The 1,148,408-nt window shown below is 46.7% G+C and overlaps 3 protein-coding genes and 1 non-coding gene across 7 annotated transcripts; 1 reads left to right on the top strand and 3 right to left on the bottom strand.

Annotated features, from left to right (window-relative positions):
- Positions 1-257,212: 257,212 nt before the first annotated feature.
- On the bottom strand, positions 257,213-411,606 carry TOE1 (target of EGR1, exonuclease). Of its 2 annotated transcripts, none has more exons than XM_069642361.1 (8): positions 411,324-411,606; positions 396,975-397,101; positions 395,257-395,297; positions 390,481-390,577; positions 359,976-360,134; positions 358,377-358,636; positions 301,047-301,218; positions 257,213-258,736 (listed from the first exon to the last, which is right to left on the bottom strand). In XM_069642361.1, the coding sequence occupies exons 1-8, from the start codon at positions 411,587-411,589 to the stop codon at positions 257,819-257,821; spliced, it is 2,040 nt and encodes a 679-aa protein (XP_069498462.1). In that variant the 5' UTR covers positions 411,590-411,606; the 3' UTR covers positions 257,213-257,818. The 2 variants fall into 2 exon arrangements, with proteins under 2 accessions (XP_069498462.1, XP_069498463.1); XM_069642362.1 differs by having other exon boundaries at positions 411,203-411,526.
- LOC138565491 (small nucleolar RNA SNORA11) lies at positions 259,238-259,367 on the bottom strand. The gene has a single exon (XR_011301356.1). It is a non-coding gene; the product is annotated as a small nucleolar RNA SNORA11 (small nucleolar RNA).
- Positions 411,607-411,667: 61 nt separating the features above from the next.
- On the top strand, positions 411,668-935,604 carry MUTYH (mutY DNA glycosylase). 3 transcript variants are annotated; one of them, XM_069642363.1, is made up of 16 exons: positions 411,668-411,998; positions 436,936-437,051; positions 451,416-451,534; positions 501,634-501,673; positions 503,115-503,188; positions 522,549-522,590; positions 541,346-541,417; positions 660,627-660,740; positions 722,298-722,395; positions 800,863-801,007; positions 873,752-873,839; positions 890,219-890,410; positions 904,519-904,664; positions 912,489-912,656; positions 913,927-913,977; positions 933,821-935,604. In XM_069642363.1, exons 2-16 carry the CDS (start codon positions 436,943-436,945, stop codon positions 933,917-933,919), a joined length of 1,557 nt encoding a protein of 518 aa, XP_069498464.1. In that variant the 5' UTR covers positions 411,668-411,998; positions 436,936-436,942; the 3' UTR covers positions 933,920-935,604. The 3 variants fall into 3 exon arrangements, with proteins under 3 accessions (XP_069498464.1, XP_069498465.1, XP_069498466.1); XM_069642364.1 differs by having other exon boundaries at positions 411,995-412,098; XM_069642365.1 differs by lacking the exon at positions 411,668-411,998 and adding an exon at positions 423,832-427,571.
- A 36,803-nt stretch (positions 935,605-972,407) lies between these two features.
- LOC138522604 (4-hydroxyphenylpyruvate dioxygenase-like protein) lies at positions 972,408-973,797 on the bottom strand. Its single transcript, XM_069635399.1, has one exon. It carries the CDS (start codon positions 973,780-973,782, stop codon positions 972,523-972,525), a length of 1,260 nt encoding a protein of 419 aa, XP_069491500.1. The 5' UTR covers positions 973,783-973,797; the 3' UTR covers positions 972,408-972,522.
- Positions 973,798-1,148,408: the final 174,611 nt, after the last annotated feature.

The raw sequence follows: 1,148,408 nt of genomic DNA, 5'->3' as shown, positions 1-1,148,408 counted from the left end.
GGAGGAGTCTGTGGAGGCCGGTGTATTCCCCCCTTCACTCCGTGAGGCCACAATCACAGTACTACTTAAATCTGGTAAATCCCCTTCACAATGTGGTTCATATCGCCCGCTCTCACTTATAAATTGTGATGTCAAAATATACGCCAAGGCTCTGGCGCTCCGGCTAGCTCCCTTCCTGCCATCTATCATCCATCCAGATCAGGCGGGTTTCATCCCAGGTCGCTCTACCTCCCTGAACCTGAGGCGTCTATTTAACATAATTAACAGAATCAGTCCCGAGACGCACGCAGTGGCTGTCACTCTTGACATGCAAAAGGCGTTTGACTCTGTTTCATGGAGGTATCTATGGCGGGTCCTCGAGAGTTGCAAATTCAGCCTCTCCTTTCTCTCCTGGGTCAGATTGCTTTACTCTACTCCTGTGGCCAGGGTCCGCACCGACGACCGTTGCTCCCCCCTCTTTGAGATCGCCAGGGGGATGAGACAGGGGTGCCCCTTCTCTCTCTTGATCTTCGCTATAACAATAGAGCCCTTCGCTGATATGCTCCGCCAATTCCACGCTCCTAGAGACCTCCGCACTGCGGGCCAGACGGACATAGTGTCCCTATATGCGTATGACGCATTGTTGTTTGTGCGTTCCCCCTCCATCAACTAACCCCCAATACTGGAGGACATCTTTCAGTTTGTTCGAATCTCGGGCCTTAAAGTGAATTGCTCGAAATCCACTCTTTTCCCACTCACGGAATGCACTCTCCCTCCTCCTGACACCCTTGGTTTCACATGGGCTCAATCCACATTTACCTACTTGGGGATAGTGGTAAGGGGCCAGCGGGCGCTGACCTTCCAGGAAAACTATCAGAAGTACCTGACACACCTGACGGCTAAGGTCCGGGTCTGGGACCTGGGACAAACTCCCGATTTCCCTGGCAGGCAGGATATGGCTGTTGAAGATGGTGGTGTTGCCCCAGTTGCTTTACAGGTTCACTAACGTACCCTTGTGGCCAGGGGGGGGCCTCTTCCATGATTTGAGCCGCACTGTGAATTCCTTTCTTTGGCACTCGGGTGCAGTCCGCCTTAAAATCGATACCCTGTCTACCCCCATGTCTAACGGGGGCTTCGGTGCCCCTGACTTTCTTAAATACTGGCTGGTATTCCAAATCCAATATACTTCTTACTGGTTTAATACAACTGACCCTCCCCCGCATGTCCGACTTGAGAAACTTGCGGTCTGTGACCGTGACATCTGCTCCTTGGTGATACAACCCGCTCCCTTGGCACCGGACTCAGAGCCCGGTCGCCTGCACATCCATCGCATTAGCGAAAATGTGGAGGCTGGCCGGAACTGCTTACGCCTTCCACGGCAACCTCCCTCTTTGGAATTTCCTCCCGGGGGTCCCGCGGGTTCCACCAGGCACGGTTCGTCGCTGGGCGGACGCGGGCTACGAGTTGCTATGTGATGTGTTTGACCAGGGTATATTTGTTGAATGGCCCGATCTCCCATTGCCCTTGAGGAGCGGCCAGAGTGTATGGCTCCAATATACATCCCTCCGCAGGACCCTCAAGCCTAATTACCAAACGTTCCCCGCGTTGCCACCGGACGACCCTGCCATTGAGGAGCTCACCTCCCCCGGGCCCACGAGGGGTAACATTTCCAGGTTATATACTATGTTACAATCCAGATCTGTCCCAGACTTTGCCAAACTGAAGCGTGCGTGGGAGGTAGACCTTGGTGTTGAAATGTCGGATGAGCGCTGGGCACACCTATGCGAGCGCACACATAGAGTGTCCTTCAACTTCCGGTTTAAACTCATTCAGTTCAAAGTACTACATAGGTTTCACTACACCCCGATCAGACTACAGCGCATGTTCAGTGATCACCCTTCCAGCTGCCCTGGATGCGGCCAGGACGATGCCGACTACATTCACATGATTTGGTCCTGCCCCCGCCTCTCACAGTTTTGGGAGGCAGTTTGCTCGACAGTGTCTGCTGTGCTCGACCATCCCATTGTTCCTTCCCCGGTGTTATGCCTCTTCCATGACCTCCCAGGCCTCTCCCGTGATTCCAAAAAACTAGCTGGCCACTGCCTGCTTCTCGCTGTGCGCTCCATCCTGCTCTGCTGGTTCGCCCCTCACCTCCCACACACGCCCAATGGCTGAGAGCGGTCACGTGGGCCTCGGACTCTGAGGAAGCCTGGACCAATATGTAACCCACCCACTCCAGGCCTAGGAATATCTGGCTCGGGTTCCGCTCTTACATGTCCAATCTTATTGCGACACCAGATGCCTCCCCCCCCACCAGCTCGGGTCCTCACCCCTATCATAGCCTTCTGTTGCCCTCTCCATGCTGTGATTGTGCCCATTGATTGTGTTATTATGTGTAGTAACCTCTGCGCACCTACATTATGTACACTGTATTCATATTGTAATTGCCTGACGCTGTTCGCCTGTGTTTTGCTGCCACGCTGAATAATAAAAAGGTTTAAAAAAAAAAGAAAATCCACCTACTGTATCGTGCTCACAGCAAGTGTAGGTAGAAATGTGCAGTGTGCATGTGCCATATGTTTAAGTAGTCCAGGGATGGCAAGAGTATAGATAGAACTATACACATGGCCACAAAGTATAACGGGCAATGTACGTCCAGCAGACAAGCTTGCAAATGGCGAACAATGGCGACGTCACCGTGATAATGGATCAACGGTGCACGTGGTCCCTTTATTTGGCGGACACGACCCAGATCCGTACACATCAAAAGAGGACATTCTTCTGCACTGTATGGAGTGTTACAGTAATGCACCCTTACAGATATCCTCCACTCTTCCTTCTACATGTTGATATTGTAGGGAAAGAGTTAGTGCCACTTTGTGGTGTCATATGCTCTGCATCAACCCTATAAATGGACACACCCCACAAGGGCTCTGTTTGGCTTTCTATAGAAGAGCACTGGTGCACATTGGTTGGGGCAGAAATTGCTTTCTCACCAATTGTGTGCCTGCAAACTACTTATGCAAGTAATGGCCACCAGAGATTCTGCTACTACCTCTGACTCCGGAGCACTTACACCCTCCGAACCAACACCTCCTTCTGAAAATCCTGAGCAAGCAGCCTTTGATGACATATGCAGTGCAACAGACCCCACCTTTCAAAGGTCACTGTATTGTGCATGTACTGCGATGCGGTACTGTGTAGGGGAAAACATTTACGAAGTGCTTTTGAGGCTTCTGTCCGGGAGCATGGCAAACACTGCCCCCTACCCAAGTAAGGTACCCTACATCATCTGCTCTCCACGTAAGATTTCTTATCCCTGTGGTTGGTACACTTTGCCAAATCTCGCTTCCACTTATGGCTTTTCTGGCGTGTCTTGTAACAAGAAAAATACTACACAGAACCACCTTGCACTGTTCAAAAATAGAAGTTGACTGCAAGCATGCAGGTGGTGACGCTGCCTATAAGCGCCGGGTACAGAGATTGCAACAATGGGCGGCGGGATGCAGTCAAAAGCATTGTAAGCATTTGCTAAAAGAAGTGGTGGCCCTTAAAAGAGCCTTTTTGTGCTGGTTGTATTTTCAACTGTAAAAGTAGTGAACAACCACAGGGAAAATGCTTCCTACACTTGCAGGAAGCGCTGCACAGCATTTTGCATATTACACAGAAAGATCTCATTGACGGCATCAGTCAGATGAACTCCATCTGAATGAAAACTTTTCCTACCACTAAACGTAATGATTTCATTGTGGAAGGAGAACATGCCAACATTGCGCAAAAAAGCGCAAACAGCCTTGTTCATATGGCGCCACGCTTTCTCCATTTGTGGGCCACAGAAGGAAGAACGCAGCCCCATCTGTCTCGGGGCAATGCAAGACTAAATTATGTGTGATTTTGGAAACATTTCCATGAGTTGCTGAAATGTCTCCTTCATTGCAAAGTGCAGTGAAATGCCGGTAACATGGCCTAAACGGTTCCCCCCCACAATGAACAACAATGTCTGGATGAGCAAGCGTCACCAAACTGGCACAAAGAGGACCCACATGGAGCTACTGCATCCCATGTATTCCGTACCAGTGCACATCGACATTATGGAAACCAAGGTGTGCTGCTAGTGCACAACGTTCTGCATAAAATACCCAAAGTATCCACCAGTCAGCCAAAAGCCATATAGTCAGTCTACTTAACGCCACACCCCTGGTGCAATCTGTTGCTACACACCACACTCACAAATTCATATTAACCAATCCCAACTCCTGCACATTTCCATTGCAGCCACTCTCAAAAGACCTGGCTATAGCATGTGCGCGCTCCCAACAGGTGTGGCTTTCGCCAACATATTGCCCTGTATACGGGGCTGCACAAACAAATTTTATTTTTTTTTTATTTTTTTTAAAACATATTTTTATTGATTTATAAGTGATACAGAAAGTAAACAAACCCTCAATTCCCCGTCCCGCCTCCCCCACCCACCCTCTTCCGGAAGAATGGTCATTGTTCCAATGTACTCGGGACCGATTAAGAAGTGAATAAGTCCGTTATTTTTATGGAGTGCGGGCACCACTGTGCCATATAGTCTGACTGAAGATATTCTAGCACTCCTCCCCATTCTTTTGTGAAGGAGCTACGTGTTCCATGGAGATTGTGTGTTATTTTTTCCATAGTCATTTGGGACCAGACCTTATGCAACCATGTGAATAGCATCGGCGGGTCTCTTTTTTTCCATCCCTGTGCGATTGTAGCCCAGGCCGCAATGAGTAGGCTCATGAAGCTTTTCCTTTGCGCCTTAGAGAGTGTATTGGCATGTTGCTCTTTGAGTCCACAGAGCCAGGTTTTCTCCGTGAAACGGTCCACGTCTGGATAAATCTTCTTCAGTTCGGATATTACCTCTGACCAAAAGATTTTGACCTTAGGGCAGTCCCACCAGATATGTCTCCACGTGCCTGCGTCTGTACAGCCTCTCCAGCAGCGGTTAGGTGTGAGTGGGTACATGCTGTTTAGCCTCTCCGGGGTGTAGTGCCATTGCGTGATGATCTTGATCCACATTTCTTTGGTTTGAACTGCTCTGGTCAGTTTGGGGATATCGGCCCACAACGTCTGCCACTGCTGTGTAGTGATGTCTTCCCCCAGCGTCTTTTCCCATCTTTTCATGTATGCCCACTTTGTCTTCTCCCTGAGTATTCATGAATCTATAGAGATTGGAGACTAGTTTTCTGTCTCCTGAGTTGGTGAGGAGAAACTTTTCAAAGGCGGTAAGCTCTCTTGTCGCAGCTTGTGTTATCTCTGGCGTGGTCAGCCAGTGTCTGAGCTGTTCATATTTGTATCTGTCCACGTTTGTGAGGTTCCAGAGTGACTTGCAGTCGGCAAAAGATCTCATCTCCCCATCCACGAACATCTCCCCTATTTTCCTGCAACCAGCTTCTTCCCAGTTCCCATAAGCACCCTGCTCTGTCCCCGGTGGGAATTGCCGGTTCCTACAGATCGGGGTGAACGGGGCCGTTGCCGTGGTGATATTCCCTTTCCGTGTCTGCTCATCCCAGGCGTTCAGCGTGGCCCTCATGATCTCACTAATGCGCAGATTTTGATGCCTGTACTGCTTTGGTGTCCATAAAAGGTCTTCCAATGGCATTCTTGCGACCGCCCTGTCCTGAGTCACCCAGATCGTTCGTTGATTGTCCCCTAGCCATTCTCTCAGGATCCTGAGTTGTGCCGCTTGGTAGTAGTTCTTAAAGTGTGGAAGTGCCAAGCCCCCCTCCCTGAAGTTGGATGTGAGAATTGTTCTGGATACTCTGGGGGGTTTCCTGTTCCATATGAAGGATGAGACCGACTTCGCCAGGGCTCTGAAGAAGGAGTCAGGGATCCCAATCGGTAGGGATTGGAAATAATACAGCGCCTTTGGGAGGACGTTCATTTTTATCGCTTGGATTCTCCCCCACCAAGAGATATTTAGGGGATTCCACCGCTCTAAATCTTTTTGTATCCTGGCAAGGAGTGGGGGATAGTTCTTTTTATACAGTGCCTCTACCTTCTGAGTGAGTGTCAAGCCCAAATATTTTATACCCTCCTCCGCGACCTTTAAGTCCATTTGCCCTGCTTCCCTTCTCAGAGTTTCACTGCTCCCGGCTAATATAAGCATTTCTGATTTTTTCTTATTTATCCTTAAGCCAGAAATGTACCCAAATTGCTCTAGCAAGTGGATCGCCGCAGGGGCTGAGTGGGTTGGGTCCTCAAGTGCCAATAACATGTCATCCGCATAGGCTATTACCTTATGTTGTCTCCCCGCCATCTCTATCCCCCTGATTTGGTCTGATTCCCTAATTTTAATTAGTAGGGGTTCTAGGAATAGCGCATATAGGAGTGGTGATAGCGGGCAGCCCTGTTTCGTTCCCCTAGAGATTTCCACCCTCTCCGTAATCTCTCGATTTACCGCTATCCTTGCAGAGGGGGAGGAGTAATTGGCTTTGATCATGTTAATATATTGGTTTCCAAATCCCATATGCGCCAGGGTTTTAAAGAGCATTGACCATTCTACACGGTCAAACGCCTTTTCGGCATCTAAAGATAGTAGCACTGCAGGGGTGCGGGAGAAGTTAATTTTCTCTGTTAGGTGGGCTAGCCTCCTCGTGTTGTCGTGTGTCTGCCTTCCCGGAATGAATCCCGATTGATCTGGGTTTATTAAGGAGGGAAGCAGCGGGGAGAGCCTGGCTGCCAGGATTTTGGTATAAATTTTTGAGTCTAGATTAATTACGACGATAGGTCTGTATGAGCCCGGGAGGGAGGGATCTTTTCCTTGTTTGTGAAAAACCAATATTTTTGCCTCATTCATAGATGGAGTAACATTCCCATTATCTTTGAAGGTGTTCAGTAGTTTAGTGAGGAATGGGGCGAGGATGTCTACATATTTTTTGTAGAATGGGGCTGTGAAGCCATCCGGGCCTGGTGCTTTGTTAAGAGGGAGGCTCTTTATCGCCTTCCTCACTTCACTTTCGGATATCTGGGCCTCCAGGTCTGTTCTGGCTTCTTCTGGTATTTTCTGAAAGGGGATCGATGTCAGGAATCTGTTTTGGTCAGCTTCATCCGGTTTCTCAGTGGAGTACAGATTCTGATAGAACTCCCTGAATGTGTCCCCTATATCCTCAGTGTTCGTTAACGTATCCCCGTGTGCATTTTTGATGTTCCTGATGGTCGTCGAGTTCCGCTTCGACGAGAGCAGTCGGGCGAGATACCGCTCTGCCTTGTTGGCTTTTATGTAGTATCTCTGTTTGAGATATAGGAGAGATCTTTGAGCTTGCTTGCTACGGAGGTGTTCGAGTTGTCCCTCGGTGTGTTTGAGTGTCCTTTTTAAGTCCCTTGAGGGGTTTGCCATTAGTTCTTCCCTGATATCTGATAGCTTCTTTTCCAGCTCTGATTCCCACTGTCGTGTTTGTTTATCCCTCGTTGCTTTGAGGGCTATTAAATGGCCCCTGATTACTGCCTTACACGCCTCCCATACAGTGCTCAGGGAGACCTCCCCCGTATCGTTAATATCAAAGAATTCCACGATTTTCTCCCTTATGGATTCTCCCATCACTGGGTCTGATAGTATTTCTTGTGGGAGTGTCCATCTCCAAATTCCCTTTTCCTTCCTTGGGGACGACAGATCCATCCAAAGGGGCGCATGGTCCAACAGAGATATGGGGCCCAGTTCCATGTCTTGTATTTTGCCCAGGTTCCCCACTGACACCCAGAAGTAGTCTATTCTTGACATTGTGTTGTGAACGTGTGAATAATAGGTGTATCCCTTGGCTTGACCTTTATGTTCTCTCCATGCATCACACAGAGCCATACCTTCCATCCGTTTTTTCAGACGCTGTGATGGGGCGCTCTGGTGGAGGGGTCCGCCCGCGCTTTGGTCTATATGGGGGTGCCAGGCCATATTAAGGTCCCCTCCTATAATTATTTCACCCTTCGCATATCCCTCCAGCCTCCCCACTGTGTCTCTCATGAAGCCATCTTGGCCCGTGTTCGGGGCGTAAATGGAAGCCAGCGTGAGAAGGGTGTTGTGTAATTTGATGTTAGCAAAGGCGTACCTTCCCTCCTTGTCAGATTTTTTGTCGATCACCTTTACTTCAAGAGTCACTTTCACTGCAATCATCACTCCTGCTCTTTTTTCCGCTGCATTGGATTGTACAATTATATCGTAGCCTCTCGGGCGTATTTTCCCCCTATCTTGAGCTTTAATGTGGGTCTCCTGGAACAGCAACACATCCGCCTTTTCTTTCCTTAACATGATCTCCACTTTTTTTCGCTTCACCGGGGAGTTCAGGCCCCTAACATTTAAAGTTACGAATCGAATCTTCCCCATTTCAGATGGACAGACTGTGCATGTGTTATGTCCGAGTTAAGTTTCTCCTTCTCACTTCCGGAAGATCTTCCCCCCCCCCCCCCCAAACTGTAACAAGGTCCCCCAACCGTTAACTTTGTTCCAACTTTGCCCCCGAGGAGGGCTCGGGTACCTAAGGTAGCTCTGGCATTCCGCCTGTCGCTCCCAGCCCTCTGTAGACTCGAGGTTAACTTTGCGGGGAGTCCTAAACCCCACAACATTCCTTGACCTTTATGCGGGTTGTTCCGGATCCGCGCCAGGCCAACTGAGTCTGTCGTTTACGAGTTCCATCATTGGGTGCCGTTCCGTATACTGCTTTCTGCTAAACAGCCCTGGGCCTCTTGTGTTTTTAGATTTGCATCCTTTAATTTATTTCTCTTGACACATCCTTTCCCCCACCGTGCCGTTTTCTTTTCTGTCGGACCTTTTCCCATCCCCCTGGTCTGATTTGTAGTTCCCCTTTCTTTCTTTCAATTGTGGTCACAGACTCCCTTGTCTGAATGTCCATGATGCTTAGCCCCTCTTCCAGGGTGGTCACCCTCCTTTGTTTTCCCTCCCAGTCGAACAGCAGACCAAAAGGGAATGTCCATTTATATTTTATCTCTCTTGTGACCAGTTCCCTCGTGAGTGGGGCCATCTCTCTTCTCTTTAGGAGTGTTACGGCTGACAAGTCCTGATACAGTTGGATGTCTACCCCATTCATCGTGATTTGTTCCATCTGTCTCGCCCTCCGTAGTATAAGCTCTTTTTGTGGATAGGAAGACAGCGCCGCCAGGACGTCTCTGGGTCTCTCTCCCGGTGCCCCCGTGCGTTTCGGGCCTACTCTATGTATGCGTTCGATCCCCACTGCCTCCGGGTCCTGAGCATCTATGATATCCATGAAGACCTCATGTACCGCTTTCCTTAGATCCCTGTCCAAGACCGATTCTGGCATGTTTTTAATGCGTATATTCGATCTGCGAGACCTGTTCTCTAGGTCTTCGCACTGGATTTCCAGATTATGGGTCAGACGAACTAGGTGCTCTTGTGTTTCGCCGCTCTGAAGTGCCTCTTCTTCTGCGTTTTGCACTATTTTTTCTAGGGTGTTCGTCCTTTCTTCTAGGTTGGCAATGTCTTGTTGAACTCCTTGTATTGCCTGCTGCATATCTTGCTTGATTGCTGCGAACTGGTCCTGGACCGTTGACATTAGCTTATCTTGAAGTTCTTTAAACCAGGAGTGCATATCGTCCTTTGTCGGGGGTAGGCTGCCCAAGGCAGTGCCCCTCCCCTCGGACGTGTTCAAGGACTGCAGGGAAGAGTCCTCCTGTAATCTGCTCCTAGTTGTCACTGGGGTCTCTGCTGCCCACATCTGAATAAGGCTGGAGTCTTGTTTGGGGGGCTGCTGGTTCTGTAGGGATCCCCCCCCCTCCCCTTCGCTTTTGACATATCTTCCTCAATGAGTTCCTGCCTTTGCTTTCACCCGTGCCTTCCCCCTCTCCTGCTTTGATGGTCGGGCAAATGTCTCCTGAGAGGAGGACCTTGACGTGTCCTGCTGCGTGCTTCGCACCCCTTCTTGAGTGCTGGTGGTTGTTGGGGGGTAAGCGTTCAATGTGGGGGGGGAGGGGATGGTCCCCCTCCACTTCAGGTGTGTTGGGCCTTCCTGTGATTCCCTCCGCCTGTGGGGCAAGCCCTCTGGCCTCGAGGGGCCCTAGGGGGATAGCGGGGAGCACCAGGGGGGGGGGCCTCACCTTTCTGTCCACCGGACTGGGGACTGCCGCTGGTGTCCGTCGCCTCGGGGCATCCGGTGGCGTGCGGTGCGTCACCCGGCTCTCCCCCGCGGGGCCCGCCGATGTCTGAGGGCGTCGAGTCCGTCCCTCGATGCCTCCAGCCGAATGCCCGTCCCCACGGGCGGTGCCGAGCTGGGGGCTCCGGACTGTGCCTCCCCGATCCACACTGCCTGCGCCGTCCGCCTCCACCCCGTGTCTCTGGGGAGGCCTGTGTCGCTTTCACTGTGGTGACCGTCGCCGCTGGGCTTCTGGTGGCGTGCGGTGCGTCACCCGGCCCTCCCCCGGGGGGTCCGCCGATGTCTGAGGGCGCCGAGTCCGTCCCTCGATGCCTCCAGCTGAATGCCCGTCTTCACGGGCGCTGCCGAGCTGGGGGCTCCGGACTGTGCCTCCCCGATCCGCACTGCCTGCGCCGTCCGCCTCCACCCCGTGTCTCTGGGGAGGCCTGTGTCGCGCTCTCGGTGCGTAGACCTGCACCTTGTCCAGATGGGGGAGGGGGAGCTCCGCTCCTCGGCGCGGCTGGGGGTAGAGGCGTCTTCCTTTTGCTGCCGGTGCCGTGAACAACACTCGGTGCTGTATGTAGGGAACGGCCGCCCTCCGGTTCGCTGCTTCTGAGGTGCTATTGAGTGGCCCGGCGGGAGCGAGACTTACGCGCGTCTCCTAGCTCCGGCGGCCATCTTGGAATCTGCACAAACACATTTGAAGCATCATAGAAAGTGGGCGCTTTTGTAGAGGTTGTGCAGTGTTTGTTTCTAATTTTACTAATTTTGCTAAAGGGACGTAAAAGAAACACCTTTTTGTGTGCTCCTTGTTAAGGGTTGCTCTCGGCCTGTCCTCCGTACATTACTACACGTGTCTGCAGCGTACATTGCACATAGTGCAACAAATTACTAATTGTAATACGGGAAAATATAATTCACTGACAAACGCCACACTACAAGCACTAACGTTGTTATGGGCACAAAAGAACATCCTACCATGGAACACAAAAGCAGACACACACGTGAATCGCTAAACTGCAGTCCCATTTCCATAGCAAGCACATTACGAAGGACAGAATGTAGCGCGTGCGATTTCCACAACTAGCGTGAGGGCCGTGGCTCAGTTAATCGGGGCCAGTCCTCCTTCCCTTTCAGGTACTCTTTCAGCAGCACTCCCTGATTGGCTACTGTTAGAGCAGTACATACGCATCCACCAATTACATCCAAGAACTGTGCATGTAATGCTATCACATCTATTGAACAGTGGGTAACAGCCGTTAAACATGCAGAGGTGAAATATCCTGTTAATCAAAAGCACCTGCAGGAGAAGGTACTGTACAACGATCTACGCGTTCTGCACCCACAATCATCAGCATCACTACCCATAACCATACCCAGTAGGTATTACTTTTTTTTGTACAGTACAGTGCCAACTGTGTTATATGCTTAGCAGCAGTGTAGCTAGGAGTAAATCTCCATAACCTGCTCAAAACATTTTTTTTAAACTATTTTTATTATTTTCCAAAAACAACACTACAAACATTACAACTTTTAGGACGTACATAATCAATGTCAAACCGGCAAGTTATACATTTCCCGTCATCCCCACAAACTCGAGTCGTTTCAACAGTGTCATCTGTGTGAGTATTTTCAGGAATCTCAGTATTTGTAAACACATCTGAGTCCTCCGGTTCCTGATTGGCCTGGTGAGGTGTTGCCATTGAGGTCACTAGCTGCCTCCAGGCTATTAGGGGTCCCACTTCCTCCTCCCCCCCTGGTGACGGCTTCAAACCAAACCGCAGTTTCTGCTTCTGCCCATCTCAGGAGATCCGCCCACCATGTCTGCACTCTGGGCCTATGGGCAGCCTTCCAGTTCGTTGCAATCCTGCGCTTGGCCAGGATACAGGCCATATCTTTCGTTTTGTTGATATGCTTTAAATTACGCGGCCTGTGTAAATTTCCAAGCATGCATGCCCCAGCTGACCTCACATCCAGCACCACACCCCCACCAGCCATTTTTGTCTTTATTTCTTCCCAAAATCTGTGTACCTCTGGGCAAGCCCAGAACATATGCAGCAACCCTGCCTCCTCCTCTCCGCACCTGGGGCATTTCTGTATGGCCGAGCCTCCAAACCTGGCTATTCTTCCAGGGGTCAGGTAAGCTCTATGGGTGACATACAGCTGGATCTGCTGGAGTCTGGCATTCCGGGAAACCTTCTTATGGTCTCTTTGGGCTCTATCCCACTGTCCATCTGTCATGGGTTCCCCTATATCCTCCCATTCCTGCCTCAGCTGTGGTGGCTCCCTCTCTGCCTTTGCTCTCAAGAGCTCATATATCCTAGATATTTCGTGTCCACCCTCTGAGACATTGTTTCCAGGGTGGCATCAGGTTCTTCCGCTAGTGCGGTCTCAGGCCACCTTCTCCTTAACCTTTTCAGGAGCCTGATGTATGTTATGTATTGGCCACTATGCACCCCTGTCTCCCCCTGCAACCTCTGGAATTCCAATACTTCCCCTTCCTGCCAGATATCTCCAAAGGTGGCTATACCCACAGGTTCCCAGCACCTGCGGACCGCTTCAAACAGTTGGGAGTCGTCCCCACATAGAGCCACCAGCGGGACCTGTTGAGAGGGCGGGTCCGGGTTGCCCACCGTTCTCCATGCTCTGCGCCATACTTCCCACCCCAACTCCAACAGTCTCCCCAACCCCACCATCTTAGTTTTATGCATCCACACTGTCTCTCTTAGAAAGTATGGGGCTGAGTCACCCTGCAGAAGCCTGGCTTCCGCAGAGTCTTCCGCAGACAGCCATCTAGCCACATACAGCAGCTGTCCCGCCAAGTAGTACAGTTCAAAGTTTGGCAGATTTATGCCCCCCTTATCATAAGTGTTCTGTAGTTTCCACAGGGCCACCCTGTTCCTGGAGCTGCCCCATATGAAGCCCCTGCACATTCCGTGGAGTTTCACAAAAAAGCGTCTGGGAATCAGGTAAGGGATATTCACGAAAAAGTGCAAGAGTCTGGGCAGGACGACCATTTTGAGCAACGCCGCTCTCCCCATCATGGCCAGTGGTAGTCTAGACCAGAACGTCATGCTCTTCCTGATGCCCTCAATCGCATTCTCTGTATTGCGGTTGTGCTCCATCTCTATCTTATGATAAATGTTCATGCCCAGGTATCTAAATGTAACAGTCTTCCAGGGTATCTGCAGGACAGGTAACCTCACCGATGGGGTGCTCCCGTACCTCCACAAAGGGAACAAGCTGGACTTCCCGGGGTTCACCGATATGCCCGAGAGGGTGGCATATCGACCCATCACATCCAGCACATATTGCAGGTTTTCCTCCGGGTAGCGCAAGTAGAGAAGCATATCATCTGCGTATAGTGATATCAGATGTGTGCCCCCCGTCGTGTGGATTCCCATCTCCCTGTATTGTTGCCTCAGGCATATTGCTAGCGGCTCTAATGCCAGGATGTATAACATGGGTGACAAGGGGCAACCTTGTCTGGTCCCCCTACTGAGTTGCCATTTATCTCAGATTGTGGGTCCCGTTTTAACTCTCGCAATCGGGGAACTGTATAGCAGCTGGACCCATCCAGTATAACCTGGTCCCATTCCATATCCTTTCAGGGTCGCTTTCAACCATGGCCACCGCACAGAGTCGAAGGCGTTCACCGCGTCCAGTGACACGATAGCCATCTCGCCCGAGTCTTCCTTAGTTTGGTCAATAATGTGGTGCAGCCTCCTATGGTTATCTGTGATATTCCTGCCAGGGACGTAACCCGTTTGGTCTGGGTGTATCAATTTGCCAATTACCCGCTTTAGTCTATTGGCTAGCACTGCCGGAAGTATTTTGCTATCTTGGTTGAGCATGGACAGTGGCCTATAGGACCCGCATTCCACGTCCGGCTTACCTGGTTTCAGGAGCGGGACGATCACTGCTTCGCGAAGGGACGCCGGCAGTTCCCCACGCTCATAGGCTTCATTAAACATGGCCAGCAGCGGCTGGAGTAGCTCCTGCTTGTATGTTTTATAAAATTCACTTGGGAACCCATCCGAACCGGGTGCTTTACATGTAGGGAGGTCTTGGATCACCACCTCCAGTTCAACGGTAATGGGGGCATCTAAGTCTGCACGCTCTAGGTCGTCCAGGCTAGGCAATCCCGTATCCTCTATTGTTTCCCATATTTCCTGACTCATATCTTCCCCTGTATCCTCGTATAATCATCTCTAGTACTTAAGAAACTCCCCATTTACCCCTTCCTGGGTGTTATAGATTCGGCCTTCCGCGTCTGTAACCTCTCCGATCACCGAACGAGGGGTCTCATTCTTATATAGCCAGGCCAGTAGTCTACCCGGCTTATCCCCCCTGCATGTAGCCTCTCTGTATATTTCCTATAGTTTAATTTGCACAATCTGTCCCAGAGTTTGCTACAAGCTAACTAAGTCTTTTATCTCGACGCCACTCTCTCGGGCGGTCCCCTCGCTCTGAACAAGGCTCTCCAGCTCTTTTTCCGTTTCTAGCATTTTCCGTTCAATACTCCCTTGGAGTCCCTTGGATTTTGATATAGCTACCCCACGCACCACCACCTTGAACGCCTCCCATACTTTTCCCACAGAGCGTACACTGCCCGTGTTTATTTCAAAGTATTCCTCGATAGCCTCCCTCAGCCCCTCTCGAAATTCCGTGTCTTTAAGAGCCTCGGTTCTGAGCCTCCATGTCGAGATACGCGCTCTAGGGGGTTGATGTTGCCACTCTACAACCAATGTCGAGTGATCGGATAGTACCCTGGCCTTGTATTCAGCCCCCACTATTTCGCCCGCTATCTCCGCCGCTACAACCACATAATCCAGCCTGGTGTGCAGGTCGTATGGCGCAGCATAGTGTGAATACTGCCTATCAGTTGGGTGTAGCCTTCTCCAGACCGAGGTCTGTCAGTAGTGCCCTCAATGCTTTAGCAGCTGGCGCCGGCTTTCCTGAATTATCATCTGATCTATCTATCCTGGGGTTCAGAGTACAATTGAAATCCCCTCCCCACACCACCGCGCCACCCGCCAGGGGGCTAATTTTGTTGTATAGGGATCTGTAATATGTCGATGTGTCGTGGTTAGGGGCGTACAGATTTATGATGTTCACCTCCCTGTTTTCTAGAAGTCCCACCACCACTCTACCTTCTGGGTCTATTGTAGAGCTGAGCAGCTGGAACGGCACATGCGGTGCCACCCAAGTGATCACTCCCCTAGCATATGCCGAATATGCGGCTTCTATGACATTACCCTTCCATTTTCTACTGACCACCTCCAACTTCTCCTTGGTGAGGTGGGTCTCCTGCAGCAAGGCTATGTCAATGTGCATCCTCTTTAAATACATCCTCACTTTGTTGCGTTTTAGGTAATTATTGAGGCCCCGCACATTCCAGGTCGCTATCCTGAGCTTACCCAACGCCATCTACTTGTTGAACTCCCCCTCCACTTTCTCTTCCAAAATCTTCCCTGATGACCCATTGTCTGACTCTTGAACCCCTCCCCTCCCTCCACTCTTCCTGACCCCTCCCTCCCCCCCAACCTCCTCAACTCCACCCCACTGCACACAATTCCCCCCCCACCCCCTCCCTGCCCAGCCCCAACAATTGCCCAGCTCCATCCCTGGATCTCAGGCCCTCCCGCGTCTGGTCCTGTCTCGTGCCTCCGAGTACAAGGGCCCCGCGGGGCATCACCAAGCTAGTAGTGGCCTTGCTAAGCTTAATGCTATGGGGGTTCCAGGGTAGTTTCCCCAGGGCTCCCGCACATCTGATTGGGATTGTTTAGTTCAGTCGGATCTTACAAAAATATAAAGTCTAAGCAGCACTATCCCAGAGTCCCATGCAATGCTATATTCTAGTCCCAGTGTCTTATGCTTTGTCACCGAGGGTGCCAAAGCCGCATGTTACTTATCTTCGTCAGCTGCCGTCTGGATCTCCGATTCTTGCGGGCGACTCTGCACGTCTAGCCAGTCCATGGCATCCTCTGGCGTTTCAAAAACCAACGTTTTTTTCCTGTGGAACACCTTCAGCTTGGCCGGGTAAGCAGCATATATCTCTGTCCTGTTTCCCGTAGTCGTCTTGTCACTGCTCCAAAGTTCATTCTGCTACTCTGTACCTGCAGGGTGTAGTCCGGCTATGCGGTGATTTTGGCGGACCCCCTCTCGATCGTCCCGCCCTTCCGGAAGAATTCAAGTATCTTTTCCTGGTCTCGATAATTCAGGATTTTGGCGATCACTGGCATTGGTGGGGCCCCCGGGGGCGGTCTTCTTGTCAGAGCCCTGTGCGCTCTTTCCACCACAAACCCCTGGGTCAGGGTCCCCCCGGTTATCTCCTGCAGCAACATGGTTTCCACAAATTCTTTTGGGTTCGGTCCTTCCGTTCCCTCTGGAAGGCCAACAATACGGATATTGTTGCGTCTAGCACGTCCCTCCGCTTCCTCCGCCCTATTCTCCAAGTTGCCCACTTGCTGCACCGGGGCATGTATTTCCGATCTATGGGTCGTGCAGTCTGCTGTATTTGGGGCCATGTCCTTCTCCAGGTTTCCAGTGTGCTCTGCTAGCGATCTCACGTCTTGTCTAAGCAAATTCACATCTTCCTGGACCGCTCCAACCTTAAGGTCTAATGCCACTTTCAGTTTGTTCATGGCCAGGCCCAGTTTGGTCTCCCAGGCGACTTTAAGGTCCGCAATTGCCGCCAGCACCTCTTGAATAGTGCCCTGGGCCTCCTCTGTCCCAGCAGTGGTTTTATCCTTGCTCCAGGTTCCCTCCACCTCGAGTGGTGTCTTTGCATAAGCCTCCAACGTGGGCTGCTTGCTCTTTGGTCTTACTATTTTGTTTGACATTTTGCCGTGTCGCCCGCGTGTGTGCTGGCGCCGCCGCCTCTACTGCGAGAGTCTCCTTGATGTATTACTGTTCCAGAGGCTAGTGCATGGTACCCCGCTGGGAGACCTGCCCGCTGCCCATTAGGAATGGGCTGTGTCCTCCCATGTATGTGCACCCAATTGTGCCCCTTCAGCTGGTTGCCGGCAGCCAGAAGATTCTGTTCCTCTTACCCCTTATTGCACTGGGGTCCATCTGGGTTTCGCAGCCTTCAGGCTCGCCGCCATGTTTCGGGCTTCATTGTGCCGTCCATTGTTCGTATTAGCACTATCACGCCCCCCCTCAAGGGTAGTGGAGCCTTCTCGGCTCAATCCCATGCAGGCAGCTTGTGTGTGTTGCGCACCATTTGCCCCATTCCAGGAATGTGGTGTCTTTATGCTTGTTATTATTGGTTCCGATGATGTGGTTCCATCTCTTCTTCCCCCCCTTTTCTTTAATTTATTTTTTAATTTCATTTTCCCAATGGGTCCCCCACTGAGGCACGCCTCCAGCAGTCCAGCCTCAGTCCCGGGCAAGGGGGATCTTGTGCGGCTCCCCCCCCTCCAAAGTCACCTCCGCTGCTTCTCCTCACTGCTTTGTGTGTCCGTGAGCCGCTGCGCTTGGGGATGCCATCCTTTACATTCAGTGCGCACCTCACATTGGTGCGCTGCAGTCGGCGCTCCGCTCCTTGGGGTCCCCACCGGGGGTCTCTCGTGCATATGCCTGCCTTCGCAAGGGCCTGTCACCCCTGGCTTACACGGCCCGCCTAGCTTACACCCAGCCCTTTTCCGTTAGTAGTGTGGCCGCGAGTAGGGGCTTTTTCTCCAATCGGTGCGAGGCCCTCTGAACATCAGTCCTTTCCAAGTGTTTAATAGCATTCATACATAACTGTTATACAATTGTTATTGTTTTCCATTTTAGAATCCATTTTTCGTGAAAGGGCGGAGTTTCACGGAGGGTTTCTTTTTCATGACTACCGCCTAGACAAGATTTTCTTTAGTTACGAATGCTGCCCGACACCCCTGGCTTGCACACCCTCCAAGGCGCTTGCCGCCTGCGGCTTTGTCCGGCCCTCGCCGCCTCGGGCACGGCTTCTGTCCGGCCCTCGCTGCCTCGGGTACGGCTTCTCACTGCCGCTGCGTCGCGGCCCGGGCCAGTGCTTAACTGCTCGAGCGGACCCCTCAGCTATATCCTGGCGGGGGGGTCCGCAATCCGGGACACACACATCCGGGGCTGCCTCCGGCTCCACTCGACTGGGTGATTTGTCGCCTCCTTTGTCTATGTGTCCCCGGCGGAGAAGTTCGGGGTCCTCCCCTCCTCGGCAGCAATCCCCAAGGTCGGCGCGCTTCTCTGCAGCACGGCCAGCCTCCTCCAGCTCAGTGCCGGTCACCCGCCAATGCGGTGTATTTGTGCGGCAGCATCGCAGAATGCGCCCCAGCGGTGCCGGCCATCTCCATATGCACTGGTATCCCAGTCAGTTTATGACCCTTTGTGTGCCGCCGCCATTTTGGTGTCCATTAGTTTCGGGCGCCCGATTCACTTTCCTCAAGCCATAGCTCCCTGTAGCAAGCGTCATTTCGTCCTGCATTGCGCACAATGTGTGCACAGGGTCTTCATGCATCTTTGGGTGCGCTGCTGATCTGTTGTATTGCCCGCAGCATTCTCCTTTTAATTCCAAGGATCAGTAAAGGATCTGCGGGAGCCCCGGAGAGATGCGTCTCCTTATGTGGCCAAGCCCCCCCACCTGCTCAAAACATGTACTGTTATGTTACTCATCACCTACCATTAAAACTCTCCTACGGTGGTAGGTGGTTCCAAAGGTTCCATTTGCCCACAACAGACATTGGTATACAAAAAAGGTTACTATGTTCTTTTGTTCCCTCATTTCTACAATGCTTTCCCCCATTAAAATACCTCCTAGCAAATATGTACAAATCGCACACAAAACTATCAGACCGCCTTTCTGAGCAAACTATACAAAGTGCGTACATTTCAAGCATAACAGTTTCCACCCGCACGTTATACATAACAGCAGTTAAGCCATAAAATAAGTTATCGCCACATTCACAACAGTAACATTTGTAAATGTGCATAGTGAAATTAAAACTCAAAAGCAATGCCTGCACTCATGTACTAAACCTACATATGCAAAGAACTGCATGCAAATGGACGCCTGAAGACATTGTGCTTTGCACTGGGAACTTCTTTCCACACCTTTTGTCTCATCCTTCCACAATGCGCACTACTGCATTTGTGAAGTAAATAGGCCTACACTAATACACAAACGTCTTTCATAGCAAGTGATGCACTAAACTGCCAAATAGCCCGCCCACTCCCTTAGAAAACATGTGTATGCTCCCGAGCCCCCTCCATATTGTACACCTTCCATTTAAACATGCACACGTAGTCTTCCTGCCAAGATATCCCCCTATAGTTTTGAAAAATGTAATTTACAAATGTAAGCACCGTCATTAGTCAACATATTTTCTTACTATCTTCTTATGCAGGAGCAGTACCCACCTGTCTCTGGAAAGCCACTTGAGTGTGCACTTAAAATACAGCCTACAATAAACCTACTCTCTGCAATCAACAAAGTAAGTTCAATACCAGCATACTCTTGTATGTCTTACTAAACAAGTGCACTATTGTACTGTAGCATATAGATGTGTGCCCATCCAGTAGTATGTACTTAATTGTTACTTATCACACCTCTACAGGTGCTAAGTGTTTGTTATGTCACCACCATTAGAATATTGACCACATACAGTGTCAACCTAACCTTCCACACCACTGCACAGCCACACACTTGCAATCAAATAGCTGCTTACCTTTCCATTCACTCACTGACTCACATTACACACATATATATGTGAAGATTTGCACACACACACTTCCCTTTCTTCGCCAACAGCTACTACACAATGCCTACCAAATGGCAATTCCATAGACCGCAACTCAGAAAGTGAGCCACGCAACCTACAAACACAGAAGGTAGCCATCCACTGCAAGCTCAACATGAACAGAAAGGTGAATGAAAAGAGGTAATTCAGTAATTGAGTAAAACTGATTCATCTACCAGTAAAGACAGTGTAGGCGACCTGGCAAAATGTGAGAATGTGAAGAAAACCACTACGTACAGTGGAACACACACTACTGCTAAGAGGGCACATACAAATGGTAATGTAATCATAAGCAAGCCCTCTAAAAAGTAATTTTACAAAAAGAATTCCACCAAAGAGTTCTTCACAACCTTACAAGTAGAGGGCAGAAATCATGCTCAACCCTCAAAACCTACAGCAGAAAGGACATCCTAGAAGCTCTTGTAGACAGTGCTATAAGCGTGAAGCGGAAATTTTATATTATAATTTTGAAGAGAATGAAACCACTAAAAAGGTTAATTAGTAAATTGCAAGCACAACTTCGAAACAAATGCAATGTGAGCATAGATACCTTTGGCCACATCTGTACAGGTGAGCGGAGTCACACCACCAACAAAGAGCCATGAAGAATCATACAAAAAACAGCAAACTAAACAAATTGCCTTACATCGGAGTGGACAGCGGTATGAAAAGATGCACAATACCGTAATGGAAGAGGAAATGCTGCTTTCAGAAATATCCCCATCAAACTTGGATGTCACTCTCCAATCCACCAAACCAACATGTCTCACCTACAAATGACCTTGCACATCAATGTCCAACATAGGCCAAAGCCTAATCAAAAATTTGCAGCAATTCCTCAATCAGTATGTCAAAGGCAAAGACAAAAGAAAAATGAAAATACTGCAAACTATGGACTCCTGTCCAGTGCGCAACTACACTGGAATACAAGGACATTTGTTAGCCTGTATTTCTGGACCAGCTTGCAAAAGCACCTTCCACCGTAATCAGATATTAGCAACCCACCATTTAACAGTCAGAAATCTAGTGTACAAACTGTACTGTGCAAAAACTCCAGCTTTTAGCACTGCAACATTTAAATTATATTCTCCTGCACATTACTGCCAAACAAGTGCTCAATGAAATTCAGCACATCCATAGGAAATACTGTGGAACTGAAGAGCAGTTACACACCAACATTTTCAGACAACAGTACTGGCAACAGTGCAGCTATCAACTTTTTATATTGTACATACAGAAAAGAAATACAAAAGTACTTCTACTGAAATGCCAAACCAAGTATGTGTGTGTTGTCATAGAACTTTCTATAAAAAGAGCACCAAAACTGTAGATATACTGCAGAAAATAGAAGGCAATGAAGAATCCCAATGGTTTCAATTAGCTCTGTACCTTCTAGCAGAATACAAGAACGACATTACCAACACCTCCATACTGTTCACATACTGCACTGCAAAACCAAAGGACTTCACGGGCAATTAGTAATAATTTGGAACTATTTCCACTGCCAAACACACTGCAGCAACTTAATTTGTATGAGAGCATTATAATACAAACAGTGCACCCATTTCAAGTAAACCTGCAAAATTACCTCCCAGCGAATTACTGAAAGGCATTCGTGGTAAAGTAGTCTATTTACCGTTGGATCTCAAAGAAAATGTAGACACTACGAGTGCAAAGGCCAATACACAAATCTTTGATTATCCTGGTGAATGGTGTACCTACAAAAGCCAAAAAAAATGTGGCAACACATAGTGGATTTAACCAAAGTTAGAGAGGCGTTGCAGTACCTTAAAGAAAACAATGAATACTACAAGGAAATAAATGTTCAAGAACACCTGAGAGAAACAACCGAAATAATTCAGGACTCCTCTACAAGTGGCCAATTTGAATGTCTAGATCCTAGTGCAGCCTCCAGTATTTTAGACCACTATACAATTCACCCACTGCACTCCAAATACACCATAGACGATGCACTAGAAACATATCAAATGCAGCAAGCCAAAGGAGCGCCAATCAGTATATGGAATAAAAGTGTGGAAGTACAAAACCTTTCCTCTACTCTTCCCCACTGGAAAAGTATTGTATTATGAAGACCCTAGATTTAGACAGAACGTGGAGTACATATTCCACCGGCTCTTTGAAAGTGATCTAGCAATGCTGTGTTATGGAGTTGCCCACAGATTAAAAATAGGTTCCCATTTCCAAAACATGTCTGTTACACAACTACTTCAAAAGGTGCAAGAGAAGGACGAAGTTTTACAGTCAAGTGTTACAAATCTCTTGGCATACATGCATGGTACGAAAGAGTACTGGTTCCGACGGCACACAGATGTACGGTGTATGCTACTCAACCTTGGCCCTCCCACATGGTTTGTCACTTTAAGTTGTGTTGAGTATGCATGGAAAGATTTGCACACATTCCTACGCATAGCAAACAAAAACAAAACGGGTGTAGACGTGAAAACACCAGGAGAGCTGTGCTCTTTCATTCCAGTAAATGGTTCACGCTACTTTAATCATCACTTCCTTGCCATGCTGCACTTCATTTGCAATAAAGCACTTCCTCCCCTCGGAGAAGTGGAAAACTTCTGGAGAAAAGAATATCGAGCCAGAGAAGCACCACACATGCTTTTGTGGATTACAAATGCTCCTAAATTTAGTGAGGAAAGTGATGAAATTGTTTTGCAGTTCATTCACAAATGTCACTTTCGGAATCCCTTCAGAAAGTACCCATAGTGACCTACGAGCACACATTTTGCAATTCCAAAGACACAAGTGTGGCAAGTATTGTCGATGCAAATATAAGAACAGAGGCAAATACTACACCAAATGTCACTTCCGTTTCCCTTTACCATTTTTAACAGGCCAAGTAAACGGCTTCATGTGTTCGGTTTGACACTGTGTGAAAGGAAAATCTTCTAAAAACACATACTGCATGAAAAGGAGCAAAGCATCAAAGTACATCAATGATTACAATGCAATTATTGCCCTCTTATGGAATGCCAATGCTGATGTACAGTACGTTGCAGACAATTCCACTGCTGTAGCACGATATGTCACAGCCTACTTAACCAAAGCAGAGAAAACAAAGCTCAAAGACCTTTGGAATTACATATCCTCCGACAAAACACTGTCACAAAAATTTTACAGCTTTGGCATTAAAATGCTGTCCCATAGAGAAAGAAGCAGCTACGAAGCCACTGACCGCATAACCGGCACAGCCTCATATGGGAAATCTGACAACATAGTGTGGCTAAGCCTTGGGCCTGCTGCATCCAGGAGAAGAGTACTTAAATCGTATGATGACATACAAACAATAGCCATAAGTGATCACAACAGCCAGGACAATTTGAAGAACAACTTATTGGACACATACTACCCAAACAGAAGTAATACTTTAGAAGCCTTGTGCTTGTACCAGGTAGCCCAAAACATCTAATACAAAAACATTACACCAAATGAGGAAAAAGGTAGATGCAGAGTGAAAAGTTGTGAAGGCAGCCTGGTGTGACTTGCCAAATGTAGCCTAATTAATCATATAAAGCTGTCTTTAAACACTCCTCAATACAAAGAACTGTATTACATGGCTCTACTGCAACTTTTCAAACCATGGCGAAAAGAAGCCTTAATAGCCACCTACACCTCCTATGAATATGCTTTCAAAGCCACTGAAAGTACAATTACAGATGAAAAATTCACACGTACAAAACCATATTGAACAGTGAACGCCAACAAGAAGAACTTCCAGTACAAATAACTGTAAACACTTCTGAGCGCAGTGAACCTTCACAAACCGGCAGCCAAGAACCACTTGGAGAGCCACTCATAGCAAATGAGGCAGAATTAGCCATGATGGAGGTAACCACCACTATGCTTCAGTATGAGCACTCTACAGACGAGTTGAAAGTACTTAAATCCCAACTAAACGATGAACAGCGTACCATTTTTGTAGACGTAAAACCATTGAACGTGGTATACAGCACGAAAGTAAAACTTGCACCTGTGACAACTATAGACCTGTACTGCTTGTATGTAAGTGGTGAAGCTGGGTCATGTAAAACATTCTTTTATATTAATAAATACCTCCAACAATTAACAAACAACCTTTATGCGGTTATAACCGCCCCTACAGGTTTGGCTGCCTACAACATAGGTGGAGTCACTCTACACCGATTGCTACTCCTTCCAGTAGAACACCAAAACAAATTAGAATACTATAAACTTTCAGCAGAATCTACTATGGAGCTATGCAGAGATTTGAAACAAATGAAAATGCTCCTAATAGATGAGGGGAGCATGGTCACCAACCTAATGTTGGCTTTGATTCACCTCAGATTGCAAGAGGTACTCAAAACAAACTACGAAGAACTCTTTGGAGGAAAACGTGATTGTTTTCAGCGATCTCCTTTACTTGAAACCAGTCAAAGGTGAACCTATCTTCAAAACCTTAGGACACAAACAGTGCCGGAAAAGTCTTGGAAGCATTGGGAATGTAAATCTTTGGCAACATTTCCAATACAGAGAACTAACTCAAAACATGCGTCAGTCTGCAGACCTCACCTATGCCAACATTTAAAAAACATACAGATTGGTGTACTATCAAAGGAGGCGCAGTCTACCCTCAATAGTAGACGCCTCCATGAGCTGTAGGGGCATAACACATGTGCTACTGATGTCATGGAACAATTAGCTTAGAAAAATGTCAGCTGTATGGCCTTAATGCCAACTCTAGCAAGCTGTGCACAACTTAATGCAACAATGATGCAAAAAGGAAAACAACCACTAGTGCAAATTCATGCCACAGACAAACTGGACGTACACGGTATGACAATACCTATGTGTCCAACCAGGCATAGCATGACTACAAGCCTTGGAGAACTCCATCTCCAACAAAGCTGGTTTGGAGAAAACTTTAACTTTGTGTCAACTGTAGAGTTATGCTAAAGCATAACATTAATGTAGAGCAAGGTTTAGTTAATGGACCACTTGGTACAGTTGTTAGCTTTCAGACATACCCACGGGACAACAGCATTCAGTTTGTAAACATCAAGTTTGATACATTTTCAGAAATCAAAAATATAGGACGCACAACTGCAAGATTCCTTCTTTTAAAAGACATGTATGTATGCAGAGAACAGATTTCTTTCTCGCTAGCTTATGCAGTAACTATTCATAAATCGCAAGGTCTAACCTTAGATGAACCATCGATTGATTTTGGCAACACAGTCTTCAAGGAACGCATGAGTTACGTAGCACTGTCAGGGCTACGTATACTGGTATGACTATCTAGTTAATTTTGATGCAACTACACTCAGTGCGGAAATTCCTTGAATCATAGAGTATAACAGATTACGTGGACTGTAAGCACCCTATCTAAAAATGTACCCTGTTCCTCAAAAACCAAAAGGTTTGAAAAGAAGGCTCATTCCATCAGAAGTACTAAATGATTTTGCCGCACTACCATCAATGGAATTGAAAGAAACTCGTACTACAGCAACAACCAAAAGAAAATACAAAAGGAGTAAAATAGACAAACCATACCCAACTCCACCCACAAAAAAAGATGCCTCTGCAAAGAAACCATGTACCTTTCCATCAAAGGACTCAGACACAGAAGTACCTGGACCATTCAAATGTTCTAATACACCAGGTGTTAATTGCTATGTAAATGTAACAATCAATGTTCTATTCCAAATACCAGCAGTGGTTGAAAACATTTATTTAAATGGCGTAGATCAGTTGTGTTTGAAAATGCTCGTCCTTCATGGAAATGCAGTGAGTAATCCTGACACTATTTACAGTGTCTCAGGAATAAGGCAAGAATTGGACTACAGTGCTGGAATGGTGAAATTCACTTTAAACCGACAAGAAGATCCACAGGAATTTCTAATGTACTTACTACAAATACTGGAATGAAAAAACATACTTGTAAATTAAATCTTTCACATTTCATATATGTGGAAACATACATGCACTCTTTGCAACCATGCCATTGAGGAGCAAGTCCCTAACAAATGCTTTGTGTGTGTATCAATACCTAACTGTGACTCCAATTCAGCAACTGGTGCAAAATGCAAACCATAGCATGTGGTGTATGTCGTGCAATTCTGATATTTGTTCGACACTACATATACACTCACATAGTCAGTATGTGATATTAATGCTCTTGAGATACAATGCCGACGGTACCAAAAACAACTGCAAACTTAATGCCTTCACACACGGACAGGTATCACTTGGCAAAAAAAAGTCACAACTGTAGCCATAATCTACCACGCAGGGGACTCCACCAATGGAGGCCACTATACTGCATACATTAGAAAGCAATCGTCATGGTGGGACTGCAATGATACTTCCATCAGTCCAAAGCACAGACTACCTGCAAATCTTAAATATTCCTACTTAATATTCTAGAAGCTAAAATTTACTCATTGATGTACAAACGTACTATACCTTACTCCCCTTCACCATCCAGTATCTTCGTAAGAGGACAAAAAATGTTTTTCCTTCCACACTATCGACCTAAAGCAATGTACCATACCAGAAGTATCAATGAAATGCACTACAGTGTGTGTTGGACAATTTTATCCCCAATGCACCCAAGGAGTACAGTCACACAAACAGTACGTGTACACAAAGCACATTACCAGTATTTTCCACTGGATACTTGCATGGGAAAGTGCTAAGTATGAGGGTTCAAAACTATCCTCAGTAACCACTAAAATCACTTATGCAAATGAGTCACCAGCTCTCCAAGAATAGTCATGCAACTCCAAAACATATGGACGTACCACCGCGTTACTCCGTAATTGGACAGTACCACTTCAAAATGTACACAAATGATGTCCAAGTAACCATCGGAATGCACAAGCTTATCTAAATACCCTTTACAAATGGGACACTGTAAACAGAATACGCCACCTGGTATCTAACTGCAACCTGAATACAACAATGTTATATGTAGCATCACAACTACCCACCTCAACCTTCAACAACTACTGTGCTACAAACATAGCGTCACACACTTCCAAATTATGAGCCATTACAATATGCCAACAGGTACGTAACTACAGTCAGAATTCTGCATTAGCACAGAACAATGTCATAATACTTGCAAACCACCAGCAGCAACCAAATGCATAAACAAATAGTGGTACAAAAAGGAAGTAGGAATCCATCTACAAATCACCACCTGCTATACAACGCCATCCATCCTACCAACATGTATAGTCCAGATATCGTACACCCTTACATTTCCTCCTACTTGAAGAGTACACCTTCAAAGTGCTCTAACCACTTCAAACGGCACTATCATTCATTGTGCACCATGGTAGCAACGAAATGTTGAAGGTTTTTTATTAATCCAACATGGATTTTTTTTCTTCCACACAGACCCAATGATTATGCAAAGAATCACAGGTACTACTGCGCTGATTGCACAGTACACTGGTTCAAAGCATAGTACTTGCGACATGCTAGTTATGAGGGTCCACAAAATAAAGAAATACATGCTATGTAGTTGACTGCAAACTAACAAAATACTTGGGCTAACATATTCTGTTCTCTTTTCCCACACAACATTTTACACTCCAGACACAAAACACAGTGCAGGCCTTCCTCAATCCAAACAGTAAATCTGCAACGATCGCTTTTAAACTTCTGTACAATATCCACAGTGCAATAAGTACACTTATTTCTGCTATACACATATCAATACCACCATTTATAATGCACACCTATATTACACTATGCAACTTGTGCCTACATCCTACACACTTCACTACACCCTGTACATTGCACACCCTGCCCACTATTGCCGCTGCACTGCAGAGCTATACATACAAACATCGATCCACATACCACTAACCCCACACCTAACACAGCCACCTACCCCTTAGCAACTACAGTTGACACTGGCTGCTATTTCTTCCACAAAATACATAACCTGTTTCCTACGTACGCTGGTCACCTAAGCCTACCATAATAGCACACACTGAATAAACAACCCTACAGTAATCTACCCTACAATCTGCACAATCACAACAATGCAACTAGATGCATGCATCAATACATCTTGCATAACTGTCCTAACTGCTACAGCATTTGGCTCCTTGATTTCCACTGGCACAGTGTAGGCCTTTTTCATTGTTATGAACACCATTTCCAAGAAACGTATCCAACCCATATTTCACTGCAGCGTTTATATCATCGGTCCCCAGCAATATTGCAACAACTACGTTACTGCTTAACTTTTTCAACTTCTGTTTCCTTATAACTGGTCCTTACCCACTGTAAAAGCACATTTTATGTATTTTGCCATCTGTGCATTCATGGGACAATTTGTACGGCACCATCATTTCAACTCGTACATTGCACTACCTTCACCGTAATGACACTACCAACATTCGTAAATACATACTACAATACTACAATAGAAACATGTTGCCGGCTGATTACTTCCTTGAAACCTAACATACCTCTCCTTCAACAGAACACACGCTCATTATAAAACAGCCTTCAGGGGGAAGCATGTTTAGCTCCAAGATCAGATATGGTATAGAAGTCTAGCAAAAAAAGATACAGAACTTACACTGCAGTTCCTCTGTCCATGTGCCGCAATGTTAGTCTGCAACAATACCATACGGTGTACACTGCAATTGCCAAAGTTATGTAAGTACACCTTTACATCACATGTTTATTACGATTAACATTTATTAACGTGCTCCTCAGTATGCATATTTAACAATTTACTTTACTCACTTCCTCTCTCTACATTACACAGACCTTTGTGACTGCAGTAAAAAAGCGCTGTTACACTGCCGTGTCTCAACCATTCCCAGTAAATTGCAACTGTCATTGTACTTTCTTTTGATGCCATTCTTCCCCACCCCTTACAAATGAACACATACAAGGCAAGACTAACATGCAACGCAAGTCGTACAGTAAAGCACTACACCTTCTGCGCACTTGTACACTACTACATTCCCTGTTCTGCTCTTTGTATGCCCTTTCACACAATTACTGTGTCTGCACACCCTCAATGTACTGTGCGTCATAACTGCCACAGGCGCATGCAGCGGTCCACCTGCACAGAAATATCTACAGCTCACATTTCATTGACACACTTCTTACCAAAGCCAATCCTCCAGCAATCCGAGGTGACCCCATTACGTTTCTTATTGTATTACTTTCTTTGCAGACACACAGACACATTGTGCTGTGGGTCCAACTACACTCGCTACCACTGTCAACTTTTGTAAAAAGGAAACACATGAAAACAGCATCTAGTCCTAATGGTTCCAAGACATTTTCTTGTGTGCAGCCGTACAATCACAGTATTACCTACAAACCAGAGACCAAGGCAGTGGATTAACATGACGCTATGCACTAACACACAGTTCATGGTACATCAGGCATGCAGCTATTACTACATTATCCTTCCCGCAAAGTTTTGTCTTGTACGCTGCAACTAATACCTGCTACTTGCATCTACTCTTATTCCTCTTTCTACTCAGATATCTTGCACCTTACTGCGTGTGCCACATTCCAATAGAAGACTGGTGGACCAACCATTGGAAGATTACCACATAAGCAATTTCTTTTCCATCGTTATTATCTGGGCCGACCGATATGGCTCGGTAGGTCCATTTGTGGTTCCTGCTGTACGAACCAACCTGCAAAGCTTTACTCTGTAAGCCATCCCAGAGGCACCAGATGCTACTTTCGCTACCTTTCAAAGAAAATGTATTCTTCCACACTTGCCACCAGGCACCACTACGTACTCCTTTTCCCACTTTGCTAGACGAGAACAGAAGTACAGAATTGCACAGACGGCATTGCTCACTGGATTTTGTTTGTAAAATAAAAGAGCAGTGAATGCACCAACTGGCATGTTTACATTCTGTGGCAAAATAAAGCACTTCCAACCACTCACTGTATTGTTAGTAAAGTATGGATTGTTCTGGAACCCTATACTCTCTGTGCGCATGTCTGCTTTTGCTTATGATGTTTTTTTTTTTCCAGAGCTAAGGTCTCACATGACAGAGTGCGCTATGCTTGGCATGCACATAAAATAAATACCTGGACTGCACGCTGTGAGGAACCACTGTCCACAACTGAATTCACTGATGCCAGTGACTGCTGTGATGGTATATGCGGCACACAGACATAGCTAACGGAAGCGAGGCACACATTAAAATTGCACACACTAACAGCGCCACCCTCTTCCGTTGCCCATCTCAACAAGTACACCAAACAAAGGTAACACTCTGATGGCCTGTCACCCTGTATATAGCCGGACTTAGCAGCGTTCATGTTGTTATCGGCTGCAAATGTATGTTCGACTGTTCATTATCCATACTTTACATTTTGAATGCTTATTAATTGTCATGTCGCACTACCTTCCTTTGCTCTCAAAGTACAGGGGATTACGAGAGGTATAACATACTGTACTTTAATTGTGGCATCCCAGTATGTGAATGGCAACAAGGACAATGGCGTTCACCATATTCAAGTGCAGTCACTTCACGCCACCTCTACTGGTGTGCTAACTTCAAAATGTCCTCCCCGACGATGCTGTCACAGTGGGTACCTACAGGAGACGCACATATTTCCAACCGTGTTCACTGGAGTTACATATCAGTATACGAACTGACCCAAAGAAGGCAACATTCTGAAACCTACTTCCGAACAATGTCCACATTGTTACTTCAAACGCCTGTAGCCATCCATACACGACAGTAGACACTTGCCACTCCCAACACAACATGGTGCATCAATTACAAAAATCCCTATATCATCTGCAATACACGTCCCATCCCCAATAGCCTCTGAAGGTTGTCGCCTGAGCACCTATCCCACAACTCTTTATATGTTAGAATCTCTATACATGGGTCATGTCGCAAACTCGTTGCGCAGTGAAACAATCCTTTCATGTCCCACTTGCTTACTATACTCCCGGAAGCAAAGCTCTGTTCACATCCACACCACTTCTACCACAAATGGTGTCTCATCTCACCAGTGCTCCTTTACGAACTAGACCATGTCCTCCACAGTGATTCTGCAAAGGTGGAACCTTACGACACTTACATATTTACAAGTGTACTGTATTGCACAAGGTATGATTATATAACTTATTCAAATGACCTAAGGCAAAGTGAAAGTACTCTTTGTACATGTGTCTGCAATCCACATACCAATATCACAGTACTCCCATACATAGCTGCATTGCTTTGCCGGTTTGTTAGCAACAGGCTACTCCTTCGCCACACCCACTGCAAAGCAATAGACCCATGCATGGAAATATGTCACCACTTATCTTTTCTGTCCACACGTACATATTGATTCAGTAATTTACCCAATCAAGGCAACTTTCTGTTACCTACTTCCAACCAGTGCCCACCCTGTTATGTCCAAGGGCCCCAGACATGCACACAAGCCAGTATGGGTTTTGCAGGCATAATACAACATATTTGTGTCATGTCAAGCAAACATTTTAAAGGTTTAATTTAAACCAATAAAATTAAAAAAAAAAAAAAAAATACAACATATCACTTTGACTGCAAATATCTTCCTATTGTCTCCGCCTGCACTCACCAAAAAATGATAGTCACCGTATACAAGTACCCATTGATGACGTATATGCGAGTACTTGCGTACAAATTCCTTCCATGTGCCAATGTCTAACTGCCCTCCCTAAAACAAGGCTGTGCCCAAGCCCTACGCTCTTGGGTACATAGGCGGAGGCCTATGGCCTCTGCCCATACACCCAATAGCCTACTCCTTCAACACGCTCACTAAAATGCAATATAGACATGCGCATCAAACCTTTGCAGGCTCTGTCAAGGAGTGGAGGCTGTGAAATCAGTTAGACATCTACTCACATCGTGAGTTAGACATCTACTCGCATCATGCCCAGCATTAGAAAATATGAGAAAAATCATACTTGTCAACACTCCTGGAATCTTCCTCCTTGTGTGAGGAAGAGATATGGTGGCCACGCCTGATAAGCGGATACAGAACTTCATGGTCAATTGCCACAGTAAAAATCCTGCAACACGCTCTCATGTTGATAGCACAAAGAGAAGAAAGGGACAAGCAAATGACAAGCGATGACAACGGAAAAGCAAGCAGATTATTAATGTCAACAAAGACAAGTTCCAGTTTTCAACCATGTTTTGTTAAAACCAAACAGTTTTTGGTAAACACAATAAAAAAATTAAAAATATATAGACATGCATGCTACCATGTTGCCAGGTACCTTTCCTGACTACCGGTACCTATGGGTACACTATTGAATTCACACAACGCTACAGTCTCCAACCTACTTCCAACCAGTGGCCAAACTGTTACATCCAATAGCCCTAGCCATAAACACAATCCAGTACACCTTTGCAGGCACAACACACCATCATACATCAACTGCAAATACCCTCCTATTACCTCCAATTCACTACCCATCCCCAATGCACTCTACCTGGACTCAATGCACTCTTTCTATGTATGTGTACAATTCACACACCATTATCACAGTCCTCCCATGCATGCCTACATTGCGTTTCAGGTATTGTGCCAAACGACTACGCTACTCTTTGTACATATGTGTGCAATCCATATACCAATATCACAGTACTCCCATACATTGCAGCATTTCATTGTGGTGTTATTGCCAACAGCCTACTCCTTTGGCACACCCACTGCAAAGCAATGGAGCCATTCATAGAAACATGTGACCACTTACCTTTCCTGTACACAGGTACATATTGGTACAGTAATGACCCCAATCAAGGCAACATTCTATAACCTACTTCCAACCAGTGGCCATCCTGTTATGTCCAAGGGCCCCCCACCATGCACACAAGCCAGTACAGCACTCCGGCTGTAATATCCTCATATTGTCTCCAGTGCACTACCCATACCAATGGAGTCTGCCTGAACTCACTGAAAAATTATAGTCACCTGTATAACTGCCTACCGATACAGTATATGTGAGTACCTCCGTACAAATTCCTTTATTGTGCCAATGTCTGACTGCCCTCCCTACACCAAGGCTGTGCCCAAAGCTTAGGCTCATGGGTACATAGGCGGAAGCCTACGGCCTCCCCCTGTCCACCAAATCGCCTTCTCCTTCAACACACCCAGTAAAATGCAATGGAGGTATGCATGGTACCATGTGGCCACGTACCTTTCCTGACTACTGGTACATATGAGTACACTAACAAACTCACACAATGCTACACTCTCCAACCTACTTCCAACCAGTGGCCAGCATGGAAACATGTGACCACTTATTTTCTGTCCACAAGTACATATCGGTACAGTAATGAACTCAAGCAAGGCAACTTTCTGTTACCTACTTGCAACCAGTGCCCACCCTGTTATTTCCAAGGGCCCCAGCCATGCACACAAGCCAGTATGGGTTTTGCAGGCACAATACAACATAGCACTCTGACTGCAAATATCCTCATATTGTCTCCAATGCACTCCCCATCCCCAATGGAGTCTGCCTGCACTCACCACCAAAAAATTGCATTCGCCTCTACAACTGCCCACCAATAAAGTATATGCGAGTACCTGCGTACAAATTCCTTCCATGTGCCAATGTCTGACTGCCCTCCCTAAAGCAAGCCTGTGCCCAAGCCCTAGACTCCAGGGCCCATGCACCCAATTGTCTAGTCCTACTACACACCCACTGGCAGGCAATAGAGGCATGCATGGTAACATTTCCCACTGTGCTTTCCTGCCTACAAATACTTATAGCTACATTAATGGACCCAAACAAGGCAACATTCTCACACCTACTTCCAACCAGTGCCCACACTGTTACGGCCAAGGGCACATAGTACAGCAGATATTCTCATATCTCCAATGTACTCCCCATCCCCTATACAGTCTGCCTACACTGACCACTATAGGATAGTCCTCTGTGAACCTAACCACCAATGAAGTGTATGTCAGTAGCTGCGGGAATGGTCCACATCGCAATAGTGTGCTGCCACACAATCCTTTCATTTCTCCATGTCGTTATGGCCTCCCTTGCAGCAACAGTGTGCCCAGACTTAGCCGCATACCTAACCACTAAGTGTCTCACTGCTGTCCCATGCATGAAGGCATTACATTGCGAGGGTGGTGCCCAGACCCTAGGCTCTTTCTACATGCATGCCCGTGCAGTAAAAAGGCTACGCCTTACCCACAACCACTACAAGCCAAGTCAGACAAGCAGGCGAACATTTCGTCTCAAACCCACTGCCGCAAAAGAATGCAAACGCACTAAGTCAACATAACCACCGGCTGCTGTGTGCTACAGCAGAAAACATTGACAATATCTGTGCTTTGCCCTCTTTCACCTGGCCGATCCTGCAAACCATGTTTTCCAACGCCTTTCGGTGCACCACTATCCTCCGATACACTATGGCAGCGTTTCCCGAAAACGTGCATGCACAGCACACTTCCCTCCAGCCAACCACCGGCCGCGTCCAATGTTCACGGAGATCACGGCATACAGCAGGCCAATGAGACTTTGGTCCGCAGAGCGAGCAGGGAAATAGGTCCGCAAAGCAGACCCAGATATCACACATTTTTTGGGACAACCATTTCTGTGTTTTGCAAAAAAGTACTGGTCCAATTTCCACCAAACGCACAAAAGCACGCTTTCTGACCGAACTGGACTTCACAATTGGCGATGAGCGGATTTTAGGGCCCTCTCCCTGTGTATTTCTACAAGATTATGTATGTTTGTTTCTGTGCGAGGGTCCAGGAGCAGACCTGGAACTGGGGACTTGTGGATCTGCCTCTTTTTCGGAGCAACTTTCACTGGGAGATATTTTGTGAAGCGGATTGTGAGCGGATCTTGGATTCACTTTGTCCTTGCCACATTCACATTTGGAACCTTTGTATTGTACCTGGGAAGAACTTTAGTAAAGCTGCATGGTGAGTTGTGCTAACACTTACTACATAGTATTTGGTGATACGTTAAGAGCAGTTCAGAGTCATTCCTACTGTTGTGACATTCTCCGTGTGAACAATTAACTTTAGTTAATCCCTTGAGATGAATTACCTGCAGCATTTCAACTACCAGCAAATAACATCATGAGTTCTCTGCAGTCCCACTTCCTTCCAAGTTCTGGTGAGCCAGTAGTAAAATGGATACAAAACAGAACCGTGCAATGCTACACGGTGGCCCTATGATGCACTCCTAGAGGGACAGATGTCCCAATAGCGTTAAATGTATTTACCTGTGCAGTTCCCACAACACGATGAGAACTCTTGAAATTAACATTCAGCAGTGCCAACTCACTCAATAGGACATAATTCACTAATCACGTATACAAAAGCATTGTAGTTTAACACATCACATTCACTGTAGTTCAAGCATAGAAATCAAACCATAAAGTCAAAGTCAGAACTCTTCTTTTTATATTAAATATGAACCAAAGGCAATCATAAGAATCACAAACAATCGGTGATGTTCACATAGGTACGATAGTCGTTAGCAGTTCCTAACAGTAAACACTGTTTAGCAAATCAACCAAGTAGATACTTGAGATCCAGTGTTTACAACATTCACACATGGACCCATGCACATATCATAAGATCTTCAAAACAAATCCTCGATAGCTCCTTATTGATTTCTACATAACCAACGCGTTTCGGATTCACAATCCATCTTCAGGGTAAGAGCTATCAGTTCATATTAGGTGTACTTCTTCTGTGGGGTCCTACAGGGTTGTAAAGAAAATGACCATTCAGTGTCCATTTTGTGGATGGTAATCAAAATTGCTTTCACCAATATTAAAGGGGTAGTAATAAGCTCTATGTTCCTAGAAGGTTGATCGAAGAAGCATCATGCCTGTTGGATTTAATATGCATAGTAAATATTAAATGCCACTAGATATCTTGACTATTTCAAAAGATTAAAAAAACACCTGTAATTAAGGCATAGCTAGAAACCACTCACCCAGCCATGTGGATGGGATCAGAAATTGCTGGGCTATGGTGGTAGTGCAGTAAGGAGAGCGATCTAAATACCAATTTGAAGAAGGATAAAACATCTGAATAAGTCTGAACAGGTTGAACCAATAGTCAGACACCATAAAATAACCCCAATCACAATCAATGTCTGATGGACCTCGATCAAATATGGACTCGATAGTCTGTCACATAGCCAAGTCAAGTTCATCATTACCACCATATCTAAGCCGAAACAGTGGTAGGGCGGCTAACAGTTAGTATAATACTAAACAAATGGTACTGGATGCACTTATCTTGAACGCATCTCGCGACGTGTCACACACCGCAGCAGCCAAACCCGACTGCACAGTGGCGTGCATCTCTATCAGAGCGGCAATGGCCACCTTAACTGTTAATGAATTCAACAGTCCTTGCATATGTCAGAGAAAAATACTGCAATTCTCATATGGTAGCCAATATGAGTCCTTCAATCTCTTAGATGACCATAGCGACATTTGCGGCAATACTCAACGCTGCATGCCGTGAGCCGTAGATGGCTGACGATCACAGCCGCTGATTGTTTAAGACAGTGATAATCGTAACTTATCAAAATGTATAGTAACAGGGGCACTCCCGCTACGCGTGCAGATCTTACCGTATAAGTGGGATGCCGAACTGAGCCGACCACCTACTCGCGAGCGGCTCGGAACCGGTAATGTTTGTAAGGTCGCCATGGGCATGCATGTGGGGAGCCACGACGACACTCCACCATATTAGTGTGGGCACCAGCCACGTGTTACCAAAGGGGCAACGGTTGCTAGGCAGGCCACTTGGAGGGACTATCTTATCTCGAGCAGTGTCTCCAAGAGGTGGGTACAGCCCAAGTAGGGGTACAAGACTATCTCAAAAAGTGAAACTAATCACAGATTTCCCTCAGCTTGAGCCTGAAAAACCATAACCGCAAACCCAAAAATGTCGGGAGACAGCGGAGCTACGGCCGTTACTCCCTGTGCTGACCAACTAAATGGGTAATGCATCAGTGTAAAATGGCATCGCGGCTCCAGCCCAAGTGCGGCCTGGGAATCGCTGCATATAGAAGAAGGAGGGCACAGGGGCACTACCTCAGACAAAAATATCGGCTGTGGGCCCCCATGCCTCCTCGCACCTCCTGGTAGGATTTAAAGGTGGAATCCATGTTGAAAATAATAAGTCTCAAGTCTGCATGGACATCACACCATGGTTTCATATATTAAACCTATAGAGAGAGAAGGACATCTATTAACTAGGGATTATGGTGATCAATGGAACCACGTCATCATAAGAACATAAGCAGACAAACCTATTACTATGGAAACTTACTACCATCCCCTGATTAACGAAATGTGTTTCACATTCCGATATCTTCGTCTATAGAGCCCATCTCACAACATTAAAGATACGGCTATGTGGAACCAGTAACTTAACATGAAAACTTTTTGCTGCCACCTAGCGACATGTGTATCATATCACGATATACTAGTCTGTAGAGCACTTCTTACACCTGTTAGAGATAAAGCTATGCAGAACAAGTCAGTTGACATATGTACATTTACACAGTACACTGGACATTAAAGCATACCAACAGACTGATTCCCATTAACCAGACCTTCCAGGATTTTGCGGCATGAAATGATACATTTTGGGGTACAAACATTTATTTATTGCGGCTTTTTTTAGGGACATTTTGTATTAACTGGAGGGTGTAAGATTGCCACATTGCAGGAAATGGGCATAGTGCAAGGCTTCAAGAGAGCCAGGGTATCATTATTATGTATCTTTTGTATTCATTTAATAGGAAGAGTCCCAGATGTCTCTGGCTTGGCAGAACAGTGTTTGATTTGGCTACATTTCTGGTTTAATGTTCATGCCTATTTAATAGTATTAACTAAATTGATCATTATCAATTGTAATACTGAAAATATTCCCCTTCTATGTTCTCCAATCCCCCAAACACCCACACACCTCTCACACCAACACACATCTCACTAACTCTCCATCACAACTTGCCTTCCTTAACCTCTCACTCTGTCATACAAATACTCACGTGCTATGTCACACTGTCAAGTCACAATTTGCACTGCCCAGCCCCTGCCACGCTCCAAATCATACTCCCAACTCACACCTTACACTCTACAATTCCTCCCGCAATATACAGTCCTTCATTATTTTGTGCTGCTTCTGCATCTTGCATCCTTTCTCCCATTCTATCGCACTCTTCCCTCATCCTTTTTCCCAATCTGCAGCTCACTGCCTCTTTCCGGCCAACTGCTTCCTCTCTGCTTTCTGGCTCACTGACCACACACTCCCTCTACTTTCTGTACCTCTGCTCGCTTTCAGATTTCTGGCCCACCGCATCACTGCTTCCTCTGCTCTCTTGTGCAGCGCTTCCTCCTCTGACCCACTGCTCTCCCTCTGCTTTCTTGCCTATCACTTCACATCTCACCCATCACTCTCCCATAGTGTAACCATTTTTTTAATTTTTTTTAAATGTATATTTTGACCCAGTTTCTCAAATAATGGGGCATTTAAAAAAAGAACGGAGGATATGCTATTTTTAGACAACCCATTTTTGGAAATGAGCAGGTCACCTTATTCTCAAAGGTGACCGGCGCATATCCACAGGCTTGAGCTGTAGCGCAAATTGTGCGCTGGCTACCTGCCTTGAATGGTGATGTGGGTTGTTTGACCGAAGTGTAATTATTTGCGGCGGAATTGACCGTAGTCAATTTCGCTGCAAATTGAGTTGCACTTCTGCCAAACAAGCCAAAAGGTACCTTTCACCACCACCCCACCCCCTCCTCTACTTAACTGCTTGGTCGCTGCCGCTTCCCCTGCAACCCTGCAGTGCCAGATCAGTCCCTCTAACGCGGGTCGGATCCGACTCCGCAGGGTCCCTTTTTCGTTTTCTTTTTTTCTGTCCCCGCCTCCAATTTTGAAGAAAAAGGGGAAAACACTTCTGCAACCACCCTAGACCAAAAATACTGAACATGGGGAGTGGTGACACCCCCGCAACACATGTTCAGTATTTATAAAAATTGATTGAATAGCACTGGACGAAATAGGTCAAATTGGAACATTCGATAGATTTTTGTCATCAAAATGGGCAGTACTTAGAATAGAATCGCTCTCCCGACAGTGTTCTGCAAGCTTCCAGCGCCTTTCACAGGGACAGGCCCTCCAGGTGCCTGCCGCTGTAAAATGCGACCCAAAAAATTAATTTTTATCCTGTTTGAGGAACAGAAATGCAAGCGATACAGCAGCAGTTCATACCTTTAAAAGAAATGCATGACAGGGTCAGGAAAGACCCTGTCATGCAGTAGCAGCCCCACATTCCGTGCGCGTAGGGTTGCCTACAATTTCTACACATTTAGAAGTGTATCTTGCTTGGAAATGAGGGATGTGCTTTTAAATTGACAGAAACGCCACTTTATTTGATCATGGAGGTGAAAAAAACCATCTGATTGGGCATGCATAGAAAATGTGCCCATTCATGTGTACCTTGTGGATTGGGCTGCACTGTTTTTGGGGAGCAAGTGATGAGATGTGTTAGCGCATTTCATTTCTTGTGTAAAATAAAGTTGAGAACCTGGCACCCTGAGTATAATTTTTCTTACAACAGTAATTTTTGCAGATTACTTTTTAAAAAAAAAGTTTTAAAAAAGTTTTTTTTTAAAAGATGTGGTTTTTGCACAAAACTGCCGTTTTCGCAGCATTTTGCGCAAAAAGGCCATTTTCGCTGCATTTTGCGGGATCGCAAAATATAAGCTGGAGGGTCTGATTAACAACATAGGGATTGTGATCAGTATCTGCAACAATGCATAGCATTTTGTAGGGGATATACAGACAGGCTGTTCCCCAGTCACAACATAGGGGTCAAGAGCAATATCCAAATCAATGCATGACAGGTTGTAGTACATGACATAGTTGGTTAATACAGCCCCTCAAACAAAACACATCAAATCAAAGTCATTATTCATGCCCCTAGGGTTCAGTGAATCAAACAGATCCACCCACAAGATGTCTCTCTGCAGTAATTTTCTTTGAATGTCATCACCCCTACTTCCGATCGTAACCTGTTCTAAGATCACACATTTGAGTTGTGCGATCGTATGCCGGGCTTCTACGAAGTGCATTGCCACTGGAGATTTCTGGTACTTGGTTCGGATATTGGATTTATGTTCTGACCTCTTTATCTTAACCTTCCTAGTGGTCATCCCTACATAATAGTATCCGCATGGGCATTTCGATGCGTAGATCATGTTGCTTGAATCACAAGTACACAAATGTTTCAACAGAATTCCCCGAGTGTGGATGCGCAATACTATTCCCCAAGATGATATTCCCGCAGTGTTGGCCGTTATAACATGGCACTGTGCCCTTGAATACGGTTCCTGTTAAAGGTGTCGACACTACTGCCCTCACCAATGTATTGTGCAGAGACTTGTTGTTCCTATAGGCAAATGTCAGAGGCTTCTGGAACAGTTGTTGGAGTTGAGGATCCATATTCAACATTGGCCAGTTAGTTTTTTTGTATAATCCTTTTGATCCTTCCACTCTGTGGTGGGTGGGTGTAGTAACGTAGACCAAAGATTCACTTGGCTTGGAAGGTTTAGGAATAAGGAGTGTCTCTCGGTCGATAAGACCCACTTCAGTAGTAAAATGGGAAATTTGGAAGGAGGACTTTCAAGATTATGTAATGGCTATACATGGCCCCAGGTTTAGCATCGAGAGACGCAGAGCCGTAGTAATGCGCTGCCTGCAGTTTGAAGGAAGAGGTGTACTAAAGAGCCTACCAGAATTACTGCCACCAGGTAGTCGGTCTGGTGAGGGCATGCATGCACCTTATGCATATGAAACAATTCTTAAGAAACTAGATAAACACTATGAGAGGAAATTAAGCATTGTATTACAAAGATATTATTTTAGCAACACAGACCAGACTGCTGGTGAATCAGTAGAAGACTATCACTGCTAGTGAGGGAACTTGCTAACCGGTGCACTTTTGGCCTTTACTATTACAAAAGAAAATAAAACCAGGGAGAACATTTTGGTACAGGGTGATTCCTCACTGGACTAAGCATTGGATATTGCCAAGAGGAATGCACATACCATGGCATGTGTGAAAGAATTGGAATCTAATGAAGTGACAAGCAAAGGAAGGAAGGGTGTGAACATTGTAGATCACAAGAATACATTTGACTAATAAACATGGAGTATGGCTTGAAAATATTAATTTTGGATGGACCAAAGAGGCTGAGGGTAGTATGGGTCCCTCGACAAAGGCTAGGAAAATACTGAGGCAGTATTTTGTATTTGCATTTGTCATTTATTATCCGCTTTACTCCAAAGCACTGGCCATGGGAAATTGTTACAGTACAATAATGTGTGATTTGGTAGATATACAGAGGTGTTTCAGTTAAAGACTAGGCCCATTGAAGTAAGAGTTAGTTCAAAAGCAAGTGGAAGTGGGAAGTTAAGATTGGAGAAGATGGGTCTATAGAAGGGTATGAAATGCAGAGTAGGAGGTAGTAGAACACAGCGGGAAGGGGAGATAATTCCAATGATAGGGAGAAAAAGAGCAGAACCAGGATTTGGCACGAGTGGGCGAGGGATTGATGGCAAGAACTGGGATTGTGAACGAAGAGAACGAGCAGGAACATAGAAGACCAAGGATGAGATACAAATGGGAACAAGACCATGGAGGGATTTAAAAACCATACACAGTTGAATTTGAGCAGGAAAGAAAAGGTCAGCTAACCAAGCGAAGACAGATTGTGAAATGGAGTCACGAGGGGATAACTAGTAAAGAAGATGTATAGAAGCATTGAAAATGGATTTAAGAGGGGCCAAACGGGAAAGAGGAAGCCCAAACAGTGCAGAAGAACAGTAAAAAGCATAGAATTAAATTAGAGATGAGACCAGGTGTTTGGTAGCATTAAAGGTCAGAAAAGGGCGGACTTTACAAATGTTAAAGAGATGGAAGTGGCAAGACCGAGAAAATAGTAGAGATGTGAGGGGGAAAAGGATAAATCTGTGTCAAAGTAAACACTGAGATTATGAGCAGTACTGGAGAGAGGTAAAGAAGAAGGGGAAAAGAGACAGAGGGAGGAGACTGGGGGATGGTGGTGGCAGGGAAGAAAAGAACTTTAGTTTTAGAGGAGTTTAGAACAAGAAAGTGGTCTGACATCCACGATTTGATAGCAAGTAGACAGGAAGATAAGTTATTTTGAATTGCAGGAATAAAGGTAGGGAAGGAGAGTGAAAGTTTGGTGTCATCAGTGTGGAAGTGGTGGGAGCAGAAGCAGGATGTATTTTGCTAATGCTGTAGACTGTCCTGCCTTAAATTATATGGGTCTACGTTATAACAGGAAGAGGCATTTTGCTCTGTCAAAATCTCATACGAAAGGTGGTTAAAGACACTTCTATTAAACAAGATGACCAGTATTTGAAAGATGCTAACATGGATAAGTATGGTGGAGTGTCTTGGTCTGTGAGTGAGTTAGGAGTGTGAAACAGTAAAAATAAAAAAACACATGCCAATGCAGTAATCGAAGGTAGAAAACATGCTCTTAGATTTTGGAAAAACACAATTTTAGTCTCTGATTTCAGGGGAATGCCGCTGCGCTCCCCTAGAATCAAAGCCATTGGATATAGACGTGTAGGCATGGAGTTTATAGGATATTTTCAAGTAAGTATTGCATGCCTTGGTAGGATAACAAAAGGCAATATGTGTATATATTTCCAAGGAAGGCGGATGTCTGTTCAATTTAGGAATCATTATTAATCCTAAGGTCCCAGGACATGTGGCCACAGTTACTGGTGGGTGCGACAAACCTGAGGAGTGTTTTGACAGTGTGTTTAGTGACAAGATTGGTTGCGTGAAAGGTCTCTCTCACAGAATCACATTGAAGAAGGATTCTGTTCCCATTGCATCCGAGGGAAGATTCGTTCAGATTGCCTTGCGTAAGGTTGCCTAAGAAATTGATAGAAGAAGATATTATTGAAGAGGTGGAGGCATCAGAGTGTGTCCCCTGCTGAAGTAGTGAGAAAGATATGGGAATATCAGAATTTGTGAAAACCTGCATGCATTGAATAGAAACCAGTTCCCATTAGCCAACATGGGAGAAATGGTTGGCGTGATAGCGGGAGCCAAATACTTCAGTACATTGGATTTAGCTTCCACTTAGCACCAGTTTGCTTTGCACCCCATATCCAGAGATTACACCACATTACACCAAGTCGAGGGGACTTTTCGGTATAAAAGAATGCCTGTTGGCTTGGTGTTAGCAGCTGCCTTCTTCCAGTGCACGACAAATGTCATACTGGGTGGAATAAAAGGTGTGTGGTGTTTTCAGGATGAAATTCTAGTCACGGGGAAGAGGGAACAATAGCATGATTGTACGATGACAAACTCTGTGAAGTTAGCCTGACTTTACAGAAAAGCAAGTTTAGAGTATCTGACAACCATTTAAGACACCAATTAAGTGATCAAGGTGTGGGTAAAGATACACTGTAGAATAAACAGGCAGTCTTGTCATTTCTAGGAGTAGTGGAGTATTACTCCACATTTGTCAGGAACTTTGCGCATAGAAGCTGAAATATCACACTTCTAAGCTAGAAGGATGCACCGCTCTCTTGTACTCCCATATTTCAGAAAGGATTTATAGTTATTAGAGGCTATAGTGAATGCACCAGTGCTAGGGAGTCTCGATACTAGATGTGAGAGCTATGTGAGGACAGATGCAATTAACTCTGGTCTTGGAGTTGTTGTTACAGAAACATGTATGGAGAAGGTTATAGCGTTTGCTTCGAGGGTACGCTGAGGTGCAGAAGTTAGATACTGTTCTTACAAAAGGTTTTCTTTGTGTCGTATGGGTTATTAAAAAAATTCAGAGCATTTCTGTGGGGAAGAGATTTTAAAATGTACACTGACCGCAATCCATTAGTGAGTATTTTAAACACGAAAGGGTTACTACTCCACAAGGTCATCAAGTAGTGTAGATTTTAGGAAGAGAAAATGCCTCTGCTACTTTTTTTTTATCCAGGGATCAAACCAACTGCATTGAAGATGATATGGAGGATTAAGTGGAACTTGGAGGAGGTTGAGGCGTATTATACCACCACAAGGAATCGGAGTTGAGATCCTAGAGATTAGTCACAAAGGCCATCTTGGCATGATGAAAACCAAGGGACGCTTTAGGGATAATTATTGGTGGGCCTGTCTGGATAGTAAAATTTAGGAACTAGAATGAAATTGCCCAGCGTGTAGTGACTCTGAGAAATATCTCTAATGTTATGTTTAGCCTTTTGAATTTCCCAAGATGCCTTAGGAGCATGTAGCAATGGATATTTTAGGCCCTGTGCTGGGAGTGCGAGGGGTGAAGAAGTACACTATTGTTTTAATGGACGTGTTTTCCAAATGGCCTGAAACTGAAGTTGCCCAGGAAGCTGTTTCAAGGGCTGTGGTATCATTCTTGGATCAGGTTTTCCAGAGAGGGATTCTCCAACAGAATTCTGACCAACAATGGGGTGCAGTACACCACTCGCATTCTGAAAAAGTTTCTATCAAATATTGAAGTGACTCATCACAGGTCCTCCTTATTCCACCCTGGAAAAAATGGCTTGGTCGAGAGATTTAATGGCACTGTCATGCATGGGCTACGGATGTCCGTTAAGGAAGGCAATGTGTGGGAGGATGAACTAGAAAGAGTGTATGCATATAGGTTAGCACCAAATTTTATGTCGTGGCTAGTACCTTTGGAAGTTCCAAGGAGGAGGAAGCCCTGCACAGCTTTTTGTCCTGTTAGGGTCGGGGTTGGGTGGGTGAGGGGGGGGGCGTGATTTGTTGAGTGGGATGAACTTGTCCTCAGCGAGGGAGTGGAGGGAAAGAGTGAGGAGATGAAAAGGACATTTGATGCCCAAGAGAGGGTAATGAAGGGGACAGGGTTTGGGTGCGTAAACCTGGAATTGTGCAAAAAGGGCCAAGTAAATTTGAAGGTCCACTAAAAGTGAAGAAAGAACGGTGTGATGCCATTATGAAGGAATATGAGCGAATCTGGAGCAAAGGTAGAGTGGAGGCCAAGAGTAAGTAGTAGTACTTCTTAATTTGTCATTCCATTTGCCCTTTTTTCTCAAGCTAACAATTGTTTTGTTTGACCTAATATACCTTTTGGAAATAATGTGGTTATATTGTATTGCATGCCATTTTTGTCATGTCACGAGTTTGTTTAAACATTATTTCTTTTGAACATGTTGTGTACCTCCAATATTTGCCATAATGGAATGCTGGGAATGTATAGCCAGCCTTTCTGAAGTTCTTCAGTTGCATCTGAGCAGCGGAGAGCGGCTTTTATATGAACCTACTTCAATAAAAGCATCAACTTGTTTATGTCTATTTTTAACCTTACTGGGCTTCACAGGCTATGACAGATTGGCTATTGTTGTGTAGATTGAGAAGTCAGGAATTGGAAAGGAGTCCATACGATACGAGTAAATGAATGGGAATGTACCCAGCTGATAGAATGGTGTTTTAGACCATGAATTATACAGTAAGGAAGGTAATAGTGTAAGTGAGGAAATACAGGAACTTTTACACTGATAACCCTGACAAAAGCAGAATCGGCCCAACTAGAGGCTCCTAATACGGCTGAAGAAATAAATACAGCAATAGATGGAATGTCTTCTGCGAAGGTTCCCGGAGAGGATGGTATCACGCTCTCCTACAAAAGGCTGAAAGAGACGATGATCCCTTTCTTAGACTATTTAGCAATATGACACTTCACCATCTTTTGAATATGCTTAAATAACAATGTGGGCATATCATGTTTAGACAGACCGTAGGATATTCTTTTGGCCCTAAGCCTGGGTTGTCATGGTCTCTCCAATACTGCTGTGACATTCGTCATGTTTGCTGGGCTGTAGCATCATGAATCGGCAGAGCAATCTGTCTGTGCACAAGTGGGAGTGGTTACATCCACACTCCTTCCTAAACCTGTAAACTGAATGATGAACGACACCACAAGGTAGCCAATGGGAGGAGGAGGGTTGGAAAGATGTGGATAGAGAGTGAGGGAATTAGAAAAATGAGAGAGGGTTAGGTGCACGCTATGTATAGGTATGATATGATACAGCATTTATAACGCGTCTATACACTAGTGTTTCAAAGCGCAACGAGGCAAGGGAAGGGGAACAGAGGGAAGGCAATGATTTTACTAGGCCAGGTGACATTGAAATTTCGCAAGTGCAGGTGAGGGGGGAATGGGAAAGTGCAGCAGGGGAGGGATAGGAGGCAGTGCAATACGTAGTATCAACAGTAAAATAAAAACAGTAGGTAAAAGTGCGGCCAGCTAGTGGCAAGTGCAGGTTTAAGTGTGGACATCAAGTGACAACAGCTGGTGGGGACTGTAGAGATACAGAAACAGCCCCCAAGTGCAGGGGTTGCTCGGGAGGCAGTGCAGGAGTGTGTAGTAAGGAAGAAACACTGCAGGTAAGTGGAACTTCTTTATTGGCAACCAGCCTAAGCCCAGCAGTGCTGAGCCTACATTCAGCTTTCAGGAACAACTGCTAACCGTCCTTTCGGAATGTAGAACCACAACATAAACAAACATGACATCATAGCATGGGTGGAAATCTACAAGGTAGAATTCCACCCAAGAGACATAACACTTCTCCCCCCTTTATTCAATAAGAGAACATCCACCCCATATATATATATATATATGCACGCACACACGCGCACACACACCCCCCCCCACACTCGCACCAGCAATCACACACAACAGACACACACACCACCAGACTGACATACTCTCAAATTTAAGCCCAACCATAACATGGATCGCTCACAAGAACAATGAAGAAATACCAAAAACTAAGAGGTGCTACTGAACAACAGCACCCAAAACAAATTCTTGTACTGCCAGACCGAGTATGCATTGGAATAGAGTCGGCCACCCCAGCAGCGGACACTTCACATTCATCCACCAGAACATCCCTAACACCAGAATCAGGCACAGAGATGGGAACGGAATGTTCCTCAATACTCTGGGGATCAAGAGCCGCTCCACTGATCATGGGCTGCAAGTTAACTAGTCCCTCATTCGCCTCCCGGATAGTTGAGCCCTTTAAGGGGACATCACAACCCGCCCCAGCATCTCCTGATTCGTTGCCGGGCACACTAGACTCACCCCCCACAGAAACCACTTTCTCTTTTTCCACCACTACTACACGCCTGAGACTCCAGGTGGACCCATCATCAAGTTTTACATAACCACGACCACGCTTGACTACTTTGTGAGGATTTAAGTATTTGATGAGACCCTTGGCCACAAACCTAGGATTCCTAATCTGAACCCAATCACCAATCTTCACAGGAAGGGGTTTCCTACAGGCCATTTGCTCACTCAAAAACCGTTCTTGCCTGTTCCTAACTCGATCCAAAACTTCCTGCATGTCCACCTGTCTCTGAACACTGCCACCCAGGGCTGGCACTCTCAACTTGGAGCCAGGTTTCCTCCCTCGCATCAGCTCAAAAGGAGAATGACCAGTAACAATAGAAGGGTTAAGCCTGTAAGCCTTAAGTGATTCTGACACCACTCTCATCCACGGAAGACCATTGGCAAGAGCCAACTGGATGGCCCCCTTGATAAAACGATTCATGCGTTCTACCAGACCGTTGGCTTGTGGGTTGTATAGCGCAACTCTATGATGGCGTATCCCAAGTTCATTCAAAAATGTCTGCATATACTCCGACACAAACTGAGAGCCATTGTCAGTAACTAAACCAGCAGGCACACCCTCCCTGTCAAACACCGCAGAGAGAAACTCTACCACTTTCTCAGCGGTAACCGTAGACAAGGCTGTGGCCTCCACCCATCGAGATGTATAATTCACCATAACGACAATAAACCTCAAATCTCCCCCCAATTAATGGGATCCTCCCCCCAATGAATCAATGGGTCCCATTATGTCAAGCGCCACCTTAGACCACACTTCACGGGGTTGTTCCACCGGATAAACAGGTTGGGGAGCGTGAACCTTGCTTTTGTCACTGGTGGAACAAGCTGCACAATCCTTCACTACATCCTCCACATCAGCATCCATTCGGGCCACCAATAGTCTTCTCTTGGTCATGGACCTCCCTATGTGCCCCTCATGGGCCAAATCAACAAGCTTCCCTCTAAGGGAACGAGGAGGAACTAACCTCAGGCCTCTAGCCACACCCCATGGACCCACAGACAATTCCTCCCACACATGCCCATAGGATTTAGACAACTCAGGCCCTATAACTCCAATGGTGAGTGCCGTCCTCACCTCCATCAACTCAGGATCAGCTGCACATTCTGCACCCCACTCAGACTCTGACACCGCGGGGACGACACTGGCCACCAGGGTACAGTCGCCCCCTGCGACCTCATGAAGCTCAACCTCATCAACAGACTTAGGAAAGCGCTGTCATGATCTCTGCTTCCAAAAGGTCAGGGTTTTCCCAACTCCCTTGGAAGCAGATCCATAACCCAGGTTCCGAGTGCCAACCAGTCCCAATTGGGACCTTTTGGACTCAGTCCTGGCGCCAGTGGCACCAGGCTCATAAATATGCCCAGTCCCAGCGCTGGAAGCGCCGGGCTCATAATGCTTGGGTGGACTTACCTGCAGCAGACCATGCTGCTTACTTGCCTGCCAGTTGAGCCTCTGATCCTCTTCTGTTTGGAACTACTTTTCCTGTTGGGTGGGGCAGGAGCCACTCCCTAGATTCAGAACACTGGAACTCTTCTGGAAAGCAGGAACTCTTTTCTTACCTAGGCGTGGCTGTGGAAGGAGACACCTAAGCACTACAGGAGGCTATTTAAACCACACCCGATGGATGAATCTTGCTTTGCGTTATTCTGCATCCTCTGCAGCAGAACGCTCATCGTGTCTTCTGCATCTGATCCTGGGCCTAAGGAAAAAGGCTTACCATCCTGAATCCAGTCTTCAGCAACACCTATAAAGACAAGAAAGAACAGGTTAGCATTACGGTCTTCAGTGACAGCTCTTCACTTACCTGGTCCATCGGCTGTCACCAACGCCTCGCACTGCATTCCGGCATCTGAAAGACAAAAGCTTAGCAACTCTTCGCACGCTCCGGAGGCCTTCGGCGCTGCATCCCGCATCTGAAAGACAAAACAAGGTGCGTTTAAAGACATTGGGGAACTTTAATACTCACGTGCCATTACTCCTTTCCACATCTAACCCAGTGGGTATTCCGGCACCCTGCAGCCGCTCCGAACTTGTACCTGCAAAATAAAAAGACAGTTAGAGCGCATCGTGAAGCAGGCAACAAGCGCTTACTTACGTGCTTCCAGGCGCTTCTATTCATCACACGGGCTCCATCTTCAACTCACTTCAGCCCGTCATCCGCCATCGCCGGAACCCTGCAAAACAAGAGACATCATTACTAAAGACTTTAAAGACATTAGAATTACTCGAAACTTACCTTTCGTGCAGTAAACGACGGACAGCAGTCCTCTGAAGTCAAGAGGCCTGCTCCCCTTATCCAGTGAAGAAACTGGTTACAGCACCCTGCCCCGAGGCAGATGGAGAGCACAGCGTTCACTTACCTAAGGTGAGAGCGTTAACCTTTGGGGTTCTACAGGAGAAGATAAAGGGAAGAAGAGAGAGACATTCAATAACCCAGTTCCTTAATCCCATATTTTCTATCTGCAGACATCTTACCCTTCGAGTCAGACATACAGTGCACAGAGGTCCAGCCCAAAGAGCCAGCCGTGTGTTACACATCACCTTTGAAGATACGGTATACGTCCAGTCAAGACCGGCGCCTCTACGGGAATCAGGTGAGCGTTACAAGCGCGACATACAATCTGCTACTGCATTCCTAGTTCCTGGAACATATTCAACTTTGAAATTAAACTCTGTCATATCTGCCATCCACCTCATGATTCGTGAAGACGCGTGAGACAAACCTTTAGTCGTCAGCACATGCACCAAAGGTTTTTGGTCAGTACGCAGGGTGTAGAGCACTCTGGATGCAAACACAATAGGTCGCAGTTCACCATCCACCCTTTGCTCCAAAACAGCACCCATACCATACTCACTCGCATCCACCGTGAGAAATGTTTTCCTAGCCGGAGAGAAGGACCCTAAGGACGGGGCTTGTTCAATCACCTGCTTCAACTTGACAAATTCCGCCTGACACTGATCTGACCATGCAAAATGTACACCCTTCCTCAGTAACAACCTCATACTAACCATCTTGTCAGCATACGAGTGTATAAACCTGCTGTAATACTCCGCAAGACCCATGAAGGATCTCAACTGGTCCTTATTAGTCGGTGCCGGTGCATCACTCAATGTCTTCACCAACTCTGCCTTGGGATGAATACCTTCAGCATCCAAAGAATGTCCCAAATAGGTCACACTGGGGACACCTACCTTGCATTTGCTAAGTTTGACAGTGAGACCTCAATCTTTCAAGACACCCATGACCTCAAGGACCCTGCAATCATGCTCAGCTTGTGATCTACCCCACACAAGGATGTCACCCTGGAAACATTCCACACCCTTAATGGTCCCAAAGAGTTTTTGCATAATCCTCTGAAAAACCGCGGCAGCGGAGGCCAACCCAAAAGGCGCCCTGCAAAAACGGAATGCGCCAAAAGGGGTTACAAACGAAGTAAGTGGGCGAGATTCTCTGTGCAAATCTATTTGATGGTAGGCAGACGAGAGGTCAAAAGGCGAAAAACATGAAGCCCCAGACACCAATGAAAGCATCTCATTGATATTTGGCAGAGGGTGTCTGTCAACCCAAATACATGAATTGAGGTCTCTGAGGTCAACACACATCCTCATTCCTCCATCACCCTTCCTTGCCAAGACCACCGGGGCTAACCATTCCGAACACTCTACCTCTTCTATGACCCCAGATTCCTTGAGTTTGTGCAGTTCCTCCTTCAAGGCATCACAAGCCATGATGGGGACCCTTCTGACCTTGTGAACAACAGGCCCGGACCCTCTCTTGAGAACTATTTTGTGTGCAAAACCCTTCAATTTGCCCAACTTAGAGGTAAATACTGAGGGAAATGTACTCTCTAAAATTTCTGCCGTGATCCCCCCAGAGCACACAGCACCATTGTCCCCTTCAGTCACACTCATGACCAGAACAGGTTTTCCTGGTCTAATCAACAGCTCCAGGGCAGCTTGTTCCTCCCACCCCACAACGGGGTCTCCATCGTGAGCCACATGCAATTTACCCCTAGCCATTCTACTTTGAAACTCTGTCAGCCCATTCAAAACCCAGAACTTTAATGTCCCGTGTCCACCATCATCTCCAGCGGAACACCGTTGACCATAAGGGTCACCCAAGCTCTTTTCTTGCAACTCCCAACACTTAGTAATGAACCTTCAAGCACACTCCTTTCGCTCCCATCTGAACAACCCATGTAGCCCACTATAGTCACATCATCATCATCATTGGTGTAGCCCATGTTCACCGAGTCCTTAGTGGAGACAACAGTCTTGCACATGCGGGCATAATGTCCCTTGGCTTTGCATTTCCTACAAACCACATTGTTAGCAGGACATCCCTTTGCACCCGCTGTATGGCCACGCCACCCACAATTCCTGCACAAATCCCTCGAGGAAGACACAGCCCTGTTGTCCCTGTTCTTCCCTTTGACTTCCGTGGACTTGCGGGGAAAGATGGCATGCACAGTTTCCCTTTTGCCGGCCATTTCCCTCACACTTTTCCTGGATTCCTCAATTGCACGGGCTATCTCTATGACTTTTTCCAGAGGCATGTCTTTCTCTATCCATAGCCTCTCCCTGACGCGCACATCACACGTCCGCATCATCACTTGATCACGGATGTATTCATCAATGGTGCCTGTGAATTTGCACGTCGCTATTAATGTACGTAAAGCAGTCACATAAGCATCAATCCCTTCACTGGAACCTTGAGCTCTCGAGAAGAAGTGATATCTCTCAAGTACCACATTGGCCCTCTTGCCAAACCTCGCCTCCAACTTGCCCAAAGCCGTTTCATAAGCCAGTATTACTCCAGGTAGAGCATCTCCCCCTTCACTCTCTTCCGCGGGGGCAGCTGGGGCGGCATGCACATTGGGACCAGGAAGATGCCTGAACAGCCCGAGTCCCTCAGTCCCCAAACAGTTGAGTAATGCAGCTTCTTTTTCGTCATCCGTAAATTTGGCGCCACCTGCTGCTCTTAGGTAGACTTTAAACGTGTCAACCCATAGATCCCACACAATTGCTGGTTCACCCGGACTAGCCAGGAAGGCTGGAGGGGGACGCGCATTGTTGTGCTGCATGATGGTAAGGTTACTTGGCTACACCAAGCAGAAACACAGTCAACTTCTCCCCTCCTTGTCTGCGCTATCCAGGGCCTTATAGACGGAGGTAAAGTCCAAAATATCCCACACGGTAAGCGCAGGGTTAATTCTTCGCGTTGTCAGGCTCTCTGGCTTTGGACAGAGGGAAACCCAAGAGTTTTGCTCGGTGCGCGCAGGCTTAATTCCTTTGCGATCGTGTAGAGGAATGCCCCTATGTTCCTCTCTTGGTTTCTGACAGCACTCCGATAGTGGGCGGGGACTCGCCCAGCCAGAGGGCTCACTCTCCGCTCTCCCCCCCCAGGTGCCGACTCTATGCGGGAGCTCCGCGCAATGCTACACTGCACTACGCCAGGGCTATGGCCTTTGGGGCGCGTGGCTTCTGTTCCTGGCTCGTTGCTTTCCCCGCTGGCTGTTCTCCCTCTGCCCGCTGTCCCTGAACTGCAGGAAAATCGCTCACCTGTCAATCAGGCACACTTGTCCATGGGCACACGAAGAGTCGCTGCAGTGGGCAGGGGCACCGCACTCAACCCAGGATGGGGAGTGCAGACCAGACACGCCTGCCTCTCTTGCCGGCGTCCGTTGGCCATGTCCTTGCTCAGCCCGAACGTTCACTGCGCCAGGGGCACAGAGCTCGACCCCGGCTGGGGAGCGCCGGCCAGGCACACGGGCTTGTGATGTGGAAGCGGCGCAGAGAGGGGTTCCTTCCCCTTCTTCAATGAGTTGCCCGATGCGGACGGCGTCAGCTGGGCAGCTCTTCCCTTGAAGAGCTCGGAGACAGCCACGGACCGGCAGCCCGGGAGAAATGTAGACAACTGCTGGGCCGAAGTCGGCTGCGTGGGTTGGGAGGCTGGTTGCCCTCGTCGTCAGTGTAGTAAGGAAGAAACACTGCAGGTAAGTGGAACTTCTTTATTGGCAACCATCCTAAGCCCAGCAGTGCTGAGCCTACATTCAGCTTTCAGGAACAACTGCTAACCGTCCTTTCGGAATGTAGAACCACAACATAAACAAACATGACATCATAGCATGGGTGGAATTCTACGAGGTAGAATTCCACCCAAGAGACATTATAACAGAGTGCAGCTGGCGGGGGAGGGGACATGGGCCTGAATCAGGGGGTAGCCAGGTGACCTGTGCAGTTTTAGTAAGGAGTTCAGCAGGGGAGAGGATGTGAGGAAGCAGAAGAAAAGAGGAAGGTCTTGAGGTGCTTCCGGAACTGGAGATGGTTCTCCTCGAGTTTCAGGCAGGCAAGGAGGCTGTTCCAGGGGGAGGCCCCAGCCGAAAAAGGAGAGTTGGAGGCTGATGAGCAAAGAGCTCTAGAAGGAAGATATTTAGGAAGAGAGAGTTGGAGGTAGTGAGGTCCCAGGCCCCAGAAGGCCTTGTGGACAATGCAGAGGGTTGCGGAAGGGAGCCTGAAAATGAGCTGGCTGTCTTCTGCATAGAACTGAAAGATTGGGCAGAGACCAGCAATGCAGTGGGCAAGAAGTGCCAGGTATTGGTTGAGCAGCCAGGGAGAGAGGCTAGACCCCTGGGGAACACTACAGGTAGAGATGGAGATAGAGGAAGGACCCAAGTTGGACCTCAGAGGGTCGATCTGAGAGGAAAGCGCCCGATCGGTGATACCCAGGTTAATCCAGATTATATAGGTAGGGAACACCACAAACCTATAGAAGGAGATAAGCCATCTTATTATTTAATAAATCTTGTTGAAAATGTGTCCGCATCCTTCTGATCCGCGACAGTGTGTACTCTTGCAGGATCTGCAGTAGCTTGTTTCCTCGTAAGCTGATTTTGGTCGCTGCAGAATTGAGCCTTCCCCTATCTCTACAACAGTGATGAGTCCAATGTGTTCGGCCGACCCGCCAAGTTGTTGGTGCAACATCAAGCAAAAATCCTGGGGAGATCTCGAGTGCCCTGGCTTTTCAGTGCTGCCTAAGTCTACCTGGTACTGCCATGAGCCGGGGTGGAGATTAAATGGACTTCCTGGGAGGCCTTCTCCAAACCGCCAGTGACTCTGGGTGATGAAGGTTTGGTTCCCATATCCCTACATCTCCCAGATTTATTAGCCATCAGAAACTTGGAGAAACATATTGTCCCCAGCACGACATCTCCCAAAAGCCTGACACTGGCATTTATTTTTGTCAGACCTCATGATATCCTATGGGAGGGGGTGAACAGTGCTTGGATGTTGAGTTATGACAGTCCTTATACTTTTTTTTAGTCACAACCAGTATGCAAGCAAGGGGGTCACGCAGAACCGGCATATATTGATGCGATAGACCTAAAGAGATTCCTTGACCATTATGAGCATGATGTGGGGGGGCATGGTTGTCATGTATCCTTATGGCAGGCCTTATGATCTATTTTTTGGGCACGAGTAGCATGAACATGTTTCAGTGCCCATGCTTGCGTATATTGTGACAGGGCATCATGGCTTTTTTAGGCCAGTCAATATGACAATGTGTTGGGAAAAGTTCCTGTATACATTGGCCCACCTGGTATTAATGGAGTATCTACGATGAAATGACTGAAGCTCTGGAGGAGAGCTAGGGTGAATAGTGGTTAAACGACCTACTCAGCCTCACACTACTACTAAACCAGCAGTGATCTCAATCATAACGGTGAAACGGGTACAGCCTGACGGGTATATCTCCTTCACCTCGTTGGGTAATGTGGGCTGAGTGCAGGCAACAAGTTCACGAGGGGTGTGAGCGAACAGTAGCAACCTAAATCGCTTTATTACAATGGCATAAGGGATCAGTATGTCTTATTATGGTTCACAATTGCTAGAACTCCGCCACAGATGGTTACATATTGAATGTGATCATTTTATTCGTTCTTCATAGCCATTCGTTCCCCCTGTTGCATTGATTTTCTCAAGTCTGTCTTTCACAAATGCCGAACATGAAATTGATGCTATATCTGTGGGAACGCTCACATCATTTTGTCTATGCTCATTTGTTGGCTAACGTTTGACTCTCAAAACCTCTGGATTGAATACATTAAATATCCTTTCTTAAAAAAACAATCCTCCATCACAACAGAGGAAGAATATTTGGTAACCTAGACCAGCATGGAGCTTACGTTTCTTTTTTAAATAGTGCACAACATAGCCTTTAGCGAGGAAGACTTGATCTTCAATCCTCAGAGAGTGAAAGCAAAAAATGGAAAACCTGGACTGGATCAAAACGAAGGTATTAGCAGCATCCAACAAATTGCTAAATCACCATCTGATGACATCCAACAAACTGAAAGTCCCACAGGCGTACTGCACCAAATTCCCAGACAAATCTCTGAGAAAGACTTTCATGAGAGTGCAATTAAACCTTCTATGCACGCATGAAATTCTGGCTATTAGATCCACCTCTGGCTCCAACAAATGCAGATTATGTGAGGACCAGAATCAACTAGAAACTTTAAGACACCTGCTGATGTCCTGCCCAGAGACGAGGCAGGAAAGAACAGTGTATTTGACACCGCTCTTTGCTGATTCAAACTCCTTGAAGAGGTTTGGTGGACCCGCCTGATTTTGGGTGAAAAGACGAGATGGACGATCGCCACGGCAAAGATTTTGAAATGCGGCTTGGAAAAGATAAAAGCCTGCTCAAACTTGGCGGAAGACTCTTCCCTTTGAATTTTCTTCCTATGAATCTTTTGGACTTTGTGCAATTATGAAAACTTTGAAAGTTTTTTTGGACCTTTTTCAGACATTGTAAAAATCTGATTGATTGAACACAAGTAATAAAAAAAAAAAATAGTGCACAAGACCCAAAAATTATGTGTTACTTAAAACTAAATCCAGGGCTGTCACACTAACCATCACCAGATAACCAAAGCCCTTTTCTGTGAGAGCATTGTCCAGTGTTGCCTGCTCTTGTTGCCATGCTTAGTCCATTGCTGGGAAGAGGTATTTTCTCTGGTATCTAAATTAAGAGTCCTTTGAGCTCTTTGTGACTGTTGACCTGCCAAACAAAGGTGTACATCAATTTACCAGATTGCGCATTGCAACATTCCCCTGAAGTGGTTGAAAGTACCACGATCGGCTTTACTCATCCTCGTGAGTTGTCAAGTTGGGCCACCACTAGTACTCTGAGCTAATGTGTTGCATCTCAGCATCTTTGAAGTATTGTGACGAATCACGGGATTCCAACACTTCTTCCGAGGGAGGAGCTTTTCTCTGTGAGGCTGGGGAGGTGGGCCCCCTACACAATACCCTCCCTAGGGGTACAGGCAAGCACTAACTCACTGGGAGAGACTCCACCTTGGGGAGAAGGATTCCCATTCCGAAATAATCACTGATAACACCTACCCGAAGAAAATGAGAGGTATAAGATGATGTTTGTTATTGTTATGTAGAAACCTTACGCAAACATGAAAAAAATACTTATTTAATACTGTGAAGATGATGATCATGCGAGTAATACAGAGCACTCATCCAACAGAGAAGAATGACTTTGACGCTCTGCTGGGGAAGCCCCAGCATCATGTCATAAATCAAGGAGGAGTACAGAAAGAGAGAAGCCTGTGAGCTTCAAATAAGCTGTGCGAGGAACTCTGAGGCTGAGTGATGTGCTACTGCCAAGCTTGGAGGGAAGCTGGCATGTAAACCCCTACATGGGTGAAACCCGAAGCGAGAGAAACTGAGGGAGGTACGCCTCAGACGAGCAAAGACATCCATGGTGGTGGTGGGACCAAGAATCGGTGGACTGGGAAGTCCAACAATGACGCCAAGACCACTTTCCCGACTACAGCACTAAGCTGGTACCACGAAGGAGAAGGAAACGGAGTACTGAAAAACTGACAAACAGAACAGATGATCATACCCACACAGGGCCAGTGACATCAACCCAGAGAGAAAAAGGTAACCGGGATGGCAGGAGACCTGTGAAAGGGATACCAAGAATAACTAAGAGAAGCATCATACTCGTCCCATTGGGGAGCTAATGTCAAAGTTACTAGAGAAGAGTGGAACATCTATATGTGAACACTCATACTAGTCTCAATCAAGACAAATTAACAGAGAAAGCTAAGAATCATTATTGGCAGGCTGAAACTTGGTTAAGTAAACAGCGAGTAGTAGAGAACAAAGAGAATTATTATTGGATCACTCATACTCGTCCCAGTAAGACCAAAGAGTTGAAGAGAAGCAGGAATTGTTACTGGAACCTACATACTCGTCCCAGCTACCAAGTGGTGGAAGAGAGTGAGAAACATTTTGAGAGCAGTCCTATTTGGCCCAGCCGAGTAAAAGAGTGGCCATGGAATAGAGAACCATCCTCACGTTTAGTGATCAAGAGAAGTGAAAAGAACAATACCCAGAGGGGGAAACAAAGTGTAAAGGACACGGTAGAGAAACTGAGAAACCCAATATCCGAACTATACAACTTGATTAAAGTAGTTACCAGGAACTACCTACGTATACTTTACTAAAGTGAACCTGCTGAAAAGCAGACCACGGGAGAAGGGAGTCATTCTCCTGTGCCTTAGCTGTTTTGATAGTGGCAGGGATAGGTCAGGTTTGACTTGGACACAGGATAGATCTTCCTTTTGGACTCATGGACGAGCACCCTAGCAAGGGTATGTTAGGTAGGAGAAACCCATAGCTTGGGTTAAGCTAGGAGTGTTCTTACTTTGCTTTCATAAATAATATTTTTAAATGGAAGACACAAGCCCTCTTCCGTCTTCTGACCCAGCACAGTAGCCAGCAGGTAGCCCTCCAACACATATACTTGGGCTACCACAGAATCCTTTGGTTTGGCCATTCATTTCAGCCTCAAATATGGTGGTAATTTCTTCTACACTAGAGATAGTGTAGTCTGGATCAATGTGTTTATCCTTCGTGGCCTGAAACTCTTTTTCTTTGGCTTCAAGAAGGGAGGATTCTAATGCAAGCGATGTGCTCTGTGATATTGGGAAGGCGCAAACTGTGTAAGATATTCCTCGGCTCTGAATTTGGTTACATCCTCCGTTAATAGAGGCTGAGTAGCAATGGTCTTTCATCGCTTTCCATGGCTCTGTGCTGCTATTTAACTCAAATTGAGGCCACTGCACATGGGTATCCTTCATAACTGTGTTGCGTTTTGGATTGGATTTCTGCAACATGAACTCTTCCCAAATCCCTCCCTTTTAACAGCCTACACCCCTTGTCTGTGTTTTCCTATTTTTCCATAAGGCACTATTTAAAAGTAATCAACATTGTAAATGGTGTGATGCCCTTTAAAAGTCAATTGATATTTTTGAATAACTGTACGCATATGAATTATAATAGGCTGTTACATAGTAATGTTTAATAACGATTATGTATTTTGTAGTGGTTTGTGGTGTAAGTTTTATGGATTCATCCAAAATGAAATAATTCATCACAAGGAAATGGCATGGGGGAATACTAATCAAAACAGAACAGAAATGGCATGGGGGAATACTAATCACAGCAGAAATGGCATGGGGGAATACTAATCACAACAGAAATGGCATGGGGGAATACTAATCACAACAGAAATGGCATGGGGAAATACTAATCACAACAGAAATGGCATGGGGGAATACTAATCGCAGCAGAAATGGCATGGGGGAATACTAATCACAACAGAAATGGCATGGGGGAATACTAATCACAACAGAAATGGCATGGGGGAATACTAATCACAGCAGAAATGGCATGGGGGAATACTAATCACAGCAGAAATGGCATGGGGGAATACTAATCACATGGGGAAATACTAATCACAACAGAAATGGCATGGGGGAATACTAATCGCAACAGAAATGGCATGGGGGAATACTAATCACAGCAGAAATGGCATGGGGGAATACTAATCACAGCAGAAATGGCATGGGGGAATACTAATCACAGCAGAAATGGCATGGGGGAATACTAATCGCAGCAGAAATGGCATGGGGGAATACTAATCACAGCAGAAATGGCATGGGGGAATACTAATCACAGCAGAAATGGCATGGGGGAATACTAATCACATGGGGAAATACTAATCACAACAGAAATGGCATGGGGGAATACTAATCACAACAGAAATGGCATGGGCGAATACTAATCACAGCAGAAATGGCATGGGGGAATACTAATCACAACAGAAATGGCATGGGGGAATACTAATCACAGCAGAAATGGCATAGGGGAATACTAATCACAGCAGAAATAGCATGGGGGAATACTAATCACAACAGAAATGGCATGGGGGAATACTAATCACAACAGAAATGGCATGGGGGAATACTAATCGCAACAGAAATGGCATGGGGGAATACTAATCACAGCAGAAATGGCATGGGGGAATACTAATCACAGCAGAAATGGCATGGGGGAATACTAATCGCAGCAGAAATGGCATGGGGGAATACTAATCACAACAGAAATGGCATGGGGGAATACTAATCACAACAGAAATGGCATGGGGGAATACTAATCGCAACAGAAATGGCATGGGGGAATACTAATCACAGCAGAAATGGCATGGGGGAATACTAATCACAGCAGAAATGGCATGGGGGAATACTAATCACAGCAGAAATGGCATGGGCGAATACTAATCACAACAGAAATGGCATGGGCGAATACTAATCACAACAGAAATGGCATGGGGAAATACTAATCACAACATGATTGATAATATTGCATGCATGCTTTCAATTGTAACCCCAGAGACTGTCCTCCCGAATGCACAAGGCAACCTTGAGTGGCATACCTGCGCTCCATGGGATGTGTCGCAAGGTTCTCTGAAATCACTGACTATCCCGGTCTCCTCCTGCAGGACAATACATTAAATGATCTTTGTGGTAAAGGTGCACTTATGACACAAGGAAATGGCATGGGGCAATTCATTGCACTAGGCCTAGTCTTGACATAGACCGATAACCCTAACACACAAAGCAGCCCTCAGTGGCATAATCTGTCCTCTCTGTGATGCTCTGGTGGGTGCTGTGAAAGTACATTCCATCCTAGTCTCCCGATATGGCAAAGAAATTAAAGGGGCCAAAAGCAAAAGGCAGATAATGCGGTGGTGTCTACATCAGGTAGAAAGTATTGCCCCAACATGACACACATTAGTGACCCCCCCCTGCTCTCAGTTTAACCCCCTAAAACGTATGAGCACTAATGAACAAAGCAAACGTGCCTTAAGTGCAAGGTGGCCTGCATTTGGTGGGGGGAGTAATGAACATTCACTGGTCGAGCACGTTTGTCCTGCAGGACAAGGATTGAGGAGACACGTGGCAAAGGTACAGTTAGGACACTAGCAATACATTTTACTCGGCCAACCTAATACAAAGACCAATATTTTTGCATTCATGCTCTGATGTAACCCCAGAAACGCACATGCCTAATGCCCAAAGTGACCCAGAGTGTGGCACTTCCTGTGATGCGTGAGAGGGTGCAGTTAAAGCACTTGATGTACTGCTCTCTTCCGGTTTCAAATGAAGACTTGAACCAAGAGAAAAGGGCAGTTTAGAAAATGTGATAAAGCAATAACTTCGACCAGGCCTATATTGTACCATGAGATATATTACTGACAGGCCTGTTGCAAATTACAAAGGACTAAAACAAGCAACAGTAATGCACAAAACAACCATGACTAGCACGTGTAGAGTGCAATTTCAGGATGGAGGGAAGGGATGGGGGGCGCAAATGAAACTTGATAAGTGAATATATAATGTAGTTTAATGTAATCATGATTTTCGCAAAGCATGTGTGTTAATCATACAAGCAGCCATCAGGGCGAAAAAAGAAGTCGGCCCAACAGCATTAAGAATGCATAGTCATTGGGCCTCATTACGACCCTGCCGGTCCGGAAAGAACAGTGGCAGTAAAACCGCCGCCACTGTTCTTTCCAGACCGGCTGATTCAGAGTCCTGCAGGCGGGAGGTGTCACTCCCGCCAGGTCTCACCTGGCGGGATCAAGACCACCCGTCTGCAGGCGGACATGGAAACACCGGCTCTGTCATAGACAGAACCGGTGTTTCTATGGTCCCCATCCCCATGGAGTCCTAGGGCTCCATGGAAATGGCGATTTACAGAATTCCGCCTCCGGAATTACCGGGTCACCGGGGTTGTAATGCCCCGGTGATTCCGGCAATCAATGAGGCGGAATGGTATTACGGGTCCGGCGGCAGCCTGCCGGTTTTTCCGACACGGCTACCGCCGGACTCGCAATGAGGCCCATCGTGTCTTTGGAGGATAGCTCAGGGGCAACACTCTTGCCTTGGAAGCAAGACGATACGGAGCACCACAGGTTCGATCCCCGGGTCGCTTAGAAACCTCTGGATATAACCTATCATATCATATTGTGGGTGAAAAATGAAAAGTCTTCTAGGTTAAATGCATACAATTTGAAAAGCACATTTTTCGGATATCCCCACGTGTAACACCCCGTCTCGAAGCAGCGACTTAAAGAACAATGCCCATGAATAAGTACTTCTTCCCCTCTATTGGCCCAGACCTTTACCTGGCCTTATCAGCTCTGCCCAGCTCTCAGCACATCAGTGGGGCTCACGCCGTCAGGATAGAAACTGCTGTCTCTCCAAGTCTGGCTGATATATTTAATCTTGCTGACAGAATGGCAACTGGTAAAATCGAATATTCTGATCTTTGGTTCAGGAGCCTGTCGAGCACACTTGACCTCTGTGCATAGTGAGGTAGGTGAGAACCTTGGAATTCCATAGCTTAATCTGTTCACCTCTTTAGCTCATGCGTTTTGAAAAAGTATGTTAAAACTGAAACGTCAGAATATAGCTTCCCGCTCAGCTCTTGAACAGCTTTTCTGGTTGCTTGCTCTATTTGTTTTGTCTTAATAACCCCTCAAGCAACCCCTGGCTATCACCCAATCTCCATCACTCCTTTCCTGGGCAAACTCTTGGAAAAGCTGGCCATCTCCCAGCTTAATCTTCACACTGATTCTGTTGGTTGTCTCCATGACCATCAGTCTGGCTTCAGAGCAGCCAGAAGCACGTAAACTGCTCCCCTGAAGATCCGTGAAGACCTGCTCTCTAACCTTGATGCCAACCACCCCTCTGTCCTCATCTTACTTGATCTCTCTTCTGCTTTTGACATGGTCAACCATGCCATCCTACTCAACCGGCTCCGTGATGACCTGGGTAGCACTGATCAGGCACTGGTCTGGCTACTGACACCATTCCTCTCTGACCGACTGTGATGCTGGAAATGCATTGGAGCGACACGGCCTCCATATCCTTGTGCTGTACTCCCTTATGTGTGTTCTGTGTTGTTTTGTGCACAGGAGTCCATGTGGGACTCCTGGCAGTGCAGCTTTTCCTCTTTTTGGTTGTGGTGAACAGAGACGCTTGGGGTATACCCATATGGCATCCATGGGAGGGGGTACTACCCTGTACCCCTGGTGTATGTTTTTGTGCCCCACAGAGCAGGGAATGGGCGGGTGTCAGCTCCATGCTGGATTTGACAGGTGCTCCGAGTATCCTCAGTTTTGGGATACCCAGGCTCTGCCATAGGAATCAGTGGAGTGCTGAAAGGAGACAAGATGGCCCCTGTGGGCTCTTGGTTTCTATTACGTGTTACCTTGTTTTCCCAAAGTCCTCAGAAGCCCTGACTCTGTCCCTTCCCCTGACTGGCTGTTGGGTGGAAGAACCATATATGGTATTGTGTAGGGTTCCAGGCCCGACTGGTTGGAGCCTTCCCAGTTATGTTATGTTGAGACAATTTGTACAGCGCACGGTCCCCCGAAGGTATCATGGTGCTAAGAGGGAGGAAACAGGTAGCAAACCATCTACACCACCAAATAAGTCTTCAGGGCTCTTCCAAATAGAAGGTGATTAGGCAGATTCTTCAACGGAAGTGGCATGGCATTCCAAAATTGCCCCACGACCACAGAGAATGCCCGGCCTCCCATGCGCACACGACGGAAAGGTGGCACACAGATCAAGCTGGCGGAAGCAGATAACAAAGGTCGGTTTGGGCAATAGCGAGTGAATGTAGCCCGCAAATATTCTGCTCCTACATCATTTAGGGTGCAATGGACCAGGCAGAGTGCCTTAAATTCCATAAGTCTGGCCACAGGCAGCCAGTGGAGAGAACGAATAACCAGAGTAATATTAGCCCCATACGGGGAACCAGTCGCCACACAAGCTGCCAGATTTTGCAAACGTTGGGGTTGTTGGACAAGGCCCTTCGGTTGGGCCAGATATAAGAAATTGCCATAATCCAACTGGCTCACAACCAGGGCAGCTACCACCGGGGACCTAAGGTCCTCTGGTAGAAAGGGAAGTACCTTTTGTAATATTCTCAGATGATAATGGCCAGCTTTACAGACCGCAGATTACATCCTGTACATCCATTGCCAAGGTGGAAGAGATGACTACTCCCAGATTCTTAACCATGGCACTGGGACAGGAAGCAGGCCCAGAGAAAACGGCCAAAAAGAGGACACCCAGAGTGCAGGATCAGGGGGAGAACCAACAACCAGTACCTCCATCTTGTCTCAGTTTAACTTCAGCGCATTGTGGTTCATCCATCCCCCATGGCTGACAGGCACCGGTGCAAGCACGACAACATCTCAGCCTGATCAAGATCGAGCTGGACCAGGATCTGAGTGTCATCGGCATATGAATAGCACCTGAAGCCGAAGGAGTGACTGAGACATGCCAATGGCCAAATATCTATGTTAAAAAGAATGGGAGGAAAGGCGGAGCCTTGGAGTACCGCACAACCAAGGGATCAGAGACAAGAAAGAAATGGGGGAAGTGAGAGTCTTTGAGATCTATCCATCAAGAAAGAGGTAATACTTGGCCAAAGATTCCGACCTGGGCAAGGCGAGCCAGCAGGGTAGGGTGGTCTACAGTGTCAAAAGCTGCTGACAGATCTATTAAAAGCAGGGCATCAACCAGCCTCGCAATGTCATACTGCATTGTCACCAGCACGCATTCTGTACCTCGTCCGGGTCTAAAACCCGTTCGGGCAGGATCAAAAATGCAAGATGACTGCATAAAAGACGACAGAAGAGGTGAAATCAAGGACTCAAGAAGTTTCATAAAGGCAGGGAGAAGTGAAATGGGATGAAAATTAGAAAGAAATGTAGGATCAACAGAAGGCTTCTTGAGAAGGGGAATCACTGACGCCATCTTCAATTCTTGGGGAATATAACCCATCTGACAGGAGGCATTTATAGCTACTGTGACCTCACCTAGTAGATCAGGACAAATGTCCTTCAATACTGCGAGAGGGACTGAATCAGCTGGGGCCTCTGATTTAAGTCGGCCGATAGCGCTGGAGATTTCCAACTCAGTGAATTTAGGAAAGAAGAACTACCCCCAGTGACTGTATGTTGTGGGTACACCCTTGGGTTGGGACCTGGATGAATGGGGTGAATGACCAATATGCATGCCATGTTATGGGTGTCTTATTCTTTGTGTCACACACACAGATTCCAGACAGCCCTGCCTGAACCTGACATGAAAGCAGTGCGGTGTGCTGAAAGGCCGGGTGCTAGCCCCAATCCACATTCCTAGTTATGGGTGTCTGGGTGTAAGTGAATGCCTGAATGCACTGTGAACCTGATTGGATGCCTGCCTGCATGAATACCCTTCTGACTGATTGTCTGACTGAGCTTAGGTCAGCACTGTGAATGAAGGACAGATATGTATATCTGAGGACCTCTCACTTACCAAATTGTTCAGAAGCTGAAGTTAAAAGTGGAAGCTGCTTGTTCTTGATGCCTAACTGGAAGAAGAAGAATTGCTGCTACTTTCTTTCGATGAAATCCGAAAGCTGTTAAGTCTGTCGAGGACTGATCCGAGAGAGGACCTGGCTAGGAGACCTCTCCCCGAGCTACGAGGGAACATCGTGTAGAAGCTGACCTTCATCGAGGCACACTTGAAGCCAGTCCTGAAAGGCTGTCGACCGGAGACTGGGTCACCAAGAAATCTTGAATAAAGCACCAGGACATCAAGGCCATCGAAGTCCATTGCTGTGGACCAGGGTTCAGAGGTTTTTCCATAACCACTGTGAGCCAGTCATGTCGTGTTGCCCAGAAGCGGGGACAGCTTGACGCCGTGCTGCTCAATGACCGGAGCCACAACGCGCTACCTTTGCCTAAGAACTTTTAAACAAAGGGCTCCCTTGCCATCACAGTCGACCGCTTTGTCCCGCCGGAGAAAGTCAACCAAGGAGAATCCGTTGGTGGGTCTCCCGCCTCCCAAAGTCAACAAAGACACTGACAAGTGAAGATCCAAAGTCCAGCCCTGGTCGAGTCCCGATCGCTAACATCCGACGCTGCCCCTACACGCCCCACTGCCGGGCCTACATTCTTCGAGCCTTCCTTGCGGCACCAAACTCTTTTTATCAAGGAATCTCGACGCCAGGGTTCACATTCTTCAAGGACTCTCAATGCCCTGTGGCTCCTGCTTTAACCCCTTAAGTGCCACCGACGAGCCGGCTCGTCGGTTTAGGCACTCTGTTTTGCTCGATCCCTGCAACGTAGGGATCGAGCAAAACTGTAATCCAACCCACTGGCTATGTGACGGGGAGGTCCCCCCTCACTGCCAGGGGGCTGGATTACCTTCAGTTTCACGTCGGCGTGAAACTGAAAGTAAATTCCCCGCAGCAGCCATTTTCAGCTGCTATGTGGAAGAGAGAAGGTAAGAGACCTTATTGTATCGCCTCCATCTCCGGCTGTATTTCAAGCCGGAGATCGAGGTGGGTATCATTAGAAAGGGGAGATCCTCCCCTTTCCAACGATACCCATTGTGTGGCATTGCTGCCCGTGGATCGGGCGCAGGGCGCACGATCCGTGGGCAGCAATGCCACCGGATCAATGCAGATCTGTTTGTGACGTGGGGGGAGGGAGGGCTGCTTACTAGGTTAGCGGCTCCCTTCCCCCCCGTGGCCCCAAAGCATGGGGCCACAGCACCAGAGACCCCTGGGGGCAGATGATCACTGCCCCCAGGGGTGGTAAAAAAAAAGAAAATCGAGGGATGGGGGCCCTGGGGCCCACTAGACCACCAGGGATATGACAAAAAGTGGTCCGTGACCAGCAACCCACTGGACCACCATTGATTTGTTTGTGAGTTGGGGGTTAGGGGGGCTGCTTCAAGTAAGCAGCCCTCTCCCCCCCGGCCCCCAAAGCATGGGGGCACATGCACATGAACCCTGGGGGCAGATGGCTTACCATCTGCCCCCAGGGAATGTAAAAAAAAAAAAAAAATGATGGGAAAAGGGGGTGGAGAGGGGGTGGGGGGCCACTAGCCACCATGGATTTTTTACTGATTGAAAGGGGGGTGCCCCCCCCACCAAAGTAGAAAGGGGGGCACCCCTTGTCACCCTCCCTGGGGGGCAGATATCTGCTCCTTGGAAGGGGCATCTGACCCCAGGGAGGGATGCATGAGCTGGGGCCTCCCCTATCTGATGCCAGGGAGGGTTGCATGAGGTGGGGCCCTCAATTTGGGGTGGGGTTAGGGTGAGGGCCACCCCCCGTTGCAGTACTGTTATGCTCACCTGGCTCCCACAGAGGCGTCGATCGGAACTGGACAGCTGCGGTCTCCACCAATGTGACGCGTAGGGCCGAGATGACGGACTGGACTGGGCCACCTAGCTTCGTTTGCTTGGCCCGTAGGAATATTCTTCTGCAAATGGAGAAAGGGAATTAACCACCCGTGGAGTTGGGCGTAAATCCCCCACCCCCGCTGTTCTCCCCACTGATCACCTTTGATGTCCCCTCTTATAGTCTCACCTGATGGTTTGAAAAGATGAGCTCTCCATCCTGCATTGAGCGCAGGGGCGCGTTGATAACCAGTTGCTTCACTGGCTCGAAGGAATTGGTGAGTTCCAGAACAATATTGACTCCGAGATTCCCGGCAAGACGCCGTAAGTATAAAGTTTGTAAGAGTTCAAATGCCTGACTTTCACTCTTGTCCGATTCCTTGCAGGATGCAGCTTGACCCTAATGAAGAGTTCCTCGTGGCAACCGGTAGTATTCTGTTAAGGATTTGTATTTTCCAACACAGTTCGATAAAATAATGTCAATATGTAACCTTTTGCTTTCTCCCTTATTCAGGCGCTGAGAGAAAGTATGAAGTCTTGGGGAATAATACCTGCGGCGGTAAAATCAGGTAAGTCTATTGTGGTGAGGAGGGTTCCCCTTGTTAGTTCCTTTGTTTCACCTTGCTGTCCTTTTGTTTCCCCTTAGGGGCCGGGGTTCGGCGAAGATGCAGTGGAAGCTGCGCCGACCCGAGAAGAGGAATAGTACCCCCGATGGTAAAATCAGGTAATTCTATGGGAGGGTAACTAATATTCCTCTGTGTATTCCCTTGGCTCACCTTGTTGTTCTTGTCTTCTCTTTAGGTGCCGCAGTGCGGCGGGAACATACAGGAGGATGCGGTGGAATGTGAAGATGCTGCGAAGGCCGGTGAGTTCAGCGAGGCGCTGCAGCAGGCGAGGCGACGCGCATAAAATAACTTCTTTCTTCCAGCTCGAAGGCACGATGGATCGGGAATTCAGGTAAGGATTAAAGGTATTGCTCTTGTTCTAACCTTTTCTCCTTCTTTCTCCCTTTTTCTAGGAGCTCCAAACTCGAGGCGGGCGTGGTAGAAGGCTGGATGCAGACTTGCAGGCACAGTGAGCGTTACGCTGCTGGATGCAGAATAACGCGAAGCGTGTGCTGCTCTTCGGCGTGGTTTAAATAGCCTCCAAAGTAGTCCCAGGTAAGTATTCCTCCCCAGCCCCGCCCGAGTAAAAAATAGTCCCTAAGTAAAGTAGTCCCTTCCAAGCCTCTTTTGGCTTGGGGTTCTTGCAGCATGGTCTGGGTCTGCATCAGGTAAGTTTGCAGCATGGTCTGCATCAGGTAAGTTTTAATCTATGAGCCTGGCGCCTATGGTGCCAGGACTGACTCTCCATATGAGCCTGGTGCCTTAGGTGCAGGACTGGACCCAAATAACACCTAGCAGGGGTTGTTGGGCTTGCTTAGGATAACTTGATGCCTGCTTCCGGGGTTGCTGGACGTGGTCTGAATCCCCGGGGGTAGGCATCATGACAAGTACATCATTCGCTGCCAATTTAGGGTGCCCCTCAGCCCCCACTAAAATGCAGCCTACAATTTAGTATTTTTTTTGTTTACCCAAGTTCGCTTGGCGCAGATGGCCACATTAGTGTGCCAATATGCCCCCAGGGTGCCCAAACCCTACTGCCCCATCTATTGGGGGTCCTGACCCCCCCCCCCTTTTGTGGTGGACCTCTCCCCCCCACCCCAAATGGCCCGGTGGTGACACCTCATGCAGCCCTCCCTGAGCCTCCTAGGAAGGGCTGCATGATGAGCCACCCCCTCCGTTCGTGTGGGTGAGGAGAGGGCCACCACAAATGGTCGGACAGACCCCCCAATAGATGGGGCAGTAGGGTTTGGGCACCCTGGGGGCAGATTGGCACACTAATGTGGCCATGTGTGCCAAGCGAAGTTGGGGTAACGGGGCAAGATTGATACACCAATGTGCCCCTCTGGACCAAGGCCAGTTTCGTAAACAAAGAAAAAAATGGAAAATGGTGGAACGGTTTTTAGGGGAGGCTGTGGGGCACCCCAAAGGGTCTGGGAAGTTTCTAATGGGATGGGGCATTGACCCCTCCCCCCAGCCGCAATGGAGTGGGTGCCATGTCATGCAGCCCTCCCTGGGACCAGATATCTGCTCCTAGGAACGGACGCCTGAGCCCAGGGAGGAGTGCAAGACACCCGCCCCCCATTATCTGCCCCTGGGGAGGGCTACATGAGATGGGCCGCCCCTCCAATTTTGCCATGTGTGGGTTCCCACGGGTGTCCTCTTTTGGAAAATGCGTGGGGTTCCCTATTTTCCTTGCTGGCTTCGACACCCTAGGCCCAAATCTGTAGGTTGCCCACATGAACAAAATGGGCAGTGGCGAAAGGCTTGGGGTTCCCGGTGGGTTACCCTTTTTCCTTTTGCGCCCCCGGTAGGTGCACCCACACATGTGAGGTACCGTTTTCATCGGGACACCTGTGAGAACGCAGGACGGTAGGCCATGTGTTGTTGGGGGCGTGTTTTTTCAATGGGTGAGCCGAGCGAAATGTGCGGAAAATGAATTTTTTTCCCCCACATTTCGGACTTTGCGGGGGTGTCTGGGTAATAAATTCTGGGGCGATTTGGGCATATCATACCTCTGCAGATTCCCACGGGTGTCCTCTTTTCGGAAATGCATGGGGTTCCCTGTTTTCCCCGGTGGCTTGGACACCCGAGGCCCATATCTGTATGTTGTGCGGGTCGGCAGAGCGTCTCAAATTCCGGTCTGAAAACAGACTTGGGGTTACTTGTGTTTTAGGCTTTCCCCTTGGTGGCCAGGTAGGTGCACCCACACATGTGAGGTACCTTTTTCAACGGGACACCTGTGAGAATGCAGAACGGTATGCCATGTGTTGTTGGGGGCGTGTTTTTTCAATGGGTGAGCCGAGCGAAATGTGCAGAAAATGGGTTTTTTTTCCCACATTTCGGACTTTGCGGGGGTGTCTGGGTAATAAATTCTGGGGCGATTTGGGCATATCATACCTCTGCGGATTCCACGGGTGTCCTCTTTTCGGAAATGCATGGGGTTCCCTGTTTCCCCCGGTGGCTTGGACACCCGAGGCCCATATCTGTATGTTGTGCCGGTTGGCAGAGCGTCTCAAATTGCGGTCTGAAAACAGACTTGGGGTTACTTGTGTTTTAGGCTTTCCCCTTGGCGGCCAGGTAGGTGCACCCACACATGTGAGGTACCATTTTCATTGGGACACCTGTGGGAACGCGGGACGGTAGGCCATGTGTTGTGTTTGTGTGGTTTTCATAACGTTTTGACCCATTTGCTGGTGGCCTTTGTCACACAACCCTTTCATTTCCCAAATGTGACCTACATTTTGTCGCTGCTTTAGGCACCATACACTTTTGTAACCTGCACAAGTCACCTACCATTGAAAAGGTCTGCCTGTGCTCTTTCAAACAATGCATGCTTGCCGTTCCTCACCACATTGGTTTTCCCGATTTACACATGTTGAGTGCATCTGTTCAGGCCGTGAGCGTAAAAGTCCTGTGTACCATGGCTCAGTGTTTGGCTTGTGGTTGCTTGTTTTGTAAAACACTACAAAAAATGTGTGCTCTCCTAACTGCAAGAGTCGGGGGAATGTAGCGGAGCATTGCTTTTCTCAAAATTCATAGAAGCCATTGCCGTACCAAGCCAACCATGTCCAACACATACCTTTTTTTCGGTCATTTTCCCTGCTTTTCCCACAATCTATGGCAGTTTCCCCTACCTAGTTGTTGCCTTACCTATGCAAATCACCCCTTCCGAAACTTGGAATTTTGTCTACTTTTCAGAAATACTTGCCTTTCTGTCCTCCAATTCGGCTTTCCTACCCTTTTCTTACATTCCGTCCATGCAGGACCAATTGGCAAAAATGGCAAAAATCGCCTACCTCTCACAAAACGGTTGATAACCACATCAAAATAATTTTTTTTCGTTCCCACTCAACCTGTTCTTGAAAGACAGGAAATTGGGGAATTCAGCACAGCAAACCATTCGTTCCTAGCTCTTACAAGGAAAAAAACCACAGGCTTCTTTGTGCATCATTTTATTGGCATTTTTTGAAAAAACCCAAAATGTTCGCCCTTTTTGCTTATTTTCTCTCACCCCCCGACAGCAACCTAGGATTCCTGGGTGGCGTTACAACCACCTACATGTGGGAAAGAAAGGAGCCAAATTTAGCCGAGATACCTCACGTAACAAAAAAGTTATAAGCCATTGAAGGGCCACATACCGAAATCACCAAAAAAGGCCCTTGCACTGGGGAGAAATACCCATGGCACTTAAGGGGTTAAAGGGAGTCCACCCCTGAGGGATCCTTCGATGAACCATAGAAGAAACTCTGTTAATTCGGGTACATTGGGGTAGTGGAACATTTTTGACCAGGAAACAAGACTATTTAAACATACATGGACTGGGCTTGTTAATATATTTTATTGCAGGTTGCCCAGGTAGGGGTTCCTCGCTCAGAATTGCACCTTGGTAGAGGGAGGTAATATTCTGCCATTGTTTAACCCGACTTGTCTTCCTTCCTATGTCCTATGCTGATACACATTACTGTTTGATTTCTTTGTATTTTTTTTATTTGATGTGGATAATACAATCTTCCTTTCAAATATTTAAGAAAATGAACAAGTACAATACATTATAACAACATTTGACAAGATTTTAACAATGAAACACTAAGAGTAAAAACACTAAATAAAGTAAGGATAAGACAAGAAGAAAAAAGAGAAAAAAGAAAACTAATAAACGTATAACAAAGATTATGTATGTGTGACAAAAAGGAACAAGTGAACATAAATAATAAGACCTAGGGTCTCATTACACGGAAGGCGGTAATGGTTAACGCCCACCGGTAATGGTAACGGTGACCATTAACCATTACCGCCTTACTACGAGGTCCCTTAGCGAGTTGGTGCTTTAACGCCTGCCTTTTGCAGGCGTTAAAAACCAACCCGCTAAGGCACCTCGGAGCTAATTACGGCACCGCAAAATTGCGGTGCCGTAATTAGTGCCTTCCCCAGTCCCATAGAGCCCTATGGGGCAGAAATGGGAATGGGGAAGGGCAATGGCGGAAGGGGGATTTACCGCCCCACCAACCTTGGAATGGGGCGGTAAATCCCCTTTCCGCCAAGGCGGTGCCGGTAATTTACCGGCATGGTCCAGGGTGCTAATAGCACCCTGGATCACCGCCTTCCGTGTAATGAGGCCCCTAGTCACTAAGAAACACAATTTGATTTCACATTTCACTTATATCTACAAAATTGTATAAAATACCTTTGTAATGGTCCTTGTTGTCATTCAAAGTGACAAAAAATTCTAAGATAAGAATGAGATAAAGCCACACACAGATATTTGATTACAGATTGTGTTGTACAGGAACATCATCAACAGAAAATTTGGGAAGGATGGCATCAAGATAGTGGATTATCGCCACACGCATTACTGTTTGATTTGTATGCCATTAAACACTGTCAGCAGTTGGTGCATTTTAAAGGAGTCCATAGTTAAGAGTGGTACCACATAGACATTGTATATATAGCCATAGTAGAGTTTCCTAAGTACAAAGTGTGTTATTAATTGTGTATATATATTGAACCTTATTTTTTGTAAAGAAATGTGTTAGCACATACCATGGTGTGTGGACATTCCTGTGTTGGGGACTTGGGGACTACACTGTACTTAAGAACCATCCTGCATCACCTCCAGAGAGCTTAAGCCTTGGTTGCTCGTCCTTAGCTGCCCTATAGGGAACATTGGCTGGGGTGCTCTGTGCTTCTACTCTGCCATATAGAAGGCAGGAGTACAGATACCCCCTCCAGTCTTTACACTGACCCTCCCAGGTCCAACTTGAGTCTTTCCTCTGCTCTATTTCACTCTCTACCTGTGGTGTTCCCCAGTGGTCTTACCTTTCTCCCTGGCTTTTCAACCAATACCTGGCACCTCTCACCCACTGCATTGCTGCTCCAACTTTCAGTGCTGTGCAGATGACACTCAGCTCGCTTTCAGGCTCCCCTCAGCCGCCTCTTCTCCCTCCCTCATCCTGGATTGTCTGTCTACAATCCAGAGTGGTGTGCCGCCAATGATCTCTGCCTTAATGGCAGTAAGGTAGAGATCCTCCTAATCGGCACTCCTGCATCTTCCTTTCCAGTCTCTCTGTGGCCACCCATGCTGGGCCCTCTTCCTGCCCCCACCTGTGAGACAAAGAACCTCTGGGTCATCTCCCACTCCTCACTCTCCTTCTCTCCTCACATCTCTGATGTCTCTAAGAAGTAAAACTATCAGCTGCACCTCCTCAGAGGTATTCTTCCTTTCCTCACTTTCCCCCAGAAACTCGACTGTCTCTAGAGCCTTGGTTCTCTCTAGGCTGGACTACTGCAACAGCCTCTTTCTAAATCTGTCTGCCTCTGCTCTCTGTCCTCTACAACTCATCCAAAACAGGACTGCGAGACTTGTCCTTGGCCTCAACCCAGAGATCATGTCTCTCCAGCCCTGAAATCTCTCCATTGGCTCCCAGTTGTATTAAGGATCAAGTTCACGACCCTCTGGATTGTCCATAAGGCATTCTGGGGCCTGGAACCGAAATACCTCCAACTCTCTCTTCGTAAATATCTTCCTAGTCAAGCTCTTCACTCCTCCACCTCCAACTCCTTGAGGGTCAGTTGCTTCTCCAAGCAACGAGTTGGGGGCAGATCTTTAATCGGCTGGCTCCTCCCTCTGGAACAGCCTCCCTGTCTCTCTGAAACTTGAGCAGAACCACCTTCGGTTCCGGAAGCACCTCAAGACCTTTCTCTTTGCTAATGCCTTCTCTCTTCCTCTCCCCTGCTGATCTTCTGTCTGATAATGCACTGGTCACCTGGCCACCCTCTGAATTCGGGCCCAGGTCCCTGCCCGTCCAGTTGCACACCTGCACTGCCTCCTGGCATCCCTTGCACTTGTCTCTATCTGTAATCCTACAGTTCCCTTTCCTGCACTTATTAGACACTTGCTGTCTGCACTTTTGTTAATCACACTTGCCACCTGTTGGCTGCACTACTTGTTGTTGATCCCATACCCTGCACTTGCCCATCCTCCACCCCCTTCAGCACTTTTACCGCCCCCTGTCCCCTGCACTTGCGCAATCTCAATGTCACTAGGCCTAGTAAGTTCATTGTTTTGTCCTCCCTGTGTTTCCCTTCGTCATGCCTTGAAACACTTGTGTATAGGTGCATTATAAATGTCATATCATACATTCCTGAATCCAGGCAAAGCCGGCGTCCCCTGTGGTTGAAGGGGGAGGGAGGAAGCAGCGGTCCTCTGGTGTACGGGTTGACTCAGGCTTTGTGAACGGAGTATGCATTCCACATTGTTTTGCAAGTGTGCTGCTGGTACCATCAGTAAATATTATTTGTTTTCTTCTTGAGGACAATTTGTCCCCAGGCACATTCCCATGGCTAGCTCCAATGGTTGGTGGTTCGTCAAATTCACAATAAAACACACCTGGAAACAGCCTATGCATACCGTAGACGTCTCTGTTCGAATAGAGTTTTAGAAAGCAAATCTTGCCAAGATGCAAGTGTTTTGGGAGGGACTCTGACCCCTGTGTTCCTAACCAGCTCCAACTCCTTGGAACATCCCACACACCTCACAGTGGGTTTGACTGCAGATTTGTTCCCGATCAAGGAAAAGACTAAATGCTATTCAAATTGAAATCAGTGAAAAAAAACAATGGGTCTGCAAATTTCAGCTATGAAAGGAAAAGGGTCCGACTTCAAGTCCCTGGCTGCAGTTGTCACTCATAATTCAGCATTTGGCACAGCACAGGTGAGAAAATCAAAGTGTACGGATTAGTATAAGCACCAGCTGGTTGGCAAAAATGTCACTGTTAAAAAAAATGTATTGAGTGCCTCCAGCCGGTTTTTGAGCGCTCGGGTTGCAACCACAGTGACAGCAGAAAAAAATAAATGTATGCCTGTGAACTTGGAAATGTCAGTAAAGGCTTTAAAGGCTCCTGCCATATTATACTGAAATCCTAGGAGTGATGCAAACACACCAAATATAGGCTCAGTTTTGGAAAAAGTAATGGCTTCAAATTGATGCTCGGCCAAGTAGGAATTTCAATTGTGATTAAAAGGTAGATTAACTATAAACACACATCATCTAAGATGTGCATTTACAGTGATTGCATTGGGACCCCAGCCTCATATGTTGCAGCATGCAGAATTAAAGTGCACAAGATGGGAACCATTTGAGCTGGGAGAAGAACGATCATGCTTGTGTTGGGAAGGGGACACGATCTTCCTGCACCCCCAAGCGCTTCAGAAAAGGCATATGTCGCCACAGGTACTGTAAGAGACTAGGGCATGCCCTTTATGGCTTCTGTATTATTACATTATTTCATGCCTCATAGATGCAGTGTACATGCGGGAATAGCAGCCATCTTGGATATTAGGAGCCATACTGCAGCAGAAAGCTTAAATGCAGTGCAGCAATCAGCCGCCCAGGCCTAGGCCAGAACACGAGTAAAGAAATAGGTGTATCCCAGGCACTGTAAAACAGAAGATGTGGATTAACGCGTAAAGGTCTGTGCGCTGGTGTTCACTGATTATGTTAATAGCTCAATTAACCTTAAGGAATTGGAAGTGTAAGCTGCATTACCACCTGCGCCAACCAGTCCACCCTGGCTGGTACTGAAAATCGTATACAAAATGGGAGTTGAGGTGGAGATGCGCTAAACACTATATAAATAAGGAACACTAGTAGTACAGTTGATGCTTCAATTGTAGCAGGAACAGCCGACACGTGTTTCGACACGCAGGTTGTTTTCAAGGCTGAGTAGTTATATGCAACATTGATATTTCATAACAAAAGCAAAATCCAAGAATTGTTACAATCACATTAAATTAGAGCAAATACAAGCCGTATCACATTACATTAGATAATGATTTAAATAAAACTGAATAACACCACATATTGTATAATAAAAAATCATTGGCATACCGTAAACCATGGTTGAAGGGTGGAATAAGCAGAAGCAAACGGCAGTTGCAAATGATAAAACAAAACAGAAGATATACGGTAAGTAACATGCTTTAGCAGTTAGAGAATACATCACTCCGGGTATGGGGGAACAAAAAACACAAAAGTCCTCTTGAAGTGTGTGCAACAACACCGGAGCCCCCAATCATGCATGGTGTGCACATATCACCCATGCAAACAATGAAGTAATGATCTATTCGGCACTAAAGGTAAAGGCCACAGATTGGCCAGAAGCCAGTGTCCAATGCAAAAGTAAAATGCAAGTAATAAACTAAACTTACCACAGGCAAATGAAAGATATCGAGAAAGTCAGTGATGGGAAATCCCTGTGTAAAGCAATCATCAGTGTCAAATAGATGGCACGGCATAAATAGCGGTTCTAACAATTGTATGGAAGTATGAATTATAAATCAGAGTATTCGAGTCTACATACCACAAAGAACAGGGCGTTGTAAGTATCACGCTGATGTCACATTCAGAATTTAAGTCCAAGCCGTAATGGCTGTAACCAATATATAGCCTAGAGAAAATCAACAGAATAGCTAAGTACTACAGCCAGATTAGATAGAATCAATTTACCTTATACTGAGCGACAAAGAACCAAACTTACTCGCTAGATCGAGCGTTCACAAATTCCAGAGGAAATCTCCAAAGCAGCCGTACATGCAAAAATTAGAGAGAAATGAGGGAAAGGCAACCGACGTCACAGCGGTGACGTAGGTTGCGTTGCACGCATCTGGCGTTGCGTGAATGACGTCAGTTGTAAACAAACAACTGAATTGAAAGTAAAATTAAAACTCAGCTGTCATGCTGGGAGAGTACAAAGAAGACTAATAATAGGAGGCTGGTACCCGAATAATAATTAAAAAGTAAAGGAGAAATAAAAGAGAAGCAGCCGATGTCACAGCGGTGACGTCCGTAGCGTAGCACGCATTTGACGTCGCCTTGATGACGTAAGTTGTAAATAAACAACTACATTGAGCTACAATTAAAGCATCAACTGTACTACTAGTGTTCCTTATTTATATAGTGTTTAGCGCATCTCCACCTCAACTCCCATTTTGTATACAATTTTCAGTACCAGCCAGGGTGGACTGGTTGGCGCAGGTGGTAATGCAGCTTACACTTCTAATTCCTTAAGGTTAAGTGAACTATTAACATAATCAGTGAACACCAGCGCACAGACCTTTACGCGTTAATCCACATCTTCTGTTTTACATTTATTATCGCTAGTCTGTGCCTGCTGACCTTCACTGCACAACAATGGCTGATTACATGTCCAACAGAGACAAGGATAGGGCAGCACTATTTGCCCCTAGGGGTAGCACAGATAACCTATTCAAACGTAATTTCTCAGTACCTGAGACTCTCAAACAAAAATGTATCAAACTTGAACGTCTTTACAAAAAAGAAATTAACAAGTATTGGGAGCAAGCATCGCTCACCAATTATCTTGAGAACAACCTTATCCCTAGAGGCTTGCGGATACTCACATTTCCTAATTTTGAACATGAAGAGGATGCAGATCTAGCAGAACAATGGGTAGATAATTTAAACCAAAGCTCCAAACATATGTTGGAATTACTAATTTTACACGCCACTAGAGAGCATAAACGTGTTCTGTCTAAAATTCAAGAAATAAAGGAGGAAATTAGTAAAATGCCTAATGCAGAAGAAACTAAGCATAAGAATTTTGAGAAAATGAATGAAATCTTAGTAGAGTACCAAGATGAAATTAAACTACGTAAATTCCGTAAATATTTCCGTGACGATAAAGATTATCATACCAAAGTATGATGATATTAACACCAATTCCAAACCACCTTCAGCAAACACTACCCCTGTTAGTTCTGATCCAGAATCAGAAACAGAACCAATTGAATCAGATGCTAATCAGGCACAGCCTGGTGTAACTCCCAATTTAAAAGGTAAACTTTTTTTTGGGCGAAATCAGGCGCTACAAAAAGGGCAATATCAGATTTGCCAACACCAAACAAGTCAGATTTACCAAAAACCCAATTGAGTTTACTCCAACCATGCCAAGCACACCAGGGGCAGGAGGGGAGGTAAGCGGCAGCGGAAGCGGAAGTTCGGACGAGGACATGACCCGTCCAGGGATCTTGACTCGCTCAAAGAAACGTTTGGGCCTATAGCTGATTCAGATTTGGTGATTAACCTTTCTGATCGTTCTCTGTCTCATGATGAGAATTCTGCACTTAATAAAGGACTGTCCTTTTCTCCTAGTATTGGTACTAATTTTGTGAATTTTCAGGTCGATCTATTCAAATTCTTGAGGAAACTTATGCTAAAAAAGTTTTTTGCTACTCAAGTCACAATGTGGAAACCTGATCCCCCTAGTTCCTTCAGCATTGGGGATCTAAATGTAATTGAGACCTTAGTTACCCTAGATCGTGAGGTCTGTTCACAATCATGTGATGTGGCTCAAGATTTAAGCATCAATCCACTGCATTTGAATCTTAAAGAACTGAAATCTAAGTCTAAATTCACCCCTCAACTGTCTGCAGACAATGTCATTGAAACTTTTAATCAAGTACTCATACAAGATATTCATTCTTACTTGGATAAACAGGTTGACTCATACAAAAACAAAAAAAGTAATCTTACTATAAAGCAAAGGAAAGCATTACGAAACTTGGCGAAAGATCCTTCAATTGTTATCAAGGAGGCCGATAAAGGGGGCAATATTGTCATTCTTAACACTCTTGACTATATAACTATGGGTTGCAAAAACTTACACACCCCTGGTTGCTATGAAACCCTTGATTCCAACCCTATCAAGCGTGTGGTAACCAGTCTTCTCGAATTAATTGACACCTGGTACCATAAAGGCTTCCTCACTGACGATGAGAAACATTTTTTGTCTAATACTAATCCTACTATACCGACTATGTACTTTCTGCCGAAGATACATAAACCTTTTGAGACCTTACCCGAGGTTCGGCCCATCATGAGTGGTATTAATTGGGCTACTGAAGGCCTCCCAAAATATTTGGACGAGGCACTTAAACCTTTTGTTGTACAAATGTCATCCTACATACGTGACAGCACTCACATTTTACAGTCTTTGCAAGATATCATTTGGGAACCAGATTACCTGTTGGCAACAATTGATGTAGTTGCACTTTACACCAATATTAATCATGAGTTAGCGCTACAGACAATTGATTATGTGTTTAGGAATACCTTAGCATCTTATTCTGATCATGCTTCCATGTTGAAGCAATTTTTACAATTTGTACTTGCGAACAATATGTTTATTTTCAATGACCAGTTCTACCTGCAGGTGAGGGGCGTTGCCATGGGGGCCAAGTTTGCACCCTCTTTGGCTAACCTTTTTATGGTTTTCTATGAAGAAACACATATCCTCAATCAAGTGCAATTTGTGTCAAATATTGTGATGTGGCATCGTTATATTGACGATATTTTTGTAATTTGGAAGGGGTCTGAAGAGTCTTTCACTGCTTTCTTAGGTTATGCTAACACCAATAGGTTTGGAATCCGCCTTACCGGCCTTTGTAACCCATGTGAAATTGATTTTCTGGATTTACATATTTTTCATGAAGGAAATAATGTACACACCAATACTTTTAGAAAACCTACTGAGGCTAATGCAATTTTGGCTGCCCAGAGCAACCACCAACGCGCCACCATTGATAACATTCCAATGGGTGAATTTCATAGGGCCAGACGTAATTGTACTTTATCTAGTGATTACAAAAGAGAATGCAATATCCTAAATCAACGCTTCCTCAATCGAGGGTATAAGAGTTCTGTTATCTATAAGGCATACTCTAAATTTACTCAAACTCATCAACGTGACCTCCTGACTAATGTGACTAGGTCAAAAGAGCATCCCCCATACATCTGACTAATCACTCCATTCACGAATGACTCCTCATTGCTATACAAAATGGTTGCCAAGCATTGGCACATTTTAAGACTTGACAAGGATGTACAACCATTTTTGACTCCGAAACCCAAATTCACTTTCACAAGATCACCTACGATCAAAAACATTGTGAGCCCTTCATTTTTTGATAACCAACCAAGGTCCTCCACGTGGTTACAACAACTGGGGGGTTTTCATAAATGTGGCAATTGTAAACAATGCCCTTGGGCTGTTAGTAAATGCAAAACTTTTTGTGATCATTTTGGAACTCAAATTGAAATACGTGATTTTATCAACTGCAAGACTACCTATGTGGTCTATGCTATCATTTGTACCTGTGAGAAAGTGTATGTGGGTAGCACCATTCGTCAACTTTGTATCCGAATAAGGGAACATCTGTCCAGCCTCAAAATGCTTGAACCAAAGTCACCCTTGGCCGCTCACTGGCAATTGGAACACCAGCTGGATAATATTGCTGATTTGCGCTTTATTGGTCTGATGAAGGCTCATAAGGGGAAAAGGGGTGGCAACCTACAGCTGAAACTACGCCAAATGGAGGCAAAACTTATTTGTTTATTACGTTGTACCACACGGGGTCTAGACACAGACCACGAGATGTCTGTATTTCTATAATAATTTTGATAAGAGTCACAATGGACCTTATGTTTTTCAAACAGTACTTGGAGTTGCACTTCGCCGGAGCCTTTCCATCATGCTCGTGGGCACTAGCACCCATTAATTTTAACCTATCCCATTCTCATCCAAATACTTGATATGTCTTACCATTGCAATAGGTAGTTCCTTTGGTCCTCCTTTTGCTACTAAAATTGTGATCTGACTTTTTCTCTCATATTTTGACATTGATTCTAATCGCTATTTCGAGTCCAGGCTATATACTACATTGTTCGCTCAAGTATGAATTTATTCGGGTAATACTGTCAGTCTAACTCTGTGCTTAGTAACTAACTTCTGATTTATCATTATTCAGGTATCAGCCTCTCACTATTGTTCTTCTTTGCATTCTTCCAATATGATGTTTCTGTCGGCTTAGCTTTAATTTTTCGCTCAATGTAGTTGTTTATTTACAACTTACGTCATCAAGGCGACGTCAAATGCGTGCTATGCTACGGACGTCACCGATGTGACGTCGGCTGCTTCTCTTCTATTTCTCCTTTACTTTTTAATTATTATTCGGGGTATCAGCCTCCTATTATTAGTCTTCTTTGTACTCTCCCAGCATGACGGCTGAGTTTTAATTTTACATTCAATTCAGTTGTTTGTTTACAACTGACGTCATTCATGCGACGCCAGATGCGTGCGACTAAACCTACGTCACCGCTGTGACGTCGGTTGCCTTTCCCTCATTTCTCTCTAATTTTTGCATGTACGGCTGCTTTGGGGATTTCCCCTGGAATTTGTGAACGCTCGATCTAGCGAGTAAGTTTGGTTCTTTGTCGCTCAGTATAAGGTAAATTGATTCTATCTAATCTGGCTGTAGTACTTAGCTATTCTGTTGATTTTCTCTAGGCTATATATTGGTTACGGCCATTACGGCTTGGACTTAAATTCTGGATGTGACATCAGCGTGATACTTACAACGCCCTGTTCTTTGTGGTATGTAGACTCGAATACTCTGATTTATAATTCATACTTCCATACAATTGTTAGAACCGCTATTTATGCCGTGCCATCTATTTGACACTGATGATTGCTTTACACAGGGATTTCCCATCACTGACTTTCTCGATATATTTCATTTGCCTGTGGTAAGTTTAGTTTATTACTTGCATTTTTACTTTTGCATTGGACACTGGCTTCTGGCCAATCTGTGGCCTTTACCTTTAGTGCCGAATAGATCATTACTTCATTGTTTGCATGGGTGATATGTGCACACCATGCATGATTGGGGGCTCCGGTGTTGTTGCGCACACTTCAAGAGGACTTTTGTGTTTTTTGTTCCACCATACCCAGAGTGATGTATTCTCTAACTGCTAAAGCATGTTACTTACCGTATATCTTCTGTTTTGTTTTATCATTTGCAACTGCCGTTTGCTTCTGCTTATTCCACCCTTCAACCATGGTTTACGGTATGCCAATGATTTTTTATTATACAATGTGTGGTGTTATTCGGTTTTATTTAAATCATTATCTAATGTAATGTGATACGGCTTGTATTTGCTCTAATTTAATGTGATTGTAACAATTTTTGGATTTTGCTTTTGTTATGAAATATCAATGTTGCATATAACTACTCAGCCTTGAAAATGACCTGCGTGTAGAAACACGTGTCGGCTGTTCCTGCTACAATTAAAGCATCAACTGTACTACTAGTGTTCCTTATTTATATAGTGTTTAGCGCATCTCCACCTCAACTCCCATTTTGTATACGTATCCCAGGCACTGATGAGAAAGACCAGAGCTACGAAGATCCATAAAACCTTCATTGTCCTAAAATGCTGCCCACCTTTGCGTCCTGGGAAGAATGTGCCCTGCAAGGCCATGGGAGGAGGGCTGAGTGTCTGTGTACAAAACAATCCCATGAGAAAGGGGCACGGGCATCCAACCCCCACCAGTCCTATCTCTAAGTTTTAGCACCCAGATGCACCAACTTTAGGACCTCTGAATTCCAAGGTACCCGCCAGCCCCAGATCATTGATCGTAAACCTATTAGATCCCTGATCAATCAAGAAAGATCAGAAAGCAGGGCCTGCCTGTCTTCACTTCAAGGTCACGTGATTTGTGGTGTGAGGTGCAGGGAGGAATACCATTATAGCCCAGAACGAGGGTGGGTGATCTTGGAGAAATGCCGGTCTGTCTGAGAGCGAGTGAAGTGTGTGAGTTAGTATGACCTTGACATTCCCCTTGAGCCCCTGTCTGCTTGTACCCGGTGCACTGTTACATAGAGATGTGTTTTTTAGTTTGCAAAATGGTTGCCACTTGACCGCCTTCTGACCGATGATGACTGCGGCATCACCCACATGTAAGAAGATGGGTGGACGGGCTGAGACTAGTGGCCTGGCTTCCCATATGGAGCAGACAGCATGTGTGTAGGGTCGCACCAACCAGCTGTGCTGGTTTTACTGTATGTAATGATGTCACGGATGATGCTGTGTACCTTTTATAATGCGCAACTCATGCAGATTTTGCCAGAATGTTCTGCGGCAGCAGAGTTCTTTGTTGGTGCTTTCCATTTTTGTAAGGAAATAAACCATAGCTCTCAACCATTTATGTTGCAAAGGCGGGTGAAATCACCCGATTTTGTTTTTGGCGGGTGACACGCCCATTGAAATGAATGGGAGTGCTGGAGGCTTGGCGGGTGAGTTAGCCTTTTACAAGGCGGGTGACACCCGCCAAAAGCGTGTGAGTTGAGAGCTATGAATAAACTGCTTCTCTGAAGGCTCTGCGCCCACTACAGCGGCCAGTCCCAAGCGCGCAAACTGCAGAGGTGTGCAGGGGCCATTTTTACAGAATTCGTGTCTGCTCTTTGGAGCGGGGCGCAGCTCTGGGGAGAGTGCAGGTCATTACTGGGACCCTGTGACGGAGCAGCTCGGTTGAACATGCAGATGTGAGTACACCCCTCGCGAGGGATAACGAGGGGTAGAGTGTGGGGGGGAATGTGGTATACTTGAGTTAAGGAGGAGTGTGGTGAGGCCACATGGTGAGATTTTGTTTTTTATTATCTTTTGGTAATTTAAGAGGATTTTAACAGATGAAAACCAGGAGTGTAGGGAGCCTTGTTGAGTGAGGGAAGATGATGGATGGCACCATTTGTTTGGTAATAAGGAGGCAAAAATGTAGGAGCTCCACATAATTGGAGGGCTCAGTGGAAGTAGTGGTGGTTGTTTGAGCTTATTATTTTAGCTTGCTGTTTTAGTGTATTATGATTTTGTGCAAAAGGTGGAAGCCAGAGGTGAGCCAGGGGCTGTACCACATTCAGAAACAGAGTATGAAAATGAAACTAACATTGAGTGGCATCACACATTTCAGGAATATGTGCCAGGGCTAGACAATCAACCTCATTCTTGAAGGCTACAGAGCACAAGCTAAAGGAACGAATAATGATGGCGTGGAATCTGGGGCAGCGAAAAAATAACAATTCTTGCGGGAACTGAGAACAACTTTTTGAAGAAACTATTGGGCCGCCCCTGTTCTGCCCCGAATGTTGCTGTACATACAGAACTGGATATCACTCGTATAGGGGGTGATTGGCACATGGCACCACTGTTACACTGGTTATCATTATGGTCAAAAACAAGATCCAGCCTTACAGTATCATCAAAGGCCTACTGTTGGGGTCCTTTTGGCGTGAAATACCATGGCTGAATTTTATTTCAAAATGTTTATGACAGATGCATGCCCCAAGTTTGCAATGCCCTGTTTTATTAACATCAGCTGACTCCAACAAGTGCAAGAGGATGTTCCGCACATTCATTTTGAATAATCGGGGAACATCTAGGCTTTCAGCTAACTCAAACAGGAAACTTTTGCTAATTATACATTTAGATGTAATCCAACCATACCTGCTGCACAGCAACATAACTGCAGAACGCTGGGCACTGACCAGAGACTGTTTTAATCTTTTGTGGCTCATACAAAATACGAAGAACTGGCTGGGCCATGAGCAGTCTACGGGTTGCCCCGGATGCAGTGCTGAAAAAGATCTGTTGCACTTTGTTTTATTTTGCCCACTTTACCATGACATTAGAAAAAGGACCATTCTCCCTCTAGTGAGAGAAGCTAATTTTAACCTGCTTTGATCGTTTCATTACGTGCTGAATCAGCTGCTGTAGCATGGAAGTGTTTGGAATTTTTAAAGAAAATCATGGAAGCATTTACCGGATGATCAATTTTAACCTGTCATGTTTTTACTGCGGCCACTATCTATGCAATGTGATTATTCTGATTCTTATATGTTCTTGCATATTATGTACTGCTGCTTTATTTGTGTTGAGGTTTGGGGATTTTTAGCCAAATAAACTTTGACTGGTATTGTAGGCCGTACTTTTATTCAATTTGTAGCACATGAATTGATGATTTTACAACTATGTGCTGTTGGGATGTTCTGTGAATTTATTTGCCATGATGTCAGCCGATATAAAGTTTATTTTGAATTGAATTAGTTTTGTGAGTGTGCAGTGTGATAATGTGTGTGTGTGTTAGTGTTAAGGGGGTGGTGGAAGAGGTCTCATAAGGGTTGGAATTTTGGGCGGGCACATTTGCGAAAATGGGAGGGGGGACGCCATTGGAATAATTGTCATTGTACAAAGACAAAATTGAGAAGTATCACAAACAATGGGTGGAAGAGACAACAGTGGTAGAGGAACAGGTTCAGCCGGGTGGTAGGAGCAAGGAATACAGGAAGTGTTGGACGCAAAGAAGGGAGGAGTGCAGGAATGCAGATGAGATTGTTGCATAAAGGCCTAGTCCGGACACATGTGCCCTCGGCACAGATGGATAAGAATAATTTGATTAAGCTGCTCCCCGTCCCTTAATCTGGGCCGGATAATGGGTCTATGTCTTTAAAAAAACAGGCCGCAGGGATTCCCTTAGCTATGAGGGATATGAAGTCTACTTTTCGCAATAATAGGGTACCAAGCTGGAGATGTGTGGATTAATGCAAGGTATCCGGGAGTGAAGCTCAACGATGACACAGAAGTTGGCGCCCCCTTTAACAATATGAGGGCGCAGGTGTGAGATGCACTATGGTGAACGTCCCCCGACATGTCAGAACGGCAGTCTATCATGCAGTATACCATGTTGGCGATAAGGACCCAGCAAAATACATTATTAAGGTTCAGTCGATGTATCCGGGGACAGGCGACCAGTGGGCCGTTCAGTTCCTCTTTTTTATTTTTCATTAAAAATGGTTTTCCCAAGGAAGTTCAGAAAGCACTTGATAACATAGGGTATTGAAGCGAAAGGGTGGTCTGAGATTCAAAATATAATAATACACCATTGTAAGAGAATAAAGGAGCGAGAAAAGGAAATAGCCCGCAGGCTGCAGGCTGAGGAAGCTAAACTAGTACAGAAGAAGCTAGCAAAAATAGCAGTTAAATGGGTGGTATCATCAAATGTGCAAACGGAGCTGGCAAAGCAGACCTCAACGCCTCCAGATGTGAGAATAGTGGCATTTTGGCCAGGAGCAGGACAAGGACAAGTGGGAAGGTGGATGTCACTACCCCTACCTGGAGTAACAGCAAGGAGGTCAGTAGCTATGGAGGGGCAGATTCAGAGGGGGATTTGGGAGGGATGGGTCTTCCGGGAGCAAGTATGGGGCCCTCACAATGCTGGAGCTGTGAGAAGTGGGGACATTTTGCAAGGGAGTGTAGGACCAGACAGGGGGTGGGATACAACCATATAGCATCTACTGTCCATCACCCCAGCCCCAACCAGAGGTACAATTACTGAGGCAAACCTCCATAGCCTATGAGATACATTAGGCATACACTCAACTGCCACCATGATCCCCAGGTGCACAAGTACAATGACCACAAGTGACATAACCATTAATGCACCAATAGAATACCATGTACATGCAGATGACTGACACAATGCCGTATGGCACTGTCGTACCCTACTGAGGGGTAAGCGTGGTAGCGAACAACCCTTTCACTTTCCCTGGCACCAACAAATACCCCAACTAGGACAGCCCACAGAGAACTCTTGCGTGCCAAGTCCTGTCCATTACAGTCCACCCTGATGAGGAACCCTTGGTGGACACTGAGATGGGTAACAAGCAATTCATCTTCATGGTTGACACAGGTGCCACTAAATCATGCATTAGTGAGGGAAACTTCCCATTAACAGGTGAAACTCATATTCTGAGAGTTCCCCATAAATGTGTTGGATCAAGACCTGTTGAGTAGGTTGAATATGACGATCTCCTTCACAGGTCAAGGAGTAGTGTGTGCCACCCTTGGCATATGTGTAATACAAGCGATGATTATCATGCATGCAAGGAGAGGAGAGGCAGTGGTTCGTGTCATTCCCATCGACCCGGACATGTTATTGTATGGCACAACAGTCAGTACCCCCCAACTGGCAAGTGCCATTAGACTTCATTTTCCGGACTGTGGTAAACCCTGAATTGGTGACAGGGACAATACTGTCCCTGGATTTCCAGGGTCTAGTGGTCACAGCTGAAAGGATGGTTGTGATTGGGAACATCTCAGAGGGGTGCGAGTGGTGCACAGTGTTGTGTATTGACCCTACAGTACCTCTCAGGGAAATGACTGATGCAGACTTGTTTGACGACAGACCGGATGATGGCGAGATATGTCAAAAAAGTGCAATGTCCTTCTAGGGCTCTAGTAGCACCATCCTCATTTAGTGAGACAGAATTGGAGCAGGTGCCTGAGAGTCTCTGGACAACAAATGCCCACGATATTGGGCTCTTGCAAGGAGTGACCCCAGTTCGAATAACGCGAAAAAGCCAGGTGCTGTGTTGCCCCGAGTAAGGCAATGTCCTTTATCAAGAGAAGCTGAGGAGGGGATACGGGCACTATCGTGGCCCTACTAAATCAGGGGTTAATTTTGCCATCTACCTCCTCCTGCAACACGACTATCTAAATAAGGCAAAAGAGAGGAGTTGGAGAAATATTCAGGATTTGAGCACCCTTAATGACATTGTACAGGCAGAATTTCCAGTGATCCTAAACCCTGCGACAATCCTTTGTAACATCCCAAAAGAGACAACCCACTTTATGCCTTCTTTATTGTTCCTTTGCACCCCGACTCACAATACCTCACTGCGTTTACGCATGGGAGGGATGCGCTTCGGACATACTAGACTGCCTCAAGGGTACTGAGAGTCCCTATCATTTTCAACAGGGTATTACGCACTGAGTTAGGCAATGTTCAGGTCCCAAGCATGATTATTCAGTATGTTGATTTAGTAGTGTGCATTGTCAATGAGCACCAGTGCAGACATGACTCTATAGCACTCCTACAGCATTTGGCCCGCAAGGGATACAAGGTTGATAAAGCTAAATTATAGTACTGCCTCCGGGAGGTGCTATGCTTGGGTCAGTTGATCTCTGTGAATGGCAAAATAATCATACCTGATCGTGCCACCCCACATTCCAAAACAGTGAAGGAAATGCAAACATTCTTGGGACTATGCAATTATTGCAGGGCATGGATACCTGACTATGCAGCATACACTGGGCCCCTTTTACAGGCCATCAAGGAAGCACAAATGGGGGGGCAACAAAAATAGTGTGGAAGGAGGACACACAAACAAATTTCAATGGCCTCAAGGAGGTCATCTCCACAGCAAAAGTGTTAGCAACCCCAGATTACACGCAAGAGTTCTATTTATTCTCCCACTCCAACGGACAATTGATGACTGCGGTACTGACACAGAAAAGCTCCATGGGCCACAAGCCAATAGCCTATTACAGTGGTATGCCAGACTCAGTAATGGAGGGGCAATTTGCATGTGAACAAGCACTTGCTGCTGTGGCATTTGCCATTGAGAAGAGTTCAACTATCGTTCTGGGATGTGTGGGATGTATTTACCCATGCATCCGAGCCCTACCTCAAAACTGTGCAGTACTGACATGGAAAACATCATGATGGCCAGAGCTTCCCAGAAAATGCACAGGGAAATGCATGAAGAATAGGCTGCCACTCATTTTTGCCGATGTTATGGGCACAGAAGGACACTGCCTAAAACCACCATTGGACTACCCACACAGTAGTCTGAAACCATTGGGAATGGCAATGCTGATTGCCAAAAGCAAACCCATAACTGTTGGGAATTCATTTTCTTAAATCCCAAAAAGGGGTGCAGTACCAGTACTCACCACTATCCAAAAGCCGGCGTTTTAAAACAACACCAGATTTTACTTTTTGCAAAACTGAATAAATGAACCCAAAACAGGCCAAAGAAAGACTTACTGATAGGTGGATACAATCTAAAGTTATATTCTGAAGTGACTTGAAGGTTTATAACAAGACTGGCTGAGCTGTGGATTTCAGCAGTTTAAGTAAATTTGGACTGAAAGACACTAAAAAAATCTAAATGTTTAAATTGACTGAGTGACCTACTTTTGAGTGTCACATAGGTTGCAATTGTTTAAATGTCATAGTTTTAAACTTAGAATCAGCCTTCTAGCTGCATATGTGAAAATATTTAGTTTTATTTGAATGCAGAAACTGGGGAACAGAAATGACATGTAGCTAAAAACTGGCTTAAAGAGATTCCAATTTGCCTGGCAACTACCCCCATCAGGAGTGAAACTTGAGTCACAGCTGTGTTCCCAGGCCTAGCTGCCCTTTTGCTGCTCACACCAAAAGGGATATGACACTTCCCTGATTGAATTACCTGGGCTCTGCAGGAAATTGAACAAAACCCTGTCTTCACTCAGGCAAATGTTTTATGGCGGGAGTCGTAAATGGAGATTTCTCCTGGAAGCACAGGGGAGGGGCACTGCCTGTGAGAGCAAGCTGGCTTGGCAGAACTGGAAAAACCAGAAATTCAACCTTGTGCTGGAGGAAAACCACACCCCTTTGGGGCCAGAACATAACTCTAAAAAGATGAATAACTCATAGAGCGGACATGTGAAAATTGTATAAATGACACCATAATTCTTGTGATTTTTCTGCCCACATTTTAAGAGGTTTTTAGAACCGGTGGCATGTTCAGGGGGGTTTTAGCGGAAAAGAGGATATTACTCAAAATATGTGCAGGTGAAAAATCTGACACTTCATCAACTAATGTCCATACTCCTTGCGCACATGTGTGTAAATTTGGGTCAATGTCCGGAATTGCAAAATCAGTTAAAAAGTGAAATATGTGCCATTTCTGAATGCAAGCCCTCAGGAAGAGCAGATTTGGACAGGGTATACCTCCTGTAATGCATGATGGGTGCATATGATTTTAAAACAATATGTACCTCTGCAAATATGTTTTTTTTTATCAAATATAGATTATGTGCAATTTGACAGGGGAGTGTCCTCTCAGCAAGCCATAAAATGACATCGCTCTGACTCACAGTTCCTTCCCCAATCAGGGGAGAAATGAAAGCTTGGCCAATGATAAGTGGAGAGGGGCTGGCTAGTGATGCTGCTCACACACACCCATTTTCAAAACACATAAAAGCAGAGAGACAGGACAGATAGGGACTTTCAAATCCATTTGCAGCTGGAAGCTCTGCCGGAAAATCCATACTTTACCTCCATCAACCTTCAGAGACCCAGACCAGACCAGCAGAGTAGAGCTGACCTGTTAGCAGAACCAGAGAGAGCTGACCCAGATCACTGTTAGCAGAACCAGAGAGAGCTGACCCAGATCACTGTGAAGTGCAGAGACCAGAGTCCAGTTTAAAACCTGACCAGATCCATGGCGAGGCCCATTTCACTCAAGAATATAGTGTGAGTACCTAGAAAACTGTGCAGAACCAATCTCCTAGTTAAAATAATATAATTCAATCTAGTTTAATCTAAGTAGAACTGTCTCCTAACTGTCACCTGTCATTTGCAAAGCTGTCACCTGTCATTTTCTAGTTGCAAGCTGCACTTGTCTTTTTGAACTTTAAAATTTCAAATCTGAAAAACGACCTTTATTTAATCGCTCATATCTCCGTGACCGTTTGTGCTAGAGACTTGCAGTAACTTTCCTCAGAAAGCTTAGAATCGTGGCTTTCCTACGAACCTAGAACCGCATTCCCACCCCCGATACTTTTGCCGCAATCGCAGAAAACGCACTCGCGAATTTGCCGCGATTTGAAAATTTCTCCACTTGCAAAAAGATAGCTGCTTTTGCTTTCCTCTGAAAAAAAATTGTTTGCCTCGTAAAAACTATCCCTGCATCACTGCTAGAGTGAGCCTGAGCTAATATTAACTAGATACCACTCACCTGAACCTCTAGAGGGAATTAAAAGCATTTTAGCATATTTTTTTTTCTTCATTGCCAGCACATTTAAAAGAATTTGGGCCTGTGTTTTCAACTTCTGTAGTCTAAGTTGCTGGGTGAACTGAATTACATTTGAATTGCATTTCTGAGAATTGTGTGCCTTCCTTCCATTTCCTTGCATTGCATAAAAGGGGGGGTGAATTGTCCAAGAAAGTGATTACATTGTCTTTGCTGAAATCCTATCAAGTTATTTTCTTTACTGCATTTCATTCCACATTGCATCCATTTGAAACCATAAAAGTATTGTTACTATCTTATCCATTTCATGTCAACTCCTTAGTGATTATCAAGAAGTGTGCTTGTTCCAGATTCTCCGTTGTTAATCTTTATCATATCAGATTAAGTGTGATATTCAATTATTAATTTATTATAAAGTCTGATATATATATATCTATTGTTTAAATTATCAATTAAACCTTTTAACTTGCAAAACAGAACTACTTCTTGGCTCAGTGGGGTCAGGGGGATTCCAACAGAGGGGTGTTATATAGGGGTAGTCATCCAGAACGCATGAACTGGACATAAAGATATATCAATAAGGGTTTTCATTCAGTATTATAGACTAGGCGTTGACTTAGCTGTAGTGTTGAATTGAATCCTCTTACAAATGCTCTGTAACATTGTATGTCGAGCATGTAGTTTTTGCCATTTTAGAACGCTCTAAATCAACACTGACCACACAGCGAGCATACAAGATCATTTTGTCAAGCCCAAACATACACATTGTATGATGCAAAACTGTTAACTCAGCTACCTTTTTTAACGGAAATGTGTTTTGACAAGGACTTGGCTGACCATGTCTGTGTAACTTTTGAGGGGGAGGAAGATGACATCCAAAAGCACATGACAAACCACTCAAGGGGGGGTTGGTCCTCTTTGTTGACGGGTCAGCAACAATTGACCAGGACACAGGCCTGTGGCACACTGAAACAGGGTAGGAGAGATTGTCAGTGCACTTTTTGGCTGAAGCTGTCGAGCTCATAGCGCCTATTGAAGTACTACAAGCGTCCCAGTGGTGTCAAGTGACCACCACAGTACATGCCGGACTTACACAGTGGAAGAGGAAGAGATTCAGTGGAGCCGACAGATCTCCAGTGCAACACGCTGCATTATTAGATAAGCTCATCCATACACTGTCCCAACCATTTGTAGTAGCATTCATAAAATTCGCCACCACACTAATAACACAGACAAGGTCTTGCTTGTTAACGCTGCTGTGGATGTGAAAATGGCAGCTTATCTCCCAGTGCCCCATGTGTCTGAGTACCCTTTGCTAACGCACAACACTGAACAGTTGCACAGCTAATTGAGTTACAGCGATGAGGACCACAAGAAGAGAAAGAACTTTGAGTGAAAAGAGAGTGTAAGCAATCCCCGACAGATCTGTTATGTAGGCAAGAGATAGCTGGGAAGGTAGTTATGCCACATGAGTTATTACTGGTTGCATTCGACCAGTTACACCACCCATCACACATTTCCAAACAGCACATTGCAGCAGACATACAGGAAGACTGGTTTGTCCCCAACCTTCAGGAAAATGTGACTAACCTGATTATGCATTGCACTATGTGTCAAAGTTATAATTCAGGCCTCACAATAAGAACTATCAGAGGCACCCTGCCCAGCCCTACTGGACTGTTTCGCGAACTGCATATTGATTATACAGACATGGGCAAAAGGTACAATGGATCTTTTTACCTTATTGTGGTTGTGTGTCCCTTCTCACAGTGGGTGGAGGTGGGACCTTGTGCACATCCAGACGCTAAATGCACCACAAAATATTTAGTGCATGAGGTTTTTCTTCGATGCCGTATGTGTGATGTATTAAGGTCAGACAACAGCACGCATTTCTTCAATGACCTTTTCAAAGAGGTGTCGGCATTACTGGGCAACATGCATTGGATGTGCACCATTTGACACCCCCAGGCCAACAGAGTTATAGAACAGATCAATGGCCCTCTAAAGAGTAAGCTGTTAAAACTGTGCATCACGTTGAAGAAGAATTGGGTGCGCTGTTTGCCACTTGCACAGTTCAGTTTGCTTACACAGCTGAGCAAAGACCATCATTTATCACCCCTGAGGTGGTAACAGAGTGCTGCATGCACACCCTGCTCTCTCCTGTTAGACAAGCGCCAGGCGCTCATAGGGCAGCCACGATTTTGGGGGAGGAATTTAGATCTGTCCTCCCTAACTGAGTCAACACAATGCGTCTCCCAACAGATTGTGCCACCCCAGACAGAGGAAGCAACCGGGGCCACAGCAGCCAAAACAGCAAAGAATCTCCCTCTGCAATTGTTCCCCGGTGACTGGATTTACATGAAAAATGTCAACCGGTGGAACCAACTCAGATATAACGGCCCCTTTCAAGTCGTTTATGCCACTCCCCTTGCTGTTAAAGTGAAGGAGCTAAGTTACTGTGTGCACCTCTCTGATGTCTGCAAAGTACCTCTGCCCCAGCCTGCACCTGAACATTAAAATGCCCCATATCCACAACACCCAAACCCCACCCTCCATTATAGCTTGTGCGCCTCTTTTTCAACAATAAAGGAATATTACCCAATATCACCACAAAATGCTAATACACAGTACATTTTACGCACGCAGCACACTCTTGCAATCCCCCTACTCTAGCCTATCAGTACTGTCTCTCTACTTCTTCCACTCCTCTCTCTCTTTACCCTTTTCCTCTCCTTCTTTCCCTCTCTTTTGTATTTCTTTTTTTTTTATAACAGCTTTATTTATTTCGGTTGCAGCGGTGATAAACATTACATTCATTGTCATGATTCCCCTTACAGACTGTATTCGTATTGCATGCCCAATACCCCCTCCCTTTGTTCCCTCCTCTGTCCATCCTTTAGTCTGTGATGCTCTGGTGGGATTGGGATCCGTTAGGGCCTTGGGATCCGAGACAGTTCAACACCAGGTGGTATTGAAATGTTAACGCCGAGAAACGGTAATGATAGTCCAGTACTGGGGCCCAGCAGTCGGTGAAGCAGTGGAGAGACCCTTTCCTAGCCGCCGTGACCTTCTCCGCCACCAAGATCTCCCAAACCTTTATCCACCAGAGGGCCAAAAGAGGACCCTCCTGCTCTTTCCACTTCCTTACCACTGTGATTTTCGCTGCTAGCAGTAGGTGTGTAAGCAGTTTGGCAGCTCAACCTGTTTTGGGATAACAGTCTGGGCTTTCTCCCCTGAGAAGGATCACCTCAGGTCCATCGGTAGCTTATGCTGGGTGATGTCCCCAATGATCCGTAGAACCTCCCCCCAAAAGGATTGCACTGTCGGGCATCCCCACCACATGTGGAAAAAGGATCCACGCTCTCTGCAGTGTCTCCAGCAGCTCGGATCTATCTCAGCGTTGCAGTGGTGCAGGCAGTCTGGGGAGTAGTACCAGCAGTGAAGAAGCTTTAGGGCGCATTCCTTGTTTGTAACGCATCTGGATATCGAATTGATCCTATACCATATCTCCACCAATGTCTGATCTTCAATGGGGTGTCCCAGGTCCGCCTCCCATCCGGGCATATGTGGAGGTCTAACTTTCAGCATGTCCTCCTGGAGCAGGCGATACAGTTTGTCGATCCGACCCCCGCCTGTATCTTCCTCCAGCGCCTGTTCCAGTGGGTGAAGTTCTCGGGTGGCACCTATACGGACCGTGGGCTGCGAGATCCAGTGGCGTAGCTGGACATAAGCAAACCTCTCTCTTTCCGTCAGTTGAAAGCACTCTTTGCATTCCTCGAAGCTGAGCGGGTTGTACTTTCGTAGAGTTGAGAGAGAGTTTGGAGGCCCCCCACGGTCCATCAGTTGATGCGCGCTACCTCCATTCCTGGCCTGAAGTCAGGGTTCCAGATGACCGGGGAGAGCGGGCTCAGGCCCCTGGGTACCTTCTTCCTCCGTTGGGCCCACGACCATGCCTCGAGGGTCGCTTTGGTGATCGCTAACATCTGTATTCCGTGGTTCCGGTGTGGCCCTGGGATATGTGTTAGGGAGCCTAGTTGTGACTGGCATCTGGTTTGCTCGATGCGGGACCATTTTGGGGGGGGGGGCTTCCAGGTTCGCCCAGGCAGCCGTGCTCGCTAGTTGGGCAGCCAGGAAATAGTTCATCAGGTTGGGCAGCCCGAAGCCGCCCCATTCCGCAGCCCCAGTCATGACTATCATAGGTATTCTGGCTCTGCGTCCCCGCCATACGAATTTTGCAAACTTTCTCTGTAGTTGTTCCAAGGTCTGTTTGGGGGGGAGGGGAGGGTGACCGGGAGAGAGGAACACAGGTACAGCAGTCTAGGGAGAAGGCTCACTTTGCATGCCATAACCCGTCCCAGTAGGGAGATTTCTTGGCTCTCCCAACGTTCAAGGTCCTTCTCCAGTTCCCTTAATAGCGGGGGGAAGAAAGCGGTATACAACTGTTTCGGGTCCGCTGTGAGGCGTATACCTAGGTAGGCCGATGAGGAGGTGCTCCATGTTAACGGGCTCAGTGCCTGAAGGGTGGCTATAAGGGGGGCGTTCAGGTTGATGCCCAGTGCCTCTTATTTGGAGTAGTTCACCTGAAAACCTGCCACTCTTTCGAACGCCTCCAATTCAGTTAGGACCGCGGGCAGGGAGGATTGACAGTTAGTGATGGAGAACATCACATCGTCTGCGTACAGGGAGATCTTGAAACGTTCACCGTTTATTTCTAGCCCAGCGATGTTATTGTTGGCTCGTGTCCTTTGGGCGAATGGTTCCATGACCAGGGCAAAGATCAGTGGGGAGAGTGGGCATCCTTTTCTGGTCCCGCACGAGGGTTGGATCGGGGTCGAGGTCTTCTGGTTCAACCGGAGTGATGTTCTCCAGGCTTTGTAATTTGCTAGCACCATTTGTGGAATATGGGACCAAACCGGAATGCCTCCAGCATGAGGCGCATGAAGTTCCAGTCCACCCTGTCAAAGGTTTTGGTGGCATCCAGGATTAAGACTGCCAGGCCTCGCTGTTCTTGGGTTGCTATTTCGATAAGATTAAGCGCTCGAGGGATGTTGTCTGTGGTCCTTCTCTCTCTGATAAACTCTGCCTGATCCTGATCTATGATGGACGGTAGGATTAACACCAACCTGTTCGCCAGGTCCTTTCAGTATGCATTAGCGTCCACATTCAGCAGTGATATCGGCCTGTACGAGGAGCACTCCTTTGGATCCTTGCCGGGTTTCAAAAGCATGATCGTGGTAGACTCTTGCATAGAGGGTGCTATAGTGCCTGTGTCCCGAAAGGAGTTAAAGAGCTCTGTCATTGGGTGCAGCAGCAGGGGTGAAAAAGTTTGTAAAATCTTGGTGGGAAGCCATCTGGGCCCAGGGACCTGGGTTTCAGAGATTTGAGTACTTTTTCTACCTCTTCGATTGTAATTGGGGCTTCCAGGGCATAACTTTCCGTTTCAGAGAGGTGAGGTAGCTGGGCGTCCGCTATAAATTGTTCCTGGAGGGCCTGTGGGTGGGGGGTTGAGGTCAGTGTGTCGGCCAGATGGACTGCCGCCCCTTGAGGTTTTGCTCCTTCTCCGTACAAGGTATTACCTTTCGGGTCTTTCAGTGCGGTAATATGTTTCCGTCGGCGGGTTTTGGCTAGCTTGCTCACCAAGTATTTATTAGCTTTGTTGCCATTTACATAGAAGCTCTGTTTGGTGCGGAGCAGGGTCTGGGCTGTGTCCTCGGCATAGTGAGCTTCCAATTTCGTGCGAGCTAGCCTCACCATGTTGGCCGCGTTAGGTAACCCTTTCTTTTTAGGGTTGCATCTGCCTCCGCCATTTCCTTCTCTAACCGTTTTCTTTTTAAGGTTCGCCTTCTCATATATGCAGCAGCCTGGGCTATCAGTTCCCCCCTGATTACGGCATTCATGGCTTCCCATCTTGTTGCTGTAGAGGTGAGGTCGGGTGGGGGGGTTTCCTTAAAATAGTTGCTGATCGCCGTGGCTATAGCTTCGCGCACCGCCATGTCGTGTAACATGGGTTCATATAGAGTGCATCTGCGTCTTTCTGGGGGGGTCTGGGTCAAAGATCCTTGCAGTGAGGAGGTTCGGGGCATGGTCTGACAGCACTCTCGTGCAGATTTCTACTTAATCCATGAACTGCAGAAGCTGCGGGCTATCCAGAATCGGGTCTATTCGTGATGAGGAGCGGTGGACGTGGGAGAAGAATGAGTAGTCCACTGCATCTGGATAAAGGACTCTCCAAGTGTCCACCACGCCCAGTGTTTTGAGGAGATGGCAGAGGCCCAGAGCTAAACTGAAGTACCTGGTGGATGGGACGCCTCTCCTGTCCAGTTTGGGGTTGAACACCCCATTAAAGTCCCCACCCAGGACCACCTGTCCCTCGAGGAAGGGGAGGAGAGTGGATTCCAGGGCTGTGTAGAAGGCCTCCTGACTGTCATTTGCCGCATAGGCCGCGATCAGTGTGTGGTGTTGACCATAGAGATCCCCCTTAATTGATATGAATCTGCCGTCTGGGCTCTGCAGAGTCTCCTTTTCTCTAAAGGGGGTCCCCCTCGCTAGCAGGATTGCTGTGCCTCCCTTCTTGCTGAGGCCAGAGGCCAGATATTGTGTTGGGAACGCTAAACATTTCAGTTTAGCGAAGTCCTCGGCCAGGAGGTAGGTCTCTTGGAGGAACCCTACCAAGGCATGAAGGTCCTGCAGGTGTCGAAGGATGGACTTACGTTTTGCAGGAGAGTTCAGGCCCCCGACATTTAGTGAGATGTAGCGTAGCTTGGTGTGTGCTGGGGGGAGGTCTGTGGGGTGCCTTTAGTAATCAGGTGGGTGGTGGGGTATTAATCCTGTGCTCAGGGGAGTCCACCGGGGGGGCGGTGTTGACGTGCATCCGCTGCAACCGTGTTTTAACTGGGCCAGACCCGGGGGGTGTCTCAGCCCAACAAGAACAAGGGTAAGAACAAAAGTTAACCAAACTGGCTGCGAGGGGCCTCGGGCCGGAGTGACTGTCCATCCACTCGGCTGGGGCATTGCGTGGGACGCCCGGGTGCCAAGAGTGCAGGTTCCGGCATGAAGCGCTGATGATCGTTTATGAGTCGTGTGCGGCGAGAGGTTTTCCTCCTTTTGGAACTTTCATCCAGCGGCTGTGCTGGGGTTTCGGCAATTGAGCTGTGTGGTTTATTGGACGGGGAGGGCTCCCCCCCAATGATACTGCATGCTTCCTCAAGGGCGTGGATTATCCTTGTTTGGTCCTCCAGTGTGAACTGGAGCGAGGCTGGGTAGAGCCATCGGTATTTGATTTTCCGATCCTGTAGAAAGGTTGTTAAAGGTCGAAGGGCTGTCCGACGTTGGACTGTGGAGGCGGCTAGGTCCTGGAAGAGCTGTATGGCGGCTCCTTGGTATGTGAGGTCGACTTGTGAGCGGCTCACTATCATGATCTCCTGTTTTGTAGAGAAAAAATGCACTCTGGTGATCACTTCATTTTTAGCGGCGGGCAGGGTATTTCTGCGGCCTCTCAGCCTATGGGTGCGATCCAGCAACAGTAGTGACTTATCGTAGTCCGGGAGGAGAGTCTGGAAGAGGTTCCCGATGTAGACAGGGAGTGCCTGGTCTGGAATTGACGAGGGAACTCCTTTAATGCGGATGTTGTTTCTGCAGGCCCTGTTTTCCAGGTCCTCCTTTTTGCGGTGCATATTTTCCGAGTTGTCCTCCAGAGTCTGGATTTATTGTCACAGCTCTGCAATCTGGGCTGTATTTTCCAGGACTTGGTCTTCGGTGTCCCCGACCCTATGTTCCACCTCCTCAGCGCGGTTGTCCAGGCCTTCTATCTTGGTTGTAACCTCTGTCATGCAATTGCGGAATTCCATTTTCATGTCGGCTAGGAGGCCCTGGATATCGTCTTTTGTAGCCCACTTACTGTCCTTTGGGCCCTTGTGGGCGAGGAAGGCCGTGTCAGGGGCGGGGGTCGGCTGCTTGGGCCTCACCTTCCAGTGGAATAAATTGGCTATGTCTGCTGACTTCAGGCCCGTCTGCTTAGACATCTTGGTGGCCGGGTCGCTGACTACTCGGGAGCATATTATCTGCAGGGTGGTGTTATGGGGCTGACTGCAATGTGTGTCAGGCGAGGTCCGATTGGTCCAGGCTGGAGCGACGGGTTCGAGCTGGGACCACGCCACTGCCAACTACTGCTGGCGTCCGATAGGGGAGATGCCGGGTTGCTGGAGAGAATTATTGGCACCAAGAGTTGGGTCTTAGGCTGGGTCTCTCCATTCCACAGACCCCTCAGAAGCCTCCGCAGGCCGGGGTTTGCTGCAGCTTACTGCATTGACGGGGCTGTTTCCTACTGTTTTGCCGATTTCATTTGCCTGCTGATCTCAATGTTCCACTGTAGTGTGGTGAGGCTGTAAAGGCAGATCTTCCAGTTTTGTCCGTGTTAGTGAGGGACCACATGTGTCAGGGGTGAGGTCGGGACCCCTCTGCCAGGCAGCCGATTGAGGCCAAGAGAGGCCAGCGCCGTACCACTGTGGCCCCCAGGTGGTGTGCAGAGAGGGGGAGGCCCAAAGCAGTCCGTTGGATCCTCGGATAGCGAGGTGAAAAGACCCCAGGCGGTTGTTGCTTTGAGCAGAAGGGGACTCAGGAGGAGGAGGTATCCCGAGCCTCCCCCAGGCCGATGTCAGGATCCGCTGTTGCAGGGCTAGACGCATGATGCAAATCCAGGGAAGGACAGGCTCCGGCTGATGCTGGGCCAGTCCTGGGGGGGAGCATGCGGGCTGCTGGCCCTCTGCAGTTCCTCAGGTTCCCGGGGATGATGCGGTGGGTCAACAGGGGACCATGATGGTGTGATGGTGGGGCCGACACTGCAGGTGGGGTAGGCACTGTGGCTGGGCCAATCCCGGGCCCGATATTAGGATGTGGGCCTAATCCGGGCATTGTTGGATCTGTACTGGAGGGTGGTCGGGCCAGGGAACGACCCCACGGCTCCCCACCGCTCCAGAGCTCAGGCGTAGGGGGGCGCGTAATGCTGTTCGGGCTCCTAGGTGGTGTCACGGCCCGGTCCCGGCTTCCATGTGCTTGGCTCTCTGCCAGCAGGCGCGGGATGGAGGGCCGGAGCTGCGAGGGAGGGGGTCACTGCGGTTCGCCTCTGCTGGTCAGGATCTGGGTAAGGCGGGCCTGCAGTGGAAGACAGGTGGGCCCAAGGGACCCCGTAGCACCCCGCATCCCACAGACAGGGGGGGGATATCTTCTGCTCCACCGGCAGCGTCCCTGGAGGAGCTCCTCCGCTGGTGCTGTGGTAGCGAGGGGGGGGAACCGCCACAGTACTCCTATGCCGATCAGGATCCAAGAAAGGCGGGCTCGTGGTAGAAGGCAGGCGGGCCCGGGAGACCCCTCGCAGCACCTTGCAGTTTACTGGCCATGGGCAGAGGGGACATCTGCTGTTCCGCTGGCTGGGTCCTGGGGGCCGACGTCAAGCCACAACTCTTCATCGCACCAGGCACTGATCTCCTCCTTGTAGCTGGGTGCAGGGGTACACGGCTGAGGTGAATGCTGCGGCCCCTCGCCGCTCTCGGGCTGGTGTCACAGCCCGTGACCCAAAACCCCACTGGCATGGTCACATGCCAGGTAGGGTTACGACCCAGGGTTCACTTGGGGCCCCAAGGGCCTTGCATTATCATAATGGACTCTCCTGGAGTCAGTCCTGGTGCCTTTAGCGCCAGGCTCATGTTCAGATTGGGACATTGTCTTGAAGGGACTACTTTTTCTGTGAAGGCCTGCAGCCAACATGGAGGCACCCACACAGTCTAGTTCCTAAGAACCAGACTGTGCAGTGCAGTGTTTTAGGGTGTGGTAGCCCGGACTAAATTACCTGGACTACTTTACAGAGGGCTATATAAACCACACCCAAGCTACAGAACGTGCATCGCGTTATTCTGCAGCCAGCAGCGTGACACTCATCGTGTTCAGAGATCAGCACCCGGCGATCCTTGAACAGCTGACCTGCAGAGGAGACAAAAGAACATCATTAGCAGTCTCTGCTTACCTGCAACTCTCCATCCGTCGATTCCTGCTGCTCGCGGTCTTCCATCCAGTCGGCAGCATCATCAGGACACCACGCACGCACCGGAACAAAGCACCTGGAGGGAGAGAGAAAGAAGAACAACATTGAACAGGTTACTCACAGCATTCACGGCAGTAATCAAAAAATACTCACCTGGCTGGGCATTTCTTGGCCGGTTCCACGCCGGAAATCTTCACATGCCCAGAAAGACCATTGCGACCTGAAAAGGAATAAAGAATACAGGTTAGCAAGAAAAGACATTACCGCACCACACTTCGCGCTTAACATACCAACCATCATATGCTCCTGCGTCCATCATCCTGGCAGGAGCCTGACCCAAGCAGCGCACCCACCGAACCTCCATGCACCTAAGGGGGAATAAATAATGAAAAGACATTAATAGCAAGAAAAGAAAGCAAGGACATTTTAAGACTGCTATTACCAGACTTCCTCCTTAAAGACACTTGAATGGGTTAGCACCAGTGAAGTTAACTCGGTCGCTCCGACCCGCAGAAAACTATGCGCCCCTGCACAGAAGGCAGGACGGAGAGCATGCCAGACATCACAACAATGTGAGGAGTGGGCCACCAGGTCAAGTCCAGGGGGGCTAGAGGGAGAAACGAAATCTGTTCCTAAGTCCAGTCCTCCTGTGTTTTCAGGCCGACCGCCATAGAAGGCATCGTCCGGAATCGGGAAGGGTCCAGGGTGAATCCGGCAACCAGGGCATACAGGCATCCCCGTGGATACCAGGTGAGCATAACAGCTGGATGTCTGGGGACCTCAGTCCGTGCTGGTCTGGATGGTTGGACTGGAGGTTTCAGTACGGGCCTGCAGGAGCCACCATCTTGGCGGATAGCAACATGCCCCGGGGAGGGCTCTTTGGGTAGGAGAACGAGGTGCTTCCCCGTTCCGATTATGCTTTAGAATCGGGCTGCTGGCTCTCTGGGTTGTTCCACCGTACCTCAGGCTATCTTAATGCCGGGAATGATGATATTAACAGGCGTTCTATAGCAGCAGATGCCGGGCGTCCCATTGAGCTCTCAGTGAGGCGTCCGCATCGTCGGCACCTCAAGCCACGCCCAGCTGTATTTCTGTTGTTTTAACATTACTTTTCAGGGGCGTTCCACAATGGACTCGACTGGCTCCAATACTTCTGTTTATACTAGAAAAAGTAACTTGTATGATACCATGTCTTGGTTCTTTTATTCTTATTCATGTGCACTGCATTATATTGCGAGTGTTTGTGATGTTTGTTTGGATTAGGCATATATTGGGGATGTACTTTTATATGGGCAGGGCATATAAAAGAGTGGGCAGTATGCAAACAAATGCTACTATTAATAGGTCCAGTCAGGATGCAAATTAGACCAAAAGTACAAACATAAATGTGTTCCCATTTCCTTTAACACACAACAATGTGGCCACAGATCCCCATGTTAATGATCAACTGACAATACTGTTTATAGCATCAAGAACGCCTCCAAGATACCGTCTGATCTTACCAGGTCCCTTGAGAATGTAAACTTAGGAAATACAAGTATGATGAGTGCTGCAGACTTGGTCTAGATACAATAGAAGTTGTGCATCATCCAGAATTTTTTTTTTTATTTGCATGTGGTTCTATCAAAAAATGACAGAACCTTTACAAAATGTAAAACACAATAATTGTTACAGTATAATTCATAAAACATGTAAAAACATCATTCCATATAAATTCATAAAAGGACATAGCACATGTGCAAAGAGCAAGGCAGTTATTGAATTTGAGAGAGTGCAAATAGAGACATTCTTAGGTATAACGAAGATGAAGAAGATTCAGCATCATTCGTATAGGTCGATCTTTAGAATACCAAGATTTACTTATATGGTTTTCAAGCATTCATGTCCGCATGTTTATCTAGCTCTCTATCACTTTACAAAATCTTGTAAGAGCAAAAATAAGAGGTTTGTGATTGCCTTGCATCATACGGGCCCATAAAAATGGAAAACAATCAATATAATTAATGTTTACGAAATCCATAAATAAGACAGTTCTTGCATATTTAAAATGAGGACAATATAAAATCAGGTGTTTTAATGATTCTATGGTTTCAGTGCACATCGCAAATCTACACTGCTTATTTTCGCTATTCGTCCTACTACCAATCCAGTTTGCAGTTCTTTCTTTGGTATACAACAGATTAAATTTAAATCGTAAGAAAGTATTGCGGGTATGATTGCAGGGAAATAGAGTAATATGATCGTATCTTGGTGTCCGCTTTTTGGTAAAAAGATAGTATTCATTATAAAGTTTGTATGAACCTATCTGGTCAATAGTTTTGCACCAATCGAACTCAAATAGCTTTTTTTGGCATAAGCAGGTCTGTAGTAAACATCCTCCACTGTGACATTAACTTCCTTCAGAATGGCATTAATTCTTGTCAAATCTTGATATTGGACCATGGAAATCGTTGGTCTTGAGTTAATTGATTCCTTCATGTCTATGTATAGGGAGTTTGGTTTGGGATATGTTATTTTTGTGAAATTGGTGAGAAGTCGCCATTTCCAGCGTGTGGATAGCGCTATGAGGCCTAGTTCATGTCTTAGGACTGCATTGGGCAGTGACATTGGAAGAGACATCGCTCGCTTCAAATATGTCCCTTGCAATTGATCTAAAATCACGCCCATTTCACAAAATCATCCAGAATTCTCAAATAGTTGGTATGCAGACATGAGCTCGGTGGTGAAGAAAAGGGTGAATGGAAGTTGTGTGTTCATTGATAGCACATGCGTCGGGAGCGTCGGGAGCAACCAAAGTGTTAATATTACAAGAATTACCAATTGTAGAGGCTCAATGCTTAGTTCATCTGGCACTTTGTAGGCTGTGAGGCACCTTCAAGGCACAAAATGTGTGATTAGTAACTATGGGCCCTGACCAGCTACAATGCACTCAAAATCCTAAAAGCATCCAGTGTTTGCAGAGGCCATACCTGAATTTACGAGGAGTAAAGCATGTGGACAACAGGTAGCATGAACCATCAATGAGTTGCACAGTAGGAGGGCTACCGGGATACGGAGACGAGGTTGTGACGCAAGTGAAAAAAGCATGTGTGAAGTTCTGGAACGAACATAATGCAAAACTATTGTGTATTGAAGCAATGGAGAAGCCAGTAACAGTGAAACAGCAAGAGACTCATGACCTGTCTGTTTTTGTAGGTGCCAACCAAAGATGCAACAAAAAATTACTTATTCCAGTCCCCACAAAAGGCACTACAGCAGTAATGAACTACTGGTGGGGATGTGGACAGCAGTCATTCTTGCACCTCCCACCATCATGGAGGGGCTACTGCTCACTGGCCATGTTGCACTTGGCACTTCGCGTGATCCATGAAGACCATCTTGCAGTGGGATCAACGAGCTTGCTTGCCCCAACCCTAGCTCCCGCAATAAAACAGCTCACCAGAAGCACATTTCAGAGCCCTGTCATGATGCCTGTCCCCGGGAAACCAGACCAGGCCCAGCAACCCCAGAAGCAGGCATCATGCCATTTGGAGCAAGCCCAAAAACCCCAGCTAGGGGCTGTTTGGGTGCAGTCCAGGCGCCTATGGCGCCAGGCTCATAAGAATAGAGTCAGTCCTGGCGCCATGGGCGCCAGGCTCATAGTAGAAAACCTACCTGATGCAGACCATGCTGCAAACTTACCTGATGCAGACCATGCTGCAAGAAGCCACAAGCCAAATGAGGCTTAGGAGGGACTATTTTACCTAAAGGACTACTTTTTACTCGGGTGGGGCTGTGGAAGAATACTTACCTAGGACTACTTCCAAGGCTATTTAAACCACGCGCGGACAGCAGCACACGCTTCGCGTTATTCTGCATCCAGCAGCGTAACACTCACCGTGCCTGCAGCAGCTTCCAGTCTTCAGCCACGCCCACCTCGAGTCCAGAGCTCCTGGAAACAAGAAGAAAGAAGGAGGAAAGGTCAGAACAGGAGTTTTACCTTTAATCCTTACCTGAATCCTGATTCATCACGCCACGGAGCTGGAGAGAAGTCTTTAAAAATGCCTTACTTCGCATCCTATAGCGCCGCGCTGTACTCACCTGCCTTGCAGCACTTCAGCATTCCATCACACTCTTCTCCATCTCGCGGCCGCTCTCCGACACCTAAGGAGACAAAAACAGCAAGGTGAGCCAAGGAATACTCTAAGACTGTACAAGCTACCCCCCAAGACTTACCTGATTTACCACAGGGGGTACTTACCTCATTTCGAGTCGGCGCAGCCTCTGCTGCGTCTCCGCCGTGCCCCAGCCCCTATGGGGAAACAACAGAAAAGCAAGGCGCAATAAGGGGGAACCGATTTATTCCAAATAGACTTACCTGGTTTTTACCGATAGAGGCATCAATCCCCAAGACCTCATACCACATCAGCGCCTGAATGGGGGAAAAGCCACATGTTATACATTGACACCCTTTTATCGAACTGAGCCGGATAAAATAAACCCTTACCTGCATCTTACCGGTTGCCACGTGGAACTCTTCATAAGGGCAATACAGCAACCTAAAAGGAATTGGATAGAGTGAAGGTCAGACGTGTTTTGAACTCTTCCGAACTACAGACTTACGGCGTCTCGCCGGCATTCTTTGAGTCAATACCGTTCTGGAACTCCCAACTCCTCCACGCCAGTGAAGAAACTGGTAATCTACGTGCCCCTGCGCTCGAAGCAGGATGGAGAGCTCTTCTTTCCAAACCATCAGGTGAGAGCATAGAGGGAATCCAAAAGTGACCTGTGGGAAGAACAACGGGAGAGGGGAAGGTGGGGTTAGCGCTCAAACTCCACAGGTGGTTAATTCCCTTTCTCCATTACAGAAGGATATTCCTACGAGTCAAACAAACTAAGCTGGGTGGGCCAGTCCAGTCCATCATCTCGGCACTACGCGTCTCACTGGTGGAAACAACAGCTGGCCAGTTCAGATCGACACCCCCGTGGGAGCCAGGTGAGCGTAACAGAACGCAAAGCCTACCCACAAATACCCACCTGGAGACCTCGGAAACCAATCAGTTGGCCCAATTATTAGGGGAACTGAGGGCCGAAGTGCATTCCGCCCGCCAAGAAACCAATGCCCTCAGGAGAGAACTGATTGTATCAAAAGAACGAACAGATGATCTGGCCAGACAACTATTGCAAAGCCAGGCTGGGCAAACACCCCTACCAGGACTCGGGGCAAGTCCAACTCCTGTACCATCGAGTAACCCGGTGCACATAAACCTACCAGGAACTGTTCCATTGGCTCCACCCGAACGTTTTTCCGGAGACCCTAAAAGGTTCGCCGTATTTATGAATCAATGCCACTTGCACTTTTTATGCAGACCTGGAGCTTTCCCAAATGATCAAGCCAAGGTAGCCTTTGTACTGTCATATCTCAGCGGCAGTGCAGCGGATTGGTCCATTCCACTAGTCAATCAGGATGACCCAATTCTTCGGGATTTCCAGGGTTTTCAAACAAGCATGGAAAGACTATTCGCCCGACACTCCCAGGGACAGGCCCTGGATAACGAACTTTTGTCCTTGCGGCAGGGTAGTCAGGATCTTCTATCTTACATTGCAACCTTTAACAGATTAATAGTGGAAATCAGATGACCTGAAGTAAAGCGAATCACATTATTCCATCGAGGGCTTCGGGAAGAACTTGAGTTCTTGGCCCAAATCGTGAACCTGCCTCAAGACTGTGCAGAATACATCGACTTGGTGGTCCAGTTAGATCACAGACTTCAAAACAGAAAGGCTGATCGAGCCAAGTTTGAGAATAGGGTGTTGGTCAAAACCCACGTTAGTCCCAAGGGAACAGATGCCTCAGAACCCATGCAAATTGGAGGGGTTAGAGGACCCTTAACTCAGAAAGAAAGAGAAAGAAGACGGCAAATGCAATTGTGTCTATATTGCGGGACTACTGGTCATTTTCTACGGAACTGCCCTGCAAAACCACCCAAGAAGATTGTAGGAGCAGCAGATAAAAACCATTTGGAACCTGACTCGGGAAACGACCACGCTCGACAAGCGTAGAGGTCCGCTTGCCGAGCTTGAAGAAGGACACTCAGACCTCGCATTTCATCATACCAATGGTCCTTGTAGATCCAGAGCAGCCATCATGTATGCACGCGGTAAAAGCATACGTTGATAGCGGAGCCATAGGAAACTATGTGGACTATGAATTGGCTTCCAGGATGAATCTACCTCTCACCCGAAAGGCCACCTCAGATGTCATCACCACAGCAGATGGAACGGAAATTGCCTCTGGGCCCGTAACTCATTCCACCGCAAAGATGACATTGCTGGGTCAGGATGGGGACCGAGAGGCTATGGTGTTTGATTTAATCAAGGCCCCACAGTTCCAAGTAATACTGGGGATACCTTGGTTGGAAAAACATAATCCCTGTATCGATTGGCGAGAGAAGAGAATAACCTTCCCAGAATGTGCGCACACCTGTTACCCAAAGAAAACACTAAACGCAGTCCTGGCCCCAGTAACCCCAGCCGCCGTGCAATTACCTGCAGAATACCAAGACTTTCAGGACGTCTTCCAAAAAGAACAGGCAAACACCTCACCACCTCACAGATCGTATGATTGTCAAATAGATCTCATACCCGGCGCACAACCCCCTTGCAGCAGGATCTATGCCCTTACGGAGCCTGAAAACCTTCACCTGCGCCAATACTTAGACCAGTACCTTGCTAATGGCTTCATTCGCCCGTCCAAGTCCCCTGCATCTTCAGCTTTGTTCTTCGTGCCCAAAAAGGAAGGTGACTCAGAACGTGCATAGACTACCGTGCACTGAACCAGATAACCATTAAGAATCGATACCCATTGCCTTTGATCCCTGAACTACTAGACCAGTTGAAGGACGCTTGCATATACACTAAACTGGACCTTCGAGGGGCATATCATCTGGTACGTGTCAAAGAGGGCGATGAATGGAAAACTGCTTTTCGCACCAAGTACGGGTTATTTGAGTACCAAGTGATGCCTTTCGGACTATGCAATGCACCAGCAGCCATCCAATTCTTCATGAATGATGTCCTTCGAGAACTTATCGACGTTTGTGTTGTCGTTTATATCGATGATATCCTAGTATACTCCTTATCAGAATCTGATCATGTGAAACACGTCCGAGCAGTCCTAGAGAAGTTACGCCAGTACAAACTATATGCTAAACTGGAAAAGTGCGTCTTTCACGCCACAGAAGTGGAATTCCTTGGGTTTATTCTGACCCCGAGAGGGGTCAGGATGGATACGTGTAAGGTGGACGCAATTCTTAAATGGCCTTCGCCAAGTTCAGTCAAAGGAGTACAAAGCATGCTTGGCTTTGCCAATTAATACCGCAGGTTTATCCCGGACTTTTCACACATTGTACATCCCATTACAGCACTCTTGCGAAAAAATTAACGCTTTGTGTGGACTGAAGAAGCCGAAAACGCCTTCCAAGAATTAAAAGCGAAATTCACATCTGCCCCTGTATTAAGGCACCCGCGTCCTGAGCTCCCATACATAGTGGAAACTGATGCATCCAGTCTAGCCATGGGAGCTGTCCTATCTCAAAAGGACCCCGAAACTAACCAGCTTCACCCAGTGGCGTTTTGGTCTAGAAAGTTTTCAGCTCCCGAATTAAACTATGCCATTACAACAAGGAGCTGTTAGCCATCAAGTCCGCCTTCAAGGCTTGGCGGCACTATCTACTTGGTGCCAGGCATAGCATTACGGTCATCACCGATCCCCGAAGCTTGCAATATCTAAAGACAGCCAAGGCCCAATCTTCACGCCAACTCCGTTGGGCATTGTTCTTCGCCGAGTTTGATTTCGTGATTACCTATCGACCAGGTTGTAAGAATGGTAAAGCAGACATCTTGTCCCGAATTGGGATGGGAGAAGCTGAAATGACCCTAGAACCCGTACCCATAATTCCCGAACAGAGGGTTCTTGGCATAACAACTGTACAGACACTGGAGGACATTCAGGGGAAGATCCAACAACTCTTTGATCCTATTGAATTACAGGACCGGGCAAGGAAAGGCCCGGAATACTCTGTCACCAATGATTTGCCTTATTACCATGGGTGGCTATTTCTGCCACAAAAGGAACTACAAGAGCTAGTAATTTCCCGTTACCATGATACCCTAATGGAGGGACACCCTGGTATTGCAAAAACTGAAGCTAAAATCAAGAAACAATTCTGGTAGCCCACCTGGCGAAAAGACATTAAGTTATTTGTCATGTCTTGTGGCATTTGCGCCCAAAACAAAAGTCAAAAGAAAAAACCAGCTGGACTATTACAACCTTTGGACATCCCACCTACTCCTTGGCACACCTTGTCATTAGACTTTATCACGGATCTACCCCCGTACAATGGTTTTAACACCATTTTAGTTATTGTGAATCTTTTTTCCAAAATGGCCCACTTTATTCCTTTAAAGGGAATACCTTCAGCTTCAGCCCTGGCCAAAGACTTCCTTGAAAACATAGTTCGCCTACACGGCTTTCCATCCGTGTTGATTTCGGACCGGGGCAGTCAATTCATTTCACATTTTTGGAGAAAATGTTGCCAACTGGCGCAGATAGATGTTAGGCTTTCGACCAGTCACCACCCTCAGACCGACGGTCAAACAGAGAGGACCAACCAGACTCTTGAACAATACCTGCGTTGTATGCTACATCAGTCTGAGGGTAATTGGAAAGACATTCTTTGGATCGCTGAGTATGCGTACAATAATTCTGTACACTCGGGAACTGGACAAAGTCCTTTTTATACCATATATGGGCACCATCCTCGAACCTCGGACCTTGATTCGCCCCAACACTTAGAGATGCCCGCGGTGGACCATCTCCACGCGGTTATTACACAAGCCTTTAAAGAAGCAACTGCACATTTACGAAAAGCTAAGGAAAAATACAAGAAAGATGCTGATCAGCACAGAAGTGAAGCACCGCAATACCAGATAGGGGACCAAGTATGGTTGGCCACTAAGCACATACCACTCAAGGGAACACGGACCTTTAACCCTAGGTATTTGGGGCCATTATCAACCCGGTGGCTGTCAAGTTGGACCTACCTGCTCATATGCAAATTCATCACGTCTTTCACGTGTCACTTTTGAAGCCAGTACAACCAGGAACAAGGCTAACCAAACCACCAGATCCCATCCTCATAGACGGGGAACCTGAATTTGAAGTTAAGAACATCTTGGACTCAAAAAAGGGTGAGGTCAAAACTCTTGTATCTAATCGACTGGAAAGGTTACGGACCACAGGAAAGGTCTTGGGAACCTAGTGACCACGTGCATGCACCTCAATTGGTGAAGAGATTCCACCGAGATTTCCCAAACAAACCAAAGCCAAGGGGAAGAACGACTTTAGGAGGGGCCTTGAGGGGGAGTGCTGTCATGATGCCTGCCCCCGGGAAACCAGACCAGGCCCAGCAACCCCAGAAGCAGCCATCATGCCATTTGGAGCAAGCCCAAAAACCCCAGCTAGGGGCTGTTTGGGTGCAGTCCTGGCGCCTATGGCGCCAGGCTCATAAGAATAGAGTCAGTCCTGGCGCCATGGGCGCCAGGCTCATAGTAGAAAACCTACCTGATGCAGACCATGCTGCAAACTTACCTGATGCAGACCATGCTGCAAGAAGCCACAAGCCAAATGAGGCTAAGAAGGGACTATTTTACCTAAAGGACTACTTTTTACTCGGGTGGGGCTGTGGAAGAATACTTACCTGGGACTACTTCCAAGGCTATTTAAACCACGCCTGGACAGCAGCACACGCTTTGCGTTATTCTGCATCCAGCAGCGTAACGCTCGCCGTGCCTGCAGCAGCTTCCAGTCTTCAGCCACGCCCGTCTCGAGTCCGGAGCTCCTGGAAACAAGAAGAAAGAAGGAGGAAAGGTCAGAACAGGAGTTTTACCTTTAATCCTTACCTGAATCCTGATTCATCACGCCAAGGAGCTGGAGAGAAGTCTTTAAAAACGCCTTACTTCGCATCCTACAGCGCCGTGCTGTACTCACCTGCCTTGCAGCACTTCAGCATTCCATCACACTCTTCTCCATCTCGCGGCCGCTCTCCGACACCTAAGGAGACAAAAACAGCAAGGTGAGCCAAGGGATACTCTAAGACTGTACAAGCTACCCCCCAAGACTTACCTGATTTACCACAGGGGGTACTTACCTCATTTCGGGTCGGCGCAGCCTCCGCTGCACCTCCGCCGTGCCACGGCCCCTATGGGGAAACAACAGAACAGCAAGGCGCAATAAGGGGGAACCGATTTATTCCAAATAGACTTACCTGGTTTTTACCGCTGGAGGCATCAATCCCCAAGACCTCATACCACATCAGCGCCTGAATGGGGGAAAAGCCACATGTTATACATTGACACCATTTTATCGAACTGAGCTGGATAATATAAACCCTTACCTGCATCTTACCGGTTGCCACGTGGAACTCTTCATAAGGGCAATACAGCAACCTAAAAGGAATTGGACAGAGTGAAGGTCAGACGTGTTTTGAACTCTTACGAACTACAGACTTACGGCGTCTCGCCGGCATTCTTTGAGTCAATACCGTTCTGGAACTCCCAACTCCTCCACGCCAGTGAAGAAACTGGTCATCTACGCGCCCCTGCGCTCGAAGCAGGATGGAGAGCTCCTCTTTCCAAACCATCAGGTGAGAGCGCAGAGGGAATCCAAAAGTGACCTGTGGGAAGAACAACGGGAGAGGGGAAGGTGGGGTTAGCGCTCGAACGCCACAGGTGGTTAATTCCCTTTCTCCATTACAGAAGGATATTCCTACGAGTCAAACAAACTAAGCTGGGTGGGCCAGTCCAGTCCATCATCTCGGCACTACGCGTCTCACTGCTGGAAACAACAGCTGGCCAGTTCAGATCGACGCCCCCGTGGGAGCCAGGTGAGCGTAACAGCCCACACTTCTGTATCTTGCCTGAAAAAGAAAAGAACATCAAGTTGCACAGGAAAAAAATGATCAAACTATCTGTCTCACGACGATTCTGAATTGCTCAAGGAAATAGCTGATGAATATAGACTGTTCAGCAAAGAAGAAACCTTTTGTGCGTCTCTACTACTGCCTGGGGTTTGAACAGCCACAACTGCCAAGTGGCTCCAAACTGTGCAGTGGGAGTTCGTACAGCTGGTGAATTACACGGAACAAGGCCTCAACGCAATCGAGGTCGAGATGAGCACTATAAGGTTGATGACCCCCAGAACAGATATGTGCTCATAGCAATGGAAGGATGGGTTTGCCGCAAGATTGGCGATTCTTGCTGCACCCTTGTGCCTCCAAAAGACATGGAAAATGGCTTCTTGATGTAAATAGAAGCACTGCACACCCTTGAACACGCATGCAACCTGAAGCTGGCATAGAAGAGGATGACTGGTTTGACAACCTTTTTGCTTGGGCACCATCATGGATGGGGACGATCGTGAAAATGCTGGTGCCGTCATTGTGTTCGTCCTTTTTTGCACCTGCCAACTGGGACTCCGTTGTTGTGCCAAAGCAGTACCTAGCAGTGCCATGATGATGGTTTCAATTGGGATATCCAATGCACCTCGTGGTACAAAAGACAGTGCTATCCAAACAAATGACCCAAACAAACCATGCATGGTGGTGATAGAGCAATGCTTACATCCTCCCAGCACTATCACTACACCCCCAACTAACCCCAAGCATTATACAGAGCTTTGGGTTAATTTAGCAGGGTATGGGGGTTGAGTGTATATGACTTGCACCCCTGAGGAGTATGACCAATCTGGTCAGATGGTCAGAGTTTTTGCCATGTATATAGAGCATGGGTTACAAAGGAGGGATCACCACCTTAGTTAGAGGCTGAGCGGTTGAAGCAGGAATGCTGGCGAGGGACAAAGAAGGATGGGCTTATCAGGGAGCTTAATGTAGAATTAACGAAAGGGGGAAGGGACACAATCTTCCTGCACCCCTAAGTTCTTCAGAATAAGGCAAAGGCTGCCACAGGTACTGTAAGAGACCAGGGTGCGGGGGGTGCCCCTAAAGGCTTCTGTATGCCATCCTAGATATTAGCAGCCATACTGTAGAACAACGCTTAAATGCAGCATGGCAGTCAGCATCCCAGGCCTAGCCTGCGAACACGAGTAAAGGAATACGTTGTATCCCAGGCACTGATGAGAAAGGCCAGAGATACACTTCTTAATTGTCCTAAAATGTTGCCAACCTTTGTGCCCTGGTAACAATGTGCCCTGCAAGGCCATGGGAGGACGGCATGATCCCATGAGGAAGAGGGCATGGGGCTCCGACCCCCCAGAGTTCCAACTCTAAGTTTTAGGAGCCAGATGCCCCAACTTTAGGACCTCTGAATTCCAGACCACTGATCGTAAACCTGTTGGATCCCCAAACAATCAAGAAAGATCAGAAAGCAGGGCCTTCCTGCCTTCACTTCTAGGACACATGAGTTGTGCTGCGAGGTGCTTGATAGCCAGAACAAGAGTGGAAGACCTTGGAGAAATGCCAGTCAGTCTGAGAGCGCATGAAGTGTGTGTGTTAGTATTACCTTGGCTTTCCCCCCTGCGCCCCTGTCTGCTTGTACCAGGTGTACTCTTCCATAGACAGAGATGTGTTTTTTAGTTTGCAATAGGATTGCCACTTAGCCATCTTCTGACCGATAAAGACTGCAGCATCACCCACCTGGAAGATGGACGGATGGGGCAGGGACCAATGGCCTGCATCCCCGATGGAGCAAGTAACCTATGTGTAGGGTCGAACCAACCATCCACACAGGGTTTTACTTGATGTAATGATGTCACTGGTGATGCTGGGTACATTTTTATAATGTGCCGCTCATGCTGATTTTGGAAATAAACTTGTTATCCTTGCAAGAGGTGTATTGGGCCTTTTAACTTAGTGGGTTGTATTTTTTTTCTGGTGTGAACATCTAGGGACTTTACTACATTTGCGTCGATTCACTCAAATCAGTTATGTGTAGCGAGCCCATACTTAAAGTGCTATATTTCAGCAAAGAGTTTGCACTCCAAACTGATGCCTCAAAGGTAGGTCTGGTGGCGGTGCTGTCTCAAAGTTATGATCGGATAGAACACCCTGCGCTGTATATCAGCCGCAAATGATTCCCTATGTAGAGAAATTACGCCATGATAGAATTTGTGACTTTGGCAATTAAATGGGCAGTGAGTCATCTCCGCTATTACCTCACTGGTAGAAAATTCACCCTAGTTACAGGTCATTCTTCTCTCCCGTAGCTCAGTTCAAGAAGACACCAGTGCCAGGATTATGCTATGGTTCCTTGACTTAGAGCCTTTTTGTTTCAGTGTGAAACATTGCAGAGGTAAAGTCCAGGGAAATTTAGCTTTGCAGACAACTTAAAGGGAAGGATAGGTGACGAATTCCATAATGCCATTGCTGCTTCCAAAGGGGTAGTTCATTCCCATGAGTCCAAGCTGGTAAGGCTGCTACCCGATCGTCCTTGTGGTGGTTGCACTCAGCGGGTAGTTTCTCTTGGGAGGGGCAACCCCCTTTGGGAACTGTGATGACCACATCGGTATAACATGGGACCCCCACCAAGCCCATGACCCTGGTACCCCCTCCCATACTTAGTCCACCTTTCCTTCATCTCCTTCCACTTCAAACCTACCCTCAAACCCTATGTACTTTTCTAAGGCAGTCCAAATAGAGAGTACTGAGACAAGGAGGAGTCTTAGTGAGTTACTACATCAGCACTCAGTACTGAGATGCGGAGGGAATGCAGAGCAATACCAAGTAACCATTGGAACCACTTTCGAAAGTCTAATGGCTCATGAAGGTGATTGGAGAAAACAAGATAAAAACCAAAGACGGTCTTCACAAGACATCAAGCCCTGTGTGCAGGAAAGAGAGAGGGTCCGGGCCAGTACACAAATTGGGACCACAAGGCCTGCAAGTGGACCGATACTCTGGCCGCCCCAGGGATATGGGGGCCGTGAGAGTGCAGCAACACACTCCCTGAAGGAAAGAAGCTTGCAGAGCGGCCACGGGGAAAATGAAGCTCTGTAAAGTTATCTGAGTACTGTGAACAAGCACAGCTGCTTTGAAGGAGTCAGCTCTCGCGCACGCCATACCACATGGTACACGGGTAACTGAAAAGTCTCTGAAAACTCAAGCAGGTGGTCGCAAGGCTGGAAAAGCAGGGTCTGAGACCCTAATGCAGTTGGAGGAGAACGTAAATGAACTTGTAATAAGGCTTGGCAGGAGAGTAAACTGTTAGGCAGAATCCAGGGCAGTTCCCTTAGGGAGCACTACCCCAGATTAGGACTACAGGTGAGAGCAATAAATCCCCTTTTGTATCAGTCTGTACCACAAAGATGTAGTTGGTAGCTGTGGCTGAGCAGTCAGACTTATCTCAAGAGCGAGATGAGCAGTATTTAGGGTTGACACAAGAGGTAATACAGTACTATGGAGCAAGGAACCACTGACCACAGTTTTGTATTAAAATGAGAATATATATTTATTTTATACACTTCCAAGTCAACACATAGGTCACAGTTAATAAAGTAAGTTAAGTTTAGTCAAAAGAAAAGCATATACAACTCCCTATTCAATTGTAGACAAGTTTGCGGTATAGTGAAAACTGAGCAAAATGGCACAGTGAAAACCAACTACAAATGGTACTCTAACAATTCAACAAAAGGGAGGGAAAGTACAAGTTAAGTCTAAATATCCTCAGACACCCCGTAGCAACACTTCCCTGAAGTTTGGTGGACAAGTAATGCACAGTAACACTTTAACCAAAAGATAAGTGAATGAAAACTGAGCAAAATGGCACTCCGCAGGTTAAAACAGTAGGAAGGAAGAGGGGTTTAAAAGATTTCAGTGCATCAACACATTTCTCATTGAAAACTAATCTAGTGAGAGCAGATCTAACAAATCAGCCAAAGTCAATAGGCCTGAGCCAGAGTCAGTGGTACAGGACCACAAGTTTAGGAGCAAAAATGTTCTCGTAGCTGCAGTCAAGTCTTTAGTAGAAAACTTTTGAAGAGGTAGCTGCAAGGCAAAAGACAATGTTAAAAGAGAGGGTGGCCGACCCCACAAGTAGTTAAAGGATTTCAAACACCTTTAGGGCTACCACGGAGAAAGTGTGGCCTGGCGGAACAATGTACCTTAAACGTGGAGAAGTAGCTCCTGCGGTGGCGGTTGTTCCTGGTAGTTCCTGCAGGTCGAGGGATCCAACAGAGGAAGAGAGGCTCTCATCGTGGAGGAAGGTTCGAGTCGCTGCACTACCCAGGGATGAAACCAGCCGCGGTGCTGCCAAACAAAGTTTAAAAGTTACGCTCCTTTTAATCGCGGTTCGGGTCGATAGCTGCCTCGCTATATCTGGTCTCCAAGTGCGGGGCACTGTCGATTCGACCAAGGCAGGTCTGAGGATGCGATGGGCGAACTGGTTGACCCCACCAGCTCAAGAGAAGGAGGCACTTCGCTGAGGATCTCCTAACGTTGTGTGGAAGAAAGGTGGTGAGACGATCCGGCATGGCGTCACCGGTGGTGTAGATGCTGAAGATGTCTCTGGCTTCTCTCCCCTTCGGTTCCATAGTTCAAGTGGCGACGTCTTGCTCTTCCAGTCCTCAGGACCCTGTTTTAATGCAGAAAGAGACCCATTCATACAGCCTAGCTGTCACTCACACAGTGGAGTGGTCATCTTGGCGGGAGACCCTCCAGTCTATCAGGTTAGAGTGCGACCTGAGTTGCGGTGGCAACTCTGTCCAGGGGTTCTACTCCCCCTCCCAAACAACAGACCCACCCCAGACTCAGTGGCGCCGAAAGGAGGGCTTCTTGGCATAAGCCTGCCAAAAGGATGAACAAAGGATCCCCGACCTGGGTTAGGAAAATGGAGTAAGACTCGAGAAAGAAGTTTTATCAAAGTTCTGGCAAATAAAACCTACCGGAGTAAAGTTAATAATAAAATAGACCAGCGGTATGTTAGAGGCTGTCAGTAAAAGTGGTAGCCTCGAACAATGGGAAAATCCCACAGAGAAATATTTGCGGTCGAATATAAAAGGTAGTAACCACTGCCACCAGCCAGAAACTTTGTAGAGGGGGACTTTAAGGTACCCTCTCGAAAATGAACACAGGGGAAAAACTATTAACCCCCTTCCAGTACTTCCATATTAAGATGAGGTGTACTGGTTAAGTTCATATAAATTGACTAGTAAAGTCAATGGGGACTTTACATGCCCTGGGAGAAAGTAGTCAGTCCCAGGGTATGGAGTCTATGTTTGGGGGTCGCTATGACACCACTGTGTCACGGCACGGAGGGTGCTGTGTGACACATGTGCATAAAGATGGTTCCTATGGGTGAGAGAAAAGATCCCATAGGCATTAAACACAAAAATAGCCTAGAACACACGTAGCAGAAATGCCTAAGAGTGGGAAAAAGAGTCTCACTCTTAGCAGGTAAAAAGAAATAAACCCTTCAAATCCAGAAAAGCTGCTGGGGGACTCTATAGGTAAGGGAAATTAGCCATGAAAGGAGAATTCTCCCGAACACTCGCCTCCCCCAGACTAAGGGACAGGAGGATCTAACCCACTCCTGGATGAGTCTCATACCTCTAGTCAGTTAAAAACATCCTAGAGAGACCATCAGCATTTTGGTGGTGACATCCTGACCTGTGCTCAATGGTAAAATCAAACCCTTGGAGGCAGATTGACCGTCTTAGCAGTTTTGGGGTTTCCCCTTTCATTTGCATCAACCATCTCAAGGGTTGGTGGTCTGTTGAATGGTGAAAGTAGATCCATAGAAGTATGGTCTAAACTTCTTCAAAGCCCACACAATGGCAAAACATTCTCTCTCAATAGTTGCCCACCTTGTTTCAGGTTCCTTCAGTTTCCTTCTGATGAAGCAAATGGGGTGTTCCCTACCTTTCTCATCCAGTTGACTGAGTACTGCACCTATATCTATACTGGAAGCATCTGTCTGTACAATGAAGGGTTGGTGGTAGTCAGGAGCTCTGAGAACTGGAGCTTGACAAAGGACTTTCTTTAGGCTTTCAAAGGCCTGATTGCACTCCTCATTCCATTTGACCTTTTTTTAAACTTAGGAGATGAGATTACATTCAGTGGAGAAGCTATGGTTCCATAGTTCTCAATGAAATTCCTGTAATACCCAGTGAGGCATAGGAAGGCTCTCACCTGAGTTTGAGTAGAAGGTGTTGTCCAATTTTGCACAGCTTCAATCTTGCTGAGCAAAGGCCTTATTTCACCACCACCTACCTCATGCCCCAGGTAGACCACTTTACTCTGACCCATTTGACATTTGCTTGCCTTTATGGTGAGATGGGCCTGTTGCAGAGCCTGCAAAACATATCGTAGGTGGTCAACATGTTCTTTCCAAGTAGGGCTGAACACTGCAGTGTCATCCAAGTATGCCATGCAGAAGTCCTCCATCCCATTCAGAACCTGATTAACCATCCTTTGGAATGTAGCAGATGCATTCTTTAATCCAAAAGGCATAACCTTAAACTGGTATAAGCCAACTGGGGTGGAGAATGCAGTTTTCTCCTTGGCATGGTCAGTCAGGGCTATTTGCCAATAGCCTGACGTAAGATCAAATGTGCTGAGGAACTTGGCTGAACCAAGTCTATCCACCAGCTCATCTGTCCTTGGCAAAGGATGGGCATCAGTCTTAGTGACTGCATTTAGAGCTCTATAGTCCACACATAATCTCAACTCTTTAGATCCTGCCTTTGGTACTAACACAACTGGGCTAAACCATGGACTAGTAGAGGGCCCTATATCCCCGAGATCAAGCACCTTGTTGACCTCTCCTTTGATGTGCGTTCTTACATTTTCTGACATCCTGTAGCCACTGCTTTTGACAGGTAGACAGTCACCAGTTTGGATATCATGTTGGCCCCAAGGGGTCAAACCTGGTGTCATTGAGAACAGGGGGGCAAATTGATTTAACAAAAGTTTGCACTCCTCCTGTTGCTCAGGTTTCGGATTAGAAGAGAGATTGACTCCTATTTTCCCATCTAAAGGCTTGCCTCTGAGGAGGTCAGGCAGAGGTTCACTCTCCTCCTCCTCTTGAGCTGAAGCTAGAAGCAAAGCTCCCAGTTCTGGTCTCGAGACATAAGCTTTTAGACGGTTGATGTGAAAGACTCTATGAGCCGCCTTAGGATTGCCGAAGTCCACCAGATAGTTTACCTCTCCAGGTTTTCCCACAACCTTGAAGGGTCCCATCCATTTGTCCTGCAAGGCCCTCTGCTTTGTTGGTACCATAACAAGAACTAGCTGGTCTTGAGCGAACTCAACCATGTTGGCCTTCTGGTCATGCCAATGCTTAACCAGAGCCTGACTGTTACGCTCACCTGGCTCCCACAGCGGCGTCGATCTGAACTGGACAGCTGCGGTCTCCACCAATGTGACGCGTAGTGCCGAGATGACAGACTGGACTGGCCCACCTAACTTCGTTTGCTTGGCCTGTAGGAATATTCTTCTGCAAATGGAGAAAGGGAATTAACCACCCATGGAGTTGAGCGTAAATCCTCCCACCCCCGCTGTTCTCCCCACTGATCACCTTTGATGTCCCCTCTTATAGTCTCACCTAATGGTTTGGAAAGATGAGCTCTCCATCCTGCATTGAGCGCAGGGGCGCGTAGATAACCAGTTGCTTCACTGGCTCGAAGGAATTGGTGAGTTCCAGAACAATATTGACTCAGAGATTCCCGGCAAGACGCCGTAAATATGTAGTTCGTAAGAGTTCAAACGCCTGACTTTCACTCTTGTCCGATTCGTTGCAGGTTGCAGCTTGACCCTAGTGAAGAGTTCCTCGTGGCAACCGGTAATATTCTGGTAAGGATTTGTATTATCCAACACAGTTCAATAAAATAATGTCAATATGTAACCTGTTGCTTTCTCCCTTATTCAGGTGCTGAGAAAAAGTATGAAGTCTTGGGGAATAACACCTCCGGCGGTAAAATCAGGTAAGTCTATTGTGGTGAGGAGGGTTCCCCTTGTTAGTCCCTTTGTTTCACCTTGCTGACCTTTTGTTTCCCCTTAGGGGGCGAGGAATAGTACCCCCGGTGGTAAAATCAGGTAAGTCTATGGGGGTAGCCAATATTCCTCTGTGTATTCCCTTGGCTCACCTTGCTGTTCTTGTCTTCTCCTTAGGTGCCGGAGTGCGGCGGGAACAGGCAGGAGGATGCGGTGGAATATGAAGATGCTGCGAAGGCCGGTGAGTTCAGCGCGGCGCTGCAGCAGGCGAGGCGACGCGCATAAAATAACTTCTTTCTTCCAGCTCGAAGGCGCGATGGATCAGGAATTCAGGTAAGGATCAAAGGTATTGCTCTTGTTCTAACCTTTTCTCCTTCTTTCTCCCTTTTTCTAGGAGATCCAAACTCGAGGCGGGCGTGGCAGAAGGCTGGATGCAGACTTGCGGCCCGGTGAGCGTTACGCTGCTGGATGCAGAATAACGCGAAGCGTGTGCTGCTCTTCGGGCGTGGTTTAAATAGCCTCCAAAGTAGTCCCAGGTAAGTATTACTCCCCAGCCCCACCCGAGTAAAAAATAGTCCCTAGGTAAAGTAGTCTCTTCCAAGCCTCTGTTGGCTTGGAGCTCTTGCAGCATGGTCTTCATCAGGTAAGTTTGCAGCATGGTCTGCATCAGGTAAGTTTTAATCTATGAGCCTGGTGCCTATGGCGCCAGGACTGACTCTCCATATGAGCCTAGCACCATAGGCGCCAGGACTGCACCCAAATAGGCCCTAGCAGGGGTTGTTGGGCTTGCTTGGGATAACTTGATGCCTGCTTCCGGGGTTGCTGGACTTGGTCTGGGTCCCCGGGGGTAGGCATCATGACACTGACCTGCTTTCAAGTTATCACTTGCTTCAGCCATCATGTGTGACATTCTCCTCTGGAGTCCTATCGCATAGTCAGAGACTCTGACTGGTGTGGGGGAAGGAGCACTCTCCAATCCCTCCTTGATCAGGGCCAATGGACCTCTAACCGGATGGCCATAGAGAAGTTCAAAGGGACTGTAACCCACTCACTCCTGAGGGACTTCTCTATATGCAAAGAGAAGGCATGGCAGTAGAAGATCCCACTTTTTCTTAAGGGGGTCTTCTAAAGCTCCTATCATGCTCTTCATGGTTCTATTAAACCTTTCTACCAATCCATTTGTCTGAGGGTGGTATGCTGTTGAGAACTCCACAGGTTTTCTACATGGCCTTCATGGCGTGGGACATAAAATGTTACCCCCTGTCGGATATTACCTCCTTAGGAAACCCAACCCTGGTAAAAATATCAAGGAGGGCCTTAGCCACAGCTGGAGCTGTAACAGTTCTCATAGGAATTGCTTCAGGAAATCTAGTAGCATGGTCTACTACAACAAGTATAAACCTGTTTTCTGAAGAAGTTGGAGGATCAAGGGGACCAACAATGTCAATTCCTACCCTCTCAAATGGTACTCCCACCACAGGGAGAGGCACTAGAGGGGCCACGTTCTTGGAGCCACTTTTACCAGAGGTTTGGCAAGTGTGGCAACTCTTGCAATACTTATCTACCTCAGCCCCCATTTTAGGCCAATAAAAGTAGAGAGAGAGCCTTTCCTTGGTCTTTTTGAAGCTCAAGTGATCAGCCAAAGGTATCTCGTGGGCTAGTTGCAAGAATTGGAGTCTGTTTGCTTGGGGTACTACAAGTCTTTTGTAGTCCCCAGGAGTTGACTCTGTTGGTTCACTATAGAAGAGGCTATCTTCCGAGTGTAAACTATACTTCCCAGGCTCTGGCCCTTCAAGCTGATAAGCTGCCTGGTGGCGAAGACCTTCCAGAGTTGGACATTCTCTTTGTCCCTTACTGAAGTCTGCCCTGTGGGGTCCACCTTCTGCCAGTAATGACTGCAGCTCAGGATGGTCCACAGGGTCAAGATCTCCAATGAGTACCTGGCCTCTTACTAGATCTGAGTCCTTAGGCTCTAGTTCAACCACACAGGGTTGTACCTCACTCTCAGCCTCGGCTGAAGGAGGAATCACAGGTGTGATTTTTGCTAACCTAGGAGATTTCCTGGTTGGCAGCACTGGAGTGTTTTCTGCTGGTTTCATTATGGAAGTCTTGGGTTTCCCCTTTGCTTCTGGTTGTTTAGAGATAGCAGTAAGTAACTCCAGTGAAGTAGGAGTGGTGTCCATCATCTCCTCAGGAGAGCCTCTTAAGGTCCTCTCCCTTGCAGGTCTGGTAAGCTCCTGTAATCTCTTACTGGGAGGTCTGGGAGTACTTGACACTACTCCCAGGTCTTTCAGATCATTGCCCAACAGCACCCTTCCTGGTACTTCAGATTGTACACTCACAGGTATCCTGACAGTAATTTCATTGCACTGGATGAGAGCTGGTAATTGGGGAATCTGCACAGGCCCTCCAGCTAGCTTGGTGAGGCGTTTGGGTGCCTTAGCAACATCCTCCACCTTGAAAAAAGATTTGTCCACCAGAGTTATGCTGGCCCCAGTGTCTCTAATGGCAGGGGTCTCCTGACCATTGACTAGGACACTGTCTTTATAATACTCTTTAGTATTAGGATGGATATAATTATACACATATAAATTCTGTTGTTCCCACAACCCAAAGGATACTAAGGATACACTAGCTGAGACTCCAATGGGATCATCAGCTAGTAGTTGAAAGTTTCCACTGGCCATCTAGACTTCCTCCTCTGGAGCGAAGGCTAAGGAGACAGTGTGGATCCCTGAAGGTTTACCCTTGCAACTGGGATCCCCTTTCACATGGTCAGTTGAGCCACAAACATAACATTTTCCAAATGTCTTTATGAATGGTGGCTTGCTCTGACCTCCTTCTGGTCTGGGACCAGAAGGTACACTAGCCTGAGTAGGTTTCCCTGGTGGCTTACCCTTAGGATTTGGTTTGTGGCCCTCTTTGGAATTGGAATTATTTGAATTCTCTTTGTTGTCTTTCTTTGGCTGCTTTCCCTCATCCTTTTTCTGAGTTACCCCTGAATCCTTGTGAGTGGCCCTGTTGGCAACCCACAAGTCAGCAGCCTTAGCCAGTTTCTTGGGATCTAACTCCTTAGAATCAGCCAAGTGCTGTCTGAGCTCAGGAGAGCAGGCATCATAGATAGACTCCATCATAACAAGATTTCTCATTCCTTCATAAGTGTTAACTCTATAACCCTTAATCCATCCCTGTAAATTCTTCAAACAATCATTCACCCAAGTAGCCCAAGGGGTACAATCATGCTTTTTGAGGGTCCTAAACCTCTTAAGGTACTGGGAAGGAGTTTTCCCAAATCTAGCTATTAAAGCTAGCTTTACATATTCATAATCCTTTCTATCCTCCTCCCCCAACTCCATTACCACATCAGATGCAACAGGGGGGAGCATAGAGAATAACCAGGGGATCAATTGATCACCTGTGATATCCTGGAGCCCATGATTATATTCAAACATAGCACGCCAATCTAATACATCCAACTTAGGTTCATACATACCCACAATCTCTTTAGGCATCCAGGGTCTTTTTGGACTGGAAGATCTAGAGGATTCGGGGAGAGAAGCATTTTCCAAAGACAATTTCTTCATCTCAAGCGCATGGTTGAGCTCCATTTCTTTGAGCCTTAGTTCTTGGGGTCTCTTTTCAGTTTGGGCACTAATTCTTTTGAATTCAAGTTCAAGTCTCATTTTTTCTAGGGAGATAAATTAAGGACTTAATGTGGGACCTGGTAAGGGTCCAGTACAGGTTGAGGCCCTTGAGCAGGCAGAGGACCAGAGGGGTGACTTACTTATCCTCCTCTTCCTCATCTGTCTCAACAATAACATCTTCAACATTATCCTCATCACTGTTTGCCACATTTGCTGGAGTAGTGGGCACTACAGCACCACTATCCAGACTTTGGTTCTCTAACAGTCTATCAATCATTTCTTGTTTCTTGCCTTTGATAGGACGACCTTTATGTCTACACAGATCCCTTAAATAATCAGCAGTATTAGTAAGGAGGGTCTCCTGGCTATAACCTTCCATAATTTTTGATTTTGTTAAAATAACTTTTTGTGATTGTTAACCTTGTGGTTAGTTGCACCAAGGCACTAGTAACACACTAAAATGTCAATCCAATACTTTTATCCTCACCGCTTTACACCAGTGTTACGCAGAATCCAGGGCAGTTCTCTTAGGGAGCACTACCCCAGATTAGGACTACAGGTCAGAGCAATAAATCCCCTTTGGTAACAGTCTGTACCACAAAGATTTAGTTGGTAGCTGTGGCTGAGCAGTCAGACTTATCTCAAGAGGGAGATGAGCAGTATTCAGGGTTGACACAATAGGTAATGCAGTTCTATGGAGCAAGGAAACACTGATCAAAGTTTTGTATTAAAAAGAGAATATATATTTATTTTATACACTTCTAAGTCAACACATAGATCCCAGTTAATAAAGTAAATTAAGTTTAGTCAAAAGAAAAGCATATACAACTCCCCATTCAATTGTAGACAAGTTTGCGGTATAGTGAAAACTGAGCAAAATGGCACAGTGAAAACCAACTACAAATGGCACTCTAACAATTCAACGAAAGGGAGGGAAAGTACAAGTTAAGTTGAAATATCCTCAGACACCCTCTAGCAACACTGCCCTGAGGTTTGGTGGACAAGTAATGCACAGTAACACTTTAACCAAACGATAAGTGAATGAAAACTGAGCAAAATGGCACTCTACAGGTTAAAACAGTAGGAAGGAAGAGGGGTTTAGAAGATTTCAGTGCATCAACACCTTTCTCATTGAAAACTAATCTAGAGAGAGCAGATCTAACAAATCAGCCAAAGTCAATAGGCCAGAGCCAGTGGTACAGGACCACAAGTTTAGGAGCAAAAATGTTCTTGTAGCTGCAGTCAAGTCTTTAGTAGAAAACTTTTTGAAGAGGTAGATGCAACGCGAAAGACAATGTTAAAAGAGAGGGCGGCCAACCCCACAAGTAGTTAAAGGATTTCAAACACCTTTAGGGCTACCACGGAGAAAGGGCAGCCTGGCGGAACAATGTACCTTAAACGTGGAGAAGTGGCTCCTGCGGTGGCGGTTGTTCCTGGTAGTTCCTGCAGGTTGAGGGATCCAACAGAGGAAGAGAGGCTCTCATCGTGGAGGAAGGTTCGAGTCGCTGCACTACCCAGGGATGAAACCAGCCGCGGTGCTGCCAAACGAAGTTTAAAAGGTACGCTCCTTTTAATTGCGGTCCGGCGGGTCGATAGCTGCCTGGCTATCGAGTCTCCAAGTGCGGGGCACTGTCGATTCGACCAAGGCAGGTCCGAGGATGCAATGGGCGAACTGGTTGACCCCACCAGCTCAAGGGAAGGAGGCACTTCGCTGAAGATCTCCTCTCGTCGTGTGGAAGAAAACTGGTGAGACGATCCAGCAGGGCTTCACCGGTGGTGTAGATGCTGAAGATGTCTCTGGCTTCTCTCCCCTTCGGTACCGTAGTTCCAGTGGCGACGTCTTGCTCTTCCAGTTCTCAGGACCCTGCTTGTATGCAGAAAGAGGCCCATTCATACAGCCTAGCTGTCACTCACACAGTGGAGTGGTCATCTTGGTGGGAGACCCTCCAGCCTATCAGGTTAGAGTGCGACCTGAGTTGTGGTGGCAACTCTGTCCAGGGGTTCTTCTCCCCCTCCCAAACAACAGACCCACGCCAGACTCAGTGGCGCTGAAAGGAGGGCTTCTTGGCAGAAGCCCGCCAAAAGGATGAACAATGGATCCCCGACCTGGGTTAGGAAAATGGAGTAAGACTCGAGAAAGAAGTTTTATCAAAGTTCTGGCAAATAAAACCTACCGGAGTAAAGTTAATAATAAAATAGACCGGCGGTATGTTAGAGGCTGTCAGTAAATCCCATAGAGAAATATTTGCAGTCGAATATAAAAGGTAGTGCCACCAGCCAGAAACTTTGTAGAAGGGGACTTTAAGGTACCCTCTCGAAAATGAACATGGGGAAAACTATTAACCCCTTCCAGTACTTCCATATTAAGATGGGGTGTACTGGTTAAGTTCATAAAAATTGACTAGTAAAGTCAATGGAGACTTTACATGCCCTGGGAGACAGTAGTCAGTCCCAGGGTATGGAGTCTATGTTTGGGGCCCGCTACGACACCCCTGTGTCACGGCACGGAGGGTGCTGTGTGACACATGTGCATAAAGATTGTTCCTATGGGTTGGAGAAAAGATCCCATAGGCAATAAAAACAAAAATAGCCTAGAACACACATAGCAAAAATGCCTAAGAGTGGGAAAAAGAGTCTCACGCTTAGCAGGTAAAAAGAAATAAACCCTTCAAATCCAGCAAAGCCGCTGGGGGACTCTATAGGTAAGGGAAATTAGCCATGAAAGGAGAATTCTCCCTAACATAAACCAAGCCTACAGAAAGGAAAACTAAAGCTGGAACTGTGGATCTGGGACTTACACCCAAACACAGAGAATTGGAAGGTAGTGGAAAGACCACACAGTACCTGGCAGGCTAGTGAACCAAGCCTGTTGACCCACTACATCTTGGAAAGCACATTCAAGCATCTCTTCTTTTTCGCAGTACTTGGTGAGAGAGAACCAGGTCTACATCCAAGGGTCAAGGTCCAACTACAGCTTGGAAAGAGCATCTAACCTGTTCTTCAGTGCAGTATTTGGCTAGAGGAAGCCAGGGCTGCCAACCAGAGTCTCGGACCTGTGGGAAACCGCAGGGTTTATTCTTACTCCTACTCCACTTGGATCCTCTGCGCAGATGGCCAGGGAAAGACCATCACTCTTGGATCCTGTCCCTAGGGGTGGAGAAGCGAGGGAGATCCCCTGGGTGGAGGGTCCTTGAGGATTGGGAGTGAGGAGCCTTTGTATGAAACATGCTATCGCCCTTTTCCCATTAATGACCAACCTAACCTTCCCCCAACCTTTATGGGCTATTATAAGCCTGCTCCCCTCATTTTCCCACATGTGGCACTTGACAGTACTGAGAGTAATGAAGATTATACCATTTCACCACTTTGTTACTGGACTGAGAAAGATGCCTGCAAGGAGCTGCGAGGTTCAGGTATGTCCAGGCAGGGCTAATGAAGCAGGCACACCTACGGCCTGTCAAGGGGCTGCAGGTGTATAAAGAGACCAGCCCTGCACAGAACCTCCACCTGGTGCTCAGGTGAGTGATTCTGTTGTCTTGCCAGCATCTGCTGCTGCAAGCTTAGCATGTACTTATGTGACCCCGAAACTGTTAGCCGGAGGTCAGGAGGCTGACGTTGCAATTTTGACAGAGGTTGCCTCTGATAGGGAAGCGCAAGAAGACTTGGCCCAGCATCCCAAGTCTGCCCAGTTGCCGTCGGATTTGATCCGGCCTGGTGTAATTGGGAATCTGCAGCAGTGCCCAGCCCCTGCAGCAGAGACCGTTAACGAGGCTTTGTCCTTTGCACAAACGCCCAAGGACATGAAATTAATCATTGGGTGGTCTAGTAACCCTGAGATTAATGGCCCTGCTCGGATTAATAGGTCCTTCCTGTTGAATTCTTTCTTTCAGATTCCAGCTTTAGAGTGCTCTTCAGAGTGCAATCCTAGATCATATCCAAAATGCTCTTGGAGTTCTCAGATGACTTTTATTTAATTGGGCTTGTGCCGCGTCTGTTTTTGGATATGGAGAGTGCCTGGGACTTTCTCGATTGGGTACCTGCGCCGACAAAAGAATGCCCCGCAGAACCCGCCGTGGTCCTTTTTGAAGCTCACGCTAACCAACTAGCTGTCCAACTGGCCTCGCTTACCCAAGCACTTAGTGGTCTAGCGTGGTTGGAGCCCTTGTTAAAAGTGGCGGCAGTCATAAAAGGTCCTACTTCTGAATCATAACTGACCAGTCTTTCTGTCGCCTCGTGGAATTGCTGTGGTTTAAGCAATCTCGGGGCTTGGCATAGACGGGTTGGGCCTGATCAAAAACCTGATATTTTATTTCTGCAGGAAACAATGGACATGTGCGAACTCTGCCTGGATGGCTATACTTGCTTTTCAGGCCCTGCCTGTCAACAACAATTAGGCCGCCCTGCAGGGGGAATTGCTGTGTTAATCAATAATGGCTTGAAGGCAGTGTTAGGCCTTATTGATACTTCTGACTCATGTCTATTGGTTAAGGCCTCATTTGAGCACTGTTCTATTTCGACTCTTCTTCTCCTGCCAATCTATTGGAATCCAAAGATGGTGCCGTTGAATTTGCTTCTAGAAGACTTGGATTGTATGTTGGGTCATGCTGCTGTCACGTGTCCCAACCACGAAATTGTCATTGGAGGTGATTTGAATTCTTACCTGCCCCTTGACAATCTTGCATTGCCCACTTCCACCTCTTCCGCTTATGCCCAACAAGCCTGCTGTAGAGGAGACCACTTGGCACTTTTTTTTAAGGAAAGGGGGATCTATCCTATTCAACTTGCGAATCACCCAAGTAGATCTTCTTGGAGGCGTAGCCAAGCTGCATCTCTCATTGACTATTTGCTGGCCTCAAGTGCGTGCACTGGGCTGCTCGACCCTATCCTTATTCGGGACGTGGGTTTGAGCGATCACCACATGTTGACTTCGCGCCTATATATTGAGAGTGTGGCCTATGATGTTTCGGTCCCGGTTTGTCTGGTCAAAGGCGATATGCACACTATCTCTGTAAATTGGCAGCCGCCGGTGTGCCGGAAACTGGTGTTCCTGGTAAACAGGGACCTGTTGGTGTCCCATGATGATTTTCTCTCTGTTGGTAACATGGAAAAAATCAATGAGATAAATTTATCGATGATTCATGGGCACCTAACCAATCTTGTGAAAGACTCGCGTGAAAAAGGCAACTTGCGGGATTTCCACGTTAATGTGGACGCAGTCGCATTACTAAAAAGGCAAAAAAACAGCGAGCTGCATAAGTTAAAACGGATGCCGTATCACGTCTCTGTCTATAACAGAGAAAAGAACTTTATTGTTGCTCGATTTAAAACGCAATTAAAATCTCTTCGACAGGCTGCTTTCACTCTAGCCAACCAAAATATGATTGAGATGCTATGCAAAAAAAAAAACTCACAATGTATGGGCTATCTTAAGAAATCCGGCGGGAAAAGTGGACACGCGAATGGATGCTTCCATTACAGGCATTGAATGGGAGCAATTCTTTCGCCAAAAATATGCAGTGCCCGAAATACACCCATCGTCGGAATCTCTGACAATGCAGCTGCCGTTCCCACGTGTCTGTCCGTGGGTTCTCAAAGATATTATATGGGCAATTGCCCAACTGAAATTTTTGAAAGGGGCTGGGCCTGACGGGCTTCCTCCTTGCGTGTTCAAGGACGATCCGAATTTTTGGGCCAGGTATTTGCTGCCACGCTTCCAGCTAGTTTATGAATCCGGCAGAATTCCCAAATCATGGTTAATGGCTACAGTGATTCCCATTCACAAAAAGGGTGCCTTAAGCAACCCGACAAATTTTAGACCTATCGCCTTAATCGATACATCAGCAAAAAATTTTGCAAAGCTGGTTCTCTGCGAGTTGGAAGCCTGTTTATGTGCCTCTCCCATTCTTGCAAAAGCTCAAGTCGGCTTTCAGAAAGAAATGGGCACCCAGTTAAATGCCTTGACTCTTGCCCATCTTCTTCACGCTGCTCATTCCAAGACTAATGCTACCATCTATATGGCAGCATTAGACCTCTCAGTTGCCTTTGACAACGTTTTACGAAATCGTCTCTGGCAGAAGATGCTATCATATGGCATTCCTGCTGCATTAGTAGCAATAATTGCAGCATTACATCAAAACACGTCTTACAGGGTCCGCATTAACTCTGAGGGGCTTCTGTCAGATATCATTCCCACGCGTATAGGTGTGAAACAGGGGTGTAACTTGGCTGCGGTTTTATTCAATCTCTATCTGGCTGACATCGAGCAGATATGGCTAGGCACCAATTCCTTTCAGGTAGTTTTGGGCAAACTTCGGCTACACTGGTTGGCTTTCGCCGACGATGTAATCCTATTCGCCAGGGTCCCATTTGGTCTCCAAAATAAATTAAATATCTTCTATGAGTATTGCACACTAAACAATATGACCATCAATTCAGCAAAATGTCATATAATGGTTTTTACAGCCAAAAAAAAAATACCTAAGTTTAACTTTGTGATCAATGATCTTCCTATTACGAAAAAAGAAGAAATAACGTACTTAGGTTATCACCTGTCGAATGGAATGTCTGTCGGTGCATGGCACACAGTGTTGAATTCTAAGCTGGCTCCCTTGTTGGCCCAAATGAGAATCATTTTCCGAAGATATTGTAGATTTTCCCTTATCCCCTTGTTCCAATACTATACCCTGAAGGTAGAACCTATTCTGCTCTATGCAATTGATGTCTGTCTCGTGAACTTGGGGCCTGTATTAAATTTGCTCCAAGGTAAGTTGTGGAAAACTATCCTGGGTTTGCCAGGTTACCTTCCCAATCCTATCATTCTACATGAATTGGGCCTTTACCCTTTAGCAGACAAATATCACTGACGTATGATAAATACCTTTTGTAAAATGCTCATACCGCCTCCAAATTCCCTTTATGAGGATTTTCAGGCAATGTTAGCTCAGAAATATCCAACTTCGATGTGTGAGTTTAACGTCTGAATACAGGCCATTTTAATCTCATTGAACATGTGGCAGCAAGACCTAATAGATCATCCGCATAAGGTCAAAAAGCGTTTTTTTTTTTAATTCATGGGCCCACAATTCTGACTTGATTGAGGGATATCCCTCTTTTTCTATCTATGCCACATTTAGGCAGGCTGTTTCCCCCAGGCTACCATATTTATTATGCTGCCCTGACAAAGCGGCAAGAAGATTCTACATGTGTTTCCGCCTAGACCTAATCCATACGTGCTATCGGATCAGGAATTGGTCCGTTTATAAGGCCCAGGTACAGTGGGAAGTGTGTAGATTCTGTCTTAAGTATGCCGAGAGCGAAACACTGGAACAACTTTTTATGTATTGTAACTTCTTTGACAATCATAGGCGTCGTTGTTTGGATGCTTTTTTGAATTCGCATTCCACCTTTGAACGTCATTTAGTTTGGCTTTGTTGCATGCAGGGTAATACCACCTCAATTATTCTAGCAACAGTTAGACTTGTTCTGCTCATTGAAGAACAGCTGCTACAGCGCAACCTGGCCTTACGGAGTGGGTAGGATTCTGAGGAGTCGCCTGGATTCTGTCCAGGTATTTGTGTAGCATCTATGAATTAGCCAATTGTTTTTTTAGCATTAGAAGCTGGTGCTATCCTCAATATTTTTGTTCTTCTTAGAAGTGGTGTCCTTTTAAGAAGCTTTCTTATAAAGTTTTAAGTGTAAAATGCTCTCTCACGTCATGTAGGCCCAAAGAAAGCTGTAAAATGCTTGGTGTCTGTTTTCCTTTTGGTTAAAAGGACCCCAAATGGTTCTCATGGGTTTGAGCATGTGATTGTCTAAATTTTAAATTTAGTATTTTCTGTTACCCCCCTATAGTTGGAGGTGATTTTTACTGTTGTTGAGTCTTCTTCAGGCTCTCATGTGTTTTGTATGTGTTAATATTGTTGTTTTGTGATAATCTAGATAGCATTGATTTCTTTTTAACATTTGTATACTTGAATTTATGATGTAAAAAATGTGTAAAGGTGTAAATTAATTTTGCTACCAAAACAAATAAAAATAAAAAGACCAGCCCAGCAAGTGGAAGAGCAACAGGGAAAGCAACAGGGAGACATGTGTCTGGGAGAACAGCAGGATACTCTTGTGAGGAGGCAGCTGTGGTAGGACCAGAGAGAGGACCAGGATGCCGGCCGTCATCCCAGAACACTTATGGGACTTAACATGAATGGGCTGTGTATTTCCCACAACCCTGGGAGCAGCAGTAGCTGCTGGGGAGCCCGGAGCTCAGAGGATGCTATCCGCGTCCATCAAGAAGCATCAGAGGTGCTGGTGTGAGGCAGGAAACTCACAGCGAGGAAGCAGAGCTCACGCCAGCACTTCAAAATCCGAGAGGAAGGCGCAGGAACAACCGGGGAGAGGCTCCAGCACCGGCGCGCTCCCGTACGACTGCAAGGAATCAACGGTCTGTTAAAGTAAGCAAACATATACCTATTAAATACTGAACTAAATGGAAACTTAACATTAAAGCAAGAGCACATTGAATATTGAACTGAAAGTAAACAATATTGAATATATGTTGAACAACGATTTAACTCAAAACTTGAACTCATGTACATTAAAGGCTGAAGGAAGCCAAACCGTGAACTTTAATGAGTAAATGCAGTGCAGCAAGGCCACAGTTTGGCAAAAGGTGTGTGACACTTGGTGGCAGAGACACAAGGCTATTAAGGAGAAGCCAAAGGAGCGCAAGATTACACATTAAGCCAAGAGGCTAATACAAGGAATTAAGTGAAGGTGACTTGATGCACAGGAGCAAGTTCCAAGGAAACTGTGTGGGCTGAGGAGCTCAGGGATCCTGGTTGTGCGACCTGTGATGGGTAGACCGTGTTGTCTAACAACTGCGGCTAGACCAGAGAGCCTTGAATGGTGAATTATAAGGACACCGTGAAACAGCCCAATAAAATCACTGCAAATGAACTGACGAGGTAAGCCAGAATAATGGGCAGGTTGACCTGGTGTTTTGTTAAGACTTTTTGAAAGACTGAAGCAAGTGTACGTTGTGAAAATGACATCTTGGCGAAGGGAACCCTGTGATGTGAAGGACTACACTTGTTGTCTTGGGAACGGAGTCGCAAGACCCTTTTCTTTTGGATTGTGCTACTTGAAACTTGGAACGGGAACCCCAAGGACTGGTTCTGAACTATATCGCCTTGAACTGGAGAAAGGTAAACTTTGAGCCTTTTTCATGCAACGTTCTTATGCTTCTGGAAGGGATGCTAAGAGAAAGCTGTGAGCTGCAAGCTCAGAACTTTGAGTTGAACACTATTTCTTTTAACTGTGACATCCCTACACATTGTTTAGCTGTAGTTGTGAGGACAAGAAAAGGTTTTGGACACAGATGGACTTTTAAGTTGAGCTCTTTGACTCAGACTTACCTTAGTTTCGTTCAGGTAGGGAAATCCCACCTTCGTAGAGGGCAAGTTAGGCCTTCAACAATCCTGACATTTACGTTAATAAATACCTTTTGTTTGCTCTTTGTTGTCTGTGCCTTACTTCATGATGCCTTCACAGACCGTATTTCTTACCTACCATGACAAGAACTGCCTTTTGTCCAGGGGAAAGGAGTCATTCCTTTTGACCAAGAAGACATGATATGATATGGCATTTATAACGCGCCTATACACAAGTGTTTCATCTCTTTTTTGATTTAGTTTGCATAGAATGAAAGGGACAGAATTAGGATGTTCGCATTGGGTCTTTTGCTTTGGACATTCTGACACTAGTTATTTCAGTTGAGGCAGGAAACACCTTCTTAAATTTAGGGCAAGATAGGGTTTTCTATTCCTTTTTGTGATTGAATAAATGTTTTTAGAAATCACTATAACCCCCTCTGTGTCAGTCTCTAAGTCTCCTAAGTCTGCACCCTCACAATGTGTTGTAATCAAGTGTGGCCTAATCTGCATTGTCTTTGACGTCCATCAGCTGTTTAAACTCCATCTCTTCTTCTTCTTCAGGCTCCTCAATTGGAAGTGGACAATTGCTTGGAAGCATTGTGGTAACCGTTTGGAGCAGGTTTCTGGTGATCCGCGGAAACTTGTCTGGCGCCTCTCTTCAGTGATATTGAGGGCAGGACAGTGGTTCTGGAACCCTTCAGTCTGATTATTTGCATTGCCAGTGTGTAGGAAGGGCCAAATGGAGTCTTATCATGGATCTTCTCCTGGACGCAGTCTCCCGGACGCAGTCTCCCACCTTGAGGATGGCGTCAGAAGGGACCTCGGTAGCTTCCATCTGGAGGACGTTCTCAACAGCATTTTTGTCAGCAGTTCTTGTCTGGAGAGGGGACTGGAAAGAGTGTGCAGATCGGACATGAACATCTTTGTCCCAAACAAGAGTTAAAATGGCATCTTTTCTCTGCATAGGGACTGGCTTGGTACATTATTTAAGCTTCTTATCACTAGCGGCACATGATCCACCCACCCACATTGAAAAGATGCATTTACTCAACCACAATTTTATGGAGTGATTTGCCCGTTCTATTACACTATTGGTCTCTGGATGAAAATGGATAAGAAAAATACAGCTCTGATCACCAAGCCTGTAAGGCCTTTCTCAGGGCCGTGTACAGCATGGAATGCCTTTGTTGCTGTCATGGCTTCTATTCCTCGTAGAGCCTGTATGACTGAATCTCTGTCTGCTTTCTTCTGTGGGATCATCCAGGTGTGAACCATGTGCAAGAAACTACTATTACCTAAACATATTTATAATGATTTACTGCTGGTAGTGGACCCATGTGATCTACATATTCTCAAAAGGAGAATGTACCATCCTTAAAGGAGTCTCCTTTGCTTTTTACTGTGATCCACAGTTTTCTTCAGACTTGCTTGCTATGTATATTTAAACCTCTTCTCTCAAACCTGCCCAGCAATACCTATAAAGAAGCAGATGTGTGGTTACAGCAATCCCAAAATGGGCAGATGCAAGTCCAGCATGAGAAGTAGCCATATGTTTTCTCTATCTGCTTCATTGAGGGAATCAATCATTGAATGGGAACTCCCCTTTTCATTTGAATTATGACTACTGCTTTGTTATTCTCAATCATACGTATAATTGCATGAAAATCTCTTGGTCTGGGTAGAATACCCAAACCTGCTTCTTTTGCAGTATCTGAGCGAGTTATGGCTGCTACTGTCTTTTTCACTGTGTGCTTTTTGCCAAATTTGTCTGCCAATGCTATGCACGTGCCTTTGTGTATACTAGGGCGTTAAAGGACTGCTGAGAAGGCTGAGCTCCGGCGCCCCACTGTAGTGGTACAACCCCGGGGGAACAAACATGCGGACTACCCTTTCACTGGTGGTCCCCCTAGGAAGCAAATACGGCCAACACTGCAGAGAGATATCCTGCATTGCAGTGCTCATCGTTCACTGCCAGCCATGTTCTGTGATGGAGGCTGGGGAGTGTGCCATGGCTGTGCCATTGAAACCGGTGACCGTGGCGGGGGAGGTTAAACATGACTGAGCCTACTGAGGGGCAGAGTCTGGTGTGCTCTCTTTTCTAGAGACCCATCACTGCTGCTCTGTCCCATTGTTGGGTGCAGAGCAAAGGGCCGGGTCTGGTGGCACTGAGGAGCTCTGCTGTGGGAAGCCTACCTGGGTGTGGAGGTGTTCACAACCCCCCGGGAGCCTGGAGCATTTACTGCCAGCAGCCAGTATTGACGAACGCCAAGGGAGGGGCGTGATTCCCTGCCTTCTCTGGTGTGGCTGGGACCGATGAGGTATGCCATCCTGGCATCCCTGTCGGAGTTGAGGGGGGTGAAGATGGTCAGCCCAGGGCAAAGACTTGCTGCACCTTGGTGGGGAATGGGCACGCTCTACCTGGAGAGCCCTGCCTTTGTGGTCAACGGGGCTGTAGTGGTCTCCACTGGTGGGACCATCTCACATTGTAAACTTATTCTGAACTAGTGCTGGGAGTCCACTCCAGCCTCGAAGAAAAAACATTCCTTACCTCTGAGCCCTGCCTTTCATCACTATTTGGTGGCATGCTGGTGTTAGCATGATTAGTAAGCAGCCTCTATGTGCCAGTATTACACCTAGCACTGGCATACTCAATCACCCCTCTGGCTACACGGCACTTGATGACTGGCATTGCTGCCACCCCTGGTGTGATTGATTCCACCCACGTCCTAAAAACCTTTCTGGAACATTCTATTCTGTTAGCATGGTAGTCATAACAGCTATGGGACTAAAGGCAACAGACACCAATCCCAGCTAAACTTCACCTAAAAATCCACTCTACTACTAACTCTAGAAAGACACCTGCGCCATCAGTGGTGGACACCTTTGGGGACAGCGATGCCATGTTGTTAACCACAAGCTCTTCTACTTGACTGACAGGACTCACTCACTTGAGGCCATCTTGTTGGACCCATCATTGATCCTTTCACAAATGAAAGCTGGATTTGATTAAGTAAACTGCAAGCTAGATAACTTAATCTGTAAAGTTGACATAATGCAGCAGAGGATTGAGAAAGTGGGCGAATAGCAGAAATGGAAATCCACATTAGTAAGCTTCGGGATGGGGACTGCCAATTACTTCGGGCAGTGTCAACTACAGTCTGAGATGATTGAGCAAGCCGAGAAATCAGTCTTGGAGTTAAGATCCAGTAGAAACAACGTGAGGCTTGTTGGCTTCCAGAAACGCACTCAACCCATAACATGGAGACTTATAGAATCCTTCATCAAGGAAAATCTTAAGTACCCTCCCATATCATTGCGATTCCTGGTTGAGAGGGCCCATAGATCCTTGGGGTAAGCCTCCAGGGTAGTGCAGAAACCATGTCCTGTGATAATTTGTCTACTAAACTACCGAGACAGGAACACTCATCTACTGAGCACAAGAACTAGTAGAACTGCGATAACATGAAGCAAGGACCTCTTTCTACCCTGATTTTACAGCAAACAACTGCACCAATGCTTCTCAGTGGCTACATAGAAACCTAGAGATCTACAACAATAAAACCCCCTTTTTTATGGCACCCAATAAAGCCCATTCCCTTCTAGATTCTTTAATGCTTCAACAAGAGATGTTGCTAAGACGAGCTTGCACTGTTCTCCTTGATTCACTCAGATTGCCATCTCTGCGTGAACTCTTTAATTCTAAAATAAGAGACAAAGCTCAAACTACCCTTACACAAGAATAAACTGTAATTGTTTAGACCCGCTACTGATTATGCTAGTTTCTATCCATTCCTTATTGGTGATATTTGTATTATAGTATATCAATCTTCAAGGTGAGAACCAAATTACTGTGTCTGCACATTTATTAATTTTTCAAATATGATTTATTTCATGATATTTACTCGTGACTCTCTACACGTGTTTCACCTTCTTAAACTCAGAAGGCTCATCAGGACAGTGTCTAGGACAAAGGAAAAATAGTAAACCGTGTAATGTATTAATGCTCCTAATACATACATAAATCAAAAAGGCACTTGTATTACTCAATCAGTGCAGAGCATGAAAGATGAGTAACAATCTTGGGTACTGCCTGAAGCAGCTGGTGAATCCTTCCTCATGAGCTGGAGCTCATCTCACGAGGCCCCGACACTGCAGGAGCAGCGGGCCTGCCCAGGAAGCCATCCCAGATCAGCTGTGGAAATCTGGTAAGTGCGGACTCATTGCGCTATTTTTAATGCCACCGAATTTCCAAAATCGCTGCACGAATGCATACAAGCATTCCTAGATGCCCCACTAAGAGCCTAAGCAGCCCTGCACCCGCCCTACATCGTTAAGAGCACGTTTTGCCCTGATTCCAGTACTGTGGTACACGAGGTACCCCCTTCTAAGATGGCCGCCGCATTTTAGGCTAGCTCCGATCGGTGCCTGACCAGGCACACAGCAGCAGTCTTGGCCCACAATGATTGGCCACTGCAACTACAACTCCTGCCATTGGTCACCGGCAGGTGAAGCCGGCCCTCTCCATCCAAGGCCCTCGAGGACAAGGCTCGTGCCTGTTCTCAGCCTGTTCACTGCCGACTCTGCCGTCTGCCAGACCCCCTGGACCTCCACATTCACCTGTTAAGGTAACTTTGCGCCTGCAACATTTACTTTCCGCCGAGCCCATAACCCATCTGCCCCTCACATATCAAACTGGAACGTTATCTCCTCTGACATTTGTTGTGCATCATCATCCTGCCCCTAACCTAAAGACACACTACTCTCCCAACCCTTTGGCAGCTTCTACACATGAACTCGGACCCGGTGCCCTGATGCACCCTACTCAATGTGTGAGTTCAATACATGTCGGCCCTGTACTGTAACCTCAGAGGCAATTTCAAACCTAGGCGCCCTAATCCACCCTTTCTCAGTACATGTGTGCCCCCTTTGTGATCTCGTACCTAGGTGCTTTGATGTACTACAGTCAATATGTGATATTAGTGCATGTGAGGTGCATTGTGCCCTATGGTCACCTCCAGACCTCATCTGCATTGTATAGAGCCCTATGGTCGCCTCCGGACCACATTGATTTTATGTTGTGCCCTATGGTCGCCTCCAGACCACATTTGATTTTGTGTTGCGCCCTATGGTCGCTTCCTGTCCACACTTGAATTGTATTGTGCCTACTTTATGTCACCAATGCCCCCTATTCGCCATTCCTCTGCACGTCACCCCAGCCCTAGCATGCTACTTTGCCTTACCGCGATCATGTTCCCCCTTTTGTGTCATGCAAAGCAACATACTTTGCACTGGCAATAGTTACATAGCCTAAAACAATGGTCTAGTCAGACCTGCCTGCCCAAGACATCACCCCATCACTTGCCCCACACCATTCCTGCCTACCACACCGGCCTTCCTCCCGGTATCACAATCCGCCTATCCTACCCTTAGCCATGCACACCCCTCTTATGTCCCAGCTATTATGCACTCAGCCGTCTCCAAGTGGAACCCCACCGTCACGAGAGCATCATGCCCCACCCTCGACTACAGCACCTCCATAACTGCTAACCCAACTGTCTCTCGAACCACTACCTTCATCCCCACCGATCGGAACATTAGACTTGGTGCCAGAACCCACCACAGATCTAGCAAATGCCCAGCCAAACCACCCAATAAGACCAACAATCATACTGTAACACCTATCAACTCTACCCCTCCTATTCCTTAAGGAGCTCTTCTAAATTTTAGATCATTAGTCGCCCACTCCATAGAAGTGGCAGACATTATTCTAACCAACAACTTGGACTTCCTTGCTGTAACCGAAACCTGGTTGCATGATGCTGCAGGACCATCTCTCACCCTAGCCATACCTGACAACTACACCATCCGCAGAGCAGATAGACCTAACGCTCAAGGAGGTGGTGTAGCCATTATTTTTAAGTCCTTGCTTGATATTAGACTAGCCTCCTCTCCTCCACTTAAATCATGTGAGCATCTCACAGTCAAATTACAAACTTCCCCTAAAAGCACTATCATGCTGCATTTCATTTACAGATCCCCGGGCCCACCTGGCTCATTTGAGGAAGACATCACCTCACTAGTTGCCGAAAGTTCCAAACCGTCAGCACAAATGATTATACTTGGAGACTTCAATCTTGGGTTTAATGACCCTCTCGACACCCCAGCCATTGCCCTGGCCACGGCATTAGGGGAGCATGGCCTAAAACAATTCTGCTCCAAACCCACCCACTCGAAGGGCAGAATCCTTGACTGGATAACCGCCCTTAACTGCAACATTACCGTGAAAGATCCCATACAGCTCATTTGGACCGATCACTACTTCCTCCCATTTGACATTAATACCAGCAATTTAGTGCATAAAAAGCCTATTATTGCACCTGCCTGTTCAACTAGGAAAAAGAGTAACATCAAAGCGGAAGCCTTAATACCCTTGGTGATCCCTACTCTGAACGCACTTCCAGCTACAACTGACTTGAACCAATTGGTCAACGTCTATAACGATTCCATGGCCAAAGCCATCGACATGATTGCCCCACTGAAAATGCGCAAAGGGAAACCTAAAGCGCACCTGAATACATGGTACACCCCGGAGCTCAAAACTCTCCGTCAACAAAAAAGTAAACTCGAAGCACTATGGAAATCAGTGCCTTCAGTAAATCACAGAACTAATCTCACCAATATATCCACTCTCTACAAAAATGAGATTACACGCGCTAAGAAAGAATCTCTCAACACTAGGATCTCCCAGGCAAGCTCCAGCACAAAGGAGCTCTTTAACATCCTAAAGGAATTAGAAAACCCCACTCCTCCCACTGAATCTTGCACTAAGGATAAACCTTGGTGCACAGGGATCCAGAATGCTCTTGCTAACAAAATTTAAGGGCTCCAAACCAAAATTGTCAACAAACTACAACAACTCACTCCTGGTCCTACCTCCAGTTCCACCCCTCTTCCACCTACCGCCACTAGCTCAGGCTTTACCTTCAAAAAGGTATCCATACCGGAGGTACAGAAAATTATAGCATCTTTGAAACCCTCGAACTGCAAGCGGGGCAGTTGCCCCGCACAGATCATAAAAGATGCAGCCAGGGATATCTCCCCCTTCATTACTAAATTAATAAACCTGTCTTTTTCCAATAATTTGGTCCCCAGTAATCTGAAACAATCCTGGGTCCTACCACTACTAAAAAAAAACACTCTCGACCCTGACATACCCACGAATTATAGACCCATTACCACCGTCCCATTCTTACTAAAAATTCTTGATAGAGTGGCCTATTTACAAATCCAGGATTACCTTGAGACAAACCATTTATTAGGAACTCGACAATCTGGCTTTCGACCACAACACGGGACAGAAACGGCCCTTGTTGATATCAAGTGCCAGATAGACGAACTCAAAGATAAAGGTAAGGCTGCCATTCTTCTTCTCCTCGACCTCTCCGCTGCCTTTGACCTGGTCGACCACAAAATCCTGTGCAACCATGTGTCATCGGCAGCACACTTCTCCCACTCTGCGGTCACATGGATCCAATCCTTCCTGGACAATAGGACCATGCGGGTCTTCTCACCCCTAGCAGCGGCCGACCCTATTCCCATTACCTGCGGTGTCCCACAAGGATCCTGTGTCTCACCTACTTTGTACAATACATTTACAAAGCCCCTAATCGACAAGCTGGACAATTTGGGTGTCACCTACACGAACTACGCAGATGACACCCAGATACTCCTCACTCTATCCGGTAATTACAACGTGGACGCCAAATGGATCAATGAATTCTTCTCCATCATTCAGGCATGGATGGCCACACATGGCCTCTGCCTGAATGATGATAAGACCGAAATGCTTCTTGTCGGCTCACCCAATACCATCCGGAAACTCTGTCCCAGCTACACCAGCTTTACCATTGACGGTAACACCATACCCATCGCCAAGAGTGTAAAAACCCTCGGTTTCCATTTAGACACGAATACCAACCTAGCCAAACAAAATAATATGACTGCCCTAGCCACTGCCTACACTGGTAAATTAATCAGGGCCTGCAGACCATTGATCTCCCCCAACAACTGCCTCACTTTAGCCAGAACACTCATTCAATCCAAATTGGACTACTGTAATAGTCTCTATGTAGGTGCCAACAAACCAGTAATCAACAAATTGCAAGTCTTACAAAATAAGGCACTCCGTGCCGCCCTAAATATTCCCAGAAGAGAACATATCTCCGCTACAAGAATCGCATGCAAATGGCTCTCCATCCAACAAAAAATAGACCTAAAAACCTTATGCCTCACATATAAAGCTCTTAATCACCTAGCCCCGCCCTATCTCACTAACAAATTTACATTAAGACAGAACACCAGAACCACCAGATCCTCTAACACATTACAACTGACGGTGCCCAAATACTCCCTCAAAAGAGCTGGTGGATCCAGCTTCCCAGCTCCGGCCTCACAACTTTGGAACACCATTCCACTGGATATCAAATCCACACCCACCTTCCAACCCTTCAGAACTAAGGTCATCACTTGGTTACTCAACAAATAACCAACCATGTATGTATGCATACCCAATGTACAAATGTTTCTCATTATGTTTGCCTATTATCATCTATGCACTAACTGCCTGCTTGTCAACCTTTACATATGCCTCATTACTGTTGTACTATTGTTCCCTACTGTTGCCTGTAACCTGATGTTCAAAGCGCACATATACCCCTGGGTCAAGAGCGCTATACAAATAAATAAACAAAGAAACAAACATCATCCCAATACACTTGAGGCTTGCTATGGTCATACGGTTTGGAGTATTTTCTGTTTCTTACTCAAAATAAAAAAGGGTTTGCCAATTGGGCACTGTGTGAAAACAATTAAGTATATAACATTCTTGGGTCTAACTTCCACTAGAAATTGAAAGCTGAGTTTGACCACTTACCTTAAAGTACTTTTATGTAAATATTTCAAAAGTGTTATTCTTTGATTAATTGTAACTTTTTCATTTATTAAGGATATCCATGTGAGCAGTACTAAGGCTCTCAGTCCAGTGTATTGCAATGACTGGAGCTAGGCAAAAAGAAGAAAAATCAAGGAGCAAAGAGTAAGCGATATAGGATTCTCTTTGCATTTAAGTGATAGGTTCACAAAGGTAGAGTTAGATTTATATGCGATACAGAGTTGTAGCTAAAATCTTACCTCCGGTTGCTATTTTGGACCGTTGAAGGTTGCTTGGTTAACCTGCGCCCTTGATTCCTCTGGGCCATAGTTTGCGCTTTATAAATCATAAATAAATAAATAAATAAGGATACAATTGTCCTCATGTTGATGCAGCCAATCCGTTGCATGGACCAGAACTGCATTTTCGCAGCTATTTATAGTGCTTAGCGCCACCGTGGTGACATCATAACGCGGCTTTGTCGCTGCCATTTTAAACTTAATGTTTACTCATTTTTTTTTAAATAAAATCGTACTCAATCAGCCTACTTAGGCTAATTCACCTTGTTATCATTTCGAATGTATAATGTTAAAGAACTTGTTTTCAACACAAAGATGATTTTATCAAGAGTTCCGCCAGTTTAGGGAAGGAAATATTGTATCTGATTATCTTCTTCATAATTAGGCCTAAAATATTAAGAAATATGTTTTCAAGCATTAGCTATAGGACAGAGTGCTTATTAAACATTGGGTTTTTGTATCTAACAATCTTCTTCATAATTAGGCCAAACATTTGTTTTTACAAACGTGTTTTCAAGCATTAGCTTTAGGACAGAATGCTTATTAAACATTGGGTTTTTGATTTTAGTTAGATAGATTAGACATAGTTGGACAATTGGTTTAAATAGTTATAACCTACAAGGGAATATAGAATCGGTACTCAATCTAGTTGATGGAGTTGTATCCCAAGTTAGTTGTATGTTACTTGTATGTAACCCATAATTGACTCTTTGCCTGTTGTTTCTGCAATTGTGTCTTCTTATTGGGCTCTTAATCATGTAGATACATTTGACATATTACATCTATTTTTTGTAAAGCAATAAAATGGATTACAAGCAATTATACTACTCATTATCACAGTTCAGCCATGTATCGCACGTGTCCATTAGGCAGATCCACTTTGCTTCCTTCTGCCTTAGTAATAGATCTTTGGTTCCTCCTCTCGGTCGATCCTTTATTTGTTCAAACCTGAAGACTTTCATCTGTTTGTCTGTAGAGTCTGGATGCTCCATATAGAAGTGGGTTGCTATGGGATATCTCAAGTCTATATTCCGTATTGCATGTAGATGTTAAAACATTCTTGTCTTGAGAGCCCAGATTGTGCTCCCTTTGAACAGTTTTTCGCAGATGCATCCAATTCCATATACCACAAATTTGCTATTACATTTTATGAACTGGAGAATTTGTTTTTCCTTTCCATTTGGTAAACTCAAGCTTTTGGTTCCATTTACTATTTGTGGGTAAAGTTTACAATCCCCCATCTGTATGTGCCTAAAATAGGATTCAGATCAAGCATACTGCTCAAGTCTTTTGTTTCAGCGGTTTTAGGTGGCTACGACTGATCATGTTTTTGATGGTGGGGGCTTTCTGGTAACATATTCATGGGGTCTCATCCAGGTGTTTACATACATTGTCATCAATTCTGAGTTTGTGTTCGTATTTATTGAACATTTTCCGCATGTTGGGTGTGTCCGAGCTGTAGGTTGTAATGAATTTGGTGGTAGTTTCTTGTGAATTGTTTTTGGGTTTGTCTTTTAACAAGAATTCCCTTGTAATATTCTCAGCTTTAGTTATAGATGTTTTTAGATTTTGATGTGTGTATCCTCGTTGACTCAATTTCTTTATAGTTTTTTCTACATTGGTAACATAGGTTGTTGAGTACTATAGTTTTTTTTAACCTCGGGATCTCTCCATAAGGGATTTTGGCAATCACATGCCTGGGGTGATTGCTACATGCATGTTGGATACTGTTGCCTGCAGTAGGTTTAGTGTATAGATCTGTAAGAATTTTTCCATGTTCAGTGTAGAGTTCCAGATTCAGAAATTGTTTCCTTGTGGTACTTTCATTCATGGTAAATCTGAGATTGGAGTTGTTATTATTAAGATGGTTGACATAGGTGGAACGTTCTGGTGTATCCCCTTCCCAAATCATAATAAAGTCATCAATGTAACAGCCCCAGAAGACTATGTTTCTGGAGTCGTTAAATGCTGGGTGCTTCCAGGCATGGTTAATTTCAAAGAAACCCATAAATAGATTTGCAGAGGATGGCGTGAATTTAGAACCCATTGCGGTTACCTGAAGTTGCCTATAGATTTGTTTTTCGAAGCAGACGGTGTTATTAGACAAAGCAAAGTTAAGCATCTGAATTATCATATTCTGTTCTTTATAGGATATGGAACAAGTTTTGAGGAAGAATTCCGTGCTTTTCATTCCTAGCACATGTTGGATACTGGTATAAAGTGAGACAACGTCAAGTGTGACAAATCTGTAATTGTTTTGCCAGGGGATAGAGTCCAGTTGTTGGATGACGTGTTTTGTATCACGGATGAAGGATGCCAGAATAGTTGTCAGTGGTTGAAGATAGATGTCGATATATTGAGAAAGAGCAGTTCTATGGATATATCGGCACTTTGAAATGAGGACGCAGACCTTCAAACATCCCCAGACAATATGTTGCATACCTTTATATCCTGCCATTCTGCCTCTATGGCCCCCTGCAAGGGAATCCTGGAAACAGGACAAAACCATAGTACGGAGGGCTTTGGAAGGTACATAGACCTTGTCATCCATAAAGAAAAGCCCATTCTGGTACTAGACCTCGGATTGATTTTCTTGTTGCTGTTGTATATCGTACTTGTACTGTTGGAGGAAACACATTTTTTCCTGGTAGCACACAGGCTTGAGTTCAACTAAAGAGCGAGTCAGGGCATTTGACCGAGTATTGTTGGCATCAAGAATAGGAAGTCATGTTGCAAAAAGAAGTACGCCAACTGGTCTTGCATTGCATGGCGCGTACGTATTGTAGATTTCTGTGGTCAGTTTTCGCCTCCAATGGAAAGCGGCTTCCTAACAAATGATGTCTCCATTCAGAGAACGCTTCCTTGATGGACAAGAGTACTTTTTCTGTGGTGGCATAATTGACTTCACTAGCATCATATTCCATGACAAATAAGCCACAGAATGTCCTGTTTGTAAGCATGCATCATATTGCAGTAACACAGCTCCGAAGGCTGTGCTGGAAGTATCTGATTTGAGGATGAAAGTATTCAAATCATCAGGATGGTGCAACACAAAAAGACAGTTTTCAATTGTTTTTAGGACCATAATGAGTTTTCCGAACCATACCAGCTCGTGTGGCCCAGAAATTGGCCAATTGGGGCGTGCTACGTCACTCACCCCCCGATGATAACACTTATCTTGTTTACTTTATCATAGATGCCCAGACAAATATGCCATACCGCATTAAGAAAAGGGCAGACTGCCTGCATCCAAATGCCAGTCTAGCCACGTCATAACGCTTATTCTTTCTGTGTCGGAGAAACTCAGTAAAAAATGTCAAACCACAGTAAGAAATGCCTAGACTGGCTGCACCAACATGGAATCTAGCCATGTAATAACTTATTATGCTTGCTTTATCATAGATATCCATTAAACTATTTATCTCCACCCACTCTATCTCTCCACCAATCTGCTCCTCCACACAGCATTGAACACAAGGACACAAACATTCACACGCCATTCACTCACATACATGTGAACGAATCCACCCATACATCACATAATACATGTACACACACCCACACTCCTCTGAGAACTTGCACACATGCACCTGTGGCCAACCACTGCACTGTATTAGAGTGCCTCTTCTATAAGGGTTCTGAATGGGTGATCCTCCCGGTCTCTGCATGGGGAAGGGTTGCGTGTAAGTTTGATCCAGTTAGCTGTACTATAAATGCCCACAGTATACTGCTCCTGTGCATATACGTTCTCCTTCCATAGGGTCCAGAATGTATTTACTTTTTGGGGGGAGGGGACCCAAATCTTATCACCAACATGTGACAAATGGATTGCAGACTCCTGAAACAATCTGGATGTTGAACAGTTTAGGGATGTATACCCAGATGGCAGGTTTGTAACCAAAGAACCTTTTGTGGCCAAAATGGGAGGGAGCTGCCCAATGTCCATGTTTCTGTATCACCGAATGCAAGAGGCCTTCTGTGCCCAGGAGCCAAACTTTCCACGAGAACCCACTCATCCCATCTCCTAAAGTATATGATGTTTTGAGTAGACTGCAATCATATCAGCTACAATTTTCTGAAGGATATAGACTGGCATAGTTTCTTTCCTAGAGGGGTAACTCCTCCAATATTGGATAGATTTTATGTAGCCTCTGGTAATACGGAGCTTCCATCTCTTTCTTATTTTTCTTTGTACTGTTTAATGTCCTGGCATGTGATTGTTCAACGTGTGTTATTAGCATTCATTTATTGATGTTCTTGAAGATTACTGCCATCATGATATGATATTTTATTTTTATCGCGCTCATACACAGGTGTTTCAGAGCACGGCAAGGGAGGGGAACAGGAGAGAACAAATGCATTGATCTTACTAGGCCCAGTGACATTGAGAACGTGCAAGTGCATAGGAAAGGGGGAGGGGAAAAGTGCATGGATTTCTCACCATCTCGATAGAGCTTTTTTCTAAAGACACATGCGTGCTTGCGAACAATATATTCCTTGCATCCCTATTAGCGGACGTGTCCATTGTTGCTATCCCAGAAGGTACTCCAGTTTCCACATGCCTAATGTCAAATGGAAGGCAGGAGTGGGTTTACATTCAATTCTTTTGTATACTGAAGGCCATTGGTTCGTGCAAGTGATATATGGCATTTATAAAGCACCTGTACACAAGTGTTGCAAGACGCAACAAGACAAGGGGGTGGAAACACGCTGGCTGAACTTTTTAGTTACCTGCACATCTCCCTCCACCCCACACCCTCAGCACTTCTCCCTTTCCTCGGGTGGCTCATAAGTGCAGAGAGAAGGGACTGTAGGGTTGCAGATACAGGCCACAAGTGCTAGGGGAGCCAGGCGGCAGTACGAGGTGCAAGTGGACATGCAGGAGCCTGGGTCCACGTTCAGAGGGTAACCAGGTGGCCAGTGCGTAGAGAAGTCAGGAATCAACAGGGGAGAGGAAGTGTTAGTTTCCAAAAAATCTACCTTTGGCCTAGCCCCACATGGGTGACCAATTTTTCAAACTGCAACTCTACCTCAGGGGGGTGTGTCACTCTGGCACCCCTGCAAATATATCTCAGGGCAATTGTGCACTTTGTTACTGCCAAATTGCTATGCTATGGACACACAAACATAAGACACAAAGAAAACACATGAATCAATTCAACAATAAAAACACTTTTATTCATGCACAGCAAGGCATGATAAACAGTACTAGCAAAGCATACTGGCTTCTATGCAAGCAATCTAATAGCAATTATCCAGTCCTGCTGGATCTATAATGCTAATAGCAAAATACATGTGGCAAGTGTCAGCATCTCTCTCTTAGACAATCCCTGTCTGATCTCCAATTCTATCAAACCAAAAGCTCTGTGTGAGTCTGTCCTAATTCCCCATTAGCACGTGTCTTATTCAGATCAATTTGGCCTCAAAATCAATCAGCAATGCACCACCCCTTTGCATGTGCAAGCTTCCCAATCTCGAATGTGTCCCATCTCTCTCCTCTCCAGCTCCCTTGCAGCCAGCCAGTCAGGGCCTCTCTCCTTGGCCTCTCAGTGGTCTGGCCTCCTGCCAGTCTGGTCTCCTGCCAAAGCTCCCTGCCAGATCGATCTCATCTGTTCTCATCAGCTCTCCCAGAATGCTTCCCCAACTGCATGTCAGCCGATTCTCCAAAAGCCTCTATGCCAAACCGCCTCCAAGCTGCATCCAAAACGCTTCCCAAACACCTCTCTCTCTCTCATACAACTGCTGCTAATTTCAGGCTCCCAGTTATAGTGTCAAATCACATCACTCTTTCTCCATGGTTACATATTAAAACTCTCTTCTGTCAAACCATCATTTCTAAATCCGGACAGCGCCTGGAGGTCTGTTACATCAATCTTGTTCTGTCCCCAGTTACTGTGTGTTCTTAGTGACCGTGACATTGCAGCCTATCTCGTCTGTATTCTATGTCCTTCTCCTGTCTGTGTTACGAAACACCATCCTCCCATTTCTCCGTTCATTGAACAAGCTAAAATCCTTCTCTCCGTGCATGTCTCTGTGCAAAGAACCTCACTCCCTGCGAATACCCCCAACTTTCTGTCTGTGAACTAGCCAGGGCCTGATAAACCAGGGCGTCTTTGTTACGCTCTCCTGGCTCCCACAGGGGCGTCGATCGGACCCGGACAGCTGCGACCTCCTCCAATGTGAAGCGTAGTGCAGAGATGACAGACTGGACTGGACCACCTAATCTCGTCTGCTTGACCCGTAGAAATATTCTCCTGCAAGTGGAGAAAGGGATTCAGCCACCCGTGGATTTTAGTAATGGCACCCCACTGTTCTCCCCACTAATCACCACCGATATTCACTTTCTGTAAGCTCACCTTATGTTTGTAAATGATGTGCTCTCCATCCTACGTGGAATGCAGGGGCGCGTAGATACCAGTTACTTCACTGGTTTGAGGGCGTTGGAAGAGTTCCGGATGAATATTGACTCAGAGGTTCCAGGTAACAACCCGTAAGTATAAAGTTCAAAGAGTTCAATATGTCCGATGTTCACTCTTGTACATTCCTTTCTTGTGTTGCAGCTGGGTCCAAGGGAAGATTGTCTTGTGGCAGCTGATGGTGTTGAGGTAAGAGTCTGTATTACCCAACACTGTCCGGCAAAAGATGTGTGTGTTTAAATTGCTGGTTTCTCTCTCCTTACAGGTGCGGCGTAAGAAGTTGCGGTTTGTTACAGAATAATGGCTCTGGTTGTTAATCAGGTAAGTCTATGGCGGAGAGGTTGTATTTGTTGGCTCTCTCGGCTCACCTTATGTTTCTTTTGTCCCCTAGATGGTGGAATTCGGCGGACAAAATGATGGAGGCTGCGCCGGATCGAAAAATGCTGTGAGGATTGGTGAGTATGGCGCGGCGCTGCAGCTGGCGATGCGACGCGTGTAGAATAATGTCCTTTTCAAGTTCGAAGATGTGATGGATCCGGAATTCAGGTAAGGATTGAAATAATATCTGTTTTCTAACCTTTCCTTCTTCTTTCTTCTATTGCTAGGAGCTCTGGATTCGAGACGGGCGTGGCTGAAGACTGCATGCTGACTGCAGGCACGGTGAGCGTTACGCTGCTGGATGCAGAATAACACGAAGCATGTGCTGCTGTTCGGGCATGGTTTAAATAGCCTCCAAAATAGGTCCAGGTAAGAAGTCCCTAGAACCCACACCCGAGTAAAAAATAGTCCCTGTAGAACAATAGTCCCATGCAGGCCTCACGTTGGCTTGGATTCATTTGCAGCATGGTCTGCATGAGGTAAGTAAACTCTATGAGCCTGGCGCCTATGGCGCCAGGACTGATTTCTATTATGAACCTGGCGCCTAAGGCGCCAGGACTGAACCCAGACAGCCCCCAGCCGGGGCTGCTGGGGTTTTATTAAATACCTGGATGCCTGCTCCCGGGGCTGATGGGCTTGATCCGGATGCCCGGGGTTAGGCATCATGACAGTCTTCCTTCTTCATTTCTACTCGGGCAAAAGTGACCTGATCTGTCTGTTTACCAGCCTTTGTTTACACATTCCTCGATTCACAGTGTACTATAACAATGACTCTGCAGAACGAAGTGGTGCTGCTCTTCTGTGTCAGAATGGCTTCAGAAGGCCAGTTCCATGATCTATAGTGCCTAACGAAATCACTCAAACGAAGCGCTATACCATGGCTCAATTCATACTTCTAAGTGCACACATGTATGTGTCTAATTGCATACATAATACATAATAACATATTACTAAACATGCATAAGCAAGGCACTTCATATAACAAGGCCTCTTTCTCTAGCAAACCAAATGACTGAATAATATGGATAGCTAATGTCACTACTCAGAATGAAATGATGGATAAATGAATCCCTAAATGAGTAATGAATTACTAATGATAACATACCAGGCCTCTTCATAATATCTTATTTTACAGAAGAGACAAGGCAGAAGCAAAGAGGAAGGTCTTGAGGTGCTTCCGGAACCGGAGATGGTTCTGCTCAAGTTTGAGAGAGGCAGGGAGGCCGTTCCAGAGGGAGGCCCAGCAGAGAACACTCTGCTTGGAAAAGCAGCTGACCGTCAGAGAGTTGGAAGCGGATGAGCAGAGATAATCCCTGGTTGCAGCAAACTTCATTAAGGGGTCAACAGAAACATATAACAGAGGTCTCATCTGCACTCGTTACAAGTTGGTGATGAATTCTGAACTTGCTAGCCCCAGGCACTGGTTGCATAGGTGAGGTATAACAATTATAGAGTGCTAGGTTGGGGAATACATGGGCAGCACACACTCCAGATTTTACTTATGTTTGTATACAATAGTTCTATTTATGGAGTTGAATGATTCTCAAAATGTATTTCACGGTATGATAATCGCTTCTTGATGAAGTAATTTGTCAAGAAATCTGCATCTCTGAATCCATGTAACTGTTTTGTGAGTAGTCTCCGTATCACAGAAAAAAGGATCAATATAACACATGGCATAAAGGTTAAATGAGAGCATAGTTTACTAATTTGGTGTTACGCTCACATGGTCTCTGCGGAGGTGTTGGGCACAGTTGCAGCCCTCCCGGGGGTGAGGTTGCTTGGGTCCGACTTCGCCCTCTGCACTTATGTGGTGACTGTTGGTAATAGGTGATGCTGCTCGGGACTGCTCCTGTGTGGAGAATAGGGGGCATGAGTATGCCAGCTTTTACACCTGATCCCCCTTCCAGACCCCTTCTCCCAAACCGTGGTACCCGTGGGATGCACTGTCCCTGGAAAGCTCACCTATTGATTAGTTTTGGCGGGCACTCCGTCCTGCTGCTTCTGGCAGGGGCGCTTGTATGATCTGGACCAAGTTCCTTCACTGGTCCCTGGCACGTGGTAGTCCAGTCCTGCTGTGACTAAGCCACTATACTTCAGGTAAGTGTTCCTGTTTGCCTTTGTCTTTCCTTGTCTGTTTTTGTTGTATGGTAAAGTTTGTTGTCTTGTATTGCTGTCCGTTCCACTTTTGATGTTTGCTCTTTTGCTTTCTTCCCTTGCAGGTGATGTTTCCGGCCCGGCAGAAGCTGCGGAGCTCGAGGCGGCAGCCGGAAAGAATGAGGAACGAAGCTGCAGCTGTACAGTAGCTGGTAAATTGTTAACTTGAGGCGCGTGTGGTTCAAATGCGGCGCGGCCATAGGACGGATGTTCTAACCTTGTCTTTCCTCTTCTTCACAGGCTCTGAGTTCGAAGATGCGGAGTGCAGTGTTGCGGCATCGGGATCAAGATCACTGGATATCAGGAGATAAGTCTGCAGATAAAGTGATGAAGCACCGGTTTCCTGGAGGTGAGTATGCAGGAGAACGCCTGGTTTCAAAGGAAAGTGAACTGGTCCAAATGGCAGTGAGCGTCACATTGCACGCAAGTGCACAGTAACGCGAAGCACCGGCCTTAAGGATGGAGCAGCTTATATAGCTGAGCTTCTGAAGCCACGCCCACCAGGTCCAGCCTGCCTGCCACACCCGATGAGTCAGCACATAAAGACCAGGCCTAGGGAGCCACACCGGATGAGTCAGCACATGAGGATGTTCTCTGGAATAAAGGCTTTCAGCTCCTGGAAAGTTCTTGTAAAATAAAAGCACTCCTACACTGAAATAAAGTAAAAGCACTCCTGCACTGAAATAAAGTAAAAGCACTCCTGCACTGAAATAAACTGTTCCTGCTGACATCTCTATATGACCATGGCGCCAAAGGTGCCAGGACTGTGTCCAGCCAGGGCCCCTATGTTTAAAGGTCCCAAAGGGACATAAATGAGTCAAGTGACCCATTGCCCCCATCACAAGATGGTGTGTTTTTTGTGTTCTAGGGCCTGTGGCCATGACAGCACTCTCCCTCAAGGCCCCTCTCATGGGTGGTTTCCCCCCTGGCCCTTGTTTAATGGGCTTATTGCGGTGGAACTGCCCGATTAACCATGGAGCGTGGACATGCTCACTGCTGGGTTCCCAGGTCCGATCTTGGGGTCCATAACCTTTCCAGTCTATAAGGTAATATAACTTGGACCGGACCATCTTAGAGTCTAGGATACTTTTAACTTCATATTCTGGTTCTCCTTCAACTATTTCGGGATCCGGTGGCATATCGATCCACATACCTGGGCTCAATCGTTTTAGGGAGAGACCTGAAAAACTGTGTGGATCCGCATGTTGGCCAGTAATTCTAATTTCATGGCTGCAGGGATGATCACAGCCTTAATAGTGTAGGGTCCCATATATCTGGGACAGAACGCCCATGGTACTTTCGGGGGGATGTTTCTGGATGCTATCCAAACCTTGTCTCCGACTTGGTAGTTGGGAGCTTCCCTTCGATGTCGATCCGCAAACTGCTTCCGTTTCTCTTTGGCTCTGGAAAGATGCTCTGCTGCTTCCTTAAAAACCTGGGTGATGGTTTTTTGTAAGGTTGTTACAGCGGGCATTTCTAATGATTCGAGTGGGATGAAAACGGATGTCCGTGGATGTCGACCATACACTATGTAGAATGGGCTTTATCCCATACTGGTGTGAATGTAGTTGTTATATGCGTATTCTGCTAACCAAAGCATGTCCTTGCAGGTATCCTCGGTTTGTTGCAATACACCTTATGTATTGCTCGAGGGTCTGGTTAGTGCGTTTGGTCGGGCTGTTGGTTTGGGGGTGATGGCTTGTAGATAACCAGAGGTTGATTTTGGCAATTTTACAACACCTTTTCCAGAATGCAGAGACAAACTGAGTTTCTCGGTCTGATATCAATATTGATGGGAACCCGTGTAGCCAGACTATCTGTTCCAAAAACACGGTAGCCAGAGTAGAAGCAGTTGGGAGACCTTTCAGGGGAATAAAGTGGGCCATTTTGGAAAACAGATCTACGACGACTAAGATGGTATTGTATCCGTTACAGGAGGGAAGGTCTGTAATAAAATCCATTGATAGCATATGCCATGGTGCTGGGGGTACTTCTAAAGGACGTAGCAGACCTGCGGGACTTTGTTGTGCACAGGTGCCACAGGTTGCGATGAACTGGACAATGTCCTTTCGCCAAGTTGGCCACCAGTAGTTTTTCTTGATTTTAGCATGGGTTTTGGCTATTTCCGGATGCCCTTCTACTAATGAATCCTGATAGTTTGCGATGATTTGATTTTGTAATTTTTTATCCAGGATGCACAATCGTCTGTGGTAGTATAGTAGGTTGTCCACGATCATATACCGGTCTCCCTTGCCTAGCCATTCCTGTTGCGCTGGCGGACTCATCAAGTGTTGCAGGTCAGATTTTAAGTTGTCTAGAGTGTTGGTTGCAGCAATCATGCCTTGGATTTGTCCTTCAGGGATGATGGCCACGGGGTCTGGTGTAGTGAATGCCTCTTCTCCCTCACTCATGCGAGACAGGGCGTCCGCTTTTCCATTGTGTACTCCGGGTCTATAGGTGATGACGAAATCGTATTCCACAAAGAAGAGAGCCCAGCGGAGTTGGAGTGATGATTGCGCTTTAGCGGTCTTCAAATATTGTAGATTGCAATGATCCGGGACGATGGTGATTGTATGTCTAGCTTCAAGAAGATAATGTCTCCAGGCTTTGAACGCTGCCTTAATTGCTACCAGTTCTCTATCAGTGATTGCATAATTCAATTCAGGATGCCGTAGAATTGGTGCTCTGGTAAACGCTTGTTTTACCTCCTGGAAGGCTTTCTCTGCCTCTACGGACCAATTAAATTGTTTATTTTTCTGTATTAAAGAGGTGATTGGGTGGGCGATCTGGAAGAATCCGGGAATGAACCGGCGATAAAAGTTGGCGAACCGAGTACACTCTGTACTCCTTTTATGGATGATGGTGAGGGCCAGTTAAGGATAGCATCTACCTTGCGCGTCTCCATGCGTAAGCCCCGTGGTGTGAGAATAAAGCTGAGGAATTCTACCTCTGTCACATGAAAGAAGCATTTCTCCAATTTGTTGCCACAGTTTCTCCAAAACTGCTCGGACATGGTTGACGTGGTCCTCCTTGGTAAGACCTTTTAATGAGAATCCCTTGCTATAACAGGTGTCGGCACAGTCTTGGGGAAAGGTCAGAACTCGTTTACGCCAGTCAATCCTGGGATTGTGGGTCTCCAGCCAGGGCATTCCCAATATCATCTGGAACTGAGGAGTGCCGATTAGATCGAAGGTGATGTCCTCTTGGTTACCGTCCTGACACAGAAGTATGACCTTCTCTGTGTAATGCGTCACTGGGCCAGATGATAGCTGAGATCCATCAACTGCTATGACGCTTTCCAAAACCTGCTTCTGTCGGAGAGGAAGGCCTATCCGGGTAGCCATATCTTGGTCCATGTAATTTCCCACAGCCCCGCTGTCAATGTATGCCTCCAAGGCATGTATTTTCGACGGTTGCTTGTGGTTTACTAGGAGCACAGCGATGACTAGATGTGAGGTCGGTATAGGTTCCTTTAACACCGCTCGACAAGTGGACCCCTACGATTGCCAGGCGTTGGAGTTTCCAGAGACCTGTTCTTCTTCTTCACCCTTGTCAGTTGCTCCAATTGCTTTCCTGGGTGGTTTCACCGGGCATTCTCGGAGATAGTGACCTGCCTTACCACAGTACAAACAAAGCTACTGCTGTCTAATTTTCTCCCTTTCTGCCTTGGTGAGTGGGCTCTGCAAGCCTCCGATTTGCATTGGCTCGGACTGATCATGTTATTTGGTTTGATTCTCATGGGGTCGCACGTAGACCGAAAGCCCGCCCGCCCCTCGGCCTTGGCTCGATCCATCTTCCGAACCTGCAATCTGTGATTGAGCTGCACTGTCAGGTCAATGTATTTAGCACATCTTTCCGGGGGATTTACTACTTGGGCTAATACATCCTTAAATTCCCCTCGCAAGCATCGGAAAAAGAGCGTAGTTGGGGTGTGTGGGCTAAGCCCATGGAGTGAGGTTGTCCCAAGACCGAGCTCCTGTCAAGATCTGCGTATAAATCCGGCTTAGCGGCATTCTGGCGAAGGCTGCAATGACCTGATTGCAGGGTGAGGTGGAAGAAGTAATCCTCCAGATGTCGAGCGAACTTTGGAACAAAATCGGAGCATCTATCCAGAAAAATGTTTGATTACAAAAAAGGCCCGCGAAAATCCAACATGGCAGACGGAGCCGCGGCCTTGGGGTAAAGAGAAGGAGGAGCCCGCAACGGTACTGCCGTACCAGGGGAAGCAGGCCTGCTGACAACCCCTGCGACGGCTGAGCCCCGGGAAAAACAGAAGTCATCCGGAGGGGGACGGGCGAAGCCTCCATGGGCGAGAAGGACACAGGTGCTCCAGCGAAAGACGAGCGGCTCTGCGGGTGAGAAGCACGGCCAGGAGCTGGCGTTGGACCGGAGGAGATAGAGCCTACAGAGGAGCCGACACACCCGGACAGTGCGGGGAAGGCCACAGGAGACAAAAGATATCGCGGAGCGGGCCGTTTGGAACCCTGCTGCGGACCTCCAACTGTGGGCGGAACTCATACACCACCAGGCCTGGGCCTGCGGGGAGGACTGCGGGAACGCCCGAAGCCGCACACACCCAGCAAAACAGAGTGGCAGGACCCTCGGCTCTAGACCATTGAGGTGAGCGGCATAGGTGGAGAATCTTCCACCAGCGCAACCCCAGAATGGAGCAGCAGTGGTTCACCTCCCCAGGCACTAACACGCGCCTGGAACACAGGACGGTGGGGAGGCTGGGCCGCCGGGCGGGGACGGCCTCCCACACCAAAGCAGGGAGCCGGCCCATTCCTGAGGCACCTCGGGCTAACCACTACTACCAAACCACCTTCAAGCCCAGTAGCTTACGAGGCTAATGAGAAAGGGGTGCACGCACCAGAACAATAAACCACCAAGGTGCTCTGACAATGCGGCGCCAAGAATAGAAGGACCCAGTAACGGAATGCAAGGCAAGAGCTTGAGCCCCTAACTGACCCACGTGGCATCTACGCAATAAGGCAAAGGGCCACAGGAGGAGTGCACAACCAAGTAAACCTGTGGGAAGAGGAGGGGGAGTCGAGAAGGGAGAACTGGAGGCCACCCTACGTGGCACATTAAGGGGCTCACAACCCACACCTGGGACAGCGCCCCCACCTTGATTCAGCTGGCCCACCAAAGTCGGAAGGGGACAAGCGCACACAAGCATAATGCCAAATAAGAAAACCGAAGGGAAAGCCAAGCAGAGTACCATGGACACCTTCACTAAGATGCCCGGGCATAAACAGTTGACGCCAACAGACACGGCAATGGCTGCAACTAATGCCCCCCACCTGGCAGATGGTGCAAACGAGGGCACAATCCTCGAAGCAATAGCAGCCATGAAGGCATTTCTTGAAAATAAAATGGACAGAGCAATAGGAGCCCTAAAGGCATCGCTGGAAAATAAATTGGATACAGTGATGGTGGATGTGGGCATCCTTCGCCAGGACAAAAGGAACTTGACAGAGAGGGTGGCAGCAACGGAACAGCAGGTGCAACAAAACACGGCGGGGGTCACCACAACACAGACGGAAATGTCGGAAGTACTGCAAAGAGTCAAGGCCTTGGAACGTAGAGCGGAGGATGCGGAGGGAAGAGCTAGGAGGAACAACATCTGTATAATTGGACTTCCGGAGGGTGAGGAAGGCAACGATTCCCACGGAGTACATAGGAAACATAGGGGCGGGAGCACTATCTCAGTGTTTCGTGGTGGAGAGGGCACACAGAGTACTGACTAAAAGACCTCAACCGGGTGCCGCTCCGAGAGCGATAATTGCCAGGATTATGAACTTCAAAGAAAGAGACAAAATATTGGCATTCTCAAGGGGGGGAGGACGATCACCAGACACTCCTCCAAGATCACTATGTACCCGGATTACACAGCTATGGTCCAAAAGCAGAGGGCACAGTTCGGCTCAACAAAGGAACGTCTCAGGTGTGCAAGGGTGAGATACATGCTACTGTTCCCCGCCAAACTCAAGGTGATACATCAGGACAAAACATGCTTCCTTGACTCCACGGACGAAGCCCACAGGTGGATGGATGCACAGGGCATCCCCCAGCTGAGGCAAAGAAACGCCAACAATAACGGAAACAGACCCTGATAAGACGAAAAGGGAAAAAATGCGGCCAAGCACAACGATACCAAACATTCGATAAGCAACTAAGCCAGAGGAAAAGTATGAAGGAGCAATCAACCCCACTTCAGTCAAAATTGGCTGAGAAAGGCGACACCCAGAGAGAGCGATCTACAAGTTTAGATGTCAGTTTTAAGGCATCACGCTGCTGCAAGTCGGCCCCGTCTAAGGGAGCACGATGAGGGAAGCGGTGGAGCCCGAGCAGGGGGAGGGTGGCTGGGCGTTAGTTCATCAGTTTTTATTTGGGTTAAAGACGTTGAATGGTGTGAATGGACAGCATATGGCGCAGGCAACAGAAAAAGGACCGCAAAAGACAATGGGGAGACACAAGTGCAAGGTGACCGGAGCAACATAAAGCAAAAAACAGGGGACAACAATTATAGTCGCACCAAGAAGGAGGGCCCTGCAATGGAGACCGTAAGAGACTCCCACACGGGGATGGAGGAGGGCAGAGTGAAAAGATATGGCTGTGGGACGAGAAAGCAAAAAAAAAGAGGGGATGGCTGGAAGGTTTAGAATGAATCTTAACCACTGGCAATGCTCTGGGCAACCCTCCAAACCACCGTTCTTCACCTGCCAAGCCATTACAGAAGGGGAAAGACCATATGCAAATCAGGCTTAGCCCCATCCCAAAAGGGGCAGTCCAGCCCGAACTGCTAGGCCACATCCCTTCTGCACGAGACCACAAGCATCCCCAAACATGTTTCGCCCTTCTTGGGGCTCATTAGTGAGGAGTAACTTGGGTCTCTAGGCCCAGCAGGCACGGGACCCACGTCTGGGCATACCCGTCCCACTCGGGGTGACAAAGCAAAAACAAAGAGGTGATGGCTGGAAGGTTTAGAATGAATCTTAACCACTGGCAATGCTCTGAGCAGCCCTCCAAACCACCGTTCTTCGCCTGCCAAGCCATTACAGAAGGGGAAAGACCATATGCAAATCAGGCTTAGCCCCATCCCAAAAGGGGCAGTCCAGCCCGAACTGCTAGGCCACATCCCTTCTGCACGAGACCACAAGCATCCCCAAACATGTTTCGCCCTTGTTGGGGATGCTTGTGGTCTCGTGCAGAAGGGATGTGACCTAGCAGTTCGGGCTGGACTGCCCCTTTTGGGGTGGGACCAAGCCTGATTTGCATATGGTCTTTCCCCTTCTGTAATGGCTTGGCAGGCGAAGAACGATGGTCTGGAAGGTTGCCCAGAGCAATGCCAGTGGTTAAGATTCATTCTAACCCTTCCAGCCATCACCTCTGTTTTTGTGGGACGAGGAAGCCAGACCTTAAGAAGAGGACATGGGGCCAGATGGCACGACAATAGTCACCTGGAACATGAGAGGACTTAATGCGGATGTCAAGAGACTCAGGGTCTATGCATGGCTAAACCGGATGAAGGTCAAGATAGCGATGCTGCAGGAAACACACCTAACTTCAGAAAAGCAGACCAAGGTGAACAAGAAATGGGGAGGGCAGACATACAGCGCCACGTATTCGAACTATGCACGGGGAGTACTAATATGGATTGCCCCGGGGGTCCCGTTTCAGATGTTCCAGCAAGAGACAGACCCAGAGGGAAGGCTTGTACTGGTGCATGGCATGCTGGAACATAGAGAAGTGTGCCTGGTTAACACCTACGCCACAAACTGCGACGCAAAGGATTTCTTTAAAAGGTTGGCACCCAGGCTGGCCCAGTACAGAGAGGCAACGTTCATCTGAGCCGGCGACTTCAATTGCACCATGAATCCACTCCTTGACAGGTCGGACGACAAGCACAAGAAGCCAGCGCCCCCGGCCAAGGAACTGCACAGGACCCTCGAGGGACTACAGCTGCTCGACATCTGGAGACAGGTACATGGAGAGGGGAGTCGGTACACAAACTACAGTATACCGCATGGAACATTCACACAAATAGATTACATATTCACAGGTAGGGAATCGCTACAAGATTCTACAGAAATTACCATTAAAGCACGCAAACTCTTGGATCATGCCCCAATACTGGCGACACGGACACACCCACAGAAAAGCCCCGATACCAACCTGGCGGCTCCGAGCAGAGGCCCTGACAGAGGGCGAGCTGGAGGAACACCTCCAAGAGTTGATAGAGGACTACTTTGAGCAGAATGAAGGTAGTGTTGAAAGTAGCTCCACACTATGGGACGCGTTCAAAGTGGTGATAAGAGGGGCGGCAATAGGCAGAACAGGGGGGCTGACGGGAGCGGCCATGAAGAAGCTTAGTGAACTCGAGAAGGTGATAGAAACAAGGGAGGGACGAGCAGAGTCAGAGGGGAGAGAGCCCCGAGAGCTAGTGGAGTTGAGAACAGATTGTATGGTACTCTGGGAAAAACTAGGGAGGCTGAATTATGGGAGGTATCTACAGTGCCTACACGCGGAAGGGGATAAACCCAGTAGACTCTTAGCGTGGAGCACTAGACAGGAAAGCAAAAAAGACCCCATAACAGTGTTAGAAGACCACACAGGAAAGGAGATTAGAAACCAGGAGCATATTAACAACCTATTTGCTCAATTCTATGAGCAACTATATGCCCCAAACCCAGAGATAGACCCGGAGGATATAGCGGATGCACTGGCAGAAATAAGACTACCAAAACTAGCAGAAGAACAGGTTCAGTTGTTGGACGCACCCCTTATGGTAGAGGAAATAGAAGGCGTGATTACAGAGCTTCCCACCGGCAGGTCCCCAGGCCCGGATGGACTCCCGGGTGAGTTCTATAAAACGTTTAAGAGTACCATTTCCCAGAAGTTACTTGACACATATCAAGGCGCATATGAGAGCAATCAGCTGCTGACTAGCATGTCTGAATCAACAATCGTCCTGATCCTTAAACCCGGGAAATCGCCCAGGGAATGTGCCTCCTACAGGCCGATCTCCCTCATCAATCAGGACGCTAAAATACTGATGGCAGTTCTAGCCAACCGCCTAAAACAAGTAGTGCCCACTTTGATTCACCCAGACCAAACGGGTTACGTTCCGGGGTGGAATACATCATGGAACCTTCGTAGACTGCACCATGAAATAGAGGAGACAAACCAAAAACAGGGCAAGAGTGCAATAGTGTCCCTGGACGCTGTTAAAGCTTTGGATTCGGTGCGTTGGGAGTGGCTGATGAGCCCATTTTGGCATTGGAGAGGGGTTCCTCCGGTGGATCAAACTGCTATACAACAATCCTAGAGCAAGGGTGAAGATAGGGCGATTCATCTCAAAGGAGTGGAGGATATATAGGGGATCCAAGCAGGGATGCCCACTGTCACCAATGTTCTATATCCTGGCCCTAGAGCCGCTCGCGGCCTTTCTCAGAGCAGAATAGGGGGACACTGGGATAGACATAGACGGGGTGTTGCATCAAATCTCGCTATACGCGGATGACATGCTGCTATTCGTAAAGAATCCAGCCGTTAATCTACCATGCCTCTTAGAGGCGATCAGGGCATATACCAGATTATCAGGCATAGCAATTAATAAAGAAAAGTCCCTGGTCTTCCCCCTGGCAGGGCTGAGGCGGGTTCCCCTGGGTGGCCTCCCGGATCTGGGCCTGGCATGGGCACAGAGCTCCTTCAGATACCTGGGAATATAGATGCACCACGACACTGCTGACACCCACAAAACCAATACAATGGCGGCGCTGGAAAAGCACAGAAATCAATGACCTTCTGGGGAACGCTTCCTTGGGGATGTTGGGGAGAGCAGCCCTCCTGAAAATGGTGGTGTTGCCGCGTCTACTATATTACTTCACGAACATCCCATACACCATTCCCAGAGTCGTCTTCAACAAATTAAATACAATAACACGGAACTTCCTATGGGGGGGAGGAAGGAATAAGATTGCAATGGGGACCCTCCAGAAGGACTATGAAGATGGGGGTATCAGATTACCGGACTTTGAAAAATACTATCTAGCAGGGCAGTTGCAGTTTGCAATCGAGTGGCTGGGGGAGGACGAAACAATACACACAATCATCTTTCAGCCAGCACTGAAACGATACCACTTGAGAGAAATACTGCGGCTTGACAAAACCCTGCTCAAGACCCTGCCGAACATGCTCAACATCGCAGCGGGGCTATGGAAAAGGGCATGGAGACTCCAGGGGACGAAAGACCCGTGCTTGGCACAGATCCCTTTGGCGGGCCTCCTGGGGGGGAACACAAACACGCTGGCGACATACCGAGCGCACTGGGAAGCCAAAGGTGTAGCACAAATTGGAGACCTGACGAGAGGGGAAAGGTGGGCAGACTTTCAAGAAATGGTTGATGACCATGAGATACATGAAGGCCAATTCATCCTCTACAACTGCATGATACGAAACATCCAAAAAAAGATGGCCAGAGTGGACAAACCAGGAGGAGGAGGAGGAGGAGATGACAAAGCTAGACGCATGGTATGATATCTCAGAGGGAACCCACACAACCTCCAGGTTATATGAACAATTGTTAAAAACAGTAGATCCGCAGGAATCACACACGAGGCAGCGCTGGGAGGAGGAAATTCAGAGGCCCTTTAGCGACCAGGAATGGGCCAGGGCGCCAAGATACCCAAAGAAAGTGTCAAGGAATGCACGGTTCAGGCAGGCACAGCTATGCATAATGCACCAAGCATACCTCACGCCCAAGAGGATGAACAAGATGCGGATGAAAAACCAAAACAGGTGCCCCCGCTGCCAGGCGGAGGGAACCGACATGATACACATGTTCTGGACCTGCCCAGTGATACAGGCCTTCTGGGACAAGATCAGAACCAAAATAGCACAAAGTGGACTCCAAATACAAGCAGAGCATCCGGAAAAATACTTACTGGGCCTCTTCCCAAGAGGAAGTAGACATGAGTCACACCAAGCAAAAATGAAAGACTTAATATGCATTCTGGCTAAAAAGAAGAATAGCAATGACATGGAAGTCAAGGGAGGGTCCGACCATAGAAGCATGGTGGTCAGACCTCCAAAAGTGGGCACTGGCAGAGACTGCGGTGTGGATAAGAGCAGTGAAAAGAGGGAAAGAGGAAACTGCAAAAACTAACCGCATGGAACTCTCTGATGCTGGACCTATTCGACACAAGAGAAGAGGGGGACAGCGACGACCCCATAGGGACAGAAGACTAACAAGTGAAAACAAGGAAGCCCGCTATAAAGCCCCATCGTAAGGCACCTCATGTAATGGACTCTGCGTTAGACCTAACAAAGGTACTGGACATGAACGGTATGGTCACCTGAGAACCCCGACATTGCGGATGTACAGCAGGATCCGAGAAACATGCCAATGCGCCTTTCATATTGTGTTATGAGTGTTTGTATGTTCTGTTTTAGTTGCTTTGTTGTTGTTGAAAACCAATAAAGAAATTAAAAACAAATTTTAAAAAAGAGTGTAGTTCTTTTCTCCTCTGGCCAGTTAGTTTATGCTATCAGACGATTGAAGGAAGCGATATATGTTAGTAAGTCTTGATTACCCTGCCGTAGTGATAACAGTTCACTATCCAGAGCCTGCCCTTGAGTATGCCATGCAAATAGTTTCTTCATTTCACTCTGGAAACCTATAAAGTCTTGAAGCAAAGGATCATCTTGGTTTACCAAGGGTATTGACCAGTCCGCTGCACTACCTCGCAAATATGAGAGTACAAATGCCACTCTTGCTTGATCGTTGGGGAATTCCCCAGGTCTGCACAAGAAATGTAGGCAACATTGATTCATAAAGATGGCGTACTTATTTGGATCGGCTGTGAAGCGTTCTGATGGGGCCTGGGGAACCCCCCCTGGAAGAACCACCTATACTGGGGTGGGCTGTGGAGGCGCGGCAGGAGGGGCATACCCCGCCAGTGGGACCTGGCCTGCCTGGAGCATTTGCCTTGCTAGTTCATCTGTCCGCTCCCGGATCACAATTAGATCCCTCCTTAGGGCATTGGTTTCCTGTCTTGAGGCATGAACTTCAGCCTGTAACTCTCCCAGTAATCGGGCCATCTGGTCCGTTTCAGAAGTTTCCATAATGCCCAGGCAGAGATTCGAAGAGGCTTTGCGTTCTGTTACGCTCACCTGGGCTCTGCGGAGGCGTTGGGGCATGGTTGCAGCCCTCCCGGGGGTGAGGTTGCTTGGGTCCGACTTCACCCTCTGCGCTTATGTGGTGACTGGTGGTAATAGGTGATGTTGCTCGGGACTGCTCCTGCGTGGAGAATAGGGGCGTGAGTATGCCAGCTTGTGCACCTGATCCCCTTCCAGACCCCTTCTCCCAAACCGTGGGATGCACTGTCCCTGGAAAGCTCACCTGTTGATTAGTTTTGACGAGCACTCCCTCCTGCTGCTTCTGGCAGGGGCGCTTGTATGATCTAGAATGAGTTCCTTCACTGGTCCCTTGCATGTGGTAGTCCAGTCCTGCTGCAACTAAGCCACTATACTTCAGGTAAGTGTTCCTGTTCGCCTTTGTCTTTCCTTGTTTGTTTTTGTTGTATCATAAAGTTTGTTGTCTTGTATTGCTGTCCGTTCCACTTTTGATGTTTGCTCTTTCTTGCTTGCTTTCGCAGGTGATGTTGCCGGCCCGGCAGAAGCTGTGGAGCTCAAGGCGGCAGCCGGAGGGAATGAGGAACGAAGCTGCAGCGGTACAGTAACTGTTAAGTTGTCAACTAGGGGACGTGTGCGGTTCAAATGCGGTGCAGCCCTAGGACGGATGTACTAACCTTGTCTTTCTTCTTCTTCACAGGGTCCAAGTTCGTGGATGCAGAGTGCGGTGCTGCGGCGTCGGGATCAAGATTACTGAATGTCAGGAGATGAGTCTGCAGATGAAGCGATGAAGCACCGGTTTCCTGGAGGTGAGTATGCAGGAGAACGCCCGGTTTCAAAGGTAAGTAAACTGGTCCAAGTGGCGGGGGTTTTCGTCATGTTGCACACGAGTGCACAGTAACGCGAAGCACCGGCCTTAAGGATGGAGCAGCTTATATAGCTGGACTTCTGAAGTCACGTCGACCAGGTTCAGCCTGCCTGCCACACCCGATGAGTCAGCACATGAGGATGTTCTCTGGAATAAAGGCGTTCAGCTCCTGGAAAGTTCTTGTAAAATAAAAGCACTCCTGCACTGAAATAAAGTGTTCCTGCTCACAGCCTGGGCCCCTGTGTTTATGAGTCCCAAAGGGACATAAGTGAGTCAAGTGACCCATTGCCCCATCACAAGATGGTGTGGTTTTTGTGTTCTGGGGCCTGTTGCCATGACATTTGGGTGCATCATTTCAACATAGAGTGTTTTACATGCTTAGATAGCAATGGGATGTTACATACTGAGAACAGGGGTCACATAGCTAGATGGTTGTACTTCTTTCTGCAGGGCCACACAAATGCAATTAGCACATTAAAGTAAATTAGCTGAATATACCGTAGTGACTGCGAACAGGCGAGGCATCGTAAGGTTGCAGGCAGGTTATTCCTATGTGCGGCTTGCATTTCAATATTTAATTTAACCTGCTTAGTGTGAGTATATAAACCACCAGGTAGTGGGCACTTTATGACTTCTAAAAAGCAGGCACCTAAAGATGGCATCAAAATGCCATATTTGGAGACAAGAAACCTTATTTCGTGAAGTCAATGAAGTGTATCAATGAGGGAAGAGGGTAGAACCTGTTTGTGGATCATGTGAAAGCAGGTGGTGGAGTGCTTTTTCGGGATAAATGCACCATGAAATCAGTATATGAAAGCAAGCATCAGACACCACCTTCTCTTCCCTGGCAAGTGTCTGCTTGAATGCGGTCTCCAATCATGGCACATGGGTACACGTTTGATCCACTAGCAGGCAGGAATGTTTCCCCATCGCTCTATGCGCAGCTCCTGGCTGGATGCCATAATAATGCAATTTAGTCTCCTCCTTCCCCTGTCACCAGGGTGACTGGGCTACGGACTACCCTCAACTACAAAGGCTCAGAAGGTACATCACCCCTCCATCTCTCACCTGGCACTGTTCCATGTGAGAATTAAGTGATTATTTCTACGGTCTTGGATATGAGAGGAGGGGGGGTCGAGGGGCCACCTGAAAGAGTAGGTCCTAGAGGCCTTCCTCTACTTCCCAGAAACAGAACGGCTTACACATCTTCACCCATAGGGCTTTTCTGCAAAATACACAACAGCTCTTGTACCCTCTTAACTAGTTTCCCACAGTTATATTGCATGCACCATGTTCAAATACAGCTCAGAAAATGAATGAAATGCGTGCCAGAGACAGTGTATTGGCTGCCTGATTCTGAACCAGATACAGAATGGAATGCGTGCCAGAGACAGTGGATTGGCTGCCTTGTTCTGAACCAGATACAGAATGGAATGCATGCCAGAGACAGTGGATTGGCTGCCTGTTTCTGAACCAGATACAGAATGGAATGCATGCCAGAGACAGTGGATTGGCCACCTGGTTCTGAACCAGCTACAGAATGGAATGCATGCCAGACACAGTGGATTGGCTGCCTGATTCTGAACCAGATACAGAATGGAATGTGTGCCATAGACAGTGGATTGGCCATCTGGTTCTGAACCAGCTACAGAATGGAATGGATACCAGAGACAGTGGATTGGCTGCCTGGTTCTGAACCAGATACAGAATGGAATGCATGCCAGAGACAGTGGATGGGCTGCCTGGTTCTGAACCAGATACAGAATGCGTGCCATAGACAGTGGATTGGCTGCCTGGTTCTGAACCAGATACAGAATGGAATGCATGCCAGAGACAGTGGATTGGCCGCCTGGTTCTGAACCAGATACAGAATGGAATGCGTGCCAGAGACAGTGGATGGGCTGCCTGGTTCTGAACCAGATACAGAATGGAATGCATGCCAGAGACAGTGGATGGGCCTCCTGGTTCTGAACCAGATACAGAATGGAATGCGTGCCAGAGACAGTGGATTGGCTGCCTCGTTCTGAACCAGATACAGAATGGAATGCATACCAGGGACAGTGGATTGGCTGCCTGGTTCTGAACCAGATACAGAATGGAATGCATGCCAGAGACAGTGGATGGGCTGCCTGGTTCTGAACCAGAGACCACCCTCTCAAACATTCTCTGGCACACCTGCTATGGTACCGGGATAGTAGACTAGAGTGATGAGTATAGGACTCTCATTTCCATGCTACACACCAAAAGAAGTGTGCTCGTCCTGCATACTCCACTTCACATCACACCATTTAGTTTCCTTTCTGAGAGCCGCAATCCTGTGCTCATTAGCAAGTCTACACTGAATACCTGCTCATAGTGGCACAGCTCCCAGCTGGGTTCCACGTGGAAAGTGTTTCTGTGTGCCAGTGCTGAATTTGAAAAAAATAAGTGCCATGGCCCACAGAATCTTGCCTCACTAATGCCCGCTGTGGCGCCCGTGGCCTGGCGCAGTGCTAGATCGGTCCACCACCAGCCCATCATACTGCTGGAGTGGAGCAGCATCCATGGCTGTGCTGCAGGTCGCGAAGGTGCTCAGGTTGAAAACACATTTCATTGGCTGTTGCAGAGCCTTTCATATGCAAGATGGAACTTCACATTTCCAACTCAAAGAGAGCTCCCAAAACACCAGTTACCTTCCAAATCCATGCTAGTTAAAGTGAGCAATACAAAGGGCCCATTTGAAGATGTGTTTATATGCTTAATGTCTACTATCCTGATATGCAAAACAATAAAGTTGCATCAAGTCACTAATCAAATGTTTTAAACATTATGAATAATGCGTATATCTTACCTATATTTGCTTATTACACAACTTCTTTTATTAAATGTCTTAAATGAACCTCACTTAAAGTACCGTGTTCCTGGGGGGTAACAACATTTTTCCAGTTGGCATTATCTGACATTCTGGGACTTATGGCTGAAGATACTGTTCAATAGGATTTGTAGTGATGTTTGTTATTAAAAGATCGGCAGAGTGCTATATTGCTACCGGTGTTCAGAAAAGGTGATCGGGAAGCATCGCAAAATTACCGATTGCTTTCCTTCCTCAATGTCTCCGGGAAGCTTTTCGACTCTCTGGTTCTGGTTGAATTGCAGAAATGGGTAGAAAACGCAAGTGTTCTGCATCCCACAAAAACTGGGTTCAGACCTGGGTCTAGTACCCCGCACACTATCATACTGTTGGACTCTGTGATTAAGGGAGCTACCGGGAAGCACAACCCAGCAGTGTACCTAATATTCGTTACGACCCAGGCGGTAAGTTACCGCCTGGGCCGTGACTTTACCACCATGGCGTAAACTATGTTTACGCCATGGTGGTTGGCGGACTTACCGCCCCATTCCGAGGTTGGCGGGGGCGGTAAGTCCCCAATCCCCATTTACCCTTCCCCATTCCCATTTTTGCCCCATAGGGCATAATGGGAGTGGGGAAGGCGTTAATTACGCCACCGTAAATTACGGTGGCGTAATTAACTCCATGGTCCCTTAGCGCCATGGATTTTAACACCTGCTAAAAGCAGGTGTTAAAAGCGCCATGGCGCTAAGGGACCTCGTAATTGGCGGTAAGGGGTCGGCGCAGCTAACGCTGGCGTAAACCCCTTACCGCCAGGGTCGTAATGAGGCTCGTAGACTTTTCAGCTGCATTTGATTCTGTGAACCGTACCAAACTGTGGGCCAATTTATTTAGACTGGGTTGTCCGGACTGGCTACTGGACCTTGTTATTCATATTCACACAACTGTCCAGGTGAGATTAGATGCCATGGGAACTCTGACAGAGGAGGTAACGATGAACAGGGGGGTAAAACAGGGTAGTGTGTATGCCCCCGTTTCTGATGGATCTACCTAAGGCACTAACAGCAATCGAGCTAGGCTGCTTGGTGAAACTTGGTTTAAACCTGGTGGGGAGTGCACTTTACCCAGATGACCGGGTCATTATGGATGTGAAAATAAAAGCCACAGTGATATTGCTATAAAGGATTTACATGTTGCCGTGTGGCTTTATAATGAAATGTGTGTTTTATTTTTTAAATAAACTCTATGACATTATTACTATACACCTTAAAATCCAACTATTTGAGCCAAAGTTTGTGATTCTCAAAGACCACTCACCCCGCTACCCGACTTCTATGGTGATGCATACACAGTGAGATTGAATGAGTTGCAACTCGTTTAATCTCACTGCGCGTGCGTGACTCAGTGTTGCTTGCTGATGGTGGAGGGCCCAGGCCCATAAACTTGGTGGTGGAAATGAAGAAAGGAAGTGCCTCCCCCTGCCAACAAAGCAAAGGGGGCTAATAAATGGTCTATTTCCCAGGGCACCAACACCTGCAGGCGGACGGCAGGGCAAGAAAAAAGGAGGCAACAGACTGCCGGGCCGCACCCAGACCGGTAAAGAGGGATGACAAATTAGCACTCACCCATAAGGGACTCGTATGTCCCTAGAACAAGAGACCAAAGGATGGCCACCAACTGGACATGTTGTGGCCACCGGTCTCACAAATTATCACCCGAGGCATCTTCCTGCCCTCAGGGATCTTTTTCCCTATAAGAAAGCAGTCACATCGGATGAGTCTTGAGATAGTCCAGAACAAAGCCCTGCAGATATCGTCTGGAGCTCCAATCTTCACAAGGACAGCGGACCTTCACAGAGAACTGGACATCGAGATAGCGAAGCTGAGTAATAACGTCTGCCTGGACTGGATCAGAACCTGAATCCTCTGATCAGAAGACTCACTGCCACCACTGCAAACCCCTTTGACCGCTACCCGCGGCCCATCACGGCTAAGACCCTGTGAAACCAGCCCTTCTATGACAAGTCCACACAGACCAAGAAGAATCCTAACCCACGACTACATACTCAACCGGAGAAGATGGAGTAATGAGGCTCAAGCCTTGGTATCCAAGAATCACCGCTGATGGATAAAATCTATCAGCAAGAAGAAGACGATGACAAGAAGGACCCTCAACACATTTCTCCTTTCCCGCAGCACAGCGAAACAAACCACGGAAGAACATTTTATCTATAAAAATCCCACCCTTCCCGCCCAAGTCGCCAGAAAATGGCACAAAAAAAAGCAAATGCTGGGCAAAGATCTCAGGGGATCGCACATTTCAAAAATAAATGGAAAGAATGGATTCCAAAGCTCAGCGCCGTCACAACAGTGGTAAGCAGAAGGAATGGCGGCGGCATGGATCAGGATCAGTCTCGAGTTAGCCCTTCGATGGAGCAGGGCCCCCCGCTCACCAGATGCCATGATGCCCAAAAGCATATCAGTTATTCTTTTGTTTGGTTTTTTATTAGGACTGTTATGTTGTTACAGTAAAGCTTACGGCCTATGTTTCCCACCTCATTTTGCCTCTGGGGTTATTATCATGTACCTTACTAATGCATTCCCCTGCACTATGCCACTTCCAGGCTTATACTCACCTCCCCTAGCTCCCCACTGCACCAGTCCGAGACCCGACTCAGTCTCCAGAGGAGGAGAGAGGACAGGAGACAGACTAGAAGACAGACTACACTGGTGAGGTCCTGAGGCCGACTGCCTCCAGCCAAGGGGACAGCAGGGGGCCAAGAAAAAGGATGTTTTGCCACAGCCTGCTCCCACTCCCTGCCTGTAGACACCAGCCCGGGTAGGTTTAGACTCATGGAGTCTGCACACACTGGCTGGCACACACGCCACTCACAGGCCCACGCCACTGAACACACTAGTCACCCCAGACCCACATGGCACCCCGGCTTGTAGGGCAGCCAAGGAGGAAGCAGGCCACACAAGTATTGAAAGCGGGCCGGGCCCTCCCCAGGCCAGTTAAGTCAACTGGCCTGGAGCAGGACTGAATTCGCTGCAGCATCCATGGGCCAGACCCCGGGCAGCAAGCAATTTTATTTACTGCTTTCTAGCTAACATGGCGGCAGCCCAGCAAGGCAATGCTCATAGCTGTCGCCGCCAGGTAGTAAATAAAATACCTCTTCTCTGCAGTGATCACATACACACACCACCTGTAGTGAGGTGGAGCAGTCCTTCTGCTAGTATTTCCTCTTTATGCTGGTAGGTTTATCCACCTGCTTCCGCCTTATCACAGGTACTGTATACCTTTACAAATGGTGTCAGAACGCACTTGGAAGTCTGCTGAGGGTCCTTTGATGACTCCCTGGTGGCTGAAATTGTGGGGCATTCTGATAGCAGAGAAAATTATGACGGACAAGGCGGGCCTCCTCCACCGCTTCTCAAACATTGGGGCACCCTTACTTGACTTTGACCAGAGTTTCCCGGCACTAACTTACAAACCGCAGCTGGTTGCAAAGGCCCTGCAACGAGATTGAGGACAGCTGGCATCCATTCACCCCCTTTCGGACCCTGCTGAAAACTGACTTGAAGGGAGAAGGGGGGGGAAGAGCTTGGAGAGCTCATACAAATCTTTCTGGAGATATTGCTTTGTCTTATTGTTTGCTATTACTGTCATCTGTGTGCCGGTTTAAAATAAATATGTTAAAAAAAAATATATATATATATGGTGTCAATCCATTTATAGAGCACATTCCTTAACACAAATGATCACCAAAGCACTTTACTACACTCAAAACAGAATTAAGAAGCAGAAAAAGAAAGTACAAGCCACCAACTATACAAAATTACTTTAATTGCGTTTCTCAATCAGCAATCAATACATTTTATGGGAGTATTGCCCTGCTCAATAATGTTCAAGATATGTCTATAAGGTTTTCCGACTTTAGTGCTCACAGGATATTAAAAGTTAAGATAGGTATTCTACCTATGAAACCGCTTGACCAGGATAAATTAGGTGAATTTGGTCTTAATAATTCTCCGGATAGAATTGCCTGGTCGCACAGAAACAGAGGCAATCTCAAGATATGAGCAATCTAGATCCTATATATAAAAACGGTAGTCCTCCTAATTTAATCATGGAGTGGATTAGCACGATTGCCAATCGTTTTCAGTGTAGAGGGCAAGGTACGCTATTGAGTCTGGAAGGTAAACAAGTTCCCAGGAAGAGGCACTACATAAAAAGTTATTTTTTAAAAACTAGCGACGGGAGATTAGAAAAGGTTTTAGATAGCCAGAATCAACATGTGCAAATTAGAAAACATATAAATGTATATCTATCTATCTATCTATCTATCTATCTATCTATCTATCTATCTATCTATCTATCTATCTATCTATCTATGTTTTTGTATTGCGCCACAAACCCAAAGGCCTTAGGGCGCTCACAACAGAAAGACATACAAACAAAGAACAAGCCATGGTCATAGAGAGGGGGAAATTCCAAAGCCACCCTCACAGGCCAGAAAGAGAGTAGGTATTATCAGCAGAAGACATATCGAGAGGGTGGCTACAGGAAAGATCAAAAAAATTAACCATGTCCTACACCAAACAGATACGGGTTTAACTGCTTCTTAAAAAGAGCCGTTGTGACACTATTGGCAAAGTGTTTGGGCACTGAGTTCCATAAAGAAGGGGCCCAAAGATTAAAACTAGCACCGCCAATTTTCTTCAAAGAAGAGATAGCTTGGACCAAGCAGACAGTGTTATTAGATCGTAGCGAGCGCCAATTGATCTCTTTTTAAGCCTAGAGATGAGGTAGGATGGAGCTTCACCATGAAGACACTTAACCACACTAGTTAGACCCTTGTGCTGTAGTCTCAGTTGAACAGGGAGCCAGTGTAGACTCTGACTGGCTTCAGGAACATGCGTGTCACATTTGAGTCCACTAACTGCACGTTTTGCTCCATTCTGAATGACCTGTAGGGTCTTAGTATTTGCCTCAGAGGTGCCAATTAACATACTATTACAATAGTTTAACTTGCAGTTTACAATGGCCGCTGCAATCATGGCAAGATTTTCTTTTGAAAGGAAAGGCCGGATCTGCCAGAGTAGTTGTATGAAGTAGTAACAAGATGATTTCAAGTAGCTAGCCTGACCATTAAATGACAATTGTGGGTCGAAGAAGACTCCTAAATTCTTGACAGTCTTGACAGTCTTAGAAACCTGAATATCGTGTTGACCAATCACAAATTTCTCATACCATACATCAAGCTTCTTAATTCGTTGCTGGGTACCCAACATAAGGAGCCCTGTTTTAGAATTGTTGAGGGCCAACCAGTTCTGAATTTGAAGAAAAATACGATTGATAAGTTCCAAGTCATCAGTGTATATGCCAGATAACCTAATAATCTGCATATCATCGGCATAATTAGAAAAATATATGCCCAAAGAAGATCGCAGAGGAGTCTTGAGTATATATAAAAAAGCAGTGGCGAAAGACAGGACCCCTGGGCTACACAGCATGTTAGAATGAAGCTATTGAAAATAGCGGTATCTTTGGTAACAGTCCTATTTCTAGAGCCTAAAAAAGACCTGAACCAAGAAGTCGCCTATGTCAAACATCTACCTACTGAGGTCAATCTGTCGGCCAGTAGTTGATGATCAACGAGATTGAATGCGACAGAGATATCTAATAACAAAAGTAGTGCTGTATCACCCTCATCTATAATACCTCAAATATGTGATTTTAAATAAAGTAGCGCAGACTCAGTCCCGTGATTGGGGCGGAATCCAGATTGTTTTGCAGCCAGTGTATCACTGTTCTCTACAAATGCCTGATACTGAGAATAGGCAATTTTATCCAGTATTTTGATGATATAGGGAACATTGGTTATCGGTCGGTAGTTTCCAGATTGTGCTAGATCAAGGTTGTCCTTTTTCTGAAGAAGTGTTACCCATGCCTCCTTGATGTTTTCCGGACTTCTGAAAAGACCGATTTATAAACCTTGTTACCTATGGCGCAAGAGTCAATATAAATTCTTGAAACAAAGATGCAGGAAAGATATCTCCTTTACAGGAGGTAGGTTTGAGCTTACAGACCACTTCCACAACCTCTTCTCTAGAGACTATATTAAAGGTGAGAAGAGGAGAGTCGGTGATAGGTGCAACCATATCAATAGTAGGAATCACATGAGTTGGTAGAGCCGTTACTTAAATTTTGATATTCTCTTGATGTTTAATAGTTGTATTACTAAAACTATCATGGATATGTTGATACCAGGAATTGTCTACCGATGTAGAAGAGGTGGGGGCACATCGCGCTTGGCTAAAATGGTATCACTTGTCCTGTCGTACAACAGTCTGGAGAGACTTGTAGGTTATTCGTAAACATGATACGCCTGTGGTTGTTATTCACTAGCCACAAGGCACAGCCTCAGTCCTTTATGGCCAATCGTCTATGGCCAATCCCATTGCAAGTGAAACTTGGGAATCAAACTTCAGTGATATATTTGCTGCTAAAAACCCTGTTAGTCTGCAACCTCCACACTCTTTGAATCATTTTTTTTATACGGATGATTTGGTTTATATAAGTAGGCTTAGAAAATCCAGCGCTCCCAGCCCAGATGTTGTTTCTAACTTAGTTATGCTTGCCAACCCGGAACGCTAGCAGATATATTACTTACTCTATTTGAGCAAATAGTGGAGCATGGTCAAATCCCTGAATCCTAGAAGATATCCCTCCTATCTTTAAACGTGGCAAAAATGACAAGCCCTCAAATTAAAGGATTTTATTCTTAGTGGATGGTCTGAGTAAAATCTTTGCCAAGTTTCTTTTATCAAAGATTGATAAATTGATTGAGGAAAATCCTATTCTAAGTTGTTTTCAGACAAGCTTGAGGAAGGTCATGTCTGCAAATTACATCATATTTATTCTCAACTCGCTAATAAGACAAGCCAGTGTCAAATCTGCTATTCTAGGCGTCTCGCTCCTAGAAACACTTGTGAACAGGCGCATTATAAATGTCACATCACATCGTATCCCATTTTATATTTTTTGTGAATTTTGCCTCAGGATTTGACACAATCAATCATTATTACTTACTTGTGGCCTGTCAATTACTGCATGAAAACAATAGAGCACATGTGAAGCCAACTGGCGACAGCCATTTGTCTGATCGGATAGATATTGCCTGGGGTGTCAAGCAGGGGTGCATATTGACCCCAGTTCTATTTAATCTGTTTATGTCTGACCTAGTGGAGAATCTGACTAATATTTGGAATTTCCCTCAAATTTGGGCAGTTTGAGAGTATTATATTTGACCTATTCTGAGGACCTGGCCATTTTTGATTCAACCTATGTCGTTGTTTGTAAAAGTGCTAATGCAGTGATTGCACCAAAACAAATAATGTAGTCGTTAATGTAGATAAATCCAAATGTATGCACTACGGAAAAGTGAAGAAAGATAAGGAAAGTATTGTTGCATCAGGTGGGACTTTATACCATGTGTATAAATACCAGTACCTAGTATATGGGGTCAAAACACAAACGAACGATTGACCTTAAGAAGGCGTCACACTAAAGCTATAAAGCTTGCGATAAAGAAATCTGTGATCTCCAGTGTGGGATATAGTCTGATTGGGATTGTAACACTCCACCATCAAAAATGAATAACAAGTATAGCCCACGCACTGGAAAGCTTGTATGTGAATCATGACCAATGGCCAAATTGACTCGAGGGTTGCATTTGGTGTCGCATCCTGGGTCTTTCGAGGGGAAGTCCTATACAAGCTGTAAGAATTGAACCGTGCCTTACCTCGATTCACATTGATGCGCATGCTCAATCTATATATAAAGATAATGTGCAATGAATCGTCTTCAATATTAGGCCTGTTTAGGATTGAACTGCTCAAGGGGTCTAGAAGATCTCTATCTTAAAGTTAGGAAGGAGGATTTCTTTTCTCTAGACTGTCATGGTGCCCGGTTTGGTCTGAGGGTCTGGACCCCTTGCTAAGTATTTTTAAATGCAAAGCCCTAAAATGGGATTGGGACTGCTGCCATGATTACATAGGAAGATAATCCTGACTGAGTACCCACTCGGAGCAATATTGTCCATATCGTAATGTCCAAAAGTATATATACCAATTTCCCAGCCCTATTGCCGTGTGGATTTTTATGCTGATGCACCTAAATAAACTCTGGGTAATGGAGGTTAAAGGGGCATGATTGAGTCTTCCCATATTGAAGAGCGTAGGAGCTGCCTATGTAAAAGAGAGGGTATGATTGAATCTCTCCCAATCATACTAGGTGCTGCCTATGTAAAAGAGAGGGTGTGATTGAATCCCTCCCAATCATACTAGGTGCTGCCTATGTAAAAGAGAGCGTGTGATTGAATCTCTCCCAATCGTACTAGGTGCTGCCTATGTAAAAGACAGGGTAGGATTGAATCTCTCCCAATCTTACTAGGTGCTGCCTATGTAAAAGAGGGGGTAGGATTGAATCTCTCCCAATCGTACTAGGTGCTGCCTATGTAAAAGAGAGGGTAGGATTGAATCTCTTCCAATCATACTAGGTGCTGCCTATTTAAAAGAGAGGGTATGATTGAATCTCTCCCAATCATACTAGGTGCTGCCTATGTACAAGAGAGGGTAGGATTGAATCTCTACCAATCATACTAGGTGCTGCCTATGTAAAAGAGAGGGTAGGATTGAATCTCTGCGACACATACTTACCTCGTGTAGTAGCAGGACTAAGATATATGTTAAACATGACATGCACTTTGCTTATAGTTTATGGGATTTACAGGGCAAAACGTTCTGGCTAAAATGCGTTTCAGGCTGCGACATGTTGAGTTTCCTAGACCTGCTTAAGGTATGGCAGGGATCTGAGTATGACCTCTATGGGCTGACTCTTAGGGTGCTATAAGATATTACGGCACAATCATCTAACTCCCAGCTGGCAGGTGTTATCAGATCCACCTATTCTAGTAATATGATAGCAAAATGCACCCTAAGGCCCACGGGCATGTAGCGCGGTACAATAATTAAAATAAATAAAAATAGATGCCGAGAATAGGTGGAAATAGGGATATTATTGCTATTTTATGTTAATATGAAATGTTTGCTTTTTAACATTAAGCATTCCTTTGTGGTTGGATGGACAATATCTGAATATCTTCTCTGATTGTGCGTATGGATATGTAATTTTAATTGTGTGTTTTATTTTTTATATTTTATTCATGATCTTGTTTTACATTTGTGAAAAGTTCATAATGAACTATAACACAATAAAAAAAATGTAAAATAACCCACTCACCTACACCTCAAAAAAGACTTTCCTATTCTATAAGTTAATTTCAGCATCACCTGTTATTAAGGGGGCAGGAGAAGGTTAAGGGTGGCCACTAAATGCAAAGCAATAGGCCAACTCTTCCAAAAGCACAGAGTAACACAGGAACAAGCTTGTTATTGAGTCTGCGCTTTCCAACCCCTAGTGCTCACACAAACGAGATTAGTCCTGCCACAGGGTTCTGATGCCAAGGAGGATGACCTGAATAACATTGTTTTATGCCACACAGACCCAGCTTGAACACAATACTGGCTCTAAAGGAAAACCAATGCCTGGACATTTTGGGGATTGTAGTAGGCACATTTTCTAGTCCCTGCAACTAATTTGGCTGCTTTTCAAGGTTCCCAAAACGGACTTTGTTACTCCATACTAATAAAGTATCACCACCATTTACACTTGAAAGACTAAACAACCAACCCAAAATATGTCGGTTGGTTCTAGGTTCGGGGAGGATCTTGTAGCCATCGGGAAGGAGAGTATAAAAACGTGTGACAGAGATGGCCATGAACCAAGTCTCGGTGAGACCGAATACATCCAAATCAAGCTCTTCCAGGAGATGGCAGATGTCAGAGGTGTCTTTGACAGCTGAACGAAAGTTGAGAGTAGCGATGTGGAGCAGGCTGCCACATTTGAAGGACTTCCGGGGAGGGGTAAAGGCCAGAGGGTACACCCTGTGGAAGTGTTGGAGGTGCCCAAGGATGGCCAGAGGAGGACGGAAGAGAAGGCAGGGTAGTCAGAGATGGAGAAGAGAGTTCCATAGGGGTGGCAGAGGAGGGTGGCCTCCAAGATGTAGGCCAGATGTTTCAGTTTACTGATATGCTTTAGGTTGCGTGGTCTGGTAAATCCCCCCCAACATGCATGCCCATACTGATTCCACCTCTAGCTTAATCCCCTTTTTGGACAGGCGTTGTTTAACTTCCACTCAGAATCTTCCCACCTCTGGGCATGCCCAGAACATGTGAATCATCCCGGCGCGCAGCTCCCTGCACTTGCGGCATTTCTGTACTGCTGTGCTTCTGCACCTGGAGATTTTACTGTGGGTTATGTATGCCCTGTGGGTGACATATAGCTGAATTTGCTGCAGCCTTGCATTCCTGGACACCTTCTTATGATATCTTTGGGCTCTTTCCCACTGCCCATCCTGCATAGGTTCTCCCACTTCCTCCTCCCAATCCCGCCTCAGTTGGAGCAACTCCTTACCCACTATAGACATCAATAGTTCGTAAATTCGGGATATTTCGTGCCCACCCTCCGAGATATCATACATCGTTTTGTATCCGGTTTTTCTGCTAGTACTGCCTCGGGCCACCTTTCTCCCACTAGTTTAATTATTGTAGTATACGTAATGTATTGGCCCTTGTGTACCCCAGTTTCTTTCATTATCTTTTGGAAGTCTAGTGCCTTCCCCTCTTGCCATATATCTCCTAGGGTCGTGAGGCCCACCGGATCCCAGAATTTACAGATCCCCTTTAATCGTTTGCTCATTCTCTCCGCATAGCGCCACGAGTGGCGCCTGCGGGGAGCATGGGGTCGGGTTTCCCACTACTTGGCACGCTTTGCGCCATGTTTTCCAGCCTAGATCCAGCAATCTCGCTTGCCCTATCCAAGTGCAACTCTTGGTACGATTCCGACCTCACCGCCCTGAAACACAAGTATAGGGCGGTGGAGAGGAGGTGAAGGGCCTGAGCGCACCCCCCGACAAACTAGTCTGACGCCTACTCCAAAGGCAGTACAGACTCTCTGTCCTCTCTACGAAGAGAACCTACATCCAAGCCTGCATCTCTGCGGCATCTAACTCAGCCAAACTTTTAAAAATCTGAACGGAGCTGGCCAATCCTGCTGCAGTCTCTACCTCTCCTGTTCCCTTCCAGGCCCTCTGCACGGTCTTGGCCTCTCATTTCACTACTAAAACTCAGTACCTCTTGTCCACCCCCTCTTCCTCTACCTCCTCCTCTACCACCTCCTCTACCACTCCTGGCCCGTCTGAGGCAGCCTTTCCTCCTCCTTTCCCCTGTTCACCCCTGACAATGTTTCTAGACAAGTCCGATCTATGAAAGTCTCCTCAAAGCAGGTTCTCCCCTGCTCATCCAGAACTATCAATGACCACATCGACACCCTTGCTCCAGCCACGACCGATTTCTGCAATCACTCCTTTGCCACTGGAACTTTTCCCTCCCCCTTAAGCACTCTCTTGTGAACCCCCTTCTGAAGAAGCCCTCCGGCAATGCTTCCTCTTCGGATAACTATCACCCAATACCCATCACTCCTTTCCTGGGCAACTCTTGGAAAAGCTGCCCATCTCCCAGCTTAATCTAAATACTGAATCTGTGAGTTGCCTCCATGACCGTATGGCTTCCAGAGCTGCCAGAAGCACGGAAACTGCTCTCCGGAACACCTGTGAAGATTTGCTCCCCAATCATCACTCTAATCTTCCTTTGGTCCTCATTCTCCTTGATCTATCCTCTGCTTTTGACATGGTCTCCAGGCCAACCTTGGTATTACTGATCAGGCCCTGGCCTGGTTGACCTCCTTTCTCACTGACCGACCCCCTCAGGTCCAACTGTTTTTTCTCTTTCTCTTTCTCTCTTTCTCTTATAAATGCCACATCATATCACAGATTGCCACTAAATACAAGATAGATTGTAGAGGAACTAATAATCAGAATGAAAAGTAGGTTTGACACAGGCAATTACCATAACAATTTCTTCCAATGTTGGCACAGGAAATAATATCCTATAGTCCTGTCGTCTGCAACCTGTAGCTTTCCAGAGGTTTTGGACTTCAACTCCCATAATATCACACCATTGGCTATGCTGTTTGTGTTTGTGTTATGCTATAGTACTTAACTTTCCAAAGATTTATCTATGACTATGTGGATATAAAATAAACCACTATTTTTACAATACGTAAATGTATCAGCGTTTCTTTGTACCATATGTATACTACAATTTCGTTGTACCCATCTACAGCCCTCTCTCCCTCCTAAGATAATTCTGTCTGTTCTGTCATTGCTACCTAAATATCTCAGGTAGTACAGCCTTAAGAGTGGAGTTGATGTATCACCTCAGGTATAGTTTTGTAAAGCCCTTAGGTGGACTTTAGAATCACAAATCCCAGCTCATACCACCAGTGTTAGGGCAGTTTTTCTAGAGAAACTTTGTGTTCAAAGAAACCATCCATTAGGTTTGGTTTATCCAAGAAAGTGTACTAACTGAAATCACAACTGAAACCGTGACCTGCGGACTACTCATATGGCAATGGAAAGATTGTTAACTGTATGTAAAGAGAAGGGCCTCAATTATAAAGGAAGTAAACTTGAATTAATACAAAGGTTGGAAGACCACAACAATGGGGGTCATTATGAGGTAGGAGGTAACCATGCCGCTTCTGCTATTAGTATCTGTCCCATTTTGGGGATACCCCGGCCCTGCCATTGGGATCAGTTGATTCCTGATGGAAAACAAGATGGCCCCTGCGGCCTCTTTCTTTCTATTACCTATTACCTTGTTTTCCCAAGGTCCTGGGAAGCCCTGACTCTGTCCCTTCCCCCTGACTGGCTGTTGGGTGGAAATGCCATATATGGTGTTGTTGTGAAGGCCCGGCCAGACTAGCTGGAGCCTTCCCAGTGATGTATGTTGTGGGTACCTCCTGTGGGTGGGACCCGGGTGAATAGAGTGTGTGACGAATATGCATTCTGTGTTGTGGATGTCTAGTATCTGGTGGTTGACACAATGACTGAGACAGCCCTGCCCGAAACCGGTATGAATGCAGTTTGGAGTGTTGAATGGCTCGGTACTTGTCCCAATACACATAACTTGTTGTGAGTGTCTGGAGAGAAGTGAATGGCCTGAATACCTTGTGTGCCTGATTGGCTGCCTGCCTGCATGAATGCCCTTAGTCGTGATTGGATGCTTGAGTGTGACCCAGCGGAATGAATGGGAGATCAACAGTATATCTGGGGACCTCTCACAGCTAGGAATCATGTTCAGAAGCTGAAGTCCACTACGACGAGTAACTGAAGCTTGACCTTGAAGCCCCGCTGGACGAGAAGGAGTGCTGTTGCTCTCCTTCACAATCTGAAAGCTGCTGTGTCTCCAAGGACTGACCAAGAGAGGACCTGGTAAGGCGCCCTCTTCCCAAGCTTCTAGGGACCATCGTGCACAGCTGATCTTTGCCAAAGCTCCCTGGTAGACAGACCTTCGACAGGCTGCCGACCTGAGATGGGGACTGCCGCGGAATCTCAAAGAGAAGCACCCTGACTGTTGTCCGCCACTGTCGATGACCGCCATCGCCGACCGGAGCCGCCGTGCTCCCGTTTGCCTAAGAACTTCATTTGATCATTCAACGACCCGTGACTCATGCCTTAAAGGGAGGGCACTCAAGAAGGGCCGTCGATTCCCCGACACCGAACGCCGAGTTCCTCGATGCCTCTCGACGATCCATGGCTCCTGCTTTAAAGGGAGTTACTCAAGAAGGATCGGTCGACGCATCTTCGGAAAACTCTACTCCACCAGGTTCATTGGGGGGGTAAAACCTTAATAGGAGGAAATAAGACTACCGTTTCAACCATCTTACGTTCCTACCTATCTCTATTGCTGGTTTCCTCGTTATTGATCTGTGTGACATTTTAACCGTACTGTTGATGCACTTTAATGAGATTCGATAACATTGGTGGTACCACTTTAGAATTGTATATATTTATCATTGTTGACTTCCGAGTACAAAGTGCATTATTGTGATCATGTACATACCTTTGAATATTAATTATATAAAGACTGTGTTTTCAGTAATACAGTGTGTGGACATTCCTTTGTGGGGGTTCGGGGACTACACTGTACTTAAGAACCAGCCCGCATCACCTCCTGAGAAGCTAGGCCTTGATTGCTCGTCCATTGCTACCAAGTAGAGAATCTTGGCTGGGGTCCTCTGTGCCTCTCCTCTACCATATAGAGAGCGGAAGTACAGACACCCCCTACCAGTCTTTACAGTTAGCACCCAGGTCAGCTCGCGGGAGCCGCTAAGGACGCCCGGTTTTACCCGGCGTCCTTAGCAGGTCCCGCAAGCAGAACTCGTAATGAGGCGGTAAGGGGTTGACGGCTCCGGCACCTTTACCGGCGCCGTTAACCCCTTACTGCCAGGGTCGGAATGACCCCCAATGTCTCCCAAAACCCGTCTCAAAACTGCTCTGAGGAGTATGAAGGTTCTGATGAGTAGAGGGATGGGTCACCAGCTCCCTACCTTAACCTATACCATAGCTCGTGGAATATTCATGGAATGTAACTAAAGGAAAATTCTAATGGACTAGAACTTGAAGATCTGAAAAATTGAAAGAATCTAACACATCTCTGGAAACAGATTTTTTGGACCGTACTTATTTTTCAGTGTCTGACGAGTCTGAAGCTTCCAGGATCCAAGAGCTGGTGAGTCAGTATGATTATAAAGGATGACATTGTTGTATGGCAGAAAACCTTTGATATTACTTGTAAAAGGCTTGTCTTAACAGATAGATCAGATCCCATGGGTTATTTGTAGGCTTCCCAAGAGTGACTACCATGTGATCCTGAATATGCATGAAGTTGACATAAGTAACTACAGTAGGGTGAGACAAGCGCTCATAAATAGACAAGAAACCTAAATGTCTAAACCCCTAAAGGGAGAATGAGAAAAAAACCCATGTCTGTGTACCCTGTAGTGCCTGTTTCCAGTGAGTGTCGCAGAAAAGCTGTTGTCATAGACTCAGCTGAGCCACTTTGTAAAAAGGTTGAGGCTCTTAAAATGGAAGCCAGAGGCGCATCGTGGAAGTGAGTTGGAAAGAGTTACTCACAGTCAATGCGGCTCAATCGGTGAGTGGAACAACCTTGCATGTGAATACTTTATATTCCTACTGAGCCTCCACAATACAGCCATGCAAAACGTATTACATTCTAAAATGATTGTGACTGAACCCATCGCTTCATCCTCTTTCCTCTCTGACCCTCTTACTCTCTCTCACACCCCTCTGGCAGCCAAACCCACAAACACAGAAAGGGTGACCAGCCCTCTCCATAACTCACCACTTCTCCAACTGTCCAACCTTCCATCCTTTCCCACCCCTACCATCGGACCCTCCCTGTCTCCACTCCCTTGATCTTGACAGCTCACCCAGTACACCTAAATCCCTAGCACCCTCCAGACTTGAACCACAAACAGCTCGCCTAACCCCACACACCACACATCTACCACTCACCACCCCTGATCTTCCCCACAACACCTCTCGCATACCTACCACCGCCCACCTGCTCTTCCCGCTGACCTAACCCACTCACCCCCCCTTTTCAAAGGTAGCTGCCTCCAGACCCCACACTACCACCACTCGGTCAGTCTCAACCACCCAGACTGATCCTACCACACCTCCCATCTCACAGGGCACCCATGTACACCGAGCACTCCAGCGACGAGCATTAAGAAAATCACCTAGCCCCATGAAGTCACATGCCTCCTTTTCAACGCCCGCTCCATGGTGAGAAATTGACACAGCATCTTTGACCTCCTATCCTCTGACAATCCTGACCTAATTTTTATCACTGAAACCTGGTTCTCAAACGATTTTGCACCAGTCATACATGTGGCCTTCCCACCTGGCTACTCGCTTATCTCCCACAACAGACCTTCCAGAGGTGGCAGAGTGGCAATCCTTTACAAACCTCACTTCTCCATCGTGCATGCCGCAACCCAGACATGCAATGCTAACTGTAAAATCGCTTCAGTTAAAACTCTCGCTACCATCAACACTCACACTCAAAGCTTCCTACTCATATACAGACCCCCTGGATATGACAGACATTTTGCCGACAATCTCTGTGACTCAATAGCCACCATTCAGGTAAATCAACTAACACTCACACTACTGGGAGATTTGAATATCTGGTTCGATGTGCCCAGCAACCCTATGACCCAACCCATGGTCGACAGTCTTGAGGCACTCAACCTCTCCCAACATACCACTGGTCCAACTCACTCTGGGGGTCACGCTTGATGAGATCTTCAGCTCCTATGACCATGTCTCTATGTCTAGTCCCATACCGCTTATCTGGACAGACCACTCTGCCATCCCTTTCCACACATCAGCCCCTCCACCCATGGCTCTCCCTGTGCTCACAAATGCTGAAACAAATTCAAGGTACTCCCCGACAGAGCCTGAAGCCCTGCTACTTTGCCTCCCAGAGACACTGCCCTCTGATAGATCCCTAACCATCGAATCCTTTGACTCCTGGCTTAAAGAATAACTAATTCCTTTCACCCCCTCATGCACTGCAGCCTCACGCAAAGGACTGTCCCCAAATGGTTCACACCCCACCTGAAGACTTTCAAAAGTCAAAATAGCACTCTTGAGCTGACATCTAACACCGCTCTCAGCAGATCTATGTTTGCCCACCATCACCGTAATCACAAAACCGAGATCCGAAAGGCCAAAAAGGCCTATAACAATAAACACATTCTGAACTGTGGCAACAGCAGCAAAGAACTCCACAAGATCATCTCCAAATTCGTAAATCCTACTTGCACCTCTGCCCAAACCACCCCCACACAAACGCTCTGTGACTCCCTCTCACTACATTTCTACAACACTGCACTTGACAGGATAGTAACCCTTAACACCAAACTCTCTACCCTCACCCCCTACCCCACACCTAGCCCTCCTGACCCCACTGCCCCGACGACCGCAATATCGAGAGAAGAGTTCCTAGATCTAATAGCACATGTCAAACCACTTCTAAAAAAAAGGCATCCCTCGACCCTAAGAATTACAGGGCGATCTCCAACACCAGATTTCTCACGAAACCTGTGCTGCATACTCCCGGCTCAACCGTTTCGTAGAATCCAACAAACTACTCGACCCAGCGCAATCCTGCTTCAGTCCGTGCTATGGAACAGAAACCACTCTGATCTCGATCTGGGATGAAGGTTGCGGCAGACACAGAGGGTTGCGCAGCACTGATTCTCCTTGATCTGTCAGCAGCCTTTGACACTGTTTACCATTCTATCCTCCTTGACAGTGTCCACTCCCTAGGAATCCGTGAATGGATTACCTCCTTGCTCAGCAACAAGAAACAAATTGCTTTCCACTCCCCCTTTGTCTCAACTGCTCACACTCTGAACACTGGAGTACCCCAAGGCACCTGCCTCTCTGCTCTCCTTTTCACCCTCTATCCGACCACTCTACCAACAATCATCCATGCGCACAACATCTCCTGTTACAACTATGCCGACGATACCCAAATTATCCTAAGAATTCCCAGAACAAGTACCAACTTACGTCCTGATCTTGAAGCTTGCCTCAGTGATATTGATCTATGGATGACAAGAAACCACCTCCTTCTGAACCCAGATAAAACTGAAATCATGGTGTTCAGCAATACTGCCCTTCTCCCACAACCACTCCCATAGCCCCCCTTCCTTGGTACCGCACCCCTTTCCCCCAAAACGGTCAAAAGCCTTGGCTGCACTATGGACTCAGGCCTAACCCTCTCCCGTCAGATCAATAATGTATCAAAGTCCTGTCACTACCACCTCAAACTCCTTAGATGCATTTTCCCTTACCTCACCTATCCCAACAGACTTGCCCCTATTATGTACATTGTTATGTCAAGAATGGACTATGCCAACTCCTTATACCTGGGAGCACCGGTAAACTAACTTAAACTCCAAAGAGCCCAAAACGCTGCCGCCAAACTCCTTCTTGCCATGGGACACAGAGACCACATCTCCCCTGCTCTCCGCACCCTTCATTGGCTCCCTGTGGGATGAAGGGCCACCTTCAAAACCCTATGCATTACCCACCGAACAGTGCTCAAGACCGGCTCAACGTACCTACAAGAGAAGATTAAACCCTACCTCCCACCATCCACCCTAAGATCAAGCACTGTCCTCTTACTAGCGATTCCAACCACCAATTCATCCAGGATTTCAGGGTCCGCCTTCTCAACCTTGGCTCTAACTCTGTGAAACTCACTCAAGACTACATGGCCTTCCGCAAAGCTCTAAAAACCTGTCTCTTTCCGTAAACCTGATTAAGACCATCTATGGCCGCTGAAACTCAGCAACACCATGAACTGTGTATTCAGTAACATTACATTGGAAAGTAATGACAGCCTTCGGACAAAGGTTCGATGAGATACCGAGCAATGACACCACTGAAAGAGACTATTAAGTCACAACAGAATCAAGAGATGGATACCATTGAGGACAACCTTGGCATCCTGCAGGCGCTAAGATAAATGTGACTGCTGACTATCCGCTTCCCGAGTCTACTACACAGGCCCTGCTGGCTCCTGTGTCATCTCCCTCTGAGTACAGCTATCGCAAAACGTGAGAATGTAATCTGGAACAGTGGGCTCATAAGTATAAAACATCCACTCCAGACACTCACCTCTCATATCACTATGCTCACTCTCTACTCTACACCAACAGCTATACCCCTCGATCAATTTCGGCCTAGCTGCTCACATGCGAACAATACTCTATGAACACCTCAAAATCCTGCTAGAACGCAGCTATATCACACAAAATATAATCAGCCTAGCTGCACACATAAACATCCTACACAAGCCTAATACCACCAGAATTCATTTGCGGAGACCAACCACCAGACTGCACACATTCAACTGGTCTCTCAATACCACCACATCTAATGTTAGGATGCAGCTATCATCAGGCAGTTGCATCTGGATTGGCTGTGTCCTTACACATTAGCACCAATCCCTGGCGGCAGGCGTAAGCTGGCCCACCTCCTCGAAGGCCCATGACTCCAAGGCTCTTCCCTGTCCCGAGCCCCCATTCGAGTACGAGCCCCCAGAGGAGCAGGAGCTCCACTACACTGCCGGAGCAGTGCCTCCCTGCTCGCTGAATCATTCCACTCTCTGAGGTAAGCCAGTGGGCTACCCTTTTTCAAAACTAGAATCATCTGCACTAGTTATATTGCTGCGCTGATTGATTGCGTATTTACATACTTACACACCATGAAGTGCACCATGCTTGAATATCTGAATTTCTACTGAAATCCAACTCCCTGACTTCCAGTATGCACCCGGTGTCCATTGCACACCACGAGATTGGGGCCAGTCTAAGATGGCCGCTCCGAAATTCTGATGCCGCCGCACCTCGTCGGTGCCTGCTGCCTGACCCTGGATTGGCTGTGTCCATACACATTAGCACCAATCCCTGGCTGGCAAGCGTAAGCCGGCCCACCTCCTCGAAGGCCCGTGACTCCAAGGCTCTTACCTGTCTGAGCCTGTCCAGAGTATTCAGAGGCCAAGGCCTGAAACTCTGCCCGTTCCTCCCGCCACGCTGACCAAACTAGTTGCTTTCACGTCCTAACGTCCGCTCTACTATTTGGTAAGTGTCTCTTCCACATTTGAACCCACCTGTGATTCAGACTCTATACCCCTCCGCGCGCACAACTCCACAGTGCCTGGCTCTATATATAACTGCTACCACTGCTTATTGTTAGGCTATTATATGCTAGTTATCACACGATCACGGCTGCAACTTTAACCGCATAGAACTACTGTTTCAGACATTACAGCAGGACGCGCTGAACTCTGATCCCTGGTTCATGTTCACCCACTCTTATATCAAGCCGCTTACAGCCGCAGTGACGGCATATTGTCTAGTATATTCCACCTACTTACGTAAGTAAGATGTCCTTAGCTTTCCCTACTACGTTTACCATATATTTACCATATATTGTTGTATTTTATGGATTGTATTTGATGTGATTTTATCTGTGCTGTATGGCTTTTATACCTATCTATCTAGCCTGTGTCACACCTAGATAGAAATGTTAATGGTAGCATGTGCCACACTTAGATGGAATGCGTAACTACAGCCTGCATCGCACATGGATAGGATACTGAAGATTAGCAAGTGCCACATTTTGATGGAATAGTGAATGATAACAAGCATTACACCTAGACATAATTGCAAGGACAACAATGCCAATTCACCAGTCCACTAGCAACTTCATCCCTCTGCATACACCTCTCAAACTCTAACTACACTGCAACAACAAGACAAACCACACATAGACTCGCACAACAGCACACAATGACTACCGACCGTAAAACACCCCAAGCCCAGCCAACGGACCCACCGGGCTGAGGCTGCCAACAGCACATCACCGCTCTCTCACACTTTTCCACTTTATTCCCACAAATTCACCCCCCTTTCTCTTTTTTCAAAGCCGCCAGGGGACCACGCCAGTGGTGATAGTGCACGGTATAAATATCCTTTAACATTAACATATTGGCCCTCATTACGACCCTTGCGGAAATCGGAAAACGATGGCGGAAATGCAATACCGCCATCGAATAGCGCTCGGTGCGACTATGACCCGTCACCGCAAAGTACGAAGCCATTAGCGACACCGTAGTGAACGCCAACGCTAACTGCACCAAGCACGCGCGCGCGCGCCATGCGAAACCGCAAACACCACCATGGCGCAAGGGTACGCCAATTCCGACCCTAGCGGACATGTACCTAACGCCATCAGGCATGGCGTAATGTACCATTCCGCCATGGTGAGAAGTACGGCATCGCGAATCAACCGTAAACGGCCCCACTGAGTGCCTGTACACCGCTCCCTGCCCACAAAGTACAACTCCCCGTAGGTGCAATGAAGTCACAATGCAACCAGTGAAATGTACAAGTCACCCATGCATGGCAACGAACAAAAGAAACACAAGAGGGGCCAATGGGAGCTGCAGGGCACAGATGGCACGAATACAGAAGCCATCCCAATGGACATGACCACAGTCCCCCACCAAGAAACGCACGCAAACACAGGCACCTGTGACCAGCAATATTCCGAGAATCACATCATTCCACCAGTCCACCTGGCTGACCGGCATCTGTTACACAAAACCCAATCCCCCGCCCCTGAGCATGACAACATTCAAACTGTCATATTGGCAGCCCCCATCCCTGACCTCACGGGCTTAGTAGGCAAACGCGCCCAGTACAGTACCACGCAACTAAACTCCGAAGCTGGAACCCAATGCAGATCTCCTCACAATACATCGCCCCCCAAATAGGCATATGCCACATCACTTGCAAAGAAAAACGCTACACGGGCCAAATCAGAATAGAAATTTAATGCACATCAAAGTCACCAAGCCCATACAGCCATCAGGCCATGAACTCCAAAACACTAATCACCATTGTGGGCTGCATCCGCAAGAAATGACCAGCCACTACTTGTGTGTCGCCCTGTTCCCTCATGGTACACAGAGCCACATTCACGTACGAAAAGGCAACATGGAAGCGCACAGAACCGCAGGGCCGTCCCAATGGGGAGGCACCAGTCCAGCTGAAAGGCCGAAATGTTGCTCCGAGCCACCAGTACTGCGTAAGGGCATGTGGGCCATTGGCGATCGTCCCATAAGATCGTAATGCTGCTCCACTGATTAACACGAAGCAGCAGGTGTCGGGAGTAAAACCCATCTGCAGGAGTGGCATACAGATGGCAGTGGCAAAAGGGGAGGAGATACCTGTCAACCAAAAGAAAAGAAAAACAACAGAATGGCCATCAGAACCACATTCCAACAACTCACTTCAATGATCACACGAAATCCACAGCCATATGCATGCTAGCCCACTCCAAAGGATCATCACCACCCCAAAACCACTTGCGACTCATAACCATCTATATCGAGGTGCAAACACCATCACAAACGAGTGTACCTGTGCATGCGTCTGTCAAAACAGAATCCATCAGATGGGAATGTTAACGTGCATGGACACAAGTGTCTGAGGGCGCGTCGAGACAGGGAGGGCTCAACAAGGCCAGATAGACGATGGTCCCACTATGGCAGCCCTGCATCACATAGCGTAGGGGAGGCGGATAGATCCCAAGAAGCCCTGTACATGGCAAACTCTGTATCAAATCACCTGCCCATGCATCCATTCATCATTCCCTCATCCCGGGATCAAAACGCCTGAATAATTACTCACATAACATTAGAAACATCCATTGAGTCTGTGCGTTATGCAGCCTGCAAAATCCACAGTGCCCCAGCCCGTAATTCCAGTGTAGTGAAGTAACATGTATTTGGGAACGTCCGGCCTCATCGGCCACGTAGCAATTGCGCATCCCAAACTATTCATATCAATCATTGCTTCCTCGCCATGGGCCCTGTCTCAAGGACATTGAACAATAGAACGTTATATTTGCAGTCAGACCTGTGGGCATCTCCTCGCCGCTAGCTGGAAACCGAAAGCGCCGCCCTTCGAATTCCTCATTTGCAACATCACGCCGAAAAGGCATCTGTGGCCGTTTGAAATCACTAATTATTCCATCGAGTGCGGCTGTGTGTGAAAATGGCAACTGCCTTCACCCACAAATGGGACGCCCCGCCCGTCGTTGCAACTCGGTACAGTGATGCATGAGGGCCCACCGTTACTCGAGTACTACGTTCCACTGACCCTTCACAAGTCTGTTCGCGACTGCACAGATAGTATGTGCAACAATGGGACCACAGCAGAATGAACATGTCAACCAATGTTACACGGCCATCGGGTACAAATACATGATTGCAATAGCAAGATGCCATTCCCCGATTTGCAGCGTTGTGCGCGGGACGTGCTCGGCCAAAGGGGAGAGCAGTTTGCACAGGTGGAATTAATCACCACAGGTGGAGTCCATACAGCCTGAAAACACATAAATTGCACAGCCAGTCTCCTCCCACAACCACACCGAAATGCTACCGGCAGGACTCGCGATGTTGGCCCTGGGGGACCTGATAGCACTGCAACTACTCCAACTCCAAGAAGAAGACGAACACCAACTACAACCGGCCGCACGGAGGAGACGCAGGAGGAGGAGGAGGCCAAGGCAGGGCCAGCAAGGGCCGCCAGCACAGCCACTACCACCACGCAGGCAGCCCGCAATCCCACGCCTCCGAGCACATCTGTTCGACCTCACTGCTGAGCAGATCCACACCCTCTACCGTCTGGACCGGGACACCATAGCCACCATTGTGGACATGACACAGGCTGACCTTGTCAGCATGATAGATAGCCCAACCGCCATCCCACCCCTACTGAAGGTGGTGTCTGTACTCCACTTCCTGGCCACAGGCACCTACCAGCACACAGTCGGACAGTTGCATGGCATTTCTCAGCCACTGTTCTCACGGACACTATTGCAAGTGCTCGATGCCCTCCTGCAGCACGCAGACGACTACATCTCTCTACCACGCTCGGAGCAGGAAATTACCAACACAAAAGTGGGATTCCATGCACTTGCCGGCATACCGGGTTGCATTGGTGCCATCGACTGCACCCATGTGGAATTGGTCGTCCCACATGCCATGGAGGCCCAGTACCGCAACCGAAAACAATTTCATTCCCTGAATGTACAAATGGTGTGTGACTCCAACAGGATCATTACACATTGTTGTGCCCGATTCCCTGGATCAACCCATGATTCTATGGTCTTGAGGAACTCTACAATACCACGCTACATGGAGCGACACGCAGGGAACAGATCCTGGCTACTCGGTGAGTCTCATTACATGCATGATTATGTGGGGTATGTGATTTGGCAATGACCTGGCAGGAAGGGGCGGGGGTGTGCGTACGTAGCAATGGCATTCCACATCATACGTTTCTCGTCCACATACAGGTGATGCTGGATATCCACTGAAGAGATGGCTCCTCACACCAGTCCGGAACCCACGGGACCAGCATGAGGAGGACTACAACCATGCCCACTCACGTACCCGTGTAGTCATTGAACAGGCATTCGGCCTACTGAAGACTCGTTTCCGCTGCCTCAGCAGGTCTGGCGGGGCACTCCTGTACCGCCATGAGAAGGTTGCAAAGATGGTCATGGCATGTGTCATGCTCCACAACATGTGCGTACGTAGAAATGTGCCCATGCCCCCTGACGCAGAACTGCAAGCACCTGATGATGGTCATGATGAGGGTGGGGATGTGGCAGCACCTCATGGAGTCTGCGAGGCACCGGAGGCCCGTGACATTCGTCAGCATCTCATTGATGTATGCTTCTAGCACTCACGCCTGGTGGCTGATACATGGACACGGGACTCGTGGCACTGTGTGTGTCTGGGACATGCACAATATGGACTGTACGCCTATGATGGCCTAGTACACAAAGATCAATGTCCACACATCTCATTGGTTGATCGTGCACTTTTTATGGCATATGTGATGTCATGTTGAACACCCTATCGACCCGCCACCCAAGTGAGCCCAACACACCCCCTCCACCCTCCTACCTCCCCCCCGAACACCAGTGTCCAAAGATGCTCATTGTCAGTGGGCTGTCGCTATTGCAAGCCCCCTCTGCGGGTATCAGGGGCACCCCTGCCTGTGGAGCGCAGGTTCCTTCCAGATCTACGTTGGGGGCTGCCCTGGACGGAACTTGCAACGGATGATGTGTCTGCCTGCTCACGTCCATGCATGTCCCTAAGGGTTTGCGAGAGCTCAGTGAGCACACGGCGCACTGCGGCAAGTTCGGCACATACGTCTTTGGACGTCGCATGCAGTTCCCCCCTCAGGCTCTCGGTGCTTCTCTCCATTTGGACTCTCAGGCTCTCGGTGCTACTCTCCATTTGGACTCTCAGGCTCTCGGTGCTACTCTCCATTTGGACTCTCAGGCTCTCGGTTCTACTCTCCATTTGTGCCCTTAGCGTCTCTGTACCTCTCTCCATTTCTGCCCTAAGTGTCTCAGTTGATGTTTCTATGTCTGCCTTAGTGCCCCCACATTCATCGGCATGGTCCTTGAGGAGTGTGGCCAGTTGCTGCTGTTGTACGATTACCTGGTCGAGGGACTGTTGCCTCTGCTGGGCCATGGCCATTTGCGGGGGTGTCACAGAGGGGCTGTTGTCCTCATGTTGCCTTGCCACAGGGCTTGTGGGGGATGGCCAGTCGTCGTCTTGTGGGTGCCCCTGCGTGGTATCCTCATGTTGTACGGGATGGGACAGACAGGGGGATTGGGACAGGTCATGGATGGATCTGACTTCGACATCCCCGTTTTCTGTGTCCGAGCATGCTGCCATCAATGGGGTGTCACCTATGGTGCTGCTGCCACCAGAGGCAGTGCCTTCTGTGGCATCCATTGGGGGGACCTGTGGTGGTGGTGTTGTGGGCATGCTGGCTGCTGGGGTGCCTGTTGATGTTCCCTCCTCTGTGCTGCAACCTGATTTGTGCTGCTGCCGTGTCTTGATGCATGCAGCTGAGGTGGAGGGTCTCTGGCCGTTGGTCTTGGCCCTCTTTGCAGGTGTGCTGGTAGGGGTGTCCTGTAGCTCGTCGTTTGGATCGGACCCTGTGGTGGAGTAAAGGAGGGCGAGGGTTATTGATGGGTCTGTGGGAATTGGAATGGCATTGTATCACATGCATTGGGGTGGTACCTGAGGGTGATTTGGGTCGGGTCCTTGGAGGTGCTTTGATTTGTGTGTGGAGTGAGGGTGCAGTTGTTTGGCAGCCTGCAGTTTGGGTGTGCCTGCTGCACGTGTAGTGCGTGTATTAGGGGTTTTTAATTATTTATGTATTTATTGTGGGTTTTAACGTGCGCTATCAGGCCGATGTGTGTGGACGTTCTCCTGGACATGTGTTTCTGTTGCACTATGTGGACGCATGGTACTTCACATGGATGGACTGTGTGGATTTGGCATTGTTTTATCTGGCCCACCTACCTGAATCTTCGGATGTCTGCACTCCTTTCTCCATCCCTCCGACTCCCTCTATGCTCTCCATTCCGATGGTGGAGGCACAGATTTCTTCCCAGGGGGTCAACTTGATGGGTGATTCAGGACCTCCCCCGGTGGCTGTGGCAATGTTGCGGTTGGCAGAGAGTATGCTGCGGACGCGTATCCGCAGGTCGTCCCATCGCTTGCGGCATTGCTGTGGGGTGCGGGGTGCGGTCCCCACCGCACTTACCCGCTGTGCCACCAGAGCCCATATGGTCTTCTTGTTTGCAAGTGCCGTTCTGGTCATTTGCGTGGAGAAGACGACGGCAGCATTCTCCTGGAGGGTCTCTGTTAGCACGGTGAGTTCCTCACGGGAGAAGTGGACCTGCCGCTTGCGGTCGCACGCTTTCTTCGCTACTTTTCCCATTTGTCTTGGTTTCGCTAGGGTGGGTGACGGGTTGGGGTGTGTTTCAGGGTAGTGATTTTAGTGGTTGTGTGGTTTTAGTGGTTTTATAGGTGTACGCCGGGATGTTTCCCGTTCCGGGCCCATGTTTTTACTTCCGTTTCCGTATATTTCCGGTCACCGTACTTTCCGGTAGGCGCACACTGCAGTGACCGCTAAGAGGGGTGGCGGTATTGCACCTAGGGCGCCGTACGGCGGCGGTGTGGGCCGTTTTGGGGTCATTTCCGCCATCGCGGACTTTGCACTTCCGCCGTGGCGTGGTGCTCGTGCCCGATGGGTCGGAATGGGCCGCACTTTGCTCCTTCGTGCAATGGCGGAAACGCTATTTACGCTGTGGCGCTCCGGTCAGTCACTTTCCGCCAGGGTCGTAATGAGGGCCATTGTGATTTGACCTTCATATGGTAGCTATGTGCGCGGAATGGAAAACTGCTTTTTAGTTAAATGTCAGAACGCACACTGAACCTTTCTGTATGCTTTGCACGCTTCTGACTACTTGTTCTTCATGCTCCCATACGATTGCCAGTGCACTGTATTTTGCATAATGTGCCTTTCACCTTAACTATCATGATCAATTTGGGATCTATGCACCATATGTCCGCTTAGTCTTCTCTCATCTATGCTGCTTGCAAACGCTGTGCCTAGTATTGACATATTTGACTACTGTCTGCCATGTTCATCTTGTAATTGCCTATCATGTACACTAACAGAGACCAGGGCCCATTAGTCATTACGTAGTAGTGACCCGTATGCTAACATTCGTGTTTGGTGCACCCTGCTTTTGACGTTTTTTAGCTGCACACGTCTGCATCCTCCTTCTGACTTAAACTGCCCCGCCCTCTGCTTGACTTTGTCACACTATGTACATCCAGACTTATTCTGTCGCTTTTTTCTGCTACTATGTATGTTAACTTCCATGGCCTCTACACTAATCCACTACAGCAGTGCTTTACCATCCCAGCACACTCTTTCTGAGAAACCTAATCTCAGTATGCCAGGCTCAGTCAGCCACCGTGGTTCTAACCTGCCACACCAGAGTGGACCCCCACCTCACTCATGCCCACCTACTGGCCCGCAGCACAGCTCGAGCACCTCAACTATGCCAGTGACACTACCCCTTAATCCATACCTCAACGACCCTGCCCTGTGGTTGGAACACTTTACAGCCATACCTACACCTAATCAACCATGCGCCCTACACCTCATGAACTTCAGATTAGGCTCCAGATTCAAGTGCACAGCCAGTCACTCACTCTTCCACAACACCACATAGAAATCATCATTTTCTTCAAGTACCACGTCTCTTGGCACTAACCTAACATGATTCATAAATACCCCCCCTTTTGGTTACGCCCAACATCAACTCAAGGAAATCCCATGCCACCAAAGAGACCTCCATTAAGGGTGTCCTTGTTAATGCTAGGTCCCTCCCGGCCCATGTGCTGGACATCTCAGATTTCATCACAACTCAAGACCTAGATTTCCTAGCTATTACAGAGACCTGGTTACATGCTACCTCAGGTCCCTTACTCTCGCTCGCCATTCCCAGAGATTATACCATCATTAGATGTGACCGTAATACTAACCAATCTAAGCGTAGTGGTGTTGCCTTCATTCATAAAAGCTCCCTCGGTCTCAGAGTCATCCCAAGCAACAGATCCCTTCTGCAGAGCTATTGTCGGTCAAACTACCTATTTCACCTAACCAAACCTCTACCATGCATCTCGTATATAGGCCTCCAGGACCTGCCACCACTTTTGCGGATGACATCACATCCATCCTAGCAGATAAAACTAAGACCAATTCTCAGATTATTTTATTAGACTTCAATCTGGATTTTCAAGTCCCAATAACCACAAAGCCTTGGACATTGCCACTACTCTCACTGATCTGGGCTTCTCCCATCGCATTCTAGAACCCACCCATATCAAGGGGAGAACCATTGATTGGCTGGTCGATCTGAATTGAAGTGTCTACTTAGTGGCAAACACACCCTGCTTATGGTCTGACCATCACACGATCACCTTCAACATCAAAGCCAACGATCAATGTCCTAGACAGGACATGGCACCCTCAATGTGTAGTAGAAGCAAAAAAGACATAACCATGGAGAAACTGCTCCCCCTCATCCTACCTATATTAAAAAATGCTGCATTCTCATGCACGGACCCTACAACCCTAGTGAATACTTTCAATGGCACTATGCTCAAAGCTATGAATGCCAATGCCCCAATTAAATTGCGGAAACTTAAACCTCACGCACACCTCAATTCGTGGTACACACCACAATTGAGAGTGCTACTCAAAGAAAGGAGAAACTCTGAAACCTGCTGGAAAAGTCACCCATCCAATGCTAACAAGGACAGCCTTATTATAGCATCCCTGAACTATAAAGAGCCAATCTTCCAAGCTAAAAAAGATACTTATAAATAAGAGCATTCTGCAAGTGGAATACAACACCAAAGAGCTCTTTGGAGATTCGAGTTCTTTAAGAATCTTAACCACCCCCCGGACACCTGTAGCAAATACAGTACATGGTGTTCTAATATACAAAAAGCGCTCCTCGACAAAATTTCAACACTACAATCTAAAATTAACGACAAAAAGGTAGCCTTCAGACTGACTCACAGACTAATTCTCCCTTTGGAAAAACTACCCGTATCTTGCACACCCATAAACCCTGCAGCTTCTCGCCTCTATCTATCCTTGAGGTAGAAAACATCATCAGTAAACTTAAACCGTCCAATTGCCAGGATGACACATGCCCTGCTCCCATCATTAAGGAGGCTACCCATGAACTAGCCCCTTTCTTCACTGCCTTAATAAATACCTCATTCAGCACTGGTATTGTCCCAGACAACCTCAAGGATGCCTGGGTTAACCCCTTCTCAAAAAACCATCCTTAGACCCGAGCTTACACACTAATTACAGGCCCATCACCTCCGTTCCTTTTTTGCTTAACATCCTTGACCGAGCTGCTTATTTACAGATCCAGGGATATCTGGAATCCAATAAACACCTCGGTCTCAGACAATCTGGATTCCGCCCCAAGCATGGAATAGAAACTACCCTCATCAATGTCGAAACCCAAATTGAAGATCTGAAAGACAACGAAAAGCAGGCCCTGTTATTACTATTAGATTTATCGGCAGCTTTTAACTTGGTGAACCACCAAATTCTTTGTCGGCATCTTAAATCGGCAGCCCATTTCTCAGATAATGCCACCACTTGGATTAGATCCTTCTTGGACAATAGATCTATGAGGGTCTTCTCCCCCTCTGTATTCGCTGAACCATCCCCAGTACTGTGCTCGGTCCCCCGAGGATCTTGCGTCTCACCCACACTCTATAGCGTGTTCACGAAACCGCTCTTTGATATTCTTGCCTCTCTGGGTGTCATCTACACGAATTACGCAGATGACACCCAGATACTCATCCCCATCACCGGAGACCACATAATTGACACCAAAGCCTTAAATTATATTTATCAGGTCATTCAGGCTTGGATGGCACAACATGAGCTTTGTCTTAACGATGATAAAACAGAGCTTCTCATCCTGGGCTCCCATCACCGATTCAGCAGATTAGACCCTATCTTCAAATCTTTTATCATCAATGGCAACACTATTAAGGTCTCTAACGATACTAAAATCTTAGGCATCTATCTCAATTCAACCTTATCTCTTTCTAGACAAACCAATGCTGTAATCCCAGCATCCGCCTACATGTGCAAACTTATCACAGCATGCCGTCCATTCCTTACCACTGCTAACTGCACCATCCTCGCCAGAACCCTTATCATGTCCAAACTGGACTATTGCCTTGTGTTTTATCTAGGAATGAGTCAACGAAACTTAAACAAGCTCCAGGTCACCCATAACAATGCCATTGGGCTGCATTAAATATTCCCAGGAACCAGCATATATCTGACACCAGACGCAGCCTACACTTATTTATTTATTTATTAGCATTTATAAAGCGCACATCAGCCCTTAGGCATCGTGGCGCTGTTACAGGGGCACTTGCAGGTTACAAAGGACAGCAAACAGTGTTTACAGGAAAAATACACAGAGATACAAAATGAGTACATAAAGATTAGTAAAGTTGGTATAAACAGAGTAGGCGTATCAGGAAAAGACATGGTTACATGGTATGGGTGAAGAGACATTTTATGGAGGGTATGCAAGGTGAGGAATGGGAAGAGGAGGTCTAGTTGAACAGAGTTGTTTTTAGGGATTTGCGAAAGAAGGTTAGTGATGGTTCCGCTCTGAGAGCATTGGGAAGGGCATTCCACAGTTTGGGAGCTATGAATGGGAAGCTTATTCCGCCCGTGTTTGCTCTTTTGATTGTGGGAACGCAGAGTTGGTTGGCGTGGTGACTTCTTTTGGAGCGGGTGGATACGTCTTTGGTGATGGAGTCTGCTAGGTAGGATGAGGCAGTGCGATTGATGCATTTATGTGTTAAGATGAGTATTTTGAAGTTGATCCTATCCTTGACCGGGAGCCAATGTGCAGCTTGCCTGGATTGGGTGATGTGGTCCCTTTTTGGGATGCTGAGGGCTGCGCGCAGAGCGTCGTTTTATAATATTTGGAGTTTGCACAGATTTTGGCTAGAGGTGCTGGCTAGGAGGGCGTTACAGTAGTCTAGCTTGGCTCCTATCGTGGCCAGGGCAATGGAGAGGCAGTTTTGGGAAGTAAGAAATGGTTTTATGGCATTTATAAGTTTGGTGGTGTGGGCAGAGACTGGAGCAATGGCGTTGACCTGGCAATTCATAGAGAGGGATAAGTCCAGATAAACTCGAGTTTTTACGGCATTGGAGACAGGTATATTGGAGTTGTCAATGGTGAAGTTGTCATATTTTGTCTCAAATTTATGGAGTACTTCTTTCGGACCTAGGAGAATGATCTCTGTTTTGTCCCCATTTAGGCAGAGCCATTTATTACCATCCAGGTTTGGATCGTAGTGTAGGTTTGCAGGAGGGCAGCTGCATCCTGATCGTAGGAGCCAGTGAGTGGTAGGAGTACTTGTGTGTCGTCGGCACAGTTCGTGTAAGCGATGCTGTGCGAGTCAAGTTTGTTGAAGAGAGGTTTCGTGAATAGGTTGTAGAGGGTAGGCGCGGCACAAGACCCTTGCGGCACTCCGCAGTGGATGGTGGTGGGTGGAGCATTTGCTTGGTCTGAGTATACTTTCTTGGCTCTACCCTTTAAAAAGGAAGTAATCCACGAGGTTGCTCCTTTCGAGAAGTGTGCTGCATTGGAGAGGTGAGAAGTCAAGATGTTGTGATCGACAAGATCAAACACAGCAGAGAGATCGAGGAGTAGCAAGAGGGCTGGCTTGCCCTTGTCCATTATTTTGGTGATTTGTTTTTTTAAGTCTCGGAGGGCTGTTTCTGTACCATGGCCTTTGCGGAAGCCGGATTGTCTTTTGCCTAGGATGGCGTGGGACTGGAGGTAGAGTTGGATTTGGGAGTGGGCAGCTTTGGCAAAGATTTTGAGAAGGAAGGGGACAGTGGTGATAGGTCAGTAGTTGTTGGGGCAGGTAGGATCTAGGGAGGGCTTTTTTTATGAGGGGACCGACCCATGCTTCCTTAAGGCTTTGGGGAACAGTACCTGTAGAGAATGACTCATTGATGAATGCTGTGATAATTGGTATCAGGGCCTCGCTGCATTGTATTATAATGGCTGGGGGGCAGATGTCTCCTTTACAGGTAGAAGGTTTGATGTGTTGGAGAAGATGTGCAACTTCTGTATCTGTCACTTCTCTGAAAGCGAAGAGAGGGGCATCAGGGCAGAAGCAGTGGTGGAGGGAGTATTTTTCTGGTGCGGTAGTGCTTTGCGCTGAGAATTGATTTTTTCATGAAGAAGCTCGATTTTATTAAGGAGGGCTGCCTGAATGCTAGAGCACCATGCTTCGTCTTTGATGATTTCATCTGGACTGGTGGTCGGAGTGATGAGATCTTTGAAGATCGAGAACATTTCCTTGGATTTAGAATTGGCTGTGGAAATTCTGAGGTTGAGAGCTTCGGATTTAGCTTTAAATATAGATTGTTTGTAGATTAAGGCTATGTTTTTATATTCTGCCATGGTAGAGTGGTTGGGTGAGTTTTGCCATTTAGATAGGGCTAGGCGTTTGTTGGGGCGGAGGGTGGATAGTTCTTCCGTGAATCAAGAGTTGGTGTGCATGGTTTATGTTTCCTTCTTTTCTCCAATAGGGTCTATGGAGTCGATGGCCTTGGTGAGGATGCTGGAGTAGATGTCAGCCAATACGGTGGGGCTATTGACAAATGGGAGTTTGAGTTCTGGTATGTCTAGAAGAAGGAGGAGGTTGTCTTTAGTGAGTTTTTTTGAGCTTCTTACTTTAGCTGCAGGGGCGTGTAAGAGCACTTTGGGGGAAGGTCTGGCGAGAATGGTGAATGGTATGCAGTGATGATCCATCCAAGGGTAGGGTGTGATGCTGGTGATGGCGGATGAGCAGTTGTGGTCTGCGATCTAATCTAAGGAGCGACCTTTATTATGAGTTGGCTCTGTGATTTTGTGAGTGAACCCTAAGTTTGAGAGTTCTTTGGCCAATGAGGCTGCTGCTTTATCCTTAGGATCATGCAGGGCTTGGTTAAGGTCTCCGAGCAGGATGGTTTTGGTGGAACTTTTTAGGTTGTTCTCTAGGGTATGGATGAGGTGTTTTTGAAAGTCTGGTGCTGTACCAGGTAGTCTGTAGGTGATCAGAACGTTAATGGTATACGATGGAGATAATGTAAGTTTGACATTGAGGAGGTTGGCGTTATTTTCACATTGTTTGTTACTGAATCTGATGGGGAGTGACTCCTTGGAGATAAGGGCTACGCCACCCCCTTTGGAGATCTTGCGATCCTGTCTCAGGATGGCGTAGCCTTTGGGGAGGGCTAGCGAGATGGCTGGGCCTGAGGCTTTGTGGAGCCAAGTTTCTGTGATGGCCAGTAGGTCTAGGTCAAGGGAGGTGATGAGGTTGTTGATCTCGAGTGCGCGAACAGGGAGAGAGCGTGCGTTGATGAGAGCACATTTGAGTGCAGGGATGGTGAAGCGTTTTTCAGGGGGTGGTGCAGGGTGAGTAGTGGGGAGAGTAGAGGGGGGTTAGGGTGGATGGACGGGTGCGATTGGTGCTGGGATAGGTGTGTGGACGAGCAGATGGGAGTGGTGAGCGATCAGGGAGTAGTGGTTGGTTAGAGCTTTTAGATGGAGAATGTTGGAAGGCTAGTGGGTGCGTGAGCTGAGACATATAACTTGTGTAGTGTACTACGGTGCCTGGGCTACGTGAGTGAGGGTGATGTGGGCCGACAGGTTTGCGAGTTGTGTGGTGATGCATTCAGTAGCCCAAAGAGTCTCCCTGGCTTTCAGTAGCCCAAAGATTCTCCCTCAAGACTCTTGCTCTCACGCACAAATGCCTGGCCAATCAGGCTCCCAATTACCTGGCGAGCCGCTTCACCCCACACATGTCAAGCCATCCTCAGAGGGCAGCCCAAGCGCATTGTATCCCTCTACCTAGATTCAAGCTGCAGACAGCAGTGGGTGCCAGTTTCCCGGTCCTCACCACTAAACTGTGGAATTCGCTCCCGAACACACTTAGAACAGAATCCTCCTTCAAGAGTAAAGCTAAACTGTGGCTTATTGGCCAAGACACTCATAACCACCACCCAGCACCCTAGCCTTCAATTCACCCATAATAACCAAGTACTCCCTTCACAATCTCCTTGTATTCTGAATGTAAATACAGTGTAAAGTTCTTGTAAGTATATTGCTATGTATATTTTATATTTTATACTTTGTAAGCATTTGAATGCATATTTTCTATCTCATGTTCTACTTTTGTTTTACTGTGCTTGGAATATGATTATGCCACTGTAACCTAAGATGTGCGCCCAGATGCCTTTGGGCCAGGCGCGCTATACAAATAAATAAAATACAAAATACAAATGCATCAGCAGCTCACATATTGAGTGCGCACAAGCCCCCTGCGCTGCCCTACCCTTTCGGCTGATTTTTTATGGCTTTTTATTAACAACACAGACAATGCCCAGAGTGGCGGCCTCGGCCGACTGAAAGGAGGTCTTTGTAATGGAGTCAAAACTGATATGAACCTTAATACTTCTACTTCAAGTGTTAATTTAGATTCTAATTTGTTATATGCAACAGTGGATGGTCTTGCTCAGATATATAGGAAGGCGCTTTGGATTACCGTGTACGATCCTCAGAGGGTTTTGATTGGGAAAGTGAAAAACATAAAAGGATGGCGTCTTGAACCGCCTAATGGGTCCATCCTTCTGGCAGGAGATTTAAATACTCATTGTTTGATCCCAGGAGACGAGGAACAGTTTCTGAAGGATCAGGCATCAGGTTTAAGTACTGTGCTACTTTGTGAAAAACTTCATCCAAGACTTATAACAAAGGGGACAGTATGGACTGATATTATACTTGATTTTGATCTTCTACCTTTGATTCCTAGTAAAGCAGTTTCCTTACACAACGTGGCATAATGGGAATTCAACCTCAAACTTGGATTGTGGCTTTAATACTCAAGATTTATTGGCAGAGAATTATAATATCAGATTTACGGAGCATTTTGACCATGCACCTCTAAAGTTGTCCTTTAGGAACTTTAGAAGTCGTCCTAAAGGTGGGAAGTCTAGGGATGCCACCTGTAACATAAAAGGAAACTGTATACTTTGGTCACTAAACAATGTGATAAAGGTAAAAAACGCCCTTGCCAACAGCACTAATTCTATGATCTGCTTGTTGGAAAATAATGGTTGGGACTTAGGTTTGAATTTGCAGCATGTGGTGAAAGAACTCCCTATTAAACTGCGTATGTATCAGATGTGTAGACACAGGGCCCGTATGATAGCAACATACACGCCAAAAAGAAATTGTTACAAAAAACTTGTCTGCGTATTATTAAAGACACTTTAAATGAAGAAATAAAAAATTCCTTTGGGTATTATGCCCGTCTCCCTGCAACAATATTCTATTTTCTGTGAAAGAGCCTGTACGTCTCACTTTTTAGAGTACGAAGGAAATACCCACTCCTTTATAACATCAGGATTTTCAAGTAATATACGCCAGCGTTGCGCCGGACACTTCAAAAAATATTCCAAAACTCTTGTATTCATTCCAAACTTTTTAATCCATATTTATGCCCATCTGTGTTTACACGTGTTTCGACCACCTGGCCTTTTTTTTGCATTTCTAATCTATTCCTATATAAATTAATAGTTACTCACCGTAGTGACTAACATATTCTTAGTCCATAGTCCCCTTTCCTCCAAACTGTATGGGCGTCCCTCGCTAGGGACGGCAGACAGAACCTTTTTCACCAGAAAAAAACCTTCTTCCCCTTTAAATTTAGAGACGCGCGCGGGGGCACGCCCTGGGAGCACGCGCTCGCCTGACTCCGCGCACCGGTCTCACTCCTCAGTCTCCATTGATGCGCCAACAATATTTAACATTGCCTAATGACACCAGTATTATAAGGGGGGGATGATGGTGGGACATATGGAGGAAAGGGGACTATGGACTAAGAGTATGTTAGTCACTACGGTGAGTAACTGTTAATTACTCTTACGTCCCGTCCCCTTTCCTCCATACTGTATGGGTGATTTCAACTGAATGTAGCTCTAGGGTGGAGAGGAGAATCTCCTTAAGAAAACATATTCCTTAGAACCGCCTGCCGGAAAGCCGCGCCTGACCCAGAGGCGGCGTTCAAACAGTAGTGCTTACAGAAAGCCGAAGGGGTGGCCACCCTGCTGATGACCTGCCATGGCAAATGCCATTGGAACGCAATGGCTGTGGCCTTGGCTCTGACCGCGCGGCATGCAAGTTAGCTGGCAATGGCCTGTGCTGCCCCTCATAGGCCTCCTTAATGGCCGCGGCCATCCACCTTGCTATAGAGGCCTTGGAAGCCTGATAAACGGGCCTTGACCCACCGAAGGTGACAAACAGGGCGTCCGACTTGTGGAAGTCCTTGGTCCTGTTCAGATAGTATTTCAGAGCACGTCTGACATCCAGACAGTGCAAGACCCTCTGAGGCTCATCCTTGGGGTCGGCAAAAAAAGTGGATAAGACTATCTCCTTGTTAAGATGGAAAGAGGAGGCCACCTTTGGTAGGAACGCAAGGTGTGTTCGCAGGACCACCCTGTCCTTGTGAAAGGTAGAGTAGGGCTCTGATGCCACCAGAACTTGGATCTCGCTGACTCTGCAAGAGGAGGTGAGGCCCACCAACAGAGCTGTCTTAATGGTGACCAGCCTGATGTCCGCGGATGCCATTGGATCGAATTATGTGTGCCCAACACTATATTGAGATCCCACACAAGGTGTGGTTTCTTTATAGGCGGTAGAGCCTGTGGAGGGCCGCCAAATGTCGCTTGACCATGGGGATGGAGGAGAAGACACCCTCCTCCGAATTCCTGTAAGCCACTATGGCTACTAGATAGGTGCGGCATGTGCCCACCTGTACGAAACAGTGGGCAAGGTGTGCCGAGAAGGAGAGCACTTCGTCAAAAGTGCACTTAAGGGGGTCGATTTCCTTAGTCAGCCCAATGACAGAAACTAGACCATTTACACTTATATTGGCTCCCAGCAACCTTGCTTTTAGCGCCCTGAATTATTTCTAAGTTAGCCTGTGAGAGGCTCAAGTGTTTCGGCACGACCTGGCAGGAACCACGCTGCGAGGGCTAGCTTGTGCATGCCGGGGTGGACTACTCCGACCCCCTGCTGTGCCAGGAGATGAGCTGGGCCCAGCGGTGGGTGAATGGGTGGCCTGTCCGATAGGCTGAGAAGCTCGGAGAACCACGGTCTTGCAGGCCACCAAGGAACTATCAGAATGATGCTGAGGTGTCAAGATTCCTTTATCTTGCAGATCACCCTGTGGACCACGGGTGTGGGCGGGAAGGCGTACGCCGTCATGCCATTCAACTGTATCTGGAATGAGTCGCCCAGGGGCCCTGACCCTGCCAAGACGGCAAACGGCTGGCATTTCCTGTTGGCTCGGGACACAAAAAGATCCACTTGGGGATGTCCCCATCTGAGGAAGATCTCCTTCAGTACCAGGTCATTCAATTGCCACTCGTAATTGTCTGCTCCCAGTCTGCTGAGATTGTCTGCCTCCAGGTTGGACTCCGCCCGGAGTTGGACGGCCTTGAGGAAGATGTTGTTCTCCAGTGCCCATTCCCACATGCTGATCGCTAGGTTGCACAGTGGAGGGGACCTGGTACACCCCCCTGCTTGTTAACATAGTACATGCTGGTAGTGTTGTCTGTCTGGATAAGTACTATCTTGCCCCCAAAGAGAGTAAGAAAGGCCTTGAGAGCCAGCCATATGGCCTTCAGTTACAACCAATTGATGTGGGACTCCTGCTCCTGCCGAGTCCAGACTCCATGGACGCTGTGGTTGCCCAGAGTGGCTCCCCAGCTTTCTAGGGAGGAGTTCGCAGTAATGGTGACCCGGGGGGGAGGGGGCAAGTGCCAGAAGGGCTTGCCCTGTAGCAGGTTGCAGTCCGCGGACCTCCACGTGATGTCCGAGTGGAGAAAAGGAGGAATGCTGACCGACTCTGCTTGGGAGCCCTTCTCCTGATTCCATGAGGCTGCGAAGTGCAGCTGCAATCTCTTCTTCTTGAGTGGGGTACGACCAATAGGACCGCTGCCATTATACCCAACAAGTGTTGGTACCACCAGGCTGAGGTCACTGCCCTGGTGAGGAAGTGAGTAGTGGCTCTCTTGATGGCTGTGATCTTGCCCTCCGATGGAAAGACTCTCTCGGAGCTTGTGTCCCAGATGAGGCCCAGAAAGGCCAGGCTCTGTGGAGGCTGCAGCAGCGACTTGTTGAGGTTGATAGTAAACCCCAGGTCATGGAGTGTGTTCATCAGTGCCGAGGAGGTATGGTGAGCCGCTTCCAGAGATGTGGCCCTGAGGAGCCAATCATCCAGGTACGGATAGACGTGATGGCTCTGAGGAGGGCTGCCACTGCATTCATAAACCTGGTAAATACCCTGGGGGCTGAGTTGAGACCGAAGGGTAGCACCTTGTATTGGAAATGGCAGCCCATGATCCTGAACCGTAGTAAAAAATGATGCAGCTGCCAAATCGGGACATGTAGATACGCGTCCTTCAGATCCAGGGAGCACATCCAGTCTCCCCTGTCCAGTGTCTCCGCAATGAGTGCTGATGTAACCATCTTGAATTTTTGCAGAGGAAGGGAGAGGTTGAGGGTGGAAAGGTCCAACACAACTCTCAGGCCACCCTGGATCTTTTTCTGTATGGCAAAAATCCTGGAATAGAAGCCCAATCCTCTCTGATTGATTGTTTATTTATTTATATAGCGCCTATTCACAATGTGTTTCAAAGCGATTCAAGGAGGGAGGGAACATAGGGAAATACAGTTACATTCAGTTAAAGTCCTTGAAACAATACAGAATGTGAAAAATAACTATCATACTAGGCCTGTCGGCATTTCTGATAGTGCAAGTGCATAGAAACAAGTAAGGCAAGAGGTAATGGAAAAGAGGGAGAAACAAAGCAAGCAGTAACATTACTATGTCTGACGACAATTGATGTAGTGCAGGAGGTATACAAGAGGAGGGTTGGGAGGGGGGGCACGGTGGGATATGAGGGGGAGAAGAACAAGGCACGCTACTGAGCAAATTTGTCAGTGACAAATTTAAAAACCAGGGGTGGGGGGAGGGAGAAAAACAAGGGGGGAGGAGGGGAGACAGACAAGCTGCTATCAAAAGTCAGGGAACAGATGATAGGAGTAAGTGCTAGGAGGGGAAAGGCTGAGAGGAGGGAGAAAATAGGTAGGAAGGGGAGTAGGAAGGTAGTAGAAGAGGAGGGAATTAAAACCTGATGGATCACAGGAAAACACACGGGGCGGGGGGTGGGTGGAAGACAGGAGACCGCACGGGGCGTGAGCCGGGGGTGGGGGAAGACAGGAGAAACACACGGGGCATGGGCGGGGGGAATACAGGAGAAACACACGGGGCATGAGCGGGGATTGGGGGGTGACAGGAGACCACAAGGGGCATGTGCGGGGAGAGGGGGAAGACAGGAGACTGCACGGGGTGTGAGCGGGGGGTGGGGGGAAGACAGGAGACCACACGGAGCATGAGAGGGGGGTGGGGGGAAGACAGGAGACCACACTCTGAGCTGGTGCTGAGGAGGTGGGACTGGAAAAACACCTTGCCCGCCCACCCCATGTCGGAGCGTTGATGTGACTGGGTGTACGCCTTGGGCTTGGCTTTCGTAAGAATAAAGACTTTGCGGTTTACAAGCTGTTCTTTTTATCTAATTCCTCATCCGTGGTGGAGCGGAAGAGGTCACTACCCTCGAATTGAAGGTCCAATATGTGTTCCTGGACATCAGGGTTAAACTTAGTAGCCCGGCAGTTCTTCTCATGTCCGTGGGAATGCAGATGGCCCAGCCAGACAGAGGTATCGATATGGGGGCCATGGTTGACTCCATGATGTCCTGCACTACCAGCCTGGCTTCTCCTGGGCCCGCCTTGAAACATGCATGGCTCTGCGCCGGATGTTCCAGGAGGAAGTCTGCAATTTCCCGCCAAAGCCTTTGGTTAACTGCTGCCAACATGGCATCAGCATTGGCTTGACGGAGGTGCAGAGGCGTTGGAGTACATCTTTTTCCCGTACGCCTCCAAGATCTTCTCCGCCTTGCCTAGCAGCTTCAAGGACGAGGTGGCTGAGGACGACTGAGGCTTAGAGTAGAGTGACACTGCAGCGATCACCGAAGAGTGCAGTTGGGGATGCGCCAAAAGCAAGAGTGTATCCCCCTTCATCTGCCTATACTTGGAGTTGAGGCACCGATTGACAGGTTGGACTGAGTGTGGCTTGAGCCACCCCTTTTTGGCCAGGGCAACAGCATCCTTCTGCATCGGAATCCCCGTTCTTGTAGGGGGGTCTTAGGGTGAGGAATTCTGCCAAGACCCCCTCCTCGGGCTGCTCGACCTCAGGCTGAGGAAGGCCCAAATATTCTTCCACACATGCAAGGTGTTCGTGGAAGGCCTTGGCTGAAGACTGCGTGTCAGGGTCCTCCTCCTTGTCTGTGTCCACCAGAGTGTCTAGTTGGTCCTTAAATGGTGGTGGAGTACTGAGTGCCGTGGGCTGTGGTTTGGAGACTGGAGCCAGTGGCTGCTGCGGAGGCTGGTGTGGATCCGACTGTACTGAGAGGTTGGGGAGCTGGAATTGGAGGAGCCGGCAGGGCCTGCAGTGCCAGAGCCATAGAAGAAATGACTATGGGTGCCAGTGGAGTGACCGAGGGAGCATGCTCCTGATAGCATCCCAAAGGATGGTCCCCATCTGAGGTGTTTGCATCAGTGCTAGGAACCTGTCGAAGAACCTGTCTTCGGAGACTGAAGAGCTGGCAGGTGATATTGACGGAGTGTCTGAAGGCTGCTGGGGCCAATGGCACACTCTGCCTGGGGTGCAGGGGAAACCTGCCCTGCGCTGCTGATGGATAAACTGTAGGCCATGTACCTGGTTGACACCACTCCCACCTTGTAACTCGTTCCTCCACCCGCTCCGTTCCTAGGAACGGCATCGGCTGAGCAGCCATTTTATCTGCGGCAGCGGCGATTTTGTCGAGCTGCATGCCACGTGCCGAAGTCATGGTACCTAGCTCACTGGGCCCAGCCTCATCCAAGACGCTTGGTGTTGGAACATAAGGCCTACCCTGGACCTCGGGTCGGGGCCTGGAAGGCGTATTCCCCTTGGCAGTGATGCTGGTAGTGCTACGTGAAGGCACCCCCTCGTACATAATGCCAGTACTAGGGCATTGCCCCTCGGGTATAACACCGGTAACAGAACCTTGCAGTCCCTCAGCACTGACCCCGGAAGGAGCCGGAGACCCCTCGGCCGTGAGGCCGGTAGCTGGACTAGCGTCAGTATGTGTGCTGGTGTAAGAACCAGATAGGTTGCTCCAGCTCGGGCGCTTCCTTGAAAAGGAGTAGGCCTTGCGGGGTGTGATGGTAAAAAGCGTCCTTGTCTTGGGCCTCGAGCGATATTTGACGACGTCCTTTAAGTCCTTCGGAGACGACCTTTCGAAAAGCACTCTCCACCTTGCTAGCCTGTTCAACAGTGCGCGTGGAGTAAATCGCACACGGTACGACCTTCCCAGCTGTGGTCAGGGCCAAGGCAGCGTAGGCAAAGAGTGTGGGGATCGGATGTAGGGAAGAGCCCCTCACAGGCTGTACACCTGCTGTAGCTCGATGAAGTCGACATGCACCGGGGAGGAGCGTGGCTTCGGAGAACCAAGTACCTGATGGAAAAAGAAAGGAAAAGATAGAAGAAATATCTGGGGAAGAGCGCGTGGTATTACATGGCCGAAGCCAAACCCAGGAGCACTGGTGAAAACGGCCCGTTCCCATCGATGCGGAAAAGGGGATGGGGAGTGGCGCCAGTGGCCAGAGTCAGGCGAGCACATGCTTCCAGGGTCGCACCCCCACGCACCTCTAAATTTAAAGGGGAAGAACGTTTTTATGGTGAAAAAGGTTCTGTCTCCCTTCCCTAGCGAGGGACGCCCATACAGTATGGAGGAAAGGGGATGGGACGTAAGAGTACATAAGTCATGACAGGAAAAATATATAAAAGTATATACAGGGGTGGTTTATGCTAACATGGAAGCATCTAAAATATATATACACACACACACACACACACATATATATATATATACACATGTATGATGGACATAAGGATCCTACATGTTTCAGTACTTGAAATACCTTTGGTGAGAGTTTGGAATATGTAAGGAAACTTATTAATGTGGAATGTTATTTTCTTACAATTCCCTACTACCAATCCTCAATTTCTATCTAAATCTTGTAATGATGTGTTAACTGATCTATCATTTCTGCTTAAACCGTGCAATAATCTGCTAATTTTGAATGGTGAAATACTTCTATATATTTTTCCTGTCATATGATTCATGTTATATAGGAATAGATTAGAAATACATATAAGCCCAGTTTTGAGAAAGGCTAGGTGTCCGAAACACGTCTAAACACAGATGGGCATAAATATGGATTCAAAAGTATTGAATGAATACAAGTGTTAGAATATTTTTTTCAGTGTACGGCACAACGCTGGGGTTTATTACTCAAATATTTTTAAATACAGTTATCTCTCACCAGGTATAAAACAATTACACTTAAATGCTCTTCGCTGCCAATATAAAAACTGGTTAAGGCACTACCAAAAGATCACAACGCAGTGAATTGGAAAGCAAAATATATTACTCTAAAAGCCAACACTTCAAAAAGAATGTGGTTTCTTTACCGAAAATGTTTATCTGCTTTAAAACCTAAAGAACTGTGTGGCATTTCCGACACAGAGGAGTACGTTTGATCACTAAACTGTCTTGGATAGATGCCTTGCCTAAACAGCTAAAGGTACCCGATAAGCCACACACCATCCATGGTGCCGCAATATTTGAGACAGAGGAGATTCTGGGCCTGATCTGCAAATTGAAGACTTCAAGGGACCCTGGGCCCGATGGTCTGGCGAATGTGGTCTATAAAGGAAACCCAGAGGTCTGGACAGAGATCTTGAGTGCTCATGTGTACTGCAGAAATCTCTGCCAGCTGGCACTTCTATTTTAATACTTATACATAAAAAAGGAAGCCATGCAGAACCAACTAATTTCAGTTTGCCATGTTAGACGTAAGCAATCAAATCATTGCCTCATTATTAAATAAACGCTATACTGTTGTAAGCAGATTCAATTCAACACTACAGCTAAGTCAATGCCTAGTCTGGGATGCTGAGGGGAAACCCTTATTGATATATTTTTATGTCCAGTTCGTTTACTCTGGATGACAACCCTTATATAACACCCCTCTCTTAGAATCCCTCTGACCCCACTGAGCCAAGAAGAAGGTTTGTTTTGCAAATTAAAAGGTTTATTTGAAAATTAAACAATATATATATATCACACTTTTATAGTAAATTAATATTTGATAGCACACTTGTGAAGATGATCGTGATCAACAACGGATAATGTTACAGTGGTACACTCTTTTTGATGGCTTAGAAGTGATATAGAGAGGATAAAGTAGCTGAGAATGCTTTTATGGCTTCAAGGACAATGCAATGATGAATGAAAATGCAGTACAGATAATAAACTTGATATGACTTCAACAAAAGACAATGTAATCACTTTTCTTTGACAATTCACCCTCCCCCCCTTTATGCAAGGTAAAGAGATGGAAGGAAAGCACACATTTCTCAGGAATGCAATCAAATATAATTCAGTTCCCCCCTAGCAAGCTTAGAGGAAAACAGGTAGGAGTTTTAAACACAGGCAAAATCCTTTTAAATGTGGTGGCAATGAAGTGAAAAATATACTCAAATTGCTTTTAATTCCCTATAGGAGGTTCAGGGTGAGTGAGATATACTTTAAATTAATTCAGGTTCACTTTAGCAATGCTCTATGAATGATTGTCAGGTTGCAAACGAATTTCAGCAAAGGAAAGCCAGGACAAATATTTTTAGCTTTAAGATGACAGTTAAAACTCGCTCCTAGCACAAACGGTTCCGGAGATACGGACGATTTTGTGAAGGTAGTTTTTCAGAAATGAAATCACAGTTTCAGAATGACAGATGACAGTTTTCAGTTTTAAAGATGACCGAATGACACGATTCTAGGAGGCAGTTCTAATAGGCTAAAATAGTTTGGATTAGATTATTTTAAACTAAGAGATTGGTTTTGGCACAGTACTAGCTAGGTACTCACACTAGATTTTGGACAGGAATGCGACTTCGTCACAGATCGGGTCAACCGGTTGGACTGGACTCCTGGCGGTTCTCTCGCCACGGACGATCTCTGCCTAGTTCTGCTCACAGCGATCTGGGTCAGCTCTGCTAGCGGCACTGCGGTCTTGATCTCTGGTCCTGACAAAATTCTTGGCACTGCACGTCGGTCTGGTCTCTGGTTCCGGGTACAGCTCTGCTTTCTGGGTGTTTCTGGCACAGGGTTTTAGCCAGAATCAGACAGCTCAGCCCGGCTGTCTGAATAGTTTGGTTTGGTTGCTAGGGTTTGAAGGCCTGCCGATAGGAGTTCAGCTGTTGGGTTCTAGAGTTCTTGGAGTTTCTGGATGTGAAATCTGAAATCAGGATGTGGAGTTGTCTGTCAAAATGCTCCGCAGAAAGTGAAAAAGAAAAGTCCTTTCTGGCTTCCAGTGGCTCTTTTTATGTGTTTAGAAAGTGGGAGGGTCGGCTCATCTTCTATGCCCAACCCTCTCAACTTATCATTGGCCAGTTCCTCCTCTCTCCCTTGATTGGGGGAACTGGGTTGTGAGTCAGATTGATGAGGTAGGTTTATAGTCAGAGGATCCTCCCCTTGTCAAATTGCACACAAATCTATTTCTGATCCAAATACATATTTATCTATGTACCATTTTTCTAACATTATACGTCCAGTTAACATATTTTCTGTAGCACCAAACCATCCGATCCCTGTCTTTGTAAGATGTCGTGTCCACTTATGACGGAATTCTCCAATTTTCATCCAGATAACGACCTCTAAACCTTTCCAGATTTTACACAAATGTGCACCAGGGATATGGGTTTCAGATGATAAAGTGTCAGATTTTTAACATGCATACATTTGGAGTAACAACCTTTTTTTCCGCTACTATCCCCAAGAACATACCACAGGGTCCTAACACCTCTTAAAATGTGCACAGAAAAATCACAAGAATGATGATGTTATTTATATAATTTTTACAAGTCCGCACTATGAATTATCCATCTTTTTAAAATCATGCTCTGACTCCAAAGGGGTGTGGTTTTCCAAAGCACATGGTGGAATTTCTGGTTTATCCACTTCCCCCAAGCTCAGCTTGCTCACAGATGCAGTGCCCCTCCCACTTCTCCTTCCAAGAGGAAGCCATTTACGACCCCCCTAATATAACATTTGCCTGAGCCAGGGACAGTGCTTTGTTTAGTTTCCTGTAGTCCCCAGGTGCTCCTCCCCTAATTCAATCAGAGAGGTGTCATCTCCTTTTGGCAGGGGCAGCAGAATGCAGCCAGGCCTGGGAAGAGTGGCTGAGCAAGTTTCACTCCTGTCGGGGGTAGTTGCCGGGCAGAATTCACTCTCTTCAAGCCAGGCTTCAGCTAAATGTCACTTTAGTTCCCAGTTTTCTACATTCAAATCAAACTGACAATTTTTACACATGCAGCTCGGACGCTGATTCTAAGTTCAAAACTATGGCATTTAACAGTTGCAAACTATGTGCCACTCAACAGTAGGTCACTCATTTATTTTATACATTTAGATTTTAGTGTCTTTCAGTCCAATTTCACTTCAGCTGCTGACATCCACAGCTCAGCCAGTTTTGTTATGAACACTGTTTTGGGCTCTTTCTCTTTCCAGATTTAGTATGCACACAAGAATACATTCTGCCAAATGTCTGCTGGTGTTCATTGAGATTTTTGAATATCTTGCGATGTTTAAATAGGCATTTTTAGCTTGCATTTCAGAGAAACAAAGGTGATTTCAAAGCGCTTTTTTTTTATTTTAGCCCCCGGCACTGCTGTTTTTCCTTCGGCACACATTTCGCTCATGGCACTCCTGGCCCCTCACGCTCGCACTGGTGGGTGGCAGGTCAGGGGACCATTTTGCCTGTGCGCAAGACTGCGCGGTTCTCCAGGATTCTGGCGCAAATGTGGGCTTTTCCGCCCTCTTAGATTTCCTAAGCCCACAGCACCAAGTGTTGCAGCATAATAACTTGAACGTGGGCCAAGACACCCAACACTGTATGGGCAGATTCTTTGACTCACATTAAATGGCAACAGAGTGGGATCCACAGAGGCTACAATACTTTACACAGCTTGTGGGCAAAGCACTTGTTAATTGAGGTTGCTAGATTGGCATCAGGATCGCCCTTGTATATCTGCTACATTGATTACCCCTCAGCATTCGATCGAGTAATTAGAACGAGACTGTGGAGTAAACCTGAGGCGGGCCATTTATCAAACCTTACTTTATTACTTAAAACATTTATATAACAACAACATTTCAGGTGAGAACATCTTCAGAAGGTACCCAGACACCAGCAAAATTATCAAATATTGGTTTAAAGCAGGGTTGTGTACTTGCCCCACTACTCTAAAACCTCTACATTGCAGACCTTAATGTACACCTTGCTAAGTGTAATGCACACCTTCCTAGATTAGCTGGAGTACCTAACCTGCTATGCAGTCAACACCATCCTTATGAACTTAACGCCTATGGGCCTTCAACAGTCCATTATTACGCTCTGCTAAATGGTCTTCAGATAAATCAAGTAAAAATTAAGATCATGGTGGTCAGACGGAAGAATACCAAAGTAAATACTTTTTCATGGTGCACTGAAGAGGGGAAGTTAGAGGTGGTAGATGCATATATTTACTTGGGTCAACCGATTAATATTTACTTGGGTCAACCGATTAAAACCTCACCCTGCATTGAATTTCTATTGGGAATACTGCTCCTCTCAAAATGTCCCAAAGTGGAAACTGATAAATATATCACCACTTGGTATATGGTGGGTCTATAGAGGGAAAAGTAGAAGCCTTCAGTAGAGGCCTCCTACCAGGCATTATGTACGGACTTGAGGTATTCCCTTCCAGACATGTTGCCTTGTTGGGGTGCTTTCAGGGTAAGCTCTTGCAATCCCTACTTGGACTATCCACATCTGTACCAGGAGAGACAATATGCCTAGAACTTGGGGTTCCTACGTTATCACTTTGGAAACTTGCTTGCATCAAGTATTATTTATTATAAGATAAAATGAGGCAAAGAAGATCAATTCTACGTCAGCTTTGTTCGCTAAACATGCCCAGGAATGCTTCCCTCCTAGATTTTGCAAAAAATGTGGAATCACATTTAGGTGCAATTGAATAAGCCTCTCCTACTGAATTAAACCTAGGAATTTTCTATGCTGAATTGAAAGGTAAAACCAAGATTTGCGACTGAATGAATTCGAAAAAACTGGCTAATATGAAAAGCTATGCAGCATAATTCGACTCAATCTCATTTAATAGATCAACCTAAAAGTTATCTGTTAAAGTGAAATAACTGCATAAATAACGAATGCAAGACTTGTCCTTGGCCTCAAGCCCAGGGTTCATATCTCTCCAGCGCTGAAATCTCTCCACTGGCTCGCAGTGGCTGCAAGGATCATGTTCAAGACCCTCTGCATCGTCCACAAGGTTTTCTGGGGTCGGACTCTCTTCCTAAACACCTTCCTTCTTTAGCCCTTCGCTCAGCCACCTCTCTTTGAGGGTCAGATGCTTCTCCAGGCAGAGAGTGGGGGGTAGACCCCTCTCCTCTGCAGGTGCCTCCCTCTGGAATGGCCTCTTGGCCTCTCTGTCACACTCTTCCGTGGGAATAAGAGTACACGTAGGCAGGAATAATTGTTCCAACACAACTTTAATTAAAGATATTAAATAGACAAGAAAAGGATATGGTAGCGTGCAGTTTCTTCCAACGTGGTAACCAGTTCTTCTTAACTAACCATCAGAACACAGGTGTCAGGTCTTGATCTCCTCCTTATAATGTTTCCTTGAACTTTAATAAAAAAAATGAATATGGTATGACTCAAATAGTGTTCATAGTGGAACCCTGTTCCTTGCCATAGTCTTGCTCATCTTACTGAGTACAGTCTGCAACCCATTTCCAAACAAAGGGATCAGGCCCGTTTTTTGGCCTGGGCGAGGCGGGCAATCGCCCCGGGGGCGCAATAGCCCACACTGGTGATGGCTCGAATTGCCCTGGGGGCGCATGCAGGAGCTCAATTGCCTTGGGCTGTGCGCGATTGCTCGAGTAGAGGCTGCCTCTGATGTGCTCACGTTAGGTGCCTGCCCCAGCACCTAACGTGAGCCCATCAGCTACTCGAGCAATCGTGCACAAACGACCTCCTATTGACATCCCCCGCCCCTCAGCCTTTTTCATTTCAATCCCCGCTGCAGCGCCAGGACCCCTGCTGCTAAATTTCATTAGCAGCAGGGGTCACTATCAGACTCGGCGCCACAGCGGGTGAAGTGAAGAAACAATATGCCACGGGGAAGTTAACTCCTTTTTTAATCATGTTAGGAGTTAACTTCCCTGTGGCTTATCGGCAGCGCTGATCGCTGCTGCAAAGTTTTATGGGCTTGGCACCGCAGCCTATGGACTAGAAAGTGCCCTGTACCCTGGACTCCCTTCCTCCTCCATTGTCCTCATGTTTACAGGACACGATTTCTTAAGTGCCCAGAGACGGTCCTCGCTAGCATGAAGATGTTTAGTGCGCTTTTTGTGGCCTGTTGTAGCATGTACAATGATTTGTAGTGGAGGCAAAATAGAAGGCGGAAAGCTAATTTCGCTGGTAAAAATCGAAAGCAACCAGGGCCTGAAATACTGTATGAAACTCACAAGATGTTGGCTTTTTGTCAGTTTCAGATTGTACAGTTTGAAAGGACCGTACTGGGTGCATTTTGTTCCCCCAAGACAAGGGTGCATCCATTTCAAGCAGAATCTAAAAGTGAACGGAAAAAAATAAATAAATGCGGATTACCTCCGTGAGCATGGCAAAGAGAAAAAAACTGTTACATTTTGAATAAGTAAAAGAAGGTGAACACTTATCCACTAAAATTCAGTCTGAATGATTTCACTTAAAATATGCATGTCGAATAGCATGGTTGTTATTGACCCCTGGGACACACCATGATCTACTCCACAGTATTGCCGTCCGAGCTTGAGAGGATGCATCTGCGTAAATTGAGCATCCATTTTAGGGAGATGAAACCCGCTTTAAAAGTAGCCCCTAGTTTTCCATGTTGATGAATATAACCTTTAGTAATGCCCCATAGTCAACAGTGTTGAAAGCCAATGCGCGACCTGGGATGACTGATGGTGCCGGAGAGAGAGAGGCATGTATTACTACCTGCCAACCCTTAGTGCACTCCCAAAGGAATATAATCCCAAAACATGTAAATGTGGCAGGCACGTGAGCTCCAATAAAGCTTCCACTGCTTGCGATTCTGAGTTTAGCTAAAGGTGTCGATCTCTTTTATCTAGGGTTCACAGTTGGTACGGTAAATAGAGTGGTCGGATGTGTGATCGCTGCTACCCGATAAGGTTTCCAAGCAGTTGTGTTTACCTTTCTAAGTTCACTTCACAGAGTTTTACAATAAGTATATTAATTCATTGATGTAAACCAATACAACTTTTGGGAAAGTAAAGAGACCCTTCATGGGTTGTTTTTAATCAAACCAAAACAATTTTTTCACTTTCAAAATTCGTCAAGATCCATAATTTGTACAGTTAACGACATCTTATTCATAAATACATAAGGTTCGTTTCTTTATGTACATAAATTTACAAAGACCCTTTAGGGTAACAACAAAAAATAACTAATTTTTAGAGTAGCAACAAGAAAAGTAGTCAAACAGATTTCCTAGTTATAGTCAACAAAACAAAATAGTATCCAGATTTATCAATGTGTTGCCAACGCGTTTCGGACTTTTCTGACAGTCCATCTTCAGGGCTAAATGATACTACTTCTTCCAAAATTCAATTCCTACGGTAAAAACATATAGATAGTATTACACTCTAAGTGTTTCAAAACCTGTTCAAGAAAAGACAGCTTAACAACACGGGATTGTAATTTATAATATATTACTGATACCATAAAACAGGTTTACTCTTAACGCACCTTTTTCTGATGCCACTGGCATCTGCTTTCTGATTTTTGGACAACCTCTTGTAGATAGGTATGGCTGCACCTAATCTGTTCTGTGTAAGGACACTCGTACTTCATGGAGTTTATTCTTCGTCAAAACAGTTTCTAAAGAAAATGGGAAGGAATAGTGGTCTGCTTAGTCTATCTGTCACTGGAAGGTGTTTCAAGATTTACAGGTTACACCAATATAGAACGGAAATGCCATTCCCCCCTATGGTGGATCTGGCTGTATTATCCCAATCAGGTAAATGGTCTGGTTGTAGTATTCGAGTCAGGCTAGAACCAGTCTAATCTCTTAGAATTTCAAGACGGTTACTGTAGGGTTATTCTCAATCTAAGGCTACTGCCCAATAAGCCTTGCTGAATCATGCATTTTGTATAAATAGTTGTAGGGTGCTAGTCAGACCGAATCTAGTCTGGCCCCTTAAACCTTCCATAGAGTTTATCCAGTGCAGTGGTTCACAATCAAAGAGATTTTGCCTAATAGGATCGTATAGATTCTGTCTCTTACCCACACGTCCGGCGTGCATGTATCCACAGAGGTCCACGGAGCATCGGGTGCGGTGCTCCGGTCCCTAGCGTACTTACTGATTGTGGTTTTATGTGTTTGTCCCAGGGGTTATTGCGCATGTTCAACCGCAGGCTGGACCGCTAATCTATAGCGCATGCGCATCGTAGTGATCTCTATCCTACATGTGTGCGCATGCGCGTGAGCGGGCTGGACCGCTAATCACTTGCGTGCGTGTAAACGTGGGGATTGGTAGAACTCTTATCATGCATGCGCAATTGTGCAGTGCGCAGCAACTACTGCTGGTACACATGCGCAGATATGTTTCTAACAGTGCCTCGGGAGCGGACTGTGTATTATATGTAAGGCCTGATCAGAGCCACAGTTTGAAAGGACCGTACTGGGTGCATTTTGTTCCCCCAAGACAAGGGTGCATCCATTTCAAGCAGAATCTAAAAGTGAACAGAAAAAAATAAATAAATGCGGATTACCTCCGTGAGCATTGCAAAGAGAAAAAAACAGTTACATTTTGAATAAGTAAAAGAAGGTGAACACTTATCCACTAAAATTCAGTCTGAATGATTTCACTTAAAATATGCATGTCGAATAGCATGGTTGTTATTGACCCCTGGGACACACCATGATCTACTCCACAGTATTGCCGTCCGAGCTTGAGAGAATGCATCTGCGCGAATTGAGCATCCATTTTAGGGAGATGAAACCCGCTTTAAAAAGTAGCCCCTAGTTTTCCATGTTGATGAATATAACCTTTAGTAATGCCCCATAGTCAACAGTGTTGAAAGCCAATGCGCGACCTGGGATGACTGATGGTACCCCCACACACATAGCATCAGGCTGCACCCGAATTCAAGTTCACTTTGTGCTACAAGCAGCCTGTCCAATTGATAATCCCCTAGTAAAGTGTGCAAAGAAAGGTTGAACACCCAATGCCTAAAACGTATACGCAAGCCAAAAACTGTTGGCTTTGCCAATGTTTTTTTTCAACAGGACTTCGCTGATGGACACTCACAGTGCTTATACATCGATTGGCTGAAAGCAGACCTGGTTAAGACATTTTTACTACACCAGTAGTGGTTCCAGCTCAAATTAAGTCATTAACTCTCAGAAGACTGCTTTGAAAAAACACTGGCATGCACTTTGAGTGCAACGTTTGATGTTAAGGCTTGATTAAAGAGAGCTGAAAGAGTTTCCTTCATGCTCAGTACATTGAAAGGACAACTCTAGCGTGAACCAGATGACTGAGTCCTTTCGCCAATACTGCCATAGCATCGGTACTTGGCTTGTTCACTTGGGGGGGGGGAGGGGAGTACAAGCGGATGCATTGTAAATCCACTATTCTTCCCTTATTTTGCCAAAAATGATCCTCGGTAACTACCCAGGTATTTCATGATTACATCAAAATGTGAGGAGTGATTAACTAGAGGTGCAACTCATGAGGGAGCCAATAACCAGAGGGGTGATGGGCCATATGAATCAAGGACCAGAGGAGTGATGGACCAGAAGAGCAACTCATGAGGGAACCAATGACCAGATGGGTGATGGGCCATATGAACCAAGGACCTGAGGAGTGATGTACCAGAAGAGCCACTCATGAGGGAACCAATGACCAGAGGGGTGATGGGTCATATGAACCAAGGACCAGCGGAGAGCGATCAACCAGGTTCCCCAAGACCAGAAGGGCGACTGAGCAGAAAAGAGTGACTCACAAGGGAGTCAAGGACCAGAGGGGTGACAGAAAAGCAGAGCAACTCACAAGGGCCTTGCTGCCAAGTGGGGGGCCCATGCCCGTGACGCCATGAGTCTGGCCTGAATTTTCACTTTGCATGGAGGTCCTTCTAGGCCCATACTTATAATTGGAAGAACACAAATACCAGTCCTAGCAATTAACAGGAAATGCCTGGGCTGGCTCAGTGTCATGAAGGACATGGAAATACCTGGCATGCATGCAAGGGAGCCAAGGACCGGAGGAGAGCGACGAATCAAGGACCAGTTGCACGATGGACAGGAGAAGCCAAGGGTCCAAAAAGCAAATGATCTGCTTTTATAAGTCACACATACAAGAAATTAAAATAGACACTAATTGTTAGAAAAATAAAATGCTATTTTAATAAAAAGTTCTTGAATCACAATGTAATAAAACCCGTTTCATGTGTATAACACTGATTTATTGACGTTGGGTAGGAGTTACTTAACCGCAGGGTATAGTTTAGGAGCGGCGCGCATGCCGAGCGTGCAGGGTGGGAAGGGGGTGCAATTTAGTGTTTCGCCCTGGGCACCAAATGGACTAGAAACTGCCCTGCTCTCATGAGACGCAGCTATACTCCAGCATAACCCTTCTTTTTGGTACCGGAATGGAGTTTCTCCTTCCGATGCCGTCCGTTTGCTCTCGGCCTCTCGCTGTCAATTTCAGAGTTATCAGCATAAACGAGTCTCGGCCTCTTTTCTGGCTCACCGCTCTGTTCTGTGTCAATCTCTCAGCTGATCGTTCCGGGCCTACCTGCTGACAGGCCCCGCACCCCTGCTTTGTTCGTTCAGCGGCTTTTCGTATTTCAGAGCCGCTAAGACTTCACGAGGAAAATGAAACGTAGCGGTCAGGACAATAACATTATCTTTTCTTCAAAACTCTTTAACCAGGTGCAACAGACGTCTTCCTTTCACATGTTACGGTGGGCTCTCCTCCAGTACGCCCACTCGTAACTGACATTTTTCTCTCTGTGGTCTCCTAGCAACCAAGACACAAAACCATTAGCTATTAAAAAAAAAAAAAAGACGCCTCTGATTTCTTCTTTTGTACATTAATAATGTCAATCATTCAGGGAAGACCAGCCTACCTAGGATTAACCCTTTATCTTCTGCCTAGATTGTATCCTGTTAAGGTTATAATCTCCTTTGAGGCCAGAACCTTCACACACTCTCAAACTTGAGCCAGACCACCCGAGGTTCCAGAAGCAGATCAAGACCTTCCTTTTCACTTCTGCTTTCTCACGCTCTCTGCCCTGCTGATCTGTCTGCTGTGCCGACAAATTGCCGGACTACCTGTAAAGACTGGAAGAGGTTGTCTGTACTTCCGCTCTCTATATGGTAGAGGAGAGGCACAGAGGACCCCAGCCAAGATTCTCTATTATTGGTAATGTAGTCGAGCAATCAAGGCCTAGCTTCTCAGGAGGTGATGCAGGCTGGTTCTTAAGTACAGTGTAGTCCCCGAACCCCCACAAAGGAATGTCCACACACTGTATTACTGAAAACACAATCTTTATATAATTAATATTCAAAGGTATGTACACGATCACAATAACACACTTTGTACTCGGAAATCAACAATGATAAATATAAACAATTCTAAAGTGGTACCACCAATGTTATTGAATCACATTAAACTGCATCAACAGTACGGTTAAAATGTCACACAGATCAATAACGCGGAAACCAGCAATAGAGATAGAAAGGAAAGCAAGATGGTTGAAACGGTAGGCAGAATACTGGCCCCTACCACTAGGTACAGTTCTGTGTGACGATCCCCCCACCTGGGCAACCTGTAAAATAAAGATATATATAGCACAAGCCCAGTCCATATATTGTTCAAGAGCCTTATTTCTTCCTATTAAGGTTTTACCCTCCCAATGTACCTGGTGGAGTAGAGTTCTTCAAAGACGCATCGAAGGATCCTTCTTGAGTGACTCCCTTTAAAGCAGGAGCCACGGATCGTCGAGAGGCGTCGAAGATGGTGAACTTGTTGTCGACGGTGGCAATGAGAAATTCAAGGGTGCCGAGAACCCGACGTCGATCCAGGCGGTGCTCGTCAGCGACGTCCTGCGAGGATGAAGTGTGCAGGGCACTTCGGCGACGGATTGTTCAGGACCGCAAAGAGTTTCAGAAGAACTGTGGCCCAACAAGAGTGTCGAGTCGTCGAAGTCTTTGTGGCCTTCAGGTGGCGGGAAACCCACCGGCGGATTCTCCTCGGCGCGTTGGTCGTCCTCGACTTACTCCGGCGGGACAAAGCGGTCGACGTTGCAGGCAATGGAGTCCTTGGATTCAAATGTTCTTAGGCAGGGGAGCGGGCAGTTCCGGTCGTCAGCGGCACGGCATCAAGTGGTCCCCACGGCTGGGCAACACAACTTCGACGGGCCTCCAACGGTTACACAAACCTGCGAACCCTGGTCGATGGAAATAGACTTCGACAGCGGCGAAGTCCGGGTGCTATACTTCGTTCTCCTCAGCGGTCCCGTCTCGGGTCAGCAGCCTTTCGAGGGTCTGACTTCCAGGGAGCTTCGGCGAAGGTTAGCGGTGCTCGATGGTCCCTCGGAGAATGGGAAGAGGGCGCCTTACCAGGTCCTCTCTCGGATCAGTCCTTGACGAGGTCGGCAGCTTTCAGATCAGGTCGAAGCAAATGCAACAGCAACTCTTCGTCTTCCAGCTGGGCGTCGAGGATCAGCAGTTCCAGTTACTCTTAAAGTGTAAACACAGCTTCTGAACAATTTCCAGTGGTGAGAGGTCCCCGGATATACTATCTTGTCTCACATTCACACTGCTAGGTCACTCTCAGCAGCCAATCATACAGAAGGGCATTCAGGCAGTCAGTCAGCCAATCAGGCACACACAACAAGGAATGTGGATTGGGACAAGTACCCAGCCATTCAACACTACACACTGCATTCAGGCCAGTTTCGGGCAGGGCTGTCTCAGTCTTTGTCTCTCATACCAGAAACCAGACAGCCACAATAAGAAGTGCATATTGATCACACACTCCATTCACCCAGGTCCCAACCACAGGGCGTACCCACAACATACAGTCATTGGGAAGGCTCCAGTCAGTCTGGACTTCACAACACCACCATATATGGAACTTCCACCCAACAGCCAGTCAGGGGGAAGGGACAGAGTCAGGGCTTCGCAGGACTTTGGGAAAACAAGGTAATAGGTAATAAAAAGCAAGAGGCCACAGGGGCCATCTTGTTTTCCATCAGGAATCAACTGACTCCAATGGCAGGGCCAGGGTATCCCAAAATGGAGGATACTCAGCGCACCTGTCAAATTCAGCATGGAGCTGCCACCAGCCCATACCCTACTCTGCGGGCCACCTACAGGTGCCCAAAAACATACACTAGGGGCACAGGGTTGTACCCCCCCCACCCATGGGTGCCGCAAGGGTCTCCCATGGGTCTATTCACCAAACAAAAAGAGAGAGCTGCACCGCCAGGAGTCCCTCATGAACTTTTGCGCGAAAAATATGACAGAACACACAATAAAAAGGCAGTAAAGGACAAGGATACGGAGGCCCTGTCACTCTGATGCATTTCCAGCATCACACTACCCTCATAATCTCAATGGGCACCAGACTCCTCCACGACCAGTAGCCCCTCCACTGCCTCTAGGCCTACCGCACACTTTTGGGGCTGTATCTGAAACCCTAGAGTTCCTGCCTCCTCGCACTTGCTGAGCCAAGGTACCCTGCCTGCACTTAGCTGCCCTGATTGCACTTTCTCCCTCTCTCCCTCCTTGCACTACTCCTCTCCCACCCCCCCCATACACTTGCACGTTCTGAATGTCAAGGCCTAGTAAGATTGTTTTGTCCTCCTTCTGTCTTTCCTACCATGTGTTGTCACACCTAGAAACACTTTTGTACAGCTGCGTTATAAATAAGGCATCGCATCAGATCATTAAATCACTTTATCCTATATCTTATCTTTAACATCTTACCCATACATGAATACACAGGAATATGGGAGAAGCTACTGTATGAGGAGAGAAAATGTCAACTATGCAAAATACGTGTTGAAACAGCCAGACATGTATTGCCTTGTTGTCCCAAGCTTGTGAAGGAATACCAACGGGGATATGCTCATTTCTGTAGCAAGTTGGAAAATGTGAAGACTGGTCAGTGTTGGTCCATGATTTATTCAGCATACTCCTTAATCATTACTGGAGCTTAACACATTGTCTGGAAGATAGCATCTAAGACAATCCAGATACAGACTTAAGTCAGTGACTAAACGTCCTATTTGTGCTACCTTTGTACTTTGTTTCATGCATTGGGGGGAGGTGATGAAATCATTATTAACAATTTGCATGATATATTATGTAAGTTGAGGTGTTTTGTTGAGTGTATTTCTATTTTTGTGTAGTGTAAAAGGCTAGTGATTAGCCAGATACACGACAATACATTTTGTTTTTTTTAAAAAGACACCTTAGCGGACCTCTCCTCAGAGACAGAAGGCAAAACGTACCAGTCTGAAGGGCACCTGGGTCGAATACCCATGCATTCAAATAGGAACCAAGCTCCTAGACCCACAAAGCTAGAGGGCACTTCTGTGACCCCATCTTTAGCTAACACTGAGGTGACTGAACCTCTTGAAAATTGACATACTGTGGAAGTATTTCAACCAGTTGACAAGAACTTAAGTGTTATTATGGTATTTATTGAGCAGTGTAAGAATTTGGAGGAGGAGGGAGTAGAATATATATATATTTTTTTACAGTGCTGAATATAGTACTCCCACTCCTTAGAGTGGGAAGCGCCTGAACTGTAAAACTTTGTGAAAGTATGTATTGAGGACCAAGTCGCTGCATCACAAATCGACTTAACGGGGACACCCCTTTGAAGGGCTGTTAAAGAGGTATAACTTCTGGTCGAGTGGGCCCACAAGAACTTGCAGCGGGTCTTTACCAGCCAATCTGTAGCATTCAGTAATGCAAAGTATAATCCATCTTGACAAGGTCTGTTTAGACACCGCTTGACCCAATTTCCTTCCAGTGTAGCCAATAAAAAGTTAATCAACTCTAAGCTTGGAGAGCCTAGAAATATAAAAACTTAACACCCTTCTAGCGTCCAACCTGTGGAGTCTTTCTTCCTCCTTACCGGGATGCGGGGAGGATAGAAAGCCGGTAGAATGATCTGATTCAGATGAAAATCCCAAACTTCTTTAGACAAAAAAAAAAGGGTCTAACCCTCAAAACAACCCAGTCTTTGTGGAACACAGTATAGGGTGGCCTGGAAGATAGTGCCTGCGGTGGTCAGTCATTTTTTCGAAAAAATTATGTCGAAAAAAAAAGTCGAATTCCTTTTTTTTTTAAAAATTATATATTTATTTTGGGGTCCGGGAATATAAAAAAAACATGGGTAAAACAAACATTTTTTTTTTTTTTTTTAAAAAAAGAGGGTTGGGGGAATCCCCCATGTGGAATAAAAAACGTATTAAAAAAAAGTGACTTTTTTTTCGAAAAAATGACTTTCGACATTTTTGAATTCGAAAAAATGACTATGAACCAGTGCCTGCAACTCGCTCACTCTTCGTGCAGATGTTAATGCGAACAATAAAATGGTCTTGAAGGTTAACAACCTTAAAGGGCTTGTATGCAAGGGTTCAAACGGGGCACATATTAAAAACTTGAGAACCAGATTAAGGTCCCAAACTGGAACTTGGAAAGAAGAAGGTGGGAACACATGTGTGAGCCATTTCAGGAATTGGATTATCAAAAGGAATTTTAAAATAGGAACACTCTTCCGAAGAGCGCTTAAAAATAGAAAGCGCTGCCAATTAACCTTTAACGGTCCTAACATTGAGACCCTTATGTGCCAGTGATAAGAGGAAAGATAACACCTCTGGGATTGAACATAGAAAAGGATCAATATATTCTTTTCCCTGCACTAGTTGCAAAACTTCTTCCAACAGCAAAGGTACAGAGACTTTGTTGCTGGCCTTCTTGCAGAAAGCAACACCTCCATGACATCACCCGGGAGGTCCCAATCCTTGCATCTCAGCCTTTCAGATACCAAACATGAAGGTCTAGGGTGTTGACCTCTGGATGGAGAACTTGACCCTCCCTTTGTGAGAGAAGATTCTCTCTCTGAGGAAGACGAATTGGAGGACAGATGGACATATCTAGAAGGTCCGGGTACCACGTTCTCCTGGCTCAATCCGGGGCAATTAGGATCATGCGGCTTCCGAACCATTTTAACCTCCTGATTACTTGAGGAATGACTGGGATCAGTGGAAACACGTAAAGTAGTGGGAATTGTACACAACGAACGGGTGTCCTAGAGCTCTTCTTGAAGGAAATTCTCTTGAGCAATACTTTCGCACTTCCGGTTGACTCTGGTCGCAAACAGGTCTACTTGAGGGGTTGCCCAAAGGGCGAAGCTCTCTTGAAGGACTTCCTGAGCTAGCTCCCACTCATGGGAGACTGTGCCCTGCCTGCTCAGAGCGTCCGCCGTTGTGTTCTTCTCTCCGGCTAGGTGAACTGCCGATAAGGAGAATCCTTCTTGAATTGCCCAGTACCAGAGACGCACTGCCTCTCTGCACAGAGGTAGTGACCCTACACTCCCTCTTTTGTTGAGGTAATGCATGGCCACAGTGTTGTCCGCCATTATCAAGACATCCTTCCCTCTGACCGAAAGCAGAAAAGCCTTTAGCGCTAGTCTGATTGCCTTCAGCTCTAAAAGGTTGATGTGTAGCGTGGACTCCGATGGAGACCAACGACCGTTGACTGTCAGATCGTTGGCATGGGCTCCCACCCCATGAGTGAGGCGTCCGTCACTACTGTAATCTCTGGCCATGGTTGCCAAAATTTTCTTTCAGAATATTGTTCTCGCAGGTCCACCATAGAAGGTCTTGTTGAACCCTGCTCGGAACCTGAAGTAGATCTGTCATCTTTCCTGAGAACTGGGACCATTGAGTCTTTAGAGCCCATTGAAGGGATCTCATTCTCAGGCGAGCCTCTGGCACTAGGAAGATGCAGGATGCCACGAGGCCAAGCAACCTCAAGAAGTCGTAGGCCGGAAGATTTTGGGCACTCTGAAATTTGGAGACCATCTGCAGAATGTCTTGAGCACTCGTATTGGGAGACTAGCTCTTTCCCAAGGACGTATCCAATACCACTCCGATGTACCAGAGCTGTTGAGGTGTCATCTGTGACTTCTTTAAATTGAGGGAAAAGCCCAGTTTGTGAAGGGAGTGGCAGGTGACTTCCAGATGATCCAGGGCTTGTTCGGGAGAACGCGCCCTGATCAACCAATCATCCAGGCAGGAGTAGACATGGATTCCTCCTCCCTCTCCTGAGATACGCTGCCACTAGCACCATCAGTTTGGTGAAAACCCTCGGGGCGAAGGTCAACCCGAATGGCAGGACTCGAAACTGATAGTGTGAGCCACCAACAGCGAACCTCAGGTATTTTCTGTGCTTGGGATGTATTGACACACGAAAATAAGCGTCCTGAAGATCCAATGACACCAACCAATCCTGAAGTTGAAGGGCCTGAAGGATCTGAGCAAGGAGTGACCATCTTGAACTTGTCCTTCCTGAGGAACTTGTTCAGGTATCTCAAGTCCAAGATGAGTCTTAGTCCTCTGTCCTTTCTGGGAATCAAAAAATATGGGGAGTACCAACCCTTGCTCCTCTCCGCCACAGGCACTGGTTTCTATAGCGCCTTTCTATAGCAGGGTTAAAATCTCCTGCTGTAGGAGCAAATCTGGAAACTTCCAAGAGAGTCTCCCTGGTAGTTTTGAGGTTGCGTTAAGAATGGAAGGCGGTAACCTTGGGCTATTGTTTCCAGAGCCCAAGCCTCTGAAGTAATGGGTCGCCATTCTTGCAGATGCGGAGAGAGTCTGCCCCCTACCAGTGGTATATGATGCAAGCCCTCAAAGCGGTTTTGGGGCGGATTCTGCGGCTGCTGATGGCAAGGAAGCTGCAGCTGGAGTAGGCTTAGCACTTTTACCTCGTCCACCACAAGGGATTTTTCTTTGGTCTTTTTGACTGGCCATTCCACTCGCCTTTCCATATGAGGAGTAGTAACAATAAGATCGTCCCCGCCAAATATTTCCCGATGAACGAAAAGGCTGAGGTTGCCCGCTAGCGGCTCCCAAAGACTTGGCAGCCGCTTTTGAGGTCTGCAACCTCTCAAGGCTCTCATCGGCCTTGCTGCCAAAAAGGTGAGACCCGTCAAAAGGCCTGTTCAGGAGACTGGACTGCACATCTGGTGCGAAACCAGACTTCTGCAACCACACAAACCTGCACATAACTGCGCTAGTAGCCATGGACCTGCTGACGCTGTCTGCAGTTTCCAAACCAGATTGAAGGGATTCCTGCATGGCTTCCTTTCCATCTCCAACGATAGCCAGGAATCCTTCCCTTTCCTCCCCTTCTGGTATATGCTCCACCACCATGGAGATGCACTCCCAGAGAGTGTATGAGAATTTTGCCAAGGCACATGTGGAGCTGGACGATTTTAAGGCCATACTCCCTGCTGAAAATACCTTGCAAACACATTGATCTACACACTTGCCGTCCCCATCTGGAGGGATAGAAGGGTACACTGCTTTATTGGATGTAGCGGTGGCTGCCTGGACCACCAGACTCTTGGGAGTGGGGTGTTTGGACAGATAGCCGGGATCGCTACTGGAAGGGTGGCATTTTGATGTAAGGGACTTCTTCACAGCAGGAATAGAGTCCGGGTTCTCCCAATTCTTGCCCCCCCTATTTTGCAAGGACACATGGAAAGGTAAAACTAGATCAATGGGCGGACCTTGATCTAGAATGTCCGTCAGTCAGATCATCCTGGACAATTTGGGTCTGTGGCCTAGTCCAACCTAAATAATCAACCACCTTTGTCTTAGTTTTTTTAAAAATCTTCATTTAATTCTGACATGGCATTTAGGCAATAAACAGACATAATATAGTCATACATTTGAATAAACAATACTGACTTGAACGGCTTTGTTAATTGGAAATTGCATAGTTCAACACTAATAAAGTCTTTCTAGTTGTCCTCTTCGTCTGTGCTTGATGCCTGGGCTTGTAAATATGTTCTCAGTAGGGCCCATATGTCCTTGAGTCTGGAGTGGGGTTGTACCCCTTCCACATACAACTCCTCGCTTTCTTGCGTGATGGGCAGCTGTCTAAGCCATGTTTGGAGCGTGGGGGAGGAGGTAGACTTCCATTTCAGGAGTATTAGTCTCTTGGCTACTGCTCCCGCCACTGCGAACATTCTGCATGTCTTAGTTGAAGCCTTTCCAATGTCTCCAAAAAAGTATTTTTGTGGGGCTGCCAGTATGTAAATCTTCAATATGTCATTTATCTTCTCCGCAACATCTATCCAGAACTGGTGAATCGGATTCCAATACATGTGACTGCATCCGCTTCAATTGCCCCGCATTTGGGGCATCCTGGTTGTTTGGTGGGGTCGAATCTGGCAATTTATCTTGGGGTGATGTGCAGTCGATTCTGGACTTTGTATTGAAATAGGCGGAAATGAGTGTTGATGGAGATGGTTTTAGTATATCTGCAGTAATGTGTCCATTGTTGTTCACTGATTTGAGTGTTAAGATCTTCCTCCCACTTGGTTCGCATTGTGTTGGCTGAGGGGGTATGTGCTTTTACCTTTTTGTATATTTCGGAGACGCCGCTTTTGAACCCTTCCGGTGTGAGAATATCTGCAAGAACTTGTGTACCGGGGGTTCCGTAGGAAATGGTCAGATTGCTTTGCATGCCGTCCTCAGCCGATGATACTGTAATGTTGGGGTCAGGCCTTTACCTGTTCTCTCCTGTAGCTCTGACATAGTGATGAATTGTCCCTCAGGGAAAAGATCCCCCAGTCTGGCTCCACGTTCCGGATCCCAGCGGTTCTGTATGGTGTGATCTAAGGTCGGTTTGAGATCTGGGTATGCCCATAGCGGGGTGTGCGGCCAGTAGGGTACATTGCATTAGACTCTTTTTAGGATCTGCATCCATGCTCGCACCGTAGTCGACACTGGGTTCGCTCCTGCCATTTCTTCCTTGACTTTAGTAAATAGCATACCCCGTAGGTCATTTGGGACCGCAGTGAACTCCTCGGCGTGTATATGAGCATGTTGTTCAGTGTCTTGGAACCAGAATCTGGCAAACTAGGCTTGTGCCGCGTAATAGTAAAGCAGGTAATCCTGTGCTGCCAGGCCCCCTGTGTCATAATGTTCGCCATCTTGGTCCAACTGGCCCTTGGTGTGTTTCCTCCCCATATAAAGTGTGTGCTACTCCTGTGTAGGTTCTCGAAGAATTTACGGCCTGGCCATATGGGTATTCCACCGAAGATATATAACAATTTGGGGACGATCACCATCTTTAGTAGGGATATCCGGCCGTACATGGATATCGGAAGTTTCACCCAGAAGTTAAGCTTGGTTTCTATTTGTGTCAATAGTGGACCATAGTTATTTGAGAATAGTGTGTTTCTTATCTGTTGCTATAATAATTCCCAGGTATCTGGCAGTGGTAGGTGACTAGTGGAACTGGGCCATTGATTCGGTTTGTGAGACGGCTTTGGTTAAAGGTATTATTTAGGATTTGATTTGATTGATCTTATATCCGGAGTATTTCGTGAATTCCGCAATGTCTCGCATGATCGGGGGAAGATGTGTTTCTGGGTCTCTAATGTATAGCATGGTATCGTCTGCCTATAGTGAGATGAATAGAGGTCTTCCCATGATGCGCATCCCCCTCCAGGCGTGTTTGGTTCGTACAAATGTTGCCATTCCCTCTATTGTGAGCGCAAATATTAACGGGGACAGGGGACATTCCTGTCTCGTTCCTCTCTGCAGTTCAAAGGCATCGGAGATGGTCGTGTTGGTTCTGACTCTGGCAGTGGGATTACAATATAGCATCTGTATGCATCTGATAAATCCCGGGCCAAATCACATTTTTTGGAGGATGGCATACATGAATCTCCAGGAGATGGAATCAAACGCCTTTTCGGCATCTAAGGTTACTGCAATAGTTTTCTTTTCCGGATCCATTTGTGATGAAATTGCAAAGAATCTGCGGATATTCAGGGCTGTGGAGCGAGATGGGATGAAACCGGACTGGTCCGGGTGGATCAATTTATTCATGTACAGATTACGTTTTTTGGCAATGGTTTTGGCTATGATTTTTGCATCTACGTTGATGAGGGATAGGGGCCTGTAGGAGGGATCGTGGGGTGGTTTGCGTGGTTTCAGCAGAACCGAGATTATGGCCTCTCGTAGCGTTGGTGGTAGTGTTCCCTTCTCCAGCGATTCCTCCCATACTTTCAGGAGTCACAGTGCTAGTTCTGGGACAAATGCTTTGTATAAGTCTGTCCTGATGCCGTCTGCTCCTGGTGCTTTGCCCATCTTTAGGTCTTTAATAGCTTGTGCTATATCCTCTTCGGTGAGCGGTGTGTCTAGGATTAAGTTGTCTTCTTCCGCGAGTCGCGGGAGTGGGTAGGAGTCCAAGTGTTGCTGCAGTTCCTCTGGTGTTTTCTGGTCTCTGTTCCGGTATAGTTCCTTGTAGTATCTGAGAAACACTGTTCATCTCTTTCTGGTGCGTGAGGGTTATTCCCTGCTCGTCTATGATGCTGGTTATTTGCCCTTGGCCTATTTCCGACCTGATTAGATTAGCCAGGAGTTTTCTCGATTTGTTTCCCTCTTCATACCTCTTGGCTCTGACTGGACGTATCATGTAATACGCCTCTTGGTCTGCAAGTGTATTGAACATTTCAGTGGCTTCATGTAGGGGGGTAAGCGTGTTTCGTCCCGGAGATCTGGTGTATGCTTCTTCTGCCTCCTTTATGCAGGTTTCAGTGTGAGTCAAATTTGAGCGGATCTCTTGCAGTTTGCCATGTACTGTGGCGATCAGCAGCCCTCTCAGCCATGCCTTAAACGTTTCCCATATTGTGGTGTATGATGATACGGAACCTTCATTGCGCTCAAAAAAGACTTATTTCTGTGTGGAGTGTTTCCACCAGTTCTTCATCTCGTAGGATTTGTGGCGGCATCCTCCACATTCGAGGGGTTCGAGGTGCGGCGTCAAGTAAAATATCTAGGATGACTGGGGAATGGTCTGAGAGGGGCGGGGCAATATAGTTCATTCCTTAGTATTTTGGATACAATCCGTGGAGCATAGCCAGTAGTCTATGCGGGAGCTCGACCCATGCACATATGAGTGGAATGTGAATTCCCGTTTGTGTGGGTGGAGTGCTCTCCAAGTATCAGATAGTGGCAGTAGGCGCATGGCTTGCTTGATGGTCGCTGCTGCCTTCGTCTCTTTTCGATTGCCAGTGGTAGTTCTATCCATCTGGGGGTCTAGGATGGTGTTGAAGTGCCCACCCCAGATTACTTTCTCCTCTCCTACAGGCAATATCAACGTCAGTATCTGGTTGTAAAACTCTGGGTTGTCTACGTTGGGGCCATCGGCATTGAGGAGTATTGTTTCCCGTCCGAGGAGTGTTCTCCAAATAATCACATATCTGCCTTCGGGATAACTTTTAGTTTTAGTTAACACAAAGCCTATCCTTGGGTGAATAATTATCGCTGTTCCTCTGGATTGTAAAGAGTAGTCAGTGGTGATCACCTGTTGACCCCAAGTGCGGCTGAGTGAGGTTACTACCTTTTCCGTTGCGTGAGTTTCTTGTAAAAAAGAGGATGTCAATACAATGTCCAGCGGCGTAAGCCATGATTTTCCTGGTTTTAATTGGATTGGACAGGCCTCTTACGTTCCAGGACATAAGCCTAGTACTCTTTATTTTATCTTGAGTTGCCATTCATTCTGATCTTTGGGGTGTGTTCATCGTCTGCGCTGTTCGAGTATAGGTCTTTCAGGTTTTGCCTTGCCAGGTTTTTATAGTTTGCTTGAAGTAAACTTGTTTTTTTTATTTTGTAACAAACATTTTTAACTACGAACCCAACTCCTGGACTACATTTTTTGTTTGCATTCCTTGATACGAGTATGTGTTGTAATATAGAACCACTCTTAACTAGGCAACAGGCCTGTAGCACTTCCCACCCTCCTCCCTCACCAACCCACCCAATCGGGCGATGTATCCCTATGAACAGATTGCAACATTGCAGTGTGGGGGGGCTGTATGGCCCGCTTTCTTCTCCGGAGTCGTGGCTGGTTTTTTGCTTTTCTTGTTGGTGCGTTAACATTCTATAGGGCCTCGCTTTTTGTTTTTTGTGCCTCCCATCAATCCTGTCTGTTGGTCCTGGTTCTTCCTTGTATCCCAATGCTGAGGGGTGGTATGGAGCGCAGTGTGGGGGATCTTTGGAAATGGCCCACTTTTGTGGGCTGTCTCACTCGTTGGGTTAGTCTGTTTTCCCCTGATCTTGCTGGTGGGATTCTGGGGTTCTGGTGCTCAGCGTTGTGCGCAGTGGTTTGCGGTGGCAGATGGAGCGCAGATGCGCCCCCGCCCCCAAAAATGGTGTTATCTGGCACTGTGGCTCTGTCCCTCAGTCTCTTCTCAAGGAGGCAGGCAGTGTTTATTTTGTGGGTCGCCTTATTGATTATGTGATTGTGCGTGAATTAATGTGGGGGGAGGTGAGTCACCCTTCCTTCATGTACCTTGTAGCTGCTGGGTCCGGTCTGCTTTATCCTTCGCTGTTGGGGGAGCGTGGCACTTAAATTTTGTTACTGCGCCGCGTCTCTACCCCAGGCTTTGAAGTCTCGCTGAAGAGGAGAGGGGGGGGAAGGGAGGCGGCGCACCACAATTCAGCCTTCTCGTGTTCCACCACGGATGTTTATGGGGGGGGGGGGCGGTCCGCCGTAGTGGAGGGCCCATCTCGACCTCCCGAGCGGATGCCGGCCCGGGGGGAGATGACTCGCTGTGGGCTCCGCGCCCTCGCAGGCCGCACCACGGTTCACCCGCAGTCCGGGGCTCCGGCGCTCGTGTGGCTTTCTCCAAGGTCCTGCTCCCAGGATGTGCAGGTATGGATGTCCATCCGCCGTTGGGTCTTCCAGGGGTTATCAGGCTGGTTCTCTGGAAGCGGTCGGGGCCGGCGCTCTCCCTCCTCCATTCAGCACGCTGTTGTCAGTGCAACGTCCCAGCCGTTATCGAAGGGTTGCGGTTATATGGGCTTTTGTTCTCCAGGTTCCCAGCACCGATTTTGCCCCTAGTTTGGACCGTGTGGTCCCCGAGTCTGTTGCTGCAGGATCGCATCAATTGAGTCTTCCACAGTAGTGCACCAACACAGGATTTTCGGTAAAGGATTTCGTCAGCCACAGAGCTCACAGATTAGGCAGCCATCTTGTTCGGCGCACAACAGCGCCCCCCCCCCCTCCTTTGTTTTAGTTGACGGAATGAGGAATTGGCATGGTCTCCTGGTTCTGGCTTTCCAAATTCTGCCTCAGGTGATGTATCCACACCACTAACATTGTGTAATGTGTCTATGAGATCCCTCATTCTACTCTCTCCACAGATCAGACATTCTGGGATATTTGTGGTGCCATATTCCAAGCCAAATGGGACCTCCTCATCCTCAGACCTTTCCTGCTCTTCAGAAATGGCGGATAGGGATTTAAAGAATTCTTTCCTGGGAAAAGGAGTGAAAGTCTTCTCTGTACGAACTGTTTTTGAAGAGGGTGTAGGCTTTGCAGCGTTTGCTTTTGCTGCAACCTGTTCAGATGACTGAACTGGAGCCTTAGGACGTTGATAAAGGCATCTATTGAATAGGCGCCGTCGGTGGAACCGGTCTCAAAGGCGTCGAGGCGCTCTTTGAGGCTTTGTCCTTCAAGCTATGCGGGACCTTGGATGGTGTTGATGACCTCGAAAGGTCATCTCGACTCGAGAGGCCTTTTTTTTGCTCTGGGTCCTTGAGGGTTCCCGATCAGCTCTTCTTCGATCACCCAGGCTCAAGGGTGCGTGAGTGTCAGTACGGGAATGCTCCCGGCCGGCTTCCGAGGAATGCGCGGTCCGAGGTTTAGCCCTCTCAAATACTTCCATCATTTTTACCCTGAAAGCTTCCCACTCTTCTGATGAAGTGTTTTGTGCGGCATTTCATTGTTTTGGGAGAGTCGTCTTGACGCCGAAGTGGATGGGACCCATAGTGTCTCTTCTTCCACCTTTTCATCGAAGACAAGGAGTGGTGGGAGCCACTTCGGGATCTCGACCTATGTTTCCTATCACGTCGAGGAGATTCTTTATGGGTTCTCGACGGTTTTGGTTGGATTTTGTCTGTCGACCCATCTGCAGCTTTCCCTTCCTCTCTCGCAAGGCCTTACCGGTCATCGCCGACACTTCGTGCAGGCCTCCGTGTCGTGATCTTCAACGAGGGACCACAAACACGATTGTAGTGGGTCAGTTATCGAAATTTTTTAACTGCAATCTTTGCACTTCTTGAACCTCGAACGTGGGGTAGTCGGGGGTCAATGAAGGACATCTTCAATTCAATTTTGTTCGAAAAATGATAGCTGCGTCACAGAAATTACTGAGGCGCGCCAAGTCTCCTATAGCAACACGTTACTGCAGAAAAACGGAACTGAGGCCAATGGCACTGCTCGAGCTACTTGTATGACCGATGACGTCACCATCGACGAAGGCCTTCGAAGGACCTCAACTAGACGCCATCGATGCACAGCGCCCTCTGCCGAGAAAAAATCTCCGAAGCAGCTAATGCTGGACGTGAATATCTAAGATGAGGAATACGTTGGAGGACACAATCCATTTGAAGCAGAGTTTCTCTGCAAGGTAGCTGGGTGGCTTGAGTGCGACTGCGTTATAGATGCAACAAGACTTGAAGGTGATTTGTGTGTGCAGTGGGAGCCATTGAAGGTCAATGAGGGTCAGGGTGAAGTGGTTGCATCTGCGTAGATCCTTGATGAGGCATGCGGCTGTGTGTCGGACACTTGTCAGCGGGACAAGGATGATGGGAGGCCTTCGAGGAGTGCATTACCCCCATCCAGGTGGGATAGGAGCAGTGCTTGAATGGTGGATCTAAAGCTGTGCGGTGGGAGGTAGGGCTTGACTTTTCACAGGAGGGAGAGGAGATACCAAGCTGTCTGAGTTTTCTCAGCTACATGTGTCTTGAAGGAGAGGCGTTTGTCGATGTGGAACCTGAGGGACTTGACGCAGGAGGTGAGCTCAGGTAATGGTTGGTAGCCAGGTCTGTATGTCTGGGTGTTTGGTGGTGTTGGCGAGTAGGAATTCGGTCATGGAGTGGTTGAGCTTCAAGTATGCACGGGGCTTCCAAGACTGGATCAGCTAGAGGCAGGTTTTAAAGCCTATGACTGTCCTTGATGGAGCCGATCTTGCAGCTATAGCTGTGTGTTGTCAGCGTATTGGTGGATGTGGATCTGTGTGGCTAGGAGGGCTCCCAGCAGCTCCATCTATAGATTGAAGATCTCCAAGTAGAAGATGGAACCCTGCGGGACTCCACAGGTGACGGGTAGCATTGGTGATCTACAGGAGTCCATCTGAACAACTGCTGGCCATTGGCAAGATAGGACTTGAACCAGCATAGGACAAGGTTGCTGATCCCCATGCGCCAACGTTTGGTGTCCATTAGCACCTGGTGGTCTGTGTCGAAAGCAGCCGAGAGGTTGAGTAGAACCAGGAGGCAGGGGTGTCCATCATCAAGGATGTTGATGGGGCAGTCAACCACCGGTATGGTTGCTGTCTCTGCGCTGCATCTGAACCCGGTTTGGAGGAGATTGTTGGAGTCAATGAGTTTCTGCAGTTGTGCGGCTACTGCTTTCACAATGATCTTACCTAAGAAGGGAAGATGGGTGATTGGACCTAGGTGGTCAGGATCCAGAGTGGGTTTCTTTAGTAGAGGGTGTTTTTAGGGTCAATGGGAAGGTGCCTTGAGTTAGGGAACTGTTGATCTCCAGGTAGGGAAAGGGCGCTTCTGCAGGGAGGGTCTTGAGGATGGATCGTGGGAGAATGTAGTCTGTATACGATGTGGCTTTGAGGGCAGCCAGAGTTTCTACCAGGTCCACTGTCTAGTGTCTTGACAGTTGTCCAGGATGTTGAGATTTCATGAGGAGGGACGTGAGGTGGGTCTGTGAATGCAGAGCTGGTGTATCTTGCCGATTTTATCAATAAAGGTGGGTTTGTCAATGGAGTGTAGTATGTCAGGGGTGGGTAGCGGGTCAAAACAGTGCGTACCGCTTGGAAGAGGGCCCCGTTTTTCTTGTCGGCTGCTGCTATGATGTTCAAATAGTAGGAGGCTTTGGCTGTGTTGATGAGGCGTCAGTGAGTTGCTCAGAGTTCCTTGAGGAGCACCAGGTCAGATACGGTCCTTGAGTGGCATCAGGTTTTCTCTTGTGTCCAGATTACTCTTTTGCTGAGGTCGAGTTCTTGCGTGTACCAACGTGCTGACAGTTTGGGTTTGTAGGTGCGTGGTTTCAGAGGCACATGTCAGTCGATGGAGGCTGAAAGGGTAGTGTTGAGTGCTTCCAGTAGAGACACAGTTCAGTTGGGGGTGTTCTGTCCATGTAAAATGGGGGGTTGCACCAGGAAGGTCTTGAAGAACCTAAGAATTGTCCGATGAGTAACTGCTGGGAGTGCTCTATTGTGGTGGTGTGCAGGATTTTGAAAGGCACTGGTCGTCAGACCAGTCAAGCAGGAGAGGAGAGCTGTAGTGGAGGGAAAACAGTGCAGTGATGGTTAGGTTGAGAACCCTACCTGTCCCTCGTGTGTTAGGTCTTCCGTGTGCTCTGGGAGGCTGAGGGTGTAGATTGTTCCTGTCAAATTAATAACATGGTGTAATACCATTGTTAAGGTCACTGAGGCGATAACCACCTTTAGTTAACACTGAAGTGATTGAACCGTCTGAAAATCCACATACTGTGGAGATGGTTCACGCTATGGAACAAGTTACTTACCTGTAACTGTTGTTCTCCAGCATGGGTCTGGCATGGATTCACATGCTCATGAATATTCCCCGTCGTCAGGCTGGGAATCCTCGGTAAAGAGAAAATCAGTTTCAGTTTCGTTTCTGATCTGTCTTTCTTAGTAGTAACCAATCACTGGTCTCTGGGTCATACTGCCCCCAGCCAATGACTGCTCTCTCCCTAAGCCCCGCCTCTGGCAGCCATCCTCAGATTTGGTAGCACGTAAAGTGGCAGTATGACCAAGTGAAGAGCCGCAGAGGGGTGCTCAGGAGGGTTTGCATGTGAATCCATGCCAGACCCATGCTGGAGAACAACAGTTACAGGTAAGTAACTTGTTCCTCCTCCAGCATGGGGTCTGGCATGGATTCACATGCTCATGAATAAGAGAATACATAGCAGTACACACATGCACAACCACGGGAGGTGGCAACAGGCTCAACATTAAGCAATACAACAACTCAACATTAAGCATCTCTTACCTCCTCAATAGGCTCACCTGAGGCGAACAGGTTTGCGCAGCACTGCTTGGCCGACCCTGGAGTCCCGATCAACGCAGTAGAATCTTGTGAAGGTGTGCGTCGACCTCCACGTCGCAGCCCTGCAGATGACCAGCAGGGGCACACCAGACAGGAACGCTGCGGTAGCAGCGATCGCTCTGGTCGAATGGGCTCTCGGACGGCCGGGCAGCGGTCGGTTTGCCAACCGGTGACAGTGCATGATGCAGCCGGAGAGCCATCTGGAAATGGAAGTCTTCGAGAGAGCCTTCCCTAGATTCACAGTCCCAAAGTTCACAAACAGCTGTGACGTCTTCTGAAAACTCTTTGTGCGGTCCACGTAGAACTTCAGCGCTCTAGCTACATCCAGCGAGTGCAAAGTCCTCTCGGCCGGCGACGAAGGCGACGGGAAGAAAACTGGCAACACCAAGGGCTCGTTGAGGTGGAAGTCCGACGGCACCTTTGGCATAAAGGAGGGGTGCGTCCTCAGCACCACCCTCGTGTCATGAAAAGTCAAGTATGGAGGCTTGCAAGATAGGGCCTGGATCTCTCCCACTCGTCATGCGGAGGTGATGGCCACGAGGAAAGCTGTCTTCCATGACAGGAACTTCAGAGGCACCGAATGCATAGGCTCGAAGGGGGCCCCCATGAGCCTGGTCAGCACATTAAGCTCCCACGCCGTGGCAGGAGCCTTCACCGGCGGGAATGATCGGAATAGTCCCTTCTTGAATTCTTTCACCAGGCGATGAGACCACAAGGACGCCGGTCCCGTAGTCCTGGTATATCGGGAGATTGCAGCCAGATGTATTTTGATGGAGGCGTGAGCCAGTCCAGCTTTGGCCAGCGACAGTAGGTAGGCAGTACTTGAGGGGCCGTAATCCGCAGAGGGTTAATCTTCAGTGCACGGCACCAGACAGAGAACCTCTTCCATTTATGTCCATAGCACTTGAGAGTTGAGGACGCCCTGGCCTTTGCAAGAACCTCTCTGAAGTCGGCCGGGATGTTGTACCCTCCAAACTCTAGTGCTGGAGGAGCCAGGCCTGCAAGTTCAGCGACTCCGGGTTGTGGTGAAGAATGGCGCCTCCTTCTCTGGAGAGAAGGTCTGCGTCCGTCGGCAGCTTGACTGGTGTGGACGTTGACAAGTCCAGAAGGTCCGGGAACCAGATCTGTCTCGGCCACGCCGGTGCGACGAGGATCATCCTGCACCGGGACCTCTTGAGCTGGTTGATGAGCCGGAGCAGCAACGGCAGCGGAGGGAACGCATAAAGAAATGAGGCCGTCCCAGGGGAACGATAAAGCATCGCCCATGCTCCTCGGCTGGGGGAACCTGCTGGCGAACCTCCGGCACTTGGAATTCGTCTCTGTCGCGAAGAGATCGATTTGGGGTTCGCCCCATCGTCGGCAGAGTCGATCCACTTGATCCTGGCGTAGTTCCCACTCGTGGCACGAGCGCAGCTCCCTGCTGAGTGAGTCGGCGATCGTGTTTTTTATTCCTGCCAGATGAAGAGGCACCAGAAACATCTGTTGGGCGACGGCCCAATGCCACAGATCCTGGGCTTCCTTGGATAGGGCCGGGGACCTGGTTCCGCCCTGCTTCCGGATGTAGAACATCGTGGTGGTGTTGTCGGTAAACATCCTCACCACCTTGCTCTTGAGGGACGGAAGAAAGGACCTGAGGGCTCAGAACACTACGCGGAGCTCCAAAATGTTGATGTGGAGTGACTTCTCCTCCGGGAGCCAAAGGCCTCTCGCGTGAAGATCTCCGGAGTGCGCGCCCCAACCTTCCAGTGAGGCATCCGTCGTCACCTGGTGACCTGGGATCTGAAAGTCCGTGCCCGCCGACAGATGGGAGCGGGTACCCCACCACCGGATCACCTGACGGAATGTCTCGTTGAGGGATCCTGTCCTCGAAGCTGCCCGTCGACTGGACCCAGCGGGCGTCGAGGAACTCTGGTAAGGGGCGCATCCGAAGCCTGCAAAGATAAATGCAGGAGGACATCATCCCGAGGAGGGACTTAATAGATCTTACCCTGGCCATGTCCGTGGCCAGCAGACGCTGCACCTTGCCCAGAATGGTCCTGGTCCTTTCCTCCGACGGCGAGGCCAGCCGCGCCAGTGTGTCGAGCTTGGCTCCCAGAAACAGGGCGACTTGCGACAGAACCAGGTGGGATTTTGGAAAGTTGATGGAGAATCCCAGGTCCGTGAGCAGCTGGACGGTCTTCGCAGTGTGCTCCACGGCGAGCTCCCTCGTCCTTGCCCGGATGAGCGAGTCGTCCAGGTAGGGGTAGACGTGGATCCCCTGTAGGCGCAGCCGCGCCGCCACCGGTGGGAGGCACTTGGTGAACACCCTGGGTGCAGACTTCAATCCAAACGGGAGGGCCTTGAACTGGTAGTGCCGCCCTTGGACCACGAACCTGAGGAACTTTCGGTGTCTTTTTAGAATGGGGATGTGGAAGTACGCATCCTCCAAGTCCTACGACGACAGGAAATCGCCCTCCTCCAGCTGTCCCAGCACATGCTGGAGGGTGACCATACGGAACTTCTGTGCCTTGATGTACTTGTTCAGTCGTCGTAGGTCCAGGATGGGGCACCATCCTCCGGTCTTTCTTTTTTACGAGGAAGTACCTTGAGTAAACTCCAGAGCCCCGAAGCCTCTTTGGGACGAGCTCGATGGCACCCTTCTTGAACATCACCCTTACTTCCAACAGCAGTTGAGGGACGTGATTTTCCTTGATTTTCACGGGTGGAACGCGAGGGCACTTCGTCTGAAACTCGAGGGCGTGCCCTTAGGCCAGGGCATCCAGCACCCAACGGTCGGTGGAGATGGACTCCCACACGCTGACGAACCTCACCAGCGGGCCTCCCACCGGGGTGCTCCGGCGGGGGCCCGACCCCACGGTCGGTTCAATCTTGTTTGGAGGCCGCCTTGCCTCCTTGACCTCCCTGTCGATGACGGGCACCACCTAACTTGCCGCGGACCCTGTAGCGTTCCTGGGACGAAGATCTTGCCGCTTGGCGGTATGTGGAGGAGCCACTGCCGGATCCCTTGGAGGAACCTTGTCTGCCTCCGGAGCTCCGAAAGGACGGCTGTCGTTGTTGGAGCACTCCCAGTGCCCGGGCAGTCTCTGTGTCTGTCTTGATGGCCTGAAGGGACTCATCAACCGCCTTCCCAAACAGGTTGTTCCCGTCGAAGGGCATGTCCAAAACCTTGGTTTGTACGTCCTGGCGGAAATCCGTGGCCTTGAGCCATCCTCGTCGTCTTAAGCAAACGCCGTTGCCCAACTGACGGAAACAGGTGTCGGCGATGTCCGTTGCCACCGTGATGGCGTGGTCCGAAGCAATCTCACCCTCCTGTAGGATTTCAAGGGCCTCAGCCCTTTTGGCGTCCGGAAGGAAGTCTAACAGAGGGGCGATTTTGAACCACAACTCCCTGTTGTAGCGGGCTACGATAGCCAGGGCGTTGGCCGCCTCGATAGTCGCTGCTGCGGATGAGATGATCCGTCGTCCCATCGTGTCCAACCTCCTGCCCTCGCCGTCCGGCGGGGAAGTTGATGTCGAGGCCAATGCCCACCCCCCAGCTTTCTTCTTTGCCGCCGCTGAGACGACCGAATCCGGGGTAGGTTGTGCCCGAAGGCACAAGGGGGCAGCGTCGGGGACCCGGTACTTCTTCCCGTACCGGTCCCTCTTTGCCGGCGCCGTGGCAGGGTTCTTGAGGAGGGCGAGCCCCTCATTCCAGATGTCATCAAGAAGCGGTAAGGCGAGGACCGTCTTCCTTTTAGCTTCGCGCCGTTTGTAAAGGAACCCTTCCTTCTTCTCTTCTGGGCAGAGCTGGAAAAGCTCGGATGCCCTGGAAATCATGGCATGGAAGGATCCAATCTCGTCGGGCGGGGACGCCCGAGCAGGGGGCGACGGGGGACACGTCCCGTCGTCGCCTGTACCTGTCGTAGCCGTGTCCGTGCCTGTATCATCCCCATGGGTAGTAGATGTTAGGGAGAATTCTCTGTTTAGGCTGAATTTCCTAACCTAGTGAGTCCCCCAGCAGTGTTTTTGTGATGTGTGTTACACAGCACCCTCAGTGCATTAACACAGGGGTGTCATAGTGACCCCCAGTATAGACTCCATACCCTGGGACTGACTACTGTCTCCCAGGGCATGTAAAGTCACCATTGACTTTACTAGTCTTAAATTCTGAACAGAACCAGTACAAACCATCATATTGTGGACATACTGGCTGGGGCAATTCAATTGCCCCAGGGTCTGTTAGTCGAGGGGGCACGTCTCCGTCCCCCCTGATCGAGTTTTGGCTGGTGGCAGTGGATACTACTTTTTATATTCAACCGCAAATATTTTCCTATGGGATTTCCCATTGTTTTAGGCTACTATCATTATTTAATTATTTATGGTAGCCTCGAACATACCGCTGGTTTATTTAATTAATATTAATTCTCCAGTTGGTATTTTTTTCCAAAACTTAATTCTAAAATGGCGTTTGTGTTCTCTTCTGTGACTCCAACCCAAGTCAAGCCCTTTGTTCCACTTTTTGGCGGGCTTCTCCACAGAAGCCTTCCAAAGTGGTGCCACTCTGTCTGGGGTACTTAGGAGGGGGATTTAGGCACCCTGGACTGAGTTGCCCAGGCAACTCAAGTCGCCCTCCGTCCTGATTGGCCCAAGTGGTGAGCCGGCCGGCTCACCACTTAGCATGTTTGGGTGACAGCTAGGTTGAGTGAATGGGGGTTTTCTGCATAAAAGCAGGGCTTTGGGGACTGGAACTAGAGAAGTCGCCACAGGACCTAAGAATCCGACGAGGGAGAAGCTGAGCCGACCTGCCACGACACTACCACCGGTGGAGCCCTGCTGGACCGTCTCACCACTTTTCCCAACGACAGAGGAGATCTCCCGCTGGAGAGTCTTCTTCCTTTGACTGGTGGGGATAACCAGTTTCACAGTCTTTTCGCCTTCCCGACGTACCTCGTGGCCGCCTTGCCTGTGCCAAGCACCCGGGCAACCGGGATACCACGTTTCACCAACGACCGCGAAACAAAGGTACCACCTTTAACCAGAAAACTCTGCGGCTGGTTTCTTCCCTGGCAGTGCAACAACCTTCATCTTTCCTCCAAGTCGAGATCTTCTCTTCCCCTAGACGACGACGCGACTTGCACCCACTGCCAGGAACAACTGCCACCGCTTGAGGATCCTTCCCACTTAAGGTACCGGGTCCTGCCTGGCTTCCCTTGCTACCGACTGTACGGGGTAGATTTAGCCCCCAGCTTTCGAACCTGGGTTAGCCTGGGACACCCTGGCTAAACTTTCCTAAGCCTCTCTAAACTCTTTTTGAACTCTCTGCAAGACTTCCTAAGCCTAGTGTAACTGTGTGATCTTGGGCGCATTTGTGCTCTGCTCTCTCTAAGAGTGGGCCCAGCCTTTGGCTCACCAGTGACTTTTGCTCTTCTGCCTTGCTAACAGTGTTCCAGAATCTTAGAGTGGTGTACCTTTCCATATTCTGTCTTTTTCCCTCCTTTTCTCACCAACTTATTGGAGTGCCATCTAGTTAAGCGCTCACCTCTGTATGAAAATAAGTGGTGTTTTACTGAGACTTATCTGATAAGGAAAAAGGGGTGTATATATTGCAATAGTAACTGTGTTTAGAATATTTTACAACAAGAGTGCTGGAGTGTTTCAAACAGGGTGTTTTTAAATAAATAATGTTATACTTTGATACCAAAGCTCTGGTCAGAGTTTGCTTGCATTATTGTGTCGGAGTGCCTATTGTGTATACTTTGCATACTGCCTAACTCTTCTTGAGAGAAGTGTGACTGCTCAGCCACAGCTACCAGGTAAATCTGGGTGGTACAGACTGCTACCAAGTGGGTTTACTGCTAACACCTGTAGTCCTAAATCTTTTGCAGTGTTCCCTACTGCACAGGTTTCTGCCTAACAGTAGACCGGGGGGGGGGGGGGGGGGGGGCAGAACAGGCCGCAGAGGTGGGAGAGGTGGCGTAGGATGCGTCCTCCTCCTCTTATGCGGTGGACTTTCCGAAGGTCCTGGCTCCGGATCCACCGTCAGGTCTGGCTCAGGTACCTCCGTCGGGGGAAGGGGCATCCTTGTCCTTATCTCCGAGCATAAGGAGTGAATCGCTGACAAAATGGCCACCGAAGTGTCCTGCGGCGCCGGAAACGACGGGCGCGAGGGCTCTTGAGGAGCCTTGTCGGCGACACCGTCGCTCTCGTCGTCGCCCTCGTCGGGATCCCGCCCGATGGGCTGGGCCTCTTCCACGACTTCGATGAGCTCTTCTTCAGAGGTCGTGTCCGTATCCACGATGGCCACCAACCCCTCCCCCACCTTTTCCAACGAGGACTTCGTGGGGGTCTTCTCAATGGGCCTGAAAGACGACTCCCTCCGCGGTGGCAGGGAGACTCTGGATCCTGAGGGCGCCTCCACTGGTGTAGCCTCCACAGGCTGAGCCAGGGCCGTGGCGACATCCTCAATCGAGGTCTTAGCAGGGTGAATTAAGGCCATCGTCACCTTCTGGATGCCTGGGGCCTTCACCTGGGGGGGGGGGGGGGGTAGAGGGTCTGAGCCTCGCTCCTCCTCTGCCAGAATCGTCGAGATCGACCGGGGCCTCTCCAGAAGCTTCGCCGGGTTCTCAGACTTCCTCTTACCCGAGCCAGAGCGTTGGCTCGTGGTTGATGGCGCCGGGGAGGATGCGCCCTGCCTGGCAGCCAAGGAGCCCGACCGTTCGGCGCTCCCGGTGCCCGCAGTGCTTAGCCTTTTGTTGGGCCCCCGTCGCTGGGGCGCCCTCACAGGACTTAGAAAACCGCTCTGACTTTTTCTTCTTCTCGCCTGACGGGCTCTTCCTTTCCAGCCAGTTGGCGAGACGGAGGTGGCGATCCTTCATGGTCCGCTCCGACATGTTCCCACAAAACGCACAGTCCTTCTCCATGTGAGTCTTTGTCCTCATGGAGACAGTAGAGGCATAACGAATGCTCGTCCTCCTTGAAAACATTCTGAAGCTGGCATCCAGGGCAGGTCCTGAACAACTTCCCGGGCGTCGAGCTTCCTTTGTCCTGGGCCATGTCCGGGGTAGGCCTCGGAACTTCTGGAATCCTCCAAAAGCGTAACTCGGCGTAAACTTTACCCTTGAGGGGCGTAGAAAACTCCGAAACAGATCCCCGTTGATCAGATGTAGAACGGTGGAGCTTGAGGCTCTATTTAACCGAAAAATGAGAAAAATCTCCTGAAAAAGCGTGGAAACGCAGCAAAAGCTCGAGAGCTACAGCACGAGGACTCCCAACACTTGAACGTGCGGTAGAAATCTGAGGATGGCTGCCAGAGGCGGGGCTTAGGGAGAGGGCAGTCATTGGCTGGGGGCAGTATGACCCAAAGACCAGTGATTGGTTACTACTAAGAAAGACAGATCAGAAACTAAACTGATTTTTTTTTCTATACCGAGGATTCCCGGCCTGACGGGGAATATTCATGAGCATGTGAATCCATGCCAGACCCCATGCTGGAGAATGATTAAAAACTTCTATCAAACTCGTACTCTGGTGTAATCCCACTGTAAAGGTCACAGATGTGACCCTACCTTCAGCTGAGGTAACTGAACACTCAGAAACCCCACAGACTATGGAGGTGGTCCTTCAATCTCACAATCTGGACTATCCACCACATACTGTGGTGGCAATTCAGAAGGCTGAAAAGAACTTGGTGCTCCTGTCAAAACCCCAAAATGGTGTAATACCATTGACACAAAGGCCCTTTTAATTAACTCTGAAGTGGCTGAACCCCTTGAAAATCCACATACTATGGAAGTGATGAACTCATCTGGATGCTCCTGAAAACCCACCTACAGTGGAGGTGATCCAGAAGGTTGACCACAACTTAGGCGTTCTTAGCCAAAACACAAGGGCAGGGAATAAACTTGACCCATATGTAGGAATTACGTGTTCTCCTGTATTGGTTCAGAGTACCCAGAAGGAAACTTCCAGGCCTGAAATGCTTATCAACCTAAAGAGTGATTAAAAAATCTAAACATAGCTTTTTTTACTAGGCCTTCTATTAAAAAAGCCTTTGGCTGCAACTGCTCCTACAGGAGAGATGGAAATGAAGACTGTAAGGGCTACAGTCTCTGTTTCAAGAGACAACTCTAAATCTGTGGGATCATCTATAGAGGACCCTACTAAAATCCCAATGTTAGAAGGGCAACTTCTGACAAAGGCAAAACTAAAACTGGGAGTCCAAACCATGCTCTACCATTCCAACTCCAGATATAAAGCCTTTGACCCACACCTGCTCTAAACAGTTGGCAAGGAATTATGCAGACCCCTCCAGGTCCTTGGGACTATTTGCTAAAGATCCCATTCAAAAACCTGTTGTATGTTCTGGAGCTGAAACACCTCCTGAGGGACTGTGAAGGCCGACCCCTCTTTGTAAAAAAGAGAAAATTGCCTAGCAATGATGGCAGGTCCTATAGTTTAAGTATATTGAACTTTCCAAATAATCTCAAAAAGGGTTACAAAAAGATTTCCGAATGTCTCCACAGTAGGTTTAACCAACTGCAATGTGAAATCCACCCAGGAGTGGATGAGATCCTACTGTTCCTTCGTCTGGGAAGGAGTGTTAGGGTAGATTTTAATTTCTATGCTAAATCTTCCCAACCTATGAACCCCCCTATACCCCTCCCTAGAACTTTTTATAGGAATTGGTGATTGTTTCCATGTTCCTGGGTGTTCTGGAGAATTCTCAGAAATGTGCCAATTCCCTTTGCTGGATTTACTTTACCTGGAGAGAGTGAGACCCTTTTTCTCACTCTATCATGAATTTTAATGTGATTTATTTTGTTCTCCGTTTCTTTTGGTTGTGGAGTCTGAGAAACTCCATAGGCATCATCTTTTACATTGTGTCACACCGCACCTTTAATGCAGTGACAAAAGGGAAGTCTTAGATTTCCCCAGTTTTAACTACCTTCACTGGGATGAACTACTGTTTCCCAGAGCAGTAAAGTGAAATTGACTTTACTTACATTCATAACTTTTTAGACCCAGCACACACTATTGTACAATAAGCTGCTGGAGGGGTTACCTAGTATCCCCTTTGTCTAGCTTCTCGGGTAACATTTTTGTTACCATTTCCTCACTGAATGGATGTGGCAGTGGTTTAGTTTTTACTACCGTGGTGTGCATTTACCGTGGGCTGCGTTCGCAGCTGCAGCAAAGCACCCAAAGGTGCCATTTTTGTCAAAATGGCCCCAGTCTTTCTTTTACAATTTCTTTGTGGAAAGGTCCTTCTTGAGATTTACTCTGCGCACCAACCAGGTTTGGTCCCTGTGATGATAGAAATGCATCGGAGGGACAGGGCCTCCGTATCCTTGTCGTTTTATCGTGTGTTCTGTCGTGTTTTCCGCGCAGTTCATGTAGGACTCCTGGCGGTGCAGCTCTCTCGTGGTTTTGGTGAATTTACCCATGGGATACCCTTATGGCACCCATGGGTGGGGGTACAACCTTGTGCCCCTAGTGTATGTTTTGGGCACCTGTATGTGGCCCACAGAGTAGGGTATGGGCTGGTGGCAGCTCTGTGCTGAAATGACTGGTGCACTGAGCATCCTCCATTTTGGGATGCCCAGGCCATGTCATTGGAATCGGTAGATTCCTGATGGGGACAAGATGGCCCCCGTGGCCTCATGCCCTCCATCGCCTGTTATCTTGATCTTCCCGAAGTCCCGGTAAGCCCTGGCTCTGTCCCTTCCCCCTGACTGGCTGTTGGGTGGAAGTTCCATATATGGTAGAGTGGGGGAAGTGATGACCAGACTGGCTGGAGCCTTCCCAAAGACTATGTTGTGGGTACACCTGTGGGTGGGACCTGGGTGAACGGAGTGTGTGACGAATACGCATTCTGTGTTGTGGATGTCTAGTATCTGGTGTTTGACACAATGACTGAGACGGCCCTGCCCGAAACTGGTATGAATGCAGTGTGGAGTGTTGAATGGCTGGACACATAACTTGTTGTGAGTGTCTGCAGAGAAGTGAATGGCCTAAATGCACTATGCACCTGATTGGCTGGCTGGCTGCATGCATGCATGCATGAATGAATGAATATTGCCCCAGTGTGACCCAGCAGAATGAATGGGAGACCAACTAGTATATCTGGGGGCCTCTCACTGCTAGAATTCCTGTTCAGAAACTGAAGAGTAACTGGAGTGAAACTGAAGCTTGACCTTGAAGCCCTGCAGGAAGAGAAGAATTGCTGTTGCTCTCCATCAATCTGGAAGCAGCTGTGTCTCCAAGGACTGACCTAGAGAGGACCTGGTAAGGCGCCCTCTTCCCGAGCTATGAGGGACCTTCATGCACCAGCTGATCTTTGCCAAAGCACCCTGGTAGACAGACCTACGACAGGCTGCCGTCCCGAGACAGTGACTGCTGCGGAATCCCAAGGAGAAGAGCCGGGACTGCTGTCTGCCACTGTCGACGACCACCGTCGCCGCCCAGAGCCGCTGTGCTCCCGTTTGTCTTAGAACTTTCAAATCCAAGGACGCTCTCGTCCGCATCACCGCCACTTTATCCCGCTGGAGAAGGCCAGACCGTCGCCACACCGAGGAGTATCCGCCGGTGGGTTTCCCGCCACCGAAAGACCACAGAGACGCAGACGACTAGACGCCCTTGCTGGGCCGCAGTTCTTCCAACTCTTTGCGGTCCAGAAACATCGACCTCAAGGTGCCTAGCACACCTCTTCCTTGCAGGACGTTTACACTTCCCTGTTGGCGTACACCGCTAGGAGAGAAGCTGCCGCTTCACCGCCGTAGTTCACCCTGTTCTCCATCGGACGTTCGATACCCATGACTCCTGCCTTAAAGGGAGGTTACTCAAGAAGGGCCGTCAATTCCCCCGATGAGGAACACTACAACGCCAGGAACGATTGACAAGTCTTGTGTGAACAATATATGGACTGGGCTTGTGATATCTTTATTCTACAGGTTGCCCAGGTTTGGGGGGTGGGAGGGATCTCCACACAGAACTGTGTCTAGGTATCAGGGCCAGTATTCTGTCAATTGTTCTAACCAACTGCTTTCCTCTTACCTCTACTGTTGGTTTCCTTTACCAACCGATTTGTGTGCCATTTAACCATACAGTTGATGCACTTTAAAGAGATCCAATAGTAATTGTGGTACCACGTAGAACTGTATATTTGCCATTATAGATAACCAAGTACAAAGTGAGTCATCGTGATATTGTACATAACCTTGAATATTAATTATATAAAGACTGTTTTAACCAATACAGTGTGCAGACATTCCTTTGTGGGTGCTTGGGGACTACACTGTACATAAGAACCAGCTTGCATCACCTCCTGAGAAGCTAGGCCTCGATTGCTCATCCATTGCTACCTTATTGAGAATCTTGGCAGGGGTCCTCTGTGCCTCTCCTCTACCAAATAGAGAGCAGAAGTACAGACCCCCGGCAGTCCTTCACAGTCCCTTTGTTCGTTTGGCCTCTGGCTCCAGGGTGTCTGGAGTAGGCAAGAAGTGAAGGAGGTGCCTGAAACTCTGCAGTCCTTTGTATTCTGGTGTGCCTGAAAGGAACCCATTCCTACTTGAGAACTGGCTGACCTAATTGGACATGGGACCATCATGGTCCACCATTGGACTCCTATACTGAATACAAATTCCACCCATAGGAGGAGGAACACAGACAAGGGATACTGGATGATGATAACCACCCTAACCCCTCTTTTTTCCCCACTGGGTCTCACCAGACGGACAGATAAGCCTCCACTATAGATGTTGAAAGTGAGATATTCCATAATAACTTATGAGAAAAATATGAATCATAGGTATCAATGTTCTCATCTTTCAGGTAATCAAGATATGATTGCCATCCACACGCATCGTTTGGCTCCAGTGGGGCACAAGTTTAGAGCACTGATATCCACAAAACTAAGGATACAAAGGTAGATGAACAAGTTACTTTAAACACCTGTATCAATTATTGAGTAAAATATATAATATCAAATGTATTTAAAAGGTTCGCTCTTATTTGATACCTATGGCTGGTTTTTCAGTCTGTGAAAGTGTGCAGGTGATGGGAGTGCCCCACCTTTGGGAACTTTTCTTGTTTACAGTTGTTGTTCGGTCCATGTGTCTCAAATCTAGGTGTTTTTCCCTGCTGCAGCTCTGTCACAAATATAGGTATTTTTTCCCCATTGCTGTTGCGTCACAAATCTAGGGTGTTTTCCCCATTAACACCGTCTCAAATCTAGGTGTTTGTCCATTACTGCTATGTTTCAATACTAGGTTTTTTCCCGTTACTCATGTACTTCAAATCTAGGTGCACCCCCATTACTCCGGTTTCAATCCTTGGTGCTTTAGTATTACACACCTGGTTGTTTTCGTAGTACTTCTGTGTTTCAATTCTCGGTGACTTCCCATTAGGGCTTTTTTTGTAATCTAGGTACTTTTCACCTCTACTGCTGTTGTGGCGGGGAGCTAGCACTCCCTGTCCTAACTCTCCCCCCCCAACCCCTACCCCAGCCACCCACACAAGACAAACTCCAATCAGAGACCATGACAGACAATACAATTTTGAGCTGGGCAAACCAACGACAGAGAGCATCAATACACGTACCGTAGGATCGCACACCCACAGAGCCACATTCCCACACATACTGGAACTCAGAGGAGCACTGTCATTCCAAAGAGCACCTCCTCCCACCATCAACATAAGCATTGCACCCACATTCAGGGACCCTCCTGACGTCACATACACCCTTTTCAACTCCAACCCTTCCATCACAAGTCTACCCATAGACAGCCCCCCCCCCCCCCCCCCAAACCACCTCCTCACACCACACACCTTCCAACTCTGACCAGAAACACTCCCTGGTTTGCCAGAAAACAACCTAACCCTGACCTTTACTCCCCTTCCTCTGCTCAAACCATCTCCAACTGCATTCCCCAACCCACCTACCCTACCCAAAGGCCTACACCCAGCCACATCCACACAGCTTCCAATTTCCAGGCCAGAGGAGTACTCTGGTGGGAGTTTGGCCATTTCCCACAGATGCCTATGCCCAACATTTCCTTTTTGAACACGACAAAGAATCCTTGCACTGACCCTGCCTCGAACCCTCCCTCCCTCCCCATCTGACAATACGGTCCCACAAGTAACACAGACCTCCTCATTCAGGTCATTCACACCAGCCTCCCCAGTGACCAACAATCCTATCGGTCACATCGATCAACCCTGTCCCCGCCAGCCCCCGCCACTCAGAGAAGCTGTACCACCACACAAACTCGCATGCCTCCTCATCAATGCCTGCTCTGTGGCAAGGAACAGACAGCATCTTTGATCTCCTAACCTACCAAAATCTTGATCTCATATTTATCACTGAAACATAGTACTTGGACAACTTGGATCAATCACACACAAAGCATTCCCATCAGACTATCACAACAGTAGCCTTCCGACACAAACCACAGAACCATCACTTACTTTGAAACTCAGTCTTGCACAGCTAACTGAATCCCTACTAGACAAACTCTCTTGCCCACTTTCTCCCTTAGCTTCCTACTCATCTATATGCCCCCCCCCCACCCCCAGATACAATTGCCATTTCGCCAACACCCTAAGTGATACCACTAGCAGCCACATTAGTTACCCACCTGTTAGGGAATTAGCACATCTATGAGAATTCTCCCTTCACCTTAGAGACACCCAGCAACTTTGCTGGATTTTGAGGACTGGATTTTCTTTACCTGGAAAGAGCGTGAGCCTTTTTCCCCCCCCACTCATGTATTTTGATATATGTTTTACTCTTGTGTTCTTTGATTATGGAGTTTTAGATAACTCCATAGGCATAATGTTTTCAAGTATGTTACACAGCACCCTCAGTGCAGTGACACAAGGACAAATTTTAGACTTCCAAAAGGTTTAAATACCTTCTCTGGGATAAACTACTGTTTCCCAGAGAATGTAAAGCCAAATTGACTTTACTAGTCTTTTTAAATTCCTAGACCCAGCACACACTATCTTCCTATAGAGTGCTGGAAGGGTTACCTAGTATCCCCTGTGCCCAGAAACTCATGTAGCAGTCAAATGCTACCCTTTCTTATCAAAATGGCTGGTGGCAGTGGTTTTACGACAAACTACCATGATTTTTCCCGACCGCGAACACTGGTAGCTAAAAATCGTAGGAATCATGTTTTTCAAGATGGCACCTTAAGCCCCTTTGTTTAAGCAGGTCTTTTTTCGCCATTTCTTTTTGGAAAGGTCCTTCTAGTGTTCATCTGTGCGCCAAACTAGGTCTGGTCCCTTTGTTTCTATGCCTTTGGCGGGCTTCAGAACTGAAGACCGCCTCTGGCATCTGAGTGTCTGGGGTAGGAAGGGAGGGAGGTGCTCGAAACTCCCTGTGTTGCACTCTGGTGCGATTGGCTGGCTGACTGTCCGGCAAGGACAGCCACCCTGCTGGGTGAGTGACAGCTAGGCTGGAATGAAAGGGAGAAAACTGCTTAAAAGGCAAGTTTCTTGGACTGGAAAGCAGAGTCAACCACTGGAACAAAAGAACAGAAGACTAGCTGAAAGAGGACGGCTGCTGCAACTCCTGGACCATTGGTTTGCCTGGAGAAGCTCTGCTGCAGGTCCGAATTTCCAAGTACATCTCAACAGAGAAGCCCCTTCAAGGACGACGTCTCCTTCGAGTTGGTGGGACCAATCAACTCATAAGCCACCTGGATACATTTCTCAGAGCTGGTTAAAATTATCCGGGGTTTTTTGGGTGGTGGTCGGGAAGGACACCAGCTTGTGTGCTTGAGGACAGCTACTAGAAAGAAAGATCTTCCATTTTGCCAGCTTGTTTGACCAGTCCCCGTGCAGTGCAGGAGTCCCCCAACGTCCCCCCTCTTGTCCCCACGACTGAGGCTCAGTAACAGCGAGATCTGCAGGAACCACCGTCTTCAGCTGCATCTTCTCTTCATATTTAGCATGGCTTACAAATCTGAGCGATGGCTGCCAACTGACTCCTCGTCGTCCGAAGCAATGGCGCAGACAGGGGAAAGGTTTTCGGCCTGCATAGCGTAGGCGGCCCACTGTTTGGTCCAACTGTCTTCAGTCAAGAGTTTGCAGGCCTTGCACGAGCGCTCGTTGTGGTCACGAGGAAGACACCGATTGCATCAGCGATGGGCGTCTTTGCAGGGGAATTTGCAGTTACACGACAGGCAGATTTTAAAAGGAGTCCTCTCCATAGCAGAGGTTAGCAGCAGCCATACCAAGAAGAGATAGAGAGGGGTGAAGGAAATATATTCTCAGAGCAAGGAATACAAACTGTTAGGAAAGATAGTATGCAGTACCCTGTGCGAGACTGCACCAGCGTTGTCCTCTTGGCAATAGTTAACCCAACCTTTGGTATAGGCATGCACTACACAAGTTGTTAGAGTGACTGACCCCTCTTGAGATAAGCCTGGCTGTTCAATGTGAGCTGTAGGGTTGAAACAGAGTTTATACTCAAGGTTTCTTGTTAAAAAAACAATTATTTAACAGTCCATTTGAATAAGCCTTCTTTAGAAGGGAGCTAATAAGGAACACTTAAATTTACTTCAGAAATACACACACAGTAAATCAATAGATACCCACTTGGGATGGCACACAGACACTTCCTACACCCTCAGGTGACTTCATTAGTTAGGACAATGTGGACATTGATATATCACTGGTACATTTAGAGCAATAATGATTTGGGTGTCAAAAGGAAGGTTAGGGAAGGAAACAATTGTTAACAAGTTTCTCAACCAGGTAAGTACTTTTAAACCCCTCCCCCCAACGCAAGTTAACCCTTTCCGAGCTATACAAGTAAAGAACGCATGACTTTTTTGGAGGAACACATCAAAGCACAAAGTCAGAGGTTAGCAGAGTCTTCAGGGAGCCAGGACAGCCAATGTCAATAGAGCAAAGTCTATGGGAGCTGAGGCACTTCCTGTAGGCAAGTAAAACGTCTTGCCCAATGTTAGAGAGCTTTATAGAAGAAGAAGAAAACACTGTTGGGCCACAAGCTGAGAAGCTGGTGATGGGCAAAGCTACAAGAAACTCTGCATAAGGCAGCAAATGCAAGTCTCAACTGAGAGCTAACCAGCTATTTATTTCATTTAATGCGATAGTTTTACAATCAAAAACTTTACACATAATTCAACAAAATTAAACAAGCTATACAACAAGGGCCAAGTACCCCTTAGTTTACTGTACCTTAGGCCTGAAGAAATTGGCTCCAGCTATCCCCTGTTCCTGTTGTAGGTCCTGCAGATCCTTTATTCCGGGGCCCCAGTCGTGGGACAGAGGACATCTGGCGATTTCTGCCCTACAATTCGGACAGCGGTGGCAGCAATGGGCAAAGTTCAGAACAGTAGCACTTTGCGGTTTCAGATACTGGGCAATAGCACCACTGCGGTTCACAGAAACAAGATGGACTTTCCTTGTTTCTGGGGGTCCAGTACTCTTGAGGTGGCTCAGGCTTGGTCAGTCCTGCTTCGAGGGAATCTGGAAGATCTCCCTGGAGCTCAAAAACAATGCCCTCGATTCTGGTGTTCCTCTCCATGGCACTTGGCTCCTGCACAGCAAAAGTACAGCCACGATAGGATTTCCAGATGGGCTTGTCTGGAGGGGCTCTGAGGGGGTGGGGTTGTAGATTGGTCCCACCAACCAAAGTGGAGAAGTCGTCCTTTGCAGGACTTCTCTAGTTAAGGCAAATCAGCGCTTCAGCACTGCAGCAGGGCTTCACCAGGCAAACCAACGTTCCAAGAGCTGCAGCAAGCTTCTCTTCAAAGTTCTTCTGATTCCTTTGTCCAGTGGTCAACTCTGCCTTCCTTACAAAAGACCTCTACTTTTATGCAAGTCTCTCCCATTCATTCACAGCCTGTCACTCACACAGCAGGGTGGCTGTCCTCCAAGGACAACCAGCCAGCCAATCACCTTTCGGTGCATTCCTGTAACCAAGGGGATTATGCACAGGGAGTTTCGGGAACCTCCCGTGCTTCCTGCCCTGCCAGACACTCTGGAGCCAGAGGCTGGCTTGACCAGTGAATCCTGCCAAAGACAAAATGAACAAAGGGACCAACCCTGGTTCAGCGCGCAGATTAAATCTCAAGAAAGCCCTTTTCACCAGCAAATGGCAAAAACAGATGACTGGGCCATTTTGACAAAATGGGCACCCTTTGGTGCTTTACTGCAATTACAGCCTGCGGTAGAAACACATAATGGTAGGAAAAAGTAAACTAATGGCACCAGCCATTAAGTGTAGAAAGGGCAACATAAAAATGTTGCCTGAGAAACTAGACAAAGGGGACACTAAGTAACCCCTCCAGCACCCTATTGTAAGATAGTGTGTGCTCGGTCTAGAAAGTCACAAATGCAAGTAAATCCAATTTCACTTCACTGCTCATGGAAACAGTAGTTTAACCAAGAGAAGGTATTTAAACCTTTGGGAAATCTAAATGACTTCCCTGTGGCACTGTGTGTCACAATGTAAAAAGATGATGCCTATGGAGTTTGTCAGACTCCACAACCAAAAGAAACCGTGTTCAAATCAAAGAAAAAATACGAGAGTGGGAAAAAGGTCTTACTCTCTCCAGGATAAAAATCTAAAGTCCTAAAGTCCAGCAAAAGAGCTGGAGGTCTCTAAGGTAGAAGGGAATTAGCACATTTCTGAGAATTCTCCCCAATAAAACCTAGGGCCCCTCTCTCCCTACTGTAAGGGCCAGGCAAGAGGGCTGAGGCCACAAGGTCAACAGTCGCTGAGCAGTTGCAGATGTCGGCAGCAGGAAACCCACATAGCAGTCGTTGAAAAGGACTAGACGACCTTAGGCCATGGGAACGAATCTAGCAATATGAACACTTACACACTCTGCATAAGCGACCAACTTGGTTGGCGGAAAAATCTGAGGGACCAACACGCAAGGTATTTTGGGTACACTACACATCAGGGCTAGTGTTACCATCACGCCCATGGTGACGTCCGTTTTGATCTTCAAAAGAAAGATGCAATATTTCACGATTACCACAAGATGTCAGACTATATGCACAGCATGCGATTCTAAGCAGATCCACAGGCACCCGAAACTACAATTTTTTTGTACCCATCTACAACCCTCCGCCTCCTAAGATAAGCCTGGCTGCTCCATCATCGTTACCCAAATATCTTAGGTGGTACAAACTTATACTAAGAGTGGAGTTTCTGTATTGCCTCAGGTATAGCCCTTAAGTGGACTTTAGAAAAACTGTTTAGTAGTAGTCCTAAGGCAGAGCACACAAAAGCAAAAGGGGCTCCCACACATGATACAAAGGTGGGTCTGTCTGCCCAACAACCCACCCCAGATTGCATTTACCAACACTACAGTGGGTGGATTTCCATGAATAATCCTGATCTTCAGGGATACCCACCGGAGCACCCCCAAAATCATGCCTACAGCAGCTCTTTACTTTCCCCTCACAATCGTTCAGATCCTGCTCTCAACCTGCCATGTGCCTCTTCCCACTGCTTATTCTTGCCCCACCTCTCACCAGACAATGCCAGCTCATCAGTGGAACTTTTCAAAACCAGTCTCAAAAACCATTAGCTAGCAATGGAGCACCTCTTACTCCTCACAAACTGATCCAACCAGTTCTTCCTTCCACCCGCACCCCACAATGCCACTCTGGAATGTAAATACATAAGTGATCCAACAAATTAGGTCACTATATCCTGTATGTTTATTCTATTGGTCTGCTTCCTCATCACCGTCCCATTGTTATGTTTCTTTTTAATACACCTCAGTTTAGTGTACCATCAACTCGCAACAAATTGAAAAATAACTCCACCCTCATTCAGTGATTACATCAGCCATTGGGTAATGTACCCTATGCACGTTATTTCTGTTAGAAATGCCATTCAGACAGATTCAGTCCTAGCACAAGTAGCTTCCTTCCAACTTAAGTGGGAAAGGGTAGGTATTTATCTTCAACAGAATTTGCATCCAGGTCGTAAAACCAGAACAGTTAAACAGATACAATGGCTATGAGTGTAAGCACTCACTTCAGAAACATGCACAACATGCTGATGGGTTGAAATCCATGGAATCTTGATTGTGGGTGCGTGTTTTGAGTGATGCAGCCAAGGACCCAAGATAGTGTATTGTCATTGTTAAACTCTGCTTGTGGAAAATACAATCTAAGATTTAATACTGAAGAGGAAGGTTTAGTGGCGAGAAGTCATCTTTTATGGGACCCACCATACTGAAAGGCGTCCAGCTTAATGGAGCCAATTTCATAGGACTGAAGAAATAGGACATCACTGCAACTCTTTAGGCGTGTGAAACACTGGTTACACATCATATCCAGCATCACTTTCAGAACGACCTGCATTAGGTACAAAGCAAAAGGTTGCTGCTACCCACCTGAAGGTATTCTCTGGAAGCCTCCACAGTACCAGAAGAACATGGTCAGCACACTAGAATCTAAGCAATGCCATAGGGGAAGAACCATAAACAGTCCTTCACTCACTCTGCGCTTGTACAATGCAATAAAATACTGTGATGCTGGTCATCTCTCATTGCACTTCAGGGAGGAACTGAGCAAGCGCAGCTCTTCAAAGGCCATCTCAGACCATTGATCCGGATAGTACTTCTGGCTAGTGGCCTGGTCTGTGTATCCTCCCTTTTGGTAAAACAATCATGCCTGCTAGATAAACTTGCTATACATACATACTACATACATGAGCACTACACACTGAAATTAGGATCAGTTTTACTTTCATACCTGAACTCCAAACAATGTTTCTCTATGAGATACAGAAGTGATGAACATATTGATGCCATTTAAAAAAAAGATACCAGTAAAAAAAAAAAAAAAAGATTATTGGTAGCGCTCTACCACTCATCTGGCACATTAAAAAGTACATTTTTGTACAACCGCCTGTTGTGCATGGCATTAACATATTGAGTTCTACTTTTTGGAAACTTGATGTGAAAGGACTCAAAATGATTTGGCTTTATGTGTCAAAAGTTGTATAAGAAATTAAACCACAATGAAATAAACGAAAAAAATGGCAGTTGCTGGATAAAAAAAAATAAAACGGAAGATTTTGACAGGCTTGGAGAAAGATTTTCTTTTTCATTTCGTCAAGGGCATAACAGCGATCTGGTTCACAACCATCTGAAAGAAAACAGTGGAATACCCAATACATCTGTAGTCAATTATTTAAAAATAATTGACACAAAGCATTTTAGATTGTAACAAGTTCTTTTTAGTCATCTGATTCCCACAATCGTTATAAGTCACGATTTGGACGACAGACTAAACCTGGTCAGTGTCTGGCATGTTGCACGGTCTGGTGTTATCCATCACCAAACATCAGCTTCATCTTTTGACTGTGTGCTTTGGAGGATTTGGAGAACATGCTTTTCACAATCTGGAGCGGAACTGATTTACCGCTCAGGTACACCTTGTTGTGACAGTCGGGGAGCCATGGAGTTTCATTGGGCTCACTTTTTGCAACCTTCTTTACCATCCAGACATAAGCCATGATGTAGCCAGTCATGAACGCATCAAATCCTGCTCTATGCGTGCCACCCTCAGGCCTCTGAGCTTTTGTGGGCACCATGTCAGAGTTACACTTGTTGCACTGTGTGTACTTAATATTGTCCATGTTCTCGCCTGTGCTTGTGGACTTCTCTTCAGGAATTGTCCCTTGCTGTTGTGGGGCATCCTTTGTATGAATATCATTCTCTTCTACTATGAGCTCAGAGTCTAACACCGTCTCTTTTTGGAACTTTGTACAAGTCTGTTGGTCAAGAACGCCCAACTCTTCGTCCATCTTGGTTTCTAGTGGCATTTCACAAACACTCTGTTTTGTTGCTTCCAAATCTGGCACCATCACCTGCAGCAAAATGTCACTTGCAGAAATCTTTGCAACATCTCCGGTATCACTGCCTAATGATATCGCTGCACCAGGGTCTTCCAGTAGCTCATCCTCTGGGTCCTTAAGTCCCATACACGGCTGTTTCGGAAGAGGCGCCCCATCGAGGTCCAAGGAGTTTTCGGGCATATCCATCACTTCTAAACTCTCCAGCTCTTTTGCCTCATTCTCCACTTCCAACCCTTCAGGCACTGCTGATCCATCCGGCTTCTTTCGCCTTTTGCGGTTCCTCCTTTTCCTCCGCTTATCACCTTTAGATTTCTCATCTTCATCAATAATGAGGTCGATATTGTGTGACTGGGGACACGTCATCCCATTTGGGCACCATCCATAGGCCTACGGTGGAAGGAAAAAAAAATAAGTCAGTTCATCTTTCCTACAGCGATTACTCCAAAGCAAGTCTCAAAACTTGAACCTACATAGTGTGGCTCTTGGGGAGTATGAAATAGGGTGCCTGTGAATGGGGCAAGTGACTTTATATGCCTGGCAGATGGCTTGCAACTTATATTTTAAGCCCTAATCCAAGACAGCAGGTTACACACTGTAGGATTCCACTAAACACAGATTCAAACTAAATATTAACTGCAAACAGGCAGACAAATATTGACTTGCATTTTACAAATTGACTAACTCTGATCTACTGCAACATTTCACAGAGGAACTAACAATTATGCAGAAAAGATGTTAAACTTTTCTTACTTAAATGCAGTACAACAGAGTCTATGAAGGACACTCACTATCATTTCTGACCATTATGCAAGACACTGCACCTACACATTCCTGTGCAAACACCCCACCATGCAACATTTTGTTTAAATGGTTTACTATATCTGTTTTTAATGTACGGTGTCACTGATGACAGAAAGGCCACAAGGCACCCCTGTACAATACGGACAGCGAAATTCTCTATGGTGTGGTATAAACAGCCGAGCAAGTATCTTCCTGTGGGCTGCTCTGATCACACCAGGGTGGACCAGGTTGTATTTGTATTTTATTTATTTGTAGCGTGCGCCAGGCCCAGAGGCATCAGGGCGCCAAAAAAATAAATAAAACATACAGAACACAGTTGCAGATACATACAATAGAAAGTGAGCTTGGATCAAGCTGTAAACAGTTGCAGGTACATACAGTAGTAAGTGAACTTGGATCAAAGTGTTATATAATCATACCATCTTGAGCCAATCATTAAGACAGCATAAGTTAATCAAGGCACAATTTACAATAAGACAGTACGGCCAATGAACTCTGGCTGGAGGCAGAGAACTCTAAGGTCATGACAGAAATATCAGGAGTGTGAATCTAATTTGAGCAAAAAGCCATGATTTGATTTTCTGCTTGAAGGAGTTGAAGGAGGGCTCAGATCTGATGGCAGTGGGGAGAGCATTCCAGAGCTTAGAGGCCAAGACAGTGAAGCTCACACCCCCAGCTTTTTGAAGTTTGAATCTGGGCAAAGATAAACTGTGCGTTTGGGCTATTCTTTAAGGCCGGGTAGATGTGTGGAGGTAAAGGCGGTTGGATAGGTAAGAGGGGCCTTGTTGGCCAGGCACTTGCGAGTCAAGGCAAGTGTTTTCAATGAAATTCTCTGCTTGACAGGGAGCCAATGTAGATTGGTTCTGAATTCAGAAACATGTTGGTTTCTGGGAATGTTCCATGCCGCTCTGATGGCATTTTTCGGAGTAATTGGCAGTTTTTTGAGGTTGGACTGGCTAGTGCCCAGGTAAAGGGCACTACAAAAGTCCATCTTAGACATGATGGTCTGGCCAGAGTGATACGATTGGGGGTGGTCAGAAAAGGTCTGCAAGCAGAAATAAGTTTACAGGTGTATGCCGACGCTGACCTGACTGCGTTAGTTTGTCTCGTCAAGGAAAGTGTAAAGTCGAGATAGATACCTAGTGTTTTAGTATCCTTGGAGACCTTAATGACGTTGCCGTCAATGATGAAAGACTGGTAGGAGTGATCTAGTTTATAGAGGCATTGAGTGGAACCCAGGCTAAGGCGCCCCGTCTTGTCATCATTGAGGCGAGGTTCATGTTGGGTCATCCCAGCCTGGATGACCAGATATACATTGTTCAATGCTTTAGTGTCAACTGTGTGGTCAGATGAGAAGGGGATGAGTATCTGGGTGTCATGCGCATAGTTTGTGTAGTAGACACCCAGATAGTCAAGATCATCAAAGAATGGTTTAGTGAACACATTGTAAAGTGTAGGTGACACGCAGGAGCTTTGATGGACGCCACAGTGAATCAGAGCAGGGTCAGCAGCGGCTGATGGGGAGAAGACCCTCATGGATCAATTACTTAGAAAGGAACTGATCCAAGCAGTGGCTGAGTCAGAGAAGTAGGCAGCAGATAAGAGGTGCTGGCACAAGAGTTGGTGGTTGACCAAATCAAAGGCAGCGGAAAGGTCTAGAAGTAATAACAGGGCTAATTTCCCGTTGTCTTTCAAGACTTCGATTTGTGTTTTAAGATCTATCAAAGCCGTGTCAGTCCCATGCCTGTGACGGAAGCCAGATTGTCTTGGACCAAGGAGGTTGTTAGATTCCAGATAGTCCTGAATCTGCAGGTAGGCTGCACGGTCTAGTATGTTGAGCATGAAAGGGAGGGTGGTGATAGGTCTGTAATTGGTTGGTTGACTCGGGTCTAAGGAAGGTTTTTTAAGCAGTGGGATAACCCAGGCATCCTTAAGATTGTCTGGGACAATACCAGTTTTAAAGGAAGAATTTATAAAGGCTGTGATAAAAGGGGCAAGGTCATGAGCGGATTCCTTAATAATAGGAGCGGGGCAAGAATCGCCTTGGACGTTAGATGTTTTGATTCTGTTGATAATATCTTCCATTTCAGCAATAGCGAGTGGAGAGAAGGCAAAAGGTTTGAGATTACAGGAGACCAAAGGAGCAGCCCTTAATGGAGTGGTCTGACAATTATCCAACTACAGACAGTTGCGTTCGTCTTGGATTGAAGAGATGAAATTTTGTTCAGTAATGCGGTCTGAATATTTGCACACCATTTGCTGTCTTTAATACAGGTATCGGGAGGTGTGGCAGGTGATTCAAGATCCTTTAGGATCTTGAATAATTCTTTAGTGTTTGAGTCTGCTTGCATGATACGATTGATATGACTCCTTTTTAGCATGGAAGATGGCTTCTTTGTAGTTAAGGGAGGCTAAGATAAGACCGTCCTTGTGCTGAAACTCGGTGGGCAAGTCATCCATCGGATGCTCACAACGTTTAGCTTTGCGGAGCACTCTTAGCTGAGGTGTAAACCAGGAGTTAAGATGCGCGTGTGGTTTAGGCTTCCTAAGTTTTATAGGGGCGATTAAGTTTAAAGCTGAAAGCATGGGTCGATTGTAGGTGTTCGCTAGGACTGCAGGATCAGAGCAGGAGTGTGACTTTGTTAAGGGTGGGGAGTAAAAGAGGGAGTAATTTCTCTCTAGTTATGTCCCTTTTATTTCTGGTGGGGAGGGCCGGCGCAATAGTTGGAGGAGGGCGAAGGGCTGCTTCAATGTTAAAGGTAATGATATGGTGGTCGGCCCATAAGCAAGGTGCATTAGAGAGTAAGCTAATGTTACAATTACTCAAACAGTTGTAAACAATGTACTGAATATGAATTAAAACAGTACAACTGTACTTCTTGGAGTACCTGGTGTAGCGCAGTTCAATTGTTTACAACTGTTCTAGCAAGGTTTTCACTGTTGGGTGCAGGGCAATGCACTCATACTCTACCAATTGACCGCTGCCGCGTGCCGTCAATTTACTTTACGGCGCAAGTGCTGTGCTTCTCTGTGGCCTCTATGCCTACTTTCTCCTGTTAATGTTACAATTAGCATCAGCTAACCAGTCAAGTGTCCTCCCTCTAATATGGGTATGTTCTCGGATGAATCCAAGGTCCGTTAAAGTTTTGGCAAGGTCAATAGCAGTGAGGTAATTTGGGTCAAGGTGTCCCAAGTTGAAGTCCCCTAGGAGAATGATTTGAGAGTTAGTTTTAGATTCATCTAGTAATAAGGAAGAGATCTCATCAACAAAGGATGATGCTGGACCAGGTGGTCTATAGATAAGGTGTAAGGTGGCCATTTGTTTAGGCAACAGTAGTAACTTGACCAAGAGTAATTCAGCCGACTCAATGTTGGCATTGGGTAAAGCTCTTAAGCCAAGTGAATTTTTTGTGACTGAAGGCAACTCCACCCCCTCTAGATTGAGCAGTGTTGCGATCACAGCGAGTAATGGAGTAATCTGGAGGTATAGCCAAGTACAGTGCAAGTCCAGAGGCAGCATGTAACCATGTCTCAGATATTGCAATGAAGTCAAGCTCTTGAGTTGTGATAAGGTCGGCAATGTCTAGTGCATGGGCAGAGAGATCTGGCGTTAAGGGCACCCTTGATTTGTAAAGCTTTGGCTAATGAGGTTGAGGCTAATGAGGTTATCAGCAAGGTGTACTGGGTGAATGAAACCGGTTATTCAATCTTGTTGATGTTTTAGATTTGTCATCGTCTCTTGTGGTCTGTGTTCAAATTTAACATTTGATATATGTTGCAATAATTTTCTTTTTTTTAACTAATAAAATTGAATGATTGATCGCCATTTCAAATTAAGTTAATTGTTCCAATGCCTACAAACCTTGTTAAATATACTAACAATTTACATATATTAGAGAGAGTTTTCATTTTAGTGCTCAATTCCTCCCATCTTCGAGATCCCCCCCCCCCCCCCCCGCTCTTTTGCTGGACTTCAGACTTTTTAATTTTAACCCTGGAGTGAGTGAGCCCTTTTTGTCACTCTTGTGTTTTGACCAGATTTGGATTATGTGTTTCCTTTGTTTTTGGAGTCTGAAAATCTCCATAGGCACCCACTTTTTCCAATGGCAACACACAGCACCTTCAGTGCAGTGATGCAGAGAAATCCTGTTCCCAAGAATAGTAAAGTGAAATTGACCTTTTCTCTTTGTGGGACCAGCACACACCATCTTATGTGGAGTGGTGGGGGGCTACTTAGTAGCCCCTTATCCTACCTACTCATGTATAGCATTTTTTATGTTATCCTCACTACTTTAAATGGCTGGTGGCAGTGGTTTAATTTTCCTACCATTGTGCTTTACTACCACAGGCTGAATCCTCAGCTGCGGTATAGGACCCATGAGTGACCATTTCGTCAAAATGGCTCCAGTCTTTTCTGGTTGTGAGGTCTTTCTTGGGTTTTACTCTGCGCGTTGAGCCCTTTGTTAGTTTGCCCTTTGGCGGGCTTCAGCCCTGAAGCCAGCCTCTGGCTCCAGTGTGTCTGGAAAGGCAGGATGTGATGGAGGTTCCCGAAACTCCCCTGTCCTTGGTCTCTAGGAGTGCCTGAATGCAACCAGTCCCGATTGGCTGGCTTTCCTTTCAGGGCAGCAACCCTGATGTGCGATTGACAGCCTAGGCTGTGCATGAATGGGAGAAACCTGCTTAAAAGGCGAGGGTTTTGAGACTAGAGTCAGAGTCGACCACTGAGAGAAACACTCGAAGAAACCGTGAACAAAGCTTGCTGCATCCTCCTGGACTTTTGGAGTGCCCGGTGAAGCCCTGCTGCTATGCTGGGACGACTTCTTCCCTTGGTTTAGTGGGACCAACTAACTCCGATTCGAACTCCACTGGACCATCCACCCCCGATTGGCTGTACTTCTTTGCTGCTGCAAGAACAGAGTGCCGAGGGGTCGAGAAATCCGTAGTAGAGTGCCACGGCTGCAATTCATCCAGAAGCTCCTCGAGTCTCCTAAGGACTCTCCAGAAGCAGGACGACCAAAGTTCGAGTCCCCTCACCAGAGTGCAGGGCCCAAGGAATGAAGGAAGCCAAACCGGTATCAGTGCTGCTGATCCGAAAAGCACCCATAGCTGCTGTCAACCTCCAAATTGCTGCCGCAGGAATCTACCAGACGTCCTCCCTCTTGTCGCCACAACTGAGGCTCAGGAACGGAGGATCTGCATCGCTGCAACAGAACAGAATCCAGCTGGACCACACTGCTTCAAACCTGAGGTACCGTTTAGACTTGGGGTACTTACCTCAGTGTCTTTTTGAGCTGTGCTCTTCTCAGTTGAGACTTGCATTGGCTTACCTTAGAGTGGAATCAAACTCAGCTTCTCACAGGCTTAACAGCTTGTGACCCTACAAGAGATTTCTACAAAACTAACTTTGTACAAGACTTTTATCTAAGAAGTGACTGTGCACCAATTGACTTTGGCTGTCCTGCAGACCCTTCTAGTCCATGGACTGATATTTCTGTCCCTCAGTTGGTAACTTGTCCTAAACTGTTATTGCTAGGAAAGGCTTGTATAGACTTCATTGGAAGATTTGAGTATACTGACATGCCCCGAGAACCTGTTTAACCTATTCCTTCCTCTAACCTTTCCTTTATGCAACCTCAGAATCTGCAAAGTATAACTAGTGATATATAAATGCCATTACTGTCCTTGTGAATGAAGTCACCATCGGGTGTAGCAAGTGTGTAAAAAGCATCTTCTAAAGAGTATCCACTAACTTGTGCTGATTCTGGAATAAGTATTTTAAAGTATATTTGATTGTTACATATCTTGCCCTTTTTAAAGAACGCTTATTTAAAAATGTATGTTAAATAAATAACTGACTATTTAGAAGTAAAACCTTGAGTGTTAGTGTTACTTGGCTACTTGTATTTGCGAATTTCATAGCTACAGATCTACAGCTCACATTTTCCTCTGGCTGCTCAGTCACACTACCAATTTGTGTAGTACGGACCTATACCAAAAAGGTGCGTTACCCCAATACCAAGCAGATAAGCGTTGTGTAGTCTCACAGTGTCACTACATCAATTCTTACCCAAGTCTCCAAGGCACTACTCCCCTAGAATACCAGTTATCCTGAATCAGAGTTACAGGTGTATACTGTTACTAGAATCTGTGTTTCACCAAGTATATTGTCCAGTTGACGTGCTATGTGATTTCTTGCTGAACATCACAACTGATGGGGTTTACTACCCTGGTATTACTGAAATAAACCTAAAAGTAACTATTGGTTTTGACTTCCCTAGAACTCCTGTTAGGTGTTCCAAATAAGGTTATATGCTTTGGTCTGTGTACCTTCAAGCATAGTGCTTTTTTCTTTTATAATCGTGGTTCTATATAATGTGATGGTACTTATGATTTATCTAGGCCTATACTTATTTAAATAAACCATTTATTTTTACAATAATAATTGCATTTATATGGCGCTACGAACCTTCAGGTATCTCAGCGCTGCTTATTACCCACGGTGTGTGGTGCTCATTTATCGACCTCGGAAGGATGAAAGGCTGAGTTTGGCCCTGCTAGGATTCGAACCTGCGTTGGCAAGCTCTGCATGGATGTCAAAGTGAGCGCTCTACTCGCTGTGCCACTTGACCAACAATACATAGTGTTTCAGCGTTTCTTTGGATCATTTGTATTACAATTTCACTTGTACTGATACTACAGCCCTCTCTCCCTCCTAAGATAAGCCTGGCTGCTCCGTCTAGACTACCGTGAACTCAGGTGGTACAGCCTTATACTAAGAGTGAGGTCTTGTACTGCCCCATTGGAATGGTTTTACGACTTCAGAAAAATTGTCCTAACAGTTGTCCTCCAGTGGCCGACTCTGCTCTTAGTCCCAAAAACCTTGCTTTTTATGCGAGTTCACATTCATTCACAGCCCTAGGTTATCAATCACACAACAGGGTAGCTGGCCTCAGGGCCAGCCAGCTGGCCAATTGGAACTGGTTTCACTCATACACCTAGAGCCAAAAAACAGGGACGTTTCAGGACCCTCCCTCACTTCCTGCGTTTCCAGACACACTGGAGCCACGGCAGCCTTCAAGGTTGAAGCCCACCAAAGGCAAAACACACAAAGGACTCAAACCTGATGCAAACAAGAGTAAAAGTCCAGAAGAAACTAACAGGAAATGGTGAAAAAAGAAGACGGGGGGCCATTTTGAGAAAAATTGTCACCCTTGGGTGCAGCACTGCAGCTGAGGTATCAGCCTGCAGATACAGGTCACTAGGTAGTAAAAAAGAAACAACTGCCACCAGCCATTGAAGTGAATTAGTCTTAACAAAATGTTACATGAGGAATGGGTTAAAGGAATTACAATGCAACCCAGCCCCCGCCACTCCACATAGGGTGGTGTGCGCTAGACCCACAAAAGAAAAAAAGGTAAGAAACGCCATCTTACTATTCTTGGGAACAGTAGTTCACCCAAGAAAATGCATTTAAACAAAGAGAAGTCCAGGGGACTTCCAGTGGCACTGCACAAAAAGTGCTTTGTGTCCCCACGCAAAAAGCATGGAGTTTAGTGAGAAACAAAGTCCTAGTCAGAAAAACACACGAGGGAGTGTGTGGAGTAAACATTTTAAAGCCCCTCCTCCAAAGTGGTGGGGGTCTACAAGGTTAAAGGGAATTAGCACATAAATGAAAATTCTCCCTCACAGTAAAGGCTCTGGATTGTTCAGGCTCACAAAACACTAAAACACCCTCCTCTTACTTAAGATTAAATCAGCAGCGTTGCCTCTTATTTATGCAATCTATCACTGTATATATCAAATGTTCATTGCATGCAAGGTCATCATGTGAAGTTACAAACTACAATTGTTACAGAAAGGTCATCCTCTCCTAACTTGTGTGTGGGCAGCCACAAGGCCTGAAGCACTTAAGTAATCTGGAACTCAGAAAAGATGGCTGACAATCAGAAAAATAGAGTTCATAAGAATCACGTTCTTCGTGCCAATAGTAGATCTCTTTTTCCCCCTCAAAATACCATAGAGCGGAGGGGGCATGCGAAGCAGCTACAGTCTGTTCCAGATATTCACAAAGAGTGCCAAGGAACTCGAGATCCTCGAAGGTACAGAAGGCTCAATCCAATTTCTCAATGACAGATGCTTGGATTGCAGCAACCATTCTTAAACTCAAGCTATTACCAATCCAGTGTAAATCTTTGGCTAAGTTAAGGGTGCACATTCTTAGCTGTGGGAGGCCGAAATCCGCCATGTTAACTGTCTCAATGTTCAAAAACCAGTAGCACAATAACATGCCCCAGATTAAACTTGCATAGCTATTCTTACCTGAAAACTATAATGGATCAATCATGTGGGCATCGGTACAGCTACATTTTTTAAAAACATTATTTGTATTTATGGCTAAACTAAGTTGTCCTTTAACAAAATGCAACCGATTAATCAACAGAAGGAAAATGAAAGAAATAAAAAAAAAAACGAACAGCACATTAATATACATGATATATCAACCATGATTTTTAAACACAATATTTTTTAAAAAAAGTTATCGCTAACACACAACATCCCCAAAAAAAGAAACATCCCCTCAAAAGAGGACAAAACGCTACATATTGGAGTGGAGGTTGCCAAGACACTGTTCCATAGAGTACCTAAATATGCTTACTGGCTTCCATTAAAAGCAGCCTTTAATTTAGCTGCATGCCTGGTTTTAGGAGGCAGAAAATATTACCACTCTGAGGGATCTGTACATTTGCTGATTGCAATCATTTCAAACTTGTCTACTGTGTATACAAGGCCTGGACGTTGATCTATCCCGGATAGCACAACTATCTTTTTGGGTTGGAGGAATTTTTAGGACTGATCAGCCAGGCTGAATATTTCTAAAACGTCTAAAATACTATACTAGGCCTTCTCTATGCCAAATAAAGCTCTACTGCAAGACACGTTAAGATGGACTTTCAGAATCAGTGCTATAGAAAGATCCTAGAAGCACCATATTCGGATGAACAGGAACAAACACGGATGCCTAGCCAAACTATCTGGTCAGTTTGGATTGGCAGCAAGGCTTAGACTTGGGAGGGTGACAGTGAAAGAATCAGTTAAGCACACAGTTGGGGAGATTTATCACACTTATGCTTCATCCCCTCTCCTAGTGAGACCCCCAGCACTTTTTGCTGGACTTTGATTATATTACTGTTGGCATTAAGAATAGTACTGAGATGTGTCAAAGAAAATGTTATCAGAACAAACAAGAGATCTCAAATTTTCTTAAGCAGGCAAATACTTTTGGACCCCCTCAAAGAGGAGAGAAGAGTCTTTCGGGTAAACAGGCTAAGCCAAAGTCAGTGTGGCTTAAACACTTCTTGCAGGTAAGAAAAGTTGTTGCAATGTTTTAGAAGTCTTTCAAGAAAAAGAAGAATCAATGTAGGGCCACAAGCTGTAAAACTTGTGGGAAGTAAAGGTTCTACAACGAGATACAAGTTCTTAGACGTTCACAGTACCTTTAGTTAGAAGAGAATGCAGCAGATGAACAAGTTACTTCTTACCTTGTAACGTTCTTTCGACGGGATGTTCCTCCGACGTATTCCTCATCTTAGATATATCCTTCCAGCTCTGCTGGCCTCGGAAAATTTTTTCAGTAGAGGGCGCTGCGCGTCGACGTCCCTCGAGTCGATGTCCCTCGACAGCCGCCGTATCGACGCTCGACGTCATCCTGCCCATAAAGGCCGCGCGCAGCGTCCGTTGCTCAGTTCCGTTTTGAAGCCCACAGTATTACTGTTTGGACTAGACTAATCACCCTGAAGGAGCGTAAGCTGCAACAACAAGGGAAGTAGAACTGCGGGGATGGATGGGAGGGTCGATGAGGAATACGTCGGAGGAACATCCCGTCGAAAGAACGTTACAAGGTAAGAAGTAACTTGTTCTTCGAAGGGATTGTGTCCTCCGACGTATTCCTCATCTTAGATAGGCTCCCATAGCAGTATTCTATATTCGGAGGAGGGAGTACTGACTTCACGCTGTCTTCTATTGATGAATAGAATGTAGTACAGCCCTTCCAAACCTAGTCTCTTGACTAGAGGAGGAATCCAGATTGTAAAAACGTGAAAAGGTATGGAGACACGACCATGTGGCGGCCGCACAGATGTCTTTAACCGGCACGCCTCTTTTGAGGGCCGATGAAGCTGCAATACCTCTGGTCGAATGAGCCCTAAGGTTTTGAGGGGGCTCTTTCCCTGCCAGTTTATAACATTCCAGAATGGCTAGAATGATCCATCTGGAAATGGTATGTTTAGTTATAGGTAACCCCAGCTTGTGACCTGCGTAACCTACAAATAGCTGGTCTGCCTGTCTTATCCTGGATAGTCTACTAATGTAAAAACTTAAAGCCCTCCTAGGGTCTAGTCTGTGTAACCTCTCTTCCTCTTTCCCCGGGTGAGGAGGAGGATAGAAAGATGGCAGGGTAATCTTCTGAGAGATATGGAACTCAGAAACTACCTTTGGGAGGAAATTAGGCTTCACTTGTAGGACAACCTTGTCTTTGTGAAAGATTGTATGAGGGGGTTTACAAGAAAGAGCTTGTAATTCGCTCACCCTTCTAGCAGATGTGAGTGCTGTTAATAAAACAGTCTTAAGGGTAAGGAATCTTAACGAACAAGAATGGAGAGGTTCGAAAGGTGTACCCATCAGGAAAGTTAGTACTAAGTTTAAATCCCATAGGGGAACTTGGAATGGTCTTGGGGGATAAACATTGGTTAACCCCTTTAGAAACTGTATTACCAAGGGTAATTTGAAATAGGATGGCTCCTCCGCAGTCCGCTTAAAGATAGATAGCGCTGCGAGATAGCCCTTAATGGTACCAACTTGAAGGCCTGAGTTTGCCAAATATAGTAAGAAGGACAAAACCATTGGAGTACCACATGAAAATGGGTCGATATTCTGTTCTCTACACCAGCTGCAAAATCTGTTCCAAAGGCAGCGGTATAAAGACTTAGTTGCTGGCCTCCTTGCCGAAAGCAACACCTCCATATCATCATCAGGGAGGTCCCAATCCTTGTACCTCAGCCGTTCAGAAGCCAAGCGTGTAGGTTGAGGGTTTTGATGTCCGGATGGAGAACCTGACCTCCCTTCTGAGAGAGAAGATTCTCTCTGAGCGGAAGTCGAATTGGAGGGCAGATGGACAAGTCTAGAAGGTCCGGGTACCACGTTCTCCTGGCCCAATCCGGGGCAATTAGGATCATGGTTCGCCGGAATCTTCTCAACCTCCTGATCATTTGAGGAATGACAGGGACCGGTGGGAACGCGTACAGAAGCGGAAACTCCCAGTCCACTATGAATGCGTCTCCCAGAGCTCCTCTCGGAGGAAATTCCCTCGAGCAGAACAGGTCGCATTTCCTGTTTAGGCTGGTGGCGAACAGGTCTACCTGAGGGGTTCCCCAAAGGGCGAAGATCTCTTGAAGGACTTCCTGAGCTAGTTCCCACTCGTGGGAGACTGTTCTGCCTGCTCAGAGCGTCCGCTGTCAAGTTCTTCTCTCCGGCTAGGTGAACTGCCGATAGAGAGATTCCTTCTTGGATTGCCCAAAACCAGAGCTGCATCGCCTCTCTGCACAGGGGTAGTGATCCTACGCCTCCTCTTTTGTTGAGGTAGTGCATGGCCACCGTGTTGTCCGTCATTATCAGGACATTTTTCCCCTGTACAACCGGCAGGAAAGCCTTCAACGCAAGTCTGATGGCTCTCAGCTCTAACAGGTTGATGTGTAGTCTGGACTCCGATGGAGACCAACGACCGCTGATGGTCAAGTCGTTGGCGTGGGCTCCCCACCCCGTGAGTGAGGCATCCGTGACTACTGTTATCTCCGGCCAGGGTTGCCAAAACTGTTCTCCTTTCAGAATGTTCTCCTGACAGGCCCACCACTGAAGGTCTCGAGCCACCTTGCCGGGAACCTGAAGAAGATCTGTCATTCTCCCTGAGAATTGTGACCACTGAGACCTCAGTGCCCACTGGAGGGATCTCATTCTCAGGCGAGCCTCTGGCACAAGGAAAATGCAGGATGCCATGAGGCCCAGCAACCTCAAAAAGTCGAAGGCTGGGAGATGTTGGGCATGTTGGAACTTGGTAACCATCTGTAGAATATCTTGAGCCCTCACCTCTGGTGGCGAGGCTTTTCCCAGGGAAGTGTCCAGGATCGCTCCTATGAACTGGAGTCTCTGCGATGGTATCATTTGAGACTTCTTTAAATTGAGGGAGAAGCCCAGTTTGTGAAGGGAGTAGCACACGTGATTTAGCTGGATCTGAGCTTGCTCCGGAGAAACAGCCCTGATCAGCCAATCGTCCAGGTAGGGGTAGACGTGAATCCCTTCCCTCCTTAGACTTGCAGCCACTACCGACATTAACTTGGTGAAAACCCTCGGGGCGGAGGTCAGCCCAAATGGCAGTACTCGAAATTGATAGTGAGAGTTGCCAATTGCGAACCTCAGGTATTTCCTGTGTTTGAGATGGATAGGCACATGGAAATAAGCGTCCTGAAGGTCCAGAGATACCAACCAGTCCTGGAACTGAAGGGCCTGGAGGATCTGAGAAAGAGTGACCATCTTGAATTTGTCTTTTCTGAGGAATTTGTTCAATTCTCGCAAGTCCAAGATGGGTCTCAGTCCTCCGTCTTTCTTCGGAATGAGAAAGTAAGGGGAATACCAGCCCTTGTTCCTCTCCGCTACAGGTACCGGTTCTATGGCACCTTTCTCTAGCAGGTCTGAAATTTCCTGCAAGAGGAGCGGATCTGGAACTTTCTGAGAGCTAATCCCCGGTGGATGACTGAGGTGTACGTAGGAAAGGCAGGCAGTAACCTTGGCCGACTGTTTCCAATGCCCAAGCATCTGACGTGATAGCCTGCCATACCGTCAGATGTTGAGTCAACCTGCCTCCTACAGGTGTCCTGTGAGGGGAGTCCTCAGAGTGGTTTTGGGGCGGCTGATGCAGATGCCGATGGTAAAGAGGCACCTGCTGTTGCTGCGGCTTTAGAGTATCTACCCCGTCCACCTCGGGTAGTTCTTCTTTGACCCCTTTGAGTCGGTCGTCCTCTACCTCTTCCGAAAGAGGAGTAGAAGCGAAAGGACTTGCCCCTCGCAGAGGTTCCCGTGGGACGAAAAGGAGTCTGACGGATTGCAGCTCCTAGGGATTTTGCTGCTGCTTTTGAAGTTTGCAGTTTCTCTAAACTGTCATCCGCCTTTTTCCCGAACAAAGAAGAGCCATCAAATGGCATGTTCAAGAGCCTGGCTTGCACATCTGGGGCAAAACCCGACTTTCTCAACCAAGCGAACCGCCTGGTTGATGTACTTGCCGCCATTGCTCTGCTGATACTGTCAGCCGAATCAATGCCCGTCTGGAGGGATTCGCACATAGCGTCTTTACCGTCCTGTATAATATTCAGGAACGCATCCCTTTCTTCTCCCTCCGGGATGCAGTCAGCCGCTGTAGAAGCACACTCCCAAAGTGTATGGCTGAACCTAGCAAGGGTGCAAGTAGCATTAACAGACTTTAACGCCATGCTACATGCTGAAAAGACTTTCTTTGCCATAGCATCATACTTTTTATCGTCCCTATCCTGTGGGACTGTAGGATAAGCCGTCTTGACATCGGTAGAGGATGCTGCTTGTACCACCAGACTTTCTGGGGATGGATGTTTAGACAAGAACTCTGGGTCTGTGGAAGATACCCTGTATTTTGCAGACAGTTTTTTTATTTACTGCTGGTATTACATCTGGGGTTTCCCAGTTTGTCATGATCTTTCTCTGAAGAGCTTTATGAAAGGGCACCACTGGATCTTCTTGTGGGCCTTTATCAAGAATATCCGTGAGGTCATCTTGCTGAAAAGATTGTGAAGGTGTAGACCACCCCATGAACTCCGTAATCCTGGCCATTAAGGCTCTGTAGGGAGTTTCAGCATGCTCCCCCGGGTCTGGTTTAGCAAAATCCACCTCAGGGGAAGTGTCTAACCCACTTGCCTCATTTAAAGAATCATGAAGATCCTTTAATCTGCGCTCTTCAGAGGAAAATTCCTCTCTAACCGGGGTTACAGGTCCCTGTAACTCAAATGTGTCTTGTTCAGACAAATCACCCTCTTCTAAAATTGAGGATATAGTTCTCAATTGTTCTGAACTCATAAAGGGAGTAAATCCCATTTCCAAGGCAGAGGGTGCCGACGTTGTCATAATTGGCCTCGAGAGTGTCGATGTCGTCGACGCCGACGGCGAAGGCTTCGAGCGTGGCGTCGAAAACAGAGGTGGCGGCCTCGAGGACCTCGACAGAATTGGAATTCTACTCGACACTATCGACGTCGAGGGCCTGGGGATCGTCACTGGATGTGTGGACATCGTGACTTTTCTCGGCGTCGACGCCGGTGTCGAGGCCGGCGTCGAGTCGACAGACCCGTGTGTCGAAGGTCTCCTCGACAACGGCGTCGAAGACATCGACGGAACCTTCGAGGAAGGTTTGGAGGTCATAGTACTACTCGAGGGTTCGAGACGCACTCGAGAGGTTTCTTTCGCCGGGTACTGCGACTCGCGGCGTTTTTGACCTTCGGGTCTTTCGACCAGAGCATCGCTCTCGGCAGTCTTCGAGGGGGTCAAGGCCGCGTTCTCGAAGACGCTCATCATATTTTTTCTGAATTCCTCCCATTCAGCCCGGGAACTATGTTTCGTGGGGCAAGGGATTCTTTTTGGCGAAACAGAGGAAGAGGAAGACGGAGAAGGAGATCTTCGACGTCTCCTCTTCGAGTGTTTCGATCTCGAGGAGTGAAGAGACCCACTCCGAGACCTGGAGCGTGAATGGTGACGAGGAGACGAATGTCTCGACTTCGTCGACGAAGAAGAAGCTTTAAAAGTCTTACCTTTCTCCAGCTTCCCCCTACGCTCCTTCAGGGCCTTAGCTGTCATGGACATACAGTCCTCGCACTCCGAACAATGGTGTTCGGCTCCCAAGCACCACAGACAATTTCTGTGAGGATCGTCGGTCAACGACACCTTTTTTCCACAATCTCGACATTTTTTGAAGCCGGATCGAGGAGTTGTCGGTTCCGACGAGGAAGCCATCGAGTACGGTATCGAATAACTCGAGGTAAATAGTATTTATTAAACTAATAACTGAGCAACGGTATTCCGAGGCACCGAGTAGCGCGGAAAAACGGAACTGAGCAACGGACGCTGCGCGCGGCCTTTATGGGCAGGATGACGTCGAGCGTCGATACGGCGGCTGTCGAGGGACGTCGACGCGCAGCGCCCTCTACTGAAAAAATTTTCCGAGGCCAGCAGAGCTGGAAGGATATATCTAAGATGAGGAATACGTCGGAGGACACAATCCCTTCGAAGACTTCTGTTGCTGTGCAGCTCTGCAGCTCTTGGTGTTCCTGGGCCTCAGTCGTGGGGACAAGAGGGGGGGACTGCCGGGGACTCCTGCAATGCAATGGGATGGTCACCGAAAGCAACCAGCAATATTCAAACTAGCGGCAATTCGGTGTTTCAGCTCCTCACGTCTACCGCAAACAGCACCACTGTGGTTCCCGTCTATCGAGATGAGCTTTCCTTGCCCCTCTGCTTCTTGGGAGTCCAGAGGCTCTTCCTGGAGCTCTTGGCCAGCTTAAAAGCAACACACATGAACTGGTGTTCCTCTCCCTGGCTCTTCGGTTCCAGCAGCAACTTCAGTGGAAGAGCAATCCGCTTCGAGAGGATGTCTAGGTGATTGGTCCCACCAACTGAAGTCGTTCTTGCAGGGCTTCTCTAGTCGTAACGAAAAGTGGAGTTTCAGCACAGCAGCAGTGCTTCACCAGAAAAACCAACAGTCCAGGAGTTGCAGCAGGCGTCGTCTTCTATTTCTTCTTTGGATTCCTTCGTCCAGTGGACGAATTCCTTCCAAGCCAAAAATCCTTGCCTTTTATGCAGCTTTCTCCCATTCATTCCAGCCTAGCTGTCAGGTGATTGGCCGGCTGGCTGTCCGGGAAGGACAGCCACCTTGCTGTTTGACTAAGAGTGCATTCCCATCTCCTAGGAGATTAAGCACAGGGAGTTCTGGGCACCTCCCTCACTTCCTGCCCCTGCCAGACACCATGGAGCCAGAGGCGGGCTTCCCCCGTGAATCCCGACAAAGACAAAATGAACTAAGGGCTCAAACCTGGTTTGGCACGCAGAGTAAATATCAAGGACCTTTCTACAGAGAGATGGCGAAAAAAGAAGACCGGGCCATTTTGACAAAAATGGCACCCAAGGGTGCTTTACTGAAGCTGCAAACGCAGCCCGCGGTAAAGTGACACCACAGTAGTAAAAAGTAAACCACTGCCACCAGCCATTAATCGAGGAAAGGGTAACAAATTTGTAAAATTAGAAGCAAGACAAAGGGGATACTAAGTAACTCCTCCAGCACCCTATTGTAAGATAGTGTGTGCTGGGTCTAGAAAGTTACAATTGTAAAGTTTAATTACACTTCACTGCTCTTGGAAACTGTAGTTTATCCAAGAGAAAGGTATTTAAATATTTGGGGAAATCTGAAAGATTTCCCTGGGCCACTGCACTGACAGTGCTGTGTGACATAATGTAATAAGATGTCTATGGAGTTCGTCAGATTCCAAAAACCAAAAGCGAAACAAGAGTTAAAATCATATTAAAATACGAGACAGTGGGAAAAAGGGTCTCACTCTCCAGGTAAAAAAGAAAAAGTCCTAGAGTCCAGCAAAAGAGCTGGGGGTCTCTAAAGTAGAGAGGAATTAGCACATTTCTGAGAATTCTCCCTAACATGTATCCTCAAGTGAACTACAGTTCAAAGATCCCAAATCTCTATAGTCAGATTGGCGTGCACACACACCACCCTCAGTGGAGTGCCAAAGGGATACTTTAGGTGATTGTCTGTGACTAGTTGTTGCAGTTGACGTGTTCCGCCAACTAAGTAACGCTCACCTGCTATCCACGGGGACGCCACACAGCATGTCTAGACTTCCGGCGACCTCGAACCTTTCCTTGGAATCTGCTCAACCAAAGACTGGGCCTGAAACAGGATTGCCAGAGGTCAACTCTATTGGGTCTGCTTGCTTGCCCACTCTTCCTTGGGTCCAAACCTTCCCCCCGGTCCACTCCACCTTGTTTTCTTGTGTAGCACGCTTTCCATCCTGCCTTCGGTGCAGGGGTGCGTTGACTGATGCGGGCTTGATGTTGCCTAGTTGCTACACTGGCCCGGCGGACAGGGCTTACTGTAACTTCAGCCCGACCGGTAAGCAGAATGAGCATGATGAACAGTGCTGTTGGCTCTAGTCTCTTTCATAATGTGTCTTTCCTTCCTTAAGTGGTGGAGGGGTTTGAAGATGGCAACGCGCTGCTGAAGTGAGTAGAACCAACGGTGAGTGAGAGCGCGGGGTGCGATGCTAATCGCTCTTCTTTACATTAACCAATGTTCGTTTTTTGTGTCCTTTTAGGTGCCGCAATAACCCAGCGTGGATGTGAGCTGAGGAGATGAAATGCGGTGAGTAAGCGGGATGTGCGGTGCCTCCTAAAGCTTTTGCGCTAACCAGATATGTCTTTTCCCCTTTGCAGGTCGACGGAATGCTCCGGAGCTGAAGTTACCCCGATCAGCAGTTCAAGTAAGCGTTTAAATCTTCTTACAGTTTTCGAGCAAGCTAAGATATGCAGAAGGCTTACTAATGTCTGGTCTTCTGCTCTTTTTTCCTTTCATAGGATGCGGCATGCCGAGATGGAGATGACACCGCCGTAGTAATCCGCAAGACTAGAGGAGCGATGGACAGAAGCTGGAGGCTCTTCGAGGTAAGGGCATTACTAATGTGTTCTTGCAGGAGCGCTAGGCGCGGAAGAAAGAAGGCCTCTTGGCGAGAGATCCGAGCACGGCGAGTGTCGCACTGCAGGTGCAGAGAAACGCAAAGCGTGTGTCTCGGGCCGGGCAAGGTTTAAATAGTCTTTAGGTATCCCAGGTATCCCTGAGCTGCACCACACCCAAAAGGCTAGAATGCCCATTCAGTTCAAGGAACTGAATTATATGGGGTCATCCATCCTGCCCATAATACATTGCAAGTCCAATAAGTGGATCTTGGGGCTGTGTGTGAGATTGGCGCCACAGGTGCCAGGTCTGAGTCCAAGTGGGTCTTTGGGTGGATGGAGAGGCCCTTAGGGGACAAGTAGGTGACCGTGGCCTGGCTCCAGCCTGATATCTCAGAGGGCTGGGGGCAGGGATCATGACACTGTGGTGTATTTTTTTTTACTGCAGGTTAGGTCCATAGCCTCAGTAGTGCACAATAGAGGCACCCAAGCACTAACTTCTAGCGTGGTTGTTCTTGGTTAGCCCTTCTACCATCCTGGTAGAGTGTGGGAGGGGGGCCTAGGCTCCAGAGTGTCTGGGCAGGAAGAAAGTAGGGGGAGGAGCTTCCCACCCTCCCACCCCCCGTCCTTTGTCTGCCAGAGTGCCTGAATAGGTTCAGCTCCCAAAGGGGGTCTCAAAACGCCCCCTTCTATAAAATGCTTAGATGGCATAGGAGTGTGCTGGAACTGTATAAAAGGTGAGGCACCTGGATTGAAAAGCAAGTCGACCAGTAGAAACAGATGTAACAATAGACTACCAGAGATGCCTGCAGACCCCAAAGCGACCACAGCTGTCCTACCCAGTTCTCTATGCGAAAGGGACAACTCCTTCCCTTTGGCCCGTGGGAACACCAAGTACCAAAACTAACTTTGAAATGAGCCATCCAGCACAAACATTTTCTTCCAACTTAAGGTACTGTGGGGAAGTAGGCATTGCGTACCCGAATTCCAAGAAGTCGCTCCAGAGCGGTGGAGTCCATGTAGAGGTCCAGGGCAACCCCCTCTTACCTCCGACCCAAGCTGCTGCTTGCATCCCCTTCCGTTTTAAGGTCTCCCTTCTTGGTTAACTTGCTGCTTGAATAACTAGACACTGGAAGAAATCCACAGGAACTCTTCGTAATTCACTGCTTTTCAAGACTTCAAGTCCTCTCCGAACTGCCTTTAGCTAGGGTTGTGTTTTTGGACAAAAGACTTACCAGGCGAAGAAACCGTCTCTAAAACCTTGAACTAAGCTTATGTTGCACTAACTAACCATTCCGCCACCCCCCCCCTCTTTAAGCTACTTCACTATATGCGTATGCAGAGTAAATTTACTACTGTATAATTTGTTGAAAAACAAAAAGCGCATGAGCGTGCAATAACTGATATGAACGTTGGTACAAATGTAACCGCGAACCAACACAAAAGTGAAAGTGCCCTTTGAAGTGTATGTTCTAGTATACACGTATGAAGTATTTAAGGAGAGTCTGGTGTAAATATAATAAATATATACTTTTAAAATAACTAGATAATTAAGTGCTTCTTTGTTGTGCCGGTCTATCTAAGATTCAGTGTACTTACCTACAGCTCACATCTTCCTCTTAAGATAAACCTGACTACTCTGCCACTCTACCAAGGTCCTGAGCTAGTACAGACGGATACTAAGAGTTGGGGGGAGGGGGGTTTGGGGGTCAAATCTACAAACCACTGGGATAGCTTACAAATGTCTTACTGCCCGTAGGACTTTAGGAAAACTCTAGCACTCTTAATACTGGTTAGGAAGAATCTATACAACTACAGTTATTTGGGCTTCAGAATCTTATCAATGAAAAGCTAGTTAGGTACCACTCGAGCCGTTTTTGCACCATGCAGGATTCCGGAAACCTAGGCAACTAGCCATACTGCGAAGATTAGATGCCAACATATAACCCACCAACCAAAACTTTCTGCATACTTAACTCACTCAAAATCACAACCACCTCTCGCACCGCAAGCACCTCACCACACTGCAACACAAACTACCCCTACAGCACACGAGGACTGACATCGCTCCGACACTTGCACCAAAGCTCGTCACACAGTGTATACCGAGATGAAGCTGCCAACATAACACCACCACTCTCACTCCGTTGGCGACGGGGCACAGTACCAAAAACCATAACATTTAACATTTCCCACACTTGAATCGAATTGTGGACACTAGCCGGCGTCGCGTCTGGGTGGGATTGTGGGGGCTGGCGGGTGCTGCACTTTGACGGAATTGTAAATGTTAGCATGTTAAATGTCATAACCCACTAACCAAAAAACTCAAAGTCTCTGCATACTTATCTCACTCAAAAAACTCACACCCATCTATCACACAACAACCCGCACGCACTTCACCACAGTGCAACACATAAGCTGCACCAACAGCACACGAGGACCAACATCGATCAGCTACTTGCACCAAAGCTCAGCATCCGCTGTATACCGAGTTGAACCTGCCAACACAACACCATTCCTCTCGCTATCATACTCCCTCTCTTCACCTTACCAACCCATCCCACCTTCACGTTTGCAGAACTGTCAGAGCGTCTGGGGCCAACTCTGTTTTCACACTGGTCCAGAGGTTGAAGCACCAACTAAGGTCTTCAGGAGACCTACAGGGAGATTGAGCAAGTGACGAAATTGCTGGTGACCTTCCAACAACTACTTTCAATGACAAGCGGGGTGCTCTTATTTGAAGGGGGTCTTGGCTCCAACCATAATTCTTAGGAATGGCTGCAGGAGTCCCTCATCCAAAATCCGGCGTGGTGTCTCAAGCACAATCTAGTCTGGTGTTGCCTACAGCCCACCAACGGCATGGATCTGCAGCACTCAAACTTGTTAGGGATAGTTCAATCAGAAACAACCTCTGGCAATTGCATCTGCGCAGCAACAGAGACCCAGCTTCTACATCCGGCCACACACAAACCACTGCTTTGCCTGCGAAAGCAGGGGCAATCCCTGGGACAGGGATTTCCATAAATGGAATACCCAGTCACTCCAGTGCAGGAAGGTAAAACTACAAGATGACCAAAGGACAGGCGAAAATCTACAGTCCTTTTTGAGTATATTGTATTCTAATCGGCAATAAGCAGCAAAATCCAAACGGGCATGGCACTACCCAAAAAAATTAAAAATAAAAGTACACCACCATAAACGTATCCCCTGCCACCATCCCACCTTGGACACATGCAAGTAACCACAAATTTAGCAAAAACAAAGTTGTATTGTATTGCATTTATATAGAGACAGCGCGGCTCTACTGCACTTCACTCAATGTGCAGATAGAAACAAACAGAATTTTCCTACAGAGGATAGGGTTCACCTGCACGGATAACCATAGGGACTGATCAGTGCCCCCAAAACAGATTTAGCAGTGTAGGTGGAGAAAAATAGCTTCCTCCAAAAAAAAAAAAAAAAAAAAAAAAAAATCTGAAAAGGTTCAAACAAATTCACAATAATGGTAGGGCGTCCCACGGATTTCCATGGAGAAAAGCAGTAAAAGAAGATTTCCTACCACTAGTCAATGAATGACATGGGATCAAGTAGCATGTAATAAGGCTATTGCAAGTCAGAGGAGTTCCATGACCCCAAAAAGAGGAATGATGGTGAAGCAGCGCTCCCTGGAACTCAGCAGTGACTTGAAAATATCTTTTTTTTGTATTCGTATTACTTATGATACAGGACCACACAATGTCATCTCCTTTATTACCTGGCCTCTTGCTTCTAAAAGATCTTCCATTTGCTATTCCATGTAGTTAATGAGAATGTTTATATTTTTAAAAGCTACCAGCCAGCTTGTAATGTGTTGCAGGAAAATAGTTAGTTTATAAAATGAATTGGGAAAAAAAATAATAAATAAATAAACTTTCATTTGTGGTTTAAAATAAGTTAAATCATTCCGATTATTGCTCACCTGTGTTACACTCCAGAAGTGCACAAATTAAACAAACTGCCATAAACCATTCCTCATCAATCAGTGGCCGTAAAGTGGCATAGAAAATATATTACAAGAGTGGAATTTGAAAAGCTTGCCACGGCTTTAAGTGGCAGCTGAAGTTCCCTGCTGGCTCAAACAGCAGGCATTGGGATGCCACAACTGAAGCTTAAAGGAGAGTTCCGGGACTTTTTTTTTAATTGTCCCTACGGTTCGGCCATGTGTTTTTAAGCATAACTCGGTAGATCGTAGAAAACTTTCCTATGGACCTTACCCGACTTTTCGTCCATTAACGCACTCGAAATCAGCCGCCATTTTATGATAATCCTATCATTTCCCCCCATCGACCTGGCTCACCTGCTTTTGCGGCACTAAATCAAATCCCCCGCCCCTGAGCCTGACATCAGCAGACGCGTACCGCCCATTTCCCAACGCCAAAGCACGTTTCGTGTCAACAATCGCTGCGCCTCAGCTAATGAAGTGTCGCCATGGAAATGGCAGGACGCCTCTTTCCTCAATAAGTATAAACACACCGTTTCACAACACACAGCAGCAGATTTTCGATTCCATTCCTCTCTCTGTGTTACTTTGAGTATTCTGTGACTCGTTTCTGTGCTCTGGTCAGCTACCTTCGCCGCTTCTAGGCCTTGTGAACACCTGTACCATCTCTGTAAATTATTTTACTTTCTTTACCACACAATGGCTACAATAATGCCGTATATGTACGAGCCCGAGTACACCGAGGAAGAACTACTGGAAAGGCAAGCACGCGAAAACGATGGGGATTCGGACGGCAGTTGGGAGGACCAGTCAACGGATGAAGAGCCTGGACCATGTCGCATGGACGGCGTCTCCACCTGGTGCACGTGCAATCGGTGCGAGCTAATGCCAACTGAGGAGGAGAACTGCTGCTGCCGTGCAAATTCCGGGTGCTTGGCCTACATTTTAGAAGGCGAGCCAAGTCCGCAATGCATCACCGAGCTGCCAGAGTTCAGGGAAGCCTGCCTCTCACGGACCGTGTTGAGGATGATGATGGTGCTTATGCACGAACTTCGCGGCACTGTTCGTCCGCGTAATCCGAGTAACGAGTAAGTATACTCTGGTTTTGATGTCAGTGATGCCACTACTATGTCATGGTCGTCTCCCACATATAAAATTACATCTACATATCATTCGAATGCATGTAAACTGGTTCCATATTGTGCATTTTCTAGATAGAATTTTTTTCAAAGCAGAATGACATTTTTTACCTGAATCGACAGTGATAAGAACGTTTTGTCATTTTAATACAGTTTGCATCTTTCATTTTCACAGGTGGTACAGGCTGGTGGCCTATCGTTGCTTCACTTGGTGGCTTCACGGGAGGCTCGGACACCGCGTTCGGAGAGTAATACCTGCCTGTGCGGTACTTGCCATTAGACATTTCCCCAGCGACAGTGGACAATACCGCGGATTTTCCCTGGATGTGCTGCAACCGGAACTTTACAATGTGTAATGTTTATTATTTATGTTCAATTGAAATTAAGATCTAAAATAAAACCCAACATATATTTTAACAATGGTTGTTTGGATTTTTTAAATGAATCTAGTGTCTCTCCATTGAATAGTCTTCCTGTGCCTTGTCTTGTCACACCACATGTCTCCGGCCAGCATCCTGCAGCCTGCCTCTTACATGCAGTTAGATGGCCTCTCCTTGGTGAGGCCCTGCGGCAAACGAGTCTTGTCTGCACGACCACCGCCCCAATCCACCCCCCCGCCCTATCAAAGGCAGTTCGCACCGGGGTACTTGCGCTGGCAAGTGGAGCTGTCAGGGAGCGATAAAGGCCAAGAGGTGCCAAAGACCATGTACACTTCAAAGTGGTCTATAGAGCATGGGTTGTTGTTCCCATGTCTACCTCCAGACCCCGTGTCTCCTGCCAAACATCCCCCCTCACGCTGGATGGCCCCCTGCAAACCGCATAATGCCACGACATATACACGTCATTCATTCACAAACACACCCCTGTTTCGAATTCTTTATAACCCACTTCATATTTCTAATGAGAACTACTTTGCGCTTTGCTAGTCAACCCGTGAAGGTGCTGGTTATCTGCTCTTCGTCTCTGTGAACTTCCGTGACCACTTCGAGGAAACTCGTCAGTTTGCAACCTGTGAACTGCTCCCTGTTCTACGACAAGAAACTACTCTGATCCCTGCATCTAACTGTTTGTTCGTCAAGGTAAGGCCATGTACCATAATCATTTTGCGTGCAATTTCTTTTCGTTCAAGACAGTACATGCAAGTAACTAGTCACATGTTCTGAGTTTAGTCAAATTATTTTTCTATTTTTTTAAAGTTATTCAAATACTTATCCGCATGTGAATAACGTGTATAGTTCCAAGAACCAAAACGAACCTTGCATTGAACCTTTTATGTGTCATTTAATTTGGTATTCATAGAGAATTGTTGATCTTTACTTTTCAGAACTTTCCACAATGCCTGCCTGTTCCATTGGCGGTTGCCCTTCGAAGACCCATAATAAATCTGAAGGTATTATAATGCATGTTTTCCCTAAGACAATAGATCAGATAAGAGAATGGGTCCGATATTGCGGATATCCACCGTCTGAGCTTGAAAGTAGAGTCCTAGAAGTCTTTGCGGACAAGAGGGGTGATCGATACCGCATCTGCAGCAGGCACTTTAGCTCAGACATGTACTCCACATCATTGCTAATAAAGAAGAACACACCGCGAGCGAGGCGAAAATTGCTCTCAACCGCTATTCCCACTCTATTCGTCCACATCCCTCCACTGGTGAGTCAAGTTCATGTATTTATCTCTCGGCCTTGCGGTAGTGTGTAGCATTAGCTAACAATAATTTCCCCATTTATGTAGCCACTCAATATGAAGGCGGAAGATTCTCCATCCGTGTCGTTATTGCAGTCATCAGCCACTTCAAGCGCCTATCGGGTAATCTTACTTGGCTATTCTGCCACTGACTTGTTTTAGGCATGTAAATCAATAGTTTTAATTTATCGTGTAATTATTTTACCTAATGGTACACCCTTGTACTCGTCCTCTAGTCTTTGTTTTCAGTTATAATTATTGTTATCCAAAATAATGCAAGTAGTGTCTTTCAGGGAGATGCTGAGGAGTCCAACGTATTGACGACTACCGTTGATGTCACTCAGATGCTCGAGGTACGTTTCAGGACAGTTCCATCGATGGAGATCATCAGATCTTGCATTCTTGTAGCGGGATTGTTACACACAATGTTTCTTTCGTTTTTAGCCATTGATATGTCCTTCTGTCGTCGCCCTCCTATGTGTCTTCTTTTTTCAATATTGTGTTCATTACTAATGAAAGTCCTATGTTTCAGGGAGTCGATGGAGCATTAGTCCAAGAAGAATATGGGGGAGCGTGCAGTTACGGGTCGGCGCAACAGCTTGCAGAAGTGTGCACCGCAGTTACATCGTCCCTTGATGTTCTTATGCATTTCGAGGTATGGATACTGACAGTTCGATCAAGCGAAATCATATGACGTGATTACATCCGCTATACTTCCTTCTTTATTAACGCAAGTACTATGTTTCAGGGAGATGACGGAGCTTCTTCTACAAGAACATCACCCCTAGTAGTTGATGCAGATCTCTGGGTGGTGACACTTCCAACGATCGAGCAAATCGAATCATATTTACATATCCATTATTTATTTTAGACAACTGATCGTTTGTGCAGGTCTATTTAGATGAGCCGTTCACGCCTGCACAAAGTTTCTGTTCTTTTTATCAAAATAGAAAACCATACTAATGCAATTACTGTGTTTCAGGGAGTCACTGAAGCATCATCTTCAATAATATCATCAATGGAAGTCTATGAGGAGCCCGAGGTATGGATCTTGACAGTTCCATCTAACTAGATCAACAATGCGTGAATAATTGTCGTTTGAATGTTCTACACAAAGCGTTCATTCGTGTTTTGCTATTGACATGTACGTGGGTATTGGTCCCCAAGTACATTTTGTGTTTTCGATATTATTATACATACTAATGAAAGTTCTATGTTTCAGGGAGTCGATGGAGCGTCAGTGCGTGATGGATGTGCTTATCAGGAAAATATAGTCGTTGCAGCGCAAGAGGAAGTGGAGACATGCACACACGAGTCGGAGCAACAGCGGCCTGATGTTGAAGTTCGAGGCAAGAAAGTTTCAAAGAAAAGAAAGCAAAAGGTTAGTGTCCTGGTCACTATATTATGTTGTTTTTCACTGTTAATAGTTCAATACTGTAAGTTGTGTTTAAACTGAACATCCCTTTTCCAATCTGTCCTCTAGTTGCGAGTGGTTGTACGAACTAGATCTACACAGTACGAACTAGATCTACACAGACAGTGAAGCGAACGAGAGATGTTGCTTGTCAAACCTTTTGGCAGGGACTTGAGACTGGAGATGCATCGTGCCAATGGGAAGAATATGAAGTGATTGACAACGGAGCTATACCACCACCAGCCATTGATAGTGAATGTCCTCCTGGTAGTTCGGATGCAGTCGGAGATCAATTCACAGAATCCACACCCGCGAAAACTAAGACCGCGAGAAAGTTGAAGAAATTGTTTTATTCACCCATCGCCGGAGAAGGAACAGATGTTGCAATGGAAGAGAATGAAGTGGACGACAATGAAACACCATCAATATCACTGAACATAGCGGAAGACGATATCAGAGATTCTACCTTTCATGTGAGTGACATGTCCTCAACGTTACAGGCCGAACCAGCTGGGATGCAGAGTGACAGTATAAGGAAAGAGGCCAAATTCATTGTATTCGATAGTTGTTTGATTGATATTATTATTCGGATGAAATGTGGGCATTCGGTTGGTGGGGAAGTATGTGGGGAGTCATTGATTAATGTGACTCGTGCAATTCGAGGCACTAACCTTAAAATACATGCCACCTGTACAAAATATCATCCTTTCTCATGGTCTGCACAACCTATGCTGGGACAACTGCCAGCAGGCAATCTACTTTGTGCAGCGGCTGCACTTTTTAGTGGTTCAAGTTTTAAAAAATTAGAGTCTTTCTTTCAGTTTGTGGGAATCCATTTCATTGCGAAAACTCAGTTCTACAAATAGCAAACCGATTATCTATTTCCAGCCATTAGCGAAGCTTGGAGAATGGAAAAAATGTCTATTGATAGTACATTCGCGGGCAAACGGTTCAGGCTAGCCGGTGATGGACAGTGCGACAGCCCAGGATTTTCAGCCAAGTACTGCACCTACCACTTTCAGGACATGGAAAGTAAGAGAATTGTGAGTTCGGTGGTCGTGCAGGTGTCACAAAGTACATCCTCAGTGGCCATGGAGAAAGTTGGCTTTGTAGCATCATTGCAAGAACTACAATCGCGGGGAATGGTGATCGACCTGATAGCCACGGACAGACACGTTTCAATTGCCAAGACAATGAGAGAACAGTACAAAAATATAAATCACCAATTTGACGTTTGGCATCTTGCAAAAACAATCAATAAAAAATTGTCGGCTGCAGGTAAAAAAAAAGAAACGCAAGGTATTTCACAGTGGTCCAAGTCAATCAGCAACCATCTTTGGTGGAGCTCAAAAACATGTGGAGGGTCGTTGGAAATCCTACTGGAAAAATGGCGGTCAGTAATGCCACACTGTACAAACGTTCACAGATGGAACACGAACCAACATTTCCACAATTGTGAACATGGCCATTTGTCCACAGAGGAGGCACGGAAGAAGAAGTGGTTGATTCCTTCATCACCCACTCACAAAGCCATTGAAAAGATTGTATTTGATAAAACTATAACAAAAGCTTTGAGGGGACTCACGGAATTCTGCCACACAGGAGATTTGGAGGTGTTCCACAATATGTGCCTAAAGTACAGGCCAAAACGATTGCATTTTGGCATGGAGGGCATGATAAATCGGACTCTTCTAGCGGTCTTGACACATAACCATAATGTTGGCCGTCAACAAAGTAGGACGACCGGAACTTTAGGGACGCTTCGCTACAATAAGGCCTTCACTAAAAGAAGTAAACAATGGGTGATCAAACCAGTGTTTGAGGATATGCAATATGAGTTTATTGAAAGACTTATTGTTGACGTCCTAGATAGGCACATAAATGGAGTTGTGAACGAACCTGTGCAGGGGACAACTGCATTGCCACCCAACATTGCCTGTGTTCCATGTCCACCTAAAGAAGAGCTCATTGAGAAATACACATCACGGTTTAAATGATTGTAATTTGATTGTCTGTTCTCTTGAGTCTCCTCATGTTGCAGGACCATTGAATATGTGTATCTATGTATTGTGTAAATAAAAGTGATTGCTCAGTGTACATGCAATGTGTCTCTCCACCGTTGCCCCTCCCTTCACTGTGCAGTTGTGCGAACCACCCGGGTGTCACCTGTGACTTTGCTCTGGAGTCTCCTCATGTCACAGGCCCATTGAATATGTGTAGCTATGTATTGTGTAAATAAAAGTGATTGCTCAGTGTACATGCAATGTGTCTCTCCACCGTTGCCCCTCCCTTCACTGTGCAGTTGTGCGAACCACCCGGGTGTCACCTGTGACTTTGCTCTGGAGTCTCCTCATGTCGCAGGCCCATTGAATATGTGTAGCTATGTATTGTGTAAATAAAAGTGATTGCTCAGTGTACATGCAATGTGTCTCTCCAACCTTGTTCATTTGCGCATTAAATTAAACCAAACAGTAATATAAATCATTTTTCAAAAAATATAGAATGTCTCCGTATTTATGGTTCTGTTGGGCTGCAAAGCACGCAGACAAAATGCAAAGATGGAGTGTAAATTTCAAGTCCTGTGAGATGGCCTTAAACTGAATGTAGCTAACTAGGAATGTGTGCTCTTTCAAAGTGAAGGTCAGCTGCTTTGATTTTTTCTCGGGTGCCAGAATGGCCCACGACTCAGTATAAGGTTCTATTGTTATTTGACCTTGACAGGCCGGGACCACGTAAGAAACGATAATGAATATAATTTCAGAAACGAAAGCCATTTCATGTTCGTTCATTAGAAGAAATAACGTCGGCATAGAAGGAGTGGTATTTCGGGGCTGCCCTACGCACAGACACAATGGAAAATGCAAATATAATGTAAGTAACTCTTTAGATGAGTTTATACCGCAATTTAATTACTATACAGTAGCTTACCGCGCACTAGAACCGTCTCCTTTTACGGAAGCACCTCAAAACCTACCTCTTTGCTTCTGCTTTCTCTCCTCCTCTCCCCTGCTACAACTGGTCCACTGTCTGCGATCTCGGTCCTGGGCCCTTCCACTCTCCACCTGCACTGTCAACCCCTGCACTGGGGGGACTGTCTCAGTATCCTACAGCCCCCCCATGACGTATAAAACCCAGTTGCACTGTCCTAGCTATGAAATAATTTCCCGACCTAATATATAAAATGAATAATTTTAATAAAGATCTGTTGGTGAGACTAATTTCATTTTTTATGTTTTTCAAACAGGTACTTCATCCATTACTGTCTGTGTCACGAGTACCAGACACCGGCGGATGGCTTCTATAATCGCCAATTGCTTATCCGCGTGAACAACGTTAGCACCCTGACCATTTTGTGGGACGATCGCCAAGTACAAGTATGCCCTTACGCGGTACTAACGGCTAGATGCAACATACAGACCGTTGTGGTGGCCTAGTGCCTCGTTGTTGGAACAGCCATGCGATTATCAGTGCGACCGAAGAGCTCATTTTATCATAAACCAACACCCTGTGTACTGCACACGAACATCGCTTGCCTCAAGACGAACTATTTTGGATCGAGAGCAAAGAAAAATGCAAATCGCTGAATATTCTCTAAAAATTTTATGTCCAATAAATGTACTTTGCCAAATGTACAATCTTGCAGATTGCTTTTAAACCACAGTTTCATATTCCGAATTGTGGCGCTGTATTGTGAGATGATCTAAGACCCTGTGTACAGCAAAGGAACATCGCGTGCCTCAAAACGAACTTTTTGGAACGTGAGCAAATGAAAATGAAAATCGCTGAATATTCTCTAAACATTTGATGTCAAATAAATGTACTTTACCAAATTTACAATCTTGCGGTTTGATTTAAAAGTACAGTTTCATATTCCGAATTGTGGCGCGCTGTGTTGTGAGCTAATCTGTGTTGATTTCCGGGTTCTGTGTAGAGTCGCGTAGAAGACGCCTGGGCGCGTTTGCCTACGCAGCACAGTCACGTCACGGATAGAGGCGGGGAATATGAATGTTTTGATAAAGTCTGTTTCAGGGGCGGGGGATTTGATTTAGTGCCGCAAAAGCAGGTGAGCCAGGTCGATGGGGGGAAATGATAGGATTATCATAAAATGGCGGCTGATTTCGAGTGCGGTAATGGACGAAAAGTCGGGTAAGGTCCATAGGAAAGTTTTCTACGATCTACCGATTTATGCTTAAAAACACATGGCCGAACCGTAGGGACAATAAAAGAAATAGTCCCGGAACTATCCTTTAACAGATTACAGAGCAGTTGTGATGTAATTTTCTTTTACACAGACATTGCAGGCTGTCATGCACTGTAAAGCTATTCACCACATCAATAAGGGTCTGGGGTCCTTGCCAAACATTGGATAGCCAAGGGATGACAGTGAAGAAAGATTCCAGGCTTGCAACTTTTAAATGGCCAATATTGAATAATTGACAGATAAGGTTGTGATTCATAGCTTGCCAAGATAGGAATGACATGTCTGGAAAGGTTTATTACCTGTGTGTGTTATGTTCGATTTCAACCTTAGTGCTTAATCTACCTCACTTGTGAAAACCCTAGAACTTTTTGCTGGACTGGTAGATTACTTTTCCCTATATCTCAGAGTGTAGGAACCTTTTACCACACTCAGATCCTTTTACTCTTTTTATGGGTGTCATTTATTTTTTTTTAAATATTTTTATTGGCATTTCTTAGGCATTAACATCGGGACACAACATTGTCCCCAACTTCCCTTTCCCACACCCCTCCCTCCCTCCCCACCGGTATTGGTTCCTCTGCGGTTCTTAATGTCCCATGTTTGCTTCGGGCTTAGCTTGTGAACATATCTAAGATACGAATGTTATGAGGGCACCATTGGAGCATGTAATCGCTTTGCAGGTATTCTATGGTGTGTCCCCAGTCTGTAGCGAATCGCTGTCTGTTCCCTTGTAGGTTATACATTATTCTTTCCATCGTTACATATGTCCATATCCTGTGGAGCCATTCTTGCGCCGTTGGGGGGGACTTTTGTTTCCATTTTTGTGCTATTGCCAACCAGGCAGCTATGAGGAACCCCATAAAGTTTTGTTTGTGTCTTATTTAGAGTTCAATCTTTGGGATCCCACATACCGCACATCCAAACTTCTTCTTCTAGGTTGTCCGTTCCCATGAACATTTCCTGCATCTTGTCTTTCACTTACGTCCAGAATTGTTGTAGTTCCCGGCAGTCCCACCAGATAAGTCTCCAGGTGCCCACAGTGTCACATCCCCTCCAGCAGCTATCTTGGGTTGTCGGGAACATTTTATGTAGCCTTTCCGGAGTATGGTGCCATTGGATCATCACCTTGATCCATGCTTCCTTTGTTTGGATTGCTCGCGTCCACTTGGGAATGATGTGCCACAGGTACATCCATTGTGTACTCGGGATTTGTTTCCCTAGCGTGATTTCCCATTTTTTCATGTGATGTTTTCTTCTTGGACATTAATGAATTTGTAAAGAGATGAGACGAATTTCTTTTCTCCCGTTTGGGTTAGTATATAGGTCTCAAAGGGGGTTGGGTCTCTTGTCAGTGCCTTCATGATTCTGGGCGATGTGAGTCAGTGATGAATTTGCTCGTACTGAAACCTGTCCTTCTCCGTAAGGGCTAGTAAGTCCTGGCAGTCTGTAAATGATCTTATCTGCCCTTCTTCAAACATGTCGCCCACTTTCGTACACTCCGAGTCCCTCCATTTCTGGAATGAGCCTTTTTCTACCCCTGGGGGGGAAGTCTGGGTTGTCTAATATTGGGATGAACGGGGCTGGGTCTATCGAAGATGTTGTGACCTTTATGGGGAGTGCTTGGAAGTAGTAAAGCAATCTAGGTAAGATCGTCATCTTAATGACCGTTATCCTGCCCCACCAGGATACCTTCAGGGGGTTCCATCCGCTCAGGTCTGAGATGACTTGTTCCATAAGCTTCGTGTAGTTCCCTGTGTATAGATCTCTTATCTTTGGTGTGAGGGTCACTCCTAGGTATCTTACTCCTTCCTCTGACGTCTGGAGACGTAGGTCTTTCGTTATCCTGTGGATCTCATCCTTGTTTCCGGCCATTGTCATTACCGACGACTTCTGCTTGTTAATTTTAAGGCCCGATATTTCCCCGTAATCATCTATCAGCTGAATCAGGTGAGGAAGAGACCTGCTCGGGTCCGTGATGGTCATCATCATGTCGTCGGCGTAAGCGGCCGTTTTGTGTGTTTGTCCACCCATTTCTATCCCCTTTATTTCTGGCGTCACTCTGATCTTTTCCAATAGGGGTTCGAGGAAGATTGCGTTGAGTAGGGGCGACAAGGGGCATCCCTGTTTAGTGCCCCTTCCTATTCTGATAGGATTCGATAGTTCTCGGTTGACTGCAATCCTGGCGGTCGGTGCGTTGTAGATGGCTTTGATCATGTTGATAAAGTCGTTCCCCATTCCCATTTTTGTGAGGGTCGCGAAAAGCATTGTCCATTCGACTCGATCAAATGCTTTTTCGGCATCCAACGATATTATTGCTGATGGAAGTTTCACGATGCCTGCCTTTTCGATGAGGTGTATTATTCTTCTTATGTTGTCGTGGGTTTTTCTGGTAGGAATGAATCCCGCTTGTTCCTGGTGGATTCGTTTGGGGAGTAGTGGCGCCAGCCGGTTCGCTAGAGCCTTTGTATAGAGTTTGGCGTCTACGTTAATTAGGGCTGTTGGGCGGTATGAGCTCGGGTTTACTGGGTCTTTCCCCTTTTTATGGAAGACCAGAATCTTTGCTTCGTTCATCGATGGGGTGATGTTATTCTGTGTCCTGAAGGTATTAAATAGAGTGGTCAGATGTGGAATCAGAGTTTCCGCGTATATTTTGTAGAAGGCTGCGGTGAATCCATCCGGGCCCGGGGCTTTGTTTTTTGGCAGATCTCTAATTGCCTTCCTCACCTCTTCTGGTGTTATTGGCGCATCCAGGGCTTCTTTTTCTGGAGGGGAAACTGTTGGTAGGGTGATGCCCCTGAGGAAGGCCTCCTGGTCTTGCTCCTTCGGGTGTTGAGAGGAATATAGGTTCTGATAGTTCCGGAAAATTTCTTTAATGTCTTTTGTCTGAGTTTTCATTGCTCCTTGTTCATCTTTTATGGTTTGTACCGTTTGCTCCTGTTTTCTGCCCTTCAGTTGTCTCGCTAGCAATTTGTCTGCTTTATTCGATTTCATTGCGTACCAGTGTTTAGTGTACAGCAGCTGTGTTTCTGCTCTTTTAGTTCTAATCAGGTCTATTTGACTCTGTATGTGTCTATATGCTCTCTTGATCTTTCTGGAGGAGTTTTTAGTCATTTGTTCTCTTGTCTCTTCCAGTTTTATTTCCAGTTCTTCTTCCCATTTGTGTGTAATCCTATCTTTTTGCGCTGTTAGAGCTATAAAGTGCCCCCTCGTCACCGCTTTGAAGGCTTCCCATGTTGTGCTTGGGGAGACTTCCGGGGAAGTATTGTCCTCGAAGTATTCCTCCATTCTTTCTCTGATGGATTCTTTTGCCACTGGATCTTGCATCACCTCTCTGGGGAGGGTCCATCTCCATAGGTTCGATTTTTTTGTGAATTTTGGGAGTGTGATCCACACCGGGGCATGGTCTGAGAGTGAGATATGGCCTTTTTCGATGTCCTTTATTTCCCCCACTAGGGTCCCTGTTGCCCATATGTAATCTATATTGGAGCTTGTGTCATGTACATGCGAATGGTAAGTATATCCTTTTGTCGTTCCTTTGAGTCTTCTCCAGACGTCCTCTAGGGCTAGGTTTTGCATTGCCTTCTTCAGCGCCGGCGAGGGGGACCCCTGCTGGTTGCCTTTAGGGTTTGATCAGTCTTCCGTGTTGTTCCATGCCAGGTTGAAGTCTCCGGTCAGGACCGTCTCCCCCTCCGCGAAGGATTCTAATTTGTTTAACGTATCTTTGATGAATCCCTCCTGACCAGAGTTAGGCGCGTACAAGGTGGCTATAGTTAGTTGACGGTTGTCAATCTGGGCCTTCGCGAATACATAGCGCCCTTCCTTGTCTGTTTGCATCTCTTTGATCTTAACTTGTAGATGGTTTGCAAAGGCAAGGAGTACTCCTTTCTTTTTCTCTTCATCGCTTGATTGTAGGATTAGGTTGTAGCCTTTTATCCTGAACTGTCCTCTCTTTTTTTTGTATGTGCGTTTCTTGGAGCGATATGTCATATTTGTCTTTGTGCAGAAAGTGTTCTATTTTCTTGCGTTTCACTGGTGAGTTCAGACCTCTAACATTGTACGTTAGAATTTTCAGCCCCATTCCTTTAGGTTAGTCTGTAGTTTCGTTTTGTTTCCGCCTCGTGGGACTGTGTTGCGCGTATCAATACTGGTGTTGGAGTCTCTCCCCCTTCGAACTTTCCCCTCCGCTTTCCCCCATCCCTCCTTCCCTCTCCCTCCCTCTTCCCCCCAACTTTGTCCCTGAGGAGGGCACTGGGCCCTATGGTTGCTCCGGCGTGGTGCCTTTGCTCCATGCCCTCTTACTTCTCAGGGGTAACGGTTCGCAGGGAGTCCTAAACCCTGCTTGTGTTGTGGATTCCAGGGCCGGCCCCCGGCTCGGCCGCGCTCAAGATCAGCCTCTGCCCTGGTTCTCTTGTCAGTATGGATATAGCCTTCCCCTCTAAGTGCGCCCCCTCTCGTGTAGAGTGTTTCTGGAGTCTTAGCGATCTTCGGGTTTCCGGGATTGGAGTCTCGTTTTCCTTTTCTCCGTTTGCCACCCCTTCGGTTGTCTTTGTCTTCGGGGTTCACCATCGTTCGGCTTCTCCGATTCCTGGCCTCCCAGTATCTTAAGGCCTTCTTCGCAGCTAGTTACTCGGTGTTGCCTTTCTTCCCATGAGAATAGGAGGCCAAATGGGAAAGTCCATTTATATCGAATTTGTTTTTCGGAGCGGATTTTCGTTATCTGGCCCATTTTTCTTCTTTTTCTGAGCGTTGATTGGGCGAGATCTTGGTAAAGCTGAATTTCCTTTCCGTTCATTCTTATTTGCCCCGTAGTTCTGGCCTTCCTTAGAATTTGTTCTTTTTGAGTACATCTAGTCATGGCCACTAGTACATCTCTTGGGCGAGATCCGGGCTCTCCTGTTCTGCGGGGACCTACTCTGTGTATTCTGTCGATTTGGATGTCTTCCTCGGTTCCCTCCTGTAAGATTTCTTGGAACACTTGTTGTGCTGCCGTACGGAGGTCTTTGTCTTCTACTGTTTCCAACATATTTTTAATTCTGATGTTCGATCTTCTCGATCTGTTCTCCAAATCCTCGCATTGGGATTCCAGCTCCAGCGCCAAGCGTGCGAGTCTGTCTTGTGCTTCCGCTTGTTGTAGTGCTTCCTCGTCTATGTTCTGGACCGTCCTTTCTAGATTGTCTGTTCTCTCTCCGAGGTCTTTTATGTCCTTTAATTCTTGTATTGCTTGTTTCATTTCGCCTTTCATATTGTCAAATTGCGCCTGGGTAGATGCGATGAACTAGTCCTGAAATTCCTTGAACCAGGATTTCATATCGTCCCTCGAGGCCATGTCTGCCCTTTCTATCTGTTCTGGAGGGTCGCCTCCTTTGTTTTTCTGTTTTTTTGAGCTCTTGGGGATCTTGTCCCTAGTCCCCAGATTTGGGTCAGGTCTTGGTCTTGCCTGGGTCCGCCTTTCTCCGCCCCCGTTGCTTGTGACCCACTCTTCGTTTTGATTTTTGACATGTGTTTGGGCCTCTTCGCTTGGGTTTCTTGTCGAAGTCCTCTCTTCAGGTTTTCGGACCTACCGGGGTTTTGGTTAGCTTCTGAGGTCTCCTAATTTTGGGTTGACGCGTTGTTTCTTTTGGGGAGCTTTATGGGGCTTATGGTTCTCTTCTGGGGCTTATGGTTCTCTTCTGGGGCTTTCGGTCCTCCTCTTGGTTCCCTTTGTCGAGTACTCCCTTAGCGCATGTTTATTTACTGGGGATCTGTGTTTGTGGTGATCTGAGGGGTTTTGCGTGTTTCCCCCGTGAGCCCTGCTTCGATTCCCAGTTTTATGTTCCTTGCTGAGTCAGCCTCCCCTTTCTATATGATCCTCCTTGTGCTGCTTTATAGCTGCCCAGGCCGTCTCCCCGCCACCTGGGGTACCCCGAATGCTGTTTAGTGCTCGGAGAGGATGGGTCTGCCGCTGTTGTTCTGGAGACCCCCAGCCCCCCGACCCCTCTCTTCCGCTCGGATCGTCGGGTGGGGAGGCCCTCGCCGCCAAAATCTACTGTGGGGGTGTCTCCTTCCCGCTTGCCATCAGTCCTTCCCCCCGCCTCGTACCTTCCATCTGTTGTTGCTTCTGCGGGCCTGCCGAAGGTCTTTTTCCAGCCGCGGGCTTCCCGTTTTCTTTCCGGAGCTCGCTTCACGTTCGGAGCGGCTCTCTCCGTCTGGTCTCCTTCTTGCGGCTTCTTTTCTCGGCGAACCACTCCCCGTCCGTGGGCGCGGCACCGACCCTGGGTCCCGCGCTCCTTCTCCCGCTGGCGGGCCGCACTGGTTTCTCTCCTCGTCCGCTCTCTCTCCGCTACCGAAGCTTAGTCGGGGAGCCTTCTTCCCTCTGTCTGGCTTCCCCCACCCCCCCTTCTCTTGGGCTTCCCTCGTTCTGCTGTTCACTGCTGACGTCGGGCCCTGAATCACGGCGCGACTCCCGGCTCCGTAGTGAGGAGGGGCGGATCCGGTCTGGCACTCGCTCTCGTTCTGACTCCGGCGCTCGTCGGGGGGGGGGGGGGGGGGGGGCGGGGGGGGGGGAGAGAGAGATTATTTCCTTTTCCTCCCTGTCTGGGGGAAGGCGCTTCTCAGATGCTCGGTGGGTGCTCGGAGTGAGGTGCTTTTTGTTGCGGCCCGGGCTGGGGGACGGAGCTACGCTCACGCACGTCTGCCCGGCTCGGCCGCCATCTTGGAATCCATGCCGCCATCTTGGAATCCATGGGTGTCATTTTGAAGACTCGCCATAATGTCCTTGTAATATTATCCTCTGACCACTTTTGGAATATACCATTTTATTGTTTACAGGGTTGCCATTTGGAATCCCCTGTTAATTGCTCTTTCATGTACTTGTGTGAACTACTGTTGCCAAGTAGTAAAGAGGGATCTTTAGCCCCTTTACATTTTGTATAAGTGAGCCAACACACCCCACCGTATGTGGAGTGCTGGGGGGATACAATGTATCCCCTTTCTTACTTACCGGGTAACATTGTTACAATTGCAAGTTTCATTGAATGGTTATTACTCGCAGGCTGTTATAATTCAGCCTCAATGCACAGAATTTGCAATAATGGTGGGCTCCTTTTTTCACCATTTCTTGTGTGCTTGCTGTTTCTCATGTCTTCCCCTGCCATTCTAGGCGGGAACGGCCTCAGAGTTAGTTGGTCTTCACCGGGAATCCTGTAGATCCGCGACCAGGCTCCAGAGTGTCTGGAAAGGCAGGAAGCTAGGCAGAGTACAAAACTCTGCAGCCGTTTGTCTTCCACCTTGCCTGAAACGAACCTAGTCCCAGTGTGGGGCTGACTGTCCTGATTGGACAGCCAGACCGCCCATTACTGTAAAATGCAGGGAGAGAATGCAGAAGTTGTGCTGTAGTTCCTGATAAAAACTCTGAACCTGGAAGCTGCTGACAAGTCGACCACTGGAGCTGAAGACGGATGTAGAAATTTCCAGTGACCAGAGAGCCTGCTGTGTAACTGGAGCCTGCCGCTACCCTTCCAATCGTCCTGGTGACTCCGAAAACGATGACCCAGAGCCTGGTGGGATCCACTAGACTCAAGACCACCTGCATTTTGAGCCATCCCATGACGTGCTGCGATCTGGTAGGGCTGCAATACCCCAAAACCCTGGGACCTCGAGCCAGTGTGCGGTGCACAGTCTTCCAAATCGAGCTGAAACTTTGGTGGCATCCTGTAGGACCTCCAAAGATGTGAATCAAGTCCGAAAAGTCCCCTCAGAGTGCTGGACCTTGCAAGTGACGAGAATCAGACCAGCGATATTCAGTCTTCTTCTGGTTCCTGTTAAAGGGTGCCAAGGACCACAGAGCCGCATCCAGCTGCAAAAAAATTCTTACCTGGAGCCTTTCCAGTTGATCCCTGCTGCAAAACCCCTTCCAGTGTCCAGTCTTTGGTTTTCATGACAAGGAATTCAGCGATTGGGTTTCTGGCTGCAGATCCAAGTCTCCCCCGTTGCAACCTCTTCTGTGCTAAGTAAACCATGTGCAGAAACTCTTGCCCGGAGCCTTCGCCGTTGACAACTGCTTTGAAATCCCTTCCAGAGTCCTGTCTCCACAACAATGAATTTAGCAACCACGGTTTTAGCTGCAGATCCTGAAGTCTCTGCAAACTCTTCTTCCATGCTAAGGTACTGTGTTGGCTGGGGTACTTACCTTAAGCGTTTGTGATTCCAGTGTAGCTTTGGAGTGTTTTCTGCGATTCGGAGGCCACTCAACCAGTTCACCCAATCCCACTGCTAGGTGTCTTCTCAGATGTCCCTAAGCCCTAACTAACTTTAAAGTGAAATACTTACTTGTTTGAATAGTCTTCCACAGGAACTCTACTTTTTCTGCAACTGAACACCATCTCACAATGCCTAAAGCTGGCTCCTAGACTGCTCCGGTACGTCCTCTGCCCCAGAGTGAACTCATGCAATAGATTAGGGAAAGACTGGATAAGTAAAGGATTCGGTCTTGAAAAGTATAGTGTTTAAAAGTACTTGTGAAATAGTTTGTTGGTAACTAACCGAGAGTGAGCAGTTGCAAACGTTCTTACTTAGTGTGAATGTGTGTTGTGCCGTTCTGAAAAGTATATGTACTTGAGGGTAAGGAACAATCTTGACTTACATACCTATGAGTGGAAGATTAAATGTTTCAATACCAACGAATTCCAGAATCTTGTTGGGGGCTTGGCATTTGGTATTGGGGCAGAATCAGGTAAGCGTAAAAAAACCATCTAGACATACCCATAGCTTTAGTATGGAATTAGCAGGCGCAAAAAGGGTTATGAGAAGGGAAATTCGAACGATACAATGTACCAACTCTGAACAGGCTACATGTAATGAGCCGACTAGAAAGGTTAGACAGTCCTATAGGAATTTCTGCAAATCCCGCAAACATCACTCTACAGCGAGATGCAGAATTAATGTTAGGGATTTTGATTAAATCTGTAGTCAGTTCGTTCTGGTATTTGGTCAACGGGCAAGACCCTAATTATGTTCTATCCCAGCTTAACTCAATTTCTGAACAAGAGTGGGTGCAATTCTATGAGGACAGATTTGAGGCAAGGGTGTGACCTGGCCCCTTGGCTATTTAATCATACTTCTCTGATGTAATACTATCTCTAGCTAAAGAGGGGCTGGTTGCCCCAAGGATTGGTAAGGAAAAAAATTGTATGTCTAATATATGCAGGCGACGCATTGATTTTTCACTGGACTAAAGTTGGGCTCCAAAGATCTCTAAACAACTTTGAGAACTATGCCAATGACAACGGGCTATCAACCTAACAAACAGATTCTTGCCTTTAAGAAAGCAAAATGCATGACTAAAGGACCTGTATGTACCGTTGGAGGCATGCCCCTGAAATTAGCAGACTCAATTCGGTATCTGGGCTTCCATTTCTCTGCCTGTAAAGGCCCTAATATAGCCAATGAGATCTTGCTGCACAAGACTAAACTTTTAGAAGCTCAGATTAGAATTGACCGAAGGTTTGGCAGATTCTCCCTCAAACCCTCAAATGATGTTCTTCGAAGGCAAAATTGTGCCTAAATTGACCTATGGCTTAGAATTAAGATCCGATAATCTTTGCAAATTCTTGAGCAGAATCGAGAGAAAAATTTGGAGAATCCTTGGAGTGACAAACGCGATCCCGATCTCAGCAATCCGCTTGGAGTTGGGCATGATGTCGCTGTGGACACTGGTATAATGGGCTTCCCTTGTTCCCTACTCAAAAATGAATGCGCCCATTCCTGACTCCCTATACCAACTAATGAATAGAAATTTGGACCATTCATCTGTATTAATGGCCTTCCAAGCCCGGTCAGAATGTACCCTAAATGAAATTGGTGTGTCTGTGGAAACACTGAGCTCGTACCCTACTAAGGCTAAGCGAGCCTTATTGGACCATGATTGGTCTTAGAATATCGATACATTTCACTCTTATCCATCTATGAGCCACCCGACACATGAAAACAGACGAAGAGGAACCTTGACTAGGATCCTGTAACCATTTCCTATTCGTCACTACAGGGGCATCCTATTAAGGGTGAGGTGGAACTTGCTACCAACCAGGGAAATCCAGTTTAGAAGATCGCTCATGACGGCAGAGTTAGCTACCTGGAGTTGTATGGCAAAATTGGAAACCTTAAAAGCATCTGGTGCTTGAATGCCTCCCACTACAGGGCTTAAACACCCAGTATCTGGGGCCACTAGCAATGAATCCATTCCTTTATGAAGATATGATATGGAAACATTGGCCCTGGCTGGTTTCATCAAATCACTGAATGTAGTCCTGGTAAACTAATACTTGGCAGGGGATGCATTTTTTTTTTTATTTCTTGGTGATCTGCAAAAAAATGGGGACTTATGCTGAATTTATTCATTTTATTTTAATTGTCTGTGGTTATTTTATTCACCGGTGAATAGGTTGTGCCTCTTCCCATAAAGTAATGCTGTTGGCTTCCCTTCACTCTTCCTGTTGGGATATAAATGTATGAGTGCCCCAATTGGGTCTCGCTTCCCCCGACTTGCTCTTAGACTGTCTACAATAAGTTTGCCTTAGGTTATACTTGCCTTTAAGTTGCGGTTTAAAAGTATATGGGTTTTACTTACCTTGAATAGCTGTGTGAAATTCTTAAAAAGTGCTCTGTAGGTATAGCTGACCTTGGTCTGCCTGGTGCAATCCTAAATTAGTGTAACGAGTTCTTACTCATCTTAGACTGTTGCACTGAGCTAAAAAGCAACTGTAATTGTGCATTACACCAAAAAGGTCTCACTCACCTAATATAACTTACCATACATGTAGTAGGTATATACCGTTCCTTGAATCTTTCTTCCACTATTAAGAACAGAATCCTAGTAACAGGGTTGGTTGATTATGTGATTTCTTAGCCGAGTGTCACGGCATAGGGTCTACTACCCTTGTATTATTGAAAGTAATCTAAAAGTAACTTTACTCCCCATGAATAGGTATGTTTTATACTAAATGTGTTTGAGAAGGCCTGACTTACCTAGAACTAGAACAAGGTCTATGTACTTTAACGCATAGTGGTGTGTTTTTATAATGTGCTTATCACTATGACCAGTACCTACCCCAAGACTTAAATTGGCCTGGTTGTGTATCTATTGAGTCCTTGGTATACTACAGGTTGTACATACTTTTCTAGAGCCCCCTCTCCCTCCCAAGATGCTCAGTCTACACTACAGCCTTATACTAAGAGTAGAGTCATGTACTGCCTCAGTTGAATGGTTCTCTATAATATGCACCGCTCTTCCCAGACCACAGAAAACACACCAACAAGCACCAAAAATTGCAGAATCAGGCAGCCAGAATGTGCCTCATACTCGGAAAGAAAACCATGTGGAAGCGGCCTTAAAATCCCATGGCTTCCAGTCAAAGCAAACCTTCTCTGGGTGCCAAGAAACAGAACTAGTCAGGCTGGGATGCCATTCAGGACCTCAGAAACTAAATTGGAAAACAGGAGGAACTGGGTGAGGCTTACAGGAGAAGATCGTCACTCCTTGGATTCGGGTTACTCCCAAATTCTGTACAATTCTTCAATATGTTTTTTTATCATGTAGCACTTTGAAGTGGGGGCAAGATGTCATGCAGCACAGTATAAGATGCCTGTTAATGTGCCCGTGCAAATGCAGGGTTGAAGTGATGTGCGGCACTGAAATGACTTACCGAGAAGGTTTCGCAGACTGGCGAAGGTTGTGTTCCATTGTTGTCCTCAATGACATCTGGCAGGGAGCAGTAACGATAGTCTATGGTGGATGACATGCTCTCTGGGTAGGTACAAAATTCTACAGCCACATGCTTGGTGCTGGACACCATTCGCTTGAGATTCTCTCGTTTGCTGAAATACAACAGGAGAGGTTTAGTTTATTTATACCGCACGCCAAACCCTGGGGTAACTGGGTGCCAGAGACTTAGAGGTGGTTACAGCAGAGTAAATACATACAAGCAGAGTATAGACATACAAGCTAATGACAATAAGTGCAGATGACCGGGTTCCATGGTGGTCGATAGGCAGACATAGGATAAGAGTACATTAGTTAGCGTGTCAGACAGAGGTGGAGTACTTGTTAGAGAGCCAGGCCTTCACTTTCGCTCTGAAGGTCCAAAAGGAGGGTTCTGCTCTAAGGTTCAGTGGTATGGCATTCCATTGTTTGGCGGCTAGGACCGGGAAGCTGGATCTGTCTGCTTTTTTTGTGAGAATATGTGGATGGAAAGACAGTGAGTACAATGTTCTGGTTGGTCTGGTTGAGGTGGGTTTGTTGAATTCATCTGCCAAGTATTTGGGGGCTTCGTTAGATAGATCCCTCATCGTCCACAAATGCCTAAGGGTGATTCTGTCTCGTACTGGGAGCCAATGGGAATCATGGCTGAAGCTGGAGATGTGAGTGCAGTGGGATGCTCCGAGCCACTCTGAGGGCATTATTTTGCAGAACCTGCAATTTGTTCAGGTTACGTTCTGAGGTGCCAAGAAAGAGGGTATTACATTAGTAAGTTTTTGAGAGCACTAGTGCTCCGGCTAGTGTAATGCAGCTGGATGGCGAGAGGAAGGGTTTGCAGGCATTGATGAGCTTATTTGTATAAGCTGTGGCAGAGGCTGTGGCGTTCACCTGTTTTTTTGAGCGAGAGAGTAGAGAGTCTCTAGGGTTTTAATAGCTTTGGCCACAGTGATTTGGTTACCATCTATGTTGATAGATGTGTAACAGGGGTCCAGTTTGTTTAGCCGTGGTTGGGAGTCGACGAGAAGGAGCTCAATTTTCTCGTTGAGGCATAAGCCATGTTCTGCCATCCAGGCCTGGATCTCCAGGTAGAGGTTGTTGATCCGTAAGGCGTCCTCTTCATAGCACCCTGATAGGGTGATGAGAACCTGGGTATCGTCAGCATAGTTTGTGTATGACACTCAGGTTATCAAGGCGGTCGAACAATAGCTTTGAAGATATTGTATAAGGTCGGCGAGATACACAAGCCTTATGGGACGCCACAGAGGATGGGGGTGGGCTGAAGCCCCCGGAGAGAAGACCCGGGTAGTTCGGTGGGCTAGAAAGGATTGGACCCAGGTAGTCGCCTGGCTAGAGAAGGCAGCGGAGGCAGTCAGATGTTCTGTGAGGATCTGATGGTCGACAAGGTCAAAGGCTGCCGAGAGGTCAAACAGCAGGAGGATGGCTAGGTTGCCTTTAGTCTGCCTCTTCCATCTGGATTTTTAAGTCCAGGAGGGCTGTCTCTGTTCCATGCTTAGGTCTGAAGCCAGATTGTCTAAGGCCCAGGAGGTTCTCTTCCAGATGCTTCTGGATTTGCAGGTAGGCCACCCTGTCTAAAATCTTTAGGATGTAAGGGACGGTGGTAATTGGCCTGTAGTTGGTTGGGATGTTAGGGCCTAGGTTCTTTTTTTTCAGCAGGGGCATGACCCAAGCCTCCTTGAGGCTGCTAGGGACTGAGCTTGTTTTGAAGGAGGCGTTGATTAGGGCCGTTATGAAGGGGGCCAGGTCGTTTGAGCCTTCCTGGATGATGGGTGCTGGGCAGGAGTCCCCTTGGCATCTGGATGGCTTGAGGCCTTTGATGATGCTTTCCACTTCTTTTGTGGACACTGGGGTGAATGTGAAGGGGGGCATGATGGTGTTTTAGAGGTGGGTGGTAGAGGAGAGTCACTTTTTGGCTAGGCTGAGCCTTTTCAGTTCAATTTTTGATTGTAGCATGGCAATTTTGTCTGCCAAGGCTTTTTGGATCCTCTCACACCAGCCTGAGTCTTTCACGCAGGTCTCTGAGGGTGGGGAGGGGACTAGAGTTCCCAGAGGATGATGAAGAGCTCTTGTTCTAGATTTGGCGTTCTCAATTCTGTTATCATAGGTCTCTTTTTGGGCCCTGAGGATAGAGGTTTTGTAGGTAGTGGCCGCTACTGTGAATAGTGTTTTGTTGGCCTGGTTGGGTGTTTTTCTCCAGGTTGTTTCAGCCGCTCGTTTGGCGTTCCACAGGATTTTAAGCTCTGGGGTGAACCATTTGTTCAGATGGGCTGCTGGTTTAGCTTTAATGAGTTTGATAGGAGCGATGATATCTACTGCAGATTTGAGTGTTTTATTATAGTGTTCAGCGAGTTTTATCCACATCTAGGTTGGAATAGTTTGCGGGGGTAAGGATGTTGTGGATTAGAGGGCGAAGGGTCTGCAAGGTGATGTTACGGTTATTCTTGTTGGAAGTTTGCGGGATGGTGGCTGGAGGGGTGTTTGGTTGAGTCTTCCCTTGGATGGAGAAGGAGATGGCGTGGTGGTCGGACCATGCGATTGGTTCATTTTTGAGGATGGAAGTGGAGCAGTTGTCATCCGCCAGCCAGTCCAAGGTTCTGCCTTTGTTACGAGTTGTGGTTGTGATCCTATGCTTGAACCCTAGTTGGGAAATGGTGCTTTCCAGGGAAAGCACATTGGGGTCATTAGGATCGCTGAGGCCCAAGTTGAAGTCCCCTAGGAGGCCGGATAGCTCTTCCTCAAATGAAGAGATGAGGCCTGATGACTTGAGATCCTGTTTTGGTGTTAGTGGTCAGGAGGCCGGATAGCTCTTCCTCAAATGAAGAGATGAGGCCTGGAGGTCTGTATACGAGATGCACCAGATGCATCAGGATGGTTTGTGAGGCAGAGAGTTGGAACTTAACTGACAAACCGGAAGCTGGACAGAGGGGTCATTCTCAGGCCAAGGGAAGTTTTGGCGATAAATGCAACGCCTCCTCCTTTACCTGAGTTACAGTCGTTCCTTAATATTGAATAGCCCTCTGGGATGGCAAGGGATAGAGCTGGGCCTGCTTCAGCCAGGTTTCAGTAATGGCCAAGAAGTGCAGGTTGTTAGTGGATATGTCTGCGATGTCCAGCGCATGGGCGACCAGTGATCGAGTACTGATGAGAGCACCTTTGATTAGAGTGTGTTCGATTATGAGAGTGGAGGCCTTTTGGGTGTTGTCCAAGATTCGCAAGGAGTTGGCATGGACTTGATTGTGGAGAGTGACGGGGGAGCCGAGTCTCTGGTTTCTGTCCTTCACTGGGCAGATGTGCCAAGGGGAGGGGGAGCAGCAAATCGGCGGATCCATTCTGAAGGGCTGATAGTGCTGTTTGGCTGGTCGATTTGTTTGGTGTTGACATACCCCATAGTTGTGTTTAGTTTTATTATTTTCTTCGTAACGAAAATCAACTTAACATCACAGATGCATCAATTAGCATACACTCAAATTCCCCAACTTACCTCCCACCACCCGGACCACTAGTCTGCAGCTGAGCCAGTCGATAAAGGTTCCGCTTGTGTGCTTCTCATCTTCCATGGCTGTGTTCTCATACCATGAGTTTAACACTGGCACAGTTAGCGCCACCCATTGCTGTAGATACTCGCTATAATCTAATCCTCGATTCTGTAGTGCATTTTCCCAGGCCCCAGACTCTGCCGCCACCCCTTTCTGAAGGTCCCCCTACCATTGAGTTATGCTTGGGCCTTGTACATAATATCTAAAAGATGCATTGCCATGCGGTGGAAGAATGTAAATCAGGTCTTTTAGTTTAACAGTTTGTTTTTGCAACCTCTTATAGCAGCCCAAAATGCAGACATACCCCATAGTTATGGTGTATGTGAGGCGTTGAGGCTGGGGTTAATGAGGTAATAGGTTTGTGGGGGAGAGGGTTTGTGTTGTTGGGGTGGTGTAGGGAAAAAAGAGTTGCTGTCAAGGTAAAAATGGTTAGGTAAAGGATTGCCATGAACAAACTGTTTGAGACCGGTGTTCACTGGTGTTTGTTCTGACAGTAGATTAATGCAATCAGGAGCGGTTAGGCTGGGCACAGTGGGCTAGCTCGATTGGGAAGCATGGGCTAGTATAGTTTTGGTCACAGTATACAGTGTGGGAATGGCGGGTGGGAGGGGGATAGGCTAGTTAAAAGATAAAAAAATAATTAAAAAAAAATAGGCGCGACAGCAGGCTATTTCAGAGTAGGCACAGTGGGCAGCAGCCGGCCAGTTCAATTAGGCTAGTTCAATAGACACAGTGGGCTGTTAAAGTTAGCACAAGAGCCAATTAATTGAGGACACAATGGGCTAGAACAGTGGAGGTTAGACTGTATATAGGGAATTAGTACAATATAGGGATAGCACAGTGTATATATGGGGTATCAGCACAATCAGGCTTGAGATGGCTTTGTGCATGTGCAGACAGCGGTACATAAAATGCATGCATATGGACCATCAAATATAACCAGAGTGGGTGGATTACTCTAAATCGTGACAGTCCTTTACACAGAATGTTCATGCTCACTGAGGGCGTCATGCACTCCTTGTGTGATGAGGCAGGTTCATCATTTTTGGCTGCAGAGAGGTATATTGAGCAGCGGATGTGAGTGGCTGGAGACAGTTAAAGCAGAGATGTTTCCTCGGGAAGGTCAACAGGGGATAACAGGGCCTTTTTTTTTGGCCTTCGTTGTTGCTTAGCAATGCTGTGTTAGCCAAGCCTCGCTCTGGGGCAGATAGGTGCCCGACATTTTGTTTTCTAATTTAAATGCAGTTCCAGGTGTTACTTTGCATTTATATAGCGCCTTATGTACCATTGGTATGATCTCAAGGCGCTGGTAGGTTGAACGCCCTCGGGAACCGTAGTTCAGGTCAGTAGAGAGAGAGACATAAGGTGCGTGTGAGCACAGGATGTGTGTGCAGCAGGGGTGGCACTTGTGTGATAATTGCTCCTTAGCGGTAGGTGTGGTGGTTGGGAGGTCAGGAGTAGGTGTTAGTTCTGGCAGGGTGATATCAGACCGATTCTGGCTGTGTTAGGCCTGAGGAGAACGTCTAGGCTGGCGGGGTGCAGCCAGCTGTGTTTAGTTAGGATGATGGGGAGTATGCAGCTGGTGTTGGTATGAGAACAGCTATACCGAATGTGCCATAGTATCGCTGTGGTCTAGTTGAGTGGTGGTGTATAGAGGAGAGCAAGAGTGGTGATGTGATATGGTGGCTTTCAGGAGGTGCTTGCTCATCTGCCCTACACTCATTATCCGCTCACTACTCATCCTCTCCACATACTTCGTCCGGTCCACCGGCTCCACACTCTTCATCCGTTCCATCTGCTCAGAATCTTCATCCGCTCCACGTATTTTTTTGTTCCATCTGCTCCGCACACTTCATACGTTTTGTCCGTTGCGCACTCTTCGTCCGTTCAACATACTCTACACATTTCATCCGTTCTACACACGCCACACTCTTCATCCGCCCCACGCACTTCATCCGCCCCACGCACTCCATCTGTTCCATTCTTTCTGTTCATTCCATGCACTCTGTCATACCATGCCATCAATCCATTCCATGCATTCTATCTATTCCGTGCACTCCATCCGCATCATGTATTCATCCTTTCCATCCTCTCATCGTCTTTATTGCTCTCGTCCCTTCGTTCCTCTTATCCACTCCACTGCTTTCATCGAGTTTATTCCTTTGAACAACTTTACTACTTTCATCCACCTCACTTGTTCTATTCAGTTTATCGGTTTTAATTAATGTTAGCGGTCATTAGTTTTCGATTTCTTGCTCGGATCATGATGCTGGATAGTTATTTATGATAAAGCAGCTTTGGGTTAAGGTCCTCGATTGGTGCTGTTCAGTTTGAGTTAAGAGTCAATTCTAGGGGAAAGAGCCAGGATTTTTTTCTTTATTGAAATTTAGCTGAATTCAATCAACTTTTTTCAACAAAATTTGTTTGTTTTACAAAAATAAATAAAACATTTTCATTATTTTTCCATAAAATCCTATGTTGTAGAATTACAAAAATTGGGGTGCATAAGACTAAATTTTGTTAAACTAACAAAAACAATTTTAAAACATAACATTAGATAACACGATTAAGGAAGGTAGAAAATCTTCCCATGGTCATTTTCTTAATCGCTTATCTAAGTTTTTAATTAAAAGAGAATGCATCCCACATAATCTGTAGCATAGGCAAAGTTTAAATACATAATTTACAGTATGGGATTCGTCTCACATCATCTGTATCGCAGGAACAGTTTAGGTACATCATTTACATTGTAAAATTCATCATTCAGTATAAAATATTTCATTCCGTGCAGGCTAACGCATTGAGAATATTAACTGTTGCAATTTTAAAGCTCATCTTCGCAGAATTAATTAGAAAAGACCATCTGAGCGCAGAAGGAACACTTTCTACCACCAACAGCCAGGATTTCAGTAATTTGCGGAAGGCCACAAGGTCGTCGTTGAGTCGGATGTGGGGTGGAAATGCGTTCCACAGAGTGGGCGCCAGGGCTGAACATGATGATCCACCTAACCTGATCGAGTTGGTTTTTGGTAGGACTAGGAGTCCGGCAGAGCTTGATCTTAAAGTGCGTGGAGGATGGTAGGGTTTTAGTTTGTCTTGAAGATATTGAGGTCCGGTTTTATGCATTGCTCGGTGAGAGATGCATAAGGTTTTGAAGGTCACCCTTAGGGCAAACGGAATCCAGTGCAGAGATTTGAGTGCTGGGGAGGTATGATCTCTTGGGCCAAATGCTAGTAGCAGTTTTGCTGCTGCGTTTTGCGCTCTTTGTAGTTTAGTCAGTTGGTACGCGTGGATTCCGAGGTAGAGGTGGTTAGCATAATCCAGTCTTGACAACACAATTGATTGTACCGCAGAGAGTCTGTTGGGACAGGAGAGGTATGGAAAAATGCACCTAAGAGTTTTAAAGGTGGTAGTGGCAGGACTTGGAGGCGTTGTTGACTTGGAGCAAGAGGGTTAGGTCTTAGTCTAGGGTGCCTCCAAGGTTTCTTACTGAATTTGAGGGGGTCAGGGCGTTGCCCATGGCAGATGGCTAGGGAAGCGGGTGCGGAAGAAGTTTGGTGTTGCCACATATCACGATTTCAGTTTTGGAGGGCTTTATCAAGAGGTGGTTTGCGGTCATCCAGTGATTTGTCGAGGAGGCATGAAGCAAGGTCGGGTTGGCAGTTGGGTTTTGAATTCAGGAGTTTTAGGATTTGTTGTGGGTCATCGGTGTAATTGTTAACACAGGATATTGTGCAATCGGATTATTCGTGGTAGGGTGGACATATAGAGGTTAAACAGGAGGGCTGATGGGCATGCTCCTTGTGGAACTCTAGTGTTGACTGGTCGGGCGTGGGAAGCATAGGTGGAGAGTAGGGTGATTTTGTCCGTATTGTCGAGGAAGGATTCTATCCATTTGAGAGAGTTTCCTCGGATTCCAAGGGAGTGGAGGAGGTCAAGGAGGATTGAGTGGTTGATTGTGTCGAAGGCAGCTCATAGGTCAAGAAGGATTAGTGCGGCGCATCCCGCAGAATCAGCAATGTTTTTAAGGTCATCCCACACTGAGGTTAGGGTGGTTTTGGTTCCGTGTCGGGCTCTGAAACCAGATTGGGCGGGGTCTAGGAGATTGTTGGCTTCAATAAAGGCATTTAGTTGGGAGTAGGCAGTTCAGTCAACGAGTTTGGCAAGTAACCTGGTGTTTGAGATGGAGTAGTTTTTTGGCTCGAGAGGGTTGAGGGAGGTTCTTATTTAAAAACATTTTTAGAAGAGGTTTGACATGAACGGTTTTGAAAGCGTCGGGAAAAATGCTTGAGGAGAGGGAGTAGTTTATGATGGTTCTTGCAGGTTCTCCTGCGCAGGTAGATGCGAATATTTCGGGCGGGGAGCCTGATGGTTTGCGGAGAGAAGTTTGAGAAATTTGTCAGTTGATATTGGGATGAAGGAGTCGAAAGTCGGATGGTTAGCGGTTGCAGGCGCTGGGATGGCAGGTGGGTTGGGTGGATTGCATGGTGGGTGCAATAGAGCTAGTTTGTTGGTTAGAGAGCTTGTTCTTTCGAGAGCTGTGGCGTAAAAGTGTAGAGAGTGAATCGCACAGATTCAAGTGCGTGGAGGATGGTTTGGTGTTTGTTGAAGGGGTGGTACATGGTTTGGTTAATTCGATGATTTTGTGGAGTTCTTTGCTAGGGTTTTTACAGTTTAGGATTCGGGAGTCGTGCTTTTTTAGCTTTCCGGATTTCGGCCTTGTAGTGGCGATGGTGCAGGGCTAAGGTGATCTGCTAATGGCCGTTTTGTCTTTCCGCCATGTGCGTTCTAGATTTAGTGGACTTTAGTTCTGGTGTGAACCATCTAGGAAAAAGGCTATGGCGAGCTGATGGTTAGCAGGAGGGGGGGTGAGTGGGATTAGTGCACAGTTTAGCCATGAGTCAAAGGCATCAGAGGTTAGGCGTTCGTTGGGTAGGCTGGTAGGAGGGGGTGTGGGGGGGGAAGAAGAGCATTGGCTAGGTCGGGAAGGATTTTTAGTTTGCTCCAGCATTTACGTAGAATCAGAGGTTCTGGTTCAGGTAAGGGGAGCGGGTTGGGTGAGTGAATGGCGAAAGAAACAATGAAGTGATCGGACCAGATGATAGGGATTGGGGGGGGGGGGGGGGTTAAGATGCATCAGGTTGTGGGAGCTGAAGATTGCATCAAGTGTGTGTCCTTTCTAGTGAGTCCGTCAGGTTATGTGGGTATGGAGGTTAATCGCGTCTAGGCCGTCAACCAGCGAGTGGGTCATAGGGTTAGCCGGGATGTCAAGCCAAATGTTGAAATCTCTGAGAAGGGTGAGGGTGGGATGGTTTAGTTGGAGGGGGCAGAGTCGCAGAGGTTGTTTGAGAATTGTCTATCATAGCCAGGGGGTCTGTAGATAATTAGGAAGCTGTGGGAGAACGACGGGGTTAGGGATATAGTTTTACGATGAGTGATTAGCAGGAAGGAATGGATGGCTGGTTGTCTATGATTGAGGCATGGAAGTGAGACTTGAAGGCGATTGCTATTCCTCCTCCTCTAGAAGGGCGGTTCAGCGGGATGAGGGAGTAGTTTGGGGGGAAGGCTTCGTTGGCGATAGGGGCGAAGTCGTCAGAGAACCAGGTTTCTGTGATAAAGACCAGGTCGGGTTTGTCGGAGGTGAGGAGGTCATAGATGCAGAGTCTGTTTTTGCTACAGATCGGGCATTAAAAAGGATGCAATTTACTTGTTGCAGGAGGGTGAGGGCGTTGCAGAGGTGGGGGGTGGGAGGGGATATGGTGGAAAATGGGGAGCGAGAGGGTGGAGTTGATTGGTGGTCGATGGGAAGAGTAGGCAGGCAGTTGAGGTGGTCATTTTTGGGGCAGAGGGGTCGGACTGGTGTGAGGGGTTGATTCGATTTGGGTCGGAGGATTTGAAGGTGGGGCTTGGGGGTTAGGAGTTTGTTGTGGTTGGTGAGAATTCAAGGTAGAGGGGTTTCAGGTAGGGTGAAGCAGTGATTGGGAGGAAGAAGAGGAGGGGCAAGACATGAGTGGTGATGAGTACTGAGGGATTGAGGGGGACCAAGTACGTTTTCGCTTCAGTGTTTTTGTTGCGCTAGGTGTGTGAGAGAGGGTGGGGGGGTCGTTGGGGGGAAAAGGGAAGCGGCTACTGTTCTTGCCAGGGCGAGGCGTGCAATTTTTAGGGATGGGAAGGAGTGGGGTCGGAGGGGGATGATGGTGGAAGTTGATAAGGGGAGTTAGGGGAGTTGGGGGGGATGGTTGCGGGGCTGGGTGTGCTTGGGAGGCTAGGCAGGCGTTAGTCGGGGGAGCGGGTTTGATGATAGTAGGCTGGTGGGTATGGGAGGGGCAGTGGTTTTAGGATGGTTGGCTCGCCATCGTGGCCCTCTGGCTTGGTGTTTGGATAGGGGATGAGGTGAAGGGCAGGATGGCTAGGGGAAGGGAGGGAAGGGTGGTAGGCCGGGCAGGAAGGGAGGCGAGCGGGTTATTTTCGGCAGCCCTTGGTGGGTTAGGTAGACTCATGGTTTGGGTTAGTTTGAACTGTGTTTTAGTTGGTGATGGATGATTTCGTTCACACCTTCCCTCTTCAACTATACCACCGGATGATGTTTGTTTATTTATTTGTAGAGCGCTCCGGACCCGTGGTTAGATGATAGTTGTACACACTATGTTTAACTAGATGGATGGGTGTACCACAGCGATTATTCGCGCTTTCTAAGTTCAACTATACCATAGGGTGAGATTATTCACAGTTTCTAAATTCACTATTTCTTAGGGTTAGATTACATAGTTTCTCAATTCAATTCAGCTATGCCACAGGGTGGGATTATTCACAGTTTGTAAGTTCAACTATATCACAGTTTGTTTATAAATTCAGAAAGCAGCTAGCCCACAGATGCGCTATTAGGCAGATTTTCTAAATGCAAACTAGACCACAGATATGCCATTAGGTGGATTTTCTAAATGCAATTATACCACAGATATGCTATTAGGCAGACTTTCTAAATGCAATTATATCACAGATGGAAGAGTTTACAACAGTTGAGCTTCTAGGATAGAGTGGTAGGGTAGTATTGCGTGAAGTTTTTGCTTCTGACCCACCCTTGCCACACTTACTTATTGTTGGCTTCTACCTTCTCCTGCTGATATCTGCAGATACCACCTGGAGCACTTTTGGGAGCCGCTCTTTGTCTTGGGCTCTTAGTCGCAGGGCTGCACAGGCAGAGGGCTGCCCTGGGACGGGGAGTATTGGCCTAGGGAGCACGGCCAATGGGCCAATCAGAGCGTGATGGGTGGGATAGGAGGCGGGAGGAGGAACAGCTACGAAGCAGGGGTTGCGGGAGGGGATTTCACGGGGCAAACCGGCAAGAGTGGGGGGCCAGGGGCACTAAAAGGCCAAAACAGGTCCCAATATGCGGATTACAGGCTAACACTCACCGGGCTGGATGAAACTCCAAATGCATGGAGAAGCAGTATCCAAATGCTAGTATATGGAGGCAAAAGGGTGCACAGATGATTGGTGAAAGGCTACAGTATGATCCTCACCAGGTACGATCCTCACCAGGAGTCAGGCATCAACTGTAGCGGGACCGCAAGGTGGGGGCAGTGCAGAGTTACGGTCTGCAATCCTCGGATGAAGTAGGGGGATGGTGGGGTGGGGAGGTCATGCCCTCTCCACCTCGCTGGTGGGTGTGTGTGTGCAGGCTCAGGGGCTAACTTGGCGTTTTTTGGCCTTCGTTGGGCTGCCGGCTATCCGCCTGCCAGCGGAAGTAGAGCAATAAAAAAATACTACGTTGCTTAGCAACGCTGCATTAGCCAAGCCTCGTTCTGGGGCCAATAGGCGCCCGACATTTCGTTTTCTAATTTGAATGCAGTTCCAGGTGCATGGAGAAGCGGTATCCAAATGCTGGAATATGGAGGCAAATGGGTGCACAGATTGGTGAAAGGCAGTATGATCCTCACCAGGAGTAAGGCATCAGTTGTAGCAGGACCGCAAGGTGGGGGCCGAGTTACGGTCTGCGATCCTCTGTGATGAAGCAGGGGGGATGGTGGGGGCTCCTGCCCTCTCCACCTCGCTGGTGTGTGTGTTTAGGTGTTTAAAGGAACATTAGTGCAAGAAACCCTATAGGCCACAATCCTACCCATCTTAAAGCGTGGGCCAAGAGTGACTCACACTTTCAAAAAGAACAAGATAACCACTATAATATATGCCAGCCTGGCAAACCCACTGACAAGCCTGTAAATAATGTTCTTATTAAAGGCTAGTCGTGACCTGTGATGAGTTACTGCACTTCAGCTGTGACTTCAAAGTTGCTACTGCTCGGGTAAGCACAGAGCAGTAGTCCAGCAAACACTGAAAAGCTTGCCACTGCTTAAAGTGCTGCCAATTAATTTCTTCTAAAAACAGCCTTTTACAACAATTTCTAGATATTAATTAATAAGGAAGTGTTTATGGTAGTACGTTTATTGTGTGCACTGCTGGAGATCAACACATGGCAGCAACATCTGCATGTTAGTACTTCTTTTAAAGCACAAAACGTTTTTAGATGCAACCGCTTAGATTGTTCTTCTGCAATAAATAAGACAAGCAACAGTTTTTTTTAAAATCCAAATCCTTTCTGCACTGGTTGAAAGTATTCAAAACGGCAAGTTCTTAAAATAGATGAAGCAATATGCCACACATTAAAAGGGAATGGCAGTATGTGGCCATGTATTGTAAGGAATAACATATCTAACACCAAACATAAAAAGCATAGTGCAAGTTAGCTTGGAGTGCCATGCACCTATAAAAGAACGAGGACAAAGGCAGAGTATATATTTTTTTTGTTATTGTTAAGCATGTTATAGCAAAAGCTTTTCATAGCTGTCGCACATCAATTTAACACAAAAGATAAAAAAGCTCATTTGTATAAACATTCACTAAATAATGATATACATAAACAATAAAATGAATCTATGCGTCATTCATTTTTAAGGAGCATCAAGTTAAGGAATGTCCCTCATACTTCATACAATGCTATAGACCGAGAAGGGACATATCCCATCAGGCATCTGCCCCAAAATTGGAGAGCCAAGATATTCCTTTCTCGCGCACAAAATTTGCTTTGAAATCTTGCCCGAGTAGTTCCCAGTCCGGGACAGTCAAAATATGTTGAATTGTCAATTTAATTATTACATACACGACAAAAATTCTATTGCATTTAGGAACACGAGATCTTGCCCCCAACAAGTCGTAGCACGGTAATTGATTCGGTCTAATTATTACTAGAAATCTTATTTGTGGACTAGGATACTTCAATAAGTATTCCTGTTCTTTCCCTAGTCTATATGTAAATTGAATCCGCTGTTGAAGAGCAGTAGAAGTAGTTGCCTTAAGTCAATTCTTTTGAAAGTCCCAAACTTAAGGCAAGGAATCAACTTGCCACAATTTTATTCAAAACCAGGCGTCCCATTGAAATGAGAAATTCTTTGCATACAATTGTCAACCAATCAAGTTTCAATCGAGCCTTGTTCAATTAGCTCTTCCTTTAGAAGATCGAATAAGGGTATAGACTGCTCAGTGTTAAGTTTAACCATATTGCCAGATTCCAAGATTCTAACCAAGTGCTCAACAACATGAGGCCCAGTTCCAGGCGAATGATGCTCAAGCATACACCTTTAGCCACGCCTAAAAATTGCCTCAAGAAAGAGCCCTCCAGTCCATCTATCCAATCACTATCCACATGGTTAGGGAGAATGTTCAGTTTCTGTGCCAATTCCCTTTAACCTGAGAGACCCCCAGCACTTTTTCTAGACTCTGGACTTTATTTGTATCTTCTGAGTGAGTGGCCCTTTTATACCGTTAACCATTTGTTTCTCTGACTGGGATTTTTTAATTCTTACCGTTTCATCTCCTCCGCCCCGCTAACCCCCCCCCCCCCCAACAAAACTTTTTATTGGAGTTTGTCAACAAACAGTTGCTGTATACATTATTCAAGTTATAAACAAATCAAAGTCAAACCTGACGTAAAGGGAAACGGGGGTCAGGGGGAGACCGTGTTTTCTGGGAGGGAAGGCAGCTTCAGTTTGTAGGCAAAAATGTTGGGAACAGCTACTAGGGTCAGCCCGAATCGGCCCCATTCCAGTTAGCGGAAGCCTGCGGCGGGTGTAGAGTTGTTCCATCCCCGGACATCCATCCGGATAGCTTCTGGGGAGCCTCTGGGGAGATCACCGTCAGTTATTTCGCAATCCAGCGGAGTGGTGGAGGTGGTCTTGCCATGCCGGGGAACTGTTGTGCGTAATCTAACAAGGGGCTCCATATGCTGTCGAACTTGCTCCCGTTCCCAAAGCGGAGGGCAGTGATATTATCGGCCACAACGATGCCCCAGCACTTAGCCCACCACATGATTGTCGCTGGGCCCTCAGGGTTTTTCCACAGCCTTGCAATTGAGATTTTGGTGGCTGTGAGCAGGTGGGAACAAAGGTCCGCCAATCGCCCAGTCATTGGGAATTGGACTGCACCAGTGTCCAACAGAATTATGCCTGGGACCCACGGGAGCGAGAGGCCAGTGATTAGTTTGATCGGCTCCAGGACCTCCTTCCAAAATTGGGCTGATTTTCGGCACAACAACAGGATATGGAATAGGGTGCCAGTATTGGTGCAGCCTCTCCAGCAGTGTGGTGGGAAGACGAGGCTGCTTTTATGTAGAATTTCGGTGTTAAATCCCATCTGTTTCAAACCTTACTCGCCCCTTCCTTATTTGTGATGCATTTGGAGCTTCTATGGGTCCTCATCCAGATGCGGGCCCAGCTCTCCTCGTCCATCTCTCTACCTCTCCATATAGGGCTCCTTAGGATTGGGGGCCCCTCTGTCCAGCAGCCTATATAAGCTTGATATTTATCTGGTAGGTGGAAGCGCTGTCAGCGTTAGTTCCAGCGCCATCAGCTCTCTGCTTCCATGTGGCTTTATTATGAGACAGCCAATGTCTTAGTTGGGCATAGCGAAAGCGCTCACACTCGGGACTTGAAATTTCTGTTTGCACTCTTCAAAATGTGAGTAGGGTGCTGTTTATGAAGAAGTCTGCAATGTGCTTCAGACCGCTCATCCTCCGTCTGTCAAATTATTTTGGTGTCAGCCCTTGGGTGAAATCAGGGTTTTCCCAGACTGTGGGCAGTGGGCCCACCATGTTCCTGCATTTCCATCTCCGGCGGCTTGCCTCCAGCTCTCCAGCGCGTTTCTGGTGGACGTAAGGGGAATCCGCATTCAGCGGGTTTTTGGGCCAGAAGGGACTCCAGTGGGTAGCGACGCCAGTCCTCCTAACTGCAGCCTGCATGGTCGAATGGTGCGTAGTTGCCATGTGAATGCCGCTGAAAGCGGGGCTGCCAGGCAGTACCTTTCATCCTCAGGGACCCCCAAGCCACTGGCCCTGGGGCCTCGGAGCATTATTCTTCTGGCGATGTGTGGTACCCCCCCCCCCCTCCCCCACCAAATAAAAAAAATTGTTCGCTCGCAGTTTGTCTTTTTTTGGGGGACGGGATCAGAAGGGCCTGGCAGTGGTACAGCAGTCTGGGTACTAGATTCATTTTTACTGCTGTGATCCTCCCAGTCCAGGATATCTCCTGCTTTTGCCATCGGACAAGGTCCATCTGCAGTTCTTTAAACAGGGCTGGGAAGTTCGTCCTGTATGCCCACTCTAGGTTTCTCGGGATTTGGATGCCCAAGTAGTCCAGGTGAGACTTAGCCCACGGAATGGGAAAGCAGGCCGCCAGGGAATCTACCCAGGCTATAGGGACGTTAATGCCCAGGGCTGTTGATTTCGTGAGGTTGATGGTGAATACTGATGCTGCTCTGAAGCTGTCCAGCTCCTGCACAGGGCTCTAAGGGAGGTCTCCGGATGGGTTAGTGTCAACAGCACGTTGACCGCATATAGGGCAGCTTTGTAGGATTCGCCCTTGACCTCGGGACCATGGACAAGCGGGTTCTGGCGGATCCTGGAGGCAAACGGCTCCATGGTCAGTGGAGACAGTGGGCAAGCCCCGTCGCATACCTCTGGTGATCTTGATCCTGCCGTGGTGGGCTGTTGGTAGTTCGCCAGCGTCCACTTCATGAATCTCGGCCCAAAGCCGAAATGCTTCAGTGTTTCCTCCATGTAACCCTACGTCGAGCATATGGAAGGCTTTGTGGGCATCAAGTGACAGGACAGCCATTTCAACCCCCGTTCTGTTGGCTGATTTAATAACATCTAGAGTGCGTCTGGTGTTATCTGTAGTGCTGCGGCCTGGAATGAATCCCGTCTGGTCCGGGTGTATCAGGTCCAGAAGAATTATTGCAACCCTGCGAGCCAGGAGTTTTGAAAAGATCTTTGAATAGACGTTCAACAGTGCGATGGTCTGTAAGATGACAAGAGTTCTGGGTTCTTCCCGGGTTTCAGTATCAATACTGAGGGATTCCTCCATTGAGGGGGGTGGTACTACCTGTCACCAAGATGGAGTTGTAGAGAGATGGCAGGTGGGGGGCCAGGATGTGGACATTCTCCGGGACATTTTTTGTAGAATGGGGCACACAGGCCGTCAGGGCCCGGGGCCGTGTTTTTCAGGGAGCGGATGACTTTGGTCACTGCCTTGGTGGTAATGGGGAGTTCCAGGGAGTCCAGCTGCGGGTTGCAGGGCTCTGAATAGAACGCAGATAGATTTGGATCTCCTCATCTGTGGGGTCTCCAGAAATTACACTCCGTAGATGTTCGGTTATGATGGCCAGCTTTTCTGCCTCCGTGCAGCAGGGCTTGCCACTATGGTCTTGGAGGACCAGAATGTTGTTCCTGGAATGCAGCTTTTTGAGCTTATGCACTAGCAGTCGGGTGGCCTTGTTGTTGTTGAGATAATAGTATTGTTTCGTGTACGCCAGGGCGCGGGCTGTTCTGCCAGGTGCATTTCAATGGCTGCTTTTGCTTTTTTGAGGTCTCTTCCCTGCTTTTACCGACTGGCGTTCTTTTAAGGTTGCCTCCCGTGTCGCCACCTCCAATATGGAGTGGAGTTTATGTCAGCGTTTGTGTGCCGCCGTGCAGTTGATGGCTATGCCTCGGATCACTGGTTTCATGGCATCCCATACCATGGCCTCAGAGGAGCCCTTTGTCACGTTTTCCTCAAAGTAGTTTGTCAGGGAGACCGACAGTTCACAGCTGGATGCTCCGTCTAACAGGATGTAGTCCTGCCGTTTCCATGCACGTTGCAGGGGCGCCTGTGTAATCTCGGGCGCTGTTATTCACTAGTCTCCAGATAACAAGGGGGGTCCTGGGAGAGACTGCCAGACATGAGTCCTTACTCAGGAGTCTTACCCAGAGTCTTTAGCTCATTCACTAGTCTCCATACATCAATTGTTTCAGTTCCCCTCGGGAACTCCGCCAGTCCCAAAGCCCGGGCAAAGTCTTATCTAGTGGGCGGCAGGGTTTTATCTATGCTGGGATCCGGGGTGAGGTTGAAGTCGCCTCCGATCAGCAGGCATCCCTGGGCTAAAGTGGTTATTGTCCGGAGGACATTGGGTAAGAAGCGGTCTGGAGCGTCGTTCAGGCAGTATATTGCTGCGATGGTAAATGGAAGTTCAATCAGCCATCCCTCGAGTAGCAGGTATCTTCCCGCTGGGTCCCGTTTGATCGCGACGTTCGTCAGGGATGCTGCACGGCCGAGTAGGATTGCGACCCCCCCCCCCCTCTTCTGACCAGAGGAGGCGAAAAACCGCTTAAGATAGCACTGGAAGTTGACCTGCCTCTCATCGGGCGCCAGCAGGTGAATTTCTTGCAGACAAAATATCCGCTGCAAGCTGGGCCAGACGGTTGCGTTTTCTTGGCGAGTTCAGGCCTTGGACATTCTAAGTGACCATGGTAAGTTCCTTAATGTTGTCCGTCATCTGGGTAGGCTGTGCTTGCCGATTCCTTTAGTTGCCCTTCTCAGCATGGCGCTGTAGGTCCGGAGTGGACTTTGGCCAAGTTGTTCCCTGTGGAGATTGCCCGTTTCCCTTCCCATTGCCCCCACCCCCCTATAAAACAAAACATGGTCTTTAGGGCCAGCCTTCAACCAACGGGGCTTTCCGGCTGGGCCTTCGCCTCCAACTTGTATGGAGACATTTATGCCTCTTCTGCTATATGAAGTATAGGCATCGAGCGGCTCGCAGGATCCTTCATTTAGGTTCTCTCCTAAATGAAGCTGTGTTGCTGAATTTGAGGAGGGCTCCACGGCTTGCTGGCTGAGTGTGCGAGGGTCGATTCGACCTGTAGGTCTTTGCTGTACCATTTGCCCCTGGGTGGGGCCTATCGACCCCGTGACATCCCTGCACCCGGGACCAAAGACAGGTAGGCTTCCGAGATGTTGCTTGTTTGGAAGGCGGGCCTCCGTCTGCAGGTTCCCCCCGGCTCGGGGGGGGGGGGGGTCTTTATTGCATCAGTCTCTTGGAGGAGTCGGGATCTAGGGTTTGAGTGGACCTCCGGGGTGCAGGAAGGCGGAGTCCCCGCCCTCAACGGTTACTGCTTTTTTGTTCTAGGAGGAGACTCCTCTTATTCTGCATCGGCCTCCCACCCGGGACCAGGACTTCAGAGATTCTTTGTGTTTCAACCATGCTGGCTGACCTCTCGTCATTGTCCTCCCCCTCCCTCTCTGGATTCATGAAGCTTTCTGCCTCCCTTGGGGAGTTGATTGGCCAGTGTCTGCCCTCCCATGTGAATGTGAGGGCAGTGGGGAAGCTCCAGCGGTAGGTGACCTGTTTCTCATGGAGCCATTCCGTCATGGTTTTTAGGGCTTTCCTGTTTGCCAGTGTGACTGCTGCCAAGTCCTGGTACAGGGATATTGCGGCGTCTGTAAAGTATTCGAGCCGTGCTCCTGGCTTCCCGCATTATTTGTTCTTTAACTTTATAGAAGTTGACTCTCGCCAGGACATCTGGCGGTGAGGAGGAGCCATGCTTCATTCTTGTCCTGTGGACTATGTCCAGTTCCAAAGGGGATTCGTCCGGGAGAGTCAGGATGAAGCGGAACAGATCACCAACATAGGCCCCCAGCTTCTCGTCAAACAGACGTCGGGATGCCCGGATGTTATTGCGCCTGGACCTGTTCTCTGCATCCTCCCGTTTGGCATCCGGTCTACCCCCACGCCAATTTCAAAGTTCTGCTAGTAGAGGGTCGTCTCAATTTCCACAGTCCTGGATTTTATGTCCCCTACTCGCTTATCCAGGGTTGAGATCATAGTCATCACTTCAGTCCCTTTGGTGATGGCGGACAATAAGTCATGGAGATTACTTAGCAGTGCGGTCTCACTGCGTTCCCCCTTTTAGTCCTTTCCGCCATTGGGGTTGTTAGAAGAGTAGCAATATCGGCCTGCTTCAACGTCTTGAGCCTCTTAGCCATTGTGTGCTGTCACTCTTGCTCTAGGCGGGCACGGTGTTAACAGGGCTTGTGTCCTGGCACGGGAAGTGCTTGTCGTCCCCTCTCGATCGGTTTGATCTTTGCGCTCCTAGTTTGCTATTGTACGTGGCCGTCTTGCAGGGTGGCTCAGTGGCGCAGTTCGTGGGTGGCAACGGTGAAGGTAGGGCTGCAGCCTCGAACCTTGTGGGTCCCCCCCTGCTGTGGCGTGTCCTTGGGGAGCGAGGGTTTCCTGCAGTAGAGTCCCCCGGCCCCCAGAGACAGGAAAGGGTGGGGGGCCTGCAGGTTGTGGGGCTGCGCTGCTGTGGCCTGCTGGGCTGTGCGGCAGATGCTGCCTTACCTCTGGCTGGTGAGAGCTGCTGCCGGGCTGGAGAAGCCTGAGATCAGTCTCAGTGGAAGATGGGCAGCTCCAGCAGATTCCCCAGTCGGCAGTGTTGGAGTGCCCTGGGGCACTTAACTGGTGCTCAGCTCACGTCACTCACGCCTCGGGAAGGCCTGGAAGGGTTCGCCGGTGCTCACGATGCATGGGGTTGTCTGGAGTCCGTTGCAGGGCCGTCTGCTTGGCTTAGATTTTGACCCCAGCTGGGGGCCTAGCTGTCGCAGTCACCCCGCCTGAAGGCTGCAGGGTTCCAGATCATGGCTTGCTTCGGCCTGTGTGCGGGTCGGGTGCTAGTTGGGTAGCAAGCTTAGGATTGCTCGCTTTCCAGCCTCCGAGTACAGCCCTGGGGTGATGCGGGCCCGCATGAAGAAAGCGGGCCAGCTGTCAGTCCCGGGGCGCCCACAGCAAAAAGGTGCCATCATGGTTCTCTCGATGGCTTGCGGTGATGCAGAGGGTGGGCAGGGAGGAGCTCCCCTTTGTTATGATGCAGGGTGGGCAGACCCAGCTTCTTGTGGGTCCCCCAGTCCGTGGATCGGGGGATAGCAGTTCTAGTATCCGGGAGCAGGAATCCTCCGAGCCCCAGTGCGGCTGCCATTTTCCCACGTCTCTCCTCTGCGGGCTGCTCGTCCACCGAGCGGGTATCCTCCCAGCCCCAATGCAGAGGGAGGCTGAGAGTAGCTTATAGTTTGCTCTGCAGCATAAGCAAGCGTTCATGTGACTTTTAAAAGATCTGGTGCCTTTCCGCTGAATGCGTGGCCTCAGCCGGGAGCGCTCACGGAGCTGGTCCGACCGTCATGGCTCCAAGCCACGCCCCCTAATTCTTACTGTTTAATGGTGTCTGGAAAACTCTATAGGCATCTGCTTTTTGCATAGCGATACAAAGCACCCTCTGTGCAGTGCCACTGAAAAATGTTTAGATACAATTTGTGTGCACTACAGGTCCCAAGAATAGTGACTTACTTACCTTCTCTTTTGTGGGTCCAGCACACACCCCATGTGGAGTGCTGGGGGTTACATTGTTACCCCTTATCCCACTTCTCATGAAATTTTCTGTTACACTGACTGACTTAAATGGCTGGTGGCAGTGGTTACTTGTTACTATCTTTTCTGATTTCCCAGCTGCAGTACAGCACCCACGGGTGACCATTTTTCCAAAATGCCCCAGTCTTTTCACCATTTTACATTTGTCAGTTCCTTCTGGGCTGTTACTTTATCATTTGGACCAGGTTTGAGTCCTTTGTGTGATTTGCCTTTGGAACGCTTCAGCCCCAACACCTGCACAGGCTATAGTGTGTCTGGAAGGCAGGAAGTGAGGAAGGAGCCCAAAACGTTGCAGTCCTTTGTCTGTAGGCATGCATGACTGAAAGCAGTTCTAACTGGGCAGCTGGCCACCCCCAGGTGATTGACAGCTGTATGACTGAAATTCCCCATAAAAGGTGAGGATTTCCAGACTACAGACAGTAGACCACTGGAACAAGACATCCGACGAAGAGCAGAGACGCAGCAGCACCTTCCAGGACCACAAAAGCAACAGTGTAGTGTTGGGAAGGAGACCGGGTCTTCCCACAAATGCACACGCCATCTTAGACAAATGGCAGCCATTCTACAATGTAGACCCAAGTGCGGCGGATAGTATAAGGTGTTCAAAGGTTGGGTCCCTCGCATAAGCTCAAATACCACCCGACCCTGGCCAGGCCCCACACAGCCGATCAAATACTCCAGTGTTCCAAAGAGATGCATGCCATCGCACACTGCAAGGTCATGAGAAGGGAGCAGCATGATTCTTGGCAGTGCCATCCTGCGAGACTTGTAACAAGGCCTCCTACCCCCAATAATCCAGTACAAGAAGAACAAGTTAGTTACTTACCAACTGTAACGCTCTTTCGACTGTATTCCTCATCTATGATATTCGTATCTCGCCAGCTTCGCTGCTTCGGAAACAAATTCTCGGCAGAGGGCACTGCACGAGGATGTGGAGTCGATGTCCCTAGATGGTCTCCATAGCATATCGACATCACCGGTAGTATAAGTACCTTGTGCCGCGCCTGTTGGCTTCAGTTCTGTATTTTCATAGTATAACTCCAGGAACATCCAAGCGTTGCCCCAGACTAAGCTCTTCGTGAAACGCAAAGTGTAAATTATGTAAATTGTACAGCAGGGTAGGAGGGGCGATGAGAAATACGTGGGAACAACATCCAGTCGAAAGAACGTTACAGTTGGTAAGCAACTTGTTCTTCGAATGGATTGTGTCCTCCCACGTGTTCCTCATCAATGATAGACTCCCATAGCAGTGATTTAGGAGGTGGGAGTACTAATTAGTTTTATCATGGATCAAATGAAGTACAGCTTTTGCAAACAAACCCTCATGGGAAGAAGAGGCATCTAAGCAGCAAAGGTATGTATTGATATGATATACGATATGGCATTTATAACGTGCCTATATACAAGTGTTTCAAGGCGTGACGAGGCAAGGGAGAGGGAAGACAGACAACGATCCTACTAGGCCGGGTGTCATTCAGATCGCGCAAGTGCATGGGAAGGGGGAAGGGGAAAGTGCAGGGGGGGCGGGTGGACAGTGCAATACATGGATAATAGAATAAATAATAAAGTAAGTCGACCAGGTGAGGTGGCAAGTGCAAGGGAAAAGGGTAAGTGCAGGCATCAGGTGTCAAGTGCTCGTGGTAGGACTGTAGGGATACAGAGAATAGTCCCCAAGTGCGGTGGTATCCAGGAGGGAAGTGCAGGTGTGCGACTGGTAGAGAGGGGGACCTGGGCTCAAGATCCCTGGGCTTGAGGCCAAGGACAAGTCTTGCAGTCTGGTTCTGGATGAGCTGCAGCGGGCGGAGAGTAGAAGCAGGCAGATTTAGAAAGAGGCTGTTGCAATAGTCCAGCCAAGAGAGAACCAGAGCTCTGGAGACAGTGATCTTCTGGGGGAAGGAGAGGAAAGGAAGAATACCTCTGAGAAGGTGCAGCTGGTAGTGTGACCTCTTAGAGACAGATGCGAGGAGAGAAGGAGTGTGGAGTCGAAGATGACCTCCAGAGGTTTTTAGCCTCACAAGTGGGACCAGGGAGAGGGCCAAAATAGGCCGGCCAGAGAGTGACAGGAAAGGAGGGTGCGGGTGTGCCGATGAGGAGAATCTCAGTCGTGCTGGCATTCAGGCAGCGCTAATTGGCGGCACTCAAGGATGGTGGACAGTCAGAGATGAGAGAGGGAGAAGAGGTGGCTGAGGATAGCCTGAAAATGAGCTCAGTGTCATCCGCATAGCACTGGAAGTTGGGGCAGAGTGCTGCAATGCGGTAGGCAAGAAGTGGCAGGCATTGGTTGAACAGCCAGGGAGAGAGGTTAGACCCCCTTGGTAACACCACAGATAGAGATGGTGGAGAGGAAGGACCAGAGTTAAACCTGGGAGGGTCAGAGAGAAAAGAAGTCAGACACGGCAGGGCCTGACCCGTGATGCCCAGGTTATCATGGAGACGGTTGAGCAGGATTGTATGGTTGACCGCGTCGAAGGCAGAAGAGAGATCAAGTAAGATGAGGACACAGGGGGCGTTTGAATCAAGGTTAGAGAGCAGGTCTTCAGGATGTTCAGAAAAGCAATTGCCGTGCTTCTGGCAGCTTTGAAGCCAGACTGACGGCCGTGGAGACAACCAACAGATTCAGTGTGAAGATTAAGCTGGGCGATGGCCAGCTTTTCCAGGAGTTTGCCCAGGAAAGGAGTGATGCAGATTGGGCAGTAGTTAGCCAGGCAGGAAGGGTCTGCAGAGAGTTTAAGAAGAGGGTGTAGAAGGGAGTGCTTCATTGGGGAGGGGGAAGACTCTAGTGGTGAAGGAGTGGTTGCAGAAATCAGCAACGGCATGAGCCAGGGAGTCAATGTGGTCCTTGATGGTTTTGGAGGAACAGGGGTGAACCTGTTTTGACAAGACTTTCATAGATCGGACTAGTCTAGAAACCTCATCTGGAGAAAACAGGGGAAAGGCAGAAGGAGGGAGGAGAGGTGGCCGCAGAAGCCCATATTGCAGCCAAACAGATATTAATTACAGGGACTCCCCTCTTCAGAGCCGTGGAAGTTGCCATACCCCTTGTGGAATGGGCATGAAGCCCTTTCGGGAGGTCTTTCCCAGCTAATCTGCAACACTCCACAATAGCCAAAGTAATCCAGCGGGATATCGTTTTTTTTGTCACTGCTAGTCCCAATTTATAGCCGGTATAACCCACGAAAAGTTGGTCATCCTGGCGCTATTTTGACATTCTTGTTATATAAAAAACTCAGAGCCCTTTTTGGGTCTAGTCTGCATAATCTCTCCTCTTTGTCCAAATGAGGAGGCGGGTAGAAAGTTGGGAGTGTTATTTTTTGTGACAAATCAAAGTCACCAACTACTTTCGGCAAGAAAGAAGGTTTAACTCCAAGTACCACCTTGTCCTTGTGAACAGTAGTATAAGGCGGTTTACATGAAAGCCTGTAATTCACTAACCCTGTGGGCTGATAAGGCCACAAGAAGGACAGGCAGGAATGTAGAGGCTGAAAAGGGAAACAAGTTAGAAATTTCAATACACGATTCAAATCCCAAGCAGGGACATGAAAAGGTACTAGAGGGTAAACATTGGTGAGCCCTTTCAAAAATTGGATAATTAATGTAATCGTGAAATAGGACACCTCTTCCGAGGTGCGCTTGAAGATGGAAAGCGCTGCCAGGTATACCTTTATTGTGCCAATCTGGAGCCCCAGATTGGCCAGATGTAACATCCTTGAACCAGTTACTGAATTTAATCCAACACCACCAGTACAATGATTTTGTTGCTGGTCTTCTGGCCAAAAGCAAAATCTCAAGTCATCCGGGAGGTCCCAATCCTTGCATCTCAGCCTATCAGAAACCATGCGTGAAGGCTGAATATCTTGACCTCTGGATGGAGAACCCGACCTTACTCTTGCGAGAGGTCTGCCCTCTCTTCCTGCAGAAGTGACGATGGCCCACCAGACCCCCCCTAAGCCTGCCGGCACAACAATTCTTACTACAATACTCAAGCTGGCAAACCCAAGGGGAAAGGGGAAGTGGAGAAAATAAATGCAAAATCTACTGCGCTCGTCTCCTGCACTCTTCCTGGCTGGAATTCTCAGTTGAAGACCTACAACAATTGACAGATTACTCACTCAAGTAACTACTACCCAAATCTAAGATCTGACCTTAACCCAAAATTCCCTCCATACCTGCAGCCTATGCAGTAAGGCTAATAGGCTTGAATAGTGTCTCTGGCAGCAACAACAGATGAAGACACATTCTTTCGAAATTTCATGGATCTGTAACTTCACTGCTGCTTCTTGTGAAGACACTTGAAAATGACTTTGGAAATACAAATAGTGTCCTTTTAGAAGCTCCCTCAGCACCTTTACAGTTGCTTATAAACGTTGACTGCTTTTGGCACGTGACCAACGCTTTGTCAAGCGAACGCAACTGCAAACGAAGAAGTCTTTTCACCCACTGGGAAAAATGCGTATTGCCGAGCTCTTCTATAGACAGGCGTAACGGATGAGCAATACATTCTGGGAGCGCGCACGCGATGTAAACTGGTGCCTTCCTCAAATGTTCTCAGAACATTTGAGGAAGGTGCGCTGCCTCGCACCATAATCACTTGCTGCTTAGAACTATTTACATTAGTGGGATTAATCGGATTAGTCAAACGCAATGCGTACCGTCAACAAGCAAATGTTAAGTTATATTACATGCGCAATCTGTATTATAGAGGTCTTCACTCATGGATTGTTATGCAGATTTAAAGACTTCTGAACATGCACTAAAATCTCTGCTGCACACTACTTGCTGCTATTTTCTAGCGCTTATACCTTACTTTACATTCAGAAAATTTGTCAAGACTTCAGATTTGAATTAGTTAGACTTAGCTTAGTCTCTTGCTCCGGTTCTCTTTCAGCTGACTGTTGTTCTTATTCCTGGTTCTGGACACAGAAATAGCCTCTTTTTCACCCGCTTCATGTTTCTTCTCCAAATGAAATTCAAATCTGTTATCTCAAATATTCATATCCTACAACTATGGGTACTTGCAACCCTCCATCTTGGCCTTGGATAACAAAGGATTCCTGAAGGGAAAATACATTAAGGAACATTTTTCCCCAAACTCACTCAACCACTCAGCTCCCAACTAAAACTAACATTTCCCCACTTCCTTTGTCTCCAGAGTGAATGCTTAAAGTGCCGATTATAGCATGTCCCCCCACCCCCTGACAGCCTTAACAGTATGGCGATGAAAGTGAGAAATCCTGACAATTCTCTTTGTGGAAGGGAGGGTAGATGGACATGTCCAGAAGGTCCGGGTACCACGTCGTCCTGGCCCAATCCGGGGCAATTAGGATCATGGTTTTCCTGAACTTTCTCAACCTCCCGATTATGTGGGGAATCACAGGGACTGGAGGAAACACATATAGAAGTGGAAACTCCCAATCCACCACAAGCAAGTCTCCTAGAGCTCCAGAGGAAATTCCATTGAGCAGTACAGTTCGCACTTCCGGTTCTCACCGGTCGTGGACAGATCAACTTGAGGGGTCCCCCAAAGGGCGAAGATCTCTTGAAGGACTTCCTAAACTAGTTCCCACTCATGGGATACTGTGCTCTGCCTGCTCAGAGCGTCCGCCGCTGTGTTCTGCACTACGGCTAGGTTAACTGCCGATAGAGAGATTCCTTCTCGAATTGCCCAGAACCAGAGCTGCATTGCCTCTCTGCACAGTGGTAATGACCCTACACCTCTCTTGAGGCAATACATGGCCATCGTGTTGTCTGCCATTATCAGGAAATTCTTTCCCCGTACAGAGGGCAGGAAGGCCTTCAGCGCTAGTCTGATTGCCCTAAACTCCAAAAGGTTGATGTGTAGTTAGGACTCCGATGGATACCAATGACCGCTGGTTGTCAGATCGTTGGTGTGGGCTCCCCACCCTGTGAGTGATGCGTCCGTCACTACAGTTATCTCAGCCATGGCTGCGAAAAATGTTCTCCTTTGAGGATATTGTCGTTGCAAGCCCACCATAAAAAAAGGTCCTGAGCAACTGTGCCTGCAACTTGCAGAAGATCCGACATACTCTCCGAGAACTGGGACCACTGAGTCCTGAGGGCCCACTGAAGGGATCTCATCCTCAATCGGGCCACTGGCACCAGATACATGCAGGATGCCAAGAGGCCGAGGAACCTAAAAAAATAAATAAAGAAAAATCATAGGCCGGCAGATGCTGGCCATTCTGGAAATTTGTTACCATCTGAGGATGTGATGAGCTCTCACCTCAAGAGGCGAGGCTTTCCCTGAGGAAGTACCCAGGACTGCTCCAATAAACTGGAGTCTTTGGAATGGTATCATGCTCAGCTTGTTCGGGGGAACGTGCCCTGATCAACCAATCGTCCAGGTAGGGGTAGACGTGAATCCCCCTATCCTGAGACTCGCTGCCACCACCACCATAAGTTGGTGAAAACCCTCGGGCCGGAGGTCAGCCCGAATGGCAGAACTCGAAACCGATAGTGAGAACCGCCAACCGCGAACATCAGGTACTTTGTGCTTGAGATGGATTGGCACATGAAAATAAGCATCCTGAAGGTCCAATGATCCCAACCAGTCTTGGAGTTGGAGAGCCTGAAGGATCTGAGAAAGGGTTACCATCTTGAACTTGTCCTTCCTGAGGAACTTGTACAAGTTTATGTCCAAGATGGGTCTCAATCCTCCATCCTTCTTTGACAAAATAAGGGGAGTACCAACCCTTGTTCCTCTCCGCTATAGGTTCATGTTCTATTGCACCTTTCTCTAGCAAGGTTAAAATGTTCTTGCACAAGGAGCGGATCTGGAATTTTGACAGAATTGGTTCCTGGTGGATGGTCCCGAGGCCTTTCTAGGAAGGGAAGGCAGTAACCCCGAGCTACTGCTTCCAGTGCCCAAGCATCTCAAGTAATACACAACCATTCGTTCAGATGCTGTGAGATTCTGCCTCCCACCAGGGTCTTGTTTGACAAGGCTGCAGAGTGACTGAGGGCAAAGGAGTGGTTGAGGGCAAAGATGCCGCTGCCGAGGCTGATTTCACACCTCTTCCTCATCCACAAAGGAATTTCCTTTGACTTGGCCTGGCTTGCATGTCCGGTGCAAACCCCGACTTAGTCAACCAGGCAAATCTGCGCAGTACTGTGCTTGCAGCCATGGATCTGCTGCTACGGTCAGCAGTATCCAGTCCTGATTGGAGATACTCACCCATTGCCTCCTTGCTATCTTTCACAATATTCAGAAAGCCTTACCTTTCTTCACCTTCTGGAATATGTTCAGCCGCCGCCTAAACACAATCCCACAGGGTATGGGTGAACCTGGACATGGTACAGGCAACATTAGCAGGCTTAAAGGCCATACTGCCCGAGGTAAACACCTTGCGAGCCGAAGTGTCCACTTTTTTACCATCTCTATCTGCGGGGATAGAAGGATATGCTGATTGTCTTGAGGAAGTTGCGGCTTGAATCACTAGACGTAGGGTGCTTACTAAGATAATCGGGGTTACAGCATGATGGTCTATACTTTTTGGGAAAGTGCTCATTGACTGCTGAAACAGACTCGGGAGCCTCCCAATTTGCAACCACTGTTCTTTGAAGAGCCCTATGAAAAGGAAGAACTGGGTCTTTTTTGGGCGCCCTAGTCCAGGATATCAGTCACATCATTCTGTTCAAAGGTTAGTGAGGACCTACCCCAACCCATATAGTCGGCCACCCTGTTCTTCAAGTTCCTGTACACAGAGTCTGCATGTTCTGCAGGATCAGGTTTTGTAAAGTCTAACTCAGGTGACTTATCAAGGCCACTGGCAGAGTGAAGGGTGTCGCAGAGATCTCATTCTTGACTCAGGGTCACTCAATTCCTCTGGCACATCTCTAGTTCCAAATTTAACTCCCAATGGAGAGATCTTCCTCCGAGGCACTTTCCTCCTCAAAAATAGGGGACATGGACTTCAAAAAAGTCTAATTTGGGTACAGGTGTATACCTTTTTATTTGCCTCTAGGGAATATAAAGAATCTTCAAAGGCGTCTATGACGTCTTCGACAATGGAACCAATGTTTCCTTCGGCTTTGAAGCAACCGGCACAGATGGCATCGTCAAACTCGTCGTGTGGTTCGACGGTTTATGCTTCTTAGCCGGTATCGGAGAATCTTTCGGCTCTCGAGGAACCTTTTGACGTTTTAACGTCGGTTCAAGAACGTCTAGTTTCTGTCTTACTACCGGACTTGGCCGAAGTAGTTTCTGACCCTCCAGCATCGTCCAAAGGATCGACCGGGGTCTGGCTCTTTCAAGGCTTCTTTGAGGGGGTCAGGCCGCATTCTCAAACACCATCATGTGCACTCTGAACTCTTCCCATTTTCTAGGGGAATCCGACTTAGTCGGACATCGTACCATTTCGGTAGATGTATCTGACGAAGAGGGAGATCTAGGTCTCCTCTTCGCCTTCCTGGTACAAGATGAACGTCTCGATCTACTTCGAGAACGAGATCTCTTCAAGTGCCTATGCCGATCCAAGTCTTTCAACTCACCGGATTTTCAATTTTTCTTAGAAAAGGCCTTGGAAGAGGCCTTCTAAGCTTCCTGCCCCACTGCCAATTTACCTTTTTGTTCACAAAGAGCTTTCTCCATCATCGTCTGACAGGAGCCACAATCACTGGTTCGATGGTATGCACCTAAACACCAAAGGCAGACACGGTGAGGGCCTGATTGACATTTTAGAGCCACAGTCGACACATTTCTTAAACCCCATCTTAGGAGTGGAAGGGGATGAAGACGATGACATTTTCCTGAGGAAAACACGAAGCGCGCCATTAACTCAATTGCGGAGCTATCGGAGATACAGAACTGAATCCAACGGGCAAGGCACGAGCTAGTTATACTACTGTGACGTTGATACGGTACAGAGACCATCGAGGGACATACCCTCTATATCTTGAGTCATACAAATTCTATAACTTGCATAGCTGGAAAAGGGTCAATTTACTTTGCATTGGGTGTTCAAAAGTACTTACCTGCTTAAGAATATTTGTTAACCATTGTTTTATTCCCACTGTTTCTTTTTACACCAAACTCTGTATTGCTAAATGTGCCAGTGATATATCAATGTTCACAGTGTGCTAGTTTTTTAAGTCACCTCAGGGTGTAGGAAGTGTGTGTGCCATCCCAAATGAGTATCTGATTTATTGAAACATTTTTTTTAAGTATATTTTGTGTTACATATATTGCTCCCTTCTAAAGAAGGCTTATTCAAACTGACTTAAATAAATTGTTTAATCAAGACCCCTTGAGTGTAAGAGTTTATTTGGCTACTAGTCACTGTAACTCGTGTTACACCCCTACAGCTCACAGTGACCCCTCTTGAGATAAGGTGGTCTGCTCAGTCACTCTACCAACTTGTGTAGTACATGCTTATACCAAAGGTTGGGTTATTGCCAAGAGGTCAAGGTGGTGCAGACTCCCATAGGGTAACATACAATCTTGTCTAACACCATCTATAGGTCCCTGGGAGGTGGCAGGTGGGTGGGGAATGGGGGTGGGGGTAGTTGGATGGCTGGGCCCAGCAACCACTTCTGCTTTCCCGCCATAGTCATCCCACTCAGCATTTCCATCGTCTTCGGTGTTCCTCACGTTGTCCGGGACCATCTGCACGGACACCAGGTCCTCCTCATCCAAGGAAGAAATATCTGTGCCCTGGAGCAAAATTGAGGCCTCTACTGACCACCCACCCCCCCACCCCTTTTTTTTGCATCCTGGGAGGTTTCGGGGGCGTAGGGATGGCCTCTTACCCAGCGTTCTCCTCCAGCCGAGGCCTCTCGCCTCAGGGGCTGTGGGGGGGGGGCAGAGGGTACGGGGGAAGGGGAGGGCCACTGGGGGCATCATCGTGGTCCCCTGGACCAGATCAGCCCACTTCACCTTTGAGAGCGCCGCTGCCACCAGCTCCAACGTCGAGGAGGACTTTGCCAGGACCACATGGGCCTTCAGGGGCAGATCGCACACCGTACCCTGCGCCTTGGTCTTCTCCAGCAGCTACCCTGGGTTAGCAGATTTCCTCTTCAAGAAGGAGGTGGAGCGATGACAGATGGAGGCAGACAGTGAAGATGAGCGCACCGACTGATGAAAACTGACTATGCTTGGCCTTGTCTTGAGCCCCCACGGATGGAGAACCCTCAAAGGACTTAGAAGCCCACTCCTTGCCGCACGGGGTAGAGGCCTTGGCGTTGAGCCACGCCGCCAACCTACTGTGACGACCCTTGACTCTGTGCTAGAAGAAACCAAGGTTCACAATCCGCTTCCATGTGGTCCGGATGGAGACAGTAGAGGCATTGGGAGTGTTAACATGTTCCTCAATCCGCAGCAGAGCATGAAGAGGGCTCCTTCTCCTTTGACATGGTCCGGTGTGCGCTGTAGGCCTGGTGGCCTTCTGGAATAGTCAATTAAACTCCTGCCCATTCTTGCCCTTGAGGGGTGTTGAAAGACGCCGACAAACTGTTCCCCGCTTACCGTACAAAGGACGAAAGAGCACATGGACTCCAGTGGACAATTTATCGAAAAAAGTGTGGAAACTTAAAAAAGCCCTCGGAGCAAAACTCAAGGCGTTAAGCAAAATTGCATGCAGTACTGTCTGGGACCACCACATACAATTAGGACTACAGCTGTACGCAAAACCAACCTTTGGTAGAAGTCTGTACTATGGTGTTGTGGTAGCGAGCTGAGCAGCCAAGCTTATCTCAAGAGGGAATGTGAGCAGTAAAAGAGGTTACACAGAGGTCTTACAATCACAGTGGTTCAAGTAGACACTTGCACTCAAGGTTTCTTGGTAAAACACTTAATTTATCACACAATCATTTAGAAAACATTCACTAGGAGGCAACTTAATATACACAAATACACTTCAGTACCAAACCAATAAGTTTCTAAGTAAATTAAGCTCCCCTGAAATAGGAGCACAATGGCATTTCAGTCACTTTAAATGAGAGTACAAAGGCACAGGTTAGCAGAACAGATCACAAATACGTTCTTAGGCAGTGCAACTAGTTTTAGTTCACTAGAGGACTCGATTCAGTTCAATAGGCCTAGACCAAAGTCTATGGGCTAGTGTTTTGGATAGGAAAGAGCAGTTCTTGAAGTAAACGGCAAAGTCTTTGCCAATGTTCTCAGAAGTAGCTAGTACGAAAATAAAATCATATGTTCGGTCACAAGCTGACTAGACCTGCAAGTTGGGAAAGTTCCACAAACTTTCACAGCGAGAGGTAAGTTCTCTCAATCGGGTTGGCACAGTACCTTAATATGAAGAACAAGATACCCAGCTCATTTTCAGGCTACCCTCGGCCTCCTCCTCTCCTTCCCTCATCTCTGACGGTCTGTCTGCTATCCAGGAATGGTGTGCCGCCAATGACCTCTGCCTTAATGCCAGTAAGACTGAGATTCTACTCATCGGCACACCCACCCCCCTCCTTCCCTGCAGCTCTCTGGCCGGCCTCTCTTGGCCCTCTTCCTGCAAGGCAAAAAACCTCGGGGTTATCTTCGACTCCACACTCTCCTTCTCTCCTCATATCTGACGTCTCTAAGAAGTCACACTACCAGCTGCACCTCCTCAGAGGTATTCTTCCTTTCCTCTCCTTCCCCCAGAAGCTCACTGTCTTCCGAGCCCTGGTTCTCTCAAAGCTGCACTACTGTAACAGCCTCTATCTTAATCTGCCTGTCTCCACTCTCCGCCCTCTGCAACTCATCCAGAACAGAACTGCGAGACTGGTCCTTGGCCTCAAGCCCAGGGACCGTATCTCTCCAGGACTGAAATCTCTACACTGGCTCTCAGTGGCTGCGAGGATAAAGTTCAAAACCCTCTGCATTGTCCACAAGGCCTTCTGGGGCCTAAATACCTTCAACTCTCTCTTCCTAAATATCTTCCTTCCCGAGCCCTTTGCTCACCAGTCTCCAACCCCCTCAGGGTCAGCCGCTTCTCGAAGCTACGAGCTGGGGGTAGATCTCTCTGCGCGGCAGGGGCCTCCCTCTGGAACAGCCTTCCTGCCTCCCTGAAACTTGAGAACCATCTCCGGTTCCGGAAGCACCTCAAAACCTTCCTCTTTGCTTCGGCTTTCCCTCTCCCCTGCTAATTCTTCACTGAAACTGCACTGAATCTGCAACTGGGCCACTCTCACAGACCCCGGCCCTGGGCCCAGCCACTTTCCACTTGCACTGCCTCCCTGGCAACCCCTGCACTGCGGGACTGTCTCTGTATCCCTACAGCCCCCCCTTCCCAGCACTTGCCACCAGCTGGCCCTATTTATTTATTTTATTTTTATTCTACTTACCTTGTACTGCACTCCCCCCCCCCTCCCCTTGCACTTTCTCCCTTCCCCCTAGCCCTGCACTTGCGCGATCTGAATGATACCTGGCCTATTAGGATCGTTGTCCGTCTTCCCCTTGTTCCCCCCTCCCTGCCTCGTCACGCCTTGAAACACTTGTGTATAGGCACGTTACAAATGCCATATCATATATCAAGATACAGCAGAAGACGTTGGTTCCTAGCAGTTCCTGCAGATCTCATTGTTCCTGAGCGTCAGTCGTGGGGACAAGAGGGAGGCAGTCGGGCAACTCCTGCACAGGATCGGACACCGCTGACAAAATGAAGTCACTTAAGTTACAGTGGCTGTAGTTCAAGCACACAAGCTGGTGTCCCTCTCCCTGGTTAATACTAACCAGCTCTGACCATCTTTCTGGGAGATTACCGCCACCAGGAAACTGCGGGGTACGCCCCTTTGATCCTGGTACACGCCTTTTAAAAACCCAGCTACATAATTCTTCAGTGTAAACTGCTTACTTAGTGAATACACTGCTACTTCAGGAGACTGCAGGGGCTTGCCCCTTTGATCCTGACCTCACATAAGTGGTGGTGCTCTGCCACATGTAACCCGAGCAATTGGAACCACACAGCTCTGCTATAACAGAAGACGAACAGTTTAAATTATGTTTTTGTCTGGATAACCCCCTTGTCCAATTGACTTGTTCCAAATTAACAGTCAGAACTTGTATACTGTGTTTGGAACACGGCAGGATCTGTACGTCTGTCATTGGTGCCACCGAACAAAAACAGATCTTATTGGCCACAATCTGATAATTCTAACAGAGCATTTGCTAAAAAACCTCGGAAATGACTTCAAGAATAAACTTGTCCTTTGTGGCTGTAGACCAATCATCGACAATGAAATCTGGTCCATAGACGAGGCTACGAGGAAAGCGTGATAAGAAATAACAGACAAATACTCTAAATGATTCCGTCCAACCCTCAATAAAAGAAGCATTTCGGAAACATGAAATAACAAAAAGAATGACCCCAACACACTCATACCAGATACCAAGTAGAGACATACATGAGGGAGCTATTCACTCTGCCTGCCCAAATCTGACATCAGACAAGAACCAGAAGTTCATATCCTGACTTCACCTCGGCCTTGCTATTAGCAGAAAATAACCTGCAAGCAACGCCGAGATCTCTGGCCCCTCAACCAACTGCAGAGAGCCGCCCCCCTCCCTACGAGATACTAACTCCCCCATCCTGACCTCAAAGAATCCCCTTGATCCAGCCACTGAGATCGAAGCCTCACTAGATGAGAATCAGCGACCTCAAACAAAACTTCCCCAACCTATAACACCTGTGGAACAAACCCCACAGTCATCTGCAAAAGCCAGTAAAGATGGAGGAGAAATTATAACAGATTCAGCTACTATGCTTATTCAAGGAACTTGTAAAACAGATAGCTATTGAGACTAATCTGGCCCTTTTATCAAAGACATTTACAGCCCCTCCTGGCATCCCTACCCAAGAGCAGCTACAGAACCAGGAAATGCCTGAATCATCGAAAAAAGAAAAAGCTAGACAAGCCAAACTGAGATGGCTCCAATCCTACACGGCTCAGAGCCACTCAAACGCTGCTCAGTCTAAAGATATTCAGCAATCCAGAGCTAAAGCAGCTCGCTTGTCCTTAGATATTACTGAAATTGAATCACTGATAACCAATATTGAAAAAAGAAAAGTCGTCTTTGGAGCCACACGTTCTAACCGTTTAAACGACTTACCTACTACATGAACTCCGACTCAGGATAACATCTCAGCTAGTGATCCTGCTACCAAAAAAATCTTCAAATCAAAATGAGCGAATGGTAAAGAACCTTAAACTCGAATACGACGAAATGGATGCCCGTTCCCCCCCACCCCCCCTTTGGATCTGGCACGCAGAAGAGCAACAGCCCGCTCACCTATGCAGGAGGCCAAGATGTATCTAGCAAATCCCCTCCGCGGACTCCTGAAGAACAGCAACTTCAAAGGATCCCGACCACAATGCTCGATTTACAAAATATGTTGACAGCGATCACAATGCAAGCCATGATCCCATTCTGTAAGCTCTATGAAACGATCAATGAAAGCACTAAAGACCAAGCCACGCTCTTAGCGCTAATCCATATGAAGCAATTACACCTAGAAGCTTTCATCACCAACGTAGAACGATTAGATAGAGAAGCGGAGCTCTCCTATCAATGGCAAACAAGACTGTTCGAAATTGCTACAGCAGATCGAGCCGAAAAAGCCATACTATCCACCACTATGATCACCCTGTTGAAGGCACCTTCATTGCCTTCTCCTAAAGCTCCCCAAGATTGTCAAACTGCACTTGCAACTAACCCGGTACCACCTGTTATTTCGCAGAACACACAGCTTCCAACTGCCCTCATGGCAATCTCTTCAGCTTGTCCACAGTCGGATAACATAAATTCCGACACAGATAACCTAAAGCGAATGAAACCACTCAAATCCTTCCAAATATTCTCAAAAACAAATCTTCCTAAGGATTTGCCTCTGGCAAAACAGACCTCAAAACCCCATATTAATCAAACCAAAGGGAAAAAACAAACTGGCTCCCGAGCCTTTTTGAGGAATATTACAAGCGCAGCTGAATCAAATAAACAGACGAAACATATCAGTAGAAACTGTAAGAAAAATACAGCAACGAAACTAGATCAAAAGGGCGAGCCCATGCCACGACCCATACAAATCCTTTCTAACACCCCTGATGTCAAAACAGACGATCTCCTTAATCTCACTACGCACTCAGTTGATGTCTGGTTAACCTCAGGGCAAGCTATCAACAAATTGATACTCTTATTAGATAAGTATGCCATCAATTCAATCAAAGGTTGTAATGATTCACACTTGTCCTGCGAAACTATCTCAGATGCAACCACCTGTAACAATGACTTGAATATCTTGCAAAACCATTTCAGACGTTTCCTTGTGCCACACACAGGAGACCTGGAGGATATATCAGATGCTCCATCAACCTATTCGAATGACACAAGCTATTCGACTGATAATTCAATCTCTACAAAGGCGTCATCAACAGCCTCAGCAATTGACTCCCCAGAAACACACCCAAAAGACACAAGGAACCCTCAAAATGCTAATAGCTATACTCTTCCACAATTCACTGATCCTTGGAAGAAAAAAAGAATACATTCTTCGAATAGCCTGCATCAGCGAGTCATGCACATCAGTTACACTAAACAGGGCTAATTTATTAAGACTATTTCATGCGCTTCCACAACTCAGATCAATCAACTCACAGGATATAAAAACAGTGAGGTTCGAAGATGACCATTATCTAGATAAAGTTCAGATCGAATTGTATACGCCCGAGACCATGAATCGAGTACTAGACATGGCCACCCCCTTCTCACATTAGGATTCGCACTCACGCCAATTTCGGATGAACCAAGAAATGGCGAACCGAAGTCCCACCGCAAACATCAAGTATAACAAGCAATGAAATGATAGGCCAGAAAGACATACGAGTCCTCACCTTAACCCTTCCAGAAATCTCACTCCATTACCAGGTAATCAAACCGACAGACAATTTCAAGATAATCAACCTTTTTGGAGACACTATGAGGAAGACGCATCACAACTGATCAGAGTCAGAACCTCGATCATAACCACCATCATCCCATCTCTTCAACCCTTCGGACCTCGCACTAGAATCTTGCCACATATGTCTCCAAGAGACTTGGATGACCAATACGCCGGCCTGCGACGGGTTTATCACTGTCCTCAATCCGGCTGCAAAAGGGACCGGGCGGCTGCAGGCCTTTTGACGTTGATAAAGATATCTCCATTTTGGAACCTCGTCAAAATAGAAAATATAAATTCCTGGACTCAACTAATTATCAAAAATATCAAAAATCAGAATTTCTGCTGGAATCACAGGATTCCTTATCGGAATCACAACTTAAGCCAAGGAATATGATTGCAATCTTCAATACATACTGGAACCCAGTGGCAATCAACGATAATAATTTATTGGATGGCGTATTTCTAACAATGGACAGAATTAGTGCCAAATACAATGATATAAATTTCATTATATGTGGAGATCTCAATATTCACCTATATGACAAAAACGGTCTCCTTAATCATTCAAATGACCTTTCCATCAGAGCCCTGCGCTGGTCGAAGGATATCTCTGCGAGAAGAACTAGTTACTCTTACCTTGTAACGTTCTTTCGATGGGATGTTCCTCCGACGTATTCCTTATCTTAGATAGAAATCCTTCAGCTTTGCTGGCCTCGGAAAATTTTTTCGCCAGAGGGCGCTGCGCGTCGATGATCGCCGAGTCGATGACCCTCGACGGCCTCCGTGCCGACGTCGACGTCATCCTGCCTATAAAGGCCGCGCGCAGCGTCCGTTGCTCAGTTCCGTTTTGTAGTCCCCAGTAATGTTTTTGGATTAGACTAATCACCTTGAAGGAGCATAGGCTGCAAACCCACAGGAAGTCATACTGCGGGGATGGATGGGAGGGTCGATAAGGAATACGTCGGAGGAACATCCCATCGAAAGAACGTTACAAGGTAAGAGTAACTAGTTCTTCGAAGGGATTGTGTCCTCCGACGTATTCCTTATCTTAGATAGACTCCCATAGCAGTGGTATTGTGACTGGAGGCGGGAGTAATAAAAGTTATGTTACCCTTCCAGAATGGACAGAGTGTAACACAGCCTTGCCGAATCTAGTTTCTTGACTAGAGGAGGAATCCAGGCTATAGAATTTGGTAAATGTATGTGCGGACGACCATGTGGCAGCCGCACATATATCTCGAATTGGCACCCCTCTTTGAAGGGCTGAGGATGTTGCGATACCCCTGGTAGAATGAGCCCTTAGATTTTGAGGAGGCTCCTTTCCTGCCAATTTGTAGCACTCCAGAATGGCTAAAATAATCCATCTGGAGATGGTTTGTTTTGTTATTGGAAGGCCCAACTTATGTCCTGCATAACCTACAAAGAGTTGGTCTGCTTGTCTGATCTTAGCCAATCTGCTGATATAGAAGCTCAAGGCTCGCTTAGGGTCCAGCCTGTGCAGTCTCTCTTCCTCCTTCCCCGGATGAGGAGGAGGGTAGAAAGAAGGTAATATAATCTTCTGAGTGATGTGAAACTCCGAGACTACCTTCGGGAGGAAGTTAGGCTTCACCTGAAGAACAACTTTGTCCTTGTAAAAGATTGTATGTGGAGGTTTACACGATAAGGCTTGCAACTCGCTAACCCTTCTAGCAGATGTCAATGCTATTAGCAAAACAGTTTTGAGGGTGAGAAGCTTCAATGAACAAGAGTGTAGTGGTTCAAAAGGGGCACCCTTTAGGAAGTTTAAAATTAGGTTTAAATCCCATAAGGGAACTTGAAAAGGTTTCGGGGGATAAACATTAGTTAATCCTTTTAGGTATTGTATTACCAATGGAATTTTGAAGTATGAAGGCTCCTCTGCAGTGCGCTTAAAGATTGATAGCGCTGCGAGATAGCCCTTAATTGTGCCAACCTGTAGGCCTGAATTAGCCAGGTAAAGTAAGAATGACAACACCATAGGTGTACCACAAGAAAAGGGTTCAATATTCTTTTCTCTGCACCAGCTGCAAAATTTGTTCCAACGGCAGCGGTATAGAGTTTTAGTTGCCGGCCTTCTGGCCGAAAGCAACACCTCCATAACATCATCCGGAAGGTCCCAATCCTTGTACCTCAACCTTTCAGACACCAAGCGTGAAGGTTGAGGGTCTTGATGGCTGGATGGAGAACCTGACCTTCCTTCTGCGAGAGAAGATCCTCTCTGTATGGCAGTCGAATTGGAGGGCAGATGGACATGTCTAGAAGGTCCGGGTACCACGTTCTCCTGGCCCAATCCGGGGCAATTAGGATCATGGTCTTCCGAAACCTTCTCAACCTCCTGATCATTTGAGGAATGACAGGGACCGGAGGGAACGCGTACAGAAGTGGGAACTCCCAGTCCACTACGAACGCATCTCCTAGAGCTCCTCTCGGGGGAAATTCCCTTGAGCAAAATCTGTCGCACTTCCTGTTGATACTGGTGGCGAACAGATCCACTTGAGGGGTTCCCCAAAGGGCGAAGATCTCTTGAAGGACTTCCTGAGCTATCTCCCACTCGTGAGAGACTGTGCTCTGCCTGCTCAGAGCGTCCGCTGTCAAGTTCTTCTCTCCGGCTAGGTGAATTGCCGATAGAGAGATTCCTTCCTGAATTGCCCAAAACCAGAGCTGCATCGCCTCTCTGCACAGTGGTAGTGAGCCTACGCCTCCTCTTTTGTTGAGGTAGTGCATGGCCACTGTATTGTCCGTCATTATTAGGACGTTTCTTCCCCGTACAGACGGCAGAAAAGCCTTCAGCGCTAGTCTGATGGCTCTCAGCTCCAACAGGTTGATATGTAGTCTGGACTCCGATGGAGACCAACGACCGCTGATGGTCAAGTCGTTGGCGTGAGCTCCCCACCCCGTGAGTGAGGCATCCGTGACTACTGTTATCTCCGGCCATGGTTGCCAAAACATTTCTCCTTTCAGGATGTTCTCCCGACAGGCCCACCACTGAAGGTCTCGGGCTACTTTGACCGGGATCCGAAGGAGATCTGTCATCCTTCCTGAGAACTGTGACCACTGAGTTCAGTGCCCACTGGAGGGATCTCATTCTCAGGCGAGCCTCCGGCACGAGGAATATGCAGGATGCCATGAGGCCTAGCAACCTCAGAAAGTCGTAGGCTGGGAGATATTGGGCATTCTGAAATCTGATGACCATCTGCAGAATATCTCGAGCCCTCACCTCTGGTGGCAAGGCTTTTCCCAGGGAAGTGTCCAGGACTGCTCCAATGAATTGGAGTCTCTGTGATGGTATCATCTGTGACTTCTTTAAATTGAGGGAGAAGCCCAGCTTGTGAAGGAAGTGGCAAACATAATCTAGTTGTCTCTGAGCCTGTTCCGAAGATACAGCTCTGATCAACCAATCGTCTAGGTAAGGGTAGACATGAATCCCTTCCCTCCTTAGACTTGCAGCCACAACCGACATTAGCTTGGTAAAGACCCTCGGGGCGGAGGTTAGCCCAAATGGCAGAACTCGAAATTGATAATGAGAGCTGCCAATTGCGAACCTCAGGTATCTCCTGTGCCTGGGATGGATCGGCACATGGAAATAAGCGTCCTGGAGGTCTAGAGATACCAACCAGTCCTGAAGCTGGAGGGCCTGAAGGATCTGAGAGAGAGTCACCATCTTGAACTTGTCCTTTCGGAGGAATTTGTTCAATTCCCGTAAGTCTAAGATGGGTCTCAGTCCTCCGTCCTTCTTCGGTATTATGAAGTAGGGGGAGTACCAACCCTTGTTCCTTTCCGCTACAGGTACCAGTTCTATGGCACCTTTCTCTAGCAGGTCTAAAACCTCCTGCAAGAGGAGCGGATCTGGAAGCTTCAAAGGGTTGTTCCCCGGTGGATGACTCTGAGGGATATGTAGGAAGGGCAGGCAGTAACCTTGGGCCACTGTCTCCAGAGCCCAAGCATCTGACGTAATAGCCTGCCATTCCGTCAGATGGTGAGTTAACCTGCCCCCTACTGGTGTTCTGTGAGGGGAGACCTCAGAGTGGTTTTGAAGCGGCTGATGCAGTTGCCGAAGGTAAAGTGGCTCCTGCTCCTGCGGGTGCGGCTTTCTTTCCCCTACCCCGTCCACCACGGGTAAATCTTCCTTGGCCTCTTTGAGCCGGTCGTCCCCTGCCCCTTCCATATGAGGAATAGTAACGAAAGGACCGTCCTCTCCACGAAGATCCCGAAGGACGAAAGGTATTCTGACGGATAGCAGCTCCCAATGACTTGGCTGCTGCCTTGGACGTTTGCAGTTTCTCCAAACTGTCATCCGCCTTCTTTCCAAAGAGGGTAGAACCGTCAAAGGGCATATTCAAAAGCCTGGTCTGCACGTCAGAGGCAAAACCAGACTTCCTCAACCACGCATGCCTGCGGATTGTGGTACTTGCCGCCATGGCCCTGCTGATACTGTCAGCAGAATCTAGGCCAGTTTGTAGGGTCTCGCACATCGCATCTTTACCATCCCTGATGATGTTTAAAAATGCGTCCCTTTCCTCTCCTTCTTGGAGGCAGTCAGCCGCTGATGAAGCGCACTCCCAAAGGGTGTGGCTGAACCTAGCGAGCGTACAGGTCGCGTTAATAGACTTTAACGCCATGCTACAGGCAGAAAAAACCTTCTTAGCCATGGCATCATACTTTTTGTCATCCCTATCCTGCGGAGCAGTGGGGTATGCAGATGTGCTGCCTGATGAGGTTGCAGCCTGTACAACCAAGCTCTCAGGAGTAGGGTGTTTTGACAAATATTCAGGGTCAGAACTAGCCACCCTGTATTTTGTTGACAGTTTTTTATTTACTGCCGGGATAATTTCTGGCGTTTCCCAGTTTGTCAAAATCCTTCTCTGTAGAGCAGAGTGAAATGGAACCACAGGATCCTCCTGTGGGCCCTTGTCCAGTATGTCAGTGAGGTCATCCTGCTGAAAGGCAGGAGAAGGTGCAGACCAACCCATAAATTCTATGATTCTAGACATCAGAGCTCTATATGGAGTCTCCGCATGTTCTCCTGGGTCTGGTTTGATAAATTCTGCTTCAGGAGAAGTGTCCAAGCCACTAGCTTCCTGAAGTGCATCCTGAAGATTTTTTAATCTTCCTTCCTCAGAGGCGAAAGTCTCTGGCTCTGGTGATGTGGTCCTCTGTAAATCAATATCTTGGTCTGAATCCTCCCTTTCCTCAAAAATCGAGGTTAAAGGGGGATACATTGGTTTTTGGAATGGTATAAACCCCATTTCCAATGCAGAAGGAGCCATCATCACAGGCCTTGAAAACGTCGATGTCGTCGACACCGACGTGAAAGTACTCGAAGGCGCCGTGAAAAGCGTCGAGAAATGTGTACTAGGCCTCGAAGAACTCGAAAGGATCGGAGTCTTGCTCGAGAACGACGTCGACGTTCTCGGCGTCGAGTCGGAGGTCTTTTGTCTAACCGTTGGCTGTGGAGTAGCCGTGGTTCTTTCCTTCACCGGCGTCGATATCGGCGTCGACGTCGGCGTCGACTCGATCGACTGATGCGCCGATGAATCCTTCGACAACGGCGTCGATGGCGCCGACCTCTGTTTCGAAGGAGTTTTCGACGATGGCGTCGATGATGCTTTATCTCCCGATGGCTCGAGGCGCTTTCGGGTTGACTTTTCCGCCGGGTACTGCGACTCGCGGCGTTTAGATTTTTTGGGTTTTTTACCCGGGGTATCACCCTCAGCTGTCTTCGAGGGGGACGAGGCCGCTTTCTCGAAGACGCTTAGCATCTTTTTCCTGAATTCCTCCCACTCAGCTTGCGAGCTGCGTTTTGTGGGGCAATGAACTCTCTCAGGAGAACTCGACGAAGATGACGAAGGGGATCTCCTACGTCTCTTCTTCGAGTGTCTCGATGTCGACGAGTGGTGGGAGCCACTTCGTGATCTAGATCGAGAGTGTTTTTTATGGTGAGGAGACGAACGTCTCGACTCTACCGAAGAAGCTTTCGAGGAAGTTAAAGTTGACCTACCTCTCTCGAGCTTCCCCCTACGCTCCTTCAAGGCTTTCGCCGTCATGGAAAGGCATTCCTCACACTCCGAACTCTGGTGCGTGATTCCCAGACACCACAAACAGACCCTGTGAGGGTCCGTCAACGACATTTTCTTCCCGCAGTCTCGGCACTTTTTGAAACCGGACCGAGGGGTCGTCGGGTCGGAGGAGGATGCCATCGATATCGAGGTAAATAGTAGTTATTATATACGTTATCTTGACGAGAACTGAGCAACGGTGTTCCGAGGCACAACGAAGCGCGGAAAAACGGAACTGAGCAACGGACGCTGCGCGCGGCCTTTATAGGCAGGATGACGTCGACGTCGGCACGGAGGCCGTCGAGGGTCATCGACTCGGCGATCATCGACGCGCAGCGCCCTCTGGCGAAAAAATTTTCCGAGGCCAGCAAAGCTGAAGGATTTCTATCTAAGATAAGGAATACGTCGGAGGACACAATCCCTTCGAAATTTGAAATTATTAAATCAACCTCTGGAGGATCAGAAACTGCCGATCCCGGCATGGTCATGCCGTAACTCTACCATCATTGATTATATATCGCCAGCCATAACCAATATGCTACTGGACTTCCAAATAAAACCTACAACTGAAAGCGATCATTCGATGCTTACGATCTCTGTTGCAGGAGCTGGAGATCTTACGCCCTTACCGCCGCCTCGCCCTTACCGCCCGACGCCCCTCCCCCCCCACCCCCGCAGCTTGATATCTTTGGAGGCAACGCCAGATTAAGAATTGGCAAAAACCAACTAGCTACTATCCCACACAGATTTTCCAACAAACACTGCTGCCAAATTAACAGAAAATAACCTGATTGGGTCTTACTCCCTTTTAAAAAAACAAACCTGCTACAGAGAAACGGATTCATCAACATTACTATAACCAGGAAATAGTTAAAAAAGAAAACTGCTGCGGCAAAAACTGCAAAAATGGAGAAAAGATCCATCTCCAGTAAATTTGGAAAATATCCGAAAAGCAAAACAAGGATATAGAAATTGGAACAAATCGAATACGATGGAAGTGCAGCAAACAGATGCCAAAGCAATGCTAAACACGCTCAGAAATAAGAACCCGAGATCTCTATGGGACCTGCTAAATAATGCCCAGCAGCAACAATTGATGGTATCCAACGTCACACAAGACCATTGGGTCACACATTTTTCTAATCTTTACAAACCACGGTACAGCGACAAAAAATTGGATATATCACCAACTTCAAATCAATGGTCCATCACCTGGGAGAAGCACATCTTTGTAGAAATGATTTGCAACCTAAACTCCTCTAGAGCCCCCGGGCCGGATGGACTATCGAATGCTGCCCTGAAAGGTGACCCAGAAACATGGGCGACTCTCATGGACCATTTACTAACTTTAACACACTAAAGGTACTACCAACAACATGGACCAAAGCGGTATTGATCCCAATTTATAAACAGGGCGATAGAGATAACCCTGCCAACTTTAGACCAATCGCCCTGCTAGATGCATTGGGAAAACTATTTGCCTCATACCTGCTCCAGAAATTGACCATATGGGCCAAAGCCTCAAATCGTTTTGATACTCGGCAAACTGGCTTCACCAAGAATGTAGGTACCAACGTAAATCTCCCAATTCTAAACCGGATTAAACATGAAGCCATACGAAACAATGTGCCCGTTTATGCAGTGTTTATAGACTTACATATGGCGTTTGATGCCATAAATAGATCGATCCTGTGGGAAAAACTTGCCAAATGGAACGGCCCTGCAGAAATTAGGGAACCCATCAGACTCCTATATTCCAAGACGACAGTGTCGATCAGGCTTTCAAAAGAAGGAACTACAATGGAACCGATAAGAACTTGGAATGGCCTAAAACAGGGATGCCCACTAGCAGCGACCCTGTAGAATCGGTATAGTGCCGATTATTCCATGAACATCGATCCTGCAAATCTCAATCCGCCGAAGATAAATTCACTTAAGGTTCCATACCTCATGTATGCCGACGACATTGTACTTCTAGATAAAACGCCATCTGGATTACAGGAGAATTTACGCATGACAGAAACATATATGAAGAACAAACTTTAGATTAACAAAAAAAAAACAAAATTATGCAATTAAACCACCACAAGGCTTCTAAGCGATACAAACCAACAAATTTCATTTTAGACAAAATAACGCTGGATGAAGTTGCCTCCTTCAAATACCTTGGTGTATTATTAAATCAACAAAAAGAAGAAACAGCTTGGGTGACCAGGCTGGAAGGTAAAATCCAAATGCTGGCACAACAAGGTGTGATGCTACACAGATGTTATGGAAAATTTTCAATGAAACCGATTAAAGCATTTAACCGTCAAAAAGGTAATTTCCATCATTACTTATGGAAGTGATGCGATGATTATTGCAACCAACATAAACTGGCAAAAGCTGGAAGCACAATTCTGGCAGAAAATCTTGCAGCTCCCAAAGAGCTTTCCTATGCCCAGAATACGTTTTGAGCTAGCCCTTTCACCGCACTATTGAGGCCAGTGATTGAAGCAGTTGGCCCTCCTGCATAAGGTCATAAATGAAGACCCAATCCCAGCCATGCAAATCAAGGCCACATACAATGCATAATACCATCTTGAAAACATGGAGAATTGAACTGCTGAATCTAATGGCAAAGGAACACATTACAGAAGAAATGCTCATAAATCGCCCACAACGGGCCAAGATCAAGCTACAGCAGAATGATTGGTCCAAAACAATCAGAGAAAGCATCCTACTCAATGAACCTACAATGCCGATGGACATACAAGCCTTGAATGAACTCCCACATTATCTGGAACGTTTTCCGGACCCCAATATACGAAGAATCTTTTTGAATATTCGACTGAATATTTTACCCACCAAACAAAGACTCTCTCAAATTCGATCCATACCAAAAGAGGAACATTTCTGCTGTTTTTGCAACAACAAAGAAACACCGGAGTGTCTCAACCATCTCATCATGACTTGCTCTGCACTGACAAAAGACTCCTCTTTGGAGCCTTATTTAAGATCTCTCAAAATCAAGAACATGGTGACCCCAGATGGCTAAAACTTCTACATGGTCAAAATAATAAGTTGATATATATAGTCGCACAATTTCTAGATAATATTTTGGAACTTCCCCAAGAACCTAACGTGCGCCTTTTTTTCTCCTCTTTTTTCCCCCTCTTTCCTTCACTTATTGCTTTGCGGCGCCATGTATGCGGTAATTTGTAAATAACGAGAAATGTTAATCAAAAAATGAAAAGTTGATATATAAACTATCATTTTAAATAAAACAATATTTTTAAAAAACACTAACCCGCTCCGAGAATGGTGTCCAGGTGGCTTACAAGTGGATTGGTCCAACTCAAAAGGGAGAAGTCCTTGAAGGGCTTCTCTGTCGAGATGAACTTGGCGATTCGGACCTGCAGCAGGGCTTCACCGGGCAAACCAACGGTCCAGGAGTTGCAGCAGCCGTCCTCTTCCAGCTCTTCGGTTCTTTCGTTCCAGTGGTCGACTGCCTTCCAAGCCAAGAGACTCGCCTTTTAAACAGTTTTCCCCCCATTCATTCCAGTCTAGCTGCAACTCAACCAGCAGGGTGGCTGCCCTTGCCGGTCAGTCAGCCAGCCAATCACGCCAGAGTGCATTTGGGTCTCCTAGGCGTAGGAACAAAGGGACCAAACCTGGTTTGGAGCACAGAGAAACTCTAGAAGGACCTTTCCAAAAAGAAATGGCGAACAAAGAAGACCGGGACCTGTTTAAACAAAGGGGGCTCAGATGCCATCTTGAAAAACATGGCTTGTGTGATTTTTAGCTACTGGTGTTCGCGGTCGGGGGAAAAAAAAAAAAAAAAAAAAAAAAAAAATAGTAGTTTGTTGTAAAACCACTGCCACGTTGATCGGAAAGAGTAGCATTTGACTGCTACATGAGTGTCTAGACATAGGGGATACTAGGTAACCCCTCCAGCACTCTATTGGAAGATGGGGTGTTCTGGTTGTGGGAATTTAAAGAGACTAGTAAAGCCAATTTAACTTTACATTCTCTGGGAAACAGTAGTTGATCCCAGAGAAGGTGTTTAAACCTTGGGACAGCCTAAAAGGCTTCCTTGTGTCACTGCACTGAGGGTGCTGTGACACACACACACACACGTAAAGATGAGGCCTATGGAGTCGTCCAAAGGTCCATAATCAGAAGAAACAAACCGCAAACAAACAGAATTAAAATGTACCAAAGGTCAGCAAAAGATCTGGGGGTCTCTAAGGAAGAGTGGAATTAGCACATTTATGAGAATTCTCCCCAACACAGGGGAGTCGGGAAGGTAAGCGTGGACAAGTGTCCCTGACCATGTCATCAGAGTCTGTTCCCCTTGGAGCGGTTCTGCGGGTACCTGGACGAGCTATCTGGGCATTGTTCGTTCTCCAGAGTTGCAAACAAGTCCATCTCTGGGAAGCCTCAGTCTACGAATTCGTTGTGAACAATGTCTTTGTGTAACCGCCACTCGTACTCTATGGGAAGACCCTGCTGAGTACTTCCGCCAGAAGATCGAGTTCCACTGGAACATGTGACAGGAGGAACATCTTGTGTTGGAAAGCCCTTTTCCATATGTTCTCTGACAGTTTGGATAGCCCTGGAGAGCGAGTGCTCACTTGTTGGTTCAGGTAATACATGGCCGTAGTACTGTCGGTAATGCCTTCAGGGCCTTGATCAATGCTAGCGGTTCCAACAGTTTTATGTGGTTGGCAGCTACCGGTGGGGGCACACACCATGCGCCGTCCGATGAAGGAGGTGGCCCCTCCCCCCCACCCCACCCAGTCAGAGATGCATCCGTGGTGAGAGTGGCTTCTACTGTGGGGTGGTGAAGGTCTTTCCCTGCAAGAGGTTTTACCTTGAACACCACTGCAGAGACTAAACAAAGGCTGCCAAGACAACCACTAGATCGTCCCCTTGTCCGCTGGCCTGACACCATTGGCTTGAGAGTCACTCTTGCATGGGGCGCATGCACAGACGTGTGTGGAACTAGGTAAATGCAGGAGGCCATCATCCCTAGCAGTCGCATGGCTTTGCGTACAGTCACCTCGTGACTGGCTACATAGTCAGGGATCTGGAACTGCATGTTTTGAACCCTCTCATTGGAGGGAAGACGAGGCAGTCTTTGGGCTGAATTAGAGCACCCAGAAATTGTTTGACTTGGCTGGGGTCTAGGCTGGACTTCTTGTTGATCGAGAACCCTACACTGAAGGAGATCGATCGTCTTCTGTTTGTTTGGCATGTTCCGCTCGAATCCCCCGTTAGCCAGTTGTCGAGTACTGGGATGGACTGCCTGCGTAGCTGAGCAGCTACGCCCACCAGTGCCTGAATGGAAGAACCTTGAACTGATAGTGTGCATGAACCTCAAGTACTCTGTGCGCTGGCAACATTGAAATATGAAAGTATGCCTCTTTCATATCCAATGTTGCCATGTAATCCCCTGCACAAGCAGCAGGATTACTTCCTGCAATGTTGTCATTCAGAACTTTTGTGGTGTGACATATTTGTTCGCTGGGCGCAAGTCTAACATAGGGCACAAGGTGAGATCTTTTTTGGGTACAAGGAAGTACACTGAATAAATACCCTTGTTTACCTGTTGAATGGAGACTACTTCTTGGCACCCTTTTCCTGAAGGATCTGCACCTCTTCCAGCAGGATTTGCAGGTGTGCTGGCGATAGGCATCTGCTCTTTGAAGGATGGTATCTAGGTGGCCAGTGGAACTCTATACAATAACCGTGGAAGACGGTTTTGAGCACCCTCTGGTCTGGTGTGATCCCCTCCCATGCATTAATGAATGACGATAGCCGTCTCCCGACCGGGGAGGCATGGGGGACCCATGTTGATGCGGAGGCTGGGAAGCATCTAATGGTGGAGTTTCTGCCTCTACATTTGCCTCTGCGTTGTCTCCTTTGCCGATACTGGCCATTGTCTGTTGAACCTTGTCCGGTACACCATGGGCCCTCCTGCACCATATTGTCCATGTGGGGATCAGGAGGACTGACCCCAAAAGGAACAGCAAGTTTGCACCTGCCCGCTGTTGAAAAGGTTTGGCTGTGATCTAATTAAAATCCCTCCATGTCTCATGTTCCTCCTTAGCCGTTTCCAAGGCGTCGTCCCAAGGCATGAATTAGTTTTCAAAAATTGATTAGCAGAGTTTGCTAATTAATTTTTTCTTCATTAGCAAACAACCCCATTTGATTAGCAATTTTGTATTAATGTTTTTAATGACACCAGAAGATACTTATACTCAAGATATATGAGCAACAATACAGCCTTTTTGTGTTCCTGCTGAAGTAAAACATTAGTGAGAAGTCAGGCCTTGAAAATTCTTTAAAATTCCACTAGACCTGCAAGCTGAGTAACTTAGTTTACCCACTCGACCGAAGAGACATGCACGAGACCCATGGCAACAGATACATTTAAATTCATTTTCTGTAAAATGGTGCACGTCACCACAAACCCACTTTAGTTTGGCACACTGCTGCCACCTAGAGTCCAGCCATACACAAACCTTTTTTTACTGCAAACAAAGTAAAGTTTATTTAAAGGTTTCAAACATCCCCTGAAAATGGTACTGGCCCTTCTTAAAATGTACTCTACTATGCAAGTGGACGAAAATACTTTGCAAGCCCTTGATGAGTGTCGGTAAAAAAGAAGGTTAGTTGCATGAATGGACATAAATGAATAGATCAGAATCAGAGCAAATTGAGCTCTGGAGGCCAACTGTAGATGTACAGATTGGATGAAACTATTGATCGCTACTTTAAGTAAATATATAGTTAGCTTTGTGTATTCATTATGTAAAAGACTAAGCAGCGTGGATGGTGTAGCAGGCACAGAACTGGGCAAACTAGGCAGAATATTGTAGGTTGCAGCCAACTCACTTTCAGGGTAGCGGGTATAAAGCAATATGGTAAGATAGAATGTCAAGGAGTATGGGATCAGCTCATGGGTTGAACACCAGTTGCAAGCTGTATGTAACCAGCAGGCCACGGAACTAGGTTTGCCCTCAAAGTATTTGGCTGCGCAGTCATGTACATTTTCAAAAGTGTCCACGTGTCATAGGATGCATCTTCCCCACCAAAATGAAATCTAGTTGACACTGAGAAGAATGGAGATGGAGTGTTTTACAGTAGCAATACTGTAATTAAGCATTAGGTAACCAATTACATTTTTAGAAAAGGAATTGAAAGCCTTTTTAAAAAAAATAAACAAACATACTGGACTTTGGCAGACCGGATAGAGTTAGCTTAACAGTATTATCCCGATTATTTCTGGTTTGCAATGATTTGAAAAAGAGAATGTGTGTAGCACTCTCACAGGCATTTTGGCACATGAGATAAGGGGAGGATTACTGCTGCACTCTCTGCGTTAGCCCCTTTGAACTTGCAGTCAGAGAATCGAGGGTGAAGAGCTCTTAAGGCAAGAGAGGAATGCTGGGTGAGATGTGCTTTCATTGAACAGGGCAACTTAATAGCTAGCTTTGCTACACAAGTGTCACGACCCTCGCCCCAAAACCCCCTCTGGCAAACCCATTGGCCAGGTGGAGTCAGGACTCGGGCCTCTAGAGCCTGGCATCCTCTTCAAAAGCCTATGGCACCAGGCTCATACACCATGAAAAACAATGTGCTTGGGAAGTACTTTATTGTATTGTCAGCCTGCATGCAGGATAGCAACAAAACTAAAGAACAGCAATAAGACCTACCTGAACAATATCAAACGGGCCGGCGTCAGTGAAGTAACTGGACCGCACTCGCCCATGAAAGACAACGCGCCCCTGCAAAGAAGGCAGGACGGAGAGCACGCCTAATTCTACCAAAAGGTGAGGAGAGGGCGCCAGAGGGACTGAAATCATACGGGGGTGGAGGGGGGATACTTACCCCAGTCGGTCAGTCTTGAACACAGTCCTCCTGTATTTTCAGGCAGAACCTTCCCCGCAGACCACATCAGGGCAAAGCTGAGAAGCATACCAGCGAGTACCCCGGCTGGGTGGCGTCCCTGCGGATACCAGGTGAGCGTAACAAGTGCCAATTTAATTAGCAAACCTACAGAATTGCATAGCAAATTGCTCCGCGACATTGCTTATTTTATGCCTTGCGTCGACAGTTTACCAAACAAGTTGGACTCTTCCACTAGCTTATTTATCAAGGAGACTGGAGTCTCTGGTTTAAAACCTGAATTCTTTAGCCACACGTGTCTTGAGGAGAGTTCCCTGTGCCAGGGTGGGACCCGCCCTCTCAGCAGCGTATAGTGTGAGGATGTTGTGGGTGACCCGTCTACCCTCAGTTACGACCGCCAGGAGGCGTGATCGTGTGGGCTCAGGGACCTCCTGAAGGCATTCTTGGAGGAGGGCCCCATTGCACATCGCTGTAACTAGCGAGAAGGGTGGTATTGTTTGCAATTATGGTAGCATAGGCTAGGACGTGGTAATGCGCTTGCCAAGGTCAGAGTTTATTGCAGTCTCTCTCAGAGGAGCCTTCGCAGTAGACGGTGGTACCACAGCCCTTTTTATGGTGGTTGTTACGACCAGAGAGTCTGGTGTGGCAGGACCTTGAATGTACATGGGGCCAGAAGGAGAGGGGCAATCCAGTTTCTCAACTCGAGGGTTGACAGTCCGTGTAGGGAAGGCGACAGCAAGTAAGGAGCAAGACATTTGATAGAGTTTAGCAGAGGAATAGCTTAACTGAAGTGTTACGCAAGAGTGTATGCAGTACCCTGTGAGAGACTGCACCAGCTTTGTCCTCTTGGCAATAGTTAACCCAACCTTTGATATAAGCATGTACTACACAAGTTGGTAAGTGACTGAGCAACCAGGCTCATCTCAAGCAGGGTCAATGTGAGTAGTAAGGTTGTTTTACACAGAGATTCACAGTGACAAGTATCCAAATAAACACACACTCAAGATTTCTTGATTAAACAATTATGAATTTGTCAGTTGAATAAGCCTTCTTTAGAAGGGAGCAATATATAAGTGACACATAAATGCACTTCAAAATTACTGTTTCTTTAAATCAGTAAACACCCATTTGGGATGGCACACAGATTCTTCCTACGCCCGAAGGAGACTTAACTAGGACACTGTGGGCATTAACATCACTAGTACATTTAGAGCAATACTGAAGTTGTGTCAAATAAGGAAATAAGGGAATACAAACAAAGGTTAAATTCTTAAGCAGGAAAGAACTTTTTAATTCCTCCAACACAATAAATTAACCCTTTCCTCAGGGAAAGGCAAAGCACAAAGTCGGAGGTAAGAAGAGTCTTTCAGGGAGCCAGGACAGCCAATGTTAGTTGAGCAAAAGTGAGCTGAAGCACTTCTTGCGGGTAAGTAAAATGTCTTGCACCATGGTTTAGAGGCGTTTGTATAAGATCACTGTAGGGCCACAATCTGGGAGGCTTGTGAGGGGCAAAGCTGCAAGCAACTCTGCAATTGCAACCAAGACAAGTCTCAACTGAGAGCTAGCACGGCTACACGACAAGAGGCAAGTCCTTAGTTTTACAGTACCTTTGGTTCGAAGAAAAACTGCTTCCAGCTTGCTTCTGTTCCTGTGTAGGTCTGCAGATCCTGTTGTTCCTGGGTCTCAGTCGTGGGGACAAGATGCAGGATGTCTGGGGATTACTGCACTACGAATGGATGGTAGGCGGCAGCAATGGAAAAACTTCACATCAGCAGCACTTCGCAGTTTAAGCTTCTCGCGACTCTCGCAAATAGCACCACCGCAGTTCTAGGATACCACTATGGACTTTCCTTGCATCTGGGGTCCAGCACTCTGTTGAAGTGGCTCAGGTTTGGTCAGTCCGGAGGATCTTCCTGGAGCTCGGGTCCAACTTAAAGACACTCACTCGATTCTGGTGTTCCTCTCCCTGGCAATAGGTTCCTGCAGCAGCAATGGAAGTGCAGCCAGCTCAGAGGATTTCCAGATGAGCTAGTCTTGAGGTGGATTGGTCCCACCAACCAAAGGGGAGAAGTCATCCTTTGCAGGTCTTCTGTAGTCGAGGCGAATTCAGAGTTTCAGCACTGCAGTAGGGCTGCACCGGACAAACCAACGATTCAGGAGTTGCAGCAGGCGTCTCTTCCAAGTTCTTCTTGGGATTCCTTCGTCCAATGGTCAACTGCCTTCCAAGCAAAAAGGCTCACCTTTTATGCAGGTTTCTCCTATTCATTCGCAGCATAGCTGTCAATTACACAGCAGGGTGGCTGTCCTCCGAGGACAACACTCCAGCCAATCACCTGCCAGACGTGCCCTGCCAGACACGCTGGAGCCAGAGGCGGGCTTCACCCGTGAATCCCGCCGAAGGCAAAACGAACAAAGGGACCAAACCTGGTTTGGCGCGCAGAGTAAATCTCAAGGACTTTTCCAACAAGAAATGGCGAAAAAAGAAGACCAGGACATTTTGACAGAAAGGGAACCCATGGGTGCTTTACTGCAGCTGCAATTGCAGCCCGCGGTAGAAACACACAATGGTAGGAGAAACCATTGCCACCAGTCATTGATTGTAGAAAGGGTAACAAAAATGTTACATAAGAAACTAGACAAGGGGAATACGAAGTAACCCCACTAGCACCCTATAGTACGATAGTGTATGCAGGGTCTAGAAAGTTACAAAATGTAAGTAAAGTCAATTTCACTTCACTGATCTTGGAAACAGTTTCACCAAGAGAAGGTATTTAAACGTTTGGGAAATCTAAGACTTCCCTGTGCCACTGCACTGAAGGTGATGTGTATCACAATGTAAAGATGATGCCTATGGACTTTTGTCAGACTCAAAGTCAAAAAGAAACAGGTCAAATCACAGAAAAATACATACAAGAGTGGGGAAAAAAGATCTCTTTCCAGGTTAGAAATGAAAAGTCCTAAGAGCCTCTAAGGTAGAAGGGAATTTGCACATTTCTGAGAATGTTCCCCAACATGAGGTTTTTCTTTAAGAATGTCCTTATAGAAATCAGAGTCCTGAACCTCCTCCTGTGTGACGATTTGGAAGTAGTCTGCTGCCCTTTTCAGGATGCATCGAACACCATCTGGTCATCTATATTGGTGATGGCTGCCTCTGGAGGTGAGGAAGGCAGGTCCAGACAAATAATGGCTGGGTCTGGAGTAGGAGTTGGCGAGAGCCAGGGGACTTAATCTGCCTGTTGATCTTGTTCCCAGTCTGGGCCTTGGTCAGTAGTGTCCTGACCAAAAGGATTGTCCTCTGAAAAAGGATCTTCATAAGTTTCTTCTGGCTCAGAGAACTCAAATACCTTCTGTTGAGTTTGTGAGTGAACAGGCAACTTCTCCTGCCCCATTTTACCAAAGATGCAGGAGTCCTCTCCCTAGGTCTCTTGGCCGTTATGTACCTTTCAGAAAAGTCTATAAACTGGGACATCTTATCCATTTAACTCTCAAACCTCTGCCTAGTCCACAGGGATGAAGCAGAGGGGTCCGGAGGAGGAAAAGACTCTTTAGGGAGGTTGGGGGGGAGGGGTGTGTTTTACCAGCAAAAGCCTTAGAGGAAGTGGGATCCTTCAGCGTACTCTTCATCGAGAGGGGATGCTTGTGGGCCGTTCTGCTGCTGAAACAATAGCTGCAAGACTCATGCATAACATAGGCATCTGTGAAATGGATTTCGACGTGCCTGCAGGTGTCGCCGCCGCAGCCTCAGGTGCTGATGCGCTCTTGGACGGTGTGTCGGTACCCATGTGTTTTTTGGTGAGAACGCCCTTCGAAGTAGAATGCCCAGCCGCATGCCGGGAGGTCGTCAGACCGCAAGGTTCAGCAGACACCTTCGAAATCTTCTGTTGGCATTTGATGCTTTTTTGACGTGACCATCAAGGAGGCCTTGGGGGTTGTGTGCTTTTCCTTGGGTGGTGCTGTGTGTCCCTGTCGCCGAGGTGTCAACTCCCCATAACAGTATCAGCCACCTGTCTATCGGGGCCGGGGACAGACAACTGGGAACTGGAGGGTTCCGCAGAAAGGTCTATGGCCTCCAGGTCAGAGCCATGGCTGGCGCTAGACTAGTCACTCGAGGCGACAGCACCAACAAGGGAACCACTTTTGGCCTGCATTGCGTAGGCCACCTACTGTTTTGTCTGCTATCTTTTAACGTCTTAGGACGAAAGAGTGAAGGATTGCTAGTCGTGGTCACGAGGTAAGCACCTATTGCATTTGCAATGGGTGTCCTTCCAAGGGTATTTGCCATTGCAAGACGGACAAAATTTAAATGGAGTCCTCTCCATAGCAGAGGTGAAAGGCAGCGAGACCAGATAAGGAAAGCGGGGAAAATGAAATTCATTCTCAGAAAAGGCCCCACTCTCCCTACTGTACGGGCCTGGCCTGAGGGCCGAAGCCACACAGTCGACAGCTGTATGCACCAGTCGCCAAATAGCAGTGGATGTCTTGGGCGTAGGGGTCCACGAAGCAGTTGAAGTGAAAGTGAAAGACAAGACGACCATTAGTCGATTGACAACGAAATAAGTATTGAGCAATATAAACTCTTGCGAGCTTCGCATAAGGCAACCAAATTTGGGCGGAAAAAACAGGGCGCTCAATGCATGATTTTGGGTACACTACACGTCACGTTAGGGATAGTGTTAGTCACGCCCATGTCGACGTCCCCTTTCGATACTTGAAAAAAAAGATGCAATACTCACGATCACCACTAGATGTAGGACTATATGCACAGCATGCGATTCTAAGTAGATAATCATCGGAATTTTTTTTTTTTTGCTTGAGGAAGCAGATGGTTTACTTCACAAGTCGGAGGGCAACTGATGTAAATTAAATTAATTATCTTACCTTGCGCCTATCTACCGTGTGCCTGTGATGCAGGTCTGGCAGATCTGGGTCAGCTCTCAGTGCCCAGGAAGGATTGGTGGCAGAAGCCACTGGGGTTCACCCTTCATCACATGCCTAGTGGCTCACTGGATGTGCAAAGCAGACCACGAGAAACAATTGAGATTTGCGTTCATACTGTGCCGTCACAGAGTACTGCAGGCTGCTCTTATCCACCTAGACCCATCTCCCATACCCTTTGTTGCCCAGAAACTCCCTGTGCTTAGTCTCCTAGGAGGCCCAAATGCACTCTGTGGTGATTGGCTGGCCGATTGTCCTGCAAGGACAGCCACCCTGCTGGTTGAGTGACAGCTAGGCTGGAATATATGGGAGTCTTTTGGCTTGGAAGGCTGAGTCGACCACTGGACGAAGGAACCGAAGAACTTAAAGAGGACGCCTGCGGCAACTCCTGGACTGTTGTGGTTTGCCCGGTGAAGCCCTGCTGCAGTGCAGTAACACCAAGTTTTCATCGACAGAGAAGCCCATGCAAGGGCACCGTCTCCCTTTGAGTTGGTGGGACCAATCAACTCCAAAGTAAGCCACCTGGACATCCATCTCGGAGCCGGTTGAATTTCGACAGTGTGCTGCTGGAAACCGTATAGCCAGGGAGAGGGACACCAGATTATGTTTGTTGCTTTTAAGCTGGCCTAGAGCTTTTGGAAGATCCTACGGACTCCCAAGAAGCAGGACTGACCAAGTCTGAGCCCCCTCAACAGAGTGCGGTATCCCAGAAGCTAGGAAAGCCCACCTCAACAGCCAGGAACCACATTGTTGCCATTTGCAAGGAGCTGAAACGTGAAACAGCCACTGAAAGTGAAGTTTGCTGGTTGCTAGTTTTGACCGTCCCAGTGCATTGCAGGACTCCCCGGATGTCCTCCCTCTTGTCCCCACGACTGAGGCCCAGGAACAGCGAGATCTTCAGAGCTGCACCGGAACAGAAGTCACCTGCTGCATCTTTTCTTCATTTCTAAGGTACTGTAAAACAAGTCTAAGAGAACTTGCCTCTTGCTGTAGAAGTGCTTGTAACTTCAACAGCTCAAGTCTAATCAGCTTGTGGCCCTACGTTTGATTCTTCTTTTCATCAAAGACTAAGAACTTGTGCAAAGAATTTTCTATTTACTTACCAGCAGTGCTTGATCCTATCCAAGACTTTTGCCCATTGACTTTGGCTTAGCCTATTGAATTGAATGACTCTTCCAAGAAGATCTAAAAGTGTTTTGCCCTGCTTAAGAAATTTGTCATCTCTTGTGTCCTAAACCTTTGCCTTTTACCAACGTTTGAGCGTATTCTGAATGCCAACAGTAAGATATTAGTGTCCCCAGCACCCTAGTTATTGAAGTCACCTGTGGGTGTAGGTTGTATGTGGGCCATCCCAAAAGGTCTTAGTATTGAAGTGTATGAGTGTTACTATTATATTGCTCTTCTAAAGAAGGCTTTATAACTGATAAATTAATTAATAATTGTTTATGCAAGAAACCTTGAGTGTAAGAGTTTATTTGAATACCTGTAACTGTGAATCTTGGTGCAACTCCACTAATGCTCACATTTCCCCTCTTGAGATAAGCCTGGCGGCTCAACACGCTATCAAAACTGTAGTACAAGCTTATACCAAAGGTTGGGTTGCCTATACCTGTAGTCATAGTTGTTTGTAGTGTTCCCAGAGGGAACTGCATTCAAACTTTGCCTAACACCCCCTTCCTCTGTACCAAAAGGCATTGACTTCCATAACTCTTAGCATGTTACTGCGACTTTTCAGAAAGGAGACAGAATGTACAGGTGGCATCGTGAGCAGGGGAAGTTGGACCAGTCTGCAAATAGCCAGGGGTAGGAGTGCAGGGGTGCAGGTTGTTTTGCGTTGCAAGGCCTACGCCTCACCTTCCCCTAGAGTAACAGACTCCTCTTCAAGTTCTTCTACCACCTTTGCACATACACACACAATAAGTAGATCCATTAGCACACTAACCGAGCCTCGACTAAGCTCTCCTCTTTAGCCCCATCACACCTGCCACTCATGAACTAGGTACTTCTGACCTCACCACAGGTTTTGAATCTGCCTCTCCCACTAGAGAACCCCAAACCACCTTTTATTTTTTCAAGAGCAATATAGAGTGAGGCCATCAACAGTGGCAGAACAGCACTATACAAGACCACTTAAAGTCTGTTAATAACTCACCATTTTTTGTACGCATACTCAAGATAGGAAGCCACGAATCTGGTCTCAAACTCTGAGGCATATTTGGTATCATATATTCCAGAAGGAAACATCTCAGATAGGTCGGCAGTGAAGCTGCCCAAGTTGTCAGGAAGGTGGGCATAGAAGCACTGGTACAGGAATACCAAATCAATTAATCCATTGTGGAGAATCAGTGGCTTCTTCGCTTTCAGAAGTTCCAGAAAAAGTGTGCGCACATTTTGATTCTGCCATTCGTTGCCCTGTTAATGAAAGAAACATTGAAATCAATGTGGTATCATAGCAGCTGCAGCAAAAGCAAAGTGTGAGACTGACATACAGTAGATGAATAGTGATGCCTATCGTGATATTTTATTGGGATATGGGTAGGACAGCAGGTATATTGTCGGCCCATAACGTAGGTCTGAATATGCGGTACGTGCAGTGCAGTTGCAGAAAACTAACAGATGATGGGGGCATTTCATTGCAAATGGGGAAATCTAATGTCAAACTGTGGTTGCCCTTAAGGGCCGTAAACAATTACCACCATTTAAAAGGCAAAAAAACGACAAATAGCCTGAGCATGTCAAACAAAGGAGTATCCTCGGTTGAAGTGCCATGGATTTGAAAAGATTGGTCCAAATAGGGCACTTTCAAAATAATAAAATAGTTGGACTGTCTCACTAACCAAGGGAAATGTTCTTAGACAGTGGCCAAAGCATTTAGGTTTCCTAACCTCCAGGATTTTAACTCTGCTGCCCCTTCCAGCATCCCTCCCCCCTCACATCTGCTGCTCCTCCTAGCACCATAATGTTACATTTTGCCTCGTTTCCTGATTCCACTTAAGCGCCCTTAGGGTGCAGGGCTTTGTACTTCTCAGCAGGTTAAGATTTCAGCCAATAATCCGTTCGTCTTTGCAACCTTGTCTCAAACAATGCAAAGACCATGTGCAGGAGGTGGCACGTAGGCTCTTGCAGTTTGATTTATTAATTACCTTTACCTGTGGTATGTGCGTTTCTTATACCAGCAGGAAATACTGTTGGACGAGTCACAAAATGCATACATTTCTGAAGGGTTGATTAGAGTGGTCACATTCCAAAGAACTGAGGAATGCCATATACTGAATCTGAGCTATTGTGTGTTTGTGACTAATTTATGGAGCCGTTTGAGAGGTGCCATGGGTAGGGGCAACACAAAGCAGAGGCGTTAAGGCATGAATGTTGGCAACCACCTGTACATACATCATTCACCCTCCTATACGCAGTGCTTAATGCAATGAGGCTATTTATGCCCAGTTTGATGGGGGTGGGGGGGCGGTAATGGGCGTTGCATTAGTTCATTACTGGGGTGGCAGATGAGCCAACATTCTGAGTTCTCCTTTGTTTTAAGACATTTTGTATAGACTACTTTACGTCATAACTGCACTAAGGCTTTACCACTGGGCAAAAATAGGTGCAGTATTTAGGGATGTATTGGACATGCAGACAGGCTGCCCTGCTCGTGTGTATACCCACACAAGTATTGACAGAAGAGAAAATTGCCAAGGGGTGGGTGTGCATCTAGTTGCCATAGATGCATCGACGTACAAGGTCATATTCTTACCCTGTCATTTCCCTTATGGTAAGGTATCCCCTCAGAGTACTGTTTGTTGAAGTCAAAGCCATGCTGCACCAGGAACTGCACAGACTGGGGCTCAATAGTGTATTCATCCATGCACAGCAAGGTCAGGTTGTAGATCTGACTGAGATACACATCGTCACCCTAAAACACCAAAGGGGAGAGAAAGGAGAAACGGCAGCATTACACTTCTTTCAAATTACAAAACACCAGACTTCGACGGTTGCAGCAGTATTTGGCACTTCTTTATCAAGTCAAACTTTTATGATCATCAAACCTTTGAATAGATCAATTCAAAAGAAAGCGTCCTCAGCAAGTAGGCGGTCCACCCCAGGTTGAAAGGATTTAAATCAAAATACAATGAAAAGTCAGCCAGCAGATAAACTGAAATAAGAGGGTGCGAGTGTGAGACGCAACACCTACCTGGGGTAAATTCTCCAGTGTTCACAAATACATGTCACTCAGAAGTAGATCTCTTGCACTCAAACAAAACTGCAGCTCCTTTTAAAGGTTCCTGATGCAGAACGAGGATCCAAGTAAGATGTTGTTATCAAACCCTACCTTTTGAAGCTATGATTTCAAGATTTTAGAAGGTAAAACATTTTTTTTTTAAAATAAACACCCTCACAATTTCAATTGGGGCAGCTTTGAGCAAGTACAAATAATTAGAATCCAGCATCAGGAGGCTTTTATCTGGCATAGCCCTCTTCGATTAGACAACACAAGAGCAACTATGCAGCAGGCGCTACTGATGCCTCTGGTCTTAACACCTGCACATCTTACTGCCTTGTTCCATTGGCAGCATGTGCCTAATTTTAGGGAACAAAACAGACGATATGTTTTTCACCTGTAGTGCTTGTACAGCTGAGGGCACCAGAGATAGAAAATACTTGTCAGGGCACTGTTAGTAGTTATTCAACACCAGCAATGGTGTGGCGTTTGGAGACACTAACCTTTGGTGGACCTGTACAGTTCGTTCCACAAATTATACTGAGCTATAAGGCTTCCCTTGGAGGAGGGGATGAGACTAGTATAGAGTAAAGAACACAAATCCAACCAAGTGAAGGATTGTCCATATTAAGTACTGAAAACAGGAGCTAAAAGTACAAGGTGAAACCTATTAGCCACAAATAATAATATTAAAAAAAAAAACCTTGCACCTCAGTTCTCCACATGCATGCATAAATACAGCAAACCATTTCTTACTCTCCAATGGCTAGTGTACATTTTCAGGCCTGCCGAAGATCTATACTAACTTTAAGGATATATATTCATGAATCGAAATCAAATCAATTACGGAGGTATGAACGCAATTAGCACTGGGGGTATGTGGGGGCGAGGGATGTGGTGGCTTTCCAGCCAATCAGGAGGCTCAGAACAGGCTCTTTACCTCATAGCAAAGCCCCTGCTGTGAGCCTCCTCGAAAGCCGCCATCTTGCCCGCCAGTGTTGGGTACGTTTTTCTAAAGTCCAACTGGTGTGGGACTTCATAAGACTTCTCTCGGTATTAGGGACCCAACTCTTAATATGGGCATGCACTATACAAGTAGGTAGGGTGGTTGAGCAGCCAGGCCCATTTTAGAAGGGTGATATGTGAGCAGTACAAAGAAATCAGTACATACATAGATCCAAGGAAACACTTCTATTCAAATATATTACGCACACACAAATCTAAAATACAGCAACAAAAACATTGAATTAGAAATGGAATCAAATTATGGAAGGAACAATAATGCAGGAGTGTAACTTTACATATATTTTTCATATCCAGCACACAGTGAAGTCAGTTAAGGTCATTAAAAGCACAAGTATCTCCTTCGCAAAAGTATAGAGGGAATTAAAGGTTAGACAGAACACAGCTAGCAACTGTTAATAACCAGTACACTCTCCCAGGCAGTCTGTTCCAACAATAAAAGTATTCACAATTAAAGTCTACAGAGGAACCCCGCTTTGCCAGTAGGATCAAGAAGATGGTCCTTTTGGAAACCAGCAAAGCCAAATGGACAGAACGAGTTCTGATGAAACTTTTCAGAGGAAGGTTAGTTAACAAGTCAGTTCTTGGAGAAAATGCAGGCACTCAAAGCAGCCTTACTGATAGCACACAGGCTGTAAGACAATGGCGTTCCACCTATTGTCCAGAGGCCAAACAGGTGTTTTAAGTCCATGTCCCAAGCTAAAGGTTATCAACAAGCTATTACACTTGCAAAGCAACGGTTCTTTACTTCCCAGATTGAGAACGCTCTTCATCAATCAGGAGCTTATTTATTTTAATGACACGCCACTCACCCATGGGTCTCAGGGCGCACATAAGGAGATAAAACAAAACATAGGATCAGAAGAACAGTAAAGAAAGCCATGGACCTATGTTAAAGCATTATGCCATGTTGATAAGAGGAGTTGATTCTTTTTTCCTTAAATCTTTGAAAGAAGCCATCTTTCTCAGTTCAAGAGGCAGTGCATTCCATGCTTGGGGAGCCTGAACATCAAATGAGGTACCCCCAAACCCTCTGTTTGAATTTAGGTTGCTGGAGGCTGGCCTGGTCGGCCGAGCAAAGTGAGCTGCCGGTTTGGAATACCTTGGTGCGTTTACGTAGATAAGCAGGGGCTTGAAGGTTCAGGCATTTATGGCTCCATGTCAGAGCCATGTGAGCCTTGCCTCCACGGCCAGCTTTTTGACTGTGGTGCTTGCCTCAGTCACAATGTACAATGAATGGTTGGAGTGCATGGAACGGTTGGCGAACATGGAGGTGCTCGATCTCAAGCACGTACTGAAAACCACCATATCACATCACCACGCTTACTCTCTTCTATACACCAGCACTCAACTAGAACACAGCGATACTATGACACATTCAGTATAGCTGTCCTCATAACACCTGCCACATACTCCCCCATCATCCTAAATAAACAGCTGGCTGCACACCCGCCAGCCTAGGCCTTCTCCTCAGGCGTAACGCAGCCAGAATCAGTCTGGTATCACCCTGCCAGAACGCACACATACTCCAGATCTCCCAACCACCACACCTAACGCTAAGAAGCAGCCATCATACGAGTGCCACACCTGCTGCACACATATCCGGTGCACACACGCACCTGATGACTCTCTCTACTGACTTGAACTACGGTTCCCGAGGGTGTTCAGCCTACCAGCGCCTTGAGATCGTACCAATGGTACATAAGGCGCTATATAAATGCAAAGTAACAATGTGATGCTCTCACCTCCTTTTTCCATTCTAAGATTGAAAATATCTGCAGCACATTCAGCTCTCCTTAGTGGGTTCGGTTTCACATAATGTTTCCCCTGTGTCTCCCACTTCGGATTGGTCTGTTTTTCCTGTATTTACTGAGGACGAGGTGAGGTTCCGTCTGCCACTTCTCATCTGAAATCCATTATTTGTCCTGATGGATCTTATGCCTGAAATTTCCACTATGGTCACTAAGGCAATAAATCGTTCATGCAGTTTGGAGTTATTCCCATGGAACTGAAGCAGGCCATTGTTATCCCCTACTGAAAATGCAGTCACTGGAGGCTACTATCCTTTCTAACTTTCGTCCTATTTCTATGCTACCCTTTTTCATGAAGCTACTCATATCTCTCATCTCGCCTGTTGTGATGGTCTTTGATGTATGGGGTGTCTTTGGAAAGGAGGGAGATGTGTTGTATTTGTAAGGTATGCATGAGCTGAGAGAATGTAAAAGTGCTATAGCGGAATGTTGTGTGAATGCTGTGTCAAGGTTCCGCCCAGTGTCAGTTATAGACAAGTCAGCTTGGGTGATGGGACCCAGTGGTTCACTCCAAGATCTCAAAGAGATCTACAGTAAAGCTTAAGTGAAGAACATACAGAAGTGTCAAGAAGATAGAAGCGCACTCTGCTTTACTTGATCCCTTCCAGTCTGGCTTTCGCCCAGGGAGGGGTACAGAGTGTTCTAGTCTCTGATGGGAATGAGGTGCTCTGATTTTACTCCGTCAGCAGCTTTTGACACCGTCAACCACCCCCTACTTCTCAACCGCCTAGCTTTCATCGGCCTCTCAGGAACTGTTCTTGCTTGGTTCACCTACTTTCTGACTGGCAGGGGTCAGACTCCCTTTACTTGTTTCTTTCGGCTTCTTATTCTTTATCTTGAGGGGGTCCCCCAGGGCTCTGCGCAGCCCCAGATGTTATTTAACATCTACATTCAGCCATTGATTGGCCTCAACCTTTCCCTTTGATTCAGGCGTTACTTGTACGCCGATGACACCCAAATCTTGGTCCGATTAGATCGACAGAGGAGGGGAGGCGGGCAGTCTGCGAGACTTCCTGTTGGCCATAGTGGACTGGACGAGTGCCAACTGGCTGAGGCTGAAGCGGGGACAAAACAGAGGTCCTGGTAGTGGGTGCTCCTTCTCAACCCAGTTTCTGGTCCCCTGACTTCTGGCCTTCCTCACTGGGCATTTTTCCACTCCAGTGACGTTTAAGAATTTGGGGGGTTTACCCCTCAGCATCGCTATCCATCGGCTGCAGCTGCTTCAAAACCTGGCAGCCCGGATTGCTACAGGTGCACTGCGAGGCTCTCGCATCAGTGCATCGCTGTCTGAACTGGTTCCCAGTGAAACAAAGAATTGTTTGTAAATCCCTCTGCTTGGTTCATCAGGCTTACCACTGTGTTGGTGCCGATTTTCTTCAGGACACGTTTCACCCCATCTTCCCAGTCAATGTCTGCGCTCGAGTAATGCTTGCCTGCTCCAGGTTCCACCTTTCTGCCGTCAGCGACTGGGGGTGGGTACGAAGAGGAGTAAGGGCCCGAAATAGGGGAAGCAGGTCGGACTTTCTCTGTGGCCACCGCCAAACTTTGTAAGTCTTCCCGTTCAGCTCAGAAAGACTGAGAATCATCTGCTCTTTCGTTATCTGTTAAAAACCAAACTAGTTAAGGCTGTGTTGTCCAGGTCCATGGATATCCTCGCACCAAGATGCCCTTGGGCGAATGTGCACGCTACAAATGATTCCAACAAGTGGAGTGGAGGTGTTAGGGAGAATTCTCAGAAATTTGCCAATTCACTTCTACCTTAGAGACCTCCAGCTCTTTTGCTGGGCTTCAGGACTTTTCATTTTTATCCTGGAGAGACCTTTTGCCACTCATGTATTTTTCTTTCTTTTTTTATTGAAAAACTACAGTTTGTATTTATAATACAAACTTTTGTTTCAAAAGTGGCCAAGTCAACCCATCAATCAAATCAAAACAGATCGAGTCAGAACTAATCACATCAAGTCAACAAGGCAAAAAGACATAGCAAAAGAATCAGAAACTCCAAAAGAAACGCAACCAAAAAAGAATAAAAGACTAAAGCATAGAATGAAAATGAGAATCAACCTAAACTAACCAGAATAAGTCACTCATAACTGCCGCTCCCTAGAGCAACACTCCTAAAACCAGGAATTTAGAAATTAAACATCTATTTTTAGAAGCATATCAAAATAGTTCACGGTTGCACAAACAAGTTGTATATTGGAACCAGAAATGATCTTAGCCCACCACCCCTCCATGTCATCATCTAAGGGTGCAAATTGTCCAAGATGTAAAGAATGTTGGGTGGTTGTCTGCTGACATTCAATTAATAGATGTTTAACAGTTTCTATCGAGGATCCACAAAAACGACAAAGATTGTCTGTTAAAGATTGCTCCCTTCTTTGCCACAGAACTTGCTTGGTTTTTAAGATGTTAGCTCGGAACTGTAAAAATTGGTCTCTATGACGACGAGATTGACAGTGTAATAGGTAGCGAGCTGGTTCGTTTAGTTTCCTGGATTCACGATCCACCACTTTTACTGACTTTCAGCTTTTTTCTTGCATCATTATTAATGATCCACGCCCAATTGTCAAATTTCTTTTTTGCATGTTGTGGGCAAAATAGGAGCTCTTCATTGCTGATGTTTGCCGCGGATAGAAACGCCACTAGTTTGCAGAATCATGAATTAAGGAAATCACACTTGTTCGGCATCTGGTTGAAAGCAAACAATTTGTATGCGGGTGCCGGTGCATCCAAGAACATTTTGCGCAATATTGCTAAATGAGTTCCATACCATTCTCATATGTAATGAGTTGATGGCTAATTCGTATCTCACTATTGCAATAGATGTTGACTGTGGAAGCTTCAACACTTTCCGCCAAAAGTGGCCTAAAACGTGCCAGGTTTGCTCACTTATGTTCCAACCTGCAACGGCACCAAAAATTATTGCTGGAACAACTTTTTGTTGATAGAATTTGATAACAGGCTCTAGGAGAATTTTCCATAGTTCCTATTGATTTTTACAGCTTGCAGAGTTAGCTTCTTCATTTTTAGCGTTAATTCCGTGAACCATTGCTGTTCTCTGATGGAAATATTAAATTGGATACCCAAATATCTTATTGAGTCAACAGATGATATAAAAACTTCTGCAATTTTCCACCTAAATGATTGGTCTTTTTTACTTCTGACATTTCCAATGGAAACAATCTTTGTTTTTGTGGTATTTATTGTCAGTTCATTTAGAGCCATATACTTTTGCAAGCCTGTTAATAGCCTCTGCAACCCTATTTGTGTTAGGTCCATCAGGACCAGATCGTCCGCACAGACAATACATTTAATAGCGGTGTGGTTTATCTTCGGCGAGAAACATGGAATTTGCTTAAGAAAAGTTGGTAAGTCAGCCAAAAACAATTTAAATAGCTCTGCGGCCAAGGGGCAACCTTGCTCGACACCCTTTTGCATCATGATGGATTTGGAGAGCAAACCACTGTTATTCAGCCTCACGTTAATTGAAGTGTGAGCATGGAGCGCCATAATTGGATCCAAAATAGATAGCGGACAGCACCATTTTCGTAGTTTTGCCCATAGCAAATTGCGATTCACACCATCGAAAGCTTGCTTCAAATCGAAGGCGAAATGTATCTTGCCATTAGACTTGAGGGTTTCCAGTTTTAAAATTGTGAGAATAAGCAGATTTACATCTACCCCAACGCCCTTTGTGAACCCAGTTTGCCATAAGTCGTTTATTAGCAAAGTTTCTGCCCAATTTGCACGTTTGATACGCAGGTTGGAACCGAATATTTTTCCTATCGTATCCAGCAGGGCAATTGGCCGATAGTTGGATCGTCCCAACTGCCCCGCTTATGGATTGGCACAACAATCGCAGTCCTCCAGGAATCAGGCAATTTTTTGGCCAGGCTAATTTTAGTGAATAATTTTCCAATAAAGTCTGCCCACTCTCTTGGATGTTGTTTTAGATCGATGTTTGACACCAGATCTGGCCGGGCAGCACGCGAGCTCTTTAGTGCATTAATTGCAAGAACAAGATCATCGTGCTCCATCTGCACATCCCATTGTGCGTCAACAGAGCTAGACATTATCACGTCTTCAACTGCCGAATTTTGGAAGACTAAGGAAAAGTGCGCCTCCCATATATCACCTGATATGGTGTTTATTACATATGGGGTACCTTTAGAGAGATCCATATTCAGTATCCTCCAAATGTCACGAGTGGTCTTAGTCATGATTAGACGCAACATATGTTCCGCGCGATCTTGCTCAATGATTTTTGTCTGCGACTTTACCCAATTTCTGTAGCTTGTACGTCTTGCTTTTATTGCTTTATGAGCCTCCATACTTGGTGTTTCCTTAGTAGCCTTAGGTCTTTCCGCATAACCTTTTTATCGTCGTGTAACACCTTGCAGTAGATATGTTGGTGAGACCGACCAAGGTTTTGTGCCCCCGTTCCTGGCATTTTAAGGGCAGTCAGCAAGGAAATATAATCAGACCCATTATTAGCTGGAGTATGCATAAGCTTCGTACTAAGCCCTTGTATCTGATTGCCACTTAGTCATAGGCGATTCCCACTAGAGTTTACTTCCAAAGTGATATTGCTGGAACATTTTGGCTGAGGCATTTCCGCCACGAGGCAGAGTTGTAGCAAGCAGTGGTCACTATATTTCATTTGTTTTATTTGTAAGTCAACTATCCTGGGTGCAAGATTACTCGGGGTCCATATGTAGTCGAGAATGTCGTTTGTGGACTCACGATACCATGTTGGCTTGGCGGGGATATCCCCTTTTGTAGTTCCATTCAGCATGTGTATATCTCGCATGCGCATAGCAGTCTGCCAACTACGCTCTCTGGCTTCAATCGAGTCCATAGGTACCAACTGATAAATCCCCGAAGAATGATCATACTTGAGCCAAGTACAGTTCATATCACCGCAACAAATAACTGACAAGTTGTTGTAGTTCAACATTGCATCATCAATTAACTTCGAAGTTGCAGATATAAGGGCGTCTGAACTGATCTTTATCGGGTTCCAGTAAATGTTTATAATCAGAAGGTATTTTCTCGCGTTAGCTTTTTTAACAGTTGTATGCATGATGGTTCCTTGTACATATGGGTTTGGATTTTTTGACTCAGGCACAGACCACGATTTCGATATCCTCACCATTATTATAAGGCCAGAACTTGGGCGGCCTTTCACATTTTCTACTGCTGAATTTAGAAATATAGTTAATCCATCACAAATGGGAGGCGAGCAGAGCCAGGTTTCTTGCAAGCATATAATAAAAACGTTTGCCAATGGTGTTTCAAAATCATTGAATAGGTGTTTATATCCACAGGTGTTCCAGGAAATAAGTAAGATTGGGTTGTCAGAGGTATTTAGTCATGGCTAATGCTGGTTTCTAGGCTATGATCCTTGGTATTATTCGCAGTGGCATTTTTCTGCAAGGCTTGATGTGGTCTCAAGCTCCAAGTGTCACTCATAGATTATCTTAGGGCAGCCGAATCAACTGGTTTCGTTGGTTTCTTGGTTCCTTCTTTGGAGCATTCAGGACGATTTGAGAATTCGCGATCTGGTTCAAGCAGAATTTCAAAGCCAAAAAACAGCAGTTCATCACTGGCCTTTAGAAGAGTGCTACGTACCGTTGCGGAGTTAATATGTAACAAAACCCGATCAGAACATTTTTCAGTGGCGTACTCAACGATCCGTATGTCGTCAGACACAATCCACAGCGAGGGTACACACTTTAACAGTTTCATAATATTCGTTCTGTTTAAATATACTTCAGCGTAGTCACTTTGAATATTTTGTAGCCGTAACTTGCGGCAGCCAAGTGGCTCTTTGCTGGGTGCCATCTCATGAACTCTACTTTTAAAAGTGACCGCGTAGATTGCGTTGATTTGAGGTGAATTTTGGGTTCAGCTGCGACACCACTACATGTGCCTGGGAAGATTTTTCTGAGCCCACAAACCCCATTTGCTTGCGCGCCATCGTTGGTTTTACTGATTTTACGGCCTCATTGTTAGGGATCGCGTCAGATGAATGAGATGGGGCGACACGATGACAAGATAAGATGCTTGCTACATTGTGCTCTTCTTGCAGTGAATATGTGGACAAGTCGCATAAATGTATTGATCTAGAGGCAATTGTTGTGCAGCTGGTCTCCGAATCGGAGATAATTCTTCTACGTTTCAGAGGTTTAAGGTTAGCTTGAGTAGAAAGAGCGCTAACATCTCTGTTTAATACAGAGTCCACCTTTGACTTTTTGTTCTCTTTTCGTTTGAATAGGCTCAGCCTCGGAGGCGTTGAAAGGTTCCTTATGAACACTTTAGTCTTGGAGGTACCAGATGTTTTGGAGGTTTTTTCGATGTGCCACAAGCCTGTTTACCGGCTGATATGATAGCAATTTTTGGTGGCTCAGTTGACGTAGTTTTAGCAGGGCCAGTAAAAATGTCAAAAGAGGAAAAGTGGCTGTCAGGTAGAGTAGGTTTTGTTTGACAGTTGTCCGAGAGATTCTCAGTGTTGACGTCTATTATGGATATATCCTTCGATTGAGCTTCATGACGTCCTGCATAGGGCTCGTTTGCAATAGGGAGGACAGCTGTGGAAGTGCTAGGCAAAGACTTCTCTCCATCAGTCCAGGTTGCGTCGTTAAGATTTTTCCGCCCAACTTTATCATTACCTTTTGGCAAATTACTTGCAGTCGTTGAAACAGGGTTATGTGATGTTAAACCCCCAGCGAAACGTGCGTTAGTGGGTTCCATACCGGACTGCTTGGTGCAAGAAGCATCCTTCACACACCACGTGTGGCATTGACATTGTCGTGAATGTTTCAACGTATCGATCAGTCCGTCAACGAGTTTCTCCTGTTGGTGGCTATTTCGAAGAGCTAGATCATATTGCCTTTGTTGCCATTCAACAGTTCGTTCCACTTCTGACTGGATCATGTTTTTTAAATACATATTTGAACATCTCCCATTTTCTGGGTTAGGTTCAATAAAAGAGCACCTTGGTCCTGAATCTTTTCACATAAAGCTTCGTAAAGTTTGACGAAGGGAATCATTGCCAAAGAGGAAGCCGCTAGGACGTTATGAATTTGCATCGCAGCGGCTGCCGAAATGCTGTCTTTGGCTGGGGTTTGCCCACTTTTTTCTGCGCCACTTGACGAGAGACATGATGAGTCATTCGGTTGGGCATACGTTTCATTCATCAAGTAGCCTTTCCTGCCCGACTCAAGACCATTGATGGTTTTACTTTTTTTGTTTTGCACTGTCGGGGTGCTTGTGATGGGATTAACAAGCTCAGGCATTAAAGATTATGTAATCATTTCAGGTTTCCGTGTAGCCATATTCAAGGACTTTACATTACTTGTGTTAGAACATGGAGGCTTGGGTAAGCCCTGGAGTGGCTGAGCAATATGTTGTGTAATGCAATCTCGATGTTTGTCCAGGGCAGATGTAGTGGACGCGCCATGTCGAAAGTCACGAACAAGGCGATTGCTAGCCTCATTCAGGTGTGGGTTACTCAAATGTTGAGATAGTGAGCTTAACGTTGGTGACCTGCATCCTTGCAGCGAAGAGGCCAGTGGAATATCAGCTGGTATATGGCAGGTGATTTGGTCTTGTAGATCATTCGAGAGCAATGTAGATGGCTTTGCTTTCGGTTTGATGTTGAATGAAAGCGTAGCACCTTACCACCCGCAGGCGCCACTCCAGGATGGGTGTTATGAAATTGAATCTGATGAAGGTTTTGTTGTAACATCTGGCAAATCATGGACAGAGTCTTGAGAATTTTCCACACAACAAGCAGTCACCTCGAGTACAGCAACTTCGCTGTTGTGGACATCGTGTCGAGCAGTATCTCTTGCGGATCCGTGTGCTTTTGCCACAGAAGGTCAAGTGTTAACGTCCTCCACTGGAGCATGTTCCGGCTCACAATACGCATGGCCAGACAGTTGCGAACTGTCAGGACATTTCTGGGATTTTTGACTTTCTAAAATTGACAAGGAAGCTTCAGCATGCTCATTTGATGCAGATACAGCATGAGACACTGCCATCAGGTCGGCATCCGTAATCTCGAATGGGGAAAAAAAAACGTCTCCGGAGATATAGGATTCGAGAGTTCCTCAGGAGACGCGCTAATCGATTGTGATAATGGTATTAGGTTAGACAAAGATAAAGTCAATTGTGGGGGTAGGGATGCAGTCTCCTGTAGCAGCACAAGGGCGGGGAGACCGTTTCTCTCGTTTACGGCAGGTAGAGGGACGTTGATGTTTGATGCGGCAGCCGTAGGTATTATCTCGTATGAGGAGCCTGTTATGTCGATGGGTGAAGTACAGGGGAGCAAGATTGCGCTGGATGAAGCAGCATTTGAGGCTGCAGACAAGAGATTGTCCGACCCAGCACACTTCACACCATGTACTGCAGGCGCCTCGGGCGTGTCAGACGTGTTAGCTGAGCCCGTACTAACACTAGCCGACAGCTCGCTTGGAGTAACAAGTATTGGCAAGGTAACATTGCGTCCTTATGTAAGGCGGTCCATGGGTTCAGCATGCAACGCTGCTGAAGAGTTTTATGGCGGGTCTGCGACCCGGATTTCTTGTTCATAAGGTCCGTCATGGTGCAGACTGGGAACTCGCCACCGAACTCCACGCCGCGCTCCGCGCCAACACAGTGTTTATATAGTAAATACAGAGGTAGGACTCCATCAGCAGAAACACGTCGTGCAGCTCCTCAAGGAAAGATCACAGCGGGACTGGGGCAGACTGGGAACTCGCCACCGAACTCCATGTATTTTTCATGAGTCTGGCAAAACTCCATAGGCATCATCTTTTTACATTGTGACACAGCTCCTTCAGTGCAGTGTCACATAGCAGAAATCCCTTGGATTTCTGCTAAGTTTTAAATACCTTCTCTAGGATAACAGAGCATTGAAGTGAAATGGACTTTACTTACATTTGTAACTTTCTAGACCCGGCATACACTATCTTACAATAGGGTGCTGGAGGGGTTACTCAGTATCCCCTTTGTCTAGTTTCTCATGAAACATTTTTAGGTTACCCTTTCTACAATTAATGGCTGGTGGTATTGGTTTCGTTTTTTCTATTTTAGAGTGTTTCTACAGCGGGCTGCAATTACAGCTGCAGTAAAGCACCCTTGGGTGCCCTTTTTGTCCAAATGGCCCCGATCTTCTATTTTTGCCATTTCTTGTTGGAAAGATCCTTCTTGAGATTTACTCTGTGCACCAACAAGGAATCCACTGACCGGGTATTTGGCTGCAGATCCTGAAGTCGTCCTGCTGCAAAATCTTCAATGCTGAGGTACTGTGTTGTCTTGGGTATGTACTTACCCTAAGTCTCTTAGGATTTCTGTGTAGCTGTAGGGTGTTTTTTGTGATGGTGAGGCCTCTCATCAAGTGCACCCAGTCCCACTGCTAGTATCCTGCTAGGGTGTCTTCTGTGAAGCCCCTGGACCCTCTTCTAACTCTAGCAGTACTGACCTGTTTGCCCAGTCTTCCTGAGGAACTTCACTACTTAAGAACCTATTCTGACACTGTTGGTCACTATATCCTAGTAACCCCCTTTCTGCCACTGAGAATACTCATGCTCCAAGAATAAGGGAAAGACTTAATGGATTTGGCCTTTTGCCTAGAAAAGAGAATAAGTGTTTAAAAGTTACTTATAAAGAGTTGGTTGGTAACTGTAAATCGAAGAGTGAACAGTTACAAAAGGTTTTACTTACCTTGGATGTGTGATGCACCATTCTAAAAGTATGGTTAACATCTTTCTTTCCTTAGAAACAGTTTAGTCATTCTAATAGAATGTAGATGTGAAGGTATATTACTAACCTGTGATTAGGTTATGCATCTTCCCAAAAGTAATTGATTGTTCCCGTTAGGATAATTGTATGAGTGTCCCCCCCCCCCCCAACTGGGTCTTCCTTCCCCTGATGGTAGCCTGCCCAGAATAAGTCGATTAGATTGTTGCCTACCAAGAATAACTTTTAGTCATTCAGTAAAGTACCTTTGGGTTTATGCTTTTCCTGTGCTGTTTAGACAGACACAAAAAGGATAAAGATATAGTACTTGTATAGCTGGGAAAGATCCAACCTGGATTTCATATAGTGTTTCAGTGTTTCTTTGGACCATTGGTATTACAATTACATTTGTACCGATTGTACAGCCCTCTCTCTCACCTAAGATTAGCCTGGTGGCTCCGTCTACGCTACAGCCTTATACTAAGAGTGGAGTCTTGTACTGCCTAAATTGAATGGTTTTACTAAGCCCTTCCAGACACACCGGAGGGCTTCACTCGTGAATCCCGTCAAAGGCAAAGCGAACAAAGGGACAAAACCTGGTTTGGTGCGCAGAGTAAATCCCAAGGTGGTCCTTTCCACAAAGAAATGGCAAAAAAAGAAGACCAGGGCCATTTTGGCAGAAATGGTACCCACAGGTGCTTTACTGGAGCTGCAAACGCAGCTCGTGGTAAAGACACCACGGTAGTAAAAAGTAAACTACTGTCACCAGCCATCCATCGAGGAAAGGGTAACAAAAATGTTACATGAGAAGCTAGACAAAGGGGAATACTATGTAACCCCTCCAGCACCCTATGGTAAGATAGTGTGTGCTGGGTCTAGAAATTTAAAGTAAAGTCAATTTCACTTTACTGCTCTTGGAAACAGTAGTCATCCAAGAGAAAGGTATTTAAACCTTTGGGGACATCTGAAAGACTTCCCTGTAGTGCTACACTGAAGGTAGTGTGCTGCAAAGTAAAAAGATGCCTATGGAATTTGTCAGACTCCAAAAACCAAAAGCAACAGAGTAAAAAAAATAAAATCACAAAATACGAGAGTGGGGAAAAAGGATCTCTCTCCAGGTAAAAATGAAAGTCCTAGAGTCCAGCAAAAGAGCTGGGGGTCTCTAAGGTAGAGAGGAATTAGCAAATTTCAGATAATTCTCCCTAACATGCGCCTCTCCCCCTCCACCCCCCAGACTAAGTGACAGGAGGATTTAATCAACCCCTGGATGAAACTCCTTACCCAAGTCGGTCATACTTTCTGGAGAGACCATCAGCATTTTGGCGATACATCCTGACCTGTGTGCAATGGTAAAAATCAAACCCCTATAGGCTGATAAAACAATAGCAAAACATTCACGTTCTATGGTTGCCCACCTTGTTTCAGGGTCCTTCAGTTTCCTACTGATAAACAGATTGGGTGTTCCCTGCCTTTCTCACCCAGCTGACTCAGAACTGCACCTATACCTGTATTGGAAGCATCAGTTTGTACAATGAAGGGTTGTTTGTAGTCAGGAGCTCTCAAAACTGGAGCAAGACAAAGGGCTTTCTTCAGTCCTTCAAATGCCTTTGTGCACTCATTCCACCTGACCTTCCTGGGGAATTTGGGTGAGGAGATCACATTTAAGGGAGAGGCTATGGTCCCATAGTTCTCTATGAAGTTCCTATAGTAACCTGGGAGACCTAGAAAGGCTCTCACTTGCGTTTGAGTAGTAGGGGTGGCGCAGTCTTGTACAGCTTGTACTTTGCTTGGCAATGGCCTTATTTCACCTCCTCCTATCTCATGTCCAAGTTAGACCACTTTACTCTGACCAATTTGACATTTTTTTTTTTATTTTTTTATTATACTTGTCTACAATCAAAAGAAAAATTTTGATTTTTACAAGAAGTCACGTCCCATATCTCAGATATGAATGTTAATGTCAAAATCTCAGATGTAAATGTCAAAACTGTTAAATTGCAGAACAGATAAGGACCATTGGAAAATAAAGGAGAAGAAGAAGAAAAAGAAAACAGTGCAACATAAAAAGAGAAAAGATGTAATGTTGAACTACATCGTGGAGGTTTTGTTAAATGGGACCAAGTGCGGACCCACGCTCTGATGCTCGCTTAAGAGCTGCCTCCAAAATGTTTACAGCCGCGGTTGCCCATTTAGTTTTTGCGCCTGCAACCAGTCTGCACCACCATGTATCTTCTTCTCGGAGTGACGCATCATGCATTAGTGGTGACAAAAAAGCTTCACGCAAATATGCTGTTTCTGCACAGTCTAAAAGTAAATGCTTTACAGTTTCCTCCTCTTGAGACTCTGGGCATAGTCTGCATGTTTTTATGCTAGATTTTGATCGGATGGCTTTAATTTCCTGAATTAGCATGAGATTTAGCCTCAGTTTCATGAAATTCTTTCGTAGGCTTTTGTCAGGGAATTTTATACAGTAATTCAGAGGTCTATTCAGCTTGTTAGTAGTTGGCGGCAAGTGGGCAAGTAATTTATTTGCTGTTGCTGCTTCGCATGTTTGTATCCAGTCCTCCTGGGCTATTTTTCTCTTTAGCTTTACAGGATTGTGGGTTAGATCTTCTGATGTACAAGCCAAATTAGCCAGAATTTCCTGTAGTTCTTGCTCCCATTTCTTCAGGGCGATGCAGTGGCCTTGGATAAGTTCCTTCTGAATAGCTTTGACATTTACTTACCTTTATGGTCAGATTGGCCTGCTCAAGAGCCTGCAAAACATATCCTAGGTGATCAAGATGTTCCTTCCAAGTAGGGCTGAACAATGCTGTGTCATCCAAGTATGCCATGCAGAAGACCTCCACCCCATTCACATGGTGTACCATCCTTTGGAAGGTAGCCGGTGCATTCTTTAATCCAAAAAGGCATAACCTTAAACTGGCAGAGGCCTCCTGGGGTTGAAAATGCAGTTTTCTCCTTGGCATGGTCAGTCAGAGCCATTTGCCAATAGCATGAGGTTAGGTCAAATGTACGGAGGAACTTGGCTAAACGAAGTTTGTCCACCAGCTCATCTGTCATAGGTAAAGTATGGGCATCAGCTGTGGTGACTGCATTAAGAGCTCTATAGTCCACAAAGAATCTAAACTCTTGCATCCTGCCTGTGGCACTAGTACAACAGGACTAGACCAAGAAGGTGTAGATGGCTCAATAACCCCAAGATCAAGCATCTTGTTGACCTCTTCCTTTATGTGGGTTCTTACATTGTCTGACATTCTGTAACCCCAGCTTTTGACAGGGAGACGTCACCAGTGACTACATCATGCTGTCCCCAAGGGGTCAAGCCTGGTGATGGTGAAAACAGAGTGGCAAACTGATTTAACAGAATGTTGCACTAATCCTGTTCGAGTCAGATTTCCACCTAAAGGCTATCCCCTGAGGAGGTCAGGCAGAGGTTCACTCTCATCCTGAGCAGAGGCTAGAAGCAAAGCTTCCAGTTCTGGTCTAGAGACATAGGCCTTTAAGCGGTTGGTGTGAAAGACCCTGGGGGCCTCCTTGTGATTGCCCAAGTCCACCAAATAATTGACCTCTCCAAGTTTGCCCACAACCTTGAAGGGGCCAATCCATTTGTCCTGTAAGGCCCTCTGCCTTTTAGGTACCATAACTAGAACTAGCTGGTCTCAAGTAAAATCAACCATGTTGGCCTTCTGGTCATGTCAATGTTCACCAGAGCCTGACCTGCTTTCAAGTCATCAGAAGCTTCTTTTATGTGTCAGTCTCCTTCGGAGACTGAACACATAGTCAGTGACTATCACTGGCTTGAGGGAAGGAGCACTCTAACCGGATGACCATAGAGGAGCTCAAAGGGGCTGAAGCCAACCCCTTCCCGCGGGGCTTCTCAATAAGCAAAGAAAAGGCATGGCAGTAGAAGGTCCCACTTTCTTCTAAGGCACACATCATGCTCTTCATAGTTCTGTTAAACCTCTCCACCGATCGATTGGTTTGGGGATGGTAGGCTGTTGAGAACTTGTAGGTCACTCCAGTTTTCCCACATGGCTTGCATTTAGTGGGACATAAAACTGGTCCCCCTGTCTGAGATAACCTTAGGAAACCCAACCCTGGTAAAAGAATACCAAGAAGGACCGTAGCCACTGCCTGAGCAGTAACAGTCCTCATAGGTATGGCTTCAGGATACCTGGTGGCATGGTCCACCACAACCAATATAAAAATGGTTGCTTGAAGTGGGAGGGCCTAAGGGGCCAACAATGTCAATCCCTACCCTCTCAAAAGGGGCTCCCACCACTGGGAGAGGCACCAAAGGTGCCACATTCTTGGCTCCACTCTTGCCAGAAGTCTGACAAGTGTGACAGCTTCAATAGTACTTATCTATATCAGAACCCATCTTAGGCTAGTAGAAATATAAATCCTTTCCTTGCTTTTCTTAAAACTTTAAGTGACCAGTCAAAGGAATCTCATGGGCGATCTGTAGAAACTGGGGTCTCACCTCCTGAGGCACTACAAGTCTTCTGTAGTCCCCTGGGATTGACTAGAAGCTCACTGTTGTCAGGGTCCGGCTTGTCAGAATTCCGCAGGAGCTGATGCTGGCCCCACAGACCCTGACCAGGAGTTCACCTCTCAACCCTAAAGTAAAAGCTGAGCTGAGAACCCCAAGAAAGGGGAAGTGGAGAAAATAAACGAGATACTGCTGCCCTGCAACCTTCTGGTAGACTCGTATCTGTGATATAACAAATTCACTTGGTTACTTATGCATTATGTAAAATTATCTTCTTAAAATATGTAATATATGCTAACTTTACCTTTAACCTCCGTTATGGCATAGAGGTTATATATTTATGTCGAAAACCGTTAAAAACTGTTTTGGTTCTCTTAATGAAACTTGCCGCTAAGTGAATGACTCTTGCAAGTGCTCAGTCTTGGATATTTTACACTTGCTTCATTACATATAGCTCTGTAAAGTCTGGACGTGTATGCTTTAATGAAGGCAGTTTTTTCCTTTGATAGAATCTCCTTTTAGTATAAGTGCTGCATGTAAAAAAGGTATTCTTTAACTTCCTAGAATGCAGCTCATCCCGCGCATGAGTTAGTAATTCACAGGCGCATATTCGACGAGAAAAAATAAACACGCGAACGCTCTGTTCCCCCCCCCCCCAAAAATACTTTGCTAGTTCTTTTCTCGACCCGCGCTTTAAATTTGCATACATGCTCTTATTTCTGATCGCACCTGCGCCGCTCTTTAAAAAAAAAATCTTGCGCACAATTCATTAGGACAGGCGCATTATCACACAATCGCTTCCTTGAACGACGCTGCTAAAGACGCAAAGACTTGCGCTCGCGCTCTTCCATTAAATAAAAAAAACGATCTCGCGCACAGTTCATTTGGACACGTGCACTATCCCTCACCGCACACTGGCTTCCATGAACGATGCTGCTAAAGACACGAAGACTTGCGCTCGCGCGCTTCCTGTTAAAAACGGACTAACGCACAATTAATTTTGGACTTGCACACTACCGCTCTCCACACATGCGCTTCCATGGACGCTGTTAAAGATGCGAAGACTCGCGCTAATGCCGTCTGAAAATTTACCATGCGCAAAACATTACAAACTATCGCGCATTGTCTTATTGATTTTTTCTTATTGCTTTAAAAAGTGTTTATATAGTTCACACACTGTACAGTCATTAAACAGCTTCATCTCAGCTAAATGCCTTCCTTTATTTATTTCACGCCCAGACCCATAGATATCACGGCGAGGTTACAGACCGCTTATAATGTTTGTTGTACAGAGTTACATTAAAACGGAAGAAAACATAGTGGTGCTCATAACAAATCTGCATTTCAGCATATATAACAAATGACAAATAGAACAATCATTGTTACAGGTCAAGGGCACCCTAGTATCATAGTTAGAGCCTAGTTAAGTATTGAAACTTGACCAATTGCTTAATGAGTTAACATCTTGACTAAAATATAATAGATAGCATTAAGTCTTCTCCCTGTTTGCATCAGTTAATCACATGGCTCCTCATGCTCTTGTCTCAAGGTTTCTCTTTCACAACATATGTATCACTTTAGATTGAAAATTCTCTGTGAAAGTCTATGAACTTTTAAAGGAACAATCCCACCTGATGTCTTCAAGTTCTCACAGGCATTGCAATTGGTTTTCTTACTTCTTTAGTGGATTCTCTGAACTCTGGAAAGAACTTACTTAAGGAGCTCAATAAATGTACAACCAGCCACTGAATTACTATGGATGAAAGGAAGTTTAGAATCTTGCTCACCTCCCAAGAATCCAACCCATTATCCTTCCACCAATCAGACAAAGCAAATATATCATTGTTCCTTAAACCAATCAGATAAGGTTTCCTTCTCTCCATCTTAACTTGGGCAACCAACAATGTTTATACTTAAGGAAACAGATTCCTATTCTATGTACAAGCCCTTTCCTGCTACCAGTCCACCTACTCCAGCCAGCCTTGACAACTGTAAAGAAGGCCATCCTCCAAGTACAGCCTGTGCATCCCTGGCTCTTGCCCTTCCAGCTGGGAAGCTGCCTGTTGGTGATGTCCTTCAATAGTAACACTTTGACCTCTGCTGAAGTCTGCCCTACAGGTTCCACCATCTGCAAGCAAAGTCTGCAGCTCATGGTGGTCTTTAGGATCCAGATCTCCAACAGGGGGAAGGGCTTCTTCCAGCTCAGAGTCATCAGTAGCCGATTCACCATCCTCTGGCTGAACCTCACACTCTGCCTCGGCTGGTGTAGGGGTCACTGGTGTGACTGGGGACTGTCCTCTTGGGGATGTCCATGTATTGTGCACAGGAGTGCTACTTTTCTTCTGTCCTGAGACCTTGGGTTTCACCCTCGTCTCTTCCTGGAACCAGAAGGTTGTTCTTCCTGTGGACTGTGAGTTATAGGTGTCTCTATAACTTCCCATTGAGAGTCATTCAAAGTGAGCTCTTTGGCCTTCCTAGTCTGCTCCAGCTTCCTTTTACTGGGAGGCCTGGGGCTGCTCGATACAACTCCAAGAGCTTTTAAGTCATTCCCCAACATGACTCTCCCAAACACCTCATTTTGTACACTGGGGTATTCTCAGTCATATTGTTGCATTTGATCAGAGCTGGTAGTATTGAACCATCTGGATAGGGCCTCCAGCAAGCTTAGTGGGGCCTTTGGGTGCCTTAGCAACATACTCAGGTTTAAAAAAAAGGTTTCATCCACCACTGTAATGCTGGCCCCAGCGTCTCTAATGGCAGGCGATTCCCGACCATTCACAAGTACACTGTCCTTGTAATATTCGTTGGTATTATCTGGAATAGAGTTATACACATCTAAATTCTGCTGTTCCCACAGACCCAGGGATACTAAAGAAACACTGGCAGACATTCCAATGGGGTCTTCAGCCAGTAGATGAAAGTTTCCACTTGCCATATGAACTTCTCCCTCATGGATGACGGCTAAGGAGGCAATGTGGACCCCTGAATGTTTACCCTTGCATCTGGGATCCCCTTTCACATGGTTAGTTGACCCCATGAGCATAACATTGACAAATGGGGGCTTCTGCAGACCTCCCTCTGGTTTAGCAACAGAGGTTTCACTGGACTGACCCGGTTTCCCATATGGTTTACCCTTTTATGTTTGTGGCCCTCTTTTGGATGGGAGGTTTTATCTTTGTCATCAGTCTTGTGCGGCTTCCCCTCATCCTTCTTGTGAGTGGCCCCAGAATCCTTGCGAGTGGCCCTGTTGGCAACCCACAAGTCAGCATCCTTTGCGAACTTTTGGGATACAGAGTCAGCCAAGTGTTGTCTCAGCTCAGGAGAGCAGGCATCAAAAAATAGATTCCAATGAAAATAGATCTCTCGTTCCTTCAAAGGAGTTCATGTTAGGCAGAGTTTGTATGCAGTACCCTTTGGAACCATTACACACAACTAGGATTACAGGTGTAAGCAAAACCAACCTTTGGTATAAGTCTGTACTACACAGTTTTTGGCAGCCGAGCAGCCAGGCTCATCTCAAGAGAGAATGTGAGCGGTAAGGATGTTACACAGAGGTCTACAATCATAAGTATTCAAATAAACTCTTACACTCAAGGTTTCTTGGTTAAACCATTATTAATTTATTCAACAGTTAGTTTTAAAACATTCATTAGAAGGAGGCAGTCTATATCACACACCAATATACTTCAGTGCTTTACACGGTACGGGTCTGAGGCATTTGAATGCCATTTTGCGCCTCCTTCAAAGTAGTTTAGAGTACTTTGACATAGGAGCAAAAAGGCATAAGTTAATAAAACAAATATTTACAGTTACTTTTAGACAGTGCAAATAGTGAGTTCAGAGGAGCCACTTCAATGCAATAGGTTAGGCCAGAGTCTTGTTTAGGATAAAGCAGTTCTGCTAAACGGAAAAGTCTTTGCCAAAGTTCTGTAATGATATTTGGCGTGTTACAGCACAGAGTACAGCACTACTGCACAGGTAGCAATTTTTTTTTTGATGCAGCACCACCACATGGGTGTGGTGCATTGCTATATGTGTTGCCAGAGTAAGATGGACATGTAAGTAAAGACAGGCTATTCAGTCAAAAACGATTTTTACATATAAGATGCAAATCTATTTTTACAGTTAAAAGCGCACATGTGCACATTCAAAAATGCACACTATTTTTCACCTGAAATGCCTATGTGCAAGAGACACATTTGAAAATTAATAACTAACCTTATTAATAACTAACCTAACATAACCCACTAATAAAAATGTGTCTCCACTGCAGAATTAGGCCTACTCTGAAAGTGAACTACGCACATTCATTTTTTTTCTCTGCTGCTCTGTCCACATAACTACAGGAAGCAAAGAGCTCGAAGGAACAGGAAATCAGTTGGTTACAAATTTTTACTGTAGAAATGAGCCATTGTGTAGTGAGGGAGGAGATGACATGATTGATTCTGATTGGAGCAGCGTCATAGCAAGTATCATGCTAGAGGCTGTGATTAGAGTTTTGCTGGGGAAGTTTGAGGAGAGGGGGAGGACAATCGAGATCTTGCAGAGCTGGGAGAAGGACCCGTTTCCTGGCTGAAGCATTCCTGCTGCAAAAGCTGAGAATTCCAGGCAATAACCCCGGTTTGAGAACGACAGACGCTTGTTTTCACTGGGGTTAATCTTCAAGGGAGCCAAATTCAGAAAGAGAATAGCCGGAGAAAACTCATGCTGAACAGATAAGGTAATTACAGAAGTGTGGGAGCCGTGCGAAAGTGTGCGAAACTGTTCAGTCAGTGTATTCGAGGGAGTCCCAGTCCCTTATCTGCATATGTAATGTTACCAATTGAATATATTCTCGCCGTTCTCTGTTCATTTTATTACAAATAATGTTGTACCATTTCATTTATTTCTGTAAAAAAGTGTTACTGTGTTTAAAGGAAATTTCTATAATACAAAAATATCTGAAAACAAATAGCTAGCTTGTATTATTTCTCTTTCATTTTGCATGGGGAAAGGTTTAAACGTGGGTAGATTTTTCAACAGTGCAATTGTAATTTTAAAACAGATGTGTGCATGGTTATATTCAGTATGGACAGTTGTGAGTGACTGTTTGTAGCATAGCTTGTTGGAGGTACATGAGCCAACGGGAAGAGAGACTCTCTGGACATAGTTCCATACCGTATATAAGGTAGTGGAAATTACCACAAAAATACCACAATAGCCCATGGTGGCACACAACATTAACACTGAAAATGTGGTATCCCTAAAATGTAGGCCTGAGGTCTCTAGTGATCAAGAACAATCTAGATAAAAAACAAGGGATGTTGGATATTGGGGCCACAAATAAACCAACCACGCAAATTATTGCGCACATTATCTAAATAGGTCTGAATTCTGAAATAAATGCAATGTATTATTGTTATGTGTGATCCAATATGAATACAGAGAGTGATTATTGCTAAAGGTATTTTGGCGGTAAGAAAATACCGCAAAGCCCCAAATATCCACAAAATACCCCACAGTTCTCAGAAGTAGTTCGTTAAAGATTCATATGTTGGGTCACAAGCTGAGTTGCAAAAGTTCCAAGCACTTTCACAGTGAGAGGCAAGTTCCCTCAGTCAGGTTTTCACAGTAGCTTACAATAAAGCAAAAGATGCAGCTGAAGACTTCTGTTCCCGGCAGTTCCTGCAGATCTCCCTGAGCCTCAATCGTGTGGACAAGAGGGAGGACGTCTGGGGACTCCTGCACTGCACTGGGACTTGTCAAAGCTGGCACTTGGCAAATCTTCAATTCCGGTAGCTTTAGTCAAGCACGCAAACTGGTGTCCCTCTCACTGGATATTCGGTTTCCTGCAGCACTCTGAGGAAAATACAATCAGCTCTGAGAATGGTATCCAGGTGGCTTAAGAGTTGATTGGTCCCACCAAGTCTAAGGGAGAAAGTCGTCCTTGCAGGGCTTCTCTGTCGAGATGAATTTAGCGATTCGGACCTGCAGCAGGGCTTCACCGGGCAAACTAACGGTCCAGGAGTTGCAGCAGCCGTCCTCTTCCAGCTCTTCAGTTCTTTCGTCCCAGTGGTCGACTCTGCTTTCCAGTCCAAGAGACTCCTTTCATTCCAGCCTAGCTGTCACTCACCCAGAAGGGTGGCTGTCCTTGCTGGACAGTCAGCCAGCCAATCACACCCGAGTCTCCTAGGAAACTGAGCACCCAGACACTCAGATGCCAGAGGCTGTCTTCAGTCCTGAAGCCTGCCAAAGGCAAACGAACAAAGGGACCAAACCTGGTTGCGCGCGCAGAGACAAACACGAAGGCCCTTTCCAAAAAGAAACATCGAAAAAAGAAGACTGTGACCTGTTTAAACTAAGGGGCTTAAGGTGCCATCTTGAAAAACATGGCTCCCTTGATTTTTAGCTACCGGTGTTCGCGGTCGGGAAAAATCATGGTAGTTTATTGTAAAACCATTGCCACCAGCCATTTCGATCGGAAAGGGTAGCATTTGACTGCTACACGAGTTTCTAGAGACAGTGGATATAGGTAACCCCTCCAGCACTCTATTGTAAGATATGGTGTGCTCGGTGTAGGAATTTAAACTATGAATTACTCAATTTAACCTTACATTCTCTGGGAAAAAGGAGTTTATTCCAGAGAGGGTATTTAAACCTTGGGAGAGCCCAGAAGGGCTTCTCTGTGTTTCTGCACTGAGGGAGCTGTGTAACACACAGGAAAAGATGATGCCTATGGAACACCATAATCAAAGAGTAAACACACAATTAAAAAAGTTCAAAATCCCAGAGGTCAGCAAAAGAGCTGGGGGTCCCTAAGGTAGAGCGGAATTAGCACATTTATGAAAATTCCTCCCAACAGGGATGGACTACTGAAGCCGTAAGGTCATGTACTACAAGTCTTTGAAATTGCTGGTGCTGAACAACCCATTTTTATTCCTACAACAGAACATTTTCTGAGTTGCTATACAAGTGATACTCTGCCTTTTGTATATAAAATAAATGTCTATTTTACTAAAGCTAAGTGTGTATGAGTTTTTGGGCCTATGCATTTATCGAGTTCACTGTACTTATCTACAGCTCACATCCACCTCGTAAGGTACGCGTGGCTGCTCTGCCATTCTTTCAAACCTTTCGGTAGTTTGGGCCTGTATGCCAAGGGATAGTTTTGTAGAGTCTCACCTGTTGGTAGACTTTAGGAAAACTCCTCCAACAGCAGGACACCAAGAAAAGGTTAACGGCCGAGTAAGCTGGTAAAAAATAAGGCTGTATTTCCTTTGGGTTGAGGAGGAAGAACTCTGGACTTGCAAGACACCCTCGTCCGAATCGCACTCTATATCAACAAACGGTGAACCCAGGATATGGCTGAGACTAGCCAGAATTTCCTACTACCTGGATACAATTATGATAATATATAACAAGTAACCCCTCACCCAAGTATCTACAAGGTGCTACACTCTCGCTAGCTAATCATAAACCCTTATTCCACCATACTTTCTCTCAAGTACAAAAAAAGTTTAAAAATCAACATTTTGCAAAACTGATGAATACACGTGAAATGTATACAAAAATATATAACATTAAAAAAATTAACACAAGGTATGATTTTGTGAAGTCCGACTTATCTGCTTGGTATTAGTGACCCAACTATTAACATAGCATGTACTACACAAGTCGGTAGAGTGGCTGAGCAGCCAGGCTCATCTTAAAAGGGGTAATATGAGTTGTAGAGCAGTACAATGAAACCAGTAAAGACAATTAGTCAAGTAAACACATCCTTAAAGTCAATGAATCACACTAGGTTATACAGCAACTAATAATAACATCAAGCAGAATCTCAGTATAAAGTTATTCAAGTAGCACTAATGCAGGTGAGTAAATTCTTTTTGTACTAAAACATTTCCAGCAAACTGAGGGACATCAGGTCAGTAGCACCACTTACAATTCACCAAACAATATTGAATTTGGAGGAAAACGTTTTAGCGTAGAATAGAACACTGTAGCAATAGTCTTCTCTTCCAGGAGGGGTGTAGGAAGTCTTTCACGCAGCAATAAAGTGTCAAACAATTAAAACATGTATGGGACAAGCACCGCCAAAGCCAGTAGGGTTCAGAAGGGATGTCTTTAGGGAGCCAGGACAACCAAAGTCAATAGGACAGTTCTAGTTCTGATGCAATCTTCTTGGAAAAAGTTAGTTTAACAGTCAGTAATTCATATAAGAAAAATCCAGGAGCTTAGGTGAGCCTACCAGAGGTGCAAGCGAATTGCAGTAATTCACAAGGATAGAAAGGAGCATTCCCCCAAGCTAGGAAGCACTAGAATTGGCTAAAGGTTGTTGAACCCAGAGTACCTTAGAATTGAAGCAGATGTGCCAGCAGACTTCCCTCTTGATTCAGACCCTTGTCCCTGGACCATGATCGTGGTGACGAAGGGAAGGACTGTGTTAATATTGGTGTAGAGGAGCACACCCGATAGGTGATAAATCTTCCTTTGTGCTATTTCTGGTAAGAATTAACTTTTTACATATGGTTTAGGTGCTTACAGAGACCGATTCTGGGCTACAGAATCTAATCTAAACAGACAAAATAAACAGGGCCACTCTACACATGAGTGACCATATCTCCGTGCACACTTTTGAGCATAACACTATGCAAATTTCGATTTAGCCTTTCAATTATGAATTCAATCTCAAAAGTAATTTTTTCGATTATTTAATGTTCTGGGACAAAGTATAAACGTGTTTCAAAAAAGAAAAGAATTGAATTTCTGTGTTTCTCATGATGCATTCAACATTAACAGTTTTCTATGTACATGGTACATTTTAAACAACATAAATAAACATTTTTTTTTGCATCCGATATAATAATGAATTCAGTCACAGTCCAAATGTATGGCTTATTTCTTTCACTTAAGTTGCCTTTAAGCTGTTTAGTGCACAAGGCGTTTCGGGCAATTCTTGCCCTTCATCAGGTGCGGGCAATACATCAGGTGCACACTTTTGAGCATAACACTATGCAAATTTCGATTTAGCCTTTCAGCACACTATTCAGTCAATTTCTAAGATATAGAAGAATCATATCGGAAGAATCCGAATACATTAAAAAAAATCACGAGATCTGAAAGAAAGGTTTGAGAAAAGAGGCCATCAAGCAACGAATATAACAACCAGTGCAGAAAAGGTCAGTAAAATCAGCAGAGAAGACGCTCGGAAACATAAAACTAAGAACAAAGTGGACAATTTGGTATATGTTACTACTTTTTCACAACAGAGTTCCAAAATTAAAGAAATCATTAAAAAAAACTGGACAACACTGAGGCTGTATCCTATGACGAAAATACTCTTCCCTGAACCTCCACTTTTTGCCTACAGCAAAGGCAGATCGATCAAAGGCCAGTTAATTAAAGCAGACTTCTTAGCAGCAAAGACAACAGAGGAAAACCATAAAGGGACAATTGCCTGTCATAATTGTAACAACTGCAACAACCTAATAAAAGGCAGCACCATCACTCATCCTCATAAAGGATACAAGATAAATTTTCAACATACCACACTACATGTGACTTTAAAAACGTAATATACGGCATAAGATGCCCATGTGGGATATATTACGTCGGGATGACAATGAGAAAAGCTAAAACAAGATGGGCTGAACAGAAGTCTAATATAAGAACAGGAGCCCTGAAGTCACCAGTGACACAGCATTTCAAACAAGAGAGACACAACATTGCCCAGATGAGGTTCATCATCCTGGAACAAGTGAAAGCCCCAAGACGAGGAGGCAATTTAAATAAAATGTTGCTTCAGAGGGAAACATATTGGATTGAAAAACTGGACTCCATGCAACCCAATGGCATGAATGCAGAATGGGACTTAAGTTGCTTTTTGTGAACTGAATGTATGCAGAAAGAATCTATTAAGCAGTTAGCTCGGTGATACCTATATTAACAACTGATATGTAGAGTGGAGTGATGAGACATTTTGCAATCAACTTAACACAAGATATTTTGAACTGTGAGAGATCATTCCAATAAAATTGACAAAAAAATCTCAATTCCTTCAACAAAAAACAAAAAAAAAGCAATATGCATCACCAAGAATTTATCTGTAAAGCGACACCAATATTAAAATCAAGAAACTTGTCAAATTCAACTCAATGTGGACTCAACAATTAGGCACGCACAACAATTAATGAAGTATGAAGCTAAATTCACCAGATTTCAAGTTGATTGAACATGCAGGATCAGTATTTTACAAGAACTCTACTGTAAGTAAATCCATGCGAAGATGGCACCCGGGCATAACTAACAGTAAGTCACCTCTTCTAATCCAACAGTGACTCAGTTACCAAAACAACTGAATGAACTGGCGACGCCTCATTACAGCAAACTGCTTCGCGCACACGGAAGAAAATCACGGAGAGGAAGAGAAGAGATCAGACGATCGAACGGGGAGTAGCAGTCAGCCTTCACACGGCGGCACGCCACGTTGACGAGAAACGAACACGGCGTTACCACCACGTTGACGAGAAAGGAACACCACTGGAATCCAACATCAGAGGTGAGCACACGCATCGCATGCGCTCATAAAATGACCTATCAGTAAACCAAAAGAATTAGGGTTTTGACACTGGGACTCCGCGCTATTTCAAAGCGACTGATACCGGTGCAAAACCCGCACCAAAATGTAAGAAAAAAGAGTGAAAACAATCCGTTCATTCTTTTCCAAACAGATACAACAAAAAGATCCCGCGTTGCACCCTCGGGATAAACAAATCTCCATGAGAGAACCGGCTAATTGAAAGTGTGGAAAGAGTTTGGAAGAACATTTGATCTTCTACATCAGTGAAACTGAAGGTCAGCGTTATCTTTAATTTATACCGACGAAGGGAAGGACGCCTGGCAGGTTTAGAGAGGGACTCTGCAGCAATGGATTCCACTCGTTTAGCTGCTCTTCGTGATTTTGGCGCCTTTTTCTCAGGGCACAAGAGGAATGAATATCCCCGGTTGGAAATTCCTCAGTCCCGAACTCTAGTGAAGGGACTCCTGACAAAGATGTCTTGCTTCTGTAGACTCACGCAGATGTCTGCGAAGTTTCAGCCGGATTCGTCCTTCGGAAGACGTTGCACTTAGTCCAGGTACCCCAGGTTTTGCAAATTGCTGCCCAGCAAGGTCGGAGCGACAGGTTTTGGCTCCGAACGATGCAGGTCTTGAGGCTAGTTGGTCCCACCAGCCTATGGGAGGAAGGCGTCCTTGGCAGAGCTTCTCCGACGATGGGAAAACAGGGTCAGCACAGCTGCAAGGCTCCACTGGTGCTTAAACTGTCCTGAAAGGTGCTGCTGGCGTGTTTGTGCCTTCTTCGGATTTGATATTACAGTGGTTGACTGCCTGTAGTCAAAAAAATCCTCACCTTATATACGAAATCCCAGTCATTCACAGCACTAAGCCGTCAATCACACAGGGGAAGGGGATGAGGGTAGGGGATTGAGAGGTAAGACAGCCACCAACCCAATTGGAACTGGTTTTGGCCAGGCATGCCTACAAACAGACCAGTGAAGTTTCGGGCTCCTCCCTCAATTCCTGCCTCCCCGGATACACTGGAGCCTGGGCCAAAGGGAAAACACTCAATGTACTCAAACCTGATGTTAAACAGAGTAAAAGCCCCAAAGGAACTAAAACAAGAAATTGAGAAAAAAATAAAATAATAAAAGACAGGCCATTTTGGTAAAATGGTGTCCCTTGGGTGCTGTACTGCAGCCGAGAAATCAGAATGCAAATACATCGCACAAAAAGGTAGAAAAAGAAACCACTGCCACCAGCAAGTCAAGTTAGTGTAACAAAAAGTTACATGAGGAGAAGTGGGATAAGGAGTTACTATGTAACCCCACTCACACCCCCAGCACTCCACATAAGGTGGTGTGTGCTGGAGCCACAATGGAAAACAGTAAGACAAGAGTTGTTCTACTATACTTGGGAACTGTAGTTCACACAAGAACATGTATTTAAACATTTAGAAGTGTCCAAGGGACTCCTCAGAGGCACACAGGTGCAGTGTGTCACTATATAAAAAGCTGATGCCTATGGAGTTACTAAACTCCATTAAAACATAAGGAACACAATCTTTGTCAGAGGGGAAAATGCATGAGTGGGTGGCAAAAAGGCCCACTCACTCAGGAGGTTAAAAATTCAAAAGGATTCCAGCAAAGGGCAGAAGGGAATTAGCACAGAAACTGAAAATTCTCCCGAACACATAGTGCACATATATACAATACAACAAGAAGTACACTGGGACTTACATATATAGCCCCATAAACCATACATAACCCTAAACAATCATTATACCTGAAAGGTCTTCAGGTCTTAACACAGCTAGAAACTAATAATCCAATCTGTGTTCTATACACAGCCCCACATGCTTCTGTCCTAATGGTGTACAATAAATACAGGAAATTCCTCATTGGAAAACAAAATGAGGGGAAAAGAGTGGGTTCTTTTTTGAAGTGCCAAAACCTTCATTAACTCTAAACAGAGAAAGAAGTGCAGTCTTAAAATCATGTTACACTCTTATACTTGGGAAATGCCTCATTCTACTATAAATGTAGAGACGTACCTGATATTAATACATGATACAGATCAAGAGACACATACATTCCCCATGCTTCAACATTTGAACATTAAATTTACGGTCATGTATGGTTAAAACCATACACGCAAGTGCTGTTCTGATTTTTTATATTGTATGTGTATGTATTGCCATTTTTAATGTTATATATTGTTGTATACCTTTCACGGTAAAGTATTGAAATCAGTTTTGCAAAATGTGGATTTTCAACCTGTTTTGTACTTTAGAGAAAGTATGGTGTAAGAATGGTTTGTGATTAGGAGTGTAGTACCTTGAAAACTTGGGTGAGAATTTCTTTCCATTTATTATCCGAATTCACACGTCTACCCCCGACATTACAGAAGACTACATGCCAAGCAGTCCTACCTTTTCCGGCAATTCTTTGAAGCAAGCCACACCCAAGGACAAGATGGAACGGGTTCGGGCTGCATAGCAGATGGATTTGTATCTCTCCTCAATGCACCTGGACAAAGAAAGGAAGCATAAAACAAAGCCTAAGTGCCAATTACAGGGCTAAAAGAATCTGTTGTGGCTGCGATCAGAATATAATTGAAAGCACAGAATGCAAAGTGATATTTGGGTGTGCATGCATTTTGCTCGACCCCCAAAAAGGGCCAGTCTTTTATACAGTTTATCCAAAAGGTAGATGGTGGGCCTGAATGAATATTAAAAATAAAATAACAAAAATCTGTTTAAAAAAAAAGAAAGGGACCACCCTTAGCAGCCTTTCCAAATCGAAATGCCACACCCGTGGACGTTCAAGAGTGCACACAGGGGCTGACATGCCGGCTGCGGGTTAAGGAGTGGGATGGAACAGGAAAACGGGAGTTTGTAGCTGGTGAGGGCGGAGGGGAATGCTTTGGCCCTCAGGAAGACAGTGGGGGAGTAAAGCAGTGCCCTGGAGGCTGACACCCCACTATTCCTAAGAAATCAAGGGAGGGGGCAAGTGTTGTGATAGACTTACTGGGGTGCTGCAGTGAAACCTGCCCAACCCCCAAAGTGTGACTATTCATCATTTTCATGGAAGAATTCAAGCAATAATGGTTGGGGTGGGTCCTCTCCTTGCATTCTGTGATAAAATGTGCAGATAAATACAAAAAAAAAACTGCTAGTTAAGTTCAATTAAAAACAGAAAAACAACATTTCCTTCACCAACTAACCAAGACCTCAAACTAAGAGTTTAAGCTTGAGGCAGGTGGAGGTGGACAGATTTTAAACCAGGACAACATTTTAGAGATGGGCAACAAATTCATAAAACAATCATCTCAGGGGCTGATATTATGTGGAAATCGGGCAATGAAGATCCACACAGTTCTTTCAATGAAAATTACTGCACTTCCTGGAAACATTTTACTGACCAAATGATTGCAATTCATCCCAGAGAGTGCAACTTAGTCCTATAAAATGTGTCATAGGATAGTAGGCAATGGATTTGTTGTACAGAAGAAATGTGGGTACTTGCTTATTTGCTACTCTCATGTTACATGGCTTCACCAATATATATGACACACACACGCTACTTTTTCCAACCATACCATCCGTAGCCATTTGTTTTGAAATGTTTCCGCTCTGCAAAACAGGTACAATGAATATTCAGTTATGAGACTTGGTACTAGAACAAAGCCAAATCTGCTGAGCTCAAGCATGGGTTTCCATAGTGCTGAAGAACCCAGGACAGATTGCATTAAAAGGGATTGTGAAAGATATGAATGCATCTGAGGACAACTATTTTATTCTATATTTTGAATTTTTAAATAAATTGCCCAATTTACAACCCACTGTGGAGAGGAAATGAGGAACTTTAGTTCTCTTACATTCAGTAATGCAACGGCAGTAGACCTACCAGATGTACAAGGACTCTCAGCAGTAACAAATTACATAAGCAGTCAACTGGACAACATACGTTTGAGGAAATGAATAGTGAAACACTTATTCTAGGTGCAGTAAAAACTTGTAGCTACTTGTCTCATAACACAGTTATACTAGGTGAGTAAAACCCAAGGATGAAATATACAATTACAGGTGCTTTTCAAATCAGGGAACCCCAGATTGAGTTAAGCAGTAACTCTTTACTTATTTGGGATGGCACACAGCTACCACCAGGTAAGTAAAACCCACATACTTTGTTTAACCTCACAATGGGGTGGGGGCGAGTCGTAAAACCCAACATTAGACTTTACTGAATAGTTATTCTAAGTAGGCAACAACCTAATGTAGCCTTATTCAAGTCAGGGGAAGCAAGACTCAAGGGACTAATCTGGCGATACCAACACTTTACCTTTGGGAAGAGGCACAACCTAATCACAGGAGAGTAAAATACCTTCACATCTACTTTCTATAAGACTGGCAAAACAGTCGCTTAGGAAGAAAAGATGTTATCACACATTCAAGATCAGTAAAAACTTTTGTAACTTTTCACTCTTAGACTTACAGTTACCAACCAACTCTTTACAAGCAAGTTACTTTTAAAACACTTTTTTAAAAACATTTTTCTGTTCTAGGCAGATGGCCCAATCCATTGACAGTCTTCCCCTTATTCTTGGAGCATGAGTGTTCTCAGTGAAAGAGGGTGGGGTGGGGGGGGGGGGGCACTGTGACAAGTGACCACCAGGCAGTGTCCGAATAGGTTCTTTTGTAGCAAAAGTCAACAGGCAGAGTTAGACGAGGGTCCAGTGGCTTCGCAGAAGATACCATAAGACAGAGGACACCATAAGCAGGATTCTAGCAGAGGGACTGGGTGTACTGGACGAGGGGCCTCAATCACAGAAAACACCATATAGCTACACAGAAATCCTACCAGGCTTAAGGTAAGTGCATACCCAAGCCAACAGTACGTCAGCATTGAAGAAGATTTTGCGGCAGGAGAACTTCAGGGTCTGCCGCCAAATACCCAGTCAATGGATTCCTTGTCGTGGAGACTGAAAACAAGACCTCAGAAGGGACTGCAGCAGGGATCGATGAAGAAGGCTCTAGGCAAGGTTTCCATCACGGCTGAATGACGTTCTGCGTATTTGGCGCCTGTTCAACGAGCACAGAATACAGAAAAAATCTGTGGTTAAATTCTCGTCGTTTTAAAGGCCCAGCACTGGCGAAGGGACTTTTTGGACTCAATTCGCGTCTCTGGAGATCCACAGGATAGGATGCCCACTCAGTGAGATTCGGAATACGGTGACCGTGCAACGCACGATGGCTTGAGGTCCCAGGGTATTGCAACAACGCAAGGTCGCAGAAACCCGTGGGCTGGCTCAAAATGCAGGTATTCTTGAGTCTAGTGGGTCTCACCAGGCTCTGCGTCGGGTTTGTCGTTTTCAGAGATCCCAGGTTGATTGGAAGGATGGGCTACAGCAGGCTCCGGTTACACATCAGGCTCTCCGGTCGCGAATTACAGCACAACCTCTGCATTCTCCCTGCATTTTACAAGAAGGGGCGGTCTGTTTGTCCAATCAGGACAGCCAGCCCCCCCACTGGGATTTGTCCCCATTCAAGCAAAGCGTAAGACAAAGGGCTATTTAGTTTTGGACTCCTCCCCCACTTCCTGCCCTCACAGACAGACTGGAGCCTGGGCGGGGAGTCCATAGGACTCCCACCGAAGACAAAAATCACACAAAGGAATTTTCCACCCTGGATGTAAGGGGAAGGAAAACTACAAGAAACACTAAAATGGCGATAAAAGACAGGGGCCATTTTAGTAAAAATTGACACCCTTGGGTCCCTTCACTGCAGCTGTAAAGGTGCACCAAATTAATACAAGGTATCACTGCCACCAGCCATTGAAGGTAAGCTGGTCACTAACAGATTTGTTACAGTTTTAGTGTGAAAGATGATATATCTCCCCAGCACTCCAAATAAGGTGGGGTGCTTGTTTCACTAAATAAATGTAGAAGGGATCCAAAGATCCTTTCTACCCTTGGGAACTGTAGTTCACTCAAGGTTAGCACAAGAAAGTTAAAAGGGGAGCCCCTAAGGCAACCCAGCAACAACAGGCACTTATTGCCAATAAGTTGTTAAAGAGGATACATTTAAAAAGACACTATGGAGAGTCTTCAAAATGACACCCATAAAAAAAAGAGTTAAAGATTATGTGAGTGTGGAAAAAGGTTTCCACTCACTGAGGTATTAATGAAAAACATCTCACGAATAAAGCAACATGTTTGGGGGTTAAACAAGGAAAGGAAGATTTACTAGTTCTGTGCAAATCTTACCCAACACTTGGCTGCTCTACCACACTACCAACCTGTGTAGTTCAGACGTATACCAAAGATTGGGTCCTATTGTCAGGAGGCGGAGGTTGTTGCAGTGCACCCTAAGGGTACTACCCGAAATCATTGCCTAACAAAAATTAAGTTAGTTTGTGGCACGCTATACATTAGCACCAGACTCCCAGAAGTAGCTCATGTTTACATGGTGTGATGCTCAATACCCAAGTGTTGCTTTTAGCTCCAACTCATAAAATCTTTATTGCAATCACTACCACACCCCTAATCAAAAGAGCCCTCGCCCCATCAAACAAGAACCCTCTGACTTACTTTGACAAAAAAAATATAAGAATGTGAAAATTCAGGGGGAAGGAACAATCACTCATTTGTATTTGCCATCTTCAAGCATGAACTTGCCCTTACCACACCCTTCTTCAATACCTGCCCAAAAGCACTGTTTTCTAGCACTCACAGTATTCCCACTACCTGCTCATCTTATTTATGTTAAATTGGCCTCCCATTTTCTGGGCAGATCCTTCATACATTCTGACCGGGGGCTTTTGCATGAACACTCTCAATAAGGTTGTTTCTGCACAAGGGCAGAGACACCCAATTTATCTAGCAAGAACTGATAATTGCTTCCGGCTCCTGCTGCAAGGACAATCTTACTAGTCACACTACTAAGACGCATGTGATGATATTTGATGGGGGTGTGCTGGGAGGCAGGTGGGGAATGTCTGTAAACAAGGTCCCTTACGCACCCGTGAAGCATTTGGATTTATGTTGCCATCATTCCAGACATGGACCAATCAAGTACACAGGCCATAGGTATAGCTAAAATTATTAACAGATTCAGTTAAGCCAATGCCTGCCCTTCTGCCTTGCATTTACTTTCCAGTTTTTTCAATCAAGGTACAAGGAGTTTTACAAGTGTTTTGTTACTTACTGATTCATTAAGCTCTTCCTGGATCCAAGGCCGCTGAGCTCCTGCATACAAAGACAGTGGTTAATGCCAGGTTCACATTCTCGAGAGGCAATGGGCACTACATTCAACAGGTAGAGGGGCAGGTGGGATGGTACACAGTGATCTGCATTTAACTCCTGCATTTAACTCCTGCATGTCCTTTCAAACACCCGATTACCCATCTGCAGTCTCCATTAAGATATTTGCCATCCTTTGGAGCTGCTCAGCCATGGCATACAACAAATAAACGTAGCACCCACAATTAAACATGCAAATGTAGACTTCGAACAAAAAACCGATTGAACACTGAACTCGTATAGACAAAATGGTCATTGTGTATACCTCTGGATGAGGAGGGAGGGAAGTTCAGTAAATAACCAAAACATTGGTTTGAAAAATATTGCGCAAAAAGCTGATTTTACTGCTTTAGCACCAAGTGTATATTCTATATAGCGATTGCTAAAACATTAGCACTCGGAGGCCATTAAAAAAAAAAAAAAATTGCCCATTTTAAGCGATATGAAAGGAAAATGAAAGCACACAACACCCAGGCTGATTGCCAATATCTACACGGGTCCCCAAAAAGCATTTACTGAAATTATTGGAGTGTGTTGTGTGTGCAGGTATAGATGGTTCTGTGCGAAAAATGCCCCCAGGAAAACGAAGTCATGTGAAAATGTAGCCAACAAAAAGGTCGCCAAAAAGGCTTTTCTTTTTTTAAATACACAAAAAGTACAACAGGCTGCACCCCAACAATGACCCAAACATTTAATAAGGCCTCCACAATCGTCTTATGCTCCTAAACCTCCCACTAACTCCAATTACTACTCTGAACTCACAACGCTAACCCTTCAGCGCACTGAAGCATTTTATTTGCATGTTACTCGATACAAAAATCAATGGAAAATAAATAGCGAACCCAACTCCAATCACCTCGCCACAAATGACATAACATATCCCTTGTCCAAACCCTCGCTGTAATCCCAACCCTAGTCTTACCCTAACTGCAAAACGTGCCCCAATTCTTACTTTGCTCAACCACTAGGTTTATGCTAACCCCCATCCTTTATCAACATCACAAGCCTGCCTAAACTTCCCTATCCCTTTAACACTCATTCAAATCATTACTCCATTAGCCGCAGCCTTACAAACTCATATCCCAACACTTAACTTGACACTTAACTTAACGAAACCCCAACATCAACAGCCCTGCAGCAACCGCTTTGACCTCAACGCATACCACAATTCCAACCAAAATCTTTACTGTAATCCCCTTCCTACCCCTAAACCGGGCAATTGTACACCTACAAAACACTCTTTAACCCCAACAATTGCCATATCAACACTACATTTTTGTCTACTTTTCAGCAGCAAGTTTTAACTACTTTTTGCTGGCATCATTTTCACTGGATACCATATGGATCGATACATTAATACTCATATAGAGGAGCAGACTTTAAGTCTGCTAACACCAGAGCAGGATTATGGTTCTGCCCTTTAGGAGGAGTGGTGGGGAGGTGAAGGCATTGAATACAGGCTCTTAATAGCGATGGGAGGGGTGGAACTGCCCAGTAGGGTTTGAGGGGGTCGCAAGTAGACCATCAGTCACGCAGTTCAGTGAGTCTCAATCATCAAATGTCAGCCACCCACACACACATACAAGTCAACAACTTAAACCCAAACACATGAAATCAACTCACTGTGTCAACTGCTATAAAGGTCGAGGTCTTTATGGCCAGAAGCATGGAGGGCCAGAGCTCTTTAAAATTATCATTTTGAACATCAATCACTGGGACTTTTAAGTTGGCCATCTTCACATCCTTGGACCTAAAAAAAGACAATAGTGAAAAAGCAGCTCCAGCACAATGCTGTAAGAAGTCTGATGCAGACCCTGGAGGAGAAACGTTGCTATAATACATGAACACTAAACTGCAAGACAAACAACCAACAAGTTACTCCGCCAATGCAGCAATTTTGAGGTTTACACCAGGGCCAAACAATGCGAGATGTGCAGTAAATAATGCGGATTAGTAATGCATGGTGTGGAGAAAGAGTTCTGGGCCCACTCTTCAGGGTCTGACCAATGTGGGGTATTTGTTAATAAGCCTAAACTCAAGAGTTGCATTCTGGTCTTGTACTTCTTCCCTTCATCACAGCGACAAGACCCACCAGACTAGGCTTGAGGAAAAGGCTGACATAGTGGCATCTGAATTGATCGCACTATGAGATCTCTGGCAGCCCCACAGGGACCATCTCCTCTGGGCAGATAAACCATGCCCGAATTGAGCGAAAGGCTGAAACTTAAGGTCCCAGGCACCCCCCAGAGCTGGGGTGTGCTGATGTTATGGCACCACTACGGACAAGTAGACGGAGAGGCCGTTGAGAGCTGGAGAGACTGAAAAGACAATGCACCTCTCCTAGCTTCACATGGCTGTCAGTCGGATACTAACTGCTTCCAGTGGAGAGGTGAGCTGGGACAGCACCTAGGCTGGCCTTGTGGCTGCTGCATGGTGCAATCTGAGCATGTATGTATGTATGTGTGAGGTTTACCACCGACTGTCCCCGCTGGTGACCATGCATGGGGCCATCTGGTACTGATAGACGTTTGTGGGGTTGCAGTTGAACACCAGGAGGAGCACTAATAAACCTTGCACTGCACGCATTCAGCTTAGTGAGGATAGGCTAGCAGTTAGTTGAGCAGCAATCCCCTGGCGCACTAATTATGGGAAACTTTGATCTTCAGCGACACGTACTTACCTCCCCTCTTAAACTACCTGAAAGGTATAGCAGCTGAGCCTTTACGGAAAAGCGCGATCAAGGTAGGTAGGCTGAAGCCAGAACACAAGCACCCAGTAAAACACCTTTAGCTGAATTACAGTTGCGTGGGCTCAGGATGTTAATCTATTGCCCCCGCCAATAGGGCTTGGGAGACGACTGGTAACTTGCAGCCCAGAGAAGGGAAGAAGGCGGACAGAGCTAATGCCCAGTCATGGCAGGTGGGCACGAGAATATGGCAGAGGCCTGGAGGGTGACCCTGAGACAGGGACCTTGGCCTGGAAGATCGGCTCGAGGGCAGCGATTCAAAAGCAGGGAGCGGGACACTTCCTCGCCGGAAGGTGGGCGTTAGGCAAGATTGTATGCCGTACCCTTTGGGTGCACTACAACACCCTGACCTCCGGGCAATAGGAACCCAACCTTTGGTATAAGTCTGTACTACACAGGTTGGCAGCATGATTTAGCAGCCAAGCTCATCTCAAGAGGGGTCAATGTGAGCAGTAGGGGAGACAAGTATCCAAACACACACTTATACTCAAGGTTTCTTGATTAAACAATTATTAATTCATTCAACAGTCAGTTTGATTAAGCCTTCAAAAGGGAGCAATATATAGCAACACACAAAATACACACACTTAGTTTCTCTAAATCAGCAAACACCCTTTTGGGATGGCACACGGACACTTCCTACACCCTCAGGTGACAAATAGCTAGGATACCGTGGACAATGATGCATCACTGTACATTTAGGGCAATACTGAGATAAGTGTCAAAGAAAAGGTTATTAGAATAAAACAAGAGATTACACAAATAATCTGAAGCAGGTGTACTTTTTCGAACCCCCCCCCCCCCAACGCAAAGTAACATAACGCCTTCCTGAAAGGAAGACCAACACCAAGTCGGAGGGAAGAAGAGTCATTCAGGGAACAGGCCAGGCCAATGTCAATAGGGCACAGAGTCTAGGTGAGCTGAAACACTAGGAGGTAGGTAAAAGTCACACAATGTTTTAGAAATCTTTGTAGAAAAGAAGAAATCAAAGTAGGGACACAAGCTGGTTAGGCTTGTGAGGTAAATAAGCTGTTAGCAGCTCTACAGAAGCAACCAAGTCTCAACTGAGAACAAGCAAGGCCAGGCAACAAGAGGTAGGTTCTCTTAGACGGTACAGTACCTTTGGTGCAGCTGGCTTCTGTTCCTGTGCAGCTCTGCAGATCCTGTGTTCTTGGGCCTCAGTCGTGGGGAGAAGAGGGGAGGACGCCTGGAGGACTCCTGCACTGCAATGGGACTGTCAGCGACAGCAACCGGCAATCTTCAAATCAGTGGCACTTTGCAGTTTCAATAGCACCCCTGCGGTTTCTGGCTGTCGAGACAGCTTTCCTTGCATCTGGGGTCCAGCACTCTGTTGAGGTGGCTTAGGCTCGGTCAGTCCTGCTGCCTGGGAGACCGGAGGATCTTCCTGGAGCTTTTAGCCAACAAAAGTGAGGCACTCTGAATCTGGTGTTACTCTCCCTGGCACTTCGGTTCCTGCAGCAGCAAGGAAATTCAGCCAGCTCCGAGAGGATGTCCAGACGAGTTCACTTTGGAGTTAATTGGTCCCACCAACTCAAGGGGAGAAGTCGTCCTTGCAGGGCTTCTCTAGTCGAGGCGAATTCAGAGCTTCAGCACTGCAGCAGGGCTTGACTGAGCAAACCAATGGTCCAAGAGTTGTAGGTGTCTCTTCCAAGTTCTTCTTCGGATTCCTTCGTCCAGTGGTCGACTGCCTTCCAAGCCAAAAAGCCTCGCCTTTTATGCAGGTTTCTCCCATTCATTCCAGCCTAGCTGCCAGTCAAACAGCAGGGTGGCTGTCCTTGCCAGATAGCCAATCACCTTTGGGTGCATTCCTGTAACTAAGCGGATTAAGCACAGGGAGTTTCGGGCACCTCCCTCACTTCCTGCCCCTGCCAGACATACTGGAGCAGAGTGCAGGCTGCACTCGTGAACCGCGCCAAAGACAAAACGTACAAAGGGACCAAACCTGATTTGGCGCGCAGAGTAAATCTCAAGAAGAACCTTTCCACAGAGAAATGGCGAAAAAAGAAGACCGGGCGTTTTTGACAAAAATGGCTTCCTTGGCTGCTTTACTGCAGCTGTGAACGCAGCTGTGGTGTAAGCACACCACGGTAGTTAAAAGTAAACCACTGCCACCAGCAATTAATCATAGAAAGGGTAACAAAATGTTACATGACAAAGTAGACAAAGGGGATAGATACTAAGTAACCCCTCCAGCACCCCATTGTAAGATCGTGTGTGCTGGGTCTAGAGAATTACAAATGTATGTAAAGACAATCACTTCACTGCTCTTGGAAACAGCTATCCAAGAGAAAGGTATTTAAACCTTTGGGAAATCTGAGACTTCCCTGTGCCAATGCACCGAGGGTGCTGTGTGACACGATGATGCCTATGGAGTTTGTCAGACCCCACAACCCAGGTCAAATCACAGATAAATACAAGAGAGTGGGGAAAAAGGGTCGCACTCTCTCCAGGTAAAAATTAAAAAGTCCTAGAGTCCTGCAAAAGTGCTGGGGGTCTTCAAGGTAGAGAGGAATTAGCAATTTCTGAGAATTCTCCCTAACAGTGGGTGAGCGAGGCTGGAAGGTAACCGAAAGCCCAGTTAAAGATTTGAGCTGGGGAGACTGCAGACTGGTGCAGGCGGGTGTGAGAGGTGGACCTGGAGCAGTGAGGGGGGACAACAGTTTGGAGGAGACGTGCCCAAGTGGATTGAGGGGGCAACAAGGAGCACTAGAGACCTGGGATTAGGGAGAGGGACCCCATCCTCCTTGTGTGGTTAGGTGCGTTAGGGGAGTTTTCCTGAAGTCCTACTGGCAGTAAGACTTTAGTAAGCTATCCCAGTTGTTTGTAGATTCTGGTGTAATTTTAACCCTGGAGTGAGCAAGACCCTTTTCTGCATTTTGACCTGATTTGGATTAAGTGTTTCCTCCATTTTTGGAGTCTGACAAATTCCATGGGCATCTACTGTTTGTATGGTGACACACAGCACCTTCAGTGCAATGTCACAGAGAAATCCTTTAGATTTCTCCTAAGGTTTAACTACCTTTTCTTGGGCGAACTAATGATCCCAAGAATAGTGAAGTGAAATTGACTTTACTTCACTTTTCTCTTTGTAAGTCCAGCACACACCAATGTATGCTGAGTCCGTGGTGGGGGGATTGTTGACTGCGGGATAGCCCCCAATCCCACATACTCATGTTACCCTCACTACTTTAACTGGCTTGTAGCAGTGGTTTAATTTTCCTACCATTGTGCTTTTCTACCGCAGGCTGAATCCTCAGCTGCAGTACAGCACTCATGGGGGACAAGTTTGTCACAATGGTCCCGGTCTTTTTTTTGCCATTTACTGTGATTTTTCTTGGGTTTTACTCTGAGTTTAGCCAGGTTTGAGCCCTTAGTTTGTTTTACCTTTGGTGGGCTACAGCCCTGAACCCCACCTCTGGCGCCAGTGTGTCTGGAAAGGTGGAATGTGAGGGAGGTTCCCGAAACTGCCGTCCTTTGTCTCTACCAGTGCATGAATGCAACCAGTGCCGATTGGCTGGCTGTCCTTTCTGGACAGCCACCCTGCTGTATGATTGACAGCCTAGGCTGTGCATGAATGGGAGAAACCTGCTTAAAAAGGCAAAGTTTTTTGGCCTAGAGGCAGAGTTGTCCACTGGGAAGAACACCCGATGAAGAAACCGTGAACAAACCTTGCTACATACTCCTGAGCCTATGAATTGCCTGGTGAAGTAGTGCTGCTGCGCTGAAACCCTTTCTGATCGACAAGAGAAGCTCCGGAAGGGATGACTTCTTCCCATGGGTTAGTGGGACCAACTAGCCCAGAGACAAACTCCACTGGACTATCTTCCCTAACTGGATGCAATTCTTTGCTACTGCAAGAACTGAGTGTCGGGGGTCAAGAAATCCATAGTCGAGCGCGGAGTCTCATAAGGACACTCCAGAAGCAGGAGTACACAAGCTCGAGTCCCCTCACCGGAGTGCAAGACCCAAGGATTGAAGGAAGCCCAACGTATCAGAGACAGGCCGTTTAATGAGCGATGAAACCGCGAAGTGGCGCTGAACCGAAAAAGAGCCCATAGCTGTCGATGACATCCAATTTGTCACCACAGGAGCCCTCAGTCCTCCCTCTTGTCACAACGACGGAGGCTCAGGAACCCAGGGTCTGCAAAGTTAGGCAAGATATACATAGTAATTATAAATCTTCCTGACCTGTGTCAACCCCAGAACTTTTAGCTTTACTGGTGGATTATTTTTCCTTGTACCTCAGTGAGTAGGAACCTTTTTCCACACTCACTAATGTCTCCATAAGGTCTTTTTAAAGTTATCTTCCTTAACAACTTTTTGGCAAGAAGCCCCTGTTGCTGGGTTTTCCTAAGGGGCTCCCCTTTTAACTTTCTCTGGCTAACCTTGAGAGAACTACAGTTCCCAAGGGTAGAAAGGATCTTTGCATCCCTTTTACATTTAATTTGGTGAAACCAGCACACCCCACCTTATGTGGAGTGCTGGGGAGATACAACGTAACCCCTTTCACACTAAAACTAACAATTCTGTTACTAATTAATTTAATGTGTTACAGTTTAGTTAATAAACTTCACATATAAAGTCAAAGTTAATTCTAAAATCAAACTATTATAACATTGCATTGAATAGTAAGAACACCATAGAATAACAATTAATGTCTACTTTTAGAAGAATAAGTTTAAAGAGTTAAAATAAGTCCAGCCAAAAATACCCAAAGTATGCCACCTTAACTAACAGGGAGTAGAGTGTTTAACATAAATTATAAGCACAATTCAGAGTTTCGAAACAGAGCAAAACAAAAGCATTCATACATGTTGCCACGATCTTCACAGATCCTTAAGTATAGGCAGGGACGAAAACTTGTAATGTACTGTGGACAGCCCATTCAAATCTTAATGCCTAGTTTTCCCTCTATCCTAAGCCAGATGTTATATAGAGCAGTCAGGATTCGAATATTTTCTGAATTTAAGCAATGATGCCAAAATAAAGACTCACGATTGCTGCAGGATCATGAGTATACTTTCCCATGAGGTGATGAATTAAGTCTGTCATACTTCCACATTGTGTCAAGACGTGTTGTGCCGTCTCCAAAACATTGTCAATTTTACACAGTCTGCAGATACGTAGTTCCGACAGAATCCGCTCTCTCCTGATGGTGACTCATAGGGTCGGGAGTTGGTCCAATCTTAATAGGAGTACAAAGCGTCGCAGTCTTTTGGAGGGACATAGGTTGAGGTAGTCTTGCGGTTTCATAAATGAATACAGCCTAAATTGCACAAATTCATAGCTTTTCAATGAGCTAAGGTGGGCAAAGTTCTCCAACCAGTCCCACATTTCAATACGCTTGTCAAGGGCCATCTGAACCTGCTTAGAATACCCACCTTCTCGCCAGGATCATCCGATGTCTGCAAGATATTTTAACATATTGACAGCGGGTGAGAGGGAATTTTGCTTCTTGCATATTTCCTTGTTAACTGTAATCAGTAAAAGGTTTGTTGTACCACTATGCATTTTCATGAATAACCCCAACCTCTTTTTCATGACAAGAGCTTTCAATGATGGTATTCCCAATTCCAAACGCATAATGGCCATTGGGAATTCCTGGAGCTAGGCCCAATACCCGCCGCCAAAATTTCCCCTCAATGACCTGAAGCCATCTGAGGTCGAGATCAAAAAGAGCATCTAGCCCATAAGTCATCAAGGGTATAAAAACTTGCAAATAGAGTTGGCGTGTGCCCCATAGTGTAAAGCCTCCTTGTTTGTTTGTGAAGCTAGCAATTAACGCTGTGACCTGCGCTGCACGCGTGCTCTGGGAATGTTTGCATGCACCATATTCCCCGCTAGGCTCAAAATCAATACCCAAATAATGATATTGTGGAGCATGAGGGATTATGATCTTGCCATAAGGTTGACGCGAGATACTCTTATTGGTAAATCGCAGTACCTTAGTTTTGTCAAGGTTAATGGTAAGGCCATTACATTTCGCATAATCCCACAGTGCTGTAGCCGAACTACGCAGGCCACTGATCGTGTGATCAAAAATGACCAAGTCATCGGCGTATGCCAGGACAGTGCAAACCAACTCCCTGATCTTAGGAGGGCAATTGGAAGCGGCAGTTACAGCCACAGGTATGTCATGGACAGAGATTGTATATCAAAGGGGCAGTCACACATCCCTGTTTCACCCCCCTATTCTGCTGCACTTTATCAGTCAGGTGTCCCTCTTGATCCAATTTCAACCTGACTGAGGTGTTATGGTGCAGCAGTCTAAGGTAATACAGAATGCCGGCAGGACAGCCTAGGCCAGTAAGTTTAGACCACAGGCATTCTCTAGGGATCGTATCGAAAGCAGCTTTAAAGTCAATATATAATGCATATAGCGGCGGTTCACCTTCACTGCGTGCCTTAGATCTCAACAGATTCATGACCATCAAATTGTGACTTGTCGAATAGCTCTTTCTAAATTCTGTTACAGGGACAAGCTTACCTTCAAAGGCTGGTGGCAGATTAATTTTGTGCATCTTTACTGTGGGCTGTGTTCCCAGCAGCATTAAAGGCACCCAAGGGTGCTCATTTTACCAAAATGGCCCAGAGTTTGCCATTTTAGTGTTTGTCTCTTGTTCCTTCCCCTGACAACCAGAGAGGCAAATTCCTTTGTGTGATTTTTATCTTGGCCTGCACTCCCTTCCCAGGCTCCAATCTGTCTGAAAGCAGGAAGCGAGGGAGGAGTCCAAAACTCCACAGCCCTTTGTCTTCCTCCTTGCCTGAATGGAGACAAATCCCAGTGGTGGGATGGTTGGCTGTCCTGATAGGACAACCAGACAGCCCCTTCTTGTAAAAATGTAGTGAGAAAGCAGAGGTTGTGTAGTAGTTCCTGTTAAATACTCCGAGCCTGGAAGCTGAAGACAAGTCGACCACAGGAACTGGGACCGAAGAGGATGATGAAGGAAAAGCGGCAAAGACAGCGACCGGAGAGCCTGCTGTGTAACCTGAGCCTGCTGAAGCCCTTCCTTCCAATCGACATGTGGACTCTGAAAACGACGACCCTTACCCAGACCCTGGTGAGACCCAATAGACCGAAGAAGACGTGCATTTTGAGCCATCCCACTCTGGTGCGACCTTGAGGGGCTGCAATACCCCAATAGCCTGGGATCTCGAGCCATTGTGCGGTGCATGGTCTTCCAAATTCAGAATCTCGCTGAAACGTCGTGGGCATCCTGGTGTATCTCCAGAGACCCAATTGAGTCCGAAAAGTCCCCTCAGAGTGCTGGACCTTTCCGACCGCGATATTCCGTCTTCATATTTGCTACTGTAATCCACTGGGTAATTGGCTGCAGATCCTGAAGTTCTCCTGCTGCAAAATCTTCAATGCGGAGGTACTGTGCTGGCTTGGGTATGTACTTACCTTAAGTCTCTTGTGATTCTTGTGAAGTGTGGAGTGTTTTCTGTGATTGGGAGGCCTCTCGTCTAATTCACCCAGTTCCACTGCTGGAATCCTGCTAGGGTGTGTTCTGTGAAGCCCCTGGACCCTCTTCTTGCTCTAGAAGTAAAATACTCACCTGTTTGCCCAGTCTTCCTAAGGACTTTTGCTACTCCTGATACTGTCTGATGGACACTAAACCCTAGTGACTCCCCCTTCTGCCACCGAGAACGCTCACACTTCAAAAATAAGGGAAAGATTTTTAAAGGATTGGGTCTTTTGCCTAGAAAAGAGAATATGTGTTTAAAAGTTACTTACTTGAAAAAGAGTTTGTTGGTAACTAAGAGTGAACAGTTACAAAAGCTCTTAATTACCTTAGATGTGTGATGCACTATTCTCCACAACTTTCTTTCCTTAGAAATCGTTTTGCCATTCTAAACAGAAAGTAGATGTAAAGGTATATTACTCACTTTTGGGAAGGTAATTGTTGGTTTCACCAAATTATTCCTATTAGGATAATTGCAGGATTGCCCTCAACTGGGTCTTGCGTCCACCGACTTGTTAGCCTGTCCAGAATAAGTCTGCTTTAGGGTTTACCTACCTAGAATAACCTTGAGTCATTCACTAAAGCTTAATACTGGGTCTTGCTTTCCCTCTAATACAATGCCTTTGGTTCCAACTGTCCCTCATAAGTCATACATAAGATACTTGGGAAAGATCCAACCTAAACTTTATTGGGAGATGAAAAAGTATATGGGTTTTACTTACCTTGAGTTATTGCTGATCTCAATCTGTGTTCACGCACCGAAAACGCATTGCTGCAACAGGACCCAATCCAGCTGGACCACTTCTTCTAACCAGAGGTACTGTTTAAACTTGGGGTACTTACCTCCGTGTCTTTTTAGCTGTGTTCTCAGTTGGGACTTGCATTAGCTTACCTTAGAGTGGATTGCAACCGGCAACACAGCTGGTGACGCTACAAGTGATTCTACAAACTCTCTAACTTTGTGCAAGACTCTCTAAGAAGTGCCTCAGCCCCAGACTGTGCTCCAATTGACTTTAGCTGTCCTGGCCCCCTGCAGACTCTTCTAGTCCATAGACTTTGACCACCTATGAGGGACAGAAAAATCAACTGGTTTTAGACTGTTATTGCTGGGAAAGGCTGTTAGGGAGAATTCTCAATGTGCCAATTCCCTCCTTCTTAGAGACCCCCATTAACTTTGCTGTTTCTTTTGGTTATGGAGTCTAAAAAAACTCCATAGGCATCATCTACAAGGCTTAAAATAAGTGGTATCGCATTGCTATTTGCGATATAATTAAGCCCGTTTGCCGTTTATGTACATGATCATGTCGCAGTTACTGCAATATGATTTTCCACCAACAATTAAAAAATAAAAAGTTCCTTTTAATGCCTGCGCCTCTGTGCACAGCGTGCACTGCAGGCGAGGCAGGCAGAAGCACCCAGGTTGGGCTCAAAACATTGTATTAATGGCTATCTAAGACAGTTGCATCATAATACCTCTGCGCGCCTCAGATTAAACCAGGAGGGCAGTATGACTAGACAGGTGATCCAGACTAGGGGGGTAAAGCAAGGATGCGTAACTGCACCCCTCATTTACAATCTATATGTATATGACATCCCTGCAGCACTTGCCGAGGATAACAACTGCCCTCCAAAAATTGGTGAGGCACCATGCACTGTCCTAGCATATGCAGACGACCTGGTCGTATTTGACAATACCATAGGCGCTCTGCTGTCACCCTATGGGATTACGCTAAGACCAATGGCTTGACCATTAACCTAGACAAGACAAAGGTACTCCGATTCACTAAGAAAAGAGCATCCCGAGTCGATCTGTTGGTACATAATCATATACTTTATGCTCCATCATATCGGTATCTTGGAGTGGAAATCGAGCCATTGGGCGACTATCCCGTGTGCAGGCAAGGACGTACAACCAGGACGATGCAAGTAACAGCACTAATATCTTCGTTCACTAACAAACAGGGTGGCTTTGCCTTGTGGGGGACAAGACACTTATACATCCAAGTGTTTGCGCCCATGATTACCTATGTCCTTGAGTCTCTTCTCTCTTTCAAACTGGCCTGGCTGCAAGTGATGGAGGGTAAATTCTGGCGCTGGATACTGGGATTACCTCCGAGTGTCCCAGTGGCCCCGATTAGGCTTCAATTGGGCCCTCCCTCACTCAAAGCATTGGTACTCAAAAGGAAGGCAGGATTTTATCTCAAAATGAAGAGCAGCTCTTCCAATCCGTTATTGGCTGTGATCCATCAAGAAGTGAGCAAAAAAAACACCACTTCTCCCCTCTAGAAAGACATGACTAGATTTCTCATAGACATAGGCTGGACGCACAGAGGGGTAACTGTCTCCAAGGATGTCCTAAAAGCACTTGGTAAAAAGGTGGACCTATGGGACGGGTTAGAGAATTTCTCACATCTGAGCAGCCTAAAGACCTTTCATTTCGTAAAATATAGACTTTATAATTTTATGAAACCACAAGCATATCTGTATCGCTGCCCCACTAAAAGGCTCAGACGTTTCATTATTTTGTTCCGTCTGGAGCAATTACCCACCTTGTATAACGTAGGAGCCAGGGAAAAGATCCCTGCCAATAAGCGAGTGTCGCCTATGCAAATCTCCTGAATGTTTGGAGACAGCCAAGCATTTGTTGACCGAGTGTTCGACACTGGGTCTTTCAATCTCCAAATATCTTGGGGAATTTGTACATGATCCTCTAACCATTTGTGAAACTTCATTCTGGCTTTATTGCACTAACACCTGCAACATGCAATTGTTTATTGCATTGTATAATGTGTGGCAGCAGATTGAAAAAGATCTGGGCTCCTTGATCTGAAACATCTCAATATGGTGGGTTAAAGATTGCATGTGACACTGACTAGGCAGAGGTTTTACATCTATTGTTTTTTCATTTGACTGCGAGGCATGGTGTCTCTTGCAGAGATGTCTAACTCTTGCGTATGTGACTAAGACTGTGCTGATGTGTAGGCAAAGAAGCTATACACAATTGTTTTTATCCGAGTATTTTTGTTTTCTTTTAGGTTGTAAATAAATATTTTCTTCTGTATATGATATTTGTTGATTTGTTTCTTTTAATGAGTATATATTAATGTATGCAATTTGTATTATGTGTAAAGTATGAATTTATTTTCAATCTATATCACATTAAAGAATTATTATATGAATGTGAGCCCATCCCGGGTGCGGCATCACATGAGAGGAGGATCTCCGCCCCCCTCCGGCTTCAATGGTAAGGTGGTTTGGGTGGGGGAGACGGGCCCTTTTTATTAATTTATCTGTTGGATGCTGGGTGTAAGGGGCTGACAATATTTCTCCCGCCCGTGAGAAATATTATTAGCCACTTACACCCAGCACCCGCTGTAATAACGCAGCCTGATGATCGTAGAAGGCCTTTTCTACGAGCTGCAGGCTGCGTTATTACGGCAGGTGCTGGGTGCTACAGAGCAGGCGTTCTCTAACCAAAGCATGCGATCCTGGGAAAATCATTTGACCCACCCAACCATACAAGTGCTGACAAGAACAGAAATTTACATTTTACCTATACTGGTGTGCATCAGCCCCTTTTACTCCCTTAAAAAAGGCAAATACATGACCCAACAAAAAGTGTGCCCCTGCTTTCACCCACACAGCTCCCATTGGGTTTGGACCAGTAGTACCATTCATGCAGCGAACCGTTCCATTTTACAGACATTGCAGAGGTACATAGAAATCATTTCTGCATTCTTGCTAATTCTATATCTTGGGGTACAACTAACTCTGGTGACATTCAATATTAGTACAAAATTGCTAATCAAAAAAATGAATTAGCAAAATCTGCTAATCAATTTTTGAAAACGAATTTATGCCTTGATCTTTTACAATTGTGTCACACATCACCTTCAGTACAGTGGCACAGGGAAGTCGATTTCCCAAAGTTTAAATACCTTCTCTGGGATAAACTACTGTAACCCTGTGTCTAAATGCTCATGTAACATTTTACATTTCCTCACAGTGGTTTCATTTTGAACTACCATGGTTTTCATTTACCGCAGCTGTTCGCAGCTCCGGTAACGCTAACCCACAAGGGCCATCTTTTTCAAAATGTCGCAGAGCCATCTTTGACAAATTGCCAAAAAAGTCCCTGGTCTTTTTTTTCGCCATGTCTTTGTGGAAAGGTCCTTAGAGAGTTTCTCTGCGCGCCAAACTAGGTTTGGTCTCTTTGTTAATTTTGCCTTTGGTGGCCTTCAGGAGTGACACCAGGTGTCTGGGATAGGCAGGAAGTGAGGGGGGTGCCCGAAACTCCGTGTTTAGTCTCCTAGGAGACCCAAATGCACTCTGGTGATTGGCTGGCTGAGGACAGCCACCCTGCTGGTTGAGTGACAGCTAGGCTGGAATGAATGGAAGAGAACTTAAACAAGGCGAGTCTTTTGGCTTGGAAGGCAGAGTCAACCACTGGACAAAGCAACCGAAGAGATTTAAGAGGACGCCTGCTGCATTTCCTGGACGGTTGGTTTGCCCGGTGAAGCCATGCTGCAGTGCCAAAACGAAATGTTTGCATCAACAGAGAAGCCCCTGCAAGGACGACTTCTCCCTTTGAGTTGGTGGGACCAAACAACTCCAAAGTAAGCCACCTGGACACCCATCTCGGAGCTGGTTGAATTTCCTCTGCAGGAAACCGTATAGCCAGGGAGAGGGACACCAGATTGTGTGCGTTACATTAAAGCTAGCCTAAAGCTTTTGGAAGATCCTTCGGACTCCCACGAAGAAGGACGGACCAAGCCTGAGCCCCGTCAGCAGAGTGCGGGACCCCAGAAGCAAGGACAGTCCACCTTGACAGCCAGGAACTGCGTTATTTGCGGTAGCTGAAACAATATACATTGGGGGGTTTGAAAACGAGTCTCTGTAAACACGTATTGATACGCAGCTCTGCCATTCATTGATGGGCCCCTCACCTCACATTTACTTTTCTTGCTGGATGTTACGGCATCAATCGCATGTGGGCTGTTACCATCCTTCATCGCCAGTGTGATGTTTACTCTAACATCATTCAGGGTTTACGCTGCGTTTAACCAGGCCTGAATCCATGACGCCAGTTCCAGTCCCTTTATTTTTAACCCCCTAGTTCCCCGTGTCACGTGACCGGCCAGTCTCCAGCATGTGACACCACAGTTGGGACGACACAAGTATCGAGAATAATGTGCAGCATACTCCCGCGCTAGTGTTAAGACAAGTGCACTCCTAACATACATGCCAACATTCTGAGGCACCTAGGAGGGAGATTTCACGAGAGAATTCGGGAGAAATTAATTTCCCCATAGCATGTATTGGGGCTAGAATTATTTTAGACGGGAGAACGTGAAAAATAACACCATTTCGAGTCTCCCTCCTAAATCGGGAGGGTTGGCAAGTCTGTCGTAATAAAATAAAACATATTCTCCGGCCGGATCCCTGCGATCGTGGGAAAGGGTACTGCAGACGTCGCCTCTATGCAACGCGCGAATACACATACCTAGAGCCGTCTGAGGGTGCGTGACACGGGTAGAGAAGTTGCCGGCTGTAACTTGACTTTCTAGCACTTCCAGTCACCTAGAATACTAGACTCAGACCCCCTCACACGGACTCACCTCGCTCGTTGTCCTCAAACCACCAGCACGACGGCCGGTGCGCGCGCTACCAAGTGATCCAACAGCCGCGACGCCAACCGTACTCACGCCGAGCCTCGCGACGCTTGCGCTAGAACATCACCTTTCTGGGCAGCCGCCATCTTGGAACGGTCTTTCGCCCGCTTGGGACGGTGGCCGAGCTGGTATTATGACGCTGTCGTCAAAGAGCCCTTCTTTAGTTTCTTGCCCTCGCCGCGTTAGGTTAAGGGCGGCGTAGGCCCACTGACGTTTGTACTCATATGCAGGAGACCTGTGGGTTGACTTGACTTGATTGAGGGCAAGCATCCTGCGGTTCATAAGCCGCCTGACTTTAACATGGCACGTGTTGCTGATTTCTCCCCTGCGCATGCCTGGACTTTGTATCTAGCCTGAGCACCATCCTCCATGGGCAGGGAATAGCCCCACATGGCCCATTCTTTTTGTAGGGTTACAATTTCGGTCTGATTTTTTTTTTTTTTTTTTTACATTGCACTTTTTCTAATATGTGAGATTTTGAATGCGTAACATTTTAAAAAGTGTGACATTCAACCAAACGCGGGCCTCATCAAGGTTAAGTGTATTATTTACCATCCTCGTCTAAGAAAATCCCATTTGAGTTAATGGACATACATTATACATTGGACTCCAAATAATGAATTCCCGTGCGAGCGCAGAAATATGAGTGCATGCATGTGGTAAATCCTCTTTGACAAGAAGCGAGGGAACTGAAGCGCCAGCAATTGAGGTCTATTCTCCGCTTCTGTGTTGACCCTGCCCGGTAAGGAGACATATTTTGGGAGTGCATGGTCTCAACTTCCCGAGTCAGAAGGGCGGGCGAGAGTCCATTGAAGAGAATGGACAGGTAAAGAGTTTGGCGGGTGAGTTGTGAGGTATGCACGGTGTTTAGACCAGACTTACCCCTCAAGTAGCCGCATAGCTCTCAACCATTTGGGTCGCGAAAGCGGGTGAAAACACCCGATTTTAGTTTTGGCGGGTGAGACGCCTATTGAAATGAATGGGCGTGCTGGTGGCTTGGCCGGTGAGTTAGCTGTTTACAAGGCGGGTGACACCCGCCAAAAGCGTGTGAGTTGAGAGCTATGTAGCCGTGTACTAGGGATGAGTATCTCACTTGTGCCGGAACTTTTAGCATTCCGGTACTCGTAGTCTTGCTTTTTCCCCATACTTTCCCGATTATGCATGACAGGTTAAAAGTGCTAATATGTAAATTGAAATGAAGATTGCGTAACTTACTTTTTGTCCTGTTGAGGACTAGTTCAAGAGTACTGGTAGAAAGATGTTGCTATGTGGTATGTAATGGCGCATTCCAAAATAGGTCGATCCTTACAAGAGTGGAAGGAAGACTGTTTGCAAGTGCTAAGGGCTGCAGCAACACTTACAGGCGCGTTATAAATGACAAATCATATCAGATGTCACTTTAGACACATTCTATGTCAAGACTGGAGGCAAGCAGTGTGCTTCAACTTCATTACTTGTGCTCTCCAGCAGTTTAACAAAAATACAACAGAAAATGTTTCTACATCCTCCTTTTTCTTTTTGAAAATACATTTCCCTGGGTCCCCAGTCTCCCTTGTAGTTAATCTTGCTTCCTGTATCTGGCTATAAAGCTCATTCCTGTCTCTATGCTCTTCCTCTTCTTGAATGCTCTGAACTGATCCTGAACTCGACGCAACTGTCGTTCAAAAGTCAATGGAACTCGAAAATGAACCTTAATTTCGTTATGGACCGCAACGACCTTCTGGTGTCTCACCAGCTAGCTTCATATGTCATTTCTTTCTCCCTTGCTGGCCAATGCCATTTGTCAGCCGCTTTTCTGGTCTTCGCCTGATGATACAGAAAACATCCTCGAGGGTGTGCAATGCTCCCCTGTTGCTTTTGTTGGAATAAAGTTTACAAAAGTCAATTGACCACAATCATAAAGAAAAACAGTTCAGTTTATTCTTGTATCATAGCGCATTGCAAGGTGGGATAGTACTGCTCGCATCCATGTCTTTAATAGAATCAAGACTCCCTGTGCGATTTGCAGGGGTAATCTATATTCTATGTCTGGACCAGAGGCGAGCATTATGCTTGTTCAAAACTCTGCATCACAGCTCCTGCCACTGAGATTACTGGTTTGAAGTAGGAGGTCTTAAACGAGCTGTCTTTTGACCAGTCTGCTGCTTTCATGATGTCTACTAGGGCCACACCTGCTTCAAACGCTTTAGATGCCATAGCGCCTCTCACTAAGAGCGCGCCAAACTGTGCTATGACTACGCCTGCTTGCTGCATAATTTCGCGCATCCATCTGGCAATAGTCACCGTTGCAACTGTCCTGAACGACTTCCTATGCGCAATAAGTAACTGCAGCACTCCTGCTCATTGCAACGCTACCGTCCTGAGCTCGTACTCCTGGATGCATGGCACTACACACAGTTTTGGTTGCGAATGCAGGTAGGAGTACGAGATGGAGGAGGAGTATGTTTTTGTCCTTCTGGTTAGAGTGAAGGTAACTCCTTCCGGTCCATCCACTTTCTTGTCTACGTCTAGGGCTTTTACGTCTGCAACTCTGCGACAGGACACTAGGTACAGAAGCATCGCTAGGTTCCATGATAATTGGGCCGAGGTCAGGAATCTGTTTGATGGCCAGTTCGAGAGGAACCGCAGCACTATGTTCACATCCCAAAGGTATGCGTACTTAGGCCCTGGAGGGCCTGAGAATTTAGCTCCTTTCATGAGCCTGACCACTGCTGGGTGTTCCCTGATTGGTGCTCCGTCGACCGACAAATGTCCCGCCAATATAGTTGACCTGTGCACACCCATGATCCTATATGCTTTACCTTCCTCTCTGAGAAAATCTAAGACATTTAGCACTGCTACTATAGGGGCGGAAACGGAATACTTCTCCTCTTGCACCATGCTTCCCATTTTCCCCATGCCGCGTCATAGCTCTGGCGAGTGGATGGGGCCCAAGATTCCGAGATGAGTTGCGCAGCTAGTCCCGAAATGCCTAGCAGAGCCCATCACCTCCTGATGCCTTACACGCCATCAGTGGGAGAGTGCTGTTCACTCTCAGAGGATGAAATTACTCAGCTGGGTCCGTGTGCAGGCCTTCGTCTGACGGGAGAATCCGTGGGAAATCCAAAGAAAGTTCCATCAGAACTGGGAACGGGAAACCAGACTTGTGACTTCGAAATGGGCTCTATTATCACTAAGGTCGCCTTCTCTCTGCGCACCTTTGCCAAAACTCTGCTGAGCATTATGAATGGGGGAAAGGCATACTGCACTTCTCCGCTCCAATCCTGTTTGAATGCATCCGTTCCTTGCACGCTTGGATCTGGTCTCCAACTGAAGAATCACTTCACTTGAAAGTTTAGCATGGAGGCGATTAGGTCAGTGTGAATCGGACCCCATAGTTGGGCTAGGTGGTGGAAAATATTCCAGTCGCTGGAGCACGTCAGATGGCGGAGTTCCAATCCGCTATTGCATTCAGGGATCCTGGGAGATTCTCTGCAGTGACTGAAATCTCTGCTTCTAGGCAGTGATGCCAGAAGTTTTTTGCCAGTTCTGCTAGGAGTCTGGACTTCGTTCCACCCAGATGTTTTATGTATCCGACTGCTGAGATGTTGTCTATTTTCAGTCATATGCAGCAGCTTACTCTCTTTGGTAAATGCCTTTATAGCGAAAGACCCAGCTAGCAGTTCTAGACAGTTTATATGCAGCTGTAATTGTTCTGCGCTCCATTCCACTCCTGTCTCTAGTCCGCCGCAGAGGGCTCCACAGCCCATTCTGCTGGCGTCTGATTCTATTAGGTTGGGGCATTCTCCTTAGATGGCTCGCCCGTTCCATGCGTCCATGTTCTGTAGCCACCACTGTAATTCTGTGGTGGACTCTTGATGTAGCGGAATTAATTGGCGGTATTTTAGACTCTGTTGCAGGTGCCTTATTTTCAGCCCCTGTAGGGCTCTATAGTGCAAAGGTCCCAGGAAAATGTCCTCTATGGATGCTGCTAGTAGGCCCACTACTCTCGCCAGAGTTCGTGAAGCGATTACTTGCTTGTCTAGACACAGTCTTATCTCTCTTTTGATCTCCCATAGCTTTCTTACCGGAAGTTCTAAAGTCGCTTTCTTTGTGTCTACCACAAACCCTATAAAGTCGATCCTTCTTGCTGGCGACATATCAGATTTTTCTATGTTCACTAAGTAACCAAGGGATGTTAAAAGGTTCTTCACCCATCCGGTCTGATATTGCAGCGTCTCCTTGTCACTTGCTAGCAGCAGTGTATCGTCTAGATATATTATCATCCGGATGCCTTTCTCTCTGATTGCTGCCGCTATCGGTCTCATGAGTTTGGTAAACGCCCATGGACCCGATGCGCGTCCGAAGGGAATTGTCCTGAACTGCCAATGGTGCTCTTCCCAGCAGAATGCTAGGAAAGGTCTGAACTCTCTGGCTACGGGAATGGTCAGGTATGCATCTTCGAGGTCTATTCTTGTAAGCCAGTCGTCTTTCCTTAGGGTATCTCTCAGCTGGTGAATCCCTTCCATCTAGAAATGCCTGTACACTATCCAGCTGTTTAGCTTCTTTAGATTTATGACTGGTCTCACTTTCTCTTTCCTGTGGACCAGGAACATGTTGGTGATAAATCTCGGTTCTTGGTCGCAGGGCTCTGGCTCCCTTGCTGGCGAGCTGTTTCCTCTCCTATTGGAGGACTGCCTGCTTTGCTATCGCCATGCGAATGGGGCTTGGAGGCTACTCCTGAACGGGATATTCTATGAATTCTAAATGCAAACCCCTGACGGTTTGCAGTGCCCATGTATCGTTTGACAGCACGCGCCAGTTGTGCCAACATTTCTGTGTCCTTCCCCCAACCAGTGGATAGATCCCGGGTCTCACCTGTGTTAGAACCTGCTCCTCTACTTCTGCGTCCTCTGGGAAAACTCCATCTAGTCCGAGAATGAGACGTGTTGTCGAGATTCCGAGTAGTGGGCGCTTGGGCCTTGAGGTCTTCGGGCAGATAAGCGACTGGGCGGTCTACCTCTGTATCGACGAATCCCAGTGATTTGGCCGAAGCCAAAATTATCGAGGCTGAAATGATCGAAACCAAAATGTTCGAATAACCAAAAGTTCGAACACTTTGTATTCGGACATTACAGCCGCGATAATTTGCAAAAACACACACACACCCCCAACATACACAAACCCCACTTACCTTCATCTTCACGCTGGTTCCTGCAGCGCCAGTTACCTTTCACTTCTGTGAAAGGGAACCGGCACTGCAGGGTCCTTTTCTTCTCGTTTTGTTTTAACAGAAGGCTGCGGGGGTGTCCCGCAGCCCGCGCTCACTATACAATAAATTATAGTGAGCGGGGGAAACCCTGCAGCCCCCGTTTTTTTCTCCAATGCTACCACCAAAGGATCGAACTTTTGGTGTTCAATCCTTTGGTGGTATAATTTTTCAAACATTTAGTCCTTTCGACCATTTCTTTTCGGTCAAAACGACCGAAACCGTATCGACCGGTCCCAGCGAAATCACGACTAGGGAATATCTTCTTTATTGAGGTTTGCGATTTCTCTAAAGATGTATATGTTTCTACAAATCTCCCCCTCTCTTTCCCAAATGTTTCCCTGAATAGCAGGCCTTGTGCTGCCTCTCCTGCTTCGTAGATCGTAAGGTTGCTTAGTTTAGCGTCAATTTACAATAGGAGTCCTCTCCGATGATATTGCGCAGTTTGCGTTTCCTAATAGGCAAATGGCTCGCTGCACTCAGTTCATTATGGTGTCGGCGTCTGTCTCTTCTCCTGTGTCCCTGTTGTGCTCTGCCAAGTCCATAATCTTAGCTAAGGGCCCTGTGAGGTCTAGGACTTTCTCCTGACAGCTCCTCCAGGCCCTATCCATTCCCTTCTTGGGATCCTTAGTTGATTTGGTGACAAATGCAAATATCTTTGGTTTGAGTTCGGTGGCTTCTGCTGCCTTGCCCGTCAGATCTTGTCGCGGACACTCATAGCAGTCTTGTTTGCTTGTCTAGAGCCTTGCGCATTCTTTGCGCCATGTATATCGCCACACAGGGAGATGACTGCCAGGCTGACTATTTTGGGTTTGGACATCTTCTGGGCTGAACATGTCTGTTATATCTGAGTCTGGCACTTCAAGGTTTTTCTCCTTTTGTGTTCATTTGCCGCTCCTAGGGGCTATTTGCTCCTCCTTTGGCTTACTCGCCTCCTCTTGCGAGGAGGCTGAGGCTTCCTGTGACTCCTCTCCCGACTCTGCATCAGTGTCTTCCATATTGTCTTCCCCTGGGTTGGGGGTCTGGAGTTATGGCACTGCTGCCCTTTGGAGAAAGGCTTCTTTCAATTTCCCAAAGGCGTCGGTCGGCTATGTCCGAGGTCTTATGTTTTACCCCATCTATTTCACCTGGGGAGTCGGCAAGGATTTCTTCTTGCGGGTCCCTGGGGGCTTTTATCAGCCCTTGTGGACATGCTTTCTGTCTTGGGGGTGGGCCCTCTGTTTCTGTCCAGGAGGGATTCTAGCATGGCCAGTCTCTCTAATGGTTCTTACCCCTTCTGCTACTGCTTCCACCAAAGGGCTTCCTAGCACTGTTTTAGCACTGTCTTAAAGCTAAGCGCTAGGTCCTGCGGTTTGTCCTCTTCTTCCCACTCATAATCACACATTATGAGAGGTGGTGTGCTGTGTTCCTGAAGTACCTGGATTGACAGTTTGCTCTGTGCGTCCACTGTTCTATTGGATGGAGCTGGGGTCTCTTTGAGGCTTGCAGAAACAACTCTGCTCTACTTTCTGGCTCCCTTTTCCTCTTTTTCATTTTTTCATTATGGTGGTAATCCATGTGTTATAAGTATATGTGCCCTCTGTTTAGCCAATGATAGTATGGGGCATTGTGCTGAGCTCTTGCTGTTCATACGGTATTCTGACACGGTGTGCGTTTTTATATTCTCTGTCACATATGGGAAGGAATATGTATTTCGGCTCCTCCTCCCCAAGAGAGGGGGTCGTTGCTCGCTCTGGAGCTGCTCTCGCATCTTGGCCCCTCCCCTTTCGTGAAGAGCGAGCCGTTGCGCTTTCTGCTTCGCCTGAGCCCGGCAAGCTGGAGCGGAACCCCGGACGTGCTCAATATGAAGCACGGGTTCCGCTCGCTACGGGTGAGGCTCGCATTGAAATATTTCGTCCTGCACTCCTAAGTGGTAATCTTTGTCAGACACTCTTGGGATAAAAATGCTCTACCCAAATAAAATATGGACTTAATACAGTTTTAGTACGTGCTCCTATTATTGCGCAGCATTCTCGCTATTACAAATTAGTTTAAAGCCTGATAATATCGTTAATGACTGTAACAGAAACGCTCCACAGAAAACAAATGTACTTTATTGTTGAAGAGCAGGAAAGACAAGGGAGAGCCTAGAGACGGGAAGGAGCTTGAGAGCCAGATATAGGAAGCACGATGAACTATAAGAGAGACTGGAGACCCAGGGAAATGTAGTTTTAAAAAGAAAAGAAAGAAATTGAGGATGTTGAAACATTTTCTGTTGTATTTTTGTTAAACTGCTGGAGAGCACAAGTAAAAAGTTGAAGCATACTGCTAGCATCTGTGTCTTTAATAGAATCAGGACTCGCTGCGCAATTAGCAGGGGTAATCTTTATTGTTGGCGACTCCAGACAAAGACAAACAAAAATTGTGGGTGTTCAATTGGATTAGAACAAGGGCACAGTGTAACCGTTATAAAGTGTTTAAAAACTTCCAATCCGAAAATAAATCATTAAATTGCATGCCGAACTATTTAAAGAAAGTCGCCTGCTGCAAATATCGAACCAGGTTTTTAAGATTACGATTTAATTTGTGGCCAACAAAAGAAGTTAAAGGTATCGGGAGGAAATGCCCAATAAAACAATGATGTTGTCTGTTCTGCTCTAGTGGGGATGAGTTGGAAACGTTTGAGACACCTGTTGGTAGTCTGCCTGGAATTAACAGATATAGGGATGTTATTACTGACCAAATATTTAGGAAATACATTTTTTTTTTGGTCAAAATATTTTCATATATATAACAGCTTAATCAACTCTTCGAAATTTCATTCTAACATAAGTAGAATTCATCTACGCTTTGTAAAGTCTTCATTACACTCTGGGAGGAAGCTTACTTGAAACACCAAAACTTTAGAGAAAGGAAACTAGGAGGAGAAGAGAGAAAGAGAACAAGGAGAGGAAAAAATAAATAAATAAAAGGCCTTCACATCACCAGCATTAATATTAACATTAACTATATTCTCGAGAACGACCCTTCCCACATAAATCCAGGTTACCCCGGCGTAGCGTACAGTTCATAATCCAGGGCTATCATGGCTTAAGAAGATATTCAATCAGTTTGGGCTGGAAGAACATGTGTTCTCTTTCGTCCATATACTCCAGGAATGGGCTCCAAGTCTTGGAGAACTTGGATGTCTTGCCTTTTATCGATGCTGTTAGTTTTTCCATTCCAATCAGTTCCCAAACCTTCACCCACCAGTAAGCTACATGGGGGCCCACCACCTCTTTCCAAAATCGAGCCCTTGTGAGTCGGGCTGCCATGAGTAGGTGGGTGATCAAATCCCCTCTGGGACCCAATTGCGGATATGATCCATCATCTGGCGTGTCACCTAACAGCATTATAAGAGGGTCCATAAAGAGCAGCACTCCGCATATATTAATCCTCGGCCTGATTTCCAGCCAGTAGGATTGAATGACTGGGCAGTGCCACCACAGATGGCCCAAATCTCCCCTCTCTCCACACCCGTGTCAGGGTAGTCTGGATTCATTGCGTGTACCCTTTGGGGGGAGAAGTACCAATGACAGCAAAGTTTGAGCGCACATTCTCTTACTGCCGTGCACCTAGAAGATCTATGAGCTCTAGCCCAAATTCTCTGCCAAGATTCGTGGGACACGTCGATCCCCAAGTCACTCTCCCACGCTGAAGTATAAGAAAGCTGCTCATCCTCTGGGATTGCCTCCAGGAGACGGTAGCAGGTAGTTAGTTATTCTGTGTATTTGTTGACCTTCTGAAGCTGTCAATTCCAGTCCCGTAGGGGGCCTACTAGCTGCCTTTCTTATGATAGGGTTCGTTATCCAGTGGCGGATCTGCATGTATCTAAAAATTTCAGTTTCTGGGAGAGTACATTTTTCTTTACATTGGGCAAAGGTCAGGGGCTGATTGTTTGCATAGAAATCTCGCAGTTTCAAGGAGTTCCTGTGTGACCAACGTTGGAATGAGTTAGGTTGAAGTCCAGGGGTAAAGGCTGGATTCTGCGTGATAGGGGAGAGTGGGCCAAGACCCAGTGGAAGCCCTCTTGGGAACAGAATCTGTCACAGATAGTGTTTTCCAGGTCATTAACTCTAGTTTCAAGATCGCCTAGGTGGGCTGTCGGCTCTGTTATTGATTGAGCTAGAGCTTCTTTGGAGGTCTTGATCTCTGTTTTGATTTCCTGAGTGATATCTTGCTTAAAGGATCTCAGGAGTACTTCAAATTCATCTCTGCAAAGGGCCATGGCTGGTTCCTGGGATAAAGCAGGGGTGGGTGTATGTCCGCTTTGACTATGCGCGAGCAGAACGGGGCCGCGGTCTCAGGAAGGCCTGGATATCATGTGCCTTCCGGCCGTTTTGGGCATTGCCAGCGGGTCTAATGTTTGCGCCAGTGTTTCCAAGCGCAAGCGTTCACATGCAGGTGAGGGGGGGAGTGCCAACTCTAGCTCTCAGATGCTAGGTTAAATCCTAGAGGTGTGGAGGGAGTTGGTTGGCCCCCTATATCTATGTTGGGAAGTCTTGAGTTAGCTGAGTCAGTATTGCACTGGCCCCAGTGCACAGCGTGATGATGACAGCCTCCGGCGGCACAGGATCAAAGAATTCGTTCAGCCCTCCCGGGGCCCCTCATATGGCCACCAATCCACTCCCTTCAGGCTTACTTTTCACACTGCACCGACCAGTCGCGGATGCAGGTCAGCGCCCACATCCTGCGCCTCTCCCACGGTCACTGCTTCCACACTGGGCTCCGTTCAATAATAATGGAGCGCGGAATCCTTGCATACCCCAGCGCCATGATCTGTGCGTTTTCGCGCAGATGTTAACAATCACCCACCTTCCGCTGTGTAGCCAGGCGGCGGTCCCCTCTAGTCAGCGGGAGTATCTGCCTATGGCGCAGCACAGCAGGGGTAGCAGAGCCCCGTTCTCAGGGTGCCTCAATCTGGGATGTGCCGCATCTGTCGTGCTCCAGCGCGCAGGGGGTGCTTCACTCCGGGATCGCACCACGTCAATCTCGCTCCAGAGCCCCGGTGCCGTCTTGCGCCTTCTGTGGGGCTCTCACTGTGGATACCAAGCTGATTATTCTATAACAATGCGGACCCCCGCGGAGTTCCGCGTCCGCAGGCAGTGTGCCTGAGAGCCAGAACCGGACCGCGCTTGCAGATCACCAACGGTTCGGCTCTCCAGCTCCCGCCGCCATTTTCTGCTCTGGCCTCTCTGCGACTTTCCTCACACGAAAATCCCTTGTCTCGAGCATTCAGCACCCCAATACGCTGTCTACCAACGCCGCTCAGACATATGGGTTCCCTGGGTGAAAATAGGGCAGAAAGTTCTGATTTATAACAGTCACATCTCTAGACCTGGGTGTCTTGATATGGAGCTCACGGCGAACACAGCCGCATGGCTCGCGCCTAGCCCCGCCCCGAGAAATACAGGTTTTTAACAGAAGAAACTGTCTGGGCAATATTTTTTTGTGGACATCCTATTTCATTAATTTTGGCAGCAGTAAGATTGCATTTGCAATTAATATTTTAGAGAATGAGGTTTTAGTTGTCACTTAAAATGAAATAGAGCTAGTAGACATTGGGCCAATACATTAAGTATTCCATGATTATATTTATTTATACATTGATATGCACTGAAAGGAAAGTGATTATATTTGTGGTTTATGTATGAATTTTATGATTGCATAGAAAGTTTGTATCCATTTCTTATGTGTATGAATTATTTTGTTTGCATTGGTTGTATTGAAAGATTGAACATTTTTCAGCCATAACATAAAAGAAAATGCAGCATTTATAAAGTATGAAGCTGCTATTGTTAAGGCCTCAAAGTGATGTAGGTCCCCAGAGAATGCAATGAACTGTAGTCTGAAAAATACTGTGTCATACCATCACTGCGCATCCCATTACTGCGCACCAAAATGCCGAATTTTGACAGCCCCATTTTGCAGCATATATAGATATATGGGGGGTGTTAATATATTTGGGGGGTATGGGAGGGAGGCTGCAGGGGTCTAGGCCCGCATATATATTCAGTTAAATGGAGTTTTCATATGCGCAGTGATCGCATAGATCTAAAAATACACGATCAACCTACATTGCAGGATAACACTTTTTGCTTTAGCAGTGAGGGTAATTACTGTAATAGTATCTTTATCAGTGGTTATGTGTTGGGTGTAGTGTGTTTATTTTGTAAGTGAATTGGTGATTGGTGGCATGTAAATTCCATTTGGGACGTAGAACCCTGATGGCAAATGTGGGCAACCTTATCAAAAAGGTACCGTGAGTTGTGACGCAAATACCTGTCCTAAAGCAACTGATTTCAGCTGTGGGCTCTGCAATTATTTGATAAACTACATTTTATTGCAGGCAAATAACTATGGCTTAGGTAGAGATGTCGTGTTTAAGATTCTATGTGATCACTGCGCTGCCCGTAACTGCCCCGACGAAAATGTTGTTGCCAATTACAGCACGACGCCGTTATCAGATAACATGCCCACGTACCCCAGCCCATATTCTCCTACCCAACACCCCCCCCCCACTCACCTTTACGGCAGCACACTTCTATCCGACTCCCCGCTATCCCTGCAGTGTCAGTTCCTTCCACTTACATGGCTTGGAGCTGGCGCCACAGGGTGTTTCTTTTTTGTGTGTAACTTTGTCCCCCACGACTCCCGTTACTGCGCCCAAGGAGAGCGGCGGACACCACCGCAACCCCCGCTCTACTTGGACGCAGTAATGGGAGTCGGTAAAAAGAAATGCACCAAGTTGCCGTAACTGCATAGTCGCAGTTACATGGTTGACATTTTGGTGCATTTACATGTATGATACTGAAGAATTTGAGATCAGAATTACTATGTCAGTAAATTATTGTTTGCTGGCATGAGAACAAAAATGAGGGTTGAGGGACTGTGCCAGCCATATTGGCAATGCTGTGCTAAAAGTTTAAGAACGCAAAGGAAGTTGAGATGCAACAGTCTTTCCGAAAGCAAATGATTGCTGTTGAGGGCTCTGTGATTGTCAGGAATGCATTACCATGCACTCTGCCTACTACATCATGCTGCTGCAATCTTTCGAATTGATGGCTATGTATTTCGTCAAGAGGTGACCTTGTATGTGAACAAAAGGGTCCCCTCATGAATGTGACCCTCATTCATGTGACCCATCTATGGTGGGCGTTACCAAGTTCCATTGCTAACCTGAAAGCCATGCAAGTCCTGCTCATGAGCTACAGAGTTTAGTCCTATTATTCTGCCTCTTTGCTGTCTGTAAGTTCAGTGTTGTCTTTCCAGTGCATGCTCTTCCAGTGTTCACAATTGAGAGAGCTCAAGTACAGTGAAATGGAGACTATGGTCATTTGGGCATGGTAATCGTGTGCCGTATCACCATGGGATGATTGGATGTCCACGATTAAAACCCATTGTGGTCTTCTGCCATGGCGATTAAGGCAGCTGTGTATGTGTGGAGGATGAGTGCATGGGGTCTTAGACTGAATGCACTTTTCGCATGTCGAAACCTAAGTAGAAACGTCTTGTTTTAGATGCGGCCACCAAAAATGGTATTTGATAAGCTCCCTTGTAGCACGAAGCCTACAATACTGGCAATGTGCAACTGTGCCACAATTCCATTCCTTCGATTTGCAGCGCCTTGCTTGGTAAATAAAGCTGGGATCCCTGAGGCCCACGGGCACGCAGCACAATATATAAATCAAAAGAATAATAATCGGAGCAGTCGTCTAAGTTCCACTACTTAAGGCATAATGGATGTCGAGGGGGTCTTGGCTGGAGTATCCTTGACCTGTTGAAAGAGTTTTTCTACGACCAGAAATGTAGGAGCTTGTGAAAACATGTTGCCTATGAGAGATGAGATCTTCTAAACTTCAGTTATATAGTGATAATACCTCGGCCACCAAGTTCTGTGAACCTCCGAATATGAGTAAATTCAAAGTTGTAATGGGAGAAAAATATGCCCACCCCGCTTGTCGGCTGTTGCAACATTTTATGTCCTGTAAGAGTTGTAGATTACGATGATCTGTGCAGATCATGGTCGTTTGTTGGCTTCCCATGAGAGGGCGTCTCCATTCTTGTCATGCCAGTTTAATGGCGAAAGGCAATATGATGTTCTTGTTGATCAGCTGGTTCTTGTTTTAGGACTGCCCAGCATAATCTGAGCTATCTGCTTCTAGGATAAACGCCTGACTGGGATTGGGATGCATAGGATAGGTGCACTAGTGAAGTGTTTCTTTAGCTCTGAGAAAGCGTTCTCTGCTTTGGAAGACCACCTCTTTCTTTAACAATTCGGTTATATGGATCACCATGTCTGAAAAATGGGGTATGAACTTTCTGTAAAAGTTCATCAAACCTAAAAACCTGGTGACACAATATTCTGATTCCAGGAACAACCTATGCGCTTCCCAAATGATGTAGCGGTTATGCCTCACCAATCGAAGCATACTGAAGATGAGGGAAAAGGGCATGTTCACAGAGGCTTGTTCTTGGTGATGGGTCCACTAACTAAAGGTCGTCTGTCTACCCCTTCCATGGGCAGGGCAGCATCGTTAGTCACAAGGGGAATTCTATTAAGGCCCAGGTGAGATCCCAAAGTTTTCCCGCCGGCCCCTGATTGTAGCAGGGCATGGACTGCAAACCTGTGGGAATTGGATAAGAAGCTGAACACTTATGACCAGTAAAATGTCCTCTTCTGTTTTTGAGCCACATGTGGAGGCTGGTAAGGCACTATACGTGTTCTCCCGAACGGAGGTACCAACTAAGTTCGGGAGCTGGCGTTCCCTGCCTTTCGCAGTGGTGCTAAGGGACACGTTTTCATTAGGCGAGTAGCTTCAATGGAAATATAAAAGCGTAGCAGAAAGAAGCAATGGTAAACTGCACTCGCGAATTGCATATGATCCGGAAATAGCAACTGCCAAGCGAGAGCTTTAAAAATATATTAATAATGGTGTTTTTCATCAGATTAGGCCCTTATGCCCTAGTGAGGTTGGTAGATGTATTGGATTGGTTAAGTTGCAGTTTCGTAAATGGATGACTGAGCATAAAAAAATATGTAATATGAAAACATGGAATTAAATTGTTCAACTTGCACTAGAGAAAGATACTACTCGGTTTTAGGAATTGATGTGTGGTACACAACCACATGGGTTACCGACCATTGGTGTGAACAGGTCAGATTGAGAAACACATTTCTAAAACTTTGGGATTATATGAGAGTGACAGTAATCTTGATCCATTAGCAGAGGAAACCTGGACATCGTCAGTCTACACCAATTGATATTGCTATTATTATCTGGCATTTAAACTAATGTAGGGCCTCTGGGCCAGATGGCATTTGTAATGCGATGGTTACATTAAATCCTGACCTCTTGGCTCACAGTCTGTATTTGTTGTTCTCTCACATTGGCACCTTTGGTGTTCTACCCTCGACTTGGAGTGAAAGTCAGATCTTGCCAGTACACCTAAATGGACAGTGGAATCTGGCATTCAATTACCGTATGCTGGCAATGCTGGATGTTCCTCCTAAAGTATTTGCCAATGCCCTATTGATTGAATTTAATGATTGGATCACGGTAAACGAGAGACTCCCCCTCCCCCCAAACAAGATGGGCTTTACTAAACACTGCCTACAATTTGTTGATATTGGTATCGTCAATAGAATATGCGTGGGAAGGAAGGAATGCTGAAGTCTATGCAGCATTCATAGACTTTTCAGCTGAACGATTCCATTCTCAGAGGTCACCTTTGGAAAAAGCTTGTGGCCTGGAATATACCGGCAGGACTTTTGAAGATGATAATGCTGCTCTACTCAGAAACTTGTGCTAGGATCAGGTTAGCTGGTGAGGGCAGTTTATCTGCTCCTATTACTACCCGACGTGGAGTTAAGCAGGGATGTGTGGTTGCAGCCACTCTCTTCAATTTGTATTTATCTGACTGGGTCTTGCCTTCATAAATTAGCATTTTGCCCTGTTAAAGTAGGTCGACATTTCACAAGTTGGTTAGCTTATGCTGACGACTTGGTGTTGGTTGACCATATACCAAAGGGTCTTCAAAATTTAGTCAAAGCCTTGGGAACTTCTGCATGTAAAAATGGGCTGGAGATAAATATCGAGAAGAGTAAGACTATGGTATTTACTCCAACTGTTCACAAGGGTAGAATTTATCTGTGTACTCTGAACGGTCTGAAGCTAGAGAATGTCAATAGTATAAGTATCTGGGTATTAATCTTCAGAGTAATTTGAAATGGGATACTCATTGGAATGTGATCAAGGGCAAATGTAATCAAGCAGTCCATACGATAAATCACTTTGTAAATAGACAGGGCGGTATGTCGTTTGAGACTGTGTTGTTGCTCTATGGCAGAAAAGTTTGTTCAATCATATTTTATGGTATTGAAATATGGGGAGGAAATTATTCATCTGTTCTGAGAAGATATGAAGCATCTGTACTCAGTAAGCTCTTTGGGCTACCACCGACCCTATCTGTAGAAGTAATGTATTTGGAGTTTGAGCTTCCTGGAATAACATACGATGCTATCAAGAAAACTATTATATTCTGTGAAAGATTGTTAAAGCTGAAAACCGACACCATGATTGGCGCATTTGTAGATGTCTTTTGCGATCTTGACAAAATGGCATACAGAATGTTGTGGAGTGAGGTTAGATGGGGCAGTCTACATAAAAAAGAATAGTCTCAAACAAAATATCTCACATCATAGTAAGGAACAGTACATAACTAATCTGCTCTCTGGTAAAAATCATACTGAGTTCTGCGACTATATTAAAAGCAGAGACACTAAACCCTGATACATAGTGGCATTTCCGATCAAAACACAGTAGCAAAACAATATTTTGAAGGCTTAAATTTAATGTAAGCTTTGCTTTATTGACCTTGGGTGCCCAGTTGGGTATTCAGCGTAGTATACGCTATCGCAAGTTATGCAGTGTTCATTGTATTGAAACTTTGGAACACTTAATACTCGAATGTGAACGTTTAAATGGACTACGATGGAAATATCTGAAAGCGTACAATAACACCATCAACATGGAAGACCTCTCTATGGTATGGTCTGAGTTTCTTAAATACTGTGATATTAATTTGATATTTTATCTTGTTATATTTTATTGGAAGTGTAATGAAATCATGAAGCTATTGGGCCATGTGATATGGTGAGCTTTTCCCTGTGAGGATTAACATTAATTTACGGGTGTACATTTTTTATTAGCTTTGTTTTAAACTTATAAATTGAATTTTAATTTTGTATTGATTGTATGTTTTAAATGTTGTATATGCAAAGCTAGGCGAGTAGCCAATAGATGCAGAGCCCTTTTATCCTTCAGCAAGTTCTCTCTTCATCCGATAAGGATCCTCTGGCGGCGCCTAGTTGCATAGGTTTGGGAGGATCAGATTCCGCCTGTGGCGTGTCTGTGAGACAGGATTCTGATTTCCCAAAAAATTCAATTTTTGTACATTTTTGATTTCTTTCTTGGAGGGGGAAGTCGATTTGAATCACCATTTTCATTATGGCATAAAAAGAGGGGGGGGGATGCGAAACGCGAGCCAACTCATCCTTGAGCTCGTCATTAAGACCACAGTGAAATAAAGTGAAACATGCTTATTCCGGCCATGATGTAGTTTGTGCAATCTGTTTGAATTTCTGTTTTGAATTTTATATGCCAGGATGCCTAGGTTTCCTTGCACAAAATCTAATAATGTACCTTGTGAGGTGTATGTTAATTCTGGCCTGTCAAATATGTCTGAATGCTACCAGGACAGCAGTTCCAGGAGTGTGCTGTTTGTAGTCCAAGGAGGTGGCCCAGGCCAGTGCTTACTGCCATATGGGTGATAAGGAAGCAGACTTTGGTTCTGTCGGAAGGAAAGTCTGATTGACGAAAGGAAAATGTCACTAAACTGCCACCCAGGAATTTATTTAGTTTGCTGTGAAACCTTTTCCAAGGTGGGGTTTGCAGGCTTGGGAGCAGTTTCCTGATTAATCAGGGTTTGGCGTAAAAAGGCATTTTCTGCCTTTCAGTTTTGTACTTTTACTGTAAGTCCTTGTACAGTAGTAACTCATTCTTGGACCTGATCCATCTTTTCTATTTGGATTAGAAGTCACAATTTGTCAGCGTCATGCTTTACCTTACTGTTAAATTAGATGTGCTGCGGAGGGCGTCTCTCTCCCTTGCCATTCATCCCGACCTCAAGGTGTCACAAGGTCTTGATGCGGTCTAGGGGGGTAAAGACCTGTCATGATTCCTGCCCCTCATGTCCCCAGCCCTCCAAGATGTCAACCTGGAGCCAGGCCACGATCACCTACATGGCCCTCAAGGGCCTCTCCATCCCTCCAAAGACCCACTTGGAGTCACACTTGGCGCTTGTGGCACCAGACTCACTCACTCCCATAGGATAACATTGGGGATTGGTGTCAAGCTGAGCCTCCTCTTCCCCTGACTCCTCACCTGTTTCTTCTCGTACCTCCTCCAATCTTACCACTCCTTTCTTCTTCTTAATCTTGACTCCTTCTTGTGACTTCTTCTCTTTTTTTTGACGTAGATAGGGTCGCGCTCCCTGGGTGGCCTCTGTGATCTGAATGGAGCACAAACCTGGAGGATACCTGGGGAGCACGCCCTTTGTATGGGGAAAAAGCCGAGATGGCAGAAAAAACCCCAATCGAAATTTAGTCTGTTCTTGGAGAAGTATCCGTGAAAGTTTAGGTACTGTAGCTTTAAGATGGCTTGAATGGATGATGCCCACTGCAGCAGCACACGGAGGAAGAGTCGATGCAAAATGTTCCGGGCTAACAAGCTCGGAGTGGGGTCACAGTCCTCCGGGCAGGAATACTTATCAAGTAAGCGGGTATAAATCAAACTGATGGAACAGGGTATAAGAGACGTTCCTACTAGACCACAGATAAGAAGGAAAGGAATGGAAAGAGGATACTAGGAAAATATAGATCAAAAGAACGTACAAATAGAGTAGAAAGAAATCGGAACTCTATATGTAGGCTGAGAAAGATAGCCTCGATAGACATACAAACTGAGGACGCATAGTAAAAGTACTAACCGCGCCGTGATAGAAAGGATTGCGAAAGAGTACCCAATACCTTACCTGAGAAACAGGAATCATAGCAAGTGAAAAAGTAGCGAGAAGGCTGTAGTGAAATACAGAGGCCAGAGGAAAGCGGGGTAATGGGAAATACGCTGAAGGCTAGTCGCTAAGAGACTGGCAGCGCACGTAACGTTAGACGATCTAACGCGCAGAGCGCCGGTCTGCCTTGCAACTTATAGATCCCGTCGGCCATCTTGGAAAAAAGACTAGACTGTTAACGAGTTACAGTCGGCTATGTTAGTGGTACCTCCAATGGTGAACGAACATCCAGGGCTGATGCATGACAATTGGACTTGGAGTGCATTGATAGGGACAAGATGGATGCCCCCACATATTTCGGTTCCCAGAACTGCATGTGCGGTCTAGTCTTTTGGGTGTGGTTCATCCCAGAGACACCTGGGATACCCAGAGACTGTTTAAGCCACACCCAGGCTGAGAAACATGCTTTGCGTTTTCTGCACCTGCAGCGCGACACTCACCGTGTTCGGATCGGTCTCCAGTACGCCTGCATCTTTCTTCTGCGCTCTGCTCCTGCAAGAACAAGAACACGGTTAGGAACAGCCTTACCTTGCGGCGCTTCTGCCCATCTTTAATCGCTCATTCTGTTCTGCGGGCATCTTCGGCGGTGTCATTCCCATCCCGGCATGCCGCTTCCTAAGGAAAAGGGAAAAGAACAGAAAAAAGGCATTAGTAAGCATTCTGCAAATCTTCTCTTATTTTTAAATACTGTACGAGCGTCAAACGCTTATCTGAATCCCAGCCGCTCTGGGGGAACTCTGTCTCCATAACTTCTCATCCATCTGCAAGAGGGAAAAGACACTCCAGGTTAGCGTGGAAACATGTAGAGGCGCTGCATACCGCGCTTACCCACCAAATTTGTTCTTCATAACCGGCATCCACGCTGAAAGCGTCGCACCACCTAAAAGACACAGAAAAAGAACTCAGTTCAATGCAAATACGAAAGGGGTGCATCGAGCATCGCGCTCTCACTCAGCTTCACACAGAGACAATAGGGAGTTATACTCTACCAATCCTGTGTTTAAACCTATATTGGAACCCGGAGAGAACCTCATCAAACATTTTTTGCAGCACAGTGGCTCAAGCAATCGACATCATCATCGCAGACTTTGACATTGATAATCTCATAGTTTGCGGTGACTTAAACGCTAAATGCAAAACTCCTGCAATATCTGAAAAACCACTGTCGACCTACTCTCTGGCAGACAAGAGGTTCTGCATGGTCCAAGTTGATGAAATCAAGAAACCTTTTCAATGCAGCCACGTTAAAAGACTATGAACCCCAGATTCCTACGTGGGAAAGGGATAAATCCTCTGCTACCTTGGACTATATCTTTGTAACTGAAGATCTGATTCCCTTTGTTTCATCTTTCAAAGTTGTGAAAACTCTGGAAAGCAATCACAATCTGCTACAATTAGCTTGGGGAGCACATGTACCGGAAAGGCCCATATACGCTTCGGAAGTAGAGCCAAACGAGCAACAATCCCGATTGCGCCTTACGGCTGAGAACATCAGAGCAATAAAGGACAGGTTAAGTACGGATCCTGAGTTCAGAACAACTAGCCCAGTTGCTAAAAGACTAGATTACACACCCCTACTGTCGCCCTACAGGGTGGCCTTCTCAGGAACAAAGGGTAAGAAACCCGCACATAATCATTTCTATGACCGGTTGGTGGTGACCAAGTGTCACAACGAAACCTCTGCGATGTCTATGGGTACCTCCGTCCCCAAGCACCAGTGAAGGAGAGAATAATATACTCCTGCACCAGTTATTGAGGCCACAGGTGCAAAGGGTCAGGAACACGGGTACCAGGTGCTGCAAGGGAAAAGCAGGTAAGTGTGAGTATAAAGCAATAACCTGGAGATGACCAATAACCAAGAAAATAGAATGGGGCCTACCTAGCATGGGAGAGGAACCAGGATGGGGAGGTATCCGGGGGCGCTGGGGCCAGACCTCCTTTACTTGGGGCTTGACGTGGTGGTGAGCCGAAGTCCAAAACAACCTTGAGCCAAAGGGGAGTTCCAGAAGTAGTTCCAAAATGTCCAAAGCAAGAAGTGTCCAAGAGCCGAGGAAGACAAAACTCTAAAGTTCCAAAAGCCAAGTCCGAAATCCGTAGGAAGCAGGTCCAATGGGGCAAGCCAGAAAATCCAAAATCCACCATCCACAAGGCAAAGTCCGGGCAACCAAATCCAAGGAGCAGGCAAGACAGTCCTCAATCACCAGAAACCAGGGTTCAAAAGCCGGAAGGTCGAGATCCAGGAAACACAACGCCACTCGAAATGCTGAAAACAGCTGAGAAGCTCGGCTTCAGTGTGCCTTTCAGCCGGTGCTTGGGTCACGTGAGTGGTGTCGCGTATCACGTGACCCTTGCAACCGGGAAGCGGCAACAGGATTGGCTAGACGGGCCGCCCCTTCAGCATCACGCGGGCGTTGACCACGTGACCAGGAAGCCGGGGTGGTGAAGACCGATCCACCCCAGCGCCACCGCGGCCACAGTTTCCATGACGCCGCGCACCGCCACCCCCATACGGGGACCCCGGCGCTACGGCTTCTGAAGGGGCGCGCACGGGAAGGACCACCGCCGCAGGTAGGGTGTCGCTGGGAGGCGGGCGGTGTTATGCGCTGGGACGTGGGCGGTGTTGTGCGACTCGTGACACCAAGAGACGTGAAGTAAGAAATTTGAAAAACTTCGCAATAAGGCACCAAACAGCAGAGGCATGGTCCGAATACAAAAAGGGTTCAATCCACTATAAATCGTGGATAAAACATCACGCGACGAGTTTGTATCAGAAGGACGCAGAAGCCATGCAGAAGTCCCTCGCCTCAAAAAATACAAGAGACTTTTGGAATTTATTTAAAACTGCCAACAGGCAAAGAGCAAATGCAGTCTCGGAACAAAACTGGACGTCATACTTCAGCGCCCTTTTTCAGCCACCACCTACATCTGCAGAGAGGAAAATCCAGCAGTCAGATGATCATTGGATCCCGCTGACCGACGTGGAAGATATCTTGAGAGTAATAACACAACTAAAAACCTCAAGAGCCCCGGGACCTGATGGTCTGTCCAACATTGACACCAAAAAACATCCGGAAGAATGGGCCACAGTCATAAGGGAAATCTTTATTTACTGCCACAAAACCAAACCGATCCCGGCATCCTGGACGGAGGCGGTACTTGTCCCAACTTTTAAAAAAGTATCTAGGGAAAATCCGTCCAACTATAGACCTATTGCACTGTTGGATATTTTGGGGAAAATATTTGCGACTTTGCTACTCACGCACTTTCAGAAGTGGGCAAGAGCCTCTCCTGCAACTGATATTTTCCAGACGGGTTTCCAGAAGGGTACAGGCACGACGATAAATAGCTTTATTCTAAACATCATCAAAGCAAGGGTGAAATCAGGTGCCCCTAAAGTTCATTTGGCCCTGGTCGATTTATCAAAGGCTTTTGATATGGTGGATCGCGAGAAACTCTGGGGAAAAACTGAGAACTTGGAACTGCCCAACCCCTATTTTGGATCCAAATTATGGCCTTACACACTCAAACTTCCATGCAGGTTCGCTTGAGCCAGCAAGGCCATCTGTCAAACAAAATTCTCACAAACCGTGGGGTTAAGCAAGGTTGCCCCCTGCCCCCGGCTCTGCTCATTGCCTTTATAGGCGACTTCCAATACACCGAAGATAAAAAATACGCTCATTTCCGCCAAAAGTGGGATTGTCAAAACTACCCAGGCTATGGTACGCGGACAACCTGATCCTGATGGACCAGACAAAAATAGGTCTACAGCGGCAATTATCAAATCTCTCTGCCTATATGAAAGAAAATAACTTAGAAATCAACTCTCAGAAAACAAAAATTTTGCTTTTTACCAAATCGATAGTCGACCGAAAAACCCCATCGGCCTGGTTCCTGGAAAACAACAAGTTGGAAGTGGTCAATGAATATAAATATCTTGGGGTGTGGATAGACAATTCCCTGAAAGAAAACACTACTACGGAGGCTTTGTGGGATAAAACAAGAAACCGGACAGTCCAATTAAAAGCTGTTGATAGAAAATTTGGAAAGTTCTCATGGACACCAGCTTTGAATTTTTATAAGTCAAAAATAGTCCCTGCTCTATCTTATGGAATGTGTGCAAATGTAAACCTTCCGGAAGAACTATGGCAAAAATTGGAAGGTTTTGTGTGGAAGACGGTATTGGGCCTCCCTAAGTCAGCCCCCATGGCGGCGATCCGACGGGACCTTGGTCTTACGTCTCTTGCCTCAACAGTGGAGCAAGGGGCACTTCAACTCTTTAGAAAAATTGTTTAGCCAGACGCCCTCCCCATCTTTCAGGTGGTAGCAGAAGAAATCCAAAGAGGAGGGTGTAAACCTCTAACTGTTTGGGTCAAGAAACGGAAAGACAAACTGGAAGAGATAGCCTGCACGGAAGAGCTTCTAATGTCAAATCCTGGCAGAGTGAAAGAAAAAATAGTACAGCAAGACTGGATCTTGACAAACGAAAAAATTCTATCATATAAACTATTGAAAGATCTCCCACCTGGATACAATAAACCAAAAACCCCACTGAAATATTGCGAAAAAGTCCCTGAAAAAGCTTTGAGAAAAGTGTTCATGCGAGCTCGGTTAAATACCCTACATACAAGGGCAATTTTGTCTATTAGATCAAAATCTACAATAGCCTCATGTCGACTATGTGAGAATCCTGCCCAACTTGAAACTGTGAGACACCTTCTGACGTCCTGTCCTGCGCTGTCTTCAGAAAGAGAGGCGTACTAGGCACCGCTACTATCCCATCCATCTGTATTAAGTGAAGAGACAGGCTGGTGTCGGCTTATTTCTGGCGACTCTGCTAGATGGTCGAGGGCCGCAGCCAAACTTTTTGACATTGCTTTAAAAAAAGCAAACCTGGGAAATCTCAAATGTCAAATGGTCATAGATCAGTCTGATGACGATAGCGGAGAAACTGACTTTCGACTTTTGAAAGAAAGAAACTGAGAGCGGTGTCCCAAGTAGCCTCATCAGAACTTTTCAGTAAGAACGCTAAAAGTCTTTTGTAAAAATCTTTTGATTAAATGCAAATTAAAAAAAAATAATAATGTGCAAGGGGAAAATGTCTCTTGACTGCCGACCTGCAGCCTGATCTTGTCAGCCAAACACAAAAGTTCCAAAAGGTGAAGAAAACCAAACAAAAGTTGAACAGGACTCATGGGGGTGATTCCCTTTGGTTTATAGTCATAATATCGAAAAAATAATGTCGAATTACAAAAATGTCGGAAAAAAAATGTCGAATTCAAAAATGTCGAAAACACATACATATAATAGAAAAAGTCATTAATTCGAAAATAAAATGTCGAAAAAAAATCGAAAAACCAATGTTACAATAACTATGTAAAATGTCACACATACTAACGTTTTTTATTGGGGGGGGTCCCCCCCAACACCCCCATCCCAAACCCCTACCCCAACCCTCCACTCCTCCCCATCCCCCCAACACCCCCCATGGATATACCTTTAATTTTTTTAAAAAAGTATTTAATAAAACATTAATTATATAATTAATTATTAAAAAACCCCATCCCAAACCCCTACCCCAACCCCCCCTCCTCCCCATCCCCCCACTCACCATGGATATACCTTTAACCATTTAAAAAAATTATGTGTTATAAAATATAATTAATTATTTATCTAAACATTAATTCGAAAAAAAATCGAAAAAAATTCGACATTTTTGTAATTCGACATTTTTATTTTCGACCAAATATTTTCGACATATTTTCGACATTTTGACTTTAGACATTATTGTATTCGACATTATGACTGGACACCATTCCCTTTCCCCATAGTCTTTCCAGCATATGAAAAGAAGTAAGGTTTCCACAAAGACCCTACAGTTTGGCTCCCTTTCCCCGGGATCTTTCCACTGTCTCTGTATCTTTAACAATGTGGGGGATCCCTGCCCCTTCCTTAGTACCCCTACTTGGTCTAATTTCCTCCCAAGTAGGGTACTCTATCTTCTCATTCACCCAGAACCTTGGTTTACTCTCCAGCCAGGGTTTCTGGTGTCTCTTGAATCTGCCAACTTCATATTTATGATTTGGGTATTGGTCCCAGACCCCCCTTCACTTGACTCGTTTTTTCAGCGCTCTCCTGCTTCCAACCACAAAGCTGCTATTCCTTTTCGTTGTGGCTTGGGGCTGGTTTCCCCAGTGTGGGTCCCAGATACACTTTGCTTGAGTCTTTTCACAGTTCTCTTTATGCATTCCCTTCAGCCTTGGTTTACTCTCCTGACAAGGTCTGTGGCTGTTGGTTAAATTAGCGAAGTTCGTATTTTCTGTAGTTTAGTAATTATTTTTCCACTCTGGGTCCCAGACCCCCTTCATGTGGCTATTCTGCCACTCTAATGTCCCAAATGTCTTCTCTCTCGCCTCTTGCCCCCTCTGGCTCACCCCAACCTTGAGATCAGCCACCCTGTTACTTGTAGGTTCTGGCCTGCCCTTCTCCATTTGCTCACAGGTCTCCACGGGGCTACAGCGACTTCCTGTGCATTCCGGCGTTCTCGCAGGACTTCTGCGTGCTTTCTCTGCTGCTTAGCTTCTCTTCCTTGCACTCCTGCAGCTTCGGTTAGTAGCAGGCAGCTTGCCTCTACTTCATGGTCGGCGTGCTCCCTGCGAATGCTGTTGTCTGTGGGATGTGACGATCTTCTCCCTCTGGCTGTCCTCCGCCCACCTGCAGCCTCCCGTGGTCTGTGTCGGACCAAGAACAAAGACGCCATTCTCCAGTTCCCTCTCTGCCTTTGAATGACAGTCGGCCAATCGGGCACAGCAAAGGCTAGAGCATGCACTGTCACTCGCGCTGTTGATCATCATTACTTGCATCCTTTTCCTTGTCTCAGTTGTTATCTGGGATGTATTATCATAACACATGGGAGTCTCGGATAATGTGGGGAAGAATTTGTTTGGAAGGAAGGAGGAAGGGGGGAAAGGTTGCTGTTTTTCCCAAGATGGTCACTACTCTCAATGGGGGTCTCCCTCCCTATGAGATACTCCAGCTGAGCACCACCCCCAGGGGGGATATCGTGTAGCAGCCTCACCACCCTGGCCTCATGAAAAGAGGTTGCCCCATACAAAGCAGTGACAATCTCTTGGGATCCATCACACTGTCTTCCAGAGTTGGTGTGTTTTTGAGTCCCTCTGTGACATCCATCAGAACGCAATGTTGTCTTTTTGTTGTCAATCCTTGTTTGTATTGTTGCCTGCTATGGTCGGATGATCAGGTAATTTCAATTTTTCTATAGGTTAACAATGAAGAAGGCAAGGTCCTTGTCCAGAGGCACCAGGAAGAAGATGCCTGCTCATGAAGAAGAGATGGAACCTCTAGAAGTGCAAGAGGGGGACTCTGTGGCTGTAAGAGGTAGGTGGCATGGACCTGCGTAGAATGCCGAGCGAGGCGTGACCTTCTCATAGGTCCCAAACCCATGAATGAAAACCTGCCAATCTGTTTATTTTTCCACTCATCAAAATCCTTGAAGTACCAGCTGGGAATGGATTTCGGAGTAGTGGTACTGGGAAGCAAAATAGATTTGTGCAAGGCTAACTCAATCTTTCTGCCTTTCACCTCCAGGCCACAGTTTGCCGTTATTAATGTTCGATGAGTTGTATGGCAGTTTTGGAAACTTTCTGCCAAGGGAGCAGGTGTCCAGAGCAGCTTTTGATTGTTCAACAGACTGCACCGGTTAAAAGAACAGTGAGTCTGAAACGGCTGCACCACCGCCCAGTCTGGATTGCTGTATATTCCAGAGCATAGCCATTATAGTGTAGAGTGATTGATTACAGAAAGACTGTGGGGCAATTATTTAACAGCCTGGGAAGAAATTGGGGTTTACCAGTGAGTTCTACACAGTAATGGGGAGAATGGGTGGCAGTGCATGGTGCTTGATCTTGTTTAAAACCCAGTAGTTAAGCGCCTCATAGTGCCTTCTGCACAGATCTTTGCTGAGCCTGCAGGTCACAGGATTGAACGCTGACAGGGCTGTCTGCAGCTTCATATTTCAATATGGTCTGCCTCTGGGTGGGGTAATAGTAAAACAGCTCTCGGTAATCTAAGATAATATAAGAGATTGTGCACATTTGTTACATTAAGCTGGTAAGACAGCACAGCTCTCAGTAGTGACATTTGTATACAATATGTCGTCCTGGTTTGAAACTCACCAGAGCTTAATCGCCCTTTTATCTTTAGGTGGTTGATACTTTTAATACCATTGAGTTCTGTTTGTTGTGTGTGCACAATAAATGTTATTTGTCCCTCCCTGAAAGAACAGAAACAACTGTACTTGGATGCGAAGTTGGTGCCACAAAATGAGAGTGCAGAGGATGCCTAAAACACACAGCCCAGAAGGGAAGACTATTTTTAGACTCTTGAATATTGCTTGTTTTAACTTTCAGAGGTTAGTGTACAGTTTCATTGACAGTGATAGACGAGACACTGATCAAGTCCAGTTTATTTCGGAATATGGCACTTCCATAAAACCCAAGCACATAAATGACACAGATGACAATATGTGACATTCAGAGTAAAAAAAATCATTCAGTGCTAAATATACAGTTTTTACAGTTCATGGATAGATATTTCCTAATTTTCATGGATTGCATATGTCCGTACAGTCCAGACACCTAACTGAGTTTCTGCTCTTAATAAGTAACACAATTTAGTGTGAGTGCGACATTGATCAAGAACAGCATCATGTAAGATTAAGGTCAAAGTTCTGGCTCGGACACGTGCACAGGGAGGGCAAAAAAACATGAAGTGCAGGAGATGTTCACAACTAGTGGGACATAGTAACCAGTTATTTTCCTCCACTGCACCCCTCAATGCTGCAGTAACAGCTCTTAATAGGATACAATTAAATCTTGCCCTGGCAATTGGATATCTGTCATTTGCATATGATATGGCATTTATAACGCGCCTATACACAAGTGTTTCAAGGTGCGACGAGGCAGGGATGGGGGACAAAGGGAAGACCGACAACGATCTTACTAGGCCAGGTGTCATTCAGATCGCGCAAGTGCATACATACTCCGAGAAAGATAATCCTGTCAAGTACTTGTAGATCAAAACCAAATGATTGCGATTTCAACTGTTTCATTAATTAATTGCTTTCTCGCTGCTATTGGATACAATTATCCAAACATTCTTTAATCCAGAATATTAGGCTGATTAAAGTGACTTGGGGCCTCATTATGAGTTTGGTGGTGTGACCAAAATATGGTGGTAATGCAGTGATAACAAGAGTATTAAGGGAGTTGCCACTGCATTACCTATGCAGTGCTGCACCGCCGAACTATGGGTTTGGAAGTAAGGCAGAGGACAATCTCCAGCAAAATGCGGAGGAATTCGCCACCTTACCACCAAAAAATTGCCATATGGTAATTCCCCTGAATACTCCATTGGAGTCCTATAAATGGGGACTAATACCGCCACTTGTGATCTGGTGGTAATTCCACCGGACAACGTGGCAGTAACGGTAAATCTGTTACGTGGGATCTCAGATTTGCAGTCGAGATACCAAACTCATAATGGGGTCCTTAGTGTGTAAATATTCCTGAATAGCTGCATAATATGGTTGAGCCAAGGAATAGTATTAGCTCCCAACATATTTAGGATGCTTCTGCTTAAGAATTGAGTGAGGTCTGCTTTCTGGTTAGAGCAAATAAGTTATGTATCCAGTGGTATGCTGGTTCAAGTTCGTTTTACAAATTACGTAAGAGTAGTGTTATGTGGTTTGCTTAATTGGACGCTGATCTCGGGAGTTAAAGCATTTTACAAAAAAACATTCTCTATAGTGTGAGAAACCTGAGACGTCTCCCAGGCTATTCCCAGAGATCCTTTGTTAGGGTGCCCAGGGGAGGGCCATTGTTCTTGGATCCCAACCCTGGGGGCGGACGAGCGAGCAAGGATCACCTGGGCACGGGTTCCTTGGGTACTATTGGAGATACACCCTTGGGTGAGACATGGTATTCCTCTCGTTCTGATACACCCCTACCCGACATCCCGTCAGATGTCATGGGATATTGTCAGCAGAGTCTCATAATACCCCAATAACTTTCTGTAATAAAAAGGAGAAAACGGCCTGGGAAATTAAAACCCAATAGAAAATCCATTCACCTATCGCAATACATTTACCTCCTTCAACCGGACAAAAACCTACATGGTTTTTCCATGATCGCCAGGAAAACATACAACTCCCACAATCCCTACTTCCATTCTAGAATTCCAACTACTGGGACGATGAAGAGGCAGATGGGGGTCATGGGGATTACCCATAGAAATCAATGGGCAATGGATTCCTATAGGCAGTCTCCATGTTGTCCTGATAATGAAGTCAGGCAGAGTCAGGCAGGGAAGGACACCTACTCACACCGGACTCCAATCAACTCTTTGAAAGAGTATAAAAGGTCAGCCACCCAGGCTCACACTATGGGTGAGCTGGGGATATTGAAGGAACCATGAAGACCAGAAGAAGTCCGCAGCTGGTAGAACCTTGGGAAGCCAGAAGGAGGGGGACGGACTTCCAAGACACTGAGGCCTGTGAGTACAAAGGGAGCTATAGTGTGGCAGGAGAGCCAAGGCCCAGGGAACCAAAACTCCAGCTACACTTTTCTGTTAGTATTTAAATTAGTGCTTGCTCCCTGGAGGAGTTCCAGAAACCCAGGTAATTGTGGAGCAGGTGCTGGGACCCTGACCTCACGTGAATCCCCATTGAGGACCCGCTAACACCTCATCTCTGAGGGTAAAAGATGGACCCTGTGACTCGGCGGAGGTTAAGGCGGGATAACCTGTTGTGTCAAGAACTATGTAAATCCCCAAAGTGCCTGTAACTGGCGAAGTGGGAACAAAACTTCGAATGTGCATTCTGGGACTGGAACAAAGCTATGAGACAGAGTGGACCGGCGCTGGGGTGTGCCTAATCGAAGGTCTCTGTAAGGTATCCAGCTGAAAAGTGGCAGAAGTGAAAGTTAAAAAGTTGTAAGGAATTGTAAATCGAAGTGGTCCTGAGACGTGTAAAGCATAGTCGAAAGTCTTTGATTCTTTGTCAAAAGGGATCTGAGCCTGGAAGAGGGGTGTCTATGGTCTGAGCCTGGATGAGGGAGACCAAATGTGTGAACATTGTGTAAAAAGGGATCTGAGCCCGGACGATGGGGATCCATGGTCCGAGCCCAGATGAGGGAGACCAAGTTATGAATTATGAACATTGTAGAAAAGTGGTCTGAGCCCGGACGAGGGAGACCCGTGGTCTGAGCCCGAAGGAGGGAGACCAACCGTGAACTTATGAATGTGAGAATCTTGACAAAGGAAAGGAACCTTTGTGCTTTGTTTGCTACACCAGACCTTCTGCAGTAAGAGACTTTAAATCTCAAAGGGTCTTTGGCACAGAAGGTCCTGATAATGAGATGTTGAACCGTACAAGTAACAAAAGGAACTACAAGTACCAGCAGTCATTGGGAAAGAAGTTAATACTGTGTGTTTTGACAAGTAAAGTTAACTTTGTTTCAAGCCGGAGGAAGGCTGTGTTTGGACAAGTAATGTTTCTTTTGAGAATCCTTTTTGGTTCTTAAAGACTTTGCCAGAGTGGTGTGAGACCAGCTGAAATATTGAACTGTGTCCTCGTGCCGTGTAAGCCAGAGTGTGCACGAGGTTCAAGGGTGCTGCCTTGTCCAGAGTTGAATGCGTGGGTAATAGAGGCCAACTACTCAACTGTCCTGGCATATTGTTTCTTGAACTCGTTTCCTTTTCTTTGCATACACTACTGTCCCACACCCTTTTGTATTAAGAAGTAAGTATTGGCAATAGGTTTATTAGCATAGGCCCTTTTATTTTGACAAGCTTGACTAGGACTGTGTTGTTATTATTTGATGGTTGTAGCTTGCTCCATCCTTAGATTTAGATCAGCGTTTAACTAACCCTTTAAAAGTCAATAAACACTCTTGAACTGTGTCTCATTTTTGTCAGTCTTCATTGATGATACCAAGCCTTCCTTACAATAGTCTGTAGTTGTGATGCATCGGAAATGCCCCAAAGTGTGTGTTAGGAAAGATTTTCTTTTTGCAACTTTACCTCCATAGCTTCCATTCCTTTTGCTCTGTTTTTGATCCTGATATGACCTTTTCAATGTAAGTGACACCTTTAGCTTCACTTCATACCTTTTGCTCACTTGTTGCAGGGTTCAAAAGGCTGCTTGTTGCCTAGAAGAGCCTGGGTAGCTTGATACCAACATCTACCAGGAGCTATTTTTAGCTCCCAAGGTCAACTAATGCCGAACAAACACTCATGTGAATTTAAACCTGTGCGTTTGGGACAATGTATAAACATACATTGGGGCTCATCTGTACAAGAGTTAAAGCATAAAGGGTTATAAATAATGCACACAATGTTATGTTGACCCCTTATGTAGAAATTGGATTTGCAGAATGCTATTTACTAGCTCCTTGTCCCACAGTGTTTAGCTCCTGGTCACTGGTTAATGCTGGATATCCAAGAAAAGCCTTTAGCTTCTGCTTATCCTATCCTAATTTCAATCCCTCTATGGGGAAACTGATCAGTCCTTCCGATTATCAGCACCGGGAAACCTTGGAATGGGGATCACCCTAACCTTTTAAAACAAGGATTTCTAGCTACTGTTATATGTGCCTAAGTTTGTCGCAGCAGTTACATTTTCTTACTGTTTTTGCATTATTTTTAGTGTGCACATTCGTGCTTACTGCATATGGCTACAAAACGTGGCTAGTGCCCTAAAATGTACTGCTAGACGGTTTTCGTTTGTTCCTTGTCCATATTGTAGATTGGCCTTCTTCCTGCCCTCTCAGGTCAGGAAAGCCCTAAAAAGGTCATGCACTTGCCCAGGAAAGCTGCAGTTTTCACGGGCTGGTGGTCCTTTGTGTGGGGGTTGCCCAGGAAGGGGGCTGGGACTGTCTAGTCCCAGTCCACATAACTGCTGCCATTTAGTCTGCTACTGGGACGGATGTGAAACCAGTAGTTGTCTTAGATTGGACAACTACTGGCTGTTTGAATGGTGCAGATCCTTAGCATTTGTGTGATTGGTCTTGCTTCTAGCACAGAATTTGCATATGAAGACGACTTCTGCAGCTATTCTTCAGATCTGTGTTGGAGTCAATAATCCCACGAAGAAGAGCCGAACTATTGAGGACCTAAAGACGATTCCTGAAATCGCCCAGTATCCCTTCCAGTGTCTGGCCTGGTGAGTCCTTGCCCTTCTGCCTGATATCCAAAGACCCTGAGCGGTGCCTCAGCCCTTGAACAGGTGGGACCAACTAGTCCTGATGCCTTCTAAAAGATCCACCCCTTCAGAGCCTTCAGAATGGACCTGAACTGACCAGTGGACTGACGAGCTCTCTTGTGGGCTTCCTTGCCAGAAGCATCGCCGTTCTGCGTTCGAGTTTGGAGTTTAGATGGTCTCCAGCTTGTGCCACAAGTCACCATCTACCTGAATTCCAGCTTCTTATCTTCAAGGGACCCTGTCCTAGAGCAGCGACTGTGACCGCGACCGGAAGGACGCCTGTCGTCGCTGGAACTCACCTTCCTTCGTTCTGTGAAGTGTCCTAAGGAACCCAGCATTGTTGAATTCTGCATTTCTTCGCAGACAGAGGTTGTATCTTTTATATGTGCCCACCGCAAGAATCCTTGAATCCGTAATTCCTGGGCACCTCTCACCAGAAACAACGTCAAAGGGAAAAGTAAGCAACAGTGTGCCTACCCTCCTGTACTCCATAGGGTAGCATTGGTCTCCATTCTACTCACTTTTGGTCGTCAAACCTGGATTTGGGGATCTTGTCCTTGGGCTAGCCTTGGGTCTCGAAGAAAGGAGAAAACGAATCGCCACCACAAGCCATTGCATCCTTTCTACAGCGAATACATTTACTTTTGGGCACAAAGCCACCACTCATCCTAGGGTTTGTACTTCTAAAGTGAGGATACTGTTTTTGATTGATCCCCATCATTTACAGCATCTATATCACTTACCTCGACTAACAAGTCTATTACCATGTGTGGGGTGGGCTACAACTCAGCGCACCCAATCACTTCCTGATGACATTCAATCGTGTCAATCTGAGGGGATTACATCTGAGGATAAGGGTCACTCTAGCCACTCGCCTCCAACAATACAATCTGTTTCTACGAGAGCAGATGTTGTAGACCAGCTGTCTGGCCCTATAATTCCTGACCCCATGCCTACAGTAGCCTCTGATATATCATCTCGAGAATCCAACTCGCATGGTGCTCCCACTGATAACACGCTGATAGCAGCTTGCGCGGCAGATGACCTACGACCTGTCACATCCCTTTTTCCAGGAGACACCATGCCACAATCGGTTGTGTTCAGTTCTGGCCCAACACAAATTGAGACAGGCTTACACTGAGCTAACTATGATTGGAGAAATATAGGAGGTGGATCTTGAATTCATGAACCTCTCTTATCGAACTGAGGAGCGTTCAGAAGAAGTTCTATATGTGTGTTCAAATACCGGTGATTTAGTTCAGTTAGAGCAAGCTCCCAATAGTCATTTTGGTACAACTTGCGAAATTTGCCTCATTACAATACAGCATCAGTAGAACCAATAGACTCTCCTGTAACACACCCGGTGTCTCCTTCCGAATTAATTGAGGAAGCAGCCTCCTTCATAGCACCTCCCCCGAAACAACCAAGTTTTGATCAGGGCCCTCGAGTATCTGATTTCTTTCTTAACCCCATTCACAGGGAGAGATACTCATTTCCAGAGGCTCCTGCCCTGAACAATACGTTGGCAGCGATGAACACAGCCCTGTTAGCTGTGGCAAAACTATACGAGGGGTTAGATGCAAAAATCTCAAAACAATCCATCAGTCTTGAGCACCTGCTTTCCGTATACTCAAAAATCATAACCCAACCCAACTCATCTGAGCAGATCCAAGAACCAGTGAGATTAAAAATCACTCAAGCAGTTTCTACACAGACGCCAGATAGTAATCTTATCTCATACACAGGATTAGAAACAATTCAATCCAATTTGCCGATGGTGCCGCTGTCCGACCAACTGTCCAGAACAATTCGAGATACTACTACTGTTGATAGTCCTAATAAGCCATCAGAAGGCTCTGTTATGGCATCATCAACTGGTCTCGAAGAAGCTTCTGCGTCTGTGCTTGTCGCTGTAGCAGTGTCAAGTGGCCATGTAGATGTTCCTGTACCTGTTACTAGCCTTCGAACAAGTCAATCTTCTTGTACCTTAATGTCAAAGAATATGTTTGAGGTTTTTAACACGACCTCTACTAAATCTACAACACAACGGCCCACTAAGAGAAGAAAAGTCCAATCCGTTAAATCTAAAACTCCTGCCGCACAATTAACGGCAGGGTAAAAACGGAAGAATCTTGTGGACTCATCAATTGATCAGACGAATATTTCCATATCTGATATTAGCACCCAGAATCCTGAGGCAACTGCATTGAGCATGCCGATGGTTCCGCACAAACCATTGGATGATCTAGTGCAGATAGTTGAATGTAATAACGAACAGCGAGAATCTCAGTCTAAAACCTCCAAAGTAACATCTCCGGTCTCCTCAGTTGCGGTTGCAACAGCATTAGCAGAGTCTTTAAATGATCCATCTGGAGTCCAAGGCGCTCCGATATTGATGGCAATTCAGGCTCAGGTTCAGAAATCTATTGAATCATACCTGAAATTTTTGCCAAATAAATCCCCTCAGATAGCAAGACAAGAAAATTGTAATATTGGGTATCCAAAAACTGTGGGCGACCAAGTCAAGGCTCACCTCTCACAACTTGATAGTAGACGAAGCCTGCAGTCTGATGGCCAGTCAATCCAGAGCTCAGTGGCCCAGTTAGCCCCGCCAAAAGATGACTGTTTTACGAAAAATGTGGAGGATCAAATTAGAGCCTCAGTGGAGGCATATCTGACGCGCAATACCAACTCTGATCCTCAGTTGAACCCTTCTCATCCACCTCAGGTTTCTGCTTCCCCTCCTAATCAGACCTCAGTTTCTCGACAAGAGCTACGTGAAGAGATCAAGGCCTCCATCGAAGCCTTTTTCCACCAATCAAATGAGATTAATTAATCTAAACTAACAGAAAAAGAAAAAGGGTTTCCTTCGCTCAAGTCCCTAATACAGGGGCCCCAGACAATTATTGCCACTCATCAAGACAGAAGGGCCCATTCCCCGGGAAGGCTACCAATGTTGTCAAGAGAGAGACCTACACAAACCAAAGCCGAGCAAGAACCATCTCACCATCGCTTTATAATTAAATGTAGAGAAACACCATTTAAGTCTTATGATTTGAATCGATCTAGCATCCTTAACATCTGTGCAGAAATCCCTGCTCTGTCAGCCATCTCGTCATTGGATATTGAACAAATTGAGTTCACGAACCACACTGACCTGTCTGTTGCCCGCATATATATTCGATCCTCATTGGTGGCTGAAACCTTGTGGCAGGCTAGAATGGCATTATTTGACATAGGGTTTGTTCTATCACAAGAACCAATGCCTGGTCCTGCAACATTACAGGGCCATAAGTCACGCAAATTCAGGTCAACCTCCAATAGCTCCTCTCATAAAGATTAAATGGATCAGACCAGACATGCATAACTATGCCATGATACCAAGGTCTTGACCCTAATTTCTTGGAATACACGGGGTCACAGCCATCTCAACTCTCTAAGAAATAGAGATTTAATTGACAGTGATATTGTTGCCCTTCAAGAAACATGGCTTGTCTTACCACCGGTCTGGGACTCACACACCATACTATTTACTCCTGTCGAAAAAGGTGCTCAGGGCACACCCAAAGGAGGATTGATACTAGCAGTGAAAAAGACCTGTGGTTTAGAGGCAACCGAGTGTAAGGTTCCCTCTGTATCATTTCAGGTGGTAAAGTTATCTGGTATTCATCAAAGAATAGCAATTGTTAACATCTATTGGTGTAGTAACACTTTAGCCTCAGAAGATTTCTTTAAACAACTTGTGGAAATACTAGTTGCACTTGCCATTGACTCCACCTTGACACACACTCTGATATTGGGTGACCTTAATTTACATCTTATTTCAGAGGGGGTTGTTCCATTACCAGAAGATGAAATAAAATGGTCCTTAATTATGGGAGAGCACAACTTTGTAATGGTAAATGGCAATGTGAGGGGTGATTGCCCTGCCCAGCCCACCTGGCGGAGGGGTGCCCAACATGCCATAATCGATTAGATCTATAGCAATGTCAGAAATTTTAACTCAGTCCAAGAGTTACAAGTGATCAATACTGATCTAAGTGATCACCACAAACTCAAATTGTCATTACAGATTATTGATACTCAAACGATGCATTGGTTTAACATTAATGTAATTGGTGCTGCTGTGAACAACGAGAGAAACAGATTGTCTTGGGACAAAGAGAAACTGAGAACTCTAGATTATAACCTAGAGACTATGTATCAGAATAGTCATATGGTTAAAGACTATACAACTGCCATCAAGATGTTCACCCGAGTTATTACTAATGATGGTCTGACTAAACAGCGATATAATCATGCCTATGATTTAGAAATAAAATATCGAAAATCTGACTTGAGACAGGAAATTCGATATTTACAGACATTGAAGAGATCCGACATGGCTGGAAAAATCAGAGCAGCCAAGCGAAATTATAAAAAATGGCTCAGGATAAAAAGAGCCAAGATGTACGAATTTGAGGGGATAGCTATGCTAAAACAATTAGTTTCAAAATCCACAGCTGGCATCTGGGCCCTGCTTAACCGTACAGCTGACATCCCTCAACATGTAGCCCAAATCAACTCGATTTCATCTGAGACATGGCAGTTGTATATTCAGAAACTATATCTCTCTCCCTTCCCCGACATGCAACTAGATCTCCATCTGCCAACAGCTACAAAGGAACTCGCGTTTGATATTGATGATCTTAGACTGTGCATCTTGAAACTGAGCTCGTCCCGGGCAGTAGGCCCAGATGGGCTGCACAATGCCATGTTAAAAATGCATATTGATGAATGGACAGGCATTCTTAACCGTATTTTCAATCAAGTATTGATATCTGGTGCTATCCCTGAAACCTGGAAAAAGTCAATTATCCTCCCGATTTTTTAAAAAAGGTAATCGCGAGAATCCCAGATCATATAGGCCTATAGCATTACTGGACTGTCCTGGCAAATTGTTTGCCAGACTTCTCCTGAAAGAATTTAATACATGGCTACAGAGGAGTAACTTGCGAGATCCATATCAAACGGGTTTTTTGCAAGGAATAGGCACTGGTATAAACATCATCACCCTGTCAAGTCTCATCCAGCGAGCCTATCAAAGAAAACAGCCCCTGTATCTCGCCTTTATTGATTTTCAAATGGCGTTTCATGCGGTGCCAAGAGAACTTTTGTATAAGAAACTGGCAGATGCTGATTGTCCGTGGCACATTCTAAAATGGATAATACAAATATATACCAATACTATAATTCAAGTACGACTCACCAACGGTGGCTTACTAACTCCTCCCATTCCAACAGCTAGAGGCCTGAAGCAAGGCTGTTTTCTAGCTTCAGCCTTGTTTAACTTCTTTGTTTCCGACATCCAGCGTAGCTTTAGCAAAATTATATCTGACTCTCCAAGGTTAATGGGAGTTCAGATTCAGTGGCTATTGTATGCTGACGACATGGTCTTGATGTCGCACACTCCTAAAGGCTTACAAAAGTTACTAGGTGCCCTCGATGGTTATACAAAAACAAATGGTATAACAATTAACATTGCCAAGACAAATGTTGTCCAATTTGGCACTAGGAAACAAAGCCTAGCTCAGCATCATTGGCCTCTTCAGAACAGTAAGATTACTGTTACTAATGTCTATGTATACCTAGGCACCATCATCTCTAATCTGTGTGCCCAGGATCAGTACAATAAACGAGGGCTCCACAAACTCCAAATGTGCATCTCACAAGCTAAGATCATTAAGGCGAGATATTGCAAATTCTCTCTTACCGATTCTTACATATTATAAGCAAAAACTAGTACCTGTTATTTTGTATGGTGCTGAGACCCGACATATTATGTCATATACCTATTGGGCCATCAGGGAAGGTCATTTTTGGAGGCAAATTCTACAGCTACCAACATCGCAGCCCTTACCACTTGTAAGACATGAGCTAGGGTTAATCTCCCTATATGAAATTTATAAAGGGCACTTATGTGCCTTATACCGCAAATGCCTCCTAAACCAAGCCACAACAGAGATTACCAATATCATATCTATGTATCTACTAAACTCTATGGATACTTTCCCGAAAACATGGCGACAAAAAATCCAGTCAATTCTAAGGAAAGCTCAGATAGATCCAACCCTATAATTGGAGAACCCAGATAAAGCAAGATCAAAAATCTGGGAAGATGACTGGATCCGGACACGCCTGGCTTGTGCAAACTATAAACATTTGGAGGCTTTTCCATTCGCACATAAATGCTACAATACAGTGGCCGATTATATGGTAGGTCTCCTAACTCAAGCCACCGGAATGGATTTATGAGATTTAGGATAAATCTGTGGTTGACCAATGAAGTGGTGAATCAACGGGACAATGTTAATACCCAATTACCCTGCCGATTCTGTAAACAACATGTAGAAACCCTTCAGCATTTGTGCACAGAATGTGATAGCCTATTGTCAATTCGCTATGCTCACTTCAAACCCTTATTTTTGGCCCAAGAGATCCTGACTCCAGAAAACCTATGGGTCTTATTATTTCACACTACCAGAAAGGCTGTAAGATATGCCGTGGTTAATTATTTACATCAGCTCAAAATACCGATGTATGCACTGTCAAAAAGCTGATTTATGAGGAAAATACAATTTGTAAGATCTACTATTGAAACTCCATAATGAGTAATGTTTTAAATTTGTTTTCTACATGTAAAGATCTAATCACCTTTTGTTATTTATTTATCTTGTATATATGTCAATTATGTAAATTGTTGTAAATGTGTGTATGAGTTTTTAATTTTTTTTTAAAAGTTGAAAGGTCTCGATTTTGTCGAGACCAAACCAACTAAATAAAAAATAAAAAAATGACTTACTTACATGGCTTTAAGTTATTTGATGTCTAGTTAGTGCACCTAATGGTGATTGTATATATATGTATGATAGTATTATATGAGAACTACTTACTATTTTCATTTTTCAGTGTGCTGAAAAGGCCTAAAATAAGTACATTTATTTGTGTAAATTAAATTGTGTGCCATACTGTAGGGACTCCTTGAGAGCCCTGCCCCCACTCACACTCTGAGACTAAGCCTTGACTGCTCTCCTATTCTACATTGATTGGGGTTTGGCTAACCTCTCAGAATCCCCTGTTCATCATACCTAGGGTGGCCTCCTAAAATCTGTCCGCCAGGCCAGATTCTTGAAATCCATCTGATCAGCGTGGCCCCATATTTCACTACTCATTTTGTTTTTACACTGTACACCTTTGGGTTTTGCAAATTTTGGTGAATAGTTGTTTTCTTAATGTTAATTTCCAGTTGACTCTAGGAATTTCGTTATTATTAATATACATCTTGGGTATTTTTACACTTTTGTTTCCTAAAGAGCAAATTAGTATGGCTGGATTTGTGGTGTCATAGTCAGATCCTGGTGGTTCACAAATCTGTATAATGTAAGGCTCATGGGGCCGGGCTAAAAAAGATGGTGGCATCCGCGTATGCTAATACAGGTAATGGCATATTTAAAATTTTTTGCACATCTGTTCCAAGATAAGTCAAGAAGTCAAACTGTAAATATAAAGGGGGTATAACAGGGTGCAAGAACACACCCCTGTCAAACTCCTTTATTGATTGGAACATATGGTCTATCCTGACAACCACTTCTAACACAGGCCTTAGTGTCCTGATGAATGTCGATGAGTATGTTCAACATCATTTGGTCATTTTAGGACATGAGCACACAATGCAGTTTGACCCTATTAACCTTTCCAAAAGCTGTGCTCCTATATATTGCTTATTTTTTAACAATGGAGTGTGCCACTATTGGATACAAATGGAATGCGTGCTCCCTGGTCCCCAAACCAGAGCGGAAGCCCAGCTAACCATTAGTAAGGATATTGTTGTCGCTTACCCATTAGTCCAATGTATTAAGTGCCCTTGCCAACATTTTGAAGTGTGATTGTAGGAAGGAAATGGGTTTATAGGCCATCCGGCGATCTCTCCTACCTTTTTAGAAAACACAAATATTTCGAGGGTATACCTGCCCATACAGACAGTGACATTGCAGCTGTCATTTAAATAGGAACCTGAAGCTTATTTTCACCAGGTGCTGAATTCCTGCAGATTCGAGCACTGTCTTCTGCAGCTGCCTGCAATTCCAGGAAATAAGTTGGCTCGTGTTGCTAAACATTGTAATCCTGAGGTGACGGGCACTGACCTATGATTTCTTGGTAGGGATGTAATGAAATGGGCGCTGCAGTCTATGAAGTAATCAAAAGTTAAAGGAACACTGCCCTGAATACAGCATAGCCATGTGCTGTTAAGCTCCCCATAGACTTCTGGGTCCATAGGCAGATCATGTTTCCCACACAAATACCCATAAGACGGCATAACGCAGAGTGTTCCTAAATAATTTGTGCATTGGGAACGATTGAACCGTCAGACATACTTCTTTGTCAGTGCAGGGCGTGTTTCGGAGTTGGTGCTGTCTTCTTGCTAATATTACTTTTGTTTGTAGAAATTCACCGACTGATATCTTCATATCACTCGTTTGGAGATGAAGATGTGGCCACATTCCGGAAGAATCTGCTGTCTTGGTATGACCAGTGCAAACGCGACCTGCCGTGGAGGAAGCTGGTAGGTTTGTGGCAGGTGAACTTGCAACATCTGTTCTACTCTGTTTATTTTTTATATAGTCCTATTTTTCCCTTCTTTATTGGGTCAAAACGCACCTGATGGCAGCATGCATCGTACAGTGGGTTGTATTTAGAATCTGCGGGCGTGCAAAAACAATGTAGTGAAATGTAATGCTGGTAAAATGTGATCCCATTCTAATAGTACTGCAAATGTACACCATATTGTCAAAAAGAAAATGAAGTTTGAAAAAATGTCCTAAAAACAATATTTCCAAATAAACACTTATTATACCAGTAAAATATAATTGAAATGTAACTTCTTTTAATGCAGAGTATAATGGGCATGCCTGGAGCCAAGTGGTGGGTCCAGGTGGGCTACTGATAGGCGGAATAGGTGTTCCTTTGGCTCACATGTTGGTAGTGGTGGTCAGGCACTGAAGGCCAATCTCTCAGTAGGGGCATGGATGGACGGAAACGCAGGGTAACATCTTAATACTAGTAATGGCCTTGTGAGAAACCAGAAGGTGTATCGCCCACTAGTCTCCGGGGATCTGTCATCCAGGTGGCCAGGACACGACCAACACTTTTGGATCCAGTTCTTTGGGGTGGACCAGTGCAGGAGGATCACCTGGGTGAGGGGAGTGGGACACCGGATGGTGAGACGCGGTATCCCCTTCCCTGTAACACCTTTACCCCATCCTACTAGGTAGGATATTTAGGAACTCACCCGCCCAGCCCCCTTTTTACAACACAAACACTTTCTCACAGACAACCAACTATGAGAGAAAACAAACTAACACCCGAGCCGTATATACCTGACGTGTCCCAAGACAATGGTCGGGCAAGATCGGGTATTACTGACCATCACACACATCTGACTTCCATTACACTTCCATTACACTTCTCCACACGGATAAAAGGCAGAGCACGAGAGCGCGCTTTGAGCGAGACAAAGCACACGAGGAAACAGCAGTTCCAAGATGGGAGTTTAACACGAGAAGGAAGAGGGCGAAACAGAAGGGGATCGCAAGGAGGGAAGTTCCCTTGACCTTTTCGACAAGGAACTGTTACTTTTACGAAGCCTCGAGAATAGAAAGTGTAAGACAAGGAAACATAAGACAAGGAAACCAGGCTGAGGAATCCTGCATTGTGAAAAGGAGAGATTGCAGAGGTCGGCCAGGATTGCAGAGATTGCAGAGGTCAGGTGGGGCGAGAGTGTCGATATTGTCTTTAATGGTTTTGGAGAGGCAGGGGTCCACCTGTTTTGATGAAGCCATCATGGATCGGACTTGTGTGGTGACCTCATTCTGTGTGCCGGGTGAAAGAGAAGAGAGGGTCACAGGAGGGGGGGGGGGGGAGGGAGGCTCCGGTATAGGTGTATGCTGTTGTGGGGAAGAGAGGGTGGAAAGGATGTCTTGGGTTTTTGCACTGAAGTGTGCAGCCAGGGCCGGGCAAAGGTCCTGGGTAGGTGAAACAGAAGAGGAGGCTGCTGCAGGATTGGCCTTTTTCTTGCAGACTTTGAAAAGTTCGGCCGTGTTATTGGAGATGCAGGCTTGAATAAAGACTCTTTTCTTGGTGCGGATGCAAAGTCGATAATGCCTTTGAAGTAGGCCGCAGGCCAGTTTGTCAGATGGTTAGCCAGGTCGTAGTCGTACCAAGAGTTGCACTTTTTGGAAGGCTTCAGTCGGACCCTCGTGACAGGGGCAAGATGTCAAGAGTGTTGGAGATAGAGAAATTGAGGTTGGCAAGGGCTGTGTCAGGGTGGGAGACAGCCGAAGGAGTGGGTGGAGGAGAGTAGGAGGCGGCAAAAACAGCCACTGTCACTTTTTTCATTGGTCTGGTGACTTTGAAGGCAAGTGGCTTTGCCGGTTGTATTGCTGTAAAGAGGAGAGGAGAGCTTCACTTTTGTTGCGTGAAGAGAGTGGTCAGTCCAAGAGAGGGATGTAATGAGAGTGATAGAGAGGGGGATGTCAGTAGAGATTAGAGCATCCAAGGTGTGGCCCGCGGTGTGGGGGGTTCAAGGGAAGGATAGAAAGGGCGAGATTCGCAATGGTGGCGGAAAGGACCTGAGGAGTCAGGAGAGTCCAGATGGATGTTAAGATCACCCATCAGGAGGAGTTGAGAGGAGGATAGGAGTAGGGAGGAAGCCAGGTCAGCCCATTCAGAGAGGAAGAGAGTGGACTGACCTGGTGGCCGATAGAAGGTGGCCAAATTGAGAGAAGATTGTGGGGATAATGCGAGTCTGCAAACTAGGCACTCGAAGGAGGAGTAGGCCTGAGTAGGGATGATGGATACAGGTATCCATTCTGGGAAGATGAGCTCCACTCCTGCACCTGTCTTCTTAGGGTTGGGCGCAGAGAGGATTTTGTAGCCTTCAAGGAGGAGTTTGTCAAAGCATGTGACAGAGCTACTCTTGCACCAGGTCTCGGTGATGGCAAGCACTTCAAGATCCATGAATTCAAGGAGGTTTTAGATGTGAGTGTTTGACTGCAGAGCGGGTGTTGAGAGTGGCAATGTCGAGCAGCTTGCTATCTTTGAGGGCTTTCCTCGGGGGGCACAGGAAACAGTGGTCCTCCCAGAGGGCCAGGGGATAGCAAAGGAGCCGAGGCCATCAAGGGAGCCAGGGCTGTAGGGCATGGCAGTGGCGCCTGTACAGAGGAGGCGGACGGCACAGAAGGTAAGGGAGCCTGGCTGGTGGGAGAGGTGAGGTTAGAGAAGAAGGTTGGGTTGAGGACCCTGAACCATGATGGTGCCATTGAGATAAACATTAATGATGATTGTGGAAATGGCAAAGGGGTCAGGGAGAACCTTCCAGCGAGTGCCACCATTAATGGGAGAAGAGGCGATAGGAGAGAGAACGCTGACCATATAGCAAGTCCATAGATCAGGTGTGTTAACGAAGAAGAGGATGTCTGTGATAGTCTCTCTAACGGAAGCCGTGGCATAGGTGTCTGCAATAGGAAGGCCTGGGTTGGAGCCCAGTATGTCCTCCTTACGTTTCTTCCATCCAGATTTAGTGATAGGAGAAGGATAGGAGATAGTGAAACAGTTGGAGAGGATAGGAGAGATAGACAGCGACATGGTTGGCTGAAGTGGAAGGGGGGAGACACTTACCAGGCTGAAGCACGGATGCACTTGGGAGGTGGAGGATAGGGAGTGGTGGGGGGCAGAAGGGAGGAGGGGGGGAGACCGAGGGGAGCGCGCCAGCTAGTGAACACAAGCAGCCACAATGCAAAGCTAAAAAGAGATTTTCTGCAGGGCAGATCGATCAAATACATGTAACAGGGCAGGCTAAAATCGATTTTGAAAAAGAGCAGGTTAATAAATGTAACAGGGCAAGGCTAAATTCGAATTTGAAAAAGGGCAGGTTAATAAATGTAACAGGGCAAGGCTAAATTCGAATTTGAAAAAGGGCAGGTTAATAAATGTAACAGGGCAAGGCTAAATTCGAATTTTTAGCAGGGCAGATGAAATACAATCAGTGACTGGGCAATGCTAGTTTAGTCAGAAGTCCGGAATGAGAAGGAGTGAGAGGTTGAATAGTGAGGGTGTGCATGGAGGGAACAATGAGAACAAATGGCTTGCGTAGAAGTGTTAGGTAGTCCATTGCTTACTGTGTACTCTCCTCAGCACTCATGTGTACGTGGGGGGTGGGTGTAGGAGAGGACCCACAGACCCAGCCAGGCAACGGACAGGGAGCAGGGCCTTAGAAAGCAAGCCTGGAAGGGGTGGGCCAGCTAAAGCCTACCGGTCCACCATAGGGAGATGAGTATTGATGAGAGGCAATCCACAGGCAGAAGAGGCTGATGCCGGTGACCACAGTGAGCCTTCACTGAAAGGAAAAGGTAGCAGCCATCTTCAAAATGCCACGAGGTTGCAGAGAATGGCCACCTGAATTGTGTCTCGCCACACCAGTGAGACAATAAACAATACTTCAGTTATAATCGATGAAAAAAGGTAATTAATACTTTCTATTGATCAAGACTTTTCCTAACACAAGGTTCCAAATTGCAAAAACAGCCGTGTTGATCACCAAAGATTGAGCCCCTATCAGTGTTGAACAAAACTGGTCCTCACATATCTAATCTGTTACTGACGAAATCCCCATAGCCTCTAAAATAATGATCTTTCATTGCCAGGCAAGAGGTGAGCAAATGCCGAAATGATTCAACCTCTTTCCGACAGAGTCTGCATGATACATCTTGCAATGTCGAAGTAAGCCAAGAGCTAACATATTCTTTAGTGGAAAGAATGTTAAAGCGAAGGTACATAATGAACCACTTTAGCTCATTGCTGCAGCATTTAGTTAAATAAGTGTGCAGCTTTGTTAGGCAAGATTTGTATGCAGTATCCTTTGGGTGCACAAAACAACCCTGACCTCCTGGCAATAGGAACCCAACCTTTGGTATAAGTCTGTACTACACAGGTTGGTACTGTGTTGAGCAGCCAGACCTACCTCGAGGTGTCAATGTGAGCTGTAGGGGAGTTAAACAGAGATTCACAGTGACAAGTATTTAAATAAACTCTTACACACAAGGTTTCTTGAATAAACAATTATTAATTTATTTAACAGTCAGAGTAAGCCTTCTTCAGAAGGGGCAATATAATAGTAACACACAAATACACTCCAAAATACACACTCTTAATATTTCTAAATCAGTAAGTACCCTTTTGGGATGGCACACTTACTACACCCTCAGGTGATTTTAGTCTCTAGGACACTGTGGACATTGATATACTACTGTTGGCATTTAGAATCCGACTTAAGAGTTTGTCAAAGAGAGAGGTTATTATGACACGACAAGAGATCTCACAAATATTCTCAAAGCAGGTAAGTACTTTTGTAAACCCCCCAATGCAAAGTTAGTTAACCCGTTCCTGGAAGGAAGACAAAACACACTACCAGAGGGAAGAAGAGTCATTCAGAGAGCCAGGCTAGGCCAAAGTCAATTGGGCAAAAGTCTAGGTGAGCTGAAGCACTTCTCAGAGGTAGGTAAAAGTCTTGCACAATGTTTTAGAAGTCTTTGTAGATGATGTGTCTTGACTGTCGTGTAGCCGAGGAGTCCTCTGTCCACAAGTGCCGCACAGAGAGAATCAAAGTCACTCTCTGTGCCGCCTTTGAAGCCACAGGTGGGAGATGTTCTTTCCGGAACTGCGGTACTCGTGGAACCCCGAACCACTCTAAAGGAAACACCATTTAAGTGTCAAGCCAAAACAGAATCAACAACCAATCAACAAGTAAGTGGAACGGTCTTACCAAAAGGTGTCTGTGGAGTGGTGGTTGTACCTATGGGGGAGGTTCCGAGACCCAGCAAGGCAGCTCTTTCAGTATGTAAGTATCCCAGCAAGGTTGCAAGCACCAGGCCCACCTGATGCCAGAATCCGCACAAGAAGGGCGGAACGTAGTAGGAGTCCGTGAAGCAGTCCGTGGTCGTAACAATGATCCAAAAGCAAGTACCAAAGCCAAGGGTTATCCGTTGCCAGTCCGTGAAACAAATCCGAGGTCAAGATCCAACAAGGGGTGAAACAAAAGGTGTGTAGCGCCGTACAGGAATCCGAAGAAACAGCTGTTAAGCACCGAAGCACCACAACAGAGCCATTTAAATACTGGCGCTGTTATTTCCTCCCGGTCACATGACCCACGAGCGCATCACGTGAGTGTAGTCCAGAAACACGTGAGCGAAAGGCGGCGGTCATGTGACCCGGAAGAAGTCGGTCTAGCAGCCGCCACGGAAGACGCCAAGGGGGCAGACGTCTCTGCGGGCAAAGAGCATGCCGACCCAAGCTTTGTGGCAGTCGGCGCCGTGGCAACTGGGGTGAAGAGAGAACCTGTGAGTCCCGTAACCGGGCAAGAGGGTGAGGGGTGTTCGGGGCACGGGGATGAGGAATGGAATCCCCAGAGGGAGTGGAATGCGTGACAGTAGAAAAGACGAATTCAAAGTATGGCCACAAGCTGTTTAGGCTTGTGAAGTAAAGAAGCCATCAGCAACTCTACAGAGCAACCACAATAAGTCTCACCAACAGAGAAAAAGTGCTACCTTTAGGTTGAAGAAAAGTTCAGCAGATGACTTCTGTTCCTGTGCAGCTCTGCAGATCCTGGTGTTCCTGGGCCTCAGTCGTGGGGACAAGAGGGAGGACTTCTGGGGACTCCTGCACTGCAATGGGATGGTAACCAGCTACAACCGGCAATCTTCAAACAAGTGGCACTTCGGTGTTTTAGCTCCTCGCGTCTACCGCAAACAGCACCACCGCGCTTCCTGGCTGTCGAGATGGACTTTCCTTGCATCTGGGGTCCAGCACTCTGTTGAGGTGGCTCAGGCTCGGTCAGACCTTCTTCCTGGGAGTCCAAAGCATCTTCCTGGAGCACCTGGCGAGCTAAAAAGCATCACACACAATCTGGTGTTCCTCTCCCTGGCTATTCGGTTCCAGCAACAACTGCAGTGGAATTTCGACCAGCTCTGAGAGGATGTCCAAGTGGCTTACTTTGGAGTTGATTGGTCCCACCAACTTAAGCGGAGAAGTCGTCCTTGCAGGGGCTTCTCCGTCGATACAGATTTGGAGTTTCAGCACAGCAGCAGGGCTTCACCGTGCAAACCAACGGTCCAGGGGTTGCAGCAGGTGTCCTCTTCAAGTTTTTCTTCGGATTCCTTAGTCCAGTGGTCGACTCTGCCTTCCAAGCCAAAAAGCCTTGCCTTTTATGCAGGTTTCTCCCAATTATTCCAGCCTATCTGTCAGTCACCCAGCAGGGTGGGTGTCCTTGCCGGACAGCCAGCCGGCCAATCGCTTACGAGTGCATTCTTGTCTCCTAGGAGACTAAGCACAGGGAGTTTCGGGCACTTCCCTGGCTTCCTGCCCATGCCAGATACCCTGGAGCCAGAGGCGGGCTTCACTTGTGAATCCCGCCAAAGGCAAAACGAACAAAGGGACTAAACCTGGTTTGGGGCGCAGAGGAAATCTCAAGAAGGACCTTTCCAAGAAGAAATGGCGAAAAAAGAAGACTGAGGCCATTTGGACAAAAATGGCACCTTTGGGTGCTTTGCTGAAACTGCAGCCCGCGGTAAAAGCACACCATGGTAGTTAAAGGTAAACCACTGCCACCAGCCATTCATCGAGGAAACGGTAACATAAAATTGTTACATGAGAAGCTAGATAAAGGGGATACTAAGTGACCCCTCCAGCACCCTATTGTAAGATAGTGTGTGCTGATATCTAGAAAGTTACAAATGTATGAAAAGTCAATTTCACTTTATTTCTCTTGGAAACAGTGGTTTATCCAAGAGAAGACATTTAAATGGATCTACGTAATATTACAGTGGCTGCATTTACCGCGACGGAAATGTCCGCATGGGAAATGCACGAACACAAAATGTCCGTACATTTCCCATTTCGAACATGCAGTGGTTTCCCCCGCGACCCCTGCTCACTATACTCTGTTGTATAGTGAGCAGGATTTTTGGCTTCTTTTTTTATTGTTCTGTTGGGAGAGCTCATGGGTGTCCCGCGCAATCTCCCCTCCCTGTCGTGAGTGGGGTGTTGCTTGGGACACATCCCGACCCCCCGCAGCCTTTTGTTTTTTGAATACTGACCCCACCAAAACACCTAAACACATACCACGAAAAGTTTGAACTTTTGGTGGTGTGTGTTTTAGGTCTTTTGGCGGGGTCGGTAATTTTTAAACAGACATTTTGTCCTATTCCATTTAAACCTTTGGGAAATCTGGAAGACTTTCCTGTGCCACTGCACTGAAGGTGCTGTGTGACACAATGCAAAAGATGATGCCTATGGAGTTTGTCGGACTCCACAACCAAAAGAAACAGAGTTCAAAATCACATTAAAATACATGAGAGAGTGGGGAAAAAGCGTCTCACTCTCTCCAGGTAAAAAAATCAAGCCCTCAAAATCCAGCAAATTTGCTGGGGGTCTCTAAGGTAGAGAGGAATTGGCACATTTCTGAGAATTCTCCCTAACAGGCTTGTTTTCCAAAAAGCACTGATATGAGTAATTTCTATTCCTTTTGCAATTGTGTAATTTTTTGATATTGGAATTTTTCGTGGAAAGGTCCCGCTTCTGAGGTTTAAGTTTAATTATGTTTCGTAGTCAGGACTGGCCTCAATATTTCTAATTCAATACCCAATTTTGCTAAGTTCTGAGCAGAGTTTGTCTGCTTCAGTCCCTACAGCGTTGGTCTGCCGTGAGGAGCTGCAGCTACAGTGTGTTTCCATTTGCTTGGTTCTTCGCGGTTGCTGTCTCTTTAACTTGGAACTCCTCCTTTAAAAGGTGACTGCGGGCACGGGGCGCTGTGTGTAGTTCCGAGCAGAGTTTCAGTCTGCCTTAGTCCGCTGAAGTCGGTGAGACCTTCCTTGTGATGATGGACCCCAGGTCCGTTGACCTGACGGAAGCTTGTGTTGCATCGGCGGCGGGCGGGAAATGAACACGTTCATGCTCTTGCTTTAAAGGTAAGCAATGTAGAAAGTCAAACTGTCGTGAACATGGACATCAACTATTCACCAGTGTTGTACCTTTCGGCGCTAGCTATGGCATGCCTGGCTGAACCCGTTGGGACGAATGTTTCCCATGAAGCATCATTAATTGAACTTACAAACTCTGCTATTACTTGTGCTGTCTTATCGGCACTGAATACTTTCAAGGGGAAGGTCTGAGTGCCATCAGTAGAGGGGAACTCTGATCTGTTCCAATCTCCGTTTGATATCACGGACGCAGAACTGCTGGAGGTACATATTCCTGCTGTTTTTCAAAGTGAGGTTGGACATAATGAGCATAATCAATTAATCTTGCAGGAAATACCTGTTGCGCTCACCTGGCTCCCACAGGGGCGTCGGTCGGACCCGGACAGCTGCGGTCTCCACCCACGTGATGTGTAGTGCAGCGATGACTGACTGGACCTGCCCTCCTAATCTTGTCTGCTTAACCCGTAGAAATATTCTCCTGCAAGTGGAGAGATGGATTTAGCCACTTGTGGATTCAAGTGATGGCACCCCCACAGTCCTCCCCAACTATCACCTCCGAAATGCCCTCACAGCAATCTCACCTTATATTCTTGAAAGATGAGCTCTCCATCCTGCGTGGATTTGCAGGGGCGCGTCGATTCCAGTTACTTCACTGGTTTGAAGGCTCGGGAGAGTTCCGGAGAGTATTGACTCTGAGGTTCCTTGTGAGGACCAGTAAGTATTAAGTTCATAGAGTTCAATATGTCCGATGTTCACTCTTGTTCCTTTCTTGTCTTGCAGCTGGCTCGTGAAGAGATGCTCTTGTGGCAGCTGGTGGCGCTCAGGTAAGAGTCTGTATTACCTGGCGCTGTCCGGTAAATGTTGCACGAGGAAAGCGTTTTGTTTTGTCTCTCTTTACAGATGCGGCATGTGAAAAAGGATGCCTCCGGTGGTAAATCAGGTAAGTCTATGGTGGTAAGAATTATTTGTTGGTTCCCTCGGCTCACCTTGTGGTTTTCTTTTGTCTCCTAGGTGCCGAAGTTCGGCGAAGAAATGATGGAGGCAGCGCCGACCCAAAGGATGCTGTGAATACTGGTGAGTATGCGCGGTGCTGCAGCTGTAGGTGCGGCGCGTGCAGAAATTAAGTTCTTTACAGGTCCGGAGACAAGATGGATCCAGAATCAGGTGTGGAATAGAAATACGTTCGTTTTCTAACCTTGTCCCTTTCTTTCCTCTTTGTTTTAGGAGCTCCGGATTCGAGGCGGGCGTGGCAGTAGACTGGATGCAGGCTGCAGGCACGGTGAGTGTTAAGCTGCTGGATGCAGAATGACGCGAAGCGTGTGTTGCTGGTCGGGTGTGGTTTAAATAGCCGCAAAAGTAGTCCCAGGTAAGAAGTCCCTAGAACCACACCCGAGTAAAAAATAGTCCCTGTAAAAAATAGGCCCTTAGGCGCCAGGACTGATTTCTACTATGAGCCTGGCGCCAGGACTGAACCCAGATAGCCCCTAGCCGGGGCTGCTGAGGTTTTATTAAATGTCTAGATGCCTGCTCCCGGGGCTGATGGGCTTGGTCTGGATGCCTGGGGATCGGCATCATGACAATACCACACAGACTGACTTTTGCCCGCAAATTAGCATCTCTGTCTTTTCCTGAAGCCCAGCAATGATTTGTGAGGTAGATCATCCCACTCTCGCAAAGCTATCTGCGCGGAGTACCCCTGCCTCGGTCGAAGCACATGTCAGGAAGATCGTGGGAAAAGACATAAACAAGGAACTGAGCACCCAGTTTTCTAATTGTGTCGCTCCTCATGTTCTGAACTTCAGAGAACAAGAGGGAATTAAAGCGACCGAACAAACTAATGTTGCTAAAAATTCATCACATGTCTTGGCCCCGCAAACACCTGAAACGATTCCTGTATTGCTGAGTCAGACGTTATTAGCTACTCCCTCTCTAACTTTGACAAATAGAACTACAGTCGATTTTGCAGCACGGGAAGCTTGCTTAACCGAGCGTTTAAAATCCAACTTCCTAGAGCTGCATGATCTGCTGAATGCAAGCAGCTTCACATCTAGTGGCTATACACCTGCGAGATCAAAAGAAGTGGTGCCTCAGATTACAGTGGCAGTGATTAAACACGATTCCATCCCGACTTGCATACGTAAAGAGTTGACAAGTATGCCGCATATGATGTCGGCTTCTTCTATGACATCTGCCGAAAGAAATAGTGCAGCTCAAACAAATGCAATATCGTCACAAAATAAAGTGACTGTAATTCCACAACTAGATAAGTCACAACAATGCAGCTTTGGAGTGTAACGGAAGCAGCCATCCTACATCAGTGCCTCAAGTGGACAACGACACCGGCGTAAACAATAAAAGTAATCTGTCAATAGCTGCTGGTATTCAAATACATAGTAATTTATTTGCAGCCACTTCTATAGCACTTATTCCATTTAGGAAGCTTTATGAGTCTCTTCATGAGACGCTAAAAGATCAAGGGTCGTTGTTAGCTACCCTCAACTCAAAATTTTCAACATTAGAAAACTTCACATTAATGCTACAAAAGCATCTCGATGGTGAAGCGGAACAATCAGCGCAATGGCAAAGTCGCCTAAGCGATCTTGCGCGAAATGAGTTAGCTGAAAAATCAGATTTGATCGAAGCAGTTCTAGAGTGTACAAAATGGTTGCAGCATAATTACAAGACTTCTGCAGAGATACTTTGCCCACTGGACTTGAATAAGCAGCATTAAAATTGTCATCTTGGAACGGCTGGAAGGTTATTGTCAAATCTGACCGCAGTTCCTAATGGTGACAAAGACTTCCTGGGTAATTCTGAAGGCCAATCAACCAATGCAATCGATGTAGTTGTGATAATTACTGACGACAGTGTTCCAGTAAAAATACCCCCCTAAAAATGGTAAAGTGCCCACAACATTGGCCTCAAATCTGAATGCTCTGCCATCCTTTGCTCTGCATACAGCAAAGGACGCAATAAATAACTGTGAAGCTGTTGAGGCTCTTACTTAAGTCAAGGACACTCGTTCTTCTGGATGTGATCCTATGAATCAAGTGTCAGAGCCCCTTTCAAAACTGACCCATATGCCTTTGTTTGGGATTTTTGCAGGTTTGTCAATAACTTTGGTAATTGATGCGGATGTGGCAACTCAAAAAAACTTGGAGACCACCAATTACCAGCAAAGTACAAGCCTCAAATTAGACAAAAGATGCGTTCAAACGCTGCAAAAAAATGTATAAGGAACTTATCGACTCCTCCTCAACGTGGGTTATTTAAACAGCCATTAAAACAATCTAATCAGCCTAAAACAAAAAGGTCTGACAAAACAATCAGATTATCGGAGCATTCTCCTTTGGATACAAATAACCCGAATAAAAGATCAAGAGTTGATTTTGAGGACACCTTGACTCACGATTCTTCATCCTCTGTCAATTTGTGTGATTTGTCCGTGTACTCCATCGACGACGACGACAAAGTCCCCATTGCAGGCTCCACATCGGATGTTGACCTAAGTATCAATAATATTCATCCTCCAAAGTACTGAAACTCCCTAATTAATTGACAAAGGTTAAAGTAGATATCCCAAAAGGTGATGGTAATCCCCGGAGAAATTGTTATTCAGATAACTCTTATTGCAATTGTTATCATGATAAAGAGCGGGTTGGTTTAGTAGATTATACAAAAGTTAATGCAAAATCTATGAATTCAAATTTAAATCTGACACTAACCTTAGCACAATTTAAAAAAGGAAGGGAGGCGACCAGCATCGAAAACAACAAATTTGAAGACTGCTATGGCCCCCCGCATCTTCCAAATTACAACTTGAAAACATTCTTCAAGATCAAAACGAGGTTATCCTGAACAGATGCAATATAATGCAACTATTACACTGCATTCCTTAGTTGCGTACAATAACCTCTGATGACATTACAATTGTGGAATACACCTCTGAAAATCTTACGGATTGGGTGGTAATACACATCAAATCCCAATTTATCTTAAAAACATTACAAGACGCAAAAGATGAACTGCTCTTTTTTGGATTTCAGCTTTCCTGGCTACATGAGAGAAAAGACCCTCATGTTACACAAAAGGTCGACACTCATTCTTCAAACGAACAAAGGCTAAGTGCCTTGCGAAAGCTTATAAAATCTAAGTCCCCGGATAATAATACAACAGACCCGCGCTCTGCCATGCAAAATACACCATCCACTGTTTCTTCTCTGCAAAACTCAAGACACTAGCTAGCAAGCCAACAACAGGAGGTTCTATACTCCTTGATTTCCTGGAATACACACGGATTTCAACATCTCTTCAATGAATCTTGTCAGTCTTTGGAAGAGAATTTTGTGATCTGCCTCCAGGAAACTTGGCTGCGTGAAGCACCTATTCGAGATGGATATTTAATTTTGTTGAATGAAGCCAGGAAAAAATCGCACAGGACGTCCGTATTCTGGCCTACTAACAATGATAAATATCACCAACGGCTGGCAAGTGGTCAAGGTGAATAATCCTAATGTATTTGTACAAGCAACAACCCTGCAACACACACTTTTAGAGCACAATGTGTGTAATCAATTACTTATAGTAAACCTATATTGGAACCCGGCAAAGATTTCATATGAAACTTTCATAAATTCAGTGACTTATCATAGATGAATGTATGATGATTATGAAGAATCCACAATTATCATCTGTGGTGATATGAATTTTTCTTGGTTCGATAGTAGGAAGCTAATTACCAGTGACGGAACTCATCGACTACGGAACCCTAATCGGGGACAGCTCTGGACTTCAGAATTGGAGACGAGGAACTGTGCCATGTTAAATGGTCAAACTAGGGGTGATAATTCCCCAGCCTACATGTGGCCCCGGAATGGGACTGACAAGACCTTAGATTATATCTGGTCATCAAAAATCTTTTTGCCAAAGTGGGCCAACTGGAAACGATAAAATTTAATAACAGCAATCATGATGCACTCAAGCTAACTTGGCTTAGGTGCACTGGCCAACCTTCAAAAACATATGAAGATGTTTTAGTAATTAACCAAGGTGGAAATAGACTGCGGCCAATATTGCTACTCTTACCGCAAATCTTTTTTCCAAAGCAGCACCTTTTGTCCATTCAAGTAAATTACGCATCGTTGCTTGCTCAATTTATACTGGGAAATGTGGTTGCAAAATAGTTTCACAAACCAACAAATACCCCTTTAGTGCGATATATAGAGAATACAGGCCAATAAACACCCCTGCTTTATGCCCCGATTTGTATCACAATAGTTAGTGATGTCCTTCGGAGCTAAGCATATGGAAATTGAGGTTTTTTAATATAATCGCGGTATAAAATGAAGTAGGTTTGGGTCTATGCCCCATGATTTTTATTTTGCCCAAAGTTTGGATCTTGAGACATGGTAACGTAACAGCAGAACAGACTGCGACCCTTCGTGTGTTCTCAGTCAGCAATAAGAAATTGGAGTGTGGCGATGTTAGTAATAGTGATCAAAGTTTTTCTGAAATCTGTTAGAAAATATTAAGATCTTTTTTGTCTTCTAGCCAGATGGTGAGCTTTTCTAGCTAAATGTTGGCAAATATCTTTTGGCTAGAGTCCATCATGGCCAGAAGTCGATAATTTGATGGCTCTAGTCTATTTCCTTTTTAAAAAATAGGTACCAATTTAGGTTTTTGCCAGCTTACTGGGATAGTACCGGTCTGGGCAATATGCAGAAAGAGGGCTTTCAGTATATGGGCCCACAGTTCCGGAATTATCCTTGAAGACTATATTAGGTATACCGTCTAGGTCAGGGGCCCATCATGCATTAGATTTGCAAATTAACCTGACTAGGTTCCCTTCTTCTAAATCTAAATTGAACAAACACTGTGTTGGGGTTTCTTCGGCCAATGGGGCTCTATATTCATCAAACGAAGGACTAGGAAGCGATTTGTGCACGGTACAGTATAATTCCCGAATATGTGTGCCCCATGACTCCTGAGATATAGGGTTCAATTCATGCAGAGATAAAGATTTACGAAAGTCATCAACACAACCACAATTTGCTTGCATTGTGGGTTTTTAGCCAATTAAACAGCCTCTGCCAGTGAGCCTCTAATAGAAAACTTGTGCTTTTTGATCCAATTATTATATTCAGTTCCCAGACTTTTTTAGAACCTTTTGTTTTTCCTGAGAGTTAGGATTAATCATGTCTCTACCAACAGCACGTTCCTTTCGATATGACCTTTTTTTCTCGTTTATGATATAGTCGTAGGGAGTAATATTTTTAGTAATAGCATTATTTCTAGTTTTACCAGTCTTTATTGGCAGTGGCTGTATTTTGCCAATAACATTATTCCCAAAACCCTCTCAACCGAGCGTAAAGCATCAGGCAGTGTGTGTAGGTCACGATGTAAAATCACATTTATATAATGAATATTTTTGGGTAACCAGTGCAAACGGTTACCTTGATAATTAGAGCTTAAGTCGAGTTTTCTTAAAAAATATGTAGTATCACTTAGCAAACCCATAGACCAGTCAAGAACGCCATGGTCGCTCAACCTATCATGTGTAATCACAATAGGGCTACAATGAGTGAACAGAGTAGAATTCATTAAAACCTAGTCAATGTGTGATTTAGCTATGCTGCTGACCAGGTATAATTGATCATGTGTTGGTCAGTGGATCAAAGTGTCCCATTCATTTATGCCAAGAGCTAGAAAGCAGAGATGCAGTCGTGGCTGTCAAATGTAAATCCCTTTTATTAAAGTCACCCGCGATCACTACGCGACCTGCAGGAGAGATACCAAAGCAGTTAGAAATTGACCTATCTAAAATCCCCTGATTAGTCTCGTATGAGAGCCACCCGGGTGGGGGTCGTATAAATTAAGACCAACGTCCCCTCGGATTCAGAGGAGAAAGATTTCAGAACTCCCATCATCACGTAGGGAGAGTTTGGCGAGTGTGGAAAAGAAGACAAATGTAGGTGTGTCTTAAGGCCAATCGGTAAACCACTGCTTGCCCGCCCTTTTATTGAGGGAATTGCTTTGTGAGACAACGTAGCCCTTTTATTGGCGTCATTGTTTTTTGTGAGAGAATGTGGAAACCGTCAATATAATTTTTGCTTGTAGAATAAAAAGATCTGCAGTCTCTAATAGCATTTCACCCCTGGGTTGTGTAAAAAAAAAGAGTGAAACTCCCTAGTATTCCACAAAATGCACTGGTGTCGTATAATGGGTGGAGTTGGTCAATTAGCCCCATTTAAGAAGCACTCAGGTATCCAATATTCGACATCAGCCACAGTTAGGGAGAATTCTCAGAAATGTGCTAATTCCCTTCTACCTTGGAGACCCCCAGCTCTTTTGCTGAAATGTAGGACTTTTAATTTTTATCCTGGAGAGAGCGAGACCTTTTCCCACTCTCATGTATTTTTCTTTGATTTGAACACTGTTTCTTTTGGTTTTGGAGTCTGACAAACTCCATAGGCATCATCCTTTTACATTGTGACACACTGCACCTTCTGTGCAGTGGCACAGGGAAGTCTTTCAGTTTTCCCAAAGGTTTAAATACCTTCTCTTGGTTAAATTACTGTTTCCAAGAGCAGTGAAGTGAAATTGACTTTACTTACCTTTTTGTAACTTTGTAGACCCAGCACACACTATCTTCCATAGAGTACTGGAGGGGTTACCTAGCCCCTTTTTCTACTTTCTCATGTAACATTTTTATGTTACCCTTTCTACAATTTAATGGCTGGTGACAGTGGTTTACTTTTTCCTACCATTGTGTGTTTTTACTGTGGGCTGCAGTATAGCACCAATGGGTGCCCATTTTGTCAAAATGGCCCGGTCGTCTTTTTTTGCCATTTCTTGTTGGAAAGGTCCTTCTTGAGAATTAATCTGCGCACCAAACCAGGTTTGGTCCCTTTGTTTTGTCTTTGGCAGGTTTCTCTGCTGAAGCCCGCCTCTGGCTTCAGCATGTCTGGCAGGGCAGGAAGCGAGGGAGGTGCGCGAAACTCCCTGTGCTTAGTCTCCTAGGAGACATAAATGCACTCTGTGGTGATTCGCTGGCTGACTGTCCGGCAAGGACAGCCACCCTGCTCGGCAAGTGACAGCTAGGCTAGAATGAATGGGAGAGAACTGAATAAAAGGCAAGGCTTTTTGGCTTGGAAGGCAGAGTCGCCCACTGGATGAAGGAACCGAAGAAGAACTTGAAGAGGTAGCCTGCTGCAACTCCTGGACCGTTTTTTCCGGGTGAAGCCCTGCTGCAGTGACAGGAATGCACACAAAGGTGATTGGCCGGCTGGCAGTCCTTGGAGGACAGTTACCCTGCTGTGTGAGTGACAGCTAGGCTGCAAATGAATGGGTGAGACTTGCATGCAAGGCAAGGTCTTTTGCAAGGAAGGCAGAGTCGACCACTGGGCGAAGGAATCCGAAGAAGAACTTGGAAGAGACGCTTGCTGCAACTTCTGGACCGTTGGTTTGCCCGGTGAAGCCCTGCTGCAGTTCCGAATTTGCCTCGACTAGAGAATACCTGAAAGGACGATTTCTCCCATTGGGTTGGTGGGACCAATCGACCCCAAGACGAACACATCTGGAAATCCTAGGGACTCCCTCGAATCAGCTGTTAGGGAGAATTCTCTCGTTAGGCTGAATTTCCTAACCTAGTGAGTCCACCAGCAGCTTTGCTGGATTTCTGGAGTTTGGTTTTTTTCCTCCTGCCAAGAGTGAGACTCTTTTTCTCCCACTCTTGGACATGATGTATGGCATTCCTTTGACTGGTAATGTGTTTTATGGGCTAGGGGGTCCTTTACTCCATAGGGTCTCGTGTTGTTCCTATGTGTGTTACACAGCACCCTCCGTGCAGTAACACAGGGGTGTCATAGTGACACCCCACCATAGACTCCATACCCTGGGACTGACTACTGTCTCCCAGGGCATGTAAAGTCACCATTGGCTTTACTAGTCCCAAATTATTAACAGAAACCAGTACAAACCATCATATTGTGGACGTACTGGTCGGGGCAATTCGATTGCCCCGTGGTCTGTTAGTCGAGGGGGCACGTCTCCGTCCCCCCTGATCGAGTTTTGGCTGGTGGCAGTGGAAACTACTTTTTATATTCGACCGCGAATATTTTCCTATGGGATTTTCCTATTGTTCGAGGCTACCAACTTTAATTATTTAATTCTCATAGCCTCAAACATACCGCCGGTTTATTTAATTAATATTAATTCTCCGGCTGGTATTTTTTGCCAAGACTCGATTCTAAAATGGCGTTTCTGTTCTCTTCTGTGACTCCAACCCAAGTCGAGCCCTTTGTTCCACTTTTTGGCGTGCTTCTCCACAGAAGCCTCCAAAAGTGGTGCCACTCTGTCTAGGTACCACAGGGGTGTGGGAGGGGGTTTAGGCACCCTGGACTGAGTTACCTTGGTAACTCAAGTCGCACTCTTGTGTGATTGGCCCAAGTGGTGAGCCGGCCGGCTCACCACTTAGCATGTTTGAGTGACAGCTAGGCTGAGTGAATGGGGGTTTTCTGCATAAAAACAGGGCTTTGGGGACTGGAACTTCAGAAGTCGCTACAGGACCTGAGAATCTGACGAGAGAGAAGCTGAGCCGACCTACCACGACGACGCCACCGGTGGAGCCCTGCAGAACCGACTCACCACTTCCCGACGACAGAGAAGATCTCCCGACTGGAGAGGCTTCTTCCCCTGACTGGTGGGCACAACCAGTTTGCCTTTCTTTCTTCGCACCCCAGCCCGGTTTGTGGTCGAACTGCCCGTGCCAAGCACCCTGGCAGCCGGATAGCCACTCCACACTGAACCGCGAATCACCGGACCGCTCCTTGTACCTGGGAAACTCCGCGGCTGGTTTCTTCCCTGGCAGTGCAACGGACTCCTGTCTTCCTCCACGATGAGATCCTCTCTTCCCCCGGACGAAGCACCAACTTGCATCCGCTGCCAGGAACTGCCCCCGCTGGAGTGTTCTCACCACTTTAAGGTACCGTGTCCGCCAGGGCTCCCTTTCTAAAGATTGCTACAAGGTAATAATAACCCCTTAACCTTCTGGACTGGGCTGGCCGCGTTGACCCTCTAACTGGTCCCTTTCTTTGGTCCAACTCCATTTTGAACCTTTACAAGACTTTTGTGCACTGCCACCGTGTGACCTTGGACACATTTCGTTTGGATCCTCTGAAAGTGGATCCGGCCTCTTGAACTCTAACTTCATGGTTTTACTTTGCCTTCCTCTCTTGCTATGTTCTGATAAAAGTGTTGGGATCTGTTTCAACTTGTTCTCTGCTCTTCTCTCCCTTTTTTTTAAAACAAATTATTAGAGTGCCATCTACGTTAAGCGTTCACCGCTGTCTGAAAATAAGTGCGGCTTTACTTAAGACTTGTCAAATATTCTTTTAAGGGAGTGTATATCTTTTAGTGACCGTGTTTTTCAATTGCTTACTATTAATGCCTGTGTGTCTTTCTAGATGTGGTTTTAAATAAATAATTATATCTCTTTTACACCAAGCCCTGGTCAGTGTTTACTTGTTCTACTGTGTTCTCTTGACCTATTGTGAGTACTCTGTATACTGCCTAACTCTTCTTGAGGGAAGTCTGACTGCTCAGCCACAGCTACCAAGTGAATCTGTGTGGTACAGACTGCAACCAAGTGGGTTTACTGCCAAACACCTGTAGTCCTAAATCTTTTGCAGTGGTCCCAGAGGGAACTGCACAGGTTTCTGCCTAACAGCAGGGATGCCCAAGCCTTAGCCACCTCAACACAGTGCTGGAGCCCAGAAGCAAGGTAAGTCCACAAGGTGTCCAAGAACCGCAGTGGTGCTATTCGCGAGAAGCTGAAACCACAAAGTGCTGCTGATCTGAACTTTGTCCATTGCTGCCGCCGACCTTCGAATCGCAGTGCAGGAGTCCCCAGATGTCCTCCTTGTTGTGCCCACGACTGAGGCCCAGGAACAACAGGATCTTCCATACTGCAACAGGAACAGAAGCCAGCTGGAACCAATTTCTTCAGACCTAAAGGTACTGTGAACTAAGGGGTACTTGCCTTTTGTTGGGTAACTTGCTTGCTCTCAGTTGAGACTTGCAGTCGTTGCCTTTTGCAGAGTTGCTTGCAGCTTTGCCCTCCACAAGCCTCACAGCTTGTGGCCCAACAGTGATTTATTCTTCTACAAAACTCTCTATAACATTGTGCAAGACTTTTTACTTCCCTTCAAGAAGTGCCTCGTCTCCCCTAAACTTTGCTCAATTGACTTTGGTTGTCCTGGCTCCCTCCAGACTCTTCTAACCTCTGACTTTTGGAGTGACAGATCAGAACACAAAGTCATACATTCTTTACTTGTATTGCTGGGAAAGGGTTAATCTACCTTGCATTCGGTGGGTTTCAAAAACCTGTTTGAGAAACGTGTTAACCATTGTTTCCTTCCCCAATCTTTCCTTTTTGACACCATACACAGTATTGCTCTAAATGTACCAGTGATATATCAATGTCCACAGTGTCCTAGTTATTGAAGTTACCTCAGGGTGTAGGAAGTGTCTGTGTGCCATCCCAAAAGGGTATTTACTGATTTATTGAAAGTGAGTGTATATTTTGAAGTATATTTAAGTGTTACATATTTGATCCCTTCCAAAGAAGGCTTATTGAAACTGACAAATTAATAAATAATTGTTTCATTAAGAAACTTTGAGTGTAAGTGTTAGTTGGATACTTGTCACTGTGAAACTCTATGTTGCAACCCTACAGCTCACATTGACTGGTCTTGCGATGAGCCTGGCTACTCAGTCACTCTACCAGACGTATACAAAGGTTGGTTTAACTATTGCCAAGAGGACAAGGCTGGTGCAGTCCCCCACAGGGTACTACATACAATCTTGCCTAACAGGCACACCCTCTCTTGCTCTGGCAAGCTGGACTTGAAGAGCTGGTAGTGCCTCTCGTTCAGAGTTTAAGGAGGCAAAATGGCCATTCGAGTGAATGTCATACTCTGAGAGAGCTTTAGGGCTTCTTTTAGCCTTTCTACAAGCTATCAAGGTAAAGCACAAATGAGTAAGTATGTGTTAAGTAGTCAGCTGGAGATAAACAAGGTTTTCTTTCACAGTGGTTTATTGCACAACAAATTCTGGTCACAGATCAATAAATTTAGCCAACTGATGACGGTTCTTTTCACCTCATAGGCACAGGCGTTCTGTCTTACTTTACTTGCAACGGCCTCTGCTGGCCTTAATTAGTTCCAAGATAACAGCCAGGCGATTACAGGCTTTTCACCCTTCAACCTGTCCGCCGGCCATGAAAACGAAAATTAACAAAATGTCAATAGTACACACTTCACCACTCTGAATCTTTCTTCTTAAGTGGACGTTTCTCTCCACTCGAAGGTCTTGAGCCTTGGTCCGGGTACGGTGTCAATCTATGAACTTTCCGCTTACTACTAGTAAGCCCACTCGTAATCTTGGCTGTCTCACTCCACTCTGGTGCGGCGTCTCTCGCCTCGCGCTGCTCCTGAAAAATAAGACGCCTCCTGAGTCTCTTGGAGTTGCATTTAATCCTTGTCCGGCCCCTCCCCCGTAATTAGCCCCATGTGTTCTCAGCAACAGTTTTAACACACCTGATTCAGATTCCCCACCTCCTCCCTGCTCCGTCCACTGTGGGCTAACCCTGTACTTTGTTTGTGTTCAGGCGGTTTTAACGTAAGGAAACCTGGTTCTCCCTTTCCTTTTTCTCCTTTCTTTACCCATCGGTGTGCCTCCCTCCTGATGCAGTATTTCGTGGGGCATTTTGGGATCTGTAGTTTGTCTCTTTTCATTGATGGCCAGCACTTGACGAGACTCTTCCTCAACTCCCTCCTTTCTCCCAGTGTCCAGGGCGGCTGCCACTGCTTCCACCTCACAGTATGCATGAGTTTTCAGTAGAGCAATCCTCAGGAGAAGCAAATTCCACTAGAGCATAGTTTGTAGGACTATTCCACTCCAGTAGTTCAATTTTCAGAATATCAGGGGAATGAATTTCATCAAAGTATGGTAGCTGATGAAAGATGGCCAACTGAGAGGACCTATTAAAAAATGGGCTATAGGCACTTGGATGAGATTCCTCAAGAATAATCAATTTGCCCAGATCTCTTTTAGAGCACGATGGGTAGGTCGATGGCAGAGTTACATATCGGTATCACCATTTGTGGTTTTTATTCTGGCTCCCACACGTTTATAGATGTTCTGGAGACACTAGAGGGCTGGTCGTATGCCTCTTTTTGGAGAAGTGTATTGTCTGCTTTCTTATTTTGTAAGGGAGGCTGTTAGAGATGGTACTCAGACAATTTTATTCCTCCAATCTTGAGGAGACTGTAAGTATGCCTGGCGTATACTACTGTGCACTGCACACTTTATCACTATAGTGCACTCAATAGGGCTTTCTTTATTTAGAATGAGAGCTCTACGTTGTTTTACTTTCGAAATTGTATCAACAACCTTTTGGCGCTGAAAAGAAGACTGGGAGTCCCGAATTTGCTGTTTATTTTTTAGGGCCTTTTTCAGCTCTGTAGGAGGAGGGATGTGAATGACCTCAAAGACCCACGCCACAGAGGCGCCTTCTGGCTTTTTTTTCCAGAGTCTGCGATGTATTAATCCCGATCGGGTTGATGGCACAGTTGCAAAGTGTATTGACATTATCACTCTGTTTTTTGCCAATCTTTTTGTTGTTTTTCTGTGCTCGATTAAAACTGGTTCTTTTTTGACAGAGGCAGAAACAATTTCAAGCATTTGTAACAGGATTGCTTTTGCTCCTCGTTGCTCCTTCAGTGACTAGGAAGGAGGTCTGTGCTTCTATCTTTGAAGTGATTTTGTTGATGTTGTTTTTAAGTTGACTTCTGCCGATTAAATCGGGATTATTTAAAAAAGACACTTCACTGTCGCTTTGTACCTAACTCATGGCTGTCGGAGGATTCTGAGAGGCAAATGCAGCCATGTCTGGTGAATTGGACAAATTGATGTCAATAATGTCGTCCCAATGTTTTGATCAATTGCTGTTCGCCTCCCAAGGATGCACGTTTTAAATTCACAACCAATTTTAGCAGTTGTCAATTGCGTGTGATAGGGATTGGTCAGAGTTCATCAATTAATATTCATGAATGACGAGATTTTGAAACTGCCTTTTGAAGCAAAAAAAGCTAGTGATCTCAGGTTGTGAAGTAGGAGCGTGCAAAGTATTAGGGAACATGCTCTGCTTTGTGCTTTCTGGGCGTGTTACGTTGTTGTTCTTGCTGTCCGCTTAATTTATTAGGAGGCGGCGCTGCGTAGTGTTGTTTTACGAGTCATGTTGTATCTGTAGTGCAATGTTACAAGATGAAAAACTAGTAGTACAAACCCTTGCCTAGATTGAAAAAGGAAGGGACGTGGAGGGATCCCCACAGCACATGGCCCATGGCACAAGACGCAGGACATTCAGCCACACACTCGACATGCTTGTAATGATTTTTATAGATGGTGCGTGCCGCTTGAGTTTGAGAGCAGGCACAGATATGATATGAAATGATATGGCATTTGTAACGCGCCTATACACAAGTGTTTCAAGTGTTTCAAGGCGCGAAAGGAGAGAGGAGAGCAACTGAGTGCCTCCAGGCCTGGGCAGCAGAGCACAGATACTTGCAGTCCTGTAAAGGTAGGTGCTTTGAGCTGTGCAACACAGACCAGCTGGTGGCTTTGAAACCCACTTTTCTAGCCTTTCTCGGTTTAATGCTGGACATTTTAACCCTAATTAAAGCTTATAATTGCTCCATTACTTGCACCAGTCTTCCATAATCATTCCCTTAATCTCGCCCATACCCTGGATTGCTGCTGCCAACGACTCCATTACTATGGCAAACAGGAGGGGAGACAAGCAGCAACTCTGTCTCGCCCACCATTGTCATTGGAACACGTTAGATTTTACCCCATTCTCTACAACTGTAGCTAAGGGGTTAGATTAGAGGGCTCTAATCCAGCTCAGCCAATTGTCTCCAAAGTCCACCCTCTTGAGCACCCTCCTTCAGAATTGCCAGCTGACTTGGTTAGATACCTTTCCCATGTCAATGAAAGTAGGGCCAGATCAGCAGACATTTTTCCAATTGCTGCTTTTAAATTCAAGGTTTTCAAATTATTATCAGCACATTTTTACGCCCGTATTAAGCATTGAGATTGGCCTAAATGACGCACAGCCCACTGGGTCTTTTCCCACTTTTGGGATGACCAAAATGAGGGCCACCAGCAAAGGTAGTAGGAGCCCCTGACCTTTTAATAGTGCTTGAAATACTTAAGTCAAAATTCTAGCCCGTACCTGAGTAAATACCTTGTAAAAAGGCATTGCGTACCCATCGCTGAATGCGTCACTACATTGCCCCTTCCTCCTCCCATTGGGGAATTCCATATATCTACTGCCATAACAGTGTTAGCGGTGTGGTTAATTAATTAGCGACATGTAGCATGAGGTCTTGAAATATCGCTTCTCAAGTTTTATCTAAAAGTAATCTTTTAGTGTAAAGGTGTGATGCAGTGCTTTGGTGAATAAAATGTGCATTTAGGATAACACGCCCTGCAGATGTAAATCCAGAAATAATAATCAGGTTGCGTCTTCAATTTCTCTGCTTTTCTGGGTCTCAACATCTCTGTATCGTCCCCAAACCCAAGCCCGGAACACATGTCCTATGGAAATGCCCACTAAAGTGCAAAAACCCTCAACCGAGCCCAGTACCAACATATGAGCCCCTTTGCAAACCCTGCTTGGCACTGGTTCAGGACATATGCGATCCCCAGTGTCCTTGCAGTGTGCTATTTTCCCTTTCTCTAAGGGAGAAACAGCATCGAAGCACCTTTAGATTCCTCTCACTTTGAATATGAGAGATTTATGCATCAAAATCCTCACTCTCGATCTTTGTAAATGGCGGATGTCCATCATATATACAATTATCCTCCCCTCACAAATATGCATCTCGTGTACAAGCAATATGGAAAAGTTCATCTTTTTTTTTTAGCTCCAGGCCAATAATGATAATTTAAATTCTGAGTTCAGGGCATGCCTGAGGAGAGCAGTCCTATGAGGACTAACACTGAATGTGAATGTTCTCATATCTTTGTTCAGTTCACAAACTTCATTCAAGTAAACAATACTGTATAAATGTCAAAATAAATAAAGATTTTGAAAGGAAAAAGCATAATCAGGGGTTTAAAATAACTCAAAAGGTTTAGGGATAATTAAATAGTGCAAGGTGACAAATAATATTATGCACAATTTAGTTGATGAATATAGTAGGTCACAATACATAAGTGAAATACCAATAAAAAGATAGAAATATATCATGACTTTAAATAATATTGTATGCCAAATGTATCATTAGTCACGCCAAAGTGCATAAGTGCCCATGTATATGCCCATGTATATTATAGGTAAATAGCCCAAGGCAAAAATAGGAGGGCTAGTCAACATTGGCTGATATTTAGAACCCAAAGGACTGGCTTTAGTTTTTTTTGTTGGTCCTGATTATGCTTTTTCTTTTGTCTTAAATGCAATCGACTCTTGTACATTGGGAAAAAGGGACAGAAGCTATTTCCCAAATTGTTGGTAACATTGTTAGTAGAGAACCATCTGGCAATAATCAGGTTTAAAGAGACGCAATTAAAATAACCGTTGTTGATTAAGCTGCATTGTTTCATATAAGGAGACCATATACATTTAAAGTGATAGAATCATCTTGTCTGTTTGCAAAGCTCCTGCGCTCAATCTTTGGACATGTGTTAATGCCAAGTTCTTCTCACAAATGAAGTTCTGCTTTTCCAGCCCAGACAGGTATTCTAAAGATTTGGAGTGTGTGAAAAGGGGCCGTAATCTAATTCTGTATGCAACTCAGGGCATGACCAGCTCTATCACTATTCAGATTCCAGTGATAATTATCTAAGAGAGCTTGGCATGACTGCTCTGAAGTAAGTCAGTGAGAGCTAAATCAAAGGGATTGCATATAAATTCCATGCCTAACTACGTATGGCAGTAATAATCCGGAGAAGATAAAGGTAAACTTTAAAGGCGTTTATAAAACTGATTTTCAGTAGTTTGTAAAAGGGTCCCATTATTGAAACCACAAATCGTAGCCCCATAAACGGCCGCAGAGTAAGCGTTCTCTTCACACACACAGCAACGCCTGCAGTCGACTGGATGGGCCAGCATGTTTTCCGCACATCTAATAATGCCCCCAATTACCTGCTTCATTCTGTTTGGCAACATGGAAAGAGAAAGAAAAGCAACATCACATAACTAAATAATCAAAATGATCTAGAGGTGAGATGGACTAAGTCTGTTGTAAAAGACATTTTCAACATTTTAAGAAAAAGTGAATGATTGCACATTTATCTGCATTCACACTCAGTCCTTGTGTGGCCATGCATTTAGAGCAAACATCAAGCAATGTATGTATGTTTAGAGGGCCTTACAAGAAACACACTGTCATCTACCTAAGATAGAAGAGGAATTGGAATACCACGAGCTTTTGGAGTGTCTGCCCCACAATCACATGAGACCTTATATAATTGATTTGTATATACATTGAATAAAATGAGTGCTAGCGCTCACCCTTGTCAAACACCACAACCTATCTAAAATTCTTATTTTCCCAACTGTACTAAAATCAACTACAGTAGAATTATTAGCATGTAAAGAATCCAGTACACGTAGCAAGTGGGCTGGTACACTTAAGTTACTTAAAGTTTGCCTTCATTTTACTTGTTTTACAAGGTTGATCGGTCCATAAACGAGACCTATAGGGATTCTTAATTAATAAAAAGAGACTTGGCAGCTAACCGATATAATTTAGGGGCTGGTTTTAAGTACCAACCTCTTATTTTGGTACCCACGTCCATATTGAATAACCAGCTTGCCCAGCACTACCCCCTTGTGCTTCATATACAAGATATTCAGTCCTACTCCCTCCGCCATGCATCCCTAACATCTTACACTACATGAAACATCAACACTTAAGACTTGGTATCCAAATTAAGAATGATAGTGAGCTGTCTAACCCTCCAATCATGATCCCGGGGAAACCCTGCTTCTAGCCCTCTCCATTGCTAAGTGCAGCAAGCTCATATCCATAATCTTTCACTCTATATAATCCCACTACGGTCATGCTCTTCAACAAGCAATACCGTCAACTTTTAAACATCACTTCAATTCAATTATTCTCACAATTGCCAGTTCCCAGTGTTAATTGTAAAACTATCTGTAAAATATTGCATAACCTTTCACCAGCCCGCCCCCAGGGAGTCCAAGGCCAATCAATTCATTTCTCAAGTCATATTCACCTTCCTGTATTTCCATGTTCCTAACATCTTGTGTCTCCCTCCATCCAGTTGCCTATGTGAAACTCCAGGGCTTCTGACATTGATATCCTCTTCCTTGCTTTTCCTTCAGGTCTTAAAGTGCTTGTTCCACCTCCTCTATGCGTGTAATATGATGATACTTTCCCCTGTGCTCCAAAGTCGGTGCAGACGGGTAACCCGATCTAAAACCAATTCTGCTTTCCATGTGCCAGGCGGTTAAAAGATTACACCGTCTCTGCTTGTCAGTGCTGAGAGATCCTGATATATTTGTTCTTTTGCTCCCTCTTGAACGATTACCTCCATTTTCCTTATCTGCATCAGTGCTATATTTTCTGTCGGTGATAATGCCACTTAACCATGATAGAGGAAGAGATCTATGCTTAGTCCCCCTTCGCTGTGCACTCTATGGAGCAGGACCTACTTTCCGCCTTCGTTCATGAATTAAGCATTTCTAACTTCCTAGTCCTTGCACTGTGTGTCTTCAGGGGTATATCTGGGTCACTCTGACCGCGTCATTGGCGTTTCTCAATGTCATCCCCCATCAATACAAGTGTTGAGCCGCTGATATAAAGTTCATTCAACCTTGCTTTGTATTTCATTTACAGTACATTTGTGGCATACTGATTGTTTTCAAGAGCCTCTCCTTCCCTCTTGACCATTTGGCCACGCAATTTTTGATCTCTAGTCCTGAATGTCATTTTGGGCACTGCTTCATTAAGATTGTCCAAATTCCCCTTGACCGTGATGTTCGGCCATATCTGCGGTCCAGATTTCCCTTCTGGAGCACTGTAGCAAAGCTCGGGCTGCCACCTTTTACTGGGCGAAACTACAAGGAGTGGGGCGTAAATGCTTACTTCGCACTGTCGTGAGCATTGCGCAGGGTCTGAAGAAGGAGACGAACCCGGAACTTCCATTTTAAACTGATTTTAATTAATTAATATAGAAAAATTCCTATCTTTCCCTAACATGTGTGTTTCCCTACCTAGCAAAACAAACAAGGGTGCTTGTCAGTAATCTATAAGTTCAAAAGAAAAGTCTGCCAACTGTCCAAAAGCTAATCTGACCTGTGGGATGTTTTTACCCATGCGTCCAAGTCCTACAATAAAACTGTGCAGTACTGGCATGGAAAACATCATGATGGCCAGAACTCCCCAGAGAGTGCACAGGAAAAACATGAAGAATAGGCTGCCACCTATTTTTGCCTATGTTGTGAGCACAGGAGGGCACTGCCTAACCACCATTGGGCTACACACACAGTAGCCTGAAACCATTGGGAATGGCAATGCTGATTGCCAAAAGCAACCCAGAACTGTGGGGAATTCATTTTCTTAATCCCAAAAATGGTTGCATTACCAGTACTCACCACTATCAGAAAGCCGGCGTTTTAAAACCACCAGACTTTTGTGTAAAACTGAACAAATGAAACAAAACCAGGCCAAGGAAAGACTTGCTAAGAGGTGGAAGAATGTAAAATCATATTCTGAAATGACTTGAAGGAAGTAATTATTTAATGTATAGGTACAAATTGTCAGTTTGATTTGAATGTAGAAAACTGGGAACAAAAAGTGACATTTAGCTGAAACCTGGCTTAGTGAAACTGGATTCTGCCTGACAACTACCCCCGACAGGAAAAACCTGTTCAGCCACTCTTCCCAGGCCTAGCTGCATCCTGCTGCCCCTTGCCAAAAGGAGTTGTCACCTCTCTGATTAGATTAGGGGTGGAGCACCTGGGAACTGGAAGGAACAGAACAATGCAACTCCCTTGACTCAGGCAAATGTTATATTGGGGGCGTCGAAAAGTGGCTTCCTCTTAGGGGAAACTGGGAGGGGCAGTGCCTCTGCTAGCAGCTGAGCTTGGGGGAAGTGGATAAACCAGTTATTCCACCCTGTGATGTGGGAAGCCACACCCCTTTTTGACCAGGGCATAATTTTAAAAAGATAGATAACTCATAGTGCGGACTTGTCAAAATTATATAAGTAATATCATTATTTTTGTGATTTTTCTGTGAACATTTTGAGAGGCGTTAGGACCCTGTGGTGTATTCTGGGGGGTTGCTAGCGGAAAATAGGGTCTCCCTCCAAATGTCTGCATGTTAAAAATCTGACACTTCATCAATTAATGTCCATACTCCTTGCGCACATGTGTGTAATTTTGGGTAAATGTCCGATATTGCAAAACCAGTTAAAAAGCGCAAAATGTTGTCATTTTTGAATTCAAGCCCCCAGGAAGATCAGAGGCGGACAAGCATGGACCATAAGGAATATATAATGTGTACATGTAATTTCAACAAATTGTATATCTGGGAAAGATGTATTTGAATCAAATATAGATTTGTGGGCAAACTGACCGGGGAGGATCCTCTGACCCATAAACAGACCTCATCAAGATGACCATCCATTTCCTTCCCCCAATCATGGGAGAGGGGAGAATTTGGCCAATGACAAGTAGAGAGGGGCAGGCTTAGCTAGGCCCAGGCACACACCCATTTTCAAAACACATAAAAAGAGACTGCTGGGACAGGTAGAGACATTCAATTCCATTTGCTGCGGAGCATGCTGGCCGACAACTTCACATCCAGAGATCCAGACTTCAAATCCATCAATCTCCAAAGACCAGAACTTTACTTCAGAACTTAAAGCAAGGGCCTAAACCCACAAACTGAGAACTCTTCTCAGCAGGCCTCAGCAACCTTAAAATCATTTGCAAACTATTCCACAGCCGGGCGAGCTGTTTGAATTCTTTTGCCAAGAACAATTGCCAGAGACCAGACCAGAGATCCAGAGTGACCCAGATCACTGTGAAGTGCCGAGACCAGAACCGGAGTCCAGTCCAAAACCTGACCAGATCCGTGGCGAGGCCTATTTCAAATTTATATTGTGAGTACCTAGCAGAACTGTGCAGAACCAATCTCTTAGTTAAAATAATCTAATCCAAACTATTTTAACCTAAGTAGAACTGCCTCCTAGAAATCGTGTCATCTGTCATTTTTAAAGCTGCACAACTGTCACCTGTCAATTCTGCAGCTGCAAGCTGTCACCTGTCATTTTGAGTTTTACTTTAAATCCGAAAAACAACCTTTACAAAATCGTTCATATCTCTGGAACCGTTTGTCCTAGGAACTTGGTTTAACTTTCCTCTGAAAGCTTAGAATCTCAGCTTTCCAACGAACCTACTTATACTTTTGCCGTAATCGCGATTCACGCACTCGCGAATTTTGCTGCGATTTGCGATTTGGCCTGATTTCTTTACCTGTAAAAAGATAGCAGCTTTTTGCTTTCCTTTGCTAAAAATTTGTTTGCCTCTTAATAACCATCCCTGAATCATTGCTAAAGTGAGTCTGAGCTCATCCCAAGTATCTCTCACTCACCCTGAACCTCCTAAAGGGAATTAAAAGCATTTTCAGCATATTTCTCACTTCATTGCCACCACATTCAAAGCACTTGGCCACCACATTCAAAGCACTTGGACCTGTGTTTTAAAACTCATACCTGTTTTCTCTAAGCTTGCTGGGGTGGGAATTGAATTTCGTAATGTATTTGATTGCATTCCTGAGAACTGTGTGTGTTACTTCCATCTCCTTGCATTGCATATAGGGGGGGGTGAATTGCCACCAGGGAAAAAGTGAACATATGATATCTTGTGAAACCATATTAGTTAGTTTCTGTACTGCATTTTCATTCAACATTGCATCCATTTGAAACCATAAAAGTATTTTCGCTGCCTTATCCATCCTACACCAACTCCTCATTGATTATAAAGAAGTGTGCTAGTGTCAGATTACCCATTGTTCATTAACATTATATTTATAAGGGCGATATCGATTATTAATTTATTATAAAAGCGTGGTATCTATATTTTGTTTTATTTCTCAAATAAACCTTTTAAACTTGCAAAACAGAACTACTTCTTGGCTCAGTGGGGCCAGGGGGATTCTAAGAGAGAGGTGTTATATAGGGGTAGTCATCCAGAACTCATGAACTGGACATAAAGATATATCAATAAGGGTTTCCATTCAGTATCCCAGACTAGGCATTGACTTAGCTGTAGTGTTGAATTGAATCCTCTTACAGACCCTACAACTAACAAAACCCACAACTAAGGCACAGGAGAATGACTGCCTTCTCCTGTGGGTTGCTTTCTCAGCAAATTCCATTAATGTATTTTTCTGTTCTCAGATATCACTTTTATCAAGTCTTCAAGTTGAATTAGGTTTTTTTTCTCCAATTTTCCTTTTTTCTCTTTTCTTCTCTTGACCTCCTCTTAATGTCTTATTGGTTTGGTTGCCTCTTCTTATCTGCAGTTCTCTTTCCTTATTAAACAAACTTTAAAGTTTCTCATTTGAGTGTCCACTCTTTATTTTGATTATCACAACTAATTGTGTTCCTGGTATGAATCTCACTCTTCTGAGCTATTACCAACACTTGCTCTTGGTTTTGGTTTTTCTTCCTAACTTGTGCATCACTGTCACAAGTCTGAGTAACCCAGTGATGATTCTCACTTGTGCCTCACTGGGATGAGTGTGAATACTCCATTATATTTGGTGCTCTTCCCAGATCTCCCGCTCTCCCCGTTACCTTCTTGAGTCAGGGATCGCGTCACTGGGCTCGCTGCTCTGACACATCCGCTTCTCTTTCAGTCAGGATGGCTTCTTTGTTCGTTGTTGCTCTTCTTTTTGCATTCTTTACGTTGCCTCTCTGCAAGTGATCGGTGAGACACTTGCCTGAGTCTCTGGTCAAGCTACCACCTCCTACTAGGTCCCTCCTGAGACCTTCCTCCAGCCTCATTCACCTGGAGTGCAACTCGGGCACTTTTACACACTGGCTGCCTTCCAGCATGGGAAGCCGTGCTTCCCTGTTTCCTTCAGCTTGGTTCCAACAGCTAATTTGGACCTGCCCGGATTCTCTCTCTTATGTCTCCTCCCCTTGCTTTTATAATGCTGTGCTGGGACTTGGGACTTCCCCGGCGTAACCACGAGTCCTTCTTTAGCATTTGGATTGTACTCATCATCACTCCAGTGGTGGTCCTCTTCTAAGTAAAAGACAAGTAAATCTCTACAGTTTTTCTTAGTGGTTCAACATGGCAATTTATAAAGCGCTTTAACGCAAAGTGCTGTTTTTTTGTATTTTATTTGGAATTTATAAAGCGCTTTAAGCCAAAGCGCTGAACAAATATCCACTTATCCATCATGTTTGCTTCCAGTGGGATTTATAAAGACTTGTTTACCAGTGGGTTGAGAAGGGAGTTACTCACGGGAACGGGAGTCCTTGTCGACAAGAAGGGAAGTCTCTTCTGGTGAGGTCCTGTTTGCCTCTACCCCTAGGGAGGGTATTGAGTAGCAGGCTCACCGTAGCTTCACAGGTAAAGGCTCCCGTCTGGGGAGAAGTGACTGAATCCCACGATTAGTCACAACATTCAAGCGAAAAAGAAGGAGCCCAAAATGACCCACAGTGGTGTGGTGTGGTTTGATTTGATTATTTATTATGCACTCGGGACGGACTAAGCGTATAAAGGCGCAGTTGGTATTTATAAGAGATAACAACTCAAATGGCCAAAAAGGGCATCCAGACGTTCTATAACATGCAGCATGGGATAATCCCACCAGTAAACTCCCTTCTGTTAGTTAAACAGAAAGGTCTTAAGGCTCTTACAGAACTGACGAAGCGAGGGCCGGGGCTTTCTCCACCATGAGACAATGTTTAAATAATAGGACAAAATGATTTTTCTCTTTTTTTTAACTTTTCTTTCAAAGTAACAACAAAACCAAACCAAAGGGGAGATTACAGAGTAGCATAGCAGCACGCATTGAGACAGTGCATCAGAGGAGAGACAGCGTTGTGCCCAGAGAAATTGTTCATGACATTTCAATGATATGTATCAGTCGTATACTGTTGTTGACAAGTTGTGGTGACTAGTTCTGGGTTTGGTGTGACAGTACGACTAGCGGCCCGTTGGTGAGTCCGGGGGTCGCCTACTGCATGTGAGGCTCGCAAACCTTTTCCTTCGGAGCGGAGGGCTGCAAGGGGCGAGGTGGGTGTTGTCAAGATTTTGTGCACCAAGTGCGGGTGGCTGGCGGGCCATTCCCGGGAATTGTTCGGCATAGTCTAGGAAGGAGGACCGTAAAATTTCCCCATGTTTCCTGCACGTGTGGCAGTTATTTTTTCTGCGACTGCTGTGTCCCAGCATTTCTTCCACCATGTAGAGAACACTGGACCATCAGGTTGTTTCAGTAGACTGGCTATGGTGATCTTGGCTGCTGTGAGCAAGTGTGTGATTAGGTCTGGCAGCTGCCCCGTCAATGGAAACGGCCCATCACCTGTGTCCCCCAATAATACTATTCCCGAGTCCCATGGCATTTTCGGTCCCGTGATTAGTCGGATCTGCTCTAGAACCTCTCTTCCGAATTGTGTTGACTTTGAACATGTCCATAAGAGATCTAGTAGTGAGCCTGTTGTTTGACAGCCCCTCCAACATTGTAGTGATAGTGCTGGGTCTGGGTTACTTTTGTTTAGAATTTGGTATCTATAACATACCTGTAACATACCTTCACGCCCCTCCTTATTTGTGACAACTTTAGAGCTCTTATTCATAGGGGAACCAGATGCGACCCCAGTCTTCCAGCCCTAGCTCTCTTCCCAGTTCCCTTTCCCAACTAAGCATGTAGTGCTCCTTCTTGGTAAGGTCGGCTTTGTCTAGGAGTGAGATCTTCCTTCTTGGGGCCGTTGATGTTAGGTTACGCTCTAGCGCTGTGAGATCGCTGCCTCTGTGTGTTTTTGTCTTGTTTTGTGTTATCCAGTGCCTTAGTTGGGCATATTTGAATCTTTCAGTTTCTGGGAGCTGGAATTTAGCCTTGCATTCCTCAAATGTTAATGTGGCCCCGTTGGTGAAGAAATCCTTGATTTGATTTAGGCCTCCCTCCCGCCATCTACTGAAACCCGTGGGGGAAGACCTGTCTATGTCTATATGCTTATAACGCGCCGGCAGCCCGCAGGCATCAGGGCGCGCAAAACCAATAATGTTTACTAGCCAATTTGATACAACAAAGGTCTTGCTGACCTGTGTGGTCAAGAATCTAGGTGATACTAGGAGATTTATTGAAATGGGTAAGTTTTCAAGGCTTTCCTGAAAATGAGATGGTTTCTCTCCTGTCTTAATGCCATTGGTAACTTATTCCAACCTATAGCAGCCTGCACCGGGAAAGACCTGCCCCTTCCTGACACTAACTTTGCACCTGGTAAGATCAAGAGTCCTGCATCAGCTGATCTGAGGCATCTCTGAGGGATATACAGTGAGAATTGTTTTTTACAGTAATTTGGAGTCACTCCAGATTAGCATCTATGTACTGTGGTGATAGCCTTAAACCTGACTGTCCTCTATTTTGAGCCAGTGCAGCTCCCTTCTACCTGTCGATATATGATGTGTATTTTTCATTTTCTTTACACAGCGGACGGCGTCATTCTGCATTACTTGGCACCTTTGGATTTCTCTCTTGTTGGCTACCAATAGCAACGCGTTACTGTAGTCCAAACGTGACATTATAATTGCTCTGGCAATCATTGCAGTGTTTTCTTTGTTTAGGAAGGGTCTTATGGCTCTTAATAGCCGCAGGTAATAAGCATTATTCTTATTTATGTAATTAACCTGGGCTTTTGAGCCAACTGACGCCTCTACCATCGTCCCAAGAGTTTTTACTTGGGGCATAACTGGGATGATGGCTTCTTTAATGGAGAAGGCTTTGTACTCATCTCCCAGTTTGGCTCTTACCTGTCGAGATCCGAAAATCATCAGTTCGGTCTTCGTGTTGTTAAGGCACATCCAATGTTTTTACATCCAAATATCGATAACATTATAGATCTCCGCTATTTTAGCGCTATCAATGTCATGGTCTCTGCTCAGTTCGAAAATAAACTGCGTATCATCCGCGTAATTAGTGAAGAATATGCCAATGCTTTCTAACAAGTCACAGAGACCTCTCATGTACAAACTGAAGAGTAAAGGGGATAAGCTAGCTCCCTGTGGGACTCCAAACATGATAGGAGCTGCTTCCGAGAAATGATGACCCCAGTGTATTCTAGCTTTCCTATCTTTTAGGAAAGAGGTTAGCCATTTCAACGCTGTTGTAGTACAGCCGGCTATTTTGTCGAGCGCTGATTGCAATAGCTTATGGTCTACTAAGTCGAATGCTGTGCTAAGGTCGAGCAACATAAGTATACCTGATTTGCCCTTGTCAATCAGTTCCAACACATGGGTCTGTAAATCGAGCATGGCTGACTCTGCACTGTGAGCTGCCCGAAAGCCAGATTGTTGCTCGTGTAGTATCTCCAGAGATTCAACATGCTTTTGTAGCCGGTTTGTTGCAATTTTACTCCAGGAGGGATTTCTGAGCTGGCAGCTGGCTATTACCCAAATTGACCTTTTACAATTGACCTTTTGCACAATTGACCTAATTATAGTGGCCCTAATTGACCTTCTGCACAATTGACCTTTATATTACTTTGGTTATTTTATATATGTATTGGGTTGGTTTTGGATTATAAATAATATAAGGGGATTGAGTGGGGGAGTTTCAGGGGGTTTTGGATTGGGTGGGTGGTGTTGCGGGGGTTTCCCCCGCATATATGTCCTAAATGACCTTCTAAATTAGGTCAATTCTCCCGAGGTCAATTGTGAAAAGGTCAATTAGTATACAACCGGCAGCTGCCCTTGCTGATATAATGTTATCTCTAGCTTTAGAGATTTTAGCTGCTAAAGCTTCTTGAACCCTGTCACAATCAATCTTAGTAGGACTATATAAGGGTGAGAGCAGCTTGGGTTTCTCGGTACTCTTGAGAATCTCAAACAATTTACTGATCAATTTAGGAGACGCTTCGATTTCATTATTGTTGTAGTTCTTTAACTCCCTTCCTGTAGGAATGATTGGAACGTTTCCATTCCTCCCTGTTTTCCTGGGTCGGATTTTGGCGCCATGCCTGGGGGTGAAGTCAGGGTTGTTCCATATCAGGCTCAGGGGTCCCAGTGAGCCTCTGTTCCCCCATTTGCGAGCCACCCTGTTCCAGCACTTAACTGTGTTTTTGGTGGATGTTAATGGGTCTGTGCCTGGGGCCCCTCTCCCCGCCCCCCGAGGTATTGCGATATGTGGCAGAGTTGCAAGCAGAGCTGGACTCTATGCCTCCTCTATTTGCTTACACCTAGGCTGGTTAGTGGTTGCCTGACAGTACCTGGAGATGTCCGGCACCCCCAGGCCTCCCCCTGCCGTGCCCCTAAGCATGACTCTCTTGGCTATTCGTGGTTTTTCCTACCCCATATGTATTTCAGCAACTCTTTTTGTAATTTTTGTAGCTCTTTCTCTGGGATGGTGACTGGAAGGGCAAGGCTTTGGTAGATTCATCTTACGGCCAGATTCCTTTTCAGGGCCATGATTCTTCCTAGCCCTGATACCTCTTGTTTATGCCAATGCTCTATGTCGTTCCGCAGATCCCTGAATAGTTGCAGGAAGTTAGCCCTGTATACACGCTCAATTTTGTTTGGTATCTGAACCCCCTAGGTAAGTGATATGGGATCTGGTCCAGGGAATGGGGCTTGTGTCTGCTAGTGTTTCTCTGCGTCTCTTTGAGATATTGATACCCAGGGCTTCTGATTTCGTATAGTTGACATTAAACCCTGATGCTTCTCTGAACGCTGCAATCTCCTGCCAGAGAACTTCCAGGGAGTCATCGACCCGACTTGGGGTGAGGAGTACGTCATCAGCATGCATAGCTGCCTTATAGCAGCTCTCGCCCACTTTTAGGCCTTCTATTCTTGGATTGTCGCAAACTCTGGTTGCGAATGGTTGCATGGAGAGTGCGAATATTAAGAGTGAAGTGGGGCAGCCATGCTGTGTGCCCCTGGTTATGACAATTTTCGGGGATCTAGTGCCATTTATTCTCAGGTATGTTGTGGGGTGCTGATAGTTAGCAAGTGTCCATTTAATGAATCTTGGGCCGAAGCTGATGTACCCCCAATCTAGCAGGTCAAATGCCTTGTGGCCGTCGAGTGAGACCACCGCTAGCTCTATCCAGTCCTGGATTTGCACTCGATAAAATGTAGGGTTCATATGATGTTATCTTGTGTGTGTATTAGTTCGCGGATAACCTTAGTCGGTCTGCTTGCCAGGATTTTCGAGAAGATTTTAGCCTTGTTGTTCATTAATGTTGTAGGTCGACAGGAGGCACACTGCTCTGGGTCTTTACCTAGCTTTGGAATGAGCACAGTTAAGGATTCTTCCATGGCAGGGGTGATGCTTCCTGTTGTTAGGAAGGAGTTAAATAGTGTCACGAGTTGGGGGGCTAAAATATGGGCATATGTCTTATAGAATCGAGCCGTAAACCTGTTAGGGCCTGGGGCTGCGTTTTTCGGGGATTGTATTGCTTCCATTACCTCCTCTGTTTTGTACTGGTGGCCTTCAGGAAGCTGATTTGTGCCGCTTTTCCTGTTGGCGTCCCAGACATGATCTCCCTGTGGTGGTTCACCATCGTCTCCATATTTTCCCCCTCTGCGTACAGGTTGTCGCGTCTGGGCCACTGAGTCTTTGGATATTGGTTCAGGAGTGCAGATTTTTTAGCTTGTGAACCAGGAGCCAGTTTGCTTTGTTGCTATTCATATAGTAATATTATTTAGTGAACGCTAATGCTCGGGCGGATTTGTCAGCTAGGTGCATTTCATAGTGGATTTAGCTTTTTTAAGTTCTCTCCCTGATTTAGTGGTTTGGAACCTTTTGAACCCTTTTTTTCCAGTTTTGCCACCGTCTCTTGTACCCTTGTTTCTTGTAGCTCTCCAGCTCTCTTTCACGCTGCACCGCAATTAATTAGAGCTCCCTGCACTACTGGTTTCATTGCATCCCAGACCATTGAGGTGTTTTCCTGAAAATAACAGATGAGTGCCTTGGCTATTTCGTCTCTAATTGCTATATCTTGTAGTAATGAGTCCTGCAGCTTCCAGTGTCTTTGTGGCGGATTTGGGAGGCCCTGTACTCGCACTCTGGCTAATACTGGGGCGTGGTCTGATAGCACTGTAGGTTGCATTCGGACCTCTTCGATGCAGGGGAATAGCACGCTGGACATCAGGATGAGGTCTATTCTAGAGAGTACTTTATGTACGTGGGAATAAAATGTGTAGTCGTGGAATCCTTCATTAGCGAGTCTCCAGGTGTCTACTAGCCCCACTTCCCTTAGTAATTCGACAAAGCCTATTGCCCGAGAGTAATACTCCCTTGTTGGTGGTAGTGTTTTCTCGTTGTGTGGGTTAGGGACCAGATTGAAGTCTCCACCTATGAGGAGTTGGCCTTCCGTGAATGTGGTGATGTCTGGCATGATGGTTTGGAGAAAGCGGTCTCATGCATTAGTTCTCGAAAGAACTTTCTAGAAAGCGGTCTCATGCCCTCCTCCTCACAGGCTCTCACCTGCCACACATCATACAGCCTCCCTCTGGACAACTGCTCCCCACTCTCTCCACAGTCTCCTGTCTACTTGGGACGCCCGGCTACCCTCCAGCCCTAGTACGTGACATCTATTGACCCTCCTCCTCACGGGCACTCACCTGTCACATACCTTACAGGCCCTCCTTTCTGTCCCCCTGCCCCCTGCTTCCCCTTCAACTCAGACCCAGCAAGTATCACACTTGCCTACACTTACTACTCACCCACTACTGTTTATTTTCCTCCCCCCTCCTCATCTAAGTCCTCAGCCCAATCCCCTAGTTTCACACTTGCCTACCTCCTACTACTCAGCCCCTGCTGCTAATCCTCTTCCCCTTCCTCATCCACCGTGTCCATAGAGCGTTGGCTCTACTAGAATCTACTACGCTGGTCTTTGTTCTCACCATCACCAGTCGCATCAGCAACAAACTCATAGCGCCACATATCTCTAAATACTCTGTTATGCGATCTGCCAAATCTCTCTTTCACCACCCTCTCTTCCCTTCACCTCCCCTCTCACTCTCCCTACCTCCTCCTCTCCCTCCTACTCTTTTTCCCTCCTCATGCTCAGTCCCCTCTTCTATCCCCTCCCACAATCACACCCTCTCTCACCGTCCTAATCTTATTTATCCCCCCACCGCCCATCATTCCAGCCATATTAACATGGAGCTCTGGAATTCCAGATCCATCTTCAACAAGACCGCAGCAGTTCTTGATATTTTCTTTCGTCTCAACCTTAATTTCCTATGTCTAACTGAAACTTGGATTCCCCCCCATAACACTTCTGTTCCCGCTTCCCTAACCACCTCCTTGTCCTTCTTCTCTCATATCTCTTGTACAACTGGCCGTGGCGGAGGTATTGGCCTCCTCTACCACTCCAAATACATCTCCACCTCCTCACCATCTCTTCCTTCTTTTCCTACCTTTGAATTCCTTTACAAATCTTTCTCCTCTCCTCACCATATTTCCTTTCTAATCATCTATCGTCCCCCTGGCCCTCTTTCTTCCTTCTATGAAGATCTTGACCACCTCCTTTCGCTTATCTCTCCCTCCCTCACTCCTCTAACTGTACTTGGCGACTTTAATCTTCACCTCCCTACCCTACTCCCCCACAATCCTCTCTTCTCTATCCTCGACTCCTACCTCCTCCCCCCCCTATCTTCTTCCCCCACTCATTCCTCTAGCTCCACCCTAGACCTCATCTTCAATTCTTCTTACCGCTGTTCCCCAGTCTCCACTCTTGCTGTCTATCTCTCTGACCATGCCTTACTCTCCTTTTCCCTTTCTCCCCTTCCACACTCCTCCGCTACTAGCCCCTCTCCTCCAATCTTCTCACGGCGTGACCTTCGCAACTTTGATCCTTCCCTCTTTATTGACACTTGCTCTTCTATTCTCTCCAAGACTTTTCTTTATTGTCAGCGAACGATGCTCTATTCTCTCTTTCCTCTATTTCCTCCTCCCTTGATCAACTTTACCCTCTTTCTCTCTTCCGCCCATCCCGGAAACCCTCTCAACCTTGGCTCACTCCTCAACTCCTCTCTATGCGGCGCCTTCTCCGATGTCTAGAAAGACTCTGGCTCAAAACCCCCTCGCTTTCCAACCAAACCTCCTACTTCTCTTACCACGCTCTCTTCAACTCTTGTCTTGCCTCGGCTAAACGCTCCTACTACTCAAACCTTCTCCACTGTCAAGCCTCCCACCCTCGCCGTATCTTCCAAACTCCCTCTCGTCTCCTCTCCCCTCCCATTCCCAATCCCTCCTCCACTTCTACACTTTCTCCCTCTGACTTCGCTAACTTCTTCTCCTCCAAGATCCTTACCCTTCGGCAAAAAATCAACTGCTCCATGGATTTCCCCTCTACTCCCCCCCCCCCCCATCATACTACATGTCCTACTTCTCATCTATCTCCCCGTCTGAAGTCTCCACCCTCCTCTCCAAAGCCCCAACGGACTCTCTCCCATCCCTTCTTATCCCTAAGATCTATCCTCTTCTTATCCCCTACCTTAGCTCCTTCTTCAACATCTGTCTTTCCTCAGCAACCTTTCCCTCTGCTTTCAAACATGCCGCGCTCATCCCTATTCTGAAGAAACCTTCTGCTGATCCCTTTCTCACTTCTAACTTCCGACCCATCTCTCTTCCATTCCTCTCCAAGCTTCTTGAGCGTCTCGCCTACTCTCAGCTCTCATCCTTTCACAATCTCTCTCTCCCACCCCCTCCCAATCTGGCTTCCGTCCTAAACACTCCCCTGAAACTGCTCTCACCTATATCCTTAACTCCCTCCTCTCTGCTCGACATTCTAAGCAATCCTCTATCCTTATTCTCCTCGACCTCTCCGCTGCCTTTGACACTGTTGATCATCCCCTTCTTCTCCAGACTCTTTCTTCCTTTGGGTTCAAAGACTCTGTTCTCAACTGGTTATCTTCTTACCTCTCTTCCCGCTCTTTTACTGTTTCCTGGGGCAGCTGGTCCTCTCCAACCCAACCTCCTAGAATACGGCATACATCAAGGTTCGGTGCTTGGACCCTTCCTCTTCGCTCTCTACACCTCCCTCCTAGCCTCTGTTATCTCCTCGTTTGGCATCTCCCATCACTTCTATGCTGACGATACTCAACTCTTCCTTTCTTTCTCCTCTCTCTCATCTGACCTTCACCTAAAACTATCTTCCTGCCTTACTGCCATAAAGAACTGGATGTCTTCCTGCTTTCTTTCCCTTAACACTGACAAGACTGAAGTCGTATTCTTCCCCTCCCAACTCTTTTCCCTCTCCCTCCCTCCAACTCTCTTTTCCCTCTCCCTCTCCTCCGCCTTTCATTCACTTTCCTCCCTCTAATCTCCCTATCTCTCTCCATGCTCGTAATTTAGGCATTCACTTTGACTCCTCGCTCTCCTTCTCCCACCATATCTCTCTCACTTCTCGCACCTGTCGCTATCACCTCTTCAATATTCGTAAAATCCGTCCCTCTCACCTTCCATGCTACCAAATGTCAAGGATGGCACTCTGTCAAGAGTGGCACAGGGCCCCCAGGTAGGGTTTGGGTGGCTGTGCTGATGTAAGGTGACAGATAAGTACACACACAGCAGGAAACTCGACAAGAAAGAAAAGTAGGCAACTGTAGTTGTGAACAGAAAGGGGCAGGAAATACAAAGATACAAACAAACTGGATTCCTGCTTGGGGTGTATGCAGAAATGGAAAAGAGTGTTCCACGGACCTTTGGAAACTCCAGCCTACTGCACAGATTACTATTACAGGGGCCCACTATGTCTGCTCTTGGCTGGGAACAACAGCTGTGGGTGTCTGTAACACAGAAAACACGACAAGGGAAGGGGCAGAGGTTGCCTGTCGGAAACCAACAGTCAAGCTCTGTACAAAGGATCAACATAAGACACAAGAGAGACCAGAACAGAAATAACCAGGGACAAGGAAGTCTAAGAGAAATCTAGCAGAAGGGAATGAAGGAAAAAACAGTACAAAAGAAATGGGTAAACTAAAGGAGAGGACAGACGACTCAAGGAAGAGAAGGACAGGGATCAAGAACAAGGGGTTGCAAACAAGGAAGAGAGCAAGGGAGCAGCAGCCAGGAAATAGGGGGGCTGCAAACAAGGAAGCAGGGTTGCAGTACCGGATGGCACAAGTTGCAGAAAAACTGTAGTGGATTGCAGAGGACTGTAGTAGGCTGCAAGGCAGAGAGTCCAGAGGAGCAGGACTGAGAGATGTAGTAGGCGGCAGACAGAGAGCCCAGAGGAGTAGGGCAGCAAGGAGCGAACCCAAAGGAACAGGGCGTCGAGGCAGGGAGCCCAGAGGACCCGGGCTGTAGGCAGCGGAGGATTGCAGGCTGCACGGCAGGGAGCCCAGAGTAGCAGGGCAGCGAGGCAGGGAGCCAGGAAGGCTATGGCTGTAGGCAGCAGAGTGTAACAGGCTGCAAGGCAGGGAGCCCAGAGGACCAGGGCTGTAGGCAGCGGAGGGTTGCAGGCTGCAAGGCAGGGAGCCCAGAGGAGCAGGCTGCTTAAATACAACCCTGCCCTGTACTGAGGCAGGCTAATTGACAGCACCTGGAGCAGCACACCTGAAGATAATCTGCCTCCTCACTCTCTGGTTCTGAGATGGTGGAAGCAGCACTGATTGCTAGGGCTTCTGGGGATTGTGGTTCCAATACAGACAAATGTGAATGGCCAGGAATTGATAGCTGAAGCAAGGTGCATTATGGTACATGTAGTTAGCTGAATTAAATGGGAAAGTACCAATGTCGTACAAATGGAAATGAATGACCAAAATGTGAATAGGAGTTGTTTAAAAAGTATTATGAAGATAAACGATTACCATATCGTCCATGATGGTTGCCAATGTATGCGCCAGTGGCACATGCTTGACACCAAACTCTTAATCTCCTCCCTTATCTTCTCCCGCCTCTTCTACTGCTCTTCCTTATTCTTTGGCCTACCTACTTCTCACCTCGCCCCCCTTAAATCGATCTACCATTCTGCTGTACGTACCCTCTGTCTCCTTACCCCCCGCCACTCCCTCTCTGCCTCCCTCTCTTCTCTTGGCTGGCTTCCATTTCACGCCCAACTTAAATTTCACTTTCTCTGCCCCGTGTTCAAATCTCTCCATGGTCTTGCTCCCCCTTATCTCTCCTCCCCTCTCTTTCTACTCTTCCCCCCTCGTACCCTTCGATCTGCGGACCATTTCCTTCTCACTGTTCCTCCGTCCCCCTGTGCCCCCCTCCCGTTTCCGCTCTTTCCAACTCCTAGCCCCCCTGCACTGGAACTCCCTTCTTCTTGCAATCCGCTCTACCACCACCTTTTCCTCATTCCGCACCTCCCTTAAATCTCTCCTTCTCCACTGTTCCTCCTTGAAACCCCTTCCCTTTCCTGCCTCCCCTCCCTCATTTACCTTCCCCCTTGACCATCTCCCTCCCCTCCCTCCCCATTCCCTCCTCCTACTTCCCATCACCCCTCCCCCCACCCAGCCCTATCCCACTACTCTCCCTATTCCCCTCAGTTAATTGCTCTTCTCGCTGTTTTGTTGATTGATTGATATTGTTATCTGCTTCTACCGTTATACTGTTTATGTTTATGTATTAAGTTGTTCAATTGTACAGCGCTTTGGTGTAAAGCCCTCTATAAACCAATAAATACAATACAAATACAATGCACTGTTTGGGCAGTATATGGAGGCAAAGGTTAGAGGTTGTTTGAGGAGGTGACCCTTTACCAACAGATACCTCCCCATCGGGTCTCGTTTTACTGCGATTTGTGTTAGTGGCACCTCCTAGCTGAATAGCAATGCCACCCCCTCTTTTTTTCTCTTGCAGTGTTAAAATAGCACCCAGTGAATCGGCTGAAGCAAATTCGTTTCTCATCAGCCTCCAGGAGGTGAGTTGACTGCTGGCAAACTATGTCGGCTAAGAGTTTAGTTAGCCTGCATTCAACTGACTTTCTCTTCCCTGGAAAGGTGAGACCCTGCACATTCTATGTCACCATGCATAGTTCTTTGGTAGTGTCAACTGTCATGCTTGTTTCGAGTTGTTATGCTCGTTAGTCCCCAACTCAGGCCTCTGCTTCTTGGGGTGGTACCACGATATTCCCTGTTGCTTTCCATTCTTTCTCTGTTTGCTGGATTGCCCGTTTCTGCTTCTCCCCATTAACCTTCCCTTCAAACCAAAATGTCCCCAACAATTCCCATACACCCCTACAACCGACAAAATGCAAGCAAATGAGCCCAACTCGTATCTGTCAGGGCAACAGGCTCAAAGCCTGAACAACCAACCTTAATAGAGGCCTTCAGTGCCTCTTGAAGGTGTAGGTAAAACATAATTGCTTTCATTATACTTTGCTTACTGTTCCGTTGGGCGTCCGCTGCGGGTGCATTCCCAGATTGTGTCCACATCTGTTCACACCACTTCCTCAAGTGTTCCAGGATGGTAGTCCAGGGGGGTGATCTGCATAGTCCCTGCGGGGCGCCACGCTGCCTTACTATGGCGAGAGCTAAAGGTGCCGTCTAGAGTATGTGTTCGCATTCTAGAGTATAAGTTCTGCAGCCCCTAAAGCGGGGCCCTCTCGTTTCCAAAGTGACATGCTCCATCTCGATCTTTGTTGCTTTACTTGTTTATGTACGCTGGGCCCTTGTTTGTTTGTTTCTTTATTTGTGACGCACGCCGGACCCGAAGGTATCGGGGCGCGAAGATAAGAATGCTTTAGGCTTACAAGTTACAAGGTTAAACAATCACAAAAACATACAGATCAATGACAAAAACGTGCAGATCAATGACAAAAACTTGCAGATCAATGACAATATAGCAGGTAATACATTTACATAGCAGATAGATACAGTGGAAAGGTTAGTTTGGCTATTGGTCAGTTGGTTGGTAGGCTACCTATGGCTTGTTATCTTTGAACCACTTGATGCAGTTTGATCTGAAGTGTGGGTATGTTTGGTCAAGTCTTAAGGTCGTCGGGAGGGAGTTCCACAATTGAGCAGCTTTGACCGGGAAGCTGTTTCCTCCAATTGTAGTAATTTTGAAAGGGGGAACTGCGAGGCAGTTCGTTTAGGCAGTTCTCGTGAGTCTAGATGTGATTATTCTTTTGAACCCCTTTGAGAGGTAGCTGCGTGCTAAATTATTGAGACATTTAAATGTTAGGGATGCTGTTTTAAGTTTAATTTTGTTTGTCATGGATAGCCAATTAGATTCTCTGCTGATTGAGATATGTTCTCATTTGGAGATTCCTAGTGCCGCTTTAAGGGCGTTGTTTTGCAGTATTTGGATTTTCTGCGTGATGTATTTCTTCGCACCTAGCTAGAGAGCGTTGCAGTAATCCAGTTTGGACAGCACAAGCGCTTGTGCCAGTGTGGTGCAACTAGTTGTAGAGAGGTAGGGTTTAGTTGACCGGATTAACTTACAAGTGTAGGCTGTGGATGAGGCCATAGCGTTCATTTGTTTTGCTCAAGTTAAACTGGCGTCGAGGTAAAAACCTAGTGTTTTTACCTCCTTGGCAACTTTGATTATGTGGCCTTCTATGACGAAGGTTGTGTAGTCTTGACTGAGTTTCTTGATGTTGTGTGTAAACCCCAGTATGATTTTTCCCGACCGTGAACACCAGTAGCTAAAAATCGCAGGAGCCATGTTTTTCAAGATGGTGCCTTAAACCCCTTTGTTTAAACAGGTCCCGGTCTTCTTTTTTCGTAATTTCTTTTTGGAAAGGTCCTTCTTTCTAGAGTTTCTCTGCGCGCCAAACCAGGTTTGGTCCCTTTTGTTTCCATGCCTTTGGCGGACTTCAGACATGAAGACCGCCTCTGGCGTCTGAGTGTCTTGGGTGGGCAGGAAGTGAGGGAGGTGCCCGAACCTCCCTGTGCTTAGACTCCTAGGAGACCCAAATGCACTCTGGCGTGATTGGCTGGCTGACTGTCTGGCAAGGACAGCCACCCTGCTGGGTGAGTGGCAGCTAGGATGGAATGAAAGGGAGAAAACTGTTTCAAAGGCGAGTCTCTTGGACTGGAAAGCAGAGTCGACCACTGGAACGAAAGAACCGAAGACGAGCTGGAAGAGGACGGCTGCTGCAACTCCTGGACCGTTGGTTTGCCCGGTGAAGCCCTGCTGCAGGTCCGAATTGCCAAGTTCATCTCGACAGAGCAGCCCCTTCAAGGACAACTTCTTCAGTTGAGTTGGTGGGACCAATTGACTCGTAATCCACCGGGATACCATTCTCAGAGCTGGTTAGGATTAACCAGCGAGAAGGACACCAGCTTGTGTGCTTGACGACAGCTACTCAAACCGAAGATCTTCCATTTTGCCAGCTTGTTTCACCCGTCCCTGTGCAGTGCTGGAGACCCCCCGACATCTTCCCTGTTGTCCCCACGATTGAGGCTCAGAAACAGCGAGATCTGCAGGAACTGCCAGGAACCAACGTCTTCAGCTGCACCTTTTCTTCATATTAAGGTACTGTGCCATCTCGATTGAGAGAACTTACCTCGCGCGGTAAAAGTTTGTGAAGCTTTCCCAACTTGCAATCCTAATCAGCTTGTGACCCAACATATGATTCTTTTTTGTACAAACTACTTCTGAGAACTTTGCTCTTTCCTATCCAAGACACTAGCCCATTGACTTTGGCCTAGGCCTATTGAACTAAATCGAGTCCTCTAGTGAACTGAAACTATTTGCACTGCCTAAGAAAGTATTTGTGATCTATTCTTTTAACTTGTGCCTTTTTACTCTTATTTAAAGTGACTGAAATGCTATTTTGCTCCTATTTCAGGGGAGCCTAATTTACTCAGAAACGTATTGGTTTGGTATTTAAGTGTATTTGTGTATGATATTAAGTTGCCTCCTTCTAGTGAATGTTTTCTAAATGACTGTGTAATAAATTAATAAGTGTTTTACCAAGAAACCTTGAGTGTAAGTGTCTACTTGAACCACTGTGATTGTAAGGCCTCTGTGTAACCTCTTTTACTGCTCACATTCTCTCTTGAGATAAGCCTGGCTGCTCAGCTCGCTACCACAAACTGTGTAGTACAGACTTATATCAAAGGTTGGTTTTGCTTTCACCTGTAGTCCTAATTGTATGTGGTGGTCCCAGAGGGTACTGCAGGCAATTCTAACTAACATGGAGGCCTCTTGTTCATCCTCTGACAAACTGGCCTGCCGTCTTATCCAAAGGCAAAACTGACACTCTGTCTGCACCAAGAAGAGTGTCCACATTCAAGCCTGTGTCTCTGCGGCATCTAACAACTCGGCCACACTCTTTAATATCTGTAAGGAGCTGGCCAACCCTACTGCAGTATCCACCCCTCCTCTCCCCTACCAGGCTCTTTACAATGCCCTTGCCTCTCACTTTATCTCTAAAACCCAGGACATCTTGTCCACCCTCTCCTCCACTTCCCCTCCTCTCCCCTCTCTGTCTCTGCTTGCTGACCCTCCCTCAGCTACCCCCACCCTCTTTCTCCTCCTTTCCTCTTTTCTACCCTGATGAGGTCGCTATACAAGTCTGATCTATGAAAGCCTCATCAAAACCGGTCCATTCCTGTTCCTCTAAAACCATTAAGGACCACATCGATACCCTTGCTCCGGCCCTTGCCGATTTCTGCAACCTCTCCTTTGCCTCTGGATCTTTCCTTTCCCCTCTGAAGCATTCCCTTGTGCATCCTCTCCTCAAGAAATCCACAGCTGATTTACATTACTCCCTTTTTGGGTAAAGCTGCCCATCTCTCAGCTTAACCTTCATTCCGATTCTGTTGGCTCTCTCCAGGACCACCAATCTGGCTTCACAGCTGCCAGAAGCATGGAAACTGCTCTCCTGAACATCTGTGAAGATCTGCTCTCCAACCATGACTCTTAACATTCCCTCTGTCTTCATCCTACTTGATCTCTCCTCTGCCTTCGACACAGTCAACCATACCACACTGCTCAACCGTCTCCGTGACAACCTGGGTATCACCGATCAGGCCCTGGCATGGCTGACCTCTTTCCTCTCTGATCGACCCTCCGAGGTACAACTTGGGTCCTTACTCTCTTCCATCTCCCACTCTGCCTGTGGTGTTCCCCAGGGGTCTAACCTCTTGCCATGGCTTTTCAACCAATACCTTGCATCTCTCGCCTACTTCATTTCCATTTTCTGCTCAAATTTCCTGTGCTTTGCTGATGACACTCCACTCATTTTCAGGCTTCCCCCGGCCACCTGCTCTCCTTCCCTCATCTCTAATTGCCTAATCGCCATTCAAAATTGGTGTGCTGCCAACGTTCTTTGTCTAAATGCCAACAAGACTGAAATCCTACTCATCAGTACACCTTCACCATCCTTTCCATTCACACTCTGGCCGGCCTCCCTTAGTCGTCCTCCTACCCCTACCTGCGAGGCTAAGAACCTTGGGGTCATCTTTGACTCCACACTTTCCTTCTCCGCCCACATCTCTGACGTTTCTAAACAGTCAAACTTCTTACTGCACCGCCTCAGAGGTACTCTGCCTTTCCTCTCCTTCCCTCAGAAGCTCACTGTCTCCAAGCTCTTGTTATCTCTAGGTTGGATTACTGTAACAGCCTCTTTCTAAATCTACCTGCCTCCACTCCCCGCCCTTTACAACTAATCCAGAACAGGACTGCGAGACTTGTCCTTAGCCTAAAGCCCTAGGATCATATCTCTCCAGCTCTGAAATCCCTTCATTGGCTCCCAGTGGATGCAAGGATTACAGTTAAGACCCTCTGCATTGTCCATAAGGCTTTCTGGAACCTGGGTCCGAAGTACCTTCAACTTTCCCTGCGTAAATACCTCCCCTCCCGAGCCCTTCGCTCCTCTACTTCACAATCCCTCAGGGTGAGTCGATTTTCAAAGAAACGAGCTGGGGGTAGATCCCTGTCTTTGGCTGGGGCCTATCTTTGGAACAGCCTCCCTGCCACATGGAAACCTGAGGAGAACCATCTCGGGTTCCGGAAGCACCTCAAGACCTTCCTCTTCGCTTCTGCCTTTGCCCCTCTTCTCCCCTGCTGATCTGTTTACTCTCTCAGCACTGTGCACCTGGCCACCCTCTGTCCCAGGTACCTGCCTCCCCTGCCACCCTCCTGCACTGCCTCCGGGCCACCCCTTCACTGAGGTCTGTATATGTACCCATACAGTCCCCCACCCACTTTTTTCTGCACTTATCAGATATACCCTGTCTGCTGCTGCACTACCACTTGTTATCGCCTTTATTTCTTTTTTTATTTCTTTCTTTATTTTACTTGTTATTTATTCTGTCTCTCCTCTGTTCAGCACTTTTCACTTCTCCCCCCTTCATGCACTTTCCCCCTTTTCCCTTTTCCATGCACTTGCGCGTTCTCAATGTCACTGGGCCTAGTGAGAATGTTGTTTTTGTTCTCCCCTGTTCCCCTCCCTTCACCTGGTCGCGCTCTGAAACACTTGTGTACGAGCGCGATATAAATAAAATATCATTTAATTTCCTTTCGAGTGTAAGGGACAGAAGCAGGGTGTTTGACACAGGACGGTGGACTCTTGATTTACATAGACATCCTGACTGAATCCTTAGTATTTTAGTTGAGTTAGGGAAACTCTTCTTAGAGTTAGGAAGTGCTAGGGTTTATCTTTATTTTCTGGTATAATAAAGGTTTATACCAACAACCATGTCACCTGTGTGGCAGTCTCCTCCTTCTGCACCCTTATAATAATAATAAATAATTTCGCATTTATATAGCGCTACAAACCCTCTGAGTGCTGCTTATTATTACACATGGTGTGTGGTGCTCATTTATCGACCTCGGAAGGAGGAAAGGCTGAGTTTGGCCCTGCCGGGATTTTAACCTGCGTCGGCAGGATCTGCACGAATGTCGAAGCGAGCGCTCTACTCACTGTGCTATCTGACTGGCTTATACTAGCCTCTGAAGCCTTCACTAACTTCATTTCTTCCATCTTGAATGAATAGGCTGTTATATTTACAATCTGTGCAAGCATTTGCAAAAGGATTTACCGTATTATTGTCTCCTTTGCTTCTCGATGGTGGCAAAACAGGTTTCTTCCCACTGCACACTTTTCTAGCTCTTTGGGGGAAGGGGGGAAGCAAACAACCTCTCACTTGGTACTTGTCCTGTCCATGTGGTGTCTGCTTGGACCTGTGTGTAGAACACACTGAGTTGCTTCTGCTCAGGTTCATACGGTAGGCATCTTGGAGCATGATCTCCTGCAAGACATGAGTATTCAGATCACTGGATGCAATTTCCCCCTCAAAAGGGCCTACTTTCATTTTACACTGCATTCTCCTACAGTTTACATTCCTGTTGGCAGGGGCGTGTAAGAGACCTACTCTGTTATGAATTAAATTGTTATCTTCTCACCAATTCTATCTTGACGTGTCCCTTTCTTGATTTTGCACTTCTAGGCTTCGGAGGAGGCTGATCTAAATAAAAGAGGCTATGCCGGTAAGAGGGACTTGTATTCAGAAAGTGGGCCTGTTTCATATAGACAAGTGACTTCAATGCTGTAAAGTCAGTTATATGCTGCATGTTTGCTTATAAAGGTCACCTATGTAGAGTGAAGCAATATTTTTGTTTTTGCAGCAAGCCCAAATGCCTGTACTATAAAAAGATGTTAATTTGGTAAAATACCTTGAAAAATCTCCTGATTAATGGGCCAGCTAACAGAAGGCATCTTATTTCGTGCTTCAAAAATTCTGCTTTGGATAGAGTGGGTTATTTGTCTCTTTTGTTAATAAGATAACAGGTTTGGGATTTCCGAAAAAGAATAACTGAAGTTAGACTCAAGTGTTTGGAGAGGGAGAATTTGCCATTCTTGTGGTACGGTGATGGTCAACATGCCATCATAGACATTAATATTATTTACGTTAAACCCATCAACCAATCACCACTCATACCATGTATAACATTGATGGGAGGTTTCACCATCAAGCCCATTCCACCATTTACCAACACTCTTGCCTTTTGTTACCCTATTGGAGCTTCAAATTTAAACGACGACAACACAGGTGTCGTGTCTAATGGACAGCCATAGATTTCAAACGTTGCCAAAACCCCACTGTGCTAGTATCCCCAAAAAAATAATGGTTGTCCTGCGCAAAGCCATTGTGGGCCTTAAAGGCACTGCATGTAGAAATTTGATTTGTATATGTTGGTGTCCACTATGCAGGTTTAACAAAGCATTGTACATGTCCTCTTTTAGCATCTACATATCTCAGCAGTCTTTGCTGTACAGTTGAAAGAAGGTTTCGCAATAATAATATTGTGCTCTTATAGAGTGCTTCATGCCAGACTACTCCAGCTTTTAAGCACTGTAATAACAGGTTTTCTAATTACCTTGTTGATTTTTTTTAACTTTGGAAGGATGAAAGGCTAAGTCAGCCATGTCGCGGGATTCAAACTTGCGAAGTATAGTCCTTCCGTGTCCGGGACCAACACTTGCCCGTGTAGCTATCCACCCTTGGCATATTTATAACAACACTGGCATTTTTGGAAGCTTTTATTGAAGACCATGAAGTGGCAGAGGGCTGAAATGGCAGGTATGTCATCTGCCCCAAGACTATGCCATTGGGCTTATAGCATGGGATGGTGCATACTGGAAAGCATAGCCATCAGCTTTGTGCTATAATGCTACACTGGTCAAGTTACAATAAGTGGTATTTATTGCTCTACTGTTCGCTGGTCGGCCTGGTCCCGAGTGCTAACACCATACCACTTAGCCACAGCGAATTATTGCTTTTTGCATGTCTTATTTATAATAGCAGTAAAGCAGATCCAAGTGTTCATTGATGATATGGAGAGGACATTATGGAATAAGGTGACCATCTTAAGTTAACTGTCTATCATTCTGCACCCACATGCTCTCTCTATTTCACTCTCCTGATAGTCTGGGTGTCGGAGATCATGCTGCAGCAGACACAGGTGTCCACAGTGATTGCCTATTACAACAACTGGATGAAGGTATGTTAGGTTATATTATTTTATTGTGCATTTGTATGTTATGTTATGAAAATGTGTGTAGCGCGCGGTCACCCGAGGGTTCATGGCACTAGAGAGGAGAGACTGTGAACCAAAGGCCCATCACCAGCAGTCATCTAGAACAGATATGTTTTAAGGCCTTTCTGAAAGGCAGATGATTAGGCTGTTTTTTTACTGCCAGCGGAAGATCATTCCATAGTTGTGCCGCAGCTACCGAGCAGGCCCGGCCACCATTGCGGGAACGGCAGAAGGGAGGCACACTGAGAAGGCCTGCCTAGGCTGAACGCAGGGAGCGCTTAGGGCTGCAGTGGGTGAATTTAGTGCAGAGGTATTCTGCTCCCTGGTCATGCAGTGCCCATGGACAATGCAGAGCGTCTTAAATCCAATACGCTGAGCCACCGGGAGCCAGCGCAGAGAACGCAGAACTGGCGAAATGTGTGCCCCACAGGGTGACCCAGTTGCGACCCGTGCAGCAAGATTTTGCAAGCATTGGAGGTGTTGGACAGAAGGAGGACATCCAGCGTGAGGGATTAGGAGGTGAACCCACCACCAGCACCTCTGTCTTGTCTCCATTCAACTTCAGCCAGTTGTGGTTCATCCACTCCCCCACGGCCGTCGGGCACCGATGAAGGCACAACGACACCTCCGCCTGATCAAGATCTAAACGGATCATGATCTGAGTGTCGTTTATAAGAGTAGCACCTGACGCTGAAGGAGTGGACGAGACACGCTAATGGGCAGTTGTAATGTTAAAGAGAATGGGAGACAAGGCAGAGCCCTGCGGGACCCCGCAGTTGAGGTGGCCGGAACCAGAAGAAAAAGGAGGAAGAGATGGAGTTTGAGTTCTATCGGCCAGGAACGAAGAGAACCAGGCCAGCACTTGACCAGATATTCGATCTGGGCCAGGCGGGTCAGCAGGGTAGGGTTGTCCCCAGTGTCAAAAGCAGCTGACAAATCTAATAAAATCAGGGCACCAACCTCCCTCCCCACCCCCCCCCCCTCGCCGCGTACACCAGCCTGGCCATGTCCTCCTGGACAGAAACCGAGACACTTTCTGTACCCCTGCCAGGCCTAAAGCCTAAAGTTCAGATGACTCAAGAAAGAAGAGGTGAGACCAAGATAGCGCCTTATATACCATTGGTATGATCTCAAACCACAGTGGAGAGAGTAGGGTAGTATATAGTGCTTGGGTGCACTCGGTATGTGTGCAGTCAGTGCGGTTTGTGAGGTGTGTAGCTGCATTCTGATGCTCGGTGTGGTGCAGTGCTTGTGCGAGATCAGTAGAATGTATGCAGCAAGGTCGTTGACCTCGGATTCTGCATTCTGGCGATGGTGGAGCTTGTGTATTAGATTATGTATTTTTCCGTGGGGTTTAGCTGCGTTCTAAAGACTGTTGAGGTGTCCATGGAGGTGTGTAGGTATGTGTGCAGCTAGGCCGAATTGATCGAGGGGTATAGCAGCATTCTATTGTGTGTTGGTGTAGAGGAGAGAGTGAGCATATCGGTATGTGCGAGTCTCTGTGCGGGTTGATGGGAGACCCCTATTCCTGGTTACCTTCCAGTGCCTGCTGAGCTGACCGTATCCATTCTAGATTTTCAGAGCATTGATTCTCCGAGAGAAATTCTCGGTCTAGTGCAGAGTTTGTTCTGATTGCCAGGCTTGAGGTTGTTGTTCCCTGCTAGGTAGTCTCATCAGTGTTGAGTTGCCCTATTCCTAATCTTTATTGGGTTAAGGGAATAGCAGGTCTATGGTCGTCCCTGTGTCTCGTTGATTCTGCCATTGTTTGTTGGATGATGTAGGGCAGAACAATTAATCAAAGGTACCAAGAAGCGAAATAAAGCAGACCAACAATGAATATTGGCTAAGTGTGAATACAGTGATATAAAAAATATATATATATCTTTAACATCTAGAAATTAATCATAGGCGCCCCTCTATGAGAACGAACACGGCTAGATTACCTGTGTTTTGGAAGGTACCCACTCGAGAGGCCGCAGCCACACTTTAGCTCACTGTACCTTTCACAGAAGGGAAATATCCATTTGCAGATCAGTCTTTGTCCCATGTAATGGAGGCATGGTATCACAAGTATGACATTGACGTAGAGATACAATTTCAAAACCTTTGTTCAATTTTCGGGGTTTGAAAAAAAACTCCTGCTTTGCCCTATAGCTATCATGGGAGTAGTCTCTACCATCAAATAATAAAGAAAACACAGTCCTAGTCAGTCGAAATGGCCTATGCTAACAATACCTAATGCTTGCCCTAGCTCTTATACAAAAAGTGTGTAAAGGGGAATATGTATGCAAAGGAAAGTCGGTGTTATAACATAAAGGATCAAAATGGCTGAGTCAGCTCTCTTTCGCACGTTGGACAGCACGGAGTAAGGCGCCCCCCGTAGACAGGATGACCCACTCTGGCTCAGGTTCTCAAAAACAAAGGCAGTTCACAACGTGGATCAAGGCCCGCCTGGCCTTCCATTTTAAAGTCACCTTTTCCAGCGTTCCAAAAGTTCACGTAGGTCTCCTGATTCAACACAGATCTCGTTGAGTCGGGCTCGGACCTCGCAATCACAGCACTTGCAGGGGTTCACTTCCCCAAGCTTTATTCCCATTTGTTAGGGGTTCCCTTCCCATAACTTAGCACACTTCCGGTCTCCCTCAGTCGGGTTTGAACCTTTTACTGATGTCGAAGGCTTTCCAATGTGCAAGGCTTTTAACATAGACCTCCTCAGGACCACTTCGACTTTGCACCATAAGCACAAAAGTCCAAAGAAATCTCTCTTCAAGCATTCACCTTTTCACTCCTTTTGCAGGGTTAATCTTGACGATTACGCATTTCAGAGTTCGTTCAGTTTGCCGCTTATAACATTATTTCGCAGAGACTTTGGGGTGTGCTACTTCCTTTCACGGGACCACTCTGCTGGTCTGTATCACTGGCTTCACAGTTATCAGCCACTTAAAATTTCATCACTGGTTAGGTTTCTTTCATGTCTCAGCAGCATGTGTGCAACCTTCAATTGTGAGAAATACTGTTTCACTTCAATCTTCCCTTGACACACCACTTCCATGTCGCTCGCTAACTCACCGGCTGTGTGCATTACTTTTCTTTTTTATTTTCGCTTTGATTCACGAGTCAAGCTTAATGCCACAGGCTTGGCCTCACCTCAGACTCATTGTTCACCCGGGAGGGTCACTGGCATCCTTGAAACACAATGCAGTCTTCTCGTCTGGGATTTGGCTATCTCTGCGTATCTTTCACGGCTCTTCGGAGGCAACAACCTCCTGCAGGGATCTCCTGGGTTTCTCTACCCTTTGCGCTCGTCCCTCTGTCTGTCCTTTTTTTAAAAAAAACTCTTTGTTTTACAACATAAACCAACAACAATACGAACAAACAGTCACTCTGGCACTTCTTCGTGGATTCTGCCTTCCTTCCTAATTCGTTCTGTAGCTGTCTAATGGCCGTGTTACCCTGGTTTGTGGACGCCCATTGTGCTGTCTCACATCTGTGTCCCTTGCGCGTGGTCTTCATGCTTCATGAGGGGGCGTTCTGTGCGTCTATTCTCCTTTTATTGTTCCTCTGCTCTTTCGGGATTATCTGTGCTGCTTTCCTCCCCTTGTCCTAATAGATCTTGTATCAAGGAGTTCCATGTGAGTATCTTTTGCCCACTTTCCCCTCCCCCCCCCTCTGCACCACTGTCGTCCATACAGCTGTCTCCCCTACCGCCCATTTCTGGAGGTCAGACCACCATGAGTGCACGTGTGGGCCTGCACTGGACTTCCATGCCATTGCTATCCGGCGTTTACCCAAAATGCACACCATGTTTTCATCTTGTCCAGATGGGTCCTTTGCTTGTCCCCACTAGGAAAAAAAGCCCAATAAGTAAGACTCCAGAGTCCATGCTTGCATTTGGATTCCGCCCCCGCCATCCTCTCCTTGATTCCCTCCCAGAAGATCCTTATTACTGGGCAAGTCAAAACATATGTAGCATATCAGCTTCCTCCTCGGTGCAGCAGGGGCAGTTTCGGGGTTCTCCCAGTCTCATCATGGTCATCCTCCTGGGCATAAGGTATGCCCTATGCGTAAGGTATAACTGCGCTTGTCTGAATCTTGCATTCCTGGACACTTTTCTAGGGTATCTCAGCACTCTAGTCCATTCCTGGTCACTGAAGGGCCTCTGGAGTTCCCCTTCCCAGCGTTCTCTCGTTTGTAGCACTTGCTCATTGTTAGATTTCAACAACTGTTCATATAGACTGGAGACCGTGTGTCCCCCTTCTGATATGTCATACCACACACCCAGTTCCCACCGAACCCCCTGCGTCTTCTTCTTCTGGGCATTCTGCCCATCTTTTCTTAATTGTTCTGACCATGCTCTTATTTAGTATGAAATGGCCTCCATGTATCTCTTGATCCTCCAGGTTTAAAAAGTCCATCCATCGTCCCTCCTTCCTCAGATCACCTATCTGGACTATGCCTCTGGCCTCTGGCTTCCCAGTGGGATCGATATGTTGCGAGAGTCCCTGTCTCTGGACCTACAAAGCCCGCAAGGGTGATCTGTACCGAGCAGGGATCTTCCGTCCCCTGAATTTTCCATGTCCTGTATTGCAGGGTTATTGCGAGTTTGACCATGTTAGGTAGAGTCTTGACCAGGGATTTATCGATCCATAGCAGTTCTCTCAAATAGTATAATTTCAATGCCGGCTGGAAAAGTATTGTGTCTCCCTCAGACACTTCACCACAAATTGCAATAACCCTTCCAGGTAGTACCTTTCAAATTCCGGCAAACGGATGCCTCCTGCTACATAGTCACTTTACAGAGTCTTCATCGCAATACTGCACCTCCCCCCTCCCCACAGGAACTCCCTTGCTATTGTGTTCAGCTGTGTGAAATAGGCCTTTGGTATGTCGAATGGGATGTTTGTAAAGTAATACAACATACGTGGCAGTACAACCATCTGCAGCAGGGCCGCCCTCCCTATCATTCCCAACGGGAGTGTCCCCCAGAAGAGCATGGCTTTCTGCGTCCTATCCAGGACTGCTCATGTGTTAAATATGTGTGTGTCTGCGGTGTCATGGTCACTTCTATCCCCAGGTATCAAAAGGAGCGCGGTGCCCACATAAGGCCCAAATCTGTAAAGTTGATTTGAGGTGGCCCATCTGAGATCTGCTAAGGGGAATAGGGAGGACTTGTCTTTATTAATGGCTATTCCCGAAAGCCTAGTGTATGCGTTAGTCGCTACTAGATGGGTTCACTTGCGGGTTTCCCACAAAGAGGAGCATGTCGTCCGCATATAGCGATAGTAGATGTACCACCCTGTCTGTCTATCCCAGTGTCCCCATACTCGGCTCTAAGGAAAACCGCCAGCGGTTCTAGGGCCAGTATATACAGCATCAGTGACAGTGGGCACCCCTGCTTGGTGCTCCTGTATATCCTCCGGACCGCTGAGATGTGCCTCCCAGTTTTCACTCTAGCTCTTGGGTTTTTGTATAGCAGCCTAATCCAGCGAAGGAACCCCTCCCCCATCCCAAAGTGGGCGAGGACAAACAGCAGCCACTCCCAATTCAGAGTGGAAGGGCTTGACTGCGTCTAGCAACGCTATAGCGCATTCGCCCTGTCTGAGATTCAGCCCAATCTACCACATGGTGGAGTCTTCGCAGATTCCACGACGTGTTCCTTCCCGGGACATATCCCGTTTGGTCTGAATGGATCAGCATGGGTATCACCTGTTTGAGTCGGTTAGCCAGCACTGCGCTGAGAATTTTGGAATCTTGATTAATGAGGGAGATCAGCCTGTAGGAGGCACAATCTAGCAGTGATTTCTTTGCTTTAAGGATTGGTATGATTACCGATTCCAACATACTGTCTGGAAGCTGTTCCTTCTCATATGCCTTTCGTTATGATTCTAGCAATCTCGGTGCTAATGTGCCCTTGTATTTCTTGTAAAACTCACGTGGGAGTCCGTCGGATCCCGGGGGTTTGCCCGATGGAAGCTCAGTGATTATGGTCTCTATTTTTTCTGCCATGAGGGGAGCTTCCAGTAATTTAACCTGTTCTACCGCCAGTTACGGCAGTCTGATCTCCGCCAGGGTGTCTGCTAAATCGCCTGGTTCCACCTCTGGGTTAGGGGCATACAATCTCTCATAGAACTGTGAAAATAATTTGTTGATGCCCTCTTGGCTCCTGACCTCTTTCCCTGCCTCGTCTTTTATCGCATTAATGGCTTGTCCCCTTCAGCGTGCAGTCTCTGAATATACTTCCCATAATTCAATCTCCCCAGTCTCTCCCAGAGTGTGACGCACCTCAATCGTAACGTCATTCATTCCCTAGGTTCCTCCCCTGTACTTCCTGCCCGGCGTTCCGCCAGTTCTATCTCCCTTTCCAATTTCCCAAGATCTGCCAAAGTGCTTCCTCTCAAACCCCCTGTTTTCCATATCGTCGCCCCCGTTATCACCACTTTGAAAGCATCCCAGAGCATGCTGTTACTCTCTACGCTCCCCTCATTGTGCTCAAAGCACTCCTCTATCACATCATGCAAAAATTCCTCGAACTCGCCCTCCTTCAATGCCTCCGCCCTCAGTCGCCACGTTGGCATTGGAGCCTTCCTACAGGTGTGTGCCCATGCCTGAAAGGGTGCATGGTCAGTGTGCATGCCTTAATGTTTATCCCTGTGAAATCCCTCAGAGATTCAGAGCCCGTAAATAGCCAATGCGTGTGAATATTCCGTGGGGTGCACTATAATGTGTATAACCTCTCATATCCCTGTGTACCTTCCTCCAGACATTTGTTAATTGCAGTCGGTTCAGGATTGTTTGCAACGCCTTGGCTGGGGGTGCTGGCTTCCTGTGTCCATCATCCGATCTGTCCAGGAGTGGGTCCAGGGTGCAATTGAAGTCTCCTGCCCAGATGAACATTGCCTCTCTGTATTGGGCCAGTTTGGGTGCGATTTTTCGGGAGAAATCCGTTGCATCGTGATTAAGTCTACCTTCTGAGTATCGCTATTGCTTTATCAGGTGGAATGGGACCCCTGGGGCAACCTATATCAACACTCCCCTGGCATAGTTTGAGTATGTGGAACTGTACACCTGTCCCCCCACCCCCACCATTTCTTGGCCACTTTGGTTTGCTTTTTCGGTGTTAAATGAGTCTCCTGCAACATTGCTATCTTGACCTTCATCCTGTTCAGCCAGGCATACACTCAGTCTTTTTACGTAGGCATTGAGACCCCTGACGTTCCAGGTTGCAACCGTTACCTCATCTGGACCCATAGCTGTAGTATTTTTCCTGCTCGACCCCCACTCCACCCCCCCATAGTCCTCTACATGCCGTCTCTCTTGAATCTCCTTTCTCTGGCTCTAGTTTGGGCTACCCCATTCCCTCTTCGATCGGTCCACAACGTCATCTCATAGATGTCATACTGCGTGTTCATCTTCATGGGCCTCCGACCCGGGATGTTTTCCTGGGCTTGGTTCTTTTGGTCCTCTTCATGTCCGCCACCATTCACTCCGTGCCTTCTGTGTCTTGATTTGCTGCTTCCTCCACTATTAGTGCCTTTTACCAACCAAACAATGGACTAACTAAAACTACCAAACAAACACCCAACCACCCTCCCCATGCTCGGGCTTCGCTGCTTCTCTTGCTCCGCCCACCGAGGTGGGGCCGGCCCGCAGCAGCGTGATGCCGTAAAACTGACATCCAAACTTGTAAATCACTTTGGGGTTGTATGTCTTGTCGTCCCTTCCGGCAGGACTGGAGCTCATCGCTGCATTATGAATTCCTTCTGGCTTACGTTATATGGGTTATGCTGAAATATCCTTACTCGTATTACTGTCCTCACATTGTCACTGAGACATGTTTCCATCTTTATTGGTGTTCATAGGTCTTTATTGAGCGATACCTTATGGTCCATCCATGTATGAGCCTCCTCGATCTGCCCTTATGTATCACCTTGGGTTTCGCAGGGTATAGCAGCATATAACGTATATCTGCTGCTCTAAGACGTCCCTTAGTTGGGCCGTACCGCGCCCTATGTCTCTGGACCATGACATTGGAGTCTAGATATATAGTGATTCTGGAGGAGTTCTGGTTATCACCCCCCCTTCTCTCAAGAATGTCAATTTCTCCTCCCTGTCCTTCAAATTCATGATCTTGGCAATCCTTGATCTCTGGTGGGGGGGGGTTCACCTGGTTGGAGTTTTCTGGTCAGGGGTCTGTGGGCTCTTTCCACCGCAAAACCCAGGGACAGTACTCCTGCTCCAATCTTCTGCAACAGCAGATTCTCAACGTAATCCGTGGGGTCCCTTCCTTCTTCACCTTCCGGCAATCCAACTATGCGGATGTTGTTCCTTTGTGCCCTCCCTTCCGCATCCTCAGCTCTACGTTCCAGGATCTTCACTCATTCCAGTACATCCAACATTTGTGTCCGAGTGGTGGCAACATCTGTGGTGTTCTGATGCACCTGTTGTTCTGCTGTAGTCACTCGTTCCGTCAAGTTCTGTGCATCTTGTCGGAGAAGGCCCATATCCACCATGACTGCGTCCAGCTTATTTTCAAATGATGCTTTTAGGGCAGCTATTTCTTCCAGTATTGGTCCCTCGCTTCCAGCTTCCACATGTTGTGTGGCACTTGTCGAAGCCATAGTCGCACCTGATAGGGTGGGTTGTTTTTTTTTTTTTATTGGACTTTTTAGTGTGTCTATGCTAGTTTGTTTGCCTCTACCTCCTTTTCTCTGTTTGGCATTCTCCTCTTGCCAGGGTGTGAGGAATCGTCTTATTTCTCTGTCTGTCGGAGGGTGGCGCTCTGAGTTCACCTTCTATAAGCTTATCAGTGTATTGCAGTGTGCAGGAGTCGTCCTCCTCTTCCCACTTGGGGTGCTCTAGCTCCCTATCCTACTCAAGCCTTTGCGCTCACCTCGTGCCCTCAGTCCTTGTTCAGGGTAGGTACCGGCTCTCCACCCTGTACCTAACTCCCACCTGCACCAGTGCCCCCCTGCAATGAGCAAACAATCCTCCCTCTGGTATACCTCTCCCTGTGGGCTGTCTCGCCACTGTTGTGTCCTTACTTGCCTCCCTGATGGCTCAGTGCTGGTCTATCTGTTGCCCGTACTACCGCAGAGTGACTGGGAGGCGCTCCGCTTCGCTGCTTCACTGACCCAGGAGGCTGGACCACTCACCCTGTGTGTTATGTCCTCTCCTGGGGTGTTCCTGGGTCTTCCTTGATCAAAGAACGGCCTGGGGGGGGGGAACTGGCGCCCCACTCCCCACGTTGCGACCTCCAATGCTGCGCCCACCCGAGCGTTGTCACAGCGTATCTTGTTTGCCTCAATCTGATACACGATTGATCCCTGGGAGGAACAGCCCCCAACTGCTCTCTCTTGACTGCTTCCCACTGTGGTGCTTCTTGAGTGGGTTGTATTCTCGCACGTTGCACTGCCCTTTCTGCCCGTTTCTTTGCCCTTGCAGTCTCTGGCTGTGCTCTTTCCCTTACTCCACTATATTGCGGATGTCCAAGTGCCTTATGTCTTATGTCGCTGGATGTTCAGCGCAATGCCGTTATATGCACACTTATGGGTCTGCTCCTCAAGGGCAGGCCGCGTGGTCCCCGCCACCCTCGATCGGGAGCAGACGGGGGTTAGGGGAAAGCCTGCAGACTTATTCCTCTGCCCTCTGGCCAGGCCAGAGCCCGCTCCACTTTCTCTCACCTCCTGCAGTTGTGTCCTCTTTGCCTTCTCAGGGTCTGCAGTGCTCTGGGCCCCCTCCTGTGTCCCTTCATGTCTCTGGCACTGTCTCCGGTGCCACCAGCGCTACTCTGTCATGCAAGGCACCTTCCCCGGCCCCGGGTACTCGTTGCCCAGCTTTCGGCAAGCCCGGATCTGATGGTATCTCGCATGGGGTCCCGGTGGACTCGCCATCTTCCTGCGGGTTGGGCGACGTCTGCACACGTCTCCCCGCCGCAGCTCCTGCAGGCTCCCGGGTGCTGACTGTGGGTTTTTAATACTCTTCACGAGGGAGATGGGCCGAGGGGTGTATCAGTGCGCCTCTCAAGCCGCAAAATCTCCTGGTCTCTGCCCCGGCCCCTGGTTCTCCTTCGTGCCCCACTTCCTCAGCCAGGGCTCCGCTGGGCAGTTCTTTGCGCTCCAACCCCAAGAATCACGCCCGGCTGGCGAGCCATGTTCTTGTTCGCCCCTCTTTGGGAGCGCGCTCCACTAGCTCTCCCTGGGTTTGGTTGCTCCGTGGCAGGTCGCAGCCCCGGTGTCACTTCCCCGTTCCTCTGCTTCAGTCGGAGACTACTCGTCCGGGCTGCCCCCCCTGCACTCCCGCTCTTCTGCCCTCTGTCTCGGAGCCGCTCACCTCGCCTCTGTGTGTTGGCTCCTCTGGATGCCGCCTTGGCCCGGATCCGCCATTTTTGTTCTGCAGTGCGGATCTGCGCTCCCCTTCTTCGTTGTATTTCGTCTCGCCTAGACTCCGGTTCTATGTGAGAATAGTCCCCGGTGTGCTCAGGACCTTCATGAACAGATAAGTATATTTCCAGCAGTGGGTCTTGCAGTTCTCCCAGTTTTTACTCTTTTTAACTTCAGGATCACGCGGAGCTCGCCCCCGAAGTTCCGCTCCTTCTTGTGTTCCACCTTGCTCCTAGTGTGTCTCTATGTTCCGCCTTTTATCCGTCTGGGGAGAGCTAATGGGTATCGGATGTATGTGATTAAAGTCAAGTGCCTGATTTTTGCCTGACCCGATTAGCAGGACATGTCCAATGACAAATGTAAGGGTTAGCCTCTTTATTCAGTCACCCTCTTCCTCAGCCCAGTGTTTGTGCAGAAAGGGGGGGGGGGTTCGGACTTCGGGGAATCCTAAAAGATAGGATGAGATATGGGAACATGAAAGGGGGAATACCGCGTCTCACCATACATGGGCAGAGGGAGCCAGAGAGATAAGGTGATTGCACAAGTAGTCCTCCCAGATCATTGAGGGTAGGTGTTACCATTCTCAAGTGACCACCTTGGGATTTAGGGATGCCTAGGCAGGAAACGCACAGGAGACGAGAGAGGGAAGGGGTGGTCCTTAGTGACTACTGAGTCAAACATTCTAATAAAAACCCTTGAACCGTCTTCAGGAGTTGGTGTGTTCTTGAGTTTACAGTGAAACCCCAGGTCTTCCAAAATTGTCAAAAAATGTGAGTGCCTCTAGTGACAATGAACACGGCTGGAGTGTTCTCTGTGAAGGTGCCCACTTAGGCGTTCCATGGAAATCGTGTGGGAATCCCTCCTCTGAACAGAGAAGAGAGAAATTGTCATAACGAGGACATATTTATACTGCCTAGGGAGGGAAATTACAAATTGCAAGCTGCTCGCCAGGCATAAGAAATGTCACTTGCCCTCTCTCCGCATGGACACAGCAAAACATTTCTTACTTGCCAAGAGTCAAAGATCACTCACCAAAGTCTAGTGCAAATTTTGTTGCCTGCTTCCTTATAGAAGTCATTATATCCTATACTGTCTAATGAGGCTACGTCAGTTTATCAGTAGATATACCTATGGTGCCATACTTCATCCAATGCCTCTTGGATGTTTTTTTTACTGCCTAATGAAATCATTATTTCCAATATTACCAAATGGCAAGAAATACTAATTTCCTGGCAGTAATAGTGATTCAATATATTTTCCAATGTGCGTTGGAACTGAAGTCTTTCGTTTTATGTCCATGGCTAATTGGAGAGGACAGAGAATCCAGGGAGAAAGGAAAATGAGAACGAGAAGGGGAATGAGCAGAGAAGAAACATTCTGATTAAGCTGTTTTACAGAAGAGATATGGATAGTCAATCCTGATTGGTCGTGTGAGAGACACGGGGGAGCAGGTATTCAAGAGGAGGCAATGCCAGTGGAACGCCAGTGGATCGTAAAGAGGCGTCCAAGGCGAAACCTGGTAAAGTGCTTAAAGCCAGTGTTTGTGGGAAGTCAGTTTGCTTGTTGGAACCTGGAGAGGAAGTTCCTAGAGCCAAGGGAGAATTTGATGTTAATAAGAGAGTTGCATCTTGCAACCTAAAGGACAGATTCCTAGAGCCACTCAGAAACTGAGTGTACAGATAAATAGTGCATGCTTGCCCTTGAAGACAAAGTTCCAATAACATTGGTTTTCAGAACACAGTGGCACAACAGGGAGACAAGGTTTAGCGTTCTGCATCACTGGATAAGCCCTTTCAAAAGAAAGTGTCTCTGTTAATAATTTAAGGAAATTGCCACATGGTTAATATTTATAGCATCATGGATGATGCTACCTCTTTTACCCAATGGGGCTTCTTATGCTGCCTAATAGTTATCATTTTATTTTATTTGAACATTTATAAAACGCACGTAACCCAGAGGTATCTAGGCGTTGGACCTTAAAAGATTTTTGGTTACGGATATGATTCATAATAAACAGGAGAAGCTAGAGTTTGGTTACAGACATATGATACATCTTATGCGGGAGAAGCATATCTGGTAATCATAGCATTCGTTACATAGAATTGAATATTTTTTTACAAGCTCTGGTTTGTTGTCCTAAGTTAGCTATAGGTTTTTAAGATTGACACAATGGTTGACTTACAGGGAGTCTTTATTTTTGTTTTTAAAATCTCTTTATTAGTATGTCATTAAATTAAATCACAGAAGAATCAAATACAGAAAGGAATAGTGAACCAGAGAACACAAATCAAAATTATTCAATTAAAGAACATATCAATAAACAAACATCATAATCAAATGATCCCTCCGACATACTAAGAAAATGTTCATTTTTGTAAACAATAAAAGAGAAAAATACAACAGTCAATAAAAACATTTAACAATGAACATGCACACAAACACCAACAACACACAGACACCAAATCTTATCCCCCAAAAAGTATAATAGTGAGAAGAAAAAAAATAAAATAAAAATAAAAAATAATTCTTTCCCTTCTTCTTTTCCCCTTCCCTATCTCTTTTCCTTTCCTCTTCCTTTTCCCACTACACCATTTATAACCACTCCTCATACTAATCCGCAGCCTACATAGTCAATCATACAAGGCATTGAATGGACCCCAAAACAGATTGTACACCTCTTCCTTGACTTTCCCTCTAAATGAGAACTTTTCCAAATTTGATAAGGTGCGCAAATCAACTAACCAATCTTCAACTGCAGGCTTCTTCCTAGTTTTCCAAACTCGAAGGATCAGTCTTATGGCCACCAATAAATCCTTATTTATCCAACCACTATATTTCAAAGAACGCCTACACCTACCTTGATGTAGAAATAAGATAATGTTCCCACCCGATCTCTGTAAAGCTACATCCAAAATTAAATCAATTCTATAAATCACATCAGTCCAGAAAGTACAAACTCTAGAGCAATCCCATAGAAGATGCATAAGGGTACCAACATCATTTCCATATCCCCAACATAGATCATCAGTTTGTAACCCCAGTTTATACATTTTAACTGGTGTCCAGTACACCTTAGCCACCACCTTCTGTCTAATCAGACGCAAGTACAAATCGTACAAATCCGTACCCACATTGGCACTTACCCTAAGAATATCCTTCCATTCCCTGTCCGTAAAATACATATTTAGATCATTCGACCACACCATTCTCAATTTATCCCACGCCGCAACATGTTTATCTTCCAGTTGCATAAAGGTCATATATGTACGCACAGAATATTCCTGTCCTGTAAGCAATTGACACAGTGCAGGTTTGATTCCCAATGAATTGCCAATCATCCTTTTCCTAAGATAGATCAGGGAGCTCAGGTCTTCATATTTTTGTCTTTCTCTTTCATGCAATCCATATTTCCTCTATGTCCCCAAATGCCAAAAGATCATCACCATCCAATATATCACCTATTGTCAAAACCCCCTTCCGAACCCAATTTTGCCAAATCAAACATCTATCGTTTAATTGTAAAACCTAATTGTGTCAAAGAGAAGCATCTTCACTAAAACCATACGACTGGCTATTCTCTCCAAACCACCCCTGCAAGGTTTGCCTGGTTGCCAATATAGACTTCAACTTTAATCTATTAACGGACATATTGCCCTTGGTATAAAGGCTATTTAAATGATACGGATTGCAAACCCCTCTCTCCATGCGTAGCCATATAGCACCTTGTTGGGTGTCATGACCCACGTTTGAGTCATTATGCTACAACATTTGGTGCTGTGGGTTTAGGAAATCCAAGATGGCGGAAAAGCCCACGTGTGCGCCAGAATCCAGGAAAACCGTGCAGTTTTTGCGCACACCAAAATGGTCGCCTGCCCTGCCACCCACCAGTGCGAGCGTGCTGGGTCAGAAGCGCCATGAGTGAAATGTGGTGCCAAAGGAAAAACACCAATGCCATGATAAGCAAGGATTCTATACTATCAAGCAAAATCCCCTTTTTGAAATGCATTAATTCAAGACAGATCCCAAAAATGGGTGCAATACCAGCATTTTCCACAAGCCGGCGCTAGCGATCTAAACTCTGACAGGAGATCTGCTACTTTAGAAGCTAATCAGCCTCCTGTGACAGCTGGAAACATCAAAGCCTTGTTGGTTAAACATTTTTAACACCTGCTGTTCCCTGAAGACAGTCTGATTCAATTAACATTGCAAGAGGCTGGGAAACCTTCTCACCTCAGAACTACACACAAGAAGGCAGGATATCACGTGGCCCTGGTGATTGAGAGGGAGGGGACTTCCTGCAGCCTGCTGAACCCAACACAATAGGCTCTTGCAATTGAATGGGGTATGTTAATTTGGGTGTGGACTGTAAACAGAGCTCTGCCAGCAAGAAGAGACATGTGATCCTTGACTCCCAAGTTTCTGGAGGCAGACCCAAACACTGAAGTGAATTGAATTGAAGGCAAATATATGTTTTGTAAGAACACTGATAACTGATTGTAACCAGATGACAGAAATGTACAATTTTGAGATCCTTAATCTAAGAAATGTACCCACAATTTAAGACTAGACTCAACTCTGTACCATGTTCTGAGGCAAAACCCCGCTTATTATTAATACTACTGACACTGTATGTATGCTAGAGACACGATAACTTAGATTAATATGCTCAGGAAGAGGGTACAGGTCTGTGTAAAGATTTGATGAAAAACCAATGTTGCAAAATCTACCAAAAACGAAAATAAGTTGTCATTTTTGAATGCAAGCTCTTAGGAAGATCAGAGTTGAACAAGCATGGACCATAAGTAATCTGTAATATGTACATGTAATGTCAAACAACTGTGTATCTGGGAAATATGTGTAGTAATGAAAAATGATTTCTAAGGTAAAAGCAAAGGGGAGTGTTCTTTCTGTATGCCATAAAGATGACACCTCATGACTCACTTTGACACACAACGCTGTTCTCCAGTGAGAGCACAGAAAATTCTTCAACCTTTCAGAACCCTGAGTGGGTTGGGCATAGAAGATGAGCCGACCCACCCACTTTCAAAACACATAAAAGGAGACAGTGCAGGACAGGCAGGACATTCAATTTCCATTTCTTTGCGGAGCACGTTGATAGACGACTTCACATCCAGAGATCCGGTCTGACTCCAGCAAGACATTGACCAGAACTTAGAACTCTGACTCCAGAACTCAAAGCAAAGGCCTAACCCACAAGCTGAGTTCTCTTCAGCAGGCCTCAAAACCTAACCAAACTATTCACAGCCGGGCGGGCTGTTTGAATTCTTTGCCAAGAAATTTTTGCCAGACCGGGAGCAGACCCAGAAGGCAGAATTATCCAGAGAGACCAGACCCAGACCAGATTGCTGTGCAGTGCTGAGAGCTGACCCAGATCGCTGTAAGCAGAACCAGAGAACCAGTACCCAGTGGCGAGAGAACCGCAGCCAATCCTGACCCGATCCGTGACAAAGTCGCATTCCTGTCCATAATATAGTGTGAGTACTCGGCCAGAACTGTGCAAAACCAATCTCTTAGTTTAAAATAATCTAATTCAAACTATTTTAACCTATTGAGAACTACATCATAGAAATCGTGTCCCTTCTTTTGATTCAAAGCTGCAAAACTGTCATCTGTCATTTTGAAACTTGAAAATTTGATTTCTGAAAAACTACCTTCACAAAATCGTCCGAATCTCTTGAACCGTCTTGAGCGAGTTTTAACTGTCATTTTAAAGCTAAGATTCTAAGCTTTCCAACGAACCTAAAACCGACTAGCTACTCCTTGTAGTTTTTCCGTAATCGCGCTCGACGCACTCGGAAAAATTGCCGCGATTTGCGATTTGGCTCAATTTCCTCACTAGTCAAAATAGCAGCGTCTTGCTTTCCTTTGCTGAAATTCGTTGCAACCTGATAATCATTCATAGAGCATTGCTAAAGTGATCCTGAACTAATACAAAGTAGCTGTCACCCACCCTGAACCTCTAGAGGGAATTAAAATCATTTTAGCATAATTTTCACTTCATTGCATACCACATTTAAAGGATTTTGCCTGTGTTTAAAATCATACATTGCATTTGTGTGTATTCCTGAGAATTGTGTGTGTTACTTTCATCTCCTTACATTGCATAGGGGGAGGGAGGGTGAATTGTCACAGAAAAAGTGATCACATTATCTTTTGCTGAAATCATATCAAGTTTATTTCTGTACTGCTTTTTATTCATCTTTGCATCTCCTTGAAACCATAAAGCATTCTCTGATACCTTATTCCCCTGTTCCTAGTCATAAGTCACCAGAACTGTGCTATTGTAGGATTACCTATTGCTGATTACTGCTCATATTCACAAGTGATATCAATTATTAATTTATTATAAAAGTGCGATATATATATATTGTTTAATTCTCAAATAAACCTTTTAAATTTGCAAAACAAACTTACTTCTTGGCTCAGTGGGGTCAGGGGGATTCTAAGAGAGGGGTGTTATATAAGGGTTGTCATCCAGAGTACACGAACTGGACATAAAAATATATAAATAAGGGCTTCTCTTGAGCAATCCCAGACAAGGCACTGACTTAGTGGGACTGCTTGATTGGAGTCTTTAACAACCTGCGAAGTCATCATTCGTATAATAATAAGTACCATTCTTGAGCAGGAACGCCTTACAGTACTTATATAAATCAGGATATCCAAAGCGTACTTCATCCACACTTTGCATCAGCATAAATCTAGGGATCCGCGGCTTCTTACCCAACCCCCACAAGAAACATTGGAAAATCTTTTCAATTTGCATAATCTGTTTTTTGGAAATCAATAACGGAATCGACTGGATTATATATAACACTTTTGGTAATAAAATCATCTTTATCGCATTTATCTTTGACCATAATGATAAATGAAGTCTTTCCCATCGTCTTATTGGATATATAATTTTATCTACTAGTTTATCAATATTATATTGCATAATTTTCCTCAAATCACCAATGATATACACACCAAGATATTTAACATACTCAGGGGACCATTTGCATTTCCATACCTTCAAAATATGTTTACTACACTCATTAGACAACGGGAAAATCTGAGTCTTATCCCAGTTTATTTTATGGCCCGAAATCTCACCCACTTCTTCAAACATCCATTTCAGAACCAATCCACATTGTTCAGGATTAGACAACAGGTCCAGCATATCATCTGCATAAGACAATACTTTAACTTCCACACCTACAACACACAAACCTTTAATTTCTCCACATTGCCTAATATAATCCGCCAAAGGCTCAAGTGCTAAATCAAACAAAAAAAGGCGATAAAGGGCACCCTTGCCTCGTGCCCTTGGATAAAGAGAAAGACTCCGATATTAAACCATTTATAGTCACCCTTGCTTTAACCTCATAATGAATACACTTAATCATTGTCATAAAGGTTGGTCCAAATCCCATTTTTAATAAAGTGCATTCCAAAAACCTCCAATTAACCCGATCAAATGCTTTCTCCGCATCAAAAAAACGAATTATCCCTTTCGATTTTTTATTATAATGTATTCCAATGACATCTAAAGCAGTCCTGATATTATCATATCCATATCTGCCCGGGATAAAACCCACGAGACTCATCCACTAGATCCCCCATATTAACCATAAGCCTATTCGCCCAAATTTTTGTAAATATCTTGAAATCTACATTCAACAGCGAAATAGGTCTATAATTACTACACTTCCTGGGAGTCTTGATTGAAGAGCAGGGTTGTTAGACCTTTGCAGAATCACCACAGGGATGTGTCGTTCTTCAGTGATAGTGGCAGGGTGTTCCACAGTTTGGCCGCGATCACATGGAAGCTAGATCTGCCTGCTTTCTGTCTCCTGAATCTCGGTGTAACGATTAGGTTAGAGTAGGAGGCCCGTGTAGGTCTGGTGGATTGGGTTTTGGCAATTAGATCACTAAGGTATGCTGGTGCGTTGTTTGAGAGGCAGTGGTGGGTGAGTGAGAGGACTTTGAATTTAATTCCGTCTTAAACTGGAAGCCAGGGAATGTGTCTTCTAGTTGACGAGATGTGATCATGATTAGATAATAGTAAGCATCATTTCTAATACTGCCTATGCAGTTATACCTGTACTACCTATTAAGGGTAATTATTCAGTAAATGGGATGGATCTGCAACATGCGGTTCTCCAGACGTTTTGTACTATGCACGCCATGATCCTTCACAACTGACTGTGTGGGCTAGGGCTGGTGGGAGTTTGTCTAAAACATCTGGAGAGCCAGAGTTTGCAGTTCCCTTAACCATAAGTGGTAATACCTGTTTTGCATGGTGGGAGTCATGTCGGTGCTGCTTTATAGGGATGGGTTTATACCTAAGATTAATGGGAGGCATACTCCTACTGTCTGATATGCAGGGGCTTTATACTCCTACTATCCAAGGAAGGTTATAGCCATATTGCTGCTGGAGATCGTACTCATACAGCCGGCTTGGGGCATTTCTGTATAGGTGATTAGTGGGGCCTTCCTATACGGTGGGGAGGCTGTTCCTCTACTGCTTATTAGGGGAGCATAAATGTCTCTTGCCTATATTGCTGGATCAGGGACATACTCAATTGACTAATGGGGTTCATGTGTCGTTTCATTCGTTTCATTATTCAAATGCCAAAATCAATGGCTCTTGCATTCAGTATGTATGGGATACTTCAGCCAGAATAATAGAATGATCAGTTTGGCTTTGGGAAGCAAGAACCCCAAAGTAAAGCTAATGGTCAGGTCAAAACTAAAGAACTGGAACCCCATTCTGTGAAAGTCAATCACAGGAGGCTGTGCCGCAGAAATCTGGGTGAATTTCCATATTTAGCTTTGCGCGTATAGGTTATTGCACTATGAGGGCTATGCTAACCATTTCTTTCACGGGTAATAAGCAAGCATCATTGACTAATAAGAGCACTTTCTTTCTTTCATTGTAGAAATGGCCAACCTTGCAGGATCTTTCACGAGCATCGCTGGAGGTAAGAGCCTAAAGGGGCAAAGGGAATGCAGGGCTGTACAGGTCTTTTATGTACATATTTGTATTCTGCTTGCGAAATAGGATTAAGGATCTGGTGGGTTAATGGAGTAGGGAAGAGGCCTGACCTGGTAGTCTTTTTGCAATTTGGTGATGGACCATCATTGTGCCAGAGGCACGTGTGGATATGCACATGGGGAGTCGCTACATTAGATGGGTGGGATTTGCAGAATGTGCACCACTACTTATGTGGCTATGTACAGGAAGTGCCACTTATCTTTGAGGGTGGAGGGTTTGGTATACAGAGCGGCCACCACTCTCTGATGGAGATGGAGCAGATCTGCAGGGACGGCATTCTTACCAGAGGGAAGAGGGGCAGCCGTTCACAGGGGGCTCCATTTCCTGAAGTGGGTATGATCCAGGCACAGGGAAACCACTTCGTGAGTGCTGGGATTGTGCAGATATCACAAGAGGAACCCCTACCTAAGCAGCAAGTGCTGGTTATGCTCACGTGCCACCACCAAGTTGACCATGACGGCACTCTTACCAACTTTTCAGTTGAGGTGGGGCTGGAGAGAGCATTAGGAATGTCCTGTAATGGCTGGGTGGGACCTACAGAAGGCACAGACACATGGGATCTTCAGCCAGTCTTTATTGATTTGTTAACCAAAACGTGGACATCAATTCTCTATAGTCTCTGATACGTTGGGCCTCTATCTCACCAAAGGAAATCCATACATTAGAGAAAGTTCATCACGGGCAGGTAGATGGCTTGTTACTGTTCGAGTGGGGATTTGATTTTCGGGGGCTCCTAATCCCTGGCACTAGCTGCCTGTCCTGTATCTGCACTGGGCTACCTCCTTGTCATCCCACCACAAGCTCTTTCCTACATGCCATACATTCCACCCTTCTCAGATTGGGTATTTCCTCCTAATCCCAGACATCCCTCCCTGAGCTCCTTCTCTTTTGCAATCAGACTACCATTCATCTCCTCCTTAGTCTCACCTCTTCCTTACCTTGCTTTACTTTCCTCCTCCTCTCAATAAACTGCTCCCTCCTCGACTCCACTGCTTCCCTGAACCTTTCCTCCTTTCACCTCTGCCTCCTGATGCGCCTCCTCTGGCTCTTGAACTCTGCCTCTTTCCTGACCCTCTCCTCTTTCCACCTAATATTTTGCCTCCATCCCCTGATCTCTTCACCTTGGTGTAATAATTTACTCCAGCAACTTCTCCCCCTCTAGCTCCTCACCCTTCTTCCACTATACTGTGCTCCTCTGTTAGGCTCATCTGGTATATCCACGGGGACGCCACCCAGCCCTGGTGTCACACCCTCCCTTGTACACACACCTGTTAATACTGCCACTCCTGCCATTGCCCAGACCTCTGGAATTACTATAGCTCGCCCCGCTCCCTCTGTCCCATCTTATTCCCCCTTCACAATCCGGCACTCACGTGGGCCTCCTGATGACTTGTGTGCACATGCACGCTTCACCCGCAACAGAACGCTCTCCAGGTTGCGTCTTTTTTTGCATTGGCAGCTTCCTTAGCGCCTAGGTTATCGGCGGAACGCTACTATGCTTCCGCGTCGCGTGACCAGCGCTGTGTGCTCACGTGACCCGGGGATCCGCGCACATGATGCGGCAACACGTCATGTGACGGGAAGTAATGCCAGAAGCTCGAGTATTTAAACACGGCTCTCCCTGTACTCGCTGCTTCACAGCTGTTTTTTGCAACCTGTTTGGCGCTACGTGTTCCTTTGGATTTCTTGACTCTTTTTGGATTTTTGACCTCGGTTTGCTTACTTGGACTTCGCTTGGATTACCTTACTGGCTTTGTTACATTGGATTTGCCTGTGCTTTGAACTCGGACTGCTCTTTGGACTGCAACACGGATTTCCCTTTTGCATCTGGTTTTCTTTGGAACTTCTTGCTTTCAAGCTCCACAGCTACCAAACCACGTTCTTGTCATCAGGTGGTTCTCTCATCATTATTGGGACTACAGTCTACCTGCCCACGTGAGTCCCGGACCCTTACCTCATAGGTTCATTGCCTTTCTCCTGACCCCTCTGGTAAGACCTTTTTCACGTTATTTTGGCACTGTCATTTACTGTCATTTGCTTGGTACTTAATCAGTATTTTCTTGCGGCGGATTGGGGTCCCAGAGGTTCGCGGTTCCGGAGTTGACCATCTCCATCTGTGGCCTCAACGGTCGCACAGGGAGTGGCTTTGAGTTCTCTCTGTGTGGCATTTGGGGACAGAGGACTCTTCTGTCTACACACAACATTCAAGTCTCAACACCTGATTGGATGATTTGCACTCTCGAACCCTCTCCCTTGGTAATGCCTCTGGTTAAAGATGGGTCTTAATATTGTAAAAGGTGGATTCTCTGTCCTGCTCCTCGTGGCAGGGGCGCGTAGATGTGGGGATGAGCAGCGACCAAGTTACTTCATCGGTGCAAGCCCCCTGTGGGAATCCAGGCCTGCTGTGACTCCGTAGGTTTGCTGCTTTACAGTCTTTATATGCAGTCAAATATCTGGGATTTTTCGTCGGCAACGACCTGATTAAACCACAAACTGAAAAGGTAACGGCGGTCTTAAGAACACCTACCCCTAAGATCAAGAGAGAACTTTGCGTCTTCCTGGGTTGGCAGGATACTACAGGAAATTCATCCCTAACTACTCAAGCATCGCCGCCAACCTCACCCATAAACTGAAAAATGCACAACCGCAGAAACTGATCTGGAGCAAAGAGGATCATGAGAGCGCCCAGGGTCTGAAAAGCATCTTTTGTAACAGATCCTTAAAATGCCAGACTTTAATAAGAAATTCTTATTGCAAACTGATGCTTCTTTAGTTGGCGTAGGTGCTGTACTCTCGAAAGAATACAAGGGAATTGAACACCCTGTATTATGCACGAGCCAGAAGCTGTTCCCCACGGAACAATCTTCTGCCACTGTAGAATTGGAAACTTTGGCCATAAAATGGGCTGTCACTCATTAACGGTATCACCTAACTGGCAGAAGATTTAAGCTAATTACTGATCATCTCCTCTGACCGGGATGAGTTTAGGAAAAGACATCAAGGCCCAAGTAATGAGATGGTTCCTGGACTTACAATCTTTTTTTTTCAGTGGGACATCAGAAAGGACAAGAACAGGGAAAGTCTATTTCCTGAGCCGATTCCTCATCAATCAAGAAGGGGAAGCCACAGAGATAAGGAGAGGGGTATGTGACAAATTGGGGTAATTCGTCCCTTCTCCCGAAGTGGGAGCCCCCTCTCACGTGAGACTAGGGAGATGAGCGCGTTCTGCAATGCCATCCCTAGGGGTAGAGGCAAGTTGGACCTCAATGGGAGAGACTCCCCTTTAGGGGACAAGGTCTCCCGTTCCTGTGAGGAACTCCCTCAAGTGGTGCATACGATGGCCTACATCGGATGTGTTAGAATACCAGAAACTATGCAGTATTAAGACAGGGATGAAGAAACTCCTAATAGATACTGTTATATGATGAAAAAAGGGTATCTGGTAATATTATCCCCACCAATAATATCGCCATATATATATATGGTTGTGGGGTAAGGCCATAGGCGATATTATTAGTGGGGATAATTTATGGGGTTATTGGGACCGGGGGTAGTGGAGGTGTCCCCCCGCTCCATTAAAAAAATTAATGGGGTTTCCAGGGGTATCCCCGCAGGTTCCATTACTTAATATTGCTGCAAAAATTTGGCGATATTTTTGTATGGTTATATTTTTCCAGGATATTAACACATGGAACCGAAAAAAGGTCATGTCACTTTAAGACAGAATGCCCAATCCACTTAGACGAGGACGTGGATAAACATGCATTCAGAGGGAGACGAACGAGAAGGAGAGAGAGGACTACTATGTACGTCAGCTGTGTAAGCCCCTAAGCTACATAAAGCTTGGCAGAGAAGGAAACCCCAAAGCCTACGAGTTTCAATCTTGCTTACCTTTGCAAGGCGGTAGGCCAGAGTCACGGATCACCCAGAGCACGAGAGAATGGAACGAAAGAAGGCCAATAGAAGATGGTGGCTGGACCATGGATGGGAATCTATGGTGCACCGAGGGTTCGGACAAGATCGATACCTCAGGCAGTAGGAGACTGCAGGCTGTACGGGGACGGCAAGGAGAGCCATGAAACCGCGAAGAGACTGGAAATCACAAGGATGACTGCAGAGAAGAAAAGGCGTTGCCGGTCCGTAAACCGAAAAAGGGTCACCAAAGAAGAAGGCTCACAAAGACGTTCTCCTACCACAACAAAGGTAACGTGGAGAACGGGAGGACCCAATGGTATTATTATATTGCACACTTAACTCGTCCCAGTATAAAATCTGAAAATGAAATGTGAAACAAAGTAAAAGTGTTGTGACTTTAGAGAGAATTGTTAATCCCCCAAATAATGAGAAAAGAGGAGGATGGATAAAAATACCTTGGGAAAAGGGAAAGTAACTTGACATGCTGTACAAAACCAAAAATAAGGTTGTAGAGGAAACAAGATATGGAAAAGAGCTTAGAGAAACTAGGCAATTGAATCACATATCAAGTAAAGCCCAACAAACCTCAGTAAAAGGGTAAGCTGAGAACCATGGACAAGAAAATGGAACTAATAAGCGAACCCCAAGAGAAATGCCAAAAGAGAAGAGTTTGATAGAAGAAGCTATTTGTGGATTACATACTAAACAGACTGGTACTAGAGGTACCCGCAGGAGAAGGGAGTCATTCGCCAGACCTCGGGTTTGTTTTCATAGCTGTAGGGTCAGAAAAGTGTACAGCAGACTTATTCCTTTTGAGCCTGCCATGGCTGTTCCAACTAAGGTGCCCATCAGTCAGCCATGGCAGGCTCAAAAGGAATAAGTCTGCTGTACACTTTTCTGACCCTGCCATGGCTGACTGATGGGCACCTTAGTTGGAACATTGACGGGGATCACTGATGGGGATGGGGAAAGATGGGCATTACCCTTTTCTGCCCGCATGTCCTCAGTGAGTCGGTGTCCTCCATCTGACTCGCCACAGAATCCACTCGCTTATTTTGCCCCTACCATTCTGATTCATTACCTCGGGGGCAAGAAGTGGCGTGGGTACTGCAAGAAGGGCCTCAGATGCCTCACATTCTCACATCATAACAATCCCGAAAGGAGGATGTCACTCAAGGCAATCAAATGCAAATGAAGATATGTTGTGTTCTTTCCTGTTCATGAGGGAAGGCTTGACATCTGGGTAAAGCCTAGTCTTTCCATCAATGGTTTCCGGGTTAAAGGCCATAGGCAAACGCTTTCAGTTGATGTCTTAACTGCCAATAATGGCCTACAAATTCCCTCACTCCCCTCCCTTGCAAAGTTTGTTAATGACTGAGCAAGGGAATTTCCCAAAGCTGTTTTATGTGAGGCTAATGGCCAAAATCCATCTAACCCCCACACCTTTGGTTGGACATTTGCTGGCAATTTATACCTCCATACTTTTGTTGCCATTTTTGCTTGTAGGTAAAATGAATGACTAAACTTTGTAACACATAGGAGTGCTATGAATTTGAACTAGCTGTTTTAATGTATGTTTGGGCAATCGTGGCTTTTCCCCCTTGTTGTCGTTTTACTTTTCCTTCTGAACAAACATAGGGTTGTTTATGATAAATGTTCAAATTTGGCATTTTACAAATTAAGTTGTTACATGCCCCCGTCCTGTTGAGTTGGGCGAGTGTAATATTTAAAGGCCAGTAATGCAGGATTTAAGTGGCCGGAATGTAAAGGTATAGAAAGGCATTTATGATTTATAGTCGATAGTAGGAGCCTTTTCGACAGTACTCCTGAACTAAATACAAATAATATACACTTGTGACTACTAAACTAAGAAGCTTTTACTTCTCGTCAGCATAATATGCTTGCTGCTCTGCGACTGCCGGCCTTTCTGGATGCAGAATTTTAATGTGATATCGCAGCGTTTCTGCACCTCTGACCCTGGAATGAACGGATTAGAGGGCACATCGTTTCCGCGCGCTGCCTTTGCACCTCTGCTGATGCCATTTCCTGGCCGGAGACAGAAGCTATATAAGTGGTTTACTCAGCCTTCAACAGTCTGATTGGAGACCCTGCTCATTCAAGGATTCGATCTAACAGGCCTGCCAGAACTTTCTACTGAAATAGCCGACATCTGTAGCATGATTTATCTTGATTTGTTAGTCTCTCTCTCTATCATTAGCAGCTGCGTACGTATGAGTGGCACATCACAGACATAGGTAGTCCTGAATACATGAAATACTTCGGCGGCAATCTTCCTTCCTAACAACATCCAGCAAAGCAACCAAAGGCGAGTAAGACTGTACAGCACTGCTAATTCAAGCGTTTATGTTCCCGATTAACTTTACCTTGTTTGGGATTGAACAGCTATGGTTTATGGTGCAGGAACCTATTATTTTATTACCGGGGATATGCTACTCACTGGCCTTCAAGAGAGTCAATCGGCTGCCTGATGTGTACTAGAGCTTGCAATAACCTCATTCATTTCAACGGTTCTCTTTACGGAGCGCGTTGGTGTAAAGCGCTATATAAACAAATATAAAATACAAATACATTCCAATGGAACGCACTGTAGCAATGGCGGTTTCCTCCTTGCTGCATACTCTTACTACCAGCATTGTCAATATTATAGCCATAATAAGTGTTCTCTATATATCGAGTAGTGTGTCCTGCCGCATGAACTATTGATACACAATGGCCTGGGAATGTCAAGGAAATAAAACGGCGCCATGGGGGCATAGACGCTTTCATCCTGCAATTGATGAACGAGTGCTGTCAAAGTGAAAACCTAACTTGAAACGGAGTTCATTTGGTAGTGATTAAGCTTTATCCTTGAAGTATACTGACAGCACAGACTAGAAACAGATGCTGAAAGAAGGTGCCGTTACTAGGTTACAGGGGATGTGGCATTATTGGCCTGTGCAGAGTTTGCTTGATGCTTTATCCTGCAATTCAGTCCTTTGGCGCCCCCGTGTGGCCGAATATATATTGTGAGCAGAATTAAAACATATTTATTGAATCATCAAGGGATATCTGAGCCAGGAGTATTGTCGCAAGGTGATTCGTTTAAAACGATGATATTTCAGGAATAATTGTTAGCCTAGTACACAGCAGCAGATGGACTAGATTTATTTCTTGGACTATTGTATTGCGGCAATTACTCTTTTTTGGTACATTAATGACTGTGAACGGGGGAAAATCATTTACAGCCACATGACCAAGATAAATTATTCTATTTAATTTGATAAGAATGTATTGATGTCACTAATAGTTATGCATTTTCCCATATTTCATATGCATACGGCTGTCCAATTGCTGTAGTTGGTTAGATGATCTCGTACCAGAAGATGATTGCATTAAGAAGGGTTTTCTGCGCTGCAGCCCGTGCGGCTTCTAAATTTAAATATGAGTTGTTTTGATAGTGTTAGGCCCATTTCTCATCTGAACTGATTTTGTAGAGAAAGACCAAATGTGCTGAGTGGAAGGTTTGCTAAGAATTAATAATGCTTGACTTCTATATTAGTCAGTAGGGAATAAGGTGAGTTAATTTCTCTGGCCAGATAATATTTGTTTTTTTGCAGAAACACGAGCTTACAATTTATTAAGAAGTTGATGTAAATATTAATTTCAGTGTAATGTGTGAATAATTCTTTGTTTACAGGCCACCAGTTTGCATAGAATGTATTTATTCACTTGGAGGGAGGGTGGAGGTGGTGGCTTGAATGATCCCTTTCTATTGTATTTTATTATGCACCGGCGTTAGGGGCAGGGGCGTGCATTGTGCTGTATTGAGCGTATTGTACCTATAATACGGAAACATCGAAGTGTTCTAGTTTGGAGAGGAAGTACGGGGGAATGGGGTTCTTTGGAATATTTTTTCTGGAATTAAAGCGGTTGCATCTTCCAACTAACAGTACCTTAAAAGGGTGTTTTTTTTATGTTTATTTGCATTTCATTGATGGAGCTGGTGGTGTCTAGGGTTGACAGCATATCTGAGGAAAGAATGGTGACTAAGGTCAGAGATGAATTACATTTTATTTCATGGACTGTGAATGGTATTAATAACATGTTTAAAAAGGAGGAAAATAATGAACCACTTGAATAACCTTAAAGCGGATATATGCTTATTGCAGGAAACACATTTGTGACAAGAGGCTGTGAGCAGACTGAAGAAGGGATGGGTGGGGAATGTATTTGGCTAGTTTTGTAACTCATGCTCACCGGAGTTGCAAATTAATTCATAAAAATTCTTCAGTTCAAGTATTGAAGCATTATTCGGACAATGAGTGCAGAATGATTGCATTGTTAATATCCAGGGCGAAATTGTAGCGCCAACGGTGGATGATGGCTCATTTTATAGAAATGTTTCTGAGACACTACTGGATATGCATACCTCAAATATAATACTCAGAGGAGATTTCAACAAAGTGCTAGACCTGTTGATGGACAAAAGTAAAAGTGCTATGACTCGATTGACAAATAGCCATTCAGTGTCCTAACATGCCTTGATTGATGAGCATAACTTGGTGAACACCTGGAGACTGCAACATCCATCGACCAAAGAATACAGTTTCTTTTCCAAACGCACACAATGCATACTCTAGATGAGACATGATATTTGTTTCGGGCAAAGCAGCTGAAAATGACACAAGTGGTCTGATCTGGAATATACACTTGTCTGGTCATGCACCAGTGGAAATATGTCTGGCATTACGGTTCAATATAAACAGGACTTGTTTATGGAAGATGAATGCATTACTACTGGAGAAGATTAATTTGTGGAGAAGATTATCAGTGAGGCTAATCATTTCATTGAGGAAAACCACACAGGGGAACTAGATGTGAGAATAGTCTGGGAAGCCTTCAAATGGTCTATGAGGGGCTTATTTTTGTTTTTTAGAACTTTATTTTTAAATTTTCAACTGTTATATAACCATCACACCCGCATTGGGGTGTGTACCCTGTGCACCGACCAAAACCCCCACTCCCTCCCCTGCCCCTCAACCCTTCCCTCTCTCAGTCCGTTATGTTACTGGTACATTGCTCCGTCCCACACGTATATCTATTATCAAGATGGCTTTAGATAGTAGGAAAGGTCAGACTCCGCGTCCTGGGAGCCGCGCTTTTCTGGCGAGGAAGACCGGTCCCTGTCTGGTTCGTTAATTAGGTATGTTATAAATGGACCCCAGATATCGGGAGGGGGGTAGGGCGAGCGTGTTGGGGGTAGTGTCTTGATGAAATCTGATTCTATGTCCTGACAGTAGAGAATGTCTTTCTGCCAGTTTATAACCGTCTGCGCTGGTCCCCTGCCCCATGACATGGCGATTCTTCTGTGAGCTAGAGTTAGCAGTAATCCAGCCAGTTTCCTCACTGCTGGCAACAGCTGGCTTGTCAATCCCAGCAGGGTTATCACCGGGATCGGCCGTGTTTCCTCTCCTATGATCGATGCTGTCATCTGAAGGACCTGAGTCCAGAACGGTGTCTGTTTCGGGCAGTCCCATGCTAGGTGTATGAAATCAGCTGCCTGACTTCCACATCTTTCACACTTTGCCGGTATCTCTGGTTGTTGTCTGCTCTTTTTGGCGGGGGTGATGTATGTTTGGTGAAGGAAATTAAAGTGGATTTGGTTGAAGCCGGAGTTGAGGGAGATTTTTTTCGTTTGGCGCAGGATAAATGTCCAATCCTCATCTGGGATTGTGAATTGCAGGGCGCTTTCCCATCTTGCTTTTGTGCGTGGGTTGACGGGCACTGTGTCTATTAGGATGGATTTGTAGATGGATGAAACTAGTCTGCCCTCGCCCTGTGCTTGGATCACGTTATGTAACAGTTGCCAAGTTGGGGGTTGCTGCGGAAATGATGGGAATAGTGCTTGAAGCGTATATCTGGTTCTAAAGTATAGGAACCTGTCCAGGGGGGTGTCGCCACCACTATCTATTGCTTGTTGGGGTGTGCTGAAGTTGCCTCCACTGAACTGGTCGCCTAGAGGGCTTATCTGTAGCTTCTCTACCCATTGATGGATTACTTTTTCCGAAGTCAGAGGGATTCCGGGTATGAACTTCACTGGGAGGAGGGGCGAATACCTTACTTGTACTTTTGTGCGAGCTTCCTCCAGATCCCGTAGGTCGCAAGGACCACATTCTTGGTGTTATAGGGTACCAGGAGCTGACTTATGACCCAGCCCTCAATAGCTTAGGGGTTGCCAGGGCACGTTCAATCTGCATGTGTGGCCTGATGAAATGTGTTGTGTACCAGTGGCTGAGGAACCGCGCTTGGGCTGCCCAGAAATAGCGTTCGAGGGCTAGTCTGCCGCTGGATACTGGAAGTGGCAGTGTTGAGTAAGCGACCCTGGCCGGTTTGCCCACCAATAGCAGCTCGAGAACCAAGCTTTTGACTCTCTAAGAAGGATATGGGGATCAGAATGGGGATGTTAGTGAAAAGGTATAATAGTTTCAGCAGGATCACCATTTTGACAAGTGAGGCTCTTCCCCATAGGGTTAGCGGGAGAGACCGTCAGCGGTGAGCTTTCTCTTGTAGTGTTTTTAACACCACCTCGTAGTTGTCTCGGAACACTTCATGGTAGTTTAGTGACATTAATATCCCCAAATACCGCACCTGAGAGGTCTCCCATGTAAAGTGGTAGTCATCAGTGAATGCTTTGGTCCCTGGGGTGAGTGGGAAGATAATGGATTTAGACTGATTGATTTTTAGGCCGGACATTGCCCCAAACTTGATTACCTCTCTCATCACTGGGTTTAGGTTTTCATAGGGGTTGCAAATGAATAGTGCTAATATCGTCCGCATAGAGGGATGTGATTAGCCTGTTTGGGCCGAAGCTAAGCCCTCTTATGAGGGGCTTATTGATCAGTTTATCGAGCGGAACGAAAAAGAAACATGCAACTGAAGTCCTGAGACCTGACGGAGGAAATGCTACGTAATCCAATTGATGAGAAAGTTAAGGAGCTACACCACATGAAAAGTGATTATAACAAGAAAATAAAGGCTGTACAAACATTATTCTGTATCAAATTCACATATTTTGAAAATGGTGAAAAAGGTGAGCGCTGGTTAGCCTATCGTTTAAGAAGTCAGGAGGCAGACCGGGGTATTCCGTCTATAACTAAATTGGATGGGTCCATTACTTTCAACCCTAAAGAGATTAATGTCTTCAAGGACTATTATGAGCAACTGCACACAAATGAGACTAATATATCCAGTGACTTGAAGAGCTTTAAAGCGGATTTACAGATGCTGAATTTAACAACGGAAGAGAGCAACAATTTGGATGCCGCACTGGCGACTGATGAACTACGGAAATCAATTACATTTCTGGGAAGTCGTCTGGACCAGATGGGCTACTTGTTGAATTCTATAAGATCATGCCAGATTCCGTAATTGAACTTTTACGTGACATAATCAAAAGGACCTGACATTACCTTCGAACTATCGTCCAATAAGCCTATTAAATACAGACAATAAAATTCTTTCAATCTTTAGCAAGGAGAATAGAATTGCTGCTACCGAATTCATGAAAACCAATCACGATTTGTCAAAGGTAGATATGCTGCAAATAATGAGAGACGACTCTTACAAACTGTATCCAAAACAACAGATAAGTGTGATGATGCAACAGTCTTCTCATTGGATGCGGTGAAAGCCTTTGACCGAGTGAATTGGAATTACTTGATGTACTAGAAGGAATGGGTTTTGGGGAATGCTTTATGAATTGGGTAAAGATATTATACTCTGGCCCGACAGCAGACGTTGGATCCAATGGCGTGAGATCTGAATGCTTTGAGCTGGAATGTGGCACTAGAAAGGGATGTCCTTTGTCCCTACTTTTATTTATAATTGCAATTGAACCTCTGGCAGCTGCGATTCGTGAAGAAGAAAGGATACAAGAAGTAGGTTGTAGGTTATGGTGGAGTGGGTCACAAATTGTGGCTTTATCCGGAAAACCTATTACTGGTACTGAATGACTTAGGAGATTCGCTGCCAACACGCATGGGGCTTTTTAGATTTTAATGTATGCTCAGGCTATAAGATCAACTGGGCAAAGTCCTAGGCAATGCTTCTAATAGACTGGTGGTTACAAATCTGGGATTCAAATGGTGCCCAGAGAAAACTTACATACTTGGGCGTCTGGATGACCAATGAATTGGAAGAAATGGTACAGGAGAATATGAAGCTTCTGAGCATTTGACTTGAACAGGATTTAGAGAGATGGACATTTCTGAATCGATCTTTATGGGGTAAAGTCGAGACACTAAAGATGATCTCCAAACCAAAAATAACGTATGTTCTGAGCATGCTACTATTGGATATTGGGAAGACACTTTTGAAAGAATTTGATGCCCTAATACAGAAAATTGTTTGGGACAATAAGCCACCAAGTTTTAACGTATGGAAATTGCCTTTGCCACAGGAGAGAGGTGGATTAGGGGTTCCTAATTTATATGTCTATCATCTGGCATTTATGGCCAGATACTATGCGCCATTATTGGAAAAGTTGCCGGATGATTGGACTAAGGCAGAGGCTTCTCTATTAGGGACTCTGACCCTGTTGGCTATCCTGACAACCAGATCGGGATGAAGAACTAAAGTGGAGCCCACAACACATTTTTTGAGAAGCTCTTGGAATGAGTTTGTGAATCTTTTGGGGGAAAATGCTTTTAAGAGACTTAATTCATCCATATGGTACAACCCTAAATTAAGGGAAAATGGTAAAACACTTTTTTGACCAGATTGGTTCTTGGCAGGTGTACAGTGAATTGGGAACCTGAGAAGTAACGGCAAATGGCTGACCCTGAATCAGGTGAAGACGACGTGGCAAATACAAAATTGCTCACAACATGATTACCAAAGGCTTAAAAAGGCAATTTTGGACATTGGGCCTCATTACGAGTCCGCCGGTCCGAATATAACTTTGCCAGTAAAACCATACCAGCACCGTTTTCCGGCCCAGCCAATTCCGACCTGCGAACCCGGAAACGCCATCACGTTGGAGTCACTCCCAGGGTGACAACGCACCCGGAATCAGCGTCGGGAGAAACAGCGCGACGACACACCGACGCACCCCCAGTTACCGGCAATGCTTAACACTGTGCACATTACGAGTTGCACGGACATGGAAACACCGCCAAACAAATGGCGTAAACACTGTGTACATCCTGGTGGTACTGCCGGCACCATAGATCTGGTCGTAAACAGTGGCAGGTGAGCTGAATCAGGCCACAGGTGAAAAAAAATGAGCCCAGGTGCAGCCTGCAGGCAACTGGGGGCCTACAAAAGGGCCACACACACACACACACTCAGGCCACCTCCAAACACAACCATGCAGTCAGCCGCTGTAGCAGCATTTGGGCTACTGAATCTACAGGCAGCAGTGCACATTGTGGCAGCAGTGGGGCAGAGGAGGAGGAGGAGGAGGTGGAGGCGCAGGTGGCAAATTGCGATCCCTCTACTCTCAGCAAACACAAATGTGCAGCCGGCCCAACCCCACAGGCAGCCTGCAATACCTCGCATCAGGGCCTCACCCTGGAACCTGACCCCAGGGCAGATACACACATTATACCGGCTTGACCATCCATCAGTCATGTCCATCGTCACCCTGATCGAGGAGGACATCAGCAGCCAAATCGGCATCTGGACTGCAATCCCCCCCTGCTGAAGGTAGTCTCGGTACTGCATTTCCTTGGAACTGGAAGATATCGGCACACTGTCTGTGAGCTGCACGGGCTGTCACAACCCAGTTTTTCCAGAATACTTGACCAGGTACTGGATGCGCTGCTGACCCGTGCGTCAGAGTACATTTCCCTCCCCCATACCCCCGGCCAGGTCAAGGTGGCCTACCATGCCATCGCCGGCATGCCAAATTGCATAGGTGCATTAGACTGCACTCACATAGAGCTGACAGTTCCACATGCAATGGAGGCGTTGTACCGCAATGTGAAACAATACCACTCCCTGAATGTCCGGATGTTATGTGACGGACGCTGGACAAGTGATTACCCATTACTGTGCACGTTTCCTGGGGTCAACAAATGACTCGATGGTCCTGCGGAATTCGACATTGCTATGCTACATGGAACGTTATGCAGGACAAAGCACATGGCTATTGGGTAAGTACAACTGCCAATGCATGACCCCTGGGCAAGGGCATGGACAGTCACCATACCCCACCCCACACAGTGCATCGCTTCACATTCCAAAATGCCACAGCGTGCAAGTACCTCCCCCGCCAACGGCCATGCACACCCTAGACATCTTGTTGCACCACAAGCAAGGCCGACATGAGGATGTGGGTCCCTTGCCCGCCCAATGCTCCTGTGCACCCACAATGCACACGATGTGCGCTTACCTGGCGGTGTGCATTGACCACTAATTCAGTGACCATTGTCTGACTGGTGCATGTGTGGCCATCACAGCGCATCCAGTGCACCAATGTAACCATCAATGGCCCCGGAATGATATTGTGCTCCAATTCTGATCACAAGATGCCCCATATGACAGATCCACAAACGGTACATGATTGTTCTGAATCTGACTAAGAAACCACGAACAATGACATGTGCCCTTGCTTCCACTCCCATGTAGGTGACGCAGGATATGCACTTAAACCATGGCAGATGACGCCCATACGAAGGACAAGGAACAGCCATGAGGAGGCCTACAACAGGGCACACATGCACATGTGGCATGATAGAGCGTACCTTTGGATTACTCACGGCCAGGTTCCGCTGCTTGAGCCGATATGATGGATCATTGCTGTACAGCTCAGTTAAGACGGGGAGAATAGTGCTTGCATGTGTCATGTGGCACAATCTGTGCGTACGCAGGAATGTTCCACTGCCCCAGGACACAGAGGAGGAGGATGATGATGACGACGGTGATGAGTGGGTGCACTCCCTGGCAGGGGTGCCCAGGATGGGCAACAAGCACAGGCAGCACCCATTAACAATTTCTTTTGAGAGACTGTACATGCACATCATGTAAATCCTTTCTTGCACGCCAATAAATGGATTGAATGCACATGAAATCATGGATGTCCAGTCGTCACTTGAATTTGCACAAACTTTGATTCCCAACAATACAGGGGTAAGGGGAATTGGATGAAAAGTAGAACACCTGTGCCCACCTACCTCCCCAACGTACCCACCCCCTAACCAGGCCCAAACCAACTAACCCCACTAAGGACCTCCCCAACGTACCCACCCCGGTAACCAGGCCCCAACCAACTACCCCACTAAGGACCCACCTCCCCAACGTACCCACCCCCAACCAGGCCCCAACCAACTAACCCAACTAAGGACCTCCCCAACGTACCCACCCCCATACAGCAACCCCATCCCAACTGTGCGGACAACAGTCCAATGTTTATCGCACTATTTACGACCATGCTTTTGGGTGTATGTGTCCTTCCCGTAGGGTCCGGCCAGCCAGCCTGAGCGCCTCCCCGGGCTACTTGCCACAGAACTCGAGGGGGTGCTGCTCGTGGAAGCCACTGGTGGTGTTACAGCTGGCACATTGCCCAAAAATGCCTGTTGGGCCACTGCCATTGTCTCCGCAATATTGTTCCCCTCCCTCACACGCCGCGACAGTGTCGCATTAGTTGCAAAATGGCCTATTGCCCTTGACAGCCTGTGCACAGAGGTGGCAGTGCTCTCCTGCGGTTCTAGGTCAAAGTTTCGCATGTATAGGATCGAATGACCAAAGGGTCGAATCAAAAGGACCGAAAAGCAAAGGGTTGAATTTTGTTCATTTTTATTTAAACATTTTTTTTTGGGGGGGTCCCCCCACCAGACCCCTTTTTGTGGTAAAAAAACGCTTTTTTTTCCAAAACGGAAACCCCCCAAAAAATATATATATAAAAAAAAACGACCCCTTTGTTTTCTGCATCCTTGCCTCCTCGCGCTGCATCCTTGCCTCCTCGTGCTGTAACCTTGCCTCCTCGCGCTGCAGTTTCTGCTCAACCAGCTATGTGAGGGTGACCTGGTGTTGCTCTATGCGCTGGAGGCGGGTGCTGAGTTCAGCGATCGAGGGTGTGGGTGAGCGCATCGGGCTGTGGAGTCCTGAGGGGCTGAATTCCAGGTCAGGTAGGGGAGTGATGTTGCCCCGGTCATCCTGGTCCTGTGGTGCATTGTAGGATTGTTCAACTGGTGCACTGTTGCCGCTAGGTGAATCCTCCTCCACAGAACAGGCACTGATGTGTGCGGCCGACGTGGAAGCAGGTGTTGCATCTGTGGCAACAGGCAGCCGTGGGGTTTCAGCAGGGATGGGGGTATCCGTGGCCAATGTCGGTGTTGCCGATGACTGTGTTGCTGAGGTGCTGGCAGTGGCATCCTGCGACGGATGGGCACGTTGGCCATGTGCAGGAGGACGTGGTGTAGCCTGTTGCGCAGTGCCACTGTCTGTTGAAGTGCCTGTGGAGGAATGCAGGGCATGCTGTTAGTTGTGTGGTGGGATGTGAATGGGTCCATCACATGCAGCGCACTCCACAATCTCTGTCCACTTGCAAGTACACACATTTGATGGGTGATGCACTCAAATGTGTGTGTCTCAGCTTGTACTCGGTCACGCACTGTCTGCATGTCCTGGGGGCATGTCTCATGTGCGTGTTGAGTGTGGTCTCTGTAATTGGTGGATGTGTTGGGTCACTAGGGGCCTGGCTGGGGGAGTGGGGTGTGGGTCATTGGTGGGTTTGTTGGGTCACTTGGGGCCTGCCTGAGGAGGTGGGGGGGGGGTCATTGGTGGATGTGTTGGGTCACTTGGGGCCTGGATGGGGGGGCATGTGTGGGTCATTGGTGGATGTGTTGGGTCACTTGGGGCCTGGCTGGGGGAGGTGGGTGAGTGGGTCATTGGTGGATGTGTTGAGTCACTTGGGGCCAGGCTGGAGGGGGTGAGTGGGTCTTTGGTGGATGTGTTCGATCACTTGGGGCCTGGCTGGTGGGGTTTGGGGGGGTGGGTCATTGGTGGATGTGTTGGGTCACTTGGGGCCTGGCTGGGGGGGTGAGTGGGTCATTGGTGGATGTGTTGGGTCAATGGGGGCCTGGCTGAGGTGGGGGACATTCACACTCATGGCTTTCAACTCTGTGTACTTACCAGCATCGCCAGTTGGGCAGGCTCCGGCCTCTGCATCACCTGCGCCCTGGATTCCTTCGAGGTGCAGGACACTGCTACACCTCTCCTCCCATGACTGGAGCTTCAGGGGTGATGCAGGCCCTCCACCTGTCCCAGTGCTGTGTTGGCGGTGTGCTGCAATTAGGTTGCGCACTCGCAGCCGTAGATCGTCCCACCGATTGTGGCAATCCTTGACTGTGCACACAGTCACTCCCACAGCGGTGCACTTTCGTGTTGCTTCCACCCAGATCTCCTTGCAACGCTGCTGGGTGCTGCGCCTTTGGTCAGCGCTGAAGAGCATAGGGGCATGTTCCACGATGTGCTCCACGAGCACAGTCAACTTGGGCTCGCTGAAGCGGGACTTCAGCTGTCGGGTGGCTGGGATGCGCTATGCCATCGTACTGGTAGGTTGTAGCAGTTCCCAGAGGTAATAGGCCCTGTGGTCTCAGAAGATGGCAGTGGATTGTGGTTTAAAGTAATGGCCACCGCTCTCCTTCCGATTTTCACGATCACAGTGTTTCCGGAACCGATATTTCCATATCCGTGACGGCGGAGGCGGAACAGATATACCACTGCTGTGGTTCACGATGCATCCATGTCCGTGGGTGTTTCCCTGCTGGCGGTGACACAGTTTCCGCTATGGACTGGTGCGCGCGACCGACAAACTGTAATCAGGCGTTCATTCCGCATGCTTGCGGTGGTGGAAATGGTGTCACCGCCGTCACGGAAACAACGGATTCTGGACCGGCGGACTCGTAATGAGGCCCATTGAGTCTGAGGAGGGAACTGATTTCAAATAGTTTAATGCCAGTGGCAAGATGGAAGGTGGGCTAGCGAGTAAATATAACAAACCAATTATGTCCAGATCAATGGACAATAGTTCCCTAATGGAAGAATGTATAAGGAGATTGACATGTGAAATGACTCGGGTACAAAGGGAGTTGGTTTGTACGAATGTTTGCCTATCTTTTGAAAGCCTGGGCGAAAGATAGCATCAGATTTAGATCCTAAATAGGGTGTATTGGAGGCCTGACAGATTGCATAACAGAGGATCGGGTTGCGTTCCGAGTGGGCATCCTGGAACACATGCTCTGGGAGTGTGTGAGAGCGAGTGATTTATGGAGAAGACTTTGCATCATTTTTAACAATGTGTTAGGACAGACCTTTGATTACGATTTTAATACATTCATTTTTGGTGATGACGAATTACTAAATTATCTAAGCACCTCACAATCAAAATGGCTATTTAGTGGTGCCTCTGTGGCTAAAAAATTGATATTAAGAAGATGGAAGTCAAGACTGTCTCCAGACGGGAATGTTGGATTGATGAATTTTTTTTCAAATTGGCTGACATGGAAAGATTGATTTATCGTCGGAAGAAGTCAATGGTCTTTTTTGAGAAGATATGGGGTACATTACTGTACATGTATTAGCTCTGTTCATACTTTTCTTTATGGGGGAGGGAGTGGGTTTATTAAGACATGTTGACTGTATATTGTATCTGTAGAGTGTTGTAAAAATGCAAAAATTGCTAATAAAAAAATATATATTTAAAGACTAAATGATTCAATTGATGGTCTATTTGACCCGTGTTTTTTAATATGCTTTTTTCAGGAAGTGAATGAGTTGTGGGCTGGACTTGGCTACTATTCCCGGGGGAAGCGGCTGCATGAAGGGGCGCAGAAGGTATTCTTGTACATTTTCCCTATTTGTGCTCCTTTTCCAAGAATCATTTAGTCCACAGATGTTTGCAAGTGCTTGGTGGGATTTACATGCTGCCACACCATCTTCAAAGTGGGTTGTGTAAGGGCGAGGAGATGGGAGACCCAGTAGTGGTAAGTTGGCATAAAATGTTATTTAACAGAAAGTAAAGAAAAACCCTATCTGTGCCCAAGAGGGGTTTCCCAGCCTTTGAAAATGGTGTCGGTGTGCTGAGAGACGCGGGTTGCCTTTCCAGATGACTCCGAACGGGACATGTGATTATTAGGTGAGTGCTTAAACTGTGCAGTGGTAATGTTTTGAGAGAGTGGCCTTAGTCCAACACTATATATTGAGTACAAGATCAAATCGTTTTGTGCAACTCGGGTATTTCCCCCTCCCCCTTATATATTTCCAATGAATGTTTTTATATCATTTTGTTCAGAAAAACTTACATCGGAAAAAATGAGTGGTGATGAATAAACGCGATACCCCCTGTCACATTGGGTTTTCCCAACTAATATAAAAAACATTGCTGCAAAAAGAAAAATGCTCTCAACCCCTCGCCTAATGTGCTAAGTAGGTAGAGTACTCAACATTAACCAGGGTTTACTTGTACCCAATCTAACCCCTCGTTGGGACCATATCATGCATGGTTCATATGTAAAATAACCACATCTACCACAACAATTTCAGTGTGTGAATTATAGCATTTTTATATATATTCTTTTTTATTGCTCTGAATAATAAAACAATCAACAAAAAAGACAGTATATTCAGTATTGGATTGAAACTCAAAAAATCGATTACATCATGAACATGTATGGAGAAAGATACACATTATTTTTTCTCTCATCTTTTTTCAATCACATATTTTCACATAAATAGTGTGAATAGTGTGAAAAGGACAGAAGAAAACAAGAGAAATGTAAAAGGTGGAAACGTGGAAAACCACAACCGAGTGCTTAAAAAGGGGGAAGAGCAGTAGAGGATGACCTCTAATAGGAAGTGACAAAATAGAAATAAAATATAACTATAATATGGTCACCGTGGTCACAGTTCCATATATTCAAATTATGGAGAAAAACAGCTGTCCTGGAATTTTCTAGTTGTTTTAAACATTTTTATCCCTCCAGGACTTTTTTATGGGAAACCCCCACGCGATACCCCCTGTCACATTGGGTTTTCCCCACACTTGTTTTTACTATGGACCCAATCTTTAGATAGATATATTGAAAGATGTAAAAGGTAATATTTAAAGGGGTAGGGGAAGGGAGATAAATATAGAGAATGGGAGGGCTTGGGGGTGGTAAAAATTACATCGAAAAAACTCATGTCGGCAAAGGGACATGGAACCGTGACAGGGAAAGCATCCATCAATCTATGGTAGCAACCATCAGGATAAATCACTCTCAAGATGCACCATCCCACAGAGCAAGCAAATTCAAGCGGCACCGTCCCACCGAGCAAGCGAATACAAGCGGCACCATCCCACCGAGCAAGCAAATGTGCTGAAGATGAGACGTTTTAGCTAGAAAATAGCGGATGCGCCTTGAAAGGTTCCTGAACCCAAAGTGTAGCCCTGGAAAACACTAACCCTATCAGCTGTGAGGGGTCGGAAGTATGAGGCGGACACAGTGGTGGCATCTTTTGGTGTATTAATGTTTATTCAACGTACAAGCGATTGGAAAGGACGGCCGCTTCAATGGAAACAGACACGCCATCACAACCTCACCAGTGCATGGCAGCGTCAACACGTCACCAGCACAGCCACCCTGCACTCCGTTGCCATTGCCTCGGCTGTGTGCGGCTGCCATTATAAAGGTGAACGCAGCCTTGTCCGCTACACATCTCGGCACTCCCCAGTTCTCCAGTAGTTCTGGCTGTGCTAAGTGCTTTTCTGCTGGTCAGGTTTCCTTATTTGCTTTTGCCTGCAATTGCGCTCACTCTGCTCCCCTTGCCTTCTTCTCTTGCCTTGTTAGGAATCCTTGTCCTTGTTTCCTATAACGGGGGGCCCTTTCTGGTCTCTGGTCCCCTCCTTCCTTTAAGTTCTCATAGGGTACACACCTGAAAGCTGTAGCCACTGGTGAAGGCCAAAGTGTATGGTTAGTGGTCTGTTAGTGTTTAAAAATATAGTGCACATGGGGGAAGACTGTGGCCTGTGTCCATGACTGAAGGCTATGATTAGTACTCATTAATGTGTCAAAATATATTTGGCCATGCATGCTTACCATGGCTGAAGGCCATCCTTAATGCCTGTTACTGTTGTAATGTAATTATTGATGTCATCAGTGATGCGATCTGTGATTTCATCATTGTGGTCATAGGCTGCGCAACAGGGGGCACAAAGTTAAAGTGGCCTTAGCTGAATTTGAGGGGTTTTCTCACCTTAATGTTCCTGCAACTGAAGTTTTTTCCTTGAATTTCAAGGGTTTTGTTATTCCATAGATTTTTAGAATGCTTCCAGACCACTAGCCTAGTCTTCACCTATGGTCAGTGGGCATGGGCACATTTTAAAACGCTACCAGACCAATAGCCATGGCCTTTGCCCATGGCTGATGGGCATGTCCGAACACTACCAAACCACTAGCCATGGCTAGTGGGCACGGCCACTCTATACCTTAAAAACACTTGTAACCCATCGCTCAGACGTTCATCAATCACAAACTGATTTTGCCCTGTTTTGGCAGTGGTATTTTTATGTATTAAAGATTGCAGCCTTTTAGAACTGACAATGTTTTTCGGTAATGCGCAGTCCGATTTACATCAATTGCCATGTACCACACACTTTAGTAAAGCAGCGTGCTCCAAGCCCCTTGTTTTATTGCCGGACTCTTGGTGGCTGTTGTGATACATCGCAGAACCCTAACTAACCACATTTAAACAGCACGGTAACAGGAAAAAAATGACTCACTGCAAGAATAACATATGCCCAGGTACTTTCAGCACCCATAGCGAAAAGCAAAAGCCGGCACCCATGAATATATGCACAGTAAGTGAATATATATATCTTAAAGTGAAATATACAAATGTAGTTCATTTGACCTTCCCCTTAGAAAAAAGTGTGCAAGAAAAAATAACATTGGACTTTAAAAAAAAGTAATGAACACCAGAAAAATAAACTGAGAGAGGAAATCTTCCAATAGCTATGCTGGCAAAGTATAAAAGGTACTCGCCTTTTAAACCCAGCAATCTGTTGCGAAATATTCCCTGGTAAACAAAATCCCAATACAGAACAAGTGCTTGTGGTCTTGTGGGTTACCCTCTTCACTGGGAACATGACAACCTGAGTAAAATCCTGGTAGCCAATTACTTGAGCAAGATTGCCACGCTCATAAAACCCATGTATTGCGCCCACCCTCTAAATAAAAAGTTACGCTCTTCACCCACATGTGTCCTTTACTGGTGCCCTGAAAGGCAGCCAGAATTGGGGGAAAATAACTTCACTAGTGTCCAGGATTGCAAACTCTCTCGCCACATTGTAGGCAAATACTCGTGACTTACTTGCGCTCTCATCATTTCCCCTCCTCACCCCATGTCTGGCTTTCAACAATACTCTGCTTTATGAAGCTAACTTGAAAAGTAAATATACCATAGGGTCACTCAAACATATAAATCCTTATGGAACTATGTTAGGTACAAAGTATACAATTGTGGCATTATTCCTTCCATCTTGACTGTGAGACTACAAGTACCAGAATGCAATTCAGTAAAAGACAAATGTTGAGTGCAAAATGTTCAAGGACTGACAGTAGCCTGGTTTAAAAGAAATAATGCGGAGCCCGTGTGGTATGAGATATTTAAAACTAACAAAACAGATGACAATCGGGACTGTGGACTGTCTCCCATCCACGCAGTAACTGGGAAAGACCCTGCTTAGTTTCAAAACGAGGAAGGATCCAGCCCCCTTAGGCCATGCTAAGTGCTCTTGTAAGGTGAGCTCATTTATTAAGCAACATGCCCTTAGGGGGCTGACCTCTTCCTTGCTATGAAGGTATGCGGCGTTTGTCCCAGTTACTGCCAGGATGGGAAACCCACTGTTGCTGTAAAAATATATATTTGTTGTATTAATGACTGTGACTACAAATTCCTGAATGCAATTCAGCGGGGCGCTGTTGAGCAGTGTGAAGGAATGGCGGACTAGGCGCAGCTCCAGCCCAACACTAACTTATTTGTGAAAATTATCCCGTTGTGTGCCACTATATTGAATGCGGTATAGCATGGAAGCTGCCGGAGGATCCCAAGATACTGGTGCCCAAAACTGATGAGGAGCCGACCTGTCCACAGTACACTGTCAAAAGATCTGACGGGGAAACTGACCTCCCCCTGCAGCTCCACGAGCTATCCTCTCTTCCGCAATGCCAGTCCCCGGCAAGAGGCGGCCCAGACCGACACCTGGACTGAGACGCCCTGGGCCGGATAGATGGACCACAGTGTGGTATACCGAGTGGGGAGCAGAGCGGATCCCCAACGAGACTCTCCAGAGAGACCCGGATGACATTTTTGCTGCTGGGGACATACATGAACTGTGGGGCGTCTGTGCAGCATTGCGGCAGTGCCCATTGAGGGAGGGACGGACACACGTTTCAATGACTGCATAAAAGCTGGAGGAACCTATTATACTAGACGGCCTCAACACCAACTCCATTTCGGAGGAAGCCACGATATTCGAGGGTGTTGGCAGTGCCCGCGGGTCCGGTGCTAGAGCTCTCGAAAGCGGGACACTCCTATGGGGCCAGCCTGCCCCCAGTCACCACCGAGGCCAGACCGGCCAGCTACACACCGGTAGATTACTGTGGAGGAGTGGTGACGATGGGGCGCAGTGGGGGTGAAAACACTGCTGAAACATATAACATCGGAGACTGGAGGCTGCCGGACCGCTGGAAACGCAATCTTTGGGTGCATGTGAAATGGCACAATCGAGAAAATAGGCGGCAGGCTGTGGTGGACATAGCGAGTGGTGCCACGCTTCCGGGCACGCAAGACTCCCCACTGAGAGGCTGGGAACATCTCAGGAGCAGACAACCACAATCCTAATCCTAGTGGAGGCACAGGTCACCAGATACAATAAGAATAACAGACTACCACAACCCCACTGGGTACATACAGATTGGAGATATACGTGGGAGGCCACCACCGAACGTCCTCTGGGGGTGTGAACCCTAATTGTAGGTGACCCCAGGGAACTGGGCACAAGCAGTTGGAAGTTTTACGTGGGAGGCCACAATACCAAGACCCCCGGGTGAAAGAATAACAACTGAAGGTGACCCCACAGTACCATCACCCCGACACAACAACCTACGCAGTTCTATATATCCTCTACCTACAAGGGGGTACCGACAAAGGTAAAAATTGGGAAGCTTTGGACATTATCCCATGGCGCTGACGGCGCTAACGACACTATACTGTGTCGCATGCGATGCATGAACCAGTACATTATACATGCATACATCCCTCATCGGTTGAGGTCCCCCTACTTAATACGAGTGACGACAGAGTGGCACCTCAGGAGACCAGAGTAGGTTATCAACCTGTGGTGAATAACACAATAGAGGCAGCCCGATAAGTACACAGAACCAGCAAATCTTGCAGAAACACACCCCACACATCATCGACAACCACTCAAGAAATAAGCACCCCAAACAACTGTCACTCCTGCAGTAGCCGACAAGGGGTAATGGCCAGAAGTGCAGCAGTCAGTCACTGGACACTACTCTATCAGCGAAGTAAGAGAACAGAGACACGATATGAGGAAGGTGGCCAACAAAAAAAAGGCCCAATGGACTCATACACCAGTGCCATGGCGCAGACTACAACGCAGCTCGACCATGGAGCAGGTGGAAGCACTTACAAAATACCAAAGGAATCCCAGGATGATAAATTGCTGCAAACAATGCAAGCTGGGTGAATGTCAAGAATGGATGACATTGTTGCGATAATCAGCTCCCTGAAGGCTAAGATCGAAAAAGAGAGTGGTCGTATAACCGAAGCTGAAGTCAGAATTGGAACAGCTGAAGACAAACTTATTCAACACGACCGTGACATTGCAGAACTGAAAAGTGAACTGATTAAAACCCATGGTAAATGTGAAGACCTTGAATCGCGATCTCGGCGAAATAATGTTTGTATTGTGGAGATACCGGGAGCGACATGCAAGGGTCCGATGGAACCATTCTTAGAGAATCTCCTTAAAACCCTATTTGACACCGTGCCTTTCTCAACACCCTTGCTCAGGCTCCCAAACCGGCGCCCCGCCGCGTTCCATTATCGCAAGGCTACTAAATTACAGAGACAGGGATCTCATCCTAAAGTTATCCTGGGAGAAAGGATCACTACATTACGAGTCCAGCACAGTTCATATATATCTAGACTTCTCTGCGGGGGTCCAGACACAACAGAGATCATACGACCAGGTGAAAAAGGTGCTACGTGCAAGACACATCCCATATTCCTTGATGTTCCCGGCTAAACTTAGGATACAACATAGGGGACGGGCGCTGTTTTTTGAAAATCCATCAGAAGCTATGGCACATATGGAGGCTTCCATCCCACTACCACAACGGTACCGCAGGAAGAATTCAAGCTCTGATCGCGAGGCCGAGGACGCACATGATCACGAGGCGGGGTGAACAACAAATCCTTACCGCAAAAATTAAAGTTGGTAGAGGAATAATGGTAGGAAAACTGGCACACAACACAAATGTTCGAACTTTGTAACTGAGAGTGCGGGCACGGGACACGCTGTACGGCCGCAGTCTGCCCATGGGTTTCCCCTGGACTACTCTATTGTTCTGCAAAGCGTGCACCATCAAGTTGGGGGAGATGGTGAGGGTGGAGGGGGACGCAAATAAGGGAAGCTGTTAGTGGGGTTGGGTGGGGAGTTGTGAAATGTTTTAAGGTTAAAAACGCAGGTTGGTGGGAAGCGCAAACGGCACAGGATCACAGACAGAAAACTCTATATATGAAAAACACATTAATGTCAATTGTACAATGGGATACCACAAATGGGTGCATCAATAGGTTTGATATTGTGGAACGTAAGAGGCATTAATAACCCCATTAAAGCCAGGAAGATAATAGCATGTATAGACCCGCACTCCCCTAAAATATTGATGCTACAGGAGATTCATGTCACGGGAGCACTAAACAATACCTTTGCCTCTAAATGGGGTGAGCATAGATTTTACACCTCCTACTCGTCCCAGGCCAGAGGGGTGATGATGCTGGTACAACGAACATTGCCCTTTAGCTCTCATAAGACATAAATAGACCCCGAAGAGCGATATATAATAACAGCTGGGAAGATGGCCTGGAAAACAATTATTCTGGTGAATACAAATAGGCCCAATATAGATGACCCAGGTTTCTACAATGGGATTGCAGAGAAGGTGGCTAAGGAGGGCGAGTTCCCCATCTTTTGGGGCTGGGACTTTAATACAATGCTGGATGTGACAAGAGACAGAACGAGCTCGGGCCAACGGAAACTTTCTGGTTCTGCACAGATGGTGAAACAAATTATGGGTCAATTGAAGATGATTGATGTATGGAGGAACGGACACCCGAATATCACTGAATACACAAATCATTCCACCGTACACAATGCCATGTCACAAACTGATCTGATATTAATATCTACGGAATGGGTGCCTAGAATACAGGGTAGCAAGATCCACCCACACACTCTATCCGATCATTCACCAGTAGAGATGAAACTATCAATGAGGGAAATACCTAGAGCTCGCCCTATGTGGAGAATGCCATTGACTATGCTAAAAGATACCGTACAGGTCGAAACTGTTCAAGAAAAGATAATGGAACACACTGATCCCCACAACCACCGGTTTTCTAAAAAAAAAAAGACAATATCAGGGTTATATGGTGAGGGATATAAGTCACCTAGAAACCAATATGGCAACACCAAAGATAGGAGCCTCCTGGGTGCAATCAAGGAGAACTTGACAAAATTCTGCGACCCAGCGGACCTAGAAGTAAGATACATGGCTAAGCCCTGTCTGGCCCGCAGGTCCGGGGAGGGCGACCGACCCGGGAAACTGTTAGCAGGCGGGGTCAGGGGCGAACGAGGGTTACAGATCATAACTGGTATTGTGTGGATAGCGGGTCAGTTGGTAACATCCGCCGAGGCAATAAATGAAGAATTCAGGGACTACTACAAGGCACTGTATGCCAACGCGGCCACAAGCACACATGAAAAAACAGAAAAATATTTATCTGAAAATCCCCCTGCCGGCCTCCTGGCAGATATGAGAGAATAAATTGGAAGCCCGCTAGAGCTAAGAGACATAGAAGAATCTATAGATGCTTTGGCCTCGGGCAAGGCCACAGACCCAGATGGACTAGGCATCGAAATATATAAAACGTATAAGGGAATCTTGACTCCGAAACTCCTTAAAGTATGGGAAAAGGCGCTCGGAAATGGATGTCTCCCACCATCGATGTCGAAAGCTGTCATCACAGTACTACCCAAACCTGGACGCCCACCCAGTGATATGGCGTCATACCGTCCACTATCTCTAATCAACATGGATACCAAAATTCTCACAAAAACACTAGTTAATAGACTCCTCCCTAACATGCAGCAACTGATCCATCCAGACCAATCGGGATTCATCCCAACACGATCCACAAGATTGAACCTTAGACGATTATTTGGAATCATGTCACAGATTGATCCAGAGGCCAGAGTGGTAGCGGCGTCACTTGACGCCGAGAAACACTTTGATTCAGTGTCCTGTACTTTACTATTTGAGGTTCTAAAACAGTGTAACATGGGGGATAGCTTCATCAGATATGTCCGACTACTAGAGTCCGCACGAATGGGACATTATCACAACCGTTTGTATTGGCCTCCGGTACTAGACAGGGCTGCCCTCTTTCACCCTTATTATTTGCACTCGCAATGGTACCGCTAGCCTGGAAAATACACGCACAGCATTCACACAGAGGAATTCATATAGAGGGCGCCCCCGAGATAATATCCTTATACACTGCTATACCTATGTAACACTGAGGAAAACCTCAAACCAGTCATGGCAGAAGTGGCCGAATTCACGACTCACTCTGGATATAAAATAAACAATACAAAGTCTGAACTATTCCTTCTGACCAAGAGCACAACTGCAACCACCGATCGGCTCTGATTCAGTTGGGACCCGATTAGAATCCAATATCTCGGGGTTCATGTATCTTACAAACCGCAGACTCTATACGAAGACAACCATGAAGCCTACGTGAATGTATTAATAACTTAACTAGCGGGATGGTCCAAACTCCCGATGTCCCTATACGGTAAACTCTCCCTATTAAAAATTATGGTGGTGCCCAAATTGCTTATTTTTTCAGCACGATTCCGATTTTGGCCAGGCCATACATTTTTCACCAGACTTGGATCTATGACGATACAAATTGTTTGGGGTAATAGGGTCCTGCGAATTAGCTGGGAGGGACTGTCCGATCCTTATGAAAGGGGGAGGACTGGCTGCCCCAGACTTTGAGCTGTATTATATGGTGGCACAGGCACAATATGTGGGATATTGGTACTCGGAAACTACAGCTCCAGCACACATAGCACTGGAACGATATGGGGCAGCCCCTACAGATTTGAAAGCTGTCATTCTTGAAGAGAAGTACGTAGATTCATGCCCATTTTTTTCCGATGAGTACACCAGTAAATGCATGTAGGCAGATACATAAGAGGTTGAACGTATATATACCATACAATAGCAAAATAATACTATGGAATTGCCCCGGGCTACCACTAACATTTGATTTAGATATACAGAAAGCCTGGGATCCCGAGAGAATAATGAGAGTGGGGGACTTGTTTCCGGGAAGGCTCTTCGTAACCCATGAGGAATTCAGGGACAAACTAGGGAACAACCCAGTCAAATTGCTACAATTTTTCCACATACAGGTGGCAGTGCGTCGCAAATGGCCATCATTTACACAAGAGCCTGCACGCACATAGAAATGGTAATAAAAGAAGAGATGCCAGAGGATTTGCTTTCTGGGCTGTATGCATCAATCCAGAGGGGTCAGCTGCAACAAAATAAAGCAAAACTTAAATGGGAAAGAGACTTAGAAATAGCTATTGACGTAACCAAGTGGCAAAAATATTGTCTGTTGATCAAAAAAGTATTCCTTAATGCCCGCCTGAAGCTGGTACAGTTTAAAATATTGGACCAATTGCACTACACTCCAGCGAAAATGGCGCAAATGTATCCTGGCACGAAAAATGAATATATGAAATTCGGGTACGAAGGGGCAGACTCAATACATATGTACTGGAAATGTCCAAAGATCATACAATTTTGGCACGAGATATCGGGGACATTGCACATTATGACTGGGATGCCCCCACTGCTCGCACCATTTAAGTACTTGTTGGGAGACATATGTAAAGTGTCCATTAAAATACAAAGGCTGTTTGATATGGGCTGTATACTGGCGAAAAAAAATGTATAATGTTGAAATGGAGTGCTTAAGGGAAATTACATTTGTAAATTAACTACGGGTGGGATACATCTGCTTGATCAGTGTGACGAATAGACCAAAAGAGATTGGGGCCCATTCAAGGCATATTTGGACAGCCATAGAGGATACAATCTGAAAATGTAATATACAGTTGGAAAACTGTTGATGTGTAGAAGATTTACATTGATGTTGGTAATTTGTTGTAATGATGTGGCCCATGTGTCTGTTCGAACCTGCAACCTAAATAAAAAGTTTAAAAGAAGAATGCAATTCAACAAAAGGCAAACTTTCAAGCACTGACATTAATACGGTTTAAAAAATATTAATAATTTGGATTCCCACCTCGCCCACTAAGATCCACGAATGGCCACTTCCTCAAAGTGCCAAACTTCACCAGAAAGACTGCAGGAGGATCGAGCTTTCCTTTCATTGCCGCTAAGCTCTGCAGCAATCACCCCATCGCCCTGAGAAAAGAACCCTCTTACTGGACCTTTAGAAAAAACCTAAAAACGTCTCTTTCCCTAAAGCTCCCTGAGTTAAGAGAGTAAAACAATTTATCACCTGTCTCCCCTCACCTTCTCCCCACTGTTCTTTTCGTGTTTATACTTTGACCTGATCCAACAAGCGCCTAGATACCTAATGGTTTGGTGCACTGCAACAAATGCCTACGTAAATAATGTGTGGCTGGTGGTGTGTATGGTGGTGGAGGCTGTTAGGCGGTGGAGGATGTGTATGGTGAGGAGAATAGGGCATCAATTGACCTAATGTGGATGGTGGGGAAGAGTGCAGATGGTGCCAGACAGTGTCGGTGAATGGTGGCATAGGGTTTGGATGGTGGTGGAAGCTGATGCTGTGGATCGTGGATTCTGCTGAGACAGAATGTTCTATTCTTTGATGAGTTTTCAGGTGTCTTTTACAAAGTGTATTGGATTGTGCTAAAAAATAAGGTCTATTTTTAGATGAGTTTCAGACCTATTTTTATATGTGCATATGTAATGTTGCACATTAGTCGTACACATGCAGTGCAAGAGTTCTGATGTTCTACATCACAAATGTCTGCATTTGTTCGTGCTGACACAGAATGTCATATTTTTAGATGAGTTTTCCTTCTTAATTTTGTATTTTCACTTTACAAATACACATATACGACTGCACATCAGAAATAAAGATAGTACTTTTTTTTAAAGTTACTATCTCAAATTGGGCTAATGAGATTTTTCTAAATGTTTTTAACCCTTTAACTGCCATGGGTTTTTCCCCCCAGTGCCAAGGCCTTTTTTGGTGATTTTGGAATGTCGCCATTCAATGCCTTGTAACCTTTTTGTTACATGACATATCTTGGCCAAATTTGGCCCCTTTTTTCCCCACATAACGCCACCCAGGAATTCTAGGTTGCTGTGGGGGGGGGTGGGTGAGAGAAAATTAGCAAAAAGGCCAAAAATGTTGTGTTTTTTCAAAAAATGGCAATAAAATGGCGTACAAAGAAGCCTGTGTTTTTTTCCTTGTAAGAGCTACGAACAAATGGTTTGCTGTGCTGAATTCCCCGATTTCCTGGCTTTCAAGAAAAGGTTGAGTGGAAACAAAAAAAAAATATTTTGATGTGGTTATCAACCGTTTTGTGAGAAGTAGGCGATTTTGCCCATTTTTACCAATTGGAACTGCATGGACGGAATGGAAGAAAAGGGTAGGAAAGCCGAATTGGAGGACAGAAAGGCATACATTTCTGAAAAGTAGACAGAATTCCAAGTTTAGGAAGGGGTGATTTGCGTAGGTCGGGCATCAACTAGGTAGGGGAAAATGCCATAGATTGGAGGAAAGCGGAAAAATGACTGGAAAAAAAGGTATGTGTTGGACATGGTTGGCTTGGTACGGCAATGGCTTCTATGAATTTTGAGAAAAGCAATGCTCCGCTACATTCCCCTGACTCTTGCAGTTAGGAAAGTACGCATTTTTTTTGTAGTGTTTTACAAAACGAGCAATACCACAAGCCAAACACTGAGTCTTTTCAGAAATCTGAATTTCACGATTTTTCCAGACGGGCACACCATACAGATATGGGCCTAGGGTGTCCAAGCCACCAAGGAGAACGGGGAACTCCATGCATTTCCGAAAAGAGGACACCAGTGGGAATCCACAGAGCTCCGACTTGCGGAAATCGGCCCAGAATTTATTACCCATACACCCCCGCAAAGTTTGAAATGTGGGATAAAAATGCATTTTCCACACATTTCACTCGGCTCACCCATCGAAACACGCTGTCAACAACACATGGCCTACCGTCCCGCGTTCCCACAGGTGTCCCGATGAAAAAGGTATCTCACATGTGTGGGTGCACCTACCTGGGCGCCAAGAGTAAAGCCCAAAACACAGCTAACCCCAAGTCTCTTCTGACCGCTGAATTTCACACTTTGTCCAGACGGGAACACCATACAGATATGGGCCTCGGGTGTCCGAGCCACCAAGGAAAACAGGGAACCCCATGCATTTCTGAAAAGAGGACACCCGTGGGAATCCGCAGAGGTATGATTTGTGCAAATTGGCCCAGAATTTATTACCCACACACCCCCGCAAAGTCTGAAATGTGGGGGAAAAAACACATTTTCCGCACATTTCATTTGGATCACCAATCGAAACACGCTGCCAACAGCACGTGGCCTACTGTCCCGCGTTCCCACAGGTGTCCCGACGAAAACGGTACCTCACATGTGTGGGTGCACCTACCGGGGCAAAAAAGAAATCGGGTAACCCACTGGTAACCCCAAGCCTTTCGGCACAGCACATTTTGTTCATTTGGGCAACCTACAGATTTTGGCCTAGGGTGCCGAAGCCAGCAAGCAAAACAGGGAACCCCATGCATTTCCCAAAAGAGGACACCCGTGGAAATGCACAGAGGTCCTCACTAACAACAGATGTCATCTGCCACCTATTTTGGGTGAGGGGGGCCAGGCCCCCAAGTGTGTGGGGCAGTAAGGTTTAGGCACCCGGGGGCCAGATTGGCACACCAATGTGTGCGAAGGCAAGTTTAGTAAACAAAGAAAATAATTCAAAATGGCAGGCTCCACTTTAGTGGGGGTTGAGGGGCCCCCTACACCGCTGGGGAATTTTCTAATGTGAAGGGGGGTGCACCGCTCCACCCCCACTCCAATTAGAGGGGCGGCGCATCTCATGTAGCCCTCCCTGGGGGCAGATAAGGGGGGGGCTGTCCTGCACTCCTCCCTGGGCTCAGGCGTCCTTTCCTAGGAGCAGATATCTGGTCCCAGGGAGGGCTGCATGACATGGCACCCACTCCATTGCGGATTGGGGGGTTAACGCCCCATCCCTTTAGAAAATTCCCCAACCCTTTGGGGTGCCCCACAGCCCCCCTAAAAGGTGTTCGACCATTTTTACTTTTTTCCTTTGGTAACCCAACTCCCCTTGGCGCAGAGGGACACATTAGTGTGCCAATCTGGCCCCAGGATGGCCAGACCTTACTGTCCCACCCACTGGGGGGCCTGTCACACAAATATTGGGGGCCTGTGATGATGCCTACCTCTAAGGAGCCAGGTCCGACCCAGCAACCCCAGAGGCAGGCATCATTCCCCCCAGGGAAGTGCCAGCGGGCCCAAGCTGGGGCCCTTTGGACACAGTCCTGGCGCCTTAGGCGCCAGGCTCATGTTGGACCCCTGTCCTGGCGCCTTAGGCCCCAGGCTCATAAAGCTAGACAAGTGTTCAAGTGGTTTAATGTGCACTTACCTGATGCAGACCATGCTGCTACATCCAGGCCCTCTTGAGGCCTGAATGGAACTACTTTACCTGTGGGACTACTTTCCCCTGGGTGTGGTCGGGGAAGGATACATACCTGATTGGTGGAAGGATACATACCTGGAACTTCTTCCAAAGCTATTTAAACCACGCCCGATCAGCAACTCACGCTTCGCGTTGTTCTGCTCCTCGCAGCTGGACGCTCACCGTGTCAGCTCCTGCATCTGGACTTCAGCCACGCCTGTCAGCATCCTGGGTCACCTGCTAAGAGAGAATTGGAGAGAAAGAAGACCTTACCTGCTAAAGCTGCATCACGGAGACATCACTCCGACAATCCTGAAAGGGAAGACATCATTTTAAAAGCATTTCGTTTCGATCGCTGCAGCGCTGCATTTCACTCACCTTTCCTGGGCACCTCCATCTTCAGCAGCGATCATCCGGATCCGCAGCCACTTCCCAGAGCCTAGAGAGAAAAAGACAAGAACACAAGGTGAGTTAAGGAAGGGAATAGGAAAAGCTCAGTTTCCTTCTAAGACTTACCTGTTGGGTCATTCCCATTTCATTTCGGGTCCTGCCGCTTCCTGGCATTCCGGACCCCGGCCCCCATGGGGAAAAAAGACAAAGACATTGAATGAGCGAATGCAAAAACATTACCCGAACGCTCATCCAGAACTTACTTGTCATTTACTGGAACTGCACGTTTCACTTCGGGTCGGCGCCATAACTCTTACAGCGCCTTACCTGAATAGTCAAGCTTATTTGAACTCCCATCAAACCTCAATCCAGTGAAGTAACTGGGTTTCAACGCGCCCCTGCATCAGAAGCAGGATGGAGAACTCATCCTTCCAGACCCTAAGGTGAGACTTCACGGGGAATCGAGGAAGGGTATCGTGGAGGGTTGGAAGGGAGTGGGAGGCTTGAGCATTATTCCGTCAGTGGGTAATACTCCCTTTTCACGCACAGGGGAATATTCCTGCGAGCCAGAGAGTCCATCTTCAGAGCCCTGCGCTTCGCCATAGAAGAAGCATCAGCACTCGAAGCCAGACCTGCGCCTCTGTGGGAATCAGGTGAGCGCGACAGGGCCCTATCCCCCTCACCCCAATTGGGTGGCAGGGGCACCTCATGCAGGCCTCCCTGGGCCTCCTACAAACGGCTGTGTGAGGTACACCACCCCTCCATTTGGGGTGGGGGAGAGGGCCGCCACAAATTGTGAGACAGGCCCCCCAGTGGGTGGGGCTGAAAGGTTTGGGCACCCCGGGGCAAGATTGGCATACCAATGTGCCCCTCTGCGCCAAGGCAAGTTTAGTAAACAAAGAAAATAATTCAAAATAGCAGGCTGCCCTTTAGCAGGGGCTGAGGGGCACCCTACACCACTGGGGAATTTTCTAATGTGAAGGGGTGCACCTCTCCACCCCCACCCCAATTGGAGGGCCGCCGCATCTCATGTAGTCCTCCCCGGGGGCAGATATGGGGGGGTGCTGTCCTGCACTCCTTCCTGGGCTCAGGCGTCCCTTCCTAGGAGCAGATATCTGGTTCCAGGGAAGGCTGCATGACATGGCACCCACTCCATTGCATGTGGGGGGTTCACCGCCCCATCCCATTAGAAAATTCCCCGTCCCTTTGGGGTGCCCCACAGCCCCCACTAAAATGCATTCCACCATTTTCACTTTTTTCTTTTGGTAACCCAACTCCCCTTGGCGCAGAGGGGCACATTGGTTTGCCAATCTGGCCCCAGGGTGCCCAACCCTTACTGCCTCACCCACTGGGAGGCCTGTCCCACAATTTTTGATGGCCCTCTCCCCCCTCACCCCAAATGGGTTTCGGGGGCACCTCATGCAGGCCTCCCTGGGCCTTCCACAAACGGCTGCGTGAGGTACACCCCTCCTCCATTTGGGGATGGGGGGAGAGGGCCACCAAAAATGTGTGGGACAGGCCCCCCGGTGGGTGGGGCAGTAAGGTTTGGATACCCTGGGCCAGATTGGCACACCAATGTGCCCCTCTGCACCAAGGCAAGTTTCGTAAACAAAGAAAAAAATGGAAAATGGTACACTACACTTTAGGGCAGGCTGAGGGGCACCCTAAACCGGCAGGTCATTTTCTAATGTAATGGGGGGGGGTGACCCTCTACCCCCCCACACCAAATGCAAGGGGGGGATCTCATTCAGCCCTCCCTCGGGGCAGATAAGAGGGGGACATTTTTCTGCCCCCAGGGAGGGCTACAAGAGGTGCCCCCATTTCCCCTTGGGGTGAGAGGGAAAGGGCCACCTCCCCTTTCTGTAAAATAAATCCCTGGTGGCTAGTGCCCCCCCCATCCCACACAAAATTCCCTTTTGTTCTTTAAAACATTTTATTTTTTATTTTTGCCCCCTTCCCCCGGGGCAGATGATCATCCTTTGGGGGGCCTGCACACTTATTCCTGGTGGCCCTCCTCCCCCACCCCCCAATTTCCACTTGGTGTGGGAGGGGGAGGGCCACCACCCTTTCAGGGGGGCAAAAACATTCGGTCAGCCATCTGCCCCCAGGGTTTATCAGATATGTGCCCCCATGCTTTGGGGGCTGGAGGGGAGAGGGCTGCTTACTGTAAGCAGCCCCACTCCCCCTCCGTCCCCCCACGTCACAAACGTATCCCTGGTGGTCCAGTGGGATTGATGGTCACGGATCGAGCACCCTGTACCCGATCATTGACCAGCAATGCCGTTATAAATGGTGTCCTTGGAAAGGGGAGAATCTTCCCTTTCCAACGACAACACTTTTTCAAGAATCCCTGGTGGCTGGTGGGCCCCAGGGCCCCAAATCCCCTCCCATCTCCCACCTTCCTTCGAAATTTTTATTTTTTTAAATTTTTATCCACATCCCACAGGGGTCTCCACAGCCGTGGCGCCATGCATCGTTGGAAAGGGGAGAATCTCACCTTTCCAACGATACCTGCCTCGATCTCCGGCTTGAAATACAGCCGGAGATCGAGGCAGAGTAAGGTGAAAACTCACCTTCTGTTTTCACCGTGGCAGCCGAAAATGGCTGCTGCAGTGAATTTACTTTCTATTTCATGTCGGTGTGCGTCACGCACGCCAACGTGAAATTGAAGGTAATCCAACCCCCGGGCAGTGAAGGGGGACCTCCCCCTCTCATTGCCCGGGGGTTGGATTACAGAGTGCCAAAAAGGACGAGGTATATCTTCCTTGGCAACAAGGAGGTAATCCCAAGGACGAGATACCGTGATAGGGGAGGCGGGGGTGGTAAACAATATGAAACTAGCACATTTCTTTTGTATTTTCTCTTTATTTTCTGTTTGCCTGTCCTCACATTTTTTACAGCATTCTGTTCAATGCTTCCACAGTGTGAAAGAAAACAGCATTGCCAATGGTGCTCAAATAAATGCCATTTCCATGGAACTACTGCATATTTTACGACATCATGATCTCATAGTGGGTGGAGAACATGCTAGCAGTCTGCATAAACTGATGCATAAATCTGTTTATAATACACCTTCCCACAAATTACATCGTTATGGACCCACACTGCTCTTCGTGTTCTGCATGAGAAAACCACCTTGGCAGTAGGGAAAATACGCATCGCTGCGGTCAGCAACCTCATCAGTAGACGGATTAATCGTCCACACGACATGTAACCCAAATGTGCAATTCCATAGTGCACCACGTTCGTGACAGATACCACATATCTGCAAAGGTGAACCATCCCGCCGAAACTGCAGTCACCCTGACAGGCCCAGAAAGGGTCCACTCCTTCCAACCCGAAATCACTAGCATCGCCTCTTTGCACGCAACACCTGTGCAGATGGCGCACAATGTTATCACTGACTATGGGCACTGTGCGTCTCTCCATGTTGAGCACCCTCACGACACAGTATTGTGACGAAATGGTAACACCCCTTCCTATGGACCACGCCTAAACTCCTAATTTCCTATGTCCCACAATTCCATTTCCGTTTCCACCCTGCTCATAATGGGAGGATGTGCACATGCACTTTCCCATCTACAGTGAGGGCCACGGCCCAGTAAAGCTCTGACAATACTTCTTCCCTTTGTACGGTCACTTTTTGCAGCACTCCCCTAATTGGGTGCTGTCATATTTCACAACACGCATGCACCAATCACATACAAAACCTCTGCATTGCACACTTTAATTTCTATACACCACTCCTTATTTACCGTTAAACACTCTCAGCACATGTTTTGTTTGATTGCACCGCCCCTCCACCAGAAACATGTGCTAAATAATGCACTACTGCAGCACCCACAAACATCCTAACACTCCCCCAGCACAGCTTTGGCTATGCACACAACATTACAACCCCTTCCAAACCCACTGCAACACTAAACATCCAAGCAAGCAACCATGTGGGCACCTAACATTATGCACAAACGTTACATATGTAGCGTCAGTTCTATCCATCTCCCCCAAACCATAAAACACCCATTCACGAAAACCTGTCACACTTCGCAGAAGCCACAAACATAGCACAGCCTGCAGCACCCGTACGCAATACCATTTATTGTGTCACTGCCAACCTATGCACACCACCTTCACAACATTGGCCCTACTTCAATAAATGTGCACACAGCAGAGTAACCAACCAAACCATACCCACTTCCATACTCGCATTACGTACGCACTGCACCCTATGGCCACACTACCCAACTTCTCACTGCACCATCTCCTGCCGCACACCAAATACTGTGGCATGTTCCAACTATCACCACAACTGTAGACTGCACAATACACGCTTTGCAACTCACTTGTCCTGTAGCACGTCGCCAATGTGATCCACACAGTCCTACCCAACCTGCGCACCACCATGTAGCTATGCACCAACAACCCCTATGCACATATGCACCACTGCCACCAGCACTCCTAACAAACCTTGACCCCGCAGTGGACATGCACATCATTATGTATAACTGTTACCATGATGTATAAACATTACACTGTCTCCAGCACCCCTACGCCCTTTCATTCATATACTATTCTCGTACCCACTTCCACTCAGAAAGGATTGTTTCACTGGCAAAGTAAACACAACATGTTTTGAACAGTTACCATAATGTGCAAACAAGACACACTCTCCTGCATCCATGTGCACTTTCAATGACATACTATGGGCATACCCACTACCATTTAAAGTATTGTGCCACTGCCAACCTACCCACAATCTATTTGCAACAGTGGCCTAGAGCGGCATTAATGGCCTCCACACCCATTCCTTACATGTCACCACCCTCTAACCCATGCACATTGAAAAATGCATTTCGAGGGGATTGGGTCCTCTGACGTATTCCATATCTATGACATGTAATCACCACAGCTGTGCTGCTTCGGAAACTTTTTTCAGCGTCTGCGTCCTGCGTCGATGACGCCGATGCGCCGTCGTCGAGGACCTCCTCCGATGTGATAAGTAGGACGCACGACGCCCCTAGCCTCAGTTCCATTTTTTCCGCGAACGTGTTGCTTCGTGAATCTCGGTTAACGCCTCGACTCTTTGGAGTTCTGTTCTTCTCGGTTCTTCGAACCTGTTCGTTTTTGTGAAAATCCTTCGTGTGAAGATGTCTTCTACTTCGTCTTCGACCCCGCGTCCGGGCTTCAAGAAGTGCGGGGAGTGTGGGTCCAAGATGTCGGTGACGGACTCGCACGACGCCTGCCTCTGGTGCTGTCATGATCTCTGCTTCCAAAAGGTCAGGGTTTTCCCAACTCCCTTGGAAGCAGATCCATAACCCAGGTTCCGAGTGCCAACCAGTCCCAATTGGGACCTTTTGGACCCAGTCCTGGCGCCAGTGGCACCAGGCTCATAAATATGCCCAGTCCCAGCGCTGGATGCGCCGGGCTCATAATGCTTGGGTGGACTTACCTGCAGCAGACCATGCTGCTTACCTGCCTGCCAGTTGAGCCTCTGATCCTCTTCTGTTTGGAACTACTTTTCCTGTTGGGTGGGGCAGGAGCCACTCCCTAGATTCAGAACACTGGAACTCTTCTGGAAAGCAGGAACTCTTTTCTTACCTAGACGTGGCTGTGGAAGGAGACACCTAAGCACTACAGGAGGCTATTTAAACCACACCCGATGGATGAATCTTGCTTTGCGTTATTCTGCATCCTCTGCAGCAGAACGCTCATCGTGTCTTCTGCATCTGATCCTGGGCCTAAGGAAAAAGGCTTACCATCCTGAATCCAGTCTTCAGCAACACCTATAAAGACAAGAAAGAACAGGTTAGCATTACGGTCTTCAGTGACAGCTCTTCACTTACCTGGTCCATCGGCTGTCACCAACGCCTCGCGCTGCATTCCGGCATCTGAAAGACAAAGGCTTACCTACTCTTCGTGCGCTCCGGAGGTCTTCACACTGCATTCCGGCATCTGAAAGACAAAAGCTTACCAACTCCTCGCACGCTCCGGAGGCCTTCGGCGCTGCATCCCGCATCTGAAAGACAAAACAAGGTGTGTTTAAAGACATTGGGGAACTTTAATACTCACGTGCCATTACTCCTTTCCACATCTAACCCAGTGGGTATTCCGGCACCCTGCAGCCGCTCCGAACTTGTACCTGCAAAATAAAAAGACAGTTAGAGCGCATCGTGAAGCAGGCAACAAGTGCTTACTTACGTGCTTCCAGGCGCTTCTATTCATCACACGGGCTCCATCTTCAACTCACTTCAGCCCGTCATCCGCCATCGCCGGAACCCTGCAAAACAAGAAACATCATTACTAAAGACTTTAAAGACATTAGAATTACTCGAAACTTACCGTTCGTGCAGTAAACGACGGACAGCAGTCCTCTGAAGTCAAGAGGCCTGCTCCCCTTATCCAGTGAAGAAACTGGTTACAGCACCCTGCCCCGAGGCAGATGGAGAGCACGGCGTTCACTTACCTAAGGTGAGAGCGTTAACCTTTGGGGTTCTACAGGAGAAGAGAAAGGGAAGAAGAGAGAGACATTCAATAACCCAGTTCCTTAATCCCATATTTTCTATCTGCAGACATCTTACCCTTCGAGTCAGACATACAGTGCACAGAGGTCCAGCCCAAAGAGCCAGCCGTGTGTTACACATCACCTTTGAAGATACGGTATACGCCCAGTCAAGACCGGCGCCTCTACGGGAATCAGGTGAGCGTTACAGAACGCAAAGCCTACCACAAAACTCCCGTCCAGGCGCTATGGAAACCTCGGATACCGACCAGCTAGCCCAGTTACTTGGGGAACTAAGGGCAGAAGTGCATGCAGCCCGTCAGGAAACGAACGCTCTAAGAAGGGAACTGATTATTTCCAAGGAGCGAACAGATGATCTCGCTAGACAATTGCTACAGTCACAAGCCGGACAGACCCCGTTACCCGCATCTGGGGGAAATCTTCCTTCTACATCCTCTATGAATCCAGTGCAGATCAACCTACCTGGGAATGTACCTCTGGCTCCGCCCGAACGATTTTCTGGTGACCCAAAGAGGTTTGCAGTATTTATCAATCAGTGCCGGTTGCATTTCTTATGCCGGCCAGCAGCCTTTCCAACTGATCAAGCTAAAGTAGCTTTCGTGCTTTCGTACCTTAGTGGCAATGCGGTAGACTGGTCGATCCCTCTAGTAAATCAAGATGATCCGGTCCTCCATGATTTTCAAGCTTTTCAGCTCAGTATGGAAAAACTGTTCGCAAGACATTCACAGGGGCAGGCCTTGGACAATGAGCTTCTTTCGTTGCGACAAGGTAATCAAGACCTTTTGGCTTATATTGCGTCTTTCAACCGACTGATAGTGGAAACTCAATGGCCTGAGGACAAAAGGATTACGCTGTTTTATAGAGGTCTACGTGGAGAGCTCAAAGATGTGTTAGCCCAAGTAGTGAATCCCCCACAAGATTGTTCGGACTATATAGACTTAGTCGTTCAAATAGATCACAGACTGCAGAACAGGAAGGCCGATCGTTCCAAGTTTGCTCGAGTATTTTCCAAACCGCCAACTCCTTCCAAAGGAGTAGACTCCGGGGAACCCATGCAAATAGGGGGTCTGAAAGGTCCTCTAACACAAAAGGAGCGGGAAAGGAGAAAACAGTTGCAATTATGCCTCTATTGCGGAAACTCAGGGCACTTTCTTCGAGACTGTCCGGTGAAACCTGCCAAGAAGGCAGTAGGAGCTGCAGTTACCAAAGTTACAAACTCTGAGCAGGGAAACGACCTCGCCCGACAAGAATAGAGGTCCTCTTGCCGAGCGTGAAAACCAGTTCCGTGACCTCGCATTTCGTGATACCTATGGTCCTCATTAGCCCTGATAATCCGGATCGATTACATGCAATTGACGCTTACGTCGACAGCGGTGCCATCGGCAATTATGTGGATCATGAAATGGTTTTGAGGATGAATCTAACTCTTTGTCCCAAGGCTGTAAAGGACGTCATTACTACGGTGGATGGTACGGAGATAGCCTCCGGGCCAGTAACGCATACCACTCAAGAGGTGACGCTACTAAGTCAAGATGGACACCATGAGAAGATCGTGTTCGATGTGATCAAGGCCCCTCAGTTTCAGATTATTCTAGGAATACCTTGGTTAGAGAAACACAATCCTCTGATCGATTGGCGAGCAAGAACGGTCCAGTTTCCAGAATGTGTCTCTACTTGTCACCCTCCACCTGGTGTTGCACTGGCAGCAATTTCTTCAGAGACTCCCCAGTTACCTCCCGAATACCTAGAATACCAAGATGTTTTCTGGAAGGATCAGGCTAACTCTCTACCTCCTCATAGGTCTTATGACTGCCAGATAGACCTGATACCTGGATCTACTCCTCCTTGTAGTAGAATTTATGCCCTCACCGAGCCTGAGAACCTTCACCTTCGACAATACCTGGATCAATACCTGGCAAATGGGTTTATTCGTCCTTCCAAGTCCCCTGCTTCTTCAGCTTTGTTCTTCGTTCCAAAAAAGGAAGGAGACCTTAGAACTTGTATAGATTATCGCTCCCTGAACCAGATCACCGTTAAGAATAGATATCCGTTACCTTTGATCCCTGAACTCCTGGACCAAGTCAGAAAAGCATGCATATATACAAAGCTGGATCTTAGAGGAGCTTACCACTTGGTACGAGTAAAAGAGGGCGATGAATGGAAGACGGCCTTCCGCACCAAGTATGGGCTATTTGAATATCAGGTCATGCCCTTCGGACTTTGCAATGCCCTGGCCGCCTTTCAATATTTTATGAACGATGTCCTCAGAGAGCTCATAGATGTGTGTGTTGTTGTTTACATTGACGACATCCTCGTTTATTCTTCATCGGAATCTGAACATCGGAAACACGTGAAAATGGTCCTCGAAAGATTGCGTCAACACAAACTTTTCGCTAAATTGGAAAAATGTGTTTTCAACGTGACTGAAGTTGAATTCTTGGGATTCATATTATCACCTGGCGGAGTGCGTATGGATTCAAAGAAGGTCGATGCAGTTCTCAAATGGCCATCACCATCCTCCGTAAAAGGTGTGCAAAGCATGTTAGGCCTCGCTAACTTTTACCGCAGGTTTATCCCCGAATTCTCTCGAAGAGTCCCGCCCATCACTGCCTTGTTAAAGAAAAACAAACGTTTTGAATGGTCTACCGAGGCGGAACAAGCTTTCCAGGATTTGAAGACTAAATTTATCTCTGCACCAATCTTAAAACACCTTCGCCCCGAACTCCCCTACATCGTGGAAACTGATGCTTCAAGCCTTGCCATGGGGGCAGTTCTATCACAAAAGGACCCGGTAACCAATCAGTTGCATCCCGTGGCATTTTGGTCCCGCAAATTCTCGCCTCCTGAAATCAATTACACGATTACTGACAAGGAACTTCTGGCTATCAAGTCTGCCTTTAAGGCTTGGCGGCATTATCTGCTGGGGGCCCGACACACCGTTACTGTGATTACGGATCACCGAAACCTGCAATATTTGAAAACCGCAAAAGCCCAATCCTCTAGACAACTCCGTTGGGCATTATTCTTTGCCGAGTTTGACTTCATAATTACCTATCGACCTGGTACAAAGAACGGTAAAGCTGATGCCCTTTCTCGGATGGGAGTGGAAGAACACTTGATCAACCCTAAACCTGTACCAATCATTCCCGAACAAAGAATTCTGGGTGTAATCGCCACAGAATCCATAGAGGAAGTTAAGGATAAAGCCAGGCAACTTGTAACTCCAGCAGACATACAGAATTGGCATCTGCAGGGAAAGGACTTTGCAGTAAAGGACAACTTATTGTATTTCCAAGAACGATTATACCTACCCAGCACAGATTTACAGAAAAAAGTAATCTCTTGTTATCACGATTCTTTAATGGAAGGACATCCCGGTATGGCCAAGACCTCAGAAAAGATCAAGCGCTACTTCTGGTGGCCGTCTTGGAAAAAAGATATCAGAGACTTTATAATGTCCTGTGGAGTATGCGCCCAAAACAAGAGTCAAAAGGAAAGACCAGCAGGCCTCTTACGCCCTATTGACATCCCACCTCGCCCTTGGCATACGCTTTCTATGGACTTCATCACCGATCTACCTCCATGCTCCGGATACAATACGATTCTAGTAATCGTGGACTTATTCTCCAAGATGGCGCATTTCATTCCGCTCAAAGGCTTGCCAACAGCAGCAACTCTGGCCCGAGAATTTCTCGAAAACATCGTCCGACTGCACCGTTTTCCTTCGGTTCTAATTTCGGATCGAGGTAGTCAATTTATTTCTCATTTTTGGCGAAGTTGCTGTCGGTCGGCTCAAATTGATGTGAGACTATCGACCAGTCACCACCCTCAGACCGACGGACAAACCGAGAGGACCAATCAAACTCTGGAACAGTATTTATGCTGCATGCTGCAACAAACTGAAAAAACTTGGAAAGACATCCTTTGGATAGCCGAATATGCCTACAATAACTCTGTCCATTCGGGAACTGGGAAAACCCCGTTTTTTCTTTTGTACGGCAGTCACCCTCGAACCTCGGAGTTGGATCCCCTCCAAGATCTTGAAACACCAGCAGTAGACTACCTGCATTCTACAATCACCCAAGCCTTTAAGGAAGCTGTTTCTCACCTTCAAAGGGCTAAAGAACAATACAAGAAAGGAGCAGATCAACATCGGAAGGAAGCCCCTCAATATCAAGTAGGGGATCAAGTCTGGTTATCCACCAAATATTTACCTCTAAAAGGGCCACGCACATTCAACCCAAGATACCTTGGTCCCTATTCCATCACTACCATAGTAAACCCAGTAGCGGTCAAGTTGGACTTGCCCCCGCACATGAAGAAACATCCGGTCTTCCACGTCTCTCTATTAAAACCCATGCAACCTCAAACCCGACTAACTAAATCTCCAAAACCTATCCTAGTTGATGGAGAACTCGAGTTTGAAGTCAAAAGCATTCTGGACTCCAAGATCTCCAAATCTAAACTATTTTACCTAATTGACTGGAAAGGCTACGGCCCCCAAGAGAGATCCTGGGAACCTGCTGAATATGTCCACGCTCCTCGCCTAATCAAAAGATTTCACCGAACATTTCCTGACAAGCCAAAACCCCAGGAGAAGCCCGGTTTGGGAGGGGCCTTGAGGGGGGGGTACTGTCATGATCTCTGCTTCCAAAAGGTCAGGGTTTTCCCAACTCCCTTGGAAGCAGATCCATAACCCAGGTTCCGAGTGCCAACCAGTCCCAATTGGGACCTTTTGGACCCAGTCCTGGCGCCAGTGGCACCAGGCTCATAAATATGCCCAGTCCCAGCGCTGGAAGCGCCGGGCTCATAATGCTTGGGTGGACTTACCTGCAGCAGACCATGCTGCTTACTTGCCTGCCAGTTGAGCCTCTGATCCTCTTCTGTTTGGAACTACTTTTCCTGTTGGGTGGGGCAGGAGCCACTCCCTAGATTCAGAACACTGGAACTCTTCTGGAAAGCAGGAACTCTTTTCTTACCTAGGCGTGGCTGTGGAAGGAGACACCTAAGCACTACAGGAGGCTATTTAAACCACACCCGATGGATGAATCTTGCTTTGCGTTATTCTGCATCCTCTGCAGCAGAACGCTCATCGTGTCTTCTGCATCTGATCCTGGGCCTAAGGAAAAAGGCTTACCATCCTGAATCCAGTCTTCAGCAACACCTATAAAGACAAGAAAGAACAGGTTAGCATTGCGGTCTTCAGTGACAGCTCTTCACTTACCTGGTCCATCGGCCGTCACCAACGCCTCGCGCTGCATTCCGGCATCTGAAAGACAAAGGCTTACCTACTCTTCGTGCGCTCCGGAGGTCTTCACACTGCATACCGGCATCTGAAAGACAAAAGCTTACCAACTCTTTGCACGCTCCGGAGGCCTTCGGCGCTGCATCCCGCATCTGAAAGACAAAACAAGGTGCGTTTAAAGACATTGGGGAACTTTAATACTCACGTGCCATTACTCCTTTCCACATCTAACCCAGTGGGTATTCCGGCACCCTGTAGCCGCTCCGAACTTGTACCTGCAAAATAAAAAGACAGAGCGCATCGTGAAGCAGGCAACATGCGCTTACTTACGTGCTTCCAGGCGCTTCTATTCATCACACGGGCTCCATCTTCAACTCACTTCAGCCCGTCATCCGCCATCGCCGGAACCCTGCAAAACAAGAAACATCATTACTAAAGACTTTAAAGACATTAGAATTACTCGAAACTTACCGTTCGTGCAGTAAACGACGGACAGCAGTCCTCTGAAGTCAAGAGGCCTGCTCCCCTTATCCAGTGAAGAAACTGGTTACAGCACCCTGCCCCGAGGCAGATGGAGAGCACGGCGTTCACTTACCTAAGGTGAGAGCGTTAACCTTTGGGGTTCTACAGGAGAAGAGAAAGGGAAGAAGAGAGAGACATTCAATAACCCAGTTCCTTAATCCCATATTTTCTATCTGCAGACATCTTACCCTTCGAGTCAGACATACAGTGCACAGAGGTCCAGCCCAAAGAGCCAGCCGTGTGTTACACATCACCTTTGAAGATACGGTATACGCCCAGTCAAGACCGGCGCCTCTACGGGAATCAGGTGAGCGTTACAGGTGCCTTGGGGAAGCCCACGACACGGATGACTGTATCGACTGCCAGTCGCTCACGTCCAAAGCCTTACGCGAACGTAAGAAGTTGTTGTCGGTAGGTCGGGTGTCCAAGCCCCGGAAGTCGAAGTCTGCGGGGCTTTCGACGGATGATTCGAGGGGTGACTCTCCGCGTCATCGTCGGAAGTCTCGTGGGTCTACTTCCAGGAGTCGGTCTCGCCACTCCTCAGCCTCTTCGAGGCATCCTCGGAAGCGCCAACACCGGTCGTCTTCCGAGGACTCTGCCCAGCACGTCGCTTACCCCACCAGCCGTGCGACGCCGGAGGAATGGGCTTCCTTCGGGAAGAAAATGCTGGCGATTCTTGAGTCGCAGGGTACTAAGCCGTCCGCGCCCCCGAGTGGGGTCGGTCGTGAGAGGTCGAGAGACACCGCTCGCAAGAGTGGACGGCACGAGTCACGGGAGAGGTCCCGTTCGGACAAGGAGACTCGTTCTCGACGTACCCGTTCCAGGTCCCGGTCCTCGATGCGTTCGAGACCGTGTGCACCTGTGAGGTCTTCGAGGAAGACATGGACGTCTGAGGCGTCGAGGGCGTCGACAGGCTTTCTCGAGGCTTCGGCTCCGAGGAAGTCGTCGAAGCCGTCGACGTTCAGGTCGTCGAAGGACACGCTCGGGGCTCCGGCTTCGAGGGCTGTGTCGACGCTGGCGGCGCTGCATCTGACGTCGACGCCGATTTCCTCGACGCCGATCCTCTCGGCGCCGATGCCTGTTCTCTCGACGCCGGCGCCGATTCGCTCGACGCCTTTCGTGTCGGAGGTACCCCGTGGCACGGGGGAACCCCCTAGGAAGGCTCTGGTTAAGAGCAAGCACTCTCGGGTGCCTTCTTTTCGCCACCTGGAATATATTTCAGAGGCGGATGAGGATTCTGATGGCCTGGTTCCTAGTCAGGTTCCAGATGAAATTGTCTCGGGCCATAGTCAGTTTGACGATTTGTGGCAGTCACTGCATGATGCCAGTGGACTGGACACCTCTCCGGAGGTGGAATTTTGTAGGCCTGAGCCTGGCTCTCATGCCGATTCCTTGTACCGGCGCCTTATGGCTAGGGTTTCTGAGTACTTGGGATGGTCTGCTCCCCCAGGGGAGTTTGTGCAGGATGATCTAACGGACATCCTTGATGTTGGTCCCCCAACTGACCCGGTACTGCCATTCCATATGGCTTTACAGAGAAGGGTGGCGGCGGCTTGGACTGCTCCGGAGAGTCTCCCGGCGGTGGGCAGATCTTTGTCGCGAAAATACCGTCCAGCCAGTAGCGACCCCTGCTAATTGACCAGGTGCCCCACTCCGGAGAGTTTGGTGGTGCAGGCGGCCACGGCCCCGGCAAAGCAGGCGTCGTACCCTACCATCCCTCCTGATAGGGGCGACAAACGTTTTGATGGCTGGGCGAAGAAAGTGTTTTCTTCTGGTGGTATGGCGCTTCAGGCGGCCAACTCCATTTGTGCCTTGTCTCGTTTCACACACACTCTGTGGAACTGTGTTGAGCGGCTGAACATATTCCCGAAGGGGACGAACGGGATGGTTTCCTTGCTATGGTCCAGGATGGTAAGGATGCCAAGTGTGAGTCCGTTCAGTCAGGTTTGGACTTAGCTGAATGCGTCAGTAGGTCCATGGCGGCGAGCACCTTGATACGCAGGTTTGCGTAGTTGCGGAAGTCGGGGTTTGCTCCTGATGTGCAGTCCCGGCTCCTCAACATGCCCTTTGACGGTGAACACCTTTTTGGCAGCAAGGCTGACGAGAGCCTTGAGAGGTTGCAGACCTCAAAAGCTGCAGCGAAGTCGTTGGGCGCTGCAGTTCGCCAACCTCCGCCTTTTCGTCCTAGGGGACAGCAGTGGAGGGGTGGTTCCTTTCACTATTACTCGTCCTTCAGTAAAGCGAGAGGAGCTGGCAGTCAAAGAGGCCAAGGGGTACCAGAGGTGGACGACAGGGTACCCGTGGTGCCAAGGCCACTCGGGCATTTGCCTCTTTGCCCTCAGGTAACGCCGCAGCCACTCCCACTCAGTCATGAGGCCATGTCCCATGGTTCGCCGGTTGGGGGAAGGCTGGCGCAGCATCTTGTAGAGTGGCAAGCCATTACTTCAGATGTGTGGGTTCTGGAGATCATAACCCACGGCTACTGTCTTCCCTTTCGGCACAGGCCTCGGGACAATCCACCGGGGAACCTCTCTTTGCAGAGTCCGGATCCGCTCCTTGCGCAGGAAATTCAAGCCCTGCTGGAGAAAGGCGCCATAGAACTGGTGCCTGTAGCGGAGAGGAACAAGGGATGGTATTCCCCTTATTTTTTGATTTCGAAGAAAGACGGGGGATTGAGACCCATCATGGACTTGCGCGGTTTGAACAAACTCCTCAGGAAGGACAAGTTCAAGATGGTTACTCTCTCTCAAGTCCTCCAGGCCCTTCAGCTTCAGGACTGGTTGGTGTCACTCGACCTCAAGGATGCTTACTTCCATGTGCCGATCCATCCCAAGCACAAGAAGTACCTGAGGTTCGCGGTTGGCGACTCGCACTTTCAGTTTCGGGTCCTGCCGTTCGGATTGACCCCCGCCCCGAGGGTTTTCACCAAGCTCATGGTGGTGGTGGCAGCGCATCTCAGGCAAGGGGGGATTCACGTCTACCCCTACCTGGACGATTGGTTGATCAGGGGGAGCTCTCCCGAGCAAGTCCTGGATCATCTGTCCGTCACCTGCCACTCCCTTCACAGGCTGGGCTTCTCCCTCAATTTAAAGAAGTCCCATTTGACGCCAACACAGCGGCTCCAGTACATCGGAGCAGTGCTCGATACTTCCCTGGGGCAGTGTTTTCCTCCGCAGGTGAGGGCTCTTCACATTCAGCAGATGGTGCACAAGTTTCAGCATGCCCAGACGCTCCCAGCGTTTGAGTTCTTGGGGTTGCTCGGCCTCATGGCATCCTGCATTCTTCTGGTGCCAGAGGCTCGCCTGCGGATGAGATCTTTGCAGTGGGCACTCAAGACGCAATGGTCGGAGTCCTCCGGCAGGATGTCGGACCCGGTTCAGGTGCCGCCCTCGGTCGCCCGGGACCTTCTGTGGTGGGCCGTCGAAGGCAACTTGATGAAGGGGGCTCCATTTTGGCTTCCCTGGCCGGAGGTGACGATCGTGACGGATGCATCCCTCATGGGATGGGGAGCTCATGCCAACGGGCTGACAGTCAGCGGTCGTTGGTCTCCGTCGGAGTCCAGACTCCATATCAATCTGTTGGAGCTGAGGGCCGTCAGGCTAGCCCTGAAGGCTTTTCTGCCGACTGTGCGAGGAAAGAGTGTCCTGATCCTGACGGACAACACAGTGGCCATGCACTACCTCAACAAAAAGGGGGGGGCAGGGTCACTTCCTCTGTGCAGGGAGGCGATGCAGCTCGAGTTCTGGGCCATCCAGCAGGAAGTTTCGATCTCGGCAGTTCATCTGGCCGGAGACGAAAACGTGACGGCGGACGCTCTGAGCAGGCAGAGCACGATCTCTCACGAGTGGGAGCTGGTTTAGGAGACTCTCCTGGAGATCTTCGCCCTTTGGGGGACCCCTCAAGTGGATTTCTTCGCCTCCAGTGTCAACCGGAAGTGCGAAAGGTTTTGCTCGCGGGAATTTCCTCCAAAAGGAGCCTTAGGAGACGCGTTCGTGGTGGAGTGGTCATTCCCGCTGCTGTACGCGTTTCCTCCAGTCCCCGTCATCCCGCAAGTGCTGCGGAGTTTACGGAAGTTCGGTTCCCGGATGATCCTCATTGCCCCGGCGTGGGCTCGGAGGACGTGGTACCCGGACCTTCTCGACTTGTCCATCTCCCCTCCACGTCGTCTTCCCTACCGAGACGATCTGCTCTCACGGGAGGGGGGTCAGGTTCTCCATCCAGAGGTCAGATCCCTCAACCTTCACGCTTGGCTTCTGAAAGGTTGAGGTATAAGGATTGGGACCTCCCTGAAGACGTGATGGAGGTGTTGCTTTCGGCCCGAAGGCCAGCAACAAAGTCTCTGTACCGTTGCCGTTGGCTTAAGTTCTGCGACTGGTGCAGAGTTCAGAATGTGGATCCTTTTGCATGTGACATCCCCATGGTTCTGTCCTTTTTACTTTCTTTGGCCCACAGGGGCTTGCAAGTGGGTACCATTAAAGGTTACCTGGCGGCGCTGTCCATCTTTAAGCGCTCGTCTGAAGAGTGTTCTTACTTTAAAATCCCTTTAATTTCACAGTTTCTGAAAGGGCTCACTAATGTGTTCCCTCCCTCACCTTTCCTGGTGCCCGGTTGGGATTTAAACCTTGTTCTTAAGTTTCTTATGGGTGCTCCGTTTGAGCCTTTACATTCTTGCCCTTTGAGGATGTTAACTCTGAAAACTGTGTTTTTAGTTGCAGTTACTTCCGCTCGCAGAGTGAGTGAGTTACAGGCACTTTCAGTTAAGCCACCCTTCACTGTATTTCACAAGGACAGGGTTGTCCTTAGAGTTCGTCCTTCTTTTCTTCCGAAGGTAGTGACAGAATTTCATTTGGCCCAGAAGGTTGTTCTTCCGGCATTCTATCGTCCTCCGCATCCTGGTAAGGAAGAGGAGAGGCTCCATAGGCTTGATCCTAGGAGAGCTTTAAGCTTTTATGTTTCACGCATGTCCCGGGTCAGAGTGGACGATCAACTCTTTATTGGTTACGCTGGAAAGCGTTTGGGGCAAGCTGTGACGAAACACTTTGTCTCGCTGGATTATTTTGGCCATCTCGGAGTGTTACCGCTTTGCAGGTAAGGACCCACCGGCTGGCTTGCGGGCCCATTCTACCAGGGGTGTGGCTGCACCTACTGCCCTGCAGAGGGGTGTTCCTATTCGCAACATCTGTGATGCAGCCACCTGGGCTTCAGTACATACATTTGTACGTCACTATTCCCTCGATTCCATCCGAGGACAGGATCTGGCCTTTGGCAAGGCGGTCCTTTGCTCTGCTATTTGATTGGCTATTCTAAATTTTGATTCTAAATTCTTTCCCTCCTCCTTGCTCTGGTACTGGTTTGGGAGTCTGTCATAGATATGGAATACGTCGGAGGACCCAATCTCCTCGAAGAACAAGTTACTTTCTTACCTGGTAACGTTCTTTCGATGGGATGGTCCGACGACGTATTCCATATCGCTCCCGCCCTGCCTTCCCCGCTGCAGAATTTCTTTTGCGATTGCAGCTTACGTTCCGCAAGGCTTTGTGTCTGACTGGCAGTTGACTAATGTCACACGTTCTGGGGGAAAAAACAACAACTGAGGCTAGGGGCGTTGTGCGTCCTACTTATCACATCGGATGACGTCGGACGTCGGAGGAGGTCTTTGACGACGGCGCATCGACGTCATCGACGCAGGACGCAGACGCCGAAAAAAGTTTCCGAAGCAGCACAGCTGTGGTGATACCATGTCATAGATATGGAATACGTCGTCGGACCATCCCATCGAAAGAACGTTACCAGGTAAGAAAGTAACTTGTTCTACTGGCGTGCGTGTCCTCAAGGCCTTTGCTCTTGAATGCATGGCCTTTGGCCATGCATCCAATACTCTGGGCCTTGAACACATCCACAGCAATGTAATGCCACCATGCATGTCTCCATATCAGCATCTGCGACAATCCACACATACACTACTGTCAACAACACTCCTACACAACCTGTACACTGCTGTGGCGCTATGCAGCATCAAATGGCAACAGTTAACAAAATGGCCATGTGGGCAGCTCCCAACTTGCACTTCACCCCAACTCCCCCACACCATTAAACACCCAATCACGAACACAAGTCGCACTTACCAGAACAGAATGCACAGACATACCACATTCTCCACCACCTCTACCTACAGCCATTCACAAAGTATTCTGTCACTAACCACAAAATGTTCACAACATTCGGCCTACTTCAACAATTCTGCACACAGCATAGGCCTTCAACGCACCTACAACAACGTAATGCCGCCATGCATTTCACCATTTCACCAAGTACGAGCATCGACATACACACCACTGCCACCAGCAGTTCTACCCAACCTGCGCACCACCATGTTGCTTTGCAGCAACAAATTGCAACAGGTAACACAATGTGGAAAGAAAACACTCTCTCCTGCACCCCTATACATTTTCATTCACATACTATAGAAGTACCCACTCCTATTCACAAAGTTCTGTGTCACTGCCAACCTACCCACATTCAGTATGCAGCACAAACGGTACTGCAACAAATCGGCACACACTGCACTATGCAAGCACCACCCTGTACCGGATGTAGACTGAAACATGCCTTCCTGTGGTGTGTATGTTGCAGCCCTACGCTCCTCAGTGCATGCCCTACAGCCTATGGGCTACGGCTTCGGCCATGCACCCAATGGTATAATCCGTCCACAGACCCACCGCACCTTCATTCACCCATGCATGCCTCCATGTACCCAACTACCGCATTCCATCCGCAGTGCACCGCCACCAACGCTCCCGCCCAACCTATCTCATGTGCAATTCACTCCCCATCTGCAAATGACCTGCCCCCACTCACCACGAAAAGTGGTCGCCGCAAACAGGTTGCGGCAGAAGCTAAGGGACTGTTACGACAGCTGCCTCTAATCGCCACAGAAAATACTTGCCTACATATGTCACACATAAACCACTTGTCACTCCCCCAACCATTCCTTCCGTTATGGCCGCCAACACAATGCATACGGTACTTTTTCCAGACCCTGCCACCGCCGCACTGTCCTCCGATACACCATGGCAGCTTTCCCAGAAAATATTGACGCAGAGCACGCTTTCCTCCAGCCAACCACCGGCCGCGTCCAAACTTCTCCAACACCATGCCGTACTGCGATCCAATTACACTTCTGTCCGCGGACCAAGATATCACACATTTTTTGGGACATACATTTCAGTGTTTTGTTACAAATTTACCGGTCCGATTTCCACCGAACACACAAAAGCACGCTTTTTGGCCCAATCCCCCGCTTCTAGTGCAAATTTGGTGAAAATCCGTCCAGCCGTTCGACCTGTAGCCATGCGCAAAGTTTTTTCCCATTCAGTCTATGTAGGAAAACATTTTTTGGGACTCCCTCTATAGCCCTTTCTCCCCCACGAAACCTTGCCTAACTTGGTGAGAAAATTCAGAGCTGCAAAGTTTGGTGAGGATTCGTCCAGGGGGAGCGAAGTTGTAAGCCGCCGAAAAAGTGCTTTTCCTATGAGTTTAGCAACTTAACCATAGCTACACGGCCGCTACTGCGGGCCGTGTAAGGTATGTACGTGAACAAGCTGCGTGTGAGCAGCGAAACGCATTGTACCGTGTTCCTTTAATCTTCGGCTGATGCCTAATAAAACTGGAAATTGAACGGACTTTATGCTGCATCAAACTTGTTTTTTTTTTTTTTTTAAAGGAAGTGTTCTATACTGGCCTTCTCTGCACTGCTGTGAGTGCTATCCCCCCTGGGAGGAATGGAATCTTTTTCTCCCTCTGCAAATATATATATATATATATCTATATATATATATATATATATATATAGATATATATATATATATAATATATTTTTTTTTTTTACGGGAAGTGTTTTGTTTAGTCGTGGCCAGTGGTACATTATCCAACTATGTATTGCCTGTGTTTTTCTCATTAGAGAATTTATGAACAAATTGTGATGATCATTGTATCCTCACACTATATAGGTGAGACTGAGATTGTTCATGCCGGGCACATAGACACTTTGGAAAACAGTTAACTTGCTCATTTGCACATTTAGCCACTTTGTATACACTATGATGTCAGATGTATTTACATGCAACTTTGCACGGCACACAGTCACTTTATTATAATCTGTATTTGTAGCAATATATTTAAATGTATCTCTTTATGTGGATTACTGGGTTATATTTGGAATGTTCCAACTATCCGTGCCCTTGAGAGAGATTAATTTCTAATTCTATACTGCTACATCACAAGATGGCATCCACGTAAACTATGAAACAATGTGAAGGACAATTGGTTTAAACAAGGGACAAGTCTGTTCAAACCATAGAGTTGTATGTATGTATGTGTATATATAACTAGCCCAAACAGCAAAACCTTTCCATGTGAGTTTTGGGCTTTACATGGTGGAGCAAGAGTGCGGTCCAGAACATTCTTTAATGTCTGTAGTTTTGAAAATATATATATATTTCAGTTCTCTTGTACCGTGTTAGCCAAGGGTTGAATAGAATGTTGATCTAGAAGAAAGCAATGAGTCGATACCTTAATTAGGCTAACATAGTCATTTATTTTGCATATTTGCGAGCTTTCGTGGAATGTCTCCACTTCCCAGGCAGAGATGAACTTAAGCATTTGAAAAACATTGCAGCATTACAGCTTACTTAGCATCTCCTGCAGATACCCGACACCTAACCAACCTAGATGACTGACATCTAACCAACGCCTCCTGTCTTCTGGAGGGCACACTAACGGGGTTGGCTGTTTTTTTGTTTTACCTGATCTCCAGTTTCAATGACCCCTGCCCCACTTAACACAGCGTACCATTTAGATCTTGAAGATCACAATGTGTGGGGGAGTTGAACATCCAATACATGCCTTTCTGAGCAAAACTACAAATCTGGTGCAGACAGGCACAGATAACCGTTGTATCTGCAGGGGGATCTATGTAAGCTGTGATGTTTTTCGAACGCTTAATTTCATCTGTGCCCGAGGAAGTGGAGACATTTCATAGAAGTGTGTGATTGTATATATATATATGATACGATAGGTTATTTATAACGCGCTTAATACCCAGAGGTTTCTAAGCGTGGACCCAGGGATCGAACCTGTGCTGCTCCGTGTCGTCTTGCTTCCAAGGTGAGCACATTGCTGCTGAGCTATCCTCCCGAGAATGTATATATTTCTGATGCTTGTGGAATCTGCTTAGATCACATGCTGTGCATAGGCCGACATCTAGTGGAAGGTGCGGAGTATTACAGTTGGTTTGTTCTCAATTAGTAGTTGTTAGTCAATATTCTAAGCAGTACCCAATGGGAGACTGCACCAGCCTTGTCCTCTCGGCAATAGTTATCCAAACATTTGGTATAAGCATGTATTACACAATTTGGTAGAGTGACTGAGCAGCCAGGTTTATCTCAAGAAGGGAAAGTGCAAGCAGTAGGTTGTAACACAGAGTTTCACAATGACAGTTATTCAAATAAACACTTATACACAAGGTTTATTGATAAAACAATTATTCATTTATTTCACAGTCAGTTGTATACGCCTTCTTTAGAAGGGAGCAAAACATGCAACACTTTACAATATACTTCAAAACACACTCTTATCTGATTAGGAGAAGCTGTTACTCATTGGGGATGGCACACAGACACTTCCTACACCCTCAGATGACTTAAATAGCTAGTACACTGTCGGCATTGATTTATCATTGGTACCTTTAGAGCAATGCTGAGTTTGGTGCAAAAGGTTAGATATGGGAATAAAACAAAGGTTAATAAATAATTAATAAACTGGTAAGTACTTTGTGAACCCTTCAATGCAAAGTAAATTAACACTTTCCTGGAGGAAAGGCAAAAGTACATAGTCAGAGGTAAGAAGAGTCTCTCAGGGAGCCAGGACAGCCAATGTTAGTTGAGCAAAGTCTAGGGGAGCTGAAGGTCTTCTTGCAAAAGTCTTGCACAGTGTGTTTAGAAATGTTTGTAGAAAGGAAATCAATGAAGGGCCGCAAGCTGGGAGGCTTTTGAAGGGGCAAAGCTGCAAGCAACTCTGCAAGGGCAACCAAGACCAGTTTCAACTGGGTGCAAGCAAGGCTACACAACAAGAGGTAAGTCCCCTTAGTTTTACAGTACCTTTGGTTTGAAGAAAACTGGATACAGCTGGCTTCTGTTCCTGTGTAGGTCTGCAGATCCTGTGTTCCTAGGCCTCAGTTTGGGGACAAAAGGGAGGACGTCTGGGGACTCCTGCACTATGAATGGAAAGTCAGCAGCAGCAATGGCAAACTTCAGATCAGCGGCACTTCGCGATTTATGCTCCTCGGGTCTCTTGCAAATAGCACCACCGCGGTTCTCAGATACCTTGTTGGACTTTTTTCGCATCTGGGGTCCTGTACTCCGTTGAGGTGGCTCAGGCTTGGTCAGTCCTGCTTCATGGGAGTCCGGAGGATCTTCCTGGAGCTTGGGTCCAACTTAAAAACTATGCACTCGATCTGATGGTCCTCTCCCTGGCACTTGGTTCCTGCAGCAGCAATGGAAGTACAGCCAGCTCTGAGAGGATGTCCAGATGAGTTTGCTTTGGGGTTGATTGGTCCCACCAACCCAGGGGAGAAGTCGTCCATTGCAGGGCTTCTCTAGCTGAGTCGATTTCGGAGCTTCAGCACAGCATTAGTGCTTCACCGGTCAATCCAACGGTCCAGGATTTGCAGCAGTTGTCTCTTCCAAGTTATTCTTCAGATGCCTTCGTCCAGTGGTCGAGTCTACCTGCCAAGCCAAAAAGCCTTGCCTTTTATGCAGGGTTCTCCCATTCATTCGCAGCCTAGCTGTCACTCACACAGCAGGGTGGCTGTCCTCCGAGGACAGCCAGCCGGCCAATCACCTTTGGGTGCATTCCTGTAACCAAGGGGATTGAGCACAGGGAGTTTCAGGCACCTCCCTCGCTTCCAGCCCTGCCAGACACGCTGGAGCCAGAGCCCCTGCCAGACACGCTGGAGCCAGAGCCGGGCTTCACCAGTGAAGCCCACCAAAGACAAAACGAACAAAGGGACCAGCCTTGGTTTGGCACACAGAGTAAGAAGGACCTTTCCAACAAGAAAGGGCGAAAAAAGAAGTGGGGTAATTTTGACAAAATGGGTACCCATGGGTGTCTTACTGCAGATGAAATTGCAGCCCGCTGTAAAAACACACAATGGTAGGAAAAAGTAAACCACTGCCACCAGCTAATAATTGTAGAACAGGGTAACATAAAAATGTTACATGAGAAACTAGACAACGTGGATACTAAGTAACCCCTCCAGCACCCTATTATAAGATAGTGTGTGCTGGGTCTAGAAAGTTACAAAATGTAAGTAAAGCCAATTTCACTTCACTGCTCTTGGAAACAGTAGTTTCACCAAGAGAAGGTATTTAAACCTTTAGGAAATCTAAGACTTCCCTGTGCTACTGCGCTGAAGGTGCTGTGTGTCGCACTGTAAAGATGATGCCTATAGAGTTTGTCAGACTCCAAAGTCCAAAGTAACACAGAGCCCAAATCACAGAAAAATACATGAGTGGGAAAACTCTCTCCAGGTTAGAAATTAAAAGTCCTAAAGTCCAGCAAAAAGTGCTGGGTGTCTGTAAGGTAGAAGGGAATTAGCACATTTCTGAGAATTATCTCTAACAACTTGTCATTGTGTTAGGGTTCAGTGTTATGTGTAGCTCCTTCCACCCCAACAAGGAGGTGCTCTTCTTTGTCACATTTACTTTTTCTTGCTTCTTCCTACCCGTAAATTCTATACTTCCCTTAAAATAGCCTATTAAGAGGGGCGTGGCTTGGAGCCATGGTGGACGTACTGGCTCTATGAGAGCTCCGCGGCCACGCAACCATCACAAATGCCCCAGTGATAGCGAGTTTCGCGAGTAACTGAGCAGTATAATCGAGCAGCGAAGTATGCAGGCACAATCTCTCAAAGTTTCGCAGTCCACAGTGGTGCGGGACCCGTAGATCAAGAGACCCTCCACGATGCGGGAAGCGGACGAGTCCCACCATCAAAATGGCGACCTGCGTGAACCCTGCAATTGAACAGGCTGGAAATTATTGCGACCCGAGGAGGTAGGCGTCCAGGAGTGAGACGCTCGCACCAGCTACCGGGAGCCAAAAAACGTTATCTGCAAGCCCGGCTGCACGCCGGTAATCCAGCAACCTTTACCGCTCCCAGCACGGGCTCCGTCTACGCGAGCCCCAGGGACCCTGTCCAAGCACCAGGGAGCTGAGGCATACTGTCGGCAGCTGAGACCTGCCCCCCAGAGGAGAAGAGGCCCCGGAGCAGTTCCCAGCGTGGGGACCCACAGCCTTAACCCTGCCTAGCCCAGAGAAGCACGCCGAAGATTCCCACCAGTGGCAGGGGACACGCGAGCAGAGCGGTTACCCCCCACCCCTCACCCGGTGATACCTGCACCCTCTTCTAAAGTCTAAACACCCCGCTGGGTGTCCAGAGGTGCCCATTCCCCATCCAGCAACAACAACTGCGGCACATACCGCAGTGGGGGCTGCAGTGGAAAGCTTGCCCTCCCCACCATCGGAGGAGGCCCCCCCACAATCGCATGGGATGAGTCAGGAAACACTGCATTTCCACCGAGATGCCAGGGGGGCCCTGCAGCTCCTCATCGCACCAGAGCTAAGGCACCCCCCACCTGGAACCTCATTACCTAGTCCGCACCACAGGCTGATTGTGGGGACCTGGAACAGGGACTCCCAAAGCTCCCACCGTAAGCTCTGCAACACCCTGAACCTCCACCCCCTCACGCGACGAAGCAGGCCCAGAAACCAGCGCTCCCCAGCCAACGGAATCCGCTCAACCCTCGGAGACCGCCAGGGTCGGGCTCCTTGTGACGGCTGAACCCTGACGCATCCCTGCGAGTGGTGCCCTCCCATCCCCTCGAGCACCAGCAGCCCTGGTTTCACCAGCAGCCTGCACTTCCACCGAGACGCCAGTGGGGCCTTGCAACTCCTCAACACACCAGAGCCAAGGCACCCCCCACCTTGAACCTCATTACCTGGACCGCACTGCAGGTTGACGCTGGGGAGCAGGGAATACCAAAACTCCTACTGTAAGTCCTGCACCACCCTAAACCTTCCCTCCCCCACTAGCTGATACAGGCCCAGAAACCAGCGCCCCCAGCCAACGGAATCTGCCAAACCCTCTGAGGCTGCCAGGGTCGGGCTCCACTCTGCTGCCTCGACATCAGCGAAAACTCGGAGCCGGGGCCTGCCACACTGCCGCCACAGCTCCCTCCCAGCCCGGCACACGACAGCGATGAGGAACGGAGGCTGACCTCCAGAGGCCCCACAGCACAAGCGCTTCACTCGATCTAAGGTAGGGCGGCACCTGCCGCGCCAACCCCAAGCCCCAATAAAACAATAGCCTACCAGGAGGGCCCCACGACCACCATCAGCCAGGGGAGGGCAGATATCTTACCGCCCTCCCGCCCCAAGGGATATCATTGGAGAGCCGGTGGGTCCTGGATCCACACGGGGGCACACCGGAGCTAACCTACAACCCCAAGCAGGCCCACAGCGAAGCAGCCGTCCAGTGTATGTGTCTCGTACCCCCCCCCCCCCGCCCAGGGGACCAAAACGGGGCACCAAAATTGGAACGGTTCTCCCCAGCCGCTAATTAAAAGAGCCAGAGGTCCACCACCCAACGGACCACGCACCTAACACGGGCAACAAAGGTAGGGGGCTCAACGGCCCAGGAACACATCACCCCTTAGGCCTCCCCACCTCCAACCATCTCCCGCAGAAGAGATCTAGCAGTGGGCAGCCAGCATTCCTCGCAACTCCAGGACAGGGGCCAGAGACTCTATAACCACGCAGGTGACCCCCCGGGGCCTCGAATCATCATTGGGGCTCGGTGGACCCACAGGACCCAGCACCCTACATAGAGCAGCCGGCTAAACCCTTTCTCAGGAAACCCCAGCACACCGCTCTCTATTCCACGCGAGAACCCAAAATTCGGCATGGCTAAAAAGTCTACAAAGCATGCGGACATTGCCACCCTGCTAGCCACACCCGTATGAGACAAAAAGATCAAAAGAGGGAACCGCTGGCAGCTAGAGGAAACAAGCACAGAGAGCACTCAAATGGAACCATCGCAGGAATCTCCATCCCAGGGGGTCACGAAATCAGACTTGCAAGACTTTCTGATGGCACTAACTAAGGAATTTCAGAGGGGCAGTGAAGAGGTTAAGAACACCATCACGGCCCTGGAGTCGAGAATTGGGGAACTGGAGACAAGGACAACTGAGATCGCAACATCCATATGCGAACACAGCTATGAGATGGAGAAGGGCGCGAACAGGCTGACCGTGTTAGAAGCCAGGTGTGAAGCCCTGGAACTCAAACAGGAGGACTCAGAAAACCACTCCCGATGCAATAATATACGCCTAAGAGGAATCCCCACATCTATACCGGAGGCGGACCTAGAACACTACGTAAGCGACCTCTTCTGCTTTATCCTGACCCTGCTGGACGACTCTCCACTGGTGCTGGACAGGGTTCACTGAACCAGAGTCCGGCCCAACTCTTCGGCTCCGCCAGATGTCCTAGCCAGTATACACTACTTCAAAGTGAAGGAAGAAATAATGTCGGAAGCGAGGAACTCTCCGCGATTACTGTTCCGAGACGCCTCGATCTCCTTATACTAAGACCTTGCCTCAATCACACTCCTGAAAAGAAAAGCATTAAGGCCATTCACAGAATGGCTAAGGGAGAAAGGCTCTCCATATCACTGGGGCTTTCCTCACAGCCCTAATCTTCACCTGGAACGGGAGCACACGCCACATACGTAAAGTGCAGGAAGCAGAGTAACTGATGAATCCAAACGCAAAAGATGGAACCAATAACGAAAGCGCCGCTTCTGAACAGGAAGATCCGCAGGACCCTAACCACTCATGGTCGCGAGTGGAGAGGCGTTGCCGGAGAATTAGGGGCCCCCCTCTCAGAAGCAAACGTCCAGGTGAAGTTGGCTAAAGTAAGGCAACTCCAACATCCGGAATCCTCTAGCCCAATAAGCACAACTAAGCTCCAGCCGCCAGCCACGGCCGCTGGCCATACAGCGCAGGCCAGAAACCAAAACATTTGAATCTTACAAACTACTCTCACTGACAAATAGCCGAGGGCCAAGTGCCTTATCTTCAGCAGGTTGCGTTGGCCCAGCCGGAGCCCCCGTTGGTCGAAGGTTGGCCCAAACGACCAAGCTTGACTCTAATAGGGGGGAGTGCAGGGAGGAAACCGACAGGGGCACACATCAACAATCCAGTACTCCACACAGGCAACGTGCGCACGCATGGGCCGGTGAAACAGGGAGCATAACAGCAGCCATCATCCGCATCCAGATGACCCCAAAATGGGCTCCACCATAAAAAATCTGACTATGATCACCTGGAATGTCCAGGGCCTAAACTCCCCCAGGAAACGGAAATCCGCAGAACACCGCGTTGCTCAGCTGGAAGCAGACATAGTTTGCCTACAAGAAACCCACCTCTTGGCCTCGGATGAGCACTGTGTCAAATACCAAAGATTCCCTAAAAGATGCTTCACTTTCTCGGGCCATAAGAGAGGAGGAGTGGCGATCCTGCTCAGCCAAGCAGTGACTCTATCAAAGGTCACGGTCAAACGGGACCCCGAGGGCAGGTTCATGTTAATCAGAGGCCTCCTGGTTGAGCTCCCAATAACCATCATAGCGATATATTGCCCAAATGAAGCCCAGGAGTGATTCCTGCACAAGACGCTCCCAGTGATAACAACCTTTGCTGAAGGCAAACTGCTAATCGGAGGCGAATTCAACCTCACCCCAGACCCAACCACGGACAAAACCCTACCACCAACAGGAACAGACTTCTCGAAGGCACTGGGGTTCGCAGAATTTCTGAGAGAAACGGGTACGGTGGACGCCTGGAGGCTGGCGAGCGACAGAGCCTGTGACTACACCTTCTTCTCGCATGTACACGAAAGCCTCTCCAGAATAGACCTTCTACTCGTGACAAGTGAACTATTCCCCTGCATTACGGACATCCACATAGGACTGAGGGTAATCTCCGACCATGCTCCAGTGATCGCGCAGCTCCAAACAGAGGGTCTTCCAACACTGAGGAAAAGAACATGGAAGCTGCTGGACTATCTCCTGATGGACACAGCAGACAGCCAAGAGCTAGCGGTAGCCCTAACCAACTATTTCACTGAGAACTCAGGCAAAGGAACCCCAGAGGCAACCGTGTGGGACGCCATGAAACCGGTGATTAGAGGGGAAGCCATGAACTGTGCAGAAGCACACAAACGCAGACACCAGCTCAAACCAGAGGAACTGGAGACCGAAGTAGCACAGAAAGACGCAAACCACTAAAAGCGTCAATCGACAAGGTCATGGAACAAGCTACGCAAAGCTAAAGTAACCCTGGAAATGCCTCTGACAGACCAAACAGCCCTAGCTTTAACATACACAAAGCAGTACTATTACCTGAATAGCAACAAAGCCAACCGCCTGCTCGTACACAAGCTCAAGAAAGTTCACACCAGAAACAACATCACGGTACTACGGGATCAAGACGGAACACCATGCTGCTCGGAACCCGCGAAGCTAACGATCATGACCGAGACATGTCAGGGAAGCCCACAGAGGCAGCAGCAAAGGCCACCTACCTGCAAAAGGTCCCACGACTACCCCACCACCCACAGATCGACGCTCTGGAAGACCCCATAACACTGGAGGAGGTATCAGAAGTAATCTGCACGATGAAAAAGGACCTGACAGACTGCCCGCACCATTCTACAAGAAATATAACCACATCCTGGCGCCCCACTTAGCCTCACTCTTCAACTCCTTCCAGACAACGGGCTCCACCACCCCATCAATGGAGGAATCAATCACAATCCTGATCCCGAAGCTGGGCGCAAACCCAGAACTCTGTTCGTCATACCGCCCCATCGCCTTGCTGAATGTGGATTCCAAAATGTTCTCGAAGCTGCTGGCACGCAGACCTCTTCCACCCGGACCAAACTGGCTTCATCCCCGGTCGCAACACCATGGACAACATCACGCGCACCTTAAACATCATCGAAACAACCAACATAACTGGAGGGGAACTAGCAGTGGTATCGCTCGACGCACATAAGGCGTTCGATATGCTGGACTGGGGCTACATAGGGGAAACACTGCAACACTACGGGATTGGTCCAAACTTCAGGAAATGGAAATTGGCAAACTACCAGCACCCCACCACAAGCCTGAGGATCAACAGAGCAATGCCCTCCAGGATCAAGATCACTAGAGGCACCCGTCAGGGCTGCCCCCTGTCGCCTCTTATCTTTGCCCTATCAATGGAGCCATTTGCCGCAATGATTCGGCAGAGCCCTGCAGTCCAGGGTCTCAAGTTCAAGAACGACACTTACAAAGCGGCCCTATATGCTGATGACGTGTTGCTGACACTATCCCATCCAGACACATCCCTGGCGGCGCTATGGGTAGAGCTGACTGAATTCAAAGCGGCCTCCGGGTTGTCGATCAACCTCAAAAAGTCACTAGCACTGGGCATCAACATTCGGACAGCAATGCATGATGCATTATCCTCCAGTCTCCCGATCCCATGGGCCAGATCCCACCTAAACTACCTAGGCATCCACCTACCTAAGCGAGCAGAACGTACCTACAAGCTGAACTTCCCGCTCCCGCTGAAAGACCTGCAGTCGGATATGTCTCGCTGGCAAGATCAAGAGATATCCTGGCTGGGAAGGATCATGACACTCAAAATGAACTTGATCCCCAGACTACTCTACCACTGCCAAGCCCTCCCAGCAGCTATACCCAAAAAAGCTAAACAAAAACTTCAAGCAAGATTGCTAAAATTCGTTTGGGGGAGCAAGATGCCCCAGGTGACCAGGAAGGTCTTACTCAGAAGCCCCGGGTCGGGAGGCCTGGGAGTCCCCGAAGTCGAGAGGTACTGCCTAGCCGCACAACTCAGAGCGGCATTCATGTGGCAACAAGGCACCGACAGACCCCGTTGGTTGAAGCTGGAGGAGGAATGGAGCCAATACCCGTAGGAAGCCCTCCCACACATCACATGGCCTAAACACCCCCTAAACGCCAGATCCCTATCGTCCACTAGGAATACAGTAAACTGCTGGAAACAGGCAGCCAGGAGGTGGAAATTCAGAGGCACAGTCGGCCCACTCTCTCCGGTATGAGAGTCCAGACTTTACCCCAGAACAGGGGCAAAACGCCTTTCCCAAATGGAAAGTGGGGGGCTTGAAGCACGTAGCAGATTTTTATGAAGGGGTCACCCTACTCACTTTCGAGGACTGCAGAAGGAAATTCTAGGCACCAGAGGGCGAGAGGTTCCATTCTGCCCAACTTCGACACTGACTATCCCACAACACGATGAGGACACATGGGCACAGGGAACTCACAGCTCTGGAACAAATTTTAACAGCAACCCCGCCCAAGGGGAAGATCTCGACCCTATATAGGCTACTGGACAGATCAGACCCCGAAGCCAAGGAACCCTACATGAAACGGTGGGAAAGAGACGAGAACCCACAAGGCCTCCAAATGTGTGACAAACAGAGAGAGAGCCATTAAGGTCTGCTACAGGTGGTACATGGCACCAGAAACACTCCACAAATGCAACCCCGCCATACGACCTCAGTGCTATGGAAACTCCCGTAGGGCCCAGCAACCCCGGTGTGGTGGGTAAAGTGCTGGGATATCACGGCAGCGGAGAAAATCATTGCCATCCGCCAGGGCAACAAAAACAAGTTTCATAATATCTGGGATCCCTTTTTTGACTTGAAATTTGACTTTGAAATTCCCAGGCATGGTCAGACAGCCATCGTCGCTTCGATGTCTGACAAAAATGGACTAACAGACTAATTTCACCCCAGTCCATGTACACGGCAGCCCGATCAACCGCGCTCATCGAATTAATGCCCTGTAACACTGGCACGAGACAGTTGCAGTCCCCTCCGGACCTCCCCGAAACTCCCCCCCGCAATGTTTATTTTCACCTCAGTTGAGGTGTTCTTGTTTTTCTTGTTATGTTACACCTTAACACCATGACACAAAGTATAAAAAGCTGTTATTTATAGATGCCAATAAAAAGATATGTTGAAAATAAAATAGCCTATTAACTCAATTGTGTCCCTGTTATACCACCTAGGTTGATAGCCTGCTGTATCAAATCTTCCAACCACCCCTCACATCATTCTCGTACATGCTCCTCGATATTAAAGTTACTTTCGTGCCAGAGTCAGCCATCATCCTCGCCATACTTTCCTTCACAACCAAGGTAGCCATGGGGCTTACACACGCCGTGTCAATGTCTGTGACCACAAGGGTGATTGCTATGGCATCTGGATGTTCATGTTCCTCACCCTTGGATCCATCAATGTTGTCTTTGAGCCTTTTGACAGGCTTAGTCGACATTGATGCAGCTGGTTAAAAATGTCCACAGAAATTCTGTAAGACTGTCTCTTGCCTTTATTGAAGTTTTCTCTAACGTACCTAAGGTCTCCTCGCTTACCATAGCCGCGGCTTCTTCATGACCCGTGAGCACCCACAGCCAAGATTTCCAGGATCACTTCTTTTGTTGGTTTTTTTGCTCGGCTCTGCAACACATGCCACATGTTTTGTGATTTGTTGTACAACATCTAGAGATGGGTCGTCTTTTAGCCACAACTATTATTGTCAGTGCAGTGGACCATAAATTGGTTCGAAAGTGCTGATCAAGGGTGTTGCCAAAATGGTACATGGGCGCCACATGCCAAAGTGGTGTGACAAAGTCTTCCAACGATACTTCTGGTTCTTGAGATCATGTCGCAATCGAGTTATATCTCTCTAAAATCCTGCTGCTTTTCGGATTGAAATGTGTTAGGGAGAATTCTTAGAAATGTGATTATTCCTCTCTACATTCGAGACCCCCAGCAACTTTGCTGTATTTTGAGGGCTTGCATTTTTAACCTGGAGAAGAGAGTGCAACCCTTTTTCCCCACAATCTCATGTATTTTTAATGTGATTTGAACTCTGTGTTTCTTTTAGTTGTGGAGTCAGACAGACTCTATAGGCATCATCTTTTACATTGTACCACACAGCACCTTCAGTACAGTGGCACAGGAAAGTCTTTCAGATTTCCCAAGGTTTAAATACCTTCTCTTGGATGAACAACTGTTTCCAAGAGCATTAAAGTGAAATTGACTTTACTTACATTGTAACTTTCTAGACCCAGCACACACTATCTTACAATAGGGTGCTGGAGGGGTTACTTGGGAAGTGCTTCAGCTCACCTAGACCCTTGTCCAATTGACTTTGGCCTGTCCTGGCTCCCTGAATGATTCTTCTTCCCTCTGACTTAGTGTTTGGTCTTCCTTCCAGGAAGGGGTTAACTAACTATTGCATTTGGGGGTTTCAAAAGTACTTACCTGCTTCAGAATATGTGTGAGATCTCTTGTTTTGTTCTAATAACCTTTTCCTTCACAAACTCCTAAGTCAGATTCTAAATGCTAACAATGATATATTAATGTCCACAATGTTCTAGATTCACCTGAGAGTGTAAGAAGTGTCCATGTGCCATCCCAAAAGGGTACTTACTGATTTAGAAATATTAAGAGTGTGTATTTTGCAGTTTATTTGTGTGTTACTATTATATTGCCCCCTTCTGCAGAAGGCTTATTCAAATTGACTGTTAAATTAATAATTGTTTAATCAAGAAACCTTGTGTGTAAGGGTTTATTTGAATACTTGTCACTGTGAATCTCTGTGTAACTCCCCTACAGCTCACATTGACCCCTCTTGAGATAAGCCTGGCTGCTCAATCATGTCACCAACCTGTGTAGTACAGACTTATACCAAAGGTTGAGTTCCTATTGCCAGGAGGTCAGGGTTGTTGTAGTGCACCCAAAGGGTATTGCATACAATCTTGCCTAATAAAATGCATATCCAACTTTCGCAGGACAATTTTCAAGTCAGTTAAACCTCTGTTAACTGGATCATCATCTGGTATATCCAATAATGGCTAATAAATTCTCTGTCCTTTGTATCCTAAAAAGTGCATTAGCATGGAGACCTTCCTGTCCATAGTGTACGCATTACCACACAGTGCATGCAAGTAGTGCATAAAGCTCTTTTTGCATTCGGCCCACTTAACCTTTGATTGCCGTGGCCTAGGCATAATTACTAGGCACCTGGTATGCTCTGGGACGCCATTCTGGGATAAGGGACACTGTTTTGTTTTTTGTGCTGTTTCTTGTTTGCCTTTACCCTTTAATCATTGAGGTTCTTTTTCTTTTAACCACTATGCGCTGCTATTCACATTCCTCCTCTCTCTGGGTCTCAAGCGCAAAGCAATGGGCTCTTTGATTGCACTGTCCGTTCCACTGCTCCTTTGACATTGCCGCTGCTGCAGCCACTAGCATTGGCAACACTTTCCTCTGTCCATCAACGTCGGCACGTATTATACGCATGTCTGTCCTTTCCTCTAAGGACTCTGCGCACAAACCACTGCTTTGCTCCTGCCCCTAGCATGTCCCTAGCATGGTCCTGATTTGGGCTTCCCACCCATTTGGTGGGGCTAGCCCATTGTCACTCTACCTGATGTCCTCCGGCACAGTGGCGTCTTCTACATGCATGTCCTTGGCCAGCCTCATTAGGAGACAATAGTTCATTGCCTAAAATAGCTAGGGCGAGCCCCTTCGTTTCTATCCTCTAGATAAGCGTCCCACCAGTGCTGTCTAGGGCCAGACACCACAAAAGGGTTTAGATAGCATGGTTGGAGGGAAAGCAGCTTTTTAGTCTCATAGAAGATAAAGAAATAAAATCACAAAACCTGTCGTTTTATGCGTGATCACGTTTGGTACATCGCCAGGAAGAAAACCCACCATTAGTCCCTTTGTGTGTAATGGTCCTGATTTGGGTTCCCCACCCATTTTAGCTCTGGGGCTAGTCCTTTGTCGCTCTACCTGCTGTCCTCAAGCACAGTGGCGTCCTCTACCTGTGTCCTTGACCAGCCTTCTACTCTGCACATTGTTCCCTCCTTCTTACGCACAGGATGTAAGTGAGAATTTTCATTTCTGTGCCAATTCCCTTTAACCTTGGAGACCCCAGCTCTTTTGCTGGACACAGGGCTTTTTCATTTCTTTTCCTGAGTGAGTGGGCCCTTTTTCTCAATCATGTGTTTTCCTGACAATGATTTTCCATGTTCCTTACTGTTTTATGGAGTCTGGTAAACTCCATAGGCATCTGCTTTTGCATTGACACACAGCACCTTTTGTGCAGTGCCACTGAGAAGTCCCTTGGACGTCTCTTAAGGTTTAAACACATTTTCTTGGGTGAACTACTGTTCCCAAGAATAGTAAGATGACCCCTGTCTTACTTACCTTTACTTTATGGGTCCAGCACAAACCATCCTATGTGGAGTGCTGGGGGGTTACATAGTAACTACATTAACCCATTGCTCATGTAACATTTTGTTACACTAACTCACTTGAATGGCTGGTGTCAGTAGTTTCTTTTTTACTACCTAGTGTCATGTATCTGCAGGCTGATACCTTGGCTGCAGTGCTGCACACAAGGGTGGCCATTTTCACAAAATAGTCCCCGTCTTCTTTTTTTCGCCATTTCTTGTTAATTTGTTTTGTGCGTTTACTCTGTTGTTTGCATTAGGTTTGAGTCATTTGTGTATTTTGCCTTTGACGGGCTTCATCCCTGACACCCGCTGTCATGATGCCTACCCCCGGGGACCCAGACCAAGACCAGCAACCCCGGAAGCAGGAATAAAGTTATTCTAAGCAAGCCCAACAACCCCTGCTAGGGGCTATTTGGGTGCAGTCCTGGCACCTATGGCGCCAGGCTCATATGGAGAGTCAGTCCTGGCGCCATAGGCGCCAGGCTCATAGATTAAAACTTATTGATGCAGACCATGCTGCAAACTCACCTGATGCAGACCCTGCTGCAAGAGCTCCAAGCCAAAAGAGGCTTGGAAGGGACTACATTACCTAGGGACTATTTTTTTACTCGGGTGGGGCTGGGGAGGAATACTTACCTGGGACTACTTTGGAGGCTATTTAAACTACGCCCGAAGAGCAGCACACGCTTCGGGTTATTCTGCATCCAGCAGCGTAACGCTCACCGTGCCTGCAAGTCTGCATCCAGTCTTCTGCCACGCCCGCCTCGAGTCTAGAGCTCCTAGAAAAAGGGAGAAAGAAGGAGAAAAGGTTAGAACAAGAACAATACCTTTGATCCTTACCTGAATTCCCGATCCATCGCGCCTTGGAGCTGGAAGAAAAGTTATTTTATGCGTGTCGCCTCGCCTGCTGCAGCGCCGCGCTGAACTCACCGGCCTTCGCATCATCTTCACATTCCACCGCATCCTCCTGCATGTTCCCGCCGCACTCCGGCACCTAAGGGGAAGACAAGAACAGGAAGGTTAGACAAGGGAATACACAGAGGCAATATTAGTTACCCCCCATAGACTTACTTGATTTTACCACCGGGGGTACTATTCCTCTTCACGGGTCGGCGCAGCTTCCACTGCGTCCTCGCCGAACCCCGGCCCCTAAGGGGAACAAAAGGACAGCAAGGTGAAACAAAGGGACAAACAAGGGGAAACCTCCTCACCACAATAGACTTACCAGATTTTACCGCCGGAGGCATTATTCCCCGAGACTTCATACTTTCTCTCAGCGCCTGAATAAGGGAGAAAGCAACAGGTTACATATTGACATTATTTTGTCGGACAGTGTTGCATAATACAAATCCTTATCTGAATATTACCGGTTGCCACGAGGAACTCTTCGCTAGGGTCAAGCTGCAACCTGCAAGGAATCGGACAAGAGTGAAAGTCAGACATTTGAACTCTTACAAACTACATACTTACGGCGTCTTGCCGGGAATCTCAGAGTCAATAGTGTTCTGGAACTCACCAATTCCTTCGAGCCAGTGAAGCAACTGGTTATCTACGCGCCCCTGCGCTCAATGCAGGATGGAGAGCTCATCTTTCCAAACCATTAGGTGAGACTATAAGAGGGGACATCAAAGGTGAGTGGGGAGAACAGCGGGAGTGGGGGGGGTTAACGCTTAACTCCACGGGTGGTTAGTACCCTTTCTCCATTTGCAGAAGAATGTTCCTACAGTCCAGTCCGTCCGTCATCTCGGCACTACGCGTCACATTGGTGGAGACCGCAGCTGTCCAGTTCAGATTGACGCCCCTGTGGGAGCCAGGTGAGCATAACACCCGCCCAGGCTCAGTGTGTCTGGAAATGCAGGAAGTGAGGGGGGGGGGGGTGTCCCGAAACTTCCCTGTCCTTTGTCTATAGGTGTGCCTGAGTTAAACCAGTACCAAATTGCCAGCTGGCTGTCGTCGAGGACAGCCACCCTGCTGTGTGATTGACAGCCTAAGGCTGTGAATGAATGAGAATTTTTATAAAATGTGAGGTTTTTGGGACTAAGAGCAGAGTCGACCACTGGAGGACAACATCCGAAACAGAGAACGAGAGAAGACGCCAGCAGCACCCTCCTGGACTGCGAAGTGCCCGATGAAGCTCTGCAGCTGTGCTTACCCCGGTTTTTAATCGACAGGGAAGACCCGTAAAGGAGGACTTCCTCCTCCATTAGGCTGGTGGGACCAACTAGCCTCAGGACAAACTATTTTGGCACAACTCCTGACTTGCTGCAACTTTCCAAGGCTGCAGAATTCCCATACCTGGGGTACATCAACTACCTGTGAGTGAATTGTCTTCCGAAGTCCGAATCCAGACAGGTGTTCGTGGGTATCCGGGGGACCTTATAGAAGCAAGAAATCCACGTCCATAGTCCCCTTGCCAGAGTACAGGCCCGACGGATCAAGGAACTCCTAACCATAGCTTTTCGTTCTTCTTTGGCGCCAAAACCAAAAACAATATTGCTGCCGAGCCCCTCTCTCTCTCTCTCTCTCTCTCTCTCTCTCTCTCTCTCTCTCTCTCTCTCTCTCTCTCTCTCTCTCTCTCTCTCTCTCTCTCTATCTCTCTCTCTTTCTCTCTCTCTCTCTCTCTCGAGTGCTGCCGCAGGAGCCCTCCAGACGTCCTCCCTTTCGTCACCACGACCAAGGACCAGGAACAAGGGTCTACTGCATTGCATGCTGAAGGAATCCTGCTGGAACAACTTCTTCATTTCAAAGGTACTTTGGTACTTTGGGTACATCCATTTGCCATTTGGGGTGCTTCCTAAGTTGACCTCAACGTACCTGCATTGGCCTTACAGCTTGTGTTTTCTAAAGGTGACTCTATTTAAGAACATTTTTCTAAGAAGAAGAGCCTCAGAACTTTGACTTTGTCCATTGACTTTGGCTGTCCTGGCTCCCTAAAGGCCTCCGTCTGAACCTATTAGCTTTGGCAGTGCTTGTTCTCTTACAGGTTTTAAATGATGAACATTTTTTAATTCTGGGATAATAGACTGCCTGCATCCCTTTGGGAGAAACTAACTGTTCTTATAACCCATCTGTCTGTTATGATCTAACCCTAACCTTTCTTTCCTTAAATAACTCAATACTGCAAAGGTAATACTATATACATGCTATATTGACTTCTGTTAGGGAAAGCTTGGATGCAGTACCCTTGGGCGCACTACAACAACTCTGACTACAGGTAATAGGAAACCCAACCTTTGGTATAAGCGTGTACTACACAGTTTGGTAGCGTGTTGAGCAGCCAGGCTTATCTCAAGAGAGGTCAATGTGAGCTGTAGTGGAGTTACACAGAGATTCACAGTAAGTATTCAAATAAACACTTACACACAAGGGTTCTTCAATAAATAATTATTAATTTATCAGTCAGTTAGAATAAGCCTTCTTCAAAAGGGAGCAATATAAAAATCAGCACACAAATACACTCCAAAAATACAGACTCTTAGTTATCTAAATCAGTAAAGACCCTTTTGGGATGACCCACAGACACAATTTACACCCTCAGGTGACTTCAATATCTAGGGTGCTGGGGACATTAATATCTTACTGTTTGCATTTAGAATACTGTTAAAAGCTGGTAAAAGGAAAAGGTTATTAGAACAAACAAGAGACCACAACTATTCTTAAGCAGGCAAATACGTTTGGATCCCCTAAGCAGAGTAATTCCGTATAACAGGCTAGGCCAAAGTCAATGACCAAATGTTTTATACAGGATGAAGCACCTCTGGTAGGTAAGTAGAAAAGTCTTTGCACAATGTTTCAGAAGTCTTTGAAGAAAAGAAGAATCAAATATAGGGCGACAAGCTGATTAGACTTGTGAGTAGTAGAAGATGCAAGCAACTCTACAATAAGAGGTAAGTTCTCTCAGACTTTACAGTACCTTTGTATTGAAGAAAAAGTGCAGCAGATGACCTCTATTCCTATGCAGCCCCACAGATCTCACCGTTCCTGGGCCTCATTCGTGGGGACAAAAGGGGGGACAAGAGAGGACTCCTGCTCTGCAGTGGGACGGTCTGTGCTCGCAACTGGCAATCTTTCAAACAAGTGGCACTTTGGTGTTTCATCTCCTCGGGGCTACCGCAAATAGCAACACTGCGGTTTCTGGCTGTCGAGATGGACTTTCCTTGCTTTTGGTGTCCCGTTCTCTGTTGAGGGGGCTCAGGCTCGGTCAGTCCTGCTTCCTGGGAGTCCGGAGGATCTTCCTGGAGCTCTTGGCCTACCTAAAAGCAACGCACGCAATCTGGAGTTCCTCTCCAGCAGCAACTCTGTGGTAATGCATCCAGCTCAGAGAGAATGTTCAGGTGGCTTACTTTGGAGTTGATTGGTCCCACCAACTCAAGAGGATACATCGTCCTTGCAGGGGCTTCTCTGTCGATACGAATTTGGAGTTTCAGCACAGCAGCAGGACTTCACCGGGCAAACCAACGGTCCAGGAGTTGCAGCAGGCGTCCTCTTCAAGTTCTTCTTCGGTTCCTTCGTCCAGTGGGCGACTCTGCCTTCCAAGCTAGAAGCCTTACCTTTTTGTTCAGTTCTCTCCCATTCATTCCAGCATAGCTTTCAATCACCCACCAGGTTGGCTGTCCTTGCCGGACAGTCAGCCGGCCAATCATCAGAGTGCATTTGGGTCTCCTTGGAGTCTAAGCACAGGCCGTTTGGGGCACCTCCCACACTTCCTCTCCACCCCAGAGACACTGGAGCCAGAGGCAGGCTTCACTCATGAATCCCGCCAAAGGCAAAGCGAACAATGAGACAAAACCTGGTTTGGCGGGCAGAGTAAATCTCAAGAAGGACCTTTCCGCAAAGAAATGGCGAAAAAAGACGACCAGGGCCATTTTGACAAAAATGGCACCCTGGGGTTCTTTACTGCGGTAAATGCACACCACAGTAGTTAAAACAAAACCACTTCCACCGGCCGTTCAGTGAGGAAAGGGTAACATAAAAATGCTACATGAGAAGCTAGACCAAGGGGATACAAGGTAACCCCTCCACCACCCTATTGTAAGATTGTGTGTGCTGGGTCTAGAAAGTTAGAAATGTAAGTAAAGTCCATCTTTACTGCTCAGGTAAACAGTAGTTTATCCCAGAGAAGGTATTTAAACCTTTGGGAAATCTGAAAAGACTTCCCTGTGTCACTGCGCTGAAGGTGCTGTGTGGCACAATGTAAACGATGATGCCTATCGAGTTTGTCAGGCTCCATAACCAAAAGAAACACAATGTTCAAAAATCACATTGAAATACATAAGAGAGTGGGAAAAAGGGTCTCACTCTCTCCAGGTTAAAAAAATCAAGTCCTCAAAATCCAGCAAAGTTGGAGGGAATTAGCACATTTCTAAGAATTCTCCCTAACAACCTCAACTGACGTCACCTGCGGGTGCTGGAACATGTGTAACATGCAAATTAATTACTCACCTGCTTTATTGTTCACTGTTTGAATTGAATCCTAAATTGGGATTAATGTTACAGCTAATTACTGCTTTTTAACAAATGCTTTAAATATCTTTGTGTATAAATAAATAATGTATTTTCTGATGTTTGTTAATCTGCTTAGAATCACATGATGTGCATAGGTCCGACATCCAGTGGTCACTGCAGAGTATTGCATTTTGTTTTTCGTAGTCGAAAAGGGGACGTCAACAAGGCGTGTCTGTAACACTATCCCTATAGTGACGTGCATTGTACCCACAATCCCTCACGCGTCGAGGTCCCTCAGATTGTTTTTTTCCGCCCAGCTACTGGTCACCTTTATGCGGAGCTCCTCGAGAGACATTGCCAAATTGTTTCTTCGACCTTTGGTCATTTGTTATTAATACCAATAACGATAGATCCCTCCCTCGACGCAGAGCCGTTTCTCCGCCGAGCAAGATCTTCGACGGAAGGACGAGCGGAGGAGATCCTTCGGCGCTGCCGAACACGTGGCGTGGCCTGGCCTCGCCGGCCTTACACAGTAGGGAGAGTGGGGTTTTGTGGTCTTTCTTTCTTTTCTTTAAGAATGCCTTTCTTTTTCCCCTCACTCTCTTTCAATGTCGTAGTCACACCTATTACCCTCAGCTATGGAGAGGACGCCATTTAGGTTTTGCCCGCTTTGCAAGGGTAAATATACCTGGAAAGATAAGCATAAACGGTGCAACCGTTGCTTACCCCTCGATCACCAGGAGGACGGCTGTGCGGCCTGTAAATTACTAAAGCCCAAAACTCTAAAGGACCGCAGGGTCAAAAGGTGGGCGGCCTACGCCATGTCTAGGCCTGACTCCTCGCCCGCTGCCGCCGCCGCCGAGTGTGACGAGGACAGTGACTACACGGCCCCCGTAACGGAGGCTATAGACCTCTCAAAGGAGCGCTCTCGCTCCTCCTCGTCGTCCGTCCCCAGCCCCGACAAGCCCGGCTCTCGCCCAGCTTATGGGGATGAACACCCCGGCAATAAGGACGCACACAGAAAAACAACAAAGCACATACCCCCAGGCACACATTCGTCGAAGACGAAGACAGCCTTAGCGCCAACGGGGACGCCGGGCCCACCGACGTCTTCCACCGACCGTAAGGGTCGGCAGCCCTCCCGCCACCGCTTCCGCGACAGGCGACTGGGCACTCTAAAAAATAAGGGCGCTAACACCAAAATTTCCGGCGACACGCATCGCAAGAGCGCTCACGTTGCCGACAAGGACTCGACGACCAATGACTCGACGAGCAAAGGCTCGACGCTCCCTAGCGCGACAGCGACCGATCCCTCGGAAGAGAGAATGATCGCCGAAAGCCTCGTGCGCATAGCATCTAAGGACGGCCAAAGACGTACGGCGAGTGAAACGCCGAAAACCGCGCACAAGGCTAAAGATACGCCAAAGGCGCCGGAAGACAGATCAGGTCAGTTCCCGACGCTGTCGGAAGGCCCTAGCCAGCAAGAAGGCTACTCAGAAGGCGAAGGGCCTCTTTCTTCGACGTTATGGGACAGAACCAGACAATTAAAGGAGGAAGAAACCCCCTTTTCTTTCCCAAACCGTCCTGGCCGACCTCAGTGGACCTTTGAAAGGTTCCAGACCTGTATGGACAAACTAGATAGGTTCATGTCCATCCCAGAAGACAGGGCACCCAGGAGACCAAGGGAGGCACCCCTTGAGAGTCCAAGGGCTAAATACCAGAAGTTTTATAGCCCCATACAGGAGGACATAAACTCTTACAATCCCACTGAGGAAGACACCTTCTTCCAAGAGGAAGATGAGTTCACCTATGGTGAGGAACAACAAGAAGAGGAAGCTTTTCACGAGGAAACTAACCTATGTGAGGAAGATTCCAGGAAGACACAGGCGAGAGCGACCAAAATCCCTGGCAGTCACCGGCTAGGTTGACTGACACAGGCAGTAGCAGTATAGTCATCAGGTCTACTGAAACTACACCAGTCAGGAACCCTTCACCTGTCGATGATCAACCCACCTTCAATGCACTGCTGAAGAAGGCAGCAGCGCATTTCGAAATCGAAACTGGAGACGTCACCCCAGACACCGTTTTTGTGGAGAGGATTATCAAAGAAAACCCCCCACTAGCCAGGTTATACCTATCCTCGCCTCAGTTAAGAGACTTATTACACCTTCTCTTTCCACTCCTGCATTGGTGAGAGGGGTCAATCCAAGGATTGAGAAACTGTTCTTTCCCTCTCAATCAGACCCATTATATATTAAGGGTCACTCAATCCCGGACTCCCTGGTCGTGACCAACAGCAGAAAAAGGGCAGGAGTCCCACTATCTACTAACGAGGCACCCCCAGATAAAGAGGGGAAGAAGCTGTATGCCCTAGCCAAGAGAATCACCACCTCTGCAGCATTCTCTACCAGAATCGCCAATAATAATACCCTATTGGCAAGCTACGCCGATGCTCAATGGGCTAAGCTCAGACAGGACATCGAAGAAGCTCCCGAACCCCTAAGGACTCGTTTACTGGCTACAGTTAACGAGGGCTCTCTGGTCAATCAAAGCATCGTCAAGAATACCCTCGATGCAGCAGAGACGGCTGGCCGCACTTTGGTACAAGGAATTTTACTGAAGCGTCACGTCTGGCTTCGCAATTCTGGATTTAAGGCGGAAACACAAGCATCCCTTATTAATAAACCCATAGAGGAATCCAACCTCTTTGGGAGAGCAGTGGATGACGCGCTGGAGAACGCGAAAAAAGAATTTGATACTATAAAGACCTTAGACCAAATTTCTAAACCCCCTAATAGGCGGGGATTTGGTAATAAGCGTTTTTTTCGTGGACAGCGCCAGCAACAAAACCAACAACAGTACTCTGCCAGCAACTACCAGAGTAATAGCGGCCAGTACAATCAGAGGGGTCAACGTCGTGGCAAGGGAAGAGGCCGGGGTTCCACCCCCAGAGGCTCCCAAGCCAACAACACCACCAAGTGACGCGAAGATTCGCGTCCCCTCCCATGCAACGCCGGTCGGGGGCCGGTTAACATCCTTTCTTCCAGCATGGGAGGGAATAACATCAGACTGCTGGGTACTTTCCACCGTAGCCCGCGGCTACTGTATAGAGTTCAACAGTTCCCCAACATAAAGACCCCCGAGGGAACGCCGCATGACACCAGAACACCTCGCCATCCTTCTCCAAGAAGTGGACCAACTGCTGGAAAAAGGAGCCATAGAGGTCGTGCCTCTATCTCAGGTAATGGAAGGTATTTATTCAGTGTACTTCCTTGTACCCAAAAAGGATCTAACCATGCGCCCTGTATTAGATCTGGCCCAGCGAACAAGTTTGTCAAACCTCAGAAGTTTCGTATGGTGAACTTACAGGAAGTGATCCCACTGCTATCACAGGGAGATTACATGACAACACTGGACATGAAAGATGCATACTTTCATATTTTAATGTTGCCAGCGCACAGAAAATACATCAGGTTCAGGATAGAGGGCAAACACTACCAGTTCAGAGTGCTACCCTTCGGCATAGCATCTGCACCAAGGGTATTCACGAAGGTACCGGCAGTGGCAGCGGCACACCTGCGCAGGTTATCCATCCCAGTATGCCCTTACCTCGACGACTGGCTCATAACAGGGGATTCTTACGAGACATGCTTCTCAAACACCCAAAAGACTGTAGACCTTTTGTTCCAACTGGGCTTCTCCATCAACGAGAAGAAGTCCAGCTTAGACCCCAGCCAAGTCAAACAATTCCTAGGGGCTCTAATTCGAACAAGGGACGGCCTCGTCTTCCCCTCCAATGAGAGGGTCCAAAACATGCTGTTTCAGATCCCCCAATATGTGGCAGGTCGAGAGGTGACGGTGCGCAAAGCGATGCGTTTGCTAGGTATGATGGCATTGTGTATTTATTTGGTACCTCACGCGCGCCTGCGCATGCTCCCAATGCAAGAGTGGCTCAACAGCCAGTGGTGTCAGGCCAGCGGACAATGGGACGATCTAGTGGTGGTCTCGCAGGCCTTGGTTCTCTCGCTACGGTGGTGGACAAAGGAAAACCTGATAATAGGGAAACCCTTTGCCACACCCGCGGTGGAGGCCACTCTAACCACGGACGCATCCCTCACAGGATGGAGGGGGCTCACCTATCCCATCAAACTGCTCACGGAGTCTGGACTCCGAACATAGCATCCAAGCACATAAACCTACTGGAGCTACTGGCGGTGTTCAAAGCACTAAAAGCCTTCCAGGAACCCCTACAAGGGAAGACAGTGATGGTCCTTACAGACAGCACCACAGCCAGGTACTACATCAACAAGCAGGGGGGAACCCACTCTCCAGGACTGTCCAAGCTGTCCCAGAATATATGGAAGTGGGCTCTCAAACGCATGTTCCTACTGTCACAACACATACCAGGGGAACTCAATCTGCTAGCAGACGAACTCAGCAGAGACTTCCCCCTGCCCGAAGAGTACGAATGGCAATTACACGAAAACATCGTCTTAGACGTCTTCACGCAATGGGGATTCCCGGAAATAGACCTGTTCGCAACACTGGAGAACTCACAATCCCAAAGTTACGCCTCCAGGTACCCCCAAAACCAGTCCAAGGGGAACGGTCTGTCAATTCAATGGTCAGGGAAATTTGTTTACGCCTTTCCCCCGACTCCCCTTCTCAACAAGGTGGTGCACAAGATGCACCAGGAGCAGGTTACCATGATACTAGTGGCCCCAATGTGGACCCGGCAGCCATGGTTCGCTCATTTGATGGAGATGTCCCTATCTCCCCCAGTGAGACTACCCTGCCCTTACAACATGCTGTCACAGGACAAGGGCAGGACACTGCATCCATGCCCTCAGACCATGAACTTAGCAGCCTGGCTCCTGAGATCATAGAGTTTGGACATCTACAACTCCCGCAGAGATGTATGGACATCCTCAGGGAAGCCAGAAAACCTAATACTCGCCACTGCTATTCTAGCAAGTGGAAAAGATTTGTCATCTGGTGTAGAGGTAAGAGCATCAACCCGGTTGACTGCTCTCCCACGAACATTGTTCTGTACCTGACCCATTTACTGGATTCAGGTCTAGTGTTCAATTCCAATAAAGTCCACCTAGCGGCACTTTCTGCATACACCACTTCCCAACTCAAAGTGTCGTGGTGGAAGATACCAGTTATCAAAGCCTTCATGTAGGGGGTTAAGAGAATACACCCTCCGATAGCTAACCCAGCTCCCGGATGGGACTTGAATGTGGTACTGTCTAGACTCATAGGCCCTCCCTTTGAACCCATGCACAAAGCAACTCTTAAGGACCTCACTCTTAAGACTGCTTTCCTAATAGCTATCACCTCCATTAGGAGAGTAAGTGAACTACAGGCTCTTTCTGTTCTAGACCCCTTCGTAACAGTTCACAAAGATAAGGTGGTTCTACGCACACACCCAAGGTTTGCACCAAAATTCATCTCGAAGTTTCATGTAAACCAGTCAATAGAACTACCAACGTTCTTTCAAAACCCTTCCAGCTTGGGAGAAAAAAGTCTGCATACACTAGATGTACGCAGAGCTGTCATGTTCCACATGGAAAGAACTAGACCACTGAGAAAGACTAATCAGTTCTTTGTCTCGGTGGCAGCAGGAAGAGAAGGAGATGCAGTCTCAAAGTCCACTATATCTAGATGGATTGTTCAATGCATCACTCTCTGTTACACCCTTGCTAAGAGAGAACTACCCTTCAAGCCAAGAGCACATTCCACTCGAGGCACTGGGGCTTCCATAGCGTTCATTGCAAATGTTCCCCTTGAGTCCATCTGCAAAGCGGCTACCAGGAGTTCTGTGCACACCTTTACAAAACACTACTGTCTAGATGCACACTCTAGATCTGACTCCCAGGTGTGACAGGCAGTATTAAGACATCTTTTCTCTACTGTTCCTTCTCATAACCCACCGCCAACTCTGGGTACTGCTCGCTAGTCTATGCACAGCATGTGATTCTAAGCAGATTAACAAACATCAGAAGACAATGCATTACTTAAAAGCATTTCTGATGGTTGTATCTGCTTAGATTCACATGCGCCCACCCTTTCTCCCCGCTCGGATGGAAGGAACATCTTCTACATCTCTCTCTCTTTTCTGTACTCACTCACGTGTAGAAGGCTCCCTCAGGGCAGAAAAAATACAAACAGAGGGACCTCTACGCGTGAGGGATTGTGGGTACAACGCACGTCACTATAGGGATAGTGTTACAGACACGCCTTGTCGACGTCCCCTTTTCGACTACGAAAAACAAAATGCAATACTCCGCAGTGACCACTGGATGTCGGACCTATGCACAGCATGTGAATCTAAGCAGATACAACCATCAGAAATGCTTTTACGGTAAGTAATGCATTGTCATATAACATAAGTGTGTAATTGGATACTTGTGTCTACTGATTTCATTGTACAGCTCACATTGCCCTTTACCAACTTGCGTAGTACAGGTCTATATTTCATTTATTTATTTGTATTTTTGTTATATAACCTTTACAAAAGAAGAAATCATTTTCAAATTCTTTTTCAAATTTAATACCAATTCAGCAACAGTAAATAACTTAATACATCGTTAAACAATACGCATGAATCAAACCTACAGTGATATTCTGTCAATCTTGCATAACAAATATTTCGAGGGGATTGGGTACTCCGACGTATTCCATATCTATGACAGTAATCACCACAGCTGTGCTGCTTCAGAAAATCTTTCGGCATCTGTGTCCTGTGTGTTTTTCCGCGAATGTGTTCGCTTCGGGGATCTCGGCGCGCCTCGATTCTACTGAATCCTGTTCTTTCGGTTCTTCGAACCTGTTTATTCATTGAATATTGTATGATGTCTTCGGCTTCTTCCACCCCGCGGTCCGGGTTTAAGAAGTGTTAGGTGTGCGGGTCCAAGATGTCGCTGACTGACACGCACAACGCTTGCCTCTGGTGCCTCGGTGATGACCATGATACGGATGATTGTGTTGACTGCCAATTGCTCACATCAAAGGCCTTGCGGGAGCGTAAGAAGAAGCTGTCGGTCGGTAAGGTGGCCAAGCCCCGGAAGTTGCGTTCCACTGGTCTTTCGACAGATGATTCGGGCGACTCTCAGCATCGTCGTCGTGAGTCCGGGGGGTTCTCGGTCTGGGAGTCGGTCCCGTCATTCCTCTGCTTCTTCGAGGCACTCCAGGAAGCGCCGTCACAGGTCGCCTTCTCCTTCCTCATCCGAGGACTCTGCCCGTCGGCGGGTTGCTTGTCCCAACAAGCATTCCACTCCTGAGGAATGGGATTCCTTCCGAAAGGAGATGTTGGAGATATTTCAATCGCAGGGCTCCGGTCCGTCCGCGGCGTCTTAGGACGCCGGCCATGGCCGTGCTAGAGACACTGCTCCTCCGCATTCGGGCTCGAGCAGTCGTCGCGAACACTGGCCTTTGAGGTCCCGGTCGGACAAGGTGGTCGCTCTAGGCAAGCCCGTTCCAGGTCCCGGTCCTCGACGCCCTCGAGACCGTGAGAACCTGTGAAGTCTTCGAAGAAGACATCGACGCCGGCGGCGCCGAGGTAGTCGACTGACTCTCTCGAGGCTCTGCCTCTGAGGAAGTCGTCGACGCCATCGGCGCCCAGGCTGTCGAGAGACCTGCTCGGGGCTCCGCCCTCGAGGCCTGTGTCAACGCCGTCGAAGCTGTCGGAGCTGCGCTCGACGCCGATTCCGTCGACGCCTTTCGAGGCAGCTTTGTCGGGGGGTACCCCGTGGTACGTTGGTACACCCCAGAAAGGCTCTGGCCAAGGCTAAACATGTCTTTGTTCCTTTTTCTGTACCCTCTTTCCAGCTTCTGGATTATATTTCTGAGGTGGATGAGGGGTCTGAGGAAGGTGAGGTTCCTGCAGAGGTTCCTGATGGCCTCCTTTCTGGTCATAGCCAGCTTGAGGACCTGGGCCAGTCGTTGCACAACGCCAGTGGGCTGGACGCCTCTCCGGAGGTGGAGTTTGGTAAGACTGAGCCTGGCACGCATGCCGACTCCTCTTACCGGCGCCTGATGTTGAGGGTCACGGATTACCTGGAGTGGTCTGCCCCCCCCCGGGGATTTTTAGCAGGATGATCTGACTGATATCCTCGACCAAGGTCCACCGACTGACCCGGTACTGCCATGCCATATGGCCTTGCAGAGAAGGGTGGGTGCGACTTGGACTTCTCCGGAGAGTCTCCCGGCAGTGAGCAAGTCCTTGCTGAAGAAATATCGCCCAGCCAGTGGTGACCCCTGCTACTTGACCACGCACCCCACTCCGGAGAGTTTGGTGGTGCAGGCGGCTACGGCCCCCGCAAAGCGGGCGTCGTACCCTACCCTCCCTCATGATAGGGACAAAAAACGTTTTGACGGCTGGGCAAAGAAGGTGTTTTCTTCTGGGGGTATGGCGCTTCAGGCTGCCAACTCCGTTTGTGCCTTGTCTCGTTTCACACACTCTCTGTGGAACTGTATCTCCTTAGCGGCTGATCATTTTCCCGAAGGGGAGGAACGGGATGGTTTTCTTGCTATCGTGTAGGATGGCAAGGATGCCATGTGTGAGTCTGTTCAGTCGGGTCTGGACATGGTTGATTGCGTCAGCCGGTCCATGGCGGCGAGCACCGTAATACACAGGTTTGCATGGTTGCGGAAGTCGGTGTTTGCTCCTGATGTGCAAGCTCGGCTCCTCAACATGCCCTTTGATGGTGAACATCTTTTTGGCAGCAAAGCCGACGAGAGCATTGGTTGCAAACCTCCAAAGCTGCAGCAAACTCGTTGGGTGCTGCAGTTCGCCAACCTCTGCCTTTTCGTCCTAGGGGATATGGCCGGATGATGGAGGGGAGGTTCCTTTCGATATTACTTGTACTTTAGTAAATCGAGAGGAGCTGCTAGCCAAAGGGGCCACCGTAGGAGTGCCAGAGGTGGAAAACAGGGTCCTCGAGGTTCCAAGGCCGCTCGGGCAGTTGCCTCTTTGCCCTCAGGCACTGCCGCAGCCGCTTAAGCTCAGTCATGAGGCCATGTCCCATGGTTTGCCGGGTGGGGGAAGGCTGGCGCAGCATCTTGTAGAGTGGCATGCCATTACTTCAGATGTGTGGGTTCTGGAGATCATAGCCCACGGCAACTGTCTTCCTTTCCGGCAGAGGCCTCGCAACAATCCACCAGGGAATCTCTCTTTGAAGAGTCCGGATCCGCTCCTTGAGCAGGAAATTCAATCCCTGCTGGAGAAAGGCGCCATAGAACTGGTGCCTGTAGCGGAGAGGAACAAGGGATGGTATTCCCCTTACTTTTTGATTTCGAAGAAAGACGGGGGATTGAGACCCATCATGGACTTGCGCGTTTTGAACAAACTCCTCAGGAAGGACAAGTTCAAGATGGTTACTCTTTCCCAAGTCCTCCAGGCCCTTCAACTTCAGGACTGGTTGGTGTCTCTCGACCTCAAGGACGCTATCCAAAGCACAAGAAATACCTGAGGTTCGCGGTTGGCGACTCGCACTTTCAGTTTCGGGTCCTGCCATTCGGATTGACCTCCGGCCCGAGGGTCTTCACGAAGCTCATGGTGGTGGTGACAGCGTATCTCAGGAAAGGGGGGATTCACGTCTACCCCTACCTGGACGATTGGATGATCAGGGCGCGCTCACCCGAGCAGGTCCTGGATCATCTGTCCGTCACCTGCCACTTCCTTCACAAGCTGGGCTTCTCCCTCAACTTCAAGAAGTCCCACTTGATGCCACCACAGCGGCTCCAGTACATCATAGCAGTGCTCGACACATCCCTGGGGCAGTGTTTCCCTCCCCAGGTGAGAGCTCTTCACATTCAGCAGATGGTGCACAAGTTTCAACTTGCCCAGACGCTCCCGGCGTTTGAGTTCTTGAGGTTGCTCGGCCTCATGGCATCCTGCATTCTTCTGGTGCCAGAGGCCAGGTTGCTGATGAGATCTCTGCAACGGGCCCTCAAGCTCCAGTGGTCACAGTCCTCCGGCAGGATGTCGGACCCCGTTCAGGTGCTGCCCTCGGTCGCCCAGGACCTTCTGTGGTGGGCCGTCGAAGGCAATCTGATGAGGGGGGCTCCATTTTGGCTGCCCGGGCCAGAGGTGACGATCGTGACGGACGCATCCCTCATGGGATAGTGAGCTCATGCCATCGAGTTGACAGTCAGCGGTCGTTGGTCTCTGTCGGGGCCCAGACTCCATATCAATCTGTTGGAGCTGTGGGCTGTCAGGCTTGCCCTGAAGGCTTTTCTGCCGACTGTGCGAGGGAAGAATGTCCTGATTCTGACGGACAACACAGTGGCCATGCACTACCTCAACAAAAAGGGGGGGGCAGGATCACTTCCTCTGTGCAGGGAGGCGATACAGCTCGGGTTCTGGGCTATCCAGCAGGAAGTTTCGATCTCGGCAGTTCATCTTGCCGGAGACGAAAACGTGACGGCGGACGCTCTGAGTAGGCAGAGCGCGATCTCTCACGAGTGGGAGCTGGCTCAGGAGATTCTCCTGGAGATCTTCGCCTTTTGGGGGACCCCTCAAGTGGATCTCTTCACCTCCAGTGTCAACCGGAAGTGCGAAAGGTTCTGCTTGTGGGAATTTCCTCCAAAAGGAGCCTTAGGAGACGCGTTCGTGGTGGAGTGGTCCTTCCCACTGCTATACACGTTTCCTCCAGTCCCCGTCATCCCGCATGTGCTGCGGAGGCTACGGAGGTTCGGTTCCCAGATGATCCTCATTGCTCCGGCATGGGCCCGGAGGACGTGGTACCCGGACCTTCTCGACTTGTCTATCAGCCCTCCACGTCGTCTTCCCTACCGAGACGATCTGCTCTCACGGGAGGAGGGTCAGGTTCTCCATCCAGATGTCGGGTCCCTCAACCTTCACGCTTGGCTTCTGAAAGGTTGAGGCACAAGGATTGGGACCTCCCTGAAGACGTGATGGAGATGTTGCTTTTGGCCAGACGGCTGGCGACTAAGTCCCTGTACCGTTGCCGTTGGAGAAAGTTCTGCAACTGGTGCAGGGTTCAGAATGTGGATCCTTTTTCATGTGACATTCCTGTGGTTCTGTCTTTTTTGCTTTCTTTGGCCCACAGGGGCTTGCAAGTGGGTACCATTAAAGGTTACCTGGCTATGCTGTCCATATTTAAGCGCTCGTCTGAGGAGTGTTCCTATTTCAAAATTCCTTTTATTTCTCTGTTTCTCAAAGGAGTCACTAATGTGTTTCCGTCGTCACCTTTCCAGGTGCCTGGTTGGGATTTGAACCTTGTTCTGAAATTCCTTATGGGTGCTCCGTTTGAGCCTTTACATTCTTGTCCTTTGAGGCTGTTAACCCTTAAAACAGTGTTTTTAGTTGCAGTCACTTCCGCTCGCAGAGTGAGTTGCAGGCACTTTCAGTTAAGCCACCCTTCACTGTGTTTCATAAGGACAGGGTTGTCCTTAGATTTCATCCTTCCTTTCTTCCGAAGGTGGTGTCGGAATTTCATTTAAGCCAGAAGGTTGTTCTTCCGGTGTTTTATCCTCCTCCACATCCTGGTAAGGAAGAAGAGAGGCTCCATAGATTAGATCCTAGGAGAGCTTTAAGTTTCTACATTTCACACATGTCCCGGGTCAGAGTGGACGATCAGCTCTTTATTGGTTACGCTGGAAGGCGTTTGGGACAAGCTGTGACTAAGCAGACTTTGTTTAGATGGATTATCTCGGCAATTTCTGAATGTTACCATCTGGAGAGTAAGGTCCCTCCGGTAGGCTTACGGGCCTTTTCTACTAGGGGTATTCCTGCCTCTACTGCCCTGTAGAGGGGTGTTCCTATTCGTAACATCTGTGAAGCAGCCACATGGGCTTCGGTCTATACTTTTGTACGACACTACACCCTAGATTCTATCCATGGGCAGGATCTGGCCTTTGGCAAGGCGGTCCTTTGAGTGGGCATTCTAAATTTCTATATTCTACATTCTTTTTCCCTCCTCCATACGTTGGTACTGCTTTGGGAGTCTGTCATAGATGTGGAATATGTCGGAGGACCCAATCCCCTCAAAGAATAAGTTACTCTCTTACCTGGTAACGTTCTTTCGATGGGATGGTCCGACGAGGTATTCCATATCGCTCCCTCCCTCCCTACCTGCCCCGCTACAGAATTTCTTATGCGATTGCAGCTTACGTTTCCGCAAGGCTTTTTGTGGTCATACTTGCATACGACAACTGAGGCTACGGGCATCGTGCGTCCTACTTATAACATTCGGTGACATCAGCTCGACGGAGGCCCTCGAGGACGGCGTATCAACGTCATCGACGCAGGACGCAGACACCGAAAGGTTTTCCGAAGCAGCACAGCTATGATGATTAATGTCATAGATATGGAATAAGTCGTCGGACCATCCCATCGAAAGAACGTTACCAGGTTAGAGAGTAACTTGTTCGTTCATACAGTACAATATAAGAGACAATCAGGGTCATTATGAGTTTGGAGGTAGCCATGGCTGCTTCCAAAGTGGTGTCTGGGTCCGGGTTCCTTGAATGGGGACTTACCGGGTCATTCCAACCTTGGAGGACCCGGTAAGTCCCCATTCAAAATACCCTTTCCCCATTCCCATTCGAGCCCCCATAGGGCTCAATGGGAATGGGGAGGGAGGTAGTAACGGTGCCGTTAAACCCTTACCGCCGCACTCGTAATTACCCCCAATGTCATTTGAGCATGTATTTCGTTAAAATCAAACCTCTAAAAGGAAGGACATAACTAAACATATACCCTCCACAATGCAAATTAAAACAAGTATAAACACTAAAAAATATATTTTTTTACAATTTTTTTTTTATTTACTTGTGTTTAGCCGCGTTACGGCTTTTACAAGGATGAAAATCATTTATTCCAAAGCAAAGTCCTGCATGCTCAAATGTTTTTCAGTTTTTCCTTTGCAGCGATTTTCTGTAAAGCTATATTTAAAATCTTAGTTCCTGCGATCACCCATCTAATGTTTGCTCCAGAAATGAGGCAGGCCCACCAAACTTCTTCTTCACGTAGGTCGTACATCGAAAGCAAGGGACAGAAATAAACTGACCTTGCTTCTATAGTTGCTGGGCAAGACAGCATCAAATGTCTGATGGATTGAAGTTGGTGGTTCTCAGGGCAAAGTCTACATTCATTTCAGTTGGACTGTGATGTTCTCTCCAAGATTTCACGGGTTGGGAGAAGGTTAAGGCGTGCTCTCATAAAGGTTCCTCTTCGTTTTATTGGGAAATTTGGTGATATACGCCAGCAGATCTTTACGTTTACGTGCCATCTGTGGAAGATGAGCCAAATACCTGTAGGATGCTGTTTGTTCTTGGGTGTTTGTCCAGTCCAAATCTTCCATTTTCTGCTTCACTCTCAGTGGGTTGGAAATTAGTTTCCTCCGTACAAGCTATCAAGTCGAGTAAGCTTTTTTTCTTTTCCGCCCAGATGTTTAGCTTACGGCAGGTTCCTTTCGTGATTTCGTTGGCCATCAATCTGTAGACTAGCGGGCTGTCTGGCATCTAGATCTTCCTGTACAGCTGCATGCTAATATGGTCTATTGCCGAAAGTGACGGCAAACCTAGTTCTTGTTGCATTACTGCGGTGGGAGTAGACTTCGGCAAGGTGAGGACATAGCGCCAAAGGAAACCTTCCAGTTTAGGCCATAAACCGGAAGGAATTGCCGTACTGACGTCCATCCCATAGGTGATAGCAGGGATCACTTTGGGTTTGGAAAATTGTAGAGCAGGAAGCAGTGAGAAGCTGCCATATTTTCTGTCAATTGCACGCGTTTGAGCTGTAAGATTACGAACTTTGCTCCACAGGACTTTTTGCATTCCGGCGTCAACTGTTGAACAGTCTATTGTTGCCCCAAGATATTTATAAAGGGCCACTTGTTCGACTTTGGTTTCGTCTACAAACCAGCTGTACTTCGAGCTTTTCTTTGGGACTTTCTCCAAGATCAGAATTTTAGTTTTGCCCTTGTTAATTTGTAAGTTGTTTTGCTCGATGTAATGTGACAAATTGTCCAGTTGTCTTTGCAAGCCAATTGGGGTTTGGTCCAACAAGATAATGTCATCGATATATAGTAGCTGGGATACTCCTGAATTCCCAATTTTAGGGGGAAAAGCCTGGACTGTTGTTACAGAGTCTTGGTAGTCCCCTAAGAACGCAAATAAACAGGGCGGGAGCCAGTGGACTGCCCTGTTTAACTCTATGATGTGAGGGAATTTCTGCTGAGAGGATGCCTTGCCGGCTGATTCTCACTCTCATTTTAGTGTCTGAATGGGGTGCGACGAGATGACTCCAGATGGATAGAGGGCACTTCCACTCTGAAAGCTTCTTCCACAATTTCTCTCGGTTAACTCGATCAAAAGCTTGGGTGAGGTCGATGAAAGCTAGAAAACCTTTTGGTGCACCTCCTTTATCTTTAAAATCCTTATTACAATCCTCACTGTAGCATTCTGGCATCTAGTATAATTTACAGACATCAGAGAGAAAACCTAATACTGCCATTTTAATAGGGATAGAGTTACTGTGCATCATATTCCACCACAAATTATCCACATATACTCGTTCTTCATTCAAGAATTTTCAACATTTTTGAATTGTTGAACACGCTCCAACTTAATAGCTGAGCACACTATCAATATATGTAACAGTGTTTCCTTACACTCCAACATGCTACAAAATCTGAAACAGGACAACTCTGTGGTTATTTCACCACGGGCCAACATTATCTCTCTTGTCTTCAAAACGTTGAATCTTACCCTCAAAGCCATAACGCTGATTCTTATGTGTGAATCTTATACAGTAAGGTTCAAAGCACCCCATTTTTTTTATGGTAACAGACAAGCTGAAAATACAACTTCAAATTCAATACTTTATCCACTGTTTTGGCTCAATCATTATATTGTACAAGCCTTTTTACCCTACATGGTGAGAATAGGAGAGTATCCACTGCTAGACCCAATTTTGCCAGAGACTGTGCGCATTCTTCCTTTAGTATTGATATAAACCCAGTCCCACTCATGTCTCGAGGCAACCCCATGCCTAATAGTGCTTATAGTGTATTGGTCAGGCTACTATAGAGTTTCCGACACATATGGCCGTCTCCATACCACCATAGTTTCAACAGATTGCAATCCCAGCTCATATCGAATCGCTGCCAGTGGGACAGATTTTGATAAGCAATATAAGATTGAACGCCAAATCAGGCTTCCAATTTATTCATTTCATCCTTTGCCCAAACTGGAAATAATTCAAGGCCATAACATAGTTGTGGTATAATCTTAGCAGAATAGAAGCGTATAAGCGGGAGCATTGGAAATGTGCCATACTTTTTATCCATCTATTTAATTTGGGCAATTTGTTTATTCACTTTCTCTTGTAGAAAGTTACGATAGATACATTTTTTTGGCTTATTTAAGATTGGAAATCCGTGGTACATCATAGAGGTTCTTGTAGCAAGTCTATCATGATTCACAAACCACGCATACCCAATTGCAAAGAGCGTCTACTTAACCTCATTACAGTTTTCTTCGGGTTAACTTTTAGGCCATTAGAGAGAATATACTAATTGAATGCTGTTATTAGTTATTGAAGGCCCTTAGAAGTGTGATCCATTAGCAAATACTCGTCAGCATAGGCTGTCCCACCTATTTCGTCCCGTCGATCTTAGATGTCACAAATGCTGCCTTTTCCAGTATTTTGCCAGCATCAGCCATGTATAAATTAAATAGTGCTTGTGCAAAAAAACATCCTTTTTCGAAGGCCATTGAATGTTAAGATAGTATGTGATAAGATACTCTCACTATTTAGACAAACTTGAATTTGCATGCGCTCATGCAGATAGACTAATACACATAGAACGCCTCCCGGTAAACCTAGTTTTTAGAACACCAAAGTGTGGGTCTATCCACCAAATCGAAAGCTAGGGATAAATCCATAGCAGCCAGATATATCTGAAGACCTTTTCCTTTCCAGGCCATCCATTGTAACGTGTGTACCAAGAACCCTCCAGCAGTAGTGCCCACTTGCTTCCTAAAGCCTATTTGCTGCATTGAGAGAATATTATTCCTGTATCTCCAATCCTCTACGTGCTTTAAAACAATACCTGCAAAAAATGTTAGAGTCCGCGTCCAATAAGGCTATTGCCCGATAGTTTGCGTGCGAGCCCCTGACGCCTTTTTTATAAATTGAGACCACATATGAAGTATGCCAAGAGTCGGGCACGCACCTAGTCAGGATAATGTCCTTATATAAAAGATAAAGTGCCTTTGACCACAAATCAGTATTTCTCTTAAAGGTGGTGTTTGTTAGTTGTTTTGGGACAGCAGCTCAGGAGGGACTAGACCTTTTGATTAATTTAATAATATCCTCTATGGTAAACTTAACTTCCCAGGGAAAGTCTTTCAGGCTTTGAAAATCAAAAGACATCTGATCTTTCTGATCTTTCCATTTATAGAGAGAACCAAAGTGCCCTCCCCACGCCTCCTCAGAAACAGTATTAGTTTGAACTACCAATTGTGTAGTCTCGACAGCATTGACCAGAGCCCAAAATTGCCTGGAACTTCCTTCTTTCAGTGCACCAATCATTTTTTCACTATCATTCTGATAGATGCACACTCAATATCCCTTTAGCCATTGTTTCATGTTTTGTTTTACGTTCCTAACCGCCTCATGTTGGTCTTTTAAGGAATTACCGGATGCCCAAATCTGACTAATTGCTTTGCGACAAAGCCTTTTCTCCCCCTGTACCACAATATCAAAGCCGTGTTTATGTCTTGGTGTTCTTAATTTCACACACGGTCTCTTAACCGATTTTGTAATTAGAGTCTCAATATAGGTTCTAAAGCGGGCGTGTGTACATAGTAACTGTTTGGAATCCAAAGGGGAAGCACAGAAGTCGGCCAAAAAGAGAATATTCAATTTGAGTACATTCCCCTTATGCCAGACAATTCTAGATCTGCTATTATTCACAGTAAGCAGTACCTTATAATAAATCCTGGGAGCCCCCCTAGGCCAAAAGAAAAGGGGACTTCCAGCATCTTGTGGTCTCTAAGCTCCGTATTTCTTTATATTGAATTTATCTACAGAATCAATTAGTCCTGGACATATATAGGTAATCAATTACTGAAGTCCGCTTTCCATCTGAACAAGTAGTAGGGTCAGCGGCTATATCCTGGAGTGCATTTACAGAGTTAAGGACCCAATTTAGGAATCTTTCATGCCAAATCGGACCCTGGCAAGCCCTCCTTTTGCACCCCGGGTGACCTCCCAGTATGATATTCTCTTTAATTGATTCAACCAGTGTCAACACTGCTTGTCCAGCTCATAATCGGCACCATTTACTTTGTGTCGATATTTCTGCATTTAAGTCCCCCACTATGATTATCTGAGCCCCTGATGTGTTTACCAACCAGTCTTCAACAAGATTGTTTATCCTTCTTATAGTCGCAATTAGATTGTTGCGAGGGTTAAGTATATATTAAGCAGCAAAATGGATTGACATGATGATCTTAACTTTAACTCCAGCAGCACTGCCAACACTCCTTGAGATACCTGTACACGTTTCTTAATTTCAATACCCCCTCCATTTCTAATAGCTATTATCGGCCACCCTCCCAGTCCCTTGGTTGCATGTTCTGCTCTTACATCAAAGGCATTTAGTCTCTGTGGAGTGGCTAACCATGTTTCTTGAATACAAATTATTGTGTTTTGGCTTAGCACTTTACATAATTCAACCGAGGCAGAAAGATGTGCTGAACCTCTAGAGTTCCATGATATTAAAGAAACCTTGGGGGACACGCTAAAGCTGTGTTTTTAGGTGTTGTAATTGAGAGAGAGAATCCTGACAAAACTAAGGGCTAACCATCTCCAATTTTGGTCTTGCTCTTCTCTTTGCACACAGCTACCCCCCTTCATCGGAGCCTCCCCGTCCTATATCCCTGTCCTTGAGACATCAATTGGTTTACCATACTGTGAAATCGAAAACCCAAAGCTGAAGTTTAGGTGATCATATCCTAGCTTGTTAAATTGGTTGACTTCCGCCAGTAGAGTGTTGTAGATCACCCGCAAATGGAAAACCAAGCAAATGTGTCCGAATTGGTCCGGATGAATAAAATCGACCAGTTTTACATCGGCGGTAGTTATGAGTCGAAGACTCAGAATTTCATTTAGGAGCGCTAGAACTCTCCATCTATTCAGGGAGTAGGGCCACCATAACCGAACATGTAATGCAAAATCACGCTCGAATCATCCGAGTAACATTGTTGCCTACACTGAACCGTATTTAGAACACTATTAAATACAGACTTTGGCCTCACAGACTCCCTCTGGGCTGCAGTGTGTCAGGTTTCTTTTCCTTTATCTCTTTATTATTATTATTATCCCTTTTAGATTGGCCTTATGTGGGTGGGAAGTTTTCTATTCTAGTTGGTTTGGCCTTAACTACTTTACACAGAATCCTGATTCTGACCCAAGGCAAGATGGAGTTTCTCAGTGACTGCTCTGATTGGCTAGAGAACCCTGCAGAACAACAATGAACATTCTAAACTGTCACTCTTTGCCTTTCATCATCTAACACACATCTGAGAGGACGTGTGTAGTGGCTGCTCCTGCTTTAGTCTTGGGCCTGGTGGATTTTATCCTTCAGGCGCTAGCAGTTGTGCAGCTACTCTCTAGAGGGTGTCAGGAGAAGATCTTGGTTTACCAGGAAAGTGATCTGAAGACAGGAAACCCTGAAGATATTTAGAAATCATTTTGGAGATAAGTGACTACCTTTTGAGACTTTAAATCTACTGCTTTGCCTTCTTCTTGAAGTCGTTTGAGAGTGAATTCGTAAAATGTTTTCTTGGAGCCTTTAACTTTGAACTGTTTAAGTGCGTGAACTTTGGTGTTCGTTTGAAAGTAAGCGCGAGGTTTAACGTGTGTTATGCACGTGGGCTTTCAATCGCGAGAATTCCTCGGCGCCAGAATTTGTCTGCGTGAGAACTCTACTGCTCGTGTGTAACCAGCGCGTGTGTTTCTTAGCGCGAGAATTTCATCTGCGCGTATATATAGAAAGCACGAGTGTGTTATGTGCGTGAGATTCCTATCACTAGAATTCCTCGGCGCGCAAGAACTCTGCTGCGCGTGTGTTTACCAGCGCGTGTGTTTCCTAGCGTGAGAATCCTTCTGTGCATGAACGCTTTGCGTGCGTTTTTTCAAGCGCGTGTGTTTCTGCGCGGGTACCCTGCTGTGCGTGTGTTTTCAAGCGCGTGTGTTTTAGCGCGTGAACTCCGCAGTGCGTGGACTCTTCAGCGCGTGGAATTTTAGCGCGTGTTCTTCTGCGCGGGTGTCCTTCAACACGTGGACTTTTCAGCATGTGTGATTTTTAGCGCGGGTATTCTTCAGCAAGGGTGCGCTTCAACACGTGGACTTTCCAGCGCGTGTGATTTTAGCATGGATGTTCTTCAGCGCGTGTGCATCTTTGCGTGCGTTTCTTCAAGAATCTACGTACTCGATTGTTTTGTACATAGTTTGGAACTTAAGAAAAGAACGAAACAAAGACATACTAAAGACAATCTTACTGGAACAATTTGTCAACTTTGAAAAGGCAAGAGCAAGACATCTAAGGTTTGCCATGAATAAGAAGTTGCTGTAAATTTCAAGAGACTCAAGTAAGAAAGATTTTCAGCTACTTCTGCAAACTTCTCTAAGAAGTTTTAGGAGAAGAACCAGGTATGACTCTTAACTTATTAGTTATGGATTTTAAAGTCAATGCTAATCAGTGAAGTTAAGTAATGAGAGGATTTGCATCTGTTTTCTTGTATTCTCTGCAGGTTCAGTTTCGGTCAATCTTGACGCAGTCAGCCTGGTGTTTTTATGTTATCCACTTCCCCCTTTCCCTTAGGGGTGTAGTTAACAGAGCTGAGTAGTATTCCTGGTTCTGAGAATTACACTTCAGGGGGATTGTCGGGGGTTCAGTAGCTTCCGCGGACACAGGAACTCTCAGCCTGAGAGAATGAAAGGCCAATAACTTAGCCCGCCTGAGCTGTCATGAACCCCGACGAATCCATGGAGGCGTTGGGATCTTTGATCAGCGAGTTACGGGAGGAGTTGAAATTATCCCGTGATGAGAATGCTTTACTTAGTCAAAAGGTGGATGACTTAAGTGTTAAAGTTAAAGAAAGGAGAGAGGGTGAGGTGTCTGGGAGTGCTGGTTCTCCGCCTGAGTTAGAAAGGGAAGGAGGTGACCGGTTACCACAAATACAACAGACCACTCCAGTTACAGAAGGGGTTAGAAGCTTAATTATGCCAGTTCCTTTGGCGCCACTAGAACGTTATCAAGGGGACTCCAGAGGTTTAGGGTGTTTTTGCCGCAATGTGAGTTACATTTAATGAGTAGACCAGAGATCTTTCCCACGGATGCATCCAAGGTAACTTTCATGTTGTCTTGCGGTTCTAGGAAATTACACCCATTTTTTAGAGATTGTCAGAAAAATGTGTGATAGAAGGCAGTTATCTCTGGAAGTGGATGGTGAACTTTTAGAATTAAAACAAGGTAATAGAGATTTGGTTGCCTATATAACGCAATTTAAGTCCCTTGTGTTAGAAAGCAGATGGCCCGAGGATAAACAGGCCTCATTGTTTTATCGGGGCCTTAGAGATGAGTTAAAGGATGCCTTGTCAGGAGTGGTTGAGCGCCCCTCTACTTGTGAAGCTCTGATTGATTTGGTTATTCAATTAGACTTTCGTTTGAGTGAAAGGAAGGCAGAGAGGCGACATAGTCAGAGTGATTTTAAGTCTCTAGTTAAAGTGGACAGATCTAAAGTGGAGGTTACAACAAAGGGGAATAATCCACCTTCCAGGGTCAGAGGTCCTTTAACTATAGAAGAAAGGGCTAGGAGGAGAGATAACCATCTGTGTTTATACTGTGGAAGAGGTGGACTCTTTTTAGGGAATTGTCCTTACACTCCAAGAAAGACTACTACTTCAACGGCCAACACTGTGCAGACAGCTGTTCCTCATATCACGATAAATGTATCCTTGTTCCTGGAGAGGGAGTGTAAGGGAAATGGTCCCATTATGGTTGACTCAGGTGCCACTGGGAATTTCATGGATTGGGGTCTGGCAAAATCTTTGGGAATTCCCATTCTTCAGAAAGAGGTTGTAGAGCAAGTTAGGGCTGTAGACGGAACGTCTCTATCTTCAGGCCCAATTACCCACAAGACTGGTTCCTTGATTTTGGAGTTAACAGGTCGTCACAGGGAGAGGATTTTGTTTGAGTTAATTGATGCTCCTTTGTTAAAGATTATTTTGGGAATGCCTTGGCTTACTCTTCATAATCCTTTGATAGATTGGAGTGCCAGGACAGTTAACATGCAGTCAGATTTCTGTCAAGAGAATTGCTTTTCAGGAAGTCTCTTTGAGGAAGATGTCAAACAGAGTAATTCTGTGTCTAGTTTTCTGGCTGAGTTTGGAATTGGATGTCGTGATGTAGGAGCGGTAGTGGGTCAACTTTCCCAGTGTTACCAAGATTTCTGGGATGTATTTGATGAGAAGGTGGCCGGAGAATTACCACCTCATAGGCCTTTTGATTGTAAAATAGAGCTAGAGCCAGGAGCAATTTTGCCTAGTATCAGAGTATATGCTCTTACTGAGAAAGAGAATGATTATTTAAAAGAATATTTAACAGAAAACTTGGCCAAAGGTTTCATTCGCCACTCTAAGTCTCCGGCGGCCTCTCCTTAATTTTTTGTACCAAAGCCGGATGGAACACTCCGAACTTGTATAGATTATCGAACAGTCAACAGAGTCACTGTTAAGAACCGGTATCCTCTTCCTCTCATCTTAGAAATGCTTAATCAAATACAAGGGGCCACTATTTTTTCTAAATTAGATTTGAGAGGAGCTTACCATCTTGTGCGTGTGCAGGAAGGGGACAAATGGAAGACAGCGTTTAAGACCAGGTTTGGGCTGTATGAATACCAAGTTATGCCATTTGGGTTGTGCAATGCTCCAGCGGCTTTCCAATTTTTTATTGACAAAGTTTTTAGGGAATTCCTGGATATTTTTGTTGTCGTGTACATCGATGACATTTTGATTTTTTTCTTCTGACTTGGATCAACATCAGAAACATGTTTGTTTAGTTTTACAAAAGTTGCGAAAAAATCATTTGTTCGCCAAACTGGAAAAAAGTCAATTCCATACAGATTCAGTGGAGTTTTTAGGTTTTATAGTTTCACCAAAGGGTTTAGAAATGAATCCTAAAAAAGTTCAAGCAGTTCTAGAATGGCCCACTCCAACTAAGGTTAAGGAAATACAAAGTTTTTTAGGGCTTGCACATTTTTATAGGGGATTTATCGATGGATTTTCTCTGCTAGTTGCTCCTATAACGAGACTGTTGAAAAAAGGAGTAAATTTAACTGGGACCTTGAAGCAGAAAAAGCTTTTCAAGAGTTAAAGGAAAGGTTTACTTCTAGTCCGATTCTAATACATCCAGATCTTCCTAAACCTTTTTTTGTGGAGGCGGACGCTTCAAATTTAGCATTGGGGGGCGGTACTTTCACAAAGACATGAAACTACTGGTCAGTTACATCCAGTTGCATTCTTTTCAAGAAAGTTTTCTTCAGCGGAAGTTAACTACACAATTTCAGATCGTGAGCTGCTCGTAATCAAGTCCGCTTTTGAAGAATGGAGACATTTTCTTAAGGGAGCAAGACACACGGTAACGGTTCTTACTGATCATCGAAACTTATTATTTTTAAAATCTGCAAGAACTTTGTCTTCACGACAGCTTTGTTGGTCCTTATTTTTTGCGGACTATGATTTTGTCGTGACCTTTAAACCCGGATGTTTGAACAAAAAAGCTGATGCCTTATCCCGCCAATTTCCTGGAAGTGAGGAGAGAGAGGTTCTGGAGCCAGAACCTCTTATTGCTCCAGAACGTTTTTTATTAGCTGGAGTCATTAAAGGCATGGACGTCTTGAACAAAGTTCGCCAGAATATATCCTTGCAGAAGATGGAGGAGTGGGTGAGACTAAATCCAGCCAGAAGTTTAAAAGACGGTCTACCATTTTTTGACAACAAGCTTTATTTCCCTACTGAAGAGTTAAGAGAAAAGGTTTTGAGAAACTGTCATGAATCCATCTTGTCAGGACATCCTGGTTTCCGGAAAACTCTAGAGTTAGTTCGAAGGAACTTTTGGTGGGAAAAAATTTGCCAAGACACATTGAACTTTAAGACATGTGTAGTCTGTGCACAGGCAAAAAGTCAAGTTGGGAAGCCGCATGGTTTATTGGAGCCGTTACCTGTTCCTCCTCGTCCTTGGCACACTATTTCTATGGATTTCATCGTTGATCTTCCTCTGGCTAAAGGTTGTACTACAATTCTAGTTGTGGTGGATCTTCTTACTAAAGAACCGCATTTTTTACCGATGGAGGGAGAGGTTACTGCGGAAAAACTGGCTCATAGTTTCTTACAAGGTGTTGTTAGACTGCATGGGCTTCCTAGTCAAGTTATCTCTGATAGGGGATCTCAATTTATCTCAAAACTTTGGAGGGCCTTTTGTAAGAAACTTGGGGTGGAAGTTAGTTTAACTTCTGGCTATCATCCTGAGACTAATGGACAAGTAGAGAGAGTAAATCAGGAATTGGAGAAATTTTTAAGGTGTTATTTACAAGGCGGAGAGGAATGGGTGGATTTAGTATGGTTGGCTGAATTCTCTTACAACACTTGTAATAAGGATGCTACTTCTATGTCCCCGTTCTTTTTGGGTCGTGGCTTTCATCCTCGCTTTCTGAGTTTTGAGGTTTTTGAGGATTCCGGGAATCCTGGAGTGGAAGATAGTTTGCTGGTAATGAAGAATAATTTGGATAGAGCAAAAAAGGTGCTGGGGAAAGCAAGTTGAAGTATAAAAGATGTGCTGATTTGAGAAGGAAAGCAAGTCCTGAGTACAAGGTAGGAGACTTAGTGTGGCTTTCTACCCGGTATCTAAAAATTACGGGGAAGAATACATTCAGTCCACGATTTGTAGGCCCGTTTGAGGTAGAGAAAATCGTCAATCCTGTGGCAGTGCGATTGAAATTACCCAAGCAATTGAAGGTACACCCCACTTTCCATGCCTTTTAAAGCCAGTTAGTTCAGGAACTAGATTTAGAACACCTCCTCCCCCTGTGATTTTGGAGGATTCATCTGAGGAATTTGTGGTTAAACAGATTTTGGATTCCAGGAAAGTGAGGGGAAAGCTGCAGTATTTAATTGATTGGGAGGGATATGGACCTGAAGAATGAACTTGGGAAGATTCAGTTGATGTACATGCTCCCAATTTAATTGCTAGGTTTCATGCCAAAAATCCACATAAAGTAGGCACAGGGACTGGGCATTAGGAGGGGGGTACTGTCAGGTTTCTTTTCCTTTATCTCTTTATTATTATTCTTATCTTTTTTAGATTGGCCTTATGTGGGTGGGAAGTTTTCTATTCTAGTTGGTTTGGCCTTAACTTCTTTATACAGAATCCTGATTCTGACCCAAGGCAAGATGGAGTTCGTCAGTGACCGCTCTGAATGGCTAGAGAACCCTGCAGAACAACAATGAACATTCTAAACTGTCACTCTTTGCCTTTCATCATCTAACACCCAGCTGAGAGGACGTGTGTAGTGGCTGCTCCTGCTTTAGTCTTGGGCCTGGTGGATTTTATCCTTCAGGCGCTAGCAGTTGAGCGGCTACTCTCTAGAGGGTGTCAGGAGAAGATCTTTGTTTACCAGGAAATACACCTAACTAGGAGGAAGTCTGAGCCCTACGAAGAGAGGAGCTTTATGCTCAAAAGTACCTGCACGCGCTGGTGCCAATGGATGAAAGAGGGCCTCTTTGAGGATATCAGGCAGTTCAGGAAGGTGAATGAAGCGATGCAGAACAATTCCCCACTACTCAAGCAAGGCCTCCACTTGTGGGCAGAGGCAGGGTGAGAGTGCGGGATAGAGTCGCTATTTCGCAATAGTGGTAGAAAAGAAACGGGCTCCTGCGCGAGGGGCCACCAGTTGGGATATGGACTACTCACCGGTCCCCGACGCAGGCAGACCACGACTTATTCAGCTGCGATGATCAAGACGTCTCGACACTGTGTTGATTCTGCGTAACAGGATGCAGGGTCGAAGGTGTCCCCAAATGCAACGGACGTGCACAGGTTGTTACCACAGCAGGGCAACACGGCAACCGTGTCTACTCTGGTCCGGGCGCCCTCGTCTCACTTCAGACCTGGTAATGCCAAGTGTACGAATTCGGTGTGAGGGTGCCGTGGACGCAGAGCAAGCAGTAGACCAAGTTTCGAGGGCTTCCCCGAAACGGCAGCGGTGACAGAGCAAAGCGTCCTGCGTAAGCTGGTCAGCCCACTGGTTGGCCCAGGGACACTTCCGAAGAGGCTTACTTGCAGGGTTTGATGAGGGGCCGGGAATAGTTGATCCCACTATTCCAATGGGTCGAAGCGCCTTCGCAGACCTTCTAGGACGATCAGATGCCGAGGGGTCTCGCAGGACGACAGCAGTTCAGGGTGCCAAACCTTCAGCGGATCACCAGTGGTTCCTCGACTCAGCTTCTTGTTGCAGGATACTTGGCTCCTTATCCCTTGTTCGGTGTGAACTCAGGAGATCAACATGGTAGTGGTGTTTTCAGCCTACTCTTATCCAAAGTTCCCTTCACGCCAAAACGGAGAGGGCCCAATGGGAGATCTGCTCACAAACACTCGCACCATACGTGGACCTATCACGGACCACGGTGGTCCCAGGCATTCAGGACACTCTAGCACCCAGGATGTGTATTGGGAACAGACATCCCAGCCCACATCCTGGAGGCACACACAAGACATTCAGAAGCCCGCAAAAGCGTTGTGTTTCGCGGGAAAGTGCATGACCAAATAAGGACTGCCCCGGGTCGGCTCGACCTGGGGGAAGGTGAAGGGGCAAGACGGTCAGCGGACAGGACAAAGAACCTCGTGGCATGGCCATTTTGGGAGCCAGGCCACCTATTCGTGCCAAAAGCGGTAAGCGCGGTTACATGGCAAAAAAGGGTTCAAAACACAAGAGAAACGATAGCTGCCACCAGTCCCATCCGTGACACACTTGCACAGTTCATAATAAGTCCAGCGAGAGTTTCTAGGGCCTTTGGAATGACTAGAGACCCAAGAGCGCGGTAATGTAAGTTACGGTGCACTCTTGTTTCATGTTGCACAAAAGCTACAACATGAGGAAAGGACTAAGGGAAACGAAGTCTCCCAGTACTGACTGTCTTAAGGGCATGTCAGTTTCCCCATAAGAATTGAGCGAAAGCCCAGAGGAGTGCGGCGGAAGGCTGCGCTTCTCTGGCAAAGTCTAGATCAGGGTGTAAAACAACAGCAAAATTTTTGCCACATGGAGGGAAAATTACATACAATTATGAAATCTTTCCTAACGCTCGCCCCTCCCAGACTAAGGACAGAGGGAACTAATCCACCCCTGGATGAGTTTCTTGTTCAGGTCGTTTAAACATTCTATGCAACCCATCAGCATTGCTATGTTGGACACCTGGCCTATGCTCAATAGTGAAGTCGAAGCCTTGTAGACTTATGGACAACCTAAGCAACTTTGGATTCTCTCCCTTCATGTTCATTAGCCACTTTAAGGGCTTATGGTCAGTTTGCACAGTGAAGTGGGTCCCATAGAGGTAGGGCCTCAGCTTCCGTAGGGCCCACACAACAGAGAAACATTGTTTCTCTACTGTGGACCATCTGAGCTCTTTGTCCTTAAACTGGCGACTAATGAAACCAATAGGGTGTTCCTTACCCTTCTCATCTACTTTTGATAGTACAGCTCCTATCCCAGTGTCAGAGGCATCTGTCTGCACAATAAAAGGTCTTTGGTAATCAGGGGCCCTGAGTACAGGGGCCTGGCACAAGGAGTCTTTTAAGCCATTGAAGGCCTTCTCACACTCTTCAGTCCAAGTTACCATCTTGGGTTTCTTCGGAGTGGTGAGAGCAGTCAGCGGGGCAGCTATGGTGCCATAGTCTGCCATGACATTTCTGTAATACCCTGTGAGTCCTAAGAAGGCTCTCACTTGGGTCTGTGTAGTGGGGGTAGGCCAGTCTTGTACTGCTTGTACTTTACTGGGTAGAGGCTGTATCCTCCCTCCACCTACTTCATGTCCAAGGTAAACCACTGAGCCTTGTCCAATCTGGCATTTACTGGCCTTTATGGTCAAGTGGGCTTTCTGAAGAGCCTGTAACACAATCCCAAGGTGTTTCACATGGTCTTCTCAGGTGGCACTGAAAACTCTATATTATCAAGATATGCAAGACAGAATTCATCCAACCCATGCGCCACATGATTCACAAGCCTCTGGAAAGTGGCAGGTGCATTCTTCAACCCAAAAGGCATTACCCTGAATTGGTAAAGACCTTCCGGGGTTGAGAATGCTGTCTTCTCCTTGGCATGTTCTGCGAGGGCTATTCGCCAATAGCCTGCAGTGAGGTCAAACGTGCTGAGGTACTTGGAGACACCCAAGGTATTCACCAGCTCATCTGTTCGAGGCAAGGGGTGGGCGTCTGTCTTGGTGACAGCATTCAGAGCCCTGTAATCCACGCAGAACCTCAATTCGGAAGTACCTGCTTTTGGAACCAAAACCACAGGGCTGGACCAAGGACTACAAGAGGGTTCAATCGCCCCAAGATCTAACATTTTGTTGACCTCCGTCTTAATGTAAGACTGTACTTTGTCTGACATCCTGTATTCCCTACTTTTGGTAGGTACACTGTCTCCTGTGTCAATGTTATGTTTGCACCAAGGTGTCAAACCAGGGGACTGTGAAAACAGGGGGGAAAATTGCCTAAGCAAACTTTTCACCTCAGCCTGCTGGTCAGAAGCCAGGTGAAGGGCCACTCGGACCCCCTCAAAGGAGCTATCTGAAGGACTGCTTTGAAACAGGTCAGGGAGAGGTTCAGACACCTCTTCCTCAACATCTGAAGCCAATACCAGTGCTGCGATTTCAACTCTTGGGATGAAAGCCTTCAGCCTATTTACGTGGAACACTTTTGGAGCCTGTCCAGGCCTTCCAAGGTCCACTAAATAGTTGACCTCACCCAGGGGCTCCACCACTGTGTAAGGGCCTGTCCATTTATTCTGCAAAGCTCTAGGCCTTATGGGATTCATGATCAGGACTTGCTGACCGGGTGTGAAGTTGATGAGGGAAGTTTTCTGGTCATACCAATGTTTCACCAGGGCTTGTCCTGCCTTCAACTTGTCACTAGCCAGACCCATCAGGAGTACCATTCTTTTTCTGAGCTCTAACACATAGTCTACTACATTGGTAGTAATAGGGGGAGTGGGCATCTCCCATCCCTCTTTGACTATGGCTAAGGGACCCCGCACAGGGTGACCAAACAGAAGTTGGAAGGGGCTGAAGCCAACACCCTCCTGTGGTACCTCTCGGTAGGCAAACAGTAAGCATGGTAACAGAAGATCCCATTTTCTTCTCTGAGGTTCTTCCAGAACCCCAATCATACTTTTTAACGTTCTGTTAAACCGTTCCACCAGACCATTGGTCTGGGGGTGGTATGCAGAGGAGAACTTGTAGGTGAGCCCACATTCTTTCCACATAGCCTGCATATACTTCGACATAAAGTTGCTGCCTCTGTCAGACACAACTTTTTTAGGGAAGCCAACCCTAGTAAAGATGCCGAGTACAGCTTTTGCGACTGACTTGGCAGTCAGTTTTCAATGGAATGGCCTCAGGATATCTGGTGACATGGTCGACCAATACCAGGATAAACCTATTGCCTGAGGATGTTTGGGGTCAAGGGGACCAACAATGTCGATTCCTACCCTCTCGAATGGTACTCCCACAACTGGGAGTGGTACCAATGGAGCTTGAATTGTTGAACCACTCTTACCAGATAACTGGCAGGAGGCACAACTCCTGCAGTGACTTTCTACTTGCACCCCCATCTTGGGCCAGTAGAAGTGCATGGATAACCTTTGCTTGGTCCTCTTAATACCAAGGTGACCCGCAAAGGGCACTTCATGCGCCAGCTGCTGGAGGAAGGGTCTTACAGCAAGGAGAACCACCAACCTCCTATGGTCTCCTTCTGTAGACTCTGTGGGCTCACTATAAAGGAGTCCACCTTCCCAATAAATCTGATGCTTCCCAGGAGATTCACCCTCAAGCTGGGAGCAGGCCCGTCTCCTTAGGCCTGCCAGAGATGGGCACTCACGTTGGCCTTTACGGAATTCTTCCCTGTCAGGACCACCTTCTACTAACAAATCGTTTAGTTCAGGGTGGTCATTGGGGTCAAACACTTCCGGCATCACCACCTCCTCGTCAGGTCCGGGTGATTGACCAACTACCTCCACCGCAGTCGTAGGCGAGTTAGGGGGAATCATTTCTTTCCCTCCTTTTGGTTTCTTGACTCTGTTAGCCTTGGGTTCCCCCTTTGGCTGGGGCCGGGCATTGGTCTTGGCCAATGCTGCCCTCGTTTGAGACGTTTTGCAGGGTCTGTCAGCAGTATCTCCCACAAGCCCTAAAGCTCTGAGATCGTTGCCCAACAAGACCTTTCGTGGGACACTCCTCTGAATGCTCACTGGAATCCTGACTGCTGTACCATTGATAGTAAGATTTACAGGTGTTACTGGGAACATGAGAGGTGGGCAGTCAGCCAACTTAGTGGGCATCAAAGTAGCTCTGGCAACTTCCTCTGAGTCTACCAAGGTAGAATCCACTATAGTTCGACGGCACCCACTATCCCTAAGAGCTGGAGTATCTACTCCATTGATCAGCACACTGTCTTTAAAGTAGTACTTGGTGTTATCTGGAATCCCTAAGCCTCTGCGACTTTAGGCTCCAAGGAACCCAGGGAAACTAAAACTACCTCAGCTTCTATCCCACTGGGGAAGGAGTCTGAGGAGAAGGATGCTCCAATAATCTCTTCTTCCTCGTAGGAGGAGAAGGCCAGATTAGCAGAGTGGACCCCCAAGGTTTTGACTTTACATCTGGGATCCCCCTTCACGAGGTCAGTTGCTCCACAAGCAAAACAAGATCCATTTGGTCTGTTTACAAAGGGAGGCTTATTATAACCAGAGTTCAGTTTCGGAGGCTGACCTCCACTACCCTGTGAGTTCTCTTGTGTCTTACCCTTTTCTTTTTGTGGCCCTTTTGGGAAGAAGATTTCAGTTTCCCCGCCCTCCTTATCTTTGGACTTTTTCCCTTCCTCCTGCTTACCAGGATGAGTCTTGTCCTTATGGGACACTCGATGTGACACCCATAAATCTGCTGCAATGGCAAGCTTCTTAGGATCTATCTCCTTTGAATCTGCCAAATGCTGCTTAAACTCAGGTGAAGATGCAAAAATATGTTCCAGCATGACAAGACTTATTATACCTTCAAAGGTAGAAACGTTATAACCTTCGACCCAGCCAGTCAAGTTTTTTAAGGATTCAGTTACATAAGATACCCGAGTACCACCTTTCTTTTTTCTTATACTCTCTGAATCTTTTTAAGTATTGGGCAGGAGTCTTTCCAAACTTTAAAAGGAGAGTCTGCTTCAACATTGCAAAATCTGCTCTCTCAGCCTTCGACATTTCCATAATGGCACTGCAGCCAGAATGGGGCAGTCTGCTAAGTAACCAGGCAATTTTATCAGCATTGTCAACTTGTTGAATTTCACATGCATACTCAAATGTATTCAGCCAGTCCATAATGGCATTCTTTTCCTCATACACACTGAGCAGATCTTTTGGAAACCTTGGATGAGAAGAGGCCCCAGACCCATGTCCAGGACCCTGGGATCCATTGGCAACTTGAAGCTTGGCCAGTTCCAACTGGTGATCCCTGTCTTTCTGTTTTTCTGCCTGTTCGAGTTTTAGTTTGGTCATATTGAAATCAAGCTCCTTCTGCCTAAACAGCAGCTCTTGCTTCTTGAATTCAAGTATGGCCTCCCCATCAGCACTGCCAGAGGAAACATTGAACATTTCATCCTCCCTGTCCTCATGGTTGCTGTGGACCAGTGCAGCGGCAGAACTGTCAGTTCTACCAGTGGGAGCAGCCCCACCTGCTTCTGCACTGTCCTCTGAAGCTATACCGCTAAGGGCTAATCTGAGCTTCTTGCCACACCATGATTCTTTGGATCATTTCCATTTTTGTGCCTTGAGAGGAGACACCTCTTTCAGCACACATCTTTTTCAATGTTTCGGATTCAGAAGCATTTAAAGTTAACAAGGTACTTGTTTCCATACTGTTAGATAGGACTATGGCCTTTAAAAAGTTATACTACGACAATTCACTACATGACCTGTTAGAAATAACTTGAAATGCCTTTGCTCGTGCGCAGCACTGGATACCTTTAGTCGTATCCCACCGCTGTACACCAATATGTTAAGATGGATTTCTGAACTCTGACCTGGAGGGGCAGAGGTTCAGAAGGCCAGCCTAGTTTCTTGGAACAGAGTAACCTCTGGACAAGCCAGACCAATCAGGGAAGCAATGGCGGCGGTCAAGAGTAAGTCTCAAGAGGGGTGAGGGTGACGGAAAGACCTCAGTGAGCACACAAAGCAAGGACACTTACAAATTAGGGAACAACGGACACAACGTACATAGAAAGAAACTAACAAACGACTTGTGTTTGTCAACACGTATAACCATCACTCCAATGGAATTAAAAAAATCATTGGGAAAAATTGGCACATCTTGGAGAACAGTGATCATCCGATTGCAAGACCCATCATTGCTTTCAAAGGAAGCCGTAATGTAAAAGAACACCTAACCAGAAATGACATCAGTAGGAAACCAACGACCAGGATGACACTACCGCAACAATGGGAGCTTCACAGAATGACGGGACACACACAGTGTGGCAACTGCCGCTGCTGCCCCTCCACATTTAAAAGTACAGCAGTAGACATTGGCTTATCAACCCTGTGGCAACAAAAAAACTTTACAAACCGCAACTCCAAGATGGTTAGTTACGCGGTTTGGTGCCCTTGTAGAAAAATCTATGTGGGCAAAATGGATAGGAAAATCAAAATCCGGATAGGGGAACATAAAAGTTGCATTAGAAATAAAACTCGGAATGCACCCCTGGTTGACCATTGGATTGAATACATCCATACGATGGAGGACATTAGCTGGACCATTTTATACAAACAAAAACCAGGCATGGACAGTAATAAAGATAAAAGAACTCTCTTGAAAAAGGAACAGCTGATTTTTCTTACCAGCAGCATGACGACTGGTCTCAACGAGAAAATTGACTGGTGGGTCTGAAAAACGGAGCCCCAAGATTGCTGCATGATATCCGAGCGTGACGGGCCAGTACAGTATTCTGATGGCACATCGCGGTAATTTATCGGTGGTGCAGTTACTTGCACACACTACCCCAAGTCGATTTAATTCGACCTTCTTTTCCTTTTTTCTGGGCTAGAGAAGCAATTCACTTTCCAGACAATACCAATGACTTCTCCCACACAGGGCTTGCAGTGTGAATCACACCGAAATTAATACCAATGAGCTGTTGCAAGTGCCGAGGCTCCATTATGCATGCGCGTGTTGTGAACGCTGACCCATAAGATTCCCTGATATGCCGTCAGCCAATGGAAACCACCCCGGAAGTGTCAGACTGCCGATAGGACGCGGACGAAGTGATTACGAACTGACGCATAATGTGGACAAAACATCAACGGTAAAATGGGTTGCGAACACAGCTCACGAGTGGGGATAGGAGGCCATACGGGGACGTGATTTGTGAACAAAAAGGACGTAGTAAGGCAGATTGTCTAGTCTCTTGAAGCACAACATTATTCGTGGATTGGCAATTGGGAAGTATTTCCCGATCTACGGTAAATGAGGACTTAGGTCCACACGAGTAAGATAAATGTACATGGGCAGGCATCGTCCTCTATGTCAAACCAAGCGACTCATGACACAATTTACCATGTCGCATTGGGCTAATACGTAGCTTCACGGCTTTTTTGACGTCTAGAAATAACAACTCGACAAACATGAGCCAATAATGGAAGTGCCGACAACGCCACAGCGGTGACGCGTTTCACTAGAGCGTTCCAACTTCAAAACACAGAGTGTTTACACCCAGAGGAACTCCTGTGATTTAGTCAGTTGCACATTCGTTGGATCCACGGTTTGTTTGCCATGAGAGGCAACTTTTTACTGACCAAAGATGTGGTTTTCCCCATTGTAGATTTGCATGGGCGCGAACCGGGTCGGATTCACAGCAGTCCAAGCCTCTAATAAAAGATGAGCGTAATCCTACGACCTGCATACGAATTTAGAAAATTAAAGTTCGCTAATTCGGGTAAACCCACGGCGAAATGTGCACAATACACACCATATGACCGCTATTATGCAGCATCTAACAGGTCACTCTCTCACAATCCCCCTTTTTTTCAGCCCAATGAGAATACATGATCCATAGGAGTGAGAGGATCCCTATCATCTGCCTACAACTATAGAAGCGGTGGACAAACATAGGACAAAAGGGTGAGTGAAGGACATCTATTTAACCCACCAGCTAGGAAAGGAAGGGGTTTGATGACGTCCCCGCCTTTTCAATATACGTACTTAGCCTTGCAATAGAGCTATAGAGGTATCGTGATAACCGGTGATCATTGGCCTGCTCCAGAGGCACAATAATACTTTCCTGACTATTAACGGGTGTTTGTTTTACTTTGTGTTATGACTGCTATTAATGAATAATAGATGTCTTATGAGCATAGCAGATGAATAGGTTACTAATACACCTATTCCATGTTGTTGCTCCCCGATAGGTGGTGATTCCCTTCCAGATAAATATACGGCAAGGGTACGACAAACCCTTAAGGAGAAGATACCATTAAGACTCCAACAGGAAATGTTGAGACGAGATTGCTTTTAGTAGTCATTATCTAGTTTTAGGCTTTAATGTTGACAGAGATATTATGCATGTTTATTTAACCCTTCAAGAAAGCCCCTGAAGAATTTCCAAACATTAATTACAGTTACATTGAAAACAGAAAGAAACATGTCGGGCAACAGTTGTGTGTGTGGAATGAGATGTTGATAGTGATTGATGATAAGATTGAATGAAATGAGTTCAAGTGAGGTGTGCCGAGTGAGGTATGTCCGAGTGTGAGAAACAACATAGCACAGTACACTATAAAGTTTAAGAATTCAACAGGCCGATTCATGGAATCAACGTGCGCCGAAAAAACGGCGCACGCGTGCGAAAACGTGCAATTCGCAGTGAAATAACGAAAATCGCAGTGCAAGTGCGATTATCGCAGTGCAAGTGCGATTATCGCACAGAAAACATTGCGCATCTATTCATGGAAGTCCGTGCACGCGCGAAATGTGGGATGTGCGCTGAAAAAGTGCGTGGCGCACGCTGGCGCACAGGTCATCGAACGCCGTGCGATAAGGCCACAGCGAATTTGCACATAGCGCGGCGCACATCACAAAAGTAGGCGTAACACGGGGCGTCACACGCAGAATGGGGAACAACTCGTGAAAATGTGGGCGTCACGGGGGAAGTACAGGAGGCAAGTGCGCAGAACACCCACACGCTCGCCTACAACACGTATTCATGGAATCGAATGGGGAAAAACAGCGCACGGCCAAAGACGCGCACAGGCCCATACATGTCCGCCACACGAAAGCAGGCGGTAGCGTCCCTGCGCAGGAAAAAAATGTGCGCCAAAGTCCTACACGCGCGAGAAGGCCCACACGCGATCGGGCCTGGGGGAGCGTGTGCGTGTATTTCAGGGGTGCGCGAGAAGTTTCTCACACGCGATTGGCCTGGGCGTGTGTATTTCAGGGGCTCGTGGGTGTTTTCACACGCGATCGGGCCTGGGGGAGCGGGGTACGTGTATTCCAGGGGTGCGTGTGAAGTTCCACACGCGATTGTACCTGGGCGCGTGTATTTCAGGGGTGCGCGAGAAATTTCTCGCACGTGATTGGCCTGGGCGCGTGTATTTCAGGGGCTCGCGGGTGTTTTCACACGCGATCGGGCCTGGGGGAGCGGGGTACGTGTATTCCAGGGGCTCGCGGGTGTTTACACACGCGATCGGGCCTGGGGGAGCGTGTGCGTGTATTTCAGGGGTGCGCGTGAAGTTCCACACGCGATTGGGCTGAGTGCGGGTATTTCAGGGGCTCGCGGGTGTTTTTACACGCGATCGGGCCTGGGGGAGCGGGGAACGTGTATTCCAGGGGCTCGCGGGTGTTTTTACACGCGATCGGGCCTGTGGGAGCGGGGTACGTGTATTCCAGGGGCTCGCGGGTGTTTTTATACGCGATCGGGCCTGGGGGAGCGTGTGCGTGTATTCCAGGGGCTCGCGGGTGTTTTTACGCGCGATCGGGCCTGGGGGAGCGGGGTACGTGTATTCCAGGGGCTCGCGGGTGTTTTTACACGCGATCGGGCCTGGGGGGGAGCGGGGTACCACTCACCGTCTGCCTTGCGTGTAGAAGAACGCGTAGCCAACACCCTCTGTGAAGTAATAGCGTGTGAACCCCAACGGATGGAAAACACATGCACCGCACGAAAAGCACGTACAGAGCAGTGTAAAGGCACGCGGGATATCCAAGCCCTGCCAGGGCAACGCCCGTGCGCGAAACGCCACAGATGCGCTTACGCTGTAAGGGCCTTTGGTCCAATGAAATCGCGTACGCGTGCTGACGCGCTTACGCGCTAAGGCCCTTTCCTCGAATTTCACGCTGACGTGCAGGATTTTCACGTGCCAAATCATTCTGTATCAAGCTGGCCACGCGAAAACACACGGAAGACCACGCTCCTGCCCAGAAGGCCGAATCACTGCCCCCCAGTGCCCCGAGTAGCCTCACACGTGCCATCTGCTGCTGCCTGCCTGCCGCCACCGTGCCCTGCCATATGGTGCCTGCACATCAGCCATCTGCAGGGGTCCAGTTGCTGTGTCCACCCCTGCTGGAACAGAAGACTCCCGACTCGGATAACATCGCTCCACAGCCCAGCCCCAGGACCCAGTTGCCCACCCACTCCTGCCCCTGGGGTTGCCATGTCGGGCACATCAACATCTGCCACCAGTGGCAACCACCGGCCAGAGGGGCACCAGCTTCACTGCCACCGAAGTTGGTGTCCTGGTGGAGCAAGTCCTGGGGCAGTATGATGCCCTCTTCGGATCGTCCCGCGCCAACAAGGAAGGACGGGAGAGGATCTGGGCCGACTGTGTGGTTGCCATCAACGCGGAGGGGGTGGCAACCCGCACCATCCAGAAGGTCAAGAAGCGCTGGGAGGACTTGACGTCCAGGACCCTCATAAAGGCCCGGCGCCTCGTGGAGGGGGGCCGGGGCCGCATGAGTTCCATCCAGATGAGGGTCCTGGAACGCGTACACCCAGCGCTCCACGCCCAGGTCCTTGAGAGGGAGACCCGTCTGGAGTTGAGCGTTAAGTGGCCAAGCATTGCTGTGTGAGACAGGGCATGTTGCAGTGTGCTGGTTGTCTGATACTTGCCTGCATGTGTGACATAGGCCATGTACGCATGTATGTGTGATGGGACATCATGGTAATGCATGTGCGACCAGTAATGTGTGAACCGCACGGTTGTTGCATGTGTTTAAATGCGACATGGGGAGCCCTATGCAGATTGCACACATGAGAGCATGGCGGTCTCTGTTCCTGGACATGGGTGGGGGTGAGGGATGGGTGCTGATGCCAGGTACATATATGGTATCCATGTCTGTGTGCCTGACCTGCGTGTCTGTGACTTGTGAATGCCATGGATGCATGACACATGTCTGTGACAATTTACAGATTCACTGATGCAACCTAGTCATCCTTGTATGCACTGTGATTGGGGTGTACGGGGCCAGATGGATGTGACTGAGGTGAAGTGTGTGCATGTGATAGGCATGACCCATGATGCATGTGAGTACCATTACATTGTATGTTTCGAGAGTCCATTGGACATGTATGGAAATGTCCATGGCATGCACCATGACTGTCACTGTGTGTGTTTTGCCTGGACTGACACATGTGTTGTGGAGTGACATGATGGAAGTGTACTTTGACAGTGGCACTCATCTGCTATTGCTTCCTGTCTAGGGGACCATTGCACAGTACCCTGATGCTTGTGTTCTATGTCTCCCTCTACGCAGCGGCTAGTGAAGAAGAGGGCGGAGACGGCGCTGTGGAGCAAGGCGGCGGGGATGCCCCCACGGCTGCAGCGGAAGGGGTGGGTGAGCCCCCACAGGGGCCTGCTACGGCGGTAGACGGTGAGGAGCCATCCAGGTTGGTGGTTTCCACAGAGGAGGAGGAGGCCGCCACTCAGGCGCACATGGGCCTGGTGGGGGCATCCCTGCTGGTGCAAGTGGTGCAGTCCAGGGGCAGGGCAGGGGCAGGGGCAGGAGGCAGCACAGGTCACCGTGGAGGGGCCTGTGCATGTCGCTGTCCCTGACCCTGTGGGTGCACCACCATGCACCAGCAGGGATGCCCCGTCCCAGGCCCGTCCGCAGGTAGAGGGGATGTCCATGTCATCTGACTCCCCTCCACCTGCGGACGAGGGGACCCCTGGCCGTATGGAGAAGGTCCTGATTGGGGTCGCGATGCGCACGGATGTGATTCGTGGTGCCGTGCGTGCTTCCCAGGAGGAGCACGCACGTCATCACGAAGAGCACTGTGCCGACGTGGCCCAGTTGGGATCGTCCATGTTCGGGGGTTTTCTGCATGTGTCGGCCAATCTGGCGGCCCTCTCCTCCTCGTTCTCCTGGCCGTGTTCCGGCCCAGATGCCACCAGGGCCCCCTGTGGACCTGCCCTGACCAATGCAGCCAGCTCGGTGGGGATCCCATCCCTGCCAAGGTCGGGAGTCAGAGGTCCAGCAGGGGTGGACACCACAGCAACTGGACCCCAGCAGATGGAGGATGTGACGGGATCATCGGGCAGGGCACGTGCACGACGGCGTCGGTGGTTTCCATCAGCCTGGATGCCGTGGTGCTGGCACAGGCAGTTGCGTTGGAGGCAGCAGCAGGCTCAACGTGGGAGGCATCATGGCTCGGGGCCATCAACATCAGGGGTGCAGGCATCGGCCGGAGGGCAGGAGAACCCTGGAATGGGAGTGGCTTCCGTGTGGGAGCGGTTGTGCCAGCAGATAGGTGCGGAGCAGCAGCGGGCAGAGGAGGAACGGCTCACAATGGTCAGGGCGGAGGGCTCCATGCGGAGGGTGCTGAGGCGGGCTGAGTGCCTTGAGGGTCTTCGCAGGGAGTTGGAGCTGGACACTGCATTATCCCTGCGGGACCTCGGGGCCAGGGAACATGCCCGCCTCCAAGCCATTGAACAGGAGTTCGATGATGCCCTGGCCCATGACAACAACCAGTGAGCCGTCGGACTAGCCCGCTGCCTTTGTATATAGTTATATAGTTAGTGTTAGGTTTCCTTTAATTTTTTTTTTATTTGGTTGCGATTGGACAATGCGCCACATTTTTGTATATAGTTCAGTTTTTAGTTAGTTGTCATAGTTAGGTTTCATTTGGTTGGGCTCATGGACCCGGGATTATCTTGTAGATAGTTCTTCAATGGATTTTTTTTATTTTTTTTATTTTTTTCATGGACATTCATCTTCTTTTGGTTGTTTTGCTTTGTGGTTTTTCTCATTTCATTTCCATTCAAGTTGATTTTCAATACATTTTTATTTTCATCCTTCAATGTGTCGTATCATCACATTGCTTTCATGCATGTCATGTTGGGTGTTTTAACATTCACTTGCAGCCATTGTGTGTGACGGACATGTGTTCATTTGCATTATTTACATTGGGTGTGTAACATGTAATTGCCTTTGCTATGTGGGTGGATGTGATGGTTGGGCCTTTTGGCAGGGGAGGATGGCCATTACGGACATGATTGGGGATTGTTGGGACCCAGGTGCAGGGGGGCATGGATGGGACATGGGCGAGGGCCTGGTGGAGGGTGCCCCTGCACTGCTGGGGGTTAGGGGGGTGGGGAACATGAGTTGGACATGGGCGGGGGCCTGCTGGCAGGTGCCCCACAGTGCTGGGGGGTGGGGGTGGTGGGGAACATGAGTTGGACATGGGTGGGGCCCTGCTGGCAGGTGCCCCGCAATGCTGGGGGTGGGGGTGGTGGGAGACATGGGTGGGGGCCTGGTGGAGGGTGCCCCTGCACTGCTGGGGGGTGGGGGTGGTGGGGAACATGAGTTGGACATGGGTGGGGGCCTGCTGGCAGGTGCCCCGCAATGCTGGGGGTGGGGGTGGTGGGAGACATGGGTGGAGGGTGCCCCTGCACTGCTGGGGGGTGGGGGTGGTGGGGAACATGAGTTGGACATGGGTGGGGGCATGCTGGCAGGTGCCCCGCAATGCTGGGGGTGGGGGTGGTGGGAGACATGGGTGGGGGCCTGGTGGAGGGTTCCCCTGCACTGCTGGGGGGTGGGGGTGGTGGGGAACATGAGTTGGACATGGGTGGGGGCCTGCTGGCAGGTGCCCCGCAATTCTGGGGGTGGGGGTTCAAGGGGACATGAGTTGGTGATCATTAGTGCAAGGAGACTTGTGCCTTTGCTGGAGGGCATGCCCATGTTGGGTGGGCTGCCTGCGGGACATGACCAGGGATGCAGGGTAGTCCCCTGTGGTGTGGGCTGCCTGCAGGGGCCGTGGAGGGTGTACAGGGAACACCTGGGAGGACCCACACTGGCAAATCACATGTAGGACTCCCCGGCACCCCTGAAATACACGTACCCTGCTGAAATTGCGTGTAAAACTTTCCGCGCACCCCTGGTATACACGCACACGCTCCCCCAGGCCAGATCGCGTGTAAAACTTCGCGCGCACCCCTGAAATAACCGCACGCAGCCCAATCGCGTGTGAAATTTCCCGCGCACCCCTGAAATACACGCACGCAGCCCAATTGCGTGTGGAACTTCCCGCGCACCCCTGAAATACACGCACCCAGGCCATTCGCGTGTGGAACTTCCCGCGCACCCCTGAAATACACGTGCCCAGGCCAATCGCGTATGGAACTTCTCGTGCACCCCTGAAATACACGCACCCAGGCCATTCGCGTGTGGAACTTCCCGCGCACCCCTGAAATACACGCGCCCAGGCCAATCACGTGTGGAACTTCTCGCGCACCCCTGAAATACACGCACACGCTCCCCCAGGCCCGATCGCATATGAAACCACCCGCGAGCCCCTGTAATACATGCGCCCAGGCCAATCGCGTGTGGTACTTCCCGCGCACCCCTGAAATACACACACGTAGCCCAATCGCGTGTGGAACTTCCCGCGCACCCCTGAAATACACGCGCCCAGGGCAATCGCGTGTGAAACTTCCCGCGCACCCCTGAAATACACGCACCCAGGCCAATCGCGTGTGGAACTTCTCGCGCACCCCTGAAATACACGCACCCAGGCCATTCGCGTGTGGAACTTCCCGCGCACCCCTGAAATACACGCGCCCAGGCCAATCGCGTGTGGAACTTCTCGCGCACCCCTGAAATACACGCACACGCTCCCCCAGGCCCGATCGCGTGTGAAACCACCCGCAAGCCCCTGTAATACACGTGCCCAGCCCAATCGCGTGTGGAACTTCCCGCGCACCCCTGAAATACACGCGCCCAGGGCAATCGCGTGTGGAACTTCCCGCGCACCCCTGAAATACACGCACCCAGGCCATTCGCGTGTAGAACTTCTCGCGCACCCCTGGAATACACGCACCCAGGCCATTCCCGTGTAGAACTTCTCGCGCACCCCTGGAATACATGCACCCAGGCCATTCGCGTGTAGGACTTCTCGCGCATCCCTGAAATACACGCACACGCTCCCCCTGGCCCGATCGCATGTGAATCTTCTCGCGCACGCGTGTTCCCGACACCCGTAATACGCGTTCCCCGCTTTTGCCAGTCCGGTAAACTGGTACAGTGTTGGCGCAGCCCTTTGCGATGGTTTTGCGATCTTGATGGCTTTTCCTTGCGCGAGGGCGTTCTTGGGGGCGTAACTGGCGCTGCTGCAGGGTCGCTGCGCCACTCTGCTTTTGGAGGCGAGAATCCATGAATACGCTGTGCGCGGGAATTGGTTTTATCGCACGCGGCTGGCGCAGACATTCGCACGGGCACGCTGTGCGCCAGCCGCGTGCGACACTTTTGAGAGGAATTACATGAATCGGCCTGTAAATCTATTAGCTTACCGATTGAAGGGTTGAAGCTGGTGCATTTAATTCTGTGAATGTGGTTTTTAGATTTTCACTGTAGGTGATCTAAAAAGTACAGTGATATTACACCGATGGTGTTCTTAAGATTTGTGTGTAATTGATTAATAAAATATGTATATTTTTGTACACATTTGTGTCTAATCAGTGCTTACCCATGTGTCCATAAGTGATGTGTACATAAGTGATAAGTGATATATATATATATATATATATATATATATATATATATATATATATATATATATATATATATGTGATATATAATAGGGTCCACCTAGAGTGGGTAGCAACCAATAGCACCAGCTTTGTTGTCGCAAAGTGTCGAGGGTTAATCCCTTTATGTCGAGGGTATGCTGGTGTCACATACCCCTTTATCTCTCTTTCTTGTTGAAACACTTACAAATTACTCCAGACAGGTGTTATATTAAAAATATAGACACATTTATTACAAGGCCTTTATAACAGCGACCATAGCAAAGAATCACAATAACACTAAAGTAAACCAACACATCACAATCAATACAATATATAAACAAGACCACGGGGTCTAAGGAGTTAGGAGCACGTAATATGTAGACCACCTAGATGGAGAGGAAAACAGGCAGTGCAAGTAATCATTAGACCAAGTTCCACATCCGAAATGCACCTAACTAGGAGGAAGTCTGAGCCCTACGAAGAGAGGAGCTTTATGCTCAAAAGTAGCTGCACGCGCTGGTGCCAATGGACGAAAGAGGGCCTCTTCGAGGATATTAGGCAGTTCAGGAAGGTGAATGAAGCGATGCAGAACAAGTCCCCACTACTCAAGCAAGGCCTCCACTTGTGGGCAGAGGCAGGGTGAGAGTGCGGGATAGAGTCGCTATTTCGCAACAGCGGTAGAAAAGAAACGGGCTCCTGCGCGAGGAGCCACCGGTTGGGGTATGGACTACTCACCGGTCGCCGACGCAGTCAGACCCAGACTTATTCAGCTGCGATGATCAGGACGTCTCGACACCATGTAGATTCTGCGTAGCAGGATGCAGGATCGAGGGCGTCCCCAAATGCAGCGGACGTGCACAGGTTGTTACCACAGCAGGGCAACACGGCAACCGTGTTTACTCTGGTCCGGGCGCACTCGTCTCACTTCAGACGTGGGAATGCCAAGTGTACGAATTCAGTGTGAGGGTGCCGTGGACGCAGAGCAAGCAGTAGACCAAGTTTCGAGGGCTTCCCCGAAACGGCAGCGGTGACAGAGCAAAGCGTCCTGCGTAAGCTGGTCAGCCCACTGGTTGGCCCAGGGACACTTCCGAAGAGGTTTACTTGCAGGGTTTGATGAGGGGCCGGGAATAGTTGATCCCACTATTCCAATGGGTCGAAGCGCCTTCGCAGACCTTCTAGGACGATCAGATGCAGAGGGGTCTCGCAGGACGACAGCAGTTCAGGGTGCCAAACCTTCAGCGGATCACCAGCGGTTCCTCGACTCAGCTTCTTGTTGCAGGATACTTGGCTCCTTATCCCTTGTTTGGTGTGAACTCATGAGATCGACATGGTAGTGGTGTTTTCAGCCTCCTCTTATCCAAAGTTCCCTTCATGCCAAAACGGAGAGGGCCCAATGGGAGATCTGCTCACAAACACTCACACCATATGTGGACCTATCACGGACCACGGTGGTCCCAGGCATTCAGGACACTCTAGACTCTCTGGCACCCAGGATGTGCATTGGGAACAGACATCCCAGCCCACATCCTGGAGGCACACACAAGACATGCAGAAGCCCGCAAAAGGGTTGTGTTTCACGGGAAAGTGCATGACCAAATAAGGACTGCCCCGGGTCGGCTCGACCTGGGGGAAGGTGAAGGGGCAAGACGGTCAGCGGACAGGACAAAGAACCTCGTGGCATGGCCATTTTGGGAGCCAGGCCACCTATCCGTGCCAAACGCGGTAAGCGCGGATACATGGCAAAAAGGGTTCAGAACACAAGAGAAACGATAGCTGCCACCAGTCCCATCCGTGACACACTTGCACAGTTCATAATAAGTCCAGCGAGAGTTTCTAGGGCCTTTGGAATGACTAGAGACCCAAGAGTGCGGTATTGTAAGTTACGGTGCACTCTTGTTTCATGTTGCACAAAAGCTATAACATGAGGAAAGGTCTAAGGGAAACGAAGTCTCCCAGTACTGTCTGTCTTACGGGCATGTCAGTTTCCCCATAAGAATTGAGCGAAAGCCCAGAGGAGTGCGGCGGAAGGCTGCGCTTCTCTTGCAAAGTCTAGATCAGGGTGTAAAACTGCAAAACGTTTGGGTGTTGCCACATGGAGGGAAAATTACATACAATTATGAAATATTTCCTAACACTGAGCCCCAAAGAAAATTCACCCACAAGGTGAACACCTATCTCTGCTGTCTGGGGTTAAAATAATATATATGTATAAAGAAGGGATAGGGATAGCATATTGGGCATTCCCAGTGACTCTCATGTATTCTTTCCTACTGCTCAGTCCTGAAAAAAAGTCACCGCCTAGCACAAAAACATAGAATATTTATCAACAATGTGGTTACATTTATATATCAAAAAAGTTGGAATGTATTACAAATGTAAAACATTTGTATAAAAGTTTCAGATCTAAAACACTCACAAGTTTGTAAAAGAAACACTGCTCACAATAAACTCTTGTTAAAACATGATATACAGGCACAATAGGATACACAGATAAATTGCACGTGATGCAATTCGTGTATGCCACACTTATAGGCCTGACATGTTTCTGTCCCTAAAACCACATAAGTCGGACATTCATCAGGGGCTGTCCTCTTTCAATCTTCCATCAAGTTTTTATATTCCCGTATCTTGCGTACTTCAGTTCACATAAAACACTTACTAATATTACAAAACCCCACAATTAAAATGTTAAAGTAAAAAGAGGGAAAAAAGGAAAAAAAGAGAAGTCACCATCAATTTCATAAAAGATATTAATTCATCCTTTAAACACCAAACAAACAATGTTTCATTTTATGCTAGTTTGTGAAACCACAAAATTAAACCGAAGATTACCTGATTTTTGTGCATTGTAGTTCCCTTGTATAGGTGAAACAAAGCAACCATCCTACTTAATAGGAGACAAACTTCATCACAGCCTACAATTGGCCTATAAGTACCACTGCAAAAATACACAAAACGCAGAGGGACGCCAGTCACTACTTTGAAAATAAGTTTCCTTTTCATTACGTGAACTTTGGAGCAATTGCAACTGATGAAAATCAATTTCAAATCCATATGAAATGGCCCTCCCATAAAGACTATCAATGACCCAAAACAGTCAACATATCTGTCACAATACCTTCATGTGGAACCACTTTGTCTGTTCCACAAATCGAACTGCACAATGCTTTTCATGTAAATTCCATATGCAGTTGAATCCTGCCAAAACCAATCCAATTGGACTCACTTGCTAAGTCATGGAAGAAAACAAGAGAGAAAAACATCTCTCTTAATCATAGCTGTGATTCCCACACCTGTTATGCACTTACGTTTATACAAAACACTGTGTTCCCAGCAGATTTGCAAAACAACGCACTTTAGCATAATTTGTTGGAAAAGCCACACCTTATTAACTGCACCGTATTGACTATGTAGCCACACTTAGTTATACACTATGTAAATCCATACTTCACACACTAACCGCGACCTTTATGCCACAATCAACATTGTGGTATAAACAATTACGTTTGCAAACGCGGGAGATGAAAAAAAGTGCTGCAGGTCATCCTCCTTCACCTGGGCAGGCTCGTATATAACCAGAAAAACGCACAAACGCCCAGCGTGAAAACCGTAGATAATTAAATGCAAGCCCGAAATGTCAAGGGACCAATAGACAAATGATAACTAATCTCACTGTCCTACTTTCTGCAACTTACATGGCAGCCATTTTGCAGTGTTTCATTTATCCATGCTGCAATAGCATGAAACAGTTTTGTTGCTTCGCATGCATATACTATCAAAAGAAATGAATCCAACCGTTGTGTGTAACATTAATGTTGCAAACCACGACCCAGTCAATGTATTACTCCCTCACACTCCTGCATAGTTCCATAGTGTAAGGTTACATCAGCATTGTGGTTTAACCCAATGTAACGTAATAAAATAGTACCAGGTTCTATATACTAGGGTTACATAGGCATTATATAATAACACAGTATTTATGTATTATATATTCAAACAGTGCCACGCTCCAATGGTCAGGCTCCAAACTGTGCCGGGTGTGTATTCCACCTTTGGCATAGACTCGGAGGGAGACAGGTTGGAACGGCATTATCCAATAACACAATATTAATGTATTACATAATCAAACAATACCACATTCCACATAGTAAGATTCCAACAACGCCAGATGTATATTCCACCTTTGGCACAGACTCGTGGATAACAGTATGGATCCGACCCATTGAGTACCTCAATGCATTTAAAAGGTCCATCAAAATGGACATACTTCTAACAGAAATCAAACAGTATGCCATGCTACCTCTTCATTGAGCCCATTCACATGGCTTTGGGTATTAAATAAAAAATTTTGTTCAAAAACTGGAGTCTACGATTGATTTCTTCCTTGTTTGAGCCATGGATCTTCTTTAGTATCACCCATTTGAAATCCTCATGGCTCTGACCCTTCTCCAAAAATGTTTTCCCAATAGGAGCCTGTACAATGTCCCCTTTAATACAGCTACGATCCTCGATAAGTCGTGTCTTAGATTTTCTGTTAGGTTTACCTATGTAGCGGAGTCCGCATGGACAAATAAGCTGGTATACATTTTCGGTGTTGTAATTGGTAAATTCCTTTAAATGCCATTTGGTTTGTGACCATATGTTGACTTCAACTGTTCTCATAGTGAATCTGCACATTACACATTGTCCACAGGCTCAATGGCCAGCTACTGGAGGCATACCCCACACTGTTGTTTGTTTCACTATCCCCTGATGTTTCTCCGTTTTGTCATTTCTTACTTGAATATCAAGTTTTGACTCATTTTCCAGGCTATTAGCGGGACAGGTTTCAACTTGGTGTACACTTTCTTCCAGTTCTTGGCTATCACTATTTTGATCTTATAGGATAAGTTGGAGAACGTATTGACAAAAAACGGCACTATCTTCCTCCTCATCCTTTGGGTCCCTATTACAGGAGAGCCTTCCAATTGTTATTGTAAGCCCATTTGGCAGAATCTTTGACCTCTCTGAAAGAGCTGCTTGTTCAGTACATTAGTACTGATCTCATAATGTTCTTTCTTGCTACTGTTGCATTTTAATCTAAAGAACTGATCAAAAGGCAAGTTCGATTTGATGTGTAGGGCATGGTAACTGGAGGAATGCAACAAAGCGTTTCTATCTGTCGCCTTGCTGCATGGGTTGATCCACACTTTCCCTTTGTGATGGAAAATAGTGATATCCAAGAAATTAATCTTAATATTACTTATTTCCTTGGTGAATTTGAGAAAAACATTTTGTGAGTTGAGCCACACAGTAAAGTTCTCTGCTTCCTATCTCGTCCCTTCCCAGACTATAAAAATATCAGCTATATATCTGAGCCACTGTTTGAGGTGAATTTTGTAGGGATTACAGTCAGCATACAGTTTTCTCGAACATTTCAACATACAAGTTGGCCAGGTAGGGAGCCATGGCTGCACCCATGGCAGTGCCTTTCACTTGTTGCCCTGTAATTAATTTTTTTTTTTTTGTCAATGCAAACACTGTACACCACAGAATGAACCCATTACTGACTGGAAGATCTTCGTTCCTTCCAAATAAAACCTCTTCAATTACCTCGAGTGTAGGCTTCTTGAGGATCATAGTGTATAATTACTGGATGTCCAGAAACCTCATTAGGTAGGTGCCGCGAGTAAAAGTCAGGCCCTCAGTTTTGTTTATAGCATCGGTGGTATCTCTCAAATATATCTACATTTTTTTTTTACAAAAGGCCTTAGATAATAGTCAGCATATTTAGATGAGGGCTCCAAAATGGAGCTCACTCCCGATAATGGGTTGACCAGGTGGATTCAACAGGTTTTTATGAATCTTGGCCAAAATATAGAAAACCGCGACTCTTCCCCTTTCTCTCATAAGGAAATCTGCCTCTTGTTTCCCGATCATATGATGATCTAAAGCTTGTGTTACCTTGTCTCTAATTTCCCAGACAATTATTTCAGTGGGATCTTCATTCAGCATACAGTAATGTCTTTCATCTGACAAAATATTATTACACTCTGCAATATAATCTTTTCGATTCAAACAAACAATAGTCCCTTTTTTGACATTTACTGAGGTTAGAGTGGGTTTCTCTATCCATACACTGTAGTCTGGTAACTTCCTCTAAAACCCTTTTCTCAAAGACAATGGATTCCGGTGAATGGCTGTGGGTGGGAGGATTAAAGGTAGAAAGATTACGTAATCCTCTATGGTTCTGATTGTCAAAAGGGAATTGATTCTCAAAGAACTCACTTAAATGTACTTTTCACATAAATTGCTGGAATTAGTACTGAACTCGAAAGGATCGTGATTCTTGGTGATGACAAAATTAAGCCCTCTATTGGGTTTTTTTTCCTTCCATTGTACTCGGCCTATTGCTGGACAGATTGACTACCATTGTTTCTGATTTCGGGTCCTCATTTGGTTGTTGTTTCAGTTCCGTCTGTGGGAATCTCGATCTAAAAAAGGAGTCCGACCTTGCCTAGATAGATTTTTTCCATCTAAAACCTCTCCCTCTTGGTATCTTGTTGACCCATAGCATTATTGATACTAAGTGCAGAGGTGCTACGTCCATCATCATTCGAGCTATATGAAGTATCCCAAAAATGTACCCGTCTCCTACTGTTAGGTATCATTTTTAAAATTCAATATTTCCTTCAGATGTAGCTCTAATTTGGTCTTGAGGTTCTAGATCAAGTTCTTTTTTAATATCCCGCGCTGTGACACGTTGAATCAACCAGACCTCACAATCTCAACCAATCAAATAGATTGTGTCGCGCTAAGATCCTCTTGAATTTTCCCACAACAGCTTTCTTTTTTTAATATCCTGTTGGATCTTGTTTAGATCAATTTATATTTGTTTGGAGACCGCAGGTGCAGTATCAATAATCACAAAGATCCAGTTGTGTCCACACTTGTTAGTGATATAGCTCCATTTGATTTTGAAATCTTTATTGTCCAGAAATACACATGGTTTGTTTCTTGCAATGCGTCCCTGTGGTAAAGATTGGCTTTTCAAATATTCAAGCATGATTGCCCCATGTAGTTCTGTTCTTACTAAACGTTTTATGAGTTGGGACAATACGCTCCATTGGTCACTATTGGTTTGTGTCTCATTGTTACTAGTACCAGCCAGTGTCAATACTGAATCCAATAGTTTCTGTACATAATCCTCACTGTAGGCTAAACATTTCTCTTAAAGTGAAGCCATTCTAGACACCATGGGGCCGATTCATGGAATAATTGTGCGCCGAAATCGGTGGCGCAAGCGAGAAAAATCCAGCGCACGCGTGCAAATCACACGAAAGTGATTAATGGAAGTCTGCGCATGTTTTTCCAGGGAGCTGCGCAGAAACCGTGCGTGGCTCACACAGGTGCACACGTCACTGCAACATCCCGAACGCTGTGCGCGACGCTCACAGCGAAAGCACACAACGTGTAGCGCACACCAAAAAGGGGGCAGAACACGTGGAATGGGGAACAACGCTTCAAAATGAGGGCTTAACTGGGGAAGTACTGCTGGGAAATACATGGAACGCCCACATGCGCGCGAACAAAATGTATTCATGGAATCGAATAGGGGAAACCCGCGCACACCAAAAGACACGCACAGGCGTAAACACGTCCGCCAGAGGCGTAAACACGTCTGCCACACAAAGGCAGACGGAAGCGTCCCCGCGCAGTATAAAAGTGTGCGCAAACAACAATCACATATATACAGCTACGATGAATGTCCCATTTCTCGCAGCAGTGATCGTGGGACACCGCAGGAGCAGGAGAATAGCCAGGCACGCATTTATTTGCCCAGGACCAGACTTTTTGGGATGCCTGATGACGAGGTCTATGGCAGGTATAGGCTTCGACCTCATATCATCCTTGACCTGGTCACTGAGTGGGAGAATGAGCTCACATCACCCACTTTGTGCTCCTAAGCACTGAGCCTCTTGGAAAAGGTACTCAGTGTCCTGTACTTTTTTGGCCACTGTGTCATTTCTGCAGACAACTGCCATAGTTGGGGGTGTCTCACAGCACACTCAGTCACGCTGCCTACACCAGGTGTTGGCAATCATGACTGCGTGCCCCTCAGTCCGCAGGCACATATACATGCCCAGAACACCCGCAGAAAGGCAGGCCGTGGTCTAGGACTTCTACAGGGTGGCACACTTCCCCAAAGTGCTCAGTGCCATAGATTGCACTCATGTGGCCCTACGTCCACCTAGGGCCACTGAGAACATCTACCGCAACCAAAAGCACTGGCATTCCATCAATGTACAGGTTGAATGCAATGCCCATGGAATCATCACCTCTGTCTATGCAAACTATCCTGGGTCCAATGACAAACATCATCACCTCCCCAGGGGACAGTGCCTACCCTCTGAGCACCCACATGATGACGCCAATACGGAACCCCACCACACCACACAGGTAAGATACAACGCAGCCCATATTGCAACCAGGGGCATAGTGGAGCGCACATTCGGAGTGCTCAATTCACGCTTCCACTCCCTTGACTGCTCTGGCGGGCAGCTACTTTATGCACCCCCAGTAGTGTGCAGGATCATTGTGGTAGCATGTGTCCTGCACAATGTTGCAACACGGCGGTGCATACTGGTGGACATGGTGGTGCCCCCACATCCCCAACCACAGGCACAGGCGCGCTGCTCATGGGAGGGGAAAGGGCACGTGGCGAGGCAGCCGGGACCCAGCTTGTGGCCACATTTTTCACCTAAACTCCCACCCCTGGAGAGTGCCCAAAGGCCTGGCACATACCAGGTACAATCAATGATGACAAAGAGAGGGTCAACTGTCACAACCTTACCACCCTGAGAATGTTTCCACGGAAGTGCTACATTGTGTGCATCCCTAGCTACTTAAACATAACCAATCCGGTGTGACCAAAAGGAACACATGCAAGGTGCATATCACACCACCCCCCTGTAAAACAGGCCATGAAAATCACTGGTATGTCACCCAAATACTCCCAACCCCCATTGGCCACACCATGACATGGCATGCAACAGCAGAAGAGCAAACCAAATGCACAACACATGACAAATGAGTTATGAAGTGCCTCGTGATTAATGGAAACGGGCCTGAGACAATCACACCTGACATGGAATCTGATGAAATGACTGACCAACAACCTCCCACACATACAAAGTCATACACAAATGCATGCCACCAGTGGTACCATCAACGAAAGACAGAATGCCTGTTGGCATGCACATTGGCCAATCCAAATCCGCAAATCCCAAAACCATGTGCCATGTGTGTCCCCTGCAACACACCGCTCAGCACAAAGCACAGTGAGCGGCCATTGTGTTGGGGATACACCTTGAGCATCATACAGAAAAGGATAAGCAACTCAAATTAGCCAGTGACGCATGTACACGATCCAAAAATGGTAAGTGATCATGCGCTGCAGGAACACAGCATAGCAGAGAATGCAATCTGTGCGCATGTGTGGGCATGGATGGATGGGTGGTTGTATGTGTGATGGTGCATTGTGTAAGTGTGTGTGTCAGTAGGGACATGCACTCAATACATGCACGTGAAATGAAGTGACCCTCAGTGTCCTGTACACATTACATGTGAACATTGCCCATGTGGACACCCCAGTGTGTCAAACCACACCAATCCCCTGACACCTGAAAAGTAAACCCAACACAGGGACATCCATTGACCAGCAGAACACATCATGTACATAGTACCCCACATTGACAATGTCAGACAGTGACCAATCACTGTAGCCCAAGCGTTCTGTCCGACAACAAAAGCACCTCCCTCATTTCCTCATCACCTTGACCTTCAGAAGAACTGTCTCTGCAGTCCGCCTGCTTCTTCCTTTTAGTCTACCTGGCTTCAGGATCCCCTTCCCCTTGGTTTCCTTGTTCTTCCTTTCATGTAAATAGGGTCTAACCTCCTCAGAGGCTACCTTGACCGGTAAAAATATCAAATCGCAGAAAACTCCAAGGAGCCAAACCCCCAAGCCAGGGAAAAAGCCTCTAGGCACCAAAAAACCCCGAAAGAGTCTCCAGTAGAGGACTTGAAGTTGTAGAATATGGCCAAGTACATGTCCAAGCTGAATGATAGAATAACTTCCAAGGTAGCACAGTTGTACAATGGTCCAACAGGATGGGTAGGAATTGGAGTAGACAATAATCAGTGAGGATGCCACAACTGATGGGTAGAGCTGAAACTTGACTAGAAAATAACCAAGGAGGCTGGCACATCTGGATGGTTGATCTGAAACTCAATAAATCCTTGATAGCGTGAACGGAGAAAGGCAGAGACCGCACAAGTCCAGAAAGGCAGAGTGAATGCGAGATTGCCGGAAACAGCTGACAGCAAGTTAAGAGCCAGAACAGTTGAATAGCTTTGGTAAAAGGCCAAAGTCAACATAAAGGTATGGATGGAATAGATGAGTGATAGGCGGAGCAAGAGAGAGAGAGAGATGGTGTGGTACAGAAGTTTACAGAGGCAAACCGAGGCATCGTACGAGTACGTGGAAATAACTGCCCGAGAGACGGGTGGACAGATCTTCAACAAGGACAGTAGCAGGAAGAAAAATAGGGACTAAAGGCACCAGGGTGTGAAAAACGAGTAAAGGAGCTGTAGTCAAGTAGGAAAACTGCACTGTCACGCAGCAGCGAAGTCCAAGAGGGAAGAACGATACAATGTGCTGTCCAAAAGGAACGGAGCGGAGAAGTAGTCTAGGCGGACATCTCATGTGAGGACTGGACCATGAGTTGTGGTTCTTGGGTCACATTCCTAATGCTTCCATCTTTGCCGCAATTCCCAGGGGCTGAACCTAACACGTACCAACTTGACATTGTCACCACCCGGCCCTCTCCCACCATCAATGTGGTTTTGACAGCTAAAGGGTGCAGTCTACCGTCTACAGCATGAAGTGCATCAAGCACGTACACAGGCACGAAATGAAAAAAACATCACAATCAACTTCAATAAATGCACATTTCTAAAATGTACTCACCAAAATTGATTGCAGACATGTCTTGGAGAAAACATCCATAATCCCCACTAGGGGTGTAAACACAAGTAGTACAGCAGCAGACTGGCCACAGATATGATGAAAGTCCAGTGCCCTTGTGTAAATTGCTGTCACACAGACCCATCCTTGCAAGCCCATGGAAAGGGGAAGCAGTAGTGGCATATGTGTCTGGACCCCAGCCCACAAACACATACACAAGACAATCTTGTATGGGCCCAGCTGGAACAGACAGTGGATGCTTTCAAAAGCCACAAAGCAGCACTCTGTCACATGAATGCACAATAGACAATATTATTAAAAAAGAAAATGGCCACATACGACCCGGGGGGAGTGAGGGGCACCCAGGAGGGGGAGGTACAGGGTGCACCTCAACACCCACATGCAATGATGTTGAGATAAACCTCCATGGGCTCAAAGCCTGCATGGCACGACCTGTGTGGAAGATAAGTCGTCGTCCGAGTCACCCTCCTAGATGGAAATCAGAAGGTGGACATGGCACGATTGCCTGACCACACCTATGCGCAGCTTGTCCCTCGGCGGCAGCAAGCCTGTGGGTCTGGTAAGTCCGGTCCTGTGTGGCGATGGCACGTAGGTCACCATGCAGCACCTCACGTGATGAGCGTGCCTCCTCTTGCAAGGTAGCATGTGTAACACGGAATTCTGCCTGCATGGCCTCACATGACATCTGGAACACCTCCCGACATGCACGTAGCTCAGCCGAGATGGTGTTCTCAAGCTGCTCCAGCCTCTCCTCTGACTGCTGCCTCTGGGACATGTTGAGCACACCCAGAGTAGATCTGAGGGATTGATGGTCATCCCTCAGGGCCTCTGCGTGCTTCTGCGTGAGCAGCAAGTGATTGGCACAGCGACACCATTTCAGCCAGGCGTGCCCTGTCTGAGGCCACTATGCCCAGCCTGAGTGAGCGGCCCGTGGACTGCGTTGCCTGTTGCTGGAGCTCCACCTGCCTAGCCGGGGGGAGCACAGATTGGGCCACACATTCCATGCCTTGAGCAATCTTATCAATAGCTGCCCCCTGTTGCTGTGAACTGGCATACATGGATTTCTCCCACTCAGTATATCCCGGTGGTGCACGGCCACTGCTTTGCGGGACATGACACCTGCGGGACACAAGGAGCCGTGGTCCTTGCCGGATTGGCACCGCCCGCGGTGCAGGACTACATCCCTCCATTGACATGATGCCCCAGGCACATCAGCAACTGGTGTGGAGTGTGACCGTGCATCCAGAACCACTACATGCAGACGTTCCAACGTTGTCTGGCCCCTCAGTGCATTTGTCGCGGACAGAAGATCGTCCACAACAGGTTCACTCACCGGAGACGAATGGACATGACGCGCATCCAACTCAACATTGTGCTCAGAGTGATCATCAGAGCTTGACTGATTGCCAGCCCTGGACACAATGGTCTGGAGCACAAGTGGGTTCTCGTGGTCTACCACCTCACGACCCCCACTTGTGCCGGGTTGCTGATGTAATAGCAACCCCGTGTCTGGAATGACATCACCATCCTCGGTCTCCATTGCGTCATCACCTGTAACGTGAAGAAAAAAAAACATGAGTACACATGTCAAAAGCACATAACCCACACACACACAGATATCACATTGACAGCCAACACATGAAGCAGACATGTCACACACAACTGAAATTCCAGCATGCATCCAGTGGAATTGATATGCAATGCTAAGCAGAAATGGATGCGTTTAAATTGCGAAGCCTACCCATGTTCTGAATGTAGTATATCACCTCCATCACACATCACCTCTGGCAGGCACATATCACAGGCAGAAATGACAAAGGGCAACAAAGAGATGGCACGTAGCATTAGCATGTCTGAACAGCCAAATGGCCACAGCTGCAAGTGACTCAAAACACACCGTGACACACTTAATATGCATGTACACATGCATCACTAAATCATCATCACCAATTTAGCTTCATCCATCTGCAGCTCGACCCGTACCGGGTGTCATGGGCCATGAAGACATAATGAATGTCCCGAGCAAAGCGAGGGCCTGCAATGAGGCATGAGGGACCATAACGCCCAGTACGGTCCGAGCGGCCGGTTCATAAAGCCTCCAGAACACCCATCAGGGCCTGATTTAGCACATTGTGCATTGAATGTGCCAAAAAAACATTATTCAGTGTTTCAAATCATCATGCCCAGGCTCCACCGCAGTTGCTAAGTGGGCCTGGGCATACACGTACTCTACGACAGTGCACCTTCAGGATTGTGCCAGTTGAACATAACGGGCGCAATGCTGAAATCTCAGTAGCATTTACGTTAAATAACAATATATTAGTCATTCAACAAAAATGCTGGTGAGAACACGTGTAAATAAACTCTTTCACACACACACCTAAGAAAGTAGCTGCAATGTTGCACCACACAACGTTGAAGCTGCTTGCATATGTATATGTGAAAATGTTCTAATACACCATGTTCATATACACTCGTATGGTGTACATGAACAGCATCCTATACAGCAAAGCAAGCAGCTTCAACGCTGTTTGCTTTGATGTATGTGAAAGTGTACACATACACACGTGCAGGCAGCTCCACAGTAATAACCTGATTGGCAGCCTGTAATCAATCTGCAGCCTATACCAGTTGGTATAGCCCGCAGATTGACCAATCAACTTTCCTAAACACCCGCTAGGGTGTTCCAATCCAAATTACATGTCACAGGATGCACCTGGGCCAGTGCGTTTCATAACAGTGAATGGATGAAAATCTGAACATACATGCAAGGTCACTTTGACATTGCAGCAGTGAGTAGGCATGAAGAACGGTGTAACATGGCTCAGTAGTGGGTGGGTGCAGTGCAGAACATGTGTACGTTACCAACAATCTACATCAACAAGTACATTTTGATGTCACTCACTAAACATGACGGCAGTGAAAGGGCAAGTTCAACCATCATGTGTAATGCACATGCACTGGGTTGCATGCCTACAGTTCATACCCCGCGACCCCCTTAGTGAAAATGCAGGGAGGCATTGCATGGCAATGAAAGTTTGACCAGAGAACTGTGTATCGGCAGACAGAGTTGGCTAGGGTCAATTGAATCATCTCAGTCAACTGACACCACAGCAGATGAGAATGGGCCAGTAAGCAGAACACATGATGAACCCTCAGTAGTACACCCATTCATGCAGAAGGCACTGCACCAGTTGAACAGAGTCGGGGGGCCTGCAACAAGGGGGATGCCTGTGCCCCACACAGACAATGACACCCTAAACATGTGGAGATGCCAGAGTGAGCATGGAATGGATGACCAAATGCCATGATAAGCATGTAATCCCGGACACGTACTACTATGATCATCCTGCCAAGGACACATAGGGACATGCATGGAATACACATGGAGCATGAATGGGCACTCATGTCCCCGGGGAGCATCTGACATCTGCACAGACGAATGAGACACCCTGCATCAAGGACAAAGGATGTACCCCACAGTATGTGTCTGGCAGGTTTGCAAGGGGAAGTGTGCATGTGTATACAGGAGCGTGGAACAGGCCATTGCAGTAGTCCAACATGTTACCCACCACTGCCATGGTTAAATTGAGGTGCAGGGGGGCGGAGAGGAAAGGAAGCGTGCCCGCGTGGGGTACCCGCATGCAGGCTGAACACACATGCACGTCAGTCATGCGATGACATAGTCTGAGTGCTGAGTGGAAAGACACCACAGGCTACATGCAGACAGGTCAGTGAGCATGGACAGGAGGGGCAGCCGGATGACTAGCATGTGAGTAGGGTGCATTTGTGGTCATGAGGTCAGTCCCCGTCTGCTTCCGCATGCATCACAACAGGCACGCATTAGTGGAGCATTTTATGACTCGCACATAAGAACCATGTACACATAGCAGGTAGTGGCAGTCGAGCACAACACATCACACAAGCAAACCACACATGGCCTGGACAAACACGCAACAACACTCACCGGACGGGGCATCATAATCCTGCATCCCTCCCACTCCTTCGGCCAATTGTGCCGGGATGAACTCTGCATCGATCACCTCGTGCGGAGTGAGTTCTTCCTCCTCAGGTGGTGGCCCACTGCCAGTCACCCGAGTCATGGCATAATTGGAGGCACGCTTTTGCTTAGCACAGCGTCGGAGGTCATCCCAATGCTTTTTGCAGTCCTGAGCTGTGCGCACCTCATATCCGAATGCACTAACACCATCCGCAACATGCTTCCAGTGGTCCCAACGCTGGGCAATTTGGGCCCGCTAGCATATCGCAGTCGTGTTCCGACACGTAGCCCACAAGGAAGTCCAGTCCCTGCTTGCGGAAAGGCTTCTTCTGTGTCATGGGGTCCCAGCCTCTTGCGACCTTCCTCCTCTTGTGTACTGCTACGGACTCTGACTGGCAAATGTCGCCCTGATCAGTAGGGACAGTGGCACTGGTGGACTGTACCAAGGGAGTGGCAGGTGGAACTAGGACGGAAGCCCTGACTTCCATCAGTGGCTGCTGGGTGCTCTTGACTGGACGCAGCGCAGCAACAGCCGCTGTGCTATGGTCTGTGACCTAGACTGTCCTGGCTGGCAGACTCACAGCCGGGGTCATGTTGGCTGCATCTGCCCATGCAGTTGCCAACACCTGGCTGCTTGCGGCAGCAGATGACAACACTGCCCCAGGGACATGTGCATCGGTCAGAGCATCCCTGCGCGCACGTTGATTGTGCCTCCTGACCACCTGGAATTCAGCCTGGGAGTCCTCGGGTGCCAACGCATCATGCGCTGGCCGACCCTGAGCCTGGATGGTGGTCGCCACAGCTGCACCTGCAGCTACCACTACCGTTGGGCCCGTGGCAGTAGATTAAACTGACTGCCGGGTCACATGGGCGCCAGTGTCAGATGCAAGAGCTGCATCTCCCGCAGCCACAGGGGGTGGTGGCATGACTGCACCAACATGTGGCAGATCATCCTGCCGAAGTGGCGCACCCCTGCTTCGTCCCCCCCTGCAGCCACCCTGGCTACCCTGGACTCCCCCTACTCCCTGGTCACCCCAGCCATGTCCCTGACCACGTCCACCACGTGGAGGATGCCAAACTGAGGCACCCCTCACCTTGCGTGGCCTCCCAACCATGGCACGGATGTACTAGTGCCAATGGGCGGTGTACACGACAAATGTCCTGGGGCAATTGGGGTAAAGGGGGGGTACTAGATGTAAACAGCACCCCTGTGTGCCTGCAAGGTTGTATGTGACCCCAGTGAGAAAATGACGGGTCACACAACGCTCGGGCACCCTAAATCTGCAATAAAACCGTGCACGCAACCCCCGGTAGCCCACATGTGTAGAATTAACCTCCTGCAGTACGTGGTGGCACCCAGGGACACAAAAAACACGTATGCTTGGGACACACAGGCTACTATGACCTCGGAAACGGGTATGAGATACACAGGGGGACCCGCAGTGGGAAAGATAGCGTGCGCGACTCACCATCTGACTAGCGTGGGAAAGAAAACATGCGTAGGCAAGACCCCTGCCAAAAGAAGAGGTAACATCCTCGATCCGATGTGAAGTGATGGCGCGTGAAACAAGAAGTAGCAACACAAGAGTCGGTTTACACGTAAAGCGTGTACAGCAAACTGCGGTGCCGCGCTCACCTTTAACCCATGCTGAGGGGAAATGTCTGAGCGTATCACATCACTTACGGGCTTAGGCCCTTTCCTCGAATTACACGCATTCACACGCGGACGTGCTGTTTTTGCATGTGCGGATTCACTCTGCACCCGTGCCGAGGGAAACGCCTGTGCGCATCACAAAAATGACGCGCTAAGTCCATTTCCTCGAATTACACGCTGACATGCTGTTTTCTCACGTGCAGATTCACTCTGCATCAAGCTGGCCACGCAACAACACACAGAAGACTACGCTTCTGCCCAGAATGCCATTTTCCTGCCCCTCAGAGCCCTGAGCAGCCACCCACCTGCCATCTGCTACTGCCAGTCTGCTTGCTGGCCAAGTGCCCTGCTATTTAGTGCCTGCACATCAGCCATCTGCAGGGGTCCAGTTGCTGCGACCACCCCTGCTGGAACAGAAGACTCCCGACTGCTGTTCCATCGCTCCACAGCCCAGCCCCAGGACCCAGTTGCCCACCCACACCTGCCTCGGGTGTTGCCATGTCGGGCCAAACACCATCTGAGACCACTGGCAACCCCCAGCCCGAGAGGCAGAGGGCTGTCAGCTTCTCAGCCACAGAAGTTGGCATCCTGGTGGAGCAAGTCCTGCGGCATTATGATGCCCTCTTCAGATGACCATGCCCCGACAAGGATAGAAGGAAGAGGACCAGGTTGGACATTGTGGTTGCCATCAACGCGGAGGGGGTGGCAACCCGCGTCTTCAAACACGTCCAGAAGCGCTGGGAGGACTTCAGATCCAGGATCCTCACAGAGGCCCGGCGCCTCTTGCGTGCAGCAGATGCAGGGGGGCGCCAGGTCCAACTTTCCATCGACCAGATGAGGGCCTGGAACGCATCGACCCAGTGCTTTACCAGGTCCTGGAGAGGCAGACCCGTCTGGAGTCGAGCAGTGAGTGTCTGGGCTATCCCATTCCACACAGTGCATGTTGAGGTGTGGCAGGAGTGTGCAGCTTGAACATATGTCTGACATGGCCCAAGTATGGATGTATGTGTGTGTGTGTGTGTGTGTGTGTGTGTGTGCAGGGACATGCCCCTGCTGCATGTGAGAGCAGTCATGTGTGATGCACATCATTATTGTCAATATTGTATGTGTTCCAATGCATGATACCCAACTGCGTGTGGAGATGCACACATGTTTGCATTTCTGTGTATGTACCATGCCATGGTTGGGGCGTGACACATGCATGCTGGTTCCACCTTCATGTACGTACATGGTGTACATGTGCATGTGTGTGTTTGACATGTCTGCGACTGTGATACGCCATGGATGCATGTGACCCAAACATGTGGGTACCTGATTGGCAGATGTGACTTAGTTGCCGATGATTGCACTGTGACAGGTGGTGGAGATGTACAGATGCATGTCTGTCTGGTGATGTGTGTGCATGTGATCGGCACTCCCCATTTTCCTTGCAACGTCATTCCAACCTTTGGTTGTTCATCCAGTTACGTGTGTATGGATGCTGATGCTTGTTGCACGATACCAGTTTATTTGTGCATGTGTGTGGGTTAAAATGATGAGTGTTGGGGAGTGTGATGCCATCTCTGAAGTTTGACACTGCCACTCATGTGCAACTGTCATGTGTGTATTGGACCATTGTACAGTGCCCTGATGCCTGTGTTCTATCTCTCCCTGTCTGCAGCGTCGACTGATGAGGGCAGAGACGGTGCTGTGGGGCACAGCGGCAGGGAAGCCACCGCCAGACGGAGACGCAAGGCCCAGCTCCCCTCCCAGGTACTGATATCGTCTGGGAGTGAGGAGTCTGGTGCCGTGTCCATGGCTGCAGCTGCCGAGGGAAGGTTGGAGGTGGACTCCTCGGCAGCAGAAGGGGCAGCTGAGCCCCGACAGGGGCCTATGGAGGAAGACGGCACAGAGTCATCCAGGTTGGTGGGCGGTTTGGTTGAGGAGGAGGCCGTGACAGCCCCATGCACAGGGCCTGAAAGGGGGGATTCCACTGGTGCAAGTGGTGCAGTCCAGGGGCAGGGACAGGAGGCAGCACAGGCCGATGCGGATGTGTCTGTGTGTAATCCTGTCCCTGATCCTGTGACTGCATCATCCGGCACCAGCAGGGATGCCTTCGTCCAGACCCATTTTCAGGGAGGGGATGCGCGAACAACTGGCCTTCCTCTCCCTGCAGACGTGGCAATCTGTGACCGGATTGAGCCTGTGCTAGCTGGTTTGGCATTTTGCGCGCTCGTTGTTTTCGGGATGACGTGCATGGTGCTCGTCGGGACAATGCACGTCATTTCGAATACCTGCAGGCAGCCCATCCACCCTCCCCATGCCACGCAGGCAGACCATCCACCCTGCCCATTCCCAACAGGCAGCCCATCCACCTTGACGATGCCCTGCAGGCAGCCCATCCACTTTGACCATGCCCCACAGCCAGCCCACACCACAGGGGGGACTTTTTCCATGCCATTTGCCTGGCGTGAGCGGGGTACGTGTATTCCAAGGGGTTCGCAAGGAGTTTTGCAGATGATTGGCCTGGCGCGAGCGGGGTACGCGTATTAGTAGGGGTGCGCGGGGCGTTTTACACGCGATTGGGCTTGCGCAAGTGGGGTACAGGAGTTTAAACACGATTGGGCTGGCGCGGGTGGGGTACGCGTTCTCCAAGGGGTGCATGGGGAGTTTTACACGCGCTTGGGCTGGCGCGAGCGGGGTACGCATATTCATAGGGGCGGGCGTAGAGTATTACATGCATTTGGGTTTTAGCGTTATTTCATTGTTGGGGGGGCTGTATGCTGGTCCACTGGCCTTTGCGCCATGTAGGGGATTTGTGCGGATGTTTTTGGCGCACGGGGCGGGGTTGGGTTCGTAACTGGCGCTGCTGCAGGGTCGCTGCGCCACGGCTGGTTATGGATGTTTAAATCCATGAATACGCGGTGTGTCAAAATGGGTTTTGGCGCACGCGGCGTTGTACGTTCCCTCTGTGCGCCGGCCGCGTGCACTACCTCTGCGCTTGATTCCATGAATTAACCTGCATATCTCAAAATCCCAATGTTAGGAATTACAGAGATGCCCACTAAGCTAGGTTCCAAAATATGTAGCAGACCCAGTGTCCCACACTGTGCGTTAATAGCAGTATATACTCCTTTTAGAAAATCCTGCGAGACCTTGAGCGACCTCCATTGAAGTCAAATATAATACAGACTAAATCGAACCCCAAAGAAAATTCACCTACAAGTTGAACACCTATTTCTGCTGTCTGGGTTTAACAATATATATGTGTAGAGAAGGGAAAGGGATAGCATTTTGGGCATTCCCAGTGACTGTCTCATATTCTTTCCTACTGCTCAGTCCTGAAAAGACATTAAAAAATGTACCTCGTAGCACAACAACATAAAATATTCATCAATAATTTTATTATATTTATATATCAAAAATGTTCGAATGTATTACAAATCTAAACCATTTCCATAAAAGTTTTGGCTCTAAGAAACACCCACAAGTTTTAGAAAAAATACAATCAAAACGTTGGACACATATGCACATTGCTCACAATAAACTCAGGTTAAAACCTCATGTACAGACACAATATGATACACAGCTAAATTGCACGTGATCCAATTCATGTATGCCACACTCATAGCCACAACATGTTTTTGTCCATAAAACCACATAGGTCAGACATTCATCAGGGGCTGTCCTCTTTCAATCTTTCATCAAGATTTTGATTTGTTCCAGTTCACATAAAACACTTACTAATATTACAAAACCCCACAATTAAAATGTTCAAATGTTCAAAGTAAAAGGAGGGGAAAAAGAGTCACCATCAATTTCATAAAAGATATTAATTCATCCTTTAAATACCAAACAAACAATCTGTTTAATTTGATGCTAGTTTGTGAAACCACAGAACCAACCATAGATGGGTACCTGCTTTTTGTGCATTGTAGTTCCCACGTCTAGGCGAAACAAATCAACCATCTTACTTAATAGGAGACAAAATTCATCACAGCCTTTAATTGGCCTATAAGTACCACTGCAAAAAATACACAAAACACAGAGGGACACCGGTCACTACTTTGAAAAAGAGTTTCCTTTTCATTACACGACCTTTGGAGCAACTGATGAAAATCAATTTCAAATCCATATGAAATGGCTCTCCCATAAAGTCTATAAATGACCCAAGACCGTCAACATATCTGTCACAATACCTTCATGTGGAGCCTCTTCGTCTGCTCCACAAATCGAACTGCACAATGCTTTTCATGGAAATTCCATACGCAGTTGAATCCTGCCAAAACCAATCCAATTCGATTTGCTTCCTAAATTTCCATCCGTACTGCTCCTGCGTTCTCCTTTGGTGTCTTTCCTGCTTGTTGCCCTGTGTTACTCCCTTCTCTGGGAACCCTTCCCGTCTGGTGCTTTCTGTGGTGCGCGGCTGTGGGCTATGCTGCTTCTCCCTCACTCTCACCTCTTCCCTTCTCACACCACCTATGGTGCTCACAATCTCTCCCATCTTTCGTAAACTGCTACTCTATCTCCTATCCCTCTCACTAAGTCTGGAAGGAAAATGTTCAAGAGGGATGTCCTGGTCTCCAACCCATGCCCCTTATCACTGATACCCACTCCTTTCCTGGGCAAACTCCATCGGTCTGGCTTCAGAGCAGCCAAGAGGCACAGGAACTGCTCTCCTGATCGCCTGTGAAGATCTGCTCTCCAACCTATGCTTGAGCTCTCCCTCTGTCCTCATCCTCTTTGACCTTTCCTCTGCTTTTGACTTGGTCAATCACGCCACTCTGATCAACCTAGGCATCACGGATCAGGCTCTGGCATGGCTGGCCACCTTCCTCCTTGACCGTACCTCCCAGGTCCAACTTGGTCCTTTCCCTCCACCACCTCTCTCTCCCCATGTAGTGTTTCCCAGGGCTCTATCCTCTCACCCTGGCTCTTCAATGTCTATCTGGCCCCTTTGGCCCATCTGATCTCCACCTACTCTTCTAACTTTCAGTGTGACACTTGGCTCTCTTTTAGACTTCCCTCAGCCTCCTCTCTGCCCTCATTCCTGACTGTCTCTCCGCGATTCAGGATTGATCAGCCTCAAACGATCTTTGCCTTAATGTCAGTAAGACTGAGATCTTTCTCATTGGGACCCCTGCTCCCGCTTTCCCTCTTACTCTGGCCGCCCTCCTTGGGCCCTCTGCCCTCGCCTTCCTGTGAGGAAAAAAATCTTAGTGTCATCTTCGACTCCACTCTCTCCTCACATCACAGACCTTGCCATAAAGGCCCACTTCTAGCTGCATCACCTCAGAGGTATTCTACCTTTTCTCACTTTCCCCCAGAAGCTCACTGTCTCCAGGCCGGACTATTGCAACAGTCTCTTTCTTAATCTGCCTACCTCTAGTCTTCGCCCCCTTCAACTAATACAGAACAGGACTGCAAGATTTAGCCTTGCCCTCAAGCCCAGGAACCATATCGCTCCAGCTCTGAAATCCCCACACTGGCTCCCACTGGCTGCAAGGATCAAGTTCAATACCCTCTGCATCGTCCACAAGGCTTTCTGGGGCCAGTACCCGCACTCCATTCAACTCTCTCTTCCAAAATAACTTCCTGCTTTGAGCCCTTTGCTCAGCTACCTCCAACTCTCTGAGTGTCAGACGCTTCTCCAGGCAGAGAGTGGAGGTGATCTCTCTTCTGCAGTTGCCTCCATCTGGAACGGCCTCCCTGCCCCTCTCTGCCTTCTCTCTCTCACTCCCATGCTAACGTATCGGTCTTCTGCGCTGAAATGGTTGCTTGGTTCTCTGAGTCTCACTGGGTACCAGGCTCTTCCATGACCACTCCTCCTTTGCACTGCCTCCTGGCCTACCTCACGCTTAGGGTCTGTAACTGTAACCACTACAGCCCCTAGCCTCCTTGCACTTACCCAGAGCCATACTGCCCTGATCGCACTTCCCCCTCTCCTCTCCCTTGTACTTTCCCCTCCCCTTGGACTTCTCAAATCGCATTTGCCCGTTCCGAATGACGCAAGGTCTAGTAGGATCTTTTGTCTTGTCCTCCCTATGTCTACCCTCCCTTATCTTGTCCCGCCTAGAAACACTTGTGTACAGGCGCGTTATAATTTCCATATCATATCACCATCTCATGCTATTTGAAGTTTACCTTTGTTTCCCATGGATGGTTGGATTTGGGTTTCTTGCGCTCATTAAGGATGTGAGTAATGAAGACTGCTGGTTAGATTTGTTTGATATTCAAGGTCTGAATGGAACTCTGTTTAGCCTGCATGACCATTCTAGCTTAAAGCGCCCCGCAATCGAGAATGTGTAAGTAAGCTGTGGAAGGTGCACTTAACTCGCCCACTTAATTCTTTTTTGCATGCTGCAGGTGGTGTCAGAGTACAAAGGTCAGATGCCACATACGGCGGTGGACCTGCAGAAGCTGCTGCCGGGGGTTGGCCGATACACCGCTGGTGCCATCGCTTCAATTGCATATGGACAGGTGAATGAGCAGAGATTTGTCTGTTTGTTTAAAGATGATACACTCATACTGCCCCACCTCCCATGCTGCTTCGCCAACATTTCTCCCATGTTTTTACAAAAACACTCTCTTCAATTTACTTTAAAAAACCCTTTTCTCCAAATCCTTCCTCTGTGCCTTCTTAAATTCCTATCCCCATCTCTCAAATCATCTTCGCCCCTCTTACTAAGTTGGCACCTCTCGAAAACCACGAATATTGCCTCTGAATCCTCTCCTCTTCCAGTTCCCTAGGATGCCTAATCTTTTGGTGGTCTGGGGCATAATGTACCCCCAGAGTTTGATCTGGTCAGCCATAAGGTCCTATGCAAGCACAATCCTTTCTCTCAAACACAACCATGAGAGTTTTCTCTACCACAGCAACTGCCGACCCATCCCTAGTCTTATGTGGGCTGCCCCAAGGGTCATGCGTCCCTCCCACTTTTTACAATATCTTTACGAAGCCACTTTTTGATCACTTAGACAGCCTGGGTATCATCTACACTAATTATGCAGATGATACCCAAATACTTATTCCCCTCACAGGCTCCTACTACTCGGACTCCATACTCTTGAACAAAATATACCAAATCGTTCAAGCATGGATGGCCATTCGTGTTCTCTGCTTGAATGATGACAAAACCGAACTACTTCTGATTGGTTCACCAAACCAACTAAACAGACTGCACACCCAGTTCCAATCCTTCATCATTGATAACACTATCCAAGTTGCCAAAGCAGTCAAAATTCTTGGGCTATACCTAGGCTCCAACATTAGTCTTACTAAACAAATCAATGTCACTGCCTCTTCAGTAGCCTACACTGCTAAACTTATAACCGCCTGCAGACCATTGTGTTCACCTAACGCCTGTATTATCCTAGCCAGATCAATAATCCTATCTAAGCTAGATTATTGCAGCGCTTTATACAACGGAACCAGTGTTCGCAACCTGAACAAACATCAAGTACTACAAAATAAGGCTCTAAGAGCTGCCCTCAAATACCGAAAGCCAACTACATTTCAGCCACAAGACAGTGTCCATTGGCTTCCAGTAAAAAATAGAATCATCTACAAAACATTATCCCTGAACCACAAGTGGTTAGCCAATTCTGCCCCTAAATACCTTAGCTGCAAGTTCTCTAAAAACCTCTCTGACTGACCAACTAGATCTGCCCAGATGAACCAACTCACAATTCCAAGATACAAACTAGAAAAATCTGGAGGCAAGAGCTTCCCGGTCCTACTAGCCAAAATGTGGATAGCTCTGCCATCCGACATCAGAACTGAAGCAGCATTCTGGCCTTTTCAAAATGAACTGAAAATCTGGCTAGTTGCACAAGAACAATCTCCACCCTAGAATCAGATCCCTCCCATCACGGCTCCGCTCCAGTTTTTCCCTCCGATCTCCTGCTATTTAACACTGAATACTGCATTTGTGATCGATCCATTGCTAGTGTCAGCGACACGGGAAGCACCATTGCAATTACCACTACCATTCTACCAGCACTCCGAACTGTTCTGTCCACCTTGCCTGTGTCCACAAGACAACTGTATTGCAATCTTACATAACCTGTAATACTGAGTATGTCCAACTGCAACCTGCTAGCCTAAGACAAACCACCTGCAATTTGTAATGTCAACTATAATGTAACCCATTTACATTATATTTGTAAATGTAACATGCAAACTTGTGTCTGGATACCTTCGGGTTTGGCGCGCTATATAAATAGACAAACATTGTCTAGGGTATGGGTTTGTAAGCTGTTAAGGTGCACAGACTTTCTTTTTCAAAGTCTAGATTGCGGACAATGGTCATTATGTTGTGATGGCCAGAGTTTCTTAATCCTTGTGCAATTATATCTCTCATTTACAGGGGGAATTTCTCCATCTGCTGTTAATCTTTTGTGTACTGTGAGACAGCCATGGTATTGTTCAAATGGATTTCTAAACTCTGAACTGGTGTCACGATGCCTGCCCCCAGACATCCGGAACAGGTCCATCTGTCCAGCGAACAGGCACCCAAGAAGACACAGGAATTCCCAAAACCCTGCCTAGGAGCTCCAGGCTCATATTGCCAACCTTAAACTATGCAGGACATCCTGCAAAGAACTCATGTACAGGCCATCATGAGGCCATGAAGGGACTACTTTCCTTTAGGAACTATTTTGCTACTTGGGTGTGGTACTGGAACTTCTTACCTGAGAACTACTTTTTTGATGCTATTTAAACCACGCCCGAAGAGCAGCACACGCTTTGCGTTAGTCTGCATCTTAGCAGCGTAACGCTCACCGTGTCTGCAGTCCAGCATCCAGTCTACAGCCACACCTGTCTTGTGTCCTGAGCCGATCCTAGAGAAAAGGAAAGAAGAAGAGAAGGTTAGAACAAGGAGATTTCCGTTTGGTCATCATCTTTTCCTGGAGCAGCCGCACTTGTGGATAAAGGAAAAAGACATTAAAATAAACCACGTTGCATTGCCAGCTGCAGCGCCGCACCATACTCACCTGTATTCGGAGCATCTCCACGACCCGGCGCAGCACTCGTTGAATCGCCGCCCGAAACATCAGCATCTGAAAAGACAAGAACAAACAAAAGGTGAGCGGGGTTCCGCCAAAGACATTCTTTTACTTACCGCAAGATACTTACTCAGAATTTTACCGCTCGATGCAGCGTTGGTCACCATTCTACGTTGGACATTTTCGGCAAGACGCTGCACCTGCAAAGAAGATAGAGCGCTATTGGTTAATTACATTTGGAACAATATTACTTGCTAGACAGTGCTTGGTACAAACTGACTCTTACCTAAGCGCTACCTTCATCCATCGAGGCAAACTCACTCCTTGGATCACGCTGCAAGGGAAAAGGTATGAAAGGAGCAGGAGTGAATTAACAGACATTTGAACTCTAAAAGAACTATACATTCGGTTTACACACTACTTACCTCGGAGTCATTGTTGTCTGGAACTCTGCCAAATACCTTCGGATCAGTGAAGTAACTGAACTTCTACGCGCCCCTGCGCTCCACGCAGGATGGAGAGTTCATCCTTCCAAACAATAAGGGAAATATTCTTGCGGGCCAGGCAGACGAAACTGAGTGGGCAAGTGCAGTCGATCATCACTTCGCTACGAGTCACACTGGTGGAGACCGCAGCAGTCCAGCTTCGTTCCACGCCCCTGTGGAATCCAGGTGAGCGCAACAGAACGTGAAGCCTTACTACAAATCTCCACCAGGGCGTTATGGAGACCTCAGAGACTGACCAATTAGCCCAACTACTGGGAGAACTAAGGGCTGAAGTGCATTCCGCCTGTCAAGAGACTAATGCTCTCAGGAGAGAACTGATTGTGGCAAAAGAACGTACGGATGATCTCGCAAGGCAATTACTTCAAGCTCAAGCTGGGCACACACCTTTACCTGGACTCGGGGGAGATTCTGCCCAAGCTCATTCAAGTAATCCAGTGCAAGTAATTTTACCAGGGACAGTTCCTTTAGCACCGCCAGAACGCTTCGCGAGGGACCCAAAAAGGTTTGCCGTGTTTATGAACCAGTGCCGCCTGTATTTTTTATGTAGACCGGGAGCCTTTCCGAATGATCAAGCAAAGGTAGCCTTTGTACTATCGTATCTCAGCGGCACTGCAGCCGATTGGTCTATTCCACTAGTCAACCAGGATGACCCTCTTCTTTGGGATTTTCAGGGTTTTCAACTAAGCATGAAAAGACTATTTGCCCGACATGCCCATGGCCAAGCTTTGGATAACGAACTTTTGTCCTCGCGTCAGGGTAACCAGGATCTGCTGACCTACATCACAACCTTCAATAGGTTGGTGGTAGAAACCAGATGGCCAGAGGTCAAGCGGATTACGCTATTTCATTTTGGGCCACGAGGTGAACTAAAAGACGTTTTGGCGCAAGTAGTGAACCCACCTCAAGATTGTGCTGAATACATAGACCTGGTTGTCGAGTTGGATCACAGACTTCAGAATCGGAAGGCTGATCGGGCTAGATTCGAGAATCGAGTATTGGTAAGACTTAAGAACAACGTCACCCCCAAAGGAACTGATGTATCTGAACCCATGCAAATTGGAGGGGTTAAAGGACATTTGACTCAAAAAGAAAGGGACAAGAGGCGGCAGTTACAATTGTGTTTGTATTGTGGAACCTCGGGGCATTTTTTACGGGATTGCCCAGTTGTTAGGAAAGATTTCGTAATTGTAGGTAACTTTCCTTCCATGTGGCAACCCCTAAACTTTTTGCTGTTGTTTTTCACCTTGTTCTTGACTTTGCCAGAGAAGTGCAGCCTTCTGCCGCACTCCTCTGGGCTTTCGCTCCTTTTCTTATGGGGGAAACTGACATGCCCTTAAGACAGTCAGTACCGGGGAACGCTGTTTCCCGTAGTTTCTTCTATCATGTTGCGGCTTTCGCGCAACATGACACAAGAGGGCACAGCTCTCTTGGGTCTCTAGCCTTCTACAGGCCCTAGATACTCTTTTAGGATGGTATTTGATCGGTGCAAGTCATTCAGGGACTCGAATGGTGGCAGCGAATGTTTTGTTTATTTTGAGCTCCTTTTGGCGTTCTGAGCACGTTTTTCGCACTGAACCCAAAATGGTGGCCTGGCTCCCAAAATGGCCAGACCACGAGGCTCCTTTCTTGTCCACTGACCGTCTTGCTCCCTTCACCTTCCCCAGGTCGAGAGACCCGGGGCCTTCCTTATTTGGGCATGTACTTTCCCGCGAAACGTGGTTGCTTTCGCGGGCTTCTACATGTCGTTTGTGTGCCTCCAGGGTGTGGGCTGGGATGTCTGGTCCCAATACACATCCTGGGTGCCAGAGAGTCTAGGGTGGTGTGAATGCCTGGGACCACCGTGGTCCGTGATTGGTCCACGTATGGTATGTGTGTTGATGAGCGGATCTCCCATTGGCTCCCCTCCGTTTTGGCGCGAAGGGAACCGTGGATAAGAGGGAGCTGGAAACACCACTACCATGTCGATCTCCTGAGTTCTCACGAACGAAGGAATACAGGAGCCAAGTATCCTGCAACCACGAGGCTGGACCGAGGAATCGCTGGTGACCCGCTGAAGGAATCCTCCTTTGCACTGCTGTCGTCCTGTGAAACCCTTTCCTCCTTGGATCGAACCAGAAGGCCTGTACTGGTGCTTCGACCTTTGGAATAGCAGGAACAGCTATTCCCGGCGACTTCATCATCTCCTGCCAAGTAAGCCTTCGGAAGCGTCTCTGGGCCATCCAGTTGACTGACCAGCTTACAAGGGAGTCCTGCTCTGTAACTGCCGCCAGGTTGTGTTGTATTTCGAGTCCTTGTCACTCTCCCACGCTTCGTACACTTGGCGTTCCCAAGTCTGAAGGGAGGAGTGTACATTTGGCTCGAATACACACGGCCGCTCCGTTGTCCTGCTGCGGCAACAAACTGTGCTGGTTTCGTCGATTGGGACGTCTTTTGGCTCTACACGACTACGAGGCGTTCCCTGCTCTTCTGAACCTGCCAGCTGCTGAAACTAACGTGGAGAAGCCTGGGTCTGCTTGCTTCGGGGACCGGTGAGTAGTTTAGCTAGGATCTGGTCGCCCTCCTGCAGTATCCCATTGCTTTTCCCTGCTGTGTAAAAACAGCACCCTTTTGGCCGTACTCGCGCTCTGCTTCTGCCCGCTGTGGAGGCTGCGCTTGAGTTGCGGAACCTGTTCTCCTTCTGCTGTGCACTAACCCGAACTGCCTGACTTCCTCCGAAGAGCTTCCCCTTTTGCCCGTTGGCACCGGCGTGGCAGGTACTTTGAGCACAAGGCTCCACTCTTCGCAGGGCTCGGACTTCCATCTAGTTAGGTGCCTCTGAAGGCGAACTGAGTCTAAAGCGTTATCGCACTGCCTGTTTTCCTTTCCTTTCAGGTGGACTACATATTTCGTGCTTTAAACGCTTGCGACTGTGTATTTGTATATATATTGTGTTGATATGGTATGTGTTGGTTTAATATTGTGATATTATTTTCTCGCTACGGTCATTATTTTAAAGGCCTTAAAATAAATGTGTATCTATTTTTGATATAACAACTGTTTGGAGTAGTTTGTAAGCGCTCTTGCTTTGTGTGCTCATTGCGGGCTTTCAGTCACCCTCACCCCTCTTGAGACCTAGTCTTGACCGCCGCGATCGCTACCTTGATTGGTCTGGCTCGTCCAGAGGTTACCCTGTTCCAAGTAATTAGGTTGGCCTTCTGAACTTCTGCGCCACCAGGACAGAGTTCAGAAATCCGTCTTAACACCAGTGAAACCACCTAAGAAGGTGGTAGGAGTCGCCGACAAAATCAATATGGAATCAGAGCCGGGAAAAGACCACGCCCGACAAGCGTAGAGGTCCGCTTGCCGAGCATGAAGGACACTCCGACCTCGCACCTAATTATACCAATGGTCCTTACAGATCAAAGGCAACCATCTCGTATGCACGCAGTGAGAGCATACATAGATAGCGGAGCCATAGGAAACTACATGGATCAAGAATTGGCTACAAGGATGAACCTGCCTCTTTGCAAAAACCCACAACTGATGTAATCACCACCGTCGATGGGACCGAAATAGCTTCCGGTCCAGTAACTCATTAAACTATGGAGATGACACCGTTGGGTCAAGATGGGCATCGAGAGAGCATTGTGTTTGACTTAATCAAGGCCCCGCAGTTACAAATAATTCTGGGAATGCCATGGTTGGAAACTCATAATCCTTGTATTGACTGGCGAGAAAAGAGAGTGACCTTCTCGGATTGTGCATACACTTGTTACCCTGAAAGAACTTTGATCAAAAAGACTGGCTACAATCACGAATCCGATAACTCAGTTACCCCAGGAATACTAGGAATTCCAGGATGTTTTCCAGAAAGACAAAGCAAACACGTTACCACCCCACAGATCATATGATTGCCAGATCAACCTTCTACCCGGCGCTCAAATTCCATGCATCAGAATCTACGCCCTCACTGAACCCGAAAATCTTCATTTACAGCAATATTTGGATCAATATCTCGCTAATGGCTTCATTTGCCCGTCCAAGTCTCCGGCAGCATCGTCTTTATTCTTTGTCCCTAACAAGGAAGGTGACCTTAGGACTTGTATTGACTATCGCGCATTAAACCAAATAACGGTAAAAAAACGATACCCGTTGCCCCTGATCCCAGAACTACTGGACCAAGTAAAGGATGCTCGTATCTACACTAAGTTGGACTCCGAGGAGCGTATCATCTGGTACGAGTGGAAAAAAAAAAGGCGACGAATGGAAGACTGCCTTCCGTACCAAATACGGATTGTTCGAATACCAGGTGATGCCTTTCGGGCTTTGCAACGCACCGGCAGCCTTCCAGTATTTTATGAACGATGTCCTTCGCGAACCCATGGACGTCTGTGTTGTTGTATACATAGACGACATCTTAGTATACTCTTCATCTGAATCAGACCTTGTGAAGCACGTTCGTGCTGTACTAGAAAAACTACGCCAGCATAAATTATATGCTAAAATGGAAAGGTGCGTTTTTCATACTTCGGAAGTTGAATTCCTTGGATTTATCCTGACTCCAAATGGAGTTTGAATGGATTCACAAAAGGTGGATCCAATCCTCAAGTGGCCCTCACCTACCTCGATTAAAGGGTTACAGAGTATGCTTGGATTTGCGAACTTTTACCGCAGATTCATTCCCGATTTGTCACATCTTGTACACCCCATCACGGCTCTTTTGCGGAAAAATGAACGCTCCCAGTGGACAGAAGAAGCTGAAAAGGCCTTCCAATACCTAAAACAGAAATTTACTTCAGCTCCTGTTTTAAAGCACTCACGACCAGAACTTCTGTACGTGGTTGAAACTGATGCATCCAGCTTAGCCATGGGAGCTGTCCTTTCCCAAAAGGATCCTGAGACTGGTCAATTTCACCCCTTGGTGTTCTGGTCACGGAAATTATCAGCACCAGCGTTAAACTATGCAGTTACCGACAAGGAACTACTGGCCATTAAGTCGGCGTTCAAAGCCTGCCGGCATTATCTTAGCGGAGCTCGACACACCATCACCGTAATCACGGATCACAGGAATTTACAATATTTAAAGACAGCCAAGGCTCAATCGTCACGCCAACTTAGATGGGCCTTATTCTTTGCGGAAAATGATTTTGTGATTACTTAACGACCAGGTTGTCGAAATGGCAAAGCAGATGCCTTATCTCGTATTGGAATGGGAGAAGCATATTCAAATCCAGAACCAGTACCGATAATTTCGGACAGAAGAATTCTTGGTATAACCACTCTACAGACTCTGGACGACATCCATAAAAAGATTCAACAGCTTTTCGACCCTGCAGCCTTACAAAGCTGGTTGTACAAAGGCAAGGATTATTCAGTCACTGATCACCTACCATACTATCAAGGACATCTTTACCTACCAAATAAAGAATTACAAGAACATGTTATCTCCAATTACCATGAGTCTTTGATAGAAGGGCATCCTGGGATCGCTAAAACCGAGGCCAAGATCAAAAGACAATTCTGGTGGCCTACTTGGCAGAAAGACATTAAGTCATTTGTACTGTCTTGCAGTATTTGTGACAAAAATAAGACCCAGAAAAGGAAACCAGCAGGCCCATTACAACCTTTGGACATTCTGCCTACGCCTTGGTATACCTTATCTCTTGACTTTATTACTGACCTTCCCCCATGTAATGGGTATAACACCATCCTAGTTATAGTGGATCTTTTTTCCAAAATGGCTCATTTCATTCCATTAAAGGGTCTCCCTTCAGCCTCGACCTTGGCCAAGGAATTTCTAGAACATATCGTCCGAATACATGGATTCCCCTGCGTATTGGTTGCCGACCGGGGAAGTCAGTTCATTTCTCCGTTTTGGAGGAAATGTTGTCAATTGGACCAAATCGACGTTAGACTATCAACCAGCCACCACTCAAACCGATGGTCAAACTGAGAGGACCGATCAGACACTACAGCAATACCTACGGTGCATGTTACAACAAACCGAAGGCAATTGGAAAGAAATTTTGTGGATATCCGAATATGCATACAACAACTCATTGCACTCAGGAACAGGACAAAGCCCATTTTATACTATATATGGGTGACATCCTCGAACCTCTGAACTCGATTCGCCCCAACACTTAGAGATGCCCGCCGTGAACCATTTACACGCCACTATTACACAAGCTTTTAAAAAGGCAACTGAACATTTGAAACAGGCTAAAGAGAGATGCAAGAAAACCGCAGATCCACATAGAAGCGAAGCTCCAAAATATCAGATAGGAGACCAAGTTTGGCTGGCTTCAAGACACATACCTTTAAAGGGGACCCGAACCTTTAACCCCAAGTATTTGGAACCTTACACTATTAAAGCCATTATTAATCCTGTGGCCGTCAAATTGGAGTTACCGTCAAATATTCGAATTCACCCAGTCTTTCATGTTTCACTTCTAAAGCCAGTACAATCAGGGACAAGGCTAACTAAACCACCTAACCCCATCCTAATAGACGGAGAACCAGAATTTGAAGTAAAGAATATTTTGGATTCAAAAATAGTCAAATCAAGACTTTATCTGGTTGACTGGAAAGGTTATGGTCCACAAGAAAGGTCATGGAAACCAAGCAACAATATTCATGCACCGGGACCAGTGAGGAGAACAGCCTTAGGAGCGCCTTGGGGGGGAGTGTTGTCACGATGACTGCCCCCAGACATCCGGAACAGGTCCATCTGTCCAGGGAACAGGCACCCAAGAAAACACAGGAATTCCCAAAACTCCGCCTAGCGGCTATATGGGTTCAGTCCTGGCGCCGTAGGCGCCAGGCTCATATTGCCAACCTTAAACTATGCAGGTCATCCTGCAAAGAACTCATGTACAGGCCATCATGAGGCCATGAAGGGACTACTTTCCTTTAGGAACTATTTTGCTGCTTGGGTGTGGTACTGGAACTTCTTACCTGGGAACTACTTTTTTATGCTATTAAACCACGCCCGAAGAGCTGCACACGCTTCGCGTTATTCTGCATCTTAGCAGCATAATGCTCATCCTGTCTGCAGTCCAGCATCCAGTCTACAGCCACACCCGTCTTGTGTCCGGAGCCGATCCTAGAGAAAAGCAAAGAAGAAGAGAAGGTTAGAACAAGGAGATTTCCATTTGGTCATCATCTTTTCCTGGAGCAGCCGCACCTGTGGATAAAGGAAAAAGACATTAAAATAAACCGCATCGCATTGCCAGCTGCAGCGCCGTGCCATACTCACCTGTCTTCGGAGCATCTCCACGACCCGGCGCAGCACCCGTTGAATCACCGCCCAAAACATCAGCATCTGAAAAGACAAGAACAAAAGGTGAGCAGGGTTCCGCCAAAGACATTCTTTTACTTACCGCAAGATATTAACTCGGAATTTTACCACTCGAGGCAGCGCTGGTCACCATCCTACATTGGACATTTTCGGCAAGGCGCCGCACCTGCAAAGAAGATGGAGAACTATTGGTTAATTACATTTGGAACAATATTACTTGCTAGACAGTGCTTGGTACAAACTGACTCTTACCTAAGCGCTACCTTCATCCATCGAGGCGAGCTCTCTCCTTGGATCACGCTGCAAGGGAAAAGGTATGAAAGGAGCAAGAGTGAATTAACAGACATTTGAACTCTAAAAGAACTATACATTCGGTTTACACACTACTTGCCTCAGAGTCATTGTTGTCTGGAACTCTGCCAAATACCTTCGGATCAGTGAAGTAACTGAACTTCTACACGCCCCTGCACTCCACGCAGGATGGAGAGTTCATCCTTCCAAACAATAAGGAAAATATTCTTGCGGGCCAGGCAGACGAAACTGAGTGGGCAAGTGCAGTCAATCATCACTTCGCTACGAGTCACACTGGTGGAGACCGCAGCAGTTCAGCTACGTTCGATGCCTCTGTGGAATCCAGGTGAGCGTAACAACTGGTGGCCAGAGGTTTAGGAGGCCACCCTAGTTTAGTGGAACAGGGGAACCTTCTGGACAAACCAGACCAATCATTGGTAGCTTGGCAGGGGCTCAAGACTAAGTCTCAGGAGGGGTGAGAGTGATCGGAAGCCCTCAATGAGCACACACAGTAAAACTCCACAGATTACTCTTAGACAGATGTACATCAAAAATACATTTATTATAGGCCTTATAATCAAAACGCAAATAAACCACAGTTATGAAGAAACAATACCGCACACGATCATACACTGTGTACCATATATACAATAATGCGATTAGCCTACGGCTGATGATGGGGGAAGAAAATAACGACCTTTTAACCCCTTTACTGTTACACGACCTGTAACAGTAAAGGGGTTAAATCAAAACAGATTCAGTTTAGGCAGTCATTTTTTAATTTTATTTATTTCTTTCTTTAGCGCCGGAAGCCAGCGGGTATCGGGGTGCTCACATTGACATGATAGAAACAAACAAAAATACAGGATAGGCAAGTCCTATTCTTTTATTTTAGGATCCGGGGGGCTATCTTAGCAGAAGAGGTATGTCTTTAGTGTTTTCCTGAAACATTTCCAATCAGAGATCCCTCTGACGGACGGAGTTAGAGAGTTCAGAATGCAAGAGCAGTCTGAGACGATCTACCTAGACCTTTGGTTCTTTTAGTTCTTTAGTTCTAATTCCATGTAACAGGTTCAGGTTTGATGATCGTAGTCGGGCTGTAAGGAACAATGATGTTTTTTAGATACTTTGGGGCTTTTCTGTAAAGAGAGCGTTGTATTAGTGATCCCATTTTGAAATTGATGTGGTGTTGTACCGGTAACCATTGTAATTCTCTCCTGGTATTGGTGATGTAGGACCTCCTGGGAATGGTCATAGCGATGCAAATAGAATTGTTTTTAATTACTTGTTCTGAGGTTAGGCTTAGTCGCTTCATATAGTAAGATGTTACAGTAGTCTAATCTTGATGGTATCTTGGCCCGTGCAATTGTTATCGCATTTTTGTTGTTAATATAGGGGCGTATGGTACGAAGAAGCCTCAGATGGTAGTTGCATGTTTTACAGAGGTTTTGAACATGAGTCTGAATTCAATGATGCCTCCAGAAAGACCCCCACGGTTTTCACTTTCACTTGCGTTTTGATCCTATTGCCTTGGAGCAAAAAGTGAGACTAAGCCAGATCTAATTTAGCCCTCGCCTGGGGGGAGTCCTTCATCAACAATCCCTAACTTATGTAGTCCAGCCCTATAAAGAGAGTAGCCTAGCGCTCAAAGTACAGATGTGCATTAATGCGCAGTTGTGCGTAAAAGAAAAAACGAGTTCTCTTTAGGGGGCTGCAGCTGCTCAGGAAGGGGCTTGAGGCGATGAAGAATGAGTTCCTATTTCGAGAAGAGGGTTTACCCTTGTGGAGAGAGCGACTTTCGGAGTTCAGGAATAACTGGGGAGGAGTCCAGGCTATCCCAGCCAAGGTGAGCATCTTTTAAGAGACTCTCGTGTGTAAAAGTGAATGGATGTGCCAGGGGGGCACCGAAAACTTAGCAAAGTATTCACCGACCCTAGACACAGTCCGGCCAAAACTTTGGCAGTCTAGCCCACTTCGCCTGTTGGTGTTAACGCTGCAGTTTCAGTACGCTTTAGCTCTTAGCGCTTGCGGTATGGGACGATCGTCCGATGTTTGCTTTTTCTCACTCCTTGAAGGAAGAAGGTTTGTTCTGGTGCGGCTCGTCGCAGGACACTGGGGGCAAGAATTGCAGGCACTTTCAGTGATGGTCACCACAGCGGGGTGACACAGGAACTGTAAATGCTTACGGCCTGGCGCACTCGCATAAATGGTGACCCAGAAGAGCTATGCAAGGGGCCAGGAACACAATCTAGCGATTCCCCAAGTCTTAAGTCTCAACTCAGGATGGCGGCATTACTGTTCTATACCCTGTGTTCAGGCTGGTCAGTTTACTGGATAGCTATCAGGTCCCAGCGCCGAAATCCTGCAGGAGCAGACATAAGCCCACCCAATCCTCCAAACCAGTCTACCCAACAGTCAAACAAACAACTGCTCGATTGACCAAATCAGGGGAAAGGGGGAAGTGGAGAACAAAACAAACGGTCAGGATTCTTCTGGTCTCCTTAATTTTTGGAACACCGGATAACCTGCAAATAACACATCTCTGATTAGCATCAAACAATTGCATCTACACAAATATTATTAATTTTCCATATTAAGACCACCCAATACCTGACTACCTCTGCCCTTAGCTTAGAGGCTTAAATGGTACTTGTGAGTTCTTTATTTGCTGTCACTTGTGATAGTTCACACTGCTGGATTGCTGTGCCTTAACATAGCGACCATTTCTTCTCACTCTTAGAAAGATTATTCAAATACCAATGAAAAGTTTTAACTCAATATTTTGTTATACTTGGAATTCTTCACATGCTCTCTTTACTGAGTTAAAAATGCAGTTTTGAGATTCCTTATATTCAAAAAATAACACTTTTCTTAAACATTATACTAATGTTATTTCTTTGTTAACTTGCTTCTAAACAACTGAATATTCTATGACTCCTTTTTAAAATCATAGTTGAGTTCAGAGTTCACTTGCTTGTCTTCATACTTCCACTTGCTTCCTTGGTTTTCTTAATGCTTATTGAGTTGCCTTATAATTCTAACAACCTTTGTTTCCTCAAATCAGTAATTTCCTTGTACTTTCACTTTTTCTTTTAAAACACTAAATTAACTAACGTGCGTGTACCTTTTCCAAAACTCGCTGCAAGGAATAATATCTTTCGGACCCCACTCGCGCGCACGTACTGTCAGAAGACTCGCCGCAAGAAATAAACACCTCAGACTGCTTTTCCTTCACCGCGCACTCGACATGCCCAGCGCGGCTTAGCAAACAGCTGACTTCTTGCTTGACGCCGCGTCTGAAAATAAAATACGTCATACCTTCAACAGGATTCTTTCGACGCTACTTCCTTAAACGTAGCCGGCATGCAAGACATGCTGCTAGGTGCTTTCCTCTTACGCGAAGAAACTCACGACGTTCAATGCAACTGAAACGCTCTCATGCAAACTTTCTTGTTCTACTTCAGCAGCTGATGTAGATACACGCGTACGATATTATGCTGTACAAAATTAACTTATAATACAAGTACTAAACAACTCTATTCATAACAGTCAAGAATAATGTCTTTTAACTTTTCTTGAGTTGCTAATAGCTATACTGTACATGGAGATTGCAATCAGTCTTCTTTGAAGTTTTAAAACATTTCTTTTTTTTTTAACAAATTTTGAACTTTTTTCTCTGTCACTTATCTGCAGTTAGTTTTTGACTCTTTTGAAGATTTTCTTTAAGGAGATGTGTTTTCTTTTCTCTGGTTTCTTGTTTAACTCTGGATCAAGCTGATCTTGATGAAAGGCGGTTTAGAACCTCTAGAAAGGTTCCGAACAACATCACAATAGTCACTGTCCAATCACTGCTGAACAGGAAGTCCTCCATCATGAGTTGGGACAATAGTTGCTTGCTGAATAGATGATTAGATTAAGGAAATGCCTTTTCAATGTAAATGACCCTCCTTAACCACTACTACACTCTTGGCAATTAATTATGCCTAACCTGACACCTCCTGTTGCCCAGGGACCCGACAGTTAGCCCAGGAACATTCCGAAGAGGCTCTTTGCGAGGGTAAGTAGGAGAAGCCGACAGTAGTTGTTTCCACTACTCCAAAGGGGCGAAGCGCACTGGCAAGCTTTCCTGGTATAATGAAGAAATGGGTCAGACGGGACAACAGCAGGGTCAGGGTGCCAACCCTTCTGAGCACGTCACCAGCGGTTCCTCGAGTCTGCTTTCTTCTTAAGGATACTTGGTTTCTTATGAGGTTTGATGTGAACCTCAGTAGATCGATGTGGAATGGATGCAGAGCTCATTCTCTTATCCAAGATTCTGTTCGTGCTCAAATCTCAGATAGCCAATGGATGATCTGCTCTCTTGCATGCACGCTAGACGAATACCCGGGTCTTTTGACATGGGGGAAGGCAAAGGAACAAAATGACCAAAGGACTGAACAAAAGACTTTGTGGCACTTTCGGCACTGGCCACAGTCTCGGGCCAAATGCGGTAAGGTGCATAAAAACGAAATAAAAATACTTTAAAAGTAAATTGCTGCCACCAGTAGTACATCCTAAGCACACTTGTACAAACACCAAAAAAACCTTATAGGGTGCCTGGCGCCAAAAAACAAAAGGACCCCTATGTACGGTACTGAACGGTACCTGGCACATAGATACAAAGTTACCAAGAAATGGCAACAAAGTCGAAGACTAAGGGAAACATAGTTTCCCATTACTGATATGATATGGCATTTATAACGCGAGTATACACAAGTGTTTCAAGCCTGAAGGGCATGTCCGTTTCCCCATAACACATGAGCTAAAGCCCAGAGGAGTGCAGCTGAAGACTGTGCTCCACTGGAAAAAGTCAGGTTAGGTACTCCAAACAAGAGCAACATGTTTGGGAGGTTCACAAATGGAGGGAAAATGGCCCCTAAGGGGAATCTTTCCTAATGGGTATCAAGAGAGACACAGACTCAAGTGTTATCATTTTCAAAACCTTTATTTACTACAATGCTAGGTTTGGTTGAATATCTAACTGGCCCTAACTCTAAAGGGATGGTTCCCTCAACTGATGTTTCTAAGAGCCATTCATGTCTGAAAGTTCAAAACTAAAATCTGTCAGTGTCTAAACCTATGCTTGCTCTCACTCTCTGATAAAATGTGGTAGGAAGTTTAGTATCATCAATGTTTAGGACAATTTAAAATAAGTTGTTCATCAGTTTTTATCCACAATGTTCTTATTCTCAGTTCAGCAATTCCCAATGTCTTTAGTTCCCTGGGATTCTCTTTTCCAAGCTTCACTCTTTCTAAGTTTCAGATCGAACAAAAAAATAACTGTTACTTCCTGGCTTCTCAGCCTAGCTTCTCAGGGTTCCCTTCCCCAACCTTATGCCTCATTGTTTCACCAAATACAAGTTCACCTGTGTTAGGCCTCTTAGGGTTCCCTTCCCCGAGCTCAGGCCCCTTCAGTTTCAAACACAAGTCCAGTTTGACAACACCGTTTCTCTTAGGTCTCTCAGGGTTCCCTTTCCCAAGATTAAGCCTCTTCAGTTTTAAACAAAAAGCTCAACTTGTCAAGATGTGCCTTTCTCTTGTTTACAGTTCCTTTCACACACAACCTTTTTCATGGGGTAATATCAGAAACTTTCGGAAATGCTGGGTTCTTGGCTCATCCTAAGCTCGGCCACTCTGATCTTTGGCCCCTCTCTGTATTTCCTGTACTTGCTTCTCTTCTATCCTTTCCTCTTCCAGGTGCTTCCTGCACCCTCACTTTGTTGTGCTCACTTGCACCTTCTTTATCTTGCTTTCTCTTGGCTTTGTGTCCACTTCCTCTTCTTTGCCTTGCACCTGTCCTTTTCCTTTCCTTGCCTCTTGCACACTTGTTTCGTTCACCTGCACCTTCTCTTCACTTTCGGGTCACTCGTACCCTTCTTGTTTACTTTATTTCGCCTTCGGTGCTCACTTGCACCTTTAATTCACTTTTGGGTCACTCGCACCCTTCTATTCACTTTTATACCTTTTCTTGAAACAATACCGGCTTCCTTTTGGCTGAGGCAATGCTTGTGTTTCAAGTATTATTCTTTATTATATGGGTCCCAGACCCCTTTAACTTGCTCATATATGCGGGTCCCAGACCCCTTGGGCTTTTCCATATAACTTGTTCTTCTCGCTACAAGTTCCACAATGCCCCTCTCCCTATGGACAATAGTGCCTTTCAGTTCACAAAAGGATTCATATGTTTCTTGTCTTTTTTCACTTTCCGCTCTGTGCCGCTTTTCCTAAATGTGTCTTTCGAGGGGATTGGGTCCTCTGACATATTCCATATCTATGACAGTAATCACTGCAGCACAGCTACATAGATATGGAATATGTCGTCGGACCATCCCATCGAAAGAAAGTTACCAGGTAAGAGAGTAACTTCTTCTTCTCCCCTCCTGCTCCAGCTAGTCGCACGCTCCCGAGTTTCTCATCACTTTCGCCTTTGAAACTCACTGGGTAACGTTGAGTTGTTGAGCGGTCATTTCAGGGCGTATGGGATTGAGGTCAGGGTCTCACCGCCTGCCCTAAGATCCCCTTGGGATCGGCACACGTCCCAAGGGAACAAGCACTCCTCCACATGCCCCCAGCAGGACACGGGCTGCCTCAATCCGGCTCCCTGGAGAAATAGCTCCCTAGTCATGCTGCAGCCCCTCACAGGCACCAGGCCTAAATTGCGGCACGCCTCTCTCCTCCTGATCCTCCAGGCCCCTCTCCCTTCAGCTCCCTGCTCCTTAGCTTTTCGGCTTCATTCAGGATTCACAGCTTGCTCTACTTTCTTGTCAATCTCAGACTTGGGACTGGGAAGGGAGCCCCTGATGGACTCTGCCACGCAGCCTCCCTTCTGCTCTCCCATCTGCTTCTCTTCCTGCTCTCTCAACATTCTCCTTTCACCTGGGTAGTGTCAATGGGCTGCAGGTCTGGGGTCAGGGCTGGGTTTGCCAATATTCCAATTAACAGGACATGCCTGTCCTTCAGTCCTGAAAAGAGTCACGTGAAGTCAGGTTTGAGTGATCAGTGTTAAATGCCTGACCCTGCCTGACTCGATCAATTGGACAACCTAATGGTAGTAGGTGGCAGTATTACCTCTGTTTCTCAAGGTGTTTCTCATTGGTAATCCTCACTACTCTCGGTTGCCTCTTCTTCTTCCTAGTATTAGTCGAAATGTGAAGGGGGAGATGGCATGGGATTGGAAATATCCCATGAAGGCTGAAGGTGTGTCTGATGGAAAATGGGGGGATGGGGAATACCATGTCTCACCCTTGGGTATTCTCCTCCTAGCCCCTCATGACCCTCCACCCGGGTGATCCTCCCTTGCTTGTCCATCCCCAGGGTCGGGATCCAAAAGCAATAGCCCTTCTGTGGCCACCTGAATGGAAGATCCCGGGGGAGTAGGCAGGAGAATAAAATCGGGGTCTCACACTACATAATTTTCTTTACTCTGTCAAGAATCTCCTAGCAGCAAACTGTTGCCCTCTTAAATCCTGGCAAACCGAATTTCCTGTCACTGATTAGGAATATGGAAGAACTGATAAATGGTTATTAACTGCAATGCACTCCTGAAGCCTACTCCTATTACCAGCAATCTCTTTTCATATTTGACTCTGCTCCAGCTGGTGTCTACATGGGGTGAGCAGGGTTCATACCTAAGAAGTGAGGGTGGGAAGCATTGGGGGAGGTGGCTCCAACAAGCGTCTGACCACACATGTCGCTTGCAGGTTTCGAACGATTCTATGTGCTAGGCTTTAAAAGGCAGAGTGTGTTAGTTTTCTGGTGTGGCTGACACACTTATCGGAGCAGCACAGAGCATCTTGAAGCAGCATTTGTAAAAACAGCATTTTTCAGCAGAGAAGCAAACAGAGTAGTCTGCTTTCCTACATCAGTCTGCTTTCTATCTCTGCAGCCACTCGCCACTCCTGCCTACAAAACCACTACTAGGAACGGAGCGTGGCAGAATGTGTTAGTGTCCGGTGAATAGAGCTCGGAGCAGCAGAGGATTACTAAATTCAACAGGAAGCACCACAGCGGGAGTTGCTTGTACTGCAGACAAGCCGAAGCCCTGGAGGAGGGGCAGACCCTTAGAAGCTCGTAGCCGCCACACCCCACTCCGCCTTCCCGGGTCCTGCATTGTGTTACCAGATTCCTGAATCGACTTTGCTTACTCTGCGGTCCTCCACACATTCCGCACTCCCCTGCCCTCCCTCCAGTCCCCCGCCCCCAACGTAAAATAATACACTGACTCGCGTTGTGGATGAACAGGCCGCAGTTGCTTTATTAAGCAGGAGCTATCTTACAGGTGCTCTGTTACTTTTTACTAGGTAATACAGTATCAGGTTATTCTGCTCTGAGCTGTACACCCTTACACTCCCCACTCAGTGGCGAGCAGCATCCGTTAAGCAGAACTGACACTGTTACTTTTCCACTTTAACTTGGTCTGAACTCAAACGTGATGGTGAGCAGCATCCATTAAGCGGAACTGACGCCGTTACTTTTCCGCTTTAATTTAGAAGGAACTCGAACTTGATGGCGGGCAGCCTCCGTTGTGCGCAGCTGACCCAGTCAACTTTTCCACTTTCTTAACTTGTTAACTTGCACTTCGAACATTTCCCATTTCGGCACCTCCTTTATTTTCCGCCGGTTCCACTTTTACTACTTTCCCAGGTGCTGGATTGTTAACCTTTTCACCCCCTGTCGCCTGCCCCCACCCTTGCTCCCCGTTGGTCAGGTGTACGTGCTCTAACTTTCCATTCACCCAACACATTCCTACCCCGGCCCCCAGCTTCCAGATCCCCATCTTATTCCTCGCCCCTGGGGTCCTGCCACTCTCTCGCCTCCTCACCCCTCCCTCCTTAGGTACCTGACCTCTGCCCCTTCCACCCGGTCTCCAGGCCTACTACTCGCTCTCCGTTGCTTGTGTGACTCACCCATTGTTGCTCCACCCCTTAGGTTTCTGTTCTCCTCCATTCCCCGTTGCACTTGCCCCCTTCGTTGGCCTGCTCTTCGTTCCCCTGGGAGTGGGGGGGATGTTCCCCCCCCACTCTCCTCCCCTTTTGCTCCCACCTGGTACCCAACCACTAGTTCTTTACCAATTTCCCCAAGTAGCTGCGCCGCTTTCCGTACATTTGCCTCCTTCCCCCTTTCCCGATTAACTCGATTCCCCTGCGCCCGGTTACCTTGTGCCTGCCGCCGCCTACCGCCAGTTGCTTAGCCCACCGCCATGACTCTTGGGAGGCTTACGGCGCCCAAGAATTACCCCACCTGCCTCTTTGTAGGCCTCTTTACCTGGTTCGGTGCCCGTCTCTTCCCTCCTCGATGTTCCCGTCAGTGTCGATCATTTAACCTCCCTTAGGCACTTACCTTAACTTTGCGCTTACCTTACATTAGTTTATTTTTAACTTTCTTTTTCATTTTCCATTTTTTGCACTTGTTTTATGTTTTTACTTTACTTTCCCCTTTACTTTTTCTCCCTCCTCCCACCACCCTCCACATGCCCCCTGGCGCATAGATGTTAAGCCCTCCCACCCCCGTCATCTTCTGTTACTTATTGCACGTTTCCAGGTCACCTGACCTCTTAAGGCTTAAGCCTTGAGCACCATGTAACTCCACTGCGACAATCCAGCTGAAAAATACAAACGCAGATTAATACATTAAAAAATTTCTAACAATTTGTGTTTCCTATTCATCTACTTTGTTCGGGTGGGCGGGCGGTTCTTCCTTCTGACAGCAGGATCCATGAGGCCGATTTCCCCCCTTTTCCCTGCTTATAAGCCAAACCAACAGGGATGGTCTAGCTCACCCCCTCCCCCATACGTCCTTTTTCGCGCCTTGTTGTCCTGTCCCGCCCTTCTTCCTTGGCCTGTGGCCGGCTAGTCTGGAAGTGGACCCCCGCCTGCCCTGTAGTTGTAGGGAGATGGGATCCTTGGCCCCAGGGGTGGCTGGTGGTGGGGTCGGCTACGTTCGCGTATGCTTTTAGCCCTCGCTGCGTTCGGTGCATCCCTGTGCTAAGATGTGAAAAGACAGCAACACTTCACTTCACCAACTAAAAGCAAGGAGTCCGATTTCGCCGAGCTGCACGCTGCAAAAGCTTCCATCTCCGACATCAGCACGATCGGGTAAGCAACTTAACAAAAGTGCTACTTTAAACATTTAGTTGCTTCCCTCACCCAAGCTGCCATCATTGCCCCTGTCTACCTTGCAACTTCAACCCCATTTCAGCTTCCTTGAGAATGACACAACCTTTAGGTGAAACCCCTGTGGCATCCTTAGCTACCAAGGCAGGTCTACCTGTGTCAAAATGGGGAAGGGAGTTGGAGCAGGAGCCTTTGAGTCCGATATCTGCTGCACCCGAGATTACAGCAACTCTGATTTCCCAGTTTACCATCAATAAAGACAAACACCAAGCATGGCTGCTGTTGGGCGGGCAGAAGGGGGGAAACAACACATCCCAACCCCCCACCCCCCGGGGCAGGAAATGACATCACAACGGGCCCCCCATTCAGTGATACACAAACCCCACCCAACCTGGGGAGCTTAGACGATGGGGTAGGGTTAGCACCTGCGGTCGATGCGAGGTTGCCAGAAACACCAGACCTAGGCTTACCTCTTGGACAGGAGGCCCTTGAGGGTGAGAAGGAAACTTCAGTAATGCAACAAACAACATCGACTTCGGTACAGGTAAGGGCACAGATGCATGAGGTGCTTAGGGAAGATTCTGCACCCAGCGCTGCCTTTTCCCCATTCCCCTCCAACCGCCAGGCGGCTACTGCAGCCTCGACTGAGATAGTACACGAACAGGACATGGAAAGTCTGGGTCAGGGCTTCCATCCACCAAAGGAGAGTGAGCTGGTTGAAGCGTTCCTGCCTTCAGGCCCCCGCAGGACATCATCGGAGAAAAGAAGGCAAATATCATCTAATCGACTTTATGGGGACAAGACCGCACACCTGGTCAAGAGTACAGTGCCTGCAGGCAGTACTCTTGACCAAAGGCAACCAACCCTGAAGCTTGTTAAACAAACCTGCTTACTCCCTTTCCAAACACGCCAACTCTGTCTCTGGGGAAGTGACTAAAGTCGCTAACACTCCAAGGGTTTACTGCAAAACGACTTTGAAGGGTACAAGATAGTGGTACCTGTGTCGTCCTTTTTTCGGCCAAAAACGCTATCCACAACGAACGAATTGGCCATAGGAGAACTATCGGATGCTGTTAGGGAGAATTCTCTGTAAAGGCTAATTTCCCAAACCAAGTGAGTCCCCCAGCAGCTCTGCTGGATTTTTGGGGTTTATTTTTTTCTCCTGCTAAGAGTGAGACTCTTTTTACTCCCTCTCTTAGCCATGATTTGAGGTGTTCCTTTATCTTCACATGTGTTTTATGGGCTATGGGGTCTTTTTCTCCATAGGGTCTCATGTGTTTTTAATGTGGCTTACACAGCACGCTCCGTGCCGTAACCGAGGGGTGTCGTAGCGACCCCCCAACATAGACTCCATACCCTGGGACTGACTACTGTCTCCCAGGGCATGTAAAGTCACCATTGGCTTTACTAGTCCCAAATTATGAACAGAAACCAGTACAAACCATCATATTGTGGACGTACTGGTCGGGGCAATTCGATTGCTCTGGGGTCTGTTGTTCGAGGGGGCACGTCTCCGTCCCCCCTGATCGAGTTTTGGCTGGTAGCAGTGGATACTACTTTTTATATTCGACCGCGAATATATCTCTATGGGATTTTCCCCTTGTTCGAGGCTACCAACTTTAATTATTTAATTATTATAGCCTCGAACATACCGCCGGTTTATTTATTTAATATTAATTCACCTGTTGGTATTTTTTGCCAGAACTCGATTCTAAAATGGCGTTTGTGTTCTCTTCTGTGACTCCAACCCAAGTCGAGACCTTTGTTCCACGTTTTGGCGGGCTTCTCCACAGAAGCCTCCAGAAGTGGTGCCACTCTGTCTGGGTACCACAGGGGGTATGGGAGGGGGTTTAGGCACCCTGGACTGAGTTACCTAGGTAACTCAAGTCGCACTCTTGTGTGATTGTCCCAAGTGGTGAGCCGGCCGGCTCACCACTTAGCATGTTTGATTGACAGCTAGGCTGAGTGAATGGGGGTGTGCTGCATAAAAGCAGGGCTTTGGGGACTGGAACTTCAGAAGTCGCCATAGGACCTAAGAATCCACTTTTCCCGACGACAGAGGAGATCTCCAGTCTGGAGAGTCTTCTTCCTTTGACTGGTGGGGATAACCAGTTTTGCCTTCTTTTCACCTTCCTGGAGCATCTCGTGGCCGCCTTGCCCATGCCAAGCACCCCGGCAACCGGAATACCACGGCTTACTACTACCGCAAAGAGAATGGTAGTACCTTTTAACCGAAAGAACTCCACGGCTGGTTTCTTCCCTGGCAGTGCAACGACCTTCTTCTTTCCTCCACAGCGAGACCTCCTCTGCCTCTGGACGAAACACCGACTTGCACCCGCTGCCAGGAACAACTGCCCCCGCTAGAGCTTCCTTCACACTTAAGGTACTGTGTCCCGCCTGGCTTCCCTTGCGACAGATCGTTCGGGGTGACAGTAAAGCCTCGACTTTCTAACCTGGGCTGGCCTGGGACAACCTAGCTAACTTTTCCTGACTTTAATTTCATCCTTTTTGTGCGAACTATCTACAAGACTCTTTGGGCATAACCCCACTGTGTGAACCTGGACCCCTTCTGCTTGCTCTCCCCAAGAGTGGGCCTTGCAATTGACTTCCTTGCTCTCCAGTAGAACTCTGCCTATCCTGCCTTACTGTGGTTCTTTAAAAGTATTGAAACTTGTGTGCTTTCATAACTCTGCCTTTTTCCCTCCCTTTTTTTATAACTTATTAGAGTGCCATTTTATGGTAAGCGCTCACCTCTGTCTGAAAATAAGTGGTGTTTCTCACTAAGACTTGTCTAATAAGTCACTGTAGTCACTGAGCAAGTCCTCATCTTCTCTCAGAGGAAACACGAGTACTGTGGGGAGAGATCAGACGGTGAACCAGCCAAAAACCTCAATCGACGTCATGAGGCCCAAGACACATAATGCCCAATTACAACATAGCTGCAAGGACCCCCGAAGCCAGCGCCTATGAAGCAAGCACCAAGAGCCTCTGAACCTCCCCGTGCTCTGCACCTGTTGTTGGCTGTTACAGAAGATGAGGAGCTGGACGACTCTTTGCTCAAGGACATCATTCTGACACTTCAAGTCCTGATAGACCTATCGATATATTCAATGGATGAACAAAATATTGAGCCAATGATGGAGGATGGGATCACGGGGCCTCCAGCTTTAAAGGAACGGGCAGATTTCTCTACACAAACGCCCCCAACGACAGCCAGCCCCCACATTTCTACACTCTTTCGGAGAAAAGAAAGTATTAAAAAAACAAATTCAGGTTCTTCAGGGTATCCTTTGATGTCAACATTGCAAAAACCTACAGGCTCACTCTGTTTTGTGTAAAACACTCAAGATTATCAACGTGAGATGGTTTCCACAAAATGTTAACGCTGGTGTAGCTTCTGAAGAAATGCGATCAGTGTCTATTGGAGAGCAGGGTTATAGGTCATAGTACCGAATCAAAAGGATCGAATGACAAAAGGGTCGAGTCAATTGGAACGAACAAAAGGATTGAATTTTTTTTTAATTTAAATGTACATTTTTTTGGGGGGGTCCCCCCAAACCCCTGTTTTTGCTGTAAAAACACCCTTTTAAAGCTACACTAGAGCAAAAAAAAAAAAAAACTTTTTAAATAACATTTCGATCATTTGGTTTTCGGTCGAACACACTCTCACCTTTTGCATTCAATCCTTTGGTTTTCGAAACTATAACTGGACAAAGACTAATATGTTTGGGATATTTCTTCTCTGTGAAAGATAGTGAGCTAAAGACTCTGGGTAAGTCTCTCGTAACCAGTACTAATGTCTGGCAGAGGGCCTCCCAGGACACCCCTTGTTAATTTGAAGAGTTCACAGGATCAAAGTTTGGCAAAGTGCAATTTCACCTTGCAACACAGTTCCAGGACATCCGTTAAGAGAGCATAAAATCCAAGCGATCGCTCCCTGAAGTTGGAGAGAATACTCGATAAGGATGACAATCTGATCCTTAATAGAAGAATGGTGATGGAACTGTTGCACTGTATTCCAAACCTTAGGCAACTGTCAGCAAAGGTGACTTAAAGATTATCGAATTTGGAGATGAAAACCGAAGAAACTCGATATTCCTACACATTACTTCACCTGTTATCAAGGGTATGCTGATTGAAGCAGCGGAAAGCTTCTCGATGCTGGGTTTTGATCTCACGCAAGTCAAGAATCTAGAGACAGCTTCCTCATCACCATCAAAGCATACCTCACTCAAGTCAGTACAAGGACAAATGAGAGGAGAAGGTAGTAAATCCACCCAAGGAAAATCGTATCCAAGACCTAAATTAAAGTACCTGGAGCCGCAGGGCGTGTCCCAGAGGGCCCGGAAACAAAGTTGAGCATCACCATCAAACCGGACCAGTGCCTGCGCCAAGTCCAAAGGTTTGGGTCTGTGACCCAGGCCTTGACGGTGACAGGGAACATTTTGGATTGGTCTTGGTTGCCTAGAGCGCTCTCATCACATGAACAACAGCAGCCATCCAAGACGCTCCTGGATCTTTTCCCTAAGGACCCCAAGAATTCTAATGAAAAGCCAAAGACAACTAAAACTGGCATCGTGGAACACCAGAGGATTTTCTCATCTTATGAAAACCGGCAACATAAATCTGGACAACTACGATCTGGTGTGTCTACAAGAAATGTGGTTATTTGAAAAACCTACCATTGACGGATACAAGATATCCTTGAGTCTGGCAACAAAAGGCAAAAAAGTACACCCTAACCTCAGGTTTACTATTTGCGGCCAAATCAGGAAGCGCACTGAACCTAATCAAAACAGTCTCATCAAATGCTTTCTCCCAGTAGCTTCCCATAGGGTGGCAGGTCCCGGACAAACCATACGATGCAAACAAACCATCTAAATTGATAATAATCAATATATATTGGAACCCACAAGTGGTCATAGATTAGATATTTACTGATATGGTATCAGACTTTTTTTTTTAAAAAACACATTTTAGTGTTTTAACAAGTGCATAGATCATACATACATTAAAAAAGCTGAAGGCAATGGAATCACTGGTGTATACATTTGCTTTTTAACCGAGTCCCCGCTGACAGTAGGCAGGGGTGGGGCGAGGGGGGTAATCACCATTGGCGGTACCACTGGGAGGAGGGGGGGGTGAAACCCATTGTTCGTCCGACCATTTACCCCAGACCTTTTCAAACTTGCGTGGGCAGCCTCTTGCTGTGTAAATTCGCCGCTCCAAAGAGACGCACCTAGTGTCCTCATTTGACTATCGGACAAGGCTCAGTGCTGCCGCCGATCCCCAGTTTGCAGCAATTAGTCTCTTGCCCGCCCCCAGTGCCACTGCAGTGAACAGTTTCTCATGCTTAGTGAGGCCCAGTTCTCCTCATATCCCAAGCAGTATCAACTTTGGGTCCAATGGTATCCGGGATCCTATTGTTGCAGAGATCGTGCTTGTACACCCCACCCAAAAGGACTGTACCACTTGGCACTCCCAGATTGTATGGAAAAAGGTGCCCCTTTCACACTGGCACCGGAGACAGGCTTCTGCCTCCTCTCTGCTCCATCTAGCCAGTGTTGTGCGAGAGTAATAGGACCGATGCAGGATCCTGAGCTGGATCAGGCAGAGTTTTGCCTCAATACCGATCTCGCGAGGGAACATCAGGGCCTCTACCCATTCCTCCTGCTCCAGCCCGCCCACGTCCCTTGCCCATTTCCCTTTCAGAGTAGTGAGCTCTTTGTTTCCAAAGGAGTTGAGGAGCTGGTATAGCGTGGAGGTGATCCTAGAGGGGATGCGTTCTGCGAGGATATTGGCTTCCAGAGGGGAGCAGGCCGAAACCTCCCCTAGGTCCGGGAACTGTGCATTCATGGCATGGGTCAGTTGCATGTATCTGAAGCAGTCCCCAGGGCCCAGGTTAAAGCGCTCCCTGAGAGTGTCAAACTCAACCATGCGTCCCCCCTGGATCACCTGTTCCAGTGTGTACCCCAAGACCACATCAGTTTCCCAGATGGCCCATTTTACAAATTTCAGGCAGATGGATATTATGCCAGATAGGTTGGGCCAGAGTAGACACATGTTTGTGTGCCTCTTCCCATGTACGGAGGATGTGGAGTGACATGCATGGGGTTTTGGCTGTTCTGTCCCGAGGGGCATACAGCACCTGGAGGGGGGAGAGCGGGTTCATGCCAGACAGTTCCAGGCTGATGTGGGGGAGTGTGTTGTCGCCGTGTTCCACCCCGTTCTGTGCAGCAAGGTAATATGTGCGGACACATGGCAGCCCAATCCCTCCCTCCCTCCAAGATGGAGCGTTTTAGTGTCGCAAGAGCAATTCTTGGTTGTCCCGTCCCCCCCCCAAAGGAGGCTTTGTATATGTCCGTCAATTGATTTGAAGATTCCATCGGGAATGGACAGTGGGGCATTCTGTATAACATATAACAATCTTGGGAGAGCCAGCATCTTAAATAATGCGGCCCTTACCATTAGAGACAATGGTAGTATGCGCCAATGAGATATGTCTGCTGCGATCTGCGCGAGGACCGGTTGCAGATTCAGCTGGATGAACTCATCCAACGAGGAGCTAAACCGTATACCCAAATACAGGAAACCCCAAACCGAAACAGAGTATGGGCAGGGATCGGGAATCGCGTCCTCTCCCCCCCCAGATTGGGAAAAACACAGTTTTCTGGGTATTAACTCTGAGGCCGGAGAACTCCTGGTAGTCCGACAGGATTTGGGACACCACAGGACATGAGGCCCGCGGTCTGCTAAAATAGATTAGGAGATCGTCATCATATAGCGAGACCCGGTCTTCTCTCCCCCCTGGCCTTGCAAACCCTGACCATCTATCCCCCCCCCCCCCCCCCCGAGCCTGGTCGCAAGGGGTTCTATTGCGAGGAGAAACAGGGGGGAGAAGGGGCAACCCTGCCTCGTCCCTCGCCCCAATGGGAATGATTTAGATTGCCTGCCGTTCACCCTGACTTTCGTATGGTATCAGACTTGATTGACGATGCATATATTAACCAGCAGACCCCGTATGTGATTGTCTGTGGTGACTTAAACACAACCTGCATAAGAACCGATCATCAGTCGAGGGTCCTAATACAAGGAAGTGCACGGTCATCAAGGGGCACCACGTGGGTTTGACTTATGGCATCCAAGGGTTTGCACATGTTAAACAGCTACATGAAGGAGGACATCCCACCTCAGGCAACATGGGAGAGCGATGACCATTCTTGGATAATAGATTATATCTGTGTCTCAAGTTTCATTCCTTTTGTTACAACGTTCAAAATAGTAAAGATGTTAAACAGCGACCATCACCTCTATACATGGAATGGGTGGCCACTACACCAGGTGAGAGACTGATTATGCCAGAGGGTGTCATGGGAGAGCGATGATCATGCTTGGATAATAGATTATCTTTGTCTCAAGTTTAATTCCTTTTGTTACAACGTTCAAAATAGTAAAGATGTTAAACAGCGACCATCACCTCCTATACATGGAATGGGTGGCCACTACACCAGGTGAGAGACTGATTATGCCAGAGGGTGTATCTGTATGTAGTGGAGGAAACAGATTAAAACTGGCAAAGCATAATATCAGAAAACTCGCAAAGGATTTTGTACAGAAGAGGTCAAAGATGGAGTACACACCTTTTCTAGAGCAACATCGCACAAAACCTCGAAAGAGCTTCCCACAGCCCCTGAACAAACTACATGTGTTTAACGCAGAACTTGTCGAAAGAAGAAGAGTCTTGAGGAAGGCCACATTAACGGCAAAAAAATCAAAACATCTGAACGATGAGGTGATGGTGGTAACGAGAAGAGGAATTTAAAGCAATGGCTGCACCTGCATAGACTAACTGAGTATCGGAACGATTCCGAGGCAACGCTTAGAGCGATCTGTCGTTGGAAAACCGGCAACTTCTGGGCATTGATAAAATCCACAGACTGTAACTCTAGCATGGCCTTGTTGAACCCCATAAACTAACAGCACTGCATCCACCACTTTGAGGAGCTATATGCTGCAAAAGAGCGCCCTGAATTAACCAGAGATTATAACAGAGGGACGGGACCCTATGCCTTTCCATACGAAATTCAAGACCTCGAAGAGCATATTCAAAAACTAAACAGCTCACAAGCCCCTGGGCCGGACGGATTATCAAACGCCATGTTAAAAGAACATCCAGAGGAATGGGCCAAATTTATACATAAACTATTCGTCCAGATTATAAAAACAAAACAAATACCAAGCTCTTGGAGAAAGGCGATAGTGGTCCGTATTTTTAAAAAAGGGGCCCGTGAAAATCCCAAGAACTATCGACCTATCGCACTACTGTACTTTATAGGGAAAGCTTTTGGTTCTTTAATCCTGAACAGTTCCAAAAATGGTGTACGTCAATAGGCTGTAACAATCCTTTTCAAACAGGATTTGCTGATGGCATTGGCACCGCAGTAAACATCCTAATACATAACATTTTGAAAGGTTGCTTGCGGGAAGGCAAACCGAAAATCTTTATGGTGTTCGTGGAACTGGTCCAGGCATTCAACCAAGTTAACCGGCACAAACTTTGGGAAAAACTAGATGCTGAGAACTGCCCAGAACCACTGATGGCCCCTTTAATAGCCCTGGATTCCGCGACATCGATGAGAGTTCATTTAGATCAGTCTGGTCTCCTTTCGTACGAAATCCCTATCAAAAAGGTAGTTAAACAGGGCTCTCCCATGGCTCCAGCCTTGTTTAACTTCTTTACGGCAGACATGAAGAAACCAGAGCCCTTGGTTAGATTATTCCCACCAACAATGGAGGGGGCCAAGTTATCTCGCCTGCTTAACGCAGACGACTTGGTCTTGATTGATTAAAAGCCAGTCAGCCTCCAACGCCAGTTGGATTCGCTCCACTCCTATATTAAGTATAATGGATTGGAGATGAAGACAAGACCAAGATCGTAAGCTTTGGGAACTCAAAACAGAGGGAAAAATAATTTTACATGGTGTTTAGATGGGGCGCAAATCGAACAAGTTTGATCATTCAAATATCTAGGAGTGTGGCTTAGTTAGTGACACCCAATCTGAAATTCCAATGGTGAACCACTTAATAGAGAAAAGCTAATCATTAGCCAGTCAAGCACTAGCTTTAAACAAAAAATGTGGTCGCTTTTCGATACCTCCAGTACTAAATTACTACAAATCGAAAGTGATCCCTCTCTGACCTATGGAGCTGAGGCAATGTTTAACATCCAGAGTACAGTATGGCCTCGGCTAGAGGGCCGGTATTGGAAAAAATTACTGGGTCTTCTACTATCGACCCCAAACCAGATTATGCGTTGTGAGTTGGGCCTTCCCTCTCTAAAAGCCACAGTGGACTGGAATAGCGTAGCCCTCTACAGGAAATGTCTAGTCTCTCCACAACCTTTAATCCTGGATCTAATTCACAACAAACTAACATATGGGAACAGTTTGATGTTGAATAACTGGGCACAGAAAAACACTGACAAACTGAACGAAATCGTGAGTTCCCGCGAAATGTTACTTTCAAACCCGACATGTACAAAGAAAAATCTAAATGAGAATGACTGGATCCAGACCTTGGAGTCTGCGGCCAGTTATCAGTCCGTAGCATATCTGACAACGGAGCCAAATGTTTCGGGACCGATTTTTAAGAGCAAGACTAAATCTGTTACCCACAAACGAGATCTTGACAATACGAGGCATAACTGAACATAATAAGTACTGTTTTTGCAAAAAGGACTCATCCGTGGAAACATTGAAGCACCTTCTTTTACTCTGTATAGGGTTAAAAACCATCCGTACCAAACAACTCGGCCACATAGGTGGTACAGGATCCAGAAGATTGGTGGACCCTCTTGATGAATGGTGGACAGACTTCGTACGTGATCGCAGTTGTCAAATGTATGACTAAATTGTTTAAGAACATTTTGAGATTTTAGGCCTAACAATATGATGGATGGAATGGAATATTCTGTTTATTTTCTACTTTGCAAAAACATTGTAAATCAATTAAATGCAAATTAAAAAATAAAATAAAAAGCAATTTTGGTCCTTCCACAGGTTGGCAGCTGTTGTAACCAGTAATCACAGAGAGCTCATGGATTTATAACACATGAGTCATCGTAAGGTGCACCCATTGTTTCCTGGCTACGGAATGCCATTATTTGATAAAGATAGAGAATTGGACCTCATTTTAATTGCAATCTCTAAGAAATCAGACACCTGTAACACAATCTAAGCCCACTTAAAGGAAACCATACATCCTCACAAGTCAGAGATTTTGTAAGTAGTATAGCACAGTACATATGAAAAAAAAACTTATCGAAAGCAAATTTTACTACATGGTATTCACAACAGTAAAGAGATGCACATGGTAACCATGAAATGCATCAATCTGTTAGTAACATCTACATTACTATTACTCCCTTAAATTTGTGTTTCCTGGCAGAGTGTTTCATCATTAAGTTAGAGAAAATACTTGTCAAGAAAGAAAATTGCTTCTGAATTACCTTCACTGGTACATGCAGCAAAGATGAACAGATGATGTATCTGATCAAGAAGGAAGCTCATTTCTTAAAGCAAAGTGTGAAGAGGGAATCACAGACTTGGAGTAGACCGCAAAGTGGCAGCTGCATGGACTAGATTGCAAGTAGCTAAATGCTAGAAAGCCAAAGACTGAAAAGCAGAGACACATACAATAGAGGGCTTTTCTTGTGGCTGCCTGGTCCCAGACATTGGCAGAACGTTTGTTTGTTTGTTTATTTATTTCTATAGCGCTCCGGATCCAGGAGTATAGGGGCGCTTAGTACAAGGTTACAAGGCATGGTACAGGGTACTAAACAGTGAAGCTAGAACAATTTAAATAGCAGTTCTATACAGGCAGTGAGGGTGAAAGCACGCAATAGTAACATAAGTGAGGAATAAACAGTCAATATATTATATAGCTAGGTCTGACTTCAAAGTTGGCTATTTGTCAGAAGCCACCCAATGACCAGTTTCCTGAATGACTGGAAGGAGTTGGATGCTTTTATGCTCAGTGACAAGGAGTTCCAGAGTTGGGGGGCGAGGACAGTAAAGCTCGAGCTTCCAGCTCTTTTGGAGTTAAATCTAGGCACTGTAAGGCATAAGGTGTTGGAGGATCTCGTGGTTCTAACGGACGGTTTCATGGCGAGTTTGTTGGTCAGGTATGGGGGTGCTAGATTGTTGAGAGCTTTATACGTCAGACAAAGTGTTTTTAGGTCAATTTTATGTTGGATGGTGAGCCATCTGCATGTAGTTCTGGTGGCCGAGATGTGCTCACGAGAAATGGTCTACAGGCTCTAATGAGTTTTCCGTTATATGCCGTGGCTGAGGCGGTAGCATTGATTTGTTTGGTGAAGTTAACGTTGGCATCAAGATAGAAGCCAAGTGTTTTCACATTTTTGGCGACCGGGATGGTGTTGCCATCGATTATGATGTTAGAGTAGTTAGGACTTCATTTTTGTAGGTTATTCGGTGAGCCAACAATGAGCAATTCGGTCTTCTCGTCATTGAGGCAGAGGCCATGTGTGGCCATCCATGCCTGAATGACGGAGAAGATTTCATTGATCCTAGCTACATCAGTATCGTAGTTGCCAAAGATAGTGAGGAGTATCTGGGTGTCATCCGTGTAATTTGTGTAGATGACACCCAGGCGGTCCAGTTTATCGAAGAGGGGCTTTGTAAAGATATTGTAAAGGGTGGGAGAGACACATGATCCTTGTGGGACACCACAAGATATGGGGATAGGGTCTGCTGCAGCCTCCAGAGAGAAGACCCTCATAGTTCTGTTGGCTAGGAAGGACTGTATCCACGAGACAGCAGAGGGGGAGAAGTGGGCGGCAGAGGAGAGGTGGTTACAGAGTATTTTATGGTCAACCAGGTCGAAGGCCGCTGAGAGATCTAATAGGAGTAGGATGGCAGCCTTGCCCTTATCTTTGATTTCGTCAATCTGACTTTTAAGGTCGACAAGAGCAGTTTCTGTTCCATGCTGAGGCCGGAAGCCAGACTGACGCAATCCGAGTAATTGGTTAGACTCTAGGTAATGCTGAATTTGCAGGTAAGCAACTCTATCGAGTATTTTTAGAAAAGAAGGGAACAGTTGTAATGGGCCTGTAATTTGTGGGGATGGAAGGATCCAAAGTCTGTTTTTTTAGTAGCGGGAGGACCCATGATTGTTTCAGATTGTTGGGTACCGAATTAGTGGAGAAGGATGCGTTTATGAGCTTGGAAATGAAGGGGGCGAGGTCTCTAGCAGCATCTTTTATGATCTGTGCAGGGCAACTGTCCCCTTTACAGTTTGATGTTTTGAGGGAAGTTATGATTTTTTGCACTTCTAGTGCGGTTACGTTTTTGAAGGTGAATCCCTGATTGGTGTTAGGGGTGGTAGGTGGGCTGGGCATGATGGGGCTAAAGGTGTGGCTGCTATTAGAGAGTTGAAGTCTTTTGTTTTCGATTTTAGTTTGTAGGCCAGTAATTTTGTTTGCCAGGGCATCTTGGATATTTGTGCACCAAGATTGACTCTGAAGGGCAGTTATAGGTGCCTGTTTTCTGGCCCCTTGTTTTAGTCAATGTCATTTTAGAAGCTTCAGAAATATACTGTTAATAATAAGCATACACTGACAAAATGTAGTGGTGCCCACTATTTCATCTGACACGTAATTGTATTTTTTAGAGTACCCAAACAGAGAAGGGGGGAGGATAAAGAAAAGTTGAGGCTGTGAAGTCTTTTTATACGCCTCTGTTTACCCACGCATTAACCCTAACCGGGATCACCAGCTACTGGCATCCATTCAGCAATGAAGATTTAACCTGCTAACCCCAAAGCTCTACCTTTTTAATATGTCCTATTTAGTACAGGATATCTTCATTCTCAAGTGCTACCTCCTTCCTAGCATCACAGTTCAATATCCTCTCTTGGTTTAACAATCGAGCAGAAGTAGGTTGCACATCATTTTCTTTGGAGACCAACTCAAACATCTTTAGGACAGCCAAGGTCAACTCTTGGCATATAAAACATTTTCATATCAAATTCTGTTTTCACCTTCACTAGAAAGTACCCGGCCAAAGCAGCTCTTGCTTCCTAGCGAACCAGTGGTGAAGACTGTATTATCTTTCTCTTACTCTTGCTTTGTGTGCATACACTACAAAAGCACACCCATCCAACCTCATTAACCAGGAATAGTTTACCCTTGAGTTCTGACTTTGGTTGTGGCACAAATCTGTGCTGATTCAAGAGTGGAAGAGTCAGTTGGTCTCCAGCTTTCACTTTGCTTTCTCACTAGGATGACATACCAGTGTCTGTTGCAAGCATTTTGCATTGCCTCCTCGATTTAGCTCAGAGGGCCTGTTTGAGCCCTAATCCTTGCAAACGCTGGCCTTACTGTGAATAACTTCCTGGTGTTTCTTCTGAGCCCCTATGCTTCCTCTTCCCCTGACAAGCTTTGTTTAATGAATTCCCCCCCACACCCCCAGGGGGGCAGGTGATGGAGGAAGTCAGGGTGTAGCTGCTGCTAAGTATGGGCGTGAAGTGGTCGCTAAGGGTAAGAGTGAAGTTGTGCCCATGAGGGACGGTTGTCAAAGAGCCTTTGAAAGAGTGCATGATTCAAAGAAGAATACAGAATCATATATGTCACTGCAAACTCTCTTTTCTTTCTTAGGAAGAGCAGTGTTTGTTTACATGGGTTGTGATTCGTCATGGTTGAGGTCTACAAATTGATAGCCTTTGCGAAGGACAAAGTGTATAATTGGCCTACCGACAGAAACAAGCTGAAAAAAGTATGCCCTTTAGCGTCTATGTTGGGGATGCCCATAAAAGTTGCAGGGGACATAAGCAAAAGATTGGTTATATTTGACAGAGATCAACCGAAACGCCACAGTCCATTTGTTCTATGGGGTTGTCTGTGAACTGATCAGGCTTTCAAAGTCCAGAATGGTCATGTAAAAGCATTGTATTCTGCACACCAGGCTACTTTTGGGTGAACCCCAGAAAGCAAAATTAGCTGTATAATCAGTAAACCTAGATTTGGAAAGATGTTATTAAGGTTCTAGGCATTTTGTATTTTTATTTTGGTTTTATATAGCGCACTCAAAACACCGTAGGGGAGGTAAGAGGATTATTAGCCCTATTCCTAACACATCCTCAAATGTTTTAGGCGCAGCCTTGAACAGAAAACATAACAGTGCTAAGGGGCTTGTCTGTTCTCTTTCCAGAATGAGTCGCGATACCCAGAGCACCAATGAAATTATGCAAATCAGGCTCCAAACAAATTTACAAAAAAAATATATATCATTTATTAATTTTCACTAAACAATATTAAAAAATGTGTTTCCGATGTCAACAAATATTTAAAAAAACAGACAACCAGATCTCTGGAGAAAGTGAAAGTGCAAGAAAATAGCACCCGTAAAGGTTATAAGGTAAACTAGCAGAGTGAACACCAAAAAGTAAATAAATAGTTGTGTGTACCTAGAGTAATCCAGATGTAAGATTGCTCCAAAGTAGTCTTGTGCAAATACCACAAAAATCAACTTATTCATACACTACATTCATTCCAATTCCAATTCAGACATACTCATTCTCTCATGCATTCCCATATATAGCGCACACCTGGCTAAGAAGCATGGGAGCAATGTACATATCTTTGAACGTAACATATGAGAAAAGGAAGGGGATTGCACTACGTGGCGCAGGATGATCCGGCCATGGGGTTGGAGGAACGCTAAGGTGTTAGTTCTCCTTCGTTGTTGCGGTCTGGATTGCCACCAGGACGGGGTTCCAGTAGGCAGGGGCATAGCAAGAGAAGGCCGGTTTTCTTTTTTTCTTGAGTGTCAGTTTCTTCTCAAGCCTAGCGATGGCCTGGTTCTTTAGCATGACCCACCTGAGCTATAGAGTACTTATGCTAGGTAGGCAGCTGTGCAAGCAACATTTGCTTTATAGGTGATGCAGACAGTCTTAAGAGTATTCTGGCTGGGATGGCAAACCAGTGTAGCTCCCTCGGGATGTGACAAATGCAGTCTATTTTCTTGTTTCCCATTATCATTTGTGCCTTGGCATTTTGGAACTCTGGTCAAGAGGGTGTCTCCTTCTCCCCAGCCACTCTTCTTGTCCCCCACATGCCATGTTGGTTAATCTGCCCATGGAGCTGTTTGGCAACTTCATACTTAATGATTTGTTCCAATGGATGGGAGAATAGTAGTCAGTTAGTAGGTCACAGAATTGCCTGACTCCAAGGTGGGTCTTTGAGTTGGGCATATTAATCCTGTTTTTAGAGTGCTTGGAATGATGCCTTTTGGGATGTACTATTTTGAAGAGTGTGGTGAGGACATCCCCCTTGCTTTAGGATAGCAGCGAAAAGAGTGTAATCTTTGTGTATGGTTGGTTTAAGTGACCTGTCCGCAAGATTCTTTGGTGTGAGCAGAGTCAAAGCAGTTCAGGTTTTGTTTATACAACATGGGATCCAGAGTGAGGGTCCACTGATTTTGCAGTATCCATCTGTTGTTGTATGTTATCTATCTTGTTGATAGAAAATGTAATAGCATTGCATTTTTGCATAGACTCCGGGATTACCAGTTTAGGCTGTTGGGTTGACAGGCGTGAAGAGAGCTTTACTCCTGGGTAATATGTGGTTTTGGCTCTGGTGATGAGAGACTGTCACATACTATGTGATGCCTCGAGGATGAGACGGTCTGCATTCCTGTGTGTTGTACCCCAGTGTTCATTGAGTAACCAGATGATGCGCTTATTGTTAGTTTTTTCATGTACCAGGGGGCAGTGGGTTGAACTCCGATGTAACAAGTGTCAAGTGGCATGTGGGTCGACCATTCCTGTTATGGTTTCATTGAGAGTTGGTTAGAGTGTCTGCTTTGGCAGTGGTTGCGTTGTTTAGAATTGGATGTTTGTATTCATGTATTTGCATGGAAAGTCCTTAAAGGGGCGACTCGTTGACATGGCGCACTTACCCCGGCCCTTATTGGATGGAAGGGTATGTGTAAAAAGGATGAGTATGCCAGCGTGATGTGACGAATCAAGGGAATTTGTCCCTTTTTCCCAAGCGGGACCCGCCCCCATTAGGACTAGGGAATTGTTGGCTACACAATACTCTTCATAGTGGACATGGCAAACGGAATGCCACTGGGCGTGACCACTCTTTAGGTACAAGGAATCCCCAAGTAAGGGTTTTATTCCACCTCCCTTTAAAGTAAAGTGCTCCGTGTTTGTTGGTTATATGGAAGATGAACAGGGCAATCATGTACATGGCCATTTTTAAAGTGGATGGCTTGGTCTCTGACCTATATCTGTCGGCGCCCTTTTATGAAGACTAGAGCCAATAGAATCTCCCCTTCCATTCCCGCGAGGCACATAAAGACATTTGGACGTCAACAGAGGAGTGAATCAGCCGGAGAGCAAGAAACGCTGGCTTGCGCATTTGCACATAGGAGTGGAGTCTCTCCTTCACAGGAGGAGCAAAGCGGAAGAGCCATGCAGTTGGTGTGGTGGCTGGAGACCCAAGGCAGACCGTGGAACGCTGCAGTTACAACAAAGGCGGGTAGCTTGATGAGCTCGGTGCCAGTGAGGAAGGAAGCAAAGCCTCGCCAGAGACGACATACTGGTGAAAAAGTCCTAGAGGAGAAATAGTGATGAGAGACCCAACCACTCAGACCAGAGGCAGGTCAAGAGCGTGGGTCTGTGCTGGCCAGAGAGACCCCCTCCCCTAACGAGCCCCGCCGCTGGACAGCAGGTACACAAGAAATGGGTGGAGGGCGATGAGGTCAAAACCGAGACCACGCTGGGCTGAGAATCTCCATACTCCATGAGATGAGGAAATAACTGAGAACGTAAGCAGGGCTGAGCAGGCCCATAGCCCATGCTGGGCTGAACATCCAAAAACCTTTGAGGGGGAAGTGAGGGGGGAGGGGTGGCTGAAAACCAAGAAGGGCTGTCCAGGACGTTAGCCCACGACTGGCTGAGAATTTGCATATCCCACGAGGCGGTGAAAAAACGGAGCAGAATAACTGGGTCGGAGAAGCCGTAGCCCACACAGGGCTGAGAAGACCCTACGAAGGGGTGAGATAGGCGACAACCAGAGCTGGGCTGAGCAGGTCTGTAGCCCTCACGAGGATGAGAGTAGAGATATCCCATGAGGAGAAAAGAATGTACATTTTGGTTTTGTGAATGCCGACCAACCTAGGGCTGGAGAACCTGTTGCTGCTGACAAGGAAAATACATCCCGGGAGATGGGATACATTAGGAACTGTTCAAACTGCCTGACAAGGCTGTTTTGACCGGAAGGAAAACTGGGAGACATTTTCTTTTGTTTGAACTACTATAACAGGCAAAGCAGTGGAAAAGACATGGAGACTATTTGGTGGCATTTAGAAAACGAAACACCACTAATTCACCTAAGGGGGAGTAAAGCTCTGCCTAAACAAAAGTTTGTTGTGTTTTTCCTTTGATAGTGGTAGGTATGAGGAATCTGAGGGCATCCTGACTTCTTCCCCAGAATATTCTTCACCCAAGTGGCCTTGGAAAGGCCATCCTGGCCCTGTAGGTGGATATGTGAGGGAGGATCACCTGTGATGAAGAGACTTGGGGAGTGGCGCTGAGGCACCCTTGGGTGAGACACAGTGTACCCCATTTCACTTTCATCAGGAATCCGATGTTCCCCAAGCTTTTATGTTGTAGAGTCAATTCCTTCCCTACCAAGACTGTTGTGTAATTAACATGAATAGCCTTCACATGAAGCCAAAGGGGCGGTAAAAAGGGCCCGCTCTGGTGAGGATATGGAGAGAATGGGAACTCCCGTGGAATGCTTGCAGACAGAAGGCTGGAGGAAGAAGCAGGAAGACACGTGTCCAGAGCACTGTGGTGCTGCAGAGTCGATGTAGCGGAAGCAGACAGTGGCTGGCATTGTCGGAAGGTCTCCGGTGGCAGGAGCAGTCTGCCGACCTCCAGGAGTCGAGAGGACTCCCTCTCAAACCGCCGAGGTGTCAGAGAGGGGCCAGCCGAGCCGGGAGCAGCAGTCTCGAAGAATCAACCAGCGTCGAGACGGGCACCTAATTACAGCGTTCCCTGTGAGTCAAGTGAGCCTATGTGACTCTGAGCGAACGGAGGCATAGGCAGTGTAATTGCTGCTTCAGGAATTTAAAACACAGATGCTGGATAACTGTATGAAAAGAGCGGTCTAAGAATACCAAACTGTAAAGCAATTGAAAAGGCTGCATAAGGTCCAGAAAATTAGTAAACTGGAAAGTGAAAGAGGTGCAAAATCCCAGCAGGAGATTGATCTGGGAGTTTGCCATTATCTTGTTTTGAACATAAAGCATTTTGAATACGGAACCAAAGGAAAGTGATAATGAGGGAATGCCACATGCATGAAAAGCCGAAGAAAACGTTCCCCGATACAAATGAACTGCAAATCGGGTAAAATGAAGAAAGCAAGTATTTGTAATGAATCTGAGGAAATGTGAAGTGTTGAAGTTGAGAAAAAGCAAGCATTGGCTAAAACCATAAGGAAAAGAATAAATGTCCAAGTTGTGGCAAATACTATGAAAAGGTTGTGATACTTCAATATGGGAATAGTGGCAAGACAAGTGTTGGAAATAACTGCCAGAATATAAGTCTCAACCACTGTTGTGCTGAAGCAGTGGAGGTACAATTGTGTAAAAGAAGCCAATCAGGTGTGTCGGTTGCGTGACCTGTAATGGGTGAAACCTGTGGTCCGATAACTGCCCCTAGACCGAATACACCCCACTCAGGAAAAGCCACTTGAAGCATATATGTCTATGGTTGAAACCAGACAGACTTGAGCCCGGCAGAGGAAAGCATGTGTAGAACTGTGAGAAATTGAGAGCATGGGAACTGAGTATTGATGACAAGTCACAGCAGGATAGCTGAGAGGCAATGCGCTCATCTTAGAAGCAAGACGATGCACGCAGAGCAACACAGATTTGATCCCCGGGTCCGCGCTTAGAAACCTCTGGGTATTAAGCACATTATAAAAAACCAATTCTAATAATAATAATAATACAGCTTATGAAGCCAGAGGAAGTGATTGACTACCAGAAATTGAAAGCTTAAGATTGAACTGTACTAGTAAGCCAAAGTGTGCAAGATTGATAGAACTGTGCCATCCACCTATCCTTTGTTTATTAAGAGACTCTCTAGAACCGTCGGGCTAAACCTGGGGAAGGCAGTTGGTGCTGAAGCCATTCTGACATTTCTTTTTGACACTCTATTTTCCTATTTGTATTCCCTTATTGCATTTGTTATCTTGAGAAGGAGGATAGGGTTAGGTTTTCTTAGTATAGTCTTTTTATTTTGACCATACAGACTTGGACGTATTTGTTATTATTTAATGATCGAGATTCGTTTTAATTTAGTGTTAAGGCGAGTTAGGAATTCTTCCATCCCAAGCAAATTCGTAGATAAAGGTTTTTGAAACTTGTATCCATTGTGTCTGTGTCTACTGCTTGATAGCATGCTGTCTACCGCTTGATAGCATGCAATCCTCACAATAGTAAAACCTGGGATGATCATGTCTATCATTATACACCATCATGAGAGTCTTAAGAGCCACAGTACTAAAAGCTAATCCCATGAAAAGTAAATTAGCTCAATCTGATATAAAATGCTTGTTTTATTTTTGTGGGAAATGGCACCGTACAGCCACAACAAGAAAAAGTTAGAGCTGTTTTAGACACACCCACGCCTAAAACAAAGAAAGATCTTGGGGGTTTCTAGGACTATTTGGCTATTACCGTAGATTTATACCCAACTTCTTCAGTAAAACAGCCAGGCTTACTGCTAAATTGAAGAACTGTCACACCCCTGGAGTATCACACAACTCCTTCCTAGCCACGGAAGCCAAATGCAGTTGACCCGTCCCACCTTGGTTGGCACAGGCTCCTGATTTTTGTATATACAGGCACCTCGAGGCAGCCAATGGGGGAGAAGAGGGTTAGGGACAGGTTGTGGATAGGTAGGGTCACCGGAAAGAGGTTCTTGAAATGGACAGTGATAGGGAACATAGGAAAAGAAATAACTTGTTCAACATACACTTGTCTAAACCAATGCAACTTCTCTATGAAACTCATCTACCTAGCCTGTACCCTTCTTGATTAGGATATAGCCTCCTACTCATGTATTCCTATTCACCCTCTGAATCAGCAACAAACATAAGCATTATTGATGGCCATGGATAACTGCAACAGCGTACAACATAATGGACAGAAAGAGCAAGCAACAAACCTGTATCTTGCCCCTTTATGGTATTCCCATTGGAGTGACTCAAACACCTCCTGCCTTGTCACCAGGCGTTTGTCAAATCATAATACTGTGTTGAACATAAATGACTTGTCAAAGACATGACATGTAACAAATAGGAAGCGGCCACAAACAAACGTAGCGTTACTACGCTTCTCTTGAATAATGTTCCCCAACATTCTACTGTTCTGAGCGCTAAGTTTCTGCGTGTCGTGACGTCCCCAAAATAAGTTAATCAGACTTCTTGTTACTCACTGCACCAATCAGCTCAGGGCGTTGATCAGACATCCTTGAGTCAAGCGAATAGAACAGTGAGAAGCCGCTGTCTGAATCGCCACCATTTCCATCCAATTTCTAGACTTGGAAATATACATAAAAAATGGAAGAATATTGACCACACTATATGTGAACCCAACTGCTGGAAACACAGTGTTGCATGCGGAAAGTCATCACCCACATCACGTAATCAGAAACATACACTCAAGAATATGAAAAACATGGCAAAATGGCAATAGCTAAATTCCAAGAAAGAGGATACAAGAAAAAACATTTAACAAAAACCTATGAAAAAACTAAAACAAAATCAAGAGCAGAACTCCTAATGAATAAACATGCCAGCAACAACGGAAATGAAAAACAAAAACTCAATGTATAACCCCATACAGCACAAATGCTAAGCAAATTCAAAATATTCTGAAGAAAAATGTACACATCCTCAAACTTGATGATATAGCTAAATACATTGAGGATGAAGTTCATATAACTTTCAAGAAAGCAAAAGGTCTAAAGGACACATATATATTTTTTTTATTTATTTGTTTTACTCCACAACAGATTTTTACAAAAAGGTGCTGAAATATGCTTCACAAAGTCTCTTTTTTTTGAACGCTTGTCGCTTGGGCATTTTTCTTCCGACAAAAGGAAATGTTGAAGACATGGGTTTTTCAGCAGCTAGTTCCTTTGCAGCAAGTTCTTCACAATGTACTCTAAGATTTTTGAAGTGGCAATTTGCCAGGTGGGTCTGTCGCCGCCTATCAACCTGTACCACCATGTCTCCTCATTCCATTACGTGTCGTGGTCGCACAGGTGGTTTAAATGATGAGATCTAATCAGATGAGTACCTGAACTCATGTGCCTGTTGGTTTTCACAGAAACGACAGGAGGAGGTCTGAGAGAGGCCTCTAATCTGAATAATTTCATTTGTTGGGAGCAAGTTGAGTCTAGCTCTTAGAATTAAGTCATGTGCTCCTTTGTTAGGAAATGTTATGATGAAATTTTGCAGTTCATTCAGTTTTTTTGTGTTGTGTGGAGGAAGAGTGGTCAGTTTGTTCTTTGCTGCCATATCTGTTGTTTTAGCCCAATCCAGTTCTTTGATTTTCCGTAGGACCGTACCTGGGTTCTGAATGAGTTTGTCTTCATTACTAACAATTGACTCTAACAACGTTTTGTTTCCCTCTTTCCAACTGTTAAGTAAAATGCATTTCTCCTCCTGCATTTCTTAATTGATCATTTTGTATATTTGATTGCTGTCTGCCATTTTGCATTTTCTGTATAGCATTAGTGCATTACAACTCACGGTGCAGTGTAGAGACATAAGACTCAGTTCACGCCTGATTACCACTCCCGATGTTGATTTGGGTAGGCCCAGAACGGATCTTCAGAAGGTGGCTTCTAATTTGGGCCAGATTTCACTTAGGATGGTTGGCATACCTTCAGCCCCATATGTCACCGAGGGGACTACCTTCATTTTGTAGAATAGTTTTACAAAGGTAGCGGGCGCCCCTCTCTCGCAAGAACAGACATGATAACCTGTTCAGTGGTTATTAACCACTTGAGAGTTCGCAGCCACTGCTTTTACTCACTGTGCCATTCACAGATGGGTAATATCCATTTGCATATCAGTCTTTGTCCTGCCCAGGGGCAGTCCAGCACCGAAATACAATGGCAATTCCAATCTGAACGAGAGTACCACCAGCAACCCCATACACGTGTTTCACCCTTGTTGGGGATCATCAGTGAGGTGAAGCTGATGCCTCTCTAAGCACAGTGAGTAAAAGAGATATTTCCCATCTGTGAAAGGCACAGTGAGTAAAAGCAGTGGCTGCGAGCTCTCAAGTGGTTAATAACCACTGAACAGGTTATCATGTCTGTTCTTGCGAGAGAGGGGCGCCCGCTACCTTTGTAAAATTATTTTTTAAGGAACCTGGGATTGGTAACCCTAGGTCTCCTGGGGGCAACCAGACGTGGTCTCCCCCTCACTGTGCTTAGAGAGGCATCAGCTTCACCTCACTGATGATCCCCAACAAGGGTGAAACACGTGTATGGGGTTGCTGGTGGTACTCTCGTTCAGATTGGAGTTGCCATTGTATTTCGGTGCTGGACTGCCCCTGGGCAGGACAAAGACTGATATGCAAATGGATATTTCCCATCTGTGAAAGGCACAGTGAGTAAAAGCAGTGGCTGCGAGCTCTCAAGTGGTTAATAACCACTGAACAGGTTATCATGTCTGTTCTTGCGAGAGAGGGGCGCCCGCTACCTTTGTAAAATTCATTTTGTAGAAGTTCAATATTGGTATCAGTGAAAATCGGCCACATTTTCTGTCGATCAGTTTGGCTTGAGCCGTGAACATTTTGATTTTCTATGAAGGGTTTCTTGCATTGTTTCATTTTTTGAACTGTCCAGGGTGACTCCCAAGTATTTGAAGGTTTTGGACTTTCTCTTTTTGGAGTTCTGCCATGTACCAGTTGTTCTTGTCGGGTTTACTGCTGGATTTCTGTAGGATCATAACTTTCGTTTTACCTTTATTGACCTCTAGATGATTTTTTCTTGTGTATGAGAGCAGGTTGTTCATTTGCCGCTGAAGGCCAATAGGTGTTTGATCGAACAAAGTTAGATCGTCTGAGTATAACAGGAGCTAGATCAATGATCCTCCTATTTTTGGTCGAAAAGCTTGTACATCTCCTGTCTTTTGGAAGTCACCTATATAAGCCAGGAAGAGCGCTGATTCTAAGGGGCACCCTTGCTTTACCCCATGTGTAGTTGGGATCTCTGATAGATCTCCCTGGCGATTTAGTTTTACTCTCATGCTTGTTTTGGAGTGTAAGGCGTGGATTGGCACCATGATTTCTGGTGGACATTTCCATTCTGAGAGTTTCTTCCAGAGGAACTATCTTTCTACCCGATCGAATGCCTAGGTAAAGTCGATAAACACAACAAAAAGGTGCAATCCGCATTGTAAGACTTTGCTCTTCAAAATGCTGAACAAGAGAATGTTTCCTGCGGTCTCTGCATTTTTTTTTTAAACCTGCTTGAAGATTGTTGATGTTGCCCAGAGTTGAAATTTGTTCATTAGGAGAGCCCCGTATACTTTACCGATGGCATCCAAGAGGGCTATTGGTCAAAACTTGTGATAGGGATCACAATTGCAGAAGTCCAGGATGGTGGCAATGTCTTTGTCTCAGCACATCTTCTGAAAATTATGCTTAATAGGGTTGCCCATTCTTTGGGTTGACGTTTAAGATCAAAATGTGTTATTCCATCAGGGCCGGCTGCCCTGGAGTTGTTTAGTTTTCTGATGACGCCTTCGATGTCTTCAATGTCATCCAGCTTGTTCCAAACTGGGCTATGTATGGGTACAACTTTGTGATGCTCTTTACCGACAGATTGAAATGCGCTTTTGAAGTGTGTTTCCCATGTGTATTGCCCGATGTTGTTCGGTATTTGGTCTGCCGGTGTTGTCGGTGGATCTTAACAAGGACCAAGATTCTCTGGCATTGTTGGTACTTGGAGCTTTTGTAATCACTTCTGCATCCTGTTGATAAAGTTTTGCCCAATGGAATTTGACCCATGCCTTGTAGGTGCTTGTGATCTTTCATTTTTATATTTACTTGTGCCGTTTGTAATGTCTTTTCCATTCTCTTGTTTTTTCTGAATTCTTGTCGCTTCTCCACAAGTTCTCTTTTGTAAGAATGGTTTCCAATGATATGAGATTGCTTTTTTTTTGCCAATTGTGGTTTGTGTGCCATAAGTAGTGTTTGATAATCTGCTGATTTTACTTCCTCTATTTGACTCTGGGACTGATACCTGGATGTCAACTCTTTAATGGCATTTGCAGTGAGCTTAATTCGGGAGCCTTGTGTATTAGTCTCGATTTTCATTTCCAACCTTTCATTTTTCTTGGAGGGGATGTTCCATGTAATATCCAGGAGATTGTGATCACTGGCAGTTGTTCTTGTGACTTTGAACGTATTGATTAGCTGTAACAATGGTTTCGAAACAAAAATATAGTCAATTGTGGCCTGTGAATCTGACGCTCCCAGGTCGGTGGTCTGTTTTGTTGTGCATAAATGGTGTCCAGGTTATGTAGAGCTCGTGATTTTACCTGGTCCATCCATTCTTTGCCTCCTGGTGCTGTCGGAGATGCCTTCAGAGTGGATTGTTTTAATTTGTCAAGTTCGCATAGTGCATTTAGATCACCACAGATGATTAAATAGGGTGTCATCAGCGTTGCCAAGGTCTCGTCAATCACGTTCTCCATCATTGCAATTAACTTCGTTGTGTCTATGTCTGCTGGGTTCCAATAAGTATTGATAATAACTACTGTGTTTGAGTTGTTTTGAACTTTGTTTTTGTTCGTTCAATCCCATGTTGCAGTGATCGCTAGGACGGATGTGTTGGTAATCAGGATTTTATCCAATGTCGACCGCAGCCATTTCTGCATGCTGTGAGTATACCTGAGGATGGACGACCCAAATGCCCTTTTGCTGCAGGGGCCATTGCGATTTCATAACCATCGATGGACGGTAGTGTGGTCAACCATGTCTCCTGTAGACATATGATGTCGTATGTTCCCAGATTTACATCGCTTGGAATAGTTAAGTGTTGGTATCCTCTTGTATTTCATGAGCATAATTTTAATTTGTGTTGGAGGACGGCTTTCTGGCATTCTGTTGTCTGGTTGACCGCCTCCTGTTCGAATTGCTATTTCTTCAGGTGAGAAGTGAGTGCTTTCGGGAGCCATGACCAAATGCCATATGTATTTTCGTGTTTACTTGTTGTCACCATTTGTCCTTTATTACTCTGCACGGATTGTGTGATCGTTCTCATTGGTATTTGAACGTTTTCTTTTATATTTGACAGTGTCTCGTCCAAGTGTGACTTCTTGTGTTCATGTTTGTCTGTCCTTTGTGTGTTTTTTAGTTCTCACGCGGTTTTTGATGTACATAAAGGACCTATTGAGCCACTCACACTTCACATCCAAGAAACAAGAAGAAGGACTAACACAACTATGGAACAGAACGTCCCTCAAGGGAAACTATAAATGTGGGACATGTATCAGCTGTCCCCATTCAGAAAATGGGGAAAAAAGCATTATTCTGCCAAATGGAAAAAACTATAAAATAAAAGACTTCATAAACTGCAATAGCAAAACAGTAGTTTATGCCATCATGTGCATCAAAGTCTATGTGGGAAGCACAATGAGGAAATTAAAAGAATACAAGAACATTTAAGAGCCATAAACTGGAACGACATTAGATATCCATTGGGCTATCACCATATGACAGAACATGCAAACCAACCCAAAAAAGAAATAAAGTTCTTTGGAATAGAAAAAATAATCAAGCCACAGAGAGGTTGCAACCTGGAGAAAATACTTAGGTCCAGAGAAGCCTACTGGATCTGCACACTAGACAGCTGCCATATGAGTTTGAACACAGACACGGAACCCATTCATCTTTTTTAAGAAAGTACTTTTACCATTGCTTCAGCCAGAGAGGAAATTTGTAACCACCAATGATCAGACTTGAGTATTTATTAAAAGTGGTGAAATGCTTAAGTTATAATGTATAGCAAATACCAATTGCAAATATGTAATTAAATATGCAAACACATGACACCTGCAACATTAGCACAATCATTTTTGAGTTCACAATAACTTCAAATGATAGAATACACTAATAAATGACAATATTAAAGGGAAAAAGACAAGTTCCCAACCCAAAATGGCGCGCTCACAAACCAAATTACGATTTGAAAAGTAATAACTTAACATATGTAATTATTTAAATGACAAATGTTAATCTACAAAAATATAACCATCGAAAATACAATTACGCGTTCCCCAGCCAAATTAGTAGCAACATATTCTATTTTACAAAATAATTAGTCACGTATATAGTCCTGATCCAAAATAGAGGAGTAGCGGTCACGTGACTGCGACCCGAAAGAAACTGAAATACGGAAGCAAAACTAAGCGGAACGCAAGTTAACATGTTGCTTGATCCCGCATCGGAAAGGATTGTTCGAGATTAAAGAAGGTAAGAGAAACAGAAGTCCTTTATTAATCTAGCTATACACATACTAGCACAAACGCTAGTTATCTGAGCTAAAGCGAATGCTACCTTAATAATGAAATCTTCATTGCATACAAAGGAAAGAGAGGACAATTTAAAACTTAGAACCCTACGGTTATTGTCTTTCCTTTAGCTCGCCAATCAAAAAACACTGAAGAAAGTGAGAGCAAGCTATGTGTATTAAGGCACATTTCTCACGCATTTAAAATAACTAAAAGAATAGGCAAAAAAGTGAGTGCCCATATATTTTATGTATTCAATCATATAGTCTAGTGTTCCCAATCTTATTTGGTTTGTAGACAATTTTATCAATGCATACTTATGATTTATAACTAATATCTATACAAAAGATATGTATACTAAAATCAATTGAAAACCAGACATTCAGCTTTTGGTTAATAACTATGGAAAGTGTCAGGTGTGTGTGTTCACAATACAATATAAGGTCACAAAGAACAAATTGTTATATTATTTTGATTCTTTTCATTTTTCTCAGACAAATGTTGATGTACTAAAAGTTTTCCCTCCTGAAGAACTGTCTGGTATATTCTAAAAAGACAGTGAAATACGCGTCGAGGGCTTAACGGTTTTGAAAACAAGAAAGCATATACAGCTTTGAAAACAACAAATAACAATAAAAATCACAGATACATCAATTTAATCAGAGTTCCTCTCTTCATGTACCACAACAAAGAGGTGTGCTGAGGGTGCAACCAAATAGGTTTTCGTCTTTTCTAAGGACTATGTACTGACTTATGTAACTGTCTGATCAGTCTCAGACAAGGAAAACCGCAGTGCAGCCCTGAGCAAAACAGTATATCTAAACAATTGGAAAACGTCAATTTACTAGGCTCGCCAAAGAGTTGTGTAGGGCTGAAAAGGACTATTGAGACCTTAAATTTACACTGAATCACAACCAGCCAGCCTGAATTCACCAAGAAATCAAGAATTCAGGCCTCCTCAACATGAGGGAACTCTTCTTTATCATACACCCCTCTGCCGTTCTAACAATAGACAGACAGAGGAGTTGATCACACAAAAGAGCGGGGAACACACACACCGCCAAACCAAGGCTGCAAGAAAACCACAGAAAACAGATTGTCAGGTTGATTCAGGACTATACTCACAATAACTTCAATGAATACAGTAATAGCTAGTTGAGTTGGCCTTTGGGCGTGTGAAATCTGCACCTATATGGAAAACCAAATACACCTTCAAACCACTGGAAACCCGGGAAACTGGCATCAAGTAACTCACTAGTAATATAAGATGAATTACCTTACCAAGGGGGAAAGTGCTGGATGAGAAGGGAGGTTTGCTACTCCAGAACACAACGTTAAGGATAAAATAACATAGAGGGAGGTTAGTACAGGTACAGTAACCCAGGTGGCACACTAGTGACGGGTTGGTGGACTAAGCAGCAAAGCGTTTGTGATTGCACTTGTTGTTATCCTGTAGAAAGTTCCGAAAACCTCCAGTGCAGAGTGAGGTAAAGAAGATGGTTCAGGGTTAAGCAAGAGCGAGTGTCCAGAATGGTGTGCACTTGAATGGTAGCAAGCAAATGTGTTAGTTTTCTATCTGTGGTATTGTTGTAAAGATCATACATTGATATAGAGTTCAAATGTTACCGTTAGTACAACTCTTGCGAGTAGCGGAATACTGGCAACACAGAATCTGAATGCCAGCTGGGTCGGCAAACGTTGGTCAAGTCGAAGCAAATCCGTGAGGCAAAAGATTTCTGGGAGGCTTTCCGAGTAATCACAGGAGGTTTGTACGTCTTGTCAATGGAATAGGCGGAAAAGTGTATGGTAAAAATAGCCAAGTCACAAAATACATTAGAAATAACAAAGTCCGAGTTACGCTGCAATTAGAAGCACTGCAGCACTGCCAAATGCTGGTTTTAAGCCACAGTAAGAATGCGCTGCCTGCGCATATGTGTAGGTGGCGAGAGCTGCTGACGTGTCACAAGAGATGGACGAAGGGTCTTCGCAGATAGTTTCCATGGCAACTTCCACTTGCCAAACGGAAACCTTTGCGCAACGATTCAGGCGGAAGACACGGGGAAGAGGTGTAACACTTCTGCTGAGGAAACACATGTGCAGTCCTTCGCGGCACATATTCAACTCTTAACTGTGTGCAGGGAAATAATGTCTGCGAACTACACACGGTGCGAGTCGCACCCAAGAAATGACGGTATGCACCCAAGAATTACATTCATATTCATAGAAACACTTCATTGAGGCCTGGGGCGGTGCGCCCGCACCTCCCCAGGCAATGCGTTCTCCCGCGATGGACGAAACACACCGCCGTGATTAGCTTGGTTTCCTTTATGAGCCTCCAAACGATCATCTGCTCATCTGCTCTCTGGCCCGTGCCTGCCACGCCAACCATCACCAACATGCAGCATGGGCCGGGGAGTGTCTTAAATGCCAATGAGCTGACACACCTGCTTCCTCCAGCCACCCAAACCCCAAGGACTCATGGGAATTGTAGTATTTTGATAGTCTTTGAACAAAAACACCTTCCAGCGCTGCCTCGCAGCCTCAGCAGGCCCATTTTCTTCACAAGAACGCAGAGCCACAAAATATCAAGTGGAGTGAGGAAGATCAGAAATGTTATGTGTCTTTAAAAGAAACCCTCTGTCAGATAGAAGTGGCTGACTTCTCAAAGGAGTTTATTCTACAGACCGATGTTTCCCTAGCAGGATTAGGGGCCGTTCTTTCACAAGACCATGACTGGCTGGAACATCCCATACTATAAGTACGAAACACTCCCCCCCCGGAAAAACACTATTCTGTCATTGGGATGGAGGCCCTAACCATAAAACTAGCTATCATACATTTGAAGTACTATCTGTTGGGAAGGAAATTCAGGCTAGTTAATGACCATTTGCACAAAGCATAATATTACACCACTGGAATTTCTTATTATTCTTATTTGTGGTCAAATCTGGAGTCTGCAGGTATCTCAACCTAATATCCAGCTTGGGTTTTTTTCTGGTAAGACAATCCAAAGTACAAAAACACAACACAAATTACAATAATTGTAAGAAAATTAAAAAAGGCAATATTTATTCAATCAATCTGTTCAAAACAGAGTTGTAATGTCAAAATATTACATACCACAAGACAGATATTTAGACAAAATATGACATTAGACCAAGGGGTAGAACCTTGGACTAGTAAATTGAAGGAGATGGGGAAACCCAAAAGGTGTGAAGGCCTTTATCTCGGCTTGAATCCCTTAATGCCAAAGCAGTACAGAATGGATAAACAATATGTACAGAAGATGTGAAGAAAATAAAGAATCAAATACATCCAATAATTGGTAAAATGCACAGGTACTTCTTTCCTTGTTTCCAACCAATGTTGTTGGGCATCACCAAATGATCTAATCATTTGGTTTTCCTTTTTGTGTTAATCCATATAACCATTGTTATTTGAAACGAAGATCGATGTGGAGACGGGCACCCAAATACAGCGTTCGTGGTGAGTTAAGTGAGGCTGTGTGACTCTGGGACGCTGTGTGAGCTCCCTACTGAGACAAGGTCGGAACGTGAGCGAACGAGTAGAGGCAATGTAATTGCCACTTCGGAAAGGTAAAACAATGATGCTGAATGCAAATAGTGTTCTGAAGGTTGATGAACCATATGAAAGGAGCGGTTTAAGAATACCAAACTCTAAAGCAATTGAAAAGGCCACGCAAGGGACAGCAAATTATTAAAGTGAATTGTGAAAGAGGTTCAAATTTCCACCAGGAGAGTGAACTGGGAATTTGCCATTCCCTTGTTTTAATGAAATGCATTTTTGAATACTGAACCAAAGAAAAGGGATAATGTGTGAATGCCACCTGCATGAAAAGCTGAGGGAAACGTTCACTGATACAAAGGAACTGTGAATCCAGATAAAATGAAGAAAACAAGCATTTGTAATGAATCTGATGAACTGTGAAGCATTGAAGCTGAGAAAAAGCAAGCATTGGCTAAAACCATAAGGAAAAGAAGAAGTGTACAAGTTGTGGCAAAAACTATGACAAGGTTGTGATACTTGAGCAAGTGAATAGTGGCAAGACAATTGTTGGAAAAGATTGCCAGAATACAAGTCTATATTTCTGCGTTTTTAAATTGGGCTTTCCTCTGGGGGTCATGTACGCTCTGAGTTACATATAGCTGGATTTGTTGCAACCTTGCATTTCTGGACACCTTCTTATGGTACCTTTGGGCTCTTTCCCACAGCCCATCATTCATACATTCACCCACCTACTCCTCCCACTCCCGTCTTAACTGAGTCACCTCTTCCCCAACCCTACTCATCAACAATTCCTAGATTCGGGAAACCTTGTGCCCTCCCTCTGCGATGTCATAGACCGTTTCAATGGTTGTATCTGGTTGGTCTTCTAGTACTATTTCAGACCATGTTTCTTTCATCCATCACACCAGTCTAGTATATGTAATATATTGCCCTTGATGTAGACCGGTTTCCCCCACCAATGCATTAAATTCTAGTATCTTTCCTTCTTGCCATATGTCTCCCATTGTTGCTATGCCCACCAGTTCCCAGTGCATGCGTATCGTTTTCCTTAATTGCACGTCCCCTTTGGTTAGTGCTACTAGTGGTATCTGCGGGGAGCAGAGGGTTGAGTTCCCCATGGCCTGCCAAGCCTTCCGCCACATTTGCCATCCCAATTTCAAGATTCTCTGACACCCCTTTAGCTCCGATTTGGGCAACCATATCCACTCTTTCAAGAAGAATGGGGAACACTCTGACCTTAGCAGTCTGGATTCTGCTGTTGGGTCTTCCAATAGCCATTTGGCCAAGTATTGTAGCTGGCTGGCCCAGTAATAGATCTCAAAGTTGGGAAGTGTTATGCCTCCTTTATCATATGTTTTTTGTAGTTTCCACAGGGCTACCCTGTTCCTAGTGTTGTGCCATATGAAGCCTCTGCATATGCTGTGGAGTTTGGTGAAGAAACGCCTGGCTATCATGTATGGTATATTTCCAAAATAGTGCATCAGCCTTGGTAATACAACCATTTTCAACAGGGCTGCTCTACCTACCATGGCCAGAGGGAAGCTTAGACCAGAATTCCATACCTTTTCTGTGTTGTGATTATGTTCATTCTCTGCTGTGTGATACATATCTATCCCTAGGTATCTGAAAGTATTGGTATCCCAGGGTATTCCCAGGGTATTTATAGAATGGGTAGATTCTTTGAGGTTGACTGTGATGCCCAAGAGCAACGCAAATCGCTCCATCACTTCTAGAATGTATTGCAGGTTCTCCTCTGGGTATTTTATATCTAGCAGCATATCATCCGTATACAGCGATATTAGGTGTGGCCCTCCTTTCGTGAAAATCCCCACCTCACCATATTATTGTCTGAGGTATATCGCTAGGGGCTCGAACGCAAGGATATATAGCATTGGGGACCAAGGGCACCTCTGTCTGGTACCTCTACCAAGTTGCCACCTTTCCGAGATAACCGATCCTGTTTTAACTCTGGCTAGTGGTGAGCTATATAATAGTTTAACCCATTTTAAGTACTCGGGCACTATGCCATATTCCTGTAAAGCTGCTATCAGCCACAGCCATTTCACAGAGTCAAAGGCCTTCACGGCATCCAGTAAAACTATTGAGACTTCTTGCCCCTCCCCTTCTGTCTGTTCCATGACCCTGTGAAGCCTCCTAAGATTATCTGATATACTTCTATGTGGGACATATTCAGTTTGATCAGGATACGTTTGCTTATGACCTGCCTCAGTCTCCCGGCCAGTACAGCCATGAGTATTTTACTGACCTCGTTCAGCATAGACAGCGGTCTATATGATCCACGATCCATGCTCAGTTTATGAGGTTTGAGAATCGGGATGATTAACGCCTCCCTTAGGGATTCTGGCAGCGTTCCGATTTTGAGAGCTTCATTTAACATGGCCAGTAGTGCGGGGAGCACTCCTTTCTTAGATGCTTTATAAAACTCATGAGGGAGTCCATCCGCCCCCGGGGCTTTACAAGTGGCCAATTCCTTGATCACTGCTTCTAGTTCCTCTAGTGTGATAGGGGCATCTAAGCTCTCTCTTTCTTCGGCACTCAACTTGGGTATGCCAATATACTCCAGTGTTTCCACTATCTCACTGCCTTGTCCTTCATCTGTATCTTCATACAGTAATTTGTAAGGGAAGCCTTCATTCACCCCCTCCTGGGTGTCAAGTATCTGCCCTCCTCCCCCTTGTATTGCTCTAATAGTCGGTCTTGGTGCTTTGCTTTTGTACAACCATCCCAGCAGCCTCCCCGGTTTAAGTCCGCCGGCGTGCTGTCTCTCTATGGATTTATTATGATTTAGATTGCATAGCCTCTCCCAATGTCCTTTGCATATTTGCTGTAAATGGTTTATAGTGTCCGTCTTGTCTAGGGAGTCAGTTTCATTAAACGTTGCTGCCTCAAGTTCCACCTCTGCCTTCTGCAGTTCTTGCAGTATACCCCCTGCAGTCATTTAGATTTAGTTGTCGCTGATCCCCTCACCACCACTTTGAATGCTTCCCATAGGGTGCCAGCCGACTTTACCCTTCCAGTATTGTTTTCACAATATTCAACAACCTCCCTTCTCAGGTCCCCTCTAAACACTGTGGGCCTCATTACGACCTCGGCGGCAGCCATGCCGCTATTGGCAGCATGGCTGCCGCCTAAATCGCATCCGGGTCCTCAGAATGAGGAATTACCGGGCCATTCCGAGTTCGGAAGGCCCGGTAATTCCTCCCTCCAAGGACCCGGTCCTTCCCCATTCCCATTTCAGCCCCCATAGGGCTGAAATGGGAATGGGAGAGGGAGCAAACAACGGGCCATTACGAGTTGGCCCGTTGTTTGCTCCCTCTTCCCCTCGCGGGACCCGGTAAGCACGCCTGGTTTGACCAGGCGTTGCTTCCTGGGTCCCGCGAGGGGACCTCGTAATGAGGCGGTACGGGGTAAACGGCGCCGGCGCCGTTTACCCCGTACCGCCAGGGTCGTAATGAGGCCCTGTGTCTTTTATTGCTTCGGCTCTCAGCCGCCATGTAGGAATTCTAGCTCTAGGGGCTTGATACTGCCATGTCAAGACCAGTAGTGAATGGTCTGAAAGGATTCTTGCTTTATATGCAGTCTGCACTATCTCTCCTATAAGTTCTGGGGACGCAAACATGTAGTTTAGCCGTGTATACATGTTATGTGGTGATGAGTAATGCAGATAATGTCTATCATATGGGTGGTATAACCTCCACATGTCTTTGTGCTTAAAGTCTTGCAACAAGGACTGCAAGTTTCTGGCTGCAGGGGTGGTTTTATCCAATTTCTCGTCTGACCTGTCCACCCTGGGGTTTAGCGTACATTTGAAATCGCCTTCCCATATAACACACCCCCCAAGTATGGGCTTATTTTACGGTATAGGGTCTTGAAGTAGGCCACCATGTCATGGTTCGGGGAGTTTGTATTGATGATGCACACCTCTCTGTTTTCTATTAGTCCCCGTACTGGCACCATCCGATTCTACTGCAGATTGCAGCAGCTGAAAAGGAACATGCAGTGCCACCCAAATGATTAATCCTCTAGCATATGCAGAGTATGTTGCTCCCACAGTAGTACTCTTCAATTTCTTTCCTATCACCTCTTGTTTTTCTTTTGTGAGATGGGTTTCTTGTAGTAGGGCGATATATTTTTTCTGTCTTCTCAGGTACATCATAATTTTGTTTCTCTTAATAACTATTTAACCCCCCTGACATTCCAGGTAACTATCTTGAGGTCTCCTATCATTATCCATATCCAGTCCCACTCGCGTCCTTTTTTCTCTTCTGTATTTTGCGCATCAGCGCATGGACGTAAGCTTGTTCCTTAAATAATACCACAGCACACCCTCCTACACCGTTCCCTCCTCCCATTCTTCCCATTCCCAACTGTTGCCCAGCTCCATCCATGGATCCCAGGCCATCCCGCATTTAGTACCTATCCGGCGGTGCCGATACTAGGGACACAGCAGGGGGTTACCGTGGCAACCCAACTAAACTATCTATAGGGGTGAATCTATCGTGCCGCCTGCAACTATGCCTCATTATGCTATGCTCATTCAGTGCTGCGTGCTCAGCCCACAGCTTGTTACTCCCAAGTCAATATTTCCCTATCTTATATTCAAGTCCCAATATCACAGTTTGTACAGCACCTTGTTATCTGGAATCACGCCTCACTCATTCGTTCCGCCTGCTTTCTGGCTGTCCATTCCTGACGGGCAATTTTGGGCGTCCAACCTCTCTGTCGCATCCTCCGGGGCCTCTTCTTCACTCTCCCATAGTTCAATCGCTGCCGCTGCACCAGGAGTGTGTAATCTGGATATGCTGTGATGGACGCGGATGCTCTATGTATTGTACCACCCTTTCTGGAAGTGTTCCAGAATCTTCTCTCTGTCTCGGTAATTCAGTATCTTGGTAATTATTGGCCTTGGGGGTGGGGGGTGGTGACCTGGGGGGAATTTCCTTGTAAGGGTTCTGTGTGCTCTCTCCACTGCGAATCTTTGGGCGAGTGCCCCTCCTCCTACTTCCTGAAGCATCATTGTATCGACATAGTCCTTTGGGTTAGGTCCTTCCTCGCCCTCTGGAAGGCCCACTATGCGTATGTTATTCCTCCAGGTGCGTTTTTCGGCTTTCTCTGCTCTATTTTCCAGATTGCTTACTTGTTGCTTCAGTATGTGAAGCTCCGAAGCATGAGATGTGCGAGCAGTTGTATTTGTGGTCACTGCTTTCTCCAGCTCACCTGTGCGTTCTGCCAATGTTTGCGCGTCTTTTCTGAGTAGGTTGACATCCTCTTGTACTGCGCCCACTTTAAGTTCCAGTGTTGCTTTGAGTTTGGCCATGGCTGCTCCTAGTTTGGTTTCCCATGTTGCTTTCAGGTTCGCAATTGCGTTGAGAATCTGCTGATCGTTGCGCATTGGGGTTGTGTCTATTGGCGGGTTCCTGTCTTTATTTCTGGCTCCTTCCATTGGCTGTGAGGTCTTCGTGAATTCCTCCAGTGTGGGTTGCTTCCCTTTAGTTTTAGGAAGTTTAGACGCCATCACGCTATTTCCGTTTGTTCTAGTTCAGGCTGACTCGGGTCTGAGTTTTATCAACTGCACAATGGAGCCCTGCCAGTCTCAAGAGCTAAAAGCTCAGCCAACAAGGGCTAGGGTGTGCTTTCCCGTGTTGTGGCGTTGTAATGTTATGGTTATGCCCTGTCTCACCCTTCCTGCTTGGCGATGTTTGAGGCGAGCTCTCTTGTCTTGACTGACGGGTCTGTGCTTAATATGACCTTTCTTTATCCCCTCCGGTCATTGACAATCACCCTCTTGCCTTCTCTGCCGGATGATGGCCTATCCATCCACTGCTGGCCCATAGTCCTGTCAGGCCACGCTGCTAAGCACAAGGCTTCCCTCTAGTCTTCAGCTGCTATATTCCTGCTCTAGTTGTTCACTGGGCTGAGCCACCCTATCTCCGGGCCATTGTTATGGTGTCTGTCTGTATGCCTTGCACTTCTTCTCTTGTGCATGCAGTATGCCGCCACCAAGCTCTCACTGGCTCTCACTGGCGCATCGCTTTCAGCCCTGCTTGCTGCCTACAATGTGTGCCAGTCTCGCACAGTGTAATGCCATATTGTGCCCCCAGTGCTCATATCATTTCGGGCTCAGCCAATATTGTTGCTCGGGGCACTCCATGTGTACTTTCTGCACCCAAAATAAGTAGTGGGGCTAATCAGATTTCCCAGAGGGTTCGCGCCTGTGGCTCTATGCAGTCTTGCTTCTTGGTATTTCAATGTCCTGTGATACTATTACTGCTTGGTGGTATATTGTGAGCATGTTGAGGTTCCCGATCCGAATAATGAGCTAGGTTGTATCCCCGGGCAGCCTGCCTCTTCACATTCGTCAGTTGCAGCTTTAGTGTACTCGGCCGGGTCCTCTCTTTGCGTGCTACTGTATCTCCTTGAGGTGTGTCAATTTCGCCTTTTTTCCATCTCCGCGCCATTTGTCAATCGCCTCTCACTTTACTCGTGCTTGCGTGGACATCAGCCATCCCAGGTTGTGTGAGCGCATCGGTATATAATTTCGCTGTGCAATCAGCTCAGCGAGGTTAGTGAGCTCCTTTCGACGCTTGCCCTTTCGCAACTTCCTCTGCTGAGAGCTCTGATGCTGGTGCCGCGCCAACCAAGTTCGTTTCACCCACCTCTTCTTCAGTATTCACGGGGGTTCCAGCACGTGATCATTTCGAGCAGGAATGCAAGCTTGTTATTCACCTCCTTGTGGGCTGACATCCTCAGCTGAACGGAGGCTTATCTTGTCCGTGGTGCAACCTCTTTCTTCCTTGCTGTAGTCCGGCGGCCGATTCCTTTGTCTTCATTCGGTCACCATTTTGTTATGTTCGCCGTCGGGCTGCCGCATTACTCTTCCAGCACACGCTGAACAGACCATGCAACAAATCACTGCGAGGGTCTGCTCATTTTGTTCCCTGCATATTCATGCATGTGCAACATCAATTTTGCACGCCGCGGCCGGTTCGGTAGTTAGCTTTTAGTCCGGATCATGAAGGATCAGCAGGAGCACCATGGGATCACCTCTTATCTCATGGCTCTGTAGCCATGCCCCCTTTTGTTTGATCACTTATCCTTTTGAAGCAGACATCCCTACACACAGCCCTACAGCTAAGGGGTGTATCGGCCACTTTTACTCCCTAAAAATAGGCATATACTCCCAAAAATGTAAAATGGGGAGTAGCAATACCGCATCAAACAAATAGGAAACAGACACGTAAGGCTGTGTGCCCCTGCTTCCAACCAAACTGCTCCATGGATATGTTTGGACCAGTAGTGCATGTAGTACCACAGGATTAAACTGCTGTTATCACTGCCTGATTGGAAGAAGTAAATATGTACCTTTTGATGCACGTGTATAAATAGGTGCAATTAAATAAATACGAAAACATTTCTGTTTTCCAGTTAAAACAAATGTCCACTTGCTCATAAAAGATTCCAATTGGGAAATCGACTTACATTTCTACTCCCAAAAAATAGTTTTACGCCCAACTATAACAAATAGGGAGTAAAATACTCCACTTCACATTCTTATCTGGTGCACTGCCTACAGTTTGAACAAATAGATGTGAGGGCAAGTATAGGTTTTGGACTTACAGATATTTACTTTGAACGTCCTGACACAGACTATCCTTAGTTTTATTTTGGTAGGGAAATCCCACCTTAGCATCGGGCAAGGTAGACCTTATCCGCAACCTCATTGTGATTTTAATAAAAGGTTTATAGCCCAAACTTTGCTCTACTGTCCGTGTCTACTTCCTGATGCCTTCACATAGGGAAAATGTTCATATGGCATAGGTATGGACAGAGGACAGAGTTTCTTTTTATTTATTTATATTTACTTATTTATAGTTCAACAAGAATTTAACAAGAAAAAATGAAAGCGTTACAAGAATGAATTGGATTCATCTGAAAAGAAAGCCAACACTGCCTCCCTGAAGAGTGTTGGGACACGAAATCGCTAGGAGCAGGAAAACAACAGTACAAATGCAGCAGAAGGGATCCAACCCTGTGAACATTTTTGCAACAATTGGGATCTAACCCAGTGAATTGGATGCTTTGGGATTTAACCCAGTTATTATTTTTCTTTCTTCAGGTAGTATATTGGCCAGGATTTGGAGTGCGCGCCTCACCCCCCTTCCCCTTTTGTTTTTACAAGAACCAATACAATTTCATAAATTACATATTTCCTGATAAAAGAAAATGTTTATATTCATACTTAAAACCCATACAATTTTTCATCTGTCAATCACAATTGGTATTAACTAAAATATACAAATATTAATACATCCTTGTTGATTAAATATCACAGTTCATACTTATACAAAATCGGTTAAAATGTATCCATTCGTAATAACCCCTAGTGTATCTGCTACTCCGTCACGCATCTCTAAAATGCTCCAATCCTAGTCGCTTTTCCACTATTTTTCAAACTCAGTGAAGTGCAATGTGCATTTGTTTGGAATCGGAATTTAGGCAATACTCAATTATTATGCAATCTGGTGCCTAACGGGCACATGTATATTGGTCCGATTGCACAGCATTCGTCATTAAGTGCCTCGCCATCTCTAAATGCTCAGAAGATTTACATATCCAACATATTCTCACTTCTTTCGGGATTCCTAGTTGTGGGCCTTTAAATGTTTAAAGTGGTAAATAATTCATTCTTAGTCTCAACATAAAGTGCAAGACCGCAGAGCTTGGACTTACAGATGCGACTGACGTTTCAGGTAGCAATGAGTGACATGTGTGACCGCGCCGTAATTACTGAGACCTGTCAAATGTGTGTAATTTTTAACCAAGTCTCAGATGTTGCCCTTTTTAAATATAGAGGCCTTGACCAGGTCAAAATTGGACCAGGTTTCAAGCCAAAGCGTCCAATTTACGGTGTTAAGAATTTGAAATTCTTCCCACCGTTTCTAACTTCCAGCCCACAGCTTTTACCTAAATTCTCCAATAGCGGGCACTTATGTGACATTTTGGACTAAGTATGCAATGTGCCTGTCTTTTTGAGCAATGATGTGCTTAATGATACGATCCCAAATTCCAACCGTAAATGTTCATAGGGATAGAGACTGCTAGGTTTAGTGCTGTACGCCAGAACCTCCCCTCCAAACGATCTAATCAACCGAAGTCCATCATTGTTATTGACTCCACCCCATACAAGATCATTAGACAGTAACATTGCTTATAAAGAACCTGAATGCCCTGCATAGTGTATAGTGTATCCAGCAGTATCAGAAGCTAATTATCGGAGGAGATGCGTCAGCTGACGTGCTTTCCTTGTTTTGGTCTCTACGATGCCCTCATAGTTATTTTTAGCTTCACATAGTTTCTTTTTAAGAAGTCCTGACGAGCCCCCGATTATTCTTTTTTGGAGTAGGGAGCTCATCTTAAAAGTAGGGCTTAGAGGAGGCATTTGTTCTTTTCATGAAAGTCTCCTGTTAGGAACATGTCCTATTTTCTGTCTCCTATGTCTGGCCTACCTCAGTTGTCTGTCTATTCAAGTTGAAAATGGTTAAGACATTGTGTCTGGGAGATGTTGAGAAGACGAGATTGAGTAGGTTTCCTCTTCTGTGTGGAGAATTTAGAATATGTCCATGGAATCCGTGAGGTGGAGGAGAGAGTCCCTGGTGTTTTTCACGGCCTGGGTCCCTGGCAGATTGAAGTTGCTAAGGAAGACGTTTGTTGAATTTGCGATTGATGCTGAAGTGATGAGGTTAGACATTTTATCGAGGAATGACCCACATCTCTGAAGTGTGCAGTAGATCAAATGAATGTTTATGTGATAGCACAAGGTGGCATGAGAGAAGCTTTAAGGAGTTCATGGCTGTGCATGGTGCAAGACCAGTCTGATTTGTGGATAGCTGACATGCCTCCCTCTTCCTTCCCTGTGTGGTCAGGCTGTTGGATGCTGTAACCCGGGTGGATACAGACATCAAAGATTTGGGTAGAAGTGGGGGAGGAGCTGGGTTTCCATGATGAAAATGGCTGTGGATAGAATTCAGATTTAGGAAGTATGGCTGTTTAGTTGAGACCTGGGTCTGGTGTTGCTTGTTCATATACAGTATTTGCTTAGAAAGAAACACAAAATATTGGGGGCTTGCATTCATTACTGTACAAAATTAATAAATAAACCAGAGCTGTTCTTCTAAATAATTACTTCAGAAGCAAGATCTTACTTTCAGAAGAGAATGGAGATAAGAGCTTTAATACGGTGTCTGAACAAGAGGCGCGATAGCATTTGGCGATTCCACCTTCACCAGATTAATCTTGTAGTATCTCCATGAGCTTCCTTCTGGCATAAAGTGTCCTTTATTCTAGAGCAGAGTGGTCAGCAGAAAGGCATAACATTGGTATTCAAAGGGGATCCACTCGGGCAGTCACTCCCAGGATCTCGTGGCAAAGATTTCCTTACAAGAGAAGTCAGGGTCCCTACTGAAAAACAAAACACTCCAGTGCAAGCAACCAGTTTTTCCAGTACGTTTTCTATGCTTAAGTCCAAACTCCCCAAGCTTTTATTTGGATGCCCCATAACCCCAGTGTCGCTGTAAAAAAATGATAGAGAATTTGTTCTTTTTCTTCTTGTCTTCTCAGGTGACGGGGGTCGTGGACGGGAATGTGATCCGTGTCCTGTGCAGAGCCCGCAGCATTGGTGCCGACTCGGGGAGCCCCACAGTTACAGACGGACTTTGGTACGTTTTACTTTGTGGGGGCTGCATTTGCTCATGGTATTTTGCCACAACAGTAGGCGGTGTACTGCTTAAGCTGGAGGGAAGTATTGCTAACTGAGGTAAGAAGTAATGTGGTGCTTCACTAGTTTGTGGTCACTGGCATCTTCAACAGGGCTGAAACTCCCTCATGCCTTCTGATGCTTCTGTGTGCAGATCAGGTATAAAGCTGGGTTTTCAGCATAGGGTCAGTCTTGTTGCTAAAGTGGGAAGGAAAGGCAGTTAAGAAACATCTGTACACAACCTGTCACAATCTCTGTGATGCAAGAACACTTCTCTATTTAGTACACACATTTCGCCTATTCCAGTGTGTTCAGCTGTTTATGGTCAAAGTTACCAGCCAGGCTCTGCACTAAGGAGTTGAGAACTCAGTAGCTACCTCAAAGTAAGAGGACCTTTCCTGCCGAGTTACGGAAAAATGGCAAAGTAGTTTGATTATGGCCCTGCTCGACTTTTCCTACAAATCCTACTTTTCAATTGGCTTACAATTTCCCAAAATGAATTAAATTGATCCTGATCTGAAATTAAATCCACAGTTTTACTCTGGAGGATAGCTCAGAGGCAATGCGCTCGCCTTGGAAGCATAACGATGCAGAGCAACACAGGTTCAATCACTGAGTCTGTGCTAAGAAACCTCTGGATATTAAGTGCATTATAAGTAACCAATTATAAATTGTCCCAGCAATCAATGAATTCAACTGCAGTTTTGATTGAAAATGTAGATATACTATTGTTTGAAAATTGGATTAAACAATTAGGTGTAGATGATAACATTTGCGGAACTCCGCCGCGTGTTTGGTTTGGGGAATAGTGAGTTGAATAGGTTTAGAGAGTTGGAGTCACTTCTTTCACAGGGGCTGGGTATGTTATCAGCTCCCTTGTAGATGCACCTGGTGTTTGTGCTATATTTGCGTCATAGAATTAATTGTCTGAGGAACACTGCTTCCAATGTGCACAGTTTAACTGTCTGCAACTGATCTTGGAGTGAAGGCAAATCTTTATTTGGATTTCACGTTCCAGCAACTCAGCTGATGTAGGCATGGTGAGCAATAAACCAGGCATCGAAATTGTTGGGAGATTTTTAGCTCCTGCTTGAAGCCTAGAAGAGCATGGAAAACACTTGCTTCAGATAAATCCCTTGTGATATTTTACCTTTAAAAAAAAAGAGGGGCACCCCCTCCTCCTTTGATCTCTGGAGTGTGACGCACAAGAAGAATTCTCTGGACCTCTGGAAGTGCAGGCCATTCCAAGGTCCTGAAACAGTGAGACGATAGAAGGCATCCAAGGCTCTGACCTCTGTCCCCTAACCATCCTCTGCAAACAGCAGGGGTGAACTGAGGTGACCAAGGCCTGCCGCTTTGCTAGATGCACTGGAACCAGGTTCCTGTTCACTGGAGCTCAAGGACCCCCATGTAGCTTCCAGCCAAGCTCCCAGGATTGTGAGTGCATAACTGGGTCTTACCTTGTCCCTGGACAAGCTGAAATAGGTCCCTCTAGCAACACAAAGTCCCAGAATAGCTCTGGCCTTGAGTCACTCATCAAACTCCTTGTGAGCTACGCCGATTTGGGCATCACCTTCCTATCCCAAGCTTCTATGTGCCATATGCCATTTCTACCTGTGTACCGCATCGTGAGTTTGACTCAGTCGTCCAGCTCGGCACCACTGAACCACTGCCTCAATGTGTTTTGAAGCATGGCTTTTGTTAGGAAAACATTTCTTTTTGCAACTTTCCCTCCACAGTTTTCTATGAAACCCCATTCCTTTTGCTCTGGTTTTGACCCTCTCCTACCTTCTCGAAGGGAAGTAAAGCCTTCAGCTTCACTTCATGTTAGGCAAGATTGTATGCAGTACCTTTTGGGTGCACTACAACAACCCTGACCACCTGGCAATAGGAACCTAACCTTTGGTCTAAGCTTGTACTACACCGGTTGGTAGCGTGTTGAGCAGCCCGGCCTATCACAAGAGGGGTCAATGTGAGCTGTAGGGGAGTTACACAGAGATTCACAGTGACAAGTATTCAAATAAACTCTTACACACAAGATTTCTTGATTAAACAATTATTAATTTAACAGTCAGTTTGAGGAAGCCTTCTTCAGAAGGGGCAATATAACAGTAATACACAAATACACTCCAAAATACACTCTTAATATTTCTTAACCAGTAAGTACCCTTTTTAGGTGGCACACAGACACTTCCTACACCCTCAAGTGACTTTATTAACTGGGATACTGTGGACATTAATATACTACTGTTTTAATTTAGAACCAGACTTATGGTTATTAGGACAAAACAAGAGATCTCACAAATATTCTGAAGGCCGATAAGTACTTTTGAACACCCCCAATGCAAAGTTAGTTAACCCCTTCCTGGAAGGAAGACCAAACACAATTTCAGAGGGAAGAAGTCATTCAGGGAGCCGGGCTAGGCCAAAGTCAATTGGGCAAAAGTCTAGGTGAGCTGAAGCACTTCTCAGAGGTAGGAAACAATTCTTGCACAATGTTTTAGAAGTCTTTGTAGAGAAGAGGAAATCAAAGTAGGGCCACAAGCTGGTTAGGCTTGTGAAGTAAAGAAGCTGTCAGCAACTCTACAGAAGCAACCACAACAGGTCTCAACTGAGAAGTGAAGTTACACAACAAGAGGGAAGTTCTCTTAGACTGTACAGTACCTTTGGTCAGAAGAAAAGGGCTTTGGCTGGCTTCTGTTCCTGTGTTCCTGGGCCTCAGTTGTGGGATAAGAGGGAGGACGTCTATAGTACTCCTGCACTGCAACGGGACGATTGGCGACAGAAAAGGACCAACTTCTATTCTGTGGCTAAGGATTTAAAGATGATCCGCTCCCTGATCGGTAGCCACTGAGTACTTTTTCCAACTGCTGAGTTGTGTTTGCGCTTTTGGGTGTTGAGTGCTGCTCCAAGAGCGTTATACTGAACAATCTTTAGTTTATTAATATTGCGCGAAAAGGTCCCTGTAAATAGGTCATTGCAGTAGTCCAATCTCAAACCTAAAAGGGCTTCGGCAGTGGTGACACAGCTTTCTGTGGTCAGGAAGGGTCTGCATGCGTTGATCAATTTGCCGGTGTGGACTGCCAAAGAGAAGATTGTGTTGACTTGATCAGAGCGGGAGAGAGTAGCATCCAAGGAGACACCCAGGTTCTTCACATTGCTGGAGACCTGAATGGTGATGCCCTCAATGATAAAAAATTTTGTAGGCTGGGCCAAGCTTGATGAGGGAAGTGTGTGACCCAACCAACAGGATCTTTGTCTTATTGCGGCAGAGGTGGTGGGAGGCCATCCAAGCCTGGATGGTGTGATAGATTGAGTGAAGATTGAGAAGAGTTAGTGGAATAGTTTCCAGTCAGTGGGAGCAAGATCTGCGTGTCATCCACATAGTTTGTGTAGGCAATTGCTTCATCATCAAGCAGGTTAAAAAGTGGCTTAGTGAATATGTTTTAAGGCGTTAGGAAGCCACCTGAGCCTTATGGGATGCCACATGTAACAGGGGCTGGAGGAGCTGCAGCACTAGTGGAGAACACCCTTATGTTTCTCTGTAAGGAAGGATGATATCCAAGAGATAGCATCTGGTGAGAAGTGTGCAGCTGAGGCCAACACATCTTCTGAGTTATGTAGAAAGAAAGAGAATGTCAAGAGAGAGTCATAAAGGTTGGATAACCTTAACCTGGGAAAAGGGAAGAATAGCTATTTGTATTAAAAGTAAAGAGATGAGGACCAAAAAAACGTGCATTATCCTTTTCTTTAATAAACTTGTCTTATAAGAGTCTGCATCCTTCTTCTGACCCGCCACACACTTCATCTTAGTTTCTTAGTTTTAAGTACTTAACCTTCCACTTAGCTATCTCCAGCAACCTCGCTTACCTGAGCTCGGGTTCATCTTGGTGCAGTTCGGTGGGAGGTAGATGTGGGATGAAAAGGCAAAGGTTGGGATTCTCCAATCCTCTAGGGACGAAACACTAGGTTTTAAATTACTTTAAACACACACAAGGAAAGGCAGACAATGAAATGCTGGTATACGGTTTCATTAGATGGTATTTCGAGTTTTCCTTGGAGACGGAGGGATTATTTTGGTTGCTATACACTTTTATTAAAAAGGAAAATAAATAGTTCGGATGAAATCCTATCTTTCCCTAACTCTGAGGGGTTTCCCCGCCTCGTCAAAACTTAGGAAGTGCTTAGGAAGAGTATTAGGAGGAAGGGGCGCTCCACACCGTGCACGGCAGGAACGCAAATTGGCTCAATCATCCCATCTTGGACAGCAAAGTCCCCAGCAGAAATGGCACCATAAAAAATCCTGACATCTGTATTAGGACTTCCCGACGCAGCATCACTCCAAGCGTCGGTGTGTCAATCTAACCACATTTGTCCCAGCAAGAAAAATCCAGTGAAGCACTTGACCCAATGACGCAGAGTCCATACCTAATTCATGGACTTGTTATGAAAAAGTTGAAAGCACAGCACACCTTCCAATAGGTGGGTCAACATGCACCGCCTCCAGAACATCCCACACTAACGAGAAAGCTTCCGGCCCTCTTCCACCAGGAAGCTGCCAGATCGGAAGCACTAACCTGACTCTCAGGAACCATGTTGTGAACACACCCTGGCGAGGAAGAAGGTGGTGGTCCCTGAAGGCCGTGACATACACAGAGACCCCCTGCTTCCTGTCCCACCAAGTTATCTGCAGGTTTTGATGCAATGGATTATTGTGTCTCGTCCTAATCTATATTGTGAGGAGTCAAACGTGAGGCACACGCTACAGAGATATCAGACATCATTCTTACCGACAACCTAGACTTCCTGGCCATCTCAGAATCCTGGCTACATGATGCAGCAGGCCCTGCCCTATCACTAGCAGTCCCGGATAACTACACAATTCTACGAGCGGACAGACACACCTCCCGAGGTGGAGGCATAGCAATCATAGCTAAAATCAGCCTAGACATGAGAATTATCACAACCACCACTATGAAATCCTGTGAATGCCTCACGGTCAAAATAGCCATCTCTAACTCCCAGACCCTAAACATCATCCTTATCTACAGACCACCAGGTCCTATCGGAACCTTCGCTGAGGACATCTCGACATCCCTTTCCAATAACCTAAAAAATACATCCCAAACAATAGTGCTTGGAGACTTTAATCTAGGTTACAATGACAATAAGGATATCCAATCTACAGCGATTGCCCTGACCCTGAAAGAGCTGGGATTCTCCCAGAAAGTTGAATTACCCACCCACAATAAAGGTTGTATCCTTGATTGGATAGCAGAACATAATTGCGAAGTAAATATTACGGATTCCATACCTTTAGATCTGGACTGACCACCACCTGCTATTATTCACAGTGACGACCAACCCTGCTACTGCTCTGTCCTCACTTGCCCCACCCTTGCCCACGAGGAACAAAAAACTCATGACAGCGGAAAATCTGATGCCCGTCGTAATACCTAAATTGAACTCACTACCAGACATTATGGACCTCAATCTGTTAGTTGAACAGTATAATGAAGCTATGAACTCAGCCCTTGACCACATAGCTCCGCTCAAACTAAGAAATAGCAAACCGAAAAAACACCTCAACTCATGGTTCACGCCTCATCTAAAAAATCTCAGGCTGACCAAAAGAGAACTTGAAACTATTTGGAGACTCTCCCCATCAGTCCAAAATAAACTCAACCTTTCCAAAGCCTCCTCCCAATACAAGAAAGAAATACTTTTAGCCAAACAAGAAACCTAAAATACTAGAATATCTAATTCAAAATCTAGTGTCAAAGAACTGTTCAGCATTGTGAAAGAATTGGAAACTCCCGTTGTACCTCAAGAAAACTGCACCAAGGACAAAAAATGGTGCTCCAGTATACAACTTGCCTCAACAAATAAAGTAGCTAATTTACAAACTAAAAGTCCGCAGAGTCCTTGGTGTCCGGGAAGCTCTGCTTGCGTGTTCCCCTGTGAGCGTCCCTGCAAGGGGTTAACTTTTCTGCCTGGCGAGGAGGAGGCGGGCTTACCTGCTCAAAAACCCCCGGAAGCGCGGAGCGCGCAGAGTCCGCAGCGTCCTTGGTGTCCGGGAAGCTCTGCTTGCGTGTTCCCCTGTGAGCGTCCCTGCAAGGGGTTAACTTTTCTGCCTGGCGAGGAGGAGGCGGGCTTACCTGCTCAAAAACCCCCGGAAGCGCGGAGCGCGCGGAGTCCGCAGAGTCCTTGGTGTCCTTTGTGGCATTTGGTGTGGGAGCAGTCTACCCTTGCTGCTTATGCTGCCTGCGCTGCCCTGGACTGATCTGCTGATTTCAGCCCTCTGCCCGCGGTTTTTATTTTATTAAACCCGCACGCACGCAAGGTACGGTGTTTGCTGTTGGTGTCTGCTATAATTTTGTGACTTTACCGTCCCTTATTTAAGGCTTGCTGGAGGGACGGGGGGGGGAGAGACGGACTACGGCAGCTCCTCGAGCTGTCGGGCGTTCCCCGCCCTCCAGCCCCCGTGACTTTTGTTCAGTGCACCTGTGAGCCCCCTGGGCCTTGGATCGGCTCTATAACCCTTGCCTTTGCACTTACAATCTTTGTTTACCTATATTTCTGGAAACCTTTTTTATCTTTGACTCTGACCCTGACTCAGAGGAGGAAGAAAAAGTTGGGCTTTGAACGCCTGCCATTGACTGCCATTGACTCTTGTAAGGGTGGCCCTTACATGCCCCTACCTGTTCATGGTTCTCTTACCACCCACTACCCTCATACTTATTAATTATTTATTCATGGTTTGGGGATTGTGAACCCCCGTGCTCTAGCTAGTACGATTTTATTTTTTATCTCATGGTTTTAATATTGTATAATATTGCTCAATTGCAATTGCACAACTGTATTTAATCCATTTTTAATATTTACATATATACATACATACATATCATATATGGGGTTTTTATAAGAGTGTAATTTTCTTTTTATATTGTATATTATTTAGTGCTTATTTCTGAAGAGAGTGTGAGGGGGCTGCGAGTTTCCTTTTTTCTCTCCCCCTCATCTCCAAATCGTTGCCTTACTGTCATGATGCCTACCTCCAAGGAGCCAGGTCCGACCCAGCAACCCCAGAGGCAGGCATCATTTCCCCCAGGGGAGTGCCAGCGGGTCCAAGATGGGGCCCTTTGGATGCAGTCCTGGCGCCTTAGGCGCCAGGCTCATGTTGGACCTCTGTCCTGGCGCCTTAGGCGCCAGGCTCATAAAGCTAGACATGTGTTCAAGTGTTTTAATGTGCACTTACCTGATGCAGACCATGCTGCCACATCCAGGCCCTCTTGAGGCCTGAATAGGAACTACTTTACCTGTGGGACTACTTTCCACCCGGGTGTGGTCGGGGAAGGATACATACCTGATCGGAGGAAGGATACACACTTGGAACTTCTTCCAAAGCTATTTAAACCACACCCGATCAGCAACTCACGCTTCGCGTTGTTCTGCTCCTCGCAGCTGGACGCTCACCGTGTCAGCTCATGCATCTGGACTTCAGCCACGCCCGTCAGCATCCTGGGTCACCTGCAAAGGGAGACAAGAGACCTACCAGCTAATCTGAACCACGGGGACATCACCGACGATCCTGAAAGGGAAGACATCATTTTTAAAAGCATTTCGTTACGATCGCTGCAGCGCTGCATTTCACTCACCTTTCCTGGGTTCCTCCATCTTCAGCAGCGATCATCCGGATACACAGCCACTTCCCAGAGCCTAGAGAAAAAGACAAGAATAAGAGGTGAGAGAAGGAAGGGAATAGGAAAAGCTCAGTTTCCTTCTAAGACTTACCTGTTGGGTCATTCCTATTTCATTTCGGGTCTTGCTGCTTCCAAGCAGGACCCCGGCCCCTATGGGGAAAAAAGACAAAGGGCCTCATTACGACCCTGGCGGAGTGGGTTTACGCCAGCGTTATTCGCGGCGAACCAGTCCGCCCTACTACGAGTTTCCGTAGCGCCATGGAGCGTTTTCCGCCTGGTTTTTCCGGGCGGAGAAATCCATGGCGCTACGGGACCTTGTCGTTAATTACGCCACCGTATTTTGAGGTGGCGTAATTAACGCCTTCCCCACTCCCATTATACCCTATGGGGCAAAAATGGGAATGGGGAAGGGTAAAATGGGGAATGGGGATTTACCGCCCCGCCAAGGTCGGAATGGGGCGGAAAATCCGCCAACCCCCATGGCGCTATCGGCAGCTTTCCGCCGTGCTCCATGGTGCATTTTGCACCGCGATTTCCGCCAGGGTCGTAATGAGGGCCAAAGACATTAAATGAGCGAATGCAAAAACATTACCTGAGCGCTCATCTAGGACTTACCAGATCTTTACTGGAACTGCACGTTTCACTTCGGGTCGGCGCCTTATCTCCGGCATTCCGAACCCCGGCCCCTATGGGGAAAAGACATCAACATCAGCGCTTTGTTGCAAGAAGTCTCCAAAGGAATCTTCATTCATCACCTGAAAAAAGACAATGAACATTATTATTTAAAGCTTGAACTTTTGAACTTGCAACAGAACTTTTACAGCGCCTTACCAGTATAATCAAGCTTACCTGAACTCCCATCCAACCCCAATCCAGTGAAGTAACTGGGTTCAACGCGCCCCTGCGTCAGAAGCAGGATGGAGAGCTCGTCCTTTCAGACCCTAAGGTGAGACTTCACGGGGAATCGTGGAAGGGTATCGTGGAGGGTTGGAAGAGAGTGGGAGGCTTGAGCATAACTCAGTCAGTAGGTAATACTCCCTTTTCAGGCACAGGGGAATATTCCTGCGAGCCGGAGAAGCCAGAGTAGAGGGCCCTTCCTGTCCATCTTCAGAGTCCTGCGCTTCACCATTGAAGAAGCATCAGCACTCGAAGCCAGACCTGCGCCTCCGTGGGAATCAGGTGAGCGTTACAGAACGCGAAGCCTACCCACAATTTCCCACCCGGGCGCTATGGAGACTTCCGAGACTGACCAGCTGGCCCAGCTTTTGGGGGAATTACGGGCAGAGGTGCACTCAGCCCGCCAGGAGACTAACGCTCTCAAAAGAGAACTGATCTTATCTAAGGAAAGAACTGATGACCTAGCCAAAAGGTTATTACAGGCCCAGGCAGGGCACACTCCTTAACCTAATTCCGGAGACATTTCCACATCAATGGGTTTGAGTAACCCGGTACAAATTAATCTACCTGGACACATGCCTTTGGCCCCGCCTGAACGTTTTGCGGGGGATCCCAAGAAATATGCCGTCTTTATGAACCAATGTCGTTTACACTTTCTATGCAGACCCGGAGCCTTCCCTAACGACCAGACCAAGGTAGCCTTTATACTATCTTACCTCAGTGGCAGTGCTGCCGATTGTTCTATTCCATTGGTAAATCAGGATGATCCCATTCTCCAGAATTTTCAGGGCTTCCAGGCCAGCATGGAAAGATTGTTGGCTCGACACTCTCAAGGACAGGCCCTTGATAACAAACTGCTATCCTTACGACAAGGTAATCAGGATCTTCTGTCCTACATAGCTACCTTTAACAGACTAGTTATGGAAACTGGATGGCCAGAAAGCAAAAGGATCACGTTGTTTCATCGAGGCCTGCGCGGAGAGCTTAAGGATGTTATAGCTCAGATAGTAAACCCACCCCAGGTCTGCGCAGACTACATTGACTTGGTGGTTCAACTTGATCACAGACTTCAAAATAGAAAAGCAGATCGGTTCAAGTATGAAAACCGAGCACCGATCAAAACCCACGCTACCTCCAAGAGTACCGACGTATCTGAACCTATGCAAATCGGTGGTGTTAAAGGACCATTAACGCAGAAAGAACGAGAGAGAAGGCGGCAAATGCAACTTTGTCTGTATTGCGGGACTTCCGGTCACTTTCTTCAAAATTGTCCAGTTAAACCACTTAAGAAGGTGGTTGGAGCTACTGATAACGAATTAGTGACACCTGATTCGGGAAACGACCTAGCCCGGCAAGCGTAGGGGTCCGCTTGCCGAGCTTGAAAACTAACTCTTTGACCTCGCATTTCGTCATGCCAATGGTGCTTGTGGACCCAAAACAGCCTCAGCAGTTGCATGCTATAAAAGCATACATCGACAGTGGAGCTATTGGAAATTACATAGACCGTGAATTGGCTTCCAGGATTAAGCTTCCTCTCCACCCGAAAGTAACCCAAGATGTCATTACTACAGTAGATGGAACCGAAATAGCCTCAGGGCCTGTAACGCATTCCACTGTTGAAGTGACACTGGTGGGTCAGGATGGACATCGGGAAGCAATCGTGTTTGATGTGATCAAGGCCCCACAATTTCAAGTAATTCTTGGAATTCCTTGGTTAGAAACGCATAATCCCAGAATTGACTGGCGAGCAAAGAAGATAAGTTTCGAGGGGATTGGGTCCTCCGACGTATTCCATATCTATGACATGTAATCACCACAGCTGTGCTGCTTCGGAAACTTTTTTGGCGTCTGCGTCCTGCGTCGATGACGTCGATGCGCCGTCGTCGAGGACCTCCTCCGACGTCCGACGTCATCCGATGTGATAAGTAGGACGCACGACGCCCACAGCCTCAGTTCCGTTTTTTTCCGCGTACGTGTTGCTTCGTGTTTCTCGGTTTAAACGCCTCGACTCTTTGGAGTTCTGTTCTTCTCGGTTCTTCGAACCTGTTCGTTTGTGATATTCCTTCTGAAGATGTCTACTTCGTCTTCGACCCCGCGTCCGGGTTTCAAGAAGTGCGGGGAGTGTGGGTCCAAGATGTCGGTGACGGACTCGCACGACGCCTGCCTCTGGTGCCTCGGGGAGGCCCACGACACGGATGACTGTATCGACTGCCAGTCGCTCACGTCCAAAGCCTTACGCGAACGTAAGAAGAAGTTGTCGGTAGGTCGGGTGTCCAAGCCCCGGAAGTCGAAGTCTGCGGGGCTTTCGACGGATGATTCGAGGGGTGACTCTCCGTATCATCGTCGGAATTCTCGTGGGTCTCCTTCTAGGAGTCGGTCTCGCCACTCCTCAGCCTCTTCGAGGCATTCTCGGAAGCGCCGACACCGGTCGTCTTCCAGGTCCTCTTCGGAGGGCTCTGCCCGGCACGTCGCTTACCCCTCCAGCCGTGCGACGCCGGAGGAATGGGCTTCCTTCGGGAAGAAGATGCTGGCGATTCTTGAGTCGCAGGGTACTCAGCCGTCCGCGCCCCCGAGTGGGGTCGGTCGTGTGAGGTCGAGAGACACCGCTCGCAAGAGTGGTCGGCACGAGTCACGGGAGAGGTCCCGTTCGGACAAGGGGACTCGTTCTCGGCGTACCCGTTCCAGGTCCCGGTCCTCGACGCGTTCCAGACCGTGTGCACCTGTGAGGTCTTCGAAGAAGGCATCGACGTCTGTGGCGTCGAGGGCGTCGACAGGCTTTCTCGAGGCTCTGGCTCCGAGGAAGTCGTCGATGCCGTCGACGCTCAGGTCGTCGAGGGACACGCTCGGGGCTCCGGCCTCGAGGGCTGTGTCGACGCCGCCGATTCTGGAGGCGCTGCGTCTGACGTCGACGCCGATTTCCTCGACGTCGACGCCGATCCTCTCGGCGCCGATGCCGGTTCTCTCGACGCTGGCGCCGATTCGCTCGACGCCATCGACGCCTTTCGTGTCGGAGGTACCCCAGGGCACGGGTGGACCCCCTAGGAAGGCTCTGGTTAAGAGCAAGCACTCTCGAGTGCCTTCTTTTCGCCACCTGGACTATATTTCAGAGGCGGATGAGGATTCTGATGGCCTGGTTCCTAGTCAGGTTCCGGATGAAATTGTCTCGGGCCATAGTCAGTTTGACGAGTTGAGACAGTCACTGCATGATGCCAGTGGACTGGACACCTCTCCGGAGGTGGAGTTTTGTAGGCCTGAGCCTGGCTCTCATGCTGATTCCTCGTACCGGCGCCTTATGGCTAGGGTTTCTGAGTACTTGGGATGGTCTGCTCCCCCAGGGGAGTTTGTGCAGGATGATCTGACAGACATCCTTGATGTTGGTCCCCCAACTGACCCGGTTCTGCCGTTCCATATGGCTTTACAGAGAAGGGTGGCAGCGGCTTGGACTGCTCCGGAGAGTCTCCCGGCGGTGGGCAGATCCTTGTCGCGAAAATACCGTCCAGCCAGTGGCGACCCCTGCTACTTGACCAGGCACCCCACTCCGGAGAGTTTGGTGGTGCAGACAGCCACGGCCCCGGCGAAGCAGGCGTCGTACCCTACCATCCCTCCTGATAGGGACGACAAACGTTTTGATGGCTGGGCGAAGAAAGTGTTTTGGCGCTTCAGGCGGCCAACTCCATTTGTGCCTTGTCACGTTTGACGCACACTCTGTGGAACTGTGTTGCGTTAGCGGCTGAACATGTTCCCGAAGTGGACGAACAGGATGGTTTCCTTGCTATGGTCCAGGATGGTAAGGATGCCATGTGTGAGTCCGTTCAGTCGGGTTTGGACTTAGCTGAATGCGTCAGTAGGTCCATGGCGGCGAGCACCGTGATACGCAGGTTTGCGTGGTTGCGGAAGTCGGGGTTTGCTCCTGATGTGCAGTCCCGGCTCCTCAACATGCCCTTTGACGGTGAACACCTTTTTGGCAGCAAGGCTGACGAGAGCCTTGAGAGGTTGCAGACCTCAAAAGCTGCAGCTAAGTCGTTGGGCGCTGCAGTCCGCCAACCTCCGCCTTTTCGTCCTAGGGGACAGCAGTGGAGGGGTGGTTCCTTTCGCTATTACTCATCCTTCAGTAAAGCGAGAGGAGCTGGCAGTCAAAGAGGCCAACGCAGGGGTACCAGAGGTGGACGACAGGGTACCCGTGGTGCCAAGGCCGCTCGGGCAGTTGCCTCTTTGCCGTCAGGTAACACCGCAGCCGCTCCCACTCTGTCGTGAGGCCATGTCCCATGGTTCACCGGTTGGGGGAAGGCTGGCGCAGCATCTTGTAGAGTGGCAAGCCATTACTTCAGATGTGTGGGTTCTGGAGATCATAACCCACGGTACTGTCTTCCTTTTCGGCACAGGCCTCGCGACAATCCACCGGGGAACCTCTCTTTGCAGAGTCCGGATCCGCTCCTTGCGCAGGAAATTCAAGCCCTGCTGGAGAAAGGCGCCATAGAACTGGTGCCTGTAGCGGAGAGGAACAAGGGATGTTATTCCCCTTATTTTTTGATTTCGAAGAAAGACGGGGGATTGAGACCCATCATGGACTTGCGCGGTTTGAACAAACTCCTCAGGAAGGACAAGTTCAAGATGGTTACTCTCTCTCAAGTCCTCCAGGCCCTTCAGCTTCAGGACTGGTTGGTGTCACTCGACCTCAAGGATGCTTACTTCCATGTGCCGATCCATCCCAAGCACAAGAAGTACCTGAGGTTCGCGGTTGGCGACTCGCACTTTCAGTTTCAGGTCCTGCCGTTCGGATTGACCTCCGCCCCGAGGGTTTTCACCAAGCTCATGGTGGTGGTGGCAGCGCATCTCAGGCAAGGGGGGATTCACGTCTACCCCTACCTGGACGATTGGTTGATCAGGGGGAGCTCTCCCGAGCAAGTCCTGGATCATCTATCGGTCACCTGTCGCTCCCTTCACAGGCTGGGCTTCTCCCTCAATTTAAAGAAGTCCCATTTGACGCCAACGCAGCGGCTCCAGTACATCGGAGCAGTGCTCGACACTTCCCTGGGGCAGTGTTTTCCGCCCCAGGTGAGGGCTCTTCACATTCAGCAGATGGTGCACAAGTTTCAGCATGCCCAGACGCTCCCAGCGTTCGAGTTCTTGAGGTTGCTCGGCCTCATGGCATCCTGCATCCTTCTGGTGCCAGAGGCTCGCCTGCGGATGAGATCTTTGCAGTGGGCACTCAAGACGCAATGGTCGCAGTCCTCCGGCAGGATGTCGGACTCGATTCAGGTGCCGTCCTCGGTCGCCCGGGACCTTCTGTGGTGGGCCGTCGAAGGCAACTTGATGAAGGGGGCTCCATTTTGGCTTCCCTGGCCGGAGCTGACGATCGTGACGGATGCATCCCTCACGGGATGGGGAGCTCATGCCAACGGGCTGACAGTCAGCGGTCGTTGGTCTCCGTCGGAGTCCAGACTCCATATCAATCTGTTGGAGCTGAGGGCCGTCAGGCTAGCCCTGAAGGCTTTTCTGCCGTCTGTGCGAGGGAAGAATGTCCTGATCCTGACGGACAACACAGTGGCCATGCACTACCTCAACAAAAAGGGGGGGGCAGGGTCACTTCCTCTGTGCAGGGAGGCGATGCAGCTCGAGTTCTGGGCCATCCAGCAGGAAGTTTCGATCTCGGCAGTTCATCTGGCCGGAGCCGAAAACGTGACGGCGGACGAGATCTCTCACGAGTGGGAGTTGGCTCAGGAGATTCTCCTGGAGATCTTTGCCCTTTGGGGGACCCCTCAAGTGGATCTCTTCGCCTCCAGTGTCAACCGGAAGTGCGAAAGGTTTTGCTCGCGGGAATTTCCTCCAAAAGGAGCCTTGGGAGACGCGTTCGTGGTGGATTGGTCATTCCCGCTGCTGTATGCGTTTCCTCCGGTCCCCGTCATCCCGCAAGTGCTGCGGAGGTTACGGAAGTTCGGTTCCCGGATGATCCTCATTGCCCCGGCGTGGGCTCGGAGGACGTGGTACCCGGACCTTCTCGACTTATCCATCTGGCCTCCACGTCGTCTTCCCTACCGAGACGATCTGCTCTCACGGGAGGGGGGTCAGGTTCTCCATCCAGAGGTCAGATCCCTCAACCTTCACGCTTGGCTTCTGAAAGGTTGAGGTATAAGGATTGGGACCTCCCTGAGGACGTGATGGAGGTGTTGCTTTCGGCCCGAAGGCCAGCAACAAAGTCTCTGTACCGTTGCCGTTGGCGTAGGTTCTGCGACTGGTGCAGAGTTCAGAATGTGGATCCTTTTGCATGTGACATCCCCATGGTTCTGTCCTTTTTACTTTCTTTGGCCCACAGGGGCTTGCAAGTGGGTACCGTTAAGGGTTACCTGGCGGCGCTGTCCATCTTTAAGCGCTCGTCTGAAGAGTGTTCTTACTTTAAAATCCCTTTGATTTCACAGTTCCTGAAAGGGCTCACTAATGTGTTCCCTCCGTCACCTTTCCTGGTGCCCGGTTGGGATTTGAACCTTGTTCTTAAGTTTCTTATGGGTGCTCCGTTTGAGCCTTTACATTCTTGCCCTTTGAGGCTGTTAACTCTGAAAACTGTGTTTTTAGTTGCGGTTACTTCCGCTCGCAGAGTGAGTGAGTTACAGGCACTTTCAGTTAAGCCTCCCTTCACTGTATTTCACAAGGACAGGGTTGTCCTTAGAGTTCGTCCTTCTTTTCTTCTGAAGGTAGTGACGGAATTTCATTTGGCCCAGAAGGTTGTTCTTCCGGCATTCTATCCTCCTCCGCATCCTGGTAAGGAAGAGGAGAGGCTCCATAGGCTTGATCCTAGGAGAGCTTTAAGCTTTTATGTTTCACGCATGTCCCGGGTCAGAGTGGATGATCAACTCTTTATTGGTTGCGCTGGAAAGCGTTTGGGGCAAGCTGTGACGAAACAGACTTTGTCTCGCTGGATTATTTTGGCCATCTCGGAGTGCTACCGCTTGGCGGGTAAGGACCCACCGGCTGGCTTGCGGGCCCATTCTACCAGGGGTATGGCTGCGTCTACTGCCCTGCAGAGGGGTGTTCCTATTCGCAACATCTGTGATGCAGCCACCTGGGCTTCAGTACATACATTTGTACGTCACTATTCCCTTGATTCCATCCGAGCACAGGATCTGGCCTTTGGCAAGGCGGTCCTTTGCTCTGCTATTTGATTGGCTATTCTACGTTTTGATTCTAAATTCTTTCCCTCCTCCTTGCTTTGGTACTGCTTTGGGAGTCTGTCATAGATATGGAATACGTCGGAGGACCCAATCCCCTCGAAGAACAAGTTACTTTCTTACCTGGTAACGTTCTTTCGATGGGATGGTCCGACGACGTATTCCATATCACTCCCGCCCTGCCTTCCCCGCTGCAGAATTTCTTTTGCGATTGCAGCTTACGTTCCACAAGGCTTTGTGTCTGACTGGCAGTTGACTTATGTCACACGTTCTGGGGGAAAAAAACTACAACTGAGGCTGTGGGCGTCGTGCGTCCTACTTATCACATCGGATGATGTCGGACGTCGGAGGAGGTCCTCGACGACGGCGCATCGACGTCATCGACGCAGGACGCAGACGCCGAAAAAGTTTCCGAAGCAGCACAGCTGTGGTGATTACATGTCATAGATATGGAATACGTCGTCGGACCATCCCATCGAAAGAACGTTACCAGGTAAGAAAGTAACTTGTTCTTTCCTGATTGTGAACCAACTTGTTATCCAAGAAATCCAGCTATGGGTCTAGCCACAGCAACTTCCACCCCTGTACAGCTACCGTCAGAATACCAAGAATTCCAAGACGTTTTTCAGAAAGAACAGGCTAACACGTTACCTCCCCATCGGTCTTATGATTGCCAGATCGATCTGGTACCCAATGCTCAACTACCTTGTAGTAGGATTTATGCTCTTACGGAACCTGAGAACCTGCATTTGCGTCAGTATTTAGATCAGTACCTAGCCAATGGTTTTATTCGCCCGTCCAAGTCTCCTGTCTCTTCAGCTCTGTTCTTCGTGCCAAAAAAAGAAAGCGACCTTAGAACGTGTATGGACTAACGCGCCCTAAATCAAATAACGATTAAGAATCGTTATCCTCTGCCCTTGATCCCTGAGCTTATCGACCAGGTGAAAGACGCTTGTGTGTACACCAAGTTAGATCTCCGAGGAGCTTATCACCTGGTGCGCATAAAAGAAGGCGACGAATGGAAGACTGCATTCCGCACCAAATTTGGGCTCTTCGAATATCAGGTGATGCCCTTCGGTTTGTGCAATGCACCTGCCGCCTTTCAGTACTTTATGAATGATGTTCTTCGGGAACTTATCGATGTCTGCGTCATTGTTTACATTGACGACATCCTGGTGTACTCTTCTTCGGAATCTGATCACAGAAAACATGTTTGGGCAGTTCTTGAGAAACTGCGCCAGCACAGACTATTTGCAAAACTCGAAAAATGCGTTTTTCATACCACAGAAGTTGAGTTTCTCGGATTCATCTTGACACCTCAAGGAGTCCGAATGGACTCGCGAAAGGTGGACGCCATCCTCAAATGGCCATCTCCAAGCTCGGTGAAGGGAGTTCAGAGCATGCTCGGCTTTGCCAATTTATATCGAAGATTCATCCCGGAATTTTCCCGAACAGTCCAACCCATCACCGCTCTCCTAAAGAAAAACAAACGCTTCGAATGGACTCTTGAACAAGCCTTCCAGGACCTGAAAACCAAATTCACCTCTGCACCTGTATTGAAGCACCCGCACCCAGCTCTCCCGTACATAGTGGAAACCGATGCTTCCAGTTCGGCCATGGGAGCTGTCCTGTCGCAAAGAGACCCAAAAACTAACCAACTACACCCAGTGGCCTTTTGGTCCAGAAAATGTTCTCCTCCTGAAATCAACTACGCAATTACCGATAAAGAGTTACTGGCCATCAAATCTGCTTTCAAGGCTTGGCGTCACTACCTTCTCGGGGCAAGACACACCATCACCGTAATTACGGACCACAGAAACTTACAGTATTTAAAGACGGCCAAAGCTCAATCTTCACGACAACTCTGATGGGCTCTATTCTTTGCGGAATTTGATTTTGTAATTACCTATCGCCCTGGCTGCAAGAATGGAAAAGCAGACGCCTTATCCCGGATTGGCATGGAAGAACCTAATTCGAGCTTAGAACCTGTGCCCATCATACCTGAGCAAAGAATTTTAGGCTTAACTTCAATGCAATCTATTGAGGATATCCAAACGCAAGTAAAACAACTTCTAGACTCTTCAACCTTACTGGAATGGAGTCAAAAGGGTCCTCATTACACCGTTAAGGATGACTTACCCTACTTCCAGGAGCAGTTGTTTCTGCCAAGTAAAGAATTGCAAGAACTTGTTATTGCCCATCATCATGAATCTTTAATGGAAGGACACCCTGGTATAGCTAAAACGGAAGAAAAAATGAAACGCCACTTCTGGTGGCCTTCTTGGAGAAAAGACATAGGGCCTCATTACGACCGTGGCGGTCCGGAAATAACGGTGGCGGTAAACCCGCCGCCACCGTTATTTCCGGACCGCCTGATCCCGACCCCTGCAGGCGGGAGGTGATGTTCCCGCCAGGTCTGACCTGGCGGGTTTAACACCGCCCGCCTGCAGGCGGACGAGGAAACACCGGCAGCATTACAAGATGCTGCCGGTGTTTCCATGATCCCGATTCCCATTGAGTCCCATAGGACTGGGGATTTACACAATTCCGCCTCCGTGATTCCCGGAAAACCGGGGTTGTGATGCCCCGGTAATTCCGGGAATCACGGAGGCGGAATGGTAATACGAGTCCGGCGTTAACCAGGCGGTTTTACCGCCTCGGTTAACGCCGGACTCGTAATGAGGCCCAAAGTCTTTTGTACTGTCTTGTGGAATTTGCGCCCAAAACAAGTCTCAAAAGAAAAGGCCAGCCGGCCTACTTCAACCCTTGGATATTCCACCGGCACCATGGCACACCCTGTCAATGGACTTTATAACAGATCTGCCTCCTTGTGCTGGTTACAACACAATCCTTGTAATTGTGGACCTATTCTCCAAAATGGCCCACTTTATCCCTTTAAAGGGTTTGCCTTCAGCTTCCACCTTGGCCAAGGAATTCCTGGAGAATATAGTTCGCATACATGGTTTCCCTTCCATTTTAGTCTTGGATCGTGGAAGTCAATTTATCTCACATTTTTGGAAGAAGTATTGCCAGCTAGCACAAATAGATGTGCGGTTATCCACCAGCCACCACCCCCAGACCGACGGACAAACCGAGAGAACAAATCAGACTCTCAAGCAATATCTTCGGTGCATGTTACGCCAATCCGAGTTAAATTGGAAAGACATCCTTTGGATCGCAGAATATGCATACAATAATTCAGTGCATTCTGGAACCGGACAAACCCCCTTTTATACTTAGTATGGTCACCATCCTCAGACCTCTGATCTAGATCCACCTCTGACCCTGGAAATGCCCGCAGTAAATCATCTGCATTCCACAATAACCCGAGCCTTCAAAGAAGCTGCAACTCATTTACAGCAAGCCAAGAAAAAGTATAAAGAAAACGCTGATTTGCACCGAAGTAAAACTCCTCCTTACCAAGTAGGAGACCAGGTATTGCTAGCAACTAAACATTTACCCCTCAAGGGCCCGCGAACCTTCAATCCCAGATTCATAGGACCTTATCCCATCAAAGCTATAATCAACCCAGTGGCCTTTAAACTGGATCTACCGTCCAACATGCGTATTCATCCAGTTTTTCATGCAACACTTTTGAAGCCAGTACAACCAGGAACCCGATTGTCCAAGCCTCCAGATCCAGTTCAAATTGAAGGGGAATTAGAATTCGAAGTTAAAGACATTTTAGACTCCAAGGTGGTAAAGTCGAAACTCTTCTATCTTGTTGACTGGAAGGGATATGGACCTCAGGAGAGATCGTGGGAGCCTAGTAACCATGTCCACGCACCTCGATTAGTACAAAGGTTTCACCGGAGATTTCCGAACAAGCCCAAACCCCCAGAGGGAAGAACCTTGGGAGGGAGGGGCCTTGAGGGGGGGTACTGTCATGATGCCTACCTCCAAGGAGCCAGGTCCGACCCAGCAACCCCAGAGGCAGGCATCATTTCCCCCAGGGGAGTGCCAGCGGGCCCAAGATGGGGCCCTTTGGACGCAGTCCTGGCGCCTTAGGCGCCAGGCTCATGTTGGACCTCTGTCCTGGCGCCTTAGGCGCCAGGCTCATAAAGCTAGACATGTGTTCAAGTGTTTTAATGTGCACTTACCTGATGCAGACCATGCTGCCACATCCAGGCCCTCTTGAGGCCTGAATAGGAACTACTTTACCTGTGGGACTACTTTCCACCCGAGTGTGGTCGGGGAAGGATACATACCTGATCGGAGGAAGGATACACACTTGGAACTTCTTCCAAAGATATTTAAACCACACCCGATCAGCAACTCACGCTTCGCGTTGTTCTGCTCCTCGCAGCTGGACGCTCACCGTGTCAACTCCTGCATCTGGACTTCAGCCACGCCTGTCAGCATCCTGGGTCACCTGCAACGGGAGACAAGAGACCTACCAGCTAATCTGCACCACGGAGACATCACCGACGATCCTGAAAGGGAAGACATCATTTTTAAAAGCATTTCGTTACGATCGCTGCAGCGCTGCATTTCACTCACCTTTCCTGGGTTCCTCCATCTTCAGCAGCGATCATCCGGATACACAGCCACTTCCTAGAGCATAGAGAAAAAGACAAGAATAAGAGGTGAGAGAAGGAAGGGAATAGGAAAAGCTCAGTTTCCTTCTAAGACTTACCTGTTGGGTCATTCCCATTTCATTTCGGGTCTTGCTGCTTCCAAGCAGGACCCCGGCCCCTATGGGGAAAAAAGACAAAGACATTAGATGAGCGAATGCAAAAACATTACCTGAGCGCTCATCTAGGACTTCCCAGATCTTTACTGGAACTGCACGTTTCACTTCGGGTCAGCGCCATATCTCCAGCATTCCGAACCCGGCCCCTATGGGCAAAAGACATCAACATCAGCGCTTTGTTGCAAGAAGTTCAACGCGCCCCTGCGTCAGAAGCAGGATGGAGAGCTCGTCCTTTCAGACCCTAAGGTGAGACTTCATGGGGAATCGTGGAAGGGTATCGTGGAGGGTTGGAAGAGAGTGGGAGGCTTGAGCATAACTCAGTCAGTAGGTAATACTCCCTTTTCACGCACAGGGGAATATTCCTGCGAGCCGGAGAAGCCAGAGTAGAGGGCCCTTCCTGTCCATCTTCAGAGTCCTGCGCTTCACCATTGAAGAAGCATCAGCACTCGAAGCCAGACCTGCGCCTCCGTGGGAACCAGGTGAGCGTTACACTTACCTTTGGCTTATACTGGCTTGCCCGGTTTTTTGTTTCCTGCTTAATTCTACCCATTCAAGTATTTAATTCTATGGGGAAGAGAAAAGCTGGAGAGGGAGGGGTTGGGGTTGGAGTTGGGGTTGTTAGTAAAAGGGCGAAAAAACCTAAAAATGTTACTTCTACCCAAATCACCAAACCCCCTAAAGCAGCAACTAAAGCTAATACCCTACCGAAAATTGGTGTAACCCCATCCCAGAGATCGTTGGACTTTTATATGGATGCCATGGCAAACAAAATAGTTAACTGTTTGAATGCGGTTGAACCGGCCTCTAGAGAGGTTGTCCCCCGGGGTGAGGGACTGCGTTTGGCGGATATGCAGGGACAGGGGGTGGTTGATAGGGGTGTTATGTCTAGGGGGGATGCGACTGTCTCTGGTATGGTGACGCCTCCTCATTTACTGTCGCAACCTACGCACCCCGTGGAGGGGGCCCCCAGTATTAATGGTAGGATCTTGGCAGAAAGGGATTTTGGGTTACTAGACTGTTCCGCCGCCAGTGAGAGCGATAAAGAATGGTTGGAGGCCTTACTGGAGGAGAAGCTTAAGCCATTACAGTTGTTAAACTCTTTGAAGGGGCTTAAAGAGGGGGTTTTAACCACCTTGGCTATTATGGATGACTCCATTAGGGCTATATCTCTTAAACTGTCTGACCTGGCCGTTATTGTTGGGGAAAGGGGCTTAGAGGACTGGCGGTGTAAGTGTCCACCAATCACCCCCTTATCTAGGGAAACCGCTTCCAATGGTAAGAAGGATATACCTCCTCAAGGGTGCTGTCAGGAGGTGGTGATTATAGAAGATCTGGACGACATACCAGGGGCCAAAAAAAGGCCAAATGGGCCTGTGAGGGATAGGGAAAGTGACGAACACGAAAAAACAGTAAGTGAAAAGGGGCTGGGGAGTGGGTTGGGGACTAATACAATCCTGAACCTACCCCCGGAAGCGGTCCCTTTTGTGGGGATTATTACTGGTCTGCCCGGGTTGCCAACGGGAAGTTTTGAATCCACTCTTTCCCTGATTAACAAGGCCTCGCACTGGGTCAACTCGAATCTGATGGGACCTAAGATCGATCCCAAAATGATTCGTATGGCCAGGCGTGTGGGATGGGTGGGACACAGACCTAAGAATCTGAGGGGAGACTGTGTGGTAATCACCTTTTCTGATGCTCAGATCACGGATTATCTTCTGAATACCAACCTAGCCCGGGGCCTTAAGCCCAATGGTACCAAATTGTCCAGTAAATTACTCCCTCTGGATTATTTCTATATCCCTGGCGGGGGTAGGAAGTTGCCGACCCAAATGTCAGGAAGTAGGCAAGATGGAGGTTTTGGAAATCCTAATATTAATCTGAGTAGAATGTTACCGATCAATAGCCCCCTGGTCGGTTGGAGTACAACCTCTTCCAACAAGGGCCAGCGTAATGCCCCGGTAAAAAACGTTCCAGTACCCTTGTCTCTGGAAAACCATTTCGAGATTTTGACGTCCTGTGAGGATGTGGAATGACAAGAGGCTGTAACCGAGGCCGGGGCAATGGTGTCCACCCCTCTGGTATCCCAGAGGAGTTTGGCCATAGACAGTCTGCAATTGCGCCTGCTTTCTTGGAATATAGCAGGCGCAACGAGGAAATTAAAACTGGGTCCAGTGATGGAACTTCTTCAAGCTAACTCTATAGTCCTACTTCAAGAAACTTGGGCTCTAGAACCCCCACACTTAGATGGCTTCATTTCGTTTGATATTCCAGCCAACAAAAAACCGAGAGGAAGACTCTTTGGTGGTTTGTGTATTTTGATAAAGGGTGCTCTGGAATGTGGGATTGAGTTGATCCCAACAGGGCTGGACTTTTTGCAGGTTGCGTCTCTAACAACTAGGATGGGGAAGGTAATCTGCATCATCAACTTTTATAATAGTCCTCACTTTTCTGATTTGGAGAGACTGTCCAAGGTCAAAAGGTTCATTGAGAACCTGTTGTCCAAAGAAGGTAGGAAGTTCACCTCCTGTATCTGGGGTGGGGATTTCAATCTAAAAATGGGGGGGGGTTGGACCTGGGTGCTCTTGACCCCCTTGAGGATCAGGCAGAGAACATCCCGCCTAGGTGTATGAGAGATGGGAGAGTTTGCCCGAAAGGTCTTCAGTTTAACTCCTGGTTGCTGGATTGGGGGTTCCGTATTGTTAATAGCCGAAAGGCACCAGACATTCCAGGGGAGGGAACGTTTAAGAATCACCAAGGCTGTTCAACAATTGATTACTTTTGCATCTCAGTAAACCTCTGGGAACGTGTTGTGAGCTTTGAGGTGCAGGCGGATACCCATAGCGACCATTTGCCCATCTGTCTTACTCTTAAGGGTTTGTTGGGGGAACGGGAATCTCTGGCTTTAGCCCCTAGCCCTCGGCTGGGAGAACCCTCGGGTTCCAGAAGAATTAAATGGGGTACCATCTTAGAGGATGGGCTACACCATTTTTCCTTAAGGGAGAATAACTCGCTTGTGCTGGACATATTGGGCAATCATCAATCTGCACATGTAATTGTGAGAAATTTGTAGAATTATTGGCTGCACTAACATCAAAATTCTCTAAAACTATAAAGTCCAATGGTAATTTATCAAAGAGAGGATGGCTTGATGAGGCCTGCAAAAATGCAAAGAAATCGCTGTTGAGAACCCTAAAGGACCCAACTAGTTGCAGATCGAAGATTGCACAAGACAGGAAAACCTACCAACAGGAGTTAAAGAGAAGGAAATTGGAGATAGAACAGGCAGCCTGGGAAGGTTTTTTGAATGCCGCCATGAAGAGGGACCAGAAGGCTTTTTGGGCATTTGTAAAAAGTGGCCCGGAGGGATGTTGGTCCAACGTGGGGAGTGGCACCCATGTGGAAGAAGGGGCATGGTTGGCGCATTTTGGTAACCTATTTGGATCTGAACATTCAGAGGTCGAGCCAGACTTTAGTGGCCCCTGCCTGACGTTTGAGGTGGAGGAGATTGCTAAGGCAATCAGGCTTCAAGCACATAACCGCGCCCCTGGCCCGGATATGATACCCTCAGATCTGTTCCAGGACCCAGTTGATTTGTGGGCCCCACTTCTGACTGTGGCGTTTAATGCCTTTCTAAAATCGAGGAAATATCCTTCCTTGTGGAAGAGGGCAATAATATTCCCTATTTTTAAAAAGGGAGACATGTCTAGCCCCGGTGCATACAGGCCAATTTCCCTACTAGACTCATCGTTTAAAATTTTTTGGAGAATACTGCTGGCCCGAATAGAATCCTGGCTTGGGGAACAGTCAGTTCTCTCTGACATCCAATTTGGGTTTCGCCCTGGAGTGGGCACCACAGAACAGAGTCTTAATTTGTATTTGCTGGTGGCTAATTCTGTGTTTTGTCGGGGCGAGGCTGTCTATCTAGCTTTTATGGACCTAAGCACCGCCTTTGATAAAGTAGATAGAGCTAAGCTCTGGGCAGTGCTTGGGTCCTTAGGGCGCCCAGGGGAAATCTTACAGGCTTTGGTTGACCTCCATACGAATAATGAGGCCTGCGTACGCAGTGGCTCTGGGGGGCATTGCACGGCTTGCTTTCAGGTGGGGTGTGGTGTGAGGCAGGGTTGTGTACTGGCCCCCATTTGCTTCTGCCTCTACATTAATGGCCTTTCACAGGACCTGATTGGTGTATTGGCTGATTTTCTAGTTTTGGGAGGAAGGGGGTTCCCAGTATTGGCCTATGCTGATGACACTGTCCTTCTCGCAAGAACACCTAGGGCCCTACAGATATTGATTAATGCTTATTCAAGGTTCATGGATAATTTGGGCTTAAAAATCAACTCTAAGAAATCTGCAGTAATGGCGTGCGTTGGTAGAAAACGTCCTGTGCCCATGAAACCCATGCTATGTGCAGATGAAATCATCCCCAGAGTTAGGACTTTTGATTACCTTGGAATATGCTTTTCGGAGGTCTTAAATGGTAAAGACCACGTGGCCAAACAATCTGTTAAGATGAGTCAACAGATAGGCGGAATCTTTAGATTTATGTCGAAGTGTAGGGGCCGGCCTTTGGATGTGATCCTTAAGATCTATGGTACCCAAACTGCGGCTTCCACTTTGTACGGTGCAGCTATCTGCGGTTTCCAGAATGCAGCGGAAATCCAGAGTAAGGAGAGCAAATTCTTTAAAAACCTGCTCGGGCTCCCGTCCAGTGTATCTGGAATAGCCGTCCATAGGGAGTTGGGTGTGGAGTTTTGGGAAGATCAGTGGGCGTTGGCCCCTCTTTTATTTTGGGTCAGGCTGTGGGCTAATGAGCATGCTTCCTTGTGCCATACTATTATTCGTACTGCGCTAGGTAAATGTGGCTGGAAAAAAATTCCCTGGCTAGCGTATGTCTTTTCAATTTTGGGTGAAGCCAATTTAGGCGCCCTTTTTCCGCCTGATACTATTTTGTCCAAAAGTGAGGGGTCTGTCTACAAAGCCATGCTGGGTGAAACCATAGTAAGTAAAAGAATTTTGCTAGAGCGTGGCCATAGTAACAGTGAATTTCACTCGAGCATTAGTTGCCTAACTGAAATCCAACCTTACTTGCTTTGGAGTACGTTAAAAAAGGACAGGTGGTTGATTACGAGGGCACGGTTCGATTGCCTTCGGCTGCAAGGCAACACTCATAAATGGAAGGGTTTTCCCGACTCAGCGAGTTGCCCGGTTTGTGGACACGGTAGAGAGGATCTCTCTCATTTGCTATTCTTCTGTATAGGGTATGCAGATATACGTAAAGTGTCCCTGATTCCTGCCCTTAAGAAGTCGATGATCCGCACACACAGGGCTGCTCTTGTGTTTCTCCTGAGCGCCGAAACAGTTTACACTGCATGGGCTCTTTTGACGTTCCTGAAAAGAGCGATATATTTTAGAAATCGTATTCTGAAACTGCAAGGTGGTCAAGGTCTGTAAGAAAAACTTTATAGCACTCGTAATGGGTCAAAGCATTCTGTATTGTTTTTGTATGAATCATCACTAAAATATCCTTTAATGTAGTTCATGACGAGGCAACCGTCCAATTGCTAAATGTATTTGTATGCCGCCTTTGGTAATGTTCATTGATTCTATTTTTATGGAAGTGTAATTCTATGATTTTGATTTTGTAATTTGGATCAGTGTAATAATTGTTTGCTTGTCGTTTAATGGTTGCTTTATACAACCAAATAAACTTGTTTGACTGACTGACAAACTAAAATTGCTCTCAAGAAGGCATCCCTAATGTCTCACATCCCTCAGAGACTAGCGCCACCACCACAGCCTAATCGAGAAGCCCGATTCTGCTTTTCTAAGGTATCGACCATAGAGGTAGAAAAAGTCATCCTGGGACTTAAACCGTCTAACTGCAAAGGCGACCAATGCCCAGCACAACTTATCAAGGATGCTGCGAGAGAACTATCGCCATTTATAACCAAACTTATCAACTCCTCCTTTACCACAGGCTCAGTACCGAACAACCTAAAAGAGTCTTGGGACTGCCACTATTAAAGAAACAAACCCTCGACCCTGCCATTCCCACTAACTTCAGGCCCATCACGACTGTGCCCTTTCTTCTAAAAATCCTAGATAAAGTGGCTTACATGCGAATACAAAACTTCCTAAAGTCTAACCACCTACTTGGAACCCGTCAATCAGGATTCCGCCCGCAACATGGGACTGAGACAGCTCTAATAGATCTTAAGGCCCAAATAGACGAATGCAGAGATAATGGCCAAGCAGCCCTACTCCTCCTTCTGGACCGATCAGCGTCATTCGACTTAGTTGACCACACAGTCCTATGTAGTCACCTCAACTCTGCAGCCCACTTCTCAAAAGAGGCTATATCAGGGATCAAGTCATTTCTGAGTAACCGGACTATGAGAGTCTTCGCTCCATCAGCCTCAGCAGATCCAATCCCCATAACATGCGGTGTACCACAAGGATCTTGTGTAACACCCACCCTCTACAATGTTTTCACGAAGCCCCTCTTTGATGAAATGGATCATCTGGGTATTGCCTACACCAACTACACAGACGATACCCAGATCCTCCTCCCGCTCTCAGGAGTCTACGCCAAAGACCTGGCCCTAGTGAACAGAATCTATAGCATCGTTCAGGCATGGATGGCCACACACGGCCTACGCCTGAACGATGATAAAACTGAGCTTATCTTCTTAGGCACCCCAACCTATATATCCAAACACAGCCCTGATTGTGCCAACTTCATTATCGATGGGAACAACATAAAAGTAGCTAACAAAGTGAAAACCCTAGGATTCTACCTAGACGCCACCATGAACTTTACCAAACAAGTTAACTCTCTAGCCTCTGCCACAGCATACACATGCAAACTTATCAGAGCGAGTAAACTATTCCTCTCTACAGACAGCTGCATTACACTTGCCAGAGCCCTGATACTATCCAAACTGGATTATTGTAATGAACTCTACATTGGGGCAAATAAACAGACCATCCACAAAATTCAAGTCCTCCAGAACAATGCCTTGAGAGCAGCACTCAAGATTAACAGAAATTAGCATATATCCTCTATAAGAAGAGAATATAAATGGCTCTCCACCGCTGATAAAATTCAACTCAAGATCGCCTCCCTCACCCACAAATGCCTCAATAATAAAGCTCCACCCTACCTCATAGACAGGTTATGTAAAAGTACCTCTTCCAGACCAACTAGAACAGCCAACGCAAACTGCCTCCAAGTTCCGCGCTTCAAACTCTCCACTATAGGAGGAAATAGCTTCCCTGTCAAGGCTGCACAGTTATGGAACTCCCTCCCCCTTGACATCAGAGAAAATCTGCCTTTTTAAACAGAGCCTAACTAGGTGGCTGAGAGCCAATGACAGCTAACTACTCTAACCTGCTTGACCTAATATGTCACACTGTACATAACTGAATATTACTATCCTATGACTATGCAGGAGCATGTACCTTGCTCCCCTTGTTCCTTGACCTCTCCTTGTACATACCTGCCTACTGTAACATTGTTGATGTCTTTATTTTTTCCTACTTTCATGTACTTGCAACTAGCTGAGCATATCTGTAACTAAACTCAGCATATCTCTGTATTTTTCCTACTTTCATGTACCCGTAACTAAGTTGAGCATATCCTTGTCTGCTTGCGCCCTGAGGCCCCAGTTTATGGCGCGCCATATAAATAATAATCTAAACTAAACTAAACTAACTGCTGTCGGTGTCAGAATGTCTCAAAGTAAAATGTCCTCCTTCCTATGTCCAAAATCCTAACCTGTCCCTCAAGTGCTAAACTGAATATAGAGTGAAAGGGGAATGTCTTCCAGCTGCCCTCCTGCAGCTATTTTCCACAGTTCCAACGTATAGTTCTAAAAGTGAAAATTAAACAAATACAGTTCATCAGTCTCAGAGGGGGTTCCCTCTCCCTGAGTTTCTTCACGTTTGCAATGGTATCCAAGATCAAGGAGTATGGATCTTTCATTGTCCTTCCACTCTTCATCAACAAACGGTTTCACCAGTTTCAGGGGGCTTCCCTGCCCCGGAGTTCCTTTACACTTTCAATGATTTCCACCGTCAAGGGGTATGGGTCTTCCCTTGACTTGCTTTCCAACTTTAGCAAAACAGCAATATAATGTTTCACCAACTTCACAGGGCCTTCCCTTCCCCTGAATTTCCTTTACAGTTCAACAATTTTAACTTCCAATGGGTATGTGTCTTGCCTTGCCTTTTCTTTTTACACAGTTCACAATTCCAACAGAGCAGACAATCTCCCTTCCGCTAATTTCCACAAACTGTAGGTTTGCTTCCACTTTTCACCTAGTATACTCTCCTGCCAGAACTTCATAGGAGAAAGTGTTTGGCGGTGTACTGCGAGCTACGCAGCTGGTTCCCTTTTAAGCAGTTTTCACAGAATTACTGCTGCTGCTCTTAGAAAATAACTAAAGACTGCCTCTGCGAGCCAAAGTGAGTAGAAAGTGTTCGACAGTGTTCAGCAGTTGGACGCGGCATGCTATTAGATGCCCTCGAGGTTTTTAGTGTGCTGCTTGAGTGTGGTCATCGTGGTTTGCAGTGGCTCGGAGTGGTCTGCGTGGAGTTGCTATTACGTCGGCATGTAACAGCTGTGCTGCATCTACTCCGAACCCTCCCTAACTGGTAAGCGACTACATACTTCACGTTTGGTTGAAATAACATTGCTGTGAAAATCTGCTGATCTGTAGAATCCTCATACCCTTTTGCCAAAGCGGTGACTGTAGGCCCTTCTGGTCTTTGAGCCACTTTTAGTCGCACTGACTGAACTGTGCTGGTTTCACGTTTCCAGAGGAACCAAGTGGTCTTTGAGCTTGGCATAGGCACATTTCGAACTGCTTTCCCATGCGTGTTCTACTTTCTACATACCTACTCCACTGCCCCCACTGACCAGAACAATTAGGGTTAGCGTAGAGATCTCCCAAAGCCAGGAACCTTGCGTTGCTGCTTGCTGCCCTACGTTGTCTGGAGGAACTTCTCTTTGACATTTACTGCATTGACTGCAAAACCTATAATCCAAATGTCCAAATTAAGGAGCGGCAAACAAATAACTGAAAAGGGGCTGGCTGCTCTTAGAGCATTGGACGAGAACCAAACAGTGATGGAGAAGTCTGACCCAAACATGAAAGAAGCCACTGATGCACTACTCATGGAGGAATGTGTGGATATCTTTCAGACCATGGGAGTCCCTGAAACACAGGGAATGGATGTAATGGACATCGATTCAAATCAAGGCGCCACAAATGTACCCTGTTAAAATACCCTGTACTCGCAAGCGGTGGAAGGAAACAGTTGTATTAGCCCTGGCGGGGGGTGTTTGCCAACACAAAACAAGTCGCAAACCTTGTTGGTAAACAGAGGTTACAATAGAAATGTATGTTTGAAGGCGTGTGATAAGCTAAACACACAAAAAAGAGAGGAAATGACACAGACACAAACAACAAAAAACAACTGGATGATTCTTCTGTACTTGATCCCTTGTTTGAGCGCCTCTGAAAAGACACAGATGGGATTACAAAGCACACATATCGTTCTAGGAGATTGGAGTCAGAAACTGGAGCTGGTTGCATAAATGGGGCGGATCAATTAACCGAAGAACGTACCACTAGCCCAATGATGGACAGCCTTCACAGTCCATATAGGCCACAAGAACAACTAACCCTGGGCATACCAAGGCCAATTCTGAAAAAGATGACAAATGAACACTACTTCACACCCAGAAACATCACTATGCAGCGTGAATCAAACCTTCTGCTGCAGGTACTCATTGGGGCCAGCCTCAATCTCGGCTCACTTTGTTAGAATCACTGCTCAGACTCTACGATAACATGAAAGAAGTAGGACAGGTAAACGCAACAAATCTAAGCTCAGTGGACCAAAATGTAAAACTTCTCCTGGAACAATCAAAGGAATGGCAACAAACGGACAAAATCAATGTCCTGACATGTAACGGGAGTACCTGCAACATGGTGCACATGGACTTGACTACTAACCTGGAAGGGGCACATAACCCACAGGAAATCGTGTTGGTTGACTCACAAACACACTTAAGTGATACACATGATAGCCCCTCTCCTTTAACAGCTTTGTTGTCTGAGGGAAACCCTGATAACAAAGCACAGGAAGTGGATGATATAAATCTGTCGGCTACGAGTGAAGAACATGAAGAAACTCTAAGGATCCACATAGAACCTCCTGGGGACTCTTCACTAAGTAGTGAGAAGCAAACAGGATGGATAAGAATAAACAGACAATGAAAAAGAAAGGGAACGTCTCATGAAAAAAAAAGACAAAAAATATACCAGTCCATAATTGGAATCGATGGACCAACTGAAAAAAATTCATCAATGAATAAAGAGCAAGATCACAAATTGGAACAAATCCCTACCACTGTAGAAGGCTTGGACTCAAATTTGGAACTTACAAGTAAGTCCCTAAAGAAAAATGGAAAGAGAAAACAAATTAAAATGACCAGATTTTTGGGATATCCAACCTTACATAAAAAAGAGGCTGTTAAAACAACAATTGAGACACAAACAACTAATAAATGTGGAGAGCACAGAACATACCGCATCACATACAAACTTATGTGAAGATCAGATATCCTCTGCACAGAAGAACCATGAGGTGGCCAAAGGGGAAACCCCAGAAACTCGGGAGCCATTTATAAATGTAATAGCAGATCATTTGACAAATGATACCTTTCAAGGTACCATAATGGTCTGGACAATGAACCTGTCTATGAGGTAGGGTGGAGCTTTATTATTGAGGCATTTGTGGGTGAGGGAGGCGATCTTGAGTTGAATTTTATCAGCGGTGGAGAGCCATTTATATTCTCTTCTTATAGAGGATATATGCTAATTTCTGTTAATCTTGAGTGCTGCTCTCAAGGCATTGTTCTGGAGGACTTGAATTTTGTGGATGGTCTGTTTATTTGCCCCAATGTAGAGTTCATTACAATAATCCAGTTGATCCACATGAACAGAGGCCAAATGATCAAAGGATTTCAAGCAATAACAATCTTGTGGGCCATGCGTTTAGATGATGTAGAAAGGGTTGCCTTCCCAGTATGCTAGTACAACTCTGACCTGATTGGGAAAATTGTCTGGAAAGAGAGGGAAGTCCTCAAATCGCTGGGTTACGAACTGCTGAAACTTTGTGATTCAAAACATGTGAGCAAGTTTCTGGAGCAAGTAACTAGAACACAGCAGACGGCACCCACTATCGACAAGATAATGGCCACTAGTGCTGAAGCAAGAATGGGGATTGAGTACTGGTTGTGGCTTGAGGCTTGATGTTTAAAAAGACAATATTGAGTAAAAACAGTCTTTAACACAGGACCATTTAGAATTGTTTTGTGGAACATATGTGGTTTTCAGAAACGGAGTCGGTCCCCCTCTAAATGCTTGATTGATGCGAATATAAACCTCATGCAGGAAACAATGTCATTAAATAAAATAGAACTAGAGGTATATTGCATATATTGTAAAAAAGCCACAAAAGGTGCTAAAGGACGCCCTAAGGGTGGTGTAGTCATTGCCGTCGACCAAAACCCAAAACTGCACTCACACAGTGGTAAAAACACACACAAACGACCTACTTGCAATTAACATCTTGCTCCCGAGTTTGCAGACTAATAGTCTGCTGGTAAATGTCTACTGGAACAGTGACAATCTGTCTCTGGTGGACATACACGCTGAAATAGATGACCTGCTCCTGGGTTGGTTGGGGGGGGGATCTAAATGCAAAATTTGTAGAGGTTTTGAGCAAGAGAGGTCAAGAAGTAGAGAGGATGGCTATATGTACTAGGGGAGTGGAATTGGGAGCACTGTGGAACAAATATTTGGTGTGTGGGGATTTAACTGCATGCCTGCCTGTGGAGGAGGCGATAGGAAATGGTTTCTTCACTTGGTGTAGAGGACAAAATACATCTTGGATTGACCATTTCTATGTCTCGTCCGAACTAGGGAGGATTTGTGAACCACTGACTAAGGATGTAGCTTCTGGCAGCGACCACTTTCCCCTAATATTGACCCTACGTCTACCACTTTCTATGGCATGCTTTAATACCTGTACTGTCTTTTTGGCCCCTGATAGGGGCGGTCTCACAATAAAATGGAATGCTGCAGCATGAAGGAACTTCATGTTGAACTGGGAGCTCTTCTTGACAAACATGGACAACCATGCGGAGTGCTTCCTTGCAAATAACTTCAACCACACACTACTAAATTGGCTGAAACAGCTTACCAACAGATATCAAGTTAACTATAACAGCGTGCACTTAAATACCTCAAATCAAAGGGTGAGGGATGCAAAGAGAGCTAAAAGAAGTGCACTACGGGCTCCAGCTTCCAAAGAAATTGGATGCCTTGACTTTCTTAAATTCAAGAGGAAAATTGTGGCAACCCATAAGCGACTTCTTAAGTCGCTTAGACAGGAAGCCCACGTAAAAGAAAACCAAGGTTTCTTAAAACGGGTACTTGAAAATGATGGTTAAAATGTTGGTCACTTATAGGAGAAAAACAAAAGGGTCATAAAGTTAGCTTGGAGTGCCTGGTCACGGAACAAGACTGGGTCGCCTTGGGCATGTGTTCAGGAGGATGGTACTATGGAACATATGTTGTGGGATTGTGTGAAGGTCCGTGGGTTTTGGAATGATATCGGTGGTATCTGTGAGAAAATCTTGGATGTGACAATTGATTTTAATTTTGAGATGTTAATTCTGGGGAATGATTCCATTTTGGAAGATCTCACTCAGTGCCAGAAAAAATGGTTCTTCAGAGGAGCTGCAATGGGTAAAAAGATTATCCTCAGAAATTGGAAGTCGATTGCTACATTAGACAAAGAGCTGTGGCTGACTGAAATGGGGAATTTGGCAGCTATGGAGGAACGACTGTATAGAAAACAAGGCAAAATAGGTTTGTTTCTTAAGATTTGGGGAACATTTTTGGAACTGTGTTGATCTGGTCTTGTAGGTAACGAGATGTGAACAGGGGGTTGGGTGGGTTTGGGTCCTGAATTTTTGTTGTTTATTTACTGTTTCTGTGACTTTGTATATAATGTTAATGTATTATGTGTTGGTGTATTCTTATTTGTATTGTAAATACATTTTCAAAAAAAGAGGGGAAGGAGAAAGAAAGGCCAGAAGAAGTGGAGAAAGACGCGGAAGCAGTACGACCCACAGGACTAGTGTCACTGACACCGGTTAGTGAAGCACAGCGTTCAGGTGCCCTGCGCAAGTCTTGCCGGTAACTGTAAACAGCTCCTAATTGATTTGCGTTAAGAGTTATTGTGAGAGAACCTTGTTCGTTGTATTTAGAGTCTTCCCATCAATGAAGTGGAGGCACTCGTGTATAATGTTCAAGATCGTTGTTCGCGTGAGAAGCTAACACACTAGAAACCCATTGTTGATTGTATCCAAGTCTGTTTGCTGTACAATGAAGTGGTTGCGTGTCTCTAATTAAGTTAAGAGAACGCTTCTTAAACATTACCGAATACAGAACTTTGTCTATGCACGGGTGACAAGTAGCATAGTGAAAACTATAACAAAGGGAAATAGCGTGTGCCTAATTATAACTCCAGAAGCAATCCTGAACCTCATTCTTTACTATTACACGGGAACACAAGGTTGTATATTAACTTTGAACCTTGGAAACTGCATGAAAGCAAGGTCTTGCATGTCCTATTATGTTTGCACCAGGAAGTCTGAACTGTATCCAGAATTGACATTCAAACTATTTTAAGAAGTGAAGAAACTAAACCTTTAAGGAGAAGAACAAGCATCACCCAAACCTGTAGCACTCCCCTTTGCTGAGTGAAATTTGTTTTGCCAAGCATTACAAAACCAACTGTTTTGTGAGGTTAAGAGTTAAGTGGCATAAGAAGCAAGCACACCATTATTACCTAAAGCTGAGAAAGTGGCACAAAGACCTTTGGGTAACTATTTGGGTGGATACCTGGTGGAATGGTGCGTGCAAAGCTAGGGAAGGGGAGAGCGTTTATTGTGAAGTATATCCTGTGTCCATCATCTATGTGCAGGGCTCCAATGCATGCCAGCCAGGTCTGCGCTTTATAAATCCTGTGCATGCTTTTGGGACTCTGACACTCCAGTTCACAACAGACATGGCTGTTGCTGCAGAAACACCTTTCGCTTTTCTGGCTTAGTCTCAATATTCATTGTGAGTTCTACTTTAATATCCATTTTTGGAAGGGCGCCCACCTTTGCAGTGGGAATAGACTGCGAGTCATCTTCGACTCCTCTCTCTCTTTCCTCCCTCGCATCCTGGGCCTTGCCAAGAAGGCCCATTTTCAACTCCACCTCCTTAGACGTATCCTTCATTTCATCACTTTTCCCCAGAAGCTCAATGTCTCTAGAGCTCTGGTACACTCCAGGCCGGACAACTACAACAGCCTCTTCCTTAATCATCCTTCTGCCTCTAGCCGACCACTCCAGTTTATCCTGAATAGGGCTGCGAGACTTATCCTTGGTCTCAAGCCCAGTTACCGTATCTCTCCAGCCCTAAAATCTCTCCACTTGCTCCTGGTTGCTGCAAGGATTACATTAAAATCCCTCTGCATCATCCATAAGGCTGTCTGGGCCAGGGACCACGCTTTCTACAACTTGCACTCCAGATCTTTGCGCTACTCCGGCTCCAACTCTTTGCGTGTCAAGCGTTTCTCTTAGCAGCGAGCTGGTCGCTGCTCTCTTGTCTCAGCTGGTTCCCTCCTTTGGAACATCCTCCCTCATCCTCTCCGTCTTGACCTGGATCTCCTCAAATTCTAGAAGCTCCTCAAGACTTTCCTCTTCACCTCCGCCTTCCCTCTTTCCATCTCGTGCTAAACTCCACAGTTGCTGAGATTGGCGGCTAGAGCCCTTCTCCTTCCGGACCCTGGCCTTCAGCCCAATCGCCTTCAGCCTCCGCCCTCTCCCAGCACTTGCCTTTGGGCACCCACTGGCCTGTATTGCCTCACAGGCCTGCACTTATGTTATTGGAAGGCGACCATTCCTTACCAAGTGATCTCTGCCAGGCACTTACTTGTTGCCTGCAACTGGCTAACTCCCTGGCACTTCCCCCTCTGTGGAATCTCCCAACACTTACCTGTTTTGCTATTCTGTCACGTGCAAGGGATTCACAACCGCTCCCCTTATTACACAGACAAAAAGTTCTTGGACTCAGGGAGGCAATAAAATACACTTAGACCACTAGTTAGAATATAATTGGCTCTTTACAGACCCTTTATTTAAACAGAATATAGTAATATGAACAACTCTGAAAATGAATAGACTTGGTTATACATAAACAAATACATGAATGGAAAAAGTAGACCGGTTACATCACCGTTAGCACAGTTAAAGAAGCCGTCATCTCAGCCAATGTAACACCACCCATTCCCAAGGCAGGTGGGCAGAGAGATTGCATGTGGTAACTGAATCTGGAGCGGAGCGTCCTCCCTCTCAGCAAGACTTCATCACCCGGGGTTCCAATTCTCTGATCTTTTATTAGGAATACCTCTCCTCTTAATGGGGAGCAGATCCCAGCCCCTTCACGGTTGTCAACTGCCTCCGGCCGAATGACAGACAGCAATGATGGGGAGCAAAGAGTGGAAAAATCCAGTTCGAAATGGAAAAATTAGTATCTCTTCCGTGCAGCTCGTTCTCTGCACCCCTTATCACTGCAGCTGCATAATTCCGACTCCCTCCTTGGCGCATCCTTGATCGAACAATACGCCAGCTATCCTCCCTAATGCCCTCATCTGCTTCCAAATATACACATCTCAACCGTGGTAGAATCCATGTCTGCTGACTGAACTCACAAAAACGTAGACTTCATTGCAGTTTTGGAAATGAATTTCAAAAATGGACGCACACCGGCGCCATGTTTTCTAGCTCATTTCGCACACGCCTTTCACTCCACCCTTTGGACAATCAATTTCCATATCCCAATGGATGAAAAGCCGGTCTTTGCCCATCGATGAACCATACCTATTAAATTCGGGATGCAGGAAATACAACCGCCGCCAGCAATAAGAATAATCAACACAGCAAAAATCTAAATAAAGATATAACGCAATGCCCCTGGAATCCATGAGAATACTTGATCCCACCAACTCCCATCTTGATCCTGAGTGATTTAAGAAAATAGATCCCTCAATCCACCAATATGTTTTTAATTGAACGGGAACGATCTTCCAAATCAAAACAACACATCCCTTCCACAGCATTGCAACCAAAATTATGCTTCAAAAACAAATAATCAATAGCAGCCCTTTTCTGCAAAATAGCGTTCCTAAAATTCTTGTTATCTAACAAGAGCTCTGTTAATGCTTGAGAGGTCTCATTAAGATCTTTTACTACCACACAAGCTAGCTTAATGAAAGAGTTGTACCCCCCAGCTGCTAACCCGAAGACCCCAACTAAAAAAATATCAAGGGCCAGCACCTCATGTTTTCAATAACATCCGTAAGTTAGAATCGCAGCCAGAAGATAAACCTATATGATGAACTGCATGCGTAGATCGGCAAACAACAGGTTGCAATGGAAACATCATTAGACTGAGGTGCGTTAAAGCACATGTGTTAGGCAGAAACCTGTGCAGTTCCCTTGGGGACCACTGCAAAAGATTTAGGACTACAGGTGTTGCCAGTAAACCCACTTGGTAGCAGTTTGTACCAACCAGATTTACCTGGTAGCTTTGGCTGAGCAGTCAGACTTCCCTCAAGAAGAGTTAGGCAGTATGCGAAGTATACACAATAGGCACTCAGATATAATAGCACAAGCAAACACTGACCAGAGCTTTGGTAACAAGGTATATAATTATTTATTTAAAAAAACACTTATTGAAACACTCCAGCACTACTATTGTAAATCACTCTAAACACATTTACTATCATTATATATACACTCCTTATTCCTTATCAGACAAGCCTTAGTTAACACCACTTATTTCCAAACAGAGGTGAGCGCTTAACCATAGATGGCACTCCAATAAGTTAACGAAGAAGGGAGGGAGAAAGGCAGAATGTAGAAAAAAATACACCACACTAATACGTAGGAACTCTTAAGCAAGGCAGGAAAGTCAAAAGTTACTTGTGAGCCAAAGTCCATAGGCTGGACCCACTCTTGGAGAGAGCAGGGCACAAATGCACCCAAGATCACACAAAGACAACAGGCTTAAAAAGTCTTGCAGGGAGTTCGGAAAGGTTTTAGTTAGGCTCAGAAAAGTTTAGCCAGGGTGTCCCAGGCTAACCCAGGGTCGAAAGCCGTGGGCTAAATCTACCCCGTACAGTCGGTTGCAAGGGAAGCCAGGCGGAACACGGTACCTTATGTGGAATGGATCCTCCAGCAGGGCAGTTGTTCCTGGCAGCGGGTGCAAGTCGCGGCGTCGTCCAGAGGAAGAGAAGATCTCGACGTGGAGGAAAGATGAAGTTCGTTGCACTGCCAGGGAAGAAACCAGCCGCGGAGTTTTCAGGTTAAAGGTACTACCCTTTGATTTGCGGTAGTGGTAAAACGTGGTATCCCGGTTGCCGGGGTGCTTGGCACAGGCAAGGCGGCCACGAGATGTTCCAGGAAGCGAAAAAGGAAGCAGACTGGTTATCCCCACCAGTCGAAGGAAGAAGACTCTCCGGGCTGGAGATCTCCTCTGTCGTTGGGAAAAGTGGTGAGACGGTTCAGCAGGGCTCCACCGGTGGTGTCGTCGTAGCAGGTCGGCTCAGCTTCTCCCTCATCGGATTCTTAGGTCCTGTGGCCGGCTCACCACTTGGGCCAATCACATAAGAGTGCGACCTGAGTTACCAAGGTAACTCGGTCCAGGGTGCCTAAACCCCCTCCCACACCCCTGTGGTACCCAGAGTAGCACCACTTTTGGAGGCTTCTGTGGAGAAGCCCGCCAAAAAGTGGAACAAAGGGCTCGACTTGGGTTGGAGTCACAGAAGAGAACACAAACGCCATTTTAGAACCGAGTCTTGGCAAAAAATATACACCGGAGAATTAATATTAATTAAATAAACCGGCGGTATGTTCGAGGCTATGAGAATTAAATAATTAAAGTTGGTAGCCTCGAACAATGGGAAAATCCCATAGGAATATATTCGCGTTCGAATATACAAAGTAGTTTCCACTGCCACCAGCCAAAACTCGATCAGAGGGGACGGAGACGTGCCCACTCGACTAACAGACCCCGGGGCAATCGAATTGCCCCGACTAGTACGTCCACAATATGATGGTTTGTACCGGTTTCTGTTAATAATTTGGGACTAGTAAAGCCAATGGTGACTTTACATGCCCTGGGAGACAGTAGTCAGTCCCAGGGTATGGAGTCTATGGTGGGGTGTCACTATGACACCCCTGTGTCACTGCACGGAGGGTGCTGTGTAACACACATAGTAAAAACACATGAGACCCTATGGAGTAAAGGACCCCATAGCCCATAAAACACATTAACAATCAAAGGAACACCATAAATCATGTGCAAGAGTGGGAGAAAGAGTCTCACAAAAAAACAAACTCCAGAAATCCAGCAAAGCTTCTGGGGGACACATTAGTTTAGGAAATTCAGCCTAAAGAGAAAATGTTCCCTAACATCTGCACATCAGGTTTACATAGAATTTTATCCAAGTGTGTTGCCACCAGCCGATGACAGATGGTCGGGCTATGCTTGTACCCCATAGGCAAAATTTGAAACGTGTATTGCCTCCCATTCCAAGAGAATGCAAATTGCTCTTGGCATTCTTTGGCAATTGGTACAGTGGAAAATTCATTCGCCAGGTCGATCACTGCATACCATGTACCTTCAAACTTTTGCACATTTTCAATCAAGGTAACTGCGTCCAGGACTGCGGGGACTAACTGAGGAGTGTACTTATTCAGCTCACGATAAACCACAGTCATCCTATAGCTTCCATCCGGCTTCTTGATCGGCCAGACCGGATTGTTCCAAGCCGTTGTCACATGTAGTAGTACACATGCTTCAAAATATCCTTTAATGGTGTCTGAAATCTCCTTCTGCCCCCTGAGATACAATATTGTTTTACAGACACCTGCTTAGTTGCTAAGGGAACCTGTACGGCGGGCATTTCCAATGTTTGCACTAGGACTGGAGTACACGTCAAAGCACTCACCCCAAATTGATAAATTGTACCTTCCAACTCTAGTGTTAACCCTTCCAGGATATGAAAGCCAATAATCTACTCGGGTATAGGAACAATCAACACTTGGTATTTGTTCCTTTTCAGATTACCAATCTTCATGTCAACTTTAGTTTGGACGGCGGGGGTCTCTATACCGCCCAATCCCGTTATGGTAAAATGCTTGCCATTAAACCTTGAAGGATTCCCATGAATCAATGAGGGCTACACCCTGGTATCAATTAAGGCGCAAACCTCTTGCGCATTTCCCGATTGCCAAAATAATTTTACATTTACATGAGGCAGTCTGTCTACCTTAATTTGTGCAGAGTGGGGGTTATCCACAATCCTATTTGTATTTTGAATGCAGTGAAAGGTAGCCCATACTTGTACCCCTTAAGTATATTGGGGTACCCCTGATCATGCTCACACCAGATTAAATGCACCCCTCTAGGGAATTAAGGCCATGAGTCTATCTTGCAAGATAACAAACTTTCCTCTGTAATAAGATGAGGATTGGAGAGCAGAGTACTCTGCCCTTCGACCATTATTCTGTCTTCCGTGGCTGGCTCCTGCAGACTAATGGCAAGTAGGTGCCTTTATAGACTCTTCAACTTGGTCACTTGATACTGGCAGAGCTCATCCAAAACTGTTGCTCTTCCTTAAAAGGGACGCTGCAGTTCTTCCTTCTGGAATGACTGGGTTCCGTCTGGGGCAGGCTACTTAACATAATGCTGCCTCTGCAGGAATACATTGTAGCTCTTGTTTAGCATAATTTTCTGTATTATAAACATTCATACATAAACACATCTTCCCCCCATACTCTCAACACTTCACTCAGTGTAATATTTTATCTGGACCAGTAATTCGCCCAAAAATACTTATTTTCATATAATGTTGCATTGTGTGCATGAGCATGTACATTCTCCTATTCTTAGTCTGCATGAGCTTTTGATTGACAGAAACAGCTGCTCAGCCACTTAGTGTGCTCAGCCGGAGCTAGCCAGGCCCCACGCAATGCCTGTAGTATATTATTTGCACAGTCTGCATTTTTTTGGCACAGATGATTCTGCTGTTTACCGTGCTTGAGATTTTAAAACTACATAAAATAACATTCACAAGTGTATCCAGCTAATGGTTATTTGCACTTTATATTTAAATACTATTTTCATTTAGTGGCCACCCATGTCTGTATGTGATTATATTTGCTTGAAAAAAGCTTTCTAAGTGCTATAGTGCTTAGAAGTCTTCCCTAATTGTAAAGCGCTTGTGAGGTGCAGGGAGGTGCTAGCTCCTCCCCAACATTCCCTCCTTTCGTTACTTCTACGGTAATGAACTCATCCCCACCCGGCATATCTATAACCCCAGACATTTTTGTTTGAGCTTTGCTGTTTATTGTATGGCAAGGTGTTTTAGATCCCCCAATTGATACCATCTTCTTTGCACTATTAGGGACTATAGGAACACATCATCGGAGACCCCATTGACACGTGCAGAAGAGAACCAAGAAGAACATGATCACAGGAACCAGTATATTTACTGCTGCTCCAGCCATGACGAGACCCAATCAAGGCAAGCGATAGCCAATCTGTGTTCTGAACTCCATCTTCTTTCTTCATTTGAACACCTAGATTGTGCACCGCCTTGATGACGTGGGATATTGACACATTCTCAGAATCCTCCAGGAGTAGAAAAGTGCAGCAGCTGCTTGTACCCCAGGAGCCAAAAAAGATGAAAAAGAAAGTCTCTGCTGAGCTCAAAAGCCGATACTCGTCAGGTATTCCTCTGAGCAGTGCGGAACAGTATTTTGAGACAGTTTGAACTCTCTTTTCTTCCCCACCGTTGAAATCGTCCTGTTTCTGGCAGCATACCAAATTCTTGTGTGATCTGCAAGCTTCTTTCTGCTTATTTAGGTGCTAGAGTGGCTGTTGGCACCTAAGCAGGCATTTCTTCTCCCTTCAGGTGTTCTTCCAGGATTACTAGTAGCACTGAGTGCAGGGTGGCCAGTGAACACTTGCCCCTCCAAGATGTTAGGAGGTCCAGGTAGGCTTGTTGGCCTCAAACCCAGTAGTAATTCATCACCGCTGCCGTACCTTTCATCATACCAGGGATCACAAGAGTGTGGTTGCACTGTGTGTTTGCGCTACCAGGAACTGTTCCTTCAAGGAGTCTATGGCTCTATGTACTTGCACTGACGTCTTCATTGTTGCAATCCATGTCAGCCTTGTGATGTGTTGGGACAATATTTGCGCATACATAGGCCCTCATTACGACCCTGGCGGAAATCGAAAAACGATGGCGGAAATGCAATACCGCCATCGAATAGCGCTCGGTGCGATTATGACCCGTCACCGTAAAGTACGAAGCCATTAGCGACACCGTAGTGAACGCCAACGCTAACTGCACCAAGTACGCGCGCGCGCGCCATGCCAAACCGTAATTAGCACCATGGCGCAAGGGTACGCGAATTCCGACCCTAGCGGACATGTACTTAACGCCATCAAGCACGGCGGAAAGTACCATTCCGCCATGGTGAGAAGTACGGCATCGCGAATCAACCGTAAACGGCCCCACTGAGTGCCTGTACACCGCTCCCTGGCCACATAGTACAACTCCCCGTAGGTGCAACGAAGTCACAATGCAACCAGTGAAATGTACAAGTCACCCATGCATGCCAACGAACAAAAGAATCACAAGAGGGGCCAATGGGAGCTGCAGGGCACAGATGGCACGAATACAGAAGCTATACCAATGGACATGACCTCAGTCTCCCACCAAGAAACGCACGCAAACACAGGCACCTGTGACCAGCAATATTCCGATAATCACATCATTCCACCAATCCACCTGGCTGACCGGCATCTGTTACACAAAACCTAATCCCCCGCCCCTGAGCATGACATCATTCAAACAGTCATATTGGCAGCCCTCACCCCTGACCTCACTGGGCTTCGTAGGCAAACGCGCCCAGCACAGTACCACGCAACTATACTCCGAAGCTGGAACCCAATGCAGATCTCCTCACAATACATCGCTCCCCAAATAGGAATATGCCACATCACTTGCAAAGAAGAACGCCACACAGCCCATATCAGAATAGAAATTTAATGCACAACAAATTCACCAAGCCCATACAGCCATTAGGCCATGAACTCCAAAACACATTTCACCATTGTGGGCTGCATCCGCAATAAATGACCAGCTACTTCTTGTGTGACGCCCTGTTCCTTCATGGTACACAGGGGCTACATTCTCGTACGAAAAGGCAACATGGAAGCGCCTAGAACCGCAGGGCCGTCCCAATAGGGAGGCACTAGTCCAGCTGAAAGGCCGAAATGTTGCTCCGAGCCACTAGTACTGCGTAAGGGCATGTGGCCCATTGGCGATCGTCCCATAAGATCGTAATGCTGCTCCACTGATTAACACGAAGCAGCAGGTGTCGGGAGTAAAACCCATCTGCAGGAGTGGCATACAGATGGCAGTGGCAAAAGGGGAGGAGATACCTGTCAACTAAAAGAAAAGAAAAAGAATAGAATGGCCATCAGAACTACATTCGAACAACTCACTTCAATGATCACACTAGATCCACAGCCATATGCATGCTAGCCCACTCCAAAGGATCATCACCACCCCAAAACCACTTGCGACTCATAACTATCCATATCGAGGTGAAAACACCATCACAAACGAGTGTACCTGTGCATGCGTCTGTGAAAACAGAATCCATCAGATGGGATTGGTAACGTGCATGGACACAAGTGTCTGAAGGCGCGTCGAGACAGGGAGGGCTCAACAAGGCCAGATCGACGATGGTCCCACTATGGCAGCCCTGCATCACATAGCGCAGGGGAGGCGGACAGATTCCAAGAAGCCCTGTACATGGCAAACACCGTATCAAATCATCTGTCCATGCATCCATTCATCATTCCCTCATCCCGTAATGATAACGCCTGTTTCCATACTCACATAACATGTGAGAATTCCATTGAGTCTGTGCGTTATGCAGCCTGCAAAATCCACTGTGCCCCAGCCCGTAATTCCAGTGTTGTGAAGTAACATGTATTTGGGAACGTCCGGCCTCATCATCCACTTCGCTATTGCGCATCCCAAACTATTCATATCAATCATTGCATCCTCGCCATGGCCCCTGTCCCAAGGACACTGAACAATAGAACGTTATATTTGCAGTCAGACCTGTGGGCATCTCCTCGCCGCTAGCTGAAGACCGAAAGCGCCGCCCTTCGAATTCCTCATTTGCAACATCACGTCGAAAAGGCATCTGTGGCCGCTTGAAATCACAAATTAATCCATCTAGTGCGGCTGTGTGTGAAAATGGCAACTGCCTTCACTCACAAATGGGAGGCCCCGCCCGTCGGTGAACCTCGGTACAGTGATGCATGAGGGTCCACCGTTACTCGAGTACTATGTTCCACTGACCCTTCACAAGTCTGTTCGCGACTGCAAAGAATGCATGTGAAACAATGGGACCATAGCCGAATGAACATATCAACCAATGTTACACGGCCATCGGGTACTAATACATGATTGTAATAGCAAGATGCCATTCCTCGAATTGCAGCGTTGTGTGCGGGACGTGCTCGCCCAAAGTGGAGAGCAGCTTGCACAGGTGGAATGAATCACCACAGGTGGAGGCCATACAGCCTGAAAACACATAAATTGCACACCCAGTCTCCTCCCACAACCACACCCACTCCGAAATGCTACCGGCAGGACTCGCGATGTTGGCCCTGGGGGACCTGATAGCACTGCAAGTACTCCAACTCCAAGAAGAAGACGAACACCAACTACAACCGGCCGCACGGAGGAGACGCAGGAGGAGGAGGGCAAGGCAGGGCCAGCAAGGGCTGCCAGCACAGCCACTACCACCACGCAGGCAGCCCGCAATCCCACGCCTCCGAGCACATCCGTTCAACCTCACTGATGAGCAGATCCACACCCTCTACCGTTTGGACCGGGACACCATAGCCGCCATTGTGGACATGACACAGGCTGACCTTGTCAGCATGATAGATAGCCCAACCGCCATCCCACCCCTACTGAAGGTGGTGTCTGTACTCCACTTCCTGGCCACAGGCACCTACCAGCACACAGTCGGACAGTTGCATGGCATTTCTCAGCCACTGTTCTCACGGACACTATTGCAAGTGCTCGATGCCCTCCTGCAGCACGCAGACGACTACATCTCTCTACCACGCTCGGAGCAGGAAATAACCAACACAAAAGTGGGATTCCATGCACTTGGCGGCATACCGGGTTGCATTGGTGCCATCGACTGCACCCATGTGGAATTGGTCGTCCCACATGCCATGGAGGCCCAGTACGGCAACCGAAAACAATTTCATTCACTGAATGTACAAATGGTGTGTGACTCCAACAGGATCATTACACATTGTTGTGCCCGATTCCCTGGATCAACCCATGATTCTATGGTCTTGAGGAACTCTACAATACCACGCTACATGGAGCGACACGCAGGGAACAGATCCTGGCTACTCGGTGAGTCTCATTTCATGCATGATGATGTGGGGTATGTGATGCGGCAATGACCTGGCAGGAAGGGGGGGGGGTGCGTACGTAGCAATGGCATTCCACATAATTCGTTTATCGTCCACATACAGGTGATGCCGGATATCCACTGAAGAGATGGCTCCCCACACCAGTCCGGAACCCACGGGACCAGCATGAGGAGGACTACAACCATGCCCACTCACGTACCCGTGTAGTCATTGAACAGGCATTCGGCCTACTGAAGACCCGTTTCCGGTGCCTCAGCAGGTCTGGCGGGGCACTCCTGTACCGCCATGAGAAGGTTGCAAAGATGGTGATGGCATGTGTCATGCTCCACAACATGTGCGTACGTAGAAATGTGCCCATGCCCCCTGACGCAGAACTGCAAGCACCTGAAGATGGTCATGATGAGGGTGGGGATGTGGCAGCACCTCAAGGAGTCTGCGAGGCACAGGAGGGCCGTGAAATTCGTCAGCATCTCATAGATACATGCTTCTAGCACTCACGCCTGGTGGCTGATACATGGACACGGGACTCGTGGCACTGTGTGTGTCTGGTACATGCACAATATGGACTGTACGCCTATGATGGCCTAGTACACAAAGATCATTGTCCACACATCTCATTGTTTGATCGTGCATTGTTTATGGCATATGTGATATCATGTTGAACACCCTATCGACCCGCCACCCAAGTGAGCCCAACACACCCCCTCCACCCTCCTACCTCCCCCCCCCGAACACCAGTGTCCAAAGATGCTCATTGTCAGTGGGCAGTCGCTATTGCAAGCCCCCTCTGCGGGTATCAGGGGCACCCCTGCCTGTGGAGCGCAGGTTCCTCCCAGATCTACGTTGGGGGCTGCCCTGGACGGAACTTGCAACGGATGATGTCTCTGCCTGCTCACGTCCATGCATGTCCCCAAGGGTTTGTGAGAGCTCAGTGAGCACACGGCGCACTGCGGCAAGTTCGGCACATACGTCTTTGGACGTCGCATGCAGTTCCCCCCTCAGGCTCTCGGTGCTTCTCTCCATTTGGACTCTCAGGCTCTCGGTGCTACTCTCCATTTGGACTCTCAGGCTCTCGGTGCTACTCTCCATTTGGACTCTCAGGCTCTCGGTGCTACTCTCCATTTGTGCCCTAAGTGTCTCAGTTGATGTTTCTATGTCTGCCTTAGTGCCCCCACATCCATCGGCATGGTCCTTGAGGAGCGTGGCCAGTTGCTGCTGTTGCACGATTAACTGGTCGAGGGACTGTTGCCTCTGCTGGGCCATGGCCATTTGCGGTGGTGTCACAGAGGGGCTGTTCGCCTCATGTTGCCCTGCCACAGGGCTTGTGGGGGATGGCCAGTCGTCGTCTTGTGGGTGCCCCTGCGTGGTATCCTCATGGTGTACGGGATGGAACAGACAGGGGGATTGGGACAGGTCATGGATGGATCTGACTTCGGCATCCCCGTCTTCTGTGTCGGAGCATGCTGCCATTAATGGGGTGTCACCTATGGTGCTGCTGCCACCAGAGGCAGTACCTTCTGTGGCATCCATTGGGGGGACCTGTGGTGGTGCTGTTGTGGGCATGCTGGCTGCTGGGGTGCCTGTTGATGTTCCCTCCTGTGTGCTGCCACTTGATATGTGCTGCTGCCGTGTCTTGATGCGTGCAGCTGAGGTGGAGGGTCTTTGGCCGTCGGTCTTGGCCCTCTTTGCAGGTGTGCTGGTAGGGGTGTCCTGGAGCTCGTCGTTTGGATCGGACCCTGTGGTGGAGTAAAGGAGGGCGAGCGTTATTAATGGGTCTGTGGGAATTGGAATGGCAATGTATCACATGCATTGGGGTGGTACCTGAGGGTGATTTGGGTCGGGGCCTTGGAGGTGCTTTCATTTGTGTGTGGAGTGAGGGTGCAGTTGTTTGGCAGCCTGCAGTTAGGGTGTGCCTGCTGCACGTGTAGTGGGTGTTTTTGGGGTTTTTACTTATTTATGTATTTATTGTGAGTTTTAAAGTGCGCTATCAGGCCAATGTGTGTGGACGTTCTCCTGGCCATGTGTTGCTGTTGCGCTATGTGGACACATGTGAGTCACATGATTGGACATTGTGGATTTGGCATGGTTTTATTTGGGCCACCTACCTGATTCTCCGGATGTCTGCACTCCTTTCTCCATCCCTCCGACTCCCTCTATGCTCTCCATTCCAATGGTGGAGGCACAGATTTCTTCCCAGGGGGTCAACTTGATGGGTGATTCCGATCCTCCCCCGGTGGCTGTGGCAATGTTGCGGTTGGCAGAAAGTATGCTACGGACGCGTATCCGCAGGTCGTCCCACCGCTTCCTGCATTGCTGTGGGTTGCGGGGTGCGGTCCCCACCGCACTTACCCGCTGTGCCACCAGGGCCCATATGGCCTTCTTGTTCGCAAGTGCCGTCCTGGTCATTTGCGTGGAGAAGACGGCGGCGGCATTCTCCTGTAGGGTCTCTGTAAGCACGGTGAGTTCCTCACGGGAGAAGTGGACCTGCCGCTTGCGGTCGCACGCTTTCTTCGCTACTTTTCCCATTTTTCTTGGTTTCACTAGGGTGGATGACGGGTTGGGATGTGTCTCAGGGTGGTGTTTTTAGTGGTTGTGTGTATTTTGTGGTTTTATAGGTGTACGGGGTGTTGTTTCCCGTTCCGGGCCCATGTTTTTACTTCCGTTTCCGTATATTTACGATCACCGTACTTTCCGGTTGGCGCTCACTGCGGTGTCCGCTATGATGGGTGGCGGTATTGCACCTAGGGCGCCGTACGGCGGCGGTGTGGGCCGTTTTGGGGTCATTTCCGCCATCGCGGACTTTGCACTTCCGCCATGGCGTGGTGCTCGTGCCCGATGGGTCGGAATGGGCCGCACTTTGCTCCATCGTGCAATGGCGGAAACGCTATTTACGCTGTGGCGGTCCGGTCAGTCACTTTCCGCCAGGGTCGTAATGAGGGCCATAGTCTCTATTTGGGATATTACTTCTCCACTGTACCCGATCAGCCCATCTGCCAGGCACATCACTGTGGTAACCTGCCATTTGTCATTTGAGTAACCTCCCAAGGAAAAATGTGGTCCTTGTAAACACTGGTGGTATTTTGTGTTGCCATTGCATAACGCTGGGTCCAGATCAATGCTCCTCAACTGCACGCTGTGTGCCTGGAATGTGCCCTTTATCCCTTTATAGTGCAAGATGTACTAAGAATTGTGCCTCTGTAATTGGGACTGGATGTGGAACTAAAAACCTGATGCGTGCAGGATAAGTGCACACATGTAACAGCTTTCTTTGATTATATTCCTTCCTGCAATGTGCATATCGGAGTACCAGCTATTCAATACATTCTGGATGTCCAAAATGGTATCAAAGCCCAACCCCTTATATAACTCATACGTCATTCATACTTCCCTTTTCATTTGTCTAAGAAAACTTGTCTAGTCATTTTGTCAGTCCATTCAAATGTACTTTTATGTCCTCTGTCCTTCCCTGAGAGTTTGTAATAGTGATACCGCCCTATACTGCACCATGATATCACAGGGGATGCAGATTCACAAAATAATCTCCCCATTTTGCTCACTGTCCCCAAATAACTCTGTATCAGTAATTTCCTTTAATTGTACTGTCGGGTCTATACATAATATTGTTCGCTACTCGCACCCATCCTGGTCTGTCCCAATCAGGACTACTCTTTTTCTGACACTACTAGTCCTTGTAAATCTAATGACAATATTGTCCATGCGTCAGAAAATTAAATCTGTGGGTACTTGCCAACACTTTGGGGTTCATTCCGAGGTTGGAGGTAAGTAAATGTCCTGACTGGCATGGCGCAAATAGTGTGTCCGTGTAGTCAAGCGCCCGCTAATAGAGAGCTATTACGACTTTGCGGGCACGAGCTTTGCGCCATGCCGTTAAAGGCACGAAAAATGCCCTTGGCATCATGCATATCGCAGCTTGCACTACCGGCATGAACCAATGGAGCATTAGCGGCCACCGCTAATAACGGTCACTGTAAATAAGCGGAACCGGAAGTAGCTTCATCGCACAGGAACGGGAAGGAGCACGGCGGTCATCTTTAAAAACACAATCCATTGCCATCCTCAGCACACAGGACCTGTGGGACACTGCTGTTCGTGGAAAGTTATCCTCCAACACACCACAATGCCAAAGGCTATTTAGAAGGGCACCTCCCGCCAGCGCAAGGAGCGCTTCAACGAAGACGAGTTGGAGATGCTAGCTGGGACCCTGCAGGAACATGCAGACATCGTATTCGCCCAGAGCATGAAGAAGGAGGCCATCATTCGAAAAAAAGAAATCTGGGCACTTGTGGCGCAGAAAGTGAGCGCAGTCGGGAACACCCCACGCACCATAAAAGACTGCAGGAAGCGGTGGGATGACTTGCTGCTCTGAGTACGGAACATACTTTCTGTAAACAGGAGCCAGGCAATGGCAACCAGCTCCCCCATCAAGCTGTCCCGATGGGAGGAAATCTGTGCTAGCCTGATTGTCTTTGAGGGGATAGATCGTGTCGGAGACATGGAGTGTGGCGCCACAACATTGGCGGATGGAGGTGAGTGTCCTAAAAAAACACTGTAATGGAGAGTCTGATGAAAGTCAACCAACTGCCCAAAGAGGCAGGCCATGGCCCAACACACACACACACACACACACACACTCCCAGCAAAGTTGTCAGACGCATCACAGACACATACAGATGCCTGCAGCAAGGCAATGCCGTAACTGACACATACCACACAAAATGTAAATGCCATAAGTCACACTGCATGCAGGCCCCAACAAATATGCATGTCACATACCATAGGTCTTGCCCAGCATGAGTGACCCCGACGTATGCCTGGATCACCCACCCATGTATCCAACAACGTGATCTTCCAAACTCTAATGCCTATTACCCTCGATTGTGTGGATGATCAATTGTACAAATGTATGCATGATGCCTATCAAAACATCACTCATGCCGTCCCTCTCTTCGACCCCCACAGGCTCAGACCTTGACAGCGATGCCCAGGACTCAACCCAACAGAAAACCACACCACGGAAGAGGGCCCGGGTTGAGGCCAACCGGCCTTCAACCTCGAAGTGCCAACCCAAGGCCCGCCGTGCACTACCAGTGAAAACACCTCAGGTTGCCAGGGCACCGGTGCTGCCAAGGGCCGTTGAGGCGGAAGCGCCAACACCTGTTGTACAGCCACAGGAAACAGCTGAGGCTCCACACTCGGCAGAGTCCAGTCTGCCTGGGGAGGTGGCAGCCACAGAACCGCAGGCTGAGGAGGAGGCACAGGAAGTGGTATGGGTGCCCTTGGAGGACGATTCCTCAGAACTGCTCATCACGCCCAGTCCACTGCCATCCCCCCAAATCACATCACATCACTTGAGTCGGACCACGGCACACCCCGGAGCAGTCTGGGGGGGGGGGGAGTTAATTCAAGGGGCCATTAGTCCCATAGTGGAGAGTAGTGAGGCCGAGCATGACACCCAGGCACCATCCACCTCCACAGGTGTACCCGCAGGGCCGCAGCATTCTGAGCAGCTGACTGCCCTTGTGTGGCAGTTCGTGGAGGACAACAGCCAGGCAAGGCAGCAGTGGCCTGAGAACATCGCCTCTCTAGGCAGGACAATTACAGACAACACCGCCTCCATGGGCAAGATATTTGCAGAGAATACTAGCCGCCTGTGCGATGGTGGTATCCGCCCCGCGGCAGGTACTCAGCCGCATATCCGATGCCATGGAGTCGGAACATCCGGCAAGCCAATTTGAGCAGGCGGCCACACCATCCTCGTCAAGCTCTACCCAGACCAGCCCACTCCGCAGGTCGTCGCGCTCCCTGCGCCGGCCAGACATGCTGCCACCAGGACCAGGGAGTGCTAAAAAATAGTCTGGGCAGCCCGATGAAGGCATTAGAGACTTGTTGGGACATGTGTGGGGGAGTTGTGGGGGGAGGTGAAGCGGGGTGAGGGTGTGTGGGGGACTTGTGGCGGGAGGGGGTGAAGTTGTGTGGGGGAGTTGGGAGGGGGTGAGGGTGTGCGGGGGAGTTGTAGGGGGAGCGGGGTTGAGGGTATGTGGGGGAGTTGTGGGGGGAGGGAGAGGCTGGTGGAGGGTTGTTGCACTATAGTTATCATTGTTAATTTCAATACACCCCTTGAGTCAAAAGCGAGACCTGAGTGGACATTCATCATTGCGCATGTGTCATTTATTCAACCCACAGTGCGTACTGTGCATGTACCCCCACACCCAGTGCCCTCTGTCAAGCTATCATGTCAGCCTCTGCAGCCATGTGTGTCAGTAATATTGTGCAATCACTGACTGACCCATAGCACGTCCCTCCTCTTCATCGGCACCGCAATGATGTGCAGCCACTTCTTCTTCATCCTCTTCATCATCACCAGGTGGTTGCAGTTCAATGTCAGGGGACAGGGGCACGTTGCGTCGGATACACATGCCGCCAGATTATCGTTGGCCTCATGCACATGTCCCTTGACGTATGCACCCCATTTTTATGCCCTCAATGTGTCCTGTGCCATGGAATAATGGTGTGGGTTGCATCTTCAAAATGATACACGGTGTGCTCTGCCTTCTTGTTGCTCAAGCATTGTGTACGCATAAAGCTGTGTCCGTGTCCATTTAGTGATGTGTAGCGTTCTGTAGGATTTTCTGATGGGGAGCGTTGGCAGTAGGCTCTGCAATGTTAGGTCAGTATTGGACACACTAGCAGTGAGAGCTGGTAGGAGGAGTGGGAGCAGTTTTTCAGCTGTGATTTCTTTTTTGCTTCTAGTAGGCATAGGTGGTACTATTTCTAGTTTATCTGATATGGACGACTCTATGGTAGATGAGAAGCATGTGAGGTGGTGGTCAGTCCATGTTTGTGGTAAGATATTATAGATGGTAGTGGCACAGTTGTGGTTAGCTATCCAATCTAATGTCCGTCCTTTTATATGCGTCGGGCCTAAGACTTTTTGGGTGAGGCCATGATCGACTAAGATTGATTGGATGGAGTGGGCCTGTTTGTCTTCATTATCATTAAATCCCAGGTTAAAGTCACCTAGTAGCAGGAGCTGAGTGGAATCTTTGATATTCGTAAGGAGGCTAGATAGGTCTTCCTCAAAGTTACCTAGTGGGCCTGGTGGTCTGTACACCAGCAGGACATTTAGTGTACTGTTATTAGGGATGGGTATTTTAGCAGAAAGAAGTTCGCAAGAGGTGATGGCTAGGTGTGGGGTCAGTCTTACCGCTAGTTTAGTTTTGGCAATGATGGCCAGGCCGCATCCTCTAGAGTTGGGCCGGTCCACTCTGAGTAAATTGTAATTATCTGGTATAGCAATCATGAGTGCAGGGCCAGCGGCGTCGTGGAGCCAAGTCTCAGTGATAGCTAGGAAATCAAGGTTGTCCGTGACTAGTATGTCGGCAATTTCCGTGTTATGTGCTATGAAGGACTTCGCATTGATGAGGGCTCCTGATAAAGTGGGAGTTGTGATTTATTTTTTGGATGCGTCTAGGATTTGGAAGGTTGGGTCTCTTCTGGTTGTGAGAGAGATCAGTGTGTATTTTGGGGTGCCTTTCAGGTGCTGGGGCGAGAGGGTTAGAGTTAGAGGCAGTTAGGGTTGGTGTAAAACCATGGGGTCTGGTTCTTTTGTTTTTGAGGTCATATAAGCGTGGCAGTCTCGCTCTGAGTCGCATATTTCTCTCGTGCAGGTTGCAAGGTGTCGTGTTGGTGTAGGCCATTATTATGGTGACACTGAGGATAAACCAGAGTAGGGAACTGAGTGTGAATATAAGGCCAGTCTTAAAGGTGCACATGTTGGGCGACAGGAAGTGAGGGCACCTACCTGCGTGTGACAATCCAAGCCGTAACTAGAGAACGCCTAAGTGCGACACTCGAAGCAGTAACTAAGTACGTGGAGTAAAGGCACCTAGATATAACAATTAAAGCAGTGACTATAATACATGGCGTAGAGGCACCTAAATGCAACCATCAAAGCAGTGACTAAGAAGCATGAGGTAGAGGGCATCTAGATTCAGCAGTCTAAGCAGTGACTAGAATCCATGTAAAAGCGGGCATCTAAATGAGGCAATCCAGACAGTGACTAGAATGCATGGAATAGCGGACATCTAAATGCAACAATCAAGACAGTAATTAAAGTGCAATATAGAGCTGCCTTGGATTGAGATATATAGTGGTGCCTATAAAGTCAAGGGGGTGCATTTATCGTACTTTTATAATGTACGTCGGTGTCTAGCCAGCAATACTAAAATCATGGCAGGTATCATGATAAACAGGTTCGGACCACCCGATAGTTTATCAATGCATGACACGGGGGCATACAGTCTATTGTGTCTCAGAGCATGGTTATGGTGGATAGTTCGTGTCACTGAGTTAGGTGATGAAAGAGGGACAAAGTACTCCCACGGATCGCGGTGCAAATCAAACAGGGGATCTAGCTGCAGTGGTGGTAGGTTGGGGTTACTCTGTAGGGGATGTCAGTAGGCAATTTTATGGCAAGTAGTAAGACTGTGCAGAGGACGGCATCAGCTTCTCACTTACTGCTTAGGCATTAGGGTTTCCACATCTGATCAATGTAGATAAGGGGAGGTGGCGCTTTGGTGCTTCCTGCTGCGGACAGCTACAGACAGGCCCTTGAGACAGTGGCCCTTTGGATCGGGTGGCCGGCTTCCGCCTTCGGTCGCGGGTGCTCTGGTAAACGGTGGTATGGCCCAATTGGCTGACGGCTGCACTCAGGCAAACACGGCGGCCATTTTGGCATGGGTGCATTCCGATTTAACGAGCACATTCATAAAAATAAAGAAGCCTTAAGGCTGCGCTTTACTTGTAAAAGCGCTGGTGGCAAGAAGCAGTAGCAGATGCTTCTAAATATGGGGGCATCGTAATAAACGTTGTTGTGGAATCCCCTCTGGTCAATGGGTCAGCCAGAGGGTGGGGGCTCCTTCCCCTCCCAGGTCAGGGTCTGCAATGAGGAGTCCAGCTGCAGACAGGCCCTTGAGACAGTGGCCCTTTGGATCGGGTGGCCGTCTTCCGCCTCTGGTCGTGGGTGCTCTGGTAAACAGTGGTATGGCCCAATCGGCTGACAGCTGCACTCAGGCAAACACGGCGGCCATTTTGCCATGGGTGCGTGCCGATTTTACGAGCACATTCATAAAAATAAAGAAGCCTTTCGGCTGCGCTTTGTTTGTAAAAGCGCTGGTGGCAAGAAGCAGTAGCAGATGCTTCTAAATATGGGGGCATCGTAATAAACTTCATCTTGGAATCTCCTCTGGTCGATGGGTCAGCCAGAGGGTGGGGGCTCCTACCCCTCCCAGGTCAGGGTCTGCAATGATGTCTTGTGATGTCTCCCAGTTTACAGCATGCCGCTATTGCCGGTATGATGAGCCGCGTGCCCGTGCCCATGCCGCTATTACGGTGCCGCTAATGGCGGTTTGGCTGGTTGGAATAGCCCAGAGCGGTAAGCAATGCCGGTAATCCTTTACCGGCATAGATTTCCCCTTACCTCCAACCTCGGAATGACCCCCTTGTCACAATTTGAAGCACTGCATTTACTAATACCTTAATACCATTAAAAAAATATATATCTGGCCCACAGGAACACCATGCACTACTGACTCCCTTTCTATTGCTTTGATTATTACCATTGCTCGAGTTACACACATCTCTGGAGTGGAACACACTACCCCTTGATCAGTGAATAATACAGTTATATTTATTTTACTGAGCGGATCCCTACCCAACAAGTTCACAGGGGAACTCTCTGAATATAACAAGGGGGCTCGAACTACCCCCCCCCCCACACTTTTATATGCAGCTCCTCAGTTTATGGAACTGTAGAAATAGCCCCAGAGAATCCCTGCATGGAAAGAGTTTTACCTGATAATGGAAAGTTCCCGTCCATGATGCATAATTTGGTTGCACCTGAATCTACCATAAATATTAATTGCCTGTTTCCTATTTTCACCCCACCAAGGACTCCTCTTCAGGGCGGTTATCAATAGGATTAGACATGCGAGTGCTTTCGGTGGGCTGTCCTAATCCAAATATGTATTTGTCCCAGGGAATGAAAAAGGGCCGCCCGTCATTGCAACGCCTTGGAATGGTGTGCCTGTTCCCCCTTCCATCCTGTTAAACTGTGTTCCCTCACCCTGCTGTAGTTGTTGCCCATGTTGCCCTTGCCTGTCAGCCCCATAAGGGAACCTATTTTGACCGCCACGCCCAAATTGGTGTTGTCTCCTTCCTTGAGGCCCTTGGAATCCCTGTCCTGGAGGTGATGGCCCATAATCAAAATCTCATCCCAGGCCTGTTCCTACATTCCCTTGCGAAATGTCCCCATTTTCTGCAACATCAGCACTGTGATGTTACCAATCCTCCTCCCCCAGGCCCTATACCCTCAAAGCCTCCTGCTCTTGCTCCTCGAAATCTTTGTTTTCCCCTTGGTGCTCCTTCACACTGCCACTGTGGGTTGGGGTACTGTCCCACCCCACCCACCCCATTGTCCCTGTCCTCCTTCACTCCATAGTGCCACAGTTGTGGCATTCCCAATTTATTGAGTATCTCCTGTCCTTTCCCGCTGAGCCGGTGCCTTCACTGGTGCTTGAACGACCAATCTACCCTATCTATTCCTTATCACCAAAAGTCTGATTTCATACTACATCACCAATACTTGATCACCAAAAGTCCTATGCCATAATACATCACAAATTCCTATTCCATTGACCTCGTACAACATCCACATCACCATAATATCTTTCACATCAGCAAATATTTTGTTCAATCATCATATCATACTTACTTGTTCCCATTTTGTTATCACTTGCAAGAGTATACTCACGTGGGTGTTGTTCACTCAAGATTCCTCCGTTAAGAAAGTCCTATGCTGGCCTGTCTTTCTGGAGCCACGCCCTGCTTCAGTGAGCGGAGAGGATTTCTTTTAAAATGGCCTCTACTAAAACCGCTCAGGAAACGTGTGTTTTTTGATTTAGGGGACCAGTCATTATAGTTGGGCGTGGCATACTTGGCCTGGGGCTTTGCAAAGTACGGGGGTGAAACTGAGGTCAAGTCAAGCGGTCACCACTGAAAGGTAGCTCATACTTGTACCCCTTAAATATATTGGGATACCCCTGATCACGCTCGCACTAAATTAAATTCACCCCTCTAGGGAATTAAGGCCATGAGTCTATCTTGCAAGATAACAAACTTTCATCTGTAATAAGATGAGGATTGGAGAGCAGAGGACTCTGCCCTTCGACCATCATTCTGTCTTCCGTGGCTGGCTCCTGCAGACTAATGGCAAGCAGGCGCCTTTATATACTCTTCAACTTGGTCACTGGATACCGGCAGAGCTCATCCAAAACTGTTGCTCTTCCTTAAAAGGGATGCTGCAGTTCTTCCTTCTGGCATGACTGGGTTCCATCTAGGGCAGGCTACTTAACATAATGCTGCCTCTGCAGGAATACATTGTAGCTCTTGTTTAGCATAATTTTCTGTATTATAAACATTCATACATAAACACATCTTCCCCCCATACTCTCAACACTTCACTCAGTGTAATATTTTATCTGGACCAGTAATTCTCCCAAAAAACTTATTTTCACATAATGTTGCATTGTGTGCATGAGCATGTACATTCTCCTATTCTTAGTCTCCATGGGCTTTTGATTGACAGAAACAGCTGCTCAGCCACTTCGTGTGCTCTGCCGGAACTAGCCAGGCCCCACGCAATGCCTGTAGTATATTATTTGCACAGTCTGCATTTTTTTGGCACAGATGATTCTGCTGTTCACCGTGCTTTGAGATTTTAAAACTACATAAAATAACATTCACAAGTGTATCCAGCTAATGGTTATTTGCACTTTATATTTAAATACTATTTTCATTTAGTGGCCACCCATGTCTGTATGTGATTATATTTGCATGACAAAAGCTTTCTAAGTGCTATAGTGCTTAGAAGTCTTGCCTAATTGTAAAGCGCTTGTGGGGTGCAGGGAGGTGCTAGCTCCTCCCCAACATTCCCTCCTTTCGTTACTTCTACAGTAATGAACTCATCCCCACCCGGCATATCTATAACCCCAGACATTTTTGTTTGCGCTTTGCTGTTTATTGTATGGCAAGGTGTTTTAGATCCCCCAATTGATACCATCATCTTTGCACTATTAGGGACTATAGGAACACATCATCGGAGACCCCATTGACATGTGCAGAAGAGAACCAAGAAGAACAGGATCACAGGAACCAGTATATTTACTGCTGCCTCCAGCCATGACGAGACCCAATCGAGGCAAGCGATAGCCAATCTGTGTTCTGAACTCCACCTTCTTTCTTCATTTGAACACCTAGATTGTGTACCGCCTTGATGACGTGTGATAGTGACACATTCTCAGAATCCTCCAGGAGTAGAAAAGTGCAGCAGCTGCTTGTACCCCAGGAGCCAAAAAAGATGAAAAAGAAAGTCTCTGCTGAGCTCAAAAGCCGATACTCGTCAGGTATTCCTCTGAGCAGTGCGGAACAGTATTTTGAGACAGTTTGAACTCTTCTTTCTTCCCCGCCGTTGAAATCGTCCTTTTTCTGGCAGCATACCAAATTCTTGTGTGATCTGCAAGCTTCTTTCTGCTTACTTAGGTGCTAGAGCGGCTGTTGGCACCTAAGCAGGCATTTCTTCTCCCTTCAGGTGTTCTTCCAGTATTACTAGTAGCACTGAGTGCAGGGTGGCCAGTGAACACTTGCCCATTCAAGATGTTAGGAGGTCCAGGCAGGCTTGTTGGCCTCAAACCCAGTAGTAATTAATCACCACTGCCGTACCTTTCGTCATACCAGGGATCACAAGAGTGTGGTTGCACTGTGTGTTTGCGCTACCAGGAACTGTTCCTTCAAGGAGTCTATGGCTCTATGTACTTGCACTGACGTCTTCATTGTTGCAATCCATGTCAGCCTTGTGATGTGTTGGGACAATATTTGCGCATACATAGTCTCTATTTGGGATATTACTTCTCCACTGTACCCGATCAGCCCATCTGCCAGGCACATCACTGTGGTAACCTGCCATTTGTCATTTGAGTAACCTCCCAAGGAAAAATGTGGTCCTTGTAGACACTGGTGGTATTTTGTGTTGCCATTGCATAACGCCGGGTCCAGATCAATGCTCCTCAACTGCACGCTGTGTGCCTGGAATGTGCCCTTTATCCCTTTATAGTGCAAGATGTACCAAGAATTGTGCCTCTGTAATTGGGACTTGATGTGGAACTTAAAACCTTAGGAGCCCCTGATGCGTGCAGGATAAGTGCACACATGTAACAGCTTTCTCTAATTATATTCCTTCCTGCAATGTGCATATCGGAGTACCAGCTATTCAATACATTCTGGATGTCCAAAATGGTATCAAAGCCCAACCCCTTATATAACTCATACGTCATTCATACTTCCCATTTCATTCGTCTAAGAAACTTGTTTAGTTATTTTGTCAGTCCATTCAAATGTACTTTTATGTCCTCTGTCCTTCCCTGAGACTTTGTAATAGTGATACCGCCCTATACTGCACCATGATATCACAGGGGATGCAGATTCACAAAATAATCTCCCCATTTTGCTCACTGTCCCCAAATAACTCTGTATCAGTAATTTCCTTTAATTGTACTGTCAGGTCTATACATAATATTGTTCGCTACTCGCACCCATCCTGATCTGTCCCAATCAGGACTACTCTTTTTCTGACACTACTAGTCCTTGTAAATCTAATGACAATATTGTCCATGCGTCAGAAAATTAAATCTGTAGGTACTTGCCAACACTTTGGGGTTCATTCCGAGGTTGGAGGTAAGTAAATGTCCTGACCGGCATGGCGCAAATAGTGTGTCCGTGTAGTCAAGCGCCCGCTAATACAGGGCTATTACGACTTTGCGGGCACGAGCTTTGCGCCATGCCGGTAAGGGCATTACCGCCATGCCGTTAAAGGCACGGAAAATGCCCTTGGCGGCATCATGCATATCGCAGCTTGCACTACCGGCATGAACCAATGGAGCTAATAACGGTCACCGTAAATACCGGAAGTAGCTTCATCGCACAGGAACGGGAAGGAGCACGGCGGCCATCTTTAAAAACACAATCCATTGCCATCCTCAGCACACAGGACCTGTGGGACACTGCTGTTCGTGGAAAGTTATCCTCCAACACATCACAATGCCAAAGGCTATTTAGAAGGGCGCCTCCCGCCAGCGCAAGACGAGTTGGAGATGCTAGCTGGGACCCTGCGGGAACATGCAGACATCGTGTTCGCCCAGAGCATGAAGAGGGAGGCCATCATTCGAAAAAAAGAAATCTGGGCACTTGTGGCGCAGAAAGTGAGCGCAGTCGGGAACACCCCATGCACCATAAAAGACTGCAGGAAGTGTTTGGACGACTTGAGGCTCCGAGTACGGAACATACTCTCTGTAAACAGGAGCCAGGCAATGGCAACAGGCGGAGGAGCCAGCTCCCCCATCAAGCTGTCCCGATGGGAGGACATCTGTGCCAGCCTGATTGGCATTGAGGGGATAGAACGTGTCGGAGACATGGAGTGTGGCGCCACAACATTGGCGGATGGAGGTGAGTGTCCTAAAAAAACTCTGTAATGCAGAGTCTGATGAAAGTCAACCAATATGTCTGTCCAAAGAGGCAGGCTATGGCCCAACACACACACACACACACACACACACACACACACACACTCCCAGCAAAGTTGTCAGACGCATCACAGACACATGCAGATGCCTGCAGCAAGGCAATGCCGTAACTGACACATACCACACAAAATGTAAATGCCATAAGTCACACTGCATGCAGGCCCCAACAAATATGCATGTCACATACCATAGGTCTTGCCCAGCATGAGGGACACCGACGTATGCCTGGATCACCCACCCATGTATCCAACAACGTGATCATCCAAACTCTAATGCCTATTACCCTCGATTGTGTGGATGATCAATTGTACAAATGTATGCATGATGCCTATCAAAACATCACTCATGCCGTCCCTCTCTTCGACCCCCACAGGCTCAGACCTTGACAGCGATGCCCAGGACTCAACCCCACAGAAAACCACACCACGGAAGAGGGCCTGGGTTGAGGCCAACCGGCCTTCAACCTCGAAATGCCAACCCAAGGCACCACCAGTGAAAACACATCAGGTTGCCAGGGCACCGGTGCTGCCAAGGGCCGTTGAGGCGGAAGCGCCAACACCTGTTGTACAGCCACAGGAAACAGCTGAGGCTCCACACTCGGCAGAGTCCAGTCTGGCTGGGGAGGTGGCAGCCACAGCACCCCAGGCTGAGGAGGAGGAACAGGAAGTGGTATGGGTGCCCGTGGAGGACGATTCCTCAGAACTGCTCCGCACGCCCAGTCCACTGCCATACCCCCAAATCACATCACTTGAGTCGGACCACAGCACCACCCCAGAGCAGTCTGGGGGGGGGGGGAGTTAATTCAAGGGGCCATTAGTCCCATAGTGGAGAGTAGTGAGGCCGAGCATGACACCCAGGCACCATCCACCTCCACAGGTGCACCCGCAGGGCCGCAGCATTCTGAGCAGCTGACTGCCCTTGTGCGGCAGTTCGTGGAGGACAACGGCCAGGCAAGGCAGGAGTGGCGAGAGAACATCGCCTCTCTAGGCAGGACAATTACAGACAACACCGCCTCCATGGGCAAGATAGTTGCGGAGAATACTAGCCGCCTGTGCGAGGAGGTATCCGCCCTGCGGCAGGTACTCAGCCGCATAGCCGATGTCATGGAGTCGGAACGTCCGGCAACCCAATTTGAGAAGGCGGCCATACCATCCTCGTCAAGCTCTACCCAGACCAGCCCACTCCGCAGGTCATCGCGCACCCTGTGCCGGCCAGCCATGCTGCCACCAGGTCCAGGGAGTGCTAAAAAATAGTCTGGGCAGCCTGATGAAGGCATTAGAGACTTGTTGGGACATGTGTGGGGGAGTTGTGGGGGGAGGTGAAGCGGGGTGAGGGTGTGTGGGGGACTTGTGGGGGGAGGAGGAGGGGGTGTGGGGGAGTTGTGTGGGGAGGGGGGTGAGGTTGTGTGGGGGAGTTGGGAGGGGGAGGGGGTGAGGGTATGCGGGGGAGCTGTAGGGGGAGGGGGGTGAGGGTATGTGGGGGAGTTGTGGGGGGAGGGGGAGGGTGGTGGAGGGTTGTTGCACTATCCTTATCATTGTTTTTTTTTTTAAAGTTTTTATTATTTTGAAAACAAATAAACAATACAAACCAAACTTGCAGCATTATTTACAACAGACTTGTGAACATCAATTAATGCACATTACTGCTCCCCAAATCCCTCCCCCCTCAAGAGCTTGTTTGCGTTTCTCGTTCTGTATCTGCTGCGTGTGGCCGGGTATCGCTTCCTTCTGAAGCTGCAGAATCCATTATTGTGCCAAACAGTCCTGTTATTAACACTCTCCAGGCTATCAGGTTACCCACTTCTTCTTCCCCGCACTTGCTACATGCCTCCTGCCATACTACCGTTTCAGCCTCCGCCCATTTTTGCAAATTCCGCTACCATACCTCAACCCGTGGCCTGTGGCACTGCTTCCAGCCCATGGCAATCCTTCTTTTTGCAAGCACTTATGCTAGGTCCCTCAATTTCCCAACATGTTTAGTATTCCGTGGTCTGGGAAACCCTCCCAACAGGCAGGCCCAGGCCTTATCTATGTTGAGCGTGACCCCTTTATCTGCTAGTTTTTGTGCCACTTCCCCCCAAAAACCTTCAATCACTGGGCAAGACCAGAACATGTGTGTCATATCAGCATCTTCTTCATCGCATTTTGGGCATGCTTGTCTTCCTGCGTTTACAAACTTAGATATTCTCTTCGGGGTCATATAGGCTCTCTGCGTTATGTATAACTGTATCTGCTGCAATCTGGCGTTTCTGGACACCTTCTTGTGGTATCCCATAGCACGCTCCCACATCCCATCGGTCATCTGTGCCCCCACCTCCGCTTCCCAGTCCAGCCTCAAATGAGTCAAATCCTTCCCCACCCGGGTCATCACCATCTCATACAATCTAGAGATCTCATGCCCTCCTTCTGATATGTCATATATTGTTCCCATTATGACGTCTGGCTCCTCCGCCAGTACAGTCTCTGGCCAGGTTTTATGAATAATCTGCACTAGCCTAAGATACGTGACATATTGGCCTCTGTGCAAGCCTGCCTCTTCTCCCAGTTCTTCGAAATCCTTAAAGATCCCCTCTTGCCATACATCTCCCAATGTGACCAGCCCGACCGATTCCCAATAGGTCCTGATTATCATTCTGAGTTGGCTGTCTCCCCCAGCCAAGGCGACTAGCGGCACCTGTGGGGAACACGGTTAAGAGTTCTCCATCAGTCGGCATACTCTGCGCCACATCTTCCACCCAAGCAACATCATACCCGGGCGTTCTTTCATTTCAAGTCTAGGCACCCAGATAATCTCCTTTAAGTAAAACTGAGGGCAGTCCTGTCCAAACAGCCTAAATTCAGGAGTTACCTCATCAGAAAGCCATTTGGTTACATATTGCAACTGACCAGCTACATAATAGGCCTCAAAATTTGGCAGCTTAATGCCCCCTCTATCATGGAAGTTCTGCAGCTTCCATAGCGCCACTCTATTGCGAGTGCCATGCCATAGGAAGTCTCTGCACATGCTATTCAGTTTGACAAAAAACTCTTTGGGCATCAAGTATGGTATATTACTGAAGAAATGTAACAGCCTGGGCAGGACCACCATTTTGAGCATCGCCCCCCGTCCCATCATCGCCAGCGGCAACTTCTCCCAAAACTTCATACTTGTTCGGATTTTTCCCACAGCCACCTCGGTATTATGCAAGTGCTCCTCCTCCACAGTATGGTACACATCTATTCCGAGGTAGCGGAAGGAATCAACAGCCCATGGTACGCACAACACCGGCAACCGCTCCAGAGGGGCTCCTCTGTAGCTTCCCAATGGGAACATGCTCGATTTATGGGGGTTCACCGCTATGCCAGACAGTTCTGCATACCTTTACATAACCTCTAGAATATATTGAAGATTTTCCTCCGGATATTCCAAGTATAGTAGTAAATCGTCAGCATACAAGGATATTAGATATTTCTCTCCCCCTACCTCAATACCAACCATGTCATATTGTTGTCTGAGGTACACTGCCAGGGGCTCCAGGGCTAGAATGTATAACATCGGGGACCAGGGGCACCCTTGTCTGGTGCCACTACTGAGTTGCCATCTCTCAGATATCACCGTTCCTGTGCGCACCCTGGCCAGTGGTTCACTGTATAGTAATTTTGCCCACCTAACATAGCCCGGCCCCATCCCGTATTCTTTCAGGGCCTCCAGCAACCATGGCCACCTCACTGAGTCAAAAGCTTTGACTGCATCTAGGGACACCACCGCCATTTCCCCCTCGCTCCTGTTTCCCTCTTCAATCACCCGGTGGAGTCGCCTATGTTTGTGGGTTATATTTCTGCTGGAGACATAACCTGTCTGGTCCGGGTATATCAGTTTGCTAATAACTCTACGCAGCTTATTGGCCAGGACCGCCGTCAATATCTTGCTATCCTGGTTCAACATTGACAAAGGCCTATAGGAGCCGCAGCTATGCCCTGGTTTGTTGGGCTTAGGAAGCGGCACAATTAACGCTTCTCTAAGCGATTCCGGCAGCCGGCCCATCTCAAAAGACTCATTGAGCATCTTTAGCATAGGGGGGAGTACTTCCTCTCTATATGTTTTATAAAACTCGCCAGGGAATCCGTCCGCGCCCGGGGTCTTATAGGTGGGTAGCTGCTTCACCACCTCCTCCAATTCCTCTAAGGTAATCGGTGCGTCCAGCTCCTCCCTTTCTTCAGCACTAATCTTAGGTAATTCCATGTCTTTTAGAGTTTCTCTAATCTCCTCTCGATTGTCCCCTCTTCTGTCCTCATATAATGTCCTATAATAGTCTAAGAATGCCTCGTTGACTCCCTCTTGGGTGTCAACCACCTCCCAGTCTTCTCTAGTTATTGTCCTAATCGGGGGCCTGGGGTTTCGTTCTTATATAACCACGCCAACAAGCGGCCAGTTTTATCCCCACCTGCATGTTGCCTCTCAACATACTTCTTATAGTTAAGGTTGCAGAGCCTTTCCCAAAGCTCTGCACACCTCTGCTGTAGTTCGAGTACAAATTCCGCATCCCCTCCCGCCCTGTTGCTTTCCCGTTCAGTTTCTCTTCCGCTTCCTCTAGCTCCGTTAGGACCCCACCCTGTAGGCCTTTTGATTTAGCAATAGCAGCACCCCGCAATACCACCTTAAAGGCTTCCCAGAGCGTGCACGCTGAGTCCACGCTGCCTGTGTTTACCTCAAAGTACTGTGTGATCGCATCCCTGATATCTTCCCTGAAGACCGGGTCCCGGAGCGCCTCCGCCCGTAGGCGCCATGTCGGTATCTGCGCCCTGGGGCGGCAGCACTGCCAACTCAGAACCAGAGGCGAGTGGTCCGACAGGACCCTCGCTCTATTTGGGTGGTCTCTATCACCACATCTGGCGTGGCAAAAAAGTAATCCAGTCTCGTGTGCAGTTGCTGCGGAGCTGAGTAATGCGAGTACTGTGTTTCATTAGGGTGTTTCAGCCTCCAAACATCTGCCAACCCGAAGTCGTCTAGTAATGTCTGCAATACCCTGGCTGCTGGGTGGGCCTATCAATCTTATCATCAGATCTGTCTGCCTTTGGGTTGAGCATGCAGTTGAAATCCCCTCCCCAGATAACCGCTCCTCCCATACACGCGCCCAGATGAGTACACAGGGTTCTAAAATATCCCGCAGTATTTTGGTTGGGGGCATACGTATTTATAATGCACACCTCTCTATTCTCCACCAAAGCCTTTAATATGACCAACCTCCCCTCCGTGTCCACCACTTCTTGTGAGTTGGAGCGGAACGTGCGGTGCCACCCAGACCACCACTCCCCTAGCGTTGGCAGAATACGGAGAGCCTACTACAGTACCTCTCCACTTCTTCCCCACCAGTTCCAGTTTTTGCCGGGTCAAATGTGTTTCCTGCAACAACGCAATATCAATCTTCTGTCTTTTCAAGTACATCATGACTTTGTTTCTCTTTAAGTAACTGTTGAGTCCCCTGACATTCCATGTTACGATCTTAAGGTCCCCCATGGCTCCTGAGTGTCTTCTTGCCTTCCGTGTAGCGAAACCCCCTTGCCCACGTGATACAGCTCTCCATCTTTACTTGTAGCTTCTTGTACCAGCTCAAACTATCCATAACTATGTACACAACAAATTCCCAACTTCCCTCCCCTCCCTCCACACGTCCCTTCCCCAACACCACACACCCCAACTGCTGCCCAGCTCCGTACTCTGAACTCAGGCACCCCCACATCTAACCCTGCAAGCACCAAACAATGCACAGAGCTCAGTAGGGTGAAGTCGCTCTAATGGCCACTTAACTAAGATTATTGTGGGGTAAAGAGATCCGCTCTGTAAGGCTCCCATTACTTAAATAATAATTACAGTGCTCATAACATCTAGTGCAATAGTCTGACCTTCTCTACTGAAGGCTGTGCAAATGACTATATTCAAGTCCCACGGGTCCGTGCCGCGCCATCTTGTGGCACCTTCCTCGTGCATTACTTATCTCTTCCGTGCTCTCTCTCCGTCCGAACTTCTGACTCCTGGGGACATCCCTGCGCATCGAGCCATCCCATGGCATCCCCCGGGGTCTCAAAAAACCAAGTTTTGTGTTTATGTATAACTTTCAATTTTGCCGGATACAGTAACATGTATTTGTGGCCCGCCTCTCTGTCTCCTCTTTACCGTCCCAAAGTTCATGCGGCTACGCTGCACAGACAGGGTATAGTCCGGGTAGGCCGTGATGTTTGCCGCTCCTTGTACAATCGTTCCTCCCTTGCGGAAGTGTTCCAATATCCTCTCCCGGTCCCGGTAATTATGAATTTTGGCTATCACCGGTGTAGGCGGGTTTCCTGGCGGCGGCCTCCTTGTTAGAGCTCAAAGGGCCCTTTCCACCGCAAATCCTTGAGATAGGGCTCCTCCGGGTATCTCTTGCAGTAGCATGGACTCAATAAACTCTGTGGGATCGTGGCCCTCCAATCCCTTCGGCAGGCCCACAATGTGGATGTTTCGTCGGGCGCGTCCTTCCGCCTCCTCCGCTCTGCTCTCCAAGTTGCCCACTCTCTGTATCAGGGCATGCAATTCGGCCTTATGGGAGGCACAATCCGCGGTATTCGGGCTAACATCCTTCTCAAGGGACTCTGTGCGCTCCGCCAAGGCCCTGACGTCCTGTCGGAGTAGATTAACATCCTCCTGCACCTCTCCGACCTTAAGGTCCAGTGCCGTTTTCAGTTCAGTGACGGCTAATTCGAGTTTAGATTCCCAGGCCGCCTTTAGGTCTGCAGTCGCTGCTAGGACTTCTTGGTTAGCGCCCGTTGTAGTCATGCTGCCTGCAGGCGGCTTATCCTTGCTCTTGGTATTGTCTTGACCAGGGGACGTCTTAGCGAAGTCGTCCAGGGTGGGCTGTTTCGGCTTCGGCCTCACCGTTCTATTCGACATGACCCAGAGGACCTGTGTTCTGCACAAATGTGTCATGATCTCTGCTTCCAAAAGGTCAGAGTTTTCCCAACTCCCTTGGAAGCAGATCCATAACCCAGGTTCCGAGTGCCAACCAGTCCCAATTGGGACCTTTTGGACCCAGTCCTGGCGCCAGTGGCACCAGGCTCATAAATATGCCCAGTCCCAGCGCTGGAAGCGCCGTGCTCATAATGCTTGGGTGGACTTACCTGCAGCAGACCATGCTGCTTACTTGCCTGCCAGTTGAACCTCTGATCCTCTTCTGTTTGGAACTACTTTTCCTGTTGGGTGGGGCAGGAGCCACTCCCTAGATTCAGAACACTGGAACTCTTCTGGAAAGCAGGAACTCTTTTCTTACCTAGGCGTGGCTGTGGAAGGAGACACCTAAGCACTACAGGAAGCTATTTAAACCACACCCGATGGATGAATCTTGCTTTGAGTTATTCTGCATCCTCTGCAGCAGAACGCTCATCGTGTCTTCTGCATCTGATCCTGGGCCTAAGGAAAAAGGCTTACCATCCTGAATCCAGTCTTCAGCAACACCTATAAAGACAAGAAAGAACAGGTTAGCATTACAGTCTTCAGTGACAGCTCTTCACTTACCTGGTCCATCGGCTGTCACCAACGCCTCGCGCTGCATTCCGGCATCTGAAAGACAAAGGCTTACCTACTCTTCGTGCGCTCCGGAGGTCTTCACACTGCATTCCGGCATCTGAAAGACAAAAGCTTACCAACTCTTCGCACGCTCCGGAGGCCTTCGGCGCTGCATCCCGCATCTGAAAGACAAAACAAGGTGCGTTTAAAGACATTGGGGAACTTTAATACTCACGTGCCATTACTCCTTTCCACATCTAACCCAGTGGGTATTCCGGCACCCTGCAGCCGCTCCGAACTTGTACCTGCAAAATAAAAAGACAGTTAGAGCGCATCGTGAAGCAGGCAACAAGCGCTTACTTACGTGCTTCCAGGCGCTTCTATTCATCACACGGGCTCCATCTTCAACTCACTTCAGCCCGTCATCCGCCATCGCCGGAACCCTGCAAAACAAGAAACATCATTACTAAAGACTTTAAAGACATTAGAATTACTCGAAACTTACCGTTCGTGCAGTAAACGACGGACAGCAGTCCTCTGAAGTCAAGAGGCCTGCTCCCCTTATCCAGTGAAGAAACTGGTTACAGCACCCTGCCCCGAGGCAGATGGAGAGCACGGCGTTCACTTACCTAAGGTGAGAGCGTTAACCTTTGGGGTTCTACAGGAGAAGAGAAAGGGAAGAAGAGAGAGACATTCAATAACCCAGTTCCTTAATCCCATATTTTCGACATCTTACCCTTCGAATCAGACATACAGTGCACAGAGGTCCAGCCCAAAGAGCCAGCCGTGTGTTACACATCACCTTTGAAGATACGGTATACGCCCAGTCAAGACCGGCGCCTCTACGCGAATCAGGTGAGCGTTACAAAATGACAACAGCGCACCCAGTACGCCTCTTTCGCTCGATCACCGTGCGGCCTGCTCCTTCCTTTGTTCCGGACATTGGTCGGCCATTTTGTGTCGTCTTTTGTCTCCGGCGCTCCTTATCCTTTCCGCACAGATCTCTGCCGCCGTTCTTCCTACACCTTCCAAAAGTTCACAAAGCGTGGCCCAATCATTCACACACCGACATGTGTATTTTCAGCAGTCGTCGGCCCATCGTTGCGCACTTTTACGCCCGGATCATTTCAGGATCTCGGGTGCTCCTCCAGATCACGTCCTCCTACATGGCCCTCGTAGCCATGCCCCCCATCGTTATCATTGTTAATTTCAATACACCCCTTGAGTCAAAAGCGAGACCTGAGTGGACATTCATCATTGCGCATGTGTCATTTATTCATATACAGTGCATAGTGTGCATGTACCCCCACACCCAGTGCCCTCTGTCAAACTATCATGTCAGCCTCTGCAGCCATGTGTGTCAGTAATATTGTGCAATCACTGATCCACAGCACGTCCCTCCTCTTCATTGGCACCGCAATGATGTGCAGCCACTTCTTCTTCATCCCCTTCATCATCACCAGGTGATTGCAGTTCAATGTCAGGGGACAGGGGCATGTTGCGTCGGATACACATGCCGCCATATTATCGTTGGCCTCATGCACATGTCCCTTGATGTATGCACCCCATTTTTATGCCCTCAATGTGTCCTGTGCCATGGAATAATGGTGTGGGTTGCATCTTCAAGATGATGCACGGTGTGCTCTGCCGTCTTGTTGCTCATGCATTGTGTACGCATACAGCTGTGTCCGTGTCCATTTAGTGATGTGTAGCGTTCTGTAGGATTTTCTGATGGGGAGCGTTGGCAGTAGGCTCTGCAATGTTAGGCATTCTGCGCTGATTTTTCCCATGGTGACATGCAACATTCCTGCGGTTGATCCGGGATATCTGGCACAAAAATGTGTGATCTTGCTGGCGTCGCCTACCATCTGTATTGCTTGCAATTGCAGTAAACCACCTCCATGGCATGCGGGCCCACCAACTCCACGTGGGTGCAGTCAAGGGCACCTATACAATTTGGCATGGCTGCCAGTGCATGCAGGTCACCTTTTGTTTCAAGAATCTCCTGTGGAGTCCGTTGTAGGCATATTTATTCCGTTGTTTGCTTGAGGTGGGCATCCAGCACATGCTTCAGGATGCGAGTGAATAAGGCTGGTGATATGCCATGCATGTGCCCCACTGTGTGCTGGTAGGTGGCTGTGGAAAGGAAGTGGAACACCAACCTACAGTAGAGGGGGGATGACGGTGCGTATTTCAATGAGGCTGACAATTGTGTATCAAGATGAGGATTGGAGAGCAGAGGACTCTTCAACTTGGTCACTTGATACCGGCAGAGCTCATCCAAAACTGTTACTCTTCCTTAAAAGGGACGCTGCAGTTCTTCCTTCTGGAATGACTGGGTTCCGTCTGGGGCAGGCTACTTAACATAATGCTGCCTCGGCAGGAATACATTGTAGCTCATCTTTAGCATAATTTTTATATTATAAACATTCATACATAAACATACATACATAAACGCATCTTCCCGCCATACTCTCAACACTTCACTCAATATAATTATATTTTATCTGGACCAGTAATTCTCCAAAAAAACCTTATTTTCATATAATATAATGTTGCATTGTGTGGATGAGCATATACATTCTCTTATTCTTAGTCTCCATGAGCTTTTGATTGACAGAAACAGCTGCTCAGCCACTTTGTGTGCTCAGCCTCCTCCCCCGGGCCCTATACCTCCAAAGCCTCCTGCTCTTGCTCCTTGAAATCTTTGTTTTCCCCTTGGTGCTCCTTCACACTGCCACTGTGGGTTGGGGTACTGTCCCCCCCACCCACCCCATTGTACCTGTCCTTCACTCCATAGCGCCGCAGTTGTGGCATTTCCAATTTGTTGAGGATCTCCTGTCCTTTCCCGCTGAGACGGTGCCTTCACTGGTGCTTGAACGACAACCTTATTTAGTTTCTTTTCCACTCATTTTGCCTTGTCCGTTTGCCGCTTCTGGGCTGTCTCCTTGTCCCGCTCCTTGATTCTCTTACAATTGTGGACTATTATGCTTTGTATCTCTGCCCACCCTTTGGCTTCAGTTCCCACAATTTTATCTAGTGCCTTCTGGACCTCTTTTGGTAGTCCCATCTTTACAATAAAATAGAAAAATGGTACTGTCTCAACTCTCCACATTTACTGTAATTTAAGAATAAACCTAACTGGCTCCTCATCATCACCCATTGTGCATTGCATTAAAGAATGTAAATCAGGGGTATCTGGGTACATTCTTCATAGGGCAGCCCATACTCTTGCCCTTACCTAATGAAAGGCTGCTCCATCATGTTCATTATTTGCAAGACTTACCCCAGCCATTGCCCATATGTCCCCAGCTATGGTGACCAGTAAACTCTTAAGTCTCCCAGTGCTAAGGCTACCCCTGCTGTTTTTTTTCCAAATTCATAGATCCATTTACTAGCTCCGGCTATAAGCTGGGGGAGAGCTTTTGGTCAAATTATTTTGGTCTATTTGAGACCATGGCACATACTGCGTTATCCTTTCTTTATGTATAAGAGGCATCTGCATATCTATTTTGTTTTCTACCCCTTTAGTATTCGTCTGATCTTGAACCTCCATGATTAAATGTGGTCTATTTCTTGGTCTGTCCCTCCTCACTGCTTCTTGTGACAGGGACGGGTTACTAGCCACCTCCTCTCCTTTATCTCTTTCTTGCCCTGCCTCTTCATTTTTTCTACCACTTGATCTTCCCCTCCATGTTCCCTTGCTCTACTTCTTGTGCCAGAACAGCCCATACCCTCTGCCCATCATCTTTTTCAACACATACATTTCGTGTTGCCCCTGGGTGAAACCTAAACAAAAAATCTCCTGACTTACAATCCCCTATCAACACACATTTTTTTTCCCCACCCTCTTTTACACTTTCTCCACTTTGATTTCACACATACACACACACTGTGACTCATCCACCTTCCTTCCTTGTTTACCACAAAAGTCAGCAAGAGAAAACGGACACAAAATAATTGACTACAATCCAGTCCCATTCCTTATACCGAGCCACTACTGTTTTTCCTTGTATCCTTTGTTATACCACTTATTGCTTTTTATCGTCATAAAAGAATGTGTGGTACTACCTTCTCAACCTGTTATGGCTGAGGATCCCTTACCTCCCAGTTCTTATAAGCTGAGGATCCCTTTAATTTCAGTCTTTTATATGCTGAGGTTCCCTTTCTATTATAAAAAGTAGAAAAACCGAAATACGTGACAATTTCAAAGCATAACCCCCCTCTTATCCAATCTACTCCTTTACACATCAGCTGAAATCCAATCTACCCTATCTATTCCTTATCACCAAAAGTCCCATTTCATACTACATCACCAATACTAGATCACCAAAAGTCCTATGCCATAATACATCACAAAGTCCTATTCCATTGACCTCGTACAACATCCACATAATATCTTTCACATCACCAAATATTTTGTTCAATCACCATATCATACTTACCTGTTCCCATTTTGTTATCACTTACAAGAGTATACTCACGTGGGTGTTGTTCACTCAAGTTTCCTCCGTTAAGAAAGTCCTATGCTGGCCTGTCTTTCTGGAGCCACGCCCTGCTTCAGTGAGCGGAGAGGATTTCTTTTAAAATGGCCTCTACTAAAACCGCTCAGGAAACGTGTGTTTTTTGATTTAGGGGACCAGTCGCTATAGTTGGGCGTGGCATACTTGGCCTGGGGCTTTGCAAAGTACGGGGGTGAAACTGAGGTCACGTGAAGGGGTCACCACTGTAAGGTAGCTCATACTTGTACCCCTTAAATATATTGGGGTACCCCTGATCACGCTCGCACTAGATTAAATTCACTCCTCTAAGGAATTAAGGCCATGAGTCTATCTTGCAAGGATAACAAACTTTCATCTGTAATAAGATGAGGATTGGAGAGCAGAGGACTCTTCCCTTCGACCATCATTCTGTCTTCCGTGGCTGGCTCCTGCAGACTAATGGCAAGTAGGTGCCTTTATATACTCTTCAACTTGGTCACTGGATACCGGCAGAGCTCATCCAAAACTGTTGCTCTTCCTTAAAAGTGATGCTGCAGTTCTTCCTTCTGGCATGACTGGGTTCCTTCTGGGGCAAGCTACTTAACATAATGCTGCCTCTGCAGGAATACATTGTAGCTCTTGTTTAGCATAATTTTCTGTATTATAAACATTCATACATAAACACATCTTCCCCCCATACTCTCAACACTTCACTCAGTGTAATATTTTATCTGGACCAGTAATTCTCCCAGAAAATACTTATAATGTTGCATTGTGTGCATGAGCATGTACATTCTCCTATTCTTAGTCTGCATGAGCTTTTGATTGACAGAAACAGCTGCTCAGCCACTTGGTGTGCTCTGCCAGAGCTAGCCGGGCCCCATGCAATGCCTGTAGTCTATTTTTAGCACAGGCTGCATTCTTTTTGGCACAGAGGATTCTGCTATTTACCGTGCTTTGAGATTTTTAAACGACATAAAATAACATTCACAAGTGTATCCAGCTAATGGCTATTTGCACCTTATATTTAAATACTATTTTCATTTAGTGGTCACCCATGTCTGTATGTGATTTATATTAGCATGAAAAAGGCTTTCTCAGTGCTATAGTGCTTAGAAGTCTTGCCTAATTGTAAAGCACTTGAGGGGTACAGGAAGGCGCTAGCTCCTCCCCAACATCGCACTCACAACTTTTCATAAATCAGAATAGGTCGGATGATATGGTAAAAGCGTCCCCATGGACTCCTCATCTGCCTCCTCCTCAAGCGGTGCAGAGGGAATCTTGCTCCCATTTGATTTATTCACATCTTGCCTTTTTACTTGCTGTATCACTCTTTACCTTTTAGCACTCTTTTTATAGAGCTGATGCATATCTCGATTCCATCAATTTCTTCCCGCGTCACTCCATCTTTTAGTAGTGCCAAAAATATGTCCTTTCTCGATACACAAGAATCTCGGCTATCAAACCTCTTTCCAGGAGTTCACCTATCACTCTGTCCCTCTCTTTCTCTTGGTCTTTCTAACGCCTTATCCTATTCCCCTAGATCAGCCAACTACCTGCTAGCATCCACCACCTCATCCGTTATCTTCCCGGTCATCTCCACCAGTAGAGGCATGATGACATTGTTATATGCCGGAGGAGCTGTTTGGATGATCGTATTTCGGGCTGAGAGAGATAATGCCAATACCTCCCATATGTTCGGGACTCTCAACATGGATGGCCTTCTTCATGGCATGCTCTCTAAGCCTCTGAATTCGCGCCCTCAATGTATACCATTTCTTCTCTTCACTAGGCCAAACCAATGCCATTGGATACTTGCGATTACACCCTTGTGCAGCTAACTGTAATAGCAACACTTGCGGCTCTCTCCCATCCTCATCATGAGGTCATGAAAGCAATAGAGGACAGCTCAGCGGCAACGTGCTCGCCTTGGAAACAAGACACCACGAAGCAACACGTTCGATCCCCGGGTCCACGCTTAGAAGCCTCTGGTTAATAAGCGCGTTATAAATAAGCAACTAAGACATCGCCTCCATGCCCCCGGGCTGTGTGAGCGCTTTAAAAAATGCAATAAAATAAATGAGGTGGTCCTGCTGCACGCAACACCTCCTGAATATGAGTTTCCTGTGACAATGGTAGAAACCTTGTGCCGTCTGTCACATCCACCAGAAGACCCGCCGCCCCTCCATCAAATAATCGGACCATCCATGTCAACAGAGGCTCACCAGCCCTCTGTTTTAATCGATTGATGATCTCCCCAACTTCCTGCTAAGAGTAATCTTCCAATGTTGTCAAATCCACTAGCCCACCTGCTGGATTATTCGGATTTGGCCCAGCTCGCCTACGCATGACGGGGTTAACTGTCACTTCTTTACGGCCAGGATCTAATTTGGATGGCACTTCCCTTTCTGACCCACTGTCTGAACTAGTACTGTCGAATACATCTCTGTCCCATTGATCGGGCTCCAAATCGACCCCTGCAGAAGTAATTACTGTTGCTACCTTCCGGGTATTCACCCTCCCCCTTCTCTTCCGATATTTGTAACGAGTGACCCACACAGCAGCTCGTTCTGCCACAGCTTGATATTTGTCTGCCTTGTCATGATACAATTTTATTTGAAGCTGCTGCATAAACGCAATCTGTTTCTCGGCAGCCAGCTCCTTTTCCAATCTGAGGACACTCGCCTGCAATGCTACATTCTGTTGATGCACCCTTCAGAATGTATGTAACAAAATCCACCCTCGTCTACCCAGGGCAGACCACTCCTTTTCCTTTTCCACAGGCACCCGTTGCGGACAGCCTGCCACCTCTGCTGGACTTGCCTCTCCTATACCTGTGTCACAGGTCTCACTCAGACCTGCGCCACGTGCCCGAGTCTATGCCAATTTATCATATGGCCCCTTTGTCCACCCTGGGATCGTCACCTCAGGACAGTCTCCACCTGCAGAGCTTCCTTTTTTCCTAAAGAGTGAAAACCTAGTGTCAATGAATGTTTCACGTTCCTATCACCAATACTTTAAAACACACCCACGGTCTCTCACAAACCACAAAGAAGATTGCCTTTCCGAATACAAGCTCCAAATTTGTCAGGTTCTTTGGCATCAATAGCAGCAGAAAGATCCTGCTCACAGCGCCAAAATGTTTTGCTTTTCTGTCACGTACAAGGGATTCACAACCACTCGCCTTATTACACAGACCAAAGGTTCTTGGACTCAGGGAGGCAATAACACACACTTAGACCACTAGTTAGAATATAATTTACTCTTTACATGCCCTTTATTTAAACAAAATACAGTCATACAAACGGCTCTGAAAATGAATAGACTTGGTTATACATAAACAAATACATGAATGGAAAAAGTAGACAGGTTACATCACTGATAGTGCAGTTGAAGAAGAAGACGTCATCTCAGCCAATAAAACACCACCCAGTCCCAAGGCAGGTGGGCAGAGAGATTGCACATGCTAATGGTGTCTGGAGCAGAAGGTCCTCCTTCGCAGCAAGACTTCATCACCCGGGTTCCAATTTTCTGATCTTTCATTAGGAATACCTCTACTCTTTATGGGGAGCAGATCCCCGCCCCTTCACGGTTACCGGCTGCCCCTGGCTGAAGGACAGACAGCAGGCATGGGGAGCAAAGAGTGGAAAAACCCAGCTTCTCTCCCTCGCGCTCGTTCTCAGCACCCCTTATCACTGCACCAGCACAACTCTGACTCTCTTCTTGGCGCGTTTGACCGAACAATACGACAGCTATCATCCATAATTAGCTCATCTGCTTCCAAATATACACATTGCAACCGTGGCAGAATTCATGTCTGCTGACTGAGCTCACAGAAACGTAGACTTCCATTGCGGTTTTGGAAATGATTGTCCAAAATGGCTGCACACCGGCGCCATGTTTTTAGCCCATTTTCAAACACGCATTACATTGCCCTCTTCCCTTCTCCCTTTCTCTCTCTGCACTTGCACGTTCTGAATGCTCACAAGGCCTAGTAGGACTACCGATTTCCTGTCCATCAGTTGTATTTCTATCGTCCTATTGTTCCCATGTTCCCTTGCCATGTGGAAGCTTTGAAACACAATTTCTTGTTGTATAAGTGCCTTTACAAATGCACAATAAATAAATAAATATCAATTGTGTCTTCTTGGCAAACTGTAACAGCATATCTGTGAGCTCTGGACTGTCTGTCAGATGTTTGCTGTGTAGTGGGACGAATTCCAGGGTATTGTCACTGCTCCCATGGTGGAAGCCCCTTCCCATGAGGCCAGGGAAGCGTGGCCGCTACCAGACAGTCCCCCTGTGGGTGGTACTCAGCGGGTGGTTCTCATGCTGAGGGAAGCCCTCCATGGGACCAGTGACGATAGCCTTGGGAGAACGTGGGATTTGCTTCTTCATTTCTGTCCTCTCTCTCCTCTCAGCCCCCGTTGGTCCCTCACACCTCTATGTACCTCATTCACTCCAATCATACTGGGACGAGGAAGAGTGAGGCTTACCTAGGTGGAATGCATACAATCACTGGCATGAAGATCATCATCCAGAGAGGCCCAACCCCACCGCAGACTCAACCTACGTGGTACTGCTTACTTAAGGCAGTCCCAACGATCTAAACCAAAGAAGCACTATGTACCTTGTCAAGCCAGCGCAGGAGGAGAGAGAAGCACAACGCTGGTTCTGTGGCGAGAGACCCATAGATAAGAGGAGGAAGCTCTCTTGAGGAGACATGAGCGTCCGTGGAGTAGGACCTTGTTGGGGAAAGTGAAAAACCGACTGGCAAAACTCAAGAAAGAAGAAACCGTGCAGTTCAAAGACGCGAGAGAGAGCATACTGCCGCTGAGAGCAGGACGCTGACCGCGGAAGCAACAGCTAAGCCCAACTCTACTCCCAGGATAGACCGGAGACCACAACAGCGTTTCCCAGAGGTAGGGAAAGAGTTGGGCCGGCTGGTGGGACACAGTGGGGGCCACAGAAAGGAAATAGACACATACCAATATCCCAGTAGACCGAAAAGGATAACAAGATGACTATAAATGCCAGAAAGCAAGTTAAGGCGTATTCTATATGGAACAGTACACCCAGTCTGTTCAGTTAGACCTTAAGTGAAATTGGAACAGTGGTCCCACAGAGGCAAGACACCAGTGTCGGGGACCCATATGAAGTCAAGGAAGCCCCACCAGAACAGCGTAACAGGGTCTGGGACCGACATGAAGTCGGGCGAGGCCTGCCAAAGCAGTAAATAGGGGTCAAGAACCCACACAAGCACAAAGAAGCACAGGTTACGGGGCTGAGGCCCAAAACAAGTCAGGGAGGTCCTGCGATAAGGGGTCTGGGACCCTCACAGAAGAGAAAATAACTGCAGAGTGAGTCAGGGAAATCCGGAAACAGCCCAGAGAAGTCTGGGAACGATATAAGAAAGAAAGTGAGGTGCAGAAAGCCAAACCAAGGGGCCGAGGACACAGTGCATGGAAAAGAGAAATGTTCTGGAATTCTAGGATCTACAGTCAAGTCTGGCAGGATAGTGAACCAGACTTGAGGCAACAGTTGTGAACTGGAGAAGGAGCAGGGGAAGAGACCCGCCACTGCCCCCGATACTTGGGAACTGTGTTTTGGAAATCTACAGTCAATCCTGCCAGGATAGTGAATCAGACTTGATGTTGCACTTTTAAGTTGGAGAGAGCAGGAGAGGGGATTCCCCTCTGGCATTTGAGAACTGTGTTTTGTATATGTTTGAAAGAACAGTTAAAGAGCAATAACTTTTATGTTAAAGAATCACTCCTTGTGTTTTGTCATCAAAAACTGAACAATCAAATCCATATCCATAGTGAGAGAAGCCTCCTTCTGGATCAAGAAGATACCACGTTTTCCTTGGTAGGTCCAGAGAGTAAGGGACGGAAATAGGTTTGGACACTGGACGGCAGACTCCTTATTTTATAGGACATCCTGACAGAGTCCTTAGTATTTTTGTTGAGGTAGGGAAATCCTTCATAGAGCTAGGGCAAGATTGTTTTTTCTTTTACAAATATGTCTATGCCAACAAACATGCCACCACTGTGTCAGACTCATTCTTCTGCACTGTTTCAGTAGTTATAAAATGCCAGTATGTGGGCCAGGATGTGCGAGAAATGCTTACAGATGTTAGAGGCTGTTACTGTGATTTTCTTTTATGCTGTGACGTTTATGAAGTGGGGTCCAATTTCAGAGATTGTTACTATGCTGTAGAGACCCCAGGAATTAATGACTAGAGCTCCACAAGATACATTTAACCTTTCAATTACTTGTGTACTTGAGTGGAAAGAATAACCTCCTCAGGTGGTCAGTGAAAACGGCTCCATGCTTGATCATTCTAGCAGTCCTCAGTTAATGCCTGCCATCCTGCAAGCCGTCTTCCAACATTGAGGCTTGCGTCCCAGCATATGTTCCTCCTGAAGGCTTCACAGGCAGGTGTTTGAGACTGCTCAGGGCCAAGCCCTCTCCCTGGGGATGTTTCAAACTGTTGGAGGTTTTTGTGAGTACTCTTACTGCTGATGCCTGTATTGTTTTGGGGATTATTCTGTTTTGTGCCCCCAATGAGGGTGTTTGTGTTTGGGTAAAACATTAAAAACTGATCAGCCGTCTTTCTCTTTCTCTCTAGGCACCTGGCAAACTCGTTAGTGGACCCACATAGACCTGGGGACTTCAATCAGGCCATAATGGAGCTGGGGGCGATGGTGTGCACCCCGAAAGTGCCTCTCTGTGCGGAGTGTCCCATCAAGAGTCTTTGCCGGGCCTACAGACAGGTAAAGCAAGGACTTCATTTATGGTTTCCATGAACGGGTCACAGATGCTGCTCTTTATAAACAGTGAATCTACGCGTTTCACACTCACTCTACTGATCAAATTGTGTTTAATTGTAACATCAGGCGCATTGAATCATTTTTCTTCTCATAACCTCCTAATAAGGGCTTTAATTATACTGTAAAATACAATTGTGTAGGGATTTCAAGTTCCAGGTGTCTTTTTCTATGAAACCGCAGGGTTTTGGACAGAGGTTGATGTTCTGAGTAAAAAGTAGGATTATTGGATCTGAGGCTCAATCATGGCCATTGATTGGAACTGGAATTCCAGCTGTGAGACTTGCACCTGTGGAGTGATACGTGAGATGCCATTAGCTACTTTTTTGCCTCTCCCGCTCCTCATCGTCTTGTATTCAAACACTTATCTTGCTTTTTAACGGTCCTCTGCTCACTCGCTGCTCCCCCCCACTTGCTTCAGACCTACAATAGCGGGCATATTTCTAAAAACACTTTGGTTTTGATACATCCGTCCTTTCTAAGTAACTTCTTTTTATTACCTTTCCTATTCTTGCCCAAAAATGCCAGATAGCATGCCTTTAACAGGCTCCTCTAGTAAGCTGCCAAAAACCACCTCAGCTAAAAGGTTGCCTCAAAATGCTCTTGTACCATCTTGGACCACTTAGACGAGCTTCAACTTTGTTTCAAACTTCATTCCTTCTGTCCACTCCCATCCTCTTCTTTGTGGACCAATCCGATGCCAAAGTTGTCTCCTAACCACCAGGGTGAGCTTGGGATTCACTGAAACTGTCCTCTTTTGCTTCTCTTTGTATTTTTCAGACTGATCATTTATCATCTCCTGTTGCTCAGACAACTGGAAGCTCAATCTGGTGACCGCATGGGACAATTTACCATGGTTGGCTTCCCATTTCTCCATTCTGCCATCTCCTTCCTCCTCTTCTTACCCTTCACACATAACCCCTATTCTGCCGTTCCTCAGCCTCTACCTCCAAAAAACCTACTGCAGTAAAATTCAGTAAGTTGCCGCCCTGTGATCAGATGGTGTGGGGGATACCATTGATGCCATTGTCTGCACCAATGGGAACACTCCACTCTTTGTGCTCAACCTGCCTCTTCTCTAATCCATGTAAATGTATGGTTCTATTGCATCTACCTATCACTGCTTACTTCACTGTATTGTTATTTTCACCACTTCTGTAATGTTTTAAATATTAATAGTTTATTGGCTTGTGGGCTATGTGAACATCATTTGCAGATGTAACCATGATCATGCTTTTGCCTCTAGTTATTTTGTTTTTGTTTTGCTTAATCAAGCTTTGGCACTATTCAGAGGTGGTAAAGGGTGGTTTGACACACAGCAGTAGGTCTGGATGAAGACTAGCGGGGTAGTGGCCCTTAAACTTGTAGGTAAGGTTGACCTTTCTTACTTACAGAATTTTGTTTCTCGTTTTTCTCTAAAGGAGTGCCCCCAAAGATTATCGAGCATCTGAGTAGCACGATGGCACAAACATATAATAATTTGGGGGATATACATATTGTTATTGTGATCTTTTTAGCAGAAAGACCAGAGAAGTATATGCCATCAGAGAAGACCTTGCTGACCGGTGCAATGATTACGGGGGTGGGGGGATATTGAGAGAGATATTCAGTTTTCTGACAATGCTGAAGACCTCTTCAAATTGTCAATGCTCTATATGTTTTTCCTACATTGCTTTGGACAGCAGTGTCAGTTCTGAAATGTTCTTATGTCACCACTTATTATCTTAAGGGGAGTAGAAATAGAAATAGCACCAAGTGGCAGTCTTCAGCGTGTCCTCTACAAATAGAGCGCAAATGCTCTCTTTATCGATTTGATATTGTCAGTGCCGGCCTTAGTGGCGGCTGCCCCCAGGCAGTGATCGAAAATCTTGCGCCCTCTCGCCCCTGTGTGCCCTTTGATCGTGGTGCGGTGAAGGTGCCAATTTTATTTTAGACTCATACGCCGTAGCAGGGAGTTAATCACTGGAATAGGGTGCTGATGCAAAAGCGTCAGAAACCTTTTCTAATGAAAACCACCATGCTCCTTGTGCCAGAGCGAGGAGGTAATCACCTCAATAGGGATTGCCGATGCAAAAGCACCATAATGAAGACCCCCCCCCATGCCAGAGCGGAGTGGTAATCAACTCAATAAGGGGAGCTGATGGAAAACCATCATCACTATATTGTTATTAAATGCTCCAGCGCTGGAAAGCCCGGTGCCAGCAAAGAGCAGGGCACATTTAGTTTTATTAGGGCACCTGCTGCACCTTCTCCCACCACGCCCGCTCGGGGGAGCATTGAAAGACGCCCCCGAGCTGGCGTGGAGGGGGGGCTGATGGCGCACTGGGCAGACACCCGCAAGCAGATGCGTTGCTAGGGGGGGGCTGAGGAGACTATAGCCCCGGGTCTTTTGGTTGTAGCCCCTGATAGAAGCTCAGGTGCTACAACCAAAATGCTATCTAGCCCAGAGTGCCGCCAGACCCGACATTAGCTTAACCTCTGATCTTTTCCAGACCTGGCAACACCCCTGCCGGGCAGCCCTGCTGTAAGGCCAGCCCTGGATATTGTTATTGTTAAAGGCGACTTTTGCTGAAGGCATCAATGCTAGAAGGAATTGGAATTGTGGGGGTAGCAAGTAAGAGGGATTTAACCAGAACAAACAATGGCTGGTGCAAAACAAATCACCTATAAATCCCATGTAAACAGATAGTGCCCTGCAAAATGTTTCTCCAAGGTTCCTTTTCAGTAAGACATTGAAAGGGTTCATACACTTTGTTAGGTGGGAGGGTACTGCTGGGGTTTGGTCCACAGCATTGAAGAAAGGACTGTTAGCAAATGTTAAGAGCAATTAACCCCTATTAGTGCCCCCATCCCAAGGCGCTAACGCTATCAGCACCCAGCAGCAGTGGACCCGGTGACATGTATTTACACTATTTTTAAGGTTTGCGCACTAAGCATGTAACTAAATCTATTGAGGACCACTATTAACATGGAAATAATTTCTCCCGCACAGTTAAAGCGCCACACCAAATATCATTGTTTCTGCAATATTGAGTTTGCTTTGCCCTCTCTGAACAACATATAATATCACTAAAACGTTCTCCCCCTGTGCCACACTAAGCCAAGAACCAGGCCGGGCTATTGGGATAAAAGATATTTTTATTTATTTGAATTTAAATGTTCCGAAACTCGCACTGAAATGTCAAACACCACTTTATCCATGGCACAACAAAATAAACTTCTTAACATAAATAAGTCACACAGGTGTGTTGAAAAGAATACAAATCACAATTATTTGGTTTTGACAAATTTCACGTCATGGAATAATTAGTGCTGGTCAGTGAGCACAATTTACAAATGTAGTGCTGTGCAATTTCGATTTTCCTGCAGGCTTAAAAGGCTATCGGTTTGGTTTTTCAGATTTGGACAAATGCATACGGCAATTATGATTCCACCCACACCTTTGGTTTAAAATAAATGCAGGGTGATTTATCAGTTTCTTTTTAGACCCCCAAACTTTTTATTATTATATTTTTTTTGTATTTCTTTATTTATTGAGTGCAGAAACCCCACAGACAATAGGGTGCTACATTTACACATGAGACGACAAGTAAGGGACAACACAGTCAGAAAAATTCATCACCAAAGGAATTATTCAAATAGGAACATTTTCAGTTGTTTCCAAACATAGTTCCACGGGGAGTGAATTCCTGTGTAGAGAAATCGGGACAATAGAGTGCCATAGGCTTCTTGCTCTTTTGGTTCTGCAAATGGCCAGTAAGTCACCTGATCCAGAGTGGAGTTGGCAGTGAGAGGTATGAAAAGTGATATGATAGTCATTTATAACACGCCTTTGCACAAGTGTTGCTAGGCATGACAAGACAAGGGAGGAAAGACATTGGGGGGACAAGGCAAACAATCTTACTAGGCCTTGTGTCATTCAGCTCGTGCAAGTGTGAGAACGAGAAGTGCAAGGTGAAAGGGGGGGGTGCAAGGGAGATGGGAGGGGAAAACAGGGCAGCAACGCTCTGACTAAGTGAAGCCAGGGCAGCGCAACTTTGGTTAGTGCAAGGAGAACAAGGGGCTGTAGGGTTACAGTTACAGCCCCTAAGTAGGTGGTGGCCCGGAGGCAGTGCAAGGGTGACTGATCAAGAAAGAGCCTGGTACCCAGTGAGACTCTGAGGGTAGCCAAGCAACCAATCGGTACAGCAGACAGGTAGGCCAGGGGGGAGGGAGTGAGAAAGCAGAGGACAAGAGAAACGTTTGACCTGCTTCCGGAACTTCAGGTGGTGCGGCTCAAGAGGGGCACGGAGGCCATTCCAGAGGGAGGCACTTGCAGGGGAGAGAGATCTACCTCCCACCCTGGAGAAGCGTCTAACCCTTAGAGAGTTGGAGGTAACTGAGCGAAGGGTTTGAGAAGGAAGGTATTTTGGAAGTGAGTGTTGGATGTAGTTGGGGCCCTGGCCCCAGAAAGCCTTCTGGACAAGGGTCTTGAACTTGATCCTTGCAGCCACCGGGATAGAGTTTTAAGTTCTCCTTCAGGAAGACGGGGGTTTTATCAAAAACACACTAATTGGCCACTGAAAGTGCCTTAAAGCATATTCTGGCGGCCACACTCATAAAGTGGAGTCTCTTTCTGGCCTGTGTAATATGTTAATATGTTATCTTCTGGAGATACCACAAATGAAACACACGTCCTCATTTTGTCGAATTTTGAGTTTTTGGGATGTTGCCGTTTCCGCCAACCAATAGAGCATTACAATAATCAAAGCGTGGCATAAGAATTAGGCTGAACAGGGATTCATCTTTGAAAGAAATGGTTTGACATGCCTTTACACTTTCAGATGGTATTTAGCATTTTCTATGATGCCGCCCAGCATTGTGACCTTGGTCAAGATCTTTATCTGGTTATTCTCGATGGTCAGGTGGGAACAGTCAGCATGTAATTTGGATCTTGCTTGCATGGAGCCGAAGATCATCAGCTCAGTCACAGCCAAATTTTGGTACATCCATCTCTTGACCAGATCATAGATGTTTGAGAGCCTGTTTTGATTAAAGGTATAATCACCAGTCAACTCCATAAGGAGCTGGGTGTCAGCATAGTTACAGAAGAGGGCATTGGTTGATGGGAGGAGATCCCAGTGCCTGAGGTATAGATTGAACAGGATTGGGGACTTGCATATGCCCTGTGGAACTCTGAAGTGTATTTATCCCGGGTTTCAAGAGGCCTCTCCCCAGCATACATGTGAGGCTCTATTGCTCAGAATGGAGTTGATCCAGTCTACAGCCCCATTACAGCATTCTCTGTGGGAGGAAAGACAATTCAGTAGGCGTCCATGATCCACCACGTCAAATGCAGTTGTTAAGTTCAATAGGACGAGTAGGCCAGGTTTGCTCTGTTCTATGAAGTTCAGCATATGGGTTTGGAGCTCAATTAATGCGCTTCCGGTTTCATGCTGGACATGAAAGCCGTATTATTTGCGGTGGGAGATCTTCGCTTTTTCCAGATGTTGTTGCAACTGGAGTGTGGCTATTTTTTGATCACCTTGAATAGTAAGAGCGAATGGGATGGGGCACAGGTTGCTCAGGATTTCTGGGGATAGGCTGGGTTTTTTAAGTAATGACTGTAACCTGTTTGATGTCTATGATACTGTGGTCGAAGGAAGAGTTAACAAAACGGACCAGGAAAGGGGCTGTAATAGTATAACTGTGGTAAACAGTAAAGAACTAAAGGTTATTGCACTAACATGGGCAGATGCAGCAAGAGATGAGTTGAGAATCCTCCTGGGCGCCCTGAACCGTCCCGCTAAGTAAAGCTCGGAAGAGACGGTTTCCAGGGAACCCCTCTGGAGAATAAAACCCTGCGACACCTCTGGCACAAGAAGCTCAGTGTCTCAAACGTCTGGTCTGTGGATGCTTGAAGGTCATCGACTGTCTAGATGTCATCTTCAGTGAGCAGAGGGAGCCTGGGCACTGTAATAAGGACGATGGTTACACTACCATTCCTGAACATGAGCCAGTTAGGTATCTGATTACCCTATATTCCTTTTGGAGAGAGGAGAGGGCTCTGTAGTAGTTACGTCAGTTATAGCTGAAGGGTGCGGGCAGAATTCAGCACATTGAGGAGCAGCCGTGTTCTGCAGGGCTGGTAATAGACAAGTATGACAACGGATGAGGAACATAGTAGAAGGTAAGCAGGGAGCTGCGCTGCGCGTGAAACCTGTGTCCTACCCGTTACTGCGGAACGCTGTTCTGTTAGAGAGCGAGCCGTTCTGTGCAGCGACTGTTGAATCGGGAAAAAGGCAGTGCTGTCTGTGCCGTGAATATGCAAGGATTTGCAATGCTTCGAACGGAAAGTAGAATGACGCCAGACGGATGTTGTCAGAAGGGAGAAAAGTAGAGAGTTAATGGCCGGCTTCAAGTGTCGGGTAACCTAGGCAACGGGGAAGCGATTCCTACCCGGAACTATGGTGTCTGCAGGAAGTCGCTGGGAAACACGCAAGTCATGTGAGTTCATAGGCAGGATCTATACCAAAGTTTTTATTTACATTAGTAAAGAGGTAGAGTTAAGGATGCACATAAAGCACATGCTAATTGGAAAGTGCTCCTGCTCGAGGCTCTGTTTGAGTCCTGGCTGCTCCAGGGGGAGGAGTCCAATGCACATAGTGAGCCTGGGAGACTAGAGCGAGTTTCACGCCGCCATTTTGGGGGAGTAATGAGACAGCACATTAATGTGCTTCCAGCGGCGCCACAAAGACCATCGGCGGCTCTGCCCGATGACAGGGGCAAAAAGACTGGAGTTTTGCAGAATTAGCTTAGGGGAGGGGATCTCGCCTCAGCAGTGTATCGGGTGCATAGAGTGAAGCACCTCAAGCATTTCGCCCTTGGTTATATGACTAAAGGCAAAGGGAGGTCTGGACAGTGTTTCTTGGGAAGCAATCCTCACAGGGGGTTGGGTGTGGGAGGAAGTGTTTTGTCCAAGGTGGGATCTTGTTGCTGGTTCGGAGCATATATTGCAATTAGTCTGTATGTTTGATCTAGGATTATCCCTTTCAGGACTAAGTATCGCCCTTCCTGATAATTTGGCTCTGATTAATATGGCTACCCCACCTGAGGCATGGCATTGCCGGGGTACGCTCTATGGGACAATCTTATTTTGTCCTCTAGGAGAAGATGTGTTTCCTGCAAGAAAGCAATTGAGGCCTGCAAATCTATCAGCCTCGTCAGGATCGAGCGACGTTTAACTGGCGAGTTCAGGCCCTGTACATTAAGCGAGACGAAATTCAGTTCAGCCATCTAGGCTGTGTTTGGGCACCCCTTGCTTTCGTGCCTGCTGTCTCCAAGGGCTTACCCTTCTCCTCCCCACAACCACTGATCCATACAATAACTCAAACTCTTTTAACTGTGTAACAACCAAACTTCCCCTCCCACCCCCCTTCCCTCCCCAGTACCCCTCAGAACAAGGTCCCACAGAACCTTCCCTGCGCCCCCTTTGAGGCGTTGAGTATCACATCCACTCCGACTTGTACTCCGCCAGAACATATGTATATCCTGAATTGAATTCCAGGATGAATCGCCCCTTCCCTCTGTCCGGGACTGCTTCACATTTCTCGCTGAATACTCTTACTTGTTCCCTCCATCCTCCCCCAAGTTAATGCTTGGAAAGCTTTAATTATCCTATGACTCCTTTTCTTCTTGGTAACAGTGGTCATCTCCGTTGGGGACCCCTACCCAAGCTTTCTGCTCTGCTTTTCTTGTTGGGGGTGGATGCCCATTCCCACTGTCTGAGTCCGCCCCCTCTCAGATTGTGGGTAGAGTTCCCTTCTGCATGCAATTCTTCCTCCTCCAAATGTAGGAGGGTCAGACCTTCTTCACAAGTGGTGATGCACTGCTGTTTGTCCTCCCAGGTGAACTGTAACCCAAAGGGGTATGCCCATCTGTAGGTGATCCCCTTGGCCCTCAATGCTCTCGTGACCGGCGCCAGTAGTCTCTTTTTGTGTAGGGTAGTTAGGACCAGGTCCTAAAACAGCTGGACTTGCATTCCATTGATGGTGACTGGCTGGTGATTTCTTGCTGCACTGAGAATTTCTGCCTTCAAGGTATAGGAGGTCATTGCCAAGAGGACGTCCCTCGGTCTGGCACCCGGATCTCTTTTTTTTTTGGGGCCCACTCTGTGCACTCTGTCTATAAGTATGTCCTCTGGCTGGGTGCCCAATAGCAAACTGCTGAAGCAATTTTGCATGGTCTCCTTCAGATCTGGCTCCCCAATTGTCTCGGCCAGACCCTTGACTCTTATGTTGGATCTTTGGGATCTATTTTCAAGATCCTCTGCCTTGATTTCCAGATTGTGTTTTGCTCTAGCAATTTGTTCCAGAAGTACACTGGTCTGTTTCGAGTCCTCTGCAAACTCTGAGAGCCCTGCTTCTGTTGTAACTACTCTCTCCCCCAGGTCTGTAATGTCCTTTTTGACTTCTTGCAGAGAGGAGTGGAGTTCCTCCCTTATTTTACCCCGTTGATCCTGGAAGGCTTCCATCATACGAGTTCCATTCCCTTCAAACACTCCTGGGGTTCCTCTTTATTCAGTGCCATGCTAGTGGCTGGTTCTGCGATCTTATGGGTGTATTGTTCCTCTATTGCCCCCTCCCTCTGGGGATCCTCCATCCGCTTTCTCCTCCAACAATGCTCCAGCTGTTCCTATCCCCCTTTCAATATGTTCCTAGCTCTTGACGGGGCACCTTTATACTTCACTCCTGGCATCTGTCTCTTTCCCAGAAGGGAACCCTGGCAGAGCAGACCAGCAAGTTAGGGGAATTGTTGGATTGGTGAGGTCTGACAATTATTTTAATACTGTCCAGATGATGTGAGGGCCCGGTACCAATGCTTACCATGCCCCTGTGGAGCTAGTCTGGGAGCATCTCTGCAATCCCTCGGCTTATAAATTATACTAATGCGTTTGGATTCTCCCCTAGATGCACATATGTCCCTTGCAACTATTACCGAATTTTGATGCTCTGCTTGTTCGCACCACCTTGCTGCTGTCAGTGTGCAGGATTTATCTCCAGTAGACTCTTCGGCAATCCGTCCAGCTGCAGAAGAGGGCTTATCCTCAGTGTGCCCCTTAGTAAAGTTCCACCATTGCAGGGAGCCAGACCTTGCAGCAGCAGTGTTCCAACACACTGCGATGTGAAATCGGAATGCTCTCCCCGACGTTTGGATTAGCCCGCAGGCACAGATGTTACACGTGGTTCCCCGGGGGTGGAAGGGCAACCGTGCGAGATCTCCATTCTTTGCAGTTCTATTGGCAATACTTGCTTGCCTGATGTCCTCCCCTGCTCGTATGTGCTCCTCGCTCTTGCCGCCGGGAGCCTACTATACTTTATGGGGATCCAGAGTCCCAAACTCCACTCCCACGTAGTGCGCTGCTTGGGGCTCCAATATGCCTTTCCATAGCGCTAGCTTACCGCCGGGGACAATATATGTACCAGTTCGGGGCCAGGCGGGGAGGGATGACAGCGATGGGCAATGTTTGTGCGCTGGGACCAGCCACCCTTGTATCAACCCGGCCAGGGAAGCGGGTGTACCGGACCATATGCGACACCTACAGGCGGTATAGCCTGCTTGATAGCTCCTGGCTGCTTCTTAGTCGGAGTGCCGGAGCCTACTCCTCCCTGGCTCTGCTCCCGCTTACTGGGGGAAGCTGCTCGCCCGCTTCCTCTGCTGCTCGTCTAGATGTGGGCATCTGGGCGTGCCCGTTGCTCGCAGCCTGCAACCTTCACGAGTCCAGATCGTGGCGGGGTCTGTCCCGCTACAATATTAAATCTTCTCTCCACGTTGTGGGGACAGTGTGCAGCCCTCAATGTTCAGGGGAATGCTCAATCGGCCAGCCCTATGGCCGAAAGCTAGGGGCTGCAACTCGCTGGTTGCCTCTGGGTTGCTTCAGCGGGACCCACACTTTCCCGCTTCCACTCCGCAGCTCTGCACTGCCAAAGTCGCCACCCGCAGCAATATCCCGATTTGGGTCAGTGCAGTATTGGGTGCCACCTCCTTGGGTGTTGTGGGATGAAGCAAGGAAAAGCATTGATTGCTAAGGCTGCTAATTTATCACCTATTTCTGTGTCGCCCGGACAGAGCTCCGGAGCGTGCACCCTCAGGGGACGGCAGCCAACCTGGAATGGGGTTATACATTTTTAATTTCTGCGGATGATCCTTTTTCTCAGGTTGTGTTCCCTGGTCTGGTAAGTTTTTCGGGGAGAATGATATAGCCCTCTACAAAATGGTGGTTCACCACAAGCACGGCCTGATATTTGTGATGTTCATGGTGATATTTTAGTAACAACCCAATCCAGGGTGTTATCCACAGAGTGAGTAGGTTCCATGTTGACGGTTAGGAGATTCAAAAGTTTGAGGTGTCTTTCTAATTTGTTTGCCTCCTTATCATTTGGATTACCCAGCCAGTAGTTCATGTCACCCAGTAGGATAGTCGAGTTGTTAGATTTGTCTAGGGGGGCAAGTAGGTGTGTCAGTTTGTCTACAAAGATTGGCGTGGACTCTGGGGTGTCGGTAAATCAGTATTAAATGTATGCATTGGTTCGCATTAGGGAGAAACTCTAGGTGCAGTATTTCCCAGTTACTGCAATCGAAAATTTGTAGGAAAGATTTTGTTAAGAAAGCCACGCCTCCCTGATCGCATTAACACGATTTTTCTCATAAAATTTATATCCTGGTGGAATGGCCAGAGAAATTTTGAGGCCACCGGAGTCATTTAATCAAGTCTATTATACTCATAATATCCAAATTCTCTTCCTGGACATAGTCGTGTATATCTGTGGCATGTTTACCTAGTGTTAGCAGTGATATTTTAATCACAGCAGGGTCCGTTGTAAAATCTGGAGATGGGTTAAGTTTACTGTGTTTTGGGTGGATACTACCAATGTTTAAGGTGTCATTCCCTAGGGGGCTAACCAAAAGAAAGTTTACTTGTGTCCTTGTCATTTTGCTTCCGGATCTCTATTTGAGTATCTGCATGCGATTTAATCCTGGGCCTGTTTGTTCAACTGCCTAACTCGTCAGTCGAAAAGCGGGGGTTCAGATTGAGTTGCTTGAGGGGTGATCAGTATCAGCGGTGGGAGTGCTCGGCTCTGCTTGAGAAGAGGGGGGAATCTTGACTACTTTCTGTCAGAAGTCTTTGCACTATTTGCTCTCGTTTTTGTTTCTGTGCCACAAATTGTGAATTCAAAAAGAGAGTCAAAACCCATGATGAGATGTAATTCAGCGACACTTATATATAGCGCCAGAAAAAATTGATTGTGAATTAAATTTACCGCCGTCCCACGGCACGTGCGACGCAGACCAGCGAAGACTGGCTAGTCGCAGAAGCGCCGGCGCTGAAACGCCTGATGTTTCTATATGTGTGATTCAGGTACTTCTGGGAAATGTAGTTTCCACACGGGCAGCACTCGAGGGTGCTTTTTCTCGTTAATGTATGTTAAGTATCAAAGCAATGTCACAACACACACGCAAGCCTAGGAATATCAGGGAAACCTAATGTATTCAGATATGAGGCACGTAGCAAGGAATAGTGCTTGTGACTACAAGGATTCTGAATGGAACCTTGGCCACATCAATAAAACATTAATTTTGTCTGCGTTGGGGAAGTCTGACAGAAAAATTAGGATGGTTGAAGAATTTTGATTTCATTTCAGACCCCCCTCCACTGAAAGGCCTGTGTTGAGGAAAATGTGGACAAAGAGATTGGACTGATGTAAGAACAAAGACACCCCTCTTCCTAAAGAGGTTGGGATTAACTGGACAAAAAGCATTACCCAATTTAAATTATAGGCTGTAGTATTTCAGCACACACTGGGAAGAGAGCTTTGTTATTTTTGAATTTTAACAAAAATCAACCTGTAGTGTTCGGCCAAAGGGAATTAATTAAATTAATATTTTTAGTTAAATAGTCTAAGAATCTACACAGTATATGGCCCAGTCAGCTTTTAGACCTTCCTAGAAATAGACGGCTCTACCCAGATGCACTCTCAGCAATCTCCTCTGGTGTTTCCTTGCAGCTGTCAGATGGTAAGTTTCAGCAGCTCCGCCCGATGGTAAATTTCAGCAGCTCGGTCCCCTCCTCATAGAGCATTCCACCTTAAATAGCAGCAATGACACCATCAAGTTTACAATCTTGGGGGAGTACCCTGCTAGAGTTCTCGCAACTAGGATTGGACAGTTACCCTCCTCTCTTCTCCCAACTCCAGCCCATCTCTCTACGGATTGGTTGAAGGGTCTGGAGCAGACATATGGCAGTTCCAGTTACAATCCCCATTTGTTCTTATGTCAAATATTTGGCAAAAACTAGTTATGTAGCAAAACTTCATAATTTTACTTGCAATTGCCATAATATATATATTTTCCAACTCACCTACTCGTGGGGAATTAAATAAGGCGACAGCCATGTCCGCACCATTGTCCGTGTGGCAATTTTCTGCCGTTTTTACCAAAAGCGTAATAGTTAGGGACATGACATTTATTACCCATATTCCTAATTCTACCCTCCACCTGTTCAGCAACTGTCACATTTGGAACATTTTCAAATCGGCCATAAACCCATTTTGGATAGCCATTTCAGTTCCGTGAGTCGTAGACGGATGGATTTTATATCACCAAAATCTCCTGGAAATTATCTAAAAAAAATTACACCTAAATAAAGAAAATCTGACTTATGGTTTCTGAGATAAAGGCTTAAGTGATAATAGTCCTTTTAAACAAAGGGAATCTTCATCTGTGCCCATTGTGAGAAACCTGAAGGTGTCACCCTGTCTAGTCTCTGGGGATCTGTTATCCAGGTGGCCAGGACACGGCCATCACTTTTGGATCAAGTTCCTGGGGGTGGATGTCACGCTTACCTGAGTTTCTGCAGGAGTAATGGAGTCCTCCGATGCCTTCTCTGGTTCTACACCACCCCTCAGTTAGTGGGAAGCCAGGCCTGCCAAAAGAGTGAATGGTTAGGATTGATTTAAAGGGGTTGCCTGACCTCCTCCTTTCCCCCAACCCACTTAGATACCTAATTCATTACAGTGCATATCTCACCTGTGTGTTTATTTTGGTGCGCAATCCATCCTGCTCATGCAGGGGGGCTATTTCCTGGGTGATGCCTCGGATGTTGCTGTTCTTGTGAACTTCCTCCAGCATTTCGCTGCCGTCGTTCCAAGAGTTCGTGGTTACCCAGTTGCAGCACTGGGATTGTCCGTTCAGGTAAGTTCAAGTAAGTGGTCTTGCAATACCACTAGTGCTGGATTCTTAGAGTCACCAAGTCTGTGACTGCTCAGTTACCTCACTGGGGTTATTCTATGCCCCAGATCTGCTGTAGCGCTTGCTGACTTGCGCGCCAGTTTCAGCAGTGGACTGCAGCAATAGCGGTGAGCAAAGATGGCGGAATAGTTCTAATTGCTTTTCTCTTTCCTTGCAGGGTTCCCGAAGTCGGGTGAGTGATGCAAGAAATTATATGAAAGCTGCTTCCTGCTCCAAGCGATGCGCGAGGTAAGTTTACAGTTCTTTCCTTAAAGCGCGTTGAGTGGAGATTTGCATGTGCGCAAAACTCACTGCAAAACTAACTGCTTTCTGTCTCTTGTTCTCTTTTCAGGATTGGACCTGATGATGCGAGCGCTGACTCCGGCCGCGGAAAAGAAGCTGGATCGGGTAACTGAAGGCTGAAGACCGAGCAGCGGTAAGCGTGTGCTCTTAAGTTTACAGGAAGCACACGAAGCACAGGCCGATCTCTGGGCGTGACTTTTAAAGGCAGCCACGCCCAAAGACTCGAATGCACTGTAACTTCAGGATGTCACACAATGTCCATATTGGAGTGGCAGGAAGTAAAGTAAAACCATGGTTGAACAAAAAACAAGTGTGCAACTTCCTATGTGATGCAAGTGTCAGTTCTGAATAACTGATGTGAGTTTTTTAACTGCCATGCCTTTACCCACCTGGCCCCTACCTGATTTCCCCACCTGCCTCCTCTTGCCTGTGCTAAAGGCGAGAGGGGTTTATATGGGAGCCCGAGGTTGGTAATCATGACAGTGGACCAGTACGGGAGGATCACCTAGATGGGGGGTTCCTGGGGAGTGGGAGTGAGACACTGATGGGTGAGACGCAGTATCCCCCTCCTGCGAACACCTTTTCCCTATTCTGCTCCGTAGGATATTCCAAAACACTGCTTCCCCCCCTTTTCTTACACGAACACATTTGCACAACACGAAAGACAACAGACTAAAACCAAAGCCATTTACTTGACATGTCCCAATACAAGGGTCAGGCAAAGTCAGGCAATTTACCAGAATTACACACACCTGACTGCTCCACCTTTTATCCCTTCCCCACAGGGATAAAAGGTGGAGCACGACAGCACCATACGAGCAAGGCAGACAGCACGACGTAAGAGCTAACTCAGCATGGCAGTTCAAGAGGAGGAGAAAGACGGCGCTGAGTGAAAGGGTGACCGAGAGCTGACCCTGTCCTTTATGACCAAGGCCCGTGAAGCCTCTACAGAGCAAACAATAAGCCCGCGAACAATGGCCAACGTGTATTGCAGCAGATGTCTATGGTACATGAGACTCTCCTCCACTGATTGCCAAGACGAGGGGAGATGCTAGTTTTGATGGTACCAACCATGACTCCAAGGAGAAGGAAAGCTAAACGGTTCATTACAGCCGGTGAGTCGAGGGGAGAACTGATAAGAAAGAGAACTGTGTTTGAACTTTGAATAAGTAAAGAACTGTTAATATTGTGAAAGGGGGGAAAACCAGCAGTAAATGAATCCGGCACCAAGACTCAAATCAAGACTCTCTGGACGATTACCCAACGGTAAAAGACTACCATAACCAGAAGGCCTTGAGAAAAGGCAAAGAAGGGCTGAAGTGGTCATACAGGGGTCTAACAAAATCCTCTGTACCATCGAAAGTCTTTGACCTACAGAGAACTGTGAAAACTAAGGGAAGTGAATCTCGCAGGCTGAAAGCTAAGGGAAGTGAATGCCGCATGGTGAGAAATATCACATGAACTGTGTTTTGTAAAGTTGCCGAGAGTGAACCCAGAAGAGGGAGGCTGACAACCAGAGGCAACATCTGAAGATTTGTTTAGAATTGTGAAAGCGAGGAGTATTGCAAGACAAGGGAAAGAAAGTGTCCCCCTTGTCATTTTGGGTCCGAGCCCGGCCGAGGGAAATCCAGGGGTGGAAAGTCACCACCCGAAGTTCACTAAGAAAGGAACTGTTTTTGTTATGATGACTTGTGAGGGGTCAACGCCCAGAAAGTGGGGACCCAAGGATCAAGCCATCACCCAACGTGTTCATTGAACAAGAACTTTGTTTCGAGGGGATTGTGTCCTCCGACGTATTGCTTATCTATGACAGGTAATCACCACAGCTGTGCTGCTTCGGAAACATTTTCTGCGTCCTGCGTCAATGTCGATACGCTGTCCTCAAAGGTCTCTGTCGAGCCGACGTCACCGGATGTTATAAGTAGGACGCACGACGCCCGTAGCTTCAGTTCAGTTTTTTCCGTAAACGTGTTCGCTTCGGAGATCTCAGCGCGCCTCGGTTCTTCGAAGTTGGTTTGTGAAGATTGTATCATGTCTTCCTCTTCTTCCATCCTGCGGTCGGGTTTCAAGAATTGTCGGGACTGCGGTTCCAAGATGTCGCTGACGGACCCGCACAACGCCTGCCTCTGGTGCCTCATGGAGGACCATGCTACAGACGATTGTGACGAATGCCAGTCGCTCACGTCGAAGGCCTTGCGGGAGCGGAAGAAGAAGCTTTCGGTAGGTAGGGTTTCCAAACCATGTAAGCCAAGGTCCACTGGACTTTACACGGATGATTCGAGGGGCGACTCTCTGCGTCGTCGGCGTAAGTCCAGGGGGTCTCGGTCCCGGAGAGGGTCCCGCCATTTCTCTGCCTCTTCGAGGTACTCGCGGAAGCGCCATCACCGGTCGCCTTCCCCGTCCTCATCAGAGGACTCCACCCGTCGGCAGTTTGCTTGTCCCAACAAGCACTCTACTCATGCGGAATGCGAGGCATTTCGCAAGAAAATGTTGGTGATTTTTTAATCACAGGGCTCCGGTCTGTCTGCGCCTTCGAGAGAAGCTGGCCGTGACCATGCTAGAGCCGCCGCTCGCACGCCTTCCGGCTCGGGTGGTTGGCACGTTCATCGAGAACCTTTGAGCTCTCGATCGGACAAGGTGGATCGCTCTAGCCATGCCCGCTCCAGGTCCCGGTCCTCGACGCCCTCGAGACCGTCGGAGCCTGTGAGGTCTTCTTCAAAGACGTCGACGCCATCGGCGCCATGTCCGTCTAGAGGTTCACTCGATGCTCCGGCCCAGAGGAAACCCTCAACACATCGCCGCCAAGGCTGTCGAAGGACACACTCGGGGCACCACCCTCGAGGACTGTGTCGAGGCCATCGGCGCCACGCTCGACGTTGACTCTGATGCTTTGTCGGAGGTACCCCGTGGCACGGTGGAACCCCCCGAAAAAGGCTCTGGCCAAGTCCAGAAATGTATTTGTCCCTTTTTCTGTTTCCCCATTCCAGCCTCTGGATTATATTTCTTAGGTGGAAGAAGGGTCCGAGGAAGGTTTGGTTCCTGATGAGGTACCTGACAAAATATTGTCTGGTCATAGCCAGATTGAAGACCTGCGTCAGTCGTTACGCGACGCCAGTGGTCTGGACACCTCCCAGAAGGTGGAGTTTGGTAGGCCTGAGCCTGAAACGCACGCTGAGTCTTCGTACCGGCAGCTTATGTCAAGGGTGTCGGAGTACTTGGGGTGGTCTGCGCCCCCAGTGGATTTTCTGCATGATGACCTGACAGATATCCTGAACCTAGGTCCACCAATTGACCCAGTTCTGCCATTCCATATGGCTTTGCAAAGAAGGGTGGGGGCAGCTTGGACTGCTCCGGAGAGTCTCCCGGCAGTAGGGAAGTCGTTGCCGAGAAAATACCACCCAGCCAGTGGCGACCCCGGCTACTTGTCCGTGCACCCTACTCCAGAGAGTTTGGTGGTACAGGCGGCCACGGCCCCGGCTAAACAGGTATTGTACCCTACCATCCCTCCTGATAGGGACGACAAGCATTTTGACGGTTGGGCGTACAAAGTGTTTTCTTCAGGGGTTATGGCTTTGAAAGCAGTCAACTCCGTGTGTGCCTTAGCACGTTTCACTCATACTCTGTGGAATTGTCTCATTAGCGGCTGAACATATTCCCGAAGGGGAGGAATGGGATTGTTTTCTTGCTCTTGTACAGGATGGCATGGAGGCCATGTGTGAATCCGTTCAGTCGGGTCTGGACGTGGCAGACTGTGTCGCCCGGTCCATGGCGGCGAGCTCCGTGATGCGCAGATTTGCGTGGTTGGGTAAGTCGGGGTTTGCTCCGGATGTACAAGCCCGGCTTCTCAACATGCCCTTTGATGGTGACCATCTTTTTGGCAGCAAGGCTGACGAGAGGCTGGAGAGGTTGCAGACCTCAAAGGCTGCAGCAAAGTCGTTGAGCGCTGCAGTTCGCCAACCTCTGCCCTTTCGTCCTAGGGGACAGCAATGGAGGGGAGGTTCCTTTCGATATTACTCGACCTTTGGTAAATCGAGGGGAGCTGCAAGTCAAAGAGGCCAACGTAGGAGTACCAGAGGTGGAAAACAGGGTACTCGAGGTGCCAAGGCCGCTCGAGCAGTTGCCTCTTTGCCCTCAGGCACTGCCGCAACCGCGTCAGCTCAGTCATGAGGCCATGTCCCATGGTTCGCCGGTTGGGGGAAGGCTGGCGCAGCATCTTGTAGAATGGCGTGCCATTACTTCAGATGTGTGGGTTCTGGAGATCATAGCCCACGGCTACTGTCTTCCTTTCCGGCAGAGGCCTCACGACAATCCACCGGAATCTCTCTTTGAAGAGTCTGGATCCGCTCCTTGCGCAGGAAATGAAATCCCTGCTGGAGAAGGGCGCCATAGAACTGGTGCCTGGAGGGGAGAGGAACAAGGGATGGTATTCCCCTTATTTTTTGATTCCGAAGGAAGACAGGGGATTGAGCCCCACCATGGACTTGCTTGGTTTGAACAAACTCCTCAGGAAGGACAAGTTCAAGATGGTTACACTCTCTCAAGTCCTCCAGGCCCTTCAACTTCAGGACTGGTTGGTGTCTCTCGACCTCAAGGACGTTTACTTTCATGTGCCGATCCATCCCAAGCACAAGAAGTACCTGAGATTCGCGGTTGGCGACTCGCACTTTCAGTTTCGGATCCTGCCGTTCGGATTGACCTCCGCCCCGAGGGTTTTCACCAAGCTCATGGTGGCGGTGGCAGTGTATCTCAGGAAAGGGGGGATTCACGTCTACCCCTACCTGAACGATTGGTTGATCAAGGCGCGCTCTCCGGAGCTAGTCCTGGATCATCTGTCAGTCATCTGCCACTCCCTCCACAGGCTAGGCTTCGCCCTCAACTTAAAGAAGTCCCACTTGAAGCCAACCCAGCGGCTCCAGTACATCGGAGCAGTGATCGACACATCCCTGGTGAGGGCTCATCACATTCTGCAGATGGTGCACAAGTTTCAACATGCCCAGAGTCCCCCGGCGTTCGAGTTCTTGAGGTTGCTCGGCCTCATGGCATCCTGCATTCTTTTGGTGCCAGAGGCTCGACTGCGGATGAGATCTCTGCAGTGGGCTCTCAAGATGCAGTGGTCACAGTTCGGCAGGATGTGACGATCGTGACGGACACATCCCTCACAGGATGGGGAGCGCATGCCAACGAGTTGACAGTCAGCAGTCGTTGGTCTCCGGAGTCCAGACTCCATATCAATCTGTTGGAGCTGCGGGCCGTCAGGCCTGCCCTGAAGGCTTTTCTGCCGACTGTGCGAGGGAAGAATGTCCTGATTCTGATGGACAACACAGTGGCCATGCACAAACTCAACAAAAAGAGGGGGGCAGGGTCACTTCCTCTGTGCAGGGAGGCGATGCAGCTGTCATGATGCCCGCTCCCGGGGAGCCGGTTCAAGCCCGGCGTCCCGAAAGCGAACATCCAGTCCCCAAGGAAGGACCCAGCAACCCCATATAGGGGCCCTTTGGACAGTGTCCTGGCGCCTATGGCGCCAGGCTCATAAGACATCAGTCCTGGCGCCATAGGTGCCAGGCTCATTATGGGAATGCTTGGGTGCACTTACCTGATGCAGACCATGCTGCAGGATCCCGGCCTCCTTGAGGCCTGAAAGGAACTACTTTACCTGTGGGACTAATTTACCATCTGGGCGTGGTCGGGGAAGGATACATACCTGATTGGAGGAAGGATACATACCTGGAACTTCTTCCAAGGCTATTTAAACCCCACCCAAACAGCCACACATGCTTCGCGTTGTTCTGCATCTAGCAGCTGGGCGCTCACTGTGTCTGCTCCTGCCTCCTGACTTCTGCCACGCCTGCCAGCATCCTGGATCACCTGCAAAGGAAGAGAAGAAGAGAACAGAAGAAGGAAAAGTCCTTACCTGCTAAATCCGCATCCCGGAGACATCTCGCCGACAATCCTGAAAAGGAAGACTTTAATTTAAAACCTCATTGCGTCGATCGCTGCAGCGCCGCATTCCACTCACCTTTACAGGGCGCCTCCATGTTCAGCAGCGATCATCCGGATTCGCAGTCACGCCCCAGCGCCTAGGGAGAAAAAGACCAGAACAAAAGGTGAGAGAAAGAAGGGAATAAGGAAAGCTAAATCTCCATGTTAAGACTTACCTGTTGATTCATTCCCTCTTCATTTCGGGTCCGCGCCGCATCCTGGCATTTCCGGACCCCGGCCCCTAAGGGGAAAAAAAGACATCAGTGTTAATGAGCGAATGAAAAGACATTACCAAAAAACGCTCATTATAGACTTACCTGATTTCTACAAGGATTTCACCTCTCATCTCGGGTCGGTGCCTGTTCCCCGGCATTCCGTACCCCGGCCCCTATGGGGAAAAGACACTAGCATTAGTACATTAATGCATGGACACAAGGGGAACCTCTTATCAAAAAAACTTACCTGGAAGCCAAGCAAGTTTGGTTCTCACCAATCCGAAAATCCAGTGAAGTAACTGGATACCAACGTGCCCCTGCATCAGAAGCAGGATGGAGAGCTCGTCCTTCCAGACCCTAAGGTGAGACGCTACGAGAAATCACAGAAGGGTTTCAAGGAGGGTGAGAGGGGAAAGTGGGAGGCCGATTGCATTACCCCGCAGACAGTTAATCCCCTATTTTCGCCTACAGAAGGATACTTCTGCGAGCCAGACAAGCCAGATTTGGGGGCCCGGTCCAGTCCGTCTTCCGAACCCTGCGCATCACCTTAGAAGAGGTCACAGCAAAGCGAACCAGGCCAGCGCCTCCGTGGGAGTCAGGTGAGCGTAACAGCAGCGTTGGGCCATCCAGCAGGAAATTTCGATCCCAGCAGTTCATCTTGCCGGAGACTAAAACAAGAACGTGGACGCTCTGAGCAGGCAGAGCGCGATCTCTCACGAGTGGGAGCTGGCTAAGGAGATTCTCCTGGAGATCTTCAGCCTTTGGGAGACCCCACAAGTGGATCTCTTCGCCTCCAGTGTCATCCGAAAGTGCCAAAGGTTCTGCTCGCGGGAATATCCTCCAAGAGGAGCCTTAGGGGACACGTTCGTGGTGGAGTGGTCCGTCCCACTGCTGTACGCGTTTCCTCCAGTCTCCGTCATCCCGCAAGTGCTGCGGAGGTGACAGAGGTTCGGTTCCCGGATGATCCTCATTCCTCCGGCATGGGCCCGGAGAACGTGGTACCCGGACCTTCTCGACTTGTCCATCTGCCCTCCATGCCGTCTTCCCTACCGAGACGATCTGCTCTCACAAGAAGGGGGGTCAGGTTCTCCAACCAGAGGTCAGATCCCTCAACCTTCATGCTTGGCTTATGAAAGGTTGAGTTATAAGGATTGGGACCTCCCTGTAGACGTGATAGAGGTGTTGCTTTCAGCCAGACAGCCTGCAACAAAGTCCCTGTACCGTTGCTTTGGAGAAAGTTCTGCGACTGGTGCAGGATTAAGAATGTGGATCGTTTTTCATGTGACATTCCTGTGGTTCTGTCTTTTTTGCTTTCTGTAGCCCACAAGGGCCTGCAAATGGATACCATTAAAGGTTAACTGGCGGCGCTGACCATATTTAAGCGCTTGTCTGAGGAGTGTTCTTATTTCAAAATTCCTTTAATTTCTCAGTTTCTGAAAGGGCTCAATAATGTGTTTCCACCGTCACCTTTTCAGGTGCCCGGTTAGGATTTGATCCTTGTTCTAAAATTCCTAATGGGTGCTCCTTTTGAGCTTTTACCTTCTTGTCCTTTGAAACTGTTAACCCTTAAAACTGTATTTTTAGTTGCGGTTACTTCCGCTCGCAGAGTGAGTGAGTTGCAGGCACTTTCTGTTAAGCCACCCTTCACGGTTTTTCATAAGGACAGGGTTGTCCTTAGGGTTTGTCCTTCCTTTCTTTCGAAAGTGGTGTCGGAATTTCATTTAAGCCAGAAGGTAATTTTTCCGGAATTTTATCCTCCTCTGCATCCTGGTAAGGAAGAGGAGAGGCTCCATAGGTTGGATCGTAGGAGTGCTTTAAGTTTCTACATTTCACGCATGTCCCGGTCAGAGTGGACGATCAGCTCTTTATAGGATACGCTGGAAGGCGTTTGGGACAAGCTGTTACTGAGCAGACTTTATCTAGATGGATTATCTTGCCAATTTCTGTATGTTACCGCTTGGCGGGTAAGGACCCTCCGGTAGGCTTATGGGCCCATTCTACTAGGGGTATGGCTGCCTCTACTGCCCTGCAGATGGGTGTTCCTATTCGTAACATCTGTGAAGCAGCCACGTGGGCTTCGATGCATACTTTTGTAAGACACTTCTCCCTAGATTCGGTCCATGTGCAGGATCTGGCCTTTGGCAAGGCGGTCCTCTATTCTGCAATTTGATTGGGCATTCTAAATTTCTATATTCTAAATTATTTTCCCTCCTCCATACGTTGGTACTGCTTTTGGAGTCTGTCATAAATATGGAATACGTCAGAGGACCAAATCCCCTCGAAGAACAAGTTACTTTCTTACCTGGTAACGTTCTTTCGATGGGATGGTCCGACGACGTATTCCATATCTCTCTCTCCCTACCTGCCCCGCTACAGAATTTCTTATGTGATTGCAGTTTATGTTTCCGCCAGGCTTTCTATGGTCATACTGGCAGAAGATTGGTGCCACACGTTCTGGGGGAAAAACTACAAATGAGGCTACGGGCGTTGTGCGTCCTACTTATAACATCCGGTGACGTCGGCTCGACGGAGGCCCTCGAGGACAGCGTATGGACGCAGACGCCGAAAAATTTTGAAGTAGCACAGCTTTGGTGATTACCTGTCATAGATATGGAATACATCGTCAGACCATCCCATCGAAAGAACGTTACCAGGTACGAAAGTAACTTGTTCGTTTGTTTGTTAAGAGCATCAGGCCTTGAAGGCAAGAGACTTCTTACCAGCGAAGAATCTGATAGTTGCTGTGGAACTGTTATCTCGTGCTAGGAAGGCTTGAGCTGTACTGTGCTCCAAAGTCCCACCTTACCCCGTGCAGAAAACGTGGGGAAGGGAGACCTCGAGGCAATCACATGCTGACTTATTATTTGTGAACACTTTTCCTTTATTTGAATACACTATCCCACACGGTTTATAGTCATAATTTCGAAATCAAAAATTTCGAAAGTCAAAAAGTCGAAAAAAAAATGTCGAAAAAAATGTCAAATTTATTTTTTATGACGTTTTTTTTCGAAATGGGGGGGGTTCCACCCCAACCCCCGTTTTTTCTTTTTTTTTTTTTTTTACCTATTATTTTTATATAAACTAGAGCCCAAAAAAAAATAATTAGACATTTTTTTTTTCGACATTTTTTTTTTCGACATTTTTGATTCGACTTTTTTGCCATTCGAAATTTTGTATTCGATATTATGACTGGACACCATCCCACACTATTTTGTATTTAGCGTAAGGAATTGGCAATAGGTTTTCCTTAGTATAGGCCCTTTATCTTGACACATCGCCACAAGGACTGCCTTATTCTCATTTGATGGTCGACGCTTGCTCTCATCTTAGATTTAGGTTTAGTTTAGACATTATTCTACCCTGCATTAACAGTCCTTGAACTGTGATCACTTGTGTCTGTCTTTACTGTCGCCACCATGAGTTCCTTGCATACGATATCAGGAGTGGGATGTGACTCAATTGAAACAAATTGGGGACCCGTACAAATTCAAAAACTTAGTCAGAGAGCCTCTAACCCTTCCATCACCACAAAGGAATCAATAGGGTTTGATATATGTAGCAGTAGGGAAGCTATTAATCCCCCTGGGAAAAGAAGAATGATTCCTACAGATTTAGTTTCGATACCCCTTACAGGGTGCTATATCCGACTAGCCCCAAAATCTGGCTTGGCATGGAAGTTTGGGATAGAGGTTTTAGCAGGCGTTATTGATCCCGACTTCAGGCGTGACGTGATGTTTCTCTTACAGAATCATGAAGAAGTCCCTTTTGAGGAACGTTGACATTCGATTGCTCAGGGAATTTTGGAAAGAGCTCTATTACCTCAATTTAAAGAAAGTGAACCAGATCACAGAGAGAGGTAAGTTATGCTTTGGGGGAGCTGATCAGTCTCTTGACATAGGAGAAAGAAAGGGAGACTAACCTACCATATATCCCGACCTGGCCTTTGCCCAGTGAAATGATCAAGCCCTCGCTGAAGCCTTTTTACCAGCAATTCCAGAAAAAAAGAAGGTAAAGAAAAAGGCAGTCCCTTTTTTCTTCTTAAAACAAGGGTTACTTTACAGGAGAGAAGCCTCCCCCAAAGGTTTGGTAAAAACCCAATTATTAATACCCAAGTGTCATGGAAAGGTTGTGTTAGAGATTGTGCATTCCCATCTTACTGGAGCACATTTAGGACAGTTCAAAACACAGGCGCACATAAGTGGGAAATTGTATTGGCCGGGCATCCATGCTGATATACAAACTTTCATCCAGACATGCGAAATATGCAAAAAGACCAGCCCGCACATCCCATTACCTACCCCTCTGAACCATTTACTGATCATAGAAGACCCTTTTCTAGCATTGGCATGGACATAATAGGACCTCTAGAGACATCTAAATTGGGCAATAAATATGTCCTAGTGATCGTAGACTATGATACCTGATATCCTGAGGCATTCCCAATGCGAAATAACACCACCCAGCAAATCCTTAAGCATTTTTTACCATATTTCTCCAGGGTTGGCTTTCCCAAAGAAGTACTAACAGACCAGGGTTCAAATTATATGAGTAAGCATATGGGCAAAGTAAAAGAGCTGCTCCACATCACTACCTTGCGAATTTCTGTGTACCATCCACAGACCAATGGCCTGGTAGAAAGATTCAAAAGACCCTAAAACTAATCTTAAGGAAATTAGTAGACAAGGACGGGAAGGACTGGGACTGGATGATCCCATGGGTATTATTTGCCGTAAGGAAAACCCTCCCAAGCTTCCACAGGCTTCTCTCCCTTTGAGTTGCTCTATGGAAGATAACCCAGAGATGTTTTAGACATGCTCTGAGAAATGTGGGAAGAACGAGAGGAGGCCCCCATTCCAATCTCACAAACCATCACTCGAATGAGAGAACACATGAAAATTGTTTGAGGCATATGGGGAAGGCTCAGAGTCAACATAAGGCTGTATATGATAAAACAATTTTTATTTAAGTTCATTCTCCATAAGACAGAAAGTTCTGGTCCTTTTACCCGCTTCAGAAAATAAACCTGTCTCCAAGTGGCTAAGAATTTATGAGATAATAGAACGGACGGGAACCCGTACATATAAAATAGCCCAACCAGACAGAAAACAAAGTCCACTTATATCATGTAAACCTTTTGAAAGAATGGAAGGAGAACCCATCAGCCACCCATGCCAAAGTACTAGCCTGTCTGGTTAGAGAACTTTGACTTAATTCGTTGAGTTGTCAGTCCAACAGCAAGAAGATCTAAAAGATGTAGTAATCTCTTTTCCGGATGTAGTCTCAGAGAAAGCAGGAAGAGTAAAGGGTGCATACCATATATCAAAACACCTAAAAATAAAGTAGTTCATCTAAAGCCATATCGACTAGCCGAAGCCTGTAAACAGTGGTCGAGGAAGTCAACAAGATGTTGAAAGCCAATATCATTTAACCCGCCTCAAGTCCATGGTCCTCGCCTATCATGTTAGTCACTAAGCCTGACCGGTCTTGGAGATTCTGCGTCCGTCATAACTGCGTCTGTCAAGTTAATACAATCTCGGACTTCGATGCCTATCCCATGCCATGCATCGATGACCTAATTGCTAAACTTGGAACAGCCACCTATTTATCCACCCTAAATTTAACCAAAGGGTACTGGCAAGTCCCTGTGTATGGGCCAGATAAGGAAATAAACGCATTCTCAATGCCATTAGGACTATTTCAGTTTAAAGTCCTCCCCTTCGGCGCTTATACTGTGCACCGACCACTTTCCAACACCTCATAGATAGGATTCTACAGCCCTACTCCGACTTTTGTGGAGCCTATATTGACGATATTGTCATTTATAGTTTGACTTGGGAGGACCACCTTTTCCATAGTCATACCATCATGAAAGTCCTCAGAAACGCTGCTAATCAAGCTAAGTGCAGGTTGGCCCAATCAGCAGTAAAATATCTTGGCTCCTTCGTAGGGAATGGGAACGTCCAACTCCAACATGAAAAGGTAAAAGCCGTCTTAGATACACCAACCCCTAAGACTAAAAGTGACCTTAGAGCTTTCCTCGTATTAATAGCGTATTACCATAGGTTTATCCCCAACTTTTCAGACAAAACAGCTCGGCTGACCGATAAACTTAAAAATGCTGAACCCCAGAAACTTCATTGGAATGATGAAGACGAGATAGGCTATAGCATCCTGAAACAGATTCTGTGTCAGAATCCAGTCCTGAAGGTAGTCGACTTCTAAAAGGAGTTTGTGTTACAAACGGATGCGTCCCTTAGATGGTTGGGAGCCGTCCTGTCCCAAATTTGCGACGGACTAGAACATCCCATAGTATATACCAGTCGCAAGTTATTCCCACGTGAAAAAAACTACTCTGTGGTCGAACTAGAGGCCCTAGCAATCAAATGAGCTATTATACATCTCGGGTACTATCCATCAGGAACGCAAGTTCACACTTGTCACTGACCACTCACCCCTAGTTTGGATTAGGCAACATAAAGATTCCAACCCTTGGGTCATACGATGGTTTCTAGACCTACAACCCTATTTTTTCACGGTGGAACACCAAAAAGGAAAAGATTATGGAAATGTAGATTTTCTTTCCCGGTTCCTCTGTGAAACAAATGTGGCTACATCGCATGCAGAAAGGGTATGTGGGAAACCTGAAGGTGTATCCCTGTCTTGTCCCCAGGGATCTGTCATCCAGGTGGCCAGGACACGGCTATCGCTTTTGTATCCAGTTCCTGAGGGTGGACCAGTGTGGGAGGATCACCTGGATGGGGGTTCCCTGGGGAGTGGGAGTGGGACACTGATGGGTGAAACGCAGAATCCCCCTCTTTCCAACACCTTTTCCCCATCCTACCTATGGGACTAGCCTACTGCACCCTATTGAATGTGCCTTATTGAACTAGTCTACTGCACCCTATTGAATGTGCCTTATTGAACTAGCCTACTGCACCCTATTGAATGTGCCTTATTGAACTAGCCTACTGCACCCTATTGAATGTGCCTTATTGAACTAGCCTACTGCACCTTATTGGATTTGTCTTATGGGACTAGCCTACCTCACATTGTTGATTATGCTTTATGGGACTAGCCCGCTGAATGTGCCTGGAGCCTATTGCACTCCTTAGCAACTGCGCCTGCCACTCTGTGTCCCTCACCTCACACACAAACTTGATATTCAAGGGAACTGCTTCCAGCACTCTCACCCCGCGTACATGGCAACCTTCTGCAGACCAACACTAACCATAGCCACTATACTACTCTTAGTCAACACTGACTCCCTACTCTACCACCTACCCAAAAGTATCCGACTCCCATCATCACTTCTATCCCCTACACTCACCATGACCTTGACCCATGAAGACCCTATTCAGGCTCCTTTGCTTAACCAGCCACTCAGCCCTCTAGAATGGATCTGCCGATTCGCAGCACCACCCACTCCATGGAACCCATGCTCTGTAAAGGACAGAAACCTAAGACTTGGCTCCTGCCACTCAGAACACCCAACCAAAAACACCCCTACCATACCGATCCTAACTATCCTCGTACCACCCCAAAGCATAACTCGGACTCGCCACCTATTGTTGAACCCCTTCTGATCAGAGGTGCCCTCATCAATGCCCGGTCCCTAGCCGCCCACACGCTTGACATTGCAGACCTTATCTCCGCTAACAGCCTCCACTTTCTGGCTATCACAGAAACCTGGCTGCATCAAGCAGCAGGCCCAGCACTATCCCTTGCCTATCCCAGAGGGATATTCAATATTAAGGAAAGACAGGGACTCCGGTAAAGGAGGCGGAGTGGCCTTTATAGCCAAAACATCCCTATACCTTAGAGCAACCCCACCATCCAGCTTCCAGTCCACGGAACTCCTCTCAGTTAAGTTCTAACTCACTGCAACACAAACCATCCTTATGCACCTCATTTATAGACCTCCAGGCCACATAGCCTCATTTGAGAAAGAAATAGCTGACCTCCTCACCAACAATGCTAAAACAGGATCTCAAATCATCCTACTTGGGGACTTCAACCTAGGCCTCAGTGATCCCAGCGACACTAATGCGCTCTCTCTAGAAAATACCATCTCCCAATTAGGGTTCAATCACAGGGTTACGGCCTCAACACATAACAAAGGCAGAACTTTGGACTGGCTGGCAGACCACAACTGCACCACCACCATCATTCCAATTGCCTGGTCAGACCACCATGTAATTTCCTACTCCATCCAAGGGAAGGTACAGTTGAAACCCGCACAGGCGAGCCACCCGCAAACCCTCTTCAGGAATAACCGCAACATCACGTTACACAGCCATCGCCCTCTCATCCACAACATCTTGACCCCTGTAAACTACACCAACCTAGAGGTGGATCAACTTGCCAACCTCTATAACAAAACTCTCGAGTCAGCAGTTGATGCCATCGCCCCCATCAAGCTTACCAAAGCCAAGCCAGCAGCCCACTTGAACAAATGGTTCACTCCGGAGCTTAAAATCCTACGGAACTCCAAACGACAGGCAGAATCCGCCTGGAGAAAAACACCTAACCTGGCCAACAAATCACTATTCACGACTGCAACCACCACTTACAAATCAGCCATCCTCTCAGCCAAAAAATAGACCTATGACAATAGGATCAACAATGCCAAATCAAGAACAAAATAGCTTTTCACTATCCTCAGGGAACTTGAGTCTCCCTCCACGCCTACCGAAACCTGCGTTAAAGATGCAGATAGGTGTGAGAAAATCCCAAAAGCTTTGGCAGACAAAATCTCCATGCTACAATCTAGAATCGAACAAAAAAAGTCCAGCCGAACTAAAAAAGTAAATTCTGCACCACTAACCACTCCTAAAATTCCACCCATCCCCCCTTTTTCTTTCACCCCTTTTTCAACGAAAGAAGTGGAAAACATCATCAAAGGCCTCAAACCTTCCAGATGTCAAGGGGACTCCTGCCCAGCCTCCATCATTCAGGAAGGCGCCAGTGATCTTGCCCCGTTCATAACGGCCCTAATCAACTCGTCCTTCAAAACAAGCTCAGTGCCCAGCAGCCTCAAGGAAGCTTAGGTCATGCCCCTCCTAAAAAAAACCTAACCGTGACCCTAATAACCCCACTAATTATAGGCAAATCACCATAGTCCTTACATCCTAAAGATCCTAGATAGAGTAGCCTACTTGCAGATCCAGAAACATCTGGAAGAGAACAACCTTTTGGGCCTCAGACAATCTGGCTTCAGGCCAAGGCACGGAACCGAGACAGCCCTTCTGGACTTAAAAATTCAGATGGTCGAGGCGAAGGATAAGGGTAACCTAGCCATCCACTTGCTGCTCGACCTCTCAGCAGCCTTCAACTGCGTTGACCACCAGATCCTGACATAACCTCTGGTGACCTCAGCTGCCTTCTCCAGTCAGGCGACCGCCTGGGCCCAATCCTTCCTTGCCAACCGAACCACTAGGGTCTTCTCTCCGGGGGCTTCAGCCCATCGCATCCCCACTCTGCGGCGTCCCCCAAGGTTTGTGCGTTTCACCAACCTTATACAATATCTTCACTAAGCTATTGTTCGAGCGACTAGACAACCTTGGTATCACTTACACAAACTATGCTGATGACACCCAGCTTCTCATCTCCCTCTCTGGCTGCTATGAAGAGGATTCCACACGGATTAACAACCTCCAGCTGGAGAGCCAAGCCTGGATGGCAGAACACGGCCTATGCCTCAACGACCAGAAAACTGCGCTCCTTCTCGTCGGATCCCAACTACGGCTTAACAAACTGGACTCCTGTTACGCTTCTGTCAACATAGATGGTAACCTAATTACAGTAGCCAAAGAAATCAAAACCTAGTCTACCTTGATTCCACAATCTCTCCCTCAAAAAACAAGTAAACTTCTAAGGCACCCTCCGCGGCCTACACAAATAATCTCATCAACCTCTCGCCATCGAGCTGCATTACCCTAGCCAGAGCGCTAGTTTTACCAAAAATCGACTACTGCAATACTTTCCTCCTTGGCACCTCAGAGCGCAACCTGAACAAATTGCAGGTGGTTCAGAATAATGCCCTCCGAGCGGCCCTGACCATCCTACGACATTCTCACATCTCTAACTTTAGACAAGATGCCCACTGGCTCCCAGTACATGACCGAATCCACTCAGATCTCTTGTCATTGTCCACAAGTGCCTTTCTAAAGACGCCCCCAAATACTTGGCAGATAAATTCAGCAAACATGTTTCAGCCAGACCAACAAGAACGCTGTACTCTCATTGCCTATCCATCCCCAAATTCTCCCTAAAAAAACAAGGCGGCTCCAGTTTCCCGGTCCTAGCAGCCTAACTACGGAACGCTATACCTGTGAAACTTAGAGCAGAACCCTCCTTTTGGACCTTCAGAGCCTTAACCAAGTCCTGGCTGGCCAACAAGTGCTCTTCCATTGCCTGACTCATCCACTGCCTCATCACTGTATCATCTTATGTTTTCTCCTTCTGACCACGATGTAACCCGCTCACATGCACATACTGTCATTATCTTGTATATATATGCATAATTTGTTGTAAACCGCTCTAAGTCTATGGTGTCCAGTTACCTCAGGGTTCGGCGCGTGATACAAATGAAGAAACTAAACTAAACACTTTTGCACAACACGAAAGTCAATGGGCTAACACCCTGGCCTTCAGATAAGGTGGGTACTAGGCCTTTTTACGCATGAAAATCTTGCAAATACAACATCCTTCATATTTTTCTGGGTACATTTACACACAGTTTTAGAGAAGAGGGCAGTGCAAAGGTCAGGTTACTTGATAGAAACTAGGAGGCTTCTTTTGATTTTTATCTACATGGATGTAATTGCAAGCCACCTCTGAAACAGAATGTATTTCTCTGAAGCCTTTCAAAAAAAGAAACTGCACACTGTGATAAAAGGAATGGTTTCTTTCCATTCAGCTGTAGAAGCACTGTGCATAATTTCCTAGAATCTTAGGATTGTATAATAAATTATATGAAAAACTAAGTTACAATTGAGAATTAATATTTTGTAACAAATTATGCTTTTTTCCAGTGAAAGCAAACCAGTATTGCACGATTGTATTTTTCAGAGTTCTGGTGCTGCGTGCATAATCATGCAGAGGCAGATCATTTTTACACTGATATTTACACTCAAATTGTAAGTGTGTAAAATGATGACTATGCATAGTCTACTTTACATCTATTCAACCTTGCAGTAAACGGGGTACATTACTATAAATGGTCACTGGCAGCAAAGTCCTTGCTCAAGGGTGAGTGATTGTCATTACACCAATCACAGGTGTTCTAGCCTCTCAAATCTTCAAGACTACAATTAAAACATCCAAAACCCGACTCTCCAGGAAGTGTAAACTCTGTTCAAAAACAAACCAATGAAAGTTACATTTGTAATTGAAATAGAAACTCAGCAAAACCTGTCCCTGTGCTAATCCAGATAGGTATTTAACTTCATGTAGTGCTTCATAAATGGTTTGTCCAACATCTAGGTACTGTGATTATTATACCTCAGTCGATACTCAGTTAACCGACCTCTGAAAGATGTTAGCCAATAAGATAGCTCAGCCAGTTCAGCATTCATTGCTGCAATCTGTGCGTGATCTGTAGGTTGCAGGCTTGAATCCCTGCAAGTCCAACTCAGCCTTTCATCCTTTCGAGGTCGTTAAAGGAGTACCGACTTTGGTTTGGTGATAATTGTGATAAATATGTTCTATGTACAGCGCTTGGCCAAAAGTGCTATATAAATAACCATTTGACCAATAGATTAGATGTAGAATTTAGCATGGAGTCATTTGTTCTGCACTGTTGTATCATAACATTGGCATACCATTAGGTAATATTAGATCCAGAAAAATAAGGACTCATTAAATATCAAATGACAATTCTGCTATCGAACCTCAAAACACACAATACAATTCATGTTTGCTTTACTATGTAATTGGCTAGGTTTGTGTGATTTCAACATTTAAATATATACAGGAGAGATCAAATGGCCAGACCTTAGAGAAATAATGAAAGGTGTATTCTGTCACAATGCAGACAGCTGCCGTACAGTTTGTGCATTCGTCGGCTGGATGTCACATACATTTTACTCTGCTGCAAAGGAGAAAAGTCATTTTTAGTCTGTTAAAATCACATTTACTCTCAAAGTTTAAAAACAGGCAGTAAAATACTCCCACCTCAAAATCTTATCTGGAGCACTGGTAATACCAGAGCCATTTGCCTGACATGTCCCATTACAAGGGTCAGGCAAAGTCAGGCAATTGACAAGAATTACACACAGCAGACAGCCCTATCCCTTGCCCACAGGGATAAAAGGTGGAGCACGACAGCAGCAAATGAGCAAGGCAGACGGCACGACGTAAGAGCTAATTCAGCACGGCAGTTCAATACGAGAAGGAAGACAGCACAGAGTGAAAGTGTGACAAGGGGAGAGCCGACCTTGTCCTTTCCGACTAAGGTCGGTGAAGCCTCCGCAGAGCGAACGGTAAGCCTGCAAACAGTAGCCAACATGTGTTGCAGCAGATGTCTACGGTACATGAGACCCTCCTCTGCTGATTGCCAAGCTGAGGAGCGACGCTCGTCTCAATGGTATCAACCTTGATGCCAATGAGAAGGAAAGCTAAACAGTACATCACAGACGGTGAGTTGAGGGGAGTACCGATAAGAAACAGAACTGTGTTGAATGAAAAGAACAACTTTGAACAAGCAAAGAACTGTTAATATTGTGAAAGGGAGAAAACCAGCAGTAGAGGAGTTCGGTACCACGTGAGTGTGCACTCAAGATTTTCTGGACGATTACCCAACGGTAAAAGAATACTGTAAAGACTGGTAGGGGGTGTCTGTACTTCCGATCTCTATATGGTAGAGGAGAGGCACAGAAGACCCCAGCCAAGATTCTCTATTGGGTAGCAATGGACAAGCAATCGAGGCCTAGCTTCTCAGGAGGTGATGTAGGCTGGTTCTTAAGTACAGTGTAGTCCCCGAACCCCCACAAAGGAATGTCCACACACTGTATTACTGAAAACACAGTATTATATAATTAATATTCAAAGGTATGTACACGATCACAATAACGCCCTTTGTACTCGGAAGTCAATAATGATAAATATATACAATTCTAAAATGGTACCACCAATGTTATTGAATCTCATTAAAGTGCATCAACTGTATGGTTAAAATGTCACACAGATCAATAACGAGGATACCAGCAATAGAGATGGGAAGGAACGCAAGATGGTTGAAACAATAGGCAGAATGCTGACCCCTACCAATAGGCACAGTTCTGTGTGGAGATCCCCCGCACCTGGGCAACCTGTTAATAAAGATATATAGCACAAGCCCAGTCCATGTAATGTTCAATAGTCTTATTTCCCCCTTTTAAGGTTTTACTCCCCCAATGTACCTGGTGGAGTACAGTTCTCCGAAGATGCGTCGACCGATCCTTCTTGAGTGACTCCCTTTAAAGCAGGAGTCACGGGTCGTCGAACGTCCGACGGCGAACAGGTTGAACTGCGGCAGTGAAGTGGCAGCTTCGTTCCTAGCGGTGCTCGTCGACGACAGGCCGTTGGCGTCCTGCAAGGAAGAGGCGTGCGGGGCACCTCGGTGACGATAGTTCTGGACCCCAAAGAGATGATGAAGAACTGTGGCCCAGCAAGGGCGTCGAGTCGTCGGCGTCTCTGTGGTACTTAGGTGGCGGGAAACCCACTGGCGGATGCTCCTCGGCACGTCGACGGTCCGCCTTCTCCAGCGGGATAAAGCGGGCGACGATGCAGACGAGAGAGTCCGATGATCAAAGGAAGTTCTTAGGCAAAAGGGAGCACGGCGGCTCCGGTCGGCGACAGCGGTCGTCGACAGTGGCGGACAACAGTCCAGGTGCTTCTCTTTATCCGCGGCAGTCCCCGTCTCGGGTCGGCAGCCTGTCGAAGGTCTGTCTACCAGGGAGCTTTGGCAAAGATCAGCGGTGCACGATGGTCCCTCGTAGCTCAGGAAGAGGGCGCGTTACCAGGTCCTCTCTGGGTCAGTCCTTGGAGACACAGCAGCTTTCAGATTGTGAAGGAGAGCAACAGCAATTGTTCTCGTCCAGCAGGGCTTCAAGGTCAAGCTTCAGTTACTCCAGTTACTCGTCGTAGTGGACTTCAGCTTCTGAACACTATTCCTAGCAGTGAGAGGTCCCCAGATATACTGTTGATCTCCCATTCATTCCGCTGGGTCACACTCAAGCATCCAATCACGACTAAGGGCATTCATGCCGGCTGGCAGCCAATCAGGCACACGAGATATTCAAGCCATTCACTTCTCTCCAGACACTCACAACAAGTATGTGTATTGGGACAAGTACCGAGCCATTCAGCACTCCAAACTGCATTCATACCGGTTTCGGGCAGGGCTGTCTCAGTCATTGTGCCAACCACCAGATACTAGACATCCACAACACAGAATGCATATTCGTCAAACACTCTATTCACGCAGGTCCCACCCACAGGAGGTACCCACAACATACATCACCGTAAAGGCTCCAGCCAGTCTGGCCGGGCCTCCACAACAACACCATATGGCACTTCCACCCAACAGCCAGTTAAGGGGAAGGGACAATTATTTGGGAAAACAAGATAATAGGTCATAGAAAGCAAGAGGCCGCAGGGGCCATTTTGTTTTCCATCCGGAATCAACTGATCCCAATGGCAGGGCCGGGGTATCCCAAAATGGAGGATACTCTCCGCACCTGTCAAATTCAGCATGGAGCTGCCACCAGCCCATACCCTGCTCTGTGGGCCGCCCACAGGTGGCCAAAAACATACACTAGGGGCAGGGTTGTACCCCCACCCATGGGTGCCATAAGGGCATCCCACGGATCCGTTCACCAAACCAAAAGAGAGAGAGCTGCACCGCCAGGAGTCCCACATGAACTCCTGCACGGAAAACACGACAGAACACACAATAAAAAGCAGTAAAGGACAAGGATACGGAGGCCCTGCCCCTCCGATGCATTTCCAGCATCACAAATACTGTAATCAGAAGGACTTGAGACGAGGCAACAAAGGGTCGAAGTGGTCATACAAGGGTCTCGCAAAATCCTCTCTACCGTCGAAAGTCCTACAGAGAACTGTGAAAGCTAAGGGAAGTGAATCCCGCATGGTGAGAAATATCACATAAACTGTGTTTTGTAAAGTTGGCGAGAGTGAACCCGGAAGAGGGGCGCTGACAACCAGGGGCAAAGCCAGAAGATTTGTTTAGAATTGTGAAAGCGATGAGTATTGCAAGACAAGCAAAAGGAAGTTTCCCCCTTGTCATTTTGGGTCCGAGGCCGGCCGAGGGAGATCCACAGGTGGAAAGTCGCCACCTGAAGTTCACTAAGAAAGGAACTGTTTTTGTTACAATTACTTGTGAGGTGTCATTGTTAGGCAAAGTTTGTATGTAGTATGCTTTGGGTGCACTACAACAACTCAGACTATAGGTATAGGAAACCCTGTTTAGCAGCCAGGCTTATCTCAAGAGGGGTCAATGTGAGCTGTAGGGGAGTTACACAGAGATTCACAGTGACAAGTATTCAAATAAACAATGACACACAAGGTTTCTTGAATAAACAATTTAAAAAAATGTTCAGTCAATTAGAGTAAGCCTTCTTCAGAAGAGAGCAATATAAAAAGTAACACACAAACACACTTAAATACTATTCACTCTTAGTTTCTAAATCAGTAAAGACCCTTTTGGGATGACCCACAGACACAACCTACACCCTCGGGTGACATCAATAGGTGGGGCGCTGGGGACATTAATATCTTACTGTTTGCATTTAGAATTCTGTTAGGAGTTGGTAAAATGAAAAGGTGATTAGAACAAGAGACCACAAATATTCTTAAGCACGCAAATACTTTTAGATGCCCTAAGCAGAGTCATTCAGTATAATAGGCTAAGCCAAAGTCAATGGGCAAAAGTCTTATATAGGATGAAGCACTTCTGGTAGGTAAGTATAAAAGTTTTTGCACAATGTTTTAGAAGTCTTTGAAGAAAAGAGAAATCAAAGGTAGGGCCACAGTTTATTAGACTTGCGAGTAGCAGAAGATGCAAGCAACTCTATAATAAGAGGTAGGTTCTCTCAGACTTTACAGTACCTTTTGTATTGAATAAAAAGTGCAGCAGATGACTTCTGTTAACGTGCAGTTCTGCAGATCTCTCTTTTCCTGTGCCTCAGTCTTGAGGACAAAAGGGAGGACTTCTGGGGACTCCTGCACTGCAATGGGACGGTCACCGCTCGCAACCGGCAATCTTTCTAACAAATGGTGTTTCAACTCCTCGTGACTACCGCAAATAGCAACACTGCGGTTCCTGGCTGTTGAGATGGACTTTCCTTGCTTCAGGGGTCCCGCACTCTGTTGAGTGGGCTCAGGCTCGGTCAGTCCTGCTTTCTGGGTTTCCGGAGGATCTTCCTGGAGCTCTTGGCCAACTTAAAAGCAACGCACACCATCTGGTGTTCCTCTCCCTGGCTATACGGTTTTCAGCAGCAACTCTGTGGAAATTCAACCAGCTTCGAGAAGAATGTCCCGGTGGCTTACTTTGGAGTTGATTGGTCCCACTAACTCAAGGAGAGAAGTTGTCCTTGCAGGGGCTTCTCTGTCGATCCGAATTTGGAGTTTCAGCACAGCAGCAGGGCTTCACCGGGCAAACCAGCGGTCCAGTAGTTTCCGCAGGCGTCCTCTTCAAGTTCTTCTTCGATTCCTTCGTCTAGACTCTGCCTTCCAAGCCAAAAGCCTTGCCGTTTATTCAGTTCTCTCCTATTCATTCCAGCCTATCTGTCAGTCACCCAGCAGGGTGGCTGTCCTTCCCGGACAGTCAGCCAGCCAATCACCACAGAGTGCATTTGGGGGTCCTAGGAGACCAAGCACATGGGCTTTCTGGCTCCTCCCTCACTTCCTGCCTACCCCAGACACCCTGGAGCCTGAGCCGGGCTTCACTCGTGAATCCCGCCTAAGGCAAAGCGAACAATGGGACCAAACCTGGTTTGGCGAGCAGAGTAAATCTCAAGAAGGACCTTTCCACAAAGAAATAGCGAAAACAGAAGACCGGGCCATTTTGACAAAAATTGCACCTTTGGGTGCTTCACTACAGCTGCGAACGCAGCCCGCGGTACATGCACACCACGGTAGTTAAAATGAAACCACTGCCTCCAGCCATTCAATGTGAAAAGGGTAACATAAAAATGTTACATGACAAAGGGGATACTAGGTAACACCTCCAGCACCCTATTGTAAAATAGTGTGTGCTGGGCCTTGAAAATTACAAATGTAAGCAAAGTCAGTTTCACTTTAGTGCTCTGGGAATCAGTAGTTTATCCCAGCGATGGTATGTAAACCTTTGGGAAATCTGAAAGACTTCCCTGTGCCACTGCACTGAAGGTGCTGTGTGGCACAATGTAAAAGATGATGCCTGTGGAGTTTCAGACTCCACAAAAGAAACACAGTGTTAAGAAATCACATTAAAATACATGAGAGAGTGGGAAAAAGAATCTCACTCTCTCCAGGTTTAAAAAAAACAAGTCCTCAAAATCCAGCAAAGTTGCTTGGAGTCTCTAAGGTGGAGGGAATTAGTACATTTCTGAGAATTCTCCCTAACAAGCAGCGCCCTGAAGAGGGGGACCCAAGGGTTGAGCCATTACCCAACGTGTTCATTGAACAAGAACTTTGTGGATTTTTAAGAGCATCAGGACTCGAAGGCAAGAGACGTTTTACCAATGAAGAACCTGATAGTTGCTATGGAGCTATTAGCTTGTGGTGGGAAGGCTGGAGCTGTACTGTGCCCCAAAGTCCCACCTTGTCTCGTGCAGAAAACATGGGGAAGGGAGACCTCGAGGCAATCCCATCCTGACTTACTATTTGTGAACACTTTTCCTTTATTTGAATACCCTATCCCACACTCTTAGCGTAAGGAATTGGCAATAGGTTTTTCTTCGTATAGGCCCTTTATTTTGACACCATGCCACAAGGACTCTTATTTTCATTTGATGGTCGGAGCTTGCTCCCATCTTAGATTTAGGTTTAGTTTGGGCGTTTTTCCACCATACCTTAAAGGTTTAATAAGCACACTTGAACTGTGATCACTTGTGTCTGTCTTTACTGTTGCCACCATGAGTTCCTAACACCATATGAGCTTCCCTTCCTCCAGCACCATTTGCCATTTCTGGGACAGTGTTTTTAAATCTTTGAAGTGGGTTGCCTGTTTGTAGTTGGAGTTTCAGCCTCCCTCAATTGTAGCCCCCGTTTTCACACCTCCTGCTTGCATTTGGGTCATGCTCTAGCCAAGGGGAATTGCCCTGCAGAGACAGCAAGTCTAAAGGACCCTTGGTTTTTTCCACACCTTTCAAGCAGGCCACATTTTATTGCAGTTGCAAAATAGTTGGGGGGTTGGGGGGTGTACCCATGCTTTACGTGGGGAAGTTTTGTGACATTTGACCCATAGTAAGCAGAGGGCTTGCCTCGTGTTTACAGAAATGGTTTCATGGAAATAAAGTGGGCTTTTCTTTTCAAATGTCTGTTGGTATTTTGCATGCAAAACAAAATATATATTACTTTTTATATATAACATGCGCCATGTCTTTTTCCCTGACATTTTTATGTTACCAGGGGTAAATTTTTCACATTTAAACTGCTTTAACTTGCAAACACACATGCAAAGCCGTTTTTGTGTCAGTGTTTAAAAATCTTGTTATTCCTGTGAAAGGGACCTTTGAATTTCTTAGTGAACTAAAATGCTCTTTTCCTTTGGTAATGGCAGGTAGGCCTTTTTCACATGGACCTTCAGTTTGGGACCTTTGATTACACCCCAGAAGCACTGAGGCCCTCCTCAGGAGTTCATGGCATCTGCCATCACCGCTTGTAGTAATTCTGGAAATCTGCCATGTTAGCGGTAATGGCATGCATTGTCTGGAAATCTCCATGCATTATTGTAATTTTTTTGCCCTTAACCATTTCAACAATAGTTTTTTCGAGGCTGCACGTGAATTGTGTACAGTAGCAGATAATACCGCTACTGTACAATTTTGAATGCAGTAAAGCACCATCTTCTACGTTACATTAGCAGTGGGGTGAAAATGTTTTGTCCAGCCCCTTGGGTGGCCTGGGGTAGAAGTATTTTTCTACAGTGAAGGGCTGGGCCTCATAGAGTGTACTGCGATCGAGTACAGAAAGCATTTGCGGATAAATTACGCAAAGCCCAGGATAAAATTAAACAGGAAACCTTGACCTCTTCACTTTCTACAGTCAAGTCCACATTGCTACCTAATAAGACGCTATCATCGGACACAAAATTGACTGATACGAAAGAAGACTTCATGTCTTACACTGCCATTAAAAATGAATCCGCCTCCGGCTTTATTTTTAAGGAAACCACTGTAGTGGAAATGATAAATATATTGAAATCTATGCATCCTACTAATTGTCCTGGTGAACTTCTCCCATCCAAAATTCTTTTGGAGCACAAAGAGCAGTTTGCGCCTTTTTTATGTAGATTCGCCAATGCCTCTTTTCGATTAGGCAAAATTCCCCAGCCATTAAAAAATGTTGCGGTTTCACCATTATTTAAAAAAGTTGGATCCGATCCTTCTGATGCTGCAAACCTCAGGCCAATTACGAATACTTTATTTCTGCTCAAGCTTATAGACAAGATAGCAACCATTCAACTGCAGGACCATGTACAAACGGCTGATATACTTCATACTAAGCAGTCAGGTTTTAGAAGTTACCATGGCACTGAGAGTGCCCTTCTAGACCTACAGACCTTTTTTTCTAAGCTGGAAGAAAGGAGGTCGGGGCTGCTGATGTTGCTGGATTTATCAGAAGCCTTCGACCTTCTTGATCATAACATCCTTCTTGACAGAATGCAGTCGGTCGGGGGCCTCTCTGCAAATGCCATAGCTTGGTTGAGATCTTTTTTAGAGGGTCGACGATCCCAGGTATATTGGGGGGACTGTGCCTCTGAACCACAACTACTGACTTGTGGAGTCCCACATGTGGCATGTCTCTCCCCTTTATTGTTTAATATTTATATCCTCCCTCTCTGTAATGATTTGGAACTCTTTCAGATTTTCTTTTGTAATTATGTGGATGGTTTTCAATTGGTCCTTGACATCACTGGTAAGCATGATACTGACCAAAACTTGGTAGACATGGTGTATCAATTAATAACAAAGTGGATGTCTACCAATTGGCTCTGCCTAAATGCATGAAAGACTGAGCTTATGCTTTTTGGACCCCGCCAGGTATTAACTAAACTGGACCAGGCTTACTCAGGCTTTAGGATTGATGGCAGTGATATAAAAGTTGTGCAGAAAGTTAAAACGCTAGGTACGTTCATGGAGAGTAGTTTAGATTGTGAGGCCCACGTTACAGCTATCTCAAAGAGCACCAATTACCATCCCTAAGTGCTCAGACAGATTGCCCCACTTGTTTCCATCGAAAACCGCACTAAACTTGTGAGAGCTGTCATTTTTCCACGTGTGGATTATTGTAATGCACTCCTATGTGGGGCAAGTAAACCTGATCTTTATGAACTCCAGAAACTACAAAATAAACCCATCCGCATCATCTTTCAGATGAAAAGTTCTGAACAGGTTACTGCTGCCAGAAAAAAACTACACTGGCTTCCTGTTGAGGCTCGCATTCAGTTTAAGTTACTTACCATCTGCCATAAAGAGATCTATGGGACTGCACCAAGCTATCTGAAAGATGTTATAAATGTCTACCAACCTACAAGAAGACTCAGATCAGCTGAAGATCTCTTACTAGCCCATTACCACGTGAAACAAACCCGCGGGCTTGGCAGAGCGTTTCATATCCAAGGCGCCAAGGCCTGGAATACCTTGCCAGCTACTTAGCGTAAAACCGGGGACTTATTTATGTTTCGGAAACTCTTGAAGACTTACCTCTTCTATTAGCCCATTTCTCTTCACTGGTAGCCGCTGTCTTCTGTCTCTCGGCGCCTGGATGCCTACAGGCTTTGGCGCGGTATAAGAAAAATAACATAACATAACATAACATTTTCATGCAGGCCCCATATTTAGCCAGTATTTATCTCCAAACTCAAAAGCAAGCAGTATTTGTTTTTACTCTTACAGACAGACTTCTAATGGGGGCCAAAGCAGATGGGGCGCAAAACTGAAAGGCAGTAAGAAAACAAATGAGCAATGCTACTGCACGATAGCCACTGTGTCAGTAAACATGAGCTGCGCCTTAGGAAGAAGTCACTTTTCTTTGCCCCCTTTTTTGCTTTTTGTTATTCTGATTAATTGAAATGTTCATGAACATAACAAACACAAGGCTACACAGCCACATTGCAAATCTCAAGAATTACTCGATACATCACCAAGGTAGCAATTTAACAATCCTACAAAATGTGTTCTAACTGTAAACCACTCCTCCCACCCGTCCCCCATCATGCCAGCCCTCTTCCTCCCCCTCCATCCCTTTCCTGTTCCGACCAGTTCTCCACTTTTAAACCCATACTTTACGGCTCTCAGTTTTCCTTATGCATTTAATCATAATTCAACTCCCATTCAGGTATCATTTCTCCCCGTTTCCATCGCTTGGGGTGTCATCCTTCCCCACCAATCCCTATACCCCGTCATTCTTTCTTCAACCTTGTTGGATATATGCCGAACAGAAGTACGACCATTCAGCTTCAATCGACCCATGGTCTCCATGGAGTTGCCGCTGTTGTGCCTTCCATCACGTATATATTTCGGACTACGTTAATCCACTCCCTCTTCCTTGGCAACTGGACTCACTTCCAATGTGTTGCCAAGCACGCCCTTCCCGCTAGGAGAAGGCTGTGTGCCATTCGCGCAGCCGAATATATTCTCTCTCTCGTTCTTCCAACCCGAAGAGAACCAGCATAGGAGCTTTCAATCTAGTAACCCCATCCATTTCCCTGATCCAACTCAAAACTTCCTCCCAATAGGACTGGAGCTCTGAGCATCCAACCACATATGCCATTAATCGGCTCTCAGCCCACATTCATGCCAGCATAACGGGCTCACATCCTGATACCTTCTTGGTTGCTTAACCCCTAAAGTGCCACCGACGAGCCGGCTCGTCGGTGGCAAGCGCTCCAGGTTGCCACCGACGAGCCGGCTCGTCGGTTTAGGCACTCTGTTTTACTCGATCCCTGCATTGCAGGGATCGAGCAAAACTGTAATCCAACCCCTGGGCTATGTGAGGGGGAGGTCCCCCCTCACTGTCAGGGGGCTGGATTACCTTCAGTTTCACGTCGGCGTGCGTAACTAGCCACCATGGATGTTTTACTGATTGAAAGGTGGGTGGCCCTCCCCCCCCAACCGAAGTAGAATATCTGCTCCTAGGAAAGGGCATCTTTCCCCCCCCCAAATGGCTGGGGGGGACACCTCGACAGCCCTCCCTGAGCCTCCTAGGAAGGACCGCATGATGTGCCCCCCCCTCCGTTCGGTGTGGGTGAGGAGCGGGCCACCACAAAAGGTGGGGCAGGACCCCCAATAGATGGGGCAGTAGGGTTTGGGCACCCTCGGGGCAGATTGGCACACTAATGTGGCCATCTGCGCCAAGCGAAGTTAGGTAAACAAAGAAAATAATACAAAATTGTAGGCTGCTTTCTAGGGGGGGCTGAGAGGCACCCTACATTGCCGGCTAATGTTCTACTGTAACAGGGGGATGGCCCTCTCCACCCCAAATGGTGGGCCCCACCTCATGCATCCCTCCCTGGCGTCATAGAGGGGGGGCCCACCTCATGCATCCCTCCCTGGGGTCAGATGCCCCTTCCTAGGAGCAGATATCTGCCCCCAGGGAGGGTTGCATGAGGTGGGGCCCTCCATTTGGGGTGGGGGGTGAGTGCCACCCCCTGTTGCAGTATAACATTCACTGCCAATTTAGGGTGGCCCTCAGCCCCCCCTAAAAAGCAGCCTACGATTTTGTATTTTCTTTTTTTATCCAACTTCGCTTGGCGCAGATGGGCACATTAGTGTGCCAATCTGCCCCCAGGGTGCCCAAACCCTACTGCCCCATCCATTGGGGGCCTGTCCCACCATTTTTGGGGGCCCTCTCCCCCCACCCCAAATGGAGGGGGGTGTACCTCACACAGCCATTTGTAGGAGGCCCGGGGAGGCCTGCATGAGGTGCCCCTGCCACCCATTTGGGGTGAGGGTGGAGAGGGTCCCCAAAAATGGTGGGACAGGCCCCCCAGTGGGTGGGGCAGTAAGGTTTGGGCACACCGGGGCCAGATTGGCACACCAATGTGCCCCTCTGCACCAAGGCAAGTTTTGTTAACAAAGAAAAAAATGGAAAATGGTGGAACGCTTTTTAGGGGGGGCTGTGGGGCACCCCAAAGGGTCTGGGAAGTTTCTAATGGGGTGGGTGCCATGTCATGCAGCCCTTCCTGGTACCAGATATCTGCCCCTAGGAATGGACGCCTGAGCCTAGGGAGGAGTGCAGGACAGCCCCCCCCATTATCTACCCCTGGGGAGGGCTACATGAGATGGGCCGCCCCTCCAATTTGGCCATGTGTGGGTTCCCACGGGTGTCCTCTTTTGAAAATGCGTGGGGTTTCCTGTTTTCCTTGCTGGCTTCGACACCCTAGGCCCAAAAGGTTGCCCACATGAACAAAATGGGCAGTGGCGAAAGGCTTGGGGTTACCAGTGGGTTACCCTTTTCCTTTTGCGCCCCCGGTAGGTGCACCCACACATGTGAGGTACCATTTTCATCGGGACACGTGTGGGGACGCGGGAAGGTAGCCCACGTGTTGTTGGCGGGGTGTTTCGGTGAGTGGCCAGAGCGAAATGTCTGAGAATAGTCTTCATTTCCAGCCAATTTCAGAGACATTTCCCTGTGTCCACTCACCGAAACACGTCGCCAACAACAGATGACATACCTTCTCGCGTTCCCACTGGTGTCCCGACGAAAAAGGTACTTCACATGTGTGGGTGCACCTACCGAGGGCGCAAAAGGAAAAGGGTAACCCGCTGGTAACCCCAAGCCTTTCGCCACAACCCAATTTGTTCTTGTGGGCAACCTACAGATTTGGGCCTAGGGTGTCAAAGCCAGCAAGGAAAATTGGGAACCCTATGCATTTCCCAAAAAAGGACACCTGTGGAAACGTGGGACGGTCGGCCATGTGTTGTTGGGGGCGTGTTTCGATGGGTGAGCCGAGCGAAATGTGCGGAAAATGTGTATTTTTTCCCACATTTCGGACTTTGCAGGGGTGTCTGGGTAATAAATTCTGGGGCGATTTGGGCATATCATACCTCTGCGGATTCCCATGGGTGTCCTCTTTTCAGAAATGCATGGGGTTCCCTGTTGTCCCTGGTTTCTTGGACACCCGAGGCCCATATCTGTATGTTGTGCTGGTCGGCAGAGCGTCTCAAATTCCGGTCTGAAAACAAACTTGGGGTTACTTGTGTTTTAGGCTTTCCCCTTGGCGGCCAGGTAGGTGCACCCACACATGTGAGGTACCGTTTTCATCGGGACACCTGTGGGAACGTGGGACGGTAGGCCATGTGTTGTTGGGGGCGTGTTTCGATGGGTAAGCTGAGCGAAATGTGCGGAAAATGTGTTTTTTTTTTTTCACATTTCAGATTTTGCGGGGGTGTCTGGGTAATAAATTCTGGGGCGATTTGGCATATCATACCTCTGCGGATTCCCACGGGTGTCCTCTTTTCGGAAATGCATGGGGTTCCCTGTTTTCCTTGTTGGCTTGGACACCCGAGGCCCATATCTGTATGTTGTGCCGGTCGGCAGAATGTCTGAGATTCCGGTCTGAAAACAGACTTGGGGTTACTTGTGTTTTAGGCTTTCCCCTTGGCAGCCAGGTAGGTGCACCCACACATGTGAAGTACCGTTTTCATCGGGACACCTGTGGGAACGCGGGACGGTAGGCCATGTGTTGTGTTTGTGTGGTTTTCATAACGTTTTGACCCATTTGCTGGTGCCCTTTGTCTCACAATCCTTTCATTTCACAAATGTGACCTACATTTAGTTGCTGCTTTAGCCACCATACACTTTTGTAACCTGCACAAGTCACCTACCCTTGAAAAGGTCTGCCTGTGCTCTTTCAAAAAATGTATGCTTGCCATTCCTCGCCACATTGGTTTTCCCGATTTACACATGCTAAGTGCGTCTGGTCAGGCCGTGAGCGTAAAACTCCTGTGTACCATGGCTCAGTGTTTGGCTTGTGGTATTGCTTGTTTTGTAAAACACTACAAAATATGTGTGCTCTCCTAACTGCAAGAGTCGGGGGAATGTAGCGGAGCATTGCTTTTCTCAGAAATCATAGAAGCCATTGCCGTACCAAGCCAACCATGTCCAACACATACCTTTTTTTCGGTCATTTTCCCGCTTTTCCCCCAATCTATGGCAGTTTCCCCTACCTAGTTGTTGCTTGACCTACGCAAATCACCCCTTCCTAAATTTGGAATTTTGTCTACTTTTCAGAAATATGTGCCTTTCTGTCCTCCAATTCGGCTTTCCTACCCTTTTCTTCCATTCCGTCCATGTATGTCCAATTGGCAAAAATGGCAAAATCGCCTACCTCTCACAAAACAGTTGATAACCACATCAAAATATTTTTTTTCCATTTCCACTCAACCTGTTCTTTGAAGCCAGGAAATTGGGGAACTCAGCACAGCAAACCATTTGTTCCTAGCTCTTACAAGGAAAAAACCACAGGCTTCTTTGTTCATCATTTTATTGGCATTTTTTGAAAAAACCCAATATTTTCGCCCTTTTTGCTTATTTTCTCTCACCCCACTACAGCAACCTAGGATTCCTGGGTGGCATTACGACTGCCTACATGTGGGAAAAAAGGAGCCAAATTTGGCCGAGATATCTTATGTAACCAAAAAGTTACAAGCCATTGAATGGCCACATACCGAATTCACCAAAAAAGGCCCTGGCACTGGGGAGAAATACCCATGGCACTTAAAGGGTTAATATAGAGTCGCACATCATCCAGATAAAATTTAACAAAATATTTTCTTGCTACCACCAAGTTTAGCTCCAAGGAACCTTATGGGATGGAATAGAGCCCTGAGAGATGATCAATCCAAGGTTCTTCGCTACACCATTTACTTGAAAGGCAATTTCATGACCCTGTAAAGCAGGATTTAATAGGGACCACATTCTTTGCCGTATTTTTAGTCTGGAGCATTCTTAGCATTTTCGCTCCATCTTGTTGATATAACTCAGGCCGTCTGGATCATAGCCAATTCTTGTATCTAGTACACAGGCGTGCTAAAATAGGTGCTCTCAATACTAATGGTTGTTTTAGGGCTTCTCGCTTTTGAGTTCGAAACAAGGTTTTTTGCATTTCTAGTTCATGATTATAGACATGAAAGTTTGGAATGATTATAGACATGAAGGTTTGGAAGTTTGTTTTTGCATCGACTATATTTCAAAGTTTTATTTTGAAACAATTCCATTTTGTCACAGATTACAACATTCAACAAGCTACCTCTCACCTTTTCCAAATTTTGTTCCAGCAGCAACTGATTAAAATGTACTAGTGATTCTTCCGACCATCATAGTCTATTAAACCGGAGTTCACTGTAAGAAAGGCCTGTTGGTGATGGCTCCGACTAGATGATTTGCTGTTTGACATGATCCATTTAGTTGTCAGCTGATCGTGATCACTTGTATTTGTTTCAATAATACAAAAATCCAGAATTGCTGGAAGAAGTGTGACGTTGACATATATGTATTCGATTGTAGAATAACTTGCTCCCCTTCACCATGTCGACCTTGAAGGAATATCTGACTTAAATGCTCCGTTAAGCTTACACAAATTATGTGATTTCGTGAGAAGATTACATTTTTAGCAATCTGGTCTTATTAGTTGGCAGTTTCTCAGAAAAACAGTTAATGTTAAAATCACCTGGGATTATTATATAATTTACCGTAGGTTCAAGAGTGATCATCAAAAACAATTCAGTGAGGTCTTTATAGAAGCAGGTGTCAGATAGTCCCAAAGGATTCCAATGCAAATTAATTACAGCAAATCCAATCATATGAATGTAGATCTTTGTCATTTGCATACAACTATGTGGCGTAGCCCAATTCTCAGATTTTATACCACAAACCCTTTTTACTGCAGTTAGTAGGCCAGAAGTAGGTCTTCCTCGATTTGTCTTATTAGCAGGATTCAAATAGATCTCGTACTTGTCCCATATCGGGACCTTGGTAAGCCAAGTCTCTTGCGGCAGTGTAATATTAAATCTATCCAGAGAATGTTTGTTGTTATTTAGCAAATGCCTAAATCCTCTGGTATTCCAGCTAAGCAACACCTCTAGATCATTTACAGTTACTTGGAGGATCCCTTGCATTTACAAACACACGCATTTTGATTTCTCATGTTTACATTTCTGTCAGATGTAAAGAGGGGCTCTTGTCCCTTGGCTGCTAATTTCTGGTGAAAAATATGAGGGGCAGTTGATGTTAAAGGAATAGTTAGGTCAAAAAATGTTATTGCCCCTACGGGTCGGCCATGTGTTTTTAAGCCTAAGTCCCTCGATTTTAGAAAAATTTCCTATGGACCTTACCCGAGTTTTCATCCATTAAACGCACGCGAAAACAGGCATCAGGGAGCTGCCATTTTGTGATAATCCTATCATTTCCCCCATCGCCCTGGCTGACCTGCTTTTTCGGCACTAAATCATATCCCCCGCCCCTGAGCCTGGCATTATCAAAACATTCATATTCCCTGCCTCTCTCCGTGACGTTTCTGTGCTGTGTAGGCAAACGCGCCCAGTCGTCTTCTACGCGACTTCAAAAAGAACCCGGAAACCAACACAGATCAACTCACAACACAGCGCGCCACAATTCGGAATATGAAACTGTACTTTAAAATCAAACAGCAACACAGTGCATTTGGTAAAGTACATTTATTTGACATTAAATGTTTATAGAATATTCAGCAATTGCCATATGAACTCCGAAAGTCATTTATTTTCTTTTATCTCTATCCGCAAATCCGTAAAAGTTTATCGTGAGTCACGCGCTGTTCCTTTATGGTACACAGGGTGTTGGTTTTTGTTCAAAGAAGCATTTTTGTCGCACGTTGAACCGCAAGGTTGTTCCATCAAGTAGGCACTAGGCCAGCGTAAAGGTTGATATGTTGCTTCTAGCCGCTAGTACCGCGTAAGGGCATATGGGCCCTTGGCGATCGTCCCATAAAATCATCAGGATTGTGCAGTTGTTTACATTAAGCTGCAGCTGGTGGTTAAAAAAACCATCTGCCAGTGTCTGAAACTGGTGGCAGTGGCAAAAGGGAAGGATATACCTGTTTTGAACACATAAAATGTATAATTAGTCTCGCCAGCCGATATAATATTATTCATTTTATTTATTACGGCCGAGCTGAAACTATTTGCTTTCAAGGATAGTGCAATGGAGTATGTTCGGCTCTGAAATCAATGCCAAAACTAAAGAAATAAATCGAGGTTAGTACACAATGAGAAACGACTTTTTGTCTACATGCGTGTGGAATGTGGACCTGCATGCCCATGTGCCCGCTACAAGGACAATCCCACAAACGTTTTCCAAGCTCTTCATTCATTCATTTATTCATGCATCCATTCATGAATTCTTCATTCCGGTATAAAAGCGTTTAAAGAGCTACTTACATTATATTTGCAATTTCCATTGTGTCTCTGCGTAATGCAGTCCGTAAATCCCACTGTGCTCTTGACAACGATTTTTCGTATACTGAACTAACATGAAACTCGGTCTAGTTTCAGAATTTTCTGCCTTATCGTCTCTTACGTTATTGAATCCCCCACCCCCTTCAAATGAAGTTCTTTCGTTATGGTCCCTGTCTCTCAAGGTCAAAAAACAATAGAACCTTATACTGCCAGTGCGAGTTGTGGGCCTCTTCAGGGTGCGAGCTGAAAATCAAAGCCGCTGACCTTCACTAGAAATGAGCATACATTCTTTCTTTGCAACATCCCGTAGTAAAGCCATCTGTGAGAACTTGAAGTTTCGAATCCATCTATGTAGTGCGCCTCAATGTGCAAATGTGAACTGGCTGCTCTCCCATATGCAGCGGCTCGCTTGGCGCGTTCTAAGGCCCCCAATTTTGTCCTCGTTGTCTGCGAGCTTTGAAGCCCCAAAGAACCATAAATATTGAGGCTTTTAATTTTTTGGGGAAGGTCAGGGAAAGTATAAAGTACCCGAGGAGTTGAGTTAAAAGTGAGATTTATTGTTTGTTTGTTTTATTATTTGCAATACGCAAGCCTCCCATCGGTTAACAGTGCCCAGCATTTAAAAGAGATTGCGAAAATGTGTTACATCAACAAAAATATATACATACACATATAGACAAGGTCAGCAATATGAGGTGAATAGAGGGAGAATTCAAAGATGACACCCAGGTTGTTCGGCACCCAGGATGGTGAAGGTAGGGGTTAGGGTTAGCGTATTTTGTATGCACACTGTACAATAACATTTATTTACAAAAAGACAATCGTATTACAATTATTTAAACCGGGATTTGTACTTCACAACCAGCTCTCCTTTGGGTGGACATGGCACAGTGGCAATGTCGAACTCCATTTCCTCATAGACTAATTTGATCACCCATTGCTTACTTCTTTTTGAAAAGGCCTTAGTGTAGCGAGGCATCCTTACATTACCCTTAGTCCTAGATTGTTCACGGCCGAGATTCTCGTTATGGGCCAAGACCGCTAGTGGAGTCCTATGTCTCATGCCCTGTATGCTGAAATGCAAGCGCTTTGGTCTGTACTTTAGGCACATATTGTGGAACACCTCCAAACCTCCTGTGTGACAGAATTCTGTCAGTCCCCTCAAATCTCTTGATAGAGTTTTATTGAAAACAATCTTCTCAATGGCTTTGTGTGTCGGTGAAGATGGATTCAACCACTTCTTCTTCCGTGCCTCCACCGGGGACAAAGGGCCATGTTCACATTCGTGGAAATGTAGGTTTTCTGACCAGCGGTGCACGTTGGTACAGTGGTGCATCAGTGACCGCCAATTTTCAAGTAGTATTTCCACTGACCCTTCACAAGTTTTGGAGCTCCACCAAAGATGATTGCTGATAGACTGGGACCACTCTGAAATACATAACAAACCTTTTTTTTTCCCTGCAGCCGAGATTTTCTTATTGATTGATTTAGCAAGATGCCATACGTCAAATTGATGTTTAATATGTGGGAACTGCTCTCTCATTGTCTTGGCAATTGAAACGTGTCTGTCCGTGGCTATTAGGTCGATGTGCATTCCCCTCGATTGCAGATATTCCACTGATTTTATAAATCCTAGTTTCTCCATGGCCACTGAGGATGTACATTGTGTTACCTGCACGACCACCGAACTCACAATTTTCTTACTATCCATGTCCTGAAAGTGGTAGGTGCAGTACTTGGCAGAAAATCCAGGGCTGTCGCACAGTCCATCGCCGGCTAGCCTGAATAGTTTGCCTTCGAATGTACTTGCTAGAGACAATTGTTCAATTTTCCGAGCATCACTAATGGCCGGAAACAGATAATCATGTTGGTATTTGTAGTACTGTGTTTTTGAAATGAAATGGAGTCCCACAAACTGAAAGAAAGACTTTAACTTCCTAAAACCAGTATATTGCCTGCTGGCAGTTTCCCCAGCATCAGTTGTGCAGACCATGAGAACGTATGATGTAATCTACAGGCGGCATGTATTGTGACGTTACTGCCTTGTTTTTGACGAGTCACATGAATCAATGGCTTCCCACATACTTTCCCTCTGACGGAATGCCCACATTTCAGCATACTTATAATATCCATCAAACAACTGTCGAATACTATGTATTTGTCCTCTTTCATTAGACTGTCATCCTGCGTCAAAGTTGTTTCGGCCTGTGACGTTGAGGACATATCCCCACATTTGAAAGAAATATCGCTGCTATCAAGTTATGATGCGTCGGTGAATGCTGCTGCTGGTTCATTCTCTGTCATTTCAACATCTGCTACTTCAACATTGATGGGAGAACACAACAATGTCGACAGCTTTTTTGGTGGCAATTCTTTGGCGGGTGTAGATTGTGTGAATTGATCTGCGACTACTTCAGAGCTATCTTCAATACATCCAGTATCATGTTGTTGCGTTGGTGCGTTCGTACTGTAGCAATGGTCCAATACAACTTTGCCGGATTCTCCGGACACATTCATTTCATTTTCTGTACATTGGACATGAGCATCCCGAGTCTCAAAACGCCGCGTCTGAATTCATAGTTCCTCCATAGTGTAAATGGTCTGGCAAGCAACATCTCTCATTCGCTTCACTGTCTGTGTATGTATAGTTCGTAGACCCACGGGTAACCAGAGGGCAGATTGGAAAAGGGATGTTCAGTTTAAACACAAGATAAAGTATAGTACAATTGACTTGAAAAAAACATAAAATAGTCCCCAGCACAAAAACATTTCTAAAGTTATGAACTGTTTGTAACTAACCTTATTTTTGTTTCTTTTCTTTGCAACTATTTTGACTCGACCTTCTGCATGCTGTTGCTCCGATACGTATCTGCATGTCTCCCCTTCCTCTTGCACTGCAACGACTATATTTTCTGTATCCGCATAGACAGCACGGAATGAGGCTCCATCGACTCTCTGAAACATAGTATTTTCATTACTGTGTATCAAAATATTGTTAGCATAAATAACACGTGAGGACGAACACACATGTACATCTCAATAGCCAAACACGATTTAAACATTGTGTGGAACAATCAAACGACAAGTATTCGAGCTCTGATGACCTAGTTCGATGGAGCTGTCAGTATCCATACCTCTGGCTCTGCATGGATTGCCACGAATGATTGTATTGAAGAGGAGGCATCAGCAACTCCCTGAAACACAGTACTTGCATTAGTATGGTTTTCAATATTGTAAACATAACACACACCTGGGGTCGACGGCACATCTAAAGAGATAACCACAATTGTTGCATTGTCTAAAAGAATCAAGGAATATTTAAATATGATCAGATTTAATCGACTTATTTCTCCGATTTCTTTACATCTGCATCATCTAAATGGGATCTTGTGATTGTAGTGGAAGCTCCATCGTCTCCCTGAAACACAGTACTTGCATTAATAGGGAAGAAAGTATAGCAAATAGAATCACGTTATATGATCACGCTCGATGGAGCTGTCAGTATCCATACCTTGTGCTGCTGAAGAATATCTAGGGCTGTTGTCAATGTGGTGCGCACTTCCGAAAGCTGTTGCGCTGATTCGTATCCACATGGTCCTGCTTCCACCGGAATTACTTGAATGTCGGGCTCCACATCAAGTGCGTGGGTTGACGATTCAACAACTGCCTGAAACATAGTATTTGCATTAGTAAGGATTACAATATTGAAAACACAACGCACGCTTGGGGTCGACCGCACAGGTACATATCAACGGCTAACCACGAATGAAACATGGTGTAGAACAATCAAACGACAAGTGTTCCAGTCCTGATGATCACGGTCGATTGAGCTGTCAGTATCCATACCTCGTGCTGCTGAAGAACATCTAGGGCTGTTGTCAATGTGGTGGACGCTTCAGCATCTCCCTGAAAGACAGTACTTGCATTAGTATGGATAACACTAATTATAACTGAAAACAAACACCATGGGACGACAACTGAGGTGTATATCAATTGGAAAGCACTAACCAAACAATTGGTAAAATAATCACACGATACATACAAACTATTACTTGACATGCATAAAACAAGTTTGTAGCGGAATAGCCAAGTATGATTACCTGATCCGCGCTAGAAGTGGTTGATAACTGCGAGCACGTGACGGAAGTAGAATGTTCTTGCTTCAGATTCAAGGGATAGTCAAGAAGTTGTAAAGCTAAATTATTGTTTGATAATGAAATGTCAATATTTAAAATTGCCATGTAAGGAGACAGAATACTTGAGTAATGCGCAATATAGCACAGTTCCCTGTGCCCATATATAGATTTTGTTTGTGGGTTATGAAATCTAAAAATAATATATTGATAAATGTCATTATTCAAAAAGCTATACACTCATATCAATGTCGAAAGTATTACAAATTGGAAACAACACCTAAAATATCAATGAATCCATTCGGCTACCTACACACTACCGCAAGGCCTAAAGCTAAAAACAGACACTTGACTCACCAGTGGCGGATTGTGGACGAATAGAGTGGGAATAGCGTTTGCGAGCAATTTTCGTGTCGATCGCCGTTTATTCTTCTTTGTTACCCAAGATGTGGTGTACATGTTCGAGGGAAAGTGGCGGCTGCAGATGCGTTATCGATCACCCCTCTTGTCCTCAAAGACTTGTTGGACTCTACTTTCCAGCTCATCTAGTGGATATCCGCAAAGTGTGACCCATTCTCTTATTTGATCAACAGTTTTCGGGAATACATGCATTGTAGTGCCTTCAGATTTAGCATGGGTCTTCGAAGGGCAACCGTTAATCGAACAGGCAGGCATTGTTGAAAATTCTGAAAAGTAAGTATCAAGATTATTATAAAACCTTGATGAATAAAAATGTCATAAAAAAGTAAATGAACCATACCATGCTCAATGCAAGGATTGTTTTGGTCGCCGGAACTATACCAGTTCATCTTGTGCGGCTTAGTATTTGCATAAGTTACAGAATTTTTTTTAATTATGTGACTAAACTCTGAACATGTGACTCGTCCCTTGGATGTTCTGTCTTGCACGAAAAGGAAACATGCTTACATTATAGACTGGACCCCTGAAGGATGCAATTCGATGACAATTGACACAGATGAAAATAAATAGATCTATTGATAGCATAACAATTGAAACTCAAGTCAATAGCAATGAGACCAATGACCATAGCTCTATTGGGTACTGTAATAGCAAATAGATTGAAATGTAAAAATGACCGAAATATGACTAGGATACATGGCCTTACCTTGACCAACAAACAGTTGGATTCAGCAGGCCGAGCAGTATGTTGCAGGAGAACAGGTAGATGGCCACAGGTAGCACACTGACGAGTTTGCTCGAAGCGGTCACAGATAGCACGGCGACGAGCAGATTAGCATAGATCTCAGTGCTTCTCAGGTAGAAGGTTCAGGAGTTGACTTGCAAAGCACAAAGATGCTCTCATGAGACATATCAAGTGGTTTATAAAGTATTAGAAACAGGGGTGTGTTTGTGAATGAATGACGTGTGTATGTCGTGGTATTATGTTTATTGCAGGGGGGGCGGCATGCCTTGGGGGAGGCCTGCCTGGAGACACGGGGTCTGAGGAGGCCATGTAAGCGATGGCCCCTGGGCGTGGGATACCTTTTGAAGGGTACATGCTGTTTGGCACCTTGGCCGTTTGCGCCCGTGACAGCCCCCCATGCCAGCGCTCATCCCCGGGTGCCAACCGCCTTTGATAGAGGGGGTGGGATGGATGGGCCTGGGGTGTGCAGATAAGGCACAGGAAGACTGCTAAATGGAGACACACCTATGTGGATTGCAGGGGGGTGGCCGGCCTCACGGGAGGCCTGCCAGAGACACGGGGGTCTGAGGAGGCCATGTGAGCGATGGCCCCTTGGCGTGGGATAACTTTTGAAGTGTACATGCTGTTTGGCACCTTGGCCGTTTGCGCCCGTGACAGCCCCCCATGCCAGCGCTCATCCCCAGGTGCGAACCGCCTTTTATAGAGGGGGTGGGAAGGATGGGACTGGGGCATGCAGATAAGGCACAGGAAGACTGCTGAATGGAGACACACTTATGTGGATTGCAGGGGGGCGGCCTGCCTCAGGGGAGGCCTGCCTGGGGACACAGGGTCTGAGGAGGCCATATGAGCGATGGCCCCTGGGAGTGGGATACCTTTTGAAGTGTACATGCTGTTTGGCACCTTGGCCGTTTGCGCCCGTGACAGCCCCCATGCCAGCACTCATCCCCGGGTGCGAACCGCCTTTGATAGAGGGGGTGGGATGGATGGGCCTGGGGCGTGCAGGCAAGTGCGTGGGAGCGAGGGGCCATCAGGCCCCTCTCATGCTTTACTTCTCAGTAGAAACTCATACCAAGTGCCTCCAGTAGTGGGTTCGCCCCTTGCCCTTATGTGATGTTAACTTTGGATGACATTTGCGTAGATGGGAACACTGAGCATTACACGGGGCATCAATTTTTGTACCCCCTTTCCACTCCATCTTGGTGACCAGGCCTCACTGCAATAGTACAGCGCGCAGAGCACATGGCCCACACCCTCGTTCACACTCTGACTGGAAAACTCCAGAGGTATTTCCAACAGCTAATAAATGTAACACATCACTTTTCCTCTGAGATCACGGTCCTGCATGTGAACCGGCCGGAACCAAGCACATAGCTCGTTCATCTCCACAAACGTGTCCTTGCCCACGCACCCTCGCCAGTGGAAATGTACTGCCATTCTGACCCTGTGTCCCTGCAGTGTATTCTCTTCATGTGCCAGACCACTGACCACGCCATGATGCCCACCTAGCAGATCTCCAACTAACATTAGACCCCTACTGCAGTATATCGTTGCCTATCCATAACAAATGCCACATACCAGAGATTCTTGTGAGCATAGACCCACACTTCAAACAGTGTATTATAGTGGTCAAGACCCTTGACCTAAGGCCTGTATAATCCAATGTTAATTGATAGTATAGATATATGTGACTTTTATAGAGACATAACCGACTGAAAGACTTTGAACAAGTGTTATTTAGTGCATGCATTATTGATAATATATTATGTTAGCTTAGATAGTGACCACCCCACTTCACAGCGACCTGAACTTCACCCATTCCGAGCACAGATGTTTGACGTCCATCCTTGGATGGAGACACACTTGATTAATTTAAAAAATCGAAACAACCGTTGTTAAAATATATGTGGTGTTTTATTTTGTATCTTATTTTGATGACACAAAAATACAAGACTTTAAACATTGTACAGTTCAAGTTGCAGCACAGCGAGAGAAAATCCCCTGTACTGACCGCTGTCACTCGGCAATGTTTCTCTTATGGCACAAACGGCACAGGCGGGTATTACTCTTCGAACGCGGTGTCCAAGCCTCCCGTGAAGCCACCATGTAAAGGAACGATAGGCCACCAGCCTGTACCACCTGTGAAAAGGAATGAAACAAACTGTTTATAAATGACCAAGATATGTTTAATAAACGTTTGTTGTCAATGACAATTCTTGTAACTGATGGCATTCTGCTCGGACAAATGCTATCTAGACACTGCACACTAATGAACGACATTTGTGCGTTACAATGATATGTATATGTAATTTTGGATATAGTAGAAGACCATGAAATAGGAGTGGCTTGACAAGCAGAGTATGCTTACTCGTTACTCGGATTACGAGGACGAACAGTTGCGCGAAGTTCGTGCATAAGCACCATCATTATCCTCAACACGGACCGTGTGAGGCAGGCTGCCCTGAAGTCTGGCAGCTCGGTGATGCATTGCGGTCGTGGCTCTCCTTCCAAAATGTAGGCCACGCATCCCGAGTTTTCACAGTAGCAGCAGTTCTCGTCCTCGGTTGGCATTAGCTCGCACCGATTGCATGTGCACCAGATGGAAACACCGTCCATGCGACTAGGTCCAGGCTCTTCAGCTGTTGAATCGTCCTCCCAACTGCCGTCCAAAGACCCATCGTTTTCACGTGTTTCCCTTTCCAGTAGTTCCTCCTCAGTATACTCGGGCTCGTACATGTAGGGCATTATTGTAGCCATTGTGTGTTAAACAAACTAAAATAATTTATAGCGGTGGTACTGTTATCTGTTCACACGGGCTACAAGCAACGAAGGTAGCTGACCAGAGCACAGAAACGAGTCACAGAATACTCAAAGTAACACAGAGAGAGGAATAGAATCGAAAATCTGCTGCTGTGTGTTGTGCAAGGGTCTGTTTATACTTATTGAGGAAAAAAGCGTCCTGCCATTTCCATGGCGACACGTCATTAGCTGAAGCGCAGCGAATGTTGACATGAGATGTGATTTGGCATTGTGAAATGGGCGGTACGCGTCTGCTGATGACAGGCCCAGGGGCGGGGGATATGATTTAGTGCCGCAAAAGCAGGTCAGCCAGGGCGATGGGGGAAATGATAGGATTATCACAAAATGGCAGCTCCCTGATTCCTGTTTTCGCATGCATTTAATGGACGAAAACTCGGGTAAGGTCCATAGGAAATTTTTCTAAAATCGAGCGATTTAGGCTTAAAAACACATGGCCGACCCGTAGGGGCAATAACAATTTTTGACCGAACCATTCCTTTAAGGCTTCTGTAGAAATTTCAAAGCCCAGCACATATAGTTGATTTTTGGCCAGCCAAATCGTATTTTGAATGACTCGAGAGTTCATCCATATTCTGAACGAATTTAACCTGGGAGCATTTGGAAATTCAACTAGTGCAATGTCAGTGGAGACAATATCCTCTAATTGAGGAATGTCCGAGAATAAAGTCCGCACAGACCGCCGATTCAGATCATACTGCTTACATGGACTTGGTCTGCATTCCAAGTTTAAATAATGGGCTGCAGGCCACTTTAGGTGGTCTGGCAAAATGTTGTTGTTATTTATCTTTGGTTCCTCTTGTTTGGTCCCGGCAATGCTTGATGTGAGGCTTATTTCCCTATTTGAAACTAGCACTGCTTTTATTAATTGAATTATATCCGGTGCTAGGTCTGCTATGAGGGTGCCATTCTTTCCTTGTGTTTTAGGGTGGTCAGCATCAGGAGGTATAATTGTCATCTCTGATTTAGAGGCACTCCCATGTCTGATCATCCTTCAGGCAACCACCGTCAGCCGAAGGAGGACAGACGCTAGGCTGCTATGTTGGTATGCCTACATGCGGCGGTACAGGTCTATCTATATACCTTTCCTTACCACCTTGTCCTAAGCTGATAGGGGGATTCTCAGATGTAATTGGCTTCTCCACTATTGGGAGTAGCGGATGACCGGCCATGTAGGGGTCTACAGCTCTTCTAATTTCCTGCTGATGGGCATCAGTGGCATCTAGGTTTACAGTTGGTGTACCAACCGGTTTAACTGGGAATTTTTCCCTAGATGCAGGTGTCGGCATCAGAGATTTTTGCTCCTTCTCGCACAGATACCACTTCAACCAGCTCATCCAAAGGCGCATAGGGTATTACCTCCTTGTTCGAGTTGGTCAGCTGGTGAATAGCTCTGGCTTGAGCTTGCAGTTGGTATTTTTTTGAAACGGCATTCAACGCCATTACAGAGCTTTTGTTATGTACCTTAATGGCTTTGAAAAATTGTTTTGTATTTGTTGAGATCTTTATTTTCGAACTTTTTTGATTTTTAGGCACCTGTCTGTGGTTGGGCTCGGGATTTCTTTTTGGATAAGTTGGCGAAAATTATATATGTAGTTTTAGATGGTACCAGGGCCACAGATTGGCTGCAAGGAGTCATGCTGATATCGGGTTTGGGTTGGCGAGCCATCTCATAAATAATTCCCTCATGAAATGGAACCAGCGTGCTCAATTTAGGGTGTATTTGCAATGGGGTGTCATCTGGTTCAAATATTTGTTTTTTTTCACATAATGAAGTTTGGCAGGAGACTGTAGCTCTCACAATAGTCACTTTGGGTACGGACTGCACTTCTCTCGATTTCCGGCTCAACCATGTTTCATGTTTCTTTTTGCCATAAAAGGATTTGTTCCATTTGTTTTGATTGAGAAGAAAGTTTTTTGTCGAAAGACTCATATAATTGACTCAGAGAAAGCATCGTGATGTTCATGGCTTTTAGTGTTATTTATACTAATTTTGCAGCAGAATCCAATTTCGGAGATATAGAGAGATTTACAGTAGGGCTAGACTGTCTCTGCAGCGTGGGAGCAAAGGAGACCACTTGGTCTGACTTCGATTCATCATCTTCATCGAACAGAATAGGGGAGCCTGATAGGTTTATCCTTTGTGCTGGTTACATACTCGCAGGTGGATTCAGCATTGCTCTTTTGTTGTATAGTCGTTATCGAGTACATTGAGAGATTCATGATCTCTTCATCTATCCTGTCTTCATGATTTGTATGTGGTGCTTCAGACTGATTGTTGGTATTTTGATTGATCTCATTTGAGTTCATATCATCTTCTTAGTTTCCTGTATTAGGGTTGCAGTGTTTGATCTCATCACTGCATGAAGGTATCGTCAGAGCGCTGATAACCTTTTTGGTTTTTGAGTTGTTAGATTCTTTTGTATTTGCTTGGTATTTTTCCTTTTTTCTTTTTTCCTTTTTAGCTTTCTTCATTGTTCGCCTGAAGACCTAAGATAAAAGACCATTATTGTGAAAATGAAATAATGAGAAATCATTGAATACAAGAAACTTTCACTCAAGGATAAATGGAATGGCTGATTGGGTAGTAAACTAAGTTTAGGAAATCTAATATTGCTTATGTTGGTCAGAAGCCAAACTATGACTAATTACTTGTTGTATGTTATACACGTTTTGATTTATACTCATTGTTTTGTAGACATCTCTCCTGATGAGCCACTACAAAAAGTGGTGAAACTCATGTTGAGGAGAGAGTTATGAGAGAACCTACTGGAACCAGATTATGAAATATTGAAATTTAAAACTGACTGACAACAGAAATAGATATGTCTTTTCACAAAACTTTTAAGAAACCGGTTGCCGCATTTGGACATAATCCCCTTTCTCTAAAAACAGATAATGGTACCCTAACACAAACTACTGCTGCCTTGCATAAACTCACAGTATACATGGAAAATGGGGCAGGAGTTACCGGAGATTCGTGGTTCTTTTCTCTTGGGTGGCATCTTGGGTGAGCCTCGCTGCAAGGATATTGTTAGCTATATTTGTCTTTTTTCATACTTTTTTCTGTTCCTATTGTGAGAAAAACCAGAAGGTGTCTCACCCACTAGTCCCCGAGGATCTGTCATCCAGGTGGACAGGACACGGCATCGATTTGGATCCAGTTCCTGGGGATGGACAAGTGCGGTGGGAGGTAAGGGGTCTTCGGGGAGGGACACCGGATGGTGAGACACGCTATCCCCTTCCCTATAACACCTTTACTCCCTCCTACCATATAGGATATTTAGGAACTCTACCCCCCCCCCACTTTTACAACACAAACACTTTCACACGGACAGCTTGCTATGGGAGAAAACAGACTAACACCCGAGCAGTATACCTGACGTGTCCCAATACAATGGTTAGGCGAGGTCAGGAAATGACTGACCATCACACACCTGACATCCATTATGCTTTCCCACATGGATAAAAGGCGGAGCATGAGAGCACTCTCTGAGCGAGGGCAAAGGACATGAGGAAACAGCAGTTTCGAGCCGGCAGCTGAACAAGAGAAAGAAGACTGCAAAACAGAAGGGGATCGCAAGGAGGGAAAATCCATTTACCTTTTCATCACGGAACTGTTACTTTCCAGAAACCTCAAGAATAGAAAGTGTAAGACCGGGAAACCAGGCTGAAGAATCTTGCATTGTGCGTCAGAGATGCCTTGGTCCCTCACGCGTCAATAAGGCTGAGAGAAGTCCCAGCCGCCATGGTACCGTCCTTGGCTTCAAGATCAAAGTAGCGTCAATGAAATCAACACAGCCGGTGAGTTGCGGAGACCGATACAAGACTGGTCTGTGTTGAAGCCAAGATTACAAGCAACGACATGGATGGCGAACGCTGGAGCAAACATTGTTAAAACATGTGTGATAAGATTTGGAAGTAAAGTTGAACTGCTGATGAGTGATTGAACTTTAAAAGCAAGATACAATAAAAGATACTGTGGGCATCACAGATCAGGCCCTGGCGTGGCTCGTCTCCTTTCTCTCTGACCGGCCCTCCCAGGTGGAACTAGGGTCTTTTCTCTCCTCTTTCACACTCTCTACTTGTGGTGTCCCGGAGGGATCTAACCTATCCCCCTGGTCCTTCAATATCTACATGGCCCCCTTAGCCCACAGGATCTCTACCTTTACCTCTAACTTTCAGTGTTATGCAGGTGACACACAGCTCTCTTTCAGGCTGCCCTTGGCTGCCTCCTCGCTCATCCCTGATTGTCTATCCGCAATTCAGTATTGGTGTGCTGCTAACAATCTCTGCCTGAATGCCAGTAAAACAGAGAATGTACTCATTGGGACTCCTGCTCCTGCTTTCCCACTGGCTGGCCTCCCATGGCCCTGCGCCCTCACCTACCAATTAGGCAAAAAATCTAGGGGTCATCTTCGACTCCACTCTCCTTCTCTTCTCACATCTCAGACATCTCCAAAAGTCCCACTACCAACTGCACCTCCTCAGAGGTATTCTACCTTTTCTCATTTTTCCCCAGAGGCTCACCAACTGAAGAGCCCTGGTTTTCTCCAGTCCGGACTACAGCAACAGCCTCTTTCTCAATCTTCCTACTTCTACTCTCCTCTACAACTCACCCAGAACAGAACCGCAAGACTTATCCTTGGCCTCAAGCCGAGGGACCGCATCTCTCTGGCACTGAAATCCCCCCACTGGCTCCTTGTGGCTACAAGGATCAAGTTCAAGACCATCTGCATAATCCACAAAGCTTTCTGGGCCCGGGGCTCACACTATCTACAACTCTCTCTTCCTAAATACTCTCCCTTGCCCATCCTCCAACTCTCTGCGGGTGAGCCGCTTTCACAGAGATTTGGGGGTAGATCTTTATCCTCTGCAGGTGCCTCCCTCTGGAACAGCCTCCCTACCTCCGTCTTAAGCCAGAGCACTGTAATTCCTGAACTCCTCAAGACCTTCCTCTTCTCTTCCTCTTTCTTTCTCCGTCTCCCCTGCTAACCTCTGTTCTTTTTCTCACCACCTTCTTTCTCCTTCATAACTCTGGTCAGTTTTTGCTGACTGGTTGCCTGCTTCACCTTCAGAGCCTTACAGGTCCCAGGCTCCCCTGCCAGTCTTTTGCACTTACCTACGGCCCGCTGTAATATGTTCAGCATTGCTGCACTTTCAGCTTACGCTCCATGAGCGGGGCAACCTCTCTGCACTTAACCCACGGCCCCGCTGGACTGGGCTTGTTTGTTCCCACCATCCCCCGCTAGTTTGTTCATCTGTCCTGATGTCTCTCCTACAACGCCCCACCGCCCCCCTTTTTTTGTCCCACCTCTCTAGCTTGGTCGCAACTGTATCACTTCATGCACTTGCACTAGGAGAAATGCCGTCAGGCCTAGAATGCTAGTTTTTCTGTTAGATCACTCTGAAACTTCAAACTTCCCGCCTAGAAGCACTTTGAAGCACTCCACCTGTGTATAAGCGCTGCATAAATAATTACAATCACCTTTGATAGAATGGTCCACCACCGCGCGGGTGCTCAAAGGTCTCTGTGGCATCCAGCTGAGAAGTGGCAAAAGTGAAGGGGCGCTAGCGAGCCCGACCGAAATGGCTGCGAGCCTGTGAAGCTCCACTGCACACTTAAATCCAGTTGATAATCAGAACTGTATCCAGACTCCCGCCAATCTATCTACAACAGAATTGAGGTGGTAGGAGGGACGGGACCCTGCAGACGCTTTCCCCCGAGAAAATCGGAGCCGGGAAAGCCTACGCCGCCAAACTCACAGCGGAGACAGTGGAAACAGCGTCCGTGTTGCCGAGTGAGGGAAATTAAGTGAGATCCGAGTGAGATTAAGACTACAGGTAGAAACAATAAATCCCCTTTGGTATCAGTCTGTACCAGGAATATTTAGTTGGTAGCTGTGGAGATGAGCAGTATGTATTCAGGGTTTCCACATTAAGACTACAATACTATGGAAACAGCGGCCGTGTTGCCGAGTGAGGGAGGAGCTACAGCAGACCCGGCGGATCCTTGCAGCGTGGCTTAAGTGGAGCTCCTCCTGGAGGAATCGGATAAATGTGAACATGACCTGGTGTACCCAGACCCCGGGATCGCCTGAGAGTGGCGCAGACAGAGAACTGTTCAGGTGAAGACTCGTGGTTTGATTCGGACTGCGGGCCGGTGGTGGACTTGGCGGACTGCCGGGCGGGAGCCTTCATCGTCCGGCATCCGGGGGTGAGACGTCCATCAACGGGGGAGCGGAGGGCAGCACAGAGGCGGGCCCTACCTAGAACCCCTTGGGGCAGTGTGAGAGCAGCGGCTCAGTTCCGCAACGGCAGCCGTAAGATGCCGGAGTGGTGCTGCAGAGTGCAGAGGAAGCGGTGAGAGGCGGCCATTGTTGCGGCAAAGGGAAAGGGACATTAGGCCGCCTGCTTCGGTAGCGGAGCTCGCCCACCAGAAGCGCCACACAACACACACATCAGCCCGGACATGAGAGGTCTTCAGCTTGAGGGGATCCTGCCGCAGAGAGTACCCCACGCAAAGCAAGGCATAACCCTGACTGGGCTGTGGCGCGCCAGCAGCTCTATATCTATTAAAAACAACAAATAAAACTGAGTGTCTTGGCGACCAGGAGACCGATGGGGGACCTAGGCCAATGATCAGCGGCGTCTGGGGGAAGCAGAGGGCATTGTCGACCCGTCTCTCCATTGAGAGATCAGCAGCTACACGGGAAGGCAAATAGTAGCTATCCATACGACTTATGCCCCCCCCCCCCTTCCAAAACCACATGAAGGAAACCAAAGACAAATATACGGATTGGAGAGGCCAACGATTCATCCGGCCCCTTGGGTTTGCCTGGAGCGTTGGAGTCACTTCTGAGTGCACAAGGCCGATAGGCAGGCCCTTAGGGAGCACTACAGAAGATTAAGACTACAGGTAGAAACAATAAATCCCCTTTGGTATCAGTCTGTACCAGGAAGATTTAGTTGGTAGCTGTGGCTAAGCAGTCAGACTTATCTCAAGAGGGAGATGAGCAGTATGTATTCAGGGTTTCCACATTAAGACTACAATAGTATGGAACAAGGAAACACTGACCAAAGCTTTGTATCAAAAATAATATATATATTTATTTTACACACTATGATGTTCACACACAAATCACTATTATAAAAGCAAGTTTAATCAGTCAAGAAAAGTATACACAACTCCCTATTTAAATTGTAGACAAGTTTGAGCAAGAGTGAAAACTGAGCAAATCGGCACAGTGAAAACCAAGCAGAAATAGCACTCTATCAATTTCTCAAAAGGGAGTGAAAAGCCAAGTTATACAGCAATATACTCTTAATCACACCGGCAACACTTCCCAAGAAGATTGTGAACAAGTTAGGCAAGGCAGTGCTTCAGCATGTATAATATTGAGGTGAAAACCGAGCAAAATGGAACTTCACAAGTTTAAAAAGAGGGAAGGAAAAGGTGTTTATAAGAGTTAGGTGCACCAACACATTTCTAGGTGAGAAGCAATCTAGAGAAGTCAGTTGTAACAGATTTAGCCAGAGTCAATAGGCCTGTGCCAGAGTCATTGGTACAGGGCAAAGTGCCCAGGAACAAAATGTTCTTGTAGCTGCAGTCACGTCTTTGTTAAACGATTCGAAAAGGCGGTTGCAGAAGGTGAAAGACAATGTTAGATGTTCGGGGCAGCCAACCCAGTAGGTAGGTAAAGGATTTTAAACTCCTGTAGCAGTACCCAACGAACAGGGAGGCCTGGCGGAACACTATAACTTAAAAGTAGAAGAGGCTCCTGCGGTGACAGTAGTTCCTGGCAGTTCCTGCAGTTCGGGAGATCCAGCAGAGGAAGAGAGGCTCTCGTCGTGGAGGATGGTTCGAGTTACTGCACTGCCCAGGGATGAAACCAGCCGCGGTGCTGCTTAAGGAATGAAAGGTATGCTCCTTTAAATCGCGGTCCGGGTGGACGGGTGCCTGGCTACCAGGTCTCCGAGTGCTTGGCACTGGCGATTCGACCAAGGCAGGTCCTGGAAGGCGATTGGCGAACTGGTTGGCCCCACCAGCTCAAGGGAAGAAGACTCTTGCAGGTGAAGATCTTCTCGAGTCGTTGGAGAAAAGTGGTGGGGATATGCAGCAGGGCTTCACCGTTGGTTCAGTCGTTGCAGATGTCTTTGGCTTTTCTCCTCTTCAGCTTCTTAGTTCCTGTGGCAACGTCTTGTCCTCCATTCCTCAGGACCCTGCTTTTATGCAGCAAGACCCCCCATTCATACAGCCTAGCTGTCACTCACACAGTTTGGTGGCTCTCCTGGCGGGAGAATCCCCCAGCCTATCAGGGCAGAGTGCGACTTGGGTTGCGTAGTCAACCGTGTCCAGGGTGCCTATTCCCCCTCCCACACATCCTGACTACCCCAGACTCAGTGGCGCCTAGAGGAGGGCTTCTGTGCAGAAGCCTGCCAAAAAGACGAACAAAGGATCCCCAACCTGGGTTAGGACTATAGAGAAAGACACGAAAAAGAAATTAAATCCAAGTTCTGGCAATAAAAACCTGCCGGAGTAAAGTTAATAATAAAATAAACCGGCGGTATGTTAGAGGCTGTCAGTAAAAGTGGTAGCCTCGAACAATGGGAAAATCCCATAGGGAAATATTCACGGTCGAATATTTATGGTAGTAACCACTGCCACCAGCCAGAAACTTTTGAGAGAGGGACTGTACAGTACCCACTCGAAACTGAACACTAGGGAAAAACTATTAACCCTTCCCAGTACCTCCATAGTAAGATGGGTTGTACTGGTTTTGTTAATTAGATTTGGCTAGTAAAGTCAATGGGGACTTTACAGGCCCTGGGAGACAGTAGTCAGTCCCAGGGCTTGGACTCTGTTTGGGGGTCGCTACGACACCCCTGCGGTACAGCACGGAGGGTACTATGTACCACACATGAAAAACCGCTAAAACCATAAGCACACAAGATAGCCTAAAACACACACTAGCAATCTGTCTAAGAGTGGGAAAAAAGGGTCTCTTAGCAGGAGAAAAAAACGTACCCCTCAAATCCAGTAAAGCTGTTGGGGGACTCTATAGGTAAGGGAAATTAGCAGTAGAAGAGAATTCTCCCTAACAGTGTGACTTCGCATGTTGTTAATATCATTAAGATGTAACTGAGGGTGCTGGAGCAGGGTGCTAGCCGGCGGTATCCTCAAACATCGCGGGACCCAGCGTATCTCAGAAGCCTGAGAGGTGAAGGATTACTGGGAAGCAACTATTGAGTGGTCGTGCTGGGAACTTGCACCTTGGTCCGGCGACCCTGACTATCAGTTGGAAGGGGTACCGGTCAAACATCACTGCACAATCTAGTGGGGACGAACCACCTTGCCCTTCCACGGAGCTCGGGCAGCACAGAACGCACTGCAGGCAGTGAGGTGCTGTTTGTCGGGGCTGAACACCAGTGGAACTCCGGGAGTTGGGGCGAGGCGAGGACCACGCTCAGAACCTTGCAAGCGAACTTGGATTCTATTCCACGTGCTGAGTCAGATCTCGCATAGTGAGCACTGACTGACATGTCCAAAGCTGGCAAGGGTGGGAAGCAGCAAGCTAAGCTGAACTTTGACATGGCGTCGCAGAAAAAAGAAGCAAGCCTATGTAGGATTCACAGGAGGCCCAACCTTCGACATTCCCTGCGGATCAAGCATCGGCCTTCCAGGACATTGAGGTGATGCTTGCGTAATTACAATCAGGTATACAGTCCTTAGACGGGAAACAAGACTCGTTGACTTGCAAAGTGGATCACATGCAGGTGAGGTTGAACAAACATGGGGAGAGACTTGATGAGGCTGAGGGCAGGGTCTCGAGAGTGGAGGATGAGGCGGCCTCTACCTCCAAAGACATGATTGATGTCAAGAGGGCTCTGAAGGAGCTCACAGAGAAGCAGGAGGACCTGGAGTCACGCTCCAGGCGAAACAACATCAGGATAGTGGGGCTGTCGAAGACGCAAGACCGGAAAAACATGGTGGAGCTGGTAGAGGAGATTATTCGGGAGGCACTGGGTCCCGAGGGCTTCTCATCATCCTGCATTGTGGAAAGGGCGCACAGAATTCAGAGTGGCAGGAGGCCTGTCCCAGGGGCTCAACCCCATCCACCGATTGCCCGCCTGTTGAATTACCAGGACAGGGACACCGACGTCTTTTCCAGGTCCTGCGAGGGGAAGAGGGAGCTAATAACGAGCCATTCGTAATGTGCCCGTTATTACCTCCCTCCCCCATTCCCATTGAGCCCTATGTGGGCTCAAATGGGGATGGAGAATGGTTCCTTCAAGGAGGCATTACCGGGTCATCCAATGTTGGAATGACCCGGTTATTCATCATTGAAGGAACCCGGTAATGGAGCCCGGGTTGGAGGCAGCCATGGTGCTAATAGCACAATGGCTTCCTCCAAACTCGTAATGAGGCCAATAGTCTACTACAAAGGAGACCCGATACGATTAGTCCCCGACCTTTCTGATAAAGTGCAGGCGTCCAGAAGAACATTTATCGCCGTCAAGAAAAGATTGCGGGATAGGGACATGAAGTATGCCATGATGTTTCCGGCAAAGTTAAGAATTGAGCATGAAGCAAACTGGTTTCTTTTTTCAAACCCCTGAAGACGCCAGCTCCTTTTTGGACCTGCTGCTACGATCCACAAGTTCCCGATATAACAATACATGAGATAACTCCGGGATTCATAGCACGGTTTAAATTGCCTAATATTGTTACAATCTATTATGGTGGAATGTTCTGGATACATTATACCTAATGAGTGCAGGGAGGGTCGGCTCCTAACCTCCCCCATAGCGAAAGCTCGATAATATCTTATGGTTGGGGTTGTTAATGCACTGAAATGTTGGGGCAATCAGTGGGGGGTAAGGGGGTATGGTCTTTTCTTAGAATGGGAATGTTGGAGGGCGGGGTGGGGTTGGTGGGTTTTCACTGACGATTGGTGTATCCGGCACGGGAGGGTAGGAGTTCACTGTAGGGTGGGTGAGAAGGAGGGTCAGAAAGAGCAATAGAACACTGACATGTTGGAGGATTGTTGGTAGAGGTGGGGGGAGGAGATGTAGCGGTACGGATGGTGCAAATACACCAACAGATGAGAGGCGATCTGGGTAGCCATGATGGTTCACTCACTAATGGCGACACTTAATTTTATGACCTGGAATGTCCGGGGCCTTAACAGCCCCCCTAAATGCTGGAAAAAGTCTTACAACACCTGAGACGCCATCAGGTGGGGGTGGCCTTCCTCCAGGAGACCCACCTGATGGCAGAAACAGAGTCCAGTCTAAATTTGGCAAGAGCTGAGGGTGTCATAGGTACTTCTCCTCTTACTCCTCTTATTCCAGGGTGTGCATCATGGTGCATAGTTCGGTAGGATTCCAACAGACCAAGGTTCTGAAAGATGAGGAGGGCAGGGCCCTGATAGTGCAAGGGATTATCCAAGGGAAGGTTTATACACTGATCTGCTATTATAGGCCTAATCAGGACACGGCGGAATCTTTGGAGTGGGTTGAGAGGCAATTGAGGGGTATCCCAGAAGGGGAAATCTTGCGGGCAGGGGATTTTAACTTGGTGATGGACTGGACCCAGGACCGCCTGGGTGGCACCCACGCCTGAGCAGTAGACGTTCTGAAAGAATTCGGGGTATGCTGGTGATTTGGGGAATGGAGGATGTATGGAGAGTGAGGAATCCGGCCGTACATCAATTTACACACTTTTCCGCTCCACACAATATAGCTGCACGACTGGATTATTTCCTAATATCCCATGCACTCTTGGGACAGACCAGTGGGGTAGAAATAATGGCTTGCACCCTTTTGGATCATACCCCCGTTTTACTGACCATCTGAGGAGACGAGTGGGAGCGGGGCCTTCCTGGAGATTTAAGAGTGATGGTCTGTTTCGAGCGCCCTATTACTTTGAGATTAATAAGGGGTCGGTGACTTCAGTGGCCAACCTGTGGGAGGTATTTAAATGCATGATAATGGGGGTGTGTATAGCCAGGAAGTCGGGAATCATGAGACGGATACGGAAAGAACTAGCCGACAAAGAAGAGGAGATACAAATCCTGCAGGAAGCGGCCTCCACCCCAACTAAACTTCAACAAGGGGAAATAATGCAGAAGCTTCAGGAGTTTCACACTCTCTTGCCCAGAGGGAGGTAAAATACCAGTGGGATAGGACGGCCCCTCGCCAATATGGGGAAGGCCAGGCCCCAGAATGGTCATCTGCTAAGGCCACTCGGATTAGCGGGCAGGAGAATAGAATAACAGTAATCACTGATGAGAGGGGGGTGGCTCAATTTGAAGATGAGAAAATAGTTCTCAACTTCCACAAATGTTGTAGTCTCCTGTACTCCACCCAGTTAAGGGCCACACTGACAGATATATACACTTATCTGGACTAGGTGGGATTGCATTGGTGCTCGGATGGGCAGCGGGAACGGCTGAACAGACCACTAACATTGGAGGAGGTAGTCTGGGCCATAAAGTCACTATCGGCTGGGAAGTCTCCCGGTCCAGACGGCTTCACAGCGGAATTTTATAAATGTTATGTTGACAAATTGGCACCATATCTATTGCAAGTTTATCAACAGGCAGTGCCTGAGGGACGACTCCCAGATTTCCCTCAAAGAAGCAGTGATTGTTGTATTGTTAAAACCTGGGAAGCCTGCGAGGGAGTGCTCCTCGTATCGCTCAATCTCGCTCATTAATCTTGACAATAAAATAATGGCCAAAGTGCTGGCAGCTAGACTAGCACCACTGATGCCGAATATAGTCCGAGCTGACCAAGCGGCATTTAACCCTGGGCGATCAACATCATTTGAGCTACGGAGAATGTTCGGCCTAATGGCGTCATTGACGAGGGACGAGCCGGCGGTTGCGGCTCCACCAAAGCATTTGATTCTGTCGAGTGGACGTTCTTGTTCACAATCTTGCATAGATTGGGCTTGTGAGGGCTATTCAGCTCCTTGATATCACTGTTATATAAAGATCTGGTGGCCAGGGTGAGGGTAAATGGGCAAACAACTGAGCCAATACCACTCGAGCGAGGGACACACCAGGAAAGTCTGCTATCTCCCCTGTTGTTCGCCCTGGCGATGGAGCCATGGGCTGAACGGGTTAGGGAACTGCATATGCACTGAGGAGTTCAACTACACACTCATCGGGTGGTGATCTTGCTATATACGGACGATATGGTCCTGTTCATCCGTCGCCCCAAGGTCAACCTAGATCTGATCATGTTAGACGTCCAGCTTTTTGGGCAACTGTCTGGGCTCAAAGTGAATACTAGTATGTTGGTCATGTTCCTGCTAACGGATGCGACGGACCGGTTTCAAGATAACTGGGGATTTTAGTCAGCACCCGCTATCTGGGGATTACTATAGCCAGGGAGGAAGGGGTCGTCTACTGCAGAAATTACTTGGAAACACTCGAATCAGCCAAATCGGCAATGCTTAGGTGGAGCTCACTCCCACTCAACCTATATGCTAGGATTTCGGTAATCAAGATGACCATTCTTCCCAGGTTTCTCTGTGTTACTTAACGAACCCATTATAGTGCCCAAAAAATACTTCCGGGACCTCCGCTCAGCAGTGACAAAATTTATTTGGGCTGGTAAGCAGGCACGGGTCTCTTGGGACAAGCTTGTGGCACCCGTTGGGGAGGGGGGGGGTCTAGCCCTGCCGGACTTTGAACTATATTACATAGTGGCATAAGCTAGTTTCCTGCGGTACTGGTATGGGATGGTGGCTGAACGTCGACATGTAGAGATAGAGATTGATTGCATCCCCAGCATTACAACGGGAAGTTATCCTCACTGCACTGAACCGATTGCGCATAACCCGGAACATGGTGGATCTGACATGCAAGGCTTGGACCCTTCTGGAACGTAAAACTACAAGGGATACACCTTATTCGCCAGAGCTCCCGGTTACGTATATCCCGCATTTCTTCCTGACCAGTGAAACGGGTTATGTGGCTCTGATGAAAAGGTTGGAAGTGACCAAATTTGGAGACCTGTTCCCAAGTGGGCGGTTTATATGAATCGACAAATTGAAAGAGAGAGGGGATCCTATCTGCGCTAGATATATTTTCGTACTACAGGTGGCTGGTGGCGCTGCAGCAGCTGCTCCCGTCTTTCCCTGAGCAGTCCCGCACGGCAGATATACTTGATAAAATGATACGGAGGTGTCTGGGGCGTTGATTAACATTCGAACTGTATTTGATGGCTCTGAGAAACAGACCAGTAACCGCGACATCGTTACGGGAGGTGTAGGAACGGACTTTGGGCAGGGAGATATCAGCAGCTATGTGGGGATACTGCTGCGAGATGAGTAGGAAGGGGACGATCTGCACTAGATTTAAACTGATTCACTTTTAGTTTTTGCATCAATACTACTACTCTCCGGCCTGCAGTGATTCGGCCCAGACTTCAAGCAGCCTTGATATCTTGCATCAAATTACTGTACACATGTCCCATGCCCAAAGTCCTGATCAACTCCTTAACCTCGTCTTCCTTTGCTCTGCTAGGGGGCACCCGCCAGCGCTGCCCTTTCTCCCCCATTCTTTTTGCATTGGTTATCAAACCAATGGTGTGTGTGTGTGTCTGTCTGTCTGTCTGTCTGTCTGTCTGTCCCCTTGTAGCCAGCCCTTTTGGACTAATCCCCTTACCATTGACTATGAAGTCTAGTGCTGTGGGGAGTTGTAGTCCAAAACATCTGGAGATACAAAGGTTGAAAAGCCCGGATGTAGGGGATGCTGGCCTACCGTATGTATAAGCAAGTGTACATATGCTCAGGTGCTGGGAGAATGTGCAAGCAATATGAGGGCTGGGATGAAGGGCTCCAGGGATTGTGCACTTGAACATTGAGGATCAGAAGCGGTCGAGGCGAGTGGTTTCATTCTAGAAAGGATTTTGTTTGAATGCTGAGAAGAATAAGCAGATCTGTTGTGGTACGGATCTTGTTATGGTTCCGACATTTAGAATGATGCTGCGCTCAGGAGAAGGCGATAAGGTAGTGAGACTCAGGTGCTTTCAGCTAGAAGCATGTTATTTAAAGCAGACCAGCATGTGGAATTATTGATGGCCAACCATAAGAAAAATGTATCCACACGGCCAGGACTAAGATCTTCGCTACAACCTGAATTATAGGTTACTTAATATCTCAACCATTGACTATTGCACAGTACCTTGATTACAGGCTTGTGTTGTGGAGAGTGACTGTAAAATGGAATGGTTGGTTCTAGTAGGAAATTACTTCCATCTTCTGAGCAGAACTAGTTCCGCTGCAGGGGTAGCATTTACATGTTATTACATTGTAACTAGCACATAATTAGGATTTTACTTTACTATAAAGCCCAAGTGGTGGCAACATCTAAGAGATTTTAACCAGTGCACCTGCAACTCTCCTGTCAAGGACGCGGTTAAGGATGCTGCTGTTAAAAGAACATTAAGCCAAGACTTTTTTGTGCGTTAAGAGTCTAGCATGTGGTCTACCAAGCTGACGGCATGCGATGGAGGGCATAATCTGATGGGTTCCTGAGAGCACACAGATGTGAGGAATTGTCATCTGCCAAGGGTGTAGAAGCCACTGCTTTTAAGATTTGTATTGATTAATACAATGTTAGGGCTTTTTGAATATTTTATATATTTGGCTGACCAACAGACGGTCTGCCACTCAAGCCACTTGTCTGAGGGAGCAAAATGGGCACAGTGTGGCCCCAAGGTTGACTGCCCAAAGTGCTCATTTGGGCGCATAGACTTTCATAACTTGTAAGCCCCAGGTGAATGTGGACCAAGCAGGCTTGAGCCAGCTGATAAGGCTTTGGTTCGTCTGCTATCTTTTATGTCACATATTTACTTTACAGTTTTTTTTAATGTTGCTATCAATTATGGTATTTTGGTTGGTTTAGATCTGTCATTATTGTCTATTTATGGTTTGTAATATGTTTTGTTGAGTACCTTGAATCTGCCTTTTTAGCACTCTTTGCGCTTTATAAATAGTAAATGAACAGATGCAGCTTAGAAGTAATGTGTTGGAAAGATTGTCCTGGGCTTGTCTGCTGACAAAGACGATTTGGCATCCTTTTTGCCTGTCTAGACTGCCTATATTTTTCCATTGGAGATGGTTCTGATGATGTACCCCTTGTGTGTGGCAGGTGGAGAAAGAACAAGCCACTGCCTTCCAGCGGCTGATGGGAAAACCCACTCCAAAACTCAACCAGAGCGCTGACATCGAGGAGTGCGGTAAGTGAGGCGCCTGCATAGGAGTCGGAGGGATACAGTTCCACTAGTCAACATAAGAGAACTGGGTCTACCAGGATCCTACGAGGAGCAGGGATATTTGAGGAGATGTGGTAAACCCAGACTCCAACTGGTATTGTGAGACCGAATGCCCACACTACCAGAAGAAAATGTTAAAGCATGCTTAACAGTAGGAAGGTGAAGGCCAAGCGCTATACTGCCATGCCAATTCTTGGAGCAGGAAGATCTCTGTCATCAAGTGGGTGCTCGCAGCATTGCACAGCGAGAGAGAGCCATCATTAACCCACCAAATACCTATGCCCTCTGCAAGCAGAGGCCTATACATTCTGAAGGGGAGAGGGGAGATTATTCCATGTTTAGGAAGAAAAAGCAATGTGGCAGGAACATATTTACCCTGTGCAGGAGGTTGGACATCCTCCCCCTGTGCATGCAGAGGAAGGTGCCTGCCCATCCTGTGCAGGAAGAGGAAGGCCTCAGTCCTCTCCAGGAAGGCAAAGGCCTCATTGCTGTGCAGGAAGAGCAAGTCCTCTGGGCCTACAGGAAGAGCAAGTCCTCTGGGGCGTGCAGGAAGAGGAAGGCCTCTGGGGCGTGCAGGAAGAGGAAGGCCTCTGGGGCGTGCAGGAAGAGGAATGCCTCTATGGCGTGCAGGAAGACAAAGGCATCTGTGTTGTGCATGTAGAGGAAGGTGTCTGCCACTCTGCTGGAAGACGAAGGCCTCAGTGCTGTGCACAAAGAGGAAGTTTCCTGTCCTGTGCATGAAGAGGGAGACCTCTGCACTTTACAGGGAGAGGAAGACTTCAGTGCTCTGCAGGAAGAGAAAGGTCTCTGAACTGTGCAGGAAGAGGAAAGCCTCTGTGTGTGCAGGAAGAGGAAGGAACTTGCCATGTGCAAGAAGAGGAAGGCGCCTCTCCTGTGCAGGAAGCGGGAGGGAGGGAGGCCTCTGCCGTGCAGGAAGAGGGAGCACCTGTACTGGACAAGAAAAGGGAGGCCCCTGTACTGGACAGGACGAGGGAGACTACTGGTGTGCAGCAAAAGGAAGTCCTCTGCACTAGGCAAAGGGATGAAGGCCTCTCTACTGTGCAGAAAGAGGATGGCTCTTCATTTGATAAAGAGAGGGAGCCTACTGCCACGAGCAAGGAGAGGAAGATCTCTACATTGTGCAGGGAGAGAAAAATGTCCACATTGTTCAGGAAGAGGAGGGGGGAATCCACTTTTTAGTTAGAGGAACAGCAGCCATTCTTCACGCGTGTACAGGGAGAGAAAGGCCTCTCACTGTGCAGGTTCAGAAAGGCTCCATGCAGGGTGAGGAAGCCCTTTTCACAATGCTAATTGGCCTTCTGGCTCTGTGATTACATAGGCAGATGAAACATAGCCCTCTGCTATTTGTCACACCTGCCTGTTGGTATCACCAGGGTCACATTGGGCCAGTAGCTTTGGTTAAAACTACCAGCATCGTAGTGCACTAAATAATCAACTGGCCTTTTGACAGGTCCTTCTACAGAACAATCTGAGCCTGAGGCTGTCTGGCCATAGGGGGCAGCTGCCTGTAGGGTTGGCTACCAGGAGGGTTTGACCGTATGGGGACTGGCTACCCATCTGAAAGTTTGTCTACCTGGTTGGCCTGCTGTCTGGGGGATTGGCCATCCAAAATGTTTTCTGCCAAAGAATGACCTGCAGCGGCGGTCTGTCTGCCCGGAGAGAGGTATCCATTCTAGGACTGGCTCACTCACTGTGCAAAGTTAGATGAATAGTTTGTCTATATTTTATGGTATCCTTAAACACAGACCAAGTCAGCACAGGCATCACTGGAGCACTGTACAATGGGGTAGGTAGGCATCACAGTGAGCTACTTTGAACCAGAATCTAGGTAGACATTGGTTTTAATTATTATACATGTGCATGATTAAGCAACAGATGTTCAAACAATAGTTCTTATATATTTTCATTTTGAAGTTTTAGACCACCATAATCCACTATGTTCAATTAGCAGTTAGATGGTTCACATTCCAATGGGTTAAAAGCCTGTTTCTAGTTTGTTGTTGGGAGAGATAGATGCACAATGCTAGGTGATTGGGTGTTCTTTAACGAAGGAGTTTTGAATTGTTTCCTCAAGTGCATTAGTTTGGGTGTTAGTTGGGGTGCTATTGATATTGACGCTAGGCGGTGCATCTGAAGGAGGAATTGCCGAAGGCTATCGTCTTCGGAAGAGTGGCACAGTATGCCCGTGCCTCATCAGTTAGATGGTTTTGTGTTTGGTTGGAGTGATGGCTGACTGACGGCATCCCATGCTTAATAAGGTAGATTGTTGAGGGGGCGTGGCTTGGAGCCATGGCGACTGAAGCAGCTTATTAGGAGCTCCCAGCTTGAGCCACGCAGCCGATGAGTATGCATAAATGAAACTGCATTCCAAGAGATGAAAGCAACCCACTCTTCATAAGGTCTAGCAAGCAAGGAAAAGTTCTCAGCCTTTATCATTAGCTGGCTCGGATGATTTTTCTGACTGACAAGGCGTGCGCTACGCGCTCTGGGAGTGCAATCCAAAATGGCGGACGCCTACGGGAACTAAGTTCACCCCAGGACTTGGGCTACTCCCCGGACACTAACCATCAGCTGCCCGTGGGGGGACACTATCGCCTAGGAGACTGCCGCCTTCAGCTGCTTCGATTTTGGGAGGCGGAACTGGATCTGTCCTCGTGCTGCAGCAGTTGAGTCCTCCCCACGAAGATGCACGCAGTCCGCTCCTGCAAGGCGAACCACGGGAGCCCTCATTCAGCAATCGGAACCTTCACCCACCTGAAACAAACAACGTGCTCCCGTACCCGCCAGAGAGCCCTGGATACTCAGGCGGCATCCACACACAGGCGAAGCAATTTCTGAGTTCCTCCCCGAATTTGGAGCGTAGGAAGCAACATGATGGGGGCAGTCATGAAACGGCTAGAACCCGGCAACCCTACGCCTGGTGGCAGTCAGCAGCCTTAATGGGCTCCTCATATGAACAACGACCCTGACGAAGAAGCAGCCCGGCAAAACTCATTGGTTCCGCATCCACGGAGCAACCCGCACCCCACCTGACAAGCTCCATGATCCGCATGCCCAGGGAGGATTTCTGTATCCCTTGGCACGTCTACATCTGAAGGGTACGTCAGCCTGCATTTGCCTCCCTCCTGGCGGACAGACGCCACCAAGCAAGCTCTGTTACAGACAGCCGACAGGTAGGGTGGCACCTGCCGTGCAATCCAGAGGGGGCAGCCCCTTCTCTCTCCTGAGGGTGACCCGGGGGTCCTACCCCGCTGGGCCCCAGGACCCTGAGGCGCCCGCTCTCTCTGTGTCAGCGGAGGCCATAGCACCTCCCCCCGGCCCAGCACCCATCAACACTGCTGCGCTGCTCCCACGTGACCTACAGCTTTGGACACAAGCTCGGCTGGACAGTTTTCCATCCACTAACAGTACTCCTGGGAGGGACAAAGCCCGCCATCACACAAGCCACCTGAATCCACTCCCTGTGGGGTGAGCGAGGAGCATGGCCCAGGACCAGGTTCGCACCCAGTAGGCGCGGAGATCACGAATAAGGACCCCTGCAGCACTGTCGTAGCCCCTCCAACACACTCAAAGGAGGGTTCGCTCATCCAATCCGATCCTGCCCACCGCCCTACAGAACGGTAAGGAGCACAAGGTGTGTCTGGCCCGACCCGCTAATGCGCTGGTGGTAAGCTCACAATGGCCAAGAATCCCAAAGCAGCAAAACAGACGGACATTCCACACTGCTGCTTGCCTCAGCAACAGAAAAAGCAAAGAGGGGGGAGCGAAACGAAGCTATGGCTACAGCAACACACACAGAAGCGGGTCCCAGCCCCTCGAGACAGGCTGTCACAAAATCCGACCTGCAAGAACTGTTATCGGCCATCACTAAGGAGTACCAGAAGGGCACTGAAGAGGTGATGAGCAAGATCACGAACCTGGACAAGCGGGTGGGGGAAATGGAGTCTAGGACATTGGAAATTGAAACTACTCTTTACGAAGAAAACTTCGGAATTGGGACCTCAAACATTCCTGGGCCCGAGTAGAAAGACGATGCAGGATCAGGGGCGCCGCAACCAAAAGCAAACTGAAGAACAAAGACTGAAAGTGAGAGTGCCCACGCACTTCATGCTACCTACCTTTGACACAGATCACTAGTACTGAGTGGTGCTCCAATGGACAGTAAGTGCGAACTCCATCGCTCCTGATTCGCCAGCCGTAAGAATGCCTAGTTTCATCAAAAGTTAAAAGAGGCTCAGTTGCCTCCATATTAGTCGGTTACCTTGGCCTTGCCAGATGCCCCGTTGGTTGAAGGCTGGTCCTAACAACCTGCTTTTGTGGTTGGGGTGGGGAGAGAGTATTCCTATAGGGGGCAAAACTATCCACAATGGACACGGCTCATCAGGTGATACTTGAAAAAATTATGCAAAGAAAACCACAGACCGAGAATACAATCTCCACAAGAAATAGGGGGGACAAATAAAAACCACAACGCTCTGCTCAGATGACGGGCAACAATAATGATCTCACCATGATAACGTGGAACGTACAAGGGCTGAACTCGCCAAGAAAACGAAAGTTGGTCGATCATAGGCTGGCCAAACTCCCTGCAGACATCGCATGCCTGCAAGAAAGACATCGCCTGACGGCAGACGAGAGACGGATCAACTTCCAATGCTATTCCAGGCGGTACTTTGCTTCATCAGGTCAGAAGAAAAGGGGAGTTGCCATACTATTCAGCCGTGAGGTCCCCCTAACACAAATCACAATTAAAAGGGATCTGGTGGGGAGGTACCTCCTGCTTAAGGGGCTCCTGTTCGAACTCCCGATTACCATAGCTGCGATATACTGCCCAAACGACGCTCAAGATCGCTTCCTCTGCGATATCCTCCCAACTATAACCACCTTCTCAGAGGGCCGCCTGCTAATTGGAGGCGACTTTAACCGTAACCCGGATCCCAGTTATGACAAAACACTGCCTCCCACCAGGGAGGACTTCGCCCCAGCACTGGGAATGGCGGAACCATTGACGCATGGAGACTGGCCAACAAAGGGGTCTGAGACTACACGTTTCAAATGTCCACGGTTTTTCAAGGATAGACCTATTGCTGGCATCCAGTGTTCTCTTCCCATGCATAGAAGACATAAATTGGCCACAGAATAATATCAGACCATACCCCAGTGATAGTCTGCCTGCGAATGGTGGGCCTGCCGGCACCCCCACAAAGGTCCTGGAAACTGCAAGATTACATCCTATCAGACATAGCATCCAGCCACAAGCTTTCGGAATCCCTCACAAATTACTTTAAGGAAAATACAGCAAAAGGCACCTCTGAGGCGACCGTCTGGGACACAATTAAACCAGTGTTCAGAAGGGTAGCTATCAACTGCACGGCAGCTCACAGACAGCAGCACCTGCTACAGCTCGCCATACTGGAAGAGTAGGTAATGAAGCTGGAGGCAAGCTTTACAAAACGCCAGATCACAAAAGCAGGAAGGGAGCTTAAAAAGGTCAAACCTGCCCTTGAAATGCACCTGGCAGATCCCTCAGCCCGAGCCCAATAATATATGAAACAGTACTACTATCTAAACAGCAACAAGGCAGACCGGCTGCTGCTGCACAAACTCAAAAAACTGCACACTCAGAACAATATCCACGGCCTCCGAGACCCAAGTGGCAAGCTTTGCTATGCAGAGGCAGAGAAACTGGGGATCATCACAGAGTACCACATGCGCATCATGTTGGGCGTCTTAACAGACAAGGGAGCGCAAATCCAATATCTACGCACTACCCAAAAGGGAAACCGACATCCCCAACTGGACTACCTAGAGCTCCCAATTACTACAGATGATGTGACCGAAACAATTAGTTCCTTGAAGAACACAGCCCCGGGCCCTGACGGGCTGACGGCCCCATTCTACAAAAATGTTGTTCATATTCTAGCGCCCCACCTGACATCTCTATACAATACATTCCTCTCCACAGGTAGCATTACCCCTTCAATGGAAGAATCCCTAACAGTACTGATCCTGAAGCTGGGAAAAAACCTGGAACACTGCATCATATAGACCCATTACACTGATGAACAATGACGCCAATATATACTCCAAAATTTGAGCGCATAGATTAGCGAAAATCCTCCCAGATTTCATCCATCCAGACCAAACAGGATTTATCCCAGGCCGCAATACACTGGACAACACCAGGCACACCCTAAACTTAATAGAGTCCGCGAACAGGATTTGAGTTCAAATGACACTCCTCTCGCATCAACGCACATAACGCGTTCGTCATGCTGGATTGGGGATATGTAGAGGAAACCCTAAGACACTTCAGATTCGGCCCTAAATTTCTGAAATGGGCCCTTGCTAATTACCAGCAGCCCGCCACGTCACTCGGGATAAACAGCATGCAATCACCCAAAATCGCAATAACCAGGGGCACCCGACAGGTGTCAACATATTTGTGCTCTCCATGGAGCCATTAGCCTGCAGAATCCGCCAGAAACCTCCCTATGAGCCCTCTGGCAAGAATTAGAAGCATTTGGGGAGGCATCAGGGTTTAGGGTCAACTTTTCAAAATCGATAGCCCTATGAATTAATACCCCAAGAAACCTTGTGGAATCCTTAAAAGCCATATATCCCGTCCCATGTGTAAAATCCCACATTAGCTATCTGGGAGTCTAGATACCGAAGAAAACGGAGAGAACATACAAAATAAATTCTCGCCACTGTTCAAAGAGATGCAGCGATTTAGCATGCTGGAAAAAACAAGAGGTGTCTTGGATGGGGAGAATTACATCTTTGAAAATGAACCTGGTCCCAAGACTGCTTTACTGCTGTCTGGCTCTCCCGATTCCCTTTCCCAAAAAGAACCTGCAGAAGCTACAACGAGCATGCTGAAATTTGTCTAGGGCGTAAAGAAGTCACGAAGAGCTAAAAGAATAATGCTCCAAAGTCCGGGATGGGAGGCCTGGGGGTACCGGACATAGCTAGATACTGTCTCACTGCACAGCTTTCACCAGCCTATAGTTTACATGGACAGTAAGCATAAACCAAACACGTTGGAGAAAACTGGAGGAAGACTGGTGCTGATGCCCATTAGATGTGCTTCCACACATCACAAGGCCCATGGAACCCCCTGACACTGGACCCTTGACAGTGACCAGAAACACGGTGGAGAGCTGGAAAAGGCGGCTCGACAATGGAATTGGAGGAGCACTGTGGGTCCTCTGCCAATTTGGAAAAACCCTGATTTCACCCCAGGGATCACGCCAAACAGCTTCGACAGATGGAAAGCAGGAGGCCTGCGGTAGATAGCGGACTTCGTCATAAATGGCGCACCATTAACATTTGAAGCATGTAAAATTAAATTCCAGGTACGAGAAATGGAAAGATTCCGCTATACGCAGCTCAGACACTGGCTGCATGACTCGATAAAAACGCATGGGAGCAGGGAATTAACTGCATTAGAACGAACCCTAACAGCGCATGCTCCCATAGGCAAAATATTCATCCTATACTGGTTACTAGACAGAGCGGACCCCAATAAGAAGGAAGCTTAGATGCAAAGATGGGAAAAGGATATAGGCAAAGAACTTGACAGAGGAATGAAGCCGCATCTGCATGTGAATCCACAAGCGTTTGAAGTATGTCACTAACATGGAGGGAGCTATCAAAGTATGTTACAGATGGTATCTGACGCCGGAGACCCTAAACAAAAGCAACCCAGCAATCCCATCGCAATTCTGGAGAGGCTGCACAGCTAGACGCACGTTGTTTCACTTGTGGTCCTGTCCGAAATCCACGCAGTTCTGGAAAGAAGTACTATAACAAGTCAAATGAATCACTGGCCTATCAATACCGTGGGATCCAGGCATAGTCCTACTGGGAGACACAGAAGGCGGTCAATTCCCGATGACTGCGTGACTAGCGGGGCTATGCTATGCTACTCACAGCAGCAAAGATTTCGATAGCAAGACTGTGGAAGCATCCGGAGGGCTTTTTTGCTTCTGTTTGGCGTTGGGGGGGAAAAACACATACACTGATATTCCCCATGCAAAACAAGTTATTGGACTCACACAGGCACGAAATCACACACAAACTGATTATGATAATAAAATAAATGGCTTCTTACTGGCCTTTTATTCACACATGATAGGAATATATATATATATATATATATATATATTTCTGAGGCTTGTGGAATCTGCTTAGATCACATGCTGTGCATAGGCCGACATCTAGTGGAAGCTGCGGAGTATTAGTTTGTTTTTCGAAACTCGAAAATGGGCGTCGACACAGGGCGTGCCAGTAATACTATCCCTAGTGTGACGTCCACTGTACCCAAGATCCCTCACGCGTCTAGGATCCTCAGATTGTTTTTTTCCGCCATACTGGTCGGAAGCATCTTGCGGAGTCCCCTGGCCTTAGCCATACTTTTGCTAAAATTTAAAAATATTAATCTATTGACATTCTTCCCCACCCCAACGTCGAACTTCGACACTCGACGCCGGCTGGAGAAGAAATCGACCGTCTGCTGCTGCACAATGGATTTGGGCCTCGGAAGGCCGCTGCCCTCGGCCCGGGCCTGGTAGGCCGCTGCCCTCGGCCCGGGCCTGGTAGGCCGCTGGCCTCGGCCCTGCAAGTAAGGAGAGTGGGGGGTGGTTTCATACTCTACACTCTTGGTATATAGGTACACCTTATACATTTCCTACACTTAACAGCCCGCTGCCTCAAGGTACGTATGGAGGGTACCCCTTTTCAATTCTGCCCCAAGTGCAACCGCAAATACCCTTGGGTCGACAGGCACGCCACGTGCAATCTCTGCTTGCCGAGGGACCACCCCGAAGCGAACTGCAGAGCGTGTAGTAGGTTTAAACCTAAGACACTTAAGGACCGTTCGACGAAGCGTTGGGCCCACCACGCCAGGCAGGCGGCCATGGCAGCGGAGGGCGCCTTCAGCAATGGCAGCGACGCCGTACTTTCGGACGGCGAGGGCATTACGGCGTCGAAAGACAGCTGAGCGCAGGTCTCCGACCTCGGAAGGTCGTCCGGCAGGGCGGCTATGGGGAAGACCCCCGGCGACGCAAGCACTTCACATACTACACACACTAAACACACTAAGTCCAACCGAGACTCGACGACGTCGAGTTCTCGGAAAGAGGCACAGACAGAATGGTCCGATTCGGTGCCCTCTGGGCGCTCTCGATCAAGATTGCTGCATGACTCCAGGCAATCATCCACTCTTGCCAAGAGTGCCTCGCTCCCTAGCCTAACAGAAGTTCGATCGTCAGAAGACGAAGACGACTTCCACCCCCAGGCCGCGCTCCAGGAGGCGGAGCCCGCAATTAAAGACGGCGAGGCCCCACGCTCGAAGGACAGGGACACCTCTCCCGATCCTCGACGCCAGGCGGCGAAAAACTCCGGAGCCACTAAGGGAAAGGGAAAACCTAAGACACTAATTTTTCTACGCACGGGGAGGGGGGAAAACAGCAGAAGAAACTACCTGTACATTCTTCCACACCTGTAAAACACTCCACCCCTCCTAAACAGACAGACAAGCCCAGGTCTGTTGATAGGTCCACAACCAGCAAAGCTACTCAAGATAAATCCCATAGACTTGCTGAGAGAGTCATTCCCAGTTCCAAAAAATGGTCCAGTGAAGACATAGATAGGATCATGTCAAGAATGTCTTCTTTGGCTGATTTTTATGATAAAAATCCAGAACATTTCCTCTCGTATGATCCTCAAGGGGCCACACCCTCAGGCTCTACTGATCCTATCCCGCCGAGTAAGAAAGCCCGGTTTGAAACCCCGATGAGGTCTGAACCCTTCGAGGTACAACCTTACGCAACACCATACTCACGGTATCAAGGAGAGGCTTCCTTTTGTGGAGACCAAGAATTTGGTATGATAGAAAAGCAAACCGGGACGGGCTACTATGGGGATGATGAGGACCAGGAAGAAGAAGAGGATGACCCGGAAACATACAGAGTAGATTCCCCGGTAGAGAACGAAGCCTCGGTTACCAACTCCCCGGTCGATAACCAGCCCCTCTTAAATGAGGTTCTCGCTCGCGCAGCAGAACATTTCCACATTGACACCCACGGTGTACAGGAGGAAAGGGACTTCGCAGAAGAGTTAGTGTTAGAAAGGAGGCCTGTTGCCCAGACCATCCCTATCCTTAAATCCATTCAGCGGAGAATAGATCCGTCCCTGGTGAACCCAAACCTCACCAGAGCAGTCAATCCCAGGGTTGAAAAACTTTTCAGGGCAGCTCAGTCTGACCCTCTCTATATAAGAGGACATCTGAAACCAGACTCCCTGGTTGTTACCAACAATCGTAAGAGGGCTGGAACACCCTTGTCTTCATCAGAAGCTCCTCCCGACAAGGTGAGCAAGAAACTATACGGTTTCGGCAGGAAGGTAGCCTCAACGTCCGCCTATCAAGCAAGGATTGCTAACTCCACCACCCTGTTGGCCAGCTACAACTGCCATCAGTGGGAAGAAGTCGCGGCTCTCATAGCCTCTGCTCCTGAACCGTTAAAGGGACAATTAGCTCGGATTTCCGCAGAGGGTAGAGCCGTGTCTGGTTGCATTTTGAAAGCAACCTTTGACGCCGCGGATAACGCAGGCAGATTGATAGCAGAAGGTACTGTTATCAAAAGACATGCGTGGTTACGCCAGTCTGGTTTTAAGGCAGAAACTCAGGCATCATTGTTAGACAAACCGGTGGAAGCCGATCTGTTGTTTGGTAAGGCGGTCGAAGACGCACTGAAAAATGCCAAGGACGAATACGAGACACTCAAATCCCTTGGCCAGTTAACCAATAAACCCCCTAACCAGAGAGGGAATAGTAATTTTCATCGCCCACGCGTCCAAAATTCCCAGAGAGGATTTAACTATTCCCAGGGGCAGGGTACACAGTGGAACAACAACCAACAGTCTACCCAGGGTTACAGCAGAGGTAATAGGAGAGGTTGTGGTAAAGGCAGAGGCAGCCCCAGCAAGGGAGGCGGCACGCCTCCACCAAAGCAGTGACGCTCAGTTCAGGGTCCCTTCTCACGCAACCCCAGTAGGGGGATGCATTTCAAACTTCACCCAGGCTTGGGAAGGGATCACATCAGACAGATGGGTGCTGTCAACAGTATCCACGGGATATTGTATAGAGCTACTGCAGCGTCCCCGGAACCATCCTCCATGACAAAGAGTACACTCCTTAGAACATCAGAAGATTCTCCTCGAGGAGATCGCCATTCTTCTACAAAAGGACGCTATAGAACTCGTCCCGGGACACCAGGTAAACAAGGGTGTTTATTCAACTTACTTCCTTGTGCCAAAGAAAGACTTGACAATGCGCCCAGTATTGGACTTACGGCCTGCCAACAAGTAGGTCAAGCCCCAAAAATTTCGTATGACCACGCTACAAGAGGTAATCCCCCTCCTAAAAAAGGGGGATTACATGGCAACCTTGGATATGAAAGATGCTTATTTTCATATTTCCATGTTCCCAGCACACAGAAAGTACTTGCGCTTCAAGGTGGACAGTCGGCACTACCAATTCAAGGTACTGCCCTTCGGGATAGCTTCAGCACCAAGGGTATTCACCAAGGTACTGGCGGTGGCGGCTGCACACCTACCTAGGGAGGCAATCCCAGTGTACCCTTATCTGGACGACTGGCTCATAACGGGGGAAACCCCAGGAATTTGCAGGACAAACATTCAAAGGACTATCGACCTCCTCCACGAGTTAGGCTTCTCAATCAACGAGAAGAAGTCAAGCCTGGTGCCAAGCACCTCAAAACAATTCCTAGGAGCAATCCTGGATACCCAGCAGGGGTTGACCTTTCCTTCAGAAGAAAGAATTCGGAATATACTACTGCAAATTCTGCATTATCAGTCCGGTCAACAAATAACGGTACGCAAAGCAATGCGTTTACTGGGCATGATGGTGTCATGCATTTATCTGGTCCCCCACGCGCGCCTGCGCATGCGTCCCATGCAGGAATGGTTAGCGAAACAGTGGTCTCAGGCAAGTGGTCAGTGGGACGATCTAGTGGTCGTTTCGCCAACACTGGTACAAAGCCTTCACTGGTGAACAAGAGAAAATCTCACACAGGGGAAACCCTTTTACGATCCTGAGGTACAGGCAGTAGTCACTACAGATGCATGTCTGACGGGGTGGGGAGCTCACCATCTCCACCACACAGCTCAGGGTCTCTGGTCTCACTCAGTGGCCAAGAACCACATCAACCTGCTAAAGCTTCTGGCAGTATTCAGAGCACTTCAGGCGTTCGAGCCCCACCTACTAAACCTGTCAGTGCAAATCCGGACGGACACCTCTACAGCCATGTTCTACCTGAACAAGCAAGGAGGGACTCGCTCGCCAAATCTGTCCAAGCTTGCACAGAAAATCTGGATATGGGCACTCAGACGGAACATCTTCCTGTCATCACAACATGTTCCAGGGGAGCTCAATTCCCTAGCAGATGCTCTGAGCAGAGACGCCCTCCCAGAGGAACACGAATGGGTCCTTCACAGAGAGGTCGTAGAAGATCTCTTCTCTCAGTGGGGTTTCCCCACTATAGACTTATTCGCCACAAGCGAAAACAGACAATGCCCAGGATTTGCATGCAGGTTCCCCCAACCAGACTCCCAGGGGAACGCCCTGTGGATGAACTGGTCAGGGATGTTTGCGTACGCTTTTCCACCAACTCCTCTCATCAGGAAAGTGGTGAACAAGATGAACAGAGAATCGATGACGCTCATCCTAGTTGCTCCCATGTGGGCAAGACAACCCTGGTTCCCACACCTACGCAGGATGGCGGTGTGCGAGCCCATCAAACTTCCAGCCTGGTACAACCTACTGTCCCAGCACCAAGGTCAAACAGTGCACCAGCAACCCAACTCAATGAACCTGGCAGCATGGCTCCTGAGGTCATAGAGTTTGGACACCTCAATTTGCCACAGAGGTGTATGGACACCCTAAAGGAATCTAGGAAACCAAACACAAGGCACTGTACTTTGACAAGTGGAAGAGCTTCGTTATCTGGTGCCAGAGTAGACAAATCAACCCAGTTGATTGCACTCCTTCCACTATTGTTACATACATGCTCCACCTGCTAGATGCAGGATTGGTTTTTAACTCACTGAAAGTACACCTGGCAGCCCTCTCGGCTTACACCACTTCCCATAGCAAGGTGTTGTGGTGGAAAGTACCAGTAGTTTAAGCCTTCATGGAAGGAGTAAAGAGACTTCACCCTCCTAATTCAAACCCACTGCCAGGGTGGGACCTTAATGTGGTGCTAGCCAAGCTCATGGGCCCCCCTTTCGAACCCATGCATAAAAGCAGTCTCAAACACCTGACTTATAAAACGGCCTTCTTAGTAGCTATTACTTCTATAAGAAGGGTCAGTGAAATTCAGGCTCTGTCAGTGCAGGATCCCTTCTTTACTATCCATAAAGACAAACTGGTTTTACGCACACACCCTAGGTTCCCACCTAAATTTATATCCAAATTCCATGTAAACCAGTCCATCGAGCTTCCGGCTTTCTTCCAGAACCCGCAAAGCTCGGCTGAGGTGAAACTACACACCCTAGATGTGCGTAGGGCGGTCCTCTACTATGTAAATAAAACAAGACCGCTAAGGAAAACAGATCAACTGTTTGTCTCCGTAGCTACAGGCAGAGAGGGGGATCGCGTCTCTAAAGGTGCCATCTCGAAGAGGATTATTAACTGTATCCAGCTGTGTTACTCTCTCTCTGAAAAGACTCTGCCTTTTACGCCAAGGGCCCACTCTACTAGAGGCATTGGGGCCACTCTGGCTTTCATTGCAAATGTTCCCCTTGACACCATTTGCAAAGCAGCTACTTGGAGCTCTATTCACACTTTTACTCAGCATTATTGCATTGACACCCATTCCAAGGCAGATACACAAGTGGGACAAGCGGTTCTAAGACACTTATTTGCTCATGACCCTTCTCACATCCCACCTCCTTCTTCTGGTACTGCTTGCTAATCTATGCACAGCATGTGATCTAAGCAGATTCCACAAGCCTCAGAAGGGATACATTACTCACCGTAATCGTATTTCTGATGCTTGTATCTGCTTAGATTCACATGCGACCCACCCTTCCTCCCCTCCGAGAGAAGGCGCATGATTGCTTGTAGTCTTACCTTTCTGTCTATCTGCTTGGAATATCTGTACTCACGCTACTCCTCATGCTACCTCATGTCCGAAAAAATACAATCTGAGGATCCTAGACGCGTGAGGGATCTTGGGTACAGTGGACGTCACACTAGGGATAGTGTTACTGGCACGCCCTGTGTCGACGCCCATTTTCGAGTTTCGAAAAACAAACTGTAATACTCCACCGCTTCCACTAGATGTCGGCCTATGCACAGCATGTGAATCTAAGCAGATACAAGCATGAGAAATACAATTACGGTGAGTAATGTATCCCATATGTGTGTAAATACACTCAAATATAAGTATTCATGACAATCAAACAATACATTCAAATGTGATAAAATAAAGGAATCGAAGACACACATCTTCATTTTAGCCACCACAACACTGCTTAGTCCCTCAGTAGGTAGGCAAAGAAATCACTCCCACTCAGCGATACTTCATCACCCGGGGATCCCAATTCTAAATCTCTGCCACACTATGCCGTCTCCTTTATGGGGGGCATTTTCCCCGCCCTTCTCAGTTATGTCTGCCCTTGGCCGAAGAGCAGTTCACAAGTCGAGGGTGGAAAAAACTGTCAGAAGTGGAACAACCCAGCGCCCCCTCCTCGCATTCATTTCCAGTCCCTTATCATGCACCTGCAACACCCTCCGATTCCCTTCCCCATATTCGTCCTTCAGTGAACAATATAATAACTATTCTCCACAGCAAGTCCACTCGGGAATAATATTCATGTCTACATTTCACCTTGCTCTGCCTACGCCACTGAAATTCTCTTTTATTATGCGAGGCCCACAGCAGCACAAGCTTTTTATCACAGTGATGGAAGATGATTGTCCAAAATGGCTGCGCACCAACGGCATATTGTTCGAGGTAGTATTTTGCACAAGCATTACACGGGCACAGCAGCCCCCATGTGGTGGACAAAGTGTTGGGACATAGCAGTCGCAGAAAAAATAACCGCCTTTTGTTTCGGAAACAGAAGCAAGTTCTACAACATTTGGGCTCCCTTACTGGATTACGCACAACAATTCCCAGGAGTGGTGAGGCAACCTCTGTCCCTTTGTTGGTTAGCAAAATATGACTGACTACAGCAGAACACCTGTAAGGAGTATCCACAGACCATCCACTGACCCAGAGACACTGTAAGGAAGCGGAACTCTGCCCCATTCACCCGTTTCGATCCCAAAAACTTCATAAGCGCGGTCCCTGGAACCCTGACCCTCGAAGCGCACCCCACCATCATTCACTACAAACTTGCGCTGTCGCCTCCCCACCCCGTTCCCTCACCGGACTCACTTTGTTATTGTTATTGTTTGGTTTTGATCTCGTTTACTTTGTTTCAGTATGATCTGAATGGTGTCTAATGATGCACTTATATGTTGATAAAACTCCAATAAAAAAATTCTTTGAAAAACAAAACAATAAGGTAGATTGTTCTGTGGTGTGGGTTTGAGAGACAGCCGGTCACAGTGGATTTACCGTCTTGACGATCAGTGGTGCCCAGAATGCTTATTCCATTCCATGCTAAATAGCAGTGGGAAGCAGGGCGAAGTAGCTCCACATGCCATGGTCTTCGGTAGGATTGTACATTTTTCTGATTTTTCTGGAGGTTTTTGTTGCTTCGTAAATTGTGTATTTCTGTGTGGATCATATGATTGCATGCCCCTGTACATTTCCAGCGGGTTATGTTGGGGAGTCACGCTGTTTGTTGTGCATGATTTGAATTGGGCCGCTTTAGTCATGAGGATCTTCTTTTCCCATCTATCTTTGGGGGTTTCAGTGCTGCCCAGCTTGCTTTTGGCAGAAGAATCTTTCCTGGTTATATAGAGTACACTTTTGTGCTCTCAAAGTAGGTTAGTTCATCAATGTTTGGTATTTAGTTTTTTCCTTGTTTTGTAAGAAGGGTTTGGGGGCTTTGTTTGTGACCGCTATGAAATCTCTTGTTATTCGATTGTGTACTTTTGTGAAATCGTGATGGGTTCATACGATTGTTACCTGCACATTTGTCAATTAAGATAACTTAATATGGAGGCTGAGGAGATGGTCAGATCAGTTGCCTGTAGATGATTGTGTCCTGAAGATGCAATTACCGGAAGTCCTTTTCCTGTAAGACCAGTTCTTTGTGATGGAATTGTTTTTTCTTTACAGTTGCCAATGGGCAGAAATGCTCCTTATGCCTTCCTCCCTTGGACTCATGGGACAGCAGCTTGGGCGTGATGAACTTCCCACGGAAATCTGCTAAGAAGCAGTCAAGGGTGGAGCAGACACTGACGTGTGTATTGGAGCGGAAGAGAGAGTCTGGCGAGCCTGAATATCTGATCGTCCAAAGACCCACCTCAGGTAAGCCATTGGAAACTAGTGTTTGGATTATTCTTTAGACATAAGACACTAGACATCAGACACTAGACATCAGACACTAGACATCAGACACTAGACATCAGGCACTAGTGTTGAGGCTCTCACTGTGCTGGTCTGAGCCTGCTCGTGCTACTGATCTGTGCCATCACAGCCAGACCATCTACTGCCTGCTTCACTCACTCTAGCCTCACAAATGCTAGCTCTGGGAGCCCATTGAGCCTCCTTCAGCAAGTCTCATTAGGGAATGTGCCTGTTTTTACCGATGCCCGTCTGTGAAACATACCGGCACAATGTCCCACAGGCACCAATGATGTTCATTAGCAGAGACCCACTGGCACAGATCTCACATGTCCTCCTGGCAATACAGTGACATAGCACAGCATTTGGGGCCGCCCTGCGAGCCATGCTGAGGGGCCTTCACTACCAAGCCAAGCTCAGGAACAAATCACGGGTCACGCCACACTCTGGGCCAGTCTGGACTAGCACGCTTGCGCAATACACACGATGATCATGGTACTGCAGGTGCACACTTCACTAGGAGAAACTTGTAAATATGTTTTTTAATCAAACCTTAAATCTTTAACCTAGCCTAGACACAAGGGTGCTGTGCCTGGCTCCAAGCAGCCAAAGGTACCTGTGCGTGAACAGTAATATTTCGCAAAATAATGATACAATAAGAAAACCTGTTCATGCTGGCACTGCCAGTATCCCCATTTACGAACATTCTCTGTTAGCTTTGCCCTTAATGCTAGTAAACATCTCCTGCCACAGGACGATAGCATGTTATGGCTGGCTACACAAATGCCTACCCAACTCCCACACCACTGTGTAAGGATATTCTTCAAGTGGACTTTGCCCTCAAGGCCAGTAAAACATTCAATGCTACAGCAAGAGGACATTTCTTTGTTTGGTTGCACAAATTGCTTGTAACCAACTATGTGATACCTCCGAGTTTGGGTGTTCTATAAATGCTATTATGTTTTTGTTTGTTTATTTGTAATGTATTTATTTTAGTTTCTGATAGGGCGCCTTTATTAATAAATATATAAATATAAATAAAACGCCTCCACCCACCATGTCAGAACACACATCATAGTGGTATTGCACCGTATGTGAGTAAACAATGCCACGCCACAGAAAATGTCTACCTGCCCCCTTGAGCTATAAACCCCCACCCCAAACACCCCTCAATGTAATACGATTCATTAAGTTGACTGCTAAAAAATGCCAGTAATAATGTAACAAAACATTAATCTTCCAATGCCCCTTGCCCGGCTTCAAGCTTGCGCGCACACATTCATAACCATTCACCCACCAGACACTCATCCAGTGGGGGCTGGTGGATTTTTTAATTGAAGGGACATAAACATTTCCCACAAATATACCGGAGTGACCAAGTGCAGCGATGAAGCCCAACAGAGGCGTGCAGCGATGAAGCCCAACAGAGGCGTAGGCCAGGATTGTCTAGCAAGTGGGGCCTGAAGCGAATGTAGTTGGGCCCATCGCAGTGACATTAACATCTGTAAATGCCCACAGAGCGCTGCTGAGTGGGCATTTACAGATTTTTGGTGGGCCTTGTCTGCTCAGGCCCTACCCTGTCTATGCCTCTGGCCAAGCCATCCAAAGATGATTAGTGGGTGCCCCGGGATAAATGTTTGAATAATGGGTTAAAACCCAAATATTATATTCCGCTGCCCATAATTAACTCCACGTCCCTCTTCCTCGTCCCAGTACTTACGTATGAGGCACCTTACCTTGGGACGAGGAAGAGTGGGACTAGGAGTAATAAAGATCACAAGTAACTAAGCTGGGCATTACCTCAACATCAGTCTACCTCGTCCCAGTACTTGTGTATGAGGCAAGTTACCTCATACACACGTACTGCAATCAAGAAGAATATGGCTAGGAGTAATGAAGATTGCCAGTAAGTAATCCAGGCATTAAACACAGCACACACCATTCACTCACACACATGCACACCCAGACATTTACATGTGCTCCCTTTCACCATGCGCTCATACACGCACATCCAGGCACCCACCCATACATCATGCACTCACATATAGATTTACACACACACACACTTACATGCACGCACCCACATTTACACAAAATACATTTTCTTAACTTTTCTGAATCCGTTGGTCCAAGGAATGAGGCCTCCAGCTCCCTCCAGCAGGAACGCTTGTTCCCGTTATGTGCAGAGGAGCTGGAGGCCTTCATGTCATTGGGTGGCACAGCCCTATGATTTACAAAAGAAACTTTTTTTTAAAGTCATTCTGACTTAAGAAAAAATGTATTTCCGTTACAGGACCGAACGTAATGGAAATTAGGACATGTGGCCGCGGGTCTCCCCACAACCTGGGGGTTATGGGAGCCCCCGCTCTGCCAATGTGGCAAGTTAGCATGAGGCCTACTTAGGGGACCTAGCACTGTTCGGTAAGCTATTATTTGTACTGGCTTGACATACTCCAAACAAGCTACTCTGCAGGCCCGTTCAAGCCACTCCCACAAACACAAATTCCAACGTCCTATATAAGGCCAAATCGAACAAGTTCCGAGAGCCTCATTCATGCTGGTTTTACAAACCCCAATGTACGTCAGCCCTGCAAGACACATCTGCTCAGATCCTGCAAGACCCCTCTCATCTGGCCTTGTGCATCTCTCATGCATGCCCCATGTGCACATTTCAAACTGGTACTCTAAGCTTCAATCATCCGCCTTAACCGGCAGCAGTCCCATGACAAACCTTTTCCTACAAACCTCACATGCACTGGGCCTGAAAACCTATGCCGGTCATGTGAGCCTAACTTATACTGGTCACAAAAGCTTTGCTCGCACTTCCCTCACGCCGGTAAGATAACTGAATTAGATACATTCTTGCTACCGAGAACTCTTCTGGTCATAGGTTTGAACACTGTCAAGACTACCAAACCTAATTTGTACCAGTCCTGTGAGCTCTGGTTGCTCTGCTCCTGTAAGCTACTCTTGTTAGTCACCCTGACCTCTTAGTACCCCCACATGACTGTACCACAAGTACCTCTTGTGTCTGTTATGAGAACTTCATGGCTTTTCCAGTGACATGAGCTGGACCTGTGTGTACAATCCCTGCCTAGATTGCCTAGTGCAAGCTGCATAGACCTCATCATAGAGCTCGTCATCAGCTTGCAGGCAATTTCCGCTTTGTGAGTTTCCATGCACTGATCCTGTCTCATTCCGTAGCTCTTTCTATGAGCCCATCCAGCTTTGTTACTGGGAGTCATTTGGACAGCTCTGTTCCCCCAACTGGGTTGCCTCTGTTTGGCAATGATGATCATGTGTTGAATGTTTTTTTCAGGGATCAGATTCACTTCATTGAGTCCTTTTTAACGTTCTCCCAGGTAGCTAAAAACGCATCCCTCGGGTAACTCGGGTAAGATTTGAGTGCTAGCGTCTTTCTTTTGCAAACGGAAGGAGCAATCGGACACGACTAGCTGCAAGAAGGACGTCTCCACCAGGCCAGTCCAGAATTTATTTGTGCTCTTGCTTCAATAATTAGATTAGATTTAGATTTGTAGGCCTCAAGGTTTGTTGTCCCTTCCCTCACAGGATATATAGAATTACAATATTGCAAGCCTCTAAACCTGACATTTTACTCACGGGTGCACAACTATCCTCTCAATCCTTATGATGTTTCCTAATGCATGAAGAGAGAGAGGTGGGGGGCATGGAGAGGGGCAAAAAGATACGATATCCCAATCATACACAATGTGCCAGTAATGTACCAGAGATAAGATCAAATGTATTCAAAAGAAGCATTTTGTTTACAAATCTGTTTTCTTTCTCCCTTGATTGGATCACACTACATCAACTTGAGTTACAAACACATTGTCAATTTCAACGTTGCAATAACCACAGCTCAACTCTATACATGAGGTGAGTCTCAAGTCACTTCTCTTTTACTAAACCAACTGTTATCTTGAATTCCCCTTCTGAACACTGAAGCCCTTTCCATCTCTTTTCTAAAGAAATGTATAACACTAAAGATACTCGAACCCTTCGATTATTACTAAAACAACCCAAGATGCATAATTCAATGAATCTATGTTGTGCATCTAAAATATTTGAAGCAAACTCAACATCAACATAAATAAATGCATTGCAAAGAATAAATGTAATCATGACATTTTTGTGATGCTCAGAGCCCACAACCCATCTACATCCCCGGTATGGCATCAGCAGCCAGGGTCTGTGAGTTAGCAGCCCATTTATAATATTCCCACTTAAAATGACTCTCTTACCAAAAGCTCCCACTGTCAGAAGAATCCCCCAACTTCTAGATGTGAGGTACCTCTCCTTAGGATAATGGTGCACAATATTGGTTGCTACTACCTCTATGCTTTCAGCGTATTTATCAGTAGAATCCCCAAGCCGAATTATCAGTAACGGCCCGAGTGAATTTATCTACCTAACATGTCCTGAATGGTCCGGCCCAAGGCCTCAACGTCATGAGGTGCTTCTTCTTAACTCCTTTTTGAGTTCCTATATATTTAGCTAAATAGAAACTGGAGGGGTCCTAGTTCTACGGCCTACTCATGCTGACTATAATAGGAATTAATCCAGCCACACTACATATGTAAGCATGCATGCATGCATAATATGATATGGTCAGGCTACTTAGTGCCTTGCTATGCTAAATGGTTACATAAATGAATGAATGTTAACTCAAAAACATACTTTGTTTTGTGCCTGAGACATTACTACTAAAACTCCATTGCTATATAGAGCTGCTTTTTCACTACAAAGATAATGCATGCCTCTAGGAACCTTTTTGGTCACTTAAGTGATTTGAGTTGCAGTGCTAAGCACTACAGTTGCTGGTTTCAGTATTGTAGTCTGTACTTCCCTTTTTCATGTATCACACTATCTTTGCTAACTATACTTAAACATAATATATCCTCACATGTTATAATATAGGTATCCCATTTTCAATGGATTGCCTTTCTCTGGCAGATTCCTCATCTTAATAGATATCCATCAACCATCTCTACTGTTCGGAAACATTTCGACAGTGGTCGTAGTGAAGCTTGACTCTGCCGTCGATCCTTCTTGCTCGTTGCTAGATCGTTGGCTCCGGAAAATTGACATCCAGCGTTGTGTATTTATAACGCGTCACTACGCCCCATCCAACAGTTAATTTTTTCTGCACGCTTGCAAGCTGCATCGGGAACACGACTTCGAGTTTTCTCCAAGTTTTTTTGTTCTAAATGTGTCAGTTTTACTCAGAGGCTAAAATGTTTGTTACCAACCCCCACAATGTCTGTCTATGGTGCCTAGGTGTGAGTAACAGCACAGTGGCCTGCGTGTCGTGCTCGAAAATGCAGCCAAAATCCCTACGGGAGAAAACAGGGAATCTGGCTTTGGCCACCATCTGCAAAATCTCTGGCACGGTCTCTTGTCCGGTCTTCCAAGGCCGAGACTGAGAAGCCCACCCACAACAAGGGGAAGGAAAGACATCGAAAAAAGACTAAGAAACGGTCCCATTCCTGGAGAAATTTTCCATCGTCTTCCTCGCGAAAGAAGTATCGCCACCATCATCGTCGCAAGTCCCGCTAGTCGGCGGAACAAGGTTAGCCCTCGGAGGGCCCGATTACTCAGTAAGAGTGAGAAAGTTTTAAAACTTCTATGTTGGAAATGTTTAAGCAGCAAGCTGCTGTAGGTGCGGTTTCCCTCGCCCCCGACCAGCAAGCTTTGGCAGCAAAAGCGGCGCTTGGTGCTTCTGACCCCAAGCTAGCCTTCGACGTCGAAAATGCCTTTGGGTTCCACGCTGACAAAGGCACTTAAATTGCCAGAAGGCTGATAACCACAGCATCCATCTGTCGTCCGAGCTTCCCTTGACGCTGAAAGAACCATCAGCGTCGAAACTCCCATTGGCTTTGAAAGCCGTTCCATCAGCAGTAAAACCCTTGGCGCCAACTGTCGGCAATGGTTCCTTCATACCGCTGTCAAGGTCAGAGTTCTTCGACTCCATGCAATCAGTCTTCAGTGCCAACGACCCAGATGACCAAGGGGATTTCGACCCTGTTAATACGGGAGCCAGCAGTGTCGATTATTTCGATGATCAGGCTCATTTGTTAGTGCATTTGTTAGTGCTAGCTCAGGGTTTGCAGGACACTAGTGGTCTAGATACATCCCCAGACCTTGAATTACAGCAAAGCCAGCCCTACACGCATGGTAATATGTAATTCCGGGCTTTGATTGACAGGGTTGTACACACGTCCCTGAGGGTGCAATGTGGGACAGATGTTTACAGCTGTTGGAGGATAGGAAGGAGGTAGCCTAGCAGTCATTGCAAGCGAGTATGGACGTAGCGGACTGTGTTGGACTCAAAGGATGCATCTGTAGATTGGACCTCTGCTTACTGGCCCTCTTCATTGGGCCCTGCGTCGAAACCGGCGCAGTGGTCTGTAATTTGGCCGTTAAGATATCTGCCTCGTTATCCATAGAAAATTAGATTCAGTCTGTGGGCTTGGGTTTCTTAAATTGAAACAGTTGAAGAAAGTTCTCCCATTTATTCCCACAGAGCTTCATGCTCGGTTAGTTGCCGTTTGCCTTAATGGCAGCATCGACTTCTGTAATGCTATCTATCTTTCCCAACCTCAATATCTAATCCATCGCTTGCATATCTTGCAAAATGCTTCAGTTCCACCCATGCAAGGAATCCCTTTTGGTCATCATGTCACTAAAGCCTGCCAATCTTTGCTCTTTGGCTTGTGAAAAGCTGTAGAGCATGCTGCTGAATACGTCCCTGAGGGTGCAATGTGGGACAGATGTGGAACAGATAGCCAAGCAGTCATTGCAAGCGAGTATGGACGTAGCGGACTGTGTTGGCTGCTCTATAGGGTCAGCAGTTGCGATGAGGAGACAGGCCTACCTGAGAACCTCTGGTTTCGCCCCAAATGTTCAGAACAGGCTGCTTTGAGGGAGACATGCTTTTCGGTCAAAAAGCTGACAACTCTTTAGAAAAATTTAGAGTCTAAGATTGCCACTAAATCATTGGGCCTTGCTGCATTGCCGGCCAACCCCGCCTTCAGCTTTGCCTCAAAAGGCAGAGGCTATAGGTGTTGTGTATCCAATGGCAAAAATGCACAGCTCCCGCAAGCCAGGCAGGGGCAGAGGCATTTCTCCTGCCCCAGAAGGGGCAGAGAGGCTTTTAGAGGCCAACAAGAAGCGGTAGGGGCGCCCGTACCCTCTCAGCTTCTTTGATTTCGCCTCCCATGGTGCACCAGTTGGTGGACGGTTGGCAGGGCATTGGCCCCAGTGGCAGGAGATAACCTCCAGTGCCTGGGCCCTGCAGTTGATTTGCTGGGGTTATTGTCTTCCCTTTTTGAGAAGACCACCGGACAGACCCCCACGACCCCCAATCCATCTGGGACAGAAGCTCCAGGAAGAACTGAGAGCCCTGTTGGCATAGGGTGCAGTGGAAGAGGTACCTCCCGAACAGAGAGGACGTGCTGGTATTCCCGGTATTTCCTAGTGCCCAAAAAAGGAGGCGGTCTCCATCCCATTCTGCACCTCAGGGCTCTAAACAAGTTCTGATTCAAGACTCAAATTCAGGACTGGCTGGTGTCAATAGACATGCAGGACGCCCATTTCCATGTGCCAATACATCTCAAGCACAGGAAGTTCCTAAGGTTACTCATAAGTGACAAGCACTATCAGTTCAAGGTTCTTCCCTTTGGGTTGACCTCCGCTCCAAGGTTCTTCACCAAGCTCATGGCGGTAGTTGCGGCTCACCTCAGACGATCAGGGTCCATGTATTGTCTTACCTGGACGACTGGCTGATCCGGGGAAAGTCAGCAGGGCAAGTCTTCTCTCATCTGGAGGACACCTGCCTACTACTGCACAGACAGGGCTTCTCCCTTAACTTGTAGCAGTCTCATTTGAGCCCAGTTCAAAAGCTTCAGTTAATAGGAGCAGTACTAGACACTCTGGTAGGGAAGGCTTTTCTTCCCGAGGAGAGAGTCAGCAACATAGCACAGATGGTGCATTTGTTTCAGAACCACGCCACATTACCAGTGGCTTCCTTCCTCTGCCTCTGTCAAATGGCCTCTTGCATTTTTCTAGTACCAGAGCCCAGACTGCATATGAGATCCCTTCAGTGGCCCCTGAGGGACCAGTGGTCTCAGTACCTGGGAGCACTCACAAATCCTCTGTGTCCAGCCAAGTGGTCCACGACCTGGACTGGTGGGACAAGCGCAGCAATCTAATTGCAGGGAACCCTTTTGGCCTCCTTGGCCTCAGACCCGAGTGGTCACGGAGGCCCCTCTGAAGGGTTCGGGCACACACTGCGAGCATTTGCAGGTGAGCGGCCTCTGGTCAGCAATAGAAGCCAGGTGGCAAATCAACAGGCTGGAGTTGCAGGCCATCAGGTTAGCCCTGAGAGCCTGTGCCCCATCTCTGAGACGAGGCCATGCACTACCTCAAAAAGCATGGTGGTGTGCACTCCTGCCCCCTCTGTGCAGACGTGAAACAGCTGTGGTTCTGGTTACTGGAGAACCAAATCTCGGTCTCAGCAGTTCATCTGGCCGGGATGGAGAACACTTGGCGATGCTCTGAGCAGGCAGAGCATGGTCTCACACGAGTTGGATGTGTGCCAGGAAGTCCTAGACAAGGTCTTCTCTCTCTCGTGTACCCCAGAAGTAGATCTGTTTGCCACAGAGTCCAACAGGAATTGCTAACAGTTTTGCTTGAGGGAATTCCCAGCAAAGGGTGCACTGGGGAAACACGTTTCTGGTGGACCTTCCCTCTCCACTATGACATCCCTCTGATTCCCGTCATTCCATAGGTTCTCAGGAGGTTGAAGAGATTTTGAGTAACCATGATCTTGATCTCCCCGGACTGGGCGGGGAGAACGTGGTACTCTGATCTCTTGGATCTGACCATCTATCCGTCTTACCGGTTGCCTCGGTGTCCAGATCTCCTGACACAGTCGGAAAGGTTGAGTGCTCCACCCGACCCTGGATTCCCTAAACCTACATGCGTAGCTCTTGAGAGGATGAGGTAAGATGACTGGGACCTCTCTGAGGAGGTACTTGAGGTGTTTCTGGCTGCACAACAGACCTTCTACAAGATCTCTGTTTGCGTGCAGATGGAGAAGATTTAAGGCATGGTGCAGGGAACGCAAGATTGAGCCCATCTCTTGCACCACCACTTGTAACGCTCACCTGATTCCCGCAGAGGCGCCGGTCTTGACTGGGTGAATGCCGTATCTTCAAAGGTGATGTGTAACACCCGGTTGGCTCTTTGGGCTGGACCTCTGTGCACTGTATGTCTGACTCGAAGAGTAAGATGTCTGCAGATAGAAAATATGGGATTAATGAACTGGGGTTATTGGGTGCCTCTCTCCTCTTCCCTTTCTCTTCTCCTGTAGAACCCCAAAGGTTAACGCCCTCACCTTAGGTAAGTGAACGCCAAGCTCTCCATCTGCCTCGGGGCAGGGTGCCGTAACCAGTTTCTTCACTGGATAAGGGTGCAGGCCTCTTGACTTCAGAGGACTGCTGTCCGTCGTTAACTGCACGAACGGTAAGTTCTGGGCACTTCAAATGTCTTAAAAGTCTTTTGTAATGATATCTCTTGTTTTGCAGGGTTCCGGCGATGGCGGATGGCGGGCTGATGAGAGTTGAGGATCGAACCCGCGTGAGGAATAGAAGCGCCTGGAAGCACGTAAGTAAGCGCTTGTAGCCTGCTTCACGATGCGCACTAACTGTCCCTTTTATCTTGCAGGTACAAGTTCGGAGCTTTAGAGAAGCTGAAGGGTGCTGGAATACCCACTGGATTCGGCGTGGGAAGGAGTAATGGCACGTGAGTAATAAAGTTGCCCAATGTCTTTAAACGCACCTTCTTTTGTCTTTCAGATGCGGGATGCAGCGCCGAAGGCCTCCGGAGCGTGCGAAGAGCTGGTAAGCTTTTGTCTTTCAGATGCCGGAATGCAGCGCGAGGCGTTGGTGACAGCCGATGGACCAGGTAAGAGATGCGCTGCCACTGAAGACCGTAGTGCTAACCTGTTCTTTCTTTGTCTTTACAGGTGCTGCTGAAGACTGGATTCCAGGATGGTAAGCCTTTGTTCCCTTAGGCCCAGGATCAGAAGCAGAAGACACGATGAGCGTTCTGCTGCAGAGAATGCAGAATAACGCAAAGCAAGATTCATCCATCGGGTGTGGTTTAAATAGCCTCCTGTAGTGCTTAGGTATCTCCTTCCACAGCCATGCCTAGGTAAGAAAAGAGTTTGTGCTTTCCAGAAGAGTTCCAGTGTTCTGAACCTAGGGAGTGGCTCCTGCCCCACCCAACAGGAAAAGTAGTCCCAAACAGAAGAGGATCAGGGGTTCAACTGGCAGGTAAGTAAGCAGCATGGTCTGCTGCAGGTAAGTCCACCCAAGCATTATGAGCCCGGCGCTTCCAGCGCTGGGACTGGGCATCTTTATGAGCCTGGTGCCACTGGCGCCAGGACAGGGTCCAAAAGGTCCCAATTGGGACTGGCTGGCACTCGGAACCGGGGTTATGGGTCTGCTTCCAAGGGAGTCGGGCAAGTCCTGATCTTTTGGAAGCAGAGATCATGACACCACTAAAGTGATGGAGTTCCTTCTGTTACTGTCCTCAACAGGCCTTCAGATTACCACAGTCAAAGGATAAGGTTCTTTCTTCACTATTCCGGTCATCACCCAATTCCTGAAGGGCCTTCTCAAGATGTTTGAACCAACTCCCTTTGTTGTCCCAGATTTGGATCTTAATCTGGTTTGGACGTACTTGATGGCAGCTCTGTTTGAGACTGTGCAATCAGGTTCCTTAAGGCTGTGTCCCTTAAAACGGCCTTCTCATAGCAGTTATCTTGTGCAAAGAGAGTAAGTGAGTTGCAAGCATTTTGCTGCAAACCTCGGTTTCTACAGTTCATTCGTGAGAAAGTTTCCCTCAAAGTCAGACCTGGGTTCCTTCCTAAGGTAGTTTCAGAGTTTCACCTATCTCCATCTATTGATCTACCATTATTTTACCCTCCACCACATCCCTCTAAAGAGGAAGAGCGGTTCCACCGCCTTGACCCCAATGGAGCGTTAAGCTTTTATGTTGCTCGTATATCCGGGTTTCGGAATTCATGGCCCATTCTTTATCTCGAAAAGGTTGCGCTTATAATCAAGCAAACCCTGTAAAGTTGGATTAGTTTGTCTATATCCGAGTGTTACCATTCGGCAGGCAGAGAGCTTCCGAAGGGCATCATGGCACATTCAACTAGAGGGGTTTCAGCTTCTACAGCCCTTCCGAGGGGCGTTCCTGTTAGGGACATATGTTGGGCAGCCACCTGGTCATCCTTGCATTCATTAACCAAGCATTATGCCTTGGATGTTGCACTGGGAGCTAATGCACGGTTTGGTAGGGCAGTTCTGCAAAATCTACTTGTTAAAACACTTTCTGCCCTCCATGATTCTAACTGCTTGGAGAGTCTTTCAAGATGAGGATTATGCAGTAGAAATGCAATTCATTGAAGGAGAAATGACTTACCGTAATGATCTTTCTGTGGAATCTTCTCCCGCTGATTCCTCATCTACCCTCCCATCCATCCCCACTCAGAATGTTGTTGTGGCTTAACGCTTCTGTCCAAACCAGAAGACATCTGACGATTGTTCTTAGATGACTGCTCTGTCTTGTCAATCCCTTTGTTTTAAAAAAAATTAATAAAAAAATAAATAATCTCTAATTTCGTGGGATCACCATGTTTGGATGTATCCTCTTAAGTTTTTTTTACAGGATGATTAGCCTCTTTCGGTTGGTTTTCCTCTGCAGCGTTCAGGCATGGGGGAAAAAGGGAGGAACTGAAGCATGGGGCGTAGTGACGTGTTATGTATGGTGATCGAACACAGAACAAGACGGATCAGCGTCCGAGTCGAGGTCCACTACACCCTCTTTCAAAAGGTTTCCCAACAGCACAGCTGGATGATGGATATCTATCAAGATGAGGAATCTGCGCAAGAAGAATCCATAGAATGATCATTACGGTGAGTAATTTCTCTGCTTATCACATTCAAGGTACTATATTCTACCTAGCCTTTTAAAGCCAATGCTATAATGGTTATCATGTGGTGACTAGGGATGTAACAGTATAACGGTATACCGTTAAAGATACCGTGAACCACTTAATTGAACAATAATAACCGTCACATTGTTTATACCGGTATACCGTTTATACCGTTAAGTGTACTTTTCAATCTGATTTGTAAAGGCTGCAGCAAGCAAGTGCTGCACAGTCTTGGTCTTTCACTGTTGGGTGTGCCGTCTGCCAAGTAGTTTAAGTTGGAGCAGTTTTTAATGCCATTCCATAAACCACATGTGCCTGACACAAATTCAATATGTTAGCAATGGGAAGAATAAATACAGTGCCAAGAAGGAAAAGGGTTTACTTTGGGTTGTTAGCGGCTTTGGGGTTTATATATTTATAATGGATAATGTTTGCTAAACATATGACAATGGGGGATTTCCCTGGTTCTATCATTGAATTTACATATAATGAGTCACATTGCAAAATTCTCTCTGTGGGTATTCCCTGTTGCCAAACCAAAGGTTAACATGTCCGTGATTACTGAACACCCTTTGGCCCGCAAGTAAACTAAAGGCTGTAACGTAAAGAGAGAGTGTGTGTGTGCGTGTGTGTATGTGCACAAGCGTATACTACCATCAGCCTCCATTGATCTGTGGCATGCAGGTTATCAAAATGGCAACATGTTCATCTTCACCAGTAGCCAGTGTGGGAGCTAAAAGCCTAACTGACCACTTAAGAAAAGCTATTTAGTTTGCTTTGCCAGTTGCAGCAGGGCTCCCCAGACGCCCCCCCCTCCACCTCTCCACACGTGTGTTTGTGTTTGGTCGAAGCAAGGGGTGGTATTTCAGTGGAAAGTATGTTGAAAAGCCCAATTCTTGCCCTGGTTGCCTGGTTTTGTTTGCGTTGATAAATCTGACAATTTATGACCTTTTAGGAAAATTTAAGATTAGTTAACTCCACCTGCTATACCACGATAACCATGATATACCGTCATTTGGCAAGAAGGTTATCGTACCGTCATAAAACTAGTGGTGACACCCCTGGTGGTGACATTCTGAAATTAGATGGTTTTACCTATTCCTCTTACCCCCGTAGGACAGCATGGGCAAGGCCTGATGACACTCCTTTTCCAGGTCGACTCAATGCTGAACTCTCCTTTGAATGCTGATCCCCCTACTTTGAATGATGATCCCTCCTACTTTGAATGCTGATCCCTCCTACTTTGATTGCGAATCCCTCCTTCTTTGATTGCTGATTACTCGTCCTCTTAATGCTGATCCCTCCTCCTTTTAATACTGATCCCTATTCCTTTGCTGTTCCCTCCTCCATTGAATGCTGTTCCTCCCACCTTTGAATGCTGTTCCTCCCACCTTGGAATGCTGTTCCCTCCTCCTTGGAATGCTGTTCCCTCCTCCTTGGAATGCTGTTCCTTCCTCCTTGGAATGCTGTTCCTTCCTCCTTGGAATGCTGTTCCTTCCTCCTTGGAATTTTGTTCCTTCCTCCTTGGAATGCTGCTCCTTCCTCCTTTGAATGCTGCTCTCTCCTACTCTGAATGCTGCTCCCTCCGCCTTTGAATGCTGCTCCTTCCTCCTCCCTTTGAATGATGTTCCTTCTCCCTTTGAATGCTGTTCCTCCTCCCTTTGAATGCAGTTTCCTCCTCCTATGAATGTTTTTCCCTTCTCCTTTTGAATGGTGGTCTCCTACTTTCAATGCTGGACCCGAAGCCTTACCTTGATATATTTTCGTCTACTTTCAACACAAAACATGTGCCCCCTTAATATTGGACTCTCCTCCTTCTTTACAGTTGTGGACTTAAATGTCAATGGGCGGCTTTTCAGCTTTCAACTGGTAGCATGCCTCCTTTCAATGGAGGACTCTCCTCTCAGTGCTGAGCTCTCCTGCTTTCTGTGATGCACTCTTCTACTTTCAATATTCGGCTCTGCTTTCAGTTGAGGACTCTCTTGTCAATGGTTGACTGTCCTTGCTTCAGTTCTGGATTCTCATTTCTTAATGTGCTTCCCAGGGCTGCTCGCAGGGATGTGGGAGTTTCCCAGCTCCCTTCTGGAGACGGATCTTTTGTTGAGGAAGCAGGAGCAGGCTCTGTGCAAGCACCTTTCCACTCTCTCAGGAATTACAACATCCTCAACGGATCTTCAACGTGTGGGAGAGGCAAGTACAACAGCATATAACATCTGTAATTTGACCAAGATTGAAGTTAAATGATGTACAAAATGGAAAACCGTCTCATTCGGTATTGCTTTTTCCTTCCTCCCTGCCATCATTATCCTCCTTAATCTGTTATGTCCATCATCTTTCCTGTCATATTACCTTATTTTCCACACTGTCCTCCTTACTATCTCCTACTCTCAATATCCGCTCTGCATCGTACTCTGTCTTTGTCCTTTCTCGCACTCTTTCCCATCTAAGCGCTTCCGTGAAGCTGAGTAGGGTCTAATAGGAGTGGGACACAGAAGTCTGGGTTTTAAAAGATGGAACTTTATGTCATGCCGCCAGCGTCTAGTCGCCGGTGGGGGCTATGGAACGCCTGGCGTTGGCGGCGCCATTAGGTCATCCATTGTTTTTCCCTGTCCATTTCCAGGTTTACCGCTCTAGTCTTTCTCTGTTTTTTCCGGCTTCACTATTTAAGCACCGCCCACTTCCGGGTTCGGTGCGTTGCAACTTTGTTTCTTCCCGAGTTGCTGGCTCCGTGTGTTTTTTCCTTCGTGCTATTTTTTGCTACCCTTTGGTCTCCAGTCAGCGTCCCTTCGCCGTTCGCTTTCTCCTTTCCTTTCCCTTCCGTGGCGCTCCGCCGCCATTCTGGTTTTCTCTTTGCTTCTTGCCCTCTCTTACTCCTTCATCCTTCACTCCTGGATTCTTCCAAGGACCTGCCTCGCCTTCCGTCTCCTGCTCAAGATTCTCGCTCCAGTCATCCTGCTTCTTGCATCGGATCTGCTGAATTACTTCACATCACTCTCCGAAACTACAGGACCGTGACTTTGTTTCTCCGAGGGTTTTTTTGAGCATCCGCTTTTTTCCCTCATTACCCGGTCCCCGCGGGAAGGAAGCCTCTTGCTTCCCTGCTTGGCAGGGAATCGGGGTGGCTTCTCACCGCGGACGGCCATACCTCTTCTCTAAGAAAAAGAAGATTGGGAAAAAGGTTTACCGCCGCGACACTTCTCCAGAAGACTCAGGTGAGGAGGAAGCCAAGGAGGTAGTTAATATCATTGATAGGCCTTCCAAGGTTCCGGAGGTGGACAGTTTGCAACGCCCACAGTTAAGAACCATGGCCTCACCTGAGCAGGTGCAAGAACTGCTAACTGCTGTACATAACCTCACTCAAGAGTTACAGGCAGTAAAAACGGAGAACACTACCCTTAGACAGAGGTTGGACCGCTTCGAGCAGTCACGCAGTGATCTCCCTCCTATGCCATTATCCTGTGGCAAATACGACGGATCACCTAACAAATTTAAGGAATTCATGGAGGCTTGCGTGATCTATTTCACATTTAGACCTCAGTCTTACGCCTCAGACCAAGCCCGCATAGGGTTCCTCATTTCCAATTTGACCGGGAATGCCCTGTCTTGGGCAGCCCCTTTGGTAACCAGTGCCAGTCCTCTCCTTCAGGATTATGCTGGATTTACCGCCCAGTTCAAACTTGCGTTCGAACAACAAGAGACTACATTAGTAGCCAGTGAACAGCTACTAGATATCCGTCAGGGAAGCATGGACCTTTTGTCCTATATCTCCCGATTTAAAAGGGTGGCGGCTGATGCGGGCTGGCAAGAGAATGCCCAATACACAATCTTTCATCGAGGCCTCAGAGAAGACCTTAAGGATGAACTTGCTAGGGTTAGCCGCCCTTCTACACTCTCGGAGCTTTGGGCCACGGTTCTCCAGCTCGATTTTCGGTTATCTGAAAGGTGGTCTGAGCGGCGGAGACAACGTGGGTTCCCTGTTTCCGCTAACCCAGCTATGTCCTGTTCCGTTCCCTCGGGTTCAGTAAAAGACGAGCCCATGCAGATCGGAACTACCAGGGGACCACTTACCCCCGAAGAACGGAAGCGGCGCAGAGACCTCAATCTATGCATGTACTGCGGTTCCAACACCCATGTTTTGAGGGACTGTTCGGACGTACCTCCCCGCAGGTCGGGAAACGCCATACCTCGGAACTAGTAGGGACCAGTTACCGAGGGGGCTATTCTGGTCCCTATGTCTCTTTGTCCATAACACCTACCATCAATTCCTCCGAAGACAATCGTCTCATGGTTATTGCAGTCCAGTTGAACCACTTACATCAGACATTCGAAGTCCTAGCTCTATTAGACTGCGGGGCAGCTGGATGTTTTATGGACGTCGTCTGGGCTGACAAGACTGGTATCAGTCGTCTGGAGAAGGAGGAAGATCAAAAGGTTGAGGGCGTTGATGGTACACCTCTAAGCTCCGGTCTTATCACTCATGCCACCTCACCCATGATCATGAAGGTTCTCCATCATACTGAGACCATCCAATTCGACTTGATTCGAGCAGCTCACTTTCCTGTCATCCTGGGGGTTTCCTGGCTCCGGAAACATAACCCTACTATTGATTGGACCAAGAACCAACTGTCTTTTTCTTCTAGCTTTTGCAAGAAGTCTTGCTCAATACAATCCTTGGCTGCAACTATCCATACCCTTCCAGATCCTCTTACCCTGACGGATGTTCGGTCCGTGAACAATATTCCTAAGGAGTGTCTTCATTATTCGGATGTCTTTGAGGGTGAAGGTCCCCAAGAACTACCCCCACATCGACCTGAGGATTGCCATATCACCTTGGTTCCCAATGCGGTAGTACCGTTTGGCCGCATGTTTTCTCTTTCCCTCAAGGAGAAGAGAGTTCTCAAAGACTACCTGGACTCCAATTTACAACACGGTCTCATTCAACATTCCCATTCGCCTGCGGGGGCATCTTTGTTTTTTGTTCCGAAAAAAGGTTTGGAGGAATTAAGACCGTGCATTGACTACCGGGGCCTAAATCAAGTTACAGTAAGAGACCGTTACCCCATGCCTCTCATGAAGGATATCCTAGAGGCGGTGCAGGGAGCACAGATCTTTTCTAAGATCGACCTTCGAAGAGCCTACCATCTTTTACGCATCCATCCTGGGGACGAATGGAAGACTGCGTTCCGGACTCCGTTCGGTCATTACGAGTATCGAGTAATGCCGTTCGGTTTGGTTAATGCACCGTCTATCTTCCAGCGTTTTATGGACAGAACATTCTCTGATCTTCTTTTTCATAGTGTCATAATTTACCTCGATGATATCTTGATATTCTCAAAAACCGCACAGATCCATAGTACTCATCTCATTCAAGTTCTTAAAAGGCTACAGGACCACCATCTCAAGGCCAATGCAGAGAAGTGTGTCTTTGGAGTCTCTCAGGTGATCTACCTTGGGTTTATTCTTTCCGCGGAAGGCATCTGCATGGACCCAGCTAAGACCGAAGCTATTTTGCATTGGCCTACTCCGGAATCTGTTAAGGACATCCAAAGGTTCCTTGGGCTTGCGAACTTCTATCGCAAATTCATTCAGGGATTCTCGGAGACGGTTCTCCCTATTACTAGTCTACTCAAGAAGACTTCCAAACCTTTTTCCTGGACTCAAGACGCTGATCAAGCCTTCTTATTGTTAAAGGAGAAATTTTGTTCTGCACCCATCCTCCGGCAACCGGACCAAGGATTAAGATTCATTGTTGAGACCGATGCCTCGTCAGCTGCTTTGGGTGCAGTCCTCATACAGGAACATGCTGGTCTCGAATACCCAATAGCCTATCTTTCCAAGACCTTGAATGAAAGCCAATCACATTACTCCGTCATTGAGAAGGAACTTCTGGCCATGAAGACTGCTTGCGAAGAATGGCGTCATCTACTGCAGGGGGGAATCCACCCTTTTGAAATAAGAACGGATCACAAGAATCTCAAGGTCCTGCAGAATATGGAGTGCGTCAATTCACGCCAGGCCCGGTGGGCCCATTTTTTCTCCCAATACGACTTTCTCCTGACCTATCTCCCGGGATCTAAGAATATTCTAGCAGATGCACTTTCTCGGAGGCCATGTTCAGGTGGCGCGAACAGGGAACTTCCCAGTTTACTGCTAACTGACGTAAAATTCATATATACTGTAGATGCCTTTTTGGAGAAGGTACGTAAAGGCACACAATCTGAGGGAATTCCCCATACCGTTCCCCACTCAGACGACATCTCCATTCAGGATGGCCTGGGATTCAAGCAACGACGTCTCTACCTACCTGATTCCCAGACTCGACGCACCGCACTAAGATGGTGTCACGACGATCTTGTGGCTGGTCACCGGGGGGCGAAGAACACTCTGGAACTTCTTCGACGGAGTTTCTGGTGGCCAGATATGTCGAAAGAGGTGGACTTGTATGTCCGCTCCTGCCCTGCATGCTGTAGATCTAAGCATTCTACCCAACGACCCATTGGTTACCTACAGCAGAGTGAGGCACCAAAAAGACCCTGGAGTATTATCTCAACAGATTTCATTGTGGAACTGCCCGCTTCAGAGGGATGTTCCTGTATCATGGTCACGGTTGATTGTTTCTCTAAGATGGCCCACTTTACACCCTTGGCTGGGTTACCCACGGCAGCGGAGATGGCAACCGTGTTTGCAAGAGAGATCTTCCGTTTACATGGAACCCCCAGTAGAATAATCTCAGACAGAGGTTCACAATATACGTCACGCTTCTGGAGAGAACTATGTAAGAGGCTGGGTATTGATCGTGCACTAGCGTCTGGTTTCCATCCCCAGACCAATGGACAAACAGAAAGGACAAACACTACTCTTGAGCAATATCTACGTTGCTTCACCAACAACCAGCAGGACAATTGGGTTAGTCTACTCCCGACTGCAGAGTTTGCCTACAATAATGCTGTTCACAGTGCCACGGGTCTTAGTCCTTTCTACTGCTCTTATGGGTATCATCCCAGTTTCACTCCTTCCTTGTCTCTTGCTCATTCTACTGTTCCTTCTGTGGACTCCCTTCTCCTCACTTTGCAAGAAGCCCATAAGACTGCCATCAATAGTCTTCGGGCAAGTAGCCAGCGCTATTATAACCAGACTAACCCCAAGCGCTTGCCTTCTCCCGCTTGGCAGAAGGGAACCAAGGTATGGTTATCCACTAAATACCTCCCGCGTTGGCTTCACCCCTCTAAGTTGTCTCCCAGATTCCTGGGTCCTTTTCCCATCCTGCGTAGGATCAACCCTGTTGCCTATCGGCTTTCTTTGCCCAAACACATGCACCGCTTACATCCTGTTTTCCATTCCTCTCTCTTGAGGGAGTTTAGGCCAGATCCCTATCACCGCTCCATTCCGGCTGTAACGTCTCCGGTTGCTTTACCCCCGGAAGAGTATGAGGTGGACTCCATTTTGGACTCCCGCTTACGGGGTGGGCGCCTGGAATACCTTATCCATTGGAAAGGTTACCCCCATTCTGAGGACTCCTGGGAACCTGTCTCCCATGTCCATTCCCCGTCTTTGGTTCAGAGGTTTCACCGTCTCTTTCCAGGCAAGCCGGGGAGGTATCCCATTGGAAGGGGGCATACTGTCATGCCGCCAGCGTCTAGTCGCCGGTGGGGGCTATGGAACGCCTGGCGTTGGCGGCGCCATTAGGTCATCCATTGTTTTTCCCTGTCCATTTCCAGGTTTACCGCTCTAGTCTTTCTCTGTTTTTTCCGGCTTCACTATTTAAGCACCTCCCACTTCCGGGTTCGGTGCGTTGCAACTTTGTTTCTTCCCGAGTTGCTGGCTCCGTGTGTTTTTTCCTTCGTGCTATTTTTTGCTACCCTTTGGTCTCCAGTCGGCGTCCCTTCGCCGTTCGCTTTCTCCTTTCCTTTCCCTTCCGTGGCGCTCCGCCGCCATTCTGGTTTTCTCTTTGCTTCTTGCCCTCTCTTACTCCTTCATCCTTCACTCCTGGATTCTTCCAAGGACCTGCCTCGCCTTCCGTCTCCTGCTCAAGATTCTCGCTCCAGTCATCCTGCTTCTTACATCGGATCTGCTGAATTACTTCACATCACTCTCCGAAACTACAGGACCGTGACTTTGTTTCTCCGAGGGTTTTTTTGAGCATCCGCTTTTTTCCCTCATTATCCGGTCCCTGCGGGAAGGAAGCCTCTTGCTTCCCTGCTTGGCAGGGAATCAGGGTGGCTTCTCACCGCGGACGGCCATACCTCTTCTCTAAGAAAAAGAAGATTGGGAAAAAGGTTTACCGCCGCGACACTTCTCCAGAAGACTCAGGTGAGGAGGAAGCCAAGGAGGTAGTTAATATCATTGATAGGCCTTCCAAGGTTCCGGAGGTTGACACTTTATTAGGGAATGTTGCACAAGTCGGCCAGCTAAGCATCATGTATTGTAACAATGGGATGGCTTCTTCTTGCTGTTCAAACAGCAAGTCTCTGAATTGAGTAACTCCCAATCCGGGTGTCCCTTACCACGATATGTTTGCCAATTGTAACCACTATGTGTTTTGGTACTTTGTCTGTCCCCGCACTGCTTTCTTGGAACTTGGTTCAGAAGATTTAGGTTGTCCGCTTCTTGCCTTATATTCCTGGGAGACTCCTTGCCAGGGTCTCTGGGCCGCACATCCTCTGCACAGTGCAGCTGGATGATAGTGGGATAAGCCCTAGATCTTCCACCAAGAGGCCAGCCACCTGTTATTTATTTTTATTTATTTATTGTTTATTTATACAGCACTTATACACAGGTGGAGTGCTGCAAAGCGCTTATTCTCTACCAGTTGAGCCTGGACTCCTTTTCCTCTTCCCTGTTTTAAGGTCCTGATTTCAGTTACCAACACCCCATCCTCATCTATCTCCTCAGTGTGTCACAACAGTCTTAAGAGGATCTTTCCCGTATGTCCTGCCTTCTCCTCTTCTTGCTTAGGTTTGCCTCAGCAATGCTTCACCCCTTTCTCATAACCTCCATCTCTCCTCTACGCCCCTCACTCTTAGGGTGTGCCTCTTCTCTTAACCTCTTGAGTCTTCTCCATTATAGTTCTCTCCTGAACTCTTCTTCTGACCTCCTCTTTAACAAACTCCTCCCCCTCTCCTCCAGTGTCCCCTCCAACTGCCTCCTGAATTCACTGCTCCACCTCTACCTTGGTTACGCATCCATCTTCTTTAATCCTTTCTCCATCCAGCCAACTCACTCTCCTGATGTTTCCTGTCATCTCCTCCTTACTGCACTTCTCTTTCTCTCTCGCCCCTCATTCGCATGCTCATCTCAATCTCCCTCTGCCATTGCTTCCAAATCTCTCCCAAGCTCCTTCTCCACCTCCTCCACCATTTCCAACCCGGTGGCACGCCCTGGCTTCGCCACACTTGGGTGTTTACTCTCATCAGTGGTTAAATTGAAATGGTTAAAATGGGATTATCTGCTGCTGCCCCTGTTGCTCCACCCCACTCTGTTCAGAGATGCTGCACAACCCTTAATTAAGCCCAGCTTCCATTTTGGAGTTAGCGTTTGCACCTGCAGAATAAAGACGTCTTGGTGCGTTGAATGTGGGAAGCAGTACTTTTACAACCCCCAGGTTCTAGTAATTCTTCCTTAACATTGGATCTTCCACGTCCCCTTTGAGCTGCTGCTAGAGGAAGAGGGACATGTGCTCATTCCATGTGATGAGCCCCTGACAGAAGATTGGGGCAGTAATGGGGTAGACCAGGGTATGGCCCGCACATCTTCCCTGGGCCCAGCAGTACGCAGAAGGTGCATCACTCTGGCCAGTGAACGCTTCAACTCCTACCCCAAGTGACAGACGGGACTCTGCCTCTATGTCTCTCGCCGTTTCTCTTTGCGTTCTACCACTCCCATCTGAATTTCTGTCTCTCTTACCACTCTTGTCCTTTCTCTGTTTCTCTCACACTCTTGATGTTATCACATATCCCCCTTGTTCATATTGGCTTGATTATGTAACTTTTGTTTGTGGCCTCTTTCGCCTGGCAGGTTGTGCACATATTTTCTCACATTCACCAGACCTACCTGGTGTACTCGCTGTACGTGGAGAAGGCGCAGAGTGCTTTGGTGAAACAGGAGGGACCCCAACTGCAGCCATCGCGGTGGGTGACTATGGCTGAGTTCCATAAATCTGCAGTCTCCACTGCTATGAAGAAGGTAAAGAATGCCATGTTCAAGCCATCCTTGCTTTGGCATACTGTGGACGGAGATATCAGTAGAGGATAGGTCCAGGTGCCTGTAATAACAGACTCCGTACAGAAGCAGGTGCCATTGCCTCTGTGATTAGGCTTAGTACAGGGTAGAGCCATGGTCACTATAATAGCAAACTCGGCGCGTGGTGAGCCCATGCATCTGTGAATTCAGACTCACTACACAGTGATCAGTATCAGTGCAGGATATGCCAACATGTCTAAGACATGGGAAGGGATATGCCCTATGATGGTTTCATGTATTTATACCGCATTCTAATGGTCAGATTTCTTTACTGCTTTTTATTACTGCCAAAAGCAGGGGGGAGACCCCAATATCCTGCCGTGCTTGTCCCCACCCTCTCCCCATCCATTATTGCGTGACCCCAAACCATCTACCTTTAGGCAGTAAAATGCAGTAATGCAATGTGGTAAGCATTCAACCAGTTGGAGGTCAGTGAAAGCACATTAACCCCCTGTGATATCAGATTCTGTACAGAGGTATCCCGCTTGGCTCTGTAATTTATCTCGGGACACGTTAGGACCATGTGTGTCTGGGATATCAGACACTGTACAGGGTTGTCGCCAGTTTTTCTCATTATGTATAGAGATATCTGAGTCATATAGGGTAGATTGACCGGTCTGTCCTTTCTCTATAGAGGTTCCAATGCGGATGACAGGCTTTCTATGTCTATGTAACTCTGGAGTTACACCTAAGACCCAAGTATAGCATAAAACCATATGTAGCCCCATTATCGTAGCTTGTTGCGTTTCACAAACAAACTGAAAGGGCCCCGTTTAAAGTGTGGCGGTTGTGGTGAAAATGGGTGGTAGTACCGTTTCTCCCTGATTGTTATGGGTTAAGCAACCTAGAGGCAAATAAAATGCCTACTTGTGAGTGATCGCGGCAGTGGTAATATTCCAGGCAGCATTTCCACATATTGTAATACTGCTTTACCCCAATAAAGGTGAATAACCCCAACTTGTAATGGGGCAGACGATCCCAGTTAACCGACTGCAGTAACAGTAATTGAGTTTGGCGGTATTGGCACAGCACCGCAAATACTGCCAAACTAGTAATGCGCCCTAAGTCAATTAAATGATTAGTGGAAAAATGAAGATAGTAAAAGAGTCCAAACCAGCGTTGAGCAGAAGCAGGTCACATGTTCATTGAGTAAACATCGAGGGTTTGTGTTTTGTTTTAGCACTATTGACCTTTTTACTCCATCTTTCTTCAGGTTTTGAAAATGTATGAAAATAAGAATTCTGCTAAAATGGATACCGGCAAGGTGAGTGCACCCTACAGCACTCATTCACTAGCTAAGCATGTGACTCTGAATGGAATTAAGTCTAGGCGGATATCTACAGCTGTGCATACTTAAGGGGGTGGGGCAGAGCGCTGTACCACATGTTAGATGCCCTCTGCTACACCCCTACTACAGCCTAAAATGTTCCACGCTGTTTGGTCTTCTATGGTGTGAGTGGGTGAGTCTCCGAACACCTCTTTTGCATCAGCCATCATCATCTCATCACCATTAAGTAACACCCACTTAGTATATAAAAGCAGCCAAATGGGTGACCATCTTAGTCATCACTTAAATCATCACAAGCAGGATAGACCGTTCTTTTATCAAAGACTCCACAACATATTATCTATACTTCATTGCATTATCTTATGAGTGTTTGACCTTCTGAACAGTTGCCAATCCTAGGTTATTTCTTTAATGAAATTGCATTTTTGGCACATTGATTTACAGAGAGGAGGACCAGTGTCCTTAACAATGGGTGAGAGGATGTGGATATAAGATCAGATGATGTAGGGGAGCTACAAACATGTACCAGGGACAAGAACTGTAGAGCGTGATAGAGGAACGAGATAGTGGAGGAAGTGCTATGTTTTAGGTTGAACAGGTGAGGGATGAGCGCTGTGGGGCTGTAATAGAGGTGGGGAGAGGAGAATAGGGAGACCTAGTGCCGTAGCATGCTATGAAAGTGGTTCTTCAGAAAGGAAGAGAGCTAGGAGGTTGGAGTTAAATACAGACTGTGATGAATCTGAGGATGGTAGTCCCTTCACCTCTAGGAGGAGACCTTTCCCGTGTGGCCAGGGCGGTGCGTTTACAGTACAATAGTCTCCCTGGGGGTGGTGCTCTGAGGGAGGATCACATGGAGAGAGAAGCCCCCTATGGAATTAGGGACGATTGTTCTCAGAGAATGCAGTATTAATCCACCTTAATACACCCAGTCCCCTCAAAACCAAATCCCTCCCCCTCCTTTGTAGGCAGAACCAATATGCTTGGGTGTAAGGTTAGTGACTCTAATATACTTGAAATCCTTGACTCAGTAGAGAATACTGAGTGTTCTGCCTCAGAATGGAAAACCAGTACTGGGATGAAGAAGATCACTGAGGGGAAACAAAGTGAGCTGTCCTGTCTTTTTCGCAATGTCATGTGTCGGAATGAACACAGTTGGCTGGCGTGGGAATTCAAAAGAATCTCAGCTGTGAAGCTGAGAGAGATCAATCTTCTGAGGAGGAACAGCGGGTTGCCTGCACCGGGTGGGCAGAGAGTAGCAGAGCCGGGAGTCACAAATCGACGGGAAGGAAAACCCAACGAAGGTCTGAGCTGGGAAGACTGACAGGGTTGTTGCTTACCACCGCTGCAGACCCAGCCATTCACTAGAGAGCTGCCGGAGCCTCCACGAGCAACACAGGAGCTGGGGAAACGCTGGTACCGATTCTCAGAGCGAGAACAGGTACTTGGGTTTACAGAACATGTTGCAGATCCCGGGAAGCTCGATTGTGAATATAAAAGCTGGAAGAGAAAGGCCTGGGACCCAAAATGTACTGAAAGAATGTTCCATACTTGGCAGGAGAGTGAACCAAGGGGCAGCACACCTGTACGAGTCGGGGACCCACACCCATATAAAGAAACATATGAAGCAGAGGGTCTTGGACCCAGAAGTTGAATACTTGGCAGGAGAGTGAACCAATGGACAGCAAACTGGTGCGAGTCAGAGACCCGCACCCAAATAAAAGAAACAAAAAGTATAGGGTCTGGAAAACCTGAAGTTGCGTACTTGGCAGAAGAGTAAACCAAGAGGCAGCATACAAGTGCGTGTCTGGGATCTGCACACACATCGGAAGCCACAGTCTAAAGCCAGAATCGTCTGGGGCCCAGTGGAAGAGACATTTTATAAGAACCGTGTTTGCGAGTCTGGGTCTCGCTCTTGCCCTAGAAGATGGTATGGGAGCATGCCAAGTGAGAGGAATTGAAAGACTGGCAATACGAGAGATAATTATTTGTGTGCTGACCAGTTTCTTGGTAGGATAATAAGCCTAGGGGAAAGAAAGTTTGGAACCTGCTATTTTGGAACATTGTTTTTGCATCACTTTATTACCAGTGAGCCTGTAGACCTTTCTGTTTACTGAGAACACAAAGAACACTCTTTATTTGAGGCAAAGACATTCCTTGCACAGTTATAGTAGTATATTCATGTTGGGGGCAGAAGTAGGTTTTCTTTGGACACGACGCAGACTGTCTCTTTTAGTTTTCAGATTTACTGTCATTTTCATTTGTTTCTTAAGCGCCAGGGAAACCCCTCTTAGTTTAGGAACAGAGAGGTATTTTTCCAACCCTTTTTCTTTACCCAAAATCATGCCACTCTTGTCTCTGACTCTGACTTCTGCACCTTTACGAGTTAAGAGTGGGGAGAGTAGTGCGGAGAAGGAGGCTATTCCAGAGTAAGGGAGCAATGTGAGGAAAAGAGTGGAAATGAGAGGAGGCGCAAGGGGCACGAGAGGTGAAAAGGAGGTAAGCCGAGGATGATAGATAGGGAGGGGCAGAGTAGGATGTGAGATGGGCCGATAGGTAGGGTGGGGAAAGTCTGTGTATAGTTTTGATGATGATAATAAGTTCATACTTTGCCCTCTGTCTCATAGAAAACCTGCCTAACTGACGACGGGCTGGGCGGTAGAGGTGAAGCAGGAATGGTTGAAGAGTGTACAGACACCAAATTGAGGACTTTTGTCGAGATATGAAAAAGCATAGTTGGGAAGGCCATAAGAGTACACTGGCACAGTAGTAAGATCGAGAGAGTGCTAAAGAGAAGATCACGAGTTTGGCAGTAGCCCTTAAATCCGGCTGTAGCGCTGTTACCGCCGAGTTTAAGGGTCCGCCAAATCATGGCTTCGGCTGATTTCCCCCCAGCTCTGAGCTGGGGGGAAATCCGCAGAGATTTTGCAGATTTTCGGAGCTTTTAACGTGGCGGTAAAAGCGTGAAATTTCCCCATTGAGCCCAATGGGAAATGGAGAATTCCCGAATGGGCTCAATGGGGAATGGGCAATACCCGTTCCGCCAAACCCGTGATCCGGCGCTAATAGCGCCGGTGGGTTTGGCGGTAGGGCTAATAACGCCAGCGCTATTAGCGCCGGCGTTACCGCTCAACTCGTGATGAGGCCCTAGGTGCTTAGCGTTGTTAAAGGGAAGAAGATACCTTATTTTTCTGATGTTCAGATTAAGGCTGGCCGTAGTAGCAGATGTGGAGGTGAAGAGTGAGAAGTTGTGAGATTGGTCCAAGACGACGCCAAGGTTGTGCTCTGACACAGAGTAGGGAAGGTAGTCAGGAAAGACGAATAGAGGAGGGGGAGAAGAGATAGCCTGTTTGGATGGGAAGTAGGGAACTTCAGTCTTCGTGGAGTTGAGCATGAGTGAGTGGGATGTCATACAGTATTTGATGGCGGAGAGAGACTTAAGAGATTTTTGACAATAGCTCATCAGATAAGGGAGCAGATGAGAAGATCTGATTGTCATCAGCAAAAAGTTGATAGCAGAAGCCATAGGAGATCAAGATGCCAAGAGCAGAGGTACAGAGAGTGAAGAGAATTACACCCAGAACAGACCCTTGAGTAACACCAACAGTAAGGGGGATGGGTGGGGAGGTAAGGCAGTTCCATGACACCTGGAAGTGTCTGGGGGTGAGAAATGAAGCAGACCAAGTAAGGACATTGTCCCTGATGCTTTGGAGAGATGGTTGAGAGAAGGTCAGAATTACAGTATTGAAGGCAGGAGTGAGTTTGAGAAGAATAAGAATAGATAAGCGGTTAGTATGACAAGTTGACGAGCTGCAGTTGCTGACATTGACAAGAGCTGAATCTGTAGACTGTAGAGGTCAGAAGGTAGATTGAAGAGGATCCCTGAGGTTGTGTGTGTCAAGGAACTCAGTGAGTCGGTTGAAAATGAGACGCTCTAGGATTTTGGAATAGTGAGGTAGAAGAGAGACAGGACGAATGTTGGCAGGACAGTTAGGATCTAGACCAGGTTTCTTCAGTAGCTGACGCGTAGGATATTGGAAATGTGGCACTGTCAAGAGAGGAGTTGAAGAGGGAAGTAAGATATGGAGCAACACTGGGAGGTATGAGTTTCACTATGTGTGGGTATAGAGGGCCGATGGGGGTCCATGATGGGTTAGCCCTGAGGAGAAGGTCAAGAATACCAACAGGCTTAGTTGGGGCAAATGAAGACATTGTCACAGGAGTGGAAGGTAGAGGTGGTGGTAAAAAGTGAGCAGGTGGGGGGATAAAAGGTTATGTGCAATGGTATTTTGAATATTGGAAATTTCTGAAACAAAGTAGAGATCTAGATCATTAGCAGAAATAGTAGAGGAGATGGAGGAGGGTTTAGGTGGTGTGAAAGTTGAGTTGAAAGATGTCTGGAGGCACCTAGGTTGAGAGGATTGAGACAAAATAATAGAATGATAGAAGTCACGTTTGTCGAGAGCAGAAGTGGTATCTCTTTGCCAAGTACAAAGGTTTTTCCTCATTGTTCTTTTCAGGTTGTGGATAGTAGGTGTAATCCAAGGTCATGCAGGGGGGGATTATGAGTGAATGTAGTAAGAGGGAAGTGAGCATGAAGAGCAGCGTTGAAGTTAGTGAAAGCTTTATCAGTGTTTTGAACTGTGAATATTGCATTGGAGGAGAGTGAGTGGTGTAGGCCAAAGAGTTAGACCGGGAATTTGCAGGAGAGAAACTTGCATTTGATAATGGAAGTGGTGGATGGAGAGAGTGGGGTGGAAGTAGGAGTGGCGATTGAGGAAAAGATGATCTGAGGGAGAAGAAGCGGTGGAGATTAGAGGTTGAGAGGAGGTGAGAATAAAGTTAAGGGAGTTACTGTTCGAGTGGGTGGCCAGAGAGTGGGCAGAAGAAAGTGGTTAAGAAGAAAGGAGCTAATGTCAGTGTATAGAGGAGTGGCGAGAAAAGGGAGGTTAACGTTACCAGTGACTTTGTGGTGATGATGGGGAGGAAGGGAGCCAATTAGTTGGGAGAGGTGGTCAATAAATGGACTAGTGGGACCAGGCGACCGACAGAGAAATATAATATTGATGCCATAGGGAGCATTGATTGTGGGGATGGTGTATTCGAAAGAGGGAGACCTAGCGGGAGATGGGGGAGCAGGAGAGATATACGGTTTGGAAGATGGGATCAGTTCTACATCACCACCCCTACCAGTTAAGTGGGGAGAGGATATCTGTAAGGGTAATGAGGTCAAGCAAGCTAGAATGAGAAAGAAGGAAGTTGAAGGTAAAGGAAGGCTTGTTGCATACAGATTGTGCATTCCAAAGAGCAATATGAAGAGAGTGAAACGCAGAAACATACTGACGTTGAGTCTGCGCAGTAGAGCGGTGCTGGGAGTAGATTTGAGAAGAGGAAGTGTGATGAAAGTTAGGGTTGGAAGTTTTTTGAATGGAGAGCGTAGCTGAGCAAAAAACGGGGTGGCGTAGAAGAAAAGAGAGGATGGGGATAGGAAGAAGTTGAAAGGGTTTTGAATAAAGGAGAATGAAGAGAGAAGTAAAAGAGAAAGTAAGAGCACTAAGAGCAGTGGATGGTGAGGGTGGGGCTGAGCAAAGACGTAATTAGTACACAGCAAAGCAATAGCTTAAAGGCAAAGAGGCTGGAGGTTTGCTCTTAGCTGTTTGCCCCTAGCTGAGTAGCCTGTGGCTGAGTCACCCCAAAGCAAGTAGTCAAGTATTGGAAGTGGTGAGGAACAGCCAGTGGGGTGAAGGGGAGGTGGGGCCACCAGCCTGCCGCTACAGAGCAGCCCAGGCCAGGTGATGGAGTCCTGGCCCAGCCGCCCTGTTCGTCGCTTGATGTTGGTGCAGGTGGCGGATTGGAGCCATCTAGATGGACGATGCTGCACTCAGTTTAGCAGCAGAAGCCGTTGGGGGAGCCAGGCAGCCTCAGGCAGATGGAATTAGTGCCTGTGGTCCTTCTGTTGTGAGCTTCATGTTGCTCTCTGCCCAGTTGAAGACACTTTTGGAGGTGGAAAGACCTTTCAGAGATAGTGGTAAAGGGGCCAGAGGTCACGTCATCCATCCGTAGATCAATCCTGGATTCTGCTTGTTGGTCTACTGACCTCTGTAGGCAGCCTCAAGCCAATGGAATGAGTGCCTCTGGTGCTGTTATGAGCTCTGTGTTGCTCTCAGCCCAGTTGAAGCTCCTTTTGGAGCAACGTCTTGTGCATGGTGGGTGTGTGAGAGTGTGAGTATTGGAATGTTCTATGCATTTCTCATAGAGCTGGGAGCTGTTGAGTAGATGGGACAAGGCAGGATTCTGGAGCACAGCACACTCTCGAACTTTCCCAGCATGAGCCAACAGCTTTGCTCTCAGCAATCGGGGCCTTCGGTGGTTAAGTCTCTTTTCTACAAAAAGTCTCTTGCCTCCAAGGATCTGATGGGTATTCAAAATATTTCGGTACACACTTTGGGTGATGCCTTTTTCCACACCTGGATCCCCCTCTTCCGGGCTCAGACCCTTCTTGAATGTTTGCTTACCTTCGTCGGGCTAACTATGGCTTTTAATGCAATTTGTCTGTGACATTCACAAATCTAAATGTCTTTTTAAAAAGTACACTGTAGACATCCCTCAGAAGAGGTCACTCTTGTCAACTTTGTCCTCAGTCTTACGAGACGGGATACACTTCCCTTAGCTTCACAATCATCTGCCGGTCAAAGACTTTCGATTGTACAAATGATTTTACTGAAACCCTGTATGATTGCTTTGATCCCCTTTCTCACCTTTCCCAAGGCCTTCTGGTAATGGTAGTTTCAAGAATCGGGTAATCGCCCTGAGTTTCCTGAGTGAGCACCCACGTGGTGCCGGACTCATCTGTTGCTAGTTTTTCCCCTTTTTAGTATCAATAGTTCTTTATGCTTTCACAGTACAATTAGCCGTTTGCTACTTTTTGTTCAACATAGTTCGGTTTCTTATCGGCTCTCCCCTCGACTCACCTGCTCATTGGAGTCAAGATTGGTACCATGGAAACAAGCGTCTCTTCCTGGCTTGGCTATCAGCAGAGGAGGTTCCCATGTATCGTTGACCTCTGGCGTAACACACACTGGGTCTTGTTCACGGCCTTCCCATTCCTTAAGCAGAGGTTTCCCGGGCCTTGGTCGCAAAGAGCAAGGTTTCTTCTCTCTTTGTGACCCTCACAGTTTGTGCTGTCTTTCTCCTCCTCTTGAACTGCAGTGCTGAGTTAGCTCTCTTGATGTGCAGTTTGCATTTTGCTATCATGCTCCACCTTTTATCCCTGTGGGAAAGGGAAAAGGCTGTCAGGTGTATATGATTCTGGTCAATTGCCTCACTTTGCCTGACCCTTGTGTTGGGACATATCAGCTAAATGGTGTTAGCCCGTCGTCCTTCGTCATATGCGAAAGTGTTTGCTTTGGAAAAGGAGAAGTGAGGGTAGAGTGTTTGCGTATCCTATGTGGTAGGTTGGGGAAAAGGTGTCAACAGAAGGGGGATACCGCGTATCACCTGTCAGTGTCCCACTTCTACTCCCAAACGACCCCCCATCCAGGGAATCCTCCCTCACTGGTCCATTCCCAGGAACTGGATCCAATTGCGATGGCTGTGTCCTGGCCACCTGGATGACAGATCCCCGTGTACTAGTCAGGGAGACACCTTAAGGTTTCTCACAATACTTACTTGCAATGTGTTTTTTTTAAACTAGTTTTATTCAATTTACCAAAATACAAATATATATCATATAAGATTTCAGTTAATACATCCTATCTTTAAGAAGTACTATGCATAAAAAAAGAAACAATCATTCTCCCTCGCCCTTTAATATAATTTGAAACATAGACGTTTAAATGAAGGAGTGAGGATAAGAGGATGGAAAGAAAGAAAAGAGCAGTGAGAGAAGATAGAAAGAGTAAAAAGGGAAATAAATCAATTGAAAAAATACACCAAAAGGGAACCATCAATCTACATATGTTGTCAAATACAGTTAATTAGTGAGTGAGTAGAACCAATTACTGGTGCGCTCTAGCCGAGCTGCGCAGCTAGAAACTAGGGGTTCTACTACCAACCCCAAAGAAGTGAATGAGATGCTGGTAGGTAGGTTCTAGTTTATTGCGCTAACCTTGAGGGTATAAAGGAGTTATTCATATGCTAAGTGAACAAAAGAAATGATTTATTCTTGAATGCTCGATGAAACATTTCAGCCTCAAATACACATTTCAATTTTTTGAATATTAGAGCAAATTCATTGACTTATCTTAATATCCAGAGTTCAACAATTCGCCATCTCTTCTCTATCTTTACCAGTTTAATCCGATTCCAAACTCGGAGAACCACCCCATACTTTATCAAACAGCCTCTCCTTCTTCTGCAGGGACATTGCAACTCTTTCCATATTACATATTGAGTACATTTCCTCCATCCATGTTTCCGTTGTGGGAATACACTCGATTTTCAATTACGTAGAATTATCCCTTTTGCATCCAAAGAACCTTTCAAAATCCATGTTACTTGGTGATAACATAGGTCATCTAGATCCGTATCTTCTCCCAGAATCAAAGTTTCAAAGTTAAACTCCTTCTCTTCATTCAAAACTGTGTTCACCACATCAGTAATCCCTTTCCAAAATGCTCTTACTCTATAGCAGTCCCAAAGCATATGTTCAAGAGAGCCTCGCGATAGACCACATCCCCAGCATGCATTTGTTGAACTCAAATCTTGCTTGTGCATACGCTCTTGACTCCAAAATACTCCATTCATTAATTTGCCAGAAACCAAACCGACCAAAACATTGTTTTATTCTTAATTCTGATTGCGGGATTCAACCATATTGAGGAAGAATTAATTAGACCTGGCACCATGGGGGTCATTACGAGTTTGGAGGCAGCCATGGTCCGTGGTGTCGGAATGGGAACTTACTGGGACATTCCGACCTTTGCGGACCCGGTAAGTCCCCATTCCGAAAACCATTCCCCATTCCCATTCAGGACCCCTATACGGCTCGATGGGAATGGGAAAGGAGCTAATAACGGGCCTGCAAATAGCGGGCCCGTTATTAGCTCCTTGGTCCTTTAATGGGTCCCGCTAAGGGCGGCTGGTAAAACCAGCTGGCCCTAGTGGGACCCGCTAAGAGACCACGGAATGCGGCGGTAGGGGTTAACGGCACCAGCATCCTTACCAGTGCCGTTATCCCCTTACCGCCGCACTCGGAATGAGGCCCCATATCTAAGGTTGTAGCCATAGGTCTCCAGGTCGATCTCAAAAACTCAGTTAATGCAGACCAAATTCTCAGATATGAATGGTAGAAAGTGTCTTGTCATGAAAGCCTGATGATATCTTTCAAAAGTCAGGATATTTAGTCCTCCTTTTTCATTTTGGAGTTGTAATTTCCATAACTTTAATCTAGGTTTTTCTTCTCCGATAGAAATTACTGGATCAGACTATCTAGTTGTTTAAGTAGAGATTCCTTGGCAGGAAGTGTAACCATGCTCATAACGTAAATTATTTTTGGAGTTATAATCTTGATGGCATTTACTTTGCCCCCTAATGATAGTTTAAGAGATTTCCATCGCTCAAATTCAGCCGATATCTTATCTTTTGTTAATTTCAAGTTTACTTCCATCATTTCACTTATGTCTCTTGTAAGCCATGTTCCTAGATACTTCATCTTTTGAGGGCACCACTTGAAGCCTAGATTCGAGGGGATTGGGTCCTCCGACGTATTCCATATCTATGACAGGTAATGTCCACAGCTGTGCTGCTTTGGAACATTTTTCGGCATCTGCGTCCTGCGTCGATGACCTCGAAGCGCCGTCCACGAGGACCTCCTCCGACGGCCGACGTCACCCGATGTAATAAGTAGGACGCACGACGCCCGTAGCCTCAGTTCCGTTTTTTCCACGAACCTGTTCGCTTCGTGAATCTCGGTACGCCTCGACTCTTTGGAGTTTGTTGTATTCTTCTCGGTTCTTTGAACCTGTTCGGTTTTTGTGAAAACCTGTTTGTGACAATGTCTACCTCGTCTTCAACCCCGTGTCAGAGCTTCAGGAAATGCGGGGACTGTGGGTCCAAGATGTCGGTCACGGACTCGCACAACGCCTGCCTCTGGTGCCTCGGGGAGGCCCCGATACGGACGACTGTGTCGACTGCCAGTCGCTTACGGCCAAGGCCTTGCGGGAGCGCAAGAAGTTGTTGTCGGTAGGTCGGGTGTCTAAGCCCTGGAAGTCAAGGTCTACGGGGCTTTCGACGGATGACTCGTGAAGCGACTCTCCGCGTCATCGTCAGAAGTCCAGTGGGTCTCCTTCCAGGAGTCGGTCTCGCCACTCCTCTGCCTCTTCGAGGCATTCCCGGAAGTGCTGGCATCGGTCGCCTTCCCCGTCCTCTTCCGAGGACTCCGCCCGTCGGCGGGTCACTTATCCCACCATGCAAGCGACACCGGAGGAATGGGCTTTCTTCGGGAAGCAGATGTTAGCGATTCTTGAATCGCAGGGCACTGGTCCGTCCGCGACTCCGAGTGGGGTCGGTCGGCAGCGGTCGAGGGACACCGCTCGTACGCCTTCGGGCTCGGGTGGTCGGCACGGCTCGCGGGAGAGGACCCGCTCAGACAAGGGTAGCCGTTCTCGCCATGCCCGTTCCAGGTCCCGGTCCTCAACGCGGCCGAGACCACGTGAGCCTGTGCCGTCTTCGAGGAAGACGTCGACGCCTGTGGCACCGAGGTCGTCGACGATCTCTCTCGAGGCTCCGCCTCCGAGGGGGTTGTCGACACTGTCGGCGCCTAGGTCGTCGAGAGACATGCTCGGAGCTCCGGCTTCGAGGCCTGTGTCGACGCCGTCGATGCTGGTGGTGCTGCAGCTGACATCAACGCCAAATCGCTCGACGCTGATTCTCTCGGCGCCGACTCGTTTGGCGCCCTCGACGCCTTTCGAGGCGGTGGTGTCGGAGGGGCCCCGTGGCACGGGGTTAACCTCTAGAAAGGCTCTGGCTAAGGTCAGGCATAGCTTTGGTCCCCAGGTGTCTTCCTCTCACCGCCTGGAGTACATTTTAGAGGGTGATGAAGGCTTGGTTCCGGTTACGGTGCCAGATGAGCTTATCTCGGGCCATAGCCAATTTGATGACCTGAGGCAGTCACTGCATGATGCTCTCCGGAGGTGGAGTTTTGTAGGCCGGAACCTGGCACTCATGCCGATTCTTCGTACCGGCGCCTTATGTCTCGGGTCACCGAGTACTTGGGATGGTCGGCTCCGCCAGGGGAGTTCGTTCAGGATGATCTCACGGACATCCTTGATCTTGGTCCCCCCACTGACTTGGTACTGCCGTTTCATATGGCTCTATAGAGAAGGGTGGCGGGGGCTTGGACTGCTCTGGAGAGTCTCCCGGCAGTGGGCAAGTCTTTGTTGCGAAAATACCATCCAGCCAGTAGCGACCCCTGCTACTTGTCCAGGCACCCCACTCTAGAGAGTTTGCTGGTGCAGGCGGCTAGGGCCCTGGCAAAGCAGGCGTCGTATCCTACCATCCCTCCGGATAGGGACGACAAACGTTTTGACGGCTGGGCGAAGAAAGTGTTTTCTTCAGGGGGTATGCCGCTTCAGGCAGCCAACTCCGTATGTGCCTTGTCTTGTTTCACACACACTCTGTGGAACTGTGTTGCATTAGCGGCTGAACATATTCCCGAAGAGGACGAACGGGATGGTTTCCTTGCTATGGTTCAGGATGGCAAGGATGCCATGTGTGAGGCCGTTCAGTCGGGTTTGGACATGGCAGATTGTGTCAGCCGGTCCATGGCGGCGAGCACCGTAATACGCAGGTTTGCCTGGTTGCGGAAGTCTAGGTTCGCTCCTGATGTGCAGTACCGGCTCCTCAACATGCCCTTTGACGGTGAACATCTTTTTGGCAGCAAGGCTGACGAGAGCCTTGAGAGGTTGCAGACCTCCAAAGCTGCAGCGAAGTCGTTGGGCGCTGCAGTTCGACAACCTCCGCCATTTCGTCCTAGGGGACAACAATGGAGGGGAGGTTTCTTTCGCTATTACTCGTCCTTCAGTAAAGCAAGAGGAGCTGTCAGTCAAAGAGGCCACCGTAAGAGTGCCAGAGGTGGAAAACAGGGTACTCGAGGTGCCAAGGCCGCTCGGGCAGTTGCCTCTTTGCCCTCAGGCAACGCCGCAGCCGCTACCACTCAGTCATGAGGCCAGGTCCCATGGTTCGCCGGTTGGGGGAAGGCTGGCGCAGCATCTTGTAGAGTGGCGTGCCATTACTTCAGATGTGTGGATTCTGGAGATCATAACCCACGGCTACTGTCTTCCTTTTCGTCAGAGGCCTCACGACAATCCACCTGGGAACCTCTCTTTGAAGAGTCCGGATCTGCTCCTTGCACAGGAAATTCAAGCCCTGCTGGAGAAAGGCGCCATAGAACTGGTGCCTGTAGCGGAGAGGAACAAGGGATGGTATTCCCCTTATTTTTTTATTTCAGTTCAGTTCAAGATGGTTACTCTCTCTCAAGTCCTCCAGGCCCTTCAACTTCAGGACTGGTTGGTGTCTCGCGACCTCAAGGACGCTTACTTCCATGTGCCGATCCATCCCAAGCACAAGAAGTACCTGAGGGTCGCGGTTGGCGACTCGACTTTCAGTTTCGGGTCCTGCCATTCGGATTGACCTCCGCCCCAAGGGTTTTCACCAAGCTCATGCTGGTGGTGGCAGCGCATCTCAGGAAATGGGGGATTCACGTCTACCCCTACCTGGACGATTGGTTGATCAGGGGGAGCTCTCCCGAGCAAGTCCTGGTTCATCTGTCCGTCACTTGCCACTCCCTTCACAAGCTGGGCTTCTCCCTCAATTTTAAGAAGTCCCATTTGACGCCAACACAGCGGCTCCAGTACATCGGAGCAGTGCTCGACACATCCCTGGGGCTGTGTTTTTCTCCCTAGGTGAGGGCTCTTCACATTCAGCAGATGGTGCACAAGTTTCAACTTGCCCAGACTCTCCCAGCGTCTGAGTTCTTGAGACTGCTCGGCCTCATGGCATCCTGCATTCTTCTGGTACCAGAGGCCAGGTTGAGGATGAGATCTTTGCAATGGGCACTCAAGCTCCAGTGGTCTCAGTCCTCTGGCAGGATGTCGGACCCTGTTCAGGTGCCGCCCTTGGTCGCCCAGGACCTTTTGTGGTGGGCCGTCGAAGGCAATCTGATGAAGGGGGTCCCATTTTAGCTGCCCTGGCCGGAGGTGACGATCGTGACGGACGAATCCCTCTCGGGATGGGGAGCTCATGCCAACGAGTTGACAGTCAGCAGTCGTTGGTCTCCGTCGGAGTCCAGACTCCATATCAGTCTGTTGGAGCTGAGGGCCGTCAGGCTAGCCCTGAAGGCTTTTCTGCCGACTGTGTGAGGAAAGAGTGTCCTGATTCTAACAGACAACACGGTGGCCATGCACTACCTCAACAAAAAGGGGGAGCAGGGTCACTTCCTCTGTGCAGGTAGGCGATGCAGCTCCAGTTCTGGGCCATCCAGCAGGAAGTTTCGATCTCGGCTGTTCATCTGGCCGAAGACGACAACGAGACGGCGGACGCTCTGAACAGGCAGAGCACGATCTCTCACGAGTGGGAGCTGGCTCAGGAGATTCTCCTGGAGATCTTCGCCCTTTGCGGGACCCCTCAAGTGGATCTCTTCGCCTCCAGTGTCAACCAGAAGTGCGAAAGGTTCTGCTCGTGGGAATTTCCTCCAAAAGGAGCCACGTTCGTGGTGGAGTGGTCATTCCCACTGCTGTACGCGTTTCCTCCAGTCCCTGTCATCCCGCAAGTACTGCGGAGGTTATGGAGGTTCGGTTCCCGGATGATCCTCATTGCTCCGGCGTGGGCCCGGAGGACGTGGTACCCGGACCTTCTCAACTTGTCCATCTGCCCTCCATGTCGTCTTCCCTACCGAGACGATCTGCTCTCACGGGAGGGGCTCAGGTTCTCCATCCGGAGGTCAGATCCCTCAACCTACACGCTTGGCTTCTGAAAGATTGAGGTATAAGGATTGGGACCTCCCGGAAGATGTGATGGAGGTGTTGCTCTCGGCCAGGCGGCTAGCAACAAAGTCTCTGTACCGTTGCCGTTGGCGGAAGTTCTGCGACTGGTGCAGAGTTTAGAATGTGGATCTTATTGAGTGTGACATTACCATGGTTCTGTCTTTTTTGCTTTCCTTGGCCCACAGGAGCTTGCAAGTGGGGACCATTAAAGGTTACCTGGCGGCGCTGTCCGTATTTAAGCGCTCGTCTGAAGAATGTTCCTATTTTAAGATTCCTTTAATTTCTTAGTTTTTGAAAGGGCTCACTAATGTGTTCCCTCCGTCACCTTTTCTGGTGCCCGGTTGGGATTTGAACCTTGTTCTCAAGTTTCTTATGGGTGCTCCATTTGAGCCTTTGCATTCTTGCCCTTTGAGACTGTTAACTCTGAAAACAGTGTTTTTGCTTGCGGTTACTTCCGCTCGCAGAGTGAGAGAGTGAGTTACAGGCACTTTCAGTTAAGCCACCCTTCACTGTGTTTCATAAGGACAGGGTTGTCCTTAGAGTTCGTCCTTCCTTTCTTCCGAAGGTGGTTTCAGAATTTCATTTGAGCCAGAAGGTTGTTCTTCCGGCGTTCTATCCTCATCCACATCCTGGTAAGGAAGAGGAGAGGCTCCATAGGCTTGATCCTAGGAGAGCGTTGAGCTTTTATATTTAGCGCATGTCCCGGGTCAGAGTGGACAATCAACTTTTCATTGGTTACGCTGGAAAGCGTTTGGGACAAGCTGTGACGAAACAGACTTTGTCTCGGATTATTTTAGCTATCTCCGAGTGTTACCGCTTGGCGGGTAAGGACCCTCCGGCTGGCTTGCGGGCCCATTCTACCAGGGGAGTGGCTGCGTCTACTGCCCTGCAGAGGGGTGTTCCTATTCGTCACATCTGTGATGCAGCCACCTAGGCTTCGGTACATACTTTTGTACGTCACTACTCCCTCGATTCCATCCGAGGGCAGGATCTGGCCTTTGGCAAGGCAGTCCTTTATTATTGAATGGGCATGCTAAGTTTGTGTTCTAAATTCTTTTCCCACCTCCTTGCTTGGTACTGCTTTGGGAGTCTGTCATAGATATGGAATACGTCGGAGGACGCAATCCCCTCGAAGAGCAAGTTACTCTCTTACCTGGTAACGTTCTTTCGATGGGATGGTCCGACGTATTCCATATCGCTCCCTCCCTACCTTCCCCGCTGCAGAATTTCTTATGCGATTGCAGCTTGCGTTCCACAAAGCCTGGTGTGTCTGACTGGCAGAAAACTGGTGTCACACGTTCTGGGGGAAAAAACTACAACTGAGGCTACGGGCGTCCTACTTATCACATCGGGTGACGTCGGCCGTCGGAGGAGGTCCTCGGGGACGGCGCATCAACGTCATCGACGCAGGACGCAGACGGCGAAAAATTTTCGGAAGCAGCACAGCTGTGGACATTACCTGTCATAGATATGGAATACGTCGTCGGACCATCCCTTCGAAAGAACGTTACCAGGTAAGAGAGTAACTTGTTCTTTTGGAACATCAAGCCATTACTCAAATGTGCGCAAGGCAAAGCCTCAGATTTAGACCAGTTGATTTTATAATTTGAAATTGAGCCGAATGTTTCAATCAGATCCATCAATGCAGGGATAGATGTTGTTAAATCCTGTACAACGAGAAGAAGATCTGCATAAAGTCATCATTTCTGTGTAGTTCCATGGAAGTTAATACCAGTAATTCTGTTATCAGATCTGCCACTGCCAACGGTTCTATTGGGAGAACAAAAAGCATGGATGGCAGCGGACAACCCTGGCGAGTCCTGCAATGTAATTTGAACTTAGATGACATTTTACCATTAGAAGTCACCTCTGATGTAGGGTTTTTATAAAGTAATTTTACCCAGCTCAATAATTTAGGACCAAAAATAAATTCTCTCCATTATTCTGAATAAAAACTCCCATTGAATACAATCAAAGTCCTTCTCTGCGTGTAGTGATAACGCAACAGATTCCACTTTCAATTTGTTTGTTTCCGTCAAAGTTAACAAAAGTTTCTGCATATTTGTTGCCAAAACCCTCCCTTTTATAAATCCTGCCTGATTTGGATGAATCCGCTTCGGCAACATCTTCTCCATTCTGCCTGCCAATATGAAGTCTTGAAATGCAGCTTACCTGAATCGTATCCTTACGGATTCTGGATTCCTACCATGGTATGTCCTCTACATATTGGCACCCGGGGGAGTGGTTCCAGCCAATCAGGAGTATAAGAGCGTGGGCTACCACTGTGTGGCCGTCTTGTATTTTGCGTCACTGTCTCAAAATGGGCCTCTATTACGCTGTACACATTGTCTATCTGGGACACGGTATGCCCTGACTTTTCTTCCCTCACCAGAGTTTCCCTCACACCTCGCGAGATTCCCTTCCCCTTAAAGCTGGGAGACTCAATTAGCGCATACTACGCAATCAGCACACATTCCACAAACAAAGCATTTGCCCCCGTTTGTAAACCAGTGTGCTGCCTGCCTAGAGTGACTTCCTTGCTTGGATTGAGAAGAAACCTCAGACCGACCCTGCCTGCATTGCTTCCCTGGTACTTTGACGACCGCTTACCGAACACTGGTCGACTGCCTTGCTCCAGCCTTCCCTGCTTTGGAAGCACTGTTAACACTCTGACACCTGGCTTAATTACCCTGCTAATGGTTTGTTTGTGGGGGGTCGTGATGTTTATATTTACAATTCAAAAACGTGATCATCACCTCCCAAGGACAAACCATTAGCATTGGAATTCAGCTGAGTGTTAGTGTATCAACAATCATTCATCAATTCATACATAACAATTGGAGGCGGGTCAAAGGTGAATGATGCCTTGATGTCATCCCCATGTCCCGCAAAATAATGTTAGGCCACCCAAGCTGGTATAAATCATTGTTCCTTTCCTGCATCTTGCGCCACTCCCATGTACTGCGATTCTTTCCTCCATTGCAATGTCCCCGCTCTCGCATCACCCGTTTCTGCACCAGTTCCATCTACATTGCCTCGATCAGCCCCTGCCATCCTTTCCCCTCCGTCTTTTGTCCCCGCTAAACAGTTGTATGCCACTCTGATCCTTTGCTGTGTGCTCCGTCTTGCCGCACTGGCAGTCAGCATAGAAATGGGACTTATGCATTTTTCTACTTTTCAAAAAAAATGAAGGAAGTTGGGCTAGCTTTATGCACGCCTTCTCTTATAGGGTTAATCAACAATTTTGCCCGCATGGCCATTAACAGTCCTAAACCCTTGCTGGCGCGTGCTACTGGGCCATTACCAGTGAAGCCCAAAGCATTGATTAAGACTATAGGACATCCTAGCTCTAACTTACGTTCACTAACAGCATGGTTTATTTTAATTTCTGTGCAAGATGGGTTTTGGCTTGCCTCTGATATGTGGCTCTTGAACTGCTGTTCCTGTTGATTAAAAATAGTGGCTGCAGACGTCCACCCTCTCCCCCATCAGTTTATACAGGTTAATGGGCGTCTAGTGCTTAACTAGGCTGACTGCAGAAAGTACCACCCGCTGCCCCCATGCGAGGAAATGAGCTTGTACCTGGTAGTCGAAAGCATTTAATCTCGATTTTTGCTAAAGCAGTCAACCAACCAGATAAAGTCAAATCGAATCCTTAAATTGTTTTATAATCCACTTCTGAATCGTGCAAGCACAGTTACATGTGCTCCCTGTCACCTGGAGCAAGAAAATAGCCAGCTGTACGAGAAGTTCGACATTATGCCCCTCCTCACGCCCACCATTTAAACAGACCAAAACCAGCAGGCGTCCTTCCATCATATCGTGATTCAAAATTAGGGAACTCCTGCTTGCCGTTCGTCGATTATATTAATCTGATTAGCATAAGTGTAGCTATTGCTGAAAGGAGTGACACTTTTGCACAACTGCAGCGCAGTGAATGTTCTTTATGGTTGGAGTCATGAGGTTCTGCCTCTGGTGGCTCACAATACTCTTCCTCTGTGGGCGACTACGCTACACAAGTAAAATTGTTCCTATTAGCTTTAAAACCCTGTGATTCTCCTACCGCCTTTATATTGGGCTCTGTGTATCTGTGGCGCTAACTTTTTTTTTATTAATGCAAGGCTAATTTATGACACCATTTTAGCAACTCATGTTAAAGCCTTCTAAACTCAATATTGGTGATGAGACTTTTTACATTGCTAGTGACAATAAAGACTTGTGAAAATTGGGACAGCCGATGGTGGTGAAAGATTGAACGTTCTGCCACAGCACTGACTCAACAAGAGCAGTGACCTCAAATCCTTAATTTGCTTCAATTTGGCGCCAAAGACTTGGATTACTTTGTTGTTGTGCCAACGTCTTTTCCAGCTTGGCAATGGCATTGGAGCCAACAAAGAGCTGGCATTGGAGCCTTCAATTGCTTGACAGTGTTAATAAAGCCTAATGGCGTGGAAACCTTCCATGGTAAGGCAGTGTTGTGTAAGATTTCCCCGTCACCAGCGCCATCAAACCTTTTGAAGTTTGGTTGGCAGTGAGAGCTATCAAGCTTGCCAGTACTGTAAAAGTCATCACGGTTGCCAATGTCTGTAAGACCTGCCTGGTGCCCCTCTTATCATGGAGCGAGGAAGCCTTCAATGTCTGCATCAGCACAGAAGTGCTTTGATGAGAATGAATGATGTGTGCTTCAACTTTGAGATCTCTCCATTTCAAATCCTTGGTCTCAGACCTACCCAGCGCTTGCATAGGTTTCGGTTGAACCTGTAACAGCATGGCATTGATTTGCCAGGGATAGCGTGTCCACTGCACCATGCATGAATTTGCTTTATTCTGAACCGCCAGACAGAATAGAAGAGGTGAATCCCTCAGAGGGATGCATCTGCTGTTCTCCTAGATGCACTAATGCTTTGATTTCAATTCCGTAACAAGTGTAGGTGGTCAAAGACGTATCCCTTGCTCCAAAGGTCATGGCTTTGCTTAGTGCTCCTCCATTGTAAAAGAAGTGACTCTTTGGAGAGCATCCCAGACAGGGGAAAGAGAGGTTATGTATCCTAAGCCATGGTTCTGCAGTCCTTTATAAAAATCCCAGGCTACACCCTACACTGCATCTGCCACCTTGTTCGTTACTCTTTTGGAAGGTCCTAAAGACCTTTATGTTTCCTAATTAACTCTGTGATCAGACGTTAAATGCCTCAATCGGGGCTTTGGGTTACTGTTCTCTGTTATTCTGCACTCCGATGCCTTTGGGTTACATTTGAGAAATATGAATTCTTAAAATGCATAAAATAAACATGGACCCGTCTTGTCCTTGAAATGAGGCATCACACCTAACAGTTCCTTTTCCCAAACAGACACTGATCGGGCCGTTTAGAGGTAATGATATATTAAGAGTTGGAATGTCCATGGAGATAAGTCCAACATTGATCATATGGTCCCAAAAGGTCTCATTAAGGTAAGGTTTCCTCCTGAAGACTACGCGGTACTCACACTAGAAATGTCGTGGGCGGTATCTCGCACCCTGACTTCAGTCTCTGTTTTAGAACCTTGCAGTTAAGTTGATGATCTGCATTCTGAGACTTTCTTTTAAAATTGACAAATGTACTATTTTTGGAAAGCTTTCAGCTGTCGAATTGATTTTGAAATGACGTAAAAGGCAAGCGTTGGGGACAGTTGGTTCATTTTCAATGTGCCAAGGGCCATTTCAGTTTTCTATCCTATTTGTTAATTTGATCATCTCCAAAGTCCTCTGAGCCTTTCCTTAATTAGCTCTTTCTTTGTCTTTTTGTATGTGTCTGTACAGTCTCTTTGGCGTTTTTACATGAGATGTCCACTTTTTCCCACAGGGCAACAAGAGGAAGCGCAGTCCGAAAGCAGAAGCAAAGTCCTCTCCCCAGTTGGATCGACAGCTAACGCTGAACAAGTTTTTCAAACCCGCTCCCTGAAAGTGAGTATGGGTAAGGGGAACCATGATGGCGAACGTCTCGTGGAAGCAGACCCAGGTTATGTGGGCTCTCACTGGGAAAACAGCAAAGCCGTCCTGGGTTCTTTGTCTTCGCTGTATCAAGGGCAGTGCTCCAGTCAAGCGGAGTACATGCTTTTACCACAGTGTGTACACAGTAATCACTTCAGCCTAGTTATCATTACTGGGCTGTCCATGAAATCTCGAGGATCTGATTCTGGCAAAACCACGGAACCTCTAGGGTCACTACCATTACATGGCCGATTCTTCAAGCACTCTGGGCGTGCTCATTTCAGGCCTACCTTGGATGCACAGGACTCTTGCGACTGTAAGGACCTACGCAATCTCATCACCGCTTCAGTTCAACCTTATCCTGTCCACTCTTATAGTGTGATTGATTCTAAGATCCAGGCCAGCCTTAATATGGAAAAGCATGGCGCGCGATTCTGGTCACACCCACGACACTTTCTGAATCTGACCGCACTTATGGTGTGCTTAATTCTGATCCCACAATGTTGCAACTGGCAAGACACATACGGTTCACACTCTATGCTGTGCACATGCGTTTCTGGTGACATTCCAGATAGTGGGAGCTGTATGTTGTCACATGCTCTGATACACAAGCCTGAACCTTGCAACTTTGTTATGGATTCCTCAAAGAGTGACATCATCAGTCTGCGACAGAACGTCTGCTGCTGTTTTTATATTGCCTGGGCTCTGCACGTGACTGAAGGTTTCTTTCTAATTACCTTGAGTGAACAATCATTGGCAGGAAGTGAGAAGGAGTTGGGGCCATTGGGAAAGTCTTCTCAGGAGATGAGGTTCTGAGTACCACTCTACCAGCCTATGGAAAGAGCTTTGCGGATCATGGCTGCAAGCAGCATATCGCTCTATTCCAGTGAGGCGTTTTTCTCCACCTGCAGTTCTGAATGTATGGGCTGTTTATGAAGTGAATCAAGTATCTGTGGTTCCCTGATCTAAGAAATATGGCACAGAATAAAAACAATCATACTTGTGACGAAGAAAGACAAAGGGCCTGGTGCATCTTGCAGTCATATCTTCTTGGTAAACAAAATGCAGGTATTGCATGTAAGCCTGAATGGGGTTCGGCAAACAGCTCTGGGGGTCATAGATCAGACCACCACTTCCTGCAAACGCTCGTAATTGGGCATGGATTCTGGTCGGCCTGGTGTACAGGCCAGAAGCTTTCACTGTCCCTTTTTTATATGTTCAACCCCCTCACCACCCCCATTATGTGCTTTGAAATGTTCCAATGGCAGAAGCCACAATTACTTTTAACAGGCTGTGCCAGCTGTCAGGTCGGGGGTCCAGGCCCCCTGTGTTGATCATATGCAGCCTATGTAGCCTAGCTGTTTATAAAAAAAAAAAAAGAAATCCCAAAAGAATCATTGTTAGTTGGCATACATTTTGTGCTTGGAAAATAAGTTATGAAAGTGCTATAGAGAACTCAGTACTTGCTCGTGAAAAATACCTGTTCCCACTTCCTTTGTCCCACGTTTTAATACCAGCAGAAAGTCTGCTTTGATTGTAGTATGTTTTCACTATTCTATGCATATGAGTCGGTGTAAATAATTTCAGAAGTCTGATTTTATTTTTAACTTTTTATACCACAGCCATTTTATATGAATAAAGTTGGAATTCTTTACATCTATTGCAGCACTGTATTCTTCAATAGGTTCGGAGGGAAACTCTTCCCGGGCCAGAGGGAGACTTCACTGCAGACAGAGTGGGAAAGTTCAAGGTGGCCGACTTGGCTAGGGCCGGAGGAGGACATTATATGGGGTTGGGAGGGATCACTTCCATGACGAATGAGGGGAAGATTTCCATTAGGCCGGATGGGGAGACTTCACAGGGGCTGGAAGGGGCGATTTCCATTGGCCCAGAGGGGGAGACACTTCCATTTGGTTGGAGAGGGACACTTCCATTTGGTTGGAGAGGGACACTTCCATTTGGTTGGAGAGGGACACTTCCATGTGGATGGGGGCACTTCTATGGGGATGGAGCGGCTGACTTCACAGGGGCTGGTAAGGGAGACTTTCATTGGGCCGGAGGAGGGACATCACTGGGGCTGGAGGGGGACGCTTCCATGTGCATGGAGGGGTGCACTTCTATGGGGATGGAGGGGAAGATTTCTATGGGGGGCAGACTTCACTGGGTCTGGAAGATGAGATTTCCATTGGGCGTGGGGGGGAGCCTTCACAGGGGTCTGTTGCTCTTCATTCTCAGCTTCAATCAATCCAGAGGTCAGTAATTGCTGTGCATTCAGGTGCTGGTATATAAGGTTCCACTTTCTACTCCTCCATTGTGTGGATAGACAAGAATACTACGTGTCGGCGACTTCCACCCATTTCATTTCTTTCCTCCACAGTTTGCATCTGCGAAGTAAGACCCTCTGGTGTGGCCACTGGGCAGTCTGTGTTTTTGAGCAGGTCCTTCTGTAAGCCCTGACTAGACGTCCTCTTCTAAGGCCATGGAGTCAATAGTCGGAAAGGGCACAAAAAAATATATTTTGTTTTTGGGCCGCCTCTTTTGTCTCTTGACTTTCTTGCTATCCCACCCCTAAATATGGTACGCTCCATAGCCCCTCTACTGCAATATGTAGGTAGTTGGTACTAGGTGAACTCACTTCAGCCATGCTGCAGTAGGCCCTCAGCCCCTTCTCCTCACAAGAAGGCCTCCATTCTACGTCACTTGGATCTCACAAGAATGTTTCCAATTTTTAGACACATCACTGGAAGTACACATATCAACATATCATCTTTTGTGATTATTGCTGTCTGAAAACTTCAGTCATGTTGCAGTAGTTCAAGGATGCTGCCATCCCACCTACCACTGGGAGAAGCTCAATCCTTGATAGTTTGTCCTGAGTCATTGTTGAGCGCAAGTAACCCTCTGTAGACGTTCCCGCACGCATGCATTCCCTTCCACTCACTCTACCACTCAGACTAGACATGAGTGAAAATGTTCTTAAAAGTACAAAATGAACAACAAGAAGGGGAACACAAGAAATAGTAAGTTAGGCCTCCATCAAAGGAAATGTGTCAAAATATAAGGAGCTTGTTCCAAAACATCATAAAAAAGCCTGTTGGTGTCAACAAATAATGCCGTAGTTTCGACTGAGCAAAACACAAAGGTAAGATAGCGAAGAGGGGTTCTTTGTGCAACCTGCAGGTCAAGGATTCAAATTCGGGCCCGGCCAACCCCGTAAAATCATTCCTTATTAAAACAAAGAGGTACAAAATTAATTTTACAATAAAAGTTATTGGTAGCAATGAGGAAAGTAAAAATAAATAAAGCAAACCTATCACATTAGCCCTAATACTTCATTTTAAAAAATTGATTAATGTGCAAAGTGTGGGTGTGTGCTCGCCTGGGCTTTTTTGACATTTTTTATTAAATAGAATGATGAAGATTATTCCAAAAATTATATATGGACTCGAATTTCATCCAGAGTCGATAATATTCATGCTGGGAAAATTGTAAGCCAACATTTGGAAAAACATATTGTTCTGTCTTCCAGCGGCTGTTCCAATTGTGGCAATTCGGTATGAGCTTGGCCTGTTGTCTTTAGGATATTATGTACTGTGGCGCAAATTGTCAATGTATAGAAGATTAATAGTAGACTCTGGGGACAAACTATATAGAATAATGGGTGGTGATCATCTTCATGGGAGTAGTAAGGCCAATGAGCATGTAAAACTGCAAATATACACTTGAGAAACTTGGCCTTTCCTGTAAAACCCTGATGGAGAATCCGATCACGGTAAAGAAATTCTTGCAATACTCTTGACTGGTCTGAGACAACCACAGGGGTTACCTCAACGGAAATGTTTGCACAACTGGTCACTCATCAAAAAGGTTTAGGTGAGCCGGAAACCTACCTACAAAGATTTCCAAATAAAAGCTGGAGATAATGTTACATGAGATACCGTTTTAATGTGTGCACAACAGGAGAAATAAGGGAAATTAGATCTGGTAAAGGGCCCTTGAGAGTATGCCATCCATGTGGCTTTTGTAATTATACAGCGAAGAAGGAAACACTAAGACACTTCTTCATTGTAAGGCCTTACTACCGACACGCGTCAAATCATTTGGGCATTTTCTGTCTAACCTGGGGTGGGTAGACGCTGATAGCCTCTGGTGTAGGGTGATGCATGGCCCTTCAATATCTCTTAAAATTGCAATAGTAGACTTACTATCTAGAGTTTGTGGCGTTGTAACAATTGCTAAGGGTAATACGCCTGTGTGATGGATAAGCAATGGTCAGTAGCCTGGAATTGGAAATTCCATGGAATTGGAAATGCCATGTGCCGACAGAATTGTGTACACATGATTGTTTTGGCCCTTGCATCATGCTTTACATAGATATGGGAAGTCTGGGTAACAATGGAAAGTACTATGTTTTGGGCATGTATATATTACTGTATGTTATTGTGGTTGTTCTACCTCAACATCTACTTTTCTTTCTTATTAGGTGTAACTATTCTGAAAATGTATTTTATTAATTTGTGATTTTAGTGTTGTATGACCTAATTTGATTTGCCATTTGTGTATGTGAAATGTCTTCTTTTTGTAAAGGTTTGCTTTGCAAACCAAAAACAAATGAAATAAAAAAAATAGAATGATGATAGACCTACCTCATGAAAATTTGTAGGGCTAATCAACACACATTTTCTTATGCTCATGCAGATTTTTAGTAATACAATTATGTAGATAGCTCTGTTTCTGCAAGTGGGGTCTGCTAATCAGACCCCCCCTTTCACAATGCTCCATGCTAAAAAGGAACAGTGCACACAAGTACCTCTGCCTACTAACCTCCGAGCAGCTGCCTTGTAGTATGGCAACATGGCAATCATGAGGTGATATGTGTATTCCTACTAGCAGCTATTGGCTCCAAAGGTCCAGCAGCCAAGATCTTACTTTAACCGTGGGCAATCCTGCATCTAAATAAATTGTATGACAAATGCATAGACACTTGATATCTGGATGGACACAGCCTACAGGCACAGTCCGCCTTGTCATGTTTAGTTGCGATATGACAGCAGGAGTACACGATGCAGCTCCTGAAGGGGGAGGACCAAACTTTCCCCATGCCATGGCCAGCCTGATTACCATCGATCAGCCCTGTCCTTTAATTGGGCCCTGCAGCTGCTGTCAGCGCTTCGCATACCAGTTAGAGGGTCATTCAAACAGCCCCACATGGGGCCTGGCTGCAGAGGTTAACAAAGGAGACAGGAAACCCTAACAACCTTTCATATGCAACTGTGCCAACCTGAAGCCAACTCCCGCTCTCAGTATTAATGACGGGCAACTGACATGTCTGGGACTGCGTGTTTACAGTAGTCCACCCCGCAGGGAGACCTCATTCATAAGGTACGAGAATGTGCTTTGCAGGAGCCAGAGAGTCAGGTCTCGCCATAGCTTCACGGGAGACTTGCCGCTTTAATCAGGAATCACAGAGAGATCCATTAGCCAGAGAGACCCTTTGATCCACAACAGACAGGAAGAGGGGTGGGACTTCAGTATCAAATGTTTTCACCCCTTTACCTTTTCTGGTTCAGAGCACCCTTTTTATGACCTCATGCATGCAGGAGATTGTTGGTGGTTCATTAAGGTAGGTTTTGCCTGCACCAAACATTGTGGCCCATTTAGATTTTAAAAAGGGCTAAACCCCACTTTTGGCAGATCATCTAAGCAAGAAGTACACATCATTGGACTCTGGCTGAAGGTACAGTCTGCCTTACATCTTCTGCCAGTGAAGGAAGGCCAGGACCTCCAAAAAGGGAAGCAAGATCCCTCCCCTAAACATCTCCCAGGGAACAGAGGGGGATACCGAATCCAGAGGACCCTCCAGTCGCTTCAGAACCGGTACCCAGCACACAGCGTTCCCTGCTAGGCTCTGCATCAAGCTTCCTAGGTAGGAAGTGCCAGAAGGTCTCTGAACCTGAAACCAAGGACAGGGCAGCTGCCTGCAACACACTCCTCAGTTTAGGGGCGTCCACCTTAAAGGACAACACAAGCCCAGTGAAAAAGCTGGGAGAAGTGCCTCGACAAGCCTCTACCCACGTCCGTCTTAAAGGACATTGTTGAGCCAGTCGAGTTGCTCGAGCTGCAACCGACTGCAACGCTGACTGGTGCTATGTGGCAGTCGCTTAAAGACATCTGAGACATCTCCACCAGTACATCAGAACCGCCAACCAGCATTGAGAAAACGATTCCTGATCCTGAGCCGCCTTGTATCTGCGACAGAACTCTCTCACAGAAGCCTGCAAAGCGTACAGAAGCCGACACGCTCTGTCGAACACCAAGAACACCTACAGCACAAGGTACATTGTGGTTATGTCCGCCTAGTCCTTCCTGGAAGACCCCTAGAGATATTTTAAGACCCATTGCTCCCTTAGTGCTGAAGCCAAGTAACCTTGAGCTATTGTAGTTACTAACCATACCGACTACCCTCCTGTCAGTATCCAGAGTGCATTCCTTTTCCGTCTTTGAAACTGTGTGTCCTTTGCATTCCTTTACAAGGTGGGTTGTATTTCGTAGTGTTGCTGGAACTGTCTGTTGTGATAATAATAAAGTAGATATTTGTATACAACCTTGACTGGACAGTCCCTTTCATCATTGGGTAATAATTGTATTTTTGTTGCGTTGCAACTAACCAACGATGCAGGAACCTTCGGAGATGAGCCTGCCCTTCCTTCCACGTTACCAATATTGGATAAGGAGGTTTATAATTTGCTTGTGTTTCCAATCTGTTCAGATCCCTTCTGGTGAACTAGAGGTGTGGGGCTGATTGATGGTTTAGAAACAGATATTCATCCCTGGACTACTGGTGTGTCACACCATTGATTCGTCACACAAAGCATCCATTTTAAAATAGAAGAAAAAAGGATAGTTAGCCAGCCATTGTAAAGAAAAGTTAAACATAAAGGCTCTCCAGAGACTCTCACCTCTCTCCCCTTATATAGTTCCAGCACCTACAATTGTGCATTACACAATGTATTGAACATGTGGGGAAACACCTTGTGCACATGAATATCCTGCCATTATGGCCACTTCAACAGCTGGGTATTGCTACTACTTTCTCACTTTTTTGTAGTTACACGTGTTATGACGGCTCCCATTCTCTTTGTCAGGTCAAGCAAACAGATGCCTTTAGCCTGTTGCCTGCTTGTGGTTTAGGTTCCATATACTGTATTGTGTAACTTCGATGCGTGATCTTTGAAATGGGTTTGGAAAGAATGCAATCTGCAGGGGCGAAATAGCCAGAAAATGTTTGAGTTTTACTAATGCAATTATGTGGGTAGCTCTGTCTCTGAAAGTGGGGTCTGCTAATTAGACCCCCCTTTCACAATGCTCCATGCAAAAAAGTACAGTGCACACAAGTACCTCTGCTAACCCTGCCTACTAACCTCTCAGCAACATGGCAATCACAAGGTGACATGTGTATTCCTACTAGCAGCTATTGGCACTAAAGACTCAGCAGCCAAGATCTTACTTTAACCGTGGGCAATCCTACATCTAAATAGATTATATAATTGTAGGTGCCCAGAACCTGATGGCAGATGATACATCTAAATATAAGCCATGTCTGTTTATGACATGGAGGTTTCCTGGAATCTGGCCAAAACCTATTGGTGTAATTTTATTGTCATCTTAAAGGGACCTTCCTGTCACGGCCTTGTGTGTATTCCCTACCTGGGACTGAGTTTCACCCAAAATAGATCAGTTTGGCTCTGTACAAGCAAAAGTACGTTTCCTCCCTGAAAAAGACTGAAACTGCCCCTAGGGGGCAGGGAGAGATCCCGTGCTTCAAAGCAGAGGCTCTGCCAGGCTAAAGGAAATCACACAATGGGCTAATTAACAAACTCTTTGTAGACAGAAAGGAGGGCGGTATTAGACTAGCCAGGAGAAAACCAGAAGTCCACAAAAGGGTCCCACCATCTTGGATTCTCCCACACCTCGCACATTACCTGCACCCCTTGCCTGCTTCTTGCTGACAAAGCAATGGATTCTGAAACAGCAGCCAAGATTGGGCCATAACAAAAGACTAGAAGGAAACAATCTGCTGTAGACCATTACCTAATTAAATTAAGGGGGTAATCCCGACCGCCCCCCAAACCCTGTTGAATAATCTTTGGACATCTGATGAAGAAGGATTACATCTGGAACATTATTGGTGGTATACGATCTTCTCCAAGGTTCTCTCTTATAGAGCTGAATTCAGAGACCACCAAGAAAAGAGCAAGCCTTTTCCCTCAAACATCCCAGAGGAATATTTGGTGCGACCTGCTGGCTGGACAAAGTCTACTGCAGCTGAGACCACTGGCACTCAAGGACCTGCTCGTTGGAAGTGACAGAACTCTGCAAGTATTCTCTAGAAACCTTCCTTGCTTGGAAGTGCAGACCCCCTGGATGGGGTCCCCCAGCAAAAAGCAGCAATGAACCAACAGTTCTGTACCCTGTTCTCCAGATTTAGTTCGTTTTTGACTCAGCTCGACTATCTTGAGGCACACTGTGAGCTGCCACAAGCATCCAGTGCTGCCTTTGACACTTGCTGCTTTGAACCAGGGAGCAAGGAAGAGCTGTTAATTTTAGGGTGCAAACCCAATAGGTGTTCTGTTCCCTCCACAGCCCCAACAGCTTGCTGACACCTCACCTACACTCATGAGGACTGCCCTGTGTTGCTAGCGGCCTGCTTCCTGTTCCAAGGTCGTTCCTGCTAACGGTTCCAGTCCTTGGTTAGGCCTCACCTCCTTGGTTTGCGAGGTGGCCCTGCCCTTGGAGTTTTGATTTAGTGTCCATGTTCAGTAAGTAAGGTCTGTTGATATATTTCTGCTTTACAGGGCGTTGCTGTCTAAGGTAAGATTGCATTCTGAAAGTATAGATCAACGAGATGATCAGATCTGAATGGCAAATCCCAGCTCTTAAAATCTTAAATTTTGAAGCTGTGTAAAATGGAGGACACATATAGCAGTCTTATTCACTGGTTTCAGCAGTCTTCCAGCTGTGGTCCCTGGTCAAAGCATGCTATCCACTGTCATCTACAAGGGAATTGGCACCTGCATTCATTTTGGCCAAACATAGCTCTCAAATTTAAACGCAGAACTCTATGCTCTTGTCTACTATCGAGCAGATGGCATATCCCACAGCAGCTGAGAAACGCAAGTTCACGGAAACATTGAGAGGCCTTTCTTTAATGGGATACAAGGAGAACTGTCAGGACATCATTTATTTTAAAATATTAAAGTAATTACCAGTTGCACCTTTAAGAACACCAGCCAAGACACATTTGTTTTAAATAGTTTAAGAAATTAGTGCTCCTGTTGGTTCTTAGGGCTGACATGTTTCCGACTGCTTCGCATCATGACAGTGATTTTGTATAGAGTACAATGATAGACAGTTTTACAACCTATCGGGATGTGCAATGGAACCATTCTGAAATGGACACGCATAAGTAGTTCATGTAGGATGCTATGTGGCAATTATATTTTTACCCGCTTCCTTTCTTTTCTTTTCGCTTATTTTTCTCATATTTTTCTGACTGTTTATTATTTTCATTCAGTATTTTCTTCTTTGGTTTCTTTGCAGTTAACCTTTTTTATTTGGTTTTTCTTTCCTTCTCGTGCCACCCTCCATTTCTTTCGTTCCAGATTTCTTTTGAACTTTTAACCTTTCTTCCATTTAATTATTTTGTGTAATCTAGTCTTCTTGAATCTTCCCTTCTTTCTTTCATTTTGTTTCGTTCCTCCTTCATTCCTTTTCCTCTTCAGCCTCTTTGTTGCTGCTCCCTTCTTCTATCCTTCTTTGCTCCTTGTTTTATTTCCCTTTCTTTGATGCCCTCAGTCTTTTTCTTTTAGTTTTTGCTTTGCTTTTCCCCTTTTGTTTCCTTCCATCTTTCTTTCATTCTTCCCATCGTTCTATCATTCCTGCTTTCTTTTCTTTTTTTAACAGAGAAACACTACAAGATCCCACACTTTTAAGTTTTATATTGTTGTCTGTGCAACTTGCTAGCGCATGATGCATGAGTACTTCTGACAAATGGAACTAAAATCTTTCACAATCTTTTTTCAATGAAAAAAGACCAGCCTATCTTGCGGCCGGCCCAGTACCGTATCAGCTCTTTCTGTAACTGGTACCCAACCCTTTGTACTACTCCACCCTGAAATAACATAGTGCCCAGAAGTATACCCTCTGAAGTGAGTCTACTTAGTATTGTAACAAACTCCTTTTATAAAAGCTATTTCTCCCATTTCATCTGTGCATTAAACAACATTTCGTTTGTGACCCGTGTTGTTATTGGGCACTATTACATCAGTGTTAAAAAGCAGGTTCCAGGCTCTTTAAGATTTCTTCAGGTAAGTTTATTTCCAAGTTCTTAGTTACATATCCACATGAAGACATAACGGACATAAGCTGTGACAACACCGGCTCCCATCACACAGGGCCAGCCAGCTGTAACCGCCTCTACACAGAACATTGACTCAGAATATTCCATCATCCACACATAAACATTCCACATGACATCTCAAGCTACCTCACCTCAGACAGGCACAATACAACACACCTCCCTCCTTTACTAAACCATAAATGCAAAGAACAAGTCACATACCAGAACAACACAACTACCACCTACCAAGATATACGCACACGTAACACTCAACTGGCAGACAGACACTTTCACGGCCAAACCCAACCATCAAAACATCACACCCTGACAAACTACATTCCATGTACCAATAACAAAAATACTGTTCCTGCCACAAACAAGCAACTGGGCTCTCACCCCAGGACCTGGCCAACCCTGAAACTGGGCTACTTCACCTACATTCCTGAACAGCCACAAGACTGCTACACCTCCTACCACCTGCCCCCGCCTATAACAACGCGGGTGTCCAGGCTGCCACCCTGGAACCCCAGCAGGCCTCTAGACTGCCTCTCTAGAGAACTGAGACCTCAAAGCCTCCAAAAAGACAATCACAACCTCACTCCAACAGGGATTCACAAAGTGCAAACATACAACATCACTGAGATCACAAACACCCATGGTCTTAATACCATACTCATTACACCAAACCAGGATGTACAAGCCTTCCAAACACATTGGGAGCAGTGGCCACGCACTCCCAATGCCAACATCAAGGACTGGTAAAAACTAAACGGTTTTATGGCAAGGAAAACATCCTAACCCAAAACAAGCTGTTGAACCCTTGGATACAATGAAATCCACAATAAATACTACAAGTAACATAGAAAACAATGTACTAATCTCAGGACTTACCACACTCAATACCGAAGGGTCATTACCAGGCGTCCCCAGCTACCCCTTTACCACCAGCTACTTACTGTCCCATGTGATGAGAAGGATAAAAAAAACCCTGGAGGAGGCGCTACCTCCCTCACAGAAAAACCTCATTGCTGTTCAACCTTTACCGGAATCAGGTAACCCCTATAACCAGACCAATCCCCTCACATGAAATTAGAAAATCCTAACATCCTTAATGAAAGAGTCGAGGCGCTACCTCACTCTAGAACAATCGCATGGGTGTTCAACTTTGACCATGACAGGTAACTACCCAAACCAAACCAAAACAATGTAAGGAAAACTATATACCCCACTGACATTACCCAAACAATTCAAACCATGCATTTCACACTGCAACACTTCCATGCTGTATGTGAGTTCACCCAATACCCAACACTCGCTGACTCTCTCCAACCTATCTGAGTCAGATTCATCATAACATGCATTCCAAAGTCATAGAATGCTGCAACCATATGCTGTCAACAATACATAAACCGCATTGAAAACATTTGCGTTGTGCACATTTGAATACAAAACCATGTTGCTCATAGTAAGTAAAATCCCCAAAACTAACACTTTTATGAACTAAAACGTCCATAGCCATTTGCAGGCTCTTAAGCGAACCTATGAGTCCATAGCCGTTTACACAGGCTCTACTGGCATGTGCAATATAGCTGAAAATCCTCAAAATGATTAAAGCTATCACACTCATACCACCCATCTTACACTAACAGCAACGATTTATGCACATTAGTGTCCATGTGCCATGGTGCTTGGCACTCGAAACCTGCAATTCCTCAAAAGAATTATGCTAAATACCCTTCAATACAACATATTACCACACTATATTGTCACCGTTTCACGTACCCATTTACATAACAGAACAGCACCGTTTAAGATGCATGTATATCTTCTATAAACACGAACTCATTTGCATCCTTGCAGTGCCCCCATTCTACAGATTCACAGCGCACAAAGGCACTCGCCATCCTGCACATGCAAAAATGCTCCGTCAGTTTTAAATAGGTATATTAAAGTTCCAAACTACCCAATATTATGGCTGTTACTCTCTGCACAAGCCTATACCCCACCATACTGTCATGACCTAAAAATGTCACCTTATTTGTTGGCCGCTACCTGTCGCCTCACTAACTGAGACGGAGCGGCATGCCAGCATCACAATACGCCGTAAATGTCTCTTTTGCCAAGCAGAAACCACAGCATTTGGCACATAAGCAAACCATGTCTCTTGGATCCGATTCGTATCATAGGGTTCCCATGTTCTAAGCATTGTTCATTCCTGCCTTAATATAGCTTATTAAAAATACATATTTTGCTTCCTTCTAAAACACGTGTCTTGCCAAACGTCAGATTCCTTAAAGTACTTTTCCTTTTACATCCTCAGGGCAAACAGCACTTATAATACGAAGCTCTAACCATAGCACATTCCAAAGAACATTCTACGCTTCATCATCTCCCCCTGCTGCATGTGTGACATCATCAGTCACTACTGCTCAGCAGGGCTATGCAGAGCTTCATAGGCCAACGGTCGTTCACTTCCCAGGAGACGTCGCCACGAAAGGCTCATAAATCACCAGAGTTTCAGACAGCCAAAAACATGATGTGCACAATAAGCACAGTACGGTGCTGCCAGGCTCCCATAACTTCAAAGCCTGCAATTATCTTGTGAGAAGGACAGCGTTTAAAACATCAGCTCCCCATTGCTATGAGTGCACAAGACATGGGAGTGACGTGTAGTCAGGCAAACAGTCCTCCTTGTTCAGGTCAAATTCACATCCATTTCCCAAACACAGAGCTGCGTCTCTTTTTTTCTATTGCCATTCTAACTTTAAAAGAAACGTAGAGTAGCATCACATTCCTCCAGTGGGCTAGCTCTTCATTACATCTCACGGAGGACCAGGGTACAGCGTTTGCTTTCAACTTCAATTTCCCAATATTGCCAGTATTATCTTTCACCTGCTGGTCCAGCGCCATCTCCAGCCCCCAGGGCATCCTGTTCGTGACGCCATTGTTAAAAAGCAGGTTCCAGGCTCTTTAAGATTTCTTCAGGTAAGTTTATTTCCAAGTTCTTAGTTACATATCCACATGAAGACATAAAGGACATAAGCTGTGACAACACCGGCTCCCATCACCCAGGGCCAGCCAGCTGTAACCGCCTCTACACAGAACACTGACTCAGAATATTCCATCATCCACACATAAACATTCCACATGACATCTCAAGCTACCTCACCTCAGACAGGCACAATACAACAATCAGCTTGTGAACCGAATGAGGATTATTACATTGGTCTTTTTTTAGGATCTTCAAAGATTATGGGGAGGGTCTTTGAATGAAGCATGCATGTATTACATAACATAATAAGATCGCTGTATATGTAGTGGAAACAGCATACAGAGATGAACGTTTAGTTTTTTGGCAGTGGCGTTCCTGAACTTGGTTTCCGCAGACAGTGTCTGGTGGTATATACTGGTTTAGTGGAGGACCTTCACCCAAATGTTTAGAGAACATAGGTCCAGCCACTGATGCTAAATGAAAAGAGGCATTATAACCAATAAGAACGGTTTTTATTACAATGTGAACCACTGCACTATTTGGCTTTGCTCAGATGTAATGTTTCCAGCATTTATCTGATTCCAGCTAGTAAGAATGTAAATACTTTGCCATAAGTTGTAGAAGGGCTGTAACTTGATTACTCTAATCACAATGTTTAGAGATATGTAATAAGGGTTATCTTTATTTTTTCGGAAAAAAAGATTGACACATGTTTATGTACTGTATATCGGATTTTCTAATGTGTCATCCCCCAGATAACTGCACTGAAGGGTGAATGGCAAATGTGGTAGGCAAGTGGTGTTAATCATTTCAAAGAAGAAAATAAAGCAGGAAAGAAAAAAAGGAAAGTGGGGAAAACGATGAAACCCTGAAGAAAAAAGAAAAAATGTATTGGATATGAGTTCAATAATGATGGAAAGTGAGAAAGAAGTATACACCTATAAAATATATATCATTTCTGGCAGGGAAGTTTTAGCCTGATAACATAATTGCATTGATAATGAACATATTCTTGCAGACAAGCCAGCTGGGGTTCAGGGAGGGAGTGACTACAGCCATCTTCATTTATCTGCAAAAGGAGGCCATGTATATGCTATCCATGGATCTGAGCACTGCATTTGACAAAGTCAATAGGGTTAAACTACGGCAGTGTTTCAATCTGTCCAACCCAACCTTATCCACATTCTCTCTCATCTTCATGCACCCATCTCAGCATGTATTCATTCTGGCTTTGATGGGCACCCTACACAGTGGTTCCCAGTGGCACCTGGAGTCTGTCAGGGGTGCCTGCTCGCGCCACTGTTTCTTCCCTTTTTATTAACGGTTTTACTGATTGCTTAAATAACTGCAACGCGGAGACCCTTCATTAAGGTTGTAAAACACCTACTATAATTTTATAAGGCGTTTAGATTTGTTGACTAAGTGTCGGAATCTGTAGTCTTAGTTTGTAAGCCAAAGGGCACTCTTAAAACGGCTAAATCTCTGTCTTTCTCAACAGATGGCAAAAGGCTGCAAATCATAGAGTCCTTGGATTACTTTGGCATTTCGTTCTTCGAGGGACTTGTATGGAAATATGCATATTAGAAAGCGGGTATCTAGGATGTCGCAGAGTATTGGGGGAATAGAGGTTTGCTACATCTTATAACGGCCAACCTACACAAATGATGCTTCGAGTGTATCGAAACCAACCCAAAGCAGTAGCCACGTATTGGGGTGAGCATTTGAGGGTGTGGCAATATTTCATCCCTAATAACACTGGAAAACTCATTTTTGAAACACATCCTTGGCCTTCCCCTGCCTATGCCTAATTATGCAGTGCATAAATTGCTGGATGTTCCATTCCCAGGGGCAGATTTAAGATTGACCTGGTTAGGCTCTTGTTAAGGGTATGGTCAAGTGATATGGTAAAATTGACCGAAGTCATTTTGACCCACATCATGGTCAGGGAAAAAATATACTGGGAATCCCATGGATTTTATATTGAGATCCCTACAGGAGCGTAGGTTTGCCTCCTATTTTGAATACCAAGGATATTGCAAAACACAATTAATGGTACAATTTTGGTTGTTTTACACCTAAAGCATATTTTAGATAAAACATGTTTGGAGATTATGAAGGTTGCTAACAGAGCGCATACAACCTTGGTTGATGGTCAGCTGCCTGGTTACTTGACATAGGCCAAGGCAAGAAATGAACAGGTTCTCATTACTAGAGCGAGGTTCAATGACATATGGTTACTGCGAAGTGGACAGGAAAGGTAGTCAGCAACAAAAGCTGTAGGATTTGCAATGCGCCAATTGAAGACTTGGTATACCTCTTACTCTTCTCCCAGCCTACTCAAAACCCTGTCCGCACTTCTTAATCCTGTGTCTTACAGTTTGAATTTAAGGCAATGCAAACCAGCTCATGTTTTTCTGCTAAAGGTTGAGACACCACTAATACTATATACACTTGAATCTCATTAAGAATTAGAGAGCCTCTCTTAATCGAAGAATACCCTTATTGATGTTGCTGCGAAATTCTTGTTCCAACTGGAACATTTTATTAACTTGATTTTATTTCTGGTGTCTACTGTTTTTAATTTGTTTGGATAATCAAGATTATTGTATTAGAAGTTTGATGGAATTTGTTTGCAAATAAACTTTATACTGACTGGCAGACATTAAAGTATATGAATAGATGGGAGGAAAAAACGAATTAAAGATAATAATTGGTAGAATAAAATTAAGAATGACAGAATGAGATTGAAAGATAAACTAAATAGAAAGAACAAGGAAGGAAGGAACAGAAATATTGATGGGCACCTAGAAGCACCAACAGATAAAGTATGAAGGAATTATCAAAGGAAAATAAGTTTGGCTGAAGGAAAAATAGAAAAGAATGGTCTCCATTTTGACTTGTTTAATGGCTGTTTTTTCAATGTTATTTTCTTCTTTGGCGCTGGCTTCCTGCCTCTCTCTTTGTCGGTCCTCTATCTTCCTGCCTTTAAAATACCATATTTTGTGTTGTGCTGGTTGGTCTCCTTTTTGGTGGCTTTTTCCATTTTTCTTTTCCCCTACTCCTCTGACCGCTTTTGTGCCTTCCTCAATGTGACTCTTACCACTCCTTGCCTTTAAATGCTTGTTTTTTGTGTGGTGCTTGTTGTTCTCCATTTTGGCTTGTTTTTCCATTTTTTTATTCCTCTGTCCTTGTGACTGCTTCCAGCCTCCATCTGTGTGGCTCCTTCCCTTTTCTGCTCTTAGAAGCCGGCTCACTGCGGATTCCCAGGCAAAGGGCTGACAGAGAACAAGGGCTTCAACCAGTGCAATATCTCTCTGCTGCCAGAAAGGGCCAAAGGACAGAACCTCTGCACAACACACTCTAGAGAGCCCTACCACTGTGTGCATCATCCCTCATACACCACGGCCTAGCCCTACCACAACTCTCACATGCAAAAACTCAGCACGCACCCAGCACCATCACAGCACGTACCCATGCAACTTCATCATACTAGATACAAATTGATACCAACGCTCACTCTACTGCACGCCACACTGCAGACGCGGATGATATAATCACCATGCACAAATGTGACGCACTCTTCATAACAGATACATGGCTTACCCCCCACATCCTGGGCATCCTTGTTCCTGTCGTCTACATCATCCAGCATGTTAGTTGCCGCGGCCGTTTTGTTATCCATGGCTTCATGTACTCCATGGATCCCTTGCCCCTCAAATCCATGGCGTTCCTAACATGTCACTTTCCGCTCTCCCATACTGCAACTGCTACTTTCCACCTGATCTACTACCCACCACGTGTAACAAAGCCTTCCTGGGTGAAATCACCAATCTAATCACTGCATCAATTGTCCACCAATTCAGCAACTTCCTAGGAGACCCCAATCAGTTAGGAACGCTAGCAAACAAGAAAACCAAAGAAGCTCTCTTCAGTATCCTGGATACATTCGACCTGTTATTCTCCTCATTAAAACAAATGAACTGCCTCCTCCTCCCAATAAAACCTGATTGAACTGACCATGCAACCGAACCAATCAAACTTTAGCACTCAAAGCCCTTTAATCAAAGGCAACTGAAACCAAAAAAGAGACCTCTATGCACATTTGAAACCCTCTCCCATGAATCCTTAGACGGAAACCTCACCTGCATGGCGTCCACACTCGCTCCTTAATCCAACATCAACCTCTTTCTCAACCAGCTGAACTGCACTCTATCTGACATTGTCAAAATCCATGCACCACTGAAACTAAGAACCAACAAATCAAGCAACCCACACTCTATTACGTACAAGAAGTTACCAACAGTAAACGTGCAATCCGCAAAAACATCTAGGGAAAAACACAACTACAAAGAGCTCAAACCACATTGAAAAGCTTCCACTCATTTCCCAGGACCCTTGTTAGCTCATCCAAAGCAGATTACTACGCAGCATCCATAGCGGAACCATTCAACAAACACTGCTGAATTCCCTGCAATACCCGATTCAATGGAGAGATGCAATGTAATCAACATGTTCTACACAGGCAAATCAACAAAATTCCTCGCCACATTGACGACATCCTACCCACTCATGCCATTCCACTATGCCATGTCACAAGATAGTCAGAATTCAATACTCTAACCCTGGAAGAACTCACAAGCATCCTTGATTCACTCAAGGCCATCTCCTATGATGTGATATTTTATTTGTATCACGCTCATACACAGATGTTTCAGAGCGTGACGAGGCAAGGGAGGGGAAAGAAGGGAGGACATAACAACGAGCTTACTAGGCCCAGTGACATTGAGAACGTGCAAGTGCAGGGGAGTGTGAAGGGGGAAAGTGCGAGGGGCAGGGGGGAAGTGGAAAGTGCTGAACACGTGATAGAAACAACAACAGGTAGTGCAGCCAGCCTGGTGGCAAGTGCAAGAATAGGGTTTAGACAACAGGTGTCTGATAAGTGCTGGAAGGGGCCTGTAGGGTTGCACATACAGACCCAAGTGCAGGGGTTGCCAGGAGACAGTGCAGGTGTGTGGCTGGGAGGTCAGGGATCTGGGCCCAAAATCAGAGGGTAACCAGGTGCCCAGTGCCGAAGCAGGCAGGTCAGCAGGGGAGAGGAAGAGTGAAGGCAGAAGCAAAGAGGAAGGTCTTGAGGTGCTTCCGGAACCGAAGATGGTTCTCCTCAAGTTTCAGAGAGGCAGGGAGGCTGTTCCAGAGGGAGGCCCCAGCTGAGGAAAGGAATCTACCCCCAACTCGTTGCTTGGAGAAGCGACTGACCCTGAGGGAGTTGGAGGTGAAGGAGTGAAAAGCTTGAGTAGGAATGTATTTACGGAGGGAGAGTTGAAGGTATTGTAGACCCAGGGCCAGAAAGCCTTGTGGACAATGCAAAGGGTTTTGAATTTAATCCTTGCAGCCACTGGGTGCCAATTAAGCGATTTCAGGGCTGGATAGATATGATCCCAGGGCTTGAGGCCAAGGACAAGTATTGCAGTCCTGTTCAGGTCCAGGATGAGCTGTAGAGGACAGAGAGTGATTGCTGGCCGATTTAGAAAGAGGCTGTTGCAATAGCCCAGCCTAGAGAGAACCGGAGATCTGGAGACAGAGAGCCTCTCTGGCAAGGAGAGAATGGAAGAATACCTAATAGGAGGTGCAGTTGGATCTTGCGGATGAAGTCATCCCCGCCGCCATCTGGAAGATCATAGGAAAGGCTTTCACTCCTCTCTTCTAGATTATCAATGCCTCACTTATTATCATTCCTCTCCCTCCCTCCTGCCTCCCAGACCTCCCTCCACCCGTGATTAGCTTGTCTGCTTTTCCCTTTGCTGGGCCCTGTTGCCGGTGTTGCTGGCGCACAGCTCTTCTTCCCGGGCCTGCCCAGGTGAGTGGTTGTGTTTTGGACCCTCTTGGGCCGTGATATTGTGCCTTATTTTGCAAATTGAGGATCCCCAGGCCCGTGGGCAGCGTTCTTGTTCCGCTCCCCTTGCCCTTCTCCTTCCTCTCCCTCCACCCCTCATTGGCCGATCACTGCTCCTCACTGACCTCCCCAGGGCAGCCCTCTGGCCAGCAGCCCGTGTGGCTAAGGGCCCAAAGGGAAAGGGCAGCTCCCCTGAGGGGGCTCCAGCTAGTGTCTGCAGGTGTAAGCAGGGCAAGCCAGAGGCCAGCTGTCAACCAGCAGCTACTAAGTAAGGTAGGAGGGGCCCGGGTTAGGAGGGGAGCCTTCACTCTACCCTGGTTACCGTGCCTCCTGGTTTAAAATTGCATAAAGTATTTAAAATTGCATTAAGTATTTAAAATTGCATTGTGAAACCTAGGCCTTTCCCCCTTATTCAGGACTCTCAGACTTGGGTGTGTTTTTGCCTGGTTAAAATTGCATTGTGAAAGTAGTGCCTTTCTGTGGTTTTGACTTCCTAGCAAAGCATTCACCTACCAAATTTCTACCATTGTCTGAGCGCCTATCGTCTTGTCATATTGTCTCCTCTCTCTCTGTCTCGTCTGCTTGTACCCCTCCCTGCGTCCTTCGTGTTCTCCCCTCCTTCCCCTTTCCTCTTTCTCCTCTCCCCACCTACTCTATGGTGCCCTCCCTCTGCCTCTCCTATCTTTTCTAACTGATTCTCTATCGACTATCCTGCTCTCCTCACTAAATCTGGTATGAGGAAGTTTAAAAAGGACATCCTGGTCTCCAACCCAGGCGTCGCTATCGCTGACACCTCTACCAGTGCCTCCTCTAGGCAAACCTTCGCCAACATCCTCTTTGTTGTTTCCTCGCCAGACCTATTGACTATTCGTAAGATCTCTGTGCTTTCTCCTCTTCTCCCATTAATGGTGGCACCTGGTGGGAGGCCCTCCTGGCCTTCTTCGACTCCTCTAAGGTCATCATAAATGTTACCTGAATGGTACCGTCTTGGTCCAAGGCACTCAGGGCTACCTTCTCCTCTTTGATAGACGCTTCCCGCGCCTCACCAATTTCCTTTGTTCCCCTGCTGTCCCCTCCCTTCCCTCCAAGGCTTTCTTGCCGCCCCCTGCTGTCTCCTCCTTGGCTACCTTGCCCTCTCCTCCTTCCTCTTCTGCTCCTCTGGCTTTTTCCACACCTCTGCAGGGCGTACCTCTGATTTGTACCCCTCCCTGGAAGTCTTTCAAGGACAGCAACCTTCTCCATATTGCCACTCTTAACTCTTGCTCTGCTGTCAAACACTCCTCTGAAATCTGCAGCCTTCTGGAAGAACTTGAACTCATGTCCTTGGTCTCACCAAGACATGGTTCATGGCCAGCTCTGTCACAAGCTTTGGCACACTCCTCCCTGATGGCTACAAGATCCTCACCGGGCCCAAGTCCAACCGTTCCAGAGCGGTTGTAGCCCTGATCTTCCCCGAGTGGATTCCTGCCTCTGTCATTCCTACGCAGCCCTACTCCTCTTTCGAATGCCTTTTCTGCAGGCTCTCTCTCTCTCTCTCTCTCTCTCTCTCTCTCTCTCTCTCTCCCTCCCTCGTAGCCATTCCCTTACTGTGGCTGCCATCTATCGGCCACCTAGTCAGATCTCCTCCTTCCCCTCTGAGTGGGCGGACCCCTCCTCTTCCCTCCTGGTCTCCACAACTCAACTCCTCCTTCTTGGAGACTTCAACATCCACCTGGATGCTTCCTGTCCTTCCTCTGGACTCTTTTGCGACCTCTACGACTCTCTCTCACTCTCTATCCTCCACTCTGGCCCGACCCACTCCGCAGGGCACACTCTTGATGTTCTGATCCCTACAGACCTTCCCCTTTCTATGCCTCTCACCACACCTCTCTCCTGGAGTGATCACCTTCTCCTTTCCTCCCGGCTCACTCTCTCCACCCCTCTGGCCAAGCCAATTCCAGCACTGCCACCTACCTTCTCGGTTATCCGACCAATGAAGCGTGTGTCCGTTGAGTCTTTCGCCACCACTTTCTCACCACCCCCTCGCCCTTTGGCTGACTCACACCCTGACACAGCCATCTTCATCTGCCATATCTGATACGCTTGATGTTCTTGCCTCTGTCATGAGGATTTGCTTGAAGCCCAAAGCCAAGAGCAACTCCTGGTACGACTCATAACTCGCCACCCTTAAATGCAAGTGCAGGGTGGCTGAGAGAAAATGGCGTGCTTCCGGTACATCCTCTGACAAACTGGCCAGCCACCTTCTCCAAAGGCAATACCGGCTCTCTGTCTGCACCAAGAAGAGAGCCCACATCCAAGTCCATGTCTCCGCGGCATCTAACAACTTGCCCAATCTCTTTAAAATCTGCAAGGAGCTGGCCAATCCTGCTGCAGTCTCTACCTCTCCTGTCCCCTCCTAGGCCCTCTGCACGGCCCTGGCGTCTCATTTCATCTCTAAAACTCCAGACTTCCTGTCCTCTCTCTCTTCCTCTCCACCATACCCTCTTTGCTCTTCCTCTGGCCCTTCTTCGGCCACCTCTCCTCCCTCCTTCTCTGCCTTTCCCTTGTTCTCCCCAGATGAGGTTGCTAGACAAGTACGATCTATGAAAGGCTCGTCAAAACAGGTTCACCCCTGTTCCTCCAAAACCATCAAGGACCACATTGACACCTTGGGCCCTGCTCTGGCTGACTTCTACAAACACTCCTTCGCCACTGGTGTCTTCCCTTCCCCCCCTGAAGCACTCCCTTGTGCACCCTCTTCTTAAGAAACCCTTAGACGACCCCTTATGCCGGGCTAACTATCGCCCAATCTCCATCACTCCTATCCAGGGCAAACTTCTGGAAAAGCTGGCCATCTCCCACCTTAATCTTCACACTGAATCTGTTGGTTGTCTCCATGACCATCAGTCTGGCTTCAGAGCTGCCAGAAGCACGAAACTGCTCTCCTGAACATCCGTGAAGACCTGCTCTCCAACCTAGATTCCAACACCCCCTGTGTCCTCATCCTACTTGATCTCTCTTCTGCCTTTGACACGGTCAACCATGCCATCCTGCTCAACTGTCTCCATGATAACCTGGGTATCACCTATCAGGCCCTGGCTTGGCTGACCTCTTTCGTCTTTGATCGACCTTCCCAGGTCCAACATGGTCCTTCCGCTACTCTATCTCTCGTGTTCCCCAGAGGTCTAACCTCTCTCCCTGGCTGTTCAACCAATACCTGGCACTTCTTATCCACTGTATTGCCGCTCTCTGCCCCACCTTTCAGTGCTATGCGGATACTCAACTAATTTTCAGGCTCCCTCCCGCCACTTCTTCTCCTTCGCTCATCTCCTGACTGTCTGTCTGTTGTCCAGGAGTGGTGTGCCGCCAATGATCTCTGCCTTAATGCCAATAAGACTGAGATTCTCCTTATCGGCACATCTACTTCCCCCTTGCCTGTCACTCTCTGGCTGGCCTCTCTTGGCCCTCTTCCTGCTCCCACCTGTGAGGCTAAAAACATCAGGGTCATCTTTGACCCCACACTTTCCTTCTCTCCTCACATCTCTAATAAGTCAAACTACCAGCTGCATCTCCTCAGTGAGCTTCTGGGGGAAGGAGAGGAAAAGAAGAATACCTCTACCTCCAGAGCTCTGGTTCTCTCTAGGCTGGACTACTGCAACAGCCTCTTTCTAAATCTGCCTGCTTCTACACTAAGCCCTCTGCAATTCATCCAGAATAGGACTGCGAGACTTGTTCTTGGTCTCAAGCCCCGGGATCGTATCTCTCCAGGACTGAAATCTCTGCACTGGCTCCCAGTGGCTGCAAGAATTAAGTTCAAAACTCTCTGCATTGTCCACAAGGCCTTCTGGGGCCAGCGGCCTCAATACTTTCAACTCTCTCTTCCTAAATATCTTCCTTCTCGAGCTCTTCACACATCCGCCTTCCAACTCCCTCAGGTTAAGTCGCTTCTGCAAGAAACAAGATGGTGGTAGATCTCTTTCTTTGGCCAGGGACTGCCTCTGTAACAGACTCCTGGCCTCCCTGAAACATCTCCGGTTCCGGAAGCACCTCAAAACGTTCCTCTTTGCTTCTGCTTTCTCTCCTCCTCTCCCCTGCTGAACTCCTGGCTGAAACTGCACTGGTCACCTGGCTACCCTCTGATCTCAGGCCCAGGTCCCCTCCCCTGCCAGTTGCACCCCTGCACTGCTTCCCTGTTTTCTGTATCCCTACAGCCCCCTACCAGCACTTGACACCTGATGCCTGCGCTTACCCTTGCACTTGTCACCAGCTGGCCGCACTTTCACTTATTGCTTTATTCTATTTATTTTACTGTCGTTCCCATGTACTGGACTGCCCCTTCCCTCTTTACTCCTGCACTTTCCCCTCCCCCTGCACTTGTGCAATCTCAATGTCACCTGGTCTAGTAAGATCATTGTCTCTGTCTTCCCTCTGTTCCCCCCCTTACCTCGTCGCGCCTTGAAACACTTGTTTATAGGCGCTTTTGTGTCACTGTTAAAAAAAATCCTGTTTTCCATGTGAAAGGGATCTTTGATTCCCCTTTCTTTTGCAAATTAAAACACTGCTTTTCTTTTGGTAATGACAGGTAGGCCCCTTTTCATATGGCTCTTCAATTTTACTTGAAGGCACTGCACAAGACATTTTGTTGAAAACTACAAGGAAGATCGGTGAACCAGCTAGGAGAAGGGAGTCATTCTCCTAGCCCTATGAGGATCCAGTAGACCTGTTTGTTGACTCCCTTCTCCTGGTGTCCAGGAGAAGGGAGTCATTCCCCTGGGTTACGATCAGAACCAGAACCTTAGTATTATTTATTTTAGTGACAGGGATAGTGTAGGAGCTTTTTTGACTGGGACAGTGCCTTTTGAGTTGGACTTTCACAGACTTCCTTAGGAGCACCCAAGTTTATTTAGTTTGTAGGGCAACCCCATTAGAGTTAAGGTCAGATAGGATTATTGATTCTTTGAAAAAAGGTTTATAGCTAAAAGCTCAATCCAACTGCTCAGACTCATTGTTCTTTGTCACCACATGACTTGTCGATGATGGTGGCAGTCTTGGTGCTACATTTTTGTCTAAAGTCGGAATTAAATTCTTGAAGTAGATTGTGTTGGACAACCCTTGCATGTAGTTGTAGTGTGGTAGTCTTCTCTATTTTCATGCCAATGAAGGCAAGGTGGGTGATGGGGCACGGTGGGATGTAGACTTCTTTAGTAGGTGAAGGATCGGGTCAATTTTCAGTGCAAAATCTGGTAGGCTGCCGCCGGACTTGTACATTTTAATGGTGCTTGGCATGCCGGAAACAACGGGGCATTACAACCCCAGTGGTCCGGGAAGTCAGGCGCCGGTAAAATGTTGTTCCCTATTCCCATAGAGTCCCGTAAGACTCTATGGGAGTGGGAATCATGAAAGCACCGGCACTGTTAATAACGGTGTCTGTGCTTCCTTAAAAGTCTGTCTATCATGGCCATTGTGCCTGGCAGGGTCAGACCTGCCGGGCACAACAACTCCGGCAGGCAGACTCGTAGTGTACCGGTCCGGTAACAATGGTGCCGGTAGGCTTACAGGCACCGTTGTTACCGGGTTGGCACACTTGTAATGAGGCCTATGATGTGCGGGGTTGTCAAAACTCCAGTACAAAACTCCAGTAACTTTTGAAAAGCCATTTAGATTTCATGAAAAAAGTCAGCCCAAGACAAATCCTTTTGCTGGTTGTGGCCAAACTTCACAAGGAAATCTCCCATCTTTACCAACTGCAATAAAGTGTCCTGCTAAAAGTGTCAAAATTCAGTGTTCTTCAGACCTGCTGGCGCTGAAGGCATTGACTGCAGGAGAAGTTCACCTTGGCTGTAACATGACTAATATGTGCGAAAATGGGGGCACTAACTTCAAAGAGCAAACTTCCAACACAAATGAGACTAATTAAATAAATAAAATCTGGGTACAGGCTGATCCAATGAAAACAAATGGCCGGAAGGCAGGAGCATGGCTATTTGGCCCACATGAAGATTCTCAATTAATTTAAAAGGACCATTCTCATTTATGCCTTTTTCTCAGCAATCATGAGGCAGATTTTCTTCTTTTCGTACAATTTTTGATGTCATTTCCAAGCAATTGCAGTGATATAAAATTCCTCCACATGCGACTCTAGGTTTCTGGCAGATCTGAACATGTTCCAAATGTGAGAGTTAGTGAGCTGGTGGAGAATACAATTTTTGATATGGGCAATAACTTAAATATTCATAACTTATGCTATTTATGGAAACGGCAGAAAGGTGCCACATGGCCGTGGTACATGGTTCAGACTTGGTGGTCGGCTTATCTAATTCCCTATGATTAGCTGAAACAGAAAATATGTATATTATGGCAGTTGATTGTAAAGTTATGAAGTTGTGATACACAACCCATGTTTGCCAAACATTTGAAAGGAGAACACATGGTGATTACAAATGGGAATTACCATATGTTGCTCCAGACCTCTAAACCAATCCTGACTTGGAGGCTGGGTTTGGGAGGAGAGAGAATGGTAACTGTCCAATCCTAATTGCAGGAATTATTGCAGGGTACTTCCCCAAGATTGTAAAATTGGTGGTGTCATTGTTGCTATATGAGGGAGACTGCACTAGGAGGAGACACAGCGGGATGAATGAGACAGAGAGGGCTGCTGAAACTTACCAATATAACAGCTGTAAGGAAACACCAGAGGAGATTGATGAAAGGGCATCTGGGTGGAGCTGTCTATTTCTAGGAAGGCCTCAAAGTTGACTGGGTCCTATGGTGGAGTGCGGGTGGCCATCTTTGAGAGCGCAGTGACCATACCCCTGCCCTATCTTTCTAGAATGTCCTGGATGCATCTGGCTTTCCTGAACTTTAAACAGAGGCTATCTATGTAAGTAGAACTGAGCCCTGAGAGACCAAAAGGTGGGGTAGTCTGCGTGCCTTGAATCCTTTCCCTTTTAAGTGGGCCAGAGGGGCAAAACTGTGTAGATCCTTAGCCTATTTAACTAAAAATATTAATTTAATTAATTCCCCATTTGGCAGAACACCACAGTGTGAATGTTGTTAAAATTCAAAATTAACAAAGCTCACTTCCCAGTGTGCACTGAAAACGATAGCCTATAATTTAACTGAGTGATCCTTTTTCTCCTGCTGACACCGACTTCTTTTAGGAAGAGGGGTGTCTTTGTTCTTAAATCAGTCCAACCTTTGTATCCAGCTCCCCCAACAGAGGCCTTTCAGTGGAGGGGAGACTAAAATCCAAAATTCCCCATATCATTCAAATTTTTCTGTATGACTTTTCCAACACAGCCAAAGTGGGGGAGTCTGAAAAACAAACTGCTAAATCACCCAGTGTTTATTTTAAACTAAAAGCATAGGCGAAATCAGAACTGCCATGTGTATTTGTACTAATCTTAAAATCCTACTGCTAGCTTTTTAAGCCGATGGAAAATCAAAATCGCACAACACTCTGATAATTGCTTTCACTATTGATCAGTGCAAATATTTCTTGAAGTGAAACTTTCAGAAAGTGAAGAAGCATGATTGTGTTCTTTTCAACTCACTTTTGTGATTTATTTATGCTGAGAGAAGTTGATTGTGTTGTGCCACGGATAAAGTAGTGTTTAACATTTTTATGCTAATTTCTATTACTTTTATTTAAATAAATACCAATATATTTCCCATACACCGGCCTGGTTCTTGGCTCATTGTTTGCTCAGGGGAGAGGAATCCAAGGGGCACAATATGTGTCTGAGATAGGGCTGAAGAAAATAATCTGTTAAACAGTTTGTTGTGCCACAACTTAAGTGGGGAATGAAGGAAATCCCAGTGTTTTGGGTGGCTTCTCTATAAACCGTTACAGTATAAACCTTTTCCCTCTTTTTTTAAAGAAATCTTCTTGCTTCACGAGGAAACACCAAGGGGGCCTTGACTTTTGGTTTATTTAGTGCTGACAAAAGACCAAGACGGGAAGTTCCCCACTACTAATTTCCAGGTGCTGCTGGTTATTCTTCTAGGGTTCTGCATGATAACGCAAGAACTTCTCTTGAAGGGTGTGTCCCTTTGCAGCTTCAGAAAGACTCCCCCTCTTCGTATCGGGGAAGTTCCAAAGAACGCTGGTCTCTGTTTAAGCGGGGTCCTTTATCCACTTCATCAGGATTATTCGCTGACAGGTTATCCCTGGAGAAACAACTTGCCTACACCACCATGATTCTTGACATTTTGATTTGAGCGCTTCTCGTAGGGATTCTCCTGATAAGTATTTTACTTTTATAAATTTTGAAGCTTCCCGCCCCTCTCATGTTTGACACAGTGTGGGTCACCTGGGTTCCGGGATTGTATCTTATGTGACTTTCGGAGTTACAGGTTCACTTCCTTATCGACTCCAATATCGTTCTCAAATTGGGCTTGCTTGGTCTTGCGGCCCCTTGTTGCTGGCCGTTCGGGCACAAGTTTTCATACTACCCGATACACTCATCACAAGTCACGCCACTGTCTGATCCACCTTCTGCTCCTTTGCCTATGCGGTTCTGCAGAAGATATTGTTTGGCGGTTACTGTGTAACTGTCAGACCGCACAGCCCATCCATTACAGGTGCTGATACCACTACAATGGTTCCACTCTTTATGTTGTGTTTACGTAAGATAATCCCAATGGAGCAAAACATTTTCCGGTTCTGTGAGAATCATGATTGTATAGAAACAGTTGAACATTTGACTGTATATTGCCCGGTCCTTACTGGGTTGAGAGTTGTATACTTTGCAAAATACTGTAAATATCTGGGTGCTTTAGATGAACAGCAGTGCTGCTCATTTATATTGAGTAGCTCCCATGTTCCTATTCAAATTTCCACTGTGAAATTTTTAAGTGCTTTGAAACTAGAATAATGTGTTTTGATTTGATAGTGTAAGTTAGTGATTAATTTTATTTCTGTGTAAGTTGTTAATTGAATAATGATACATTTTGTAGATTTTATTTTGTAAATTGAAAAGTTAATTAAATTCAGCTGATACAATAAAAAAAAACAATGGTTCCACTCTTTCTCTGTGTTGGCCTCTGGTCGGTATGTGAGATCCTGGCGCCGCTCGGTTTCTCTTTTTGCCTTTCCTCAAACCGCCGCTTTGTAGCCTCACACTGCTCGTTTTGGATTCCCGGAGTGGTCTGGCGTTTGACCGATTGTTTCTTCTCTCAACCGGTCCACTAACGTCTGGTTTACCTTTTCATCTTCTGTGACTAATTCAGTTTACTTCTCCAGTTTTCTCTCGCTACTTCTCCAACTGTCAGAGCTGACACCCTGTCGTCCCACAATACTTTCTACTACAGTCGATTTTGACACATTTTACTCCGTCTTCAGATATCGAGCTTGAGATCTTTCTCCCTTCTCCAGATATCGAGCTCCCCGTCCTTTCTTGCTGTGCATTTTAAATAGCGGGGACGGCCCTAGCATAACGTCAGTCCAATTGACAGCAGCTGATCGAGCCTTCGTCCCTCTTGATTGTAGCATTCTCAAGCTCTTCTTCATCCCTCTACCTATGACATCAGGGTGGTTTGATATTTTACAGTAACACATGGTTTCGGAAGTGAAGTTATGTGTAAAAGGTGAGGCCAATAACAATAGCCTGCGGGTTTGGGGTTTAAAGGGTCTTTGTCTCCGAATCGTGTCCTTATCCCTGGGAGAGGAGTCCCTCTCCATGAGATCTCCTACATGTTACCAACTCTTCGGGGACTATTGGTTAACGGCCTGACCTCCCTAGCCTCATTGAAAGGATCGTCACAGGCACTCATCATGGAGAAGAGCGACCCATGCCTCCCTGGAACTGCTGCACCTCTTTGCCACATTTGACATACTTGCCCACAAAGCACTACTCAGCACCTAACCTCCAGCATAGGATTCAATGACACCGACCTTCAATGGTTTGACTCCTACCTCACCAACAGATATCAACTTGTCCAGATGATCACTTGCAAATGCCAAAAAAACCCACTGGCCCTCATTACGACCCTGGCGGAGAGGGGTTTACGCCAGCGTAATGCATGGCGTACCTCTCCGCCAGATTCCGACTTTCCGTAGCGCCATGGTGATTTTTACGCCCGGATTTTCCGGGCGGAAAAATCCATGGCGCTACGGGACCTCTTGTTAATTACGCCACCGTAATCTACGGTGGCGTAATTAACGCCTTCCCCACTCCCATTATACCCTATGGGGCAAAAATGGGAATGGGGAAGGGTAAATGGGGATTGGGGACTAACCGCCCCGCCAAGGTCGGAATGGGGCGGTAAGTCCGCCAACCCCCATGGCGGAGTTGGCAGCTCTGCGCCATGGACCATGGTGCAAATTGCACCATGGTCCTCCGCCAGGGTCGTAATGAGGGCCACTGACTTGTGGAGTCCCACAAGGCTCCAGCGTCACCCATGTCCTCTTCATCCTCTACATTGAACCACAGTGGGTACTTTTGGCCACATTCAACAAGAAAAACCACCAATATACTGATGACTCATAACCATATCCGAAGAGCAACTGCCTCTACGACCTTGACCAATTGGAAAACTGCCACTCCACCATTGTAGCCTGGATGTCAAGTGCTCACCTGAAGCTCAACCATACTAAAACAAAGTTCATCCTCTTCGGGGGAGCCACCAAATGCACCCAAGTTAAAAACTGCCTGACACAGATGAATCTCCACTGATTCTCCCAACAACTCATCCCTAGTGCAAAGTCCCTCTGCTTCACCGTCAACTGTAACCACTTCTTCAAATCACACTTTGCCAAGAAGAAACACACCGCATGATACCACATCTCCCTCCTGTGGGACATCAGACGCTTCATCCCTGCCTCAGACTTTAGATCCGTTATCCTGGCCCTTGTGCACTCCCTCATCAAACAAGAAGAGATTCAGGGATATCGACCACAAGCGTACCCTGGGATAAAAGGGATCAACCCTTACTGCTTTGAAACACAAAGCTTGTGATTGATAAAATGCTACCTATAGATAGGTGGATTCTGTTCAACAACCATATTCACTTATGGTGCTCAAGAAAAAATTGCGTAACAGCAAGTTTATAAAATATATACATAGTTTTATTATTCAAATACATACGAAATATTAAAACATTACAGTATTAAAGTGCCTATACCGTCTTCGCAAAGGAAATACAGAAGACACGATCTAACATCAGTGCATGTACTACCCCCTCTCAACAAGTAGATGTGTTAATTTGAATACTTGTTGTTTAAAGTGTCTTGTGCTGTGCTGGTGTTCACACTGGGCCATACCTCATTAAACACAACTCACTCAATCTCATTCCATTCATTCACACTCCATTCATTTTCATCATCTTATTTCACAACCACAAAAAAGTGCCCAACATGTTTCTTTCCGATCTTAGTGTTTTGTGTCTAATACCCGGAAATTCTTCAGGGGCTTGTGTTTCGGGGATTGGTTTAAACATGCATCAACAGTCAGCCAAATTGCATTTTTTAAAAACAGACAAATTATTCCATTGAGAATCATATCATATGGTAAAGTCTTGTGGGAGTTGTCATCATTTTCTTACTCAAGGGGGTATTATTCCCCTTGAGGTCGTCCGACCCGGAAAAAAGAATCTCCACCTATCCAGGAGCATACAACAAAAAATAGGAGTATCAGTAACCTACTTAGTGCTGCTCAGTTTTACGACACCTGTTGATTAATAATCGGAGTCAAAGCTAAAAAGTCTATAGACCATCATTTATACATTGCGGCTTGGCCCTACTGCATCAAGTGCAGGTCATCCTAATTCTTAAGCCATTTTAACCGGGCTCAGAGTAAATGTGCTATTACCCCTGTTGGTATCAAATGCCACTTTATTCAATGCTAGTAGCTTTGTTCGTCGTTCACTCACCGTTTAATATAGCGGTGATAGAGTATTAAGTGTCCGGCAGGTCTCTGCGTAAGTTCACAATGACCAATAAGAGAGGAACGCTGTTATAAATATTGCGGTGGAGGCATTCCCGAAAAGCTAGGGAATAGTGAGAGGAGGAAGGAAAAAAGGAAAACACACAGGGTAAGAAACATTGAGAAACATGTTATCAGATCTTCCTAAGTGGTTTGGTGCGGCTAGTCTAGTGTTAGCTTACCTAATTGTAATCTCTAGTTTTCAAAAACGGTTGACAGACCAGCGTCACTTTCCATTTGGTTACGTCTCAGGGTCTCGCCTTTCTCTTGTCGGGTTAATATGAAATGCCCACACGTCACTAGAGGGAAGAAAAGCACAACCCGTTCTTAGTCGTTATCTCCAAAAATCAGATGTTAATGAATCACTGTCTCGGAATTCTTGATGAAGCGTATCTGCTTTAACTACGTTTGGGGTATTTATTTCCTCTCTTTCCCTAACACTGTTCTGTTCTCATCCTCACTCCGTACCGAGCGAAAATGGAGGGAGAGAAGGGGAGTCCCACAGTTAATCAAATGGAAGGCAAAATCTTCATAATCTCTAACGCCACCGTTTGTTTTAGCCCGTGGTTTTCCCACCGTTCGTACGGGGATCACGGCTCTGCTTCCTTCAGTGGTGTAGCAGTTCTCTCTCGTTTCGGCACAAATCACTTCCGGGATGTCCTCGGTTCAGCACACATGTATCCGGGAGTAAAAAAGGCTTGCGTTCCACTCTCGCTCATGCGTAACGCCGGCCGCCGGAAAAAATTGCCTCTCACTGGCTGTTCTTCTTGTGCTCGCGGCAAGAGGCTTCCACACAAGATGCATGCACACTGCAGCTCGCGGCCCACAAGCAAAAGTGCAGACCCTGGCCCCGACCAAATGCCGTTGGCCACCCGCACAGAGGCCACGGGGCACACACCATGGTGATGGGAGATGGTCACTCGGTAAGCTTGTAGTTTGTCCATAGGTTTACCAAGACAGGGATATTACGTGCATTAATGCGTCCACCAGTCAGTTTTTTCATTCAACCCTGTAACCGTTCTGTTGGTAAGGAAGATTAGCTTTTGTTCTTTTGTCAGAAGTTTCCTTTTGTCCTTATTACTGTCCAAACTTCCTCTTTGTTTATACAGAACGGTCCACGTAAGGTCATCGACAGAATGTTGCTGTTCAATCCAATGGTCTACTAGTGGTGCATTGTGTATTTTATTTCTAATGCAGCTCCTGTGTTCGCCAACCTGGATGGTGGCAATGTCTTCCTGGCAAATGTCCAAATCACTACTCTGGCCCTCTGTCCAGCATGCCACATTGCATCTCATCACGGGTATGAAGAAATTAGACCACATTTCGCATATTCTCAAGGAACTACACTGGTTACTCCTCTGAAGTTTGTATCAAGTTGAAGACAGACTGCATCACATACAAAGCTCGTATGTCCAAGACACCATCATAATTGGCTAAACATGTGATTTCAATGCAACACCATGATCCAAGATAGTGGCAGACTGGAATCCAAGACGTGCTAGAAGGAGAAGATCAGAAAACAAGCATTCTCCTGCTAGCCCCTATGCTCTGGGCTGACCGTTCTGCTAACATAAGACTGACTCCCTCCTCCTGCGATTCAGGAAGGTTCTAAAGACCCCACTCTTCAAGAAACACCACCAACAAATACGGGCCATAAACTGTCAAGGGAATCCCCTTCACCCCTTATGCTCCACACCCTTTTTTATACAGTGCTCTGTTGCTTTCTTGCTCGGTTTAGCTGTATGAATCAACTATATACGTACAAAGATGGAACAATGTAAATAAAGTAAGAAAGAAACCGCAATAGATAGAATGAAGTAAATAACTTACTAAGGGCGTAAAGAAAGAAATAGATAATGGTTTAACTGAAAGAAATAAAGGAGGAAAGAAAAGACAAAGAAAGGAGGAATGATGAAGAAAATAGGGAGTGAGTAGTAGAGATGGAAAGAAAAAACATAAAAGGAACTTTAGAAGATTATTTAAAAGGATGCAAGGAAAAGAAAAGAATTGATACGGAAATTAAACAGAATAAATCATGAAAAACAAAGCAGGAAAACACTAAAAGGATAGAAAAGGGAAGAATAGAAAGCCATAAAGACAGGCAAAGAGTGACACATTACCATTGCAAAACATAATTATAATAGTTACTACTTGTTACTCGGTTTCAGAATTGTACCATTGCTCTTAAGAATTGAAAATTATTTACTGTACTCCAAATGGTTAGGTTTTGACAGTAGCCAATGCCTCTCATTATCGTACGAAGGGTCCTACAGGATCAGTTGAGTCTATTATTGATACTTTGGAACAGTAGCCAATGCCTCTCATTATCGTAAGAAGGGTCCTACAGCGATCAGTTGAGTCTATTATTGATACTTTGGAACAGTAGCCAATGCCTCTCATTATCGCAAGAAGGGTCCTACAGGATCAGTTGAGTCTATTATTGATACTTTGGAACAGTAGCCAATGCCTCTCATTATCGTAAGAAGGGTCCTACAGCGATCAGTTGAGTCTATTATTGATGCTTTGGAACAGTAGCCAATGCCTCTCATTATCGTAAGAAGGGTCCTACAGCGATCAGTTGAGTCTATTATTGATGCTTTGGAACAGTAGCCAATGCCTCTCATTATCGTAAGAAGGGTCCTACAGGATCAGTTGAGTCTATTATTGATACTTTGGAACAGTAGCCAATGCCTCTCATTATCGTAAGAAGGGTCCTACAGCGATCAGTTGAGTCTATTATTGATACTTTGGAACAGTAGCCAATGCCTCTCATTATCGCAAGAAGGGTCCTGCAGGATCAGTTGAGTCTATTATTGATATTTTGGAACAGTAGCCAATGCCTCTCATTATCGCAAGAAGGGTCCTACAGCGATCAGTTGAGTCTATTATTGATACTTTGGAACAGTAGCCAATGCCTCTCATTATCGCAAGAAGGGTCCTACAGCGATCAGTTGAGTCTATTATTGATACTTTGGAACAGTAGCCAATGCCTCTCATTATCGCAAGAAGGGTCCTACAGCGATCAGTTGAGTCTATTATTGATACTTTGGAACAGTAGCCAATGCCTCTCATTATCGCAAGAAGGGTCCTACAGCGATCAGTTGAGTCTATTATTGATACTTTGAAACAGTAGCCAATGCCTCTCATTATCGTAAGAAGGGTCCTACAGGATCAGTTGAGTCTATTATTGATACTTTGGAACAGTAGCCAATGCCTCTCATTATCGTAAGAAGGGTCCTACAGCGATCAGTTGAGTCTATTATTGATACTTTGGAACAGTAGCCAATGCCTCTCATTATCGCAAGAAGGGTCCTACAGGATCAGTTGAGTCTATTATTGATACTTTGGAACATTAGCCAATGCCTCTCATTATCGCAAGAAGGGTCCTACAGCGATCAGTTGAGTCTATTATTGATACTTTGGAACAGTAGCCAATGCCTCTCATTATCGCAAGAAGGGTCCTACAGCGATCAGTTGAGTCTATTATTGATACTTTGGAACAGTAACCAATGCCTCTCATTATCGCAAGAAGGGTCCTACAGGATCAGTTGAGTCTATTATTGATACTTTGGAACAGTAGCCAATGCCTCTCATTATCGCAAGAAGGGTCCTACAGCGATCAGTTGAGTCTATTATTGATACTTTGGAACAGTAGCCAATGCCTCTCATTATCGCAAGAAGGGTCCTACAGCGATCAGTTGAGTCTATTATTGATACTTTGGAACAGTAGCCAATGCCTCTCATTATCGCAAGAAGGGTCCTACAGCGATCAGTTGAGTCTATTATTGATACTTTGGAACAGTAGCCAATGCCTCTCATTATCGCAAGAAGGGTCCTACAGCGATCAGTTGAGTCTATTATTGATACTTTGGAACAGTAGCCAATGCCTCTCATTATCGCAAGAAGGGTCCTACAGCGATCAGTTGAGTCTATTATTGATACTTTGGAACAGTAGCCAATGCCTCTCATTATCGCAAGAAGGGTCCTACAGCGATCAGTTGAGTCTATTATTGATACTTTGGAACAGTAGCCAATGCCTCTCATTATCGCAAGAAGGGTCCTACAGCGATCAGTTGAGTCTATTATTGATACTTTGGAACAGTAGCCAATGCCTCTCATTATCGCAAGAAGGGTCCTACAGCGATCAGTTGAGTCTATTATTGATACTTTGGAACAGTAGCCAATGCCTCTCATTATCGCAAGAAGGGTCCTACAGCGATCAGTTGAGTCTATTATTGATACTTTGGAACAGTAGCCAATGCCTCTCATTATCGCAAGAAGGGTCCTACAGCGATCAGTTGAGTCTATTATTGATACTTTGGAACAGTAGCCAATGCCTCTCATTATCGCAAGAAGGGTCCTACAGCGATCAGTTGAGTCTATTATTGATACTTTGGAACAGTAGCCAATGCCTCTCATTATCGCAAGAAGGGTCCTACAGCGATCAGTTGAGTCTATTATTGATACTTTGGAACAGTAGCCAATGCCTCTCATTATCGCAAGAAGGGTCCTACAGCGATCAGTTGAGTCTATTATTGATACTTTGGAACAGTAGCCAATGCCTCTCATTATCGCAAGAAGGGTCCTACAGCGATCAGTTGAGTCTATTATTGATACTTTGAAACAGTAGCCAATGCCTCTCATTATCGTAAGAAGGGTCCTACAGGATCAGTTGAGTCTATTATTGATACTTTGGAACAGTAGCCAATGCCTCTCATTATCGTAAGAAGGGTCCTACAGCGATCAGTTGAGTCTATTATTGATACTTTGGAACAGTAGCCAATGCCTCTCATTATCGCAAGAAGGGTCCTACAGGATCAGTTGAGTCTATTATTGATACTTTGGAACATTAGCCAATGCCTCTCATTATCGCAAGAAGGGTCCTACAGCGATCAGTTGAGTCTATTATTGATACTTTGGAACAGTAGCCAATGCCTCTCATTATCGCAAGAAGGGTCCTACAGCGATCAGTTGAGTCTATTATTGATACTTTGGAACAGTAACCAATGCCTCTCATTATCGCAAGAAGGGTCCTACAGGATCAGTTGAGTCTATTATTGATACTTTGGAACAGTAGCCAATGCCTCTCATTATCGCAAGAAGGGTCCTACAGCGATCAGTTGAGTCTATTATTGATACTTTGGAACAGTAGCCAATGCCTCTCATTATCGCAAGAAGGGTCCTACAGCGATCAGTTGAGTCTATTATTGATACTTTGGAACAGTAGCCAATGCCTCTCATTATCGCAAGAAGGGTCCTACAGCGATCAGTTGAGTCTATTATTGATACTTTGGAACAGTAGCCAATGCCTCTCATTATCGCAAGAAGGGTCCTACAGCGATCAGTTGAGTCTATTATTGATACTTTGGAACAGTAGCCAATGCCTCTCATTATCGCAAGAAGGGTCCTACAGCGATCAGTTGAGTCTATTATTGATACTTTGGAACAGTAGCCAATGCCTCTCATTATCGCAAGAAGGGTCCTACAGCGATCAGTTGAGTCTATTATTGATACTTTGGAACAGTAGCCAATGCCTCTCATTATCGCAAGAAGGGTCCTACAGCGATCAGTTGAGTCTATTATTGATACTTTGGAACAGTAGCCAATGCCTCTCATTATCGCAAGAAGGGTCCTACAGCGATCAGTTGAGTCTATTATTGATACTTTGGAACAGTAGCCAATGCCTCTCATTATCGCAAGTAGGGTCCTACAGCGATCAGTTGAGTCTATTATTGATACTTTGGAACAGTAGCCAATGCCTCTCATTATCGTAAGAAGGGTCCTACAGGATCAGTTGAGTCTATTATTGATACTTTGGAACAGTAGCCAATGCCTCATTATCGTAAGAAGGGTCCTACAGGATCAGTTGAGTCTATTATTGATACTTTGGAACAGTAGCCAATGCCTCTCATTATCGTAAGAAGGGTCCTACAGGATCAGTTGAGTCTATTATTGATACTTTGGGACAGTAGCCAATGCCTCTCATTATCGCAAGAAGGGTCCTACAGCGATCAGTTGAGTCTATTATTGATACTTTGGAACAGTAGCCAATGCCTCTCATTATCGTAAGAAGGGTCCTACAGGATCAGTTGAGTCTATTTTTGATACTTTGGAACGGTAGCCAATGCCTCTCATCATCGTAAGAAGGGTCCTATAGCGATCAGTTGAGTCTATTATTGATACTTTGGAACAGTAGCCAATGCCTCTCATTATCGTAAGAAGGGTCCTACAGGATCAGTTGAGTCTATTATTGATACTTTGGAACGGTAGCCAATGCCTCTCATTATCGTAAGAAGGGTCCTACAGGATCAGTTGAGTCTATTATTGATACTTTGGAACGGTAGCCAATGCCTCTCATCATCGTAAGAAGGGTCCTACAGCGATTAGTTGAGTCTATTATTGATACTTTGTAATAGGAGTCGTGGCGCCATGCGAGGCACTGGGGCAGATGAAGCCCACAGGACCTAACTGGGGTGCTCATTTTTAGGGCTATTCGTTTCACAACATTTATTTGGCAAGTGTTTGCCATGACGCTACTGGTAGTTACTCAGTGTTTTGAAATAAAATATTTCAATCCAGACCTCCTGCTTTGTTTTATGATAATTTCATTGACTTAGTAAAGTGAACACACATTGATAACTAGTAGTCCTAAAAGTGATTGTTCATTATTGATTAGAGCAGTCCATTAGGAAGGCGGCAGAGTGAGGTGGGTTTTAAAATAATTGAAGTTAGCCTAATCAGGTATGTAAAGCTTTCCTTTGGCCATTTGCAAAGTTCAAAGAGCGCACGCGCCCAGACCCTTATTGGCAAACCATGTGACAGTTCATGTGACAGTCAGACGAGAGACGTTTCTGGGGACAGCGTTCCAACTAGAGCAATTTCAAAGTGCTCTTCACACGTAGCGAGTTTGAAAAACAAAAAAAATTAAACAAAATATCTGGGGGGAATGGGGAGATGTTTCTTTCATATAGAAATGTCAGAATCCTTACATTTCTGCACTCTTCCAGCTGCTATCAGTCCCTCAAAGAAACCAGATACATTTGTTTAACCAAATTGGAGTATATTTCCCTTTTATTATTTTGAAAAGCAGATTTAACAGCGTTAAATAAACTTTAGACATCAATACGCAGTATTAAAAATTAACAATACATATCACGTTATCGTTTTATAATGTGTTTTCTGCCAGACCTTATACGGATGCATATTGCAGGTGCCAACAGTAACCAATTGAAACATACTAATTTTTTTAACCTCGGCAGAATGCAAGCGGGAATCAAACCTGTGACCTACAGGTTACAAACAGTTCTGTAGAAGCTTGAACTCACTTGGAGTGTATATTTTAAATATATATTTGGAACATGCCTCATGAGTGACTACTTTTGGAGGGTTACAAAGCCTTCTGCTGGCGGTCCATGTAAGCCTCTACTGCCCTCCACAATGCCCTGATGTTTCCTTCTCCAAACCCAGAGGCGCCGTGACGCTGGATAAGTTCTAAGAAGAACGTTTCTTCTGAGAAGATGGGCTGGGTGAAGACCTGCATTAGGTACTGCCTCCTGGCCTCCTCCAGAGGGGTCTTACTTCCCCTTAACTCTCCGTCTAGGAGAATGTTGAGCTGGGAAAGCAAGTGGGGATCATGTCCAGCTGCACAGATGTCTTCCTTCTTGGCAATCTCCCTGTAATAGTCTGGGGGTTGTGTAACAAATGGCACCCCAGCGTCTCTGATCATCTGGGCAGCGGTGAGGATGTCTGGTGTGTACAGGCCCACATGCTGGATTCCTGCCCCACCATTCAGCTCAAGAAAAGTATCCACTTGATTTCGTCCTTGCACTGGTAACGACTCGGCAATGACAAACTTGCAGTCCCTTGCCTGCGTAGTGGAGGGGAGCGATAGACCAACCTCGCTGCATTTCCAGTAGTGCATTGCCGTTAACCGCAGGCCCACACCTGCCCCTTTGATTATGTAGCCTTCCTCGGGATCATCGTCCATGCTGAGCTGGAACCTCTTGAAGCCAAAGCACCTCTCATACCACTCTAAAATTCCCCAGGTGCTTTGACGAGGGCAGGAATAGGTGAGGTGGTCAAAGTGTGTGATTATATCGTCAGCTTTGGTGCCAGGATGTTCAATCATCTGGAATCCTGGTAGGAATTCACCTGTGTACTTGGACCGGTCAATCAAGGTATGACAGACGTTTCCCACCACTGACTTCACAATTGAGTATGTTACAAATCCAAGGTCATCTTCCACTCTGGAAGGCGGGACCAGTATTCTGCAAACGTGATTACTGAGATGTTTGAAGAGGCTCTGCATATCCTCAACCTCGAAACAGACATTGGAAACTGTGTCTACTGCTGAAGTCAACCCAATATCGTAGAGGAGGTCTTCCTCTGAAGAAGCCATTGTGCCCTGCAAGAGCGGCTCAAGGTTCCCCGCTACTGGTCGCTGTCCAGATGAACTGGTTGGAATGACTGGTGTCTCATTGATGACAAAGATGGCAGACCCCTGCTTCAGGGCAAACTGGCGGGCTCCCTTGGTGATCCTGAATGCCAGGGGTAGAAAGCGGAATCTGTTGATTAAGTTGCTGGCCAGCTGCTGGGCACTATTGACTCGGAAGGTGATGTGGCTGAGCTGGCTCAGCCATCGCGTCATGACTGGTTTCTTTTTTAGAAGTCTGCTAAAACAAATGAATATGTGTTAAATGGCCATGCAAGTACAGCAAACTTTAGACATTTCCTAGAATGACATGCATAAGTAAGAGAAGCAAAGAAAAGCAACATGACTGGCCAGACATTAAGATGATGCAAAGACATGAACTCATCACTGGAGCACATGAGCCAATGAAATGGATTCTTTAAATCCCCATAGACAGTGTCTTATAGCAGCAGTACAGCTACCATACTAACCTAACAGTTAGCTGTATTTGTCTTGGCTCTGGTCCCTGAGAAATTCCTCTCCTGGTAATGGAACAGACTAAACGCACAGTGTGTGCAATGTCATGATGATCTGATCCGATAACAGGGAGAACATAGGACAAGTTCACATTTGCACTACAAACATTTCCCAGTTCCCAAGAGACCCATTTCTCTGAACCATAGTTATAGCTCATTTCAAAATGAGCGCACATAGATCAGAGAGGACGGCTTAAGTTTGCACTAACGTTCTAAACAGGTCCCCTTAGGTCAATTATCCTCATTTTCACAGCTACAGAGTGGTAAAGAGAAGTGTAAAGTGGTGATGGAAGCATCTTTACACCTTTCTTTTGCACTCTGCAGTGCAAAATGAGTAAATACAGCCTGCCATTTACTCATGTTTGCAGGGATTTCCTGTGCAATATTTGGCTTTTTGCAGGTGTAAACTACAGGCAGATTACACAGAAAATCGTTGGTTTTACACCAGCATGAAATACTCATGCTGGCGTAACGCCCATTACGCCTCCCTTTCAGCCTTACCTTCAAAACCAATTTGGGTTTACGGCATCATCGTTAGGCCAACTAGTAGAGAAGATACCCAGAGCACTGGCAATTTGAATGAAACTAGGAATGCATAGTGGAATTTGGAGGGGGGATAACCAGGGAGAATATAAATGAGAGTAAGCTGCGGACTGAATCAAGAAGGGAAAATACTGTTCCTAGATCGTATTGAGCTTGTGCACAGGCGGAAGGTTGTTGACTTCTGGAACCAGGCAAAGAAGTTCCTAGTGCACCATGAACACAATGCATACTTGAAGTAGAAGTTCCTTAGGCAGTCAAGGAAACCGACAGAACATTGGAACTCATGATCACAGTTACCAGCGACAGTTGAGCTTCTCAGCCGTAAAACAAATCCTGTGACGAACATGGAAACACATTTTAGTGTTCCTGAACAAATGGCAAGCCTTTCTAATACAAATGGTGAACTCTAGTCGGTAATGCGAGATAGTTTACATGGCCAGCCCTTACCTCCCAAATGGGGCCGCCCGGCATGTTGCAAGGTCGAATCTCGGGACAGGGCTGCTTAAGCCTTTCACCCTGCCAAGTTAGATGATTTTCATTAATTAGGATAATCTCACCTATTATTACAGCGCCTAGAAGTTGGAGGAATCTGGCATGAAACACTGTATAAGATCAATAATCATTAGTATTACTGTGGTTCATAGGTCATCATGTATGATAACATTGTCACAGCACCCATGCCCCACTCGTGGATCATGCTTATGTGGGGTTTGCAGACCACGAGATGGGATATGTAATGTCATCTGTGCACAGAACTGTGCATACGGGGTAGTCACGGTGTATAGTAGGCAGTTCAATGTTTACTGCCATCAGGCACTGTGCACAACTAATTGTTTTGTTACTTTGTGTGTCACAGGAAATTCCCTTATTGTGCTCACCATGTTCCACCTGGATTTTCTAATACCTTCTGTTGAATGGATCTAGTTAACCTTTTAGCTCTTTCCAATTATCTGAGTTGATCCTTCTCGTTTGGATCCACAAATCAGACTTGATTCGTTGATCCAGTAGGCCGGTGTTGTAAGCCCTGGGTGGTGAATGTTGTGTTGGGTAAGAGTAATTTGTACTGGCCTGGGTACGTGTCGGTTCAAGTAGTAGATGAACCGTAAACCTGGAGAGACAAAGGGTAGGCTGTCATAAGGTTAGAGAATGTGGAGGTTTATATATTGGTGCACAGTGTAATGTTGGATGTGTGTGGTGGCTTGGGCAACACTGGTAGCCTGGTGTCTTATTTAGATTTAGCGAGGCCTAATCCACGTGTGGCTTAGCCCGAGAGAAGATCTTTCTAAAAGTGAATGATCTTCGTTACAGAAGGAAGGTGGTAGTTAGAACACATAGGGTAAAAATGATGAAGCATGGCCCCTCGATTTAATCAAATATAGTTATGGAGAATATATGCCATGTTTTGTGTCATGCAAGATTATATATTATTTTTGTTCAAGTGAATCAGGTGGCCTGATATCCAAAGAAGAAGTAGAGTGAGTGTGAGGTTCATGGATGGCCTGCAAGCTCTATTCCGATAATGTATGCTGCTGGTAACAGTACACAAATGGCACACCTGGAAGAAAATCATTAACAAACCCTAGATATTCGTTACAACTTCCTGTGCTGTCTATTGCCTAAAAACCTAGAGGAGCCTTCAATCGAAGTGCAGATGGAATGAGAACTCCATCTTTATTTCCCAGCTAATGGACCGCTCCTGCCAGTACCATCTCAAAATAGGGATGATATGCTGAGGTTTATTATCTATATACATGTGTTAAAAGTATTCAATGAAATTATGACAACCCACTTAAGTTTGGCAACAAAGCATGGGTCGCACCACACTCCCGGCCGGCCTGGATCACCATGCATGCACAATACCCACAATGTTTATGCTGCTGCATGGGCACAGATTGCACACTGCACTAGGAGAAAGATATACATATGTGTTTCAATCAAACCTTAAATCTTTCACCTAGCATAGAAACAAGGGGGCTGTGCCTGACTCTGGGCACCCAAATGTACCAGCCAACTCAGTAATATTTTGCAAAATAATGATACAATAGGAAACATTATTCATGCACACTCTGCCTGTATCCCCATATACGAACATGATCTTGTTTGCTTTGCACTTAATGCCAGTAAAAGTCTCCTGCCACAGGAAGAACGCATGTTATTGCTGGCTGCACAAATGCCTGTTCAACTCCTGTGCACACCACCATTTAAGGATACTCTTCAAGTGGACTTTGCCCAACATCCAATGCTACAGTAAGGAAACATTTCCTTGTTTGGCTGCACAAATGCTTCCACCCACCATAGTGGTCTTGCCCCATATGTGAGTAAATAATGCCACACCACAGAAGATTTACAGTCTGCCTGCCCCCTTTAGCTATAAACCCCCATCCCCAAACACCCCTTCATGTAATAACATTCATCAAGTGGACTTTCCCCAAAAATGCCAGTAAACATGTAAGAAAACAACGAAGTTCGTTCGATGTTCCCTTTCCTGGGTCCCAAGCTTGTACGTACACATTCATACCCATTCACCCACCAGTCACTCACCCAGTGGCAGTTCATTAATTTTTTAATTGAAGGGGCATTAACATTTCTCAAATATGCCAGCGTGACCAAGCGTAACGAGGGAGCCCAAACCATCCAAAGGGGATTTGTGTGGGTCCCAACTTCAAGATAAATGTTTGAGTGATGGGTTAAAAAGGTGCTTTATACAGCATGCTTTTTGAGAACAATTGGGTAAAAAGTTAGAGCATTTGCAATTGTATTTGTAGGGTGAATCTAATCCAAAAATCCAACACATGCAAGTCACCAAAAGTGCACAGGAGCATTGTTTTAATAAATGTTTATTTTTTTTTAAATTTGTATATTTATGAACAGCACTCAGGAAAACATCAGATTAACAACCAAATACAACGCCTTCCCTCCAGCTTAAAGCGTCAACATTTCCCCCCTCCCACCCCTATTTTCCCTGGAACGGCTTTCATTCTCAGTCCATTTAGGTGTGACTGGGTGTACCCTGTTCCCCGTCCGAGTGCAGGCCCTCGCGATTAAGCGTGGTTTGTAAGTCCATGTCGGTAAATTGCAGTCATATTCCAGGAAAGGGGCCCAAATATTCAGGAACCGGTGAAGGGTGCCCGCCCTGGCCGCTGTGATTTTCTCTGCAATTAAAATGTCCCAAAGTTTAGTCCACCAGAGCGTCATCAGGGGACCTTCGGTAGACTTCAAAATGCGAGCCACCGTAATCTTTGCCGTCAGCAGAAGTTGGGTTATGAGGGCCGCCTTCCTGCCCGTTCTCGGATAGGAGCCCGGAATCAGGGCTCCTAAAAGGACGGATTCGGGGACCAATGGGATCACCGTTTGGGTAATATCTTTTATTGTGGCGAGGCACTGGGCCCAGAACACCCTGACCCTTGAACACATCCACCACATGTGGAAATAGGACCCTGGGAGACCACATTGACGCCAGCATTGGTGATCCAGGGCAGGACAAAAACGATGTAAGCGGAGAGGGGAGTAGTACCACCGGAGAATCAGCTTCTGAGCACACTCCCGGTTGGTAATGCAGGGGGAGGACGAGTGGTCCTCGACCAGATATCTACCCAAGTCTAGCCCTCTATGGTGAGCCCTAGGTCCGCCTCCCATTGTGTCATGTAGGAGGCCTTCGTAACGAGGAGATTCTCCTGCTGCAATTTGTAGAGGGCAGAAATCTTCCCTTGAGCTGGCAAGTCTTTCACTGTAAGTTCCAGAGGGGCCAGGGCTCGTGTTGCTGCCAAACGAGTCGGGGGATGAGAGCACCAGTGCTGCTAACTGGAATGCTGCTTTGCATTGTTCAAAGGAGCGCAGGCAACCCTCCTCGAAAAGCTGCCGTAGGGATTCAAGGTCTCCCGCCACCCAATTCCAAAAGTTCGAAGGGGATACTGGGGTGTCCCATTTTCAAGATAAATGTTCGAGTAATGGGTTAAAAAGGTGCTTTATACAGCATGCTTTTTGAGAAAAAGTGGGTTAAAAGTCAGAGCGTTTGCAATTGTATTTGTAGGGTAAATCTAATCCAACACATGCAAGTCACCAACAGTGCACAGAAGCATTGTTTAAATTTATTTAATGCTTTGCTATTAAAATGCCATGCCACAATACGAAAACATGTCAAACTGGCTGCACAATGTAGGCCATTCTAGACACGCAACAAGACTTATGTTTGCTTCAGCCTTAATGATGCCAAGCAAAACATGCCATGCCACAGCAAGGCAAACCTAGACAGATTGCACCAAAATAACAGTGTAAGCACATAATAACACTATCATGCTTATTTTATCATAGATGCCCAGAAAAATATACAATGCCACAGTAAGAAATGGCAAGTTCTGCAGCAGACAGAGGTCTTCCCTGCACGAAGCTAGGCAGAGGGTGATGTACAATGCCATCATGGGCCTCTTAACACAGTATTGGATGCTGTTGGGTAATCTAATGAAAACAGAGGGCTTACGCCCCCTTTTTTTTTTAACAGATGTAAACCTAATCACGCGCCTGCAAGGTGGAAGGTGGAAGCTTCAGTGCAGGGATAGTCCCGTGTAGCATTCCAAGCTGTGAGAGAGCCTGTAGAATGCTAGGGATTGCAGAATGAATGCAGTGAGCAAGATGATATAGTGGTTAGAGGATGTACGGTGGCGGGGCACTGAAGAATTATCTAATAAAATGAACTTTTAAGGACTCCCGAGTGGACCATCATTTCAATGACAACGAGCATCAAGAATGTTGGACCAGCGGCCCCGCCGAGTAGCTGGCCATTTTCCGGACACAGGGATACACTACACTCTGGGGTGTACTGGCTTATTGGACGCTCTGCCACCGGCAGAATGAAAATGAAGTTGTGAATGGCCTTGGGCCAGTTTTATGAGCCACTCTGGGGCCTGTTTGCATGTCATTAATATCCATAGGTAAGGTTTTGACTTAATAAGAAGTCAGTCACTCACGTTGCCTGCTGGCTGCTGTGGCTCATGTATGATTTCATCATGTCATGCTTACATTCATCAAAGAAAGTAACACTTAATTCCTAAGTGTTCACTTTGCTTTGATGAATGCAACACAAAAGCATGAGGCTGTGCTGCTGGCAAGGCCCAGGCAGGCAAAACTAGCCATCCGTCAGCAGGCACTGCCAGCCAGGAGACAGCAGCGCTCAGGCCGCGCTCTCTCGCTCTCATCACGTCAAGAACAAATGGTGGACGTGGGTGGGTCTTGAGCTGCCTAAGGGTGAGCTTGTGCAGGCCTGCCTGGGGTGTGGGGAGGGGCTATCGCAGGGCAGCTCCCACCTGCCTGACTCCTGCGCCTCGAGGGTCCAGGTCCTGTGTGTGACTGTCTGTTGCTCCAGCCGGTAGCATGCAGCGTGACACGTCGTCATGCACATCAGTGTACTGGTGGTGTGGCCACGACACCCCAGCACATGCTGGGGACTGAGATTTAGAGGAAGCAGGAAGACGTGTTGAGGGAGCACTGTGAGTGTGTGCAGGCCTAGGCCCCAGGCACAGACAAGGACGAGGCAATTCAAACTGCCTAGTCCTGCCCAATGAGACTGTCTCTGGACACAGAATGTGTGCGTGTTGGCCAGCGTGCTGAGCCAGTAAGCAAAGTAATTAATTAAGTAAAAACATAATATTGAAGGGGTCGCTGGGCCCAGGGTGGGGGGTGGGGGATGGGAGTCAGAACGCCCAAAGCGAGGTGTGTTTGTACTGTGGTTGGAGAATTGTCTCCAGCCAGAGTCAGTGAGAAAGGAGGAAGGAATATGAAAGGGGAAGATGGGGCAGGCTATTAGGCATGCACCGACTTGTGTAATTTCTCACTCTGAACTAGCCACCAGAAATATTGTGTGAGCGACTAGGAAGGAAACCAATGCAGGGACATGGCATGTTATCAGTAGAGATGCTACGCACCGGCACTGCCAAGTCTATCAATACCTTTGGATTTAGATAATTATGTGATGTGGAAAGAACTATTATGGCCGAAAGTGGGGCGCAACTCGAAGTTTGCGAACAAGGGCTTGCCATTTGTTCAGGGCTTATGTGCATCATGGAAAGGCAGCTGGAACTGATGCGATTTCCTGACGATTCAGGGAGAGTGTGGCTTGACGCTTGAGGTGGGCTGATAAGCGCATGGTTTGTTGTTGCTGTGAGAGAGGAAGCAGGGTTTCCCAAGCCTGTGCGGTTTAAAACCCACCACAACCAATTATGCCTCTCAGTGTGCAGAACAGACACAGTCAATCTCGCCATGGAGAAAGCAGGGGCCCACTTTGTAGGTTTGGACGGCCTGTGTTTCTTGAGCTGTTTTGTCATTACTCCGTTCATCACACACTGCAGCGCATTTAGGGACAGTGTATCCAGAAGTTTGATTTGTGGGCAGACGGAAGAAATCTCCATGGGCCAGATACATGTAATGCTGCCCCTTAAACTACAATTTCTCAAACAAGGATGAGTGTACATTTTCTGCAAGGAGGTCTGATTACCCTATGAACAGAGTCGCACTCGCACACGGCCGCTCTTTTGCCATTTCACTGAGATGCCCTGGTTCCAAGTCTTCTGCCTCAACTATGCGATCCACCGTAATCCGACATTACATTCCAAGACTATTTCCCCCAGAATTCATTAGGCTTTGAAATGATTGCCCACAGGCAGATACAAGAAGGTCACAGAGACACACAGCCATTTGGTCGGCATAGTTGCAAACCAAATTAATATGTTCAAAAAAGGTGTTGATTCGAATAATAAAACATAACACATCATAAAAAACATCCCTACTGACAGCGTGTTGCAAAAGGCGGATTTACCAAATTTAAAGACTGACATTTTCTGCTCGATGATGCGGGTAGGACTTTAGGATTTTGCCCACCTTCAATGGTGCCAAATGAAATTGCCATGGCACCTCATAGCGCTATTACTTTAAGTTATACACCTGCATTCTTAGCTGCATCCATGTTGGTAGGTTCAGCAACAGGTGAGCATCAACTCCTTTAATATCTAACGAAGCACGAATTACTGTATAATTTCTGGAAGGATGTCAAAACGCCCAATTCTCCGTGAGGCTGGCCAGCTGGCTTTGCAACCCACGCTAATAAGCAATGCATTTATTTCACCTGCTCCCAAGGTCAAGGTGCAGCTGGCAAAAGGCCCCAATTCATAGAAAATATGCATGTCTTAATCCCAAATGTGTTCCTGTTCTTTCAAAAATGTTAGACCTTCCTTCTACCATAAACCTTTATTTTAACTTGCAAACATCGGGAAACGGCATCCATCGATAGTGACGTGCAGCATGTGATTAGGATCACCTTTATCCAGTCTTGCCTCTTTACCATCCAGCGCTTTGCATGCTGGGACTTGAAAAATGTGCCATGCAAAAGCGAGTTGAAAAACAAGCCATGGCAGTGCTTTTCACGTTTATTACAGACTCTCCAAGGCTTTTGTTGTGAATCTTACTATTCCATCTACCAGAGCGGGCGACTGTCTGTCAGCAGTTAGTGGTATAGTCCATTTCAGCTAACATGCCACATTCATGCATGGCATGCCACAGTGCTGGGGAAGGATGCTGCTGCATTCCACAAGTGTGGGCCAAGCACAGCAGTATACCTCTAAGGGTTAGTGCAAGTGGTGTCATCCTCCACGACTGGCAACAATGTTTTTTCATAAACCGAACGATAAATAATACTGTTTGTTGGGCCTTGTTGGAGTGCCAGGTTTACAACACGTTAGCATTTACTCACGTAAAATCCTCCTCGTTATATTTATGTATGTATGCTATAAACACATGCTCCCAACTTTTTCTTGCTTCAGGAATGTGGTTGTTGGTCTACCTTTGAAAGAACGTGGCGTCTTCTCACTTCTTCCACCTCGTCCACCCCTGCCCGACCCCATGCAATCACTGTTTTGCTCTTAGCACCTCAAAGTGGGATGCTTCTCTCTGTGGCGCATTAGGAAACACCACAAGATAACTATAGAGAATATACTGACACACTTGGTGGCATGTTTACTGAACTTTCCTGCAGCACCCTTGTTAGTATATAAAATACACAGATGGCATATTTGTCTGGCGATACAATTGTGTAATTTGCAGTTCCCCCTTGTGCGTTCATGTATATCCATAGGGGCTAGCAAGGAATTAACCTCTTCGGGTTGCCCCAATGTATCCCGTGAATCCCACCATAATCTGTGTGGCGGGTCTGCTCAGCTGGCACAATTACAATGTTTTAGATGGTCATGAACAGTAGATTTATTTGCAAACTGAGGGAACAATAAACCTATTTAAATAGAACTCTCATGATCGCACGAAGATAAGCGCTCAATGAAGAGACGGGCGAGATGTAAAATCTTATATGTGCATTGAGAGATCTTGAGTGCCACATGTAGAGCGCCCGCTGAAAAGAAAGCAAATGTACAGATATGTGTACAGCATAGCAGGTGGCGTGGCATCTGTGAAAACACCCCCTGCCGATATTGCAGACCATATGTAAATATTGCCCAGTTACAAAGGATCAAGGTCAGTTTACATTTTCTTTTTTTTAATCTTACAATCCCTTTGGTTAAAGTATATTTCCCCTCCCTATTTCTCTTTGGCAGAGGGTAACGCAACACATACTCTCAGTGGAAATGCCAAAGGTGGCAGTGAGCATACTAGTTTGGCTGTGCCCATGAACCGAATTGTGAAATAGCTTCCTCATAGAAACAGATTTGCTGATTAACAGAACGTCAGCAGCACCCTACCAATTGCTGAATTATCGAGGTGGTTTGGGTGCTGAGAGCAATGTCTGTATAATGTCCGGATCAGGGAGGTTTTAAGACAATCAGGCAGACTTGGTGTTCAGGAGTATTTGACTTGTCTGCTTTCCACACAGAGTGACGTTTGGCATGTCTTTCATAATCCAGTACATGACTGAAGACTGATGACTGAAAGGTTTTCAGTGAATCAAAAAAACACTGTCAAAGCTCTGGCCAACTCTCCAGACCATCCGTTTTAGCTTTGACTATTAGATGGCGCTAAGGCACGACCTATACGCCAAAACTATTACTTTTTATTTCTTTTTATGAAAATTGTGTTTGATGCGAGCATCTTTACAATTTGTAGAAATCATACATTGATACCTCCTAACAACTACAGTAGTACAAACTCACAAAACAGACAATACAAGTGTTCAAAACCAATCAATATAAAATAAATCATAAAAGATCAAAACAAACTTATAAACATAAAACAATTTGACACTTTAAGAAGACGACTTAAACATATTTTCAAATTTCAAATCATAAGCGAAAACAAAATAAACTAACAAATATAAGATGGTATCCAATATCTAATAATAATATCCATCATTAGGAGCCAAGTTGAAGTCAACCATACAAATTAAATAAGAGCCGACAAACAACACCATAAATCCGCTATCAAGCTACAATTGTTAGATTCCGTTATTCCCCCTCTTAGACAAAACAGAATACAAGTAATACGATATCATAAGAATATACCCTGTACACAAAGCAAGGAAGAACCTTCTATTGTATTATGAGCATCATAGTCACATTAAGAGTCAAATTCAGTACAGGTAGGGAGAAATGGCATGTGAGGAGGAACACAAAGCTTGTAGAAGTTGTTTGTGTATTTACCCAATACCCAACCATTGATTGCCCATGGCCATGCTAATACTTACGACTAATCCCACTCACTTCCTGACCCTCCCCACCCAAAACATGTCCTCCTGGGATCACATTTAACTAGCTTTATCAAGTCTTACAATCAATGTTTATGCTCAAAGTGCCTGCCAGTTTTTTCAATGCAGTATTCTGAGAGTTAATGACTTGATTGAAGTTGTAAACGCGCTAATGTAATAAGAAATGTCTTAAGCAGTAGAGCCATCAGCCACTCGATTTATAAGCACTATGCATGCACTTCACTGAAGTCCTGTTAAAAACGAGCCTTGGCAAAGCAAAGTATTTGGCATTTGCCAGGCACTGCTATTATATGCCCAGATACTTACATAATTTTGCAGCTGCTACCATTTATGGCCACTTACAAATACAGTGGTACCTTGCAAATGCATTTCCCATGCCTAATAACAAAAGCCCAAACTGTTGGCTGTGTGCCTGTATGCAGAAATGGAAAGTCCTACATGGTTGTGGTGGTGTGTGAGGTGGCTACCTTTAATTAGCTCACTGTTTACCAGCGATAGATAACTGTCTGCACATTACTGGTGGCACTGGGGACACCCTGTGCTGCTTCCTAAAAGGAGCATACTGTGTGTGAGTGTGAGCAGTTGAATATTCCTGCATGGTGGGAGGGGGGCTCTGTTTGCCAGGCTGTGAAGCCTCCTTTCTAAACAGACTGGATCCTGATGGCAATAGTGCACCACTCACTGATGAAGGTGGCAATCTTCTTCTTGCAGCCAAAGTTGAGTTGCTTGTTACCAAAGTCTATTCTATTGTAATGCATGCACTCAGTGATGGAAGTAAACACCAGACCTGGCCTCTGTTTTGCCTCAACTCCAACAAAGCAAATAACATCTCAGAAATGCATCTTTCTTCCCTTCCAGTTTCTGCTGGGAGGTGTGGTGCCAGACTTAATATATATTGTGCCACTGCCCACCGTGTCTTCCACCGCCCATCCCCCCGTAATGTGCCTCTGCTGATCATAACGCATTAACCCTCCATAAGTAGCATGTTCTGTAAAGTCGTGAATTGGCATGATTCATGGATGATGGTTTGAGGACCACTTTTTTTGAGGCGCGGATCGGGTCCCCGTTTTCTGGGTGCCCCGGCCTATTTCTTGTGCCAGTGCGACCCTGACTACTCTCCATGCTAGCAGCAGCTCAGTGTATGTAGTTTAGCGTTTACAACTAAATGAGAGAGATTGGGTGTTCCCGTTGTCTGCTCGTAGTACCACAGACACGCACACCGCATTAATGTGTTGTGTATTAATGAATTCGCTACACGCCATTGTGGGGAGAAGATGTTAACAGTCTAGACAAGCATCGATGCATGAGAGGGCGAGAAAAGCATTAGTCGAAAGAACCGCTCAATGTGACTACCTTCACTAAGCAACAAATATAAACTAACTCACACCTACGAGCAGTCCATCATTTGAGACGGAAACGATCCCTCGTGACGCGAATAATGACCCCTTTTAAAGACTGTGTTGAGGAAATAACATCAAGAAAGAGACCAAGTACAATGTTATGTGATGAACATTAATAAGATTCGCATGTGATCTGTCTTTTGTTGGTTCAAGATAAATAAGTAGAAATGCACACAAAAAACATAGGACCCCATGGTTTAAGATCAAATAATTAAATAAAAAGAACGGAAGTTAAACATAGAACCCATGCAAGGAGCACCACCACCGAGTTACTTTTTAGAGACACAAGGAGAACCTATCATTCATTGGAAGAGGTGAAAGAAACGTTTTGATCACTATGTACAGGACAGGCAGTGCATGGTCCCAATTATTCAAGTGAAAGAAAACAATGTTTGTTAACCCACTGCTTTGGGAATTATAGCCATGATCAGCTTGAAAATCCCCCTGGCCTGATTTAGGAAGAATCCGGAAATATGATGGTGTATGAAAGGTGCTTTCAAATGTTAGACAAACACTACGAAAAAAGGTGAGCATCATTTTAGAGAGATTTCCCTTTGGGAAAAGGAAACGAGAAGCAAGTGAATCGGTGGCACAATCATTCACAGCACCCAGAGGCGTAGCTTTCGGCATGTGAATTTGGTAGTAACGGAGAGGAAAGGTTGCGTGATCAATTCATGTCAGACTGCAATGATAGCAAGGTAAGAGAAGCTTTATGGTCAAAGAGCAATCCCCCAAGTCAGTGATTAAAGAGGCGAAGGAAGTCGAGCACACCCATAAGTGTGTTAAGGAATTGGTGAAGAGGTCAGGTCGAAAGTGGCACGGAAAACAGAAGCCTACGAGAGAAAAAAATGCTTCCACATGAGTTTATTTCACTTGAGAACAGCGATACATGTCCAGCCTTGAAAGTCTTGTGCAAAAAGTGCAATAGGAGAGGACACTTCACAAACTGCTGTAGAGGCAGAGTGGACACAACTGAGTGGCTGGATGAGCTGTGCAAAGAGTTGGAAGAGTCTACATACATAGTAGAAGACACGACAGGGTAAATTAGGACCATAGAGGATGAAGATGCAGAGGAAAGGGTATAGACATGGTTATTGGATCATGAGCCAAAGGCACTCTCAGGCCTAACAAAATATTTGAAAGTCGCCTTCGCGGAATCATGTCTTTGAATAAGATTGATATCAACCCCGTAGCATATAGGGGTAAACAAAGTTCATAGGTTGTATCTGACAAACTGTGACCTCAATGACAGTAGTGCAAGGAGGAAAAAGTGTATGTATCGGTTAAGGAAAATTATCCATTGCTTAGTTGGTTACCAAAAGAGGGAGAACATATAACTAGATCCAAATGCTGAAGAAGCAGTGTATTTGTGCGAGGGGCAGAAAATAACTGATGCTACTCCTGATAAGAGCAATTATGTCCAGCATGAAGTGTTCAAAGGTGAATTAGGGTGCATGAGGGACGATGTTCGCAAAATGAGGATGAAAGCATTGTGTCCCAGTAGTGCATAAAGTGAGGTACATCCCAAACATGAGAAGTGAAGTGAAAGCGCAGCTAGAGTTGATGAAAAGACGAGGAGTAATAGAAAGGGTGGAATCGGCAGAGTGGGTGTCACATCTAGTGTTGGTGCACAAAACTAATGATTAATTATAACTCTGCATCTGTTTAATGCCAGACAGACATCCTTTACCACACAAGACTGAAATGTTGCACACCAAAGGGAGAGCTTTAGTATTTAGTATATTGGAGTTATAATTGGTGTACCATCAGATAAAACTACACACTTCTTCTAAGAATCTGTTGGCATTCATTACACCCAAAGTTTTTTTTAATGAAAATAGTATTTTGTGCTTCCAAGATAATGTGAGGGAGGGTTTTTTCACAGCCTAGTCCCCGGGGATCCCGTACTTAGGTGGCCAAGGAAAGGCCATCACTTTTGAATTACGACCTTGGTGTGGACAAGCGAGGGAGGAACACCTGGGTAGGGAGTTCTTAGGGAGTGGGGGGAAGCACTCAATGGTGAGACATGGTATCCCCCTTTTCCTGCAACCCATCTAACCCCTATCCCTGTGTATTTTATGGGAAACTACAACTCCCATAATTCCTCCCCACTTTATGAGGATTGAGGCCAGAAGGATTACCTCCCCTGACTTGCATTGGCCTCATCCCTGAAATGAGGCCAGACAGAATCAGGCAAGTAGCTCTAATAATGTACACCTGCCACTTATTAACACTCCCAATGACAATAAAAGGTGGCACGCACTGGCACACTTAGGGCGAGGCTGAGTACGAGAAGGAACGGCTCTTCCGAAGCTGATGCGAAACCAAGCTGTGGGAGTTGGGAGGCCAACAGGCTGATCAACAGTTGAGAGGATCGAGAGAAAGACAGGCAAGGTTTGCAAGCTTTAGGAAAGCCATGAGTGTTCGAAAAGCAGAGCCGAGCGAGCAGGTGAAAGAAACCTTCAAGTTGCCAGGAAACAGCCTGCGACCCGCCCGGGTGAACTGCAGAGTTGGAGAGGAGCAGAGGAGACGTTGGTAATTTAAGACAACCAGTAAGTTATCAAGGGCAACAAAAGTCTGGTTCATGTTGAAGAGTGACTTTGATTTGGAAGTTGAAGGTTGTGTGTGTGCCGATGAAACACGAATGAAGAGAACAATTGTTTAAAACACGCAGTGTGTTTCCGTGGAAGACTGGTACTGGATGATTACTCTGCTGCTTGTTTCACCATTCCGTACATTTGTCTTGTGAAAGTCTTTCTACTGTGTTTACCTGCAGCACACAGCCATCTGAGAGGCAGGACTCAAATAGCCTCAGATATGTGGAGCGTGCAATGTGCACAGTGTGTTTCCGTGGAAGACTGGTACTGGGTGATTACTCTGCTGCTTGTTTCACCATTCCGTGCATTTGGATTGAGGAAGTCTTTCTACTGTGTTTATCTGCAGCACGGTGCGGTCTGAGAGGCAGGACTCAAATAGCCTATGACACGCGGAGCGCGCAGTGTGCACAGTGTGTTTCCGTGGAAGACTGGTACTGTGTAATTACTCTACTGCTTGTTTCATCATTCTGTGCATTTGGATTGAGGAAGTCTTTCCACAGTTTATGTATTAATGTGATTTAGTTTAAACATTAAACTTTACACATATTTACATAAAATCCAAATATAAAATACAATTTTTTACAGGAAGAAAAATAAATAAAATTATTTCTAATCACAAATGATAATGGAATGTACTATAATAATAATTCATTCACAAATCACTCCATTTCTTTGTTACACAACAATCATCCATGAACCCTTTAAAGAATGTGTTTTAAAACTTCTTTGTTTCACAAACAGATCAAAATTAAGGGCTGTATGGGAGGCAATGTCTATGGCTCTACATTAGGGAAAAGGGAAAAGAACTGGATCCCTTATGTTCCTATGTTAGTGCCATAATATTCTCAGCCTAATGGAACATATTCCACAAAATGCACTCATTACTGCTACAATAGAGACTGACTATCAATCAAGATGTTCCAATTCATTATATTGAAATACCCAATAGGGATTCAATCTTTAGCCAAACATTGTATAGTGCGGTAAGTAATCGAATGCTCCTGGTTACACAGTGGAGCCAGAAGGACATCTCCCCAATTGTTTCCAGATTGTGAACATAAGTGCCAATATAGCCCTCATACGTTTTGGACATTATAGGGCATTTGGTCAGCAGGTGTTGAGCAGACTCTGGTAGTTCATGACAACACCGATCTTCCTTAGGAATCTTATTGACAATGTCTGTACAGTCAAGGTGGGAAGTTGTGCTAATCTAATTAATAGTATGACACGCCTAAGACTCTTAGATGGACGGAGGTTAAAGTAGCACTGAGGCTTATTGAATGTATATAGCACATACGTCACAAACTGATATTTTTGTAAGTCACTCAGGTGAGTATAATTCTCTAGCCAATCCCAGAGTTCTATTCGCTTGGCTAGGGAATTCTGCATTTTCTCTAAATCGTTTCCCCATCTAGGTGACGAGCATATCTCAGTGACGAATTTGTCCATAGTCTCTTTCACTGTAGTAGAGTATAATTTTTATGTTTCCTGGTAAATAGCTGTCAACAAAGCATTATTTGTGCTGCAGCACATCTTCAGGTAAAAGTCTCCTCTCTTTTTCAAGACGATGGCTTTTAAAGAAATTAAGCCCAATTCCAGTCTTATAATAGCCATCGGAATGCAGACCGGTAGGCCTAGAATCTTCCGCCAGAATTTAAGATCTATATGTAATAAGGCATCTAAACCATAGTTTATCATGGGAGCAAAAACTTGGATATAAAGTTAACGAGTACCCCACCAAGTAAAACCTCCTTGTCTGTTAGTAAAGTCAGTGGCGTAACCTGAGCCGTAACAGTGCCGTAACCTGTGCAGCTCTGGTGTTTCGAGATTGTTTACATGTAATATAATCACCCTTAGGATCGAATTCAATACCAAGGTATTTATAACGGGGAGCATACAAAATTTCAGAATCGCATATAACAAGTCTTAGACGGGCAATTTTCTTGCTAGTAAATCCCATGATTTGAGTCTTTCCCCGATTGATTGTGAGACCATTATTATCTGCGTATTCCCATAAGGCTAGAGCTGGACTGCATAGGCCACTGAATGTATGGTCTAAAACTACCAGGTCATCCGCAAAAGCTAAAACTGAGCAGGACGCCTGGCCTATTCTAGGGGGACAATTATGGGCTAATGCAGTCGCCTCCGGAATATCATATGCATAAAGGTTGTAAAGTAGGGGGCGGTAACACAGCCCTGTTTTACCCCTCTGTTCTGTATTACCTTGTCCGTTGTATTGCCCTCCTGATCAAGGTTGAGTGACACAGAGGTGTTTTGATGTAATAATCTAAGGTAATAAAGCAGTTCCTCAGGTCAGCCCATAGCCTTTAATTTAAGCCATCATTTTTCTATTGGTATTGAATCGAATGCAGCTCCAAAATCTACATGAAGGGCGTATAATGGTGGATTCCCAGTCTTCCTAGCTCTAATACGCAATATATCCATAATGGCGAGGTTATGTGTGGTGGAGTATCCGTGTCTAAATCCGCTTTGAAATTTACATAAAATGCATGACTTATCAACCCAAGATTGCAATTTGGGGATTAAAAAGGTTGCACAAAGTTTGCCTGTAGAATCAAGCATAGATAATGACCTATAGTTATTGGGATCTAGCTTGTTACCTTTTTTAAACGCCGGAATTAATATGGCAGTCTGCCAAGATGGTGGTATTTTACCTTCTGATAAAACTTTCGCAAATATATTGATAGTAATCTGGCCCAGGATTCTGGTTTGCTCTTAATTGTTACATTAGCCAACCCATTTGGGCCGGGAGCACGAGAAGATTTTAGCTTCTTAATTCTTTCGAGTACTTTTTCATAAGATACATCGAATGAAGGAAGAGGTGGAACAATGCTCAATGAGACGAGATCTTAATTCTCGGGTGCGTTACGACTTTCAAGGAAGCCAACCCATCCCAGAGGTCCAAATGGATTAATTAATTGGCCATTCCCTATGCCCCTGACTTTGCCTAAAAGGGACCAGATACTCTTGGTATTTTTGAGCATATAGTTTTTGGTATATAGAAGTCTTTCTACTGTGTTCACCTGCAGCACGTCGCGGTCTCAGAGGGAGGACTTAAATATCCGCAGGACTCAAATAGCCTCAGACACGTGGAGCGTGTGGTGTGCGCAGTGTGTTTCCGTGTTCCCGCTGTGCCTGCAGAGACAACAGACTCTGCTCACGTATTTTGCCTGGTTTCTTTTCAATTTGTCCATCCCCTTTTATTGACTGCAACACCGCCCCCTGCCAAGGACTGGCCCACTCTACAGATTTGGCTCCTAAGTAAATAAGGTGCTGAACTACAAACATTCTATAAATAAAGGACGCAACCCTCTGCTTTTGATCGCTTGTTAAAGTGCCTGTTTAGTTTGTGGGAGTGTGGTAGCACAGAACAACATAGCCAACCGACTCTTCCAACCTCTAGCATACAGCGAGACGGTAGTGGGTCCGGATTGGCATCCTTTGCTCCCCTACTGGAGAGTAGCATCGAACTGTAACCCAGACATGCTGAGTCAAACTCAAAGCCGCTGCAAGGCGGCGGTCACCCGCTCAAAGAAACTCTGCGGGCTGCGATCTGGAAAGCAGCCTACAGTTAATCTGGATGGGCTAGCACACCCGGAGCGAAGAGAAGACAACGGGGCTATCAGTAAGGACCCGTTGGTGCCACAGAAAGGCCCTTTAGATGCCTATTTTCCTACTAAGTCCCTGGCACGGGGGCTGGCTTCAACAAACATTGATTCTAGCAAACATTCAACAGAAATCAGCTACCATCTGCTGGATTTGGATAATGATTCGTTTCTGCAATTATGTTATGCATTGCAAGGCCACTCGACTCCCCCTCCTGTGGGATGGGAGAAGGAAGATCTTAGCAGGATGGGTGATTTGGGTGGTGTAACTTCAGAACCTGTAGATGCGTGCCCCAATACAAACCAGCCCCAGGGTGATACCCCGGGAGCATCTACTGGGGTCCAAGTGACCAAGGCTGTCAGTTATACTGTTGCTTTGCCCCTTAGGGCAGCCTCTTCCTCCCTGGGGGATCGGAATCCCCTAAATCCTACCCTAGCTCCCTGACTTTCTGCCAGCCCGAATGTATTGTTCGGCATCTACTCTATCGGGCTCAGCTCAGAAAGACTATGTCATGGCGTGCCTTCGTCGCTGTTCTCTTTGGCATCGATGAGGTTACATGTTCATTCCCTTGTCCCTACTCCCAACATTGCGCCTTCTCTCCAGAGGCGCAGTGCAGTGTTTTCAAGCTCGAATCTGGTGCGTCCTCTAACGTCATCATGCTGTTCCCAGGAACCCGGATATAGACACTGCTGATACGTGATCCAGCGCGTCACTACTGTTTACAGACACTTTGTAAATTTGCAGCTAGGTTTATTAGGGCCCCAGGATTCTACTTGCTCTCACCTTATTTCCTCTCTCTTTCTCTACAGCCTCGCGGAACTCTTATCAGCGACCATCACTTATCAATCATTGCCCTTCCGACAGGCTACGATAGGATCTTCTACTTCCTGCCTTATGTACTCTCCTTTGCCTTCCCCTCCCCAGGTCCAGTCACTAGCCCTTTCCTAATTCTTAGTTCTAACTTTGATCTTGTTTCATGCAGTATTCTTGACCCTGTCAGGAAATCGGGCTGTGTACCGACAACCAAGGTTTCCAGTCCGCCCTTTTCCCCACAGAGGGTTTCCCTGGGTCTCCATGCGCACCCCCTTCTTCATTATGTAGGAGGGGAGGTGTTTGGGGCCTCAGGGGATCTCTTGCTTGCCTCGCTACTTGCTGCAAGAGAAAGGTGGGTCTTTTCTTTCATACACAAGTGTTAATAATTACAGACTATAGCACTCGTAACACCATGAGTACGGCCCAAAGCCACAGACTACTAAATTTTGCTGTAAAGGTTCTATTGAAACTTTGTGATGTATGAAGCTCTAAAGATGCAGGGGGCTATCATAGTTTCAATGCATAAAATCTTGACCTCTCCAAAATCAACTGCGCCAATTCCTACAATTGATCTACGAGATGAAGCTACCCAAAAACCTATTCAACTTCCATTGACAGTACCTTCTCGTGAGCCACCCATAAATAAAGATGCGGGCAGGACCATTGAGAACTCCTCTTTGAATAATAATGATGCTGGTGGGATCCCCACTACGGTCCAGCTATCCAGGAGGCAGCAGAGACTAGCAAGAAGACAGCAGCCAAAGGTCCTTAATCAATCTAAACTTGGCTTACCCCACTTGGAGGAACATCTTCCCGTAGAATCCCAACCTCTGATTTTTACACTACGTCCAGTCAGCAATAACATATCCAAGAAACAACGGAAAAGAGCTGCCCGCTGTGATGGCTGTTCTGGGTCCCCGTTTAGGGATAACCTTTGAAGCTAGGACATGCAGCATCTGCGGCAAACCTGGCCAATTGGAGTCAGCTAGACACATCCTCACCCAGTGCGTAGACCTGGGGCCTTTAAACATGTGCATGTTAGGCAGACTAGTTCACTCTTACGAGGCAATTACTGCGAACTCCTTCTGGGATTATTGTTTGAACACATATTCTATCTCAGTTCAGCTTGCTTTATTTAGGGTATGGCAGCACGTCAAAAACCTCTGACCTGACCAATGATACTGTGACTGTTGAACTTGAAATTGTCTAGTGCTGTGACATGAAGGAATCCATAGTCCCAGCTACACCATCTTGCTGGCTTCTGCCATACCATTCAGATTTGCCCGCGCACTATCAATGAACTTTCTCGTGAAAGGTTTGACGAACTTGGGTACTTTACTGAATTTAAGTAAAACTGTGTACCATTGCATTGCATTTTACTCTATATTTTCTTTGAGTTATTGTGAATTAAGTATACTTTATTTCATGTTTTATTCTATCTTATTTATTGTATCTTATTTATTTACTTACGTATTTGTACCTGATCGTATCATATTATCGTGAACTTCATATGTTGCATTTTTGCATTTTTATGGTAAGAGTTTTATATGTTGTGTAAAGTCCAAATTTTGGATTATAGCACAATAAAATTATTATTGTTTAAAACACGAATGAAGAAAACAATTATTTTAAAAAAAAGGATACAACGTAGCTCCGGTGAGAGGAAGTCGTGCATTCGAAAGTCTCTGTGAAATATTATGAACATTTGAAAGATATTACAAGCGGAGATTAAAGGAAAGAAAGTTGAATAAGAGGAAAATGAAATATCTGAATTGTGAAATATTCCAAGAGGGAAAAAGTAAAATATAAGAATTGGAGTACCAAGAGGCATTGAAGCTGCAAGAAACATTGGAGGAAAAAAAAGAAACAAGCGGTATTGGTGTTATACAAAAACTTTTAATTCACCCGAATGGGCAGACTAAAGAGAGTGAGACTTATAAGTACCAAGAGGTATTGGTGTCACAAGTTGAGTATTGATTGCGAATTGAAGGATTATTGAAAGAGAGGCCAAAGTGGTCCTATGTAAATTCCTTGCAGTTTCGAAAATCTTTGCCAGTGAAAGATATCTTAGATAAAACGTGGGGAAGGGAACCCCCACAAAAAACAAGACAGGCTTGAGCCCGGCAGGGGGAAGCCTGTACAGAACTGTGTGATAAAGTGAAACAAGACAGGTGCGAGCCCAGCAGAGGGAAACCTGTGTAGAACTGTGAGAAATTGAGAACAAATGAACTGAGTATTGTTGGCAAGGTGGGTGCAGCGGCAGAAGTGATTGAACTACCAGAAATTGAAAGCCTAAATATTGAACTGTACTAGTAAGCCAAAGTGTGCAAGACTGATAGAGCTGTGCCACCCACCTATTTCTTTTGTTTATTAAGAGACTCTCTAGACCCCATGGGGTTCAACCTGAGGAAGGGAGTTAGTACTGAAGCCATTCTGACATTTCATTTTGAGACACTGTTTTCCTTTTTGTATTCTCTTAACACATTTGTTATTTTGAGAAGGAGAACAAGGTTAGGTTTTCATCATGATCCCTACCCCTGACTCCCACTGGCAAGGTAGCCTGCCAGGTAGGACCAGGTTTCGGTTTCTATTATGGCCTTGAAGGCCTTAAAATCTCACCCGAGACTCTCTTGGAGTAAGTCCTGGCGCCTTTGGCACCAGGCCCATAATCACTATGGAGAACATCTTTAGGTTGGGACTATTTTACTTGGATCTACTTTCTTGGGGGGCTTCAGTCAACATGGAGGCACTCACATAGCTCAGTTACCAAGAACTGAGCTATGCGGTATAGTGCTTAGGGTGTGGTTGGCCTGGGACTACTTTACCTGGACTACTTTTCCTGAAGACGATTTAAACCACACCCAAACAGCAGAACATGTTTCGTGTTATTCTGCTGTTTGCACCATGACGCTCACCGTGTCCAGTTGGGCCTCCAGTATTCTTTGATGCCAGCTATTCATGGAACCACATGCCTGCAGAGAGAAAAAGAACATCGTTATTGGAATCTTACCTGCGAGTAGCATCCTGTCTTCAGCCCATCGTCGCTCCTGATTCTACTTACATGGAGACAGTCTATCCAGCAAACTCCATCTTCTGGCCACCGCATACTTCTCGGAACGCAGCAACCTGAAAAGGAGAGAGAAGAACAGCATTAGTGAGGGCAAACTCACGATTCCACACTAACAACTAAAACCACAAAATGCGTACCTGGCTAGTCGTCCCCTGGTCAGCATCATTCCGGAACATCACTGCAACCCGCAAAGAGCAGTGCGGCCTACGAAGGAAGGGGAAAGACCCAGGTTAGCATATCCAAGGCAAAAAAGCACCGCGCATCGCGCATTACTTACCGGGCAGCATTGCGTACACCGCGACTTCATTTACCGGCTCGTGCTCAGCTTCATCCCGCACGAAAACGCCAAAATCTCTTTGCACACCTAAAGAGAAGGAATAAGACATTAATAACAATAAGAGGAAGGAAGGAAAGAACAGAATAGAATGCAAAGACTGTAAAGCAGCAAGACCTACCTTAAAGACACTCAAAAGGGCTCGCACCAGTGAAGCAACTCTGTCGCTCATGCCTACACGAGACTACGCACCCCTGCCACGAAGAGCAGGATGGAGAGCACGCCTTCTAAAGAATTTAGATGAGGAGAGGGCCAAGGGAAAGTTTTGAATCCAAGGGAGGTGGTAAGACATCCTACCTGTTGGGTGTCCTGACCTACGTTTGAGCTATCATGCTGCAACATTTGGTGCTGTGGGCTTAGAAAATCCAACATGGTCAAAAAGCCCACAAGTGCGCCAGAATCCAGGAGAACCACGCAGTTTGTGCGCACACCAAAATGGTTACCTCACTTGCCACCCACCAGTGTAAAGAAAGATCTTTGTTAACAAAATCCACTGTTACTGATGTCAAAAAGTTGCTGAAATCGTGGCTCACCGGACCACTTTAAAGATTCAACCCTTTTGTGGGGTTCCACATAACCATTTTACTGTAAGGAGCCCCATCAAAACAATGTTAAGCAAGGATTATTTACTACCATGTAAGAACCATTCCTGTTTGGAATGCATTAATCCAAGAAAGATCCCAAAAATGGATGCAGTACCAACAAAATCCTCAAGGCGGCGCTAGCGGTCGAAACTCTGACAGGAGAACTAAGTGCAGTTGCTGACAAAGGGATTTGACTCAGCTGACTTCAAAGGCTGCATTTTAATTAAAAATTAGCCACCTGCTGTTCCCAGAGGCCAGAAGCCTGGGAAACCCTCTCACCTCAAGAGATTCACACCACAGCCCAGGATATCACATGGTCATAATAACCAAATGCAAAGTGACCCCCTGGTCTGCTGACCTCAACCTCCTGGAGACCACACAATAGGCTATTGCACTTGAATAGAATATGTTGATTTTGACTGTTTCCTGTCAACAAAGGCCTGCCTGCCAGAAGACACATGTGATCACTGACCCACCCAAGTCTTGGAGGCGGACTCCAACACTCTGAGAACTGATTTGAAAGCAAAATATATATTTTACAGAAACACTGATAACTCTTTGTAATCAAATGACAGGAATGTATAACTTTGAGAGCCTTCATTTAAAAAATGTACCTTCGATTCAAGCCCAAACTCCAATTTGGGTGATGTTCTGGGGCAAAACTTTGCTATTTATGTATACTACAGACTCTGTGTTTGAGCTAGAGACATGGTAATTTACTGGAGTATGTATGGACAGGCCGTGTACATGTGTATAAATCTGGAGAAAAATCTGATGTTGCAAAACCCACTAAAAAGCACCAAAGGTTGCCATTTCTGAATGCAAGCCCCCAGGAAGAGCAGAATTGGAACAGGGGCTACCTCATGTGATATGTGATGGGTGCATGTAATTTCAAACCACTGTGTATCTATGAAATATGTCTTTAGGTCAAATATAGATTGTGTGTAAAGTTGACAGGGGTGGGTTCTCTGTATCATAAACAGACCTCATCATGATGACACTTCATTTCATTCCCCCAATCAAGGGGAAGAGGAGGAAGTGGCCAATGACAAGTGGAGAGGGGTAGGGCCTAGAAAGCTAGCCTCTCCACCCACTTTCAAAACACATAAAAGCAGACAGTCAGGACAGATAGGGACATTCTATTCCATCTGCTGCGGGACGCTCTGCCGGGAAAATCCATACTTTACCTCCATCAACCTCCAGAGAGCCAACACAGAGACTTCAATCTATCCACCTTCAGAGACCAAGACTTTACTTCAGAATTTGTAGCAGAGAGGTCAACTACAAGCTAAATCCCTCTTTAGCAGGCCTCAAATCATTGCCACTATTCACAGCCAGGCGAGCTGTTTGAATTGTTTGCAAGAACTCTGGCCATTTGCCAGGGAGCCGTGTTGTATCCAGAGAGAGACCAGCTGAACCGGAGACCGCTGTATCCGGACCCACAGACCTGATCAGGACCAGAGACCCAGACCAGACCAGCAGAGTAGAGCTGACCCAGACGCTGTGCGCAGAAACCGTCCATGGCGAGTGAAGAAAACCTGTTGACCAGATCTGTGGCGAGACCTATTTCTAAATATATTGTGAGTACCTAGCAGAACTGTGCAGAACCAATCTCTTAGTTAAAATAATATAATTCAATCTATTTTAATCTAACCAGAACTGCCTCCTAACTGTCACCTGTCATTTGCAAAGCTGTCACTTGTCATTTTCTAGCTGCAAGCTGTAACCTGTCGCTTTGAACTTTTAAAATTTCAAATCCGAAAAACTACCTTTATTTAATCGTCCGTATCTCTGGAACCGTTTAGGCTAGGAACTTGGTTTAACTTTCCTCTGAAAGCTTAGAATCACAACTTTTCAACAAGCCTAGAACCGACTTCCTACTCCTCATACTTTTGCCGTAATCACGATTCTCGCAATCGCGAATTTTACCGCGATTTGCGATTTGGTTAAAAATCCAGCCACGTGTGAAAACAGCAGCTTCCTTGCTTTCCTTGCTAAAAATTCGTTTGCCTCTTAAGAACCATCCCTGAATCATTGCTAGAGTGAGCCTGGACTAATATTAACTAGATACCACTCACCCTGAACCTCTAGAGGGAATTAAAAGCATTTTAGCATATTTTTCACTTCATTGCCAGCACATATAAAAGCATTTTGGGCCTGTGTTTCAAACCTCTGTAGTCTAAGCTTGCTGGGTTCAACTGAATTACATTTGATTGCATTTCTGAGAACTGTGTGCTTTCCTTCCATTTCCTTGCATTGCATAAAGGGGGGAGTGGATTGCCAGAGAAAAGTGATTACATTGTTTTGTTGAAATCATATTGAGTATTTCTGTACTGCAATTTCATTCCACCTTGCATCCATTTGAAACCATAAAAGTATTGTTGCTATCTTATCCATCCTATAACCACTCATCATTGATTATAAAGAAGTGTGCTAGTGCCGGACTATCCATTATTGATTACTGCTCAGATTAAGTGTGATATTCAATTATTAATTTATTATAAAGTGTGATATGTATATCTATTGTTTAAATTATCAAATAAACCTTTTAAACTTGCAAAACAGAACTACTTCTTGGCTCAGTGGGGTCAGGGGGATTCCAAGAGAGGGGTGTTATATAGGGGTAGTCATCCAGAACGCATGAACTGGACGTAAAGATATATCAATAAGGGTTTCCATTCAGTATCCCAGACTAGGCATTGACTTAGCTGTAGTGTTGAATTGAATCCTCTTACAAATTGGGGGCTCGAGCCGGACGTTTGGGTTAGATCTATCACTTGTGCAGATTAATACAGTGTGCCAGCTAACCAGATACACATATCCGGTCGGATCACCACGCTGTGTTACGCTGTAAAGCACTCCTCAAAGGAACGCTCTAAGGAAAAGGTCTGTTTTGCAAAAATAAAATATAAACTTCTGTAAGTCAGGAAGGAACTCAAATTCCAGAATGACGACCTTGGTAGATATGAAAATAGCCAGAGAACACTTCTTACATAAGCTATTTGTGAGAGGTGAGTGGACTCATCAGGACCAAACGGTCTGGTTGCAGGCAATCGCGCAACAGGTCACTGAAACAGGGTCAGATATATGGGGAGATCAGGGTCCCCTACATGTGGCCCTGAGTGAACTATACATGGCCCCGAAGGCCAAGGATGAGCACCACAAGATTGCCAGGGTAGCGGCATATTTATATTTACATATGGGAGCCATGCAGGACAAATGTGCTGAAGGCCAAGATCTGGCGAGTAGGCAACTGCTGGCACTACAGAAGGCCCAATCTGATCTGGACTCTTCTGAGCAGAGGCTGCTCAGGAGCCAGGAGTCAGAAAATGACAGCAGACGGTACATCACTAAAATAAAGGCGGAAAAGGCGGACCAGGATACCAGATTTGGCCTTGCAGAAGGAGCACCAAGAAGGTTTGGACTCCCTACTGCAGAGCCAGAAAAAGCTGGAGCAACAGTTAGACTTCAATAGGGCATGTGCTGAGCAGGTAGTCACCCTGCAAAGCCACCTAGATAGGGAGAAGGCAGAGAGCAATAGACTGATTTTGAAAGACCTGGATACCCAGGCAGAGTTTGACCAGGAGCGCCAGAAAACTGGTGCCTTCCAAAGGCAAAGGGACGACCTGGCGGCACAGATGCAGGCTCTTAGTCAGGAAAGGGATACCTTAGGCCAGGAAGTCTGCCACTTAAAAAGAAAAATGGAAGAAAATCACCTGGCCCTCCAGGGACTGGGTGACCTCCAAAAAGAACACCATAACTTGTTGGTAGCACACCAGGCAGGTGGAGGATGCTCTGGCAAGAAAGGAGCAGGCCAACAGGGACACAGCTCAGGAGGTAACCCTCCTGCAGCAAAGACTGGCCCAGTGCTCCAGGACAATCAGGAAACGCAGAGAGAGAATGAGGCTCTCTGCCAGCACAATGATAGGCTCCAACAACAGGTAGCGATGCAGGAGAGACTGATAGAGTCTAGTAAGGCCTTAACTGAGGAACTCAAGGCGCAGGCTCTTGCATTGCAACAGGGAGCAGGGGCGAATAGAGACCAGGTTCGCTGGGAAAGGGAAACTCCTGAGCATAACCTCAGGAGCCCTAGTACCAGAGGCATTTATCTCTCTCAGTCCCTGGACTCTGCCACCCCCCTGTCCCCTGGCGCACATGAGCACCGGGCCACAGGGATGGCAGATTACTATCCAGCCAGAAGCATGGGGCTCATAGGCCAGTACCTCCCAGGAATGGATGGGCGGGCATCCGGGTATGGGCACCCAAGCACAGTGCAATTTAGTGGGGAACCCCAGGAGAATAGGCCCATTAAGGGCATCCTGAAAACCTCTGCCCAGTTAGGTCAGTGGGGGGGGGGGGGTACCCATCAAATCCTGGCAGCAAGGAGGAATCTGAAGACTCCTCTGAACGGCGCAGGACACAGGAGACCAGGTCCCCACATTCTGCCAGCCATTCCCAGGCTCGCAGAATCCGGGGAAACCTGGAAGATCAGACAGGAACCTCTGGGAGCAGTGCCTCTGAGTCAGAGGATGAATGGACAAGGGTTACCCGAACCAAAAAGGCCAATAAGGCAAAAAGGGCCTTCCTTAAGGACCCATTGAAACAGATTAAGGAAATCAGGAGTGTCATCACGCCTTATCATAAGAACACCAAGTACTCTGTTTGGGAACACTTGGAGCTCTATGAGCAAATGATGGAGACTTTCCATTTGAAGGACAGCAGTAGCTGCATCCAGTACGTCAAATGGACATTCTCCCCAGAATACTCCAGTTTCTTTGCGGGGCTGGAGGACCAAAATCATTTAAGATGGTCCACCTATAAGGTGGCCATCTTGAAACATTTTTCTGTTCACAGAAATCCTCAAGAGGCTCGCAAGGCAGCCTACAATTTGCAATGTGGGGAGGATCAGGCCCCACAAGAATTCGTGCAAGAACTGAAACGTGCCTTTGCGCAGACCACCAGAAGGGTGCGCACAGACAGCAGAGAATTTGTCAATACATTTTTCCATGCCTTGCCCAAATATATAATGACCCAGCTCGTGAGAGATTTTCATGAGAAAAGATCTTTAGACTGGGTCATTGAACAGGCTACCCGGATCTATGAGGTGCAGAAGCCCATAGAAAATAAAAGCAATACCCAAAAAAACCCCAAAACCAACAGCACCCCTGCTGCTGCCAAGGTGGCAGGGGTAAAGGTTGCCCCCGTTTTGGATTTGGAGATGGGGGGGGCCTAAAAACCTACCTGCACCTAATAATGCTAGGCCCAGAAGGTCCTCGGGCCAGTCACAGACAGGGAGCCAAGGAGGCAGCCCCACAAATGGGGTCCCTCGCTCTCCTGATTATGTAAGTCCCCGTTACAAGGGAAATCGACCCATCCTGGGTTATGTGTGGACTCCTCCAGCCCAAGGGGGGGGATCCAGCCAAGCACCTAACCCAGGGAACTTCCCTCCTAACTTCCCACCGGAGGGCAGAAATTCTCCAAATCCTGGGCAGAACTTTTTCCCCAGGTATCCACCCAACTTCCAACCCCAAAATCATCCATCCTTCTTTCCCCAATTCCCTGAGCCCAGACAACCTAATCCGGGAGAGGGGAGGCCAAGGGTGGAGGGGTACCCAAATCTTCCCAATCCGGGATATTACCAGAGAAGGGATAGCTACCCTTCCCGGGATCAGCCCAGGGGAGAAAACAGGGCCCCGTATCAGCCTGAGCGGGTTTCCCAGTTAGAGCGCCAGGTTCAGAACATGGCACAGGAGCTGGGTCGCGTGCTAAGGGCTCAGCAGAACCCTCAGATGGGCATGCCGGCACAGAATGCACCAAACTCTGGGCCTGGTGCTCCAGAGCAATGACGGGGGCAGCACCCCGACAACCCACCGGTTCCCAGGGAGGAGGCACAAGGGGAAGGGGGGTGTAAAGCCTTGGAGGAAGCTTCCTTCCCAACTTGTAAACAGCCCCTGGAAAACCAGGAACCGGAAACAAAATCTCCTGCCCCTGAAAGCCTGCCTCCCAAGGAGCAGAGGGGGGGTAGGAGAAACAAAGGACCCAAACAGACCCGTTTTGTGGAAGAAATACAGATCTTCCAATTTGAAGGAGAGGGATCCCCAGAGGATCCTGGGAAAAGGATCTTCTCCTTCAGAGATGGGGGAACTCGTCCCAAGGGATTCCAATCCAGACTGGGGAGATATGGAGACTGAGCTACCGCCGCCCATCATCTCATCCCAGAACCCACAATACCTAAATCCCCTGGTTCAAACCCATCCTGGTGACTGCCTCCAAAAAGGGGGGGGCGGCCCAGAACCGGAACCAGGGGAACCCACAATGGCTCTGATCTCCAGTTGCCAACTTTTTCTTTCAGATTCCCAAGACTCTCCACAGAATTCTGCCCAAATCTCTTCTCTAGCAATGTCCAAAACGAGAAAGTTAGCCCACCAGTTGTCCAAAAATGTGCATTATCTGTGCCCCCTTGAGGAGAAGGAGGGAAGATATTATGCCCCGGTACAAGTACAGGGGCAGGGTACGATTTCAGCGCTGGTGGACACGGGATCTCAAGCTACCCTTCTGTCCAGAAGGGCCTTTGATGAACGGAATGCAGGAAGGGGAGGGAATTACCAAATTCCTCTCACCTCACTTCCTGGACAACTCCAGAACTTTGACGGGAAGGAAATTCCCGTCAAGGGGACGGCAGATTTGGACATTAAAATTGGGCGACACAAGTTGAAACACCCGGTCATAGTTGTGACTTCTGAGAAGGTTGTCACCCCTAATAGATTGCGTAAACAAGGTCCTCTGGACCCAGACTAGCCGGCCCATAAAATTAAAACAGAGTGTCAACCATGTTAGTTTAAACGGCACATGCCACATGGTTGAACAAAATTCTGACCAAGTAGAATTCCACTTCCAGAATAACCAAATTCCAGACGTGACAGTAATAGCAGTAGGACAAGAGACTGGTGATGGGGGGTCCTCTCTATTTCTGAAAATCAACCTTCCTTCCAGTCTAAAGTGGTATTCCACGCTGGAAGGAAACACTCTGAAATTCTATACTAATCCACAATCAGAAACTCCCACTCCTATAGTCCAGAAAGATGTGAAATCAGCTCAGAGCCTGGCTGATATTCAGCAAATTGGAGAGCAGTTGTTCATCCCTGTTCAGTTAAACGATGGGAAGGACTCTTTTCTCGCCCGAGTGTGTGTGAGCAACGGTAAGAGCTTCATCAGCGAAGCCATGTTCCGCCAACTCCCAAAAGATCCAGCCATTCCCACATTCAAACTGATAGACAAATGGGAAATGGACCTGGAAGCGCCTAATTCCAAACATCTCCTGCCAAGCAGGTGTATGCTCAAAATCTCCATTGGCAACAAGAGCATAGTCCATAATTGTTGGGTCGTGCGAGACGTCACTGCCGCCTTTTACTTAGGCAGTGACATTCTCAATCGCTTTGCCATTAGTTTGGACCTAATAAACTTCAAAGCTTGGTCCCGATTAGCGGATAATCCCATGGGCTTTGATGATCCAGAAAAAGCATTTAGGTCAGCTCAATTGCTACCTTATGCAGTTGAAATTCAGATCAAAGAGGAAGTCACCATCCCAGAAAGGACCCGACAATTCTCCCTGGAAGTGAAAGCTAAAAGAGGACAACATTTGAAAAACCCTGATGCTTACATACATCTAAACGCTTCTCTCCAACAGCAAGGGTTGGGGATAAACCCAACTCCATTAGTCAACATAGAACATGACACCATTCTAATAAAGGTGGATAACAGTGACTTAAAGAGTATTACTCTAGCCGCAGGCACCATTATTGGAATGGCGGTTGATGACCGACATTTTTCCATCGATTTAGGAAATGAACTGTTAGGACCAATCCCCAAGGACTGTTTTGACAGTGACAGTGATGACAATACAACACCAGACAGGATTTTTACCCGGCATGGGGGGAACTTCCTGGTGTACACTTCCTGCCCCTATGGTAAGGAAGATGTGACTTGTGACTTCAGGAGGGATGAGGTGATTTTCCAGGTCCATGAGGGTTGCCTTTCCCACCTGAGGCCTCCAGTCCAAATCAGCACTCTGAACAGGGACTTCTCCACCCAGCTGGAGGAGGCCGCTGAGATAGCCAAACCAGAAGTCTTTCCAGGCTTCAGGCAGATGGTGGAAGAGAGAGTCAACCTAGCTGATGCCTGTGTGACTCTGGAACAAAAGCAAAAGTTGAAACAAGTTTTCTTGGATTTCCAAGATCTCTTTGCGGTTGACTCATATGACTGTGATCGCACTGACATCCACACAACAACAATCCCCACGGACCCTGGCATGACTCCAGTGTTTGTGAAGCAATATTGTTTGCCTCTCGCATCCATGGAGTCCCTTACTGAAATAATTAAGAACCTTGAGTCCCGGGGAATAATTCGTCCAATACACAGCACCTTCAATAATCCGGTGCTGGGAATATTGAAGCCAAACGGCCAGTGGAGACTCTGCGCCGACCTTAGGGAGCTCAACAAACGGGTCCATACTTCCCGATGGCCTCTGCCCTACATTGACCAAGGGCTGGCCCAGATCCAGGGGTCACAGGTATTCACTGAAATAGACCTGACCAATGGATACTGGACTGTGCCTGTCAGTAGGGAGGACCAATAAAAACTGGCTTTTACCTTTGGGGGCCAGCAGTACACATGGACCCGTACTCCCTTCGGATACCTCAACTCTGGCAATGAATTCAACATTTTCCTACACAAGGCCATGCCCGACCTGGGTGCAAGGGGTAACCTGGCTTATGTAGATGATGTCCTCATCAAAAGTTCATCTGTGGAGGAACATATAGCGGAGATCCGTTATGTTCTGACGCAGTTGAGGGCCGCCGGAGCAAAACTTTCCTTTCAGAAAGCACAGTGGTGTAGAACCCGTGTTAATTTCTTGGGGCATGAGATTACTCTTCAGGGTCTCTGTCCCCAGGAAAAGAAAGTGGAAGCACTTCAGAAACTGAAAGACCCCACAACTCTGCGGGAACTAAGGAGCCTCCTTGGACTGACTAATTACAGCAGAAAGTTCATTGAGGGCTACGCAGAGATCACCAGACCCCTGATTCATCTCCTGAAGGGGGGGTCAAGTGGGAATGGGGTCCAGAACAAGCTGAGGCAGTAAGACAACTCAAAAGAAGCCTCTCACAAGCGCCCTGCCTAGCTTACCCTGTCAGAAACAAGGAGTTCTTCCTGGAGACGGGGGTTCTCTAATACATGCTTGACGGCAGTATTATACCAAAAGCATGACAGGGTCAATAAAGTAATCTCCTATGCGAGCAAAACTTTATCCTCTGTGGAGGAAAAATTCAACGATTGTGAGAAGGCACTCCTGGCAACGGTGTGGGCATTGAAGAATTACCGCCTGTTTATCCAGGGGGAACACATCATAGTGGAGACTCCACACCAGCCTCTCCAATATCTCCAAAGTGACAGAATCCGGGCCGGAAATGTGAGTAATTCCCGAATTACTTCCTGGATTCTGTCAATGCAAGGCTTTCCTGTGGAGGTCCGATATGGCCAAAACAAGAAGAGTCCCCTCGCGCAAGGTCTGGCTGACTTGCATGATTGTGCCAGAGAAAACTGTCTCGAGGACGAAAGTCTAAAAATCAAGGACAACATGGAGGCATTCCTTAATTCCCCACACAAAGCCTTTGAAGAGGACAAGTGTGAGGGAATGCCCACTGTCTATGTGGATGGATGCTCTTACCATGTTGACAACAACGGGGAGAAAGAACTGGTGGCCGGCGTAGGGAATGCATGGGTGAATGAGTTCCCAGAACCCTCCGCTGGATACAAAATTGGCCCCCGAAGTAGTCAGGTGGCAGAATTGATGGCTGTGCATCAAGCCATCCTCACTGCTGTCCAACATCAACTCCACAAACTGGTCGTAATCACAGATTCGGATTATGTCCGGAACGGGTTCGTGGAGCAACTGGTTAATTGGAAAACCAGAGGCATGTTATGTGCTAATAACAAACCCTTGAAACATGGGAAGTTGATCCAAAACATTGATGATCTGGTCACCTCGAATGAGATGACCATCTATTGGAAAAAGATCAAGGGTCATTCCAAAGTAGAGGGACCAGACAAAACTGGAAATGACTTAGCTGATCAGCTGGCCAAAACCGGGGCCATCCAAGGGGATCTAATTGAGATTGAGTCCCTGTTGGGGGAAATCCAAGTCACTGCTATCACTAGGTCCCAGAGAAATGCTCACAATGACCCCTGATGCTGATTTGATTACCGCTCAGAAGGGGGATCCAATAATTGGTACATTTTACCAACACATTGAGGACCCTGAGAACTTTCCCCTGACGGTTACCGATTACAACGGGAAAGAGGACCTTAGAGTGTTGATGAAATGTCCAAAAATGTTCCGGATCCAAGACGGTTTGTTGGTAAGGAAATCCAAAGGTGGACATGATCAGTGGGTGGTTCCTACCTCATTCCGAAGCCTGATGTTAAGTCACGCCCATGATGCGGCCACCGCCGGTCATAGGGGGTTTCACACAACACTGGGAATCTTAAGAGAGGTTGCATACTGGCCACACATGGGCCAGGACCTCAACCAATACTTGAAGGGTTGTCTTGTGTGTGCACAATTTCAGCCAACATCCCTCACACACCGGGCGCCTCTCCAAAAAGAGGGGGATGACACTGCCATGGTCAGATTTACAAATCGACTTCGTAGGCCCTGTGATTCGCTCGTCTAGAGGAAATAAGTACATGTTGACTGTGACATGCTTGTTTACCAAGTGGGTGGAATGTCTCCCAGCCCCAAATTGCAAGGCAGAAACAGCAGCTGCCCTGATGATTAACCACATCTTTTCCCGTTTTGGTCTACCTCAAAGGATTGAGTCAGACAGAGGTAGCCACTTCACCAGTGAAGTAATGACAAAGATGTGGGAGATACTGGGGTTCAAAAGGAACCTGCATATTGCTTACCGGCCAGCTTCTTCTGGAGCAGTGGAGAGATACAACCGAACCATTGTGAGCATATTAAAGAAGTTTGTGGCAGATTCTGGGCCAAGTTGGGATATCCGATTACCTCTGGTCCTAATGGCCATCAGATCTACCCCTTCATCTGCAACCAAAATGTCACCATTTGAGTTGATGACTGGACGCAAGATGGTGCTTCCTCAGCATTTGCTCTACAGAACCCAAGAGCAAACGTTGATAAATGCCTCCACAACTCATGAGTATGTGGAGAATTTAAGGAAACACCTTCAGCATGCTTTTGTCTATGCTCAGCGGAATCTAGAAAGATCAGCCGAGAGTATGAAGACCCACTATGACCTGAAAACTTCCAGGAAGGAATATCAGGTGGGGGACCGGGTCTATTTATACAATTTCCAAAGGAACCAGGCCAAACAGCGAAAACCTTTGCCTACATGGAAAGGACCCTTTAAGATTATAGACAAGATCTCCCCTGTGGCCTACAAGATCCGCATCCCCAAAGGCGGTTTGGCAGAGGGGGAAGACAAGTGGGTCCACATTAACCAGTTGAAGTGTTGCCATCCCAGGCACACTCTGCAACAACTGGAGGAATCGTCTGGAATCCTAGAGGGTACTGTCTCAGATTAATTCAGTTCTAACTTAAAATATCCTACATATCGCCTATCAAGTTTCTCAATGGGGGTGTTTTCGCTTTTGAATGCAAAAAGAAATGTGCATGTTCATATGTTTTGACTATAAATTTATATGCCACCCCACTATATCAATGGTGGGGGAAAAATGTCTACGAATACGTATTGCCACTCTTCCTTTGTCGTCCTAGGAGAAAGAAAACCTTGAGACTGGCCAGGGAGGACGATCCGGAGACCGGGAGCAGAGACGCGAGGGGCCCAGGGTACCGCCCAATATTCCCATCAGGACCGGCGAGGAGAACCGATCGATCAGTACCGGATGGAGGAAAAGATGCTGAACTGTGCCATTTGCAGAATTGGAAGAAGATTATGCGGACAGACCAGTGCGTGGGTCAAAACCCTTGTGCACCCGACTCCCCATCGACTCAAATTCAAAGGGCAGTCACGTGGGGGGATTTGTTGGGTGTCCTGACCCACGTTTGAGCTATCATGCTGCAACACTTGGTGCTGTGGGCTTAGAAAATCCAAGATGGTCAAAAAGCCCACAAGTGCGCCAGAATCCAGGAGAACCACGCAGTTTGTGCGCACACCAAAATGGTTACCTCACTTGCCACCCACCAGTGTAAAGAAAGATCTTTGTTAACAAAATCCACTGTTACTGATGTCAAAAAGTTGCTGAAATCGTGGCTCACCGGACCACTTTAAAGATTCAACCCTTTTGTGGGGTTCCACATAACCATTTTACTGTAAGGAGCCCCATCAATCAATGTTAAGCAAGGATTATTTACTACCATGTAAGAACCATTCCTGTTTGGAATGCATTAATCCAAGAAAGATCCCAAAAATGGATGCAGTACCAACAAAATCCTCAAGGCGGCGCTAGCCGTCGAAACTCTGACAGGAGAACTAAGTGCAGTTGCTTACAAAGGGATTTAACTCAGCTGACTTCAAAGGCTGCATTTTAATTAAAAATTAGCCACCTGCTGTTCCCAGAGGCCAGAAGCCTGGGAAACCCTCTCACCTCAAGAGATTCGCACCACAGCCCAGGATATCACATGGTCATAATAACCAAATGCAAAGTGACCCCCTGGTCTGCTGACCTCAACCTCCTGGAGACCACACAATAGGCTATTGCACTTAAATAGAATATGTTGATTTTGACTGTTTCCTGTCAACAAAGGCCTTCCTGCCAGAAGACACATGTGATCACTGACCCACCCAAGTCTTGGAGGCGGACTCCAACACTCTGAGAACTGAATTGAAAGCAAAATATATATTTTACAGAAACACTGATAACTCTTTGTAATCAAATGACAGGAATTAATAACTTTGAGAGCCTTCATTTAAAAATGTACCTTCGATTCAAGCCCAAACTCCAATTTGGGGGATGTTCTGGGGCAAAACCCTGCTATTTATGTATACTACAGACTCTGTGTTTAAGCTAGAGACATGGTAATTTACTGGAGTATGTATGGACAGGCCGTGTACATGTGTATAAATCTGGAGAAAAATCCTATGTTGCAAACCCACTAAAAAGCACCAAAGGTTGCCATTTCTGAATGCAAGCCCCCAGGAAGAGCAGACTTGGAACAGGGGCTACCTCATGTGATATGTGATGGGTGCATGTAATTTCAAACCACTGTGCATCTATGAAATATGTCTTTAGGTCAAATATAGATTGTGTGTAAAGTTGACAGGGGTGGGTTCTCTGTATCATAAACAGACCTCATCATGATGACACTTCATTTCATTCCCCCAATCAAGGGGAAGAGGAGGAAGTGGCCAATGACAAGTGGAGAGGGGTAGGGCCTAGAAAGTTAGCTTCTCCACCCACTTTCAAAACACATAAAAGCAGACAGTCAGGACAGATAGGGACATTCTATTCCATCTGCTGTGGGACGCTCTGCCGGGAAAATCCATACTTTACCACCATCAACCTCCAGAGAGCCAACACAGAGACTTCAACCTATTCACCTTCAGAGACCAAGACTTTACTTCAGAATTTGTAGCAGAGAGGTCAACTACAAGCTAAATCCCTCTTTAGCAGGCCTCAAATCATTGCCACTATTCACAGCCAGGCGAGCTGTTTGAATTCTTTGCAAGAACTCTGGCCATTTGCCAGGGAGCCGTGTTGTATCCAGAGAGAGACCAGCTGAACCGGAGACCGGTGTATCCGGACCCACAGACCTGATCAGAACCAGAGACCCAGACCAGACCAGCAGAGTAGAGCTGACCCAGATGCTGTGCGCAGAAACCGTCCGTGGCGAGTGAAGAAAACCTGTTGACCAGATCCGTGGTGAGGCCTATTTCTAAATATATTGTGAGTACCTAGCAGAACTGTGCAGAACCAATCTCTTAGTTAAAATAATATAATTCAATCTATTTTAATCTAACCAGAACTGCCTCCTAACTGTCACCTGTCATTTGCAAAGCTGTCACTTGTCATTTTCTAGCTGCAAGCTGTAACCTGTCGCTTTGAACTTTTAAAATTTCAAATCCGAAAAACTACCTTTATTTAATCGTCCGTATCTCTGGAACCGTTTGGGCTAGGAACTTGGTTTAACTTTCCTCTGAAAGCTTAGAATCCCAACTTTTCAACAAGCCTAGTACCGACTTCCTAATCCTCATACCTTTGCCGTAATCACGATTCTCGCACTCGCGAATTTTACCGCGATTTGCGATTTGGTTAAAAATCCAGCCACGTGTGAAAACAGCAGCTTCCTTGCTTTCCTTGCTAAAAATTTGTTTGCCTCTTAAGAACCATCCCTGAATCATTGCTAGAGTGAGCCTGGACTAATATTAACTAGATACCACTCACCCTGAACCTCTAGAGGGAATTAAAAGCATTTTAGCATATTTTTCACTTCATTGCCAGCACATATAAAAGCATTTTGGGCCTGTGTTTCAAACTTCTGTAGTCTAAACTTGCTGGGGTGAACTGAATTACATTTGATTGCATTTCTGAGAACTGTGTGCTTTCCATCCATTTCCTTGCATTGCATAAAGGGGGGAGTGGATTTCCAGAGAAAAGTGATTACATTGTTTTGTTGAAATCATATTGAGTATTTCTGTACTGCAATTTCATTCCACCTTGCATCCATTTGAAACCATAAAAGTATTGTTGCTATCTTATCCATCCTATAACTACTCATCATTGATTATAAAGAAGTGTGCTAGTGCCGGACTATCCATTATTGATTACTGCTCAGATTAAGTGTGATATTCAATTATTGATTTATTATAAAGTGTGATATATATATCTATTGTTTAAATGATCAAATAAACCTTTTAAACTTGCAAAACAGAACTACTTCTTGGGTCAGGGGGATTCCAAGAGAGGGGTGTTATATAGGGGTAGTCATCCAGAACGCATGAACTGGACGTAAAGATATATCAATAAGGGTTTCCATTCAGTATCCCAGACTAGGCATTGACTTAGTTGTAGTGTTGAATTGAATCCTCTTACATACCAGAGACAGGTAAGCCTGAATCCAGCCCTCCTGTATTTCAGGCTCAACTTCCATCAGAGGCACTAACCAGTGATCAGGGAGAGGGTTCACGGCGCATATCATCCAACCAGGGCTGAGTGGTGTCCCCGTGTATACCAGGTGAGCGTAATAGAACGCAAAGCCCAAAATAACATAATCCACCTGGGCATCATGGAGACATCAGAAATTGACCAATTGGCTCAGTTGTTGGGACAGTTCTGTGCCGAAGTACATTCAGCCAGGCAAGAAACCAATGCTCTCAGGAGGGATTTGATTGTTACTAAAGATTGAACCGATGAACTCAGTAGACATTTACCCCAATCACAGGCAGGACAAGCACCAACCTCATCAACCAGTCCAGTACAAATAACTCTTCCTGGGGCAGTTCCTTTAGCTCCACTAGAACGATTCACCTGGGATCCCAAGAAGTATGCTACATTCATGAACCAGTGTCATCTTCGTTTCCTTTGCAGACCTGGTGCATTTCCCAACAACATGCGCGTGTTGCTTTTGTGTTGTCCTATCTTTGCGGTAGTGTTGCGGATTGGTCGGTACCATTAGTAAGTCAAGATGATCCATTGTTACATGACTTTGGGGGGTTTCAGATGGAAATCGAGAAACTCTTTGCTCGACATACCCAAGGACAAGCATTAGACAACAAACTTTTATCACTCCGTCAAGGAAATCAAGACTGGTTAATGTGTATAGCAACCTTTAACAGATTAGTCATTGAAGCTGGGTGGCCTGAAAGTAAAAGAACCACGCGATTTCATCGAGGTCTACAGGGAGAATTGAAGGAGGTTCTAGCTCAGGTGGTTGACCCACATAAAGACTGTGCTGAATTCATCAATCTGGTTGTGCAACTGGATCACAAACTACAAGACCGTAAGGCAGACCAGACTAGATTAGACACTCGGGCAATGTATGTTTGGTCTAAGGATAATGTCTCACATGTATCGGAGAACACTGTAGAACCCTTGCAAATCGGAGGTGTACGACCCCCATTAACAAAAACCGAAAGAGACAAAAGAAGGCAACAGCAATTATGTTTATACTGCGGAAAATCAGGTCACTTCCTCAAAGAATGTCCAGTGAAGCCTCCAAGGAGAATTGTAGGGGGCACAGAAAAGGAAGATAATGAGGAGTCGGAAAACTACCCAGCTGGGCAAGCGTAGAGGTAAATTTGTCGAGTGAGAAGAATGAGCCACCAACCTCACACTTTGCATTACCAGTGAACCTAATCAATCACCAACAACCATCTTGGATGCATGCCGTCGAAGCATACATAGACAGTGGAGCAGTTGGAATTACATAGATCAAGAACTGGCAGCAAAGATGGGGCTTCCCTTATGTTCAAAGTCGACCACTGAAAAGGTTACCACTGTAGATTGGACAGAAATAGCTTCTGGACCAATAACCCAATGTACAGAAGCACTAACCCTACTGTGCCAGGACGGACACCGAGAATCTATTTCCTTTGATCTCATAAATGATAATGATAATGTTGTGTTATTTATATAGCGCCTTAATCCAAAGCGCTTTACAGAGCACATATTTACATACAATATCATCCAACCGAAATTGGTACTCATTTATCGACCTCGGAAGGATGAAAGGCTGAGTTGGCATTGCCGGGATTCGAACCTGCGATCTGCAGATCACGCTCAGATCACACCAGCGAGCGCCTAACCCACTGAGATATCTTACCAGCCTAAAGGCTCCTCAGTTGCGCCTAATATTAGGGATGCCATGGTTAGTAGCTCACAATCCTCGAATTTATTGGCGTGCAAAGAGGCTGGCCTTTTCCGATGACTGTGCTCTTACCTGCTATTACCAAGAAAAGAAGGAACCCGATTTATGCACATCTGCGACGTCCAGAATGGCAGCATTAGTACTTGGCGTGACTAGTACCTTACCAAGTGAATGCCAAGATTTTCAGGATGTGTTCCAGAAAGAACAAGCTAACACGCTACCACTGCACAGGCCCTAGTACTGTCAGATTGACCTCATACCTGGTGCACACATTCCTTGTGGCAGAATCTATGCACTCACAGAACCAGAAAACCTCCATTTGAAATCTTACCTAGACCAGTACCTGGCAAATGGGTTTATCCGCCCGTCTAAATCTCCGGCAGCCAGTCCCTTATTCTTCTTACCAAAGAAGGAAGGGGATTTGAGGACTTGCATCGACTATCGTGCACTAAACCAGATCATTTAAAACATCGTTATCCCCTGCCACTCATTCCCGAATTATTAGATCAAGTCAAGGATGCCCAACTTTATACCAAACTAGACCTTATAGGGGCGTATCTCCTGGTTCGAGTAAAACAAGGAGATGAATGGAAAACCGCCTTTCGTACCAAATATGGCTTGTATGAATATCAGGTAATGCCTTTTGGACTTTGCAAAGTTCTCGCTGCATTCCAGTATTTCATGAACAATGTCTTGCGGGAATTAATCGATGTTTGTGTCTTAGTTTTCATCAATGACATCTTAGTATATTCTGCCTCAAAACAGGACCATGTCAAGCACATCCGCTCAGTTCTTACCAAGCTCCGCCAACATCAACTGCATGCTAAGCTCGAAAAATGCTCTTTTCATGTAACCGAAGTTAAGTTGAATTCCTTGGTTTCATCCTCACTCCGAAAGGCATCAGAATGGACATGCACAACGTAGATGCCATTCTAAACTGGCCGTCACCAACCTCGCTTAACGGAATCCAGAGTAAGTTGGGTTTTGCAAACTTTTACTGCCGATTCATCCCAAAATTGTACATCCGATTACATCATTATTACGAAAAAACAATAATAAGTTCAGTTGGACCGAAGAAGCGGAAAAAGCTTTCCAAGAGCTTAAGAAAAAATTCACTTCCGCTCCAGTTTTACGACACCCTCACCCAGACCTCCCTTACATCGTAGAAACAGATGCCTCTAGTATGGCTATGGGAGCTGTTCTCTCACAAAGCGACCCTGAAACTGGCCAGCTACATCCCGTGGCCTTCTGGTCAAAAAAATGTTCACTTCCAGATCTCAACTATGCTATCACAGACAAAAAACTTTTGGCTATTAAATCAGCTTTTAAGGTATGGTGAATTTATCTCCTTGGAGCCAGACATACCATCACGGTAATAACAGATCATCGAAACATGCAATACCTAAAAACAGCGAAGGCTCAATCTTCACGTCAACTGTGGTGGGCCCTTTTCTTCGCCGAATATGATTATGTAATCACATATCGACCTGGAGTCCGAAATGGAAAGGCTGACGCCTTATACCGCATGGGCATTGATGAAAAGGTATATACAACTCCAGAGCTAGGAGCCATTATTCCAGAGGACAAACTCTTAGGTCTTACAACAACTTTGACACAGACTGAACCCAAAGACAAGATTCAACATTGAATGGATCCTAACGCTTCACTAGAATGGTGTGCTCAAGGAGAACAGTACACAATTAAAGATCAACTGCCATATTTTAGGAACCGTTTATACTTGCCAAAAAAAGAACTACAACAGCAAGTCATTTCGTGTTATCACGATTCCCTGATCGAAGGGCACCCTGGAATTGCCAAGACGCTAGCCAAGGTAAAACAAAACTATTGGTGTCCCACTTGGCGTAAAGACATTATCCAATTTATCCAGTCATGCGGCGTGTGCGCACATAACAAATCTCAAAAGCAGAAGCCAGCTGGTCTTCAACCATTGGAAATCCCTCCCGCACCATGGAACACACTTTCCCTCGATTTCCTTACAGACTTACCCCCCAGTCAGGGATTCAACACTATTTTAGTGGTCGGAGACTTATTCTCAAAAATGGCACACTTTATTCCTTTTAAGGGTCTTCCAAATGCATCCAGTTTAGCAAAAGTATTCCTGGGAAAAATTGTACGGTTACATGGCTTTCCATCAGTTCTGATCTCTGATCGGGGTAGTCAGTTTGTGTCCAACTTCTGGAAAAGGTGCTGTTCGATGGCCTAAATCAACATCCGACTATCCACCAGTCACTATCCTCAAACAAATGGCCAAACATAAAGAACCAATCAAACAATCGAGCAATACTTCCGTTGCATGCTGCATCAAGTGGAAGGAAATTGGAAGGACTTGTTATGGATAGCAGAATATGCTTATAATAATTTGTTACACTCCAGCACCGGACAAACCCGTTTCTACATCCTATATGGTAGACACCGATGTACGTCTGAATTGGATCTTCCAACCACTTTGGAAATGCCAGTGGTTAAAAACCTACTTAAAACCTACTTAAAAGCATGTCCCAGGCCTTCAAAAAGGCAGCTGAACACTTGCTCCAAACCAAGCACAGACAAAAGAAATTTGCTGACCAACATCGTAGGAAGGCCCCCGACTATAAAGTTGGAGACAAGATTTGGTTAGCATCAAAATATGTACCCATAAACGGAACCCAGACCTTTGTCCACGGTATTTGTGACCTTACTCCGTCAAATCCATAATCAATCCAGCAGCCGTCAAATTAGCATTACCATCCAACATGGAAATTCACCCTGTGTTCCACGTGTCACTCCTGAAACCAGTACAACCAGGTACTCGGGTTACAACACCACCAAAACCAGTATTGATCGACAGAGAACACCAGTTCGAAGTGAATGATATCCTCGACTCCAAATACACCAGGTCCAAGTTATATTATCTAGTCGATTGGAAAGGATACGGCCCACACGACAGATCCTGGGAACCTAGCGAAAATATCCATTCACCACGTCGATTAAAAAATTCCATCAGAATTATCCAACCAAACCAGGACCAGGCAGAACAACTACCGTGAGAGGGGCCTTGGGGGGGTGGGTGCTGTTATGATCCCTACCCCTGACCTCCACTGGCAAGGCAGCCTGCCAGGTAGGACCAGGTTTTGGTGTTCCATTATGGCCTTGAAGGCCCTAAAATCTCACAGAGACTCTCTTGGAGTCAGTCCTGGTTCCTTTGGCACCAGGCTCATAATCAGATGGAGAACATCTTTAGGTTGGGATTATTTTACTTGGAACTACTTTCTTGGGGGGCTTCAGTCAACAGAACTGAGCTATGCGGTATAGTGTTTAGGGTGTGGTTGGCCTGGGACTACTTTACCTGGACTACTTTTCCTGAAGACTATTTAAACCACACCCAAACAGCAGAACACGCTTTGCGTTATTCTGCTGTTTGCAGCGTGACGCTCATCGTGTCCAGTTGCGCCTCCAGTATTCTTTGATGCCAGCTATTCTTGGAACCGCGTGCCTGCAGAGAGAAAAAGAACATTGTTATTAAAATCTTACTTGCGAGTAGCATCCTGTCTTCAGCCCATCGTCGCTCCTGATTCTGCTTACCAGGAGACAATCGATCCAGCGAACTCCATCTTCTGGCCACCGCATGCTTCTCGGAATGCAGCAACCTGAAAAGGAGAGAGAAGAACAGCATTAGTGAGTGCATACTCACGATTCCACACGAACAACTAAAACCACAAAATTCTTACCTGGCTAGTCGCCTCCTGGTCAGCATCATTCCGGAACATCACTGCAACCCGCAAAGAGCACCGCAGCCTACGAAGGAAGCGGAAAGACACAGGTTAGCATATACAAGGCAAAACAGCACCGCTCATCGAGCATTTCTTACCGGTCATGCATTGAGCACACCGCGTCTTCATTTACCGGCTCATGCTCAGCTCCAACCCACAACGAAAAAGGCCAAAATCTCTTTGCACACCCATAGAGAAGGAATAAGACAATAATAACAATAAGAGGAAGGAAGGAAGGAAAGAACAGAATAGAATACAAAGACTGTAAAGCAGCAAGACCTACCTTAAAGACACTCAAAAGGGCTCGCACCAGTGAAGCAACTCGGTCGCTCACGCCCACACGAGACTACGCAGCCATGTCACGAAAAGCAGGACGGAGAGCACGCCTTCGAAAGAATTAAGGTGAGGAGAGGGACAAGGGAAGGTTTTGAATCCAACGGAGGTGGGAAGACACCCTACCAGAGACAGTTATTTCAGGCTCAACTTCCATCAGAGGCACTACCCAGGGATCGGGGAGAGGGATTGAGGCGCATATCATCCAACCAGGGCTGAGTGGCGTCCCCGTGGATACCAGGTGAGCATAACAGTTTTCGTAGTATAGGCCTTTTTCTTTTGACCAGACTGGCATGGACTGGCATGGACGTATTGTTATTGTTTAAAGGTCGAGATTACTCCCATTTTAGAGTTAGGGCCAGTTAGGAATTCTACCATCCCAACCCAACCAAATTAGTAAATAAAGGTTTTTCAAAACATCCATTGTGTCTGTGTCTACTGCTTGGTACAATGCCTTCCTCAGAGTGCTCATATATTGAAAGGAAATGGGGAACACAATAGAAGATCGGATAGAGTATTAGACATTTTGAAGGATGCGAGCATGACACTCAGTAAAGAGAAATGCAAGTTTAATAAAAGAGAAATACAATATTTGGGACAAGAAATTTCAAAGGATGGAATCAGACCGAAGGAGCAATTGGTAAACTGTATTCAGATGCCTTTAAAAAAGATATTAACAACAAAAGGTGTAAAGTAGTGAGCCAGAGACAAGAAGGTAAGTTACCCAATAGTATTTTATTCTTACATCTCACCAGAGGTTAAATGGTTGTGCACCCGGACTTCTCCTTATCCAATTAACTTCACTTAGAGTTCAAAGCAACAAAAACCAAACATAAAGGGTCTTCCAGGTTGCTCAAAAGACAAAACTCAAGGATTGCAATATTGCTTGTCCACAAATGAATGCAGTTCAAAATATGGAGAACACAGGAATGGCAGCCTTTCTTTGTTCAAAACAGCAATATTCAGACTAGAGCGTTTACTCAACACTTCTAAATGGTTCAGAGCCTTTCTGTTCAAGCACTGCGGCCGGTGCTCAGAGCCAGCCATTCCACACACTCCGGTGAGTTTTCCTTTTTTCTCTAATACGCCCACCGATATGGGGTACTGTCCTCGTACCATTCCGAGTCCACTCTGTCAGCCTCCTTCCACTCCTGCAAAATGAAAGACAGGTTGAGCTGTTTTCTGATGCTTTTAACCCCGGTGAGTCTCCTCCCCAGTAATTAGCGTTAGGCGTTCCCAGCCCTGGGCTCCTTACACCTGAGGCTAATTCACCTCTTCCCAGCTTCAACTTCACGGAGTTAGCTTTGCATTTAACCCCGGCCTGCCCGGAACCCCCATTATATGGAAATGTGGTTTTTCGTCTTCCTTGTCTGATTTCTATTCCCATTTCCTGGCTTTTGTTTTGATTATGTATCCATTGGGGCATTCTGGGATATGTAGTTTGTGTCTTTTCTCTTGTGTTTCTTATATTTGTGTTGTTCGGTGTGATAGTTGATTGGTGGGGCATTCTGGTACATGTAGTCTGGGCTTTTACTTGTTCCCGCGTGTCTCTTAAACTTGTCATTATCTGGTCTGGTATGATCATAGACTCATCCCCCTCCCTCTTGTTTTGTTCTGTATTGGCCGCTATTGGTTCCTCATCACATCACAAAGGACTAGATAAAGTGTAGTTTAGACTAAGGAAGTGGGTGACAGGTTTGCAAGACTTTACGTGGGATGTAGACTATGTGCCTGGTACTCGAATTGAGCAGCTGATTGTCTATCACGTTTGACTAACGTAGTGGACGTTTGACTAATGTAGTGGAAGAACAAAGTGAGGATAAAGAAAAGGATGATAAGGTGCTGGGTGTAGGGCAAGAGATAGTAACCAAGGAGGAATGTTGTGCAGCTATGATGGCTGATAAAATGCTAATGAATTGAAGGAGAAATTAAAAGGAGGACTAAAAACGAAGAAGTACGTAAAGGAACTGTTTGGGAAGGTGTGAGGATGGTTTGTAATGAATTGCGTGTGGAAGGGAATTTGGTGTCGAGGTGACAATGTTTTTCCCCTGAAGGTGCGAGGGACAAGATTTTAAATGTTGCACATGAGGGCCATCAAGGCATGTCCAAAACAAAACAATTGGTGACGAGGAATGGATATGCAAGTAGAAAGGATGATTAGGAAGTGCAATGTGTGTGATAATTCTGCAAAGGGTTGCACCAGCAGAACAAATCCTATGAGCTTGATGTCCATTCCCTTCATACCGTGGGAGCATGTGGGGTTATGCATTGGAATCAAGGGATGCTTAGGTACTGCATTGTTTTAGTGTACATGTTGTCCAGATGGGTTGAAACCACATGGGTGCAAAACATTTCTACCAAAAGATATAATTGTATTTTTGGAGACTGTTTAGAAAAGAGAAGGATATCCCTCCATCATAGTAACGGATAATGGAGTATAATTAGTATAAGAGGATATAGAGTAGGTATAGAGCTCTATATATCACCCAGAGACAAATGGGGTTGGTGTGAGATTTAATCGTGTCATCAAAGACAGCATACAGGGAACAAAATCGGATGTGAAGTATTGGAAAAAGGCAGCGTAGGACGCAGTCGTAGCATGTAGGTTTACAACTCCTTCTACGATAGGAGTGCCTCTTTTCGAGATGCTTTGGGAGAGAAAACCAAATACTAAGTTGTGTCCGGCCAGGCTTTGGAGAGCCAGTATATGCAAAATTGATTAAATGTTGTTTGTGGGAGAATCAAGGAGAAACAAGGCAGTAACAAGGTAACATATTATGTGCGTAAGGCGACAAGAGAAAACAGATCCAGAGAAGGTGAGTTGGTACGTGTAAAACCTTTGTCGATGAAGAAGGAAGCAGGAAAGAGTTGGTCCAAACCCATGAGGGTGATTGAGAATTTACATGGAGCAATTAGTGTCTGATGGAAGAGTATGGAATGTTAAAAGCGTGAGTAGAGGTTCTTGGTGGAGGAGTGATAGTCTGACTGGACAGATGAAAGTACGAGTAGAAATTAGTAGAAGTGAGGGGCAGGCCCAGAAAAGATTGTTGTAAACCACTTTACCTGAGCGAATATGTGGGTTGATTGAATATTAATATTTCAGTATCCAGGAGAGTGATTGAATGTAAATCTCTCCGTATACAGCAGAGACATTAAAATAGTCATCTACAAAAATGTGTAGGATTTCTTTTTCAAAATTGTATGTCTATAGTTAGTAGGTGATAAATTGTAATTTTTTAGTACACTGTTTTGTGTTGTTCTACAGAAGGAAGGGAGGTGTGTAGCATTCCAGTATGGGTCGGTTTCTAGAATGTAGAATGCTAGGGATTGCAGAAAAAATGTAGTGAGAGAGAACATAGAGATAGTGGTTAGAGGAGGTACTCTGGTGGGGCACTGAAGAAATATATAACAAAATCAACTTCTAAGGATTCCTGAGTGGACCATCCTTTCAGTGTCATGGCGTTGAGAACAAATATGTACTCACTGAAATCAATGCAAACCACTCGCTCCATAGTTTTGCTCCCTTCAGTCCTCACCCATCCTGGGTCCCGACGGGGACAAGACAGCTCTGCTTGCCTCCACACTGCCTCCGGAGCGCTCCGCCTCCTCACCGGCTCCTGTGTCCTGGCGGATTCGCAGCGGTCCAGGGAGCCGACATCTTGACTTGCCGCTGCAGCACATGGAGCCTCCCCTTGGCCCTCATCCATCCTGTGTCCCGGCGGGGACGTGGGAGCTCTGCGTGCCTCCACGCTGACTCCAGTGCACTCAGCCTCCACATCGGCTCTTGGTGCCCTGGCGGGATCGCGGCGGTCCTGGGAGCCGCCATCTTGTCTTTAGCCTGCCCAGCGGTGGGTCCCGCCTCACACGCCCACCGGCTCCAGCCCTGCTCCTGAGTTGCAACCTACAGTTTGGGACCATTTAGGCAGCGGACTGCTCTTCCTGTCCCCGAGGATCGCTCTGCGCTGGGTGCTGGTCCTGGTGCTCCGACCCGACTCTTCATCCTCTTGGCATCGGGCGTGGCTTTGCCTTCTCGCTACATTCTCCTGAGGTCGGACGTGGCTGGTTGTGGTCCCGGTGGATTGTTGCTCTGTGGGGTGCCTCTGCAGGGTCTCCAGGCTGCCCCGTCCCCTCGCTGCACTTACAGTCCCTACAGCGATCCTGCCCGCCTGCGAACAAGAACTGACAGGAACGCCTTCTCCAGCCTGGCTCCTCCTGCATTCCTTCTGCCTTTCTTCCTGGCACATTCCTCGTAACACTCCTTGACAGCCGCTGAGGCAGCGGTGCACTCTTCTTGCCTATCTTCCTGGCGCACTTCCTGCAACACTCCTTGCCTTTGCCTGTGTGTCTGCTCTTGAACCTCACCTCCACCTAACTGTTCTTGCTGTAAGGTATCCTGCCTGAAATCCATATTGGCCGTGACAGCTGCGTTTTGTCTCCTCTTGCCACCTGGCGCATTGCTCGAGGCCTCCCTGCCTTTGACCAACGTGGCAGGCCAGGATCCCCACTACAGCCTTCTGCCTCTGCTGCATTGTGTCCTCCTGCCGGTACCTCCACATCACCTTCTACGGCGGCCGGCTATCCTCCCCACCCAGGGGTGAGCGAAATCACAGAACTTCACCGCATTGGCCCTCCAACTTGACTATCTTATTTTTCCTGACACCACTACTCTTCTCGTAACCATTTTCAGCCGCCCACCCCTTGTTCAAACATGACTGCAGCTTTCTAGGATCCCTCTACTCTTCCTAATATCCTGGCTGCGTGTTTTCCTCCCCTGGTGCCTCCACATTGTGCCTTGTTCCACTGCCCTCACTGTTCAATTGTGGTTGCAGCTGCCTATGTTCCCTACTTTTCACCATTCACCTGCCTGCTTGATCCCATCCGCTGACACCTCCATACTGCACTTATTGCTGCTGCCTATGCCCTCACCTCTTCTTCCTGGTGCCTCCAGTCCATCCCGAAACCACCGCCCATGACCCTTCCCTCCCAGGATCTGATACAACAGCTCCCGCTTGCTATTTCTCCCCTCCCTCCTTAAGTACCTGGTTCTCTTGAGCCTCCTTATTTTTGTTGTAATAATCCGACTCACGCTGACCCTCTCCCTCTGTTATGTGATCTTCCAAAACTCCTTTCCACCACCCTCTCTCCACCCTTCCACCTTCTCCTTTCCTTCCCACTCTCCTTTTTCCTACTAATGCCCACTCCTCTCCACTATCCTCGCCCCCACTCCTTCAGTCACACTCTTACCTTCTCTCACCGCCCTAATCTTCTGTACCCCCCTACCGCCAGCCACTCCGCTCTCATGAACATTGCTCTCTGGAACGCCAGATCCATCTGTAATAAAACCACAGCTGTTCTTGACTTATTCTTCCACCTTAACCTTCGCTTCCTCTGCCTAACTGAAACCTGGATTCCCCCTCATAACACCTCTGTCCCTGCTTCTTTAACAACCTCCTCTTCCTTCTTCTTTCACCCCCCCGCCCCTCTGGCCGCGGTGGAGGCGTTGGACTCCTCTACCATCCCAAATATATCTCCTCCTCCTCCTCTCCAACTCTCCCTTCTTTCCCTTCCTTTGAATTCCTTTACAAGTCTTTCTCCTCTCGCCACCCCATTTCCTTCCGGATCATCTATCGTCCCCCTGACCCTCTCTCTTCCTTCTATGAAGACCTTGATCACCTCCTCTCACTCATCTCTCCCTCCCCCTCTCCTCTATCAGTACTAGGTGACTTTAACATTCATCTTCCTTCTCCTCCTCAATCTTCTCCCCTCTTCTCCATCCTTGACTCCTACCTCCTCTTCCCCCTTCCTTCCTCCCCCACTCACTCCTCTGGCTCCACCCTTGACCTCATCTTCAATTCTTCCTATCCCTCTTCCCCTGTCTCCTCTCTCCCCGTTTATCTCTTTGATCATGCCTTACTCTCATTCTCCATTTCCCCTGTCTCCCACTCCTCTACTGCTAATCTCTCCCCTCCAATCTACTCTCGACGTGACTTTCGTAACTTTGCCACTACCCTCTTTTGTGATACTTGCTCTTCTTTTCTTCCATCTCTCCAAGACTTCGCCTTACTCTCTGCGAATGATGCTCTATATTCCCTTTCCTCCTCTATCTCCTCTGCCCTTGATCAACTTTACCCCCCTCTCTTTTCCGTGCAACCCAGAAGCCCTCTCAACCTTAGCTTACTCCTCATTTCCGCTCTATGTGGTGCCTTCTCCGACCCCTGGAGAGACTCTGGCTCAAAACTCCCTCACTTTCTAATCAAACCTCCTACTTCTCTTACCACGCACTATATAACTCCTACCTTGCCTCGGCTAAATCTTCCTACTACTCTAATCTTCTCCATTCTGAAGCCTCCCACCCTGGTCGTATCTTCCAAACTCTCTCTCGTCTTCTCTCTCCTCCCACTCCTGATCCCTCATCCAATTCCACACTTTCTCCTTCTGACTTTGCTAACTTCTTCTCCTCCAAAATCCTCACTCTTCGGCAACAAATCAACTCCCTCTCTGATTCCCCTTCTCATCCTCCCCCCTCTCCTTCCTCATCCTTCATGTCCATCTTCTCACCCGTTTCCCCTTTCGGAAGTTTCCTCCTTTCTATCCAAAGCTCACCCCACATCTGCCCCATCTGACCCTCTCCCTTCCCTTCTTATCCCAAAGATCTACCCTCTTCTTATCCCCTACCTTACCTCTTTTTTCAACATCTGCGTCTCCTCATCAACATTTCCCTCTGCGTTCAGGCATGCCACGATTATTCCTATTCTGAAGAAACCCTCGGCTGATCCACTTCTCACTGCTAACTTTCGACCTATCTCTCTTCTACCATTCCTTTCCAAGCTTCTTGAGCGCCTTGCCTACTCTCAGCTCTCATCCTTTGTCAATACTTCCTCTCTCCTTCCTCCCGTCCAATCTGGCTTCCGTCCCAAACATTCCACAGAAACAGCTCTCACTTCTATCCTTAATTCCCTCCTATCTTTGACACTGTTGATCATCCTCTCCTTCTCCACACTCTTTCCTCCTTTGGGTTTCAAGGCCCTGTTCTCAAATGGCTATCTTCTTATCTCTCTTCCCGTTCCTTTGCTGTATCATGGGGTGGCCGGACCTCTCCTTCCTTTCCTCTTGAATACGGTGTTCCCCAAGGTTCCGTACTTGGTCCTTTCCTATTCTCTCTTTACACGTCCCTTATTGCCCCTGTTATCTCCTCGTTTGGCATCTCCCACCATTTCTATGCTGACGACACCCAACTCTTTCTCTCTTTCTCCTCCTTCTCAACTGACCTTCACCTAAAACTCTTTTCCTGCCTTACTGCCATTAAGAACGGGATGTCCTCCCGCTTTCCCTCTCTTAACACTGATAAAACTGAAGTCCCTTTCTTCCCCTCCAACTCTCTTCCCCTTCCCTCCCCTCCCCCTTTCATTCATTTTCCCCAAGCTCGTAACTTAGGCCTTATCTTTGACTCCTCTCTCTCCTTCTCCAAGCAAATTTCGCTCACCTCTCGCACTTGCCGATGCCACCTCTACAATATTCTCAAAATCTGTCCCTCTCTCACTTTCCACGCTACCAAAGTCCTAATCTCCTCTCTCATCTTTTCTCGCCTCTTCTATTGCTCCTCTCTACTCTTTGGACTACCAGCATCTCATCTTGCCCCCCTTAAATCCATTTACCACTCTGCTGTTCGCACCCTTTATCTCCTCACCCCCCGTGACTCCATCTCTACTTCGCTCTCTTACCTTGGCTGGCTACCATTTCTCTCACAGCTAAAATTTTACTTTCTCTGCCTTGTCTTTAAATCCCTCCATTGTCTTGCTCCTCCTTATCTCTCTTCCCTTCTCTCCTTCTACTCCCCCTCCCGTTCCCTTCGCTCTGCTAACCACTTCCTTCTCACTGTACCTCCATCCCCCTGTGCTTCCTCCCGTTTCCGCTCCTTCCAACTCCTCACACCCCTACACTGGAACTCACTCCCTCTCACAATCTGCTCCTCCACGACCTTCCCCTCTTTCCGTACTTCCCTTAAATCCCTCCTTCTCCATTCTCCTCCTTGAAATCTCCCCCTCTTCCCTCTCTGCTTCCCCCCTCTTTCTTCCCCTTGATTTTCTCTCTCCCCTCTCCTACCCTCCTCTCTCGCCCTTCAAATCCCTCTTCCAACTCGACACCACCCCTCCCCCACCCACCTAATCCCACTCCCTATTCTCCATCCCCTTCAGTTAATTGCCTGTTTCACTGTTTTATCGAATGATTCATGATGTGATTTTGCTTCATCTGTTACATTGTTGATGTCGTTATGTATTATGTTGTTTCACTGTACAGCGCCTTGGTGTAAAGCGCTCTATAAATCAATAAATCAAATCAAATCAAATCAAATCAAATCAAAACTCTAATAGTAAATCTCTAATGATGTAAAAGGGATTCTAGCTGGCAATTTGCAAATGGGATAGGGTATAGGAACCAAGCTTTAAGTGGACCACGTCTCTCCAAACAAAAACTTTAAAACGCACCACAAAAGAAGCAAAGCTTTGTCCTTTGTCAATGCCTGTGAAGGGGGAGACAGAAATATGAAAAATATTATAGATTCCTTGGAGATCGAGGTAGCTGAAAAGGGACCACAGGGGATACAAGACAAAGGAGGATGATGGGAAGAGCGAGGAAAGTTAAGGAGGAATGTGAGGAATGTGGCACAAGGAGTAAAGTGTAGAGTAGAGTAAGGAGAAGAGAAGAAAGAGCAAGCCAGAAGAAAATGATTAGATGAAAACAGGGTAGGTGCAAGGAGAAGGCTTGTGATGAAGGAGAGAAGGGGAAATGGAGCAAGAAGAGTTTCAGAAAATTAAACAAAGGGGAAAAACAGAGTGAAGAGCTAAGGCAGATAGGGAGGAGAGCTGAGTGGGGAAAGGAGAGTAGGGACTGTAGTGGAACAGAAGGAGGAGTTGGACACAGATACATTTCCTGGAATTATATTGAAATAATAGCAAAATACCTAACTCGCCATATCAGCAAGGGAATGATCCCTACCTAACAAAACTAACTAACGGTGCTCGTCAGTCATCAAAAGACCAACTCAAAAATCCAAAGTCTACTTCTACCTGACCCTACCACTTGATCTAATAACTGAAGATGGCCGGAATATAGATCTTCTGGCACATTCCCTTTCGCTGGGTTTCCTTTCGGGGGTCTTCCAATTGCAACCAGTTCTGGAAATTCAACCACCTCAGTAGCGGATATTTATCCGGGTTTATAAATTCTCTTTCATGATCTTTTGCAGCTCATGGTACTTATTCATGTGTCGGATATCCCAGAGTTTCTGAGACCTATTAATATCCTCAATACCTTTTTTTTTTTTTAAATGTGTTTTTATTCGCCTTTCCGTAAACATCAACCATGGAACATTATAACATTGTCCCCCCACCCACCGGCAGTCTTGCTGTTTTATATTCCATGTCCTTCCCTTGGTGTCCTTATCTCACCCTGTGAACATGTCCAATATACGTATCCTATGTGGGCACCACTGAAGCATATAGTCACTTTGTATGTATTCTATGACTACTCCCCAGTCTTCTGCGAAGTTTTGTCGTGCCCCTTGTAAATTGTATGTGATTCTTTCCATTGCTACAAATGACCATACTCTCTGTAGCCAATCCAAGTTGTTTGGTCGCGTCTTCTGCTTCCATTTTTGTGCAATCGCTAACCATGCTGCCGTTAGGAGTCCCATAAAGTTCCTCTTTTGTGTTTTTCTCATTGTTGTTCTATCGTTGGGGTTCCACATGCCACACATCCAGACCTCTTCTCCCAGATCTTCTGCTCCCCTAAACATTATCTGCATTTGGGATTTTATTTCTGTCCAGAAGCTTTGTAGTACTGGTCATTCCCACCATATGTGTCTCCAGTTGCCCTCCTCCTCACATCCCCTCCAGCATATGTTTTGTGCCTTGGAATACATTTTGTGTATTCTTTCCTGGGTGTAATGCCATTGTATCACCATTTTCATCCACGCCTCTCTTGTTTGGATCGCACGTGTCCTTTTGGGAATAATCTGCCAAATGTATGTCAAGTGTTCTCTCGTGATTTCTTTGCTTAATGTTTTTCCCATCTCTTCATGTATAACAATATTGTTTCTTCTGATTGTACATTTATAAATCTGTACATGGTTGAGACGATGTTTTTGTCAGCTAGTTGTGTCAGTATGTATTTCTCAAATGGGGTCAGAGGTCTTGTTGCCGCATATGCTATTCTCTGGGAGGACAGCCAATGGTGGAGTTGTTCATATTTAAATTTGTCTGCATCTACGAGGCCTAGAAGGTCCCAGCATTCCGTATAGGTTCTGATCTGCTGGCCTTTGTACAATTCTCTCACTTTTGTACAATCTGCGTCGACCCATTTCCGAAATGCTCCTTTCTCTGTGCCTGTTTGGAATTCTGGGTTGTCAAATATAGGCATAAAGAGGGCAGAGTCTGTAGTTATCGTTTCCTTCTCTGTTGCTTTGTTCCATACTTCTAAGGTAGCACTCATGATCTCACTGATCCGAACATTCTGGTGTCTGTATTTGGAGGCAATCCAGAGTAATTGGCGTATGTTTGATCTTGCCACTGCTCTATCTTGTGCTTCCCACATTTTTTCTGATGTATTGGTGATCCATTCCTTTAGTACCCACAGCTGGGCGGCTTCGTAGCATTTTCGGAAATGTGGTAATGCCATACCTTCTCTTGCTTTCTGCTCCGTGAGAACCATGTTTGATAGCCTCTGGTTTTTGTTCTGCCATACATATTTGGTTATCATTTTTGTAAGCGTTTTGAAGAACGTGGGTGGGAATCGAATGGGGAGGGCCTGGAAGTAATATAGTAGTCTGGGCAGGATAGTCATTTTGATGACCGTAATTCTGCCCCACCATGATATTGAAAGTGGATTCCACCTTTCTAGGTCTCTTTTTACTTGCTCTAGTAGTTTCAGGTAATTCCAGAATATAGGCCCTTTATTGTACGCCCAGGTATTTTACCCCGTTCTCCGTTATGTGTAGTTGTAATTCCTCCGCTCGTCTATGGATTTCTTGGTTATCTCCGGCCATTATCATCACCATTGATTTTTGTTTGATTATTTTCAATCCGGAGATGATTCCATAGTTATCTATTTCTCGTATGAGGGGGGACATTGTTTTTTCTGCATCTGCCAGGGCCATCATCATATCATTCGCCTATACCGCTGTTTTATGTGCGATCCCTCCCATTTCTATTCCTTTGATGTCGGGATTTGATCTAATATTTGCCGGAAATGGTTCCAGGAAGATTGCGTATAGCAGCGGGGAGAGGGGAAATCCTTGTTTTGTGTCTCTTTCTATTTTGATTGTGTCTGAAAGTTCTCCATTTACTGCTATCCTGGCCGTGGGTGATTTATAGTTGGCCCATATCATATTTATATATTTTCCCCCATGCCCATTTTCTCTAGAGTTAAGAATAGAATAGACCACTCTACTCGGTCAAATGCCTTTTCCCCATCTATCACTATGATTGCCGCCGGGATGTTGGTGATTCCCACCTTCTCAATTAGATGTGTGATACGTCTAATGTTATCATGTGTTGTTCTGTTGGAAATTAACCTTGACTAGTCTTGGTGTATCAGTTTAGGAAGCAGCGGTGAGAGTCTGTTGGCCAGAATTTTCATATAAAGGAGTCGATTCATGGAATTAATGTGCGCCGAAAATTCCAGCGCAGAGGTTCCAAAACGTGCGATTTGCAGTAAAAGTGCGAAAATCGCAGTGCAAGTGTGAAAATCGCAGGGAAACCAGCGCACATCGATTCATGGAAGTCCGTGCGCGAGAAAAACATTGGATGTGCGCTGAAAAAGTGTGCTGCGCACGCCGGCGCACAGGTCACCCAACAGCGTGCGCCACGGCCACTGCGAAATCGCACATAGCGCGGTGCACATCACAAAAGTAGGCGGAACATGGGGCGTAACACTCGGAATGGGGAACAACGCGTGAAAACATGGACGTCACGGGGGAAGTACAGGAGGCAAGTGCGCGGAACGCCCACACGCTTGCCTACAACCCGTATTCATGGAATCGAATAGGGCAAACCAGCGCACGGTGAAAGACGCGCACAGGGTCAAACAAGTACACCACAAGAAAGCAGGCGGTAGCGTCCCTGCGCCTGAAAACAATGTGCGCCAAAATGTGCGCTAACAAAAAGCACCCATATACAGCCATGATGAATGGTCCATACAGTGGCCCTCTAGGACAAATGAGGTGCAAAGGGGTACCGACAAACACAGACACCCGCTGTGTGAAAAATAGCGTGCGTGTATTCCTGGGTGTGCGGGAAGTTCCACACGCGATTGGCCTGGGTACGTGTACTTCGGGGTGCGCGGGAAGTTCCACACGCGATTGGCCTGGGTACGTGTACTTCGGGGTGTGCGGGAAGTTCCACACGCGATTTGCCTGGGTACGTGTACTACGGGGTGCGCGGGAAGTTCCACACGCGATTAGCCTGGGTACGTGTGTTTCGGGGTGCGCGGGAATTTCCACACGCGATTGGCCTGGGTACATGTACTTCGGGTGCGTGGGAAGTTCCACACGCGATTGGCCTGGGTATGTGTATTCCGAGGTGCGTGGGAAGTTCCACACGCGATTGGCCTGGGTATGTGTACTTCGGGGTGTGCGGGAAGTTCCACACGCGATTAGCCTGGGTACGCATACTACGGGGTGCGCGGGAAGTTCCACACGCGATTAGCCTGGGTACGTGTGTTTCGGGGTGCGCGGGAAGTTCCACACGCGATTGGCCTGGGTACGTGTACTTCGGGTGCGCGGGAAGTTCCACACACGATTGGCCTGGGTATGTGTACTTCGGGGTGCACGGGAAGTTCCACACGCGATTGGCCTGGGTACGTGTACTTCGGGGTGTGCGGGAAGTTCCACACGCGATTAGCCTGGGTACGTGTACTACGGGGTGCGCGGGAAGTTCCACACGCGATTAGCCTGGGTACGTGTGTTTCGGGGTGCGCGGGAAGTTCCACACGCGATTGGCCTGGGTACGTGTACTTCGGGTGCGTGGGAAGTTCCACACGCAATTGGCCTGGGTACGTGTATTCCGAGGTGCGCGGGAAGATTCACACGCGATTTCAGCAGGGTACGTGTATTTCGGTGGTGCCGGGGAATGCTACACGTGATTTGGCCATGTGGGTCCTCCCAGGTTTTCCCTCTACACCCTCCATGGCCCCTGCAGGCAGCCCACACCACAGGGGACTACCCTGCACCCCTTCTCATGTCCCACAGGCAACCCATCCACCATGGCCATGCCCCCAACCAACCGACATGCCACCTTGCACTACTGATCACCAACACATGTCTCCCAGCACCCCCACCCCCCAGCATCCAGGGGCACCCTCCACCAGGCCCCCACTCATGTCTCCCATCACCCCACCCCCCAGCAGTCCAGGGGCACCCTCCACCAGGCCCCCACACATTTCTCCCACCACCCCCACCCCCCAGCAGTGCAGGGGCAGCCTCCACCAGGCCTCCACTCATGTCCAACTCATGTCTCCCACCCCCCACCCCCCAGCAGTGCAGGGCACCCTCCACCAGGCCCCTACACATGTCTCCCATCACCGCCACCCCCAGCAGTGCAGGGGCAGCCTCCACCAGGTCCCCACTCATGTCTCCCACCACCCCCACCCCCCAGCATCCAGGGGCACCCTCCACCAGGCCCCCACTCATGTCCCCCTGCACCCTCACCCCCCAGCATCCAGGGGCACCCTCCACCAGGCCCCCACTCATGTCTCCCATCACCCCCACCCCACAGTAGTGCAGGGGCAGCTTCCACCAGGCCTCCACTCATGTCTCCCACCACCCCCACCCCCCAGCATCCAGGGGCACCCTCCACAAGGCCCCCACTCATGTCTCCCATCACCCCCACCCCCAGCAGTGCAGGGGCAGCCTCCACCAGGCCCACACTCATGTCTCCCATCACCCCCACCCCACAGCATCCAGGGGCAGCCTCAACCAGGCCCCCACTCATGTCTCCCACCACCCCCACCCCCCAGCATCCAGGGGCACCCTCCACCAGGCCCCCACTCATGTCCAACTCATGTCTCCTGGGGGGTGGGGGTGATGGGAGACATGAGTGGGGGCCTGGTGGAGGCTGCCCCTGGATGCTGGGGGGATGGGGGTGCAGGGAGACATGAGTTGGACATGAGTGGGGGCCTGGTGGAGGGTGCCCCTGGGGGCTGGGGGTGCAGGGGGGACATGCATTGGTGGGCAGTAGTGCAAGGTGACATGTGGGTTGGCTGGGGGGCATGGGCATGGTGGATGGGCTGCCTGCGGGACATGGGCAGGGTAGGCCTCTGTGGTGTGGGCCGCCTGCAGGGGCCGTGGAGGGTGTAGAGGGAACACCTGGGAGGACTCACACGTGCAATTCATGTGTGGTGCTCCCCGCGCACCCCTGGAATACACATACCCTGATGGAATCGCGTGTGATACTTCCTGCGCACCCCTGAAATACACGTACCCTGCTGCTTTTGCGTGTGATACTTCCCGCGCACCCCGGGAATACACGTGCCCTGATGGAATCGCGTGTGTTACTTCCCACACACCCCTGATGTACACGTACCCAGGACAATCGCGTGTGAAACTTCCCGCGAACCACTGAAATACACGTTCCCCGCTTGGTGTTTGCTGTTTGGCAGCCCTGTGAACTGGTCCAGGGTTAGCGCAGCCCTTTGCGATGATTTGTGAATTTTGAAGGCTTTTCCTTGCGCGAGGGCGTTCTTGGGGGCGTAACTGGCGCTGCTGCAGGGTCACTGCGCCACTCTGCACCATGGCTGGTTTCGGAGGCTAAAATCCATGAATACGCTGTGCGAATTTCTATGAATTACCCTCATAGTTTGGCATCCAGGTTTATAAGGGCTCTGGGGCGATATGAGCTCAGGTTTTCCGGTTCCTTTCCTTTCTTATGGAATACCACGATTTTTGCTTCATTCATTGAGGTTGTAATGTTGGCAGCGTCTTTGTAGGTGTTGAAGAGATCTGTTAAGAATGGGGAGAGGGATCTCGCATATGTCTTGTTGAATGTGGCTGTATAGTCGTCCGGGCCTGGCGCTTTATTTTTCGGTAGTTCTTTGATTGCTCTCAATACTTCCTCTGTTGTTATTGGTTCGTCTAGTGTTTGTTTCTGCTCTGGTGTTATGGCCAGGAGTGTTATATCTCTGATGCATGCTATCTGTTCGTCCTTTTTCGGGTCCTCCGATGTGTACAATTTTTGGTAGTAGTCTCTGAAGATTTCTTTTATGTCTTTTGATTGGGTTTTGATCTGACCATTTTTGTCTTCTAATGCCTTCATCGTTTGACTTTGTTGTTTGCCTTTTAGTTGTCTGGCCAGTAGTCTGTCCGCTTTGTTTGCTTTCATCGCATACCAGTGTTTTAGGTGTAGGAGTTGATTTTCAGCCCTTTTGGTCCGAATGGCCTCGAGCTCGCTCTGGACATGTCGGTAGGTTCTTTTTAATTTTAATGAGTGGTTGTTTTGCATTTTTTCCCTTATCTCCGCAAGGTTGTTTTCCAATTCACTTTCCCATTTTCTGGATTGCTTGTCTTTTGTACTTTGAGTGAGATCATTTGTCCCCTCATTACTGCTTTGAATGCTTCCCATATTGTAGTGTTTGTCATTTCTGGCGTGTCATTTAGTTCAAAATATTCTGCTATTTGTTCTCTAATAGTTTCTCGTATAGCTGGATCTTGTATAATTTCTCTTGGTAGTGTCCATCGCCAGAGATTTGTTTGTTTACTGAGTTTGGGAAATGTGATCCATAGGGGGGTGTGATCTGATGGTGATATCGGGCCTTTTTCCATGTCCTGTATCTCCCCTAATAGGCCCACCGAAGTCCAAATATAATTGTATTCTTGAGCTTGTGCCATGCACTTGTGAGTGACATGTTAATCCCGGGGTGGTGCTCCTTATTCTCCGCCACACATCTTCTCGGGCCAACTTTTCCGTATGGCGTTTTAGTGATTGTTTCGGGGTTCCCTGTTGGGATAGCTTGGGATTTGAGCGATCTTCGGTTGGGTTCCATGTCGGGTTTAAGTCTCCTGCTAAAATTACTTCTCCTTCTATGAAGTTTTCTAACTTGTTCAAGGTGTCTTTTAGAAATCCGTCCTGGCCCGTGTTGGGGGTGTATAGAGTTGCGAATGTCAGTGGACCGTTTTCAATCTGTACTGTCGCAAACAGATATCGTCCTTCTTTATCTCTTTGCATGTTTCAAATTTGTACATTGAGTGAGTTTGCAAATGCTATCAAGATTCCCCTTTTCTTCTCCACGTCGTTTGCTTGTATGATTTGGTTGTATTCTCTTATGCAGGTTTGACTTTTCCTCTTTTTCTGTATATGTGTCTCTTGGAGCATTATTATATCATATTTCTCCTGATGTAGAAAGTGTTCTATCTTTTTCCTTTTGACTGGGGAGTTCATTCCCCTGACATTGTACGTTAGGATTTTCAGCCCCATTCTCTTTCCTGTATGTCTGGTTTCTTCAATGTCCCCTGTCTCCTTCGGGTCGGTTCGATGTCCCTGGATGCCGGTGGTTTCCCCTTCTTCCTCTTGAAGCTGCCCCATTCCTTCCTTCCTCCTGTCCTCCTTCTCTGCCCCCTTCGACTGTTCCCTGTGGAGGGCTCCCCTTACGAGCTCCCTTGTAACCCCTTCCCCCAACTTTCCCTCCTTCCCTCCCCCCAAAACTTCCCTGAGGAGGGCACTGGGCCCTACGATCGCTCAGGCATGATGCCTTTGCGCCATGCCCTCACAGAACTCAGGTGTAACAGGTGCGTGGGGAGTTCAAAATCCCACTTGTGGTCTTTGGATTCCGTCAACCTATCCCTACTCCGGTCGCAGCTATGATGCAGTCTTCGGTCCTATTCTGTTTCTTCTCCCTGTTATGTCTTCCACCAGGCGTTCTTCCATAATTTCCCTTGTGAGGCGTGGAGTAGGTGATTCTGATTCCTCGTTGCGTGTGGGGCGGCCATTTCTCTTCGTGACGGTCAGCCATCCCCGGGGGGTTCTCCTTCCTCAGGTGTTCTCTCTGCCTGCGGATTGCTCCCTCTCTGGCGCCTGGATATTAATTATCCTCAGACCTTCTTCACAGGTGGTAACCCTCTGTTGTTTCCCGTCCCAAGTGAAAAAAAGGCCAAAGGGGAATGTCCCCTTATACCGGATTTGCCGCTCTGCAAGCTCTTTCGTGACTGGTCCCATGTCTCTGCGCTTCCATAGTGTGGACTCTGCTAGGTCTTGGTATAGGAGTATCTCTAAGCCATTCATCCTGATATGATCTATTGACCTGGCCTTCCTGAGAATTTGTTCCTTCTGTGCGTACCGTGTCATTGCCACTCGGCCGTCTCTTGTGCGGGTGCCGGGCTCTCCCTGTCTGCGAGGACCCACCCTGTGAATTCTGTCAATCTGGATATCTTCTTCCGACCCATCTGTCAGAATGTGTTGGAACACTTGTTGGACTGCCGTTTGTAGGTCCTTATCTTCCACCGACTCTGGCCTATTTTTGATTCTTATGTTAGACTTCCGCAAGTGATTTTCTAGGTCCTCGCATTGAATCTCTAATCCTTGAGAGAGTCTGGCTAGGCGTTCTTGCGCTTCCTCATGTTGCAGTGTTTCCTCGTCTAGGTTCTGGACAGTTCTCTCTAGTGAGTCTGTTCTTTCTTCGAGGTTCCCTTTGTCTGTATTGTGGTCATAAACTTGTCTTGGAGTTCCATAAACCAGGACTTCATGTCTTCTTTAGTTGCCATGTCGTCGTTCTCCAGAGAGTTATGTAGTTGTTCTTCTTTCTCTTTTCAGGTAATGGGTTTCGGATTACAGCCTGAATACACCCCCCAGAGATTCACCAAATTGTGATCCTGTTTTGCCTTGGCATTTGTTGCTAGAGCCGCTGATTGCGTCTGTGTACCCCTGGATTTGGACATGTGTGCTCCCTTGGCCTTGGTCCCTTTGCCACCATGCTTAGAGAGAGCTGTTCCTGGTGAGGAGTATGGCTATTGTTTTCCCTATGCGTGCTTGAGTGTGGTTTCTCTTGTCTTGCTCCCAGAATCTGGAGGTGCTAGCTTCTGTCTGTCGTTGGTCCAGGAGAGTGACCCCTTCTAGTCTTTCGGCTATAGTGAGTATTGCGTCCTATGCTCGCTTGCTTCCATTCATTATGTGTTTATTGCTAATCTATCTATGGCTTTTGCAGTCTCTGGAATGGCCAGTGCCTGCAGATGTCCCCCCTGTTTCTCTCTCCTGGGGTGTTGCTGTTTTGCCCTTATGTAAATCCTACTTGCCAGTCTTGTTTAGGGGGGTGGTTTTCACCGCCTGTGATAATCCCCCTATGCTCCGTGAAAGTCCCCTATGCCCCGTGTGTCTGTGAGCCGTTGGCGTGCCTCAGAGGAGGGGGCTGGGCTGCCTCCTTACCGTGCATGTAGTCATTCGCTGATGTGCTATGCTCCCCGCGGTCTGGCCTCTGTTGCTGTGTCCCGGGGAGGCTCCATCCAAGTAGGGCGCAGCGGTCTCGCCCCGGTGTGGGCCTTGTCTCTGCGCATCCTCTCGTGTCATCCGGAGCCCTCCGAGTAGGGCCGCCGGGCCCCGCCATATCCCTCCGCCCTCTGTGTTGGACCGCTGAACGCACCGGGTCTCCTCTGCTCTCTGCCCTTGGCCTCCACTTCACCCCTCTCCACATCCCAGCCGCTGGTAGGCTCTCTGGGGGTAGGAGGGAAGTGGGAGGGCTTCTCTGTTTCCACCGTCTGGTATCAGTCTTCCCCTCTCAGACCGGTCTCCTGCTAGACTGCTCGGGAGGCAGGCTTCACTGCTCCATGGTATGGGGGCCTCCGTGTCAGGCCGCCCTGTTGCTCTCCTGATATTGGCCTTATATTTTTCCACTCTGTGTCGCGGGTTTAAGAGAGGGGCCTCATTCGGGTCTCTCCAGGGGAGACGCTCCCTGTGGACTGTGTATCTGCTTCTGTGACGCTTTATTGTTGCGGCCCGAGCTGGGAGATGGAGCACCGCTCACGCACGTCTACCTGGCTCGGCCGCCATCTTGGAATCTTACCTCAATATCCTTCTGACAGTCTTTCTGTATGTAATCTCTTACAAGTTTTCCTTTTAATTTGAGTCCTTCAGACTCTTTCCATTTGACTGTCTGTGTTGAGTACAGTATACCCATGTTAAACCTGGAGCACCTCCACTCCTGTAGTCTCTCCCCTGATTTCTGCTTACTTTCTCTGGGTTTGGTACCTGTGCTTAATTAAGAGGGTTTCTCAAAGTCTCTTAGTAATAGATTCCAGAATTCACCAACAGTTATCCTTGGCAACTTTCTTGGTACTTCACAATATATAGGTTTGTGCTCTCTCCAAGACCCATAGTTAAAATTGCAAAAGATGTCAGGAGCATGGCAGAGAGACCAGTGGGAAAGCCGATTTACGCCTGAGGGCGAGCTGACCCACGCAAGTGGTGGTGTCGCCACGGGACAGCTGTGACTGGTGTGGGACCCAGCAAAGAATGCCGAAATCTTAGCGGAAGCGAGTAACATCATGTACATTCAGCAAACCTATGCCGAGTATTCAGAAAGTACCAGATGTGGAGAGCGAGCCCACAATCAAAGCAAGGAGACTGACGTGACGAGAAACCATAGCAGATACATCATAAAGATGAGTCCAGTGAATCAGCCCACGCTAAACGAAGGTACATGGGTGATTTTGAGAAAGAGGGAGGTAACAGGGATTAGATGAATGCTATCAAATTGTCATGTTGACTATGAAAAGTTGAGAAAGCAAGAACCGATAGGTGGGGAGAACCCAGGAGGGTTGTAAAGGACAACTATTGGTAAACATTGGCCGTCTATGAGAAAAGACAATGAGAAACAAAGTGAGTTGATTCAGAGATTACCTTGTCAAGTTCAAAGACATTTAAGAGGAGATGATAACGAGAGGTCCGAGGAGGAATGGCGTCAGATATCTAAAGAGGAAAGCAATAGTAAGAGAGTGGAATACCACGCAGTACAAGTCTGTAAACATAAAAGGAAAAAAGGGACGAGAAAATCAACACAAGGAGTAGAAGTATAAGAGGAAAATATATACAGAGACAAAAGCCTCCACCCTATATCAATAGCTGCAGAGGCTCATTTGTTTGAACAGTAATAAGCGCAGAGATATTCCATATTGACTTTGTTTTGAAAAGCCTGAAACAAAGCCTGAAGGAATACAGCTAAATATTCAGTGGTAGGGCCAGACAGGAATAGCTTATTGGACAGAAGACATATTATTTTCTGGACTTTGATTATAGATGAGCATCTTAGTTAGTTTGGTTAGGAAGGGAACATACCCATATTGTTGGGGTCAGATAGACCTTTTCTTTCTTTTAAGAAATAAAGACCCCTACAATGTCCTTGTTGCATCAGAGTGCATCTTCTGGTTCACCAACCATCCATGGCCATGGTAATCTCTTTAGCCATTCCCATCCAGTTCCTACTATTCGCTGGCCAAAACACTGCCTCATGGGAGCTCATTGAGCTTGATTTAATCATGTCTTACCATAGAACTTATCACTAGAAGTGCCTGCCAGTGTTTTTCAAAACAATCTTCTGGGAGTTAATGACTTAATTGGAGTTGTAAACAGGATACTAGTGTAAGAAATATATCTTAGCCAGGTTCGGCTTCAGCCACTCTATTTATAAGCATGATGTGTGTCCTTCACTGAACAGAAACAAGCATTGGCAAAGCCAACTGTTTTATTAGGCTTTTGGCAGGCACTGCTATAAGATGCCAATGTATTCGTACCTTTTTGGACCTGCTGTCATCGTTAGCCAGTTAATACCAATACTGCAGTTCCTGGCAAGTGCCTTCCCCATGCCTACACAAAGGCTCAAACGGTTGACATTGCCAATTCTTGTTTTTTGTTTGTTTGGGCAGTTTGCTTAGTTCTGGACAGCAAAACAGACAGGTAGGCCACTGGAGGGGTGGATAACATGTTTTAATAGAGTGACATAAATGTGAAGAAAAATTTGACATATGGCCACTCTTATGTTTCGCTCAGAGACCACTATGGACAGCCCCTACCACCTAAGCATCACAAATCCCATTCAGTATTGATTCCTTGGTGGTGATGGAAGGGTTAAAGGCTCTCTGACTAGGTTTTTGAAATTGTAGGGTTCCCCAACTAGTTTCAATTGAGTCACATCCCATTCCTGACACCATATGTAAGGAATTCATGGTGGTACCAATAAAGACAGACACATTTGATCACAGTTCAAGGGTGTTCATTAAACTGTATGCAGGTTGGAAAAATGCCTCTTCTAAACCTAAATTGCAATCTTTGACCATCAAATGAAAATAAGGAAGTCCTTGTGGCGTCTTGTTAAAATAAATGGCCTATACTAAAAAAAACTATTGCCAAATCCTTACAACTAAATATAGAAAGTGTGTGGGATAGAGTTTTCAAAAGAAAGAAGTGTTCACAAACAATATGTCAGGGTGTGATTGCCAGGGGTTTCCCTTCCCCACGTTTTGAGCACAGGACAAGATGGGCCTCCTGAATGCAGCACACACTCGAGCCTTCCCAGCACGAGTCGACAGTTCCGTTTCGGCTATCAGGTTCTCAAGAGCCAAGTCTCTTTGCTTTCAAAAGTCTCTTCCCTTGGAGGGCGTGATGTCTCAGCAAAAACAAAACAAAAGTTTGGTTCCTTTTGGCACTTAGGGTGTTGATTTCTCACCCTTGGGACCCCTCTTCCGGGCGCAGACCCCTCTCGAATCTCAGCCTCCCTCTGCCGGGTTCACTATGGCTTTCCTCTCCTTCACAAATCTTAATGTCTTTTCAAACAGTTCCCGTTGACATCCCTCTGCTGGGTTCACCTTTGTCAACACACTGTTTCTTGGTACCCTAGACTTTTCCCCTCTTCATCGGCATCCCTCCTTCGGGTTCACTCTTGCCACTTCAAAGGTTTTAAGTCCCTTCCTGATTCGGGACTCACTTCCCTTTGTCAGGAAACCATCTTGTTCTCACTCCAGTGGACTGCTCTCTTCTTGATCCTCGACTCATCCACGACGACGTCATTCGACTGGAAACATTCAACTGACTTCTTTTGCATGCTGTTTTGTCATTCTTGCCTTCGGATTACGACCTCGGATTTCCCAATCGGATTGTTTTCATTTCATCCTCAAACTGTTACCTTGTATCTCAGAACTTTTCATAGACTTCCTTTGAATCTTGCTTGGACTAAGGACTTGGTTACAGGCATCCTCGTTTCGTCGGTGTTAGGTGGATTTCAGGACTCTTGCAGGCGTCCTTGTTCCATCGGGAATAGTCTGGTACAGGACTTGTTTCTTGGATTTTCAACACCACTGCACAGAATAAGGATATCGGAACTTCTCCAGGAAACATCGCTCTGTTAAACACTGGTAAGATTGGTACTGAACACTAGTGTTTTTTCTACGGCCCTATATTGATTGTTAGCTTACATTTCTGGTTATATTTCCAGGGTTACATCTCCCATTTACATTGACAATATCCTTGGCAGAATTCATTTACTCCTCATTAGTGAGTATTTTGTTTTCTAAACAGTTTGCCATTCAAAGACTTTCGACTGTACCACTTTGACCTGTCTTGGTGGGTCTCCTACGGACTTCTGGTTTCAGTAGTTTGAATCAAAATGGGATCAACCGGAGTTTCTCGAGTCAGCACCCACTTGGTGTCGGTCTCCTCTGCAATTGGTCTTCCCTGAACAATTTTACAGTTCTTTCACTATGCCACTTGGCAACTTTCTTTCAACACAGTTCGGCTGTATCATTTCACTCTTCGACTCACCAGCGGTGATGAACCACTTTGGCTTTCTTTCTATCTGGAGTCAAAGCCAGTACCACGGTAGCTGGAGTTGCCCTCGCTCCGGCTTGTCCACATAGGCTCGCTCTGTGTACCATTGACATCTGCTGCAACACACTTGGGCTATTGTTCGTGGTCTTACGTTTCCTCTTATGAAGGCTTCATGGGTCTGGGACGGAAAGGGCAAGGTTGCTTCACTCCTTGTCACCCTCTCAGTTTCTGCCGCTTTTCTCCTTCTCTTGAAGTGCTGGGTCTGGATAGCTGTCAGGAATAGCAGGCTGCAGTGGTCTGTGTTGCGCCGGTGGAAGCAGATTGGTGCTGCATATTCCCCCAAGATGGCCGCTCTTAATAGCTGCAGCATTCCAGTTTCTGACGACTCTCATGGAAGGCATGCTCCGCCCCCTGAGGCGGACAGAGGATTTCAGGAAGCACAGTTCGAGTCACTTCGCATTGCTACACTTCTTAGCAAACACTCTGTGAGTTCGACTAGGTTATTCCTTGTTTCATTGTTGAAGCCAAAGCTTATGCTCACTATCATTCTCCTTCCTGTTTTCTCTCTTCCAGAACCCCTACTTTCAGTCCGTGTCTTATCCGCGTCCATTCTCCTGTTCCCGTTGGTTACGCCTACTTCAGTACAAGTCCTACTCTACCTAAAATGTGATCCCTCCTTCCTCATGCTCGCTCTCTGTAACCCTGTTTCTCCTTGTCACAGCTTCCATACTACCAGTAACATCATACGTTTTGCTACAGTACTGTGCATACAGGCAGGTCCTCGCTCTACTTACAGAGCTTCACGTTACCTTACAGACAAACATACAGACCGTGCCCCTCATCACTGCACATTCAGCGCTCATGGACAGAACATTCGGTAGGTGACTTCCAGGGCCCATCTGCTTTCCTGAGCCTGAGCCGACTTCTTTCTACTATTTTCCTCATCGGCTCAATCAGAGTTTCCAGTTGCGAATCCTTTAAGACGCTCTACATCTATTACATTAGAACAGGAAACAACCCCAAAGACCCGGGTGGAATATTAGGGTATTTACACGCCCCATATTTCAAGATTTATCCTTGTGATTGACTACTTAGTAATCCTTCCCCTTACCTTTCAGCTCAGATTGACTTCCATCTCAGGGGCATTATTCATCTTTCACCCCAGTGCTGATGAACACCACCCAGAGAAGACGCAGGGTTTTCTTCCTTAGAACGTTTGCCTGGAAACTCTATACTCTCCTGGCAATTTCACTAAGAGAGGGTAGGGTGACCAGGAGAATTCTCAGTCTCTTCACGATGCAGCATTTAATCCAGGTTAGTGAAACTCTGTGCCTAATCCTGGTATTTACTTGCTAAGCATTACAGTAGCTGTATTGTTGTGCAGTCTGCCTTGCTTGTAGTGTGCTTTCATGCTCCACCATTTATCCCTGTGGGGAAGGGAAAGGGCCGTCAGGTGTATGTGATTCTGGTCAATTACCTGACTTTGCCTGACCCATGTGTTGGGACATGTCAGGTAAACGGCTCGGGTGTTCGTCCGTTGTCTTTCATGTTATGCGAAAGTGTTTGTGTCGGAAAAGGGGGGTGGCAGTGTTTTCGAATGTCCTACGAGGTAGAATGGGGAAAACGTATTGTAAGAAGGGGGATACCGCGTCTCACCTGTCAGTGTCCCACTCCCCAATGACCCCCCATCCAGGTGATCCTCCCTCACTGGTCCATCCCCAGGAACTGGATCCAAAAGCAACGGCCGTGTCCTGGCCACCTGGATGACAGATTCCCGGGGACTAGCTAAGGATACTCCTTCAGGTTTCTCACATTTGGTACTGCCCCTCCGCTTCACTTGCATGTCATCCTGGAAAGAACATATGCCTGCCATGCCTCCAAACAATTCTTGCTTAAGTCGTTAAAGAATGGCAGATACTGAGGCTAAATTCAAAGACATACAACAAATCTATAGGAACCAAATCGAGTCATAACTGATGTGAGTGGTTGTGACAATACATGTAAATTAATCTCTTGGTATGAGGATGACAACTCAAATGTGGAAAACTATGATGCTTGCCTCATGGTGGCTGACAACTCATTGATATTAGGAAGATGGTGTCTGTCCATCCATATATTAGCTTTAAGTTCCCGCAAATCAATGAGCATGCTAAGGTAGCCATCTTGTTTGTGTGTGAGGACTACCTTGGACAACCATTCGGTCGACTGAATTTGTTCTATGATTCCTGCTGCCTTGAGCTTGCCCAGTGTCAGGTTTCTCAGAGGTAGAACAGACTAGGATTAGGGAGCAATAGCTGCTGCAGGGAGTATAGCAGGGTCAAACTATGATCATCTGTTGCATACTAGTATTTTTCGTTGGCTACCTCTGTTTGAGGAAGTGGATGTTAGGCCAAGGGAAGAATGTGGTGAGTGTTGAAGGATCCATGAGATGAAGTAGACCGCCTGGCACCTTGAGAGGATTCTAAACTGCCTTTGACTAGATGATCTCTAAGAGGCAGGAGCTTATCTGTTAGGCTGCAGATCAGGGGCTCTAAAGAAGACTTTGGACAGTCCTTCCAATCCTGAGAAAAATATCAGTGGGAAATGTGTTCATAGATTGAAAAAATATATATTGTTTTATTATTGGTACATTTCAACTGCAAATTGTTACTTTTTACACTTTACAAAGCAATTATCCATTAATAAATACCACTCAAAGAAAGAGAAAAAAAGGCATAATTTCATTAAATACATTAATTCTAAAAAAAACAATTCAGGCCAAGGGGCAATACGTCAGTTATTGCAATATTCATACAAAAACGATGCTATAAATCTTTTGATAGGCTTCTTAATTTAGTACAAGAATAGCGATGTTAAAAAATTTAAAAGAAGCTCTTAATCGAGGTATGGCAAATTAATCAGAATAGCAATATAAAAAATAACCTAAAGATTCAATTATTTCCCTTAAAAAGGCCAGTAATGCTAAGATAAATATAGATGACAACAGCTCATAAGTCATTGACATAGTGATTCCGAGCAAACCGCGGTCCCAAAGTGAAAAAATGTTTCTAAATAAGAACAATGTCTTTGCATGAGGGTTGGGCAATGGAGAATCAAATGCTGCAACGTTTCAGTTGTCCCAGAGTCACATAACCTACAAACTCGTTGATCAGGCTGTCACGTTTTCACACTCTTAAGGTCGTAAATATATTGGACCCCACCCTACCCCTGTAGTCTCAGGGGAGAGCTGAGAACAATACCACCGTTGTTGGATAGCCTGCTCTGCTTAAAACTGCGACCCCTGTTCTTCACAGAGCACCGCATAGATTGGCTAGACAGGAATTATTTTATGTGGGCACTTAGGTTCAACGTATAGCATAATTATATTATATGCATAGACTCACTCCTGGGTTAATTTTCACAGGTTATTTATTCTTCTATATAAGAAGTGAATGATAATGTATAAAACAATAGTACCGAAATAAGCTAAAAGTGTCACAAGAAGTAATATTGTAGCATATAATACCAACATTTTGCATTATTTTGCATTATTTCATTTCCCAGTCACAATCACAGCGCTTAGTAGAATCGCCTAAGGTAAAAGCATCTCCATCATAACCACTTACATCTAAGCGCTAGGCCTTGGCTTGAACTCTGTCCCAGTTAATCGTGCTGCGGTAAACCACCTGATCGCCTGTCTTCTCCAGTCCCCCGGTGTCTCATCTTTCTAGCAAGAGCGTGGCATTTTTATAGTCTCTACGAGTCTCGCTGGATGACTCGCCCTTCTTTTTTGCCAATTTGGTCAAGAAGTCTTGGCTGGGTTTGTGCCAACTTTGACAATGTGTCCTGGCTGGTAGCCGCCAAGTTAGTTGCTATTTCTTGCTAAGTTTGTCTTTATTTCCTGGCTCGAAGCCAGCCAGGTTTACTTCAATTTTCGCAAATAACCCCTGCATTTAACCATGTTAGATAAAGTGCTTGAAAGTAACCTTTGCATATCAATGCCTAGGAAGTAGGGGACAATATATGTCCCACCGGATGCGAAAGTGCCATATTTATGTAACCAGCATAACCTCCTAAAGCGGAAGTGCCATATATATATATATACTCAGCATACCTCTTAAAGTGCCAGAAACAAAAGCACCATATCCGTAGCCGCTAAACAGGACATATTTTCCAGATGTGCCCTGAAGCGGAATCACCATATATGAAACATAGGATGTGGCACAGCTGAACATATGCGTGAAGGTCAGCATTTTCTCATATTTCTAGCATATACATATTTCAAAGCATAACAAACTTACAATGCTTATAAAAAGTGCTGAAATAATACACATCAAGGGAGATGAAGACATGCTTCTACTATCTCTAATGTATGTACCAATTTGAAACGAAATCTTAGCAACCATTACCTAGGTAAAGGTGAGGGGAACTTAATTTCACATCGCATTGGCGAATATACATGTATGAGGTTCTCTACAAATTGTTTCTATCATTTTAACCTATCTATGTGGTCTTGGTTGTTGATGTTATTGTGTTCTTTAAACCGCTGTCGGACTCCTGGGTTGAAGGGCTCACCTGTTGTGTCTGGCGTGCGGCCCTGGTTGGGGATGGAGTTCTTCGCGTCTTGCGTCGACTTCGGCAGTCGTGGAGATATGGACAAGCGTCTCCTGAAGCCACCCTGTCAGTTACTAAACAGGGATACCGGCAGAATGCCCTCCTGAGACACTGCCAAGGAATGTAGGAAAAATCCCCACAAGTAGAAGAAAAAACCTGCAGTTTGGATGTAGTAGATTGGTTTTTCTTGATTGAGGATCCGATGGAACCCAGAATTATAAAGGATCAAGGAATAGTTGTTTCTCATGACTCCATTTCCTCCTCGCTCTCTTACCTTGGCTGGCTTCCCTTTAATTCACAACTCAAATTTCATTTCCTCTGTCTTGTCTTTAAATCTCTTCATGACCTTGCTCCCCCTTATCTCTCCTCTCTCCTTTCTTCCTACTCTCTGTTCCCCCGCCGCCATGTGCCTCTTCTCGCTTTCGCTCCTGTCAGCTTCTAGCCTCCCTACATTGGAACTCCCTACCTCTCTCTATCTGCTCCATCCCCACCTTTTCCTCCTTCCGTGCTTCCTTGAGATCTCTTCTTCTCCATTCCCCACCCTGAAACCTCTCTCTCCCTCCCCCACATGTCTATCCCCTGCTTACCTCTCCCTACCTACTTCCTCTCCTATTACACTCACCTGTCGGTTTCTTTACAGACTAATTTCTCTAGTCACTGTTTTGTTGGTTTGACGCATGTTTTATAATTGCTTCTACTGTTATAATCTACTATGTATCTTGTTATAATGTGAAGCGCTTTGGAGTAAAACGCTATATAAATACAATAAATACAAATACAAAATAGGCAGCAGCAGCACAGGAACAGAGGAACAAGAGCAAGTTGGCGTTCAGCAGAGAAGGGAAAGCTAAGCAGCAAATTGAACTGGAGCAAGATAGGTGAGAGAGCCAGGCAGGGAGACCAGGAAGGAGGTGGGAAGGCAAGGGAGAAAAACAGGCAGACAGGCGAACAAACGAACACCGGGAACGATTACCAGAGCACTGAGCTCGACAATCCTAGTGCCGAGAGGCAACAGCAGCTTCCACACAGCGAGCATTTAGGCAAACCAAAACAGGAAGGATAATTGGAAGTGTCACCGACTTCAGGAACACTAGACCATTGCATTGCACGTCCTGCTGCCATGTTGGAAGTAGTCATGGAACCAATGTTCCATGGATTTCAGATCTTGACAGCGTGCCCCCTCCGATAGGTGGCACTACCCGGCTTAACTGGGTGAATGCTGTTCAATCGATGCAGTAGTACTGGGGGCGTTGATGTTCCCCAAGGGTTCCCATGTTCTTTCACTGGGGGATATCCCTTCCATTCAACCAGGTAATTAAGTCAACCTCTTCGATATTTGGAGTCACAAATCCAGGACTACGCATATTCCAGATGCTGATTAAGGGAAACAGTCAGGGGCGGAACCGATACAGCAGCAGAAGGTGAAGACCTGTATTGTTTTAGCAAGGAGGTATGAAAGACATGATGAATCCTCTTCAAAGTCAGAGGTAGAGATGGAGGTAGAGATAACCTATAAGCCACTGGCTTGACTATCCATTGAATGGTAAACGGTCCAAGGAATCGAGGTGAACATTTTGTAGGAGATAAATGTTTGGGTAGGTATTTCGAGAATAGCCAAACCTTATCCCTAATGGAATACAAGGGACAAGACTTATGCTTCTTTATCAGAAAAGTGTTTTGTGGCTAGTGAGGCTCTAGATGTATCTGACTTGTTTTTTGTGTGGAGCGTAGATCATGGATCCATTGATTGACTGAGGGAACATTTGAGGTTCTGATATCTGCAGAGGGAAACACCAAAGGATGGAAACCATAAGTACAATAAAACAGAGACGTATTGGGAGCTGAATGAACAGAATTGTTATAGGCAAATTCTGCTATGGGCAGGAGAACGGACCAATCAGTGTGTACTTGTGCAGAATAGCATCAAAGGTACTATTCTAGGGTTTGATTTGTTCTTTCGGTTATGCTGTTGGTTTGCAGATGGTATCCAGATGACATTGCTCTATGTATTCCCAACATTTTACGTAACTGAGTCCAGAACTTGGAAACATATTGGGTACCTCGATCCGAGATGATGGTTGTCAGTAGTCCATGTAGCCGGAAGATGTATGTCAGAAAATCTATGGCCATTTGTGTAGCAGAAGGTCATTTTTCCAGTGTGTAGAAGGGTGCCATTCTTGTGAAGAGGTCAATGGTGACCATTATAGCTGAGTAGCCTCTCGATGGTGTGAGGTCTACTATAAAATCGGAGGCAATCATTTTCCATGGACGATCTGGGAGTTCAGGCTAATGTAAAAGCCCAGCCAGCCTTTCGTGAGATGACTTGTTCTGGGCACAAACCTGACAGGTGGAAACTTACTGTTTGACATCTTCGGGCATTTGCGGGCACCAGAAATATCAACGTAATGTAGCCAAGGTGGTTTTTGTACCTCTGTGTCCAGCTGGCAGTGAATCATGACAATAACCCAAGGCCATCTCTTGTTCATTTTTGGTTGGTAAATACAACTGATTTTCTTTGAATAGACGGTCGCCTTTTTTTATTAAGTGCCAGGTATTATTTGAAAGGAACCGTTGTACATCCAAACCTTTGCATGTTTCTTGTTTAACGATGTCCAGGAACTGATCGATATAGCAGAGAAACACCTTTTCCTGGAGGATTTTAGGTGGTTTCGATTCTTAGAATATACTAAGATCTGGTCTTCTGGAGAGGGCATGTAACGCTCACCTGGTATCCACAGGGACGTCACTCAGCCTGTTCTGACCTCTTACGACCTCAAACCCTTCCCTGGAGGCTATTCAACTGGAGACTGGACCTTGTTTTCTTGGATAGTGTGCTCTCCGTCCTGCCTTCAGCGCAGGGGCGCGTTGATTGATGCGGGCTCGTTGCTGTCCAGTTAGTTCACTGGCAAGAGTCCGACAGGTAAGAATAATGAGTCTTTTGAACAGTTCTCTAACTTCGTTCCTTTCCTTCCTTAGATGATGGCCGGTGTCCGGGGATGGCGGCATGCTGCTGAGATGAGTAGCGCCGAAGGTGAGTGAGAGCGCGATGCACCCCTTCCGTATTTGCATTGAACTGAGTTCTGCGTCTTTTAAGTGCCACAATGTTTTCAGCGTGGATGCCGGTTAGGAAGAACAAATGCAGTGGGTAAGCGCGGTATGCAGCGCCTCTAGATGTTTCCACGCTAAACTGGAGTGTCTTTTCCCACTTGCAGATGGATGAGAAGTTCCGGAGACAGAGTTCCCCCAGAGCGGCTGGGATTCAGGTAAGCGTTTGAAGTTCGTACAGTATTTAAAAATAAACGAAGATTTGCAGAATGCTTACTAATGCCTTTTTTCTGTTCTTTTCCCTTTTCCTTAGGAAGCGGCGTGCCGGGATGGGAATGACACCGCCGAAGATACCCGCAGAACAGAAGGAGCGATGACTGATGGGCAGAAGCGCCGCAAGGTAAGGCTGTTCCTAACGGTGTTCTTGTTCTTGCAGGAGCAGAGCGCAGAAGAAAGATGCAGGCCTACTGGAGACCGATCCGAACACGGTGAGTGTCACACTGCAGGTGCAGAAAACGCAAAGCATGTTTCTCAGCCTGGGTGTGGCTTAAACAGTTTCTGGGTATCCCAGGTGCCTCTGGGCTGAACCACACCCAAAAGACTAGACCGCACATGCAGTTCTGGGAACCAAAATATGTGGGGGCATCCATCTTGTCCCCATCAATGCACTACAAGTCCAATCCCCAATGTTATCCTATGGGATTGAGTGAGTCTGGTGCCACAACTGGCAAGTCTGACTCCAAGTGGGTCTTTGGAGGGATGGAGAGGCCCTTGAGGGCCATGTAGGTGATCCTGGCCTGGCTCCAGCCTGACATCTTGGAGGGCTGGGGACATGAGGGGCAGGAATCATGACAGGGCATCCGCGATAAGATTTTGGCTTCCAGGGATGTAGATCATGGTGAATTGATACTGCACAAAAAAATAAGTCCACCTTGATTGTCTGCTATTTTTGCACTCCATGGATTGAAATACCTGCAAATTGCGGTGATCGGTTCTGATGAGTATAGGAAACCCAGCGCTCAATAACAAATTACGCCATTCCAGGAATACATGTCGGATGGCCAGTAACTCCTTTTCTAATACAGAGTAGTTCTGTTCACTTGTGCTGAAAGTCTTAGATAGATAAGTCAAAGGATTTTCTTGCTCCTCTTTGCTGTTGCATTAAGACCGCTCCCAAAGCAGCGTCAGAGGCGTTGGTCTCGACGATGAAGGGCTTTGAGGTGTCAGGCTGTAGCAGGACGGGAGATTTAGTGAACAAGTGTTTCAATTGCAGAAAGTCATTCTCCTGTTTTTCTGTCCAGGCAAACGGAATCCCTTTTTTAACTAAGAAAAACAAGATTGATTTTCGGTAGAAATTCGCCATACCGAGAAACATTTCAATCTGCTTAACGGAAGTAGGTTGTGGACACTCAGTAATTGCAGTTATCTTTCAGGGATCCATGGAAAGTCATGATCTACTTACTATGTAGTCTAGATATTGGACTTCTAAACAATTAAATTTGCACTTTTCTCGCTTGGCCAATAGATGATGTTGACGGAGCCTGGAAAGACGTGTTTGGAGATGTTGTTGAGGTAGGCAATGAGGAATTGAAAAAGAATGTCAGAAAACACCCAGTCCATAAATCTTTGGAACACTGCTGGGGTGTTCATAAGTCTGAAGGGCATGACAAGGTATTCATAGTGTCTGAATGGAGTTTGAAATGCTGTTTTCCACTTGTCACCAGTACGGATGCGGATTAAGTGGTAAACCCCCCTAAGGTCTAGCTTGGTGGAAATGACAGCTCCTTGAAGAACTTCTAGAATATCAGTTATCAATGGTAAGGGGTATATGTCCTTTATAGTAACCTGATTTAGCCCCCTATAATCGAAACGGTGCAAAGCTTGGAGGTGTCTTTTTTAGGCACAAAAAATAATCATGCACTTGCAGGTGACTTGGATGGTCTTATCAGGCCATTCTTTAAGTTGAGGTCCAGGTATTCACATAGGGCCGCATTCTCAGGAGCAGATAATATGAACATTCTTCCATATGGAATGATGGAATTAGGAACAGTTTCAATGGTGCATTCCTCAGGAGAGGCAAGATTTTCTCTAGTGATGAAGTAAACACATCCTGGTATTCTGCATAATCCCTAGGAATGTGTTGAACGTGAGTCACAGATGTAAGATTCTGCTTTTCATCGGGTTCTTTGGTATGGAACGGTATTTTGTTAACGTTTTGTAAACAGTGCTGAGTACAAAGTTCCGGCCGTCCAATTCATATACTCGTTATAGTGATGCAACCAAGTAACCCCTAACACCACAGGGTAATGTGCAGCCCTAATGATGTCGAAACAAAGCATTTCTGAATGATGATATATCAGCATCCGAAATGTTTGGTTTCTTCGGTTATCGGGCGGGAGGATAAAGGCTGGCCAATTATTCCTTCAACTGATTGAACCAAGGATTCTGTTTGCCAAGGTATGTTAGTCTTGGCCCATTCGTCATCCATAAAGAGACCCATGGCACCGCAATCAACCAGTGCCAATGCCTGGCTGGGTTCTGACTCGGGAAACAAGATCCGAATCTTGAGGATCACAAGCGAGATTCTGCTTGGAACATGTGTAGTCTGAATGCTGGAGCTACTGCTTTCCTCCCTGTTCCTGGCTCCATTTAGGAATGGGAGCTTGCGTTTCCCGACTTCTGGGGAGGTGCAACTGGGCAATGGCGTACCAGATGGTTCGGAGAGGTGCAATAGAGACACAGGCCCTTCTCTACTCTTCTGTTCCTTTCCTCTTTAGTCAGTTGCCCACAAAGGTTTTCGTAACTGCATGAGCTCAGTTCCAGATGAACCAGATGCCACTGACACGGAGGAGGGTGGTGCACCAGTAGCTGGAGGGAACCTTGTGGGCGTGCCTTTCATCTTTCGCCTTTCTGACTTTCGTTTCTGTCAGCGAAAATCTATTTGCAGCGTCATGTCAAGTAATGCTTAGAAACTAGGGAGTCGGGGTATTCAGGCTAGTTTATCATTTACATCTTCATGGAGTCACCTTCAGAAGAGAGTAAAGCATACCTCTTGGGACCAATCTGCTTCCTTAGTTAACTGCTTAAAGTTGATCACACAGGAAAGCATGTCTAAGGAACCCTGTTGGAAGTCCAGCAATTTCTCTTGTGTGGAGAATACAATTTCATGGTGATCAAACATGGCCTTCATAGCTGTTGCAAACCCAGCATAGTTGTCTAATAATGGGTCATTAGCAGAGACGAGAGGGGTAACGCAGGTCAAACCATTGCCGACCCGATTTGACACCAAAAACCCCACCTTGGATCACTCAGAATTGTAAAAGTGGGGTTTAAATGTAAACTGGATCATGCAAGTGTCCAGGAATGATCGTAATTTCCCAGGGGTCCTATCATATTTGTCAATCGCTTTTCCCAGGGCTGGTACTTCTTGAGCAATGGCACCGCGGGTTAGACCCAGTTTTCTATGAGCTGCCTTTTCTGCCTTTAGGTTTTGTACTTTCAGAACCCAGCTCCTGCAGGCCTCTAATAAATCCTGCATTTGTTGTTCCAGTTCAAAACTTGTGGCGTCTCAAACTGTTGGACTCCTGGGTTGAAGGGCTCACCTGTTGTGTCTGGTGTGCAGCCCTGGTTGGTGATGGAGTTCTTCGCATCTTGCGTCGAGTCCGGGAATACTGGAGATATGGACGAGCCTCTCCTGAAGCCACCCTGCCAGTTCCCAAAAAGGGATACTGGCAGAATACCCCCCGGAGACACCACCAAGGAATGCAGGAAAAATCCCCACAAGGAGAAGAACCAAATGTGAACCAAAAATGATAAAGGATCAAGAAATAGGCAGCAGCACAGGAACAGAGGAACAAGAGCGAGTTGGCGTTCAGCAGAGAAGTGAAAGGGAAGCAAATTGAACCAGAGGAAGTGTCACCGACTTCAGCAACACTAGACCATTGCATTGCACTTCCCACTGCCATGTTGGAAGTCGTCATGGAATGCTATCGGGGAGAGAGGTGCCAGGAACACCAAATGGGCCATGCTCCATGGATTTCAGATAATGACAACCGCTTTTTCACTAGTCGCATGCTCACATATGATTAGAGCTGTGTTCATTCGGAGCTTCTAATTTAACATTGCAAGCTCGATTAAATTCCAGAAGACCTTTCTCACGTTCTTTTATTAGAATTTTAATGAATGCGTTGCACGATGTGTTTGTCTTGGCCATTAAAATCTGACTATATAAATGTAGTCTGCTCCAGACTGTGTATTCCCATGAGTTTAGGCCAAATTCGAGACAAATTAAGGAATAGGAACCGAGGATGGCAGATTCAAGCAGACTGCCATAGTACACCTTCTATAGTGTTTAACCATTACCAGGATAAGCAATTTAGCCATTCAAGGTTGTAGGTCAAACTTGGAATTACTTTAGTTTTGTAAAGTTCTATAAGGCGTATGGATAGCCACAGTATCGTGGGAGTATAATCCTCATTTGCTGTATAAATATTTTGCTTTTAGTTCTTACTCTAGTTTATTGGATCTAGTAAATCGTAGGTAAAATAAGTTGTTAACGTCACTAATTTTTTCCATTTGCAAACCAGGAGTACTTTAACTTCTTGTTCTTGCAGTTCTTTTGGAACGCAATGATTTTAGACTTTATTCTTGTTGGCAAATTCACAAAAATAATTTAGGCTATAGTGTAAGCCTATGGGAGTTGAATCTAGTAACACAATATCTTCTGCATAGGAAAGCCATCCCAAGGATACTGATCCTAATTTGGGGGATAAAGGTTTGGCTCAGATAAAGCTTCCTTGATATTGGTAATATACAGATTGAATGATCAGGTTATGAATACGTACCCTTGTCGCAGTCCTGTGTTTACTTTAATCTTTTCAGAGCGAGTACCACCCGTATCCAACCAAATTTGCAGCACATTTTTAGACTGGAACATGATCAGCATATTTAGCATTCCTGATGCAATATCCACTGCTGCAATTTGTTTCATAGAATATTTCTATTTACCTTAGAAAAAGCAGCTGTCATGTCTACCGTGGCAGATTATAATGCCATGTTTTCAGATTTACACATTTTCTGTTGGGACAGGCTATAAATCAGACCATTAAGATTTGTCCCCATGAATCGTTTGCCGGATTTGATACAGCCGGATCAGGCGGGCTTCATAAGGCGTAGGCAGACGACGGATAATATAAGGCGGGTCGCTCATTTAGTAGAAAAGGCACAGAAAATGGACACTCCCGCGGTCCAGCTTGCTTTGGACGCAGAAAAAGCATTTGACCTGCGTGGAGTGGTCCTTTCTGTTCCGGGTTTTGCGGCAGATGGGATTCGGAGAGGAATTTTTAACGATGATACAAGCCAACTATCAGGCCCCGTCCATAAGGATAGTGGTAAATGGAGTATGTCTAGGACTTTCAGATTGCACTGGGATACGAAACAAAGCTGCCCCCTCTCCCCAATGCTTCATGCAATATATTTGGAGTCTTTTCTCCAGGCGTTAAGGGAAGCGGGGGAGATACATGACATCCCTTTTGGAGGGAGGCAACAGAAGGTAGCAGCATTCGCTGATGATATGCTGCTCACCCTGACAGAGCCAATGAATTCAATACGGGCTAGTGCGACTCTGCTAGAGGAGTTTGGGGAGGTTTTGGGATTACAAATTAATAGTAGTAAGTCTGAAATTTTAAACCTCAGGCTTAGGGGAGGGGAGCGCGATACGTTAAAGTTAACTCCCTTCCTATGGAGACCAGGGGGCATTAGGTATTTGGGAGTCAGGATTATAGCATCCCTTGCGGGCTGGTATATGGCTATCTATCCCCCTCTCCTGAAAGAAATTAAAAGGGACTTTCAGAGGTGGAGAAATCTCAGGGTTTCATGGTTGGGGCGAATCGCAGCGGTCAAGATGGTCAGGCTCCCGAGACTGCTCTACTTATTTCAGGCGATTCCGCAGACAGTGCCTTCAGGGTTCTTTAGGGCATTGGGGACGCTAACTAATGAATTCCTATGGGAAGGAAAGAGAGCTAGAGTCAGCAAGCGCCTGCTAATGGCGTCCAGAGAGGAAGGAGGGTTAGGGCTACCAAACTTCAGGATGTATTTCGAAGCGGCATGGTTGTGAATAATTAGGGAATGGCTAAAGCGGGATGATGGTTCGCAAGATAAATTGTGGGTAAAGATGGATAGGGCGGTCGCGCATCGTAATTTGGCAGAAGTTCTTTGGTTGCCTAAGTCCCACAGGCCTACACACTTATACGAGAGCTCAATAACTAAGCTTATGGCGGTCACCTGGGATAAACTGTCGGGGTCCAAAGGTATTACGACATTCCCTTCCCATTTCAGACAAATTTTTGGTAACAGGGATTTCACGCCACGAATGGAAATAGGGGCGTTTCAGCAGTGGCAGGATGGAGGATGCAGGATGTTATGCGACATGTTTCGAGAGGGGGAATTGTTGACTTTTGAGGACTGTAAAAGGGAGTATGCGATACAAGAAGGGGAAAGACTAGGATACACACAAATAAGGCACTGGGTGTTGCATCCGGTGAACAGGAAGGCGGCAACCAGGGAGCCAACAAAATTTGAAGTCTTTGTCCTATCTAATGCCGGGGTGAAGGGCCTGATTTCGCATCTTTATAAGATTTTGAATAGTGAGAATGTGGGCCAGCGGTGGGGGTATATGCAAAAATGGGATCATGTCCTGGGAAGCGAATTAAAAAGGGAGGAATGGGAAAGGTTATGGAGGAGGGTTCCCAAGCTGGTGAAAGCTTCCCAGGTACAAGATACTGATTTGTAAGAGGATTCAATCCAGCACTACAGCTGAGTCAATGCCTAGTCTGGGATACTGAATGGAAACCCTTATTGATATATCTTTATGTCCAGTTCATGAGTTCTGGATGACTACCCCTATATAACACCCCTCTCTTGGAACCCCCCTGACTCCACTGAGCCAAGAAGTAGTTCTGTTTTGCAAGTTTAAACGGTTTATTTGAGAATGTAAACAATATATATATATCACACTTTATAATAAATTAATAATTAATATCACACTTCAGAACATGAGCCATTAACAACAATGGGTAATGTTCTACTGATAAACTGATTTGATTACCCAGGAGTAGTATAAAGGATGAGGTAGCACGCTTGGGAATAGGAACAGAAGAATAAGGTGGTAGAGAATGCTTTATCTAGTTTCAGATGGATGCAATGTTGAATGAAAATGCAATACAGAAAATACTCAATATGATTTCAACAAAACAATGTAATCACTTTCCTCTGGCAATCCACTCCCCCCCTTTATGCAATGCAAGGAAATGGAAGGAAAGCACACAGTTCTCAGAAATGCAATCAAATGTAATTCAGTTCACCCCAGCAAGCTTAGACTACAGAAGTTTGAAACACAGACCCAAAATGCTTTTATATGTGCTGGCAATGAAGTGAGGAATATGCTGAAAATGGTTTTAATTCCCTTTAGGAGGTTCAGGGTGAGTGAAATATACTTGGGATGAGTTCAGGCTCACTTTAGCAAGGATCTAGGAGTAACTAGCGGGTTAAACGAATTTTTGGTCGATTCTAAGCTTGTTGAAAAGCTGAGATTCTAAGCTTTCAGAGGACAGTGAAACCAAGTTCCTAGCCCAAACGGTTCCAGAGATACGGACGATTAAATAAAGGTAGTTTTTCGGATTTGAAATTTTAACAGTTCAAAGCGACAGGTTACAGCTTAACAAATGACAGGTGACAGTTAGGAGGCAGTTCTGGTTAGATTAAATGAATTATATTATTTTAACTAAGAGATTGGTTCTGCACAGTTCTGCTAGGTACTCACAATATATTTTGAAATAGGCCTCCCCACGGATCTGGTCAGGTTTTGGACTGGGCTCCGGTTCTGGTCTCGGCACTTCACAGTGATCTGGGTCAGCTCTCTGGTTCTGCTAACAGCGGTCTGGGTCACTCTGGATCTCTGGCCTCTGGTTCTGGATACTGCTCTGCTTTCTCTGAGTACAGCACTGCTTCTGGATCTTTCTGGCACAGGGTTTCAGGCCAGAATCAACACCTGGGTCCGGCTGTGAATAGTCTGCAAATGATTTTTGGGCCTGCTGACAAATACTTTTGCTTGCAGTGGGCCTTCTTGGTTCAAAGTTCTGTAGTCTCTGTTTAGCTTGGAAGTCTAAGTGTAGGATCTCTGGATGTGAAGTCGTCGGTCAGCATGCTCCGCAGCAAATGGAATTGAATGTCCCTACCTGTCCCAGCAGTCTCTTTTTATGTGTTTTGAAAGTGGGTGGAGAGGCTAGCTTTCTAGGCCCAACCCCTTCAGAGTTCTGATAGGTTGGAGAATTCTTTGTGTTCTCACTGGAGAGCAGGATTGTGTGTCAGAATGATGTCATTTAATGGCTTGCAGAAAGGACACTCCCCTGTCAAATTGCACACAAATCTATATTTGATCAAAATACACATTTCTCAAATACATAGTGGTTTGTCATTGCATGTACATATTACCTATCACATGAGGTATACTCTGTTCAAACTCTGCTCTTCCTGAGGGCTTGCATTCAAAAATGGCAACTTATTTTCGATTTTAGTGGGTTATGCAACCTTGGTTCTTCATTAAAAATTATACACATATACACGGCCTGTCCTTACATACTCCAGTAAATTCCCATGTCTCTAGCTTAAACACAGAGTCTGTAGTATCCATAAATAGCAGGGTTTTGCCCCAGAACATCACACAAATTCCCAACGCATCTTAAAACGTGCACAGAAAATTCACAAGAATTATGGTATCATTTAAATAATTTTGACAAGTCCGCACTATGAGTTATACATCTTTCTTAGAATCATATTCTGGCCAACAGGGGTGTGTCTTTTCAGGTCACATGGTGTAGAAACCAGTTTATCCAGTTTCTGCCAAGCTCAGAGACCCTGCCCCTCCCAGCTTCTGCCAAGAGGAAGCTATTTTATGGTCCCCCTAATAAACCATCTGCCTGGGCCCTGGAAGGCCCATTGTTCAAGAGGAAGCCATTTATGGCCTCCCCCAATAAACCCTCTGCATGGGTCCTTTGTTTAGTCTCTAGCAGTCCCTTGGTAATTCAATCAGAGAGGGGTAACCTCCCCTCAGAATGCAGCCAGGCCTGAGAACTGCTGTGGATCCAGTTTCACTCCAATTGGGGGGAAGTTGTCGGGCAGAATCCAGTTCCTTAAGCCGTGCCCCAGCTACTGTCACTTTTAGTTACCCAGTTTTCTGCATTCAAATAAAACTAACAATTTTTACACATGCAGCTGGAATGCTGATTCTAAGTTCAAAACTATGACATTTTAACAGTGACAAACTATGTGGCAGTCACAAGTCTGTCCCTCAGTTTATTTACACATTTCGATTTTTGGTAATTTTAAATCCAGTTTCAGTTTAAGCCGCTGCAGACCTGCAGGGCTCAGCCAGTCTTGTTATAAACCTTCAAGTCACTTCAGAAAATAACTTTACATTGTATCCACCTCTTAGTAAGTCTTTCTTTGGCCTGCTTTGGGTTCATTTATTCAGTTTTACACAAATGTCTGGTGTTGTTTTAAAACGCCGGCTTTCTGATAGTGGTGAGTACTGGTAAGGCAACCATTTTTGGGATAAGAAAATGAATTCCCCACAGTTCTAGGTTGCTTTTGGCAATCAGCATTGCCATTCCCTATGGTTTCAGGCTACTGTGTGGGTAGCCCATGGTGGTTTTAGGCATTGCCCTTCTGTGCCCATAACATCGGCAAAAATGGGTGGCAGCCTATTCTTCATGAATTTCCCTGTGCATTTTCTGGGAAGCTCTGGCCATCATGATGTTTTCAATGCCAGTAATGCACAGTTTTTTTTGGTAGGGCTCGGATGCATGGGTAAAAACATCCCACAAGCCTCCCTCTTGCGATGGCCATTCTGTTTCACTGATGGAACTCGCAAGATCTGGGATGTTCTCCTCATCTTCTTCCGGTAGATGGCACAGTTCAGCATCTTTTTCCCCATCCGGTCGGATCGATCGGTTCTCCTCGCCGGTACTGATGAGAAGATTGGGCGGTACCCCGGGCCACTCGGATCGTCCTCCCAGTCTCCGGATCATCCTCCTTGGCCAGTCTCCAGGTTTTCTTTCTCCTAGGACGACAAAGGAAGAGCGGCAATACCTATTCACGGACATTTCTCCCCCACCATTGATATAGTGGGGTGGCATATATATTTTAAAACTTAACAGATATGAACATGCACATTTTTTTAAATTAAGAGACAGGAACACATAAACTTGAGAAACACAGAATTTGATAGGCTATATGTAGGATCTTTTAGGGTTGGAATTGAATTACTCTGGAGCGGTACCCTCTGGGATTGCAGAGGACTCCTCCAGTTGCTGCAAAGTGTGCCTGGGATGGCAACACTTCAACTGGTTTATGTGGACCCACTTGTCTTCCCCCTCTGACAAACCGCCTTTGGGGATGCGGATCTTGTAGGCCACAGGGGAGATCTTGTCTATAATCTCAAAGGGTCCCTTCCATGTAGGCAAGAATTTTCGCTGTTTTGCCTGGTTTCTTTGTATAAATAGACCCGGTCCCCCACCTGATATTCCTTCCTGGAAGTTTTCAGGTCATAGTGGGTCTTCTTACTCTCAGCTGATCTTTCTAGATTCCGCTGAGCACAGGCAAAAGCATGTTGAAGGTGTTTCCTTAAATTCTCCACATACTCATGAGTTGTGGAGGCATTTATTAGTGTCTGCTCTTGGGTCCTGTAGAGCAAATGCTGCGGAAGCACCATCTTGCGTCCAGTCATCAACTCGAATGGTGACATTTTGGTTGCAGATGAAGGGGTAGATCTGATGGCCATTAGGACCAGAGGTAATCGGATATCCCAACTTGGCCCAGAATCTACCACAAACTTTTTTAATATGCTCACAATGGTTCGGTTGTATCTCTCCACTGCTCCAGAAGAAGCTGGCCTGTAAGCAATGTGTAGCTTCCATTTAACCCCCAGTATCTCCCACATCTTTGTCATTACTTCACTGGTGAAGTGGCTACCCCTGTCTGACTCAATCCTTTGAGGTAGACCGAAACGGGAAAAGATGTGGTTAATCATCAAGGCAGCTTCCGTTTCTGCCTTGCAGTTTGGGGCTGGGAGACATTCCACCCACTTGGTAAACAAGCATGTCACAGTCAACATGTACTTATTCCCCCTAGCGGAGCGAATCACGGGGCCTACAAAGTCGATTTGTAAATCTGACCATGGGAGTGCCATTCCCCTCTTTTGGAGAGGCGCCCGGTGTGTGAGGGATGTTGGCTGAAATTGTGCACACACAAAACAACCCTTCAAATATTGGTTGAGGTCCTGCCCCATGTGTGGCCAGTATGCAACCTCCCTTAAGATTTCCAATGTTGTGTGAAAGCCCCTATGACCGGCGGTGGCTGCATCATGGGCGTGACTTAGCATCAGGCTTCGGAATGAGGTAGGAACCACCCACTGATTGTGGCCAGCTTTGGATTTCCTTACCAACAAACCGTCTTGGATCCGGAACATTTTTGGACATTTCATAAACACTCTTAGGTCCTCTTTCCCAATGTACTCGGTATCCGTCAGGGGAAAGTTCTCAGGGTCCTCAAGGTGTTGGTAAAACTTACCAATAATTGGATCCCCCTTCTGAGCTGTAATCAAATCAGCATCAGGGGTCTCCTTGCTCCATTGGGCAGTTGAAAGATCATTGTGAGCATTTGTCTGGGACCTAGTGATAGCAGTGACCTGGATTTCCGCCAACAGGGACTCTATTTCGATTAGATCCCCTTGGATGGCCCCGGTTTTGGCCAGCTGATCAGCTAAGTCATTTCCAGTTTTGTCTGGTCCCTCTACTTTGGAATGACCCTTGATCTTTTTCCAGTAGATGGTCATCCCATTCGATGTGACTAGATCATCAATGTTTTGGATCAACTTCCCATGTTTCAGGGGTTTGTTATTAGCACATAACATGCCTCTGGTTTTCCAATTAACTAGGTGCTCCACGAACCCGTTCCGTACATAATCCGAATCTGTGATTATGACCTGTTCGTGGAGTTGATGTTGGACAGCAGTGAGGATGGCTTGATGCACAGCCATCAATTCTGCCACCTGACTACTTCGGGGACCAATTTTGTATCCAGCGGAGGGTTCTGGGGACTCATTCACCCATGCATTCCCTACGCCGACCACCAGTTCTTTCTCCGTGTTGTTGTCAACATGGTAAGAGCATCCATCCACATAGACAGTGGGATTTCCCTCACACTTGTCCTCTTCAAAGACTTTGTGTGGGGAATTAAGGAATGCCTCCGTGTTGTCCTTGATTTTTAGACTTTCGTCCTCGAGACAGTTTTCTCTGGCACAGTCATGCAAGTCAGCCAGACCTTGCGCGAGGGAACTCTTCTTGTTTTGGCCATATCGGACCTCCACAGGAAAGCCTTGCATTGACAGAATCCAGGAAGTAATTCGGGAATTACTCACATTTCCGGCCCGGATTTTGTCACTTTGGAGATATTGCAGAGGCTGGTGTGGAGTCTCCGTTATGATGTGATCCCCCTGGATAAACGGGCGGTAATTCTTCAATGCCCACACCGTTGCCAGGAGTGCCTTCTCACAATCGTTGAATTTTTCCTCCACAGAGGATAAAGTTTTGCTCGCATAGGAGATTACTTTATTGACCTTGTCATGCTTTTGGTATAATACTGCCGTCAAGCACGTATTAGAGAACCCCGTCTCCAGGAAGAACTCCTTGTTTCTGACAGGGTAAGCTAGGCAGGGCGCTTGTGAGAGGCTTCTTTTGAGTTGTCTTACTGCCTCGGCTTGTTCCGGACCCCATTCCCACTTGACCCCTCCCCCCTTCAGGAGATGAATCAGGGGTCAGGTGATCTCTGCGTAGCCCTCAATGAACTTTCTGCTGTAATTAGTCAGTCCAAGGAGGCTCCTTAGTTCCCACAGAGTTGTGGGGTCTTTCAGTTTCTGAAGTGCTTCCACTTTCTTTTCCTGGGGACAGAGACCCTGAGGAGTAATCTCATGCCCCAAGAAATTACCACGGGTTCTACACCACTGTGCTTTCTGAAAGGAAAGTTTTGCTCCGGCGGCCCTCAACTGGGTCAGAACATAACGGATCTCCGCTATGTGTTCCTCCACAGATGAACTTTTGATGAGGACATCATCTACATAAGCCAGGTTACCCCTCGCACCCAGGTCGGGCATGGCCTTATGTAGGAAAATGTTGAATTCATTGCCGGAGTTGAGGTATCCGAAGGGAGTCCGGGTCCATGTGTACTGCTGGCCCCCAAAGGTAAAAGCCAGCTTGTATTGGTCCTCCCTACTGACAGGCACGGTCCAGTATCCATTGGTCAGGTCTATTGCAGTGAATACCTGTGACCCCTGGATCTGGGCCAGCCCTTGGTCAATGTAGGGCAGAGGCCATCGGGAAGTATGGACCCGTTTGTTGAGCTCCCTGAGGTCGGCGCAGAGTCTCCACTGGCCGTTTGGCTTCAATATTCCCAGCACCGGATTATTGAAGGTGCTGTGAACTGGACGGATTATTCCCCGGGACTCCAGGTTCTTAATTATTTCAGTAAGGGACTCCATTGATGCGAGAGGCAAGCGATATTGCTTCACAAACACTGGAGTCATTCCAGGGTCCGTGGGAATTGTTGTTGTGTGGATGTCGGTGCGACCACAGTCATATGAGTCTACCGCAAAGAGATCTTGGAAATCCAAGAAAACTTGTTTCAACTTTTGCTTTTGTTCCAGAGTCACACAGGCATCAGCTAGGTTGACTCTCTCTTCCACCATCTGCCTGAAGCCTGGAAAGACTTCTGGTTTGGCTTTCTCAGCGGCCTCCTCCAGCTGGGTGGAGAAGTCCCTGGTCAGAGTGCTGATTTGGACTGGAGGCCTCAGGTGGGAAAGTTAACCCTCATGGACCTGGAAAATCACCTCTTCCCTCCTGAAGTCACAAGTCACATCTTCCTTACCATAGGGGCAAGAAGTGTACACCAGCAAGTTCCCCCCATGCCGGGTAAAAATCCTGTCTGGTGTTGTATTGTCATCACTGTCACTGTCAAAACAGTCCTTGGGGATTGGTCCTAACAGTTAATTTCCTAAATCAATGGAAAAATGTCGGTCATCAACCGCCATTCCAATAATGGTGCCTGCGGCTAGAGTAATACTCTTTAAGTCGCTGTTATCCACCTCTATTGGAATGGTGTCATGTTCTATGTTGACTAATGGAGTTGGGTTTACCCCCAACCCTTGCTGTTGGAGAGAAGCATTTAGATGTATATAAGCATCAGGGTTTTGCAAATATTGTCCTCTTTTAACTTTCACTTCCAGGGAGAATTGTCGGGTCCTTTCTGGGATGGTGACTTTCTCTTTGATCTGAATTTCAACTGCATAAGGTAGCAATTGAGCTGACCTAAATGCTTTTTTCTGGATCATCAAAGCCCATGGGATTATCCGCTAATCGGGACCAAGCTTTGAAGTTTATTAGGTCCAAACTAATGGCAAAGCGATTGAGAATGTCACTGCCTAAGTAAAAAGCAGCAGTGACGTCTCGCACGACCCAACAATTATGGACTATGCTCTTGTTGCCAATGGAGATTTTGAGCACATACATGCTTGGCAGGAGATGTTTGGAATTGGGTGCTTCCAGGTCCATTTCCCATTGAATGTGGGAATGGCTGGATCTTTTGGGAGTTGGCGGAACATGGCTTCGCTGATGAAGCTCTTACCATTGTTCACACACACTCGAGCAAGAACAGAGTCCTTCCCATCATTTAACTGAACAGGGATGAACAACTGCTCTCCAATTTGCTGAATATCAGCCAGGCTCTGAGCTGATTTCACATCTTTCTAGACTATAGGAGTGAGAGTTTCTGATTGTGGATTAGTAAAGAATTTCAGGGTGTTTCCTTCCAGTGTGGAATACCACCTTAAACTGGAAGGAAGGTTGATTTGCAGAAATAGAGAGGACCCCCCATCACCAGTCTGTTGTCCTACTGCTATTACTGTCACGTCGGGAGTTTGGTTGTTCTGGAAGTGAAATTCTACTTGGTCAGATTTTTGTTCAACCATGTGGCAGGTGCCGTTTAAACTAACATTGTTGACACTCTGTTTTAATTTTATTGGTCGGCTAGTCTGGGTCCAGAGGACCTTGTTTACACAATCTATTAGGGGTGACAACCTTCTCAGGAGGTCATTCCCTAGTAAACAAGGGGTGCCCTCTGGAGTCACTACTATGACCGGGTGTTTCACCTTGTGTCGCCCAATTTTAATGTCCAAGTCTGCAGTCCCCTCAACGGGAATTTCCTTCCCGTCAAAGTTCTGCAGTTGTCCAGGAAGAGAGGTGAGAGGAATACGGTAATTCTCCCCCCTTCCGGCATTTAGTTCCTCAAAGGCCCTTTTGGACAGAAGGGTAGCTTGGGATCCAGTGCCACAATTGTACCCTGCCCCTGTACTTGTACCGGGGCATAGTATCTTCCCTCCTTCTCCTGAAGGGGGCACAGATAATGCACATTTTTGGACAACTGCTGGGCTTACTTTCTGGTTTTGGACATTGCTAGCGAAGAGATTTGGGCAGAATTCTGTGGAGAGCCTTGGGAATCTGAAAAAAAAGTTGGCAACTGGAGATCAGAGCCATTGTGGGTTCCCCTGGTTCCGGTTCTGGGCCGCCCCGCCCTTTTTGGAGGCAGTCATCAGGATGGGTTTGAACCAGGGGATTTCGGTATTGTGGGTTCTGGGATGAGATGATGGGCGGCGGTAGCTCAGTCTCTATATCTCCCCAGTCTGGATTGGAATCCCTTGGGACCCATTTTTCCTTGGGAGGAGTTCCCCCATCTCTGAAGGAGAAGATCCTTTTCCCAGGATCTTTTGAGGATCCCTCTCCCTCAAATTGGAAGACCTGTACCTCCTCCACAAAGTGGGTCTGTTTGGGTCCTTTGTTTCTCCTACCCCCCTCTGCTCCTTGGGAGGCAGGCTTTCAGGGGTAGGAGATTTTGTTTCCGGTTCCTGGTTTTCCAGGGGCTTTTTACAAGTGGGGAAGGAAGCTTTCTCCAAGGCTTTACACCCCCCTTCCCCTTGTGCCTCCTCCCTTTGAACCGGTGTGTTATCGGGGTGCTGCCCCCGTCATTGTTCTGGAGCACCAGGTCCAGAGTTTGGGGCATTCTGCGGTGGCATGCTCATCTGAGGGTTCTGTTGAGCCCTCAGTATGTGACCCAGATCTCGTGCCATATTTTGGACCTGGCGCTCAAGTTGTGAAACCCGCTCAGGCTGATACGGGGCTCTATTTTATCCCTTGGGCTGATCCCGGGAAGGGTAGCTGTCCCTTCTCTGGTAGTACCCCTGGTTGGGAAGATGTTGGTAGCCCTCCACCCTTGGCCTCCCCTCTCCCGGATTAGGTTGTCTGGGCTCAGGGAATTGGGGAAAGAAGGATGGATTATTTTGGGGCTGGAAATTGGGCGGATACCTGGGGAAAAAGTTCTGCCCAGGATTTAGAGAATTTCTGCCCTCCTGTGGGAAGTTGGGAGGGAAGTTCCCTGGGTTAGGTGCTTGGCCAGATCCCCCCCCTTGGGCTGGAGGAGTCCACACATAACCCAGGATTGGTCGGTTTCCCTTATAGTGGGGACTTACATAGTCAGGGGAGCGGGGAACCCCATTTGTGGGACTACCTCCTCGACTCCCTGTCTGTGACTGGCCCGAGGGATTTCTGGGCTTAGGATTATTAGGTGCAGGTAGGATTTTAGGCCCCCCCATCTCCAAGTCTAAAACGGGGGCAACCTTTACCTCTGCCACCTTGGCAGCAGCAGGGGTGCTGTTGGTTTTGGGGTTTTTTGGCGCATTATTTTTATTTTCTATGGGCTTCTGCACCTCATAGATCCGGGTAGCCTGTTCAATGACCCAGTCTAAAGATCTTTTCTCGTGAAAATCTCTCACGAGCTGGGTCATGATGTATTTGGGCAAGGCATGGAATAATGTATTGACAAATTCTCTGCTGTCTGTGCGCACCCTTCTGGTGGTCTGCACAAAGGCACGTTTCAGTTCTTGCACGAATTCTTGTGGGGCCTGATCCTCCCCACATTGCAAATTGTAGGCTGCCTTGCGAGCCTCTTGGGGATTTCTGTGAACAGAAAAATGTTTTAATATGGCCGCACTATAGGTGGACCACCTTGGATGATTTTGGTCCTCCAGCCCTGCAAAGAAACTGGAGTACTCTGGGGAGAATGTCCACTTTACATATTGAATACAGCTTTGGCTGTCCTTCAAATAAATGAAAAGTCTCCATCATTTGCTCATAGAGCTCCAAGTGTTCCCAAACAGAGTACTTGGCGTTCTTATGATAAGGCGTGATGACATGCCTTATTGGCCTTTTTGGTTCGGGTAACCCTGGTCCATTCATCCTCTGACTCAGAGGCACTGCTCCCAGAGGATCCTGTCTGATCTTCCAGGTTTTCCCGGATTCTGCGAGCCTGGGAGTGGCTGGCAGAATGTGGGGACCTGGTCTCCTGTGTCCAGTACCGCTCAGAGGAGTCTTCAGATCCCTCCTCGCTGCCAGGATTTGATGGGTACCCCCCCACTGACCTAACTGGGCAGAGGTTTTCAGGATGCCCTTAATGGGCCTACTCTCCTGGGGTTCCCCACTAAATTGCACTGTGCTTGGGTGCCCATACCCAGATGCCCGCCCCTCCATACCTGGGTGGTACTGGCCAATGAGCCCCATGCTTCTGGCTGGATAGTAATCTGCCATCCCTGTGGCCTGGTGCTCATGTGCGCCAGGGGACATGGGGGTGGCAGAGTCCAGGGACTGAGAGAGATAAAGGCCTCTGGTACTAGGGCTCCTGAGGTTATGCTCAGGAGTTTCCCTTTCCCAGCAAACCTGGTCTCTATCCGCCCCTGCTCCCTGTTGCAATGCAAGAGCCTGCACTTTCAGTTCCTCAGTTAAGGCCTTACTAGACTCTATCAGTCGCTCCTGCATCGCTACCTGTTGTTGGAGCCTATCATTGTGCTGACAGAGAGCCTCATTTTCTCTCTGTGCCTCCTGATTGGTCCTGGAGTACTGGGCCAGTCTCTGCTGCAGGAGGGTTACCTCCTGAGCTGTGTCCCTATTGGCCTGCTCCTTTCTTGCCAGAGCATCCTCCACCCTCCTGGTGTGCTCTAACAAGTTCTGGTGTTCTTTTTGGAGGTCACCCAGTCCCTGGAGGGCCAGGTGATTTTCTTCCATTTTCCTTTTTAAGAGGCAGACTTCCTGGCCTAAGGTATCCCTTTCCTGACTAAGAGCCTGCATCTGTGCCGCCAGGTCGTCCCTTTGCCTTTGGAAGGCACCAGCTTTCTGGCTCTCCTGGTCAAACTCTGCCTGGCTATCCAGGTCTTTCAAAATCAGTTTATTGCTCTCTGCCTTCTCCCTATCTAGGTGGCTTTGCAGGGTGACTACCTGCTCAGCACATGCCCTATTGAAGTCTAACTGTTGCTCCAGCTTTTTCTGGCTCTGCAGTAGGGAGTCCAAACCTTCTTGGTGCTCCTTCTGCAAGGCCAGAAATCTGGTATCCAGGTCCGCCTTTTCCTGTTGCAGCACATCCATATCCTCCTTTATTTTAGTGATGTACCGTCTGCTGTCATTTTCTGACTCCTGGCTCCTGAGCAGCCTCTGCTCAGAAGAGTCCAGATCAGATTGGGCCTTCTTTAATGCCAGCAGTTGCCTACTCGCCAGATCTTGGCCTTCAGCACATTTGTCCTGCATGGCTCCCATATGTAAATATAAATCTGTCGCTACCCTGGCAATCTTGTTGTGCTCATCCTTGGCCTTAGGGGCCATGTATAGTTCACTCAGGGCCACATGTAGGGGACCCTGATCTCCCCATATATTGACCCTGTTTCCGTGACCTGTTGCGTGATTGCCTGCAACCAGACCGTTTGGTCCTGATGAGTCCACTCACCTCTCACAAATAGCTTATGTAAGAAGCGTTCTCTGGCTATTTTCATATCTACCAAGGTCGTCATTCTGGGATTTGAGTTCCTTCCTGACTTACAGAAGTTTGTATTTTATTTTTGCAAAACAGACCTTTTCCTTAGAGCTTTCCTTTGAGGAGTGCTTTACAGCGTAACACAGCGTGGTGATCCGACCGGATATGTGTATCTGGTCAGCTGGCACACTGTATTAATCTGCACAAGTGATAGATCTAACCTAAACGTCCGGCTCGAGCCCCCACTTTGTAAGAGGATTCAATCCAGCACTACAGCTAAGTCAACGCCTAGTCTGGGATACTGAATGGAAACCCTTATTGATATATCTTTATGTCCAGTTCATGAGTTCTGATGACTACCCCTATATAACACCCCTCTCTTGGAACCCCACTGAGCCAAGAAGTAGTTCTGTTTTGCAAGTTTAAACGGTTTATTTGAGAATGTAAACAATATATATATATCACACTTTATAATAAATTAATAATTAATATCACACTTCAGAACATGAGCCGTTAACAACAATGGGTAATGTTCTACTAATAAACTGATTTGATTACCCAGGAGTAGTATAAAGGATGAGGTAGCACGCTTGGGAATAGGAACAGAACAATAAGGTGGTAGAGAATGCTTTATCAAGTTTCAGATGGATGCAATGTTGAATGAAAATGCAATACAGAAAATACTCAATATGATTTCAACAAAACAATGTAATCACTTTCCTCTGGCAATCCACTCCCCCCTTTATGCAATGCAAGGAAATGGAAGGAAAGCACACAGTTCTCAGAAATGCAATCAAATGTAATTCAGTTCACCCTAGCAAGCTTAGACTACAGACGTTTGAAACACAGGCCCAAAATGCTTTTATATGTGCTGGCAATGAAGTGAGGAATATGCTGAAAATGGTTTTAATTCCCTTTAGGAGGTTCAGGGTGAGTTAAATATACTTGGGATGAGTTCAGGCTCACTTTAGCAATGATCTAGGAGTAACTAGCAGGTTAAACGAATTTTTGGCAAAGGAAAGCAAGGAAGCTGCTGTTTTCACACGTGGCTGGATTTTTAACCAAATCGCGAATCGCGGCAAAATTCACGAATGTGTGAATCACGATTACGGCAAAAATATGAGGAGCAGCAAGTCGATTCGAAGCTTGTTGAAAAGCTGGGATTGTAAGCTTTCGGAGGAAAGTTAAACCAAGTGCCTAGCCCAAACGGTTCCAGAGATACGGACGATTAAATAAAGGTAGTTTTTTGGATTTTTATTTCAGAACAGAAGGATCACGCAGATCCATTCCAGAGTAAGGGAGCAATGTGAGCAAGAGAGTGGAAATGAGAGGAGGCGCGAGGGGCACAAGAGGTGGCAAGGAGGTAAGCTGAGGATGATAAATAGGGAGCAAGGGGGAGAGTAGGATTAGAGATGGGCCGATAGGTAGGGTGGGGAAAGTCTGTGTATAGTTTTGATGATGATAATGAGTTTATACTTTGCCCTCTGTCTCATAGAAAACCAGCCTGACGATGGGCTGGAAGGTAGAGGTGAAGCAGAAATGGTTGAAGAGTGTATGGACAGCAAAGTTGAGGGCTTTGTCGAGATGTGAAAAAGCATAGTTGGGAAGGCCATAGAGTAGACTGGCACAGTAGTAAGATCGAGTGAGTACTAAAGAGAAGACCAGTGCTAGCAGTGTTGAAGGGAAATAGATACCTTATTTTTCTATTGTTGATATTAAGGCTTGCCGTAGTAGTAGATGTGGAGGTGAAGAGTGAAAAGTAGTGAGATGGGTTCAAGGCGACGCCAAGGTTTTGCACAGACGCAGAGTAGGGAAGGTAGTCAGGAGAGACGAATAGAGGAGGGGGAGAAGAAGAGATAGCCTGTTTGCGCATTAGTGAGTGAGATGTCATATTTGATGGTGAAGAGACAGAGATTTTTGACAATAGCCCCTCAGACAAGGAGGCGGATGAGAAAAAGGTCTGATTGTCATCAGCAAAAAGTTGATAGTAGAAGCCATAGGCGATCAAGATGCCAAGAGCAGAGGTATAGAGAGTGAAGAGAATTTCACCCAGAACAGTCCAATGAGGAACACCAACAGTAAGCGGGATGGGTGGGGAGGTAAGGCAGTTCCAGGACAACTGGAAGGGTTTGGGGTGAGATATGAAGCAGACCAATCAAGGGCATTGTCCCTGATGCTTTGGAGAGATGGTTGAGAGAAGGCCAGAATGACAGTATTGAAGGCAGGAGAGAGTTTCAGAAAAATAAGAATAGATGAGCAGTTAGCATGACAAGTGGACGAGCTGTAGTTGCTGACATTGACGAGAGCTGAATCTGTAGACTGTAGAGGTCAGAAGCCAGATTGAAGAGGATCACAGAGGTTGTGTGTGTCAAGGAACTCAGTGAGTCGGTTGAAAATGACACACTCTAGGATTTTGGAATAGTGAGGTAGAAGAGAGACAGGACGAATGTTGGCAGGACAGTTAGGATCTAGACCAGGTTTCTTCAGTAGCTGACGCGTAGGATATTGGAAATGTGGCACTGTCAAGAGAGGAGTTGAAGAGGGAAGTAAGATATGGAGCAACACTGGGAGGTATGAGTTTCACGATGTGTGGGCATAGAGGGCACATGGTGGTCCATGATGGGTTAGCCCTGAGGAGAAGATCAAGAATCCCATCAGGCTTAGTGGCAGCACAAGAGGACATTGGGTCTCATTACGACCCAGGCGGCCACGGACTGAACGGGACGCCAAATTACGAGGTCTGCAGCGGGTCCCGCTAAGGAACGCCTGGTCAGACCTTAAATGTTTTTAGAAAAGTTTGTAGAAATAAGATTCACTTGAAGGGCCACACGCTGGGAGGCTTGTGAAGGGCAAAACTGCAAGCAACCCTACAATGGCAACCAAGACAAATCTCAACTGAGAACATGTAAGGCTACACAACAAGAGGTAAGTACTCTTAACTTTACAGTACCTTTGGTTAGAAGAAATGATTCCAGCTGGCTTCTGTTCCTGTGTAGCTCTGCAGATCCTGTTGTTCCTGGGCCTCAGTCGTGGAGACAAGATGGAGGACGTCTGGGGACTCCTGCACTACAATTTCAAGGTTGTCGGCAGCAATGGGCAAACTTCAAGTCAGCAGCATTTCGCAGTTTCAGGTCCTTGTGTCTATAGCAAATAGCGCCACTGTGGTTTCTCGGATACCACTCTGGACTTTCATTGCATCTGGAATCCAGCACTCTGTTGAGGTGTCTCAGGCATGGTCAGACCTGCTTCAAGGGAGTCCGGAGGATCTTCCTGAAGCTAGGGTCTGACTTAAAAGCTATGCACTCAGTCTGGTGTTCCTCTACCTGGCACTTTCGGATCCTGCAGCAGCAATGGAAGTACAGCCAGCTCCGAGAGGATGCCCCGACGAGTTCAATTTGGGGTTCATTGGCCAGACCAACCCAAGGAGAGAAGTCATCCTTGCAGGGCTTCTCTAGTCGAGGCGAATTCGGAGCTTCAGCACAGCAGCAGGACTTCACCGGGCAAACAATGGTCCAGGAATTGCAGCAAGCGTCTCTTCCAAGTTCTTCGGATTCCTTCGTTCCAGTGGTCGACTCTGCCTTCCAAGCCAAAAGCCTCGACTTTTATGCAGGTTTCTCCCATTCACTCACAGCCTTGCTGTCACTCCAAGGACAGCCAGCAGGCCAATCAACTTTGAGTGCATTCCTGTAACCAAGGGGATTAAGCACAGGGAGTTTCGGGCACCTCCCTCACTTCCTGCCCCTGCCAGACATGCTGGAGCCAGAAGCCAAAGACAAAATGACAAAGGGGCCAAACCTGGTTTGGCGCGCAGCGTAAATCTCAAGACCGGGGCCATTTTGACAAAATGCGCACCCATGGGTGTCTTCCTGCAGCTGCAATTGCAGCCCACAGTGAAAACACACAATGGTAGGAAAAAGTAAACCACTTCCTCAAGCCATTAACAGTAGAAAGGGTAACATAAAAATGTTACATGAGAAACTAGACAAAGGGGATACTAAGTAACCCCTCCAGCACCCTGTTAGATAGTGCGTGCTGGGTCTCAAAAGTTACAAAATGTAAGCAAGGTCAATTTCACTTCACTGCTTTTGGAAACAGTAGTTTATCCAAGAGAAGGTATTTAAACCTATGGGAAATCTACAAGACTTCCCTTTGCCACTGCGCTGAAGGTGCTGTGTGTCACAATGTAAAGATGATGCCTATGGAGTTTGTCAGACTCCAAAGTCAAAAGAACCACAGAGTCCAAAATACATGAGAGAGTGGGAAAATGGTCTCACTCTCTCCAGGTTAGAAATTAAAGTCCAGCAAAAAGAGCTGGGGGTCTCTAAAGTAGAGGGGAATTAGCACATTTCTGAGAATTCTCCCTAACCGATTAGATGTGATTAGATTAGATTAGAACCAATTCTCCCTGGGATTAGATGCCAGAAAAGGAAGTGTGATGAAAGTTAGGGTTGGAGGTTTTGTGAATAGAGAGAGTAGGTGAGCCTGAAGAGGGGTGGAATAGAGGAAAAGAGATGATAGGGATAGTATGAAGTTGAAAGGGTTTTGAGTAAAGGAGAATGAAGAGAGAAGTAGAAGAGAAAGTAAGAGTACTTAGAGCAGTGGATGGTGAGGGTGGGGCTGAGCAAAGACGTAATTGGTACACAGCAAAGCAATAGCTCAAAGGCAAAGAGGCTGAAGGTTTGCCCTTGAGCTGTTTGCACCTAGCCGGGTTGCCGCTGGCTGTGTCGCCCCAAAGCAAACAGTCAAGTACTGGAAGTAGTGAGGAACATCCAGTGGTGGGAAGGGGAGATGAGACCACCAGCCTGCCTCTACAGAGCAGATGGAGTCTTGGCCCGGCCGCCCTGTTCGTGGTTTAATGTTAATGCAGGTGGCTGATTGGAGCCATCTGGATGGACGATGCTGCACTTAGATTAGCAGCAGAAGCCGGTGGGGGAGCCAGGCAGCCTCAGGCACATGGAATGAGTGCCTCTGGTGCTGCTGTTATGAGCTTCATTTTTCTCTCAGCCCAGTTGAAGGTGGAAAGACCTTTCAGAGATAGTGGTAATGGGGTCAGAGGTCACGCCAGCAGTCCATAGATCGATCCTTCCTGGATGCTGCTGGTTGGCCTACCGACCTCTGTAGGCAGACTCAAGCAAATTGAACGTGTGCCTCTGATGCTGTTATGAGCTCTGCGTTGCTCTCAGCCCAGTTGAAGCTCCTTTTGGAGGTATGTCTCGTGCATGGTGGGTTGGTGAGAGAGAGTATTGGAATGTTCTGTGTATTTCTCGTAGAGCTGGGAGCTGTTGAGTAGATGGGGATCCAAGGGATGTTTATACCACAGTTGCACTATATATACTGTAAGGAACTCATGGTGGCAACAGTAAAGACAGACACAGTTCAAGGGTGTTTATTAAACTGTATCGGCAGGTTGGAAATATGCCTAATCTAAACCTAAATCTAAGATGGGAGCAAGCTTCGACCATCAAACAATAATAAGGCAGTCCTAGTGGTGTCTTTGTCAAATAAAAGGGCCTATACTAAGGAAAACCTATTTCCAATCCTTACGCTAAATACAAAATAAATGTGGGATAATGTTCTAAAGAAAGAAGGTAGTGTTCACAAATAATAAGTCAGGAAGCGGTAGTTGGGGTCTCCCTTACCCACATTTTAAGCACGGGATAAGGTAGGATTCTGGAGCACAGCACACGCTCAAAACAGTTCCGCTCTCAGCAATTAGGGCCTTCGGTGGTTAAGTCTCTTTTCTAGAAAAAGTCTCTTGCCTCTGAGGATCTGATGGGTTTTCAAAATAATTTTTAAAAAAATACTCGGTACACACATTGGGTGATGCCTTTTCCACCCCTGGATCTCCCTCTTCAGGGCTCAGACACTTCTCGAATATTTGCTTCCTTTCGTCGGGCGAACTATGGCTTTGAATGCAATTTTGTCTGTGACATTCACAAATGTTAATGTCTTTTAAACAGTTCACTGTAGACATCCCTCAGCCGGATTCACTCTTGTCTACTTGTTCACTCTTTTCTACTTTGTCATCAGTCTTATGAGGCGGGATACACTTCCCTTAGCTTCACTATCATCTGTTGGTTAAAGGCTTCGACTGTACAGAGGGTTTTACTGGACCCCTGTATGACTACTTTGACCCCCTTTATCGCTTTTCCAAAGGCCTTCTGGTAATGGTAGTTTCAACAATCGGGAAATCACCCAGAGTTTCCTGAGTGAGCACCCATGTGGTGCCGGACTCCTCAGTTGCTGGTTTTCCCCATTTTTAGTTTCAATAGTTCTTTATGCTCTCACAGTACAATTAGCCGTTTGCTTTTTTTCATTCAGCATAGTTCGGTTTCTTATCAGCTCTACCCTCGACTCACTGGCTGTGATGAACCGCTTGGCTTTTCTTCTCTTTGAAGTCAAGGTTGGTACCATGGAGACAAGCGTTTCTCCCGAGCTTGGTTATCAGCGGAGGAGGGTCCATGTAACGTTGACCTCTACTGGAACAAACACTGGCTATTGTTTGCGGTCTTCCGATTCCTTACGCAGAGGTTTCCCGGGCCTTGGTCGCAAGTGCAAGGTTGCTTCTCTCCTTGAAACCCTCTCGGCTTGCAACATCTTTCGCCTTCTCTTGAACTGCCATGCTGAGTTAGCTCTCCTGATGTGCAGTCTGCATTGTGCTCTCGTGCTCCATCTTTCATTCCTGTGGGGAAGGGAAAAGGCAGTTAGGTGTGTGTGATTCTGGTCAATTGCCTGACTTTGTCTGACCCTTGTGTTGGGACATATCAGGTAAATGGCTCAGTGTTAGTCTGTCGTCCTTCATGATATGAAAGTGTTCACGTCGAAAAAGGAGGGGTGGTAGAATGTTTGCGTATCCTATGTGTTAGGTTGGGGAAAGGGTGTCAACAGAAGGGGGATACCGCGTTTCACCTGTTAGTATCCCACTTCCACTGCCTGAGGACCCCCCATTCACGTGATCCTCCCTCACTGGTTCACCCCCAGGAACTGGATCCAATTGTGATGGCCATGTCCTGGCCACCTGGATGACAGATACCCAGGGACTAGTCAGGGAGACACCATAAGGATTCGTACAATACTTCCTTGCAATGTGTTTTTTTAAACTAGTTCATGTAATCTACTATAATATATATATATATCAGAATACATTTCAGTTAATACATCCTATCTTTAAGAAGTACTATACATTAAAAAAAGATCATTCTCCCTTTAATATAATTTGAAACATAGAAGGTTAAATGAAGGAGTGAGGACAAGAGGATGGAAAGAAAGAAAAGAGCAGTGAGAGAAGATAGAAAGAGTAAAAAGGGAAATAAATCAATTGAAAAAATACACCAAAAGGGAAACATCAATCTACGTTTGTTGTCAAATACAGTTAATAAGTGAGTGAGTAGAACCAATTACTAGTGCGCTCTCATCCAGTCAGATAAGTAGCCGAGCTGCGCAGCTAGAAACTAGGGGTTCTACTACCAACCCCAAAGAAGTGAATGAGATACTGGTAGGTAGGTTCTAGTTGATTGCGCTAGCCTTGAGGGTATAAATGAGTTAATCATATGCTAAATCAACAAAAGAAATTATTTATTCTTGAATGCTCGATGAAACACTTCAGCCTCAAATACACATTTCAATCTATGAATATTAGAGCAAATTCATTGACTAATCTTAATATCCAGATTCCAACAATTCGCCATCTCTTCTCTATCTTCACCAGTTTAATCCGATTCCAAACTCAGAAAACCACCCCATACTTTATCAAACAGCCTCTCCTTTTTCTGCAGGGACATTGCAACTCTTTCAATATTACATATTGAGTACATTTCCTCCATCCATCTTTCCGTTGTGGGGAAAACAGTCGATTTCCAATTACGTAGAATTATGCTGTTCACAGCCAAAGAACATTTCAAAATCCATGTTGCTTGGTGATAACATAGGTCATCTAGATCTGCATCTTCTACCAGAATCAAATTTTCAAAGTTAAAGTCTTTCTCTTCATTCAAAACTGCATTCATCACATCGGTAATCCCTTTCCAAAATGCTCTTACTCTGTAGCAGTCCCAAAGCATATGTTCAAGAGAGTCTCGCGAAAGACCACATTCCCAGCATGTATTTGTTGAACGCAAACCTACTCTATTCAGTAATTTCACTTGTCGTGCTCTTTCACCAATATTCAAAGACATTCTCCGAATGTTTTTACACAGTGCTTCCCAGCGCTGGTGTGTCATTTCGTCTTGTAGGCAATGCGCCTAAAATGTCAAGATCTTGTCATTCCCTCCTGAATTTTTGCTCAGGAGATTATACATCTTTGATGCCTTATGGTCCTGGCCTCCTATGATCTTAACAGTAACGCTTAAATCTGACAATTAAAGTGCTGAACAATTCACTGCACATCTTAGTTTCTGATATTGCCCATAGGTGCATTTATTTAGACCCAATCCTCCTTCCCCCGGCCAGAAACCAATCCGACCAAGAAATGGTTTTATTCTTAATTCTGATTAAGAAGAATATATTAGGCCTGGGACCATATCTAAGGTTGTCGGCATGGTTCTCGATCTCAGAAACTCAGTCAATGCAGACCTCTCACCCCAATCTTTGTTTGTGGTGGACAAGACTGCCAAAGGGTTTAGCGGGCCCACCCTGCTTACTTCAGCAACGCCCTCTCATCCAAGTTCTCAGATATGAATGGTAGAAAGGGTCTTGTTGTGAAAACCTGAAGATATCTTTCAAAATTCAGGATATTTAATCCTCGTTTTTCATTTTGGAGTTGTAATTTCAATAACTTTAATCTAGGTTTTTTATTCTCCCATAGAAATGACTGGATCAGACTATCTAGTTGTTTCAGTAGAGATGTCTTGGAAGGAAGCAGCATCATGCTCATAACGTAAGTTATTTTTGGAGTTGTCATCTCATTTACTTTGCCCCCTAATGATAGTTTAAGAGATTCCCATCGCTCAAATTCAGCCAATATATTATCTATTGTTAATTTCAAGTTTACTTCCATCATTTCACTAATGTCTCTTGTAAGCCATATTCCCAGATACTTCATCTTTTGAGGACACCACGTGAAGCCTAGATTTTGGAACATCAAGACATTACTCAAATGTGTGCGAGGCAAAGCCTCAGACTTAGGCAAAACAGAAAGGTGATGGCTGTAAGGTTTTGAATTAATCATAACCACAGGCAAAGCTCTGGGCAACCCTCCAAACCATCATTTTTCAGCCAGCCAAGCCATTACAGAAGGGGAAAAACCATATGCAAATCAGGCTTGGTCCTACCCCCAAAAGAGGCAGTCCAGCCCGAACTGCTAGGTCACATCCCTTCTGCACGAGACCACAAACATCCCAGACATGTTTCAGCCTTGTTGGGCATCATCAGTGAGGAGTAGCTTGGGTCTCTAGGCCCGGCAGACTGGGCATACCCGTCCCACTCAGGGTGACTTTAGCAAAACAGAAAGGTGATGGCTGGAAGGTTTTGAATTAATCATAACCACAGGCAAAGCTCTGGGCAACCCTCCAGACCATCATTTTTCAGCCTGCCAAGCCATTACAAAAGGGGAAAAACCATATGCAAATCAGGCTTGGTCCTACCCCCAAAAGAGGCAGTCCAGCCCGAACTGCTAGGTCACATCCCTTCTGCACGAGACCACAAACATCCCAGACATGTTTCAGCCTTGTTGGGCATCATCAGTGAGGAGTAGCTTGGGTCTCTAGGCCCGGCAGACTGGGCATACCCGTCCCACTCAGGGTGACTTTAGCAAAACAGAAAGGTGAAGGCTGGAAGGTTTTGAATTAATCATAACCACAGGCAAAGCTCTGGGCAACCCTCCAGACCATCACTTTTCAGCCTGCCAAGCCATTACAAAAGGGGAAAAACCATATGCAAATCAGGCCTGGTCCTACCCCAAAAGGGGCAGTCCAGCCCGAACTGCTAGGTCACATCCCTTCTGCAGGAGACCACAAACATCCCAGACATGTTTCAGCCTTGTTGGGCATCATCAATGAGGAGTAGCTTGGGTCTCTAGGCCCGTCAGACTCGGGACCCACGTCTGGGCATACTCTTCCCACTCGGGGTGACTTTAGCAAAACAGAAAGGTGATGGCTGGAAGGTTTTGAATTAATCATAACCACGGGCAAAGCTCTGGGCAACCCTCCAGACCATCATTTTTCAGCCTGCCAAGCCATTACAGAAGGGGGAAAACCATATGCAAATCAGGCTTGGTCCTCAGACTTAGACCAGTTGATTTTACAATTTGGAATTGAGCCGAATGTTTCAATCAGATCAATCAACGCAGGGATAGATGTAGTTAAATCCTGTACAACGAGAAGATCTGCATAAAGCCATCATTTCTGTGTAGTTCCATGAAAGTTAATACCAGTATTTCTGTTATCAGATCTGCCACTGCCAACGGTTCTATTGAGAGTACAAAAAGCATGGGTGACAGTGAACAAACCTGGCGAGTCCCGAGATGTAATTTTAATTTAGATTACATTTTACCATTAGTAGTCACCTCTGACGTAGGGTTTTTATGAAGTAATTTTACCCAGCTCAATAATTTAGGACCAAAATTAATTCTCTCCATTGTTCTGAATTGAAACTCCATCGAACACAATCAAAGCACTTCTCTGCGTGTAGTGATAATGCAACCGATTCTAGTCTCAATTTGTTTCTTTCAAAGTTAACAAAGGTTTCTGCATATTTGTTGACGAAACTCACCCTTTTATAAATCCTGCCTGATTTGGATGAATCAACTTCGGCAACATCTTCTCCATTCTGCCTGCCAATGTGAAGTCTTGGAATGCAGCTTACTTGACTCGTATCCTTACAGATTCTGGATTCCTACCATGGTATGTCCGCTACATATTGGCACCCGGAGGAGTGGTTCCAACCAATCATGAGGCTAAGAGCGTGGGCTACCACTGCTGGTATAAGGGTGGCCAACCGTCCTGTATTTTACGTTACTGTCTCGAAATTGGGCCTCTGTTCCGCGGTGTACATGGTCTATGCGGGACATGTTATGCCCTGACTTTATTTCTTCCCTCACCAGAGTTTCCCCCAAACATCGCTAGATTCCCTTCCCTTAAAGCTGGGAGACTCAATTAGCGCATACTACGCAATCAGCACAGATTCCACAAGCATTTGTCTCCATTTGTAAACCAGTGTGCTGCCTGCCTAGAGTGGTTCCCCTGCTTGGAGTGTGAAGAAACCTCAGACCATGACTGCATTGCTTCCCTGGTACTTTGACGACAGCTTACCGAACACTGGTCGACTGCCTTGCCCCAGCCTTCCCTGCTTTGGAAGCACTGTTAACACTCTGACATCTGGCTTAATTACAATGTTAATGGTTTGTTTATGGGGTCGTGATGTTTATATTTACAGTTCAAAAACGTGATCATCACCTCCCAAGGACAAACCATTAGCATTGGAATTCAGCTGAGTGTTAGTGTGTTAACAGTCATTCATCAATTCATACATAACAATTGGAGGCGGGTCAAAGGTGAATGATGCCATGATGCCATCGCCATGTCCCGCAAAATAATGTTAGAAAGTTGGCCACCCAAGCTGGTATAAATAATTCCTTGTTCCTTTCCTGCATCTTGCACTATTCCCATGTGCTGCCATGTTTTCCTCCGTTGGTCTTTCCTTGCTCTTCCACCACCTGTTTCTGTACCAGTTCCATCTACATTACCTCGTTCAGCCCCTACCATCCTTTCCCCTCCGTCCTTCGTCCTTGATAACCAGTTGTATGCCATTCTGGTCCTTTCCTGTCTGCTGCGCCGTGCCGCAATGGCGGTCAGCAACATAGAAATGGGACTTATGCATTTTTCTACTTTTTTTGTTTTTTGTGAAGGAAGTTGGGCTAGCTGTATGCACACCTTCACTTAAAGGGTTAATGCACAATTTTGGCCGCTTGGCCACTAACAGTCCTAAGCCCTTTCTGGCCCGGGCTACTTGGCCTTTACCAGTGAAGCCCAACGCATTGATTAAGACTATAGTGCATCCTAGCCCTAACTGACGTTCATCATTGTGATCATTCCAACACACAAACATACACACACACACCATGTAACATCAGATGCATCATTCATGACTCATAACATAGGTTGTAATAAAACTAACAGCATGGTGCATTTTTATTTCTGTGTAATATGGCCTCTAACAAATCCTTAATTGGCTTCAATGTGGCGCCAAAGACTTGGATTAGTTGCGCCAACGTCTTTTCCAGCTTGGCAATGGCATTGGAGCCAACAAAGAGCTGGCATTGGAGCCTTCAAGTGCTTGGAAGTGTTAATAAAGCCTAATGGCGTGAAACCTTCCATGGTACGGCAGTGTTGTGTAAGATTTCCCCGTCACCAGCGCCATCAAACCTTTTGAAGTTTGGTTGGCAGTGAGAGCTATCACGCTTGCCAGTACTGTAAAAGTCATCACGGTTGCCAATGTCTGTAAGACCTGCCTGGTGCCCCTCTTATCATGGAGCGAGGAAGCCTTCAATGTCTGCATCAGCACAGAAGTGCTTTGATGAGAATGAATGATGTGTGCTTCAACTTTGAGATCTCTCCATTTCAAATCCTTGGTCTCAGACCTACCCAGCGCTTGCATAGGTTTCGGTTGACCCTGTAACAGCAGGGCATTGATTTGCCAGGGATAGCGTGTCCACTGTACCATGCATGAATTTGCTTTATTCTGAACCGCCAGACAGAATAGAAGAGGTGAATCCCTCAGAGGGATGCATCGGTTGTTCTCCTAGATGCACTAATGCTTTGATTTCAATTCCGTAGCAAGTGTAGGTGGTCACAGACGTATGCCTTGCTCCAAAGGTCATGCTTGCTTAGTGCTCCTCCATAGTGCTCCTCCATTGCAAAAGAAGTGACTCTTTGGAGAGCATCCCAGACAGGGGAAAGAGAGGTTATGTATCCTAAGCAATGGTTCTGCAGTCCTTTATAAAAATCCCAGGCTGCACCCTAGACTGCATCTGCCACCTTGTTCGTTACTCTTTTGGAAGGTCCTAAAGACCTTTATGTTTCCTAATTAACTCTGTGATCAGACGTTAAATGCCTCAATCGGGGCTTTGGGTTACTGTTCTCTGTTATTCTGCACTCCGATGCCTTTGGGTTACATTTGAGCAAAATGAATTCTTAAAATGCATAAAATAAACATGGACCCGTCTTGTCCTTGAAATGACGCATCACACCTAACAGTTCCTTTTCCAAAACAGACACTGATCTGGCCGTTTAGAGGTAATGATATATTAAGAGTTGGAATGTCCATGGAGATAAGTCCAACATTGATCTTATGGTCCCAAAAGGTCTCATTAAGGTAAGGTTTCCTCCTGAAGACTACGCGGTACTCACACTAGAAATGTCGTGGGCGGTATCTCGCACCCTGACTTCGGTCTCTGTTTTAGAACCTTGCAGTTAAGTTGGTGATCTGCATTCTGAGACTTTCTTTTAAAATTGACAAATGTACTATTTTCCGTAACAAGTGTAGGTGGTCAAAGACGTATGCCTTGCTCCAAAGGTCATGGCTTTGCTTAGTGCTCCTCCATTGTAAAAGAAGTGACTCTTTGGAGAGCATCCCAGACAGGGGAAAGAGAGGTTATGTATCCTAAGCCATGGTTCTGCAGTCCTTTATAAAAATCCCAGGCTGCACCCTAGACTGCATCTGCCACCTTGTTCGTTACTCTTTTGGAAGGTCCTAAAGACCTTTATGTTTCCTAATTAACTCTGTGATCAGACGTTAAATGCCTCAATCGGGGCTTTGGGTTACTGTTCTCTGTTATTCTGCACTCCGATGCCTTTGGGTTACATTTGAGCAAAATGAATTCTTAAAATGCATAAAATAAACATGGACCCGTCTTGTCCTTGAAATGACGCATCACACCTAACAGTTCCTTTTCCAAAACAGACACTGATCTGGCCGTTTAGAGGTAATGATATATTAAGAGTTGGAATGTCCATGGAGATAAGTCCAACATTGATCTTATGGTCCCAAAAGGTCTCATTAAGGTAAGGTTTCCTCCTGAAGACTACGCGGTACTCACACTAGAAATGTCGTGGGCGGTATCTCGCACCCTGACTTCGGTCTCTGTTTTAGAACCTTGCAGTTAAGTTGGTGATCTGCATTCTGAGACTTTCTTTTAAAATTGACAAATGTACTATTTTCCGTAACAAGTGTAGGTGGTCAAAGACGTATGCCTTGCTCCAAAGGTCATGGCTTTGCTTAGTGCTCCTCCATTGTAAAAGAAGTGACTCTTTGGAGAGCATCCCAGACAGGGGAAAGAGAGGTTATGTATCCTAAGCCATGGTTCTGCAGTCCTTTATAAAAATCCCAGGTTGCACCCTACACTGCATCTGCCACCTTGTTCGTTACTCTTTTGGAAGTTTGCTAATTAACTCTGTGATCAGACGTTAAATGCCTCAATCGGGGCTTTGGGTTACTGTTCTCTGTTATTCTGCACTCCGATGCCTTTGGGTTACATTTGAGAAATATGAATTCTTAAAATGCATAAAATAAACATGGACCCGTCTTGTCCTTGAAATGAGGCATCACACCTAACAGTTCCTTTTCCAAAACAGACACTGATCTGGCCGTTTAGAGGTAATGATCTATTAAGAGTTGGAATGTCCATGGAGATAAGTCCAACATTGTTCATATGGTCCCAAAAGGTCTCATTAAGGTAAGGTTTCCTCCTGAAGACTACGTGGTACTCACACTAGAAATGTCCTGGGCGGTATCTCGCACCCTGACTTCAGTCTCTGTTTTAGAACCTTGCAGTTAAGTTGATGATCTGCATTCTGAGACTTTCTTTTAAAATTGACAAATGTACTATTTTTGGAAAGCTTTCAGCTGTCGAATTGATTTTGAAATGACGTAAAAGGCAAGCGTTGGGGACAGTGGGTTCATTTTCAATGTGCCAAGGGCCATTTCAGTTTTCTATACTATTTGTTAATTTGCTCATCTCCAAAGTCCTCTGAGCCTTTCCTTAATTAGCTCTTTCTTTGTCTTTTTGTATGTGTCTGTACAGTCTCTTCTGCGTTTTTACATGAGATGCCCACCTTTTCCCAGAGGGCAACAAGAGGAAGCGCAGTCCGAAAGCAGAAGCAAAGTCCTCTCCCCAGTTGGACCGACAGCTAACGCTGAACAAGTTTTTCAAACCCGCTCCCCGAAAGTGAGTATGGGTAAGGGGAACCATGATGGCGAACGTCTCGTGGAAGCAGACCCAGGTTATGTGGGCTCTCACCGGGAAAACAGCAAAGCCGTCCTGGGTTCTTTGTCTTCGCTGTATCAAGGGCAGTGCTCCAATCAAGCGGAGTACACGCTTTTACCGCAGTGTGTACACCATAATCACTTCATCCTAGTTATCATTTCTGGGCTGTCCATGAAATCTCGAGGATCTGATTCTGGCAAAACCACCGGAACCTCTAGGGTCACTACCATTACATGGCCGATTCTTCAAGCACTCTGGGCGCGCTCATTTCAGGCCTACCTTGGATGCACAGGACTCTTGCGACTGTAAGGACATACGCAATCTCATCACCGCTTTGGGTCAGCCTTATCCTGTCCACTCTTATAGTGTGATTGATTCTAAGATCCAGGCCAGCCTTAATATGGAAAAGCATGGCACACTATTCTGATCACACCCACGACACTTTCTGAATCTGACCGCACTTATGGTGTGCTTAATTCTGATCCCACAATGTTGCAACTCGCAAGACACATACGGTTCACACTCTATGCTGTGCACATGCGTTTCTGGTGACATTCCCAATACGCTGAACGTGAGGCTCACTCGCAATGCACGTGATACCAGGGTGCCTTTGCTAGGGTCCTAATGATTTCTGGCACATTTAGGACAACTCGACAATGACCAAACGTTGACCATAGGCAATTGTTTGCCACACATGCCTTGTCCTATTTTATTTCCACTTGGGGGCAGTTGACCCTTGCTACACTCTGCGCCTCCACTGTAGAGTAGATTTCATTTGTGGTCTAACAATATTGGATGCAGGGGCGAGGGGGGGTTTCTATGGTATTGTGTCATATGGAGTGGAATCAAGAGGCCTTCTGCAGATGGACCGCCCCCCAGTGACTGGTCCTACCCCCACATAACCGCAGACAGACCATCCGCTCACATACAATCAATTGAGGAAAGCAGCTTCATAAGTAATTCCAGCTGATTCCAAACTTTGCAGTAGGTCAGTGAGCGATGGAGAGATGGGTCACTTCCCTCATTCCCAGCATGAGAGGAGGGCTCAAAGCTGCACCATCAAAGATGTGAGGAGTTCCTGTGTGTTTTTTATGGATTCCTCAAAGAGTGACATCATCAGTCTGCGACAGAACGTCTGCTACTGTTTTCGTATTGCCCGGACTCTGTTCTTGACTGAAGGGTTGCTTCTAATGACCTTGAGGTCAGAAGGAGTTACGGCCATTGGGAACGACTTCTCAAGAGATGATGTTCAGAGGGTCACTCTACCAGCCAATAGAGAGAGCTTTGCAGATCATGGCTTCCAGCAGCATCGCTCTGTTCCAGAGAGGCACTTTCTCCACCTGCAGTTCTGAATGTGTGGGCTGTTTAGAAAGTGAATCAAGTGTCTGTGATTCCCTGATCTGAGAAATACAGCACCTTTGAACAATACTGAAAAAGCGAGAACACAACAAGATAAGACCCGTTTTTAAATGATCATGGGTCCACTCTGTTTCTTTAACCTTCAAACACACCTTCCCATATAACCCTCTGGCCAAAAAGCCAAGATGTGGGTGTGCCTGGGGACCGCGCGCGGCAACTTTCCGGCTTTCCCTGCCAAATGTCCTTTCAACAGAAGAGGTCTTCTCAGGTACCCTCCATCTTTCCCTCTGGATGATAACAATATTAACATACTACTCGAATGTCCTGTGCACCGTGCGCTTGCCGCTAACCATAATTATGATCAAGAAAGACAAAGGGCTTGGAGGCATCCTGCAGTCCTATCTTCTTGGTAATCAAAATGCAGGTATTGCATGTAAGCCTGAATGGGGTGCAGCAAACAACTCTACCAATTCCTGCAAATGTTCGTCATTGGGCATAGAATCTGGGCGGCCTGGTTCACAGGCCAGAAGCGTTCACTGTCCCTTTTTTTATATTGTCTGTGCACTCCTTGGCCACCCCCATCACGTGCTTTGTTATGTTCTAACTGCAGAAGCCCCAAAGGATTTTAACAGGCTGTGCCAGCTGTCAGGTCGGCTGATCGGGGATCCAGCCCCCCCATGTTGATCATATGCAGACCAGCTTTATTCTGGGGTCCTAAGAAAGGGGTTTGATCATGAGCTCTCAGTGCAGGTGTGATATGCAAGCTGTCACTGATGCAGTGTATTGAGCGTTTATAAACAAAAGAAATCCCAAATAATAATTGTTAATTGCCAAATAAGTTATGAAAGTGCTAGAGAGTACTCGGTACTTGCTCGTGAAATTACTTTCACTGACTTCCTTTGTCCCCGTTTTAATACCCGCAGAAAGTCTGCTTTGATTTGATTGTAGTATGTTTTCACTATTCTATGCATATGAGTGGGTTTGTTTGTTTCGTATTTATATAGCGCACAACAGCCCGAGGACATTGTGCCACTTGTTACAGTACAAAGTTTAGTTACTTAGTTACATGGTCATTAGCAATATATATACAGGTTGCCATATGGTTACATAGTCATTAGCAGTATATATACAGGTTGCAATACAGTTATATTACATTTGTGTTATATTACAATATACATGGCAGAAGTGGAGGAGGCAGTCCTCCACTTGCTAGTCGAGGAGAGTGGCCTTGAGGTTGTTGCGGAAGACAGAGATGGAAGTTTCAGCTCTAAGGGTGCCAGGGAGTGAGTTCCAGAGTTTTGGTGCAATATAGAAGCCTAGACCTCCCGCTGTGGCTCTCTTAATGCGTGGTATGTGTAGATGGTTGGTGTACTGAGCTCTGGTGGGGCGAGTGGATGTGGTCCTTGATATTGCTTCAGATAGGTATGCTGGAGCGGTTTTGTTGATGAACCTGTGAGTGATGGTGAGGATTTTCAGAGTAATACGGTCTTTGACCTGGAGCCACCGGGCTTCACGTCTGGCGTGGGATATAGGGTCTCTTCTAGGGATGCTCATTGCAGCTCTGAGGGCATTGTTTAGTGTGGTCTGCAGTCTGTGAATGTTTTTGGCAGAGGTGCCAGCTAGAAGGGCGTTGCAATAATCGAGTTTGGCTCCTATAGTTGCTCTAGCTATGGCCAAGCGGTTGGGGGTGGATAAGTAGGGTTTAATGGCATTGATGAGTTTGGTGCTGAACGCTGATGCAGAGGCTATGGCGCTGACTTGTTTGGTCATTGATAGATTTGCATCAATGTGAACACCTAGAGTCTTGACAGAGGATGATACGGAGATGGTTGAGTTGTCTATGTTGAAGTTGTTGTATTGGGGGCTTAGTTGAGATAATGTGTTTGACTGGCCCAGCTTGAGAATTTCAGTCTTCTCCCCGTTAAAACAGAGACCATTGATTGCCATCCCAGCTTGGATAGTGGCATAGATGTTGTGAAGGGCCGTGGCGTCTTGGTGATAGAGTCCAGATAGGGGTAAAAGTACTTGAGTGTCGTCTGCATAGTCTGCAACACCCATGGAGTCAAGTAGGTCGAAGAGGGGTTTTGTGAAGAGGTTATAGAGGGTGGGGGCTGTACAAGATCCTTGGGGGACACCGCAGTTTATAGTGGTAGGATCTGCGTTAGCTGTGTCGGAGTAGACCTTCATGGCTCTTCCTTCAAGGAAGGAAGTGATCCCGGATGCTGCTTGATTAGATAAATGGGCTGCATGGGTGAGGTGGGTGGTGAGTGTTTGGTGATCTACCAGTTCAAAAGCAGCTGATAGATCGAGGAGGAGGAGCAAGGCAGGTTTGCCTTTGTCCATGATCTGTGAGATTACATTTTTTAGGTCTAATAAGGCGGATTCTGTTCCATGCCCGACACGGAAGCCAGATTGTCTTTTGCCTAGTATGGAGTTAGCTTCTATGTATGATTGGATCTGGATGTGAGCTGCTTTGTCCAGGATTTTTAGGAGGAACAGGACTGTCATTATCGGTCTGTAGTTGTTGGGTTGCGCTGGGTCAAGAGTGGGCTTTTTTAGAAGTGGCCGCACCCAGGCTTCCTTGAGATTGTTTGGGACAGTTCCTGTTTGGAAAGATGCATTAATGAAGGCAGTAATCAGGGGTGCTAGATCGTTGGAGCATTCCTTGATGATTTTGGGAGGGCAAATGTCTGCTTTGCAGAGGGATGGTTTGAGGTTTTTGATGAGATTAAGGACCTCAGGTTCAGTGACGTTTCGGAAGGAGAATTGAGTGTGATTGAGATTACTATGCTTGTCTTGTGTAGGGCGGTTGTTTTTTTGGTTTAGGAGGGCTTTGCAGTGGTTTTGGATTTTGTTCTGGAGGAGTTTTATTTTGTTGAGCATGGCGGACTGAATGCTGGCACACCAGGCTTTGTCTTTAGTTATCTCGTCAGCGGTAGCCAGAGGAGTGACTAATTCATTAAAGATTGTGAATAGTTCTTTAGCTTGGGAGTTGGCCTTTGAGATCCTATCATTGAAAGAGTTGGATTTTGCTGCTAAGATGGCTTTTTTATATTGGAGGGCTATTTGTTTGAAGAGGCTCTTATTTAGATCACTCGGATCTGTTTGCCAGTTTTTTAGCGACTGGCGCTTTTGAGCTCGGAGGGTTTGGAGTTCTTCCGAGAACCAAGAGTTGCACTGAAATGATTTTTTTTCCTTCTTGCTTTCAAGTGGGGCTATAGAGTTTATGGCATTGGTGAGAGTATCATTGAAGATAGCTGATAGTATATTTGGGTCCTGAGAGAAAGGTGGTGCTAGGCAGGGGCTTTTAAGGTGGGGACGCAAGTTGTCTGCGTTGAGTTTTTAGAACTTCTTATTGTGGCAGGTGGTGCGTGGGTGAGAGTCTTAGGTTTAGGGTTGGTGGGGATGAGGAATTCGATGCATGTGTGGTCCGTCCAAGGAAGGGCAGTGTTTGAGGTAATGTTGGATGCACAGTTGTGATCCATGACCCAGTCAAGGGTGCGGCCTTTGGAGTGAGTAGGGGTGAGGACTCTTTGGGAGAAACCTAAATCTGCAAGTTCTTTAGCTAGGGTTGCGGCAGATTTATCCTTAGGATCATTGTATCCTAAATTTAAGTCTCCTAATAGAAGGATTTTGGAGGACTTTTGTTACGCTCACCTGGCTCCCACATGGGCGTCGGGCGGACCCGGACTGCTGCGGCCTCCACCAAAGTGATGCGTAGTGCAGAGATGACAGACTGGGCTGGCCCTCCTAATCTCGTCTGCTTGACCCGTAGAAGGATTCTCCTGCAAGTGGAGAGAGGAATTTAGCCACCCGTGGATTCTAGTGATGGCACCTCCCTGCGTTCCCCACTAAACACCTCCGAAATCCCCTTCCAGTACTCTCACCTTACATTCTTGAAAGATGAGCTCTCCATCCTGCGTGGATTGCAGGGGCGCGTAGATACCAGTTGCTTTACTGGTTAGAAGGCTTTGGGGAGTTCCGGACGAGAGTTGACTCTGAGGCTCCTGGCGAAGACCAGTAAGTATAGAGATCACAGAGTTCAATATGTCCGATGCTCACTCTTGTCCCTTCCCTTTCTTATCTTGCATTGGAGTTCGAGAAAATATGGTCTTGTGGCGGTAGATGGTGTTCAGGTAAGAGTCTGTATTACCCGATGCTGTCCGGTAAATGATGCATGTATTTAACATGTTGTTTTCTCTCCGTTTTCAGATGCAGCGTTTGAAGATGTAGATAGTTAAAGAATAATGCCTCAGGTGGTAAATCAGGTAAGTCTATGGTGGTAAGAGAGATTGTATTTGTTGGCTCTTTCGGCTCACCTGGTTATTTCTTTCGTCCCCAGATGCCGGAGCCCGGCGAAGAAATGATGGAGGCAGCGCCGGGTCGAAAGGTGCTATGAGGACTGGTGAGTATGGCGCGGCGCTGCAGCTGGCGATGCGACACGTGTAGAAAGAATGTCCTTTCCAGGTGCTGAGATGTGATGGTTCCGGAATCAGGAGAGAAACTGGAATAAAGTTCGTTTTCTAACCTTGCCTCTGCTTTCCTTCTTCTCTAGGAGCTCCTGATTCAGGACGGGCGTGGCAGAGGTCTGGATGCTGACTTGCAGGCACGGTGAGCGTTACGCTGCTGGATGCAGAATAACGCGAAGTGTGTGCTGCTGATCAGGCGTGGTTTAAATAGCCTCAAAAGTAGTCCCAGGTAAGAAGTCCCTAGAACAACACCCGAGTAAAAAATAGTCCCTGTAGTAAAATAGTCCCTTTCAGGCTTCACGTTGGATTGGAGTCATTTGCAGCATGGTCTGCCTGAGGTAAGTAATGATTATGCGCCTGGCGCCTTAGGCGCCAGGACTGATTTCTACAATGAGCCTGGCGCCTTAGATAGCCCCTAGCCGGGGCTGCTGAGGTTTTAATAAATGTCTAGATGCCTGCTTCAAGCTGATGGGTTTGGTCCAGATGCCTGGGGGTAGGCATCGTGACAGCACCCCGCCCAAGGCCCCTCCTAAAGTTGTTCTTCCCCTGGGCCCTGGTTTGTCTGGGTTCCGATGGAATCTTTTCACCAACCAAGGTGCATGAACGTGGTCACTGGGCTCCCACGACCTTTCTTGTGGTCCGTAACCTTTCCAATAGATTAAATAAAAAAGTTTTGATTTAACCATCTTAGAGTCCAGGATATTTTTTACCTCGAATTCAGGTTCTCCATCTATCAGGATGGGGTCATGTGGTTTGGTTAATCTTGTTCCGGGTTGAACTGGTTTCACAAGTGAAACATGAAAAACAGGATGGATCCGCATATTAGAGGGTAGTTCTAATTTGACGGCCACCGGGTTGATAATAGCCTTAAGGTGTAAGGTCCCAAATATCTAGGATTAAAAGTTCAAGTTCCTTTTAGAGGTATGTGTTTCGTAGCCAGCCAAACTTGATCTCCAATTTGGTATTGGGGAGTGTCACTTCTATGTTGATCAGCATTTTTCTTGTATTTCTCTTTTGCTTGTTTCAAATGTTCAGTTGCCTCCTCAAAGGCCTGTGTAATAGTAGAGTACAGATGGGTCACTGCCGGCATTTCTAAGTGCTGGGGTGAATCGAGTTCTGAGGTTCGAGGATGATGTCCATGCATGGTATAAAAGGGGCTTTGTCCAGTTCCTAAATGTACTGAGTTATTGTATGCGTATTCAGCAATCCATAACATTTCCTTCCAATTGTTTTCGGTCTGGTGTAGCATGCAACGTAGGTATTGTTCAAGAGTCTGGTTGGTCCTCTCCGTTTGACCATCGGTCTGGGGATGGTGACTGGTTGATAACCTCACGTCGATTTGCGCCAATTGGCAACATTTCTTCCAAAATTGCAAAATGAATTCACTACCTCGGTCAGAGACCAGTACGGAAGGAAATCGATGTATTCGAACAATGTTTTCAAGAAATTCCTTGGCCAAGATTGAAGCGAAGGTAATCCCTTTAAAGGAATGAAGTGTTCACGGACCTCGAGGCAGATTTAAAGTGGTGGGCGGCACAAGAGATTTCACTGATGGGCCGCATCACGGCCTGTAAAATGAACTTGCTACCAAGGCTCCTATATGCCTGCGCTTCGCTTCCAGCACCAATTCCGGCACCTGCTCTTCAGAAGCTACAAAAGGAAATGACACGGTTTATCTGGAAAGGGAGGAAGCCCAGAATGCCCAGGTCCACGATGCTGGGCAACGCTAAACTGGGTGGCCTCGGAGTTCCAGATTTACAAAAATATCAAATGGCGGCCCAACTCGCCTGCATCCGATCATGGCAGATACTTACCAACCGCCCGAGATGGGTGGACCTCGAACAGGCGCAACTACCGCTCCCGCTACGTTTTCTTCCGCACATCAATCCCTCCGAGCGCCGACTGTGGCAGAACCTCCTGAGGACCACCAAACACACTATTGCTGTCTGGGATAAAGCGCTGAAACAAAAGAAAACCCCAGTGGGACTCAGCCCTTTCTCCCCGGTGTTCCTGAACCCAGCTTTCTCCCCTGGCTGGTCCACCCGGAACTTTGGAGCCTGGATTGCCGGAGGCCTGGAGAACTTGGGGCAACTATTCGAAGGGGGACAACCCTGCACCTTTGGGCGTTGTAAAGAACTCTTCCAGCTTCAGGAACAGGATAGATTTACGTACATTCAGCTGCGTCACTGGTGCCCCCATCCACAGACCCGCCAAGCCGCCACCCGCTCTCCCACGGCTATTGAACTGACCCTAAATGACCTGCCAACCAGGGGGAGAATTTCCACTCTATACAAACGCCTCCAAAATGACTTCCTAACCTCTAAAACCCGATACATGGCCCAATGGGAGGCGGACCTAGGCCACCCAATCGAGGACCAGCTATGGGTTGACATTTGGTCGCGGGCACACACTTCTTCATCCTGCATTACGAACAGAGAGGGCGCATACAAGATCCTTCTTCGCTGGTATTATCCTCCCCTGAGGCTACACCATATGAACCCTACACTTAACCCGAACTGTTGGAGGCAATGCGGCCAAGTAGGGTCTTTCTTTCATATGTGGTGGTCCTGCCCGAAGGCCCAGACCTTTTGGAAACAATGCCTAGCAACAATCGCAGACATCACTCAGATACGACTTCCCCTGGAGCCCGAGCCCATCCTTCTGGGAGCCCCGGTCCCCGGGATCTACCCTAGATCGGGCCCTACGGCCAAACTACTGTCCCAATGTCTACTGGCAGGCACAAATGTAATAGCCCGCACTTGGAAAACCACAGAAGGACCACTAATGCCTTTTTGGTGGATTAAACTTTGGGACATCTTAATCGCGGAGAAGGTGACGGCTGCTGGGGTAGGCCGCCTACATCGCTTCGAGAACATCTGGGGCCCGATCCTGGACTTTGATCAGAATTATCCAGCTCTGACATTCAAGCCCCAATTAGCCAGGAGAACCTTACGGAACGATAATTCGCAGCTGGGCCAGGTAGAGGAACATTAAGATCATGGGGAGGGGAGGGAAGAGCAACCAACTGTATTGCTTCTGTACCATATGTCGTGATTGATTAAGCTTTGTATCATTTTATCCTGTTTGTTTAAAATAAATATTTTGAAAAAAAAAAGGAATGAAGTGGACCATCTTGGAAAAAAGATCAACAATAACCAGAATGGTGTTAAACCCATTACACGGAGGTAGATCTGTAATAAAGTCTAAAGACAAAGTGTGCCAGGGTGCGGGCGGAATATCTAAAGGTTGTAAAAGACCGGCTGGCTTTTTCTTTTGACTTTTGTTTTGGGCGCAGATACCACAAGACAGCACAAATGATTTTACGTCTTTTCGCCAGGTGGGCCACCAGTATTGTCTTTTAATTTTAGCTTCAGTCTTTGCAATACCTGGGTATCCTTCCATCATAGCATCATGGTAATTAGAGATGACTAGTTCTTGTAGTTCCTTGAGTGGTAGAAATAGACGCCCTTGATAATAAGGTAAGTCATTGATGACTGAATAACCATGGCCCTTTTTCACCCAATCTTGTAGGGCTGCTGAATCGAAAAGTTGTTGGATTTTTAAATGATTATCTTTTAGAGTCTGTAGAGTAGTTATACCAAGAATTCTTTGTTCTGGAATTATAGGCACCAGTTCTGGGTTCGAATATGCTTCTCCCATCCCTATTCGGGACAAGGCATCTGCCTTACCATTCTTGCATCCTGGTAGATAAGTGATCAGGAAATCGAATTCGGCAAGGAATAATGCCCATCGAAGTTGACGCGATGATTGGGCCTTGGCTGTCTTTAAATACTGCAGGTTCCTGTGATCGGTGATTACAGTAATGGTGTGCCTTGATCAGAGAAGATAATGCCGCCAGGCCTTGAAGGCGGATTTGATGGCTAACAACTCTTTATCGGTAACCGCATAGTTTAACTCGGGGGCTGAAAACTTCCTGGACCAAAATGCTACTGGAAGAAGTTGACCGGTTTCAGGATCCTTCTGGGAAAGGACAGCTCCCATGGCTAAAATGGATGCATCGGTTTCGACTACATATGGGAGCTCGGGGCGTGGATGCTTCAAGACAGGTGCCGACGTGAATTTCAATTTCAGCTCTTGGAAGACCTTTTCAGCCTCCTCGGTCCACAAGAAGCGTTTGTTTTTTCGCAAAAGTGCTGTGATGGGGTGTACAACAGGTGAGAAGTCAGGAATAAATCTGCGGTAGAAATTAGCAAATCCAAGCTTGCTTTGTACCCCTTTAACTGAACTGGGTGATGGCCATTTGAGAATTGCATCCACCTTTTCGAGAGTCCATTCAGACTCCTTTTGGAGTCAGGATAAATCCAAGGAATTCAACTTCTATAGCATGAAAAACAAATGTTTCCAATTTTGCATATAACTTGTGCTGACGTTTCTCGGGGACTGCACGAACGTGCTTAACATGGTCTGATTCCGAGGAGGAGTATACTAGAATGTCGTCGATGTATACGACAACACAGACGTCAATGAGTTCACGAAGGACATCGTTCATAAAATACTGGAAGGCTGCTGGTGCATTGCACAACCCGAAGGGCATCTCCTGATATTCGAATAACCCGTACTTGGTACGAAAGGCAGTCTTCCGTTCGTCACCCTTTTTTACACGTACCAGATGATATGCCCCTCGGAGATCTAATTTAGTGTAGATGCAAGCATCCTTTACTTGGTCTAGTAATTCGGGGATCAGAGGCAATGGGTATCGGTTCTTCACCATAATCTGATTTAATGCGCGGTAGTCTATACACGTTCTGAGGTCACCTTGCTTTTTAGGTACGAAGAATAAAGCTGAGGATGCAGGGTACTTGGATGGACGAATGAAGCCGTTAGCGAGGTATTGATCCAAGTATTGTCGTAGGTATAGGTTTTCGGGTTCCGTAAGGGCGTAGATTCTACTGCATGGAGGTTGCGCACCGGGTATGAGGTCGATTTGACAATCGTATGATCTGTGAGGCGGTAAGGTGTTTGCCTGTTCTTTTTGGAAAATGTCCTGGAATTCTAGGTATTCCTGAGGTAACTGCACAACTGGATTAGTGACTGTGGCCAGGCCTTTGTTCAATTCTTTTTCCAGGTAACAGGTGTGCGCACAATCCGGGAAGGTTATTCTCTTCTCTCGCCAATCAATACAAGGATTATGTGTTTCCAACCAAGGTATCCCCTGTATTATTTGGAACTGCGGGGCTTTGATTAAATCAAACACAATAGTCTCTCGATGCCCATCTTGACCCAGCAATGTCATCTCTGTAGTGGAATGAGTTACAGACCCAGAAGCAATTTCAGTTCCGTCGACTGTGGTGATGACATCCGAAGTGGTCTTTTTACAGAGAGGTAGATTCATCCTAGAAGCCAATTTGTGGTCCATATAGTTTCCTACGGCCCGGCTATCGATGTATGCCCTTACTGCGTGTATACGTGATAGCTGCCTTGGATCAATAAGGACAATTGGTATGATTACTTGCGAGGTCTAAGTGTCCTTCTTCAAGCTCGGCAAGCGGACCCCTAAGCTTGTCGGGCGTGGTTGTTTCCCGAGTCAGGCTCTGTTGATTTTTAACAGCGACTCCAGCTATTTTCTTGGATGGTTTTATAGGGCAATCCCGTAGAAAATGTCCTGAGGCCCCAGAGTACAGACACAATTGCATCTGCCGTCTCCTTCCTCTTTTCTTTTGAGTTAGGGGTCCCTTAACCCCCCGATCTGCATAGGTTCTGATGCATCTGTTCCTTTGGGGTTAACATTAGGTTTAATCAATACCCGATTCTTGAATTTAGCTCGATCAGCCTTTCTATTCTGAAGTCGGTGGTCTAATTGGACCACTAAGTCTATATATTCTGCGCAATCCTGAGGTGGGTTCACAACTTGGGCCAAAACATCTTTGAGTTCACCCTGAAGTCCACGATGAAATAATGTGACTCGTTTCTCTTCTGGCCACCCGGTTTCCACCACTAACCTATTGAAGGTTGCGATATAGGTTAGCAGATCCTGATTACCTTGTCGAAGGGATGAAAGTTTGTTATCCAGGGCCTGTCCTTGTGAATGTCTAGTTTTTCCATGCTCAATTGAAAACCCTGAAAATCCTGAAGAAGAGGGTCATCCTGGTTGACTAGTGGAATTGACCAATCCACTGCCTGCGCTACCACTAAGGTACGATAGCACAAAGGCTACTTTAGCTTGATCGTTGGGAAGGCTCCAGGTCTGCATAAAAAGTGCAAGCGGCATTGATTAATAAACACAGCAAACCTTTTCAGGTCCCCAGCAAAACGTTCGGGTGCAGCTAAAGGAATGCTCACTGGTAGAACCACTTGCACAGAATTGCTTGATGAAACAGGAGTTGGATTCCCCCCGAGTCTAGGTAGCAGTGTTTGCCCAGCTTGGTTTTGCAGCAGTTGTCTAGCAAGATCATCAGTGCGCTCCTTTGACATGATCAGTTCCCTCCTGAGGGCATTAGTTTCTTGGCGCGCGGAGTGCACTTCAGCCCTAAATTCCCCTAACAATTGGGCTAGTTGGTCGGTTTCTGAGGTTTCCAAGGCGCCCGGGTAGGTGTTTGTAGATAGGCTTTGCGTTCTGTTACGCTCACCTGGCTCCCACAGGGGCATCGGTCGGACCCGGACTGCTGCGGCCTCCACCAACGTGATGCATAGTGCAGAGATGACAGACTGGACTGGCCCTCCTAATCTCGTCTGCTTGACCCGTAGAAGGATTCTCCTGCAAGTGGAGAGAGGAATTTAGCCCCCCGTGGATTCTAGTGATGGCACCTCCCTGCGTTCCCCACTAAACACCTCCGAAATCCCCTTCCAGTACTCTCACCTTATATTCTTGAAAGATGAGCTCTCCATCCTGCGTGGATTGCAGGGACGCGTAGATACCAGTTGCTTTACTGGTTAGAAGGCGTTGGGGAGTTCCGGACGAGAGTTGACTCTGAGGCACCTGGCGAAGACCAGTAAGTATAGAGTTCATAGAGTTCAATATGTCCGATGTTCACTCTTGTCCCTTTCCTTTCTTATCTTGCAGTGGAGTTCGAGAAAAGATGGTCTTGTGGCGGTAGATGGCGTTCAGGTAAGAGTCTGTATTACCCGATGCTGTCCGGTTAATGATGCATGTATTTAACGTGTTGTTTTCTCTCCGTTTTCAGATGCGGTGTTTGAAGATGTGGAGAGTTAAAGAATAATGCCTCCGGTGGTAAATCAGGTAAGTCTATGGTGGTAAGAGAGATTGTATTTGTTGGCTCTTTCGGCTCACCTTGTTATTTCTTGTGTCCCCAGATGCCGGAGCCTAGCGAAGAAATGATGGAGGCAGCGCCGGATCGAAAGGTGCTATGAGGACTGGTGAGTATGGCGCGGCGCTGCAGCTGGCGATGCAACGCGTGTAGAAAGGATGTCCTTTCCTGGTGCTGAGACGTGATGGTTCCGGAATCAGGTGAGAAACTGGAATAAAGTTTGTTTTCTAACCTTGCCTCTGCTTTCCTTCTTATCTAGGCGCTCCGGATTCAGGACGGGCGTGGCAGCGATCTGGATGCTGACTTGCAGGCACGGTGAGCGTTACGCTGCTGGATGCAGAATAACGCAAAGCGTGTGTTGCTGATCAGGCGTCGTTTAAATAGCTCAAAAGTAGTCCCAGGTAAGAAGTCCCTAGAACCACACCCGAGTAAAAAACTAGTCCCTGTAGTAAAATAGTCCCTTCCAGGCTTCACGTTGGATTGGAGTCATTTGCAGCATGGTCTGCCTGAGGTAAGTAATGACTTGAGCCTGGCGCTTTGGACTGGACCCAGATATCCCCTAGCCGGGGCTGCTGAGGTTTTAATAAATGTCTAGATGCCTGCTCCCGGGGCAGATGGGCTTGGTCCAGATGCCTGGGGGTAGGCATCATGACAACTTTTTAATGTTGTTGCTGAGTCGATGGGAGAGGTGCTCTTGGAAGTCAGCTTGGAGTCCGGGAGGTCTGTATAGGATGTGGATGTTGATTAGATTTTTGGGGGAGAGTGTAAGCTTGGCTGATAGGATATCAGCATTACCACCCCATGTACTATGGTCTGCTAATCTGATGGATAGTGAGTCTCTGTGGATAACGGCGACTCCCCCTCCAATCTTATCACATCTATCTTGCCTAAGGATGGTGTAGCCTGTGGGTAGGGCTAGTGCGATGGCTGGGCAGGAGGCATCATTGAGCCAGGATTTGGTGATGCAAAGTAAGTCCAGATTAAGTGTGGATAGTAGATCATTTATCTAGAGGGCATGTGCAGGTAGGGAGCGTACCTTCAGTAGTGCACATTTAAGAGGTGGGTGTTGTGTGCCTTTGATGTTTTTGATGTTTTTGTTTGTACTAGTATGGGGTGAAGTGTGCTTGTTGTGGTGTGTGTTAGTGAGGGTCTTAGTGCGAAGCATGTTGGGGTGGTAGGAGGAGAGGGGCAGTGCCTATGCTCATCTTAGTATGGGGTAGTGATGCAGTGCGGGTGCCTAATCTGGTGTTTCTAGTCGTGATGGGTGTGAGTGAGCAGAGTAAATACCTAGGAAGTGATCGATTTCTGAGATTGCGGAGTCTGGTGGCTAGGCTAGGTGGCCGAGACTGTGTGATGTTGTAGTCTGGTGCTGCGGCATGTGAATTTAGTGCCGGGCGCTGGGTGAGGTGCGCTGGGAATATGTGGGGAGGCGTAGAGGCCATTATAGTGAGGTCTATAAGGATGGCTGTTAGGCTGGCTGAGCGGAGTGTGGCAGGGAGAGTGAAACTATGCTATGATTGGGAGGTGCATTCTTGGGCATCATGATCGTGGAGAGTGGCTGTGTGCAGCTGGTGTGTGCCGTTGGTATGTGACAGAAATGACAAGGGGATTGTGCGACTAGTGCTGGGTAGTTCAGCGGCAGGGCATAATAGGTAGCAGTTCAACAAAATACAATGCCTAAATTCGATTTTCTAAGTGGGGCAGGCAGAGGCTAAATGGTTGGCTGCACAAGAGGATACAGTACAAGCGGATAAGTAATACTGGTAAATGCGCTAAATAATATAGTGAGATATTACATATCAACAATAGACCAGGTGATAGCAAGCAATTGTCCAAAGTCAGTGAAAAGCAGAGGCACCCATGAGGTGTACTGTATGAAGGGCTTAGGTGGAAAGGTTAGGTTCTGGGGAGGTATGGGCAAGCTGCAGAGTCAGGGCAGGCTTAGCAGAAAATGGGCAGAGTCCTTGGCCCAGGCCTCAGGTGCCTCCGGACAGGCTCCAGACAGGAAAAGTTCCTTGTGATGAGGATGCTTTGGATGAGGATGTGTAAATCATTTAGGAAGTCTGATTTTATACCACAGCCATTTTATATAAATAAAGTTGGAATTCTTTACATCTATTGCAGCACTGTATTCTTCAATAGGTTCGGAGGGGAACTCTTCCCAGGGCCAGAGGGAGACTTCACTGCGGACAGAGGGGGAAATGTTGCTGCGGTTGGATGGGGGGCACTTCCGCGTAGATTGGGGCACTTCTATGGGAAAAAGGGAGAGGTTTCTATGGGATGAATGGGCAGACTTCACTGGGGCTGGAAGGGGAGATTTCCATTGGTCTGGAAGGGGAGAATTCACTGGGGCAGGAGGGGGAGACTTCCATTGAGCCGGAGGGGGTGGATTCCATTGGGCCGGAGGGGGAGACTTCCATGTGGATGAGGGATACTTCTGGGATTGAGGGTAAGATTTCTATGGGGATGGAAGGGCAGACTTCACTGGGGCTGGTAAGGGAGATTTCCATTGGGCCGGAAGGGGAGACTTCACAGGGGCTGGAGGGGGACATTACCATTGGGCCGGAGGGAGAGACTTCACAGGGGCTGGAGGGGGACACTTCCATGTGGATGGGGGGCACTTCTGGGATTGAGGGTAAGATTTCTATGGGGATGAAGGGGCAGCCTTTACTGGGGCTGGAAGGGGAGATGTCCATTGAGCCAGAGGGGGAGACTTCACAGGGGCTGGAGGGGGACAGTTCCGTGTGGATGGGGGAGCATATCTATGGGGATGGAGGGGGAGACGTCACTGGGGCTGGAAGGGGGCATTTCCACTGGGCCGGAGGGGGAAGACTTTGCAGGGGCTGGAGGGGGACACTTGCATGTGGATCAGGAGCACTTCTATGAGGATGGAGGGTGTTAGGGAGAATTCCCAAAATGGGCCATTTTCCCTTATCTTTTGAGACCCCCAGCAACTTTGCTGGATTTCTAGGATTTGCTTTTTTTACCTGGGAAGAGTGAGAGCCTTTTTTCCCACTCTTCCATGTATTTTGATGTGTGTTTTACTTTTGTGTTCTTTGGTTATGGAGTATTAAAACAACTCCATAGGCATCATCTATTTTGTGTGTCACACAGCACCTTCAGTGCAGTGACACAGGGATGTATTTCAGACTTCCCAAGGTTTAAATACCTTCTCTGGGACTGACTACTGTCAATTGATTTTAATAGTCTCTTTAAATTTACTGACCCAGCACACACTATCTTCCAATAGAGTGCTAGAGGGGTTGCCTAGCTTCCCCTGAGTCAAAACACTCATGTAACAGTCAAATGTTACCCTTTCCTACTTTAAATGGCTGGAGGAAGGTGTTTCGATCAAACTACCATCATTTTTCGCGACCACGAACAATGGTAGCTAAAAATGGGGTCAGCCATGTTTTCCAATATGGCGCCCAGGACCTATGTGTAAAAACAGACTCCAGTCAACTTTTTTCACCATTTCTTTTAGGAAAGGTCCTTCTTGTGTTTGTCTCTGTGCACCAAACCAGGTTTGGTACCGTTGTTCGTTGGCCTTTGGCGGGCTAAAGTGCTGAAGCCTTCCTCTGGCGCCAGGGTGTCTGGGGTGGACTGAATGTGAGGGAGGTACCCGAAACTCTCTGTGCTTAGTCTCCTAGGAGACCTGAATGCACTCTGGCGTGATTGGCCGGCTGGCTGTCCGGCAATGACAGCCACCCTGCTGTGTGAGTGACAGCCAGGCTGGAATGAATGGTGGAAAACTGTTTAAAACTAGGTCTCTGGGACTTGGAAAGCAGAGTCGACCACTGGAACGAAAGAACCGAAGACGAGCTGAAGAAAGAGGACTGCTGCAACTCCTGGGCGACCAGTGAAGACCTGCTGCAGGTCCAAATTGCTTGAAACTCCTTCGACAGAGAAGCCCTTCAAGGTTAACTTCTTCCCTTGAGTTTGGTGGGAACAACCAACTCGTAAGCTGCCTGTTCACCGTCCCCTCCTGGTCGAATTTTCTGCAGAGTGATATGATGACATGATATGATATGGCATTTATAACGTGCCTATACACAAGTGTTTCAAGGCGCGATGAGGCAAGGGAGGGGGAAAAGAAGGAAGACAAACAACGATCCTACTAGGCCAGGTGTCATTCAGATCGTGCAATTGCATGGGAAGGGGAAGGAGGAGAAATGCGGGGGGAAGAGGGAGAGGACAGTGCAGTACATAGCATAAGAAATTAACTAAACAATAAGTAAAAGTACGGCCAGCAGGTGGCAAGTGCAAGGGTAGGTGCAGTCATCCGGTGTCAAGTGCTGTTAGTGGGACTGTAGGGATACAGAAAAACAGTCCCCAAGAGCGGGGGTTGCCAGGAAGGCAATACAGGAGTGCAACTGGTAGAGGAGGGGATCTGGGCTGGAGATCAGAGGGCGGCCAGGTAACCAGTGCAGTTTCAGTGTCAGCCAAGAAGTCAGCAAGGGAGAAGAGCAGAAAAAGCAGAAGCAAAGAGAAAGGTTTTGAGGTGCTTCCGGAACCAAAGATGATTCTCCTCAAGTTTCAGGGAGGCAGCGAGGCTGTTCCAGAGGGAGGCCCCAGCCGAAGAAAGAGATCTACCACCAACTTGTTGCTTGGAGAAGCGACTAACCCTGAGGGAGTTTGAGGCAGATGAGCGAAGAGCTCGAGAGTGCTGTGGAAAACCAGAACGCCAGTGGGAAGGATACCAGTGTATGGACTTTAAGGCACTCACACCTTAAACCAACGTTTTGCTAAGCTTGTGGCCTCATCCATGGGCAGTGCAGGAACCTCCCAATGTCCTCCTTCTTGTCCCCATGACTGAAGCTCAGGAACAGCGAGATCTGCTCGAACTGCCAGGAACAACTGCCTCAGCTACAGCTCTTATTCACTTACAAGATATTGTGCAAAAGCGGTCCGGAAATCTTTTCGGCCATCGCAAAAGTTTGTGGAACTTTCCAAACTTCGAAGGCTTGTCCTTCCCTAAACATTTGTCTAACTTTTCGCCTAGCCAAATTCTTCTAAACTCTGTGGCAAAGACTTAACCATTTAGTACCAGAACTTTGCTATCCTATACAAAGACTCTGAACCATTGACTTTGGCCCAGGCTTATGAATTGAATTGCTTGTTGTAGTTCACTGAAACCCTTTGTCCTGCCTATGAAAGTATTGGTGCTGTTGATTCTTATAACCTTGTCTTTTTACCCCTTTCAAAAGTATCTGAAGTGCCATTTTGCTCCCACTTCAGGGGAGCTGAACTTGTTCAGTAACTTATTGGTTGTGTATTTGTAGTATATTAGTGTGTGATATTGAGCTGCTCTTGCTAGTGTAATGTTTTCAAACTGACTGTGTAAATAAATGTATATTCTTTTACCAAGAAACCTTGAGTAAGTGTATATTTGAATCAATGTATTTGTTGGTCCTTTGTGTAACTTTTTCTACTGCTCACTCAACTCTTGAGATAAGTCTGGCTGCTCAGCCACTGCTACCACATAACCGTGTGGCTTGTACCAAGGGTGAAATTGTACTGACACTTGTATCCTTAATTGCATGGCATGTAGTGTTCCCAATGCAGGTACTGCATGTGATTCTGCCTAACAGAGGGGCAGACTTCACTGGGGCTGGAAGGGGAGATTTCCATTGGGCCAGAGGCGGAGAATTCACAGGGACTGGAGGGGACACTGTCATGCTGCGCCCTTGGAAACCCTGGCACCGATGGAAACTCCATTAAGATGCCCATCATGTTTCCCATTGTTCGCCCTTTAGCGGTATAGTGTTTTTCAAGATGGCCCCCGCAGGTATTTACACGGAGACGGAATGCAGCATGGAGAGTTGCAACCTTCCTCTTTTGTTTGGTGAGATGCTAGTTATTTACCACTGGAGTCTTTTGCTACCGTTCTGTATTCCATAGCCTTCTTGCTTCCTGGCATTCCTCTTTGTTCGTCACTTTCTCACTCCGCTCTTGGTTGCTATCTCGTTCACGTCTTTTGGGGCGTTTGCTGGATTTCTCCCTTGCGCTGTGTATTTCTCCTTTCTGGTTCTCATCCTGGTTCTCTCGACATTCGCCCTTCCGGGTCTCGTCCCAGCTCCCTCTGTTCTCACCCTTCCTTTCTATTTTCAGCTTTCGTTGCTTCCACCTACCTTAGCGTTGTATCGACTCTACGCTCCTTCTTGTCTCTGACCGGAGCTGCCTCTTCTGCATCCTGGTCATCTTGGATCCTGGCATTTCCGCACAAAAGACCTCCCTACGCTCACACCCCTTCTGGGGGGTACTGGACCGTACGCATTACTCACCTGTTTGCCTAAATGAAACCTACTGGATCGGATACGATGACAAGCTTCACATATCCTGGCACCACTCGTCTTCTACTCATCTAGATTTGGAAATCCTCCATGTTTTTTTCTGCCGCAAGGCTTTTTCCCTGACTGAGGTTGGCCCCCCGGGAATCCTCGTTGTTTGGTGTATACTATCCAGGCAACGTGGCCTCAGGAGGAGCTTGCTGTCATGATGCCTACCCCCCGGGCATCCGGGCCAGGCCCATCAGCCCTGGGAGCAGGCATCCAGGTGCTTACTAAAAGCGCAGCAGCCCCGGCTAGGGGCTGTCTGGGTACAGTCCTGGCACCCTTGGCACCAGGCTCATAGAAGAAATCAGTCCTGTCGCCATAGGCGCCAGGCTCATGTACATTCCTTACCTCATGCAGACCATGCTGCAATGAAGTCAAGCCAATGTGAGGCCTGAATGGGACTACTTTACGTCAGGGACTATTTTTTACTCAGGTGTGGTTCTGGGGGAACTTCTTACCTGGGACTACTTTGAAGGCTATTTAAACCACGCCCGAACAGCAGCACATGCTTCGCGTTATTCTGCATCCAGCAGCGTAATGCTCACCGTGCCTGCAGTCAGCATCCAGTCTTCTGCCACGCCCGCCTCGAATCCAGAGCTCCTAGAAAAAGAGGAAAGAAGAAGGAAAGGTTAGAACACGGACATTATTTTAATTCCTTACCTGATTCCGGATCCATCACGTCTTCAAACTTGGAAAGGACATTATTTCTGCACGCGTCGCATCGCCAGCTGCAGCGCCGCACCATACTCACCAGACCTCACAGCATTTTTCGATTCGGTGCTGCCTCCATCATTTTCCTCGCCGAACTCCAGCATCTAGGGGACAAAAGAAATATAAGGTGAGCCGAGAGGGCCAACAAATACAATCTCTTTTTACCACCATAGACTTACCTGATTTACCACCGGAGACATTATTCTTTAACATCCCGCAACTTCTTACGCTGCACCTGTAAGGAGAGAGAAAACAACAAGTTAAATACACGCATCTTTTACCGGACAGTGTTGGGTAATACAGACTCTTACCTGAACGCCATCAGCTGCCACAGGACAATCTTCTCTTGGACCCAGCTGCAACACAAGAAGGGAATGGGACAAGAGTGAACATAGGACATATTGAAATCTTTGGACTTTATACTTACGGATTCTCGCCAGGAACCTCGGAGTCAATATTCATCCGGAACTCTTCCAACGCTTTCGAACCAGTCAAGTAACTAGTTGTCTTGATATTGGGAAAATCTTCCTTGGGACCAGCCCTTGAGAGCAAAAATTACCCAATTCAGCCCAAAATACAGGTTCTATTGTGCCGAGCAGTGAACTCATGCTAGTGACAAATGACACCTTCAAAAAGTTTTAGCATTTATTCTAAACAGTGAATTTCAGCAACATCTTGGGATTCAAGTTAGAGAAGATTACAAAGCACAAAACTTAGAGAAATACAAAATATAGAGAAATATAGAACTTAGAGAAACACAGAGAAACACAGTCTTACGCCCCTTCAATCAGCACTGGGAGACCCCGGACACTTGATCTTGCTCGAACCAAGTCCACAGATCGATCTCCCACCTGAGTCATGTGGGCATGCATTTTTATAATCTCGTGCTGTCAGTCCATGACGCACAGTTCTAGAAGATTCCCTGTGCAAAATATAGGCTTGCTGATGGAAAAACCCAACTCTGTGAATTTCCACTGTGCTCCTTTCCTGTGCCCCTCCCTGCTTGGAGCCCATCTGCGTGAAAGCTCAGGAATGTCTTATCAGTGCCTTCCCAGAGAAAAGAAGATTAGTTTACGAAACCATGCAGGGCTACAGTTAGAAAGTCGAGATGAATTAAGCCTATGTGAGCAAGCTCTAAAAGGCATGCACTTATAGCTTAGTGTTCATAGCGCTTAAGATTGGCTATCTAAGCGCTATATAGGTGCCATAATGTTCCAAACACTCCAATAATTTCTATTAGCTACAGAACTGGGGCCTTCGCCCTGCCTGTCTATCTACAATGCATAATGTGACCTACCACTCCTACTAGGCCTGCATATTCCTTGTAGCTCACTACTGCGTAATGGAAGTGCTACAACAGACTACTGTCAGCATTTTTGGTACATACTTTGAATAAACTATTGGCTTTCAGCAGCTAATGCTGTCATCTGAAGCCCTGATTGGCGAATTTGCAATTTTGTGTATCACTACAATGTGCAACGTAGAAGTTTCGTTTGTTTTTTTTCAAAAAAGCAAAGCATCTCTGGCTATAGCAATTAAGTTGGAAGAGCAAAACATTTCGTTTTTTTCAGATTCATCTCAAAAATGCATTTAAAAACCATTTTTCAATGTGTTAGCATTCAAGTGCTGTGTCACACAGCTGTTTGTGGTGCATGATGTCACAGTCCACAACCCATTGTCCACAGTCCTTTAAACTAGAAACGCAAAACATATCAACCAGGTTATTTCCAGCAATTGAATCATTTGAGTGTGCAGCATCAAATTTTTGATAACTAGCCAAGTCTGCACCGTGCCAGTTCAGCAAAAGTTATTACTCTGTTGGACACCTTTCGCAGGTTGCAGAACAAATGTTCTCATACGTCATGCATGTTAGCAGCATTGAGTGTGGTTCAGGACAGGTTCAAAGTTCACATATCATCTTGCAGTGACTCGCTTTCTCTGAGCATGCGTCTGCTTGACTGATCAGTGTCACCCGCAAATTGCACACATCTACCCCAATCATGGCACGCAACTGTCTTGGTTTTTTGCCTAGGCAAAATACAAACAGAAATGTTAGGATTTCATCAAAAGTACAATGTCATTGTTCTTCACGTTAGGATGTCATGAAAATTACAATATCAGCATTATCCACCCCTTCCCTTAACACCACCCCCACCTTCAGAAGTCTCATCAGGTAACTACACACTTTATCATTGCTACCACAATTATTGGTCACTCTTCTGCATGTTACTGGGGGCTTATTTGCACTCAACCATACGGGGTGTAATTGCCTAGTCACAAACTCATTTGTGCAATGCGATCACAGTTGGTCAATGGTACCTCAGACTGATCTGTGATTTTACAAAAGCCATATAATAAGTACCCAGGTCGCACTTCTAAATGGATCAATGCTTTTCTTTTTCACCAAAGCGATCACGAATGCCAGGCGCCAACTTGCTTCCAGTGTTTCATGATCTTGATTTAGGTTGCCCTGCTGGCATCACTCCATATTTCAAAGGTAAAGTCTTTCAGTCCCATACCGCCTGCAGTTGCACAAGCAGCTTTGTTTATTTTCTCCATACAGCTAGTGTCTTTCAAGCCTCTGGTTTTCCACTTGTCATTTTCCCAAAGGGTGTCTGCTGATTTCTTGGGCCACCCCTTTGAGCGCGATAGTCTAAGTCAGTTTCTTTATTTGCTTCAACAAATCATTCATTCTTGCAAAGCCCCGCTCTGCATGTTGTGTCTTGCAAAACGGCTACCTTTGTCAGTTTTGCTTCCATCTGGAACACCATAATGTCAGTTACTCCAGCCCTGGCAATGTAGCTTGCATTTTTGCCACCTGTGTATTTTCACTTCTCAAAGCCCCTAGAGGTTTCTTCTCCAGTGCACAGCGCTTTACTTCACTTCACATCACATGGCGCACGGGGATGCAGCTTGCACGGCAATGTCTCTTCACTTCACTTCACATGGGGCATGGGGATGCAGATTGCACGGCAGTGTCTCTTGAAATGGGCAGCTGTCTTTTCTTAGCCCATTCACAGATGCACAGGTTCCCCAAATGTTCAGATGCGATGCGCCCATTCTGCATGCAGCATTTATTTTCCTTCCAGTGTTGATACTGGGCAAATTCTTTACTTCTGATCAGCTCTGTTATTGCATGCCAGTGTCAGAAAGCATGCGTACATCACCATGTGTAAGGTAGATTGCGCTCTTTTTCCTCTTCTCACTCACAGCAATTATTGCCTTCAGTTCTGTTTCAGCATTCTGTCTTTGCACCCCCCTCCTCAGTCTTTGCTCACACTGACAGTGTCTCTCACAGGGGATGGAATGCAGGAATGTCATGGTTTATCTTTCCTGTGCACATGGCAGTGCCATACACATGCAGCAAGCTTATTTCTTTGCCTATAACTCTTAAACTATGGCGGCTTCAATGGAAGGCACTCGTTTCATACAGTTCATCCAGATTAACTGTTTTCTGCACTCCTTCAGCAAGTCAGAAAAGCTCCCATATATGCCAGCTTCTGTAAACACCATTTTACTGAACAGGAGCGCGGCATTCTGCTTTCCTGCCTTCCTCCAATAGATTTTTTTTTCTTTCGCGCACCTCGCCCAAGACAGTGCAAGTTATCTTCAAGGCACAAGCTCTGCACAGCAAGACTCTTATTTTCAAAAGAGGCACTTTTTCTTGTCATCAGATTCAACTCCATGTAAATTTGCAAAATGTCAAAGCGTCTTTTAGCCTGTTTTAAACTGATCAATGTCCCATGTAAAGGCATACATTTTTCTTTTTCCTCGTAACCTTGTAGTTTGGCTTCACAAACTCACTCCAATGCAATGTGCGATCTTTCAAAAGAACCCGCAACCCACTAAATCTTTGTGCTGTCTTATCACACACAGATTTTTTCTTCGTTCTGTTGTACCATTGCCAAATGAAAACCAATTATTTCAGTGCGTTTAAAACAGGTCATGTGTAGTGCAGGTCCCTGCATGTTTTCCCTGCAAGTGCAACCCACACTCTAGATGGCTTGTGGGCTGTTAATGTGTCAACATTTTTCACCATGTACCGCAGTCAACAGGTCACTATTTCCAAAACATACATCACTTATAATGCAACAGTACTTTGTCTTTTAGAAGCAAATCCAAGGCATAGCGTGGGAACAGTCAAAATACTCTAGGGGCAATTTAGAAAATATAAATTGTCTTTTTCCCCAAACCATTGCAAACTGATTCTGCAATTCCAAATCAATACACAAAAATCGAAAATTCAAATACCATTCACTCACTTTCTCTTTTAAGTGAGTCTCTCACCCATTGTAAGCATGGCACAGCTAAAATGCAATGTAGCCATTTTAGTGTGTTTCCTTAAACCGAATGCACCACCAGCACATGGAATTTACAGTTGCCAAAAAACAAACCCTTTAGGCTCTCAACACAGATGTTACTCTTTCTCCTAAACACTGCTCATTCCCACGTTATCTTCAGGAATGTCAACACTTCAAAAGCATACATTTAAAAAGCGAACCTTCGCCTCCTTACATTACAGCTCCCCACTCGCTAGCACACTGGGGCTGGATCACAATGTCAAAATTACTATTCACAATTTGCATGTCAAATCCTCGCAACTATTTTTCCTGCCCTCATGACAGAATAGAGTTGAGAACTCCGTTTCACTTTTCATTTCAAATTACAACTTTAAACTGAGGAAACCGCATGATAATAATTCTTTCCTAATTGAACATAAATCTTTCTTGACCATTCATCGGAGCGCTTTAAACATAGCCATATCTTGCTTGTTTATCGCCTTGTGCTCCCTGGCTTCGTTCCCAAGCAATAAGTCAGCCACGACTGATTTACTGAAAGGGAAAGTCTTAACCACACAAGCTATCGGCCGCGGCAAGCCGACACCAACATGCTGTCTTTTTTGGTTTCTCAGAGCTGCAGTGAGACGACCAAGGAAATGCCACAGCCTGCTCATCACTCTGCACTGTGTTCTCTCACACAATTTGTAATTTCACAGCAAGGCACTGCTCTGCACAAATCCCCAAGCTGCCACCAAATGTCTTGATATTGGGAAAATCTTCCTTGGGACCAGCTCTTGAGAGAAAAATTACCCAATTCAGCCAAAATACAGGTTCTATGTCATGATCTCTGCTTCCAAAAGGTCAGGGTTTTCCCAACTCCCTTGGAAGCAGATCCATAACCCAGGTTCCGAGTGCCAACCAGTCCCAATTGGGACCTTTTGGACCCAGTCCTGGCGCCAGTGGCACCAGGCTCATAAATATGACCAGTCCCAGCGCTGGAAGCGCCGGGCTCATAATGCTTGGGTGGACTTACCTGCAGCAGACCATGCTGCTTACTTGCCTGCCAGTTGAGCCTCTGATCCTCTTCTGTTTGGAACTACTTTTCCTGTTGGGTGGGGCAGGAGCCACTCCCTAGATTCAGAACACTGGAACTCTTCTGGAAAGCAGGAACTCTTTTCTTACCTAGGCGTGGCTGTGGAAGGAGACACCTAAGCACTACAGGAGGCTATTTAAACCACACCCGATGGATGAATCTTGCTTTGCGTTATTCTGCATCCTCTGCAGCAGAACGCTCATCGTGTCTTCTGCATCTGATCCTGGGCCTAAGGAAAAAGGCTTACCATCCTGAATCCAGTCTTCAGCAACACCTATAAAGACAAGAAAGAACAGGTTAGCATTACGGTCTTCAGTGACAGCTCTTCACTTACCTGGTCCATCGGCTGTCACCAACGCCTCGTGCTGCATTCCAGCATCTGAAAGACAAAGGCTTACCTACTCTTCGTGCGCTTCGGAGGTCTTCACACTGTATTCCGGCATCTGAAAGACAAAAGCTTACCAACTCTTTGCACGCTCCGGAGGCCTTCGGCGCTGCATCCCGCATCTGAAAGACAAAACAAGGTGCGTTGAAAGACATTGGGGAACTTTAATACTCACGTGCCATTACTCCTTTCCACATCTAACCCAGTGGGTATTCCGGCACCCTGCAGCCGCTCCGAACTTGTACCTGCAAAATAAAAAGACAGTTAGAGCGCATCGTGAAGCAGGCAACAAGCGCTTACTTACGTGCTTCCAGGTGCTTCTATTCATCACACGGGCTCCATCTTCAACTCACTTCAGCCCGTCATCCGCTATCGCCGGAACCCTGCAAAACAAGAAACATCATTATTAAAGACTTTAAAGACATTAGAATTACTCGAAACTTACCGTTCGTGCAGTAAACGACGGACAGCAGTCCTCTGAAGTCAAGAGGCCTGCTCCCCTTATCCAGTGAAGAAACTGGTTACAGCACCCTGCCCCGAGGCAGATGGAGAGCACGGCGTTCACTTACCTAAGGTGAGAGCGTTAACCTTTGGGGTTCTACAGGAGAAGAGAAAGGGAAGAAGAGAGAGACATTCAATAACCCAGTTCCTTAATCCCATATTTTCTATCTGCAGACATCTTACCCTTCGAGTCAGACATACAGTGCACAGAGGTCCAGCCCAAAGAGCCAGCCGTGTGTTACACATCACCTTTGAAGATACGGTATACGCCCAGTCAAGACCGGCGCCTCTACGGGAATCAGGTGAGCGTTACATTCTATTGTGCCGAGCAGTGAACTCATGCTAGTGACAAATTACACCTTGACAAAGTTTTAGCATTTATTCTAAACAGTGAATTTCAGCAACATCTTGGGATTCAAGTTAGAGAAGATTACAAAGCACAAAACTTAGAGAAATACAAAATATAGAGAAACATAGAACTTAAGAGAAACATAGAGAAACACAGTCTTACGCCCCTTCAATCAGCACTGGGAGACCCTGGCCCTCATAAGCTAGCTGTAGCCATCCCCGCTCAGAGGACAGCGCTGCAGGGTGCCGACAGAGCAGCAGGTTCCGGACACTCGATTTTGCTCGAACCAAGTCCACAGATCGATCTCCCACCTGAGTCATGTGGGCATGCATTTTTATAATCTCGTGCTGTCAGTCCATGACGCACAGTTCCAGAACGTTCCCTGTGCAAAATATAGGCTTGCTCATGGAAAAACCCAACTCTGTGAATTTCCACTGTGCTCCTTTTCTGCGCCCCTCCCTGCTTGGAGCCCATCTGCGCGAAAACTCAGGAATGTCTTATCAGTGCCTTCCCAGAGAAAAGAGGATTTGTTTACGAAGCCATGCAGGGCTACAGTTAGAAAGGCAGAATATTCTAAGAGAAATCGAGATGAATTAACCCTATGTGAGCAAGCTCTAAAAGGCATGCACTCATAGCTTAGTGTTCATAGCGCTTAAGATTGGCTATCTAAGCGCTATATTGGTGCCACAATGTTCCTAACACTCCAATAATGTCTATTAGCTACAGAACTGGGGCCTTCGCCCTGCCTGTCTATCTACAATGCATAATGTGACCTACCACTCCTACTAGGCCTGCATATTCCTTGTAGCTCACTACTGCGTAATGAAAGTGCTACAACAGACTACTGTCAGCATTTTTGGCACATACTTTGAATAAACTATTGGCTTTCAGCGGCTAATGGTGTCATCTAAAGCCCTGATTGGCAAATTTGCAATGTTGTGTATCACTACACTAGTATCTACGTGCCCCTGCATTCCACGCAGGATGGAGAGCTCATCATTCAAAAACATAAGGTGAGATTACTGAAAGGGAATAAAGGAGGTGATTAGTGGGGAGAACAGTGGGGTGCCATTACTAGAATCCATGGATGGCTAAATCCCTTTCTCCACTTGCAGGAGAATACTTCTACGGGTCAAGCAGACGAGACTAGGTGGGCCAGTCCAGTCTGTCATCTCTGCACTACGCTTCACGTTGAAGGAGACCACAGCTGTCCGGGTCCGATCGACGCCCCTGTGGGAGCCAGGTGAGCGTAACACTTGCCCTTATGTCCACAAGAAAAAGAAGGACCGAAAGGGAGAAGAGACGAAGAAGACCAGAGGACAGACACTCAGGACAGCTCTACCGAAGACCCAGGTGAGGAGAACTGAAGTGAGGAGTCAACAGAGTCTGATAGCTTGCAACGTCAAAGGAACCCCATGGCTTCCCTCGAACAATAGCAAGAACTGGTTGCAGTCTTGCAGGTATTGACAGTAGAGGTCCAGTCCCTTGGCAACAACAAATTGCAGTATGAGAGGATAACCAGGGAGACCTTCCTCCCTTACCCTTACCCTTTGGGAGGTACGATGGGAACCCAAAGAACCTCAAAGAGTTTCTAGACGCATGTCTAATGTATTTCATCTTCTGTGCCAGAGCCTATGAATCGAATCGTGCTTGTGTGGGCTCTCTAGTTTCCAAACTAGTTGGGAACGCCTTGGCTTGGGCAACCCCATTGCTAACCAAGACAGATCCTTCAATGAATGATTACGCACTCTTCACACAGTTGTTCCGATCAAGGTTCAATTCTCATCCTACGGAGCTATGCTTGACCTTAGACAAGGAACTCAAGACGTACAGTCCTATGTTTCAGCCTTTCAAAAACTGGCTGCCAATGCCGAATGGCCTGACTCTGCTCAACAGACACTCTTTCGGATAGGACTCCAAGAGGACTTTAAAGATGAGCAGGCTCGCACTGCAAGACCGTCCACCTTCCAGTAACTTGTGACTCTTTCCCTACAGATCGAATTCCGCCTCATGGAATGACGGCAGGAAAGAAGATGAACCAGGCCTACCCAACAGCCCATGGCTAGTCCCTCATTACCAGCTGAGAGGACTACCAGCATACAGGGAGAAGAACCCATGCAGATTGGTGCAGCCCGGGGTCTCTTAACGGCCGAAGAACACAAGAGACGCCATGACCTCGGATTATGCATGTACTGCGGTTCCCAGAAGCATCTTCTTAGAAACTGTCCAGAAGTCCTGCCACGTCGACAGGGAAATGCCACACCCCGAACCTGACCAGGGAAAGGTCCGGGGGTGATTTTCCCAGTCCCTGCAACAACACTCTGCGGACTAGCGCTACCGAGGACAACACTCATGGTTTTCCATGTGGTGCTATCCCATGATCCTTCTTCAACCCTGGAGGTCCTGGCCATGCTCGATTGCTGGGTGGCTGGCAAATTCATAGATGGCACATGGGCTAGAGAAAACCGCTTACCTTTACTGACCAAGCGACATCCCATACCAGTTGAATGAGTGGACGGGTCCCCGTAAGGCTCTAAAGGAGTATTTGGAGATCAAATTTCATCACAGTCTTATCAGAGAGTCCCAATCTTCTGTCGGTGCGTTCTTGTTTTTCATTCCAAAGAACGGGTCCCTCGAGCTCAGACCGTGCATCAACTACCGCGGTCTCAACCAACTCACCATCAAGGACAGGTACCCCATGCCCCTTATTAAGGAAGTCCTGGAGGCGGTTCAGGGATCTACCATCTTTGCCATGTTAGTCCTCAGAGGAGCCTACCATTTGCTATGAATAAGAACGGGTGATGAATGGAAGATGGCTTTTCGGACACCTCTGGGGCATTTTGAGTACCAGGTTATGCCGTTTGGACTAGTGAACGCTCCTGCTGTATTTCAGCAGTTCATGGACAAAGTCTTTGCTGATCTTTTGTTTTCCACTGGGGTTGTTTACTTAGATGACATCCTGGTTTTCTCTGCCAACTTGGCAGAACATCAGAAGCACGTACATGAGGTGTTACTCCGCTTGTGTAAGTAACCCACAACAACATCTCTTAAAAAGAATTACAACATTTATAAGAGTTATTAGTAGCAATGAAGATGAAGAAAGTAAAAATACATAATGCAGACCTATCACATTAGCCATAATACTTTATTTAAAAAAAAATGATTAATGTGAAAAATGTGGGTGTGTGCTCGCCTGGGCTTTTTTGACATTTTCTATTATATAGAATGTTGGTAGACCATCCTCATGAAAATGTGTGGGGCTAATCCACACACATTTTCTTATGCTCATGCAGATTTTTAGTAATACAATTATGTGTGTTGCTCTGTCTCTGAAAGTGGGGTCTGCTAATCAGACCCCCCTTTCACAATGTTCCATGCTAAAAAGTACAGTGCACACAAGTCCCTCTGCTAACCCTGCCTACTAACCTCTCAGCATCTGCTTTGTAGTTTGGCAACATGGCAACCATAAAGTTATATGTGTGTTCCTACTAGCAGCTATTGGCACCAAAGGCCCAGCAGCCAAGGTCTTCCTTTAACCGTGGGCAATCCTGCATCTAAATAAATTATGACAAATGCATAGATTCGTAAACTCTGGATGGACACAGCCTACAGTACAGGCACAGTCCGCCCTTTCATATTTAGTTGGTATTGGCAGCAGAAGTACACGATGCAGCTCCTGAAGAGGGAGGACCGAACCTTCCCCATGCCATGGCCAGCCTGATTAATTAACAAAGGCTCCATGGATCCGCCCGCCTCTTTTGTTGGGCCCTGCAGCTAGTGGCAGCGATTTGCATACCAGTTAGACGGTGATTCAAACAGGCCCACATTGTGCCTGGCTGCAGAGGTTAACAAAGGGAACAGGAAACCCCAACAACCTTTCATATGTAACTGTGCCAACCTGAAACCAGCTCCGCCCTCAGTATCAATGACGGGAAACTGTCATGTCGGGGACTGTGTGTTTACAGTAGTCCATTCCGCAGGGGGAAACTCATTCATAAGTGTTAGGGAGAATTCTCATAAATGGCTAATTTCCCTCACCTAATGAGTGCCTCAGCAGTTTTGATGGATTTCTAGGATTTATTTTTTCACCTGGTAAGAGTGTGAGCCTTTTTTCCCACTCTTAAATGTTTTTTGTTGTGTGTGTTGTGTGTGTTTCTACCATTTGTGTGATCTTGTGCTCTGGAGCCTCACCTACTCCATGAGCATACTTTTTTTGTGTGTTAAACAGCACCTTCAGTGCAGTGATACAGGGTTGTATTTTAGACTTCCCACTAAATCCATTTTTTTGGGACTGACTACTGTCTCCCAGAAACATGTAAAGTTGCCATTAACTTTATGTAGTTTCTTTAAACTACAGACCCAGTACACCCCATCTTACATGGAGTATTGTAAAGGGTTCATTCATATCCCTTTTTGTCTGTTCCTCTTGGAGCACTGTTTACTCCCTTTACATCAAGACTTGGCTGGTGGCAGTGGTAACTACCCTAACTTTTCCATCGCGGTTATCTTATATAACCATAGTATTGTTTTAGGCTATCATATTAGACCCGAACGTAAACCCGCTTGACCAAATACATTTTATTTTGGCTCCGGCTGGGTTTAATCACCATTTCTTTTTGTTAAAGTCTTTCTCGTGTTTTTCTCTGCACGCCAAACCAGGGATGATTCCTTTATTCGCCGTCTTTTCGCGGGCTTCTGCATAGAAGCCCATTTTAAGGCACCTGAAAGTCTGGGTAAGCAGGATGTAAGTCAGGGGTCTTAGGACCCCTGCCATGCGTTCCCTTGGTAACCCAAGTCGCACTCCTGTTTGATTGGCTGGGTGACTGTCCTTGCCAGGACAGCCACCCTGCTGTGTGATTGACAGCCAGGCTGAATGAATGGGGGAAAACTGCATGAAAAGCAGGTCGCTGGGACTGGAAAGGCAGAGTCGCCACTGGAACGAAAGAACCAGCGAAGAGCTGATGGAAAAGGACCCCTTCAACGACTGAACCGCCCGGTGAAGCCCTGCTGCAGGTCTGAATCTTCAGAATCCGACGACAGAGAAGATCCTCCAGGACGCTTCTTCCCTTGAGCTGGTGGGACCAACCAGTTCGCCCAAACTGCAAGCCAAGACCCCTCCTCTGGTCGAATTCGCTGTACAGAGCTACAGTGGGCCGGATAGCCAGGAAGGTCAGACCCTGCTTGGGTTTTAAGGAGTGCACCTTTTATTTGTTGCTTAGCTCTGCTGCTGGTTTCTTCCGTGTGTAGTGCAGGACTCTCCAGTCTTCCTACTTCTTGTCAGTCCGACAGTCGCTCCAGGAACTGTGAACCTGCTGGAACTACCAGGAATGTCCCCCTCAGCTACAGTTTCCTCTCCGTTTTAAGGTACTGTGCAAACCTAGTTGCTCATTTCGTTCAGCCGCGGGGAAAGTGTGTGAAATCTTTCTCCAAATTGAGGGCTTGTCTTCCTCTTCTCTTTGAACTAACTTTTCTACCAACCAACCTCGTCCGAAATCCGTGGCACAAACTTTACCGCAAACTACCCTGAACCGTGTGACCTTGAGCAAAAGACTTTTCTCCTATTGACTTTTGCCCGAAGCCTTTTCTACCTGATTCTATCCCTGTAGTTCCTCTTGCTCTATTGCCCTGAGTACTTAACTGTTGGCGTGGTTCAATTTCTATTAACTTTGTCTTTCCCTCCCTTTTTAAATTGCTGGAGTGCCATTTTGCTCCCACTTTATTTTGTGAGCTTAGCTGGTCTGGAATTTAAGGGAAGTGGTGTGGTGTATTATGAGTGTGATTTTTAAACTGCCACGAAATTTGTCAATATAGATTTTGAAGACTGCATGCAATTTCTTTGGGCACGCATGATGCAGGGTACACACAAACGTTTGATATTTGAATTGTTCAGTCTGTGTAAACACATTGAAAAAGAGTTGCTTAAATTCTAAGAACTAGAGGATATAAAGTGTTCGACACGATATCCTCTATTTTTGAACTTGCTTATAATATGATGTAAAGTTTTTATGTTGTAAATGCAAATGTAAATATTGTATTGTTTTCCTTTTGTATTCGACTTTGTAAAGGTTCTACAATTTGTTTTGTAATTGAACCAAATACAAATAAAAAAAACTGCTTATAATAGTGTAATGTTATACAACTGAAGAGTGAAGTAAATGTATATTCTTTTACTTGAAAACCTTGAGTCAGTGTTTGCCTGAACCATAGTAATAGCTGTCCTTTGTGTAACTATTTGATACTGCTAACTTACTCTTGAGATAGGTCTGGCTGCTCAGCCATCGCTACCACTTTACTGTGTAGTGCAGGCTTGTACCAAAGGTGAATTTGTACTGTCACTTGCAGTCTTAATTGTGTGTGGTGTTCCCAAAGGGTACTGCATATAATTCTGCCTAACAATAATGTACGAGAATCTGGTTTGCAGGAGCCAGAGAGTCTGGTCTCGCCGTAGCTTCATGGGAGACTTGCCGCTTTAATCAGGAATCACAGAGAGATCCATTAACCAGAGAGACCATTTGATCCACAACAGACAGGAAGATGGGTGGGACTTAGTATCACATGTTTTCACCACTTTCCCTTTTCTGTTGCAGAGCACCCTGGTTATGACCTCATGCATACAGGAGATTGCCAGTGGATGCCCCAGGAATGGTTCATTTAGGTAGGCTTAGCCTGCACCAAACACTGTGGCCCATTTGGATTTAAAAAAGGACTGAACCCTTCTTTTGGCAGATCATCTGAAGACTTTGCAAGGAGTAGCAAGAAGAACTCATCATTGGACCCTGGCTGAAGGTACAGTCTGCCTTACATCTTCCGCCAGTGAAGGAAGGCCAGGACCTCTAAAGAGGGAAGCAAGATCCCTCCCCTAAACATCTTCCAGGGAACAGAGTGAGATACCAAACCAGAGGACCTTCTGGCCACTCCAGAACCGGTACCCAGCCAGCACACAGTGTGCCCTGCTAGGCTCTGCATCAAGCTTCCTAGGTAGGAAGTGCCAAAAGATCCCTGAACCCGGATCTAAGGACAAAGTAGCTGCCTGCAACGCTCTCCTCAGCTTTGGGGTGTCCACCTTAAAGGATGACACAAGCCCAGTGAAAATGCTGGGGGAAGTGCCTCTACCAACGTCCGCCTTAAAGGACCTTGTCGAGCCAGTGGAGTTCCTCGAGCTGCAACCGACTGCAGCGCTGACTGGTGCTATGTCGCAGTCGCTTAAAGACATCCGAGACATCTCGATCAGAGCATCAGAACCGCCAACCAGCATTGAGACAATGATTCCTTACCCCGAGCCGCCATGTAGACCAGCCGGCAGCTGTTCATCCAGCTTCACACGCCAAACTGTCTTGCAGCCTGATATCCGAAGCAGACTTCCATCTTGAACTCTGTCACAGAAGCCGACTCAACCCTATCGAACAACAAGAACACCTACAGCACAAGGTACATTATGGTTCCGTTTGCGTAGTCCTTCCTGGAAGGCCACTAGAGACATTTTAAGGCCCATTTCGCCCTTAGTGCTGAAGCCAAGTAACCTTGAACTATTGTAGTTACTGACCATACCGAGTACCCTCCTGTCAGTATCCAGAGTGCATCCCTTTTCCGTCTTTGAAACTGTCTGTCCTTTGCATTCCTTTACAAGGTGGGTTGTATTTCGTAGTGTTCCTAGAACTGTCTGTTGTGATAATAATAAAGTAGATATTTGTATACAACCTTGACTGGACAGTCCCTTTTATCATTGGGTAATAATTGTATTTTTGTTGTGTTGCAACTAACCAATGATGCAGGAACTTTCGGAGATAAGCCTGCCCTTCCTTCCACGTTACCAAAATTGGACAAGGATGTTTATAATTTGCTTGTGTTTCCAATCTGTTCGGATCCCTTCTGGTGAACTAGAGGTGTGGGGCTGATTGATGGTTTAGAAACAGATATTCATCCCTGGTCACACCATCGATTCATCACACAAAGCATCCATTTTAAAATAGAAAAAAAAGGACAGTTAGCCAGCTATTGTAAAGAAAGGTTGAACATGTAGGCTCTTCAGAGACTCTCACCTCTCTCCCCCTCACCCTATAGTTCCAGCACCTACAATTGTGCATTACACAACGTATTGAACATGTGGGGAAACACCCTGTGCACATGAATATCCTGCCATTATGACGACTTCAACAGCTGGCCATTTCCACTAGTTTCTCACCTTTTTGGAGTTACACTTCATATGATGGCTCCCATTCTCTTTGTCAGGTCAAGCAAACATATGCCTTTAGCCTGTTGCCTGACTGTTGATTAGGTTCCGTATACTGTATTGTGTAACTTCGATGTGTGATCTTTGAAATGGGTTGTGAAATAATGGCATCTGCAGGGGATGAAATAGCCAGATCTTTTTTCATTTTTACTAATGCAATTATGTGGGTAGCTCTGTCTCTGAAAGTGGGGTCTGGTAATCAGACCACCCTTTCACAATGCTCCATGCTAAAAAGTACAGTGCACACAAGTACCTCTGCTAACCCTGCCTACTAACCTCTCAGCAGCTGCCTTGTCGTTTGGCAACTTGGCAATCACAAGGTGATATGTGTATTTCTGCTAGCAGCTATTGGCACCAAAGGCCCAGCAGCCAAGATCTTCCTTTAACCGTGGGCAAACCTACATCTAAATGAATTATGTAATTGTGGGCGCCCAGTACCTGATGGCAGATGATACATCTAAATGTAAGCCATGTCTGATTATGACATGGTGCTTTCCGGGATTCCACAATGGTACTGGCCAAAACCTATTGGTTTCATTTTATTGTCATCTTAAAGGGACCCTCCTGTCACAGCCTCGTGTTTATTCCCTACCTGGGATGAAGTTTCACCCACAACAGACCAGTTTGGCTCTGTCCAAGCAAAAGCCTTTGCTTCCCTGCAAAAGGGTTGTCACCTTCATGAAAGACTGAAACTCCCCCCAGGGGGCAGGGAGAGATCATGTGCTTCAAAGGACAGGCTCTGCCAGGCCCAAGGAAATCATAAAATGTACTAATTAACAGAATCTTTGTAGACAGAAAGCAGGGGCCAGGAGAAAACCATCAGTCCACAAAAGGATCCCACCATCTGTTTTTCTTTCCTTCCTGTCATGTGCAGTTACCCTAGAAACCACTTACTACATGGCCCAAAGGTTCTTGGACTCAGGGGGGCAATGACCCCCACTTAGACCAATAGTTAGAATATGATCGGCTCTTTACAGGCCCTTTATTCACATAAGATATAAACACATGCACCACAGTATAAATGAATGGGATTGATTAGATATAAACAAACACAGAAGATAATTAAGGATAGATATGTTACATCACTGTTAGTGTAATTTTACTATCTGGATACCCCCTCTCTTACGAGGAACGGATACCTGCCCAACCTAGGTGCCAACCACCCCCTGCCGAAGGATGGACAGCAAGCATAGGGGGGGCACAGAGTGGAAAATTCCAGTTAATCGTGGAAAAACCCAGCTCGTCTCATGCATGCTCATTCCCAGTACCCCTTATCACTGCACATGAAGAACTCTGACTCCCTTCTTGGCGGGTCCTTGATTGAAGTATGCACCAACTATCCTCCAGAATGAGCTCATCTGCTTCCAAATATACACATTGCAACTGTGGCTGAACTCATGTCTGCTAATTGAGCTCACAGAAATGTAGACTTCCATTGGGGTCATGAAAGTGAATGTCCAAAATGCCTGCGCACCAGCGCCATGTTTTTTAGCAAATTTTCGCACACACATTACACTTCACCCCTTGGACATTCAATTTCCATATCCCAATGGATGAAAAGCCAGTCTTTGCCACCGACGAAACATACCTAACAAATTTGGGATACAGGAAATACAACAACAACAACAAACAACAAGAACCATCAACACAACAAAAATGTAACGCAATGCCCCTGGAATCCATGAAAATATCTGATTCCACCAGCTACCGCCCTGATCTTCAGTGACTTGGGAAATCAGGTCCTTCAAACCACCAATATGCTTTTAATGGAACGGGAATGATCCTCTAGATTGAAACAACACATCCCCTCCTAAGTTGTGTTTCAAAAACAAATAATAAATAGCAGCCTTGTTGTGCAAAATAGCTTTCCTAAAACCTTTGTTGTCTAACATCAGCTCAGTAGTTAAAGCTTGAGAAGTTTCATTAAGCCTTTTCCCTGCAACACAAGCAAATTTAATTAAAGATTTATAGCCCCCAACAGCTGACTCGAACACCCCACCAAAGAAATGGCCAGCGCTAACACTTCAGCAGCAGACATTAACTGCACATTAGAATCAAAATCAGGAGATAAACCAATATGGTGAGCAGCACACGTAGAGCGGCGAACAACAGGCTGTGAAAGGAACATCATCAAGCTAAGGCGTGTTAAGGGACAAGAGCCCCCAGAAATGTTAGCAGGAATATACAAATAGGTACTCTTACCACAGGAAAATAGCCAACCAATAGGGAGCTTGACATGCCAATTGTGACTGGCTGCCATGACAGTGATATTGCAGAACATATTATTAGTCACATCAGTATACATAGATTTAGTGCCACTCTGAGCATCGGTGAAATCCATTTGCTTACATGTGCCGATGTGCTGAGGTTCACAAGCCATTAAATAGCACACATCAGCAGAAGCAATATTGTAGGTAATAATGTGAGTCATATTCCTCCATTTGCAATCAGTGTCAGCCCAAAATACGGCAGTACTCATAAACTGAAAAAATAGTTCTAACAACCGAATCCTCCACGAGGGAGTCATTTTGCAGTACTCCAAAAACGTGCCACAACACAGGGGCCACGTAGGCACAACCACAAGACACGTTGAAATCAAATTTGTAGCATTGTGGACGTCAGCCAGACACAATGGGCCAGGAAGACCCATATATTCGCAGGTTGATCCACAGTTGTGGCATAGCCAAGCTGAACAAAAGACATGGAAACTGCAGAAGGGGGTAAAACAGCATGCCAACGACGTTTCCTCCAAGAGCCACAATAACACGCAGCGGCAACGGCAGCAGAGGACGTGGTAACGTCACCATCGTCATTCGTCGTCCAGATCGTTGAATTCAACTGCAACATGGAGACACTTGCAATCATTTCTCGCATGTCCCCGGACCCGCCCGAATGCACTCCACACACATCCACAAGCGCAAACACCACGACCAGGGTCTGAAAATAAAATTGCAAAAGAGAACAAGATATCAGTGGAGTACATCACTCAATGGAAATAACATTTGTCAGCGGGAACATAATTCCACTTCCTCTTCACCGGTTCCATCACGAGAACCACCTGGTCCTCTCCTGCTGCAATTACATCTGCCGGAAACGGTGGCCCGCTAGGTTTCTCAACCCAAACTCTCACTCCAGGAACCATTTTATCTGACAAGCCAAAACTTTTATCCCCACGTGTAGTTATCACAGTGGGTGGCTCGCCTTTCTTTAGCATAGACATTCTACAGTTACAATGATTAACTGTACTACCTAGTTATCACCCTTATGGATAGGTAGCATGTTCTCTCCACTATTCATCAGAATTATTTTTGTTTCCCCTTGATATTCAGCATCAATTATCCCTCCCAATATCTAGATTCCTCTTAGGCCTAACCCAGATATAGGGGCAATTTCTCTCATATTCCCTGCTGGAATTCATACTACGATTCCTGTGTCAATTACACCCATTCCGGTACTCAATAATAGATTATGTAATTACCTTGAGAATTCTGACTTTGTTCTGATTCAGGAAACTTGGGGCAGTGGCCTGTTGATGTGGGATGGCTTTGTAATTGTGTGTTTTCCTGCCAGTTGTGGCACTAGAGGACGCCCAAAGGGTGGTCTAGCCCTTGCGTATCGTAAAGATCAAGCGATCATTATGTTAACAGAAAAGACTATTAACACCTCTGCATTGTTAGCTATTTAATATGTAAAAACTCAAAATGATACCCTACCTTTAATGTTGATAAATATATATTGGAATACCGCGGATTACACCGACACACAGCTGGGAAAAACGATTGATGTAATAAATAATATGATAGAGTATTGGCTGAATTTAATTCCAAGAGGCCTCATAATTCTTGTTGGTGATCTAAACGCTGATTGCAACCTGACTAGTTGTGAGATGGAATGGGCAATAACCGCTTTGGGTGAACATAGTTCCAAAACTGGTAATAAAAAGTACAGAGGAGCTTTATGGCTGTTTTTTTGCAAGATCCTGGGGTCTGAAATTGCTGTATAATGATAAACCGACATGGCATGCTCTTGGAGAGTCATCTATCATTGACTATATTTTCGTAAGCAAACAATGTAAGTGTAAGTGACGTGACACGCGCGGGCGTTGCCTTCGGCAGGGGTTAAAGGGCCGCGCGGGTAAGCAGTTTGCTGTATGTGCATTTCGTGGAGACCGACCACGTGTGTTTCTTCTTGTGGGTTCACACGCGATTTCTTCACAGCGCTTAAAGTTCATACTTCTTGTTTTGGCGGGGGAGTTCCCTACGCGCACACATGTGTGTGTTTTTCTTTTCCACACAAGGTAGACAGTGAGTCGCGCATGGTTATTTTTCCCACTGTGATTGCCCCTGTGTGTCGCGCACCCATTTTTGATGTCAGAGTAGCCTGCGTGTTCCACGCGTATGTATTTATTGTGTCCCTACATGCCACAGCGTACTGTGGGAGGTTTATTCCATGCACGTGGGGTTGCATGCACCTTTATTATCATTTTTTGGGGTGCCTGAGCGTTTTATCAACAGGGGTCTCAGACAGCCTTGCAGGAGCACAAGGGTGCATCTAACATCAGGTACCCTGCCCCCTTCAGCCCAATTGCCCAGGACAATTGTTGTGTGCACCTCCCATTGGCAACATACCATCTGTGCCATGGTTGGGAGGCCACCAAAAGGGAAGGGCGGCAAAGCTGTGTGACCGCCCAGGGATGGGCTTGGTGGGGCACATGGCTGGGGTGGCCAGGGAGTCCAGAGAGTCCAAAGTGGATGCTGAGGGGGAAGTGGCCAGGGTGTACCACCGGGGCAGGATGTCCAGCAACTTTCTGGGACAGCCATGCCACCACCCCAGCGCCTCAGGGAGAAGCTGCTGCTGCAGTCATCCCCAGCGCCCATCTGACCCCATAGCCAATGTCATCTGCTGGCATGAGCCACCAGGTGGTGGAAGCTGCAGGTGCAGCTGTGGCAACCACCACCCAGGCTCAGCCAGCGCAGGCTGCCTTGGCACAGAACTCCCAGGCAGATTTTAAGGGCAGTGAGGCCAAGCCAAGTGTGTCCAAGGTAGCTGTGACCAAGGCACAGTTTTGACATCTGCTGCCCCAAGCAGCTAGGTGGTGGGAGCTCCATGGGCAGATGCAGCCAACACCACCCCGGCAGTGAGTCTGCCAGCCAGAACTGTGTCGGTCACAGCCCTTGGCACTGAGGCAGTTGTGCTTCTGGGTCCTGGCAACAGCACCCAGCAGCCAATCACACAATTCAGGCCTTCTGTCCTCATGCCAATTCCTACTCCCATTGGCCAGTCCACCATCGCCACTGCCCCAACTGACCAGAGCAGCATTTGCCCCTCAGGGTCCGCACAACCGGCCAAGTGTGCTTCTGCGCAAGAGGCTGGGACCCCAGACATGGCATCGGCCTCCGGCACGGCAAGGAAGAAGCCTTTCAAAAAAGAGGAGCTGGATTTCCTTGTGGACTACGTGTCGGCACAAGACTGCGATATGCTGGTGGACTCAGGTTGCCATACTACGCCTGCCCAGCATCAGGTCCACTGGCAGTTCATTGCGGATGCTGTGAATGCAATGGGATATGAGAGGTGCACAGCTCAGTATTGCTACAAGCGACGACCTCCGACGTTGTGCAAAACAAAAGCGGCCTCTAATTATTCCCCGACTCTGGTGACTGGCAGTGGGCCACCACCAGAGGAGGATGAACTCACGCCGCACAAGGAAATTGCTGCAGAGTTCATTGATCGGGGACAGATCCAGGGAGTGGGAGAGATGCCAGATTATGACGCAACGTCCATTGAGTCTTGATGCGTGTGTGTCCAGCCCATGTGTGTTTTGCTTGTGTGATGTGTTGTGATTGACTGCCAGTTCAGGCTATGTATTAATGAGGGACATGTGTGACACATGCAATGCTTTGCTGATGCGTGCTTGTCGTCATGTAGTCTGCAAGCAGGACTGTCATGATTCCTGCCCCTCATGTTCCCAGACCTCCAAGATGTCAGGCTGGAGCCAGGCCACGATCACCTACATGGCCCTCAAGGGCCTCTCCATCCCTGCTTTGCGTTTTCTGCACCTGCAGCGTGACACTCACCATGTTCGGATCGGTCTCCAGTAGGCCTGCATCTTTCTTCTGCGCTCAGCTCCTGCAAGAACAAGAACACCGTTAGGAACAGCCTTACCTTGCGGCTCTTCTGCCCATCAGTCATCGCTCCTTCTGTTCTGCGGGCATCTTCGGTGGTGTCATTCCCATCCCGGCACGCCGCTTCCTAAGGAAAAGGGAAAAGAACAGAAAAAAGGCATTAGTAAGCATTCTGCAAATCTTCGCTTATTTTTAAAAACTGTACAAGCTTCAAACGCTTACCTGAATCCTAGCCGCTCTGGGGGAACTCTGTCTCCGGAACTTCTCATCCATCTGCAAGAGGGAAAAGACACTCCAGGTTAGCGTGGAAACATCTAGAGGCGCTGTATATGGCGCTTACTCACCGCATTTGTTCTTCATAACCGGCATCCACGCTGAAAACGTCGCAGCACCTAAAAGACACACAAAAAGAACTCAGTTAAATACAAATACGAAAGGGGTGCATCGCGCATCGCGCTCTCACTCACCTTCAGCGCTACTCATCTCAGCAGCACACCGCCATCCCCGGACACCGGCCATCAAGAAAAGGAAAGAAGTTAGAGAACTGTTCAAAAGACTAATTATACTTACCTGTCGGACTCTTGCCAGTGAAGTAAGTAGGCAGCAACGACCCTGCATCAATCAGCGCGCCCCTGCGCTGAAAGCAGGACAGAGAGCACACTATCCAAGAAAACAAGGTGAGCTGTGGATCAAAGGGAAGGGTTAGACCCCGGGGAAGAAGGGGATCAAACACACAGGGCAATAGGGAGTTAAACTCTACCAATCCTGCTTCAGGCCCAGTCTCCAGTCGAGTAGCCTCCAGGGAAGGGTTCAAGGTCGTAAGATGTCAGAACAGGCTGAGTGACATCCCCGTGGATACCAGGTGAGCATCACAAGGACATGTGCTGCACACGGGGGCAGTCCTCATCACCACACATGCACCCTACTTACATGCAAGTCACTTGCCAGCCTCTCTAGTCCATGTACAGGCTCACTGGCATCGTTTGCATATAGCCTGTGGTGTAGTTCCACCCAACACTCAGCCTATGTCGTAATATGACTGACGGCTATGTGAGGTTACCCTGCAAGCTGCTCCTCCTCACGGGCATGCTTCCTTGCCTCTCCACCACCCTGCAGCTCACTGTCTCCATGGTACTGGTGGTTTCCTTGTTGGACTACTGCAATTGCCTGTTCCCCTTTCCTGTGTACATGCACACTTCCCTGTGCAACCCTGCCATACCTGTGCTGTGGGGTACATCCTTTGTCCTTGATGCAGGGTGTCTCACTTGGACTGTGCAGATGGCACAGGCTCAGAGTGCACATGAGTGTTCATTCATAGACCATTGCATTCCCTGCAAGTCCCTATGGGTCTGTGGCAGGCTACTCATTGTACCACATCTCCAGTATTTTATCCGTCTCGAGGTATTTGGTCATCCATATCATACTCACTCAGGGTCACTTCATCATCATGCACATGTTTATGGTGTCCTTTACCCCCTAACTCCGTAATGGTGAAATGCTTACCATTAAACCTTGAAGGATTCCCGTGAATCAATGAGGCCTCCGCCCTGGTATTAATAAAGGTGCAAAACTCTTGTGTATTTCCCAACTGCTAAAATAATTTTACATTGACATGAGGCAGTCTGTCTACCTTAAGTCGGGCAACTGCTACAGGAGTTTGACCACAATCTTATTCGTATTTTGAATGCGCATACTTGGACTCTGTCTCCAGCATTGCGCTCATAACCGTCCTTAACTCAGCATAAATTGGCTGATATGGTAAAGGCGTCTCAAGGGACTCCTTATCAGCCTCCTCTTCAGGCGGTGTGGAAGGACCATTTCCCCCATTTGACTTATTGACATCTTGCCTTTTCACTTGCTTGTACCGCTCCTTTCCTTCTAGCCCTCTCTTTTTATAGAGCTGATACCAGTGGTCGACGAAGTGTAAGAAAAGAAGTAGTGGAACTATGTTCCCTGCTAGCCTGCCCCGCTCCTCACAAACCCCATTGCCCTGACGCCTCCCACACACAATACAAACACCCAAACACCTTTTCCTGCTGTTTAAGGGAATGTTCAGTGCAGTGCACTGAAAGTGCAAGTTTCAACTTCTTCCTACACTGTTATTTTAAAACGAAACCGTTCCGGAACCGTTTCTTTTTAAAATAAAGGTATAGGAGCTGTAAAACGTAATTAAAAAAAGTAGAGGAGCACCGCTCCCACCCACTCCCACTCACTTCGACCACTGGCTGATACATTTTGTGGGTTTCAATCCCATCAATGTCTTCCTGTGGCACTCCATCCTTTAACAGCGCCAAAAACTAAGCTTTCCTGGATACTTGACAATCTCGGCTATCGAACCTCCGTCAAGGGGTTCATTTGTCACTGCGCCCCTTTCTGTCTCTCTCTCTGGGTCTTTCTTCTACCTCATCCCATTAACCTTGAACCGCTAACTGCCAGATAGCATCCACCACCTCATCCGTGATCTTACCAGTCATCCCCACCAGCAAAGTCATTATGACATTTTTATACGCCGGAGGAGCAGCACTAATAATGGTATTCCGGGATGAGACTGATAATACCGCCATATGTTTGGGTGTCTCAACATGAATGGCCTCTTTCATAGCGTGTTCTCTAAATCTACTCTTTCAACATATACCATTTCTTCTCCTCACTAGGACAGTCCGATGCCATCGGATACTTGATATTAAATATTTGTGCAGTCAACTTTAATAGCAACACTTGCGGTTCCCTCCCATCCTCATCATGAGGTGTTCCCACCAACAAAACCTCCTGAATATTTGTTTCCTGTGACAATGGCAGAAACCTTGCTGTGTCTGTCACGTCCACAAGAAAATACGCTGCACCTCCATTGAATAATCGAACCTTCCATGTCAACAGGGGTTCACCAGCCCTGTTTCAATCGGTTGATTATCTCCCCAACCTCCTGCTGAGACTAATCCTCCAGCATTGTCAGATCCACTGAACCAACTCACGGATTATTTCAATTTGGCCCTGCTTGTCTGCACATGACTGGGTTAACAGTCGCCTTTTTTTCTACCAGGTTCTAATTTGTACTGAACTTGCCTTTCCGACGCACTCTCCGAGCTGGTACTATCGAAAACATATTTGCCCCATTGGTCCGGGTCCCAATAAACCCAGCGGAGGCAATTATCATTGCCACCATTCAGGTGTTCACCCTCCCTCTTCTCTTCCGATATTTATATCGAGCGACTCTCACAGAAGCGAGCACGGCTACTGCTTCATATTTATCAGCCCTATGATACAACTTCATTTGAAGCTGCTGCATTAATGCAATCTGTTTCTCAGCAGCCAGCTCCTTTGCCAATCTTAAAACATGTGCCTGCAACTCTATATTCTGTTGATGTATCTTTCTAAACGCATGCAACAAAATCCACCCTCGTCTACCTAAGGCGGAACACTACTTCCCCTTTTCCATGGGCACCTGTTGCAGGAACCCTGCCACTTCGGCTGGACTCGCCTCTCCTAAACTCATATCCCAGATCTCACTCAAACCTGTGCCACATGCCCAAGTCTGTGCCAACTTATCATTTGGACTCTTTCTCTACCCTGGGATCATCACCTCAGGACAGTCTCTGCCTGCGGAGCTTCTTTTTTTCCAAAATAGGGAACTCATACTGTCAATGAATGTTTCACGTACCTAGCACCAATACCTCAAAAACACACTCACTTTCCTTCTGATCACAAAAAACAGAATTGCCTGTCTGAGTCCAAGCTCCAAGTTCATTGGGTTCTTTGGTATCAATAACAGCACAAAGACCCTGCTCACTGCGCCAAAATGTTTGTGTGCAGTTACCTGAGAAACCACGTACTGGACTCCACGGACCAAAAGTTCTTGGATTCAGGGAGGCAATAACCCACACTTAGACCATAAATTAGAATTTAATCGGCTCTTTACAGGCCCTTTATTCACGTACAATATAAACACACAAACCATACTATAAATGAATAGGGTTTATTAGACATAAACATACAGAGAAGATAAGTAAGGATAGATATGTTACATCACCATTAGTGTTGTTGAAGAAGAAAGCCTCATCTCAGCCGCCACAACACTACCCATTCCTGAGGCAGGTGGGTAGAGCGATCCATGTGCTAACTGGGTCTGGAGCGGAGCGTCCTCCCTCTCAGCGAGCCTTCGTTACCCGGAGTTCCAATTCGGAATTCTACTACCTGGATACCCCCGTCTCTTATGGAGAACGGATCCCTGCCCACCCTCGGTTGCCAACTGTCCCCGGCTGAAGGACAGACAGCAAGAATGGGGAGGCACAGAGTGAAAAATTCCAGTAAATAGTGGAAAAACCCAGCTCAACTGCTCGTGCTCGTTCCCAGTACCCCTTATCACTGCACCTGCAGAACTCTGACTCCTTTCTCGTCGCGTCCTTGATTGAACAATGCACCAACTATCCTCCATAATGAACTCATCTGCTTCCAAATATACACATCGCAAACATGGCAGAACTCATGACTGCTAATTGAGCTCACAGAAACGTAGACTCCATTGTGGTCATGGAAGTGAATGTCCAAAATGGTTGCGCACCAGCGCCATGTTTTTTTAGCTCTTTGTCTGATTGTCCATTTTTGATTCTCCCACACCTCACACATTTCCTGCACCACTGGCTGACAAAGCAATGGATTCTGAAACAGCAGTCAAGATTGGGCCATAACAAAAGACTAGAAGGAAACAATCTGCTGTAGACAATTACCTAATTAAGGGGGTAATCCCCACCCCTCAAACCCTGGTGAATCATCTATGGACATCTGATGAAGAAGGATTACATCTGGAATATTATTGGTGGTATACAGTCTTCTCCAAGGTCATCTGCCATAGAGCTGAATTCAGAGACCACCAACAAAATGGTAAGCCTTTTCCCTCAGAAATCCCAGAGGAATATTTGGGACGACCTGCTGGCTGGGCAAAGCGTACAGCAGCTAGTACTACTTGCACCCAAGTACCTGCTCATTGGAAGTGACAGAACCCTACAAGTTGTCTCGTGAGGATAGTTTAGGGGCAACATGCTTGCCTTGGAAGCAAGGCGTGGAGCAACACAGGTTGGATTCCCGGGTCTGCGCTTAGAAACCTCTGGGTATTAAGCACGTTATAAATAACCTATCATCATCATCATCAAGTATTCTCTAGAAACCTTCCTACATGGTAAGCGCAGAACCCTTGGACGGGATCCCACAACAAAAAGCAGCCATTAACCAACAGTTTTGTACCTTGTTCTCCAGATTTAGTTCGTTTTTGAGTCAGCTTGACCATCTTGAGGCACATTTTGTGCTGCCACAAACATCCAGCGCTGCCTTTGACACTTTCTGCTTTGGACCAAAGAGCAAGGACGAGCTGTTCATTTAAGGGTGCATACCTAATAGGTGTTCTGTTCCCTCCACAGCCCCACCAGCTTGCTGACACCTCACCTACACTCCTGAGGACTGCTCTGTGTTGCTAGCGACTGGCTTCCTGTTCCAAATTCGTTCCCGCTTGTGGTTGCAGCCCTTGGTTAGGCCTCACCTCTTTGGTTTGCGGAGGATGGCCCTGCCCTTGGAGTTTTGATTTATTTTAGCATCGATCCGCTTAGGACCTCCGAGTCATTTTGTAAACTCTAGTGTCCATGTTCAGTAATTACGGTCTGCTTAGATATTTCTGCTTTACAGGGCGTTGCTGTCTAAGGTAAGATTGCATTCTGAAAGTATAGATCAACAAGATTATAAGGTCTGAATGGTAAATCCCAGCTCTTTAAATCTTGAAGCTGTATAAAATGGAGGACGAATATATCGGTCTTATTGATTGGTTTTAGGAGTCTTCTAGCTGGGGTCCCTGGTCAAAGCATGCTATCTATCCACTCTAATCCACAACAAGGGAATTGGCACTTGCATTAATTTTGACCAAACAGAAAATTGTGCTGCCTTGTAGCTCTCAAATTTGAACGTGGTACTCTATGCTATGATGATATGATGTGGCATTTATAACGTGCCTATACACTAGTGTTTCAAGGCGCAACGAAGCAAGGGGGGAAACAGTAGGAAGACAGACCTACTAGACCAGGTGACATTGATATCATGCAAGTGCAGGGGGAAGGGGAAAAGTGCCGTACATAGAATAACAGTAAAATAAATAAAGCTAATAATTAAAAAGATCGGCCAGCTGGTGGCAAGTGCAAGGGTAAGAGCCGACATCAGGGGTGTGCAAGTACGGGCTGTAGGGATACAGAAACAGTCCCCAAGTGCAAGGGTTGCCACGGGGCAGTGCAGATGTGCAACTGGCGGGGAGGTGACCTGGGCCCGAGATCAGAGGGTAGCCAAGCAACCAGTGCAGATTCAGCCAGGAGATCATAATGGGAGATGAGGAGAGAAAGCAGAAGCAAAGAGGAGTGTCCTGAGGTGCTTCCAGAACCGGAGATGGTGCTCCTCAAGTTTCAGGGAGGCAGGGAGGCTATTCCAGAGGGAGGCACCAGCAGAAGAAAGAGATCTACCACCAACTCGCTGCTTGGAGAAGTTACTGACCCTGAGTGAGTTGGAGGCAGATGAGACAAGGACTCGAGAGGGCAGATATTTAGGAAGAGAGAGTTCAAGGTATTGGGTCCCAGGCCCCAGAAGGCCTTGTGGACAATGCAGAGGGTTTTGAACTTAATCCTCGCCGCAATTGGGAGCCAGTGAAGAGATTTCAGTCCTGGAGAGATACGATCCCTGGGCTTGAGGCCAAGGACAAGTCTCGCAGTCCTGTCTTGGATGAGTTGCAGAGGGCGGAGAGTAGAGACAGGCAGGTTTAGAAAGAGGCTGTTGCAGTAGTCCAGCCTAGAGAGAACCACCATAGCTCTGGAGACAGTGATCTTCTTGGGGCACGAGAGGAACGGAAGAATACCTCTGAGGAGGTGCAGCTGGTAGTGTGACTTCTTAGAAAAGTCAGAGATGTGAGGAGAGACAGAAAGTGTGGAGTCGAAGATGACCCGAGGTTTTTAGCCTCACAGGTGGGAGCAGGAAGAGGGCCAACAGAGGCCGGCCAGAGAGTGACAGGAAAGGAGGGAGCAGGTGTGCCGATGAGAAGAATCTCAGTCTTACTGGCATTAAGGCAGAGATCACTGGCGGCACACCACTCCTGGATGGCGGACAGTCAGAGATGAGAGAAGGAGAAGAGGTGGCGGAAGGGAGCCTGAAAATGAGTTGAGTGCCATCCGAAATAGCACTGAAAGTTGGGGCACAGAACAGCAATGTGGTGGGCAAGAAGTGCCAGGTATTGGTTGAACAGCCAGGGAGAGAGGATAGACCCCTGGGGTCTATCAAGCGGATAGCATATCCCATAGCAGCTGAGAAACACAAGTTCATGGATACATTGAGAAGCCTTTCTTTAATGGGATACAAGCAGAACTGTCAGGACATATTTTATTTTAAAACATTAAAGTATTTACCAGTTGCACCTTTAACAACACCAGCCGAGACGTATTTGTTTTAAATAGTTTCAGAAATGAGTGCTCCTAGAGCTGACATGTTTCCGACTGCTTCACATCATGCCAGGGATCTTGTTATAAAGTATAATTATAGAGACATATGTTTTTACAACCTATCAGGATGTGCAATGATACCACTCTGAAATGGACACTTATAAGTAGTTCATGTATGATGCTATGTGGCAATATTTTTACCTGCTTTCTTTATTTTCTTGCTGCTTATTGTTCTCATTTTTATTCTATCTTTTTATTATTTTCAATCAGTATTTTCTTCTTTAATTTCTTTGAAGTTAACCTTTCTATTTGTTTTTTCTTTCCATGTCTTTCCTTCTCGTTGCACCCTCCATTTCTTTCATTCCAGATTTCTTTTTAACATTTTTCTTTCCTCCATTTAATTCTTTCCTTTAATCTATTGTTCTTGAATCTTTCTTTCTTTCATTTTGTTTTCGTTCTTCCTTCATTCCTTTTCTCCATCAGCCTCTTTGTTGCGGATCCTTTCTATTCTTCTTTGCTTCTTGCTTTATTTCCCTTTCTTTGATTCCCTCAATCTCTCTCTCCACTTTAACAGTTTGTCACGATTTCCTTTTCTTTTAGTTTTTGCTTTGCGTTTTCCCCTTTTGTTTTCTTCCTTCTCTCTCTTTTATTCTTCCCATCGCTCTATCATTCCTGCTTTCTTTTTTTAACCAAACTTTATTCGCTCATCATTGCTCAAATATACAATTGATTTTGCCTTTCAATATAATCTTTCTACATGGCTGTGTTTCAGTCAACAATCAACATTACATATTGTAGTAACTGCAAGACCCCCCTCCCATGCCCCTCCATCCAGTCTCATGAGAGCAGCCCCTTGTATTCTGTTTCTGTTGGTTCAGTCCTCTTCCTCCTCTAATATCCCAAGCGTCCACAATCTCTTCAGGATGTATAGGTGTGTAGCGTCCTTAAGCGCATAAGTAATAAAGGGTGACCAAACCTTGCTAAAATTCCTCAGCGACCCACGTATTATCGCAGTCATCTTCTCCACACCCACATTGTCCCAGATTGCACAGTACCATTGTATGATGGATGACGGTTCCTTCTGTTTCTGTTTCCTTGCTATACAATGTTTTGCAGCCATCAATAGGTTTTCCCAAAGTGTTCCAGCACTTCCTCCCACTCTCCGTCCCCCGCCGGGCACAATGCTCAAGAGCACTGTCACTCCATCAAGTTCCATATCCATTCCTAGTATTTCAACCACTTTGGACTTCAACTCCTGCCAGAAGTGCTCGAGGTGCAGGCAACCCCACCAAATATGTTTCACCGTTCCCACTTCCCCACAACCCCTTCCAACATGCTTCCGTCACTGAACTGTACATTTTCTGGAGTCTTTCTAGGATGTAATGCCATTGATGTAGCATTTTGTATTTTCGTTCCTGATGCTGTACTGAGGTGTATGGTTTATGCCAACCCTTTAAAGCTTTATTCCATTCCTTATCTGTGATCCCCCTTCCCCGGATCTTCTCCCATTTGCTCCGCAGTGCCCAATCTGCCACCTCCTCTGCATTTGATAGAATCCTATAGAGTACCCAAATTAGCCCCCTGCTGCTTTTGGTAGAGCACATTGGCTTTTCCCATTCTGTCTGTTCTCTCGTGGCCCCTTCCATCATCACAGGTGTTCCACACCAGTGTCGTATTTGCTGATAGACAAATAGATCCCCCTTTCTGAATTCTAGTTCCCTAAAGCAGCTTTAAAATTACCTAAACTGGGTTCCCTCATACAGATCTATCTCCCTTATCCCTCCCTTGACCCACCGTTTCAACACATTGTAATCCTTTCCCGGCGGAAAGGCAGGATTACCCAAAATGGGTGATGGCCACAGAGCCAAATTAATCCTCCTGTTCAAGTGATCCCAGATAGTCAGGGTGTCCCTTGTGATCGGTCTTTCCATTAGCCCTTAGCATGTCCTCCTTTCTCATTCCCAGTATTTTCCAAAGATGCTCTCCCGCCACCACGTGTTCCATATTCACCCAGTGTTCTGTTACGCTCACCTGGTATCCACAGGGCGCCACACGATATTGGATGGAGGTCTAAGCGCTATCCCGGAACCCTCTCTGCTTGGTTATGTGCCATACGTTGGGTAGCACCTTTAAAAGGAGAATGGAGGGTTAAGATACTGGTTCTGTGATGGGTGGACTCCCACGTCCCTCTAGTCCAAATCCCCTCCCTTGGGGTTATTGCTCGCCTTAGGTTTTTGTGCATTGAACTCTCCATCCTGCGTCTCTGAGCAGGGGTGTGTGGTTGGGGTGGGCGTTTCGTGGACCTAGTTGCTTCATTGGTCCGTGTGCCCTTATGTCGGGTCCAGACCGGCTGTGACTCTGACTCTGCTTGCTGTCTTCCAGGTGAGTTATAATGTCTATTCCATCTTTATTCTGTCTCTTTCTTTCCCTCTGTTTTCTCTGTCTTCTCAGCATCTTGCTCCACTACGCTGTTCCCTAACAATGTCTCTTTCTTTTCACAGGGATGGTTGCGATCTCGGAGTTGCCGCGCCAATGGCGAAGACCACAGTGAGTTATTCATGCGCAGAGCGCTGCGCTGTTTATTTGTGTTAATTGCTAACCTGTGTTCTTTTCTCTTCTTTGTACAGGTTGCGGTGATGTTCCGGAGTGATGAGTGATGAGCGATCGAAGCGCTGCTTGCCCAGGTAAGTGCTTTGTTAATGCTGACCTTGTTCCATCTCCCTTGCAGGTTGCGGCGAAACCCAGAGATGGGCGAGGTAAGAGAAGCGCATGGTACTGCCAGGACTCGCTGCTTGCCCAAGTAAGAATTGTTATTAATGATGTCCTTGTTTTTTTACCTTTGCAGGCTGTGGCGAACTCCAGAGATGGGTGAGGTAAGCAAAGCGCAGGATGGATTCAAGGCTGGTTACTTGACAGGTAAGTGTTCTTGCTCGCTAATGCTGTTCTTGTTCTTCCAGGTTATTAATGGAATCCGGATCTAGGGCTTCAGGATCGAGCCCCCCGAGAAGCAGATAAGAATGCTGTTCTTGTTCTTCCAGGTTATTAATGGAATCCGGATCTAGGGCCTCAGGATAGGGCCACTGGAGAGGCAGAGAAGCAGATCCAGAGATGTTTGAAGTAAGCAAAGAGCAGGATGGTTTCAAGGCTGGTTACTTCACAGGTAAGTGTTCTTGCTTGCTAATGCTGTTCTTGTTCTTCTAGGTTATTAATGGAATCGGGATCTAGGGCTTCAGGATCGGGCCACCGGAGAAGCAGAGAAGCAGAACAAGAACAGTAAGTGTTCTTGCTCGCTATTGCTGTTCTTGTTCTTCCAGGTTATTAATGGAATCCGGATCTAGGGCTTCAGATCGGGCCACCGGAGAAGCAGATACGAATGCTGTTCTTGTTCTTCCAGGTTATTAATGGAATCCGGATCTAGGGCTTCAGAATCGGGCCACCGGAGAAGCAGAGAAGCAGATCCCCTGTCCTGTCTGGCTCCATGTTCCTGCTTGCCAACTCACCGACTATCTCCAGCCTCCTCCACTCCCCCCATCTACCTGTAACCACCAGCTTCTCCAACTGCACGGTAGCAGCGGTCCTCCACTACTACTCTCTCTGAGGATCTCCTCGCCAACCTACCCTCTCTGCTCTCTACCACTTTCAACTTCCCCTCCTGCCCTGCTACTCCCTCTAGCGCTATTCTTAATCTCTTTCGGCCCTTCCTATTGGACTCCCCTTTACACCTTCTCCCTCTCCCCCTTCCTTCTCCCTCCACTCCCACCTTTCCTCCGATACCACTTTACTCTATCACCACTCCTCTCTTTTTCCCTCTGTTATGCACTCTGCCATATCCCTTTCACTCCGCCCTCATTACCCCTCCCCTCCCCTCCTTCCCTCACCCCGCCTTCCCCTTCCTCGCCTACTCACCTTCTCCTTCATCCTCATGTCCATTCCCTTCCCTAATCCCGTCCCCCACTCTACCCGTTCATCACATACCCTCTCTCTCTGCCGTACTCTTCTCTACCCCCCTCTGTTCAACCCTCCAGACTCATGAACATTGCTCTCTGGAATGCCAGATCCCTCTGCAATAAGACCGCAGCAGTTTTAGACATGTTCTTTCGTCTCAACCTTCATTTCCTATATCTAACTGAAACCTGGATCCCTCCTCACAACACCACTGTCCCTGCTTCCCTCTCCACCTCTTCCTACTCCTTTTCTCATATCTCACGCCCTTCTGGCCGTGGCAGAGGTATTGGCCTCCTCTTCCATTCTAAATACCTTTCCTCTACCTCCCCTCCATCTCTTCCTTCTTTCCCTTCCTTCGAATTTCTTTACAAATTGTTTTCCTCTCTTCACCCTATCTCCTTTCTAATCATTTATCGTCCCCCTGGCCCTCTTTTTTCCTTCTATGACGACCTGGATCATCTCCTTTCTCTCATCTCTCCCTCTCCCTCTCCTCTTACTGTACTTGACGACTTTAATCTTCACCTCCCTTCTCCCCCTCACTGCTCTCCCCTTTTATCCATCCTTGACTCCTACCTCTTTTCCCCTCTTCCTACCTCTCCTACTCACTCCTCCGGCTCCACTCTTGACCTTATCTTCAACTCTTCCTATCCCTCTTCCACTGTCTCCACACTTCCAAGCTATCTCTCTGATCATGCTTTACTCTCCTTCTCTCTTACTCCTCTTCCCAACCCTTCTTCTCCTAAGCCTTCCATCTTTTCACGACGCGACCTTTGCAACTTTGTTCCCTCCCTTTTTCTCGACACTTGCTCTTCTTCTTTCCCCTCTCTCCAAGATTTCTCTTCACTTTCGGCCAATGATGCACTTTCTACTCTCTCCTCTTCTATCTCCTCCTCTCTTGATCTACTTCACCCCCTTTCCTTCTTCCGTCCAACCCGGAAACCCTGTCAACCTTGGCTCTCTCCTCAACTTCTCTCCATGCGGCGTCTCCTCCGACGTCTTGAGAGACTCTGGCTCAAATCTCCTTTGCTTTCCAACCAAACCTCATATTTCTCTTACCACTCTCTTTATGACTCTTGCCTCTCCTCAGCAAAACGCTCCTACTACTCCAACCTTCTCCAATCTCAAGCCTCCCACCCTCGCCGCATCTTCCAAACTCTCTCTCTTTTTCTCTCTCCTCCCACCCCTGATCCGTCAACCTCTTCCACCCTTTCTTCCTCCGACTTTGCAAACTTCTTCTCTTCCAAGATCTTTGCCCTTTGGCAAAAAATCAATTGCTCCTCTTACTCCTCCCCTACCCCTTCTCCCCCTCTACCTGCATGACTGACTTCTCCCCTGTCTCCCCTTCTGATGTTTCCAACCTCCTCTCCAAAGCCCACCCCTCATCTGCTCCTACTGATCCTTTCCCTTGCCTCCTTATATCTAAGATCTACCCTCTTCTTATTCCCTACCTAACTTCCTTCTTCAACACCTGCCTTTCCTCTGCTATCTTCCCCTCTGCTTTCAAACATGCCACTATCATTCCTATTCTGAAGAAACCTTCTGCTGACCCCCTGCTCACCTCTAACTTCCGTCCTATCTCACTTCTCCCATTCCTCTCTAAACTTCTCGAGTGCCTGGCCTACTCGCAACTCTCAACCTTTGTCACTAATCTCTCTCTCCTTCCTCCCTCTCAATCTGGCTTCCGTCCTAAACACTCTCCTGAAACTGCCCTCACTTACATCCTTAACTCCCTCCTCTCTGCTCGACACTCTAAGCAATCCTCTGTCCTTGTTCTTCTTGACCTCTCTGCTGCCTTCGACACTTTCGATCACCCCCTTCTTCTCAACAATCTTTCTTCCTTTGGATTCAAAGGCTCTGTTCTTAACTGGCTTTCCTCTTACCACTCCTTCCGCTCTTTTACTGTTTCCTGGGGAGGCCGCTCTTCTCCTACCCAGCCTCTGGAATACGGAGTGCCCCAAGGTTCTGTACTTGGCTCTTTCCTTTTCTCACTCTATACCTCCCTCCTTGCCCAAGTTATCTCCTCATTTGGCATTTCTCACCATTTCTATGCTGATGATACTCAGCTCTTTCTCTCCTTCTCTTCATTCTCTACTGACCTCCACCATAAACTCTCTTCCTGCCTTACTGTAATTAAAAATTGGATGTCTTCTCGCTTCCTTTCCCTTAACACTGATAAAACTGAAGTAGTTTTCTTCCCCTCCAACTCTCTTCCCCCTCCCTCTCCTCCACCTTTCATTAATTTTCCCCCTTCTAATCTCCCCATCTCTGACCACGCTCGCAACTTAGGCATTCACTTTGACTACTCTCTCACCTTTTCCCATCACATCTCTCTCACTTTTCGTGCCTGTCGCTTCCACCTATTTAATATTTGCAAAGTCTGCCCCTCTCTCACTTTCCATGCTACTAAACTCTTAATCTCCTCCCTTATCTTCTCTCGCCTATTCTACTGCTCCTCCTTACTCTTTGGACTTCCTACTTCTCATCTCGCCACCTTAAATCTATCTACGACTCTGCCGTCCGCACCCTCTGTCTTCTCTCCCCCCGTGATTCCATCTCTGCTTCCCTTTCCTCCGTTGGCTGGCTTACCTTTCACTCCCAACTTAAATTTCAATTTCCCTGCCTAGTCTTTAAATCTCTCCACGGTCTTGCTCCCCCTTATCGCTCCTCCCTCCTCTCGTTCTATGCTCCCTCCTGCTCCCTTTGGTCTGCCGACCACTTCCTTCTCACTGTTCCTCCTTCCCCTTGTGCCACATCCCATTTCCACTCCTTCCATCTCCTAGCCCCCCCTACACTGGAACTCCTTACCTCTCTCACTCCGCTCTATTTCTACCTTTTCCTCATTCCAAACTCGCCTCAAATCTCTCCTTCTCCATTCCCCGCCATGAAACCCCTCCCCTCTTCCTGCCCCCCTCCCACCTTGCCTTATCTCCTTGATCTTCTCCCTCCCCCACTCCCCCATTGTCTCCCTTCACCCCATCCGTTTCCCTCCTCCTCCTCTTCCCCTCCCCTCCCTCTCCTTCTCAGTTCTACTGCACTACTCTCCTTCTCCCCTCCAGTTAATTTCTCTACTTATTGTTTTGTTGGTCTGATTCTCAATTGTAAATTGATTCTACTGTTACTGTTATGATGTTAATTGTCATATGTATCCTGTTGTTAAAATGTGCAGCGCTTTGGTGTAAAGCGCTACATAAACTAAATGAATACAAATACAAATAAGCAGGTGCTGGACACGGTGAGCGTTACGCTGCAGGAGCTCAGAATAAGGGAAAGCGTGTTCTAATGTTTGGGTGTGGTTTAAATAGGCTAGGTAAAGTGGACCTAGTTGCTTCACTGGTCCGTGTATCCTTCTGTCGGGTCCAGACCGGCTGTGACTCCGACTCTGCTTGCTGTCTTCCAGGTGAGTTATGTCTTTTCCGTCTTTATTCTGTCTCTTTCTTTCCCTCCGTTTTATCTGTCTTCTCAGCGTCTTGCTCCACTACGCTGTTCCCTAACAATGTCTCTTTTTGTTTTCACAGGGATGGTTGCATTCTCGCAGTTGTCGCGCCAATGGCGAAGACCACAGTGAGTTATTGATGCGCGGAGCGCTGCGCTGTTTATTGGTGTAAATTGCTAACATGGGTTCTCTTCTCTTTTTTGTACAGGTTGCAGTGATGTTCCGGAGTGATGAGCGATCAAAGCGCTGCTTGCCCAGGTAAGTGCTTTGTTAATGCTAACCTTGTTCCTTCTCCCTTGCAGGTTGCGGTGAAACCCGGAGATGGGCGAGGTAAGAGAAGCGCATGGTGCTGCCAGGACTCGCTGCTTGCACAGGTAAGAATTGTTATTAATGCTGTCCTTGTTTCTTTACCTTTGCAGGTTGCGGCTAACTCCAGAGATGGGCAAGTTAAGCAAAGCTCATGATGGATTCAAAGCTGGTTACTTCACAGGTGAGTGTTCTTGCTCGCTAATGCTGTTCTTGTTCTTCCAGATTATTAATGGAATCCGGATCTAGGGCTTCAGGATCGGGCCACCGGAGAAGCAGATGAACAGGAGATGGATACGTGAGCGTTACGTTGCAGGAGCGCAGAATAACGCCAAGCGTGTTCTGCTGTTTGGGTGTAGTTTAAATAGCCTAGGTAAAGTAGTTACAGGCCAAGTAATTCCAGTCACACCCAAAACACTAGACCGCATGGCTTGGTTCTAGAGAACTGAGATGTGTAATAGGCCTCCATGTTGGATTAAGGTCTAAAACTGGTATTGCTTTATTCCTGACAATGAGCCTGGCGCCAAAGGCGCCAGGACTGACTCCATGTATGTTTCTGATGGAGTTTTAAGGCCCTTGGGTCCGGTGTGAAGGGCTTTAGCCCCACTGTTGCCAGGGGGCTGTTATACCTGAGGGGTTCAGGGGCATGGATCGTGACAGTTTTTGAGTCACTACTCTCCCCCCACTCTGCCATAACTCTCAGTTGCGCCGCCTGGTAGTATTTTAATATATTGGGGCATCCCAACGCCTCCTGGGACGTACCCCATGCCAAATAAAGCCCATGATGCTCTCCTGGATGTCCTTCATCAGTTTCCCCGGCGCAGGCAAGGGAATCGCCTGGAAGAGGTACAGAAGATGGGGAAGTATGTTTATTTTGACAGCAGCTATCCTTTCTAGCCATGATATATACATCCCTTTCCATCTTGCTAAATCTGCTTTGATTTGTTTCAGTACCATTACCAGTGGATAATTCGATGATCTGTTTTATGGAAGTCGTCAGGTTCACCCTAAGATATCTAACTGGTCCTGTTGCCCACTTGAATGGAGTATTGCTTTCTAGTTGCTTCCTTTCCCTCCCCCCGGCTGATAGGTTTAGGATCTCTGACTTTGCATAGTTCACTTTGAAACCGGACATCCCGAAGAAGGCCCTTATCTCCATTATTGCTGGCAGTGATGTCTCCAGTTTGGTGACCATCAGGACTACGTCGTCGGCAAACAGTCCGATTTTGTGGTTGTTGTTCGCTCACCTAACCCCTCGGACGTCTCTATTCTCCCTTATCCTCTGCACAAAAGGTTGCATCACCAGGGAGAATAGGAACAGGAAGAGTGTGCACCCTTGCTTTGTTCCTCTTCTTGGTTCCCAGTGGTAACTGGTGTCCGTCAGGGGTGCATGCTCGCACCACTGTTTTTACCCTTTTTATTAATGGTTTTACTGATTGCTTAAATAGCTGCAAAGCGGATACCCTTTGCTATGGTGGAAAACACATTACTGTATTAGCATACCCGGATGATACTGTGTTGCTGGCTAGGACACTATGCTCAAATTTCAAAAACTGCTGGACGCCTACTGTCATTTTATAAGGGGTTTAGATTTGTTGTGGAACGTGTCTGAATCTGTAGTCTTAGTTTGTAAGCCAAAGGACACTCTTAAAAAAGAAATCGTCTCTCCTTGGATTACTTTGGTATTTCGTTCAAGGGACTTTTATGGAAATATGCATATTAGAAAGCGGGTATCTAGATTTGTATTTGTATTTTATTTATTTGTATAGCGTGCTTGGCCCAAACGTTTCTGGGTGCATATCTTAGCTTACAGTGACATATTCAAAAATAGCAAGAACAGTAGAACACACAAGAAAATTAGATAAATGTACATTCACATATTTGCAAAAAATATAACATACAATATAAAAAATAGAGAAATATATAAGAAATATACACGGCAGCCTACTTACAAAAACTTTACATAATTGCAGCCTACTTACAAAAACTTTACATTCTGGAAACAGGGAGATAGTGAAGGAGTATGGGCATTGAAGGGAACGGAAGGCTATGAAGCTGTGCAGTGGTTATGAGTGTCTTGGTCGGTGAGCCACAATTTAGCCTTGCTCTTGATGGTGTGGAAGGAGGATTCTGTTCTAAGTGGGTTAGGGAGCTAATTCCATAATTTAGCAGCGAGGACCGGGAAGCTGGTACCCCCGGTTGTCTGCAGCTTGAATCTGGGTAGAGAGAGACAATGCGCTTAGGCTGCTCTCTGATGGCGGCTGGTAGTGTGTGAGGTGAATCGGCTCACCAGGTAATTGGGAGCTTGATTGGCCAGGCATTTGTGCGTGAGAGCAAGAGTCTTCAGAGAAACTCTTTGGGCTACTGAAAGCCAGTGTTGGCTGCGTTTGGTGTCAGATATATGCAGGTTCCTGGGAATATTTAATGCAGCCCTGATAGCGTTATTTTGGGTGACCTGCAGCTTGTTTGAATTCCAAGAAGGCCTTGGAGACGTGGGCCTTCGAGGAAGTGGGCCGGCTTACACCTATCGGCCAGGCATTGGTGCTAATGTGTAAGCACACATCCAAGCCAGGGTCGGGCAGTAGGCGTCGACAAGATGCAGTCATATCAGTATTCCAGAGCGGCCAACCTAGGCTGGCTCCAAACTCGTGGTGCACAATGGACGTCGGGTGGACACTGGAAGTGAGCAGGTTGGGATTTCAATCGGAATTCGGATATTCAGGCATGGTGCACTTCGTGGAGTTAAGCAAAGTCAATAAGAATTCAATCAGTGCAGCAGGTTGGCGCAGAGTATTGGGGGAATAAAGAGGTTTGCTACTTCTTTTTACGGCCAACCTACACAAATGATGTTTCAAGTGTATCGAGACCAACCCAAAGCAGTAGCAACGAATGAGGTGAGCATATGAGGGTTTGGCAATATTTCATCCCTAATAACACTGGAAAACTCATTTTTGAAAAACTTCCTGGGCTTTCCCCTATCTATTTATTTTATTTTGTATTTCTATTTATTTGCATTTTTAAAGCGCTCACACAGCCCGGGGGCATTGAGGCACTGTTACAGGAATATGTCTCTTAGTTGTGTATTTATAACACGCTTAATACCCAGAGGTTTCTAAGAGCGTAACCCAGGGATCGAACTTGTGTTGCTTCGTGTCGTCTTGTTTCCAAGGCAAGCACGTTTCCGCTGAGCTATCCTCTCGGGACAATTACGCATTATGCCTAATTACGCAGACCATAAAGAGCTGGATGTTCAATTCCCAGGGGAAGATTTAAGATTAGAACCGGCTATGCTCTGGTTAAGGGTATGGTCAAGTGATATGGTAATATTGACCAAAGACATTTTGACCCATATCATGGCCAGGGACAACATATACTGGGAATCCAATGGCTTTTATATTGAGATCCCTACGGGAGCGGAATTTTGCCTCCTCTTTTCAATACCACAGATGTAGCAAATAAATGAATGGTGCAATTTTGGCTGATTTACACCTAAGGATTTTTTAGATAAAACATGTTTGGAGATTATGAAGCTTGCTAACAGAGCGCATACAACCTTGGTTGATGGTCAGCTGCCTGGTTCCTTGACATAGGCCAAGACAAGAAATGAACAGGTTCTCATTACTACAGCGAGGTTCAATGCCATATGGTTACTGCGAAGTGGACAGGAAATGTAGTCACCAACAAAAGCTGTAGGATTTGCAATGCGCAAATTGAAGACTTGGTATACCTCTTACTCTTCTCCCAGCCTACTCAAAACCCTGTCCGCACTTCTTAATCCTGTGTCTTACAGTTTGAATTTAAGGCAAGGCAAACCGGCACTTGTTTTTCTCCTAAAGGTTGAGACACCACTAATACTGTATACACTGTTGAGTTTCCTCAGAATCTAATTAAGAATTAGAGAGCCTCTCTTAATTGAAGAATAACCTAACTGATGTAGCTGCAAAAGACTTGAACCAACTCGAACATTTTATTAACTTGATTTGATTTCTGGTGTCCAAAGTTTTTAATTTGTATCATCAAAATTATTGGGCCTCTTTATGAGTCAGCCAGACATGAAAACACTTGCTCTGTCACAGACGGAACCAGTGTTTCCATGGTCTCCATCCCCAATCTAGACCTCCTGCTTTGTTTTATGATAATTTCATTGACTTAGTAAAGGGAACACACATTGATAACTAGTAGTCCTAAAAGTGATGGTTCGTTATTGATTAGTACAGTCCATTAGGAAGGCAGCAGAGTGAGGTTTGGTTCTGCTGTGTTGGAGACTGTTCGGGTGTATACAAAAAAAGAACATATCAGAAAATAAAATGGAATACTATAAACTTTCATTTTTATAAAGTGCACCCCTAATGCAAACGATCAGTCTCTCCTGAAGTGCCTATAGGGAAAGAGGATCTCCAGCCAATTTCATTATATTTTGAAATAATTGAAGTTGGCCTTCTCAGGTACGTAAAGCTTTCCTTTGGCCATGGCGCGGTTCAAAGAGTGCGCGTGCCCTGACCCTTATTGGCAAACTGTGTAACCCTGCACAGCAGCATCATCATGTGACACAGTCAGACGAGAGACGTTTCCACAGGACAGACTTCCAACTAGAGCAATTTCAAAGTGCTCTTTCAACCTCGCCAGATTAAATAAATATATATATATATATATATATATATATATATATATATATATATATATATATATATATATATATATATATATAAAAAAAACACATATAAATGGAGGGTTGTAACACTGCAAAAAACCCCACAAAATATGTCAGAAGTATTCCCAGCACTCAAGACCAAACCACCTTCTTACAAAAATACTTCGTTTTTATTCATTATAAAAAACAAGCAACCAACTGTGCAAAATATGCAATAAAGGGTAGGTATACATCAAAACCTTCCCATGGCATACAGGTTTAAACAACACTCACCCCCCAGGGTGGAAAATCGCCACGCGTTCCGCCTGGATGTACCAGGCTTCCTCAGGCTGATCAAACTCCACATCCGTGTAAACACAACCCATTTAAAACTTAAGGAAAGCAACTCGAGCGAGCAGCTCCTCCCCCCTCTCATTGTCTCTGATCACGTGATCGCTAAATACCGCATTGAAACTTACATCAAGCGGGCCACCATAATAGAATGACTATATAGTCATTGTGTTTACTATGAACACAATACAATGGCCATAAAATATGTGCCATCTTAGTATGCGAGTAAAGGGACAGAAAACTCCTCGCTCCACGTTGCATTTCCCTAATTAAAATTATAAATTTCTTTAAACATTTACTTGTGTTTGATTGCGCTAGTGCACCTTTCTATACCATGGGTAAACTTTATCAACCTTGACAAGAGTTTAACCCATTACGTCCCTGGGTTTGTGTTGCTCTAAAAGCCAAAGACGGCACAACAACAAACTCTTAAAACACCAAAGCTCTCCTATATAGATGTGGGACATAGTGCCCTCTAGTGGAGAAGAACTATATCTCTTTTAGTACAATCTTATGTATAAGGCTTTCATATGCTTAGAATAATTTCCATTGCAATTGTATTTATCTATGAAAGTGCATATCCATTAAGATGTTCGATCTGATTAATATAAGAGACATGTATTTACCATCGTAGTTATAGTTGCTAAACGTGACTAATACATACTAAAAGGGAAATATTCTCTTAATGATCCTATACAGCAAGTTACAATATATTTACAGAAGCTATTCAAAGTGCAAGTGCTCAAAGTATTCAAACTCAAACATCACATTAGATGATCAAATACTAATGTAATGAATCTGGAATTGCAATATAGTACTGCAATAGCAGCACCACATTGCTCACTAAAATAGGTAATTCCCTCTTGTCCACAACAACATTAATAGGGAGATATACCAAACTAGCTAACCAGGGTCCTGTTATTACATACATATACATAGACATCCATCCAATCTACTGGAGAAATACAAACATCTCTGAATCAGTGTTGAGTCCATTAGGCCTTAAGGTGTCAAATTTACAGATTAGGGTTGCCTCTAATTGCCTAAGTTTCAATTCTCGGTTACCCAGTCTTCTGTGTTGTGGGACATGGGCAAGACCAACAAATGACATTTCCTCCACATTACCACCATGTTTCTCTATGAAGTGTCCTGTCAGAGGATTGGTAGTATCTCCATTCTTAATGGCTCTGTAATGTTGGAGAATCCTGAGCTTAAGCATACCTATTGTTGATCCAATATAATGAAGACCACAGGTGCAGGTAATGGCATATACTATAAACTTAGTCAAACATGTGATTCTATGTTTGTATCTCCATGATAAACCATTGGAACTGACAAATGGGGTTTTAGATACAAAGCTGCACATTTTGCAGTTCGCGCATTTACGAAAACCTCCCAAATCCTGTTTCAAAAAATGGCCTGACTTGGTAACTTCTGTGACCACCATACTTGGTGACAGTATATTTTTAAGAGTTGGCGCTTTACGGTATGTCACATTGGGAGCTTTATCTAATACCTTCTCAAGATCAGGATCTGTCAGGAGCACATTCCAATGTTTCTTCATAATTCGTTTAACATTAGTAGCTTGATGATTATACCCTGTTATAAATCTAATCTTCTCCGGTTTCTTGCTAATTTGGACTCCAAACAATTCCGTTCTTTTCGGAACTTCTGCTTTCTTAAAGCAATTTGTAATTACATGTTTCTTGTACCCTCGTTTGACAAACCTTTTACCAATCTGCTTAGCTTCTGTCTGGTAATCTAATTCTTTACTACATGCCCTTTTTGCCCTCAGGAACTCTCCATAGGGGATTGAGTTAATTAATGGGGTAGGGTGATGACTCTTGGCATGCAGAGTGGAATTCGAACTTGTTTCTTTTCTAAATAACTTAGATGTTAAGCAGTTGTTCTCCACTGTAAATAACACATCCAGAAAGATCAGTTCTTTTTTGCTATGTACACATGTCAATTCCAAATTCAGATTGTTAATGTTAAGAATATGGACATAGTTATGTAACTGAGTCTCGGTACCATCCCATATAATAAACAGATCGTCTATATATCGATACCAGACAACTATGTGTTTAGTAAATTCTTCCATCTCTTCTCTCCAAGCTATCTGTGTCTCCCACCATCCCAAATAAAGATTAGCGTAAGTGGGGGCCATACATGACCCCATAGCTGTACCCTGAGTTTGTTTATAAATCGAAGTACCATGTAAGAAATAATTATGCTCCAAGCAAAACTGAAGCATTTCCAACAACATTTTGTTGTGTTGTCGATGACTAATGGATCTAAATTCTAAATAGAATTTACAAGCTTCAATGCCCGCTTTGTGTATAATAGATGTGTATAACGAGACAACATCAAGGGAAACCAAAATATATTGTGGTTCCCAATAGACATTGTCTACTTTAGTCAACAGGTCAGAAGTATCTCGTATATATGAGCTAAGACTGGTAACAAATGGTTGTAGGAAGTGATCTAGGAATTTGGAACTATTTTCTAGAAGGCTCCCTATAGAAGAAACTATAGGGCGACCAGGTGGATTGGTTAAACTCTTGTGTATCTTCGGATTAAAGTAAATTAATGGGGTAACTGGAAATGGATTTTTTAGAAACCAGTATTCCTCATCACTGATCAATTCCAGATCACACCACTTGCGTAACATTGAATAATATAATAAGTTGGTGCTCAATAATACACTGTTTTCTACCAGTGTATAATTGCTAGTGACACTCAATTGCCTCTTTGCTTCCATATTATATTGATCACTGTCCAAAATCACTATACTACCCCCTTTATCCGAGGGACGTATTACTATGGTGTGATCGTCTCTTAAGTTCTCTAATGCCTTGTATTGCCGGTAGTTGAGATTTCTAGATGATGGAGATATCTTCATCGGCAGTTGCTTGAGATCTTTCATGACCAAACTTTCAAAAGTGTCAATCGGGCCACAAATGATGTTGGGGCAAAAAATAGATTTAGGTTTGAACTTGCTAGGGCAAGTGATATCTGTGGGTATACCAAATTCTCTTTCCAATGTTATATCATCCAATGTTGACGCCAACTCCCATTCTGACTCAGATTGTGATCCCATTTTCGCAAGACATACTAGGCTTGTCATATCTTTGTCCGTGAGGGGAGATATCTCTCTACTGATTGTGTCTCTATTTTTTGTTCCTTCGCTGACCTTTGTTGCATAGAACTTGGTAAGTTTTAATTTTCTCAGGAATTTGAAGAGATCCACCCTCGTAGATGTATAGTCATAGGGGTGTGTAGGGCTGAAGGATAGGCCTAGTGATAATACCGAGTTCTCATCTTGTGTAAGTCTTCTAGAGGATATGTTGAAAATCTTTAATTGTAGGTTTTCCTGCCTCTCGGTCTCCCCCTCGGATTGTTGCCAGATCGTGTAGTCATGTTTGGTGCATTGCTTATGCTGGCATCCTCGCCTCGTCCTCTTTTTCCTATTCTTCCGGCTGCACCTCTTCCTTGTCCGGAGTATTGGCCCTTTCCCCTCTTGTCTGTCCTGCTGTCCAGATGCAATAATTTGAATTCCTCTAAAAAATTTAACCTTTTTGAGGTGGCTCCATCTGTATCCGAGGACTCTACTTCTGAACTACTAGGTTCTGCTGACATTACAGCCGACGGTTGAACATTTGTTGCTATTTGTTCAAGTCTTTGTCTAATCGGGGCATCGAAACGTTTGGCGAATGTGTATATTCTGCCATGTTCATAATCCAAACGATCTCTTTTGAATTTCTGTTGTTTTCTAATTCTTATTTCACCTTCGTATCTTTCAAGGTTTTCATCCACTCTTGGCATACGTTTCTTACATTCGTCCCCATCTTCAGAGGCAAACAGTTGTTCTTCCATTTCCTCAATGTCCTTTATCAGCTTGACTCTGTCAGTTTTAGCATATTTGATAAGGCTCTCAATCATTTTGAATGAACATTCATTGGTGTGTTCTGTCCATTCCTCTATTAGTTTGGGATCAATGTCCTCGAACGTGGGGATAGTTAAAATTCTTAAACCCCTTGGGATGCGTCGGACTTCCAAATACGTTTGTAGCGTCATCGCTTCCCACCATTTTGAAATTTCCTTTTTCTTTATTTTTTCCAATTTGTCTAGTTTCTGCTGTATAGTTAGGCTTGCTGGTAAGCTCCCTTCCGCCACGTCTGCTGTGGCTGCTTTGTCATGTTTAAAAAGAATTTGTGCAGCGGCTCGTCTTTTTGCTTCAACCTGATCTGCCATCTTGGTTGGTTTGCAAGAAAGGTGCTGTTAAAAAAGCAGAAAACTGAGCAAGTGGGAGCTGAAAAAAATCACTCTCCTCTCCATACACTCTCACTCCACTCCACGCGGCTGAGGTGCGCTCAGTCGGTCTCCCCAGTTCCAGATTAAATGTCTCCAAACCCTATGTTTCCTCTCCATAAATCTGGAATTTCATTCAAGAAAAACAGGGGGCTACACCATGGCCAGATGAAATGTTAAATGAATTTATTCATTTTCACAGACTCCGTGTCTTTAGCCATAGGAGGCGGCATCTAATGGCTATATATGTAAAAACAAAGTAGCCAAATTTAGTGCACTGCCTAACTCGTAGCTGGTGCTAGGAAAAGAAGCTTTGACTGAGCTCCTTAATGTATAAAAAAAACACATATAAATGGAGGGTTGTAACACTGCAAAAAACCCCACAAAATATGTCAGAAGTATTCCCAGCACTCAAGACCAAACCACCTTCTTACAAAAATACTTCGTTTTTATTCATTATAAAAAACAAGCAACCAACTGTGCAAAATATGCAATAAAGGGTAGGTATACATCAAAACCTTCCCATGGCATACAGGTTTAAACAACACTCACCCCCCAGGGTGGAAAATCGCCACGCGTTCCGCCTGGATGTACCAGGCTTCCTCAGGCTGATCAAACTCCACATCCGTGTAAACA

The sequence above is a fragment of the Ambystoma mexicanum genome, chromosome 1q (assembly GCF_040938575.1).
Source record: "Ambystoma mexicanum isolate Mex_15411 chromosome 1q, UKY_AmexF1_1, whole genome shotgun sequence".
In the NCBI taxonomy this organism is placed as follows: domain Eukaryota; kingdom Metazoa; phylum Chordata; class Amphibia; order Caudata; family Ambystomatidae; genus Ambystoma; species Ambystoma mexicanum.
The sequence above is the reverse complement of the archived record's forward strand: the minus strand, read 5'-3'. Positions and strand labels throughout refer to the sequence as shown.

Bases quoted from the DNA above. Each gene is read 5' to 3' on its own strand.
- TOE1 (XM_069642361.1), bottom strand. From the start codon at position 411,589: ATGCGCAGGGGAGAAATCAGCAACACGTGCCATGTTAAAGTCAGGCGG. The intron at 358,637-359,975 runs GTAAGAATATGA...TTTCATTAACAG, and splicing joins ACCATAAGGGAAATGACAGG to GGCAACGAATGGCAGAATCA. The intron at 301,219-358,376 runs GTGAGTTATTAA...GTTGTATTTCAG, and splicing joins GAGTATGCGTACAAAAAATG to CAAACGAGAGAATCTCAAGC.
- MUTYH (XM_069642363.1), top strand. From the start codon at position 436,943: ATGAAGAAGGCAAGGTCCTTGTCCAGAGGCACCAGGAAGAAGATGCCT. The intron at 522,591-541,345 runs GTAAGAGCCTAA...TGCTTTTTTCAG, and splicing joins TTTCACGAGCATCGCTGGAG to GAAGTGAATGAGTTGTGGGC. The intron at 541,418-660,626 runs GTATTCTTGTAC...TGCATGCTGCAG, and splicing joins TGCATGAAGGGGCGCAGAAG to GTGGTGTCAGAGTACAAAGG.
- LOC138522604 (XM_069635399.1), bottom strand. From the start codon at position 973,782: ATGACGCGATGGCTGAGCCAGCTCAGCCACATCACCTTCCGAGTCAAT.